The sequence below is a fragment of the Bos grunniens genome, chromosome 21 (assembly GCF_055505025.1).
Source record: "Bos grunniens cultivar Pamir isolate PY7600 chromosome 21, Bosgru_T2T1.0, whole genome shotgun sequence".
Lineage (NCBI taxonomy): Eukaryota > Metazoa > Chordata > Mammalia > Artiodactyla > Bovidae > Bos > Bos grunniens.
This window is the reverse complement of record NC_141185.1, coordinates 19,505,033-20,480,207: the sequence shown is the minus strand read 5'-3', so window position 1 is coordinate 20,480,207 and position 975,175 is coordinate 19,505,033. Positions and strand designations below refer to the sequence as shown.

The 975,175-nt window shown below is 37.3% G+C and overlaps 2 protein-coding genes, 2 long non-coding RNA genes and 2 pseudogenes across 41 annotated transcripts; 4 read left to right on the top strand and 2 right to left on the bottom strand.

Annotated features, from left to right (window-relative positions):
* Positions 1-3,062: 3,062 nt before the first annotated feature.
* On the bottom strand, positions 3,063-118,999 carry LOC147349202 (transforming acidic coiled-coil-containing protein 3-like). 13 transcript variants are annotated; one of them, XM_086363387.1, is made up of 4 exons: positions 117,274-118,999; positions 114,605-114,669; positions 112,902-113,085; positions 82,443-86,454 (listed from the first exon to the last, which is right to left on the bottom strand). In XM_086363387.1, the coding sequence occupies exon 1, from the start codon at positions 118,563-118,565 to the stop codon at positions 118,146-118,148; it is 420 nt and encodes a 139-aa protein (XP_086219513.1). In that variant the 5' UTR covers positions 118,566-118,999; the 3' UTR covers positions 82,443-86,454; positions 112,902-113,085; positions 114,605-114,669; positions 117,274-118,145. The 13 variants fall into 11 exon arrangements, with proteins under 13 accessions (XP_086219521.1, XP_086219516.1, XP_086219520.1 ...); XM_086363393.1 differs by having other exon boundaries at positions 114,914-118,999; XM_086363385.1 differs by lacking the exon at positions 112,902-113,085.
* On the top strand, positions 86,858-108,457 carry LOC147349203 (RAB7A-interacting MON1-CCZ1 complex subunit 1 pseudogene; annotated as a pseudogene).
* Positions 117,954-490,780, top strand: LOC147349201 (uncharacterized). Of its 25 annotated transcripts, none has more exons than XR_015149578.1 (6): positions 117,954-118,103; positions 248,506-248,571; positions 467,771-467,856; positions 470,205-470,318; positions 485,386-485,499; positions 490,572-490,759. XR_015149578.1 is itself a non-coding variant. In XM_086363379.1 (5 exons), the coding sequence occupies exons 1-4, from the start codon at positions 117,954-117,956 to the stop codon at positions 485,476-485,478; spliced, it is 423 nt and encodes a 140-aa protein (XP_086219505.1). In that variant the 3' UTR covers positions 485,479-485,499; positions 490,572-490,759. The 25 variants fall into 25 exon arrangements, 5 of the variants coding, with proteins under 5 accessions (XP_086219505.1, XP_086219507.1, XP_086219509.1 ...); XR_015149583.1 differs by lacking the exon at positions 117,954-118,103 and adding an exon at positions 118,579-118,716 and having other exon boundaries at positions 490,572-490,780; XM_086363379.1 differs by lacking the exon at positions 467,771-467,856.
* Positions 490,781-562,601: 71,821 nt separating this feature from the next.
* LOC147349200 (uncharacterized) lies at positions 562,602-581,334 on the top strand. Of its 2 annotated transcripts, none has more exons than XR_015149576.1 (4): positions 562,602-562,993; positions 579,399-579,520; positions 580,040-580,127; positions 580,683-581,334. It is a non-coding gene; the product is annotated as an uncharacterized LOC147349200 (long non-coding RNA). The 2 variants fall into 2 exon arrangements; XR_015149575.1 differs by having other exon boundaries at positions 562,619-562,993; positions 579,331-579,520.
* Positions 581,335-593,208: 11,874 nt separating this feature from the next.
* Positions 593,209-602,926, bottom strand: LOC147349199 (uncharacterized). Its single transcript, XR_015149577.1, has 3 exons — positions 602,760-602,926; positions 596,858-596,957; positions 593,209-595,903 (listed from the first exon to the last, which is right to left on the bottom strand). It is a non-coding gene; the product is annotated as an uncharacterized LOC147349199 (long non-coding RNA).
* Positions 602,927-626,864: 23,938 nt separating this feature from the next.
* Positions 626,865-649,303, top strand: LOC147349198 (proteasome activator complex subunit 3-like; annotated as a pseudogene).
* Positions 649,304-975,175: the final 325,872 nt, after the last annotated feature.

Below are 975,175 nucleotides of genomic sequence, written 5' to 3'. Positions count from 1 at the left end.
GATTGCTAGCCGGCTGGCCACTGCAAAAGCCTGTGTGAGTGTTAGAGGTGGGGGACAAGAGTCCACTGTGGTGACCCTTGAGGTTGCAGCTGCCACCAAGCTGTGACAGGTGCAGGCCACTGCGCATACCTTCTTGGGAGCATATGCAGCTTCACTCAGCCAAGGGACCTGAGACCGAGAGCCAATTGCCCTGGGGGAGTGCACGAGCCACCTCAGACTACAGCAGCTTTCCTCAGGCCTCAGCCCCTGCAAGTACTCCCCTCAAATGCCAACTGTGTCTGCCGTTCCCTCTGCCTCCCCAGCCCAACTGAGCAAATGAGTGCTAATCAGTCCCTACTTTCACCCCGTCTTGTCTGGGCAGGGAGCAGACAGCAGAGGAAGGGCCAAATCCAAAGCTGAGCACCAGGGGAAGGGAATTCACTCTTGCAACCATACATATGGCAGATTGAATCTCCCTAATTAGCCTGAGACTGTGGGCTTTGGGGGGCAATCATGGGCTTTGTAAACAAGTACAATCTGGAGCAAGGCCAGTTCTGAGTATGATCTGACCCCACACTGCCCACAGAAAGTCAGGGACCTTCCAAGAAATATTACAGGACTTCCCCAGTAGGCAGATTGCCTGGGGCTCACTGTGTGATGAGGGCAACAGAGAACAGAGAAGGACATTCATCTTATCACTTTCTATTTTGTCTGTTTTCTTTCTCGTATTGTTTTATTGTTGTCTTTTTAAAATTATTCCTTTTTTATTTTTACTTACTTTTCCCGTTAAAAAATGTTGTTATTTTTAAATACATTGATTTGACTTTTTCCAATTTTTACTGTACTTTCTTGTAATATTAAATTTTTCCCATGTTTTTTGTTTTGTATAGGATTTGTTTATGGGTTTGATTGCTCTCTTCTATTTTGGTTCCTGTTTTAACTCTATTTTCTCTCTTTCTTGGTTTCTGTGAGTGTGTGAGTTTCTAAGGGTGTTCTTATCTGTTTAGTGTTGCTTCTACCATTTGTCTTGGGGGTTTATCTTTCCATTCTTTTTTTGTTTGTATGTTTGTTTGATTTTTTTTTTTTCTATTTGTTTCTTCCTTTTTCTTTTCTATGATGTGTGGCTTATGGAACCTTGGTGCTCCAACCAGGGGTCAGGCCTGAACGTTTGAGGTAGGAGACCTGAGCCCAGGCTGTTGAGCCACTAGAAAACTCCTGACCCCATGGAATATTAATCAGTGAGGACTCTCTGAAAGGCCTCCATCTCACCACTAAGATTTGATCTTACCCAAAGGTCAGCAAGCTCCACTGCCAGACATTAACACCAAAACCCAGCAAAATAGGAACACAGTGTTTGCCCATTAGCAAACAGGCTGCCCAAAGTCATACCAAGTTCACAGACACCCCCAAACACCCCATTAAGCATGACACCTGCCCTTCAGAGAGACAAGAACAGAGGTGTCAGTCCCCCAGTCAGGAAAGCTTCACAAGGCAGTGGTCCAATCCCACCCAGGGGGGGCAGATTCCACACATAAGAGGAGCAATGGCCTTGCAGCCTGTAGAAAGGAGGCCCCATTCACAGTAAATTAAACAAGATGAAGAGACAGAGAAAGATGCAGCAGATGAAGAAATGTGGTAAAAACCCACAAGACCAAAGAAATGAAGAGGAAATAGGCAGTCTATCTGAAAAAGATTTCAGAGTAATAATAGTAATGATGGTCCTCCGAAAAAAAAATGCAAAATAGATGGATGCACAAATAAACAGAATGGCAGTACAGATTGAAAAGATACAAGAAATGTTTAAGAAGTATCTAGAAGAAATAAAGACTAGACAATCAACAATGAACAATATAATAACTGAAATAAAAAAATACACTAGAGGCAACCAGTAGCAGAATACTGAGGCAGAGGAGTAGATAAGATAGCTGAAAGAATGGTGGAAGGAAAAAAGAATGAAATGAGGAAAGTCTCAGACTTCTGGGACAACATTAGGTACATCACCATTTGAATTATAGAGTTTCTGGAAGAAGAAGTGAAAAAGAAAGGATAATGAGAAAATATTTGAGGAAATTATAATTGAAAACTCACCTAACATGGGAAAGGAAACAGACACCCAGATCCAGGAAGACCATAAACTCCCATACAGGATAAACCCAAAGAGAAATATGCCTGAACACATATTAATTAAACTAGCAAAAATTAAACACAAATTTTCTTAAAGAAAATCTATTACGAGCAGTAAGGGAAAAGCAACAATTAACATACAAGGAGTCCCCATAAGGCTAACAACAAAAACTCTGGAGGCCAGAAGGGAGTGGAAGGATATATTTAAAGTGATGAAAGAAAAAATCTACAACCAAGGTAACTCTACCCAGCAATGATATCATTCAGATTCAACAGAGAAATCAAAAGCTTTATAGATAAGCAAAGTTAAAAGAATTCGGCACCATCAATTCAGTTTTACAATAAATGGTAATGGAACTTCTCTAGACAGGAAACACAAGAGAAAGAAAAGATCTATAAAAACAAGCCCAGAACAATAAAGTAAATGGTAATAGGATCATACATATCAATGATTACCTTACATGTAAATGAATTAAAAGCTCCAACCAAAAGACTGAAACTGGCTGAATGTATACAAAAACAATACACCTATATATGCTGTCTCCAGGAGACCCACTTCAGACCTAGGGACACATACAGACTGAAAGTGAAGAGCTGGACAAAGATAGTCCATGCAAATGGAAACCAAAAGAAAGCAGGAGTAGCAATACTCAGATAAAACAGACCATTAAGAATAAACCATTACAACAGACAATGAAGGACACTACACAATGATCAAGGGATCAATCCAAGAAGAAATACATATATGCTCAACATAGGAGTCAGAGAAGGCAATGGCACCCCACTCCAGTACTCTTGCCTGGAAAACCCCATGGACAGAGGAGTCTGGTGCACTGCAGTCCATGGGGTCACTGAGTTGGACATGATTGAGCGACTTCACTTTCACTTTTGACTTTCATGCATTGGAGAAGGAAGTGGCAATGCACTCCAGTGTTCTTGCCTGGAGAATCCCAGGGACAGGGGAGCCTGGTGGGCTGCCATCTACAGGGTTGCACAGAGTTGGACGTGACTGAAGCAACTTAGCAGCAGCAGCAACACAGGAGTACCTCAATACATAAGGCAGCTATAAAAGAGGAAATCGACAGTAACACAATAATAATGGGGGACTTTAACCACCCACTCACACCAATGAACAGATCATCCAGACAGAAAATCAATAAGGAAACAAAAAACATAAAAGGACACACTGGACCAGATTGACCTAACTGATATCTGTAGAACATTTCATCCAAAAAAACAGCAGAATTCACTTTTTTCTCAAGTTCACATGCAACATTCTCTAGGATAGATCACACCTTGTGTTACAAGTTAAGCCTTGGTAAATCTTTAAAAAATTGCATTTCTAGCAAGCATTTTTCCTGACCAAAACACTCTAAGATTAGACATCAAGTATAGGAAAAAAAAGAACAAAAAACTGTAAAAACACAAACACATGGAGGCTAAACAATATGCTTCTGAATAACCAAGAGGTCGCTGAAGAAGTCAATGAGAAAATAAATTACCTAGAAACAAATTACAATGAAAACAAACAAACTCACAACCTATGGGATGCAGTAAAAGCAGCGCTGAGGGAAGTTTATGTCAATACAAGCCTACCTCAATAAATCAGAAAAATATCAAATAAACAACTGAACTTACACCTAAAAAAAACTAGAAAAAAAGAACAAAAATCCCAAAGTTTATAGAAGAAATCATTAAGGACAGAGCAGAAATAAATGGAAAAGAAATGAAGGAGAAAATAGCAAAAATCAAAAAGACTAAGAGCTGGTTCTTTGAGAAGATAAACAAAACAGACAAAGCATTAGCCAGACTCGGGAAGAATAAAAGGGAGAAGACTCATATCAATAAAATTAAAAATGATCAAGGAGAAGTTACAACAGATAACATAGAAATACAAAGGATCATAAGAGATACTGTGAGCAATACTATATGCCAATAAAATGGACCATCTGTAAGAAATGGACAAATCCTTAGAAAAGTATATAACCTTCCAAGACTGAACTAGGAAGGAATAGAAAATATGAACAGGCCAATCATAAGCACTGAAATTGAAACTGTAATCAAAATCTTCCAATAAACAGAAGCAGAGGGCCAGATGGCTTCATGGGTGAATTCTATCACACATTTAGAGAAAAGCTAACACCGTTCCTGCTCAAATTCTTCCATGAAATAACAGAGGATGGGAACAACTCACAAACTCATCCTACAAGGCCACCATCACCCTGATACCAAATCCAAAAAAAAAAAAAAATTATAGGTCAGTATCACTGATGAGCATAGATGCAAAAACCTCAAAAGTATTCTAGCGAACAGTATTGAACAACACATTAAAAGAATAAGACACCATGATCAACAGGGGCTTATCCCAGGGATTATAAGATTCATCAATATATACAAATCAATGTGATACACCATATTCACAACTTGAAAGATTAAAACTATATGTGCATTTCAATAGATGCAGAGAAAGTTTTCAACAAAATTCAACACCCATTCATGATAAAAACTCTATACAGAGTAGGTACAGAAGGAACTACCTCAACAAAATAAAGGCCATATAAGACAAAGAACAAACATTATTCTCAAAAGTGAAAAACTGAAAGCATTTTCTCTAAGATCAGGAAAAAAAGGTGTCCACTCTCACCACTAATCCATCGGAGGGCAGAATGAAAACCACAAGCATGAAAACTAACCAAACTGATCACATGCAACACATCCTTGTCTAACTCAATGAAACTATGAGCCATGCCAGGAAGGGCTACCCAAGATAGACGGGTCGGGGTGCAGACTTCTTAAAAAACTGGTCCACTGGAGAGGGGAACGGCAAACCACTTCAGCATTTTTGCCTTGAGAACCCCGTGAACACTTTTTTTTTTTTTTTTAATGTTGAGTTTAAGCCAGCTTTTTCATAGTCAAAAAAAAAGTTCAAAATGCAGTACCTGGGTGCAATCTCAAAAATGACAGAATGATCTCTGTTTATTTCCAAGGCAAACCATTCAATATCACAGTAATCCAAGCCTATGCCCCAACCACTAATTCCAAGGAAGGTGAACGGTTCTATGATGACCTATAAGATCTTCTAGAATTAAAACCCTGCAAAAGATGTCCTTTTCATCGTGGAGACTGGAATTCAAATATAGAAAGTCAAGAGATATCTGGAGTAACTGGCAACTTTGGCCTTGGAGTACAAAATGAAGCGGAGCAAACAGAGTTTAGCCCAGAGAACACACTGGTCATAGAAAACAACTTCTTTCAACAACAAAAGAGATGACTCTACACAAGGACATCACCAGATGGTCAATACTGAAATCAGATTGATCATATTCTTTGCACCCAAAGATGGAGAACCTCTATACAGTCAACAAAAATAAGACTGAGAGCTGACTGTGGCTCAGATAATGAACTCCTTATTGAAAAATTCAGACTTAAATTTAAAAAAAAGTATGGAAAACTGTCAGGAAGTATTTAACAGGAGGCTTCCTGTGTGCTGTTTTCGATCTGTCAGGAATTCTCTGTTCCTTATTAATTCCTGAATACTCAGAAATTAAGAGGAGAGGCAAGCCTCTCCCAGGGGCTGAGGAATCCAGGCATTTCCTTCATTAGATTTTCTATATGGTGATAAGTACCCTCTTCCTTCTTGTGAACCATAGAGTAAAAGTGATTGTTTACAACTCTCTCTCTCTTTAATATGGATTGCCTATGTTTTGTAAGTCTGGAATTTTAATCTTTATCTTTGCTGAGAATAACTACCTTGTAAGACAGTATATATGCCCACATCATGTTGATTAAAACATCTTTGCTCCATCAGAGCTCTGGTCCCTGTGTCTTTCTTTCTCTTTCTCTCTCTCTCCCTCTCTCTCTTTTTCAGGCTGGTCCCCTGGAGCGCAGAGGCTCTCTGAGTTCACTTTCCTGCCCCAGGTTCTAAGACCCTCTCAAGAAGGCACCCTGAGCCTTCACCCCATTGAGAGTGCACCAGAGGCCTTTGTGAACAGAGCAAGCCCTGTGCAGAGTCTTTATTGGCTTTCTGCATAAACCAAGGAATATCAGCCTCTTTCTCTCTCCTTTACTTTCTTATCAGTCGACTCTGGACCACCAGGTTCCGGTCCATTCAAGGACCTCAACAGAAAACCACTAGACCACTCAGGTAAGACCTATATCAACTCCCTGATAATTGTACAGTGGAAGTGACAAGTAGACTCAAGGGATTAGATCTTATAGACAGAGTGCCTGAAGAACTATGGGTGGAGATTTATAACATTGTACAGGAGGCAGTGATCAAAACCATCCCCAAGGAAAAGAAATTCAAAAAGGCAAAATGGTTGTCTGAGGAGGCCTTACAAATAGCTGAGAAAAGAAGAGAGGCAAAAGGCAAAGGAGAAAGGGAAATATATACCCATCTGAATGCAGAGTTCCAAAGAATAGCAAGCAGAGATAAAAGAGCCTTCCTAAGTGAAAAATGCAAAGAAATGAGGAAAACAATAGAATAGGAAAGACTAGAGATCTCATCAAGAAAATAAGAGACACCAAGGAACACTTCATGCAAAGATGGGCACAGTAAAGGACAGAAACAGTATGGACTTAACAGAAACAGAAGATATTGAGAAGAGGTGACAAGAATACAGAGAAGAACTATACAAAAAAAGATCTTAATGACCTGGATAACCATGATGGTATGATCACTCACCTAAAACAAGACATCTTAGAGTGCAAAGTGAAGTGGGCCTTGGGAAGCATCACTACGAACAAATATAGTGGAGGTAATGAAATTCCAGTAGAGCTATTTCAAATTCCAAAAGACAATGCTGTGAAAGTGCTGCAATCAATATGCCAGCAAATTTGGAATACACAGCAGTGACCACAAGACAGGAAAAGGTCAGTTTTCATTCCAATCCCAAAGAAAGGCAATGCCAAAGAATTTTCAAATTACAGCACAGTTGCACTCATTTCACATGCCAGCAAAGTCATGCTCCAAATCCTTTAAGCTAGGCTTCAACAATACATGAATCAAGAACTTCCAGATGTACAAGATGGATTTAGAAAAGGCAGAGGAACCAGAGATCAAACTTTCAACATCCATTGGATCACAGAAAAAGCAAGAGAATTCCAGAAAACATTTACTTCTGCTTCATTGACTATGCTAAAGCCTTTGACTATGTGGATCACAACAAACTGTGGGATATTCTTAAAGAGGTGGGAATACCAGACCACCTTACATGCCTCCTGAGAAACCTGTATGCAGGTCAAAAAGAAACAGAACTTACATGGAACAACAGACTGGTTCAAATTTGGGAAAGGAGTTCCTCAGGGCTGTGTATCATCACCCTCCGTATTTAACTTTTATGCACAGTACATCATGCGAAAGGCTGGGCTGGATGAATCATGAATCAAGATTGCCAGAAGAAATATCAATAACTGGAGATATGCAGATGATACCACCCTTATGGCAGAAAATGAAGAGGAACTAAAGAGCCTCCTGATGAAGGTGAAAGAGGAGAGTGAAAAGGCTGGCTTAAAACTCAACATTCAAAAAACTAAAATCATGGCATCTGTTTCCATAACTTCATGGCAAATAGATGGGGAAACAATGGAAACAGTGACAGATTTTGTTTTCTTGAGCTTCAAAATCACTGGGGATTTTGACTGGAGCCATGCAATTAAGACACTTATTTCTTGGAAGAAAAGCTATCACCGACCTAGACAGTGTATTAAAAAGCAGAGACATTACTTTGCTGACCAAGGTTCATCTAGTCAAAGCTATGTGTTTTCCTGGTAGTCATGTATGGATCTGAGAGTTGGACCATAAAGAAGTCTGAGTGCCAAAGAATTGATGCTTTCCAATTATAGTGTTGGAGAAGACTCTTAGGAATTCCTTGGACTGCAAGGAGATCAAACCAGTCAGCCCTAAAGAAAATCAACCCTGAATATTCATTGGAAGGACTGATGTTAAAGCTGAAGCTCCAATACTTTGGCTATCTAATAGGAAGAGATGACTCATCTGAAAAGAACCTGATGCTTGGAAAGATTGAGGGCAGGAGGAGAAGGGGGTGACAGAGCACAAGATGATTGGATGGCATCACCAACTCAATGGGCATGAGTTTACGCAAACTCCAGGAGATGGTGGAAGACAGGGAAACCTGGTATACTGCAATCCATGGGGTTGCAAAGGGACAGACACTACTGAGAGACTGTGAGAGGCAACAACTCAACACTATTATTCAATATAATTTTGGAAGTACTAGCCACGGCAATCAGGGAAACAAAAGGAATAAAAGGAATCCAGATTGGAAAATAAGAAATAAAAGTCTCACTGTTTACAGATGACATGATATTATACATAGAAAATCAAAATATGCCACCAGAAAATTACTAGAACTAATCAATGAATTTAGTAAAGTCATAGGATATAAAATTAATATACAGAAATCCCTTGCATTCCTATACACTAACAATGGAAAATCGGAAAGAGAAATTAATGAAACAATCCTATTCAGCATTGCAACAAAAAGAATGAAATACCTAGGAATAAACCTACTTAAGTAGATAAAAGACCTGTTTACAAAAAATGATAAGACACTGATGAAAGAAATCAGACAACCAGAATGGAGAGATATACAATGTTCTTGGATTAGAAGAATCAATATTGTGAAAATAACTATACTATCCAAAGCAACCTACAGATTCCACACAATCCCTATCAAACTACACATGGTATTTTCCACAAAACTGAACAGAAAATTTCACAATTTGTATGGAAACACAAAAGACTTTGAATAGCCAAAGTAATCTTGAGAAAGAAAAATGGAGCTGGAAGAATCAACCTTCCTGACTTCAGACTATTCTACAATGCTACAGTAATCAAGACAGTATGGTAATGACACAAAGACAGAAATATAGATCAATGGAATAGGATAGAAAGCCTAGAGATAAATCCATGCACTTACTGGCACCTTATATTTGACAAAGGATGCAAGAACATGCAATGGATAAAAGACAGTCTCTTCAATAAGTAGTGCTGGGAAAACTGGACAGCTACATGCAAAAAAAAAAAAAAAAAGATGAAATTAGAATGCTTATAATACCATATACAGAAATAAACTCAAAGTGATTACAGACCTAAAATGTAAGACCAGAAACTATAAAACTCTTAGAGGAAAACAGGCAGAACACTCTTTGACATAAATCACAGCAAGATCCTCTTGGACCCACATCTTAGAATAATGGAAATAAAAACAAAATTATACAAATGGGACCTAATTAAATTTAAAAGCTTTTGCACAGCAAAGGAAACTATAAACAAGACGAAAAGGCAACTCTCAGAATGGGAGGAAGTAACTGCAAATGAAGTAACTGACAAAGAATTAATCTCCAAAATATATAAGCAGCTTGTGAAGCTCAACACCAGGAAAAAAAAAATTAAAAAGGGGCAGAAGACCTAAACAGACATTTCTCCAAAGATGACATACAAATGGCTAATAAACACATGAAAAAATATTCAACATCTCTTATTATTAGAGACATGCAAATCAAAACTACAATGAGGTATCACCTCATACTGGTTAGAATGGCCATCATCAAAAAATATAAACAATAAATGCTGGAGAGGATATGGCAAAAAGGGAACCCTCTTGCACTGTTGGTGGGATGTAAATTGATATAGCCACTGTGGAGAACAGTGTGGAGATTTCTTTACAAAGTTAGGAATGAAACTGCCATATGAGCCAGCAATGCCACTACTGGGCATATAACATGAGAAAACCACAGTTCTAAATGACACATGTACCCCAGTGTTCACTGCATCACTATTCACAATAGCCAGTACATGGAAGCAACCTAGATGTCCATGGACAGACAAATAGATAAAGCTATGGTACATTTATACAATGGAATATTAATCAGTCATGAAAAAGAAGAAATTTGAGTCAGTTCCAGTGAGATGGATGAACATGGAGCCTATTATACAGAGTGAAGTAAGTAAAAATGAGAAAGAAAAATATTGTATATTTACACATATATATGGAATCTAGAAAAATGATACTGATGAGGCTATTTGCAGAGATGCAGACATAGAATACAGACTTGTGGGTACAGCAGGGGAAGGGGAGGGTGAGACAGACAGAGAGTAGCATTGAAATATACACATCACCAAATGTAAAACAGAGAGCCAATGGGAACTTTCCGTATGTCACAGGGAGCTCGACCCAGTGCTCTGTGACAACCTGGAGGAGTGGGATGGGGTTGGTTGGGGTGGGGGGGGGCGGTGGGGGTGAGGGTGGAAGGAAGGTTCAAGAGGGAGGGTACACATGTATACCTATGGCTGATTCATGTTGATGTAAGCCAGAAACCAACACAACATTACAAAGCAATTATCCTCCAAATAAAAATTAAGAAAAGAAAAAAAATTCCTATTTCTAATGTCACATCCTTCAAACTGTTCTCCCTATGAAGAGGAGATCACCAAAGTGATATCTCTCTGAAAACATATTTAATAATCTCATTTCCTAACTTAAATACTCTTCAATAATAGTGACTTGCAGGATAAAGTCCAAACTATTTTGTAGGGTATCCAAGGCTTTCCAGCTTCCTATCATTCCCTTCTTTTTCATTCCCATATCCTCTCCTTCAGAAAGTTTACTTTTGTCCATATCCAAATGGCCTTCTCGTGCTGTGTGTGCTCAGCTGCAACCCCACAGACTGTAGCCTACCAGGCTCCTCCGCCCATGCATTTTCTGTATTTCACCATAGCAGCATCTATATTTTATTGACTTTATTTGTTTTTCTCCTTCATTAGTCTGTGAACTCCACAGAGCAGGAATTATGCCTTCCATCTCTATATTCTCTATGCTTGCTTCCTTGGCTAACAAGCAGTAATTAACAAAGAATATTTTTGAGTAAATTGGCTTCTGGTCCTGATATCTATTTCCCTCCTACACTTTTTTCATTGTTAAGCCATGCCGTTGGCCATCCAAGTCCAGGTGATACTCTCAGTCCTCTTTTTACCTAGGTATGGGCACCTGAACACATTCCAAACAATGAGAGGTGGGTGGAAATGTTAGGTGCAATTATAGTGTGAAATTAAATTTCTAAAAATGGAAACTCTTCACTTCCTCTTTCTCCTTGCCGCAGGCTAGACAGCAGTTATGGGATGATAAGCCAGATTTAACTTTCATAAAAGAGCATCATTCTAGAAAAGGTAGAACAAGTGTCAAGAACTTTGGAAAACTTTATGGACTAATTCCCCATACTCTCTTGACTGTTTTATATAACTTAGGATGTAAGGAAGAAGTCTTTTTATTGAGGATTAGCCTATAGTACACACTGAGCAAGTGGGCTTAAAATCCAAAATTCAAAAAATGAAAATCGCGGCATCTTGTCCCATCACTTCAGGGCAAATAGATGGGGAAACAAAGGAAACAGTGACAGACTTTATTTTTTTGGGCTCCAAAATCACTGCAGATGGTGATTACAGCCATGCGATTAAAAGACGCTTTCTCCTTGGAAGTAAAGCTATGACAAATCTGGACAGCATATTAAGAAGCAGAGACATTACTCTGCCAACAAAATTCCATATAGCCAAAGCTATGGCTTTTCCAGTAGTCAAGTATGGATGTGAGAGTTGGACCATAAAGAAGGCTGAGTGCTGAAAAACTGATGTTTTTGAACTGTGGTGTTGGAGAAGACTCTTGAGAGTCCCTTGGACTGTAAGGAGATCAAACCAGTCAATCCTAAAGAAATCAATCCCTGAATATTCACTGGCAGGATTGATGATAAAGCTGAAGCTGCAACACTTTGGCCACATGATGCAAAGAACTGCCTCATACCCTGTGCTGGGCAAGATTGAAGGCAGGAGGAGAAGGGGATGACAGAGAATGAGACGGTTGGATGAACTCAATGGACATGAGTCTGAGCAAGCTCCAGGAGATGGTGAAGGACAGGGAAGCCTGGTGTGCTGCAGTCCGTGGGGTTGCAAAGAGTTGGACTTGACTGAGGAACTCAACAACAACAACAAGCTTATACTCTAACTGGCGTATCTGGGAGTGCACTCGAGACTTTGTGTAGTGAGTGCATAGAAAGTGTGTACTTTCTATTTGCTGAGATTAATCATCTGCAAGAACCACCCTGCATCCTCCTCATCAAGGAAACTTCCCCAGGACTGATCTTTAAAATAGTCATGTACTTAATTTTGGAGATAGGTAGAAAAACATTTACTCTTGATTTTTCTTTTTTTTTTTTGCCATAGTTCTTGCTTATCTAACATTAAACAGAAAAATAAAGTCCTTCAGCTAGCAACTCTGTAAGCGACTAGAACTGAATTGTTCTCTAGTAATTTTAAGTTATACTGTATACCCAAGATTTCCTAGAAACTTAACTCAAATGATTTTTTTTGAAGAATATTCTCACAATGTGACTACAGTGATGCTCTAGTATAACTAACATCCACTTAATCGGCTTGTTGAATTAATGGACATTCTGTTTTCTCTGTAGGCACAATTGCATGCTGAATCTTTGATGATGCCTATGTACCAACACTTGGACTGCATTCTTTAGTAAGAGTCACTTATACCTGTTTCTGGAGTCTGGCAGCTCAGAAGGTAAAGAATCTGCCTGCAATGGGGGAGACCCAGGTTTGATCCCCATTGGGAAGATCCCCTGGAGAAGGGAATGGCTACTACTCCAGTATTCTTCCCTGGAGAATTCCATGGACAAAGGAGCCTGGTGGATAGTCCATGGGGTTGCAAAGAGTCAGACATAACTGAATGACTGACATTTTCACTTTTCATACCTGTTTATAAACCTATGTCTGTCAGTTAGCAGCCTGCACGATACACGGGTTAAAGCACCCATTCTGGAGTCAGACTGTGTTTAAGTCCTGACGTGCTATGTGCTAGCTATATGGTCTTGGGAGAGCTACTTCTATTTTGCAGTATTTCCTCATTTACTAAATGAGGATAATAGTAGCAACTATGTCATTGGGTTCCTGTGAGGACTGCTTGTGTAAATATAAATAAACCTCTTAGAACAGTATAAAGGAATTTACTATGAAAAACCGGCAATAAGTAAAAACACTTAAATACCAACTAACTGTAATCATGTAATGTAGTTAACTATTGTATAAACTGATGAAATTTGATTATGCAAAGAATTTGTTACATCTGTAGAAAGTAAGTCAAATCCTTTGAAATCATTCCAAAGAAATAAATATCACACATACACACACACATACACCAGCGTGTGATTAGGGAGTTATAACAGTTTTGGGAAAAAAATTCATGATATCCCATAAGTATTCTTCATTCAAATTGCTTTGTAATTAATATTAAATAACTCATAGAAAATCAACATACATGTTTTTTGTACAAAAAAGGCAATGTGGAATCCTACTCTGGGGGGTCATAACCAAAGAAAAGTCCTTAATCCCACTGAAAAGAATCAATGAATGAATGCTCATTAATATGTTTTATGCTATAGCAAAGTTTTTAGGTCTGTACAGAGTTCTTTATAAGAATTTTACCCTGTTAAACAAACTGTTATCAATCAACTAAGTACTAGTGATTCTACATTGCTCTTACCTTAAAATGCCTCAGTCTTATTCTCATTATTCAATCAGTTCCTATTACCTTACCCCAGGTCATTTCTATTGCTTTACCTAGATAAAAATGGGAAGAATCCTTCCCCCAAATTTTGTTTAAAAAGTCAGTATTTTCTTTGTTCATTAGATAGGTTCCTAATTTGAAAAGGATGGTAGTTCTAGTGATTAAATAATTAATAACACAAAAACAAAAATGGAATAGATAAGATCTGAATTTATTCAGGCATATTAAATGGCCTGCTGAGCACTCCAAATCTCTTCTGCTGCTGCTGTCGCTTCAGTCATGTCTGACTCTATGCGACCCCATAGACGGCAGCCCACCAGGCTCCCCCGTCCCTGGGATTCTCCAGGCAAGAACACTGGAGTGGGTTGTCATTTCCTCCTCCAATGCATGAAAGTGAAAAGTGAAAGTGAAGTCGCTCCGTCCCGTCTGACTCTTAGCGACCCCATGGACTGCAGCCTACCAGGCTCCATCCATGGGATTTTCCAGACAGGAGTACTGGAGTGGGGTGCCATTGCCTTCTCCACTACTAAAATACTAAAATTCAAAATTAATTTCTTTTACATGAAGGACATAAAAAAATTTCATTAAGTTCAAAAAAGACTTTAGTCTTCTTTACAATTTTAAGAGTTTATACTAATTATTTTAAACCAATTTTGTCCATTTAACATATTAATATTTATAAAGGAGTTCTCTTTTACTAACCTCAGAAAAAATATGTTAAAGCACTTGTGACTTGATTTAAAACTAAACATTTAAAATTTCTCCTAGTTTTGTTAGATTAGTGGGTACAAATAGGTGAAACAGAAACCATCCCATCTATAAGGCATCCTTTCCCTTTTTCATTCTGTTAGTATAATTTCTAGCTCCATGCATAGGACAGACTATGTTCTTATCCAATGTTTATATATATATAAAGGAATGATTGAATCAATCAATTAATAAATGACGATGTGGTCACTGCTCTAACAGAGGTTACCATTTAGGAAAAAACACATGTAAATACAGATAAGAAGACTATTAAAAATAATTTAGATCATAAATGCTATCTAACTAAATAAAAATGCTAGGGTATATTCAATCAACATTGAAATATTTTGCAAAAAGTAACTAAGGGAGACCAAAGATTTCCTCTCTGATGTCCTATAAAATAGACTCTGTCATCAATTCATTATAATTGAGTTTCACTAAAATAAATGGTTACCAGACAAATAACATTCTTCAGAGATAAATGGCAAGCATATTTTCAATATTTTTAATATATTAGATTAAAATAAATTTTTCATGTTGTCATTATTGAAAATTATAAATTGAATTTAATGCATGTGAACCTGTTTTCATTTTTTAAAAAAATATTTAACATCAGATATCTAAATATTCAGATATCTAAATAATTAAAACATACATTGTTGTTGTTCAGTTGCTAAGTCATGTCTGAGTCTTTGCAACCCCATGAACTGCAGCACAGTGAACTGACTCCCCTGTCCTTCCCTATCTCCTGGAGTTTGCTCAAATTCATGTCCATTGAGTTGGTGATGCTGACTAACCATCTCATCCTCTGTCGCCCTCTTCTCCTTTTGCCTTCAGTCTTTCCCAGCAACAGGGTCTTTTCCAGTGAGTCAGCTCTTCACATCAGGTGGCCAAAGTATTGGGCCTTCAGCTTCATCATCAGGCCTTTCAATGAATATTAAGGGTTGATTTCCTTTAGAACTGACTGGTTTGATCTCCATGCTGTCCAAAGGACTCTCAAGAATCTTCTCCGGTACAACTGGAAAGCATCAATTTTTTGGCACTCAGCCTTCTTTATGGTCCAACTTTCACATCTGTACATAACTACTGGAAAAACCTTTGTCAGCAAAATGATGTCTTTGGTTTTTAATAATGCTGTCTAGATTTGTCACAGCATCCAAGGAGCAAGCATCTTTTAAAACATACATAATAATATATAGTATTTTGTAGGTTAAAGAAGGATTAGGTTTGACGTTTTGGTGCTACAGATTGCCTATCTTTCATTAATGTTATTTGATTATGCAAAATCATAAGCTTTATCAAAAAATTTCCTTCAGAATCAAATTTTGCAATGATCTTTTGGTTTTCAATTGGTTTTGGATGATTTCCAGAATAACTGTTGGAAAAGTGGTTTTAGATACTCTAGTGCTCATGCATACATCAGTAACATTCATTTCCCCTGTGTTTCAAATGATGAAGGCAACCAAACAGGCAATTAGTTTCTAATAAGGAGAGGTCTGTTTGACATCTGCCTTGAATTTTTTTTTGCTTGTCTAGAGTCAGTTTGAAATTAGAGACATTCTAAGCATAGAATAATTGCACTTTTAATAAGCCAGAACCTCCTGCTTCACTGAAAAGAGCAAACTGTCTTTTACTATAGTTTATAGTTTTTTTAAACTTCAGTGAAAGATAGTAGATTGTATACTTTGGTCTTTAGTTTAACTCCTTTCTTATAGGTAATAATGGTGTTTTTAAAAGGTCATAATTTATAAAATGATAGATCTCATAGTTCTATGTTTTCAAAGAAAAATTTTCTCCTATACTATTTATAAGATCAAAACTGACCTTCAAATTTAAATTTTACATTACATATTTTCTAAGTTTCAATATGTTAAGTTATTCATAGATAGTGACAGTTATAGAGCTATAACATCATATCAAAATTTACCTGGAAATCTTATGGTTGATGACAATCCCAGGCATGGGACTAGTGATGTGCAGAAGCATTACCTTTCTGAATCAATGGTGAGGATGTGTGAGTGTGTGGTCAAAATTCATCCAATTTTTGGCAAAGCCAAAATGTCAAAAACAAAACAATTGTGTTAGATACTTCTGTAAGAAGAAAAGGAAGTTTTTGACGATGGCCTTTTTAAAATTATTTTAAGCTTTCAAGAGTAGTTATATTTTTTAAAATAAGCTTTCCAGCCAGAAAGATGATGTTATACATGCACAAGCATAATGATTGTGCTTTCCCTAAGCTTTAAAGCCTAATACAGTTAGTTTGAAAGTGGTGGCCAGATATATATATATATATATATATATATATATATTTTTTTTTTTTTTTGGTTATGTTTCTTGCTGGGGCTTTACAAGGTTTATTGCTCCACTACGTGAAACAATGTGTATTAGCGATAAGAGTAGGTTTTAGAAATTTCTGAATATTTCTTCAGAATAGTAGTGGGTAAATAAGAGCAGTTCCCAAGGTCTACTTGGGATAGTTTTAATACTGAAAGCCTGCTGCTATGAGCTGTGTGTGACACCAAGATTCATGGCTTCGGGAGGAGAGGAACTAATCCAGGGCCAGGGACAAGGCGCGATTGCTCAGAGCTTTTTGTGAAACAAGGTTTATTAAAGCGTAAAAGAGATAGAGAAAGCTTCTGACATTGACATCAGAAGGGGACAGAATGAATGCCTCCTTGCTAGTTTTTAAAAAGGAGTTATATACCTATTAGCAAAGCCGCTAATTAGGGAATGGAAACACCTCAAAACTGAGGGAGTTGCACCAGGCCCCTCACCCACACCACGCATTCTGAGATAGCACTGGTACAGGTGAGTCATCCAGGCCATGAAACAACTGACATGAATCTTGAAGAAAGGCAGATTTTCAAGCAAATACATAGTTCATTAAGGAATAAAGGAAGATATTTCCATAAGAAAAATGCATCCCTTAGCTCAAAGTTTGAGAAAGTTAAGTTCTGGTGGAGCCAGGTGTCACCATGACAACACAGGATTAGAAGAGAAAAGAAAAGAAAAAAAAAAAAGTCTGCCACTTGCAGTTTTATTTCCTCCTGCCACTTGGGGACCTCTGCCTCCCTCCTGAGGCTATTAACACTCTCAATACCAAGCATTTGAATAGATCTCTATCATGGATTCTAAGCATAAAATACACTCAAATAAAAAAGCTATTGTCTGATTCCTGTAATAAATACCCCACTTGCAATGATAGTTGACTTGTGTCAAGATACTCTGATGAGGTTCCCAAGGTTGCTGAGCTCACAAAATTAATTTTAGAATCTCTGCCTAAGACATATTTAAGGCAGTTCAGGAAAGAATAACTGATTGAGAAACTGCATGATGAGCTCAAGACCTTAGTTATCAGTTAGTTAGTTCAAGACCTTTATTAGTTATCAGTAGCAGTTATTTGTCCTAAGAAGATACTTTTGGAGTAACTGTAATGTTATATAAGAATATGCTATTATTCTGTTTTGGAGAATCTTTAAGTAACCATCATGTCCAAATAATTGAGAATGCTCATACTTAGCTTTGATTCCTCCCTTCTCATTAGCTGTAACCAAATAATTCTATTACTTTTACTTCATATTTTTCTGTACTAAACTCCCTTTTTTAATTTCCAGTGTCTCAATTCAAGCCTACTGTGTAAGTTTTGCAGAAGTTTTTTTTTCCAATAGCTTCCTATCATTTATTTTTTTCAAATATGTCAGTCTATTCCATGCTCTGTTACCAGAATAATAAAAAACTAAGTTATCATGGGATTAACACAGTCAAAAATTTTGAGTTCTATAGTAATGATTCATATCATGGTTTTGGAGAAAAATATAATGAATTTAATGTTAACTTTGTGGGTATTTAAACTCCCTACACTGGAGACTTCTGGTTTCAACTACAAAATGTAAAGAGCTTATTACAACAAGAAAACAGCTGAATTAGCCAAAAGTTAACTACTTTCCTTGGACCCCTCACAAAACCTGAGATCACAATGCAAGCCACCCGCAGGAAGTATGGAAAGACAGTCAAATCCAGAAGGCCATGGTTGAGATATGCTTCCCTGGGTGGAGCAGAGGCTTCTGGAGAAATTAACTGAGAGTGGCACTTAAATGGTAACTGAGACAAACTGCCAAAGGCTGAGTGTGGACTAGCATGAGATTAAGAAACACTTAATGACCACAACCTTAGATTCTATGCTTTTGTGTGTTTTAACCAACAATCCTACCGGACTCTCACTGTGAAGATCTTATTAAGATCCCCTGGTAACTCTGGCAGAAGGAAGGGGAAAGTAACCAATGGAACTAGGCCTAGGAGAAGGGGGCAACAGAGGATGAGATACTTGGAGCCATTTCCTTCTCCAATGCATGAAAGTGAAAAGTGAAAGTTAAGTTGATCAGTTGTGTCCGACTCTTAGCAACCCCATGGACTGCAGCCTACCAGGCTCCTTCATCCATGGGATTTTCCAGTCAAGAGTACTGGAGTGGGGTGCCATTGCCTTCTCCGACTTGGATGGTATCATCAACTAAATGGACATGCTGCTAAGTCGCTTCAGTCATATCCAACTCTGTGCGACCCCATAGACGGCAGCCCACCAGGCTCCCCTGCCCTTGGGATTCTCCAGGCAAGAACACTGGAGTGGGTTGCCATTTGAGCAAACTCCAGGAGATAGTGAAGGACAGGGAAACCTGGCATGCTGCAGTCCATAGGGTTGCAAAGAGACAAGACTGAGATACTGAACAACATCCTAGAGCATTCTCCATAACAAAGCATGCTGTCGGGGCTATCAGACCATTGTTTCACCCCAAGGAAGGGAAAGTGAAGTGAAGTGAAAGTGAAAGTCGCTCAGTTGTGTCCGACTTTTCGAACACATGGGCTATACAGTCCATGAATTCTCTAGGCCAGAATACTACAGTGGGTAGCCTTTCCCTTCTCTAGGGGATCTTCCCAACCCAGGGATGGAACCCAGGTCTCCCGCATTGCAGGCAGATTCTTTACCAGCTGAGCCACAAGGGAAGGGGCAGGTATTTCCTGATTTCATCCATCTCTAGTCTTCCTGTCTCACCAAGGTGAGGAGAAGTTATCCAACTGTTGTGAAGGGCACAGTCCAGAGATACAGGTCTCCTGAAAGACTGATTTTAATTAAAAGACTGTGAAATGAAAAGATTTCCTTACATATTAATAAACAAAAAATATCACGGCCATCAGTGAATTTTGGCCTCCAAATATGAATCAGTTCAGTTCAGTTCAGTTCATTTCAGTCGCTCAGTTGTGTCCGACTCTGCGACCCCATGAATTGCAGCACGTCAGGCCTCCCTGTCCATCACCAACTTCCAGAGTTCACTCAAATATAAGTGAGGGCTCCCAAAACTGATCCAGGGGATGCTGCCACCCTCCAAGGTGACTGAGGAGGCACTGTGAACATGCAAGGAGCAAAGTGAACAGGAAACAGGATTGCCCAGATAGCAGAGGCGCATATGGAAGGAATGGATTCCTTGAGCCCAGAGGCTTGCACCTTCCCTTACATAGCATGCTAAATTCCATAACTTGAGAGCTTATCTTTGATGTTCAGACTGCCTGCTCCTTTTGTTGCAAACTCGAATATAGCCTGACTTCCCCTCTTGCCTCCTTGGAGCAGTTTTCTCAAAGCTACTGAGATGCTGTCTCCTGGGCTCAGAGTACTAAACATTCCAACCAAATAAAATAACTCTTTATTTTCAGGTTGTGACTATATTTTTTAGTTGACAAGAACATAGGAAGCGTTCCTATTTCCACGTCTTACCACTGCATTAGCAGGGCTCCAGCTAATTATACCTTGGATTACAGCTGAAAAAATTGCAGAATAGAGACTATCTAAATAGAAGTTCTTAACAAGGACTTAAAGGTGATAGGAGAAACAAAAACAAGGAAACTGGAGTAATTTCAAGCCTATGGCACCTACAGTACCTAAACACAGCTCAACCCCTAGCTAAGTTAACAGAAATCCTCAAACTAATGGCCTATTTATCCCTGTTCCTATTATCCAATACATCATGTCCATCATTCAACAAAAAGTTACAAGTCATGCAAGAAGGCAAGAAAACACATAGACTGAAGAGACAAAGCAATTATCAGAACCAGGATTAGATATGTCACAAATACTGGAGTTATTAGATGGTAAAAAATTTAAAATAACTATGATTAATATATTAAAAGCTTCCATGGAAAATGTAAACAACAAAAAGGCTGAGTAATGTGAACAGAGAAATAGAAACTAGAAACGCTAAGCATGAATTTTTAAATGCTAGAAATAAAAAATACAGTAATTAAAATTAAGAATATCTTTGATAATTTTATCAGGAGACTGGACACAAATTAGGAAAGAATTGATAAGCCTGAAGATAGATCCATAAGAAGTCAGTAAACTGAAATGCAAAGAGAAAAACCTCCCAGAACATCCAAGAGCTATGAGTCAACTTAAAACAACATCGTGAAAAAAAACCAGCGGAAAAGATCATCTTAACTATGGAGAAATAAGAATAACAGCAAATTTCTCAACAGAAACTATGTGAGCAAGAAGAGAAAGGAATACAATATTTAAAATATTAAAAGAAAAAAAAAACTTGGCAATTCAGGAGTCTAATCTAGTGACATTATTCTTCAAAACTGCAGGATATTAAAGAAAAAAACTTTCTGAGACAAAAACAACAGGGAGTTTATTGCCACTGAACCCTGGTCAGTAAAATGTAAATTTTCTAAATATATTAGAAAATATATTAGATTGTCACAGTGGAAAAAATAACAACAAATATATTGTCTATAAGAAACTCACTTTATAAAGACTCAGGTTTAAAGTAAAGAGATGGGAGGGTAATATATTAATGTGAAACAGAGCTGGAGAAGCTATGCTCCTTTCAGACAAAACACACTTTAGAAAAGGAAATGTATGAGGGATTAAGAAGGGCATTTCATAATGATTAGAGTTAAAGAAGACATAACAATCCATAACAACATGCACCAAAATTCCCCAAGCTTGGTCCCAAATATGTAAAGCAGGGAAATGAGTGCTAGTTGCTCTACTGCTGCTGCTGCTAAGTCGCGTCAGTCGTGTCCAACTCTGTGCGACCCCATAGACGGCAGCCCACCAGGCTCCCCCGTCCCTGGGATTCTCCAGGCAAGAACACTGGAGTGGGTTGCCATTTCCTTCTCCAATGCATGAAAGTGAAAAGTGAAAAGTGAAAGGGAAGTCGCTCAGTCATGTCCGACTCTTCGAGACCCCATGGACTACAGCCTACCAGGCTCCTCCATCCATGGGATTTTCCAGGCAAGAGTACTGGAGTGGGATGCCATCGCCTTCTCCTGTGTCCAATTCTTTGCAAACCCATGGATTGTAGCCCGCCAGGCTCCTCTGTCCATGGAATTCTCTAGGCAAGAATACTGGAATGGGCTGACATGCCCTTCTCCAGGGAAGATCCAGGGATCAAACCTGGGTCTCCTGCATTGCAGGCAGATTCTTTACCATCTGAACCACTAGGGAAGTGCATGTAAAGCATGAAATACCCATTAAAGAACTCTGAAACATTAGGAAATTGATCATCTGGTCCGACTTTCACTTTCACTCTCAAGCCTACCTCTTGCAGCCATGCCGATTGCCAGTAGTTTCATGAATATACCCACACGCTTGTTCAAGCATTCACTTTTCACCTATACAGGTGTCCTTCCGTATCCACAGGGGATTGGTTCTAGGAGCCACACTGTATACCAAAATCCATGTATGCTCAAGTCCTTTGTATAAATTAGCTACAGGGCAATGAATACAGTTGACCATTGTGAAATGAAATAGTTTCTGTTATATCAGTAAATAAGGATGCCATGGTCATCAGAAATGACAGCCCTCCAATATGATCCCTAAGGATACTCAGGAAGGAGAAGAATACCTGCAATTTGGCAGCCATCAGACTGCAGCCACCCCCTACAGTGAGCCTGAAGGGAGCTCAGGATGGGAAAAAACACAGGATACTGGCCCAGGATAGCTGATACACATATGAAGGGAAGGATTTCAGTGAGCCCATACTCTTTATCTTCCCATATACAGAAAAGTGCTAAACTTGAGATATCTTAACTTGAGATATCTGGTTTTCTCCAATTAACAATAATCTTTTGATGTTCAGATTACCTGTCCTTTGTTGCAAACCTCGTATATAATCTGGCTTCTCCCCTTGTCTCTTAGGAGCAGTTTTGATTGAAGTCCTAAAAATTCCCACTGAATAAAACATAACTTAACTTTGAGGCTGTCACTATTTTTTAAGTTGAGACCCTCAATATCTGCCAGCTTGGCACCAGCAGATACTGAGGTACAACTGTATACTTATTGAAAGAAGACCATGCACAACTGAACCCATGCAGTACAAACCCATGTTGTTCAAGGGTCAACTGTAATTTCTTCTGAGTGATCCTCCCTGTCATCAAACTCAACCTGTTCACCTAACAAAATCTTCATAAACTTGCAAGAAATTGATACATATTAATTGCTGTTTTCTCATTGTTTTCATATAAATTGTAGTTAAATAGAATTTTTCAAGAATTTAAAATTTTCCTAGGAATTTTTCAAAAATTTAACAGAATATTTCATAACACTATGTATAATTCCCCTCATATCTTTTCCTCCCTTTGTATGGGAGTTCCTTAAAAAAAGGGACTGCGTAGTATATTTTATCATTTGCACTTAGCAAAACAATTCTAACAGGACAAGGCTTAATAATGAAAGCACACCAGATTATTCATCATTCCTACAAAAAACAATGAATATACATTTTTCATATCTTTGCATGGGTAATTTTTCTCTAATTGAATCTTTGTTTGTAATTATGCAGAGCTATTTTTGGAATATCTTTTGTTCCACTAATCTGTTTGTTCATTTTATTATGCCCACACCACAGACTTGGTTTCAGTAGCTTTATGGTAAATCTTGAAGTCAAGAAATATAAATCCTCAAATTTTCCTTTTCTTTTTCAATAATATTTGACTCTTCTATCTAGATTCTTTGCAGTTCCATGTACGTTTTTTTTTAGTCCTAGTTTGTCAGTAATCACAGAAGAGCCTAGCAGCATATTGATTGTAATTTATTACATTTGATTAAATTAGAGAAAATTGATATATTTACAATATTCATGTAGGTCCTCTAAAATTTCTCCCAAAGTTTTGTAGTTTTCAGAGTAGAGTTCTTGCTCAGCTTTCATTATGTATATCCCTAGGTGTTTTATCTTTATGATATTGTAAATGGCACTGATTTATAAATTTTATTTTCCAATTGTTTGCTGCCACTGTGTAGAATATAATTGATTTTTATATTGATCTCTAATCCTAAGAACTTGCTGAATTCACCTATTACCCCTAGGATATATTTTATTGTGTATGGAAAAAAAAAAAAAGTTTCTTTTTTTCTTCCTCCCTCCTTCTCTCTCCCTTTCTCCTTGGACTAAGACCTCCTCTCCAAAAACCACAGTGGATGCACAAAGTGGATTACTAAGTACTAATACAGTGTATTCTTGCCACTTCTTAATTTCTTCTGCTTCTGTTCAGTAAAGTTTCTGTCCTTTATCATGCCCATCCTTCCATGAAATGTTGCCTTATCTCCAATTTTCTTGAGATTTTTAGTCTTTCCTCTTCTCTTGTTTTTCTCTATTTCTTTGCATTGTTCACTTAAGGCTTTCTTATCTCTCCTTGCTATTCTTTGGAACTCTGCATCCAGTTGGGTATATCTTTCCCTTTTTCCTTTATCTTTCACTTCTCTTCTTTCCTCAGCTGTTTGTAAAGCCTCCTCAGACAACCACTTTGCTTTGTTGCATTTATTTTTCCTTTGGGATGGTTTTGGTCACCACCTTCTGTATGATATTATGAACCTCTGTCCACAGTTCTTCAGGTTCCCTGTCTACCAGATTTAATCCCTTGAATCTATTTGTCACCTATACTGTATAATCATAAGGGATTTGATTTAGATCATACCTGAATTGCCTAGTGATTTTCCCTACTTTCTTTAATTTAAGTCTGAATTTTATAATAAGGAGTTGATGATCTGAACCAAATTCAGCCCCAGGCCTTATTTTTGCTAACTGTACAGAGTTAGCTATCTTTCTCTATCTTTGGCTGCACAGAACATAATCATCTGATTTTGGTATTAACATGTGGTGATGTCCAAATGTAGAGTCATCTCTTGGGTTGTTGGAAAAGGGTATTTGCTATGACCAGTGTGTTCTCTTGACAAAACTGTTAGCCTTTGACTTTTTCATTTTGAACTTCAAGGAAAAACTTGTCTGTTATTCTGGGTATCTCTTGACTTCCTACATTTGCATTCTGATCCCTTATAATGAAAAGGACATCTTTGTTTGTTGGGGGGGGGGGTGGGGTGTTAGTTCTAGAAGGTCTTGTATGTCTTCATATAACTGGTCAACCTTAGCTTCTTCAACATCAATGGTTGGGGCATAGATTTAGATTACATTAATGCTAAATGGTTTGCCTTGGAAACAAACTGAGATCATTCTATCATTTTTGAGGTTGTACCCAATTATAGCATTTCAGACTCTTTTATTGACAATGAGGGCTACTCCATTTCTTCTAAGATATTCTTGCCCACAGTAGTAGATATATTAGTTATTGGAATTAAATTTACCCATTCCCATCTATTTTAGTTCATTGATTCCTAGGCTATCTATGTTCAATCTTGCCATTTCCTGATTGACCACATCTAGTTTACCTTAATTCATGGACCTAACATTCCAGGTTTTTATGCAATATTATTCTTTACAGCATCAGACTTTACTTTCACCACCAGACACATCCACAACTGAGCATTATTTTCACTTTGGCCCAGTTGCTTCTCTCTTTCTGGAGCTCTAGTAATTGGCCTCCACTCATCCCTAGTAGCATATTGGACATCTTCTAACCTGGTTCATCTTCCAGTGTCATAACTTCTTGTCTTTTCATACTGTTCATTGGGTTCTCATGGCAAGTATACTGGAGTGGTTTGCCATGACAAGGCTGTTACCCCTTAAGGGGAAAATGGTTGTTAGAAATTTTCAAATAAGTTATTTCTATAAACGTAAGTTATTTGTCTTTGCACTCTCAACTTCACTGCCTTTATCTCAGTGAAATTGGGAAGGAGTGGGATCAGGAAGATTGTTATACCAAGAATTTTTGCAGCATTTGAGATTTCTTAGACTCTAGTCATTTCTCCCAGCTCGATGGTTGCCAATATCTTGCCAAACTATTCCCCCATGGATAGAGTGTCTGGATCATTAGTAGGTATTTCTAAACCCAGACCTAGTGTCTCCCCAGAAGTTGCTGAAGGAAGCTCCTGACTGCTCAAGGAGCTCTCTATGGAGATCAGTTTATCAAAGCTTTTTTGAGTCCACTACTACTCTTCAATATTCCAACAGATGAATATGGTTTTTGTGTTTTCTAGATTTTTCTTGGTGTTATCACAGAGATAAAGTTCTTTGTTCCTTTATATTTAGAAGCAGAACTATGGAATAATGTACATCTGAGTTATCCTGATGTTGGTTTTTCAGCTGCAACCTTCGTAGACTCTCCAGATACTCACCTTAAAGGAATAAATATTCTTCTAGACACATCTTACTAAACAATACTTTGTAGAAAGTACTCCTTGTGGAAAGTAGTCTTGCAAGCATATATTTTTAATAGAATCATATTACACAGTGTAAATCTATCCTAATTAATTATTCTCTTAAGTGAAGTGCAATCACTTTGCTTTTATGTATTTACAACTACAAACAATTCTGTTGTAGATATTCTTGTGTGTTTATTTTTAGATACCAACACATTTCTATGATAGTTCAGTTAGTTCAGTTGCTCAGTCATGTCCGACTCTTTGCGACCCCATGAATCGCAGCACGCCAGGCCTCCCTGTCCATCACCACCTCCTGGAGTTCACTCAAACTCAAGTCCATCAAGTCAGTGATGCCATCCAGCCATCTCATCCTCTGTCGTCCCCTTCTCCTCCTGCCCCCAATCCCTCCCAGCATCAGAGTCTTTTCCAATGAGTCAACTCTTTGCATGAGGCGGCCAAAGTACTGGAGTTTCAGCTTTAGCATCATTCCTTCCAAAGAACACCCAGGGCTGACCTCCTTTAGAATGGACTGGTTGGATCTCCTTGCAGTTCAAGGGACTCTCAAGAGTCTTCTCCAACAGCACAGTTCAAAAGCATTTATTCTTCAGCACTCAGCTTTCTTTACTATCCAACTCTCACATCTATACATGACTACTGGAAAAACCTAGCTCTGACTAGACGGACCTTTGTTGGCAAAGTAATGTCTCTGCTTTTTAAGATGCCATCTAGGTTGGTCATAGCTTTTCTCCCAAGGAGTAAACGTCTTTTAATTTCATGGCTGCGATCACCATCTGCAGTGATTTTGGAGGCCCCCAAAATAAAGTCTGTCACTTTTTCCCTTGTTTCTCATCCATTTGCCATGAAGTGATGGAACCAGATGCCATGATCTTAGTTTTCTGAATGCTGAGTTTTAAACCAACTTTTTCACTCTCCTCTTTCACTTTCATCAAGAGGCTGTTCAGTTCTTTTTCACTTTCTGCCATAAACGTGGTGTCATCTGCATATCTAGGTTATTGATATTTCTCCTGGCAATCTTAATTCCAGTTTGTGCTTCATCCAGTCCAGCATTTTTCATTATGTAGTCTGCATATAAGTTAAATAAGCAGGGTGACAGTATACAGCCTTGATGTACTCCTTTCCTGATTTGGAAAATAATGTATATTTTCACTCATTATGTGAAGTCTATTATATCCAAGCCAACAACAGGGGCATTATCCTTTTTATATAACTCTCTTTATTTTGGTGTGTGTATATGGCTGCTCATAGATTAATAATATTTTATTGTGTACATTCCTGACTATAAGAACATTTTGAGCATTTGATTCTAGGGTCACAAGGGTGGCTCAGCATCTGCAAAATCAATGTGATGATTAAGGGGATCAGACAAAAAGCAGAAATGGAATTATCACATTTCCCTGGCTGATGAATATCAAGATATATCATTTAGAACAATAATCATTTGGTGGGTGAAAAAGATGATAAAGTAGAAGATCCTCAGGCTTATCTCCTTTCATAAGCACAGACAAAAAAACACAACTGACTCCTGATTGGCTATTGTCTACAAAATGGAGAATAATTATATCTCAGAAGATCTCCACAGAAGTGAGAGTTCTGAGCCCCATGTTAGGCTCCCGGCCTCAGGGTCTGACCCTGGGAGAATCCCTCCAAAGCATTTGGCTTTAATGGCCAGTAGGACTTGACTGCAGGAGTTCTACAGGACTGGGGGAAGCAAAGACTCCACTCTTGGTGGGCACACAGAAGGTCTCACATGTACCAGGACCCAGGATAAAAGCAATGACTACATAAGAACCTGGGCTAGACCTACCTGTGGGTCTTGGGGGGGGCGGGGGTGGTCTCATGAAAAGTGTGGTGTGGTTGTGGTTCTCTCAGGGAACAGGGATATCAGTGGTGGAGTTTTGGGGGAGTGTTTAGCTATATGAACTCTCCAGAAAGCAGAGATATTGCTTGGGCCAGCAGCACCAAGACCTGGCTGGACCCAACAGCCTGTAGGCCCCAGTACTGGGATATCTCAGGTCAAACAACAAAGAAGACAGGAACACAGTCCCACCCATCAGCAGACAGGCTGCATAATGACATCCTTAGCCCAAAGGCACCTCCAGACATACCCCTTGACAGAGTCCTGCACAGAGAAGGCTGAGACCCAGTTCCACCCACCAGTGGACAGGCACCATTCTTCCCCCCAGGAGGCTCCACAAGCCTCTAGACCAGCCTCACACATCAAGGGGCAGACACCAGAAGCAAGAATACTATTAATACAATCTAGCAGCCTCTGGAACTAAGTCTGCAAATACAGAAATTTAGACAAAATGAGACAGCAGAGGAATGTGTTCCAGATGAAGGAACAAGATAAAAGCTCAGGAGAACAACTAAGTGATGTGAAGACAGGCAGTCTATCAGTGAAAGACTTCATAGAAATGATCATGAAGATTACCCAATATTTCAAAAAAAGAATGGGTGTACTGTGTGAGAAATTACAAGAAATTTAAAGAAGAATTAGAAAACATAAAGTTAGAAAATGTAAATAACAAGCAGAGTTGAAGAATACAATGATTTAAATGAAAGATACACTGCTGCTGTCGCTTCAGTTGTGTCTGACTCTGTGCAACCCCATAGATGGCAACCCACCAGGCTCCCCTGTCCCTGGGATTCTCCAGGCAAGAACACTGGAGTGGGTTGCCATTTCCTTCTCCAATGCATGAAAGTGAAAAGTGAAAGTGAAGTTGCTCAGTCGTGTCCGACCCTCAGTGACCCCATGGGCTGCAGCCGACCAGGCTCTTCCATCCATGGGATTTTCCAGGCAAGAGTACTGGAGTGGGGTGCCATTGCCTTCTCCGAAAGATACACTAGAAGGAATTAATAAAATAAATGAAAGAGAAGAATGGGTAATTGAGCTGGAAGAAAGAATGGGGAAAATCACTGCCATGGACAGGATAAAGAAAAAAGAATGAAAAGAAATGAAGGCAGTCTGAGAGATCTGTGGGACACCAGTAAATGCATCAACATTTGCAACACAGGGGTTCCAGAAGGAGAGAGAGATGAAGGGCCTGAGAAAATATTTGAAGAGCTAATAGCTGAAAAATTCATGGAAAAGGAAACCATCACCCAAGTCCAGGAAGTGCAGAAAGTCCCGTATACAATTAAAAAAGGAGGAACACACTAAGACACACATTAATCAAATGTAAACAAAAATAATTTCAAAGAAAAAATATTAAAAGCAGCAAGAGAAAAGCAATAAATAGCATACAAAAGAATCCCCATATGATTTTCTGCTGATTTTTCAGCAGAAACTCTGAAGGCCAGAGGCAGTGGCATGGTATGTTTAAACTGATTAAAGGAAAAAGAACATACAACCAACACAACTATACTCAGTGAAGGCTCTCATTAAGATTTGACAGAGAAATAAAAATCTTTACAGACAAGTAAAAGCTAAAAGAATTCAGGACCACCAAGCCAGTTTTACAACAAAGGCTAAAGGAACTTCTCTAGGTGGAAAAGAAAAGGCCACAACTAGAAGAAAATTACAAAATGGGGAAAGTCAGTGGTTAAGACAAACACACAGTAAAGGGAAGAAATCATCCACATATATATATGGTATAAAAATCAGTAATTTTCAGAGTAGAAGTGTACCAATGCAAAATATTTAAAATACATTAGGAACTAAGAGATCAGTGTTGATCAGTACAGATGAATCATGTATTTATATAGACTGCTACATCAAAACCTCATGGTAACTACTGAAATCTGAAATTTTACATTAGAAATTGTAGATTTTTTCCCCATAAAATCAGAAAACAGAAAATCTACATTAAATACATATACAGAAAAAAAATAGGAATTGAAACACAACACTAAAGTTCGTCATCAAATAACAAGAGGAAAAAAGAGAAAGGGAAGAAGAAAGATCTACCAAAAAATCCAAAACATCAAACAAAATGGCAATAAGAACATACATATCAATAATTACTTTAGATGTCAACAGATTAAGGGCTCCAACCAAAGACACAGACTGGATGAATTGATAAAAGACAAGACTCACAAATACACTCTCTACAAGAGACCCACTTCAGATCAAGGGACACATACGAACGAAAAGTGAGGGGATAGAAAAAAGAGTATTCTATGCAAGTGGAAATCAAAAGAAAGCTGGAGTAGCAATACTCATATCAAATAAAATAAACGCTAAAATAAATACTATTAGAAAAAGAGGGAAACCACATAACGATCAGGGGATCAACTCGAGAAGAAGATATAACAACTGTAATTATATTTGTACTGAACATAGGAACAAATCAATACATAAGGCAAATGTTAACAGCCATAAAAGGAGAAATTAAGAGTAAGATAATAATAGTGGGGGGTAACACCCACTTTCATCAATGGACAGATCATCCAAACAGAAAAACAATAAGGCCTTAAATGAAACATTAGACCGGATGTACTTTCAGTTCAGTTCAGTCGCTCAGTCGTGTCCCACTCTTTGCGACCCCATGAATTGCAGCATGCCAGGCCTCCCTGTCCATCACCAACTCCCGGAGTTCACTCAAACTCACGTCCATCGACCAGCCATCTCATCCTCTGTCATCCCCTTCTCCTCCTGCCCCCAATCCCTCCCGGCATCAGAGTCTTTTGCAATGAGTCAACTCTTCGCCTGAGGTGGCCAAAGTATTGGAGTTTCAGCTTTAGCAACATTCCTTCCAAAGAATACCCAGGGCTGATCTCCTTTAGAATGGACTGGTTGGATCTCCTTGCAGTCCAAAGGACTCTCAAGAGTCTTCTCCAACATCACAGTTTAAAAGCATCAATTCTTAATGTACTTAATTGATATTTATAAAGCATTCCATCCAAAAGCTCCAGAATGCACATCCTTTTCAAATACACAGGAACCGTTCTTTTGAATAGACAACATGCTGGGTCACAAGGCAAGCCATGGTAAATTTAAGAAAATTGAAATCATATCAAGTATCTCTTCTGACCACAACACTATGAGATTAGATATTAAGTATAAGAAAAAAAAAACTGCAAAAAACACAAAGTGGAGGCTAAATAATATGCTACAAGACAACGAATGGATCAGTGAACAAATCAAAAAGCAAATTAAAAAAAAAAATCTAGAGACAAATGAAAATGAAAACATGATGATCCAAAACCAATGGGATGTAGCAAAAGAAATTCTAAGTGGGAAGTTTATAGCAATAAAATCTTACCTTGGGCAAAAAGAAAAATCTCAAATAAACAACGTATCCTTACACTTAAAGCAATAGAGAAAAAAGAACAAAAAAAACTGAAAGTTAATAGAAGGAAATAAACAATATAGATCAGAGCAGAAATAAATGAAATATAACTAAGAAAACAATAGAAAAGACCAATTAAACTTAAAAGTTGGTTCTTTGAACAGATAAATTTGATAATTGTTTAGCAAGACTCATCAAGAAAAAAGGGAAAGGGCCTGAGATCAATAAAATTAGAGATGAAAAAGGAGAAGTTACAACCAACATCACAGAAATAAAAAGACCACAAGAAACTACTACAGACAACTAAACACAACTGTATGTCAATAAACTGGGCAACTGAGCAAAAGAGGACAAATTATTAAAGATACAATCTCCAAAAGCTGAACTAGGAAAAAATAGAAAATATGAACAGAAGAAGGACACTGACATTGTGATTAAAAAAGTAAATAACCAAAGTTCAGGACCAGATGGCTTCACAGGCAAATTTCTACAAATATTTAGAGAGGAATGATTTAATCCAGCATATTGAAACTATTCCCAAAAACTGCAGAGGAAGGGACACTTTCAATTTTATTATGTGAGGTAATCATCACCCTGGTATCAAAATAAGACAAAATTACCACAAAAAAGAAAAATTGCAGGGCAATATAAGATGAACATTGATGCAAAATTCTCAAGAAATACTAGCAATCTGAATCCAACAACACATTAAAAGGTTCATGCATCACGATCAAATAGTATTTATTCCAGCAAAGCAAGGCTTTTTCAATATCCACAAATCAACCCATATGATACACATTAACAAAGTGTAGAATTAAAAAATATAGGATCATCTCAACAGAGGCAGATAAAGCTTTTGTTAAAATTCAAAATTTATTTATGATAAACAGACTCTCCAGAAAGTGGGCATGGAGGGAACCTACTTCAATATAATAAAGGCCATATAAAACAAACCCACAGCTAACATCATAATCAATAGTGAAAAGCTGAAAGCATTTCCTCCATGATCAGAAACATGATAAGGATGTCCATCCTTATCATCATTATTCAACATAGTTTTGGAAGTCCTATCTTAGACAATCAAAGAATTAAAGAAATAAAAGGAATCCAAATTGGACAAGAAGTAAAACTGTCACTGTTTGCAGATGACATAATACAATGCATAGAAAATCCTAAAGGCATTACTATAATAGAAAAATACTAGGGTTCATCAATGAATTTGTTAAAGTTTCAGGATAACAAAATTAGTACACAAAAATCTCTTGCATTTCTATACACTAACAATAAAAGATCAGAAAGAGAAATTAAAGAAACAATGACATTTACCACTACATCAAAAAGAATAAAATACCTAGAAATAAACCTACCTAAGGAGACAAAAACATGTACTCTAATAACTGTAAGACACTGATGAAAGTATTCAAAGGTGACACAAACAGATGGAAAGATATAACATGTTCTTGGACTGGAAGTATCAATACTATCAAAGTGACTATACTGCCTAAGGCAATCTACAGATTCAATGCTACCACTCTTCAACTACCAATGTAATTTTTCACAGAACTAGAACAAAAAAACTCTAAAATTTGTATGGAAACACAAAAGACCCCAAATACTCAAAGCAATCTTGAGAAAGAAAAATGGAGCTGGAGGAATCAGGTCCTTCAGCTACACTAAAAACTGTGTAATCAAAACAGCATGGTATTGGCATAAAAACAGATTAATACATCCACAGAATAGGGTAGACAGCCCATAAATAAACCCATGCACCTATAGTCAACTAGTCTATGACAAAGAGTGCAAAGATGTACAATGCAGAAAAGGTTCTCTTCAATTAATGGTGCTCCCCAATCAGAATGGCCATCATCAATAAAACTACAAATAATAAGTGCTGGAGAAGATGGAGAAAAGGGAACCCTACTGCACTGTTATTGGGAATGTAAATTGATACAGCTCCTACAGAGAACAGTATGGAGATTCCTTAAAAAACTAGGACTATCTTTTCATGTGTTTGTTAGCCATCTGTATGTCTTCTTTGGAGAAATGTCTATTTAGTTCTTTGGCCCATTTTTTGATTGGGTCATTTATTTTTCTGGAGTTGAGCTGTAGGAGTTGCTTGTATTTTTGAGATTAGTTGTTGTCAGTTGCTTCATTTGCTATTATTTTCTCCCATTCTGAAGGCTGTCTTTTCACCTTGCTAATAGTTTCCTTTGATGTGCAGAAGCTTTTAAGGTTAATTAGGTCCCATTTGTTTATTTTTGCTTTTATTTCCAATATTCTGGGAGGTGGGTCATAGAGGATCCTGCTGTGATGTATGTCAGAGAGTGTTTTGCCTATGTTCTCCTCTAGGAGTTTTATAGTTTCTGGTCTTACGTTGAGATCTTTAATCCATTTTGAGTTTATTTTTGTGTATGGTGTTAGAAAGTGTTCTAGTTTCATTCTTTTACAAGTGGTTGACCAGATTTCCCAGCACCACTTGTTAAAGAGATTGTCTTTAATCCATTGTATATTCTTGCCTCCGTTGTCAAAGATAAGGTGTCCATATGTGCATGGGTTTATCTCTGGGCTTTCTATTTTGTTCCATTGATCTATATTTCTGTCTTTGTGCCAGTACCATACTGTCTTGATAACTGTGGCTTTGTAGTAGATCCTGAAGTCAGGTAGGTTGATTCCTCCAGTTCCATTCTTCTTTCTCAAGATCGCTTTGGCTATTCGAGGTTTTTTGTATTTCCATACAAATTGTGAAATTATTTGTCCTAGCTCTGTGAAGAATACTGTTGGTAGCTTGATAGGGATTGCGTTGAATCTATAAATTGCTTTGGGTAGTATACTCATTTTCACTATATTGATTCTTCCAATCCATGAACATGGTATATTTCTCCATCTATTAGTGTCCTCTTTGCTCAACATCACTCATTATCAGAGAAATGCAAATCAAAACCACTATGAGGTACCATTTCACACCAGTCAGAATGACTGCGATCCAAAAGTCTACAAATAATAAATGCTGGAGAGGGTGTGGAGAAAAGGGAACCCTCTTACTAGTGGGAATGCAAACTAGTACAGCCACTATGGAGAACAGTGTGGAGATTCCTTAAAAAACTGAAAATAGTACTGCCTTATAATCCAGCAATCCCACTGCTAGGCATACACACTGAGAAAACCAGAAGGGAAAGAGACACGTGTACCCCAATGTTCATCGCAGCACTGTTTATAATAGCCAGAACATGGAAGCAACCTAGATGTCCATCAGCAGATGAATGGATCAGAAAGCGGTGGTACATATACACAATGGAGTATTACTCAGCCATTAAAAAGAATACATTTGAATCAGGTCTAATGAGGTGGATGAAACTGGAGCCTATTATACAGAGTGAAGTAAGCCAGAAGGAAAAACATCAATACAGTATACTAACGCATATATATGGAATTTAGAAAGATGGTAACAATAACCCGGTGTATGAGACAGCAAAAGAGACACTGATGTATAGAACAGTCTTATGGACTCTGTGGGAGAGGGAGAGGGTGGGAAGATTTGGGAGAATGACATTGAAACATGTAAAATATCATGTAAGAAACGAGTTGCCAGTCCAGGTTCGATGCATGATACTGGATGCTTGGGGCTAGTGCACTGGGACTACCCAGAGGGATGGTATGGGGAGGGAGGAGGGAGGAGGGTTCAGGATGGGGAACACATGTATACCTGTGGCAGATTCATTTTGATATTTGGCAAAACTAATACAATTATGTAAAGTTTAAAAAAAAAAAAAAAAAAAACTAGGACTAAAACTCCCATATGACTCAGCAAGCCCACTACTGGACATATACCCTGAGAAAACTACAATTCAAAAAGACACATGTACCCCTTTTTCATGGCAGCTTCATTTACAATAGCCTAACTTTTTGGACCCATATCCTGACCCATTGCAGCTTTATTTACAATAGCCAGTATACAGAAGCAACCTAGATGTCCATTGACAGATGAATGGATAAAGAAGATATGGTGCATATATACAATGTAATATTACTTAGCCATAAAAAGGAATGAATTTGAGTCAGCTGTAGTGAGGCAGATGAACCTAGAGCTTGTTATACAGTCAGAAAGAGAAAAACCAATAACATATATTAACACATATATATATGGAATCTAGAAAAATTAGTGATGAACCTATTTACAGAGAAGAAATGGAGATGCAGTCATAGAGAATGGACTTGCAGACATAGTGAGGGACAGAAAGGGTAGGACATATTGAGAAAGCAGTATTGACACATATATATATATATACACACACACACACACTATCATGTATAAATAAATAACTGGCAGCAGCAGTTGAAGTTGCTCAGTTGAGTCTGACTCTTTGTGACCCCATGGATGGTAGCCTGCCAGGCTCCTCCGTCCATGGGATTTACAGGCAAGAATACTGGAGTGGTTGCCATTTCCTTCTCCAGGGGATCTTCCTAACCCAGGGACTGAACCCGGGTCTTCCACATTGTAGGCAGATGCTTTACCATATGAGCCACCAGGGAAGCTGAGTAAATAACTGGCAGAAAGCTGTGATATACATCACAGGGAGTCCAGCCCAGTACTCTGTGACGAGCTAGAGGGGTGGGATGGCAGGGGAATCCCAGGAAGGAGGGGAGATATATATATATACACACATATATATATGTGTATATATATATATACATGTGGGGAGGCAAATATAAGTAGTTTGGAAGGAAAAAACTTTTTTCAGAATTCTCAAAAACCTCTGTAGCTAACAAAAACTCAAGTATTACCACCCTGCAGATAGCTATGCAAATTATCATTTGATTTTGAACTGATAAACAGTATCTAGTTATTCCAAATCATTGCCTTTAAAATTTTTAATTGAGAAATAATTCTTGGAAATGCTCTATGGTAACCTAAATGGGAAAGAACTACAAAAAAGAGGGGATATATGTATATAGAGATGATTCACATTGCTGTATAACACAAAATAAAACAACATTGTATGTTATGTGGCAGCCTGGATAGGAGAGGAGTTCAGGGAAGAACGGATACAGGTATATGTATGGCTGAGTTCCTTTGCTGTTCACCCAAAACTATCACAACATTGTTATTCAGCTATATCCCAAAACAAAATATTAAAAAAAATGATGCTTGGGAAACTGGACAGCTACATATAAAAGAATGAAATTAAAACATTCTCTAACACCACACACAAAAATAAACTCAAAATGGATTAGAGACCTAAATGTAAGATCATATACTATAAAACTCATAGAGGAAATCATAGACTGGACACTCTGACATAAGTGGTAGCCCTAACTTCTTGGACCCATATCCTGAGTAATGCAAATAAAAATAAAAATAAATTAGATCTATTTAAGCTTGAAAGGTTTTGCACAGCAAAAGAAAGCATAAACAAAATGAAACACCAACACACAGAAGACAGAAGATATTTGCAAATCATGGAACAAGGAATTAATCTCCAAAATATACAAACAGCTCATATAGTTCAATAACAAAGAACAAAACAAAATCCCAATTAAAAAAAAAAAGGCAGATCTAAAAAGACATTTCTCTGAAGAAGACATAGAAATGACCAAAACACATGTAAAAAGATGCTCAACATCCCTAATTATCAGTTCAGTTCAGGTCAGTCGCTCAGTCATGTCCGACTCTTCGTGACCCCATGAATCGCAGCATGCCAGGCCTCCCTGTCCATCACCAACTCCCGGAGTTCACTCAGACTCAAGTCCATCGAGTCAGTTATGCCATCCAGCCATCTCATCCTCTGTCATCCCCTTCTCCTCCTGCCCCTAATCCCTCCTAGCATCAGAGTCTTTTCCGGTGAGTCAACTCTTCGCATGAGGTGGCCACAGTACTGGAGTTTCAGCTTCAGCATCATTCCCTCCAAAGAAATCCCAGGGCTGATTTCCTTCAGAATGGACTGGTTGGATCTCCTTGCAGTCCAAGGGACTCTCAAGAGTCTTCTCCAACACCACACTTCAAAAGCATCAATTCTTCGGCACTCAGCCTTCTTCACAGTCCAACTCTCACATCCATACATGACCACAGGAAAAACCATAGCCTTGACTAGACAGAACTTTGTTGGCAAAGTAATGTCTTTGCTTTTGAATATGCTATCTAGGTTGGTCATAACTTTCCTTCCAAGGAGTAAGCGTCTTTTAATTTCATGGCTGCAATCACCATCTGCAGTGATTTTGGAGCCCCCAAAAATAGTCTGATACTGTTTCCACTGTTTCCCCATCTATTTCCCATGAAGTGATGGGACCGGTTGCCATGATCTTTGTTTTCTGAATATTGAGCTTTAAGCCAACTTTTTCACTCTCCACTTTCACTTTCATCAAGAGGCTTTTTAGTTCCTCTTCACTTTCTGCCACAAGGGTGGTGTCATCTGCATATCTGAGGGTATCAGACAACTGCAAATTAAAACTACAATGAAGTATTACCTCACACCTTTAAGAAAGGCCATCATTGAAAATTCAATTCAGATGACATTATATTGAAGGTGGGAGGTAAGAGGGGGCAACAGAGGATGAGATGTTTGGATGGCATCACCGATGCGACAGACATGAGTTTGAGTAAACTCTGGGAGTTGGTGATGGACAGGGAGACCTGGCATGCAGCAGGTCACAAAGAGTCGGACATGACTGAGTGACTGAACTGAACTGATTATATCTATTACTGTGGGCAAGAATCTTTTAGAAGAAATGAAGTAGCCATCATAGTCAACAAAAGAGTCTGAAATGCAGTACTTGGGTGCAATCTCAAAAATAACAGAATGATCTCGGTTTGTTTTCAAGGAAAACCATTCAATATTACAGTAATCCAAATCTATGTTCCAACCACTAATGCTGAAGAAGATGAAGTCGAACAGTTCTCTGATGACCTACATGACCTCCTAGAATTAAAACCAAAAAAAAAAAGATGTCTTTTTCATTATAGAGGACTGGAATGCAAAAGTAGGAAGTCAAGAGATACCTGGAGTAACAGGCATGTTTGACCTTGGAGTGCACAATGAAACAGGGCAAAGGCTTACAGGGTTTTGCAAAGAGAATGCACTTGTCATACCAAACACGGTCTCCAACAACACAAGAGACAACTGTCATGAACATCACCAGATGGTCAAAACTGAAATTAGATTGATCACATTTTTTGCAGCCATAGATCAAGAAACTATAAAGTCAGCAAAAACAAGATGTGTTGCTGATATGGTTCTGATCATGAACTCCCTATTGCAAATTTAAGACTTAAATTGAAGAAAGTACGGAAAACAACTAGGGCATTCAGGTATGACCTAAATCAAATCCCTTATGATTATACAGTGGAAGTGACAAATGGATTTAAGGGATTAGATCTGATAGAGTGCCTGAAGAACTATGGACAGAAAGGTTCAATAGATTATAGGGAGGTGGTAGTCAAACAAGAACTAGAAATCCAAAAAGCCAAAGTGGTTGTCTGAGGAGGCCTTACAAATAGCTGAGGAAAGAAGAGAAGTGAAAGCAGAGGAGAAAAAGAAAGAATACCCATCTGAAAGCAGACTTCCAAAGAATAGCAAGGAAAGATTTTTAAAAAAGGCCTTCTTAAGTAATAGAGTAATTAAGTAATAGAGAAAAGAAATAGAGGAAAACAATAGAATGGGGAAGATTAAGATCTCTTCAAGAAAATTAGAGATGCCAAGAGAACACTTCATGCAAAGAGGGGCACAATAAAGAACAGAAACGGTATGGACTTAACAGAAGCAGAAGCAGACGGAATTAAGAGGAGCTCTCAAGAAAATACAGAAGAACTGTACAAAAAAGGGTTTAATAACCCAGATAACCATGATGGTGTTATCGCTTATCTAGAGCCAGACATTCTGGAGTGTGAAGTCAAGTGGGCCTTAGGAAGTATTACTATGAATAAAGCTAGTGGAGGTGAAGGAATTCCAGCTGAGCTATTTCAAATCCTAAAAGATGATGCTGTTAAACTGCTTCACTCAATATGCTAGCAAATTTGGAAAACTCAGCAGTGGCTGCTGAAACTGGACTGGAAAAGCTCAGTTTTTATTCCAATCCCAAAGAAGAGCAATGCCAAAGAATGTTCAAACTATCACATAACTGTGCTCATTTCATGTACTACCAAGTAAGGCTCAAAATCCTTCAAGCAGGCTTCATCAGTATGTGAACCAAGAACTTCCAGATGTACAAGGTGGACTTAGAAAAGGCAGAACCAGAGATCAGATTGCCAATATCTGATGGATCACAGAAAAAGTAAGGGAATTCCAGAAAAACATCTACTTCTGCTTCACTGACTACTCTAAAGCCTTTGACTGTGTGGATCACAACAAACTGTGGAAAATTCTTCAAGAGATGGGAATACCAGACTACCTCGCCTGCCTTCTGAGAAACCTGCATGTAGATCAAGAAGCGACAGTTAGAACAGGACATTGAAAACGAACTTCTTCAAAACTGGGAAAAGAGCACATCAAAGCTGTATATTGTCACCCTACTTATTTAACTTCTATACAGAGTGTGTGTGTGTGTGTGTTAGTCACTTAGCTGTGTCTAACTCTTTGCGACTCCATGGGCTATAGCCCGCCAGGATCCTCTGTCTATGGGGATTCTCCAGGCAAGAATACTGGAGTGGGTTGAGTACATCATGCGAAATGCCAGGCTGGTTGGTGGTCAAGCTGGAATCAAGACAGCCAGGAGAAAAATCAATAAGTTCAGATATGCTGATGATACCATGCTCATGGCAAAAAGCAAAGAGGAACTAAAGAGCCTCTTGGTGAAGGTGAAAGAGGAGAGTGAAAAAGCTGGCTTTAAACTCAACATTCAGAAAACTAAGTCAAGGAATATGGTCCCATCTCTTCATGGCAAATAGATGGGGAAACAATGGGAACAGTGAGATAATTTTATTTTCTTGGGCTCAAAAATCACTGTGGAATGTGACTGCAGCCAAGAAATTAAAAGATCCTCTCTCTTTGTAAGAAAAGCTTTGGCCAATCCAGAAAGCACAGAAAAAGCAGAGACATTACTTTACCAGCAAAGGTCTGTCTGGTCAAAGCTATGGTTTTTCCAGTAGTCATGTATGGATATGAGAGCTGGACTATAAAGAAAGCTGAGTGCCAAAGAATTGATGCTTTTGAACTGTGGTGTTGGAGAAGAATCTTGAGAGTCCCTTAGACTGCAAGGAGATCCAACCAGTCAATCCTAAAGGAAATCCAGTGAGTCCTGAATACTCACTGAAAGGACTGATGCTGAAGCTGAAGCTCCAATACTTTGGCCACCTGATGCAAAGAACTGACTCATTGGAAAAGACCCTGATGCTGGGAAAGATTGAAGGCAGGAGGAGAAGCGGGTGACTGAGGGTGAGATAGTTGGATGGCATCACCAAATTGATGGACATGAGTTTGAGCAAACTCCAGTAGTAGGTGATGGACAGGGAAGCCTGGCATGCTACAGTCCATGGGGTTGCAAAGAGCAGGACAGAACTGAACTGAACTGACTATGCATAACAGTATGGAGGTTGCTTAAAAAAAAACTAAAAATAGACCTTCCATTTGATCCTGTAATCACACTTTTGTGATTACTTTTGTGATCTGGATAAAACCATAATTAAAAATATACATACACCCCAATACCCACTGCAGCACTATTTACAATATCAAAAATATAGAAGCAACTTAAGTGTCCATCAGCAGGTGAATGGATAAAGAAGTGGTATATGGATACAATGGATTATTACTCAGCCATTTACAAAAATTAATATTGTCATTTGCAATAACGTGTATAGGCCCAGAGATTATCATACTTAGTGGAGGAAGTCAGACAAGGAAATACAAATATTATATTACATATATGTGGAATCTAAAAATAATATAAAATAATCTATATTCAAAACAGAAACTTACAGAATACAACTTATGGCTATCAAATATAAAAGGGGGGGGATGAGTAAATTAGGAGCATGGGACTACCAGATACACACCATTATAGACCAAAATAAATTAAAAATAAGGATTTCTGTACAGCACAGAGAACTATATTCAATGCCTTGTAATAATGTATAATGGAAAATAACAAAAATATATTAGCTATATACCTAAAACTAATGTAATATTATACATAAATTATATTTCAATAAGAAAATAAAAGTAAATATTTGAATTTTTAAAAATACGTTTGGTTTTAGTGACCATTGGAATCAATTATCTCTCACATTTTAAGTATTTTTTTTTATTCTCAAAGACCTCTATTTTGTTTCATTTATTAAAATCTATGATTCTTGTTCAGTATATAGTGATATATTTGAATTTACACATCAACACACTCACCTTTTGGAAAACATGTTTTAGTGTGCAAAAGTTCTATAGATAAAAAGGGACAAATATCTTCCACAGGAATAATCTGTTTTTTTTTCTTTTTTTACAAAACTAGTTTCTTAGGTTGATAATACATTACATTTAGGTGTTTTCTACTATTTGTATAAATTCAGCTATTTTTCCAAAGATTTCAAATCATATTTTGTATGGCTATTATACTAAGCCAGAAATCACTTTTATTATTATTTTGTGACTGTCTTTCCATTTTTAAAAATGTCATCTTTCCATTTTTAAAAATGTCATCATCATCTTTCTCTTATTTCTTATATATTTACTTTTAGCACTTAATCATTCTTATTAAGATAGTGTATGTTCCTTCTATTCTTGCTTTCTGGAGGGTTTTTATCATAAATGGATGTTGAATTTTGTCAAAGGCTTTCTCTGCATCTATTGAGATAATCATATGGTTTTTATTTTTCAATTTGTTAATGTGGTGTATTACATTGATTGATTTGAGGATATTGAAGAATCCTTGCATCCCTGGGATAAAGCCCACTTGGTCATGGTGTATGATCTTTTTAATGTGTTTTTGGATTCTGATTGCTAGAATTTTGTTAAGAATTTTTGCATCTATGTTCATCAGTGATATTGGCCTGTAGTTTTCTTTTTTTGTGGGATCCTTGTCAGGTTTTGGTATTAGGGTGGTGGTGGCCTCATAGAATGAGTTTGGAAGTTTACCTTCCTCTGCAATTTTCTGGAAGAGTTTGAGCAGGATAGGTGTTAGCTCTTCTCTAAATTTTTGGTAGAATTCAGCTGTGAAGCCGTCTGGACCTGGGCTTTTGTTTGCTGGAAGATTTTTGATTACAGTTTCAATTTCCGTGCTTGTGATGGGTCTGTTAAGATTTTCTATTTATTCCTGGTCCAGTTTTGGAAAGCTGTACTTTTCTAAGAATTTGTCCATTTCTTCCACATTGTCCAATTTACTGGCATATAATTGTTGATAGTAGTCTCTTATAATCCTTTGTATTTCTGTGTTGTCTGTTGTGATCTCTCCATTTTCACTTTCACCATTACTATTCAACATAGTTTTGGAAGTTTTGGCCACAGCAATCAGAGCAGAAACAGAAATAAAAGGAATCCAAATTGGAAAAGAAGAAGTAAAACTCTCACTATTTGCGGATGACATGATCCTCTACATAGAAAACCCTAAAGACTCCACCAGAAAATTACTAGAACTAATCAATGATTATAGTAAAGTTGCAGGATATAAAATCAACACACAGAAATCCCTTGCATTCCTATACACTAATAATGAGAAAACAGAAAGAGAAATTAAGGAAACAATTCCATTCACCATTGCAATGGAAAGAATAAAACACTTAGGAATATATCTACCTAAAGAAACTAAAGACCTATATATAGAAAACTATAAAACACTGGTGAAAGAAATCAAAGAGGACACTAATAGATGGAGAAATATACCATGTTCATGGATTGGAAGAATCAATATACTGAAAATGAGTATACTACCCAAAGCAATTTATAGATTCAATGCAATCCCTATCAAGCTACCAATGGTATTCTTCACAGAGCTAGAACAAATAAGTTCACAATTTGTATGGAAATACAAAAAACCTCGAATAGCCAAAGCTATCTTGAGAAAGAAGAATGGAACTGGAGGAATCAACCTACCTGACTTCAGGATCTACTACAAAGCCACAGTCATCAAGACAGTATGGTACTGGCACAAAGACAGAAATATAGATCAATGGAACAAAATAGAAAGCCCAGAGATAAATCCACACACATATGGACACCTTATCTTTGACAAAGGAGGCAAGAATATACAATGGATTAAAGACAATCTCTTTAACAAGTGGTGCTGGGAAATCTGGTCAACCACTTGTAAAAGAATGAAACTAGAACACTTTCTAACACCATACACAAAAATAAACTCAAAATGGATTAAAGATCTCAACGTAAGACCAGAAACTATAAAACTCCTAGAGGAGAACATAGGCAAAACACTCTCTGACATACATCACAGCAGGATCCTCTATGACCCACCTCCCAGAATATTGGAAATAAAAGCAAAAATAAACAAATGGGACCTAATTAACCTTAAAAGCTTCTGCACATCAAAAGAAACTATTAGCAAGGTGAAAAGACAGCCTTCAGAATGGGAGAAAATAATAGCAAATGAAGCAACTGACAACAACTAATCTCAAAAATACAAGCAACTCCTACAGCTCAACTCCAGAAAAATAAATGACCCAATCAAAAAATGGGCCAAAGAACTAAATATACATTTCTCCAAAGAAGACATACAGATGGCTAACAAACACAAGAAAAGATGCTCAACATCACTCATTATCAGAGAAATGCACATCAAAACCACTATAAGGTACCATTTCATGCCAGTCAGAATGGCTGCGATCCAAAAGTCTACAAGTAATAAATGCTGGAGAGGGTGTGGAGAAAAGGGAACCCTCTTACACTGTTGGTGGGAATGCAAACTAGTACAGCCACTATGGAGAACAGTGTGGAGATTCCTTAAAAAACTGGAAATAAAACTACCTTATGATCCAGCAATCCCACTGCTGGGCATACACACTGAGGAAACCAGAAGGGAAAGAGACACATGTACCCCAATGTTCATCGCAGCACTGTTTATAATAGCCAGGACATGGAAGCAACCTAGATGTCCATCAGCAGATGAATGGATCAGAAAGCGGTGGTACATATACACAATGGAGTATTACTCAGCCATTAAGAAGAATACACTTGAATCAGTTCTAATGAGGTGGATGAAACTGGAGCCTATTATACAGAGTGAAGTAAGCCAGAAAGAAAAACACCAATACAGTATACTAACGCATATATATGGAATTTAGAAAGATGGTAACAATAACCCTGTATACGAGATAGCAAAAGAGACACTGATGTATAGAACAGTCTTATGGACTCTGTGGGAGAGAGAGAGGGTGGGAAGATTTGGGAGAATGGCATTGAAGCATGTATATCATGTATGAAATGAGTTGCCAGTCCAGGTTCAGTGCAGGATACTGGATGCTTGGGGCTGGTGCAATGGGACGACCCAGAGGGAGGGTATGGGGAGGGAGGAGGGTTCAGGATGGGGAACACATGTATACCTGTGGCGGATTCATTTCGATATTTGGCAAAACTAACACAATATTGTAAAGTTTAAAAATAAAATAAAATTGAAAAAATTGAAAAAAAAATAGTGTATTTTAAAAAATATTTAAAAATAACATATCTATTATATGAATGTACTAACAACTGAAGAAAATTCTTATTGTTGGACTTCCAAAATATTTCACTCTTAATTAGAATTTTTACAAGCATTAGCCCATCTTGCTTTCTGATAGAAACCTGAAGATGACACTATTATGACACAGAGGACTGAATACTGGGAAAAGGAGAGGGACATCATGTAAATTTTTCTCTGCTGCTGCTGCTGCTAAGTCGCTTCAGTTGTGTCCAACTCTGTGCGACCCCAATTTTTCTCTACTCACTCCAATAAATTAAGAAAGTACACATTTCCCAGAAATTATATGAAAGCAGAATTTTTTTCTGCTTTCAGAATTTGGCTTTCAGTTCAGAATTTTTATGAACTGGTTACCAAAAAAACTTTCTTTAAAATTTTAAAATTTTATTTTTTCAAATTGCTTTGAATTTTAGTGAATATAGGTATTACTTTAGTCACGTTTACTTTTTCCATTATGTTAATTAATGCCAAATAGCTCCATTAAAGTAAAAATACTTCTAATTGTCAAATTAGAGATGATTTTTTCTTTGTCTATTATTTTTTAGCATTCGCCTGTTTTCTACAGTAGTATTTGAAAAAGTCTTTTAAGGTTAATAATACAACTGACAATCTTGTCATTGTACATGCATACACTTTTTTCAAATTATTATTTATACTTATTAAATGTCTAGATTACTGTTAATAAATAGATTTCAGAAAATTTTGCTACTCATGACTATGATTCATCACAGGGTCACAAAGATGGTTTAACATACGCCTATCAATTAATGTGATACACCATGTCAACAAAAGACAAAAACCACAGGATCATCTCAATAGATCAAGGAAAAGTATTTGATAAAAATGCTTATCATTGTTCATGATAAACTCTTACCAAAGTGGGCATAGAGGGGATAAAATACAAGCTATTTCTATAAAATACAATGAACATTATACAGTGGTGTAAAGCTGAAAGACCTCCTACTAAAGTCTTGAACAAGGCCAAGGATGCCCACTCTCACTACTTCTATTCAACACAGTATTAGAAGTCTAGCCATGGCAATCAAACAAGACAAATAATAAAAGATATTCAAAGAGAAGAGGTAAAATTTTCATTATATGCAGAAGACATGAGATTCCACACAAATACTGCTAGAAATGATAAACAAATTCAGCAAGGTAGTAGGATAAAAGATTAACATTCAGAAATCAGTTGCATTTCTTTACAGTAACAATTAAATATCCAAAAGTGTATGTAAAAAAAAAAAAAAACCCTTTAAAATAGCATCAAAAATACTTAGGAATAAACCTGACCAAGGATATGAAAGACATATGCTGAAAAGTGTAAAATATTAATAAAGGAAATTGAAGGTTATTCAAATGAAGATACTACATGTCCTTGGATTGAAAGAATTAATATTGTTAAAATGGACACACTGCCCAAAGCAATCTACAGATTTAATGTGACCCCTATCAAATTACCCATGACAATTTTCACAGAACTAGAACAAATAATCCTAAAATATATATGGAACCATTAAAGACCCAGATAGTTATGACCAACCTAGATAGCATATTGAAAAGTAGAGACATTAGTTTGCCAACAAAGTTCCGTCTAGTCAAGGCTATGGTTTTTCCAGTGGTCATGTATGGATGTGAGAGTTGGACTGTGAAGAAAGCTGAGCGACGAAGAATTGATGCTTTTGAACTGTGGTGTTGGAGAAGACTCTTGAGAGTCCCTTGGACTGCAAAGAGATCCAACCAGTCCATTCTAAAGGAGATCAGCCCTGGACATTCTTTGGAAGGAATGACGCTAAAGCTGAAACTCCAGTACTTTGGCCAACTCATGCAAAGAGTTGACTCACTGGAAAAGACTCTGATGCTGGGAGGGATTGGGGGCAGGAGGAGAAGGGGACGACAGAAGATGAGATGGCCGGATGGCATTACTGATTCGATGGACTTGAGTCTGAGTGAACTCCGGGAGTTGGTGATGGACAGGGAGGCCTGGTGTGCTCCGATTCATGGGGTCGCAAAGAGTCAGACACAACTGAGCGACTGAACTGAATTGAACTGAATTGAAAGACCCAGAATTTCCAAAGCAATTCTGAGGAAAAAGTACAAAGTGAGAGGCATAACTCTTCCAGACTTCAGGCAATACTACAAAGCTGAAATGATCAAACAGCATTTTATTGGCACAAAAACACACATAAAGATCAATGGAACAAAACAGAGAGCCCAGTAATAAACTCATAAACCTACTGTCTTTGAAAAAGAAGGCAAGAACATATAATAGAGAAAAAACAATCTTTTTAGCAAGTGATGTATGGAAAGCTGGAGAGCCTCATGTATATCAGTGAATCCAGAACACAAACTCACACCATACACAAAAATAAACTAAAAATGGCTTAAAGATTTAAATATGATACCATAAAACCCCTAGAAGAGAATACAGGCAAAATATTCTCTGACATAAATCTTAGCAATCTTTTCTCAGGTTTAGTCTCCAAGGAAATATAAACAAAAATAAAATAAACAAACAGGACATATTCAAACCTAAAAGCTTTTGCACAGGAAAGGAAACCATAACAAAATGAAAAGACAACCCACCAACTGGGAGAAAATCTTTGCAAATAACACAACTGACAAGGGTTCACTTCCAAAATATATGAACAGCTCACACAACTCAATTCAAACAAACAAAAAAATAACCCTGTCAAAAAAGGGGCAGAAGGCATGAAAAGATACTCCAAAGAAGAAATACAGTAGACCAATAGGCAAGGAGAAGATGTTCAACATTGACAGCTATTCAGTTCAGTTCAGTCACTCAGTTGTGTCCAACTCTTTTCGACCTCATGGACTGCAGCATGCCAGGCTTCCCTGTCCATTACCAAATCCCAGGGCTTGCTCAAACTCATGTCCATTGGGTCAGTGATTGCATCCGGTCATCTCATCCTCTGTCATCCCCTTCTCCTCCTGCCTTCAATTTTCCTGGCATCAGGGTCTTTTCAATGAGTTAGTTCTTCGCATCAGGTGGCCAAAGTATTGGAGCTTCAGTTTCAACATCAGTCCTTCCAATGAATATTCAGGATTGATTTCCTTTAGGATTGACTGGTTGGATCTCCTGCAGTCCAAGGGACTCTCAAGAGTCTTCTCCAACACCACAGTTCAAAAGCATCAATTCTTCAGCGCTAAGCTTTCTTTATGGTCCAAGTCTCACATCCATATGCAACTCCTGGAAAAACCACAGCTTTGACTAGATGGACGTTTGTTGCAAAGTAATATCTCTGCTTTTTAATATGAAGTCTAGGTTGGTGATAGCTTTTCTTACAAGGAGTAAGTGTCTTTTAATTTCATGCCTGCAGTCCCCATCTGCAGTGATTTTGAAGCCCAAGAAAATAAGGTCTGGCACTGTTTCTATTGTTTCCCCATCTATTTGCCATGAAGTGATGGGGCTGGTGCCATGGTCTTCATTTTTTAAATGTTGAGTTTTAAGCCAACTTTTTCACTCTCCTCTTTCACTTTCATCAAGAGGCACTTTAGTTCCTCTTTTCTTTCTGCCATAAGGGTGGTATCATCTGCATATCTGAGATCTATATTTCTCCTGGCAATCTATATTCCAGCTTACGCTTCATCCAGCCCTGCATTTCCCATGATGTACTCTGCATATAAGTTAAATAAGCAGGGTTGACAATATACAGCCTTGACGTACTCCTTTCCTAATTTGGAACCAGTGTGTTGTTCTATGTCTGGTTCTAATTGTTGCTTCTTGATCCGCATATAGATTGCTCAGGAGGCAGGTAAGGTGGTCTGATATTACTTCTTTAAGAATTTTCAACACTTTGTTGTGATCCACACATTCAAAGATTTTAGCATAGCCAATGAAGGAGCAGTAGATGTTTTCTGGAACTCTCTTGCTTTTTCGATTATGATCCAGCAGATGTTGGCAATTTGATCTTTGCTTCCTCTGCCTTTTCTGAATCCAGCTTGTACATCTGGAAGTTCTCGGTTCATGTACTGTTGATGCCTACCTTGGAGAATTTTGAGCATTATTTTGCTAGCATGTGAAATGAATGCAATTGTGCAGTAGTTTGACAATTCTTTGGCATTGCCTTTCTTTGGGATTGGAATGAAAACAGACCTTTTCCAGTCCTGTAGCCACTTCTGAGTTTTCCAAATTTGCTGGCATACTGGTGAGGCACTTTAACAAATATCATCTTTTAGGATTTGAAATAGCTCAGCTGGAATTCCTTCGCCACCACTAGCTTTGTTCGTAGTAATGTTCCTTAAGGTCCACTTGACTTGGCACTCCAGGATGTCTGACTCTAGGTGAGTGATCATACCATTATGGTTATTCGGGTTGTAAGATCTTTTTTGTATAGTTCTCATGTGTATTCTTCCCACCTCTTCATAATATCTTCTACTTCTGTTAGGTCCATACCATTTCTGTCCTTTATTGTGCCCATCTTTGCATGAAATGTTCCCATGGTATCTCTAATTTTCTTGAAGAGATCTCTAGTCTTTCTTGTTCTATTTTTTTCCCTCTATTTCTTTGCACTGATCACTGAGGAAGGCTTTCTTAACTCTCCTTGCTATTCTTTGGAACTCTGCATTCAGATAGATATATCTTTCCTTTCATTCTTTGCCTTTCGTTTCTCTTCTTTTGTCAGCTATTTGTAAGGCCTCATCAGGCAATCATTTTGTCTTGTTGCATTTCTTTCCCCTTGGGGATGGTTTTGGTCACCATATCCTGTACAATGTTATGGACCTCTATTTATAGTTCTTCAGGTACTCTATCAGATCTAATGCCTTGAATCTATTTGTCACTTCCACTGTATAATCCTAAGGGATTTGATTTAGGTCGTATCTGAATGGTCTAGTGGTTTTCCCTACTTTCTCCAATTGAAGTCTGAATTTTACAATAAGGAGTTCATGATCTGAGCCACATTTATCTCTGTGTTTTGTTTTTGTTGACTGTACAGTGCTTCTTCATCTTTGACTGTGAAGAATATAATCAATCTGATGTTGGTACTGACCATCTGGTGATGTCCATGTGTTGTCTCTTAACTTGTTGGCAGAGGGTGTTTGGTATGACCAGTGCATTCTCTTGGCTAAAACCTGTTAACTTTTGCCCTGCCTCATTTTGTACCCTGAGGCCTAATTTGCTACTTATCAGAGAGGTTAAAATCAAAACTACAATGAGGTCTACATCACATAGGTCAGAATGGCCATCATTAAAAAGTCTACAAATTAACACTAGAGAGGGTGTGGAGAAGAGGGAACCCTTCTACACTGTTGGTGGGTATGTAAACTGGTGTAGCCACTATGAAGAACAGTTTGGAGTTTCCTCAAAAAACTAAAAATAGGATTGCCATATGATCCTGAAATCCCACTCCTGGGCATATGTCCGGATAAAACTAAGATTCAAAAAGATACATGCATCTCCATGTTCATAGTAGCATCATTTATAATAGCCAAGACATGGAAGCAACCTAAATGCCCACAGACAGGTGAATGGATGAAGAAAGTGTGGGGTGTGTGTATATATACATGTGTGTGTGTGTGTGTGTGTATATACAATGAAATACTAGTCAGCCAAAGAAAAGAATGAAACAATGCCATTTGCAGCAACATCCATGCAACTAGAGATTATCACACTAAGTGAGGAAGTCAGACAGAGAAAGACAAATACCATGATATCACTTATATGTGGATTCTCAAATATGACACAAATTAACTTATGAAACAGAAAAAGACTCACAGACATAGATAACAGACTCGTGGATGCCAAGGGTAAGGGGTGTCAGACAGAAATAGACTGGGAGTTTGGGATTGGCAAATGCAAGCTATTATACGTATGCATAGCTAAATCACTTTGCTGTACACCAGAAATTAACACAAGATTGTAAGTCAACTATACCTCAATTTTAAAAAAAAAATGAAAAATTTGGCTTCAAGTCTTACATACTTCCTTAAAGATTTTTTTTTTTTTTCCCTATGTTAGCCTTAGAAATTCCTTCATTACTGTAAGGGGACATATGTATGTTTTTGTTTACTTTGTATTTATGTTTTGTTTTTTGCATTTCAATTTTTACTGGAATTAAATTTTATAGCAATATTTTTCTATATGACTAGTCAATTATCCCCAAACCTTTGTAGAAATCCTTTCTATGGATTTATGTTTATACTTAACAATTATGGTAACTAGAAATTCATAGAGATATTCTAAGTCTTGAAACATTTTTAGAATTGAAAGCATTCTTCTGATGTGCATGTCTATACCTGCTATAGCACTAAGCCCCATGGAATAAAGCAGTGGAAAAATCACTGCCTTTAGTAGCTGAGCTTCTCATCTACCCAATGGAACCTATGCTGGACCCATCACTGTTTTCTGCTTAAGAAAGCAAAAGAAAGTGAAGTTGCTCAGTCGTGTCCAACTCTTTGCAACCCTATGGACTGTAGCCTACCAGGCTCCTCTGTCTATGGAGTTTTCCAGGCAAAAGTACTGGAGTGGGTTGCCATTTAACCACACTGTAATTCTTAATTTCTTTATGATTTTAATCTTAACCTCTTTTTGCACTCCCTAGTAACCCTGGTAACAGTGGCCTTGTGTCTATTTCTAATCTTCCCCTTCAAGTCAAATGATTGAATATATTTTTCACCCAAGTCTCCTGCATTGCAGGTGGATTCTTTACCAGCTGAGCCACAAGGGAAGCCCTCAAGCAGACTGGCATCTCCCTATTTACTAAATATTTGATCACACAACCAATATTTTAATATGCAACCAGTATGTTATTCTAAGTATGCCACGACATTCTAGCATGCATTTCCAAAATTAACTCACCGGCAAAGATTTGCAAGGTGTTCTCTTTCTCTACTGTCATCCCTCTTTCTCACCATGGGTTCATTATAAAAAAATAATATTAATGTAGCCATTTTTTTACATTTATAAAAACAAAACAACTTCTTTAACTTCTGTTCTCGCAACAGTTGCATAACAGCACCTTAAAGAATGCTTAAGCTGTAATCACTGTTCACACCACCACACTTCAAGTTCTCCTTCAACTAACTCCAATTGTGTTGCTGTCCCACAACTCCCCTGAGAATGCTATAGCCAAGATGACCTACAGTATGCAATTGACAAGGTTCTCTTTTTATCTTACTTGACTTCTGAGCAACATTAGTTACAGTTAGAAATTTCCTATTCATTTTTCATTTTTGATTTCCATGATACTTTTCTCTCTGCTGTTTTCTCCTATTCAGCACCCTCTCTGAGTAGGACTCTGTTCAGTACTGGCTTGTTCCCTAAATACTGAAATTCCCACTACTTTGGCCTCTTCTTTTCTACTACCATGTTCTGATGATTTATGATCATTTGGTTTTTTGGTATTAAGTGTGCATACAGCTCCGCTTCTCTGTAGCACAGCTCTGATATACTCATGTTCTTTCATGAATTCGTTCTAGAGCCTCAAAACATATACTCAATTATTTCCTTCCTTGGTTTTTCCTCAAGTTGACTAATAGTTACCTTAAACTTAACATTTCCTGAAAAATATCCTTTTCTCTTTCTCACCAGATCTTCTAATTTCCTAATCTGTACCATCTTAGCAGATAGCAGTACATATACATGTATATAAATCCCTGCAATTTTCAGTCTTGAAAGTGACAGTGTTTCTTTTGTGCATTTCTCTATTAGTCCCCTTAGACTACCATAATGAAATACCATAGGCTCAGTGACTTTGACAACAGAAGTTTATTTTCTCATAGTTCTGGAGACTGGGAAGTCCAAGTTCAAGGTACCAGCTAACCTGATTGCTACATACTGCAGCCCTCTTGCTGAGTTCTTAAATGGCAGAGGGAGAGAGCCTCTGGTGTCTTTTCTTCTTCTTAAAGGTTTCTAATCTAAAGATGGGCACAATGAAGGACAGAAACAGTATGGACCTAAGAGAAGCAGAAGATATTAAGAAGAAGTGGCAAGAATACACAGAAGAACTGTACAGAAAAGATCTTCATGACCCAGATAATTATAATGGTGTAGTCACTCACCTAGAGCCAGACATCCTTGGATGCAAAGTTAAGTGGGCCTAAGGAAGCATCACTACGAACAAAGCTAGTGGAGGTGATGGAATTCCAATTGAGCTATTTCAAATCCTAAAAGATGATGCTGTGAAAGTGCTGCACTCAATATGCCAGCAAATTAGGAAAACTCAGCAGTGGCCACAGGACTGGAAAATGTCAGTTTTCATTTCAATCCCAAAGAAAGGCAATGCCAAAGAATGCTCAAACTACCACACAATTGGACTCATCTCACACGCTAGTAAAGTAATGCTCAAAATTCTCCAACCCAGGCATCAACAGTACATGAACCAAGAACTTCCAGTTGTACAAGCTGGATTTAGAAAAGGCAGAGGAGCCAGAGATCAAATTGCCAACATCCATTGGATAATCAAAAAAGCAAGCGAGTTTCAGAAAAACATCTACTTCTGCTTTATTGGCTACGTCACAGCCTTTGATTGTGTGTATCACAACAAATTGGAAAATTCCTAAAGAAATGGGAATATTAGACCACCTTAGTTGTCTTCTGAGAAATCGGTATGCAGGTCAAGAAGCAACAGTTAGAACCCGACATGGAACAACAGACTGGTTCCAAATTGGGAAAGGAGTATGTCAAGGCTGTATATTGTCACCCTGCTTATTTAACTTATGTGCAGACTACACCCGGAGAAGGCGATGGCAATCCACTCCAGTACTCTTGCCTGGAAAATCCCATAGATGGAGGAGCCTGGTAGGCTGCAGTCCATGAGGTCACTAAGAGTCAGACATGATTGAGCGACTTCACTTTCACTTTTCACTTTCATGCATTGGAGAAGAAAATGGTAACCCATTCCAGTGTTCTTGCCTGGAGAATCCCAGGGACGGGGGAGCCTGGTGGGCTGCAGTCTATGGAGTCGCAAAGAGTCGGACATGACTGAAGCGACCTAGCAGCAGCAGCAGAGTACATCATGGGAAATGCCAGGCTGGATGAAGCACAAGCTGGAATCAAGATTGCTGGGAGAAATATCAATAACCTCAGATATGCAGATGATGCCATCCTTAAGGCAGAAAGTGAAGAATAACTAAGGAGCCTCTTGATGAAAGTGAAAGAGGAGAGTGATAAAGGTTGGCTTAAAATTCAACAGTCAAAAAATGAAGATGATGGCATCCGGCCCCATCACTTCATGACAACGAAAACAGTGACAGAGTTTCTATCTTGGGCTCCAAAATCACTGCAGATGATGACTGCAGCCATGAAATTAAAAGATGCTTGCTCCTTGAAAGAAAAGATATCATCAACCTAGAAATCATATTAAAAAGCAGAGACCTTACTTTGCTGACAAATATCTGTCTAGTTAAAGCTATGATTTTTCCAGTAGTCATGTTTGGATGTGAGAGTTGGAATATAAAGAAAGCTGAGTGCCGAAAAATTAATGCTTTTGAACTGTGATGTTGGAGAAGACTCTTGAGAGTCCCTTGGACTGCAAGGAGATCCAATCTGTCAATTCTAAAGGAAATCAATCCTGAGTACTCATTGGAAGGACTGATGCTGAAGCTGAAGTTCCAATACTTTGGTTAGATCAGATCAGATCAGATCAGTCGCTCAGTCGTGTCTGACTCTTTGCGACCCCATGAATCGCAGCACGCCAGGCCTCCCTGTCCATCACCAACTCCTGGAGTTCATCCAGACTCATGTCCATCGAGTCAGTGATGCCATCCAGCCATCTCATCCTCTGTCTTCCCCTTCTCCTCTTGCCCCCAATCTGTCCCAGCATCAGAGTCTTTTCCAATGAGTCAACTCTTCGCATGAGATGGCCAAAGTACTGGAGTTTCAAGCTTTAGCATCATTCCTTCCAAAGAAATCCCAGGGCTGATCTCCTTTAGAATGGACTGGTTGGATCTCCTTAAAGTCCAAAGGACTCTCAAGAGTCTTCTCCAACACCACAGTTCAAAAGCATAAATTCTTCGGTGCTCAGCCTTCTTCACAGTCCAACTCTCACATCCATACATGACCACAGGAAAAACCATAGCCTTGACTAGACAAACCTTTGTTCACCTGATGTGAAGAACCAACTCATTGGAAAAGACCCTGATGCTGGGAAAGATTGAAGGCAGGAGGAGAAGGGGACAACAGAGGATGAGATGGTTGGATGGCATCACCAATTTGATGCACATGAGTTTGAGCAAGCTCCAGGAGTAGGTGATGGACAGGGAAGCCTGTTGTGTTGCAGTCCATGTGGTCGTAAAGAGTTGCACATGACTGAACGACTGAACTGAACTGAATCCTATTCAATCACGATTTCACCCTTATGATCTCATCTACCTTAACTGTCTCCTAAAAGCCCTATCTCCAAATACAGTCACATTGGAATATAGGGCTTCAGTATATGAATTTTGGTGGAACACAATATAAGCCATGGCATTTTGGCCCTCCCCCCAGTTCATGTCCTTATCACATGCAAAACAGATCCATTTCATCCCCATAGCCCTAAACTCTTGACTCATTCCAGTATCATATTTTAGGTTCAAAGTTTCATGAAAATATCTAAATTAGATGTGAGACTCAATTTATGATTCATCTGAAGGAAAAATTGTTCTCTAGTTGTGAACCTGTGAAATGAGACAATCTATGTGCTTCCAAGATACAATGATGGGAAAGTCATAGGATGGATGTTCCCATTCCAAAAGGGAGAAATCAGAAAGAAAAGAAGGGTGCTAGTGTCCAAAATCAAGCAAGATAAATACCACAGGATTTTAAGATTCCAGAATAATCCTGTTTGGCTCTATGTCCCATCTTCCAGACCCACTGGGGTGGTGGTTTCAGCTTCTAGACCTAATGGAATGGCAGTCCCAGCTCCATGGCTCCACTGTATGGGGAACTGTACCCCCTTCCCACCCCTCAAGCTTTGCCAAGTGGGTCTCCATTCTTGAGGCTCCAGAGGATGACCCTGACATCCATCCAGAGATTTTCTGACCTATTAAACAAAGGAAACTCGGCTCCACACTTTAAAACCAATGAAGCAGCTCAGATGGTCTCTGAGTCACCTTCAGAGTTAATCTTTCCATTTTTAAAGAATAGTGCATATTTGCCCCTGATTTGCTTTATGGTCTATTCCTGTAGTATATTAAGAAGTTGAACAGTCTTCTTTCATTTACAAGCCCCACCTCCCCGCCATTTTGTTCAAAATATCAGTTTATATTCTGGTATAATTCCATCTCTATTCCTGACTTCTGCTGAGATAGCTGATTCAATCCCTGAGTCACGTCTATTATCTCTTTGTCAAGTAATAATATAGCTACACCCTTAGTATTCCCTTCAGAACAAGCCTTCTCACTTTAGGATGCATGCGTGCTAAGTTGCTTCAGTCATGTCCGACTCTCTGCAACTCTGTGGACTGCAGTCCTCCAGGCTCCTCTGTCCATGGGATTCTCTAGGCAAGAATACCAGAGTGGGTTGCAATGCCCTCCTCCAGGGGATTTTCCCAACCCAGGGATCAACTCTCTTACTTCTGCAAGGACAGGCAGGTGCTTTACCACTAGCGCCACCTGGGGATTGGCTGAGAATTTTCCAAATTTGCAAGCTGTGTTTCTTGACTAATGATTTTTTTTTCCAAATTCATTTCTCTTTTCTCACATTTTACTGTTAAGTAGTTAGAAGGAAACAAGCTGTGCCTTCAACACTTTACTTGGAAATCTCCTCAGCTAATTACACAATATCATTGCTTGCAAATTCTACCTTCCACATTAATCAGTTCAATTCAGTCGCTCAATCATGTCCAACTCTTTGCAACCCCATGGACTGCAGCAAGCCAGGCTTCCCTGTCCATCACCTACTCCTGGAGCTTGCTCAAACACATGTCCATCGAGTTGGTGATGCCATCCAGCCATCTCATTCTCTGTCATCCCCTTCTCCTCCTGCCTTCAATCTTTCCCAGCATCAGGGTCTCTTCCAATGAGTCAGTTCTTCGCATCAGGGGACCAAAGTTTTGGAGTTCCAGCTTCAGCATCAGTCCTTCCAGTGAATATTCAGGACGGAATTCCACATTAATGCTACAGCACAATTCAGGCAAATCCCCTGTCACTTTAGAACAAGGTTCATCTTTCCTCTAGTTTCTAACAACATGTTGTATTTGTGTCTGAGACTTCAACAGAATGGCCCTTAACATCCACATTTCTACCAACATTCTGGTCATAATTATTCACGCATTCTCTATGAAGATAAAAGCTTTCTCTCCAGTTGTCCTTTTTTTCTCTCACCAGAGTTGCCTTTAACATTCACATTTCCGACATTCACCTCAGGACTCTTCCAGCCTCTGCCCATCACCTAGTTTCAAAACTGTTTCAACATTTTTAGATATTTGTTACAGTAGCACCCATTTCTTCATACTAAAATTTGTATTTTGTCTGCTCATGCTGCGTTAATAAAATACCACATACTGGTAGCTTAAACAAGAGATATTTATTTTCTTATAGTTCTGGAGGCTGAAAAATCCAAGATCAAGGTGCCAGCCAATTTGGTTTCTGTTGAGAGCTCTTTTCTTGCCTTGCATGTGCCCAATTTCTGTGTTCTCACATCATTTTTTCACAGTGTGAGCATGTGGAGAGAGATCTGTCTTCTTCTTAGAAAAGTATTAATCCTATTGAATCAGGGATCTACTCTTATGACCTCATTTAACCTTAATTACCACCAAAAAATGCCCCCCACCTTCAAATACAGCCACAATGAGCTTCAAAGTACAAATTTTGTGAGAACACATTTCAGTCCATAGCACTTTCCAGTTGCTAATTTTGTTTGTCAATAACACTTATTTGCATTTTGTAAATAGCAGCTCTTGAACTGCAAAAAGAGCACATTGAAACCACACCCTTAGAAATTCTGGGTGTTGCTCAAAGGAGGACATTAATATTCTGATTCAGCATAGAAGTATGTGTGTCTTTGGGAATATATTGTAAATTGTGGTTTTTGCACATCGTGTTACAGATTTCTTCGGGACAACCGTTCTTCATGAAACTCAAACCTAGCTTATAGGAACCTCCTGATTGACAGTTGAGCCTACAGAGGAAACAAAGAAAAACTTACAGTCTAAATTCAGAGGGAAAAAAATGAAATCAATAACATATTTTTACAATAACCGTCCATATTTCCTGGGAATTTAATATCATGTCATTATATTTATTTGGATTTTAACAGTAAATAAGAACCATGTGCTTTATTTATCAGCACAAAATAGGGTATTGCTATACATGCAATAAACTGAGATAATTAGGCAACTACTTAGATAATTCAGAGCCCCAAATATTTTTTCTAATAAATTTGGGAAATATAGACTTTCTATGTTACTTTAAAATATAGAAGCAATAGACTTCTAGTTAAAATGGCAATTTGAATGCAAGGACCTATTTGCTTTTGAGAATTTAAATAATTAAATAGATGTAAATGTACTTGAATTAATTCTGGAGCTCCTTATGTTTTAATCTTATTGCAATATTGAATTCAGAGAAATAGTGTATACAATCTAGAAATAAAATATGTAGTTTCATCTCTCCAAGTCCACTTAAAGCTAATTTATAGCTCACAGCATGAGCTGCGAGTCTTCTTGCCTTCCCCTCTCCAAGTATCTGGCTGCCTTACAGCTCTTTCAGATCATCTCACTCTATCTCTTACTCGGATTTCCTCACCAGAGCACTCACCTTCCTTATCTCTGGTGTTTTTCAGTATATATTTCCTGATCCACATTCTCAGGTGTCTGTTATCTACACTCATGTTACATGCATTGATTTCTTTGCTGTACAGGATAACACATGTGTATTTTGAGAGGAGCTGGAATCCCTTCAATGCAGTGAACTCTACAGACACAGAAGGGCTGGATAGGATAGATGGGATGAGTGGCTCCCAGTCCCCACAGATGGAAAAAGAAGGCTGCTTACTCTGGGGAAAACTTGAGCACAGGGAAACTTCCTTTCACCCCCAGAAGTGTTTTAATTTGTGGGCTTAAACATTACTCTGCCTTCCACCACTCTATTATTTTCCAGTGCTCAAGAAATACTACAGCCTGTTTGATAGCTAAGGGTACACAAAGCCTTAGCACTTTTGAGTGATTTATTGAATCACAGGCAAAAATGCACATACATTTAAACAGGAAACATTTCCATTACAATATTCTACATTTCAACTAGAATTCTCTGTTCTTTTCCAATATGACAACTTGCTGTAATTTTCAGATTCCACAACCAAACTCACTCCTTGGAAATATAAAAGTTTCTCAAAAATATTTAGGGCATTTAATGACAAAAACACAGAAAAACATTTAAAGGTGCAAAGTAATAAAAAGGACCTATAAAAGACTACCATATGGCGATTCTGCTGGCTTTTATTCCCCAATAACCAAAAGCAAACTCTTGCATTTGCTTTTGTTTGATCCAGACTGTGTTCAGAAACAGCTCTCCTGTGATAAATGTCCTTAACAACATTTTTAAAACTGATATCACAAAAGCTTCTTACTGTTTTAAAACAATATGGTTTTAATTGAAAATTATTTTAATCAATCGAGTGTGAACAGCATTGAATATTTCTGTCTTAGCATTATGCATAATAAAAGACAAATGGCTCATATGGTGTTTTACTGGCATCTGTATAATTAATGCAATCAGGCTTTTAAGAAGGTGATGTTTCCTTTTTTGAAAAACTTCTGAAAATTTATAGATTGGCAAAATATTTCATAATAGCATTTCAGATGACTGATACACTGCAGTCAATACATATATCGCCCCTGCTGACATACTTACAGCACTTTCAAACATAGTTTCTCTGTCACAAGGAAGGCATTTGGCAAGGAAATAATAACTTATTCTTCAGGATGTTCTCTGATTCTTCACAAAAGAGGACTGATGGCAGTCAGAGAAGTATAGTAAAAGTCAAGGAAGCAAGAGTAGTAGAAGCAGGGAACCAGCCAACTCTAAAATCAATCCTTTAGACCTTATGATTCCAAATATCCAGAAATTAATAATCATGTAGAAGATAAAAACCTTTCTGAAATTATTTTAGTTTTCAATGAATATTTATGATTCAGTATACATAGGTTATTGACAGATTGAAATCTGTTAACCCATAGCCTAAATCCCCTGCCCCAGAATTTTCCGTGTTGTTAACTTTTGAAGGTTAACCTTCAACTCACCCTAAGGTGTACAGATGCCTTATCCTCCTTTCTTGGACATTTATATATCTGTAGCTGTGGGCATTATTTGCTGTAATTTAGTTGCTAATTCATGTTCAACTCTGCTACCCCATGGGCTGCAGCATGCCAGGCTCCTCTGTCCTCCACTATCTCCCAGAGTATGCTCAAATTCATGTCCATTGAGTCAGTGATGCTCTCTTACTCTCTCATCCTCTGCCTCCCCTTCTCCTTTTGCCTTTGGTCTTTCCCAGCATTAGAGTCTTTTCCAATGAGTCAGCTCTTCCCATCAGTGGGTTTTATAAGAACTAAAAAATCTCTTGCCTGTTTTAGGCTCTCTGAGGGTCTAATTTCTCTTAAGAGGAAAGGTTTCTCTTCACCAATAAATCATATATATATATATATATGCATACATGTATGTGTACAAAGGTTTCTCTTCACCACTAAATATACATACATACATGTATGTGTATAAATATGTGCATGTCTATGTATATATGTACACATATGTATGAAATTTTTGAAAAATATTTAAAAGGCCTGAAAGCATTAAAATGCCATGTGTCTAAAGTATCACTGTGTATAGGATCTTTCCCCATTTTTGTAACCTACTGATTTCTATAGAAGGAATTCTGCAAAAAGATTACCTTTTAAAATGATCAAATTTGCTAATTCTTATAACTTAAAAATTCTGGATTTTTTAATAGCCACATTCAGTTCAGTTCAGTTCAGTTCAGTCCCTCAGTCATGTCCGACTTATGCGACCCCATGAATCACAGCACACCAGGCCTCCCTGTCCATCACCAACTCCCGGAGTGCACTCAAACTCATGTCCATCGAGTCGGTGATGCCATCCAGCCATCTCATCCTCTGTCTTTCCCTTCTCCTCCTGCCCCCAATCCCTCCCAGCATCAGGGTCTTTTCCAATGAGTCAACTCTTTGCATGAGGTGGCCAAAGTATTGGAGTTTCAGCTTTAGTATCAGTCCTTCCAATGAACACCCAGGACTTATCTCCTTTAGAATGGACTGGTTGGATCTCCTTGCAGTCCAAGGGAGTCTCAAGAGTCTTCAATTAAAAATAATTAAAATGCAATATTTTTGTTGAAATAGGATTTCTCAATCTTGGTATCTTTGACATTTTGGGCCAGAAAATTCTTTACTATAGGGGATGTCCTGTGCATTGTCAGATATTTATTAGCATCTCTGTTCTCCACCCCCTAGATAACAGTAACATCTTTCAGTTGTGACAACCAAAAATGTATCCATTCTGTCCTTTGGGCAGAAAAGTCATCCTCAATTGAAAACCACTGCCTTAAAAGAAAATATTCCATTATTTGTCATCATTAATATATGACATTATGAATAATAATGCCCACACTCGGATAACTGTGGATGTGAATACATATAAGATTCTATATCCTAATAGAAATCAACATAATACATTTGTTCCCATTCAGTAGACATTTCCGAATTTTAGTGCATCTTATAGAAATAAATGCACATCTGAAGCTTAATTGAATAATCTTTTTTGCTTTTGTATTAAAATTATGAGGACATTTAAATTCCTCTTCTCTGTGTTTATGCGCTTTTCTTTTCTTGTTTCATACATTAAGGCAGGGGGGGATGATTTGATTATTGTCTCTACACAGTTCATTGATGACATCTGCTGCTTTGCCCTCAGCATCTCATGAAATTTCAAGGCAAATTAATGACCAGATGGCTTTACCTGTTAAAAAACAAACTTTTCTAGATATCCAGCCTATTTCAGCATAGTGCCTTATGTCCTAAAAGGAAAGCCAAAGGTACTATAACGTCTTGAGGCAGAGTAAAATTTAGACAGTGTGGACCATTTATTCTTAAAAATCCTATTTCTTCTAGTTATGCATTTTTTCACTTCTGTAAAATTGCATCATTTCTTTGTGGTGCCATCCTCCAGTTAAAACTGACTGCTGTGAATATTGTATTTTTCTTCCTCATTAAAGTTTTGTAAAATATTATTTTAGCAACTTTCCAAGCCAATTTGACCTTACATAGAGAAGGAGATTCATCCATTTTAAGAAGCAGCTATATGGTTGTGGGCCTTCTGTGGCTCTGTCTCCTGTCACTGGCCTACACAGCTAGGTGTATGTCCAGATAGCTCCTGCAGCTGCATGCTTGCATACAGCCACCCTCAGCTCCTGTCACTTATCTCCACGGCAACGCGTGTGCCCATGTGAGCCCCTATAGCCAAAGGAGTGCACACTGACAGTCAAGGCCTCCACAGATACTCTTAGGCCAGGACCTGGCCTCAACTCATGTCACCGGGATGCAGTGTAGTCTATGCTCACATCTAGCTCCTGAATACTCCCAGCCCCAACGCCTGTCACTTACTTCTACTACTGCATAGAAGTATTATGCAGTACTGTACACCACTAGCCCCAACTCTTATCTCCAGCCTTCACTGCCACACACACATCCATTGCTAGCCCCTGATGCCACATGAGTTCAGGCTGAAACCCTGGCCCTTGCAGCTTTTCAAGTACCCAGATCTGCCCTGACTTCTGTCACTGGGCTACCCTGCTCCCTGTGCTGACAGTCAGCTCCTCTAGCAGCACACTTGCTCAGTGCTGGCCTCAACTTTCATCACTGACACCCACTACTGAGAACACAATGATGGCAAGCCCCTGCAGTCACAGTGCATATGTGCTACAGAGTCGATGCATTTTTTTTTTCAAAATTCCAATGTTATTTTTCACAGATATAAAAAAAATCTTCTAAAATTCATATGAAACCCCTAAAGACCCCAAATAGCCAAAGCAATCTTGAGAAAGAACAAATCTTGCCAAATCATACTTTTTGATTTCAAACTATATTACAAGGCTAGAGTAAGCAAAACAGTATTATGGTACTGGCATAAAAAGAGACATATAGACCAGCGGAAAATAATCAATAACCTGGAAATAACCCCCCACATAGAAGGTCAACTAATTTTGACAATGGAGTCAAGGATACTCAATAAGTGGTTTTGAATATTTACTTGAAAAAAAAGTGAAACTAGATCCCTATCTTACGTTGCTCAAAAATTAACCCTAAATTTACTAAGGACTTAAATGTAGGACATGAAATCATAAAAGTCCTAGAAGATGACATAGAAAGTTCCTTGACATTACTCTTGACAATCATTTCTGGATATGACACCAAAAGCATAAGCAATAGAAGTAAAAATAAGCAAGCAGAACTATATGCAACTAAGCAGCGTCTATATAGCAAAAGAAATAATCAACAAATTAAAAGGCAGCCAAAAGAATGAGAGAAAATATTTTCAGATCATACATCTGATAATGGATAGCTACATAAGGAAGTCATAAAACTCAATAGCCAAAAAAAATCTGGTTTAAAAAATGGGCAAAGAATGTGAATGTTTTTCCAAAGAAAACATACAAATGGCCGAAAGACACCTGGAAAGATGCTCAATATCACTGTCACTAATGATCAGGGAAATGCAAATCAAAATCACAATGAGATATCACAATATTCCTGTTAGAAACGCTATTATCACAAAGACAAGAGATAAGTGTTGGTGCAGATGTAGAAAAAAGGGAAAACTTTTACACTGTTATTGAGAATATAAAATGTTACAATCAAAAGAAAAAACAGTATGGAGATTCCTCTGAATATTTAAAACAGAGTTACCATACAATGCAGCAATCTCATGTCTGAGTACATATCTGAAGGAAATGAAATCAAGAACTCAAGGAGATACTTGCACTGCCATTTCCATTGTATTAATAGTATCATTTACCATAGCTAAAATATGGAAACAACCTAAGTTGACATCCAAAGACAAACCGATAATGAAAATGTGATAGCCACACACATACACATATGGTCAAATATTATTCAGGCATTTAAAAAAAGCAAACTTGAAACATTAATAATGGAATGTGAAGGTATTATGCTAAGGGATAAATCAGAGAGAAAGACAAAAACTCACCTTTGTGTGGAATCTAAAACAGATGAACTTATAGAAACTGAGTGTTCAATGGTGATTGCCAGGGGCTGGGGATGGGGGGAAATAAGATTTTGGTCAAAGGGTACAAACATCTAGTTATAAAATGAGTTAGTTCTGGGAGCTCAAATGTAAACCATAGTTAACGACACAATATTGTATACTTCAAAGTTGTTAAAGAGAGTTAATCTTAAATGTTCTCCCACAATAATAACAAGAAGAAACGGTAATCAAGTGAGGCTATGGATGTGTTAACTACCCTTTTTTGGTAATAATTTTGCAACGTATACATGCCTCAAATCATCGGGCTGTATGTCTTAAACTTACACAATGTTATGTCAATTATATCTCAATAAAATTGGAAAATAAAATAAGCAGTAATGCCAATCTATATTTATAAAATCTAAATTAAAAAATCTAATATTTGCTAGGAAAATGACTTATGTTGCAGTATGATTTCAAATATTTTTCTAATTATATATAGCTATTGTGTAAAGATTTTTGAATAGATTAACTCAATGAGGAAAATAAGTCATCTATAAAATAAGCCCAGAAATAATGATTTCTAACTCCAAAGCCTGAGCTGCAGCCTAGCTATAAAAATAAAATATACACACACATATTCAAAATATATACAAACATTTGATACTTAAAAGTCACATACACAGAATATACTAATAAGTTGAAGAAATAATGTATATTTTGCTCTGTGTCCATAATCTTACTTTTTATCTTTAAGAGACACATTTGTTAAAGCACTTCATAATCCCCGTGGAAAAAAATACGCCATAATTCTATTATACTATAGAATAATCTGATCTCTTTAAAATACAGTATTCTTGTATGATGTTTGGGAAGGAGTCTCAAAACTACATTCAAACATCATTCAAAAATGCTGAAGGGAATGGAAGAAATGGTGTGTTTCCAAAGAACTGAGAAGTGAACCTTGTTCTGTGTCCAGGTGCCCGTGTATTTCTCTAATCCCTGGATTAGATCTGTGAAAACTGGAAAAAAAATTATCTTATAAATAAATAAATAAATATTGCGCCAGTTATCCAGTTATATACTTCACACTGTAACTTACTGGATTACTTTTTGATTTGTTTTTGGTTGGGTTGATAATTACAAATTGCAACATATCTACAGGTGGGCTGAATCAGTATTTGTAACATTTATGAAAAATTTATCTAAAAATCAGTGGCTACTAGGGTTATTAATCAGGAGTTCTTTGGGCAAAAGCTTTTCTTTTTCTGTCACTATCAGAATGACTTATGAGTTTCTGCACAGTTTAGGCTCAGGCAGAAGAGGTGTATTTCATCCGTGTGACTGAGTGATGGCAGAAACCATGTAGAAAAGCTGTGCAGCCACAGACACGGGAACTGCTTAAGTGATCTATCTGTGCACAGCTTTTTATCTCCAATGACTTCTCTCCTGTGGTACAGTTACTGTTCATACCATTGTGTGATTTCATGCTCAGGCAATTTCTTTTTCTGCTATACAAGCTGATAGATTTTGCTTTTTAAAAAAAGTGTATTTTTTATCTACTTTCAGTTTAGCTGTGGTTGAAGTCACCCGGCATTGTTTATCTTACCAAATGTTTAGTACTATTGCTGTTCTATATTACAATGATATACTACATATGGTGCAGTTCAGACTTGCTGAAATTGAATTTGGGAGGAAGTATTCTACACTCATATTAATTCAGTTCTAACAGTGTGATGGAAGTACATTGTTTATGTGCTACAACTATTTGATAAGGGCATTAAAGTGCAGTGAGAAAATTGCTAATTCCAGTAAAATTTATGACAATGTAGTGTCTTGAAATGGTTGATAAAGCTTAAAAAGAACTATTTCCTGCAAAATAGACAGCTACGGTATATACTTACAAATCTTTCAAAAACCAATTTATATTTACCTAAAATTTGTAGGATATAAAATTATTTTTGCATTTGATAGAATGAACCACAAAGGAAGTACTTGCTTGGCCCTAAAGTAACTATTTATATTTACAGTCATTGTAACTAGAAAACACTTGTTTATAGTTATTGCTAGTAGGACAGAATAATTTTATACCACTCATCTTCAAGTTTTTTCTTTGAAAGTATATTCAAATATAAAAATAGTGCTTATACAATTTTTTTAAACTTTAATGAAAACAAAAGTGAGGATAAAACATCAATAATTTTACACACATACACAAAACCCACACATAATCAATGTCAATACTTTGAAAGATTTCCCTCCTATTTCTGTTCTATATAATGAGAATCCAATCACTTTATTTTGTGTGAAACAGTATCAAATAAATGTAAGGGAAATGGATTCTTAATCCACATTGCCCAGGTTTGATTCACAGTATTGTGATATCAGGCTGGTTAGTGGTTACTTAATCTTTGATTCTCAGATTGTGCACAAGGTAGGAATAATAATAGTACCTAATTCATAAGGTTATATAAAAGGAGAGAGCATTATTGAACAAGAAGATTAAAGAATAGAAAAAATAAATGGAAATGTAGAAAGATTATGTGATGTATTAGATATGATCAAAAAAGGACCAACATTTAGCATACATAAAATTAGGACAAAAGTAGTATATTGGTTAGGACATTTATAAAACTAGTAAAACAAAAAAGAGGAACATTCAAGAGATCTAATAACCCTCACATGAATCTGTAATTTTAAAATCAAATAACTGAAAATTAAGATTCAAAACACAGACTAATACCAGATTCATGTAAAGTTCATGGAACTCCTTAAAACTAATTTTTACTGGCATATCTGATATTTTTTCATAGAATTCCTAATACTGTATGGGAAAACTGTAGAGGCCTTGAATGATGTTTACTTCTGCACAGCAAAAGAATTGGATTTCTTTCTAGCAGAGATTACATGCAGATTAGTCTGCATGAGCTCCATAAGAATGTCAGTATCCCTGGTTAGATTTTTAGTCTTACAAGGGCTCTTCTCTGCTTATTTGTATTTTCCAGCATTTTGTTTACTGCATTAGAGGCTTAGAAGTTGGCAAATACTTAGGGAGAAGCTAATGGAGAATTTCAGGCTCACATCTATGATTCTCTTGCTAGTACCATGACCCCTCAATCCCCTGCCCTCTGGCATTTCTGAACTCCAGTCTTTGCCTCCACAGCCCACTGAAACTCTCCCAAGCACCTATCCGCCTACACACTTGCCCTTTCTTCAGAGCATAGGACATTTGCAGATATCTGAATGAAGTGAACACTGTCCTCCTGTCTTTGTTGGTAATCCTAAAGCTTATTCTTTTAAATGCATGTTTTAGACTTGCATTCATTGGGAGTGTTAGTCTGATACAAATTTCTCTGTTGAGACCACAGAACCAGTGATTTTTAAATCCAGGAATATTCTGGGTCTCTGTAATGGCACTAACAGATGATAGGCTTCTAATTAGCCCCTATAATACCAGTGTCCTCTTCAATTGTAGCCTTTGAGAACAATATTTAAAGCAGATATTCTTAATACACAGAATATGGAATTGATAGGTTGATGAAGAAAACTTCATTCACAAGGCAGGTAATGCTTGATATTCTTCCTAGTAGGATTTCACAATTGCTAGAGACCAGTGAGGGCTATGCACTTCTCATTATTTTCCACTTTTTATTGTAGTTTTAAAAATTTTCCTTGTTCTCCTGGATCACTCTCCAAATATATCATGAGCAGGTAACTTATAATTCAGTTTATGTACCATCAAACCACAAGGACTTATAGTCAGACCTGATGAGAAGGATTAAACATTACCCAGAGATCTTTTATTTTGACCTGGATGCCCCAAAAGATGGGGCTTTGCAGTATTTGTTTTAAGGAGGTGGAAAGACGTGTATATGAATGTTGTGTACGAATGTTAGGTGGCCAAGATGTGAATTGCAGGAGAGACTCTTTGTTGCTTATATAATAAATAGTCTTATGTACTAATCAAACTCTGATTTGTTGAAGGTGCCAACAACTTCTAACTTCACATTATGAAGGTAAAGCAAAGATAATCTCAGTCCGGGGCCCTGACCATTAAGTTCAGTTCAGTCGCTCAGTCGTGTCCAACTCTTTGCGACCACATGAATCGCAGCACACCAGGCCTTCCTGTCCATCACCAACTCTTGGAGTTCACTCAAACACATGTCTATTGTGTCAGTGATGCCATCCAACCATCTCATCCTCTGTCGCCCCCTTCTCCTCCTGCCCCCAATCTCTCCCAGCATCAGGGTCTTTTCAAATGAGTCAGCTCTCCGCATCAAGTGGCCAAATTATTGGAGTTTCAGCTTCAACAACAGTCCCTCCAATGAACACCCAGGACTGATCTCCTTTAGGATGGACTGGTTGGGTCTCCTTGCAGTCCAAGGGATTTGCAAGAGTCTTCTCCAACACTACAGTTCAAAAACATCAATTCTTCAGCGCTCAGCTTTCTTTATTGTCCAATTCTCACATCCAGACATGACTACTGGAAAAACTATAGCCTTAACTAGATGGACCTTTATTGGCAAAGTACTGTCCCTGCTTTTTAATATACTATCTAGATTGGTCATAACTTTCCTTCCAAGGAGTAAGCATCTTTTAATTTCATGGCTACAATCACCATCTGCAGTGATTTTGGAGCCCAGAAAATAAAGTCAGCCACTGTTTCCACTGTTTCCCTTCTATTTGCCATGAAGTGATGGGACTGGATGCCATGATCTTAGTTTTCTGAATGTTGAGCTTTAAGCCAACTTTTTCACTCTCCTGTTTCACTTTAATCAAGAGGCCCTTTAGTTCTTCTTCACTTTCTGCCATAAGGGTGGTGTCATCTGCATATCTGAGGTTATTCATATTTCTCCCAGCAATCTTGATTCCAGCTTGTGCTTCGTCCAGCCCAGCGTTTCTCATGATGTACTCTGAATAAAAGTTAAATAAGCAGGGTGACAATATACAGTCTTGACGTACTCCTTTTTTCTAATTGGAATCAGTCTATTTTTCCATGTCCAGTTCTGTGACTAGATCTGATAGACAGAGTGCCTGATGAACTATGGATGGAGGTTTGTGACATTGTATAGGAGACAGGGATCAAGATCATCCCCAAGAAAAAGAAATGCAAAAAAGCAAAATGGCTTTCTGAGGAGGCCTTACAAATATCTGTAAAAAGAAGAGAAGTAAAAAGCAAAGGAGAAAAGGAAAGATATACCCATTTGAATGTAGAGTTCCAAAGAACAGCAAGGAGAGATAAGAAAGCCTTCCTCAGTGATCAATGCAAAGAAATAGAGGAAAACAATAGAATGGGAAAGACTAGAGATCTCTTCAAGAAAATTAGAGATACCAAGGGAAAATTTCATGCAAAGATGGGTTCAATAAAGGAGAGAAATGGTATGGACCTAACAGAAGCAGAAGATATTAAGAAGAGGTGGCAAGAATACACAAAAGAACTGTACAAAAAAGATCTTCATGACCCAGACAATTATGAGGGTGTGATCACTCACACTCACCTAGAGCCAGACATCCTGGAATGTGAAGTCAGGTGGGCCTTAGGAAGCATCACTGTGAACAAAGCTAGTGGAGGTGATGGAATTCCAGTTGAGCTATTTCATACCCTAAAAGATGAGATGATGCTGTGAAAGCGCTGCACTCAATATGTCAGCAGATTTGGAAAACTCAGCAGTGGCCACAGGACTGGAAAAGCTCAGTTTTCATTCCAATCCCAAAAAAAGGCAATTCCAAAGAATGCTCAAACTACCACACAATTGCACTCATCTCACATGCTAGTAAAGTAATGCTCAAAATTCTCCAAGCCAGGCTTCAGCAATACGTGAACCATGAACTTCCAAATGTTCAAGCTGGTTTTAGAAAAGGCAGAGGAACCAGAGATCAAATTGCCAACATCTGCTGGATCATCGAAAAAGCAAGAGAGTTCCAGAAAAACATCTATTTCTGCTTTATTGACTATGCCAAAGCCTTTGACTGTGGATCACAATAAACTGTGGAAAATTCTGAAAGAGCTGGGAATACCAGACCACCTGACCTGCCTCTTGAGAAACCTGTATACAGGTCAGGAAGCGACAGTTAGAACTGGACATAGAACTGACCTTCAAGAGCAGTTGATAAAAATGCCAGCATGTGTCTCCTTTCTGACATTTTATAACATGAAAAATAAAGCTCTGAGTTGTCTGAAGTACTATACAATGATCCCTTTTCCTTACAGGTAAATCCCACAGTTTCAAATCTGTATTGAGTAGTGAGCACCACACAATACTTTCTTTTCTTCAAAGGACCCTCAAATCTGCATTTTATGGAGCTGTCTACAAAACATATTTATTTGCTTCTCTAGTAAAATGGCTTGAAACAGACTGATTATGATTCTTGCTTTGGGAATTAGATACATAGTACAATATTATTTATATGACATGTCCTCAGTTGCTTTAATAATAGATTTAGAATAAGGGTGGTCAGTAAGTCAAAGATGAGAAATTAAAGCCATGCATTTCTTTGCAATCTGTATTCTAAACATATGAATGTATAAGAGAACATCTATTCAGTGCTAAGCTATTAATACCATGATGTTGTACAACTCTATTTGCTAATGTTTGACTCTTGTGCTGTTTACATGCTCATAGGAAACAATCATTTTGTACAGTGGTTAAAACTTTGACAGCCTTATATTTAAATCCCTAAGTATTTGGATCTAAATCTCAGATGAGTTTTGCTTTCATTATTTTTTCTCTAGGATTCAATTTTGTGCACTCATCAAATAATTATTGTATCTAATGTCTATGAAAACATCTAGATTCTTGTGGATAAAAGAGGGTAGGGGAAATACAGAGGAGAGGAGGAAGACTGGAGTGGGTAGAAGAAAAAGACATAAACAAGAGGAAAGAGAGGGAGCAGAATGGTACTATTTTTTTCTGTATTTTCTTTTTACCATATACTAAAGTAACGCCATATATATAAAGTCATTTCATCTTTCGATAACATTATGCAATAGGTACTATCATAACCATTTTAAAGTAAGAAAATCAAGATTTAGTGTTTTCTGAGATTTTCCCCAAGTTCAGACAAGCAGTAATAGAAAAGGGGCTCAATGCACTGTGCCTGTCTCAGAAACCAGTGCACCTTAGTAACACATAAACTGTATTTTCTCAGACCTTTCTATATTACCTAAGGCTGAAGTGTGGCAGAGGGTGAAACGAGGCAATGATTTTCTTCTCCCACAGATCTTCAGTTCATTCTACTACTGACTTTCTAGGATTTAATGTACTATTGCCTGGGAATCTCTATCTTAAGTCTGAAGTTTTACTGGGATTTTTTCCCCCAAAGAATACTAAAATTAAGGAAAAAAAAAAAAACATTCTAAGACATTTCCTATTTGAAATAGGCCTGCATGCATGCTAAGTCATGTTAATCATGTCTGACTCTTAGCAACCCCGTGGACTGTAGCCCATCGGGCTCTTCTGTCCATGGAATTCTCCAGGCAAGAATACTGGAGTGGGTTACCATGCGTTTCTCCAGAGGAATCTTCCCAACCCAGGTATCAAACCTGCATCTGTCTCCTGCATTGGCAGGACGTTTTTTTTTTTTTTTTTTTAACCACTAGTGCCATCTGGAAATGCACCTAGAAGCATCTAATTCAGTTCCTTCATGACTGAAGGATGCAGTAACTCTTTAACCAGACTGTGAATAATTTGTATTTCTGAAGTGAGTGTTTCAGGTCACAAATTTTGCATATGATACAGCTCTTTAGGGAATCTGATGCTCCTTCAGAGTGTGTGCTCCATAGTTAGAAGAGATTCTTAGATTTTCCAATGAAGATAACTCAGTTTTTAATCACTCTTGTGTGTGTGCTCAGTTGAGTCTGACTTTTTGTGACTCCATGGGCTATGGCCTGCCAGGCTCTTCTTGTCCATGGGATTTTCCAGGCAAGAATATTGGAGAGGGTTGCCATTTCCTACTCCAGGGGATCTTCCCCACCCAAGGATTGAACCCATGTCTCTTGCAATGGACAGGCGGATTCTTTACCACTGAGTCACCCAGGAAGTCCCTTAATCACTCTTGGCCATGTATAAATTACACAATTATAGTTACCTACTTGACATTCTGCCCAATTCTACCACTGAGAGCTGAGAGTCACATTAGCAGTATGTATAGATATATGTCCAAAGATCCAACAGTGTTTCAAGGTTTCATGTCACTCTATTACCACCATTCCCCTCTCACTCTAGTGCTATTCACCGCTACTTTCCCCTGTCCCTTGGCAATGATCTCATGCCTCCAGACTGTATGAGATTCGGAGATCACTGCCAAGGCATCAATGACTTCCACAGCTGTGCTTGCAAAATGAGCTACATCTGTAAGAACAGATACAGTGGAAGGAAAAGTGAGAAGTCTCTTTATTTTGGTTTCGGCCTGAAAATCAAGAAGCTAAATATATGATCACTAGATAAATGACACTGCAATTTTGACAGCTGTCACTGTCAGATTAAGTGGAGAAAACCCTATTCTACTCCACAATTCCAGGCTTTGGCACTAAGTGATTCCTTCAAAATATCTTTTTGATCAGGCATAATGATACATATGATGAATGACATTAGCAGATCTGCTATACTTCTTACCTTTGCTTGATACCAACTAGACTAGAAGGATTTTATGTCAACAATATGCTGGCCAGAACCATCTTTTGCAGTATATTTTACATAAGGCTCAGCACTTCAAAACCAACAAGTTGTGGTATCCATGTACCTCTAATACATTGATCTGAACAATATCTAAACACATACACACACAGTTTGGATTAGCTACTGGGAAAGAGCAAGCATGCTAAGTTGCTTCAGTCATGTCTGATTCTTCGTGACCTTGTGGACTGTAGCCTGCCAGGTTCCTCTGTCCATGGAATTCTCTAGGCAAGAATACTGGAATAGGTTGCCATACCCTCCTTCAGAGGATCTTCCTGACCCAGGGATCAAGCCCACATCTTCTGTGTCTCCTGCACTGGCAGGCAGGTTCTTTACCACTGAGGCACTCGGGATGCCCAACTGGGAAAGAGTAGGCATCCTCTTTTCCACACTCAGAACTGTCTCAGAGGGATGAAAGAGACACAGAATAGACTAAATCAAGCATGTAGCTGGGACTGAACCCATTTAAGACTTGCTGATAACAACAGAGATGCCTCCAGATGGCTTGCAGACACAGGAATAAGAATAAATGTTATTTTAAGCCACTGAGTTTTGGGATGATATAGTCTGCAGACTTACTATGCCAATAGCTTACCAGAAGTTGACACTGGGAAATGGGGTGCCATTTCAACAAAATGTGATTTTCAGTGCTATAGGCTGCAAGAAAACTGCTATAAATGTCCAGAAAAAGTGAGGAAACTCTAATGAAATACTAGAAAAATATGACCTGTGGATTTTAGTACTGAAACTTTTACTAAAGTTATTACCTGCATTTGGAGGATTATGTGCCTGATAAACATACAGAGGTACCAAAAAATGATGAAATCTGAAAAGAAACAGCCAGTTTTCGAGCAGTGTTTAGTAGTAGTAGAGATAATACAAGATTGCAGAGTTACTAAATGAAATTATTTTTTGACAAATTAAAGGTGTGGCTAATAAGACAAGGAAAATGCCTAACTCAGAGGTTATCACTAAAAATAATCTCAGGATAAAGATTCAGTGAAGCCCGTTATCTAATCTTTTATTAAAACTTTTAAATTAATTACCATCCCTTAAAATTATGCCTGTAAAATGAACAAAATGCCATTCGCAAGATAAAAGTGATGCTGGATGAATAAAGTAGTATTTTACTAAAACATGATACACCCAAAATACATATAACTGAATCTAGAGAAAGAGGTTTGGGGAAAGAATATGGACATACTAATAGATTTTGGCAGAAAGTGAAAGTCTCTCAGTTGCATCCGACTCTTTGTGACCCTATGTACTATACAGTCCATGGAATTCTCCAGGGTGGAATACTGGAGTGGATAGCCTTTCCTTTCTCCAGGGGGTCTTCCCAACCCAGTTTGGGAAGATCAAACCCAGGTCTCCCACATTGCAGGCAGATTCTTTACCAGCTGAGCCACAAGGGAAGCCCAATTTTGGCAGAGTGGACCTGGAAAACATTTTTTAAAAACCCACATATATTTATGTAAAGTATAGTTGTGTTAGCAAAAAGCACCACCACCGTAGACTAGAAGAGATTAAGAGTTCTTGATATATTAATTGCTGCTTGGTCTCCAAAATTCTGCACATAGTTAAATAGATTGCCAAAAAGATGTCTTCCAATCTTCTCTTCATAATTGACCAAGGAGGTGATTAAAAAAAAAAAAAGAAATTAATTCCTAGAAGGCAGGGCTGAGAATAGTAGTCTATGGACCTATTAAAAGGATATAAGTCAAGAAATATTTTCAAGCCCAAGTTAGTGTCAAGTGGAATTTCAAAACTGTTATGGATCAGTGATTACTAAATCCTTCCCATCTTCCAAAATTAAATGGGAGAATTTGTTGTTGTTAACCCATGACTCTTGTATCATATGACAGATAATTTGACTTTAGTTCATAAGTCTTCAGATCAAGAGACGCTGCAAATAGACCTCAACCAGATCAAGAGATATTGGACTTTGTACCTGATACCACAATTGGTTGAAATTTTTATAAGTCCTGTGATAATCAAAGGGAGAATCAGATGCTTTTAGCAAGACATGATCTTAACTCTACAGTTAAAAATGAAATCATAGCCTAGTGGTTAGGAGTATATTGAGTAGCTAAACTAGAATTTTAAATACTAACCCTTACTTGTACTTTATATTCAAAATGCTACTAATAATATATACCTAATCTTATTGTAATGAGGATTTAATGCACCATATGCAAATCTGACATACCATGATGACTCTGTATATTGTGGTCCATGCTGTTCTCAGCTGAGTTACCAGTTTTAATTAATTTTATATCCATTTTTGGCATATTAAAAGACTACATTTTCAATAAGGCAATAAATAGTCTTGACACACAAAGGCTTTGAAAGCTGATGAAATATTTTAACTGTAATTTGTTCTTACATATAATTCTACCATTAATAAAGATATTTCGTCTATTCAAATGTCCTATTTTTAATGACAATGATCTACTTGTATAACTATGCTAATGATACGTTAATTTCAACTATAAATTCTGGTATAATTTATATATACATATACATATATTATATGTATAATTTTTTTAATTAAAATTGAATAAAAAAAAGAAAAAAAAATTCTGGTTATTAAACTTTTGTATTACTATTTATAGGAAGAGAATATATTAATAGCTAAGAAAAAGTATATTTAATACAATAATTTTAGGTCAGATTTTCCTCTTGGAAATGTTTTTTGAATATACCTACGTCAAGAATTTTCATTTGCCAAGTGGATACAGTAGTTAGTTTTGCAATTTACATTTTAGTTTCCTATTTTTTTTCTAATTTTATTTTATTTTTAAACTTTACATAATTGTATTAGTTTTGCCAAATATCAAAATGAATCCACCACAGGTATACATGTGTTCCCCATCCTGAACCCTCCTACCTCCTCCCTCCCCATACCCTATTTTTTAATTTTGAGAATCATTCAACTAATTTTTTGTACAACAAAATGCTATAACAGCACTTGCAGTGTGCTATGAGTCACTCTATTATAATTATGACAGAGCTATTCAGCCAACATTATACTATTGTTTTCAGAAACAAATCACAAGTTTTAAAAGGGACCTGCTCCTTATTTCTGCCATACACACAAACAGCCAGCCACAAACACACTCAAGTTTTGGGGAAGCAAGTCTAAGTCATGAATCTTGATTGTATGTAAAATGAAGTTGCTATTATTCATAATAATAACAGGGAAGCCTGGCGTGCTGCAGTCCATGGGGTTGCAAAGAATCAGACTTGACAGAGTGACTAAATGACAACAAATTATTACTTTTAGAGGTAGATTTAAACATTGGTTACATCTGGTTCTAAAAGAAGCTAAACTGAATTTTAGTAGGTTGATATTACTAAACAATCATGATAAACAGAACTTTGCACTGGACTATCTCTCAAGATCTTGTTGACAGGTTTAGAAGTGATGTGGCTTTGTAACCCCTGTTGTCAAGTGTTCCTATCGACACTATGTATCCAGAAAAAAAATGAACACACTAATTCAAAAAGATACATGTATCCAATGTTCACAGCTGCTGCTGCTGCTGCTAAGTCGCTTCAGTCCTGTCAGACTCTGTGCGACCCCATAGACGGCAGCCCACTAGGCTCCTCTGTCCCTGGGATTCTCCAGGCAAGAACACTGGAGTGGGTTGCCATTTCCTTCTCCAATGCATGAAAGTGAAAAGTGAAAGTGAAGTCGTTCAGTCGTGCCCGACTCTTAGCAACCCCATGGACTGCAGCCTACCAGGCTCCTCTGTCCATGGGATTTTCCAGGCAAGAGTACTGGAGTGGGGTGCCATTGACTTCTCCAGAGCTACTTAAAATATCCAAGCACAGAAACAACCCAAGTGCCCTTCAACAGATGACTGGTTTAAGAAGATGTGATCTTGATACAATGGAATATTACTCAGCCATAAAAGAGTGAAATATTGCCATCTGCAGCAACACGGATGGACCAAGATACTCTCCATACTAAATGAAGTAACGTCACAGAAAGATGAGTATTCTATGATATCACTAAGTGTAATATAAAAATTATACAAATAAATCTACATACAAAACAGAAATAGACTCACAGACACAGAAAGCAAACTTACAGTTAGGAAAGGTGAAAGACAGGGAGGGGACAAATAAAATAGGAGTAAGAGATTAGCGGATACAAGCTGAAAGTGAAAGTCGCTCAGCCGTGTCCTACTCTTTGCGACCCCATGAACAATACAATCCATGGAATTCTCCAGGCCAGAATACGAGAGTGGGTAGCGTTTCCCTTCTCCAGGGGATCTTCCCAACCCAGGGATGGAACGTAGCTTTCCCACATTGCAGGCAGATTCTTTACCAGCTGAGCCACAAGGGAAGCCCAAGAATACTGGAGTGGGTAGCCTATCCCTTCTCCAGTGGATCGTCCCGACCCAAAAACTGAACTGGGATCTCCTGCATTGCAGGTGATTCTTTACCAATTGCCCTATCAAGGAAGCCCTAGATACAAGCTACTATAAATAGATATGCAACAAGCATTTACTGTGTAGCACAAGGGACTATATTCAACATCTTGTAATAACTTATAATGAAAATCGACCTAACTATATATGTATATGTATATATACACACATATATATACACACACACATATAACTGAATCACTTTTATGTATACCTGAAATTAATATAATATTGTAAATCATCTATAATTAATTTTTTTCCTTTTTTTAAATTTTATTTTATTTTTAAACTTTACATAATTGTATTAGTTTTGCCAAATGTCAAAATGAATCTGCCACACGTATACATGGAAAAGAAATAGGTGAACAACTGAGCTTGCTTCTGATCCTCTCGCAGCTTTATGCATAAGGACACTTGCACTGGATGGTAAAGGATAACATCCCATAAATATAGTTATCTAACTAGCCCCTTGGGGAGAGTGGCCTTATGCTTTAACTTGGCTGTTTTTACTCAGAAGATCATATCTATAATTCTTGTCTAGAGTAAGAAATCCTTTCCTCTAGGACAACGGTAGCCGTTGGCTCAAATGCTATTTCTCAGCCTGAGGTAACTATGGAAATCTCTTACCTTGAGTTCCTCATATTTAATCCTGAGAAGTAGAGTATCTTCTGAGGCTTGAATTGATATCATTTAAATAGTTTGTTGCTTAATGTCATCACTGATTATGTCCTATATATAACTGACAGGATAAATCACAGATTTTACACTTTAAGTATAAAGTGTAATACTTATACACTTTAAGTATATTCCACATAGTTTATAGTATATCTATACTTTTGGCATTTTTTGCTTTCTCTTGTATAAGGCCACCGGAATTTATTTGTAATCTTTAACAGAGAGTTGTTCATATTTTGATTTGTTACCACAGTTTACTATCCGCTATTTTCTTACTTCTTTCCTTAGATCTATTACTACCCACTGAAGTATTTCTTTCACCACTAGCACAGTCATAGCATATGGAACATATAAATCATTTTACTCTCCTCTTTAAAATTACTTGTGACAAAGCTTTACTAAGGGGTGGGAAAATGAGATGAAAAATCCTTAGCTCAACAACTGTCAACTCTTAAGCAATTAGTCAACCGGAAATTCTATAATTCATGGCATTTTGCGTTAGTGGAAAATCTTTGGAAATCTAACCTCACATAAATTTTCCAGCCTCAATACTGTTTTTTTTTTTTTTTTTTTAAAGGAAACTCTTTGGTCCATCTGACCCTCAGAGACAACCAAGTAGACAGCCAGCGTAAGGTTTTGATAACATATGGGTTAATTTAATAAAGTCTAACCAGTCAGGGGAACTGTTGGATTTAAAAGCATTTAATAAGATTAGACTTTCAAACATTATTTGGTGCATTAATTCAAATATGCAAATTGGCACAGCCCTGAGGCCCAGGCATTAAAAAAAAAATGAGGGCAGATAGAAATAAAATTAAATTTTAGAAAGGTATTAAAATAAAAATACACTCACAATCTGAAATTGAGAACTGGAATTAGAGTTACTCAGCCTATTAAGGCTCACTGCTATTAGTATATGAGGCCACTAAGGGAGGTAGATTGGTAATGGAGCAAGCGGCTATACATTTAAAATTAGGAATTATCATTTTTGGGGGGCATTAAATTTGAATCTTCTATACAGTCTTCTCAGATAATTGTTACCAATACTAGAGCATATTTAAAGTATTAAAAATAAGACAGCATTCTATGAATTATGATTGAGGATTTTTGCTCTATTGCTGGTTTGGCATTTCAGGCTCATCATGTTAATGCCTACCTGTTTACTTCTGCTGTCTGTAATAGCCTACTGATAATTCAGATTCAGGCCAGTGTGTGAACCACAGAAAGAAAAAGTAAACTCTTGCTCTGAGAACTCAATACCATTGAAATCAACTTTGAGAACAGAAATAGAAAATCACTAAAAGCATATCCTGCCAGGCCCTTCTAAAATATAATATTTGTTGTATTTATGAGATAGCATGCTTTTTTGTAGTTAGTAAATTAAAACTAAAATGAAATTAAAATAGAGCCTGTTTCCACCATGTGGTAAATTAAAGTTATTATAATTCCATACCAAATATGAGTCAATTAATTCTACCTCAGCCAAAGCTCTGATATTTCAGAGAACAGCAGATGTTACCCTTTCTACTACTCCATTAATATACCTAGTCAGTTATTCCACTGTTCTCCCTAGGGCAGAGAATAAAGGCATATTTTCCTTTCTGTTCTTTAAGCAAACCTACTTGCTCCCCGAAGCACAAGATTTAATTATCCTTGCTGCATTATATTTGCTTGAATAGCTACAGAAGCTATTAATAGGCATAACATTTTCTGATCTTTTTTCATGAAATTCAACTATGATATTTATGCTGATTTAATTACATCTAGCACATTAATTAGTCTACTGGTAAGAATGAAGGACTTAGGATTTACAACAAAATTTATTGCTATTGATTATTATAATATGCAACAGTTTGGTTATTGGGAGAGTTTAGACACAGAATTCACATATGTATGTAAGTGTCTGGGAAGAAGGAATTGGTGACCTACTGTATTAACTAGCTGTATATGAGAGTATCTACCAAGAAAGGACCCTGGAGCCCTAGTGGGTGCTAGATCAATCACTTAAGTGGCTGTATAACCTTAGAAAATAATTTGACCTCTCTGTGTCTCAGTTCTATCATTTGTAAAAAGGAAATAATGATAATTTTTATGTTACTTTATGTTACAGGATTCTTTTTATATTGGTTTAATTTCTGCAAAGCCCTGAGAGCAATATCTGGCATATATATTCTCTATATCAAGTGTTATTGTTGCTTTTCTTATTATTGAAAATAAGCAGAAGAGACAGACTTTGAAAAAACAGTGAATTTATATTTGGTCACTTTGACTATTACATAGAATCTAATAAATATTAAAGTATTAAGGGCTATTTACATGACCATGGATCTGGACTTCTGAGTATGTCAAAATTATTGGCCTTCATAGTTTTGGGTAACATCAAATTGCAGTTACTATTTGAAGATAAGAAATAAAGGAGAAATTTGAGGGAAAACATGAAAAATTAAGGACAGTGTTAGGACCCAACATTGGGCATTGAAAGAATTTTGTCAGGAAAGGAAAGGAATACGGAATGTGAAGGACACTGGGGTGGAGAGAAAGAGATGGTTGTAAAAGGAGCAAGAAAATTTACAGTACAAAAAACATGTAGAGTGATGTACAGCATTACAGGCAGTAAACTAAAGACATTAAAGGAAGCTAATGGTTTTCAGTACGAAATGTACTGGTATCCTTGGAGTGTAGTTTGAGAAGAATCTGGGGGAAAGAAAGACACTGACTGCAATAAACTTGGGAGTAAAGGTGAGCTGAAGCAAAGGAAACCGTTCAGAAAACTTTGAAAATGTAGATGGTCAGAATGGCCTTTAAACTTAAGTAAAAAATGAAAGGGAAACAATAGCCACAAGCCATCCATAAGATGAGATGTCACCACCTGACTGTCTTAAAACCCTCAAGCTCTGGGGTTAGTTTGAAGTGACTGATAGTGGAGGAGCAAAAGCAGAGACTCTCCGGAGAAACCCATTTCTATACAGACCTTAAATAATTCACATATTTAATGTTCCAGAAAATGTGAGCTTCTCATAGGAAATCAGAAAATGCCTATAAAAACAAAAGTATCATGAGTAAGATTTAGCAGAAGCAATGCAAAGCAGATTCAGAAACACAACGTCAGACATAGTTTAAAATAAGCACTTCTTCAAGTAATGAAAGAAGGGATTACAAATATGAGCAAAAAGAAACAGATTAGAAAAATGACGAAGCATAATGAAATGCTTATGAAATAAATGAAATAAAATACAAATTCCAGAAATGAAAAGCATATTTTATTTAAAAAAGAAAACCTTAAAATGTTTTATTGTCTGTCAAAACATGAAGATGTAATTTTTAATTACATAGTTTGAAGTTATATATGCATGATATGTGTTAGTTTTCTATGCTGCATAACAAATTATTGCAAACATAACAGTATAAAAACAACCCACATTTCTTTTCTGAAAGTTTCTGTGGGTCAGGAGCCTAGCCACAGATTCTGCAAGGCTACAATCACTGTGGTGGCTAGGACTTATTGAGTAGTGTGATGTGGAATAAATTTGCTTTCAAGTTAACTCAGGTTGTTGCAGAAATGACTTCCTTGAAGGTATAATACCAAAGGCCCTGGCTTCTTGCTGGCTGTTGTCTGTAGGCTGACCTCAACTCCAACGCACATGGCCTCCCAGCAGAGTCACTTTATCAAGCCAGTCAAGAGAGAGAGAGAGATTCTAAGTGAGTCTAGGACATTTCATCACCTTTGCCCTATTCGATTGGTTAGAAGCAACTCACAGGCCTCATTAGCACTCAAGGGGAAGGAATGACATGAGCACAGGGCATAAGTACCAGGATACAGGCATTACAGGGATTTACCTTAGAGTCAGTCTGCCATATGGCAAAAATTAAAGCCATATAGAAATATATAACATGAAATGCATAAAATAAAGTGAAAAGTAAAGGTTTACCTCCTCCTTTCCTAATCTCTTATTCTCCCCAATATTGTCTGCTATATGTAAGAGTTTCTTTTGCATTCTTCTGGAAAATAAAATACTTTGCCTTATATCCTCCCCAAATGAAAAAATGGCCATTAGTAGATGTTACTAACTAAACTATGTTACTTCTACCCCCAAATTCATATGCTGAAGTTCTAATATAATTGTATTTGGAGATAGTGTCTTTAAGGAGATAGTAATTAAGGTTAAGTGGGGTTACCAGGTAGAGTCCTAATCCAATAGGACTGTTGTCTTTGCGGGAAGAGGAAGAGACGTCAGGGATGCATGTGTACAGAGAAAAGGTCACGTGAAGACATAGTGAGAAAGTGACAATCTGTAAGCCAAGGAGAGAGGTCTTACCAAAAACCAAACCTGCTGTTTGATCTTGAATTTCCAGTTTTCAGAACTGTGAGAATAATAAATTTCCATTGTTTAAGCCACATGATTTGTGGAATTCTATTATGGCAGCCTTAGTAGATCAATACAGTAGATTATACTTTTAGTGAATCTGAAGGGATATCTGAAGACATTAATTGGAATGTGGCAAAGAAAAGGATGAAATACATGAGAGAAATATTATGGAAGATAAATAGAGTAAAAGGTACTAACAATACTGCAGTAGGGTACCATAAAGAGAGGAGAAAAAGAATGTGACAAGGGGAATATACACATAAATAATGGCTTCAGGAATTATGCAAAACTAATAAACATCACTCTAGAGCTTTGCAGTGGTTGAGATTTTATACTACTTGCAAGTTAACTGGCCAGTTTTACAGAAGTTGGCAGAAGACAAAAGATGCTTTGGTCAGAGAAAGGACTTTATTACTCATGGACAAGTAGGGATATCATACTTCATGTGTGTTTAAGTAGTTCCTGATCTCCAAAGCTGATAAGGGAGATGTAGAGGAGGGTCTAGGAGGATAATATTCATAGTAGATTGTGTGATAGCTGGGGAATTCTGAGTTTAGGGAGCACAAAATTTTTAAAGTGGTGGTCCAGTGGCTAAGACTCTGCTTCCAGTGCAGGGGGCATAGGTTTGATCCCTCGTTGGACAACCAGGATCCCACATGCAGCGCGATACAGCAAAAAAAAAAAAAAAGATTTTAGCAATGCTGCCCAATTTACATAGAGGGACACATTGTTTTATTAACCTGATCAGGAAACAAATTTCTCCCTTGATCTGGAGGAAAATTGTATATTCCAAGGCTGTTTTCTATGCAGACACCCTTAAAAAGATAAGCTGGAACAAAGCTCCCAATATCTCTTCATAAGATGTACAGGAATGTAGGAGACCCATGTAGAACTGCTTACGAACAAAGTCATTGCCTCTCAGAAAGTCTACTAACTTTCAAGATGGAAGAATTTAATGAAATTCTCATATGCATGTGAGTGTGAATACATATATATATGAAATTTTTTAATTTTTTTATATATAAAAATTAAACTACAAAGCACCAAAGGCAAAGAGGAATCTCAGAAGCAGCCTAAAAGACAGGTTTACTTCCAAAGAAAGGCAGTAGTCAGTAGTTAACTTTTCAAATTAACTTTCAAACTTTTTAGTATTTAGTCCTAAATATTCATTGGGAGGACTGATGTTGAAGCTGCAACTCCAATACTTTGGACACTGATGTGAAGAACTGACTTATTTGAAAAGACCTTGATGCTGGGAAAGATTGAAGGTGGGAGGAGGAGAGGACAGAGGATGAGATTCTTGGATGGCATCACTGACTCAATGAACATGAGCGTGAGTGAACTCCAGGGGTTGGTGATGGACAGGGAGGCCTGGCGTGCTGCAGTCCATGGGGTCACAAAGAGTCAGACACGACTAAGTGACTGAACTGAACTGAACTGAGTGATAATTTTTCTGTGGGTTATGATAGAACTCAAATACAAAAAAAAAAAAAATAGCATTTAAATCAGGAAGGGGATTATAGAAGCTAAACTGCTCAGCAGAAGGATAAACATTAACTTTGATTTTAGAGTTTGATAAGATTTAGAAGGCATATTAAAATTTCTGTAAAATTTACTGAAAGATCAGAAAGAGTGCATATCTTTCAGAAGAGTAAAGGAAAATAAAAGGACTGTCACAGTTATCATGAACACCCCAGTAAAATTTTAATATAGTAAAACTGATCTTTAGATAGACTCTGAGTAAAACAAATAGAACAATATTATTTCCCCAAAGGAAAAACATACAAATACTTTTGCTGAAAGTGTTTTGTCCAAGATGCTGATGTAGTAACAATAATTGAAAGAAGATATTTTCCCTAGATGACTTTTACTGACTACGAATAACAGACTTTGGAAACTGACCACCAAAATCATTGTTTTTTTAGACTTTTATGTGTCAGTACAGATCCACTATAAGCTTTGTCTCATATTGGGCAAGTTGACCGATTATTTTCGTGAATTATCTTTCACAAATAGTATATTTTTTCAGGAATGTTTTCCAGTCTATTATTTATTGCTTTATTTATGTTGTCTTGCTTTTTGAATTAATTATTTCAGTGCCTTGTAGATTCAACTTCAAAATGATGCAGACACTTAAATTGTCCATATTATGTAAATTTTTGTGTAGCTATTTTGAAAAAAAAAAAACATGTTTTCAGTGAAAATCTGTTCAAAAACTATATAAATTAATCAGGATATAGAAAAAATATATTTTGTGATTTTGACCAGTTTGATTTACTTTATCCTATTAGTGAGTTCCATTAACTCACATCTGCAATAAAAACAGGAAAATACAAAATATGCTTTAATATAAAAAAGATTACTGGTTCTGATACCACATAACAATATATTTCAAAAATGATAAAAAGTAGTCCAGAATAAATCAAACATTCACAATTTAAATTGCTGTACATAAAAATATTTTTAAAATACAATTATAGCGGTGGCATTTAATTAATCCATTTGAAACACCGATAGCATTTTTTATGACAACCTGTAATTATATCCCTCACATGTTAGAAGTTAGAGAAAAGATATGTATTATAAATATGTAAAAAGACTCTCTTTTTAAAATGGAAAAAACTACAAATGTAGAAAAAGGGCTGAATTTCGAAATGTAATAAATTACCTCTATTTTAATGTGTTCTTTTCAGTACTTGGCATTATCTATAACAGTACTCTTCCCCAAGGCTCAGCACCTTGCCCTTACATGGGTACTGTTGTTAAGGACTTAAGTAAACTTGGAAAAAGGTCTAATTATTGACAGAAAGTATTTGCCCTTTTATTTTCTGATACATGGTGGTATCAGTGTATTATGTTAACTATGGAACAGAGATTGCTTTATACATTTGATTTACTAGGCAGCAAAAATATTCTCTTAAAAACCAGTTCAAATGCATGTGTTGTAGAATTTCATGCATCTATATCGTTCTGTCCTATCTCCTAGCTAATTATATGTTGAATGGAAAGGAGGCTAAAGTGCTGACAGGGGATCAAGTAGTATCTTCTGGTGACAGGAGAAAATGAGTAGGCACATCAATATGAATTGACACGCCTTGAAGCAGTTTTCTGCCACTGAAAAAGTTAAAACCAATGGACAAAAAGTATTCCTTCTATCCGGATAGGAGGCTAACTATAATTAAAGTTTCAGAAACAAACAACAGAAAGTGTTGAGTTTCTCCATTTAAGAGTTGTCATAATACTGAAAAATTTTATAGTGATTTTAACATGATTGGAGAAGAAAATTCTGTCCAGATAATCTCCAAAGGTTAATAGTTACAAAAATGTCTTTCAGAGTTGTTTTTAAAGTCTGAGGGATCATTTAAAGTTTTATTTGAAAAATCTGAAGGTTAAACATTTAGAAATTAGTTGACTCAAACACACCTATTTCAAATACTTAATCCACCAATAACTGCCAATTACATTTTCCCTCTATTAGTAATTATACTCTCTGAAAAAATATGTTTTTTTTTGTTTTGTTTTACACCCATATAGCATAAAGTATATCATGAGAGTCAAAATTTAAAAGCAAGGGAAAAAAAATAGTGGAGAAGATCAAAGTGGCAGAACAGACGGACATGGAGCTCACTGCCCCCGAGAAACATCAAAAATACCTCTATACGTGGAACAATTTTCACAGAAAGCCAACTGAAAACTACAAAAGATTTCTTATATAACCAAAGCTACAAGAAAGATCCCCATGTAACTGGGTTGAACAAAAGGGGAAAAAATGGAATCAAATGGGACCTGTACCCTTGGGAGTGAGCTGTGAAAGAGGGAAGGTTCCCTTGCTCTGGAAACTCCTTCACTGGCATTCCTGCTGGTGTGTGTGGTACCTGAGTGCTTAAACTCAGGCTTCAGTGCACAGAACTGGGGAGAGGACTTGGTGTGGCTACATGCAGACAGCCTGAAGGGCCTAGAGTGTACAGGCAGCTATCATCGACTTGCATGGGATGGAGTGAGGGCCCACCAGAGGAGTCCCATTATTATCATGCAGAGGGTGGAGGATGCATCTGCCATGGGAGCCCTTTTGTCAACAGCCTCACAATGAGGTGCAGCTCCAGTGGCTGCAGAAATGGAGAGCCTAGACTTGCCAGGAGTGGGACTGACGGCCCAGCCAACTGTCAGCGATTCTACAACAGGGAAAGGTGTGGAGCCAGCAGCAATGGGATTCGTGGGTGCACACAATGGGTGGCAGGTAGCATCCTGGTGACAGCTCCTGAGAAGGAAAAGGCAGTGGCTGTTTTTACAGAAGTACTGATTCAGTTCCTCCTACCTCACGCTACAGCTTAGAGCTGGATCTAGGGCTTCTACTCCAACAACCAGGGAGCAGACCCTGCATCAACATGGCTGTGAACGGCCAGAGAGCAAAGTGAAGACACCACCAACATCCAGTGTAGGCTCTCATCACCACAACACCAAACACACCCCTATCAAGGGGATAATGGCCAGGACATTCTGATGAAAGGCATGGCAGGCATCTACAACAAAGGGCACCGGCACCAAAAATACTGGACTCACCACACAGTCTACATTGGGAAGCTCCCACATAAAAACAGCCCTTAGAGGCCACAGTAGATAACCGTTTCTCCTAAATTCAGAGTAAGAGAAATTTAAATAAAATGAAAAAGCAGAGGAACTACTACCAACTAAAAGAACAAGAGAAACCCCCTGAAAGAACAAACAATGAAACAGACCACACCAGTCTACCAGACCCCGATTTCAAACAGCAGGTAATAAAGATGCTAAAGTAATTGAGAATGATTATAAAAAGAAATGCAGATCACTGTAACAAGGAACTATAAACTATAAGGAGGAGCCAATTAAAATTAGACAACTCAGTTGCCAAAATAAAAAACAAGCTAAAGGCAACGAATAGTACACTAAATAATGAAGAAGGAATAATCATCTGGCAAACAGAATAATGGAAATCATCCAATTAGATAGATAAAAAATGAAAGCAACACATGAGATTCTATGAGATATTTAATAATATAATGCATGGTAATATACTCAAATAGGTATTCCAGAAGGAAGAGAAAAAGAAAAGGGGATCATAAATGTATTTGAAGAACTTATGACTGAAAACTTCCCAAACCTGAAGAAGGAAACATATATCCAGGAACAGGAAGCACAGAGGGTCCCAAAGATGAAAAAGACTCACACCAAGACATATCATAATTAAAACAGCAAAGTTAAAGATAATTAGAGGATTCTTAATGCAGAAAGAGAAATAAAGAGTTACTACTGGATGCTTGGGGCTGGTGCACTGGGACGACCCAGAGGGATGGTATGGGGAGGGAGGAGGGAGGAGGGTTCAGGATGGGGAACACATGTATACCTGTGGCGGATTCATTTCGATATTTTGCAAAACTAATACAATATTGTAAAGTTTAAAAAAAAAAAAAAAAGACTTACTTACAAGGAAACCTCCATAAGGCTATCAGTTGATTTCTCTGTAGAAACTTCACAGAAAAGAAAGATATTCAAAGTCATGAAAGTGGAAAACCTGAAATCTAGGATACTCTACTCAGTAAGATTATCATTTAGAATAGAAGCAGAAACTAAGAATTTCTCAGACAAGAAAAAACTAAAAGAATATAATACTTAATCCAATCTAAAAAACAACACCTAAAGATCTACCCTAAATAGAGAAATAAGAATCTATATGAAAAAGAAAAACATAATATGAAAGGCAAATATATAAAAGGACTGAAGATCACTTAAATCAGTACACAGATTAATAAAACAGTCAGAATTGTGTAAAAGAGACAAGTACAATTAATGGCAAAAGATGTAAAACAAAAAATAAAAAAAAAATTGGGAGAGAAAAGTAAAAACTGTAGATTTTATAGAATGTATTTGAACTTATATGACTATCAGTCTAAAGCTGGTAGATAAAGCTATAGGTAACCACAAATCCAACAGTTAGAACTCTGTATGAAACAACTGACTGTCTCAAGACTGAGAAAGGAGTATGTCAGGGCTGCCTGCTGTCACCCTGTTTAACCTGTATGCTGAGCACATCATGAGAAATGCCAGGCTGAATGAGTTACAAACTGGAATCAAGATAGATGGGAGAAACAGCAACAACCTCAGATATGTGAATGATACCACTCTAAAGGCAGAAAGTGAAGAGGAAGTAAAGAACCTCTTGATGAGAGTGAAGGAGGAGAGTGAAAAAGCTGGCTTAAAACTAAATATTAAAAAAAACTAACATCATGGCATCAGGTCTCATTACTTCATGGCAAATTAGAAGGGGAAAAGGTGGATGCAGTGACAGATTTTCTCTTTTGGGGCTCTAAAATCACTATGGATGGTGACTGCAGCCATGAAATCAGATGATTCCTTCTTAGCAGGAAAGCTATGGCAAACCAAGACATGGTGTTGGAAAGCAAAGACATCACTCTGCCAACAAAGGTCTCAGTGGTCACATACGGTTTTGAGAGCTGGACTGTCAAAAAGACAGAGCGCAAGAATTGATGCCTTTGAATTGTGGTGCTGGAGAAGACTCGTGAGCGCCCCTTGGACAGCAAGGAGATCAAAATAGTCACTCTTTAAGGAAACCAACCCTGAATACTCACTGGAAGGACTGATGCTGAAATTGAAGCTCCAGTATTTTGTGGATGTGAAGAGCCAACTCATTAGAAAAGTCCCTAGTGCTGGGAAAGATTGAGGGCAGGAGGAGAAGAAGGAGTCAGAGGATGATAGATGGCTGGATGACATCACCAATACAATGGACACAAACTTGGGCAAACTCCAGGAGATGGTGAGGGACAGGGAAGTGCTGCAGTTCATGGTATTGAAAAGAGGTGACATGACTGGGTGACTGAACAACCACCACCACAAATCAAAAGCATAAATAGAATCACAAACATCAAAAAAAAAAAAAAAAGTAAGTTAAGCGTATAATGGACACAATGCTTCAATCAAAAGCCAGAGAGTAGAAGACTGAATAGCAAAGCACTACATCCAAAGCAAGTACCTATAATATGCTGCCCTAGAGTAGACTCCATTTCTGGTGAAAGACACACACAAATTGAAAGTGAGATGATGGAAAAAGATATTTCTTGCAAACAGAAATGACACAAAAGTGGGAGTAGTAATATTCAAAGAGACAAAACAGACTTAAATCAAAGTCCAAAAACAGACAAAGAAGGCTGCTCTGTAATGGTAAAAAGATCAGTACAAGAAGAGGACAGTATGCTTGTTAACACATAGGCACATAATTCAGAAGCACCTAAAGATATAAAACAAATCCTAAGAGACAGAGAATAAGAAACTGACAGGAACACAGTAATGATGGAGACTTTGTCACCACACTGACATCAGTGAACAGATATTCCAGACAGAATGTCAACAAGGCAATAGGGGTGATAAATAACAATAGAAGAGTTTGACTTACTTGATATCTACTGGACACTACATCCAAAGACAACAGAATACACATGCTTTTCAAGTGCTCATTGAATATTCTCTAGCACAGACCACACACTAGTATACAAAACAAGCCTCAACAAATTTAAGAGAACAGAAGTTATTTCAATCATCTTTTCTGATCACAATTGTATGAAATTAAAAACCAACCACAGAAAGAGAAACAAGGAAAAAAATCTGATTGTATGGAGGCTAAAAAACATGATAGTAAAAAACCAATGGGTCATTGATGAAATCAAAGAAGAAATCATAAAATACTCAGAGACAAAAAACAATGAAAACAAAACTTTACAAAAATCTATGCATTAAAAAACAGTTCTAAGAGGAATATTCATAGTGATACAGGCCTATCCCAATAAATTAAAAAAAAAACAAAACACGCAAACAACCATATCCTAACACCTATAAGAATTAGCAAATGAACAAACAAAAACCAGATTCAGCAGAAGGAAGAAAATAATAAAGATCAGAGAGGAAATGAATAACACAGAGATTAAAAGAACAATAGTAAAGATCAATAAAACCAAGAGCTAATTTTTGAAAGGACAAATTGACAAACACTTAGCTAGGCTAAAAGAGAAAACAGAGAAAAGAAGAAAAGAGAGAGGATCCAAATACACAGGAAATGAATGATGAGGCATAGTAAATACTTCAGAAATAAAAAAAGAAAATCATAAGAAAATACTGTGAAGAATTACAGGCCAGTGAGTTGAAGAACCTAGAAGAAATGGATATGTTTCAGAAACATACAGTCTTTCAAATTGAGTCAATAAACAGATAATTTGAACAGATCAATCACTAGAAGTAAAACCTGATCTGCAAAAAATCAACCAAACCAACCACCCCCACCCCAGCTCCTTGTATACAAAAGTTCAAGACCAGATGGCTTCACTGGGGAATTCTACCAAACATACAAAGAAGACCTAACACTGATCCTTCTCAAACTCTTCCAAAAGACTGAAGAGTAGGGAACACTCCCAAAGTCACGCTATGATGCTACCATCACCCTATCAAAACCAAATTTTGATGAATATAGATGCAAGTCTCCAATAAAATATTAGCAAACTAAAACCAACAACACACAGAAAGGATCATAATACACTACAGTCAAGTTGAATTCATTCCAGGTTGAAAGGATGGTTCCTCACATGTGAATTAAAGTGATACCCCACGTCAAGAGGAGGAAAAAAACCCATATAATGATCTCAATAGATAAAGAAAATGTGAGACTGTGATTAAAAAAGCCTTCATCAAATTGGGTAGAGAGTGAACACATCTGGACATAATAAAAGCCATTTATGATAAACCCACAGTCAATATAATACTCAGTGGTGAAAAGTTGAAAGCCTTTCCACTAAATTCTGGAACAAAACAAGGAAGCTGACTCTCACCATGTCTATTCAACATAGTATTGGAAGTCCTAGCCAAGTGATGAGATAAGAAATAAAAAGTAATCAAATTAGAATGGAAGAGGTAAAATTGTCATTATATGTAGATGACATGATACTCTATATAGAAAATCCTAAATTCCCCACACTAAAATTATTAGAAGTGAGAAATGAATTCAGTAAGGTAGATTAATGCAAGATTAATATACAGAAATTTGTTGCATTTCATTACACTAACAATCAAATATCAGAAAGTAAAAAAAAAAAAAAAAACCATTTAAAACCACATCCAAAAAATACCTATGAATAGCCTAACCAAGGATGTAAAAGACCTATAAACTGAGAACTATAAAACACTGGTATAGAAAATTATAGAAGATTCAAGGAAATGGAAAGATATTCCATGCTTTTGAATTAGAAGAAATAATACTGTTAAAATGGCCATACTACCCAACATAGTCTACAGATTTAATGTGATCCCTATCAAATTACCTAAAACATTTTCCACAGAATTTGAACAAATAATCATAAAATTTAAACAGAACCACAAAAGACCAGAATTATCAAAATAATCCTAAGAAAAAAGAACTGTAGACATAACTCTCCAGTTTCCTTCAGAAAAAGCTGGAGACATAACCACCGCCCCCCCACACTTCAGACAATAGGGCAAAGCTACAGTAATCAAAATAGTGTTTTATTGGCACAAAAATACACATACAAATGGAACAGAACAGAGACCAGAAATAAACCCCACACTTATGATCAGTTAATCTTTGCAAAGAACACAAGAATAAACAATGGAGAAAAGACAGTCTTTCAGCAAGTGGTGTAGGGAAAGCTGGACTGTCTCATGAAAATCAATGAAATTAGAATACTCCTCATACCATACACCAGGATTCCCTGATAGCTCAGTTGGTAAAGAATCTGCCTGCAATGCAGGAGACCCAGGTTCAATTCCTGGGTCAGGAAGATCTCCTGAAGAAGGGATAGGCTGCCCACTCCAGTACTCTGGCCTAGAGAATTCCATGGACTGTATAGTCTATGGGGTCACAAAGAGTCAGACATGACTGAGCGACCTTCACTTTCACATTACTATCACACCATATACAAAAATAAATTTAAAATATTTTAAAGGGCTAAATAAAAGGCACAAACTCCTAAAAGAGAACAGAGGCAAAACATTCTTGGCCAGAATTGTAGTAATTTTTTCTTTGATCCGTTTCCCAAGGCAAAACAAATAAAAGCAAAAGTAAACAAATGGGATCTAATCAAGCACAAGCTTTTGTGCAGTAAAGGAAACCATAAACAAAAAGACAATCTACAGACTGGGAGAAAATATTTGCAAACAATATGACTGCTGCTGCTGCTGCTGCAAAGTCGCTTCAGTCATGTCCGACTCTGTGCGACGCCATAGATGGCAGCCCACCAGGCTCTCCCATCCCTGTGATTCTCCAGGCAAGAACACTGGAGTGGGTTGCCATTTCCTTCTCCAATGCATGAAAGTGGAAAGTGAAAGTGAAGTTGCTCAGTCGTGTCCAACCCTCAGTGACCCCATGGATTGGAGCCTACCAGGCTCCTCCATCCATGGGATTTTCCAGGCAGGAGTACTGCAGTGGGTTGCCATTTCCTTCTCCAATGCATGAAAGTGAAAAGTGAAAGTGAAGTCGCTCAGTTGTGTCCGACTCTTAGCGACCCCATGGACTGCAGTCTACCAGGCTCCTCTGTCCATGGGATTTTCCAGGCAAGAGTACTAGAGCGGGGTGCCATTGCCTTCTCCCAAACAATATGACTACAAGGGGTTAATTTCCAAAGTATACAAACAGCTCATATGGCTCAATATTAAACAAGCAAACAAACAACCCAATCAAATAAAAAAAAAGAGGGGGGGGGGGCAAAGACCTGGACAGACTTTTTCAAAGAAGACATACAAATGGCCAAGAGACACATGAAAAGATGCTCAACATTGCTACTAACTAGAGATGTGCAAATTTAAAACTATGATGAGGTATCACCTGAAACTGGTTAAAATGGCTATCTTCAAAAGTCTACAAATAATAAATGCTGGAGATGGTGTGTAGAAAAGGGAACCCTCCTAAACTGTGGGTGGGAATGTAAACTGGTATAGCCACTATGGAGAACGGTATGGAGGTTCCTTAAAAAAACTAAAAATAAAGCTAATATATGATACAGCATCCCCACTCCTGGGATATATCTGGAAAAGATGAAAATTCTAACTTTAAAAGATACACACACCCCAATGTTCACTGCAGCACTATTTACAATAGCCAAGACATGGAAGCAAGGCAAGTGTCCATTGACAGATGAATGCATAAAGAAGTGACATATGTGTACAATGGAGTTTTAGTCAGCCGTAAAAAAGTTTGAAATACTGCCATTTGCAACAACATGGGTGGACGCAGAGATTACCATGCAAATACTACATGATATCAGTTATATGTGGAATCTAAAAAGCAATACAATGAATCTATATCCAAAACAAAACAGACTCAGAGATAGAAAACACACATGGTTTCTAAAGAGGAAAGGAATGCTGGGATAAATTAGGAGTATGGGATTAGGAAATACAGACCACCACATATACATAACAGGTAAACAAAAGGAATTTACTGCATGGCACATTGAACTATACTCAATATACTGTAATAACCTGTAATAGAAAAAAATCTGAGAAAGTGTGTATATATGTGTATTATATGTATGTGTGTATATATATATACACAAATATATATATATGTATAGCTGAACCACTTTGCTTTATAAGTGTCACTAACATGATATTGTAAGTCAACTACACTTGAACATAAGTTAAAGAAATAATATGAGTCTGTGTGGTATGTGGAAACAAAAGGAGCAATATGACACTCTCTTTAACTGTGAGCTCTATTGCTTTCACTGAGAAAAATCAATTAATCCAGTTTTGCAAGTTTCCTTATCTATAAAATTTAGAAGAGATGAGTAAGATGATCTCTTCTAGTCTGAAAATAATTTTTTTCTTGAGTCAATGGATGTTAAATCAATTTATTTCCTACCAGCAGAGATTTTCTGGAATTAGAAAAATATCTGAGCTTGAAAAAGGTAGAATATTTTAGTGAAGTTGCATACTTTGTGTATGTGTTCAATATATCTTTATTTTCCTCCCATAATTCACTCTTTTTAGTCAAATTAGTGAAGTTGGAAGGGGTTAGAAAAATGAAGTCAGAATTTCCTGTAGAATATCAAGGGTCAATTTTCAATGGTCTCAATTTCTTATCATGATGGAAAATCAAGACTGAGTCCACTCTGGGGGATGTTAGCTTCAATTTTCATATTGTAATTGTTTACTAGTGTGTATTAACAGATTTAAAGCTTTTACGAACTCATTACATCTCTTAAAAATAAAACACTGTAGACACTTGAACCCAGATTTTTAAACACGAAGATTTTTAAATTAAAGATTTTTAAATCCTTAAACACGAAGAAAAAGAAAAAAAAAGGGGGGGCCACTATTTCTTTGAGAATTGTCTAAGTCAAATTTGGAATAGAAAATGTACAAGATGATGCTAAAGTATTTTATCTACAAGAAATATAGGAAACTATACAGAATTATCAAGACTGTGAGATGGTCTGGGACCTGGACTCTCTCCAGGACGGTCAAACTGGATAAACCTCTCCTCAAACAACGGAATACAAATGAACTATAAAGGACTAAAAATAATTGCACACAAGTGCAGCTGGGGCAATTCTGAACAAAAAGGCCACACGCCAACCATCATTTTTTGATGTGTGGAGCAAAAGCAGGTTACTGTGCATGATCCCTGAACATAGGACCGCCAAAGTGGTGGACAGACCACCCAAGCTATACCTCCTGCCCAATCCACTGATCGACTCCTGGCATTACTCTCTTTAAGGAGCTAGCTAGCCTCCTCTTGGGGAATGAGCAAGAACAAAACTTCTTGTTTTTGTTTTCCCATGCTGCAGCATGGATCTAATAATGTCCTGCCTGAAGTCCTTGCTGGCCTCTTACCAACGTCTATTTATTAAAAAGTTCAAGGACCTAGGTCGGTACCATGTTTAGTGACCACTAAGGGATGCCCATGGAGCTTCTGTTTATCTTGCCCTTCGTTGGGGGGACCTAGGCATTTCAGTCAGTTCAGTTCAGATGCTCAGCCATGTCCGACTCTTTGCAACACCATGAATTGCAGCATGCCAGGCCTCCCTGTCCATCACCAACTCCCGGAGTTCACTCAGACTCATGTCCATCAAGTCAGTGATGCCATCCAGCCATCTCATCCTCTGTCATCCCCTTCTCCTCCTGCCCCCAATCCCTCCCAGCATCAGTCTTTTCCAATGAGTCAACTCTTCGCATTAGCTTGCCAAAGTACTGGAGTTTCAGCTTTAGCATCATTCCTTCCAAAGAAATCCCAGGGCTGATCTCCTTCAGAATGGACTGGTTGGATCTCCTTGCAGTCCAAGGGACTCTCAAGAGTCTTCTCCAACACCACAGTTCAAAAGCATCAATTCTTTGGCGCTCAGCTTTGTTCACAGTCCAACTCTCACATCCACACATGACCACTGGAAAAACCATAGCCTTGACTAGATGGACCTTTGTTGGCAAAGTAATGTCTCTGCTTTTCAATATGCTATCTAGGTTGGTCATAACTTTTCTTCCAAGGAGTAAGTGTCTTTTAATATCATGGCTTGCAGTCACCATGTGCAGTGATTTTGGAGCCCCCAAAAATAAAGTCTGACACTGTCAGACTTTATCTATTTTCCCCATCTATTTCCCATGAAGTAATGGGACCAAACGCCACGATCTTAGTTTTATGAATGTTGAGTTTTAAGCCAACTTTTTCACTCTCCTTTTTCACTTTCATCAAGAGGCTTTTTAGTTCCTCTTCACTTTCTGTCATAAGGGTGGTGTCATCTGCATATCTGAGGTTGTTGAGATTTCTCCCGGCAATCTTGATTCCAGCTTGCACTTCTTCCAGCCCAGCATTTCTCATGATGTACTCTGCATAGAAGTTAAATAAGCAGGGTGACAATATACAGCCTTGATGTACTCCTTTTCCTATTTGGAACCAGTCTGTTGTTCCATGTCCAGTTGTAACTGTTGCTTCCTGACCTGCATACAGATTTCTCAAGAGGCAGATCAGGTGGTCTGGTATTCCCATCTCTTTCAGAATTTTCCACAGTTTATTGTGATCCACACAGTCAAAGGCTTTGGCATAGTCAATAAAGCAGAAATAGATGCTTTTCTGGAACTCTCTTGCTTTTTCCATGATCCAGTGGATATTGGCAATTTGGTCTCTGGTTCCTCTGCCTTTTCTAAAACCAGCTTGAACATCTGGAAGTTCACAGTTCACGTATTGCTGAAGCCTGGCTTGGAGAATTTTGAGCATTACTTTACTAGCATGTGAGATCAGTGCACTTGTGCGGTAGTTTGAGCATTCTTTGGCATTGCCTTTCTTTGGGATTGGAATGAAAACTGAGCTTTTCCAGTCCTGTGGCCACTGCTGAGTTTTCCAAATTTGCTGGCATATTGAGTGCTGCACTTTCACAGCATCATCTCATCTTTTAGGGTATGAAATAGCTCAACTGGAATTCCATCACTTCCACTAGCTTTGTTCATAGTGATGCTTTCTAAGGCCCAACTGACTTCACATTCCAGGATGTCTGGCTCTAGGTCAGTGATCACACCATCATGATTACCTGGGTCGTGAAGCTCTTTTTTGTACAGTTCTTCTGTGTATTCTTGCCATCTCTTCTTAATATCTTCTGCTTCTATTAGGTCCATACCATTTCTGTCCTTTATCAAGCCCATTTTTGCATGAATGTTCCCTTTGGTATCTCTAATTTTCTTGAAGAGATCTCTAGTCTTTCCCATTCTGTTGTTTTCCTCTATTTCTTTGCATTGATCGCTGAGGAAGGCTTTCTTATCTCTTCTTGCTATTCTTTGGAACTCTGCATTCAGATGCTTATATCTTTCCTTTTCTCCTTTGCTTTTTGCTTCTCTTCTTTTCACAGCTACTTGTAAGGCCTCCCCAGACAGCCATTTTGCTTTTTTCATTTCTTTTCCAGCATTTAAGGACTGACAAATGCAGCTTCTTCTCAGCTGACAAGTGGCCACCTAAACCTTTCGCCTCAGTCTCACTGCATTTGGTAAGCCTGCCATCAGGCCCCAGAACTCTCATCCAGGCACCATTTGTGCCTTCCCCTTGGTCCTTTCCCCTCTCTTCATCTCTACTTCTTTTCCTGTCCTCTCCTTCTGAGAAAGTGGATGTGACACTAGGCTTCCTTGATTGACAACAGCTCACAATGGCAGGTGACAAGCAGAGGTGAGAGAGGCTCACCTCATACTGTAAAGATCTTGGCCCAGCGGCCTCTCCCTCATGGGAGATTTAAGAGTGATAGAGGTTCAACACTCATTATCAAGTAGTGGCTATAAGTCCAATCATCACAAAATTCTCATTCCCCCCAAGATCCCCCCTACCCCATCACCAAAAGAAGTTGTATCAGAAACAGGCTGAAGCAGTTAGACTTTTCTGTGTGAAATGGTTGGTTCCGGGCCTTTCAGAAAATTGGAAGTGCCTGCATAGGTACCCACAGAGGGGTGGTTTAAATGGTAATCTCATTCTCTCTCTGACTCTCCCTCTGACTCTCCCTTGGTCTCCAAACCTACACTCCTGTCCCTTGCATCTTGGACACTCCATACTGGGTCACCCTCTTCATGACCCCTAACATCTTTCTGTTTTGTGTCACCAACTCTGAGGAAGGAAATTCTATGATCTCCTTTGCCATCTTCCTCTTTGGTTTTGTTACTCTAGTCTTGAGGGCTCCCTCCATCCCTGCCAGGATCTCTAGTTGTCAGACCTCAGATTTATATGTAAATATGGAAAATGCATAAGCAACCCATTCCAGTGGTCTTGCCTGAGAAATACCTTGGACAGAGGAGCCTGGCAGGTTACAGTCCACGGGGTTGCAAAAGAGTCACACATGACTTTTAGCTACGAAACAACAATAACAAGACCCCCAGTCTAAGAAATTCCTACTGTGTGTTTGTGTAGCCTCTCTTTCCATTTCTTCAAAAGACTGGGAGGCAGAACTTGTCACAGATCACTGCTTCCAGTGGCTAACTAGCCATCAGCTCAGCAAGTCTCCTCCTCAGAAACCTGTTTACTCCCCTTTAACACGGCTTTCAGCCTCTAGACCCACCCCTTCCTTACCCTTTCAAGTCAGAAGTTCCCAAATCAGAGATCCCAATGCTGTCCCTAATCAGGTTTAAAATTAGTTCTCACTTTTGCTTCACAGAGCCTTTATCTGTTCCACAAATAGCTGACAGAAATGGGGCAAGTACTAGACTGCATGTCCCTTTCCCAGTGGGAGAACAGGAATCTATAAGGATAGGTTTGGCAGGTTCTTGGGAGAACCCCAAGTTTAGGGATGGGATTATGAGTTTTGGATTAAGGTTCCTCCTGACCTGACAGGACATCACAATTATTCTTGCCCGCGGTTACATCTCAGGTGATACGAATGGATACAAGGAAGGCCAGAGAACAAGCAGATAGCCTAATGGCAACAAATCTGCACCACCAGATTTATCAAACAGGGGGGGCCCAATCCCAGATCATGACCCACAACAGGACTATGAAGACCCACGCGCGCAAGGCTAGTATGAGACATTATATTACTTGTGTATCAGAAAGAATGAAACTTGTATGGTGAACCTGGTAAACTATGAGAAGGTCTGCTAAGTTACACAGGAAAGAGATGAAACCCAGGCAGTCTTCACGAGCCAGGTGACAGGGGCATTCGGGAAGCACACTGAGACAGACCCTGATTCTGCAGAAGGGAGGCTGACACTGGCTCTGCATTTTATCACCCAGTCTGCTCCTGACATCAGGAGAAAATTTAAAAAGCTTGAGTCTGGGCCCCAAACCTCATGTCAACCCTGGCAGAAGAGCTCTTCAAGGTCTGTAATAACTGAGATTTGACGGAGGAAATAAGAACAGGATAGGACATTTGTAAAGAAAACAAAACTTTTGGTTGCTCTGATTCACCCATCACCTTGAGGGGACCCTAGAGGCCAAGAAGACCAAAAAAAAAAAAAAAAAAAAAACAGAGGAGAAGCCTCCTGGGCCAAAATCAGTGCACCTTCTCTCAAAAGGAGGGTCACTAGGAAGAGGGATGTCCCATGTGCCCTCCTGTGAGATGCCAGAAGGACAATCCTAACTGGCTCCAGTTCCTCCCCAATTTCTCAGGTTCCTACACATGGATGGATGGGCCTGAAGTGCCCAGCCTAACCCTACTCAATCCATCCTTATCATTCCAGCAGAGTCTTGGGTCACTCTTGATGTGGCAGGAAGGAGAATGGAATTCCTTATGAACACTGGAACTGCCTGCTCTGTTCTGACTTGGCTGGCTGGCCATGTCTCCAACTATGGCTGTATTGTGTTGGGAGTTAATGGACAGACAAATCTAAGGTGATTAATATTTCCTTTTACTAGTATTATTGCTCATTCATTTTTGTATATGTCAGAATGACTGTCCCCCGCTTCAAAAGGAAGAGACTTACTAAATAAAATGGGACCCATTATTTTCTTAGAACAAGGTGAGATTCAACAGATGACAAACCAGAGCAGGAATACACCTATTAGTGACCTCAGACAGCTTGCCTGCTGATCCCTAAGGTGTTTCCCAAGGACTTTAACAGGTAGATTTGGGGGACTGAGATAGTTCTGTGCCAGGAAGGGTGAAATGTGCTTCCTTGATAGAAGATTACAGGGACGGAGAGAAGATGGTGGAGTAGAAAGACATGAGCTCACCTCTTCTTAAGAAAGGTGAGCTTACAAAACCACAACTAACTGCTTAAAAACCATTGGCAAAAAATGTTAAGCCTATCAAAAAATATCCTATACCCAAAGACAAGTCTTAATATATCAAACCCTTTAGCCACAAACTGGAAGTAGGAAAAACCACCAAGCCATTCAGGTATGACCTAATCAAATCCCTTATGATCGTACAGTGGAAGTGACGAATAGATCCAAGGGATTAGATCTGGCAGACAGAGAGCCTGAAGAACTGTGGATGGAGGTTCGTAAGGCAGTGACCAAATCCTTCCCCAAGAAAAAGAAATTCAACAAGGAAAAATGGTTGTCTGAGGAGGCCTTACAAATAGTTTAGAAAAGAGAAGTGAAAGGCAAAGGAGAGATGGAAAGATATACCCATCTGAATGCAGAGTTCCAAAGAATAGCACAGATAAGTCTTAAGTGAACAATGTAAAGAAAGAGAAGAAACCAATAGAATGGGAAAGACTAGAGATCTCTTCAGGAAAATTAGAGATACCAAGGGAACATTTCAGGCAAAGATAGGCACAATAAAGGACAGAAATGGTATGGACTGAAAAGAAGTAGAAGATATTAAGAAGAGGTGGCAAGAATACATAGATGAACTGTACAAAAAAGGTCTTCATGACCCAGATAACCACAATGGTGTGATCACTCACCTAGAGCCAGTATTTCTGGTGTGTGAAGTCAAGTGGACCTTAGGAAGCATTACTACAAACAAAGCTAGTGGAGGTGATGGAATTCCAGTTGAGCTATTTCAAATCCTAAAGGATGATGCTGTTAAAGTGCCACATTCAATATGCTAGCATATCTGGAAAACTCAGCCGTGGCCACAGGACTGGAAAAGGTCAGTTTTCTTTCCAATCCTAAAGAAGGGCAATGCCAAAGAATGTTCAAATGACCTCACAATTGTGCTTGTTTCACATGCTAGTGAGGTAATTCTCAAAATCCTTCAAGCTAGGCTTCAGCTGTACATGAACCAAGAACTTCCAGACGTTCAAGCTGGATTTAGAAAAGGCAGAGGAACCAGGTATAACATTGCCAACATCCAGGACCAGATGGCTTCACAGGCAAATTCTATCAAATATTTAGAGAAGAGTTAGTACCTATCCTGAAACTGTTCCAAAAATTGCAGAGGAAGGAACACTCCCAAACTCATTCTATGAGGCCACCATCACCTTAATACCAAAACCAGATAAAGATGCCACAGAAAAAGAAAATACCAGGTCAATAATATCACTGATGAACACAGACACAAAAATGCTCAACAAACTCCTAGCAAATCAAATTTAACAATACACTTAAGGGATCAAATACCATGACCAAGTGAAACTTATCCCAATATCTCTGATATTTTTCAATATCTGCAAATCAATCAGTGTGATACAGCACAACAAACTGAAGAATAAAAACTATATGATCATCTCCATAAATGCATAAGAAACTTTTGACAAAATCTAGCACCCATTTATGATAAAAACTCTGCAGAAAGGTAACACACCTCAACACGAAAGTGAAAGTCACTCAGTCATGCCCAACTCTTTGTGACTCCATGGACTATACAGTCCATCAAATTCTCCAGGACAAAATACTGGAGTGGGTAGCAGTTCCCATCTCCAGGCGATCTTTCCCACCCAGGGATAGAACCCAGGTCGCCCACATTGCAGGTAGATTCTTTACCAGAGCCACAAAGGAAGCCCAAGAATACTGGAATGGGTGGCCTATGCTTTTTCTAGCAGATCTTCCTGACCCAGGAATCAAACCGGGGTCTCCTGCATTTCAGGTGGATTCTTTACCAACTGAGTTATCAGGGAAGCCCTTTACCTCAACATAGTAAAACTCATATAAGACAAACCTACAACTAACATCATGCTCAATGGGGAAAAACTGAAAACATTTCTTTTAAGGGGTACAACAAAATGTCCATTCCCTGGTCGTAACAATCATCGAAGAGAAAGAACATAACTCCAAACTGGACAAGAAGAAGTAAAACTGTCACTGTTAGCAGATAACATGATACTTTACATAAAAACTCCTACGGATGCTATCAGAAAACTACTAGAGTTCGTCAATTAATTAGGTAGAGTTGCATAACACAACATTACCACACAGAAATCTCTTGCATTCCTACACACTAACAATGAAAGATCATAAAGAGAAATTAAGGAAACAATCCCATTTACCATCACATCATAAAGAACAAATTACCTAGGAGTAAACCTACCTAAGGAAGCAAAAGACCCATAGTCAGAAAACTAGAACACACTGACAAAAGAAATAAAAATGACACAAACAAATCGAAAGATATACCACGTTCTTGGATTGGAAGAATAAATATTGTTAAAATGACTATACTACTCAAAGCTATCTACAGAGTGAATGCAATCCCTGTGAAATTACTAAATGCATTTTTCACAGAACTAGAATTAAAAAACTTTACATGTATGGAAACACAAAAGACCCTGAAAAGCTAAAGCAATCTTGGGAAAAAAATTGGAGCTGGAGGAATCAGTCTTCTTGACTTCAGACTATATTACAAAGCTACATTCATCAAGAGACTATGGTGCTCACACAAAAACAGAATTATGGATTGATGGAACAAGATAGAAAGTCCAGAGATAAACTCATGCACCTAGGGTCACCTAATGTGTGACAAAGGAGGTAAAAATATACAATGGAGAAAAGACCGTCTCTTCAATAAGTGTTGCTGGGGAACTGGAGAGCTACGTGTAAAAAATGAAATTAGAATACTCTTTAACACTATACATGAAACTAAACTCAAAATAGATTGAAGACCTAAATGCAAGGCCAGACACTAAAACTCTTAGAGGAAAGCATAGAATACACTTTGACATAAACTGCAGCAAGATCTTTTTAAATCCATCCCCTGGAGTGATGAAAATACAAACAAAAATAAACAACTAGGACCTAACAACAGCCGTCAGAATAGGAGAAAATATTTTCAAATGAAACAACTGACAAGGGATTAATATAAAAATATACGAACAGCTCATGCAGCCCACTATAGAAAAATATCAAAAAATGAGCAAAAGGTCCAAAGAGATATTTCTCCAAAGATGCCCTGCTGCTACCGCTAAGTTGCTTCAGTTGTGTCCGACTCTGTGCGACCCCATAGATGGCAGCCCACCAGCCTCCCCCGTCCCTGGGATTCTCCAGGCAAGAACACTGGAGTGGGTTGCCATTTCCCTTTCCAATGCATGAAAGTGAAAAGTGAAAGGGAAGTCGCTCAGTCGTGTCTGACTCTAGCGACCCCATGGACTGCAGCCCACCAGGCTCCTCCATCCATGGGATTTTCCAGGCAAAAGTACTGGAGTGGGGTGCCATTGCCTTCTCCGCAAGATGCCCTACAGATGACCAAAAAGTACATGAAAAAATGCTCAACATCATTAATTATTAGACAAATGAAAATCAAAACAACAAAGTATCTCCTCACATCCATCAGAAAGGCCATCATCAAAAAACTCTACAAACGATAAATGCTGGAGAAGATGTGAAGAAAAGGGAACCCTCCTATACTGCTGGGGGAAATAAATTGGTAGAGCCACTACGGAGAAGAGTTTGGAGATTCCTTAAAACACAAAATACAGAACTACCATATGATCCAGCAATCCCACGCCTGCACATATATCCAGAGGGAACTATAATTCAAAAAGACACATGCACTCCAATCTTCATTGCAGCACTATTTGCATTTAGTCAGGACATGGACGCGACCTAAATGTCTATCAATAGAAAAATGGAAAAAGGAGGAGTAGCACGAGTATACAATAGAATATTACTCAGTCATAAAAAAGAAAGAAATAATGCTATTTGCAGCAACATGAATGAACCTAGAGATGGTCATACTGAGTGAAATATGTCAGACAGAAAGACAAAGATATGGTATCACTTAAAAAATGGTAAAAATGGGCTTATCTAAAACAGAAATAGTTACAGATGTAGAAAACAAATATATAATTACCAGCATATAAGAGGTAGAAGGGATAAACTGGGAGGTTGGGATTGACACATACAGATGACTATATACAAAATAGATAACTAATAAGGACCTACTGTGTAGCACAGGGAAGTCTACTCAGTACTCTATAATGGCATATATGGTAAAGAATCTACAAAAAAAAAAAGTGGATACATATATAACTGATTCAGTTGGCTGTACACCTGAGAGTAACAACACTGTAAAACAACTATACTTCAATAAAATTTTTAAAAAAATTAAAATAATATGGGCCAAGAAAAGGTGAAAAAATACACTAACCACAGATGGTGTGTATTAGTCACTCAGTCACGTCTGACTCTTTGTGACCCCATGGATTGTAGCCCGCCAGGCTCCTCTGTCCATGGAATTCTCCAGGCAAGAACACTGGGGTGGGTTGCCATTTCCTCCTCCAGGGGATCTTCCTGACCCAGGGATTGAACCCAGGTCTCCAGCATTGCAGACAGATTCTTTACTGACTAAGTCACCAGGGAAGAGAAGTTGAAGAAACAATCCCATTGACCATCACATCAAGAAGAACAAAATAGGGGCGTGTCTGCCTGTTGTGGTCAAGGCAGCTGCAGGCTCCAGTGTGGTAAGGCGAGTGGAGGAGCTCGGAGACCTGGCTCAGGCCCACATACAATAACTTAGCGAAGCTGCTGGCAAAGACAATCACTTTTTAATTCTGGCTTCTGCATTTCTAGAAAAACGGAAACTTTTATGTGAAGAAGACAAAGAATGTTCAAATCCATCAAATCAACAACTTTACAAACAGGCTATTTGGACATATTTTGTGGAGAACAAGCTAGTAGATGAAGATTTTCTTGAAGATACTGCACGAAAACATTTGATCAATTTTCTTTCAGAACCAGAAATTTTAAAGAAAATAATGTGCATCTAAAACATTGTAATTTCCTTGGGGATGAACTCCTGGAACGTATTCCTTGGAGATGAGGAGCTCTACTCTACAAGTATTGTCATTCTCTGACCATTCTCCTCTCTCTGAGGAGAGAATGGCTCAGAAGAAAATCCAACTTGCTTAAAAAGTACCTTGTTGATGGAATCAGTTACTTGCTACAAATGCTGAATTTTCGGTGTCTCATCCAGTTACATAAAGGTGTTTCTTTCCAAGACCTAGACACAGCTAATTAACTGAGTGAAGGAATATTTAGTGACATTCATTTGCTGGCTATGATGTACAGTGGAGAAACGTGTTATTGCGGATTGAAGAATTGTGTAGATCAACAGCCTGAAAATCATGAAATTATTAAATGCCATCACCATGTTTCTCAGGAGGCAGGTCAGGTGATTGGTTTGGTATTCCCATCTCTAAGAATTTTCCACAGTTTGTTGAGATCCACAGAGTCAAAAGCTTTGACATAGTCAATAAGGCAGAAGTAGATGTTTTTCTGGAACTCTCTTGCTTTTTCAGTGATCCAACAGATACTGGCAATTTGATCTCTGGTTTCTCTGCCTTTTCTAAATCCAGCTTGAACATCTGGAAGTTCATGGAACATGTACCGGTGAACCCTGGCTTGGAGAATTTTGAGCATTACTTTACTAGCGTGTGAGATGAGTGCAATTGTGTGGGAGTTTGAGCATTCTTTGGCATTGCCTTTCTTTGGGATTGGAATGAAAACTGGCTTTATCTAGTCCTGGGTCTACTGCTGTTTTCTAAATGTGCTGGCATATTGAGTGCAGCACTTTCACAGCCTCAGAAATCTGTATGCAGGTCAGGAAGCAACAGTTAGAACTGGACATGGAACAACAGACTGGTTCCAAATCAGGAAAGGAGTACGTCAAGGCTACATACTGTCACCCTGCTTATTTAACTTCTATGCAGAGTACATCATGAGAGACGCTGGGCTGGAGAAGCACAAGCTGGAATCAAGATTGCCGGGAGAAATATCAATAATCTCAGATATGCAGATGACACCAATCTTACGCAGAAAGTGAAGAACTAAAGACCCTTTTGATGAAAGTGAAAGAAGAGATTGAAAAGTTGGCTTAAAACTCAACATTCAGAAAACTAAGATCATGGCATTTGGTCCCATCACTTCATGGCAAATAGATGGGGAAACAGTGGAAACAGTTACAGACTTTATTTTTGGGGGCTTTAAAAACACTGCAGATGGTGACTGCAGCCATGTAATTAAAAGATGCTTACTCCTTGGAAGAAAAGTTATGAGCAACCTAGACAGCTTATTAAAAAACAGACATTACTTTGCCATAAAACATATGTCTAGTGAAAGCTATAGTCTTTCCAGTAGTCACGTATGGATGTGAGAGTTGGACTTAAAGCTGAGCACCGAAGAATTGATGCTTTTGAACTGTGGTGTTGGAGAAGACTCTTGAGAGATCCAACCAGTCCATCCTAAAGGTAATCAGTCTTGAATATTCATTGCAAGGACTGATGCTGAAGCTGAAACTCCAATTCTTTGGCCACCTGATACAAAGAACTGATTCATTTGAAAAGACCCTGATGTTGGGAAAGATTGAAGGCGGGAGAAGATGGCAACAGAGGATGAGATGGTTGGATGGCATCACTGACTCAATGGACATGAGTTTGAATAAACTTTGGGAGCTGGTGATGGACAGGGAGGCCTGGCATGCTGCAGTCCATGGGGTCGCAAAGAGTAGGACATGACTGAGCAACTGAACTTAACTGAACCGTTTTTTATTATATATCCTTAAACTTGTGAAGTAATGCTTCTTTAATTTAAAAAAAAATGGCATTTATGTTATTCTAACTCAGTTTGAACTACTGATACCCTATAACTAACATTAAGGAGGAATCCATTTTATCTCTATAAATATTTCCTATTATTTATATTTTTTCTTATTTTGGTACAACACACATAACACAGAATTGAACATTTTAACTGTTTTTAGATCATTCTTTAGTTTCCCTATTTTGAAGTTGTCTGTGCTTCAGAGATTAAAATTATGTCACCTCTTTGCTTTGGATATATGCTATGGATATATTTAAAAATTGGCAAATAGAAAAATCGTGACTCAAATCCAGAACAGTATTTCCACAATAAGATAAATAATGAAAGATTTCACAAAAGAATTTTCATTTGTTTCACCACACACTACTAATTGCATTTAAAATTTTTAGTCTGTTAGGCATTTTATAAAAATTGTACAGTGATTTTCATATTTTGTTTAAAGGAATATGCATGGTTTATTAAACTAATAATGAAGATAATACCAAGTTAGGTTCATCTGCCATTAGTCATATCTCCAGGGCACATCTTTTAATACATTTTGAAATTTTAACAGTTTTTGTCTTTAATTTAGGGGTGAGTCTTAAAGTTCAGAAGCCTAACTTGGTATCCTGCTGACAGTCTTTCTGTCTATCCCAGTTCCTACTGTCATCTTGGGATGACCTGTATGATGCCTTGCCAATATCCTTGAGCTATTTTGACTGGCTTCATCACATTCCAGGAACTTAACTATCATGGCCACACCACAGATACCACCATCCTGTTTCTCTTTCTGTAATCTTAAATTTCAAAAACTAATGAGATTCTCATCTTTCCAGCTTTTCACTTTCTCACTTAAACTAATTTTTCTCTCTTCTCTCTCTTTAGCTTCTTCACAGCTTCCTCCTCTTGCTGCCCATTTTTCTCCTTACCATCACCCGCTTTCAGATTTTCTTCCTTCTCTGTCCAGCCTTGGCCTTATGCGACACCATATGAAGTACTCTTCGCAGCCCTTTCAAATTTATCTTCCCCTTGTCCTTCAACCTAATTATTATCATTCCCTCTTCCTTTCTGGAATGCTGAGTTCCACGTGAAGTTCCCATAGCTCCTCAAACTGGAGTCAAAGTATCTCGCCTTCAACTTTAGAAGAGCCCTCAGTGTAAACAAAGCCTTTCATCTGTTGCTAGCATGGCCCCCGTCCCTTTTCCACTACGGCTAATCCAGACCTCTGATTTGCCTCTTCACTTTTCTCTGGCTCTTTGTTCCTTTCCGTATTACACGGCCCTCAGTCCTGTCTTACAGAAAACAGACTATAGGAGATCAGTGTCTGTCCCCACTTTGCTCTACTCATTTTCCCTCTTTTTAGAGGAAAAGAGGTCTCCTGCTTCTTATGGAAACCACTTTTCCTCTATGCTGGTTTTCTCCTTTTTCCTGGAGCTTCTCTTTTATTCAGCCAATACCCTGTAGGTATTGCTCTTTCCCAGAGTACCATCCTTTTTCTCTTTTTCATCCCTCTTCTCCCCTTTCCCTTCTTTGCTTTCTCCTTTTCTTGTTTTTTCACTTACTCTAAATACAGTTGACCCTTGAAAAACACAGGCTTGAACTACACGGGTCTACTTAAACGTTATTTTTTTCAATAGTAAATACCACAGCAGTACACAATCAGTGGTTGGTTGCATCTGAAGGAATCACAGATACGGAGGGTTACACTCGGATTTCTGACTGCCAGGAGGGTTGCACCCCTAACCCCCAGGTTGTCAAGGGTCAACTGTACTTTTACATGATGTTATTCACAGCCAAGGTTTTTACAACCTGTAATGTTAGGCTGACTCCAAGACTTACAGTCTGAATCCCTGCTTTTGCTCTCTCAACCTTCTTTCTAACTGCCTATTAAATATCTTCACTTAGGCATCCCCTAGTAATCTTAATTTCAATATTTTCAAACAACTAATCCTCGTCTTTCATCTAAAATCTTTACTGGTTCATGTTTTCTTCTTTTTTTCGATCTTCCACAAAGCAGGGCAACACAGAAGGCTGTAACCTTCTTTCTTCCACCTACCTTGCCAGCCTCATCTCTGCAGATCTCGCTGTGTGATCATATTCTAGTTCAGTGCTCCTTAGGCTCCTTTTTGATAAACATTCTGATAGTCCCTCTTGGGACAAGGAGAATCTCTCCCTATCTCTCCTTGTTCATCCTTACACAGCTAAAAGGATGTTTAGTCTCCTTATCACTACACAGCTAAGAAGATGTTTATTTAACCTAACTTTTAACAGGTTTTGCTATGAAAATACCTTTGTGCTTTCTGAATATTTAAATCACAGATTGCCCACCCTCATCCCACCCTTTCTGGAGCATCATGATCAGTTGCACATATACCAGGTACTTCCCCCGGGTGCTGTGTGTTTTTCTCCCTCGATATTCTTGTGACTTCTGACTGGAATGCTCTGCCCTTCTTTGTGGCCAAGTGAATAGCTATTTAACTTTTGGAACTCAGCTCCAGTGATACTGTATTCAGAAGGCTTCTGCCAGCCCTTTTCAGTCAAAGTTACATGTTCCTTTGCTTTTACTCCTTGAATCTTTCATACTGATCACACTCTTTTACAGTCATTTTTTTTATGAGTTGGCAAACTATGTTTTAAAAATGTATCCTTATGCATAGCGCTTAATGAATGGCAGGCCCTTAGTATTGTTTTTTGAATTAATAAGAGATGTGATTCCTAAGTGCCGAACTTTGCCAGAAAAGGGTTACTGCTCTTGAATTTCAAACTTCCATGCCCTCTGTACCAGTGGGTGACAAGGCCAAGAGAGAATTATTCCTCAGAGGAGTAACGTATTATTTAGATTTAGAATTAGAGAAAAGAAGGGAACTTTGTCTTCAGAAGCTGGGAACTCATGTTGTCTTCGTGATCCTTTTGAAACACTTCACTTGGGTCTCTCACTGGTCAGGGCCCTAATGAGGGTGCTGGTGCTTCTTGTACAACGTTTTTATCCCCACACAATTGGAGAATAATTTGTAGATCATAGCAGTTACAATGCTTTCTACTCTGATGCATTACAAAACAATGAACAAAAGCCTGCTAAAGTCAATTCTGTTTCATTTAGAATGGATTAACTTCAAGATACCAAATATTCCACCTAAGGAAAGTACTATAATTCACTCATCAACAATTATTATGTATTTACTACATGCTAGGTTCACACTAGGTATTGAGAATACAGCTTTGTAAAAACCTGGAGTTTGCATTCTAATGGAGTAAGTTAATGCATTTTTAGAAATAAATGTGTAGTGTGGTGGGTGGTGAGGGCTTTGAAGAATAAAGCAGGGCATGGGGCTAGTGTGACTCTCGAGAAGGATGGTGTTTTATTTAAGGTGGCTGGGGAGGCACCTCAAAGCCCCTATCTACTTCAGTGTTTGTGTTGCTCCTCTGTTAAACACGATCAAATGTTCCAATACACATTCAGGATATTCATAGTTTCTCTTATGGAAGTTTTGATGCTGAAATGAATGAATCACTACCTAGGAACTTCTCATTTTGATCTCATTTAAAGTATTTCTCCCCAGTGTGGGGTTAACTAATGAGTAAATGACAATCTAAAAGCCTTGTAGAATTTATTACACTTGGAGTTCCTCTCCATTTCGAGCTCTTTGATAGTTACTAAAATTTTAACTCTGTTACAGCATTTTTCATAATCCTTCAATTGCATGGTTCTTTTCCAGTGTGAATTTTCTTCTGTTAACTAGGCTTTGAGACTTAGGCTTATCTGCTTTGAGGCATTTACAGTGTTTCTGGCTGACAGGAATTGTTTGATGCTGATTAAGGTGCACATCATGACTGAATACTTTCCCTTATTTCTTCACATACAGCAGAGTGAGGTGAAAGTCATGGCTAAAACCTCACAATACAGTTTCCATTCTTGCCTTTACAATCCCACTGGGAATTCTCTGATGTTCTCTAAAGGGGGAATTATCTCTAAAGGCATTCTCAGATTCATTTTAACACCATTTTTTAAAAACCCACAGCTGGCTGATACACAAGTTATAGATCACATGTAACTTTTCTCTCTCCACTTTCCAGGGCTCCTTTTTTGGCTCCCATGAGGATATCCCTTCTGCTACACAGTACAAGATTATGCAGTTCTCTAGTATAATCTCTTTGTATTATTTCTGAACACAATATGAGCTATCATGTTATGGAAGTATTACATTAATATACATTTAATATATCTATAATTAAAGTATTCATTATGTATTTGTGCTGCTGTTCCTTAATTTTTTTGTTTTCTTATTTGTAGTGAAAATTTCCAAGTAGAATGTTTTGGAGCATATAAAATTTAAAAAAAAATAGTCCCATAAAAAAGAATAAAAGACCAAGGAATAAACAATGCTATGGTCACTCACCTAGAGCCAGACATCCTGGAATGTGAAATCAAGTGGGCCTTAGGAAGCATCACTATGAACAAAGCTAGTGGAGGTGATAGAATTCCAGTTGAGCTATTATTTCAAAACCTAAAAGATGATGCTATTAAAGTAATGCATTCAATATGCCAGCAAATTTGGAAAACACAGCATTGGCCACAGGACTGGAAAAGGTCAGTTTTCATTCTAATCCCTAAGAAGAGCAATGCCAAAGAATGTTCAAACTACTGCACAATTGCACTCATTTCACATGGCAGCAAAGTAATGCTCAAAATTCTCTAAGCCAGGCTTCCACAGTACGTGAACCAAGAACTTCCATATGTCCCACATTTAGAAAAGGCAGAGGAACCAGAGATCAAATTGCCAACATCCGTTGGATTATCGAAAAAGCAAGAGAGTTCCAGAAAAACATCTATTTCTGCTTTATTGACTATGCCAAAGCCTTTGACTGTGTGGATCACAACAAACTGGAAAATTCTTCAAGAGGAGGAAATACCAGGCCACCTGACCTGCCTCCTGAGAAATCTGTATGCAGGTCAAGAAGCAACATTTAGAACGAGACATGGAACAAAGGATTGTTTCCAAATTGTTAATCAAGTATACTCTGCTATTAAATAAAAATTTTTTAAAAATAGGATTAACACCTAAGAGAAAATACCCCTGGAAGATACAGTATCCTTTAAAGCCCTAGAACCTAAAGGGGATCCAACCATTGCTCACCAAATTCTGAAAACACAAACTCATTAGGCTCTGCAAATTCCCTTGCAACACCCTGATTCTCCCTCTTCCAAAGCCTAGTGGGGATTACTAGTTTGTGCAAGACATAGGAGCTATAAATGAGTCATCCCTATTCACCCAGTGGTATCAAACCCGTGCAGCCTACTCACCCAAATGCCTGGGAGTGCTCAGTGTTCTGTGTTGGACTTACAGGGTATATTCTTCCATATCCCCTTGCCTCGGTACTCAATACCTTTTTGTCTTTGAATGGTGGGACCCTGACACTCTGGAAGCTACTTGATACAATTGGCCAGTGCTTCCACAGGATTTTTGAGACAGCCCTCCTCTCTTTGAAAATGCTTTAACAGAGTAGTTGAAAGAGAATGGAAGTCAGTTAAAAAATCTTGATGACTTACTGATCAGTTATGAGACAAAACAAGATTCAGATGAGAATACTGTTTAAGGTTTTAAGTTTTCTGGCAGAAAAGGGATATGAAGTCTCATATATCAGATCTCAAGGCTCAGGTCTCACAGTAGCAGATTCAACATTTAGGATTTGTTTTGACCCCGAGGTGAGAGCCCTGACCATAGATCAGAAGACAGCAATTAGTGCATTACTATCTTCAACCACAAAGATACAACTCTAAGGCTTTCCTGGGATGGCTAGGTACTGTTGTACCTGGACTCTGAATTATAGACTCAAAGCCAAAACTCTATATGAGACCTTGATGGGCGAAGAAAGGGAACCACTTCAATGGAACAAGGACCACCAGGGAAGAAAGGGAACCACTTCAATGGAACGAGGACCACCAGCAAGACTTCAAGAGTCTAAAGTCTGAATTGAGCAGAAAACCAGCACTGGGGCTTCAAAATTTAGACAAACCCTTTATCCTATAATGTCATGAGAATAGTTCTAGGTGTCCTGACCCAAAAGCTGGGGTCAAAGATTAGTAGCTTACTTTTTAAAACAACTGGACTCAGTAGCCCTGGGATGGTCAAGCTGCCTGCGGGTGGAGCAGCCACCCTGTTGGTTAACTAAAGCAACATTTACACATATTAACTTCTCATCAGTTACAATCCATGCTAGAAGAGCATCATTTGTTGCCTGCAAAAGTTAGGAAGATACCAGCCTCTCCTAATGGACACCCTCAACATTACCTTAAAGATGTGCCAAACTTTGAATCCAGTAACTCTGCTTCTAGCTGTTGAGAGACTTACTGCATCAGTGTACAAAAACTACAGAAGAAAATTATTCCAGCAGGTCTGATCTTCTAGATGAACTTCTTGACAGCCCAGAGTTCGAATGGTTTGCTGATGGGAGTTGTTTTATAGAAATCGGAACCTGAAAGGCAGGGTATGCAATAGTCCAGAAGTCACAGAAGCTGAGGCTCTGTCACCCTAGACTTTGGCCCAGAAGGCTGAAATAAATGTATTAGTGAGAGCTCTGCAGTTATGGAAGGATAAGAAACTAAATATTTATACTGACTCTAAGTATGGGTTCCATGTGCTTCAAGCTCATGTCACCATTTGGAAAGAAAGAAAGGTATGTTAACTGCTGAAAACTCTCCCATAAAACATAAACATTCAATCCTGGCTTTTTTAGAGGCAGAGCAGCTCCTGACCCAGATGGCAGTAATCTACTGTAGAAGGGTGGATCTTTCATGAACCAAGAGAACAGAAAAGCTGATCCAGCTACAAAATAGGCCAGCTTGAGTGCAAGAGGTTGAGCAGGTTGTGATCTTAGTGATTGACCCCCTCCCCTTCGGGGCTCCCTGGCCTTCTCCAGTATTTCCAACAGGAATAAGAAAAACTGAAAAAACAGCGTTATGAGAAAAGAAGCACTGGTTGGTATATGAAGGATGACAAGGTGCTTATTTATCTCTGAGGCTTAAACAGTGGAAATATGTTACAAGTTTACCTGATGCTACCAACTAGGGGAGGGATACATGATGGAATTTAATGCAAAAGACTTTTCTAGGGAAGGCGCTTAAAAGAACAGCAAAATAAGTAACACTGACCTGTGATCTGTGTGTTCATAATAACCCACAGCCCCATACAATCCCCTGCTCATTTCTCAAGCTAGTTCATCACCAGCAGAAACACCCAGGGGGAAAAATTTATTTCACCCAAATGATCCTGCAGTTAAGATATAAATATCTTCTTGAATTTGCTGACACCTTCATGTGATGGGCTGGAGCCTTCCCTACTCCAACCAAAAAGACTACTAAAGTCTGTAAGTCCTTCTTAAAGGAAATAAGTTCAAAATCGCTCCGGAGTGATAACAAGTTCTCTCTTATAGCCAAAATCACACAGGGGCTCTCAAGGGCTCTAGAAACAGGTTATAACCTACACACCTCCTGATAGCCCCAACTATAACCTACACACCTCCTGATAGCCCTTCAGGAAAGACAGAGAAAATGAACCACACTTTAAAGAAAACTTTAGCAGACCAACGGTTTTCCTATTGTACTCCTTAGGGTCTGTATAGCTCCCAGGAGTTATCAGCAGCTCAGCCCATCTGAAATGACCTATGATCTTTTCTTACTATTGACATTCTATCTGAAGAGGAAATGAGCCAAACTGAGCAGTTTATTATTAATCTCAGACAAATTCAAATGGGAGTGCCAACAAACCACTGCAAGATCCTGCTTAAAACAAACAAACAAACAAAACAAAAAAACGGAAGGTGCAGTCCCTTCACGAATTAACCCTGGAGACCAGGTTCTTCTTAAAACTTGGAAGGAAGGATCCCCCTGATATCGACAATTGCCAAAATGAAAGGGTAATCTGAGCCCCCTGCTACGGCCATCAAAACCCAATGATACTTAGTTGGGTACATTTGTCCACAATAAAGCTCTTACCTCCAAAAACTCTGCAGGCCACGACAGAAGAATTCACCTGTGAGCCGGCAGAAGATCTGAGATACCTAGGCAAAAGACAAGACAATCAACAGATAAGTAACGACTGATGTGGTGGGTTGGATTTCTATCTGCCACTCTTGTTAGTGTATTTCTGCTTTCATTTTGCTGGTCTGCTCAGCGACCCTACCAGGAGTGCAGCTCCTTTGTCCTCACTGGGTCTAAGGGAAATACTCCACAAGCATGCCCCACCCATTGATTCTGATCACTTCACTGGTCCCTGTAACCAGGGGACAATGGTGCAAAACTCACTCATCAACATTTCCAGAATGACATCTGAAGGAGGACATTTAAGAGAATGCTGGACAAGCCATCAGCAACCTCAATTAGGTCCTGTCCCTGCTTGCAGTCCCTCTGAATCTGTTAATTCCAGTGGTGATTAATGATCTAAATGGAGGATGGTTGCCACCCTCTTGATCTCTGTTAGCCTTAGCTGTGCCTTTCTCAGATGCCAGTAGCAAAGGCAGGCTACTGAGCATGATCCCTGCACACAGTACCAGCACAGGAGTGGGCAGACCACAGAAGCTATGCCTCCTGGCCAACCTGGTGACCCGCCCCAGGTGTTACTCTAAGAAACTAGCTCACTCTCGCACTCCGCGAACAAGCAAGGGCACCTGTTTCTTGTTTTTGCTCCCTCACACTGCAGCATGAGCATCAATAAAGCTTTGCTGAAATCTTCAGACCTGAAATAAGTTTCTATTGATTATAGAGTCCAAGGACCCACGCTGGTAATAATTGTGTCAAAAGAACTCAAGAGCCAACATGAAGGGGATTCTGTTGCCCAAATATAAAACAATTTGACCAATAACAATAACTACCCTTGATTGAAAATAAGAGATACTTAGAATTAGAATCCTAATATATATCACATATACTGAAATAACATTTAATGAAAATACTAATACATAAAAATACTAATTTTCAATGTTGTAGGATATAAGTAAATCCATTCCTTATTTTGAAAATAAGGAAAATATTTGGAAAATAACATGAAAGAATTAAGCAAGTGAAATAGAAGAGAGGGAGACTAACTTTATGGGAAGTTTCCAGATAATAATATAAGAATGACCAGAATAACATTTTGTAATGCCTAACCAATTTATTGAATCTAAGTACTTGATCATCAGTTAACAGGTAGGAAGCAGTGCATTTCTCCAAATCATACTGGAGTTTGATCTAAGTTGAATGTACATTTTATGGGAAATATAGAACATAGAGGAAGCTGTTTATACTTTGAGGATTCAATCAGCAAATAATTCTATAGTAGTTGGTTTTTCTCAAAAGAAAGTGGCAAGGAAAAAAGATTAAAGAAATATGAGGCATGTCAACCAACCACAAAGAGTGGGCTTTATTTGGATTCTGATTAAATAAACTGTCAAGAAGAAATAACACTTATGAAGAAATTAGAAATTTTACTCACTTATTTAAAATAATAACCAACTTATTCTTATTATAATAGTATGGTTATGGCTTTTAAAACTATCATTGAGTGATAGTGAAATATGTATGGATAACATGACATGATGACAGATTTGCTTCATAATGATATGGAGTTGGGAAATGGATGAATCATGAGTCTCATGAATTGACAATTATTAAAACTAGGATCAGTACATGGGGGTTGATCTCATCATGGTGTCTATTTTAGTATGTTAAATTTATCCTGACTAAAAGTTTTAAGTACAGATTTTGCTGCCATAAAGTATACCTTTCTAATGGCCCATTATGAAGGTCAAAGTGCAGCTCCTGACCTAAAGGTACATTTACTCCATCAGCTTTTTAATTACGCTTGGATCTTGGCAGATAGCTTGACTTTCTCCAGGTTCGCTTTATAAAAAAGGAGTGGTCTCTTTTAAATGTTTATGGACAAATGAGTAAGCCCCTCACCTGGGATTATTTTGAATTGTTAATTTTTATTAGTAGAAATAGGCTGTATTCCCCCAGACCTCTAAAATCAACAAAAGATGTATTTCCACATTTAACAAATTTAAATTCTATACTAAAACAAACTTGTTTTCTCAGTTCCAAATTTATTCTTTTTATTAGAGAAATTTAAGTTTTTAATTATATCTATGTCAATGGCACCGCACTCCAGTACTCTTGCCTGGAAAATCCCATGGGCGAGGAGCCTGGTAGGCTGCAGTCCATGGGATCGCTAAGAGTCGGACACGACTTCCCTTTCACTTTTCACTTTCATGCATTGGAGAAGGAAATGGCAACCCGCTCCAATGTTCTTGCCTGGAGAATCCCAGGGACGGGGGAGCCTGGTGGGCTGCCGTCTCTGGGGTCGCACAGAGTCGGACACGACTGAAGCGACTTAGCAGTATAGCAGTAGCATGTTTGCTTGCATCATCCTGCTTGTTACTCTTCCATCTTAAAGTCTAGTACATGGAAAACTGAAAATAGGATCTTGGTCTATCACTCCTGAGGGACAAGCTTGTGTATTATTTTATGTTTTTATCCTTACTAAAATTCTGCCTCACACGCATTCATAATAATCTAAAACAAAGCCCATGGGATCTAGACCTGAGTGCATTTATCTGATATTAAATGTAATCCCAAATAGGTCATAAACTGTCAAGAACAAACAAGAACACAGTCATACATTTTACCTTTCTAAAAGCAGAGATAATAGTATGGAATTGATTTCAGCTCCACTTTCCCAGTTTCCGGACTCCCATGTCATATCTCCAACTTGGAGAATGAGGTCATCACAGATTCTGGTCATTGCTGGCTTCTTCCATGGTCTCCAGGGAGTGGATGCACTACTCTTTTCTCACACTTATCTGAAGGCCCTCTGTTTGGGCCTGATTTGGGACCTGGGCGAGCTCCTCTTTTGCCAGCTTTGGTTTCTCTCCTGCATGGTCTTCCGTGTCAGGTATCTCTGGCCTTCCTTTCTTACTCTGCAATTCTCAACACGCATTTTTGTTGTGCGGCGGCAGCATGTCCATGATGCACCCCACAGGCAGCAGCAGATCCCCACGCCAAGGAGGATACAGAGGAGCCAGCCAGGCCGGAGAATATCCGGAGCTTGCGGAAAACCAGGTTCTACGAGCTTGGCCTCCGGTGCGCGTGCAGGCTGGTCTCACGGGCCCGGGTCTTAGTGGACCTTCCTTAAAGGAGAAGGTGGAATTTGAAGTATAAGGACTGTTTCCTCCAGGCTGCTTCCTTAACCAGGGATGCCCCAAACTGCTCCAGAGTCCATCCACCCCGCCCAGTACCAGGAAGCTCAGTTGGGTCAGAGGTGCTCCTCATTCACATCCAAGGCAGCTCTGGCCACACGGAGGAGGGGATGAGCCCCGGGCTCACCGACCGCACTGCTGGTGGAAGCCCGCACACTCAGAGAATCCCAGGCTTGCCTGCTGCTCCTGGCGGTCCCTGCCCCGGCCTACAGCTGAGGGGTGTTATCCAACGGAAGCAGAAAGCACCTTGCTCCACCGAGGTGAGTTTGGTCGTCAAAGACCCTGCTCTGAGCCGTCCAGCCTCAGGCTCCACCAGCCTGTTTGAGAGTCTTCGTGGGGAGCCGGATCTCTCTGCATCCTCGGAACAGGTTAAAGTTTGGGTTACCCAGCTCGTCCCGGTCCACGCGGGAAGCAGAGGAGGGGGAATAGGGCCCTCCTCTACCTGCTCCGGGGCCTTTTCCTGCCTTGGTCTCCAGGAGGGAGGCTTGAGGCTGGGCCCCTTTTCCCAGTTTCCTTGGTGAGGGGGTTAGTTGGGGGGCTTTGTTGGCAGCGTCCTCAGAGACGTCAAATTCTGGCTTTAGGAGCCCACTCCTGGAAGAGTCGTCTGCTTGGGCATTGGCTCTTCCTTCTGAGGACGTGGGGGCGTGGCCCCTCCGGCCTTCAGAGGGCAGGCAGGTCAGTGTTTTCCGGGCTAGGCGTATACTCCGCAGCGGCTGCGGCATGCCAGGGGCCCGAGCTCTGTGGGCTCCTTCTAGGGGCCAAGCGGTGGAGGCGCAGACACCACGCCAGTTTTCTCCTTCCGTGCTGTGTGGGTCTCTCTTCTGTCTTGAGAAGACGTCCCCAGAGAGCCGTCCAGGACTGGGGAGTTCTTAGGTACGTAAGAAGAACTAACGTTTTCCTCGACGGCTTGCTCGGGGCTGCCAGATATTCGTGCCGGAGATGCCACTTGGTTTTTAAGACTTCTGGGGTCCGGCAAGAGTTCGAAAGATCTAGGAATTTTCAAAACTCCTAAACTTTTCCCTCTAAGCCACACATTAGCTGCATTTGGTAAATTTAATAAGTTGTATTTTAAGTTTTATTCGGTTAGAATATTTTTCAGTTTCGCTTTTGATACCCTCCTGGGCCCTTGGACTGTTTAATCAAAAGAAATTTGTTAGCAGGTGCAAGGAAAATTTCCGACAAAGCTTTAATAGGTTTCGTGGTGCAGCTGGAGGGAGCAAAAACAAGAAACAGGTGTCCTTGGCTAGTTGGTTCTTTAAATGAGATAACAAGCTGGGGGTGGGTCTTTGGCTTGGGCAGGAGGTGTAGTTTGAGTGGTCTGTTCACCACCTTAGTGGTCCCGGGTACAGCATTACCAGCAGTAGCCTGCTTTTTCTTGTGGTGTCTGAGAAAGACAAAGTTGTTTTGTGGCATTTTTGCGTCGTTTTATTCATAACTGCCTAAGTGTGCAGTTAATTTCAGTCCCTAATAGTTTCTTTGTTGGGCAAGGAGACATTTGTCCCGGTGCAAGCACTCTGCAAGCAAGCTGGAATCTAGATTGCCGGGAGAAATATCAATCACCTCAGATATGCAGATGACACCACCCTTATGGCAGAAAGTGAAGAGGAACTCAAAAGCCTCTTGATGAAAGTGAAAGTGGAGAGTGAAAAAGTGGACTTAAAGCTCAACATTCAGAAAATGAAGATCATGGCATCCGGTCCCATCACTTCATGGGAAATAGATGGGGAAACAGTGGAAACAGTGTCAGACTTTATTTTTCTGGGCTCCAAAATCACTGCAGACGGTGACTGCAGCCATGAAATTAAAAGACGCTTACTCCTTGGAAGGAAAGTTATGACCAACCTAGATAGCATATTCAAAAGCAGAGACATTAGTTTGCCAACCAAGGTTCATCTAGTCAAGGCTATGGTTTTTCCTGTGGTCATGTATGGATGTGAGAGTTGGACTGTGAAGAAGGCTGAGCACCTAAGAATTAATGCTTTTGAACTGTGGTGTTGGAGAAGACTCTTGAGAGTCCCTTGGACTGCAAGGAGATCCAACCAGTCCATTCTGAAGGAGATCAACCCTGGGATTTCTTTGGAAGGAATGATGCTAAAGCTGAAACTTCAGTACTTTGGCCACCTCATGCGAAGAGTTGACTCATTGGAGAAGACTCTGATGCTGGGAGCGATTGGGGACAAGAGGAGAAGGGGACGACAGAGGATGAGATGGCTGGATGGCATCACTGATTCGATGGGCATGAGTCTGAGTGAACTCCGGGAGTTGGTGGTGATGGACAGGGAGGCCTGGCGTGCTGCGATTCATGGGGTCGCAAAGAGTCAGACATGACTGAGCGACTGATCTGATCTGGTCTTAAGCACTCTGGTAGAAGGTCTCAGGCCCCAGCCTATCTCACACTGACCCATACCTTATTTAGAAATGGCAGCTTGATTTCTAAATCATTAGGAATTTTCATCTGTCTTTCTGATAACTGTTTTCTAAATTAATTCCACTGCTGATTGAGAATATCCTTTGTATAATTCCTGTTCTTTTAAAATTAAGGTCTGTTTTATGGCCTAGAACGTGGTCCATCTTGGTAAAATCAACATTAGCTTGAGAAATATATGGATTCTGCTGCTGTTGAATATTCTATAGATGTCAGTTAGATCAGGTGTACTGTAGCACAGGTTATGCAAAGCTGTGCTGAATTGATCCATCAACTGACAGAGGATATTGATGTCTCTGACTGTAATGGTGAATATTTCTGTTTCTCTTTTCAGTTTTATCATTTTTTCCCCCACCTGTATTTTGATGTTCTGTTAGGTACATGTGCATTTAGGAGTTTAATGTCTTTTGAAGACTGACCCTTTTTATCATTATACAATGCCCTTCTTTATCCTGGATAATCTTTCTTTTTCTGAATAAGCTTTATGTGAAGTTAATATAGTTATTCCAGGTTTCTTTGGATGTTTGTTAGTATATCTTTCTCCTTTCCTTTCCTTTATACCCAGATGTAGTTTTTGTATGTAGAGTGTGTTTCTTGTAGTCAACATATTTCGGTGTTTTGTTTTCTTTTTTCTGTTTAAACGACTCTGATAATTTCATTTTTTTCAGTTGATGTTTTTCAGATCACTTGAAAAGTGAACATTATTATAGTTGGATTATTATCTGGTGTTTTAATTGAGCTGTTATGTGATTTCATTTTGTTTCCTCACTTAGAATATCAACTGTATTTTTTAAACTCTTATTTAGTGGTGTTCTTGGATTTTATAAGATACATATTTTTAACTAATCTAGTTAAAGTTATAACTTTATAACTTTAACTAGATTAGTTAAAAATATGTATCTTATAAAATCCATATATATAAAAAAATATATTTTTTATATTTATTTATATATATAATATATATTTATATATATATAATATATATATAATCCATATATATAAAATATATATATAATCCATAATATATATATAATATATATTATATATATATAAAATATATATAATATATATATATAATCCATATATATTGTTTATTTATTTATATTTATTTATTTATATATATTTTTAATTTATTTATATATTATATATATTGTATATATTATATTATGTATTATATATATATTATATATTATATATATTTATATATATTATATATTTATTTATATATTTTTTATTTATTTATATATTATATATATATATTATATATATAATATATATATATCAAATCCATATATATATATAATCCATATATATATATAATATATATAATCCATATATATATAAAGATATATATATAAAAGATATATAAAGATATAAAGTTATAAGATACATATTTTTAACTAATCCACCTCAGAAAACATGGTACCACTTTAAATGTAGTGTAGGTACTCAGAACATTCCCAGTTTCTCTGGTTGCTTCTTATATTACTGTATTAGTCTGCTTGGGCCACTATAACAAAATACCAGACTGTGTGCCTTAAGGGCTTACCTGGTGGCTCAGATGGTAGAGTCTGCCTGCAGTGTAGGAGACCTGGATTTGATCTCTGGGTGGGGAAGATCCCTGGAAAAGGAAATGGCAACCCATTCCAGTATTTTTGCCTGTAAAATCCCACGGACAGAGGAGGCTGTCAGGCTATAGTCCATGGGGTTGCAGAGTCAGACACAACTGAGCAACTTCACTGCTTCCTGCTGTGTGCCTTAAAGAACAAAAATTTATTTTTTATCAGGTCTGAAGTTTGGGATGTCCAAGAACAAGGTGATCACCGGCTCAGTGGCTGATGGGAGCTCTCTTTCTGGCATGTATTTATATGGTTATCTTCTTGTAACATCTTCACATGGCAAAAAGAGAGTCCAAGCTCTTTGATGTCTCCCCTTACAAGGATACTAATCCTATTGGTTTGGGGCCCCACTCTTACGATCTCAATCTTAATTATCTTCTTATATGCTCTATCTCCAAATACAGTCACATTTGGGGTTAGGGCTTTAACATATAGGTTTTTAGGGGGCACAGTTCAGTCTGTGGTAATTAACATCATTCATTTCACTTACTGATGTGCTGCACCAATGCATTTTCACTAGTTTTACTTTAAGCACAGAATATCTTTTAGATCAGTTAAGAATAGAACATTATTTTACCTTTATTCTTTCTCTGATAGTCTTATTTATACAGATTGAAGTTCTGATCTATATCATTTTTCTTTTGCCTGATGATCTTAACATTTCATGAAAGGCAAGTCAGCTGGCTATTTCCTGTTTCTTGTTAGTTTGAGAGTCTTCATTTTCTCTTCACTTTTGATGAGTAGTTTACTGGATATAGAATTCCAGCTTGGCATATTTTTTTTCTTTCACCTTTTTAGTTTTCTTAACTCTCTTATATACTTTCTAATGAGAAATTTACTATAATCCATTTTCCTTGTTTATTCTTTCTCAATTTTCTTCTGTTTGGTGTTCTACAGTGTAAATATAATATGCTTGGATGGTTTTCTGTTTGTTTATATTCATCCTGTTTATTCATTGAGCTTCCGTAAAATGTGTTTTGGTGACTGCCACTAATTTTAATGGATGCTCAGCCATATCTATAAACCAAAATCTTTGAAACAAATACTGATTGAAATAAAGAGGAATATTTATTTGTAGTTTACTAGTACTGCAGCCTGGGAGACACAGATTCAACAAGCACTTAAATTGTGTTTTGCTAGCCTGTAAATTGCCTTGAGAATCCCAGGGACAGGGGAGCCTAGTGGGCTGCCGTCTATGGGGTCGCACAGAGTCAGACATGACTGAAGCGACTTAGCAGCAGCAGCCTGTAAAATAGAGGAAGCTTATAAAGGCAAAAGCTGTAAGGCCACAGTTAGTCACATACATTTTTTGTCAAGAATTGTAATTGAATCTGTCAAGAATGGTGCTTGTTAAGCAAGGATTTGTTGGGATCTGACATGGTTGCCTGGTTACAAGCAGTGAGAGGGACTTGAGACCTTAAAGTTGCAGTTGGTAGACATTGTTCCCAATACACCTGGTGATATCATTTGGTTTGATATAATTAGGAGGAAATTCAAGTTCTCAGTGGTCTAGAGATACATCCTGGAGCAGATCCTAAATGGTTTCCTGTCCCCAGTTTTGTGTGTCTGAACTATGAATACTCCCTGCTGCTGCTGCTGCTGCTAAGTTGCTTCAGTCGTGTCTGACTCTGTGCGACCCCAGAGACGGCAGCCCATCAGGCTCCCCTGTCCCTGGGATTCTCCAGGCAAGAACACTGGAGTGGGTTGCCATTTCCTTCTCCAATGCATGAAAGTGAAAAGCGAAAGGGAAGTCGCTCAGTCATTCCCGACTCTTAGCGACCCCATGGACTGCAGCCTACCAGGCTCCTCTGTCCATGGATTTTCCAGGCAAGAGTACTGGAGTGGGGTGCCATTGCCTTCTCCGATGAATACTCCCAAACAATTTCAATTTGTCATCAGTCATTATTAAATTTTTTTCTGCTCCATTATTTTTTTAAATTTTTTCTCTTGTGCCAATTATAGGTATGCTATAATTGTTTTTATATTTTCTCTTTATACTTCAGTTTGGAATATTTTTGTTTGTTTGTTTAAAGAGACTTTGTTTTTTTAGAGGAGTTTTAGGTTCACAGCAAAATTAAATGGAAGATAACATAGAGTTCCCACGCACCCCCTACCTCCATCAACATGCAACCTCTCCTGCAGTCAACATCCAATACCATAATATAAAAATGCCAACAGTCAGTGCAACTTCACTGTCACATCATCACCCAAAGTCTGCAGTTTACACCCATGTTCATTACTGGTTCATTAGCAAATTACATAGTTCATTATCAAATGTTATTGATATTCCTTTAAGGTCACTGATTCCTCAGTTGTGTTGTCTACTGATGAGCCCATGAGGGACATTCTTTCTTTCTGTTACTGTGTTTTGATTTCTAGTATTTGCTTTTGACTCTTCTTGTAGCTTCTATCTCTTTGCTGATATTACCCATGGCATTGCATATTGTCTCCTTTTTTCCATTAGAGCCTTTAACGTATTAATGATTGATATTTTAAACCCACTACATCCAGCATCCATATCCTATCAGATCATGTTTCTGATACTGCTGTATCTCTTTAGACAGTGTTTATTTTTTCTTGCTTTTTGGCATACCTTTTAATTTTTTTTATTATAGAGCAGACAGATTATACTGGGTAATAAGGCATCAGAGACTTGGGTTTGATCCCTGGGTTGGGACGGTCCCATGGAGGAAGAAATGGCAACCCACTCCAGTATTCTTTCCTGAACAATCCCATGGATAGAGGAGCCTGGCAGGCTATAGTACAAAGGGTCAGTTACTGAGCACATGCGCACACATACACACAATAAGAAATCAAGTAAATAGGCTTTTAGTGAGAATTTATATTAATTTGGCTTGGACCTGCATTTAATGTTTGTTCAACTGTAGGTGCAAGATGCTTCGAATTCCTCTAATGCCATTATTTTAATCTCTTCTCTTGACTTGGGGGCTTCTCTGTACTGCTACTCAGAAAGAGTAAGCATCTTTTAGCTCTTTTAGCTACTATCTCCTGGAGCAGCCTCATTGTGGTGCTAAAATGTGGGGGAGAAGGAGCACTCTACAATCTACATCTACAGATGACTTGACTGCAGCCATGAAATTAAAAGACATTTGCTCCTTGGAAGAAAAGCTATGACCAACCTAGACAGCATATTAAAAAGCAGAGACATTGCTTTACCAATAATGGTCAAAGCTATGGTTTTTCCAATAGTCATGTATGGAGATGAGAGTTGGACTATAAAGAAAGCTGAGTGATGAAGAATTGATGCTTTTGAACTATGGTGTTGGAGAAGACTCTTGAGAGTCCCTTGGACTACCTGGAGATCCAACCAGTCCATTCTAAAGGAAATCAGTCCTGGATATTCATTGGAAGGACTGATGCCAAAGCTGAAACTCCAATACTTTGGCCACCTGATGGGAAGAACTGACTCATTTGAAAAGACCCTGATGCTGGGAAAGATTGAGGGCAGGAGAATGGGAAAACAGAGGATGAGATGGTTGGATGGCATCACCGATGCAGTGGAGGTGAGTTTGAGTAGGCTTCAGGAGGCGGTGATGGACAGGGAAGCCTAGTGTGCTGCAGTCCATGGGTCACAGAGTCAGACACAACTGAGTGACTGAACTGAACTAGTTTATGGCTCTGGATCTCCCTGGTGGCTCAGATAGTTAAGAATTGGCCTGTAATGCAGGAGACCTGGCTTTGATCCATGGTTTGGGAAGATTCCCTGGATAATGGAATGACAACCTACTCCAGTATTCATTCCTGGAGAATTCCATGGACAGAGGAGCCTGGTGGGTTATAGTCCATGAGGTTGCAAAGAGTCAGACACAGCTCAACTACTAACACTGTAACTTTTATGACTCTAGCAGCTTCTGCTCCCACTAAGCAGACGTTGGCTCTGATCCTGTAGCTTCACCTTTCTCTCCAGATTTAATAGTGGCAGTTTGCACTGACATCTCAGATTGCTAAAGGATCCAAGAAATGTCACCAATTTTTGGATTTTCCAGGTTTTTTCTTCTTATAAGAATCAGAGTGACTGCTTCCAAAATTTTTATGTTTTTAAACTGAAAGTAGAAATGCCTGTTTTTCTAATTTTTGAAAACTGATTTTGTGTAAGTTTAAATGACTAAGCATTGCCATCTCAACTGCTTTTAGTTCAGAATATTTGAGCAGTATCACGTATGCTATAGCAATCTAATTTTTGCATTAATATTTTGAGGCATGCTTATGTTAACATTTGAATGAAATCTTAAATATAAATTCATCTGAATTGTTCAGATATTTCTATTAAATATTTTAAAATCTTCCACAAATATAATAGGTATATATAGAAAAATATTCTTGGTTGGAGTGCAAGAAACACTTTTTAATGGGCTATAGCAATTAACTGAGATTTACTTGAATGGAGATTTATTAAATACTTGAGGAATTCTCTGTCCATGACTTTACAAAAGTGTTGTTATCCCTTTCCCAAATAAGGGCTATCAGCCCTGGGATTTCTTTGGAAGGACTGATGCTAAAGCTGAATCTCCAGTACTTTGGCCACCTCATGCGAAGAGTTGACTCATTGGAAAAGAATCTGATGCTGGGAGGGATTGGGGACAGGAGGAGAAGAGGACGACAGAGGATGAGATGGCTGGATGGCATCACTGACTCCATGGACATGAGTCTGGGTGAACTCCGGGAGTTGGTGATGGACAGGGAGGCCTGGCGTGCTGTGACTCATGGGGTCACAAAGATTCGGACACGACTGAGCGACTGAACTGAACTGAAATTTGGTTTAAAATGCTAGTAGTCTAAGGCAGCAGAGGTGTTGGAAGTTTGCTTTCTCTGCAACTTTGAAGAGAACATCATGATGTCCCATTAAGACTCTAAGCACAGACAGAAATGGAAAGACAGCTTTTTTTCTTTTCATTTTAAAGGTTTTATTTACATTAAAAATGCAATTTCATGTTAAAGGGGAAAAGAAATCATTGTGACACTAAATCTGCAGCAAGTTTTGTACATTCTGCAACTGTACACATTGGAGACCTACTAGGGTGAATTAAAGATGCTGATTCTACAGTTTTCACAAGTAAACAGGAGATGAAAATAGAATCAGTCACAAACCACTAGAGAATTATAGCAGCATGCCATGATGTTGATTTTTTTATTTTAGCAAGTAGACTTTAACACATGTTAATGATTTGAGTGATTATCCATACAAGTACTATAAATAATCTGATGCAAATATATGCATACTTTAAAAAATATGTGAAATAATTGCATTATCAGGTGATATTTTTCCTGTTATTATATGTTAACTGGTCTGTATTTCAATTTCATTTTCTTATGAATTTAGTTTAGAGATAGGGTAATTCAAATATATTTTCAAAATAATCCTAACTTAAAAACCAATTTCTTTTTGATAATGTATTATACTCTATATCTGACATGTTTCTAGTACAATTCAGAACCAAATGGCTAGGTTTCTTTGGCCTAAATTGCTAATTTGTTCATAAAGTTAAATCACATTCAAGTACCTTAAGAAAAAATTCTAGCAGAAATCTAATTACTAATATTATTATTATTAAATTAACATTAAACCAACCCAAAGTGAAATCACTAGTTGTTTATTACTTTGACAAAAATTTTACATTTTCTTGTAAATATTAACTCAGCTTTAGTAATGCCACTGAAGTTTTATAGCATAGCACTTGTGCTTTGATTTATGACTTAGATTGTAGTTATAGTCAAGAAAATATTGTTCTCTCCGATTAAAAAATATCAAAGGGAAAAGGCACAGAAAGTTTTATGTGCTATAGTAACTAGAAAATTATGACAAAGTTAATGCATACATATGGGCGGTTTCCACCTAAAAAACTCAAGATGCATGAGCCTCTTTTCACTGAAATGAACACTTCGTCATTTTCAGCCTTGGTAATGAGAGTCTCCCCAAAGAAACAAGAAGTGTCTTGTTTGCCCAGTTCTAGAATTATGTTTGACTGGTGCTATTTCTCAAAGTTACATCTTAATTTGTTTTCTGGGCTTCATTGGAAAGTGTCTGATGCATCCTCACCTTCATGTTTGCAGTCCTGAAAATGAATCTTTCTAGAATAAGAAGACTGGAGAGGACTTTTTTAAAGGGCTTAAAATGAAAGTATATGACAAAGATAAAAATATTATGAAGGAAAATAATCTTCAACAAATATAAACTCACTTGACAGTAAGGACTTTGGGAAATAGTAATGCAGTGTTATTTATGTTCTATACTCAGTTGAGGCTTATGGGCACATCATTTTAATTCAAGACAGAGTTAAGTCATGCTTTAATACATTTAGTAAAAATAAATATTATAATGAAATAAGACAGATTCACAGTAGCAGTTATCCCTATTTGAACTTATCATTGATAGTTTATATGAAGAAGTGACAGCTGAGCCCTGACTTCAAAGTTTCACATCAGCAGGGGTAAAGGAAAGAGTCCAAGTTGAGCGGTCAGTCTGAACATTAGCACACAGTGTTAGAATGTGGAAAATACTCTCTATAGGAGAACATACTTGTGTTTCAGCAGTGGAAGATACATGGTTGTTAGAATTTAGAACTGATACTTGGGTATGGCCACTTTGTTGAAGGCATGGCTTCGGCATTTAGAGACATTATTTTGGAAACATTTCTGGTCTGGGGGCAATAAGGAGGTAATTACAACTGTCAATTGTAATTTCCCAATTACAAGGAATTAGGAAAATACTTTTTGGAAATATAAATTAAAAAGCTAGAAGATTATGATAGGTTTTAGGGATAGAAATAATATATCTGGTAACTGATTAAAAATGGTTAGAAAAGAGTTGAAGATAACTGACGTCAAACTTAAAGACTTTGGGGCTGTTATGCTTTAATAAAATGTGAGGAAAAACAAAGAGCAGATTTTAAAGAATAAATTACTGTTTGTTTTGGATATCATGATTTTCAGGTTCAGTTCAGTTCAGTTCAGTCGCTCAGTCCTGTCTGACTCTTTGTGACCCCATGAATCGCAGCACGCCAGGCCTCCCTGTCCATCACCAACTCCTGGAGTTCACTCAGACTCACGTCCATCGAGTCAGTGATGACATTCAGCCATCTCATCCTCTGTCGTCCCCTTTTCCTCCTGCCTCCAATCCCTCCCAGCATCAGAGTCTTTTCCAATTAGAGGGGCTTCCCCAATGGCTCAGTGGGTAAACAATCCACCTGTAATACAGGAGACATGGGAGACATGGATTTGACCCCTGGATTGGGAAAATCTCCTCAAGGAGGTAATGGCAACCCACTCAAGTATTCTAACCAGGAAAATCCCATGGACAGGAGTCTGGCAGGCTACAGTCCAAAGAGTCACAAAGAGTTGGACATAACTGAGCAACTAAGCATGCATACATGTTATTAGAGAGCCCTCATATTCATTGTGATAATTTGCCTATATTATAGATGATAAATTAAGTCTAAAAGAGGCTAAGGTCACATGATCTTGAGTTATTTAGCAGACGTTTGAAGTCAGTTTTGTCTAAAACAGCAGCTCTTTTCTATAAAGCACACATTTCTTTTTGTCAGTGTAAGTATGACAGGTTGTATTTAGTAAAGGACTCGAGAATGTGTAAGAAAGCCCAGACTGGCCAGGCTGCTCGCTTTCTCCTACAGCTTCTACTACTTGGAACATATCATTCAACCATAGTGAGTTTCAATGTAGGTTTAAAATGTGGATAATAGCACCCACCCTAAGCTTCTTGAAAAGATTATATGTAATACTGTTTTAATAAATTGAAGTAACATCAAAATTCTCCAAGCCAGGCTTCAACAATATGTGAACTGTGACTTTCCAGATGTTCAAGCTGGATTTAGAAAAGGCAGAGGAACCAGAGATCAAATTGCCAACATCCATTGGATCATCAAAAAAGCAAGAGAGTTCCAGAAAAACATCTACTTCTACTTTATTGACTATACCAAAGCCTTTGACTGTGTGGATCACAACAAACTGGAAAATTCTGAAAGAGATGGGAATACCAGATCACCTGACCTGCCTCCTGAGAAACCTGTATGCAGGTCAGGAAGCAACAGTTGGAACTGGACATGGAACAACAGACTGGTTCTAAATAGGAAAAGGAGTACGTCAAGGCTGTATATTGTCACCCTGCTTATTTAACTTATATGCAGAGTACATCATGAGAAACACTGGGCTGGAAGAAGCACAAGCTGGAATCAAGATTGCCAGGAGAAATATCAGTAACCTCAGATATGCAGATATCACCACCCTTATGGCAGAAAGTGAAGAAGAACTAAAGAGCCTCTTGATGAAAGTGAAAGAGAAGAGTGAAAAAGTTGGCTTAAAACTCAGCATTCAGAAAACTAAGATCATGGCATCTGGTCCCATCATTTCATGGCAAATATATGGGGAAACAATGGAAACAATGGCAGACTTTATTTTTTTGGGCTCCAAAATCACTGCAGATGGTAACTGCAGCCATGAAATTAAAAGATGTTTGCTCCTTGGCAGAAAAACTATGACCAACCTAGACAGCATATTAAAAAGCAGAGACATTACTTTGCTAACAAAGGTCTATCTAGTCAAAGCTATGGTTTTTCCAGTAGTCATGGATGGATGTGAGAGCTGGACTATAAAGAAAGCTGATTGCCGAAGAATTGATCCTTTTGAACTGTGGTGTTGGAGAAGACTCTTGAGAGTCCTTTGGACTACAAGGATATCCAGCCTGTCCATCCTAAAGGAAATCAGTCCTGAATATTCATTGGAAGGACTGATGCTAAAGCTGAAGTTCCAATACTTTGGTTATCTGATGTGAAGACCTGACTCATTTGAAAAGACCCTGATGCTGGGAAATATTGAAGGCAGGAGGAGAAGGGGACAACAGAGGATGAGATGGTTGGATGGCATCACTGACTCAATGGACATGAGTTTGAGTAAACTCTGGGAGTTGGTGATGGACAGGGAGGCCTGGTGTGCTGCAGTCCATGGGTTCACAAAGAGTTGGACACGACTGACTGACTGAACTGAACTAAACAAAAAAATAAATATTTATATAAGACTGGAAAAAAGTGGGTCATATTCACAGACAATAAATATCAATGTTTTTTTGCTAGACCAATACATATGACATGACATTCAAGGGTGACATCAACTTTTGACTCACATTTCTTAGGAAGGTGAGTTATGAAAATGAAGATCCTGTTACATCTTTGGAGGCCACAGAGATCAAGACAGTATGATATTATAGACAGACTGAGAATTCTAGCTTTGGCCTTTTTGCACTCCACTGTATCAGTGGTTTCAAAAGTGAACTGCCCTTTACTTGTGGGGCATTCACATACCTGAGAAGCTACCGTTAATCACAGTATATATTTAGAGTATGTGAACATGTGAAAATAAAGATAAAAACTGTGACCTCCCCCTATTATGACTCTTGATACAATAGGGATAACAACTATTACAGCACCTCCAAGAAACAGGTTGAACAAGATCTCATATTTGTGCCAGGGAGGCTGGTGCTGGTGCATAGGACTCTCTAGAAACAAGAGAGTCTACACAGAGAACACCTTTATGTACTGGACAGTCAGTAGTTCAGCTACCTTCCTCTTCTTTGAAGAGGCTGGGTTACTGGGCTGGTAGCATAAACTGGCGTCATCTCCCATCATGGCAAACACAGACCTCCCATTTCAGGGGTAAAGGAGTAGGAGAACTTACTGGAGTTAGTGTTTGTTTCTAGGAGTTATTCAAGAATCTTCTTTGTCTCTCTTCTGTGAAGAATGACAGACACCTCTGCTTATATTATAATACTGATGAACTCTGTTTCTTCCTCTCTAGATATGTTTGATCAGGTACTGGCACATCTCATCTCAATGGAATTGAAAATCTTTTTATTTGTGTGGCTTAGGGGAAATAGGTCATCTTATTTGCTTTGATCTGAGTATTAGTCTATTGCAAATGAACAACAACAACAAAAAATGTTCCACATGTTCTGTGTCAGTTCATTCCCATTATCAGTGTACTGCGCAGTGGTGTGGGACCAAAAGTCAAGTTATAATTAGCATACTATTTTAATTCCTCCACCTCTTGGTATGTATTCCTCTGCTTAAGACAGCCAGGACCAAGTCAGGACCCAGGGTATTGTTGATTTCCTGGTCAAAAGCCTGGTGACATCTTGTGAATATCATATGAAATGAATTCACATACTTGTAAAGCTTTATTATAAGGCACAGAAAAGGAACCAGTCTCTGTATTGGGACAAAAATCATAGACCTTTGAAAAGTGTTTCTGTAAGCAATAAGAGAACTTTGAATATCTTCAACGTATTTATTTATTAAAGTTCAGAAGGACATTTGATGAGATCGAATAGCTTAAAAGGTCGTGAAAAGTATAATAAAGGTTATTGTAGAGAAATGTGATTGACAATTTCTGCTTTAAAAGTGCACTTGGAGGGAGTAAATATAAGACAGGGTAATAGAAAAGCCCATTTTGTGAAATAGAGGATAAAGTTAAGAAATTGATGAATCATAAAGGCAAAGCATAGAAAACACAGAGTAGATCTCAGATGCCCAATGTAGTCTCATTTAATTAATCTTTTTACATATTTATTGATTATTATAATTTTATATAAAGCACACTCCTGCTTGTTTGGGACCTAACACTTAGCATAGCAGACACTGTCCTTTTTTGGGAAGAGGCTAAAGTCAAGCAAATGAAACAGAAAATTAAGTAATTATGATAAAGCATGATAAATTGTCTGATCAGGTAAGTATAGATTGCTAGGAGAGTGAATAATGTTTATATGAGAGTACTCTTAATAGGATCATAGAGCCTTCTTAGAGAAAATGACATTTAAAATGAGATCTGAAATATGATAGTAGGTAAAGAAAGAAATGATGTGTTGGATTTCAGAGAAAATATCATGTATAATGCTCCATTAGGTCCATATAGAAGAGAGAACAGGCTTCCCTGGTGGCTCAGATGGTAAGCAATCCACCCATAATGCAGGAGACCTGGGTTCGATCCCTGGATTGGGAAGATCCCCCGGAGAAGGGAATGGTTACTCACTCCAGTATTCTTGCCCAGAGAATTCCGTGGCCAGAGGAGCCTGACAGTCTGTAGTTCATGGGGTTTCAAAGAGTCAGATACAACTGAGAGCCTAACACATACTTTTCACACACAAAGAGAGAACAGGGCTTCCCAGGTGGCTCAGTGGTAAAGAATCTGCCTGCCAGGCCAAAGACATGGGTTTGATCCCTGGGTTGGGAAGATTTGCTGGAGGAGCAATGGCAACCCACTCCAGTATTCTTGCCTGGAAAATCCTGTGGACAGAGGAGTCTGGTGGGCTGCAGTCCATGGGGTCACAAAAAAGTCAGACACAACTTAGTGACTAAACAATTGCAACAAAAGGAGAGAACACAGTACATTCAAAGAAATGAAAAACATTCTGCTTTTGGTTGAACAGAGGGTCCATTTCTTTCGGTTGTATAATTCACTGGGTTAAGCTTAATTAAGCCAGATACTGGCAAACTCTGACTCAAGCCAAAAATTAAGAAGCAGTAGCAGGGGCCAGTGTGTCTAGAGACCTGCATTTCTTACTGTGACTGCACAAAAATTGAGTGCACACCGACCGTAGGAAATTATTAGATTTCATAGGACTTTGATGCATTCTAGTAGTTTATAGCAATTTCTTACTTTTGATCATAGATGTCATGTTCTTGGATCTACGAACATCCTCCATGTCTTTCATTAGAGTGCATTGAAAGCAGGTATCTTCCAAAATGAATTTTAAATTAATTAATTTTTTCTGTGAGATATCTCTGCATCAAATGCATCTTTTATTTATCCTGAACCTTGAGTACTGTATTTCCCATTTTTTAATCTACCAAGCACTATAATCTTCCCTATAACCCTGTAAAGTTGGTGCTATTTTTTTTTTTAAACATTTATTACTTAAACAATGAGAACACTAAGACACAGGGAGCTTGAGTTACTGGCCAAAGTCTTCAGAGCTAGAATAGTGGAGATCGTTTTCAGATACATTTATTCCAAGTGCAGAGCTACCTTCTTAATCACTATATTTTAAGAAAACCTATCTATAGATAATTTTTAAAGTAATATCATTGTTGATTTAAGAAATGTGAGGGAATAAGAAAAACAGACAAGATAAAGGAAATTAGTGAAGAAAGAAGAAAACAGAAAATTTTTCTGAGCTGAAACAAGTTTATTTTACCAAATGCCACCATATGCTCCCTATAATGAAATATGTGTGTTTATGAGACTATGTAAGCTCTTTTTTAAGCATCTAGGCCAAAAATATTGTAAAGTTTAAAAATAAAATTAAAAAAAAAGTAGATTGATAATAGTTTTTTCCCTGTAATTTGAAAATTTTTTATAAATTTATTGAGATTATTCTTTCACTTTTAAATGTAAAATATAATCTCAGAGTTTTGTACATAGAAAATATATGAATCTTGTGTGAGATACAACACAGAAGAAATTGTACCACTAAAATACTCTTCATGAAAATGCCACTGGATAAAGAATGCAAACTAGTAAAGTGCGCGCTAACCAGATGGAGTTCAAAGTCCTTATAGTGAGTGGTAGAAGTCTTCTGGATGAGAGGCATTAAAAGGCAGCCAGGGTGACTGGAACCAGGAGAGGAGATTGGTATGGCAAGAAATAGACCTGAAGAAGTGGAATGATGAATTAGATCAGATGGGGTTTCATAAGCCAAGTTAAGTCGTTTAGTCTTAGTAAGAATAGTGAGATGCCATTAGAAAACATTAAGAAAAATCACATTTTGGTTTCAAAATGATCTTTGTTTCTAGTGTGGAGAATGGTAGCGAAGGTGCTGAAAAATGAGTAGAGAGAAGTCAAGTTGTTCTGGGACAATTCTAGTTTTTTTTATCACCCTTTTTATTTACTATTATTCATAGTAACCTATATAATGCAAAAATGGAAATATTTTAAAAATTAAAATTATGTCTGAATGTTACAATAATATTCTCATTTTTTAAAATAATCATATGAATATCTTCTGGGTAAATCCAACAAATGAACTGAAACATTATTATCACAAATTAAAGTTCAGTAAGATCATAGGTTAGAAGTATACATAGTTTCTTTAATAGTGTGAACGAACCAAAGCTTCTTAACCTAATATCTGTCATACAAATATATCCCTGATTAAACATGAGTTACAAGAAAAAAATTAAAATTGGTAGAAAATGTACATGCCAATATTTTTCAAACATTCTATTTGAAATGCTTTTTTCTTGTACTAAACTCAAGGTAGAAACTAAGAATGAAGTGAAGTGGTAGTCACATAGTTATGTCTGACTGTTTGCAACCCCGTGGACTATAGCCTGCCAGGCTCCTCTGTCCATGGGATTCTCCAGACAATAATACTGGAGTGGGTTGCCATTTCCTTCTCCAGGGTCTTCCCAACCCAAGGATTGAACCCGGGTCTCCTGCATTGCAGGCAGATTCTTTACTATCTGAGCCACCAGGGAAGCCAGAGAAACTGTATAGGAATGTAATTGATAACAAAACAATGCTGCTGCTGCTGCTGCTAAGTCACTTCAGTCATGTCCAACTCCGTGAGACCTCATAGATGGCAGCCTACCAGGCTCCCCCATCCCTGGGATTCTCCAGGCAAGAACACTGGAGTCGGTAACAAAACAATGAAATATGCATAAAACAAAACAAAGGAAATATCACCATTGCTAAAGAAAAGTTTGAGTCATCTGCATTAAGGTGCTCAGGCAATCTGTGAGAAATTATGAAGCTGTGAAGAAATGGAAGATATTCTCTGAATGAACCTGTGAATTTATATACAGGAACATAATAAACAAGAGCAGCTAACTATGGAGACAGAAAATGCAGTTCAACAGGGGAGGGGGGAGAAACAGTATCATGGAATGCAAAAAGTTACAAGTTTCAGTGGTAAAATGTATTCAAATGATTTGAAGGCTACTTAAGAACTTGAGAAGGCGATGGCACCCCACTCCAGTACTCTTGCCTGGAAAATCACATGGACGGAGGAGCCTGGTAGGCTGCAGTCCATGGGGCCGCTAAGAGTCGGACATGACTGAGCGACTTCACTTTCACTTTTTGCTTTCATGCATTGGAGAAGGAAATGGCAACCCACTCCAGTGTTCTTGCCTGGAGAATCCCAGGGATGGGGCAGCCTGGTGGGCTGCCGTCTATGGGGTCACACAGAGTTGGACACGACTGAGGTGACTTAGTAGTAGTAGTAAGAACTTGAAAAAAATTAGAACTAGTTGTTGAATGGTCATATGTTGAGGGGTCATGATGACATGTAATTACATGGTTTATTTGGAGATATTTAAACTAAGTAAAATAGATCATTAATTGTAGACACATCTCAGAGATATTGTGGCTTTGTTTTCAGAACACAGAGATAAAGTAAATATTAAAATAAAGTGGGTGACACATATTTTAATTTTCCAATGCACATAAAAGTTATGTTTATATTATACTGCAATTGAGTATAGTATAAAGCCTCCAATAGCATTATGTCTAAAATAAACAATGCACTTAACCTTGATTAAAAACAATTTTTTGCTAAAAGTGCTAAACTTCATCTGAGCCTTCAGTGAATCATAATCTTTTTTGTTTGTGGAAGTTCTTGCCTCCAAGTAGATGGCTGCTGACTGACTGATCAGGGTGGTTGTTGCTGAAGGTTGGGGTGACTATGGCAATTTCTTAAGATAAGTCAACAGTGAAGGTTGTAGCATTGATTGATTCTTTGTTTCACAAATGATTTCTCTGTAGTACCCAATGTTGTTTGATGGTATTTCACCCACAGAAGAACTCTCAAAATTGAAGTCAATCCTCTCAAACTCTGTTGCTGCTTTAATAGCTAAGTATATGTAATATTCCAAATCCTTTGTTGTTGGTTCAACAATTTTCACAGCATCTTCACCGGGAGTAGATTCTATCTCAAGAAACCACTTTCTTTGCTGAGCCATAAGAAGCAACTCCTCATCTGTTAAATTTTTATCATCAGATTATAGCAATTTGGTCATATCTTCAGGCTCCACTTCTAGTTCTCTTGGTATTTCTACCACATCTGCATTGACTTCCTCCACTGAAGCCTTGAACTCCTCACAGTTATCCATAAGGAATGGAATCATTGGCTTCCAAACTCCTGTTAGTGTTGATATTTTGACCTCTTCCCCTGAGTCACAAATTTTCTTAATGGCATCTAGAATGACAAATCCTTTCCAGGTTTTCAATTTACTTTGCCCAGATCCATCAAAAGAATTGGTTTCTATGGCAGCTATATTGTTATGAAATATAATTCTTTATGACTTGAAAGTCTAAATAACTCCTTGTTCCATGATGCTGAATTCATGCTGTGTTAGCAAATGTGGAAACATCATTAATCTCATTGTCCATCTCCACCAGAGTTCTTGGGTGACCAGGTGCATTGGCACTGAGAAGTATCAGTTTGAAAAAAAAATTTTTTTAGCTGTAGGTGTCAACAGTGGGCTTAAAATAGTAGATAAACCATATTGTAAACAGATGTGCTATTGTCTAGGCTATATTATTCCATTTACAGAGCATAGGCAGAGTAGATTTAACATAACTCTTAAGGGTCCTAGGATTTTCAGAATGGTAAGTGAGCATTGGCTTCAACTTGAAGTCACCAGTGCATCGGTCTCCAACAAGAGTATCAGCCTGTCTTTTGAAGCTCTAAAGCCAGTCACCAATTTCTCTTCTCTATCAAAGTCTTCTAATGCAACTTCTTCCAAAAGAAAGCTGTTGTGTCTCCATTGAAAATCTTTTGTTTAGTGCAGCCACCTTTATTAATGATCTTAGCTAGATCTTCTAGATCTAGCTAGATCTAAGCTAGAACTTGCTGCAACTTCAATGTCAGCATTTATGATTTTATGTTAGGGAGAGGGCTTCTTCCCTTAAACCTCATGAACCAATCTCTACTAGCTTCATACTTTTCTTCAGCTTCATCACCTCCCTCATTCTTCATAGAAATGAAGAGAGTTAGGTTAGGGTCTTGGTCTGAATTAGGCTTTGACATAAAGGAGTGCTGTGGCTGGTTTGTTCTTCTATCTAGACTACTAAAACTTTCTCCATTTCACCTATAAGGCTGTTTCTTATTCTTGTGTTCACTGGAGTAGTAATTTTAAGTTCCTTCAAGAACTTTTCCTTTGCATTCACAACTTGACTGTTTGGCACAAGGCTTAGCTTTTGATCTGTCTCGGCTTTTGACATGACTTCCATTAAGTTTAGTCATTTATAGCTTTTGATTTTAAGTGACTCTTTTTTTCATTTAAACACTTAGAGGCTTTTGAGGCTTATTAATTGGCCCATTTTCAATACTGTTGTGTCTCAGGGAACAGAAGAACCAGAGGAGAGGGAGAGAGAAAGAGGAACAGCTGATCAGTGGTGGAGTCACAGTATGTGCAATATTTAGCCATTATTTATCATCTTGCTGCTGCTGCTTCTGCTAAGTTGCTTCAGTCGTGTCCGACTCTGTGCGACCCCATAGATGGCAGCCCAACAGGCTCCTCTGTCCCTGGGATTCTCCAGGCAAGAACACTGGAGTGGGTTGCCATTTCCTTCTCTAATGCATGAAAGTGAAAAGTGAAAGTGAAGTCGCTCAGTCGTGCCTGACTCTTAGCAACCCCATGGACTGCAGCCTACCAGGCTCCTCTGTCCATGGGATTTTCCAGGCAAAAGTATTGGAGTGGGTTGCCATTGCCTTCTCCATTTATCATCTTATATGGGCACAATTCATAGTGCCTCCAAATACAATAGTAACATCAAAAGTCAGTGATCACAGATCACCATAACAGGTATAGTAATAATGAAAAACTTTGAAATATTGGGAGAATTAGCAAAATGTGATACAGAGACATGGAATGAGCAAATGCTATTGGAAAAGTGGCACTGATAGTCTTGCTTGGTATAGGTGCCACAAAGCTTCAGTTTGTGAAAAATGCAATATCTGTAAAATGCAATAAAGGGAAGTGCAATAAAATGAGGTATGACTATGTATCAATCAACCCAAGTATATACTGTCAAATTTTATGGCATTTTAAATTCAGTGATGTTTGAGTATCTTTTCACTGACACTTGATAAACCAAATTAAATGATAAGGAAAAACTTTGAATTATGCATCTAATTGCAAAAAGAAAGAACATAATCAAGGCATGTGAATTTTCATTACATTCTTGAATTTATTTATAATAACTTTATCATTAACTTTCTTTTATAAAATGGAGTTCTGTCTGCTTTCATGTCCTCCAAGAGGCACTTTGCAAAATAAATAATGGTTGTGAAAACACATTAAAACATTTATAAGAATTTGATAGGTACAAGTATTCCTAGTACATCCCAAGTTTCTAATTGTTATGAAGCAAGAATGTAATAGATAAGTCTCAAATTTCTTGAATCTGTCAGCAGGAGAATTTTCTAGTTCTTATACTAAAATGCTATATAAAACTTCAATTGTTATGTAAATTTACAATAAATTAAACAAAAAATGGTTAATTCAGAGTTTGAAGAAATAACCACAGAAGAAAATTAAATTGGCTGTTGTTCCATTCTCCTTCTTTCTTCATGCTCAGCCTAACTTTTCTCACTCTTAACTGCAGAGATAAAGAATATGAAAAATAATATGTCCACTGTACTTTTTCTTTCTAAATTTGCTTTTCTTTACCTATCTTGGGAAAAGTTAAGGCCACTGACTAGATAGGAGCTTGAGTTAGAAAAATAAAGAACAAGCTAGTAATTCTGTTATCAAAGAAATTCTGATCTAATACGTATTTTTAAACAAGAACTAGCTAGTAATTCTGTTAGCCTCTTTTATTTATCATAGTGTGTTGAGTAGCATCAGATTCTTCATTCTTTGAGAATGAAGTATATTTTCAAATTGTACACACCTCTACAGATTCCAGATAAATTCCTAATTTAAATCATTGCTTTCCTTTGTACTCTGAGAACATGACTACATATCACTATCTGCTCTTTCAAATTGGATCCAGAAATAAATAATAAATACTGTTATCTTCATTTGCAAAAAAAATCCTGAATATTGTAGTTTTGAAAATAGTTACGTTTAAAACTATGACTTTCTTTGCTACTTGAGTTTGTTGTATTGCAGATCCAAATATAACTCTTCCTATTCTTAGAAGATATTTAAAATTTTATCAACAATATGTTTCATTTATCTGAATTGAAGTGAGATTATGTCAGATTTCAGTGAAATGTCTCATTTATATTAGGAAAAATAAACATTAGGTTCGTTATAAAATTTATGGTTTCTAAATCATGCACACAAATGTTAGCAATAAGTGTATTTTAAAATTGTTTTTAATTATAAATCAATGGAAAAAGAGATTGTGTTTGGCCAGACAAAACAACTAGATGACCTATGTAATTATTAATATTTATTCATTAAAGCGATTTTTGTCACATGACTAATTACAATCTTTTCATGCATTAATTTGTGTCATATAGAAATATTTTCATATTTCATGTTTTGTATTTCTAGAATATATTTTCCACACTCTAGATTATTGTCCAGGCTATTATTTCTAGAGCAAAGTATTTTAAACTACTTATCTTGGTGTTATAGTCATTCTAGTATCTTAATATCGATTGCTTATACACAAGATGAAAGAGGTTATTTTCAGGATGTCATTGTTTTAGTGGCCTTGTTCAAACTGCTCAGCAGAAAAAGGCCAATGTGAGTGTCTGTTTACTGCATTATAAATTACTTGTCTCTTGTACTTTGGCATTAGAGACAGACTGAAAAATGGATACTCTAAGGTTGAACTTCTTAAAACTGTAAATTTCTTAGGTCCTAGAACATCGCATACTCTAGAGAGACCTTTTTTGACTTAGCATGCAGTTTAAGGACTCTGTTCATCATACTGTAGGAGTTTCTTCTGCCAAATAGTTGTATGAGAAAAGAGAAAATCCTCCTATTTGCTTTATGAAATTCAAATGAGAAAGTTGAAGCTAAATTTGAGAAACAAAGTATATAACCTTTAAGCAAAAAAAAAAAAAAGAAAAAAAAATACATATATATATAAAATCTAAAATACATTTTTACAAAAATTGATGGGCAGCAAAATAGCAAAGTTTCTTTTGCTCTTGATTATAAAATTTGATTAAAGCTGCATTGCAGAAGAGACATAAGATTATTTTCCTTTTGGGATATTGATATGTATCTTTGATATGCCTTATATTTTTTATTCTGGCAGTTGATTATCTAAAATAAAGAGAAAGAGAAGAAAAACTATGTTTTGTTGAAGATTACTAAATGTTGTCTCCTCTGGGAAGGAAGTAGAGTTTAGTGATTCAATTGGATATATTGAAGTTAGCCTTGAGAGAATTATGAATATGATATTGTCTCAAAAATTGTTTATTTGTGAAGATTCATTTTATAATGTGCTTTAGGTAAGCCATATTCAGTGTATTATTTCTTGATGGAATCCTTCATGTATCTAGCATTAATTTAATGGAGCCTTTTAATATTGATGGTAAAAAACATAATGTGTACTCTAAAATATTTTATTTGTCTTATCTTATTTGATTTTTCCTTGATTCCTGAAGACAGTTTAAGGAAACACGATTATTGTCCCAATTTCACAAGTTGGGAAACGGATCCAAAGACTGCCAAGTTCTAAACCCAAGCTCATTAAACTCTATTGCCATGATTCTCTATTAGTTATGTAACTGAGATTGGAAACTCTTGCTTTACCCACAGAGTAAGTGCATGCTGTGTATTTACTTTTAAATGATGATGGTCAAATGCTCCCAAAACTAAATCCACATCCTGTATCTGTTCATTGTGTTGTTTTGTTGAACCCTAATATTTCTGAGTTCCCTTAGCATCCACTAAAGTGGTTAGAAAATAAAATATTTTAATAATAAAACAATCCTTATTTGCTCACTGATCTAGAGCTATATCTTCCACCCTAAAGGCAATGACAATAGCATTCTATGGTTTTTCCTGTGGTCATGTATGGATGTGAGAGTTGGACTGTGAAGAAAGCTGAGTGCCGAAGAGTTGATGCTTTTGAACTGTGGTGTTGGAGAAGACTCTTGAGAGTCCCTTGGACTGCAAGGACATCCAACCAGTCCATTCTAAAGCAGATCAGCCCTGGGATTTCTTTGGAAGGAATGATGCTAAAGCTGAAACTCCAGTACTTTTGGCCACCTCATGCGAAGAGTTGACTCATTGGAAAAGACTCTGATGCTGGGAGGGATTGGGGGCAGGAGGAGAAGGGGACGACAGAGGATGAGATGGCTGGATGGCACCACTGACTTGATGGACGTGAGTCTGAGTGAACTCCGGGAGTTGGTGATGGACAGGGAGGCCTGGCGTGCTGCGATTCATGGGGTTGCAAAGAGTCGGACATGACTGAGTGACTGAACTGAACTGAACTGAAGGATTATTAAGTGTAGAGATTTTTCAAAGGGAGAAAGAAGTTGGGAGATCTCCTTTGTCCAGATCTCTCCTCATGTAATAGACATCTACTGTTTTGCTGTCCAGCATCTGTATAATTTTCTGTAAGCAGCTCATTTTTGTGTGTGGGAAATTACCCTTCTACCGGGGTCTTCTTTGGTGGCTCAGCAGTAAAGAATCCACCTGTCAATGCAGGAGACCCCAGTTTGATCCCTGGGTCAGGAAGATCCCCTGGAGAAGGGCCAGGCTACCCACTCCAGTACTCTTGGGCTTCCCTGGTGGCTCAGTTGGTAAAGAATCCACATGCAATGCGGGAGACCTGGATTTGATACCTGGATTGGGAACATCCCCTGGAGGAGGGCATGGCAACCCACTCCAGTATTCTTGCCTGGAGAATTCCCATGGACAGAGGAGCGTGGCGGACTACAGTCCATGAGGTCACAGAGAGTCAGACACAGTTGAGCGACCAAATACAGAGCAGCACAGAGACTTACCTTGGTGCTCATTACCCATTTAATTACTCTTAGTTTTCTTTTGGCTGATTGTAAAGCACTCCCTTTAGATTTTTGAGCTACCCACTATCTGTCCAACAAATTCCCTGTCAATTCGTTTAAGTAAAAGTGAAGTTGCTCAGTCGTGTCCGACTTTTTGTGACCCCATGGGCTGTAGCCTATCAGGCTCCTCCATCCATGGGATTTTCCAGGCAAGAGTGCTGGAGTGGATTGCCATTTCCTTTTCCAGGGGATCTTCCCGACCCAGGAATTGAACTCGGGTCTCCCACATTGCAGGCAGACGCTTTACCGTCTGAGCCACCAGGGATTGCTATGGTTAAGGAATATGGTCTTGCATTGTTTAACTGCTAAGACTTTTCACTTCTTTCCCCATAAATCATGCTTCTCAGTATGATTCTATCATTACAATACAGAAGAAGAGGCTGGAGTGTGACAGATACAGTGTTAAGGAAGTCTGGATGAAAAAAAAAATATTAAGTAGAAAATCTATTTTCTTGGTCCCTAGTAAATTTTAAGAAGGAACATGGAGGGAGGGTGGCAAGTGTTGAGATAAATGTATCCTCCTTGCCCTTATCAGAATGGATGTTACTGAAGGAATATTTAAAAGAATTGTGGGCAAAGTCAAAACCAAGGGCCTTTTTATTCCTCAGCTATGATTTTGTACTTTGGAAAATTACTGAACTATGACAATATGGGATAAGTACACATGAATATTATCTGTAGTATAGAGTGTTTAGCCACCATGAATGCCTTCTTTTGGATTCCTTGAGTTCCCCTGAAGTTCATTGTTTCCTGTAACTCTCACAAAAGTATCAAAGAGTTCCCTCCTTAGTCATGTAGCAAGATGTGATTATGTGGTCAACAGCACAAGGAGATCACTTCCTTGATAGGATTTGAATAGAAGTCACAGGCAAAATTCAAGGGATATGAAGCACTGGCAATAGCTGAAATAAGGCAGAGTCAACCCAAAGTGACCTGTGGAGCTTACCTAGGATAGAGTAAACTCTTCTCAAGCAGCAAAAAGGTGAACAGTGATGAGATGGAGAATAAATGCTAATGCTTCCAGGATCAGAAGGATCAGATGTGCTGAGCAGAAACTGATCCTCACCAGCCACTTTAACAGGGACCCAAGAGGGCCAGAAACAGTGGCAAGATGGAACTCTAGTCTTTTCAGAGACCTCAAGAACAAAGCAATATTTCCTATAGCTCCCAAAATATCATCTTAGGAGGAATTACAGAGAGGGAGCAGAACACAGATGATTGATTTAATAGTTTGAAATGAAAGAGGCCGTAACTGGCTGATTTAACATTAGTTCTTCTTTTTTGGATCTGACTACTTTTATCTTCAAAGTCACAGAATAACTGATCAAAAGTGACTTAAACAAGATAACAGAGGCCTATTTTTATCTCACATAAAAAGAATCCAGAGATGGACAGTCCAAGATATAGCACAGAGATCAAATTCTGGGTCTACATTCCGTTCATCTTTCTGATCTGTCATCTTCAGCATGTCAGCCAAGTCTTGCTTCTTGGTTATAGGATGGCTGCAGCAGCTCCAACCATCACATTCTAAACCCATTCAAAATCAGGAAGAAGGATGTTGAGGGATAGGTGATAAAGACAATAGTATATACATTTATTTCTTATGTGTAATCATGTGTGTGTGTGTGTGTGTGTTGGTGTTCCTGTTTTTATTAGGAGAAATATATTTCTCAAAAACCTTAAGCAGACTTCCAGTTTCCAGTTTGTTATATGAAAAGCTTAGAAAACATCACTTCTTTCCTAACAACAAATAAAATGCTGAAAGAAAGTAAAATATCAACAACTCTTCTTAGATCCATAAGAGAAATGAGGTCACAGGGTGAACTGCTGCCCCCGTCCTCAAATTGGAGAGATTGACAGGCTAATACAGGGAATTATGGCTTATGAAAGTGGAAACCTACTAACCAAAACTTCCATGAAAACCAGTGCCAGAGTAGTTTAACTGAACTATAACTGATGCATTTCTGAAGGCTTAGTATGTAAAAATGGGAGATAAAAACATCAAGTTTCCAGGGGGGAAGGTCATGGCAGAAGATAGGCAATAAAAAATAAACATTTGTCATCTGATATGAAATTAAAATGTAAGCTTTATGAGAGAAGGGATTTTTGTCTGCTTTGCTTAGCCATTAGAGCATCGCCTAACATATAGTAGAAACTCAATACATAAATGGTGTTGAATGTTGCAAAAATGAGTATAGCATGATAAGGTGATAGAGAGTAACAAGTGAGTGCTGCTTAAGCTGGAGGGATTGATTTAACTTCACATTTTGGATGAGATGCATTTTAGGAAAGACTTGAATGTACTGAGAATACCTTGGAGAATGTTCTAGGAGAAGGCCAAACATAAGCAAATTTTCAAGGAAGGCAGTGTGCATGGCACATCTGAGAAACCAGATCTTGTAGAGCTTTGTAAGTCATAGGAAAGACTTGAATCTCATTAAATGTGATGGAGGAGATGGGATAGTCACAACTTGAGTATTGTTGTGATCTAATACATAATTTTACAATATCATTTTGGTTGATCTCTTGAACAAAGGCTGTAGAGGAACAAGGATGGAAACTGAGAAACTACTTTTTATGCTATTATTGTCACATTATTAACTCTTCATTATTACTTCTTTCCTCATTGTTGAGAAATATTATTCTTTGAAAACATGTCTTCACCCAACCTAGAGCCAATTATATAGAATGAAATAAGAAATAGAAAAAAACAAATATTGTATATCAACATATATATATATGTTGATATATATAGAAAAATAGTACTGATGAGCCTATTTGCAGGGCAGGAATAGAAATACAGATATGGAGGACAGATTTGTGGACACAGACTTGTTGGGGAAGGAGAAGGTGGGAAGATTTCAGAGAGTAGCATTGAAACTTATACATTCAGATCAGATCAGATCAGTCACTCAGGTGTGTCCGACTCTTTGCGAACCATGAATCCCAGCACGCCAGGCCTCCCTGTCCATCACCAACTCCCGGAGTTCACTTAGACTCAAGTCCATCGAGTCAGTGATACCATCCAGCCATCTCATCCTCTGTCGTCCCCTTCTCCTCTTGCCCCCAATCCCTCCCATCATCAGAGTCTTTTCCAATGAGTCAACTCTTCGCATGAGATGGCCAAAGTACTGGAGTTTCAGCTTTAGCATCATTCCTTCTAAAGAAATCCCAGGGCTGATCTCCTTCAGAATGGACTGGTTGGATGTCCTTGCAGTCCATGGGACTCTCAAGAGTCTTCTCCAACACCACAGTTCAAAAGCATCAACTCTTCAGTGCTCAGCCTTCTTCACAGTCCAACTCTCACATCCATACATGACCACTGGAAAAACCATAGCCTTGACTAGATGAACCTTTGTTGGCAAAGTAATGTCTCTGCTTTTGAATATGCTATCTAGGTTGGTCATAACTTTCCTTCCAAGGTGTAAGCGTCTTTTAATTTCATGGCTGCAGTCACCATCTGTAGTGATTTTGGAGCCCAGAAAAATAAAGTCTGACACTGTTTCCACTGTTTCCCCATCTATTTCCCATGGGACCGGGATGGGACCGGTTGCCTTGATCTTCATTTTCTGAATGTTGAGCTTTAAGCCAACTTTTTCACTCTCCTCTTTCACTTTCATCAAGAGGCTTTTGAGTTCCTCTTTACTTTCTGCCATAAGGGTGGTGTCATCTGCATATCTGAGGTGATTGATATTTCTCCCAGCAATCTTGATTCCAGCTTGTGTTTCTTCCAGTCCAGAGTTTCTCATGATGTACTCTGCATATAAGTTAAATAAGCAGGGTGACAATATACAGCCTTGATGTACTCCTTTTCCTATTTGGAACCAGTCTGTTGTTCCACGTCCAGTTCTAACTGTTGCTTCCTGACCTGCATACAGATTTCTCAAGAGGCAGATCAGGTGGTCTGGTATTCCCATCTCTTTCAGAATTTTCCACAGTTTATTGTGATCCACACAGTCAAAGGCTTTGGCATAGTCAATAAAGCAGAAATAGATGTTTTTTTGGAACTCTCTTGCTTTTTCCATGATCCAGTGGATGTTGGCAATTTGAGCTCTGGTTCCTCTGCCTTTTCTAAAACCAGCTTGAACATCAGGAAGTTCACGGTTCACATATTGCTGAAGCCTGGCTTGGAGAATTTTGAGCATTACTTTCCTAGCGTGAGATGAGTGCAATTGTGCGGTAGTTTGAGCATTCTTTGGCATTGCCTTTCTTTGGGATTGGAATGAAAATTGACCTTTTCCAGTCCTGTGGCCACTGCTGAGTTTTCCAAATTTGCTGGCATATTGAGTGCAGCACTTTCACAGCATCATCTTTCAGGATTTGAAATAGTTCAACTGGAATTCCATCACCTCCACTAGCTTTGTTCATCGTGATGCTTTCTAAGGCCCACTTGACTTCACATTCCAGGATGTCTGGCTCTAGGTCAGTGATCATACCATCGTGATTATCTGGGTCGTGAAGATCTTTTTTGTACAGTTCTTCTGTGTATTCTTGCCATCTCTTCTTAATATCTTCTGCTTCTTTTGGGTCCATACCATTTCTGTCCTTTATCGAGCCCATCTTTGCATGAAATGTTCCTTTGGTATCTCTGATTTTCTTGAAGAGATCCCTAGTCTTTCCCATTCTGTTGTTTTCCTCTATTTCTTTGCATTGATCTCTGAAGAAGGCTTTCTTATCTCTTCTTGCTATTCTTTGGAACTCTGCATTCAGATGTTTATATCTTTCCTTTTCTTCTTTGCTTTTCGCTTCTCTTCTTTTCATACCCTCTTCCAACAACACAAGAGAAGACTCTACACATGGACATCACCAGATGGTCAACACCAAAATCAGATTGATTATATTCTTTGCAGCCTAAGATGGAGAAGCTCTATACAGTCAGCAAAAACAAGACCAGGAACTGACTGTGGCTCAGACCATGAACTCCTTATTGCCAAATTCAGACTTAAATTGAAGAAAGTAGGGAAAACCACTAGACCATTCAGGTATGACATGTACATTACCGTATGCTAAACAGATAAGTAGTGGGAATTTGTTGTATAGCACAGAGAGCACAACTGGGTGCTCTGTTACAACCTGGAGGGGTGGGAGGGGGTGGGGGCACGAGGGAGGTTCAAGAGGGAGGGGACATACATATACCTACAGCTGATTCACATTGTTCTATGGCAGAAACTGACACAGCATTGTAGAGCAGTTATCCTCCGATTTAGAAAAAATAGAAAGTATCTTCACCCAAATGATTTATACATTAAACCACGAGGAAAGCAAGTGTAAAAATTCATATCTGCAAAAGGACCAAGTGGAATCTCTAGAAAGAATTGAAAATCAACATTATTGTTAACAAAAATTTAGTGGATCAACTAAACAACAGATTGATACAGCTGAAAACAGAATAAGTTAACTGGAGCTGATCTGACTTATGAATTAGAAAGCAGTTCGGAGAAATATAGAAGTGGAAAGTAAGTGAAATGTTAAGAGACACGGGAAATAGGTTGACAAGTTCCAAACATCATATTCGGGAAGGTATTAGACTTAGTGAAAGTAAATGTATGCTGGTATATAAGGTGAAAATTTCCTGAAGTTAATAAAAAGCATTTTCACAGTCAACAAATACAAGGGATCCTTAGCAGAACAATCTAAACATAAAACCACCCTTTAATATTGTCATGAAACTGCGGAACACAAAAAAGTCTTATGAAAGACATTGAGAAAAGACCTACTATTACAATTTAACCTGACAAGAGATAGATCAACAGCAAGAATAGAATCCAAAAGAAAAAGAAACTATAACTTAAAATGCTAAAACTGATAAGATAAAATAGCTGTCAACTGAAAACTCTGTACCCAGTTAAATTAGCATTCAGGATTGAGGGTGAAGTAAACATATTTCTGCTAAGTCAAGACTGAGTGAGTCTGTCATCCCTGAAAACAATAATTCTGAAGAAAGGAAGTTGTTCCAAAGAAAGAAATGAGATGCAAGTAGGAAATGAACAAATAAATTAGTGAAAGGTTGTTGCTGAACCTTGAAAGATGCCAGGATTCTTGGCCTCTGGAGGAGAAGAATTCAATACAGGGCCAGAGAAGAGGCTTGATCACTCAGAGGTTTTGTGTAATAGACTTTTATTAAAGCATAAAAGGGATAGAGAAAGCTTCTGACATAGACATCAGAAGGGGGCAGAAAGAGTACCCACCTGCTAGTCTTTAGCTGGATACTATATAGTTACTAGCAGTCTATTAATGAAAGAAAGGAATGTCTTAAAACTCAGAGAATGGCACAGGCCCCTCACCCACATGATGTATTTTGGGATAATCTTGTCACCAGGTGAGTCATCCCTGGGACATAAAACAATTGACTTGAATCTTGTAGAAAAGGGGATTACCTTACAAATGGTTTCCTTTACTTAGATTAGGAGAACAATATCTGATTATAACATACTGGTTTGTCATGTTAGTTCTGAGCCTTTAGGCGGAAGCTACTTGAAGACAGAGTCTGGGGTAAATGCATAGTGCATTAAAATAGCTTAAGACAAACATTTCCATAAGAAAAATGCATTGGTTAGCTCAAAATTTGAGAAAAGTTAAGTTCAGGTGGAACCAAGTGTCATTATGGCAGCACAGGATTTTAAGAGAAACCTCTTTTTAAATTTGTATAGAGAAAGGGAAAAAATATACCACTAGTTTGTTTCCTCCTGCCTCTTAACAGAGATAAAAAAAAAAGTCTGACACTTGTAGCCTATTTCCTCTGTTTGGAGATCCCTGGCCTTCCTGCCTGTTACCCTCTCATTAGTAAAGTTAAATCTACATAAGAAATGAAAATAGTGACTCATTTTGAAGTATGTGGTGGTGGTGGTGTTCAGTTGCTAAGTTGTGTTTAACTCTTTGTGACTCCACAGACTGCAGCATACCCGGCCTCCCTGTTCCCCACCATCTCCGGGAGTTTGCCCAAGTTCATGTCCATTGAATTGGTGGTGCTATCCAGCCATCTCATCCTCTGTCACCTTCTTTCCTTCTGCCTTCGATCTTTCCCAGAATCAGGGTCTTTTCCAATGAATCGGCTCTTCGCGTTAGATGGCCAGAGTTTTGGAGCTTCAGCATCAGTCTTTCCAATGAGTATTCAGGGTTGATTTCCTTTAGTATTGACTGGTTTGATCTCCTTGCTCTTCAAGGGACTCTCAAGAGTCTTCTCCAGCACCACAATTCAAAAGCATCAATTCCTCAGCCCTGTGCCTTCTTTATTGTCCAACTCTCACATCCTGTGCATGACTACTGGAAAGGCCATAACCTTGACAATACTGACCTTTGTCAGAAAAGTGATATCTTTGCTTTTTAATTCACTGTCTAGGTTTGTCATAACTTTCCTGCCAAGAAGCAGTCACTAATTTCACGGCTGCAGTCACCATCCACAGTGACTTTAGAATCCAAGAACAGGAAATCTGTCACTGCTACTACCTTTTCACCTTGTATTTTGCCAGGAAATGATGGGACTCGATGCCATGATCTTTTTTTTTTAAACACTGTGTTTTAAGCCGACTTTTTCACTCTCCTCTTTCACCCTCAATCAAGAGACTCTTTAGTTCCTCTTTCCTTTCTGCCATTAAGGTAGAATCATCTGCATATCTGAGGTTGTTGATATTTCTCCAGGCAGTCTTGATTCCAGCTTATAAATTATCCAGCCCAGCAATTTCTTATGACGTGTTCTGTGTATAAGTTAGATAAACAGGATGACAATAAACAGTCTTGTCACACTTCTCTCTCAATTTTGAACCAGTTTGTTGTTCCATATAAGATTCTAACTTTTGCTTCTTGACCCAAATGCAGGTTTCTCAGGAGACAGGTAAGATACTCTGGTATTCCCATCTCTTTGAGAGTTTTTCACAGTTTGTTACAATCCACACTGTCAAAGGCTTTAGTGTAGTAAATGGAACAGAGGTAGACATTTTTCAGGAATTCCCTTGCTTTTTCTATGATCCAGCACATGTTGGCAATTTGATCTCTGGTTCCTCTGCCTTTTCTAAGCCCAGCTTGTATACATCTGAAAGTTCTCAGTTCTTGTACTGCTGAAACCTAGCTTGAAGGATTTTTAGCATAATCTTAATAACATGGGAGATGAGCATGCTTTTCTGGTAGTTTGAACATTCTTTAGTACTGCCCTTCTTGGGATTTGGGATGCAGATTGACTTTTTCCAGTCCTGTGGCCACTGCTGGGTTTTCCAAATTTGCTGACATATTGACTGCAGCACTTTAATAGCATCATCTTTTAGGATTTTAAATAACTCTGCTGGAATTCCATCATTTCCAGTAGATTTCTGAGGCCCACTTGACTTCACACTCCACAAGGTCTGGCTCTGGGTGAGTGACCACAGCTTCAATGTTATCTGGGTCATTAAAATATTTTGTATAGTTCATCTGTGTATTCTCGCCATCTTTTTCTTGATTTCTTCTTCTATTAGGGCTTTACTATTTCTGCCCTTTATTGTGCTTGTCTTTGGATGAATATTCCTTTAATGTCTCCATTTTTCTTGACGAGCTCTATAGTTATTCCCCTTCTGTTACTTTCCTCTATTTCTTTGCATTGTTCATTGAAGAAGGCCTTCTTCTCTCCTTTCTTTTCTCTGGAAGTCTGCCTTCAGTTGGGTATACCTTTCCTTTCTCCCTTGCTTTTTGCTTCTCTTCTCTTCTCAGCTATTTTAAAGCTTCCTCAGACAACCATTTTTCCTTCTGACATTTCTTTTTCTTTGGGGTGGTTTTGTTTACTGCCTCTTGTACAATACTACCTGTACAATTTGACCTTTGAAGTGCATAAACAAGGTCAACTAAAAGTAATGGGAAAATCATCAAAGAAGACATGAAGTAATAATTATAGTTAAAGTTTTCTAAGATCTTTTTATATTAACTTGAAATTTTTATGTCAAATATGTAGGTTCAAAATTTATTGCTATCCATAAAGACAAAGAAATAGAATGCATAATATCTAAAATAGTAAAGAGGGAAACAGAACTAAAATATAAAGTTTAGTAATATACTTAATGTTAAAGAATAAATTTAAAAATAACATATTTTGTAATATGTGAAGTAATATAGCAATGTTTAAAACAAAGCTATAGCTTTAAATATATACAAATAATAATAACCACAATTTAATAATCTAAATATTCCCATATAAGTCATTAGATAAAGAAAAATAAACATGGATAATGTAGAAAGAAGGGATAATAAATACAAGAATATACTTGATGAAATAGAAAACAAAAATGTTTTATTAGGCTCTCTGAAGTTGTTCCTCTGAAGAGTTTAGTTAAATAGTAAATTATTTGTTGAATCAAAGCAAGAAAAATATATAATGTTAGAAATACAAGGTACCTATAGAAGGATTGAAAATAGTGAAAAAAATTTTATTGGAATATACTTGGAAAGGGTAGATTATATAGTTAATTTTGGGGGGGAAATGTAATGATATTTTTAAGGAGAAAAGTTATAATCTATAACCATTAAAATATTTGAAATCTAAAGTAACATCAGGTACAAATTCTATAAGTGTCTAATCTTACATAGATTAGAATAAAAAAAAAGAAAATTTTCTCATCTGATGTCTCATATAATCTTAATATAGAAATTAAATAAGGAGAGATATGATGTCCTATTAATATGAGCAGGTAAGGTTTCCAGAATTGAATATAAATTTGGAAAAGAGACGTTATATAATTATTCTCAAGCCTATTGAGTTAGACCCAACCAGAAATACTAAAACTGTCTACATTGATGTCATTTGTTCTCTCTTTATTTGAAGCCATGAGTGTAAACAATTATTAAATTCCTCAATAAAACAGGAAAAATTCAGTTCAGGACTTTTGTTTGTATAACATAATAGACTACTTGGAAACATGTATCACCATTTAGCCTTTTAAGTCTAAAATTTTGCCTATTTTTGGTTTTATTTTGGAATAGTTTTATTTGGAGATAAAATTTACAAGCTATGTGATCTGTGGGTTTTTCTTTGTCCCTCCTTCTGAGCTTTTTAAAATGTTATGAGATTGTATAGCATCATGTTTATGAAAATACTTAAAACCAAACTGTTTTATTTTGGATTATTTTAAGCAAATTGTATTTTCCATAATGCCTTATGTGAGAAAGCTGATGGCTAAGGGATTGCAATGAGAACAGGAAAATTCAAAACTAAAATATCATGTGAGCTTGTTACTGGGTTATTTCTCCTTTGTATTTTGCCTAAATGACAGTCTTGTGGGTCGACATAGGCCAGAAGTGGAGAGAGGAAAGGGTGTTATCCATGATTGGTTTGTCTTACATTCTTTAGCTAGTATTTTTTGGTATTTTTATTCGATTCATTTTCTTGTCTACTTTTGCCAGAATTTTCTACATGTAAAACTTTGAGGAGCAAATATCAAATGTAAACGGAAAATGAACACTCTAATAAGATAATAAGAAGCTGGATGAGCTTTCAAATAGTTATCCACCCACCTCATATTACTTACAGTGTAGAAAACTCAATTTTAAGTATAACTGTCCATTCCACAGCACAGAAAATGAGACTATATATATCATTACAGTCCCCAGTAGAGATAATGAGAGCATATGCACAGCTACAGCTATCCATTGAGATAATGAGATTATAAATACTGTACTCCTACTGCTTCCAGGTGTAATGAGAAGCTACTGTTTTATGGTCATATTTCCTGCAATCATCCTTGAGACCAGGAAACAGTGAATTCAGAAATAACCTAATGAGGAATAGAAACAGATAACCATTTGTCATAACCTTTCCAAAATCAGCTCATGAAGAAAGGCACAGATGGCAACAAAGTTACTGAATATATCCATTTGTTAACTAATACCTGTTCTTAGAGAACCAGGAACAATGAAGGCATTATTAAAGAGGCAATGACTTGAAATACTCCTCTACAGAGTTAAACATCATCCAATAGCTCTCATAAATGTAGGGTACAATTTAGAGCTTTTAGGAAATATTTAATGAATTTCTTTCTCCTTCAAAGTAAAGAAAAATCAGTGTCTAACACATTATTCATAAATAATGTTTTTGGCAATAAAAATATTTATTTTTTGCAGCCAGAGGATATTTATATTCCTTAGATATGTACATATTTCTAGTGATACTTGTGTTCAAAAATATAATATGGAAAGTGGTCCAGGCTCAGTTTTGAAATGGGGTAGGGGATTCATTTCCATGTAATCCAAATTGAAATTTTTTTTTAATATTCTTCTGTTCAGTTTTGATACTTGAAATTTAATCCTGCAAAGTAAAATGTCCTTGCATATAAGAAAATGTAATTCTAGTTTTAGGAAGATGGAATTAATTTTTTCTTCTCTTCTGCATGAACTAAGTTGCAGATTTTTAATCTCTGATTAGTTTGAGCCTTTGCTAGAAGTTTTGAAGTAAAATCCAGATTTTGAATATTTCACAAAATTATTTCTGCCTACTTTGAAATTTCAAAATCCACCACTCACCTTCTATCCCCTGCTGCTTTAAGATCCAGAAACAGTGGTTTTCTTAATGTTGTCCAAAATGCAAAGTCTTTTTCTAGGCCTTGTTCAGAAAGGCTTAAACCCACTTCCTTAGCTAGAAAATGATTTATTCTCTCACTTCCTTTAGGTATCCAGGCAAGAGAAGTCTGTCATTCCTAATCATTTTATTTAAGAGACAACTCAACCTATCAACCCAGTCAGGTTACTGTATCATGATACAATTCCATTTTTTTCTTGGTAATTATCACAATCTGAATATATATTTCACTTATATTATGTAATATCTGTCTCCCCTACAAAAACTTGAGGCAAGAAATAAGAAAACATTTCTATATTGTATATAGTTATAAAATAGGAACATAACACATGCCTGAGACACTGTAGATAATAGATGAGTGATAAATAGAATCAATGACTATGTATAGGTGACTATAAATAAACAAAAATAATTGAGGCTATGCTTATTCTATGTTGGATATGTATTTCTGGATACCTAAGATGATTTCATACACACACACACACACACACACATTGTTGTTCAGTCACTTAGTTGTGTCCGAGTCTTTGCGACCCCATGGATTGCAGCACACTAGTGGTAAAGAACCCACCTGCCAATTCAAGAGACTTAAAAAGACATGGATTTGATCCCTGGGTCGGGAAGATCCCCTGAAGGAGGGCATGACAGCCCACTTCAGTATTCTTGCCTGGAGAATCCCATGGACAGAGGAGCCTGGCAGGCTACGCCATAGGGTCACAAAGAGTCAGACACAACTGAAGTGGCGTAGCACACAGTATATATCTAAAGTAGCTTCAGAACTACCCCATACCCTTGAAAATGTTCCAGCTTTCACTAGAGGAACATTCATAATTCCAAAACAGAGGTTATGGAAGTAGAGACTTGACTTCCTTCAAACTGAGAAATTCGTTTTTAGAAAGACCTGGAGGAGGCCCATCGTTTGCCAAAGTGTTCTTAAACAAGTCCTCACTGCTTGCTGTTAATTTCATCTTTAGCTTTCTTGATTCCTTGAGAAACATATCCAGTCTAAGTACTTCAACCCTCTGTCTAGCTTTGTGGAAACCTGCTTTTGTAAGTTGCATTTTATTTTGCCAATCTTAGGATACCCAATCTCTTATCTTTGGTGTCTGGTTCATTTCAGAGCAATTGCAAGCAAGAGTTGCCCCTGCTCCTTACTTAACATTTAAGAAATTGATCCTAAACCAAATAGAGGGGGTAGTAGAAGCCTTCTTAATCCTTAATCTTTTTATCTTCTTATTTCCACCATTCCTACCCTCATTTAAGACAGTTGTTCTTTAGAAGTCCTTCTTTCCATTGATGACAGAGCTACTCCATTCTATCGTATTTACACAGGCTAAAACTTTAGAGACATTGTTGATTCTGCCCTTTACTTTGTTTTTAAATTTAATTCATGGCTTCACAGTTTAAATTTTAAGTTAACTTTCTTACATATGATTGCTTTCATGTTTTTATGCCCATGAGAGTCTTGTTATAATACAAATCTGCAGTACATTCTGTATGAGAAATTTTAATTAGTTGCCAATGCAGTCTGCATACTGCTAAAAATAACCTTATTAAAGTACCTGATGATTTATTTTCTAGGGCTAACTAGATCACAATAGATTTAAATATAATTTCTTAAACATTCCAATCTTATTATGCTATGATTTCAACCAGGATTTCTGGAGGGATCTTTGATCTTTCCCTTGACATCTGCAGTACTAAAGTAAAAATAGAAAACTCTACATTCCCTGAACCTTCCTTTATTTTCATTTTACCTGTATTATTTCCTTTGTGTTTCAGAAGAAAAGTTGTAGCAGTAAAGACATATATTCAGTTCAGTTCAGCTCAGCTCAGTCGTGTTCAATCTTTGTTGCTCCATGGGTTGCAGCACTAGAGACTTCCTTGTCCATCACTAATTCCTGGAGCTTGTTCAAATGCATGTCCATTGAGTTGATGATGCCATGCAACCATCTCATATCCTGTAGTCCCCTTCGACATACGCCTTCTTTCCCAGCATCAGGGTCTTTTCCAATGAATAAGTTCTTCACATCAAGTGGCTGAAGTATTGGACCTTCAGCTTCAGCATCAGTCCTTCCAATGAATATTCAGGACTGATTTCCTTTGGAATGGACTGCTTGGAACTCCTTGCAGTCCAAAGGACTGTCAAGAGTCTTCTCCAACACCACAGTTCAAAAGCATCAATTCTTTTGCACTCAGCTTTATTTGTGGTCCAACTCTCACATGCGTACATGACTACTGGAAAAACCACAGCTTTGACTAGATGGGCCTTTCTCAGCCAAGTAATATCTCTGCTTTTTAATATGCTGTCTAGGTTGGTCATAGCTTTTCTTCCAAGGAGTAAGCGTCTTTTAATTTCATGGCTGCAGTCACCATCTACAGTGATTTTGGCATCCAAGAAAAGAAAGTCTGTCACTGTTTCTGTTGTTTCCCCATCTATTTGCCATGAAGTAACGGGACTGGATGCCGTGATCTTTGTTTTTTGAATGTTGAATTTTAAGCCAACTTGTTCACAGTGCTCTTTCACTTTGATCAGAGGCTCTTTAGTTCCTATTCACTTTCTGTCTTAAGAGTGGTGTCATCTGTGTATCTGAGATATTTCTCCTGCAATCTTGATTCCATCTTGTGCTTCATCCAGCCCAGCATTTCTCATGATGTATTCTGCATATAAGTTAAACAAGCAGGGTGACAATATACAGGCTTGACATACTCCTTTTCCTATTTGGAACCAGTCTGTTGTTCCATGTCCAGTTCTAACTGTTGCTTCCTGACCTGCATAAAAATTTCTCAAGAGGCAGGTCAAGTGGTCTGGTATTCTCATCTCTTTCAGAATTTTCCACAGTTTACTGTGATCCACACAGTCAAAGGCTTTGGCATAGTCAATATGCGTGTTCGATGATCCAGCAGATGTTGGCAATTTGATCTCTGGTTCCTCTGCCTTTTCTAAAACCAGCTTGAACATCTGGAAGTTCATGGTTCACATACTGTTGAAGCCTGGCTTGAAGAATCTGGAGCATTATTTTGAAAGTGTGTGAGATGAATGCAATTGTGCGGTAGTTTGAACATTTTTTGGCATTGCCCTTCTTTGGGATTGGAATGAACACTGACGTTTTCTAGTCCTGTGGCCACTGCTGAGTTTTCCAAATTTGTTGGTATATTGAATGCAGCACTTTCACAGCATCATATTTTAGAATTTGAAATAGCTCAACTGGAGTTTCATCACCTCTACTAGCTTTGTTCATAGTGAGGCTTCCTAAGGCCCACTTGATTTCCCATTCCAGGATGTCTGGCTCTAGGTCAGTGACCACACATTCATGGTTATCTGGGTCAGTAAGATCTTTTTGTGTATAGTTCTGTGTATTCTTGCCACCTCTTCTTAAAATCTTCTGCTTCTATTAGGTCGATAACAGTTCTGTCCTTTATTTTGCCCCTCTTTGCATGAAAACTTCCCCTGGTATCTCTAATTTTCTTGAAAAGATCTCTTTTAAAAAAATATTTTTTATACTCTCAAAATAATTAGCACATAAAACTGAAATATTCAAATCCATAGCATATAACTAGGCATAACTCTAACACAAATTGTAAGTCTTCTAGGCTGAATAAACCAAAGTTGTATTAATAGGAAAAAGTCTCCTCTGTTTTATTTACAAATTCAATACCACTCCATTCAAGTTTTCAGCAGGTTTTTAAAATGGAAATTGATAAGGTGATTTAAAAATTTATATGGAAATGAAAATGACCAAGAAAAGTCAAATTACTTATGTTAGTTTTCTGTTGCTACCATTAAAGCAAACAGTGGCTTAAAACAAAATTCATTTGTTATTTCACAGTTTCTGTAGTTTGGAAGACCAGGCCCAGCTCAGGTGGGTTCTGTAGTTTAAAGTCTCATAAGGGTATAATCAGCGTGTCAGCCAGACTACATGCTCCTGTGGAAGACTGACTAGGGTTGGATACATTTCTAAGGTGATTCATGTTGTTGGCAGAATTCAGTTTCTTGTAGCTCTGAGGCTGAGGTCCCTATTTTCTTGCTTCTCTTAGCCACAGGTGCTTCTCAGCTCCTAGAGATTGCCTGACTGCATGGCTCTCACAATACCTGATAACTTATTTCTTCTACATAATAGTCTTATATCAGGTAATGTAATCATGAGAATGACAATCCTTTCATTTTTTCTATATAACATAAGCTAATCAAGAGAGCCGTTAATCTGTCATATCCTCAGGTCCTGCCCATGCTCATGGAGAGGGTACTGTGCAGAGTATGTATTCCAGGGGTTGGGAAACTTAATGAACCATCTTAAAATTCTATCTGCCACAGTATTCCCTAAGCATAAGAACTAAGCCTAAGGATGTACACAACCAGTCATAAAGGCTAATCATAAAACTGGTTAATAATGTCTATTATTGGTTTGAGAATACACAGATATAGTAATAGAAGAAAGCTGAGTGACAGGAAACAGACCCACACATATAGAACTGCTACTTAGTTTAAAGAGGAGAATGTAATGGATTGAAGAAAAGATGGTATTTTTAATAAAGAATATTATGTCAATTGGTAGTTACCTAGAAAAATCTGAAAACAGAAGCAAATCTTCATCTGCAACCTTATATCATAACACAAAAGTCAATTCCAAATGAACTGGATGTTTAAATGTAAGAATTAAAACAATAGAATTTATTTAAGATAACATGAAAATATCTTCAGGACCATGAGTTCAGCAAAGATATTTTAAGGAAGGAATGGAAGGCAATAATCATATAACGTGGATAGGATTCATGAGTTGCTAATTTGTGTCCAATTCCCTGTGACTCTATGGACTGTAGCTCCCAGGCTCCTGTGACCATGAGATTTTCCCAGTTAAGAATACTGGAGTAGGTGGCTATTTCCTTCTCCAGGGAATCTTCCTGACCCAGGGATCAATCCTGGGTCCCTTGCATTGAATGCAGATTCTTGACCTACTGAGCCATCAGAGAAGATAAATTTGCCTATTTATTTATATTTGTCACAAGGACCATTAGAAAGTAAAAGCACAATGCACAGAGATAGAAGATATTTTCAATATGTATCAAATAGCTCATACACAATATATGAAGAACTGACTTTTGGAGTGTGGCAAAAAAATAAGTAGCCAATAAACATGAAAATTTATTTCACTTAATTTTTAATAATATGCACATTAAACTGACAATGTTATACAACTGCACATCCAAAAAAATGGCTAAAGTTTTCTAAAACCTAATAATTGGCAGTCCTTTTGGTCAATATGTAGAGTAATTAGAAATTTTGTACATTTCTGTCAGGAACATAATTTGGTAAAACTATTGCAGAAAAAAGCACAATTGTGTCTACAAAAGCTAGTCATGTGCAAATCTTATTAGTCAGGCCTTTACTCTCATATATGCATCAAAAGATATGGAGAATATTCAGAGTAGCACAGTTTGAATTTGCCCAATTTGAAAACAGCCCAAATGTATATCAGTAGTAGAACACTTAAGTAAATTTGGTATATTCATGTAATGGAATGTTAAAGCACAATAAGATGAATCTCATAAATACTGAGCCAGAGAAACCCTATGCAAAGCATGAATTACTGATTAAGTTTATATAAAATATAGAGAAATATCCAGTAGCTTGTGATACAAGTCAGGATGGAGACCACTCTTGACAATGAAAGTAAGGGAACTAGGAGGGCCACGTTAGAGCCTTGGTGCCGAGAGGTCTGCTCAAACACAAATACGCACAAGTTGTGAAAATTCGTTGAAGTGTACTTTCATGGTCTATGCATTTCTTGATATATTGTCTTAAAAACATAATCTTCAGCTTTGTAGGGCAGTTTTACTTAACTTTTAATTTGCATCGTTTATACACACATCAAAACTCTACAGTTAACTGTGATGTGTGTGTGTGTGTTGGTTGCTCAGCCTTGTCCGACTCTCTGCAACCCCATGGACTGTAGCTTGCCAGGCTCCTCTGTCCATGGGATTCTCCAGGCAAGAGTACTGGAGTGGATTGCCATTTCCTTCTGACTAGAGAATACATGATGTGACTACTCATTATTCAGTTAAAATTGTGACATTGATAGACTTCTTGTCAGCCTGAACTTTGAAGATGATAGTAATTTCAAGCAACTTACTCCATGTTTCCCCAAAGTACAGAGTATTTGTAGTCACATGGGTACTGTAACATATTAATTTTATTCTTTTTTCCCCCAAGATAAAAGCAATATATGCTTTAAAATTTTTCCATGTCAATATATGTAATGCTTTCACACTATTTGCAAATTTTATTTAAATTTCAAAGTTAACTTTGAGCTTAAGATTTTTGTAATTCTGATTTAGTTTGTCCATCAAGTAAGCACATCTCTTGGAAGATATACTTGATGGTTTTGCATCAAATACCCATAAAATATCTTTTTACTGGGCTATGACTTTTTAGAAGTATTCTTTTCTTCTCTATGCTAGTCTGACAGCTGAGAGATTAGGAAAAAGAATTTACAGTCATCCCTTGGTCTCCATTAGGGATTGGTTCCAGGACACCTTGCAGAGACTAAAATCTGCAGTGCTTAATCCCCTCAAATAAAATAGTGTAGAATTTTCATATCTTCTCATATACTTTAAACCATTTCTGGTTACTTATGCTATCTAATCGGAGAAGGCAATGGCACCCCACTCCAGTTCTCTTGCCTAGAAAATCCCATGGATGGAGGAGCCTGGTAGGCTGTAGTCCATGGGGTCACTAGGAGTCGGACACGACTGAGCGACTTCACTTTCACTTTTCACTTTCATACATTGGAGAAGGAAATGGCAACCCACTCCAGTGTTCTCGCCTGGAGAATCCCAGGGATGGCGGAGCCTGGTGGGCTGCCATCTATGGGGTCGCACAGAGTCGGACACGACTGAAGCTACTTAGCAGCAGCAGCAGCATGCTATCTAATACAATGTAAATGCTATCACTATCACTGCAGATGGTGATTGCAGCCATGAAATTAAAAGATGCTTACTCCTTGGAAGGAAAGTTATGACCAACCTAGATAACATATTCGAAAACAGAGACATTACTTTGCCAACAAAGGTCCGTCTAGTCAAGGCTATGGTTTTTCCAGTGGTCATGTATGGATATGAGAGTTGGACTGTGAAGAAAGCTGAGCGCCAAAGAATTGATGCTTTTCAACTGTGGTGTTGGAGAAGACTCTTGAGAGTCCCATGGACTGCAAGGTGATCCAACCAGTCCCATTCTAAAGGAGATCAGTCCTGGGTGTTCATCGGAAGGGCTGATCCTAAAGCTGAAACTCCAATACTTTGGCCACCTCGTGCGAAGAGTTGACTCATTGGAAAAGACTCTGATGCTGAGAGGGATTGGGGGCAGGAGGAGAAGGGGATGACAGAGGATGAGATGGCTGGATGGCATCACTGACTCGATGGACGTGTGTTTGGGTAAACTGCAGGAGTTGGTGATGGACAGAGAGGCCTGGTGTGCTGCAATTCATGGGGTTGCAAAGAGTCGGACATGACTGAGCGACTGAACAGATCTGAAATGCTATGTGAATCGTTGCAGATATGTAGCATATTCAGATATAGCTCTTGGAACTTTTTGGAGTTTTTCATTTTGTTTTTTGTAATATTTTTGATGTGATGTATCCCATGGATATAGAAAGTCAATTGTATTTTATTTCCATAATACTTTCTTAGTCCACTTATGTTTATTTCTGTTAATTGGTGAAGAGAAAACTTTGCATTTCAGTGAACTCATTTTAAGAAACTTTTACCCTGCTTCTGAGAATAAAACTTTCTGCAAGTGTTAATATGCTTACAAAGTTCACAAATCATTTATCCAAAATATCTCATGGGAAAGTAAACTGTAACTGTGACACTTCCAAATCTTAGAAGAAACAGTATTTACAATTATTTGCCCTAACACGTAGGCTTAAAGCTTTAGAAATAAAATCTTGAAATTTTATAAAAGTCTGTAATGTTCTTATAAAATTACTTCAGATTAAAAAAATAATTTCATCACTTTAAAACACATTAGGCTCTAAATCTATTTTTACTCAAGCATTTTTGAGTAAAGATTTTAAGAAATAGAAAAAAACTTATTTTGTCTGTTTCTGGCCTAACCAGAGAAAAAAATCAGTGTGGACAGGAATGTTTTTCAGATTAACTGAAGCTTAAGTAAATAATCATCAAAATGTTTCATTTTATTATTGTTTTTGATGTAAGTAAGAATGAGGGCTTCCCAGGACGCTAGTGGTAAAGAACTTGCCTGCCAAGGCAGGAGACATAAGAGATGCTGGTTCAATCCCTGAGTCAGGAAGATTCCCTGGAGGAGGGCATGGCAACCCACTCTAGTATTCTTGCCTGGAGAATCCCCTGGGCAAAGAAGCCTGTGGGCTACAGTCCATAGTGCCACAAAGAGTTGGGCATGACTGAAGTGACTTAGCAGCAGCAGCAGCAAATAAGAATGAACTATATCAAAAATCTTCCTGCCTTCTTAGAGACTAGAGAGGAAAACTTGGCCATTTCTAGGAGTCTTTCACACCTCAGACTGCTATAACAAAATTACTATAGGCTGGGTGGTCTAATAAGCAACAGAAGTTTATTTCTCATAGCTCTAAAGGGTGGAAGGAAGTCCAAGATCAGGATGTCAGTACAGTGAGCTGCTCTTCTAGGTTGCAGACTACCAACTTCTTGTGTTCTTACATGGCAGAGTAAGGAGGTGAAGGAAACTCGGGACTCTCATAGGGCATTAATCTCATTTATGAAGACTCTATGCTCATGACCCCATCTAAGCCTAATTACCTCTCAAAGGCCCCACCTCTGGATATCATTAAATCAAGTCATGGTATTTCAACATGTCAGTCTTGGGTGGATGGCACATTCAGTCTATATCACTGACTCTTAAATGAGTCAGTTATTTTCACATGTTATCTAATCTGGCCTCTATTATAATGGACCATAGCGTGTTTTCTCCATTCTACAGTCTAATTGAATTGAGTATCAGTAATGTAACTTTTTTCATTTTCAGTTCAGTTCAGTCACTCAGACCTGTCTGACTCTTTGTGACCCCATGAACCTCAGCACGCCAGGCCCCCTGTCCATCACCAACTCCCAGAGTCCACCCAAACCCATGTCCATTGAGTCGTTGATGCCATCCAACCATCTCATCCTCTGTCATCCCCTTCTCCTCCTTCCCTCAATCTTTTCCAGCATCAGAGTCTTTTCCAATGAGTAAGCTCTTTGCATCAGGTGGCCAAAATATTGCAGTTTCAGCTTCGACATCAGTCCCTCCAATCAACACCCAGGACTGATCTCCTTTAGGATGGACTGGTTGGATCTCCTTGCAGTCCAAGGGACTCTCAAGAGTCTTCTCCAACACCACAGTTCAAAAGCATCAATTCTTTGGCGCTCAGTTTTCTTTATAATCCAACTCTCACATCCATACATGACCACTGGAAAAACCATAGCCTTGACTAGACGGACCTTTGTTGGCAAAGTAATGTCTCTGCTTTTTAATATGCTAAGTTGGTCGTAACTTTCCTTCCAAGGAGTAAGCGTCTTTTAATTTCATGGCTGCAATCACCATCTGCAGTGATTTTGGAGCCCCAAAAAATAAAGTCAGCCACTGTTTCCCCATCTATTTGCCATGAAGAGATGGGACCAGATGCCATGATCTTAGTTTTCTGAATGTTGAGCTTTAAGCCAAATTTTTCACTCTCCACTTTCACTTTCATCAAGAGGCTCTTTAGTTCTTCTTCACTTTCTGCCATAAGGGTGGTATCATCTGGATATCTGAGGTTATTGATATTTCTCCCAGCAATCTTAATTCCAGCTTGTGCTTCCTCTAGCCCTGTGTTTCTCATGAATTTTCATTTTAGGCTTTTGAAATATGTTTGAGGGAATATTTTAAGTATTCTGTTTTTTTTTTTTAAGATTATTTTGTTTCAGTGTGGACCATTTTTAAAGTCTTTATTGAATTTGTTACCACATTGCTTCCATGTTTTGTTTTTTTGGCTATGAGGTATGTGGGATCTTGGCTCCTTGACCAGGGAATCAAACCTGCACCCCCTACGTTGGAAAACAAAGTCTTAGCCACTGGACCACCAGAGAAGTCTGTAAGTGTTCTTATATTCAATGAAGAAACATTTGTTATATGCCTCTTATATGTCAATCACCATACTGAGATTTGGAGATACAAAGATGAATTTAAAGGGACTCCAATCTAAAGAGTACATGGTGATAATGATCAAGTAAATTTTAATAAAGCTTGGTATCTATAATATATAGACACTATATACAGTGATGATAAGAAGTGGAGACTACATAAGTGAAAAGTGAAGTCAATTCTTTTGGGTTTGTTTCCTCCTTAGTTTAGTGACATGATACTTTAAAATTCACAGAATCAGTTCATTAAATTGTAATCAATTTTTTAAATAGATAACATTATGAGATGTATCATGTAGTAAGATTAAGGATTTTTATGTGAAAGTTTTTTTCTTTTATACCTATATTCAGGCATATATTCATATATTTGTGTGTGGTTGGTTGGTCTTTAAAATACACATCTTATTGGAAGTCAGAATTGAAAAGGTTTTAAGCTTTTTTTCTTCTTTTTGCATTACCAGAATAAGAAATAGCAGATGCAAAACATAAAGAAATTCAAAACTAGACATACTCAACTAACTCAAAACATAGACATACTCAACTAACTATAGTTTGGTTTGTCTGGATTGTAGACTGTGTGTTAGGGAAATAAATGAAGGGAAGATGTATGTAGGAGCCCCATATTATAATGTTTTAAATGCTCTTTAATGAATTAATATTTTGAAATTTGTTTTATCAATAGCCCATGACATTCCTATTGTGGCCTACTGCCACACTATAGGCCACACTTTTCTTTGATTATACATGAAGATTAAATTTTAACACTTTTCTTGATATACATAAAGATTAAATTTTAATTTTTATACGTACAGATTAAATTTGAAGTTAAGAGGAAGTATTTATTGTTTATATGTTACTCCAGGAACTCAGAAATTGGAGGGCAAGGGGATAAGATTAATTTCTTTTAACCCAGGTGCCCAGTCAGATACTCCAATGTTAAGAAATAACTGCCAGTGAGAATGAACAGAAACTGACCAGGTGAGAAGCACAGTCCTTAAACTCCAAAGCGGTTTACCTGATGTGAAACAGAATCATTTAGGGGAGGAACAGGAAGGGTGCTTCGGGTTGGTTTAGGAGCTTCAGGAACACGTTGGGACTGCCGATGAGAACAGACAACTTGGGATGTCCTGTGTGACGCCACATCGGATTTCTTTTGAGCCAGTCTTTGGAAGAATTTGAATCAGGATATTATAGTATGAGGATTATATACAGTCAAAAACAATCCAAGAATTGCATAAGAGGCTGTAAGAAACTAATTGGGCCCTAGTTTTGTCTTATTAAATGAATTTCAAATACATTTTTGCTAAAGGAAGATTATAATTATTGAATCAGAAGATGTTATCACGACAAAAATTTTTCATGTATGCACTGAGCATGTACCCAGAGTTTAGGGCACCTGGAAAAGTTATCTTATGAGGCAGCAAAAGAAGCAACATTAAAGCCAGGAGAAGAGATGAAGTGACCAGGGATGTCCCTAGCCACATAAGAAATAGCATAAGAAATAGCAGCAAGAAAAGGTCTTGGGAAGCTATGGAAATGGGACCAATATTCATTTATTAATTTATCAGTCATTTGCAGCACACAGGATGATTATGGAATTTGTTTATCTCAGTATTATTAATATTAGTTAAACCTTAATCTAAAAGAATCTTCAAAGTTGTTTTGTTTTTTAATTACTTCTGCTCAGCACCTGTCTGGATGTAATTACTAAAGCACATTATCATAAGTATCTAATCAAATCCTCCACACAGGAGTACACAATCCATTTCCTCATGAAAACTGCTGTAGTCATTCACTTAGAAATGTTACTGCCTTCTATTAAGCCTGAATTTAAACCATTCTATTCTATTTATTTGAAGGAAGTTCTGTTTTTTGAATTTCAGTGGGTCCACTTAAATTCCCATTGTGTTGTTGGGTTACCTGAAAAAGTAAAATTCCTACATTTTGATGTCTAAGGTCAGCAGTATCTTCTGCACAATTACAACTCAGCCTTGAGCCAGTCATCTGGCATACTCTGTAGATACAAGGAACAACACCTCAATTTGGTTATATTTCTGTTTTATATGGGCTGGAAATATTGCAAAATGTCATATATATACATACATATGTATATACACAATATATTCTTGTCAATGTCATATTTACAGTCACTTCATAGATTAATAGATACAGAAAACAAAATCTGGGACCTTTATTATATAATAGGTATACATACATATTTTCCCTGGCTATCAAAAACAAAATTTTCTTTGGCTCATACTGCATATTTTTAAAGCATTTGAAGTATTCATTTCATGTTGGATGCAGATGCATAGATTTATATCGATTCACTTTATCATCCTTCTTAATTCAGACCCCATACTTTTGTTTTTAATCTCCTGTATCAATAACTTTCCTTCTCATCATTAAAACACATTATCACAAATAAAATACTTAAATTGCCAGTCCTCCATCTTTATATTTATATACAAATGTGCATACAAGTAAGTAATAATGTGTATTATATGTGGTTTAAAAATTATGTATATTTAATGCAATGTTCTACTGCAACTTTTTCATCTAATTTTTGAGGTAACCCATGCCAAAAAAAGGGCTTCCCAAGTGGTAAAGAACCTGTCTGCCAGTGCAGGAGATGTAAGAGACATGGGTTCAATCCCTGGGTTAGAATGATCCCCTGGAGGAGGGCATGGCAACCCACTCTAGTATTCTTTCCTGGAGAATCCCACGGACAGAGGAGCGTGGCAGGTTACAGTCCATAGGATCACAAAAGAGTCAGAAAATGATGCGGCTTAAGACATGGTGAAAAAAATCAATAGATTTTGATATCTATTTCTTTAATTACATAGTATTATGGCTTGGTGTCATGCCCCATTTTATCTATCCACTGACCCAACTGAAGAATGTTAAGCTGTTTCTGAGGATGCCACAATGAATAACTTCACCCCTATCTCCATGTGTATATATACAGATTTCTCTTGGATGTATATATAAGAGTATTGCTTGGCTATAAAGGTAAATGTTCCCTTTACTTATATTACCAGATTGTTCTTTAATACTTTGTAGTATATAGCTTTACCAGCAGCATGTTTGGGTTTCTCTTTTCCCCATACCCTCAAACTTTGGTGCAGTCACACTTTCAAATTTGCCAGTCTAGTGGATGAAAAATGTTTTCTCCTTGTTTCAGTTTGCATTTCTTTGAGTACTCCTGACACTGAGTGGCATCTTTATGTTTCACCTAGGAATTGCCTCCTTATAGCCTCTGCCCATATTTTCTGTATTTATCATATTCTGTATATATATGTATTTGTATATTCATGTTGTTTTGTTTTCTCTCACTACTAATCTTTTCTTACATGTTTTCAAACATAAAGTGGTTTATTTATCTATGGTACTTTTTCTCTCTTCCATAGTTAATCATATTAGCTCTTTTGTTTTTCTTTAAATTTTAGTTTGTTCCAGCAGATTTTGTTTTGGGGTGCTTTGACTGGAGTTCTTTTCCTAAACTTCCATAGATTTCCTCTATATCCTTAGAGTATTAAGGAGTGAGTGTGTGAAATATCGGAGAAGGCAATGGCAACCCACTCCAGTATTCTTGCCTGGAGAATCCCATGGACGGACGAGCCTGGTAGGCTACAGTCCAATGGGGTCGCTAAGAGTCAGACGTGACTGAGCGACTTCACTTTCATTTTTCACTTTCATGCATTGGAGAAGGAAATGGCAACCCACTCCAGTGTTCTTGCCTGGAGAATCCCAGGGACAGAGGAGCCTGGTGGTCTGCTGTCTATGGGGTTGCACAGAGTCAGACATGACTGAAGCGACTTAGTAGCAGCAGCACTGTGAAATATGGGTGGGTTTTCTCTTCTGTCTATGGGATTATGAAAATTGTCTTTCTACTATTGATTTCTAATTACATTGCATTGTAAACTAAGAATTTATCCTGTAAAATTAAAATTTTTAGTATTTCTTCAGATAGCCATTTTTCTGTAATATGTGGGTAATGTTTCATAGTATTTTTATTATGTGATGAATATTTTATATTTTATATTCCTTGGGTATAAATTCTTTGAAATAGCAAGATCAAAGGTATATAACTATATCATTTCTAATGTTGATCTGCTTTATATGTTAACTTATGCAAGAAATATGTTAATTATGAAGCTAATCATTGTCCCTTTTATTGGCACATCAGCTGCTACTTCTCATCCTATTTCTTCTTCTCTCTTGTTTGGTTAATATTTACCTGATACATATTTTTCTATTGTTTTATTTCCAAATTCTAAAGACAAATATTATTTCTATTCTGTCCCTTAGCATATTTTTGTATCTGTGCTTATTTTTAATATTTCTCTTCCTTTTGCTATTTTCCACCTCTAACCCTTCTCTTCTGTCTTCCCCAGCACAGCTCCAAAATTTTAACCTTTGGCCTTTTGGTTCTGGACTTTTATGGGAGAATGCTATTGTTATTGGATAGGCAATAAAAAATTCAGTTACTTACTTTATATGTCTTAATTTTCCTCCTGGATATATATTTTTCTTCTTGGATAGCATTTAATAATCATTTCAGAGAGGGTCTCTGGGTGATAAGCTTTCTGAGTCATTTATATGTCTGAAAATAACCACTGTTTAAATATTACTCTACTGGAAATTTACTTTTATTTTCCAAGGTTTTTTTTTTCCACTTTGTATGCATTGTTTGCCTATAGTATTGTTAAAGATAAATCAGCTATCAATTTTATGCTAATTAACTATAGCTATTTTGTCAGTCTCTGAGATATTTAATAAGCTTCACTTTATCCTTGATTTCAGAAATTTTACTCCCATGTAGGTAGAAAAGGTTGCTCTTAATTTATTTTTCGTATACTACCTTGTTCCTTTTAAATATGCACTGTGAAAAAACATAGCATACTTTAGTTCTGGGAATCCTTTACTATAAAATTTTCAAAAGTTTCTTACTATTTTTCTTTCTTTCTTTTTGAACCTCCTGTGAATAAGATATCGTGTGTGTGTGTGTGTGTGTGTGTGTGTGTGTGTGGGCGGGCGTGTGTATGTGCTCACTTTCAGTCGTGTCTGACTCTTTGCATCCCCATGGACTGTAGCTCACCCCATGGACTGTAGGCTCCTCTGTCCATGTAATTTTCTGGTTGAGAATATTGGCGTGGGTTGTCACTTCCTTCTCCAGGGGATCTTCCTGACCCAAGGATCAGACTTGTATCTGTTGCATCTCCTGCATTGGCAAGCAGGGTCTTTACCACTGTACCATCTGGGAAACCCAATAAGATATTACACTTTAACATTTATTCTTTACTTCTATAGTTTTATTTTATATTTTCCATACCTCAATTCATTTCTGCTTTAAACTGGGGAAGTGACTCTCTTTCCTAACTTGCTGATTGAATCTTTGTCTTTACCTATGTGCTGATTGTCTATTTTTTCATTTCCTTTTCATTTCCAATATCTTTGTTTCTTCTGAACAGACCCTGGGACACTGTACTGTCACAATTTCTGGACTGCTTCATATTCTACACTTACCTCTAGTCTGTTTCAGTAATGGTCAAATCAAGATCATGTTATATAAAATTCTAAAGAATAAATAATTTTATTATCCTTTTCCAACAACAACTTCCAACTTCTTAACTCCCACTCCCTATGCACCTGTTTTGGAGAAGGCAATGGCACCCCACTCCAATACTCCTGCCTGGAAAATCCCATGGACAGAGGAGCCTGGTAGGCTGTAGTCCATGGGGTCGATACGAGTCGGATATGACTGAGCAACTTCACTTTCACTTTTCACTTTCCTGCATTGGAGAAGGAAATGGCAACCCACTCTAGTGTTCTTGCCTGGAGAATCCCAGGGACGGGGGAGCCTGGTGGGCTGCCGTCTATGGGGTCACACAGAGTCGGACACGACTGAAGTGACTTAGCAGTAGCAGTATGCACCTGTTTCTTGTTTTCACCATTATCTCTTATAGCTTTTTTTCTATCTTTTCATCTTGGCCTCTCTTTCATTCTAGGTATTAACCTATGATTGAACTTCAGAAACAGAAAGATGTTTTAACACATCTTTTATAGAAACCAACGGGTAAATGTAAAACCTGAAAATTCCCAATAAAATATTTGGTTAAAAATAAAGAACATGTAAAATTTCCATGGAAAAACTCATAGTGATAACTCTTCCATATCATTTGCTTCATATGTTGGTCAGAAACAGTAAAAATCTTTTTTTTTTTTCAGCAGTGGCATTCTTCATTGATCAAAAAACTCAGTTGGTTCTTAGCCTTGTCAACCAGAATACTCTTCATTTCGGCGTCCATACAACTTTATCAGTGTATTTCTTATTGTCATAATTATGGGGCCTGGGAATTGTCATTGGAATTGTGTAGTAACCATTTAGTCATAGAGATCAGTTCACTCTCTGAGAGGATTATAGTATTTTTTTTGTTGTTTTTATCTTCTAGGGGAACTCTGTGGACTGGTAGCAAAAACTGGAAATCTTGTCTCATGGAATTGTCAGTGCTAGAGTTAACATAAGGAAAGATTTTGCTCATCTTTAAATGTCTTCATTTTTCCATTTTATTTTTTTATTTCATTTTAAACATTTTATATTTTTATTTCATTTTAAACATTTTGGTGAGGCATGTAAGAAAATATATGTATAAACTATATATGTAATATACTGTATGCATAATATACTTTTCTAAAATTATACTTTTTATATTTTTCAAGTTAATGGATAATACTTTTTGCACATTTTTAATTATATTCATGATTAAAATGTGTAGTCTTTCTAAATATGTAAATTTTTTGATCTTTGCTTTTTGGATTATGCTTGCTTGTGGAAAAAAACATATATTACCTGAAATCGTAAATTCTTCCATGATACTGCCTTTGTCCCCTTTTTTATAAACATGATATATGTATTTGTATGTCACTTGCTGCTGCTGCTACTGCTGCTAAGTCGCTTCAGTCATGTCCGACTCTGTGCGACCCCATAGACGGCAGCCCACCAGGCTCCCCCATCCCTGGGATTCTCCAGGCAAGAGCACTGGAGTGGGTTGCCATTTCCTTTTCCAATGCATGAAAGTGAAAAGTGAAAGTGAAGTCTCTCAGTCCTGTCCGACTCTTAGTGACCCCATGGACTACAGCCTACCAGGCTCCTCCATCCATGGGATTTTCCAGGCAAGAGTACTGGAGTGGGTTGCCATCTTAACATTGTTCAAATCTACATCAATAACATTGGCTTATAATTATTAAAATTAAACTCAAACTTAGTTATGGTTAGTATTATTTTTGTTTAATAAAAAAATCATTAAATACTGTATTTATCTTTGAATACAGTTTTGGGAAAAGTTAATAAGCTTTAGTAGGCTTTGTTCTTATTTTTATATCCTTAAAAACTGCAATTTACATTAGGATTTATACTTTTAATTTGAATCTTAGTTAATGTTAATGATCATAGTTTCTTATTTAATAAGAAAAATCATTAAATATACATTTTTCTCTGAGAACACAGTTTTGGGAAAATTCTATACATTTTCATGTTTTGTTCTCATTATTGCTTATCTTTAAAAACTGTGTAACTAACTTGTGGTTTTACTCACTGATTTAGACATTAGATAAATTTTTCCCCCTAAATGATATTTTCCTTTACCTTGTATATACTTTTGTTATTAATTTCTGTTGCTTATACTACTTTTAATTTTTGAAGTGAGTCAATTTTATATAAATATTCTACATATACAGGAAAGTTGACTCTGTTCTTAGAGACAGAATTTGATAATTTTTATTTAATAGAACAAATATTTTTACTCATATGACCTAAATTCTTAGTAATTTTTGCTGTTTGGTCTATAAAGTTCTAAACAAATATGTTATGTTTAGTATTGCAATGCAGCTATCCTTTCCCCCATATTTATTGTTATCTATTTAGGTATGTCTCTAGGAAAATACATATGCATTGATTGACAGATTTGCTATTTTAAAGTCCCAGTGCCAATTGTTCCCAGCAGTAGTAACTTCAGTGTGGGCTAAACGTTTCATAAAATTTTTCACTTGCAGGTAGTAACACTACAATTCTTGTAACTAAACTCTAATCAGATACTTCCAGAGCCAGTTTAGTGTTTGAAAATGGGACTTAAAAACAGTTTTCCATTTGTTGCAAGATGGAAAAGCAATACCTGATTTGATCTCAGAGAGGCGAGAATCTCCAAATTGGACTAGTAGCGTTATTTAGCCATATGCCCATGATGTGTCACAGAGCCCCAAGTGTAGAAAATAATATGAGACTTTAGAGGATGTGGTAATGTAGTGGTTGATTCAGAGGTGGGTAAGAGAGACAGCCTGTGTCTGTTGGCAGTAAGCAACTTTTTCCTCTCCAAATTAAGGATAAAACCTTTGTGCTAGAGCAAACTAAATGGTAATAGTCTGTTCCTACTCCTTGAGAAGTCACCATTCTCCAGTTTAAAGGCTTATGATAAAAGATTGTGTTGCAGCAAGTCAAACTCTGAGTCACAGTACCTACAAAATCTCTAAGAGATTTTTTACTCCTAGTGAAAGAAGAAAAGACAGGAGATATTGGGCTGTAAATGGAAGGAATACAAAGCACACATATAGCTACTAAATACATTTTTAGGATACACCAGTATTCACCCCTGCTTACCAAAAGTGGAGAAATATAAGTCTTTCTAGAAGGACAGAAAACTCCACATATTTTGCACTTTGATGGCATGTGCAGAGTGAGGATATTACAGAAGTGGGAGCAAAGCATACAACTTTCAGTTCAATTCAGTTGCTCAGTCATGTCCAACTCTCTGTGACCCCATGGACTGCAGCATGCCAGGCCTCCCTGTCCATCACCAGCTCAAACTCATGTCCATTGAGTCAGTGATGCCATCCAACTATCTCATCCTCTGTTGCCCCCTTCTCCCGCATTCAATCTTTTGCCGCATCAGGGTCTTTTCAAATGAGTCTGCTCTTTGCATCAGGTGGCCAAAGTATTGGAGTTTAAGCTTCAGCATCAGTCCTTCCAATGAATATTCAGGACTGATTTCCTTTAGGATGGACTGCTTGGGTCTCCTTGCAGTCCAAGGGACTCTCAAGAGTCTTCTCCAACACCACAGTTCAAAAGCATCAATTCTTCAGCACTCAACTTTCTTTATAATCGAACTGTCATATCCATACATGACTCCTGAAAAAAACCATAGCTTTGACTAGATGTACCTTTTTTGGCAAATAATGTCTCTGCTTTTTAATATGCTGTCTAGGTTGGTCATAGCTTTTCTTCCAAGGAGCAAGCAACTTTTAATTTCATGGCTGCAGTCACCATCTGCAGTGATTTTAGAGACCCCCAAAATAAAGTCTGTCACTGTTTCCACTGTTTCCCCATCTATTTGCCATGAAGTGATGGGACCAGATGCCATCATCTTAGTTTTCTGAATGTTGAGTTTTAATCCAACTTTTAAGCCATACAACTTTGGGAGAAGAAAAATTATAAGGATTCAGTAAATAGACAGGAGTGACATTCCAGTTTGCAGCTTAGATTTTTGTGGGGATGCAAGAATGAGAATGTGTAATACAAGTCCTTTCAACTCTAATCCTGCCTCTTTTCTGTGAGGACTTAAGTTTCCAGCACTTGAAGACAGACTGAAGGAGGAAACCGACAGAACAGGCTCCATCTTGAAAGCAGGACTCCATCTTGGGCTGGACTATGGACTTTGACCTATATGCCCAGTATCTATGGAAATGACATACCAACTGGAAAACCATACCCCTGGATAGAAGAGCCCCAGGGCTCATATCTAGACTCTCCGTCACCTAAAAGAATACCCTAATTATCTGTGTAATCAAATAGAATCATAAATTCTATTATGCTTATTGGGGAATGACCACAGGCCTATTGCTAAATGTCCACTGTTAACGACCTAGGCCTAAGGCATATGAATCATGGGTTATCTTTGACTGTATCTTTCTTTTCCTTTGTTCAGGCTAGTTTCAGGGAATTTGGGGAGGTGGGTTTGAGCAAGTACACTTAGGGTATATCAGGTTTTCACAAAAACTGGTCAGGGTCCTTGGCTAAGAGGAGACTCTGCCTTGGGCCCGCTGGTGTAATAAACTGCACTCCACTATCTGCATTGTCCTTCTGAGTGAGTTTGTTTCCCAGAATGTGTGGCTACAACAAGACTCTTTTGCTAAGAGAGCAGAACCATACAATACTCTAGGATAAAAATCTATATATACACACTTTTTAATTCTGAGAAGTAAAGGAAATGTTCTCTATAATGTGCCTTGTTATCATTAAAGCTAAACATTAGTGTGTTCAAGTGAAAGTCACTCAGTATGTCCAACTCTTTGTGACCCCCATGGACTATACAGCCCATGGCATTCTCCAGGCCAGAAACCTGAGTGGATAGTCATTTCCTTCTCTAGGGGATCTTCCCAATCTAGGGATTGAACCCTGCTGCTGCTAAGTTGCTTCAGTCATGTCTGACTCTGTGCGACCCCAGAGACGGCAGCCCACCAGGCTCCCCCGTCCCTGGGATTCTCCAGGCAAGAACACTGGAGTGGGTTGCCATTTCCTTCTCCAATACATGAAAGTGAAAAGTGAAAGTGAAGTCGCTCAGTCGTGTCCAACTCTTAGCGACCCCATGGACTGCAGCCTACCAGGCTCCTCTGTCCATGGGATTTTCCAGGCAAGAGTGCTGGAGTGGGGTGCCATTGCCTTCTCCAAGGGATTGAACTTGGTCTTCTGAATTGCAGGCAGAGTCTTTACCAGCTGAACCACTAGGGAAGCCCAAAAACTGAAAGTGAAATTCACTAAGTTGTGTCCTACTCTTGAGACCCCATGGAATGTAGCCTGCCAGGCTCCTCTGTCCATGGGATTCTCCAGCAAGAATACTGGAGTGGGTTGCCATTTCCTTCTCCAGGGGATCTTCCTGACGCAGGAATCTAACCCACGTCTCCTGCATTGCAGGCAGATTCTTTACCAACTGAGCTATGAAGGAAGCCCACGGACTAAATAGTCCATGGAATTCTCCAGGCAAAAAATCTGGAGTGGGTAGTCTTTCCCTTCTCCAGGGGATCTTCCTAAAACAGGAATCTAACCCACGTCTCCTGCACTGCAGGCAGATTCTTTACCAACTGAGCTATGAGGGAATCCCATGGTCTACACAGTCCATGGAATTCTCCAGGCCAGAATACTGGAGTGGGTAGCCTTTCCTTTCTCCAGGGGATCTTCCCAACCCAGGGATTGAACCCAGGTCTCCTGCATTGCAGGTGGATTCTTTTCTAGTTGAGCCACAAGGGAAGCCCTTAGTGTGTTCAAATGACTATTATCCTAGCATTAGCATACATTTCTGTTTAGAAATGTCCAGCTTCATTGTGTGTCTCAAGTTGTCAGTTGTCTTCTGAGCCTATCACAGTCTTTCCATAAATACCTTCACCTGCCTTTACCAGAGGAAACAGCAACAATGTTATAATACAAAACACCCCAAGGGCTAAACAGGAAAATAAGAGGATGTGGGACTTCCTTATCTCCTGGTCTTGTCAGTTTAATCTAACTGGCAGGAAGTATTAATTGTAGGCCTATTATCTCTCATCTACATCTGAGAATGTACCAGAGCTTTCTGAATAGAAACTAAGATCATTCTGTCAGTGACTCAATTGAAATACAATGCTCATGGTTTTTATCTTAATATAGCAAGGTTTGAAAGAAACAACACAAAAGCCTGCACAATCTGTTTTGGCCTTGTGTTACAAGCAGCGAGAAATTAGAATTGAACACAAGTGAGTTTTCTAGGTAGACAAAATGAAATAAAATGTGGATCACATTCTCTGAATGGTCAGTGTGAGAAAGCTTTCTGTTTCTAATCAGTGTAAAGGGACTGGATTATGAAACCAGTTATAAATCTATTAAATAATGAGAGAAAACTAGGAAAGTCGTATGTGCCCAGCATGAAGCAGAGACAACTGTCAATGATTTATACCTACTAGTACATAATTTAGCTACAATATACCCAGCAATTTAATACTGACATGTATGTTATAATGTGCCAGAATTGTACAAGTAGGTAACAAGAAAATAGGCATGAAGGAAAGCTGACAAATCTGAATTACTGGTGTTGATAAAACAAGACCCGAGTGTCAAAGTTGGCTCTCCACTTCCTTCTGTAAATAAAGTTTTATTGGAAGTTAGTAACACTCATTCTTTAGGTATTGTCCATGGCTGTTTTCAAGCTACAACAGCAGTGTTGAGTAGTTGTGATGAAAAACTTATAGCCCCCAAAGCCTAAAATATTTACTATCTGGCCCTTTATAGAAAAAAATCTGCCAACTTTTGCTGCAGAGGATAATTTTAATACATCCAGACATCCTGATTAAGAAAATAAGTTATAGTCAAGCTTTGTGTTTTGTTTTCTTTTAGCAGAGAAATCTTTATAGCAGGGCCAAGCAAGGAGAGGGCTTCCCAGGTGGCTCAGTGGTAAAAAATATGCCTGCCAATACAGGAGACACAGAAGACTGAGTTCAATTCCTGGGTTGAAAAGATCCCCTGGAGTAATAAATGGCAACCCATTCCAGCATTCTTGGGTGGAAAATTCCATAGAGAGGGGAGATTGGAGGACTGCAGTCCATGGGGTGGCAAAGAGTTGGACATGACTGAGCATACTGAGCGCAAGGAGAACAGGTGGCTCGTGCTCAAAAAACCTGAGCTGCGGTTATAATGAGTTCTTAATGAGTGTTTGCTTAACTAAATATGCTACCCATACATTGAAAACTCCTTGAGTATGGCGCAAAACCTTCATAAATGAACACATACACTGATTTGGTTTTGAATTGTGCAAAAATTTAATTCTGTGAAAAGTTCAGCATACTAAAGCCATTTTAAAATAGGAATTACATACTTTAGGATATCAGTAAGTAATTGATATTATAATTATAAAAGTAATGCATGCATATGTTACAATATTGAAATAGTGAATAAATTAAAATTAGAGATGAAGTTCTTTCCATACTTACCGAGCTACTGTTAAGTTCTTTTTTTGTCTGTGCAGCCAGACTTTGTTATAACTTTAAATATACTTATTTTTAAATTTCTTATTAGTGTAAACAGTTTCTATTCTCCCTTTTTGGAAAATTGTGTTCTATAATAGACTTCCTCTTCGATTCTTATCCTATCCCACTGTTTCTTCTATAACATGTTTAATTGTATTTATTTATTTCAAAGTATGTATAATGTTTATAAACAGATACTTAGCATATGGTATTTTGATTATTTGCTAAAAAGTATAATTTTAACTTGTGTTTTACTTCTAGGTTGATGACAAAATTGAGAATCAATAAATAGAATGAAATATTATTATAATTATGCAACTCTTTATCACTAATGAAGTATATTTTCAGCATCAGAATTTAGCTATCAATCTCAATTCATAAACATACTCAGCAGTTTCTGCTTTTTAATCCTAGGTGCTCAAAATTCTTGGATTCCTTTTTCAGTTTTTTTTTTAATTGTTTTCTGAGTAATTTAAAAATCATATTAATCTATACATATTTTCATTTTGCTTTCAAATTTTCTAGAAAAATTGACCAGACAAAGAATTCTGGTTTTAATGTAACTTTTTGTTTTTATAATTCACTTCTGCTGAATAGAAATCTGGTGTTAATTTAAAATTTGCTCTTCTAGGAAATTTTGTTTTTCTTGTTAAAAGTATTCAGTTTTCCTTTAATGGTTGTGAAGGAGGAAACAGACAGAGCTGGACTCCATCTTAGGCCAGGCTGTGAACATTAGGCTACATGCATGGTCACCCTCCCAATGGACTCTGAACTTTGTGCCCAGTGTCTATAGAAGTGGCATACCAATGGAAAACCAGCCCCCCCAATAAAAGAGCCTCAGGACTTGTACTTGGACTCTCCGTTGCCTAAAAGAATATGCTAGTTATCTCTGTAACAGAACAAAGTGGTAAATTCCATTATGTTTATCAGGATATGACCACAGTCCTACTGATAAATGTCCACTGTTCATCTAGTCTTGTGACACATGAATCATGGGTTAACTTTGATCGTATCTCTCTTTTACCTTGTCCAGACTAGTTTCAAGGAGTTTGGGGAGCTGGGTTTGAGCAAGTACACTTAGGGTATATAAGGTTTTCACAAAAACTGGTCAGGGCCCTTGGCTAAGAGGAGACTCTGCCTTGGGCCTGCCGGTGTAAAAACTGCACTCCACTATCTGCATTGTCCTTCTGAGTGAATTTGTTTCCCGGAACGTGTGGCTACAACAGTTGAAATTAAAATTTCATAGCATTTTATCTAAATATAGTATTCTGGTCATTTATCCTCCTTGGTCTGTGTGGTTTCTTTCAATTCAATCTTTTTCAAGCTTTGAGATCTTTCTCCTCTTAAATGTTCCCCTGAATTTGCTGAAACTACCCTTAAGCAGATGTTGGACTCAACGACCGAATTAGAGTCCATGAGTATTAGTTTTTCTCTTCTGTTTCCTAATTATATCTTTATGCTCTATGTTCTGATGGAGATTTTTATATTGCCTCTTATATTAACAGCTTGTCTCTTATCTGGGGCCATTTTATTTTATTTTAGTTCAGTACTTACATATATTAATTTCTTATAATATTTTGTTCTCTTATTGCTATTTTCTCCTAGTAGTCTGTACTTAATTTGGTGATGGTTTAGTCTCTAAGTCGTGTCCAACTCTTGCTATCCTATGGACTGTAGCCTGTCGGGTCCTCTGTCTATGAGAATCTTCAGACACGAATACTGGAGTAGGTTGCCATTTCCTTCTCCAGTGGACCTTCCTGACCCAGGAATCAAATCCAGGTCTCCTGCATTGCAGGTAGATTCTTTACTGACTGAGCTTAATTTATAGATATGTTGTCTTCTTAAATATCACTGATGTGAGTAATTTGAATGGATTTAAAGTTTACCTTTTGAAATATTTTCCCTTAGGTGATATTACCGTCATGACAATGACATTTCATTCAATCTGTATAACTGCTATGTCTTTCATCTATAGTACCCCTGTTTGTAATTGACAGAAAAGAAAGGAAAAATAGAAGAGGGCCCCTTTGTCATGGTGTTTATTCTGTGGTATTAACATTACTGTGACTTTAAGAAGTCATTCAGATTATTGAAAGCCAAATAGCAAAATAATCAAATTTTTCTCATCAGCTAGTAATTCTTGAGTAAATACATTCTGCTCTATTAAAAAAACAAAAATTCATCTTTCGTATCTTGGGAATTAGTTCTGTTTGTCTGTATTAATCTTCCTCATTTAAAAAAATAATCAAATAAATACATTGATTTATAGAAGTGGCTGGTACCGTTTCCATCTACAAAAGATTAGGATTGATTTCATAACAGGCCCCCTTGATATAGAAGGGTGACTGCAAATTGGCATAAGTTAACAGATGATGCTAAGTGGTTGGATTCCATTTCAGGCATTTGGGTAGGTTACATATAGGCAGGCTTTTTCTTTTTTGCCTCCCACTGTTGCCAAAATAAGGAGTGCTTTTACTCTGGCAGCAGAGATATTTGAAGTTTTCCCTCTTGGATAGAGCTTCCTTTATTCTATTTGTTTCGCCTTTCTCTTAAAATAGTTATAATAGGAATCTCCAGTAGATTTCTCATATCTTTGAGGAAATGTTTCTGTAAGCCTTGGTGTGCGTAGTTGAAAGAAGGAGTGACCCGAGTGACCCAAGTTTTTCAGTCAGACAAGCTGCATTTCAAGTACTCAATGCTCAAACTAAATCAGATAGTATAGTGATAGAACTTTGCCATCATTTCAGGAAAATCTGTTGAGCAGCACTGGCCTAGTCTTCACTGATCTAGTCAATTCAGTTAATTCCATGATATTGTGACGTAAGTGTAGACATATACAATAATGATATAATTTTCATTTTTTTTAATTTGTTTTTTAATCACATCATAAAGATAGTAAAAAATTAACATCATATATTCTTAGGGCTTATTCAGGCATAAACATTTTTACTCTACTGGATTAGTCCAGTGTAGCATATGATAGATGAATAAAATTGAAGTTGTTGTTATAATCCAATTAAATTACATGAGTATAATGATATTGAAAACTAAATTAGATTTACTAATTTATATCTTAAGATTAGTATATAAACAAACACTGAATAAATAAAGCTAGAAAGTATACTTGTTACTATAAAAGGAAAGCTTTCCAAAGGAGAGTCACTCATTGATCAACTACTGGAAACAAGAATCCTATGGCAGTTACTTTAAGAAAAGACATTGCATAAGAATATATGATATGGATATTATGCAGCCATAAAAAAGGATGAAAAATGCCATTTGCAACAACATATATGAACTTAGAGGCTATCATACTGATTGAAGTAAATCAGACAGAAAGACAAATGCCATATGATATCACTTATATGTGGAATCTAAAAAAATGACAAAAAGAAACTTATTTACAAAATATAAATAGACTCATGGACATAGAAAACAAATTGATGGGTGCCAAAGGAGAAAGAAGGGGAGGATAAATTAGGCATTTGGGATCAACAGAGGCATACTACTATATATAAAATAGATATAAACAAGGACTTACTGTATAGCACAGGGAACTATATTCAAACTTAAAAAGAATCTGAAAAATGTATATGTTTAACTGAGTGACTGAACAACCTGAATTGTTGCAAATCAATTATACTTCAATTTTTAAGAAAGTGTACATCATGGATTATTATAGGTTACATCCAAACTAGTAAAAAGCACGTAAAGGATGAGTATCATCAATATAGCAAAACGTGTCAATATTACACTATTAAATAAGTTGGTATGAGGAAAGAGTATCTTTAAAATATGAAGTTTTCATAATGTGATAATCCCAAAGTAAAAATTTAGTTTAAATACTTTGGATAAAAAGTTCATATAAAGCAAGTGGGTTAAGAAATTATATGAAAGAAATAACAGTTGAATACCTAAAGCATAGTGGTTCTGGCAGGAAATTAATTTAAACAAAATGTTGAGAGGGTTTTAAAGTTTGCCTTGAAATCAAGCAAAATATATTGCTTGATATAAACAACATAGTTGCATAAAAATTCCCATAATTGTAGGATTAGTCTTCCAGTATATACTGCATATTTTATCTGTGCTAAATATTATTATTTAATATAATACCTACAAGGCAACTATCTTGTTAAGAAAGAGATATTTACCAGAATTAACTTTCTATTTTAACTTTATTTTAAAATTTAAATCAAATTTTCTAAAATAAAAATGATCTCAGAATAGCTAATTATTGATAGCATCGTCCTTTATCTTACTTTTCTTCTTTTGTTAGCAGTTTTTATTTTGAAAGGCATTAACAGAAGAATACAAAAAAGAATGGTGTGATGAGAGTTTTGTATATACTACGTTTGTTTAACAATTGCTGATATTCTAATTAACAAACATTCCTTTAATCTCCTACCTTTGTTGAAATTTCTGTGATTGTTTCAAAATATTATTTTTAAGCTTTTAATTTTTTAAACAAGAACATTGCATTTGATTTTTTTCTTTCTCTCTCAAAGAGTCCACAAACCCTTTTTATATGACTGATTTTTGGAGACACCAGACTAATGGCCTTATAAAATGTCTTGAAAAGAAGAAAGTGTTAGTTACTCAATTGTGTCTGACTCTTTGGGACCCTATGTGCTGCAGCCACCAGGGAAATCTGGGTTTCCTGCATGGCAGGCAGATGCTTTACCTTCTGAAAATGTCTTACAGGAGTGTTTTCTTATGGTGCTGGTCAACTTGTTCCTTCATCCACCACATTTGCAAAATACTAGGATTTTTATTTGTAGGCCAGTGGAAATAGACTGACAGAGTCAGCTTGCATATCTTCATTGAGTTACTTTGTCATTTGGCTCCTGAGGATCTTTTTTTCTTGCAACCCCTGGTACATATGCTTTTTAGTTGTAATCCAGTATTTCTCTGCACTAATAGCAGGAGTGTGAGCCAGAGGGCAGAGTTGTCATCTCATTCTAACCCATATCTTTTTCACAAAATGTTTTATAACTCATTTTTCTTTATTGAAATTTGTGCATTCTATTATGCACAAATTCTTCATAAAATGGCTTGAGAAAAAAGCCTCTTGGTCAATTTAAAAAAGTGGAGTTTGATGTCATCTTTCTTCTCCACTGCCGTTTCTTTCCCATCATCCTTCCATTGTCATTAGATCCATTCTCCCCTTACCTCTAAATCACACATGCATGATAATCCACTAGACTGGATCACTGGCCCAGTGAACACAACTAGAACAACTAATGTGAAATTGTAACAACAAATACTCAAATTTCTATCCACAACCTCCAACATTTTTTGTTCTCTCTATTCTTTACTTTCACTTCAAATGCAAGTGCTATCAAAATCTTTATTGAGATGTAACTAACATATAACATTGTATAATTTATGATGCATAGCATGTCGATTTGATACATTTATATATTGCAATATGATAACCCCAGTAGAGCTAGCCAACATGTCCAATATGTCACATAATTATTGTTTCTTTTTTATGTTAAAAACATTTAAGATTGTGTCTCTTAGCAACGTCCAGTTATATACAGTGTCATTTACTGTAATTGCAATGTTGCACATCACATTAGACTCTCAGAATTTAATTATCTTCTAACTTTAAGTTTGACCAACATCTTTCCTTTTTCCCCAATCCCCATCCCTTGGTAAACACCATCCTACTTTCTTTACGAGTTCAGCTTTTTTAGATTCCATGTAAAAGTGATATCAGGTAGTATTTATCTTTGTCTGACTGATCTCACTTAGTATAATGCCCTTAAAATCTATCCTTGTCGTCTCTCTCAGTATCAAACTATCCCTATTTTTACTTCTTTCCCTTTATCCTCTGTGTGTTCATCATAAGTTTTATTGCTTTTGCTGCCTTTCTAATTCATCAGTTCTCTAACCTAACATCCAAGAGCAACACTGTCACCCACAATATCTGTCCATGTTTGTAGGCTGCAGAGCACAACTATAGGCAATCACAGACCCATAGATTGGCAGCCCTCTCTATGTATTCATTCAACTAGATTAATTCACCAGGCAATTCTTTTTGCCCCTGATGTAAACAAAACAAACAAAATCAACCAAAGAAACAATAACAACAAAAGGAGAAAGCAAATGGAAAATTTTCTCTTCTTCATAACAACTATTCACTCATTTACTATAATTCTGACTCTATTCATATTTGTTCAATTTTAGCAGATACATTGTACTTATGGCTTCATGGTGAGAAAAGTATACCTTTTGTGTGAATTTGCTTCTCCAGCTTGCAATTGTAGCTATAGCCTCTAGAGTATTCTATTCTTTCAGGGACTCCATATACATTCTCTTCAATATCCTCAAACCTGCCTCCTCTGACTCCTATCATAGAACCTATAAACCCCAATTTCTCAAACTATTTTTGCCTTCAGTTATTCAAAGAATATTTGTTAGAGACCAGCTCCAAGTCAGGCTCCCTGTCATCATAGTGACTTAATATTCAGCGTTGTACAGAGCCAAACTTTCTACTTCTGTAGGACATATCAATGTACACACACACACACACACACATACAAGAAAATATGAGAATCTTGTTATTTACCATTTTTCCTTTATCTACAATCTGACAAGTTTCTAGGAGATGACCTTTTGTTACATTATCGAATTATTAAAACTTCAAGTTTTTGTTAACATAGAAATGACCTTGGGGAGATAGTAAAATATCAATAAGTGTATCAGCTAGTAACATTTAAAATACTTTTAAGAAAACTTTTTATAGTAATGAATATAATTTGGGAGATGTTTCTGCAGGGGGTTTCATTAGAGATTTCATTGTCAGGTAGGAGAGAGACTCCTTTGCTAAACAATATTGCTCAGCCTGGGCCTGGTCAGTGCCAGTACCATAAATAAGTGTGCAGAAAGGGTGAGCAGGAGATAAATAGGAACCTCAAGAATGTCAATAATGGACTCCTGTTATATTATAGATTTACTCAGGTCACGTTCAACCCTGAATGGATTTGGTATTCATTGCCTGTATCAATATCTCCTGAGGCATTGTATAAAGTTCAGATTTCTAGACCCAACATCAGGTCTGTGGAGCTAAAATTCTTAAGTGTAGGACTTGGGAAATCTGTATTTTTAACCAGCTCCCCTGGGCTTTTTATGTATTCTGAGTTTTGAGAACCACTGCAGGAAGAGGTTAACATGATAAATAGTAAGACATTTAGATTTAGTCACTGTTTATGAAAATTGTGTTCGCCACTTACATTCTCAACATTTACCTCACCATTTTTCAGGTAAATAGTTTCAGTTCTGTCATGGTGATCAACATTAGCCATTAATTTATACCATTGTTTGGATGTTTGAAAAATGAAACAAATTATATGTGTGTGATTAGTATTCGTTTTACCAATCATAAATTTGTTTAGGCATGCCATTAACCTGCTAGAATTTTGTTTAAATGGTAACACCTACTTACTATTCATAGTGGCATTAGTTCTGATTTTAGAAGACATTGAGCAATAGTATTATAATGAAAATTAAGCAATTTTAGGTACTGCCAAAGTAGCATTCTGAAAAAGGCAAATAATTCCTAATAGTTGAGTTCTCAAGTAATAATAATTTTTAAAATCTATGTTATTTAAGCTTTATTTGAATATCCACATTTTGAAATTTTAAATGGAGCTATTACAATTCAATTGAAAGCTAAGTTATAAAACTTCATTTTGTGTCAATAGCTTGGAAAAAAATAGATAAATTCAATACAAATACTTGCTATAGAATCACAGCTTCTATGTGAACATTTATAAATGTAAAATACTAGAAGCTATGTTGAAAAATGATCAATTCAAGATCCAAAGGAAAAGAAACCAAGTGCAACATAGTCCATTTTAATAGTTTGCTTTAAAAAGTATAATTTATGAGAGAATGTTTCCATGAACATAGGTTAAGAAAGTATTCTTAACAGAACACAAAAGTGCATGAACTGGAAAGAGATATATTGTAACTAAGATATTTTCATTAATTGACACCATTAAGGTAGTGGCTAAATTGCAAGCTATATAACGGGCAATATATTTCCATGATTTATAACCAACAAAGAGCTTAGAAAACATAAAAAGTGAAAGTGTTAGTTGCTCAGTCATGTCCCAGTTCTTTGCAACCCCGTGAACTGTAGCCAGCCAAGCTCTACTGTCCAAGGAATTCTCCAGGCTAGAATACTGCAGTGGGTAGCCATTCCCTTTTCCAGGGGATCTTCCCAACCCAGAGATCAAACCCAGGTCTCCCAGATTGCAGATTTTTTACCATCTGAGCCACCAGGGAAACCCTAGAAAGCATAGAGAACTTACATAAATCAAAAGGTAGAAAGAAACTAGTTCACAAAATGGGCAAAAGAATTCAATGGACAGATAGCATTAGCAAATAGATACATGAAGATATGTCCAATTCTTTAGTCATCAGAGAAATCCAAGCTGGAATTACAGTGAAATAACATTGCACATGCAACTGAATGGTAAAAAATATGGCACAAATGAATAAATACATGAAAAATTAAAATAGACAGTGGTGAATATAGGCAAGAATGTGAAGCAATAGCAAATCTCATACTCTGTAGGTGATACTATCAACTGGTATAAAATTCTACCAAACTGTAATAATGTAAACTAGTTCGACTTCTTTGGAAAATTATCAGTATCTTCCGAAACTAAAAGTTATATATTGCTTTACTTCCCTGGTGGCTCAGACAGTATCTGCCTGCAGTGTGGGAGACCTGGATTTGATCCCTGGGTTGCGAAGATCCTCTGGAGGAGGGCATGGCAACTCACTCCAGTATCCTTGCCTGGAGAATCCCTATGGACAGAGGAGCCAGGGGACTACAATCCATGGGGTCGCAAAGAGCTGGACATGACTGAGTCAGTAAGCACACAGCTTACTAATGTTACTGTACTCAAGTCTGGCTGCTTGCCACTCAAAAGTCAATACTCAAGAAGCATGTGTTGGTAGGAAGGAATGGTTGCTTTAGTTAGAATGTTAGCAATCTGGGGAGAAGGCATACTAGTGTTCCCCAAAACCAGCTCCCAAGATTCTGCTCAGCCATGACAGTTTTCAAAGAGAAAAAAAAGGGCAGTAATTTCCGTTAATCATTGAGGCAAAAGATTAAGATCAGCATCATTTTTTGTGCGTGCAGGCTGGCTGAATCATCAAGCTATTTATTCAGTTAGTGTTTTGCCTCTGTGGTCTGCCTGCAGGATTGCTAAGGGGCTGGTGGGGATTGACAACTAGTCATTGTTTAAACTTTATTCTTCAATCCTACTTTTTTTATCTAGGAAAGAATCAAAAGTTAGGCAAGTATTATGTGCCTTTAGCAGAGCATAAATCAGGAGTTAGGTTAAATGTTACCTCAGATCAGATCAGTCACTCAGTCGTGTCTGACTCTTTGCGACCCCATGAACCACAGCAGGCCAGGCCTCCTTGTCCATCACCAACTCCCGGAGTTCACTGAGACTCACGTCCATTGAGTCAGCGATGCCATCCAGGCATCTCATCCTCTGTCGTCCCCTTCTCCTCCTGCCCCCAATCCCTCCCAGCATCAGTCTTTTCCAATGAGTCAACTCTTCGCATGAGGTGGCCAAAGTACTGGAGTTTCAGCTTCAGCATCATTCCTTCCAAAGAAATCCCAGGGCTGATCTCCTTCAGAATGGACTGGTTGGATCTCTTTGCAGTCCAAGGGACTCTCAAGAGTCTTCTCCAACACCACAGTTCAAAAGCATCAATTCTTCAGCGCTCAGCCTTCTTCACAGTCCAACTCTCACATCCATACATGACCACAGGAAAAACCATAGCCTTGACTAGATGAAACTTTGTTGGCAAAGTAATGTCTCTGCTTTTGAATATGCTATCTAGGTTGGTCATAACTTTCCTTCCAAGGAGTAAGCGCCTTTAATTTCATGGCTGCAGTCACCATCTGTAGTGATTTTGGAGCCCAGAAAAATAAAGTCTGACACTGTTTCCACTGTTTCCCCATCTATTTCCCATGAAGTGGTGGGACCGGATGCCATGATCTTCATTTTCTGAATGTTGAGCTTTAAGCCAACTTTTTCACTCTCCACTTTCACTTTCTTCAAGAGGCTTTTGAGTTCCTCTTCACTTTCTGCCATAAGGGTGGTGTCATCTGCATATCTGAGGTGATTGATATTTCTCCCAGCAGTCTTGATTCCAGTTTGTGTTTCTTCCAGTCCAGCGTTCCTCATCATGTACTCTGCATAGAAGTTAAATAAACAGGGTGACAATATACAGCTTTGACGAACTCCTTTTCCTATTTGGAACCAGTCTGTTGTTCCATGTCCAGTTCTAACTGTTGCTTCCTGACCTGCATACAAATTTCTCAAGAGGCAGATCAGGTGGTCTGGTATTCCCATCTCTTTCAGAATTTTCCACAGTTTATTGTGATCCACACAGTCAAAGGCTTTGGCGTAGTCAATAAAGCAGAAATAGACGTTTTTCTGGAACTCTCTTGCTTTTTCCATGATCCAGCTGATGTTGGCAATTTGATCTCTGGTTCCTCTGCCTTTTCTAAAACCAGCTTGAACATCAGGAAGTTCAGGGTTCACATATTGCTGAAGACTGGCTTGGAGAATTTTGAGCATTACTTTACTAGCGTATGAGATGAGTGCAATTGTGCGGTAGTTTGAGCATTCTTTGGCATTGCCTTTCTTTGGGATTGGAATGAAAATTGACCTTTTCCAGTCCTGTGGCCACTGCTGAGTTTTCCAAATTTGCTGGCATATTGAGTGCAGCACTTTCACAGCATCATCTTTCAGGATTTGAAATAGCTTAACTGGAATTCCATAACCTCCACTAGCTTTGTTCGTAGTGATGCTTTCTAAGGCCCACTTGACTTCACATTCCAGGATGTCTGGCTCTAGGTCAGTGATCATACCATCGTGATTATCTGGGTCGTGAAGATCTTTTTTGTACAGTTCTTCTGTGTATTCTTGCCATCTCTTAATATCTTCTGCTTCTTTTGGGTCCATACCATTTCTGTCCTTTATTGAGCTCATCTTTGCATGAAATGTTCCTTTGGTATCTCTGATTTTCTTGAAGAGATCCCTAGTCTTTCCCATTCTGTTGTTTTCCTCTATTTCTTTGCATTGATCACTAAAGAAGGCTTTCTTATCTCTTCTTGCTATTCTTTGGAACTCTGCATTCAGATGCTTATATCTTTCCTTTTCTCCTTTGCTTTTCGCTTCTCTTCTTTTCACAGCTATTTGTAAGGCCTCCCCAGACAGCCATTTTGCCTTTTTGCATTTCTTTTCTATGGGAATGGTCTTGATCCCTGTCTCCTGTGCAATGTCATGAACCTCATTCCATAGTTCATCAGGCACTCTATCTACCTAGTGATCTCATTTTTATAATTAAGGTTTAAGGGAAACAGAAATGGACAAACTGGAAAGGGGCAAAAGAGTTGCTTTCACTAAAGCATATCACTCCCAGATACACATACACCACAAAAGTGCACATATCTGTGCCATACAACACATATGCCAGAATGTTTGTGGCAGCTTTATTTGTAATAGCTTCCCATTGGAGACCAAGCAGAATTCCATAAACTATAAAATAAGTCGTGATACAGGTATCTGTCAGAGAAATTGTGAGTTCTGTCTCTTACCATCACGGTAAGCAAATATGACAATAAAGTAAGTCACATGAGTCTTTTGGTTTCCCAGTTTGTATGAAAGTAATGTTTATACTATATTGTAGACTGTGAAGCATGCAAGAGTATTGTCTAATCAATGTACATACCTTAATTTAAAATATTTTATTGCTAAAAAAAGGCTAACTGTCATCCGAGTCTACAGAGTCATAATTGTTTTCTGTGTGGGTAAAGGGCTTGGCCTCAATGTTGATGACCACCGACTAGCTTGAGTGGTGGTTGCTGAAGATTGGGGTGGCTGTTGCAATTTTTAAAAATAAGATAACAATGAAGTTTGCTGCATTGATTGACTTTTTCTTTCTCTTGAACACTTAGAGGACTTTGTATAGTTATTAGTCAGCTAATTCCAATATTGTTATGTCACAGGGAATTGGAAGGACCAAGGAGAGGGTGAGAAACTAGGGAATGGCTGGGCAGTGGTGCAGTCAGAACACATACAACATTTACCAGTTAAGGTTGTCCTCGCTTGGGTGAGATTCCTGGTGCCCCCAATCACAACAGATCACATCAAAGATCACTGACTGCAGATCACCATGATGAATGTAATAGTTGTGAGAAAGTTTGAACACTGCAAGATTATCAGAATGTGATGCAGAGACACAGAATAGGCAAATGCTATGGAAAAATGGAGGCAGCAGACTTAGGGCAGGTTTGCCACAAACTTTCAATCTGTAAAGGGAAAAAAAAAACAATATTTATGAAATGCTACAAATCAAAATCAAAGGACAATAAAATGAGTAACTCTGTATATTCATAGAATGAATACTATGCAACTATGAAAACTTAAAAAAAAAACTATGAATCTCACAAGGAAAATAATGAGCAAAAGAAAATGCATCTCAGTACAATACAACCATTCACTTATTTGTACATTTTTCCTATTAAACTGTACTTTAATAAAAAGATAAATAATTTAGCCCATGATATGATTATTATAGTGAAACTCAACAAATGTAGTCCAGATGCAAAGAATTTCATCAACAAATTGGACTGAACAAGTTTTAAGTTTGTGGTACAATTAGTAAAACAACTTTCTCATTGCCTGAGGAGGTCCCACAATTCAGTTCAGTTCGGTCACTTAGTCGTGTCCAACTCTTTGCGATCCATGGATTGCAACACACCAGGCCTCCTTGTCCATCACAAACTCCCAGAGTTTACTGAAACTCATGTCCATTGAGTCAGTGATGCCATCCAACCATCTCATCCTCTGTTGTCCACTTCTCCTCCTGCCCCCAAATCCCTCCCAGCATCCGGGTCTTTTCCAATGAGTCAGCTCTTCGCATCAGGTGGCCAAAGTATTGGAGTCCTTCCAATGAATATTCAGGACTAATTTCCTTGAGGGTGGATCTCCTTGCAATCCAAGGGACTCTCAAGAGTCTTCTCCAATACCGCAGTTCAAAAGTATCAATTCTTTGGTGCTCAGCTTTCTTTATAGTCCAGCTCTCACGTCAATATATGACTACTGGAAAAAACATAGCTTTGACTAGACAGACCTTTGTTGGCAAAGTAATGTTTCTGTTTTTTAATATGCTGTCTGCTGCTGCTGCTAAGTCGCTTTAGTCATGTCTGACTCTGTGCGACCCCATAGACGGCAGCCCAACAGGCCCCGCTGTCCCTGGGATTCTCTAGGCAAGAACACTGGAGTGGGTTGCCATTTCCTCCTCCAATGCATGAAAGTGAAAAATGAAAGTGAAGTCGCTCAGTCGTGTCCGACTCTTAGCGACCCCATGGACTGCAGCCTACCAGGCTCCTCCGTCCATGGGATTTTTCCAGGCAAGAGTACTGGAGTGGGGTGCCATTGCCTTCTCCCAATATGCTGTCTAGGTTGGTCATAACTTTTCTTCCAAGGAGCAAGGGTCTTTTAATTTCATGCTGCAGTCACCATCTGCAGTGATTTTCAGTTCAGTTCAGTTCAGTTCAGTCACTCAGTTGTGTCCTACTCTTTGTGACCCCATGAATCGTAGCACACCAGGCCTCCCTGTCCATCACCCACTCCCTGAGTTTACCCAAACTCATGTCCATCTAGTTGGTGATGGCATCTAGCCATCTCATCCTCTGTCATCCCCAATGCAGTGAGTTTAGACCTCCCCAAAATAAAGTATGTCACTGTTTCCACTATTTGCCATGAAAGTGATGGGACCAGATGCCATGATCTTAGTTTCCTGAATGTTGAGTGCTAAGCCAACTTGTTTACTCTCCTCTTTCACTTTCTTCAAGAGGCTCTTTAGTTCTTCTTTGCTTTCTGCCATAAATGTGGTGTCATCTGCATATCTGAGGTTATTGATGTTTCTCCTGGTAATCTTGATTCCAGTTTGTGCTTCATCCAATCCAGCATTTCTCATGATGTACTCTGCATATAAGTTAAATATGTGGAGGTCCCACATATAATTTAAAACAATATAAAATAATGTGAAGTGAGGTGAAAGTCGTTCAGTCGTGTCTGACTCTTTGTGACCCCATGGACTATATAGTCCATGGAATTCTCCAGGCCAGAATACTGGAGTGGGTCACCTTTCCCTTCTCCAGGAAATCTTCCCAACCCAGGGATCAAATCCAGGTCTCCCACATTACAGGTGGATTCTTGATCAGCTGAGCCACAAGGGAAGCCTAAAATAATGTTAAATAAAAAGATTATAGGGAGAAGGCAATGGCACCCCACTCCAGTACTCTTGCCTGGAAAATCCCATGGATGGAGGAGCCTGGTGGGCTGCAGTCCATGGGGTCGCTAAGAGTCAGACACGACTGAGTGACTTCACTTTCACTTTCCAATTTCGTGCATTGGAGAAGGAAATGGCAACCCACTCCAGTGTTCTTGCCTGGAGAATCCCATGGACGGAGAAGCCTGGTAGGCTGCAGTCCATGGGGTCGCACAGAGTCAGATACGACTGAAGCGACTTGGCAGCAGGCAGCAGCAGCAAAGTTCTCAGAACACATGTGTATCCTGCTTTAGTAAAATATCGTCCATTCACAAAATGTTTATTGAATTCTTAAATGTGCATGAGGCACTTTGATAGGGAAAAAATAAGGAAAAGACCTAGCATTTCTTTCAAGGAAGTAGCCATCAAAATGTATATTACAGGAGTATTCACTCTTAAATTTAATATATTTTTACACTTTGATATATATTTTCAAAACAAGGAATAAATAATCACTGTGACAAGGTTCCAGTCTGTGTTCTTTATATGATTTAAAAAAAGGGAAAACCCTTTAATCTAAAGGTGAAGTTCATGCCTGTAGTTTAAAAAAAAGGTATCAGTGTGAAAGCAACTGAAAAGGATTTTAAAGGATTAGGGAATGGCTATACTTATTACAGGAGATAATTAAGGTTAAGAGTGAGAAAGAGCACTCCAGGAAAAGATGATTTCTTGAACTGAGAATGAACTGTTGAAAACTGTGGGATAATTCCAAATAACAGCTGGTCATATTGTTTGCCAGCTTTGTAAAATAAAAATCTGAAAGAAATGTAAGACAAGATCTGGAAGTTATTGAGCTTATTTTACAGCAGAGTTTTCCTTTTTAACTCAGAAGAAGATTACCTATTAATTTGTTAGGCAACAGAGGAAGTATCAAACTACTGACATTTTATGAATTAGTAAGACTTACATTAAACTGATCCTTTAGGAAGGCATAATAATAATCTAGATGAAAGTAAATAAGGATGAAAGTAAGTAAGGAAATGACTATGAATAGTAAACATTATTTAACTTTTACAGAAAAAAAAAAATCCAAGGATCATTGTAGAATATATTGGTCCTAGTTTTTTTTTTTTTTAATTGTGATTATTTTGATTTTTATTATTGAATGACATTATATTAGTTTCAGTTTCATGTGGATAGCGTAATGATTCAATCTTTTTCAAAATGATTCCCACATATTGCATAATCATCACCATGATAAGTCTAGTTAACTTCTGTCACCATACATAAGTAGAGATTTTTTTTTATCATGAAGACTTTTAATATCTACTCTCTTGGCAACTTTCAAATATGCAAAAAATACCTTATTAAAGAGTCAGACATGACTGAGTGATTAAACCACAAAATTTTTAACTGTAGTCACCATGCTTTACATTACATCCCTGACTTAATTTTTATAACTGGATGTTTGCGCCTTTTGACCCCCTGCACTCTTTTCATCTACCCAGCAGCCCAACCTCCACCTCTGCCAGTCACCAATGTGTTCTCTCTATTTATGAGCTTGGCCTTATTATTTTTTTTTTAATTTTGGTTTTTCTCTTTGTTTTTAGATTCCACATGTGAGATCATATAATATATGTCTTTCTTTGTCTGACTTGTTTCACTTAGCATAGTGCCCTTAAGGTACACATTTCATCTATGTTGTTGCCAATGACAAGATTTCATTCTTTTTTATGGATGAATGAGGCATGCATTCTCAGTTGTGTCTGACTCTTTGTGACCCTATGCACTGTAGCACCCCCAGCCTCTCTGTCCATGGGATTTTCCAGGCAAGAATACTGGTGTGGGTTACCATTTCTTTCTCCAGGGGATCTTCCCAACTCAGGGATGAAAGCTGCATATCTGCTATTTCCTGCATTGGCAAACAAGTTCTTTACTGCTGAACCACCTGGGAGCCATTATGGATGAATAATACCCCATTATATATATCATGGCTTCCTCGATAGCTCAGCTGTTAAAGAATCCCTCTGCAATGCAAGAGACCTAAGTTGGATCCATGGGTTGGGATGATGCGCTGGAGAAGGGAATGGAAAGCCACTATATATTCTTGCCTGGAAAATCCCATGGACAGGGGGGCCTGGTAACATGCAGTCCATGGGGTCTCAAAAATTTGGACATAACTGAGCAACTAACACTTTCATATATACCACATTTTTCTTTATCCATTCATCCATGAATGGACAGTTAAGTTGTTTCCATATCTTGGCTATTATAAATAATGCTGCAATGAACATAGGGTTGTATATATCTTTTTGAGTTATTCTTGTTTTCTTTGGATAAATATCCAGAGTTCCTTGTGTTTGGTTGAAAATCAGAGAAGAAAAATCTGGGGTTTAAAAAGACTTCAAAGTTTGAGGTATAAGTGACTGGGTATCAAGTAGTGAAAGAGTAGCCCTAGCCAAAGTTAGTAGATTTTTTTCTTTGTGTTCATAGAAACTTGCCAGTGAATGGAGAGAAATTAGAGGAAGGTGAAACTGAAGGCAGAGAAGGGTCAAGGGAAGAGATTTTCATCTTAGGGTTAAATCCATGCTTTATTTTTCTCTCATCACTATTTTTAAAACATTCTTTATATTCAAATGTGTTTTATTCTATTTTACTGAGAAAAAATATTTGAAATTGCTTTCAAATAGTTTTCCAAAAATGACTATTTATTTTACTCACATCATTACATTGTGTGTGTCTGTGTTTGTATACCTGTTGATTACCCTCTTTGTCTCTTAAAAATAATTTTATGCATGTCTAGATCTTATCTGTAATGTTTGATGATTCTTTCTCTTATTTCAAGTTCTGTTTGAATCTCTCTGTATATAGTCTTCCACTGATGATTAGGTCACTTCAACTACCATTTTCCTATTACACTGTCATTTTTCCCCATTTAATTTCAATATGAATGCAAATCTGTATTGTATTAGCACCTTTATGTGAGTAACTTACTTTCCAAACTTAAAAAGCCTGTAAGCAAACTCTTCTCTTTAATATCTGATATTCCTCTAGCTTATTTCTCTTCTCTAAATGGCACCACTATTTGTCATGCTTTTATTTATTCAAACTTTCTGAATTTTGAAACCATGACACCTTGCAGGATTAGTGGGAGAGACAGATATGTAAATTCTGGGGTAGGATGCAAGCAGATTAGAGTTGGAGACCATGACCTTGTGATTACAGGACTTCAGAGAAATGTTATGGTATGTAGCTAAAATTCATCAGCTGGAAGAATGGATGGGATAAGTGTTTAGCCAAAATCTTTAGTGCTTTACTAGAAAAGGATTGCTGTCCTTGTTAACTCTTCCAGACCTCTGAGTTGTAAGCAGCTGAGTACCAAGGGATTCTGCAGTCATCTGAGGTCCAAGTGCTGGAAAGCCTCAGGGCAGAAAGAGAGACTCTCAGTAGGTGGTCAGGGCAGACACACTTGAGTTACACTTACCAGAATCTGGCCTGTGCTGGTCAGAAATTACTGGAGCTATTTGCTGACATCATTGCCAAATAAGAGATGAGTGTAGAGAATGTGAAGCAATAAGAAATATCTGGCACATTGCAATTTTTCTACATTTTAAGAGACTAGATTACTTTCCAGTTACCAAACCTGACCTCTGTGTTCCCCTCTTGCTTATTGTGATCAAGCTAATCCCCAAGAAAAAGAAATGGAAAGTGGCAAAATGATTGTCTGAGGAGGCCTTACAAATAGCTGAGAAAAGAAGAGAAGCTAAAGGCAAAGAAAAAAAGGAAATATATACCGATCTGAATGCAGAGTTCCAGAGAATAGCAAGGAGAGATAAGAAAGCCTTCCTAGTGATCAATGCAAAGAAATAGAGGAAAACAATAGAATGGGAAAGACTAGAGATCTCTTCAAGAAACTTAGTGATACCAAACGAACATTTCATGCAAAGATGAGCATAATAAAGGACAGAAATGGTATGGACCTAACAGAAGCAGAATATAATTAAGAAGAGGTGGCAAGAATACACAGAACTATAAAAAAAAGATCTTACTGACCCAGATAACCACAATGATGTGGTCACTCACCTAGAGCCAGACATCCTGGAATGCTAAGTCAAGTGCGCCTTAGGAAACATTACTACAATCAAAGGTAGTGAAGGTGATGGAATTCCAGTTGAACTATTTCACTAAAAGATGATTTTGTGGAAGTGCTGCACTCAATATGACAGCAAATTTGGAAAACTCAGCAGTGGCCACAGGACTGGAAAAGGTCAATTTTCATTCCAATCCCAAGGAAAGGCAATTGCAAAGAATGTTCAAACTGCTATACAATTGCATTCATCTCACATGCTAGCAAAATAATGCTTTAACTTCTCCAAATAAGGTTTCAACTATGCATGAACCGTGAACTTCCAGACATTCAAGCTGGATTTTAAGAAGGCGGAGGAACCAGAGATCAAATTGCCAACATCTGTTGGATCATTGAAAAAGCAAGAGAGTTCCAGAAAAACATCTACTTCTACTTTATTGGCTACACCAAAGACTTTGCCTATGTAGATCACAACAGCTGTTGAAAATTCTTCAAGAGATGGCAATACCAGACCACCTTACCTGCCCCCTGAGAAATCTGTATTCAGGGAAAGAAGTAACAGTTAGAACCAGACATGGAACAACGGACTGGTTCCAAATTGGGAAAAGGAGTACATCAAGGCTGTATATTGCCACTGTGCTTATTTAACTTATATGCAGAGTACATCATGAGAAATGCTGGGCTGGGTGAAGCACAAACTGGAATCAAGGTTGCCGGGAGAAATATCAATAACCTCAGATATGCAGATGACACCATCCTTATGGCAGAAAATCAAGAAGAACTAAAGAGCCTCTTGATAAAAGGGCAAGAGGAGAGTGAAAAAGCTGGCCTAAAACTCAACATTCTCAAAACCAAGACCATGGCATCTGGTCCCATCACTTCATGGCAAACAGATGGAGAAGGAATGGAAACAATGACAGACTTTATTTTCTTGGTCTCTAAAATCGCTGCAGTTGGTGACTGCAGCCATGAAATTAAAAGAAGCTTCCTTCTTGGAAAAAAAGCTTTGACCAACCTAGACAGCATGTTAAAAAGCAGTCATTACTTTGCTGACAAAGGTTCGTTTAATCAAAGCTATGATTTTTTGGGGAGTCATGTATGGATGTGAGAGTTGGACCATAAAGTTAGCTGAGTCCCGAAGAATTGATGCTTTTGAACTGTGGTGTTGGAGAAGACTCATGAGAGTCCTTTGGACTGCAAGGAGATCCAATCAGTCCATCCTAAAGGAAATCAGTCCTGAATATTCATTGGAAGGACTGATGCTGAAGTTCAAGCTCCAATAGTCTGGCTACCTGATACGAAGGACCGACTCATTTGAAAAGACCCTGATGCTGGGAAAGATTTAAGGCAGAGGGAGAAGGGGATAACACAGGACAAGATGGTTGGATGGCATCACCGACTCAATGGACATGAGTTTGAGTAAGCTCCGGGAGTTTGTGATAAACAGGGCAGCCTTGTGTGTTGCAGTCCGTGAGGTCACAAAGAGTTGGACACAATTGAGCGACTGAACTGAACTGAATCTGTCCTTTTAGATGCCACTGTTCTTTAATTCCCAGCTCAAATTATCCCTCCTTGATTTTGCCACATTGCTGCTAAGTCGATTCAGTCATGTCTGACTCTGTGCGACCCCATGGACTGCAGCCTACCAGGCTTCTCCATCCATGGGATTCTCCAGGCAAGAACACTGGAGTGGGTTGCCATTTCCTTTTCCAATGCATGAAAGTGGAAAATGAAAGTGAAGTCGCTCAGTCGTGTCCAACTCTTAGCGACCCCATGGACCGCAGCCTACCAGGCTCCTCCATCCGTGGGATTTTCGGGCAACAGTACTGGAGTGGGGTGCCATTGCCTTCTCCCTTTGCCACATTAGTAAGAAGCTATTTCTTCCTCCTAATTCGTATATCCCAGTACAGGAAACTGTGGTTTTCCTAATGAAGTGAATCTTTGTTAAAGACAAGAGTAGTTTTCTCTTTTTTGTAGTGTTCGATTCTCTTCCTACTAATGAGTCTGGATATGTTTGTCATGATGATCGTATATCTGTGACTGTGTGTGTGTGTGTGTGTGCTTAGTTGCTCAATTGTGTCTGACTTTGCGACCCCATGGGCTGTAGTCTGCCAGGCTCCTTTGTCCATGGAATTTTCCAGGAATGAATATAAGAGTGGGTTGCCATTCCTTCTCCACCTGATCTTCCTGACTCAGGGATCGAAACTGATTCTCTTGCGTCTTCTGCATTGGCAGGTGGATTCTTTATCACTGAATCATCTAGGAAGCCCATGACCATATATATCAGTTTTCCATTCCATTTGAGCCTTAACTTTCTCGTCTCTATAATCTGGGTTAATAATACCTATTTTACTGGGTTTTTTCCAGTTTTAAATGATAAACTATAAGTCATAGGCTTGCACAGAATGAATGAGCTTGGAAAGTTTGCTTCTCAACTGCAAGACCACACTAGAAATTAGGCAGTTGATTGTTGTTGTTTCCCTTTATGTGCTGCCGAGGTAATTCATTGAAAATTTAGTTGTTCATGCCTGCTTCCAAGGGGGCTCAGTTGATAAAGAGTTTACCTGCTCAATGCAGGAGACACAAGAGACGCAGTTTCCATCCCTGCATCACGAAGATCCCCTGGAGAAGCACATGGCTACCTGTGCCAGTATTCTTTCTTATAAAATCCCATGGACAGAAGAGCCTGCTGGGCTGCAGTGCATGGGGTCACAAAGAGTTGGATATGACTGAGCATACACGCACACATGGGTAATGTTTTTTTCTCTGGTGAGGATTACATTTCTTTTTTGAGTTTAACTGATCCCCTGATTGCCATAGAGATCATATTGTAAGCGCTGTGGGGAGGGACAGTACAGCCTTGGGATAAAGCTGATGCTGAGGTAGACAGAGCAGAGAGCAAAATGATCCCACTGTCTGTCCTTTTAGAACCTGCTCTACTTCTGACTTCTAATTCTATGAACACATTTCCTAAATTTTCAGGCCTGAGTTGGTTTTTCTGGGTTCGCACTGTTTTAAAGTATCTAAAACGATACATACGTCATTCTACCTCTACTGATGTTTATGCTTTCCATTTATCTCAGACTCTGTCCATGGCATGCTGTCCATGCCATAAGGTCTGGTGTTGGCAAAATATTAGACCACAGGAAACATGACAGCCTCAGAGAAACATGACTCAGCACGCAGTGTGGGACCACTCAGGGCCCCTCCAGCGTGCACAGGGTTTGTTCAGCTTTCCAGGCTCCCCACAGCCTCTGAAGCTTGGCATCCCTGGAGGCCCTGCCCATATGCTTACCTTTATTACAACCTGTGGTTGCCAGGCATCTGCTAAATTACCATTTTGAGTGCTTAATGGTGGCTTCATTTGCATACAAAAAGGAGACTCTTTTCCCCTCATGGGGTTGCAAAGAGTCGGACAGGACTGAGCTGAACTGAAGTTAAAATGGCAGCGTGCCACAGTGTAGAGCTTGCCTATAGGTGCAGTCAAAGACTTGAGCTAAGAGGCTTAGAGGCTTCAGTGTGCTGTGGGAACTCGGGTTGTGTTCATGTGTGCTTATTGTACTTTCTCAGAACAATAAAGTAAACAGATTCTCTCCTCTGAGAGAAAAGGAGTTCAATAATGTAGAATTTTCTTTGCTTCTGTGTAAAGCCTTTATGTTTTTTCAACTCCCCAAAACATATCACAGAGAATGTAGGAGAGTATTGGCAACATGTAAAAGGATATAAAGGCAACAGAGCAGCAGATGTTCTCTGATCCTGTGCAAGCTGATTCATCATGGTGGCTTCCTTCCTGCAAAGCTTCTAGCTCATTCTGTAGCAACACCTGATTAGATAGCAGCGCACTGCAACATTCCCAGCTGTCCTTTCCTCCCTCAGTTAACTTCTCCTGTCAGTACAGTTGAGTTATCAAATGCTGTAAGTGCTTTGTCAATACCACTTCAAATATAAAACACTAGCCATACAAAGGCTAAGGCAAATTGTTTTCCAACTAACTGCTGGCAGCCTGCTTTTACAGATTAAGGCCAGGTCTCTTCACAACGCACTGAAGCAGCAAATTTAAAAGGAGGCAAATAGAACATAGACTATTTGGCATCAGAGATAAAACAGTTCATTACCTGGTTAATGTTTGCATTTTCTTGGTTTAGAGCAAGCATAAAATTACAGATAACAAAGTGACACTTAATAGATACTGGACATTTCAAGAGAAACATTGTTTTTAAATTCCATTCCTGGAAAAAATAAAGGTAGGATAAGGTGGGAAGATTGTATCAGGTACAAATCTCAAAGGCAGAAAATATAGGGGAAAGAACTATGGTCTGGCCCCAATTCTATGAATTGTTAATTATGGAAATTGGGCTAAGCCACTCGCCTTCTAGCAAGGACTTACTTTTCAAATTTATTATACAGAAATTAAAACAGCTCTGTTCTCTACTATGCAGAGTTGTGGCAAAAATGAAATAAAACCTCATATATAAACATGTGTTAAAGAGTGTTAGAAACTCTAAACCACAGTGACAAAATTTAAGCCGTTCTTTTGTGTGAAGAGCCACTGAATTACATTGAATCTACAATGTCAGTGCGTAATAGCCTGAGAACAAAGAAATCACGGACACACAGTGGAGGCTGAGATGGTCTTGATTCACAGAGGTGTTTGTACGTAACCCAACTCAGCCTCTCAGAGCTAAGAGGCACTTTAGAAACTATCTAGTCCATCTATAGCTAGAGTCCTGTACTGCTCTGTCAAGGAGATTTTTCTGCTTGTATTTGGACACATTTTGTGATAGAGAGTTCCGTACTTATTTGATCCAAATGTGCTGGGTGACTTTTCTTATCTTAATGTAGTGACCCACACCTTCACATTAACTCTTAACATATAATATTATTACGGTTTTCTTGAGAAAGCTAATTGTTTTAATCTTGGTTCTGCTAGCCATCCTCTTTCTAAATGGTTCAGTAGTAACAGGATGATCTAAAGTATGTTTTCTGTTCTTTACTTTCCCTAACTTTTGTAGGTGGAGGGGGAAGCCCCTATCAGCTAGGCAAAGTGGACAGATGTTTTTGGAAAGTTGAATTGGGTAGCTTATTAGTGATAATACTAAAAATTGTGTAATATACAATTCAGTCACTGAATATTTATTGCATAGTATCTTGACATTCTCAACTGGATTCTGACGTTATTTATTTAAAATTGTCTATAATATTTTAAATATTTCTTCCCTATTTTAAATTATTAAAATAGTTTGCATATTCCCCTTTTGTTAGAAAACAGAATACATAAGAAAACAAAAATATATATTCAAAGATTGGACTGTTTAAACATAATAAAAATATGAGACATTCACACAATAGATATTAAATTAATACTTGATTAAATTATATATGATCAATAAAAAATAAAAATATCAAATACAAACACTGAGATATATATATTCAGATGTTATTATTTTATTCATACTTAGTCATTGAAGGATAGGAGTGACCATATTTATAAAATATCATATATATTTCTATTTTAAAAAAATCATATGAACAGATGCTTATTGCCTACTTAATCTCTAGAGCAAGGAGTCTTTATGAGTTTGTGATGCCCAAATATCCAGCCCACTTTTATTATTTATTTATTTTTTTGTCTGCCAGACTAGATCAGAGTGAGAAAGAGAATGATTTTGGGGGTGGGAGTATAGATGGCTCCTTGGAGAAGGGAATGACAATCCACTCCAGTATTCTTGCCTGGAGAATCCCATGGACAGAGGAGCCTGGCGGGCCACAGTCCATAGGGTTGCAAAGAGTCAAACACAACTGAGTGACTAACACTACTACTACTACTATAGATGGATCAGCAGGTAAAGAATCTGCCTGCAATACAGGAGATGTGGGTTTAATCCCTGCCTGGCTCAGGAAGATCCCCTGGAGGAGGAAATAGCAACCCATTCTAATATTCTTGCCTGGAAAATTCCATGGACAGAGGGGCCTAGCAGGCTACAGTCCATGGGACACAAATAATCTGACATGACTGAGCACATGGCACATAGATAAATGCAGTAGAATCAAGAAGACTGTTTAATTTGAGAAAACAATATTGAAAACACCATGTAGCAGTTGTCATTTTTCTGGTTATCAAACATCTGAAAACCTTCAATATATTTAGGCAATTACTATTATTTGTTCATATACAAATCAATTCATTTAACAAATATATGGATTTGTTGGAGTGGGTATGCAGTGGGAATAAGGTAGGCAAGGTTACTGCCTTCATTAAACTTAAATTCTAGAGGTTTACTATAGGAAAAGAGAGGTCACCACCCGTTATAACTAAAGGAAAGATGCTTTGATTTTCAGGTCCCTTCAGTCTTCCCCTTTCCACACATCCATACACATGGACTGTTTGCAACATGAACAAGAGCTTTAACTTGACCTTGGCTAGTCAGAAATAATCTTCCGTGATTTAGAATTCAGAGCTACTGATGCAAAGAATTGGCAAATCCATCCTGGTCATATCATTAAACAGCTCCTATTCCACTCATTACAAGGACTATCACCAAATATATGTGTAATTTACCCATGTTTAATGATTTGTATAACTATTTACCATGTTCTAATATTTTATTCAGCTATAATGTTTCCTGTTTTATTCTTTAATATTTTAGTACTGTTTTACTTTTATAAATGTCTGTACCAATTTTCTACATGGGGAAAAAAATGCTCACCTCTACATCTGCAAAATTACTTTATCAGCGTTCATCTATTAATTCACATAATACTTAGTAGGACATGTATGATTATCAGATGGGCCCAATCTGATGGGATAATTTATCTTGTTCCCTGAATTCCTGCTGTTGCTGCTGCTGCTAAGTCGCTTCAGTAGTGTCCGAATCTGTGCGACCCCATAGACGGCATCCCACCAGGCTCCCCTGTCCCTGGGATTCTCCAGGCAAGAACGCTGGAGTGGGTTGCTATTGCCTTCTCCAGTGCAGGAAAGTGAAAAGTGAAAGTGAAGTCACTGAGTCTTGTCCGACTCTTAGCGACCCCATGGACTGCAGCCCACCAGGCTCCTCCATCCATGGGATTTTCCAAGCAAGACTACTGGAGTGGGGTGCCATTGCCTTCTCCACCCTGAATTCCTAGGATTACACTAAATGTTAAGGTCCCATTTGATTCCCAATTTGTATAAAAAGGCATGTCTTTTTTCATAATGCTTGAAATTCATGACTGGTAACTGATTCTAAAACCTGAGTCTCTTTACACATTCACAGGCCTTGAAAGAGTGACCAGGTATTCTTGAGACAGGTCCTAGCTATATAGTATTACAGATATGTACTATGAATCATTTTCTCCAAAGACTTCTATGACCATTCTCTCAGTTTCTGAATATCTGGCTGTTAGATATGATCTGATACAATATAAATAAAATTATACTGAAAAGGTCAGTTTTCATTCCAATCCCAAAGAAAGGCAATGCCAAAGAATGCTCAGACTACCACACAATTGCACTCATCTCACATGCTAGCAAAGTAACGCTCAAAATTCTCCAAGCCAGGTTTCAACAATATGTGAACTGTGAACTTCCAGATGTTCAATCTGGTTTTAGATAAGGCAGAGAAACCAGAGATCAAATTGCCAACATCCGCTGGATCATTGAAAAAGCAAGAGAATTCCAGAAAAACATCTATTTCTGCTTTATTGATTATGCCAAAACCTTTGTGTGGATCACCACAAACTGTGGAAAATTCTGAAAGAGATAGGAATACCAGGCCACGTGACCTGCCTCTTGAGAAACCTATATGCGGGTCAGGAAGCAACAGTTAGAACTGGCATGGAACAACAGACTGGTTCCAAATAGGAAAAAGAGTACATCAAGGCTGTATATTGTCACCCTGCTTATTTAACTTCTATGCAGAGTACATCATGAGAAACGCTGGGCTGGAAGAAGCACAAGCTGGAATCAAGATTTCCAGGAGAAGTATCAATAACCTCAGATATGCAGATGACACCACCCTTATGGCAGAAAGCGAAGAAGAACTAAAAAGCCTCTTGATGATAGTGAAAGAGGAGAATGGAAAAGTTGGTTTAAACTCAACATTCAGAAAACTAAGATCATGGCATCTGGTGCCATCACTTCATGGCAAATAGATGGAGTAACAGTGGAAACAGTGGCAGACCTTATTTTGGGGGGCTCCAAAATCACTGCAGATGGTGTCTGCAGCCATGAAATTATAAGATGCTTGCTCCTTGGAAGAAAAGCTATGACTAACATAGACAGCATGTTAAAAAGCAGAGTCATTACTTTGCCAATAAAGGTCTGTCTAGTCAAAACTATGGTTTTTCCAGTAGTCATGTATGAATGTGAGAGTTGGACTATAAAGAAAGCTGAGCACTGAAGAACTGATGCTTTTGAACTGTGGTTTGGAGAAGACTCTTGAGAGTCCCTTGGACTGCAAGGAGATCCAAGCAGTCCATACTAAAGGAAATCAGTCCTGAATATTCATTGGAAGGACTGATGCTGTAGCTGAATCTACAATACTTTGGCCACCTTATACAAAGAACTGACTGATTTGAAAAGACCCTGATGCTGGGAAAGATTGAAGGTGGGAGAATGGGATGAAAGAGGATGATATTGTTGGATGGCATCACCGACTCAATGGACATGAGTTTGAGTAAACTCCAGGAGTTGGTGATAGACAGGGAGGCCTGGCATGCTATAGTCCATGGGGTCACAAATAGTCGGACACCACTGAGTGACTGAACTGAATTGACTGATATATACAAGTGTCTCCTCAGAAAGCAATATCAGTATCATCCCATTGATTGCCTAGGTGAATAAAGTAAAGAATGAAGGTGAATAAAATAAAGGCTGGAAGATTCTAGAAGTCCTTGGATTTCCCTTTTTTAAATGGTAAAAGAAAAAAAAATAATGTCACATTGAAGAGAGGATGGTGAGTTATCCAAGGCTTGAAAGGTTCAGATGTGATTTTTGGTATCACATTGACATTTAATTCTCTAGTTTGCTCATTACAGAAAATAAAGGAGACATGGAAAATGATGATGGAATGTTTTAAGTCTAATATAGTGGTGACTTTAATTGCAGACTGAGCACCAAATGTGATATTCTTTCAGGGATAGATCAATGTGGACTTAGATACCTAAAATGAAACCAGTGACTTTGTTGGGTTTTGTTTGTTTGTTTTCCTCTTCCAGGAAGACTTAAAAGTAATTTGTACCCAATAGGGATAGCGATGCACATTCACCATCATGAATTTTCACCAGTAGACCACAACAGTTTCCGTTCCACACTTTAGTCTCCAGTTATAATGACAATCTCACTCTTACATAACATGGTATCATGCTGATTCACTATTATAATAATACACTAATCATGAGCACTGGCAAGCAGAAAGCAGCAGGAACTAATGGTAATACATATTTCAGTAAAATTTCTGCTATTTTTTATAATGGAACACCTAAGGATATTACTAAAGTGAGTCACTGGTTCTGAATCTAAGCAATAGAAACATTACGTTGAAATCGTTGATTTTGTGTTCAACACATACTAAGTTTGAGTGTGTTACTCATGCTATTTACATAGTGTCCTAAAATGCTGCTAGCTTTGATTGATCAGGATATTTTAATGAGTCTAGACTGCACTATAATCTGTCCCAACTCATCCTTTATGATCCACGGTAGTCAGAAGTTTTGTGGCTGATTGTGATACTGTATAAAATCTGTAACAAAACAACAGGAGAATCACAGAGAAAGGCACAATTGTTTTGAAATGACACCAAACTTTCTTGGGTTTAATAACCATTCTATTTCTCAGAAATGTACCTTGCCTTACTTCTGCTATCTCACATATACTAAAGAGTTAACTATTTGACAGCAGATAAATTTGTGGCTCATTATGTTGTCATATCCATCTAGTCATAAGCATGATTATAACCAGCATCCCTACTGTAGGGCTTGAGCATGTGTAAGTAGTTGGCATAAGTAGGCTCTTCCAAATGTCTGTTCTGCCACACTGCTGGCTTTCCCTCAGTGCACAGCTGTTGTTTCATGGAATATTTCCTTGACTGCTCAGTTGAGGTCGGGAAGAAACTGAGTCTGAGTCACACTCTGTGGGATATGTTAGCAACAGCCATAGGTGGCCATAAAAAAGAATGGAGAGGAAAAGCTACACTGAAAGCAGAACTCAGCATTACATCTCCCTGTTCATCTCAGCTAGCTTTAATAGAATGACATCAGAATTTTAATCAAAAATCAGATGAACAGAGCCCTCCCTGTTGGCTCAGCAGGTAAAGAATCCATCTGCAACACAAGATATGTGAAAAACACGGGTTCAATCCCTGGGTAGGGAGGATCCCCTGGAGGAGGAAATTGTAACCCACTCCAATATTCTTGCCTGGAGAATTCCATGGACAGAGGAGCCTGGCAGGCTACAGTCCACGGGGTTTCAAAGAGTTGGACAGGACTGAGCAACTGAGCACATATGCATACAGAGGAACCAATGTGAGCTATCCAAAATGCAATTAGAATATCATAATGCTTATTCTTATTGATAGTAGATATATAAAACGTAATATTTCATGACATTCAAACCTTAGGATCCCATCATCCTTCAATTCAGTTTGGTCACTCAGTCAGGTCTAAATCTTTGTGACACCATGGACTGCAGCACGCCAGGTTTCCCTGTCCACCACCACCTCCCAGAGCTTACTCAAACTCATGTCCATTCAGTCGGTGATGCCATCCAACCATCTCATCCTCTGTTGTCCCCTTCTCTTCCTGCCCTCAGTCTTTCCCAGCATCAGGATTTTTCCCAATGAATCAACTCTGCACACTAGGTGGCCAAATATTGTAGTTTCAACTTCAGCATCAGTCCTTCCAATATTGAGGACTGATTTCCTTTAGAATGCACTGGTTGTATCTCCTTGCAGTCCAAGGGACTCTCAAGAGTCTTCTCCAACACCACAGTTCAAAAGCATCAGTTCTTCAGCGCTCAGCTTTCCTTATAGTCTAACTCTCACATCCATACATGACTACTGGAAAAACCATAGCTTTGACTAGACAGACCTTTGTTGGCAAAGTAATGACTCTGTTTTTTAACATGCTGTCTAGGTTAGTCATAGCTTTTCTTCCAAGGAGCAAGGGTCTTTTAATTTCATGACTGCAGTCACCATCTGCAGTGATTTTGGAGCCCCTGCAAAAATAAAGTCTGTCACTGTTTCCCCATCTGTTTCCCATGAAGTGATGGGACCAAATGCCATGATTTTAGTTTTCTGAATGTTGGGCTTTAAGCCAACTTTTTCACTCTCCTCTTTCACTTTCATCAAGAGGCTCTTTAGTTCTTCTTTGGTTTCTGCCATAAGGGTGCATATCTGAAGTTACTGATATTTCTCCTGGCAATCTTGATTCCAGCTTGTGCTTCATCCAGTCGAGCATTTCTCATGTTGTCCTCTGCATTTAAGTTAAATAAGCAGGGTGACAATATGCAGCCTTGCTGTACACCTTTCCCTATTTGGAACCAGTCTGTTGTTCCATGTCCAGTTCTAACTGTAGCTTCTTGACCTGCATACAGATTCCTCAGGAGGCAGGTCAGGTGGTTTGATATTCCCATCTCTTTCTGAATTTCCCACAGTTTGTTATGATCCACACAGTCAAAGGCTTTGGCATAGTCAATAAAGCAGAAATAGATGTTTTTCTGGAACTCTCTTGCTTTTTTGAAGATCCAACAGATGTTGGCAATTTGATCTCTGGTTCCTCTGCTTTTTCTAAATCCAGCTTGAACATCTGGAAGTTCATGTAATGTTGAAGCCTGGCTTAGAGAATTTTGAGCATTACTTTGTTAGCATATGAGATTAGTGCAATTGTGTGGTAGTTTGAGTTTTCTTTGGCATTGACTTTCTTTGGGATTGGGTTGAAAATTAACCTTTTCCATCATTTCTAAAGTGTTATTAAAGATAAATGGATAATACCAACATACATTTTATGGATAGATAAAATTTCTTTTCTGTGGTAAACCTACGTAGGTGTTATATGCGTCTGTGATTGGATAATCTCACTTTGACTGTTACAGCTGAAGATACTATAATTTTAAAAATGGCTCACTGAGAATACTTAATATGCATGTCTGTTTTTCTAGGTCTCACACTCAGCTGATACCTGATTGTGAATAACTTCAATTAACTAGGATGATGCTTGTGTTCTTCCTGTATAGGCAAACTCATTTGAATGTGGTGTGCTTTTTAACACTTGAAGATATTTCTTTTATACTGTAAAATGAATCCAAACACCCTAAAAAGTGATTTTTAAAATATAATCTTCTTGTAAAGAGAAGAAAATCTATCTTGTTGAATTTAATAGCCTAAAGAACCCCTTTTTAAAGTTGGTAACTTTAATGAATTGAACACTTGTTGTTTAAACAAAAGCAAAATTCTAGGTGAGAGGGTAACAGGCAGGAAGCCTCAGGGTCTCCAAATGGAGGAAATAGGCTGCAAGTGTCAGATGTTTTTTATCTTTCTCTTAAGCAGCAAGAGGAAACAAAGTACAAGTGTCAGATTTTCTCCCTTCTCTGCAGATTTATTTTTTTTTATTTAATTTTTAAACTTTACATAATTGTATTAGTTTTGCCAAATATCGAAATGAATCCGCCTCAGGTATACATGTGTTCCCCATCCTGAACCCTCCTCCCTCCTCCCTCCCCATACCATCCCTCTGGGTCATCCCAGTGCACCAGCCCCATGCATCCAGTATCGTGCATTGAACCTGGACTGGCGACTCGTTTCTTATGCCATGATGACACCCGGTTCCAGCTGAACTTAACTTTTCTCGAACCTTGAGCTAAGCAATGCATTTTTCTTCTGGAAATATTTTTCTTAAGCTATGTTAATGAATTATATATTTACCCTAAATTCTGTCTTTCTTCAAGTCGATTCTGCTTAAGACTCGGAACCAATAAGGCTCAACAAACCAGTTTGTCTTACTCATAAATTTTTCTCCCAATCTATGGAGAAGGAAATGGCAACCCACTCCAGTGTTCTTGCCTGGAGAATCCCAGGGATGGCGGAGCCTGGTGGGCTGCCGTCTATGGGGTCGCACAGAGTCGGACACGACTGAAGCGACTTAGCAGCAGCAGCAGCAGCATGTTAATAAAACTATATATTTACTTGGAAAACTGCCTTTTTTCAAGATCCATGTCAATCATTTTATGGCCCAGGCTGACTCACCTTGTGTCAATGTTATCTTAAAATGCATGTTGTGGATGTGGAGTCTGGTGCTGTCTCTGAGTTTTGAGACATTCCCTTTCTCTAATTAGCAGCCTGCTGGTAGCTATATAACATTGCACTAAAGACTAGCCAGTGGGGCACTCTTTCTGCTCCCTTCTGATGTCTATGTCAGAAGCTTTCTCTGTCTCTTTCATACTTTAATAAAACTTTATTACACAAAAGATCCAAGTGATCAAGCCTTGTCACTGGACCCAGATTGAATTCCTCTTCTCCAGAGGCCAAGAATTCTGGCGTCTTTCAGGTCTCAGCAACAACCTTCCATAGGTATTTGAAAATAAAGCTAACCTCAGCCTGAAGTGTGAGTGCATTTGTAATTCAGGTAGTGTATTTAAAGATCCCCACTAATGAAAGGGATTGTAATTTTCTAATGCAGGTGTTAAGAGTCTGCAGCCTGTACATCAGATCTAGCCCTGTTTTTGTATGGCTGAAAAAAAAAAAAAAAAAGACTACTTAGTGATATGCAAAAATTATGTAAATTTCACATTTCAGAGTTCAAATATGAAGTTTTATCAGTCCAGCCTCACTCATCTATTTATGTATTGTCTATGACTGTTTTTGTATTATAAAAGCAGTTGAGTAATTGTGACAGAGACTCTATGGCCTGCAGAGCCTAAAATACTATGTGACTTTTACAGAAAAAGTTTGCTGACCCCCGATCCAGTGAATAAGATGATAGGTTCCGTTGGGGGAGTATGTAATTTCCTGTTCTGTTTCGCCACAGCAAAAATATGAAGTGACAGGTGCATCAGTGTTACAGCTCAGTTTTATTAGGAAAAACAGAGTATAGTAAACCCTCGAGGAGTGAGGGCAGGCCGACCCAAAAGATGAAGAGAAGAGAGAGCCTCAATCCTTCTAGGCTTCCTCCTTTTATACATTAGTCCCCTTCTCACTGAGGCTGCCCTGTGTACATTGGGCTAGCCAGGAGGGCTGTTTGTTTTACCTGAGGTCCTCACTCCAGTCCTCAGACCTTCCCTTGTTCTATTTTCATGGGCTTTTCCCTTCTTTGTCTTTTAGCCACTGCCATTTTGGACTCCTTTTTCTATTCTATTAACTACCTAACAGTGCTATGGGTTTCATTCATTACTGTGTATTCCCCAGAAAAATAGAAAATCATTCTGGATTTGGTTATGCTTCCTCCAGCCCTGCACGTTTTGAACTTAATGTGTACTTACTCATTTGCAGGAGCACCAACTGCACCTGCCTCTGGGTTCAGGAGTGGCCCTGCCTGTGGGGCCAGCAGCTTGTGTGGTGCCCATGTTCTGAGCTGAGGGACAGGGTCTTCTGCTATAGGTCTAATTGACTCACCTCTCAATTTGTCTGAACCTTCCCAGAGATATCCTGCTTTCCTGGAGGTCGTGAAAACTACCCAATATTCTTTCCATTAGTCTTCTTTTTCTGGTTAAATCCAATAAGTAGTTCCTTGTAACTAAAAATTCTGATGGTTACAAAACCAAACACACCAGTAAGCAAATAAAAATGATCAAGAAGATACAAAGATGGGGACCTGTGTAAGTAGATGAAGTGATTGTACACAAATGCTCTCTGAGGTCCATAAGGAACATCCAGCGTCCAAGGACCTGTACTTATAAGACATCAGAAACAGTAAAGTAGATATGACCCACCATCTCCCAAGAAATATGAAATATAAACAAATAGGCCAGAGTTAGGGGAATAAACTCAAGCAAATTTTAAATAAAATAACATGAACAATAACACAAAGAAAATAGTTTTGTTAAAGTATATTTTAATTTTCCCTTAAAAGCAGCATATTTCTAAAGAGTCACTGGGTGTGAAGGAAACAGTGACTTTCAGTAAGTTAGTTCAATGTCACAAAAGATGAGTGATCAAGAAAAGACTGGCAGAAGGGAAAGGAGGAAGGAACTTCTCCTCTCTATAATTTCTAAATTCTCCTGGTTCAGCCAAGGCACTATTCTCATACTCTCAGTTTCCTCATCTTCAAATCTAGGATAAATTTGACCTCCTTTTAGGGTTAATTATGATGACTAAATGACCCTGGTTAAGAGCGTGATTTCAAATCAGTCTTGGAATTAAATTCCCCCACCCCCAAAATTTAATATCAGGGTACATTTGGCAAGTTACATATTCTTTCTAGTTTGATTTTCCTCTTCTTTAAGTGGGGATTACAATATTAGTATCAAATAGATAAGCTTTTGTGAGGCATTAAATAAAGGATCGTGTTTTAGTTCTTGGCAGAGTGCCTGCATATAAATGATAAATGGAAGGAAAGAAGCATAATGGTTTGTCTAGGGTGGTCAAATAAGAAGTGAACTCAGTCCCCCACCTGCCCGTATTGTCTACTTTGGAACCACAGTGAAACACTCTTGAGCAGGTTTCTTTTAGATAGATAGGGATGACAATAGATAAGATGCAAGTACTTCTTTTTAGAACTGCATTGGCATCTTTCAAATTGGCCTCTATATCCAGTTGCTGTTTTAGAAGTAGGGAGTGACACAGTTTTGTGAGAACAAACCATGTGTTACAGAAGCCCTTTCATCCTGTGTTCAGAACTGACTTTTCTCACAGCATTCCTCAGTCATAGCCACTTGCTAGGTAGCATAGCCTGAATCTCATTGGTCTGTATACCCTACAAGGTTACATGAGATATAGAGACTGACTTTTCATTGGCTTATTTATTTTTAAGGCAACTGATTTAGAAACAGGTCTTATTTATTTTGACTCAACATTTATCTTGTTTAGAGAAGAAAAATTTTAGTAACATTGTAAAATCTAATTTTGCAGTCCACAGTTATCCAGGGGTACAGAGAGGAGTTTCTATCTGCTTTCTCATCATAGCACTTGGCATACATAAATATACATCAATTATTTTGTCTTTATTCCTTAGTTCAAAAAAGCATGAAAAAAATTAAGCATTAAAAAAAAAATGGACAGTTAAGAGTCATGAGAAATGCTGGGCTGGAAGAAGCACAAGCTGGAGTCAAGATTTTTGGGAGAAATATCAATAACCTCAGATATACAGATGACACAACCCTTATGGCAGAAAGTGAAGAGGAACTAAAAAGCCTCTTGATGAAAGTGAAAGAGGAGAGTGAAAAAGTTGGCTTAAAGCTCAACATTCAGAAAACAAGATCATGGCATCTGGTCCCATCACTTCATGGCAAATAGATGGGGAAACAGTGGAAACAGTGTCAGACTTTATTTTTCTGGGCTTGAAAATCACTACAGATGGTGAGTGAAGCCATGAAATTAAAAGACACTCCTGGGAAGGAAAGTTATGACCAAACTAGATAGCGTATTCAAAAGCAGAGACATTACTTTACCAACAAAGGTGCATCTAGTCAAGGCTATGGTTTTTCCAGTAGTCGTGTATGGATGTGAGAGTTGGACTGTGAAGAAAGCTGAGCACCAAAGAATTGATGCTTTTGAACTGTGGTATTGGAAAAGACTCTTGAGAGTCCTTTGGACTGCAAGGAGATCCAACCAATCCATTCTCAAGGAGATCAGTCCTGGGTGTTCTTTGGAAGGAATGAGGCTGAAGCTGAAACTCCAATACTTTGGCCACCTCATGCAAAGAGTTGACTCATTGGAAAAGACTCTGATGCTGGGAGGGATTGGGGGCAGGAGGAGAAGGGGACGACAGAGGATGAGATGGCTGGATGGCATCACCGACTGGATGGACATGAGTCTCAGTGAACTCCGGGCATTGATGATGGACAGGGAGGCCTGGCGTGCTGCGATTCATGGGGTGGCAAAGAGTCAGACACAACTGAGTGACTGAACTGAACTGAACTGAAGAGTGTTTCACAAATGTCTTTTATTAATATTTGAGAATTAAATGTAACACATAATAACAAATTCCAGACATTTCAGAATAACCATGCTATATACATGTGGTCAAAATATTTGGTCAGTCTAAGTTAGTTCAACCTAGAAATGGTTTTGTCATTTCTGAAAAGATTTTCAGAAGCTGAGGTCAATCAAAATGGCATATATTTTAGAGTTCTCTTAATTCTAAGGTGGCTCAGTGATAAAGAATCTGCCTGCCAAGCAGGAGACCTGGGTTCAAGCTATGCGTTGGGAAGATCCCCTGGAGAAGGGACTGGCTACCCAGTATTCTGGCCTGGAGAATTCCATGGACTGTATAATCTATGGGATCGCAAAAAGTTGGACACAACTGAGTGCCTTTCACTTCACTTCATTTCACTTAATTCTCTTCTGATCATAGATGCTTGGCTTAGCATGCATATAAATTTAAACCTAGTTGCTTATTTCTAGGCTTCAGTTCAGTTCGGTTCAGTTCAATCCTTCAGTCGTGTCCGACTCATTGTGACCCCATGAATTACAGCACACCAGGCCTCCCTGTCCATCACCAACTCCCAGAGCGCACTCAAACTCATGTCCATCGAGGCGGTGATGCCATCCAGCCATCTCATCCTCTGTTGTCCCCTTCTCCTCCTGCCCCTCAATCCCTCCCAGCATCAGGGTCTTTTCCAATGAGTCAACTCTTTGCATGAGGTGGCCAAAGTATTGAAGTTTCAGCTTTAGCATCATTCCTTCCAATGAACACCCAGGACTGATCTCCTTGAGAATGGACTGGTTGGATCTCCTTGCAGTCCAAGGGACTCTCAACAGTCTTCTCCAACACCACAGTTCAAAAGCATCAATTCTTTGGCGCTCAGCCTTCTTCACAGTCCAACTCTCGCATCCATACATGACCACAGGAAAAACCATAGCCTTGACTAGATGCACCTTTGTTGGCAAAGTAAAATCTCTGCTTTTGAATATGCTATCTAGGTTGGTCATAACTTTCCTTCCAAGAAGTAGCGTCTTTTAATTTCATGGCTGCAATCACCATCTGCAGTGATTTTGGAGCCCATAAAAATGAAGTCTGACACTGTTTCCACTGTTTCCCCGTCTATTTGCCATGAAGTGATGGGACCAGATGCCATGATCTTAGTTTTCTGAATGTTGAGCTTTAAGCCAACTTTTTCACTCTCCACTTTCCCTTTCATCAAGAGGCTTTTTAGTTCCTCTTCACTTTCTGCCATAAGGGTGGTGTCATCTGCATATCTGAGGTTACCGATACTTCTCCCGGCAACCGTGATTCCAGCTTGTGCTTCTTCCAGCCCAGCGTTTCTCATAATGTACTCTGCATAGAAGTTAGATAAGCAGGGTGACAATATACAGCCTTGACATACTCCTTTTCCTATTTGGAACCAGTCTGTTGTTCCATGTCCAGTTCTAACTGTTGCTTCCTGACCTGCATATAGGTTTCTCAAGAGGCAGGTCAGGTGGTCTGGTATTCCCATCCCTTTCAGAATTTTCCACAGTTTATTGTTATCCACACAGTCAAAGGCTTTGGGATTGTCAATAAAGTAGAAATAGATGTTTTTCTGTAACTCTCTTACTTTTTCGATGATCCAGCGGATTTTTAGGCTTATCTATTTATAATTACCTCTTATTCCTTTGAAGAAGACTTGGCACCTAACTAAAGCTATCATCAATAAACTTGGAATAACTATTAAAATTTTGGCATGCAGTAGAGTTACTGACAAACATCAAATCTGAGGATACCCAAATCTAATCCTTTTTATGAGGTAAACTGAATTATTTTTATACTTCTTTTTTCACAAAGCATGTTTGGTGGAAAGGAAAGAGATTTATAAAAATCTGTTTTTTTCAGTCATAAAAATCAAAGATGCTCTATTTACTAAGGATATTAAATTTATAAATGATTTAAGATTAGAGTAAACCAATATACGAATGGTTTAAGATGAGAAAATTATAACTTGCTTTAAACTTTTATTAGAAATAAGTTTTTAATTTCTAATCTAACTGGATTTTGGCCAAATTTATACTTGTAATTACTAAAAAGCAACAATGTTACTGAAAATGTTAGTCTTAACAGCCAGTTAGACTAGTTTTAACCTCTTAAGTAAATAGCAAGTGTTAGACAAGTATTTAAAAACAAAAATTCTTCTGAAAAACAGATTAACTTAATTATCAGAGAGATCATTAAGAGAATAACTTAAGAGAACATTTATTAATTCTTTTTTATATAAAATAAAGGACCAGACGTCAATAAAATTGACATCTGATGAGCTCCTTAAGGTGGAAAAATACAGCTAATTCATAGAATGTAGGGAATCAGACTGTCTGAGAAACAAAATACTCAAGAAAACAAGGGTATGTGTGCAAAAAATATTTTTTTCTCTTCTACTAATTTGAGAAGTGAGAAATCTTTACTGGAGAAATTGTTTTACATTTCTGATTAAATACTTCCACCTCTCCCTTTTGAAATATCATTTAGAAAGCTTGAAGTATTAATATATTAATTTTCCTATGCAAGAAGGCACACCACTTGCATAGCTAAGTAAAGAAACACACCATTCAAAAAGAAAAAGCATTCTGTATTTCTGATTGAACAAGTGGAGAGGTTAGAAAAAGATGGGAAAATATACATGAAAATGAGATCTTTATGAATAAAGAGGTTTGAAAGGACTGATTGGTAGCTTTCTTATGTCTTCCCACCATGCAAAAGAATGAGTGATACTGTTGAATACATGACCAAATAAGCACTTTTCTCTTTACGTTGCATCATGGGACAGTAATCCCTTACTATATATATTCCTGCAGCAGTCCCATGTGTGTGCATATGTGCTCGGTAGCTCACTCGTGTTCAACTCTTTGCAGCCCTGAGGACTGTAGCCTGCCAGGCTCCTCTGCCTGTGGAATTTTTCTAGCAAGAACACTGGAGTGGGGTACCATTTCCTACTCCAGGGGATTTTAACAACCCAGGGATCAAATCCACGTCTCTTGTTTCTCCTTCATTGGTAGGCAGAGTCTCTTCACTTAGCCCCACCTGGGAAGCCCAGCAAGTCCTCTGGTGATCTATCACTGTGAATAGTGATGATATCCATATCATATTTTGTGGATTGCATCTGTAGAGGAGCCAAATTTGCTACCCCTAAATATCTCTTTGGCGGGTGCATTCTTTCAAGCTGAAAACAATCAAGATCCAAAAGACCTTTCCCTTAACTGCCTAAAAGAATTTGTAGAGGACCTGTTCCTAGAACAGAGCTTTTACCAGAAATGTCTGCAAGCAGTCTTGGGTAGGTATGGAGGAGGAAACCTGTCAGGGCCTAGTGATCAGAGTCCACTCTGCATCCCGTGTTCTCTGCAAGTCCCAGCAAGCATTTTATTCACCATTAGCTTTTGAATCTACATGTCAGAGAACTATAGGTGCCGTTACATTATCAAATAAATTGGGCCCTGCTGCTCACTGCTTGCAAAATCAAACTCATAAATGTAGGTAGAGGGAATAGTTGTTTTTAATCAGAATGCCAGCAATCTGGGGAGGCAGTAGACGTGGTGACCCCGAAGCACCACTGTTGAAGATTTTGCTCAACCAAGAAAGTTTTAAAGGAAAGGAGGGAAGTACCCTCAGATAATCATTGAGACAGAGCATCAGAGTCATCATCATTCCCCACGGCATGCAGGCTCCTTGACTAGCTCCGTGATCTTACCTAGACGTTATCTTGTTCCCATAGTTTGGTCACAATTTGTTTGGGAGATTACTGAAATGGGAGCTAGGGAAGAGACCTGGTCTTTGGTCGATTAGTTGTTCTTCATTCCTGTAACGGGGAAGAACAAAATCTTACTCCATGGTTGGATCTGTTTCTTTTACTTTAACTTTGGCTCTCCTTTGCTTTCGTGGCTACAGTCACTAAAAAGATGCTATCTGTAGCCATAAGTATCCAGAATGACGCACCTCAGGGAACCCTGCCCCTCTGCCTGACTGTTAAGCTAAAGGGCCTTTGTTCAGATCAGAGAGAGACAGTGTGACTCTGCCCACCTGTGAATCACTGTAGAAAAGAAGAAATTGACACATCCTCTGTGGCACCTTTATCAAAAAATTCTTATGTCCTTTAGCTATGGTATTGTATTAAAAATAAGTAAACAAAAACGCTTCATGCCAGATGTCTGTGACTTCTCAGGCAGCTGTGGTGCTGATTTCTGCAGTGGTCTTAGGAATTTCTAGTCTATTAAGAATGTGCATATAACCCTTTATTCTTCAGGTGACAGCCTGAGGCAGGACATTGGAACTCTTTGGAAAGTCTACTGTGTGGGAAACAAAAATCCCAAGTGCTAGGCATCACTGACACATGTTTATTGTGTCATAGTCATCATTAATGACATAATGGTAAAGTAAATTATAGATAATATTTGGAAGAAAAAGTGCTTCCATGACTTAAAAAAAATAGAATATATATTAATCTTATCAGAAAAAAAATGTAAAGATATGAAAAAAGCTCCTTGAAAAATATGCTAACCCCAGGTAGCTAAGTTACTATGACATGTTTCTTTCTAACAGTTGAATGACAGGAAATGATTATGTGATGTAAATTGTTTAGTTATGGAAAATGCATAGAAAATTCCCATAATTAAAAAAAAAAAGAACACTTGTCAAGTTATGAGAAAAGACCAAAAAAATGAGAGTCAGAAAAGAAAAATATTGTATTGAATTTGAAGGAAGAAGCTTAAATGGTTGTATGTGTGTGCTAAGTTGCTTCAGTCACGTCTGACACTTTGTGACCCCCTGGAAAGTAGCCTGCTGGGCTCCTCTCTCCATGGGATTCTCCGAGCAAGAATACTGGAGTGGGTTGCCATATCCTTCTCCAGGGGATCTTCCTGATCCAGGGATCAAACCCAGGTCTCTATGTCTCCTTCATTGGCAGGCGAGTTCTTTACCACTGCTGCTGCGGCTTCTAAGTCGCTTCAGTCGTGTCCGACTCTGTGACCCCATAGACGGCAGCCCCATTTGCACCACCTTAAATGGTGGAGTAGCTTCAACTGGGACTTCCCTGGTGATTCAGGATAAGAAATCCACCTCCAAAACAGGAGATGCAGGAGACCTAGGTTGGATCCCTGAGTTGGGGAGATCCCCTGGAGGAGGAAATAGCAACCCACTCTAGTATTCTTGCCTGGGAATTTCCATGAACAAAGGAGCCTGGTGGGCTACAGTCCATGGGGTTGCAAAGGGTTGGACATGACTAAGCATGCATGAAATCCACCCAGTACAGCTTTGATTCAGGTTGATGTTTTTCCTCTACAGAAATACGTTTCTAAAATCCAGTTAGGAAGAAAATTATCTGGAAGAAGAAAAATATTAAGATTTTGGAGTCATTAAAAACTAATTTACATATACTATAAAAAGTATCTATTACATTTCTGCTCTGAAAGTTGAAATTTGGAACTATTAAATTATGTAATAGATATATTAATACTGACACTAGTTAATATTCATATGAATATTATGAATTAGTTATTTTCCACCAAATAATGTGAAAAAAAACCTGACATCTTAAGTGAAAAAAATATATTACAAATCATTTTGTAATTATATAATATTTATCTTAAAAATAAACTAAAACAATGTCCTTAATATGACAATAGTTTTGACTGGGTATCTGGTTGACTGTTTTTCTTTTTTATCCTTTGTGAATTATTCCCTTTACTTCTACAATGACCATGTCTAATGTTGACCTGAAACAAGTAGATAGCCTGCCAGATATTTCTCTAACAAAGAGAGTATTTGGGATCAGCAGAGAATTGCAATTTGGGTCTGCAATCACAGGTGAGTTATGTGCAAGTCCAAACACAGCAGGGAAAGGCGAACATGTTTGTAATAGAAAGGAAAAGAAAGTTGGGCAGGCTATAGGAAGCAACAGTTCTGGGCTTCTCATTGCCCAGAAAGAGGAGAAGTCTTCATTTTCCCTGCTGGGCTCTGCTATGATTGTGAGGCAACAAGTCTATTTAACTGAGATCTCTGTTTATTAATTTTTACAGTAATAGGTAGTGTTTATAACAGTAAAATATTTTAAATGTGTACAGTAGTGTACCAAGTATGGCAAGTATATGTATGTGTATCCCCATTCCCACTTTATTGGTAACCTATCTTAGTGTCCTCCAAAGATGACCAGTAACACCTGTAGTCAAAGAAGGTTGGGTTTAACACTTGTTTCAGGAGGAAGATGCACCGCAAGGGAAAACGTGGGTGTCACAGAGGATACTGGAGTGAGGGCTATAGGAGTTAGACTTGGGTTAGGTGATTTGTGCTTGCATGGGGAGGTTTTGCTGAACTGGGTCATGGATGAAAGTGGGAATAATGATATGATTGAGTTACTTAGCAATTTTTACGTAGGAGACAGAAAGAAAGGAGAGGGGGTAACATTTAACGGATAAAGACACAGCAGTCACTAGTATTAGTGTCAGAAGAGGAAGATGCTTGATCATGTTTGTGGTTTGCACTAAATTCCGATTTTTGTCAGGTGAGACATAATTTTATAATGTTTTTTTTTTTTCCTTGTTCATTATGGACACAGAGTGACTTCAAATTATTTTGATGTTTGTAAAATGGGTTGACTAGGAACATCATAGCCTGGCTGTTAGTACTAGATGTCAAGGTTGCTTTTTCTTTTTCATGCTCTGGTTTACACTAGTGTCAACTGGGAAGCCCAGAAAACACCTCACATATGCACAGATATTCTGAGCAAGGATGTGTATTTCATCACTGATGGTAAAAGTAAAGCGTGTAAATATGATATAGTCCCCACCTGAGGAATGGATAAATCACAGGGTATTTATAAAATGCTACACAACCTTATGTTTAAAATAAACTACAGATGGTTCCCAGCTTTATGATGGTTCATTCTACTTGTGATTTTTTAACTTTACACTGGTGTGAAATGATATACATTCAGTAGAAATCATACTTTGAAATGTAGTGGAATTTTCAGGCTAGTGATATGTTGTAGGATACTCTCTCAAGATGCTGGGCAACAGAAGTGAACTATAGCTCCCAGTCAGCTCTGTGGTCATGAGGGCTGCTGCTGCTGCTGCTGCTAAGTCACTTAGGTCGTGTCTGACTCTTTGTGATCCCGTAGACGGCAGCCCACCAGGCTCCCCCGTCCCTGGGATTCTCCAGGCAAGAACACTGGAGTGGGTTGCCATTTCCTTCTCCAGTGCATGAAAGTGAAAAGTGAAAGTGAGGTCACTCAGTCATGTCTGACTCTTAGCAACCCCATGGTAAGCGGCAGATATACTTAATAGCCATTCTGTACTCATGTAACCATTCTGTTTTTCACTTTCAGCACAGTATTCAATAAATTACATGAGATATTCAGCAATTTATTATAAAACAGGCTTTGTGTTAGATGTTATTATCCAACAGTAGTCTATTTGCATGTATTCTGTGCATGTTTAAAGTAGACTGGGTTATGATGTTCAGTAGGTTTGATGTCGTAAATGCACTTTTTGATTTACAATATTGTCAACTTACAGCAATGGGTTTATCAGGACATAGCACCACTGTAAATCGAGGAAGCCTGTATATAAACCATATCAATGTGAGTGAATATAATGATGAGTGAATGCAGCAACTTGAAAAATGTTACATATAATTTTAGTAAATCTTAAAAGCTACATCTTACTTTAGGCACAATGTAGTGTATTGTAAAAAAATTAAGAGCAACCACACCAATGATTTGTATATCTTCAGCAGAGAAGTTGCTCCTTTGGGAAGTAGGGCAGGGATAGAATTCTGGGAGGTTTAGATATATTTGTAATGTTTTATGTCACTAAAGAGTAAGTGAAACAAACATAACAAAGTGTGATATTTAAAGATTAGACTAGGGATGTACATTAAGAGTTCTGGTCTGGGACTACTCTTGTCCTTCAATCTAGTGCTAATCATGTCATGCAGGTGTCGTCTCCTTCAAAGCCTAGTTATTAATTCTGCATAGACTGTGAAGTTGTGTGTTTACATTTTAGAATAACCAAATAAAATGTCAAAAAAAAAACGCAAAATGAATGAAACAAAAACTAGAAGTGGAATGTTAGATATAAATGTTTCTGGACTCCAGGATTAGATAAAAATGGCAGAATTTTCATACAGGATGTCTCATCTCGATCTCCCTCATTTCCCCTCCCTGAGAGTCTCCACCCGCATTCCACTCCCCTTTAGAAGGACCTAATTTATACCCATGGGAGATGATCTCACCCTGGGTTTATACACAACCCTCTCTCCCACCACCTCTCAAATCATGTGACTAACTGCCATGATTCACAAGAGCAAGGCAGGGTTCAAGTGAAGATAGTATTTTAGGTAAAAGGACAGTTTTGGCAGAATTGTTTATAATGGGTATTTCCACTTTATGGTCAATATTCTTTGATTTACTCCTGCATCCTGTTAGGATATTCCGTCATTGGATTTCCAGGCTTTTATGGCAAGAATACACAGAAGAACTGTACAAAAAAGATCTTCATGACCCAGATAATCACGATGGTGTGATCACTGACCTAGAGCCAGACATCCTGGAATGTGAAGTCAAGTGGGCCTTATAAAGCTTCACTACAAACAAAGCTAGTGGAGGTGATGGAATTCCAGTTGAGCCATTCCAAATCCTGAAAGATGATGCTGTGAAAGTGCTGCACTCAATATGCCAGCAAATTTGGAAAACTCAGCAGTGGCCACAGGACTGGAAAAGGTCAATTTTCATTCCAATCCCAAAGAAAGGCAATGCCAAAGAATGCTCAAACTACCGCACAATTGCACTCATCTCACACGCTAGGAAAGTAATGCTCAAAATTCTCCAAGCCAGGCTTCAGCAATATGTGAACTGTGAACTTCCTGATGTTCAAGCTGGTTTTAGAAGAGGCAGAGGAACCAGATATCAAATTGCCAACATCTGCTGGATCATGGAAAAAGCAAGAGAGTTCCAGAAAAGCATCTATTTCTGCTTTATTGACTATGACAAAGCCTTTGACTGTGTGGATCACAATAAACTGTGGAAAATTCTGAAAGAGATGGGAATACCAGACCACCTGACCTGCCTCTTGAGAAATTTGTATGCAGGTCAGGAAGCAACAGTTAGAACTGGACATGGAACAACAGACTAGTTACAAATAGGAAAAGGAGTTGATCAAGGCTGTATATTGTCACCCTGTTTATTTAACTTATATGCAGAGTACATCATGAGAAACGCTGGACTGGAAGAAACACAAGCTGGAATCAAGACTGCCGGGAGAAATATCAATAACCTCAGATATGCAGATGACACCACCCTTATGGCAGAAAGTAAAGAGGAACTCAAAAGCCTCTTGATGAAAGGGAAAGTGGAGAGTGAAAAAGTTGGCTTAAAGCTCAACATTCAGAAAATGAAGATCATGGCATCTGGTCCCACCACTTCATGGGAAATAGATGGGGAAACAGTGGAAACAGTGTCAGACTTTATTTTTCTGGGCTCCAAAATCACTGCAGATGGTGACTGCAGCCATGAAATTAAAAGACGCTTACTCCTTGGAAGGAAAGTTATGACCAACCTAGATAGTATATTGAAAAGCAGAGGTATTACTTTGCCAACCAAGGTTCATCTAGTCAAGGCTATGGTTTTTCCTGTGGTCATGTATGGATGTGAGGGTTGGACTGCGAAGAAGGCTGAGCGCTGAAGAATTGATGCTTTTGAACTGTGGTGTTGGAGAAGACTCTTGAGAGCCCCTTGTACTGCAAGGAGATCCAACCAGTCCATCCTAAAGGAGATCAGCCCTGGGATTTCTTTGGAAGAAATAATGCTAAAGCTGAAACTCCAGTACTTTGGCCACCTCATGCAAAGAGTGGACTCATTGGAAAAGACTCTGATGCTGGGAGGGATTGGGGGCAGGAGGAAAAGGGGATGACAGAGGATGAAATGGCTGGATGGCATCACTGATTCGATGGACATGAGTCTCAGTGAACTCTGGGAGTCGGTGATGGACCGGGAGGCCTGGTGTGTTTCGATTCATGGGGTTGCAAAGAGTCGGACACAACTGAGCAACTGATCTGATCTGATCTGATGGTGCAATAAGAGGCTTTCCAGGTAGCTCAGTGGTAAAGAATCTGCCTGCCAAGCAGGAGGCGCAGGTTCAATTCCTGGATGGGGAAGATCCCCTGGAGGGTAAAATGGCAACCCACTCCAGTTTTCTTGCCAGGAATATCCATGGACAGAGGAGCCTTTTGGGCTACGGTCCATGGAGTCGCAAAAGAGACAGACATGACTTAGTTACCAAATCACAACAGACAACATTTGGCAATATGCAGGAAATCATTCTATCTCTCTCTGTCTCTGTCTCTCTCTCACACACAGATGCAAGCACAAGTTTAAAAAAGCTATTATTCTTCGTGATATCATAGTTTAAATTTATGTTAAGGAAAGGGACCACACTAAAATGCAGATTCTAATTTATAAGGTCTTTGTGGAGCCTGAGAGTCAGCATTTCTAGCAAGCTTCCAGATGATACTGATTTTGCCAATTGAGAATTTTATTTTCAGTAGCAATGTGCTGTACTATAGTTCTAAATTACTGGTCAAAGGCCTCCTAATTCCTCTTAGAAGAACACAATCATAAGAAGAATTAACATATATTCATTGTTTTTTCTGGACTACTTCCAAACTGTCATTTGTCTTTCCGTGTCTCTGGGACTCATTGACAATAGAAGTGATCATCCTCAAAGCCACGTGTAACGATGGTTCTTCATAAATCTGTATTCACTGCGAAGTTGTTTCAGTTTTCCTTTATTGTAAAACAAACCATCCCCAAACTTAGTGTCTTAAAACAGCAGTTTATTACACGCCATGATTCTGTAGGTTGACTGGTTGGTCTGCTTTGATGGAGTGTTTGGGTGTCTGTAGTCAATCTGGAGGCTTGATTGGGATCTCAGATGGGCTGTCAGTCTGGAGCCCTAGTTCTCTTCCATGTAGCTACTTGGGCTCCCTTATAGCATGATTTCAAGATGGAGCATTCTAGCAAGCGTTCCAAAGAGGACAAAGTGGAAGAATACCAGACAAGTTAAGGTTTAGGCTCGGTCCTGGCACAGTGTGTTTCTACTAATATTTTCTGTGTCAGATAAATCAGGTCACGAGAGGGGACTTAGAAAAGGGTAGAAATCTGGGAAGCATGGTACACTAACAGTCCACTGCAGGTATTTACACAATGAATGTAGTTACTGAGAAGTTTAGTTAAATTTACATTTTTATTTAACTGTCATTGACTTCTGACATTTATTTTGTTTTTATCTATTGAATATCATCTTTGTTCATTAGTAAAAAAAAATGTGATTCTCTTATTTAAAGTAGACATGGAAAACAGCAAGAGAATGAATGAGGAGAAAAATAATATGATAGAGGTGGGAGATCATTTTAACATCAGTTCAGTTCAGTTCAGTTGCTCAATCGTGTCCCACTCTTTGCAACCCCATGAACTGCAGCACACCAGGCCTCCCTGTCCATCACCAACTCCCAGAGTTCACTCAAACTCATGTCCATTGAGTCGGTGATGCCATCCAACCATCTCATCCTCTGTCGTCCCCTTCTCCTCTTGCCCCCGATCCCTCCCAGAATCAGGGTCTTTTCCAATGACTCAACTCTTCACATGAGGTGGCCAAAGTATTGGAGTTTCAGCTTTAACATCAGTCCTTCCAAAGAACACCCAGGACTGATCTCCTTTAGAATGGACTGGTTGGATCTCCTTGCAGTCCAAGGGACTCTCAAGAGTCTTCTCCAACACCACAGTTCAAAAGCATCAATTCTTCGGTGCTCAGCTTTGTTCACAGTCCAACTCTCACATCCATACATGACCACAGGAAAAACCATAGCCTTGACTAGACGGACCTTTTTTGGCAGAGTAATGTCTCTGCTTTTCAATATGCTATCTAGTTTGGTCATAACTTTCCTTCCAAAGAGTAAGTGTCTTTTAATTTCATGGCTGCAATCACCATCTGCAGTGATTTTGGAGCCCCAAAAAATAAAGTCTGACACTATTTCCACCGTTTCCTCATCTATTTCCCATGAAGTGATGGGACCAGATGCCGTGATCATAGTTTTCTGAATGTTGAGCTTTAAGCCAACTTTTTCACTCTCCTCTTTCACTTTCATCAAGAGGCTCTTTAGTTCCTCTTCACTTTCTGCCATAAGGGTGGTGTCATCTGCATATCTGAGGTTATTGATATTTCTCCCAGCAATCTTGATTCCAGCTTGTGCTTCTTCCAGCCCAGCGTTTCTCATGATATACTCTGCATAGAAGTTAAATAAGCAGGGTGACATATATATCCTCAAAAACCAAAATAAAAGTTCTACTGCATTTGTGAAAAAAGGTATTCGTTATATAGTACTATTTAATTATAGTAAATATAATTTACTATTTTATTTATTTAGTACATTTAATTGCCTGTAATTATATAAATCTGTGAAAGTATACTTGTAGTATCCTTTTATGTTAAATTATTAAATAGTCCATTCAGTTCACTCTTAATATCTAGATCTTGACTAGCTAAAGCTTTAAATTTTATGCAGCAGTCTTTCACATAATCTTTAGGCCCACTGTGACTTAGTAGAATTAAAACTTAAATAAAGTTGAATTGTAATTTCTGAAACTTTTGTTTATCTGAGATTCTCAAGATCTGAATAAAACTCAATAGAAACAATATATGCTGGAGCAGCAGTGATATTAAAGTAAACTCTTTTCTAAAGAAATAATATAGCAAAATGAAAATCAGTTTCAAGAGATGTTGAGAGAAATAAAATTCCATCTAATAAACCTGTGACAAGACAAAGAATTTAGACAACTGATTTTCTCCCTCTGTTTCAATGTACTTGGAATCTCAGATACACAGTGACAAAAATCTCTGAAGTAATATTTATCTAAATGGGTTTTTAGTTTCAATGTTTGATTCATGCCCAGAACAAGCCTAGCACATGTATTTAAGTAACTGCACTGGGAATAGTATAAAATACAATTTTACTTATTGTGCAAGAGCAATTTAGGTTTTAATGACTATCACATTTCCTTATTTTAAAAATATACTCTGTAATAGAGAAAGAAGAAATCTCTGTGGTACCTGTAATTGTTCAATGTGTTTAGTCATGTTTTTATACTGAGAGAAATATCTTTCTAATTACATAGATTTTTAAATGAACCTTTATTTTGAACTAATGTTTGATTTTCAGAAAAACTGCAATCATAGCAGAGACAGGTCATGTATATCCTTTGTCTAAGTTTCCCCATAGTTAAGATCTAACATTTCCATTGGTACAGTTGTCAAAATTGATAAAGTGACCTTGGTAGATTACTTTTAACTAAACTACAGTTTCGGGGCTTCCGAGGTACCATGAATGGCAAAGAACCCGCCTGCAAATACAAGAGACACAGGAGACCTGGGTTCGATCCCTAGGAGATCCCTGAAGAAGGGTCTGCAAACCACTCCAGTGTTCCTGACTGCAGTTTGAGTTTCAGTGTCCCCATTTTCCCACTGATGTTCTCTTTTTGTTCCAGGATCCAGTCCAGAGCACCACATGGCATTTATTTCTCATCTGGTTTGGTCAGAGACAGCTTCTGAGTCTTTCTTTGTATTTTTATGACTTTGAATGTTGAGAAGTACTGACCAAGTATCGTGCAGAACGTCCTCCAACCTGGGTTATTGAGGTGTTTTTCTGATGATTAGTCTGAGTTTATGGGTTTATGCAAAGAATACCACAGAGGTTACATGCCCTTCTCAGCACACTGTATCAGGGAGTATGTAATATACACACAACATCATTACGGATATTAAGCTTCATCACTTGATTATTGTTCATCAGCTTTCTCCAGTGTAATGTTTTCATTTCTCCCCTTACCTATTCCATTCTTTGCAAGCAAGTTACTAAGTCAAGCCCAGCCTAAAATGTGTGTGTGTGTGTGTGTTTGTGTGTGTGTCTGTGTGTGCTATAAGCATCACCGTCTTGAAGCATGGAGTATATACATATATGAAATAAATCTCTTCTGTAAGAAATATTCATCTGTTCCTCATCATTTATTCATTCATTTATTTCAGTATAAACTCATGTGTATTTACTTTGTACTTTACGTTATAATCTAATACTTCATTATTTCTTTTGCTGCTCAAGTTGTTCCAGCTTTGGCCATAAAGAGCTCTTTACAGGTGGTTCCTTTGCTACTCTAATCTGTCCTCTTTCCTTTGTATTTTGCATACTTCCTTATTCTCTGGTGGAGTAAGATGCTCAAAGCTCATTTAGTATTGTGCATGCCCCAGCCCTAGTACTGGTCATTTCTCCAAGGAACGTGGTTCTTTTTATTAGAGAATAGTAGTTAGAAACTAAGATCTGGACACTGATATCCTTGTTGATGGGATGTTATTGTTTCTAAGTCTTATCTACAGACTATAAATATATGTAGTCATAATAATCTACATGAACAATATATCTATTAATATAATTATTTTTATATCTACATTTTAATTGATGCTTTTGAACTGTGGTATTGGAGAAGACACTTTAGAGTCCCTTGGACTGCAAGGAGATCCATCCAGTCCATTCTGAAGGAGATCAGCCCTGGGATTTCTTTGGAAGGAATGATGCTAAAGCTGAAAGTCCAGTACTTTGGCCACCTCACGTGAAGAGTTGACTCATTGGAAAAGACTCTGATGCTGGGAGGGATTGGGGGCAGGAGGAGAAGGGGATGACAGAGGATGAGATGGCTGGATGGCATCACTGACTCGATGCACATGAGTCTGAATGAACTCTGGGAGATGGTGATAGACAGGGAGGCCTGGCTTGCTGCGATTCATGGGGTTGCAAACAGCTGGACATGACTGAGTGACTGAATTGAACTGAATGTTTCTGACTCTAATTTAGTACCACATGGTTTAGTCTAACCTTCCCTTTTATTTATGTATTACAACTCTCTTTGAAAGTGAGAAATATAGCTGCGTGCTCATTCGCTTCAGTCATGTCCAACTCTTTGCCACCTCATGGACTGTGGACTGCCAGGCTCCTCTGTGAATGAGATTTCCTAGGCAAGAATACTGGAGTGTGTTGCTGTGCCCTCCTGGGTAGAACCTTCCTAGCTCAGAGATTGAACCCACATCTCCCGAGTCTCCTGCATTGCAGGCAGATTCTTTATTGCTGAGCCAAGGGGGGAGCCTCAAAACTTAGCTAAATATACTTCATTTAAAAATTTTTATTTGAGTTTTTTTTTTGTATTTAATATTTTGGCATTATCTACATGTGGGACATTACTTATATAGAACAAAAATCCATTAAATAAACATGCACATTTATTCTTTGAATGGATTATATTCTATGTATCTATAGGTTGTTAATTAGAAATATATTACTTTTAATGTATGTATCAGCTGTGCTTTGCAAGGGATGAGTATAGCAAGAATCTAAAAGTAATGTTGAGTGACCAATCAGGCTTAATAAAATTACCTTAGTGTGAACTGCAGTTATTTGAAGCTGTAGATCAGTGGTTCTCAGTCACAACTACATGTAGGAATCACCTGGGGTGTTTTAAACAAATATTGATGCATGGTTCTTACCTCGGAGATTCTGATTTAATTTGTCTGGGTTAAGAATGACAGCGAGTTCCTTGGACAGCAAGGAGAGCAAAACAGTCCATCCTAAAGGAAATTAACCCTGAATATTCACTGGAAGGGCTGATGCTGAAGCTGAAGCTCCAATACTTTGGCCACCTGATGTGAAGAGCTAACTCATTGCAAAAGACCCTGATGATGAGAAAAACTGAGGGCAGGAGGAGAAGAGGGTGACAGAGGATGAGATGGTTTGATGGCATCATCGACTCAATGGACATGAGTATGAGCAAACTCTTGGAGATAGTGAAGGACACAGAAGCCTGTCATGCTGGAGTCCACAGGTTATCAAAGAGTCGGACCTGACTTAGTGACTGAACAACACCAACAAGAATGAGCATAGGGACTTTCAAAGCTCCCCAGGTGGTCTTGATATGCAGCCAAGAGTAGGTCAAGTTTCAGAACCTCTGCTGTACTTGGATAAGTTGATACTGACTGCAGCATTTTCTGTACTGTCCTGTTTTCTGAATGCATATATTCCAAGCTAAGTAAACTATGAAATAGTAATATGTATTTGAATTGGAACATTTTGTTATCATTGCTGTCATCCCTGAAGCACTGTTATAACTGTTACAATAGGTTATCCAATGATGTTGTGGTCTCTGTCTGAGGAATAGTGTCATATGTTGCTTTTCTATTTTGAATTATAAAACACAGGGCAGCCACTAAAATTAAAAACTCCACAATAAGGTTCTGTGGGAATAAAACCCTTGTAAAATTATGACCTGGACCTTTAAAAGCCTATGCCTGCCTTAATCCAAATTGCCCTCCAAGCACTTTCAAGATACTCCTTTTTCATTAAGAAACATAGTCACCATGACCCAGTGTTATAGGTTGAATTTGGCCCCCCACCCTCTGTACATTCATACCTTGAAGCCCTAACCCCTGTCTTTGGAGATAGAGTGTTTAAAAACATTTAAGGTTAAACAAAGTTAAACAAATTGGGCCTAGATCAATAGGTCTGGTGTCTTTCTAAGAAGGGGCAGAGATAAGGAGTGTGGATACACAGAGGAGAGGCCATATGAAGTCAGAGAGAGGTCTCACCAGAAAACAACCCTGCCAGCCTCTTGCTCTTGGATTTCCAGCCCCTAGAACTATGAGAAAATAAATTTCTGTTGTTTAAGTCATTGTGACATTCTGTTCTGGCAGTTCTAGCAGATTAATATACCTAGCTTATATATCAACATATATATCTTAGTATATATGTATGTACACATTTCCAGAAATGTTCCAGGGAATTCCCTAGCAGTCCAGTGGTTAGAACTCTACTCTTTCAGTGCTGAAGGTATGGGTTCAATCCTTGGCTGGGGAACTAGGATCCCACAAACTGTGTGGCATGACCAAGCTAGGAAAAAAAAAAGAAAGAAAATGAATGTTCTAAGATATTTATAATAGCTTTATTCATAATAAACCCCAAACTGCAAAATACCTCAAATTCTAACCTAAGTGGAACTATTCAATGAGTGACATATACACACATCCATATAATCTAAACCTATAACACAATATAGATCATTTCCACCACACTGGAAATTTCCTACACATGTTTTCTTAAAAACAATTCACATTCAGAAAGTTTCACTTTTTAGTTTTTACTATAGATTAGTTATATCTGTTGTAGATCATAAAGGAAATGGAATTAAAAACATAGAGACCAGGACTATAGTTTTTCACCAGAAAAAAAGATTTCTAGCATTTCACAAGTTTTACTAAAGCTTTTAGGGCTATTTTGACACAGCATAGCCTACAAATATTTAAATATATAATCTCCGTTCAGTTCAGTCGCTCAGTCATGTCCGACTCTTTGCGACCCCATGAATCGCAGCACGCCAGGCCTCCCTGTCCATCACCAACTCCCGGAGTTCACTCAAACTCATATCCATCGAGTCGGTGATGCCATCCAGCCATCTCATCCTCTGTTGTCCCCTTCTGCTCCTGCCCCCAATCCCTCCCAGCATCAGGGTCTTTTCCAATGAGTCAACTTTTCACATGAGGTGGCCAAAGTACTGGAGTTTCAGCTTTAGCATCATTCCTTCCAAAGAAATCCCAGGGCTGATCTCCTTCAGAATGGACTGGTGGGATCTCCTTGCAGTCCAAGGGACTCTCAAGAGTCTTCTCCAACACCACAGTTCAAAAGCATCAATTCTTAGGTGCTCAGCCTTCTTCACAGTCCAACTCTCACATCCATACATGACCACAGGAAAAACCATAGCCTTGATTAGACGAACCTTTGTTGGCAAAGTAATGTCTCTGCTGTTCAATATGCTATCTAGGTTAGTCATAACTTTCCTTCCAAGGAGTAAGTGTCTTTTAATTTCATGGCTGCAATCACCATCTTCAGTAATTTTGGAGCCCCAAAAAATAAAGTCTGACACTGTTTCCACTGTTTCCCCATCTATTTCCCATGAAGTGATGGGACTGGATGCCACGATCTTCATTTTCTGAATATTGAGCTTTAAGCCAACTTGTTCACTCTCCACTTTCACTTTCATCAAGAGGCTTTTGAGTTCCTCTTTACTTTCTGCCATAAGGGTGGTATCATCTGCATATCTGAGGTGATTGATATTTCTCCCAGCAATCTTGATTCTAGCTTGTGCTTCTTCCAGCCCAGTGTTTCTCATGATGTACTCTGCATAGAAGTTAAATAAGCAGGGTGACAATATACAGCCTTGTCGTACTCCTTTTCCTATTTGGAACCAGTCTGTTGTTCCATGTCCAGTTCTAACTGTTGCTTCCTGACCTGCATACAGACTTCTCAAGAGGCAGGTCAGGTGGTCTGGTATTCCCATCTCTTTCAGAATTTTCCACAGTTTATTGTGATCCACACAGTCAAAGGCTTTGGCATAGTCAAGAAAGCAGAAATAGATGCTTTTCTGGAACTCTCTTGCTTTTTCCATGATCCAGCGGATGTTGGCAATTTGATCTCTGGTTCCTCTGCCTCTTCTAAAACCAGCTTGAACATCAGGAAGTTCACAGTTCACATATTGCTGAAGCCTGGCTTGGAGAATTTTGAGCATTACTTTCCTAGCGTGTGAGATGAGTGCAACTGTGCGGTAGTTTGAGCATTCTTTGGCATTGCCTTTCTTTGGGATTGGAATGAAAACCGACCTTTTCCAGTCCTGTGGCCACTGCTGAGTTTTCCAATTTGCTGGCATATTGAGTGCAGCACTTTTACAGCATCATCTTTCAGGATTTGAAATAGCTCCACTGGAATTCCATCACCTCCACTAGCTTTGTTCGTAGTGATGCTTTCTAAGGCCCACTTGACTTCACATTCCAGGATGTCTGGCTCTAGGTCAGTGATCACACCATCGTGATTATCTGGGTCATGAAGATCTTTTTGTACAGTTCTTCTGTGTATTCTTGCCATCTCGTCTTAATATCTTCTGCTTCTGTTAGGTCCATACCATTTCTGTCCTTTATCAAGCCCATCTTTGCATGAAATGTTCCCTTGATATCTCTAATTTTCTTGAAGAGATCTCTAGTCTTTCCCATTCTGTTGTTTTCCTCTATTTCTTTGCAATGATCACTGAGAAAGGCTTTCTTATCTCTTCTTGCTATTCTTTGGAACTCTGCATTCAGATGCTTATATCTTTCCTTTTTTCCTTTGCTGTTTTTGCTTCTCTTCTTTTCACAGCTATTTGTAAGGCTTCCCCAGACAGCCATTTTGCTTATTTGCATCTTTTCCATGGGGATGGTCTTGATCCTTGTCTCCTGTACAGTGTCACAAACCTCATTCCATAGTTCATCAGGCACTCGATCTATGAGATCTAGGCCCTTAAATCTATTTCTCACTTCCACTGTATAATCATAAGGGATTTGATTTAGGTCATACCTGTATGGTCTAGTGGTTTTCCCTACTTTCTTCAATTTCAGTCTGAATTTGACAATAAGGAGTTCATGATCTGAGCCACAGTCAGCTCCTGGTCTTGTTTTTGCTGACTGTATAGAGCTTCTCCATCTTTGGCTGCAAAGAATATAATCAATCTGATTTTGGTGTTGACCATCTGGTGATGTCCATGTATAGAGTCTTCTCTTGTGTTGTTGGAAAAGGGTGTTTGTTATGACCAGTGCATTTTCTTGAGAAAACTCTATTAGCCTTTGCCCTGCTTCATCTGCATTCCAAGGCCAAATTTGCCTGTTATTCCAGGTGTTTCTTGACTTCCTACTTTTGCATTCCAGTCCCCTATAATAAAAAGGATATCTTTTTTGGGTGTTAGTTCTAAAAGGTCTTGTAGGTCTTCATAGAACTGTTCAACTTCAGCTTCTTCAACATTCCTGGTTGGGGCATAGACTTGGATTACTGTGATATTGAATGGTTTGCCTTGGAAACGAACAGAGATCATTCTGTCGTTTTTGAGATTGCATCCAAGTACTGCATTTCAGACTCTTTTGTTGACCATGATGGCCACTCCATTTCTTCTGAGGGATTCCTACCCGCAGTAGTAGATATGTTAATTTAATATGTTAATGTTAATCTGAGTTAAATTCACCCATTCCAGTCCAGTTTAGTTTGCTGATTCCTAGAATGTCGACATTCACTCTTGCCATCTCTTGTTTGACCACTTCCAATTTGCCTTGATTCATGGACCTGACATTCCAGGTTCCTATGCAATATTGCTTTTTACAGCATCGGACCTTGCTTCTATCACCAGTCACATCCACAGCTGGGTGTTCTTTTTGCTTTGGCTCCATCCCTTTATTCTTTCTGGAGTTATTTCTCCACTGATCTCCAGTAGCATATTGGGCACCTACTGACCTGGGAAGTTCCTCTTTCAGTATCCTATCATTTTGCCTTTTCATACTGTTGTAGTATTCTTTTAAATAAGACATATTAAGAATAAATACTATATCAAAATACAAATTTAGGGTACCATTATCTATGGCTATATTGTAAAGATCAACTGTATATTATTTTGTGTTATTTTTACCTGAGTGGAAATAATGAGTCTGATAGTCTTTTTCTAGCCATATCAATGAAAATTTTTCTCTAAAATATCCAATATCCCGTGCATATTTCTTTTTTGTTGTTTGTTTTTCTTTTTTTTTTTTTTTAATTTTTTATTCCTTTATTTCTCATGTGTTCCCCATCCTGAACCCTCCTCCCTCCTCCCTCCCCATACCATCCCTCTGGGTCGTTCCAGTGCACCAGCCCCAAGCATCCAGCATCGTGCATTGAACCTGGACTGGCATCTTTCTGAAACAAAATTTCAAGTTAGGTGTGGTTCGACATGGGAATGGAGAAAGAGCCTCGTCCTTGACACAACAAAGCTACAACTATATATGGATTAATTCCCTCAGAAAGGGACTTGAAAAGTGGATGAACAGAGCCTGTACAACAAAGGGTCAAAGGAGAGCATGAAGATAAGTAGAAGAGAGATATGGGGTCACCTATCAAAAACTCACACCCTTCCTATGGCAATCCACAGTCAGGAGGCATCACAAAGCTATGACCTTTTCCCTGAGCTGTGAGGATTCCAGATCTATAGATCCTTCACAGTAGAGATGAGCCCCCTAAATACATGGTTTGGAAAACCAACAGGAAATATACCCAGGAAAACTATGGAATTGCAGGGGACAGAAAATCTGCTTGTTAAGCGCTTGTGCACAGACTGACTTGACCCCAAAACCAGCACATAAACAACAAATTGAAAAGCACATGGACTGTGGGTGAAAGGGATCCACTTATTAGTCTTAAAGTATCTACCGTGGAGGCAGGAACCAGTTGGAACACTCCCGAAGGACTGAGTCACTGGCAAGGGCCATTTATATGACTTTAGGCCACCTTGCAAAGCTGAGGCTGTCAGGTGCCCTTTACAAATTCTCCATCTAATCTGTTAACACCAGTGAGTTTACTCTGCTGAGAGTCCTGCCCACCTCTGCACCTTGACTGGGCTTCCAGCTTGTCTGGGGACCAACTTTGCTCACGAGTACCCTGTGGCAGCCCTGACCTCAACACAAGAGGAGAGCACACACCCCACGTAGGGGATGCCCCTTAAGTACCTGGCAAAAGATAAAGGAATTCATCATACCACTAAAACTGTCACTAAGTAAGAAATATTAAAAGGACTTCTTTAAGCTAAAAAGGAATGGCACTAATTAACAATAAGGAAACATACAAAAGTAAACATCTCACTGGAAAAGGTAAATATATAATAAAGTAGACCATTTACTAATAAAGCAAGTATAAAATTTAAAACAAAAGTAGTAAAGATAACTAAAATTACAATAGTTAAAGGATGCATAAAATAAAAATATGTAAAATATGTCATTAAAAGTATAAAATGTGGGTGAAAGAGTAAAAAGATAAACCTTTGAATGTGTTCACATTGAAGTTGCTACCAATTTAAAACAGGCTATGACCTGCATAGGATGTCGTAACGAACCTAACAGTTACCACAAGGAAAAAATATTAAATACGTGGAAGAAAATAAGAAAGGAATCTAAGCATGATGCTGAAGAAAACCACCAAAACACAAGGAAAGGAAGAAAGAGGAAAGGAAAGAAACAGGAGGAATTTACAGAAGCAGCCAAAAAACAATGAACAAAATAACAATACGTGTGTATGTGTGCTCAGTCGTATCTGACTCTTGTGACACTATGGAATATAACCTCCCCTCTGACCCCGCAGGCTCCTCTGTTCATGAGATTTTATAGGCAAGAAAATGGAGTGGGTTGCCATTTTCTCCTCCAGGGAATCTTCCCAAATCAGTGATGGAACTGGCCAAAGTACCAAATTTGTCAATCAAAGACTTAGAATGGCCTAATGGATAAAAGGGCAAGGCCCATCTGTACACTGCCTACAAGAGAGTCACTTCAGAAGAAAGGACACACACATAAGGAAAGTGAAGTGATAGAAAAATATATCCTGAGGAATTGGAAATGAAAAGAGATTTCAAGTAGCTAAACTTTGGCCACCTGATGCAAAGAGCTGACTCTTTAGAAAAGACCCTGATGCTGGGAAAGATTGAGGACAGAAGGAGAAGGGGAAGACAGAGGATGAGATGGTTGGATGGCATCACTGACCCAGTGGACATGAGTTTGAGCAAGCTCCGAAAGATGGTGAAGGACAGGGAAGCCTGGTGTGCTGCAGTCCATGGGCTTGCAGAGTCGGACATTAACTGAGCAACTGAACAGCTACTGAATAGCAACAACAAAACATGAATCAGACAAAATAGTCTTTAAAAACAAAAATTGTAATAAAAGACAAATAGGGCATTACACAGTGATAAAGGAGTCGATCCAGCAAGAGGATGCAGCATTATGAGTGTATACAACAGAAGATCACCAAGATATATAAAGCAATAGTAACAATGTCAAAGGGAGAAATTGAAACTGGAGACTTTAACACCTAATTTACATCAATGAAGAGATAATCCAGACAGGAAATCAATAAGGAAAACTTAGAATTAAGTGATACATTAAATCAGACATAAAAGTCCCCAGTAAACAATTTTACACTTAAAGGAACTAGAAAAGGAAAAAACAAAGCCTAAAATTAGTAGAAACACGTAAATTATAAAGATCAAAATGGAAATAAATAAAAACTACAAAAAAAATTATCTCAATGGAACCTCGTTGGTTCTTTGAAAAATATAATTGACAAACCTTTAGTTAGATTAACCTAGAAAACAAGAGAAAGTACTCAAAATCAGAGATGAGAAAGAAGTTACAACTGATACCACAAAATATAGAGGGTCGTAAGAAAACTATGAACAATCACAGGCCAACAAATTGGACAACTTAGAAGAAACAGATGAATTTCTAGAAACATACAATCTTCCAAGACTGAATCATTAACAAGTGGAAAATCTGAATAAACTGAGGATTCTTCTTATTTCTTGAGGTAAGCCTATATTGCTAAGAACTCTCTTAGATCCACTTTTTGCTGCATTGTATAGATTTTGGGATGTCATTTTTTTTTCATTTGTCTCTGATGACAATGCCAAAGAATGCTCAAACTACCGCAAAATTGCACTCATCTCACACGCTAGTAAAGTAATGCTCAAAATTCTCCAAGCCAGGCTTCAGCAATAGGTGAACCATGAACTTCCAGATGTTCAAGCTGGTTTTAGAAAAGGCAGAGGAACCAGAGATCAAATTGCCAACATCTGCTGGATCATGGAAAAAGCAAGAGAGTTCCAGAAAAACATCTATTTCTGCTTTATTGACTATGCCAAGGCCTTTGACTGGGTGGATCACAATAAACTGTGGAAAATTCTGAAAGAGATGGGAATACCAGACCATCTGACCTGCCTCTTGAGAAACCTATATACGGGTCAGGAAGCAACAGTTAGAACTGGACATGGAACAACAGACTGGTTCCACATAGGAAAAGGAGTCTGTCAAGGCTGTATATTGTCACCCTGCTTATTTAACTTCTATGCAGAGTACATCATGAGAAACGCTGGGCTGGAAGAAGCACAAGCTGGAATCAAGATTGATGGGAGAAATATCAATAACCTCAGATATGCAGATGACATCACCCTTAAAAAAGTGAAGAGGAACTCAAAAGCCTCTTGATGAAAGTGAAAGAGGATAGAGAAAAAGTTGGCTTAAAGCTCAACATTCAGAAACGAAGATCATGGCATCTGGTCCCATCACTTCATGGGAAATAGATGGGGAAACAGTGGAAACACTGTCGGACTTTATTTTTTTGGGCTCCAAAATAACTGCAGATGGTGATTGCAGCCATGAAATTAAAAGACACTTATTTCTTGGAAGGAAAGTTATGACCAACCTAGATAGCATATTCAAAGCAGAGACATTATTTTGCCAACAAAGGTCCGTCTAGTCAAGGCTGTGGTTTTTCCAATGGTCATGTATGGATGTGAGAGTTGGACTGTGAAGAAGGCTGAGCACTGAAGAATTGATGCTTTTGAACTGTGGTGTTGGAGAAGACTATTGAGAGTCCCTTGGACTGCAAGGATATCCAACCAGTCCATTCTAAAGGAGATCAGCCCTAGGATTTCTTTGGAAGGAATGATGCTAAAGCTGAAACTCCAGTACTTTGGCCACCTCATGTGAAAAGTTAAGTCATTGGAAAAGACTCTGATGCTGGGAGGGACTGGGGGCAGGAGGAGAAGGGGACGATAGAGGATGAGATGGCTGGATGACATCACTGACTCGATGGACGTGAGTTTGAGTGAACTCCAGGAGTTGGTGATGGTCAGGGAGGCCTGGCGTGTGATTCATGGGGTCGCAAAGAGTTGGACACAACTGAGCGACTGAACTGAACTGATATTTTTTGACTTCTTTAATTTTTTTTGATGACTCACCAGCTGCTCAGTATCATGTTGTTTAATTCCAGGTGTTATCAATTTCCCTCTTTTTCTCTAATGATTTTTAGTTTCATACCTTTGTGATTAGAAAAGATGTTTCACATAACTTCAGACTTCTTGAGTCTACTGTGATTTAATGTGATATCTCTGGATAATATCCCATCACTGTGCACTTGAGAACAATTCTATCTTTTGGAGGTAATGTTTTATATATATATATATATATATATGTATATATATAATTATACATATATATATAATTAAAGTCTATCTGGTCTAGCAAATATTTATTTTTCCATGCTTACACTTGGACAAAGTACATCTCTTAACTCCACTGATTTCATGGACTCTGTGGTTTACTTTGGCCTGTGGAATGACCACAGGTGTGATATAAGCAGAAGCCTTGAATGTGTTGGGATATTTGGTGTGCCTCTTGTGCTCCAGTGATCCTTCAAAGAAGAGAATGGCCTTAGCACCTGTTGCACTACAGTCTTGGCTTCAGAAGAAGAAGACCTAAGGAAGACCTTCAGAAGAAGTAGACCTAAAACTCTACCCAAAGCCTGAATACAAGTTCTGATGAGCCACATTGTGAAACAGAACTATGTAGTTAATTATTACCTCAATTAATCCAATTGTAGTCAACCTGCTGACTCATAAAGTTAGATTTTGTGTTTAAAAGTTTTGTGGTAGCAACTGAGACTAATTACAGTCTTATACATCGTTAATTTTTGCTTATCAAGTGGGAGATGTAGAAGCAAAATAGGACATGATCATTTCCTTTCATATGTTTATAATCTACTTGTGATCTAAGGGGGAAACACAGGAAACTAGTCAGGAAAACAAGATTTATTGGTAAACCTAATTAGTTGGATGAAGATAGAGATATTTGTTTGGTGGGTCACAGCTCACTTAGAAAAGTCATTGGGAAACTAAAGAGGCTATTCTAATTATGTATACTATAAAAATAAACATCTTATAACCTAGTGTCTCAAAACTATAATTTATTATTACCTTTAATATTTACATGTATTAATGTAGTCCAACTAAACAGTTTTCACTTGGGTCTCCCACGTGTGGTAATTGTATGTCAGCTGGGGATGTCATCATCAGAAGGCTTGACTTTGCTGGATGCATGAAAGGGTTACTACGTGGTACTCGGTGCTGGCTCTTAGCTGGAACTTTAGTTGGACTGTCCACTAAAGACCCACATGCAATCTCTTTATGAGGCTTGGACATCTCACAGCACAGTTGCTGGGTTCTTGCTGAGAGTGTCCCAGGAGCAAGTATTTCAAGAAACCTAGACAGATACTGCAAGGTTTTCTAATGACCTAACCTCAGAATGTCTATTACCATATTCTTTACTTCAAGAAAGTTACTATGATCAACACAGATTCAAGTTGAGGGGATATAGACTCCAACTCTTATGTGGGAAGCAGCATGTACAAACAGACGAGAGGAAATGGAAAGTGGCCATCTCTAGAACCTATTTACCATGGAGACTTCAATTTAATTTGTGTTTATAGTTTTATCTGTAGACTTGCTCATACAATGTGTCATTGATATCATGGCATATTTAAGAGTAAAATGGACCCTGAGTATACATACATTGGAACTTCTCAGAAAAACTGGGATTTCTATCAGTGTGTGGATTACTAAGCTCTTATGTATTTGCTCTAACCCATCCTTCCATGTTACGCTTTGTGATGCTGGGCCTGTGATTCTAGAAATCACATTTCTCCTTTGCTAGCTGGATCTCTCTTAGGCTTTACCACAAGGGGCACTTGAAGGGAGCCCCAAGGCAGGTAGAGGAAGGCGAGACTTGCCTGTTCCTATTCCTGTTGACACTGTCTCAGCAAAACCTCACTAGTGGCAATAGGTTCCAGTTCCCAAGTTTGATTTTTTCACATTCCCCAACGTACTCCCTCACTCAGATAAATCAGCATCAATATATGACGCCTCCTTTTCGGAGATGTGAGATTCCTGTAAGCTCCTAAGTTCTAACAACCTCAGATTCTTCTCTTTGTTCTTTTTGCCCTAGAGGTGTGAGCTACTCCTGTTAGTCCTTCCATGCCTGTTTTAACAATTACACACATTAAATCCATTGTCAAAAAAAGGATGCAGTTTCTGTTTTCCTATTTTCTTGACCTTGATGGATACCAGAATCTTATACACCTGGCCTTTTTCCTGGTATATTACTATGTCAATCCAAAAGTTATATTAAATAATCAGAATTACAGTGACCATGTTCTGCAAAATAAAAGGATAAAAATAGCACAAAAGCCAGTTCTAAAAACAGTTACACGTTGCTTAGAGTGAATGTGGAGCGCTGAAACAGTGAATGGCAAGGACTGGTCTCAAAGACATAATTCTGTTACTTCTGTGGTGTAATTCATATAGTTACTGTTAAGTATTGAAAACTGTCCCTAAATTACTCTATCAATTTATTGTATGATATATAGACCTTGGTTTCTTTACCATAGAGAAATGGATTCTATTATAAAGCAGTCATTCTCTGATTATGTAAATAAGTTCAGTTCAGTTTAGTTCAGTCGCTCAGTCGTGTCCGACTCTGCAACCCCATGGACTGCAGCACGCCAGGTCTCCCTGTCCATCACCAGCTCTCAAAGCTTACTCAAACTCATGTCCATCGAGTCAGTTATGCCATCCAACCATTTCATCCTCTGTCATCCCCTTCTCCTCCTGCCTTTAATCTTTCCCAGCATCAGGGTCTTTTCCAAAGAGTTGGTTCTTTGCATCCAGTGGCCAAAGTACTGGAGCTTCAGCTTCAGCATTGGTACTTCCAATGAATATTCAGGACTGATTTCCTTTAGGATGGACTGCTTGGATCTCCTTGCAGTCCAAGGGACTCTCAAGAATCTTTTCTAACACCACAGTTCAAAAGCATCAATTCTTTGGCCCTCAGCTTTCTTTATAGTCCAAATCTCACATCCATACATGACTACTGGAAAAACCATAGCTTTGACTAGATGAACCTTTCTTTGCAAAGAAATGTCTCTGCTTTTTAATATGCTGTCTAGGTTGGTCATAGCTTTTCTTCCAAGGAGCAAGTGTCTTTTAATTTCATGGCTGCAGTCACCATCTGCAGTGATTTTGGATCCCCCCAAAATGCCAATGTGTATATAAAATAATTTTTATTATTCTATTATCTTATTAACATATAGTAAAGAGTATTTAATGCAGTGTCCTGATGTCCAATATGTGAGAGAATCAGAATGCTTTGGCGCAGATTCTGCAAATAGCAAGCTGATTCAAAGCTGGCAAATAGACTTTAATTTATATTCCACATTGAATTCTCATAGTAGATACTTTTAGTGATTCATACCCACACATATGATCTAACACAGCTGTATTAACCTGTAAGGTTGATTATTTTTATTTAGAGGATCAAGGCCAAATATAGTGGAGTTTTTAGTGTTACTAATTACAAGGCGCTTTCAAGATTGAATTTGTACATGTTTCTAATGTTTGAAAAACATTAGAAATGCAGCATCTCTTTTATTTTTCTAAAATTTTTAGCAGTACCCCTGCTTTGCTTATGGCAAAATGGATGAATTGTCATGGCAGGAATTTTTCTAACATTTTATTTTGTCTTTAGCTTTTGTTTTGATTTTTCTTGTCCCAATAGAACAAGAAAACACGCTGACCCAGGTGACAAGATGATTCCCTTTGTCAGATAAGCCACTTAGATAATAGAAACTTTTTCTCTCCTTTGATGGAGACAGAATAGGTACTGCAGATACACAAGAAACATGTGCTTTAATGGTTCTTTAATTAAAAATACTATGCATCTTTCACTGGAGAAGGGAATGGCAACCCGCTTCAGTGCTCCTGCCTGGAGAATCCCAAGAACAGAGGAGCCTGGTGGGCTACAGTCCATGGGGTTGCAGAGAGTCAGACACGGCTGAGTTACTAACACACACACACACGTGCATCCTTTATATGAGATCTGTTTATTTAAAAGCATTTGAAATTGATATTGTCAGAGATCTTGCTTTTAGAGTATGTCACTTAATTATGCTAAGGCAGCAGGATCTGCCTATAATCCATAGTATCAGTAAGAGGTATAGCAAGACTGAGAAAATAGAGTCTAACAATTTTGTTGTTTTAGTCAGCAGGACGGGACTTGCTGTGCGTGCTGTGTGCAAAGTCGCTTCAGTCTTGTGCGACTCTTTTGCAACCCCATGGACTGCAGCCTGCCAGGCTCCTCTGTCCATGGGATTCTCCAGGCAAGAATACTGGAGTGGGTTGCCATGCCCTCCTCCAGGGGATCTTCCTGACCCAGAGAGCAGTGTCTCTTATATCTCCTGTATTGGCAGGCAGGTTCTTTACCACTACCGCCACCTGGGAAGCTCTAAAAAACCGATTTTGTTTTTTCAGTCAGCAGAAAGTGGGCTTGTTATAGATACACAAACCTGTATCTGCAAAAGTGCAGATGGTTGGCCATTTGACAGTTGTATATGTATGGGGATATGGACAAAGATATCAGGATACGAATAATATAGAGGATAGAGAAAAGATAGCATAGGTAAAGAGAAGAAAGTATATTTTGAAAGGAAGGATGTTTAAGAAAGAAAGGTCAGAATTTGGGAGCTGTATGCTAAAATAATTTGTTTATATTTACATATCCTCTCTTTTGTTGTTGTTATTATGATGGATCATTTATGTCTGTCGCTGTAATGTGGGATGATGATAAATGAGAACAAATTAGCTGAAATTGAAAAATGATTGTTTATCATAAGTTTAGGAAAATAATATTGGAGAATGATATTTTCTGGCTAATGTTTACTGTGAATATCTTACATGATTGATGGCAATCAAAAACAACTATATTTATCCTGAAACCCTAATTTAAAACCTGTATTTATTCTTTGGTAATTTAGAAGGTTTGCAGAAATCTTGTGGGTTTGTAAGATTTTCCAGACTGATTCCTCAAAGTTAAGGTTAAAAGAGATAGATGACTGAGGAGACAAATTTAGGGTGTTATAACCCCATTCATCTGACACTTGTAGCATTATCACCTGGGAGAAACTCAGGAAATATCACTGAAGTCTTCTTACTCAAGAAGCATTTCCACTCACACACTAAAATTAATGCCCTACGCTTGGTATTTCTGTAGACAGTGGGTTTTCTGGTGGAACTGGACTCACTTTCTTTGTAGCTTACCCATGGCTACCCATCAGAGATTCAAGTCTTTGAACTTAAAAAAGAAGCATCTAATTCAAGCTCAGCAAACTAGGGACTTTATGAAAACACTGTGAGAATACATCTACAAAGAATATCTCTTTGTAAAGCAAGTACTTTCCAATACAGTCATTGATTAAATACTTCTCGCTGGTATTTTGTTTATAATTCCTGTTCAAATGGGTTCAGTAAAAGGCACGGTTTTCTTAATAACTGATTGAGCTTTGTAAACTGACCACTTCAATAACACTAAAAAAATCCATTAATTTGGAGAATTGCACTCAAAAACAGGTTCAGTCTGAATTCCTTTTCTTTACCGTGGCACCTTGCTTGTGGTACTTCAGAATATATGTAACATATATATGCTATGCTAAGTCGCTTCAGTCGTGTCCGACTCTGTACAACCCCATAGATGGCAGCCCACCAGGCTCCGTCATCTCTGGGATCCTCCAGGCAAGAATACTGGAGTGGGTTGCCATTTCCTTCTCCAATGCATGAAAGTGAAAAGTGAAAGTGAAGTCACTCAGTCATGTCTGACTCTTAGCAACCCCAAGGACTGTAGCCTACCAGGCTCCTCCGTCCATGGGATTTGCCAGGTAAGAGTACTGGAGTGGGGTGCATATATATAAAACCTCATATATTCTTATTCCCTTCCCCCCTCTTCTCTACCACCACACACAGTATTTTTGTCCCATATGTTATCCTTTATAGTTATCCTGTTTCTTTCCCACACTATCTATTTTCTTGAACCATATAGATGGTGATTCTATTGCTCTCTACTTTAGTCATACTTCTGTATTACTTTCAAGACCATGTAGAAATGACAGTGATGGAAAATGAAGTTCTAACTTTGGAGATTTTTCTTATCATATGTTACTACTATTTGGGGAGGGGTGTCTGAATTTAAGACTTAGATAACTCTAGAATTATCTTTAGGAACTGTCTGTAGAAAGTAATAACTGATACTGAAAGGAAATACAGTTTTAAGATGTTTTTTTCCCCCATCTGTGTCTTTGGCCTTTATTGTATCTCTTCTCTAAAAATAAAAGTAATTTTTTAGAATTATTTTCAAATTCTTCTTGAGAAATTTGAATGTGGGTTATTTATTCATTTTCCACTAACATATGGTAAAATCTGAGGAAAGGAAAATAAGAGTTCATGTTATCAAGAGTTAAATGTGACCAGTGGAATTAAACTTCATATAGAGTACAATGGAGTTTCATTGTCTTGTGGAAAATTACACCCTCTGCAGGTATGTCCCAGGGATTTTCATGCTATGATGAAGTTAATATTCAGGAGATGGTGTTTATTCCTCTGTCTTTAGTCTTTTTTTTTTAATTTCATTTTATTTTTAAACTTTACATAATTGTATTAGTTTTGCCAAATATCAAAATGAATCCGCCACAGGTATACATGTGTTCCCCATCCTGAACCCTCGTCCCTCCTCCCTCCCCATACCATCCCTCTGGGTCGTCCCAGTGCACTAGCCCCAAGCATCCAGTATCGTGCATCGAACCTGGACTGGCATCTCGTTTCATACATGATATTTTACATGTTTCAATGCCATTCTCCCAAATCTTCCCACCCTCTCCCTCTCCCATAGAGTCCATAAGACTGTTCTATACATCAGTGTCTCTTTTGCTGTCTCGTACACAGGGTTATTGTTACTATCTTTCTAAATTCCATATATATGTGTTATTATACTGTACTGGTGTTTTTCCTTCTGGCTTACTTCACTCTGTATAATAGGCTCCAGTTTCATCCACTTCATTAGAACTGATTCAAATGAATTCTTTTTAATGGCTGAGTAATACTCCATTGTGTATATGTACCACAGCTTTCTGATCCATTCATCTGCTGATGGACATCTAGGTTGCTTCCATGTCCTGGCTATTATAAACAGTGCTGCAATGAACATTGGGGTACACGTGTCTCTTTCCCTTCTGGTTTCCTCAGTGTGTATGCCCAGCAGTGGGATTGCTGGATCATAAGGCAGTTCTATTTCCAGTTTTTTAAGGAATCTCCACACTGTTCTCCATAGTGGCTGTACTAGTTTGCATTCCCACCAACAGTGTAAGAGGGTTCCCTTTTCTCCACACCCTCTCCAGCATTTATTATTTGTAGACTGTTGGATCGCAGCCATTCTGACTGGCGTGAAATGGTACCTCATTGTGGTTTTGATTTGCATTTCTCTGATAATGAGTGATGTTGAGCATCTTTTCATGTGTTTGTTAGCCCTCTGCATGTCTTCTTTGGAGAAATGTCTATTTAGTTCTTTGGCCCATTTTTTGATTGGGTCATTTATTTTTCTGAAGTTGAGCTGTAGGAGTTGCTTGTATATTTTTGAGATTAGTTGTTTGTCGGTTGCTTCATTTGCTATTATTTTCTCCCATTCTGAAGGCTGTCTTTTCATCTTGCTGGGGAATGTAGACATTGGGTTACAGTTAGTTGGTATACTGGTGGGAATTCAAATTTTTCTAAACTCATGGTAAGTATATTGTAAAATAACATATGTAAGAATTTTCAAAATTGGTTTGTTCAGTGTGGAGTATATTCAGCAGTATTTTTGACATTTTTATTTAGAAAAAGAGGAAGAGCTAAAGGAATTTTATAAGTTTTGTTACATAAAGGGTTGAAATATTGAGCGTTTGAACGTGAACTGCTGTTTGCCTGATTGGTAAACCAACACACTACAATTGATATCAAAGGGTTTCTCCTGTAATATTTTATCCCTGGACTGTCAAGTGAATTCTTTGCATGTTCACAATGGAAACCATTGATTAGCACTACATTTGTTTCTCCTTGTTTTAATTTGAACCCCACCACATGGATTTCTTTCCTTAGGAAAATCTCCTCTTTGGAGATCATGGTGTCACAGTGGTTGGTTCTTTTGTTTTTTTTTGTTTTTGTTTCAACACTTGTCTCCCTTCATATACAAAAGTACAATATGAAGCCTTCATTTAATCTTTGCAGTTCATCTCATTTCAAATGTTTATGGAAGAAGCACTTCATTGAAAGTAGTGCTGTAAATATTCTGCCATAGGAATACTTCTGTCTACATGCTTTCTCATTCAAGAACTTGCCATCACGCTGAGCAGGCTGCGTCTTTGACGGTGGGTGTCCCATTTTTATCCGCTACTCTTTATTTCATGGAGTCGTATCAACGCTATGAACGCAAGGCTGTGATATGGAACCAGAAGGCTGTTTGAACTTTTGAAACCTTGTGTGGGATTGATGGTGGTGCCGAGGCATGAGAGGCTAGTGTGAGTGAGAAAAGGAGAGAGCGCGTGCAGAGACTTGGTGGTGCATAATGGATATTTTTTAACTTGGCGAGATGTGTCTCTCAATCCTGTGGCTTTGGTGAGAGAGTGTGCAGAGAGCAAGGATAGCAAATAATGTACGAATGTTTTTGCATTCAAAGGACATCCACATCTGTTGGAAGACTTTTAAGTGAGTTTTGTTCTTAGATGACCCACGTTAGCTGAATGTGTTAAGTGAAACGATACTTGTATTTCCCCTACCCCTTTGTCAACTGCTGTGAATGCTGTATGGTGTGTGTTCTCTTCTGTTACTGATCTGTAAGTGTGGTAATGTGAACTGAAGCTGATGGGTTGAGAACATGGACTGAACTTGTGGTGTGCTTTGCAGGAGTGCTTGGAAGCAGAGTTCACCAGTGAGCTCAGGGTGTCTCAAAGCAGGGTGGAAGTTCTCATGTCTGTTAGCTACCCATAAGACTGCTGTTTGCTGCAGTTCTGTGTCCTGTGCTTAGATGCTTTTTATAAGAGTTGTCACTGTTGGAAATTCTTAAATAAAACTGATTTAAATTAAAAAAAAAATAAATTTTGATATATTTCTCCTAAAACACCCATCAATTCTGTTATTCTGTATTCTATTACACATATAAACTAAAAGAAAACAATCAAAACAAGAAAAACATTCCCAGGATTTTTTTTTTAATTTTTTTTAAATTTTATTTTATTTTTAAACTTTACATAATTGTAGTAGTTTTGCCAAATATCAAAATGAATCCACAACAGATATATTTTAACAAAAATAATTCTCTTGCAGTTTTATCTCTATTTTGGATGAGACTAATGGTATTTAAATGCATCTGTCACAATTTAGATTCTTAATGTCTCTTTATATAATAAAAAGTAATTCAACAAATTATACACCTGCATTTCCAAATCCAGAAAAACATGTTTATGAAGTTTGCTTCTCCAATAAGGTGGCTGGTTCAACATAGCTACATTAAAATTGCTATCCAATATAACTGTAATAACCAGTCATAATATACAATTTATAAAGACTGTCACATTTTCAGAAGAAATTACATAGGAAAAATGAAACCTACAAAAATACTAAAATTTCACTTACAATGATAAAGCTATCATTTTCAGGAGAGACCTGACCAAATGGAAAGAATATTCCTGGTTGTAGAACTGTGATGGTTAGGTTTTAAGTGTCAAATTTCCTTAGCTATAGTAGGCAGTTAACCAGATATTAATCTATGTGTTGCTGCTATGAAGGTGTTGGTAGATGTGGTAAACAGCTACAATCATTTGACTTACACAGTATTTTTCTTAATGATATGGATGAGGCCCATCTGTTGAAAGGTCTTAAGAGAAAAACTGTTTTCCTGAAGAAAAGAAAAGAAATTCCCCCTCAAGGCTGCAGTGTGAACTCTTACCAGAGAATTCCAGGCTGCTGGCAGGCCCTATGGACTTTTATGACAATCCTTGAGCATAACCCAATTCCTTGAAATCAGTCAAGGATACATAATGTGTGTGTGTGTGTGTGTGTATGTGTATCTGTATGTGTGTGTGTGTGTGTCTCTGTGTGTGTGTGTGTGTGTATTTCCTTACATATCCTACTGGTTCTGTTTATTTAGAGACCTTGACTGATTTAATACAGAAGTGCCTAATTGTATAAGGGTATTAATCTATCCCAGTTAAATAATTCTGAAATATGACTAAATTTGACAAAATTTTACCTGGAAAAACATATTGGAATGGTGAATATACAAATACCATAGAGGTCAGACCATTGATGACAACATAGCAACCAGCCCAAGAAGCCAAACCACTTCCAGTTTCCCTGAATGAGCAACCTACAATGGGAATTTTCTTGAAGACTTCTCTCCTTCTCTCTCCATCTGTTCTACTCCTCTGCCCGTCTTTGAGTTTCTGCCAAATCTTTAAGTCATGACAGCTGATTCCCTACGTATAGCAAGCTCTGAATAAATAGCCTCTTTTTTATTTCCACAGTTTTCCTGGAGGTTCCATGGAGATACGGTCGGCACTGCCAGTTGCTGTCAGTTTGTTCTCAACCAGGTATGAAATTCAGATGTTCGTAGGGGCCACTGGTGTCTCGTTACTCTTGGTTTATGGATTTCCTGTTCCAATGTGCTAAGTCAGCTTCAGGTTTGAACTCTAGTCTCTCTGCATTAAATGCCTTGGTTACTGTCTCAGTTTGGCACTCAGGATTTGTTACTAGTTTCAATTTGTTTGGCATCCTTGGAAGAAACAGGCAATTGTGTTTCATTCATTACTGCTCTTTTGTGCTTCTGTTTTTGTGTTGTGCTGTAAAACACTGTTGCATGTCATCCAGAAGAGAATCACAGGTTAAATCAGGAGTCACAGGTTGAATCGCAGTTTAAAACCAGACTTATAAGCTTAAAAACAAGCCTTATAAGCCTGTTGTTGGAGCTAGCCTTTGTAGACTGGTTGAGTTTGTGATTCTCATCAAACTAGTATCTGAGTGCTGTGGGTCACCAATAAAACTGGACGAGGTTATTTTTCCACCTAAAATTTTTGTTCTGAGAGCTTAGCTATGATACACTGAAAATATCTTCTCTAGTTGTCCATCTTCTGGGGGGTGCAAATTATCAGCTCTGTGTTTGGAGGTGGACATGATAAGGTTGGAAGTCCAACACATAAAGTACATACATAAATAATAATACAGTATTAATATATTTAAGATGTTAATAGTAGGCAAACTGGCTATCGGGTATATGGGAACACTTTACTATCTCCTCAACTTTTCTGTCAACCTAAAAATATTCTGAGATAAAAATTTTAGTTCCTCTTCAAAAAGCAATTGAAATATTTTTTGTGAGAATAGATTTTAACAAAATTAAATATTAAAAAAATTTAAAATATAAGTGAAGTAAGTATTGGGATCGCAAAGAGTCAGACATGACTTGGTGATTGAACAATAACAACAAATAATACCAACAGATATTTTTGTAAGTTCATGTTATGAAGATATGTGTCATTGCTGAAATAGAAAATGATGATAATTTCAATATAATTTAGAGGATAACAATAACTGAATGGAATTAAGAGATGATATCCACTGCTCTGTAAGCCTTAGAAGGAAAGTACCATTTCTTTAATCACCGGTATTCTTTAGCAAAAATTTTGCTAAAGTTTCCTGAACTGCATACTTCACTTCTGAAACTTAGTAGGATTGTCATGTATTACTCTTTCACTAGAGCATCAAGATAGCATTTTTCAAAGTAAGAAAGTGGAAGAAAGTAAAAGTGAAAGTCGCTCAGTCCTGTCTGACTCTTCGCGTCCCCTGGAATTCTCCAGGCCAGAATAGTGGAGTGGGTAGCCTTTCCCTTCTCCAGGGGATCTTCCCAACCCAAGGATTGAACCTGGGTCTCCTGCATTGCAGGCAGATTCTTTACCAGCTGAGCCACCAGGGAAGCAATGTATAGCTGGTATATTTATATAACAATGGACTTAAGCATGCCTGTTTTTATTTTTACATTTTTTGGAAGAAACCTGGTTGAAGATAGACTATTTGACATCTGCTTTTTACCCTTTTAAGTTCAAATTTTCTATATACTGGCTCTAAAAAGCCAGAAAAAAACAACCTTTCCTTCAAAAACATGTAGAATGACTGCTTACTATTGTGAAACTTCAGATTTATCTGTTTTAGTACATATGTAACACTATGCATTTAGACTACGTACTTCCGGAATGTAACCTACAAGGGAATAGCTGAGACTGTTTACTACTTCAGCAGTGCCTAGGACAATCTCTTACTCAGTTTATAAACAGTACTTTATAATAATTCCTAATATTATAGCTCCAGTGGCTGCATTCATTTGAATCATATAATGTTTATGTAAGTATTAGGTAAACAAAATATGACTCTTGGTAGTTCAGCCATGATTCCCTTTGAAGGGTCTGAAAGATATAGATTAGGAAGGACTATATAATGTAAACCAGAGTCTTAGCAAAGTTATATTTGCATATTTGTCCATGGGATTTTGAAAAATATTTATTCATAATAATAAATGTATTTATATATAATTTAACTTCAACTATTTACCTGGTTTGATTTTCTGTTTATTGATCTTTCAGTAAAATATAGTCAAGTCTACAGAAAAATCATAATCATAGTATTAGCTAGGTGAAATGGAAATAAAATTTTTATTAAAAAAACACTACATCCATTTTGTACCTACTCTTCCTTTCTATTAATATTTGTATTAATACTTACTTTTATTGAACTTAAAAAACTGAACTCCATTTTTGTTTATTTCATATAATGTAGAGTACTGATAGAGTTTTCTAAATATTTGCAATTTCACCTAACCTAATCTCATATGCATATACTACATGATAATTGGATTCTTAGATTTTTTTTTTCTTTTTTTTAAAAATTTTTTAATTTAGATTTAATTTAGATTTTTTAAAATACGTTTGTTATGTTTTAAGGAAAATGAGTCTACAATTTAATTCTTTTGACAATAGAGGTGATCTAAGGAAAAACTCTCCACTGAGAGATTTGTTTCACAAAATTTTTATATAATGGGATATCAAATCACAGGAGAGTGTATATTTGAAATGTTGCCCTGGTGTGGGTAGGAAGCTCAGATGATTAATGAAAATATATTTGCAACTTTGTTTACCCATGTCTAAAAGCCCCCAAACACTCTGTGAATTCTAGTGACTGCAATATCATCATTACCTAATTTGATCTGAAATTGTACAACACTCTTAATTTGTTTGACTTTCTTTGCTTGTAAATGGAAAGAGAGAAATTTATAACCTATGTAACTTTTATTTTCTTAAAATCATGCTGGGTTTCTCATCGTTACCATCACTTGCTCTGACAGTGCTCTCACTATTAATACAGAGAGTGCATGAAACAAACATTCAAGAAAGTTTAAACTTTTACAACAGGAAGCCATATGGAAACGGGATGATTTTTTACAGTGGAGAAAACTGAGCTGACCAGCCAATTAACAGAGAATATTTATTAAACAATATTTTTTAACAGTTTCATAAAACCTCAAGCCAATAGGAACAGAGCTCTCTACCTGGGATTAGACTCAGACAGTTTTGACCATTTTATTTCTGCCTACATCAGAAATGTGATTAAACACTGTTGACATTTATTTTATTCAGTAGCTACATTGGGCTTTTTACCTGCATGGCTCTGAAGAATACAAATTGTTTGACTCAAGCTCAGCTGTAACATCAGGATTGGGAAACAAAATAGTTTATGGTGTAAAATAGATGTTCTCTTATCCTAGAGCAGGACCTAACAATACTTCAGTGATAATGGAATAAAACACATGAATAACTAGAAGGCCAACCCATTAGAAACGGAGATGGAGGGATATCATATTATCATCAATATAATTAGGACAGAGAGCTACATAATGACTGTAATCATTTTCTAAGCATATTTTCATTCAGAAATCAGAAGAATGAGTAGTTATAGCATATAGTACAATACAACCAGCACTGAAAATACTAAGGAAATAAAACAATTTACTAATTTATGTGTGCTCACAACTCACTAAAGGAGACCAACAATAAAACAAGTTCATTAGTATTTACTTTGATAATGGAGAGGGCATGGTTTTCAAACCACTGCCATTCTGTAGGAATAGCAAGTAACTCAAATTGGTCTACAGGGGAAGATGCTAAGGAACTGTGCTGGGAGGTACTACTTGAGTTGAACATTAAAGGACAAGAATTAGATTTCCAGAGTAGTTGTAGAAAACATTTCAGTGGATGGTAGCAGAATAGACAACATTTGCAGAGGCATGAAAAGGCATAGTTTTGGGGGGTAAAACTTATTTGAGGGTAATTTGCCTGGTGATAAGACTGGACAGAGAATTGGAAGTGAGTTAATCAACTATTTACATATACTTCTGTTTCATCCATAACACATAGATAGCCTCCTGTATTAATCAGAATTCTCCGAGAAACAGAACCAATATGGGGTATGTATGTTCTGTGCTCTGTGTGTGTGTGTGTGTCTGCGAATGTGGGGAGAGAGTTACTTTTAGAAATTGTTTCACATAATTTTGGAGGATAGCAAGTCCAAAATCCATAGGGTAGGCTAACAGGCTGGAGACCAAGGGAATAGAGTGAATGTTGCAACTCAAGTGTATTTAAAGCCAATTTGAATACACATTCTCCCTTTTTTTAAGGGGTACTTTGCCACCTAGATAGCATATTCAAAAGCAGATACATTACATTGCCAAACAAATGTCCATCTAGTCAAGGCTATGGTTTTTCCAGTAGTCATGTATGGATGTGAGAGTTGGACTGTGAAGAAAGCTGAGCACTAAAGAATTGATGTTTTTGAACTGTGGTGTTGGAGAAGACTCTTGAGAGTCCCTTGGACTGCAAGGAGATCCAACCAGTCCATTCTAAAGGAGATCAGTCCTGGGTGTTCTTCGGAAGGAATGATGTTAAAGCTGAAACTCCAATACTTTGGCCACCTCATGTGAAGAGTTGACACATTGGAAAAGACTCTGATGCTGGGAGGGACTGGGGGCAGGAGGAGAAGGGGATGCCAGAGGATGAGATGGCTGGATGGCATCACTGACTCAATGGACGTGAGTCTGAGTGAACTCTAGGAGTTGGTGATGGACAGGGAGGCCTGGCGTGCTGCGATTCGTGGGGTTGCGAAGAGTCAGACATGACTGAGTAACTGAACTTAACTGAACTTGCCTCTTTTCTTTTAAGGGCTTCAGTCTGTTGGATGAAGTCTGCCCACATTAAGGCTAATAATCTACATAACTTAATGTCTACAGACCATGGCCTAGCTAAGTTGACATAAATTAGTCATGATGAATTCACCCTTTGTCAACTTGATACCCATAAGCATTTCTAGTTTTGATCTCTAAAGAAGATAACAGTATTATACTTCTGTTTTACATGATGTACCTGTTCAGTATACAACAGAAAACACACTAACCTTTGGACAGAAAAGGATAAAAAGTCCTTGGGTGATGTTTACTCTTCTCTGTGATATCCTATAATTTAAATACTGTGATATAAAGTCAGTGCGTCTTATGTTATATGATAAGGGTGTAATAAGGGACAAAACAGATATTTCCTAGATAGGTAGGCAGATAGATGTAAACATACACACAGATATAACCATATTCATAGAAAATAAGAAGGAAATACTCATAGTAATCACAGTCCTCATTTCTGTAACTGGTGATGTGGTCACGTGCAATATGCTAAGTCACTCAGTCGTGTCCGACCCTTGGCAACCCCATGGTTGCAAGAAAGTTTAAGACTATAAAGTTTAAGTACTATAGCCTGCCAAGTTCCTCTGTCAAGGGGATTCTCCAGGCAAGAACGCTGGAGTGGGTTGCCATTTCCTACTCCAGGGGATCTTCTCCACCCAGGGATCAAACCTCTGTCTCCTACGTCTCCTACATTGACAGGTGAGTTCTTTACCACCAGCACCATCTGGGAAGCCCAATGTGGTCATAGCTCTTATTTATAACTGCCTTTTTCCATTACACATTCCATGTTCCCTTTAGAGTTAAAAAGCACCTCAAATGGTTGTGATTCTTTACCTGAAATGTGGGTAAGGATGATCCAAACCTTGATTCCTGAAGAGTCTGGACCTTTAGTAGTCCTGTCTGAATTGGCTTGTTATAGTCTTCCATTGACTTTAATCACAAGTCATAGTAAAACTAACATTCTAAGTGATCTCTTGTATTCCAGACATGTTTTTTCCATATCTCTATTGTGGGATAGCTATCCAATTTCCCCTTCATAATTAGGATCAGTCAACCCAACCAGAGTGGTAACTCTTTTCTTTGCCTGCTGATTCAAAGACACGAGAAACCCAAAGTGGCTGGGTGGCAATCTTAACTTCCTATTCAGTGGAATCATTGTTGTGTCTCCTGGTGGAAGCATTCCTCCCTTTGGAACTACTACTTCTAAGCCAGAAATTCATAGTCATGGCAATAAGAAGCAACTGTTTTGCTAGTGGGTCACTGGGGTCAGTGAGTGATGCCGCTTATATTTCCACCCTTTGATCCCTGGACCTGTGAATCCTGGCTGTGGGAGAAACAGTGCCACATATTGCACACTGATTCAGAGCACATGCAGCCTCCTGGAGAACTTTGCCATAACCCTGCAAAATATTGTCACCTAACTGACATAGTAAGTGAGTATTTAAAAGTCAATTCTACCATTATCTCAAGCCAGGTGCTTCAGACTGGTGGGAAACATGGTAAGTCCAGTGAATTACAAGAGTATGGGCCCATTGCTGCACTTATTTTTGCTGTGAAGTGAGTTCCTTGATCAGAAGCAATGCTGTGTGGAATACCATTACAGTAGATGTGGCATTCTGTAAGTCCACAGATAGTAAACGGTGGCAAATACACTGCATGCAGGAAAATCAGATCCACAGATGGAGAAAATGGCCATGCCAACAAGGAAAAAAAAAATCACCTCCACAGCAGAAGCTGTACAGGGTAATTAACTTGCTATCAAGTAGCTGGCTGACCATCCGTGAGGAAAGGTGCCATGTTGAGGGGCTCAGCTGCTGTCATACTGGACACAGCATTGGCTATAGCCAGGTTGGCCTTGGCGAGTGGCAGTCTACATGCTCAACTCACGGATTACCTCTATCCCTGCCACCATTTTATTAATGGTGGAATATAGCAGCAGAAGTGTCTTGTTTTAATTATATTACATATGTGAGAAAAATATTTTATCAACTTTAATGTTGAACTTTATCACCCTTTGCAATGTTAAGAAGTATGCCAATGCTCAACTTTTATTTTTTATGAATACTTTCATGAAGTAATATTTAGAAATATTTATCTCGTTTGTGTAAAATCTCACTTTGGCTTCTGATGTAAGAGTTAGTGTTTTAATTCAAAGTGGTATATTCAAAATCAGTTAATAATAAGATGTAAAATGTCTAGAAAAGTCTCAGAAAAAAAGTAAATGCACCAACCAACATACACAAGCATATTTTGCTTTGTTTCAATAATGAAACATGTGTGGCATATTTATTACAGTTTAAGAGCACAGCCATCAACAGCACCGTTTTTGTTCAGTGTCAAACAAACCTTGATGTGTAAATAACAGGGTTATTCCATCTATCAAGTCCTGATGTTCTTTCAGGCTTGTAATTATTAGTTTGGAAAGCATCAAAAAACTGGTAATTTTATTATGCATTTTTTATAGTTTGATTCATTTTCTGTCCATCATACCAAAAAGAACAAATAATAAATCTTGGTCCTCTTCAATAATTGCAATTTTCTTGCTTCACTACAGTTTTAAACCTAATAAATCAAAGATACCTTCAACAAGAAAAAGAGAAGGCACAGTATTTTTAAATTTTCTGAGTGAGAATTTTATTTAATTTGAGGATCTTAGAAGAAGTCACATATACTATACCTGCAGGTTCTACTATTTAACTTTTAAAATTCAAAGTAAAAATAAACAAAAGTGAAATGACCTAGGTATCTCATTTAGTAAATCTAGTGGTATTTTAAAGCACAGGCACCAGTTCGCATTAAACACTGTTACTTCTGTGGCTGTGTTGAAATGATTTAGGGTAATGCGTGGTTATGACTTGTTTTAATGACAGGGAAGTTTAGATTATGGCTTGATATAGGGTCAATACAGTTCTGTTTACTTATTTTACTGTAGAAAATCCCTTTAGCTATTTTATTCTTTAATTTGATTGACTTTCCCTAGTTTTATGCAGAAAAGCTTTTATATGGTTCTTAGATACATCAGGAAATGAAATACAGAAAACTCCCTGTCTTTGTGAAGAAACATAAGTAAAAATACATATTACAAGTATATATATTTTGTAGGATGTTAGAAAACAAAGTGCTTTGGGGAAAGTAGATCAGGATAAGGGCTAAGAAGAATTAGATGTGTATGGAGGAGGATGGTTTGAGTAGACCTAGTTGAGAAGATAGCATTTGATTACACACCAGTATTTGTACTGAAAATTCCCTTTGCTGACTTAACACATGACCTCAGTCATAATCAATTTTATCACACGTCTATGCAACAAAAATGAATCTATAATATTAGAAATAATATTCTCAAGCAGGATGGGCTTCAGATGACTTTCTTTTTCGATTATTTTCTTTACTGGCAATTAATAAATGTTAAGATTTAGTTTCAAATGCCTAGTATACTTTGAGAATTATTTCTGTTTTCTAGCAGAAAAGTTGACTGCATTGATAGAGTGAATATTATGGGAAATCTGCAGTATTTTAATGAACTTCCAAGGTTCTGAAACTTCCTCAATGGTTGTCTGAGTCAAAGCCATTCCAGTATCAGATTCTTCTATTTTGCTTATATGCATGTGTGTGTATATGTATGTTTATTTTTTGTTTTGTTTTCTTAAGTGAAATTTCCTTTTAATGATACATGATGGAAGTGAGGCTCTTGTCCATGGATTTCTGCTAATTGCAGTTTTTTAGGTTTAACTTGAAATAAATGTTGAAATGTGCTTCAAAAAGAGTAATTTATTTTTAATGAGACTGGGAGAAGTACAAATGGCTTTTAATCCTTAAACAAAATTACAGTTCAGGCCAGCAAACTGAATAAAGTAAGCAAAATATTCACTTTCAGTTCTAAACTATTTATATTGAGTTATAACTTTTATTAAATGCATAAGATGTATTTCTATATTCCCATTTATTTTTTTTAATTAACTTATTTTTTACTGAAGGATAATTGCTTTATAGAATTGTGCTATTTTCTGTCAAGCCTCAACATGAATCAGCCATAGGTATACATATATCCTCTCCCTTTTGAACCTCCCTCCCATCTCCCTCGCCATCCCACCCCTCTAGGTTGATAACAGAACCCCTGTTTGAGTTTCCTGAGCCAAACAGCAAATTCCTGTTGGCTATCTATTTTACATATGGTAATATAAGCTTCCATGTTACTCTTTCCCTACATCTCACCCTCTTCTCCCCTTTCCCGTATATTCTCGATTATTTTATGCTATATTTATGTGGCATTAAAAGTAAGTTATATAGGGATTTTTATAGATAATCCAAATATCAGTAAGCACTGATACCAAAATGAACTGTAAAAAGTGAATTGGAAAATGGAATACAGAAAAATTCTCCTTTTTTTTTTTTGTTTTTAATGGTTAGGCTTTGTTGGAATCAAGGATGAGCCAGATGAATGTGGGTGAGTGGAGGAGGAGAGTAGAGATGTTTGAGGTATATGTAACATCTCTGCAAAAATACTGGGAAAATAGCATATTACATTCAGGGCATATCAATAAGGGAGAGGATCAAAAGATGTTGGAAAGTTAAGTAGAAATCCAACTGTGGCTCAGCTGGTAAAGAATCTGCCTGCAATTCGGGAGACATGGGTTCGATCTCTGGGTTGGGAAGATCCCCTGGAGAAGGGAAAGGCTACCTACTCTAGTATTCTGAACCTGGAAAATTCCATGGACTGTATAATCCATGGGGTTGCAAAGAGTCAGATATGACTGAATGACTTTCACTTTCACTTTGGGGTTTACCTTGTAACTCAGTTGGTAAAGAATCTGCCTGCAGTGCAGGAGACCTGGGTTCAATCCCTGGGTTGGGAAGATCCCCTGGAGAAGGAAATGGTAACCCACTTCAGTATCATTGCCTGGAAAATCTCATGGCCAGAGGAGCCTGGTGAGCTGAAGTCCACGGGGTCGCAAAGAGTCGAGCACAACTGAGCGACTGACAAGATAACAAGAAGATATTTAAGACTATTTTAAACTATTTTTTTTTTTCAGTTTTGAGAAATAATTGACATAAAGCACTGTGTAAGTTTAAGGTGTACAGCATGGTAGTTTGATTCACATATATTGCGAAGTGATTGTCACAGTAGGTTTAGTTATCATTTCATCATCTCATCAGTTCAGTTCAGTTGCTCAGTTGTATCTGACTCTCCGTGACCCCATGAACCGCAGCACGAAAAAGAAAAATAAGTTCTTGTAATGAGAACTCTTAGAATCTGCCCTTTTAACAACTTTCCTGGATGTCATACAGCAGTGTTAACCACAGTCATTATGTTGTACATCTCTAGTACTTATTTATTTTATAACTGAAAGGTTTTACCTTTTACTACCTTCTTCTCCAATTTCTCCCTTCCCTACTCCTACCTCTGGTAACCACAAATCTGATCTCTTTTCTATGAGTTGACTTTTTTTTTTTTTAATTCCACTTGTAATATCACACAATATTTGTTTCTTTCTGTCTGATTTATTTCACTTAGCAACATCCCTTTAGGTCTATCTATGTTATCACAATGGAAGGATTATCTTTTTTTTTCTTATGAATGACTAATATTCTGTTATGTATAAATGTCCTATATCTTCTTTATCCATTCATCCACTGCTGGATACCTGAGCTTGTTTCCATGTCTTGGCTGTTGTAAATAATGCTACTCTGAACATTAGGAGGCAGATAACTTTTTGGGTTTTTGATTTTATTTCATATTAGATATACACTCATAAGTGAAATTGCTGAATCATATGGTAGTTCTATATTTAATTTTTTGAGGAGTGTCCATAATGCTTGACACAGTGACTATACTAATTTATAATCCCTTCAACAGTGCATAAAGTTTCCCTTTCCCCCACATCCTCATCCACATTTATTTTCACTTATTTTTGATGAGTTTTCCTGGTAGCTCAGCGGTAAAGAATCTGCCTGCCAATGCAAGAGATGCTGATTCGATCCCTGGGTTGGGAAGATCCCCTGGAGAAGGAAAATGGCAACCCACTCTAGGATTCTTGCCAAGACGATCACACAGACAGAGCAGCCTGGCAGGCTACAGTCCATGGGGTCATAAAAGAGTCAGACAGGACTTAGTGACTAAACAGCAACAACAAGTCTTTTTGATGGTGGCCATTCTAACAGGTGTGAGGTGACATCTCATTTTGGTTTTCATTGGCATTTTCATGATGACTAGTGATGGTGAGCATATTTTCATGTATAGACTTACATCACTCTTCTGTGCTTCGCTTTGTTGTACTTCTCAGATTCTGTATTTTTTTTTTTTTTTTTTTACACATTGAATGTAGCAACACTGTATTGAGCAACACTACTGGTTCCAGTGTTTTCAACAGCAGTTTTTCAGTTTGTGTCTCTGTCACATTTGGTCATTCTCGTGACTATTTCAAAAATTTTCACCATTATTGTATTTGTTGTGGTTATATGATCAGTAAATATTGACGCTGCTATTGCAAAAAAGATTATGACTCATAGAAGACTCACCTTATGATTAGCATTTTTGAGCAATGACATATTGTTTAATGAAGGTATATATATTGTTTTCTTAGACATAATGCTACTACACACTTAATTATAGTATAGAGTAAAAATAACTTTTATGTATGCCTTGAGAAGCCAAAAATTTGCATGACATACCTTTGATATTTGCTTTTATTGATGTGGTCTGGAACCAAACTCCCAATATCTCCAAAGTATGTTTGTGTCTGTAGGCCATTTGTATATCTTCTTTGAAAAAATGTCTAGACATTTTTCCTTTGCCCCAATTTTAATTGGATTATTTGGGGTGGGGTTTTTTTGTTTTTGTTATTAAATATTTATTATTAACCCCTTTACGGATGTGTTGTTGTTGTTTAGTTGCTAAGTCATGTTCGAATCCTTTGCAACTCCATGGATTGTAGCCTACCAGAGTCCTCTGTTCATGGGATTTCCCAGGCAAGAATACTAGAGTGGGTTGCCATTTCTTTCTCCAGGGTATTTTCCTGACCCAGGGATTGAACCCACATCTCCTGCTTGGCAGGTGGATTCTTTACCACTGAGCCACCTGGGAACAGATATGGTTAATAGTCCCCCCCCCCGCCCGCCATACGTAGGTACTCTTCATTTGGGAGACAGTTTCCTTTGCTGTGCAGAAGCCTTTTAGTCTGAAGTAGTCTCATTTACCTATCTTCTTGAATCTGTAGATAACTTTTGGTAGTATTGACATTTTAACAATTAATTCTTCCAATTTATGAACACATACCTTTCCATTTGTTAGTACCTTCTTTGATTTCTTTAATCAGTGTCTTGTTTTTGCAGTAGGGATCTTTCACTTGGTTAAACTTACTCCTAAATATTTTATTGTTCTTGATGCTATTGCAAATGTGATCATTTCTTTCTTTCTTTCTTTTTTTTCAGAAAACTTTTTGTTGGTATATGGAAACATTGTTAATTTTCTATGTTAATTTCCTACCCTGCAACTTTATTGAAGTCATTAGTTTTAACAGTTTTAATTTTTTTTTTTTTTTTGGTTCAGTCTCAAGGATTTTTCAAAAGTAGAGACATTACTTTGCCAACAAAGGTCTGTCTAGTGAAGGCTATGGTTTTTCCTGTGGTCATGTATGGATGTGAGAGTTGGACTATGAAGAAGGCTGAGTGCCAAAGAATTGACACTTTTGAACTGTGGTGTTGGAGAAGACTCTTGACAGTCCCTTGGACTAAAAGGAGATCCAACCAGTCCATTCTGAAGGAGATCAGCCCTGGGATTTCTTTGGAAGGACTGATGCTAAAGCTGAAACTCCAGTACTTTGGCCACCTCATGCGAAGAGTTGACTCATTGGAAAAGACTCTGATGCTGGGAGGGATTGGGGGCAGGAGGAGAAGGGGACAACAGAGGATGAGATGGCTGGATGGCATCACTGACTCGATGGACGTGAGTCTGAGTGAACTCTGGAAGTTGGTGATGGACAGGGGGGCCTGGCGTGCTGCGATTCATGGGGTCACAAAGAGTCGGACACGACTGAGTGACTGAACTGAACTGAACAAGGATTTTTTAATACATCAAGTCCATGTAATCTGAAAGTAGAGTTAGTTTTACTCCTTCCTTTCTAATTCTTTTCTTTTCTTTCCTGGTTGCTCCAGATAGGACTTCCAGTACTGTGTTGATTGGATGTAGTGAGAGATCTTGCCTTGTTCCTGACCTTAGAGGAAATTCTTTCAGCCTTTCACCATTGAGTATGATGTTAGCTATGGGCTTGTCATATATATTCTTTGTTATACTGAGATATGTCTCTTTTTAAGTGTTTCTATCATGAATGGATATTGAATTTTGTCAGATACTTTTTCTGCATCTATTAAGATCATGAAATCATTTTTTCTTTCATTCTATTAATGTAATGTATCATATTGATTAATTTGTGTATGTTGAACCATCAGCATCTCAAGGATAATTCACAGTTGAAAGTGATGAATAACAGTTTTAATGTGATGCTGAATTTGGTTTAGTATGATTTTTTGAGAATTTTTACGTCTGTATCCATCAAGGATATTGGCCTATAGTTTTATTTTCTAGTATTGTCTTTGTCTGAAAGTGTTATCAGGATAATGCTGGCCTTGAAAACAAGCATAGGTGTGTTCCCTTCTCTTCAGCTTTTTGGAAGGTTTTGAGAAGGATTGACATTAATTCTTTAATTGTCTGGAATAATTTACTAATGAAGCCATCTGATGCTGAGATTTTCTTTACCAAGAGATTTTTAGTCACTGGCTTAATCTCCTTACTAATCATTAGGCTACTCAGGTTTTCTCTTTGTTATTAACTCATTCTTGGTAGGTTGTCGCTATGAATTTTTCCGTTTCTTCTACGTTGTCCAGTTTGTTGATGTATAGTTTTCCATGGTAACCTCTTTTTTTCCTTGTGTTTTTGTGATACCAGTTGTAATGTTCCCTTTTTCAAAATTATAAATTTGTTGATCTTGGTCATTCCTCCTCGTTTTTTTTAGTGTAGTTAAGGATTTGTCAATTTCGTTTATGTTTTCAAAGGAGCAACTCTTAATTTGGTTAAAGTTTCCTATTGCTTTTGTATTCTTCATTTTGTTTATTTCTGCCCTAATCTCTATTGTTTCCTTCCTTCTGCTAACTTTGAGCTCAATCTTTTCTCTTTTTAAATTATCTTTAAGGTGTAGTGTTACATTGTTTCCTTGGAATTTTTCTTGCTTCTTAACATAGGCATTTATTGCTATGAACTTTTCTCTTAGAAGTGTTTTTGTTGAACCCCATAAATTCAGGTATGTTGTGTTTCCATTTCTGTTTGTCTCAAGAAATTTTTTATTTCCCCTTTAATTTCTTTTCAATTTATTGGTTGTTTAAATAAATGTTTAATTCCCACTTATTTGTGAATTTTAAAATTTTCCTCTTTTTATTGATTTCTAGTGTTATGCTATTCTGACCAAAAGAGATACTTGGTATGATTTCTGTCTTCTTGATTTGCTAATTTGATTTTGTGGTCTGACAATTGGTCTGGCCTAGAAAATGTTCCCTGTGTGTGCCTGAGTACAAAGTGTATTCTGTTGTTGCTGGATAGAACTTTCTATATGTCTAGTAGGTACTTTATTGTTCAAGTCTGCTATTTCCTTATTGTCTTTGTCTGGATAACTTATCCACTGTTGAGAGTAGGATGTTAAAGTCTCCAGTTATTATTGTATTGCTGCTTATTTCTCCCTTGATATTTTTTTTCTTTTTTTGCTTTAATATATCAGTTCAGTCGCTCAGTCATGTCCAACTCTTTGGGCCCCCATGAAACACAGTACACCAGGCCTCCCTGTCCATCACCAACTTCTGGAGTCCACCCAAACCCATGTCCATTGTGTCGGTGATGCCATCCAACCATCTCATCCTCTGTTGCCCCCTTCTCCTCCTGCCCTCAATCTTTCCCAGCATCAGGGTCTTTTCAAATGAGTCAGCTCTCTGCATCAGGTGGCCAAAGTATTGGAGTTTCAGCTTCAACATCAGTCATTCCAATGAACACCCACCACTGATCTCCTTTAGGATGGACTGGTTGGATCTCCTTGCAGTCCAAGGGACTCTCAAGAATCTTCTCCAACACCACAGTTCAAAAGCATCAATTCTTTGGTGCTCAGCTTTCTTTATAGTCCAACTCTCACACCCATACATGACTACTGGAAAAACCATAGCCTTGACTAGATGGACATTTGTTGGCAAAGTAATGTCTCTGCTTTTCAATATGCTGTCTAGGTTGGTCATAACTTTCCTTCCAAGGAGCCAACGTCTTTTAATTTCATGGCTTTAGTATATAAAGCTGCACTGATATTTGGTGCATAGATACTTACAATTGGTGGCTCGTCTGCCTACAACGTGGGAGATCTGGGTTCAATCCCTGGGTCAGGAAGATCCCCTGGAGAAGGAAATGGCAGCCCACGCCAGTATTTTTGCCTGGAAAATCCCATGGATGGAGGAGCATGGTAGGCTACAGTCAGTCTGTGGGGTCGCAAAGAGTCAGACATGACTGAGCAACTTCACCTTCACTTTTCTTTCACTTTCACTTTCTGTATAGATTGATCCCTTTATCATTATACATGTCCTTCTTTGTTTCCTTCTCACATTTTGGATTTAGTTTAAATTCAGATATAAGTATAGCTACTTCTGCTTGTTTGTTTATTTATTTTTAAATATTTTATTTTTTAACTTTATAATATTGTATTGGTTTTGCCCTATATCAACATGAATCCACCACAGGTATACACGTGTTCCCCATCCTGAACCCTCCTCCCTCCTCCCTCCCCGTACCATCCCCCTGGGTTGTTCCAGTGCACCAGCCCCAAGCATCCAGTATCCTGGATTGAACCTGGACTGGTGACTCATTTCATATATGTTATTATACATGTTTCAAGGCCATTCTCTCAAATCATCCCATCTTCTCCCACAGAGTCCAAAAGACTATTTACTTTTTTTGGTTACCATTTTCCTAAAATGTCTTTTTCCATCCCTTCATTGTAGGTATGTGTATCTTTAAATCTAAAGTCAGTCTCTGGTAGGCATATTGTTGGCTCCTGGGATTTTTTTTTTTTTTAAACATTCAACCATTTTTGTCTTGTGATTGGAGAATTTCATCCATTTACATTTGAAGTAATTATTAATAGATAAGGATTTATAGTTGTCATTTTGTTCATTGTTTTCTGGTTGATTTATGGACCCATTATTCCTTTTTTCTTACACTGCTGTCTTTTTTTGTGTGTGTTTTGATGATTTTTGATATCAGTATGCTTTGACTTCTTTAGCATGTTCTTTTGTGTAATGGCCATAAGGTAGTCCCATTTGGTTACCATGAGGCTTACATGAAATACCTTAAAATTATGACACCTAATTTTAAGCTGATAACAACCTAATTTCAACAGCATTCCTAAACTTTACACTTTTACTTTTCCTCTCACATTTATGTTATTGTTGCTACAGTTTATTATTTTACTATTCTGTGACTACTAACAGATTATTGTAGTTACAGTTATTTTTACCACATTTGTTTTTTAATGTTTAAACTGGAGTCTTAAATGTCTTCTCCACTATTAGCTTATTACAGAATCTGACTTTAACTGTATATTTACCATTACCTGTGAATTTTGTGCTTCATTATTTAATATGTTTTTATGTTGTTAATTAGTGTCTTTTTACCTCTGCTTAAATAGGTCACTTTAGAATTTCTTGTAAGTCAATTATAGTGTTAATATATTCTCTCCAATTTTTGTTTGTTCATGAAGTTCTTTGTCCTTTCTTTATCTCTGGTTATTGCATTTTTAGTTAACAAGGTGCTTTGGTTTTTTTGTTTTGTTTTATTTGGTATTTTTTGACTGTGCCACATGGCATACAAGATCTTAGTTACCTGACTAGGGATTGAACCTGTGTCCCCTGCGGTGGAAGCACAGAGTCTTAATCACTGGACTACCAGGGATCCCCACCTTCTCACATTTGTTGTTGGTTTTTTTTTTTTCTCCTAGTATTTGAATATGTCATTCCATTTTCTTCTGGTCTGGAAAGTTTATGTTGGAAAATCTGCTGTTGTCTTATGGGGATCCCCTTGTATGTAACATCTCTTTCTCTCCTTTTTTCCGCTCTTGCTGATTTTTAAATCTCTGTCTTTGTCTTTTACTTTCAACAGTTTAATTATAATGTGTCCTGGTATAGCCCTACTCAGGTTCAACATATTTGGGGTCCTTCAGTGCTCATGGATCTGGATTTTTAACTTAAAGTCTATTTTGTCTGATATTAGTGTAGCTACCCCTGCTTTTCTTGGTTACTATTGTCTTAAAATCTCTCTCTATTTTTTTCAGTTTAAATTTTATTTATACTAACTGCATATGAGAAGAAATTTCTATTTCCCTTCCCAGATTTTGGAATTTTGTAGCCATTATTGCTTTAAATATATTTTCTGTACCTTTTTGTTTCTCTGCTCCTTCTGGAATTTGCAAGATGTGAATATTGCTTATTTTCATTGTGTGCTATGAGTCCTGAAGCCTTTGTTTACTTTTTTTTTTTTTCATTTGTTTTCTTTGTCTTCCCCTGACTGGAAAATTTAAATACCTTATGCTTCAGTTTACCAAGTCTTTCTTCTGCATGTTTGAGTCTTCTTTTAAAAGTCTCTATTGAATTATTCAATGATTGTATTTTTCAACTCTAGGGTTTCTGTTTGGTTTTATTTTATGGCTTCCATTTCTTTGTTGAACTTCTCACTTTATTCATGCATTATTTTCCTAATTTTGCTTAGTTGTTGGTATGTTTTTGGAGTCCACCGAACTTCCTTGAGAAGATTATTTTGAATTCTTTGTCTGACAGTTCACAGATCTTTACATTTTTTAGGGTCAGTGACTGCAGCTTTATTAATTTCCTTTGGTGGTATCATTTTTATCTGATTTTTTCATTGTTTTGATTCCTTACATTGGTATCTACATGTTTGGGTAATTAGGCTCCTCTTCAACTTTACAGAATTGTTTTGACATAGATCTTTACTGTTAGCTCAGTTGGGGTTTCTTTGTGTGTCTGCTGATAATGTCTTTGGGTAGGTGGGGTTTGGTATTATGATCTATTTTTGATAGGCAACAGTTTCAGCTCTGAGTATCATAGAGATCTCCTATAACCCACTCTTCAGGTTCAATCATTTGCTAGGGCAGCTTGCAGAATTTAGGAAAACATTTTACTTACTAGATTGCCAGTTTATCATAAAGGATATTACTCAGGAATAGTCAGACAGAAGAGATACATAGGCCAAACTCTGGGGAATGGATGCAGTTTCCATGTCCTTTCTCAGGAGCATTACCCTCCAGCACCTACTTTTGTTCACCAATCAGGATGTTCTGTGAATCCCTTTGGTAACTGTCTTTAATGGCAGCTTTAAAATATGGGTATGATTGGTTAAGTCGTTGGTCAGCTCAGTTCAGTTTCTCAGTCATGTCTGCCTCTATGTGACCCCATGAATTACAGCATGCCAGGCTTTCCTGTCCATCACCAATTCCTGGAGCTTGCTCAGACTCATGTCCATTGAGTCGGTGATGCCATCCAACCATCTCATCCTTTGTCATCCCTTTGTCCTCCCGCCTTCAATCTTTTCCAGCATCAGGGTCTTTTCCAATGAGTCATTTCTTTGCATCAGGTGGCCAAAGTATTGGAGCTTCAGCATCAGTCTTCCAATGAATACTAAGTTCTGATTTCTTTTAGGATTGACTAGTTGGATCTCCGTGCCAATCCAAGGGACTCTTAAGAGTCTTCTCCAACACCACATTTCAAAAGTCATTGGTCACTGATGATTAACTCAATCTCCAGCCGGTTTCCCTTATCTGGAAGTTGGAGGGTGGGGTTGAAAATTCCATCCCTATAATCATCTGATGGATTCCTCTTACAGCCAGTTCTCCATCCTTGCAGGCTTACCAGAAGTCACCTTATTAACAAACTCAGGTGTTGTTGAAAGGGACTTGATATGAATAACCAAAGATTCTCCTCTCATCTTTATTGCTGTTAAGATATATTAGGAGCTATGACAAAACCCAAATATTATAACAAAAGATGCTATCATTCTTATCTTCTAGGCAATTACAGTGGTTTTGGAAGCCCTAGCCAGGAGCTGGGGGAAGAGACCATATATATATATTTCTTATTATCACAACCTGGTTCTCTTTCTCTTAGAAAATAACCCTCTGATAACCTAAAATCTCATTCCTTTGTTTATGACATGGTTTACATGTGGGTCACTGGGGTATTTTTCTCTTTACCCCTATGTTCTGGGTCATTGTGCAGCCTTAATCATGGCTCTAATTCTTCCCTTTAGAGCTGAGAGAGAGTTCCATTTCCCTATTCAAACTAATATTTGTTCCAATCTTTTTTAGCTTGTATAAATATACTGTATTTAAACCTGGGGTCAGGGGCAATAAGATTTCCAGACCCATTTAAAGTATTAGTATTTCAACTTCATTTGCTACTAAATGCAGTCTTTCCCTTTTCTCTTTCACTCTCAGAATTCTTGCTCATTCTTCCAGGTAGTTTTGGTTGATCTGCAATCTTGTTTCTGCCACTCTCTCTCATTTGTCCCCACATCTACCCAACTTTTCATTCCTGTGGCCCTGATTTTGTTTTAGTAAGAGCAGTTACCTCACACACCACACACATACAGAAAAATGCAAAAAACAGACCTCCCTCAAACATCATAATCACCATGATTTGGGGAAGAGTAAATAGCAGGAACAAAGGCCCAGGGTTTATAGCTCCAGCTGAAATCCCAGCCAACTGTGGGCATCAGTTTGCCAGCCATGGAAATAGACCATGTTAAAAACTGAGAGTCCTCAAGCATATCAAATTGCCTCAGCTGATGTCACATAGAGCAAAAATAAACTGCCATAAGCCTTGAACAAATTGCAGATTTGTGAGCAGAATAAATAAAACTTCAAGCCATTAAATTTGATGGTAGAATGTTACACAACAATAGCTAAGTGTTGTAATTGACATAATGTAGGACAGAGAGCTTAAAGTTCTACTTTGTTCAGACATTTGTCCTCAAGTATAGTAAATTATGCATTATTAGTGTTAGGAAAGGAAAACTGATGGCAAGTTTAGGCCAAATGATGTAACCTTTACAAAATACTTTTTATACTTTTTTAAAAGGAAAAAAAATCCCTTCAGATATTGTTATATGTAGACACTTTGTCAAGAGCATCTAAACTAAACACTTAAGTCAAGGTTCTGGGTCGCAAGGTGAACAAAATAGTTAGGAATCACTTTTATTGAGTTCTAGGGATCTGTATTTAGTGGAAATCGATATTTATAACTGTATTTTTTAAATTGAACACATGGGTAGGTGTATCAAATTTAGGAGCCATTTTAAGAATGATTTGGAAGGAATGATGCTGAAGCTGAAAGTCCAGTAGTTTGGCCACCTCATGCCAAGAGTTGATTCGTTGGAAAAGACTCTGATGCTGGGAAGGATTGGGGGCAAGAGGAGAAGGGGACGACAGAGGATGAGATGGCTGGATGGCATCACTGACTCGATGGACATGAGTCTGAGTGAACTCCGGGAGTTGGTGATGGACAGGGAGGCCTGGCGTGCTGTGATTCATGGGGTCGCAAAGAGTCGGACTGAGCGACTGATCTGATCTGATTAAGAATGATTTAATCTTAATACATTTGATTAAATTTTCTTCATATCACCCCTTTCATGTTTAAAAGTATTTTATCTACATTCTGTGTATTTGAAAACTCAAAATAATATGTTTTCCAGTGTTACATAGTAAATTTAAAGTGAGAATTCACTTTCTAGAGAGATATAATGTTCTATGTTCTAGTTTTAGTTAGGTTTGGTTTCAGTGCATGAAAACAAGAAAAATATTCTAAACATGAGAATCATTTCTGCCTATTTAAATACTGATCCAGAGTGGTTTCAAGTTGGAAAATTTTTTGTTATTTCCCACTAGTCTTAAGTATCAAATACGTATTTAGTATAATTACCAGAATTCTTTAAATAATATAGTGCACATATTTTTTACTTTCCTTTATCCTCTGCTTGTGACAGTCCCTGTGAAAGAAGCATAAATTCCTGATGAATCTACTATATTCTATAATTATGTAATTTCTAAACAGAGATGTCAATGAATAATAAAACCTTTAACAACTGAGGATATACATACCCATACTTCCTGATTTTGTGACAACATGAAAAGTTGCATGTTTTTATCTCTCTTTAAAATTCAGTGGAATGTGTCCACAAGACTTCAAATGTGTCTCATTTTCTATGAATGATTTGTTTTGGTTCATTTCCTTTTTCAATTATGTTAACATTTGATAAAGTACAAATTATAAAGAAGTACTCAAAATGGTAATTTTCAAAAAGATTGTATCTATGGGGCAGAATACACACTAAATGTAAGAAAAAGGATTCTAATGAATATTTCAACAAGTGAAATAAGTGAAATTCATTCAGTAGTGTCCAACTCTTTGCCACTCCATGGACTGTATAGTCTGTGGAATTCTCCAGGCCAGAATACTGGAGTGGGTAGCTTTTCCCTTCTCCAGGGATCTTCCAAGTCATATGGTAAATTATGCCATTTATTGAGTACTTTTTATATAAATTAAATTGTATTTCTATTGAATATCTTCTTTGAAGTTTTCTGCTAACATTTACTAGTTAATTTACATGTCTATAAGTTTTGTTTAGTGGAACAAAAGGTTTTCTTAGAAAGAGATGACATACCTCTACAAAGGAAATATGCTCACTACAGTAATTAATGGAAAAGCTGAGACCATCAATTTCCAATAAAAAGATAATGGTTAATGGTAATTATTTGATTCATAGTAGTTAAGTAGACCGGAGAAGGCAATGGCAACCCACTCCAGTACTCTTGCCTGGAAAATCCCATGGATGGAGGAGTCTGGTAGACTGCAGTCCATGGGGTCGCTAAGAGTCGGACACGACTGAGCGACTTCACTTTCACTTTTCACTTTCATGCATTGGAGAAGGAAATGGCAACCCACTCCAGTGTTCTTGCCTGGAGAATCCAAGGGACCGGGAGCCTGGTGGGCTGCCGTCTACGGGGTTGCACAGAGTCGGACATGACTGAAGCGACTTAGCAGCAGTAGCAGCAGTAGCAGTTAAGTAGAGCTCTTTTTCTGAGAAGTCCAAAGCATTCTTTACATGCTATTATAATTCAGCTTTCTGAGTTCAAATAATAATTGTACAAAATTTATTTAGGTTTTTTATCCAAGACATATGAACCTTTTTACAAATGTTTTTGAGCTCTTAATTGATGACTACCGAGCAATTCTGAAATACTTTAGATATTTTAATGATAAAACATTTATGAATATTAAGGTATTAGAGACAGTTGTCTCTTTACCAGTTGAGGGGTGTCTGTCCTCTTGAATTCTTATAAATCATGAAAGACTTCTGTAATTCCTATACACTTGTAATATTAATATACTCCTCTAAACTTATCTTATTCTAGAAAATAAGTTGAATCATTAAGTAATCTAGTAGTCAAATTTTAATCTCTTTCTTGAAAATTGAACAAACTATTTCAAATGTACCCATTTTATAGAATTTTCTTAAGGTTTTTTAATTAAAATATTGTGATCTATTTCATATCACCTTGAAAGATGGGATATCATCAAAAAAAAGGTGAAGAAATAGATAAATTATAACCAAGTCCTAGGCTGTTCTATTTATTTTCTTAGTCATTATTGTTTAATGTTTCTTTGAGTAGGAGAGACAGATGGTTTTAAAGGTAGAAATTACTGCTTCCAGAATATGCATAAGATCTAATAAGAATATTGTAAAAGAATTCCCATCTTTCCACTTCCCATGTGTGCTTCATCAGTGTCACTTTTTTCTTATAAAATATATATCTCTTTTCTACCCTATATAGCTATAGCATGAGCCCAATTTTATATGTACCAATATGTTATTCTCAATTCAAATTTCTGAGACTAGAATATAATAATTAGCCTGTTTTCTTTTTTTTCTTTAAGTTTTAGGTAAGGTAGATTATTATGCTTATTCCAGGAATGTCTGGAATTCTGGTACTGACTCCTGGTCATTTTATGGACAGATTAAGTTTGCTAGTAATAAAAGGTAGAAGAAATTATAAAAATTAAAGTTGACATTAATTATGTAAATGAAAGTAATACCAAAAAAGAATTATAATGTTGTTTTTTCAAAAAGATGTATACTTACCTGATCAAGGAAAATTGAGAAAAGATAATGGATAAAAATCCTTAAAGGGATAATAGAGGGACATCAGTACAAATTAAAATGACCATAAAAGGATATCATAAGTATATTTATATCAATAAATTTGAAAATTTAGGTGAAATGTCCTTTTCTATATAAATAATGTAGAAAGAGAAATAGAATATTTAAATACAAGAAAGTGAAAGTTGGAGAGATTACAGAAATTGAATATATTATTAAAATTTTCCCACAAAACTTCAGGCACATATAATGTTACTAAGGAGTCATTTCAAATATTTAAGGACTAAATGATGCTAAACACAGAAACACATAGAATATGAATTGAGAAAACATGCATAATTTAATTTATAAGTTCAATATTATTCTGATAACAAAAATCTTAAAGGGATTTTAAAAATGAGGAAAAATTAAAGGCTAATCTCAGACCTAAATATAAATGCAAAAATTCTAAACAAAATATTGTTCAATCAAATCTGACAGTGTATACAAAGAATAATCATACATACACATAAACACACATACACAGATATCACAAACTACATTAGATTTTTTCAGGAAAATAAGTTTGCTTCAAAATTAGAAAATATATCTAAGCAAAGTAGTAAAGTTAAGATTAAGATACAGATAAAATACAAGCATACCTCAGAGATATTATATGTTGAATTTCACACCACTGCTATAATGTGAATATCATTATGAAGTGAGTCACCAATTCTTTGATTTCCCAGTGCTTAAAATTTATGTTTACTATATATTGTTATTTATTAAGTGTGAAATAGCAGTATGTCTAAAACAAACAATGAACATACCATAATTAAAAATACTTTATTGCTAAAAATGCTGTTATTAGAGCCTCCAGTGAGCTATGATCTTTTTGCATGTGGAGGGTCTTGCCTCCATGGTGAGAGCTGCCAACCAATTAGAGTTATATTTGCTGAAAGCCGGGATGGCTACAGCAATTTCTTAAAATAAGACAACAAAGATGTTTGCCATATTGATTGACTTTTCCTTTTCAAACAATTTCTCTATAGCCTGCAATGATGTTTGGTAGTATTTTACTCACAGAAGGACATTTGAAATTGGAGTCCATCTTCTCAAATCCTTTCACTGTTTTGTTAACTAAGTTTCCTTCTCCAATGCATGAAACTGAAAAGTGAAAGTGAAGTCGCTCAGTCGTGTCCTACTCTTAGTGACCCCATGGACTGCAGCCTACCAGGCTCCTCCATCCATGGGATTTTCCAGGCAAGAGTACTGGAGTGGGTTGCCACTGCCTTCTCTGTAACTAAGTTTATCTAACCCTAAATCCTAAATCCTTTGTTGTCATTTCAACAATTTTCATTGGATCTTCACTAGAAGTAGATTCTATCTTTAAAAAACTATTTTCATTTTTCATCTAGAAGAATCAACCCCTCATCTAGTAACGTTCTATAATGAGATTGCAGCAATTCAGTCACATCAGTCACATCTCCAGGGTCTAGTTCTCTTGCTCTTTCTACCACATCTGCAGTTATTTCCTCCACTGAAGTCTTGAATCCTTCCTTTTTATCTGTGAGGATTAGAGCCAACTTTTTCCAAACTCCTGTTAATATTGACACAGTTACTTCATCCCATTAATCACAAATGTTATTAATGATATCTAGAATGGTAAATCCTTTCCAGAAGGCTTTCAGTTTACTTTGCATAGACCCATCAGAGGAATCACCACCTGTGACAGCTATAGCTTTATGAAATGTATCTCTTAATAAGATTTGAAATAACTCCTTGATCCATGGTCTGCAGAATGGATGTTGTGTTAGGCAGGAAAACAACATGGATCTCATTGTGCATCTCCATCAGAGCTCTTGGATGACCAGGTGTGTTGTCAATGAGCAGTAACATTAAAAAATCTAAGTACTGGATTCAACAATAGGCTTAAAATATTCAGTAAGTTCAGTTCAGTCGCTCAGTCGTATCTGACTCTTTGCAACCCCATGAATTGCAGCACGCCAGGCCTCCCTGTCCATCACCAACTCTCGGAGTTTACCCAAACCCATGTCCATCGAGTTGGTGATGCCATCCAGCCATCTCATCCTCTGTCGTCCCCTTCTCGCCCTGCCCCCAATCCCTCCCAGCATCAGAGTCTTTTCCAATGAATCAACTCTTTGCATGAGGTGGCCAAAGTCCTGGAGTTTCAGCTTTAGCATCATTCCATCCAAAGAAATCCCAGGACTGATCTCCTTTAGAATGGACTGGTTGGATCTCCTTGCAGTCCATGGGACGCTCAAGAGTCTTCTCCAACACCACAGTTCAAAAGCATCAACTCTTTGGTGCTCATCTTTCTTCACAGTCCAACTCTACATCCATACATGACTACTGGTAAAACCATAGCCTTGACTAGACGGACCTTTGTTGGCAAAGTAATGTCTCTGCTTTTGAATATGCTATCTAGGTTGGTCATAACTTTCCTTCCAAAGAGTAAGCATCTTTTAATTTCATGGCTGCAGTCACCATCTGCAGTGATTTTGGAGCCCCCCAAAAATAAATTCTGACACTGTTTCCACTGTTTCCCCATCTATTTCCCATGAAGTGATAGGACCAGATGCCATGATCTTAGTTTTCTGAAAGTTGAGCTTTAAGCCAACTTTTCACTCTCCTCTTTCACTTTCATCAAGAGGCTTTTTAGTTCCTCTTCACTTTCTGTCATAAGGGTGGTATCATCTGCATATCTGAGGTTATTGATATTTCTCCCAGCAATCTTGATTCCAGCTTGTGCTTCTTCCAGCCCAGCGTTTCTCATGATGTACTCTGCATAGAAGTTAAATAAGCAGGGTGACAATATACAGCCTTGACATACTCCTTTTCCTATTTGGAACCAGTCTATTGTTCCATGTCCAGTTCTAACTTTTGCTTCCTGACCTGCATATGGGTTTCTCAGGAAGCAGGTCAGGTGGTCTGGTATTCCCATCTCTTTCAGAATTTTCCACAGTTTATTGTGATCCACACAGTCAAAGGCTTTGGCATAGTCAATAAAGCAGAAATAGATGTTTTTCTGGAACTCTCTTGCTTTTTTGATGATCCAGCGGATGTTGGCAATTTGATCTCTGGTCCCTCTCCCTTTTCTAAAACCAGCTTGAACATCTGGAAGTTCACAGTTCACATATTGCTGAAGCCTGGCTTGGAGAATTTTGAGCATTACTTTACTAGCGTGTGAGATGAGTGCAATTGTGCAGTAGTTTGAGCATTCTTTGGCATTGCCTTTCTTTGGGATTCAGTTGAAAACTGACCTTTTCCAGTCCTGTAGCCACTGCTGAGTTTTTCAAATTTGCTGGCATATTGAGTGCAGCACTTTCACAGCATATCTTTCAGGATTTGAAATAGCTTAACTGGAATTCCATCACCTCTACTAGCTTTGTTTGTAGTGATGCTTTCTAAGGCCCACTTGACTTCACATTCCAGGATGTTGGCTCTAGGTGAATGATCACACCATCGTGATTATCTGGATCATGAAAATATTCAGTAAACCATGCTGTAAATAAATGTTCTTCAGGCTTTGTTGTTTCATTTATAGAGCACAGGCTGTAGATTTAGCATAATTTTCAGATTTGGGGAATGATAAATGCACATTGCAAGAGTCAGCCTATCTTTTGAAGCTTATAAACCAGTCATTGTTTTATCTTCTCTAGCTTTGAAAGTCCTCTATGGCACCTTCTTCCAATAGAAGACTCTTTTGTTTACTTTGAGAATTTATTGTGTAGTGTAGCTCCTTCATTCGGAGAAGGCAATGGCACCCCACTCCAGTACTCTTGCCTGGAAAATCCCATGGACAGGGGAGCCTGTTGGGCTGCCATCTATGGGGTCGCATAGAGTCGGACATGACTGAGCGCCTTCTCATGCATTGGAGAGGGAAATGGCAACCCACTCTAGTGTTCTTGCCTGGAGAATCCAGGGACAGGGGAGCCTGGTAGGCTGCCGTCTATGGGGTTGCACAGAGTCGAACACGACTGAGGTGACTTAGCAGCAGCAGCAGCCCCTTCATTAATAATCTTAAGTAAATCTTCTGGATAACTTGCTGCAGGTTCTACGTCAGTGCTTGTTGCTTCATGTGGCACTTTTCATTTTGGAGGTGACTTCTTTCCTTAAACCTCGTGAACCAACCTCTACTAGCTTCAAACTTGTCCTCTCCAGCTTCCTTACCTCTGTTGGCCTTCCTAGTGCGGATAAGAGTTAGGGCCTTGTTGAGGATTAGGCTTTGGCTTAAGGGAATTCCATGACTGTCTGATCATCTGTTCAGATCCCTGAAACTTTCTCCATATCAGCAATAAGGCTGTTTCACTTTTTTATCATTCCTGTTTTCACAGCAATAGCAGTTTTAATTTCCCTCAATAATGTTTTCCTCATTGCATTCACAACTTGGCCAACTTTTTGGCTCAAGAGACATAGCTGTGACCTATGTAGGCTTTCAACATGCTTCTTCACTGAGCTTAATCATTTCTGGCTATTGATTTAAAATGGGTGATATGAAACTCTTTTGTTTTTTCCACTTGAACACTTAGAGGTCATTGTAAGGTTATTAACTGGTTTAATGTTAATGTTGTCTTGTAGCAGGGAATAGAGGGGCCCAAGGAAAAGGAGAGGGATGGGGGAATGGCCAATTGGTGGAACAACCAGAACACAGGCAAGGCTTTCTGGTTAAGTTTGTTCTCTTTTATGAGCACAATTTATGTCATTGCAAACTAATTACAATAGTAACATTAAAGATCATTGGTGACAGGTCACCATAAAAAATACAATAATAAAAAGTTAAATATTGCAAGAATTACCAAAATGTACAGCAATGATACTGAGCAAATGTTGCTGGGAAAATGATGCTGATAGACGTGCTTGATGCAGAGTTGTCACAGATCTTTAATTTTTTAAAAAACATAATATCTTTGAAGTGTAATAAAGTATAATAAAGTAAAAAGATACGCCTGTATTCCAAATAAATATGGGAATAGATACAGGACAAAATTAAATAATTTTACATCTAATCATGATTAAAAGTATTATTAACTACATAGAAGTTAGAAAATTCTTCCTCTGATTAAGGATATCTGTAAAATGTAAATAGCAAATATCTTACTTAAGGAGAAATATTCAAAGACAAGTATAACTTCTAACAACACTACTGTTCATCACATTGCATATCCCAATTAGTGTGGAGGCAAACAAAAATTAAAGAATTAAAGCTTTCAATTTTTTTCACAATTAGCAGATGATAGCATTTTTATGTAAAAATATTTGAAGAATAAGGCAATTAAATTATTAGAATTATTTAGCATGTTTTCTGGATACAGGTTAAAATATTTTGTATTTGTGAGTATAGGTAAATACTTATAATGAAAGAAAAAAGTATATTTACCATTTATAACATTATTAAGTGTACAGAATTCCAATTAACAAGTCACAAAAATACGCATTATATGTAAACACAGAAACTATTAAGTAAGTTTCATAAAAAAATTAAAACTTTTAACTAAATTAGTTTAATTCTTAATTCATGAATAAGGATAAGATGCTTGTTCATGAATTAGGAAATTCAATATTGTACAGTTATCAGTTCTTAAGAAAGTGATCTATGGATTTATTTTGGTAGGAAATAAAATTTCATTAGGTTGTGTGTATATGCAGTGTTTGTGCACATGTGTGTATTTCTAATTTGTCAAGATGGGTTTTGAAACCTTATGGAGATTCAAAAAGTCAAATATAGAATAGCTATGGCACTTTTGAAGAAGGTGGAAACATTTTTTGAGAACTTGAATATTAAGATTTACTTTAAAGATGTTACAAAGCTATAGTACGTAGGTAAATTTTTAGAGTACAAGAATACACACATAGAAGAAAGAAAGAAAAAAGAAAGTGAAGTCACGGTCATGTCCGACTCTTTGCAACCCCATGGGCTGTAGCCTATCAGGCTCCTCTGTCCATGAGAGTTTCCAGGCAAAAGTACTGGAGTGGGTTGCCATTTCCTTCTCCAGGGGATCTTCTTGATCCAGGGTTTGAACCCGGGTCTTCCCACATTGTAGGCAGACACTTTACCATCGGAGCCACCAGCCAAGTCCATACATGCATAGAAAAGTGGAGTTAATTAGTCCAGAGATAGAGCCAGGCATGTGTGAATATTTGATCTAAAACAAAACATTTTGTGTTAAATCATGCTAGGCAAATCAGATATCCATACGCAAACTGATAAAATCTGACCACTGCTATATATCATACAAGAAAGAAAAAGCTAGATGTAAAACACAAATTAATATTCTATAAGCTATAAAAACAGACTATTTGTTAGGATTTGGGAGTCGTAAAAGTTTTGTCTTCTTTATTTGCTTAAACTGATTGGACTTCATTAAAATTAAAAACTTTCATTTATGAAAGGAACTATTAAGAGACTGAAAATGCAGGAGACAGAGAAGGAGATGGTGTTTGTAAAATATATAACAGGCAATGGGCTCGTTTCTTAACTCTACAAAGAATTCTCACAAGACGATATGAAGCAATACAAAAGAAAAATAGTATTTCACTATAGTATGAATAGTATTTCACAAAAGAGTATATAAATGTCCAATGAAAATATGAAAAGTATTCAACTATTCAACCTTATCAGTAACTATGGAAATGTTTATTAAAGTCATGGTGATACACTGTAAAATATCCTTCAAAATATCTAAGACTAAATACACTGTAATACCTTGTCATACTGAAGACAGAAAGAAAGAAAATTATTTTTACACATCATGGAGTGAATTGACACAGACACTTTGAAAACTGGCATTATCTGCTGAGGTTGAGCACATAAATTCCCTATCACATACCACTTGCACTCATATTTCTATACCCGATATAAATCAGTATTCATGCATATAATAAGATGGATACAAGAATGTTTGCAGTTACATTATTTATAGTGGTCATGTATTAGTTTGCTAGAGCTGCTGTGACAAGTGCCACAAACTGGATGGTTTCAACAACAGAAATAATCGTCTTATATGTCTGAAGATTAAAAGTCCAAGATCAAGATATTGGCAGTATTGCATCCTTCTGAGGGCTCCAAGAGAAAAAATCTCTGCCTCTTGCCAAGCTTTTGATGGTTTGTTGGCAATCTTTGTCTTGTATGGTATTCTTGCATGGAATACCTTATTCCACAGAAAGAGGAGCCTGGCAGTCCCAGTCCATGGGGTTGCAAAGAGTCGGACATGACTGAGTGACTAACACGATCAATCTTTGTCTTGTGTAAGTATCACCCAAATTGCTGCCTTCCTCTTCATACGGCCTTTATTCTGTGGGTGTATGTCTCCAATTTTCCAATTTTTATAAAGACACCAGTCAGATTAGGAACCCTCTTAATGATTTTATTTTAGCTTGAGTTCCTCTGTGAAGACTTTATTTCTAATAAAAACCACATTCTAATGTATTGGAGTTCGGCCTTCAACACATGAATTTTGAGGGAACGCAGTTCACCCCATAAGTCCAAAACCACAAACATACCAAATGTCCAACAATATTAGAGTGATAATTAAACTGTGGCATATCATACAGGAGAATAATGAACAATAATTAAAGCTGATAAAATATCACCCTGTAACAACTGTATTTCACAAACATAATTTAGCAAAAGAAGGCAGGCACAAAAATATGCGTACTTAAATATTGCTAGGTAAACTTCCAAAAAGACTGAAGAAAGTTAAAATATAGTCTTAGAAATTAGCATAGCAATTAACCTTGGAATGTGGTTAGAGATGGTAATTGATAAGAGCAGGAGAAAGCTTTTAGGGGCTAACAATGTTCTATTTTTTGCATGGGTAATAGTCATAGAGATATTTGCTTGTGATAATTCAATTAGTTTATAATTTCTAACATCTTAGGCATGTGTGCTGTGTTTCATTAAACATTAAATAAGGATTCTTGATAGGTAGAAAGTTAAATATAAAACACATATATATTTTATATGTTTGTAGGGTATATATACAACAAACTGTTAGATTAATTAAGAAAATAGCCTTGGAGAAGTGAGGTAAAGAGACATTGTTAACTTTTTCTTTTATTCTTCTTTTCCCATTCACTTACTACAGATAACATTCCTACAAAGAAAATACAAAATGCTACAGAAAGCAAGCAATAAGACAATAAGATTGAACGGAAATGTGGTCAATTGCTTTTCAGGTCACACTTAGACAGGAACATCATTTAGAATTTGCCTTTGTTCAATCAACCTTTTGCACCATACATTTGGAACTCGCAAATATTTTGTTAAATATGCATGCATTCTCTTGCCATAGATAGCAAAAGTAGTAATGAAACAATAACAGAAGAGCTTCTAATATTTGAAATCTCATTATCATAAATCTGAAATTGAAATACCTTGTAAAATAGTACATTCAAAGAGTGATACAAAATAACTTAAAAGCCTTTCAGAGTTTAAGAAAAGGGCTAAACTATTTCCTGTGATTGTAAAACCATGTTCACATTTCTTGTGTGTTTACAAAGTCACTTCTCTTTGCAACCCTATGGATTATAACCCGTCAGGCTCCTCTGTCCATGGGATTCTCCAGTCAAGAATACTGGAGTGGGTTGCAATTTCCTACTCCAGGGAATCTTCCCAACCCAGGGACTGAGCCCACATCTCCTGTGTCTCCTGCATTGGCAGGAGGGCTCTTTACCACTAATGCCACCTGGGCATGTTCTGTCCATTTGAAAGCTCTCCAGTAATCCTAAAATATTTAAGAAGAACCTAAATTTGAGTTCTGAAATAACAAAACTGCTTCAAACCCCATTGTACTTTTCAATTAGATTACATTAATTTGCATATAAAATGTCAGATGATTTTGCTATATATTTATATATTATTTTACCTATCTTCCTACATCTCATCCAAGTGTGAGAAGACATTTTGTAAATATTAAAAAAAAAAAAAAACTGAGACATCAGGACCCTTCTCCTTTTCTTGTCTGTTGTTTAGCCTGTAAGTCCTGTCCAACTCTTTGGCAATCACCATGAACTGTAACCTCCGAGGCTCCTGTCCATGGAATTTCCCAGGCAAGAATACTGGAGTGGGTTGCCATTTCCTCCTCCAGAAGATCTTCCCAACCTAGAGATTGAACCCATGTCTCCTGAACTGGCAAATGGATTCTTTACCACTGAACCACTACGGAAACCATTTTCTTCTCTACTAAATGGTTAAAGAATCTATATTTTTTAATTTGATGTGTCCTCATACGTTTGTTATGAAAATGAAGAAATGAGGTAGCTTTAATGATAAAATGATAGCACTTTTTAAAGTTACATTAGCCAGAGGGGTGAAGGCCAAGGTGTCCTGAACTGAATGAAGAACAAGAAACCTCAGGAAAAAAGATAGCACACTAAAATAGTTCTTAAAAAATAAAATATTTCTTACATCTATTTATTAACCCTAAATATCTAAACTGAGACTGGTACTCTTGCCCTCCTTTGTTTACTCCCCTGAAATATGCTTTATTCAACAATGGCATTGTTTGGATATAGCAAAATATTGTACATTTTAATATATTAATTACTAATTGTTTATTGGAATGTTCTCAGAAACTTTAAGGGAGGCTAAATAATTTAGGCAGTAGCTATGATTATATTAGCTAAATGATCTCTCAGTCATGTCTGACTCTTAGCGACCCCATGGACTGCAGCCTACCAGGCTCCTCCGTCCATGGGATTTTCCAGGCAAGAGGACTGGAGTGGGGTGCCATTGCCTTTTCCCAAATAATTTAGGTGGTAGCTATGATTGTATTAACTAAATGAATGATACACTTTTCCACTACAAACAACATTTACGTCTGTTGCTATTCTGAGTGAAATATAAATAGTAGCTACCTTTAGATGTCAAGACTTTTCATGAAATTAATATTTTTAAAATATATTTTAATTCAAATAAATGTGTATTTTTGGTAAGCATTGTGCTAGTTGATAGACTATGAATATGAATAGCATATAACCCCTGCTACCAGAAAAAAAAATGAAATTAACTCACTAATATTTTGTAACAAGTACTTTAGAGAGACTGTACACAAATACTATAAAAGCATCAGTTCAGTTCAGTCACTGTTGTGTCTGACTCTTTGTGACCCCATGAATTGCAGCATGCCAGGCCTCCCTGTCCATAGGAAAAGGCAATTAATTATATGAAAAAAAGGAAAGGGCTTCACAAAGATAATGTATGACCTAAGATGTTGGGTAGAGTTATACTTTTAGATATAAAGTATTTTGTGTAGAAAATAAAATATAATCAATGCATGGAAATATGAGATTAAAACATGGCAAGTATTCTGCTAGAGGTTCACTGGAAAGGACTGATGAGAAAATATCAGCATATGGAGCATGAGATTTGGGGCCTGAATATATCATAAAAACTATACAGAGTATGCTTCACTTCAGTTCAATCACTCAGTTGTGTCTGACTCTTGGGAACTCCATGGACTGTAGCACACCAGGCCTCCCTGTCCATCACCAGCTCCCAGAGTCCACCCAAACCCATGTCCATTGAGTCGGTGATGCCATGAAACCATCTCATCCTTTGTCATCCCCTTCTCCTCCTGCTCTCAATCTTTTCCAGCATCAGGGTCTTTTCAAAAGAGTCAGCTCTTCACATCAACTGGCCAAAGTATTGGAGTTTCAACTGCAACATCAGTCCTTCCAATGAATGCTCAGGACTGATGTTCTTTAGGATGGACTGGTTGGATGTCCTTGCAATCCAAGGGACTCTCAAGAGACTTCTCCAACACCACAGTTCAAAAGCGTCAGTTCTTCAGCGCTCAGCTTTCTTTATAGTTCAACTCTCACATCCATACATGACCACTGGAAGAACCATAGCCTTAACTAGACGTAACTTTGTTGGCAAAGTAATGTCCATGTCCAGTTCTAACTGTTGCTTCCTGATCTGCATACAGATTTCTCAAGACGCAGGTCAAGTGGTCTGGTATTCCCATCTCTTTCAGAATTTTCCACAGTTTATTGTGATCCACAGAGTCAAAGGCTTTGGCATAGTCAATAAAGCAGAAATAGATGCTTTTCTGGAACTCTTGCTTTTTTGATGATCCAGCAGATGTTGGCAATTTGATCACTGGTTCTTCTGCCTTTTCTGAAACCAGCTTGAACATCTGAAAGTCCACAGTTCATATACTGTTGAAGCCTGGCTTGGAGAATTTTAAGCGTTACTTTAGAAGCATGTGAGATGAGTGTAATTATGCAGTAGTTTGAGCATAATTTCTCATTGCCTTTCTTTGGGATTGGAATGAAAACTGACCTTGTCCAGTCCTGTGGCCACTGCTGAGTTTTCCAAATTTGCTGGCATATTGAGTGCAACACTCACAGCATCATCTTTCAGGATTTAAAATAGCTCAACTGGAATTCCATCACTTCTATTAGCTTTGTTTGTAGTGATACTTCCTAAGGCCCACTTGACTTCATATTCCAGCATGTCTTTCTCTAGGTGAGTGATCACACCATTGTGATTATCTGGGTCGTAAAGATCTTTTTTGTATAGTTCTTCTGTGTATTTTTGCCACCTCTTCTTAATATCTTCTGCTTCTGTTAGGTCCATACTATTACTGTCCTTTATTGAGACCATCTTTGCATGAAACGTTCCCTTGGTATCTCTAATTTTCTTGAAAAGATCTCTAGTCTTTTCCATTCTATTGTTTTCCTCTATTTCTTCGCACTGATCACTGAGGAAGGCTGTCTTATCTCTCCTTGCTATTCTTTGCAACTCTGCATAAAATTGGTATATCTTTCCTTTTCTCTTTTGCTTTTCACATCTCTTCTTTCACAGCTATTTGTAAGGCCTTCTCAGACAGCCATTTTCCTTTTTTGCATTTCTTTTTCTTGGGGTTGGTGTTGATACCTGTCTCCTGTACAATGTCACTAACCTCCGTCCATAGTTCATCAGGCGCTCTGTCCGTCAGATCTAGTCCCTTGAATCTATTTGTCATTCCCACTGTATAATCATAAGGGATTTGATTTAGGTCATACCTTAATGGTCTAGTGGTTTCCCTACTTTCTTCAATTTAAGTCTGAATTGGCTTTAAGGAGTTCATGATCTGAGCCACTGTCAGCTCCTGGTCTTGTTTTTGTGGGCTGTATAGAGCTTCTCCATCTTTGGCTGCAAAGAATATAATCAATCTGATTTTGGTGTTGACCATCTGGTGATGTCCATGTGTAGAGTCTTCTCTTGTGTTGTTGGAAGAGTGTGTTTGCTATGTCCAGTGTGTTCTCTTGGCAAAACTATATTAACCTTTGCCCTGCTTCATTCTGTACTCCAAGGCAAAATTTGCCTGTTTCTCCAGATGGAAAAGGAAATGGCAACCCACTCCAGTATTCTTTCCTGGAGAATCCCAGGGACAGAGGAACCTGGTGGGCTGCCGTCTATGGGGTCGCACAGAGTCGGACACGACTGAAGTGATTCAGCCTCTGCCACTGCCAGGTATTTCCTGACTTCTTACTTTTGCATTCCAGTCCCCTCTAATGAAGAGGACATCTTTTTGGGGTGTTAATTCTAAAAGGTCTTCTAGGTCTTCCTAGAACCGTTCAACTTTAGCTTCTTCAGCATTACTGGTCAGGGCATAGACCTGGATCACCATGATATTGAATGGTTTGCCTTGGAAACGAACAGAGAAATGAACTCATTCTGTCGTTTTTGAGATTGCATCCAAGTACTGCATTTCGGACTCCTGTTGACTATGATGGCTACTCCATTTCTTCTAAGGGATTCTTGCCCACAGTAGTAGATATAATGGTCATCTGAGTTAAATTCACCCATTCCAGTCCATTTCAGTTCACTGATTCCTAAAATGTTGACATTCACTTTTGACATCTCCTGTTTGACCACTTCCAATTTTCCTTGATTCGTGGACCTAACATTCCAGATCCCTTGCAATATTGCTCTTTACAGCTTCAGACCTTGCTTCTATCACCAGTCACATCCACAACTGGGTGTTTTGTTTTGTCTTGTTTTTTGCTTTGGCTCTGTCTCTTCATTCTATCTGATTGATCTCCATTAGCATATTGGGCAACTACTGACCTGGGGAGTTCATCTTTCAGTGTCCTATCTTTCTGCCTTTTAATACTGTTCATGGGGTTCTCAAGGCAAGAATACTGAAGTGGTTTGCCATTCCCTTCTTCAGTGGACCACATTTTGTCAGAACTCTCCACCATGACCTGTCTGTCTTGGGTGGCCCCACATGGCATGGCTTAGTTTCATTGAGTTAGACAAGGCTGTGGTCCGTGGATAATGCTTAAGATGTAGCAATATTTACTCTAGATTTTAAAGAGCTAATAGAATATTCTATTTTATAATTATCATGTAAAATTATAATCAGATCCGTATTCTAGAAACATAATATTAGTAGTCTATAATAGATTAACTGGAGAGAGGGAAGAATTGGAAGCAGATAAAATTACTTGGTGGTTTTTATATATGATAAAGGGGCTTTCCCAGTGACTTGGTGGTAAAGAAGCCACCTACACTGTAGGACCCGCTGAAGATGCGGGTTTAATCCCTGAGTTGGGAAGGTCCCCTGGAGGAAGGAATGGCAATGTACTGCAGTATTCGTGCCTAGAGAATCCCACTGATAGAAGAGCCTGGTGGGTCCATAGAGTCACAAAGAGTTAGACACGACTGAACGACTTAGCACACACCACACATTATTAAGATAGTGTCTTTAAAATAGTATATCCAAAAAAATTCTTGGTTCTTTATTTAAAAAAAAATCTATTAATGTAAAATGCTGCACATTTATTTCTTATTATTAATCCTGAATTCAAAGATTTCCAGATTATGTAGTTCAATGAAATATAATTTGTACATAATCTTTGATTTAGAGAAAATTAAGAAGGAAGAGTAGGGCGATATAAAACAATTGGAAGTTGTTTGGAGTAGGAAGTCATTCACATCTCAGTTGTATATTATGATCAGAAGGATAGTGTGATCAAAAAGTTGTATCTTTATACAGAGGTGGATGTATTTAGTGTTATTTTAATATCAGCTTTGTCAGGAAAGATGTTTAATATAACAAAAGTTATTCGATTTAATGTTTTGGGGACAATTAACTTCAGTGACTGGATAATTGTATTTAAGTGAATGACTATTTATCATCTCCAAAATGTCTAAAAGTTGTCTTCTGAAGGCGGTAAAATCTGCTATTGAAAACCATATAGTCTAAAATATCAGCACTTCATTCTGGGATGAATATATGCTCCATAAAGCCTCATTCAAATATAAACTTAAGTATTTGTTTAATCTCCCATAAAAATTCCTGAAAGAGAAATTCCTGACACTTATTCTTTCAATTCTTTTAATATATGGTATATTTCTAATAATATGAAGAGAAAAAGATTTCACCTTTAATAAAGGTAGATTTTCAGCAAAATTTCTCATGTGCCTTTGTGTTTTAATGTGTTGACATTTTTGTTTGTTATGCTTGTAGTAAAAGGTGAGTATGGGGGAATATAATTAAAAAACACAAGGTCTGTTGGATGTAGCTATCAAACAATGTAGGAGAAAATAACCTTAAATGAAAAACTTTGGTATAATCGTCACATTAATACTGGACATGACCATTTTCTTGCATTTCTCTTAAGTACAAAAATGTTATGATTAATTACCAAAGCAAAATAATACTAATTTTATATGAAAGTTTGCAGGTTTCTTTCAAAATATTTTATAAAAGCGTAGAAGTAATTATCATAATTTCCAAATTCGTATACTTGATTAAATCAGTTAAACACACTTCTCCAAGAGAAGATAAAGACAGAAGTGTTTTTTTTAATAATAAATAATAAGCAGATGGAGAATTGAGTTGTTAAGCTTACTACATGTAATTTAAAGAAAAATTAATTGCATGAAAGAAAAAATGCCACCTTTCATGGTTCAACTTTTCTTCAAACCAGCAAACACTGGAGAAGGAGAGATGATTCACAGCAGTGTGTTTTATTCATCTTACAGAAACACATGGCCATAAAATGTTACTGACTCGGATAAATACGTAGTATGTGCATTTGTTTCTTGAGTGGTCTATTATAAGCATTAAACTTTGTATGAACTTGACTGTGTACATTTTCTGTAGCGTTCTCACTCTGATAATACCTTTTCAAAATGAAAACTACAATACCATCGCAAGTAACATCTGTTCACAAGGATTCAATGACCTCAGTTCAGATGACATAGCTTCTCAGGTCTTGTCTTCAATAAAACTGTAATTTGTAAACTTTCACATCTAAAACATAAAATAAAATATCTTAGTGTTTTAATGTTTAATTCATCAAATATTAAACTTATATTACTTAAAACCTAAAGAGGCAGAATAATAATCTGGTATGCAATAATGAAACCAGGTTTTCCTAAAGTAAATACTACTGAGCTAGAAAGAAGCTAAATAAATTTTGGAAACCTTAACTTATTGCTATTATCATTGTGAAATCTCAGAGAAAGAAAATAAAGTGCTTCTGAAGTATTTTTAGGGCTTCCCAGGTGGCTCATGGAGAAGGCAATGGCACCCCACTCCAGTACTCTTGCCTGGAAAATCCCATGGATGGAGGAGCCTGGTGGGTTGCAGTCCATGGGATCTCGAAGAGTCAGATGTGACTGAGCGACTTGACTTTCACTTTTCACTTTCATGCTTTGGAGAAGGAAATGGCAACCCACTCCAGTGTTCTTGCCTGGAGAATCCCAGGGACGGGGGAGCCTGGTTGGCTGCCGTCTCTGGGGTCGCACAGAGTCGGACACGACTGAAGCGACTTAGCAGCAGCAGCAGCAGTAGCAGCAGGTGGCTCAATGGTAAAGAATCAGCCTCTGGGATGGGAAGATCCCCTGGAAAAGGAAATGGGAAAGTCTTGCTTGGGAAATCCCATGGACAGAGGATCCTGGCAGGCGATAATCCATGGAGTCTCAAAAGAGTCGGACATGACTTATCCACTAAACAACAACAAGTATTTTTACCATATTGAATTCCTTTTCTAATCAGCAGACAGTTTTTGAAAATGACCCAGAAAATTAGTTATTTTAAGGATAATACATAAATGTAAAATCAGTTACATATTTTTGATGTTTTTCATGTTTGAATTATTTACAAATTGTAATGCAGATCATGATAATGGTTTACCTGGTGGAATAAAGGGCATGTGTTTATCAGTCTTTAAGGTTCTCACTGGGCTTCCTCTTTTCTCTCTCACTGTTACATTTTCTGCCACCATGGCCATTACTCATTGCACTAATGATATTTTTGTCCCTTTGTCTATCCACACTCAGAAATTTTTTTTTTCAAACTTGCTTTTTACCTACAGATACATAGATAATATTTTCTCTGAACAAAATTCTTTTTCCATATATCTTCACCTGAGGAGATCTCATTCGGTTTTCAGGGATTATTCTATTCATTGAGAATAAGAAACAACGCTGTATAAAATACATTTTAAAATATATCCTTTATGTTAGTGAAATCTAATAATAAGATTTAACACAATGAGAAACTCAAAGGCTAATTTCTGCATTTAGTCTGTAGTCAAAAAAGTAAGGTAGTTTCTGAGCACTGAAGTTATTTATTGTCACATAGACGTTTATACCAATATAGCAAAGACTGATCAGAACTACTTAGGGCAGGAAGTCTTGTTTGAAATATCTTTTAATGAGGGAGGTCAGCGGGGACCATGACTTTAGGATGGGGAGGCATTATAACTGGATGACCAAATCACTCCTTGCCTAAATGATATTACAAATAAGAGGAAGAAGCATTTCTGGAATGACAAAGTTAAAACCTTCAAAACTACACTCTGGTAAAGCAATAAGAAAAAGGCAAACTGATAGTAACATTCATAGGGAAAGGCAGGAATCCAGGGTATTCAAAACAATATTGAAGAAAAGTTGAAGGACTCACATTTCCTGATTTTAAAGCTTACTCTGAAGTAAGTAATCAAGACAATGTGACTCGTGTGTGGGTAGATACTTTGATTTAGGGTTAGGGTCAGAAATAAACTCTTGCACTTGCAGCCAATAGATTTTCAGCAGGAGTGCCAAGATAATATATTTGTGAAAGAGTAGACATTGTACTAAATAGTCATTGGACACATGGATGTGTATGTATGTGCTCAGTCACTCAGTTGTGTCCAACTCTTTGCAACACTGTGGACTGTAGCCCCACCAGGCTCCTCTATCCACAGGATTTCCCAGGAAAAAATACTGCAGTGGGTTGCCATTTCCTCCCCTAGGGGATCTTCCTGACCCAGGGATCCAACCTGAGCCTCTTGTACCTCCAGCATTGGCAGGCAGATTCTTCAACACTGTGCCACCTGGGAAGCCCCAGATACATAGATATTCACGTGCAAAAGATTGAAATTCTCTTTTCTCACATTTTTTTTATGTGAAATATACATCAATAAAGTTACAGAATCAAAGAAGGAAACAAAGACAGCAACAGTTCTGGGCATATGTCTGAGTACTGACACAGAAAGACGGGCTATCAAGGGTTTAAACCTGATATGAGACAAGCATTACTTGCAGAGCTCCTAGTCTTTAAGGTAGATGCAAATCCTCTTCAGAGGATAACACATTCATCCATGTTTTTTAAGTGTTGCTATAAATAAATTTCCAAGTATAGATCCAGCAGACAATCAAAAATTAACAGCACAGAATAATGTTTTAATAAGAACATACCCAATAGATACTACTGAACACACCTTCAAAGGACTCGAAATGGTGGAACTTTAAAAAATTAAGGTTAAATGAGATATATTATACCTGTGGCGGATTCATTTTGATATTTGGCAAAACTAATACAATTATGTAAAGTTTAAAAATAAAATTAAAAAAAAAAGTTTCAAAAGTTCATTAAGTTGAAAATATCTCTAGAAAACAGGAAAAAATATAAAAAATGACATAGTATAAATAAGGATCAAATAGAACTTTAATAAATAAAAATTTAACTGAATTTACTGTCTGTTGGATATATATTAGCAGATTCTGAGAGCAAGAATTCATAACTGGTGATTTGAAAAATATATCCATGAAATTAATATTTAAGCAGATAGGAAAAACATGGAATCTGTAAGAAACAAGATTGAAGGCCAGCAGAATTAGATAAGCATATATGTGATAGGAATTCCAGAAGGAAAGAAATGAGCGAAATAATAAACTAGATTTGAATCAACATTTGTAGAGTTAATGACTAAAAGAAAAGATTATAACCCATACATTAAAGGAGTCTGACAAATTCCAGGCATAATACCTGAAAATACATCAAGACAAATCATAATAAAAGACACATAATTTTTCAAAGGGAAATATTAAAAATAATAGAGGAACTAGGAAAAACAACAATAATTGGTTGACACACTCCTCAATAGCAATGGTAGAAGTCAGTAAACAGCAAAACAGATTTTAAATGTTCTGAAAGAAAATTAACCTGGAATTATATACTTAAAATTATTTCAAATTGAAATGAAAATCATGACTTTATCAAACACACAAAACCTGAGTTTGTCACCTGAACACTTTTCCTAAATGGAATTCTAAGCAATATTTAGATTGATCCCAGAGGGAAAGTCCAAAACTAAAAAACAAACTAAATGAACAAAATAAGTGATAAATATTAAAATATGACTTGAACATTCTTTGTATTAAAAATTAATAATGGAATCAAGTGAGATTAAAATGAAACACAATAAAAAAATTCAAAACACAAGAAACATGCAGATAAAGGTTTAGTGGAGGAAATAAATGGGTAAATGGAAGGTAAATGTTTAACAGCTTTTATATATTCAAGGTATTTTATGTATTCAACATCTACTTCTGCTTCATTGACTATGCCAAAGCCTTTTACTGTGTGCATCACAAGAAACTGTGGACAATTCTTTTCTTTTTTTTTTAATTTTGTGGACAGTTCTTAAAGAGATGGGAATACCAGACCACCTGACCTGCCTCTTGAGAAACCTGTAAGCAGGTCAGAAAGCAACAGTTAGAATTGAACATGGAACAATAGACTGGTTCCAAATCAGAAAAGGAGTACTTCAGGCTGTACATTGTCACCATGCTTATTTAACTTATATGCAGAGTACATCATGAGAAATGCTGGGCTGGATTAAGCACAAGCTGGAATCCAGATTGCCGGGAGAAATATCAATAACCTCAGATATGCAGATGACACCACCCTTATGGCAGAAAGTGAAGAAGAACTTAAGAGCCTGCTGATGAAAGTGAAAGAGGAGAGTGAAAAAGGTGGCTTAAAGCTCAACATTCAGAAAACGAAGATCATGGCATCTGGTCCCATCTCTTCACGGCAAATAGATGGGGAAACAATGAAAACAGTGAGAGAACTTTATTTATTTATTTTTTGGCTCCAAAATCACTGCAGATGGTGATTGCAGCCATGAAATTAAAAGACATTTGCTCCTTGGAAGAAAAGCTATGACCAACCTAGATAGCATATTAAAAAGCAGTGACATTACTTTGCCAACAAATGTCCATCTAGTCAAAGCTTTGGTTTCTCCAGTAATCATGTATGGATATGAGAGTTGGACTATAAAGAAAACTGAATGCCAAAGAACTGATGCTTTTGAACTGTGGTGTTAGAGAAGACTCCTGAGAGTCCCTTGAACTGCAAGGAGATCCAACCAGTCCATCCTAAAGGGAATCAGTCCTGAATATTCATTGGAAGGACTGATGTTGAAGCTGAAACTCCAACACTTTCGCCCCCTGATGGGAAGAGCTGACTCATTTGAAAAGACCCTGATGCTGAGAAAGATTGAAGGCAGGAGGAGAAGGGGATGACAGAGGATGAGATGGTTGGATGGCATCACTGACTCGATGGACATGAGTTTGAACAAGCTCTGGGAGTTAGTGATGGACAGGGAAGCCCTGCATGCTGCAGTCCATGAGGTCACAAAGAGTCTAAAGTGACTGAGCGACTGAACTTATGTATTCAAGGAATATATCTATATATTTATTTAAAATATAGATTTTTTTACATGCACCTTAATGTTCATAGGAGACTGTTTACAAATGCTAAGACACAGAAATGACCTAAATGTCTACTGACAGAAAAATGGATAAGAGGATGTGGTGCGTGTGTGTGTATATATGTATATGTGTGTGTGTGTGTGTATATATATATATATATATATATGATGGAATATTACTCAGCCATAAAAAGAATGAAATATTGCTATTTGCAGCAACCTCGATGGACATAGACATTATCATACTAAGTGAAGTAAGTCAGAAAGAGAAAGACAAATACCACATAATATCACTTACGTGAAATCTAAAATATGGCAGAAATGAACTTATTTACAAAACAGAAATAGACATTAAAACAAATTTATAGTTACTAAAGGGGAAGGGAGGAGGGATAAATTAGGAGTTTGGGATTAACAGATACAAAGTACTATAAATAAAATAGATAAACAACAAGGTTCTACTGTATAGCACAGAGAACTGTATTCAGTATCTTATAATAAACTACATTAGGAAAGGAAACTGAATCACTTTGTGGTACACCAGAAACTAACACAACCTTGTTATTAACTAGACTTCAATAAAAGAAATACATTTTTAATTATAAGAAGGATTTAGAATTAGTGACCAGTAATTATTTATGAACTGCTGCTGCTGTTAAGTCGCTTCAGTCATGTCCGACTCTGTGCGACCCCGTAGACGGCAGCCCACCAGGCTCCCCCATCCCTGGGATTCTCCAGGCAAGAACACTGGAGTGGGTTGCCATTTCCTGCTCCAGTGCATGAAAGTGAAAAGTGAAAGTGAAGTCACTCAGTCGTGTCCGACTCTTAGCGACCCCATGGACTGCAGCCTACCAGGCTCCTCTGTCCATGGGATTTTCCAGGCAATTGTACTGGAGTGGGGTGCCATTGCCTTCTCCGTATTTATGACCAGCTGTCAACAAATTTATAAGGAATGTAACCACATTTATTTTTGACCACATATATATTTTATTTTAGAAATCTAATATAAAAACACAATTTAGAATGTGCATATATTTAGGTATTAAAATATATAATAACCCATAGGTCAAAGAAGAAATCATAATTGTATTGAGAAACTATTTTTAACTGATATAAAAATTACTGTTTATCAACATGGCTTCAGTGAAAGCAGTAATTAGACATTTATGACCTACAATAAATATATTGAAAAATAAGAAGGCTAAAAATCATTGTGTTCATTTTTCTCTTGAACTTCCCAACTCATTCCATGAAGGTAGTCCAGCCATTCTCAGATTTTGGCATCTCAGGATCCCTTTCCACTCTAAAATTAGTCTTCTCTCCAATTACCAGTAATTGAAAAAGGATCCCTACCATCAGACAGATTTGACCGAATACTGTATACAGGGTGTTGTAGTGGGTTGAATGGTGGCCCCACAAAAGATGTGTTTGCTTCTTACACCCAAACCGATGATTGTGATCTTATTGAGGAAGGGGGTCTTTTCAAATATATTTAAGGGTCACCAGATGATAGCATTTTGAACTATTCTGGTGGACCCTAAATCCAATGGCAGAAGTCCTTATAGAAGATACAAACGAGAGACAGGGGAGCAGAGCAAAAGGGTATGTGAAGATGAAGACAGAGATGGGAGTTATGCAGCCACAAGGTAAGGAATGACTAAGATCTGCCAGATGTTTCAAGAGGAAAGAAATTATTCTCCTTTCATTAGAATATTTGTAGGCAGGGAGGCCCTGCCAAACCTTGATTTTGGACTCCTTGCCTTGAGACTATGAGATACTCTATTTCTGTTGTTTTAAGTCACCAAGTTTGTGGGCATTTGTAACAGTCAGTAGCCCTGTGCTCTGCTAAGTTGCTTCTGCTGCTGCTAAGTCGCTTCAGTCATGTCCGACTCTGTGCGACCCCATAGACGGCAGCCTACCAGGCTTCCCCATCCCTGGGATTCTCCAGGCAAGAACACTGGAGTGGGTTGCCATTTCTTTCTCCAAAGCGTGAAAGTGAAGTCACTCTATTGTGCCCGACTCTTAGCAACCCCATGGACTGCAGCCTACCAGGCTCCTCCATCCATGGGATTTTCCAGGCAAGAGTACTGGAGTGGGGTGCCATTGCCTTCTCTGAAGTTGCTTCAGTCATGTCCAACTCTTTGTGACCCTATGGACTGTAGCCCGCCAGGCTCCTCTTTCCATGGGATTCTCCAGGAAAGAATACTAGAGTGGATTGCCATGTTCTCCTCCAGGGGATCTTCCTAACCCAGGGATTGAACTCATGTCTCTTATGTCTCCTGCACTGACAGGTGGGTTCTTTACCACTGATGTCATCTTGGGAGCCCTCAGTAGCCCTAGGAAACTAATAACAGGTGTTAAAGTCGTTTTGAAGTAGCAACCCTAAGTCTTCTAGTAATAATATAATTGAGACATTTAGGTTAATTGGGTAACATCTAAAGAGTTGGGGACAAGAACCATGTAATCGATTTTGGCTTCCTTTGCTGACTGCACTCTAGAGGTTGAATACCTAAAATAGGATGAATGAATTTAAAGATATTTAAAGAGCTAAGAGTACATCAATGAGACTGCTTTACTTGTAGCTAACCATCTTCTAGATCTGTGTTGCTCTGCATTTGTAGTGAAAGGTGTAATCAATCTTGTTTAAATGACAAGGGTTTATATTTCTTGCTGTCGTTTTGAGAAATCCAAAGAGTGACTATGAACAAGAGAGTAATTCAGATATGAGAATTAGGACACAACCTAATATTGCCTTTATTTGTCAGGAGGAATTAATGGAAAAAAATCTATGTTGTTGGATAGAAAGTACTGATTCTGTTGCCAATACTCAGCCTCTGTTCACCAGTGCTGAACAGAAATGCAGACACAGAGTTCTGGGTGAAGCAGAAAATAATAGCTTATTGCTTTGCCGGGCAAAGAGGGCCACAGTGGGCTGATGCCCTGAGAACTGTGTGTCCCGCCCTGGAGGGGGTTAGTGAGGAGTCTTACAGTGTTCAAGGAGGAGGGCTCGATTGGCTCCTGGACATTCTTATGATTGGTTGGTGATGAGGTAATGGGACTCAGTATCATCAGCCTTCTGGTTCCAATCCATCTGGGGCCTATATGTTAGTGTGCAGTATAACAGTTAACTTCTTACAGGGGTTTCAGTATCTGTAAAATAGATACTGTTTCAGACGACATGACTCAGAATATTATCTGTAGTCCTTGAGGAAGAACTAAACGTCAAGGGACTTTGCTTATTGTCTAAAGTATTATTATTTTGTCTTCCTTGACTGTTTCTTTCTTTTTTCATTTTTTCACTTCTCTGATTAAATTTATTTTTGACTAAAGTTTTCCTACAGATAAAAGGCAGAGGGAAGGCAAGGGTGGGGGTCTATTCTGGAAGGCCTCATAGGGTCTTGTTCAGTTACAACTCCAAATGAACAGAGAATCCTATCTTATATCCACATGTTTATAGTTTTTAATCCTATGTCTCTGCCAGTCATTTTTGATGTTTTTATACAAACTGCTTCTCCTCTACTTATCTGTATTGTTTTTGTTCAGTTGCTAAGTCATGTCTGACTCTTTGTGAACCCATGGACTGCAACACAGCACCCTTCCCTATCCTTCACTATTTCCCCTTGTTTGTTCAAATTCATGTCCATTGAGTCAGTGATGCTATTTAACCATCTCATCCTCTGCTGCCCTCTTCTCCTTTTGCCTTCAGTCTTTCCCAGGATCAGGGTCTTTTCCAATGAGTTGGCCCTTCACATCAGGTGGCCAAAGTGTTGGAGCTTCAGCTTCAGCATCAGTCTTTCTAATGAATACTCAAGGTTGATTTCCTTTAGGATTGACTGGTTTGATCTCGTTGCTGTCCAATGGACTCTCAAGAGTCTTCTCCAACACCACAATTCAAAAGCATCAATTTTTCATCTTTCAGCCTTCTTTATGGTCTAACATTCATATCCTTACATGACTACTGGAAAAAACCATAGCTTTGACTATTCGGACCTTTGTCAGCCTCATAATATCTCTGCTTTTTTAATATGCTGTCTAGTTTTGTCATAGCTTTCCTCCCAAGAAGCAATCACCTTTTAATTTCCTGGCTGCAGTCACTGTCTGCAGTGATTTTGGAGCTTAAGAAAGTAAAATCTGGTAAAAATCTGTCACTACTTCCAAATTTTAACCATCTATTTGTCATAAAGTGATGGGACCAGATGCCATGGTCTTAGTTTTTTGAATGTTGAGTTTTAAGTCAGCTTTTTCACTCTCCTCTTTCACCACCATCAAGAAGCTATTTAGTTCCTTTTCACATTCACTCATTAAAGGGTTATTATCTACATATCTGAGGTTGTTGACATTTCTCCTGGTGGTTTTGATTCCAACTTGTTCTTCATCTAGACCAGCACTGCTCATGATGTATTCTACAAAAGAAGTAAGGTAGTTTCTGAGCATTGAAGTTATTTATTGTCACACAGACATTTATACCTATATAGCAAAGACTGTGACCAGAACCACTTAGGGTAGAAAGTCTTGTTAGAGATATCTTTTAATGAGGTGGGTCAGAGGGGACTATGACTTAAGGATGGGGGTGGCATTATATCTGGATGACCAAATCACTCCTTGCCTAAATGATAGTAAAAATAAGAGAAAGAAGCATTTCTGGAATGGCAAAGTTAAAACCTTCAAAATGACACTCTTACATATTAGTTAAATAAATAGGCTGACAATATATAGCCTTGTTGTACTCCTTTCCCAATTTGGAGCCAATTAGTTGTTCAAAGTTCTAACTGTTGCCTCTTGAACCACATATAGGTTTCTCAGGAGACAGATAAGGTGGTCTGGTATTCCCATCTCTTTAAGAATTTTCCACATATCTATGTTGGTGTTTCTTATTTCCTCCATTCATTTTTGCAGTTTTATTTACCATTTATATACCATTTACTCCCAAATGGACATTTCTGATGCAAACTTCAGACCGGGATGATCTATTCCCCGGGACAGCTCTACTTTAATTTTCTGCAGGCATGTAACTTCAAAGTTAAAAATCTGAAAGTTAAAAAAAAAATCATCTTCAACCTTCTCTATTACCTTGCTTCCCTTTGAACATTGTGGATTTACCAAACCAGAGTTAGAATCTGGTCCTGAATTTCTGCCTCTCTCTTACTCTGACATACAAAATCAATCACTGAATCTTGTTGAGCTTATCTATTTTATATTTTCTGAATCATTCCAATTTTTTTGGCTTGTCCTTATTTTTATTAAGATCCCAATCATCATCTATTGCCTACAAAACTTTAACAGCTTGTAACCTCTCTCCCCGCCATCTTGTTTCTTGGACCATTCTTCCATCTATTGTCAAGATGATCTTGCTAAAGCATGGACTCCTCCTACAGAATCTCCTTCAATATGCATTGTCATATCTTGTCTCCATTGCTGACTGTACCATCACGACTGATTGACCTTCAGCTAAAGTCAGAATTCAGTGAATGGCATGGATTGTGGGCTCTTTGCTTAACATGTCTGTGCCATGAATCCTTTCTCTTCACACTTCACTGAATTGGATATATCTCTCCAAACTTGCCATAGCAGACTTTGTTACATTAGTTCAAAATAGTTCTTGTAATCTCTTATTTGGATATTTCAACCCTATCCAATGGGTCTTTTATTAGTATCTTAAAAATATACTTACTTGAATCTAGATAGCCTTGATTTTTGAATATGTAAGTAGAATTATATTTTCAACATAATAAAAATGAAAAAAAGTTTTCTGAAAATTTTCAAATAACATAACCATCCTATGCATTTTAATATAAATGTTATTTTAGAATATTGTTTTAAATCCTTTTTGTCATATAAAATAGAGAGGGATATGATATGGCAGTAATAAAATGTGTCAAATAATTATGTGCAAAGATACAATCTTGTGGGACATTGCACGTTTTGAGTAATAGTTTTCAATTTTTTTCAAAACCAGATCCATAGAAATAAAACTGATTTGTAAAAACATTTTTCTTCTTTGACAGACTTCTACAAATTACCCCTTACCTAATTGACAACATATAAATCATATTTCCCCATCTAATTGAGTAAATCATATTGTATTGTAGCAACACATTTTTGGTGTGGGGGTTGCAAATTTATGAATTAGATATTCACCTAAATGAGATGGCTTATTGGAAATAATTTTACACTAAAATTAATTTTATCATAGCTTTAAACCTCTGAAAGAATAAAAAGTAAAGTCTATGAAAGTAAAACTTTCTCTCCTGAAAAGTGGAAACAAGAATACTGTATATGCTATTCAGTTATTACCATATGCTGGTTTCAGATCCAACTCTGACCTTAATTTCATGCTGTCTGCTTCAGTTCTGCTTTGTAAACAGAAGTGATAAAACATCTTCAGTGAGTGAATATATCACGTTTACACAACAATTATTTGGAGTGATTTCATTTTTTAAGACTGCAACAATATGAAACTGTCATTCACTCTGAAGCACCCTTAGAAACTTGTCTGCTATTGTGATAGATTGTGCCTCTTGGATACAAACAGAAATTTTATCCCCTTTAGGATTCCCTTTCATGTTAGCTAATGAGGATGTGTGTTCAGAGCTATTTTAGATAGTGTGAACCTTTTTCCCTTTTTACCTGAATTTTACTTTGTTAATGTGAAAAATCAACATTTCCTTCCAAAGCCAATGTACTGAATATTGGAGGGATTCACATTGTTCGTTATTATTAAAGTCAGTGGTCTTTGGAGACAAAATTATGACAAGTTTCAGGGTTGTTTTTGCCACTTCTAAGTTATTGAAGCATAGTTTATAAGAATGCCATTGTAGCAAAGTTGGTTTTTAAATTAAAATTTCCCAACAATCTATTGAGAATAACTCAAAGTGTAGCTCTAAGAATACCTTATCAAATTATATTTTAGGAAGAATGTGTCAGTATTTAAATATGATAGTTCAAATCAGCAGTTTTTCAGCTAAATAATATATATCTATGTCATTATGTTGCAAAATGTTCAGAAAGGAAGTGCCATATAGGAAGAAAAGTCAGCTATTCTGATACTGTTAAATAATAGGGTTTTATGGCATTATTGTTTTTTTAAACAATTTAGAATATTTAAATATTTGATGACTTTTACAGGTGGTTGAAAATAAAAGTATTGTTATGAGATTCCTACAACTATTAACAGTGATGTGAAAATAAAAATTATGGTTAGACTTGAGAAGAAATTAATGATATATGGTGAGAGAAATGTAAATTAGTTGGTGTGAAGAAAATAAATAAGAATTCTTTATAACAGGACCAATGACAGCATATTAGTCCTGTCAGAACACAAAGAAAATCTACGCTGTGCATTCATTGAATGATACAGACCATTTAACCAAGACACAGACAAGCAGGTGTCACAGAAGCCTAGAAACGGTTATACCTTATACTTTTTTATTGGGTGGATTCCTCACATCCCTCTCTACTATCATTTAAATAGTTTATTTTCTTTTCTGAAAAATATGCTCCACAAAATAGTAAAATCACATTAAAATATCCATAATCACACTCATCAAGCATGAACTTTAGATCCTTGTAGTGTGTGTCTGTGGATATTACACTAAAATTAATTTACATCTTATGTTTTACATATGATATCATAGCTTTAAACCTCTGAAAGAATAAAAAGTAAAGTCTATGAAAGTAAAACTTTCTCTCCTGAAAAGTGGAAACAAGAACACTGTATATGCTATTCAGTATTATATGTGTGTTATATGTGTACAGTAAAATACTCTCATACTCTTTGTAACCAGTTTTGTCATATAAAAAAAAATCCTGATTTTTGAGTACCTAACATTAGACTCTGAACTTGAAGCCTTAAGTGTTTCTACAAACACTGACGTTTTGTTCACTCTTTGAAGAAACATAAAAATATCCATAAAACTGCTATCAATTTAGTTTATTGTAGAAATAAAATTTTAGATTCTCTTCTATGAATTTATTCTAGAATATAACCCATCACTAGATAGAAGGTACAATTGAGACACATTTTTCATTGTAAGAGTTTTAAAAGAGCTATTTTTATGGGAATTCTGTTTATATAATGCTTTAGGTGTCTTAAAATTGTGCTTGATTGATTATAAATTCTTTTGACTTCTTTTATATTTATTCCACACACTTAATTTTGCAATGTTAACAAAACATAACATAAATAAGAAAAAAAAAAAAAACACAGAAGAGTGATTGCCCAGATTGGATCAGGATCTTGTCTATCTGTAGCACGTTTCTCAGTTCCAAGCCGACCTGGAGGCACTGTTTTGAAAGCCTTTTGGCTGTTACATAGACATCCTGATGCACCTCCATGTTTGATGTCCCAACACGCACTATCTTTGGTAGCCTAGAAGTGGGTGTGGCATTAAAAAAAAAGCTTCCACTCGAGAGTTCTTCTAGATCAGACCTCTGGCCTGTTTCATGTCTTCCCTGGGCTTGTGTGTAGACCAAGTCCACTTGATCATTTGTTTTCATATTGAACTTAATTTCTACTTAAAATCTACTTCATAGATTAGAATTTTGAATTCACTTTCAACCGTCTACAATTATCAGTTACCAAGAAGTCCCTATGTATTTCCTCTTTTAACTCTGGCTCCCAGATTTCCAGATTGTGTAGGAGAAGACAAATTCTGCTCTCATAGTTCCTATTTATACTCTCATTTACTTCTGAAGTCATGCCTTTTAAGCATTTTCCCTAGAAGTGGAAGAGCAATGTTGTTGATGTATTTAAACTGAATAAAGTGAAAGTGAAAGTTACTCAGTCATGTCCAACTCTTTGTGACCCCATGGACTATACAGTCCATGGAATTCTCTAGGCCACAATATTGGAGTGGGTAGCCTATCCCTTCTCCAGTGGATCCTCCCAACCCAGGAATGGAATTGGGGTCTCCTGCATTGCAAGTGGATTCTTGACCAACTGAGCTATTAGGGAAGCCAAAGCATGGAGAAACTACACTTACATATTTATATTCACCTATATATGCATACAGAGATACACAGTAAAACTGACTACTTGTAGGCAATATTCTTTTTTTCCAAATTATTATTCAAAAGCATTTTACTCGAATAAAATTATGTTTTTGCAACTCCTCAACATCCCTTCCATTCCCCTCTATTTTTCCTCATTGTACTCACTGACATTTGGTATATGGTATTTATATATTTATAATGCTTAAAGCTCAACATTCAGAAAACTAAGATCATGGCATCTGGTGACTGAACTGAACTGAACTGAACTGACCCTAGGAATCAAGATTGCCGGGAAAATTAAGGTTGGAATCAAGATTGCCGGGAGAAATATCAATAACCTCAGATATGCAGATGACACACCACCTATGGCAGAAAGAAGAACTAAAGAGCCTCTTGATAAAAGTGAAAGAAGAGAGTGAAAAAGTTGGCTTAAAACACAACATTCAGAAAACTAAGATCATGGCATTTGGTCCCATCACTTCATGGAAAATAGATGGGGAAACAGTGGAAATAGTGTCAGACTTTATTTTTTGGGGCTCCAAAATCACTGCAGATGGTGACTGCAGCCATGAAATTAAAAGACGCTTACTCGTTGAAAGAAAAGTTATGACCAACCTAGGTAGCGTATTAAAAAACAGAGACATTACTTTGCCAACAAAAGTCTGTCTAGTCAAGGCTATGGTTTTTCCAGTGGTCATGTTTTTCCAGTTGGTCCTTCACCAACTCCCAGAGCTACTCAAATTCATGTCCAATGAGTCAGTGATGCCATCAAACCTTCTCATCCTCTGTCGTCCCCTTCTCCTCCCACCCTCAATCTTTCCCAGCATAAGGGTCTTTTCAAATGAGTCAGAACTTCTCATCAGGTGGCCAAAGTATTAGAGTTTCAGCCTCAGCATCAGTCCTTCCAATGAATATTCAGGACTGATTTCCTTTAGGATGGACTGGTTTGATCTCTTTGCAGTCCAAGGGACTCTCAAGAGTCTTCTCCAACACCATAGTTCAAGAGCATCAATACTCCAGCACTCAGCTTTCTTTATAGTTCAACTCACATCCATACATGACTACTGGAAAAAACAAAGTTTTGACTAGATGGACTTTTATTGGCAAAGTAATATCTCTGCCTTTTAATATACTGTCTAGGTTGGTCATAACTTTTCTTCCAAGGAGCAAGCGTCTTTTAATTTCATGGCTGCAGTCACCATCTGCAGTGATTTTGGAGCCCCAAAACATAAAGTCTGCCACTGTTTCCATTATTTCCCCATCTATTTGTCATGAAGTGATGGGACCAAATGCCATGATCTTAGTTTTCTGAATGTTGTGTTTTAAGCCAACTTTTTCACTCTCTTCTTTCACTTTTATCAAGAGGCTCTTTAGTTCTTCTTTCTGCCATAGGTGGTGTGTCATCTGCATATCTGAGGTTATTGATATTTCTCCCGGCAATCTTGATTCCAACCTTAATTTTCCCGGCAATCTTGATTCCTAGGGTCAGTTCAGTTCAGTTCAGTCACTCAGTCGTGCCCGACTCTTTGCGACCCCATGAATCATAGCACGCCAGGCCTCCCTGTCCATCACCAACTCCTGGAGTTGACCCAGACTCATGTGCATCGAGTCAGTGATGCCATCCAGCCATCTCATCCTCTGTCGTCCCCTTCTCCTCCTGCCCCCAATCCCTCCCAGCATCAGAGTCTTTTCCAATGAGTCAACTCTTCGCATAAGGCAGCCAAAGTACTGGAGTTTCAGCTTTAGCATCATTCCTTCCAAAGAAATTCCAGGGCAGATCTCCTTCAGATTTCTCAAGAGGCATATCAGGTGGTCTGGTATTCCCATCTTTTTCAGGATTTTCCACAGTTGATTGTAATACACAGTCAAAGGCTTTGGCATAGTCAATAAAGCAGAAATAGATGTTTTTCTGAAACTCTCTTGCTTTTTCCATGATCCAGCGGATGTTGGCAAGTTGATCTCTGGTTCCTCTGCCTTTTCTAAAACCAGCTTGAACATAAGGAAGTTCACGGTTCACGTATTGCTGAAGCCTGGCTTGGAGAATTTTGAGCATTACTTTACTAGTGTGTGAGATGAGTGCAATTGTGCAGTAGTTTTGAGCATTCTTTGGCATTGCCTTTCTTTCGGATTGGAATGAAAATTGACCTTTTCCAGTCCTGTGGCCACTGCTGAGTTTTCCAAATTTGCTGGCATATTGAGTGCAGCACTTTCACAGCATCATCTTTCAGGATTGAAATAGCTCCACTGGAATTCCATAACCTTCTCTAGCTTTGTTCATAGTGATGCTTTCTAAGGCCCACTGGACTTCACATTCCAGGATGTCTGGCTCTAGGTCAGTGATCACACCATTGTGATTATCTGGGTCATGAAGATCTTTTTTGTACAGTTCTTCTGTGTATTCTTGCCACCTCTTCTTAATATCTTCTGCTTCTGTTAGGTCCATACCATTTCTGTCCTTTATCAAGCCCATCTTTGCATGAAATGTTCCCTTGGTATCTCTGATTTTCTTGAAGAGATCTCTAGTCTTTCCCATTCTGTTGTTTTCCTCTATTTCTTTGCATTGATCACTGAGGACGGCTTTGCTATCTCTTCTTGCCATTCTTTGGAACTCTGCATTCAGATGCTTATATTTTTCTTTTCTGCTTTGCTTTTCACTTCTCTTCTTTTCACAGCTATTTGTAAGGCCTCCCCAGAAAGCGGTTTTGCTCTTCTGCATTTCTTTTCCATGGGGATGGTCTTGATCCCTGTCTCCTGTACAATGTCACGAACCTCATTCCATAGTTCATCAGGCACTCTATCTATCAGATCTAGGCCCTTAAATCTATTTCTCACTTCCACTGTATAATCATAAGGGATTTGATTTAGGTCATACCTGTATGGTCTAGTGATTTTCCCTACTTTCTTCAATTTAAGTCTGAATTTGGCAATAAGGAGTTCATGATCTGAGCCACAGTCAGCTCCCGGTCTTGTTTTTGCTGACTGTATAGAGCTTTTCCATCTTTGGCTGCAAAGAACATAATCAATCTGATTTCGGTGTTGACCATCTGGTGATGTCCATGTATAGAGTCTTCTCTTGTGTTGTTGGAAGAGGGTGTTTGTTATGACCAGTGCATTTTCTTGGCAAAACTCTATTTGTCTTTGCCTTGCTTCATTCCATATGCCAAGGACAAATTTGCCTGTTACTCCAGGTGTTTCTTGACTTCCTACTTTTGCATTCCAGTCCCCTATAATGAAAAGGACATCTTTCTTGGGTGTTAGTTCTAAAAGGTCTTGTAGGTCTTCATAGAACCATTCAACTTCAGCTTCTTCAGTGTTACTGGTTGGGCCATAGACTTGGATTACTGTGATACTGAATGGTTTGCCTTGGAAATGAACAGAGATCATTCTGTCATTTTTGAGATTGCATCCAAGTACTGCATTTCGGACTCTTTTGTTGACCATGATGGTTACTCCATTTCTTCTGAGGGATTCCTGCCTGCAGTAGTAGATATAATGGTCATCTGAGTTAAATTCACCCATTCCAGTCCATTTCAGTTCGCTGATTCCTAGAATGTCGACATTCACTCTTGCCATCTCTTGTTTGACCACTTTCAATTTGCCTTGATTCATGGACCTGACATTCCAGGTTCCTATGCAATATTGCTCTTTACAGCATCGGACCTTGCTTCTATCACCAGTCACATCCGCAGCTGGGTATTGATTATGCTTTGGCTCCATCTCTTCATTCTTTCTGGAGTTATTTCTCCACTGATCTCCAGTAGCATATTGGGCACCTACTGACCTGGGGAGTTCCTCTTTCAGTATCCTATCATTTTGCCTTTTCATACTGTTCATGGGGTTCTCAAGGCAAGAATACTGAAGTGGTTTGCCATTCCCTTCTCCAGTGGACCACATTCAGTCAGGAGATCAGCCCTGGGATTTCTTTGGAAGGAATGATGCTGAAGCTGAAACTCCAGTACTTTGGCCACCTCATACGAAGAGCTGACTCATTGGAAAAGACTCTGATGCTGGGAGGGATTGAGGGCAGGAGGAGAAGGGGATGCCAGAGGATGAGATGGCTGGATGGCATCACTGACTCGAGGGACTTGAGTCTGAGTGAACTCCGGGAGTTGGTGATGGACAGGGAGTCCTGGTGTGCTGCGATTCATGGGGTCGCAAAGAGCGACTGAACTGATCTCCTTCAGAATGGACTGGTTGGATCTCCTTGCAGTCCAAGGGACTCTCAAGAGTCTTCTCCAACACCACAGTTCAGAAGCATCAATTCTTCGGTGCTCAGCCTTCTTCACAGTCCAACTCTCACATCCATACATGACCACAGGAAAAACCATAGCCTTGACTAGATGGACCTTTGCTGGCAAAGTAATGTCTCTGCTTTTCAATATGCTATCTAGGTTGGTCATAACTTTCCTTCCAAGGAGCAAGCGTCTTCTAATTTCATGGCTGCAGTCACCATCTGCAGTGATTTTGGAGCCCAGAAAAATAAAATCTGACACTGTTTCCACTGTTTCCCCATCTATTTCCCATGAAGTGATGGGACCAGATGCCATGATATTCATTTTCTGAATGTTGAGCTTTAAGTCAACTTTTTCACTCTCCACTTTCACTTTCATCAAGAGGCTTTTGAGTTCCTCTTCACTTTCTGCCATAAGGGTGGTGTCATCTGCATATCTGAGGTTATTGATATTTCTCCCGGCAATCTTGATTCCAGCTTGTGTTTCTTCCAGTCCAGCGTTTCTCATGATGTACTCTGCATAGAAGTTAAATAAACAGGGTGACAATATACAACCTTGACGTCCTCCTTTTCCTATTTGGAACCAGTCTGTTGTTCCATGTCCAGTTCTAACTGTTGCTTCCTGACCTGCATACAGATTTCTCAAGAGGCAGATCAGGTGGTCTGGTATTCACATCTCTTGAAGAATTTTCCACAGTTTATTGTGATCCACACAGTCAAAGGCTTTGGCATAGTCAATAAAGCGAAATAGATGTTTTTCTGGAACTCTCTTGCTTTTTCCATGATCCAAACATAGGCACATCATATGTATTTGTTTAATTAATGAATGTACATATTATTTATTGATTGTTTCTTTGTTAAGGTTTTGTTTAGTTCTTTTAAGTATAGCATGTTAAAGGAGAAATAGCTATTCAATTATGAATGAATAAAAAGTAGAATCCTTGGTTTGCCTATCTTTTCACCAAGAAATTAGAGGGAAAGAAACTGTGGGACAGTCTATAATTTTATCAAAGTGTGTTCAATCCACAATATCTACAGAGAAGATAAAAAACAAGATGGAAGAATATTTACATCCTTTCTCTAAAGTTAGAGCAGCACACTTCAGAGGTCAAGTAGAAAAGGCAACCATGAAAATAACTAAATTCTTACGATCATTTTCTCTTACCTTTAAAACTGCTATGCAGACAATTTTAAACTTCTCAGAGTAAGGACATAATAATGTGTCTGATATTAAAAAAAGGTATTGGCATCAGTGCAAAGGCATTCATCCATTCACTTATATGTAGTATAACTCCAGCTAAGAAAAGGTAACAATGTTCACCTAACTCTTATTACTCAGCTTTGCAGTCTTATAAAGGGAACCACAGGTTATATTAATCATTACTAGGATAGCTTGGGGAATAGAGACAGATGGTTTGATGAGCTTCTTTATCTCCCTTTTATCTTAGCAGGTAAAAATAGACCATCATTAGCTATCAAATCCCACTGTTAATGATAACATTGGTTGACTGTGAAACCACATTTTAAAAGTTTTGACATACCTGATAATATGTATGTACCATATAAGAGTTTTATATGATTACCCACTTTTCCTCCATGCAGCTCACCAAAAGAGTAAATCTTTCTACTTTATTCTCTTTTAGGCACCTCGTATAAGCAGCTGTACAAGTCAGATTTTAACTTTAACTTCAGCTTTTCAAAATATCGTCAATAATATTTCACATTGCACATTTTCAGCAGTTGTTTGTTGCATAATCAGCATGAAATCTAACAAAACTGTACACCAGAGAAACTCAAAGACATCTGCCTACCTGCTTTATTGAATGTCTGAGCAATTCTGTTGGAAGCTGTGCCTGTATCACCTGGGGTGGAGCAGATGCGGCTACTGTGTGAGGCGTATATTAGGGTCATAGAATACCTGCTAGAAAGAAATTCCAAATGCAGAAGAATATATGTTAGCTTCTGAAAAGGGCCTCCAGGGATCCAAATCACCTTCTCTTATTATACAGTTATAGACCGAAAAGACCATATCATACAAGACAAATCTAGCTGAATAAGGATTTTATGTTAAGAGCTTGAATAAATTATAGTTTTAAAGTTTGTTGGTATTTTTCTTAAATATTAGAACTTTCTGTGTTTGAAAGTCGCAATGATTAAATATTTGGTTGAAGTTGTTTAATTTTTATTTTGGTTCTTATTTAAATACATTTTTATCAAGAGAGATTTTGAGGGTATTATACAAAGTATGTTTTGTAATATTTTGAATAATTAGTGTTTATACCAGTTTTTAGTGCCTCTTTACAAAAGGATGAGATAGAGGAAAAAGTAAAAGTTATAAAAATATCTAAAATAAAAGTGAAAAATAAGGACTGTGTCACAGTAGGAGTCTTCTATTCCACTCTTGACATATCCACGGGGAGAGGCTTTTGATAAGACCACACTCTCCACTTCTGTGAGTGTGGGATGAAGAACACATTAAGTATATGCTAGTTATTTTGGTTTCCTTGGTAGCTCAGTAGTGAAGAAACTGCCTGCTAATGCAAGAGGCACAGGTTTGATCCCTGAGTTGGGAAGATACCCTGGAGAAGGAAATGGCAATCCACTCCAGTATTCTTGCCTAGGAAATCCCATGGACAGAGGAACCTGGTGGGCTACATTCCGTGGGGGTCACAAAGAGCTGGACACAACTTAGCAAATAAACAAAAACAATAGAAAATTATCTTGAAAGAAAATACTCTAACATTTACGGGGGGGGGGGGACCTGAATACATACCATTGGGCTTAAAAGATTTTTTGATATCCAATTTTTCATTAGGTTAATTTACCTCCTTAAAGGCTATGAAAGAGATTAATTCTAATACAGTTGGATCTTCACGGGAAAAGGTAGGGCAGTGATCATGGAATTATAAATACATTTAAGAAAAATATACAGATCAGACAGTCATTTGACCAAACTGTATTAATCGTATAATTCCTTAGAGGATTTTCACCTCTCAGAGGGATCAAATCTACACAGGTGACGCTCCACTCACCTTTCTTCTAGCCATCAATAGGTAGCAGTGGATGTAAATCAACTGTAAATATCAATCTTAAATGACAGTTTAACTAAACATAGTAATTTAAAGATGATTCAATGGTTACATTATTTGGTTGAGATAAGCTCCAACATTGCTTAATCTTTTGAATTAAATATTCATATTGTTCATATCTCTTATTTACTAGGCCTCTGAAATCTATGTAGTTTTCATTAAATTTATATTCCCTCTTTACCTAAAGAACTGACAAAAGAGTTTATTAGAAAAGATGTGACCAAGGTTTAGCTGTTTAGCAGTCTCCTGTCTTATGCTACTTTTAAATAAAAATTTCCTCTAATGGTCCACTTAACTTTCTTGCTGAAATAATTACTGCCTCTAAAGCAAGGAGATCCAACCAGTCCATTCTGAAGGAGATCAGCCCTGGGATTTCTTTGGAAGGAATGATGCTAAAGCTGAAACTCCAGTACTTTGGCCACCTCATGCAAAGAGTTGACTCATTGGAAAAGACTCTGATGCTGGGAGGGATTAGGAGCAAGAGGAGAAGGGGACGAAGAGGATGAGATGGCTGGATGGCATCACTGACTCGATGGACGTGAGTCTGAGTGAACTCCAGGAGTTGGTGATGGACAGGGAGGCCTGGCGTGCTATGATTCATGGGGTTGCAAAGAGTCGGACACGACTGAGCGACTGATCTGATCTGATCTGATCTGAAAGCCATTTTATTTTTCTGTTGAGTTTACTTCACGGAGCTTTCAGAGGCTCTAGGGGACAACAATCTTCTGTTTTATCTTCTTTTTCCCTCTCCTTTTTGTTCTTTGTCTTTAAAAACCCTTTCAGGTGTAAATGGTTATATACTTTAACTATAAGAAACTCAATCGTTTGAAAAGATAGACCTAGCAAAGTGGCAAATCTGCCGGCATAACAGTCTCTCAGATTACAGACCCTTCTTGCTTAACTCTAGAACATGAATCCCCTGAAAGAAGTAGAGGTCTTAATCTTTGTACCTGTGACTGATGTATGTTGTAGGTGCTTACCCAGATTTCATTTCATACGCTGTCTTAAGGGAGAGAAAGGACAAGTGGAGGTGAATAACATTTTTTAAAAAACCAACAGAAGTTTGGGATTGATAAAGTAATACAGAGTGGAGAAACACAGTGGATTGCCATTTCCTTCTCCAGGGGATCTTCCCGACCCAGGAATTGAAGCCGGGTCTCCTGCATTGCAGGCAGACGCTTTACTGTCTGAGCCACCAGGGAAGCCTTTTAATGACCTAGTTAATAGAAATAAGGGCTTCCCTGGTGGTCCAGATGGTAAAGAATCTGCCTGAAAAGTGGGAGATGGGTTTGATCCCTGGGTTGGGAAGATCCCCTGGAGAAGGGAATGACTACCCACTCCAGTAGTCTTGCCTGGACAATTCCATGGACAGAAGAGCCTGGTGGGCTACAGTCATAAAGTCTCAAAGAATTGAACACGACTGAGAAACTAACACACACACACACACACACACACACATACACACGTGCTATAAGTAAGGTGGTTTAATAAACCACAATAAAGTATGTAAAGAGGAAGGATTATGAGTTAGGGACTCTCTTTTAGAATTACTGAAACTAAATTTATATGAAACATCTGGAAGGGTTTTCACAAGATGAAATCTGCTGTTCAGAGAGTAAAAACTGGGGTTGGGCGTAATTGAAACTGTGTTATATAATGTTTTAAATTCTGACTTTATTCATTTTTAAAATGTGCTGTCTTATGTACAACTATAAATACAGTTTCCTCACAGAACTCTGGAAATAGGCCTCTCTATTGATTTGCATGCGTGGGTCATTTGCAGAACAATGATCATGTTATTTCAAATCAAAAGGATCAGTAAATGATTTTTGAAGGGTATTCAGTTTTCTTCTATTGGAAATGGTAATGGGCGTTCTTAGTCTCTCACAATTATATTTTTTATTTTAGATTCTTTTTTTTGAGTTCATGAAAGGTTATTAATGACAAAATTCAGTGAAAGAAAGAAAGCATAGAGAAGTCACAGCCTTCGTATTTCAAGTATATTAATCACATTCACATTTTTATTCTTTTATGGTATGAATAATTATGTGCATTGATATGCTTTGTTCTTAGTATTTTTTCTCTGATTCAGATGATCACCCACTCCATTCATCAAACAATAAATACTCTCATAATCCATCTCACTTTATTATTCATAGTAACCTATGCTTCTGAATATTAAAGAAATCAATATGCATAACTGTGGGAAAGAGTCATATTTTGTAAGGGTTTCTTAGATAGGGATGCTAAAAGCAGCTTTCAGACTCAGTGTGGGAACTTTAAAAAATTGTTCATGGGATTAATCAGAATCTTAATTCTATTTGATTAAATTCTATCTGTACCTTTAAGAAATTAGAAAAGTCAAATTTTGACTTACAGTTGGTTAAATTGTAGCTATCTGACTACCTTTTCTAGAAATTAATTTTCCTTTACATATATGTATAAAATATTTTGAGACTATTGACTAACACATCAATCATCCACATTTATATAAAATGTAAAAAGGTGGGGAATATTAAATAAACTTGTTCCGGATATATAGACTATATTTCTATATATATAAACTATATTTCTCATCTCTTTTTCAACCCCACCATCCACACCTGAGAGTTACCTCTTAAATATATACTAAATATTTACAATTCTTTCTTACCTGGATCTACCATCTTCTCTCATCTGATTAATCTGTCAGCCTACAAATACACTTAAACCATTCTGTGCTCCTTCTCTTTACACTGTGTTTTTTTTTCTTAAACATGGAAATTATGTTATAGTCAACTTCTTTCCCCCTTCTCTCTGCACTCAAACCTTAAAGACCTTTAGTGGATGTTCTTAGAATGAAAACCAAAATTCTTAACATGGAGTTTGATTCTCATCTCACCAGTCTGGTCCAGATTCTCTGCACTGTTTAGTTACAGCCTTCAGGACCTGGTCCTTGGTATGTAAAGCGTCTATAGGAAAAAAAAGTGCATTGGACATACTAAAAACATCACAGAATGGTTTATTCGAGACTATTGAAATAGGAGAAAGAGATTGAATTCACCTCTGCTAGAACAAAAGGTGGGAGAATTTTTGAAACCCTGGTGTAAACTAATGGGAAAGTACTGGAGGATATTAGCTGGGAGGTGACCCCTGTGACGGGCTGTCTGTTTTTGCTGATTGTCCTTGTTGAAGCTACACTACTACCCTTCCACAGAGACTAGGAAATTGGATTCCTGATTTCTTAATGATTGCATTTCAAAGGAATGATTTCCAGGTCCTTAAGAAAGACATTCCTGGGTTGTAGAAGATTTACATAAGAAAGGGTCAGAAAAAAAGAATTTATAATTGCAAGTTTTCTAAGGGATATGCAGTATAAAAAGGGACATCAAGGGGCCAATAGTCCGGAAGAAACTTGTCTGATATTTGTGTGTGTGTGTGTGTGTTTGCTCAATCAAGTCTGACTCTTTGAAACCCCTTTGGACTGTAGCCTGCCAGGCTCCTCTGTCCATGGGATTCTCCACGGGAGTGGGTTGCCATAGGCTCCTCCAGGGGATTTTCCTCCCCAGCAGATCCAACCCGTGTCTCCTGTGTCACTTACATCTCCTGCCTTGGCCGGTAGATTCTTTATTGGCTTACCTATTAGGGGCATTGAGTCAAGCTTGTCTTGGCCAAGGGCTTCCCTGGTGGCTCAGTGGTAAAGAATCTCCCTGCAATGCAGGAGATGCAAGTTTGATCCCTGGTCAGGAAGATCCCATGGAGGAGGATATGGCAACCCACTTCAGTATTTTTGCCTGGAGAATCCTATGGACAGAGGAGCCTGGTGGGCTACAGTCCATAGGGTTGCAAACATTCAGACATGACTGAAATGACTGAGCACACATGTCTTGGTCAAACAGAAGATTTAGAATTTGTAAATCTCCCTCTTCACAAAGCTTACCTTTTAAAATCATTCTCTGGTTATACACTTGCTAGGATCTTAAAGCTCATCAAAGATATCACTTTTCTTGATAATACTCGACTTCTCCTTCTCAAGTAGCTTCTGTAGAAGAGCACAATGATTTAAGGAAGTTATATCACTGCCATAATGAATAAACTCTTAAGACATTGCTTATTACAGAGCTTTAGAGCTCAGCTTCTGAAGTTGAACATTGTATGAATAGCATTTAGCTTTCTTTCTCTAATTATCTATTATTTTATCTGCAAGATGGAAGTTATAATAGCACTTTACTGACAAGTTTTCTGAGACAGTAAAAAGAGATGATATATGCAAATGCTTTAATAAGATTGACTTTTCAGCAGATATTCAATACATGCTAGTAATTACTATTAGTTAATATTGTAAAAACTTTGCTTGCATATAGTAATGGGCTAGTGATGTTGACTTGTCTAACATTTTAACTAGGGTAAGTGATTTTCTCGTAGTGATATATCACCCCTCCCACCCCACCCAGGTGATATCTTTTAAAGAATGAAAAATTGTGTGAAAACAGTGAGAGATTTAACATTTTTCCTCCCTATATGTGTCATGTCCTTCCCTCAATTAAAAAAAAAAAAAAAAGTAGGAAATAGACTATTCCAACTAATTAGCTTTGGTTTCTAGGCAAGATGCGTGTGTAACCTTCTAATCAGGGCCTATGAATCAGTTTTTGTCAAAACTCTTTAAATTTTTTTACAAAGTGCTTGTGTCTCATTGCAGTTAGCTGGTATCCTGTCTTTTAAAGAATGACATTCCTCTATTTCTCAGAGCGTTATGTAAAGCACAAGCTAAATTTAAATAAGGAATCATATGAAACAAATTTGTGTTTTCCTGGATTTACAATCTAATTCATACACCAATCCAGTTCTGTACATTTAAGCAAGAGAACATATATTTATAATTCCATGACATTTATATCCTATATAAAAGGAGAAGATAGTTCCCCTGTTTACCTAAATTTCACGCCATATCCTGTGATACCATCTATCCTAACCTATATGCCATATCCATCATAGTTTGGATGGGGTGCCATATCTGGGAATATGTGATTTTATACAAGTATAATCTAAATTAAGTCTTGCCTTAAAAACTTGAAATAGCTGACTTTGGAGATACTCAAATTAAAATTTTGGCTACTTCAAGTCATCTGATTATATTACTTTATACAAGTGAGATTAAGACGGTGATGCATTAAAATGTCACATTGTAAATTACAGAATAGATCATGAATGACATTTATAGAATAAACATTCTTGACTCCTATGTATCTTTGATTCCCATATTTAAGTGACGGTAACTGAAAAGTCAACAATGTAAAAATAAACTATAATTGTGCACACAAAGAAATCTATGAAATCCTTTCTAAAATATCCAGTGATATAGGATAAAACTGCCTACTTTCTCTTTGGTTCCTTTTCAAAAGCATAATTACCTTTTCCGATTGTAATTTTTTGACTTGAATTTTCAAAACAAACAACAACTTATGGAGGTTAGAGAGATATGCATGTATCTCTCTAGTAGTAAATCATAATAATATTTTGAATATTGATTTTAGCTTTGGCGTAACATTTGAAAATATCACAAATACATTGAGATATATATTTGTATTACAAAGCTAATGGCATAATCTATATTGATAACCCAGAGAAAAGAGTCTTTCAATAAGATTATGAGCTATGAAATCTTAGAAGTTATTTGAATTAAATTAAGCGTGCTAGTATGCAAACATGCGAAATAATGCCAAAATGACTAATGATAAGTAAATAAAATAAGTAAGTACTAAATAGTTGTCCTGCTATGCTGACTTGATATTGACAAGACAAAATCTAGAAAAGAGCTTCCCCTGCAAGCAGTTTGTCTTGATGAATGTTTTTATTTAAAAGACTTCTATTCTTCTTCAGTACATCCCTGGTTTTCCAGTGGTTAAGAATCTGTGCCTTCACTGCAGGGAGCATGGGTTTGATCCCTGGTTTGGAAACTAAGATCTCCAAATGCCGTCTGGTGTCGCCAAAAAACTTCATTTGGGGGGCAGGAAGTTCTTCTTTGGGAAATGGGCACATAGGAAATTGAGGTTATACTAGAAATACTTTGAAATTGTTATAGTTTAGAAACTAAGATATTATTTCTTAAGATATAAACAGACATTAAAAGATACTGCTGAAGATATCCTACCCACTACAGTGGACTGTGATTTTTTGCCTTGATTCTTTCAAATGGGATTTGAAACAGATTTAAATGGAAATCATATACAAGTAAGTAGTCCTAGCAACATGATCCCTTGCCATTTTTCTAAGTTTGTGTTTCATTTTCTAAGATATTTAGATGAAGATCTCATTTCTTAGGGCAAAAATGATGGGGTGTAGTAAATAGAAAAACACATTTGTGTGTGTGTGTGTGTGATTTTTGCCAAGCTTTTTAATTAGTTTTATTTTCCTTTCTGGAAAATAAAATCTAGTGTTTAAAAAGTGATTATATTATATTGAATGCAGAAAGCACTAGATTTTTTCTTATAATTTTTATGAGGAAAAGAGAAAGCAAATAACTAAACAAAATAATTTCAGTATTATTTCTAGAAAGCACTCTACATAATTTTATTCATTATAATTCCTTTAGTGCAGAAGATAGCACTCTAGATTTCAATGAACCTTCTTTGTATTTAATAGAAATAATTAATAGCTTATAGGAGTGAAGGTCAGAAAAGCTGCTGATAGGATACAAGAAATGAGAAAGAAGGAATCCCGGGAAACTACTGACGATTTTGGCTGCCAACAATAAATGGTTCTTTCCAGCAGAACAGTAGACCTTTTTGGCTATAAGTTTCTGAGGCAATGATGACATCTTATTCTCCAGTGTCTTGCAGAATTTGTGCAAAGTCTCTCTACTATGAGAGAAACTTAAATTGGAACCCTGCTGGCAATGGAGCTTATAAAATGTACATTTTTTTAAGGTTTTGCATCCCTGCATAACAAGGAGAGTGTTGAAGAAAGAGAGATTCATGTAGCATCCTGGCTCAGTGATCTACCTGTGCTCAATGATTATGAAATCTGATGTCCTATATCTTCTATCCTACACACCCAATACCCTATTGTTTGGGTATTTAAATAATGTAAATGTTAATTCATCAAAGAAAAATGTAAGTTGTAGAGAACTATTTTATCTCTGCTTAAAATTACATTAATTTTTAAATGAGTTCATGCAGAGTTACAACCAAGTGGATTTTCTTTTTAGCCTTTCATGTAAGAAAGTGTAACTTAGTGATCAGTCATCCCAGTTCGCCCAGGACTGAGGGGTTTCCTGGTGCAATGAAGTGAATTTTGTCCTTTCAAAATGTTATGAGTTTCAGCCCTAAACCTCAAAGTGAGTGTTTCTGGAGACAGGGCTTTTAGGAAGAAATTAAGGTTGGAAGAAGGCATGGTAACCCACTCCAGAATTCTTGCCCGGAGAATCCCGTGGATGGAGGAGTCTGGCAGATTGGGACACGAATGAAGCAACTTTAGCACACATGATGGTGGCAGAATGCTTGAAAGGTCGCAAAGGGCCCCCAAGTGGCGCGAGTAGTAAAGAAAAGTGAAAGAATTAGTCGCTCAGCTTTTTGTGACCTGATTCTTTGCAACTCCATGGACTGTAGCCTGCCAGACTCCTCTCTGTACCTAGCATTCTCCAGGCAAGAATACTGAGTGGGTAGCCATTCCCTTCTCCAGGGGATCTTCCCAACCCAGGGATTGAACCCAGGTCTCCCACATTTCAAGCAGATTCTTTACTGTTTGAACCACCAGGGAAGCCCCATCCACCACCTGTATAGGAGATATAAAGACACAGGTTCAATCCCTGGGTTGGGAAGATCCCCTGGAGGAGGGCATGAAAAACCACTCCAGTATATTTGCCTGGAGAATCCCATGGACAGAGGATAGGACTAAAGCAACTTAGCATGCACACACTCAAGGTCATAAAGCTGAGGCCATAACCTTGTGAGAAGAGAGATCTCTCGTTCTGGTGTCACTCATAGCAAGGGCCTTGTGACAATGCAGTGAGAAGGGGGCCATCTACAGACAGAAAGAGAACTATCATCAGACACTGAACCCTGCCAGAACTTTGACCTTGGACTTTCCAGCCTCCAGAACTGTGAAAAAAAAATTTCTGTCATTTGAGGTTCATGGTCTGTGATATTTTGTTATGACAGTTTTAGCAGACTAATACATCTGGGGTGCAGGACTTTCAGTGTGAAAACGAAAAGTTGTGAGCAAATTGAGATGAAATGGCCACCTTAGGATATGCTTTTGAATGAACAATGTTGTGCCATAAGATTCTGCTGAGCTTAAAGTTGGTATTTATTCAGGAAATTTCAAATATCTGATCTATAATAATATCCAATTACATCTGAGCTCATTCAAGTGAGTAATATTTGCTGTATATTACTTAAATATGAATCTTCTATTCATAAGAACAAGGAGTAACATTCTTTCCTTTGAATCATCCAAAATGAGATTAGTTTTTTTTTTTTTTTATTTTAACATTTCTGAAAGCAGCTTGTGTCTCACAATAAGTGACATGTGACAGTTACAACCAACAGCATTTTTTTTCTTAGAGGATGTAAAATACTGGTGCATCTTACAATAGTTGTCAAGTGAAAGTGTGAAATGCTAGTTGCTCAGTTGTGTCTGACTCTTTGCGACCCCATGGACTGTAACCTACCAGGCTCCTTTGTCCATGGGATTCTCCAAGCAAGAATAATGGAGTGGGTTGCCATTCCCTTCTCCAGGGGATCTTTCTGACCCAGGGATCGAACTTGAGTCTCCTGCATTGCAGACATTCTTTACTGGCTGAGCCACCTGGGGGCTGGCATTACAATTACTAGTTGTCTTAACTGCGAGAGAATATGTAGTGATATTTATGAATTTAGGGGCAGACAAAAACTTAGCCATATAAATCTACACAGGTAGTCTCTATCATTTCAATTGCCTAGTAAGGTGTTTTCTGTTACAGTTTTTATTGGGCTTGTGATCAAATAAACAACCAAATTCTCATGGTAAAGAAGTACTGGGAAATTGTCTTGACAAAATGAGAAGAAATAGAAGGAAATATTATTCACTGAAATGTTGGGATAATACTTTGATCATTGCTTATAAAGTCAGATGGCACAAGAACCATTGAGCAGGTGTCTTTTCATAATGAAGGTTTGTTTACTTTTTTTTTTTTTTTTTAATACTGGCATCATTCCAGAGGTGGGATGAACCCAGCTGTGGATGGCTATGAAGAAATAATAGGAAGAGGGAAACATCAGCTAGACTTCAAACAGCTTGACAATCTAATAGGCAAGCCAGCATTATTTTGTAGTCTGTATCATTTAATATAAGAGTAGTCAATGTCTTGATTAAAGGGAAGGAAGTTGGAATTGCTGTCATTGTTTCCAGTAAATCTCATAGATGATGAATAACTTCATATGATCTAGAGGAGATGGAGTAGTCTAAACAAAATTTTGTATCAGATCATTGGCAGCATAACAGATAGAAGTAAATATTAATAAAGTATGTTCCTATATATTATGTACACATACATATGTATATGTCCACAACTATAAAGGCCAGTCAAAGAGAAAGAATTTCCCAATGAACTCAACTCTCTGCAAGAAATGTTTATGCAAATATTCTGCTTTAAAAGACCACTGGGGTTTTATGAAATCTTGGGTTATTAAAGGGAATAAAAGAAGGGCAAAGACTACAATCAGAATGCAAAACTTGATTGGTATAATAGAAAATTGATAAAAGGAAATGCTCTAAATGCACCCTTTTTTAAAGGTATATGTTATCTATGTAGGATGCCTGAAAGATTATAGACAATGAGATGTTACAAATATTTTGCTGGTGATGCTTTAAAGCCTATGTAGGAGATTTGAATTTCTGTAAAGCAGTTTTTTTTTTTTTTTTTTTTGAGCCCAAAGACTTTATCCAAATGGAAGTAAGTATGCCTTTGAGAGACTGTTTAATCCTAGAATTGTAGATAGGTAAACCCGGAGAAGGCAATGGCACCCCACTCCAGTACTCTTGCCTGGAAAATCCCATGGACAGAGGAGCCTGGTAGGCTGCAGTCCATGGGGTCGCTAAGAGTCGGACATGACTGAGCAACTTCCCTTTCACTTTTCACTTTCATGCATTGGAGAAGGAAATGGCAACCCACTCCAGGGTTCTTGCCTGGAGAATCCCAGGGACGGGGGGAGCCTGGTGGGCTGCCGTCTATGGGGTTGCACAGAGTTGGACATGACTGAAGTGACTTAGCCCCAGCAAACCCTGAGAAGACCACACACTATAGCTTGTGTCAGGGCCATAAGGAGAAGAGTTTAAGAAGAGAAAGAGAAATGATAGGTGTAGAAAAGCGGCTTTCATTGCAATGGTAGAATACAGAACAAAATCAGGATGGGAGAAAAAAAAATAGAAAAGAAAAAACCAAACAGCAGCGGGACAGGGTATACTGCTAATAATAGCAATATTATTTGAAAAAGAGTTTGTATAAATACCTCAAAAGTACATAGTCTTCTGGATTCGTATTATAAATCTCATTATATGTGCTTCAAACTGGGAAAAGGCACTGATTCTTCATCTCATCAAACTATTATCAACTCCTTAGTAAGAGAAAACTCATGGGTAAAAAATCTCTCTAAAGAATGAAGTATATAATATTGTATGTTTCATTTTATATATTTTGTTTTATTCACTTTATATAATTTGTAGTTTTATACAACAGTGATTATTAGGCCCTTTTTGAAAAGTGAGGCCTCTAATTCTTTATTGTGTGTATTTTCTGTGAATGGATGGAGCCCATATTATAGGCCATTCAATTGCTGGGTAGAGAAGGGAGAATTGTGAAGTATTGCCTCAGTAGGGATTCTTGCACAGATAGCCTTATTATTAGGCCTTATTAACCTAGAGCTGATAAGTTTACAGAGCATTCCTTCATATTACATTCCTCAAATGTAATTCATGTTTTAGCGGCTTTTGGTGTATCAATGAACAAACTAAGAAAGACTTCTGCTTTTGTGGAGCTTATGGTCCAGAAGGAAAGACAGAAATAAAGTGAGTTTTTGGAAACATAAAGCAAACATTACAGCCGAGTGAGGGAATAGAGTGTAGGGGCTAGAGGGCAGGAGGGAGTGGGGGTACAAGAAATGAGTAACTGTGTGAGTTGAACTTTGAGCAGAGAGTTGAAGAATGTGAGGGAATTCATCACATAGGTATCTGGGAAAAATTGTATTTCATTTGAGAAAACTGCTAGATTCAAGACCCTAATTATTTGGATACCATACGGGTGTTTCCTAGGGACTAGATGAAGGCCATTGTGTCTGGAACAAGCCTGGGGTAGTACCAGATATGATCAGAAGTCACTGAAAGGGATGTTTCCATAATTCTGTTTGCAGTTGTTCCCTACTGATTTGGTACAGAGGAGGAACCTGATGTGACAAATTTTAGCACCTCCTGAATGCTGTGTTAACATTGATGGAAGGGAGGCAAGTGAGAAGCATAATGATTGGTGGAGGCTGGGATGGATGAGGAGGCTGAGGTCATGATGGTTTCACTGGCATTGGTAAGAATGTATAAGATTCTGGGTATATTTTGAAGGTGGATCCAAGGGAATTTTCTAATCAATTGAAGAGTGTAGGTTTGTGAGGGAAAGAGAGGTGTCAAAGATAAATCTGATTTTTTCTGGCCTAACAAATGGAAGGACAAAGTCAGTATTAAGGTGTTGTGAAAGGCTGTGTATATGGCTGGCTTGGGCTACAAATGAGCAGAAGAAATTTGGAGTTCTCTGTGCTCAAGCGTTATAAGGATATAGAAAAATTGCTAATATTTAGCTTAATATGGCACCTAGCATAGTTAAGAGAATCATATTCACCACATTATCTCATGTAACCATTTTCTACCAGGATAAAAATCTACCTCTCCTCCCTTGTGAAGACGTCTGTGCTACGTGCTAGTTGCTTCCTTCATGTCTAACTCTTTGCGACACTATGGGCTGTAGCAGGTTAGGCTCCTCTGTCCAGGGGATTTTCCAGGCAAGAATACTGGAGTGGGTTCCCGGGCCCTCCTCCAGGGGATCTTCCCAACCCAGTGATTGAATCTATGACTCGTTAAGTATCCTGAATTGGCAGGTGGGTACTTTACCACTTGTGCCACCTAACACTCCTATGTAATCCTATTGCTGTAAAATGTCATCTAATGTGTGCAGCATTTTCAAGGAACAGGCCTGTGATTCTAGTGTTCCCCATCTGAAGGCTGAAACAAATACTTGCTTTTACTAGGGCTCTGCTACCGTGGAACTGATATTATCCACTTCTGTTATCCTTGCAATTTTCTTTGATTGATTTGCTAATAACTTAATTTCTCACTTTGTCATCTGCAGGCATTTCATACTAATTGTATTTAATGGACTGTGAGCTACTGAAATATTTAAAGTTATTGCTAGTAAATGCAAAATATGCTTACTGATAGAATATAAAAATAAGCAGTTGGTAAACCAATGAAGATGTGCATTATCTGGGATCATTGAGCTTATAAAAGTTTAATGGAGGCTAGAAGAAATATATCATTACCATTCTAAGGAACTAAAAAAAAAGTCGTAGGCAGATGGATGCAGGAAACTAATATTTGAATAGACTGAAAGTCATCTTGTTATTCACTGATAACTTTTAAATTTATTATAGCAAAGATTAATATCTTCCCCTGGTTGGTGATTTTTGCAACCGAAATTCATCACACTTGACTATATCAAGAGCTACTTTTCTCTTCATTTTCTTTTTCTGTCACTTAATGCTATCATCTTTTGCATATTTTTTAGCATTAATATGACTAAACTCTATCCATATCAAAATTCTACATTTACCTTTGTTGTTAATATACCTTAAATATATAAAAAAAGATACTTTTGGCTTCATTATTCATTTTGTTTATTTACTTATTATGATAAAAATTGATAAGTAATAAAATTCTCAAAGCTGTTTCACCGGAGTTTTTTTGTTTGGTTGGTTTACACTTTTCTTTGCCTCCTCCTGTTCTGAGATGTTGATTGGATATAACAGAATGCAGGCAGGCAAATAAGACTGATATATGTGGCAAGAAAAATATTTCTATGTGATTCTTTAAGTTTATTAAGATGAAATAATTTGGCATCAAGGAATGGTAGAAAATAAGCTTTGGTAAATAATCATGAAAATCACACAATACTACATGAAGGAAAGTTACATGGCTCAAAATAGCCTGGAGTTAAAACTTCCCTCCAGGTCCTCCCCACCATTCTATGCAAAACAAGGAGCTCTCTCACCTGAAGAAAAAAAATGGACATTGATTACACCCAGCTCCCAGCCACAGGTCCCAGCCTCTGGCTGATCTCCAGAATTCCTTGCTCCAGCCGTTTAAGAGATAACTATTCTGAACAACCTTGGAGAAGACCAGGCCATCTTAAGACAGTAGATTTCCACATATATGCCTATATATACTCGCTCTTTTCTTGGTTTAGTGCAGCAGCTCACTAATCTGACTGCTGCCCCTTCTCGCCTCATTAAAGGCGATCTGTTCCTGTGAAGTGCTGGTCTCGTTCTTTTTCTGAACCTCGACTTCTCTAACTCCCTTACCCTACACTACAGCTAAGAACAACTAGCCTCATCTTACAGTTGAGGTAACTGAGGATACAAACATGCTACGGTTTCAATGGCTTCAAGATGTAGAAAGAGGATTTTTTCTGAGGTCATTATTTCTAAAGTTGATGGTCTTTTATTCAGTGTAGTATCCTGACTTGCCAAGGTGAAACAATTAGTGATACCAAGGATTCTAAGTGATACCAAGACTTATCCTGACATATTATCCTCTAGGCAATAATGAATTATTAAAGGATTTCAATAAGGAAATCATATGAAAATCATAATATTGTAGGGAGATTTAATTTAATACATAAGTAGTATTGGTATTGGGGGAGAGAGGGAGAAAACAGTTAACTTGTTATTACTTTACTCTAGCTATAAGTTGATAATGATATTAAATTCCAGATTGGTAATATAAATAAAGAATAAATATTAAAAGTATTTCAAAGAAATAGAGCAAGGTTTACTTGTTGGGCTGAATGTAAGTAAAATGAATGTAGATTACAGTAAGATATTGCATATTATGGGCTTCCCTGGTGGCTCAGTGGTAAAGAATCTGCCTCCCAGTCAGGATATGTGGATTCAGTCTGAGTTGGGAAGATCCCCTGGAGAAGAAAATGGCAACCCACTCCAGTATTCTTACCTGGGGAAACCCATGGGCAGAGAAGCCTGGTGGGCTACAGTCCATGGGGTCACAGAGTATCCAACGTGACTTAGCTACTAAACAATATTGCATATTACAGATGCTCTAAATTCTATTTTTAATGGCCACTCTCCACTTGACTGATCTTGTACTAAGCATTTATTCTGTCTTTTTTACTTCAGAGGATTCTTATAGAAATTCATAGAGCATAAGGTTCTCAAAAACGTTTTATAAACAGTAAAAGTCCCAACAAATATAATGTGACTTTTGTACTATGACTTTAAAAATTATCAAAATAGTGTTATTAAAAATAATTTCCATTTCTGTCACAAGTCTCAGGAATCAATATTATTCAAGTAGATGAAATTTTGGTGAATTTTCAAATTATGTTCATATTCTCTTGGCATTTTCTCTCTCTGCTCAGGGTGTATGTGAAAGATAGCAAGTTTCTACCCTCACCAGAGAGTTCAAAATAGAATGGGTATAAGAGAAAGCCACAAAAGTCAGAACACAATCTACTTTCCATATTAAATCTGCATCTTTTGGCTAAGAGACTACTGTAGTATTTTGTACATTTTGGTAGTACTATTTGGTAGTACTAGACTATTGTAGTACTATTTGGTACATTTGGTAGTACTAGACTATTGTAATACTATTTTGGCTAATAATCACTATTGTAGTACAGGGTTTTAACTAGGGCAGAAGTGCTACATGCTTTCAACATAACCTTCCTACTGTCATAGAAGTCTTAGGGAGATTCTTCCCTGTTGATAAGAGTCCTGGGACACTGAGGTAGTCACAACTATTGATTTTCTTGGGGGTAAAACAGTCCCTAACTTAATCCAGTTCAAAATTGTTGTGAAGATGTGTACACACCTCTGGGATGGTCAAGAACTTTAATATGTAGGCCAGACTTTAAGGACATAGAACTTATGAGAGAAACTCGAAGAGGTTTGGAGTAGGGGCCACACACAGCAGCAAGCTTCAAGCAATGGAGAGGGTGTGGATTTCACATGCCCTTTAAAAGCTGTTTATTACCATTTCCTGGTTTAGCCTGTCCCTGAAAGGTCTAAATCACACAGAGCAGAGAAGAGGTGTGGAGTAAAGGAAAAAAGGAAATGGAGATGAGGCAACAATACTGCTAGAGAAAGACCCATAAAAAAGCTGTTAATCAGAAATGCAAAGGTTCAGTAATTCAAAAAAGGGTTTTTCAAGAGCAGTGATATGGAGAGCAAATCATGAGATGTAGAACAGAGGGCCAGTGGAACACAACAGTGGAGGACAGCAGGAGTGGGTTCAGAGAAATGTCCTGGTGGCTTAGAGGGTGAAGCGTCTGCCTGCAATGCAGGAGACCCGGGTTCGATCCCTGGGTCAGGAAGATCCCCTGGAGAAGGAAATGGCAACCCACTCCAGTACTCTTGTCTGGAAAATCCCACGGACAGAGGAGCCTCGTAGGATACAGTCCGTGGGGTCACAAAGAGTCGGACACGACTGAGAGAGGACACATGCATATATAAGTATATTCCATGTTCTCCACTCCTCCTCTGCTCACCTTAAAATATCTCAGGATAGTAATGTGGAGGAGAGCAAGAATAAGACTGGAAATGGTAGATGAACGTTAAACTGAGAGTATCACTCTAAAGGTGACATACCAGGGCTCTATGGCAGGTGAAGGAAGAAAACATAGTTAAAAAAACTGAGATCCATGTATTTGTTATTTATAATTCCATTTCCCAATTTACAATATTTTAAATGGAAAACAAAACCAAACAGTTGTTATTGCACCTATTACAACTTTTGTTCATTTTAGGCAATGTCCAATTATATCATTAAGTTTGAGAGAAAGCAAAGTAGTCCACTGAATTATCTCATTATTTTCAAAATTTTTGCTATATGTATGGCTGGGTCCTACTTTTTTCTTTCTTTTTGAAATGCAATTTATTTTTATCTTAATTTTTTTTAAATTTTATATTGGATTAGAGTCAATTTATAATGCTATGTTAGTTTTAGGTTTATAGCAAAGTGATTCAGTTATACATACATTCAATCTTTTTCAGTTTATTTTCTCATATAGGTTATTACAGAGTATTGAGTAGAGTTGCCTGTGTTATACAGTAGGTGCTTGTTGATTATCTGTTTTATATATAGGTATACATGTTAATCCAAACCAACTAATTTATCCCTCCCCCCAACATTGCACCTTTGGTGATCATCTGTTTTCTAATTCTGTGAGTCTCTCTTTTGTAAATCATTTCATTTGCATTACTTTTAAGATTCCACATGTAAGTGATATCATATGATACTTGTCTTTCTCTCTGACTTACTTCACTTAATATGATAATCTCCAGGTTCATCCAAGTTGCTGCAAATGGCATTATTTAATTCTTTTTAATGGCTGAGTAATATTCCATTGTATATATGTACCATATCTTCCTTATTCATTCATCTGTTGATAGACATTTAGGTTTTAGTCTAATGAAAGCCTAAGCCAAGATAACTTGCAGGATTTCACTAATTCTATGCCTCTATGAACCTCAGCAATCCAGAGAAGATGAACAGTATTTGGTGGTGATACCAGACTCCCTCTAAGAATTGTTTGTGTGCTTCAAAAATGTTTACACTGTATTCTAACTGTTGGGACACCGTAGGAACACAATTGATTGATGGTGTGATGCCCTTATAATGTTATTTATGCATGCACCACTTTTAGCATGTCAGAACTGAAAATAGTACTATCTGAAGCTTATCAAATAATGCAGATCAAGGAAGAAATGCTACTGGTTTTTGACTATGCGAAAAGTCACTTAGGGAAGTGGTGATGGCTAGAAAATCACCATGATACTGAACACAAATCTTAATATATTCCCAGTAATAACAGGGAAAAGAAAACACAAGGCATAAGGTATTTATGGTCACAAGAGAAAATACAGTATGAAATTTGATGTGTGGAAATTTGTCATCATCAAATGTTCTGAGTTATAATCGTGTCATATAAGTAAGGGCTTCCCAGGTGGTGCTAGTGGTAAAGAACCCCTCTGCCAATGCAGGAGATGTAAGAGATGCAGGTTCGATTATGGATGGGGAAACCCCCTTGGAAGAGGGCTTGGCAGTCCATTCCAGTATTCTTGCCTGGTGAGTCCCATGGACAGAAGAGCCTGGAGGGCTATGCTCCATAGAGTGAGAAGAATAGGACATGATTGAAATGACATAGCACACACATATACATATAAGTAAATGTCATTATATTTAAAGACATTAAAGACATTCAAGAAAAATACATTACTAGTGACTTTAAAATACTACTGCAGTCATTTAGGAAAACATAAGTTAAGAGAAGTGAAAACCCCTGATCAAGTTTTGAAACGATTGAGAATAGTGGGACTGCATCCCAGAGGTAATTCTCAACAGGAAAAGAAAAGGTGATGTTACTTTCAAAGGAGGAAAGTTTTGGAGAGACAACAAAAACAACAAAGAAATGATGAAATAAATAGAAGAGGAACCAATAGATCCAAGGCTCAGTGTGAAATTTATATATTGTAAATAATTTCAATCCAATGTATATAAGTGACACAAGAAATTTTTAACTGTGAAATGATTCACTAACATTAAATCAAAATAAGTTAAGTAATTACTATGAATGTATTATTTCAGTACAAATAATTTTTATCATTGAATTTTATATTCAATGTGCATATTTATGTGTTAAATTAGTTTGCTTTTCTTTAATACAGAAATAGAATTATTTTAACTTTCTATTTTAGTAGAGTTTCTATTCTTTATTTCTTTTTTTTATGTTCTTTTAATCAAAAAGCCTTCAGTACCAGCTATTGATTGTGTGACTGTAATTGATCTGGCAGTGGAATGTGGAATTTTTCCAGTTGATGCAGTGATTAGAATTGATTTAGCAGTAGAACTCATAAAAGAGTCAATAAAATACAGAGAATAAGGCAACAACCACTCTTAGAAAAGATTGTAATTCAATTACAGCAGTCAGTTCTGTCTACCTTAATTAATCTAGTCAGCATTCAGCGGGAGACTAAAGTTGCTTTTTTAGTTTGGTTCTTTAGAAGACACAGAGTTTTCAAATGAGTCATTCTCCATAGGATTTTAAAACTAGTCACATATTTATATAAATATTTTTCTTCACTTTCCAATTAAATGCAGGTTCCTAAGTTTAGTATGTTGTCTATTAGCTCCAATGAGTTAGTACTTATTAAATTGTGACAAGCTCTATATTGAGCTACTAGGTTGAGGTCCATTTCAAATCTGCGAAGTGACGTGAAAGCCGCTCAGTTGTGTATGGCTCTTTGCGATGCCATGCACTATACAGTCCATAGGATTCTCCAGGCCAGAATACTGGAGTGGGTAGCCTTTCCCTTCTCCAGGGTCTCTTCCCAAGCCAGGTATCGAACTCAGGTTTCCTGCATTTAGGGCAGATTCTTTACAAATGAGCCACAAGGGAAGCATCAGGTATGTTACTTTGGAAATTCTTAGTAGTTATTGACAGAGTACTGCCATATTTCTGAAATGTGTTCCTTTCTTGTTCCTAGTATACTTCTGTAATATTCAGGATTGTAAGACATGTTTCCTATATTATATTTATTTGTATTTATTATAAGCTATTGTGGCTCAGTGGTAAAGAATCAGCCTCCAATGCAGGAGATGCAAGAGACATAAGTTCAATCCCTGGGTTGGGAAGATCCCCTGGAGTAGGCAACCCACTCCAGTATTCTTGCCTGAAAAATTCCATGGACAGAGAAGCCTGTGAGCTAAAGTCCATGGGGTTGCAAAGAGTTGGACACAACTGAGCATATGAGCCAGAGTCCTGTGGCATGCTGCTGGAAACTTTCTAGTGATTATTTATAATGATATCGCACTCCAGTACTCTTGCCAGGAAAATCCCACAGACGGAGGAGCCTGGTAGGCTGCAGTCCATGGGGTCGCTGAGAGTCGGACACGACTGAGCGACTTCACTTTCACTTTTCACTTTCATGTATTGGAGAAGGAAATGGCAACCCACTCCAGTGTTCTTGCCTGGAGAATCCCAGGGATGGGGGAGCCTGGTGGGCTGCCATCTATGGGGTCACACAGAGTCGGACACGACTGAAGTGACTTAGCGGCGGCGGCTCCTTAATTTTAATAATTTTTGTACTTCTCCTCTGCAATGCTTCTTCTCGTTTCTTAGTGCTTTTTAAGCTATTTTCACTTTATATTCGAGTCATCTAACATTTTATTATTTTATTTTGTCAAAGTTCTTAAACATGATTCAACTATTGTACTCATAAAATATTCAGATCTTTGATATGCAAATCAAAATGTTCTCAATATATGTGAAATTATTTGATCATAAACTCTTAATAGTTTTTATAAACCTATTTAAAATCAATTAAAATTTTTATCAAAGTAATATATGTATATGGATAAGAGTATACCAGTGCTAAATGGCTTCAATGAAATACAGCAATTTTGTTATATAGCAAATTTTCATTATATAGCAAATATAGCAAAAATTTTGCTGTGCAGCCCTTGTTCACCTTCAGTATTGTTTGCAAAGACAAACAATGTTAGCATTAGCATTTAAAAACTTTCTTCAGTATATCTTAATATTTTTCTTACACTGCTGTCTTTGATTTATATATTTTAGATAATCATTAACTTTGTCCTGTGTAATTGGAAAATATAGCTCTTTCTGTATTAACTGTTTTTACTTCTTCTTCTGTCAATCTTCACAACACTTTTGTCAGAATTTTTGTTTAAACTCGTAGCCAGAAAGCTATACTAACATAATAATACTCAAACTGCAGGGGTTGCAATAGAAAAAGGGGCCCTTGTAGGAAAGAAAATCAATATATTTCTTTCCTGGAGAAAATCTTGTATGAAAAAAATAAAATACCTGCGGGGGAAAACAATGTGCTCATTGATGTAGTTGATTTACTGAAGCTACTTATCTCCTCACTACATGGTAATGCACAGTTGAGGACTGGTAGCCAGTCAGAGACCACATTTTGAAGAACAATGTTAGTGTTTTATCATATAATTCCTTTGTTATACAGCTTTCTTATTTCCTTGAATTAAGCATTATTTCACTTTTTCCCATTTGCTTAGTTTGATGATTTTTTTTGCATCCACAACCCCTGGTCAAATATTTTTCCAAATACCAACACTTTTAAATCCACAAACACCAATAAACTATCAGTTGAGATTATTTTTTAATCGTCTTTGTTCACACACTTCTCTGCCTTCTTGCTACAGTGTGGGTTGGGAGCTCTCTCCGCCTGCTGCAAGTCTTCATCCCATTCCCTCCTTTACTCTGTGACCTGCGGTTGAATTCTCAGCCTCTTCAGTCCTCTCTGCTTTTTTCATTAACTCTCTCATGTTGCCGAATAGCAAAATCAGTTTTTGCAACCTCACTAAATTGGGTATGTATAGAATTCTAGGATGAAGTGATCTTCCCTCAGAATGCTGAAGGTGAATTTCCAGTGTCTTCTAGGATACAGTATACTATTGAACTTTCTGATACCATTCTGAATACTGTTTGTGTTTGTATAATGTTTTTGGTTCAAGGAATTTAAAACTCAAGCTTTCTCACTGATGTGATCTACATTCAATCATTTACTCCACAATTAAGTGTGCCCATTCAATCAGTGAATGGCGCTAAATGGTAAAGAATCCACCTGCCAATGCAGGAGATTTAAGAGATGTGGGTTTGATCCCTGGATTGGGAAGATCCCCTGGAGGAGGGCATGGCAACCCACTCCAGTATTCTGGCCTAAAAAATCCCATGGGCAGAGGAGCCTGGAGAACTACGGTCCGTAGGGTCAGAAAGAGTCGGATCCGACTAAAACGACTGAGCATGCTTCAGCAATTTTGGACTTCAAGACTCGGACATATTTTTGTAATTTTCCTTTGATAGATCATTTCTTTCTCTTTCTATCCTTTTCCCTTTTGGAAATTATATAATAAAAGTCCTTGTCTTTTTATTTTAATTTTATCTTTTCACTTAAAAAGTTAGGCATCCTGTTTTTAATATCTAGAAGTTGTTATTTCTCTGTAATTTTATTATCTTCTTACTTTGTGACCAAAACATTTTTATTTTTCTGAGGAAATCAGTTATAGATTTTACTGTTAAAAAGATATTTTCTACTTTCTACATTTTTATATTTCCTCTGGATTGCCTGCCTTTTTTATTGCATTTTAGTTTCTTCCCTTTTTTGATAAAGGCTTTTGATTAAACATTTATACTTAAAAGTAAGGCATAAAGCATAGATTAGAATTGATATTTGCCATGAGCTTAGTTCACTAAGTGAATGGTTTTGTTACAGTGTGATTAGGTGGCAAGCAAGCTTTTCCTGAGAGATGCTTTCAGCATTTTTCCCCCCATCATTTTTGTTTAGCTGTTTAGTTTCAGGAGACTAGTGTCTTGCATTAAAATAGACACTTTAATATGAGCATTTCACTGCAAGACAGGTGAAGTCTGTTGGTGATAGTTATCAGTTACATTCAAAGAGAGAGGATGACAGGTGGTCCTGTTCGAACACAAAACTTCCACGTTTCCTGATCTTTACCCCCTTTCCTGACCATTGGTTTTGTGTTATGTGGTGGAACCACCAATTGCTAGTCCTTCAGCAGGTGATAGGTAATATTGTCTCCCTTTTCACTTGTCTCTCCCATTCCAAACACTGCATTTGTCATTGCTTTCATAAGTTAGATTCTGGCAGTTATTTCCTTTTCCAAAATGGTTTGAAATCTCATGCCTACTATTTTTTCCTGTTTTCCTTATATGTGTAAGCAATGCTTTATTCTTTCTTACGGTCAGGTGAATTACTTTTTGAAAGGAAAGAGAAATGCATGCAGTTATTCTGCAATCTTTAATAGGCTACAAGTATGTTTATGTGGTGCATTTGTTCAAAATTCAATATGTATTTTAACTCTAGGTATGGTAGTATTTGTTTGATTAATTTCAAATCACTAAGTAAATAAAACCATAAACAAATATATGGTGTTACTTTTAATTCATCACCTGTCAGTATGAAAACACAAAAATTGCTGAGCATATTTAGAGTCACCAAAATCACTAGCTTCCTAAGTCCAGTGATTACTTGAAAATTTTGTTTGGTTGAAATGAATAAATATGTTGAAGAATTATATACATAAACTTATGAAATAGATGGGGAAACAATGGAAACAGTATCAGACTTTATTTTGGGGGGCTCCAGAATCACTGCAGATGGTGACTGCAGCCATGAAATTCAAGACGCTTACTCCTTGGAAGAAAAGTTATAACCAACCTAGATAGCATATTGAAAAGCAGAGACATTACTTTCCCAACAAAGGTCCGTCTAGTCAAGGCTGTGGTTTTTCCAGTGGTCATGTATGGATGTGAGAGTTGGACTGTGAAGAAGGCTGAGCGCCAAAGAATTGATGCTTTTGAACTGTGGTGTTGGAGAAGACTCTTGAGAGTCCCTTGGACTGCAAGGAGATCCAGCCAGTCCATTCTGAAGGAGATCAGCCCTGGGGTTTCTTTGGAGGGAATAATGCTGATGCTGAAACTTCAGTACTTTGGCCACCTCATGCGAAGAGTTGACTCATTGGAAAAGACTCTGATGTGGGGAGGGATTGGGGGCAAGAGGAAAAGGGGACGACAGAGGATGAGATGGCTGGATGGCATCACCGACTCGATGGACATGAGTTTGAGTAAACTCCGGGAGTCGGTGATGGACAGGGAGGCCTGGTGTGCTGCAATTCATGGGGCTGCAAAGAGTCGGACATGACTGAGCAACTGAACTGAACTGAACTGATGCATGTATCTCTGTAAGTTATACACAAAGATACATAGATATAGATATATATATATATGTTCTATTTTTTAACTGAACATTTATCTTTGACAGTTCCTTGCCTTTTCTCTGATAAAACACTTTTCACTAAAAAAGGCAGAGTTACTTTCTTTTCATATTGGTGAGAGAACTCTTGCAGAAACATATTATTTTATAACATAATTTTAAGAAAATTCTGTGTCTGTTATTGAATACTTAAATAATTAGTCTTTCTTGGTTACAGATAGAACTGAAACTTAAACTGATTTCAAACTCAGGGAGAATAGGTACTCCCAATACTTGGCAGGGTAGGATGAATCAGTAGAGGAGATAATCCAAGAATTTTTATGCATTTATTTCTAATTCAGTAATGTTATTTTCACCCACCATAAAATGACATGACATGTCTTAAAAGCCCCAGTGTAATTCCCTGAAAACTTAGTATTACAAAAGAACAATGATAGGTCTTTGGAGTGGAGTTTAGAAGAGGAAGATGGCTCAGACACAAATCCTACTTCTAAAGTGCTTACAGTCAAATATAAGGGATATACTAAAAGACATGCCACTGAGAATTTCAGTCTGAAACCTTTATACCTGAAGAGTTATTAAATGAAGCATGAATATTTGAGGTTAACCTCAAACAGAATATCTATATCTGTCTAATAAACTCATTTTTGGGTTGTTTTTTATTAAATTTGAGCCTGTAATGGTGCTTAACTTGGTGTGATAATTCATATATTATGATGTTAATGGACCTAAGGAATCTATTCAGAAATTATTCTAGTTTTAACACACATCTGCTTTCAGTTCAGTTCAGTCGCTCAGTCGTGTCCGACTCTTTGCAACCCCATGAATCACAGCACGCCAGGCCTCCCTGTCCATCACCAAGTCCTGGAGTTCACTCAGACTCACATCCATCGAGTCAGTGATGCCATCCAGCCATCTCATCCTCTGTCATCCCCTTCTCCTCCTGCCCCCAATCCCTCCCAGCATCAGAGTCTTTTCCAATGAGTCAACTCTTCGCATCAGGTGGCCAAAGTACTGGAGTTTCAGCATCAGCATCATTCCCTCCAAAGAAACCCCAGGGCTGATCTCCTTCAGAATGGACTGGCTGGATCTCCTTGCAGTCCAAGGGACTCTCAAGAGTCTTCTCCAATACCACACTTCAAAAGCATCAATTCTTTGGCGCTCAGCCTTCTTCACAGTCCAACTCTCACATCCATACATGACCACTGGAAAAACCATAGCCTTGACTAGATGGACCTTTGTTGGCAAAGTAATGTCTCTGCTTTTCAATATGCTGTCTAGGTTGGTCATAACTTTTCTTCCAAGGAGTAAGCGTCTTGAATTTCATGGCTGCAGTCACCATCTGCAGTGATTTTGGAGCCCCCAAAAATAAAGTCTGACACTGTTTCCACTGTTTTCCCATCTATTTCCCATGAAGTGATGGGACCAGATGCCATGATCTTCGTTTTCTGAATGTTGAGCTTTTAGCCAACTTTTTCTCTCTCCACTTTCACTTTCATCAAGAGACTTTTTAGTTCCTCTTCATTTTCTGCATATCTGTGTCATCTGCATATCTGAGGTTACTGATACTTCTCCCAGCAATCTTGATTCCAGCTTGTGCTTCTTCCAGTCCAGCGTTTTTCATGATGTACTCTGCATAGAAGTTAAATATGCAGGGTGACAATATACAGCCTTGACGTACTCCTTTTCCTATTTGGAACCAGTCTGTTGTTCCATGTCCAGTTCTAACTGTTGCTTCCTGACCTGAATATAGGTTTCTCAAGAGGCAGGTCAGGTAGTCTGGTATTCCCATCTCTTTCAGAATTTCCCACAATTTCTTGTGATCCACACAGTCAAAGGCTTTGGCATAGTCAATAAAGCAGAAATAGATGTTTTTCTGGAACTCTCTTGCTTTTTCCATGATCCAGCAGATGTTGGCAAGTTGATCTCTGGTTCCTCTACCTTTTCTAAAAGCAGCTTAAACATATGGAAGTTCACGGTTCACATATTGCTGAAGCCTGGCTTGGAGAATTTTGAGCATTACTTTACTAATGTGTGAGATGAGTACAGTTGTGCAGTAGTTTTGAGCATTCTTTGGCATTGCCTTTCTTTGGGATTGGAATGAAAACTGGTCTTTTCCAGTCCTGTGGCCACTGCTGAGTTTTCCAAATTTGCTGGCATATTGAGTGCAGCACTTTCACAGCATCATCTTTCAGGATTTGAAATAGCTCCACTGAATTCCATCACCCCCACTAGCTTTGTTCTTAGTGATGCTTTCTAAGGCCCCCTTGACTTCACATTCCAGGAGTCTGGCTCTAGGTGAGTGATCACATCATTATGATTATCTTGGTCATGAAGATCTTTTTTGTAATATCTGCTTTAGATATGCCTAATGCTTTTATATTTTTGGCATAATTATATATTTACATACATATGTAGAAGTCTATAAATCTTTTCAGACTGAAGTCATGAGGCTTATTATCATGAAAGAATGGAATTAAAATGTGTTCTGTCACATTCAATGTATAGGATCAGTCTCTTTCAACAATAGTTTTAGGAATGAGTATAGATGTTTACAGTCACAAATTAGGCATTGTTTAAGTTGATTAAATTCATCTACCTTTATGAATTCCCTGGGTCCCCTTTGCTCAACAGATTAGAAGGGAATGAAAATGCAGCTTGCTATTTACACTGATTTATGCCCCATAGCAATATTTTAAGTGTTTAAAGGAGAATATGAACATAAAAGAGCATATAGAATTTTGAGTGAAACAAGATGAAAAATGAAGTATTTACAGATAAATTTCTTACATGTCTTTGAGCAATTTTGCTAGCTCAATTTCAGTTCAACCTTTTAGATTCATGTTGTTACATGCTTTATATTTTGTCAGGAAGCATTTAACAGGAGGCTTCCTGTGTGCTGTTCCGGATCTGTCAGGAATCCTCTGTTCCTTATTAATTCCTGAATATTCAGGAATTAAGAGGAGAGGCAAGCCTCTCCTGGGGCTGAGGGATCCAGGCATTTCCTTCCTTACTTTTTCTATATGGTGATAAGTACCCTCTTCCTTCCTCTGAACCATATGGTAAAAGTGATTGTTTACAACTCTCTCTCTCTTTAATACGGATCGCCTATGTTTTGTAAGTCTAGAATTTTAATCTTTATCTTTGCTGAGAATAAACTACAGTATCTGTGCCCACACCATGTTGATTAAAACACCTTTGCTCCATCAGAGCTGTGGTCCCCATGTCTTTCTTTCTCTCTCTATCTATTTCTGGCTGATTTCCTGGAATGCGAAAGCTGGCTGCGTAACCCATGAAATATTAGCCTCTCTCCTTCTTTCACTTTCTCATCGTCGACTCCAGACCACCAGGTTCCGGTCCATTAAAGGAGCTCAACAATATTTAATAGAGGTCAAGTTAGAACTGATCACTATAACTGCTTAGCCCGTATCTTCATTCATTAGCTGTTATTTCCTTAAAAATACTAAGACCAATGAAACTACATTTGAAACAGTCAAGGACTGCTCTCTCCCTCCTACTCTTTCCCCCTTCTTTTTTCTTTCCTTTCTCTCCAAATTTTTAAGTTATTTTTAAAATAATTTTTAAATTTATTGAAGTAGAGTTGACTCTGTAAGGTTTTGGTGTTAATATCAATAACCTCAGATATGCAGATGACACCACCCTTATGGCAGAAAGTGAAGAGGAACTAAAAAGCCTCTTGATGAAGGTGAAAGAGGAGAGTGAAAAAGTTGGCTTAAAGCTCAACATTCAGAAAATGAAGATCATAGCATCTGGTCCCATCACTTCATGGGAAATAGATGGGGAAACAGTGGAAACAGTGTCAGACTTTATTTTGGGGGCTCCAAAATCACTGCAGATGGTGACTGCAGCCATGAAATTAAAAGACGCTTACTCCTTGGAAGGAAAGTTATGACCAACCTAAATAGCATATTGAAGGGCAGAGACATTACTTTGCCAACAAAGGCTCGTCTAGTCAAGGCTATGGTTTTTCCAGTGGTCATGTATGGATGTGAGTGTTGGACTGTGAAGAAGGCTGAGTGCTGAAGAATTGATGCTTTTGAACTGTGGTGTTGGAGAAGACTCTTGAGAGTCCCTTGGACTGCAAGGAGATCCAGCCAGTCCATTCTGAAGGAGATCAGCCCTGGGATTTCTTTGGAAGGAATGATGCTAAAGCTGAAACTCCAGTACTTTGGCCACCTCATGCGAAGAGTTGACTCATTGGAAAAGACTCTGATGCTGGGAGGGATTGGGGGCAGGAGGAGAAGGGGACGACAGAGGATGAGATGGCTGGATGGCATCACTGACTCGATGCACATGAGTCTGAGTGAACTCCAGGAGTTGGTGATGGACAGGGAGGCCTGGTGTGCTGCGATTCATGGGGTCGCAAAGAGTCGGACACGACTGAGTGACTGAACTGAACTGAACTGATAGTGATTTGATTTGTTATAGATTGCACACCATACAAAGGTGTTATAAAATATTGAGCGTATTCCCTGTGCTATACATTATGTTACTTTGACTTGTTTTATAACTGGTAGTTGTTACTCTTAGTAACTGTCACCTATTCCACCCTTCCCTCCAACACTCTCCCCTGCGTTAACCACTGACTTATTTGCTGTATTGGTGGGTCTGTTTCTGTGTTGTTCCATCTGTTCATTCCCCTTTGTAGGGGCACAAGGGCCATAGCTGGGTTAGAGGCAGGACTTTCCATCTGCTCAGTGGACATCACTGCCCTTTCTGAGTGGGGTCTGATCTCAAGCTGCTGGAGCAGAAACCATGAGGGTTGGGCTGGAGCTGTCCCTGTTACTTGGTGTTTTCCCCTGTCACCTCACTAAAGCCTTGCCCTAGACAGCATATTAAAAAGCAGAGACATTACTTTGCCAACAAAGGTCCATCTAGTCAAAGCTATGGTTTTCCCAGTAGTCATGTATGGACGTGAGAGTTGAACTATAAAGAAAGCTGAGCACCAAAGAATTGATGCTTTTGAAGTATGGTGTTGGAGAAGACTCTTGAGAGTCCCTTGGACTGCAAGGAGATCCAACCAGTCCTTCCTAAAGGAGATCAGTCCTGGGTATTCATTGGAAGGACTGATGTTGAAGCTGAAACTCCAATACTTTGGCCACCTGATGTGAAGAACTGTCTTATTTGAAAAGATCCTGATGCTGGGAAAGATTGAGGGCAGGAGGAGAAGGGGACAACAGAGGATGAGATGGTTGCATGGCATCATCGACTCGATGGACATGAGTTTGGGTGGACTCTGGGGGTTGGTGATGGACAGGGAGGCCTGGTGTGCTGCAGTTCATGGGGTCACAAAGAGGCGGACACGACTGAGCAACTGAACTAACTGAAAGGGGAAAGTGCTGAAGCAAGTGGGGCCTGTGCGTGCTCTCAGCTTATACTGGCCACAGTTAGGCGTCCAAGCTGTCAATGATGTGCTGCCTGTGAAGGCACTGCTATATGTTTCCTTGTCTCTTCAGATGTCAACAGACGGCAAGATGAAGAGTAAAGTGTGAGATGTTTTTTTAGGGATCAACACCATGAAAAGAAGAGGATGGATGCAGTGTTGCTTAGAAGGAGAAGGTGAACCACCACACAGATCCTACAAATCCTAGGCCAACCTGGGTGGAGGGGGGAGCTATGGATCTACTGCTGACTCCTCAGAGTGTCCCACATTGAGTGAAGTGTGCAGGCCTTTACACACCTGTCTTGTTTAGTCACTGTATGCCAGCTGTTCAGGCCCAGATATGAACTCAAGGGAAAGACTCTGCAGCTGAAGAAGACCATGAAGGAAATAGTGGTAGAAATATGGAAACTGACTGCTGAGCACTGCTCTTGTCTGAGGGCTGGAAAGGAAGTCTTTCCTTAATGCTAATTCTCCATGGCTCACATCTGTCTTTACCACAATTGCTTTAGGAAGAAAGTCAGTGTTGCCCTGACCAGAGTTAGTGAGGGGACAACTTTGTTAAGTCCAGGATTGAGGTACAAGAGGGATAAGCCTCCACACAGAAGGTAGTTAGGCCATGTTTCACCCATTCTAGAATTTCATGTGTTTGGAACGAGTAATCTTTTTTGTGTGTCTGCATTATACAAGGTATTTTTCAAGTTAAAAAATATTTTATTCATGTTTTTGCATGTATCAGATATTCTTTTTCCTTGCTTTATGGTAGTTCATTTTATTATGTAAATATCCATTTTCCTCGGATAGCCATCAGAGTCATTTCCATATTATGAAGAAACATAATATGAACGTTTTTTACAAGATTTTTTGAGGATAAAATTTGCTCTTTCCTTGGAGAAATGCTTAGAATTGGAATTGCTAGATCATAGAGTAGATGTTTAATTTTCCATGAACAGTTTTCTGAGGTGGCTGTTATTCCCCTCCCCTATAAACTTTGAGAGTTAATCTTCAACATTTGATTTGCTGTTTTCAGTCATTTCCATTTAGCCATTTTAGTGGGTATATAGTATTTTGATTTTACTTAGCATTTTTCCTTTGGAAAGTTTATGATAGACATTTGTTCATGTGCTTATTGGCCATTTGTATATCTTTTAGGAATTGTCTGATCAAGTCCTTGGTGTGTTTTATTATTTAATGACTCATCCTTGAATGCAAGAATTATGTGTTATATTCTAAATACAAGTCCCTTTTCAGATAAACGTGTTACAAATGTTTTCTGCTAATTTTTATGAAGACCACTATTTCATTTTTCTCTGTTATGCTTTTTGCCATCGTATTTTCTCTAAAGAGATCTTCACTTATGCCACGATCTTAAGGCTATCCCTCTATATTTTTCTTCTAGGAGCTTTATTGTTCTGGATTTCATATTTTGGATTATGATTTAATACATTTGATTTTTGTGTATGATGTGAGGTAGGAGCTGGGTTTCTTTTCCTTTCACATAACTATCTAGTCGTTTCAGTACTTTTTGTTGAAGATTTTTTTTTCCCTCTTCATTCAATTGTTTTTAATCACTTTTGAGTGATGGCTTTTCTATTCTGTTTAATTGATTTATATGCTTATCATTTTACTGATATCAGACTATCTTGATTAGCATACCTTTTAGTAACACTTGAAGTCAAGTAGGATGAATTGTTTAAATTTGTGATATTTTTCTGGATTTTTGCCTTTCCAAATAAAATTTTAATTTATCCAATTCATTCCTAGGGGGAAATTTCTATTTGTATTCTTATTCAGATTGCAATAAATCTATACATGAATGTGAGGAGAAATGATATCTCAAAAAGATTGAATTTTCCAATCTATGATCATGGTATAGCAGTCCATTTCCTTTTTTTTTTTTAAATCTCTTGAAAATGTGTTATGGTTTTTAATGTAAAGGCCTTGAACATATTTTGTTTTATTTATCCATAAGTTTTATAGTTTTTTATGGTATTATAAATAGTATTTGTATTTCATTTCTAATTGTTACTGATATGTGTGTGCGTGTGTGCATGCTAAGTCGCTTCAGTTGTGTCTGACTCTTTATGACCCCATGGACTGTAACTTGCCAGGCTTTTCTGCCCATGGTATTCTCCAGATAAGAATACTGGAATGGGTTGCCCTGTCTTCCTCCAGGAATTACTGATAAAAATAAATAAAATTGATTTTTGTATATTGACTGTATTTATTAATTTTTTTAACCAGTTTTAGTAGATTTTTGTAGATTCCTTAGGATTTCTCTGCAAATTAAAAGAGCTTTACCTCTTCCTTTCTAGTCTCATTTGGCCTTTATTTCTTTTTCTTCTTTCTTATTTCTCCTTTTCTTATTTCTTTTTATTATTGTTCTCACTAAGATCTCCTTTAAATAATGCTGAATAGAAATACTGAGGTTGTACATTTTTTTATTGGTGTCTGTTCTAGAGGCAAAGCATGGGATATTTCAGCTATGCGTTTATTGTAGGTTTTTCATATATGTCTTTATTAGGTTGAGGAAATTCTTTCTGTTCCTACTTTGCTGAACATTAAAAAAAGTAATGTATTTTGCAAAATGCTTTATCTGCTTCTATTTAAATGTGTACTATTACCTCTTCCTTCATCTATTAATGTGGTGAATTACCTTGATTTTTGTATCTTGAAATAATTAGCATTCAAGCTTGACCATGTTGTATCATTGTTTTATATACTGCTGGATTTTAGTTGCTAATTATTTTTATTAAGAATTTTTGTATCTATATCCATGAATGGTATCGGTTTTTGCTTCCATTTTCTTGTATTATTCTTTTCTGGTCATAAAATTTTCATATCTTCTTCCCTTAGACCAGGTAGGTTGTTGTTTGGGGGACTTATGATCTTAATACCATGAATTGAATTTACCTGCGTTTCTTATCAAAGCCTAACTCCAAGGTTGAAGTAGACAGAGGGTGGGCAGAGGAGGCTCCAAAGTGTATTTCTTTCTTCTTGTTTTTTGGTCCTAGTGACAAATTCTGGGGAAGAATAAAACTGTTACCCAGCATCTGTTACAGTAGTATGTTGCTGTTTAGTAAATATTTTCATTTATATTTTTCATAAAAGGTGTACAACAGTATTGTATATTAAGAAATATTATCATTAATATAATTTGTGGTTTAAATGGGAAACCACATTTCCCATTTAATGGCAAAATCAATGATATAATTGTTGTTAATAATACATGCTTCTAACCATATAAGTGATTTTTTAAAATTTTAAGCCTTTCTCTATAAAAGGGCATTTGTACTGTAGAGAATTGAGGCTGCTTGGAGTTTTGCTATAAAGCACTAGTATACCATGTTTTATATTTCAATTGCTTCCCCAAGAGTCTTATAAATTTCATTCTCTGCTCTTTCAGTCATATGGTCAAAATCAATTTCCTCTCAGAGACCTGGAATTTTAGTGAAAAATAAAACGAGAACAAATACGCCCTCCTGATTCAGTGTTCACCTTGGAAGTGGGTTGGAAGAATGCCTGACATTCATTTCTAAGCAGTTGCTATGGATGGTGGAATCCTTTCTTATGTGAACCATTAACACAGCTAATAATTGAAAAACGTCATTTCCAAGTGTTGTCAGAACTGAGGATAAGAATAGACTGAACTAAGTTGAAATCATAATATTGCATTAAAACTGAGAAATATGTAAATAACTACAGTAAAATTCTATGCTGATTTTATATGCATAATCTAATAATGAAGAAAGAGGTTCAGATCTTAAAGTGGGATATCATGAGTCTTTGATATGGACAGAATAAAATCTCTGTGAATGACCATAAAAATGTTTCTTTCTCTCCTTTCAGTGGCACATGGCAAAAGAATGTTATAAACAGTGATATTAATATAGTTCATAAACTTTATTTTTAGAAGAGTTTTAGGTTTTTGTAAAAAAATTGTGAAGATAGCACAAAGTGTTCATATACAGCCCATACCCGATTTGCCTTTTTGTTAGCATTTTACGTTACCAGTCCACCAATAATGATGCAGTGTTATAGTACATTTTATATTCAGATGTCTTGGTTTTATCATGATGGCCCTTTTCAGATCCAAAATACAACCCAGAGTGCAACATCACATTGATTCATCATTTCTTCCAAGACTTTCCTTGACTTTGCCAATTTCTAAAATTTTCTTCTTTTTTCCATGGTTTGGCAGTTTTGAGGAGTACTAGTCGGGTATTTCAGAGAAGGCAAAGGCACCCCACTCCAGTACTCTTGCCTGGAGAGTCCCATGGATGGAGGAGCCTGGTAGGCTGCAGTTCATGGGGTTGCTAAGAGTCGGACACGACTGAGTGACTTCACTTTCACTTTTCACTTTCATGCACTGGAGAAGGAAATGGCAACCCACTCCAGTGTTCTTGCCTGGAGAATCCCAGGGATGGAGAAGCCTGGTGGGCTGCCATCTATGGGGTCGCACAGAGTCGGAGACGACTGAAGTGACTTACCAGCAGCAGCAGCAGCAGCAGTCAGGTATTTTGCAGAATGTCTCTCAGTTGGGCCTGATCTGATATTTCCCCCATGACTTCACAGGGCTTGTAGATTTGGGGAAGAGGACAACACAGGTAAAATACCAGTGCCATATTATTCACACCATATCTAGGGTATGTGTTAAAAGTATGTGACATCATTACTGATACTGTTAATGTTGACTTTGATCATGTGGCTGTATAGTGTTGTCAGATCTCTTTTTCAAACTTGCCATACTGTACTCTCTGGAAGGAATTTACAATAGACAACCTCTACTTAAGGACTGGGGAATTATGCTCCACCAATTTCAGGTGGAATATTTTCACAGATTGTTTAGAGCCTGTCTTATTATGTTCATATTGATATAAGTAAATTATTTAATAAAAATAAATGGAGAAAAATAGACTAATCCTATGCAGAAGAACTCCAGAGGAGCCTGGGGGCTCCATGAGGCAGAAAAAGTCAGATATGACTGAATGACTAACACACACACACATATAAAATATTTTAAAAATGTTCACGTAACACCTAGAAAAACAGGAAAAGAGAACAAAAGAAAAAGAGAGAGAGGGAAGAAATAGGAAAAATAAAATAAAATGGCAGAATTAAGTCCTAATTTTTTCATAATTAAGTAGCCTAGATATAGCAATTAAATGACAGAGATTGGAAGAATTGGTGCAAAAACACAAGCCAACTGTATGCTGTCAACAAGCTCACTTAAAAATGACACATAGGATTTCCCTTGTGGCTTAGTGGTAAAGAATCTGCCTGTCAATGCAGGAGACATGGCCTATCCCTAATGTGGGAAGATCCCGCATGCCAGGAGCAACTAAGCCCAGGGGCCACAACTTTTAAGCCTGTGCTCTAGAGCCAGGAGCCACAACTACTGAATCCTATGAGCCCTGCAGCCCATGCTCTGCAACAAGAGAAGCCAAAGTAATGAGAAGCCTGTGCAATGCAACTAGAGTGCAGAGAAAAGAAAACTACTGAAGACAAAGAGGGTCATTATATTTTGATAAATGTATCAATCTACCATAACAGTCTTAAATGCACCAAAATTCAGAGCCTTGAAATAGGTGAAGCAAGTCGGATCTAACTGAAAGGAGAAATAGACAAGCCCATAGAGTTCGAAATTTTAACACCCACTCTCAGGACCTGATAGAACACCTTAGGAAAAAAAAAAAACTTAGCATGAAATTAGAAAATCTGACCAGCACAACCAACCAATAGTTTATAATCGACATACATTGGACATATTTATAATTGTACATGTTTTTTCAAGAGCCTAAGGAATATTTACCAATATAGTCAAAACTCTAGACTATAAAATATGCTTCAACAAATTTAAAAGCACTGAAATTATACAACATATATGCTCTGGCCATTCTAGAACCAAACTGGAAAGTAATAGCAGATAACCATTTGGAGAAACCTAAATACAAAAAAATTAAACAGCACACTTCTAAATAATCTGAGCTAAAGAGGAAGTATCATCAAAAACAAAATAATAATATAGAACTGAATGAAAATGAGAACATATATAAAAGCATTTGAGATGAAAATAGTATCAAAGGGAAATTTATACCACTCAGTACTTACATTGGAAATAAGTATCAAATCAATAACCTAATTTCCAATTCCCTGAAAAAAAACAAAACTATAAGAACGAAAGAAACCAAAAGTAAGCATAAGGAAGGAAATAATGAATTTAAAAGCAGAAATCATCAAGTTGAAAATAAAAAGATGTAGAAAATCACCAAACAAAATATCTTCGGAAATATCAACATAATTGATAAAACTCTAGCAAGACTGATGAAAATAAATGAGAGAAAAGTCAGCAATAACACAATTGAAACCTGCACATTACTGCACATCCTACAGCCATTAAAAATAATAAGGGGATAATATAAGCAACTTTACATTTGTAAATTTGGCTTTTTGAAAGAAGATAAGGAGGAGGCAATGGCAACCCACTCCAGTACTCTCGCCTGGAAAATCCCATGGACGGAGGAGCCTGGTGGGCTGCAGTCCATGGGGTCACTAAGAGTTAGACACGACTGAGCGACTTCACTTTCACTTTTCCTTTCAGGTATTGGAGAAGGAAATGCCAACCCACTCCAGTGTTCTTGCCTGGAGAATCCTGGGGACTGGGGAGCCTGTTGGGCTGCCGTCTATGGGGTCGCACAGAGTCGGACACGACTGAAGTGACTCAGCAGCAGCAGCAAGGACAAATTATCTTCTGTGCATCACTGACTCCATGGACATGAGTTTGAGCAAGCCCTGGGAGTTGGTGATGGACAGGGAAGCCTGGCGTGCTACAGTCCATGAAGTTGCAGAGTTGGACAACTGAGCGACTGAACTGACCTGAAGGAGAAATTCATCTAAAACCACAAAGTACCCGGGCACAATTCAGAAAAAAAAGGGCTGCATTCTGGCCTGCAGAGTAAACCAATTGGTCAAAGTGACAGAATTTTCTCATTAGTAAAAACATATTACCACCTACTTGATTAATCTTTCCTGGTTTACTTTTGTAGACTTAACCATTTTATACTCCAACACAGTACTGGACATCCTTCTCTCTTGATAACACTTGGGGGTAATATATGTTTGTAGAATTTTGGCACATTATTAGAGCATATATTAGGTGTAGTAACAGTAAATTTTTGCACCTTACTCAATGCCTCACACTAAATGTGTCCATAATTAATGCACTTAAATGAAAAGATATAAATACTTCATACTAAACAGTTTTAAATAGTCTTACAACTTAAACATGAGCATTAAATAATCATTTTTTGTATGCCATCCATGCTAGGTTATATTCTGAACATGATTTTATTTCCATGTATCTTACATTTTTGCAGAGTGTATTAGCCGGAGTATGTGTGTGTACTTATTCCTATTAGCCTTTTATATTTAGTTGAGTTCACTCAGTTGTGTCCGACTCTTTGCGACCCCATGAACTGCAGCACGCCAGGCCTCCCTGTCCATCACCAACTCTCGGAGTTTACTCAAATTCATGTCCATTGAGTCGGTGATGCCATCCAACCATCTCATCCTCTGTCGTCCCATTCTCCTCCTGCGCTCAATCTTTCCCAGCATCAGGGTCTTTTCAAATAAGTCAGTTCTTTGCATCAGGTGGCCAAAGTATTGGAGTTTCAGCTTCAACATCAGTCCTTCCAGTGAACACCCAGGACTTATCTCCTTTAGGATGGACTGTTTGAATCTCCTTGCAGTCCCACAGACTCTCAAGAGTCTTCTCCAACACTACAGTTCAAAGCCATCAATTCTTCGGCGCTCAGCTTTCTTTATAGTCCAACTCTCATATCCTTGTTGCAAAAGTAATTGCCGTTTTGCATTGTTGAACTTTGTCATTTGATACTGGGATACATTCTTAAATAAATGTGATTGTGCAACAGTTATGAACCATTTCTCAATCGGAATGTGATGTGTGATAAAAAGTGGATTTTATATGACAACTGGTGATGATCAGCTCAGTGTCAGCAGAGAAGTTCCAAAGCACTTCCCAAAGCCAAAATTGCACTGAGAAAAGGTCAGACCACCGTTTGGTAGTCTGCTACCTGTCTGATCCCCTCTGAATCCCAGTGAAAACATTACCTCTAAGAAGTATGCTCAGCAAATCAATGAGACGCAAAGAAAACTGCAACAGCTGCAGCCAGCATTGGTTAGCAGAAAGGGCCCAATTCTTCTTCACGACAACCACAGCCTGACCACACATGATACAACCAATGGTTCAGAAGCTGAACAAATTGTGTTACGGAGTTTTGCCTCATCTGCCATATTCACCTGACCTCTCACCAACCAATTACCATTTCTTCAAACATCTTGACAACTTTTTGCAGGGAAAATGCTTTCACAGACAGCAGAAGGCAAAAAATGCTTTCCAAGAGTTTATCGAATCCTGAAGCATGGGTTTTTACACTACAGGAATAAACAAATTTATTTCTCATTGGCAAACATATGTTGATTTTAATTGCTCCTATTTGGATTATTAAATATGTGTTTAAGCCTAATTATAATGATTTAAAACTCACAGTCTGAAACTGCAATTACATTTGCACCAACCTAAAGCTTCTCGTTAAATACCAATAAATCACTCTCTGTTTTAAATAGTATTCCCAAAAGACTGTTCTATACATCTGTGTCTCTTTTGCTGTCTCGCATACAGGGTTGTCGTTACCATCTTTCTAAATTCCATATATATGCATTAGTATACTGTATTGGTGTTTTTCTTTCTGGCTTACTTCACTCTGTATAATAGGCTCCAGTATCATCCACCTCATTAGAACTGATTCAAATGTATTCTTTTTAATGGCTGAGTAATACTCCATTGTGTATATGTACCACAGCTTTCTGATCCATTCATCTGCTGATGGACATCTAGGTTGCTTCCATGTCCTGGCTATTATAAACAGTGCTGCGATGAACATTGGGGTACATGTGTCTCTTTCAATTCTGGTTTCCTCAGTGTGTATGCCCAGCAGTGGGATTGCTGGGTCGTATGGCAGTTCTATTTCCAGTTTTTTAAGGAATCTCCACACTGTTCTCCAGAGTGGTTGTACTAGTTTGCATTCCTACCAACAGTGTAAGAGAGTTCCCTTTTCTCCACACCCTCTCCAGCAATTATTGCTTGTAGACTTTTGGATCGCAGTCATTCTGACTGGCGTGAAATGGTACCTCATTGTGGTTTTGATTTGTATTTCTCTGATAATGAGTGATGTTGAGCATCTTTTCATGTGTTTGTTAGCCATCTGTATGTCTTCTTTGGAGAAATGAGGAACACATGTACACCCATGGCGGATGCATGTTGATATATGGCAAAACCAATACAATATTGTAAAGTAAAAATAAATAAATAAATAAAATAAAAAAATAAAAAGAAAAAAGAAAAATTCTTTGACTTTTCTTTACCCTTCTTCCCCATATATTAAAAATAAATAAATAAATAGTATTCCCACACAAGGCTTTTGTAGAATGATTTAGCATTTCAGAATTTGATAATTATGTGACACTGAAAAAATCAACTTTTTAAGCAAGTAAAACCTGAGCAGACCCTGAAATACAGTAATAGGAATGTAAAAATTAGTATGTGGGGCCTCTGAAGAGATAACTAGAACAATCTAAACTCTTTCCAATATCCTTATATGAATTTCATTTTACATTTATTTAATATATTTTACACTTTATAATTTAAAATCTCAAATAATTTCCATATTCAAATACATTCATAAGACTCATGCAATATTGCAGTTTTATACTACATTATGACTATGAATGAATAAAAAATGCTACTGTGGTGTGGGCTTCCCAGGTGGGCTAGTGGTAAAGAATCCCCCTGCTGATACAGGAGATGTAAGAGACGTGGGTTTGATCCTTGGGTCAAGAAGTTTCTCTGGAGGTGGAAATGGCAACCCACTCCAGTATTCTTGCCTGGAGAATCCCATGGACAGAAGAGGGGGTATAGTCTTGGCGGGTACAGTCTATAGGGTTGCCAAGAGTCAGACAAGACTGAAGTGACTTAGTACACGTTGTGGTGTGGGTACAATATGGAAGGTAACATTAATGGCAAGATATGTAATGAAACAATTAACAAAATATAATTAAATGCAAGTTACCCTTGCTTTAGTAGACAAGGAAAAGAATAGCAACAAACTCCATGTATTTTAAACATCTTGTAAGCATTCAGTTCAGTTCAGTTCAGTTCAGTTGCTCAGTCGTGTCCGACTCTGCAACTCCATGGACTGCAGCACGCCAGGATTCCCTATCCATCACCAACTCCCAGAGCTTGCTCAAACTTGTGTCCATGGAGTCGGTGATGCCATCCAACCATCTCATCCTCTGTCATCCCCTTCTCCTCCTAGCATATAAATAAAAATGCATAGAGGAAGTACAGCTGTTAGTATACCACCTCAACAAGAGCCAGCAATGGCCATCCTCACCCTGTTCAGATTCAGTGCCAGGTCCACATCTGCTCCATCCTCTGCAACTGCTCACTCTCCTCAGCAACAACTGCCTTTGCCCTAGTGGAAAATGACACTCAAGGCAGAGAGTTGAGAGGGCATGCTCGGCACAGACCAGGGGGCATGCTCGGCACAGACCAGGGTGTGCAATAGGGCAATCATATGAAACAGGCCAGGGCCCGGGGAAGTTTTCATCTGCTTCCACCACCCTGTTGCTGGGAGCAAGCGTGCATGTGCTTTTCACTAGCAGAGTCTAGGTTTCTTACAACATTTCTGTTTTCAAACCAGATAGGGCTTCTGTTCTCAGTTTGAGACCATAAGCCTAGGGTGCATAATACGTTGTTCAAATTACTTATTCCCCAGGGAAAATTTCTTAGCCTATGATATTCTCCTTTTCTGTGTCCCCTCTCTAGGGGTGCAGGTCCCAACCTGATCATTTCTCCCCATTCCTTCCTGACTCCACATGGATCTGTCTTTATAGATTTGGTTGCAGAAGAATCTTTTTGCCAATCTCCAGTTTGTTTTTGGTGAGAATTACTTCACTGACTCAGATTGTAAAGGATCTGTCTGCAATGTGGGAGACCTTGGTTCAGTCTCTGGGTGAGGAAGATCCCCTGGAGAAGGGAATGGCTACTCACTCCAGTATTCTTGCCCGGAGAATCCCCATGGACAGAGGAGCCTGTCGGGTTACAGTCCGTGGGGTTGCAAAGAGTCAGACATGACTGAGCGAGTAACACAAGCACTTAGATGTGTTTTTGATGGTCTCATGGCAGGAGGGAACATAGCATCCTCCTACTATGCTGTCTTGATCTCTTCTCCCCTAAATGAGTTTCTGAGAAACAATTTTTAAATACTAAAAGTAAGAGGATATGTTATATAGTAAAAAGAAACATTTCTGAGGGCAGATCAGTAAACTGGCATAAATCAAAGTGTCATTTCAGTTTATTCCTCCATTTTCTCCAGGGATATAACTTCTCCCCAGTCAGAAGTTATTAGTGCTGGTGCTGCTAAGTCACTTTAGTCATGTCCGACTCTGTGCGACCTCATAGACAGCACCCCATCAGGCTCGTCTGTCCCTGGGATTCTCCAGGCAAGAATACAGGAGTGGGTTGCCATTTCCTTCTCCAATGCATGCATTCATGCTAAGTCGCTTCAGTCGTGTCTGTCTCTATGTGACCCTATGGACAGCAGCCCATTAGGCTCTTCTGGCCACAGGATTCTCTAGGCAGGAATACTGGAGTGGGTTTCCATTAAAAATACCATCCTGCACACTATCTAAAGAATTTTATAAGAAGTAAAATTGAACCAAACATCTTTGACCAATGGAAAGAAAGCCTCAATTATTTTATGAATTTAAGTTTTATGTCAAAGTTTCTGCATTGCCAATACCAATCAGACACCATTCAGCTTCTGCTGAAACCTTGTCTCTTTGTGGTTCAAACTGAGCCACAAGATCTTCTTGGAGAGCTACAGAGTGCTAAAAAGCAGATGCCTTTCAACTTATAGATTTATTGTATTATAAACACTGAATGGTGCCTGTAGGCTGTGGGTATTAAATTGTGTGTAACATGTGATGCCAGATTCTAAAGGTTTACTCTTGAACAGCACTAACCAGTAGAACTTTCTTCTTTGACTGAATGTTTCATGTCTGCTCTGTCCAATCTCATGTACATATTGAGTACATGAAATATTTCTAGTCAGCTGAGATATATATGTAAATGGGAAAAAAGACTTTAAGACAAAGAGATGAGCATTTATTAGGACATTTTTGTAATAAATTGTTATAAAATAAATCTTGTCATATTCTTTATGGTAAGCCACTGCAGCAATTGCTAGGAATAAAATATATTACCCAGAGTTTAGAATGAGAGAGAACTAAAGACTAAAGGTCTTCAACCATTCATTCCTTCATCAAACATTTATGTTTTATTATAGTGAAGGTAATTTGTTAGATGATGAACATTTAAAAACATAGGATTTTTGCCTTCAAAACTCACAAAGATTAATGAGAATGATTTATAAGTGAACTTTGCCAACTAATTCTAATGCATGTTAAAAGAGTAATATGTAAGACTATAACCTTGGCAAGAAGTAAGTAACTTTCCATAGGATTGATTGCGGGTTGAGCAAGGGAAGAAAGGAGAGACTCTCAGTCTGTCTCGTGAACAATGAGTCAGTGTGGGGCATTTCAGGTAAGGAAATATTGATATGCAAAACTGTTAATTCATGGATGGACTTAGTACATTAAAGGGAATTCTTCAAGGTTTCAGTATGTTTATAGAAGATGCCACTGGTTGCAAGCAACAGCATGACAGTCAGTCTCAGGTTAATAGTAATAGTATAGAAACCCCATCAGGCTTTCAACAAAGAGATTATTTAGAGAGTTAGATACAGGCATTAGAGGGCTAGAAAAGCAAATTCAATATAAAATAAGATAATGGCAGTCAAAACAGCTATCAACTCTTGGGCTCTAGAAACAAATGCAAGCAATCAATGGTATGAGAACAGAGACACTTAGAAGTGCGTACCTATGAAGCTGGAGCTTAGGTCTCTCAGGGGAAATTACTGCTTACTTCATGCCGATACCTTTCAGGGTACGTAAGTTAGTTTTAGTGAGCGAAAAGAAGCTGGAGTAACACTGACAAGAATAGCAGTTGAAAGGAAAACATAGTCTAGTGACTCTTCCTAGTTACTGTTTTCAACTCTTCTTAGAGCCTAATATAAAATAAAATGAGAATTTTTTTTTAAAAGGTATTTATAATGCCTCCAGGCTTAGCATCCCAATGAGGAGGTACAATTTGGAATGGGATAAAACAATTACTATCACAGTAGATTTCATTGGTCAATCAGTATTTATACATGCCCTTCTATAAATTTAACTTTCACACCATGACAATTACATGAATAAAACACTTTCACTGTCTCTACAAAAATGTGAGTAACAAAATACCAAGAATTAGTATGATTTTGGGGCAACAGTCCCAGGATCCATCTCTGAGTAATGTAAATTACTCTTCTTGTTCATTCTCAGTCTCTCCAAATAGTCTATAATTTGGGAGATCAACTTATAAAGCAAACTACCACCAGGAATTCTTATATAAACTGATGAGTAAAGGACAAAAGAGTAGTTAATATTAATAAGAATAGTTAGTATAAACCTGGGTACATGAGACAGTATGCATATGTGTGTGCACGCATAAAATATAAAAGGAAGAAAATGCATAAATGTATCAATTCTTGCTTCTATGATAGGTTAATTGTTGTATTTTCCTTCTTTGTCCATCTGTTTTTGTTGTTGTTGTTCATTATCACCCAGTTAGCACTTTAGGTTTCTTATCTGGTCAGGTAACACAAACATTGTCACCTGCCATGGGAACAAAAGCTTTCAAATTAACATTGGCCAAATTCGTAGGGATAAAAAGCCAAGTTTGTATAAATAAATTATTATGTGTAAATATGAGAGGAGCAGGAGCAAATCTTGATGTCAACTTTTGATTCCTTGACTCATTTATTTTAGTTTGGGCTGAACCACAACATATAACACGGTTATTCGGTGTATATACTCCATCCTGAAAGATAGAAACACACAGTTTCAGCATATTCTTTCTCAATTTGGGCTGTAATAGAGTCTTCACTAGACTATTAGACTATTGTGCCATTCTCTTATCCCAGAGCCTTCAAAGTAACCCTGTAATTCTATCGGAAGGAGTGAATTTTATAGGCAGGATCCAATTCTAACACTTTGATATGAAATAAGTTCCTTGACAAAAACAACTTTGGGAAGAATACTAGAACATAAAGTAAGTTGTTCCCTAAGTTCACAGAATGTTGGCCGTGGTGGAAGAGTTGTGAACATGAGATGCATGTCCGTTGAAGGTGCTACATGTTTATTTCAGCGAAGCAAAGTAGTTGACATCTCCGTATTGGAAGGGATCCAGGACAGTGAGTCTGCCACCAGCTGTGTGGCTGGTCCATCTAGAGAACTGTGACAGCTCTATATCATGACAACATTTACCTCTGCTGTTGGCAGATAAGACACTCAGGTAACCAGGTCAGACTCAGTGAAGAAACCTTATTTTTGTAGAGTCCATACCTAGACTCTTTTTTTTTTTTTTTTAAATCATGACCACAATATACTTAGGTACCAGAATGGCTGGGAAAGAGACTTAGTATTGTCCAGTATGTATATATACTCATTCTGCTGAGCTTCAAATAAAAGCAGATGTTTTAATATCCATTATCTTTTTCTCAAAACCTATGCTTTGTTCTCTTCTAATCTTTCCATTCTATTCTTTCCAGTTCTTGACAATAAGGCCAAAGCAGAGCTATCACCCATTAATCTGTCCAGATCCATATTTCTAACCATTTCTTAATATAAAATAGATGACTTAAATATCCTCCCCTGGGTCTTGCCTATTGGCAAAATTTCTCTGCACTATTGTCTTTCTGGGAAGTTGTTGATTGAGACTGTGGTATTCCAGCAGTCCAATTCTGATTGTTATGAGTATGGCCTGAAAATAATTTGTTAAACAAGCAAAAAGTTTATACCTCCAATCAGATGGTGGTGCCTGTGTACTTCCAGATTGTAGATGCAGATTGAGGAAAGGAAAGGATGAAACTCGAGTGGTTGCTCTGAGAGTCTCAGCCACCTATTGGAGCACCTCTCTTGTGCCTCTGGTTCCCTGGTGGCTCAGATGGTAAGGAAGCTGCCTGCAGTGCAGGAGACCTGGGTTTGATCCCTGAGTCAGGAAGATCCCCTGGAGGATGGCTTGGCAGCCCACTCCAATATTCTGGCCTGGCGAATTCCATGGACGGAAGCCTGGCGGGCTACAGTCCATGTCATTGCAGTCAGGCACGGCTGAGCAACTGAGCAGGCATGCGTGATCTCTTGGGACCGCAGATCCTATTTGTCTGATGATACGCTCTGGTTATGAACGCCCAAACTTCTGACTTGCTGAGCTAGATAACATGCACTTCTTGGTAGACTGCTGAGATACCTTCATCACTTGATGTTTTATGTCAGGTATTCAGTCTCTGACAAGGGTTTAAAAAACAAGACAGGAGTAGGTTTTTAACAAAGATAATCATTATCTTCTGATTTCATAGTTTTGCAGACTCTCACTGCCAGAATACCAATGGATAGTGGTAGATTTGGAGCTGAGATACAACAATTTAAATATCACAGTTGGTCTGTGAGAGTGAAAGGTAGGTTGAGCTGGCATCATAAACATCTCTTACCTTTGATAAAAAACTTCATTTTCTATTAATATAGTTAGCAACTCAACTGGGTTGATTTAGGGAGTAACATGGCATGTGTGTGTGTGTGTGTGCTAAGTCATTTCAGCCCTGTCTGACTCTTTGCGACCCCTGGTCTGTAGCCCACCAGACTCCTCTGTTCATGGGATTCTCCAGGCAAGAATACTGGAGTGGGTTGCCACGCGCTCCTCCAGGGGATCTTCCCAGCTCAGGGATCTAACCCTCATCTCTGAGGTCTCCTTAGTTGGCAGGAGAGTTGTGTACCACCAGAGCCACCTGTCAAGCCTGTAACATGGCATGCTGCTGCTGCTGCATCACTTTAGTCTTGTCTGACTCTGTGTGATCCCATAGACAGCAGCCGACCAGGTTCCCCTGAGCCTGGAATTCTCCAGGCAAGAACACTGGAGTGGGTTGCCATTTCCTTCTCCAATGGTAACATGGCATATTTTCCCTTTAAAAAGAAAAATCTAGCAACATAATAAATAATAGATTTGAGAGGAAGGAAGATAGTATTAGTGATAGGAAATCTAATTAAGGTATTTTTACATTAGGTCAAGCCAGAGATGTTATGGGAATGAATAATGCATAAGCAGGGAGAGGAGGAGGTACAGGAAACCGAGATCACAGTTTCTATTATTTGATTATTAATTGGGTATGCACTGTGAGGGAGAAAGAATGAACATTCATTAACATGAACAAAACTGATTTCTTATGTGGATGATAATGGTCTTAACCAGGATAGTAATATATAAAGAACAGCATGTTTTAGGGACAAAAATTTTGTTTTAAGACCTCTGACAGTGGTTGAAAGATACATGTGATAGGCAGAATAATGGCCCCCACAGAGATATCAATGTTCTACCAGAGCCAGTGACTGAATTTACTTAGTGAAAGGAGTTTTGCACATGTTAAGGACCTTGAAATGGGAAAGTTATCTGAAATTACAAAAGTTGCCCCAGTGTAATCAAAGGGTCCTTAAGACTAGAAGGTAGGAGTGTCAGAGAAGGATACACAAAGATGCTACACAGCTGCCTTTGAGGATGAAGGAAATGGCCACGAGCTAAGGAATGCAAGCAGCCCCAGGAACAGAAAAAGTCAAGGAGACAGGTTCTCTACTAGAACCTCAGAAGGAACACTGCCTTTTTGACACCTTGATTCCAGCTCTGTGAGACTGGTGAATTGTAAGATAACTCTCACAATTATGTATGTTATTTTAAGCCACTAAATTTGTGCTTCCAGGTGGTGATAATGGTAAAGAACCTGCCTGCCAATGCCCTGGAGAAGGGTATGGCAACCCACTCCAGTATTCGTGCCTGGAGAATCCCATGGACAGAGGAGCCAACTGGTCTACAGTCCATGGGGTGTCAAAGAGTCTGACAGGACTGATCACAGCAATAGTTTTCCAAAGTGGTATCAGATGACACTCCCATTAGCAGAGTATGAGAGCTAGTTTCTTTTGCATCCTCATTAGCAATGGTCAGTGTTGCTGTTTTAGCGTTTCTGTTGGATGCCTGGTGGTATCCCTTCATGGCTTTACTTGAACCTTCTGTGATGAGATATTTTTTTCATTTTTCATGTTGGCCTTCGGGTACTGTTTTTTGTGAGCTACTTTTTAAGGGTTTTGACTGCTTTTTAAAATGTAGTTGCCTTAACTATAAACATTTTATTTTAGGAATTCAAAAAACATTATGGAGTCAGATACAACTGAACGACTTTCACTTTCTTTTTTTGATGTGGATTAAATAGCTGTTTTCCTATGTGTCTATTTCTGGACTTAGATCTGTGCTGTTGGTCTATTTGCCTATTGTTTTGCCAAAACTACCCTATCTACATTATTCAGCCTTATACGGATTATTAATTATCAGACAGTAAAGGTACTAACTTCTCCATTTTCATAAAATAGTCTGGGATCATGTTGGCTCTTCTTGATCCATTGTGGTGCCATTTATATTTTACAATAAAATTTTCATTAAGGCCCCCCCACACAGATACCTACACATACACACCTTCTAAAATTTTTGATCTGACTGAATAGATAATACACTAAAAATAGAAGAACTAAATAAGAAATAGTTCTAAAAATAGTTCTTATTTATTTTTTGGATTAGTTTCTGATACTTTTACACCAAAAATGTTTTCAATGTAATTTCTAGTCATTCCTATGTGTTTTCTTAATGGGCTGAATCCATAGCATCACAAACAGAATGAGTTACAAATCCAGTATCAAAGAATTTCTACTCATGATAGTATACAGAATTTTAAATTGAACCTAACAATCTATTAGCAGGGCATATTTAAATTACTAATTTAAAAAAGAAGTACAGTTATCTCACAGGCTAGTAAAGTGATGCTTAAAATTCTCCAAGCCAGGCTTCAGCAATATGTGAACCGTGAAATTCCAGATGTTCAAGCTGGTTTTAGAAAAGGCAGAGGAACCAGAGATCAAATTGCCAACATCCGCTGGATCATGGAAAAAGCAAGAGAGTTCCAGAAAAACATCTATTTCTGTTTTATTGACTATGCCAAAGCCTTTGACTGTGTGGATCACAATAAATTGTGGAAAATTCTGAAAGAGATGGGAATACCAGACCACCTGACCTGCCTCTTGAGAAACCTATATGCAGGTCAGGAAGCAACAGTTAGAACTGGACATGGAACAACAGACTGGTTCCAAATAGGAAAAGGAGTACATCAGGATTGTATATTGTCACCCTGCTTATTTAACTTATAGGCAGAGTACATCATGAGAAATGCTGGGCTGGAGGAAGCACAAGCTGGAATCAAGATTGCCGGGAGAAATATCAATAACCTCAGATATGCAAATGATACCACCCTTATGGCAGAAAGTAAAGAATCACTAAAAAGCCTCTGATGAAAGTGAAAAAGCAGAGTGAAAAAGTTCAATTAAACTCAATATTCAGAAAACTAAGATCATGGCATCTGGTCCCATCGCTTCATGGCAAATAGATGGGGAAACAGTATTAGACTTTATTTTTCTGGGCTCCAAAATCATTGCGGATGGTGACTGCAGCCATGAAATTAAAAGATGCTTACTCCTTGGAAGGAAAGTTATGACCAACCTAGACAGCATATTAAAAAGCAGAGTCATTACTTTGCCAACAAAGGTCTGTCTAGTCAAGGCTATGATTTTTCCAGTGGTCATGTATGGATGTGAGAGTTGGACTGTAAAGAAAGCTGAGCGCAGAAGAATTGATGCTTTTGAACTGTGGTGTTGCAGAGGACTCTTGAGAGGCCCTTGGACTGCAAGAAGATCCAACCAGTCATCCTAAAGGAGATCAGTCCTGGGTGTTCATTGGAAGGACTGATGTTGAAGCTGAAACTCCAATACTTTGACCACCTGATGCAAAGAGCTGACTCATTTGAAAAGACCCTGATGCTGGGAAAGATTGAGGGCAGGAGGAGAAGGGTACAACAGAGGATGAGATGGTTGGATGGCATCACTGACTCAACGGACATGGGTTTGGCTGGACTCCAGGAGTTTGTGATGGACAGGGAGGCCTGGCATGCTAGGGTTCATGGGGTTGCAAATAGTCAGACATGACTGAGAGACTGAACTGAACTGATGATGTTAAAAACTTGCATAGTAATATTACACATTTCAAATTTTTTATGCTTTTGCTCCTTCCTTTCTTTCTTCCTTTTCTTCAGTCTGTTCTTCATCTTATACCTTCTTCACTATAGTTCCCATGTATTGAAAAGAATAATAATAATAAGATAAAAATAATAAACTTTAATTCCTCTGACTTACAGCAAGGCACTTACCATTCCCTGTAAAATTAGTGTAATTAAGAACATAGACCATAGATCTAAATTGCTGTTCAAATCCTAGTTCTGCCTTTATATACAAGGGAATTTCAGCAAGTTATGTAGCTTTTCTGTCCCTTAGTTATTTCAACTATAAAATAGAGATAGTTAAGATATCTAATTTTTTTGTGTGGGATTTAAGTGAGTTACTGCATATAAACTACTTTGAAGAGTGCCTACTGTTTAAGTATTTATTTTTAATTATTAAAGCTATATTTTTGTAATGTTTTTAAAGTGAATTATTATGTGAAAATATGTGAAAGGAATTTGAAAAAGCAAGAAGTGTTATACAAAAGTAAAACAGCCACTTTTTGTTTTCTAGGAGATATTGTTATCACTAGCCTAGATTATTTGTTTGTGTGTTCATCTCTATCCAGCATTAGAATAGCATTGAAAACTCTCATTATTTTCTTTAAATACATATAATATATATCATTCATATAACATTATCAAAAAACCTGAAAATCTCTTTATAAACTTTGCAACTTGTTATCAGATACAGATACTTTTTACATTATTTTCTGTCTCCCTAAAACTACACTCTTAGCAAAATTCAAATTTGGCACTTGGGTTATATAGGCTAATATTATTTGAGAAAGAGAGGAAATTGGATCAATTACTTAAATCACTAACTTTGTCATGTGGACTTATAAGTTCAGTGAAGGATAAGAAACAATTTCAGGCATCTGATCAAATTCAAAAGTCATACATTTTAAGTCAAATTGGAAGATATATTTGAATGACAAGGAATGAAATTTACATTTTAGAAGTCTGATATTGAAACTCTAGACATGAAATTAGACTTTGGGCATCTTTAATCCCATTTTTAATAAAACTTAGAAGAATAGCTATTTCTGAGCTGTCTAGTATAAAATGTCAAACATCTCAATTAACAAATGCTCTATAACCACAACAGATATACATACTATTCATGCTAACCTAGACTTTTCAAAAATATATAAATAATAATTTCTTCTCAATAGTAAATAAATCTCTTAAAGAAATTTCCTTTAAGCAGTACTAAAAACTTAGAACTTCAATATGGTGATTACTTAATGGAAAATTCACTAGAAATCATTCTATAGATAATAGACATATTTGATCTTCAATGTCCAGACTAATACTATTCAGTACAGATATAATGTAAATCAAATTCATAATTAAAATTTTTTCTCATAGAAACACTTAAAATCTAAAATGGAAACATGGAATTATTATTAATTATAAAGTTTATTTAAACAGTTACATCTAAACTATCATTTTGACATATACTCAATATAAAAAATCAATAATGATATATTTCACTTTGTTTTTTTTCTCTCTTTTTGGTCTTGATGTTTTCAATCAAATGCATATTTTATACTGAAAACACAGCTTGGCGTGGACTGGGCATATTTCACATACTCAATAGCTACAGGAGACTAGTGATTTCTGTGTTGGACAGAGTTTCTCTAGATGGAATAGAAAATGTAGGTGACCTCTATACAAATAATGATTGTTGTGTTCTCATCTCTGACCACGAAGAGTACCAGTGCAGTAATCTGATTCTTGGCAGAAGTAATTTCTAGCCCTCAAACATCCCTGCCAAGTAGAGAAAAGTTTCCAAAATCTCCCTATCTCAATTTTTGTGGAACATGCACGTGGTAGGTTTATGTTCACTACTCCTTAAACTTCCAGCCTGTTTTATAAAAAGTTCATGTATCAGCCAGTCTTTAAATTGGGAAAGCAGAAGTGAAAGCAAAGGGAAAGTTTTGATAGTAAGAATTCAGGGCTTACCTTGTTACTATTGGAAATGCGGGATGTTGTAGTCAGAACACTGCCTTTGAGAAATCTGGAAGTTCACGTCAGTCATGAAGGTCACCACCAGTTATCCCAGCTACCAACATAAACTAATGGAACTCATATTATCTGGAGCAATGATACTTTTCCTAACAGGGAAATTATGAACTAGATCTTAAATCCTCACCTGAAAAGTGATACTTGCCACTTTGGGCAGAGTATAATCACCATACATAGTAAGTCACACATCCAAGCTCAACTCAAGAGAGATGCAATGTGCAATTCTTACATGTACAGAAAAGAGGAGAAATATAAACAGTCCTAAAAACTACCTCAGGACATAGTAGAAGCCATGTTAAATGAGATAGTGACAGCCTATTTTAATAATTTGATGAAAGTCACATATATCTGGATTGAAAAGATACACTTAATTCCTAGAGGATTAATAAGAATTAGTTCCATACTTAACTACTCAGTGGTAAAATAGATCAATGAGAAATATTAGGAACACTAGACAAAAGATAAATTGATATAATTAGATTGAAAGAAAATTTCTATAAAAATTCCAGAAAAGACATGTTCCAACATCTCTTTTAGGATGCCCAGTTAATAAGTTTGAACATGGTAGAATGAACATAAATTTCCAGTCTTACCATGTATGTTCTAGCCTGCTCATGCTTGTTGAGTCCTAGATTATTCTCATGAGATTAAGCTTGTCTCTGTTCTCCCCTTTATATCTTGATTTTCTACCCTTTGGACTTCAGCCTTCAGCTTCAGACACAAAGGCACTAAAAAAGACTATTTAACTCGCTTCCGCAATTGCATGCTGTCAAATCTCTGTAATATAGCTTTCACTTCACGTACTGGAGTGCTTATGCTTCTTCTGTTGAACTCTAATACAAACTTTGGTATTGATACTGTTTCTGACAGAATAGAATCTAATGCAAGTGTCTACAAAAGGCAAAATTCCTAGTGACAGAGCATTTGTTGCCATAGAGAATGTCAGTAAATAGTGGGATTGTATTGATATATCATAACAGCACTGGAGAGCATCCAGAGAGAACATGCTAAGCTCAAGCCTTTAAGTTAGTTCTCACCTCAAGGTCTACATAAGGGACCTAGAAGCTTTTGTGATTACTCTAAAAGTAATACTTACCTTTTGTAGCCATAGGGCTGTGCTTTCTGAAAATAATATCCAAAATCTGATCCTGGAGGTGACTGAGTTACAATGCAAATTATACTCCCGAACATATACTGTATCTCAGGAAAGGATGGGATCTTAAAAATGGGAATGTGGCCAATTGCAGACCACAATCTGCTCATGTGGTCAATGAGCAGATTCCAGTGGAGCTAGAAACCATGAACTGTTAAGTCCTACTGAACTTTCTTTGCCAGCAGAGGTATCCTTTACCTATATGAAGGACCCTCTGCTTGCCTGAAGAAACTGTCCCTCCAATGGTGATTTCATTATAGTGGATTGCTAACCCTTTCAGTATTTATCCCTACCACATTCCCCTGCTTCTAAATATTTAACTAGACTGAATTCCCCGCATGTCTTAAAGAATGAGATATAAGAAGTGACCCATAAGAAGATATCCTATGTAACAGGGGAATTGCATGACTTTGCCAATTTATAGAATTCTGTGGTTGCTATGAATGTGGGATAAGAGTATAAATAATAACAAGTCAAATCAGCACACATTTATTGATATACCATCATCAGCAGAAAGCCTGAATTCATGGCTAAACTTGAGAAGCTGGTAACGGCTCTAGTAGTTTGCTTGGTTGGGTGACTGACTTTTCAAACCAAAAATGACCTACAATAATTTAAAACGTCAGAAGGTGTATAGAAAGGTACACAAAGGCTTAGGGGTGGTGGAATACTTGAGTAGATTTATTGTGCAAGACATTCGTTACTTATTTCTTTAGTATGTCCTCTGGGAAAGTCCACAGAGCATTTATTTCATTGAGGCTGCAAGAACTTCAGGAGGGGAGCAGCAGCACCCTTGAGCGTCTCCGTGGTGGCTTTTCTCTGTAGGCCACAGTGAGATTTGTTTCCATCATACTGGGATCCCTACATTCAATAAAAATGCAAAGTTCACACTAGTCACCAAGGAAAGTATGAGCTTACTTACCATAAAGGAGAGTGAACTGGGAGGCTGAATACACATGGACAATGGTCAGATCATGTGTAAAAACAGATCTCTGACCCACAACCTGAAGTTGTACAACAATCTACCCAGGAAACCAACCCCTTAACTATAATAAACAACCCAGGAGCCAACCTGATGTAAACCAGAATTGCAGATTACTATCTATAGTAATCCAAGATACTAAACAATAACATCTGTAACCATCGGCCCACAAATCGTGAGAACTTGAAAGACTGATAGCTTCTCTGATTTTTGTCCCTGCTTGCAAATTAGCACCAACCAGAGAAAGTCAAGTATGCACTTCTAACCAATCACACAGAATACTCTACTTCTAATGAGTCTACCTTCAGCTTCTCCATGCCAACCATCTTCCAGAATCAGTTACCCTAATTCTGTGCACTTTCTTTTGGGTGATAAGAATCATCTCTCAGGAACATAACATACAATACAATGCAAGGAGCAATTCATACTAACCTATGCCAGGAAGAAACTGTTACAGAGTTAATTAGAATGAAATCAATAGTTTCCTATTTGTCTTCCTTGAGTTTTCAATTTTCTTTAAATTTATCATGGACATGGACCAGTCACTGTTTCAAGGCAGAGCTGTACCGACAGAATAAATTAAATTTCTGAACCAAATTTACAATCCAGATATTTAAGAACTGAAGAGTTGAGAATGTAGTACTTCATAAAAGAAAATTTTAGCACTGCCTTTTTAATCTATTTTTCCCAATGAAGAATAGGATGAACTTTTTTCACTAAAAGTTGTAACTTTAGATTACCAATGGATTGTATTTCTTGGTTGCTCCACTCAACCAACAGTGGTGGACTGTGCAATAATATTGATGGGCAAAATTAATAAAAATTTGCACATCACATAGTCAATATTTCATTTTACACTATAACCATTAGTGAATGTGTTGCTCTTCTTGGTGAAAGAAATCAGGGCATGCGGTGAGAGCTTGGCATATTATTGCATTTACAGCTCAAACCCTAAAGGTTAGATGCCATTGCCATTTTACAGAAGCATAAACTGAAGTTCAGAGAACTTAATTAACACGTTTGTTGTTGTTCAGTCGCTCAGTCATATCTAACGCTTTGCAACACCATGGACTACAGCACACCAGACTTCCCTGTTCTTCACTATCTCTGTGAGCTTACTCAAACTTATGCACATTGAGTCAGTGATGCCATCCAACCATCTCATTCTCTGTCGTCCCCTTCTCCTCCTGCCTTCACTCTTTCCCAGCATCAGGTCTTTTCTAGTGAGTCAGCTGTTCGCATCAGGTGGCCAAACTACTGAAGCTTCAGCTTCAGCATCAGTCCTTCCAATGAACAGTCAGGGTTGATTTCCTTTAGGATTGATTGGTTTGATCTCTTTGCTTTCCAAGGAACTCTCAAGAGTCTTCTTCAACACCACAGTTTGAAAGCATCAATTCTTCAGCACTCAGCCTTCTTTATGGTCCAGCTCTCACATCATACATGAATACTGGAAACACCCTAGCTTTGACTAGATGGACCTTTGTCAGCAAAGTAATGTCTCTGCTTTTTAATTTGCTGTCTAGGTTTGTCATAGCTTTTCTTCCAAGGAGCAAGCATCTTTAATTTCATGGCTGCAGTCACCGTCTGCAGTGATTTTGGAGCCCAAGAAAATAAAGTCTGTCACTGTTTCCACTTTTACCCATTTCTTTCCTTGAAGTGATGGGACCAGATGCTGTGATCTCATGCTGCTGCTGCTGCTAAGTCACTTCTGTCGTGTCCGACTCTGTGTGACCCCAGAGACGGCAGCCCACCAGGCTCCCCAGTCCCTGGGATTCTCCAGGCAGGAACACTGGAGTGGGTTGCCATTTCCTTCTCCAATGCATGACATAGAAAGTTTTAAAATCAGGAATCAAATATATATCTAAAATATCTCAAACTGATAATTACTGTTAATGGTATTTGTGCTTTTTCAAGGTCTTTCTTTTTTTTTTTTCTTACAACTTTGGTTTGATGTTATAGTCATTCAAGTTGAAATGTAAGAAGAGTCATCAATCCATTATCACTATCACTGCTTTATTTTCCACAGTTCAGTACATGTCCAATTGCATTCAATTCTATCCAAAGGCTTTTCTCTCTTTCTATGCCATTATTATTTAGATGGTCTCTCTCATTAGGCTGAGTAAGAGTGCAGAATTTTTATTTCTTGGAGAGATTCAAAACTGTCTATCCCTGTTACCTCTTTATTCTTTTTCAGAGTCTCATTTTTTGCCATCTGTTAAATTTCAAAGACCAAAACTGTTCTGATTCAGAGATAAAAAGCCAAACTTAGAAGCATACCATAAGAGAAAAGAAATGGAATCTGGAAGCGTTAGGGAAGTTTCAATGTACTAATTCATTTGATTTAAGGATCAAGACTTTGTATTTCATTTTTGGTGTTCTTCATTAGTAGACCATCTATTTCACAAAGACAATTTTTACAGACAGAGTTCTCATTTATTTTTTTGATTAGTTTCTAATGCTTTTCCATTCATTTATATGAATCAGATATCTCTTCTTTTAGGATTCTTTTCACAGTTATTTTTCTTGATGTTCAGAACTCCTCTCTTTCAGTCTTTTGGCTTTTTTCTTTCACTGAGCCCATCGTCCTCTCTTTTCACTGCAACTGTTAAAAAAAAAAATCAGAAAGCTATTGATGTCACTATCTTTCTCCTGTCACTTTCATCAGAAAAAATGGGAGTTCCAATGTGCAGCATCCAGTTGCTTAGCAACAATGTTTTCAGCATCCTTGTCAGTATGAAGAGAGTGAAGCTGTGTCTGCTAATATGGCTGCATTACAAAAAAAGAGCATACTTTGAGTGGAAATGGGAAAAAATAAGCCCTGAAAATTCAACAATCTCAGGATATAATGAATGCAGAAAAGGATGAGCATTTTTCAGTGGGAGATTTCTTTTTACCACATGACACATCACTTGCAGAGAAGTTTCTTCTCTATAGCAGCATTTCAGCAGTTGTGCAATCAGAAATGCCAACATGACTATGTTCTGCATCAAGTTACTACTCCACTGGATTACCTTATTTTCATATACATGTATCTACAATTCTAAGAACAAATCACTTTACTGTGAATACTTTTGGCACAAGCTCTATTATAATGTATATTGTTTTTAATTATATCTTTTCTAAGTTTGTTATCATTATTTGTTTTAATGAACAAGAACTGATGGCCTACAATGTAAGTGTGTGAATGCATTTTGAATGTTTTTTGTAACTTCATTTTAATCATGCACTATCTTTTTTTGTTTTTGTGCTAATAGAGCCATGTATCTTTCCAGGTTTGGTATCTTAAGAGATGTCTGATTTTTAAATCAAACATTTTGATTGCTTTATATTTATGTTGTTCAGTGTTATGTGTTCAAAATTGTTTAGATTATAGAAAGATTGAAAACTAAGATTCACATCAGTATCATTAAATGTAAAGATATCCTTTAAATTAGAAGATAAAATAGTATTTAAATGTGCCTTATGTATCACTAGCACCTCATTTTAAATATAAATTTTATTGTATACTACTAGGAGTTCCTTTTTTATTAATTTAGAAATCTAATGATAAACTTATTTAAATGTTCTTATTTGAATTTAATCCATTTTAATATAGTGGAGGACAGGGAGGCCTGGTGTGCTGCAGTCCATGGAGTCACAAAGAGTCAGATAAGACTTAGTGAGTGAACAGGAACAACGTTTTAATATAATGTGGTGATATGAGCAGAAGTGGTATAAGCAGTTATCTTTTGTTTCAAATTTTGCTTTGACCTTTATCTGCTTTGTATCTTGGTACATATCTTTTAATCTAAGACCGAGATTGTGCATCTTTAAATAAGAATAATACTTACTAATTTCTGTTCTACTACAGAAATTAAAATGATATAATGATTGTAAAACACTAAGCATGTCTGATATTCAAAAAATATTCAGCAATTTAAACCTTTTGTTACTTAGAAATTCTCAGAAAATAGGTGACCTAAACCAGATGTATTTTTCCCAGAGACTTTTCTTTTTATATACATACACTTTTTTTAACCATTAAGTTATGCTGAGACATATTCTTGACATTAAAAGTTTTAAGCATATAGCATCCTAAGAAGTTGATGAGATATGAATAATTGAATATGTTAGTACTAACCATGAATATTGAGTAGGTAGACATTAATATTTATTAATATTTTTGAATGAAAATATAAATAATAGACTGTAGAAAGTATCATAACTATAGGTATTTTTGTTTCATACAAGCAAAGTCTTCTGTTTAAAAAGTAAAAATTAACTTCATATTCAAAATGGTAGGAAATCTCTAAAGATCACAAATAATAAGGAAATATTTTAAATAATATAATCTCATCAAAGACTGCACGATCAGCAGACATTGCCATTTAAAAAGATTCATAAATGTGGAAAAAAGACTGAGTCTTTAATTGAGAGTGAAAAATAGGTGCTATATGTCAGAAAGAAGTCAATTGCATTTGTGCCCCATTGAAAGTACTCAGAGAAAATGAACTGGGCAATACAGAATGTAGAATTGAGATATGAGATTAAGAATGGAGACTCAATTGGAAGTTAATATGTAAAACAGCAGACACCTGTGTTCCTGATCCCTTAAGGAACACACTGTAGGCAGGAAAATAATAATAGCCTCTTACAAAACCCCTAGCGTTTTGACATTTAAGAATGACCAATATGATGGCCATTTTTTTGGCCAAAGTGAAGATCTCTATACCTGCCCTACAAAAACTCATAGACAACCATATTTATTGACTCTTTCTTAAGTAGTGTAAAATCATAAGAATTTGAGGAAAAGTTGGAATACAAAATATATCATTCAGTTAAGTCACTCAGTCATGTCTGACTCTTTGCGATCCCATGGACTGCAGGATACCAGGCTTTCCTGTCCATCACAACTCCTGGAGCTTACTTAAACCCATGTCCATTGATATATAATCCAAAATAAATTAAATAATATGTCCAGAGACACATAAAAGTCCTAAGATATTCTTAATTCTATTAATTAAAATATTATATCTGTAACAAGTATGGCATTTAAAAAATAAATAATAATACACAAGCACATCTTGTAAATCAAAATTCTGGTAAAATTTTTGCTTTAAATTGATGAAATATCTTCAAAGAGAACACAAATAAAGTGAAATAAATATGTATGCTACCAAGATAGGAAACAAGAAATGCAATCTAAAAAATTCAACTTTTGGCTGACATAATTTACATGTGGAAATAAATAAAAACATGGAGAGAATGAATTTTTTAAAGTAAAAGTGATTCCTAGAGTTTAAGGATAAAATAATGAGTTTATATAATAAACTCAGTAAATGCCTAGCCCCCAAAATTAAATAATATATGTATATTGAAAATTTGTATTATAAAATTGAAAATTTGTATTATAGTAATAAAAAATTCAGAACATCAATGATAAACATATTAAAAGCTCTAGAAAGTAAAAAATATAATCCAAAAAGGAATGACCTTCAGAAACTTGCATAGAATGGGACAATACATTTAATAGATGGAAGGACATTTATTTTAGGTGTAGGGTAATATACCCAGCTGCAAAGAATATAATCAGTCTAATTTCAGTGTTGACCATCTGGTGATGTCCATGTGTAGAGTTTTCTCTTGTGTTGTTGGAAGAGGGTGTTTGCTATGAACAGTGCGTTCTCTTGGCAGAACTCTATTAGCCTTTGCCCTGCTTCATTCGGTACTCCAAGGCCAAATTTGCCTGTTATTCCCGGTATTTCATGACTTCCTACTTTTGCATTCCAATCCCCTATAATGAAAAGGACATCTTTTTTGGGTGTTAGTTCTAAAAGGTCGTGTAGGTCTTCATAGAAACGTCCAACTTCAGCTTCTTCAGTGTTACTGGTTGGGGCATAGACTTGGATTACCATGATACTGAATGGTTTGCCTTGGAAACGAACAGAGATCATTCTGTCATTTTTGACATTGCATCCAAATACTGCACTTTGGACTCTGTTGACCATGATGGCTACTCCATTTCTTCTAAGGGATTCCTGCCCACAGTAGTAGATATAATGGTCATCTGAGTTAAATTCACCCATTCCAGTCCATCTTAGTTCGCTGATTCCTAGAATGTCGATGTTCACTCTTGCCATCTCCTGTTTGACCACTTCCAATTTGCCTTGATTCATGGACCTAACATTCCAGATTCCTATGCAATATTGCTCTTTACAACATTGGACCTTGCTTCTATCACCAGTTACATCCACAACTGGGTGTTGTTTTTGCTTTGGCTCCATCCTTCATTCTTTCTGGAGTTACTTCTCCACTGATCTCCAGTAGCATATTGGGCACCTACCGACCTGGGGAGTTCATCTTTCATTGTTCTATCTTTTTGCCTTTTCATACTGTTCATGGGGTTCTTAAGGCAAGAATACTGAAGTGGTTTGACATTCCCTTCTCTAGTGGACCACATTCTGTCAGACGTCTCCACAATGACCCATCCATCTTGGGTGGCCCCACATGGCATGGCTTAGTTTCATTGAGTTAGACAAGCTGTGGTCTGTGTAATCAGATTGGCTGGTTGTCTGTGATTGTGGTTTCAGTCTGTCTGCCCTCTGATGCCCTCTCTCAGTGCCAACCATCTTACTTGGGTTTTTCTTACCTTGGACGTGATGACTGCAGCCATGAAATTAAAAGATGCTTACTCCTTGGAAGGAAAGTTATGACCAACCTAGATAACATATTAAAAAGCAGAGATATTACTTTGCCAACAAAGGTCCGTCTAGTCCAGGCTATGGTTTTTCCAGTAGTCATGTATGGATGTAAGAGTTGGACTATAAAGAAAGCTGAGTGCTGAAGAATTGATGCTTTTGAACTGTAGTTTTGGAGAAGACTCTTGAGAGTCCCTTGGAGTACAAGGAGATCCAACCAGTCCATCCTAAAGGAAATCAGTCCTGAGTGTTCATTGGGAGGACTGATGTTGAAGCTGAAACTCTAATACTTTGGCCACCTGATGCAAAGAGCTGACTCATTTGAAAAGACCCTGATGTTGGGAAAGATTGAAGGCAGGAGGAGAAGGGGAAGACAGAAGATGAGATGGTTGGATGGCATCACCAATTCAATGGACATGAGGTTGAGTAAACTCTGGGATTTGGTGATGGACAGGGAGGCCTGGCCTGCTGCAGTTCATGGTGTCACAAAGAGTTGGACACGACTGAGTGGCTGAAATGAACTGAATATACCCAGCTAATATGTTAAGTCAAGTGTAAAGAAAAATGAGCAATATTTTTAGACATACATGATCTCAGAAATTTTACTCCCACACTTTTATCAGAGAATTTCTAAAAGGTTTTTTTTTTTTTTTTTAAATCTAAGTGCAAAGAAAGAAATAAAAAGGCACACTATATGGGGAAAAAATCCATTAGATGTGGTTAGCAGTCATGAAAATTAATTGCTTCAGATAGAAACAAATATATAGGGGCACACACCCATCACACAAAGGTAAAGAAACAGAGAGGAATTCAGAGATTTTTATACCATCTATAACAATATGAGATTACCTAAAATGTGATAAAAATGTCAGTTCTAATTTTTTTAAAAAAGAAAGGGAATCTAAAAGTGCAGGAAACACAAAATGCTACGTTAGGAAACATGCAGTCATATTTTACTTGTCTGTGCTGCAAATAACATTAAAAACTAATCATGACATAAAAGTTCACTTTGAGTTTACTGTGAGCACGTAATAGCAACCCATAGACAAACAATGCTATTAAGTATTGACTAACAATATACAGATGAATGACAGAAAACTTGACAATGTGAAAGTAGAAGTAACTGAATTTGCAGTTAAGAAGATAAGTTGCAAATACAACAAAAGATAAATAGTAACTTCACTTAATAAAGTAAGGAGTTTATATATGCTTTCAAGAAATGATGGAAAAATAAATAAATCTTTAACCTTCTGTAATTCCAGATAAAGCACAGAGAACAATTAAGAGTCATGTTATAACAATTGTGTGATGGTGGAAGAAAGGGATGGTTTGTGATAAATCCTCAGATATTTTATCAGGCAATAAATAGATTATGCCAAAAGGATCGGAGAAGGCAATGGCACCTCACTCCAGTACTCTTGCCTGGAAAATCCCATGGTGGAGGATCCTGGTAGGCTGCAGTCCATGGGGTTGCAAAGAGATGGACACAACTGAGCGACTTCACTTTCATTTTTCACTTTCATGCGTTGGAGAAGGACATGGCAACCCACTCCAGTGTTCTTGCCTGGAGAATCCCAGGGATGGAGGAGCCTGGCGGGCTGCCGTCTACGGGGTCGCACAGAGTCAGACACGACTGAAGTGACTTAGCAGCAGCAGCAGCATGCCAAAAGGATAAGCCAAAGACTAGTGATTTAAACATGTATTTTAGAACTATAGATAAAATAAAATACTCTTTAAAAAATAAAGCATTTTTTTAAATTTATAAACTAGATAGTCTAGGAGCAAAGGCATACGTCTTTTCATTATTAACCCATCAACAGTATTATTTTTTTATCAAGTGTATACATTATTTAAATAAAAAATGTGTATTTATACATCAGTGTCTCTTTTGCTGTCTCGTACACAGGGTTATTGTTACCATCTTTCTAAATTCCATATATATGCATTAGTATACTGTATTGGTGTTTTTCTTTCTGGCTTACTTCACTCTGTATAATAGGCTCCAGTTTCATCCACCTCATTAGAACTGATTCAAATGTTTTCTTTTTAATGGCTGAGTAATACTCCATTGTGCATATGCGAGGGAGAGGGTGGGAAGATTTGGGAGAATGGCATTGAAACATGTATAATATCATGTATGAAACGAGTTGCCAGTCTAGGTTCGATGCACGATACTGGATGCTTGGGGCTGGTGCACTGGGACGATCCAGAGGGAGGGTATGGGGAGGGAGGAGGGTTCAGGATGGGGAACACAGGTATACCTGTGGTGGATTCATTTAGATATTTGGCAAAACGAATACAATTTTGTAAAGTTTAAAAATAAAATAAAATTTTAAAAAATGTGTATTTTTGTGCGTTTTTATAGTCAATGATAAAATTAGCTGTGCTATGTGCTCAGATGCCCAGTTGTGTTCAACTCTTTGTGACCCCATGGACTGTAGCTCACCAGGTTCCTCTGTCCATGGGATACTCCAGTCAAGAATACTGGATTGGGTTACCATTTCCTCCTCCAGGGGATCTTCCCAACCCAGGGATGGAGCTTGTGTCTCTACATCTCCTGCACTGGCAAGCAGACTCTTTACTGCTAATGCCATGTGGGAAACCTGTTAGAATTAGAGGCCCTTCTTTACAAAAAAGAAGAACAAAGATTAAGTTTCTTTTTAGAATTGCTGAATAATTTTTAAAGGATATAGTCATTATCTATAACTTCTAAGGTTATTTAAATGAGAAGTTTCAATATAAATGTATCAAAAACCTGGTAAAAGATATTAAAAAGAAAAACTACAGGGCACAGATACTTAAATAGTAAAAGACTAAGACCTTTCTCTCTTTGATCACAAAAAATCAAGGATATCTGTTCTTGCCATTTCTATTAAATAATTTAAATATAAATATGAATGCAATAGGTAATAAAAAGATATCAAAGACAAAATTTAAAAGGGAGATTATTTAAAATTATATTATGGTGATGATTGCACAATTGTGTAAATATTCTAAAAGCCTTTGAATTGTTCATGTTAAATGGATAAGCTTTATGGTATTAAATTATATCTCAATGGAACTGTTAAAGAAAAGAAGTAAAGCTGCCTTTATTCATATATTATATGCTTCTGTGAGTAGAAAGTCTTATTGATTGTACTGAACACACTAGATCTTACATATGCTTAGCAATATGACGGGATGCACAGTATTGAAGTAGAAAAAGTCACTGTATTTCTACATAATATCAGTTAACATTTGGAAAATAATTTTAATATACACTTATAATACCACAAGACAATAGCTAATGCCTAGAAATAAATCTAAACCAAATTATGCAGTATCACTTTAGAAAATGACAGTAAATTTAGAAAAAATATTTTACAAAAAATATTACTTAGAAATGTTAAACAATATATCATGTTCTCTTTTCATGAATTTAAATAAATTAAATTATTTTCAATTTTCTCTAAACTGAATTTTGCATTTCAGTACAATACAATCTTAATCCAATTGGCTTGTTAAATATAGGTATTGACATGCAGATACTAAAATTGATATAGAAAAGCAAAGATTCTAGAATAATCAAAGTTTTTTTTGAGAAAAAGAAGAGCAAAGATGAAATACTTGTGCCACCTAATTTCAAACATAATTTCATCATTAAGACAGGGTGGAAAATATCTTTATGGTAAATAAAATATATATAATTGTATATAAATTATTTGATTTTGTAATATGGCAAATATTTTCTTCCCAATAAGAGCATGTAAAAACAATTTTTCATATTAATAGTTAAATAATTACAGAGGCTACCTTAAGGGAAAAAAAAATCTAAAAATAATTAAATTAAAAACAGTGTTCTTTCCCTAACTATAGTTTCTTTCTATGGCTCCTGAAAATAAAGACTCTCCTAGTTCTTGATGGAATTACATACATCTGTTTATAAATTCTGACATATTGATTATTAAGGAAATTCCACTCAATCTACCACTTTTCAATATTTTTTAATTAAGAAAACAACTTAGTCAAAATGAATGGTTTAGAGAACTTTTGTTTTATTTTTAGCATACTCAAGATAATGCTTAACATGTAGTGTCTGCATACTCAGCCTCTAAGCCATGTCCAACTCTTTGAGAACCCATGGACTGTATCCCACCAGGCTCCTCTGTCTGTGGGATTTGCCAGGCAAGAATCCTGAAGTGGGCTGCCATTTCCTTCTCCAGGAGATCTTCCTGACCCAGGGATTCAACTCACATTTCCTGCATTAGCAGGAGAATTCTTTACCACTGAGCCACAAGGGAAGCCCTAAACATGACAAACATAAATGTATGCTATATATCAAACATGTAATTCCAAAATCAAATAATCTTCAATAACATCTACTATGATCAACTGTTACTCATCACCGTGATTGACCTAAAAGAATTAGGAAATACCATTCAGCCAACCCAAATATATAATTTTAAAAGCTCTGTAATGTTTTAATCTCAAAAGAAAGCATGGTAGAAAGAGAAAGATGATTTCATTGGGAAGTCATCATTATAGGAAAAACATTGTATTGGAATTCTTTGGTGAGCAGGGAGAAATTTAGGCGCTAATGCTTTTTAAACAATGGTTTAGAAAAAAAAAAACACCTTGAAAAACATAGCTAAGAACTATGGGAATATGATATTTTTGGAACTGATCTATGACAGTAGAGAATTCTGTTTTATGAGTTTCTCAACATCTTTCCTGGACTGGAGCAGACAGAACCTATGCTATTCCTTCCTCTTCTCATATATATATATTTTTTCTTTTCATGCTCACTAAAGAGTTCCACTGTTTATCCATGGTACACAGATTACTTTGTTAATATTTGAGACATACCTCGGTCCTAAGTTGCCTGTCTCTCCAAATTCTATGTCTCTCTCTCACCATGCTTATCTCCTACTTGCCCTTTTTTATTTTTTTTTTTTATTTTTATTTTTTTTTTATGGCGCGAAGCGGGTGGAGAGCTTGCACGCCGGGATCTCCCCCCTGGCTTGCCAGGGCTAGTATGAATTCTACTTGCCCTTTTTTAGAGCCTGGAGTGCTGTGATTCATGGTGTCGCAAAGAGTTGGACACGACTGAGCGACTGAACTGAACTGATGAGCCTTGCACTATTTTCTGTTCCATTACAGATATTTGAGTGAATGAAAAACAGTTATAATGGGGAAATATAAATATATTGTGTATGACCAGGAAAAGAGGGAAGTCAATATTTATTAGCCACTGTATTGACACTGTGTTGATGACTGAGCAACTGAACTGAATTGTGTTGACAATCTTGAATACCAGGTATAAAACATAAAAACATATCTTCATTTCCTAAGCACATATATAGTGTGAGGAAAGAATGTGCCAAGAATTAAGTATCATTTATAAGTTAGGTTGTTGTTGTTGTTCAGTCTATCAGTCGTATCCGACCCTGCGACACCATGGACTGCAGCACGCCATGCTTCCCTGTCCTTTGTCATCTCCTGGAGCTTGCTAAAATTCATGTCCATTGAGTCATTGATGCAATCCAACTATCTCATCTTCTGTCACCCACTTCTCCTCCTGCCTTCACTCTTTCCCAGCATCAGGGTCTTTTCAAATGAGTCAGCTCTTTTCATCAGGTGGCCAAAGTATTGAAGCTTCAGCTTTAGCATCAGTCCATCCAATGAATGTTCAGGACTGATTTCCTTTAGGATTGACTGGTTTGATCTCCTTGCAGTTCAAGGTAGTCTCAAGAGTCTTCTCCAACACCACAGTTCAAAAATATCAGTTCTTCCGTGCTCAGCCTTCTTTATGGTTCAACTCTCACATCCATACATGACTACAGGAAAAACCATAGGTTTGACTATATGGACCTTTGTTGGCAAAGTAATGTCTCTGCTTTTCAATATATTGTCTAGGTTGTCATAGCTTTTCTTCCAAGAAGCAAATGTCTTTTAATTTCATGGCTGCAGTCACCATCTGCAGTGATTTTGGAGCCCAAGAAAATAAAGTGTCACTGTTATTTATCTAATATTTTCTGTTTATGAATGATTAAAGGTAGCTCTCAGTTACTTCATTTTGTAAAGCTTACTTTATAATATTGTTGGGTGTTGATAGTTTTGAATAGAACAATACCAGAGTAACATAATTGTCATTCCAGAGTAGACTCTTTAACATGATCTGCGAGGGTTGTTTTCTAAAAGTTATGCCATGGGAGGACAATCATTCATTCCTACTGACATTTTGGCAGCTAAAGGATTATAAAGTCCACCCCCCAACGCACACCATATTATCTTCTAGGTTCTGTGATGTTAGTATTATATTTGCTCTTTGCATTTACTCCTGTGAATGTGACCCATATCTCTAAGTACTATAGTTTGTGTTTCAGTTGAAAACCTAGAAGTACATGTTGAAGTATTGTAAAGGGCCTTTCTGATGAGAGGCATTCTGTGTCAAAATTGGAGAGCTACCTTCCAGGAACATCGATCAACCATTATTTGAAGGAAACCATTGCTTGCTATAAGAATGTTAAACAAAACAAACAAAACTCTGGAGAAGATAAGAGTAAGTCACCTCATCTTTGAAGTATAATGATTATGACTTTGTAGGTAGACAACCTAGGTTAGTATCCCAATCCATTACTTTAAAGTTGGGCTTCTCTGGTGAGTTTACTTGTTTGGTGATTCAATTTCATTATTGATCAGATTACAAAAATATAAGTACCTTATAGGCTTATAGTGAGCACTAACTTAATGAAAAATGCTTTGAGTTATGACTACTGCTGCTGCTGCTGCTAAGTCGCTTCAGTCGTGTCCGACTCTGTGAGACCCCATAGACGGCAGCCCGCCAGGCTCCCCTGTCCCTGGGATTCTCAAGGCAAGAACATTGGACTGGGTTGAGTTATGACTAGCATTAAGTAAATTCCATCAATATCATATATCATTACTATGATTAAAAAAAAAAACCTGCCACCACAAGGAAATACATATAAGGCATGAATATGAGACCTTTCCGTTTGCTTGTTGAGAGACAGTTCTCCATGTTTTTTATGAATTTTTATACCAGTTTTTGTTCTGGAATGTCTATTCAAGGGTATTTTTATAGCACACCATCCTTGGAAGGTATAGTGCCTGCCTCAGAGAAAGAGAGGTTTATTTCCTGATTAGTATAGTACAGATAATGTCTCCCTGTCTCTGGAAAGCCTTGGGCAGGTTGGCTCATAGTTCCCTTAAATGATTGGGGGTTTCCTAAACTTAGAGATCATTAACTGTGACATAAGCCCACTGTGTGTGCCTGGGCTGCCCGTCTCATCTCCCCTGTATGACTTTGGGGGGCAGAGGAACATGTGAGAAAAATGAAGCTCATTCTGCTTGATGCACTGTGAGTAATAAAGCCCTTTGCCACTGAGCCAGGGGTCTTGCCTATTTTGCCAGCCTCTGTGAAACTGTGGTAGCCTAAGACTCCAGCTTACAACCAGAATAAATACATCAGATCCTTCGCAGTTCTTGACATTCACTACCTGAAGTTTGGCAGAAGTGAGGGTGAATCTTCAACCTTTAAAAGGTGTGACAGTCAGTAAATATACAGATTTTCTTTGACTCACAATGTAGTTATACCCCAATAAATACAGCATAAATCAAAAAATATCAATAGAAAATGCATTTAATACATCTAACCTACTGAACATATAGCTTACTCTCACCTAACTTAAACGTGCTTAGAACACTTCCATTAGCCTATAGTTGGACAAAACCATCTAACACAAAGATTATTTTATAATAAAGTGCTGAATGTCTTATGTAATTTATTGATTACTGTACTGAAAGTGTGCCTGCATGGGTACAGGATGGTTATAAGAGTATTGGTTGTTAATTCTTACGATTGAGGTGCTGACTCGGAGCTAGGCCTCACTGTCTACCACCAGGAGAGAGTTCCTACTACATATCACTAACTTGGAAATAAGATCAAAATTCCTAAAGTGTGTTTTCTTTCTTACCTTGTTAAGTTGTTAAATGCTCATCTGAACAGTCATACATCAGGAACTGTCTATAGTAGAATATCTTAATATTCAGCAAACTTTCATTTTCTCCTCCATCCTTCATGGAAGGAGTGTACTTTCCCACGGAAATTGTATCCCAGACATTAATCCATGTGACTGACGTTATGTGAACAAAGGCTTTGTACCTGCTCATGTGAGTTACTTTGACCTCTTGAAATCCTGTCTTCCACCATGAGAAGAACATCCCAAGCTAGCTATTGGTCCCAGAATGTGGCAAGGAATAAAATTGACTTAACCCAATATCTGGCTTAAATTGAGGTTCAGCTGCTGTCAGTCCCTATCAGCTGAATCCATTTAGACCATGTGAACAATAGCTGGAAAACAGGCCTGCAAGAGAAAAGCAGTGTTTGTTTGAAGCCACTGATACATGTGGTCATCTGAAAAGTATGCAGTAAGCCTTAAGCAATTGATATTGATCCCAGGAATTATAGGATCACTTTAATATTTCAAAAATGTTGTCACCTCAAAATACAATTATTTTTACCTGCAAAATCAAAATTTCTTCTAAGGGAAGAATATGTAATTGGAACATGTTTCTTTGCTTATGAAACTCATAATGAAGGCCTCAGCACTGTTGTAGTCTTTTCAGAAATGCAAATTACTACCGTCCATGGAGTCTCAGAATTGGACATGACTGAGTGACTGAGCACACACACCTGTTTTTACTGCGAGATTGAGAAAATGAGAGGGTTCAGGGATGGGTTTTATACGTTTTTTAGACCGCAAACTAGCTCTGAATTCTAGAAGCAGTGTTATTTCTGTACCCTGAGATAACCAAGAAAAATGATCCTTAGACCATAAAATGAAAGTAATCATTTATGGGTCATAATAAGTTTCTATTCTCTTTTTTAAGGGATATAGATTCTCAGGTCCCACCCCAGACCTAGTGAATCAGAAGCTGGATTTAAACAAAATGTGTAAGTGATTTAATATACATTGAAGTTAGAAAAGCATTGGTCTACCAGAATTCCTTCCAGTGCTGAAATAATGCCCATGCTCTGGGACATTTCTGTAACAAATGCTGATAAACTAAGTTGTGAGGTACTGAACAGTGTTCATTAAAACTTTCTGCGATGAAAGAGAAGTTCTTTACCTGTGTTTTCCAATATGTTAGCCACTGAAGATGTGTAGCTTATCAAAATCACTTGATAAGTGGATAGCATGATGGAGGAAGAAATTTTTCTATCATTTTAATGAAAAAACATTTAAATGTAGATAGCCACATGTTGCTGGTGACTACCATGTCAATTTTGGAGTGTCTAGACAATGCTGTTCTGCCCAGCTGTTACTGTTAGACTGACCTTTCTGGTTTCAGGACATTGCAAACAAAGTTTTGTATTTAAGGGCATGGTCACAGGATTTGGACTGAGTTCAGATTCATCTCAACCATTTACTAGGTGTGCAATCTTGGGTAAATTCCTTATTATATGATGCCTTATTTTTCCCACCTACAAATGAGACAGCGGTAATTACTCATGATTATTATAGGATCAAATGAAATAGTAATTTAAACCTATTTTGCTAAATATGTGCTTATTAAATTAATAAATATCCCACCAGGCCTACTTGAGTTAGAACCTAAAACATTAAAGCAATGAGTTCTAATCATTTTTTTCCTAAATCCAAGTACCATATTTCCTTCAGAAAAGTTTGTTAAATACAGTTAATACAGGAATTAATTGAGAAGGAAGTAATATTGTGAGAGAATCGCATGAATCTGGATTTGAAAATAGCTTGAAAAACTTTTCCTAAAGGTATTCTGTCATCTGGGTTGAGAATGATTTCCATAGAAGCCTCTTTAAATTCTTTAGTGTCTAGATATTTTAGTTGCCCCAATGAAGCTATGTAAGATATGAGAAGCAACCTGTAATTACAGCATCCACAGACACCTAGGTCCTGTCAGTAATCAGCTTTCTGTATATCAAGGTTGTATTCGCTTAGGAAAATATCTAGGAAAAGAAAACTTAACTATTGGCTGTGTATTAGGTCCAGAACTTTGAGGCAAGCCTTTAACTTTGACTAGCTAGGCTTCTGTAGCTTATCTAGCATGAGTCTCATGCTAACGCTGCTTGGTATGATAGAGTGTACAGAGCTGGGAATACATTTTATGCAAAGTAGGAGGAAGCTCTAGGACCATTTGCTTCACTGGAAAAAAAGAAGTGATGTGTGTGTGTGTCATGCATGTTACCTGTATGTGGTTAAAAAAGACATGACTGAGTGACTCAACACAGCACAGCACACAAAGCATGGGGAGAAAAAGAAAAAATTGAGTAGATTTAGAGAAATGGCCACACTGCTTTTTACAAAAAAGTGAATTGCACTGAATGGTCCTGTCACTCCAGCTGCTAAGCCAAAAACAAGCCTGAATTGGGAATATGTCCAAGTACACTTGACATTTAACTGGAAACCTGGCATTTAAAATGTCCTTGATTTTGACCTGTAAAGGCCTTCCTCCTCCTTAAGAATACAGTGAAATGAAAGTAATAACTCAGGTTTGTAGTTGCATCTACTTAAGTTTTAAATTACCTCTTCAGTAATTAAAAAAGGCATGTGCAAAATAAAATTTCCTAAAGACAGTTAATTTATGTGTCAAGGAGGAAAAGTAGATAAAAAATTGATATACTACCAAAAAAAATGCAGTCCAGGGTAAAAATAGACAACTTTTAAATTACTGTACAAGGATAACTACAGATAACAACAGCATGGTAGGAAAATCTTGATCCAGGTGGTTCAATTAGTTTAATTTATTTCATGATCATCCATATATAATTACCTATGGCTTTATTATTTACTCGTATTTTCTCTCTTATGTCTTACTAATAACTAAAATACAAATAAAAACAAAGATACAGTTTTGAAAAAATAGCATTGCAGTTCTAGCTAATATCAGCCTTCTTTCAGAACTAAAATTCAACTAAAAGTCAAAGATATTTACATTTTTTTCCCTTTTTTTTTCCCTTTTGAGGTAATGATTTTGTTAAGCACATGCTTCATGGTAGACTACTAAATCCAGTGGAAATTATATCAAACTACATCTGTTTTGTAAACCTTTTTTTCTGTTCTAGATTCTTATGGATTAGCCTGAAATTTAACTTCTGACCACTCTTTTCATCTCCTTCCCACCCACTCACAGCACATTTTCACTGTGCCTACACCAAACAGGGGTTAAATAACTATATTACATTTGGAGTTGGTTATTTACATTCAGATAATATTCTGTTACACTGTTCCTTTTTAGTATCCTAGAAGAACAAACACTTGAAAGTGATTATTAGGTTAGTTGTATTACTTTACATTTTGAAACAAAAACTTATTGACAGCACAATTCTTAAGTGATTAAATATAGTAAATTGTTTCAACGACTATAATATTTACTTCAATTTTTTGTTAGTCTGGTCATTAATACGCATGTTGTTTAATTATCCTTTTTTTAAAACAGTACCTATGAGAATGCCTTGTTTCATTTCCTCTGATGGCTTTTTAATTTGGGGCTGTTTTTGATTTATGCAGTTTCTTGATTTAGTGGTTTTACTTTTTCTAATTCACAAAGTTAAATTAACTTCCTACATGGTAACTGCTATGTTTGTATAGCTCTGGAATAACTCAACAGCTTTTTGATGCCTGCTTCATAGTAATGCCCTTTCTACCTTGATTCTACCACAGAGCTGCTCTAAAGTACCCGGACAGTATTACCTTCAACTGGAGATTGTTATATTGAAAAAATATTGTACTCTCACAGGCATTGTTAGGTTGAAATTGAAATTCTTGTTTTTTTTTTTTTTTTTTTTTTGAGAAGTACAGCCATCCTCAGAGAAGGAAATGGCAACCCACTCCAGTATTCTTGCCTGGAGAATCCTATGGATGGAGGAGCCTGGTGGGCTGCTGTCTATGGGGTCGCACAGAGTCGGACACGACTGAAGCGACTTAGCAGCAGCAGCCACATGGCCATCCTCAAAGTCTAATTTTACTACATAATTTGGATTCTTTATTTTTTTCTATCATACCAGTAACAAATATAATCATTTAAATATAAAGAAAATGTATTAATAAAATAGTCATGTCAAAAAAATGTCATTTTGTCCTATATTACACAAATGTAAAAGACATAATGGTCTGTAACGCTGGGTTTCTCACTCAAGACCCCAAAATTTCTGAAGACTTTTTTTTTGTATAAAAGGATGTCATCAACATGAACTATGCCTTTACCAATTTTGAAGGATAGTGGAAAGCAAAAGTGAAGGAGAAAATAAGAGAAGTTAGGAATCAGGGCAAGTGAAAATAATTGAACAAAAGAAATTAGAGGCCCTGATTTTGAAGAGTGAAGGTTAAGAAAGCCAAATGAGAGAAATAACTTAGATATATGAAATAATTTGAGAATGTCAAATATAATACAACCATATGTTAATATAACATGAAAGGTGGGGGAATTTTTTAATTTTAGATCTTATTCTCAAATGATTTGTGTTATTTTTATTTTCTTTCAACTTTGGGAGAATCTGTTACTTAATATTATTGGAATTTTTAAATGTATTATATTATGATTATTTCCTCAACTTCCCTTTCCCAATCTGCCCAAATTTCTGAACCATATAGTAGATATCCAATAAATTCTCACTGACTAAATAAGTGAATGACAACATATTATCATAACAACAGAACAACTAATAGTAAGTAAGGAATTTGGCATTCATTTGACAGTTCTTTATATTTTAAAATATTTCATAATGAATCTGATAAGTGCTATGCTATAGAATCTCTAAAATTTCAGGAAATCTCCAAATCTTGTAGATAGGCCCTATAGATTTTTTTTTTTTTTAGTAGTAGTTATTAGGGCTTGTAACCGGAGAAGGCAATGGCACCCCACTCCAGTACTCTTGCCTGGAAAATCCCATGGACGGAGGAGCCTGGAGGGCTGCAGTCCATGGGGTCGCTGAGGGTCGGATACCACTGAGTGGCTTCACTTTCACTTTTCACTTTCATGCATTGGAGAAGGAAATGGCAACCCACTCCAGTGTTCTTGCCTGGAGAATCCCAGGGACAGGGGGAGCCTGGTAGGCTGCCATTTATGGGGTTGCACAGAGTAAGACACGGCTAAAGCGACTTAGCAGTAGCAGTAGCAGTAACATACTGAATACTGAATTAAATCGAACTGTTGCAACTATTTTCTAGTTTGTGTTTGTTGCTAATTGTAAATATTGGGGGACATAAATAAGCTTGGAGTTTTATGTAATTAACAGCCTTTTTTTTTATAAAAATTCCTTATCTTGCACATAAAAAGTTATGTGACCAAATCTTAATTAGAAAAATAATTATTTATATTTTATTATCTTTTTTTTAAAGTAATTATACCTTCAAATAATTTAGAGTTTATTTATTTATTTTTAGTGACTGAAGAAAGCATCTGTGGTAGAGGGCATTTGGTATCACTCAATTAAATTATAGCTTTTACTTTTTCAGTAACAGAATCCTGAATTTATTTGGGGATAACAAAGCTTTCAGCTAAACACAAAAGAAGGCTACCTTGCAGCTGAGTATAGTCACGTAAATAAATCTATGTATGAGATATGACTAAAGACATTGTGTTGGACTTCTGGGAGAGCTTCTTATACGGAGTTCAGTCAGGTAGAATGCACAAACTTATTACTGTTTTCAACTCTAATTTACTACCATACAGATCATTCTGGGCTTTTTCTGCATTGCTCGTCACTCCAGATGTATGAAACTTGGCTTCCAGAATCTGCTATCCACTTATTAATTGTTGAGTTTCAACACACCTGTTTGTGGTGGGAACTTAGCATGCACACGGTGGGAAACAGCTTTATTAACTAGAACCCAGTGCTTATATCCCATTATCTTTCCTTCAGTGTACATTCTTCACTCACTTCCAACTTGGTTTTGCTTAGCACCTTTTTCCATCACCTCCTTCAGTGAGGTTGTTTCATTCTCTGAAAAATTATCAATAGCAACATTGTTTTGTTACAGACTTATTCCCTCCTTGGAACCCCTTATTTCTTGAATGCTTTTTATTTAATTTGTATACATTAAGCTTCACTTTCTGTGATGAAAAGTTCTACTGATTTTGAAGAATGCATAATGCCATGTATCCACCACTATATATCAAGCAAAATAGCTTCGTTGCCTTAAAAATTCCCTTTGAGCTCCCATATTCAATTCTATTCACGTACCATAAAATTGTCTCTTATCTGTAGATTACTAACTAAAGTCAGAATCTCAACGTATCACTGGGGGATAAGGAACAAGACAAAGTCAAAAGGAGAAAGTTATTTCAGTATTGACAGCTAGAATGATGACTGGTCTGGTAGCTGGTCCCCAACCATCCATGCCTTCCCATATCCATGCTCATGTGTGAAAACCATTCAAACCTACCGCACAGTTGACTCAAAACCTGTCAACTCTTAATTATACTTAGAAGAAATGTCTCTCCATCTAATGTAGACTGCAGGATAAGCTTATTATCTAGAGAATCAATGGTGCCTGGCATGTCTGTAACTAATGAGAAAGTATATAGGCCCCAAAATAATTCCTAGTAAAGCAAGTATATGCAGCCGTTTGAGGCCAGTAAATGTATCACTTTTGAGAAATAGTTTTGACATGATATATGGCTCTGAGAGGGAGAGTAAGTACTGTACAAGGACAACAAATAACTACCAAACACGAATCGAACCCCTGTACTGCTGACCACAGCTTTAATAAGCAGCAAACATCCACACCTGCACTCCAATAGGAATTACCTTCTAGGAGGACTAGCTAACCCAACTGGTTACACGCTGGTTACCTTGGACACTTCATTATGGAAAGATCATATATCTGTCCCCACTGAAACAGAAGCTTAGATTTACCATTTTTTTAAATCTACGAACATGATCACATCATCAGCACTGCCATTCTCAGATTTTCTGAATATTTTATTCATCATTGTTGCTTCTCCTGTAATATTATTCTGTATAAAGAAATTATTTTCCAATTAAATTGTAGATAATTTATTAAAACCCATAGCTTTTGTGTTTCCTCAGTCCACCAAAGCACTGGCTATGTAGAAGGCCATAATGACCTGTTAAATCTCATTACAGCAGTGGTCCAGAAAAAAACATCTTGAAAGTATGAGCTGCCAGTCTAATGATTGCAAAATATTCTATGAAATATTCAGTATATATTGGCTTTTCATACCATGGAAAACGTAAAACCCAAGTTCCAATAAACAAAGGGAAAAAATAAATTTTGCTCATGCTCAACATTTCTGACAATCTTCTTTGTCACTCTGAGCTCTGCTTTTTGGTGATTTGAAAAATGGAATACTTCTATCAGGAGATAATCCAAATGGATTGGAAGTTGTGACCACTACTGCTTCCTTGCAGCACAGCCAAAACTAGGGAGAAATAATGTTGGATTGAGGGATGGATTTTGTCAAAGAGAATGGCCACCATAAAAATTAGGTAAAGTTAAAACATAAAGATTTTATTTTGAAATCCTAAGAAAATGCTGGGAATATTTTAGAACTTCTCTGATTCTGTCCCCTTTCTCGTAATCCTGGAAGCACCCTTTTATAAAAATTTAAAGTGAATTAGGTAACCCAATTTTTTCCTCTTAATTTTGGAATTGATCAGTTCTACAATACATAAGTTTAATGAAAGATTTGTTAAAGCAGGTACTAAATGCACAAAACATAAAGTAAAATATACATGAATTTAACTAGATTATAATTTAAAAACTCATTTCAGACCAAAAAATGCTCATAAACAATGAAAAGGCAATATTTGCCTTTTACAAAGCATGCATTAATTCATATTATGCCTTCAATAAACTATGAGCATCTTGATGTTAGGAATTATCTTGATGGTGCGAAGTAAATATTATTAACTTTAAAAAAAAAGAGCACTGAACTTGATTATTATTATCATGCATGTGTGTTAGTCACTCAGTCATGTCTGACTCTGCAACCCCATGGATTGTAGCCCACCAGGCTCTTCTGTGCATGGGATTCTCCAGGCAAGAATACTGGAGTGGGTTGCCATTTCCTTCTTCAGGGGATCTTCCCAACCCAAGGATCGTACCCAGGTCTCTTGCATTTCAGGAAGATGCTTTACCATTTGAACTACTAGGGATAGCATTCAACTCTACAGTCAATGTAACAGCCATACATAATGGGTTATGGTGTAATTTGTTTCAATTGTGTATGGCTGTTACACTGACTGTAGAACTGAATGTTATCACAGATAATAGTGTTGTTTATGTTTATGTACAAGTTTGCAAATAATATTTCAAAATTTTATAACACTCATCCTTCTTCATTTCCATATTTGTTTTTAATAAAGCCAAATACAAATCCTCAAAATCGTCATCAGCAAAATATGGAAGACATGTAACAAACTCCATTAAAAAATAAAGACGCAAACAATAACAACGAAGCCCTGAACATGTAAAAACTAATACTCATTCCACACGCATCTGACTTAAATAGTCTCCAGATGGCAGTCTAACACTACCTCAGTCAAAAAACTCGAGCTAGAGACACTTGGTGTCTCTTACGTTCTTAATTCCTAGCAAAGACCAGCCTGTTTACCATTCTCCTTGTGCTACTACTTCACTAAGGAGTCGGTGAAAACAATTTATTCAGTTTGCTGTTGGTGGCTTTCATAAAAGAGACAAGAAATAATCCTATACTATTTATAGTTAGTTTTGAAAGCAATTATGCATTTTCACTTTTAATCAGTTTTATATTTTTAAAAAAGATAAGGGTGCATTTTAGAGCACTTAGTATTTTCCTGATACTATTACATTTCAATCTATATAATACCCCATCAAAGTCTAAGTCTAAGGAATAGCTCTTCTACTCAAAATGGCAATACTTCTACGAGATGCATATTCAGATAAGATCAATTACTTGTAATGATAAAAAAAAAAGTTCTTTTCACATAAAATTTCAAAACAAAACAAAAGAAAAAACTAGCCTTTAGTTCATTGTTAGCAATGTGTAAGAGAGAATCTTACCCTAATTCAACATTTCAGGTTTTAAATTTAAAATTGCAGGTTGTCACAAACAATTCATCTTGTCTATTTTTAAATTTCAAAATACATATAAATATACATTTTTTTCTGTAGTCTTTATCTATTGTATTAGCATAGGCTGGCATACAAATACTGTAGTTTGTGTAACTTAAACAACAGAAATGAATTTTTTCTCATAGTTCTAGAGGCTGAGAAGTTCAAGATCAAAGTACAAGTGGCTTTAATTCCTGGTGAAATCTTTCCTGGTTTGCAGTCACTGCCTTTCGTCGTTGTCCTCTCTTGGCAGAGGTCTCTCTTCCTATTCCTCTTAGGCTATCAGTCCTTAGGGTTACCCTTGTAACCTCACTTAACCTTAATAACCTCCTAAAGGTCTTAACTCTGGATACAGTTATGTTTTGACTTATGGCTTCAACATATGAATTTTGAGGGACACAATTCAGTCCATGGAATCTATTATACACAAGACTAAATGGCTTCAATATTACAGTAGAGCCAATTTCCTTTCTGTCCATATTTCACATAAATGAAAACTTAGTAATATATCTGCTATTTCTTATTTGGTGAATTCTCTGTTAAATTATCTGCTGATTTCCATTATAAAGTAGAGACATTATGATTCTCAGTATAACAAATCTAAAGTGAAGAGTGGAATGGAAAAAGGAGTGTATACTGTATTAGGGGAAAAACAACAGGTAGAAATTATAAAAAAAATAGAAAAAAATTAAAAAGACCAGATGTCAGTGGTTATAGATATAACGGATAGTTTCTTTGGAGAATTTTTTTTAATTAAAAAGAGAATGTTCATAGTAATTGAATGGAAAAGAATCAGAGGAATAAAGAAACTTAATTGGGGAAAAGTGTTTCAAAAAATAAGGCTGTGAATGGGAATTCACTTTTAAAACCAAGTAAGATTAGAAGAATGGAAGTAAAAAAAATAAGTATATTAATCTGATACTAAATGCATTGTGTGAATTCAGAAAATGATTTTAAATCCAATCAAATGTTTTATAAATATTATAATGTAATACACTAAATTACATTATTGCACCCATTATTTCAAGGCATATAGTCACTATTTTCACACTGTACCAGGAACTACAAACATAGGAAATTATGCAAAATAAGTCATAGCAATAATTTTTTAAATGCCATATTTTATTATAAAGACTCTATCTACATTTTCCTCAAAGGAATTAGTGAAATACGAGTAAGAAGAATATATTTTCAGAAAACAAAATTGACTGAAAGTTTAAAACATACAGTTTTTACCAATAGTGAGAAAAATAATCATTTAAATCTCAGCAATTAGTTGAAAGCCATAAATAGTAAGCCCGTATCAGAAACTTTGTAAGCTAGAGATTTTTATATGAATATAGAACAAAAAGGAAACTTCCAGAAAAAATAGGAAAATGAACCTGTTTTAATCATGAAATGAATGCAATGTTACATTTTATATCACTTTATAAATTTGATGGCATATACATGTATTTTTGGTATATTAAAGAGTAGTTGGAGGCTGAAAATATTAAAAATTGAAATACATTTAATCCCTTTTGTATCACCATCTCAATCATTATTCCTTGGGAAACAATTTAATTATTCATTAAATTTGTGTTTTCATTTATGATCAGTATATGAAAGTCTGGTACAGTGTAAGGATTTCTTGACAATTGCTTTCCTGAAAACCAGATGAAATCATACAAAAATCCTTTGAAATTTTATATCATTATAATTTTAACTAGGAAATGGGTAGGAAATGGTCTTCTACTATCTAGGGCATGTTATTTTCTAAATTTCCTTTTATTAGAGAGATTACCAATGTAAAATATGGAGAAGACTGTTTCCTATTTCACTTAAGAAATGATGGCATCTGATCCAATCACTTCATGGCAAATAGATGAGGAAACAGTGGAAACAGTGGCTGACTTTATTTTTAGGGGCTCCAAAATCACTGCAGATGGTGACTGTAGCCATGAAATTAAAAGATGCTTACTCCTTGGAAGGAAAGTTATGACCAACTTAGCATTTTAAAAAGCAGAGACATTACTTTGCCAACAAAGGTCCATCTAGTCAAAGCTATGGTTTTTCCAGTAGTCACGCATATATGTGAGTGTTGGACTATGAAGAAAGCTGAGCGCCGAAGAATTGATGCTTTTGAACTGTGGTGTTAGAGAAGACTCTTGAGAGTCCCTTGGACTGCAAGGAGATCCAACCAGTCCATTCTGAAGGATATCAGTCTTGAATATTCATTGGAAGGACTGATGTTGAAGCTGAAACTCCAATAGTTTGGCCACCTGATGCAAAGAGCTGACTCATTTGAAAAGACCCTGATGCTGGAAAAGATTGAAGGCAGGAGGAGAAGGGACAACAGAGGATGAGATGGTTGGATGGCATCACTGACTCGATGGACATGAGTTTGAGTATATTCCAGGAGCTGGGGATGGACAGGGAGGCCTGGCATGCTGCAGTCCATGGGGTTGCAAAGAGCTGGACACGACTGAGTGACTGAACTGAATTGAACTGAAATGGCCCCATCATCCCATGTCTATAAAGTAATATAGAAAAAACAAAGAGAATGATCAAAGAGGGATTCTGTGACCCTGTTTGTCAATGGGGTCCCAGAAAGAATCAGAGGCACATTCAACAAAAGCAACTTGTGCTAAATTGCTCCAGTCATGTTGGAGTCTTGGTGACCCTATGGATTTACCAGGCAAGAATACTGGAGTGGGTTGCCGTGCTCTCCTCCAGGGAATCTTCCCAAATTAGAGAGAGATTTTAATGAAAGGACTATTGCATGCCTAAGTAGAGACCCACAGAGGGGATGTTACAGAGAATAGATTAGAAACATTGTGCTTTGGTGAAATTGTAGCCAACCTGGGGCTATAAAGAATGAGAGGTGGGGTGGTTTCTGGAAACCAAGAGAGTCATACACAGAGGGACTTTTGGAGATGAGTGTCCTTCAGTAAAGAGGCACAGGTATACAGTGCCACTCAGCAGGAAGAGAACCAAAGCAATATGTACCTAACCTCAGTCTCCTCCTTCCTTTCCATCTCCTGCCAAGTCCTCTAGTTAGCTGAGCTCTGTCAGAAGCCAGCGTGCAAAGGAGCCTTTTGATGAGGTTTATGAAGGTCAATCTCTTAGGATACAGAGTAGGGTGTAGAAGTACATTTGTGTGTGAGTATGTGTATGTGTGTGTAGAAAGAGAGAGAGAGAGACTACTTATAGGAATTGGCTTATGAAATTATGAAGGCCAAGAAAACCCCAAGGTCTGTAGTTTGTAAACCAAAAAAGCCAATGGTGTAATGCAATCTCAGTCCCAAAATCCAGGAACCAGAGGAGCCAATGGTGATAGTACCAATCTGAGTAGAAAGGCCTGAGAATTGAGGGTCATTGGTATTAAGGTCCTATCCAAAGACATAATACCCAGTGGTGTTGATGTTGGAGGGCAGGAGAAGACAGATGTCCCAGCTCAAAGCAGAGCAAATTTGCTTTTCCTCCATCTTTTCATTCAATTCAGTCCCTTAATGGATTGGATGATACCAGCCACATTCATGGGAGCAGATCTCCTTTACTCAGTCTGTTGATTCAAATCGTAATTTCTTCCAGAAATATTCACACAGACATACCCAGTAATAATATTTTACCAGATATCCGGGCATCCCTGAGTCCAAATAGGTTGACACAATAAACTAACCATCACCGAATGGATCCAGAGGGGCAAATGGTAACTATCTGGAAGATAGTCTTTCCAACAATCTTTGGAAAATATCTATGAAATAAGTATAGTAAAGTTAGGAGCCCCCATTTGGTTGATAAATAACCTAGTTCAGTTCCAGTAGACAGAGGTTTAAGATGAAACCCTTTTAAAGTTGTATGTTAAATGACAGGCTTCCCATTTTCTTGAGTTCTATATCCAAGAAAGTTCTGGAATTTTCTAGGTCATATGCTGGTTGGTTCAGTTTTTCATTCTCTTTTAAAGATACCTTTAATTTTCCATGTGTCCCCAGAGTATACAGAATAAACCACGGCCTACTTAATCTCACATTTAAGAATCTTCTCTTTCTAAAATCAATGTGTTATTTTCTACCATGATATCTGTGGGCAAATCATTAAAAGCAGCCATTTCCCATTCTTCCTGAGTATTTTAGCTCTTTTCCTCTAGAAACTTGATAAAAATGAGATGGTAACTTTTATTAGGACATTTAGTCATTGCAAAAATGATCCACATTTGGCAGACTGTATCTGGACTAGGAGAAATGAAAATATTAGTAGGACGTATCTTTGGATTTCTCTTGAGTTGAACAAATCTTATCTGCATGTCCCGTGCAGGAACCTAGAAGCTGTGTCTGGAACTGTCACAAGTGATAATGGCTTTTGAGGGCCATGTGGTGTCATATTATTCCCACACCTGCCTTACAAATTTTATTTTATTGCTTCTGAAGCCATCATTTGGAGAGGCATAGATAATCACTCCTGGATAGCTCTGTGGACTGCTCTAAGAACTATCCTGGTTGAAGACATATAAGATCATGCCCTGGAGGCATGTTCTCTGTTGTCTTCCTTAATCATCCAAAGAATCTGCTGCCAAAGTTGACCTTCGCTAAGATATTAATATTTAGCAATTTCTCGATATAGAAGGAGAGTTAAAAATGAGAGTGGGAAATAAAAATGCAATATGTTTTTTTTTTCCACTGTCTATCTTGAATTGGAGAAGGCAATGGCACCCCACTCCAGTATTCTTGCCTGGAAAATCCCATGGACGGAGGAGCCTGGTGGGCTGCAGTCCATGGGGTCGCTAAAAATCGGACATGACTGAGCGACTTCACATTCACTTTTCACTTTCATGCATTGGAGAAGGAAATGGCAACCCACTCCAGTGTTCTTGCCTGGAGAATCCCAGGGATGGGGGAGTCTGGCAGGCTGCCGTCTATGGGGTCACACATAGTCGGACACGACTGAAGCGACTTGGCAGCAGCAGCAGTAGCTTGAATAATAGTGCTTGGTGAGCCAATTAGGAAGTACATTTCAATGGTAATCCTAGTGATCAGAAATAAAGATAGTTAAATATTTTAGAGGTTTATTTTTCTTCAAAGTTAAAAAAAAGATGAAATTAGATGTTCCAAGTCTAGTAGTATAGTTCATCTATAATATTGCTGACAAAAGGTAGCCTCCATCTACCATTCTGCTCTGCCAGTCTATGTAGTTTTCTCCTTAAATTTGTGTCATGATAACATGGAGCTTCAGTAGTCTTATGTATCCTATGCAAGGGGTAAAGAAAGGTCGCTGAAAGAGATGCAAGTCAGATGAACTAGCTACTTCTTCCTTTACTTTCAAGAAGTGCTCCTGGATACAGTGCTCAACAAAGGGTATTAAATTTTTACTCGGTTGCCAAAAAGGAAGAGAAAGAAGAGGAGGAGGAGGAGAATAATCAAAGGAAAGGTTTATGTGTTCTTTCAGTTTTCTATATAGATGTTCATATATAGCCTGTAAATGTAGAACAATACAAAAATAAAACCAAGTGCTTACATTTTAAACTGGAGTCTAACTTGGTCTGGACCAGTGACAGTTCTTAGGTTACATTACTCTTCTTTTCCCTCCATCTAATGAGCAACAGTTATCTGCCATAGTATCTCCGATTCACTCAGCTCTTTTTACTTTTACTCTTGCTCCTAGCTGGCCACCATTCTTCTCATTATTTTTTAACCCAAATTTTGGAGTGAATTGACTGATAAGCTAATTTTCATTCCTACTGAGTACAAGCCTATGTTCAAGTCTCATCCATGAAAAAGCTCAGCCTACTTCTTTATATGTTGTTGTTCAGTCTCCCATTTGTGTCTGGCTCTTTGCGACCCCATGGACTGCAGCACGCCAGGCTTCCCTGTCCCTCACCATCTCCTGGAGTTTGCCCACGTTCATGTCCTTTGCATTGGTGATGCTGTCCAGGCATCTCATCCTCTGACACCCTCTTTCCCTTCTGCCCTTGATCTTTCCCAGCATGAGGGGCTCTTCCAATGAGTTGTCTGTGTGCATCAGACGACCAAAATACTGGAGCTTCAGCTTCAGCATCAGTCGTTCCAGGGAATATTCAGGGTTGATTTCCCTTAAGATTGACTGGGTTGATCTCCTTGCTGTCCCAAGGACTTTCAGGATTCTTCTCCAGCACCATAGTTCAAAGGCATCAATTCTTTGGCATTCTGCCTTTGTCATTCTGCTCTCACAACCGTATGCGGCCACTGGGAAGACCGTCACCTATAGGGACCTTTGTCGGCAGAGTATTGTCTGCTTTTCAACCCACTGTCTAGGTTTGTCATTTCTTTCCTGCCAAGAAACAATCATTTTCTGTTTTCATGGCTGCAGTCACCATCCGCAGTAATTTTGGATCCCAAGAAGAGGAAATCTGTCACTGTTTTCACCTTTTCCTCTTCTATTTGCCATTCAGTAACTTACATGTATATATAGATTCTTTATAACTTATATAACTTCTTTATAACTTACAGCCTGACTTTGCTTTTCTGAGTAGAGATCAGTTTCAGTAAAAGATGATCATGGACTTGAAAGAAATTGTGACTGAGCTGTTCAGAATAGGAGTTTACATATTTATTTTAACATATAAACCACCTTTGGGATGATATACTGTTTGGAGAAGGTGTTTGAGCTTCAGAATGGCACATTACTTTTTTCCATTCTGTGATTGCCATGTGGATTTTTAATAGATTATTTTTGATATCCCGAAGAGGTGGTTTTACCGTCAAAAAAGAAATGGGAAAGGAAAAGAACATACATAAATATGTGTTTTTTCCTATGTTTTATATGCAAATTTACCACCCTATATATTCAAACTATTCTTAACTGGCCATCCTAATGCTATTTAGATTTATGTAAATATGTACATGTTTAAATCCTGTTGAGGGTTATAGCTGAGATGCAGAGAATTCTCAGAGTATTCCTAATGCATATAAATTAAGGAAAATTAGGCTTTACTGATTTCTAGTTGTATTTGAGAACACTTTTTCTTTTTCTTCTAGAGACTGGAAAAGGACAGGTGATAATTATCACCTATTTTGTGGGGAGGGTAACATTCATTTATTTTTACAAAAGTATCTTTATTTATTTTTTATTAGGCAGCATTATATTTTATTTTCTATTTTAAAGAAACATTTGTGTTCTGTCTGCATATTTTGATTTGATTTTTGCTAGGGCCATCTAGCTGTTAACCAGTTATCCCTTGAAGCCACTTTGAATGTGAACAGATATTACTGACAGTTCGTCACTGATAAATGCTTGCTTCTGAAGGAATTATTATAGAAATAAAGTCTCTTTATAAAATTATTATCAATTAGTCCTTTTGTATAAGTACATGCCAATTATATAAATATTTTAGGTGAACATATATTTATTAATTTGTCCTTAGTTGGTAGTTTTCTCAGACTTGAAGCTTGGTTTTCCAGACATGGTTTTTAGAAGACGCTGTATTGCTACAGCTTCTTGTTCACTGTTATTAACTTACTTACAAATAGCATAAGCAAACATCAAATGTTACTTATTGGTAACAAAATAATCACATTTTAATGAACCAGCAAGGCATTATGTGTGGTAATTTTTCCCTATGGAACAAGTTAAGGAAAGAAAATATAGGAATGCCTTTAAGTGGGCATATGTTCCATGAGATTACTTAAAATTGTTTTGAAATATGTTAAAGTGAAAGTGAAAGTGAAGTCGCTCAGCTGACACTTAGTGACCCCATGGACTGCAGCCTACCAGGCTCCTCCAACCATGGGATTTTCCAGGCAAGTGTACTAGAGTGGGGTGCCATTGCCTTCTCCGGCTGATGGTTTAACAGCACACCAAAATGGACAAACAGCTGTTTAATCTCAGTATTCACATAAGTAAGGTGTGACTAGAAAATATAATATAGCTCAGATGATTACTCTAATACCACTTCTTATGCAAGTGTCTTTTACCAAAAAAGAAAAAAAAAATGAGCTAAAGCCTAAAATGGGTAGAGGAAGAGACCAATTTTCATATATTACTTTCTCAATTCTGCATTTGACTTTACTTTGTAAGCAGCAGAAAAAGTGTTTAATCATGCTGACCTTAAGATTTCTTCTCCATAAAATGATGTAGTATGCTTTACTTCTTAACGGCTATGAGACCATTCTTTAAATAATAAGAAATCCAGGATCTATCAGAAGATATTTTAAAATTAAAGGTATTTTTCAGCTGCTACTTTCAATGAAAGGCCATTACATATTAAAAGAGAAATATGTATATTGTTTCTGTTGCTAAAAGTAAATGCATTGTCATATCTTTATTTCTTTACAAATTAAATGAGGCAGATCAAGCCACTGAAAGGGTTTGATATTACTCATGAGGTATTTGTAATAAACATATGTTTGTTGTTTCAGATTTCTATCCAGTAGTACAATAGACTGACCACAGCAGAAGCTTTTCATGACTATTAAAATTTTAGTTACCAAAAATGTGATTTGAAATGGAATGTGCAAGGAGTGTACACAAAAGTGGTTTAAATATGAATACATTTGACATCAAATAAAGGTACAAAGAAAATACGTATCTGTGGAACACAGATTGCCAGTAAAATCCAGACACTAGAAAGAAACATGCTCTTCATCAGCATCCTTCAGAAAGCCGTGTGAGCCTGAACCTAGAGGAGCTGCCTGATGGTACTTAAGAAGCAATGACAGGAAGAAGCCCATATGCTGTGATGCGTCCCTCAGGCTCAGACAGGCTTTTGGTTTTAGTTTAGTGCTTCTGGCTGCCACACGAGCCACAGGGTGGCCTTCCCCTTAATATTGCCTAAGGATTTCAAAATAGCTTCCTCACTATGAGTAAAAGACAAAATAAAATTTAAAAAAAAGTTGAAACTCATACTGCTGGCTGCCAAAAGAACAGCTAAAGCTTCTTCATCTGTGCTTATACACAGCACTTGGAGGGATCACCATTAGTGTGGGAGCAGGGTTGGGGGATGCTGCCTGCCGCGGTATTAGGAGCATCAGGCTGTGGTTCATCAGCCATCCCACAGGATCATAGCATGGACCAGACACCAGCCAGCCCTGGATCCATCTCAGCAGGCACCTGTATCTTCTTGGGAAAATTGTCACTGCTGTTATTTTCCTACAGATGGTATTAAGTTCATGACATGGAATATAATGATATACAAAATGAGCACATGTGTCCTCAGGGATATTATTAAAATTTCTTTCATAAGCTTGCTCCATAGCTTGCATACCTATTATCTAAATGCAGTGAATGAGGGACAAGTGGGGAGAGAGTTATGTCCGAATTACTTTATAGCATTCTCAGCCTTTGAAGTTTTGGGAACAAGTCAATTTTGTACTCTCATGCCTAAAATCTAAATACAGCCAATAAAATCAGCTTGATCAGTCCAGCTGTTTTATCTAGTCTTGAATCATAAATACACTTTGTGAGTTTTAAAAATCTCAATTTCCTTGAGATTATTTGATAAAATATTATCTCTGTTATAAAATTCTGGGAGTAACTTTCCATATATATATATATATATATATATATATATATAGTTTTTTAAATTTATTTATTTTGTGCCTTTTCCCAGTTTTGTATGGGAACTGTCAATATTATGTTTTCATTCAGGACATTCCAAAAGCCTAAAAGTTTTCAACATCCAAATTATCTCCACTCTGAAGTATAATACTTGAAATATATGTTAGTTTCCTAATTGAAAGAAAGAGGCTATATAGTTAGAATTTGAATTTAATGTATCTAAGCATCAGATCAGGAACCAAGCTTTTATCAAAGCTACAGGAAACAGTGACCTGACAGGGAGATTCTTTTTCCTGGAAAAGGAAGTATTATATTTGATCACACAGACAGATCTAATTGAACATTCTTCAGCATCACTCTCAAGTGAGGCAGTTATTCATCAACTATAGAAGTTTAAAAGTTTTTGATATTGTCCTCATTGGCACATTATTTTATCATTTCCTTATTGGTTTAACTGGACATATTTGTAGTACATGCTAAGTTACAGTGTGATTAATAATTTTAGTGATGTAAAGCTTTGATTCCTCCTTCATTGCACAGCTAGTAAAATATGTAAAAGGATGGTTTCAGGCAGCTACACATCCCCATCTATGGAATCCTAATTCAGTCTATTTTTAATACAATCACCTAAAAGCAGGCAGAGTGATGCTTTAGAAACATAACCATGATTATATAGCTGACACCTGTACCCATGCCCTCTATACATGATTTAAATACCTCAATAAGTTTGCTATGCTCCCAGGACAAAAAGAAAAATCATTAACATGCTGGATGGCTTTGTATGGTCTGGCCACTTCCTGTATTTTCTACCTTGTTCCTAGTACATCTAATCACTGTAAGTGTCTTTACAGATGCTGTTTCCTTTGTCTAGAATATTTCCTTTTTCTTTATCTAGTGAATGTCTCCTCTTTCTTCTTATTTTTGCTCTATTATAACTTTCTCTTCTCCATGATTAGGTTAGTATTTCTCAGGTTATGCTTTTATATCAATATATCACCAAATAAAGTATGATTACAAATAGCAATTACAAATTTTACAATATTTTTGCATCCAATAAGAGAACCTAATTAAGAAGAGATTTTCCCCCCAGTTCCCTCATGTTCAAGTGGGTAACCATTCCCTTCTCCAGGGGATTGTCCCAACCCAGGGATCGAACCAAAGTCTCCTGCATTGCAAGTGGATTCCTGGTGGCTCAGATTGTGAAGAATCCACCTGCAATGCAGGAGACATGAGTTCGATCCCTGGGTTGGGAATATCCCCTTGAGAAGGGAATGGCAACCCACTCCAGTATTCTTGTCTGGAGAATTTCATGGACAGAGGAGCCTGGTGGGTTACAGTCCATGGGTTCACAAAGAGTTGGACAGGACTGAGTGACTAACACTCAGTTTTCACTTTTTTTTACCATCTGAGTCACCAGGGAATCCCCAACACTTTCCCATATTACTTCAAGTTCATGTGTTCTGCTCTATACACTTGTTTTTTAATGAATAAAGCTACATGTATTTTTATGGTGATGAATGTAAATAGCTTATCATGGTGATCATTTAAAATATAAAGAAATCTTGAATCACTATGCTGTGTAATGGGAACCTAACATAGAGTTGTAGGTTGATTATTCATTTAGTATATAGGTAAATGTCACAGGTTATATTAAAAATTTTAGCAAGTAACTGTTATAGAACTAGTCACAAAACTACGTAGCTCTTCTACAAGTAAATACTGTACAAATGACACAATATTTTAATGTAAAATTTACACTGTTTAATTGCTAAGCCATATCAGACTCTTTTGCAACCCCATGGACTGTAGCCTGCCAGGCTCCTCTGTCAATGGGATTTCCCAGGCAATAATACTGCAGTAGGTTTCCATTTTTTCTCCAGGGGAAATATAATTTAAATTTCTATTAAGAATTTATAAATTAGGATACTACCAGAATGTCCCATAAGTATAAAGAACTCCAAATATCCAGAATTCTTGTAAACTAAAATATTGCTAGTTACAATTCCACACTTATAATTTTGATTCAAAATTAAAAAAGAAAATGATCAGTTGTAGCACATTGAGGAATATGCAGAGAAAGGAAAACTCTCTACTAGATTGAGGTCTATGAAACAAGAATATGAGAGTAATTTTCATTTCCTCAAACTTACATTCTAATTATTATGTGACCCACTGAATGAGGCAGTGTTAAAACATGTAAAAGAAGACAAAGCCAGAGCTCTGAAATAGAAATTTAGAGGGATGGGGCATTGCAATTAGTAAACTTCTTGAGAGAGACTAATGGACTTATAGATTCTTTTGTATGTTTTAAGAACCCATGCTTTATTGACTATGTCAAAGCCTTTGACTGTGTGGATCACAACAAACTGTGGAAAATTCTGAAAGAGATGGGAAATTCAGACCACCTGACTTGCCTCCTGAGAAATCTGTATGAAGGTCAGAAAGCAACAGTTAGAACTGGGCATGGAACAACAAACTGGTTCCAATTGGGAAAGGAGTACGTCAGGGCTGTATATTGTCACCCTGCCTATTTAACTTATATGCAGAGTACATCATGAGAAATGCTGGGCTGGAAGAAGCACAAGCTGGAATCAAGATTGCCAGGAGAAATATCAATAACCTCAGATATGCAGATGACACCACCCTTATGGCAGAAAGTAAAGAGGAACTAAAAAGCCTCTTGATGAAAGTGAAAGTGGAGAGTGAAAAAGTTGGCTTAAAGCTCAACATTCAGAAAACGAAGATCATGGCAACCAGTCCCATCGCTTCATGGGAAATAGACGGGGAAGCAATGCTAACAGTGACAGACTTTATTTTGGGGGGCTCCAAAACCACTGCAGATAGTGACTACAGTCATAAAATTAAAAGACGCTTACTCCTTGGAAGGAAAGTTATGAGCAACCTAGACAGCATATTAAAAAGCAGAGACATTGCTTTGCCAACAAAGGTCCATCTAGTCAAAGCTATGGTTTTTCCAGTAGTCATGTATGGATGTGACAGTTGGACTATAAAGAAAGCTGAGTGCTGAAGAATTGATGCTTTTGAACTGTGGTGTTGGAGAAGACTCTTGAGAGTCCCTTGGACAGCAAGGAGATTCAACCAGTCCATCCTAAGGAAATCAGTCCTGAATATTCATTGGAAGGACTGATGCTGAAGCTGAAACTCCAATACTTTGGCCACCTGATGTGAAGACCTGACTCATTTGAAAAGACCCTGATGCTGGGAAAGATTGAATGCAGGAGGAGAAGGGGAAGACAGAAGATGAGATGGTTTGATGGCATCACCGACTCAATGGGCATGAGTTTGAGTAAATTCCGGGAGTTGATGATGGACAGGTAGGCCTGACGTGCTGCAGTCGGTGGGGTCACTAAGAGTCAGACATGACTGACTGAACTAAGAATTCATGACTATGAAAAGCAGTCAGATTACAATTAATACAAAAGTACATATAATTCCTGTTCTTCACCTGATGTACAGTTCTACCAATATCACATTTTCGTGTAAATCATTTGCTATAGAAATGATTTATGTATGAATCTAGTAACAAACAACTAGCTAGTACTGTAGATAGACCACATTTCAGCATCCCAGATAGGTAAACTGCCTTCTCAAAATGCCTAGTAGTCAAATATCCAGTCATCTTTGTGGAAATGCCTCTCTTCAATGTAGTATGATATGAAAATCGATACATCTGTTATAAAATGAATGCAAGTACATATAAATAGAATGAGTGAATGAACAGGTTTTAGGGGAGAAGTCTAGAAGAAGCATCATCAATTAAGTGTGACGAATAGGAATGAATCAAAAACTATAAACTTATTTGTAGACTTAGGCTGTTGAGTTTTTGTTTGTTTGCTTGACTGAATATTTTAGGAGTTCTGTTGCTGCAGGTCTCAACCATATATGGTTTAGAAAAAAATTTGGCTGGGCCAAGATGATCCACTGGAGAAGGAATAGGCTACCCACTCCAGTATGATTGGGCTTCCCTTGTGGCTCAAATGGTAAAGAATCCACCTGCAATGTGAAAGACCTGGGTTCGATCGGTGGGTTGGGAAGATGCCCTGGAGAAGGGAAAGGCTACCCACTCCAGTATTCAGGCCTGGAGATTTCCATGGACTATACAGTCCATGGGGTCACAAAGAGTTGGATGTGATTGAGTGACTTTCACTTTCACTTTTCACTTGGGGTGCAGTGGAGTGCACCCCACCTTTTGCCCCACCATGCGTCAGGACCTGGGTCTAGTGCAGAGACTTAATCCTGAAACTCAGGTGTCTGGAAAGGTGGTCACCCACTTGCCCATTACCCACTGCACGTTTGTGTGGAATCAATGCTAAATCATTGGTGGAGGACCTGCCTCTGTGTGGGGGTTTCAATACAGTAGCAGAGCAGCTCCCTTCTTGTGACCTACTGAAAGTCAACTTTCAACAAAGAGTTTGTAAAACAGAAAAAAAAAATTGGCATCATCATTCAATTCAGTTCAGTTCAGTTCAGTTGCTCAGTCATGTCCAACTTTTTGCGACCCCATGAATCACAGCACGCCAGGCCTCCCTGTCCATCACCAACTCCCAGAGTTCACTCAGACTCACGTCCATCGAGTCAGTGATGCCATCCAGCCATCTCATCCTCTGTCGTCCCCTTTTCCTCTTGCCCCCAATCCCTCCCTGCATCAGAGTCTTTTCCAATGAGTCAACTCTTCGCATGAGGTGGCCAAAGTACTGGAGTTTCAGCTTTAGCATCATTCCTTCCAAAGAAATCCCAGGGCTGATCTCCTTCAGAATGGACTGGTTGGATCTCCTTGTAGTCCAAGGGACTCTCAAGAGTCTTCTCCAACACCACAGTTCAAAAGCATCAATTCTTCAGTGGTCAGCCTTCTTCACAGTCCAACTCTCACATCCATACATGACCACTGGAAAAACCATAGCCTTGACTAGATGGACCTTTGTTGGCAAAGTAATGTTTCTGCTTTTGAATATGCTATCTAGGTTGGTCATAACTTTTCTTTCAAGGAGTAAGCATCTTTTAATTTCATGGCTCATCATTACGTACTTATAACTGCTAGGACTCAGTACAGTGGAATGGCTTTGAACTTTCTAAGAAGCCAATTTTATTTCCAATGTTGAGGAACCATTGTGGAAACCTAGAAATAGGAAGCCATAACAACTTGGGAAGTTGCATATTTGTATCACCAAAATCATCTAATCACTCACAAAACAGTGTTTGTTAAACTGAATTAAAATAGAAATTGAAGATTTCAGAAGACAATCAGTCAAGTTATAGTTTATGAGCTCCAACACCACTCTGTCATGTCTCTCTGCAGTTATCAATTAGCATATGTGAGAAAGATGAATGCAGTTACATGAAAGGGATTATAATCTAATTTGGATTATAAGGATGCTATATTATTAATCCATTTATATACAAACTATTATTTTAAAAACTTTTAGTCATTACTTTCATCATGAATAGCTATAAGAAAGCTTAGTAAATTATTCCATAGTTTCATCATTACATTGTCATTTCTCAGGTAAATTAAAATTTCTGTTATGTAGAAGGTTAGATAATAGGGCAATTTAAAGAGAATACAGAGCCCCATTCTGTATAGAATCTGGGAACTATTAACACTCATAAAGAATAAGGAGTAGACTCAGTTTTGAGTATTCTGTCTCTCACTGGGTGAGTGACATATGCCTTGACAATAAAACAAATAGAATTTTGCTCTGAATAATCTCCCCATTAAATTCAAGAAAATGATGTATATTCAGTCTATGAGAAGATATTGTTTTGCCATATACTGGATGGAAATATTTTCTTTGAGAACATACCATGGCTGTGGATTTAGCTTTACTATTATAGTAACTTAAATATGAATAGTCCAATATATATCAACTCCTCATCTTTTCTGCCTAATGGGATTCTAATCAATTGCCAAACCAAGATTTTCATTCTTCCAAAAATGTAGGTCAAAGTGAACAGGGAAGACACTGTTTTAATTAATGTATTTTTAAGAAAGTAATTATATGATTGGCTGTAGCATCATTAGTACACAACTTAGTCCATCCCTCAGTTATTACCAGCCAGACTGGTAAAATGAAGGAATTCATCCATTTCCATTCATTAAATAAAATTTATTTCTAAATACCATTTTAAATATAAAGGGATATAACTGGAATTAAATAGGCATTAAAATCTCATTTTAAAAAGTGAATTAAACCTCCTACAAATTAATTAAATTACACCCTCGATTTTTTGTTGTATCATTTTGCTTCATTAAAAAATGAACACATGAAGAAGTGTAATATATTCACAATGTCCCTTCATGTTGGATTTGCATTTGGAAGTGTAAGCCAAGATGTGAAAAATCACATGTAGGCAGAGAGCTCTCTGTAGACACAGACATTTAAAAAGGTGCCTATGTATCATCCATTTTGGCAAGTACATGAACTACCTTATGCTGAAGTGCAGCATAACTACCTTTAATTTTCAATGGGAGTAGTACATGCATAAATGACATGTATAACTGAAACCTCTCTTCTACTGAAAGAGAAACTATTTTAGATAATTCAACAGGTGCATTAGTCAGACACTGCACTCATTCCAGCCTTTCAGGGCACCAAAGTCACCAATTAAATACTCTCTTAATGCTGAAATGTAAATAGCTTCAGAAGTATTAGCCATCCTCTGCTTTTAAGTCCACTCTTCCAACATAGAGTTGTCCTACAACTTTGTAAAGTATCTAGCTTTTTCCAAAGAGTAAACCTAATTTTACAACTAAGGAAAATATAATATAGACAAAGTATAAGCCAACTTGTTCACTAAAAAATAAAATTAATAACTAGATATATTTCAGATACTATTTAGCCTTTAAGCAACTACTATATCTATATCAAGGAGCTAAAGAAAAACAAAAAACTAATTTACAATCTAGTTGGAGACAGAGTTGTCCTCAAGGGACATGTTACTTTTGTGAACCAAAAATATATTTAATCCTCAAAATTGAATCTAGTGACATATTTTGTACTGTCCAAAACAAGTTGAAAATACTTTTTTGATCCTCAGAAGTTTTCATTTTAAGACAGATTTTGACATGAATCACAGGTTGCCAAAAGAGTTGAACAAAAAATCACATAATAATTTATGTTTAGAATAACAAATCATAATTCTTCACAATATGGGAGTTTTCTACTTAGAATTATTAGGGAAATAAATGGTTATTTTTTTACAATAAGATTGATTTGGGATGAGAAAATAAAGTTGAGAATTATTTCATGGTTTTTTAAAAAAGCTTTAGGCATAGGGTGAGGCATAATAGATATCTTGTAGGCAAAAATCACATGATCAGATTATATATATATATATATATATATATATATTTGGAAAAAATAAAAATATTTCCTGCAAGTATGCACAATGGAAAAGAAAGTGAAACTTTCCAGAACCACAACTCTTAAGAAAGAAAATGTTCTTTCCTTTTTAAACTGCTCAAGAGAATAGTTACATGACTACATAATTTGACCCAAGACAGCCTCTGCTCTGCAGAGTGGGCCATTGGAATCGTAGCAGGGATATAACAGAATATCAGTTGTCTTTCAGTTTGAGTCCTGTTAAAGAATGGAATGATGATGTAACATACCTATAAGATGCAACAATAACAATACATTTAGTTCTATTCTCTTCTAGCTCTGAGGCAAAAATAATCATTTTCCCACCTAGAATTTGAAATCAAATTACAGAAAATCTTAATGTAGCCAATCATCTCAAGTAACTTTCAATTTTATAATGAACATTGACTTAGGTAAAGAGCTTTTGGAAGGAATTTATTTTGGCTCTCTTCTCAAAAGCCACGACTGTGTGGCTCAGGGCTATAAGGTGCTACACTGAATGTTAAATGTCTGCCCCACATCTCTGCATCAAAGGAATAACCTGACTTACTCAAATCTGTGGCAGCCAGTTTGATTTTTCCAGTGAAATATTTAGCCTTCAAACTAGTAATTGTAAGGGACCAAATATAAATACACATGTAATGATACACAGTAAAAAACTGTGAAATGAAAATGAAATGAAAATTTACTACGCTAAAAATCACTGCTAAAATCTGCTAAACTAAAAACCTACTACACTAAAATTCCCTGATGCTGGGGAAGGTTGAGGGCAGAAGGAGAATGGGGGGACAGAGGATGGGACAGAGGATGAGATAGTTGAATGGTATCATTGACTCAATGAACTTGAACAAACTCCAGGAGATAGTGAAGGACAGGGAAGCTTGGCATGCTGCAGTCCATGGGGTTGCAAAGAGTTGGACAACGACTGAGCAACTGAATGACAACAAAAAATCACTACAGTGATGGAGTTCATTGAACTTTAGAAATATTTGAGAAAATCCTGATGCTGGGAAGGATTGAAGGCAAGAGGAGAAGGGGATGACAGTGTATGAGATGGTTGGATGGCATTACTGATTCAACATGTGAGCAAGCTCCAGGAGATGGTGAAGGACAGGGAAGCCTGGCGTGCTGCAGTCCATGGGGTCACAAAGAATCAGACACGACTGAGCAACTGAACAACAAAATCTTCCCTCCTAATTCCATATAAATTTGATTTGCATCAGAATTAAACTTCTGTTAAATATGATCTGTATTTCTTTACTTGAATAAAATCTAAGTAGAAGATTAGCTTTAAAAGTCAAGAAATAATTGCCAACTATCTTTCAAAAGCCACACAAAAATGAGAATTTAAAACTTCATAAGACTGAATCAGTTAAAAAAACCCATCAATCCATATTATTTGTTTTAGTTTGAACACTCTTATCTATTTGTGAGAGTAGGAGGATCAGTTGTATAGATTAATCACTAGTAACATGTGTTACTTTAATAAACTTAAGTACATATACACCTTCCAAAACTTGAGGGACCATATGTCTTGATTTTCTTAGGACACTTATGAGATATTCTAAAGTAATTTTCATCATTCTCAAAAGTTTTCTAGTTTGAATGAAGAATTACATGGTCACCTTATTTATAGTTCTTAATGAAGATAATATGGTTTTCATTTGGCTCAGACGGTAAAGTGTCTGTCTACAATGCGGGAGACCTGGGTTCGATCCCTGGGTCAGGAAGAATCCCTGGAGAAGGAAATGGCAACCGACTCCAGTACTCTTGCCTAGAAAATCCCACGGATGGAGGAGCCTGGTGTCCATGGGGTCCCAAAGAGTCGGACACGACTGAGCAACTTCACTTTCACTTTCACTACACACATTAGGGCTTCCCTGATAGCTCAGTTGGTAAAGAATCCTCCTTCAATGCCGGAGACCCTAGTTCCATTCCTGGGTGGGGAAGATTCGCTGGAGAAGCAATAGGCTACCTACTTCAGCATTCTTGGGCTTCCCTTGGGGCTCAGATGGTAAAGAATCCCCCTGCAATGCGGGAGACCTGGGTTCGATCCCTGGGTTGGGAAGATTACCTGGAGAACAGAAAGGCTACCCACTCCAGTATTCTGGCCTGGAGAATTCCATGGAGTGTATAGTCCATGGGATCGCAAAGAGTCGGACATGACTGAGAGACTTTCACTTTCACACACATTAGAAATTGCTGGAAAATGTAACAAATAAAAATCAAGGACATTTCATTGAGGAAATCAAATCGATTTGTGTGCTTTTGTGTAGTAGATTTTTGCCTAATTAATGATTTTCTGAGGAAACATTTTTCTGTTATCAACAACTCATTCATTATTATTTTAATTTAAATACTTTATTTAATTCACATAATTCTAATACACAGGATAAGTAGAGTTATTTTAGGGTTAAATTGGATAGAGACAGACAGGAGCCCCAGAAAATCTAGGTTAGAGATTTGAGAGTGCTGCTAAACATGTTTCATCCTGGGCTGTTTAAATGAACCCTGCAACTCTGAAGCCCTCATTTGAATTTCATTGTGCCCGTATATCCTAAGTTCAGAGTTATTTATTCGAGATTGCTTATGGCAGAAATCCAGAGTCAAATAGCTGTGGATTTTCCTCTTGTCATATCTGAGGAGATGGCTGTAGCTAGTATTTGCATTTCTCCTGAAGTCTGCCGCCGTATCTCCACAGGAAATAGAGCTAATGACTAAGGAGTTGGCACATTTTCTAGAAAAACAGTAAGGAAATAAGAGTGCCCAAATTACTCATGGAGGATAATTCTGATGTGACTACCTTTCAGACTGCATCAGTAGATCTAAATATAGTTTAAGCCTTTCTATTTAAGTGTAATAAATTGTTAAACTCTGATTTGCATTTAAAGTATAACATAAAGAACAAGCATGAGGTGGTACTTAAATTGGTCATAAACCATCATAAGATGCTGAGTCACACATCTTTTAATATTTCTCAAAGATGTTCTCCATGATTTTGTACTCTAATCGTGAATTTTTCCTGCCTAGAGGTAGACAGTCAAGTTGCCAACTTCTCACATTATGGAGAAAGCTTGCTGGCTCAAGGAATGTTTGTTGAAATCTTAGAATGGAAGTGGTATTCAAAATAATAAAAAAATTAATGTTAATAGTAGATCAGATATGGGTCAAAACCAAAAAAAAAAAAAAGCAGGAGTGAAATTAAGCAGACAAGTGAATCACAATAGAATCAAAAAGATCAGAAAATTCTAAGAGAAAAAGACAATTTGCAACATATGGCTTTAAAAGGTCAGTAATTAAGATTTTAGGCTTATTGGGCATATTTACAATCTTTAAGACGAGGGAGTACAGATAAGAATGAGTTCGTGTTAATATTCAAGAAGTTCATTGAATGCCAGTTTGGGTATTGTTCATAATTCTTCCATGGATTTAGATAAATTAAGTGCTTATATGTGCACAGTTAATGACATGTAGTCTTTGAACTTTTACTTTTTTTATTTCTCAATAATATTTAAAGAAACTCTTTGGAATGGATGAAATGAAAGATTCTAATAGAATAGATGTAGGTTATGATAGGTAAAGGAGAAATAACAGTTTCAGGGTTTGGATGAAGAAAATGTGAAATAAGAAGAACTTCTGCAGAAAAATGAACAACATGCTTTGGGCAAAGTTTTATTCTACATGTCATGAAGTTACCCAATTATAAATATCCAAAAACAACAACAACAAGAATTTCGGGTGCAAGAAACATTGAAAAGTACAGTATAGAGTATGCTGCCAAGATGCTATTATGTTACCTGTCATAAAGTTTTAGAGAAATTTGAGTAGCTAATGAGAATTTTAAAAGGCATAAACTGTCAGAAAGAATTCATGAGTCTCTCTGCATTTGTTTAAAAGTATACAACTTGTCACTTTCTCCATACGGCATTGACAAGCTGTGGAAAATAATTGGAAACATAAATAAATTTTATTCTGCCCTGAGATTGGTTTTCAACAGTTTATGGTGTTCCTCTGTATGTGGTGTATCCATGCACAGCCCTCTTTGATTTCACTTGCTTGGGCTTTGCTGGACATTTTAGATTTGTAGGTTGACATTGTACATCGATTTAGGGGAATTTGGGGCCATATTTCTTCACAGACTGTTGTGTCCTATTCTCTTTCTTCTCTTCTGCCAAGATTCTAATTATTGTGTTAATCACTCATGCGTGTGTGCATGCTTAGTCACTCAGTCATGTCAGACTCGCTGCAACCCTGTGCTCTGCAGCCTGCGAGGCTCCTCTGTCCTTGGGGACTCTCCAGGCAAGAACACTGGAGTGGTTTGTCATGCTGTCCTCCAGGGGATCTTCCCAGCCCAGGGATCAAACCCAGGTCTCCCACATTGCAGGCATTCAGTTGTGTCCAACTCTTTACAACCGCATGGACTGTAGCCTGCCAGCATCCTGTATCCATGAAATTCTCCAGGCAAGAATACTGGAGTGGTGCTATTTCCTACTCCAAGGGATCTTCCTGACCCAGGAATTGAATTTGGGTTTTCTGCATTGCAAGAAGATTCTTTACCTTCTTACCAACATTAAATTATTTGACATTATCCAACAGATTATTGAGTTTTTATTCATTTTTTACACTTGTATGATGAAGTAATATTAGGCTTATAAACATGTTGTTGAAATAGTATAGGCAGTTCCAGCATGTTCTTTATTTGGCTTCTCATTATCATTACAGAAGCCTAATGCAATGATCAAAATCAGGTAATTAAGACTAGTATAATAGCAATATTGGAAAAGACTCTGATGCTGGGAGGGATTGGGGGCAGGAGGAGAAGGGGATGACAGAGGATGAAATGGCTGGATGGCATCACTGACTCGATGCACATGAGTTTGGGTGAACTCCGGGAGTTGGTGATGGACAGTGAGGCCTGGTGTGCTGCAATTCATGGGGTCGCAAAGAGTCGGACATGACTGAGGACTGAACTGAACTGAATAGCAATAACTAAACTACAGATATCATTAGACTATTACCAGCTTTTTTTCTTCCTTAATGTCATTTTTTAAAATTTTAGAATCCAAGTGAGGATCCCACATTGCATTTAGTTTTTTGTCTGCTTAACCTTTAACAGTTTCCCATTCTTTTCCGTCTTTCATATCCTTCACACTTTTGAAGAATTCTGGTCTATTATTTTATAGATTGTCTCTCAGTTTGGGTTTGTTGATGTTTTCTAATGATTAGCTTGGGTTGTATATTTGGGGTAAGAATATCATGTGTATTTATTATGTCCAATCAGTGTACTATATCAGGGGATACCTGATGTTGATATGTTTTTTACTAATGATGTTAATCTTAACTTGGTTAGGGGATAGCTGATGTGTTTCTCTATTATAAAGCATTCTTTTTTTCTTTTGTAATCAGGGAATATACTGAGGAAGATCCTTTGAGACTGTTAATATCCTGTTTCTCTCCAAGGTTTTGCCCACTGACTTTATTGTTGAATCATGATTTCATCAGTTATTTCTGTGGTGTTTGTATAATGATTATTTTGTGTTTATCTCATTTTTTTACATTTATTAATTGTAATTGTTGTGTACTTAAGAGCTCCCCACCTCTCTCTCTCTCATACATGTACACACACACATGTCAGTATGGATATATAGAGATTTGTAAATCATATGGACTCACTAATTTTTATTGTGTTATATGGATGTATTCAAACCTGCTCTTTTGTTGTTGTTGTTGTTGATCCTAAATTGTTCCAACTTTGGTTGTTGAGACTTCTGTTTGATTGGCTGCTTAATATGCCCCATTCATTTTTTTGGAGAAATGTATCATTATAGAGCATCAGACGATGTTCCAGCCTCATTTCCCCCTGTCCCAGCCCTAGTTTCAAATTCTTCTTAGAAAAGCCTTTGTCCCTTTAATTGGAAAATGGTATCTAGACAGCTAGCTCTTGGCCCTAGATGTGCTTTTTACTAGTGAGATGTCATTGCATCTAGAAGCCTACTCTCAATGAGCAAAACCATGAAACATATGCATATATGCTAACCCACTTACATACATTTACATGTATTTATTTCTGCACCTGTATGTGTATACATACACTCATATGTGTATGTTATGTATAAATAAAACTGAGTTTATGCTGATGTCTCTGACTCCAGTCCAATACCACAATATTCATTCTTTCCCTTGTCTGTAACTTGTTTCTATAACACGAAAACATGACTCTCAATATCTACCATACCTTTACTCATTTGTTTAATCCTAGTATACATATAAAGTAGCTACAAAGTGGGTAACTGGATACCTATGAAAAGCAAGTTTATTAAATTCAGTGCAGTATTTAGGCTTCCCTGGTGGCTCAGTCAGTAAAAAATCCACCTACAATTCAGGAGACCTGGGTTCAATCCCTGGAGAACAAATGGCAACCTACTGCAGTATTCTTGCCTGGAAAATCCCATGGACAGAGGAACTGGTTGTCCACAGTCCAGGGAGTCGTAAGAGTTGGGCACGACTGAGTGACTAAACCAACACCACCACCATTTTTGGTTTTAGCTTTAGATCACTTTGTCATTTTTCCCACCTTGTTTGGTATGGTTATGTTCTTCATTTGCAATGTAAATAATCTCTTTGTTACTGCTGAATTATATCTTGAGTTCTAAGTCCTTGTTGCTTCTATAATTTTATATGTTTATGTATATGGATGTTTGTATGTAAAATATTACTATGGTTTTAAAAGTCAAAGCTATACAAAAAGTCAGGACCAGGACTAGAATGGAATACACCAGGCACCTAGAAGGCAAAATATAAGGACATCAGGCACTTTGCCCACGTACTGTTTTATTTCAGCCCTACAAAACGGTGTAGTTCAAGAAATAGTGCTCCCTCTTCAACCTCTTTTTTCCCCACTTTCACATCCACTCTCTGTAGGTAATTTATTAACTTTATGGTTTGTTCTTTCTGAATTCCTTTTGCACAAATGAGTAGGTATCCTTATTTCTTATATGAAGAGAAGTATATCATTAATACTTTATACTTTGATTGTTTCATTCGATAGTATGCCATAAAGATAACTGCAAATCAGCTCCGAGATATCTTGTTTTAATAGTTACATAGTAGGTGTAACATAATAGATTCAACCACTCTTCTAAACTGTGGACCTTTAGAATTTTTCCAACATTTCACTGTTACAAGCAATGTCAAAGTCCTTACACATATGTATTTTCATATTGTTAGATATGTATATTTAAGTCAATTCCAGGATGATACTGGATCAGAAGTCTAATGTATGCATAGTTTTTTAGATATTGTCAAGTTTTCCACATTTTTATACTAACCTGCATACCAAACAACGATATTTGAGGGTGTTTTCCCACAACCTTACACAGAATGTGTTGTTATGTATTTTTTGAGTTCAGTTCAGTTCAGTTCAGTCACTCAGTCGTGTCGGACTCTATGCGACTCCATGAACCACAGCACGCCAGGCCTCCCTGTCCATCACCAACTCCTGGAGTTCACCCAAACCCATATTCATCGAGTCAGTGATGCCATCCAACCATCTCATCCTCTGTCGTCCCCTTCTCCTCCTGCTCTCAATCTTTCCCAGCATCAGGGTCTTTTCAAATGAGTCAGCTCTTTGCATCAGGTGGCCAAAGTATTGGAGTTTCAGCTTCAACATCAGTCCTTCCAATGAACACACAGGGCTGATCTCCTTTAGAATGGACTGGTTGGATCTCCTTGTAGTCCAAGGGACTCTCAAGAGTCTTCTGCAACACCACAGTTCAAAAGCATCAATACTTCAGCCCTCAGCTTTCTTTATAGTCCAACTCACATCCATACATGACCACTGGAAAAACCATAGCCTTGACTAGATGGATCTTTGTCAGCAAAGGAATGTCTCTGCTTTCTAATACACTGTCTAGGATTGTCATAGCTTTTCTTCCAAGGAGTAAGCATCTTTAATTTTGTGGCTGCAGTCACTGTCTGCAGTGATTTTGGAGGCCAAGAAGAATACTCTAAACATTAGGAAAATTAGCCCTTTGTAGGATAGTTAGTAAATATTTTCTCTCAGTTCATCAGCAGTTTTGAACACATTTGTGGTGTTTTCTTGTAATTTAGTAGTTCTTTTTTTTTTTTTTTTTAATCATGAAGGTTTTATTTTGTCAAAGATCTTTTCAGAATTTGTAGTGAAAATTGTATGATTTTCTTCAGTTCTATGAATGTACTATGTGATATTAATAGATTTTCTCATGTTGAACCCAATTTTCACTTGTGTAATAGATCCCATTTGTTAATTATGTATTATTTCCTCAAAGAATTTTATTTGGCATTTTACACTGATATTAATGTCATATTAATCTATAGGGTTTTTTGTTGTTGTTATATTGGTTCCTAATTTTGGTGTTAATGCTTTACTGATGTTAAAAAAAAAAAAAAAGGTACTAAGAAGTTTTCCTCCTTTAAATGCTCAGGAATGATTTATAGAGTATTGAGGTTACCTAATCTTTGAAGATTTGCTGGAGTCTCATCTGAAACTGTCTGACCCCAGTGTTTTTGGCTAGGTAGTTTCTTAACTATCTTTATTTCTTCTATTATTACATATTTTCATCTTTCTAGTAATATAAGGCCAATAGTGGCAATCTGAGTTTAGATAGGAAGTGATCCACTTCATCTGGGTTTTCAAGTTTATTTGCAAATAGGTCTGGGAGTAGGCACTGATAACTGCTTGTTTTTATTTTATTTTTTTCTGATTTAGTATTACTTCTCCTTATTTATTATTTTTTAATTTGTGCTTTCTACCTTTTAAAAATGAAGCTGAATAGTGGTTTGTCTATTTGTTATTTTTTAAAATAGAATTTTAATATGTTAAATTTATCTATTGTTTTTCATTTTTCTAACTCATAACTTTCTGTTTAATCATTATTTTTTGTGCTCACTAGCTTATGTTGTTGTTCTTTTTCTAGTTTTATGATCTAATAATTTTATTTACATTTTCCATCTCCTCATATTTATGGATAGACAATTTTAGTGCAATGAGGTGTTTTGTATTCACTGCTTTAAAGTGCATCCCATAAACTCTGCTTTAAGTAGTGTTTTTTTCTCATCTTTTAAAAAAGTAAAACAATTTTAGGTAGTGTTTCTCCTTTAACCAAAGGGGTATTTAATAACATTGAAAACAGATTTTCAGCTGGTTGTGATTGGTTTTGTTAATAATTATTTGGGCGTGTGCTGTATACATAAGGTGCTGCTGCCGCTGCTGCTACTAATTCGCTTCAGTCGTGTCCGACTCTGTGGGACCCCATAGACGGCAGCCCACCAGGCTCCCCATCCCTGGGATTCTCCAGGCAAGAACACTGGAGTGGGTTGCCATTTCCTTCCCCAATGCGTGAAAGTGAAAAGTGAAAGTGAAGTCGCTCAGTCGTGTCCGACTCTTAGCGGCCGCATGGACTGCAGCCCACCAGGCTCCTCCATCCATGGGATTTTCCAGGCAAGAGTACTGGAGTGGGGTGCCATTGTTTTCTCCCATACATATGGTGAGTACCTATTACATATCATCAGGTGTAGATTTCAATGTGTATTCCTAAAATATACAGTCTTATATATATTGTTTAGATCTTCTATATTCTTACCCTTTTTTGCATACTTGATCTGTCTTGTACTGATATAATGAAGAACACTTCCCTGCTGCTGCTGCTGCTGCTAAGTCGCTTCAGTTGTGTCCGACTCTATCGACCCCAGAGACGGCAGCCCACCAGGCTGCCCCGTCCCTGGGATTCTCCAGGCAAGAACACTGGAGTGGGTTGCCCTTTCCTTCTCCAATGCATGAAAGTGAAAAGTGAAAGTGAAGTCACTCAGTCGTGTCCGACTCTAGCGACCCCATGGACTGTAGCCCACCAGGCTCCTCCGTCCTCGGGATTTTCCAGGCAAAAGTACTGGAGTGGGGTGCCATTGCCCTCTCCGGAACACTCCCCTACAAGCTATCAAAACCAGGAAGGTATTTTATAGTTTGTTTTAGAACATATTAGGGCTTCCCCAATGGCTCAGATGGTTGGATGGCATCACGGACTCAATGAGTCTGAGTAAAATCCGGGAGTTAGTAATGGACAAGGAGGCCTGGTGAGCTACAGTCCATGGGGTCACAAAGAGTCGGACACACTGAGCGACTGAACTGAACTGAACTGAACCAATGGCTCAGATCGTAAAAAATCCACTTTAAGTAAATTTCCCTTCACACAATCCCGATAGAGTTTGATGATTCAAGGGTATGTCTACAATGTCAGGAGCATAATTTGAGTAAATACAAGAAAAAAAAAAAAAAACATAGAATTTTGAAATAATACTGTGGTTCCACAGAGAATCCACAAGACTAGTAGAAGAATGTAAGGAAAATCTGTACTGAATTTAGAGCATAGGCATACTTCCAACAGTACCAGTTTGAAAATACTCAGTAAAGTAGAATGTCAATGCTTTACCAGCACAGTTACACTGCTATGAATATCCTTTGGAGTCTGTTAAAAATGTTCACAAAGATGTATGTGGTTATACATTGTAGCATTGTTGCAGCGAAGTCCAATGCAAGGGAAATAAGTAACTTGATTTATACATGTGTTCTAATAATAGTACTAAATCAATTGTTGAAATAAAGTTTCCAAACTATATGTATCAATATGGAAAAACTTCAAGAACATTAAGTAAATAATACTGTATAATTTTCATTCAGCATGACACCATTTATGTAAACTTGAAAATACAAAAATTCTATATCATAAAAAATTGAAGGGTCTATATAAAGTGTAAACATATAGACAAGATATACACCAGTTCATGGAAATTACTGTGTCTAAGGTGAACTAGAGGAAAGGGAACTAAAGAGTGACACAAAATGGACTTCATAACACATCCATAAGATAGGAAACAAATATGATAATGTATTAGCTTTTGTTCAATTGTAGCAGTGGATAGATGTGTGTAGGCTATATTGCTGCCGCTAAGTTGCTTCAGTCGTGTCGGACTCTCTGCGACCCCAGAGTCGGCAGCCCACCAGGCTCCCCCGTCCCTGGGAATCTCCAGGCAAGAACAGTGGAGTGGGTTGCTATTTCCTTCTCCAATGCATGAAAGTGAAAAGTGAAAGTGAAGTCGCTCAGTCGTGTCCCACCCTCAGCGACCCCATGGACTGCAGCCTACCAGGCTCCTCCGTCCATGGGATTTCCCAGGCAGGAGTACTGGAGTGGGGTGCCATTGCCTTCTCTGTAGGCTATATTAGTCCATGGTAATTTCACTATGTAAAGTTTCAATACAGAAACTATTATAAATTAAGATCCATTCTTATCTAGGAGTATAAGCCCTTTCAGGGCAAATTATTCAATAAATTACAATGTATATGTTCATATTTATATAAACAAGGGTAATTCCTCACATTTTTAAACAAACAAAATGAACAACAGTTCTTGATTGGAAGAATAAATTTCAGGCTTGAAAAGTTCATGGGTTAAAATACATTAATTCATAAAATATTCTCTTTGGATTTCCTAATTTCTGATGCTAAAGATAACATTGATTTAAAAGATAATGCTGACCTTCCTATGAGTCCAACAACCTCTTTAAAATAGATCTGTTATATTAAATTATAAACAATGCTTATTACTTAATTTTAAAATGATCATGTGAAGTCCCTTAAACTATTACTCTAGAGATAAACTTTCAAATATTATACCAGTTCCTATTTGGCACATATATTTTTCTATGCTCTCCCTATTGATTTTCTTGATTATATTTTATAAATATTAGATTAATAAAATGCTATGGAGTTGGAGAGAATTTCATTATAATTAAATGTGTTTAAATTTAATATTTTTTGTGTGTGATATAAAGCATGGATTCCAAATAAAGAACCTGTAAATCAAGATAAAAGTGTGAGGTCTTTACCTTTCTTTAATCCATCCGGTCCCATCACTTCATGGCAAATAGTTGGGGAAACAGCGGAAACAGTGGCTGACTTTATTTTTGGGCTCCACAATCACTGCAGATGGTGACTGCAACCATGAAATTAGAAGATGTTTACTCCTTGGAAGGAAAGTTATGACCAACCTAGACATCATATTAAAAAGCAGAGACATTACATTGTCAACAAAGGTCCATCTAGTCAAGGCTATGGTTTTTCCAGTGGTCATGTATGGATGTGAGAGTTGGACTATAAAGAAAGCTGAGCACAGAAGAATTGATGCTTTTGAATTGTGGTGTTGGAGAAGACTCTTGAGAGTCCCTTGGAGACTGGCAAGGAGATCCAGCCAGTCCATTCTAAAGGAGTTCAGTCCTGGGTGTTCATTGGAAGGACTGATGTTGAACATGAAACTCCAATATTTTGGCCACCTGATGCAAAGAGCTGACTCATTTGAAAAGACTCATTTGAAATGCTGGGAAAGATTGAGGGCAGGAGGAGAAGGGGACGACAGAGGATGAGATGGTTGGATGGCATTACTGACTCAATGGACATGGGTTTGGGTGGACTCCGGGAGTTGGTGATGGACCGGGAGGCCTGGGGTGCTGCAGTTCATGGGGTTGCAAAGAGTCGGACACACTGAGTACCCATGCATACACTGCTGATTTAGATTAAAGTTAATTATCTTAAAGATGATTTTGAATTATTGTAGAACAACAATCAGTAGGAGATAGCTAGAAAGTTCAAAATATTATAATTTCTGAATGTGTCAGCATGCGTAAGTGCATGCATATCTCAATCATAGAAATTCATACTAGAGCACAATTTTCAAGCAAATGATTATTTAGCTAGTGTAACTTAGATCTGCAAATAATACTATGTCTCTTGGGGAAAATTAAAATGGGAAAGGACTTACAGGAGTTTTGGATGTTTGAGAGATTCTAACATTTTCATTGATAAGTGAGGAGGCCTCAAGCTGAATATTTCAAATACAAAACAGTATCAGAAGCTGACTGTGGCAAACATATAGAGCAAGACTGAAGAGTTTGTGAATCAAGAGTTTGAGACCTTGCCTTTAATATTTGCTTATCAAATGCCAACTACTTCAGTGTAAATAAGACTAGATATCTCTTCTGAAAAAAACAGGTTAAGAAATCTTTTCATTGGTCAGGAATAGCAAGCTTCATTCAGGTGTTGCTATAATGGTAAGTGTCGGATCTCTGATGGAGGAAGATGTGCATTTCAGCAATCATTTATAAAAATAATTAAAGAACTGTTTGGCCATCTTGTTTTCCAATTGTCCAGTATTAGTTATGTTCTTGATTGAATGGTAGATTATCGCTTGTTGATTTAAATTTATACTGTGTGATGAAGAAATTTAGGATTTGTTGTGAGGGTAAATGGAATTGTTTTATAGCTATCAGTGTATATTCTTATCTATGTCTACTTCTCTACCGAATGAATCCTCTTTTGAGTTAACTGCTTCTTAGTCAGCTGAAATAATTAACATCAGCCACTCCTCATTATGTTAGTTCCACTTTGTATTTTAACCACTTTCTTTAACAAAAATTGTCTAAAATGGAGCTGGAAATACATAAAAATATGAATTGCTTAAACTCAGTAGTTTGTGTCTTCAACATATTATCTAATTTTTCTAATAAACATATTTGGTCATTAGCCATCTAATTACCAATTAGTGTTGCGACTGAAATAAATTAGCTAAATTGGATAAATACACAGAGAAAAACCAACATAAAAGCAAATAATATTTTATCTCAGACTTTAAATTAGTGAAAGGAAATGCTATTTTTCAAAAGATGAAAAGTACATAATTAAATAGACTATTTCAACTATCAACATATCACATGAGAAAAATATTCTAAAATGTGTTTATTGACTTTAACAAATAAGATAATGAAAAAAAATGGTAACAAGTATAACAATCTGTTAATTTAGAAGTACTCTTTCTATTTTACCTTTGTATCTATGTTCAACCTGGCGATAAAATTAGAACCTTAAGTGCATTTATATCATGTTTATAAACCTTATGGTGACTAGTGCTAAGTACAACTACTTAGTGTATTATATATATGTATATACAAACAGATAAAATAAGTAGAAAAGACGGAAACAGTCTTCTTACTTTAACACGTGGGTTTTATTTATTTATTTTTTTTGAGGCATATTTGATAATTGTGAGTTTTCTATTTTTGTATACAATTTGATGATTTTATATGCATTTACTTTGTGAAAAAGATCACCACATTCAAGCTAATATACCTATTACTTTTCCCTGTGTGATGAGAAAGAACACTTAGAAAAATCTCAAGTATATAATAAAGTATTGTTAACTATATTCATGTTGTTTTATATTAGACTTCATGGACTTATTTATCTTTCAGAAATGAAACTTTGTGTCCCCTTAACAAATAGCTCCCAGTTTCTTTCTCCTCCAGCCCATTGTTACCATTCTATTTTATGCTTCTACAAGTTTGACTATTTTAGATTCCACATATAAAACATTGTGTTTTTTTTTAAATACCTGGTTTCACAGATTAAGAAATGCCCAAGCCTATTTATAGTAATATAGATACATGTTATTTGAAATGTTATTGCTTCATTAGTGTGCTAGTATGCAAGTATTCAATGATATTAATAAAATTTTAAATACTTCAATTCCAACAGTGATATAATTTAATGTAAAAATAACTTTTTAAAGTAATTATTAAGTGTATACGTATTTGAACTAATTTAACAGAAAGTATTAAAAAGAAAACATAAAACATGAGAGGATGAAGTTGGAGAAGAAACTGAAAAGTAATTAAATGAAAGGAAATTGCATACACTTAATTTATTAACCTTTGAGATAAAAGTCTATGAATTATTCATTCCTACCTCAAGACTCCCAGATTGGTGAATTTTGTTTTGTCAGTATCATCACATCATATCAGGTATACCTGTTATTAATGTGACTTATTGGTTTTCAAAAATTGTGGTAAGATATGCATAACATAGAATGTACCTTTCTTAAACTTTCTATTTTGGAGAACAGTTGATTAACCATGTGTGTTAGTTTCAGGTGTTCAGCAAAGTGATTCCCTGACACATGTATCTGCTGTTGTTTTCAGTCTCTAGTCATCTCCAGCACTTTGCGATCCCATGGACGGCAGCACAGCAGGCTTCCCTGTCCTTCACTATCTCCCAGAGTTTGCTCAAACTCATGCCCATCGAGTTGGTGATGGTATCCAACCATCTCATGCTCTCTCCTCTGCTTCACCTCCTGTCTTCAATCTTTCCAGGCATCAGGGCCTTTTTCAACAAGTCAGTTATTTACACAAGGTGGCCGAAGTATTGGAGCTTCAGCTTCAACATCAGTCCTTTCAATAAATATTGACTGATTTCCTTTAGGATTGACTCCTTTGATCTCCTTGCTGTCCAAGTGACTCTCAAGAGTCTTTTCCAGCACCACAGTTCAAAAGCATCAGCTCTTGGGCTCTCTGCCTTCTTTATGGTCTAAATTTCTCATCCATAGATGACTACTGGAAAAGCCATAGCTTTGACTAGACAGACCTTTGTTGGCAAAGTAATGTCTCTGCTTTTTAATATGCTGTCTAGTTTCATCATAACTTTTCTTCTGAGGAGCAAGCATCTTTTAATTTCATGACTGCAGTTATCATCTGCAGTGATTTTTGAGCCCCCCAAAATAAAGACTGTCACTGTTTCTATTTTTTCCCCATCTTTTTGCCATGAAGCAATGGGGCTGGATGCCATGATGTTATTTTTTTGAATGTTGAGTTTCAAGCCAGCTTTTTCACTCTCCTCTTTCACCTTCATCAAGAGACTCTTTAGTTCCTCTTTGCTTTCTGCCATAAGGCTGGTGTCATCTGCATAGTTGAGGTAATTGATATTTCTCCTGCAATCTTGATTCCAGCTTGGGCTTCATCTAGCCCAGGATTTTGCATGATATACTCTGCATATAAGTTAAATAAACCAAGTAACAATATACAGCCTTGATGTACCCCTTTTCCAATTTTGAACCAACCCGTTGCACTATATCCGATTCTAACTGTTGCTTCTTGACCTGCATACGGATTTCTTATGAGGCGGGTAAGGTAATCTGATACTCCCATCTCTTTAAGAATTTTCCACAGTTGGTCGTGATGCACACAGTCAAAGCCTTTGGAGTAGTCAATGAAGCAGATGTTTTTCTGAAATTCTCTTGTGTTTTCTATGATCCAGTGCATGTTGGCAATGGGATCTCTGTTTCCTGTACCCTTTGTAAATCCAACTTTTATATTTCAAAGTTTCTTGGTTCACATACTGTTGAAGCCCAGCTTGAATGATTTTGAGTATTACTTTGTTAGCATGTGAAATGAGTGCAGTTGTGTGGTAGTTTGAACATTCTTTGCCATTGTCCTTCTTTGGGATTGGAATGAAAACTGACCTTTTACAGTATACATGTATCTATTATTTTTCAAATTCTTTTACATTTAGTTTGTAACATAATACTGAACAGTGTTCTCTGTGGTGTGCCTGGATGTGTGCTAAGTTGCTTTAGTTGTGTCTGACCCACCTTTCTTATGTCTCTTGCATTGACATTTACCACTATGTGCTTTACCACTAGTGCTGCCTGAGAAGGCAATGGCACCCCACTCCAGTACTCTTGCCTGGAAAATCACATGGACGGAGGAGCCTGGTAGGCTGCAGTCCATGGGGTCGCTAAGAGTCAGACACGACTGAGCGACTTCACTTTCACTTTTCACTTTCATGCATTGGAGAAGGAAATGGCAACCCACTCTAGTGTTCTTGCTTGGAGAATCCCAGAGACGGGGGATCCTGGTGGGCTGCTGTCTATGGGGTCGCACAGAGTCGGACACAACTGAAGCGACTTAGCAGCAGCAGCAGCAGCTGCCTGAGAAGCCCAGTGTATACAGTAGGTCCATTTTAATCATTCTTACTGTATAGTTTTATGGCATTAATTACATTTGCATTCTTGTGCAAATATCACCACCATCCATTTCTGGAACCTTTTTTTTTCTGTTTACCTGACTGAAACTGTGTACCAAATTAAACATTACCTCCTCATTCCCCTCTCCAACTATTTTTAAATGGATTTTTCTGAGAATCAAATTTTAGACATTTGCCTTAGAAGTGACTAGATTGCCCTATTCAATACAGGCACTTTAACTTATAATGTTGGCATGACCTGGGTGAAATTAAAAAAATAATATCTGTTTATAAAATGCATATAGTTCTCTTACTTATCATAATAGTAGTAAGGCATTATAATTGTATATACACACAAACACATATATGTACTTATTTACATACACTAAAATGATCTGGCAGCTGCATTAATATTCCATATTTTTCACCAATAAGATAAGACTTTTTATCAAAAACCTCTTGACTCAGAAATGACATTCAGATTTACTGAATATCAAAAATAACATCTTCCTAGATTTTTAAAGGTTTCACAAGTAATTTTCTAGGTGTTTATTTATTAATTGACTATTTTCATAAATAACAAAATTATCCTTAATGTATACTGGTTTAGGCTTTTCTTCTTTTCATATTGCATCTATTAAAAGGATGTTTATGATTTTGGCAGTTTATTAAAATTGCGTACTTGGCTGGAGTTCATAATAATGTGAAAATTTGCTTTTGCATTTTGTTTATTTCTGAGTACTTAATTAAAGAGTAAATATGAATTTTAACTGGTAGATATGATACTCTAGTTTTTAATTAATTGATAATTAATTCTGAATACTTTTACTGCTGCCTTTCTGCAATTTCCCCCCCAAATTACAGACTATTTAATTAGAGATAAATATTTTAGAGTGGACAGCTCTTTTATTATACTGTCTCAATATGTAATTGCAAACATTGCATATTTTTATATTTAATGATATTATTAATTTGGTGATAATCACCTGTGCATTTTCAAAATCTAGATATAGAAGTAAATATATTTTTTTCCCTAAACATTTTCCATTTCTATACTTTGTTCATAATAAAATCCATCTAAAGAAAAAAACATTTCTCCTTTCATACTTGTTAGCATTTGTCTTACATACTGCGGTGCTCCTGTGTTGGGTGCATATATATTTATAATTGTTATATCTTCTTCTTGGATTGATCCTTTGATCATTATGTAGTGACCTTCTTTGTCTCTTTTCACAGCCTTTGTTTTAAAGTCTATTTTATCTGATATGAGTATTGCTACTCCTGCTTTCTTTTGGTCCCTATTTGCATGGAAAATCTTTTTCCAGCCCTTCACTTTCAGTCTGTATGTGTCCCCTGTTTTGAGGTGGGTCTCTTGTAGACAACATATGTAGGGGTCTTGTTTTTGTATCCATTCAGCCAGTCTTTGTCTTTTGGTTGGGGCATTCAACGCATTTACGTTTAAGGTAATTACTGATAAGTATGATCCCGTTGCCATTTACTTTATTGTTTTGGATTCGAATGTATACACCGTTTTTGTGTTACCTGTCTAGAGAATATTCTTTAGTATTTGTTGGATAGCTGGTTTGGTGGTGCTGAATTCTCTCAGCTTTTGCTTGTCTGAGAAGCTTTTGATTTCTCCTTCATATTTGAATGAGATCCTTGCTGGGTACAATAATCTGGGCTGTAGGTTATTTTCTTTCTTCGCTTTAAGTATGTCTTGCCATTCCCTCCTGGCTTGAAGAGTTTCTATTGAAAGATCAGCTGTTATCCTTATGGGAATTCCCTTGTGTAGTATTTGTTGTTTTTCCCTTGCTGCTTTTAATATTTGTTCTTTGTGTTTGATCTTTGTTAATTTGATTAATATGTGTCTTGGGGTGTTTCGCCTTGGGCTTATCCTGTTTGGGACTCTCTGGGGTATGGGGAGGGAGGAGGGAGGAGGGTTCAGGATGGGGAACACAGGTATACCTGTGGTGGATTCATTTCGATATTTGGCAAAACTAATACAATATTGTAAAGTTTAAAGATAAAATAAAATTTTAAAAAATAAATAAATAAAACTAAAAAAAAAAAAGAAAAAAACAAGTGAGTTCAAAAGCTACAAAAAATAAAAGCCTACTGTTAAATTGTCTTCACATAGATCCCTCTCACAGCAAACAAATCAAAGCATTTTCTAATATTGTTAAACTCATGGTTACCTATATTGTATTACCTAAAAATATACTTTCTGTTATCAATTATGTATCATAATTCATAATACAGAAATAACTTATCAAACTAAGACTTTTTAAAATTAATCAAAATGTTAGGTACATAGTGAAGGATAATAGTGCATCTGACATTATAGTAGCTGGTTAGTATGTCGTTAAGTGAATTCCGTCCACAGGCTGGCAACTCAGCTTTCATGGAACTTGTGAGAACAGAAGCAACAATTAAGTAGAATAACCTCTTCGTAGCACAGTAATAACTAGTAGAAAATCTACTGCCAACCCAACCCCTCCTCCAACACAAATGAAAGATATTCAGTGTTCAATTCTCTCTTTTGTTTTTCAGATTTTATTTAAATCATTACTTTCTCCCCCACCCCCAATAGATGTATTTAGAACCAAGGAGATTGTTTCCCATTAAAAAATACTTGGTTTCTATACTACTGATTTTGGACATTTCTTCATATATTCAAAATATAAGCCCTTTATCAGATTTGTGATTTCTAATTATTTTCTCTCAGTTTGTACCTTATCTTTCCATTTTCCATCAAATTATTTTGCAGACCAAAGGTTTTTAATTTTGATGATATCTGATGTATTATTTGCTCTTTTATGGCTCGTTCTTTTGGTGTTGAGTCTAAAAATGAAATTCCTGCCTGTAGATCTTGATGATTTTGTTATTTTTTTCAAAAGTTTAGTTTTAATTTTTATGTTTAAGTCATGACCCATTTTGAGTCATTCGTGTAAGATGTGAGGTTTAAGTTAGTGCTCACTTTTGTTTCTGGATATTCAATTATACTAGAACAATTTGCTGAAAAGGCTATATATTCTTTTTATATTGAATTTCTTTTACACCTTTGCAAAAATAAGTTGGACATATTTGTTTTGAGGTCTATTTCTGGGTTTTATAATTCTGTTTTGTTGCTATCTACCTGTCTTTCCTTGGGCTAACATTGTCTATATTGACTACTGTACTGAATAATAGGCTTTAATAGCAGATGGAATGATTGTCATTTTATTTACTTATCTTTATTATTGTTTTAGGTATTCTATGGCCAGTCCTTTACATATAAATTTTACTTTTTAATTTTGTGGGGGGAGGGGTACATGCCATACAGCATACAGATTCTTCGTGCCTTGACTAGAGCATGGAACCTGTGCCCCCTGCAGTGGAAATGTGGAGTCTTCAGTACTGGACTGCCAGCAAAGTCATCTGTATAAATTTTAGAATTAATTTGCCTATATTTACAGAGACTTTGTTAGAATTTCAATTACTTGCATTCACTCTGTAAATCAATTTGAAGAGAACTAATATTTTTAATGTATTGACTGCATGAATAATTTTCCCACTTAGTTGTCCTCTCTGATTTTTTCCAAAGAATTTTTAAATTTTCAACATAAAGATTCATAAATGTCCGGTTAAGTTTGTTTACAACTGTGGTTGTAAAAACTCCAATGAATTAAAATATGAGAAGTGCTGTACTTATATATTGATGGCATAGAAACCCTGAAATTTAAGAAAAGCACTGAGATCTCAGGAAAAGTACATGATGGAACAATGAGTAAAATTATATATATATATTTTTTGTTTATTTTATTTTTTAACTTTACAATATTGTATTGGTTTTGCCATATATAGAAATGAATATTTTAAAATTAAATTTTTACTGTGAGTTTTCATAATGCAGAGGTACTAGCTATTCCTTTTTTCTGGGAAATTATCTCCCAGGTCAATGCCCTCATGCCTTCAACATCTTTAAATTATTGATTGAATGTCATCTCTCAGTGCAACCCTAAACTGACCACTCAAAGTTTAACTGAGGTTCTTCATCCTTTTTCCCTGTTTAATTCAGTTTGTTCCATGACAATTGTAGCCTTCTAAAATACTACCCAATTTGAATATCATTATGTTTTTTTGTTTGTGATTTGTCTTTCTCCTCCAGAATATAAGGTGCACGAGGGCAGGTACATTTATCTGGTTCATTCTTCAATGTTTTCTAAGCACCTTAATTGTACCTGACTCATTATCTAATAAGTGCATAAATGCATGATATTTAACATTTTCAAATACATAAATCTACTTAACATTGTTTTGCTTGTGACACACTTGGAACGAAAACAGTAATGCCTGCCTCCTTTGGCCTTATTTCTTTCTACTTTTTCATATTTTTTAGTTAAAAATTTGTGTTTAAGAGTGAGACAATACTCAAAGTATCAATCATCTGGTCCCTCTCTATTTTTCCAATCCTATCCATCCTTAATTAAACAAGAATTACCAATCTGGTATGTTAATTTTAGTATTTTCCTCATGCTTTAACATATTTATAGATATGCAGATATGTATTTTGTTATTATTTTATTTTCATAATAAGCATATTGTACATGCATTCACTTGCAACTTTTAGACATAATTTGACAAAATACTCTGAACGAAACTTTGATTGGGCAAAATCAATGATAGTTAATTATTTTACTTAGCTATTTTTTTTTTTTGAGAAGACAAATAGAATATTATTCAGCGACAACTTCTCTATGGTCAGTTATTTCTTTTTTTCCCACTTCCCAGTGCCATATTGCAATATTTCTGTTGGTATGAATTCCAAAATTGAGATTACATGGTCATAGTGTATATGCATTTTTAGTTTTCACTATTATTTCTACTTGTTTTACACATGTTTTAGCTTTTTACTTAATCCACAAGACACTTTTGCATAAGTCCATTTGCCATTTTTTTTTCCTTCAACAGAGTACACCAGTGTTCTAAAGCCAACGTAGAATTTGAGATTTGAATATAGTCATAAATTTGGACACACTATTTTTGATGAAAATTGTTGACATGTCTCATGTTCAGATGTAGATTTCTGTATCTGTTATCAAGTGGTGTTATTTTCTCTTTAATTACTTTCTGTATTCAAAAGCCTGCTGATGTCTTGCATGCAGCAGTTACTCCATAACTCCACTGAATGAGTGGAAGTTGACCAGTTGCCCATTGCAAGTAAGTTCTCATTAAAAGTTCTCATTGTTTATTATGGCCAGTTGATTGGACTGCTTTGATTAAGTATATATTGGAATAAGTTTATAGGCTCTGAGTACCTTTTACATGCTGAACTGCTACCCTAATCTATCAGCTTTTTAAATAAGTTCATCTTGCTTGAGTCCTTCACAGAAAATTAAAAACATAATGTTTTGAGAAGGATATAATTTTATTTTCCTTTCACTACTAGCATATTTTCTTGAATTGAAAATATGATCTTGAAGCTTTGATTTGAGAAACCTCTATTTACCACAGGTGATCTGTGTCAGTCTCCTGTTTCTGTTGTGGATGTTATTTAGGCAACAGCAAATTTTCTAAATGCATTGGCAGGAAGAAGAAGTGATGATGGGCATCTTAGTAAGCAATTTGGATTTTTGAGCCAGCAGAGTATTAGCACTTTAGAGCCTATCTCTTACAGAAATAAGTCAGTAATAACAGATCGTTTTGTCAAAAAGTCAGCATTTTTTTAATACTTATTGGCTAAATGTGGGGAGTGGGTAGCATGAGAAGGAAAGACAAAGAGGGGAAAACCAGCCCTCTACCCAGATGTTATTTACTACTAAGAATAAAACCTTCTCGAATCATGAATTTCCAGCCAAAGAGAAGTGAACCAGAGTAGACTTGCAATATAGAACAAAAGTGGCTCTGGACAGAATCTACTGCCAGTAAGTGTGTGAATTAAGGCAAATTATCATGATAATTTTCCTCATTGTGACTCCAAGGTCCCTGCAGATCATTATAATTCTAAGTTACCACACATCAGTTATTACATTTAAAAAGTCATTTTCTAAAATAAACCTAGAGTAATTAAGCCTCTCTTAAAAGCAGGCATATTTATGATTTATACAGAAACATTATGAACTAAAACTTTTTCAGGAGGTAAAATGTTATAGTCTGCGAACCTATTGGAACCCAAAAGCTGCAGGTGCTGCTTTGAAAAATGACATTTCCATCATCTACCTGACAAATACAGCTGAAATATCAAAGTTATAAACATTCTGGTTCTGTGTGCCAGCTGTTGTTTCCATGGAAACAGCCTGAGTTGCCAAAGGAAGCTAACTGTCCTTTACATATAATTGTGAGACTAAATGTTTAACTAAGTATGCATTTGGATATATCTTTTTTATTATAAAATTTCCATTTTGATCATTTTACTTATATATCAGTATATCTTCATATATAAGATCAAATACTATTAAAATAAATTACATTCACCTTTATTTTAACTTTAATATTGTATTATATAAATATAGGTATAAATTATAAAATGAATTACATCATAAATATTACTCATCATTTAAATATTATAAGTTGTTCAAAAATTGAAAACATAGGGGAAAAAAGGACATATTTAATATATTTTTATTTTTGATATAATCTACAAATAACTAAACAAAGGGGAAATTATTTGTTAGTCTAAAAATCAACTTACTTTAATTTGCACTGATTATCCAGATTACTCTGTCAAAAAAGAAACAAATTCATTATTGGATTTATGTTAGTGGATTCTAATATTTTTACATTCCCCTAACTTGCTTTGGACTCTTGAGAGTCCCTTGGACTACAAGGAGATCCAACCAGTCCATTCTGAAGGAGATCAGCCCTGGGATTTCTTTGGAAGGAATGATGCTAAAGCTGAAACTCCAGTACTTTGGCCACCTCATGTGAAGAGTGGACTCATTGGAAAAGACTCTGATGCTGGGAGGGATTGGGGGCAGGAGGAGAAGGGGACAACAGAGCATGAGATGGCTAGATGGCATCACTGACTCGATGGACGTGAGTCTGAGTGAACTCCAGGAGTTGGTGATGGACAGGGAGGCCTGGTGTGCTCCGATTCATGGGGTCGCAAAGAGTTGGACATGACTGAGTGACTGAACTGAACTGAACTGAACTGAACTTGCTTTGATAATGCAACATATATTTTGGTATATGCAAAGAGCTGTGCAATTTTTTTTTCTGCTGCAAAATAGTAGGAAAGATGGAGCAATTTTGATATTTTCTTAATCTATATAATATTTAGCATTGTGATAAATGACATAGTCAATGAAAAACTTTCACCCTGTTCATTATATATTTGTACACTTGGAAATTGTAAACAATAGTAATTTTATACCTTCAGGAAAGATTAAAATGTAACTTTAAGATACTTTCAGTGTGTGAGCCAATGACATTTCAAATAAACACGTTCTAGGTACTAACATCATAGCACCATCATATTACTGGAAAATACACTTTGCTGTTTAATAATAGAGCATTCTTAAATGTTGCTTCTACTATATCAGTTACTTGGGATATTATTATTTAATAGAGATGACAGTCACTTCAAGGGTGTTAAAAAGACTAATAATTAACTTGCATTTCAAAGATATATAACCTTGACTGGCTGAGTCATTTGGAAGATCTGTATCATCCTCAAATCTTACTTAGCTAAACGATTTTTGTTATAATTCAAGACTTCTATGATTTAATAAGACAGTGCATGTATTCATCTCATAATTTTTTAGGGAATTGATTATCTTGCCTTTTTTCTTGGTAAATTAAATGGAATATATATTGATCTTTGATGAAAGCATTTCAGATTTCTTTTTTAAATTGAAATTTATTTGATTTACAGTATTTTGTGATTTGCAGATGTGCAACAAAGAGATTCAGGATTTTTTCAGTTTATATTCTTTTATAGATTATTACAAAATATTGAATGTAACACCTTGTGCTCTACAGTAAACCTTGTTGCTTGTCTATTTTTCATAGTAGTTTGCATCTGTTAATCCCATACTCCTAATTTGTCTCTTTTCCTTCCCTCTCCCCTGTGGGAACAATATATTTGCATTCTGTTTGTGGGTCTGTATCAGTTTTACTATAGATTCATTTGTATTATTTTTAGATTCCACAAATAAGTGATATCATATAGTTTGTCTTTCACTATGTGATTTAATTCACTAAGTAGATATTCTCTTCAGTTCAGTTCAGTCGCTCAGTTGTTTCTGACTCTTTGCAATCCCATGAACCACAGCACACCAGGCCTCCCTGTCCATCACCAACTCCCAGAGTCTATCCAAACCCATGTCCATCGAGTCGGTGATGCCATCCAATCATCTCATCCTCTGTCGTCCCCTTCTCCTTCTGCCCACAATCTTTCCCAGCATCAGGGTCTTTTCAAATGAGTCAGCTCTTCGCATCAGGTGCCCAAAGTATTGGAGTTTCAGCTTCAACATCAGTCTTTCCAATGAACACCCAGGACTGATCTCCTTTAGAATGGACTGGTTGGATCTCCTTGTAGTCCAAGGGACTCTCAAGAGTCTTCTCTAACACCACAGTTCCAAAACATCAATTCTTCAGCACTCAGCTTTCTTTATAGTCCAACTCTCACATCCATACATGACCACTGGAAAAACCATAGCCTTGACTAGACGGACCTTTACCATTACTGGGCAAAGTAAAATCTCTGCTTTTTAATATGCTGTCTAGGTGGGTCATAACTTTCCTTCTGAGGAGTAAGCATCTTTTAATTTCATGGCTGCCATCAGCATCTGCAGTGATTTTGGAGCCCAAAAAATAAAGTCAGCCATTGTTTCCACTGTTTCCCCATCTATTTGCTGTGAAGTGATAGGACCAGATGCCATGATCTTCGTTTTCTGAATGTTGAGCTTTAAGCCAACTTTTTCACTCTCCTCTTTCACTTTCATCAAGAGGCTCCTTAGTTCTTCTTCAGTTTCTCCCATAAGGGTGGTGTCATCTGCATATCTGAGGTTATTGATATTTGTCTCAGCAATCTTGATTTCAGCTTGTGCTTCCTCCAGCCCAGTGTTTATCATGATTAACTCTGCACATAAGTTAAATAAGCAGGGTGACAATATACAGCCTTGACATACTCTTTTTCCTATTTGGAACCAGTCTGTTGTTCCATGTCCAGTTCTAACTGTTGCTTCCTGACCTGCATATAGGTTTCTCAAGAGGCAGGTCAGGTGGTCTGGTATTCCCATCTCTTTCAGAATTTTCCACAGTTTATTGTGATCCACACAGTCAAAGGCTTTGGCATAGTTAATAAAGCAGAAATAGATGTTTTTCTGGAACTCTCTTGCTTTTTTGAATCCAGAAGATGTTGCCAAGTTGATCTCTGGTTCCTCTGCCTTTTCTAAAACCAGCTTGAATATCTGGAAGTTCACGGTTCATGTATTGCTGAAGCCTGGCTTGGAGAATTTTGAGCATTGCTTTACTAGCGTGTGAGATGAGTGCGATTGTGCAGTAGTTTGAGCATTCTTTGGCATTGCCTTTCTTTGGGATTGGAGTGAAACCTGACCTTTTCCAGTCCTGTGACCACTGCTGAGTTTTCCAAATTTGCTGGCAAATTGAGTGCAGCACTTTCACAGCATCATCTTTCAGGATTTGAAATAGCTCAACTGGAATTCCATCACCTCCACTAGCTTTGTTCGTAGTGATGCTTCCTAAGGCCCACTTGACTTCACATTCCAGGATGTCTTTCTCTAGGTGAGTGATCACACCATAGTGATTATCTGGGTTGTTTTTATGTACAGTTCTGTGTATTCTTGTCACCTCTTCTTAATATCTACTGCTTCTGTTAGGTCCCTACCATTTCTGTCCTCTATCGAGCCCATCTTTGCATGAAATGTTCCCTTGGTATCTCTAATTTTCTTGAAGAGATCTCTAGTCTTTCCCATTCTGCTGTTTTCCTCTATTTCTTTGCATTGATCACTGAGGAAGGCTTTCATATCTCTCCTTGCAATTCTTTGGAACTCTGCATTAAAATGGGTTTATCTTTCCTTTTCTCCTTTGCTTTTTGCGTCCCTCTTTTCACAGCTATTTGTAAGGCCTCTCCAGACAGCCATTTTGCTTTTTTGCATTTCTTTTTCTTGGGGATGATCTTGATTCCTGTCTCCTGTACAATATTGTCTAGGTCCATCCATATGCTACAAATTGAAATATGTTATTCCTTATGGCTCACTAATACTCCATATATAATGTGTGAGTATATGTCCAGAAGAGGAATTGTTGGATCATATAGAAATTAGTTTCTCTTTGATATTTCATTATAATTGTAAAAAATGTGACAGATTTCTGTGTACTAATCTTGTGTCCTGCTAGCTTGCTGAACTCATCTATAAGTCTAATAGTTTGGGGTGGGAGAGTTCAGGGTTCTCTATATAGACTATCATGTCATCTGCAAACAGTGACAGCTTTATATTTGCCCTTTCAATTTAGATACCTTTTATATCCTTTTCTTATATGATTGCTGTAGGTAGGAGTTCTAATATGTCATATATAAGTGGTGAGACTGGACATCCTTGTCTTCTTCCTGAATTTAGTGGGAAAACTTTCAACTTTTTACCAGTGAGTATTATGTTGGCTATGGGTTTGTTGTAAATGTCTTTTACTATGTTGAGATATGTTCTATCTCTACCAACTTTGGTGAGAATTTTTGTCATGCAAAGATGTTAAATTTTGTCAATTTTTTCCCTGAATTTATTAAGATGAACACGTGGTTTTTGTCTTTCCTTTTATTGAGTATTACATTAAATGGTCTACATATGCTGAACCATCATTGCAACAGTAGAATGAATCCCACTTAAATATCATGTGTGACCTTTTTTCTGTATTCTTGGATCCAGTTTGTTAACATTTTATTGAGGGCTTTGTGGGTAAACTTTTGTTTTAAACTGTTGTGATCAGAAAAGATGGAATAGACATTGAAATCATTTGTATCTTCTTAAATTTTTTGAGAATTGTTTTGTGACCTACGAGGTGGTCTATCCTAGAGAACATTCCATGTGCACTTGAAAAGAATTTGTATACTGTTTTTATTTTTTGGATGGAGTGTACTGTAGATAACAATTAATTTGAAGTGGTCTGGTTTTTCATTTGGTACCTGTGTTGCCTTATTGATTTTCTTTGGATGCACTGTCCATCGATGCCAGTAGTGGTGTTACAGTCTCCTACAATTATTGTCATTCCCTCTCTTTATGTCTGTGTTTGTGTGTGACCCCGTGATTGCATACACTAACAGTGGCCTCTGGGGCTTCACTTAGATCACACTCCAGGTGCCCCAGTTTGTGCAGCTGGAGTGAATCTTTGCTCAGATATCATACCAGACTGTGATGTGGAATAAGCAGGGCTAGGATGTTTGCATCTTCAGATTGGGAAGTGCAATGAGGTGGGACCACCAGTTCAAGGCTCTCTCCTCCCTGATTGTCAGCAAGCCAGCACAGACACAATCCTCCTGAGTAGAGTCTAGGCTTCTCTAGTCTGTCTATCAGTCTCTGTGGATTTTCAACCGATCAAGAGGGCTTTCTCTTCTTCTCAGAGCCTAAGGACTAGGATGCCCAGATTTTAGATTGAGCAGTTCACTCCACAGGGTGAGAGTTCACCCTTACAGACCTTCTCCTCCTTATAGATCCCTCTTAGGGGCTCAGACTCAAACCTGATGCACCCCCCCTTTTTTTTCTGTCCTACTTGGTTACATGGAGATGTTTCTTGCAGTTTTGGTTGTATAGAAGTTCTTTTGCTAGTTTCCAGTTTGTTTTCCATTCGAATTATTCCACATGTAGGTGTATTTTTTCTTTTAAGCATTTGTCTTACTACTCTGCTACCTTGTCCCCCCTGTTAAACTCTCTACTTTTAATCTGCTACATTATGTTGAGTACATTTCTTGTTACTTAATCTCCTTATACTTAAATTCCAAGTCTACAATTCTTTTAGTATCCCCCACTACACCAGGAGTGACCCTGGCACCCCAAAACTGCCACATAGACCATGTACTTCTCTAGAGCAAAAGACACAAGGACCTATGCACAGGCCCCTGGGACAGAATCAAAGCATTTCAAGTTCCTGAGGTAATGTATTAAAATACATTAATATTTTTAAAATAGCAAATGAAATTATAAAAACAATTAAAATGTAGATAATACACATATAAACATATTTGCTACATGGGGTGATTTTTAGTGACTGTGTTTAATGTGGATTTTTAAAATTAGATATTTAAGTAAAGATTATGAACTTCAGTAGTATAGCAACGAGTTTTCTTATTCTTGGGTAATCAATCATTCCATCAAATTGTGAAACTGCCAGAAGTTAAGTCATCTGTGTTAACCTTGATTCTATTCTTCAGTGCAGTAGCAGATGACAGGCAGGATCCCAGGCTGAGAATTGTGAATTTATTGCAGCTATAGGATATACCTCAGCATAGGACTGAGAAATTCAGTCAGGTTCTACCTGGGCTATTAGTTTTTAAACCAACGTTGGTCTTGCTAAGAAAAAATATCATACTATTTCTACCATTTTTTTTTCCCTTTTCCAGTCTTTGAATGGATAAGATGTATTCATTTTTCCCCTTTACGTTTATGTGTCTTTTATTCCCTTCAGTTCGCAAGCACAATTCTTTGATGCTACTTCTTGAAAAATTAAGAGTGTCATTCATCTCCTGTCTGATTGTATTTCATATTACTGATTAAAAAATAAATTATTTATAAACCATAGTGTTATTGGAAAATATAAATGGTGAGTTTTCATTATCATCCAATGTTAATGTATCAAATATAATGTAGTAAAATATCATGTGGCTCTATCAGTCACAAACCATTTTCCTGCTTTCCCCTCTACTTACTTGATATTACTCTGTATCATAACACAGTAGAACTGGAAAGGTTAGAGTATGGACCCTAGAGGTAAACCCCTTGACTGTGATTACCTAGATAATTAATGATAAAGCTGAATTAACTCAAACTAATTTTTATTTGTTGCCCTTATTAATTGCACATAATTTTGTATTGAAATCATTTCAAGGTCAAGGTATTCCAAACCACAGTGTCTATTCTTTCCTTAAGACAGTTTGTTACTTCCTTTTTCCCTCTTACATTCCTGGTGAGGTAGGTTTGTCTACCATAGTAGAAAATGCACTAAATATTAACCCAAATTAAATAAGTTATATTAATAAACATAAATTACAAAATATAATTCACTTATATATGATTTTATAAAATTAATATATTTTAAAAATTCATGTACCATCTTATTTACTTAGCAAAATAACATTAAATTATTTTATAGAACACACACTGAGGGTTCAACATTTTAATTATTTTCTTAAGGACACAAGTGGAAGGAGTCACTCCTGGAGTTTTTCATTGTTGAAAATGTAATTTGACTTGCTTTATTTTATGTTAAATGAAACATTAAAAAGATTAAACATTTAAAAAGATTAAACTGGCAATTATAAGTTAACCAACAGAAGTTCTATAGCCAATATTTTAGTAATTATCTAGATTCACAATGTAACTAATCTTTGTCTTAATTCTAACTTGATAATTCACTCCAACATGTACATTTTTTTTAAAGAAATTGGAGTTGTATGTAGGATTTTCATTTTAATATTAACAAATAAAACCTGAAAAACTGCTCACAATCATATTTGAATATGAATTTAGATTTTTTTATAATTATTTGTTTTTAATTATTATTAATAATTCTTTAACAAAGTAGAGACTCCATTCCTTACTGATGCAGTAAAAAACAGAACTTTCACTGTCTTGTATACAGGGTTATTGTTACCATCTTTCTAAATTCCATATATATATGCATTAGTATATCGTATTGGTGTTTTTCTTTTTGGCTTACTTCACTGTGTATAATAGGCTCCAGTTTCATCTGATGTATAGAACAGTCTTTTGGACTCTGTGGGAGAGGGAGAAAGGGATGATTTGGGAGAATGGCATTGAAACATGTATACTATCATATATGAAACCAGTCGCCACTCCAGGTTCGATGCATGATACTGGATGCTTGGGGCTGGTGCACTGGGACACCCCGGATGGATGGTACGGGGAGGGAGGAGGGAAGAGGGTTCAGGATGGGGAACACGTGTATACCTGTGGCAGATTCATGTTGATATATGGCAAAACCAATACAATATTGTAAAGTTAAAAAATAAAAAAAAAAATTAAAAAATAAAATAAAATGTAAAAAAAAAAAAAAACCACACACAGAACCTTCTCTCTCTCTGGCTCTCAGTTGGACTGTTTCTGTAATAGTGGTGCCACTCAGAGGGATGCTTGCCATTGTTACCAGGCCTAACTTCAGAGTTCTGGCTTAGTGGTTCTTGGCTCTTAATTTTTACAGAATTACCCAGGTGGTAATACAAATCCACATTAATAAAAGCATTGTATAATTATATAAATCAGTAGGAATATATATATATTTCTCATTTTCTCTTCATTTACTTTAAAAGCCATTGTATAAAATAATGCATGCTGTCGATAATATAGAATACATATTTATAAATATTGTATATCAGTCTTTACATAATACATGTGTATATATTTTATGTATAATTTATTGTAGGGCCTATGACATATAAAAATATATTTGCCAATAAAGAGCACAAGAGAGGCACATGAGAGCAAGGGCTAAGGACATGACTATTGATGCTAAGTAGTAATTATAACAACATATTGTTTACTTTGCACATTAATGAGATATGCATGTGATGATACCACAATGAGAGGGAAATGGAATAGATATAAAGGTACAATTTTGTATATAGTACTAGAATTAAGCTATTACAAGTTGGAAGCTGATTCAGTTGAGATATATATGGCAAATTTTATAGCAGCTAGTACAAAAAAATTAAAAATGTAGTTAAAATTATTAAAGAAATTAAAATGCTACATTAGAGAAAGACAAGTATCGAATGATGTATCTTATATGTGTATTCTAAAAAATGACTACAAATGAACTTATCTATAAAACAGAAATAGAATTACAGATGTAGAAAATAAACTTATGGTTACTTGAGGATAAGAGGGATGAGGGATAAATTGGAAGATTGGGATTGACACATGCACACTACTATGTATAAAATAGATAACTGATCAGGGCCTATTGTTCTTGGAGAAGGAAATGGCAACCCACTCCAGTATTCTTGCATGGGAAATCCCATGGACAGAGGAGCCTGGCAGGCTGCAGCCCATGGGATCACAAGAGTCAGCGATGATTTAGTGGCTAAGCCACCACCACCACCACATGGGGCCTACTGTATAGCACAGGGGACTCTACTCACTACTCCATAATGGCCTATATCGGAAGAGAAGCTAAAAACATGTGGATATATGTATATGAATGAAAGATTCCCTTTACTGTACACTTGAGATGAACACAATATTGTAAATCTACTATAACCTAAAAAAATTAAAAAAAATATATAAGGAAGTGATTACTCTTATACAAAATAAGACGTTCATGGTAATGACTCTGCTTAAACTTCTAATGGCACATTGATAATAGCTTGTCTTTTAGGTAGCTCTGGTTTTGCTAGATGGGCTGGGATACTCCTGGTACATATCTGGTTAGGACATCTTTCAGTTGTGGCTTACTTGGGGCAATGGGCATGTAAGAAATTGATACAGAGCAATGCCATGATAAACGAATGGAAAGTAATCAGATTTTCTTATTTAAACAAGAAAATGTAAAGACACTGTAGAAGTTGAAATATACGAGGGCCTATTAAATTTGTGAAGGAGAAGAAACTAGTAAAGGCTGTCAAACAGTATATAGAGAGGAATACATGGGAATTGAACAAGGAAAAAGCAAAGTCAAAATTCATGAAAGAGAAATCATATAACATATGATGAAATTGTAGCCAGATACCTCTTGATACTGTAAAGATTATCCATTTAATCTTGACAGTATTTGCACTTCAGAGGTGAGCAGTACTGTTCTTTATACAGAAATTTGACATTTACTTAGAAAAACAAATCTTTGAGAATCATATTAAGTCAACTTCTCAATAGAAGCATGTTAAAACTCTCTTTTAAGTTTTTTTTGAGATAAAGGGATCCAGATGTTTATTTCTTTAATAGTCTTTCTTTCAAAAGTCCCTAAACATGGCCATGTAATTTAACTTATCCTTGACATCTTGACCTTTTTCCCTTTAACAACTGTCATCTATTACTAGCAGCAGTTTCACATCAGTGCTTTCCTAACCAGAATGCCAGAAATAAATGAATACAAACTTTGATGGGTTTGAGAGTAATGGTTACAGTTCTCTAAATGGTATAGATCTTGAGCTTTCATTCATGAAATAATGTTCTTTCTAAGGTAATATTTCCAGTTATGTATATTCAACAATGAAAGTCTATGAAGAATGTCAGAGTGCTCATACACTTTGCTTTTGTCAGAATCTTTACATTTTCCCTCATAGATCAAAATAGTGCTTGTGAAGTGAATCAGCATTAAAAAAACTAAAATATTCTCATTAATGAGCCTTAATAATATTTAATAATGTTAGTGTAACTTGTTAACATTACAAGGCCTGACATATTTTCTCCCATTCTTAATAAAACACCTGTAAATATATTCATTAAATAATGAATACTAAAGCATTGAATAATATGAGAAGATGGAAATGTGAGCTTTAAAAATTTGTATTAATATCAAAATATAGGCATTTGCACAAAGAATGTGCTAACCATCAGACACTGGCACTCATCTCCAGCACTAGTAAGGCCATGCTTAAAATCTTGCATGCTGGGCTTCAGCATTATGCAAACCAAGAACCTCCAGATGTCCAAGCTGGGTTTCGAGAAGGAAGAGGAACCAGAGATCAAATTGCCAACATTCACTGGATTATATAGAAAGCAACAGAATTTCAGAAAAAAAAAACATCCATCTCTGTTTCACTGACTATGCTAAAGCCTTTGTGTGGATCATGACAAACTGTGGAAAGCTCTTAGATGGGAATACCAGAACATCTTACCTGTCTCTTGAGAAACCTGTTTGTGGATCAGGAAGCAACAGTTAGAACCCTGTATGGAATAACTGATTGGTTCAAGACTGAGAAAGGAATACAACAGGGCTGTCTGCTGTCACTCTGTTTGTTTAACCTATGCTGAGCATATTATGAGAAATGCTAGGCTGGATAAATTACAAGCTGGAATCAACATAGTCGGGAGAAACATCAACAACCTCATATATGTGAAAGATTCCATTTTAATGGCAGAAAGAGAAGAACTAAAGAGCCTCTTGATGAGGGTGAAGGAAGAGAGTGAAAGAGCCAGCTTAAGACTAAATATTAAAAAACCTAAGATCATAGCATCCAGCCCCATTACTACATGGCAAAAAGAAGGGGAAAAGGTGGAAATAGTGACAGATTTCCTCTTCTTGGGCTCAAAAATCTTGGACAGTGACAGCAGCCATGAAATCAGAAGACAATTGTTTCTTGGCAGGAGAGCTATGACAAACCTAGGCAGTGTGTTGAAAAGCAGAAACAATACTAAGACACAATCAAAGCTTTGGTCTTCCCAGTGGTCTTGTTCCATTGTGAGAGCTATACTATAAAGAAGGCAGAATGACAAAGAATTGACGCCTTTGAACTGTGGTGCTGGAGAAGACTCCTGAAAGTCCTTTGGCCAGCAAGGAGATCAAACAAGTCAATCTTAAGGGAGATCAACCCTGAATATTCATTGGAAGGACTGATGCTGAAACTGAACCTCCAGTACTTTCATCATCTGATATGAACAGATGATTCATTGGAAAAGTCCCTGATGCTGGGAAAGATTGAGGGCAGACGGAGAAGAGGACATCACAGGATGAGATGGCTGGATCGCATCACCGATGCAAAGAACATGAATTTGGACAAGTTCTGGAAGATAGTGAGGGACAAGGAAGCCTTTCATGCTGCAGTCCATGGGGTCACAAAGAGTCAGACATGACTGGGTGACTGAACAAAAACATAGGCATTTGCATATTATTATTGAGACTTCCCTGGTGGTTCTGTCATAAAGCATCCACCTGCAACGAAGGAGACACAGAAGATGTGGGTTCAATCTCTGGGTCAGGAAGATCCCTTGGAGGTGGGCACGGCAACTCACTCCAGTATTCTTGCCTGGAAAAATCTCATGGACAGAGGAACCTGAAGAGCTACAGTCCATGGGATTGCAGAAGAGTCAGACACAACTCAGTGACTAAATAAAGACAATGTTATTTGAACTCACAGTTGTGAAATCTGCATACAGTGCAGCTTAAACAGTAACTTGGGCATGGGCAACTGAGAATGGGGGTGGACGACAGGAGTAGTCCAGAGGCTTCCCTTCCCTTCCTTTTCCAATTCAGGAACATTATGCCTACCTGTTTCAGAAACTAGAAAATCAATTATCCAACCAGAGTTAAACTAAGAAAAAATTCAGCTGAATATTTGCCCAGATCATCAATGTGTAAAGGACCTTAAAACATTATTGTATTAATAGTACTAGTTGTTGTTTAGTCACTCAGTTCTGTCTGACTCTTTATGACCCCATGGACTGCAGCATGCCAGGCTTCCCTCTCCTTCACCATCTCCTAGAGTTTGTTCAAACTCATATCCATTGAGGCATTGATACCATTCAAGCATCCCATCCTCTACCCTCTTCTCCTACTGCCTTCAATCTTTCCCAGCATCAGGGTCTTTTCCAGTGAGTTGGCTCTTCGCATTAGGTAGCCAAAGTATGGGAGCTTCAGCTTCAGCAGCATTCCTTTCAATGAGTATTCAGGGTTGATTTCCTTTAGGATTGACTGGTTTGATTAGTAGAGAAGCATGCAAATAAGGGAAGTAATAATTTTTTTCCTCCAAATCCCTTTCTATACTTTATGTGGATCTCCAGAAAGTAAAAGAGAATGGAAAACTAATAATGACCTGCAAAAATAATTTCCTAAAACAGAATAAAAATGAGGATTTTTCTAAAGATCTACCATATGTGTATTAATTTTTTTAAAGGCACCAATGTGGAGTATAATGTTAAACATATAGAAATTTAGGGTGAAGAAAAATCCCCCCACAATTTCCAGATCATTAAGAAGAAAATGTACTGCTACTCACAAATAAAATTCAATTTAACTGCAGATTTCTTATAATTAACAATTTAGACTATAGAAAGCAGCAGATTAATATTTGGGAGAAGATTTTTTTATAATCTAGAATTAATACCCATCCAAAATAGCATTCTAATGTAAAGGTACAATTTTTGAAAATGATTATGTAATGATACACAAAGGTTATAATTTAAAGTCAACATCTGAAACAACTATTCTAGAACAACTAGCAAAATAGTTAACCAACTTAATAAAGAAATCAAAGAAAGCAGAGGGATGATGTCAAATACTAACATAAAAAACCCTTTCACATTCATATTTACATGAAAAATTTTCATTTGATGAAAGTAATTTTTAAAGGAACTGGAACTAAAATAACAAAAAGCAGACAATGTGAGAAAAAATAGTATGCCAAAGTTTGTGTCTTGTTTTTGGCAAAATTAAATACTTGTTGATATCTTATTAATACAAATGATTATAAACATGTATATTTCATAATAAAGATAGCTGCATAAGAATAGAAATATACCCATTATTTTTCTAGCAGTGGAATAGTAATAAGGAAACAAAATTTTATAATCCAGTAATGACCATTATAAGCAATTATAAATTACAATAGCAAAAAAGGCATGCTGAGCCCCTTGACATGTATAAAGATTGGAAGTCATTACACCTATCCTTACCAGAAAAACTGAACAAATGAAAATCAGTGCCTTTTCATGGATCCTTCAGAAACTCTGGTTGTAAGGCAAACCAAATCCTTGAAATCTAGAGAGATAGCCGCCCCCTCTCCCCCCTTCCTGCAGCAAGATACAACATTGTGTGTCTATCTGCTTACCTGGAGCAGAAGCCACCAGACACCACAGCTGATGGAAAAAAAATCCCTTTAAATGATAATTTTGAAAAATTACTTGGAGGCTGAATACAGAGAAACTTTGGAGGGTTGTTTCACCTGGACTCTGCTATTTTCATGGGTTTCTCTCCAGGAAACCTAACGATTCTCATGTTGAGAAGTTGAGAGAAATCATCTGAAAGAGTCCTGAAAGAGGGAGGGGTAGACTAACCATTATGAAATTCTCCTAGACTCAAAGAACCAACCTCCAGGAGGAAGGGATTCCCAGGGGACAATTCTGAACCCTTATCTGGTGTAAAGGAAGGGAACTCTGCCCAATTCCAGGCAGTTTCAGCCTTCATGTCTTCTGTGAAAGAAATAAAAATATCACAGCCACCAGGGGTCAAGGATTTAAGAAAGAAGTTGGAGTGACTCCAGACAGGGAAGAGAATAGCAATAGGGGCATGTCCTTGAAGAAGGGATAAATACTTGTGAAGGTCCAGTAAGTCTTCTGGACTTACTGTAGAAGAAGACTGTAGAATGTCCTCTGCCCCTTTCTCCATCCACACACCATAAACCTCCAGTGTAATAACAGTGTACTACATTGAAAGACCTACATCACACTGAGTCTCTCTCAGTAGCAATTCATGATGGAATTTGAAAGCCTAGAAGTGAAACTAAAACAAGGACCAGAAATGATTTTGAAACCTCTTGTACCTATCGCTATAATAAATGTTAAATATGGCCCAAATCCCAGGCAGATTATCATAAATCTTCACACTAAAAGAATATTTATGTTAGCACTTATTACCTTATATGACATATCCTGTTTTCAATTTTAAAAAATTACAATGGCATACCAAAAAGTAAGAAAAATACACTGAAGAGACAAAGCAAACCAAATAAGACTCAGATGTGACGTATTTGTTGGAATTACAAATTCAGGAATTTAAAACAAGAATTGATATATTATGGGCTCTAATGAAAAAAGTACACAACATTCAAGAAGAGATGGGTTATGGATGCCATCAAAGAGAAGAAACCATAAGAAAATATCAAAATGAGACACTAGAAATCAATAACACAGTGACAGAAATGAGTAGTGCCTTTAATGTCCTCATCAGGTAAGACAAGGAAGAGGAAACTTCAGAGCAATCAATATGAATCTCCCCAGCCGAAATGCAGAGCAAATACGATCGAAAACAAAAAGTCCCGGAACTTTGAGATAATATCCGAAAGTGAGAAATGTCCACACTTTTGATAGGATCCAAAATCATATCCAGAAAACTCTTAAAAAATAAAGAAGTATAAAAATAAAAACAAACCAAAACAAAATATCACACACACACGCATCCCCGGATATATCACAATGAAATTACACAGAGACTCAAAGACAAAAAGAAAATCTTACTGCGGGAAATCAGAAGATAAAGAAATACCTATGGGAGAATTAGGCTAAGAATTGCAATTGACTTCTAATAAAATACCGTAAAAGTAAGAAAAGAGATTAGGTTAAATACTACTGGTTATCTCATACCTAGCACAGATAACAAACCTTACTATATGTGAATAAGACAAAATTAAGGAATCTGGAGAATTCAGAGTGAAATTCAGATGGTGACAAAATAATTTATTAAAAAATGTATGATATAACGTCACTCAATATGTTGGAGGAAAAAAAAGTTCTTAGCTAAGTAACTCTGGAAATAAGTGGAGACCCTAAGAGCAAAAGGAGCTGATCATTAGCTCTGTACTATAGTTGGTGTAATTATTCCCCATAGGGATGTGGGTTGATGTGCCACATATATACTGAGATTGAACAAATAAGTAAATGGATGGAACATGGTGGATCAGGTTTCTCACTGACATCAGTGGGAATATATAGATTAAAAATATATTTATATGAAATTCCAGAAGACTAGATGAACTATGTGATATTGGATTAGGGCTGGATACGTCAGTATGGATTCACTTTAATCTAATACAGATTGATATAAATCTACAGAATAACATATAGTTAGAGATGAACAACAAGCACATTTAGTGCTCAGAGCTTGGTTTCTAATACCGGTATGGAAAGGGGGGAATATGCAAAACTTAGTAGAGGAACCTGAGCAACACAACCTCAGTCAGGTGACCAAGGTCATCATCAGTAACCCATACACCCAAAACAATGATGAAAGAAACATCAGACAAACTCACGTGGAAAAGTAGCTTAAAAATTTCCTTACCAATACTCCTCAAAATGCATGAAGTCATCAGAAACAATGACAGTCTTCAAAATTGTGACTGCCAAGAGACATGATGACAATATGTAAATGGTAGACCAGAACAGAAAAAAGATACTAAGCAGAAAAGAAGGAAATCTGAATAAATGAGGGTTTAGTTAATAATCATATATCGTTATTGTTCATTTGCATGACAAATGTACCCTACTAATGTAAGACATTAACAGTAGAGGAAACTGAACATGGTGTAAAAGAGAATTATTATCTTCGCAACTTTCTGTAAATGTACAAATACTGTAATAAAAGCTATTGTAAGTAATGTAAATGTAAAAACTATTCTGTAATTAAATGTTTGTTTAAAAAGTAAAGGAATGAATTAAGGGTAAAATTTTATGACCCTAACAAAATTCACTTCAATTTCTCTTTAAAAAATAACATAGTAAATAGTAGACAAAAACTTGGTCAGCAAATAAGTGTCCAAACGATCTAAGCACACATACCAATAGTAAACTTTAACTTTTTAAAAATGGATACTTTGCAGTTTGACTTGTAAAAAACAGAGTATATATTCCAGTGATGACTTTTATGCATCACTTATCACAATCATATACTATGGAAAGGGCTGTTATTTTTAATTTTCAAGTTTCAGAAAAATTAAGCACTAAAATTGACAATGAAATATACTGGCCATTGTTTGTATTTTAACTAAAGAAAATGAAGATTTATAAGGTGAAGTTATTTGCCTTCATTATTTTCTGTTATTGCTGATAGTGATAGTAGTAGCAGTGATATTGTTTCAATTATTTTTATTTTAATTTTATTTTGCCTATATTTCTATTTCTCCCTGAGTTCAATTATTTATTGGGCTAAAAAACAATTTCCTCACTTATCATTAAAGAAAAGAGGCCATCTTTCTATTTGATATATTTCCTTTTTTAGTTCATTACCTTGTTTCTCCATTTCTCAGTGGTAAACTAATATATAATCCTGAACTATAGTTAAGACTTGACCTTAATGTGTGTGTACTTGAGAAGAAATTGCTAAAGTCTAATGTATTGTATCATATTTTATTTGTTTTAAAAATGGTCGATTTATTCCAGTGAGGTTTCAACCTTATTTTAAAAAGCAGCAGCCCTTGCCAGTTTGTGCATCCAGTTAAATATTAGGACTCTGCAACAGAAGAGAAATTATTTAGTGTATAACCCAGTTTGTGAAGAACATCACCTTTTCCTCACTACTATAGAAAAGAAAAAAAAAAAAAACAGTAGATTTCCAGTATAATTATGTAAGAGGGTAACATCTTTTTTACATGCAATAGACAAATAGAAGCTTTTGTTTTTTTAATTTAAATTTCAAATTTTTGGTAAATTTTATTTATTCATTTTTAAAATAATTAAGTTTTTGCTTTTCTGATTGGGAAAATTGCATTTGAGTTTAAGTGCTGGTTTCTTGTCCATAATTAAAATTATAGTCAACTCAGAATTACATATGTAATATTCATATATGTCATTGAAAATAGCCATAATGAGCCATAATAACCTAGTGAGAGATTAATTGATGAAGATCTTAAAATGAAGATTTTAGGAGATCTTAAAATCTCTTGAGGGAAGTGTGTCTTGCTTCATGGGTTTTTCATAGAGATCGCTATATAAAAGACAATCCACAACTCTTCAGACACCCAATGAAACATCTAAATTGCAATCAGTACAACCTTAATAGTAGTTACAGTCCTTTAGTATACAAACTAGTTACACTACATACACAGACAAGAAGCAAAACAACTTATTGAGTAGTATATATATACTGTATAATACTGAGAAACTTTAGAGTGTATTTAGAATATTCTTGTTTTAGCCCTTTTCCTACACACTACTTAGTCCCTTTGGCTTCAGCAAGCATCTCAGCTGGTCAAAATTCTTTGCCTTGTCAGTATTCCAAAATTTTATTACCAAGGGGTTTGGGCAGTTATGAATCCTTTCTGTGTTGGGCTGCTGTAGATTTCCATTATTTTTTCCTATTGGATATGAAATTACTAAGATATAATTAGGAGACCTTCTAACTTACATATTTCTCACTACCCCTATTTTGTGATAACAGCTAAATGAATCTTCCCAGTCTGCACAGTAAGCTCCCGTGCGTGTTGGCTCAGTTGCCATGAGCCAAATGACCACTGTGGTCTCCAGTTTATCGTTCAGTCCTGATAGTAGTTTGTCCTCTAAAAACTGAAACTTATGTATTAGCTTTCCATTGCTTGCAACATATTGCCACACACTTGGGAGCTTAAAAACACTCATTTTCTGTTTTTGTATGTGAGACGTTCAGAGCAGGGCTCAATTGGAGTTCTCTGCTTGGGGTCTTCTAAGGCCAAATCAAGGTGTCAGTTAAGCTGGACTCTTATTTAGATGGAAGATCTATGGAAGAATACACTTCCAAGCTCTTTTATGAAACTGGAAAAGATTATTAATATTTTCGTATAGTTTTAGGACTGAGTCTCCTGGCTGTTGGCCAGGGGAAGGCCCATCTTTCAGACACTGTTTGGATTCCTCATTACATGGCCCTCTCCCTCTTTTAAAGTCAGAAGCATTTTCTTGAATACTTTCCTGGCTTGTTCTTTTACTTCTAGTTTTTAAAGGTACACCTTACTAAGTCAGATATAACCAGATACTCTTCACATCTTAAGGCTGATTGACTTGCGATTTTGATTATGTCACAAAATAATGTCATCACATAAGTGCTTTAATGTTTGAATAACCAGGGAACAGGGATTCTGTGTATATGTGATAGGGGGAGAAGGGAGCAGATTGTTAGAATTTTGCCTGTCACAGCCTCCAATCCACCCAGCAGAACCCATATTTTCAAAAAGATGGTAGTAAAAAATGTGAAGTCTTTTATTAGGTATAACATGAGAGGAAGTGCTATAAATTTTATCCTTCTACTCACAGAACCATGAATCCAGGGTATGGGAGAAACAACACAATATATTGATTCTTAGCATATATACATCAAGGAGGATATTATCTCAGCCCTGTGGTGTTATCATCAAGCCAGCACCATGACTAAATTTGCAAAAGATTTAGTCTGTAAAAGGTCATTCAACTGTTTAACAGGGTGATGGGGAAAATGATAAGACTAGCAACTTCCCTGACCAAGAACTCATTAGCACAATTCATTTTATAGACAATGACTTCCCTGATAAGAATCAGTGATATTGGGAAAACATAAGCAATGTCATTGGCATAAACTTGATGAGATTTGTACATACATAAGCATATAAGTAAATTTTTTTTTTTTTTTGTCAGAAGCATTCAAGGAATGCAAATCAGTATCTAAATTAGCTATCCCAGTGAGAACAAATCATTCCACCTTCCATTACAGAATTCACCCAGTGTGGACAGAGGGACTTCTCAATTAATGGTGGCATGTTGTGGGATAAGTATTTTAGTCTCTCTTTCTGGCAGGTTTGACACTCAGCAGTGGCTATCACCAAATGATTCTTGGTGAGTGGAAGTTCATACTGCTTAATCCATACATACCCTCCATTTTTCCCCTATGACCACATTAGCCAATGTCCACTGGGATGCCTTGGAGAGAATTTGACCGACATTCAAGGAATAATTTATCTTGTCTACTTGATTATTCTTATTTGCTTCTTTTTTTTTTTCCTAAACATGGCCATGGGGCATAAGTATATTTATTAGCGATGTCCATCCTTGTAACTTTTCCTGTCCCCCTTATCAATGATTTTTCAACTATATTCCTTCCATGCCCCTAACTCTCAAGCCAAACTGTTCACCACAGGTCAATGTAGCACTAAAATTCTGGACATCTCTTCTTCTAGTCAAAGTTAACAACGAGGTAAACTGCTTGGTAGAAGGATTTTCTCTGAAAATGTTGCTTCAGAGCTACTCCTGAGTAGCGTGCTAATGCTGCATATCTTCACTTTTGAAAGTGAAAGTGAAGTCACTCAGTCATGTCTGACTTTTTGTGACCCCATGGACTGTAGCCTACCAGGCTCCTCTGTCCATGGGATTTTCCAGGCAATAGTACTGGAGTGGATTGCCATTTCCTTCTTCAGGGGATCTTCCCAACCCAGGGATTGAACCCGGTCTCCCGCATTGTAGACAGATGCTTTACTGTCTGAGCCACCAGGGAAGTCGAAATCTTCACTTTTGGGTGGTACCAAAACATTTTAGAGAGTTATTTTTTAAGCTAGACTTACTAAATACTGTGCGTAAAGAATTTCTCATGAACCATAAATGCCAGTAAAGAAGGGGAACCTATATAGTGGTAGGAGAAGTCATGAAAACAGGAACTTTGTTTTTTTAGTAACTGAGTCTTATTTTAACTGGGAAGGGTTAATTTTGACTGCGTACTAAATCTGCTTCTGTGACTTCAACTCTTATTTTGACGCTTTTGTTATTATAGGTATACATAACGGTCTGCTTCAGGGAGACCTGCAGGCCTCATTCTTCTTGACCCTTGGGCTATAGGGTGGCTTTGGCTCACAGACAGCGAGCCTGACCCTGCCCACTTGTGAAGGACTGTGACATTCTTTAGTTCTTTGTGTGGGAAATAGCACCTCTTGTCTACTGCTTGCCACTGTGGCTCAGCAGTTCACATTTGGGGGCTGGAATCACAAATAGCTGTGGTATCTTTGTTTATTGATATGACAGGAGATATTCCATTTCACACCACCCATGAAATGACTGTAACGAACTGAAGCTAACACATCCACATGCCTGAGGCTTGCCATACTAAGAGATATTTGCAGGAATTAAAAGGTTTTTTTATGTTGATTCCTCACCCCACCCTCATCTCTGATCCATGAAAGAACCTGTCATCTAGGCTCTGACAAGATGGTTATTTTGAGATGTTAGTCTGCCATCTTCTCGGTCAGCCAGCTCTCTGAATAAAGTCATATTCTTTGCCTCACACCTTGTCTCTCAGATTTATTGTCCTATCGTGTATCAAGCAGAGTGAACTTGGACCCAGTAACATTTTTTGTGTGTATGCTACCTACTTTTGAAGATTGAGTGCTACTTTGCACACTCAACTTTATGGCTTGATGAGTCTGACAACATCCAGTTAATGGTGGGCATATGGAATTTTATGGTAAATTGGTGTGTGTGTGCTTAGTCACTTCAGTCTTATCTGACACTTTCAACCCTATGCATTATAGCCCACCAGGGTCCTCTGTCCTTGGGATTTTCCAGAATACTGGACTGAGTTGCTATGCCCTCTTACAGGGGATCTTCCCAACCCAGGGGACAAACCAACACCTCCTGTGCCTCCTGCACTGCAGGCAGATTCTTTACTACTGAGCCACTGGGCATGCCTGGTAAACTGGGGGACAATTTTAAATATTGAGTCACTTCTAGTACTCCTTGGAAGGAAAGTTATGACCAACTGAGATAGCATATTAAAAAGCAGAGATATTACTTTGCCAACAAAGGTCTGTCTAGTCAAGGCTATGGTTTTTTCCAGTGGTCATGTATGGATGTGAGAGTTGGACTGTGAAGAAAGCTGAGCACTGAAGAATTGATGCTTTTGAACTGTGGTGCTGGATAAGAATCTTGAGAGTCCCTTGGACTGCAAGGAGATCCAACCAGTCCATCCTGAAGGAGACCAGTCCTGGGTGTTCACTGGAAGGACTGATGCTGAGGCTGAAACTCCAATACTTTGGCCACCTCATGCGAAGAGTTGACTCATTGGAAAAAACCCTGATGCTGGATTGGGGGCAGGAGGAAAAGGGGACGACAGAGGAAGAGATGACTGGATGGCATCACTGACTCAATGCACAAGAGTTTTGGTGAACTCCAGGAGTTGGTGATGGACAGGAAGGCCTGGCATGCTGTGATTCATGGGGTTGCAAAGAGTCAGACACCGACTTGAGGACCCCAAAACAAGCATGAAGTATTTTCCTCCTCATGTGAACAGTTATCTGTAGAGATCAACATAGCTTTACTCCAAAATTATGGAAGTGTATGCTGTGAATTGGGCTTCCCAGGTGGCTCAGTGGTAAAGAATTCGCCTGCCAGTGCAGGATACATGGGTTTGTTCCCTGGGTTGGGAAGATCCCCTGGAGGAGGAAATGGCAATACACTGCAGTATTCTTGCCTGGAAAACCCCACGGACAGAGAAGCCTCATTGGCTACAGTCTATAGGGTTGCAAAGAGTCAGAAACGACAGAACACACACATGTGTACTGTGAATCACTAACATTGTCCTGCCAAATATGACAAACTTTATACCTATCATCCTTCAGTCAGTTCAGTTCAGTCGCTCAGTCATGTCTGACTCTGCGACCCCATGAATCACAGCACGCCAGGCCTCCCTGTCCATCACCAACTCCCGGAGTTCACCCAGACTCACGTCCATTGAGTCAATGATGCCATCCAGCCATCTCATCCTCTGCCGTCCTCTTCTCCTCCTGCCCCCAATCCCTCCCAGCATGAGAGTCTTTTCCATTGAGTCAACTCTTCTCATGAGGTGGCCAAAGTATTGGAGTTTCAGCCTCAGCATCAGTCCCTCCAAAGAAACCCCAAGGCTGATCTCCTTCAAAATGGACTGGTTGGATCTCCTTGCAGTCCAAGGGACTCTCAAGAGTCTTCTCCAACACCACAGTTCAAAAGCATCAATTCTTCGGCGCTCAGCCTTCTTCACAGTCCAACTCTCACATCCATACATGACCACTGGAAAAACCATAGCCTTGACTAGACGGACCTTTGCTGGCAAAGTAATGTCTCTGCTTTTCAATATGCTATCTAGGTTGGTCATAATTTCTCTTCCAAGGAGTAAGCATCTTTTAATTTCATGGCTGCAGTCACCATCTGCAGTGATTTTGGAGCCCCAAAAAACAAAGTCTGACACTGTTTCCACTGTTTCCCCATCTATTTCCCATGAAGTGATGGGACCAGATGCCATGATCTTCGTTTTCTGAATGTTGAGCTTTAAGCCAACTTTTTCACTCTACACTTTCACTTTCATCAAGAGGCTTTTTAGTTCCTCTTCATTTTCTGCCATAAGGGTGGTGTCATCATCCTGAGCACTGTTAAATCTGCTGGGTCTTAGGGACAATTGCCATAATAGCCTGCACAGCAGTCTGGACTTGTTGCACTACATGTTCTCTGCATCTTATTCAAAACTAGCATCTTTTCATCTTATTGGGTAAATGGATTAGAATAGTAAGCTCAAATGAAATATATATTAGTCCCCAAATTCAAAGGCACTAAGCACTGCTTCTCTTTTATAAGAAGGAAATGTTATCCATCAGGTCTATAAGTTCAAGGGATAATTTTTTCCTCATATTTTCTGCAGACACTAGTGCTGCCAAAATTCCTAACACAGGGCACTTTTTTCACTAAACTAAAATTTCCCTTTCAGCCTTTACTAATATTCTCCTTAGGACCCTTCTAGCTTGCACCTGACAGCTGGTCCCAAAGCTGATCCACATATTTTAGCCTTTTATCACAGCTACAGCCTGATTTAGTTACCAATATCTGTTTAGGTATCTGTGCTGCATGGCAAATCTGTTCTAAAACCTGCTGGATTATTTGACAATTTTATTTTTTAATTTCTCATGATTTCATTTGTTGATAGTGGCTCGGCTGGATGGTTCTTCTGCTCCAGGTCATTGTCATCAGGTACCACTAGAATCTGTAGTTTGTACTGGGCTGAAATGTTGGAGACGTTTAACCTATGTGGTTCCAGTTAATGCTGGTTCTTGGCTAGGAGTTTCTTCATCGATCTTAGTGCGAATGACAAAGATTCTGTCATTGTGATCTCTCCATGTGGCTTTGACTTCTAACAACAAGGTAACTGTTTCTTTTTGAGGGTTGGCTGCTGTGCTGGATCTTCATTGCTCTGCACAGACTTTCTCTAGCTGTGGTGAGAGGGGTCTACTCTATTTGCAGTGCGTGGACTTCTCATTGTGGTGGCTTCTCCTGTTGCAAAGCACAGACCCTAGGCACTTGGGCTTCAGTAGTAGGTGCACAGTCTCAGTGGCTCTGCAGCTTGTGGAATTATCCTGACCAGGGATTGAACCTGTGCCCCCTGCATTAGCAGACAGATTCTTATCCGCTGCACCACCGGGGAAGCTGCAAGATCAAGTTTTTAAGGGCAAATGTTCTAAAAAGGTAAAAGGGGCACTTCGGATCTTCTAAGAACTATCTTTGGAAGTTACACAGAATTCCTTCAGCTGCATTTTATTGATCAAAGAGAGTAACAAGGCAAGCCCAAATTCAATGAGGGGGCATACACTGTGTGTGAGTACTTGAAGGTGTCATTCATTAGGGGCCATTTCTGTGGATTAGCTGTAGTAGAAAAGCTTTGGAATGTTTGTATCAAATATACACAGTGTTAGCACCTCAAATTCTGTTATCTTGAGCATTATAATATGTTCTGCTTATTCACTTCTCTTTAGTTGCCTATGCTCGGATCCTTATTACTGCTCCTAGAATGTTCTGTATGAACACAAATCATACATATTTTTCTACTGCTCAGTACTGTTTATTGACTCCCTCAGATTTTAGAATAAAGATTATGCTACACATCTTCTAGGTTCAGCTCTTTGCACAGGAGTGAGAATGTAGTCAGTGCAAAGACAATTTTATAAATGGTTGAATGAATGACGAATGCAGCACCTTGTAGTGTAAGCTTCTCTAAGTGGCATTTTCAGTTTTCAAAACCAAGAAGTAATATTTAATTCCTTTACTTTTGTTTAGAATAGGACCTGATTGGTACCCTCAAGCAATTCAGAGCTTAGTAAGAAAGACAGATATAGAAAGTGATAAGGAAAGTACAGTACAGTAAATGTCATAAAGTTATATTTAAGAAAAGTAATTTACGAAAGGAGAGTAGTTTAAAAGATGTATAAAAAAAGACATGTACACAAGCACTGGATTTTTTTGAAATCTCAAGTTTATACTGTTCCACTGATGACATCTTTTTATATTGTAACATTCCAGTTTATACAATATGTTATAGATAATTCCTTTGAAAAATGAAAGATGGATATATGTATGCAAAAGTGATTTATTTTTATATTATACAGTCAAAAAAGCACTCCTGTATAATATAAAAGTCACTTAAATAAGTTTTCATTTTGTTTTGTGAAATGTGTAAATAATAGAGTACACCTTGGGTATGCATTGGCTTCTGGTAGTAAAATAATAACAACAATAAATCTATTTGGCACTATAATGCACACATTTATTATCCTAATTATTTCTATAGTAATTCAAAAAAGTTTGATGTTGATTTAATCTGATATTTAAGGTATTATGAGTACATGATAGGAAGCAGTTTCCAAAAATTGCTGACTTCAACAAGCTCACTCCTTGGAGGTTATATTTACAAGTATCTTTTCTTACTAGCTGTCAGTATGGCATTTTGAAATCTTCATTCCTGTTTAGCTTATCTCTTGAAAATGATATGGCTTTGGCCTAGGCATGCCCATATAGATATCACTTTGGAAGGTCTGAAAAGAATCAATCTGGTACATACCTACTTCTCTCTAAGACTAACAGCACGTATTTCAGATATACTGAAAGCTGGCATTAGAGTTAAGACAGTGCTTTCCATCTAGATTTCCCATGTTGTTATAAAGTATGTATGTCTGTACACTCTGGCAGATATAAGATTATAACATGATTAACTTTGTATACAACCACATGAAATAAGCTTAATGCAATATTTTTATTATAATCTATTTTAAATTTATATTTACCAGATAGTTGAATTTCTTCACATAGATTTGTATTTGATCATGTGCACACGTAATTTTGGTAGTTTTTCCCTTATCATTTAACCTGGAAGCACTTTCTTATATGACCCCCAAGGCCCACAGTACCTCCTTCTCCATCTAGCGATCTATATCAATAACTGAACACATATTCTTCCATATTTTTTCCTTCAGACTCACAGGATCAGGAAAGGCAAGGCAGACAGTAAAGGCATGTAATCAGGCAAGTTAACAATGTAAGTCCCTGGAGTCTAACACCTATTGTAGAACTTGAGGGGGTCATGGTAGCTCATGCATCTCAAATTATCCACCCAATAGGGACAGGAGAAATTGGGTGCTTATCCAGCAGGTCCAATCATAGGATCATAGGATCCTATCATTCTGGTTGAGCACTCTTACTGAAGATGTGCAATACCAGGCAGCACTGACTGCCTGCGGTGTTTGCAGGCAGAGAAGACCCAGATTTTCAAAGAAAGCTATCATTTGAGTGGTACATGCTGGGGGTTGGAAGGTAGGCTAAAATGTAAGCTCCAAGAGGTTTTGAACAGGGTAATGCCAACATTTTCTGACAAAGAATGTTTAGAAATTACCTTTGGAATATGGAAGAGCTTTTATCAGTCTGTATTCTTGAGTGACTATGTTCAGTCAGCATCCCAATGCTGCAGACTGGACTTTAGCAAGTAATAAATCATACTTGTTAAAGAATAAAGATTTGGATGTTTATGTATTACAACAGCAGCTGTTAATAAATATCTGATATTTCTCTGACTCTAAAGGACTCTAAAAATGAAGTGTTAAATTTTCAATAGCCTAATCCTTTACTGGGTATCAAGATCCCATAGCATACATTTTAAATACTCTTTGTAATTCTTGTTCTGAATTTCCATGGAATAATACATAGGAAATTATCTTATGATTTGTTTTCAACATGACAATGTCTTGCTTGCTAATGTGTTACCAGAATAATCAGAGCTTTGGACCTGAGTACAATTTTGCTGGTGGTTCAGCAGTAAAGAATCCGCCTGCCAGTGCAGGAGATGTGGGTTTGATCACTGGGTTGGGAAGATCTCCTGGAGAGGGAAATGGCAAACCACTCCAGTATTCTTGCATGGGAATTCCCATGGACAGAGAAGCCTGATGGGCTGTTAGTCCATGGGGTCGCAAAAGAGTCAGACACAACTTAGCAACTGAACAACAACGACATACCTTTGCTGCTGCTGCTGCTGCTGCTGCTAAGTCGCTTCAGTCATATTCGACTCTGCGAGACCCCATAGACAGCAGCCCACCAGGCTCCCCCATCCCTGGGATTCTCCAGACAAGAACACTGGAGTGGGTTGCCATTTCCTTCTCCTATGCATGAAAGTGAAAAGTGAAAGTGAAGTCACTCAGTCCTGTCCGACTCTTTGCGACCCCATGGACTGCAGCCTAGCAGGCTCCTCCGTCCATGAGATTTTCCAGGCAAGAGTACTGGAGTGGGGTGCCATTGCCTTCTCCATATCTTTGCTAGTGACCAAGAACTCTATAGGCGTCCTTACTGATCAATTTTACAGAAACTCTTCAGTCTCTAATATCTCTTTACTCCTTTTTAAAAAATTCACTTTGTCAAGAGATTTTAGCACCTCCTAGACATTAAGGTCAGAGAAGGCAATGGCACCCCACTCCAGTACTTTTGCCTGGAAAATCCCATGGATGGAGGAGCCTGCTAGGCTGCAGTCCATGGGGTTGCAAAGAGTCTGACACAACTGAGTGACTTCGATTTCTCTTTTCACTTTCACGCATTGGAGAAGGAAATGGCAAACCACTCCAGTGTTCTTGCCTGGAGAATCCCAGGGATGGGGGAGCCTGGTGGGCTGTCGTCTATGGGGTCACACAGAGTCGGACACGACTGAAGCGACTTAGCAGCAGCAGCAGCAGCAGACATTAAGGTAAGAATAAACAGAAAAATAAACAGAAAAAATAGGGGTTTAAGGTCTTAAAATATTAAGGAAGACCCTCAGTGGTTTATTCTCTCTTGAAAGTGAAAGTGTTAGTCAATCAGTCATGTCCAACTCTTTGGGACCCTATGGACTGTAGCCAGCCAGCCTCCTCTCCATGGAATTCTCCAGGAAAGAATACTGGAGTGGGTTGCCATTCTCTTCTCCAGAGGATCTTCCTAACCCAGGAATTGAACCCCAGTCTCCAGCATTGCAGGCAGATTCTTTACCATCTGAGCCACCTTGAGTTTATAGCTCTAGGACTTCCCTGACTTGTTGCCTTCCCATTCAGCTTGTCTAATGTTTATCTTGGCTAGGTCATTTTCAAAATTACTCTCCTTCCTTGGGTCTCTAATATCCTATAAATGAATTCCAATCCAATATGCTTTTATTAGTCTGTTTTCAACTATCTTCATCATATTCATGGGAATTAATTGGCTGTTTATTAAACACAGAAAACTCAGACCAACAGTTCATGTACATTGTACATTTTAATCATCATAAACATACTGTAGAACAGGCATTAATGTTTTGATTGACAGATGAAAATATCAAAGTTTATTGTCAAAGTTTTCAGGGATATTAAATTGGCAAGGCTAAGTGTAACTCAAATCTGGTTAAGCCAATATATTCACTGTCATGTACAACCTCCCTCACTGGATTTATTGTCCAATGTATTAATATCTGATGCTCAATGTTACAGTAACAGAAAACAGATTAAGACTCCACATCATAAAGCATAGTTAGAGATATTTATCATTGACTTCAAAGTTTAAGAACACTTCCTAATATTGAAAATATTCATTTGTGGAAATTCCCATTTGTAATGCTAATCTTAGGTTGCTTTGCAAAAATAAGAAACTGGATCACCCTCCAAAAAGTATCATAAAGCATATTGCTCCCAGCTTATAGAAATATCAATCAATTGCCATTAACAAGTTATTCTAGGTATATATTCTAGCTTAGAAAACTTGTGCACGTATATTTGGTAGATTCCTCTATTTGTTGTTATATGAAGAAGACTATTAATTTCAAATGCCTGGCATATTTGAGTAAAGTAGGAGAAAATAATTAATGTGGTGCAACAACATTGTGTGGGATTTACTCCTGTTACTGCCAAGATTGAGCAGAATGTAAGAAATTAGCATTAATCATCAGTGTCTCACAATTTCTTTCATCAAGCTAAATTAAAGTCACATCTGGAGTCTTTAATTGTGCCTTACAATATGCTTAGCATACTGTAAGTGCTGATTTAAGAAAGAGTTGGAAAAAGCAACATGAGGGTAAGCAGTTTTGGGAAATAATATATTTCTCTTAAGCTGCTAGTAACACATATAGTTAGTTATAGAATTACCCTTTCATTTCTACTGTCTTATACTTAGAAATTTGAATGTAATGAAGAACTCCAGTAAATAGACATATTTTTACACTTCCTTTTTGGTTTATTCTGTTTTGTTTGCTTTAAAATTCTTATTCTTTAAACTCATCTTTGTTCACACTGAAATGTTTTAATTTAAAAAGCTTTTTTCTTCTCATTCAGAGTAGAGGTTGCAACTTGATGGAAAGAGTGCATTTGATTTTTGAAAAAGGTTTTAGCTTCCTCTAGGAATCACTGTAGATAAACTCCCAAGGAAAGAATCCTACTGTGGGGAGTAGGGAGTAGAGCAAAATGCATTGGTTTCCATATGTTAGTGTGCATGTGTCAACCAGGGTATTTTGAAAAAATTACAGATTTTAGGACCCTACCTTAAGACATTTTAATTCTATACATAGGAGGAGAAGCAGGAAAATGAACTGCAATAAGCAAATTTGTGGATCTGATTCAGGTCGCCTGATACTGGAAAATCATTTGTGCAGACTCCAAGAATAAATGATCTGATTAAAAAAAAAATGATGGAGGGAGGGGATATACATATACCTTTGGCTGATTCATGTTGATATATGGCAGAAACCAACACAATATTGTAAAGCACTTATCCTCTAATTAAAAATAAATGAATTTAAATTAAAAAAAATTCAGGAAGTCTTTGATTGTCAGCCCAAATTGGTCTCCATGGAGCAGACATCTTAAATCTAATCCCAAATATTTTCTTGAGTTGCCATGGACCTAATACTAACAAGCAATCCCAATTTGGAAATCATTCCTGCTCCTGGAAACTCAGAACAGACATTTAGATCTATCCATCTTATGCCAGTAATCTCAGTAGTTATTTTTACTGGCCTCTCCACCTATCTCATCTCCTCTGAAATCGAGTCCTGAAGGATAGTGGTGGTGTCCAGTTGGCCTAACTGTTGCACCCTCCTCAGAGTGGGTGATAGAACAGTCAAGTTGAAGGTTCAAATGTTGTGAAGGTATAATGTTAAATTAGTTTTCCTTTTCCTGCTCGTAATCTAATAGCGTTTCCTATATATGTTATTCGGAGAAGGCAATGGCACCCCACTCCAGTACTCTTGCCTGGAAAATCCCATGGACAGAGGAGCCTGGTGGGCTGCAGTCCATGGGGTCACTAAGAATTGGACACGACTGAGCGACTTCACTTTCACTTTTCACTTTCATGCATTGGAGAAGGAAATGGCAACCCACTCCAGTGTTCTTGCCTGGAGAATCCCAGGGACAGGGGAGCCTGGTGGGCTGCCGTCTATGGGGTCACACAGAGTCGGACACGACTGAAGTGACTTAGTAGTAGTAGTAGTATATATGTTATTATCCTTATTCTATATTTCAACAGTAATCCCAATTATCTGGGTCATTAAGACTTTTTTTTTTTTTTTTTTTTTTTTACAGTTCTGTGTATTCTTGCCACCTTTTCTTAATCTCTTCTTCTGTTTGGTCCTTACCATTGTGTTATACTTGTGTTAGATATTATTTATCAATTCACTCACTTGAGGGTTAAATTTGCAAGCCTGCTATTATGAGTAAAGATGAACAACTTTACCTAGGGCCAGTTTTACAGTATTCTTTTTTTTTTTAATGAATTGAATGTTCATACCTTTTGCCCAAATTCATTTTCCTTAAGATTTTACTTTATGCTTTTCCTCCATTTTAAATATATTTCTTGTATTAAAGATATTGGTTTGAATAGCCAAAGCAATCTTGAGAAAGAAGAATGGAACTGGAGGAATCAACCTGCCCGACTTCAGGCTCTACTGTAAAGCCACAGTCATCAAGACAGTATGGTACTGGCACAAAGACATAAATATTGATTAATGGAACAAAATAGAAAGCCAGAGATAAATCCACGCACATATGGACACCTTATCTTTGACAAAGGAGGCAAGAATATACAATGGATTAAAGACAATCTCTTTAACAAGTGGTGCTGGGAAAACTGGTCAACCACTTGTAAAAGAATGAAACTAGAACACTTTCTAACACCATACACAAAAATAAACTCAAAATGGATTAAAGATCTAAACGTAAGACCAGAAACTATAAAACTCCTAGAGGAGAACATAGGCAAAACACTCTCCGACATACATCACAGCAGGATCCTCTATGACCCACCTCCCAGAATATTGGAAATAAAAGCAAAAATAAACAAATGGGATCTAATTAAACTTAAAAGCTTCTGCACAACAAAGGAAATTATAAGCAAGGTGAAAAGACAGCCTTCAGAATGGGTGAAAATAATAGCAAATGAAGCAACTGACAAACAACTAATCTCAAAAATATACAAGCAACTCCTACAGCTCAAATCCAGAAAAATAAATGACCCAATCAAAAAATGAGCCAAAGAACTAAATAGACATTTCTCCAAAGAAGATATACAGATGGCTAACAAACTCATGAAAAGATGCTCAACATCACTCATTATCAGAGAAATGCAAATCAAAACCACTATGAGGTACCATTTCACGCCCGTCAGAATGGCTGGGATCCAAAAGTCTACAAGCAATAAATGCTGGAGAGGGTGTGGAGAAAAGGGAACCCTCTTACACTGTTGGTGGGAATGCAAACTAGTACAGCCACTATGGAGAACAGTGTGGAGATTCCTTAAAAAAACTGGAAATAGAACTGCCTTATGACCCAGCAATTCCACTGCTGGGCATACACACTGAGGAAACCAGAATTAAAAGAGACACGTGTACCCCAATGTTCATTGCAGCACTGTTTATAATAGCCAGGACATGGAAGCAACCTAGATGTCCATCAGCAGATGAATGGATAAGAAAGCAGTGGTACATATACACAATGGAGTATTACTCAGCCATTAAAAAGAATACATTTGAATCAGTTCTAATGAGGTGGATGAAACTAGAGCCTATTATACAGAGTGAAGTAAGCCAGAAGGAAAAACACCAATACAGTGTACTAACGCATATATACAGAATTTAGAAAGATGGTAACAATAACTGTGTATACGAGACAGCAAAAGAGACACTGATGTATAGAACAGTCTTTCGGACTCTGTGGGAGAGGGAGAGGGTGGGATGATTTGGGAGAATGGCATTGAAACATGTATAATATCATATATGAAGCGAGTTGTCAGTCTAGGTTCAGTGCACGATACTGGATGCTTGGGGCTGGTGCGCTGGGACGACCCAGAGGGATGGTATGGGGAGAGAGGAGGGAGGAGGGTTCAGGATGGGGAACACATGTATACCTGTGGCGGATTCATTTGATATATGGCAAAACCAATACAATATTGTAAAGTTAAAAAATAAAATTAAATTAAAATAAAATAAAGATATTGTTTTTTTCTGTGATATATGTTATGAATATTTTCTCTTGGAAATATACAAATATTTATTTTTTTACCATGAAAATATTTTATTTTCATATTCCTTTAAATCGTGCTAAATAAGCCTCTCCTACACAGTTTATAGCTTCCCTGGTAGCTCAGATAGTAGAGAGTCTGCCTGCAATGCGGGAGACCGGGGTTTGATCCTTACTTTGGAAAGATCCACTGGAGAAGGAAATGGCAACCCACTCCAGTATTCACGCCTGGAAAATCCCATGGACCAAGGAGCCTGGTGGGCTACAGTCCATCGGGTCCCAAAGAGTTGGACATGACTGAGTGACTTCACTTTCACTTTCATACAGTTTATACAGCAGTTAATCCTAATTTCCTTCCAGTATTTGTATAGCTTTATTATTTATCTTTAGATTTCTCATCCATATTGAATTTGTAGGTGTATCTAATACAATTATTTCTATTTTTCCCATCCAGCTTTCCATTTCCTGAGCCTAATTTTTGTTAATGTCAATTTATGCTTACTGATGTGAGATGCCAACTTGTGATAAACTTCCTTAGGGGACTTAAATAATTTTTGGATTTTCATTTCTATCCTATTGATATGTGCTAGTACTACATTGTTTTAATTAGAAAATCTCTTTAGTATGATTTACTATTAATATTTGTATTTCTGTTACTACTAATAAATTATTGTTTCACTTTTGAGTATTCCATAGTTTATTTTCCATCCACCATTAGATGTTTGGATTATTTCCATTTTCTGTCCATTGCTATTGCTGTTCCAGTGGGTATTCTTATATATGATAACTGGGGTATAAGAACATTAATTAATATGGGTATATATCTACAAATTTTCTCAATCATTGAGAGCCGACTCTTAATAAATTTAATATTTTCCTTAAATGATGTAATCTACGCTTATATGCAGAGTACATCATGAGAAACGCTGGACTGGAGGAAACACAAGCTGGAATCAAGATTGCCGGGAGATGCTTACTCCTTGGAAGGAAAGTTATGACCAACCTAGATAGCATATTCAAAAGCAGAGACATTACTTTGCCAACAAAGGTCCGTCTAGTCAAGGCTATGGTTTTTCCTATGGTCATGTATGGATGTGAGAGTTGGACTGTGAAGAAGGCTGAGTGCTGAAGAATTGATGCTTTTGAACTGTGGTGTTGGAGAAGACTCTTGAGAGTCCCTTGGACTGCAAGGAGATCCAACCAGTCCATTCTGAAGGAGATCAGCCCTGGGATTTCTTTGGAAGGAATGATGCTAAAGCTGAAACTCCAGTACTTTGGCCACCTCATGCGAAGAGTTGACTCATTGGAAAAGACTCTGATGCTGGGAGGGATTGGGGGCAGGAGGAGAAGGGGACGACAGAGGATGAGATGGCTGGATGGCATCACTAACTCGATGGATGTGAGTCTGGGTGAACTCTGGGAGTTGGTGATGGACAGGGAGGCCTGGCATGCTGCGATTCATGGGGTCGCAGAGTCAGACACGACTGAGCGACTGAACTGAACTGAACTGAACTGACGCTTGTGAAGATATATGCTGTGTACATAAGAATGATCTCTTTAGAATTATATATATATGTATATCAATCCGTTTGTTTCATTCAGGTTACAATTATCTCCCTTTGGTATCAGTTGATATTTTGTGCATCCTACAGTATTTATGGGGCTTCCCAGGTGACACTAGTGTTAAAGAACCTGCTGGTCAGTGCAGGAGACATAAGAGACTTGGGCTCAATCCCTGGGTTTGGAAGATCCCCTGGAGAAGAGCAAGGCAACCAACCCCAGTATTCTTGCCTGGAGAATCCCATGGATGGAGGAGCCTGCTGGGCCAGAAGTCCATAGGGTCACAAAGAGTCAGACACAACTGAAGCAGCTTAGCACACACACATGAACAATGTTTATATGGCTAGATTTTGTTACCCAGGTCATATTTTTTTCCTTTGATATTCACACATAAATATTATTTCTGACATTGGTTAGTAGGAGTGAAAAACAGATGGCTAAAACAAAACTTTAGTAAAACATCATTTAACTTGTTTCCTTAATGCTTCTGAAGGGATTCTAGAGTAGTAAAGTAGAGAAAATGGTGATCAAAATATAATTTGAAATCGAGGTAAAAAAATGTGCTAATATCAAAGAACTCATTAACCTGCTTCAAACCTCTAGGAGTAACCAAACTTTATTGCTCTTTCATTAGGAACCAGGTATCCAACATATGCTCTGAGTAATAAACAGCCTATATGAAAATCCTGGTTGTAATACTTCTGAAATTGTAAGCGAATACCAAAATTATCCAATTAGTTAGCATATATACCTATGTAAACCAGAAGAGTCCCCGGAGCTACCAGCTGCTACCAATTTCTGCAAACTTTGGGGCAAAATTTATAGGAATTAGATTGACTATTAATTAAAATTGAAACTGCATGAATATCACCATATATGCAGAGGCTTCTTTCACTAATACATTAGCAAAAAAGGGCCTTCAAGAATTATTGACAAAAATACATTTGAATATGTTGGTCATAAATCCTCACAATATATTATCTAATACTTATCAAAGCTCAAACTCAATTTCCTCAACAGTGTTACAAATTAAATATTTCACAAAGTCCATGCATTTTGATTGATAGTTATCTAAAAATTTCAGAAAGGAAAAACAAAACTAAAATTTATATAAAAAATTGACCCACAAAGTGCACTCAAGGATCATGTCTACTATCTTCAGTTTCCTATCCTCAGTCAAAGGTTAGTTATGCTGCAGGATTAAAATGCAAGAACATATTGCCAGGTAAATATACAATGTTATGAGAATCTGAATCAATCTTACTAATACTGCTATTTCCATTTCTGAATTGAAAATCAGAAGAAATCTTAAGGTCTTTCCCTATATTCAGTCATTCCCTATATTCAGTTCAGTTCAGTCACTCAGTCCTGTTTGACTCTTCGCAACCCCATGGATGCAGCACACCAGGCCTCCCTGTCCATCATGAACTGCTGGAGTTTACTCAAACTCACGTTCATTGAGTCAGTGATGCCATCCAACCATCTCATCCTCTGTCATCTCCTTCTCCTCCCGCATTCAATCTTTCCCAGCATCAGGGTCTTTTCTAATGAATCAGTTCTTCACATCAGGTGGCCAAAGTATTGGAGTTTCAGTTTCAGCATCAGTCCCTCCAGTGAATATTCAGGATTGATTTCATTAGGATGGACTGGTTGGATCTCCTTGCAGTCCAAAGTACTCTCAAGAGTCTTCTCCAACACCACAGTTCAAAAGCATCAATTCTTCAGCACTCAGCTTTCTTTATAGTCCAACTCTCACATCCATACATGACTACTGGAAAAACCATAGCTTTAGACAGACCTTTGTTGGCAAAGTAATGTCTCTGCTTTTTAATATGCTATCCAGGTTAGTCATAACTTTCCTTCCAGGGAGTAAGTGTTTTTTAATTTCATAGCTGCAGTCAACATCTGCAGTGATTTTGGAGGCCCCCAAAATAAATTCTGGCACTATTTCCATTGCTTCCCCGTCTATTTCCCATGAAGTGATGGGACCAGGTGCCATGATTTTAGTTTTCTGAGTGTTGAGCTTTAAGCCAACATCTTCACTCTCCTCTTTCACTTTCATCAAGAGGCTCTCTAGTTCTTCTTCACTTTCTGCCATAAGGGTCATGTCATCTGCATATCTGAGGTTATTGATATTTCTCCCAGCAATCTTGATTCCAGCTTGTGCTCCTTCCAGCCCAGCATTTCTCATGATGTACTCTGCATATTAGTTAAAAGAGCAGGGTGACAATATACAGCCTTGATGTGCTCCTTTTCCTATTTGGAATCAGTCTGTGGTTCCAAGTCCAGTTCTGTCTGTTGTTTCCTGACCTCCATACAGATTTTTCAGGAGGCAGGTGATCTGGTATTCCCATCTCTTTAAGAATTTCCCTATATTAAATAGCTGTAAATAAAAAACATGTAATCTATGTAGCCCATATGAATGATACATTCATTTTTTCTTAAGTTTTTATATTTTAAGTTTTTAAATATATCTTTCTAATTTTAGATTTAATTAATATCATTGTATAAACTTGTTTATAGCATAATGATTTGATGTATATATTCACTGTGAAATGATTAACGCAGTAGGTTTAGTTTACCATCATCTCACATAACTACAGTTTTTTGTTTTGTTTTTTCCTTGTGATGAGAACTTTTAAGATCTACTCTCCTAGTCAATTTCAAACACAGAGAACAGTGTTGTTAACTGTGGCAATCATGTTATAAGTTATGATCCCAGGATCAGAAAGATCATGGAGAATGGAATGGCTACCCATTCTAATATTCTTACCTGGAAAATCCCTTGGACAGAGGATCCTGCCAGACTATGGTCCATTGGGTCACAAAGAGTCATGCATGACTGAGGAACTAACATGATAATGTTATCTTTAATTTTTTGAGGAACTTCTGTGTTGTTTTTCATAATGGCTGTTTGGCTTCTCTGGTGACTCAGCTGATAAAGAATCTGCCTGCACTGTGGGACACCTGGGTTTGATCTCTATGTTGGTAAGATGCCCTGGAGAAGGGAACGGCTACCTACTCCAGTATTCTGGCCTGGAGAATTCCATGGACTATTCCATGGGGTTCCAAAAAGTTGGACATGACTGAGCACCTTTCACTTTCAGAAAGTTTAAACTATACATTGTGAGTATATGTACTCGTCAAGGTTCTGTGCTCTTGGAGATTATATCTTACAAAGCAAGGAGAGCTTGGATTTACAATAATATCCTGATGAACTTTGAAGAAAAACCCTAGGATATGACTTTAGGCTTTACCCCTAGTCTTCCCCCTAGAAGAAAGAGAACATTATGTAAGTCTGCATTATTGTCCATCAGAAAACTGAAAGGTATAATCCACAGCGCTATTGACGTAACATGGAAACACTTACCATTTTGTTGTATTTATGTCTATATATATACTTTTGTATGGAGTCACTTAACTTTATTACAAAATTATGAATGAATATAATAAACACATTACAATTTTGAATTTAGTTGTAGAATTTGTCATAAGAATAAAGCAATACAATTGTAATGTTTCATATACTTTGCAAAGTGTAGCACCATAATATATATTCTGACATCCATAATTATTTCTAAGTTTGAATTTGAACAAATTCACACCTTCTATTTGTAATACTAATATCCTAGAAAATAGCAAATATCAGAGAGTACTTAAAATAACATAAAAGTTGTATATATTATTTTTCAGTCTTCCTGTCTGGTAGTCACTATTTAGGTTTAAATATGGCTACTATACATTAAGATATTTATATCATTCCTTTTCTCCTTTGCTTTTTGATTCTCTTCTTTTCACAGCTCTTTGTAAAGCCTCCTCATTCAGCCATTTTGCTTTTTTACATTTCTTTTTCTTGGGGATGGTCTTGATCCCTGTCTCCTATACAATGTCACGAACCTCTGTCCATAGTTCATCAGGCATTCTATCAGATCGAGTCCCTTAAATCTATTTATCACTTCCACTGTATAACCATAATGAATTTGATTTAGGTCATACCTGAATGGTCTAGTGGTTTTCCCTACTTTCTTCAATTTCAGTGTGAATTTGGTAATAAGGAGTTCATGATCTGAGCCACAGTCAGCTCCTGGTCTTGTTTTTGCTGACTGTATAGAGCTTCTCCATCTTTGGCTGCAAAGAATATAATCAATCTGATTTTGGTGTTGACCATCTGGTGATACCCATGTGTAGAGTCTTCTCTTGTGTTGTTGGAAGAGGGTGTTTGCTATGACCAGTGCGTTCTCTTGGCAAAACTCTATTAGACTTTGCCCTGCTTCATTCCGTATGCCAAGGCCAAATTTACCTGTTCCTCCAGGTGTTTCTTGACTTCCTACTTTTGCATTCAGTCCCCTATAATGAGAAGGACATCTTTTTTGGGTGTTAGTTCTAAGAGCTCTTGTAGGTCTTCATAGAACCATTCAACTTCAGCCTCTTCAGCATTACTGGTCGGGGCATAGAATAGCAAGGAGAGATAAGAAAGCCTTCCTCAGCAATCAATGCAAAGAAATCGAGGAAAACAACAGAATGGGAAAGAATAGAGATCTCTTCAAAAAAATTAGAGATACCAAGGGGACATTTCATGCAAAGATAGGCTCGATAAAGGACAGAAATGCTATGGACCTAACAGAAGCAGAAGCTATTAAGAAGAGGTGGCAAGAATACACAGAAGAACTGTACAAAAAAGATCTTAATGACCCAGATAATCACGATGGTGTAATAACTCACCTGGAGCCAGGCATCCTAGAATCCACATCTCACACTCAAGAAAAGTAATGCTCAAAATTCTCCAAGCCAGGCTTCAGCAATACGTGAACCATGAACTTCCAGATGGTCAAGCTGGTTTTAGAAAAGTCAGAGGAACCAGAGATTAACTTGTCAACATGTGATGGATCATGGAAAAAACAAAAGAGTTCCAGAAAAACATCTATTTCTGCTTTATTGACTATGCCAAAGCATTTGACTGTGTGGATCACAATAAACTGTGGAAAATTCTGAAAGAGATGGGAATACCAGACCACCTGACCTGCCTCTTGAGAAACCTATATGCAGGTCAGGAAGCAACAGTTAGAACTGGACATAGGACAACAGACTGGTTCCAAATAGGAAAAGGAGTACATCAAGGCTGTATATTGTCACCCTGCTTATTTCACTTATATGAGAGTACATCATGAGAAATGCTGGGCTGGAAGAAGTACAAGCTGGAATCAAGATTGCTGGGAGAAATATCAATAACCTCAGATATGCAGATGACACCACCCTTATGGCAGAAAGTGAAAAGGAACTAAAGAGCCTTTTGATGAAAGTGAAAGAGGAGAGTGAAAAAGTTGGCCTAAAACTCAACATTCAGAAATCTAAGATCATGGCATCTGGTTCCATCACTTCATGGCGAATAGATGGGTAAACAGTGGAAACAGTGTCAGACTTTATTTTTCTGGGCTCCAAAATCACTGCAGATGGTGATTGCAGCCATGAAATTAAAACACGCTAACTCTTTGGGAGGAAAGTTATGACCAACCTGGATAGCATATTCAAAAGCAGAGACATTACTTTGCCAGCAAAGGTCCGTCTAGTCAAGGCTATGGTTTTTCCAGTGGTCATGTATGGATGTAAGAGTTGGACTGTGAAGAAAGTTGAGTGCCAAAGAATTGATGCTTTTGAACTGTGGTGTTGGAGAAGACTCTTGACAGTCCCTTGGACTGCAAGGAGATCCAACCAGTCTATTCTGAAGGAGATCAGCCCTGGGATTTCTGTGGAAGGAATGATGCTGAAGCTGAAAGTCCAGTACTTTGGCCACCTCATGCCAAGAGTTGACTCATTGGAAAAGACTCTGATGCTGGGAGGGATTGGGGGCAGGAGGAGAAGGGGACGACAGAGGATGAGATGGCTGGATGGCATCACTGACTCGATGGACATGAGTCTGAGTGAACTCTGGGAGTTGGTGATGGACAGGGAGTCCTGGTGTGCCATGATTCATGGGGTCGCATAGAGTTAGACATGACTTAGTGACTGAACTGGACTGAACTATACATTAAAAAAAAAAAATCACAAGTCAAAAAAAAAAAAAACCTGCTAGATTTGAACAAATATACAGATGTTTTGCAGAGAAGGCAATGGCACCTCACTCCAGTACTCTTGTCTGGAAAATCTCATGGGCGGAGGAGCCTGGTAGGCTGCAGTCCATGGGGTTGCAAAGAGTTGGACACGACTGAGTGACTTCATTTTCACTTTTCACTTTCATGCATTGAAGAAGGAAATGGCAACCCACTCCATAGGTCTTGCCTGGAGAATCCCAGGGACAGCGGAGCCTGGTGGGCTGCCGTCTATGGGGTCGCACAGAGTCGGACACGACTGAAGTGACTTAGCAACAGCAGCAGCATAGATGTTTTGAAATTAGTCTGTATTTTGGTCAAAAAATCTACACTTCTTATACTAGGTTGTGTCTCAATGATTTTGAATGAAAGTGACACCAGATTACATGTCTTGTGAGCATTTTGTTGAACAAAATCAATTTCATAAATTATTTATTTTGTTGTTCAGCCGCTCAGTTGTATCCAACTCTTTGTGAGCCCATGGACTGCAGCACGCCAGGCTTCCCTGTCCTTCACCATCTTCAGAAGCTTGCTCAAACTCATGTTCATTTAGAGAGTGATGCCATCCAACCATCTCCTCTGTCATCCACTTCTCCCCGCCTTCAATCTTTCCCAGCATCACTGTCTTTTCCAATCATTTGGCTCCTCGCATGAGGTGGCCAAAGTATTGGGCCTTAGTGGCTGAATGGCCACAAAATGGACCTGTGGCCAAAGTGATCCACAGCTTCAGCATCAGTTCTTCCAGTGAATATTCAGGGTTGATTTCTTTTAGGATTGACTGGTTTGATCTCTTTGCAGTCCAAGGGACTCTCAAGAGTCTTCTTCAACTCCACAGTTCAAAAGCATCAATTCTTCAGTGCTCAGCTTTCTTTATAGTCCAACTCTCACATCCATACATGACTACTGGGAAAGTCATAGCTTTGACTAGATGGACCTCTGTTGGCAAAGTGATGTCTCTGCTTTTTAATATACTGTCTAGTTTTGTCATAACTTTTCTTCCAAGGAGGAACCATTTTCATTTCATTGCTGCAGTCACCATCCACAGTGATTTTGGAGCCTAAGAAAATAAAGTCTCTATTTCCATTGTTTCTTCATCTGTTTGCCATGAAGTGATGGGACTGGATGCCATGATCTTAGTTTTTTAAATGTTGAGTTTTAAGCCAGCTTTTTTACTCTCCTCTTTCTCCTTCATAAGAAGCTCTTTAGTTCTTCATTGCTTTCTGCCTTAAGGGTTGTGTCATCTGCATATCTGAGCTTGTTGCTATTTCTCCTGGAAATCTGACAAAGTGATCCACTGGAGAAGGGAATGGTAAACCACTTCAGCATTCTTGCCTTCAGAACCCCATGAACAGTATGATAAGTCAAAACTTTATTTATAGACATTGGTAAACATTTCTATCTACGAGTTAATTAGTTAATACTATTGTCATCAGATAAGCAGGAGATATTTAAAATTGATATTTGAAATTTTGAAATTAAATATATACTTTAATCTGTCTAAATCTGTCTAAACAGCACTAAACCCTATATAATTAATATGAATTATCCAGTCCACTTAAAATCCAATTTTTCCAGAGAAGTATTTCCTTTGTATTTTTCAGAAATCTTCTATGTACGTGCATGAAATCTAGGTTTCTTCATAAATTATTTTACTGCAAACATTTATGCTTATGATAAAATTACTATTGTGTTAAAATATATACAAAAAGTGTACAATTTAAAAGGGCACAGAGGAATACATTTTCACAAAGGGAGCATATTTGGGTGACATCAAAAGAAGGTATTGCCAGCGCTTGGAATGCTACTGCTCTTTAGCCCCTAGTCTCTAAGTCCTTGCAACCCCAAGGACTCTAGCCCACCAAAGGTTTTTCTGTCCATGGAGTTTTCCAGGCAAGAACACTGAAATGAATTTTCCTTTCTTTCTCCAGGGTATCTTCCTGAGCCAGGGATTGAACCTGCCTCTCCTGCTTGGCAGGCAGATTCTTTATCACGGGGCCACCTGGGAAGCCCAGCAGTTAAAATAGTATTATTCTAAAGCTCAGAGACCACAACCTATAAGTGGAAATATTATATTTAATTGAAATGGGATTGTTTGAACCCAATGCACAAATAGCCAAAGCAGTATACAACATGCCCTAGGGAGAGTGGTGTTAAACATAAAGGGAAAATGGGCTTGGTGTTGCACAGAGAGGGAAAAACAAGGATGGAACTCAGGAATTCCTAGGACATTCCTGTGAATTGTCTTATCTGGTGGAAGGTTATATTTACCCTGAAGAGGCTGGACTAGCAACTCTCAGGAACAATGATCATATCACCAGATAAATATCCGAAATATGGAGCGAGTGCTGAGAGAAAAGGGAACATGAGATACATGGAGCTGAGAAATCGGGAATACAAAGGAAAACATTTTGTTCAGCCTCAAAAATCTAATATCTACCTAAGTAGATTTTAGATATTTTAACAAATTTTCCTCTGCTTTAATCAACTTTTCCCTACTATTGAGATAATTGATATACAACTCTGTTAAGTTTAATGTGTACAGCATAAGATGATATTATTCTAAGGATATTTCATAGACCTATCTGCTTGATTAATAACACCTTTTGGGAATGAAAGTTTTCCTTCAATATAAACTTATGTTTTTAAGCTTAGATATTTCTCAGCACTTAATGTGTGTGTGTGTATGTGTGTGTGTGTGTATGTGTGTGTGTGTGTGTGTGTGTGTCTATAGAAAAGCACTATGTCTTCAGTTTAGTTCAGTTGCTCAGTCCTGTCCGATTCTTTGTAACCCCATGGACTGCAGCACACCAGGCTTCCCTGTCCATCACCAACTCCCGGAGCTTGCTCAAACTCATGTCCATCGAGTTGGTGATGCCATCCAACCATCTCATCCTCTGTCATTCCCTTCTCCTCCTGCCTTCAATCTTTCCCAGCACCAGGATCTTTTCCAATGAGTCAGTTCTTCAAATCAGGTGGCCAAAGTATTGAAGCCTCAGCATCATTCTTTCCAATGAATATTCAGGGTTGATTTCTTTAGGATTGACTGATTTGATCTCCTTGCAGTCCAAGGGACTGTCAAGTCTTCTCCAACACCACAGTTCAAAAGTATCAATTCTTCAGTGCTCAGCTTTCTTTATGGTCCAACTCTCACATCCATATGTGACTACATTGACCATACAGACCTTTTATAGTAAAATTTGAAAATTTTACTATAAAATTTTCCTGTAGTAAATAAGAACCTAAGTTGAAATTATTTATTTATAGTACTCACTTGTGAGGATCTTTTAAGAGACATACAGTCTTATATTCATTTTTAGGATATCTAATTGTATTCAGTTTTAGGCATGTATTTTAGTCAAGAACATGTATTTTAGGATATGTATCTAGGCATGTATTTTAGGATATGTAAATGTATTCACATTGTCATGCTGAGATGGACCACGAAACTGCTTTATTTCCTCAACTTCTCTTAGTTCATGTATGGTTTTTCAGAGATAGTAAGAAATATCAACTCCTATTGCATACAAAGAAAATGGAAATTCCCAATATCTGTAGCTATCAATTTATTTTTTCTCTCTCTGCTTATTTTAACTGGCATTTTTAAATGTCAAATTTCAAAACTACACAGGCAGTAAGATTTTTAAAGTTATTTTGCGTGCAATATGCAATTTCCTTATTTTTCTTCAAATTATACATTCTTCGCCTTGGTGAAATTATAACTTTTTGACAGTCTTATAGTTCCTATTTATGTCATGCTTACATTTACCTGTGACAGCCAATAGTCCAGTGACACTAATACAGATTTCCACAAAAGATTATGCATTTATATAATGCTACTCTTAGTGGTGAACAATATGATTTGGCAATTATTATAAGACTTTGTATCTTATAGCAATTGCCTCACTCAGTTTATCAACAGATTGTAACACAAGTAACTGTATAAAATTTTCATTTCTATGTGACTATCAGGAGAAAATACCAATACTTGGCAAAAATTAACTTTGCTTTATCTTCCTTGTATAACACACATGATGTTTCACCGAAACTTTTTATCTTTTGCAGTTTGTGAATACATGGTTTGATACTCATTATAAATATATCTTTTCTGAACATTTCAACACCTGGGGGTGAATTATGATAATTAAGTACTATATCGTTATGTTCTTACTTTTCCTTTTCAGCCCCTACTGTGAAAATTCAATTTCCAGATGCTTTTGATGTTTCCAGTTTAAAGGTGTGAAAAGATCTGCCTTTTCTAAGCTCTCAGGTTTGTCATATTGGAGATTCATTTTATAGTATTCTTTCAGTAGTTTCTTATTTCTCTAACCAAAATAGGACATGTATTTTTCAGGAGAAATAATAGATTCTTTGGCAGGGTGGATTTCATTGATGGATTTTAATATTTCAAGTTATTCTAAACAGTACTTTTAAGAAGACAAGAATATGAAGTATAGTTAAAATAACATTTAATTTGTTGTCTGAAGACGTAATAAATCTCAGCTGTGTAATCTGAGTGACTCATTAATAATGTTGTCACATTATTTGATCATATGGATACAACCCTTTCTTGGTAGAAATGCAGTGTACATTAAATGAGATAACTAATATAATGTATTATATAAACCCTACAATGCTGTACAAGGAATTAAGGTAGTGTTGCTGTTGTTGCATTGATCTTGATTTCCTTTACATATATATTCCTAGGTTTGATCCTGGATGTAGAAAAATACTATATAGGGCATTTTATTGTTGCAAAATGGATAAAGGTAATTATTTGTAGAGGATCATAGAAAGACAAAGAACATGATTTTAAAATTAACTTAGAGGGGTTAGCTAATTTCCTTTATTCCTTCCTAACTGACAGGTCAAATTTGTTGGTAAAATATTTAATAATCATGTATGCTGCTGCTACTGCTAAGTCGCTTCAGTTGTGTCCGACTCTGTGCGACCCCATAGATGGCAGCCCACCAGGCTCCCCAATCCCTGGGATTCTCCAGGCAAGAACACTGGAGTGGGTTGCCATTTCCTTCTCCAATGCGTGAAAGTGAAAAGTCAAAGTGAAGTCGCTCAGTCGTGTCCGACTCTTAGGGACCCCATGGACTGCAGCCCACCAGGCTCCTCCGTCCATGGGATTTTCCAGGCAAGAGTACTGGAGTGGGGTGCCATCGCCTTCTCCGAATCATGTATATGTTTGTGTATATATATATATGTGTGTGTGTGTGCGTGTGTGTGTGTAATTTTTTTCCTTGAGTGTTTATCTGAATCTTCTAAAAAGTCCTTTGCAAATTATTTTGATATAATTAGCTAAAATGTGTAATTTCCTAGAGAAATGTTAATGACAAACTAACAGGGTTAAACAGTAAACTAAATGGCATTGTAGTCATTAGACTTTTCATAAATAAGTAAATATCTTCTACTGACGAAAACCTGAGGTTCACATATACAGAGACACTAGTTCTACCAAATAATACAGAAATAGATAATTTAAATCTTATAGTAACTAATTCAGAAATAAGATAACACTCACAACTCAAATTATCTTGAGTTTGATTCTAGATATTAAAGCAAGATAAAGACAAAATTGAAAACTGAATAACTACCATTCTACTCACTGTTTTTATCAGTTCAGCTTCTTAAATTTTCATATACAAATGATATAAATCATTATTTGTCTTTCTCTGTTTGGCTTATGTCTTCAACTGATGAGTGTGTCAAGGGGAATATATATACCCAAATATAGGGGACTATTATTCAGTCATGAGAAAGAAGGAAATAAGGAAATCCTGCCATTTATTATAACATGGATGAACCTGGAGGGTGTTATGTTAAATGACAACATACTGGTTTGATACATAAGTATATTGCAAAAGAATTACTGCTCTTTCCCTAAAACTGCTTCAGTGTAATGAATACCAGAATAAATATATCTATTGTTACTTTAAAGCACATATTATAACACTGCTAATGATTCCCTGTTTGTGCATACACTTAGAACTTGAACCTGAGACCCATCTCTCAATGCTCCCAATCTGAGGATTAGCCTTTCATTGATAACATATACATAATATCTATATTTTCATGAATTTGAATTCATATAAAATGATCATTCATCTATTAGGTCATTCTATGTGTGTTTGTATAAAGCATTTTATTTACCAAACAGTCTCAATAAATTGGAAGTCATTCAGATGCACAGCATTACAATAAAATTAGTATGTCATCAAAGACACTTTTCCCCCCAAGCTGTGTGTACAAATATATTTTAGTCAGAGTGATTATGTGAATTTGTGTAGTGAGATTATTGCATTAAGTGATTTAGTCATCAGAACACTAATTTCTGTTATCACAATATAAATATAAAATTGATTACAAATCATCAAAGTAAAGCTATTTGCAATGTAAATGTAATTGAGATGATAAGAGGAGGAAATTAATGTTGAGGTAAATGAGGTTGTTTAAAGCACCTTAAGTTGTGATTGCATTATTTTGAAATTCACATTCATTTGAAGAATTTGAACATGCAACAAAGTGATAATTAAGATATGTGATTTTCATTTTTTCTAGTATTTCTAAAATTTTAAATAAATCTCATCTCTAATCAAATTTCTTTTCTAGAAATATATCAAAGTCTCGATTTGTGAAGAAAATTTGCATGTAGAGGATTTGTTGTTGAAGAGTTCCTCCTCTCTCCTGAGCTCCACACCAACTTCCCAGACAACTCAAAAAAAGGTAATCATTCCTATGATGACAATACAACACTATTTTACTGATGAATAAAACTAAAGTGTCTTATTATGGCCTACAAGTAACTTTAGAAGTTAACCTTTTCTTAAGTTTTTACCTGATTCAGTCTCCTTCTACTTTACATTAGTTTATGTACTGGTTTACCTTATACAATTACTACCGGTCCACTCTTTGTTTAAAACTGCTTCGGTGCTATGGATACCAGAACAAGTATATCTATGTTGTTTTGAAGCACATACTGTACCACTGCAGAACTCTTAATTCCCTGGATAAACTATTCTGTTTCATGCCTTAATGCTTTGGTTCATGTTTGCTTCATTCTTGTAGCACTCTTAACTCTTCACCACCTTGTTCACTTGGCATACTTTTTATTAATATAAATTATTCAGAACTTTGACAAGACATAATTGCTGTGAGGCTTTCTCTGACAGAATTCACCATTAGAGGCATGTACTCTTTCTTTAATTTTACATATCTGTCCAGTACAAGTGGCTCCATTGGAAATCGTAAAATCTACCTAAAGAAAAAAAAAAAAAAACTTTCTAAGGCTGCATTTCTTCCACTCAGGGACATATACAATCTGTGGGAAGATTTGGGAGAATGGCATTGAAGCATGTATAATATCATGTATGAAACGAGTCACCAGTCCAGGTTTGATGCACGATACTGGCTGCTTGGGGCTGGTGCACTGGGACGACCCAGAGGGAGGGTATGGGGAGGGAGGAGGGAGGAGGGCTCAGGATGGGGAACACATGTATACCTGTGGCAGATTCATTTCGATATTTGGCAAAACTAACACAATATTGTAAAGTTTAAGAATAAAATAAAATTAAAAACAAAAAAACAAACAAACAAAAAAACCCCACAATGTCTCAAACTTTTAGAGGTAAAAGAGAAAAGTCCTGCTGTCTATCATTCTATTACAGTGGTGCTGCTCTTGGTCCTTGCTGCTGCTGCTGCTAAGTCGCTTCAGTCGTGTCCTACTCCGTGCGACCCCATAGACGGCAGCCCACCAGGCTCCCCCATCCCTGGGATTCTCCAGGCAAGAACACTGGAGTGGGTTGCCATTTCCTTCTCCAATGCATGAAAGTGAAAAGTCAAAGTGAAGTCGCTCAGTCGTGTCCGACTCTTAGGGACCCCATGGACTGCAGCCCACCAGGCTCCTCCATCCATGGGATTTTCCAGGCAAGAGTACTGCAGTGGGGTGCCATTGCCTTCTCCACTCTTGGTCCTTAATGATACACAATACCTCTGTTTTATGGGGCATTTCAACACTGGGTCAACAAATTAAAGCCAGACTGAAGCGACTTAGCAGCAGCAGCAGAGCTAAATCCTGCAGATCCAACTTCCAGCAGAGATCAATGTAGTTTAAAAGAGAAAAAAAATACTAAAATGCTCCTCTGTTGATATTACACTCAACATAGTGTGCTCTAACCTGTGCTTTTCAGTCCATAACTCTTGTAGATATTGTCCTTTGAGGCCCCAATACCAGAAGTACACTGTCTAAAGTAATTTAGATTTTCATTTCTGTTAGAACCAACCCAGTTGATCCCCTGATTCCAGATTCTAGATCCCACCAAGATTCTGACTAGTTGCCTTTTCAGCTCGTGAAACACAACTTCTCTTCTTGACACAGTGCTTGATGACTCCAGTGGGGCAAAACTGAAATGCCAGTGTGCTGTTTTTGTATTATCTTGGAGTGCTCGTATTTACTTAACAGAGTTTATTTTGCACACTCAGTACAAATGGCTCATGTTAATAATTCCTGGCCTTTTATGTGGTCCATATCTACACCATCATCCTTTCATCCTCCAACTTACAATCTGTGGTTTGGGGAAAATATCTATAAATCATGACCTCTTACAAGTGACAAAGTTGACAGCTTTGATAGAGCAGAGAGCAATAAAAGACAAAGCTCCATGGGTGTTTAATCTAGAAAGCTCCATTATGCTAAACATATTTCTGGTTTGTACTTAAACAATATTTTGTAATGATGTCTTTAGTACCTGGCAGTCATGTGAAGACTTTGAAGCCAGCTGCCATGTTTATTTATCATTGTACCTGATTCACAGTGATTTTGGTTACTGACACTTTATTTTTCTTCTATTAGTATTGTATTCGATTTTGGGTAGTCTATTATTATAGTTACACTGGAAATAAACTTTTGTAATTTGATAGGACCTCCTATTTGAAATATATGCTTCAAAATCATATAGTAAGACATATGTTAGTTGGATCTCTGACTGTTGATGAGATCACCATGGGGATATGTAATGCAAACAAAGCACCAACTAGAGACCCTGGACAGATAATGTCAGCTGAGTGGCAGAGGAAGAGCCTTCTGTGAAGCAATAGATATGGAAGGAGATTAAGCACCAGGGAGAAACTACTGACAATAATTTTGTAAACCATCAAGTTTAACAATGTTTTTCAATAATGAAAAATAATCCAAATTGTTAAGAAGGAGCACAGATATTATTATAATTAGCACTTAGGATGCCACTGTAAATGTTCAGAAGTATATGAGGAAAGCATTGAAAAATATAGTAGAATGGATTAAGTGGGCCAAAGAACTAAACAGACATTTCTCCAAAGAAGACATACAGATGGCTAACAAACACATGAAAAGATGCTCAACATCACTCATTATCAGAGAAATGCAAATCAAAACCACAATGAGGTACCATTTCACGCCAGTTAGAATGGCTGCGATCCAGAAGTCTACAAGCAATAAATGCTGGAGAGGGTGTGCAGGAAAGGAAACCCTCTTACACTGTTGGTGGGAATGCAAACTAGTACAGCCACTATGGAGAACAGTGTGGAGAATCCTTAAAAAACTGGAAATAGAACTGCCTTATGATCCAGCAATCCCACTGCTGGGCATACACACTGAGGAAACCAGAAGTGAAAGAGACAGGTGTACCCCAGTGTTCATAGCAGCACTGTTTATAATAGCCAGGACATGGAAGCAACCTAGATGTCCATCAGCAGATGAATGGATAAGAAAGCTGTGGTACATATACACAATGGAGTATTACTCAGCCATTAAAAAGAATGCATTTGAGGGACCTAATTAAACTTAAAAGCTTCTGCACAACAAAGGAAACTATTAGCAAGGTGAAAAGGCAGCCTTCAGAATGGGAGAAAATAATAGCAAATGAAGCAACTGATGAACAACTAATCTCAAAAATATACAAGGAACTCCTACAGCTCAACTCCAGAAAAATAAATGACCCAATCAAAAAATGGGCCAAAGAACTAAATAGGCATTTCTCCAAAGAAGACATACAGATGGCTAACAAACACATGAAAAGATGCTCAACATCACTCATTATCAGAGAAATGCAAATCAAAACCACTATGAGGTACCATTTCACACCAGAAGAATGGCTGTGATCCAAAAGTCTACAAGCAATAAATGCTGGAGAGGGGGTGGAGAAAAGGGAACCCTCTTACATTGTTGGTGGGAATGCAAACTAGTATAGCCACTATGGAGAACAGTGTGGAGATTCCTTAAAAAACTGGAAATAGAACTGCCTTATGATCCAGCAGTCCCACTGCTGGGCATACACACTGAGGAAACCAGAAGGGAAAGAGACACATGTACCCCAATGTTCATTGCAGCACTGTTTATAATAGCCAGGACACGGAAGCAACCTAGATGCCCATCAGCAGATGAATGGATAAGAAAGCGGTGGTACATATGCACAATGGAGTATTACTCAGCCATTAAAAAGAATACATTTGAATCAGTTCTAATGAGGTGGATGAAACTGGAGCCTATTATACAGAGTGAAGTAAGCCAGAAGGAAAAACACCAATAGAGTATACTGCTGCTGCTGCTACTGCTGCTAAGTCACGTCAGTCGTGTCCCACTCTGTGCGACCCCATAGACAGCAGCCCACCAGTCTCCTCCGTCCCTGGGATTCTCCAGGCAAGAACACTGGAGTGGGTTGCCATTTCCTTCTCCAATGCATGAAAGTGGAAAGTGAAAGGGAAGTCCCTCAGTCGTGTCTGACTCCTAGCGACTTCATGGACCACAGCCTACCAGATTCCTCCATCCATGGGATTTTCCAGGCAGGAGTACTGGAGCGGGGTGCCATTGCCTTCACCGCCAATACAGTATACTAACACATATATATGGAATTTAGAAAGATGGTAACGATAACCCTGTATGCGAGACAGCAAAAGAGACACTGATGTATAGAACAGTCTTTTGGACTCTATGGGAGAGCGTGAGGGTGGGATGATATGGGAGAATGGCATTGAAACATGTAAATTATCACATGTGAAACGAATCACTGGTCCAGGTTCAATGCATGATACAGGTTGCTCTGGGCTGGTGCACTGAAATGACCCAGAGGGATGGTAGGGGAAGGGAGGTGGGAGGGGGGTTCAGGATGGGGAACACATGTACACTCAGGGCAGATTCAAGTCAACGTATGGCAAAACCAATACAATATTGTAAAGTAAAATTAATTAATTAAATTTTTTAAAAAAATTAAAATTAAAAAAAAGAAAGAAAAATATACTAGAATGGATTTTAAAAATTATTGGAAATAGTGAAATAGGACAAGTAAAGAATACCAACCAGAAAAAGAATTTTAAGGAGATGTTTAAAAAAGTAAAGTTAGCAGCAAAACAGTGTTCTCACATTGCCTGTGGAACCAAGTTCCCCATCCATGGAAGTTTCCTAAATCAAAGTCCTTCCTAATGTAGAGTAACAGTTTATAGATACCTTTCTCATGGATGCATTTTATGTCCTCAATTCTAAGACTGGGAGAAAATAGGACCCAGAAATGTTATCAAAGGTCAGATGTAGGTAGAGAGGAGCAAGACATGGACCTAGTTTCTACAAAATGGGCTTTATGACAAAGACAGAGCAGAAATGACATAAACAGAACTAAGAAGGCAAGAATAGGAACAAAACAAGGCTATGATGAATTTTTATGTCCATACTTACTTAATTAGGGCTTCATATTGTTTGGATTTGAAACTAGATTAATACCAGTTTGAGCCCTTAGCTGGAGAACTGGCAATTATTTTCAGTTTGAGAAATGACCTCGATTCATAGAATTGGAGAGATTGAATAGTGTGTCCACTGTTCATATCACTGAAAACATCTTTTCTATTTATTTATATTGGTTGATGCAAATGTGGTGCCCACAGAACAGAAACTGACTGTATGTCTTAAAGTCTTTTGAAATGAATGTATTAATGTTAATTATATTCATGCATTATTCAATTGGTTCTATTTTCCCTTTATGAATATATATATATATATATTATAAAACATGTATATTATTATATAAAATAGGACTTATTTCATGCAAAGAACTAGGCAAACATTCTAAACTATTTGCGAATTGTGTCATACACCAGAATTTTAAAATATTCTCCCTAAAACCTAAAGTATTGCAAGATTGCTTGAATACTGGCATGTTCTCAACTGTAGGGTTTTAAATTTAATGTGTTAGCAATCAAATCACATCAAAATATTTTCTGATTACAAGCACAATGTGCTTATTTAATATGTTTTAGTTCATTTAAAAATACTGAAAAGATCCAAAGGATATTAATTTAGAATTGTATTATTAAAAAAGACTACGTTGAACTATACAGATTTTTTTCTGTTTTGAAAGAAGTACAACTGTATGGTTTTTGATAAAATGATAAAGCAGTCCTTTGATATACATACTATTTTTTGTGCATTTGGCTCAGCCTGATAATACAGATCTTTAGCTTAAAAATTTCTCTTCCAAGTTTTTTCTGGGATCACTTGATCTAAGGTAAGTAATTACACATTTTATTCACATATTGGCACCACTGGATATTACTAAGCAATAATAACAATACTGTTTTTCACCATTGAATTGATAGTACCTCAATGCATACCCCTAGACAAAGTAGGAGGGTTTAGGAGAGAAAGAATGTGAAATTTTCATTTGCGGAAACAGAAAATCAGACATCATTGACAATTGTGATGTGATTCTTTTTCTTTGCCTTGATGCCATGAATTTCCAATAACACTAAGCAAGACATTTTTGTGTTGCTTTCTCACCAGCGTTCATTCTACTTAGCTGCAGTCAAAACAGGAACTGATAATTGAGTTTAACTTGAGTTCGTGTCACTGTCAGAGACAGTGCAATTCAGGGATCCTGTGAGGGACTAATAATGATTGCCAGGCATTGTAATATGAATAGGTTCAGAAATAAAAATGGTAGGATTAGTGTGTGGGAAAGCAATGAAACTGGATTTTTCATATTACAGTAGATGAGTTTTGATTGTTAGAGTTGAGAATGCTTGAAGTTTGCTTTCTAACATGCTGTCATTGATGATGAAAAAGCCAAACAGATAATAAGAAGATAGGCTAGAGAATGTGAGGAAAAATATATGTGTAGGTGAGGAAGTTGATTACAGTGGGGTTAGACTACGACAATGCTGTTCACTAGAAAGATTGTGTAAGCCCCAAATGTGAGTGACATGTGTAATTTAAAAATCTTATTAACCACATGAAAGGAAAAAGAGACATATAAAATTTATTTTAATTTAATAATGTATTTTTAATCTAGTATATAGAAAATATTATGTTTTACATTGAATTATTATACTATATTATTGAAATATTTACATTTTATAGATAATGTTTGCATAGTAAGTCTTTGAAATGTTATGATTTTATAGTTTTATATACTTTAATTCCAGTTTCAATTCATCCCAAGTTTTTATCAGCTACATGTGACTGGTAGTTGCTAATATATTGGACAACAAATACCTAAAAGTCAGTAACATTAATGTACCTGGAAAAGCCTATATTTGGAAACAAAATACCACATTGCTCATAGACCATAGATGAAATCACAAGAGAAATTAGAAAATATTTTTAATTGAATGACATTAAAAATATAAATATCAAAATTTACAGAATGTAGCTAAAGTAGCAGAGAAGACAATGGCACCCCACTCCAGTACTCTTGCTTGGAAAATCCCATGGATGGAGGAGCCTGATAGGCTGCAGTCCATGGGGTCGCTAAGAGTCGGACAAGACTGAGCAACTTCACTTTCACCTTTCACTTTCATACATTGGAAAAGGAAATGGCAACCCACTCCAGTGTTCTTGCCTGGAGAATCCCAGGGATGGCAAAGCCTGGCGGGCTGCCATCTATGTGGTCACACAGAGTCAGACAGGACTGAAGCGACTTAGCAGCAGCAGCAGCAACAGCTAAAGTAGTGTTTAGAGATAAATGTAATTTTAAATTATGTTACTAAAAACAAAAATAAAATACATTTCTATGTGTATTATATTCTTACTGTTGCTACAATATATTACCATAAATTTAGTGACTTAATGTACAGAACTATCAGTTCAGTTCAGTTCATTTCAGTCACTCAGTCGTGTCCGACTCTTTGCAAGCCCATGAATTTAGCACGCCAGGCCTCCCTGTCCATCACCAACTCCCAGAGTTCACTCACACTCACGTCCATCGAGTCAGTGATGCCATCCAGCCATCTCATCCTCTGTCATCCCCTTCTCCTCCTGCCCCCAATCCCTCCCAGCATCAGAGTCTTTTCCAGTGAGTCAACTCTTCGCATGAGGTGGCCAAAGTACTGGAGTTTCAGCTTTAGCATCATTCCTTCCAAAGAACACCCAGGACTGATCTCCTTTAGAATGGACTGGTTGGATCTCCTTGCAATCCAAGGGACTCTCAAGAGTCTTCTCCAACACCACAGTTCAAAAGCATCAATTCTTCGGTGCTCAGCCTTCTTCACAGTCCAACTCTCACATCCATACATGACTACAGGAAAAACCATAGCCTTGACTAGATGGACCTTTGTTGGCAAAGTAACGTCTCTGCTTTTGAATATGCTATCTAGGTTGGACAAAATTACCATTTGGAGGTCAGAAATATGAAAACAGATCTTAGGAGGCAGGGCTGCATACCTCCTGGAGGTTCTACAGGAGAATAGCTTCCTTTCCTTTGCTAGATTTTAGACGCTGCCTGTATTCCTCGGCTCATGACTCCTTCCAGCAATGTTGTTACTCTGACTTTTACTTTTATCTTTGTTCTTGTTTAGTCAGTAAGTCATGTTTGACTCTTTTTGTGACCCCGTGGACTGTAGCCTGCCAGGTTCCTCGTCCATGGGATCTCCCAGGCAAGAATATTGGAGTGGGTTGACATTCTCTTCTCTAGGGGATTTTCCTGACCCAGACCCAGGGATCGAACCTATGTCTCCTGCATTGGCAAGTGGGTTCTTTACTACTGAGCCTCCAGGAAAGCCCATCTCTGCTTCTATGATCTTCTCTAATTTTGATTCTTTTGCCTTCCATTATAAGGAACTTTAAGATTACTTTCTGCCCACCAGTATAATCCAGAAATCTCCCCATTTCTATATCCCTAACTTAATTGTACCTTCAAAGTCCCTTTTGTCATGTAAGGTAGTTTACTCATAGGTTTGGAGGACTGAAATGTGGGTATTTTGGGGGAGGTATTATTCTGCCTACCATGTTAAAGTCCAAAAATGAGAAACTAGAAAAAAAAAAAAAGAGCAAAGTAAGTTGAAAAGAAATAGAAATAAGTAATGAAGATGATTGCAGAAATCCAATTTAAACAACAAACAAACAAATATTGTGATTGAAATGATCAAGAAAATTGGCAGACCTCCAAACTGGACTGGTCATTAAAATCAAGAAAGAATCAATGCATCAATATCAGGAATAAAAATAAAGATTTTCATAACAAATCCTGCTGACATTAAAATGATAAAAAGATTATGGAAAAAGAGTTGCAACAAATTGAACTGCTTAGATGAAGTGAAATTTTCCTAAAAATACAACTCACTAAGGGAAAAGAAAGGGAAAGTTTGAATAATCTCTATTAAAGAAATTAAATTTTTTATTCAAAACTTACATAAAAGAAAACCCAGGCCTACATAATTCACAATTTCACTAAATTCTATTGAATATTTAACAATAAAACACCAATACTACATGTTATTTTTTTCAGAAAATAGAAAAAGTACTATTTTGCTGGCATAACACTCATATACCAACATCTGACAAAAACATAATATGCTAAAATATGGTTACATTAGTGCAAATGCAATTATACATGAAATATAGAAATAAATAAACTGAGCATTAAGAATGCATCTTGTTTTATGGCAGGGGTACACAATTACTTTATATGTTCCCACATACATGTTTACTTAATTTAATGAACACATTATTTACCAAACACATGCAATTTTAAGAGAAAGCAATACACTATAATTTGACATTTCATGCTTTGTAAAACATACTTGGTGCCTGAAACTGGCCTCATTCTGAGCAAGCTCTGTAAAACTTGAATTTGATGATGGTCTACAGGAGTAATTGTTACATTTTAGTGTAAGAATAACTTGGAGGTCTTAGTAAAACACAGATGACTGGGGCCTCCACCCAGGGGTATCTGATTTGATACACATGGAAATGTACATTTCCAGTAGAATCCCAGATGATATTGATGCTGCTGGTTCTGGCACCATATTTTGATAATTATATGCCTACAGTGAAAATCATATCAAAACTAGTATTTCCTTGGGAAAATTTGAGAAAAGTTTCTAGGAATTTAGGGACTGCTTGTGTATTACCCGAGAATCTATCCCATGAATATCATCACCAGAGAGCCTAGGAGACAATTTCTTTAAGGAAAAAGAAAAAGAACTGCACCAATGATGAGAGTATCAACATACTGAGAAGCTCAGTAGTGACCGTCTTTACTCTTTAACAGTGACTAGGGTTGACATTAGGAATGTTTCCATGGAAAGTGAGTTCTCTAATATCTGATATGACACAATCCCAGAATTACAAAGACAGGGTAGCTACATTTAAGCAGCCAAAGGAAACATCATTTAAGCAATGAGAGTAGCAATCAGAATGCCATCTGATGATTAAGAACACCTCTGCAGTAGACACCCCTTTCTTGGGCATGCACAATGTGCCCATTCTGAAATGTCCACCCATTTATATCGTCCATAGTCCTTTTTGTCACTGACTTCTCAATCCTCTTTCTTTTGAATCCTTGACCATTCAGCCAAACTATTGCCAACATTTTCAGATTTATTCCTGAGTAGGCTTAAATGCTTGAACTTTCCCACTAATTCAGATTATGCCATTGAATAATGTAGAGTAAACTGTAATTCACACTTAGATTTCTTCCTCCTCAGTCATTTGGTCATAATGAACTTCTGAGGATACCATAGCATGGATTGAAGGACAAGAGGCAAAGCAATAGGAATAAGTATCGAAAGAGCCCAAGTCACCTTCTTACTCAACCTACATTAATTTCTGGGTCTACTTGAGCTCATTTTCTTATAAATCATTTTCATTTGATGATACTCAGATGCTGCACATGCTCCCCCTCCCCCGCCCCACTCCAATGCTCCTTGTGAAGAGTTAGATCAGACAGTGGTAAGTTCATAATGGGAAGCTTAGATCTCATGATGACTGGATGTTCCTGGTTAGGCATTTGCTGTCTACCCAATTCCATTAACAAGTCATAGTTAATTGTCAAAAGGAGAATAGACACCTGCAGAAGAAGGGAGATATACCAGAGTTCTGGGCTATGAATTTCCCATTGATCTTTTCAGAGGTTTCTTACAACACTGGTTCTTCAAGCATCAATGATTCTGTTAGATCATTAGTTCAGGTTTCAAGTCTTAGGTCAGCTGGTACTACAGTTTGGATTTGCTGGAGAGCTTCTCTTGCTATGGCCTTTGAAGGAACTGTAAGTCTAAAAGGTGAATCTATGATGAGTTGATAGCTGGGCTTCTCTGATGGCTCAGGGTAAAGATGCAATTCAGTAAATCCTGGTTCAATTCCTGAGTCGGGAACATCCCCTGGAGAAGGGATAGGCTACTCACTCCAGCTCTTGGGCTTCCCTTGTGGCTCAGCTGGTAAAGAATTCACCGACAATGCGGGAGACCTGGCTTTGATCCCTAGGTTGGGAAGATCCCCTGGAGAAGGGAAAGGCTACCCACTCCAGTTTTCTGGCCTGGAGAATTCCATGGTCTGTATAGCCCACGGGGTTGCAAAGAGTCAGACACAACTAAGCGACTTTCACTTTTACTTTCAAAATGAGTTGATATAGCTCACACAACTATGGAATACTTAACTTCCAAAATCCCCAAATGCCTAAAATACTTATCATTCTTTTTTCAGAATAAGTGCTATGAGGCTTGACAGCTTAGTTTGCACTTTGATGGGAATATCTCAATATGCTGAAAATCACAGAACTCCTACAAACTTTACTGAGTGAAAAATACCTTTGACTTTTTTTAAGGTTGATATCCTACTGTCTACTTTATACATGTTTTACTGAGGTGTCTAAAACATTTGCTTTCTGTTCACAAGTCAAATCAGTGTAAAAATCATTAATATAGTGGGTTAACCTGCTGTTTTGTTAAATTTCAAGATTAAAAATCTCTGGAGACAATTTCTACCTCTTGCCAAATGGAATAAGATTCATCTAATTTGCTCTCCTAAAATAAACAACTAAAAACCTAAACTATAGAAACAATTGTTTTCAGATATTGACTATCTGAAAAAAAAAAAAGAAACAAATGACTAAGTTCTGATATTGCCATAAATTAAAGTCTAAAGAGAATTTTCTAGCTGTAGCAAAGGAAGGAGGAGCCTATCAGAGCACATAGATATCCTTGAATGGAGGATATAGAGTTAGAATCCTTGGGAGTTCCCTGAACTTTGTTTTTGCAAAATGGAGTTCCAGAGAAGAGGTATGCATACTGAAGCAGAGCTCTAATGCCCTGTTACTCCATCATGGCTGGAAGAAATTTGATGATGGATAATTTTTTTTTTTATTATTCTTGCAAATATTATTGAGATTTGCTGTGGATTGTATTTAAACTTCTTGGAGACAGATTGATCCCTTCATAGTTTATTAGGTGAAACCTGAGCAGTCTTAATCTAGGGCTCATTGTCTGTCCTGCACAGCCACCGAAAACTGGGTAAAATGCATGACATAAGACATTGAATATCATGTAGAGGTCAGTGACACTTGAGGGACAAGGAACAGATTCTGTAAGCACAAAATTGCCTAAATGAACTATTTGGAGGGATATAAGATTTAAAATTGGAGAAGGCAATGGCAACCCACTCCGGTACTCTTGCCTGGAAAATCCCATGGATGGAGGAGCCAGGTAGGCTGCAGTCCATGGAGTCGTTAAGAGTCGAACACGACTGAGCGACTTCTTTCGCTTTTCACTTTCATGCATTGGAGAAAGAAATGGCAACCCTCTCCAGTATTCTTGCCTGGAGAATCCCAGGGACGGGGGCAGCCTGGTGGGCTGCCGTCTATGGAGTCATACAGAGTCGGACACGACCGAAGCGAGTTAGCAGCAGCAGAAGCAGCAGGATTGAGAATAACCCATGTCTCCACCAGCTAGCATGAAAAGTCTCATAATTCATGGAACACTGGCCAAAGTACTCAGAAAGCTTTTGCCTCAGTAGAGAAGACGGAGAAGGCAATGACACCCCACTCCAGTACTCTGGCCTGGAAAATCCCATGGACGGAGGAGCCTGGTGGGCTGCAGTCTATGGGGTCGCACAGAGTCCGACACGACTGAGCGACTTCACTTTCACCTTTCACTTTCATGCATTGGAGAAGGAAATGGCAACCCACTCCAGTGTTCTTGCCTGGAGAATCCCAGGGACGGGAAGCCTGGTGGGCTGCGGTCTATGGGGTCGCACAGAGTCAGACACGACTGAAGCGACTTAGCAGCAGCAGCGGCAGCAGCAGTAGAGAAGATAATTATTTCTAGACAACATACTGTATCAGTACCACCTAAAAGAGATTCATATTAGTTTATTTCAAATCCGTGGGCAAAGAACCATTTATATAAATTTAATAGAATCATTAAACTTTTTTTCTATTTCTACTGAATATGCAAATATGCTAACAGTTGATAAATGATTTTCTTCTTTCAACAAATTAAAACAGGAATACTTGCACAAACACTTTTACTTATTAAACAAACACTTATTTACTTATCATACAAACCCACAAAAAGTTTCAATTCAAATGTTACCTAAATTTTCATATATATTAGTTAAATAAGGTTGCTGTTTTAAGCCACAGTATAGCTAGTTATTGTAATTAGGTCATGCTGTTTTATTTTGATAATGAGCTCAAATATTTCACTGGTGATATATTAATATTGATAAAAACCTCTGTCAAAATTTGTTAAAACTCAATCCCACTAGTCTAGGGCATTTGAAATATACTGCCAAAGATTCCATGCAGACAGTCAAGTGAGAAATTACATGTTTAATTTACTGTTGAAAATATAAAAGCACCTTTTCTTTAATGATTTGTATATTTTATTATGTTTAATGATATAAAAATAATACCAGGAATATTGGTACTGGTATAAACACACACTTTTTAATGTACTCTTCAAGTGTGAATGCTTAGTCAGTCATGTCTGACTCTTTTAGACCCCATGGATTATAGCCTGCAGGCTCCTCCATCCATGGGGATTCTCCAGGCAAGAATACTGGAGTGGGTTGCCATGCACTCTTCCAGGGGATCTTCCCAACCCAGGGATCGAACCTAGGTCTCTCGCATTGCAGGCGGATTCTTTACCAACTGAGCCACCAGGGAATTGCATATAAACAATATTCATGTAGATAGGTTGAAATAATTTAAAGTGATAATGTGTGCCAACTTATAAAGAACAGTGCCACCACCTATACCAGAAATTGTAGGTATAGATCAGGCTATTCTGCTGTTATAATGGTAGGATTACAACTAGATCAGGCATTTAATAAACACATGAAGAGATCTATAAAAACAAGTCATGTATATAAGTATTTTTTGTTCAATTAGAAAAAATAATTTTAAGATTAAACCATCTAGAAAAAATCCTTTGATATTTTCTTTCAAAATACATTCTTAAGTAGATATTAAATAGATATGAAATGTTAAAATATTCATTGTAATATGAATCTAGGAAATAGATCTTCTAGAATAAGTTCTCTGTTAGCTTGTAAAATGGTCCTGAATTATTTAATGTATTTCTAAGATCTTCAGTGAATCATGGCCCAATACTTTTTTCATGAGTTCAGTCATCACAATGGTAGAATTTTAAGGTTTCTAAAATTCATTTTGTTTTTCCTACTTTGAGGAGAGTAAAATCACTCTTCAGGTCGTATAGACCTTATTTCCCTAAATTGATAAGGATGCCTGATTTCACAGTTTTTTGTATAAATGTGAAGTTACAATATGTTCAATGTGAATTTCAGATATTTCTTATTTTCTGTTTCTGCTTAGGTATCAAAACTCAAAAAATTGAAAAGTAGAGGGCCTGAACTGCTATGAGATTTATGTAAAACTAGTCAAGAATTCATCTCAAACAGTCTGATGATTTGCAGGGCATTACAAACCTCAAGGAAATATAAAGGAAGGCTCTGGAAATGATCAGGGACTTGGTAATAAGGAATTCTTAGCACAGCACTGGCTTCTAATATTGTATTTTTTCTCTTATCCCTCCAGTTACATGAAATGATTTCCAATATTTGTATTTAGAAATCCTAGTATGCAGCCACTGGAACTTGGGGGAGGAGAAAAAAAAAATATGGACCAATTCCTGAGTCTCTAGTAATTTAAACAAACTTCCTAAAGCTAAGAGTAGATCGGAAGATGTGTAGTGAAATAAAGTAGCTTACAAGTTATTGTAATCATGAAATAATATGTGTTTTCTGATGGGCCAAACGGACCTGTGGAATGAACCAGAGTTCAGTTATGATCAAAGGGACTTGATCCAAGAGGCTTAAAGTAGGAGGAGGCTGGGTGCAAACATACATGCTTGTATCTGAGGAGTTGTACCTGAAACTTTAGGAGAATAAATTTTAAAATATAGCTTTTGTGTTTCTGTGATGCCCAGACTGAATTATTATTCATCCGTTCAGACATAACAGCCTAGCCACATTTATCTGATTCCTCTCTTCATTGATACTGAGTTTGTATAATTTTTAATTCATACCTTGTTGTAGATGAAAGAACAGAAACCTGTGTTTCCTCCTGTGAGGGCCTCAATTGAGTCTGGACAGAGAGAGAGCCAAGTTGCCAGGTGCCAGAGTAGCTGATTAAAGCAACAAACCCGACAGGTAAGAATTAGGTCTTTAATCACTTAATGAGAGGGTGTTAGGTCAGAGTCTAAAACTCAATACTCCAATTCCTCCTATTGTATTTTCACCCATGGAAGAGCCCCGAGCTGGAGGATCAGGTGGATCAGCATAGACATTGATGTGGTCATTCTATATTTTGAGGGGGTCCTGAGCAAATGGCAACCCACTCCAGTATTCTTGCCTGGAGAATCCCATGGACAGAGGAGCCTGGCGGTCCACAATCCATGGTGTTGCAAAGCATCGGACGTGATTGAGCAACTATCCTCGTGCCTGAGCAAAAGGCTCTGGCAGTTTAATGGACCCTGGACCTGGGGGAGGCAAAGGGAAGGACCACGAGTGAAAAGTGCTGGGTTCTGAGAAGTATGCCTCCAAGGTTTCTCTCTCTTGCCCCACTTAAACGGCCTAACAATACCACGCTCAAGGCCTCAGATAAGAGACCTGGGAATGCAGGTGACTAGACTAGGAATGTCAATATGCAAAGACAGTGACTGGACAGAGCGCCAGCATCCCTGACTGCAACTCCTTTCAGAGACTGCAGCACACTGATCCTGCACGAAGTCTGCTGTGGGGACGGACGGCTGCTCTTCCCCAAGGAGCTTGCGGAATAAAGCTTTGTTAATACCTGTGATGGGGCCTGAAAAATCACACATGGGTGTTAAACTAGGAACCAGACTCCTCACCTCCCTTCCAAATAGAAGATTTCTACATCCAATATATATATTAAAAGAGAAAGAGGAATAAGCCTTATTTGGATGAGACATTGGTATTTTGTCATTAAAGTAAACTGGAATTTTGTTCTTAAATATTTCTATAAAACCTTTGAAATAGATATGGGACTAAGGGTCTGGGAACTAAAGATATTGGTGAGGATATGTAAAACTTCTCTCTGATTGAATGCTGCCAGGTCAGCTTGATTGATAAATTACACACAGTTATGTTAAACTATTTCACATTTTAATTTTGCTTATTATTATGAAGGCAGTATATATTTGGTATAAGAAGCTAACTGCTTCAGTATTAAAATAAGTAAGGTATAAAAGAATTGTCAGGTGCCCTGTGTTCGATGAGTTTGTGTCCCTAGACAAGTTCCTCTTTGCTCATACAAACATATTGAGGCCTATAAAATATGTATTTCTTTTTGTCTGTATGTCTTTATTGTAATTTACCAAATAAAATCATACAGCTTTTTCTATTACTCCACTTCCCTAGTGCCTGCTGTATTGTTGTTGTTCAATTGCTCAGTTGTGTCCGACTCTTTGTGACCCCATGGACTGCAGCTGGAGAAGGAAATGGCAACCCACTCCAGTGTTCTTGCCTGGAGAATCCCATGGACGGAGAAGCCTGGTAAGCTACAGTCCATGGGGTCGCACAGAGTCAGACACGACTGAAGCGACTTAGCAGCAGCAGCAGGACTGCGACTTAGCAGCAGCAGCAGGACTGCAGCACGCCAGGCTTCTCAGTCCTTCACCATCTCCCGGAGCTTGCTCAAACTCATGTCCATTGAGTCGGTGATGCCATCCAACCATCTCATCCTCTGTCATCCCCTTCTCCTCCTGCCTTCAATCTTTCCCAGCATCAGAGTCTTTTCTGAGTCAACTCTTTGCATCAGGTGGCCAAAATATTGGAACTTCAGGTTCAGCATCAGTCCTTCCAGTGAATATTCAGGGTTGATTTCCTTTAGAATTGATTGGTTTGATCTCCTTGCTGTCCAAGGGGCTCTCAAGGGTCTTCTCCAACACCACGGTTCTAAAGCATCAACTCTTCACCGCTCAGCCTTCTTTATGGTCCAGCTCTCACATCCATATATGACTGCTGGAAAAACCATAGCTTTGACTAGACAAACCTTTGGAAGTAATGTCTCTGCTTTTTAATACGCTATCTAGGTTTGTCATAGGTTTTCTTCCAAGGAGCAAACGTCTTTTGTCTTTTAATTTTATGGCTGCAGTTACCATCTGCAGTGATTTTGGAGTCCAAGAAAACAAACCCCTCACTGTTTCCATTGTTTCCTCATCTGTACATTTACATATGCTCTATATTTAAAGTTAACTTATGGTGAGACCTAGTCATGTGATTGCTTTGTCAGTTTTAAGCATAGGAACAACTGAGGTAGAATTAGTATCCACAAAGCACATAATGAACATTGATTCTATTATTATTAATTTCTTGATTTCACATAAGTGCCTAGTTGGTTTAGCATTCGACCATGAAGAAACAAATCCTCTAGTAATTTGAAGAAAATATAGTTGAGTTTTCAAGTGCTGAGTCCTGTGAGGAAGAGGGGAGAACCACAGGTGTGAGAGCACAAAGAGGGGGGTTTGTTGTAAGGCGCCACAGCAGGTGTCCTCGAACAAGGGTCAGCGAGAGACGTCAGGAAAGTTCTGAAGGGTTACTGGGGTGACAGAAAAACAGAGACCAACTCAATTGCTACCATGAGATTATGGAAACTTTCTGCCACATTCAGTTACTAACTTGAACTGGAAAAAGCAGAGACGTCCCTTTTGAATCAGGGTGGAGGGAAGTTTGATGACAACTTTTAATTTTTAATTTAATGAAAATATTCAAAATGGGATGTATTAGGCTTAAAAACCGATTTAAATTTCAAAATGATTATCTACTTTTCATTGATAAGATTCAACAAAATATTTGTATCCTGTCAAGAATGGACATGAACCTTCCTGAGAAATTTAAGCTTTGTTATAAATAATAAAGAAAGCTATATATCTTTCACATATTTGAAGTGAAGAATAAAAACTTCACCTTGATTCTAGAAGTGAGATAAACAATTCAAGAAATTATCACTGAATGAAAATGAAAGGTATATAAACTACATTGTATAAAATTAGGGGATGAATGGGATAGAATTTTGAAAGTTAAAAAGGAGTAACTATACACTCAGGTTCTTCCATGATAGGATATTAATCTCTATAATTTAATTTAAAATATTGTTTAGAATAAAGAAAACAACATAACTTCAAACTCCTGATAGTATTCTATTTTTTTCCTCTTTGCCTTAGAGAAGGATTGAAGAAACCAATATCACTTGTGGGGAAGAAAAAGTCTTTGATTCGGCAATTCCTTCTGTTCTTTCACCACTAAACAAAAGTAAAATCTAGTATTTTATAATATATGAAATACACATATACACACATACAAATACCTATGTACCCACCGGTGTGATTTTTCTGTGTCTGTATGTGTGTTTGCTCAGTCATGTCCAACTCTTTGCAACCCCATGGACTTATAACCTGCCAGGCTCCTCTGTCCATGGGATTTTGCAGGCAAGAATATTGGAGCCGGTTTCCATTTCTTACTCCAGGGTTTTCTCTATAATATAGTCATTTATACAGTCACACATAAGAACAATAGTTAACTTATCTAAACTTTTCTCTGTGGGACATAGTGCTAACTCAGGATTTTATAATTTGGTCCACTCAACTATCATCAAACTGCACAGGAATATTTTTAAATGACTACATATCCACAGTTGAATATAAGAATGTTTATTCTATGCAAGAAAAAGTTAAGACTTTCTGGTGGTGGTGGTTTAGTCACTAAGTCATGTCCAACTCTGTGACCCCATGGACAATAACCCGCCAAACTCCATGGGATTTTCCAGGCAAGAATACTGGGATGGGTTGCCATTTGGCTGGTGCTCATAATCTTGTACGTACATTGGACACTATCTTAGCATTACATGTTAAATACAAAGCAGGTCATTCAGCAGAAATGCCAAAAATGACAACTTTACTCTGGAGTGTGTAAGTTCTCAGCAATCATCACGTTGCCTTCAGTTTGTCAAATGGGTTTCCCTGGTGGCTCTGTGGTAAAGAATCTGCCTACCAATGCAGGAGATTCAGGTTCCATCCCTAGGTTAGAAAGATCTCCTGGATAAGAAAATGGCAACTCAATCCAGTATTCTTGCCTGGGAAATCCCATGGACAGAGGAGTGTGGCAGGCTATCGTCCATGGGGTCACAAAAAAGTCGGACATGACTTGGCAACTAAACAACAACAATTTGTCAAATATGGACTAATAGGAATAACAGGAAAGTTATCACCTCCGAGCAGAAGAGAAATAAAACACATACATAGTATCATAGGTATAAGAAATGTATATTTCAGTAATAACTGTAAGTTAGTGCATAAAAATTCACTTATGCACTTAAGCATGGCTGACTAGAGTGTCTATTTGTTTAATGCTAAATAAGTTGTTGGAATGAAAATTAGGACTTGTAGAAGCCCAATGTCTCTGAAGTGAAAAATTGAAGTAACATTAAGAATTTAGAGAATTTGTATTGCAAATAAATATTGAAATCCTTCATTAAAAAAAGTCATCCCATTTCCAGAATACCTCAGAGCATTCTAACATATTTCAATTCTTGTAACTTTATATTATTTGTTGTTCAGTTTTCTTTTTAATTTAAAGGGATATGTTTATATGTGTATGGGAACTGATATCTGTTAGAACTGAAATGACAAAAATAGTTATCTTATCCAGAAAAAGCCTACGTGAAATAATAGAACCTAAAGCATGGTACCAAGCTCACTGATGTCATCTCCTGTTTTAATTCAGTATTTTAATAGCCTATATAGTATAGATACTGAGCTTCCCAGGTGGTGCTAGTGTAAAGAATCTGCCTACAAATGCAGGAGATGCAAGAGATGCAAGTTTGATCCCTAGGTTGGGAGACACCCCTGAATAGGAAATGGCAACCCACTCCAGGATTCTTCCCTGGAAAGTTCCGTGGACAGAGGAGCCTGGTGGTTGGCCGTCTACGGAGCCACGAAGAGTCAGACACAACTGAATGACTGAGCACCTAGTATATATTAAAGTGGTTTTTTGCCTTTCACTTATATATATTCTTGTTAAATGCTATAAAAATCTCTGTGAATATAGATTCTTTGGGGAAGTAAATAAAAGAAACAGTGCAGTTGGTTATTTTATCTATAAACCTGAAAATCGCTAAATTCTGAATGAGTAAAGCATCACTAACTTTTATACATCTTGGCAAGAGTTATTTGACATTATATAAGTGATCTGTATCTTCCCAGGTGGTGCTACTGGTAAGACACCTGCCTGCCAATTCAGGAGCCACAGGAGACAAGCGACTTAGCATGCAGGCATGCAAGAGATTTGATTGTTGTTTTCTGACTTTGTAAGATACATTTATTTCAGAGTCAACCAATAATTAGTTAATTTATACTATTTTTAATCATCAAGCTATTAAAATTATTCAGGAAACTATGTAAAATGGTTTATGAAATTATTTCCAAATTATCTGTGAGGAAGAGAAAAAAATGACTTTTCCAGTTCTTTCCTTTGGGTGAAGAATTTATCCTAATTCTCAGCTGCTCAATCTCATTTATGCACATATGGCAAATGGAATAATAGAATCATTTGCTTTTGCCCAACTTTTTATGTAATTTAAGCAAATTTTTTTCAGAATGGAACTACTTCCAGAGGACTTTTTAAAAAGCAACTTATTTTTCCCTATTATATTTCAAATACTTGTTTTATTTTTAAACTGAAAGGAAAGATTTTGATTTCTTAATGAAAAGTGACTAAATATAGATCCCTGGGTGTGGAAGATCTTCCAGAAAAGGAAATGGAAACCCACTATAGCATTTTGCCTGGAGAATCCCATGGATAGGAGAGTCTGATGGCCTACAGTCTTATGGTCGCAAAGAGTCAGACATGACTGAGCCACTAACACATAATCAAAAGAAAAGGGAATCTATATTTTTAAAATTTATTTCTTACTTCAGGCAATGCAATTTTGTATTGTAAAATAGAAATTATAACATGTTTATAATCTGCTTTATATTAAGTACAATCTTTATTGACTCTCTAACTTCAATAGATAGAACTTTGTAGGTTTTAAAAGTCATTTTCAAAGGACAACTCATTTTCTGGTAGCCTTTACGTTTATTTAAAGTCTCAAAGTAATGGTTTATACTTAGTAAAATTGAGCCTTATGAAATTGCTAATGTCTGAACTTTCTGACCAACAATAAAAATTTTATATGATTCAGACCAGAGACTTTGAAAACACATTGCAAGTGCTAAATACTGAATGAAATGATCCCTCTCAGCCCTGTGATAGTGTTTCTTTCTAGGGAAAGAGATGTTAAAAAGGAAAGTTTGGAGTGTAGCTATGTATTGACATTTTTGTTTATTAAAAATAAAAGATGAAAAATTTTTAATTAACAAGAAATAACATGCTTTGATATATCATTTCAGTTCAGTTCAGTTGCTCAGTCATGTCCGACTCTTTGCGACCCCATGAATTGCGGCACACCAGGCCTCCCTGTCCATCACCAACTCCCAGAGTTCACTGAAACTCATGTCCATCGAGTCAGTGATGCCATCCAGCCATCTCATCCTCTGTCGTCCCCTTCTCCTCCTGCCCCCAATCCCTCCAAGCATCAGAGTCTTTTCCAATGAGTCAACTCTTCGCATGAGGTGGCCAAAGTACTGGAGTTTCAGCTTTAGCATCATTCCTTCCAAAGAACACCCAAGACTGATCTCCTTTAGAATGGACTGGTTGGATCTCCTTGCAGTCTAAGGGACTCTCAACAGTCTTCTCCAACACTACAGTTCAAAAGCATCAATTCTTCGGCGCTCAGCTTTTTTCACAGTCTAACTCTCACATCCATACATGACTACTGGAAAAACCATAGCCTTGACTAGATGACCCTTTGTTGGCAAAGTAATGTCTCTGCTTTTTAATATGTTGTCTAGGTGGGTTATAACTTTCCTTCCAAAGAGTAAGCATCTTTTAATTTCATGGCTGCAGTCACCATCTGCAGTGATGTGTCCACTGTTTCCCCATCTATTTCCCATGAAGTGCTGGGACCAGATGCCATGATCTTAGTTTTCTGAATGTTGAGCTTTAAGCCAACTTTTTCACTCTCCTCTTTCACTTTCATCAAGAGGCTTTTTAATTCCTCTTTACTTTTTGCCATAAGGGTGGTGTCATCTGCATATCTAAGGTTATCGATATTTCTCCTGGCAATCTGGACTCCAGCTTGTGCTTCTTCCAGCCCAGCGTTTCTCATGAAGTACTCTGCATAGAAGTTAAATAAGCAGGGTGACAATATACAGCCTTGACGTGCTCCTTTTCCTATTTGGAACCAGTCTGTTCCATGTCCAGTTCTAACTGTTGCTTCCTGACCTGCATACAGGTTTCTCAAGAGGCAGGTCAGGTGGTCTGGTATTCCCATCTCTTTCAGAATTTTCCACAGTTTATTGTGATCCACACAGTCAAAGGCTTTGGCATAGTCCATAAAGCAGAAATAGATGTTTTTCTGGAACTCTCTTGCTTTTCCAATGATCCATAGCTTGATATATATTTAACTATAAATATAAGTAATGATGTGAAAAAACTATAATGCCTTCTATAGGGACTAACATTAACACCTTATTAAATGATGAGATAAAGCACAATCTAATATTAAAATTTAGGAGTGAAGTGAAGTGAAAGTCACTCAGTCGTGTCTGACTCTTTGTGACCCCATGGATTTTGCAGTCCATGCAACTCTCCAGGCCAGAACACTGAAGTGGGTAGCCTTTCTCTTCTCTAGGGGATCTTCCCAACCCAGGGATCAAAACCAGGTATCCCACATTTCAGGTGGATTCTTTACCAGCTGAGCCACAAGGGAAGCCCAAGAATACTGGAGTGGGTAGCCTATCCTTTCTCCAGCGGATATTTCCAACCCATGAATCGAACCGGGGTCCCTGCAATGCAGGTGGATTCTTTACCAAATGAGCTATCAGGGAAGCCCCAAATTTTGGAGGGTTACTTTAGTTTTTGTTTTAAGTAAGGAATAGTTAAGTTCTGATGAGGATGTTTTTCACTGGAAAATTGAAAATACTATATATTATTTGTATTCATAAAGCAGTGAACATAAAAATCTGATGACTGAGCAAAAATATTTTCATGTATCTAGACCAGCTTGAGTCTGTAGCTTGCCAACTCATGCTGAAGTTCTTGGGACCAGCTAACCTCCGTAGTCATGTGAGCCAATTCAGTAATGTAATTCTCTTTATAATAATAGTTATTATTACTAGTAATACAATTATGATAATCAGTAATAAGTAATGATACTGGTGTAGGTATCCTTCTAAGAAAAGGAAACGGCAACCTACTCCAGTATTCTTCCCTGGGAAATCCCACCAACAATGTAGCCTGGTGTGCTACAGTCTATGGGGTTGCAAAGGGTCAGACACGACATAGCATGTTATGTTATGTTATTAATGTAAAATACTATGTAGCCATTACAGTTTTTAAAATGAATTTAAGATATCCATAATATGTGAAATTTAAAACATATCTATAATGTGAAATTTAAAACATATCCATAATATGTGAAATTTAAAAACATAACCATAATATGTAAAATTTAAAACATGAAGAAAGTCCAAGATAATCTTGCTGTATGATGTACTTAACAAATAATACCAAAAAACAAAACAAAACAAAAAACTAAAACTAAGAAAATTTAGAGAAGAAAAAGTAAGGCAATAGATAGAGCAGTATGAGTTAAAGACAGGAAATTAGAGATTTAACAATACTACTTAGTTTGAGATATCACCCCCTCAAAATGCATAAAACAAACATTCGAAACTCATTACTGCTAAAGATGGGCTAAAACTGAGAGCAGATTGGAAGGCTAACCTTCCATGATGCTGAATATTTACTTCCATGTGCATATCTGAATTAAAAATATCTCTATCTAGATTATATGTATGAGTGTGGTTGGGGTTGATAGTGAATTTCCGTGACATGGTGGAAAGTATACTTGAGTTAGAGAACGATGGATTTTAGCTGTGTCTCTGTCTTTAGCTGTAAGATTCTGGATACATTTCTTCCTCTCTTTTTATGAAAATACAATAACTATAGAATAACTATGTATTTATTTTCCTATGTAATTTACAAAGTGATATTCAACATCTTACCAAATCAGAGATTGAACTCAGGTCTCCTGTATTGCAGATGGGTTCTTTACCAGCTGAGCTATCAGGGACACCCAAGAATACTGAAGTGGTTAGTCAATCCCTTCTCCTGCAGATCTTCCTGATCCAGGAATCAAACCAGGGTCTCCTGCATTGCAGGTGGATTATTTACCAACTGAGCTACCAGGGAAGCCCTCAACATCCATACATGTACTTTGAAAATCAGCAACATTATCTAGACAATCAGGGGGTGTTTTGCTCAAAATTTCAATCTATAATTTCTCTTTTCTCATTCTTACAGCTCTACTGTATCCATAAAATTTGTGGTACTGAGTAAGAGATTTACTGCTTAAATAAATTCCTGTTTCATATAAGAAAATGGGTTAGTGGTATTGTACTTAATACAAAATGGGAAACTAGTAATGTTTAGAACACTGATTAAGTTAAATGCACTATATACCAAAATTTAAATGTTTCCATAATTCATAAGGCAATATCTGAAATAGGGATGCATTTTGGGGAAGTGTGTGTGAAAGTTTCAGCAAAATTTATAGAGGAATAACTTAGATGCTATAATTGGGCATTACACTGGCAATGATTTCTACAATAGGCCAATGTTATGGACAAAGAAAAGATTCATGATATTAGCGGCTAATATTTGTCATCTTGTTTAGAATAATTAGATCTTCTGAAATGATATAAATGTGTGTGTGTATATATATATATATATATATATGCTGACCACATGTCAAGCATTATACCAGGATCTAGAAACAAGATTAATTGATATTCTATTGGGGGCTACAAAGAAGTGAAATAAGAGTGGTCACATTAGAGATAAGTGCAGGTGTCCTAGAATATAAGTCAACTTTTAATGATGAGTGGCATGTAGTTTAAGCTCATCATTCACAGTTTTAATGAGATTAAAAATTGTCATTCAATAAATATTAAGATCAGTAGAGTGGCAAAGTACATTCATCTCCTTAAGACAGTGCATACACAATTACTTAATAGTCATATTGAATATGTAGAACAAAATGCGTGGAATTAACATTCCTGTTAAAACTAATGAATCTGAGAAACACTTTGACCTCATAAAATATTTGCAAAATTACAATAGAAGAAAAGATTTAGAGTCTAAACATAGACACTTCCCTGTTCTATTGATTCACTGAGACATTTAAGATTGTTCTGCTATTCTGGGTAAGGCTGTGGAATACAAGGGCTTTAGAATTCATATGTCCTTTATTCCCTGATCTGTGCTTTTCCTGATTCTTGCTGCCAATAATTTAACTCTTCATTGCCACAGAAGTGCCTTTCATATGACCAACTTTTACAAAGGGAAAATATTCCTTAAAGCTTCACTTTTGTACAAATGCTTTTTCATTTTCCTCTAGTGTAATCTGTGTGTCATAATACTTTCTCAGCAGTATCTTCAAGGAAATTTGTTTTTGTTTTATTCTCTATTACAAATAATGTGTATCCTTTAGAATGTGTTGAGATTACCATCATGAATTGAAATTCAGTATTACCCCTGTGAAAACTTTCTCTATATGTGATATAGTTTTTCCAAATAATGATGCATTCCTTTATTTATATAATACTTTAGTTCTCAGTTTGTGGACTTCCTTGGTGGCTCAGACGGTAAAGCTCGGCCTACAATAAGGGAGACCTGGGTTCAATCCCTGGGTCGGGAAGATCTCCTGGAGAAGGAAATGGCAACCCACTCCAGTTCCCATGGATGGAGGAGCCTGGTAGGCTACAGTCCATGGGGTCGCAGAGTCGGACACGACTGAGTGACTTCATTTCACTGTGATAAGTACCAAAAACTTGAATTATAAACCGAAACTACTTGTTCTGAAGTGTTTGATATGTGTTTATATGAGTATGTAGATAAAGCATTTTTTTTTTCTACAGGAGAAATATGTAGTTTCAGTTCAGTATAGTCACTCAGTCATGTCCAGCTCTTTGCAACCCCATGAAGCACAGCACACCAGGCCCCCCTGTCCATCACCAACTGCCAGAGTCCACCCAAACCCATGTCCATTGAGTTGGTGATGCCATCCATCTCATCCTCTGTCGTCCCCTTCTCCTCCTGCCATCAATCTTTCCCAGCATCAGGGTCTTTTCAAATGAGTCAGCTCTTTGCATCAGGTGGCCAAAGTATTGGAGTTTCAGCTTCAACATCAGTCCTTCCAATGAACACCCAGGACTGATCTCCTTTAGGATGGACTGGTTGGATCTCCTTCAGTCCAAGGGACTCTCAAGAGTCTTATCCAACACCGCAGTTCAAAAGCATCAATTCTTTGGCTCTCAGCTTTCTTTATAATCCAACTCTCATATCCATGTGTGACTACTAGAAAAGCCATAGCCTTGACTAGACAGACCTTTGTTGACAAAGTAATGTCTCTGCTTTTTAATACGCTATCTAGATTGGTCATAACTTTCCTTATATTTTCATATCCCAAGGCTATTTTTAAATCCTAGTGTTGTTGGTACTGACAGTATTAAATGGAGGGATGGCCATCACTTAAGTAGTCATATAACTGGTTTTGTATAGAATCTTACCACCACTAGAATCTGAATAGTCCGTTTGATTTGATACAAAACCAAAAATCATTTTGTATTTTTTTTAGAATGTAAAAATCTTTAGCTTAAAAAAAAAACATTTTTAAAATTTTTTCCTTAAATAAACCAGTCTTTTGCATGTATCATTTTGAATTATAATTTCTTCTGGGTGTATGCCCAGGAGTAGGATTGTTGGGTCATATGGTAATTCAATTTTTAGTTTTTTAACGAACCTCCATATTGTTATCCATAGCAGCCTTACCAATTTACATTCCCACCAACGATGTAGGCGAGTACCCCTTTTCTCTACACCTTCTCCTGCATTTGTTATTTGTAGATTTTTTGACGATGGCCATCTGACCAGTGTGAAGTGATACTTCATTGTATTTTTGATTTGCATTTCTCTAATAATTAGTGATGCTAAGCATGTTTTCATGTGCTCTTTGAATATCTGTATGTCTTTTTTGGAGAAATGGCTATTTAGATCTTCTACCCATATTTTTATTGACTTGTCTGTTTTTCTGATATTGAGCTACATGAGCTCTTTGTATGTTTTAGAGCTCAATCCCTTGTCAGTTGCTTCATTTACAAATATTTTAACCCATTCTGAGGGTTGTCTTTCTGTTTTATTTATGGTTTCCTTTGCTATGCAAAAGTTTTTAAGTTTAATTGGAGAACGAAATGGCAACCCACTCCAGTATTCTTGCCTAGAGAATCCTGTGGAGAGAGGAGCCTGGTGGGCTGCGGTCCATAGGGTCGCACAGAGTTGGACACGACTGAAGCAACTTAGCATGCATGCATGTATTGGAGAAGGAAATGGCAACCTGCTCTAGTATTCTTGCCTGGAGAATAACAGGGACAGAGGACCCTGGTGGGCTGCCATCTATGGGGTGGCACAGAGTTGGACACGACTGAAGTGACTTAGCAGCAGTAGCACGTTCCATTTGTTTATTTATTTATTTTATTTTCACTAGGTGGTGGGTCAAAAAAGATCTTGATGTGATTGATGTCAGAGGTGTGTGCCTATGTTTTCCTCTAAGAGTTTTATAGTATCTGGCCTTACACTTAGGTCTTTAATCCATTTTCAGTTAATTTTTTTATTTGATGTTAGTGTACAAATTTCATTCTTTTACATGTAGCCATCCAGTTTTCCCAACACCACTTATTCAAGAGACTGTCTTTTCTCCATTGTATTTTCTTGCCTCCTTTGCCATATACGAGGTGTGGGTTTATCTCTAGACTTTCTATCCTGCTCCACAGATCTGCACTTCTGGTTTTGTGCCACTCCTTTACCTTTTCAAGCTTCTGTGAGCTGCGTGTATTTCTTTTTCTTGGGGATGTTCTTAATTCCTGTCTCCTGTACAATGTCATGAACCTCCATCCATAGTTCTTCAGGCACTCTGTCTATCAGATCTAATCTCTTGAATCTATTTGTCACTTCCACTGTATAATCATAAGGAATTTGATTTAGGTCATACCTGAATGATTTTCCCTACTTTCTTCAACTTCAGTCTAAATTTGGCAATAAGGAGTTCATGATCTGAGCCAGTCAGCTCCCAGTCTTGTTTTTGCTGACTGTATAAAGCCTCTCCATCTTTGGCTGCAAAGAATATAATCAATCTGATTCTGGTATTGACCACCTGGTGATGCCCATGTGTAGAGCCTTCTGTTGTGTTGTTGGAAGGGGGTGTTTGCTATACCCAGTGTGTTCTCTTGGGAAAACCCTAATAGCCTTGGACATGATTCATCCTATACTCCAAGGCCAAATTTGCCTGTTACTTCAGGTATTTCTTGACTTCCTACTTTTGCATTCCAGTCCCCTATAATGAAAAGGACATCTTTTTTGGGTGTTAGATCTAGAAGTTCTTGTAGGTCTTCATAGAACCGTTCAACTTCAGATTCTTCAGCATTACTGGTTGGGGCATAGACATAATTACCATGATATTGAATGGGTTGCCTTGAAAAGGAACAGAGATCATTCTGTTGTTTTTGAGATTGCATCCAAGTACTGCATTTTGGATTCTTTTGTTGAACATGATGGCTACTCCATTTCTTCTGAGGGATTTCTGCCCACAGTAGTAGATATAATGGTCATCTGAGTTAAAATCACCCATTCCAGTCCATTTTAGTTCTCTGATTCCTAAAATGTTTTCACTCTTGCCATCTCCTGTTTGACCACTTCCAATCTGTCTTGATTCATGGACCTAACATTCCAGGTTCCTATGCAATATTGCTCTTTACAGCATCAGATTTTGCTTCTATCACCAGTCACATCCACAACTGGGTATTGTTTTTGCTTCAGTTGCATCTCTTCATTCTTTCTGGAGTTATTTCTCCACTGATCTCCAGTAGCATATTGGGCACTTACCGACCTGGAGAGTTCATCTTTCAGAGTCATATCTTTTTGCCTTTTCATACTGTTCATGGGGTTCTCAAGGCAAGAATACTGAAGTGGTTTGCCATTCCCTTCTCCAGTGGACCACATTTTCTCAGAAATCTCCACCATGACCCGTCCATCTTGGGTGGCCCTATAAGGCATGGCTCATAGTTTCACTGAGTTAGACAAGGCTGTAGTCCATGTAATCAGATTGGTTAGTTTTCTGTCATTGTGGTTTTCAGTCTGTCTGCCCTCTGATGGAGAAGAATAAGAGGTTTATGGATGTTTCCTGATGAGAGAGACTGAAGAAGGGGGAAACAGGGTCTTGTTCTGATGGGCAGGGTCATGCTCAGTAAATCTTTAATCCAATTTTCTGTTGATGTGTGGAGCTGTGTTCCCTCCCTGTTATTCACCTGGGGCCAAACTATGGTGGAGGTAATGAAGATAATGGCGATCTCCTTCAACAGGTCCCACGCATGCACTGCTACCCTCAGTGCCCCCAACCCTGTAGCAGGCCACCACTGACCCACGCCTCCACTAGAGACTCCTGAACATTCCCAGGCAAGTCTGGGTCAGTCTCTTGTGGGGTCACTGCTTCTTTCTCCTGGGTCCTGGTGTGCACAGGGTTCTGTTTGTGCCCTCCAAGAGTCTATTTCCCAGTCATATGTAAGTTCTGGCAGCTCTATGGTGGGGTTAATGGAGACCTCCTCCAAGAAGACTTATGCCATACCCACGTCTGCTGCACCCAGAGCCCCTGCCCCTGTGGCAGTCCACTGCTGACCGTATAGGAGACACTCAAACACATTTCTGTCTCAGTCTCTGTGGTGTCTCTGGGTCCTTGTGTGAACAAGGTTTGTTTGAGCCCTCTGAGCGTCTCTGGCAGGAGTGGGGTTTGTTTCTAAACGTGAATTTGTTTGCCCCTCCTAACATCTTGCTGGGGCTTCTCTTTTGCCCTTGGACATGGGGATTCTCCTCAAAGATGCTCCAGCACTCTGAAGCTGCTGCTCCAATGTTTTTAACATTGTACAGGAGACAGGAATCAAGACCATCCCCCAGAAAAAGAAATTCAAAAAAGCAAAGTGGCTGTCTGAGGAGCCCTTACAAATAGCTGTGAAAAGAAGAGAAGTGAAAGGCAAAGGAGGAAAGGAAAGACATACCAATTTGAATGCAGCATTCCAAAGAATAGCAAGGAGAGATAAGAAAGCCTTCCTCAGTGATCAGTGCAAAGAAATAGAGGAAGACAATAGAATGGGAAAGTCTAGAGATCTCTTCAAGACAATTAGAGACACCAAGGGAACATTTCATGCAAAGATGGGCACAATCAAGGAAAGAAATGGTAAGGACCTAACAGAAGCAGAAGACATTAAAAAGAGGTGGCAGAAATACACAGAAATATACAAAAAGATCTTCATGACCCAGATAATCACAATGGTGTGATCACTCACCTAGAGCCAGAAATCCTGGAATGTGAAGTCAAGTGGGCCTTAGGAAGCATCACTACAAACAAAGATAGTGGAGGTGATGGAATTCCAGCTGAACTATTTCAAATTCTAAAAGATGATGCTGTGAAAGTGCTGCACTCAATATGCCAGCACATGTGGAAAACTCAGCAGTGACCACAGGACTGGAAAAGGTCAATTTTCCTTCCAATCCCAAAGAAAGGCAATGACAATGAATGCTCAAACTACCTCACAATTGCACTCATCTCACACACTAGCAAAGTAATGCTCAAAATTCTCCAAGTCAGACTTCAACAGTATGTGAACTCTGAACTTCCAGATGTTCAAGCTGGATTTAGAAAAGGCAGAGAAACCAGAGATCCAATTGCCAACATCTGTTGGATCATCAAAAATGCAAGAGAATTCCAGAAAAACATCTATTTCTGCTTTACTGACTATGCCAAAGCTTTTGACTGTGTGGATCACAACAAATTGTTGAAAATTCTTAAAGAGATGGGAATACCAGACCACTTGACCTGCCTCTTTAAAAATCTGTGAACTGGACATGGAACAACAGACTGGTTCCAAATAGGGCAAGAGTACTTCAAGGCTGTATATTGTCATCCTGCTTATTTAACTTATATGCAGAGTACATCATGAGAAACGCTGGGCTGGATGAAGCACAAACTAGAATCAAGATTGCTGGGAGAAATATCAATAATCTCAGATATGCAGATGATACCACCCTTATGGCAGAAAGTGAACAAGAACTAAAGAGCCTCTTGATGAAAGGCATTTTTTTGAAAAAGAAATACAATATCTTTATTTGGCATTGTGTATCCTGACATTTGTTTATGACAGTCCCTTAAAAAACAAACCAAAAAATCAGAAAAATTAATCAAAAATAAAGATCCCATGGCCCTATGTACATATAGCAAAGACAGCCCAGGCTGATATGTCTTTGCACATGTCTCTTATGTGCAGGCACACGCACATATGGATGCACACACATACTCCCCACACACCCTGGGAGACAGGTAAGGGGTTAATAAGCTTTGGGGAGTGCAGGGAGGCAGGTTCCACATGTCAGAAATTTAAAGACACCCTTCCACATGAAGTAAGTGTCTCTCTTACAGCCAGTGGGGTATCACAAGTGTGGCTGGCAGCTTTAGTTTCCTCTCCTGATGTCTTAGAAAATAATCCTGCATTCAGCAACTTACAATGTCTTAAATTCCATGAGACTAGGCCACTTCAAGGACCTCCCTTCTCCATTTATCCCACACTCTCTTGATGAAAGTGAAAGAGGTGAGTGAAAACAATTGGCTTCAAACTCAACATTCAAAACACTAGGATCATTGCATCCGGTCCCATCACTTCATGGCAAATAGAAGGGGAAACAGTGGAAACAGTGAGAAACTTTATTTTTGGGAGTTCCAAAATCACTACAGATGGTGACTGCAGCCATGAAACTAAAAGACTCTTGTTCATTGGAAGAAAAGCTATGACCAACCTAGACAGCATATTCAAAAGCAGACACATTACTTTGCCGACAAAGGTCTATCTAGTCAAAGATATGGTTTTTCCAGTAGTCATGTATGGATGTGAGAGTTGGACTATAAAAAAAGCTGAGTGTTGGAGAATTGATGCTTTTGGACTGTAGTGTTGGAGAAGTGCCTTGAGAGTGCTTTGGACTGCAAGGAGATCCAACCAGTCCATCCTAAAGGAAATCAGTCATGAATATTCATTGCGACAGAGAAGGCAATGGCACCCCACTCCAGTACTCTTGCCTAGAAAACCCCATGGGTGGAGGAGCCTGGTAGGCTGCAGTCCATGGGGTCACTAAGAGTGGACACAACTGAGCAACTTCACTTTCACTTTTCACTTTCATGAATTGGAGAAGGAAATGGCAACCCATTCCAGTGTTCTTGCCTGGAGAACCCCAGGGATAGGGGACCCTGGTGGCCTGCCATCTATGGGGTCTCACAGAGTTGGACATGACTGAAGTGACTTAGCAGCAGCAGCAGCATTCATTGGAATGACTGATGCTGAAGCTGAAACTCCAATACTTTGGCCGCCTCATGAGAACTGTCTCAGTTGAAAAGACCCTGATGCTAGGAAAGATTGAAAGTGGGAGGAGAAGGGAATGACAGAGGATGAGGTGGTTGGATGACATCACTGACTCAATGTACGTGAAGTCTGAGTAGATTCTGGGAGCTGATGATGGACAGGATGGCCTGGCGTGCTGCAGTCCATGAGGTCATAAAGAGTCACACGACTGAGGGACTGAACTGACTGAGGCTGCCTGCACTCCTTGACTCATGTCCTTCTTCTCACATCATTCCAACTTCTTGCTTCTGTTGCTGCATCTTCTGCTTCTTCCTCTGCCTCCATTCTCTTTCTTTCTTAGAAGGACCTTTGTGATTACATGTAGGGCCAACTTAGATAATCTTCAGGTTAAATTATCCAAGAAAATCTCAAAAATAAAACTAGAATTACTCAAGATAATTATCTAGGACCATCTCCCTATCTCAAGATTCTTAATTTAGTCACATTCCCAAGTGCATTGCCATATAAGGTAATTCACATATTATAGAGATTGTGAGGTGGACATGTTTGAGGGCCATGCTACCAATGCTACAGTTTAAATCTGTAAATGTCAGTAATTTGAACTACTAAAATTTCTACCCTTTATCCCCCTTGCTTTGTAGAAGCAACACATACAGATGTTCCGTGAATCTCTTTATCTGTTTCACAACACAGTTTATGTTTTCTGTTTATGTTTATTCCATGCATATCTGGTAGCTACCCCATGGTGAGGAAAAAATAGAGTAATGTAAACACTGGAACAGAGTCATCAGTCTTTCTCACATAGTAATGAGATGCAAGTGACTTCTGGCTTTTTGGCTAATTACATAACTGGAATGGTTAAAAAAAAATATTTGTTTTCTTGAACTCTGGCCAACTTAGATCTTGAGGCAGCTATTTATGTGACTCGTTTCTTCCCCTAACTCATTAATTTCCATCTATTCAACTCATGTTATGTGAAATTTATCATCAAATTAACATTAATTACTGATGTCTCCAAAGTACTCCCTTTATTATTCATCTAGGCATTTTCCTGTCAACTGTTCAATACTAGGGTGAATTAACATTTCTAGAGTAGCAGAGATTTCAGGAACACCTAATTATAAAGTAGTCTGAAGAAATGTCTGGAAGGTGTGCTTACATGTTTAATTAATTTTAATAAATGGTAAAAGTTTGAAGCCCTCCTCTCCTAAATTGAGTGTTGAACCTGTATCACTATGAATATAAGACACTAATATGACTTTGTGGAGCTGTTGCGTGTGTACTAGTCACTTCAGTCCTGTCTGACTCTTTGTGATCCCATGGACTGTAGCCCTGCAGGCTCTTCTGTCCATGGACTTCTCTAGGCAAGAATACTGGAGTGGGTTTCCATCCCTTCTTCAGGGGATCTTCCTAACCCAGGGATTGAACCCACGTCTCTTATATCTCCTACACTGGCAGGTGGGTTCTTTACCACCAGTGCTGCCAGGGAAGCCCTGTGGAACTGTTACCTATGGTTTCTCCAGTTTTAGGAATCATTGACACTAATATATTAATCTTAGTAATTAATTCTGTAAGAAGACCCAGATGCAGTGGGAATGTCCTGGGTTTTGGAACCAGAGACACAGGGGGATCCTCTGCACATTTATTACTCATTTGTTGGGTGATTTTGCCAAATTCCTATAGTCTTCATATTGCAGTTTTCTTTTCTGTAAAATGGTGTTAACAAATGCTATCAAATTTTCTGGAGTAATTTTGAAAGGTTAATGAAATAATATCTATAATTACCCTCTCACAACTTAAACACTCAAAACAAGTTCATTTCTTCCTGTTTCATTATTAGTTTTTTATCCATATTTATATACAAAATCCTAGGTACTCGATTTAAGTTCTTTCTAGTAGTTAACAATTTCTTTGTTTAATTATGATAAAAATCATACTTGGGGAAAATTATGATGAGGAACATGATCATGTAAACCCTACTATTTTTCTGTTAAGTATGTCTATATTATAGCTACACCCAAGAAAAATTTTAATTCTGTCACATGATTGCCCATTAGATCTCTAATCTCAGACACAATTTTTCCAGATTAGAAAGGAATGGGTCCTTTAGGCCTTCTTCAAAACTTGATTCATACCAATATATCAGTATGTCCTACTATAAAAGGAAAAGTTCTCAAGAGAACCAATCTCTTAGATTAGCAAATAAATACATATTCTTTCAAGAGGTGGGCTTAATGGTGAGACAGCATAATAATCGAAAGAAGCAACTGTGTGTGAAAAGCCAGAATGAATTTTGTTATCTGATTCACATTTTCGACACACCTTCAGCTTTTCCTTCTGCTCAACCTTATTTATTTTCTTTCTTTCACAAATATTGATCCCTGGTCGATGCTTCACCACATACTGCATCTTAGCATCTGCTTCCAGCAAACACAACCTGCAGAGTTGATATTAGGGGTAGTCCCAGGAGCAGGTTATAAAATGAGGTTTTAGAGCTGATTGTACATTACTCAGCCAGCACTGAGAACCCCATCAACATCTTCTGATACAATGTGGAAGTTTGTTGTTAAAACATTTGTTGATGGTATATTTGGACAGTAGCAATTGAATAGAAAATAAACAAGTGTATTATATTTCAAACTTATTGGGAAAAAATTAAACTGGAAGGATCATGGGATTGGATGCCTTTGCTAAACTGCACTAATTTAACATAAGATAATGAATTACTAAAGAAAACTAATAAGTAATTGAAAACTGAGAGTCATGGCCAGAGGGTTTCTTTGAAAAATAAATGAAGTCCTCCTCTCCTGCAGAAGGAAGGTAAAGAAATCTGAAGACTAAGGGGAAGGTGTAATAAGAGCCGAGTGACTTCACTTTACAGAAAACCAAATATCCAACAAAGCAGGTCTACCATTTCAAAGTCAGGGCTCTGTACCCTAGAAATTTGATGACTGGGATGGAGATATGGTGGTTGTCCCCAGAGATTTGACCAGCCAACTTCCTCTGAAACTTCTGAGCCTGCAGAAGTAACCTGCCCCTCCCTACAAGAACTGGAACTCTGCATTTACTGGGGGAAAAAGAAAAAGTAGAGGCCTTGTAAGAGATAAGACTACCACACAATTGGACTCATCTCTCCCTGCATCAGGGCCTTTTCTAATGAGTTGGCTGTATGTATCAGGTGGCCAAAGAACTGGAGCTTCAGCTTCAGCATCAGTCCTTCTAATGAATACTCAGGGTTGATTTGCTTTAGGATTGACTGGTTTGAACTCCTTGCTGTCCAAGGGACTCTCAAGAGTCTTCTCCAAAACCACAGTTCAAAAGTATCAGTTCTTTGGCACTCAGCCTTCTTTATGTCCAACTCTCACATCTATACATGACTCCTGGAAAAACCATTGCTTTGACTATATGGACCTATGTTGGCAAAGTAATATCTCTGGCATGTGATTCTTTTTCATTTAATATGATTTCTTAGAAAGGCCGTATCATTGTAAAATTTAGAATTGAAGGCACATTCCACTTCATTTATGCTTGCTCTTCATTGTTTAATTAGGAAAATGAAATCTCAGATAAAGTGGCTCATTTAAATTTGAAAGATTCACATCAAATTTTTAGCCCAGTCACCACATTTCTGTACTTTTAAAAGGTTCTCCAACATCACTGGGGAAATAAGTCTCTTTAAAAAATTATGTTGATCAAAAACATGTATTTTTTTTAGTTTTACACTATCTAGATGAAACTTAAATGGATTAAAGTATAGTTAATATACCTGAATAAATACAGCTGAATAGTTAATATATATGAGTTGTAGAATAATTATAAGATCTATTGTATCTATTTTATGTATCCATTTTATCTAATCTTTTCAATACCATACAAGGATCTAGGATGATTTTCACTTGACAGGCTTAGAAACTGAAATGCAGAGCACTCTATGACTTGATCACATCAAAAAAATTAGTAAGTGGCAGAGATTTCTTTTTCAAACTGTTTTTTTTTTTAATTTTTAAAAATTTATATTTAAATTACACTAAACAAATATTTATTATTTAATAGTCACTAATCAAGCGCTCACCCTGGGAAAAGCATTGCCCTGATTTTGAGAAATACAAAATAATACAGGATGGATGATCACACTTTGAATACACTGAGGTCAAACTGCTCTTTAAGCTTGGGTTCTGGGTCCCTTGTGTGATCAGAAGTGTCTTGTGAACTTTTAAACATGGAGGCTCTAACTCCAAAGAGTCAAGATATGAGAAAGCAAGTCATAGATTTGTGTTTGTACCTTAAATCTCATATGATTTGAATGCACATTAAAGTTTGAGAACCACTGGCAACACTAGTAAACATATGAAGGTGAATGCTGTGTGGATGCTGTGTGAATACCAGAATGGAGCATTATTCTTTTACATTAGATTAAATGAACTAGCTTTGCAACATCTCTGAATCATGAATGTGAATATTTTTTCATGTTTCTACATGAAGAAATGATCTAGAAAATCCAAATTATAACCTCAAAAATATACCCTAAACAATAATATCCTAGAAAACAACTTCTGGGCCATCAGGATTTAGCCTTAACTTTTCAGATGAATCTTGTTAAGCTTTTTCTAAAATAGCATTGTGATTTTTGAAAATTCTAACAAGTAATCGTTTGGCCTATGTCAGTATTTTCAGAGGGATGTTCAATTGGGAGGGGACATGTGGCTGATTCCTCTGAGGTTTGGTAGAAACCAACCTATGGCTGATTCCTGTTGAGGTTTGGTAGAAACCAACCCAATACTGTAAAGCTGTATACTTTACTGAAAAAATATTTTTAAAAGAAAATGTTTAGGAGTAAAACATTCATCTTTTTTTATTATGGTCAGTTGTTTTTCAGACTTTGGAAGACATTAATGTCAACTGAAATTCCTATAACTTTGGTCATGAAGAGCTTTTTCAGAAAAGCTGAGATGGGATATGAGCTGGCATTTATTTTCATATAGGCTGTTTAGTTTTGAAGGTTCTAAAGAAGCTGATAATTATTTTTAATGATCCCTTTCCCTTTCATCTGTACCGTAGCTAGTCCACATTTCCTTAGTTTTCTTGTAACTTGGTGACCTTGAAACTGAGTTATAACCAATGAACCAGGAAAGAAGATTCTGAAAACTGGCCTCCTTGCTCCTCTGTGCTCTTTCTTCTTCTGTTTGGCCAAGATGGAAACCCAAAGAACTAATTTGTAAGGCATGTGTTGAGGATGACTTAGGTTACCACCAAAATTTTTTCTGTTCTATAAATTTTTTAAAAAATGCATTTCAGCTTTTAGAATTTTAGAGATCAATCTGTCAAGCAGCCTAGGCTTAGTAATACAAAGAAGAAAACTAATTTAAATTAATATTTGGCTAGGACACCAAACTTTAACCATCAGTATTAAAAGCAGGAAAATGAATAAAGAATAATTGAAATATATTTACACATTTTAAAGAAAAACTATCCTGTTTCATTGTGCTGAATCACAAGGTCTATTTATGCAGAAATGTCCAGTATATTAAATATTAAAAAATCTCTTATAGATTCATATACTGTTTTGCTGTATTGTTTGCACAATTTCACAATGATGGGATATTGTATCATTTTGTGAAATCTGTCTTCTTGATTTTAACTGCTTCACTAAATCTCAAAGACTCCTATGGCAATGGCCTGATAGTGTATTTGCTAAAGCTGAATTACTGAATAGTGCTCTCAGATGTCTGAACATCCTTTTCAAATACTCTTTGAGTCCCTTGACTAAGGGATATTTTGATTTTTGTGAGTCACCTTTTCAAAACAGATTCATCTCTTCCCTTGGCATCTATGGTACTTAATAATTCATCCTGGTCTCCGTTTGCAGGGATGATGGGCTAGGTGCCCTTCTTTAGTATTTCAGAAATAACCTTTCTAGAGAATCACATTACAGTTCTTCTTGTAATGAGGCTTAACTATTGAATAGATAAAACATGATCTTAAAGAGTGAAACCAGCTTTTAGTTTCCAAAGAATGAGATTCAATCTAATTTAAAAATACAGTTCTATCTTACTTTAACCAACGTTCTTCCCTTTATGAAGTTTGTATAAGTAAATCCCATGGACAGAGAAGCCTGATGGGCAACAGTCCATGGGGTCACAGAGTCAGACATGTAGAAACATATAACGTCCTTCCTTTAAAAGTGATGATCTAGTCACCTGCAATCTAATGACCACAGGCACCATGAGGGGAAATTACTGCATTTGATCAGAAACTACCAGAGTACTGGGAAAAAAAGATCATGCCTGTTTAGGGGGGGGAAATATATGTTTTAAGATTATTTTTAAAAATATGTATTGGGATAAATACGTTATAGTATATTTATATGCCAATGTAGCATGCAGATATTAATAATTGTGTTTTAGAAAGTCTTTTACTGCTATTGAAAAGAATTAAGGGTATAGTGCTGAAAGTTAGTATTTAAAACAATGTAAATTTATATTTAAAAAGGAGAAAAAGAAAATACATATAGAAAAATGAGTGATGAGGAATACGGTAAATATTCATTATCTTCTCTTTGAAAATTATGGGCAAGCTTTGTTTCTTCTAGGTGATTTTTATTTTTTATATGTTATGAATTTATTATTTTTATAATCAGTAAAGAGTTTGAAATAGACACTTTTTCAAAAGTTAAAGAACATTTCTTCAAAATATCCAGTGTGTCTTCCTTTTAACTTATAGGAATTTTTAATTGAAATTATTTTAGTAAAAATAGTATAATGTTTATTCAAAGTCTAAATTGATATCTTTCCCTGTGACCAGGCACAATTTTATAAAATTTAAACAAGCAGCTAAATTTTAGTTAACCAAATAGTTTATTCTAACTTACCTGATTTTTCAATCTTTCAAAGTTGCATAAACCTGATGTGGAAGTAGAGAGAAAATACTCCATGAATTATGTACTTGATTTTAATATTAGAGTGCAAAATATCAGTCTTTACAAAATCTTATAAAATACTAATTTAAATTTGGTATTATTTATCTTCCAAATTAATTTTTTTAATTTCAAATTGCAGACCCACACTATTTTCAGTATTAATAAAATAACCTAATTACTAGCATCTTTATAATCATGAATTCTTATAAAATTCATACTTTTAAAAGTTAGATTCTCTTTACTTCAATTAAAGCCGCAATTCATCTTCTACTGATTGGTGTTACAGTCATTTCAAGATGATAAGAATCTTGGCTGCTATTTAATTTTGAAAGTTCAGCTATTAACAGTGAGGAATATGAGTTGCTCAGGCTTCCCTGGTGTCTCAGTGGTGAAGAATTGACTTGTACTCCAGGAGAAGCGAGGGTCTTGAGTTCAGTCCCTGGGTTGGGAGGATCCCCTGGAGAAGGACGTGGCAACCTACTCCAGTATTCTCCAGTATTCTAGGGAAATCCCATGGAAAGAGGAGCCTGGAGGGCTATAATCTTGGGGTTGCAAAAAATCGGACATGAATTAGCAACTAAACAGCCACCACCACCAAGAAATGCTCAGTTTGTGGCTTTCATCTTCATTTAAAGGAGCTATAATAGTATCTTTCCAAGTGTAGTGTAGAAAATAGGAAGACTGATATAAGGAGAATGCACACATTGGAATAGAATTGCCCAAAGTCTCCATATGATGGTTTTCAGATATGTTACCAGAAAGCTCTCTACCACAACATGTGTTGTTTAATGTAATCTTGCTTTAAAATACATTTAAACATGTGTTAATATATTATGATTTTAAATGAAAAATCTATCATCATTAATTAATCTTCACAATTTTTTTTCTTTAATAGAAAATTATTTAATTAGTATACATGTGTTCCCCATCTTGAACCCTCCTCCCTCCTCCCTCCCCACACCATCCCTCTGGGTCGTCCCAGTGCACCAGCCCCAAGCATCCAGCATCGTGCATTGAACCTTGACTGGCACCTCGTTTCATACATGACATTTCACATGTTTCAATGCCATTCTCCCAAATCTTCCCACCCTCTCCCTCTCCCACAGAGTCCATAAGACTGTTCTATACATCAGTGTCTCTTTTGCTGTCTCGTATACAGGGTTATCGTTACCATCTTTCTAAATTCTATATATATGCGTTAGTATACTGTATTGGTGTTTTTCTTTCTGGCTTACTTCACTCTGTATAATAAGCTCCAGTTTCATCCACCTCATTAGAACTGATTCAAATGTATTCTTTTTAATGGCTGAGTAATACTCCATTGTGTATATGTACCACAGCTTTCTTATCCATTCATCTGCTGATGGACATCTAGGTTGCTTCCATGTCCTGGCTATTATAAACAGTGCTGCGATGAACATTGGGGTACACGTGTCTCTTTCCCTTCTGGTTTCCTCAGTGTGTATGTCCAGCAGTGGGATTGCTGGATCATAAGGCAGTTCTATTTACAGTTTTTTAAGGAATCTCCACACTGTTCTCCATAGTGGCTGTACTAGTTTGCATTCCCACCAACAGTGTAAGAGGGTTCCCTTTTCTCCACACCCTCTCCAGCATTTATTATTTGTAGACTTTTGGATCGCAGCCATTCTGACTGGTGTGAAATGGTACCTCATAGTGGTTTTGATTTGCATTTCTCTGATAATGAGTGATGTTGAGCATCTTTTCATGTGTTTTTTAGCCATCTGTATGTCTTCAAACACCTCCCAGAATATTGGAAATAAAAGTAAAAATAAACAAACGGGACCTAATTAAACTTAAAAGCTTCTGCACATCAAAGGAAACTATTAGCAAGGTGAAAAGACAGCCTTCAGAATGGGAGAAAATAATAGCAAATGAAGCAACCGACAAACAACTAATCTCAAAAATATACAAGCAACTCCTACAGCTCAACTCCAGAAAAATAAATGACCCAATCAAAAAATCTTCACAATTTTATCAATAGGTACCATTTGCATAAATGAATAATTAAGAAAAGAAAATGTTCCTGTCATTTCAAACCCATAAGAAACATGTAAGTTTATATATTACTTTTGACTAATTTACTTGAAATTCATTCAGTGGGATCTAAATAAATATCATTTATGATATACAGATGGACTTCCTTGATGGCTGAGCGGTAAAGAATCTGTTTGCCAATGCAAGAGACTTGGGTTCCATCCCTGAGTCGGGAAGATCCATTTGAGAAGGAAATGGCAACTCGCTCCAGTATTCTTGCTTGGGAAAATCCCATGGAGAGAGAACCCTGGCAGGCTACAGTCCAAGGGGTCTCAAAAAGTTGGGCATGACTTAGGGACTAAACAACAAAAGCAACACAGCAACACATGAGATGTAGATACCTCTTCTAGAAAGAACTCAGAACAAGGGAATAGCTTCTTTGAGTTGTTTCCTTTCAGTGATGGGCACTGTTAGGGAAAAAACAAAATCAAAATATTTTTTTTCTCTGAGTGCAATTAGACTGAGACACATTTATTGTGAGCTGTAGGTGATAATTTGACAGATAACTGATCAATGGGTTTTCAGTGCCCTTTACTGATCAGGATGAATGTCACTAGATTGGAATCTCATTTGCATCATGATTATGAACTGTTTTTCACACAGTGGTCATTTTTCAGGAACTCTGCAAAGGATTTTGCCTCTGAGCCTCACAGGACAGTGACTGTACAATAATGAAGCACGTGTATCATGGACCTGTGCTGTGGCTCATATGGCACAATATGACCCTGTGTTGAGGAGGTTAAAAGACTGAGGAATAATATTTTGCTACAACATTACCTAGAATGGTAATGCTTACCATGTATCCCAGATTCTATTTCAGAAGGGGTAATTGTTGGGAGGAGGAGTGTTTTCCTGGGCAACACAGTTTTTATAGTTATATATTTAGTGTATCATTGAGATCAACCCACACTCATGTTTCTGGCACACAGTGTGAGCCTAGGAGGAGGATGGTAATTATGTATATGAACGTTTGTATCACTAAATTAATATGACAGTATTCCCGAGTGCAATTTTGAGATAAATCATGTACCTTTATCCAAAATTGATAATATACCATGTTAATGACTATGTTGGTACCTTTGAACTTTGGGGCTGGAAAAGACTCCTGAGAGGCACTTGGACAGTAGGGAGAGAAAGCCAGTCAATCTTAAGGGAAATCAACCCTGAATACTTGTTGGAAGGACTGATGCTGAAGTTGAAACTCCAGTATTTTGGTCATCTGATTCAAACAGCTGACTCACTGGAAAAGTTCCTGATGCTGGGAAAGATTGAGGGCAGAAGGGGAAGAGGGCATCAGAGGGTGAGATGGCTGGATGGCATCACCGATGCAATGGACATGAACTTAGGCAAACTTGGGAAGATGGTGAGGGACAGGGAGGCCTGGAGTGCTGCAGTCCATGGGGTTGCAAAAACTTGGACATCACTGGGCTACTGAACAACAACAACAATAATGGCTATAGAATAGGATATGTTTTGAGAACAATGAGCAGGTGATGAGGAAGATGAGGCACAGTAGCCCTCTTCAGGGCACTATCAGAACTGCCCATGTTATTGTAAAACAGAATTAGAAAATGTGTTCATAACTATTCTTTCCTTACAGTCGGGCCATGGGCTTAACTACTCAATGGGACAGTGATGAGAGTACAGACATACATGTCTGTGCCATGTCACTCCAGAGCTCTCCAAGGATACTTAGAAACCAATATTGTTTGTCTTTTTCTTATTTTTGTTTGGATTTGTTTTATTTTCAAACTGAAGTATGGCTATAACCCCCAGAATTTCTGAATCCAATATTTAATTATCATTGGCTTTACATGACTACTCCTGTTTACACAAACATATGGTAGATGTGATAAGCATCCTTTTGCTGAGAAAGACAGATGTTTGGTATAGTAAATATTTAATGTTTGATTAATTACACATAATTAATTAATATAGTATTAATAGCCTATATACAAAACAAGGTGAGGATATTTGGTGTAGTAAACATTTATTTAATATTTTATCTAGTGCTATCTATGTAATAAAGGAATTATTGACAATTTCATGGACGTTAAGCTCAATGTTTGCTGATGAGCATACTGGAGATAGAAAGTTGCTTTGGGAAATTAATGGGGCTAATTGAAGGCATACTATCACTACCTTGATGTTCTAAATCGTGTTAACCATTGACATACATGCAGCATGTTAGTGTTATAAATCTCTCCATAAAGAGACTCCACCAGATAAGAGAACAATTTGCCTATCAGTATATTCATCCAGAGTCAGAGGGTGGGCCAACAGATCTGAGCTCTTTTCTCAGACCCAGGGATGCCTAGGATATGTTTTAGAATTTACCTTTTATAAAAGTTGCCCACCCCCCCACCCCAAATAAGGTAAATGTAGAGTGTTAACTGACTTAGTTGATCATGAGTATCAGAAATGGTTAGTCGTTAATAATTGCACTGACTACAGAAGTGGTGCACTTGACTACAGAAGTGGTGGGCTTGGCAGTCCTCCTAGAGGGGCTATGTGACAGACGTATTAGAAGACAAGGATGGAATGGAGTAGTTTCTCCAAGTTAACCTGTGAAATAAAGGCATCTGAAATCTCATGATAATTCTCCATGTGATCACTATTTGGCTGAGAACGATATTGCTTGTTTCATATATTTAAAGCCAGGTTTGTATTATATGTCATTTGAACATGCCCTATAGTTTCATAATATTTGGACAGTAGTCATGTGGCATGCAATGATGAAAGCTGTTATCATGATAAATTTCTTTATTTTCTACAAAATCTTTTTTTTTATTCTAAAAGAACCCATACTAATTGAATAAAAAGGAGAAAACTACTTTATAATACAAATAAAGCAAACAGCAATATGCCTCTATAAAGTTTGGAGAAGTAAAGAGTTTAGTTTAAATATAAATGTATTGGGACTTCCCTGGTGGTCCAGTGGTCAGGAGTCCACCTTCCAATGCAGGGGACACAGGTTCAGTCCCTGATCCGGGAAGATTCCACACGCCACAGGGCAGCTGAGGTCATGGGCCACAACTGCGGAAGCCTACCCACCCTAAAGCCCATGCCCTACAGCAAAAGAAGCCACCACAACAAGAAGCCCACACACCACAACTAGAGAAAGCTCACATGCATCGAAGAAGACCCAAGCAGCAGCCAAAAGTGAATAAATAAATTTATATGTGTCAATGCCCTGATTGACTCAAAGTGAAGCTAAGCTGACTAGATGGGCTTCCAGAGCAGGTCTGCTGAAGCAAGGTTTGCTGACTCTGTGTAATTCAGCATAGGACCGCTGTCAACCAGTCTTGCGTGCCCTGTGGATATGCCTGAGGAAACGGTTAAGGTCCTTCAGGCAGCAGCGGAATTTTCCATTCTTCAATAAGATAGCCATTGCTATTGCCTTGTGTCATATATAGAATATTTATAAATATGAATTTGATTAACATTGACAGGGATGAAGAAAGACTGAAATGTGGTCACTTGGCGTGTTAGAGAGTTTTCTTACACAGAACACTTATAATTTTATATTTCATTAGTAAAAAACATGAGGCCATACTGACTTGTTTAATATTCAGATAATATAAATGTTTTACTTTCAAATACATCAGGGATAATTATGCATTTATCATCCAAATCTTGTCAAAGAGAAATATTATTTTCACTTATATTAACATTAAACTAATCAAGCTTAACTCTGATTTAAATAAATGAACCAGTAGTAATTAAATTCTGAAGAAGATATATATCTCCGGAAAGTAAGGCTCCTAATATTTACAGCTTTGTGGTGATGAGATCTCTGGCAAGCTGGTTCTGCTCTAAAGAAAAGAGCAGGTTGGAGAGTAGTACAAGGGGCCCAGTCTCTGTCAGTAGTTGAGGTTGCCATGGAGAATACACAGATTTAAATGAGAATCTGAGACTAAGCTAAACCCATGTCTTCTAGCCATTTAAAAAGGAGAGTCTCAATAAGGGGCCTTTCCACTGCCAATCACATCTATCCTGAAGAAAAATGTCACATACTGAGACTCCCTTTTTGAGACAGCGGATAGATGATTAGTGTATTGGCCAAGTAGTGACATTTGCAATTTGTATTACAATTAGACCAATTGAATCAACACATCATTATCTAGTACCTACCACATTTCTGGCAGCACAGTGAGTCCCAGGGATACGATGTTTGCAAAATCAGGCATTGTTCCAACCCTCAGAAACCTTACAGGAAAGGGCAAGAAAAATAATAAAAGAAGATCATGTAAATGAACGCAAAATTAAAACAGAAACAAGTGCTATGAATGCAGGTTCGCATTTTGTACAAATGACAACAAAGATCCTGTAATTTAGGAGTTCAGTGTTTATTTATAAAAATGTGATTTCTGATGTGCCTGTAGAAGAATATGTAGGTACTGACTCCTGGAGGGAGATGGATGTGGGTAGAGCTCAAAACGTAGGGAACAGTTTCTTCAGATTCCCTAAAGAAGGCTCTTATGATAAGAAGGTGGAGCCTAAAATCATTGATGATAGTGGTGGAGGATGAAGCTAGAGAGGTAACCATGGGCAAGACTTCTAAGATTTTAAAGAACATTTTAAAGATTTTTTTTAATCATGAAAGGAATATGACTCTTTAGAGAGTTTTAAACCAAACTAATTTAATTGTGTTTAAATTTTGAAAAATTCATTTGATTTGCACTATTAATTTGGAACTGGAAATGGTGAAAAATCCAATAAGAAGATTTTTATAATAGTAGAGGTGAGAGATGAGGGCAGGTCTGACTGAAGGGATTGCATTTGAAAAACAAAAATTAAATTGATTCAACAGAAAATAATAAATAGAATATTTTTTAGTTGGTGCCTGATTATTAAAGAATGATGAATTTTATTGATATGTGTAGGTATTCCAGGAAGAACATAAATTAGCTATATATAATTTAAGCCATTCATACCAGTGATTATTCCTCCAGACTTTTTTCAACATTTATTTTTATTATGTACTTTCTCTAAACTATGGGATTTACCTACTATAGAATGACTTAAATTCCTGAAGAATATTTTCTAACTTAATCATCAAAAAACCTTTAGGGTAACTATAATTCTTTTTACTGTATAACTGAGTAAGTTAAGTAAGTAGTCAGATTGTTCATAAAATTTCAGAGCAAATAATTCAAATTTAGGTAGTGTAAAGCTCAAGTCAAGGATTAATCGCTGTTTTTAAATGTAGTAGGTGGATATTTGCAAATACTATACTAAGAAGGTCAAAGAAAATGTAGCTTATTTCCTGTCATGACTTTATTTTTCTCATATACATTAATGTATTATCCGATGAGAGTCAGTTCAGTTCAGTTGCTCAGTTGTGTCCGACTCTTTGCAACCCCATGAATTGCAGCATGCCAGACCTCCCTGTCCATCACCAACTCCTGGAGTTGACTCACACTCACGTCCATCGAGTCAGTGATGCCATCCAGCCATCTCATCCTCTGTCATCCCCTTCTCCTCCTGCCCCCAATCCCTCCCAGCATCAGAGTCTTTTCCAATGAGTCAACTCTTCGCATGAGGTGGCCAAAGTACTGGAGTTTCAGCTTTAGCATCATTCCTTCCAAAGAACACCCAGGACTGATCTCCTTTAGAATGGACTGGTTGGATCTCCTTGCAGCCCAAGGACCTCTCAAGAGTCTTCTCCAACACCACAGTTCAAAAGCATCAATTCTTCAGTGCTCAGCCTTCTTCACAGTCCAACTCTCACACCCATACATGACCACTGGAAAAACCATAGCCTTGATTAAGACGGACCTTTGTTGGCAAAGTAATGTCTGACAGAATGTGGTCCACTGGAGAAGGGAATGGCAAACCACTTCAGTATTTTTGCCTTGAGAACCCCGTGAACAGTATGAAAAGGCAAAATGATAGGACACTGAAAGAGGAACTCCCCAGGTTGGTAGGTGCCCAATATGCTACTGGAGATCAGTGGAGAAATAACTCCAGAAAGAATGAAGGGATGCAGCCAAAGCAAAAACAATACCCAGTTGTGGATGTGACTGGTGATATAAGCAAGGTCCATTGCTGTAAAGAGCAATATTGCATAAGAACCTGGAATGTTAGGTCCATGAATCAAGGCAAATTGGAAGTGGTCAAACAGGAGATGGCAAGAGTGAACATCAACATTTTAGGAATCAGCGAACTAAAATGGACTGAAATGGGTGAATTTAATTCAGATGACCATTACATCTACTACTACAGGCAGGAAGCCCTTAGAAGAAATGGAGTAGCCATCATGGTCAACAAAAGAGTCCGAAATGCAGTACTTGGATGCAATCTCAAAAACGACAGAATGATCTCTGTTCGTTTCCAAGGCAAACCATTCAATATCACAGGAATCCAAGTCTATGCCCCAACCAGTAATGCTGAAGAAGCTGAAGTTGAACGATTGTATGAAGATCTACAAGACCTTTTAGAACTAACACCCATAAAAGATGTCCTTTTCATTATAGGGGACTGGAATGCAAAAGTAGGAAGTCAAGAAACACCTGGAGGAACAGACAAATTTGGCCTTGGTGTACAGAATGAAGCAGGGCAAAGTCTAATAGAGTTTTGCCAAGAGAACGCACTGGTCATAGCAAACACTCTCTTCCAACAACACAAGAGAAGACTCTACACATGGACATCACCACATGGTCAACACTGAAATCAGATTGATTATATTCTTTGCAGCCAAAGATGGAGAAGCTCTAAACAGTCAGCAAAAACAAGACCAGGAGCTCACTGTGGCTCTGATCATGAACTCCATATTGCCAAATTCAGACTTAAATTGAAGAAAGTAGGGAAAACCACTAGACCATTCAGGTAAGACCTAAATCAAATCCCTTATGATTTTACAGTGGAAGTGAGAAATAGATTTAAGGGACTAGATCTGATAGATAGAGTGCCTGATGAACTATGGAGGTAGGTTCGTGACATTGTACAGGAGACAGGGATCAAGACCATCCCCATGGAAAAGAAATGCAGAAAAGCAAAATGGCTGTCTGAGGAGGCCTTACAAATAGCTGTGAAAAGAAGAGAAGTGAAAAGCAACAAAGAAAAGGAAAGATACAAGCATCCGATGAGAGTAGAGACTGTTAAATTGAAGTGGGTCTTGGGAGGTGATATCTTATCAGAAGCATCTTTCAGCCATTTCTTTCACTTTCATCATTCTTTCATACTCTATACTTGAGCAAGATGGCATTAACATTCCCCTAAATAGCCTAATATTTACAAAGATTTCTTAACTACAGGCCCTAGGCCTCTGTTTTCTTAGAATTTACTTAGCTTTTATTTTATTAAAAGATTTGCAATTATAAATTCTTCCTGGCCTTTTTTGAAGTATGTGTATATCTTTTCTCAGCCTCTTTCCAGTTTTACAATAAAAAGTATTTCTCAAAGACATAGAAACCAATCTTCCAGTATCTGTGGTTGGTAGGACCCCAACCTCAATGGACACAAATCAGGAAATGCAGATGGCTCAATTACAAAGAACTTGGCAATCTCAGGAATAACTTGTGAGCTAGACACATCTACTGATCAACTTTCTCCCTAAAGTCCTTCAGTACTTTTCCACAAGTTCAGCCCAGTACTCAAAAACCTCCAGCTTTTTGCTTCATCAGAGTTGAGTTCAGTTTATAATAAAATCTTGCTTATATGTTTAATTTTTTCTGGCACTTTTTTTTTTTTTTTTTTTGCTTTGACATGCTAAATGCTTCTTAGGTACATATTTTTGTCCTCTGAGTTACTCTATAGTGACTCAAGATTCCTGGTGTCTCAGATGGTAAAGAATCTGCCTGCAATACAAAAGACCTGGGTTCAATCCCTGGGTCAGAAAGGTCCCCTGGAGAAGGGAATAGGAACCCACTCCAGTATTCTTGCCTGGAGAATCCTGTGGACAGAGGAACCTGGCATGCTACAGTCAATGGGGTTGCAAAGACTTGGATGTCCCCATTTGCCATCACTACAGATGATATTTGGTGCCGTTTTTCCAAATTTTGTAACAGTTTCCTCACCATCCACTGTCTGTTCCATAGTAATGCCGCATATTTTGATTTTTTCCCCTTTGGCAGTGTCCCATTTCTAGTACCAGTTTCTGTAACAACCAGCTATATCCATAATAATGTCGCATAGCAAACTGCGCCCAAATTTAGTGGGTGTATACATATAATCTTTTATTTTTCTCATCAGATTGGCAAGGAAGCTAGAGGGGCTCTAAAATTCAGCTGGTGTGACTCTGTTGCAGGATAGAGATTGGCTAGGCTTGGCTCCAGTTCCTGGATCTGCATAGTTGTAAGTGGGATTTAAGCCACTGTGTCCTGAATATTCATTGGAAGGACTGATGCTGAAGCTGAAACTCCAATATTTTGGCCACCTGATGCGAAGAACTGACTCATTGGAAAAGACCCTGATGCTGGGAGGGATTGAGAGCAGGAGAAGGGGACGACAAAAGATGAGATGCTTGGATGGCATCACTGACTCAATGGACACAAGTTTGTGTAAACTCTGGGAGTTGGTGATGGACAGGGAGGCCTAGCATGCTGCAGTCCATGGGGTCGCAAAGAGTCAGACACGACTGAGTGAACTGAACTGAACTGAACAGGGTCAGAAGCCTTCTGCTCCTTAACATAGTTTGAAAAGATTCAGAAAGCTGGGAAGGTCTTGTGTTTGTATCCCACCAACAGAGTTGCTCTTTCAGACCTTCTACCCTGCCTCCATCCTCCTCTGTGAGCACCAGGTAGAGAGTTGGTAAGTGGGGACTCTTTTTGCGTCTGGGACTCCAGATAACTCTAAACTGTTATTCTGAGCCACATTAAGATCTTAAAAATCCATTAAAATTTTACTGCCTTTTTTCATGTACATTTTTATTGCTTCTACCTCTTCCTCCCATGTTGCGCTAGAGGTAAAATAGTTTTTCCTAGAAAGGGCTTGTTTAGCTCTCTGGAATTTAGTTTATATGGCTGCCTTGAAACCTCAGCTCCCTGATAACCTCAAGAATATTTATGATTTTGGAGACTGAATACCTTTTTTCTCATCAGGGGAGTGCATTCTCTTGTGACTTTCCACATCCTCAACCACTAATCTATAAGCTCTTATTTTCAGGAAAGTAAGTACTTAACATTCAATATATTACTTGCCCTAACCACAATCCATGAGATAGTTATCATTTTCTCTTTTTCAATGAGAGAGCTGAATCTCAGGAAGATTAAGTCATTTGCCTCAGGTCAAGCCACTAACATTTGTTATGGCTAGATGTAAATTGCACTGTACCATGCCTGCCCCAAATGATCTTTCTATGCCCTGCTCGCTCCTTTCCTAAGTACCAGACTAATCTTTTGTGCCATAAATTACACCCCCCTCCTCATGTTTCTCTTCATATTGTTCTTTCTGCCCTATAATACTATTTTACATGCACTAAGCATGTGTTTATATTACATTTTTGCACTATTTTTCTTAAAGATATTCCCCCAAATCGGGTAAGCATCAGCCTTTGTAAAACCTGATCTACCTTTCTCTGTGAGCATTAATTGGGGATTAATCTGAATTTTAAATTGGTGGTACTCATGCAATCCCTATGATGTATCTATAGCAGAATTATATTCAATAGCATGTGCCTACATGAAATAAGAGACTAGTTATGCAGAGTAATGATAACAGATATTGTTGGCATTTATTTTAGAAGAAAAGATCTTTTCATTTTAAAGGGCATACTAATTTACACCCGGAAAGTGGAATCGCTGAAGCACAAAACTACTTTGACATCAAAATATGTCTTGAATTTTCTTTTAACTATGATTGAATTGTGTTTTAAGTGATGGATCTTTTAATATTGTTAGTCAGATTTACTCAATGGAGCAGTCACAGCCTACTTTGAAAAATGTCATGTGGCACTATAGATGTTATGAGAATATTTTGTAAAAGAGGAATTGAAGGAAAGCGATCCATCCTGGATCTCCCTTTCAGCTAGGTAATGCTATTATAGCCCTGTCTCTGTGTAATAGAGATGCTTTCTCTAAATGAGAAATAGCATCTCAGAGAAGTAAGATGTTTTGCAGATCCCTACCAATGACTCTGCCGCATTCTATGTGTTTAATGATGCCTGTAGGAAAGCTTACTTACTCTGACAAGATATTTCCATCAGTGTCCTTGAGTTTGAGCAGAATAAAAATGATCTGAAGATCATGTCTGCTTTTTATTTGAGTGAAAATCATGCCCTTAATTGGTTGCGTTTTTGGTGATATTTTAAAAATACATTTTTCTGTGATATAATTTTCATCAGATAGTGCATACATGTTTCAAGGTGGTAAAATTATTTCTTCACGGCCAAAAATTAAATTTAGTCTAGCAGCAGATCGTTTTATCTCAGATTCACATTTTTATGTTTTCTATAGGTTGACATACCAATACATTAAATTGCCAAGTACTAAGAAATACCTAAAATGTCCTTATGAAATGGACCTTGCCCTCTTAATCTTTGAATCTATTGACTTAGTTTTGTACCAAAAATAAATAAAGAACTTAGTTATAAAAACATCAGCATTTACATTGTCAATAAAATTGTCCTTTCATCGAAAGTGTGTCATATTTATTATTATAGTGATAATAAAAGCAGTTGATTTGGGTTTATTCACAATGGAGTTAGACACTTCCGTGAATGTATTGTTTATTAACAAATTTACATGAAGGATCTAGAGAAAATTACCTTGGAAAAGTTACTAATTTTCCCCATTAATTAATAAATGTTATAAATATGGAGATACATAGTTTTTAAAGAAATTTTTATGTACTTACTATACCATTGATTGATGATTATTACTAGAATAAATATTGCCTGAATTAATTCTTTTTATTTTTTATTTTAGTTGACAGTGATTATCTAATTTTACCATTCTACATTTATGTAGTTTGCATTCTATTTTAGGAAATAACTTGCCTTATTTATTTATTTATATTGTTGTGGACACATGGATTCTTTTTTGTTTGTTTGTTTGTTTGTTTAATTCTTTACTACCATTATTTTGGGACATTTAAGTAAAGCACATAATCTTAGTGGTTGATACAAATTTGAGCAATAGGTGTTCCATTTCCTTTTCATATGCTCCTATTTTTCTTTGAACAATTTCTTCCCTTGTAGCAAAGCATATTGTTCCAAGCTTCTTAATATCTTCCCTGCCTGAGACCTGGAATCAGCCATTTCTCTGAGGAATCTTGATTCCTTTAAGTGAGGAATAATATTTAGATGCTGATTCTAGACACTGGATATGCTAATTCCTAATTAGCAGCATTTTATGGACTTGGCCAGTGTCACAGTAAAGAATCTGTCTCCAATGCAGGAGACAGGAGTTCGATCCCTGGGTTGGGAAGATCCCTTGGAGGAAGGAATGGCAACCCACTCCAGTATTCTTGTCTGGAGAATCCCATGGACAGAGGAGCCTGATGGGCTACAGTCCATGGGTTCGCAAAGAGTTGAGCATGACTGAAGCAAATTAGCATGCATGCACAGCATTTTATAGCACACTTTAGGGAACATAACTAGGAAAGTGGTTTTACAAAATAATTGCAAGTTTATATTGATACCTCACATTGAACACAACATCACGTGTTTTTTTTTTCCCCTTTTCTTCCCATGTTTCACATTTACATCATCCTTCTTCCACAGTGAAAATACTGTGTCCCAAACACAGTATGTTTGCTTATTTGCCCTATGTAAGAGGAAGTTTCTGATGTAGGTCACTTCTAGCATCATATAAATTCACATTTGCTCTTCCATATCATTTAGCTTTCATAGCTATCATAGAGTAGGATACCTCTATACTAATGGAAACATGATGCCCACTTCCTACTCAAGAGGGAGGTAACTGCTGCTGCTGCTACTGCTAGTCGCTTCAGTCGTGTCCAACTCTGTGCGACCCCATAAACTGCAGCCCACCAGGCTCAAGAACACATAATTACCTTCAAAGTGTTCAGTTCATTTCAGTTCAGTCACTCAGTCATGTCCGACTCTTTGTGACCCCATGAATCACAGCACGCCAGGCCTCCCTTTCCATCACCAACTCCGGGAGTTCACTCAGACTCACATCCATCGAGTCAGTGATGCCATCCAGCCATCTCATCCTCTGTCGTCCCCTTCTCCTCCTGCCCCCAATCCCTCCCAGCACCAGAGTCTTTTCCAATGAGTCAACTCTTCGCATGAGGTGGCCAAAGTATGGGAGTTTCAGTGTTAGAATCATTCCCTCCAAAGAAATCCCAGGGCTGATCTCCTTTAGAATGGACTGGTTGGATCTCCTTGCAGTCCAAGGGACTCTCAAGAGTCCTCTCCAACACCACAGTTCAAAAGCATCAATTCTTCGGCGCTCAGCCTTCTTCACAGTCCAACTCTCACATCCATACATGATCACAGGAAAAACCATAGCCTTGACTAGACGGACGTTTGTTGGCAAAGTAATATCTCTGCCTTTGAGTATGCTATCTAGGTTGGTCATAACTTTCCTTCCAAGGAGTAAGCGTCTTTTAATTTCATGGCTGCAGTCACCATCTGCAGTGATTTTGGAGCCCAAGAAAATAAAGTCTGACACTGTTTCCACTGTTTCCCCATCTATTTCCCATGAATTGACAGAACCAGATGCTATGATCTTCGTTTTCTGAATGTTGAACTTTAAGCCAACTTTTTCACTCTCCACTTTCACTTTCATCAAGAGGCTTTTTAGTTCCTCTTCACTATAGATTTGGTAGCTATAGCTCATTCCCCACTCCATATCTTCCTTGCTGTGAGTTAACATCATGTGGAATTCCATGCTGATAGATCAATCATTTTGTAAGTCATGAGAAAATAATGCTGTAGGAGGCCTCTGAGCAAGAAAGATAATACATATCCGGAGTATATATCTATTCTGGTGATGATGAATCAATATCCCTCAAAGAGCTTCTTTATAATCTCCATGTCATCTAGTGGATGACGAGCCTCCTTAAGTAGGGTTGCCATATATAAGGCTCAGCAAGTTCTTTGCTACCAGCTGACTGGGCATTCATCCTGGCAGCAGTTAGATAATTATCAAAGATAACTAGCCCATATTTTTAGTTCCACACAGATTCTCATCATGAACTCATTGTGTTCATTAACACTGGGAGGCTAATGAGAAACACTTCTTAACATCCAAAGAATGAATGGCATATACCTAATCTTTGAGAATTTGTGTTAATTTTCTGTGGATGCTGTATAAATTATCACAAACATAGAAGCCTAAAACAATGTACATTCGTTCTCTCACAGTTCTGAAGGTCAGTATAGGCTAGAATCTTCCCTTCCTCTTCCAGTTTCTGGTGTCTGTTAGCACTCCTTGGCTTCCTTGGATTGTGGTCACATCACTAAAATGTTCACATTGACACTTCCTCTTCTCCTGTGTGTCTTCTGTAGTGACAATTGTCACCAGATTCAGGGCTGATCTGGATAATACAGAAATATCATTTCAAAAACCTTAATTTACTTCCATCTGCAACTATGTCTTTTCCAAATAAGGTTACATATACAGACCCCATTAATCTGACATGGACCTGTTTTGGAAGCTACCGTTGGAACCACTTTGCTGATAAAGATACATGTAGTCAAAGCTATAGTTTTCCCAGTAGTTATATATGGATGGATATAAGAGTTGGACCATAGAGAAGTGCCCCCCAAATTGATGCTTTCCAACTGTGGTGCTAGAGAAAACTCTCGAGAGTCCCTTGGACAGCAAGGAGATCACGCCAGTCAATCTTAAATGAAATCAAAACTGAATACTCATTGGAATGACTGATACTAAAGCTGAAGCTCCAATACTTTGCCACTTGATGTGAAGAACCAACTTACTGGAAAAGACTCTGATGCTGGGAAAGATTGAAGGCAGGAGGAGAAGGGAGTGACAGAGAATGAGATGGTTGGATGACATCACCAACTCTATGGTCATGAGTCTGAGCAAACTCCGGGAGATAGTGAAGGACAAGGAAGCCTGATGTGCTGCAGTCCATGGGGTTGCAATGAGTTGGACATGACTTAGCGATTGAACCACAACATTTAAACCACTGCATGTGACAAATGCAGAATATTCCTGAATGAAAGTATTAATTTCAGCCATGTCACCCATATTTTATCAAATTTAAATCAAGTGCATACTGATAACATGATTTCAGTGAGGGTATTTTTAAAAATTAACAACCAAAAAACCCAGGTAATGCTATAGTCTCCATTCTGCATCCTCCTTATTTACACATTCTAGGATGTTTTGTTCTGAGACTTGCCATATTTGATTTATAGCACAAAATTAAAGTCTTAGAGTTCTTCGTGGTATTTCCTTTCCAGGTTCTAAATCAGAACTGCTGTGAGCAGAAATCCTGGAAATGTGAAGATGATCTAGTGGGTAGGGGTGGCCCCTATACACACAGGCCTAAAGGGCCTAAATGCATGACAAGTGTATGGGAGCAAAGTGCATATATATGCTCCAGGCCAGAGCATCAAAGATTCATGGGATGGGTCCCAGTGTCTGTGCCTAGTAGGTCTAGGGCCCTGACCTACAGAGAGGCTCTTCTTCGTAACACACCATGCTACCCAAGTCCAGCATGCCACAAAACACAGATGCCAAACTACATTTTGAACTCATTAAGACATTTTCCTCTTACTTGGAAATAGTACTATTTTACCAAAAAATTAGTAATTTATAATCCAATGATATAACCACTACAAGATTTATAAGGAAACATAGCAATGATATCACAAACAGATATTTCATCTTTTAACATAAATGTTTAGATATAATTTATTCATAAGGGTCATCTAATTTTCATCAAGCATATTTATGTTCTCAATTGTCATTATTATTAGGGGTAATTCACCAACCAACTTTAAATCATAATATAATTTTGTAACCTGCCATAGATTGGAATATATTATGTTCTGTCCATCCATTAACAGATATTGGTTCATGTTCCAAACATATTGATGGAAATTTTGCATTTTAAAATGGTTACATGTGAAATAGGCATGGGGGTAAATATCAATGTTTCAACATTTCTGCTCAAGTTAAAATTCATCAATGATTGATTGGGTCCTCACAGTTCAGAAAAAAGGAAAAATGATTTTACCGTTTTAAAATTGAGCCATTCAGAATGTGTTGATAGATTTTTAGGGAAGAATAATTAGTCTCAATATACACCTTGGCCTCTTCCTCCAAACAATCACAGGGGAAGGAGCAAAGGGCATGACAACGAGAACTGCAGAGAAGGTAAATATTCAACGCCTTTCAGAAGTTGTTTGTTTTGTTTATTTGCTTGCTTTTATGAGGTACTATGGTGTCTCATAAAAAGAATAAAGCCAGAGAAATTTCAAGCAGAGCTGAGCAAACTTCTCAAATAGAGGATGGTGCACCCACTGGAAACACATAAAGACTGAACTTTTCCCGGAGTTTTCAACTTAGACTTTCATGTATGAGACGCTGAGGGACTTTTATGATGTTTAAGTCTTACTCACTTATAGAAGTGCACTAGAGTTGTTGGGAGCATAGACCTCTAGTCAGTGAGTTTAGATTTAAATCCCAACTTCACAACAGACTAGCTGTATGACCTAGGGCAAATTAACTTTTCTAGCCTAGTTTGTAAAAATGAGGTTTGTATAAAGATTAATTAAGGAGCTGCAGGTAACCTGTGTAGTACAACACCAGGGACATGGAAACCATTCAATAAACTGCTAAAGTGCAGGTACAGATATTATTACTATTATTAGTGTTATTATTGGCTACACATTTCACCTATTCCAGGTCTTTGCTCCATTATCACATCTGTGAGAATATTCTGATGTGTTTACTTGTATGTATAAGCCTGGCCCCTTTCCAACTTTTTCCCTGGTCTATTTTACCTCAGATCATTTATCACCATTAGAGGAACTCTATTTTATTATTTAATAATTCATTATGTAATAATTTAATTTTCTATATATACCTCCCCCCATCCCATTAAAATTTAAGTTCCTTGAAAGAGGAATTTTATCTGCTTTGTCCATGACACTTTCTCCAGTGACTAGATTCTAGCCCCCAGAACAGTATATATCTAATATTTTTAATTAATTAATAAGTATTATTAAACTTTTGTGAACTTCAGCATATAATACGAGTTTTAGAGCCCAAGAGAATACTCATTTCACAGATAAAAATTAAATCTAAAAATTGAATGCAGGAGACTTAAGAGACTCAGGTTCAACCCCTGGATCGGAAAGATCCCCTGGAGAAGGGCATGGCAATCCACTCCAGTATTCTTGCCAAGAGAATCCCATTTCAGTAAGTGTCTTATCCAAAATCAAAATGCAATTTAATAGTAGATTATATCCTGTTCCTCTGATGCCTAGAAATCTTTTGCTCACTTAATAATCATAATCTTTTACAGTTATGTTTTACTGAGGATTGATAATATGAGTACTATTGTAATTGATGTATGTGTGTAGATAATTTTAATTTTCCCCATAAAGTTAAAACACAGTATCATTTTCCTCATTTTTGAATATGATTTTGAAGGCTCACTTTCTGCCTCCTCTCATTTTTTTCCCCTCCAACTATCATATCAATAAAAATTCTTCAATTTTCTTGGATAGCAGCCTTCATTGTTTGAAGAGCTAGCACCATTTAATCATAGAATCTGCTATCGTGTCTTCCCTCAGATTCCCATATTTTACAAATAACCTAATCTGATTGCCAAGCAAGACAGTGCTTCCTCTTGTAGGACAGCATCTTTTACCTTTGAAATACTCTCCAAAAATAAACTCCCTAGTAGAAGGAAATTTTAGCTTTTTATTACTGTTCTACAGGGTCATATGTAAGCATGTATTTACTGATCCTAGAGTGACAATGTCTCTTTGAGGACTTATTAAACAAAACTCCTCTATTAAACAAAACTCTGATTTAAATTGGACTGATGATTTTTAGGTTGATCAATGAAGCTGTTCACATTGTGCCAAATATGCTGCTTTGGCTTTGCCTAATTTTTATGTCTTGTCAATTGCATTTCTACTGAAAGGATATTTAAAGATGTTATTTTGATCTCAAAAACAAATGAAAATAAAGAAATATTCATTTTTAAAGTGACTACTCTTTACTGAGCATGTATCAAAACTCTCTTAGTCACTTTACATGTGTTATTTCTGAAAAGTAGTAGCATTCCATTTCTCCACTGGAGAAAATGATGCTCACAATGTATAACTAACTTGGAAAATGTTTCAAATGGATGAACGTTCATATCTTCTTACATGTAAAATCAAGCCAGGGTTATTTCAATCATGCTATACTGTCACTTCACCAGGACAGAAATAAGACATAATAATATACAGAGCATTACTGCTATTAGAACTCCACCTTCCCTCCCACCCACCCGCTTTATTATAGAGAGAAAAAAATTAAAGGATTCTTGATGGATTATTTACTATACCTTTTGTGTTTGCTTGTATTGTGAGACTAGGACATACTATATCTCAAGCACAACTTAAATCAATAGATTTCTACAAAGATTTATAGAAGTTGCAACATACTGAACGGTATTCCCCTTATCTCTCTTCAGTGATCATAGAAGTCCACATTCCAAAGCATTATCAGAGAAGTTAAATGTAGCAAAATTCAAGGTAATTCAGAACCATTTTTCTTTGACAGTTGTTCAGTAATCCTAATTTGTCCTTATACATACTTGGTATCTTCTATTAAATTATACTCAATATTTTATATTCATTACACTCTAATGCATTGTATCTTAAATGAATATGTCAATAGGTAAATTCAGCATAAAATGTACCCTCAAGAACTGAAGGAAAAAAATAGTTATTCCCCAAATTTTGATCCACTAATATCGCTTAGAGCAATGTGTACCCATGCCAGCATCTTTGAATATGTGAAACACCAAAACTACATAAACATTTAAATATTAGAAATAGGAAAATGTCTCAGTCCTACTGTTTCTGGCATTCTGAGATATAAACAAAGACAGATGATCAATTATCAGATGTTTGGGTTCTTGGTCATGAAAATATGGGATACTACATGATTCTGGGAATAATTTATCCCTCAGTAATACAAGGATACAGGTCAAGGAGGACTGAATGAAGGTGTATGCTGTTTAACTGTGACAAAGTACTTCCATGTGTTTTATTTCTATCATTCAAGGAATTGTCTTATGTGATCATAGGCGTTGGATAAGCAAGTCTGAGATGCATAGGCTGGAACCTCTAAAGCAGGAGCTGATGCTGCATCCCACAGGGGAAATTTTTTTCTTTTTTCTTCAGGAAAGCTTTAGTTCTTCTCATAAGAGCTTTCAGCTAATTTGATCAGATCCACACCAATTAATCTCCTTTACATAAAATCAATTAATTGTAGATGTAGCTCACATCTACAAAGTACTTTCACAGAAACTCCTAGATTAGTGTTTGATTGAGTAACTGGGGACTATAGCCTAGCCGTGCAGACATAAAAAATTGATGATCTCAGTTCACCTCTTGTCAGTTCAGCATCCATGCACAATCTCTTTAATCCACCCCTAATCTACAAAGAGACACACCAAAAAAGCCAGACTTCCACTGAACATGATACAACTGTTCTGTATCTAACCAAAACCATGCTAAACTCTCCCCCAGAAAGTAATTCAAAATGCGTGCTAAGTTGCTTCAGTCATGCCCAGCTCTTTGCAAACCTATGAACTGTTGCCCGCCAGGCTCTTCTGTCCTTGGAATTCTCCAGGCAAGAAGACTGGAGTGGGTTGCCATTTCTTCCTCTAGGGGATCTTCTCAGGAATCAAATTCTCCTCTTGTATGTCTCCTGGGTTAGCAGGTGGGTTCTTTACCACTGGGAAGCCCCAATTCAAAATACATATTCTTAAATAACTTTTCTTGTAATCACATACTTAAGTCCTGTGATATAAAGTAAACTGTTATTAATATTTTTTATAGTATAGTATAGGGCTTCCCTGGTGGCTCAGATATAAAGAATCCACCTGCAATGCAGGAGACCCAGATTTGATTCTTGGGTTCAATCTCCAAGATCCCCTGGAGAAGGAAATCGCAACCCACTCCAGTATCCTTGTCCAGAGATTTCCATGGACAGAGGAGCCTGGTGGGCTACAGTTCATGGGGCCACAAAGAGTGGACATGACTGAGTGACTAACACTTTCACGGTACACTATAAAGGGATAAGGAAAGAAAGATATAAATATACATTTATAAATATATACACACTCATACAAATGTATTTATAACAATGATAAAGAATACTCATCACAATCACAGTCTTTGTTTTTGCAACTAGTCACACTGTTATAGTTGGTGTTTACAACTACCTTCCTCTTCTAATTCCATATCCTTTACTCTTGGCATCACTTCAGCTGGTTGTGGTTCATTGCCTGGTGGAGTGATGTGAACTTTCACTGCTAAAGGTTCTTTGCCATTAGCAGTACTCTGCGGGCTGAATCATTGTAGTTCTCCATTGACTTTAATCATAGGAGATGGAAGAAATGAGGGATGACCTAAGGGACTTGCTGTGTCCCACATAAACACTTTGTCAGAGCCACATAGTTACTCCTTGGTAAGCAGGTGAATCACCTCACTCAGGAATGTTCTGTTCCACACACACACTCTGTAGGAGCTTCATAGATACCCCTTTGTAAGCAGGTGAATCACCTCACTCAGATCTGCTGTGACCACACACACACTTGTGGAGCCTCACAGTTACCCTTGGTAAGCAGGTGAGTCACCTCACTCAGGACTGCCGTGTCCCCCACACACACTTTGTCGGAGACGCACTGTTACACCTTGGTTGAGTAGGTGAATCTCCTCACTCAGGACCGCTGTGTTCCATGCACACACTTCATCAGAGCTGCACAGTTACCCCTTGGTAAGCAGGCCAATCGCCTCACTCAGGACAGGAATTCCCTTCTTTGTCTTTTGATTCAGAAGCATGAGGAGTCCGAGTACCACAGTAGCATTTCAATGGAATTGTGTCTCTCTTTGGAAGATTTTTTTCCCTTTGGAATTAAGACCTCTGTACCAGTATAACTTAAGGTTGTAGGGGACAAGAAACAAATATTTACTCATGGATCAATCCCTAGAGATACTATTTAATAATGCCACTTCTTGATTCCTGGGCTTGTGAGTCCTATTTATGTAGAGGTTAGTTTAGAGCATACGCAGCCTCCTGGAGGGCATTGTCCCTGGTCTCAAGGTGTGGAGACACAGCTGGCATTGTAAATGAGTCTTCAAAAGGCCATTTCACCTTTCTTTCAAACCACGTGTTTAAGGATAACGGAGAACTTGGTTAAACAAGTGAATTCCAGGAGCATGAGCACACTGGCATATTTCATTTACTGTGAAGAGAGTTCCTTGATCCTAAACAATCCTGTGTGGAATACTGTGACAATGGCTAAGACTGTAAGTCCACAGATGGTAATTAGTCAAAGGATTATTGGCAGGAAAATAAATCTATATCCAGAGGGTCAATTCCAGTAACAAACAAATGCACTGTCCTTTTTTAAGATAGAAGCAGTAATAAGTAATCAACCTGCCACCACGTAACTGGCTAATCACCATAGGGAATGGTGTTTATCAGAGACTCAGTGTTTCAGCACTGCTGGTAGAGTGGCTACTCGGCAGGGGCTGTAACCAGGCAGGCCTTAGTGAGTGGAAGTTTCTATTGCTAAACCCAGGCATTATCTCCATCCTTAACACCATGGTCACTTTAATTATGAGCTCACTGAATGATGACAGGGCTGGCTGGGAAAAGAGACTGATTGGCATCCACGAATGGGTCATCTTATGCATTTGATTTTTAAAATCACCTCTTTGATTAATATTCACTTGTGGCACAAATACATTTATGCTCACTGCTCATTCTAAGAGCAGTGAGCATAAATATCCATATCCCTTCCCCAGACTTCCTTGTTATCAACTTTTTAATAATGTTCTTTCCAGTTCTTTAATGATCCAGCTAAACCATTGGACATTGCACATAAAATAAATCAGTGTTGACATGTACCTTGGCCATTTCTCCTTTCAGTGCAAAATAACGGATTGAGTACAATACTCAGATTGAGTACAATACTTCCCTTCACTACTTTCCCTCAGCGATGTCCCTAAAAGAGACCGTGGTATTATAGCTATATACTTTTAGATGGTGTCAGCATATCACACAGAATTATTTATAAACCAGACCAAGTTTTCTCTTTACTAGTCAGCTGTCTATAGAGCACTTTCTATGAGGCCACAGCATTACTGGGAGAGAGAAGGTCATATAGCAAGATAAGGGATCACAGACATTTAGGCCACTTCGTCATGTAACTTACCTAAGCCTCTCATAAGTAAGTTACTTTGAAGAGCCTCTCAAACCTATTATCATCTGGTAGGACAGAGAAGTCTGGTGGGCTACAGTCTATGGGGTCACAAAGAGTTGGACACAACTGAGCACCAAACACAGCCCAGTAAAGTGCTACTATTCACAGCCAATATTATGACTGCATGGGATAGAAATGATGGGCAACTCAGATAGCACGATATCTTAGTAGTTCAATCTCCACTGAGGCCCAGTAGCTAGCCAAAAGTTATTTCTCAAAGAATGAGTAGTTATTCCCAAAAGTTGATAAAGCTTTGATCCAAAACTCGAAGAGATTGAGCCCTATGGGAGGCCTGCCAAAGGCAACAGGCAGTCTTTCATTCTGCCGCTGACACTTCAGACACCATTGGATTTGCTAGATTAGATGATGCAAGTGACAGAGCATTTTGCAAGACAGTCTAGATGTGTTGCAGAGCTTTCTCTTATTCAGACTGTCTTGGTCATACTCAAGACTAGCAGCTCTTTGGGTCATGGGGAAATAGGATAGGATAGCATACACAAGTGAACTATATGTTGCCTCCAAAATTCAAATGGGTCCACTCTGTGTTATGCCTCATTTTTATTATAAGAGCGGTCAGATACTTCTCTTTCTTTACATGTGTTATACTACTGACCTCCCAGAAATTTTACTGAGTTCTCTGGAGTTTTGTTAAATTTATTATCCACCTTCTGATATGCAAATGTCTTACTGATACGTCTACAGTCATTTCTATTTCTTGCTCACCAGTTGCAGTATGCATAATTATCAACATAATAGACCTGCAATATGTCATACGAAATTGGAAGGTGAGCAAGATTCTTGCAGACTACATTAATAAATAAGGCTAGAGAGTTTATATGGCTAAGGTAGTAAATGAAGGTCTATTATTGGTCTTACCAATTGAAAGTAAACTGTTTCTGTTGACCTTTACTGTGTATTCAGAAAAAACATTTTCCAGATCCATAGCTGCTTACAATATACAAACATTTATAGTAATTTTTAAAGCAGATTAGGATCATTTTACATTTTGATTCAGCAGGGATTCTTTACTGTTAATTCAAATGAGGCACTTTGAAGAGAGATATATCTCTTTATCACAGTTTTGAGGTTTATGGGTCTTTTTCAAAAACTAATCAATTTCTAGTAGCCTAAGGTTGTATTTATGTGCTGGATTGAATGGATTGCTCTATTTAATTTTTAAAGAACTAGGTTATTAACAATTAGTTTAGTAACTGTCAGAATTGTTAGAACAATTTTTTTAACTTTAAGAATTAACGTATTTTTTTAATGTATAAAATACTTTAGAGTAGTGGGATTATGTACTTAGCTGAGAATACCAAGTTATGTAGCTCTGTTTAGTGGAAGACTCTGGAAATTAAAATATAAAACATGAGTCTTTTTATAGTGGGCATAGCTGTGTGGAAGATGACCCATGTGAATAAAAATGCTTCATAATTCTAGAGATATTGACTATATCTGGTATTTATGTGTGTGTGTGTGTGTGTGTGTGTGTATATATATATATATATATATATGGCTATATCTGGTGTGTATATATTCTGAATCTAGATTGATACAAGATTCTTGGTGAATCAAAATGTAAAATAATCTTAACTTACAGACAGTTTTTCAAGGTACAACTTAGGAAATTTTAAATTAGCATAGAGCAATTTTTCAATGAATATTATTTCACTTTCCCTTAGGCTAAACTTAAAGCATATCAATAATTTTTTTAATGTAAAGAAGAAAACCTTATAAGCTGAAAAAGTGTTATTCAATGACAGATTCACAAAACACTGCATGAAGAAACTGTTTGAAACAATTATTGTTGTCATTGTAATACAAATATCATTATAAGACTTAAATTGGAATATTAGCCTAACTTCTAAAAAGTGTCAAGTTATACATGACTGAGTATAATAGGATTCCAGCAAAGTCTGAAATATTTATAATTATGCTTTTCCATTCCCTGATAAATTTTATAAGGTACCATATTAGTAACTTTAAATTAAAAATAGGAGACATTTCTCTTTCTTCATGTAATTGTTTTATGATAGCTGTCTTTGGCAATTTTTTAAGCTATTAAAAATATTTCTTAAAAAATCCATCAACTGGACACTTGGTTCTCTTGAACAAAGTGTCTGGTAAAGCATTTCATTGTATTGTTGATCTTAATACAATTATTATTTCTCCAGCAGTACTTCTCTGCCAGTTATTTCTCCAGCAAAAATGGGCTTAAAAGGGATCAGCCAAGAATAACAATTTGGAATCTGCAACCATGGAAAGCCATGTGCAAGTGACAAGGAGTGAACTCTTTTATAGAGTGGAAAAGGAAGATAGGAGGGCTAGTATTAACAAAGAGTCTAATAATGAAGGAATCGTAAGTTCTAAGTACTGTGATTTTCATTGGCTGAGTTGTGATGCTCTTTCATTGGCTGAACTCTTGCCAGGCAAAAAAGAAGTCTTTCTTCTTCCAGTTAGGTTCTCCTATTGTTGTAGGGAATGAGAGCTCTCTCTTGTGGCTTCCTGACTTTAACTGAGATTTCTGGTTATTAACTTTTATAATATCCAGAGAGTCGACAGATATGCCTCATTTATTTCCAGCATTATAATCTAGCATTGCCTATAGTAATGCAGTTTTTAAAAGTTAGAGTTATATTTTTAATGACAAAATTATTTTACTTTATTGACAAAATAATTTGGTGATGGTTAATGGAATATTGGAAACATCAAGGGAGCATTCCATCCAAAGATAGGGACAATAATGGATAAAGATTATTGTAGATGCTGAAGAGATCAAGAAGAGATGGAAAGAATACATGGAAGAACTGTATAAAATAGATCTTAATGAACTGGATTACTACAATAGTGTGGTTAGCCACGCAGAGCCAGACCACCTAGAGTGTGAAGTCAAGTGGGCCTTAAGCAGCACTGCTGTTAATAAAGCTAGTAGATGCGATGAAATTCCAACAAAACTATTTAGATCCCTAAAGGATGACGCCATCAAGGTTTTGCATTCATTATGTCAGCAAATCTGGACCCAGCAGTCACCACAGGACTGAAAAAGGTCAATCCTCATCCCAGTTCCCAGGAAGTGTAGTACCAAAGAATGTGCCAACCATCAGGTAGCCAGACTCATCTCCCATGCTAGTAAAGTAATGCTTAAAATCTTGCATGCTAGGCTTCAGCATGATGTGAATAAAAACTTCCAGATGTCCAAGATGGGCTTAGAAAAGGAAGAGGAACTAGAGATCAAATTGCCAACATTCACTGGATTATAGAGAAATCAAGGGAATTTCAAAAAGAATCTATCTCTGTTTCATCGATTATGCGATTATGCTAAAGCTTTCACTGTGTAGATCATGACAAACTGTGGAAAGCTCTTAGAGAGATGGGAATACCAGACCACCTTACTTGTCTCCTGAGAAACCTGTATGCAGGTCAAGAAGCAACAGTTAGAACCCTGTAGGGAACAACTGATTGGTTCAAGATCAAGAAAGGAATAGGACAGGGCTGTCTGCTGTCACCCTGTTTGTTTAATCTATGCATTGAGCACATCATGAGAAATGCCAGACCGGATGATTTACAAGCTGGAATCAAGATAGGTGGGAGAAACATCAACAATCTCAGATATGCGGATACCACTCTAATGGCAGAAAGCTAAAAGAAACTAAAAATGATGAGGGTAAAGGAGGGCAGTTAAAGACTGGCTTAAGACTAAATTAAAAAAAAATCACTAATATATAAAGAAAGCTGAGCACCAAAGAATTGATGCTTTTGAGCTGTGGTGTTGGAGAAGACTATTGAGAGTCCCTTGGACTGCAAGGAGATCCAACCAGTCCATCCTAAAGGAAATCAGTCCTGAATATACATTGGAAGGATTGATACTGAAGCAGAAGCTCCAAGGCTTTGGTCACCTGATGCGAAGAACCAACTCATTGGAAAAGACGCTGGTGCTGGGAAAGATTGAAGGTGGGAGAAGTGGACAACAGAGGATGAGACGGTTGGATGGCACCACTGATGTGATGAACATGAGTTTGAGTAGTCTCCATGAGTTGGTGATGGACAGGGAATCTTAGTGTGCTACAGTCCATTGGGTAGCAAAAAGTCGGACATGACTGGTGACTGAACAACAACAAATAGAATATCCAAGCAGTTGATTTTGTCCCTTAACTCCCATTATATCAATTAGAAGGTTGTATGTGGTTAAACTCAACTCAAATAGAGTGAGAATTTAATCTGAGCTCAAATTCTGACTTGAAACAGTTAGAAAAATAACCAAGTTGACTGTGAAATCCTATAGCACTTTAAAAGTGTATCTTAGAGGAAAGGTGAACGTAGCTTGATGAAAAGTGTTGAGACAGCTAACTACAGGAAATATGAAAATTGTCAAACCAGAAAAAAAAAGTGAAAAATACAGGTAATAAGCAATACTACAGAGAATATGCATGTACCAATACTGTTTTTTTGTAACTTTCTATACTCAACTGCATTAATGCATTTTGGGTTCAGCTGTCATTACCTGGTGGCATAATGTATCAGAGTGTTGGAAACAATACAACTTCTGCCATATTGCTGATGGCATTTACCTATATTTTTAGTCATCCATGAGCTAACTGATATTATAGAATCGCTCATTGCGGCAAACTAATATTTACTTTCCAAATTCGTGGTCACTTCCTTCCTAAAATACAGGGTAAGAATAGTTTTCATAATTGGGTGTGATGTTAGTTGTGGGTTTTCCATATATGTCCTTTATCAGGCTTAGAAAGTTCCATTTTATTTCTAGTTTGACAGTTATTTTTTTTCTTTTAAGCAAATTAGAGTTGCGTTTTGTCAATTTTTTTCTGCATCTCAAGATGATACTATATTTTAATAACATAACTTTTAATATGTTCTAACATTGGATGGCTTTCAAGTGATAAATCATCATTTCATTCCTGTGATAAATCTTACTTGTTCAAAATTATCATTTTTCCATGTTGGAGTCTAGATACTAATATCTTGTGAATAATTCACATCTGTGTTTATGAGGAAATTTTTTTTCCTATTTCTTATTGTGGTTTGACAGTGCAATCCTGGCCTCATAAAATGAGTTTGGAAGCATTTCTCCTACCTTTTTCTGAGATATATTTGCAGATTTGATAGTATTTCTTTTAAAGACGACTTTGCAAATCAAACTGCAATAATTATTCAAAGATTATTCAAAGAATAGGTACAACATATGATGATGTGGGCTCACAGCAATTTATCTTTTTAAAAAGACTTATTTAAGAAAGAGAAAGTTATCATATGCCTATGTAAAGGGAAGTCATCAAATTTTCACTTAGGTTAAAAACTGTTATAATGAATGTGCAGTTAAGTTATGACTTCTACTGTATTTTACACATTTTTCAACTTGTGAAATAAATGTTTAATAAAGATGTTAAATCATATTATTAAAATTTCATGATAACAAATACATACATGCATACACATATAAAATTTGTTGCTGTTTCTTGAATAAGAAAGTTATATTCAGTTAAATATACCAAGTGTACTATTTATGTTATTTTGTAATTATTATCTCATTTTTATGATAACATTATTTTACATTAATATAATTTTGGATTCTTTTGAAAATAATAATGATAATTTCTTATGTTACATCCACTCATGTTAAAGTCATATCCAAAAATCATCACAATTACTCTGGAAAAAGATTAAATTGACTTTCTGTAATAATTCCATTACATCTTAGAAAATAATCTGTGATTAAGATCAGCAATGCAATAAGTCAAAATTTAGTCCATCTGTTTACAATGAATTACATATCATTTTGACCTAGTTGGATTTATTATAAAATTCATGCTGGAAAATATTTATTTTCCTAATTCCTCTTTGCTACTGAAATATTTTTTCAATTACAGTTGGATCCATTTGAAACTATCTGGAACCAAATATACTTTTGTAATTTTATATTTTTAATTACAAATACTTAGAAACTTTTCATGATACAGCTTTTCATGTAAAAGTAGCAATCCAATTCAATGAAAAGCTTGACTTTATGTTATTTTTCATACCTCAAAAGTGTAAATGCACTCTATTTAGTGAGGGTGCTGGCATACTTAGTCATTTGCTGAGGCAGACACTGAAGTAACAAATTTATTAAAGAAGGCAGAAACCAGAAATCAATATTTTTTAGTTAAAAGTTAATTCTAATAAATGTATGTATGGTTTAAAGCAAGTACACATACTTTTTAATCTCCATAAATAATTAAAACCACTTGTAAATATTTAAATTTCAAGCATACCCAGATTCTAAACGTGTAGTGATCAAAGACAAACTGATATCCTATTTGATCCTCTCATATGTCATATGTGGTCAATTATACACACACACATCATTCCTTATCCACTTTACCTCATCAACAACATGGAAAGAAAGAGAGAACAAATAAAGAAACCAGTATTTTTGTAGTTTCCAAAACTATAAATAGAGATATTTCCCAATATATCATGGTGTTATGTTCCTAAAATTGTATTTAACCATAGGATACAAATAATTTTTATTGCTCTATAAACAAATTTTATTTAATCTCATGGAATTTTGTTAGTTCATCAATAATCATGCTTCTTTAAGAATCACTGTTGTTCATTTTTATGGTGTTAAAAATCTATTTGTTCTTCCAGTTTTTCTCTTAGACAGCTAAATCTTAGCTCTATTTTTAGAATCCCTTCTGATTCTTACCTTTACTCTAGAAGTTCTTATCAGGTCACATGACTTTGCAAAATATTTCTAAATGACAAAGTCCAAAGTGATATCTTCAATTCTAGAGTTCTTCCCTGGGCACAGAATAATATATTCAAATGTAACACTTTCCGAGTGAGGACTTGGGAGTCATTTTTGAGTCAGCCACCCTTCTCTCTTATGATTTCTTGCAGAGTTTGACTTCTACATATTTTTCTAATCACATCACTTCTATTCATCTTCACTGCTGCCGTTCTGGTTGAACTCACCAGTACCTCTGAAACTTATTGTTACAATTTCTAGTTCCATTTTTAATGTCATCTGTCAATGCATTCTCTAGACAATATACTCTTGTGTCTGTAAAAATATTAGGTTGTGTCCCCTGCTTCAGCGTATGCTTTCACTTTCCTTTACTCTGACAAAATTCAAACTTCCATATCACTCTTTTATCTAGCTAATACTAGATAATTATCCTAGTAGTAGACTACAAATAGATAATCATGCTCATTAGTGATATATGTATATGTATATATATAATGAATAAATGGACAAAGCTGGATAATGGAAAAAGCAAGAGAGTTCCAGAAAAACATCTATTTCTGCTTTATTGACTATGCCAAAGCCTTTGACTATGTGGATCACAATAAACTGTGGAAAATTCTGAAAGAGTTGGGAATACCAGACCACCTGATCTGCCTCTTGAGAAATGTGTATGCAGGTCAGGAAGCAACAGTTAGAACTGGACATGGGACAACAGACTGGTTCCAAATAGGAAAAGGAGTACGTCAGGGCTGTATATTGTCACCCTGCTTATTTAACTTATATGCAGAGTACATCATGAGAAACACTGGGCTGGAAGAAACACAAGCTGGAATCAAGATTGCTGGGAGAAATATCAATAACCTCAGACTTGCAGATGACACCACCCTTATGGCAGAAAGTGAAGAGGAACTCAAAAGCCTCTTGATGAAAGTGAAAGAGGAGAGTGAAAAAGTTGGCTTAAAGCTCAACATTCAGAAAACGAAGATCATGATATCTGTTCCTATCACTCGATGAGAAATAGACGGGGAAACAGTAGAAACAGTGTCAGACTTTTATTTTCTGGGCTCCAAAATAAAAATAAAGGAGATCAGTACTGGGTGTTCTTTGGAAGGAATGATGGTAAAGCTGAAAGTCCAGTACTTTGGCCACCTCATGCGAAGAGTTGACTCATTGGAAAAGACTCTGATGCTGGCAGGGATTGAGGGCAGGAGGAGAAGGGGACGACAGAGGATGAGATGGCTGGATGGCATCACTGACTCGATGGACGTGAGTCTGAGTGAACTCCGGGAGTTGGTGATGGACAGGGAGGCCTGGCGTGCTGCGATTCATGGGGTCGCAAGAGTCAGACAGGACTGAGCAACTGAACTGAACTGAAAGCTATTATATGATAATATTAGGAATATTAAGCAAAATATGGGACTAAAAACAGGGAATCATAAGAGGAAGAGTAAAAGAGGAAGAGGGAATTAGAGTTCTGTATAATTTTCTGCAACCAGAGACACTTCAAGCACAAGGATACATGTATATTTCAGAAAGGAACTGGGAAATCATTTACATTATCTCTATATATAGAGTTTCTTGAGTGTATGTATGTGTGTGTGTCCATGTCATTTGTGCCTTCTCTGGAAAAAGTTGTTTGGTTTTTTTTCTTATTAGATTGAGGGATTGATAAACTTCATAAAATGATCTATGATGACATGTTCCCACAACCTTTTTCATTCTTCTCTTGAGACTTGCCACTGGGAAATTTGATTTACTTCTTCCATAATACATCAAAATGTGCTATGCTTCTTAATTACCTGCCTTCCAATTAAATACCCTATTCCCCCTAGAAATTTGTTTCAGCTAGTTTTTAAGGAGACAACTAATGTGCTAAATAATAAGATCTGAATAGAATGAAATGTTATCATGACATAGAAGTTGATGTTTATTAGGTAAATAGAGTGGACTAGAATTAAATATATGTTTTTACACTACAAAGAGAGGTTTTGATAATAAGGCAATGACACCCCACTCCAGCACTCTTGCCTGGAAAATCCCACAGACGGAGGAGCCTGGTGGGCTGCCAGTCCATGGGGTCGCTAAGAGTTGGACACGACTGAGCAACTTCACTTTCACTTTTCACTTTCACGCACTGGAGAAGGAAATGGCAACCCACTCTAGTGTTCTTGCTTGGAGAATCCCAGGGACGGGGGAGCCTGGTGGGCTGTCGTCTATGGGGTTGCACAGAGTCGGACACGACTGAAGCGACTTAGCAGCAGCAGCAGAATTAAATACATATTTTTACACTACAAAGAGAGGTTTTGATAATTTCAAGAGCAGTAAGTTTTTAGCTCCTCTGCTGCTGCTGCTGCTAAGTCACTTCAGTCATGTCCGACTCTGTGCAATCCCATAGACGGCCTCCTACCAGGCTCCCCTGTCCCTGGGATTCTCCAGGCAAGAACACTAGAGTGGGTTGCCATTTCCTTCTCCAGTGCGTGAAAGTGAAAAGGGAAAGTGAAGTTGCTCAGTCGTGTCTGACTCTTAGCGATCTCATGGACTGCAGCTTCTAAGCTTCTAAAAAAGAGTTCAATATCTTACACTGTATCATTTGAAATATAGACTCCAAAACAATATTCCCAAAAATATTCTATTAATTTCTTATTAATGTACTTTAAGAAGAAATGATAAACTGCTATATGCCTAACAGCACAAATTTCATGATGAAAGGACTTGAAATCAGGTGATAAAATTATCACAGGCATTAAAAATATTTGAATTTGGCATGTTTGTTCTTTTAAGCCTAGAATGTTTGAAAGATTATTTTTACATATTTAAGGGTGCTGAGGAAAAATTATTTGAATCTTCACCTCTTGTTTTAGAGCCATATCTTTAGAGTCATCAAGTAGTTATTTGAGAAACACAGGTAAAACTGCAAATCATCATTATGTGCTAAATTTTCTATGTAGGTAGAAATCCAAATATCACGTATTTGGATTCTTAAGAATTCTAAAATCTGTTTGCTTTAAATATCAAGGAGTAAACTGAACTCACAGAGAACTGCAAATACCTCACTGACCTTCTTAGAAAGGGAATCAGATTACACATTTATTTAGCACTCATTAGAACCATTCCCATTTCTTCTTGTACTTTTTAGAGCAAACCTAATTGTTCCTGCTGCCTTGACATTTTTACTACTTTATATGCCTCATCAGTTTAAAACATTTACTTCTGTGACTGCTGAACCATTGAGCAAATTGGTTCTTCAGATCAATATTCTTGCTCCAGAAAGGAAAAAGTCATACACAGGTGTCTGGCAATGTTTATTTACTGAAAGCAGTTCATCTTCTACTGTTGATAGTTGGCAAAGTGACACTCCATTTTAGGTCTTTAATCATTGAAACCATTTCCTAAGAAAACTGCAACTTGAGAAAAAGAGTGAGAGCTCAATGTACTATTAAAGAAAAATGGCCAATCAGTCAACATAGGCACCCTCTCTTCCAGTAATCAGCAACAGCTGTATCCCAATTAAGGCTATGATTTTGCAGGTGCTCACAGAAGTCTATGTCAAAATAAATCCACTTATTTAAAATGTTTTGAAGCATTATAAAGTCTTTATAGCTAAGTTCAGGCAAAAAAAATGTGTACGGATTTTCAGACAACTTATTTGTGAATGTCAAGATTCTTGGATAAAAGAAGGAAATGATATCAAAACAAGGAAATGTCTTTGGAAAAAACATCATTCTCTTATTAGCTGTAAAGACAGAGAAGGAGAGTTTGAATAACACTACATGCAATTGGTAGAAACAGATGCCGCCCTATTCAGTATACTTCTTAACCACTAATATGGAAATATTCATTTGTAACTATCGAGTTCAATCTATATATGTATGTCACAGTATATACAGCTAGGATTAAACTTCTTAATTCCCTTTATGTAGATTTTTAATAAATATCATTTACCTATAAACTCTAAAACTATGGTCTTAAAATTTCCTTTACATAAAAATGGCAGGATGATGTTATATAGTACATTGCATTTCCCTCACTCTACTTCTAGAGATTCTGATTTTGTAGGTGTATAGTTAGTTTTGTCCAAGGAACCTATTTTTTTTTTTATCAAATACATCTAGTAATTATGATACTGATATCCCACTCAATATTTTGAGGAAAACTGCTCTAAATTTTTGCAAGTAAAAATGTCACAGTTTTAAATTTTCTTTCAAATGTTTGTATTTTAATAACACTTACTTCCAAAGCAACACACGTTCATTTCCTTACATATACCAAGTGTTTTCTGAGAATGTATTTTCTTTCTTTGTGTCCACTCACCACTATAATGATGTTTTATCTTAAAAAAAAATAAACATCATCATGAATGTTTATTTATCTACATCTTTAGGAAGTTGTAAAGCTTAATTATTTAATGTTTGCATGGTGCTCTGAAGAAGAGATATTTTGCTTAAGAGCTAAATATTATTGTCGCTATTAAACATCTGTTATATTCTAGTTAGAGCTGATGACATTTGACAGCAGCACATGAATTATTCCCATAGGAATTTGTAAGTTGTCTGAGTTGAACATACCACACAAGATGACAAGATATTATTGATTTAAGAGAAGAGTTTTAGTTGTCCTTAGTACTTTTTAAAAAATATTGAGAAAAATATCAGATAAATTCACATTAGGAATCAAAGTAGCAATACCTTGACTTACAGCTCATTTCTCAACCAAAATGATGGAAGACAGAAGACAACAGAATTATTTCAATTAAAGTGCTGAGAAGAAATAACTGTCAATCTAGAATTGTTTATATAGAGAAAAATTCAAAAATTATTCTTTAGGTTGTTCCATAGTTTCAAGTAGAAAATTAAATTACTACAACAACTTATTTATCTTACATTTCAGCTGAAGTATAACATAATTTTTATTGAAGTGTAAAGGACATCTTTGGAAGGAATGATGCTAAGGCTGAAACTCCAGTACTTTGGCCACCTCATGTGAAAAGTTGACTCATTGGAAAAGATTCTGATGCTGGGAGGGATTGGGGGCAGGAGGAGAAGGGGACGACAGAGGATGAGATGGCTGGATGGCATCACTGACTCGATGGACGTTGAGTCTGAGTGAACTCCAGGAGTTAGTGATGGACAGGGAGGCCTGGCGTGCTGTGATTCATGGGGTCTCAAAGAGTCGGACACAACTGAGCTACTGAACTGAACTGAAAGGACACCAGTTATAAGTATAAAGCCTAATGACTTTTTATAGTGTTAACATAACCATTAAGGAAAACCCAGATCAAGGTGTAAAATATGTTTAGTACTTTGGAAACCTCCATCCTGCCCTGTCCAAATCATTACCTTCCTTAAAGGTAATTGTTTTTGACTTTAAACACTTTGATCTTAGACTAGTTTTCCTTGATCTTGAGATTTATGTGAATGGAATCATACTTTATACATTCTTTTCTGCCTGGCATCTTTCATTTAGCAATATATATGTGTGTGTGTGGTGTGTGTATTTATGTATATATATGCATATACATATATGTATATGTATTTTAAGATTCATGCATGTTTTACATGTAGTGTACAATTTACTGTTTTTATTGTTTTTCGCTATACCATGTTACCAACATCCTACAACTTATTGTACGATTCTATTACTGTTGATGAACCGTTTTGGTTGCAGAGTAGTGTGTGACCAGATGCTGTGGTTACCTAGGCAGGTGGGGTAGATTCCCTACCCCAAGTTTGTTTCAGATGTTGAAATCATGATAATGTACAAACGTGCCAACTAAATATGAATTTATTACTCACTAGTGCAGCTTGCTGGGGAGAGCAGGGTATCAGTCTGAAAATGGCTTGAGAGCGCAGGAAGGAGCAACTGGTTCGGTTTTATATTGGTTAAAGGACAAGGGCTGGGGCAAGAGTTTCTGTGAATGAAGGCAGGGCTTGCATAGTTTGAACCTCCTTCCTGGGAACCTTCTCCTCGTTCCCAGGAGAAGGCATGCCCACTTTCTTATCAGTTTGCACATACATGGAGCAACTGGGTAAGCAGGAGGGTAGACTGAAGTTTGTCAGCAAACAGCAACAATGAGTTACACCAAATCCTGCTGGCTTTAACTCATAGTTAGAAGGGAAGCCATTTAAAGGTATTGAGCAAGTAGAGTAATGACATAATCTGAGATAGTTCTACAGAGTGTTGTGTTGAGAATGGAAAGAAGGTGAATAAAGGAAGATGCCTGGAAGCCAAACATCAGCATTTACTTTCATTTAGTGAAAGATGGCAGTGTCTCAGAACAAGAAATTAGCAGTGGGTCTGGTGGGAATTGATTGTGTTAATAAAAAGCAGGAATTGTTCATAAAGAGGTTACGCTATGAGCAAGAAAATGTGTGACCCTGAAAAACTGGGGAGAAGAGACTCATGACAACTGATAGAGGGAAATTCTGACACAAATGATTTTGAAGGAAAAATTTTAAAAAGAAGCTACATTTGCCACTAAAATTCAGGGCTTGAATATATAAATGTGGGGGCTAAGGCAGATCTTAGCAGAGATAATATTCAAAGGCATAGAACTGGAAATGACTGTATATAGGGGGGAAAAACAGTACAAGAGCTTGTCTATATGACACTGTGAAGTTCAGAGATCAATTAGATGTTGATAAATTAGCCTGAGAGGCTGGCAGGGCTGGGAGTAAAGGCGGCATGTAGGATATACAAAGATAAAGTATGTCAGGTTTGGAATAATAAACTGTAGGTCCAGTTTCCAGGGGAGAGATGAGAATGAAACTTGCTTGGAGAAAGTTCAAGAGAGTGGGAAGAGGAAACATTTAGACAAGTACAACTTACTTTGTACAACTTACTTTGAGGAGGAACTTTGCTCTAAAGGAAGAAACACATGGATGATAACTTTTAAAGGGTTATACTTTAAAGTCAGTGGGAGAAGTAACAGCATGTTTGTCCGTCAATATGAAATAGTCAAGTCAGAAAGTTTCCGATGCATGAGAGAGCCAAATTACTTGGATGGGATCGAGACACAAATGACCGTTTGTCCTTTACTAATAACACAAGAATTAACAGTGTCTTAACAAAATAAACTGAGGCATATTAGCACAAATTCAGGAGATGGAGTCATAGATTTTGTGGGAGCTTGTGGAGGTTTTCCCCTAAATTTTCTCTGTTCTCAGCGAAATAAGCATCAAAACCACTAACTAAATGATAGGGAAGAATTGTTAAAAGTTTGAGAAGTGAGGGTATGATATAGTGCAGTCCTGAAATTCTAACCCTGTGCATCAAAGAGCACCCAGACACTGCAGTGAACTCACATTGATAATTTTTTTTGAAGAAATCACAATGATACTTGATAACTAACAGATTCTATGCTAACTACTCTGAGTTGAAGTGTTCACAATTCCAATATTAGATTGTGCTGCATTCCTTTAGAAAACATCATTCATTTGCAAAGCTGAGCTTTAGTTGTTGCTTTGTGATGTACAGCAGGTAGTACATGAAAATCAGTGTGAAAGCTGGAAATGAAGGTGGTGGCATCCCGTATAATTCCTAGGATTGAGAAATTGTGCCTCACCCAACAAGGTTCTCATGTCTTAGTAAGAGATTGCGGTCATTTAAAGTTGAAATTACAACGTTTTATTTCAATTTATGTGTATATATTTTGTCATTTTTATATAAATCCTTATACATTTCTGGGCTTCCCTGGTGGCTCAGTTTGTAAAGAATCTGCCTGCAATGTGGGAGACCTGGGTTCGATTGCTGGGTTGGGAAGATCCCCTGGAGAAGGGAACTGGCTACCCACTCCATATTCTGGCCTGGAGAATTCCATGGACTGGATAGTCCAAGGGGTGGCAAAGAGTCAGATAGGACTGAGCAACTTTCACTTTAACTTATACATTTCTTAATCTAATAACCTTATAATAATAACTGTTCAGTATTTCTTTTTACCTAAGGGTGCCATGTGAAAATTAGCAAGACACTAAGGGTTCTATGAAATGAGAAATTTGAGGTAATTGTGATGGTATCTCCAGCACAGCAAGAAGAAGGACCCGCAGACCAGGTGACTTCACAATCCAATGGCTAGGTGGCATTATAACTGCACTGCATGTTCCCAGCCAGAGCTCTGAAGTGAGATGAGATATTATGATATTGTGTTTTTCTTCAGCCTTTTCAGCTACACAAATGTAGTGTGTAATTTGAGGGTATTTGACTTCAGATTTGTGATGTTTTTCAACCAGTTAAGATAAGTCATGGAGAAATGACAGGAAGTCAAAAATACATTAAAGGGAGTGATGGCAATGCAAAGTATATTGCATTGCAAAAATATATTAGAGGGAATGAGTCCAGTAAATAATATGTTATAGGATCAGAATGGCTTTGGGTTCCACTGATCGTGTTATTTATTAGCAAAATGTGGCTCAGACGGTGAAGTGTCTGCCTGCAATGCGGGAGACCCAGGTTCGATCCCTGGGTTGGGAAGATCCCTGGAGATGGAAATAGCACCCACTCCTGTATCCTTGCCTGGAGAATCCTATGGACTGAGGAGCCTGGTAGGCTACAGTCCACAGGGTCGGATCATGTTATTTAAGATTGATTGAGTGAGTGAGTGAGTGAAAGGCATTCAGTCATGTCTGACTCTTTGGGACCTCACAGACTATAACAGTCCATAGAATTCTCCAGGCCAGAATACTGGAGTGGGTTGCTGTTCCCTTCTCCAGGGTATCTTCCCAACCCAGGGATAGAACCCAGGTCTCCCACATTGCAGGTGATTCTTTACCATCTGAGCCACCAGGGAAGCCCGAGATGGATTGAGGTAAAATAAAAATGAGCAGTAGATTGTTGCTGTCATTGTTCAGTTACTAAGTCATGTCCTACTCTTTATGACAACGTGGACTACAACACGCCAGCCTTCCCTGTCCAAATTTGCTGGCATATTAAGTGCAACATTTTAACAGCATCATCTTTGAGGATTTGAAATAGCTCAGCTGGAATTCCATCACCTCCACTAGCTTTGTTTGTAGTAATGCTTCCTAAGGCCCACTTGACTTCACACTCCAGGATATGAAGTGACCACAGGTGAGTGCTCCAGGTGAGTGGCCACACCACTGTAGTTATCCAGGTCATAAAGACCTTCTTTGTATAGTTCTGTGTATTCTTGCCTCCTCCTCTTAATCACTTCAGTTTCTGTTAGGTCCTTGCAGTTTCTGTCCTTTATTGTGCACATCTTTGCATGAAATTTTCCCTTGGTATCTCCAGTTTTCTTCAAGAGATATCTAGTCTCTCCCATTCTATCATTTTCCTTTATTTCTTTGCATTGTTCACTTAAAAAGCCTTCCTTATCTCTCCTTGCTATTCTCTGGAACTCTGCATTCAGTTGGGTATGTGTGTGTCTATGTGCTTAGTTGCTCAGTCATGTCCAACTCTTTGCAACCCCACACACTGTAGCCCACAAAGCTCCTCGGTTCATGGGATCTCCAGGCAAGAATACTGGAGTGGGTAGCCTTTCCCTTCTCCAGGGGATCTTCCCAACCCAGGGATTGAACTCTGGTCTCCTACATTGTAGGCAGATTCTTTATCATCTGAGCCACCATGGAAGCCCTCAGTTGGGTATATCTTTCCCTTTCTCCTTTGCCTTTCACTTCTCTTCTTTTCTCAGCTATTTGTAAAGCCTTCTCAGATAACTGTTTTGCTGCCTTGCATTTCTTTTCCTTTGGGATGATTTTGGTCACTGCCTCCTATACCAATGTTACAAACATCTGAAGGCCAGTAAATAAGAAGGGTTTAAGGTTCCACTGAGGTCAAGGAGTTGTAGTCTGTGCATGAGAATGAACGGAAATGAGAGTAAGAGCCTGACATTAGCAGTGATAAACAGTTATAAGGTCTGTGTATAAAAATAAATATCTTAGGATGAGTGAAGAATGAAAGTAGATTTATTGGATGTCTAACTTGAAGTTTATTGAAGTTAGCTCAAGAGAAATTGGGAGTAGAAACTTGAAAATGGCAAGCATAAACAACTGTTTTGAAGAAATGATTCATTCTAATGAGAAAGAAAGACAAGATCATAAGAGATAGAAAGTTAAGAATATAAGAAATGACTTTCCAGTTTGACTTCTGCAAAATATTTGCATTTGAATGAGTACTTACCATAGTTATAGCAAATACACTTAATAAATTAAAAGATATATAAGTAGGGTTGTTTTGATAATCATATTTGTGGCTAGAAAGGATTATAAGTTAGTACATTTTGGTATGTTGTACTAAAATATTTTTATTGTGTGTATAATTTAATACTATTAAATAACATATGCTTATACTTCTGATGATGGACAAATATGTCTGCTTCATTCATGTAGATGATTTTCTGTCTATACATATACCATGATTGGATGACATCACTGACTCAATGAACATGAGTTTGAGCAAACTCAGGGAGATAATGAAGGACAAAGAAGCCTGGCTTGCCACAGTCCATGGGGTTGCAGAGTTGGACACTACTTAGCGACTGAATAGCAAAAATACTTTCGTTTACAAATAAGTGTATTCTTAATTCACTATTTTAAGGTTTTTCTTTTCCAAACTAATTTAATAGGTTTATTTTCATTGTTTTAGTGTTCTTTCCAGCTAAATAAATAGCTTCTGAAATATCAGAAATATTTGTACTTCTCATCAAAGAAAATAAGTAAAATAAATTTCATCCTCAAAGGGTAATTGCCCTACAAAAATTCTAATACACTAGTAACTGAATGCATAGCATGAACAGAAGGAAGAGTGAGGTAAAACATTGCAACATCATAATTTGGCTCATTGATGTATGTCTTAAGAGCTATAAAATAGAAACTTCTACAATGAATAAGGTGAATAAAATTAAATGAATTCATAATATAAACACAAAAAGGCAGTAGAATTCAAGTTATTGTAGAGAAGTGCAAAGTTATCACAGGGAAAATTTCATTATAATAGTTTAGTTAGTGTATACAGTGAACACAAAATTATATATAGTAAATATTTTTAAAGCTCTTCTGCTCAAAACAGACTGCAGGGTCTATTATCTTACCACTTTATCTCATTCATTTCAGTATGATATTTAATATAAGAATCATCCTCAAATATATTCATCCACAAATATCTTCTCCACTAGGAGGATTTGTGAATTCTTTTTTAGATGATTAAAATCAGATTTTTGTAAAGTTTGAGTGAGTAACACACAGAATTGAGAAATACATTGAATATGGTCTGAGAGATAATTTGAGCAGCTGGGAAAATCATCTAGGGTGGGTCAGAGTTTCTAGGGTTTAATATGTGATGAGAAAGAGTAATTTAAGATTATAATTATTTAAATTTGACAGATATAGCTTTTGAGGTAAAAACATATGGACCCTAGACCCAGAACAGTGTGGTAATTAAGAAGAATACAGAAAGAGAGGAAAGATCAAGTTAAAAATAAATTTCCCACTTCATAATTTTGCTGAAAGTGAAAGTGTTAGTCGCTCAATCCTGTCTGACTCTTTGAGACCCCATGGAATGTAACCCACCAGGCTATGGAATTCTCAATGGGAATTTGTTTTACAGAGGGAGGGTATGGGAAGGGAGGAGGGTGCAGGATGGGGAACACGGGTATACCTGCGGCAGATTCATTTTGATGTTTGGCAAAACTAATACAATATTGTAAAGTTTAAAAATAAAATAAAATTAAAAAATAAAATAAAATACAGAAAAAAAAATGTTAGATGTCAGTCTTAGCATTAAAATTCTGTTCATGGAATTCTCCAGGCAGGAATACTGGAGTTGGTAGCCATTCCCTTCTCCAGGGGATCTTCCTGACCCAGGAATCAAACCCAGGTCTGTTGCATTGCAGTCATATTCTTTACCATCTGAGACACCATGGAAACCTCCTTTATTTTTTCTTTCTTTCTTTTTTTTTTTGCCTAAGACAGAATACTTAACCTCTTGAAAAATAACTTTTTAAAAAGAAATCACTGATCAGGTGTGTCTATTTTATGAATTTTCTCATTTAATCAGAACTCTGGATCCAGAAATAATTTTAAATGGTCAAAATGATAATATTGTGTCACTTTAAAAAGAGAATCATAAGTTTCAAGATTTTGTTAGTGATTATATATAAGGATTAAGGATTCAAGATTTACAATGAGAAGTTATATAAATGACTGACTAAATGAAAACAAATTTTAGAAGATTTGTATATGGAGAAATATTGAAAATAAAATGTTCAGATTGGTAGTGAGTAGAAGTAACTGCTATCTTGCTGAAGACAAACTCAGGTAATTCATATTCTAGTACCCTATTTCATGGGCTTCCCAGGTAGCTCAGCTGGTAAAGAATCTGTCTGCAATGCAGGAGACCCCGGTTCAATTCCTAGGTCAGGAAGTTCCCTTAGAAAAAGGATAGGCTACTCACTCCAATATTCTTGGGCTTCCCTGGTGGCTCAGATGGTGTGGGAAACCTGGATTCAATCCCTGGGTTGGGAAGATAACCTGAAGAAGGGAAAGGCTAGCCACTCCAGTATTCTTGCCTGGGGAATCCCCATGGACAGAGGAGCCTGGCGGGCTACAGTCCATGGGGTCACAAAGAGTTGGACATGACTGAGCGACTAAGCACAGCACAACCCTATTTCACATACATTATAGAATTCAGTTTCAGGAAGAATCTAATTATTCTTTTGAGTTTCCAGGCCTTAGGAAAGGAAATGAAAACCAATCATATTTTCTTGTTTAAGGAAGCCAATATGAGTAGTATTTAAAATTTTGCAAAGTCTTTTAATATGTATATAATATTTCAGTTTCCCATAGATATATTTAAATAACCTATTTTAAACCATTTTTTAAGTTGTTAATTAGAAACATAAAATTTCATCTAATAGTAAGATATTAGGGTAGAAAAAGGTAGATAACTTTTATTATGCTATATTCTTACAGAATTTTAATGCTAAGACTGCCATCTAAAATTTATTAAAACAAATTCCCATTGAGAATAAAGGAAGGTTAAGGCGTCTGCCTGGAATGCGGGAGACCAGGGTTCTATCCCTGGGTTGGGAAGATCCCCTGGAGAAGGAAATGGCAACCCACTCCAGTACTCTTGCCTGGAGAATCCCATGGAAGGAGGAGCCTGGTAGGCTACAGTCCATGGGGTTGCAAAGAGTCAGACACGACTGAGCGACTTCACTTAATAGAAAAACGTCATTAAAACTTGTTTCATAATCTATCTAACATTTTACTGCATATGGCCCCCAAAATGGAAAGCAGCATAATTATTTTTTCTGAATGCATTTTACTGTGGAATTCACTTGTCTGATAGGTTTCTAGGGTATCTATGAATTCTTTTAATCCTCCCAAAATATGAATTTCTTTTATGCATGATTTTTTTTGAATATTACTTTCTATGTATATTTATCACAGTCTTAAGATGTTCAATTCTTGCAATTGAGACTATGAAGAAAATATTTCCTCATTGTATGATTTGTGAAGAGAACAGATCTACTAGAGGGAAAAAAAAAAGCCTAAAATGAAAACCTCAGTAGAACTAGAATTTTTGCAATGAAGCTCTGTAAAAGTAAAGGAAATTGGGGAAAATTAATATTGAATTTGAGGATTGCACTCATATCTTTTGATTTGGGTAGCTGTGATGTATGGATAAGAGGCTGTTACGGGGTACAGTCATATCCTGAGGTTTCCTAACAAAAATTATTAAATGTGCCATTGTCATAGAAAAAGTAACTTGTTAAAACATATATATTTGCAAATGTGAATTTCCCTCCAATGGATTAATAATTAAAGTAATTTACATTCTCACAGTACTTATAGAATACAACTGTTTTTATAGTCCTGGGACCATGTGAAAAAATAAATACAATACTATAGTGGAAATGGAAACCTCAGTACTGTTCAGTGCAAGGTCTGCATAGACATGGTAGCTTTGAATCTACAACATTTCTGTGAAAGGAAAAGTCAATGGATTGATTAGTACAGAAGTAAAAAGTGTATTTACAACCTTATCTTTAAAATTACATTTGCTTACCATGAAGCAACATCAGGCAAACCAAAATGGAGGAACATCCCATGTAGCCTACCAGGCTTCTTTGTCCATGGAATTTTCCAGGCAAGAGTACTGGAGTGGGGTGCCATTCCCTTCTCCAGGGGATCTTCCCAACCCAGAGATTGAACCCAGGTCTCCTGCATTGTAAGCAGATGCTTTACCGTCTGAGCCACCAGGGAAGTCTCAATTAGTACTCTTTAAAAATATCAAAGTCCTGGTGATAAGGAAAGCCTAAGATCTATTAGAGATTAGAGAAGATCTGAGAGACCTGACTGAATGCAACACGATACCACAGATTGTATCCTGGAACAGAAGAAAAAACAAAACAAAAAATGTTTAGTTGAAAAATCAAATCCAAATCTGTAGTTTACTTCAGACTACATATTATATCAAATTAATGTCTGTTTTGATAAATATACCATGGTTATATAAGATTTTGAGATTAGGAGAAATTGACGGACGAGTATATGGAAATTCTTAGTATTATTGAGTTTCAGCAAATCTAAAATTATTTCCAACACCAACTATTCTTTAATTTATTTGTTTTTAATTGAAGAATAATTACTTTAAAATATTGTATTGGTTTTTGTCATATATCAACATGAATCAGCCATAGGTATGCATATTACTGTTTCTCCTAACATTTCTTTTTTCTCCTTTTTTAACATTAGAACCTTTAGCATGTTAGTTAGAATCATCTAAAATTTTGTCTGTTACTTCATACATCTGTGATTCTGAAAACTGCTTGTCCTTTTGATCTGTTATTCTTACTTTTTAGTATGCCTCATAACTTTTGTTGAAATCCAGCAGAATTGCACGGCTGTGTGTTACTCAGCTCTTCTTAACCTGGTGGGGAGAGACTCGTCAGTGGTGAAGGTGGAGTTCTTTGTGATCAAACCTTACTCTAAATCAGGCACCGTGATCCTGGGTTTGCTGCTGTGGCCCTCCTGGTTCTCCTGTCGCTCTTCGAGCTATATCTCTGTCTTATATTTTTGCCCCTCCTCCTTTTCCATTGCAGCGATCAAAAGTGCTACTCAGACTTCTAGATAAATCACCCACCCTAGGGTAAATCTTCCACATCCACCCTAAGAAAGTTCCAAATGCCAACCACACCACTCTCAACTTCTGTTTTCCCATGGATATTACCCAGAGAAAGGCCTCGATGTGGTACATATAGAAAGTTCTTCAGTTAAAATTGTCCTTCGAGGCATTTATTTCCTTCTGTCTTCCATTACTGGAAGTGGATATCCTTGTAAATAGGTAGATGAACAGATTGATCAAAAGTGTGTAGATGTAAATTTTGAGCTGCGTATTTAACAACTAGATAAAAAAAAGTTGCCAAAGAAGTATAGAAACTCAAGGCAATTGTGAGAGTAGTAGCGGGTTTTTTTTTTTCCCTTTTAAAAAAATTTAATTGTTTTAAAAAATTTACAGTGTTGTGTTGGTTTCTGCCATACAGCAGCACAAATCAGCCATAATTAGACATACATCTCCTCCCTCCCTAGCATCCCCCTATCCCATCCCTTCAGGTTCTCACAGAGCACCAGACTGGGCTCCCTGTGCTACGCAGCAGCTTCTTCCCTTCTCACCAGCTACCCATCTCATACCCAATACTGTATACGTGTTGATGCTTCTCTCTCCATTTGCCCCACTTTCTGCCCTCCCCCCTAACTGTGTTCACAAACCCATTCTCTATATCTGCATCTCCTTTCCTTCCTACAAATGATGAATGGATAATTACGATGTAGTACATATGTATAATGAAATTGATGCAGCCATGAAAATGAATTTGAGTCAGTTCTACTGAGGTGGATGAACCTAGAGCCTGTTATACATATAGGAAGTCAGAAAGAGGAAAATGAGTATAGTATTTAATGCATATGTATGGAATCTAGAAAAGTGGAAAGGCATATTGAAAGTAGTAGCTTTGAGGCACTAAATCACATGATCCACTTCTGTGGTGATAAGGGATTCAACAAGTTGGAGCTATCGTAACTGGAGAGAGAGAGATAAACCATATTTTTCAGAGACATATATTATGCAATGGAATAAAAATGAGCTTAATGAAGTATATGGCTGTCTTCATGTATTTGGGTAATTTTTTTTTTTCAGAAGATAGTCTTAGCAGTGTGAAGCATATTGTGATATAGGAAGATAAGCATGGTGTCCATATAACTGCCTCCAAAAGCAAAGTAGTTCTCCAGAGACAAATATCAGCTCCAGTTATTACAGCCACAGGGGGATATATCTGGAATTCAAGTATCACTGTCCACACAATTGGCTTAGAAATATAAATGTCTAGCTTCAGAGTACTCAGGTTCTAATGTTTCAACATCAACTCCTGTATGACACCGTACATGTATTTTCCCTTAGCCATCCTTGAATGACTTTATTTTCTGTAATCAAATGGTTTATACCTGAAATACCCCTTTCATTCCCATTATCCATAAGGAAATAAGACATTTAATTTATAGCAACAACATTATATAACATCAAAAACAAGTTTTAAATGTTCGCTTGTTACATTGGTATTGATGGTAGAGTTAATTGTAATTTTTTTAAAAAAGCATTTGTACTTCTAACATAAGCTAGATGCTGTGTTATTTCAAATAAATGTTTGGTTTAAAAATAAAGCTTTTTTTTTTTTTAAGGAATTTAGAAAGGAACAGATGAGGTACATGGAAAAATAGGAAATAACAGTACTTTGAAAAATGCCTCATCAGAAATAAGAAGTCACATGTCCTTCTAATAATAATTTATGACACTTTCAAAATATCTTTTAAATTTTGATTTCTCTTTAAATCACTCTATGGTTTTTTATTATTTTTTTAAATATGTATGTATGTATGGCTGTGCTGGGTCTTCATTTCTGCATGGGCTTTCTCTAGTTGTGGCGAGTGGGGGCTACTCTCTAGTCGCAATACTCAGGCTTCTCACTGTGGTGGCTTCTCTCGTTGCATAGTGTAGGCTCTATCTAGAGCATGCGGGCTTCGGTAGTTGCGGCTCACTGGCTCTCGAGTGCAGACTCAGTAGTGCTGGCACAGGGCTTAGTTGCCTCCTGGCATGTGGGACCTTCCAGGACCATGGATGAAATGCATGTACCCTGAATTAACAGGTGGATTCTTAACCACTGGATTATCAGGAAAGTCTTAAACCAGTCTATTATTAAAATCAGGTAAACAATTAAAAATGCTTTTATATTCCCTTAAAATATGTGCTCTGATCTATTAAAATGTGGCTTTCTTTAACATTCAAAATATGTTATTGATTTAGAAATAGTGAGAATAATGAACATTTACTTAATGAGATTAATAGTATGGAAAGAATGGGGCTTCCGAGGTGGTACAATGGTAAAGAATCTGCCAACCAATGCCAGAGACACAGGAGACACAGGTTTGATCCCTGGATCAGGAAGATCCCCTGGAGTAGGAAATGGCAATCCACACCAGTATTCTTGCCTGGAAAATTCCATGGACTAAGGAGCCTGGGGGGCTACAGTCTCTGGAGTTGCGGAGAGTTGGACACATCTGAGCACTGAGCACATATGCACTATGGAAAGAATAGAATTTATGAAAACATTAGGGCACAAGTAATTCTCAATGAACAAGGGTAGACATACACATAAAATGCTGCTTCTCTGAGGGAAATAATATAAAGTTATAAAATATGTATTGGACTATGACCACTGGGTACATTTAAACTCTTTTGAGTAAGATATGAAAGAGACGTACAGTAATGAATATTTCAGTGCCTGCTATTTTACTGAATTATAAGCTTCTTAAGTGATCTCTATTTAGGCAAGAAACTGTTAATAAAATCAAGTTCTGAAATAGTCTGCTACAAAAAAAAATCTTCAGAAATAATCTGCTGCAAAAAGATCTTCAGACGATAAATAATCAAGAGAATATCCTATTGAGAATATTGAAGCCTGATGCTGCTTTGTACAATGGCTATTAGTTTTGACCAACAATAAACAATTCTTGTGAAATGATTGCTTACATTTTAGTTTGCTAGCTAGTACTTTGTTTACAGTATGAGAAAAGGCAGGTTCCAAAGCCCCTTTTCAAAATGTGCCTAATGGTCTACGAGAACACAGATTTATCTATTGTAACAAGTGGTGCAGTTCTGTGCAATAGTTGGAGGCAAGAGTGATCTTGTGATAATCTACTATTTACTTACAGAACAAAATATGTTTTTGAGAAAAACTGCCATTATTTCCTTCACAGATGAAGTACAATATCCTTGAAGCAGAAGGATCTGAAGAAGCTATGTATGAACCCAATTCAAAGCAAATAGACAAATAAGATGTTAGACAGCAAATGCTGGCATTAGGAGACAATTACTTAGTTTTCTAACATTTTTCTTGTGGCTATTGAAATTACGAATAGATTGGGGCAGTATGTGTGCATATGTCATCTAATTAAAAATAAAGATATGTGCCAGAGGTAATAACATGGCTCATTTCAGAAAAAAAGACTTTCAAACAGGGTTGAATAGAACTGAAGCAAAATACCTTATAGAGAAGAAAGAAGGAACATACACTCTGGCTAAAAACAAACAAACGACAACAACAACAAAAGCAAATAAAATCAAAATCAAAACAAACCAACCTGCCAAAGGAACCTAAGACAAAGAAAAGACAAAGCAATCCTAGGAATAGTAAGTCTACTAGAACATGACAGATTACTAAAATTAGATGATAGAGATTGAGCAGAAACTTAAATACACAAGATAACAGCTGAAGGAAGTAAGGATATCATAGGGATCTTGAGAGTCCAGTCATTTCTGCACTTCTGAACCATAATGGTGCTGATGTGTGTGCTAGAATGTGGTAGGGAACTGAGATGTTATCATCACCATACTAAAAAGAGTAAATAATTTTCATGACCAAAGCATTGAACTAAGTACCAATATTATTGAAAAGGATAAAAATGAGGAAAAAACTGGCTTTTAATTATTTGCATGTATGAGTGGAACAAAAATAGGCTTAAACCCTAATTTAGTCTGCCTAAACTGGGAGTCCTGCCCACTGCTGGCCTTTCTGGGATTCCGGGTTCTGGCCAGGAGTGCAACTGAAGGAAAATATTTTCCTCAGCCTGGACAGCAACCAGCTTCTTGGAGGTAAGGCTAGACACTTTCATCCTGACCTTCCAAACAGAATTTTTTCCTAAGGAAACAACTGGAAATATAGAATATAGTGTCAAACTTAAGAAATTGTCTTTACTTTGCTGTATTAATGTATTTCGTAAATTTTGAAAATGAGTAATATTTTATGCTAAACATATCTTTTCATTTAAATAATGCTGCTTTCTTAGTTGTTATTTATAAAAATACAAGAAACTGTATAATGTACTTGACATAAAAAAGTACAGTATAAATCACAATAAATGAGCTCCCTAAGGCTAAAACATTGTTTCAACACAAAAATATTCAGCACGGAAATATTACTTCTGCCAGACATGATGGAGCAAAACTATGTTTTAAACTCAATTTAATAATCTGCTTACTAAATTTGTTACATGGTACACACAGCTTTTTCCCATTTTGTTCAAAAACATGTGTATGTTGAATAAAAGCTTCTAATTTTATTCCCTGCTTTCAAAAATATTTCTTGTTTTGCTATTAAGATTTGTCACATTGACTGTGTTTTTCTTCTAGTATTTTTCTCAGTATTGTAGCTTTAGATACATTTACTGCAATGACTTGGTATATTTTATAATCTGGCATTTATTGAAAAAAATTATGTTCACTATTCTTTTTCTTCAGTTGCATCATAAGACTGTTTGTAATACATGAAACTTGATAGTAAAAACTTTTCATTCACACTTCATCACCTCCTAATAGCTCAAGAGACTGTAATTGACAGTTTTTAATATATGTTTCAGCAGCAAATGGAGGTCTAGACATGAGGGGTGGAGAATCACCAAGCGTGATTGATGAGGGGGCAAATCAGAGTTCCTGAACAAAAAAAGCCTCTAATGAAGGTCAGATGGATAAAGAGTCTCACGGCTATGCTCAGTATTGCCTAGAAAGTTTGGAGCTCAACATCCGTTACCTTTGAGATGATTTTGGCTTGTGTTCACATGCCCTGTACTGAGCTGTTCTTAGTCTTTCAGTCATATCTGACTCTTTGCGACACCATGGACTGTAGCCCACCAGGCACCTCTGTCCGTGGGGATTCTCCAGGCGAGAATACTGGAGTGGATTAAAATGCCTCCCTCCAGGGGATCTTCCCAAACCAAGGATTGAACCCAGGTCTCCCACATTGCAGGCAGATTCTTTACCGTCTGAGCCACCAGGGAAGCCCGGTCGCATGCCCTTCAGTTCAGTCAGTTCAGTTCAGTCGCTCAGTCATGTCTGACTCTTTGCGACCCCATGAATCACAGCATGCCAGGCCTCCCTGTCCATCACCAACTCCTGGAGTTCACCCAGACTCACGTCCATCCAGTCAGTGATGTCATCCAGCCATCTCATCCTCTGTTGCCCGCTTCTCCTCTAGCCCCAATCCCTCCCAGCATCAGAGTCTTTTCCAATGAGTCAACTCTTCGCATGAGGCAGCCAAAGTACTGGAGTTTCAGCTTTAGCATCATTCCTTCCAAAGAAATCCCAGGGCTGATCTCCTTCAGAATGGACTGGTTGGATCTCCTTGCAGTCCAAGGGACTCTCAAGAGTCTTCTCCAACACCACAGTTCAAAAGCATCAATTCTTCTGTGCTCAGCTTTCTTCACAGTCCAACTCTCATATCCATACATGACCACTGGAAAAACCATAGCCTTGACTAGATGGACCTTTGTTGGCAAAGTAATGTCTCTGCTTTTGAATATGCTATCTAGGTTGGTCATAACTTTCCTTCCAAGGAGTAAGTGTCTTTTAATTTCCTGGCTGCAGTCACCATCTGCAGTGATTTTGGAGCTCCCCCAAAATAAAGTCTGACACTGTTTCCACTGTTTCCCTATTTCCCATGAAGTGATGGGACCAGATGCCATGATCTTTGTTTTCTGAATGTTGAGCTTTAAGCCAACCTTTTCACTCTCCACTTTCACTTTCATCAAGAGGCTTTTGAGTTCTTTTTCACTTTCTGCCATAAGGATGGTGTCATCTGCATATCTGAGGTGATTGATATTTCTCCCGGCAAGCTTGATTCCAGCTTGTGTTTCTTCCAGTCCAGCATTTCTCATGATGTATTCTGCATAGAAGTTAAATAAGCAGGGTGACAATATACAGCCTTGACATACTCCTTTTCCTATTTGGAACCAGTCTGTTGTTCCATGTCCAGCTCTAACTGTTGCTTCCTGACCTGCATACAAATTTCTCAAGAGGCAGGGCAGGTGGTCTGGTATTCCCATCTCTTTCAGAATGCCCTTAACCCCATCTAAATTTTGCTTCTTAAGCATACCTTCTAGGAAAAGCAATTCACCCACATAAAATTAAAAGGGGCACGGTAATATATATGGAAAAAATTTTCATTCATTCTCTTTTCCCCATGCTTTCCATTTTCTTTCACAGTTCTTCTATTATATATTAGGTCAAGGTTAAGGAATATGATATAACGCATGTGAGCTAAGTTGCTTCAGTCGTATCTGACTCTTTGTGACCCTATGGACCATACCCTTCCAGGCTTCTCTGTTCATGGAGTTTTCGAGTGGGTAGCCATGCCCTCCTCCAGGGGATCTTCCAAACCGAAGAATCAGACCCGCATCTTTTGCATCTCCTGCATTGGCAGGTGGGTTCTTTACTACCAGCACCAGCTGGGAAGGCCATGAGATATAGCACGATATTTCAAATATTACAGCATTTTTTCATATGCAATGCAAATGGGTGATAAGAGACTCGGGTCACACCCTCTGCCTTTGCCAGGCGGTGCAGTGGTAAAGAATCTGCCTGCCAATACAGGAGACACAAGAGATGCAGATTCAATGCCTGGGTTGGGAAGATCCCCTAGAGGAGGAAATGACAATCCACTCCAGTATTCTTGCCTGGAATATTTCATGAACAGAGGAACCTGGCAGGCTACAGACTGTAGGGTCACAGAATCAGCACGACTGAGCAACTCAGCACTCCACACCCTTAGCATGGGTTTTGATTTATCCAAGATACTGACTCATTCAGCCTATCCTCGCAAAGATTTCCCTGACTCCTAGCTCCATCGTGTGCACCCTGCTGCCAAGTTATCCTGACCTAAGGTAGAGTGATGCAAAAGCTCAGGAAAAGCTCAGTTCTCCTAGACTAACAATCTTTTTATATTAACCTATTGCTGAGGAGTAACTTTCATGAACAACCTGTGTGCTTCCTGGTAAGGAAACCGTTTTTCCTGTTTTGACCATCACAATCAACAGGTGCACATCTTCACTTATGTTAACTGTTGGGTTGCACCGTGCAGGCCTGTATGTCGCCTAGCCTGGAAAGGCCAAGAGACAGCGACAGAGATCTCAGTGATTCATTGGATAGGGAATCTTATAAGTCTGAAACAAAGGTCCTGAAGTGACATCTCACTTTGGACAGCAGCTGGCAAGCAGAACCCAGCAGTAATCTTCACTACTCAGGGGACAAGAAGACTGTCATTTATAGGGGGACTTGTCATCCGGTTGGCTCATAAGTTACCAGGAAAACCAGCCACTGGGGCAAGGTCCAAGCATGTAGGCAGTTAACAAGCCCTATAATTAAGAGGATTGGATAGTCATGTGAGTGAGGCAGGGACTGGTCAAGCATGGGATGTACAGACAGCTGCTGCTGCTACTGCTGCTAAGTCGCTTCAGTTGTGTCCGACTCTGTGCGACCCCATGGACTGCAGCCCACCAGGCTCCTCCATCCATGGGATTTTCCAGGCAAGAGTACTGGAGTGGGATGCCATTGCCTTCTCCGGTACAGACAGCAGTCATCCTGAAAAGCCTGACCTAACAGTAACAGAGGAGCATCCAGACCCAGGTACTTCTTTATCTCTTATTTTAGGTTTTAAAAATTTTCAAAGTGCCATTTAAATTTAGTTCTTTATGGAAACTGTTGTGTGGATTTCTTTGTAGTTAAATTATCTCTGTAAATCCAGCTTTTCCACTGACTTTCCTTGTGTAAATTTGGTGAATTGTGTCATTGAATTTGTAAAATGTATTCCATCTAGGGGTAGGCTCTCTAGGGCCCGAAGTTGCATAAAGCTATCACTTTGTTTTCTGAATTGAACCATCAAACTCTGTACTAGGAATCTTGGCTTCAGGAGAGCTCAAAGCATATTCCCAGCAGGAGTTTTATGCCCTTCTAATCACATAGGCATGTCAGGCTATCTAAACTGTTATGCTAAATAAAAATCATTAAAAAGCAAAGTGACCTTGGGGGTTGCTATAGGAACTTCTGATTTCTAAAAGCACACCTTAAATTCCATTGTCCTTATGATGGCCAAGGGTCAAAACCAGACATCCAGGCCTTCCCGGTGAAGGCAGAGGTTTTTTGTTTTTTTTTTTAAGTTCCGCTGTAAATTAGTTCTATGCTACACAAATGTTTGTTAGCTTGTAAATTTACACCTGATACACTTTATACTTTTGAAGAAGTCTTCCTGTTCTGTCCTACATTATGAATTCCAACAGGGTTATAATTACTGTTATAGGAGATTATAAACAACATAACATAGTCTTACTCTGAGAAAACAAAATTATATATCTATCTATCTACATATATATACTCAATAATACAGTAATATCCTACTCACAGAACTTTGGGTGTGTGCTCAATTGTGTCTGACTCTCTGCAACCACGTGTATTGTAGCCCACCAGGCTCCTCTGTCTGTGGAATTTTCCAGGGAAGACTTCTATAGCAGGTTGCCATTTCCTACTTCAGGGGATCTTCCTGACCCAGGGATTGAACCCATCTCTTATGTATCCTGTATTGGAGGAGAACTTATGTGTGGCATAAGCTCTATGCTACATATAGAACTTACTTTAGGTTTAAAACATTTCAGTCAGCTCTTATTTTTCTCTAAACTTTATGAGTTATTAAGATACAGGTAATACTTTACTATCAGACATAAATATTCAAATTAGATCTGTGCTAAAAGAATTAAGTGCCAAATGTACAGTAATTTTGCTTTGAAGAGTTTAAATGCCTCATGATTTTTTTTTCTAATTTTTTTGATAAAAAGATGCCAGACTAAATCTGAGCATGGTCAAAATGACTTAACTGCATTTCTATTCTCAGTTTTTTCCTTACTGTACTATTTTTGCCTTTGTCTCTGACTGCTCAAACCATCCACCATCACATAATGTCATTGGTAAATTCAAAAATACATAAACTGAGCTAAATTTACCATATATGTAATGTCAAATACACACTAAACTCAAAATATATTAAACTCAACTGTGGTGGGAAGCCATGGAAGTAAAAATGAAATTTTAGCTACCTTTAGTAGCTAAAGCTGAGATGCTGAAAACACCTGAGTCCTTTTATTACTGATGAACCACCACAAAAGATAGTTGGATCCAGTTGAATTTAATTGAAAGGCTTTTGAGGTGAGTTTCTTTCAAAGCAAACTGATGATAATGAAAATTTTGCAGTCTGTAGAGCTGTTTGAAGTTTATCAGAAAGAATGCAGTTGGCACATTTACTCAGTTATACTGGGTCAATTCCAGGGTTTTGTGTGTGTGTGTTTATGAAATAAATCTATTTGAATTAATATGTTTGAAACTTTGCATCTGTCTGCTTAAAGTGATAAGATTAAGAATGAAAAAAGTGAATTTTAAATTAAATTTGTTTACAAAAATAGTGCAGCTAAATTCCATCAATCTGAGATGTTAGATGCCAGCATGCAGTGTTTTATATCTTTCTATATAGAAAATAAAAATCTTTATAAATTAAAAAAAGTACTCCACTTTCAATGATGGCATTTTATTGCTTAATCTCCAAAGAATGGTTCGAAATGCATAATTATTTTTTTAAATGATGCCTAATGCCAATCATTTTATTTCCTTTCCATGGAAAGTGAAAGGCCCAAATCTCAAAAGAGTTTTGGAACATTCAAAATGGTTTTCACCCATTTATAGTCCTATTGTTGCTATGTCAATGGAAATGTATTTCAAGTTTGAATAAAAAGCCACATAAATGAGTCAGATGTAAGTGAGGATTACTGCTTGCTGTGATTGTATTTTAACCTAAGAAGAAAAAGTGTGTCTGGAGGAGACCATGTAGGAAAGCAGGAGTAGGGGCTTTAAGTTTATTATTCTTCCAGATTGTTTACTGATATTCAACACATCTGTTAATCTGCTTTATGACATTTTCTTATGGTAAAATTGTAACGGTTAAGCTATTAATTGATTTAATGAGCACTTAAGTGTGGAAATGATTGCTGTGTTCCTTTAAACAGATTTTCCTTTGCTTACTTTGAATTAAGTTTTATTATTTGCCTCTCAAGACATAAATGAGGAATATTTTTAAAATATGAACTAAGTTGAGAGAGAAACACACAGACTTGCTTTTTTACACCAAGTGTCCTCAAAACTCTATTGTTATTACACCCATAAGAAGGAGCCCGAGAACTGTGAAGACAACTTTCAAATGCAGTGAATAAAATAGATTTGTAGTCACATGTGATAATAATAATATGTAAGCTGTGCTCAAAACATTGCCTCAGTCTTCACAACAACCCTATTTAAAACCACAAAACAATGCAAAGCAGTTATTTTTTTATCCCCATTTTAAATGTCAATAATCTGACATTTAGAAAAGTTTTGAAATTTTGCCCTACGTGATATCTCCAGTGAATGATGTTGCATTAATATTATGACAACTGTTCCAGTGATTTTTAAGTTTCATAATCACAAAATTAAAAAAAATACTTATATACAAATATAAAAATAAAATTTTAAAGTATAAAAATATTAAAAATTAAAATTATAAATAAATAAATAAATATATATATATAGAAGGACGCATCACTTCATGGCAAATAGATGGGGAAACAGTGGCTGACTTTATTTTTCTGGGCTCCAAAATCAAGGCAGATGTTGATTGCAACCATAACATTAAAAAGACACTTACTCCTTGGAAAGAAAGTTACGACCAACCTAGACAGCATATTAAAAAGTAGAGGTATTACTTTGCCAACAAAGGTCCATCTAGTCGAGAGTAGATGGTGGTCATGTATGGATGTGAGAGTTGGACTGTGAAGAAGGCTGAGTGCCAAAGAATTGATGCTTTTGAACTATGGTGTTGGAGAAGGCTCTTGAGAGTCCCTTGGACTGCAAGGAGATCCAACCAGTCCATCCTAAAGGAGATCAGTCCTGGGAGTTCACTGGAAGGACTGATGTTGAAGCTGAAACTCCAGTACTTTGGCCACCTGATGCAAAGAGCTGACTCATTGGAAAAGACCTTGATGCTGGGAAAGATTGAGGCCAGGAGGAAAAGGGGATGACAGAGGATGAGATGGTTGGATGGCATCACTGACCCGATGGACATGGGTTTGGGTGGACTCCGGGAGTTGATGATGGACAGGGAAGCAAGGCGTGCTGTGGTTCATGGGGTCGCAAAGAGTCGGACACGACTGAGCAACTGAACTGAACTGAACTGAACTTATACAGGAGGACTGGGGTTAAGACATTTGTTATATATACTGTCAATATGTGGTGAAATGAAATATTTCTGGATTTATCTGTAAACAAGGATGTCACAGCCATCAGGGATTCCAGCCTTCCAAATATAAATTTCTGAGCCCAGGTAGAACAATACCAGCTATCCTCAGCCATCAGCTACTTTTCTCATAAGCACTGAGGAGCTGGGGGATGTGAGAAATCTCAAGAGGAAGGAGAAAAATATCACAATAAAACACAAAGCAAGTGAGGATGACCAATTAGTTTAAATTTGTGTTAAGATTAATCAGCCTTAATTAGGCAAAGACCAATTATTTTAAATTTTGTGTTAAGCATGATCAGCCTTAATTAGGACAATAGTGTTAAAAAATAATCCACAAAAATTTGGATAATTGAACGTGAAGATAATCTCTACTTAGCTTCTGAGAATAAAGTTAATTGAAATTTTTAGTATCTGTATGTAAACTGTTACAGTTTCCCATAATAAAATAAATTTATTTTATTAAACTTTTTTATTTATTAAACTTTTTTTATTATGGTCAAATACAGTTATTGCTTCTTAATATAAACAGAAAAGCTGTTGAAATTGCTCACCTATACACATAGCACAAATATGAGACATTTTTGAAAATTTAAGTGTAAATAAAACAGAGTTTCTTTGTTTTTGTTTTAATTTAAGCATATTTTATTGAACTACTTTGTTGAATATCATCCTACGAGTAAACTTTACAGATAATTTCTTTTATTTTCACTTTTCTTCATACAAAATGGCTCTTCCCCAAAACTGAAAACAATATTGTCTTGCTACACAGCATGCTGGACTGATATATAGCCTTTGCTTCCAGAAAGTATATTATTTCCTACAATTGTACTATTCTTCAACCTGCAGTTTTTATATGTTATTAAGTCATGCATCTTATAGAACAGCAAGATTAAGCATAATCACAACTTAGATTTTAGTTATTTTTATAAAGAATCCCAATATGTTATCTCAAAAAAGCTTTTATAAAAATAATGTGAAAAGCTGCATTGAAGTGATCATCTAACCAGAGGGAAGAAATCAATGAAGAACGATAAAAACATCATGTTTCATTTTTCCCCCAGACTCAGTGCTCCCAATGTGTTCTGACAATTGGATTTTTATTTTGAACAAATAACTCAGAGTCTTCATAAAGAAAACAACCCAACTGAATAAGAATAATAATTAACTTTACTGCAGTTTTTAAGAATCAATGTGATCCTTCTGGCCAAGAGGGAACAAGCTGAGTCCCTCTGGCCAAGAGTGTCAAAGTAGACCACTGTTTAATAAATTTTCATTGTCACTAGGAACATGGCAACAAAATGTTGTCTATGGAAGCATGGCATTGACAAGGGGAACAAAATAAGGTGGGCAGTTTTTCTTTGATTATCTGTAAATGGGCTTAGAGCTGGGTCAGATTGGAACATTTGAGGGTAAGGGAAAGAGCTGATGTGTTCTGTCCCCTAAACCATGTCTTTCATTTTCCAGAACAAGGATAATTCACATAGAATACTTTATATAACTGATGGATACAGTTTACCTCTAAAGTTTCCTATCTGTTAGTAAATGCTTATTTCCCAGAAGGCTGCACTGCTCTAAAGTCAAAGCCAAGGCCAAACAGCCTCCAGTAATCCACAGATCTTTCCCATAATGAACCACTCTTGTTCCTGTTGGTCCAGGAGCTCTCTAAATGGAAGCTCTGAGTTCTAGGACCAGATGCTTTTATATATAGGCATACCTGGAAATATAGAGGGTTCCATTTCAGACCACCATGACGTCACAATAACGGGAGTCACACAAATTTGTGGGTTTTCCAGTGCATATAAAAGTTAAGATTTACACTATACCATGAGCATAGCATTTTGTCTAAAAAAAATGTAATACCTTAATTTAAGAAAATATTTCATTCCTAAAAGATGCTAACCACCATTTGAGCCTTCAGAGAGTGGTAATCATTTTGCTGGTGGAGGTGATGCCTAGAAGTTAATGGACTTTAACTGATCAGAGTGGTGGCAGCTGAAGTTTGGGGTGCCTAAGGCAATTTCTTAAAATAAGACAATAGTGAAGTTTGCCACATAGATTGACTCTTCTCAAAAATGATTTCTCTGTAGATTTCTATGCAATGTGATTTGATAGCATTTTACCCACAGGAGAACTTCCTCCATAATTGGAATCATTCCTCTCAAACCTGCCACTGATTTATCAAATGAAATGTATGTAATATTCTATATTATTTGCTGTCATTTCAACACTTTCACAGCATCTTTATCAGGAGTAGCTTTTTTCTCGAGAAACTTTCTTTGCTCATCCATAAGAAGCAACTCCTAATGTGTGAAAGTTTATCATGAGATTGTGGCAGTTCAGTCACATCTTCAGGATATAATTCTAATTCTAGTTTTCCTGATGTTTCTACCACTAAAATATTTCTACTTCCTCCACTGAAATCTTGAACCCCTCAAAGTCATCTGTGAGGCTTGGAATCATCTTCCTCCCAACTAATTTAAGGTTGATATTTTGACCTCTTCCCATGCAAAACAAATGCTCTTAATGGCATCCAGAATGATGAATTCTTTCTAAAAGATTTTCAATTTACTTTGCCTAGATCTCAGAGGAATCACTGTCCATGGCAGCTATAGCCTTACAAAATGTATGTCTTACATAATGAGACTTGAATGTTGAAATTAACCCTTAATCTATGGGCTGCAGAATGGATGTTGTATTAGCAGGCATGAAAACAAAATTAATCCAGTTGAACATTTTCATGAGATCTCTTAAATAACCAGGTATATTGCCAATGAACAGCAATATTTTGAAAGGAATCCGCCCCCCAACCCCACCAGGAATAGGTCTCAACAAGGGGCTTAAAGTATTCAATAAACCATGTTGTAGACAGATGTGCTATCATCCAGGGGTTGTTGTTTCATTTGTAGAGCATAGGTAAAGTGGATTTAGCATAACTCTTAAGAGCCCTATAATTTTCAGAATGATAAATGAGCACTGGCTTCAACTTAAATGTCTTCAAGTGCATTTGCCCCCAGTAAGAGAGACACCTTGTCCTTTGAAACTTTGAAACCAAGTATTAACTTTTCTGCTCTAGCTATGAAAGTCTTTGATATTAGCATCTCCTTCCAACAGAAAGTTGTTAGGCTATGTTGAAAAATCTGTTTTTTGGAGTAGCCACCTTCATTAATGCTTAGCTAGATCTCTGGACAGCCTGGAATGTTTAACTTCAACACTTCTGTAATATTATCTGTTGGCTATTCTTCAATCGCTTTCCTATTTGATTCACGGCTATCAGCTCTCTTCTTATAATTTATTCTTCAAACTAATATCACACAGTATCTCAACAGTCATTGACATGTTATTTCCTTGATATTTTCATGTGATTTGTACCATCCTTTAAATTGTTATCCTGAGATAGTCAAATAGCAGTGCTGTTTGAACAGTATCTTCTACATGAACTACTAATATTTTCATTAACTTTGCATGGTCCCCAAATTCTAGATCTCTGTCATTCAATACAGTAATAGTGTCTACCCATATGGGGCTGTTAAGCAGTTGAAATGTGAATAATCAAAGTGAAATGAGCTTTAAGTGTAAAATACACATCCGAGTTGGAATTTATTACAGAATAAAAGTATTTAGTACAGATTGAAAAGGTAAGTATCTCATTTATCTTTTTTATATGGTGGCTCAGAGGGTAAAGCGTCTGCCTACAATGTGGGAGACATAGGTTCCATCCCTGGGTCAGGAAGATCCCCTGGAGAAGGAAATGGCAACCCACTCCGGTACTCTTGCCTGGAAAATCCCACGGACAGAGAAGCCTGGTAGGCTACAGTCCATGCGGCTGCAAACAGTTGGAAACAACTGAGCTACCTGACTTTCACTTGGGCTTCTCTGGTGGCTCAGAGGTTAAAGCGTCTGCCTGCAATGGAGGAGACCCGGATTCCATCCCTGGTTCCGGAAGATCGCCTGGATGAAAGAAATGGCAACCCACTCCAGTACTCTTGCCTAGAGAATCCCATGGACAGAGGAGCCTGGTAGGTGACAGCCCATGGGGTTGCCAAGAGTCGGACACGACTGAGCGACTTCACTTTCACTTTCACATATTTTAAAAATTATGTTAAATGAAATATATTAAGTTAATTTGAGCTACTTTACGTTTTTAATGTGGTCACTATAAAACTTACTGTATGTGGCTTTTATATGTGGCTCACATTATTATAGTTTCAAATTAAGGTTTACCTGGAATCGTAAAGGCACATGAAGTGTGAGTGGTAGTAGAGGCACAGAGAAATACATGGATGAGGCTGAGGGAGAAAATGTGAGGGGAAACATCATCTGACACTTCTTTACTGTTGTAAATTGCTGGTAAGTTCTAGAAGAGTTGGCAGTAACTTTTTGCATGACACTTTATAAATGCATAGAAATATTGATGATTGTTAACCTTTATGTCTGCCTCCTGTAAACTGTAATCTTGGAGAACAGAAAGGGGCAAAAATCTTATCAAGAAATTCTTATTTCTTACCAGGAGTATACTAACTTCTCAATTAATTTACAGATAGTTAAATCAAATTGAATTGGGAAAGAAAATCGAAAATGTGTCAACCCATGAAACTTGAGTAGTGGGACATCAAATGTACACAAAACAAAGCTCATATTATCTCCCAGATCTTCCACTTCTCACCGTTCTCCTACAACAGGTCAAGACCAAAATGAAATGATTGTTGACCCCTCTGTTTCCCTGAGCATCCATACCTGACCTCTCATTAAGTCTGTCTGAAACTATGAACACCACTGATCATCCCCTTCTTTTCATCTTTTCTACTCATGGTATAGTACAAACAGCTGTTCTCTCCTTTGTAAACTGCACACATGAGTCTTCTTGTCTTTAGTCTTGTCCTTTTAAATTTATTCTCCAAGGAGAAACCAGTGTGATCTTTAAAAAATGCCAATCATAGCTTTTTATGTATTATGTAAAATCCTCCATGGATTGATGTTGAATTTGGATTTAATCCACACTCTACTAGCTCCCAGGCACTACAGGTCCTAAAGGCTGCCTAATTCTCCATCCTTAGGTCACATCACAGCCATCTTGTTCACCATGGTCCAATCACACCATCCTTTGTTTCTTCAACGTGCTATGTGCATTTTTGATTAGCGCATTTTGCTACATAGATCTTTCTGTGGTGGATGTCTTAATTCAAATATTATTTCCTCAGAGATGAATTCCTACAGAGAGGATTTTCTACAAATTAATTTGCCTTTTCATATACTTCATGATCATCTTTTATTTTCTTCTTGTAAGTTATTCCTAACTGAAATTATCTTCATCACTTATTTGATTATGTATTAGTATATGTTTTTCTTACTGTAAATTGCAGTTTTTCACTGGAGCATGGATCTTCTTTGTCTTGTTTCTCATGTAACATTAATGGTTCTAAGTAGTTATTGCTAAAAATATAAGTTAAGTGAATTATCCAGAAGGTTAATGCTAAGAAATTTAGTTCATGCTAAGAAATATAGTTCATGCTAAACATATAAGTTTAATTATGCAGAAAGGCAAAATAAAATGATCATTAAGACATAGAGGAGTTAAGAAATGAAAATGAGATACTGAAAGAAAGGTACCTTTGGTACCAAAAGAAATCTCACATTATCTGTTTTAATTAATTTATTTTTTAATTGAAGGATAATAGCTTTACAGAATTTTGTTGTCTTCTGTCAAACCTCAACATGAATCAGCCATAGGTATACATATATCCCCTCCTTTTTGAAACTCCCTTCCATCTCCCTCCCCATCTCACCCCTCTAGGTTGATACAGAGGCCCTGTTTAAGTTTCCTGAGACATACAGAAAATTCCCATTGGCTATCTATTTTACATATGGTAATATAAGTTTCCATGTTACTCTCTCCATACAGCTAACCCTCCCCTCTCCTCTCCCCATGTCCATAAGTCTATTCTCTATGTCTATTTCTCCACTGCTGCCCTGTAAATAAATACTTCAGTACCATTTTTCCAGATTCGGTATATATGCGATATTTATCTTTCTCTTTCTGACTTATTTCACTCTGTATAATAGGCTCTGGGTTCATCCACCTTGTTAGAACTGACTCAAATGCATTCCTTTTTATGGTTGAGTAATATTCCATTGTGTATACGTACCACAACTCCTTTATCCATTCATCTGTCACTGGACATCTATGTTGCTTCCATGTTCTAGCTATTGTAAATAGTGTTGCAATTCAGTGAACAATGGGATACAAGTGTCTTTTCCAATTTTGGTTTCCTCAGGGTATGTGCCTAGGAGTGGGATTGCTGGGTCATGTGGCGGTTTTATTCCTAGTTTTTAAAGGAATCTCCATACCATCTTTCATAGTGGCTGTATCAATTTACATTCCCACCAACAGTGCAAGAGCATTCCCTTTTCTCCCCACCCTCTCCAGCATTTATTGTTTTTAGACTTTTTGATGATGGCCATTCTGATTGGTGTGAGGTGATATCTCATTGCAGTTTTGATTTGCATTTCACTAATAATGAGCGATGTTGAGCATCTTTTCACGTGTTTGATAGGCATCTGTATGTCTTTGGAGAAATGTCTGTTTAGGTCTTTTTCCCACTTTTTCATTGGGTTGTTTGTTTCTCTGGCATTGAGTTGTATGAGCTGCTTATATATTTTGCAAAGTAATCCTTTGTCAGTTGTTTCATTTGCTATTATTTTCTCCCATTCTGAGGGTTGTCTTTTCACCTTGCTTATAGCTTCATTTGCTGTGCAAAAGCTTTTAAGTTTAATCAGCTCCCACTTGTTCACTTTTGTTTTTATTTCCATTACTCTAGGAGTCTGGTCATAGAGGATCTTGCTTTGATATGCCATCGAGTGTTCTGCCTGTTTTCCTCTAAGAGCTTAATAGTTTCTGGTCTTACATATAGGTCTTTAATTATTTTGAGTTTATCTTTGTGTATGTTGTTAGAAGTGTTCTAATTTCATTCTTTTACACGTAGCAGTCCAGTTTTCCAAGCACCATTTATTGAAGAGACTGTCTTTGCCCCATTGTATATTCTTGCCTCCTTTGTCAAAAATAAGGTACCCATAGGTGCATGGGTTTATTTCTGGGCTCTCTATCTTGTTCCATTGGTCTGCATTTCTCTTTTTGTGCCATTACCATAATGTCTTAATAACTGTAGCTTTGTAGTATAACCTGAAGATAGGAAAGTTGATTCTTCCAGCTCCACACTTCTTTCTTAAGAATGTCTTGTATATTTGGGGTCTTGTGTTTTCATATGAATTGTGAAAAATTTTGTTCTAGTTTTATGAAAAATGACATTGGTAATTTGATAAGAGTCACACTGAATCTGTAGATTGTATTTGGTAGTATAGTCATTTTCACAATATCGATTCTTCCTACCCAGGAACATGGAATATTTCTCCATTTGTTTATGTCATCGTTGATTTCTTTCATCAGTATCTTATAATTTTCTGTGTATACTTCTTCTATCTCCTTAGGTAAGTTTATTCCTTACCTTATTTATTCCTTGCTCAGTAGTGTCCAAATCTTTGTGACCCCATAGACTGTAGCCTACCATAGACTGTAGCCTACAGGCTTCTCTATCCATGGGATTTTCAAGGCAAGAGTACCGGAGTGGGTTGCCATTTCCTCCTCCAGGGCATCTTCCTGACCCAGGAATCGAACCTGTGTTTCCTGCATTGCAGGCAGATGTTTTACCCTCTGAGCCACCAGGGAAGCCCAGTTTATTCCTAGATATTCTTTTTGTCGAAATGGTGAATGGGATTGATTCCTTGATTTCTCTTTCTGACTTTTCATCATTAGTATATATGGAAATACAAGTTATTTCTGTGTATTGATTTTGTATCCTGCGACTTTGCTAAATTAACTGATTAGCTCTAGTAATTTTCTGATAGTATCTTTAGGGTTTTATATGTACTATATCATGTCATCTGCAAACAGTGAGAGCTTTACTTCTTTTCTTCCCAGTCTGGATTCCTTTTATTTCTTTTTCTTCTCTGCTTGCTGTAGCTCGGACTTAGAAAACAATGTTGAATAATAGTGCTGACAGTGGACACCCTTGTCTTGTTCCTGATCTTAGGGGAAATGCGTTCAGTTTTTCACCATTGATAATAATGTTTGCTGTAGGCTTATCATATATGGCCTTTACTATGCTGAGGTAGGTTCCCTCTATGCCCATATTTTGAAAGGTTTTAATCATAAATGGGTGCTGAATTTTGTCAGAGGCTTTTTCTGCATCTATTGAGATTATCATATGGTTTTCATCTTTCAATTTGTTAATATGGTGCATCACATTGATTGATTTGTATATATTGAAGAATCCTTGCATCCTTGGAATAAATCCAACTTTATCACGGTATATGAGCTTTTTAATGTGTTGTTGAAATCTGTTTGCTAAAATTTTGTTGAGGATTGTTGTGTCTATGTTCATCAGTGATATTGGCCTGTAGTTTTCTCTTTTTGTGTTGTCTTTGTCTGGTTTTGGTATCAGGGTGATGGTGGCCTCATAAAAATGAGTTTGGAAGTGTTCCATCCTCTGCAATTTGGAAGAGTTTTAGAAGGATAGGCATTAGCTCTTCTCTAAATGTTGGATAGAATTCTCCTGTGAAGCCATCTGGTCCTGGGCTTTTGTTTTTGGGGAGATTTTTTATCACAAATTCAATTTCAGTGCTTGTGATTGGGTTGTTCATAATTTCTTTGTCTTTCTGGTTCAGTCTTGGAATATTAAACTTGTCTAAGCATCTGTCTTTTCTTCCAGGTTATCCATTTTATTGCCATATAGTTGTTCATGATAGTTTCTTATCATTTCATTTGATTTGCTCAGTTGTGTCCGATTCTTTGCAACCCCATGGACTGCAGTATGCCATCATCCCTGTCCATCCATTGAGTAAACTCCCTTGGAGTTTACTCAAACTCATGTCCATCGAGTTGGTGATGCCATCCAACCATCTCATCCTCTGTCGTCCCCTTTTCTCCCACTTTCAATCTTTCCCAGCATCAGGGTCTTTTCCAATGAGTCAGTTCTTAGCATGAGGTGGCCAAAGTATTGGAGTTTCAGCTTTAGCATCATTCCTTCCAAAGAAATCCCAGGGCTGATCTCCTTTAGAATGGACTGGTTGGATCTCATTGCAGTCCAAGAGACTCTCAAGATTCTTCTCCAACACCACAGTTCAAAAGCATCAATTCTTCTGCACTCAGCTTTCTTTATAGTCCAACTATCACATCCATTGGCACCCCACTCCAGTACTCTTGTCTGGAAAATCCCATGGACGGAGGAGCCTGGTAGGCTGCAGTCCATGGGGTTGCTAAGAGTCAGACACGACTGAACGACTTCACTTTCACTTTTCACTTTCATGCATTGGAGAAGGAAATGACAACCCACTCCAGTGTTCTTGCCTGGAGAATCCCAGGGGCGGGGGAGCCTGGTGGGCTGTCATCTCTGGGGTCACACAGAGTCAGACATGACTGAAGTGACTTAGCAGCAGCATCACATCCATACATGACTACTGGTAAAACCACAGCTTTGACTAGATGGACCTTTTTTGGCAAGGTAATGTCTCTGCTTTTTAATATGTTGTCTAGTTTTGTCATAGCTTTTCTTCCAAGGAGCAAGTGTCTTTTAATTTCGTGGCTGCACTCTCCATCTGTAGTGTTTTTGGAGTCCCCCAAAATAAAGTCTCTCACTGTTTCCAGTGTTTCCCCATCTATTTGCCATGAAGCAAATGCCATGATGCCATGATCTTAGTTTTCTGAATGTTGAGTTTTAAATCAACTTTTTTCACTCTCCTCTCACTTTCATCAAGAGACTCTTTAGTTCTTCGCTTTCTGCCATAAGGGCAGTGTCATCTGTATATCTGAGGTTATTGATATTTCTCCCAGCAATCTTGATTCCAGCTTGTGCTGCATCCAGCCCAGAATTTCACATTATGGACTCTGCATATAAGTTAAGTAAGCAGCGTGACAATATACAGCCTTGACGTACTCCTTTCCCGATTTAACAGTCTCTAATAATCCTTTGTATTTCTGCATTGTCTGTTGCAACCTCTCCTTTTTCATTTCTAATTTTGTTGATTTCATTCTTCTTTTTTTCTTGATGAGTCTGGCTAAAGGTTTGTCGATTTTGCTTATCTTTTCAAAGAACCAGCTTTTAGTTTTATTAATCTTTACTATTGTTCCTTTCATTTCTTTTTCTTTTATTTCTGCTCTGAACTTTCTTTCCTTCTGCTAATTTTGTTTGTTTGTTTTTTCCAGTTGTTTTAGGAGTAAACTTATATTGTCTATTTGATGTTTTTTCTTGTTTCTTGATGCAGGATTGTATTGCTATAAACTTCTAAATTGTTAGAATGCTTTTGCTGTATCCCATAGGTTTTGAGTTGTCATGTTTTCATTGTCATTTGCTTTTATAAATTTTTTGTTTCCCTTTTGGTTTCTTCAGTAACCTGTTGGTTATTTTGAAACATATTGTTTAATTTCTGTGTGTGTGTGGTTTTTAAATTTTTTCCCCTTGTAATTGATATCTAGTGTCATAACATTGTTGTTGGCAAAGATTCTCAGTATGAAGAAATCTCTCACTATTTATAATTTTTGATGAGCCACACTGTGCTATTGGATTTATTTTTTGAATTTTATGTGATGTTATAAGAAATTACATACTTTCAGATGCTAATATTGAGTACCACTGAGAGGTAAGGACTAATTGTACATAATAACCTCTTATAAGTTTATTTATGATGAAGTTCTGAGACTCAAAACTAAAATGGTGGTGGTTTAGTCACTAAGTCGTGTCCAAGTTTTGCCAGCCCATGGACTTTAGCCCACCAGGCTCCTCTATCCATAGGATTTTCCAGGCAAGAATACTGGAATCGGTTGCCATTTCCTTCTCCAGGGGATCTTCCAGACCCAGAGATTGAACCCAAGTCTCCTGCACTGCAGGTAGATTTTTGACTAACTGAGCTACCAGGGAAGCCCTCAAAACTAAAATGAGTTCTATCAAAATAATAGACAATTGACATTCACCCAATTAGCCTATTGCCCCCAAGGATCTCTTGGGGTAAACCCACAGGTGACAGAAATGATATATCATAATTATTCAAACTAGATATTCACTCATGTGTTATAATTTTAAGCATATCAGATCAGATTACCCTATTGATATTTGATCCTCCGTGAACTGACAGAGGTTACCATTAGATATTAACCTCTAATAGCAATACTTCAAAACTATAAGTATTTGCTGATATAGAAACACACTCAATTTAGATCTGGTATTAACAAACCATATGATGAAGAGCACCAGGCTTCTGAAAGCAGAGCTCCAAGACAATGAGAATTTGGCAGGTGGAACTTAAAGTAATTTGAGAGTATTGATCTTTGGCTTCCTGGTATGGATGGTTCCCAAAACCAGGTGGTAACATAAAAGGGCCTGAAAAGTGAGCACAGATCACCTCAAAGGTGAATAGATTATGAGCAGGAGAAGATGAAAATTAAAATAATTGCTTGCGATAATTCTAATGGGAAACAAATAAGATAGCTTTAGGGCCTAAAGAGAAAGAATATAATTTATCTTCTAATTTTATAAATGAACACATTAAAAATATTTACAGAAACTCATAGTTCACAAAGTAGCATGAATTATAATTATTTCATTGCAGAGTCACAATATTCTGTCAAATAGGGAAATTATACCATTGTTATAGAATTAAAAATATTTAGATCCCTATATATTAAACACGGAGAAGGCGATGGCACCCCACTCCAGTACTCTTGCCTGGAAAATCCCATGGATGGAGGAGCCTGGTAGGCTGCAGTCCATGGGGTTGCAAAGAGTCGGACACGATTGAGAGACTTCACTTTCACTTTCCACTTTCATGCATTGGAGAAGGAAATGGCAACCCATTTCAGTGTCCTTGCCTGGAGAATCCCAGGGACAGGGGAGCCTGGTGGGCTGCCGTCTATGGGGTCACACAGAGTTGGACACGACTGAAGTGACTTAGCAGTAGTAGCACCAGCAGCAGCATATTAAACAACTGGCCCAGTTTACACAATCAGTGTCTCTAAACCATAATTATAAACTATTCCATTTATTTGTTTTAGAAAACTACTTCTGATGTAACTATAGGGGGAAAAAAAGGACATTCTTGGTTTGATTGAGGGAGATAGAATAATTTAGAATTGTGAGTTTTGTCTTCATATTGATGCTTACTGTCTCTACTTAATACTAAAGTATAATATTTAAAGTTACACTATAAAACAAAGATAATAAATCAATACATATAAGTTTAAAAAATTAAACCTATAAAAGGAAATTCCATGAAAATGGTTCATTATTAACTCCAAGTCCTATAGGAACACAGAGACAAACTTCATCAGAGAGGCTGCTGTTTTCTTGTAAAAGAACAAAGGCATCTTAGTGGTGCTTTGGGGCTTACCATCTCATTTGGGATTATAGTAATCAAACTAATCATTGTTTTAAAATTATAATATTATTAATAAGTATTTTCTTAGTGATCTACCTTACTTTATTATTTAAGATATATTTTGATTATGTAATTGTATTATTAATAGGCTATGTTTGATTATGACATGTGTGTGCTTGCATGTTAAGTTGCCTCTGTCATGTCTGACTCTTTGTAACCCTATGGACTGTAGTCTGCCAGGCTACACCTCCTTGGGATTCATCAGGGATTCTTCATGGGATTCATCTTGGGATTCTTCAGGCTTCCACCTCCTTGGGATTCATCAGGCAAGAACACTGGAATGAGTTGCCATGCTGTCCTCCAGGGAATCTTCCCAACCCAGGGATTGAACCCAGGTCTCTTACATCTACCTGCATTTGCAGGTGGGCTCTTTACCACTAGCACCACTTAGGAAGTCCTAATTATAACATATGTTCTCTTATTTAGGATCTATTAATTTTATACAAAGAAAAATGCATGCATGCTGCTGCTGCTAAGTTGTTTCAGTCATGTCTGACTCTGTGTGACCCCATAGACGGCAGCCCACAAGGCTCTGCCGTCCCAGAATTCTCCAGGCAAGAACATTGGAGTGGGTTGCCATTTCCTTCTCCAATGCATGAAAGTGAAAAGTGAAAGTGAAGTCGCTCAGTCATGTCCAACTCTTCGCGACCCCATGGACTGCAACCTACCAGGCTCCTCTGTCCATGGGATTTTCCAGGCAAGAGTACTGGAGTGGGTTGCCATTGCCTTCTCCAAGAAAATGCATGAGGGTGTGGAAAGAGGAGATAAGTCAGTTTGAAAACAGTAAATTAGGGAAATTTAAGACTTTTTTTTTTTTTTTTAACAAAAAATGTAATAGATTATGCTTCAGAGTTGGTCATTTATTTTCTTCATTTCTTTAGGGAAGAGGGAAAACTATAGGAGTTACATGCCAGCTGTGAAATTAAGATACAACAAAGAAAGAACCACAGTTAAAGAACTTAAAACAAGGTAATACATTGGTAACGATGACTGGTTTATAAAGCTTTGTAGTAGTTATTATTTAGTCGCTAAGTCATGTCCAAATCTTTGTGACTCTATGGACTGAAGTATGCCAGATTTTTCTGGTTTCAATATGAGTTTGCTCTTTCCCTGAGTTTGCTCAAATTCATGTCCATTGAGTCAGTAATGCTATTGCAGCCGTCTTATATTTCATCCCTTTCTTCTCCTCCTGCCTTCAATCTTTCCCAGCATCAGGGTCTTTTCCAGTGAGTCAGCTCTTTGCATCATGTGATCAAAGTATTGGAGCTTCAGCTTCAGCAACAGTCCTGCAGGGTTGATTTCCTTTAAGATTGTTTGGTTTGATCTCCTTGCTGTTCAAGGAACTCTCAAGAGTCTTCTCCAGCATGACAGTTCAAAAGCATCAATTCTTTGGGGCTCAGTCTGCTTTGTGATCCAACTCTCACATCTGCACATGACTAGTGGAAAAACCATAGCTTTGATTATATAGAACTTTGTTGGCAAAGTGATGTCTCTGCTTTCTAATACGTTGTCTGTTTGTCATAGGTTTCCTTCCAGGGAGAAAGTGTCTTTTAATTTCATGGCTGCAGTCACTATCTGCAGTCATTTTGGAGCCCAAGAAAATGAAATCCATCACTGTTTCCACTTTTCTCCCTTCTGTTTGCCATGAAGTGATGGAACTGGATGCCGTGATCTTAGTTTTTTGAATGTTAAGTTTTAAGCTAGCTTTCCCCCTCTCCTCATTCACCTTCATCAAGTGTCTCTTTAGTTCCTTATAGACCTTACAAGATCATAAATAGTGAAACGGTTGTTACTATATTAAAAGCCTATTTGGACAGTGTATGCTGAGAGGAATAATCATTTGACAGCGTATTTTGCAACTACACATTTATAGTAATGTCCTGTACCCATCCAAGGATGGATTTAATTATTGAGTCAATAACGCTTGCTGTTAATGCTATGTGTTGATATTATTAACAAAGACTGGTTTTACCATTACAAGCTATGTTTAACTATTTGAAATGTTCCCTAAACAGCATATGGTCAATTAAGCTAAAACTACAGTCTTTTTTTCCCACTATATGTGAAAGTTTATAATGAGGGGAGTTGCCTAATATTTTGTAATGCTGTTTAATAGAAAAATCATGCTACATGACCTAGAAATAAATTAGTCTAGATAAATAAAAATATGACGTGAGTTACTATGTCTCCTCACTGTTAAAACTTGAAAATGGTATGTATGCTTTATGTGTTAGTCCTGTTAGTTTATATTGGCTACTAGGTGAAGGAACTCTAAATTTACTCTTAGATTATTAAGGTGTTACCAACTTTAACAACATAAATTCACACTGCCGCTGCTTCTGCTAAGTCACTTCAGTCATGTCTGACTCTGTGCGACCCCATAGACGGCAGCCCACCAGGCTCCCCTGACCCTGGGATTCTCCAGACAAGAGAACACTGGAGCCGGTTGCCATTTCCTTCTCCAGTGCATGAAAGTAAAAAGTGAAAGTGAAGTCGCTCAGTTGTGTCCGACTCCTAGCGACCTCATGGACTACAGCCCACCAGGCTCCTCTGTCCATGGGATTTTCTAGGCAAGAGTACTGGAGTGGGGTGCCATTGCCTTCTCCAAATTCACACTAGTAAGTGGGAATAAGGGAATTATTATGTTCGGAAATGAAATTATAAAATAAATACCAATTAAACATTTTGTACATGCCTCTTTTCTTCTAGAGGCATGGAATTTTATTTTAAATTTCAGCGTATTATTTTAAGTATATAATAGTTACATATCCCCTCATATATTTCCAGTATACCCCAACTGTTTTTTATTGTTATTATTCAGTGGTAAAATCATTTTTAGAATATATTCTAAATCACTTTTAGGCACTCGGGTAGTCCTCAGAGGCGCAGACTCGGTTGGGCCTGAGTTTTGTGCCCTTCCCAAGTCCGAGCAGCTCAGGTGATGAGGTGTTTGGCAAGTGCGATTGCTGCGACTTATCGCCTCCCCACTGCTCAGTTATCTAGGTGTACAACCAGCACACCTTCTCAGGCAGATGTTGACAGTCCAGACCCCCAAGAAGTCTTAGTTAGCAAAGAAGCCTGCTTACAGTTTTATAGATAATGTCTCTCTGGGGCTGCGATTTCCCCCTTCCGGCTCTGGCTGCCTGTCACTGGAGGGGGATGGTCTGCAGCCGGCTATCTCTGTTCAGTCCTTTGTTCCGTGCTCAGGCCTGGCGGTGTCTTAGATTAGGGCTGGCTTTTTGCGTGGTAGATATCCCACAGTCTGGTTTGCTAGCCCAAATTATTTCGTTCAGATAGCGCTTGGGGTATTCAAGCCAGATCCTTACTCTAAGCGAAGCAGGCCGTGCCACGCCTCCCTGCCCAGCCCCCGCTTGCTAGTGGCCTGTGCAGGCATCTGCGCTGCTTCTCTGCTGGGGGAGTTACCTTAGGGCTCAGAGCTTGTAATCTGTGGGTTTTAATTGTTTATTTATTTTTCCTCCCTGTTATGCTGCCCTCTGTGCTTCCAAGGCTTGGCACAGATTGGGCACTGAGAAGGTTTCCTGGTGTTTGAATACTTCTCTCTTTTTAAGACTGTCTTCCCGGGATGGAACTCCGTCCCTCCCTCTTTTGTCTTTTTTTTTTTTTGTCTTTTGTATTTTTTCCTACCTCCTTGCTTCTGCACAGCAAAGGAAACTATTAGCAAGGTGAAAAGACAGCCTTCAGAATGGGAGAAAATAATAGCAAATGAAGCAACTGACAAACAACTAATTTCAAAAATATACAAGCAACTCCTACAGCTCAATTCCAGAAAACTAAATGACCCAATCAAAAAATGGGCCAAAGAACTAAATAGACATTTCTCCAAAGAAGACATACAGATGGCTAACAAACACATGAAAAGATGCTCAACATCACTCATTATCAGAGAAATGCAAATCAAAACCACTATGAGGTACCATTTCACACCAGTCAGAATGGCTGCGATCCAAAAGTCTACAAATAATAAATGCTGGAGAGGGTGTGGAGAAAAGGGAACCCTCTTACACCGTTGGTGGGAATGCAAACTAGTACAGCCACTATGGAGAACAGTGTGGAGATTCCTTAAAAAACTGGAAATAGAACTGCCCTATGATCCAGCAATCCCACTGCTGGGCATACACACTGAGGAAACCAGAATTGAAAGAGACATGTACCCCAATGTTCATTGCAGCACTGTTTATAAAAGCCAGGACATGGAAGGAACCTAGATGTCCATCAGCAGATGAATGGATAAGAAAGCTGTGGTACATATACACAATGGAGTATTACTCAGCCATTAAAAAGAATACATTTGAATCAGTTCTAATGAGGTGGATGAAACTGGAGCCTATTATACAGAGTGAAGTAAACCAGAAAGAAAAACACCAATACAGTATACTAATGCATATATATGGAATTTAGAAAGATGGTAACAATAACCCTGTATACGAGACAGCAAAAGAGACACTGATGTATAGAACAGTCTTATGGACTCTGTGGGAGAGGGAGAGGGTGGGAAGATTTGGGAGAATGGCATTGAAACATGTATAATATCATGTATGAAACGAGTCACCAGTCCAGGTTCAATGCACGATACTGGATGCTTGGGGCTGGTGCACTGGGACGACCCAGAGGGATGGTATGGGGAGGGAGGAGGGAGGAGGGTTCAGGATGGGGAACACATGTATACCTGTGGCGGATTCATTTCGATATTTGGCAAAACCAATACAATATTGTAAAGTTTAAAAATAAAATAAAATTAAAAAAAAAAAGTAATAGAAAGCCCAAGGATAAAAAACTAGGATAAGTGTTCCAAGTCATGTCTGACTCTTTGTGACCCTATCGACTGTAACCCACCAGGCTTCCCTGTCCATGGGATTCTCCAGGCAAGAATATTGGAGTGGGTTGCCATTTCCTTCTCCAGGGGATCTTCCTGACCAAGGGATTGAACTTGCATCTCTTAAGTCTCCTGCATCGGCAGACAGGTTCTTTACCACTAGTACCACCCAGGAAGTCCCAGAAGATAAATACCTAAATGCTAAATTACCTCTATAGGTTGGGATTATGAGTGAGTTACAAGTTTATTTGTTGCCTTATATTTGCCTGTTTTATAAATTTCTAAATAGACATATTTCTTTTTAAAGAAGAAAAATAAGTTTTGGAAAAAAATAGAGAGAGCCTGCCATGCACATGTGCATAGGAAAATAAACTGTTCTTTTATTCATGATAAAAATAAATAAATAAATAAATCACTTTTAAGAGTGTTAAATCACTTGTGAACATGTAGATCATTTTCTTATTGATACTGCATCTCCAGTGTGCTATCACTTTATGCCAAGATTTTGTAAAATAACTGAACTAGACTTATTGAGTCAAATTTATCAATAGCAGCATTTAGTAAATAACTCAGTATCAGACAAAAGAAGCCCACTATTGGCCTGGTAAGGGTAAAGGATTTTTCATCTTTTTCTATATTTGTGTTTAATTTAGCACTAATGGTGCTAAACCTGACTGATTTTAGCTGTTCAGTCTCATTCTGTACTGAGACATAACTCTTTCTCTGTGGGACTTTTTAACACAAGGTTTCACAACTATTTAATTCATTTTAAAAGTTCCCTATATAGTTTTCTTCAGCTAGAATTCTTCCATTAAACACTAAGTGGTCATATAATTTAATCCTACCACACCCTTTTATCACTGATTGAAATCCTAAAATGAATTCTTAAACTGGTACCTCCTCTGAATTGTACATAACTCTTGCTGTCCTGGAGAAGGCAATGGCACCTCACTCCAGTACTCTTGCCTGGAAAATCCCATGGGTGGAGGAGCCTGGTGGGCTGCAGTCCATGGGGTTGCAAAGAGTCGGACATGACTGAGTAACTTCACTTTCATTTTTCACTTTCATGCACTGGAGAAGGAAATGGCAACCCACTCCAGCGTTCTTGCCTGGAGAATCCCAGGGACAGGGGAGTCTGGTGGGCTGCCATCTATGGCGGCGCACAGAGTCGGACACGACTGAAGCGACTTAGCAGCTTGCTGTCCACGATGCAATATTCATCTTTTGTGCTTCAACTTAGGTTTTCCTCAAAATATTTTCATAGATGTAGTGTCATTCTTGCTGGGAAAATCCAATGGACAGAGGAGCCTGTTGGGCTACAGTCCATGGGGTTGCAAGGAATTGAACACGACTGAGCAACTGAGCCCACAGCATAGAACAGTCCTAGAGACACTCACTGCCTAGCTCAATCTAGCCACCCTAAGGATGGGCTGCACAGACACCAAGCAGAGGGAGACACTGACTGTTGGCTTCATGCCAACTCCTTCTCTAAGAACATTTATTCTTCCATCCTCTTTTGCCTAGTCATTCACCTAAGGCATAACACAGCACATGGCCTTCTGTTACCTTGCAGCAAACCATTGCTCTCACATAGGATTGCCTATAAATAGGTATAAATCATAAAATTAAACAGCAATGCATATGATTGTTATTGTGATCTTACCAGTATAAATATGAATTATTCTTAACACCAAATGATACATATAAACAGATAACAAAATTTATTCTAGACACATAAAGAGAAAACAGGTCAAAATGTGGGCACTGCACTAAATAAATATTTCCTACAGTTTTAATTTGGGACATATAGAGTAAGTTTAAAATATAAAATTAATATAAATATTATCAGTTAGATGTACGAATATAGAATATCTATTAAAGACATGATTTTAATTGTAGAAATTTAGAAAAACATATACCAAATATTCAATAGTATTTATCTCTGAAAGTGATGAGATAACAGACGAAAAACATCACTTTCAATTTGTTTTTGGTTGAGTATGCTTTAGGTTTATGAGAAAATTAAAGACATCTCAAAAATAAGACCAACTGCCCATTTAGAAAGAAACGTATCAAACATATCAGGGATTTGGAATTATATTTTTAGTACATGTAACTGAAATATGTTAGTGTGCTAAATGTAGAAAAAATTCCTATAGTCAAAAGCACCAACAAAAATAAAATGATAATTCAGTGAGGATGCACATCATTGAAGAGGAAGTTGTCACTTTGAGTGTAAGGACTTATATATATTAATACATGATAGAATATAAAATATAAATGTGTTATATGCATATATACATTTTACTGACAGCTTTTTCACATATAATTCATATATATTATATGAATGAATTTAATATATATTACTTATATTACATATGTTATATAAATATTATATACATATATTACATTTATATTACCTATTTATATTAAGTATTTTATATATAATAGCATGTTTAAATATGGGACTTCCCTGGTGTGTTAGATAGTAAAGAATCTGACCGCAATGCAGGAGACCCATACATGTAATATATCATATATATGTTACATACGTAATAGTGGGTATATATAATACACTGTATGTATATAATACACACATTATATATGTAATATATATTATATATGTTATATACATATCCAATAGTGTATGTGTATTGTGTATAAAAACTCAAATCCAAAGATGAAGAGGGAAATGCAAATTTCAAGCACAGCAACTCCAGTGTTCTTGCCTGGAGAATCCCAAGGGATGGGGGAGCCTGGTGGGTTGCCATCTATGGGGTTGCACAGAGTCAGACACGACAGAAGTGACTTAGCAGCAGCAGCAGCAGCAGCAATGCCATTTTATTCAACTAAGGGAATAAATAAGTTAAAAATTCTCCTGATACAGGAAAAAGATGTGCCTATACTGAACTATTATACATGTGCAGTAAGAGATATGCTATTGTTGTAGTTATAGAATAATGCAAATGAAAATAATCCAAATATCAATGAAACAAATAGTTAAGTAAATTATTTGTACTCATCTAAAATATGATATACAACAGAAAACATAAATATAATAGAGATACAGGAATGAGTATGGATGAATCTCACAAATTATTTTAAGCAAAAAAGCAAATTGAAGAATATGTAGAGTACAATTCTATTTAAGTGAAGTTCAAAAACAAGCAAAATAAAATATTATTTATATATGTATATTTGGTTAAAATGTGAAAAGCAACATAATTAATGTAAAATGTAATGTTGTGATTTCCTTGAAGTTTGAGACACAGGGCTGCTGTCTGGAAGGGGTATAAGGTTAACTAAAAAGGTACTGATAATATCTTACTTCAAATATGAGTGGTGGGTACATGGATGTTCATTTATACTTACTTTATTTAAATCATGAATTCTATCATTTACATTATACCTGTAGAATAAGAAAAGGTATTTTAATAAATTTATCAAATATCAGTTCAGTTCAGTCGCTCAGTCCTGTCTGACTCTTTGCGACCCCATGAACTGCAGCACGCCAGACCTCCGTGTCCATCACCAACTCCCAGAGTCCACCGAAACCCATGTCCATTGAGTTGGTGATGCCATCCAACCATCTCATCCTCTGTTGTCCCCTTCTCCTCCTGGCTTCAATCTTTCCCAGCATCAGGGTCTTTTCCAATGAGTCAGCTCTTCGCATCAAAGTATTGGAGTTTCAGCTTCAACATCAGTTCTTCTAATGAACACCCAGGACCGATCTCCTTTAGGATGGAGTGGTTGGATCTCCTTGCAGTCCAAGGGACTCGCAAGAGTCTTCTCCAACACCACGATTCAAAATCATTATCAAATATAATTAATTATAATTTAGTAAGAGGGTTACAAGGCGCTTCCCAGGTGGTGCTAGTGGTAAAGAACCTGCCTGCCAATGCAGGAGACATGAGTCATGCTAGTTCAATCCCTGGGTCAGGAAGATCCCCTGGAGGAGGGCATGGCAACCCATTTCAGTATTCTTGCCTGGAGACTCCCAGGGACAGAGGATCCTGGCAGGCCACAGGCCATGGGACCCAAAGAGTCAGACACAACTGAAGTGACTCAGCACACACACACACACATGAGGGTTACATTATTTTTGGTAACTTACTAAAGACATTTTAATCCAGTGTGTGCCTGTTATTTACCAGAGATATTCTTGGAAAATAGTAATTATGCTATTATTCCTGTACTATCTTCCATTTTTTCATAAATATATAATTATTTAAAAATACTTTCTGTATATTTGGATGCAAAGTGACAGATGAGCAAATTATTTAAATAATATCACCTGACCAGAATTTCTACATGTTCCTAAACCAGAATTATTATGCAAAGTGCCATTATCTCACATAGTGTTCTTTCTGTAAATGTCAGAGAGAGGAAACAAACTTAAGGTCATATTCAGCTGTATTTTCCTAATCATTAATTATTTTCATAAATATTTTTGAACCTTTGCAATTCACAGCTTTATAAACTATATAAAACTAAGCTACACATGCATCCATTCCCCTACCAGAAAGCAGGGAGATATGGGGATGTTCTGCATCACCCCACAGTCTCGTACACTGTTATGTTGTTGGAGGTTTCAATGGTAGGAAACGGCATAGTAATCCACTTATGGCAAGTCTCAATGGGAGAATAAATATGTAAGAGCTGAAATTCTAGAGTAAAGCCATACTTTCATCAGCAGAGACCTGTATGTCTTTTAAAATTCTTGGCATGTCAAGGCCTTGGCAGAAAGAGAACATTTTGATCATGGAACACCAAGTGACCATGCCCTTGGAACTTCTCATTATGATCTGGGTTCTGTTGGTCTCACCAAGTCACAAAGATAATACATATCCAGAAGCTTACCATCACAAGATGGAACTGGTGTGTCCAGGATTGAGTCTGAGCATGACCGAAAGGCATATGTAAAATGCAATAGCAGATGAGTAGACCAGATGCCCACGTCACCCACCAAAGTTGTACCAGTTCAACTTACTGTTTGTTCCTGTCCAGTGGGAAGGTCCCATGTGACCAACTAAAGGAGGAAGAAAAAGCTCAGGGTTAAATTTCAGATTTTTTAAATCAAAGTATAGTTGGTTTATAATATTAGTTTTAGGTTTACAACATAGTGATTCAATTTTTTTATAGATTGTACTCCATTTAAAGTTATTATAAAACATTGGCTATATTCTCTTTTCTGTACAATATTTCCTTGTGGCTTATTGATTTTATACATAGTTGTTGGTACCTCTTATTCTCCTATTCCTATCTTGCTCCTCCTCACTTCTGTCTTTTCACTGGTAACCACTAGTTTCTTCTCTATATCTGTGAGTCTATCTCTATTTTTGTTATATGCATTTATTTGTTGAACCTTTTATATTCTACATGTAAGTGATAGCATAGAGTTATTATCTTTCTCTGACTAATTTCATCAAGATAATACCCTCCAGGCACTTAGGTTACTGCCCTATCTTGGAATACACAATAGCGTACATCATGCTGCTCTAAACATTGGGGTGCAGGTATCTTTGTTAATTAGTTTTTTTCATTTCTTAAGATATATACCAAAGAATGGAATTGCTAGGTCATATGGCAGTTTTAATTTCAGTTGTTTGAAGAATCTCCATACTATTTACCACCTGGCTGAACCAATTTAGATTCCCCAGCCAATGTATAAGAGTTCCCTTTTCTTCACATCTTCACCAAAATTTCTTATTAACGATCTTTTTCATGACAGTCATTCTGCCAGGTATGAGTGGTTTTTGTCTTCATTTCTCTGATAATTAGTGATGTAGAGCATCTTTTCATGAGTCTTTTTGCCATCTATATTTCTTCTTTGGAAAAATGTCCATTCCAGTCTTCTGTCCATTTTTTAAATTGGGTTGTGTTTTTTTTTTTAATTGAGTGGTATGAATTGTTAATATGTTTTGTTAATCACTTATTGGTCATATAATTTGTGACATCTTTCTCCCATTCTGTAGGTTGTGTTTTCATTTTGATGATAGTTTCCTTTGCTGTGCAAAAGTTTTTAAGTTTAACAAAGTCCCATTTGTTTTCTTTTGCTTTTCTGTCCTTTATCTAGTAGACAGATCAAAAAAAAAAAAAAACTGCTATGATTTATGCTAAAAAGTGTTCTGCATATATTTTTTTCTAGGTGTTTTTGGCTTATGGTCTTACATTTAGGTCTTTAATCTATTTTGAGGGTTTTTTGTTCATTTGTTTCTTTGTTTTTTTATGGTACGAGCGAATGTAATTTCATTCTTTAGCATGTAGATGTCAGATTTTCCCAGCAGTACTTGTTGAAGAAGCTGTCTTTTCCTCATTGTATATAGTTTTGTCTCCTTTGTCCTAAATTATTTGACCATAAGTGCATAGGTTTAGTTCTAGTTTCTACATTCTATTAAATTGATAAAGATATACATTTTAAAAACATATTTTATATTTTTCCTCAAAGTCTTACTTATTATTAAAATAAATTCCATAGTAATAATAGCCTCAGATTGTCTTCCAGAAGAAAAGTAATACAGGGTAAGTTGGATAATAAGAATGAAATATTAGCTGTTATTATAAGTCAAATTTGTATTATTAACATTTCTGTATATTATATCATTTGGAGAAGGAACTGGCAACCCACTCCAGTATTCTTGCCTGGAGAATCCCATGGACAGAGGACCCTGGCGGGCTACTGTCCAAGGGGGTTGCAAGAGTTGGACACAATTTACTGACTGCTGCTGCTGCTGCTGCTGCTGCTAAGTCGCTTCAGTCATCTCCGACTCTGTGCGACCCCATAGAGGGCGGCCCACCAGGCTCCCCTGTCCCTGGGATTCTCCAGGCAAGAACACTGGAGTGGGTTGCCATTTCCTTCTCCAATGCAGGAAAGTGAAAAAATAAAGTGAAGTAGCTCAGTTGTGTCCGACTCCTAGCGACCCCATGGACTGCAGCCCACCAGGCCCCTCCGTCCATGGGATTTTCCAGGCAAGAGTACTGGACTGGGTTGCCGTTGCCTTCTCTGATTTAGTGACTAAACCACTACATATTAGATTTATAATTCAGTTGCTCTGCTTTTGTTATTTCAGTGAAAATAAACACATGCCCTTTTAAAAACACAAATAATAAGACAAGTCTTGGTGGCACAGTGGCAAAGAATCTGCCTGCCACTGAGGGAGATGCAAGAGATGTGGGTTCAATCCCTGGGTTGAGAATATCCTCTGGAGTAGGAAATGGCAACCCACTCCAGTATTCTTGCCTGGAAAATTCCATGGACAGAGGAGCCTGGTGGGCTACAGTCTGTGAGGCTGAGTTGCAGAGACTGAGCACAGACACACAAGTGACTGATCTGGATTTTTGGGACTAAGTAAACCAATTTTGGGAGCCTGTTATATGTAAAAGATTTTTCAAAATCACATTTGAAAAATTTTTTCTAACATGTATGTTACCATTTTATTGTCTTAGCAGTTGCTCATATATGTAATTCCTTCCAGATTCCATTGATCAATTTTCCTATTCTTCTACATATACCACAATTTGCTTTTATTGTTGATTCTTAGTCTCCTCCTCCCCCTTCCCTCTCTTCCCTTTACTCTGCTCCCAACACCCCTGCTTCCTTTTCTTCTTCCTATATTTTCTAACTTTTCTTTTGGAGAGAAAACAAAACAAAGTAACATAGCAACTCAGCATAAGATGTCTTTGTATAAATATCTTAATGGGACAAATATTATCAATTCCTCTACATTAAAAATAATATAGCCTATGAATTATAAGTTTGCTCTGGAATTAGATTGCCTGGATTGAATTTCAACTTCGATACTTGTTAGTTGTGTAAATCCTGCTTTACTACTCTTTTTGTAGTGCTTTTTTATCATTTATAAAGTAGGAATTTTTATATTAATAGTAACCACCTCATAGGGTTGCTTTGAGATTAAATAATATGCTTAAAGACAGAGTACAATTCCCAACACTGAAAAAGCTCTCAGTGAATGCTGGCTATTTTATTTAATACTCTTGGATTATTCCATTTGTTTAGCATTAATAAACATATGTAGAAATAGAAAACGCCTGCTTGTCAAAGCTCTTGGTTGCTGGTGGATTGTTTATTATGGTATTGAAAATAGGCAATAGTTAATTTTTATTAGGTAATTCTCTTTTCCTGCTTCTTTCCTGAACTCCCATGATATCATATCAAACTTCTTGCTGTGTTTTCTAAAGCAATTGAGGGTCTGATTTAAAGAAAAACACATGAAAATAAGGCGACCAGGTCTTAGATATTTGATTTTTCTCCAAGATGCCAAAACAAACAAATACCAGTGTTTTCTGAAGCAAATGGACTTTAGGACAGATGCTCACAACAGGAAGAAACGCTGAGGTTATTCAAATTACTGAAGATCTCTGATGAGCAGATTCTCTTGCTTTTTTAAAAGCAGCAGAGGAGTTTTAAATTTCCACCTAATGCTGTGAAGTGTCTCTTCTTTCTGTTTTTCTTGCAGACTTGTTTCTACAAAACAAGAACAGACCCACTGCATTATATCCAAACACTCCTATCACAGTATCATATTATCATTTTTGTTCCATTGTAATGACTTATCTTCTGTGTTCAGAGCTTTCCCCTCAGAGACTGCTGGCTTGTTTATAGTTTAGCTGCGATTGGGTCATATAATGACTCTTACGGCGATGACAGTACAGGCATGTGGTACCAGCATAATGCCTCACAGATAAGACTGTAGTCAGGATGCTTGTCAACTTTTTTTATGGAAAGTATCAAGGCCAACCTTATAGTCCAATAACTAGAAACTGTGTAGTATAAAGTTTAAGGATGTAGTGTGACTAGGTTAGAATCTTAACTCTGCCATATTCTAGTGGCTGAAAGTCTCTGAGTATTGATTTTCTCATCATTATAAATAGACATAATGACAGTACTAATAACAATAAATGTACTTCCAAAACTCATTCTCAATAAGCATTAGTTATTACTACTATCATATACCTACCATTAGATGCAAATGTCAAGTTCTGATGCCTGATTTTCCTGCCAGGTGAAGAAACACCCAAAGAGTAAAACTCTTGACCCTTCTAAATGTATTCACACAAATGCCTCCAGAGAAGGGGAGTCAGTTGACTAGTGTGTTTCAGAGCATGACCAAACATGGGTAATGATGCTGCCTTCTCATTTTTCCTGGAGACCTTCAAGAAACAGATCACCTACTCTGTTACTCTATTCTGTAAATGTTTTCCAGAGAAGCCTACTCTGAGGGAAGCCTATGATTTTTCACTTTAGACAAATTAGTAAGTAATTACTCGATTCATTAAATCTAATTTTATGAGTCAGTCTTAAAACCTCAATGTTGCCAAAGTGTCACCTAAGTCACTTACTCTAGTATCAGCTAATCTTTTCATTTTGAAATTGTCTAAAGGGGGAAAAAAAAAACAGAATTTTAGCCTCCTCGAAGCTCTGTATCTCCTACTCTAGTGCATACTCAAGGGGACCAAGTTTTAAGTATCTTTGATTCCCAATTCTCTTTGAATGATAAATTTCATTCAAATTTCCTGGTATGTAATATATTTTATAGTTTATATATAAACACTTTGCGTAATAAGATCTATATCCAGATTAGGATAGAACCAGTTAGCTTCAAGCCTGCCACTCTCTCTTTTTATATAACCTAGTGTGATCTGTCACTTCATTCCTTGCCATCAGAAAATAACACTACCAATATACATTGAACTAACTATCTGCTTTGTGTTCAGCTCATTTCTAGAGACACTGCTTAGGATTCAATTTTTCTTTGAAGTTTCCCTGAGCAGTGGAGTCAGCAAATATTTATTGAGCATTGTATGTCTCCTACTCTGTAGTAAACACTGGGTAAAAAACAAACAAAAAAAATGATAAATATGACAATATATTTCTAGCATAATGGGATACACAAGCCCATTATAAACATATTTATGATTTAAACCAGTATGTATTTGTAACATGCTGATGTAAATTGAGGGAGAAAATGTTAAAGCCTTAGTGGTTCAAGTAAAACTGACAGAGGCTGAAAAACATTGAGAATAAATATAATGTCATTTTTATTTTGAAGAGTGTTTTGAAGATAGAGGATATGTGTGGATATATAAAACAGTGTCATTTTCAAGATGGGCAAGCAATTGTTAATGGCGGAATATAAACCAGATTAAATTTGAAGAGACTTCCTGAGATCTGTCATTTTTAAAGTTCACTGCAAACAATATTGAAGGGATAGGATAATGACAGGAAAGATACAGAGCAAAAATAGAGTGCTCTGAGAAGCGAGTGGCAGATGAGTAAGTGGAGACTTGAAGAAGTTTGAATAAAAAAGTGAAGTGATTTGTTAGAGGGAAATGTTGGAAAAATATTTTTAGGATGGGCAAGTTTGGATGTGTTTCCTGACTGAGAGGAACAAAAAATTAGATAAATGTGGAGTAAATAATAGTATCCAAAGAGATGGCTGGCTTTTCCCCTAGGCTTCTGAGAGATGCTCTCTAAGCACTTGAAATGTCCTGTCTTTATAGGATTGTCTTTGTTGGCCAAGGGACATTATTTAGTCTAACAATGTGGTTTAAGATAGGACTTTAAGTCATGCATTCTCAGTCTGACCTCCAGAGGTGTTGCAGACTGAGGTTGCCATATAGGCATTTGACCATACAGCCCCAATAAAAATCTTTGGACCTCAAGGCTCAGATAGACTTTCCTGGTCAGCAATGTTCCACATGCCTTGAAATATACAGATGAGACTCTTCTCCACAGGCAGAGGACAATGGAAGCTTCATGGTTGACACTTTCCTGGGTTCTGCCTTTTTGCTTTCCTCCCTTGGCAGATTTTGATCATATCCTTTTCCAGTGATAATCCATAACTTTGAATATAACAGCTGTCAGTAAGTTCTAAGTCCTTCTAGTGAATTACCAACCCTGAGGGTAACTTGGGAACTCTCCACCCCTGAACTTGCAGTTGGTACCAGAAGTGAGGGCAGTCTTGCAGACTCTGTGTGCTCCTCCTATCTTTGTAAAAGGATGTTGAAAGCTAATAATAATGCATATATAGCCAATCAAGGTAGTGAAAGAATGCAATAAGGATAAGAATTGTGGGGCAGGCATATATTTGTCCAGATGAGGGGTGCACCACAATCTTGACACTTTGAGGGAAAAAGAACTTGAGATGGGTGGTGTGGTATAGAAAAACTTACTAAAAGGATGAAAAGTTCTTGTGATTCATGGTGGAGGAACCCATTGTTCTTCATGAATGAAAGAGAATTTGTCTTATAAGTGGTTTTAAATAAAGGTTAAAATAAGGATACTCAAGAATGGAAAAACCTGCAAAAGAAGCTAAGAGGAGTTGTGGTCAGCCAAATGAGGTCAGAAACAAACAAAAAACTGAAAATCAAGCCAATATTTAAATGTGAATATTTACCCACAGCACAGCTTTATTCCTTCTTTTCCATTTTGGCGTAGTCAGCTGTGAGCTTTATCAAGTCTTTGCCACAGCAGGGCACCAAGGCAGCAGTGGGCAGAGAGAAGGTACTCTGTGAGCAGAGTACTTATTGAGAGATGCTTCTTCAGGGAGATAAAGAAGGATTTAGATAAGAAGAAACACTTGGGCCTTGTTTCCAGATAGTTCCAGTTAATATATGGTACCACTCAAAGGGAAAAAGCTATTAATAGATAATTTGTGCATGTGTGCTCAGTTGCTTCAGTCATGTCTGACCCTTTGTAAACCCATGGACCATAACCTGCCAGGCTCCTCTATCCATGGGATTTTCCAGGCAAGAATACTGGAGTAGGTTGCCAAGTCCTCCTCTGGAGGATCTTCCCAATCCAGGGATCAGACCCAGGTCTCCTCTGTCTCCTGTGTTGCTGGGGGACTTTTTACTTCTGAACCACTGGGGAAACCCCATGTTGATACCACTGGAAGAGAAAAAGTTAGATAATTGATTCTATCTGAAAAACTAGATAATTGATTGCCTATAAATAGGCAATAATGTGGCTACTACACAATGGACAGGAAGGAGGATGTCTGGACCTGATGGATTTTCTGGGCTTGGTACTCACCTGTGAGTAAAAACTATAACAAGCCAAAATAAAAATACCCAATAATGACAGCCTCCTTAGGAGTGCATATTTTCACCTTTTTTCCAGATAAATAGTTATGTCCAGTTTAGGTTCTGGATGAGGGCAAAGCAAACATTGAGTTGAAACTGGGAAAAGGAATTTATGGCTCCTAACTCCAGCCACATATACAGTTTCAGGCTGTGGACGATAGTAACTGTGCATATTTTTCTTCCTTGCTTTGATATTTATCTACATTAAATATTTTTTCTTCCATTTCCCATAGATACAACTTGTGTAAATAACATTCAACTCTATAATCCAGCATTTAAGTTTCAGTATATAAACTGTTGTTACTAGGCAAAGAGAGAAAAATGTTACCTCTTTTAGGGAAAATATCAGCGTGTGTGTGACTGTACAAAAAGCAAATACGTCACATCAGACAGGCACAGTGCTGTTATCCTCTTCATTCAGAAGTGAACTGTGTGTCAACAGCTCGCCTATAAATACAGATTTGAAATGGTGGAGACTGCTGGGCTGTCTGTCATCAATTTATTCCCTTTTCTGGTCTCCTTTGCTTCACAGAAAAGAACACAGAGCTTAATTTCGCAAAATCCCCATTCACATATGGTTTCAGGTTAGAGTTTGACATTGGACAACATTCACGAGTGATTTACAAGGGAAAGACAAATCTATTCCTTAGGGACAGTTGAATTGAAATGAACTTCCTGGCAGGCTTTTGAGAAGAGACAGCTGCCACAGACTGAGGTAGATGGTGATAGCTTAGCAAAGATCTGTAAAAACTGCACTTACTTTGAGTTCTTAAGAACCACACTCTTCAGGATTTGAGGTGGAGATATTCATTAGAAGCTTCTATGTTCATCACTCCTCAGCTGTTGCCAACTGGGTGAACCTATGATTCCCAAATTAATGTCTTTATTTCTGGAATACATGTCCTTGCTTTTATTTTCCTAACCAAACCCTGACAGAAACAGCAGATAATTTCATTCTGTAGATGTGGAAATGTGCTAGAATCTTATTTAGTGGGTTTTTATATGAACTGAATCATGTGAAATTTGTCCCAGGGCTTAGGAAATCAAATTTATATGAGTTTACTTAAAAATATTTATGTTGGTCATTTGTCATTCACATGGCTTAATATTGAATTTTCTTGTAATGGCACAGAATTATTGGCAAGCTGATTGCCTTTATGAGTGTTAAAATAAGCAAATTTCAAGAAAAATGCAGGAAAAAAATCCAGAAAAAGAAGGTAGTGTTTATATAACATAAACATATAAGACATATATATTTAATATATAACATCTTTTCAAAGTATAAAAATAATGACTTTTGGGAGAATGGATTCTTTAAAGCTGGAAAGTTGCTATGGTTGTTTTTAAAGTGGATGAAATTTCTGTGCCTTAAAGATCAGCACTTCTTACTTCTGCATCCTGCGTGAAGTATAGGCAGGGCCAACATTTCTCAGGATACTCAAATAGTACCTCATTCTCTTCCAACTCCATTGCAGTTCCCACAGATTGAGGAAGCAAGGCAGATACCTGCTCTGCAAGCCTCAATATAACTTGTTCTCCCTCCTCCCATGAGCTCTGGAATGTTCAGATGCTAAGTGTTTTGTTAGATTTGGGGTGAGTAGCATGAAGACCCTTCATGTTGTTACTATTGGCTGTGGGCTTCATCTCAATGTTTACTTGAAAATCCTGCACTGGGACATGTCTGCTACCCACTCCAGTACTCTTGCCCGGAAAATCCCATGGACGGAGGAGCCTGGTAGGCTGCAGTCCATGGGGTCGCTAAGAGTTGGACACGACTGAACGACTTCACTTTCACTTTTCACTCTCATGCACTGGAGAAGGAAATGGCAACCCACTCCGGTGTTCTTGCCTGGAGAATCCCAGGGACGGGGGAGCCTGGTGGGCTGCTGTCTATGGGGTCACACAGAGTCGGACACGACTGAAGCAACTTAGCATCCTAGTTATTAGGAAAGTAGGACATTTTAAGAAACTGAATAGCAAGTTAATTTTTAAGTGGAAAAACATTAGAATTTTTAGCCATGATGGCTCAGACAGTAAAGAATCTCCTGCAATGCCGGAGACATGGGTTTGAACCCTAGGTCAGGAAGATCCCCTGGAGAAGGAAATGGTAACCCACTCCATTATTCTTGCCTGGAGAATTCTATGAACAGAGGAGCCTGGTGGGCTACAGTCCGTGGAGTGACAAATTCAGACACTACTGAGCAACTACCCCATTTTCATAGGACAGATCAACTTTATGATTTTGCTTTTCTAAACCTTTAGAAAAAAAATTACTAGGAGCAATCTTAATAATAATTAACATCAATGTGGTTAAATAGAAAAAAGATGCATGGTATAAAATATTATTCAGAAGCCAAGCATAGGAAAGGATTCATTTGAACCAATATGGCAAAACCATAAAGAAGTGCTTCTAAATTTAAAAAGTTATTAGGATTCAATAAGTACAATATCATACATTTTTAAAAATCATATAAAACAATGATTTATAAATATGTGTGTTTATGAGTATGTGTGTATAAATATATAGAAAAAGAATGGAAGCATACAGACCATAATATTAATAGTCATATTCCCTGAAGCTATGGAATGAGACATAGGGTAGGGGAAGTTACATTACCTGTAATGGAGATATTTTTGAAACAGAAAATACAAATATGATATAGTTGCATTACTAAGTATACTTTTTAATTAAAAGAGATAGCATCATGATATTATGTATAATCTTAACAATCAACATCCCCAACTACTGAAATTCAGTTCAGTTCAGTCACTTAGTCGTGTCCAACTCTTTGTGATCTCATGGACTGCAGCACGCCAGGCTTCCCTGTCCATCAAAAACTCCCAGAACTTACTCAAACTCAAGTCCATTGAGTTGGTGATGCCACCCAACCCTCTTATCCTCTGTCATCCCTTTCTCCTCCTGCATTCAATCTTTCCCAGCATCAGGGTCTTTTCAAATGAGTCAGTTCTTTGTATCAGGTGGCCAAAGTACTAGAGTTTCAGCATCAGTCCTTCGAAATAATATTCAGGACTGATTTCCTTTAGGATGGACTGGTTGGATCTCTTTGCAGTCCAAGAGACTCTCAAGAGTCTTCTCCAACACCACAGTTCAAAAACATCAATTCTTTTGCACTCAGTTTTCTTCATAATCCAACTCCATATCCGTACATGACTACTGGAAAAACCACAGCTTTGACTAGAGGAAACTTTGTTGGCAAAGTAATGTCTCTGCTTTTGAATATGCTGTCTAGGTTGGTCATAATTTTTCTTTCAAGGAGCAAGTGTCTTTTAATTTCATGGCTGCAGTCACCATCTGCAGTGATTTTGGAGACCAAAAAAATAAAGCCAGACACTGTTTCCATTGTTTCTCCATCTATTTGCCATGAAGTGATGGGACCAGATGCCATGATCTTAGTCTTCTGAATGTTGAGATTTAAGCTAAATTTTTCCCTCTCCTCTTCCACTTTCAGAAAGGGGCTCTTTATTTGTTCTTTGCTTTCTGCCATAAGGGTGGTGTCATCTGCATATCTGAGGTTATTGATATTTCTCCCAGCAATATTGATTCCAGCATGTGCTTCATCCAGTCCAGCGTTTCTCATGATGTACTCCGCATAGAAGTTAAATAAACAGGTTGACAATATACAGCCCTGATGTATTCCTTTCCTGATTTGGAACCAGTCTGTTGTTCCATGACCAGTTCTAACTATTGCTTCTTGATCTGCATAAAGATATCTCAGGAGGCAAGTCAGGTGGTGTGGTATTCCCATTTCTTTAAGAATTTTCCAGAGTTTGTTGTGATCCACACAGTCAAAGGCTTTGGCACAGTCAATAAAACAGAAGTAGATGTTTTTCTGGAACTCTCTTGCTTTTTCATTGATCCAGCAGATGTTGGCAATTGGATATCTGGTTCCTCTGCCTTTTCTTCATTCATCTGGAAGTTCATGGTTCATGTATTTTGAAGTCTGGCTTGAAGAATTTTGAGCATTACTTTGCCAGCGTGGGAGATGAGTGCAATTATGTGGTAGTTTGAGCACTCTTTGGCATTTCCTTTCTTTGGGATTGGAATGAAAACTGACCTTTTCCAGTCCAGTGGCCACTGCTGAGTTTTCCAAATTTGCTGGCATATTTAGTACAGCACTTTCACAGCATCATCTTTTAGGATTTGAAATACTTCAACTTTCTTATGTGCACTCCACAACTGGACCACTCAGAGATGTTCACGGGGTTATACAGAGAAGAGAAGAAGGAGGAAGGAGACAGAGGTGGCCAGGAGGATAAAAGGGGGAAATGAAAAGGAGGGAGACAGATCCAGCCAGTAATCAGTTCCTTAAGTGTTCTCCACCGTCTGGAACACACAGAAATTCACAGAGTTGGGTAGAGTAGAGAGGGGTTAGGGAGGAGACACAGGCGACCTGGTGGAGAAAAAGGAGAGTCCAAAGGGAGAGAGAGCAGTCAAGCCAGTAATCCCGTTCCCTAGTGAAAAATGGGTACTGAAGATTGGGTTCTTAAAGGTACAAATTTGGTAACAAATACATAAAAGCAAAAATTAAAAATCTATAGTAGAGTTTGGAATTTCAAAAATACAATGTTAAAGAAAAGAAGAAGGAAAAGAAAGGGAAAAAAACAAAAAGCAAAAACAAACAATGTTGCAAAAATTATAAAGAAAATATAGGTACAAAATTGATAACAAATACCAAAAGCAAAAGTTAAAAATCTAGAGTAGAGTTTGGAATTTCAAAAATACAATGTTAAAAAAAAAGGATAAGAAAAAGAAAGAGAGAAGAGCAAACAAACAAAGTTGCAAAAATTATAAAGAAAATATAGGTACAAAATTGATAACAAATCCCAAAAAGCAAAAGTTAAAAATCTAGAGTAGAGTTTGGAATTTCAAAAATACAATGTTAAAAAAAAAAAAAGAATAAGAAAAAGAAAGAGAAAAGCAAACAAACAAAGTTGCAAAAATTAGAAAGAAAATATAGGTAAAAAATTGATAACAAATACCAAAAAGCATAAATTAAAAATCTAGAGTAGAGTTTGGAATTTTAGATATGCAATGTTATATAAAAGAAGAAGAGAAAGAGAGAGGGAAAAAAAAGTCACAAAAATTATTTTAAAAAATAGGTACAAAATTGATAACAAATACCAAAAAGCTAAAATTAAAAATCTAGAGTAGAGATTGGAATTTCAAAAATACAATGTTAAAGAAAAGAAGGAAAAAAAAAAAAACAAGGTCACAAAAATTATGAAAAATATATATATGAAGTTTGCTTTAAAAAAAAATAGGGTCTTTTTTTTTTTTTTGCAAAGTAATAGTAGATTATAAAAGTGAAAATTAAAGGAATAATAGAAGACTTAAAATTTTTTTAAAAATAAAAAAATAAAAGAGAATGATCGTAAAAATATATCTAGGACTTTCTCTGGTTTTGTTGTGAATATTGTGGGGTCAGTTCATTTTCGGCTAGTTCCTTGGTCCGATTTATATTTCTCAAGATCTATAGGCCCCTTCCTATGTAGTTGGTAGTAACCACAGGGTTTTAATCTATTGTCTGTAGCTTCCAAGGCGGTTCCCTCTGTTATAGCTTCTTCTGTTTGCTGGTCTCTTCAGTGTCTGGTTTCCGCCCTGACACAAAGGGGACGGTGGTGGACACTTTTTTTTTTTTTTTTTTTTTAGGCTCACTTGTTTAGTCCCGCTGTGGGGAGGGAGGGATGCTGCAAACAAGTAACACTGGCGTGTGCTCGCAGTGCTGCAGCCACACTGGGTCTGCCCCCGCTCACGGCGCGTGTAGCCTCCCTGCCCACACTGCTCAGGCTCTAGGTTGCTCTGCTGGGAACCATCCGTGGCTGGCCCTGGGCTGCTTGCACCTCCCGGGTCCAAGCTACTCAGGTTCAGGCACTTGGGTAGTCCTCAGAGGCACAGACTCAGTTGGGCCTGCATTTTGTGCCCTTCCCAGGTCCGAGCAGCTCAGGTGATGAGGTGTTTGGCAAGCACAATTGCTGCAACTTATCGCCTCCCCACCCCTCGGTTATTTGGGTGTACAACCAGAGTACCTTCTCAGGCGGATGTTGACCGTCCAGAGCCCCAAGAAGTCTTAGTTAGCAAAAAAGCCTCCTTACAGTTTTATAGATAATGTCTCTCTGGGGCTGCGATTGCCGGCTTCTGGCTCTGGCTGCCTGTCTCCAGATGGGGATGGTCTGTAGCTGGCTATCTCTGTTCAGCCCTTTGTTCCGTGTGCGGGCCTGGCTGTGTCTTAGGTTAGGGCTGGCTTTTTGCGTGGTAGATATCCCACAGTCTGGTTTGCTAGCCCAAATTATTTTGCTCAGATAGTGCTCAGGGTATTCAGGCCAGATCCTTACTCTAAGCGATGCAGCCGGCGCCGTGCCTCCCTGCCCAGCCCCCGCTTGCTAGTGGCGGGTGCAGGCGTCTGTGCTGCTTCTCCGCTGGGGGAGTTACCGTAGGGCTCGCAATCTGCGGGTTTTAATTGTTTATTTATTTTTCCTCCCTGTTATGTTGCCCTCTGTGCTTCCAAGGCTCGGCACAGATTCGGCAGTGAGAAGGTTTCCTGGTGTTTGGAAACTTCTCTCTTTTTAAGACTCCCTTCCTGGGACAGAACTCCGTCCCTCCTCCTTTTGTCTCTTTTTTTGTCTTTTATATTTTTTCCTACCTCCTTTCGAAGAGTTGGGTTGCTTTTCTGGGTGCCTGATGTCCTCTGCCGGCATTCAGAAGTTGTTTTGTGGAATTGACTAGGTGTTTAAATGTTCTTTTGATGAATTTGTCGGGGAGAAAGTGTTCTCCCTGTCCTACTCCTCCGCCATCTTAGCTCCTCCTCTTGACTTCCTACTTTTGCATTCAGTCCCCTATATTGAAAAGGACTGAAATTATGGATAGTTTATTAGTTCTCTTTGTATTCTCCAATTCTGCACCCAGTCTAGGGGTAAGGAAGTAATTTTTTGACACCCACCTGGTGTCCTACAATTTAATACAATACTGATACTGCATATCTGGAGATAGCATCAGATCCCACAGGTTAAGAACTCAGTCCTAGCCTATGACTGATACATGTTGAGGTCTGACAGAAAACAGCAAAATTCTGTAAAGCAGTTATCCTTCAGTTAAAAATAAATAAATTAAAAATAAACGAAGTTCATCCTAAAAGAATGACCCCCACTTCCCTTTAGCTAGCCAGTGAGAAGTCTGGGTTGTCACCTATGCTTCTGATTAACTGGCTATAAATAGGGGTTCCACTGACACCCTTCTTAGTTCAGTTCAGTTCAGTCACTCAGTTGTGTCTGAGTCTTTGCGACCCCATGAATTGCAGCATGCCAGGCCTCCCTGTCCATCATCAACTCCCTGAGTTCACCCAGACTCACGTCCATCGAGTCAGTGATGCCATCCAGCCATCTCATCCTCTGTCGTCCCCTTCTCCTCCTGCCCCCAATCCCTCCCAGCATCAGAGTCTTTTCCAATGAGTCAGCTCTTTGCATGAGGTGGCCAAAGTACTGGAGTTTCAGCTTTAGCATCATTCCTTCCAAAGAAATCCCAGGGCTGATCTCCTTCAGAATGGACTGGTTGGATCTCCTTGCAGTCCAAGGGACTCTTAAGAGTCTTCTCTAACACCACAGTTCAAAAGCATCAATTCTTCAGCACTTAGCTTTCTTCACAGTCCAACTCTCACATCCATACATGACCACTGGAAAAACCATAGCCTTGACTAGATGGACCTTTGTTGGCTAAGTAATGTCTCTGCTTTTCAATTTGTTATCTAAGTTGGTCATAACTTTTCTTCCAAGGAGTAAGCATCTTTTAATTTCATGGCTGCAGTCACCATCTGCAGTGATTTTGGAGCCCAGAAAAATAAAGTCTGACACTGTTTCCACTGTTTCCCCATCTATTTCCCATGAAGTGATGGGACCAGATCCCATGATCTTCGTCTTCTGAATGTTGAGATTTAAGCCAACTTTTTCACTCTGCACTTTCACTTTCATCAAGAGGCTTTTTAGTTCCTCTTCACATTCTGCCAAAAGGGTGGTGTCATCTGCATATCTGAGGTTATTGATATTTCTCCTGGCAATCTTGATTCCAGCTTGTGCTTCTTCCAGTCCAGCATTTCTCATGATGTACTCTGCATATAAGTTAAATAAGCAGGGTGACAATATACAGCCTTGACGTATTCCTTTTCCTATTTGGAACCAGTGTGTTGTTCTGTGTCCAGTTCTAACTGTTGCTTCCTGACCTGCATACAGGTTTCTCAAGAGGCAGGTCAGGTGGTCTGGTCTTCCCATCTCTTTCAGAATTTTCCACAGTTTATTGTGATCCACGTAGTCAAAGGCTTTGCGATAGTCAATAAAGCAGATAGATGTTTTTCTGGAACTCTCTTGCTTTTTCGAGGGTCCAGCGGATGTTGGCAATTTGATCTCTGGTTCCTCTGCCTTTTCTAAAACCAGCTTGAACATCTGGAAGTTCACGATTCATGTATTGCTAAAGCCTGACTTGGAGAATTTTGAGCATTACTTTACTAGCGTGTGAGATGGGTGCAATTGTGTCGTAGTGAGCATCCCTTGGCATTGCCTTTCTTCAGTATTCTTTCCTTGAGATCCCAAGGCAAAATGATAGGATACTGAAAGATGAACTCCCCAGGTCAGTCGGTGCCCAATATGCTACTGAAGATCAGTGGAGAAATAACTCCAGGAAGAATGAAGGGATGCAGCCAAAGAAAAAACAATACCAAGTTGTGGATGTGACTGGTGATAGAAGCAAGGTCCAATGCTGAAAGAGCAATATTGCATAGGAACCTGGAATGTCAGGTCCATGAATCAAGGCAAATTGGAAGTGATCAAACAGGAGATGGCAAGAGTGAACATTGACATTCTAGTAATCAGAGAACTAAAATGGACTTGTTTGGGTGAATTTAACTCCGATGACCATTATATCTACTACTGTGGGCAGGAATCCCTCAGAAGAAATGGAGTAGCCATCATGGTCAACAAAAGAGTCCGAAATGCAGTACTTGGATACAACCTCAAAAATGACAGAATGATCTCTGTTTGTTTCAAAGGCAAACCATTTAATATCACAGTAATCCAAGTTTATGCCCCAACCAGTAACACTGAAGAAGCTGAAATTGAATGGTTCTATGAAGACCTACAAGACCTTTTAGAACTTACACCCAAAAAAGATGTCCTGTTCATGATAGGGGACTGGAATGCAAAAGTAGGAAGTCAAGAAACACCTGGAGGAACAGACAAATTTGGCCTTGGAATACGTAATGAAGCAGGGCAAAGACTAATAGAGTTTTGCCAAGAAAATGCACTGATCATAGCAAACACCCTCTTCCAACAACACAAGAGAAGACCCTACACATGGACATCACCAGATGGTCAACACCAAAATCAGATTGATTATATTCTTTGCAGCCAAAGATGGAGAAGCTCTATACAGTCAGCAAAAACAAGACCAGGAGCTGACTGTGGCTCAGATCATGAGATCCTTATTGCCAAATTCAGACTTAACTTGAAGAAAGTAGGGAAAACCACTAGACCATTCAGGTATGACCTAAATCAAATCCCTTATGATTATACAGTGGAAGTGAGAAATAGATTAAAGGGCCTAGATCTGATAGATAGAGTGCCTGATGAAATATGGAATGAGGTTTGTGACATTGTACAGGAGACAGGGATCAAGATCATCCCCATGGAAAAGAAATGGAAAAAAGCAAAATGGCTATCTGAGGAGACCTTACAAATAGCTGTGAAAAGAAGAGAAGCAAAAAGCAAAGGAGAAAAGGAAAGATATAAACATCTGAATGCAGAGTTCCAAAGAATAGCAAGAAGAGATAAGAAAGCCTTCCTCAGAGATCAATGCAAAGAAATAGAGGGAAACAATAGAATGGGAAAGACTAGAGATCTCTTCAAGAAAATTAGAGATACCAAGGGAACATTTCATGCAAAGATGGGCTCGATAAAGGACAGAAATGCTATGGACCTAACAGAAGCAGAAGATATTAAGAAGAGGTGGCAAGCATGCACAGAAGAACTGTATAAAAAGATCTTCAAGACCAAGATAATCACGATGGTGTGATCACTCACCTAGAGCCAGGCATCCAGGAATGTGAAGTCAAGTGGGCCTTAGAAAGCATCACTATGAACAAAGCTAGTGGAAGTGATGGAATTCCAGTTGAGCTATTTCAAATCCTGAAAGACGATGCTGTGAAAGTGCTGCACTCAATATGCCAGCAAATTTGGAAGACTCAGCAGTGGCCACAGGACTGGAAAAGATCAGTTTTCATTCCAATCCCAAAGAAAGGCAATGTCACGGAATGCTCAAACTACCACACAATTGCGCTTATCTCACATGCTAGTAAAGTAATGCTCAAAATTCTCCAAGCCAGGCTTCAGCAATATGTGAACCGTGGTCTTCATAGGACCATTCAACTTCAGCTTCTTTAGCATTAGTGCCTGGGGCACAAACTTGGATTACTGTGATGTTGAAGGATTTTCCTGGAAACGAACAGAGATCATTTTGTCATTTTGGAGATTGCACTCAAGTACTGCATTTCAAGGCTCTTTTGTTGCTGTGAAGGCTACTCCATTTCTCCTCAGGGATTCTTGCCCACAGTAGTAGATAAAATGGTCATCTGAATTAAATTCACCCATTCCCATCCATAGTTCACTAATTCCCAAGAAGTCAATATTCACTCTTGCCATCTCCTGCTTGATCGCATCCAATTTACCTTGATTCACAGATATAGCATTCCAGTTCCCTATGCAATGTTGTTCTTTACAGCATTGGACTTTACTCACACTACCAGATACATGCACAACTGAGTGTCATTTCCACCTTTGCCCAGCTACTTCATTCTTTCTGGAGCTATTAGTCATTGCCCTCCACTCATCCCCAGTAACATATTGGACACCTTCTGACCTGGGGGCTCATCTTCCAGTGTCAGATCTTTTTGCCTTTTCATAATGTTCATGTAGTTCCTGGGACAACCATTTCCTCGGACCACGTTTGATCAGAACTCTTCATTATGACCTGTCTGTCTTGGGTGGCCCTGCACAGCATAGCTCATAGCTTCATTGAATTACACAAGCCCCTTTGCCACAACAAGGCTGTGATCACAATGAAACCTTGCACCCCTAATTGAGAGTCAAACCCATAGTCTTTTAACTGAGATCACACAACTGGCTTCAGGATTTAGTGAAGCTCACATTCTTGGCATTTCATTGCAGAAATAATTCAGTGAGAGACAAAGTGATGGTCAAGAATGAGTTTTTTTTTAAAGAGAGAACCACACTCCACAGAGTATGGGCTATGTCAGAAGGCAAGAGTGGCCCTAGGGTATGGGGTTCTCAGATTTTATATGGGTGGGTAATTTCTTAGTCTAAAGAGTGGGAGGAGTATTCCAGCTCTTTGAGGGAAGCTGTGGAGATTTCCATGAATTGGGCCACCAGCCACTTTTTTACCTCTATGGCCAACCTTGGAACTGTCATGGTACCTATGCATATGCCATTTAGCTTGTTGTTGTGTTACAGTGAGTGTATGAAAAAGTGAAAGTGTTAGCCCTTTCACTAACGCTTTCATGGCCCTTCAGGCTCCTCTCTCCATGGGGTTTTCCAGGCAAGAATACTGGAGTGGATAGCCCTTTCACTAACGCTTTCATGGCCCTTCAGGCTCCTCTCTCCATGGGGTTTTCCAGGCAAGAATACTGGAGTGGATAGCCATTCCCTTTTCCAGGAGACTCTTCTCAACCCAGGGATCTGCACTGCAGGCAGATCCTGCATTTCAGGCAGATTCTTTACCATCTGAGCCCCCAGGGAAGCCCACAATGAGTGTATACTGAGGTTCAAAGCCTAGTGGAAGTTAACTTGTCTGCCATCTTGGCATCTGTTTTTTTATAATCAGTTTATGTTGTGTACTCAGGCAATGTCATTCTTTTAAAGGTTGTGCACTGCCCCCTTTCCATCTTGTTCCCTCCATCAATATCACATATACTTTTAGAGATTACCTAAAGTTTTCTTTGTGTGGTCAAAGTATTACGCACACAATCATACACATACACACATATCTCCCATTGTTTATCATTTGTAAATTAGCATTCACATTTTTAATTGAAAATATTTAATCACTAAATTTGACAGTTCTGTTTATTCTTTCAATGGGTTAATTTTATGTTTTTTTGTTCAAAAACCAAATTTCTTATCTATTCCAAGGCTTGAATACATCCGGTGCCTTTCTGATACAAACTGATGTTCTTAAAAATAGACTTTTAATAAAAATTCTGGTTTCAGTTCTGTTATGTCAAGAGCTTGAAAATGGTCATTTAAGTCAATAACATTTTAATTTGTTACAGTAAGGAAAAGCTTAACAGACTCAAAAGTAATGGATTTTCTCAGATCCATTAAACAATTGAGAACTTAGAGCAAGCTGTCACCTTGAAGTTTGGGAAGACAAGTATATCTAGGGAGTCACAGCTGAGATCAGTTTATCTAGAATAGAAGCTGCTAGAGTCGTAACCTGGAGGAATACTTAAGTGATAATCACAAATTGCTAGAGGTTGAATGTGGACTGTCTTAACCGTGAGAAGCTCCCAAAGGAATGAAGTCTTAGGGGTCCCTAACATAATTGTGAATTCTCCCAGTGAAGAGTCAAAATATATTACTGATTCTGGTAGAAGGAGGGGAAAAGTAATCTGTTTCAAGAATATGATCTGTTGTCTACAAGAACCACTGTAAATATTATGAGAAAAGGATACAGAAAGAGAAAGCATAGTAACATTTTTTTAAAGCCTTAAGTAAACAAAACATTGCAGAGATAAATTAGACAAAATCAATAGGATAAAATAGCTATATCCCAAGATTATCTCCAAGCAGAAGTTTCTTATAAGGTGTTAATAGTTTTATTTAAATCTGCAGAATATAAAATAATAAACTTAAATTACTATGTGATCATGCCCTATATTTGCTTATCCCATAAGTACTTGGCTCCAATGAACTAGTAATTCCTACAAATTTTCAGAAAAGGTAACTACTTGAAGATCATAATAAAAATATCAGTTGTACCAAGTCTCAAGTAAATTAATGCTTTCCTATTCACTAGATATTTAAAATACATTCAAATAAACAATGTAATTGTAAATAATTGTGTCATAGCATAATAATAGTATAAAGCATGGCTTGTATAATAATTTATATTATCTATGTACATGACAACAGGTAAGACATCCCACTTGTTCCTCTCTTCAGGCACATGGGATTTTGATTATGACCCTAAAGTCACAAAAATAATTTTCTATCTCATAACGTGTAATTCATTTGTAAAATGCTAATATAATCTGTTGGGTTTTGCCACTGTTGCTAAGTTTATTCAAAAGAGTTATCAAATTATAATTAAATGAACCGGGATCTGCTTGCCCTGTGTAAATATTGTAATTGGTTCATAAATATGTAAAGCCATTTGCATTGTCCCAGGTAATGTTGAAATAAGTAGTGCTGTCTCCATGGCCATCTTATACATAAAATATTTTATCTCCCAAGAATATAGTTTGAAAAGAAATTCAAAGTTTAAGTAGAACTTTCCTAAAAAGTAAAGACTAGGAAAATACTAGAATTATGTTTCATATATGGATGAAAATTGCCAAAGACTTTGATGGATTATTCTATAGGACTGTTCTCCTTTACCATCATAGTTGATGGGAGGTACTGCCAGACTTCCCATTCCTGTGAAATGGCTACAACCCTACCCCATTAGAAACACCCATGGAACATGTCAATTTCATTTCTTTACAATTTTAAAAATTTATCTTCACAGAGAGAGTTGATTGGTCTTTACAGACATATAATGCACATTTTTCATCTTAGGAGTAGACTACATTAAGACCTCACATTAACTATAAAATTATTGTTCACTTTTTACCCTTTCTCCTTTTCTCATCTTGATTTTTATCAAGTTTATTGCTAAAATGTTGCATTGTCATCATTTGTCTTTTCATTTCTATATGTTCTAAATGTTCTTTAATGAGCAGATTAACTTTCAGTTTTAAAAGATTCAAGAATAGAAGGTTTTATTTTTTGCCATCTATCGGCTTCCCTGATAGCTCAGTTGGTAAAGAATCTGCCAGGAATGCAGGAGACCTGGATCTGATCCCTGGGTTGGGAAGATCCTCTGGAGAATGGAAAGTCTACCCACTCCAGTATTCTGGCCTGGAGAATTCCATGGACTGTATAGCCCATGGGGTCACAAAAGGTTAGGCACTACTGAGCGACTTTCACTTTCATTTTCTGTTCTCTTGGTTCAGATTTAAGAGAACAACGTGACAGGTGGCTGTATATTTTCTTCTTTATTGGAATCGCTAAAGATTTTACCATAATAGTTAACCCCTTTAAAAACTGTTAAAGCTATTTTGCTTTCAGCAAGCCTGCTCATTCATGACTCTTCCTCTATTTTTATTTAATATTTCATTGGCCCAACAGAATAGTAATTCTGCTGATTTATTTATTCTGTTGATAAATGATTTCAAAAAATAATGAATTGTGTCCTCATTAAATTGTTTGACTAAGAGTATAAAGTAAAAAGGGGGTGAACAAATAAATATATTAAATTCAGTCATTAACTAGATGAGGTAACAGGCACTTTGGGGACTGAAGATTAATGTTCCTTTAGGATCATATCTTGGCAATTTAGAATAAGTACATTTCACCAGGAAACTTCTGGCATTAATATAGCATCTATAAAATATTCATTCATTTGCAGATTTCATTTGTGTCAAATCTTGTTAGAACAGTTAATTTTACATGAAAGTTATTCTCAAAGGAAGCTCTTAACAATTGGATATTAGCATTTTTGAATGAGTCAGCATTTTTCATGTAACAAGATTCCTGTCTTGTTATATTTGCATAATTTAATCATTGCACAGTATGGCATAGATCTAAGAATGCCATTTTCTTGGGTTAAATATCAAAATTATGTGTATAATAAGGTAGTCGATATAAGAGAATATATTTTATTAGAAAATTAATAGGAACGAAATATGGCCTTAATTCATTGTTTTGTACTCAAAATGTTAAATCACTCATAGGAAGTAAGAATTCTGTCATCTGGACATATAGGTGAATAACTGCTGCTGCTGCTAAGTCACTTCCATCATGTCCAACTCTGTGTGACCCCATAGATGGCAGCCCACCAGGCTCCTCTGTTCCTCCTTGCTGGGATTCTCCAGGCAAGAATACTGGAGTGGGTTGCCATTTACTTCTCCAAGGTGAATAGCATGTATTCTTTTTTTTTTTTTTTAATTTAATAATTTTAAAACATGTGTTCCCCATCCTGAACCCTCCTCCCTCCTCCCTCCTCCCTCCCCATACCATCCCTCTGGGTCGTCCCAGTGCACCAGCCCCAAGCATCCAGCATCGTGCATTGAACCTGGACTGGCATCTCGTTTCATACATGACATTTCACATGTTTCAATGCCATTCTCCCAAATCTTCCCACCCTCTCCCTCTCCCACAGAGTCCATAAGCCTGTTCTATACATCAGTGTCTCTTTTGCTGTCTCGTATACAGGGTTATCGTTACCATCTTTCTAAATTCCATATATATGCGTTAGTATACTGTATTGGTGTTTTTCCTTCTGGCTTACTTCACTCTGTATAATAGGCTCCAGTTTCATCCACCTCATTAGAACTGATTCAAATGTATTCTTTTTAATGGCTGAGTAATACTCCATTGTGTATATGTACCACAGCTTTCTCATCCATTCATCTGCTGATGGACATCTAGGTTGCTTCCATGTCCTGGCTATTATAAACAGTGCTGCGATGAACATTGGGGTACACGTGTCTCTTTCCCTTCTAGTTTCCTCAGTGTGTATGCCCAGCAGTGGGATTGCTGGGTCATAAGGCAGTTCTATTTCCAGTTTTTTAAGGAATCTCCACACTGTTCTCCATAGTGACTGTACTAGTTTGCATTCCCACCAACAGTGTAAGAGGGTTCCCTTTTCTCCACACCCTCTCCAGCATTTATTATTTGTAGACTTTTGGGTCGCAGCCATTCTGACTGGTGTGAAATGATATCTCATAATGGTTTTGAAAAAAGAAATAAAAGGAATCCAAATTGGAAAAGAAGAAGTAAAACTCTCACTATTTGCAGATGACATGATCCTCTACATAGAAAACCCTAAAGATTCCACCAGAAAATTACTAGAACTAATCAATGATTATAGTAAAGTTGCAGGATATAAAATCAACACACAGAAATCCCTTGCATTCCTATACACTAATAATGAGAAAACAGAAAGAGAAATTAAGGAAACAATTCCATTCACCATTGCAACGGAAAGAATAAAATACTTAGGAATATATCTACCTAAAGAAACTAAAGACCTATATATAGAAAACTATAAAACACTGATGAAAGAAATCAAAGAGGACACTAATAGATAGAGAAATATACCATGTTCATGGATTGGAAGAATCAATATAGTGAAAATGAGTATACTACCCAAAGCAATTTATAGATTCAATGCAATCCCTATCAAGCTACCAACAGTATTCTTCACAGAGCTAGAACAAATAATTTCACAATTTGTATGGAAATACAAAAAACCTCGAATAGCCAAAGCGATCTTGAGAAAGAAAAATGGAACTGGAGGAATCAACCTACCTGACTTCAGGCTCTACTACAAAGCCACAGTTATCAAGACAGTATGGTACTGGCACAAAGACAGAAATATAGACCAATGGAACAAAATAGAAAGCCCAGAGATAAATCCACACACATATGGACACCTTATCTTTGACAAAGGAGGCAAGAATATACAATGGATTAAAGACAATCTCTTTAACAAGTGGTGCTGGGAAATCTGGTCAACCACTTGTAAAAGAATGAAACTAGAACACTTTCTAACACCATACACAAAAATAAACTCAAAATGGATTAAAGATCTCAATATAAGACCAGAAACTATAAAACTCCTAGAGGAGAACATAGGCAAAACACTCTCTGACATACATCACAGTAGGATCCTCTATGACCCACCTCCCAGAATATTGGAAATAAAAGCAAAAATAAACAAATGGGACCTAATTAAACTTAAAAGCTTCTGCACATCAAAGGAAACTATTAGCAAAGTGAAAAGACAGCCTTCAGAATGGGAGAAAATAATAGCAAATGAAGCAACCGACAAACAACTAATCTCAAAAATATACAAGCAACTCCTTCAGCTCAACTCCAGAAAAATAAATGACCCAATCAAAAAATGGGCCAAAGATCTAAATAGACATTTCTCCAAAGAAGACATACAGATGGCTAACAAACACATGAAAAGATGCTCAACATCACTCATTATCAGAGAAATGCATGTATTCTTAATACTTCATTAACTGTAGTTACATTTTATAGACAGTTATTGTAGATTGTGTGGTATGTCCTGTGCAATGCTAAATTGCTTCAGTTGTGTCCGACTCTTTGTGGCTCTATGAACTGTAGCCCACCAGGTTCTTCTGTCCATGGGATTTTCCAGGCAAGAATACTGGAGTGGATTGCTATGCCCACCTCCAGAAGATCTCCCCAACCCAGGGATCGAACCCACATCTCATGAATTGCAAGCGGATTCTTTCCCGCTAAGCCACTGGGGTGTCCCTATTGTAAATTAGTGTAATAATTTGCCACACAAGATTATTTTGCCATTGAATTTAAATTTATATCCAATAGAAATACAAATGTTTCTCTTAGTTAAAAAATACGTTACACTTACGACCTATTAAAAAACCTTGAGATTTTCTTTGGTTTCTTTAAAAAAAAAAAAAAGATAATGTTGCTAGTAACTAGGTTAATACTCAAGATTTTTAGCAAATGACACTCTGAGTCTGTCTTCTACCTCTTCCATTACTAGCTCCAAACATAAGCCTCTTCTCAGACCCTTGTTTGATGTTAGAGTGGGAGTTTGGTCCTGAGAAAGATAGCCTTAACCTTTCCAGCAGCTTAACTGAATTTTAGCCAGACTTCTTCTTGCCTCTAGACCCTGCCCTTCCTCTCACCAGGGCTCTTCAGAAAGACAGCCTAAGCACACAGGTCCCTTTTCTCCCTTTTCTTACAGTATTTACTTAGAAAACTTGTAATTATAAATCTCCTCTCTCTATATTTATTTGTTTAAATGGATAACTAAATCATTGTAAAAGTTTCTTCTCAGCTTTAAAACCCAGGTCCTGGGACTTTGTCAACAACCTGGTAGTCAATCTTTTGAAATGAATCATCAAAGATAGTGTCTGTATCTCCTGTCTTTGGGGCCTTCCAGGTGATGCTAGTGGTAAAGAACCCACCTGCCACTGTAGGAGATATAAGAGATTTGGGTTCCATGCCTGGGTCAAGAAGATCACCCAGGAGAAAGGCACGGCGACTCACTCCAATATTCTTTCCTGGGGAATCCCATGAGCAGAGGAGCCTGGGGGGCTATAGTCCACAGGGTTGCAAAGAGTCAGACACAAATGAAGTAATTTAGCAGGCATCTCCTATCCTCAGTGAGGATCTCCACTTACGTGGGCACGTTTCTCCAACTTGTAAAACTACATCCTGTCAAACAGAGGTGAGAAAATTTGCTTTTCCTTTGGGTAAAGCCAATGAAAAAGCAGATGGCTTAGCAGCTCCACCCCAGCTTTTATAACCTCTTCTACCTTTTGTCTCAGTGAAGTTGAGTTCAGACTGTGTTGTGGTTTCTGTCCCTATTGAATAATTTCTTCCTAATTATCTCTGATATGATTCTTGTTTTGACCATCACAAATAACTGATTTCCTTGGAAACACACGTGACAAGATTTGCAGATTGGATGTGCCAAGGCACCCTCATCCCTGACTATTGGAGGGCTCAGTGATTAGAGAAGAATGAATTTTACTGCAAGGGACTTCAGCCACAGACTGGAGACCTTTTTACTCAGTTGGCTCATGGTGGGGAGAGATTGATTTCCTTTCTCCACTTTCAGAACTGAAGATACTTAGAAAGTGAAAGGGAAGTCGCTCAGTTGTGTCCAATACTTAGAATGAATAATAATAAAGACCTAAGTTGTAATATATAAATGAATACTGGAATGATTAAACAAACCTACAAGTAAATAGCTACCCTCTCACAGGGCTCTGCATCACAAAAGAGGGACAGTAGACAGGGAGAGAAGCCACATAATCCATAAAGTAGAGCTGCAGCAGAGAAGCAGATGGCAACACAATTTTTCAGGAAAGCATTTTAATGAGTAAATTGATGCTACCTTCAAGTATTGCATAGCTTTAAATTTATTCTTGAGGGTTTTTAAAAAATAATCTTATTTTTGGCTGTGCTGGGTCTTCACTGCTGCATGGGTTTTTCTTAGTTGCAGCAAGTGGGGGCCACTCTCTAGTTGCAGTGCTCAGTCTTCTTGTTTAAGTGGCTTCTCTTGTTGCAGAGCGTGGGTTCTAGGGCACCTGGGCGTCGGTAGATGCAAGTCCCAGGCTCTAGAGCACAGGCTCAATAGTTCTGGTGCACATGCTTCGTTACTGCATAGCATGTGAGATCTTCCCAGATCAGGGATTAAACTCATGTATCCTGCATGGGCAGGCAGATTCTTTACCACAGAGCCACCAAGGAAGCCCTTATCCTTGAGTTTTAAGAGTTTTATATATATGTGTGTGTGTGTGTGTATTGGATAACAGTCCTTTTCAGATGTGTCTTTTCATATATTTTCTTTCAGTCTATGACTTGTCTTCTTATTCTTTGACATTGCCTTTCACAAAGCAAAATTTTTTACTTTTAATTAAGTCTAGCTTATCAGTGATTTCTTTCATTGAGCAGACCTTTGGCATTATATATTAAAAAGGCTTATCATATCCAAGGTCATCTAGTTTTCCCCCTATGTTTTCTTCTAGGATTTTTGATAGTTTTGCATTTTACATTGAGGTCTTTGAACCATTTTGAATGAATTCTGAGGAAGTGTATCTACATTCATTTTTTTTCTCCCCGTATGTGAACGTCTAGTTGTTCCAGCACCATTTGTTGAAAGACTATCTTTGCTCTATTGCAGGGGTCCCCAACCCCAAGGCCATGGACCAGTACCAGTCCATGGCCCATTAGGAACTGGGGCCATACAGCAGGGGGTGAGTGGCGGTGAGCTAGTGAATGAAGTACTATCTATATTTATAGCTGTTCCCCATCACTGACATTACTATATGAGCTCCGTCTCCTGTTAGATGAGCAGAGGCATTCGATTTTCATAGGAGCAAGAACACTTTTGTGCTTGAATCATCCCCAAGCCATTCTCTTCCCCAACTCCATCCATGAAAAAATTGTCTTCTATGAAACTGGTATCTAAAAGACTGTTGTTCTATTGTATTGCTTTTGCTCTTTTGTCAAAGGTTAGTTGACTGATATTTATAGTGGGGTATTTAAGGGCTCTCTATTCTGCTGCATTAGTCTATTAAATATTTTTTGCCAATACTGCACTATGTTTTTTCACTTTTTGTTTATTTTTAATTAGAGGATAATTGCTTTACAGTGTTGTGTTGGTTTCTGCCATACAGCATGAATCAGCCATAAGTGTACATATGTCCCCTCCCTCTTGAGCTTACCTCCCACCCTCCAACCCATTCCACCCCTCTAGATTGTCACAGAGCACTATGTTGAGTTCCCTGACTACACTGTATTGATTACTGCAGCTTCCTAGTAAGCCTAGAAGTTGGGGGTTTCTGTTCTCCAACTTTGTTCTTCTCCTTCAATATTGACTGTTCAGGGCCTTTCATCATGCCATATAAACAGTAGAACCAGTTTGCTGATACCATAACATACTTGCTGGGATTTTTATTCTGATTGCATATAATTTACAGAGTTGGGAAAAACTGACATTTTGACAACATTGAGTCTTCTTATGCATGAACATAGAATCTCTCTATATTTATTTAGCTCTTTCATTCATCAGAGTTTTGTAGTTTTATTCTTGAAAATTATTATATTTTGATAGATATATACATAAGTTATTCATTTTGGGAGTGCATGAACATAGAATCTCTCTTTATTTAGCTATTTACTTTTATTTATCAGAGTTTTGTAAGTTTTATTCTTGAAAATCTTATTGTATTTTGATAGATATATACATAAGTAATTCATTTTGGGAGTGCTATGTAAATGGTCTTGTGTTTTTAACTGCACATTTCCTCTTCATTGTTGGTAGAAGAGAAATTTACTTTTTCATATTAATTAATTGACTTTAATATTAAATTAATTGACTTTTGCATATTAATTAACTACACAGAAGAAAATACAAAAAAGATCTTAATGACCCAGATAACCATGATGATGTGATCACTCGCCTGGAGCCAGACATCTTAGAGTGGGAAGTCAAGTAAACCTTAGGAAGCATCACTATCAACAAAGCTAGCGGAGGTGATAGAATACCAGTTGAGCTCTTTCAAATCCTAAAAGATGATGCTGTGAAAATGCTGCACTCAATATGCCAGCAAATTTGGAAAACTCAGCAGTGGCCACAGGACTGGAAAAGGTCAGTTTTCATTCCAATCCCAAAGAAAGGCAATGCCAAAGAATGTTCAAACTACTGCACAATTGCACTCATCTCACATGCTAGCAAAGTAATACAAGAGAGGCTTCAACAGTATGTGAACTGAGAACTTCCAGATGTTCAAACTTCCAGATGTCTTTTCTGGATTTAGAAAAGACAGGGGAAGCAGACATCAAATTGCCAACATCCGTTGGATCATAGAAAAAGAAGTTCCAGAAAAACATCTACTTCTGCTTTATTGACTAAGCCAAAGCCTTTAACTGTGTGGATCACAACAAACTGTGGGAAATTCTTTAAGAGATGGGAATACCAGATCACCTTACCTGCTTCCTGAGAAATCTGTATACAGGTCAAGAAGCAACAGTTAGAACTGGACATGGAACTCTGGACTGGTTTCAAATTGGGAAATGAGTACACCAAGGCTGTATATTGTCACCCTGCTTACTTAACTTATAAGCAGAATACATTATGCAAAATTCAAGACTGGATGAAGCACAAGCTGGTATCAATATTGCCAAGATAAATATCAATAACCTCATATATGCAGATGACACCTCCTTAATAGCAAAACCAGAAGAAGAACTAAAGAGCCTCTGGTAAAGGTGAAAGAGGAAAGTGAAAAAGCTGGCTTAAAACTCAGCATTCAGAACACTATGATCATGGCATCCGGCTCCATCACTTCATGGGAAATAGATGGATAAACAATGGAAACAGTGACAAACTTTATTTTTCTGGGCTCCAAAATCACTGCAGATGGTGACTGCAGCCATGAAATTAAAAAACACTTGCTCCTTGGAAGAAAAACTATGACCAACCTATATAGCATATTAAGAAGTAGAGATATTACTTTGCTGACAAAAGTCCATCTAGTCAAAACTATGGTTTCTCCAGTAATCATGTATGGATGTGAGAGTTAGACCACAAAGAAAGCTGAGCACCAAAGAATTGGTGCTTTTGATCTGTGGTGTTGGAAAAGACTCTTCAAAGTCCCTTGGACTGCATGGAGATCAAACCACTCAATCCTAAAGGAAATCAGTCCTGAATATTTATTTGAAGGATTGATGCTGAAGCTGAAGCTCCAATACTTTGCCCACCTGATGTGAAGAACTGACTCATTGAAGATCCTGATGCTGGGAAAGATTGAAGACAGTAGAAGCAGACTACAGAGGAATAGATGGTTGGATGGCATCACCCACTTGATGGACATGAGTTTGAGCAAGCTCTGGGAAGTGATGATGGACAGGGAAGCCTGGCATGCTTCAGTCCATGGGATCACAAGGAGTTGAACATGACTGAGTGACTGAACTGAAGTGATATTAATTTAAAATTTTGAAACCTTGTATTAACCATTTATTAGTTCCAGGAGAATTTTTGTTTCTTATTTTATAATGTAGTCATGTTATCTGCAAAAAAGAATTTTATATCTTCTTTCCCAACCTGTGTATCTTTTATTGCCTTTTCTTTCCATATAGCATTAACAAAGAGTTTCAGTATGACATTAAAAAGATGAGAAGTTAGCCTGGCCGAAACCTTGAATTTGATCTTGTGAGACCTTCAGCACACAACCAAGCTCAGCCAACCCAAACTGTTGATCTAACAGAATAATAAATAATGAATTCATAATGGAGCTATAACTGGATATGGTTTTAAGTTGATTGTGATAATTTGTTATGCAGCGAAGAAAAATAATACACTTATAATAAGCTCTTATTAAAAATGGAAGCTTCATATGGTTAATCAAGTAGATTTGCCTGTTAACCTCAAAGTATAAAAACTGAGCAAGATAATAAAGCATTTCATGTATTATCCTGGGATATTCTTTATGAATATCCTTAATTCACTTAGTTGAATTAGGATGTTGCTTTTTTTATGGTTAACTACTAATTTAAAATATTTCCAAAATGTCATGATGGACAATTTAAGTTTTTAGTATCTGTTGGCTATAGTACTGCAGAATATTTTTTAATGTAGGAAAAATTCTTGTAAGCATTGAGGTAAATAAAATGCCAGTAATGTCATTGCTCTGTCTACAAAGTCATCATAGGTCTTGTCTTGAAACCTAGGATGAAACTGCTAATTTATTGTTGTTTAGTCACTAAGTTGTGTCTGGCTCTTTTGTGACCCTGTGGACCGTAGCCTGCCAGGTTTCTCTGCCCATAGTTTCCCAGGCAAGAATACTGGAGCAGGGTGCCATTTCCTTCTCCAAGGGATGTTCCCAACCCAGGGATCAAACCTGCATCTCCTGCATTGCCAGGCAGGTTCTTTAACACTGTGCTACCAGGGAAGCCAAACTGATAATTAAAACTGGATAAAAGAGGGCAGTGATTCAAGAGATGTGAAAAATGTGAAGTTTTCTACACTTTCTTGTTCAGTTTATTTATAACTCTCTAACAGAATAGTCACTAAAACTAATGGCAAGATAAACTAAAGGGAGAGCCGAACTAGTGCCTTACAATGAACATTCATTTTGCCTGGTAAAAGCAAAACCTGCTGCACTATGGAGAGCTGGATCCCACAGGCTCATGGTTCTAGGGAATTTCTTTAAAATATAGCTATTCTAAATTTATGCTTCATTGATTCAGTGATAATAATAAAAAGGTGTTTCTTTGATATTCTTAATACGCACTCTGATAACTGGTTTGTCAGCTTAATAGGCTTTATTATCCTAGTTTTTTCACAAGAATAAACAGAATGAGTGAGTGGATAAAAATGCATTGTAAGGCAGGTGGTTAAAACAGTCCTGATATAATGAAAGATTTCATATGCACAAGAACTAGACCTTTAAGGAAATAATTTTAAGAAATAAAAATATTACTTATCATAGAAATTATTTGATTTGAAAGCAAATAATTAAAACCAAGGCATGTATACCCATTTTATGGCTGCCATTCTTTCTTGACAATGTGACTGGATTTTCAATCCCAAGTGTTATCCTCTTTTGTAGAGAAGATAGATGGAGAAAACCACTTTGAAAAGATCAGTTTTCTTTGCTTCCTCAATAGCATTTATTGATTACATATTCCATCAGTCATTCACTGCTCTATGAAATGTTTCATTGTCCAATTAAAAAAAAAAAACAGCTTTTGTTTCTAAAATTTAATTTCTGGAAAATACTCTCAAGATTTGGCTTCCGTATAGCTGATAAGAACTGAGGAGACAGAGCACAAGTGTATTCTCTTTTTCCCAAGTGGATTTCCGTACAATTTAATTTAATCATCCCCTATAGGCTTGTTCATTTATCTTGTTGATTAGGGCAGTTGACACTTCCATTCTGGAATATCTGTTATGGTTTACTACATCTTCAGGATTCACTCCAGTTGGTATGAAATCTACTTCATCAAGACAATGGATTATAAATAAAACAGTGTTATGGGAAATTTAAAATAGTCTAAGTCCAGTGTCAGGTTAAAGCAAAAATATTACATTCCCAAAGCTATAAAATATAGTTTTAGAAGTTTTCAGTAACTATCTGTTAAGATAACTTAAGCTCTTTTACTGTAGACTTTTAAATAAAATTCTAGCTGCCAAAATAAATGGGAAAATACAAAAAAAGAAAAGAGTTAATTGGTGTTTTTCTAAAGCATGGACATATTTTCCATCCATAGAGAACACAAAGAAAACTCCCAGAGACACCAATTCAAGAGCAGAATCAGCAGCAAGTAGTAAGAATGTTAGCCAACAAACCTGAAACTAAAATTGACTTATGTCTAAAAAATCCTAAATATCCAGTAGTATCAAAAAATGATATTATACATTGCACTTATTTTGCTCTCTAAAGTAAAAATAAAATAGTTTTCTGATGTGAGCAACTTTCTGATAAAGAGAACAGAGTATATTTGAAGGAATTTTCTTGTCACTATATATTTTCCATTATATTTTTTATTAAGAGTTAGATGCATGAAAACTTACTGAATACCTAACATCCAAAGAGGGAAGCAGGGAGCAGATGTTTAATGATGTATTTTTCTAATCCTCTATCATGAAATATTTTGGTTATCTTACTAGCATTAAAAAAAAAAAAGAATAATATACCAAATGAAGTCTTGAATTTTCCCTCTTTAATAGTGAATGTTATGTCTATTTTGTCACAATAGAAACAATTTAATTCATATGCCTTGAGGGAAAACACATTTTTCCCAAGCTCAATAAGAAAAAAACTCACAAATATACCTATAGGACTCTCTTGGGATTGAAATCTGCACTGTTTAAAACTTTTCCCCCAGTGGTCACATGTGAATATTGAGGCTTAATATGAGGCTACTGCAACTGTGCAAGCACAGTGGGCCAACCTCCTGAAAGACCATAGAAAGCTGACAGTTTTCATGAGTTAACAGTCAATGTTTATAGCCTCAAGACGGAACATTCCTGATGGAAGGTCCGTGTTAGGTGATTGGTTGGGGGCTACAGGGAGTTTACTGGAATTGGCATCTTTGCCTAAGTTGGAGTCAGGAAGCTTATTAGTGATGATCAGGGGCTTTTGAAATGGTTACAAAGGGTCTCAATGAACTTTGGAGGTGTCCTTGGCTCCGGGCTCCACTTCTGTGGCCTTGGTACGAAGTCTCGTACCTGTGACCCGGGGGAAGGACTCAATGTCTACCCTCTTAATTATACAAATGGAATATGTCATAGAAATATTCTATGGAAAAAATTAGTTAAATAAGAGAATTATAAAAAATGAAACTTATAAGCACAATTTTAATAATTTATTTAAACTTACAACATAAGCTTATACTCATCCATTGATTGGTTGTTGGTTGTAGGAGCAAGGCCTATTCACCATGATGCATTTTCTACCGTAACTAACTTCAGTTTCTTTAAAATAAAGTGATGGATTTTTTTTAATGAATCTAAGAGCAGGATCTTAAGAAATTTTTATGTTTTTTTCCTCAGTCTTTCACTGTTTTCTCATCCACACCTAATTCAACCTTTAAAGCTCAAGCATTTCCAAAGCATTCAGCCTTTTTTCTACTTTTCTATATCAGTTAACTTAAGTTTTAATTAAGTGCACAACTGTACATGTAAAAGTGGCATGGATATTTTGGGGACCCACCTGACTGACTCTTGATGTGTGTACAACCCGGTACTGTGAGAGTTGAATCCAGCCACAGCACTGAGCAGGAATAGGCTGGGTCTACAGGCATCAGTGCTCTACAGAATGCAGACAAAGAGCTGGTTAAGTGGAAACTGGCTAAGGGAATTTCTTCTGCCCTAACGAGAAATGACAGGCATTGGCATTTGATCTATAGAAAATAAGGGGACAATTCTGCAGTGGGAATGACTGGATGAGGCACTGTGTGTGTGTCTGCATGCGCACTTCAGTCATGTCTGACTCTCTGAGACCCCATGGACTGTCACCCGCCAGGCTCCTCTGTCCATGTGATTTTCCAGGCAAGAATACTGGAGTGGGCTGCCATGCCCTCCTCCAGGGAATCTTCTTGACCCAGGGATCAAACCCGCATCTCTTTTGTCTCCTGCATTGATAGGCAGGTTCTTTACCACTAGTGACACCTAGGAAGACCTATGTATTATTAGGTTGGTGCAAACATAATTGTGGCTTCAGATCAGCAATTTTAAATCATTATAACTAGACTCAAACATATCTTTATTAATCAAGATAGTAACCTTTACAATCAACACATTTTTGTCAATGAGGAATAAGTTATTTATTCTCATAGCATAAAAATCCATGCTTTGGGATTCAATGCACTCTTGGAAAGCATTTTTGGCTGGTTGTAAATGTGTTTTCCCTGCAAACAGTCGTTGAGATACTTGAAGAAGTGGTAGTCGGTTAGCCAGAGGTCAGGTGAATATGGCAGATGAGGCAAATCTTCATCGATCAATTCATTCAACTTTTGAAGTGTTGGTTGTATGACATGCATGCATATGTTGCTATGGAGAATTGGGCCCTTTCTGTTGACTAATATCAGCTACAGACATTGCAATTTTTGGTGCATCTCATCAAGATGCTGAGCATACTTCTCAGATGTAATGGCTTCAGTGGTATTCATAAAGCAGAGGTGGATCAGACCAGCAGCAGACAGTCAGTAACCATGACCTTTTTTGGTGCAAGTTTGCCTTTGGGAAGTGTTTTGGAGCTTCTTCTCAGTCCAGCCACTAAGTTGGTCATCACCAGTTGTATAAAATCCACTTTTCGTCACATCACAATCTGATTTAGAAACGATTCATTGTTGTTGCATAGATTAGATGACGCTTCAAAACAACAATTTTTTAATTTACATTCCGCTCATGAGGCACCTGGAGAAGGCAATGGCAACCCACTCCAGCACTCTTGCCTGGAAAATCCCATGGACGGAGGAGCCTGGTAGGCTGCAGTCCACGGGGTTGCTTAGAGTCGGACACTTACTGAGCGACTTCACTTTCACTTTTCACTTTTATGCATTGGAGAAGGAAATGGCAACCCACTCCACTGTTCTTGCCTGGAGAATCCCAGAGATGGCAGAGCCTGGTGGGCTGCCATCTATGGGGTCGCAGAGTCAGACACGACTGAAGTGACGCAGCAGCAGCAGCAGCATGAGGCACCTACTTATCAAAATTTTCACCTTTCCAACTTGCTTCAAATGTGACATGACCTTTGAAGAGTCAATGTTGAGTTCTTTGACAACTTATCATGTAGTTGTAAGTGGATCAGCTTTGATGATCCTTTCAATGGGCTGTTATCAACTTTTGATGGACAGTCACTGTGCTCCCCAACTTCAAGGCTCTTGTCTCCTTTGCAAAACTTCTTGAACCACTACTGCACTGTATGTTTGTTAGCAGTCCTAAGCCAAATACAGTTGTTGATGTTGTGAGTTGTCTCTACCACTTTATTACCTATCTTGGACTTGAATGAGAAAATTGTTTGGATTTGCTTTTTGTCTAACATCATGTCCATAGTCTAAAATAAATATAAAATAAGCAGCAAATAATATCATTTGCAAAAAAAAAGCATTAAATGAGAAAGTGAAAGTGAAGTCACTCAGTCGTGTCCAACTCTTGTCAGGACAGGCCTCCCTGTCCATCACCAACTCCTAGAGTTCACTCAGACTCACGTCCATCGAGTCAGTGATGCCATCCAGCCATCTCATCCTCTGTCGTCCCCTTCTCCTCCTGCCCCCAATCCCTCCCAGCATCAGAGTCTTTTCCAATGAGTTAACTCTTCGCATGAGGTGGCCAAAGTACTGGAGTTTCAGCTTCAGCATCATTAGCTCCAAAGAACACCCAGGACTGATTTCCTTTAGGATGGACTGGTTGGACCTCCAGGCAGTCCATGGGACTCTCAAGAGTCTTCTCCAACACCACAGTTCAAAAGCATCAATTCTTCGGCACTCAGCTTTCTTCATAGTCCAACTCTCACATCCATACATGACTACTGGAAAAACCATAGCCTTGACTAGATGGACCTTTGTTGGCAAAGTAATGTCTCTGCTGTATTAACTGAGTCAAAATTTGAAAATTAAAATTTGTTTTAACATTACATGAATCATGCATTATAAGACACTGAACCGTTAATGCTTTGTGTATGTTTTGTTTTATATGACTTCAATTCACTACCCCAATAATCAAATTCATTTTATGAATATTTTAGAATCATCTTAATCTGCTAATAAATAATTTCAAGTAGATATGAAGAAGTTCACTTCAGTAATTTTAAATAAAGTCTTCTAGTTCTATTATCAAAAATTAGGGCTATTTGCACTTTTAAAATAGAGATGCTGCTGCTGCTGCTGCTGCTGCTAAGTTGCTTCAGTCATGTCCGACCCTGTGCGACCCCATAGACGGCAACCCACCAGGCTCCCCCATCAAGATTCCACTATATGACGCAAAATGAAAATAGTGTGACCTTATGAAAAGTACCATGCAGTTATTTTACGTGTTCAATATTTATTTTTAAATACTAGTAATTAACTAACACAATTTGTTATTTCTAATGATGAAGCTGATGTGACCTTTGTAGGATCCTCACTGAACCTTTTGCCCCAAAAAGGTTCATTGTTCACTGCTATCTATTTTTACTAAAGAAAAATCTCTGTGATACTCTGCTGAAAAATACATGGATAAATAGATAATGTCAAATACATGGATAAATGTTAACAAAAAGAATTTAGTGTCAGAAAATAGCAGAGTTTCTTTGAATCACAATAGCAAATCAATTATGAAAACTCTTGATGGTTTTAGGTATAAATTGAATATTTATTTTCGGTAGACTTTTTCACTAGTCAGCTTTCCTTCCTGCTACCTCCACCTCAGATTGTAGTTTTTAGGGATTTGTTGCAATTTGTTTTTCTAGTTAGAGCACTGGAATTAGTAACAGAGTATTAAAACTACATTAAACATGACACGAAGTTTCACTTACTCTTTGAGTATTTTTATCTTGCATAATAAACAAGAATTTTGTTTTATAACAGAATTCTTACCGAGCAGATACAATAGCTACCAGGGAAGCAAGACTAAGAATTTACAGTTGAAATACATTCTTGTAATGTTTGCTGAATATTGTTGAAATAGGAAATAATTTGTCTTAGGACATGGAACACATATTTTCCTTGGGAGGGAAGAAATTGAATGATTTTTATAGTATAATTTTTTTATTAGCATAGTTAGTAATCATTGAAATGACTATGATTGTCAAAGTAGGCAGAAAGAAAGTTAAAGCAGTTTTGTGAATCCTGTCTACATAATGAGAACAATTGTATTCACATTGATTTACTCTTCAGCATTAACTAAGGGTCCAAAAACAGGTTTCTATGTAGACCTGGGTTGGAAATTAGGGTGAATAATGTAAAGCCACTTTTTCTTGTTAAGTGCAAGATTATTTCCTCATTAAAACTTCAAAAGAGCAACATGTAGAATTATGTCTTGTTGAGAGATGTTTTTATTTTTGTGTACAAAGTAATATTCCATGTATAAGTTAAAGATTCAGTGATACTTTTTGTGTACAAAGTAATATTCCATGTATAAGTCAAAGATACAGAAACATGGAAATGACCAGAATTATTCCAGGGTATTTCATTTTACTCTTTCTTAAAAAAAAAAAAAAAAAAAACTGCCATGCTTTTAGGATGGCTTTGTAAAATTTTGACAAAATTATTTTCTTTTAAGTATAAAACCTGAACACACACAAAAACTACAGGAGGGATTTGGAGAACAAAACAAAGTAGACACATTTTGGGAGGCAGCTGAATTTTGGAGGAAAGCGTTGATGTGGGGTGAGCTGATATTGCTGCAGGTCCTTCAGATGTGACACAGGATGGCTAATGGCCTGAAAAGAGTGGGAGCAAACTTTGGGAATTATACGGCCCATACAGAGTGAGAGGGGTTACTGAGCAAAAACAAACAAAAAACCTGAACTATGGTAGTCCCAAATTCTCTTTGTTAACTTTACTCATCTCTGGCTGACCCCAAGCCAGACATGTGCAGACAGACTCAAAGCAATGAGTGTAAAAGTGTTAATGAGTTGCCCCTCACCACCAAGGTACAATAAAACAAATTTTTCTGTTTGAATTGTTGTCACTGTTTAGTTACTAAGTCATGTCCAGCTCTTTTGTGACCCCATGGACTGTAGCCTGCCACGCTCCTCTGTCTACGGGATTTCCCAAGCAAGAATTCTGGAGTCGGTTGCCATTTTCTTCTTGGGGGAAACTTCCTGACCAAGGGATTGAACCCAATTTTCCACATTGCAGGCAGATTCTTTACCACTGAGTCACCAGGGAACCGGCAGTTTGAACATAACCAGGTTAACGGCTTTCTTAAATAAAAATGTTGACAATCTACACAAGTATATATCAGAATGCTGATTTCTCATAATGTAATATTGACAATATCAGTGTTACACTGGAAATCAATAGGCATACAAGAAAGAAATATATGACTCATTCTGAAGGAAAAGTAATATATCAACAGAGGCCAGTGCAAGATGACTTGATTTTGAAATGATTGGATAATGATATTAGAGCAGCTACTCTTCTTATGCTTAATGAGGTATATATATTCACAGCAAGAGAGTAGGCCCCATCTATGCCCCGACTGGTAATGCTGAAGAAGCTGAAGTTGAACAGTTCTATGAAGACCTACAAGACCTTCTAGAAATAACACCCACAAAAGATGTCCTTTTCATTATAGGGGACTGGAATGCAAAAGTAGGAAGTCAAAAGATACCTGGAGTAACAGGCAAATTTGGCCTTGAAGTACAGAATGAAGCGGGGCAAAGGCTAATAGAGTTTTGCCAAGAAAATGCACTGGTCATAGCAAACACCCTCTTCCAAACACACAAGACAAGACTCTACACATGGACATCACCAGGTGGTTGGTCAATACTGAAATCAGATTGATTATATTCTTTGCAGCAAAAGATGGAGAAACTCTATACAGTCAGCAAAAAAAAAAAAAAAAAAAACAAGCCTGGGAGCTAACTGTGGCTCAGATCATGAACTCTTTACTGCAAAATTCAGACTTAAATTGAAGAAAGTAGGGAAAACCACTGGATCATTCATGTATAACCTAAATCAAATCCCTTACAATTATACAGTGGAAGTGACAAATAGATTCAAGGGATTATATCTGACAGAGTGCCTGAAGATCTATGGACAGGGGTTTGTGACATTGTACAGGAGGCAGCGATCAAGACCATCCCCAAGAAAAAGAAATTGAAAAAGGCAAAATGGTTGTCTGAGGAGGCCTTACAAATAGCTGTGAAAAGAAGAGAAGCCAAAGGTAAAGGAGAAAAGGAAAGATATAACCATTTGAATGAAGAGTTCCAAATAGCAAGGAGAGATAAGAAAGCCTTCCTCAGTGATCAATGCAAAGAAATAAAGGAAAACAATAAAATGGGAAAGACTAGAAATCTCTTCAAGAAAATTAGAAATACCAAGGGAACATTTCATGCAAAGATGGGCACAATAAAGGAAAGAAATGGTATGGACCTAACAGAAGCAGAAGATATTAAAAAGAGGTGGAAAGAATACACAGAACTATACAAAGAGATCTTCATGAGCCAGATAACCACAATAGTGTGATTACTCACCTAGAGCTGGACATCCTAGAAACTGAAGTCAAGGGGCCTTAGGAAGCATAACTAAGAACAAGGCTAGTGGAGGTGATGGATTTCCAGTTGAGCTATTTCAAATCCTAAAAGGTGATTTTATTATAGTGCTGCACTCAATATGCCAGCAAATTTGGAAAACTCAGCAGTGGCCACAGGACTGGAAAAGGTCAGTTTTCATTCCAATCCAAAAAAAAGGCAGTGCCAAAGAATACTCAAACTACTGCACAATTGCACTCATCTCACATGCTAACAAAGTAATGCTCAAAATTCTCCAAGCCAGGCTTCAACAGCATGTGAACTTCCAGATGTTCAAGCTGGATTTAGAAAAGGCAGAGGAGCCAGAGATTAAATTGCCAACATCCATTCAATCATCACAAAAGCAAAAGAGTTCCAGAAAAGCATCTACTTCTGTTTTATTGACTATGTCAAAGCCTTTTACTGTGTGGATCACAACAAACTGTAGAAAATTCTGAAGGAGATGGGAATACCAGACCACCTGATCTGTCTCCTGAGAAAACTATATGCAGGTCCAGAAGCAACCGTTAAAATCAAACATGGAACAATGGACTGGTTCCAAATTGGGAAATGAGTACACCAAGGCTGTATACTGTCACCCTGTTTATTTAACTTATATGCAGACTATAAAGAAGGCTGAGCACTGAAGAACTGATGCTTTTGAACTGTGGTGTTGGAGAAGACTCTTGAGAGTCCCTTGGACAGTAAGAAGATCCAAAGGAAATCAATCTCCTAAAGGAGATTTCCTTTAGGAGATTTTCTCCTAAAGGAAATCAATCCTGAATATTCATTGGAAGGGTGATGATGTTGAAGCTGAAACTCCAATATTTTGGCCACCTTATGAGAAGAACTGACTCATTTGGAAAGATCTTGATGCTGGAAAAGATTGAAGGTGGGAGGAGAAGGGAACAACAGAGGATAAGATGGTGGATGGCATAACTGACTCAATGGACATGGGTTTTAGTAAACTCCTGGAGTTGGTGATGGACAGGGAGGTCTGGCGTGCTGTAATCAATGGGGTTGCAAAGAGTTGTACACGATAGACTGACTGAATTGATCATATATATATATATATATATATATATATATATGGTATAAGTGTATATATACATATATGTGGAAAAGGCAATGACACCCCACTCCAGTACTCTTGCCTGGAGAATCCCATGGATGGAGGAGCTTGGTAGGCTACAGTCATTCGGGTCTCGAAGAGTCGGACACGACTGAGTGACTTCACTTTCACTCTTCACTGTCATGCATTAGAGAAGGAAATGGCAACCCACTCCAGTGTTCTTGCCTGGAGAATCCCAGGGATGGAAGAGCCTCATGGGCTGCCATCTATGGGGTGACACAGAGTCAGACTTGACTGAGGTGACTTAGCAGCAGCAGCGGCATACATACATGATATAAAAGCTAAAGGTTCAGTGATACATTGTGTATATACACAATGAAGAATGAAAAGAAATGTCAGCAGAGGACTACAAAAAACAAAATACTGAATGCATATTTTAGAACTACATTATAATACAGAAATTTTAAAATAACTGAGTGGGAAAAGGGAGATATACATGCTGAACAATCCCTAGATTGACCACCAAAAACTAACTGCTAAGCGACTTCTAAATTAAAATAAAATTCTAAAAAGCTCAAAAAATAGAGGACAAGAAAAAGAAAAGGGGATAATGCCAAAACCAAAAATGTCTTTTCACATCATGTAACATATATTCTACAGTTTTTACTTTATATTATATCACTCTTATCCTCCAGTGGAATGTAACTTTTGTGAAAGCAGGGATATTTTTCTTTTCTTTTTCTGTTTCAATGTATTTATTTATACATGTCCATAGGATTCTTTCAGGCAAGAATACTAGAGTGGGTTGCCATACTGAATCTGCCTGTAATGCAGGAGCCGCAGGAGACACAGGTTTGATCCCTGGATGGGGAAGATCCCCAGGAGGAGGGATGGCAAGGCACACCGGTATTCTCACCTAGAGAATCCCATGGACAGAGAAGCCTGGCAGGCTGCAGACCATGGGGTCGCAAAGAGTCAGACATGACTGAAGCAACTTAGCATGCCCAAGCAGAAGGTAGACCTAATAATCTAATGTGAGCCAAATATACTCACTTGAGATAATAAAGGAAATCATTTAAATTCTTTACCTGAGTGCTCGATTCAGTTGCAAGTTTTCTGAAGCTTTCTATTATTATAATCTTGTATTCTTTTTTTTTTAATTTATTTTGTATTCAGGTATAGCTGATTAAAAATGCTATGATAGTTTCACATGAACAGCAAAGGGACTCACCATACACATCCACATACATGTGTCCATTCTCTCCCAAACTCCTCTACCATCCAGGGTACCACATAATAGTGAGCAAATCTCCATGTGCTATACAGTAGGTTCTTCTTGTTTTTCTTGTCCAGTTGCTAAGTTGTGTTGGAATCTTTGTGATCCCGTGGATTGCACCATGCCAGGCTTCCCTATCCTTCACTATCTCCATGAGATTTCTCAAACTCATGTCCACTGAGTCGGAGATGCCATCTAACAATCTCATCTTCTGTCGTCCCCTTCTCCTCCTGCCCTCAATGGTTCCTAGCATCAGGGTCTTTTCCGATGAGTTAGCTCTTCTCATCAAATGGCCAAAGTATTGAAGTTACAGTTTCAGCATTGATCCTTCCAATGAATATTCAGGGTTGATTTCCTTTAAGATTGAGTGGTTTGATCTCCTTGTTGTCCAAGAGACTCTCAAAAGTCATCTCTAGCACCACAATTCAAAAGAATCAGTTCTTCAGCACTTTGCCCTCTTTATGGTCCAACTCTCACATCTGTACATGACTACTGGAAAAATGATAGCTTTGATTAGACAAACCTTTGTGGACAAACTGAGTCTCTGCTTTTAAAATACTGTCTAGGTTTGTCATAGGTTTTCTTCCAAGAAGCAAGCGTCTTTTAATGTTATGGCTGAAGTCATTGTCTGCAGAGATTTTGGAGCCTAAGAAATTAAAATCTGTCTCTGCTTCCACCTTTTCTCCAGAAATTATGGGACCAGATGCCATGATCTTAGTTTTCTGAATATTGAGTTTTCAGCCAGGTTTGTCCACTCTCCTCTTTCACCTTCATCAAGTGGCTCTTTAATTCCTCTTCTCTTTCTGTCATTAGGGTAGTATTATCTGCATAGATGAGGTTGTTGATATTTCTCCCAGAAATATTGATTCCAGTTTGTGATTCATCCAGCCTGGCATTTCATGTGATACACTCTGCATAGAAGTTAAATAAGCAGGGTAACGGTAAACAGCCTTTTTGTTCTCCTTTCCCAGTGTGGAACTGGCCCATTAATCCTTGTCCTGTTCTAACTGTTGCCTCTTGACCTGCTTAGGTTTCTCAGAAGGCGGGTAAGGTGGTCTGATATTCCTATATTTAAGAATTTTCTAAAGTTTGTTGTGATCCACACAGTCAAAGGCTTTAGTATTGTCAGTGAAGTAGAAGTAGATGTTTTTTTGGAAATCTCTTGCTTTTTCAGTGATCCAGTGGATGTTGGCAACTTGATCTTTTGTTCCTCTGCCTTTTCTAAATACAGCTTGAACATCTGGAAGTTCTCAGTTCATGTACTGTTAAAGTCTAAGTTGAAGGATTTTGAGAATTACCTTGCTAGCATATGAAATGAGCACAGTTGTTCTGTAATTTGAACATTCTTGGGGATTGTCCTTCAAGGTTGGAATGAAAACTGACCTTTTCCAGTCCTGTGGCCTTTGCTGAATTATCCATATTTGGTGGCATATTGAGTCCAGCACTATAACAGCACCATTTGTTAGGGTTTGAAATAGCTCAGCTAGAATTCCATTGCTTCTACTAGCTTTGTTCATAGTAATACTTCCTTAGGCCCACTTGACTTCACGCTCTAGGACGTCTGGCTTAGGTGAGTGACACCACCATTGTGCTTATCTACTTTTTGGTTACCCATTTTAAATTTAGCAGTGTGTAGTCACATATTATCAGTTTTTGAGTTGTAATGTAATTTCTGAGTAGTTGGCAGCTCAAATCCTATCAAGAAAAGCCTTTCTCACTGAAATCTGGTAGTACTCAGATTAGCAACATTTCCAATTGCTTTATGGAGATACAGATGCTATGTGAACTTCTTAATTCTTAAACTTGTTCAGTTGAGCTACATAGTCCTTGAGGGACCCTGTTACATTTTGATATTCTAACATGTGGTCTTGGAAGCAGCAATTCAGCTGTAGGAGTATCTTAGAAGCTTGGTAGGAGGGTTATTTGAATTTAATGATTTTGTGTATATTCATAATTCCTGGTTTTATCATTTTGACATTTGGAATTCATGCATATGTTTTACATTAAATAGTTTAAGTATATAAAGTACTTTTCAAAGATCTGTCACATTATTTGTCTTAAAATATAGGTAAATAGAATTTGATGAACTTAAAACAATGGTTTCACTTATTTCATACTAGCTTTATCTGTTTATGTGGCTAAGCAAGGCTAAGATTACCTCTGAGTTTGCTAAGGGTCTTGATTGGAGACAGAGAGAGATGATATGAGAGAGAGAGACAGAGAGACAAAGAGACAGAAACAGAGTTTGAGTGAAAATAATTTCCAATATTTATTTCTACATTTCAACAGATTACCACAGTACAAGAAAAGATATGACTGAACTATTACAGTGTGTTCACTCAAGCCAACAACTATAGCTTCTGGGTATCTGGAAAAATTAGAATAGAGAATGAGAATGACCCAAGAGAAAAGAATTATTTCTATAGTCAATCATATTAAGGTGTTCCTTTTATGAAATACAAATTTTAGTAAATGAAGAAACATTAAGGTAGCTCAACCATCTCACTGAATCTTTAGCAAAGCCTTAATTGGGGGGTGGAGGAAGGCAAAGAGACAAAAACAAAACAATAAAAAGTTGATCAAACATGGCCTAATTCTTAACAAACTCAAACGGAAATTTTTCTCCACTAAAAAAATGAGATAATTATTTGTTTAGTTAAAAAAACTATTAACAAGGGCACTTGGGAAGTTTCATTAAACCAGAAATATTCCTTAAAAAAAAAAACAAAAAAAATAGTAAGTTAATTCTCAAACACGTTCTCATTCATTTAAACATGAAATGTAGTGGAAACTCTCTCTCTTAGGTCAGCTGAGTGCCTCACCTGCACGCTGGAGGACTCACTTTCAAGACTGATCATTGTGGTGGCCACCATACGCTGCCTGCTGTGGACACGATGTTCAGCAGGGCACTTCCGCTATCCTCAAAGGTATTTCTGCAGGTTACTTGAGCTTTTGCCAAGTATGGTGGCTTGGTTACAAGATGGATTATCACTGGAAGGCTGAAACATATATTATTTTTGTGACATCAGTTCAGAATTACAGGGATCATTTATGCTGCACTTCTTCACTGAACCTGTCAGAAAATTCTACCCAGTTTCAAGGGAAGAAGATATAATCAATCCCTGATGCAGGAGTGGTAAAATTCTAGACCCAGAGTAGTGGCCATCTTTAGAAATTCCAAACTTCCACACTTGGCCACTTTATGATCTACCCACAATATTTCTGACAAAATAAGCTCTTTAGCCCTCAGTAAACATAAGAAAAGCTCACATTTCCACATGTATTATTTGAGCAATTTTAGATGCTTAAGTTCAACTTTGATGGGGAAAGTTTTAGTGATTCAGTTGTTCTGCTAAATTTATTCACAAATATTTATAATTGCTGGCTTATATTTACCACTTTGCATAAATCTAGGACATGCCTTCATGCAAATATGCTAATTTTTATTATACTGAATAAAAAATGTATTTAATTATTTCTAAAATTTGCAAAATTCTTTATATCAAAGCATAATTAACCAAACTATTGACATTGATTTTTTACTTCCCTTCCTATTGACTTTATTTTTTAATTCTATTCTTTTTAATTTCAAATTGCCCTATTCTAAATCATATTTACATTAGAATATTTTTAGAAGTTCACTTTTTGGCTTTATTTTAGAGATAGTATCAATTTGGTATAACATAGTATCTCTTAGATATTTCTTGGACTTTTCTTTGAAAATAAATGAGGAAATACAGTTATTTCTAAATTTTTAAAATAAGTTTATTTGGTTTTGTTATTATATTTAGTAGCAGTTTCTGATTGTTTTCCAGATATATGAATACATTTTGATAATCTAGAAAAATTCAAGTGAATATTATTAATATAGTAATGTGAAATATACACAAATCTTCTCATATATACAGACATTAGAAACCCATATCAGTACAGATGTTGGCCGTGATTGTTAACTGATAGCTATATGGTTTGGGGTTCTTTTGGGCTGAGCCAACTAAATGAGTCACCTGAATTCTAATCTACTGTATAAGATATACATGGTCCTCAAAAGTGAGCACATATATCAATAAATATAATTATTAGTAATTATATTGGAATTTTCCTGGTCATCCCGTGGTTAAGACTTCACACTTCCCTTACAGCTAATGGGTGTTCCATCCCTGGTCAGGGAACTAAGATTTCACATGCCTCCTTGTGTGGCAAAAAAAAATGATAACATGTGCAATAGTCCAATATGAGATCTATTTTTCTAAGTGTAGTTTTTCATATATATGTTTACCTCCATATTTCTAATGAAGCAGGTCATGAATATAAGCAGTGATTAGAAAGCCTAAGATAACTGTCTTCAACATTCCTCTCATTTTCCCATTGAAATTAATAGGATAATGTGTGGTGACAGTACAAGTCAAAAGGAATTGTACAATTGTTTTACTAAATGGATCAGATGAAAGTTGTGATCAGGTGCCCTAATGGGTCAGATGGTAAAGCATCGGCCTGCAATGACGGAGACCCGGGTTTGATTCCTGGGTCGGGAAGATCCCCTGGAGAAGGAAATGGCAATCCACTCCATCACTCTTGCCTGGAAAATCCCATGGATGGAGGAACCTGATAGGCTACAGTCAATGGAGTCGCAAAGAGTCAGTCACAACTGAGCAACTTCACTTTCACTTTACTAAATGGATCAGATGAAATTTGTGATCAGGTGCAGCCTTTTTACTTGGTTTGCTTCAGTTTTGCCTCTGCTTGCCTTTCAGCAACTAAATGTGATTGGTAGCCAAATTTCTCTTTTGTTCAATTTCATTTTACGGAAATTCTAGGATCATGGATGATTTCCAGTGTGTAGAGACATGATTATAAAATAATAGGAATATTTAACTTATTAAAATGTTCTTCAGTTCAGTTCAGTCACTCAGTCGTGTCCAGCTCTTTGCAACCCCATGAATCGCAGCATGCCAGGCCTCCCTGTCCATCACCAACTCCTGGAATTCACTCAAACTCATGTCCATCAAGTTGATGATGCCATCCATCCATCTCATCCTCTGTTGTCCCCTTCTCCTCCTGCCCCCAATCCCTCCCAGCATCAGTCTTTACCAATGAGTCAACTCTTCCCATGAGGTGGCGAAAGTACTGGAGTTTCAGCTTTAGCATCATTCCTTCCAAAGAAATCCCAGGGCTGATCTCCTTCAGAATGGACTGGTTGGATCTCCTTGCAGTCCAAGGGACTCTCAAGAGTCTTTTCCAACACCACAGTTCAAAAGCATCAATTCTTCGGTGCTCAGCTTTCTTCACAGTCCAACTCTCACATCCATACATGACCACTGGAAAAACCATAGCCTTGACTAGACTGACCTTTGTTGGCAAAGTAATGTCTCTGCTTTTGAATATGCTATCTAGGTTGGTCATAACTTTCCTTCCAAGGAGTGAGCATCTTTTAATTTCATGGCTGCAGTCACCATCTGCAGTGATTTTGGAGCCCCCAAAAATAAAGTCTGCCACTGTTTCCACTGTTTCCCCATCTATTTCCCATGAAGTGATGGGACTGGATGCCATGATCTTCATTTTCTGAATGTAGAGCTTTAAGCTAACTTTTTCACTCTCCTCTTTCACTTTCATCAAGAGGCTTTTTAGTTCCTCTTCACTTTCTGCCATAAAGGTGGTGTCATCTGCATATCTGAGGTTATTGGTATTTCTCCCGGCAATCTTGAGTCCAGCTTGTGCTTCTTCCAGCCCAGCATTTCTCATGATGTACTCTGCATATAAGTTAAATAAGCAGGGTGACAATATACACCCTTGATATACTCCTTTTCCTATTTGGAACCAGTCTGTTGTTCCATGTCCAGTTCTGACTGTTGCTTCCTGACCTGTATATAGGTTTCTCAAGAGGCAGGTCAGGTGGTCTGGTATTCCCATCTCTTTCAGATGTTCTTAGAAATTGTTAATTATATAAAACCCATTAAATTGACCATCATTTGTTGTCCTTCCCAAATGTTACATTTTTATTCAATGAAGTTTCAATTGATTAAATATTTTCGGTATTCTCTCCTTGAAAATGTTCCCAAAAGATATGAATAGAACACAGAATTTATTGTATTTTTATATCTCTAATGGGAAAATTATTATTCCTCATTGTTAATTTATTTTTTTTAGTAATTTTGCATTCTTGTTCAGTCTCTAAGTCATGTCTAACTCTTTGCAACACCATGGACTGCAGCATGCCAGCTCCCCTGTTCTTCACTGTCTCCTGGAGTTTCCTCAAACTCATGTCCATTGAATCAGTGATGCTATCCAACCATCTCATCCTCTATTACCCCCATTTCCTTCTGCTCTTAATCTTTCCCATCATCAGGATCTTTTCCAATGTGTCGGCTCTTTGCATCAGGTGGCCTAAGTACTGTAACTTCAGCTTCAGCATCAATCCTTCCAATGAATATTCAGAGTTGATTTCCCTTAGAGTTGAATGGTTTGATTTCCTTGTTATCCGAGGGACTCTCAAGAGTCTTCTCCAGCACCACAGTTTGAAAACATCAGTTCTTCAGTGTTCAGCCTTCTCTACGGTCCAAATCTCACATCCATGCATGACTATACAGACATTTGTGGGCAAAGTGATGTCTGCTTTTTAATATGCTCTCTGGGATTGTCATAGTTTTGCTTCCAAGAAGCAAGCATCTTTTAATGTCATGGCTGTAGTCACCATCTGCAGTGATTTTGGATTCCAAGAAAATAAAATCCGTCACTGCTTCCACTTTTTTTCCAGAAAGTGATGGGACCAGATGCCATGATCTTAGATTCTAAATGCTGAGTGTTCAGCAAGGTTTTTCCACTCTCCTCTTACATCTTCATCAAGAGGCTCTTTAGTTCCTCTTTACTTTCTGCCATTAGATTGGTACCATCTGCCTATCTGAGGTTGTTGATATTTCTCTCAGAAATCTTGAATCCAGCTTGTGATTCATCCAGCCCAGCATTTCAGACAATGTATTCTGCATAGAAATTAAATAAGCAGGGTGACAGTACATACCCTGGTCATCTTCCTTTCCCAATTTTGAACCAGTGAGTTGTTCCATGTCCGTTTCTAACTGTTGCTTCTTAACTTGCAAACAGATTTCTCAAGAGACAGGGAAGGTGATCTGGTAGTCCCATCTCTTTAATAATTTTCCACAGTTTGTTGTCATCCACACAGTCAAAGGCTTAGCAGAGTCAATGAAGCAGCAGTGGATGTGTTTTTCTGGAATTACTTTGCTTTCTCCATGATCCAACCAATGTTGGCAATTTGGGCTCTGGTTGTTCTGCCTCTTCAAAACCCAGTTTGTACATCTGGAAGTTCTCAGTTCATGTACTGCTGAAGCCCAGCTTAAAGGATATTGGGCATAAACTTGCATATGAAATGAACATGATTGTACAGTAGTTTGAACATTCTTTTCATTGCCCTTCTTTGGGATTGGAATGAAAACTGACCTTTTCTTGTCCTGTGGCCACTGCCAAGATTTTCAAATTTGTGGACATATTGGGTACAGCCTTTAACAACATCATCTTTTAGGGTTATAAATAGCTCAGTTGGAATTTTGTCACCTCCACTAGCTTTGTTTATAGTAATACTTCCTAAGGCCCACTTGACTTCACATTCTAGGATATCTGACTCTAGGTGAGTGACCACACCTTCATGGATATCCAGGTCATTAGTAATTTCCTTGTATAGTTCTTCTGTGTATTCTTGCCACCTCTTCTTAATCTCTTCTACTTCTGTGTTTTACCATTTCTGTCCTTTATCATGCTCATCCTTGCATGAAATGTTCCCTTGATATCTACAATTTTCTTGAAGAGGTCTCTATTCTTTCCCATTCTATTTTTTTCCTCTAACTCTTTGCGTTGTTCATTTAAGAAGTCCTTCTTATTGCTCCTTCCTATGAATTTGAAAGTTGGTCATTCAGTCGTGCCCAACTATTTGTGACCCTGTGGACTGTAACCCACCAGGCTTCTCTGTCCCTGGAATTCTCCAGACAAGAATACAGGAGTGGGTTGCCATTTCCTTCTCCAACTTGCTTTGAAACCCTGATTCATTAACACTTTCTGTCAATGGAAGTTTTAGTCACTTAGTCATGTCCCACTCTTTGTGATGTCATGTCTGGAGCCCACCATGGAATTCTCTCTGTACATGGAATTCTCCAGGCAATAATACTGGAATGGACTGCCCTCCTCCAGGGGATCTTCCTGACCCAGGGATCAAACCTGTGTCTCCTGCATTGCAGTCAAATTTCTTTACCATCTGAGCCATCTGGATTGTTAACCATTGGCCCTTTCTGTCAGTATCTTATGCTGAAAGTAAATCCAGATTATTCAAGTATCCATTATACATGGGAAACATTTAAACTATACCAGATTGATCTGTCATAACATGCCTTGATGCCTTCCTAGTAAAGTCTGGAACCAGACTACTTGTGTTTCAATCCTTGGTCTACCATTTGCTGTCACCTTAGAAAGCATTTTACCAAACTCCTTCAGTACTATCTGTAAGGTGGTTAAAGTGAAAAGCTATATCAGTTATGATATTGACCTGAGAATTAAATATTTTATCTAATTGTTTAGCATATAATCTTTTAAAAATGATATATTTTACTCTTTTTTGTTGATTTTTCTGCCCCAGACTATATGTTTAGGTGATGCAAATTATTTTAGATTTGGTCTTATCAGAAATAATTATTAGCAATGTAAATACTAATTTCTACAAAAACTTAATTCTCTCAAAAGCAAATAAAAATGACATTTAAAATTTCCTTTTGTTAATGTTTATTCTGTAACTTTCCTATATTAACTTGAAAGAGGAAAAGCATCGCTTTATCTCATTGTTTCTGCCTCATGAACATTGAGTTTAAGAAAAGAGAAAAATAATTTGATACTGATTGCAGATTTTCTAGTGATTCATTTCACTGATTCAGCACCCTTGTCGGATAATAATCACATATTTTCTGTTTGCAAATTTTACAATAGAGTTGTCTCAGTACTCTACATGAGACAATTCCATATTATAAATGAATTTAAGCAAGCATGTTGAATCACACTTGTTCTTTTTTTCTTTTATTTATTCATTTACTTATCCAATAGAGGGAAATAAAACTCACAATACCTGTCCACGGTGCATTACAATGGTTGGGTTACTAGATTTTATCAAAGGTCTTTACTCTGACATCATTCTAGTAACTGTGTTCTTCCCTCAGAATCAGAGTAAAGTCAAGAGATAATAGTCCTTCAGTTACATGGTTTTCAGTGTGCTGATAACCTTTCATTTCAGCTAGATTGTTGAGAACTAAAAAAAGAAAAATAAATTCAGAACACAGATTCACTTTACAGATGTCCTTTTGGGAAAATTAGAAATATATCTCATATATTTTGCTTTATTGACTAGCCTTTGACTGTGTGTATCACAATAAATAGTGGAGAATTCTGAAAGAGGTGGGAATACCAGACCACTTGACTTGCCTCTTGAACAACCTGTATGCAGGTCAGGAAACAACAGTTAGAACTGGCCATGGAACAACAGACTGGTTCCAAATAGGAAAAGGAGTACGTCAAGGCTGTATATTGTCACCCTGATTATTTAACTTATATGCAGAGTATATCATGAGAAATGCTGGGCTGGAGGAAGCACAAATTGGAACACAGATACATGTAGAAAGAGTGATTAAGATATGCTTTCAAACTGTGATGCTGGAGAAGACTCTTGAGAGTCCCCTGGGCAGCAAGGAGATCAAATCAATCAATCCTAAAGGAAATCAAGCCTGAATATTCATTGGAAGGACTTATGCTGAAGTTAAAGCTCCTATACTTTGGCTACCTGATGTGAAGAGCCATCTCATTGGAAAAGACCCTAATGCTAGGAAGGATTGAGAGCAGGAGGAGAAGTGGGTAACAGAGGATAAAAGTAGTTGGATGGCATCACCACCACAATGGATGTGAGTTTGAGCAAACTCTAGGAGACAGTGAAGGACAGGGACGCCTGGAGTGCTGCAGTCCATGGGGTTGCAAAGAGTAGGACATGACTGAGCAACTGAACAGCAACATAGAGAGTGAACAGGCATTGGGAGAACAGCAGGAAGAAAGTGCTGAGGGTGGGAGTATGCAAGCTATGTGGTGTGTGAGTCACGCTAGGGCAGCTGCCTCTGGGCAGTGTTGAGATACCTCTAGTCCCTTTGATCCTACCCACCCTCTCCACCACCAAAAGATTGAGTCTTTCAGAGAGTGGTTTACCAATGAGGCAGAATACTTGGTGGAATACTTTTCCTCAAAGATGTTATAACCTGTCAGTTTTTTGAAGGAACCAATCCTAAACATTCATAACCTAACTCAGATCCACTCAGACCTGAGTCTGTGGTCCCTGGCCCTGTTTTAGTCACCAATAGCCACAATGGACTGGAAGAACCCACATCCAAGTAACGGAGATTGAGTGAGTGTGAAGAAGCCTTCCATGGAACCAGGGTGTTTGTGGTGCATGGGATGCTAAAAAGCAACCAGCAATTAGTGGACATTTTTGAGAAAGTGAAACCTAAGATCTGGCTGCTGATCCTGAAATGTGACATGACAAAAATGTGGGTACAGCTCCTAACTCCTAGGATATATGATGGGAATGACTTTGGGGTATATATTCAGGAGAAGACAGTTACAGAACTAAGAATGTTGAGAGCTGCATCTCACCTGAATCAATTTCTAGATATTATGTTACAAGAGCCAAATCAATTTTCAAAATAGCTAAATATCCCCATATAGAGGACTTTCCTGCTGAACCATGACAGAGATTGATGAAAAAGAATATGACAGCATTCAACTCATCATATTAGAGCTAAGGAATCAGTATGTCACTTTACATGACATGATCCTGAAAAACATCAAAAAGATCAAATGCAGAGACTCTGTACCAAGGCCAAGGCCAGGGAACTTTGTGAGTCTGGCTCAAGACCCAACATCACCTTGGTCTGTTACATGACTATGAAAATTGGGCAACTGGCTGGAAATAGCAGTCATAGTTCCCTGTGTTTTTAGTTGGAGTCTAATGAGACTCTCATGTAGTTCTGTGACAGCCTCATCTCTTTCTGCAGGCTTAGTGCCTGCGTACTAAGTCACTTTGTCATGTCCCACTCTGCAGCCCTATGGGCTTCAGCCTGTCAGGCTCCTCTATACCTGGGATTTCCCAGGCAAGGATAATGGAATGTGTTGCCATTTCCTTTTCCAGAGGATCTTCCAACCCAGGGATCAAACCCACATCTCCTGCATTGGCAGACAGATTATTTACCACTGAGCCACCAGGGAAGCCCTATCTTAAGCCAGGACGGAAATGCATATTTAACCATAGTGAGTTATAAATATACATCTATTAGAATGTCTATAATTAAAAATAATGACAAAACTAAAGACTGACAAGGATATGGAAAACTAGATTGCTCATATGTTTCTGAAGGAAATATAAAATGGTTCAGTTGTTCCATAAAACAGATTGGCAATTTCTTAAAAACCTAAACAAGCAATTACAATCTGAACCTGCTATTGCACTCCTGAGCATTTATTCCGAGGAAATGAAAATTTATGTTCACACTAAAACCTGGGAATGGATATTTATTCAAAGCAGCTTTATTTGTAATAGACAAAAGCAGAAAACAACCCAATTATCACTTATTAGTAAATGGTTAAACAAACTGTACTATATACCTATCATGGAATACTATTAATATTCAAGGACAAAAAGAAGTAACAGTTGATACAGGCAACACATTAAATGAATCTCCAGAATATCATGTTTTTGTAGTGTACTCCTGAATTCCCTTACCCTCTTCTGCATCTTCAAATAAACTACAACTCTAAATTCTTGGCACAGGTTTTGCATTTGTAGAAACCTAAGATAAGTCCCATCACTTCATGGAAAATAGATGGGGAAACAGTGGAAACAGTGTCAGACTTTATTTTTTGCTCCAAAATCACAGCAGATGGTGATTGCAGCCATGAAATTAAAAAACACTTATTCCTTGGAAGGAAAGTTATGACCAACCTAGATAGCATATTCAAAAGCAGAGACATTACTTTGCCAAAAAAGGTTGGTCTAGTCATGGCTATGGTTTTTCCTGTGGTCATGTATGGATGTGAGAGTTGGACTGTGAAGGAAGCTGAGTGCCGAAGAATTGATGCTTTTGAACTGTGGTGTTGGAGAAGACTCTTGAGAGTCCCCTGGACTGCAAGGAGATCCAACCTGTCCATCCTTAAAGAGATCAGTCCTGGGTGTTCATTGGAAGGACTGATGCTGAAGCTGAAACTCCAATACTTTGGCCACCTCATGCAAAGAGTTGACTCATTGGAAAAGACCCTGATGCTGGGAGGGACTGGTGGCAGGAGGAGAAGGGGACGACAGAGGATGAGATGGCTGGATGGCATCACCGACTTAATGGACATGAATTTGGGTAAACTCCGGGAGTTGGTGATGGACAGGGAGGCCTGGCGTGCTGCGATTCATGGAGTCGCAAAGAGTCGGACATGACTGAGTGACTGAACTGAACTGAAGATAATTCAATTCTAGAATCTGTATTATTTGTTTTAGTTTGTTTTGTTTTGAAGAAATTCTGCAAAGTATACAGCATATTCCTAACTTTAGGAAGTGCTAGTTCAACATAGGGGTGTTTTCCAGGTGGCCCAGTGAGAGAGTCCACCTGCCAATGCAGGAGATGCAAGAGACACACATTCAATCCTGGGTCAGGAAGATCCCCTGGAGGAGGGCATGGCAACCCACTCCAGTACTCTTGCCTGGAGAATCCCCATGGGCAGAGGAACCTAGCAGATGACAGTGCATGAGGTCACAAAGAGTCAGACACAACTGAAGCAACTTAGCACCCACACAGTTCAACATAAACGCTCTTGGCACACAAGTGGAAAAATACCTAACACTGCTGACTTTAATATAACAACATTCTCTGAAATTGAGCTACTTTATAAAGCTACTTTTTGAAGGATAAATTATTCTGATAAAAAACATGATTGGGATTAAATATACGTACCAAAAAATATTGTGGCTACATGCATATCAATAACATGGTATGATTTACATATCTTCCAAAATTATCAGCAAAATGTCTATCTAACTTGGTAATTTTATACCAAACAACAAATCTGTGTTTATATTCACATTAATAAGCCAATACACAAAATATTGAGCAGGTGATTTTCTGAAACCTTCACTGCAACTCTCCCTAATAAGTATTATTCCCATGTTATTGATGATATCATGGCCATGAGGACTGTGAGTACCTTTCCTAGCAAGTGGCAAATCAAATCTTCATTGTTGTCATATTCTCAAACTCTACACTCTTTTAACTCTGCGTGGTCTTACTAAATAAACCTCTGTATCTGTATTACAACCTTGACTTCCATTCCCTGGGGTCCAGGTCTCTGCCAGGACTGAGGATTTGTCTGAGCCCCCAACCCAGTAGTAATGTTTTCCTCTGTTTATTTAAAAATTTGTTTAGGAGTTATTTTTTCTCCTATAATCAATCCCTCCAGTTACAAAACTCCACTTCATAGATTTCCCATAGCTGTGTACTACTCAGGAGGTTTGAAACCTCAATGTTGATAACTTAAATATCATCCCTTTTGTATCTCAGGAGAGCCTTTGGTGTTCTGTTCCTTGAAGCAGTTCAGTCCATCTGCCCCCTTCCTCTCCACATGAGATGTTTGTTGTAATGGGTTGATTCTCTTCCATCTTCACCACCATATTTCACTGAGAGCAGATCATATAAAGCTGTAATTGTATGAATATATGCAAATGGGCTTGTTGATAAATCTTTGAGGGGAAGAAGTGAAATGAACCTTAGGAAAGAAAATCAAAATCTGTCAGAAGTTTAGCAAAGGGATGTAAAAACTAAAAATTAACATTTTCCTTTTTTTAATCCTCTTTATTCAAGAACCTAAAAAGAAAGAAAACCTAGTCACCAGACATCCTGGAAACCCTAAGAATTGGAAAGTCACTTTGATCTTGGTGGGAAATCACCTAAATGATTAATAAGATGTAAACTTATAATTTGTATCTAAACATAACTATGGTAATTAAAATATAAGTGGTAAGAAACTGGCTTGGATTATTTAAGTGACTAACAAATTTCTAAAACATCTTATTGACACTGGAATATAAATTCTGATTAGGAGTCCGATACTTATTAATGATGGTAAAGAGGACTTTATTCAAGAAAGGACTACCCCCAAGGAGGCATTGCAGTAGAGGAGCACTGGGCTCTACTCTGACTACAACCCCAGCTAAAAAAAGAAAGTGGAGATGTGTAGCCAAAAGCAGGATGGGAATCAGTGGATGGTTGCTTACTAATGGGAAGCATCAAGGGAAAAGGGGATTCTGGCTAAACAGACCCAATGAATTTCTTGCTGAAGGCAAGTCAGGGTTCTCAGATATCACCTGGGAACTGGCAAGGTGAAGAATCTGATCAGAAATGGAGAGTAGTCAGATATCAAGATCTCAAAGATGAGGATTCTGGCTAAACAGAGTAGGAACTGAGAATGCAAAGATTGAGATGGAAATTCAAATCTAGAAACCTAGCTGAGAATATGTCTTAGAGGAGACTGGCTGAAGTTTGGTCAAAAAGAGCATCTTTTTGATACTTTATAATGTACATCCTGTTAACCTCCATTAGCTACAAAATTCTCATTAGATTTGTGATTTGTAAGAGCGTGTACACCATCATTTATGTATTTAGAAATACAAAATGCTATAATAAAAGGGAACTTAATATGTGAGTAATTAAGTTTCTTAGTTTTAGTTTTATATTTTTGTTATATGAAACTGAGATATGAGCCTACATTTTTAATGTTTAAAAGGTTTTCCCTTTTAGCAAAAGAACATTGCATATTCTTAAGTGAAATTGTTCAAAAACTGAATCCAAATGGAATAACATTAACTTCATTATAAATTTACCAGTTTCTCAAAAAGTAACTGTGGAAACATATTAACAGTGTGTTATAGCTAGGTACTTCTATTCTCATGAATTCCTTTGTTTGATTCTAGTTGTGTGAATCATTTCCTTTTCATAAGTTTATAGGTATACATGATTAATAACCTGATATTTGACAAAGTTGTACTCAAGTTTCATAAAAAGATTCTACCAAAATCAGATGTGTGGACTTTGTTCCCCCAAAGTAAGGATGGTAAATCCACTAAAATGTCAGTGGCTATTTTGAAATAAAATTGTGGAGGTTCTTTTTAAATAACAATTACCATTGACTTATATCTTTGACTTATGGCCAAGGAAATGTAATGAAATAATTGTGAGTTTACACTTATATAGATTTTCCAGGTTCATTTGAATGTAATATGGTAAATATTAACAATATCCAGATTCTTCTGGAGGAAGAAATGAGAAAAGGAGGGAGGAAAAAGGGAGAAAAGAAATGAAGGTATATTGCCAAAGATGAGACAGATATAGAATAAATAATCAAATGAATGAAGAGAAATATAATGGGCTTAGAGAGTAAATATTATATTTTTGAAAAGTGATAGCTAATTCCCTTGCACTATATACTTCTCTCATGCAGTATGCTGCTCTTACCATAAAGAAGTCTCAACAGATAATGATTTCTCCTCCTCAAAGAAAAGTGAGATGAAGTGAGTTAGGAGTAAAGAAAAGTGGAAAATAAGATGATTTGAGGATTCAGTTCAGTTGCTTAGTCATCTCCGAGTCTTTTAGACTGCATGAACCGCAGGACTCCAGGCCTCCTTGTCCATCACCAACTGCCAGAATCTACCCAAACCCACATCCATTGAGTCGGTGATGCCATCCAACCATCTCATCCTCTGTCGTCCCCTTCTCCTCCTGCCTTCAATCTTTCCCAGCATCAGAGTCTTTTCAAATGAGTCAGCTCTTCACATTAGGTGGCCAAAGTATTGTGGTTTCAGCTTCAACATCAGTCCTTCCAATGAACACACAGGACTGATCACCTTTAGAATGGAATGGTTGGATCTCCTTGCAGTCCAAGGGACTCTCAAGAGTCTTCTCCAACACCACAGTTCAAAAGCATCAATTCTTCAGCTCTCAGGTTTTTTATAGTCCAACTCTTATATCCATACATGACCACTGGAAAAACCATAGCTTTCACTAGATGGACCTTTGTTGGCAAAGTAATGTCTCTACTTTTTAATATGCTGTCTAGGTTGGTCATAACTTTCCTTCCAAGGAGTAAGCGTCTTTTAATTTCATGGCTGCAGTCACCATCTGCAGTGATTTTGGAGCCCCCCAAAATAAAGTCTTACACTGTTTCCAGTTTCCCCAACTATTTCCCATGAAGTGATGGGACCAGATGCCATGATCTTAGTTTTCTGAATGTTGAGCTTTAAGCCAACTTTTTCACTCTCCTCTTTCATTTTCAACAGAGGCTCTCTAGTTCTTCATTTTCTGCCATAAGGGTGGTGTCATCTGCATATCTGAGGTGATTGATATTTCTCCTGGCAATTTTGATTCCACCTTGTGCTTCCTCCAGCCCAGTGTTTCTCATAATGTACACTGCATATAAGGTAAATAAGCAGGGTGACAATATACAGCCTTGACGTACTCCTTTTCCTGTTTGGGACCAGTCTGTTGTTCCATGCCCAGTTCTGACTGTTGCTTCTTGAACTGCATACAGGTTTCTCAAGAGGGAAGTCAGGTGGTCTGGTATTCCCATCTCTTTCAGAATTTTCCACAGTTTATTGTGATCCACACAGTCAAAGGCTTTGGCGTAGTCAATAAAGCAGAAAGAGATGTTATTCTGCAACTCTCTTGTTTTTTCCATGATCCATCGGATGTTGGCAATTTGATCTCTGATTCCTCTGCCTTTTCTAAAACTAGCTTGATCATCTGGAAGTTCACAGTTCACGTATTGCTGAATCCTGGCTTGGAGAATTTTAAGCATTACTTTACTAGCGTGTGAGATGAGTGCAATTGTGCGGTAGTTTGAGCATTCTTTGGCATTGCCTTTCTTTGGGATTGGAATGAAAACTGACCTTTTCCAGTCCTGTGGCTACTGCTGAGTTTTCCAAATTTGCTGACATATAGAGTGCAGCACTTTCACAGCATCATCTTTCAGGATTTGAAATAGCTCAACTGGAATTCCATCACCTCCACCAGCTTTGTTCATAGTGATGCTTCCTACGGCCCATTTGACTTCACATTCCAGGATGTCTGGCTCTAGGTGAGTGTGAGTGATCACACCATCGTGATTATTTGGGTCATGAAGATCTTTTTTTGTATAGTTCTGTGTATTCTTGCCACCTCTTCTTAATACCTTCTGCTTCTGTTAGCTCCATAACATTTCTGTCCTTTATTGAGCCCATCTTTGCATGAATGTTCCCTTGGTATATCTAATTTTCTTTACTATTCTGTTGTTTTCCTCTTTCTTTGCATTGATTGCTGAGGAAGTCTTTCTTATCTCTCCTTGCTTGGGAATATCTTTCCTTTTCTCCTTTGCTTTTCACTTCTCTTCTTTTCACAGCTATTTTTAAGGCTGCCTCAGATAACCATTTTGCTTTTCTGCATTTCTTTTTCTTGGGGATGGTCTTAATCCCTGTCTCCTGTACAAAGTCGCGTACCTCCGTCCATAGTTCACCAGGCACTTTGTCTGTCAGATGTAGTCCTTTAAATCTATTTTTCACTTCCACTGTATAGCCATACAGGATTTGATATAGGTCATACCTGAATGATCTAGTGGTTTTCCCCACTTTCTTCAATTTAAATCTGAGATTTGGGGATTATGTATAGATTTTTATGATGCTGTTAATAGCTATTACCCTTTATCAAATGCCTGATATATTTAAGGTACATCATATACATTGCTTACTACATTCAAACACATTCTCTTCATTTGTCTTCCCTTGACAGTCACTTTATATTGAGCTAATTCGTGACCTGTTCCTCGTCTGTCATTCATATTTCTTCTTTTAAGGAAAGACATAGAGAGATTAATGAAAAAGTAGAAAAGTCTTTTTGTTTCACTTTTACTATTAGATAACATATGCTTGTTAGTGAAGGAAAGATTCCGTACTTCAGCTTTTTATTTCGTACCTTCATGTTTACTGTCTTTTCCTATTTACAGGTTTCTTTAATGTATTCATCCCCTCATCGCTGGCAGTCTCAGCTTGATCTTGTCTGTGTCAGGTGCAAGGCGTCGAAGCCCTTTGTCCTTGTCACCTTTCCTTCCAATGTCATAAGAATTGACAGCATGTCCCTGATTCCACCTCCCTCTGCATGTTCACAATACAGGTGTCACCTTCCTAAGTGACACCTTTGAAAACTGCTTAATTTGAAAAACAAGAAAGCTTTTGATTTATGGAAAGTACAGTGACTTTTTTTTTTTCCCTTTATTTGCTTTCTGGACCAACTGAAAGTCCTGCAAATGATCTGAAGAACTCAGCTTCCTGATCGTTAAAATTGGGTTTAAGGAATCAAAACACAGTCTGTACCCTTAATTTCAGCTGGAGAAGAGGCAAAGTGGTTAACTGAATCTATTAATTGTTAACATATTATAAGTGCTTAAGTTAACTTAAAAATTAGTGAAAGTGGAGTCGTTCAGTTGTGTCCGACTCGTTGCTACCCCGTGGACTGTAGCCCACCAGGCTCCTCTGTCCATGGGATTCTCCAGGCAAGAATACTGGAGTGGGTTGCCATTTCCTTCTCCAGGGGAATCTTCCCTACCCAGGGATCGAACCCTGGTCTCCCACATTGCAGGCAGACACTTTAACCTCTGAGCCAATAGTGCATGTTCTAAACTCTTTACTAGCATTCCTTCATTTAATCATGAAAAATGCACTATGGGATGTCAAATTTGTGCACGTGTTTGTCTCATGGGAGAAGAAACCAAGGCACAGAGAAATTAACTGACTTCTCTAAGCTCATTCAGCTCACCAGTGGTGTCACACATTCTAAGACAGGTCTTTCTGACTCTAGAATTCTCATTCTTAACACCATGCTTTCTAGTCCTTTTGGGGAAAGTACAACATTATCATTTTTCCTTCCTCTGGCAGATGAATCTTTGTGGTTAATGCTAATCAGTCTCTCTCTGTAAGACAATAGCATAATTACTTTGTGTTTTGTAAGATTTTCACTGTGACCTCTTACTTCTGTCTTTAAAAGGAGAGCAGGAGAAAATGTCACATAAAATCTGGGTGATTTATTTTCAAAGCTACTGTAAAACAAGGCTAAAAATATATTCAGAACAAGGCTGAGAAAGAGATTTGAGTGAAAATTAGTTAGTTTCTAAGTCCCTTCAGTATTCCTGACAACACAGAGACCTAGGATTTTACAGATCTTAGAGTTTATTTTATAATTCATAACTTATCTAAACATTTACGTAACTTATTTTGACTTTTTCCTGACTTATTTAAGGATTGAAGGCATCTTCTCACTGTGGATGGCAAGTTTTTATTTTCAAACATAAAAATGTTTTGAAATGTTTCAAAACAAGACTGATGGAGGATAGGAGCCCTTAAAACAATTGTGTACATGCTAAGACAACAGACTTGTGAATTCTATTCATAGTCATAGTAATTAAAACCGAAGTTTATATAAACTTATTCATTTACTTAAAGAGTCTCTGGGTGGCAGTTACTATCATCAGCCTGATCTTACGAACAAATATATTGAGATTTAGATTGATGCGACTTGTATTTTAGGTAGATAAAAATAAGCAGCACCTTGGAATGCAGAAAAGCTGAAGGCCTAACCTATGTTCCTAAAAATTTACTTATCCTTATGCATCTTTTGGGCTTCTCTTGTGGCTCAGCTGGTAAAGAATCCGCCTGCAATGCAGGAGATCTGGGTTGGATCCCTGGGTTGGGAAGATCCCCTGGAGAAGGGAAACGCTACCTGCTCCAGTATTCTGACCTAGAGAATTCCATGGACTATACAGTCCATGGGGTCGCAGAGAATCAGACGTAACTGAGCGACTTCCAGCTCACTTTCACACGCATCTTTTGGGCTTCCCAGCTGGCACTGTTGTTAAAGAACCAACCTCCAAGTGTGGGAGATGTAAGAGGTGCGGGTTCCATCCCTGGGTTGGGAAGATACTGTGGAGGAGGGCCTGGCAACCCACTCCAGCATTCTTGCCTGAAGAATCCCGTGGACAAAGGAACCTGGAAGGCTACAGTCCATTGGGTTGCACAGAGTTGGACATGACTGAAGGGACTTAGCATGCATGTATCTCTTGTCACAATTAGTGGTTGAGGACAGAGTCCATGAACTCTATATAGTCACTATCGCTGTGGTTTTGACTAAATGTCAGACAGTTTATATATATGTATTTTAAATTGTGGGTATACTAATGAATAAATAATTGAATTAATAAATGTTCTTAGATATTTTTGCTCAATCTCAGAATGTCTGTCAGAGTTTGTCTCATTTTGGTATATCAGTGTATCCGATATGGTGAGGATTCGTTTTTTTATTTATCTTTAACACTTGTCCTAGTTGAGGAGTTAACAGCTTTGAAGTAATTTTTGCTTTGGTCTTGAGAAGATGTTAGAAACAATTCCTTATTTCTCCCTGTTTAATAAACTCATTAAGATGATTGTATATTAACCAACAATGTAATCAACCAAGACAACAAAAGGTAAGCTAGAAGTAGAATAATGTTGGTGGTTATATAATAGTGTACTTCTGAGAAAAAGTGAGCAATTAGACAGTTTTTCTATAACAGTTTGATAAAATATTAAAAGAATGATAGTAATTATATAAACTTGTCTGCTAATATCTATTAATAGATATTGCTAATATCCCTCAATTCTTCCTTTGGGAGTTAAACAGTTTTATAAGGCTGTCCCTAAGTATGACAGCTCAGTTTGGGAGAAGTGCTGAGAGAAATGGCTGTTCTACACCATCAGATTTTCTGTAAATTAATTCAGATATATTTTTCCTCCCTATTCCCTATTTAGAGAGTATTCAAAGAAAAGCTTTTAAACTGTGAGTTTTCTTAGGTGCTGAAATAAAAATAATATATATTAATTATAGTTTGTGATCACAACACATTTCAATGACTTTGTTGCTGTGCTGTCTCCACTTTATGTAAATAAAATTTTCATTTAAAATACATTCTTAAAACCTAGAAGTTAGTTGACAAAACAACAACCTCTATGACTATTTTGTAACAAATATGGGTTACTGATTGCAGTCCAATCTAACTGTGGTAAGAAATGAAAACATATTTTTGTTATATTTTAGTTGAAAAGTGAAATTGTAAGTGTTAGTCACTCAGTCATATCTGACTCTTTGCTACCCCATGGACTGTAGCTTGCCAGCCTCCTCTGTCCATAGAATTCTCCAGGCAAGAATACTGGAGTGGGTTGCCATTTCCTTCTCAAGTGGATCTGCCCAACCCAGGAATCGAACCCAGGTCTCCTGCATTTCAGGCGGATTCTTTACCAGCTGAGTCACAAAAGAAGCCCAGCTCCTATCCTATAAATGAGTTAATCTGAGCAAACTGAAGAACAATTTTGCATTTTGTTAGATTAGATAAAAGAGTACTACTTAAAGATGATCAAAAATGTACTGTGTGGAATTACAGTTGCAAGTTATTACTCAAAGGAAGTTCCAATTATCAAGTCTCAATGATTTATCTATACATATTTATAATTTCAAACCAGACTTAGTGTCCTCTAGAATAGCCTTCTAAATAAAATAATCTCAAAAGCAATTTGTGATAATGAATAAATATTCAAGCTTAATTTATTTTGATAGATTTGATAGAGCTCAAATAGAGGATTTAATCTCTTGTTACACTAGAGAGCAAAATTATTTGACATGCAAATAAATACTTTGAATTAAAATTTAAAGGGTTTACACAGCATTGATTTTTTTTTCTTTTTTAAGTGGTAAGTGGAAGTTCTGGACAAGAAGTCTAAGGCTTGATTTTTCTTTTATTCTATGAAATAAGATAAAAATGACTTTCAAATAATACACTTTTGAAGTATTTTTCAAACTCTTCTACAGAACAAAAGAATCCAATATTTCTAACTTGTTTTTATGATTCCAGCTACCAAAAAAAGAAAGAAATTGGTATTAAGAAAGTCAAAATACATGATATCCATGATAAAGAAGGCAACTAGAAGTACATTTTTCTCAAAAATCCAGATGTGAACATTTTAAGCCAAATATTTTCAAATCAAATGTAGCATTTACTGAATGATGTACTATAGCATGACAAAGTGGTTTTAGTGAAGAATATCTGAATTAGAAAATATGTAAACATCAGTTACCATAGTACCATAAAATGACGTTATATAGTCATTTCTCTAGGATGTGAATTCACCACTAACTCTTCTATAGATTCAGTGTAGATTCAGATCCAATAAAAACTCCAACAAATTTTTACATGAAAATTGTTAGGTTGATTTTTAAATTTACATGGAAGATTAAAAGGCTGAGAGAAGCTCACATTCTATATTCAGAAAAAGAAGAATATGAAGGGTAGAATTATCCTTCCCGTTATGATGTTATTATAAAGACCTTGTCAATAAGATATTCTAATACATTTTTTTTTCCTTTTGGTTGGAGTATAGTCCATTGAAATGTAAAAAGAAACAAACGTAGAGCTGAGATATATATGAAAATTTTATATCTGCTGAATTTCATGCTTCATAGCTTTGGGTCAAGAAAGAATGACCCAACTTTACTAAGATACACTTAATGTACAAAAAGTTGCGTATATTTAACGTATACATTTGTATGAGTTTGTACATATGTATATACCCATGATACCATAACAACAAGAAAAGGTAAAAAACATATCCATCACCTCCAAAAGAGTCCTTCTCTCTTCTCTCTTTTCTCCTTTTTCTTTTATTCTATGTGTGTTGGGGGTGGGGGGGCAGGTAAGAAAATTCAGTATGAGAGCTACTCCCTTAAGTTTTTAAGTACATAATACCATATTGTTAACGGTAGGAACTACAACTAAGTAGCAAAGGGAAAAAAAAAAAAGGAACCTGGTTAAAAAATAGGCAAAAGACTTGAATACATGTTTTGCTAAAGAAGATATACAAACAGCCAACAGGTTTATGAAAATGTGTTCAGTATCTTTAATCAGAGAAATGCACATGAAAACCACAGTATGATAGATGCATTTGTTTTTATTTCAGGCTCAAAAGAAGTTCAAATTGTCAATATGACAGACGTGACAGAGCAATGGCCAGGATCTTAGACTCAAGGAGGTAAAAGGACTCTGTGAGGAGACAGTGTTTTTTGAGTTCCTTAAAGTTGTAGCTGCTTCAGGAATGTTGTGGTTAATCTTTCCTTGGTTCATAATGATCAGATTCATGAGGAAAAGACTAGAAATCTATATCAAATCTATATTTATTTATAGTTTATTGCAAGTATTTACACACAACTGGTAGCAAATCATGTTGCCTGGGTTTACCATATATTAAATATTAAAGGTTATATGTACAAGAATTAGAGATAGTATCAAGAAGTTGATTACTATATTGAATATTGGTCAGAAATGAATTCTAGCAGGAGGTAATATCTAAGTCCATTGATATGCATGGTAGTAGAAGGAGGAAATGATTTTTAGACCCAAAGTGCTGATGTGTGAAGAATCACCCTTGTTTCTTCTTTTCTGATTTCTGTCACTAACTCCCACTGGCTTAGCTGGCTCACAAAATAATTAGAAAGAAAGCCTGAATGATGCCACTTCATAGAAATAAACCTTCCAGGATACAGAGTAAAGTAGGGATTGAATCTAGAAGAATGATAGAGAAATGGGAAAAGCAACACATCTATTCTAATTACACAGTTCCAGTAAATCACAGCCTCGTGTATCCCACTTACCCTGTCCTACATTTAATGTGGCTCATTAATGTTTTCATTGCTGTCATTATTGTTTATATCCCCCAGGGGAAAAAGGACCTTATCTCTTTTATTCCCTTATGTATCCCAAGTGCCTAGAATATTGCCTAGCATGTGGTGGACATTCAGTAAATATTTGTTAAATAAGCAACACAAAATATTTCTCCATTTAAATTACTTCATTATTTATAAAACATTATGCAAGTTAAAATTCATTTCAAGAAGACTCAATCCTTGATATACTAACTATATCATATACTATTGATATACTAATTGATATACTATTATAAAAAATGGAAATTTAATTCAACTTTTTTTTGCAATTCTGTGATATGTGCTCAACCTGATTATAATTTTCAAAGTATCTCATTTAGCCCTTCCATAGCTTTGTGAAATATACTTTATTGTTTCCATTTATCTAGAAAATGTAGCCAAGAACTCATAAAGATTACATAACCAGCCCAAAACACACAGCTGATATGACAGAGACTGGATTTAAAATAATTGATTTTTCCCCATTTTATTTTCCCACACCCAGCTTAGATATATCACCTCCTGCTAGAATCCATTCTGACCAATATTCACTTATAGTGATCAACTCCGTGATACTATCTCTAATTCTTGTACATATAACCTTTACTATTTAATATATGGTAAACCCAGACAATGATTTGCTATGAGATGTGTGTAAATATTTGCAATAAATCATAAAGAAATAATATGTAGATTTGATATAGATCTCTAATCTCTTCATCAAGATGAAAATTCTTAGGCAAAAATATGAATATAATGTTGCATTTTTCCTTGCCAAGTTTAACAGAGTTCCTCTTTTTGTTAACATTACTCGCATTTTCCTATCTTTTTCTTTTGGCTAAATAAAATTCTAATTTCACAACAGTCTTTCCTAATTTAAAAAATGCTCTTTTTATTTAGGCCTTTTAAACTCCTGACAGAATACCTTTATTCTCTACTCATGCAGTTGGATAAAGTTCACTTAAGAGATTGTCAATACTTTATCACATTAGTTTGCTCGTACTGCTGGATCCATGTTGTGCAAACATGCATTTTTTGCATTTTATTGTAACAATTACAGTGCAATGCAATGGTGTTTAATATTGTTGGGCAGGGTGGTTGGTTATTGTTCAGTCACTCAGTCCGATCTGACTCTTTGTGACCCCATAGACGGCAGTATGCCAGTCTTCCCTGTTCTTCACTATCTCCTGGAGTTTGCTCAAATTCATGTCCATTGCGTTGATGATGCCATCCAACTATCTCATCCTCTATAGCCCCCTTCTCCTCTTGCCCTCAATCTTTCCCAGCATAAGGGTCTTTCTAATGAGTCGGTTCTTCCCATCAGGTGTGCAAAGTACTGGATCTTCAGCTTCAGCATCAGTCCTTTTAATGAATATTCAGGGTTGATTACCTTTAGGATTGACTGATTTGATCTCCTTGCTGTCCAAGGGATTCTCAAGAGTCTTCTCCAGTGCCACAATTTGAAAGCATCAATTCTTTGGTGCTCAGAGTCGGGCAAGGTAGAGGTAGTAATTCCAATGCACCATAAGGTCTATGTAACTAATTAATCTGTTCAGTGGAGATGATATATAGGTCCACTTGTCTATCTTTTTAAAAAGTTTTTAAAAGAGAGTTTGTGTGTTTACAACAGAATTGATAGGGAGGTACAGAGATTTCCCAAACACCTCTTGCCCCCACACACTGCATAGCTTCCCACATTATCAACATCACCCACCACAATGCTACTTTTTTTTCTTTAACCAAATTTGTCAGTATGAACCCATACTAACACACCATAAGCATCCAATGTTCACAGGTTAACTAAAGATTTACCTTGATGTTGCACATTCTATGGGTTTGGACAAATTTTTAATGACATATATCTATAATTATAATTTCATATAGAATATTTTCACTGCCCTAAAAATTCACTTTGCTCTGCCTATTAATCCCTCCCCCATCAACAACTACTGATCTTTTTTTTGTTATCTCCATAGTTTTAACTTCTCCAGAACATCATATAACTGGAATCATACAGTACGAATCCTTTTCAGATTGATTTTTTCACTTAGTAATATGCATTTAAGCTTCCTCATGTCTTTTCATGTATTGATAGCTCATGTTTTAGCTCTGAAGGTTACATGTTTGTTTGTGCGCAAAAGTAAGTAAAACCAAGAATTATTTATCCATTCACCTTCTGGAAAACATCTTCGTTGCTTCTGAGCTTTGGAAATTATGAATAAAACTGCTAGAAAAATCTGTAGGCAAGTTTTGATTCATACATAAGTTTTCAAGTCCTTTGGATTAATACCACAGAGTGCAATTGCTGATCAGATGGTAAGAGCGCATTTGGTTTTGTAAGAAACCACCAAACTGTCTTCCAAAGTGGCTGTACAATTTCACATGTGCACCAGGCATATATGAGAGTTCCTGTTGCTCCACATCTTTACAGACATTTGATGTTGTTAGTGTTGTCCATTCTAATAAGTGTCTAACATCATCTTATGGTTGCATTAAGTTTCATTACCCTGATGACATGTGATGTGGAACGTATTTTCATAAGTTTATTTCCCATCTGTCTATCTTCTTCACTGAGGTGTCCATTAAGGCCTGTTTCTATTTGCTTTTAAGTCTTTGTTCTATTTTAATCAAAAAAAGTTTTTTGTTCTTTCTGTATTTTATGAGTCACTAGAGGAAATCATCTTTAGAGATAGGAATCAGATGATATATATTTGTGACAGCGGAGATTACGAGTTTTTTAACCATCTTGATTAAGGCCATAAATTGAAGTTAGGTGGCAAAAGTAGAAAAGAAACACAAAAATGATAAATATAATAAAATTACAGACATTTATCAAATGCTTGCTAGGTTTAATTATTCCTCAAAATAATCATATGGTAGCTGATACTAATAATTCCAGATTATAGAGGTGTCACTGAAGTATTAAGAGGGAAACAACTTGCCCCAAAACATGCAGATAGAATGTGATGGAACTACAGCATTTCAGCTTAACACAATGTCATAGTTCTATGCTATTAGCACTAAAGAATTTTTATAACACATTTTAAAAATAATTTTATTTGTTTACTGGCTATGTTGATCCTTTTTTATTATTGTTTTTAATGTAACCCAATAAGAAATTTTTCTGTCACTGATTGCTGAACAAAGGGAATGATAACTTCTGATATTTGTCAGCGTCACTTTGACAATGTCTATGAAAACATGGAAATGTTTAAACATGGCATTTATATTTCAGAAAATTCTTGCATACCGTATGTGAATAGAAAAGAGATGAATAAATTCACAACTTTGACTTAAATTTATATTACTAGGAAATGAGCATAATATTTTTCTTTCCTTCAGGCAAAAGTTGATACTCCTCATGGCACTGTTCTCTTGTTTTGTAAATCTTGTGCATGACAAGAAATTTTCCTACCATGACTTTGTAGAATTTAATTAATCTATAGGTATACAAGTGCATTCATGAGCTTAATTTCCATCTGTTGTATTTTGCACATGAAATATACATGTAATTGAATAAAATCCCTTTAATTTTGTTTTATATTATTCATTAATATGGTTTAATGACATAGAGGCAATCTTAAATACTTTAGAGTCACCAGGAAATGTAAGAATCTAACCTATTTTTAATGATAGAAGTAAAGTGAAGTCTCTTAGTCGTGTCCGACTCTTTGTGACCCCATGGACTGTAGCCTATCACGCTCCTCTGTCCATAGGATTTTCCAGGCAAGAGTACTGGAATGGGTTGCCATTTCCTTCTCCAGAGGATCTTCCCAACCCAGGGATTGAACCTGGGTCTCCCACATTGTAGGCAGATGCTTTACCATCTGAGCCACCAGGGAAGTCCATTTTTAATGATAAGTTTCCGAGAAAACTTTAGCTGCAATTGAAGCTTAATTAGTTAAAGCCCACAAATTATTTTTAAAATCTATAAAGTTATTAAAGATTATTGTTTCAAGTTATGAGTATCTAAGGGATTTAATGCACATAGAATGTCTGCAAAAAATCTCCTTGAGAATAGAGATGTATTGTGTAATAGATAGACTATGTTTGTGGAGTCTGACAAAGTTGGCTTTGTAGCTGTGCTTCTTCACTTACTAATTGTCCGGACTTGGACAAGTTATTTAAGTTCTCATTTTCAGTATCTTTGTGGGGGAAAAGAAAAGAAAAACAATGCCAAAAAAGTTTAAAAGAAAGAAAGAATCAACTTAATAGCAAAAGTATTTAAAGATCTGTAGGTAGGTTAGTCTGGGTTTTCCAGAAAAACATAACCGAGAGGCTATGTATGCACACACATACATAAAGAGATTAATATAAGCAAATATCTTATGTTATTATGGAAGTTGTCAAGGGAAAGATAATTTTTCAGTGTGAGTCAGAAGGCAGAAAAAAAAAAAAAAAATGATGTCCCAGGCAGAAGCCAGTCAGATGGGAGGAATTCCCTTTTAACTCATAGGAGGGTCAACCTGTCTTCTCTATTCAGGTATTCAACTGATTGGAGGATGCCCATCCATTGTGGAGTCTAATCACTTTAGACTTTAAATGTTAATTTCACATAACCCATTAATGTTTGACCACATATCTGGTCACTTCATGGCTTAGTCAAGTTGAAACAAAAAAGTAACCATTACAAGAGAGTTAATTTGAAATAACTTTGCTGTCAGGCCTTGAACAGTGTCTGGCACATAGTAAATACTAAATGGATTGCCTTCATAGATCACAACTTTGTCGTGAAGGGACTTGAGTAACTCAATGAAGCTATGAACCATGCTGTTCAAGGCTATCCAAGACAGACCAGTTATAGGGAAGAGTTCTGACAAAACTTGGTCCACTGGAAAAGGAAATAGCAACACACTTAATATTCTTGCCATGAGAAATCCATGGACTGCCGGAGTCCAACTCCAGCAGCCAGGGATTCAATCTGAAGAGATGGACAGTGTCGGCGAATGAGACAGCCTCTCATTTTTCTTGGACTGCCTGTTTATTTCAAGTTTAAGATTCTCTTTTATACTTTTACAAAAACATTAGGCCAGAGGTTTGACATGTTCAGTTCCCCCTCTCCCAGATTTATTATCTCCATAAATCACTGTTGCTCCTCAAACAGAGTTCCTGCTTCAGTGATTCTCCGGGAATCAGCCTTATCATCTGTTATCTACTCCCTCTAATGTGTCCTATAGTTAACTTGTGATTACATTGTAACTCATACTGCATTCCTTAGTTTACTACTTATCTTCCTAAATCCTGTTTGCCCCTAACACCCTGAGTTCACTATCTCTTAAAAAGGCATCTAGCTATAGTGTCTCTAAAAATTCCTAACTTCTATAAGCTATAGTAAAAAATGCTAAGTTTACAACATTCCTTAAATCTTTAACTTCTAACTGTTTTAATTATTTGAAATGGCGACCCGCTCCAGTGTTCTTGCCTGGAGAATCCCAGGGATGGAGGAGCCTGGTGGGCTGCCGTCTATGGGGTCACACAGAGTCGGACACAACTGAAGTGACTTAGCAACAGCAAGCCCTAAATTCAATAAACTCCTTTGCCATAAACATTCTCCTCACAAATAGACTTCAGATAGCAATCCCTTCCATGGCCTCAAGCTACGGCCTATGTGCTCATCCTGGAACACTCTTTTGTAAAAGTCCTTGAAAAAATGTCAGTGATTAACTTTATGAATTATTTTCTGAGCAATGCTTCAGAAGGCTTTGTGCCTTCTCATGCTCCTCTCAAGAACAATAAGCACCTTAATATTCATTTTCAGTCAACTCAGCCAAGCAGAGGAAAAGACAAGTCAGAATTACAAGGCCTAACTCCTTCATCCCGGGATCTGTGCCTATGGAATGAGGAGAGGGGGCTGGGGGCCGTGCCTCCATTTTGTCAGTAATGCCTAATGTGGCTCCCGACAATGGACTGTATGAAAAGACAAAACTGAATGATGCCAGAGCATGAGCCCTGCAGGTTGGAAGGTGTACAGTATGTTCCTGGGGAAGAGTAGAGAGCAATTACTCCAGCATGAATGAAGTGGCTGGGCCAAAGCAGGAATTATGTACAGCTGCTGATGTGTCTGGTGGCTAAAGTAAAATCTGATGCTGTAAAGATTGCTATCTTTCTATCCAATATTGCATAGGAACCTGGGATGTTAGGTCCATGAATCAAAGTGAATTGGATGTGGTCAAGCAAAAGATGCAAAATGGTTGATACTTGAAGAATCAGTGAACTAAAATTGACAGGGATGAGCAAATTTAATCCAGATGAACATATATCTACAACTGTGGGCAAGAATATCCTGGAAGAAATGGAGTAGCCCTCATATTCAACAGAAGAGTCCAAAATATAGTACTTGGGTGCAACCTCTAAAACAACAGAATTATCTCAGTTCCTTTTCAGCATCAGGGTCCAGTAGTCATGTACAGATGTGAGTTGGACCATAAAGAAGGCTGAGTGCTGAAGAATTGATGCTTTTGAAGTGTGGTGCTGGAGAAGACTCTTGAGAGTCTCCTGGACTGAAAGGAAATCAAACTAGTCAACCCTAAAGGAAATCAACCCTGATTATTCATTGGAAGGACTGATGCTGAAGCGGAAGTTCCAATACTTCGGCCACCTGATGTGAAGAGCCAACTCATTGGAAAAGACCCTGATGCTGGGAAAGATTGAGGGCAGGAGGAGAAATGGGGCAACAGAAGATGAGATGGTTGGATGTTATCCTCAACTCAATGCACATGAGTTTTAGCAAACTCAGATAGCTAAGTACAGGGAAGCCTGGTGTGCTTCAGTCCCTGGGGTCACAAAGAGTCAGTCAGGACTGAACAGCAATAGCAATAACAATAGGAGTGATTTACTCCTCTGATCAAGCTTAGAAAAATCACAGCCTCCTTGAGAAAAAAAAAAAAAAAAAAAAGTTAAATTTACTATTTTTAACCATTCCACATTTGAAAACAATTAAACATATTTTTTAGGTTTTTTTCTCTGTCAGGGTCTAAAATTAGTGTGTAAAAGCTAGGACTTAGTTCCACACTTAAATAGAACAAATATTATTTGAAGTCTGTACTGGCTCATGGCATTCTTCATTGAAATATAGTTGTGTTCATAGCTTCAATAAGAGTGAATCTACTTTCATATCTGGATATAGTTTTTTTTTTTTTTAAGCTTCTGGGAGCTCCACAATTACAGATAAATTCCATTTTATTAGCTACAACAAGCTGTGCAACTATGGAACAAGATCAACCCTTCATATATACCTAAAATATCCTATCAGTACCAGGATGTTTATCCAGTATCAACTAAATGGTTTAGTTCACTTGCGGTTCTAGTAACGTGATCTCACATTAAGAAACATATGGGAAAACCTTGAGAGGAAACACTGGATTCTTAATTTCTGTCCTTCAAACATAAGAAGTGGTAATAGGGCAGTAAAATAACATTATTTTAATTTCTGAGAAAATAGAAGTAATCAAAAATATAGCTCTGGATTCCTGTTTTTAGGAATTGTCTTGACAGAAGTTCGTTCTCTTACCGTAGTTCATATGCGTCACTTGTTAGAACCAAACCAGACCAAGAACTTTATGTGTGTTAATGCTTCTCATTACACTTGCAAAAGAGAGAGAAGAGGGGAGAGAGGAGTAAACAAGAAGGCAAATAAATTCAAACGTACAAAATATAAAATTTCAGGTCCAAAGACTAACTGAAATTTCTACCATGGAAATTGAATTGCAAAGAGATTTTTGTTTGGAAATTTTCCCTTAATGTAGTAAATTTACTTAAGAGAATCATATCAATGTATTTACAATATTACTAGTAATTATGATTGTATATTTACTGTATAAATTAGCCAATATCTGTATGGAATTTTAAAAGTAGTAAAATAAGCAACAAATCCAATTAATAACTTTTTCAGAAGTAAGCAGATCTTTATTCCCTGGAACTGAAGAAAGAAAATGGTCCTAAGTCTTTTGGATACAGAACATCCTTGTAATTCAGCCATTCGTGGGTGTATTTGATATATTGAATTAAATACTTGAAAGATATTTTGATAAACTTTAATGAAATGAAAATTCTTTGGAAATTTAGGATCACTAGTCAACTGATAGGATAGTTTAGTAACATTTAGGCAGATACTACCTCTTCTTCTCTCCCTCCATACCCATCGTCCCCAAGCTGGGGCTTATTTTTCTTCTCTCTTCAAGTTCCAAATATAATTTTGACACATGGTTGTAATTTTTTTAAGAGAAATTTGTTTAACATTACATTCATCCCAATGAATGTGAATGCATATATTCATCAGTGAAATTAGTGCTAAGCATTAAGTTTTTCAGAGGTAGGATAGATGGCATAACTATTGTGATCAGACCTGTGATCAGGTCTTCACAATGGTGGGAAATACATGATATGCTATGTTTTATATACTTGATTCATTTCAAGAAACCACACGTTTCTTGAAAACCACAAGTTTTTCAGAATCAAGGGGTACAATAGATGGCATAAATTGCTTTTTTACCTGAGGTCCTCACTCCGATCCTCGGACCTTCCTTTGTTCTATTTTCGCAGGCTTTTCCCTTCTTTGTCTTTTAGCCACCTCCATTCTGGACTCCTTTTTCCTATTCTAGCTACAATGGCACCCTACTCCAGGACTTTTGCCTGGAAAATCCCATGGATGGAGGAGCCTGGTGGGCTGCAGTCCATGGGGTCGCTAAGAGTCGGACACGACCCAGCGACTTCACTTTCACTTTTCACTTTCATGCATTGGAGAAGACAATGGCAACCCAATCCAGTGCTCTTGCCTGGAGAATCCCAGGGACAGGGGGGCCTGGTGGGCTGCCATCTCTGGGGTCGCACAGAGTCGGACACGACTGAAGCGACTTAGCAGCAGCAACAACAACATGTGAGATTAAGAGATGCAAACTGCATAAAAATCTTCAAGCTGGGAACTTTTAACACAGATCTGAATGTGTGTTCACATGTCAAATCACGTAAGTTAGTTCATGCATCTGGCATATGTTGTCATATGCGTGCATCCTCTATATATCGCTTTTGTGTACTTTATAGTACTGTATAGAGTACAGTAGTACAGTATATTTATTTCAAGCCTAGCATATCTGGAAGCAAGCGTAAACGCAGTGGTGATGTATCAATAGCTGGTACTACTGAAGAACCAAAGAGATTCACAATGTGGTAAGTGGCAAGGAGATTTCTTTATTTGAAGAGGATCTGTTAGTTTCTGAAGCACAGGACCCAAACTTTAAACCGTACAGGAAGGTTGCAGCAGCCATTCAGAATGTAATCCAGTAATACCATGTCATCTATGATGAGAGACAAAAGACTACTATCTAGACATCACTGTATCATTTTTTGCAAGAAAGTAGAATTGACTCCAGCAAGGAACCAGAACCTGTGCCATCAACATCAGGTGTGAGTGAAATTGCAGCCTGCTCTGTTTCCCGTATTGCTGATGATCCTTCAGTTTTACTGTCTCCCACCTCTTCTCCCTCCTCCAGTCAGTAACTCTTCTTGCCTATTCACTCGATGTGAGCCCCTGTAAGTCAGCTGTTGTACTCTACTACTGAACTCTTCAAGATATTTACTGTAAGATTGAAAATGTTTTAATTTTTGTGTGTTGCTATGAAAGTGAAAGTGGAGAGTGAAAAAGTTGGCTTAAAGCTCAACATTCAGAAAACGAAGATCATGGCATCCGGTCCCACCACTTCATGGGAAATAGATGGGGAAACAGTGGAAACAGTGTCAGATTTTATTTTTCTGGGCTCCAAAAACACTGCAGATGGTGACTGCAGCCATGAAATTAAAAGACGCTTACTCCTTGGAAGGAAAGTTATGACCAACCTAGATAGCATATTCAAAAGCAGAGACATTACTTTGCCAACAAAGGTTCGTCTAGTGAAGGCTATGGTTTTTCCAGTGGTCATGTATGGATGTGAGAGTTGGACTGTGAAGAAGGCTGAGCACCGAAGAATTGATGCTTTTGAACTGTGGTGTTGGAGAAGACTCTTTAGAGTCCCTTGGACTGCAAGGAGATCCAACCAGTCCATTCTGAAGGAGATCAGCCCTGGGATTTCTTTGGAAGGAATGATGCTAAAGCTGAAATTCCAGTACTTTGGCCACCTCATGTGAAGAGTTGACTCATTGGAAAATACTCTGATGCTGGGAGGGATTGGGGGCAGGAGGAGAAGGGGACGACAGAGGATGAGATGGCTGGATGGCATCACTGACTCGATGGACGTGAGTCTGAGTGAACTCCAGGAGTTGGTGATGGACAGGGAGGCCTGGCATGCTGGGATTCATGGGGTCGCAAAGAGTCAGACACGACTGAGCGACTGATCTGATCTGATCTGATGTATTACTTGTGTGTACTCTATAAAAAGACTTTCTTGTCTTTCTCTTAACTGTTATCATATACAAGGAGGAATTGTGGGGGAAAAAAGTTACTTCTCTACTGTAACATACAATCAGGCAGCTTAATTGAGCATATTCTCAAGTGGCATGAGATGGACCTACTCTTTATCTTCAGCATAAGGCCTGATGTGTCTTCCCATCATATCTTTGCTCAGCTTTTACTGTGCCCACCATCAGCACTACATGGAAAATTCTTTCTGGACTCCCTTTCATTCATCTACACCCTTCTATTTTTTCCAAGATCATGAGCAAATTCTATCTGCTTTGTAAGTTTCCCTCTCGGTATTCTAGATAGCTTCAGTATTTCTTTTTTGAACTGTATTTGAAATTACATATAATGTCTCACTGTATTTTTTATTTATTTCAAGAGTCATCTCTTCCTGCTTTCAAAAAAAAAAAAAGCACCTTCTTAAGTGAGATACCAAAAAGCAACAAGTTCTTTAGAAATAAGTACTAAGATATGCTTTTTGAATATGAAACAGACATGAAAGGTATCTGGCTAAGTTACTTGGTTTTTTAGACGAAAGTAAAGTCTTGGAAAACCTAAGGGATTTGTGTCTTCAAGTTTCTTGGAGAAAATATATTATCTGCTTGAAAGAAGAGAAGTTGGCCTCCTAGTTGCAAGTCTTAATCTGCCACATTTTTAGCCTCTCACCTTGGGCAGGTTTACTCAAATAATTTATTCATCTATAAAATGTCCTCAACATTTTCTCTGATTAAATAGAACTTGGTATTATAAAAATATTTTGCAAGGACACATTTTAAAGGAGCATTCAGTATTTTAACATTTAACATTGTATTTCTTTATTAAATCACAAAAGCCAAGCACAATTTTTGTAAATAATATATGTAATATATAGCTTATAACTTTTCTCCATAGACACATACCAGTTTATGCTATTTTTCTATAACATATATCATTATCTGAGACAGAAATGATAGCAAAAATCTATCCATTGTCATGAAATCTAATTAAAATATAATATGTGAGTAGTCTTAATTTTAAATTACATATATGTAAATATATATATATATATATATTCTAAAGCAAATGGAGGCTTATTAACGATTTAAAAATAACTAGACCATACAAGTTATGCCCTTTTACTACATTATAAATCAGTTCTGTAAGTAATGGAGATTGAATAATTGATGTATTCGTGTTAGCATCATTGCATACAGATTGTGGACGTTAGGTGCACATTTGAATTTTCAACAGAGTAAAAATTTTATATTGCTAATTACTTGATATTTTGCCTTGTAAGATAAAGCCCATATTTCTCAAACAAATGAATTTCAGAAGATTAATTAAGCTTCATTAATAAATAATTAAGCATTCTGTCTCTACATTGCCTGAAAGCAAGTGTAAATTACATCTTGCCCATGTTGCTAATTTGATGTACAGCAAACAGCCTTGCCCATGGGAATTTTGTAAGTCAAGTTTATGATATATTATCCGTAGTTTTCTTGTCTTTTATCCTTCTTGGTTGTTGATAATGCAAATCAAGCCACACGAATGAAAACCTGTCAGAAAACACTGCTTTGGAAAGCCATACTCACATTAATGCTAACTGTTCAGAATAGTTATACGGAACATTTCTTTCTTTAATTAAAAAGTCAAACATGACAAAGAATATGCTGTTTCATCAAGTCTTACTTGGGGGTCATTCCCAAAGTGAACTTTTAAAAGGGGCCCCATGAATTCTGTCAAGAAAGAATAACATATAAAACATCATGGTACTTTAACATAGCTAAATCAGCAAACAGACATCAAATATGCATAATAAATTTAATATTTAATTATGTGTACTATGAAGTTTTAAACTAAACTCTACTTAGATGTTAGAAGTGCACATGGTTTTATCAAGACAATAGTTGAGACTATTACATGAATCTCCAACATTGTATTCTAGGCACAGCTTTCTTAAAGATCAGTTTCTCTATGAGATGAATCAATCCAGTGAGACTGTGTATTTTTCTTCATAGGACTACTAACCACTAGATCATATCTAGTGAAAGCATTCAGTAAAAAGTTGTATGTAAATAAAATTACTATAGGAAAATAAGAAAATAATTGCATTTATGAGTGAGCTTATTAAGCTTTATTATTTACTCTAAGTCACTCATTTCTGTTTGGAAAAACTAGTTGTGTCCTGGAGAGGTCACTTAACTAAAGAAAAGAAACATGAAGGAGCATCCAAATAAGATAGGCTCTGCCTCAGAAAGGACTAATGGAAAAGGAAGATGGAAAATGTGGTAGTTTAATCTGCTTAAAACTACTGACCTCAGAATGGACCAGGCAGAGACACAATGCATGCCTTTCTTGGTTGAAGCCACCTGGCTCTAAAACTCAGTGCAGATCTTACTTTGGATCTGTATATCAAAAGTGACTTTCCTACTCACTGTTGTCAATTACTACCTCCTGAGTATATTTTATAAGATAGATTCTGAATAAAATTTTGTTTCAGTAGCTTAATTGAAGAAAGGAAGCTTAAAGAAGGGTAGAAATTCTTAATACCATAGTAATGGAAATTTTTCATATACATAATTTTCAGAACAATTTCCTATTAATAGAGCTCATAGTATATAATAAATAACACCTAATGATTCAAAATAGAAATTATATATTTAAGTTTTATACTTTTGCCAAATAGTAAAGTGAACCACTGGTTTTTATTGTTCTGTACTACTTATCTAGAATCATTTTGCACCTGTCTCTTAACAGGAATATTCACAAAAGTAACTCAAGAAATAAGCTATAAACTGATCAATATTTCATTCTTTTCCTTAAAGCCTCTTATTTTAACCATGAAAGGTTTCAGTGCATTAAGGCAGTACTTTATAATGTAAAATGAATCTAATAACATGCAAATATAACATTATAACAACAGATCACATGTTTTTAGCAAACATTTGCTTGTGCATTTTTATATAACTGAAAATGTTCAATCTTCATGCATTGAAAGAATTTGCATTTAATAATGGCTACAAAGTTGAAATGTAGACTTTAAATTCTTAAAGGTTGGGACAGAAGTTATGTTCTACAGAGGGCAGATGTCAAAAGACAAAGTTTATTACTTCATATTATTCAAAGTTGGAATAGAAATGTACATATTTAGCCACTTCCATAAGTATGGGTGTCTGAGACAGAAAACGCGTGTCACTCTCAGGAGAATGATAAAGGGTGAAGCCTTGTAGTGATGAGCACTCTGTGCACTCACCACAGCTGTTCTTCCACTTCGAACACAAGGCGGCAAGAGACAGAGAAGACTGACAACTTGACTGGTTCTGCCATTTTCTTAACATTATGGGCTGTGTCACTTTTTGAGGTTCTTAGATAAGATCCAATTGCTCCTTTGTCCTTTTTAATTACCTTTCAGGATTCCTTTGTTACAGGATTTGTTACTATGTATCCAAGAGACCTTGTCTTGTCACTCTGACAGAAAGGATTGGGCTATTTAACCAGAACTAATGAATATCTTCTATTTCCTTCATGAACAAAAGTAATAAATGTTATGCTGCTTCCTGGATTGCATATGTAATTGACAGCAAGTAACAGCCTTGGAATAGTAATAATACAAATCTTCTTTATTAACTCCAAGGCTTAACAGCAGAAATTTATAGAAATATAATCTGAATTTCTTTCATTTTTCTTTCCAACCGAAATTTGCTGAGAAAATACTTATGAATGCCATGTCAATTTAGTTCTATAATGAGAAAATGATTTATTCCTTTTTTCATTTAATTACAATTGACCAAGTAATTCAGATTTTACATCAGCCGATGACTATCATATGACATGTAACATGATAATAAAGAAAATTGCATTGATTCCTAACAAAAATGTTTATTTATATTCTCTAACCACCAGTGACACATTTCAGAGTGTGAATGTGTTGTTATATTATTTGCATTGTTGTTTTCTGTTTTCCTGGTTATGTAATTTGTCACTGCCAGGTTTATGATTCTTTTCTATGCAATAAATACATCACACAATATGTGCAAACAGTCTAATAGTAATGCAACAAGGCAGAGTGAAATTTCCATTTCTGTAATAGATTACTTGAAATGTCAATATATGCTAAAATTGATATTATCTATCAGTATATTGGGATTTCCCTGGTGGCTCAGTGGAAATGCAGGAGATGCAGTTTCAATCCCTGGGTCAGGTAGATCTCCTGGCGAAGGAAATGGCAACCCATTGCAGTATTCATGTCTGGGAAATCCTATGGATAAAGGAGCCTGGTGGGCTATAGTCCATACAGTTGCAAAGAGTTGGACACAACTTAACAATTACATAAGATTCAATATGTTGCTCCAGTTTATAACATACTACAGTCGATAGGGTCGCACAGAGTAGGAAATGACTCCAGCAGTTGAGCGTGCATACTGAAATCTATTTAAATGAACAGATCTGAAATTTTCAGTCATATATTTCTTCGCTTTTATATAATTCTCCATCTTATTTCAAGACTAATATAGTTTTTATAAAAGTTTCTCTTTGTAAAGCAAGAATTTGGCCTACTTTATTAAATGTGGAACCAAACCTTCCATATTTACTTATATATGCTAAAATAGCTGGGGTTTTAGATGCAGAATATTATATTAAATTAATATATTTTATGCAATATGTCTTCTGTGCATAACTGGTTTAAATAACTTCTTTCAGTTATTTTATATCTTATCCTTTGCATTCCTGTATTCTAATCTTTATTTCTTTTCTGAGTCAGAAAGAGGTTATAATTTTTGACTTTATGCACATTTTAAAACATCTTCTTTTGTTTTTTATTATGTAAATGTTAAAATTATTTGGTCCTACATTTTGGAAGAGAGAACATAACACAGCACCATAGTACTTATTATAAAGCCTGAGGTCCTAGCTCTAATTCCTATGTCAATCATTTTATAAGATCAATTCTTGGATAAGAATTTTAAGCCATCCATGCCTCAATCTCCTCACTTCTTAAAGAGAGATAACACTAGTTCTTACCCAATAGGGCTTTTGCTGTGGATAAACTGTGCCAGACACATAGTGGTGCTGCTGCTGCTGCTGCTAAGTCACTTCAGTCGTGTCTGACTCTGTGCGACCCAATGGACGGCAGCCCACCAGGCTCCCCCGTCCCTGGGATTCTCTAGGCAAGAACACTGGAGTGGGTTGCCATTTCCTTCTCCAATGCATGAAAGTGAAAAGTGAAAGTGAAGTCACTCAGTCATGTCCGACCCTCAGCGACCCCATGGACTGCAGCCTTCCAGGCTCCTCTGTCCATGGGATTTTCCAGGCAAGAGTACTGGAGTGGGGTGCCATTGCCTAAACCCCCAATATATAGTCATCATTGTTAACCCCAGTACTTGACACTGTGCTGACTTCTGGCATTTGAAAACAAATCCAAGGAAAGTCTGAATTTTGTTACACAGTAGGCAATATTTTCCTCTAGTCTGATGTATGTAGCATTTACTTTACCTTATAATGTTAAAAGACAATCATGTGACAATTATATTTTACATTTTGGTTCTTATTTCATTGAAGTTTTTTCTTGAATATGTCAAATTTTTTAACTACTTTCTTAGATTATCCTTCAGCTGAGAAAATGGCTTGAATCCGTGTTCTATAGTCGGCTGAGAGGTACATGATACTTTTTCTTCATCTTTCTTTACTTAGTTATTAAGCGAATTTCCCCTCAGAGCTACAATCACAGCAAGAAGACAGTTAAACGCAGAAGATTCTAGTCAATTCCCTGTGATGAATACAGTTCTGCTGCCTTGAGATAACATTATTCCTCACTGAGATTCCTAGTCCTCTGACATAGAATAGAGTAGAAAAGTCTTGATTCTGTCATCATATGCTGCTACTGAAGTGTTTTTCTTTAAATGTACCCCATCAGTTATCTAACCCCCGTCCAACCCTGCTTCTCCTTCCTCCAACTATTTCTAGGAATGTGTAGCTTGCAAATAACTGTATGTAATAAAAGAAGGTAGAATCTTCAGAAAACAGTATTTACACAGATGAAGAATAGCTCAGATTTCTCACTGGTACAGGGCTTCCCCTGTGGCTCAGCTGGTAAAGAATCACATGCAATGTGGAAGACCTGGGTTCAATCCCTAGGTTGGGAAGATGCCCTGGAGAAGGGAAAGGCTACCTACTCCAGTATTCTGACCTAAAGAATTCCATGGACTCTATAGTCCATGGGGTCGCAAAGAGTCAGATACGACTGAATGACTTGCCCTCACTTACTAGTACAAGACTTATATTTGTAAGCCAGATGCTCAGAAAATAATTCCAGACTCATACTCTTTTTTTTTTTTAATTATACTAAGAAAACTTAACAAGAGATGGACCCTCTTAATAGATTTTTAAATATAAAATACCCTATCACTATTTGTAGTTACAACATTGTACATCAGATCTCTAGAACTTACTCATCTCGCATGACTGAAATTTTATACACCCTAATCAGAAATTCCCCATATCTATCTCCCTCAAGCCTCTGACAACCACCATCCTATCCTCTGGTTCTACATTTCATTATTTTATATACCTCATATGAGTGGCATCATGTGGTAATTGTCCTTAGATTGGCTTATTCCACTTATGTCCTCCAGTTCATCTACATGGTCACAAATGACAGGATTTCCTTCTCTTTTCTTTTCTCTTAAGGTTGTATAATATTCTACTGAATGTACGGTTCACCCTTGAACAACATGTGTGTGAACTGCCTGGCTCCACTTACACCCATTTGTTTTTTTTCAAAAAGTAATGTACACTGTCTTTGATTGGTTGAATCTGAGCATGCAAATCTTGGAAATGGACAACTGATTGTAAAGTAATGTGGAGTTTCAAATTGCTAGCAGGGTTACCACCTTAACCCCCATGTTGTTTGTTGTTCAGGGTTAACTGTATGTCCCATTTTCTCCAATTTATTCAGTACACTGAAGGATATTTAGGTTGTTTCTACATCTTGGTCATTGTGAAAAGCACTGCCATGAATAGTTTAATATGTTTTTGAAACCCTGACTTTAAATATTTTGATAGTTAACCCAGAAGTGTGGTTGTTGGATAAAACAATAGTAGCTCTGTTTTTGATTAGCGTTTTCTGCTGATTAGTGACGTTGACCATTTATATGTCTTCTTTGGAGAAATATCCATCCAAGTCTTTATTCCATTTTTTAAATTGGGTTATTAGGGTTTTTTCCTTTTTGCTACTGAGTTGCAGGAGTTACTTATGTGTTTTGGAAATTAACTCTTTATCAGACATAAGATTTCACAAATATTTTCTCTCCTTCCATGGATTGCCTTTCATTCTGTTGTTTCCTTTGCTGTGCAGAAGCTTTTTGGTCTGAAGTCCCACTTATTTATTTTTTATTTTGTTGTCTGTGCTTTTGATGTCATTTCCAAAACTCATATCATGAGGTTTTCCCCTTATTCTAGAGGTTATATATATTTTTTTAATTTTATGTTGAAGTTTTATCTGGCCTGGAAAATCCCCTGGATGGAGGAGCCTGGTGGGCTACCATCCATGGGGTCGCTGAGTCAGAGGCGACTGAGTGACTCACGTTCACTTTTCACTTTCATGCATTGGAGAAGGAAATGGCAACCCACCCAGTGTTCTTGCCTGGAGAATCCCAGGGAGGGAGCCCATCAGGGGAGTCTGGTGGGCTGCCATAAATGGGGTCACACAGAGTTGGACACAACTGAAGTGACTTAGCAGCAGCAGCAGAGCTTAATTTTGCTGATTGTGTAAGTGTGTTAGTTGCTCAGTCATGTCCGACTCTTTGTGACCCCACGGACTGTAGCCCACCAGGACTTTTTGTCCATGAAATTCTCCAGGCAAGAATATTGGAGTGGGTTGCTGTTTCCTTCTCCAGGTTATTGTATATATAGTTTATTTTTGTGTATTCATTATCTTACATGTGGATTTTCAATTTTCTCAGTATCGTTTGTTAAAGAGCTTATCCTTTCCCACTGTATTTTCTTGGCACAGATGTCAAAGATCAATTGACCATTTATGTGTGGATTTATTTTTAAGAAGCACATTCTTAAAAGCTCTACCTTAACTTAGTTTGGAATGTTCTAAGTTGAAGAGGCATCTTAGCTGGAACATCACTCATAGTGTCTAGTAGATTAACAAGCAGCCTACTCTGCTCTGAGGGTCACCTCTCTCCTCAACATCAGGTGCTATTTTCCTATTCCTAGAAATGATCACATTATATTCTTTAAGTGTCTTTTTTCAGTATTTATGCTCATATGCCTAAGAAATATGCTTGTACTATATTTCTTAAATTTTCAGATTTGGCCATTAGCTATTTAGCAGTTATCTAGGGAAATGAGTATTTAGCTAACTTTTACTCACTTATCTATTCACCATCCTCCACATACAACTTTCCTGTCCCCCATATTTCCCCATATGTTTGTGTACATATACACAATGTACACATACATACTAGGTAATTTTATTTTCATATCTATATAAATGTAGTTCACAGCTAATCAATACAATATAATATGACTATTTTTGTTCATTTTTGAGATTTTAATTTTCCCTTTTTAATAAGCTTCCGTATTGTTGGTTGCTGTTAGGATTGTTTTCTCCTAGAACTTTAGATAGTTCTTAAAGCTAATTCATGTCTAAACCATACCTTAATTTTCTACATATTTTTCTCAATACAGTAAAACATATCCAGTATTCTGTCAGTTTTATCTTCTTGAAATCATGTCGACCAGAATTTCTGACTTGCTCCAATAAAGATATGTTGCTCTAAAAGTCAGCTGTACAGTTGTCACTTAGGGACTGTCCTTATCCTTAACCTAAGGTTTTCCTTTACTTCTCTTGTAGGTTGGATCAACTGCTTCTTGGATCCCAAGCTTTCCCTCTTGTTTTATTCCCTCATCTTATGGAAGCATCATGTCTAGTAGTTTCCTGAAAAAAAAGATGGATGTGGAAGGCAAAATCCACTGAAATCTTGTGTGTCTGCAAAGCTTTTTATAATTATGTAACTCTGAAGTTTGGAATAGAATTCTAAGTGGGAAGTTTTTCCCCACAGCTTTAGGACACTGTTTCACTGACTTTTGTTTACAATGTTGCACTTAAGAAGTCCCAGTTCATCGAATGGTTGATCATTTGTAAGTAAACTGTTTTTAATTTATAGGACATGCAGTGTCTTTGAGAAAAGTCCTCAGATTTTGTGATTATTTAAGACTTGATGTGCATCTACTTGTATCTATCATACTTATATAGATATATCTTATATATATATAATACTTATATATATTATATTTGATAGTCTCTTTCCATTTGAAATTCAAACAATGATTTTCCTCCCATATCTTCATTTCTAGAAATCTTCTGTTTAAAAATCATGCTCTTGGAATTAATCCTATAGCTACCTTTTGCTATAGACTGGAAGGTGACTATGGCTCAGATCATGAACTCCTTATTACAAAATTCAGACAAATTGAAGGAAGTAGGGAAATCCACTGGACAATTCAGGTATTACCTAAATCAAATCCCTTATGATTATACAGTAGAAGTGAAAAATAGATTCAAGGGATTAGATCTGATAGACAGAGTGCTTGAAGAACTATGGATGGAGGTCTGTGATATTGTACAGGAGACAGGGATCAAGACCATTTCCAAGAAAAAAGAAATGCAAAAGGCAAAATGGCTGTCTGAGGAGGCCTTACAAAGCTGAGAAAAGAAGAGAAGTGAAAGACAAAGGAGAAAAGGAAAGATATACCCATTTGAATGGAAAGTTCCAAAGAAAAGCAGGGAGAGATAAGAAAGCATTCCTCAATGACCAATGCAAAGAATAGAGGAAATCAATAGAATGGGAAAGACTAGAGATCTCATCAAGAAAATTATGGATACCAAGGGAAAATTTTATGCAAAGATGGGCACAAAAAAGAACAGAAATGGTATGGACCTAACAGAAGCAGAAGATATTAAGAAAAGTTGGCAAGAATACACAGAATACACAATAATACAACTGTACAAAATAGATCTTCATGACTCAGGTAACCATGATTGTGTGATCACTTACCTAGAATCAGACATCCTGGAATGCAAAGTCAAGTGGACCTTAGAAAGCATCACTACGAACAAGCTAGTGAGGTGATGGAATTCCAGTTGAGCTATTTCAAATCCTAAAAGACGATGCTGTGAAAGTGCTACACTCAATATGCCAGCAAATTTGGAAAATTCAGCAGTGGCCACAGGACTGGAAAAGTCAGTTTCATTCCAATCCCAATGGAAGGCAATGCCAAAAAATGTTCAGTCTACTGCACAATTGAACTCATCTCACATGCTGGCAAAGTAATACTCAAAATTCCCCAAGCCAGGCTTCAACAGTATGTGAACCATGAACTTCCAGATTTTCAAGCTTGATTTAGAAAAGGCAGAGGAACCAGAGTTCAAATTGACAACATCCTTTGGGTTATTGAAAAAGCAAGAGAATACAAGGTAAACATGTACTTCTGCTTTAGTGATTACATCAAATCTTTGTGTATATCACAACTGTGGAAAATTCTTAAAGACATGGGAATACCAGACCAACTGACCTGCCTCCTGAGAAATCTATATGCAGGTCAAGAAGCAACAGTTAGAACCGGACATGGAACAACAGACTGGTTCCAAATAGGGAAAGGAGTACATTAAGGCTGTATATTGTCACCCTGTCTATTTAACTTATATAAAGGTTATATCATGAGAAATGCTGGACTGGATGAAGCACAAGCTGGAATGAAGATTGCCAGGAGAAATATCAATAACCTCAGATATGCAGATGACACCACCCTTATGGCAGAAAGCGAAGAACTAAAGAGCCTCTTGATGAAAGTGAAAGAGGAGAGTGAAAAAGTTGGCTTAAAACTCAACATTCAGAAAACTAAGATCATGGCATCTGGTCCCATCACTTTATGGCATATAGATGGGGAAACAATGGAAGCAGTTACAGACTTTATATTTTGGAGATCCAAAATCACTGCAGAAGGTGACTGCAGCCATGAAATTAAAATATTCTTGCTCCTAGAAAGAAAAGCTATGATCAAACTAGACAGCATATTAAAAAGCAGAGATACTATTTTGCCAACAAAGGTCCATCTAGTCAAAGCTATGGTTTTTCCAGTAGTCATGTATGGATATGAGAGTTGGACTATAAAGAAAGTTGAGTGCCAAAGAATTGATGCTTTTGAACTGTGGTGTTGGAGAAAACTTTTGCGAGTCCCTTGGACTGCATGGAGATCAAACCAGTCCATTTTAAAGGAAATCAGTCCTGAATATTCATTGGAAGGATTGATGCTGAAGCTGAAGCTCCAATACTTTGGCCACCTGATGTGAAGAACTGATTAGTTGGAAAAGACCTTGATGCTTGACAATATTGAAGGCAGGAGGAGAAGGGGATGGCGGAGGATGAGATGACTGGATGGCATCACCACCTCAATGATATGAATTTGAACAAGCTCCAGGAGTTGGTGATGGACAGGGAAGCCTGACATGCTGCAGTCCATGGGGTTGCAAAGAGTTGGACACGTCTGAGTGGCTGACCTGAACTGAACTGAACATTTTGCTTCTCTTAATTTTATTTTACTTGTATTTTCTTTAATTTTTGATGTGTCCTCAAACTTACTCAAGAAATACTTATTGAATTATGCTATAATTTTGCTTTTAACATGCCTTTTTTAATATTAATAATGCACTTTTAGCAAAACACTTTGTCATGGATTTTTGTATTCAGTTATTCACTGAGATTTTGGAATTATCTTTACCTTGTACAGTTTCTTACTCCTCCAAGTTTCTATTTTTCACATTTTTAATATATATATATATATATATATATATATGCATACCTATATATAGTTTTATTTGTTTACTTTTGGCTGTGCTGGGTGTCTGTTGCCACTCAGAGTTTTCTCTGGCTAATGGGGACTACCCTCTAGTCATGGTGTGAACTGTTCACTACAGTGGTCTCTCTTTGTTTTGGAGCATGGGCCCTAGGCCACTCAGGTTCAATAGTTGTGGCTCCCAGGCTTTGAAGCAGTAATAGTTGTTGCACGCGGGTTTAGTTTCTCCGTGGTACGTGTGATCTTCCTAGATGAAGGATTAAACCCATGCCTCCTCCATTGGCAGATGGATTCTTTACCACCAAACTATAAGGAAAGCCCTATTTACTTGTTTTGATCTCAGTATTACTTCTTAGACATTTTCTTCAAATATCTAGCTTCACTTGACTGTCTATGAAGAAATGAAGGCAGCACTAGATTGATGGAAATTTCTGTGTATGTGTGCATGGCCATCACTTCTGAGCATCAGTGGAGAAGCATGTGAATGGGCTTTTTCCCTGAAGAATTTCCATCAGTCTCTAAGGTTGTTTCTCTGGCATGTTCAGAGTTCATAAGGAAGCCTTTTTCAGTCTCTGTCTTAGGTAGAATAAATCTCCCTGTCAGTATTCTGAGAGTAAAGTTTGGATGAGAGCTGGTAGTTTCGGGACCCTGTTTCACATAGTCCCAGTTTTCACTATAATATTTAACATCAACTGGGTCTGAATTTTCTAAATTTCTCATACTCTCTGTTTTATTCTCTAGACCAGAAGTCCCCAACCTCCTGGATCTAAAGCCTGGGGATCTGAGGTGGAGCTGATGTAATAATTATAGAAATAAAGTGGCACAATAAAGATAATGCACTTGAATCATCCCAAAAGCATCCCTCACACACCGTCCATGGAAAAATTGTCTTCCACAAAATCAATCCCTAATGCCAAAAGTTTGGGAACTGCTGCTTTAGAATTTAGGCAGTAATTCTCTAGTCTGCTTGTCGGGTTAAATGGGTGTTTGCCTCATAAAAACTCTCAGCTTAAGTTTTTCTTTTATGTTCCTCCTTAAACTCTGCTTCCAGAGGCATTTCCTGAGTTTTTTTGATGTTTTCTTTGTTAATTATATTGCTTTCAACTTCTCCCACCAAAGACTTAAGAGTTGCTACAGGATTCTCAGTTAAATTTGAACAGACTTATTCTAAAATAATTATTCATCATTTTTCTGAGATTCAAATTTAACTGGGCATCTTCTATTTGTATTTGCTAAATATTGAAATCCTACTTAACATATGACTTCCCTGGGTTGTTCAATCAGCTATCGCCTACCGTCTAGCTTAGAGTTTCCAACATTTTTGGCTCTCTCATATCTCCTCTTCTCTTTGTACTTATGTATTTGCACTTTAAAAATTAGTTTACTGTCATTTGTGTGACTTGAAGACATTAACTTTTGTTCTGTTCACTACCTTAATTGAAATAAGTTGTTTTCAATGCAAAGTGCAAGATTTTTTCTTAGTTACCAAAAGAGAACCTGAATCCTCTTGATTTAACTATGCTTAGAAATACAATTAACCTTTAATGAAAATATACATGGATTTTCTTTTAAACTGATATCATCAGTGTGATTACAATGCCTCCAAGACCAAAGGAAACACATTTTATGAGCTATGAATGTGAATGTTTGGACACGGAAGCTAAGTCATACTTTCTATATACACTACTTAAATAGTCTCATAAACAGGAAAGACAAAATTAAACCTCTTCAGGAGTTATTGTTAATTCATTGTCCTGATTGTCTTTTTACCAGAGTGCTGTGTTAGTTTGGACAGAGTAAGGAGATTATTTTCAGGTTCATTATATAAAATTCATGCCAAGTTTAATCAATAAACCTGCCCATAAAATGACATATAAAAGAAAGGTTGAAATTTCTCTGGGACTAAAATATGAAAGCTAGAGGAGATCTTAAAAATCATTTTTTCCTCTGTCCTTCTGATGGCTCTTTATATGACTCTTATCTCCTTTACATGTTCAACTTTTTGCAGACTTATTAAAACATGTACATTTAAAAATATATCCTTATAAATAGCATAATATACAGCTTGCCAGTTGGGATTCTTTTCCTGAATTCTTGGAATATATTTAAGTTTAAAATAACCTTATTTTACATAAAACCTTAATCCCTTGATTTTCATACTAGTAACATTTATTCTTTTTTTTCAAATACAGATTAAAATAAGGCACAAAGTATTTATTTATAAGTGACATGGTAAATATAATATTTTATTGTACATCTTAGGGCAGCTGTAGTGAATCATGGTTAAAGAGAGTTAAACATATATAAACAGTGTCCATGCTGCTGCTGCTAAGTCACTTCAGTTGTGTCTGACTCTGTGTGACCCCATAGACAGCAGCCCACCAGGCTCCCCCTTCCCTGGGATTCTCCAGGCAAGCAAGAACACTGGAGTGGGTTGCCATTGCCTTCTCCAAACAGTGTCCATAAGTTTTGTGAAATTGTTGGAGAACTATTTCTACTACCCTAAATCACCTTGGATACCATTATGAGAATTTATCTTTTTAAGGGAAGTCTCTGGGGTATAGTTTATGATCAAATGTCCTTTAAGGGTGATGCTTAACTTCTACACATGAACTTCTTAATGTAGTTCAGTGCTGTGTGTGTGTGTGTATGTAAAACAAAGATCTCTGACGTGTTTGTTTCTCATTTCTGACAGTTAGCATTATTGCACTCTGACAATTGGGTCTGTGCTACCATCTGTCACTCGGGGAATGTGTCTGTCAATTAGCAGTTCGACAATACTATCTGTCGACCCACAAAAATTACCAGGAAAATAACTTGAAAGCTACTGTCAGGAGGAAATTGAACTCGGTATTGAGTTCTTTGGAAGTACATTTATTCCACAGCATCTGTGTGTCAAGTAGTGATGAATGCCCTTTTTAACTAGGTGAGAAAGTGAAATTTGTCTCCTTAAAGAAGCTTCTATAGTGTAGGCTATGCTCTTTCAGCAATGCCAATCGGTCTATAAAATGATTTTCATATTTATTCACTTATTTATTAATAATTTTTAAGTATACTCAGGAAAAACCTTACAATTTTAAAAATTTAGATTTAAGAAATGACTATTATCTATATTTAAGAAGTGACTAATACGAAAATGTCTGATTCCATTTACTCTGGTGGTGGTGGTTTAATTGCTAAATCATGTCTGACTCTTGCAATCCTAAGGACTGTAGCCCGCCAGGCTCCTCTGTCTATGGGATTTCCCAAGCAAAAATACTAGAATGAATTGATATTTTCTCCTTCAGAGGACCTTCCCAACCCAAGGATCAAAACCAGTTCTGCACTGCAGGCAGTCTCCTGCATTGCAGGCAAATTCTTTATCAACTGAGTCACCAGGGATGATTGCTTTTATTCTACTTTAACCTCAATGCATAATATCTTGAGGTTCAGCTATTGATGGTGAATATCCTTTCCAATTCCTCCTTGTATTTTCATGATGTTTCTCTAAAATTTGTATGGTCAGGCCACTCAGGATGGCTGTGCTCCTGCTCGCTCTACATCACCTGCTCAACCAACACCTGCTTCACTGACCTCACTCTATTCACATGCCTGACCTTCCCACCTTGCTAATGATTGTTCTTACCAAGGTGGCAGTGAAGGATGTCCCCCTCTGCAGGTTTCCCTGGTAACCAATGAGCCAACCTGATGTCACTTCCTTCTGAAACTGTGACCTCCTGCAACCACCCCCTGCTCCCCTGGGAGCAAGGACTGCCACCATGTCCTGACTACCATCTGTTGTACACAATGGGGTGTTGCTCCAGGACTTTGCTTCAGACTTCTAAGATCCCCTATGCATTAAACCATTGATGTTTCTATTGCACACCCCAGGCTCTTTCTTTGGTCTTGAATTTGGGCAAGTATGGACCCGGGAGGCCCAGAAAGTACAACCCAACAAGTTCATTTGAGAAGATTGTCCATGAAGTCCTGGGTCAATAAGAGCATTATACCTATATCAGGCTTCCCTGATAGCTCAGTTGGTAAAGAATCTGCCTGCAATGCAGGAGACCTGGGTTCGATTCCTGGGTTGGGAAGATTCCCCTAAAGAAGGGAAAGGCTACACACTCTAGTATTCTGGCCTAGAGAATTCCATGGACTGTATAGTCCATGGAGTTGCAAAAGTCGGACGTGATTCAGCAACTTTCACTCCTCACCTATTCAAAGCATGGATTTCTAAAAGCTAAATGCACTGGAGAACAACTGAGAAGGTATAAGCTATAGTCTTGTCAATTGTCTTCTTTTCTGCTTGTTCAAATACATCCTCTAATTATACATTTTAGAGCTCAAAAATAAAATCTCTTTAGTCCAAGAGTCTCATCAATAAGCTTTGTTATTTACCTTTGCAACATTAAAAGAATAAATAGATTTGTGAACAGCTGTGAGTGCATGTGTATATATAGTATACACACTAATATATAAATATATGCATATGGCTGTGTATACAGTTCTTATAATAAATGGACTTTATTGTCCTTTAAAAGTAATTTCACACATTTTTGTAATTTTTAGTTTTTTCTAACCTGTTACACTGCAAATGACAAAAATATCTACACACATGAAAACACATGTATACACACACACTTTAAAAACATGCCATATATATATATATATACACATATACATATATATACACATATACATACCTGCACACACAAACCTACACTTTTATACATGTATATTTGTGATTGTGTATATGTGTGTATAAATACATGTATGTATATATATATATGTATTTATCTTCAGTATAATAGGCTAGAAAAAATAGAAAACTATGAAAATAGGTTAAATTACTTAAAAAAAACAACAGAGTTCATTTAGCATGACAACTGTATATGTGCTAGCTAGTGTGCAAGATGTCTTGGAGTCAAACAATAACTCAGATCCACCACATATTAGCAGTGAAATAGCATTTTTTAAAAACGTATCAGCATGAGGTTTCTAATTTATAAAATGAGAATATTCTAATGAGTATTCAAGAAAGTAATAAATATAATGCTCTTAACTAGAAAGTGATACATGATAAGAACTCAGTAAACTTTAGCTAAAAATGATCAGATCGTTTTATAGATTTCAGACACCTCTAAAGGTATAACTGTATCGTAACACAGTGAAATAATTCCATAATAATAACATTGAGCTATCTGAGTCATACATCATAAGATTGTACAAAAGGAAAAGGATGGATAGGGGATCTTCAGTCAGTCAGTTCAGTCGCTCAGTCGTGTCTGACTCTCTGCGACCCCATGAATCACAGCACGCCAGGCCTCCCTGTCCATCACCAACTCCCAGAGTTCACCCAGACTCACGTCCATCGAGTCAGTGATGCCATCCAGCCATCTCATCCTCTGTCGTCCCCTTCTCCTCTTGCCCCCAATCCCTCCCAGCATTAGAGTCTTTTCCAATGAGTCAACTCTTCCTTCGCATGAGGTGGCCAAAGTTCTGGAGTTTCAGCTTTAGCATCATTCCTTCCAAAGAACACCCAGGACTGATCTCCTTCAGAATGGACTGGTTGTATCTCCTTGCAATCCAAGGGACTCTCAAGAGTCTTCTCCAATATTATATAATAAATCTGAATCTCTGAAATCCTTGATGAAGAAAAATGTAATTGTTTTCAGTTTTCTGTGTTAACTCAATTACAGAAAAGAATAGTTGATCCTTGAACAACATGAGGATTAGGAGCATTGACTCTCCATGTAGTCAAAAATCTGCATGTTACTGTAGGCCATCTGTATTTGCCTTATCTGATATTCTACATCCATGAATGCTGTCAACCACAGATCACACAGTATTTAGTGAAAAAAACCGTGTGTAAGTGGACTCATGTAGTTCAAGGATCAATTGTGTAATGAAGTTTTGAAAACTATTCGCAACATAGTGAATATTTTTGATCATTTTTGTCCTCTAACTTCAGTGTTATTTAAATTTGAATTTTAATAAACTTTACTAGGTTCCTCCCTATTTACACCTGTAGCTCATATTGTAGTTATTTGTGGTGATAGGTCCCTTCCTGGAACAGGCCATCCATCTATAACATTCTCTTAGGCAGATGGGGGGAAGTTTGGAGGTTCTTTCTGAGCCTCCTGGCCCTTGATTATTTATTCCTGAGATAACCCACATGCCGCTGAAGAAACATATTTTGGGGTGGCAATTTAGTCCCTTATAAATATCACTGAAGCAAGCTTTAGGCAGTTATACTTGATGTCCTTAGGTGAGATTTCCTTCAGATTTTTGAAAGTAGCTTGTAGTTTCTTTAAGGTTCATATTTTAAAGGGCTCCTGTTTTTACAGTGGGCTTCCCTAGTGGCTCAGACGGTAAGGCATCTGTCTGCAATGCAGGAGACCCAGGTTCGATCCCTGGGTTGGGAAGATCCCCTGGAGAAGGAAATGGCAGCCCATTCCAGTATTCTTGCCTGGAAAATCCCATGGACCACGAAGCCTGGTAGGCTACTGTCCATGGGGTCGCAAAGAGTCGGACACGACTGAGCGACTTCACTTTCACTTTCAGAGTACTCATTCGATATTTATGTCAAACCTCCAGCCTTATCCTCTATGGGCTCCATTATATGTCTATCTTTGTTATCAGGGAAAATGTTTGTGCTTCTCAGTGCAAGGTTATATGAGGAAATACTTCAATAAAACACAAAAAAGGAATTGTTGCCTTTTACAGCACTTTGAGATTCTCCCCAATATTATAAAGTATAACATTTCATTCAGAATATTTCCTTGTGGTCTGAGGTTCTTTCATTACATCATTCTTCCACTTTATTATTTTTTTTTGATAATAGTTTAGCCATTTTAAAAACTATCTGGCTTGATCAATAAGCAAAATTTTGCCTACAAAATAGAAACTGTTAAGGTCAAGGATGTATGAATGTCACTATATTATGTAATTTTACCATCAGAGCAAATGATTCTCAATGTCCTTTCTTGTCTGTGTTAGAATTGGGGCAGTAAGTTAAAAGAGCCTGATTCAGGCAGATACAAAAGAGAAAAAAAATGACTCATTGGTCTAGAGGGGAAAATGAAATAACATGGTATGAAAGATAAGTATTAATATCTGGGTTTTATTCCTCAGCAAGGGGGCAAGTCCCTTAAAGTTAGATCTGTTAAATTCAAGAAGAGTGTGTTGTTTTGAAAAAATAAAGAGTGTGCAGATTTGGAAGCTACTTGGAAATTTAAAATGATAAGAGACACTGACCCTAAATTAGGCAGTTGGGAAAGATAGGCCATTTCTATTTGCATATTGGCAAACAAGAAAATTTGGATATCAGAATGAAATCTTCCCAATATCCATTATGACATATAGTATGATGGTGGTTTTTCATGGTATAATTGTTTGATTTATCATATAAAATATTATTTTATAGGAACTATTTAGTTGCTATAATTTGTGTTTTTCCTTTTATTCCCACTCTTAAACTCTCTGTCTTTCTTTTTGTGTAAAGGGGGAAGATAAACTCCCACACCAAGGAATAAATGGAGTGATACACAGTGAGTAAGAGCAAGACAGTTTTGAGTGACGTCAGCAAGATGGAAAATTAGATGTTTCCTGACTTCAGTTCCCCTCAGAGAAAGCAACTAGCATCTGTCCACAAACAAGATATTTCTATGAAGATCTTAAAACCTGGAAGTGAAGATGAAACATCCCACTAGACCACAAAAACTGAGAAAACCTACGTTAAAAAGGTAAGAGGAGTGGTTTCACCTTGACTACACTGCCCCTCCCCAGGCTGATGTGATGCTGTAGTAAGGGGGTCCCCCTGGACTGACAGCTTCTCCAGTGGTAACACTAGAATCTAAGGTAGACATTCATATTCCCCAGAATTCCCAGATGCTTCCTGAGAGACCCACTTAGGTATTGCCTCATGGGGTTGAGGGCCCACAGCAAGAAGCACATGAATCTTGGCAGACTGCATTCTTATGTGGATAATATCCAGGCAGAAACCCTAGCTGGTGACTCTGTTCCTCTGTAGAGCCAAGCCTGGGGTACCGTGTAGCCTGAGAGCTCAGTTGGCAGTTCTGCCCAATTTGGGTCCCAAACCATTGATTGGACCATTCCATCTTTGGAGCTGTATCTATGGCCCTGTCTGGACAGGGAGCCAGGCCAGAAGCCACACCCATCTTGGAGCATAGCCTCTGGACCTGCCTGCCCAGGGAGCCAAACCAGAAATGCTCGGCAGTCATGGGGCATTTCCTACAGACCCTCTAAGGCAGAGAGCCACACCAATAGCGGTACTCTACTAGGGAGCATGGCTTCTGGCCCCACCTCAACATGACCGTGAATGATGACCCTGGGCAACCCTGGAACTCAACTCCAAAATGAGGCTACCCTTGTTTACTCAGGGGCGCTTTACTCAAAATATTAAATGGCTCAATCTCCCTAAAATAGAAATGATTTTATTAGAAAAGCTGAAGTAATCAATGAAAGCTCCTCAGTGATAGAAGGCATTCATTACAGAATATCCAGGTAGGATTCTGACTGAATTTAAATGGAGCCATCATCATATGTGGTTGCAGTAACTATTTGGAACTTGTTCTTTTGGTGATTAAGCAAGGGTGTCTTCATTTGTAGAAGGAATAGTTGTATTAAGCAAAAGTATGATTTGTTGTAATTTTGTTATATGAAAATTTACATATTGAAGGGATCCCCTAGTTGTCTAGTGGTTAAGAATTCATGCTGACACTGCAGGGGACGTGAGTTCAATCCCTGTTCAGGGAACTAAGATTCTGCATGCCACATGGCATGAGCCAAAAACAAAAAAAAGAAGTATTGAAAAATAGTGTATGGAAGCTTAATAGCAAAAGAGTTAGATCAGATAGTCTGTTGTTTCTCAGTATAGCTCACTTACTAGGGCTCTTTTTTATTAGGGCTGCAAATCTGTAAACACCTCAATCTGAGACCATCCAGGCCATCTACACTGGTTGTTTTCTGATACCCACCATGACAAGCAGGCACATTATGGTCATACTACCCCACAGCCTTTAGCTGACAACCATTGCTTTTTGAAAAGCAAAGAGGAAAACACTGATCCATGCAGGACATGTTGGCAAAAGAAAGAGCACAAATCAAAAGCTCTTCCTTATCCTATCCTATAGTTGTGTCATCTGGCTCTCTCCTTCTCTGGGGACCTTTAGTTTTCTAAAAATCCAAAACATCTTATGGAATCATAAGCCTGTATTTTATTTTCTTATATTATAAATAAAATCTAGAGGAAATCTAATGGTACTAGTTAGAAAATTAAGATTTTGGCATGCTATTTTATAGATTTATGCTTTTAGGACTATGAGCTATTCTTCTACTGTAATATTTCAGTGATATTTTTAGATATCAGAATATTGCATGTCAGATTAACAAGACTGATTTTAAAGTGACTTTTTATCAATATAGTTCTACTTTGCTCTGTTGTGGAATATTGAATATTTGATAAAACATGCAGAAAATGAATCAAGCAGAAGCTTTAATAGTCTAAGTTTTCTTTAAAGAGAATTTCAACTATTTTCTCAGAAAAAGAGAATTTATTTTTTAAAGTGTATATATTGATTTATTATTCAGAGCTCTGAATAATAAAGAATGGCTCTACAAAATAGGTATGAAGCCCATCCTCCTCCCTCCACACCACCACATTTCTTTCTCACCTGTTTTTTGGATCCTTAACTACAGTTGCCTTTCGCTCTCTAACTTCCTAATTCTAGTACTCTTCCCTTCTGGATTTGCTCACAGTCCAGCACAAATTTAAACCATCCCTTGTTTATGTATAAATGGCTGTTACAAATGTTGGTAAGGGAATCTATATGTGTGCATGTGTGCTAAGTTGCTTTAGTCACGTCCCACTCTCTGTGACCCCATGGACTGTAGCCTGCCAGGCTCCTCTGTCCATGGGATTCTCCAGGCAAGAGTACTGGAGTGGGTTGCCATGCCCTTCTTCAAGGGATCTTCCCAAACCAAGGATTGAAACTGCATCTCTTACGTCTTCAGCATTGGCAGGAGGGTTGTTTACCGCTAGCACCTCCTATAATCTATATAATGCCTAATGCAAAATAATTTTTGTTAGAGGAGAGTTTCTGAAATCAAAACTTTGGTAGAATGAGTCTTTGTGAAGAAACTCTCAATCACACAGACATAGCGGCTTGTAACTCTTTGTAGTCATAACTCTGGGAATCATATAAAATGGAATACAGCTCATTAGAATGCAAGCAGATGAGCTAGTGAAAGAGTAGACCATATTGTGCATGTACCATCACTGTTAACATTATTATAAAAGTATAATGCTAACATTTTAGTGATTACATTAAATTTGAGCTATGTGGTGTCTTCATAGATAGCTACAAGATACGTTACCTGTGGTATACAGACTTGACAAAAATGGTTCTTTTGCTGAAAATAGTTTCACACATTGGAAGAAATATATCTTAATCCTTAATATAAGTCTGTGATTATGGAACAGGCATGATATTTACTTAACAGTTTCCAAAAAATCATTCATAAATGTTAATGAGTATTAAAGTTTAATAACTATCCAATATTAAATTTTAATTATAAAGTCGTAGGCGAATATGTTTTTTCTTATAACATATGCATACTGTTAACAAAATTAAAATTATCCCCTAATCATCATTTCAGACCCTTGTCACTTCTCTTCCTCACCAGAGACAATCATTATTTTTTAAAATCATTCGTGATTGATTTTGAGCTTTTATGTATAGTTAAAACATTATAACAATTGCAGATAGTAGTTTGTATAGTTTTCTACATATTTTAAGGTAAATTATACTTAAATAATGCTCAGGGACTTTTTTGAATACCCATAATAAGTTATGTAGATTGAATTTTCATGTATACATGCTTTGTATTAAATTGTAGGATATATCAAATTTATATAGACATTTATTTTTGGTGGGTACTTAGATTTTTTTTTTTTTTTAATAATAAGTGATACAATTAGGTTGTGGGACTTCCAGTGTATAGTTGGAATTTTTCTTTCAGTGTTAGACTTTCAAAGTAAAAGTTCTGGAACATAGGTAGAAGCATTCTTAGTTTCAATTGATGACACTATGCTACTGTGATGTTGTGATTTTTAATAAATATTTATTTGATCCCCCCCATTCTTGGTATACAATTCTTAAAATTTAGAACTTCCTAAGCAATGAGAGTGATGGGAGTATCTTTTGTTACAATATTTATAGAGTATTTATGTCTTCAAAAGCTAAATTTCCTGAAATAGTTCCAGAGTAAATAGCTCCAATGGAGAAGGCAATGGCAACCCACTCCAGTACTCTTGCCTGGAAAATCCCGTGGACGGAGGAGCCTGGTAGGCTGCAGTCCCTGAGGTCGCGAAGAGTTGGACATGACTGAGTGACTTCCCTTTCACTTTTCACTTTCATGCATTGGAGAAGGAAATGGCAACCCACTCCAGTGTTCTTGCCTGGAGGATCCCAGGGACGGGGGGAGCCTGGTGGGCTGCCTTCTATGGGGTCGCACAGAGTCGGACACGACTGAAGCGACTTAGCAGCAAATAGCTCCAAAGGTAAAAGTGAGGGTTTTGTTTTGTTTGTTTGTTTGTTTGTTTTTTTAATTAACCAGCTCCTTTTAACCATTCTGGGAGTTTATATTAATAAGGTAACTTTTCGAAAGCCCATAAGCATGGGGTTTGTTGCCAGGAGAACCAACTGTGTAAACAGAGGGTTAGAATTTCCTCTGGGGAAGAGAGGCTGGAGGTTGAGTTAACCAGTAATAATCAATGATTCAACTAGTGATTTAATCAATCATGCCAGTGTAATGAGGCTTCCATAAAAACTCTAACTGAAGGGGTCTGGAGAGTCTCCAGGTTGGTGGTAAACGGTGGAGATAGCAGGCCGATGGTAACCCAGAGAAGGCATGAAAGCTCTGTGTCCCTTCCCACATATCTTTCTCTGTGCATCTCCTCCATCTGACAGTTTCTGAGTTATATCCTTTCAATAAACCAGAAATCTAGTAAGAAAACTATGACTTGGTTCTGTGAAGCATTTTAGCGAAAAATTAAACCTCACTAGAGGGGTCTTGGGAACTTCTGGCTTATAATGGGTCAGATAGTAGCCTACATGATCTCCTGGACTTGCAGTTGGCATCTAAAGTTGGGGATAGTGTTGTGGGATGGAGCCCTTAACCTGTGGAATCTGACATTATTTCCTAGTAGTGTCAGAAGTTAAATTGTAGGATACCTAACTGCTGTCACCAGACTACTTGGTGTGGAAAATCCATGTCTTTGGAGTACAAAAGTATTTGGTGAGTTGAAGGCAAAAAAGAGCTCTGTTATTTGCTCTGAGTAGAAACCTTTTCTTCTTCAGTTATTGTCACATTGTAAGTAGAAGATCAGTGATGTTTGTAAAAAAAACATTTTTTTTAACATTACGAAACTTAATTCAGGATCCCTTATGATGCTGTACTGGTGAAAAGTGATAAGTTTTATAATATATATAAAATATCTTCTAAAATCCTCAATCATAACATAGGCTTGACTTTCTCTTTAAAGCCCCTGAAGAATGAAGCGTCTTTTGGATTTATTATAGGGCTTCCCTGGTGGCTCAGTCAATAAAGAATCTGCCTGCATTGAAGGAGATCCAGGTTTGATCCCTGGGTGGGGAAGACCCACTGGAGAAGGAAATGGCTACCTACTCCAGTATTCTTGCCTGGAGAATTCCATGGACAGAGGAGCCTGGTGGGTTACTGTCCATGGAGTCACAGAGTCAGACACAACTGAGCAATGGACACTGTCACTTCACTATCGACCATGTGTTAGTTTGTAAATTGAGTTAGTTATGATGGTGGATTGGCAGTATCCCTCTGCCTCCATAAGTGAATCCTAAAGATAAAGATATTTCTCCATAAAGAAATCCATAAAAGAAAACTCTGGTACAAAGAGGAACACAGGCAGGATGGAACAAAACTAATATTTCTATTTAAAAACCATTAAACAGAACCACAGCATAATTTACTAAAGTGTGACCATTAGCAGTTTATTTTAATTCCATGGGAACTCAGTTTCTATTCTCTATTCTCAAAATGTCTTCAAATTTAGCACGACTTCATTTACCTAAATATCATTAGATTGTGAGTATGAAAGGAAGTATATCTTTTATTTTGTACAGTCTAGCAATTTATATTGAGATTCTGTTTTCATTGGACAGTTTAAATATAACTCCACCAGGCTTTATTTATTTAAGAGAAAATATTAGTGTATTTATTTGGCAGAGGGGACTTTGGTGAGGAATCATTTTTCCAGCAAAGCAAGTTAAGGCAATGTCACTAAAAATGTTATTTAACTACATGATGGTACATCTGGGAGTCCTCAGAAATGGACTCCTTTGTTTATATTAGGCATAAAGACATTTTAAATCCAAGACCTGTGTTGGGGATTTACACACATTCTCTCTTATTGTGGCTAATAAAAGCATTTTGCTTTATTCTATCATTTTAATTATGTTTTCTTCCTTTGGTCTCCTCTAGAGATTTCATTACTTTATATGATTGGCTCCAATTGAAATTTTGTTCAGTGTTTCATAGAGGGGGAAAAAGTAGGGAAACCATTTGTAATTTGGAAAAATAATGAATAGGCTATCATCCTCCTCCAGCAGAGGAGAGCATGCCCCGAGGCAGAGGCACACACAGTGAGCTGCCAGACCCTCTCCTCTTCTCTCCATTGATCACAGTCTGTTTTCAGAGTTCCCAAGTAATCAATACAAGATAGGCTAAGAAACAGTTCACAGAATGTCCACTTAGTAAATGAACAATTAGTACCAGGACTTTACTGAACAAACCCCCACAATTCCCCAACTTGCATAATGGCCTCCTGGAATAAATTTCTACAGTTCCTTACTTGATTTTAAGCAACCTGAATCTAATTAGGAGACAATTTCTTGTTAAACTCAGTCTAATCAAGGCTAAAAAAAAAGCTTCCCTGTGATTACTTTTTCCTCATGGGACCAGCTGTTAAATCAACAGCACCTGTGTGCTAAATAAATGTGTACATTATAAGCATTAAAAAAATCATTTATTAAATGCATAGTAAAGAGTAATAGGAAAAAAAAAAACTTGATGAAACAACCTGACTTCTGAGAAGAATAATGCCTGTAGTTTGCAGTTGGTACTTCAAAACACTCCCATTGGTGACTAATGGATCTACAGAATTTGCCATTTAAAAATGTAGGAAATAGCAGCAGTTTTCATTATAAGAAGATAATTGAACTAGAAAAGCAAAACAACAGAGCACATTTATTTATCAATTTATTTATTTATCAATAAATAATTTATTTATTTATCAATAATGTATTTGAAATCAAATAAAGTGTGTGTGTGTGTGTGTGTGTGTTGAGAGAGATTGTGGAATCAACAAAAGAAATACAAGTCAGGGCAATGCAGCTGAAGTTTCAAATGTCCATATGAAAAACAAAGAGAAAAGAAACTCAACATCATTAGTCAGTATAGCAATGCAACTTGTAATGAAAACGACATGCCTCTGCACATCCACTCGTGCTCAGTCCTGTCCAACTCTATTGTGAACCCATGCACTGTAGCCTGCCAGGCTCCTCTGTCCATGGGATTTCCCAGGCAGGAACACTGGAGTGTGTTGCCATTTCCTTCTTCAACACAGTCACTAAAATAGCTCTAAACAAAATGACAAGCAATAATAAGAGTTGTTGAAGAACTGGAAGTACTAAAACTCCCCTGTATTTCTGATGTGAATGTAAAATGGTGATGCCACTTTGCAAAACTGTTTGGCAGTTTTTAAAAAGTTAAACAAATTTACCATGTGACCTAAATTTTCCACTTCTGGGTATCTATCCAAGAAAAATATAAAACCAAGTCCCTAAAAGACTATGCATTTTCAAACCTGTATTATTTATAATGTCCCCAAAATGGAAGTATTGCAAAAGTTTATGGCTCATGGTTAATGGCTAATCAAACTGTGACAAATCTACATAATGAAATACTATTCAACTGTAAGAAAGAAATGAAGTATTTATACACAACAGAGATCAATCTTAAAAACATTATGCTCAGTAAAAAAAAAACCAGATGCAAAAAAACCTGCAAATATTATGCATCTGTTTATCTAAAATATCCAGGAAAGATACAAAGTCTATAAAGACAGAAAGCAAATTAATGAATTTGTGAGACTTGGGTGGGCTTTCCAGGTGGTGTTAATGATAAAGAACCCACCTGCCAATGCAGGACACATAAGAAACTCAGGTTCGATCCCTGGATTGGGAAGATCCCCTGGAGAAGAGCATGGCAACCCACTCCAGTACTCTTCCCAAGAGCATCTCCATGGACAGAGGAGCCTGGTGGGCTACAGTCCATGGGGTTGCAAAGAGTTGGACATGACTGAAGTGACTTAGCATGAACACACACACACACACTCTCACTGGGACTTGGGTGGAAGCAGGAACTGACTGTTAACAGGGAGGAATTAAGACAGGTTTGTGGTGATGTATGCACATGTCTGTAAATTTCATAAAAATCATTGAATTGTACATTTAAATATAAAATAGGTGAACTTTATAGTATATAAATTACATCTCAATAACATTGTTAGAAATAAATGTAAGAAACATTTCAGTATATGCAAAAGAATAAAAAAGAGAGAGAAGGCAAAGTTGGGAAAACTAAAAGCAGAAACTAGCAAATCACCCAGAAGCCAACCCATGTGGCACAGATTATATACTCTCTTCTGGAACTTGATGTTGGGTTAACTATAAAATCCTAGTTCAGTAGCTGAGCAGCAAATGCTGTAAATGGGGCAAGATAGGAAAAAAAAAAAAAGGCATGCATTTGCAAGCACTTCTATCTGAAGGACAGCAAACCCATTGAATCTTCATGGAATTGGTAGGATAGGTATCTCAGTGCCATTGGATGAGACTGCTAATCAGAAAGATACCTTTCTTGAGGGGTGGGGGGTGTTGGAGATACTTAGAGTTGGTTTCACGTTTAGTGAGGAGTCTGTTTCTGGATAACTGACATCTCTTAAGGCTCGACCTTCCCTCTTTCAACTTGTGCCCCATATCTTGGCCAAGTGATAAGACAGCCTGAGTGGTCTCTGCTTTGGTGAAGATGGGAGATTCAGCCCTCACCCAGGTCTCACCTCCTGATCACAATAAACATCCAGGCCAGTCTCCTTTTCTTACACTCTGAAGCTATTTCACATCTGCAGAATTTTGTAAGTAACATGCTTTCTATACCTCTTGGGGACACATCAGATGTATGGTGTCATCAGCCTTGATATCTGAACTGAACTTTGAATAGAAGTCCAAATGCCTCACAGGTGACCATAAAAATTGTCTTTTGTCATATAGAACCTGATGTGAAAATTGGAAAAGTCATAATCCTTTATCATAGACATTTATATTGTGTGTGGTAGTTAGAAGTATTTTCTTACTCAATAATTTATTCATTTATTGTTCAGGTTGACAATTGACAATATACTTAATTAAAAATAATATACACCTTCACAGATCCACAGATTCCTTTTTAATTATAGGAGATCCTTTGACCAAGTTCTGACCAGTAAGATGTAAGCAGAAGTATAAAATTAAGGTTTCTCAGAAGTCTGCTGTTTTCCTAACTAATGAAAAGGAGGTTTTTCAGTGATACATATCACTTCTCCCTTCTTCCTACTTAGTAGGAGGATATGATGCCCAAAGTTGGTATAATCGTTGCATAAGAATAAAGATGTAAGTATCATGCTAAGACCAATGGATAAGAAAATGAGGTCATGGACATACTATTCCAGTCCTACTGTGCCTGCCTCATGATGCATTAACGAGGGAGAAACAAACAAACAAACAAAACATCCTTGGAGGTGTGGGAAAAGAAAAGTCACTAAGGAAAAAGACTTAATTCAGATTGACCTCCTAAAAAGGCCATTATTCTGGGAGGAAGATAAGTTATGGTAATCAGCTGGTACTGGGAATTTAGATTTTAAAAAAGATCATTATAAATTCAACAAAGAATTATACAGTACACTAAAAGACAGAGATAGGGAAGAGATTGTCCAAACTCAAGAAGGCTATTAATTAGCCCAAGGAAAATGTTCAAGGATACTAGCCCCAGGACCACAAGCTATAAATCCTGGGAAAATCATGGCTCCTGTAAGCTATGGCATCTCACAAATGATGAATGCAATTTATGTATATGTTCTCTTACAGATGAAAATTCCCATTTTAATATAAAAAAGACACATCAATTTGTACAATTGGTGGTTATAAGAAATATATTGAATTTGACTATTTTCCATAGAGGAAGGTGAAAAATAATTGTAGAAGAATAACTTTGAGAACATATATCAGACCAACATTTATTCAAAAAAAGTATTTTAGCAATGCCCACCAAAGATCTGGAATTTGGAACTTACTGAAACTTGGTTTTTGATATATACTTCACTTTATGTTAATCTTGATATATGAGTAAAGGACAATTTTTCTGGGAAGGGATAGATAGTCCTACACTAAGTTAACATATTTTGTTAGTAATGAACAAACAAATAATCCATAAAATAATTGTTTTGTTAATATTTATTACAAAATTAATTTGTTTAAAAAACAAGATAATGATGAAAAACAAACCAGTTTCCATATGACACAGAAAATGCCACTTCTTGTTATAAACCCCTAGATAATTGAAAGCATGTATCTACATAAAAACGTGAACATGAAAAGGGTGGAAGTGACCTAGGGAGAATCCTGGATAAGCATGAGGAGGTTAGGCTTAGAGTATGTATAGACAGAGCACTAAATCTACAGTTGAAAAAAGGGTGACCTTTTTTTCAAAGAAATAAAAGGGAACTATATAAGTATACTGTTGATGCAAAGCTGTTTTAGAGTACAGAAAATTGACACAGAGGGAGTTTTCTAATGGAATTTGTCAATAAGCCATGTCTTATTCCAGTGCCCGTAATAATGTGGTTTACAAGATGGCCAAGGATGGAGGTGGTTTATGGAAATAAGTGAGTCAAAGTGTTAGTTGCTCAGATGTGTCTGCTTCTTTGTGACTCCATGGACTGTAGCCTGCCAGGCTCCTCTGTTAGTGGGATTCTCCAGGCAAATAAGAGCTGCCTAACTCATTAAGTTCAGGAGAGAAATATACACAGGCATAAGTACCCAAATTGATTTTGATCAGCCTAGTAATCTCTTAAAGCACAATCACATTCCCACAAATGCATATTTACATAAATAAATTGATTTAATAAGAACTAACTTATATGCAAAAGACTGATTTAAATTTAGCTGGCCCTCCATATCCACAGGTTTCACATCTGCAGACTGAGCTAACTGCTGATTTGATATTTGAACAAAAAAATTCCCAAAAAGCAAAACTTGAACTCGCTACATGCCAGCAAACACATGCATAGAATTTACATTGTATAAGTTATTATGAGTAATCTAGAGACAATTTAAGTATACAGGAGGATGTGTTGAGGTTATATGCAAATACTGTGCCATTTTATACAAGGTATTCAAGCATCTGAGAAATTTGGCATCCACTAGGGATTCCTGAACCAATTCCTCTTGGATACAGAGGGATGACTGTATACCTTGTGAATTCTTACCAAAAAGTTGCTAAAAATGTTATTAATCCCAGTTTATTTGTTAGTGTACATTTTCACTATGTTTATAGCTAAATCAGTGAGCACATAGTTATAATTTAGGTAAATATTGAACACAGGTGTTAAAAAAATCACAAAATATGGCTCTATCATATGCATCATTAGCCACAATTTTTTCAACTATGCACATGTTTTTTCTTTCAAGACTTGAATCGATAGTCCCTTACAGAATAAATTTTAATATTTGAAATAAGTGAGGATTTAATCCCAGCTCAGATATGTTTATTTTATAAGATTGGAATTAAAACCCTTCAATTCCTCTAGGCCACCAGTGATTGGGTTCAGTAAAAGGTTCAGTTCAGTTCAGTGGCTCAGTCATGTCCGACTTTTTGTGACCCCATGGACTGCAGCACGCCAGGCCCCCCTGTCCATCACCAACTCCTGGAGTTTACTCAAATTTATGTCCATTGAGTCAGTGATGTGATCCAACCATCTCATCCTCTGTTGTCCCCTTCTCCTCCCACCTTTAACCTTTCCCAGCATCAGGGTCTTTCCAAATGAGTCAGCTTCAACATCAGCCCTTCCAATGAATATTTAGGACTGATTTTCTTTAGGATGGACTGGTTAGATCTACTTGCAGCCCAAGGGACTCTCAAAAGTCTTCTCCAACATCACAGTTCAAAAGCATCCGTTCTTCAGCACTCAGCTTTCTTTATAGTCCAACTCTCACATCCATACATGACTACTGGAAAAACCATAGCTTTTACTAGACTGACCTTTGTTTGCAAAGTAATGTCTCTGCTTCTTAATATGTTATTTAGTTTGGTCATAACTTTTCTTCCAAGGAGCAAGTGTCTTTTAATTTCATGGTTGTAGTCACCATCTTCAGTGATTTTGGAGCCCCCGAAAATGAAGTCTGTCACTGTTTCCACTGTTTCCCCATCTATTTGCCATGAAGTGATGGACCAGATGCCATGATCTTAGTTTTCTGAATGTTGAGTTTTAACTTTTTCACTCTCCTCTTTCCCTTTCATCAAGAGGCTCTTTAGTTCTTTACTTTCTGCCTTAAGAATGGTGTCATCTGCATATCTGAGGTCATTAATATTTCTCCTGGAAATCTTGATTTCAGCTTGTGCTTCATCCAGTCCAGCATTTCTCATAATGTGCTCTGCATATATGTTAAATAAGCAGGGTGATCATATACAGCCTTGACATACTCCTTTCCCGATTTGGAACCAGTCTGTTGTTCCATGTCCACTTCTTTTTTTTTTTTTTCCCCATGTCCAGTTCTAACTGTTCCATCTGACCGGCATACAGATTTCTCAGGAGGCAGGTCAGGTGGTCTGGTATTCTCTTCTCTTGAAGGATTTTCCACAGTTTGTTGTGATCCACACAGTCAAAGGCTTTGGCATAGTCAAAAAGCAGAAGCAGATGTTTTTCTGGAACTGTCTTGCTTTTTCAATGATCCAAAGGCTGTTGGCAATTTGATCTCTGGCCTTTTGTAAATCCAGTTTGAACGTCTGGAAGTTCACAGTTCACATATTGCTGAAGCCTGGCTTGGAGAATTTTGAGCATTACTTTGCTAGTGTGTGAGATGAGTGCATTCATGCGGTAGTTTGAAAATTTTTTGGCAATGCCTTTCTTTGGGATTGGAATGAGAACTTACTTTTTCCAGTTCTGTGGCCACTGCTGAGTTTTCCAAATTTGCTGGCATATTGAGTAGAGCAGTTTCACAGCATCATCTTTCAGGATTTGAAATAGCTCAACTGGAATTCCATCACCTCCACTAGCTTTGTTCGTAGTGATGCTTCCTAAGGCCCATTTGACTTCACATTCCAGGATGTCTGGCTTTAGGTGAGTGATCATACCATCATGATTATCTGAATCATGAAGATCTTTTTCCTATAATTCTTCTCTGTATTCTTGTCATCTCTTCTTTATATCTTCTGCTTCTGTTAGGTCTGGACTTCCCTGGTGGCTCAGATGGTAAAGCGTCTTGTGTATAATGCGGGAGACCTGGGTTCAGTCCCTGGGTCGAGAAGATCCTCTGGAGAAGGAAATAGCAACCCACTCCAGTACTCTTGCCTGGAAAATCCCATGGACAGAGGGAGCGTGGTGGGCTACAGTCCACAGGGTCACAAAGAGTCGGACACGACTGAGCAACTTTATTCACTTCACTTCTGTTAGGCCCATTTCATTTCTGCCCTTTATTGTGCCCATCTTAGCATGAAATTTTCCTTTGGTATCTCTACTTTCCTTGAAGTGATCTCTAGTCTTTCCCATTCTATTGTTTTCCTCTATTTCTTTGCATTGATCACTGAGGAAGGCTTTCTTATCTCTCCTTGCTATTCTTTGGAACTCTGCATTCAAATAGGTATATCTTTCCTTTTCTCCTTTGCCTTTTGCTTCTCTTCTTTTCACAGCTATTTGTAAGGCCTCATCAGACAAACATTTTGCCTTTTGGATTTCTTATTCTTGGGGATGGTCTTGACCCCTGCCTCCTGTACAATGTCATGAACCTCCGTCCATCATTTTTCAGGCGTCTGTCTATCAGATCTAATCTCTTGAATCTATTTGTCATTTCCACTGTATAATTGTAACAGATTTGATTTAGGTCATACCTGAACGGTCTAGTGGTTTTCACTTCTTCCTTCAATTTAGGTCTGAATTTTGCAATAAGGAGTTCATGATCTGAGCCACAGTTAGCTCCTGGTCTTATTTTTGCTGACTGCAAGAACAAGTAAATCTCAGTAAATGATTGAGATCCACTTTTTATTTAGTACTCTGTGATTGAAATTTCTAGCAGTAGAAGACATCAAATTTCTAGCAGTAGAAGACAAGTCTAGCACAAAAAGTACAAGAAATATAATTTATAATGGAAATTGAAAGTATGGCTATTTTGAAATCATTCAAATTAGTAATTGTATAAAATAAATCTGTAAACACAAGCTAGGGCTTCCCAGGTGGCACAGTCATAAAGAATCCACCTACCAATGCAGGAGACACAAGAGATGCAGGTTTGATTCCTATGTCAAGAAGACTCCCTGGAATAGGAAATGGCAGCCTGCTCCAGTATTCTTGCTTAGAATTCCATGGACAGAGAGCTTGGCGGGCTAGTCCATGGGATCACAGAGTCTGAGATGACTGAACATGCATGCGTACAGATACAACCTAGAGTGAATAATTGAACGGTTAATCAAAGTTATCAAATGGTGTGATTTCAAGCAGTTTTAGGGAGAGTGGGCTTTCTTCTCAGTATTAAGATACCCTGCTTTTCCAATACAGCAGTTCAATTTATTCCCCAAGGAGTTTAGAATAGTAGTGTTAATAGTGCTCCCTTTACTATTAAAGAGAGAAAAATTTAAAAACACAAATTATTGACTAAACGGAGTGCACACAAAGTTGCTTCAGTTGTATCTGACTCTTTTTGACTCTGTGGACTATAGCCTGACAGGCTCCTCTGTCCACAGTGTTGTCCAGGCAAAAATACTGGCGTGGGTTGCCATGCTCCCCTCCAGGGTATCTTCCCAACCCTGGGATCAAACCCACGTCTCCTGCATCTCCTGCACTGGCAGGCACATTCTTTACCACTAGCACCACCTGGAAGCCTGAATAAACAGAGATGGAAATCTATTTACTTTTGAGTCTTATATATATTGAGACCACAGTATATATTGAAGTTTTTCATGTTTATGACATAGATTCCAAAAAATTTTAGAATAAGAGTCCTTGTTGCATGCTAGGCAATATGTTTAATCCTGGATATCAGTGAGGAATACTTAAGACAGATGTTCCAACTATTGTGGATACACACACACACACATTTTTCATTCTGGGTTTAGTTTGTATATAATATTGTAAATAAAAAAGAAGAAATGTAATAGACACTTTCATTTTTTACTCTCATCAAATTAAGAACAAAAGTTCATTAGTATGTGTATATTTTAGAATTCTAAAATTTAATATATATTAAAATTGTATAACGTAAACTATTCAGTTCAGTTCAGTTGCTCAGTCATGTCCGACTCTTTGCGACCCCATTGACTGCAGCACGCCAGGCCTCCCTGTCCATTACCAATTCCTGGAGCTTACTCAAACTTATGTCCATAGAGTTGGTGATGCCATCCAAACATCTCATCCTCTGCTGTCTCCTTCTTCTCCTGCCTTCAATCTTTCCCAGCATCAGGGTCTTTTCAAATGAGTCAGCTTTTTGCATCAGGTGGCCAAAGTATTGGAGTTTCAGCTTCAACATCAGTCCTTTCCAATGAACATTTAGGACTGATTTCATTTAGGATGGACTGGTTGGATCTCCTTGCAGTCGAAGGGACTTCAAGAGTCTTATCCGACACCACAATTCAAAAACATAAATTCTTCAGTGCTCAGCTTTCCTTATAGTCCAACCCTCAAATCCATACATGACCACTGGAAAAACCATAGCCTTGACTAGACAGACCTTTGTTGGCAAAGTAATGTCTCTGCTTTTTAATATGCTGTCTAGTTTGGTCACAACTTTTTTCCAAGCAGTAAGCATCTTTTTATTTCATGGCTGCAGTCACCATCTGCAGTGATTTTGGAGCCCCCCTCCAAAAAAGTCTGCCACTGTTTCCACTGTTTCCCCAACTATTTGCCATGAAGTGATGGAACCGGATACCATGATCTTTGTTTTCTGAATGTTATTAATCAGTGTCTATTTTATTTTATCCTCACCTAAAAATGAAATTCCCTGAAAGCCCAATGGTTAGGACTCTACTTTTCCACTGCACGGGTCATGGATTCACAGCACAGCCAAAAAAAGAAAAAGAAAGCATCAATAAAAATGTAATAGTTTTTTATAACATATGCTATGAAAACTATGAGTGGACACAAAATTCAAAACAGTTTATCCATACCTAAATTTAGTGTCATAATAATTTAAAGAAAGCAAAGTTCCAAGTAAAAAGCTCAAAGCAAAACTGCTATTGAAACAATAGCCATATTGAGAAAAACTTTGATTTAGTCCAGTAAGATTTTATCTCACAATATTAAATAATTCCTACTTTCTCTCAACAAACATTGATTCAATTACATTAATCATTTTTTCCTTGTTACTACTCTAATCTATTAACAAGTGTAATAGCAATTTCATTTGACAAATTATATTTAATCAAAATAAATTTGGTATGAATAAAATAAATAGCTTCCACATCAAAGTTGCTCAAACCCTTTGTTATCTTAAAAGACATTCCTTCTTTTTTGAGAAAAACATATTAGTCAATATATTCTCTCCACGCAAAGTTATTTCAGGCCATCGTTCTATATTATCAAGACTTAATATACAATTAGTTTCAATGGGTATACATTAATAAAATTGGCCATTATGGAGTTCATAGCAATTCTTGGAAATTCTGGGTGATTTTTATCCTTTTATCCTTGTTATATATATTTGTTATTGAACCAAAAAAAAAAAAAACCAAAAACCTCCTTTTATATGTAGTGTAGTATTATTCATAAGAATTTATTCACAAAGTCTTGCTAATTCCAAACAGAAAAAAAAATCAGCCAGCAGATGTAATCTATACACAATTTATTCTAAACATTAAAAATATATTTTACATTTTTCCCCAATTGTGTTTCTCTCAATGTGTAGGAATTACAAAGGGACAAAAGTTTTGATTAAATATAATTCATGTTAAAATATATGTTAAGAATAGGGAAACTAAGCAAGTACATCTCACCTAATTTCAGGTCATAATTTATGAAAAGTAGCTACTGTTTAGTTATTTAAACTTTGTTTCATTTTGCAAAATTTTTATTGTTTCTACTGAGTTACTAGAAATATTTTATTGCCTCAGACAATGAAGGGGACAACAAGAAGTATAACTTGCAGTGATCAGTGATACCCTTGAGGAAAGCATTCAAAATGTTTTCCCAAACTTTGGTATTATAAGAATAAATGTTATCTAGAGGTGCTTGCTAAAATACAGATTCCTGAAAATTATCTTTCATATACTACATTAGAATGTTTAGACAAGAATTCTGCATTATTTTTGCATACAAAGTTACCTTGAGTTAAGCAAAATTTACTAAGTGGAAATCTTCATTTTTGCAATGACTGGAATTGAAATAGAAATCTTGAGACCATAAGCTAAAATGCCACAAGCTGAGAAAGATTCAAGAGGAACAAATTTTTTTTTTTTTTTTAATTTGTGATTCTTTGAGCATTTGCCACAATTCTATTGGCTTACATCAGTTTTTTGTTTTATTCACTATTGGGCATCTCATAGGTAAATACTGTCCTATTTGATCCTAATGCATTAGTCTGGAAACTAAAATATTGAAAATTTTAAATACATGCCACAAAAACCCTTCATATTATAGATTTTATACATTATTTATAGTAATATCTCATTTCTGATGTCTATAATTTAAAGTCTTTTTCAAAATTTATTGCTATGGCTTGTAGTAAGGGACAGTATGGTATAATAGGACCGACTCTAGCCTAGGAGTCACAAGTTCTGTATCTTAAAGTTCTATTCCCTTACCATACAGTATATATAAAATGGAGAAGTAAACTTATAAGATTATTCAGTTAAAATATAGTCAGTTATCATTAGTCTTCAATCAGTAAATCACATCAATAATTAAAGGAAGAAGTTTTTCAAATTTGGCTGAGAAGAGGTAGATGCTATATTATACATTGCTTTTAATGTAGTTGCATCTTATAAATGAATGGGGGAGATTTAGCAGTACTGGTAAAAAAAAATTTGAAACTGTAGAAATTATTAAATCTTATCATGGGAAAGTAACCAATTTTAAAAGCCCAAACTTATAATTCATCAACTTGGTATTTAACTAATTTTTAAAACAGATTTATTGAAGCATAATGGACATAAAAAGAACAGAATATATTTAGTGTATACAATTTGGTGAACATAGCCATATGCAAACACCTCGAATGCCATTACCATGATCAAGGTAGTAGACATATCCAGAGTCTCCCAGAGTTTTCTTGTGTCCCTTCATTTGTGTCTGTGTGTGTGTGTTATAAGAATGTTTAATATGAATGCTGAAGCATTGTTGAAGTGTACAAAGCTGTATTGTTAACTATGGACACCATATTGTACAGCAGTCTCTAGAATGTATTCATTTGCCTAATCAAAACTTTATACCCATTGAACTACAAATCTCCATATCTCCCAGCCTTCAGCCCCTGATTATCATTCTTATATTCTTTGCTTTAATAAGCAAAGGAACTTACTTATGAGGCTTGTCTTGAGTAAATCTCTGCACTCACCTGTCCTATCTTAAAACTTTAGGTGGATATCTTAACTGGCTTGAGTCATGTATGCTATCCAGATGGTCTCAACATCTTACTCTCCCAAGGATGTGTCCTTGAAACAGTTCCTAATGTGGGAATGATGGGCAGAATATCATTCCAAGGTCAGGGGTGGGAGTGAGGAGCATTTGATCACCAGGATTCAGCTTGTGGGTAAACCAGCAATCATGTCGTCTCAATTCCTGACCCCCTCCACAACATTTCACCCTTCAAGATCGGTTCTTAGAATCTTATACCACCTTCTCTTCCACAGTGTGCCCTGAGAAGTCAGCAAGGGGTTTCACTTGGACAGAGGTGGCTTGTCTGGTGATTATCTGCTTGCACTGGAGGCAGATACCATAGTAGTAATAGAGGCACATGCAAGACAAAGCACAGATAAAGATAATGATTTTCGAATAAGTGACAGCTTTTTCTACCAAGAGACCCATATCAGAACCACTAATTTGTTAAGTTTTTATACTGGATTGTATCCTTGAGGGTGTTTATCTGTGCTTTCATATGACTTAATAAAGATGATGCATTAGCAGACTCATCAAATATGAACACAGAACATCTTGTTTTAATAATGGCACAAGTGCCTTCTTGCAAAGCAGCAATAATTTCCAAGGCCATCCTACTTTGGAAAACATCTTTTCTCATTAGAGATATTTCAGTGTTTGGTAAGGATGGGCATTGCTAGCTATCATCTAAGCCTTGCTGAGTGAACTTAGTAAGGGCTTACTTTTTTTTTAAACTTTTTATTTTGTATTGGAATATAGGTGATTAACAAACAATGATATGATAGTTGAAGGTGAACAGTGAGGAATTCAGCCATATATATACATGTATCCATTCTTCTTACTAAGTTCACTCCCATCCACACAGACACATAACATTGAGCAGAGTTCCATGTCCTTACAGTAGGTCCTCATTGGTGATCCATTTTATAGCAGTGTTTACATGTTTATCCCAAACTCCTTAACTATCATTCCCCTCACCTTTCCTTCTGGACTTTCTATTTAATATCCTCCAGGCCAATGGAGGGAACAAAGATGGTGGCTAAATCATATCAATGGAAAACAGAACATGCCCACCTGGCCTTGAAGAGTAGAAGATTGGCAGCTTTAGGAACTTGATCGAGTCCTGTACATCATGCTTGTACAAGATGCTTGCTCCTTAGAAGAAAAGTTTTGACCAACCTAGACAGCATATTAAAAAGCAGAGACATTACTTTGCCAACAAAGGTCCATCTAGCCATAGCTATGGTTTTTCCAGTAGTCATGTATGGATATGAGAGTTGAACTGTAAAGAAATCTGAGCACTGAAGAATTGATGCTTTTGAACTGTGGTGTTGGAGAAGACTCTTGAGAGTGCCTTGGACAGCAATGAAATCCAATCAGTCTATCCTAAAGGAAATCAGTCCTGAATATTCATTGCAAGGACTGATGTTGAAGCTGACGCCATTACTTTGGCCACCTGATGGAAAGCACTGACTCATTTGAAAAGACCCTGATGCTGGGAAAGATTGAATGCAAGAGGAGAAGTGGGCAACAGCGTATGAGATGGTTGGATGGCATCACCAACTCAATGGATATGAGTTAGATTAAATTCTGGGAGTTGGTGATGGACAGGGAGTCCTGGCGTGCTGCAGTCCATGGGGTCGCAAAGAGTCGGACATGACTGAGCAACTGAACCGAACTGAGCTGTACTTCATGCATGTTGCTCAGAGGAGATACCACTGTCAGGTATAAGGAGATGGATTGGGCAGGATATGCCAGACCGTACCCCCTTTTCTCCTTTCTTTCAATGATATATGTTCCATTTCAGGTAGAGTGTCTTTCAACAAGTCCAGTTTGCTGCAGGACAACAGAGATTGAGTAGGTTCCCCTCACGCAGGAGTGCAAAGTAACTCACCAATCCTGGCAGTATATATCATTGCATATTCAAATAGACAGTTTCTTTTCCAGGCATGATGAAGTTTGATGTTCTCAGCAGCATACACATTGATCCATGGTGAGAGTCAGTGTTTATGTTATTGAGTACCTCAGTAGGGTAACCCAGTCTCTTATATGGGGCAGGAGGCCCTACTGGTTGATCATTCAAATATATTAAATCCTTGACAGTACTTTAGTCCATCCAGCAAAGTGGTTTTATCCTTTAATAACTTGATCTGCTGCTTTAACTTTCCAATTTTCCTTTCTATTAACCCTGCTGATTGTGGGTTATAGGACAGATGGAACCTCCATACAATGCCATGTTCTTTTTGCCTAGACTCGCATATCCTGACCTTTGAAATGTGACCCCTGATCACTGTCTACTTGCCAGTGGCATCTGTATATGGTAGTCAGCTTCACTAATCCTCTAATGGTGGCAGCCTGGTTTGCTTAGTGATAGGGAAAAGTTTAGGTTAAGCCAGACACAGTGTTCACACAAAGCAAAGCATATTTCAGTCCTTGCTCAGAGGGAGGAGGCCAATGTAATTGATTTTGGGATCTTTCACTGGTTGGGAACTCTAGTGTATGGCAAGGGTATACATTTATTTTTTTTCTTAAATCAATTTTATGTTTTATTGATTTTAAACTTATTACTTTGAAGATAATTTTAAAATTCAAATGTTATAAATTATCTTAATTTTCTTGTTCATATGCAAATGAGGTGAATATGCTGACTTTGGATGCAAAGGAATTATTCTTGGCAATACCTCAAGAAATTAATTTATCTCAATTTAATATTTCCAGGGAAATGGAAATAATTTTAATTACATTTTAAGTGTATGTTGTAATTTAAATCATAAAACCGTAAATCAAAATCAACTATTTCTGTCACATAATATATTTCTGTTGTTTAAAAGAGAAGAGAGACAATATCTATAATGCTCTGCTATGCTGTGCTAAGTCACTTCAGTCATGTCTGACTCTGTGCGACCCCATAGACGGCAGCCCACCAGGCTCCCCCGTCCCTGGGATTCTCCAGGCAAGAACACTGGAGTGGGTTGCCATTTCCTTCTCCAATGCATGAAAGTGAAAAGTGAAAGTGAAGTTGTTCAGTTGTGTCCGACTCTTAGCAACCCCATGGACTGCAGCCTACCAGGCTCCTCCGTCCATGGGATTTTCCAAGCAAGAGTACTGGAGTGGATATAAAATATTAATTATGATTATTTTATTCTAATATGTATATCAAAAGTTCATCTGGTTTCTCCTGCTTTTACATGCATACAAATACATTTTAATTTATTTTCAGTTAAAATTATATCATTTTACTTATAAACTTTAAGGACAAAATATAGCCCACAAATCTTGAACTGCTACTGACTTCATTGGTAAATAAATATACTTGCTTTTGAATGTCAATGTTTAATATTCCCTATTTTATCCTACTGAAAATGTATTTAATCTATACTTATATTTAAATATTAATTAACTATTAGTTAATCATCATTGACTCTATTTTCCTAAATTCCTATTTGAGTCCAAAATTTCTGTTATTATTAAGTAGCCTTTGTACTGGAATGGTTAATAATAGACTGAAATGAAACCATTTATTTAAAAATAAGTGTATAGTCTTTCATAGTGATATATGATATTAAAATATTTGATCCATGATTGAGAATAATGTGAGTGATTATTAGATTTTTTACTTATTTCTGATAGAGTATCATATATTATCAGTGGGGTCTTCTATTTCATATTATCAACTTTTTTTTGTTCTGAAATTGATAATCCTCATGATTTACATACTAAATGTAACTTTAACCCTCTGATTAACATCTTTGTTGGTGGGTTAGTCACTCAGTTGTGTCTGACTCTTTGTGACCCCATGAATTGTAGCCCGTCAGGCTCCTCTATCCATGGGATTCTCCAGGCAAGAGTTTTGGAGTGGATTGCTGTTCCCTTCTCTAGAGGATCTTCCTGACCCAGGGATCGAACCCAGGTCTCCTGCATTGCAGGCAGATTCTTTACCATCTGAGCATAGCCAAAAAAAAACAAGTATAAATGAAAATCCATTGAACATGGCATTAAAATACTCTATAGAATAATGCCAAATTGGATATCTGGTACAACTTAGTTATTTTTAAAAGAAATCATTTTGATGCCTATTTTTATGCCGCTGAGAATTAATTTACAATGCCATAAGACTAAAAGAGCTCCAACTGATAATTTGTCTTTTAAAATAACTTAACACATTCATTTAAAAATGTTAAAAAAAAAACTTGCATGGTTTTAGTGTAGGCAACAGTGTTTAGGGATGCTAAAAGAAAAATTATAAACGAATAGAGTGTATTTCTTATTAAAAATAATTTATCAAACATTTACAATATGCTACCATTGTAAACACAGTGGAATTAATAATGAATTATGGTCTCTGCCTTGAATCAACTCAGTCTAGAGGGATGAATAGGCACAGAGTTACAATTCAGTATGACAAATATTTTGCTAGAAATTGTTTTAGATACTAGCAAGGAAAAACCCATTGGTGGGTTATCAAAAATTTTCAGGGGGATATAAGCAACCAACAGACCTTATGAAGTTAAAATAAAAATGGATAGTAATCCAGCATTTTTGTTCCTCTCAGGAAAAGGGACTTTTAAGGTAATCAGCATATACTTCTGGAAGATGAAGACCAATGTTGGCCTTAACTCACCATTTTTTAATTTTTAATTTTAATGTACCCTATTGTTTGTTTTAAAATCAACACCCGTATGTATTTAACATATTCACTATTTTCTGATTAGAATCTTAAACCAATTAAAACCTGACATTGATTTTATTTCATTAGCAGTAAACAAAACAAAGCAAAATGTTTCTTCTTTATTTTCATATTGAAGCCAATTCAACTTTTAAGGAAAAAATAAATTTCTTTTCATGAAAACAATAATTTCTCACCATTTATTAAAGTCTTTATGTTGATGATTATCTTCTTAAGAACATTTCTATACACCTTCTCTTACTGATAAAAATTACAGTTTTGGATAGAGTTTCCATAGTCCAGATCTGTATTACTTCAGACTAACTGCTTGGAATTTTTTTAATGATGCTTCATGTAACAGTGTTCAAATACCTGAATTCTCTTAGTCAATACCCTTGTAATATCTTTGAGTTTAAGAATGGCACCTTATTTTAGATGTCTTTAATTTATATAACACTTGAGATAATCTCTCAATGTCTTAGAGAACTTTAAAAAATCTATTTGGCATAGGTCATCCCATCTATAATTATGGATAATTTGACTATGAACTAATCCACAGTTTCTGTTCTGGTAACCATATTAGGCTACTGTTTTATGACTATTTAGTACATAATAAAGAAGTAAAGTTGTTCAGTTGTGTCCGACTCTTTGCAACCCCATGGACTGCAGCCCGCCAGGCTCCCCCATCCATGGGATTTTCCAGGCAAGAGTACTGGAGTGGGTTGCTGTTTCCTTTTCCAGTAGTACATAATAGAAACACAATAAATATAGAATGATACGATATATTATTAAACATTTTCAAAATGGATTACTTTTAGATTGGTCTCCCTTGAAACTTGCAGTTATATTTGAGAATGGCTATTCAAGCATTTATATACATTGCTATTATTTTAAATCTTATAAATGTTCCCCATTATGCAAATCTAAATGTTATCCTGATTTTGTCATCAATTCTCATTATTAACAGCTTTTAATAACATTTCAAATATATCTTTATTTAGGTCATTAATTTAAAATGTTAGAACGGTTTAAGGCAGAGTAGTGATTCTTTACACATAACTAAGAGTCCTCCTAGAAATGGCATTCTGTCTTTAGCTATCTCCTTCTAGTTGGGGTCATGGATATGTTACTAATTTACCTAATTGATTTGGCATCAAACATATGATACTTTATCTTAGCTATAAAAAATGTGAGAGACTTCATATTACATGTTCTGTGGATTTTCCAGTGATATTCTGTTAAGATATTATTTAGGTGGAAGGTGGCTCTTCCTTTTTATTTAATTTTTAATTTTTTAAAATCTGTTTATTTTTAATTGAACAATAACTGCTTTAAAATATGTTGGTTTCTGCCAAACATCAGAAACCAAACATGAATCAGCCTAGGTATACATATGTCCCCTCTCTCTTGAACCTTCCTCCCACCTTCCACCCCTCTAGGTTGTCACAGAGCCCGGGTTTGAGTTCCCTGATTCATACAGGGCTATCTGTTTTACATATGGCAGTGTATATGTTTCAATGCCACTATCCCCTTTCGTCTCACTCTCTCCTTTCTGCCTCCAGCCTGTGTCCATAAGTCTGTACTCTATGTCTGCATCTAAATTGCTGCCCTGCAAATAGATTCATCAGTACCATCTTTCTAGATTCCATATATATGTGTTAATATGCAATATTTGTTTTTCTCTGACTTACTTCACTCTGTATAATAGGCTCTAGGTTCATCCACTTCATTAAAACTGACTCAAATGCATTCCTTTATATGGATGAGTAATATTCCATTGTATATATGTAACATGCCTTCTTTATCCATTCACCTGTTGATGGACATCTATGTTGCTTCCAATGTCCTAGCTATTATAAATAGTGCTGCAATGAACATTGTGGTACATGTGTCTTTTTTTTTTTTTTGTCTTTTTCAATTATGGCTTTCTTAGGGTACATGCCCGGTAGTGGGATTGTTAGGTCATATGTTAGTTTTGGGCTTCCACAGTGACTCAGTGGTAAAAAATCTGCCTGCAGTCCAGGAGCCACAGGAGACACGGGTTTGATCTCTTGGTCAAGAAGATCCCCTGGAGGAGGGCATGGCAACACACAGCGTATTCTTGCCTAGAAAATTTCTGGACAGAGGAACCTGGAGGGCTGCAGTCCATAGGATCACAAAGAGTAGGACATGACTGAAGCAACAGCACACACAAAAATAGTTTTATTTCTAGTTTTTAAGGAATCTCTGGACTGTCTTCCATGGTTGCTGCATCAGCTTACATTACAATAGTACAAGAGGGTACCCTTTCCTCCACACCCTCTCCAGCATTTGTTGTATGTAGATTTTTTGATAATGGCCACTCTGTCTGGTGTGAGGCGATATTTTCGTTTTGGTTTGCATTTCTCTAAAATGAGTGGTGCTAAGCATCTTTTCATGTGTTTGTAAGCCATTTGTCTTTGGAGAGATGTCTGTTTAGGTCTTCTGCCTACTTTTTGATTGTGGCGTTTGTTTTTCTGGTAGTGAGTTGCAGGAACTGCTTGTATAATTTGGAAATTAATCCTTCGTCAGTTGTTTCATTTGCTATTATTTTCTCCCATTCTTTGGGTTTTTTCACCTTGTTTATAATTTCATTTGCTGTGTAAAACTCTTAAGTTTTATTAGGTCCCACTTGTTTATTTTTGTTTTTATTTCATTACTCTAGGAGGTGGATCATAGAGGATCCTGCCTTGCTTTATATCATAGAGTGTTCTGTCTATGTTTTCCTCTAAGAATTTTATCATTTCTGGTCTTACATTTAGGTCTTTAATCCATTTTGAGTTTATCTTTGTGTATGCTCTTAGGAAGCATTCTAATTTCATTCTTTTATACCTATTGAGTTATTTAAAGTTTAGCTTTGAATAAGCTAGATATACTGGGGAATGTTTACAGTTAACATGTTGCAAATAGTGAAAAATTGTTTACTTCAGCATTCTGCTTGACCTATGCCTGTTTTCCTTTACTTAAAAATTGAGGGCTTTTTGTCATTGTTATTGACCTTTAGTGAAAAATTAATCCATATAAACTCATTAATAATGTTTAAATACATGAAAGATTACCTCTCAAGTAACTTAATAGCATTAATCTTCAGTAATTTTTTCTGAAAATAATATCTTATGTTGAGACATCAAAAATGTGGAAAAGCTTTGAATAGGTTATTTCTCAGAGTTGGGATTATTGAGAGTTGATTTATGCCTCATAATTTGAATCCTTTGTATTTTTAAACAGCAAAAACATTCTACAGCATTAAAGTTATCTTTTTGAATTTAAATACTTTCTTTAGATTGATTCCTCAGAAAGGAATTCTAAGATATCCAATGCCATATTATTGTTGATATTAAAAAACACACACACAGCTTTATATGTCAGGCATTGTTCATTTCTGTGAAGATTAGCATTGTAAAAACTCAATCAAAAATTTTCAAGGCTTATATTTTTCATATGACATACTTAAAAGAGAAAAAAATGTTGTACTTGGCAATATATTTTTTGAAATGGTTACTTTCTGTTGTGATTACTTGCCTGAACTCTTAAAAAAAAATATATATATATATATAATTGATGATGGCTGCAAGCAAACTTTCTGTTAGTTTATTTGCAGAATTCTAATGCATAATGTTAGTTCCAGAAACCACAGTTCAGAAATTCTCATTACTGGTTTATACTACTAACTCTCAGCTATGATAATAAACAGTTTACTTAACATAAGTTAGGAATTCATCATTTGCATTAACCTATTTACTATCACTTCTTATTGATGAAGGTTTTATATTGATTTTATGTATCTGTCCTCACGTGCTTCAGCAATATAAATGACAAGTATGAACTGACTTGATGGACATGAGTCTGAGAGAACTCCAGGAGTTGGTGATGGACAGGGAGCCTGGCGTGCTGCGATTCATGGGGTCGCAAAGAGTCGGACACGACTGAGTGACTGACCTGATCTGATCTGAAGAATTGAAGAAAAACTAATATGAAGTTTGAAATAAAATTTCCACAATAAAGTTAGAATATATTTCTTAAGGGGAATAGCTGGAACTGGAATACAGATAGTCTGACTTGAAAGCATGAGCTCTTAACTACTAAGAAAAAAGAAAAACCAGGAAAAATCTAAGTGTATACATGAAATTGATTTTACACGTTTTACCCTCTAATAATTTTAGTATGTAGCTCATCACCTTGCTATCCTTTAAATATATGCAGATTTATACATAATCCTTCTGGTATTAGTGAAAGTAGTAATAACAATGGAAGTAATAATCATAATTAAAGTAACAGGAGCAGAAAAAAAAGCAATAACTTGAACAACGTATGTTAACGTTTAAAAAATGTTTTCAAGTTGAATAGTCACACAGTAGCATCTAAGAGGTTGACTCTATGAGTATACAGATGTGCATATCAGGAAATCAGATTTGCAGATCAGGAAATCAGGCAGAATAAGGCATTGTAATTTGCTGCACAGTATTGTGAAACCAGCTTTCTAACCCAGATGGTGTGAGCTTCTAATTTGAACTTTTAATGATGATAATATCTCTGTTTCCTATTTAATTTAGTCCCCTCCATCTCCTCTTATTTCCATCAAATAGGATATAGAATCATGACTAAAATGTCAATTAGGAAAATAAAACTTCTTTCTGTAAGAAATTATAGTTTGTGCAGTAAATAAAGCCCACAGTTATGTTTTATACTTGTATCTGGTGGCACAGTGGCAAAGAATCCACCTGCCAATGCAGGAGATCTTTGGAATGGGAAAATCCCCTGGAGTGGGTAATGGAAACCCATTCCAGTATTTTTGCCTGGGCAATTCCACGCATAGAGGAGCCTGGAGGGTTATAGCCTCTGGGGTCTCAAAGAGTTAGACATGACTGAGCAACTAAGCACAAACAGAATCACACGTAACTTTAGCCAAAATAAGCAATAACAGGCTTCCATGAGTAACATTCACAGTTCCTTTATTACCTACTTATATTCAGCATGGTGAAAACAGGTCCTAAAATCATGAAGCAAACTAACACTTCTATGTTTTACATGTTTTAAATAAAAACTTAAGTTATAGATTTTATCAGCAAATTTGTTGACTATGTAGAAATTTGCTGAAATGTACAGCAGACACCTTGCTACAGATTGCTATTTGAGGGCTGCCAGGACTTTGCAATTCCCAGATAATTTCCCACTGACTTAGCACTAAATGCCAGCCCTAAACTCTAGGGCTTCCCCAGTGTCTCAGCAGTAAAGAATCCCAGGAGGATCTCTCGGTCAAGAAGATCCTTTGGAGAAAGAAATGGCAACCTATTCCAGTATTCTTGCCTGTGAAATCCCATGGATAGAGAATCCTGGCAGAGACTCGTCTGAGTACACACTCATGCAAAGTCTTAAAGATGACCATTAAAACTTAAATATGTTTCCTGGAAATGATAATGGTATAGTCCATTGTCAGTCACTTAAAAATTAAAGTTTTAATAAATTTATTTTATTATTTATAAAAATAACAGATTTTTACATTACAACAGATAGTCTCTTCAGTTCAGTTAAGTCACTCAGTCGTGTTCGACTCTTTGTGACCCCATGAACTTCAGCATGCCAGGCCTCCCTGTCCATCACCAACTCCCGGAGTTTATACAAACTCATGTCCATTGAGTCAGTGATGCCATCCAACCATCATCCTCTGTCATCCCCTTCTCCTCCTGCCCTCAATATTTCCCAGCATCAGGGTCTTTTAAATAAGTCAACTCTTCGCATCAGATGGCCAAAGTATTGGCATTTCAGCTTCAACATCAGTCCTTCCAAATAACACCCAGGACTGATCTCCTTTAGGATGGACTGTTTGGATCTCCTTGCAGTCCAATGGACTCTCAAGAGTCTTCTCCAACACCACAGTTCAAAACCATCAATAATTCTGCACTAAGCTTTCTTTATAGTCCAATTCTCACATCCATACATGACTACTGGAAAAACCAAAGCCTTGCCTAGATGGACTTTTGTTGGCAAAGTAGTGTCTCTGCTTTTTAATATGCTGTCTAGGTTGGTCATAACTTTTCTTCTGAGGAGTAAGCATCGTTTAATTTCATGGCTGCAATCACCATCTGCAGTGATTTTGGAGCCCCCCAAAATAAAGTCAGCCAGTGTTTCCATTGTTTCCCATCTATTTCCCATGAAGTGATGGGACCAGATGCCATGATCTTCATTTTCTGAATGTTGAGCTTTAAGCCAACTTTTTCACTTTCATCTTTCACTTTCATCAAGAGTCTCATTAGTTCTTCTTCACTTTCTGCCATAAGAGTGATTCATTTGCATATCTGAGGTTATTGATATTTCTTCTGGCAATCTTGATTCCAGCTTGTGCTTCTCCCAGTCCAATGTTTCTCATGATGTACTCTGCATATAAGTTAAATAATCAGGGTGACAATATACAGCCTTGATGTACTCCTTTTCCTATTGGAACCATCTGATGTTCCATGTCCAGTTCTAAATATTGCTTCCTGATCTCCATACAGGTTTCTCAAGAGGCAGGTCAGGTGGTCTGGTATTCCCTTCTCTTGAAGAATTTTCCACAGTTTACTGTGATCCACATAGTCAAAGGCTTTGGCATAGTCAATAAAGCAGAAATAGATGTTTTTCTAGAACTCTCTTGCTTTTCCCATGATCCAGCAGATGTTGGCAATTTGATCTCTGGTTCCTCTGCCTTTTCTAAAACCAGCTTGAACATCTGGAATTTCACAGTTCACATTTTGCTGAAGCCTGGCTTGGAGAATTTTGAGCATTACTTCACCAGCATGTGAGATGAGTACAATCTTGCAATAGTTTGAGCATTCTTTGGCATTGCCTTTCTTGGGGATTGGGATGAAAACTGACCTTTTCCAGTCCTGTGGCCACTGCTGAGTTTTCCAAATGTGCTGGCATATTGAGTGCAACACTTTCACAGCATCATATTTTAGGATTTGAAATAACTCAACTGGAATTCCATCACCTCCACTAGCTTTGTTCCTAGTGATGTTTCCTGAGGCCCACTGGACTTCACATTCCAGGAGGTCTGGCTCTAGGTGAGTGATCACATCATCATGATTAACTGGGTTGTGAAGATCTTTTTTGTACAGTTCTTCTGTGTATTCTTGCCACCTCTTCTTAATATCTCTAACTTCTGTTAGATCCACACCATTTCTGTCCTTTATTGAACTCATCTTTGCATGAAATTAACATCCAAGGTCAGGAGCAGCGGCCAAAAGGAGATACCCCATGTCCAATGTCAGGAGGGGCGGCCGAGAGGAGTTAACCCACATCCAAGGTCAGCAGCAACAGCCACGAGGAGATACCCCACGTCCAACGTAAAAGAAATCCAAGTAAGACCATAGGTGCTGAAAGAGGGCATCAGAAGGCAGACAGACTGAAACCACAATCACAGACAACTAGCCAATCTAATCACATGGACCACAGCCTTGTTTAACTCAATGAAACTAAGCCGTGCTGTGTGGGGCCACCCAAGATGGACTGGTCATGGTGGAGAGGTCTGACAAAACGTGGTATGCTGGAGAAGGGAATGGCAAACCACTTCAGTATTCTTGCCTTGAGAACCCCATGAACAGTATAAAGAGGCAAAAAGATAGGACACTCAAAGATGAACTCCCCAGGTCAGCAGGTGCCCAATATGCTACTGGAGATCAGTGGAGAAATAACTCCAGAAAGAATGAAGGGATGGAGCCAAAACAAAAACAACACCCAGTTGTGAATGTGACTGGTGATAGAAGTAAGGTCCGATGTTGTAAAGTGCAATATTGCATAGGAACCTGGAATGTTAGGTCCATGAATCAAGGCAAATTGGAAGTGGTAGAACAGGAGATGGCAAGAGTGAACATAGACATTCCAGGAATCAGCAAACTAAAATGGACTGGAATGGGTGAATTTAACTCAGATGACCAGTATATCTACTACTGTGGGCAGGAATCCCTTAGAAGAAATAGAGTAGCCACCATAGTCAACTAAAGAGTCAGAAATATAATACTTGGATGCAATCTCAAAAACAACAGAATGATGTTTGTTTGTTTCCGAGGCAAACCATTCAATATCACGGTAATCCAAGCCTATGCCCCAACCAGTAACACTGAAGAAGTTGAGATTGAACAGTTCTGTGAAGACCTACAAGACCTTTTAGAACTAACACCCAAAAAAGATGTCCTTTTCATTATAGGTGACTGGAATGCAAAAGTAGGAAGTCAAGAAACACCTGGAGGAACAGTCAAATTTGGCCTTGGAGTACAGAATGAAGTGGGGCAAAGGCTAATAGAGTTCTGTCAAGAGAACGCACTGGTCATAGCAAACACCATTTTCCAACAACACAAGAGAAGATCTTCTACACATGGACATCAGATTGCCAACACTGAAATCAGATTGATTATATACTTTGCAGCCAAAGATGGACAATCTCTATACAGTTAGCAAAAAACAAGACCAGAGCTGACTGTGGCTCAGATCATGAACTCCTTATTGCCAAATTCAGACTTAAATTGAATACAGTGCGGAAAACCACTAGACCATTCAGGTATGACCTAAATCAAATTCCTCATGATTATACAGTGCAAGTGAAAAACAGATTTAAGGGACTAGATCTGATAGACAGAGTGTCTGATGAACTATGGATGGAGGTTCTTCACATTGTACAGGAGAGAGGGATCAAGACCATCCCCAAGAAAAAGAAATGCAAAAGGCAAAACGGCTGTCTGAGGAGGCCTTACAAATAGCTGTGAAACGAAGAGAAGTGAAAAGCAAAGGAGAAAAGGAAAGATATACCCATTTGAATCCAGAGTTCCAAAGAATAGCAAGGAGAAATAAGAAAGCCTTCCTCAGTGATCAATGGATAGTCTCTACTTTTCCTTTTATCACAGCCAGTCTTAAATTGTCTTTCACAATATCTACCAAAATAAAGCTTCTCCAAAAGAGTAATAAGTATTTGCTTACACAGAACGTATATAGAGCAAGTCACTTTTAAGTGAGCTAGAAAATAACTGAGGCATGGGTGCCAGTGTAGGAAATGTTGACTTGGATTAAATATCCGAGGGGGCTGTTCCAAGCAGGTAGGAAAAGAGCAGGAGGATACTGGTCAAAACAGCAGGTCTCAGAGTAGGAACTAGCATGAAAGCCAAAGATTAAGCTAACTCAAAAATAGAAATGGATGTGATAATGAATTATATTTATATCCAATTTTTATTAGAATGGAATTTAAGGGGTTATTCTAATAAATATTAGAAATGCAAATACTACATTTCATCATTAAAAAAAGATAAACCTACCCAGGAATTTTTATGTGAACTTTAACAGGTATTCAAAGAACAGTCCAATCTACTACAACTTTTTCTTTTTCTACCAAAAAAAAAAAAAAAAAGGAAAAAAGAAACTATATAACTTATTTTGTCAGGCAAGTGAAACCTTGATAACAGAGCCTGACAGACTAGGTAAAGAAAAGAATATCATAGGCCAATCTTAATAGTGAACATAGTTATAAATGATAACATAGTTTATAGCATAGTTATAAACAAGAAGTAGTCACAAAATTTTTTTAAAAAACATATAGTACTCTAGATACAAAACTTAATGCAACATAACCTGAAAAAGATAGCTAATAATTACCAAAAAATTATAGCATTCATTAACTCAATGCATTTAATATGCTAAAAAAGTATTACATTAGTCAATAACAAGACATAAGTTTCAAACTACTTTTGTATTTAATGCAATTTTAGGCACCAGGTTCATACATGTAGTTTTAGACACCAGCAAGTAAAACAAAAATCAAAAATAATATGATATTTACAGATGCAATAAAAATTTTTAAACACTTCAAATAAGTATAAAATATGATCATATCTTATAAAGAAAATTTCAAGTGCTTTGAAATATATTTTAAATCAGTTTGGTATCAGTTCAGTTGCTCAGTCGTGTCCGACTCTTCGCGACCCCATGAATCGCAGCACGCCAGGCCTCCTTATCTGTCACCAACTCCCGGAGTTCACTCAGACTCATGTCCATCGAGTCAATGATGCCATCCAGCCATCTCATCCTCTGTCGTCCCCTTCTCCTCCTGCCCCCAATCCCTCCCAGCATCAGAGCCTTTTCCAATGAGTCAACTCTTCGCATGAGGTGGCCAAAGTACTGGAGTTTCAGCTTCAGCATCATTCCCTCCAAAGAAATCCCAGGGCTGATCTCCTTCAGAATGGACTGGTTGGATCTCCTTGCAGTCCAAGGGACTCTCAAGAGACTTCTCCAACACCATAGTTCAAAAGCATCAATTCTTCAGTGCTCAGCTTTCTTCACAGTCCAACTCTCACATCCATACATGACCACAGGAAAAACCATAGCCTTGACTAGATGGACCTTTGTTGGCAAAGTAATGTCTCTGCTTTTGAATATGCTATCTAGGTTGGTCATAACTTTCCTTCCAAGGAGTAAGCATCTTTTAATTTCATGGCCGCAGTCACCATCTGCAGTGATTTTAAATAAATAAAAGCTCAACATTCAGAAAACTAAGATCATGGCATCTGGTCCATCACTTCATGGGAAATAGATGGGGAAACAGTGGAAAGTGTCAGACTTTATTTTTTGGGGCTCCAAAATCACTGCAGATGATGATTGCAGCCATGAAATTAAAAGACGCTTACTCCTTGATAGGAAAATTATAACCAAACTAGATAGCATATTGAAAAGCAGAGACATTACTTTGCCAACAAAGGTCCATCTAGTCAAGGCTATGGTTTTTCCAGTGGTCATGTATGGATGTGAGAGTTGGACTGTGAAGGAAGCTGAGCACCAAAGAATTGATGCTTTTGAACTGTGGTGTTGGAGAAGACTCTTGAGAGTCCCTTGGACTGCAAGGAGATACAACCAGTCCATTCTAAAGGAGATCAGCCCTGGGTGTTCTTTGGAACGAATGATGCTAAAGCTGAAACTCCAGTACTTTGGCCACCTCACATAGAGAGTCGACTCATTGGAAAGACTCTGATGCTGGGAGGGATTGGGGGCAGGAGGAGAAGGGGACGACAGAGAATGAGATGGCTGGATGGCATCACTGACTCGATGGACATGAGTTTGAGTGAACTCTGGGAGTTGGTGATGGACAGGGAGGCCTGGTGTGCTGCGATTCATGGGGTCGCAAAGAGACAGACACGACTGAGTGACTGAACTGAAATAAATGAAGTTACCTACTATATTTATAAATGGAAATATACTAACGTAAAATTGTTAGTGTTTCCCCAGTCCATCTGTAGATTTATCGCAATTCCAAACTCATAAGTAAGATTTTCATGAAATTTGACAACTTGATTGTATAACTTATTTGAAGATCCAACTATCAAGAAAAGCCAAGATATTTTGGAGGGCACAAAAAAGAGAAATTTGCCATCATTCTTTATGTTAATTATGAAACTATGAAAAATAGCATATTTAAAATAATATGCTATTGTGTAGGGATAAAAAATTAAGTAAATAATAGATTTCCAGAAAAAATGACCAAAATTCTCTGAAATCATAATTAATGAAATAGATGGCATTTCAGATCATTGGGAAGTTAGAGTGAGAGATAATTGCGAAAATTGATTACTCTTGTACTTACAGATAGAAATGTGATCTCTTCTTGACACTTTACATATATTTAATTTCTGATTGATTATAGACTTAGCATTGCTTATTTGCAGTTACAGGATCATTTCTAAACAAGACATAAAATCACAAAGTATAAAGATTGATATATTCAACTACATGATAATGAAAATAGTATGAATACCACAGAGGTTTATTTATAATTCTTAAGTGATATAAAATTCATTTTTAATACAAAATAATAACTGTAAAGTAGTAAAAGTGAGTTCATGGGAAGAAGAAAGATGATGTCATTTTCATAGAAGCACAATATTGCAAAAACATATGATAAATACTCTATCTCATAGAAATTGAGACATACAAAATAACAAGATAAATAGTTCATACCCAGCCTAGTTCATACGCACTAGGCTGGCAAAAATATAAAAATAAAATATTACTAAATATTAATGAAAAAGTGATCTTCTTTCCCTGCTACCCATAGTTTACATAAATATACGTATGTAAAAACAATTTTTCTTTACTAAATGTAATTTTAAATGCACATATACAATGATCTGGGCTTCCTTGGTGGTTCAATAAAGAATCCACCTGCAATGCACGAGACCCAGGTTCAGTCCCTGGGTCAGGAAGATCCCCTGGAGAAGGGAATGGTAACCCACTCCAGTATTCTTGCCTGGAGAATTACATGCACAGAGGAACTTGGCGGGCTCACGTCCATGGGGTCTCAAAGAGTCAGACACCACTGAGTGACTAACACTTTCACTTTCATACAATGATCTAAGAATTTCAATAACAGTATACACTACGAAAGATATTTTATAAGTCATCCAGTAGATATATTCAAGATTACTTCTAGCAACATTATTTGTAATAAAAGTAAATCTGGACACAACCCAAATCTCCATCAACTACAAAGGAGACAAATAAATTATTGTTTATATGCTCAAAAGAATCTTACACAATGGTGGAAATTAGGAACTAAAGGAATCTCAATATAATATGGAGTAAGCAAACAATATTGTTTATGGTATAATTCCATTTACATATATATAAACTCATGGGGAAAAAAAGAGACTATGATTTTTATGTATAAATATATATGTGGAATATCAACTAGAAATTCAGTTAAACTCCTATGAATTGATACCTTATTACAGTAGCTCAAGTAATTTAAGATTTTATTTTTCAGCGGAAAGGAAGTTAGAGGTAGATAATCCAGAGATTGCATGGAAATTCCACTAAAATCTCTCTTTTTTTTTTGTAATGTTTCTCCCTACTTAACATTGCCTCTGTGTTCAAGCTGAAAAGGTGACTATTGAAGCTTAGACATCAAGAACACATTCTAGACAGTAATAAGAGGAAGAAAAAAGGACAAATAGAAAAAGATTTCTGCCGGGTGCCCCATTCAATGACTTTCACCTAGATCTTTCATCTCAGGGTCACCATTATCTTCAAAGGAAGCCAGAGAAGGCAGCATTTTAGCTGAGCACATTGTCATCTACAATAAAATCAGGGCTCTGTACCAAGGAGAATAGGGGGAAGGGGGAAGGAAATGGGATAAGTAACTGGCAGTCTTTCCCTCTTATGGTTACTAAAAACAGTGCTATACTTTATGATTTAGATTATCCTCTAGGAAGAAAGCCTAAGCCTGTATGGGGCAATGACATTGTCAGGCTCTAGATGTATACTTTACATTCATTATATGAAAAAAAAAATCATTTGTCTTTTATTATCAGTAGATAATGTTTCTATTTTCAGAAGAAAACAAGGCAGCTTGCATGTCTCAAATGGATCTTCCCTGACTACGACAGTTAAAACAGAACACACATACATTTTGAACTCTTTATCTTCTTTATATCTTATATGTTTCTTCAAATAATTTATTTTCTATCTTCAGACAAGTCCTTTTCCTGTATGGATTCTTCATATATTCAAGTGCCTTACTGGTGCTTGACACATATTAATAATATGTTTTCCACATATATTATTAAGTGGATGGATCAATCGTGTTAGGCTATATCAGATTTGTTATTCCTTACTTACCTAGCTCTGAGGAGTTAAAAACAAACAAACAAACAAACATAACTTTCTAAGCTAGTTTTAGACTCTGAAATAAAAGAAAACAATTTAAATCAGTTGAAATAGCTAATGCACCTGTAAAATCTGTTTTGGCACAAAGTACATTTTTCTTCTAGTACTTGATTATTTTGTTATCTTTGGTAACATTTACAGAAGTAAGGACTAACAACAGAAATGATACACAGTACTCAGAAAGGGGAAGAAAAATGGGAGCTGTGAGAACAGGCTTATTAGAGGATAAATGATGGTGTAGATGGAACTAATTACAAAGTAAAAGTCAAACAAACAAAATCCACAGAAGCCTGAGTTGTTTTGTATATATTCCTTCAGGGTTATTAGACTTCAGTATAAGCACAATATACCCATTTAAGAAATATCTATTTTAAAATCTTATTAAATTATAAGAAATAAAGTCAGAACTTTATTATATCATCATTCATTGAAAGATTTTTAGAATTATTTTATTTAAAATGGCAAAAATTGAAAGTGTTAATCATTCAGTCCTGTCTGACTCTTCGCGACCTAATGGACTGTAGCCTGCCAGGCTTCTCTGTCCATGAGATTCTCCAGGCAAGAATACTGGAATGGATTGCCATTTCCTTCTTCAGGGGATCTTCCTGTCCTAGGGATCAAACCCAGGTCTCCTGCATTGCAGGCTGACTCTTTACAATCTGAATCACCAGGGAAGCCCTATGTGTAGTGATCTCTGCCCTGCTTCCTGGCACAGAGCTCCTAAAACCCTTATAATTTCCGAAGTGATAAGAATTAGGACCACTTATTATTCTAATATTTGTTTGACTCCATCTCTAAAACAGGATCCTAAAACCTTTGCACATGCCTAAATGATGGGAGTACTAGGAACATTTATTTCCTGGTGAGGTGACTCTTGCTGGGCTCCTGGGTGGGGCTGGTTATCAGAAAGACCAAACCATGATTGGAAACTTAGTTTTCAGCTCCATCACTAATCTTCCAGAGCAGGGAGAAGGGCTGGAAATAGAACTAAGAATAATCATGCCTATGTGGGGATTCCATATAAAGAAGCAACAGTTATAACTGGACATGGGACAACAAACTGGTTCCAAATTGAGAATAGAGTACATCAAGTCTGTATATTGTCACCCTGCTTATTTAACTTATATGCAGAGTATGTCATGAGAAATGCCAGGCTGGATGAACCACAAGCTGGACTCAAGATTGCCAGGAGAAATATCAATCACCTCATATATACAGATGACACCGCCTTAATGGCACAAAGTGAAGAGGAACTAAAGAGCCTCTTGATGAAAGTGAAAGAGGAGAGTGGAAAAGCTGGTTTAAAACTCAACATTCAAAACACTAAGATCATAGCATCCAGTCCCATCTCTTCATGGCAAATAGATGGAGAAACAGTGCAAACAGTGACAGACTTTATTTTGGGGGGCTCCGAAAGCACTGCAGATGGTGACTGCAGCCATGAGATTAAAAGATGCTTGCTCCTTGGAAGAAAAGCTATGACAAAACTAGACAGCATATTAAAAAGCAGAGACATTACTTTGCCATCAAAGGTCCATCTAGTCAAAGCTAAGATTTTTCCAATAGTCATGTATGGATGTGACAGTTGGACTATAAAGAAAGCTGAGCACTGAAGAATTGATGCTTTTGAACTGTGGTGTTGGAGAAGACTCTGGAGAGTCCCTTGGATTGCAAGGAGATCCAACCAGTCCATCCTAAAGGAAATCAGTCCTGAAAATTCAGCATCAGTACTCATGCTGAAGCTGAAACTCCAATACTCTGGCCACCTGTTGCAAAGAACTGACTCATTTGAAAAGACCCTGATTCTGGAAAAGATTGAAGGTGGGAGGAGAAGGGGATGACAGAAGATGAGATGGTTGGATGACATCACCAACTCAATGGGCATAAGTTTGAGTAAGTTCTGGGAGTTGGTGATGGACAGGGAAATCTGGCATGCTGCAGTCCATGGGGTCGCAAAGAGTCAGACACAACTGAGTGACTGAACTGAACTGATCTGTGGAAACCTATATGAAATTCCAATAGTATGGGATTTGGAGAGCTTTCAGGTTGGTGACAGAGAAGACGAAGGCACCCCACTCCAATACTCTTGCCTGGAAAATCCCATGGACGGGGGAGCCTGGTGGGCTTCAGTCCATGGAGTCGCTAAGAGTTGGACATGACTGAGCGACTTCACTTTTATTTTACACTTTCATGCATTGGAGAAGGAAATGGCAACCCACTCCAGTGTTCTTGCCTGGAGAATCCCAGGGATGGGGGAGCCTGGTGGGCTGCTGTCTATGGGATCGCACAGAGTCAGACACAACTGAAGTGACTTAGCAGCAGCAGCAGCAGGTTGGTGAACATGTGGAGGTGCTGGGAGAGTGGATTACCCTGAGAGGGCATGGAAGCTCTGTACCCCTTCCCACATACCTTACTCTACACATCTCTTCCTTCTGGATGTTCATCCATATCCTTAATCATATTCTTAATAAACTGCTACTGCTGCTGCTACTGCTAAGTCACTTCAGTCGTGTCCGACTCTGTGTGACCCCAGAGACGGCAGCCCACCAGGCTCCCCATCCCTGGGATTCTCCAGGCAAGAACACTGGAGTGGGTTGCCATTTTCTTCTCCAATGCATGAAAGTGAAAAGTGAAAGTGAAGTCGCTCAGTCGTGTCCGACCCTCAGCAACCCCATGGACTGCAGCCTTCCAGGCTCCTCCATCCATGGGATTTTCCAGGCAAGAGTATTGGAGTGGGGTGCCATTCCCATCTTAATAAACTAGTAAACATAAATGTTTCCCTGGGTTTTCTGAGCCACTCTAACAAATTAATCAAACCCAAGGAGTTGAATCATTAGAACCTCTGTTTTCTAGCCTAATCAGAAACACAAGTGATACCCTGGCTTCCTATTGGTATCCAAAATGTGGGGGAGATGGGAGACAGTCTTAAGGGACTGAGTCCTTAATCCTCTGGGATCTGGCACTAACTCGAATAATACTGTTAGGGTTAAGATTAGTTGCAGGATACCCAGCTAGTGTGGGCTTTCCTGGTGGTTCACACAGTAAAAAATCTGCCTGCAACACAGGAGACCCAGGTGGGGAAGATCCAGGGCTGGGAAGATCCCCTTCAGAAGGTAATGGTTACCCACTCCAATATTTTTACCTGGAGAATTCCACGGTCTGAAGAGCCTGGCGGGCTATAGTCCATGGGGTCGCAAAAAGAGTCAGACATGACTGAGCAACTAACGCTTTCACACTTCTTTAGCTGGCCTAGCAGAGAATTGCTTGGTGTAGGGGAAAACCCTCATGCATACATTTGGAGACCAATATTGAAGTATTTATGTGAGTAATAAAGGAGAATCACAGGAGAGAAAGACGTAGTAGGTAAGAACTGAATTATTCCATATATAGGGAGGTAAAATCTGTAGGTTTTTCCTTTAAAGTTACTTTTCTGGATATGTGCTTTTATACAAAAAGACTTATTTTCTGATATTACTGGGCGGGTGAGCAGCATTATTGGATTTTATTTTATGCAAAGCTATTTTCATGGTTGTCTCAACAACGTGGAAATTATAGGTTTGTACTTCCATAGCTAGGACTGTACTGTAGCATTTCTATCTAAAATTGTCATAACTGTGTTCACACAGACCCTTGTGAGTTCACAGCTATAAAGACCTTTAGGTAAAATGGTTATAAATAAAGTGGATTAAATATTTCAGTAGGGATATAAGGATGTTTTTTAATTACCCAAAACATGAATTCATTTTAAATTACACATAAGGAAACAATCAAGTATCTGGAAAAACCAAGAGGCGAAGTTAAGAAAAATAAACAACTAGGAGATACTGCAGTGACTTTAGTCTCTACACTTTGGACTCTTCTTGAACTAATTTGTAGCTAAGGTGTAAACTTAACAAAGACTTTCCTGTAACATACAAGTTACAGAGTCACCACCAATTTTCTTCCTCAGCTGGCCTCCTTTCTCTACAGAGCAATTACAGCTGAGTTATACACAGGTGTTAGAAAACCAGGGTATCACTGTTTTTCCTGTTGGTAGTAGAGCCACAGCAACATGCTTAGATATCAGCAGCTAATGATTTATACTCAAATAAAGCATCTCTGTTCATAAAATATGCTCCATTTTATTCTTAAAACTTTTCTTTCTTTCTTTCTTTGGGGTCAGAAACAGCTGGAAAAAATATTCTAAGGGTTCTCTTTTAATTTTTTTCTTCTGTTTAATGACATGAAAATTTTGCCTTTTAATCACTGTTTAATGAGTATTTCTTTTTCTTTTCTTTATTTTAGTTTTTAACTTTACAATATTGCATTGGTTTTGCCATATATCAACATGAATCCACCACAGGTATACACGTGTTCCCCATCCTGAACCCTCCTCCCTCCTCCCTCCCCGTACCATCCCTCTGGGTCGTCCCAGTGCACCAGCCCCAAGCATCCAGTATCGTGCATCGAACCTGGACTGGTGACTCGTTTCATATATTATACATGTTTCAATGCCATTCTCCCAAATCATCCCACCCTCTCCCTCTCCCACAGAGTCCAAAAGACTGTTCTATACATCAGTGTCTCTTTTGCTGTCTCGTATACAGGGTTATTGTTACCATCTTTCTAAATTCCATATATATGCATTAGTATACTGTATTGGTGTTTTTCTTTCTGGTTTACTTCACTCTGTATAATAGGCTCCAGTTTCATCCACCTCATTAGAACTGATTCAAATGTATTCTTTTTAATGGCTGAGTAATACTCCATTGTGTATATGTACCACAGCTTTCTTATCCATTCATCTGCTGATGGACATCTAGGTTCCTTCCATGTCCTGGCTATTATAAACAGTGCTGCAATGAACATTGGGGTACATGTCTCTTTCAATTCTGGTTTCCTCAGTGTGTATGCCCAGCAGTGGGATTGCTGGATCATAGGGCAGTTCTATTTCCAGTTTTTTAAGGAATCTCCACACTGTTCTCCATAGTGGCTGTACTAGTTTGCATTCCCACCAACGGTGTAAGAGGGTTCCCTTTTCTCCACACCCTCTCCAGCATTTATTGCTTGTAGACTTATGGATCGCAGCCATTCTGACTGGCGTGAAATGGTACCTCATAGTGGTTTTGATTTGCATTTCTCCGATAATGAGTGATGTTGAGCATCTTTTCATGTGTTTGTTAGCCATCTGTATGTCTTCTTTGGAGAAATGACTATAAAACTCCGAGAGGAGAACATAGGCCAAACACTCTACGACATACATCACAGCAGGATCCTCTATGACCCACCTCCCAGAATATTGGAAATAAAAGCAAAAATAAACAAATGAGACCTAATTAAACTTAAAAGCTTCTGCACAACAAAGGAAACTATAAGCAAAGTGAAAAGACAGCCTTCAGAATGGGAGAAACTAATAGCAAATGAAGCAACTGATAAACAACTAATCTCAAAAATATACAAGCAACTCCTGCAGCTCAATTCAGAAAAATAAATGACCCCCCCAAAAAAAAAATGGGCCAAAGAACTAATGAGTATTTTTTTAAGTGTAAGTTTATATGTCTGATACTGTGCTTGTTGCTCAGGATTCAGTCATGAGACAGAGGGGATATGTCCTTGTGCCCACCATGATCAAATCCTGGTGAGAAATAGTGTTAACTGAGGACTGAGACAAAGATGATGGCATTGAATGTATTGAGATAGCAGCCACAAATAATCAATTTATTAAATGATTTATTGTCAGTGGAGAGAATGTGAAAGGAGTGAAAGTTCAAAATAAAAATTTTTATTGCCAGCAATTTTCATTTTGAAAAAATCAAATAAGTTAGGCTTATGTTACTCTGATAATGGTTTCAGTTACTCCACTTTGTAGATATAAAGTAATCAAGGAGGCAACTGCAATTGCCTGAGTGTCATCAGATGTGGCTTTTGCCACAGGGTAGGTGATGCATGAGCGAAAGCAAGCCAGAGGCCATATGTGTTTTATGATTTAGCACCAGAGGTCATGCACTGACTCTTTCATAATGTAGTGTTGGTTACACAGCTCCATATAACGTGAGAGAGGGCTACATAAGGAGGTGAATGCCATGAGGTGAATGCCACCAGGAACCATCTTGGAAGCTGGCTACCACTTTCAGAATCATTTAATTTACTCTTTCTTTGAGATATTTTCCATTGAAAGTCTGTTTTACTTAGAATCAGTGATGATCATATGCAACATATTTTCAAATCTATGTAACAGATGCTATCTTGTTTGTAATTAGATAAGTTCTTCTAAAGCCATAAGGCAAGACCCTGAGAATTAAACGTGGATTGTACTTCCTTTATTTATCATGTGATCTAAATTATGAAGTCTATATTTGTTTTAGAAATTCATAGGCTGCCTTTTATTCCTGATGGTAGCTTGTTTTCATGCAATGCTTTTGAAGTTAAAAATTATATATTTTTTTAAATTTAGAGATTGCTTTGTGTGTGTGTGTGTGTGTGTGTGTGTGTATTCAATTGCTCAGTCATGTCCAACTTGTTGTGGCCCCATGGAGAGTAGCCCACCAGGATCCTCTGTCCTGGAATTTTCCAGGCAAGGATATTGGAGCAGGTTGCCATTTCCTACTCCACGGTGTCTTCCTGACCCAGGGATTGAAACCACATCTCTTGTGCCTCCTGCATTGGCAGGCGGGTTCTTTCTTTACCACTAGTGCCAACCACCTGGGAAGCCTAAAGATTGCTTTATCCTGCCCCTTTATTTTACATATGAGGTTTCTCATATCCAGACAGTTTGACTAACTAAGGTTACAAAATTTGGAATAAAATCTAGGAATCATGACCCCTAATCCTTTTTGTTTTCTTTACAACTTACTAGCAGCTGGTTAGTTTTCAATAATTTCATGCTACTGTAAGAAAGCACTCATAAATTCAGCATGAGAGATTTCCAGGATGTTTATAATGGAACACAGTGCCAACAGCTATAAACTTTCGTGTATGATTACCTTCTTTTCATTACACTGGAGTTTCAGCTCAGCATTTCAAATCCCTAAAACAATGAAATAAGACTTCCCTCAGAGAGAAAAAACAAACAGGGCAAATGTATGAGAGAACTGCAGTTTTAGGCATTTGTTGATTTCAAAGTTTTGACAACAAAGTAATATTTTAGGAATCTATGTATATAATTCATGTGTTGTTTGACATGCTACATTAAACAAATGAGAAGACTGTGGAGACTAAATTAAAACACACATATATATGGCTCTTTTAGCTCTTAATATCTACTTAGCACATCTGTTTTCAAATATATTTTATTCCTTTTCAAATAAAAATAAATTTCCTGTTCCCAAACTAACTTGTTGGTGCTAGAAGCAGTACACCTAAGGACTAAATCACTTTCAGATCAGATCAGATCAGATCAGTCGCTCAGTTGTGTCTGACTCTTTGCGACCCCATGAATCACAGCACGCCAGGCCTTCCTGTCCATCACAAACTCCCGGAGTTCACTCAGACTCACGTCCATCGAGTCAGTGATGCCATCCAGCCATCTCATCCTCTGTCGTCCCCTTCTCCTCCTGCCCCCAATCCCTCCCAGCATCAGAGTCTTTTCCAGTGAGTCAACTCTTCGCCTGAGGTGGCCAAAGTACTTTAGGAGTTGTATAAAATTAAAATTAATTTATCAGTGAGCAAAAATAATGTAGATACAATAGTGGATCACAAACTATTAGAACATGCTATTTTCTTGGTGTATTGGCATTTGATACAATATTTTGTGATCTTTATCACCTCTGTTCTTAACTTTTTATTCTTTATAATAAGATGTAAAAAAGAAAAAAACAATGCTACAAAGCTAAATTAAATTATATACTTGAATACTTTAAACTTGGTTTTTAATAGATTGTCTCATCAAAATAAGTGCACTACAACACATCTGTAAAATAACCATAGGGTAAGCAAGTTAAAAGAACTGCCTTATAGTTCCCAAAGTAACGGTTTTGTAAAAAGGAAGAGAAACTTGTATTTATACTCAGAACTTAGTATTTCACTTTAGCATTTCACACCAAATAAAATATATCATAATGCAGCTCCACTTAAAATAGATTTCTGTTTTAGAACAGTTTTAGGAATATAAACAACTGAATAGATAGTCAAAAGAATTTCAACACACCCCACACTAGTTTTCCTAATATAATATTAACATCTTACATCAGTATGATGCATTTTCACAATTATTAAATCAGTATCTATATATAATTATTTTTTTAACCAAAGTTCACACTTTATTTATATTTCCTTGCTTTAATGTCATAAGGAAGATCAAAGGAGTAAAAAGCAATACTTTTGTAAAGCATGTATATAATTGACTGATCAATGTTGTAACACTATCTCACTCTATTCATTGTGAGTTCAACTTCATGTTTTCATGACTTATAATAAATCAAAAGAGTCTTACCAGTCAAGTGTGTGGGATTAATTTCATGTCTGTGAAGTATGGATGCCACCAGACAAGTTTGATAAAGTCTCTAGGCTTTTGTACACATGTTAATTTTAAAAAGTCTGAATAAATTACCTAGCTTTCTTCATAAATATTGGAACCTGAAGCTCTGAAAATTATATTCAACTTGATGACTGTAATATAAATGTCATATCATTCTCTGTTGTAAATCTGCAAAACTTCATGTTATTTTTACATCCAGAATAAATTTCCTAAGTTAGATTCTCTATGAATTAGTTTAATGATCCTTATGAATGGTATTTATTTCAAATTTGATAATTCCATCTATAAGATTTTTTGTTTCATAACTATTAATAGTAAAATTCAATTTTGATTAAGTTCTGAATATATTAGCTATATAATCTATCAATTTTGCATAATTATTTCCTGACAGAATATCAGAGGACATGTATATTAAATATGCTATATGTATATAGGTCATTGCTGTGGAAGTGTTATCTAGATATATGAAACAGTGCATTTATGAAATGTAATATAAGTTTGAATTATACTCTATATTTTAGCTGTCATATGAAGTATAATAATATGTAATATGGAAATTTTTTTTTCTGGTAGAAGCTGTTATCCTCAGAGTATGTATTATTGTCAAGCCTGAGATAAACTGAAAAATTCGATATCAAGACCCTTCAGATACACAGTTGACACGACAATAATCACAATGGCTGAATCATTCCTTTTAAAGGAGCAACTGAAACATCTAATTTTTCTTTGAGAAAGAGAAGTTTTGAGAGTGAGTGAATAAACTAGTAACTGTTGACAGTACTAGTGAGTTGAAACACTTGACCTTGGTTGGAGTATAGTTTGGACAGAGATTCTCAAATTCATCTCAAGATGTTGTTGTTAAAACACTGATTTCTGAGTCCCATCACTAGAGATTGTGATTCAGTTGTTTAGTAAGGGACCTGAACACTTGAATTTTTAAAGTCCCAAGTGTTGTTGGTGCTGCTGTTGTCCATCTGCTTCATACTTTAAGAACCAAAGGCTAGTGTGTGAGCTGTGTGACTTAAAGCAAATAGACTGTCAGTTATATCTCCAGCAAAAATGGGTTCATCTGGGATCAGCAAAGAATTTCAATTTGGAGTCTTCAACCATGGCAAATCATGTGTGATTCCCTAGCAAAAAAATGGAAAGGAGACCTCTCATAGTAGGAAAATAAAGTTCAAAGGATTATTGGGAAATGAAGAGTCCATGATTTTTTTCATTGGTTGAGTTAGGACAGTCTCTCATTGGCTCTTGCCAGGAAAGAAGAGGAAGTGTTTTTTCTTCTTCCTGTTGGGCTCTGCTATCATCCTATGACTTGAGAGCTCTCAGTTATGGTCTCCTGACTCTATTTGAGACTTATGTTTATTTATTTATTATTTTTGCTTTGCCTCATTTAAATACTTTTAGGTTTCAAATGCCATTGTCCAGGTCCACCTATAAAATTGGGTCAGGGTTGTTGGTCCGTAATAAAACATACAGGGCTTTGCCCAGAGAAATGTGGAATCCAATTTCTACAATAACCAACTATCCCTAGGCAACCTTACAGTCGGCACTTAGATTTTGGAAAACTTAGAACACTATGAAGTTGTTGTTGTTGAGTCGCTAAGTTGTGCCTGACTCTTTGTGACCCCATGGACTCGCAGCATGCCAGGCTTCCTTGTCTTTCACTATCTCCTGGAGTTCAGATTCATGTCCATTGGGTCAGTGATGCAATCTATCCATATCATCCTCTACCATAAAGCCTGTCGGGATCTAATGTAAACCCTGTTCAGGTATCAGATACCCTAAATATTGAGCCTGGGTTTGGACAAACTGCAAGGTTTATTTTGTTTTGTTTTTGGTAACCTCATGTAGCTTTAAAAGCTTCAGTGTAAAGCTTTCATGCTTTATCAAATAGATGCTATCTTCCTGTAAAGAGGCTAGAGAAGGAGCACAAAGAAGCAAATCATTCACATACTGTGAGAAAGTAGAGCCTATGTCATCCAGATCAATCCTCAGGATTTGTATGAAATAAGAACTCTCAGTAAAACCCTGAGTCACTACTGTCCAGGTGAATAGTTTTTCTTCCCAAGTGAAGACAAAAATCCATTGATGAGCTTTATCAATTGCAATATTAAAGAATGAGCTGCACAAATACATCACAGTAAAGAATTTGCTTCTAGTGGGGAATGGATGTAATAATGGATGAGGATTAGAAACAAGAGTGTGAAGAGGGATAACAATGTTGTTTATTGCTCAGAGGTCCTGTACAAAACTCCACCCTCAGCCTTTAGGCTTTCTCACCAGTGAAATACAATATTACAGTGTTACAGGACTGGTACAGAGGAGAATGAGGCCTTGGCCCTTATAAGCGTCTGCTACTGGCTTTATGCCTTGATAGACTTATTTACTTTTAAGGTATTGATTAATTCTAGGCAGAAGTTTTGTGAGATCTATTTGAATCTTGATGGGAGGTGCTCCGTGAATTTTACCCTTGTCAGTTGGAGATTTTGCACACAAGACCTATGGTATAACTGTCAATAGAGACAAATGACCAGTGTTTCCAGAATCAGTTCTAATACTACCACAGATGGAGCAAATAAAAGATATCAAAGGCCATTTAAGAAAACCTGGTTGGCTGCTTTGATAACTACTGTAAAATTCTGCAATTATTTTCCCCCTGTTCATGAGTCTCTAAGTCTCTGCCTAATAAATGGCACCAAAAGAACATAGGAGAAAAGGATATGTATCACTCAAAGGGCCTCAACAAGAGGAAATAGTTTTGGAAACAGAAACCCCTTGCAGTTCATTAGACATCCTTAGGATCTGAGCTGTTTTTATAAGCCAGGACAGAGATTGTTTTATAGTAATAGGGTAGAGCACCAGGAGTGTGGCTCTGGTGTCAATTAGAACTGGAAGAGATTTTTCCTCAATCTGGAGAAATGTTTTTCTAAACTAATTACGAGGGAGAATTGGGAAGATCCCTTGTGGTTTCTCAGAGTCCCATCATTGATAATTGAAAGATCATTAGAAAGACTGGCTGGCGGTCTGAGAGCAGCTGAAACATTTAAATCTGTAATATTCTGTCCATGTCCTGGCTTGTTGCAATAATAGCGGAAACTAGGAGGGTTTGGGTTTCATTTAGGGCCTTCAATTGCTGGTTTGAAGATTAAGAATCTTGGTAGTCTTCCTTGGAGGTGATTCATTTATAGTATGAGAAAGCTGGTTTGATAGAGTAACTAAATCTGGAAGTTTTTCATTTCATCCTGGTTCTTTCTCACTAGAAGGAAAAAGTCCTGGTTCAGCCCATAAATAAACACAGTGTTAAAAGCTACCTGGGTGGAATAAACATCTGAAAAAAAGACCAGAATTTCCTCTAAAAATAATCAGAAGTCAATTGTAATGGTCATAAACCATTTATCAGATTTTTGTATGTAAGTCAAAATTTAGTTACCATCTCACAGCTTTGGAACAGCCCTAGGAATTGGAACAGTCCAATGAAGTAGCCTAGTGATTTTCCAAGCCTCTTCATACAATAAGTAGGCTAGTCTCCCAGTTTTTGCTGTAGAAACCTTTAGGATTTCCCCAATTAGCATTTTTCATTCAATGCTGGGACTGGCCTTTACTGACAAGTGTATTATCTAGCTGAGCTTCGCTGGTGGCTCAGATGGTAAAGAATCCACCTGCAAGGCAGGAGACCTGGGTCTGATCTCTGGGTTGGGAAGATCCTCTGGAGAAGGGAATGGCAACCCACTCCAGTATTCTTGCCTGGAGAATTCCATGGACAGAAGAATTCTGGTGGGCTGAATGGGCTGGTGGGCTACATAAAGTCCATGGGTTTGCAAAGAGTTGGACATGACTGAGCAACTTACACACACACACACACACACACACACACACATGAGCTAGGTGACATAAGTCAGACAAACCAGGTTGGTAAATTTGAATGACTGTATTAAATCCATCAGCAAATCTGTGAGAATCTTTGGTTACTTTGGAAAAATCTTTGACAATAGCTCACAGTTCAGCTTTCAGTTCAGTTCAGTCGCTCTGTCATGTCCAACTTTTAACAACCCCATGGACTGCAGCACGCCAGGCCTCCCTGTCCATCACCAGCTCCTGGAGTTGACTCAAGCTCATGTCCATTGAGTCCGTGATGCCATCCAACCATCTCATCCTTTGTCATTCCCTTCTCCTCCTGCCTTCAATCTTTCCCAGCATCAGGGTTTTTTCCATTGAGTCAGTTCTTCGCATCAGGTGGCTGAAGTATTAGAGCTTCAGCTTCAGCATCATCCCTTCCAATGAATATTCAGGACTGATTTCCTTTAGGATGGACTGGTTGGATCTCCTTGCTCTCCAAGGAATATAAGAATTAGTCCAGGGAATATAAGAAATTAAGAGTTTAGTGTTTAGATCTTCAGATGTCCTAATTTTAAAGGGACAGATTCTGAAAATTTCAAAGGACGATGGGGTGGAGACAGCTTCAGGGGAAAAAGGAAGTTCAGGGAGAGAATCATTATGGAGGAACTGAGGGTACAGAGGAGCTATTGGAAGTATAAAAGGGAGGGAGGAAGATGGGGCTAAATGTGAGGAGCCCACGGAGACAGACAAGATGGAGCCTGAGAGAGTCTGAGACAAAGAAGCCAAGGAAGAAGAGCATTAGGCTTTGCAAGCTATTTGATCTTTTTTTGATGTTTGTTTGCATGAGTTAATCTTAAAATCTTATTTGACAATGACACAATTTTAGACTTCTGATAACATTTGGGAGCCTCAAAATACCAATCAAAATAGGCATTTCATTCAGTTTGGGAAATTGTAGAGCTATGGTTGTTTGATTCTATTTTAAGAAAAGTATGTTTGGGGATTTCAAAAGTTCCCCATAATGTCCACTGATATTCTGAATTCCCTTTGGTTAGATCTCTGCATTTCATTAAAAATGTGCATGAGGATAGAGTGTGGTTTTCAAACATAAAATTGGACAGGGTTTCTGCAGGAGTGGGGGCATGGGGTGCCCATAAAACATTTAGATAACTGAGATCCTATTTCTCAGGGGTTTTTCCCTAGAATAAGAAAATAATTTTCAAACAGGCTAAAAAGCTGAAATAGCTTTAACAGCTAAATAACCTATAGGCCTAATACCAGCCAGTTTTAAGGGAACAGTCTGATCCTGGGGAAGCCAGGCCAAAAGCTGCTTAGCACAGTTCCAATAAAAAACAGCCCCTGCTCCAAAATGAATGGGCCAAAGCCTAGCCAGTTGCAGCTAAAACAGCCTATTTTCAAAATCAGGCTAAAATGTCAAAGAAATACTCACATACAGAAAAAAAGCCTGAACCAGAAAGGAAGGGCCCTTAAAATAGATCCTGAATAAAACCTAAAGGACTTGAAAACTGCAAACAGGATGGAAGCAGGGATCCAGGAGAGATTTGTCCTCAAAGCCCAGGTTTGTCAGGAAACATTGCTCATCTGTTTGTTCACCTGCCTCAGAATCATGAAGGGTCTTCTCTGGATGCCTGTACAAGTTGCCAAAATGCTGACCTGAAACAGAGAAACTGACAGTCATTTTTCTATCAAAAATAGGTTCATTTCATGTTAGCAGAGTTCCAATTCGGGTCTGCAACCTAGGTGAACAATACACGAGTCATCAGCAAAAATGGAGAGGAGAACTCTTTATATTACAGAGAGCAAAAAGGAAGTTGAGAAGTCTACAGTAAGCAAAATATCTATGGTATTTATTGGCTGAGTTGTGACAATCTCTTCTTAGCTGAGATATTGCCAGGAAAGAATAGGGAGTCTTTCCGCTTGTTGTTGGGTTTAGCTATCATCATAGTGCTTGAGAACTCCCCTTTCTGGGCTCCTGGCTCCCTCGCTCTCTCTCTTTTTTTTTAATGGCTTTTTAAAATGCTAAAGCTATGGTGATTCATTTTTTTTTAATTTTTTTTTTTTACTGAGAGATAATTGCTTTACAGAATTTTGTTGTTTTCTGTCAAACCTCAAAGTGAATCAGCCATAGGTATACGTATGCCCCCTCCCAATTGAACCTCCCTCCCATCTCCGTGCCCACCCCACCCCTCTAGGTTGATACAGAGCCCCTGTTTGTGTTTCCTGAGACAACAGCAAATTCCCATTGGCTATATATTTTATATATGGTAATGTAAGTTTCCATGTTACTCTTTCCATGCATCTCATCCTCTCCTCACCTCTCCCTATGTCCACAAGTCTATTCTCTATGTCTATTTCTCCATTCAGATCAGATCAGATCAGATCAGTCGCTCAGTCATGTCCAACTCTTTGCGACCCCATGAATCGCAGCACACCAGGCTTCCCTGTCCATCACCAACTCCCAGAGTTCACCCAGACTCACGTCCATCGAGTCAGTGATGCCATCCAGCCATCTCATCCTCTGTCCTCCCCCTCTCCTCTTGCCCCCAATCCCTTCCAGCATCAGAGTCTTTTCCAAAGAGCCAACTCTCCCCATGAGGTGGCCAAAATACTGGAGTTTCAGCTTTAGCATCATTCCCTCCAAAGAAATCCCAGGGCTGATCTCCTTCAGAATGGACTGGTTGGATCTCCTTGCAGTCCAAGGGACTCTCAAGAGTCTTCTCCAACACCATAGTTCAAAAGCATCAATTCTTCGGCACTCAGCCTTCTTCACAGTCCAACTCTAATATCCATACATGACCACAGGAAAAACCATAGCCTTGACTAGACGGAACTTTGTTGGCAAAGTAATGTCTCTGCTTTTCAATATGCTATCAAGGTTGGTCATAACTTTCCTTCCAAGGAGTAAGTGTCTTTTAATTTCATGGCTGCAGTCACCATCTGCAGTGGTTTTGGAGCCCAGAAAAATAAAGTCTGACACTGTTTCCACTGTTTCCCCATCTATTTCCCATGAAGTGATGGGACCAGATGCCATGATCTTCATTTTCTTAATGTTGAGCTTTAAGCCAACTTTTTCACTCTCCACTTTCACTTTCATCAAGAGGCTTTTGAGTTCTTTTTCACTTTCTGCCATAAGGGTGGTGTCATCTGCATATCTGAGGTTATTGATATTACTCCCAGCAATCTTGATTCCAGCTTGTGTTTCTTCCAGTCCAGCATTTCTCATGATGTACTCTGCATATAAGTTAAATAAGCAGGGTGACAATATACAGCCTTGATGTACTCCTTTTCCTATTTGGAACCAGTCTGTTATTCCATGTCCAGTTCTAACTGTTGCTTCCTGACCTGCATACTGATTTCTCAAGAGGCAGATCAGGTGGTCTGGTATTCCCATCTCTTTCAGAACTTTCCACAGTTTATTGTGATCCACACAGTCAAAGGCTTTGGCATAGTCGATAAAGCAGAAATAGATGCTTTTCTGGAACTTTTTTGCTTTTTCCATGATCCAGTGGATGTTGGCAATTTGATCTCTGGTTCCTCTTCCTTTTCTAAAACCAGCTTGAACATCAGGAAGTTCACGGTTCACATATTGCTGAAGCCTGGCTTGGAAAATTTTGAGCATTACTTTACTAGCATGTGAGATGAGTGCAATTGTGCAGTAGTTTGAGCATTCTTTGGCATTGCCTTTATTGGGATTGGAATGAAAACTGAGCTTTTCCAGTCCTGTGGCCACTGCTGAGTTTTCCAAATTTGCTGGCATATTGAGTGCAGCACTTTCACAGCATCATCTTTCAGAATTTGGAATAGCTCAACTGGAATTCCATCACCTCCACTAGCTTTGTTCATAGTGATGCTTTCTAAGGCCCACTTGACTTCACATTCCAGGATGTCTGGCTCTAGGTCAGTGATCACACCATTGTGATTATCTGGGTTGTGAAGATGTTTTTTGTAGAGTTCTTCTGTGTATTCTTGCCATGTCTTCTTAATATCTTCTGCTTCTGTTAGGTCCATACCATTTCTGTCATTTATTGAGCCCATCTTTGCATGAAATATTCCTTTGGTATCTCTGATTTTCTTGAAGAGATCCCTAGTCTTTCCCATTTTGTTGTTTTCCTCTATTTCTTTGCATTGATCGCTGAAGAAGGCTTTCTTATTTCTTCTTGCTATTCTTTGGAACTTTACATTCAGATGTTTATATCTCTCCTTTTCTCCTTTGCTTTTTCGCTTCTCTTCTTTTCACAGCTGTTTGTAAGTCCTCCCCAGACAGCCATTTTGCTTTTTGCATTTCTTTTCCATGGGCATCAGAGGGCAAACGCACTGAAACCATACTCACAGAAAACTAATCAATCTAATCACACTAGGACCACAGCCTTTTCTAACTCAATGAAGCTAAGCCATGCCCGTGGGGCAACCCAAGACAGGCGAGTCATGGTGGACAGATCTGACAGAATATGGTCCACTGGAGAAGGGAATGGCAAACCACTTCAGTATTCTTGCCTTGAGAACCCCATGACCAGTATTTCTCCATTGCTGCCCTGTAAATAAATTCTTCAGTACAATTTTTCTAGATTCCGTATATGTGCATTAGAATACGATATTTATTTTTCTCTTTATGACTCACTTCACTCCATATAATAGGTTCTAGGTTCATCCATCTCATCAGAACTGAGTCATATGTGTTCCTTTTTATGGCTGAGTAACATTCCATTGTGTATATGTACCATACCTGCTTTATCCATTCACCTGTTGATGGACATCTATGTTGCTTTCATGTTCTAGCTATTATAAATAGTGCTGCAGTGAAAAATGGGATACGTGTGTTTTTTTCAATTTTGGTTTCCACAGGGTATATGCCTAGGAGTGGGATTGCTGGGTTCATATGCTGGTTTTATTCCTAGTTTTTTAAAGAAATCTCTATATCATCTTCCATAGTGGCTGGATCAATTTACATTCCCCCCAACAGTGCAAGAGCATTCCCTTTTCTCCACACCCTCTCCAGCATTTATTGTTTGTAGACTTTTAATGATGGCCATTCTGACCAGGGTGAGGTGATATGTCATTGTACTTTTGCTTTGCATTTCGCTAATAATGAGTAATTATGTGGAAAATTCTGAAAGAGATGGGAATACCAGACCACCTGACCTGCCTCCTGATAAATCTGTATGCAGGTCAGGAAGCAACAGTTAGAACTGGACATGGAACAACAGACTGGTTCCAAATAGGAAAAGGAGTATGTCAAGGCTATATATTGTCACCCTGCTTATTTAACTTATATGCAGGGTACCTCATGAGAAATGCTGGACTGGAAGAAGCACAAGCTGGAATCAAGATTGCCGGGAGAAATATCAATAACCTCAGATATGCAGGTGACACCACCCTTATGGCAGAAAGTGAAGAGGAACTAAAAAGCCTCTTGATGAAAGTGAAAGTGGAGAGTGAAAAAGTTGGCTTAAAGCTCAACATTCAGAAAACGAAGATCATGGCATCCAGTCCCATCACTTCTTGGGAAATAGATGGGGAAACAGTGGAGACAGTGTCAGACTTTATTTTTCTGGGCTCCAAAACCACTGCAGATGGTGACTGCAGCCATGAAGTTAAAAGACGCTTACTCCTTGAAAGGAAAATTATAACCAACCTAGATAGCATATTGAAAAGCAGAGACATTACTTTGCCAACAAAGTTCCGTCTAGTCAAGGCTATGGTTTTTCTTGTGGTCATGTATGGATGTGAAAGTTGGACTGTGAAGAAGGCTGAGTGCCGAAGAATTGATGCTTTTGAACTGTGGTGTTGGAGAAGACTCTTGAGAGTCCCTTGGACTGCAAGGAGATCCAACCAGTCCATTCTGAAGGAGATCAGCCCTGGGATTTCTTTGGAGGGAATGATGCTAAAGCTGAAACTCCAGTACTTTGGCCACCTCATGCGAATAGTTGACTCAATGGAAAAGACCCTGATGCTGGGAAAGATTGAAGGCAGGAGGAGAAGGGAGTGACAAAGGATGAGATGGTTGGATGGCATCACGGACTCAATGGACATGAGCTTGAGTCAAGTCCAGGAATTGGTGATGGACAGGAAGGCCTGGCGTGCTGCGATTCATGGGGTCGTGAAGAGTCAGACACGACTGAGCAACTGAACTGAACTGAATAATGAGTGATGTTGAACATCTATTCATGTGTTTGTTAGCCATCTGTATGTCTTCTTTGGAGAAATGTCTATTTAGGTCTTTTTCCCACTTTTTCATTGGGTTGTTTGTTTTTCTGGCATTGAGTTGTATGAGCTCCTTATATGTTTTGGAAATTAATCCTTTGCTGGTTGTTTCATTTGCTATTATTTTCTCCCATTTTGAGGGTTGTCTTTTCACCTTGCTTACAGTTTCATTTGCTGTGCAAAAGCTTTTAAGTTTAATCTGGTCCCACTTGTTTATTTTTGTTTTTATTTCTGCTATTCTAGGAGGTGGGTCATAGAGGATCTTTCTTTGGTTTATGTCATCGAGTGTTCTGCCTATGTTTTCCTCTAAGAGTTTTGTAGTTTCTGGTCTTAGATTTAGGTCTTTAATCCATTTTGAGTTTACCTTTGTGGTAACAGTTTGTGGTAACACTTTGTGAGGAAGTGTTATAATTTCCTTCTTTTACATGTAGCTGTTCAGTTTTCCCAGCACCAGTTATTGAAGAGACTGTCTTTGCCCCATTGTATATTCTTTCCTCCTTTGTCAAAAATAAGGTGCCCATAGGTGCACGGGTTTATTTCTGGGCTTTCCATCTTGTTCCATTGGTCTATATTTCTTTTTTTGTGCCAGGACCATACTGTCTTGATGACTGTAGCTTTGTAGTATAACCTGAAGTCAGGAAGGTGGATTCCTCCAGCTCCATTCTTCTTTCTCAAAACTGCTTTGGGTATTTGGGGTCTTTTGTGCTTCCATATGAATTGTGTAATTTTTTGACCTGTCTGTGGAAAATGCCATTGGTAATTTGATAGGGATCACATAGAATCTGTAGATTGCATTTAGTAGTATAGTCATTTTCAAAATATTGATTCTTCCTACCCAGGAACATGGAATATCTGTCCATCTGTTTATGTCATCTTTGATTTCTTTCATCAGTGTCTTATAATTTTCTGTGTACAATTCTTTTGTCTCCTTAGGTAAGTTTATTCCTAGATATTTAATTCTTTTTGTTGCAATGATGAATAGACTTGATTCCTTGATTTCTCTTTCTGATTTTTCATTGTTAGTATACAGAAATGCAAGTGATTTCTGTGTATTGATTTTGTATCCTGCAACTTTGCTGAATTCACTGATTAGCTCTATCAGTGAATTAGCTCTAGATAATACTATTTTTAGGGTTTTCTATGTGCAGTATCATGTTTCCTGAAAAATTTGAGAGCTTTACTTCTTTTCTGATCTAGATTCCTTTTTTTTGTTTTGTTTTGTTTCTCCTCTGATTGCTGTAGCTAGGACTTCCAGAATTATGTTGAATAATAATGGTGAAAGTAGACACCCTTGTCTTCTTCCTGATCTTAGGGGGAATGCTTTCAGTTTTTCACCACTGAGAGCAATGTTTGCTGTAGGCTTATCATATATTGCCTTTAATGTGCTGAGGTAGGTTCCCTCTATGCCCATTTTTTGAAGAGTTTTAATCATAAATGCATGCTGAATTTTGTCAGAAGCTTTTTATCTATATATTGAGATTATCATATGGTTTTTATCTTTTAATTTGTTAATATGGTGTATCACATTGGTTGATTTGTGTATATTGAAGAATCCTTGCATTCCTGAAACAAACCCAACTTGATCGTGTGTATGAGCATTTTGGTGTGTTGCTGCATTCTGTTTGCTAAAATTTTGTTGAGGATTTTTGCATCTATGTTCATCAGTGATATTGGTCTGTAGTTTTCTTTTTCTATGTTGTCTTTGTCTGGTTTTGGTATCAAGGTGATGGTGGCCTCGTAGAATGAGTTTGGAAGTGTTCCTTCCTCTGCAATTTTTTGAAAGATTTTTAGAAGGATAGGCATTATCTCTTCTCTAAATGTTTGGTAGAATTTTCCTGTGAAGCCATCTTATCCTGGGCTTTTGTTTTGGGGGATATTTTTGATCACAGCTTCAATTTCAGGGCTTGTACTTGGGTTGTTCATAACTTCTATGTCAGGCACATAGAGGGGCCCCCCTGGCTGGGGTCGTACTCTGCAGATAAGCACATCAGGCACTTAAAGGGGCACCCTGTGTGGGGTCCTACTCTGTAGTTCAGTACGTCAGGCATTTAATGGGCCAGCCCCTCTGTTGTTCAGCTGTATTGCTGGCATGTGAGGGGAGAGAAGCTATGGTGATGGCTCCACCCCCAACCCATGGCCCAGCTTTATTGCCTTGCTTCCGTGGCTCCCTGGCTTTCCTCCACAGGCATTTCCCACCACAATCTCCTCCCTCACATGCCCTCCATCTGTCTCTCCACAGTCAACAGCAGCCCTCACCCTGGGATTGCTCTACAATCCCTAAACTCCAGCTCCCAGCTGTTGCACCTTCCAGGGGATCTGTGTCCCTATCCAGGGTATATACAGCTGAGGAAAGGACTGTCTGATTCTTGTTCCATCTAGGCTGCCATAGGTCAGCTGTTTCACTCTCAGCCTTAAATATTTCTCCTCTGACTCAGACAATTGCCTCGATGTGGGAATCAGACCCCTGCTTCAGTTCCCCCACCCATCGAGGGCAGGGCTAGTCCTACTAACATTCCTGTTTTACCCCCTAGTTCCTTTGTTCTGGCACCCCACTCCAGTACTCTTGCTTGGAAAATCCCATGGACAAAGGAGCCTGTTAGGCTGCAATCCATGGGGTCGCTAAGAGTCGGACACGACTGAGCGACTTCACTTTCATTTTTCACTTTTCACTTTTATGCATTGGAGAAGGAAATGGCAACCCACTCCAGTGTTCTTGCCTGGAGAATCCCAGGGATGGGGGAGCCTGGTGGGCTGCCGTCTCTGGGGTCGCACGGAGTCGGACATGACTGAAGTGACAGCATAGCATAGCGTCCTTTGTTCTACTGAATTTTATGTGGGCCTATATATTCTTTTCCTCTGGTTCCACCAACTCTTGTCCGCTCTCAACTGGTATCCTGCATGCTCTTCTGTTTCTGAAGGTGTATTCCTGATGTATTCATGGAGAAAGATGTACTCCATGTCCACCTACTCCTCCGCCATCTTGTTCTTCTCCTGACTCTATTTAATTGAGGCTCCTGTTATTGACTTTTTGCAGACATTATGTTCATTTATCCCTTCCTAAAGGGAAATCTCTAAAGAAGAAATTATTCTTCTTTAGAATTATATTTAGAAGAGATTATATACATTAACTAAAGAACAAATTCCAAGTGTGGGAAAATTGAGTTAATTTCTCCAAAATTCAAATAATCTGTCATATAAAAATCAGCTGTCTGTCCTCATAGTCATATAGTATATTTTAAAGTACAATATCCAAAAGGCATGATGGCTGTGTATCACTGGAGGGATTTTGTGAGCAGATATTAAGAATCACTTCATGAGGCTCAATCTATGTTATTTTTTATAGGTGATTTGTTCTGAGCATTACAAAATGGAATGCAATTAGGTAGAGAGAAAATTAAATTAAAAGTACAGAAAAAATTAAAAGCTAATAATTGAATGTTTTAAAAGTCATATTTTCCTACAGGTTTTGTGTTATTTAAGTGGTATGTATTTTTTTTCTACCTTTGTTTAAAAAGAAGAAATCAATTATTTTCAGTGACACTGATGATTCTGTTAAAATTGGTATCTCTGAAATGGCTTTCACATAATTTAGATAATCAAAATGACCATTTCTAGAGAATTAAATAACAGATAATTTTATACATAGCATTTCAAAAAATATTATCATTAATAAGCTATTATTTTACTTCAAAGTGTCATGTAGAAGAGTTAAAAAAGGAAAATGAATATCATTCTGTAACAGAAATATCCATATAATTTTTATATTTCATGTGTATTGAAATTACCTTCTGAATTTTGAAATCACAATAGCATTCAAATACTGTCTGTGCTTTGAGTGAGTACAATACTACTAATATTATTGTAGCCTTTCTTTCCACTAATAAATATCCAATTTTAAATCATCACTAGTTTATTTATTTTTTTTTTTAATTTTTAAATTTTTTTTTTTTTTTTAAATTTCAGGTATACACGTGCTCCCCATCCTGAACCCTCCTCCCTCCCCCCTCCCCATAACATCCCCCTGGGCCGTCCCAGCGCACCAGCCCCAAGCATCCAGCATCGTGCACTGAACCTGGACTGGCATCTCGTTTCATACATGACATTTCACATGTTTCAATGCCATTCTCCCAAATCTTCCCACCCTCTCCCTCTCCCACAGAGTCCATAAGACTGTTCTATACATCAGTGTCTCTTTTGCTGTCTCGTATACAGGGTTATCGTTACCATCTTTCTAAATTCCATATATATGCGTTAGTATACTGTATTTATGTTTTTCCTTCTGGCTTACTTCACTCTGTATAATAGGCTCCAGTTTCATCCACCTCATTAGAACTGATTCAAATGTATTCTTTTTAATGGCTGAGTAATACTCCATTGTGTATATGTACCACAGCTTTCTTATCCATTCATCTGCTGATGGACATCTAGGTTGCTTCCATGTCCTGGCTATTATAAACAGTGCTGCGATGAACATTGGGGTACACGTGTCTCTTTCTCTTCTGGTTTCCTCAGTGTGTATGCCCAGCAGTGGGATTGCTGGATCATAAGGCAGTTCTATTTCCAGTTTTTTAAGGAATCTCCACACTGTTCTCCATAGTGGCTGTACTAGTTTGCATTCCCACCAACAGTGTAAGAGGGTTCCCTTTTCTCCACACCCTCTCCAGCATTTATTATTTGTAGACTTTTGGATCGCAGCCATTCTGACTGGTGTGAAATGGTACCTCATAGTGGTTTTGATTTGCATTTCTCATTGCAACGAAAAGAATAAATACTTAGGAATATATCTACCTAAAGAAACTAAAGACCTATATATAGAAAACTATAAATCACTGGTGAAAGAAATCAAAGAGGACACTAATAGATGGAGAAATATACCATGTTCATGGATTGGAAGAATCAATATAGTGAAAATGAGTATACTACCCAAAGCAATTTATAGATTCAATGCAATCCCTATCAAGCTACCAACAGTATTCTTCACAGAGCTAGAACAAATAATTTCACAATTTGTATGGAAATATAAAAAACCTCGAATAGCCAAAGCGATCTTGAGAAAGAAGAATGGAACTGGAGGAATCAACCTACCTGATTTCAGGCTCTACTACAAAGCCACAGTTATCAAGACAGTATGGTACTGGCACAAAGACAGAAATATAGATCAATGGAACAAAATAGAAAGCCCAGAGATAAATCCACGCACCTATGGACACCTTATCTTTGACAAAGGAGGCAAGAATATACAGTGGATTAAAGACAATCTCTTTAACAAGTGGTGCTGGGAAATCTGGTCAACCACTTGTAAAAGAATGAAACTAGAACACTTTCTAACACCATATACAAAAATAAACTCAAAATGGATTAAAGATCTCAACGTAAGACCAGAAACTATAAAACTCCTAGAGGAGAACATAGGCAAAACACTCTCTGACATACATCACAGCAGGATCCTCTATGACCCACCTCCCAGAATATTGGAAATAAAAGCAAAAATAAACAAATGGGACCTAATTAAAATTAAAAGCTTCTGCACATCAAAGGAAACTATTAGTAAGGTGAAAAGACAGCCTTCAGAATGGGAGAAAATAATAGCAAATGAAGCAACCGACAAACAACTAATCTCAAAAATATACAAGCAACTCCTACAGCTCAACTCCAGAAAAATAAATGACCCAATCAAAAAATGGGCCAAAGATCTAAATAGACATTTCTCCAAAGAAGACATCACTAGTTTAGAAATAGTATAATGAATACCAACCCTATATGCCTGTATATCCTATACTGGCATTCTCTACAATCAGTTCACAGCTCTCTACACAAAATTATTATGATTTCTGCAAAGATACTAACATTACAAGACTATAGTAAAATTTCCCTCACGTCTTCTTTGAAATATTGTCCCAAAGCATTTCTCATCAGAAGGAGAGAGTTTACAGGGATAAATAAAATTGCTTTGAAATTTAGCTTAGATATTTTCATACTGTAGCTTCTTTTTTAAAACAGCATACCTTTGGGTATTTAGTAATTCCCTGAATTCATTTCAGTTAAGGAGTAATGACAAAGTAAGTCAAGCTATGGTGAGACAACAATCAAGATGAATGCTTAAATGCAATTTCCTGAGCTTAAGTCAATTCTCATTAAAGTTGCAGACACTACACATATAATATTATATGTAGAAAATTTTTATCAATAACCTAATGAAATATCTATTTTAGAATAAGTTATATATTGATATAACTACAGATCAACTTTAATATAATATATAAATATATTTTTCATGAGAGAGTTATATGTATTGAAATGGTGGAACCCTATCTGAATTGTTTTTTCCTTCAGTACAACTGAATAACCAGTTTGTTTAAAAAATAATTACAAATTAACTTTAAAATTAATTCCAATTAATTTGGACTCCTAAAGATAGTGAAATGTCAATGTTTAAAAATTCAACACAAATCATACCCTATTTTCTAACATCAAATATTTCAATATTATTTAAATCTCTCGGGCCATTTCTGAGAGAATAGAAAAACTCTGGATCCATTTTGACAATGTAAAAATCTTATTGAACATTTTTTATTTGATTTCACCTAAAATTAGACAAAATTCAAAATTATAAAAGTTATGAACAAAAGAACATACAGGCACTTTCAAAAATCAAAAAAAGAAATAAAAATCAGAATTGCAAATGGTATAGCTTCAAATAGATACATCAAAATTAGGTATAATTTATAGATCTCTTCTGTCTAGCTTTTTTCCTGTGGTTAGAGAGGAGTGAGGGGAACAAAATAATACAAGTGGAGAGTTGAGAATGGAAATACATTCCTTCTGTTGATGCCAGTACAGGGATTTAACAGGTCAGTCAACAGTGGAGAGTTATCAGTTTTGCTGCAGAAATTAGACAACAGATGTTCCATAAATTCCAGCACTATAGCAACAGGGGTGTTAACCCCTTTTGATCATCTTCTGATTTGCTGTATGACCAAGTCTGATGCACCCCCAGGCACTTGCATGGTTTTTCTGATTCTGCCCTTCAACTGCTGTTTAAATTGATTTATTGTACATGATGTTATTTATGGAAAGTGTTCTAAAATGAAATAGTCCATTTATCTTCAAAATGGAGCTGAGTGTTCCCCAGTGGGGATCATCCTTTATGAGCATGAAATTTGAATAATCTAATTAAAATCTTTTTTTTTTGTCATTTTTCTAGTGAAATGTCTTTATAGCTTCTAGTTATTCATTGAATAATATGTCACTGATACCCTGTAGCATTTGTATCTTCTGATTCCTGAATTCCAGACAACAGTACTAGATATTTATTTTAGTAAAAACAAAACAGAAGTATGTGCTCTTGAGTAAAAGTTATCTAATTTCCCAATGAATCTCCAGTTTGGAGTATTTACATTTTATATTAGTAATAGTAACCATGCTTAAATCGTGTGTGCTATATGAAATCACTATAGATTCAAGGACAGCAATCAGCTAGGTCTTCGGTGTGGTCTGTTAATATTTTTGCTGTGTGTCAATGGCATAGTTGTCCCCATGGACTGGGACCCACCAGGCTCCTCTATCCATGGGATTCTCCAAGGCAAGAATACTGGAGTGGGTTGCCGTTTCTTTCTCCAGGGAATCTCCCTAAACCAGGGATCAAACCTGGGTCTCCCATGTTGCAGGCAGATTCTTTCCCATTTGAGCCACCAGGGAAGCCCCTGTTAATATTAGAATTTATTAATTTTATTAAGAAATATCTCTAGTCACTATAACAATATGCCAGTTTAGGTCCTGGCAAGAAACATAATTAAATTCCATCAACACAAATTAAAATACTTTAATACCAGAGCTACCTAGAAGCCTGCATTAAAGAACAAATTAGGGATGATGCTGTACTTGGAGACCAGCAACAGCAATTGGTCTTACCCCCACAGCTGATCAGATCAGATCAGATCAGTCGCTCAGTCGTGTCGGACTCCTTGCCACCCCATGAATCGCAGCACGCCAGGCCACAGCTGAAGGGACTAGGAAAAAAATTGTAACTAGTGCTAAGTGAGACCTGCTGTCTAAGTAAGGGGATGGGGGTGTCAACCTGCAGCTGTGGTCTCCAGGAATGCAACTAAAATGCAGAAGAGAGGCACTGCAGTAGGGAGTAGCAACGAAACACTGACAAGATAAGGGGAAAACACAAGGAACTCCTGAAGCCCACTGTGCAACTTCATGGAATGTCTGCTCTTCACGCTATTTCCTTCAGATTCTATCACTTGCGTTTTTGTGTTCCCAGTCAGCTTCTGCTCCCTCAAGGGCTCATATTGACCACTGACTACTTGACCACTTCCCTCAAGTGTCATATTTTATAGCCAACCCTGGATCACTCTTAGAGGCATGATTAGCAACTTGTGGAGAGAAGGAGGAAGAGCAGGAGGAAAAAGAGGAGGAGGAGGCAGCCAAAGAAAAGGAGGAGGGGAGGGAAATGGGGAAGGAGAAGGAAAAGGGGAAGCCTTTCTTGATTCTGGTCATGCTAACCGATTTCTCCTTTTTAATATGTTACTCCTTCTTCATTTGTGAGCGGGAAAGAATTAAATGTCCAAGCAGATTTTCAGGAAGAGTTCAGATATTTTTTTTTCTTTTTCTCATTTTTGTAGCTTTCTTTTTTACTTACCACTGAACACTGCCTAGACTGAGCAAATATTAAAAGTTTCATAAGTTTCCCTGCAACATTTCTTAGATCTTGTTCTAATATCCACTGGCATCTAATCTTGTGGGGGAAGTTTGAAGCAAGTTTTATTTCTTTGGAGGATGATCTGTATTATTTCTGGATAAAATTTAAGATTCTGTCTTTCCTTAAATTTAGCGATTTCACCAAGATTAAATTTATTTTTTTTCAATTATTTATGCTTCTTTTTACAATATGTCTTTTCAATTTCAGGTTAAAGATGTTTCTTTATGTATATATACATATATATGTATATATATATGTGTGTGTGTGTGTGTATGTATATATATGATTTAGTCATGTATAAATGTGAGTTGGACTATAAAGAAAGCTGAGTGCCAAATAATTGATGCTTTTGAACTGTCGTGTTGGAGAAGACTCTTGAGAGTCCCTTGGACTACAAGGAGATCCAACCAGTCCATCCTAAAGGAGATCAGTCCTGGGTGTTCATTGGAAGGACTGATGCTGAAGCTGAAACTCCAATAATTTGGCCACCTCATGCAAAGAGTTGACTCATTGGAAAAGACCCTGATGCTGGGAGGGTTTGGGGGCAGGAGGAGAAGGGGACGACAGAGGATGAGATGGCTGGATGGCATCACTGACTTGATGGGCATGAGTTTGAGTAAGCTCCAGGAGTTGGTGATGGACCAGAACGCCAGGTGTGTTGCAGTCCATAGGGTTGCACAGAGTTGGATACGACTGAGTGACTGAACTGATATATGAATTTTCCCTAACAAATGTAAATATACATTTTTTACCTCTTTTTTCTTCCTTCAAAAATAGTAATCCTATGCACACTTAATCTATGTTGATTCTTGCCTGTATGTAGTTTTTTCCCTCTAAATCATGTTCATGTTTCACTTTTTATTTCCTGCCTTTTGGAGTTTATTCCAGACACTTTACTGATGCTGAAGATTGTGAGAGGCTGCCTGAAATGGGCTATTGCAATAGATAGAGGGCTTGAGTCTGTGAAAAGCTACGTGGAGTCTGTTAGGATAAAGGATGAGTGGAAATGTCTCCTTAAAAACAAACCAAAAAACCACATAAGAATCCATAAAAACACCCAGAAGAGAAGGATCAGGCTTTAACGTGTGCTAAAGTCAAGACTGAGCAAAGCCAACGTTGTGAAGTAAGAAATTTGGGGTCTCTCCTTCATCCTTGCTCTAATTTGTATATTCTTTGTTCCAAACCTGGAGGAGATAAAACAATTTTATTTAAAATGCACCATCTTGATAATTTGATAAGCATCCATACTATTTGACGTTTAAGTCATAGAAAAATTTCCAGGCAGTAATTAAATGTCTTTTCTCATGAAATCATCAGAAGTCTGATTGAAAATTAAGCCCTCTTTGTAATACATTAGTTAAGCTTGTGTCCTAACTTATCTCGGAGTTTCATATCTAAATTGCTACTTGCAAGATTTGGATTATCTTTCCTATATTTCGTTATTCAGAGAATAGCTAGCCTACAGTATAGCTAATTAGGCTAATTACTGTGTCTATTGCTTTTAATAATTCTTTTTCTTCCCTTAAATACACACACCCTTAGGCTGGAGAAGGCTGAAGGCAAAAGGAGAAGGAGGCAGCAGAAGATGAGACGTTTGGATAGCATCGCTGACTCAATTGACATAAATCTGAGTAAACTCCAGGATATACTGAAGGATAGAGGAGTCTGCTATGCTACAGTCCATGAAGTTGCAAAGAGTCAGACATGACTTAGCAACTGAACGAAAACAACAACAAGCGATTAGAAAACTTGTATTTAGGTGTTTAGTCAACGCTTGTAACTATCCATTAACCACATTCATTGTTTTCCCTGATGCACACAATATATCATCTCTTTCCTCAGGTAAGACTGACTTTAAGGCTTATCCAGTGGAGAAGACAATGGCATCCCACTCCAGTACTCTTGCCTGGAAAATCCCATGGGCGGAGGAGCCTGGTAGGCTCCGGTCCATGGGGTCGCTAAGAGTCAGGCACGACTGAGCGACTTCACTTTCACTTTTCACTTTCATGCATTGGAGAAGGAAATGGCAACCCACTCCAGTGTTCTTGCCTGGAGAATCCCAGGGACGGGGGAGCCTGGTGGGCTGCCGTCTATGGGGTCGCACAGAGTCGGACACGACTGAAGTAACTTAGCAGCAGCAGCAGCAGTGACTGTATCTGCCTTGAAATTGGAATCTATCATATGTGGTTGTTGTATCTTAGGGTCTGATAACCTGTAACCTAAACAACAGTTTATGTTTGGCTAACGCACACTCTGCAGCAGCACCAAAGGAAAAGGAAGCAAGGCCTTTTCTTCAAAAGGGTCAAGGGAAAACCTTGAAGTAATGATTCATATGTAGCAAAAATCAATGTTAGCTGATGTGACTGTGAGGATAGCCTGCTCTTTTAGCTAACACAAAAGCCCTGCTTTCACTTTTGGAAGAATCCTACTTATGCGTTACAACTCGTCGTCGTCATTTCTAAGTGGCTCATGGGTAATGACACTCTTCTGGCAGGTCACGTGGATGTATCAACCCATTTTGAGTTGATGGAAATTGGAAGCTTATAAATTACTTTAGAGTTAGAACCATCACATGCTGTTGCAAGCTTTTCCTGAAGTTCCATATTGGCAAAAGTGTTCCCTCAAAACTTTCAAAGATACCTATTAGCTTGAGTTGTGTGTGTCCCTAAACACAATCAGGATCTTTCATCAACACAGTCTTTGAATTTGAAGATTATAATGTTTCATTTACTGGGCTCTATCTTTTGCCTAACCTGTAGGTTAATGGCTATACCATTCCATTTTCCCACTATACACAGTACTTTTGTGGTTTCACTCTACTATTTCATTTGGCAAAAAAATCTTAATAGATGGTGCTCAGAAGAGTTTGAGGTCTCAGTTATATATATTGTTAAAGCAATCATTTGACTTTCTCTACTAATAGAATCAATATGTATGGAAATGTAGCTTTTTCTACCTGGCAAGTTTATGAGCTGGAGAAATCTGAGACAAGTTTTATTTCAGGCTGTAAGCAGAGAGCACATCTCTTCGCACAACTGATTTTATTCCCTGCCATCTCCCTTGGCAGTGAGGTTAATTCTGCCTTCCGTTCATCCGTCTCTTCTAGGACTTTACTGACAGCTGAACAAGATTAGTAAAATCAGACTAACAATAAATTTTTGCTAAAGTTGTTATTGCTGTTTGGTTTTATACTATATAATCTACATTATGGTGCCACTGAGTGTATAGTCTACATCCCAATGAATATAGCAGGTGATCTTGAAAAGTAATTTTCTATCACATAACGAGGGTCTGAGTAATTTTCCAACCTGCAGTGGGTATGTACTCAACTCTCATTGATAAACAGAGTAAGCCAGTATCATTCATTTCTCTCACTGCCCAGTACATTTTGAACATCTTTCTGTAGTTTGGGAAATTCTCCACCTTATGTCCCCAAAGTAGAAACTAGAACACATGCTTCTCCTTGCTTCTTTGTGTCTTGGACACTAGCAGGTGAAGCCCTTGAACAATACAAAGAAATGAGAGCAGAGTGAAAGGAAGGTGGAAATAAGCACTCCAACTCTGAAGACATCAGTGATTGCAGGATTGCAAGAGTGGCTGTATTGTTTGTGGCAGGAGCAGCTGCTGAAGATTATGTTCATGGCAGGATTATAGGCACTAAATAGGAGCTTCCTGGCTACTGCATTCAGGGTAGCTGTGGCAAAGGCATTGGTGACCTCCTGTCGATTGTGCAAAGTGGATTAAGGCATGCTCCCCCAAAAACTAGCTTCAAGCAAGTTTCTCCAGCTCCCCTAATATTCCAATGAGATCATTCCCCTTCTTTTACTGCACTCATTTCCTACTTTTCCCCTCTTTCTGTCAGCCTAAGGGTTGCTTGAAATTAAGAACAGCAATATATAGAAAGTCAGTACATCCTAATGAATATGCTTGGAAGCACCAAATACATCTAAAGGAGAATATGAGAGTATGAAGTTATGATGATTAGAAAAAGTGTATGTGTGTTTGTATGTTTGTGTGTGTAGACATCATTTATTAAACATTGCAAATGCCATCAATTTCTGTTTTACAGTATTCACAGAGACAGACATGCGTGCACACACACATATACCAAAAAGAAATAATTATAAACATGAAAGTCACTACTCCTAGGAAACTTGTTTATAGGGATGGAGGTATTTTGTCTTCATTAAGATAAAGCATCTTGTTAAAAATAAAGGTAAACTTTTGTCTTAGGCAAAATTCATTTTTTCTAAAGCACTTTTATTCTTACAAAACACTTTAGAAGAAATAAACTTTATGTTCTGTATTTATGTCAACTAAAATGTAATTAATCATGAAAAGTACTGATTAAAGACGTTTTAAGAGAATTGATACAAATAAAAAATTCTTGCTAAAATAGAAATGAAAATTTATTCATCTACATATAATGCATACTAAACATTTAATTATATAGATATATTATTTTATTCATTGGTTATTTTATTCACTTATTGTTGGTTATGGAGAAGGCAATGGCACCCCACTCCAGCACTCTTGCCTGGAAAATCCCATGGACAGAGGAGCCTGGTAGGCTCCAGTCCATGGGGTCGCTAAGAGTCAGGCACGACTGAGCGACTTCACTTTCACTTTTCATTTTCATGCATTGGAGAAGGAAATGGCAACCCACTCCAGTGTTCTTGCCTGGAGAATCCCAGGGATGGGGGAGCCGGGTGGGCTGCTGTCTATGGGGTCACACAGAGTCGGACACGACTTAAGTGACTTAGCAGCATTGTTGGTTGGGGTCCTAATCTTGCTCTTATATTTTTACTAGATACATATAACACAATATGTTCTCTCCATTAACTGAATCAGTAAGACTGAGTTTCCTCAACTCAGTAGCTTGGAACATTGTTATGATGTCATGAATCTGGTGTGAAAGTACTGGCAATTTCCAAAAAGAAGCTGGGGAAAAATTAAATAGTACTTATTTCTGATTCTGTTACTAAAAAATTGTATATGATCGCAATCAACTAAACTTGTTGACCACATATGATTCGACTCTCTTGATACTTTCTATTTCTATATGTTTTAAATTCAACCAGTGTAAATTCCTTAGGTTGTTTTTGTTTACTTTTTGCCCTGAAAACCTGTAGCAGAACACAGGCAATAACAGTCTGCAAGTTAAGGTTATTTTGACTCAAACAATGCAAACCAGATGTACCTACTTATCTAAGGCATATTAAATTAGAGCTATAAAAAACATTCTACTTTCTTGGGGGAAAAATACTACATTAAATTTCCTGCAAATATTAAATGGCATTTGAAAAAAATCAACAGCAGAAGGAACAAATTATAAAAAAGGAAACTATAATATAAAAATGATATTTTACTTATCTTTTTAGTTATTGTTGCCAACCTATTAAAAATGAAGGAAAGCAACTTAAGTGCCTCATGTTAATCAAGAAGTATATGCATATATCATCTGTTTAAAATAACTTCTAAAATGTTTAAATGTTTATAAAATTATCTATAATTTTCAGAAAAATCTCACCTTTGCCTATGTTTCCAGATTTGATTAGGAAACATTCAGGAGAGAACTTTACTTGTCTTGATGCAGAATTCCTTTCCACCAGCTGATAATTCACAATTAGAATATTTGGTTTTCATACACATAGGAAATATCTTTTCAGACACTCCTTCCTGTAGTATCACTGTTGGTAGGGAATTGAATAGAGCTGAGCTGATAATTTATTTACAATATAGTCATAAAAGTAAAGAGAACTTTAATAATAGCTTAATAGATAGTTATACCCCCTATTACCCCCAAGAATATAAAAAGCTGCACTGATCCATTGATGCTTGCCTTGAATACATTAGCTATTCAGCAGTGCAGCATAACGTTAAATTTAATCATAATGCTAAATCAGAATACAGTGCTGAGGGGTTTTGTGGGTCTTGTGCTACTATTATATATAATTTGGTTAGTTTACCCAGAAGTGCCAAATTTCACCTTGTTAATAACCTCTCTTACCCTCTAGATTCTCAAAGAAGATAAAAATTCTGGATAACACATACACACAGAAATCAACAAATGGTACAGCAATGCCATACTGATTATCAGCCATTCTAGTGCCTGATACCAAAACATGATGTTCCCATATAGCTTTGTTAAATCCATTCAGTTTCATCCCTTAACAACAAGAAAAGCCTACAAACAGACTACTTCACAGAATCTGCCTACTTTGCCATTATCATTTCTGATTTTGCACACTTGAGTGTATGTATTGTATTCATTCACTTGAATCATTCTGAGTAACCAGGTAAATGGAGAGGAAAAAATCTATACCAGGGCTTGTTTATTATAATTGGATGTTTATACCACTGACTTGGACCTCAGAAGTTGCAAGTAAATTTTCCAAAGTATTCAGCAATTTTGCATAGAATTAAAAATTCATTCCCTAAGTATTAATATTGGTTTTGCCTTCCTAGTTTTTATTCTCTATGTGTGCATACATGCTAAATTTCTCAGTTGTGTCCTACTCTTTGTGACTCTATGACGGTAGGTAGCCCACCAGGCTCCTCTGTCCAGGCTCCAGGCAAGAATACTGGAGTAGGTTGCCGTGCCCTCCTCCAGGGGATCTTCCCAATCCAGGGATAGAACCTGTGTCTATTATGTCTTCTGCGTTGGCAGGTGGGTTCTTTGCCACTCATGCTACCTGGGAAGCCCCCTATTTTCTATACTAATGCGTTAAAGAGAAGTTTATGGATCCCAGTATATAAGCCATTCTTGCAAAAATATTCTGAAATGTCATTCGGTATACTGGAAGAAGCAAATTTCTGTGTTCTGGGAAGAAACTGGTGAGTGATGAATTGGTTTCCATAAGTAATTTGGAAGAATATTTTCTCGTTTATTTGTTGTGTCTTTGTTGTTGTAGTTACTTAGTATGCGTTTCACCTGATTAGAGAGAGGGAGAGAAGGGAAGTCCAGAAAAGATGACAGAATGGCTGAGTATCATATATAATATTAGACACTTTATCTTTGCAGCAAAATAATCACTCTCCCCTCCTCAAAATTTGGTAGAGTTGGAACTTCCACTGTGGTCCAGTGGTTAAGACTGAGGATCCAGTGCAGGGAGCGTGGGTTCACTCCCTGGTCAGGGAACTAAGATCGCTTATACAAAAAAAAAGAAAAAAGAAAAATCAAGAAAGTCAGCCATATACGAAGACAATTTAAAAATAAAAATGGAATATGTGTACACCCGTGGTGGATTCATGTTGATGTAGGGCAAAACCAATACAATATTGTAAAGTAAAAAAAAATAATAATAATAAAATAAATAAATAACTAAAAAAAAGGAAAAATGTTTTATATTATCACAATCGTGTGTGTTCTTTATCCCATATTTGACACTAAGTACTTAATGGTTATTCTTTGTATTTTAACTATTCTTTATTCACTGAAGTGCCATGAACTGGTGCATGCTAATGGGGTTCAATAATTGTCAAATGAAATTATATATTGGATCTTATATTTATAAAAAAGATATCTGAACTTTAAACATGAAAATTTGTTAGTTTTTAAGTCAGTTATTTTTAGCAATCAATTAAAATTATGTAAATAAGTCAGGTTTATAAAATTCACTCCCAAAGAAGTTTAACATATAATTACAAATTCCTTGAACATTCTAGAGAGACTGTTATACAATTAACATGCAGAAGCAAGTAGCAAAGTTAAACATGTGCTAATTTTTTTTTTTTTTTTTAGTGAAGAAAGCAAATCCAGAACAATACTCCCACAAAAATAAAAACAGTCTTTCATAGTAAGGTACTAATTATTTATTCAAATATTAACAAATTCAAAAGATTTTGTTAGATGTGGAATCACATTCTAGTTAAAGCCATTTTTTCTGTTGTAAGATGAAATTTAACTCATGATTTCCAAATATGGGTTGAGGACCAGAAAGTAAGAATATTCCAGTTTTCAGTTCTAACATTCACTGGTCATTTGATTCTAGGAAACTCTCTCAACTCCTCTGAGTCTAAATTTCTGCATCTACAAAGTATACAGGCCTCCTTGGTGGCCAGACAGTGAAGAATCTGCCTGCAATGCAGGTAAACCCTGGGTCAGGAAGATTCCCCAACAGTAGGAAATTGCAACCCACTCCAGTATTTTCTCCTGGAGAATTTCATGGACAGAGGAGCCTGGCAGGCTACAGTCCATGGGGTGGCAAAGAGTTGACAGGGCTAGCGAGTAACACTTTCACTTTTCATGAAGTGTATACTCAGTTCAATGTTTCAAAATAATAGGCTTTCTATAAATACTTAAAACATAAATAATTGACCATAATTATACATGTAGAAGAAACAAGCCATACAAGTTCCATCAAATTACCACTCAGAAGCCCTTAAAATAATAGCTTGCAAAGTTGTTTTTTAAAAAGTTTGTTGTCAGTTTTGAGCAGAAAATTGGAAGTCAAACAGCTAGATATTAAGGTTTCTGAACTGCACTTATGTAATGTAATCTTTAGCATATTCAGTATGAAGTTACTATGTTAAATAAGTGAAAATATTTCACCATGCAAACCCCTGTCTTCAAGAACTAAAACTATTTCATGATATTAAACCCCTTGCTTTAAATCTTTTTGTGTTGTCTTAATGCATAGAGATTAAACTATAAACATAGTATTATGATACTATCTTTTCCTTCCTTCCAAATTGTGCCCACCATAGTCTTATCTTTCCCATCTATATTTCAGCTATACTGTTTCTGACTTTTGCCAGACTAGCTTCTATAATCAGTATTTGAATATGATATTCTCTCTATCCAAAGCTTTTCATCTACCATGTAAATATAAATTTATATGTTTTTATGTGTGAATATGACACATGTTCCTTCTATGAGACACCAAAGTCGGGGAATCAGTTGATCTAGGTAAGAGTCAGGGTTAAGTTGTTTTATTGCTATGATTACCCTCTGTGCACCAAATACTTTGTGCACAGAGGGTGCACAGATCCCTCAAATAATGTCCTGTGCGTAGAAGTGTGGGTTGAGATACAGGATTCTTTTCCTCAGGATCTGCTCTGCTTTAAGTGTGTATCTTTGCACTGCGAAAAGCACCTAACGTATATTAGATGTTCAATTGCTATCTCGTGAGAAACAAAGAAGGAAAGAAAGAGGTTTAATCTGCTTTGGAAAACTTTCATCCTTCCAACTACAGAAACTTAGGGAATAACTGGAATTTTTTTCCTCCCATGTGTTTTCACTTTTTTTTTTTTTTTTTCCTTATGAGTATGTAACAGGATCGGAGAAGGTGATGGCACCCAACTCCAGTACTCTTGCCTGGAGAATCCCATGGATGGAGGAGCCTGGTAGGCTGCAGTCCATGGGGTCACTAAGAGTCGGACACGACTGAGTGACTTCACTTTCACCTTTCACTTTCATGCATTGGAGAAGGAAATGGCAATCCACTCCAGTGTTCTTGCCTGGAGAATCCCAAGGATGGGGGAGCCTGGTGGGCTACCGTCTATGGGGTCGCACAGAGTTGGACACGACTGAAGAGCCTTAGCAGCAGCGGCAGCAGCATGTAACAGGATGGACATCTCAGATTATAAAGTGATAGCTTTTTTCCTTCTTTACATCTCTAAATTTAGGTGTTTTCTTGGTTTCCAATATAATTTTTTTTCTTTTTAACCTTTCATTTGAAATAGTTTCAAACCTTTGGAAAGTTGTAAAAAGAGTACAAAGATATTACATGTGCTCTCATCCAGATTTTCTAATTTTTGACATTTTACCACATTTATCTCATCATACTCTTTCAGCCCACCAATGTAGCAATCTTATCTATCCACAGGTATATATGGATATATACATATAAATACTTTTATGAAACACTTATGTTGCAGGCACCATGCCAAATTGCTGCTTACCATTTTAGTGTGTATTTCTTACAGAGAGCAGGGTTCCTTTTATCACAATAGTACAACTGTCAAAATTAGGACATATTCACTAGTAAAATTCTCTCATCTATCCCTGGGATGTTAAAATGTTGCTGATGATTCTAATATTTCATTTTATAGGTTCAGATCCAATTCAAAATCATTTAGTTGACATCTATTTAGGTTTCTTCAGGCTGGAAAACTTCCTGAGTTTTCCTGTGCCTTTCATTACTTTGGTATTTTTGACCCAAACTGGCACTTATTTTGTAGACTGTACCTTAACTCAAAGGTTTTTCTGATCACTTAAAAAAAATGATTCAGTACAAGCATTATATTTTTTAATGACCAAAATATATATAATTATATTCTCCACAAAATAATCAGATTTATTTAAATATATACTAAATTAAGGAAATAACTAAAAGAGATATTTACAGAAGAGTAACATTTGTTTTATTTATTTACAAGCTATGTAGAATTTTGATATGAAATGCTTATAAATCTTTTGAAGTCAAACAACTAACCCTAGCAGTAGCGACTTGATTAATTCATCCCATCTTATATAGAGATAACATCTTTTTATTCTTCCAGATTTTCGTATACATCAGAAGAATGTGCATGCATGCTAAGTCTCTTCAGTAGTGTCCAACCCTTTGCAACCCCATGTACTGTGGCTTGCCAGGCTCCACTCCTCATGGGATTCTCCAGGCAAGAATATTGGAGTTGGTTGCCATGCCCTCCTCCAGGGGATCTTCCCAACCTAGGGATCGAACCTGCGTCTCTTATGTCTCCTGCATTGGCAGGCGGGTTCTTTACCACTAGTGCCAACTGGGAAGCCCACACCAGGAAAACAGGACCAGTTCATTTCCTGAAACTGAGAATAAAGTACCAATTCCTGCCATGTAGTTTTGTATAGAAGGTTTCATTCCTTTCATTCTTGCTTGGATAATGTCTTTTTCCAAGCAATGTAGATTTCTTAATTACCTTGAATGTAGTAAGCTGGCTGCTTTTATGTGGTAATCGTTCAAAAGTAGCTGTTCAATCAAACTGCTATTCCTTAGCTTCTGAGCTTCTCTCATCTGTACTTTGATGATATTAAGGCTGAAAACATTATTATGGTCTATGATCATGAATAAAATACACTAATCTTTGTCTAAACATTGGCTCTAAAAGCAAAAAAGGAATAGATACCATTTATCATATACTGATGTGAGTATAATGCTTACTTCTGTGTCAGACAGTTGGAGTTCAAGGGAACACAGGTGGGCTCTTTTCTCTGGGTCTTAAGTTCAGGTTGGGTCTGTTCTGTGTATCTCTCCTTCTTGAACAAGGCTGTCCAGGATGGTTTTCTCCTAGAGGTGGGGAAAGTGTAAGAGGAAAACTGCTTGGTTGTTGGAGCTTCTGTATCACTTTGTCAGGTCTGAAGTGTTCTTTTCTGACAAAGTGGTAACTTTTTGGTATGGTAAATCAGCTGCTTCATGAAGTAAAGCAGTAAGAGTCTCTAACATTCCAATGGGAAATTTGTTATATTTCTATGAGAAAAAGATATATTTAAGTTATAGGTTTTTTGAGTCAGAAAAAAAATCTTGGTGGCATTCAAATTTTGGCAATAATGAATATAGCTACTGTAAACATCCATACATAGGCTTTCATGTGGAAATATGTTTTTACCTCCTTTAGGTTAAAACTAAGGTGCCCACTTACTGGATCATATGGTAAGAGTATGCTTAGAATTGTAAGAAACTTTCAAGCTGTCTTCCACGGTAACTACAACTTGCCTTCCCTCCAGGAATGCACGAGCATTTCTATTGCTCCACGTCTTTGCCAGCATTTGGTGTTCTCTGTCCTTGGATTATAGCCATTCCAATAGGTGAGTAGTGGTAACCCAAATTTGTTTTAATTTGCATTTTGCTAATGATATATGATGTGGAGCATCTTTTCATATGCTTCTTTGCCAACTGTATATCTTCTTTGCTGAAAGATCTTGGTTTGGGCTGCTATAAAAATCACTATAGATTGGGTGGCATATAAAAAGCAGAAATCAATTTCTCATTCTTCTGGAGAATGGAAGTCTGAGATTATCAGTCTCCATAAGGGAGAATTCAACTAAAGACAGTAGGTAAGACTCAAAACAGTATTTTCTTAGTTTATTAGAGGAACCTGGGTGTTTTACTAAATGTGAAATTGAGGAATGAGACAATATGATCTATAATTACCTGGGGAAAGAGGTACCACATGTTACATATGTAATGTCTTATATGTAATTGTTTCTAGAACAGTGAGTAGTGGGAGTTCCAAACTCATTCAAGCATCAGGCTGGGCTTGAGGCAAGAGGCAAGAGGAAACAAACTATTTAAAGATAAAAGAGAATAATCCTTAGAGTTATAACCTAAGACAGAGAATAAATTCACTTTGAACTAGCAAGATAATTAAAAGAGATCAAATCATTTAAGACAGATTGACAACAAATAAAAGAAATGCATTTTGTTGTTTGAGATATTCATATTAAATATGATGGAAATTTAAAATAGCAACAGCTTTAAAGTGAAGCTGGGTCAGAAAACTTTGCTGAAACATATATGGCTTTATTAACCACTATCTATTTTATAATATTTTTATGTTTAATTTTTCATAAATATTAAAACATATACTTGCAATACCACTTGCTGTTAGTTTTGAGTGTGAACATCTTCCTTGGTCATCGTTTAAATTTACAAATACAGTAACTGATTCTTTATAAAATTATAAAACTTAACTTGAGGTTAATTGCTTAAAGTAAGTAAATTTGAGTTAAAATTTATCTCCTCTGTGTTTTAATTCTTTTTTAAAAATCTCATGAATTTTATTACTTGGGTTAACTGGTTATTCCATGAGCATTTATAATTTATTTCCCAGAGAACTAATGGAAATACTAAAATTTAATTTCAAAATTTCTAAAAATGTGAAGCCTTAAATTCTAAAATAATAGAGTGATGTGAAATTTAAACACAACAACCCAAAACCTATGGGACACTGTAAAAGCAGTCCTAAGGGGAAAGTTCATAGCAATACAGGCATACCTCAAGAAACAAGAAAAAAGTCAAATAAATAACCTAACTCTATACCTAAAGCAACTAGAAAAGGAAGAAATGAAGAACCCCAGGGTTAGTAGAAGGAAAGAAATATTAAAAATTAGGGCAGAAATAAATGCAAAAGAAACAAAAGAGACCATAGCAAATATCAACAAAGCCAAAAGCTGGTTCTTTGAAAGGATAAATAAAATTGACAAACCATTAGCCAGACTCATCAAGAAACAAAGGGAGAAAAATCAAATCAATTAAATTAGAAATGAAAATGGAGAGATCATAACAGACAACACAGAAATACAAAGGATCATAAGAGACTACTATCAACAATTATATGCCAATAAAATGGACAACGTGGAAGAAATGGACAAATTCTTAGAAAAGTACAACTTTCCAAACTGGACCAGGAAGAAATAGAAAATCTTAACAGACCCATTGGAGGCACAGAAATTGAAACTGTAATCAGAAATCTTCCAGCAAACAAAAGCCCAGGTCCAGACGGCTTCACAGCTGAATTCTACCAAATATTTAGAGAAGAGCTAACACCTATACTACTCAAACTCTTCCAGAAACTTGCAGAGGAAGGTAAACTTCCAAACTCATTCTAATGAGGCCACCATCACCCTAACACCAAAACCTGACAAAGATGCCACAAAAAAAGAAAACTACAGGCCAATATCACTGATGAACATAGATGCAAAAATCCTTAACAAAATTCTAGCAATCAGAATCCAACAACACATTAAAAAGATCATACACCATGACCAAGTGGGCTTTATCCCAGGGATGCAAGGATTCTTCAATATCTGCAAATCGATCAATGTAATACACCACATTAACAAATTGAAAAATAAAAACTATATGATTATCTCAACAGATGCAGAGAAAGCCTTTGACAAAATTCAACATCCATTTATGATAAAAACTCTCCAGAAAGCAGGAATAGAAGGAACATACCTCAACATAATAAAAGCTATATATGACAAACCCACAGCAAACATTATCCTCAATGGTGAAAAATTGAAAGCATTTCCTCTAAAGTCAGGAACAAGACAAGGGTGCCCACTTTCACCATTACTATTCAACATAGTTTTGGAAGTTTTGGCCACAGCAATCAGAGCAGAAAAAGAAATAAAAGGAATCCAAATTGGAAAAGAAGAGGTAAAACTCTCACTGTTTGCAGATGACATGATCCTCTACATAGAAAACCCTAAAGACTCCACCAGAAAATTACTAGAACTAATCAATGAATATAGTAAAGTTTCAAGATATAAAATCAACACACAGAAATCCCTTGCATACCTATACACTAATAATGAGAAAACAGAAAGAGAAATTAAGGAAACAATTCCATTCACCATTGCAACAAAAAGAATAAAATACTTAGGAATATATCTACCTAAAGAAACTAAAGACCTATATATAGAAAACTATAAAACACTGGTGAAAGAAATCAAAGAGGACACTAATAGATGGAGAAATATACCATGTTCATGGATTGGAAGAATCAATATAGTGAAAATGTGTATACTACCCAAAGCAATTTATAGATTCAATGCAATCCCTATCAAGCTACCAACAGTGTTCTTCACAGAGCTAGAACAAATAATTTCACAATTTGTATGGAAATACAAAAAAACCTCGAATAGCCAAAGCTATCTTGAAAAAGAAGAATGGAACTGGAAGAATCAACCTGCCTGACTTCAGGCTCTACTACAAAGCCACAGTCATCAAGACAGTATGGTACTGGCACAAAGACAGAAATATAGATCAATGGAACAAAATAGAAAGCCCAGAGATAAATCCACGCACATATGGACACCTTATCTTTGACAAAGGAGGCAAGAATATACAATGGATTAAAGACAATCTCTTTAACAAGTGGCGCTGGGAAAATTGGTCAACCACTTGTAAAAGAATGAAACTAGAGCATTTTCTAATACCATACACAAAAATAAACTCAAAATGGATTAAAGATCTAAACGTAAGACCAGAAAATATAAAACTCCTAGAGGAGAACATAGGCAAAACACTCTCCGACATACATCACAGCAGGATCCTCTATGACCCACCTCCCAGAATATTGGAAATAAAAGCAAAAATAAACAAATGGGACCTAATTAAACTTAAAAGCTTCTGCACAACAAAGGAAACTATAAGCAAGGTGAAAAGACAGCCTTCAGAATGGGAGAAAATAATAGCAAATGAAGCAACAGACAAACAACTAATCTCAAAAATATACAAGCAACTCCTACAGCTCAATTCAAGAAAAATAAATGACCCAATCAAAAAATGGGCCAAAGAACTAAATAGACATTTCTCCAAAGAAGACATACAGATGGCTAACAAACACATGAAAAGATGCTCAACATCACTCATTATCAGAGAAATGCAAATCAAAACCACTATGAGGTACCATTTCACGCCAGTCAGAATGGCTGCGATCCAAAAGTCTGCAAGCAATAAATGCTGGAGAGGGTGTGGAGAAAAGGTAACCCTCTTGCACTGTTGGTGGGAATGCAAACTGGTCCAGCCACTATGGAGAACAGTGTGGAGATTCCTTAAAAAACTGGAAATAGAACTGCCTTATGACCCAGCAATCCCACTGCTGGGCATACACACTGAGGAAACCAGAAGGGAAAGAGATACATGTACCCCAGTGTTCATCACAGCACTGTTTATAATAGCCAGGACATGGAAGCAACCTAGATGTCCATCAGCAGATGAATGGATCAGAAAGCGGTGGTACATATACACAATGGAGTATTATTCAGCCATTAAAAAGAAAACATTTGAATCAGTTCTAATGAGGTGGATGAAACTGGAGCCTATTATACAGAGTGAAGTAAGCCAGAAGGAAAAACACCAATACAGTTTACTAACGCATATATATGGAATTTAGAAAGATGGTAACCATAACCCTGTATGCGAGACAGCAAAAGAGACACTGATGTATAGAACAGTCTTTTGGACTCTGTGGGAGAGGGAGAGGGTGGGATGATTTGGGAGAATGGCATTGAAATATGTATAATATTATATATGAAACGAGTTGCTAGTCCAGGTTCGATGCACGATACTGGATGCTTGGGGCTGGTGCACTGGGATGACCCAGAGGGATGGTATGGTGAGGGAGGAGGGAGGAGGGCTCAGGATGGGGAACACATGTATACCTACGGCAGATTCATGTTGATATATGGCAAAACCAATACAATATTGTAAAGTTAAATAAAAGAAAAGAAATTTAATGAAGAGGAATGTGGCTAAGTTCTTTCTATGCATATATCCAGAGGCAGTTGCCACAGAGTAAAATATAAGTTGAATGGTACACACAGAATTTGAACTAGAGTTTGTCAGTCAAAGTAAACACAATTAAAAATCAAATAAGAAAATGGAATTTTTATAGTCTCAAAAATGTATCCCAATATATTTGTTAACCACAGAGAAAAGACATTAACTTTAGAGTGAATGATTTTGACAGAAACTTCTTAACTAATTGATCAATATTAGACGAGAACTAGTGTTAAAACAGAACATGATGGACGAAAAAATACACGTAATTTTTCTGGTTCCCTGAATAAGTAATTAACTTCAGTCCAATACTCTGAAAACTTCTGACAATTTTGGGTACATTCAGCAAAATGACTAGTGAACTTCAAAAATGTTAATTTTAAGATGGTGAAAAAAAAAAAGACATACTCAATAACAATGACAGATTGCAGAAACCTGTGGAGAATAAAAGCAAACAATTACTAGGTTGGGTTTTGAATGGGATCCTGGAAGGGGAAAAAAAAGACAGCAGTGGAAAAACTGGTGACATTCCAATAAGGTCTAGTTTCCATAGTGGCCCTGATAATTTTGTAAATTGTGAAAATTATGTAAGATATCATCTTCAGTATAAACTGAGTAAAGGATAAATGGAAACTTTCTATACTACTTCTATAACTACTTCCCTTTAGTCTAAATATAGTTTAAAATAAGAAAGGTATTTAGGAAGGAGCTACTACAAAATTGGGAAAAATTGTATTTTGTCAGGACTTGGTGTAAGTGGTAAGCTTGATTACCAAATGGTAACAGGAGGAAATTCTTTTTGATTTTGGAATTATCTTGATTGTGGTGGTGGTTGCATGATGGTCTGCATTTGCCAATGTGCATAGAAAGGTAAGCTAAATACTTCATTCTATTGTATGTAATAATAAATAAATGCAAAAATAAATACAGCAAATAACCCTGGAAAGCATTTGCAACAGATATGTAATATATTAATAATGAAAAATAAAAGATATGTTAATAAAAATTCCCCTAATGAACAGCAATTCTTTCCACAATTGTAAATAACAGCTATAAAAATAATTGTGGTAATTGTTCAATGTCTTAGTTATTATATAGAATTAGAGTGAAATGTCATGATAAATAATATAAATATAAATAATATTCAATTTTTTGAAGATTTGATAAGGCATTGTTGGTAAATTACTGTATTAAAAATATTTAAATATAGCTATTATGTCTTGAGGGACTTCCCAGGTGGGACAGTAATAAAGAGTCCGCCTGCCCATATAAGAGACTCAAGAGATGAGAGTTCTATCCCTGGGTCGGGAAGATCTCCTGGAGGAGGAAATGGCAACACAGTCCAGTATTCCTGCCTGGTACAGTCCATAGTGTCTCAAAGAGTTGGACATGACTGAGCAACTTGAATTCATTATATCTTGAGGCTTTAAAATTAATTCTATCATCTATTAATTCAGTATTTTTGAATCTCTCAATTTTATTTAACTAATTTTGGGGTAAATATAAGGTGAACTCCAACTGTGTACCAGGTACTATAATATTCATGGGCTTACAATCATGGCAGAGACAGAGGTGATGAAAAGTTAAAACAATAAATAGGACACTAAACTGATGCAAAAACTGTCTGCTGCAAACAAGGAGTTATGCAAAAAAAATGTGAGATATACACATGAAACATATACACACCTCAGTTCATGTAAGTGGACACACCTCAGTTCATGTAAGTGGACAGAAAAGGTACCTCAGAGTCAGAATTGAAAGTGTAGGCTGGTATCAAATTAACTAATGGCGTTCCCTGGTGGCTCAGCGGTAAAGAATCTACCTGCCAATGCAGCAGACATGGGTTCGATCCTTGGGTGGGGAAGATCCCCTGGCAAAAGAAGTGGCATCTCACTGCAGTATTCACTGAGGAAATCCTGTGACCAGAGGAGCCTGGGGGCCTATATTCCAAAGGGTCACAAAGAGTTGGACACGACTTAGCAACAAAACCCTGCCATTAGCTTCTGCAGCTGGGAACTGAGGTTGTAATGTGCAATATGAGAAACAGCCTTCCATTGCACAGCAGGACCTAACACTGAGACTTCCAATTAAATGTGTAACTCTAAGTGGTCTGATCTTTATACATAAAGGATTTCACAAATACTTCACTCAATGACCTTATAAAAGAGTGTGAAGTATTATTGATACCTTAAGATCTAGATGGATTAGAAGGGATCCTGTGAGAAAGCCCAAATTAAAGTATGCTGAATGTATCCTGCTTACTCCTTGTAATATACTTTCCCACAGATTCCTTTTTGCTTTCTGCCTGAGACTGACTTGAGTAGGTTAGAGAAATGGAACTCTCCTCACTGCATTTTCTGGTCACTTGAGTCAAACGGAAAACTAACTGAAGAGCAAAGAGAGTAAGGAAAGTGAATTTAGGTTATTTAATCCCACTGCTCACCTTTCAATGTAGGATTGCTAAATTTAGAGGAAAAAAAGATACTCAGATAACTGAATTTCATATCAACAATGAATAATTTTCTTAAAGTAAAAGTATGCTCATGTAACATTTGGGACATACTTTTATGCTGTTGTGTATCTAAAATTCAAAGTTAAATGGCAGCCTGTATTTTATCTGGCAAGCTTACTTCAATATTTTTTGCCATGCAGAATCCTTCAAAGATTATGTAATGTGGTAAAAATGTTAGCTAATGCTAGAGTGGTAATCATTTTGCAATATATAAGTGCATCAAATCAACATATTGTTTACCTTAAGCTTTACATGCGTGTGTGCTCTGTTGCTCAGTCATGTCCAATACTTTGTGATCCAAAAAGGACTGTAGCCTACCAGGCTCCTCTGTCCATGGAATTTTCCAAGCAAGAATACTGGAGTGAGGAGCCATTTCCTACTCCAGGGGATCTTCCAGATCCAGGGATCAAACCCATGTCATACACTGGCAGACAGATTCTTTACCACTATGCCACTAATATGTCGATTGTATCTCAATAGACCAAAAAAAAAAGAGCATGAATATTTTCAAGGCAACTCCTACAAACAATTTCCTCATATAGGATCCTGCTATTTTCAAACCCTCGACCCCTTTGTGGAGCCCTGGTCTCTCTCTCTCTCATGAGAAGTATACTCAGTTTAAAAAAAAAAATCCATATCCATATCACTCTAAAATTCAGGCAATGTAGAAAAGGAAAATGGAATTTTTAAACCCCAAATTAGTCAACAACTTATAAATCCCTTATTTTGTTGATCTTATGAATTGCTTTTAGCTTTAGATACAATGAGGCCACTGTTGAGATTCCATTGACACTCTTCGTATGAATTGATAACTGGACATCCTATGAATCTGAAAATATTGTCCTCAACCTAGATCCTGTTTATTATGTGCCAGTAGACTGTAAGACCACAAATTGAGAAATCTTAAGAATTCCCTAGAAATAGATGATCTTGGTCTAAGAGCAGGTAAACCAACACCTTCAAATCAAAACAATATTGGCATATGATAAAAAGTTTCCATCTATAATCACAGAAAAAGAATCTTGTTCTGATATCTGTGCTATTCTTTTCTTCCCTTACTTTGTTATAAAATTTATTTTATGTAAATAAACCTTAGCAGTTGCCTAAAGGGATCTTTCAAAATTCTTTTATAGTTTTCTGTTATTATCACACTCTTAACTGCCATTTACCTTTCTCTGTTGTGTAAGGAAGTCACTCATCTCTGCATTTATCTGAATCATTATGATTGTTGAAGCTAGTTTCATTTACTTAAGCCCCTGATAAAGATCTAATTAATATATAGTTTTAAATACTACAGAGGGCAGATTCCTTCCAACAGGTCCCTTTCTGCTTAGGAATTATTCTCACATGTTAATTCTCACTCTCAATCTTGTAGTAATTGGACCCTTAGCACAAATCACCAGAATGTTTCCGTATAGAGCATTCCACCCTGTGGGCATAAGAGAACTCACCAGGGGGAACAACTGATGCAGGAGCTATTCTCACCACAGCAGACAGTCTGTTCTTTTCAGAGAGTCTCCAGCCTGCTTCTCAGGAATTATTCATTTCTACTAAGAAAATCTACTAATCTCAAGGATGGATAATTGGCTTATCCCTGATGTGATAAATTGTACAATATGTTCCTCACCAGGGTATTAATTCTTAAGTGGAAAGCAGACTTTCAATTGTCTACTGCATACAACTTGCCTTGTGTTCATGCTACCATTATTAAAGATTTCCATATATTAAGAATCCTTACTCCTCCAAGAGACAGTGTTCCACTGGGAATTGTACCTGGAAATCTCCAAACTAAGGCATGCACATACTACTTAGGATTACTACCTGGAGGGATAATAAATGTTCATATGCACGATCTGGGCTGCTGTTCCAACACCAAGAAATAAGCAACAAGAAAAATTGAACTAAGAGTTTATCATTGAACCTGGTAGGAGTAAAAAGAAAAAAAATACTAATTTTGCTTTAGAGGACAAATTTACATTCATAAACCAAGTTCTAGCACTGCTCTGGATTCATTTTTGCTGAGACAAAAGACCTAACAGTTAGTATTCCATGTTGTATTAATATAAATAGCACTTGTCAGGTGAAACTAATATTAAGCCCAATTTAACATTAAGACATGTTTCTATGGCCTAGACTTAACACTTGCTTCAGTTCAGTTCAGTCACTCAGTCGTGTCTGACTCCTTGCGACCCCATGAATCGCAGCACGCCAGGCCTCCCTGTCCATCACCAATACCTGGAGTAAACTCAAACTCATGTCCATTGAGTCAGTGATGCCATCTAGCCATCTCATCCTCTGTGGTCCCCTTCTCCTCCTGCTCCCAATCCCTCCAAACATCAGGGTCTTTTCCAATGAGTCAACTCTTCGCATGAGGTGGCCAAAGTATTAGAGTTTCAGATATAGCATCAGTACTTCCAAAGAACACCCAGGTCTGATCTCCTTTAGGATGGACTGGTTGGATCTCCTTGCAGTCCAAGGGACTCTCAAGAGTCTTCTCCAACACCACAGTTCAAAAGCATCAATTGTTCAGCGTTCAGCTTTCTTCACAGTCCAACTCTCACATACATACATGACCACAGGAAAAACCATAGCCTTGACTAGATGGAACTTTGTTGGCAAAGTACTATCTCTGCTTTTTAATATGCTATCTAGGTTGGTCATAACTTTCCTTCCAAGGAGTAAGCATCTTTTAATTTCATGGCTGAAATCACCATCTGCAGTGATTTTGGAGCCCAAAAAAATAAAGTCTGACACTGTCTCCACTATTTCCCCATCTATTTCCCATGAAGTGATGGGACCGGATGCCATGATCTTCGTTTTCTGAATGTTGAGCTTTAAGCCAACTTTTTCACTCTCCACTTTCACCTTCATCAAGAGGCATTTTAGTTCCTCCTCACTTTCTGCCATAAGGGTGGTGTCATCTGCATATCTGAGGTTATTGATATTTCTCCCGGCAATCTTGATTCCAGCTTGTGCTTCTTCCAGCCCAGGGTTTCTCATGATGTACTCTACATATAAGTTAAATAAGCAGGGTGACAATATATAGCCTTGATGTACTCCTTTTCCTATTTGGAACCAGTCTGTTGTTCCATGTCCAGTTCTAACTGTTGCTTCCTGACCTGCATACAGATTTATCAGGAGGCAGGTCAGGTGGTCTGGTATTCCCATCTCTTTCAGAATTTTCCACAGTTTATTGTGATCCACACAGTCAAAGGCTTTGGCATAGTCAATAAAGCAGAAATAGATGTTTTTCTGGAACTCTCTTGCTTTTTCAATGATCCAGCGGAATTTGGCAATTTGATCTCTGGTTCCTCTGCGTTTTCTAAAACCAGCTTGAACGTCAGGAAGTTCACGGTTCACGTATTGCTGAAGCCTGGCTTGGAGAATTTTGAGCATTACTTTACTAGCGTGTGAGATGAGTGCAATTGTGTGGTACTTGGAACATTCTTTGGCATTGCCTTTCTTTAGGATTGGAATGAAAACTGACCTTTTCCAGTCCTGTGGCCACTGCTGAGTTTTCCAAATTTGCTGGCATATTGAGTGCAGCACTTTCACAGCATCATCTTCCAGGATTTGAAATAGCTCAACCGGAATTCCATCACCTCCACTAGCTTTGTTCGTAATGATGCTTTCTAAGGCCCACTTGACTTCATATTCCAGGATGTCTGGCGCTAGGTGAATGATCACACCATCGTAATTATCTGCATTTACATAAGTGTACTCATATTATTTTTAGAGGGATTTAATAATCCCTTAAAAATTTAATTATTTCTCTTATTTCAGTTGGTTTCTACATCCTTTGAGTCTTAAATGTTAGGATACAGTCATTTCACATCAGATGATTTAAGAGCTCCTGCTATAATAAAAAGAAGCAACAAAACATACTGAAGAATTGATATTTTATTCCAAGTAAAGATAATATTTTTATAAACTGACAATTAGATCAAGATTTTGTATTGATATAGAGGAAATGGCAACCCACTCCAGTGTTCTTGCCTGGAGAATCCCAGGGACGAGTGGGCTTAGTGGGCTGCCGTCTATGGGATTTCACAGAGTCAGACACGACTGAAGTGACTTAGCAGCAGCATAGTTAAATAATATATCAGTCAAACTTTAAAGTACAAATTAGTGTTTTGTTTTGTTTTGTTTTTACTGTATTCACAAGGTTTGCAACCATCTCCAGTATCTAATTCCAGAATATTTTCTATTTGTATATAATTTTTATATTTATTCTTTGGGGAAATATCTATTCATATCCTTTCTCTATTTAAAAATTTGATTATTGGTTTTTTTATTGTAGAATTATAGGTGTTCTTTCTATATTCTGGACACCAGAATTATACTAGCTATGTAATTACAAATATTTTCCCCAATATTATGGGGTGACTTTTCATTTTCACCATCAGTTCAATTCAGTTCTGTCACTCAGCTTTGTCCAAGTCTTTGCAACCCCATGGACTGCAGCATGCAGGCCTCCCTGTCCATCACCAACTCCCAGAATTTACTTAAACTCATGTCCATTGAGTCAGTGATGCCATCCAACCATCTCATCCTCTGTCGTCCCCTTCTCTTCCTGCCTTCAGTCTTTCTCAGTATTAGGGTCTTTTCAAATGAGTCAGTTCTTTGCATCAGGTGGCCAAAGTATTGGAGTTGAAGCTTCACCATTTTCATCACAGTGTGCTTTAAAATATATTTTTAATTTTTATGAAGTCAGTTTATGTATTTTATTTTTCACCTGTGGTTTTGGTGTCATATTTAAGGAGCCTTAGTATAACTCAAAATCTTGAATATTTACTCATATTTTTTTCTATGAGTTTCATAAATTTTTCTCTTATATTTAGGTTTATAATTCACTTTTGAGTTAATTTTTATGTATAGTTGGAGGTAAAAAACTAGCTCTATGATTTTGATAAAGTTAATTCTTTGCATAGCAAGAAAAAGTCATAGCAAGAAAAATCTTAATGTAACAGTAGTAAAATACTACTCAAGCATGAAAATATTTGAAATGCTTACTTTACAAAGGTAAGACTAAACATTAAAATTAGAAAGAACAAAGAAAAAGTGATACTTTCTAGTGATAATTCCTTGAAATAAAGTGGCCCTCTGACACATGATAGAATTTTATTATCTTCAGGTTTCTAATCAGGTGGGGCTACATTTATGGAAAGAATATGAATCTATACACACAGGGCATAATTACTTCACCAACCTTAATTTTTAAATCTAGGCACTCTGCAGTGTTCCTCATTAAAGAATTATATATGTAAATGCATGCACACTGGCCTCTCCCCATGTTGTCTTACTCGTTAGTTCTGAATGCCATAGTGGATCTTCACGTCTCTTTTCTATCTCCACCTGTTATGTACTGTATGAATGGAATAGACATGACTATTCCCTCTGCACTTAAACCATTTTGGATGATCCTATACTTTTTACCACCATTACTGTTGCTGTTGCTTTGTTGCCTGGTCTTATCTAGTTTGTAAATCCCAGACAGAGAACAATGGTATGTGTCTGTGTGACACTGGTCTGAGCACAAAAAATGATTCAGGCTTTGTTCAGTGTATTTGAATTTCAGAATATTTGCTAAGAATATTGAAACACAGATAATTTTCTTCATGATGTGATACGTAACTTGAAGCTTGGCTCTGCTGAAGCCATTTGCTTCTTTAAGACAAGCCAGTTTGAGGATGAAGCTGTCACAAAAAGGAAAGAATATTTGATAGGAACATAAAGTAATGGAACTTTAGTCAAGAATCCTGACTGAAGAAGTAAGAGTCTATATCTTTTACTCACTTTTTAGTGAGTTTTAGTTGGGTTAGTATTTAACCAACTTTTAAGGCAGCAGATACACAAGTCACACATTATTATTTTCTATATATGTTTATTTAAAACATAATATACATCAACTGTCTATATAAAACCTCTGCTGATTGACAAACTTTAAGATTAAGAGCGGAACTTCCATATTACATTTACAGTTGGCTTTCACATGTCTAAAATATCATGTTTCCATGAATAGGGCTTTCCTGGTGGCTCAGTGGTAAAGAATCCACCTGCCAATGCAGGAGATACAGGTTGGATCCCCGGCGCGTCGAAGATCCCACATGCCACGAAGCAACGAGACCCTTGCTCTAGAACCCATACTCTGCAACAGGTGACGTCACCACAGTGAGACGCGCATGCGCCACAGCTAGAGAGTAGACCTCACTCACTGCCACTAAAGACTGTGCACATCGACGAAAGCTCAGCGCAACCAAAACTAAATAAATAAATTAAATTGCATAAAAAAGTTTCTGCCAATAAAAATAGCATGCTGCTGGTGGTGTTTATGACTTGAATCTTCCTGACCCAGGTATCAAAACTCATGTCTCCTGCATTGGCAGGAAGATTCTTTACCACTGAGTCACCAGGGAAACCTGGGGATGACGTTAAATCTCACTGATTTTGGAGATTTAGCTAAATTGTTGACAATGGTTTAATATTTTTATTGATATAATTAACATTTATTAAACACCTACTATCTAATAAGCACCATAATCACTGTAGCCACATCCATTCACAGTTGATGATTTTCTTTAAAATTTAATCACAGAGGGAAATACATATTATTGTAAATGAAACAGTGCAGAGATAATGACTTGCCCCAGGGAGGAGTCTATTTTCACTCTGTGTCAAATATTTCACTCTGACTAAAAGGTCTTATCTTGGTAGAACCATGGGCTTTGTGCATTTCTTCTGACCTAAATATACTCTTTGATATGTAATGAATTAGTTTAAATGGCCATTTAAATAACTCAGTCTAGAAAACCTATTTTCCCTCTATTCTTGCTCAAGATTTTGTTTTTTATATTTAAAGAGATATTTTCTAAACATGCATTAAGGAAATTTTGTTAACTGCTCTATCCTGTATATGAATAGCATCTGCATAAATATATTGATGATAATAAATATCTAGATTATCATACTTTATACACAATTCATATTACTATAATACTATTACTGGAAACATTTCTACCAAACAGATATATTTCAGTTTTGATTATGATCTGGCTTGTGGAAGCCAATGTGTACTTCTAACCATATTGAATTTGAACCCACTAAAATAGTCAAAATTTTTAAAAAATCTTTTTGGATCACATTATATGAAATATGTTCACTACATAAATGTATAAAATGCATATATGCATAATCTCACCACCTAGTATTGATGCTTAAAATTTTCATAGACCTCCTCTCTTCCTTAAAAAATGAAAAATGTAATACATACTGATGTATCTTGTTTATTTATTTATTATATTTTGAAGACTTAAAAGCTATTCTTCAGTACTCCAAGACATGTTTTAGTGGCAACAGAACAGACTATTATTTTATAAGGATCCTTTTTCATTTTGATATTATTCTAAATTTTGGGCAGTTATGCTATTTTCAATGTATTGTTCAAGGTAGACAGAAATGTTATGAATAACCTATATGTAAGTCCTTAAAGAATAGTATTTTGCCTTAGTTGAAAGTTATTAAAAGCAGTCATACCTTTTTAAAGATGCTAAAACATTGTCAACTTTCCTATCAAACAGTCATGTGTGTTCTAAGTCACTTCAGTCATGTCTAACTCTTTGTACTCCTATGGACTGTAGCCTGCAAAGCTTCACTGTCTATAGGATTCTCCAGGCGAGAATGCTGAAGTGGGTTGACATGCCCTCCTCCAGGGGATCTTCCCACCCCAGGGATAAAACCTATGTCTCTTCTGTCTCTTGCACTGGCAGGCGGGTTCTTTACCACTAGCACCACCTGGGGAAACTAGAAATACTGATTTACAAATGATATAATTTCAAAGTATTAATTAAGATAGACTAAAGTTTTATAACAAAATATGTTGTTGTTGTTCAGTTGCTAAGTTGTCTCCAACTCTTTGTGACCCTACGGACTGCAGCATGCCAGGCCTCCATGACCCTCACCATTTCCCAGAGTTTGCCCAAGTTGATGTCCATTGAATCGGTGATGCTACGCTCCTCTCCTTTTGTCTTCAATCTTTCCCAGCATTAAGGACTTTTCCAATAAGTCAGCTGTTTGCATCAGGTGGCCAAAGTATTGGCCTAAAAAAATATAGCTTGTTGTAAAAAAATAAACTTTTATTTATGAATATTCCTTTCAGTGAGGCCACTGTCATTCAATCAGTCATTAAAGACCAAGTTTCTTCCTCTTTGGCATCTGCATCAAGAAGGCGTGGAGCTGGGAGAAATAACTGCTTTGAAAACCTTGGCCTGAAATGTATCATCTCCACTCACATTCCTTTTGCTGGAACTAAGTGTATGACTCCAAGGAGTCTGGGACACTTTGCTCTGAGCTGCTTCCAAACCACAGCAATATACTACGGGAGGGGACAGACAGTAGTTTTGCTCTGATCCAAGTTTGGGTACCATTCTACCACTGAGGACATATCTACATCCTCCCCACCCCCTTCTCAAGGAAGACAACTCAAATTTACCTCCCCTTATGCCATCCAGCTGAAAATCCAGGTTTACTGGATAATGTAGAAATGTGGTTCCTTTTGGTCTGGCAGTTGCTCAGGTTGAGGTCGTTCCTCAAGAGAGCATTCAGTTTTTCACTCCAACCCTCAACTACCTGTGAATTCTCTGCCACGAAAGAGAGCTATTTTCTTGAACACGTAGGCGACAGTCCATGGGGTCGCAAAGAGTTGGACACAACTGAGCAAGTTCACTAGCCATGCTGACAACTGAGTAAAATTGGTAAGTTTAATCCATTAATGTGTTAGTTTATTTAACTGTCAAGAATAATTCCTGCATACTTCTATTCATGATTATTTGCTTTTAAGTGAATGTATTAGGTATATTTGTCATTTATAATTCTAAATTTCTATTAATTTTTTCCCCAAGAACTACTATTAAGCCTGATCTCCAGCTCTGAATTATTTTCTTGCAAACCAGAAATATCATAACCCTGCTTATAATAGCTTGTCTCTTTAGATTTCCTTCGTATTTTTAAAAACACTTTAATTTTGTTTTGTATAAAAATAGGCTCAGCAGAAACTAATTGTCTTTATGCTATGATATCAGAATCCTTACTTTCATTCCTCAGCCTTTTCATAATATAGATTACCCAAATGGATATTGGAGTACTTTAACTTACCCCTGGGGTCCAGTGCTTTTATACTTTGTAACATGTTCACTGAATCCACATATCGATACTTTTCTAAACATGTCTGAATTATTTCACAGGTTTTCACATTTCCTTTTTCATTCATAGTTCACCATCTATTTGTGGAATATAACACCCATAAAATTGCCCTGTACTGAGATAATGAAAGTGATATGCCTCATCTTCAAAAACAAAGTTTTTTCTATCTCATGTAGCATACTAATTGTTGATGCCAAGGGAATAAATTCTGGAAGCATTGCTTTTAAAGTGCTTACTATTTGGGCATGGATACATACCACTCACATTTATACAGTAAACCTCATAGTCAGAAAAAACTTGCAGTTAGGACAGGTGAAGTTGTCCTCCTTAAAACCCAGTAGTTCAACTAAATTGCAAAAGCTGTTTATTGGGTATAAACAGGGCACATCGGCTCACATCACAGTGCCCTTTGTGCTAGTTCTCTTGAGCTGTTAGAATAGCTTGTCAAAGACTGGGCTGCACATAAACCATGGAAGTTTATTTCTCACAGTTTTAGAGGATGGGAGTCGAAAATCAGACCGGATTCTGGTGAGGACTCTCTTCGGGTGCCTTTGATAGTGCCTCACATGACAGAAACTGTGAGAAAGCTCTCTTCACTTCTCCAAAGGTAACTACTTTCAATTTGATCAAATTTACATCTGCAAGCTTAAAGTTAGACCATAAAAAAAGCTGAGCACTGAGAGTTAATGCTTTTGAACTGTGGTGTTGAAGAAGACTCTTGAGAGTCCCTTGGACTGCAAGGAGATTCAACCAGTCCATCCTAAAGGAAATCAGTCCTGGATATTCACTGGAAGGACTGATGCTGAAGCTGAAGCTCCAAATACTTTGGCCATCTGATGGGAAGAACTGACTCACTGGAAAAGACCCTGATGCTGGGAAAGATTGAAGGCAGGAGGAGAAGGGGACAGCAGAGGATGAGATGGTTGGATGGCATCACTGACTCAATGGACATGAGTTTGAGCAGGCTCCAGGAGTTGGTGATGGACAGGGAAGCCTGGCATGCTGCAGTCCCTAGGGTCACAAAGAGTCAGACATGACTGAGCGACTAAACTGACTTAAACATCTATATGCTTGGACTCTATACATGTACATATATACAATGATTTTCTGTTCTGAATGTTCTGAATCGAAACTCATCTGTTTCATAGATTATCTGATAGTTAAACCTAACATTTTACTATCAACAGTGCACTTAAGTGAACTAAAGAGACAAAACTATGACAAATATGATCATTTTTTGTACACAATGAGCAATGACAACTATGCAGTAACTATCAAACAGCAGTAATATTAAGATGACATCACTTTAAGACAAAGCTCAGTTTCAAAGTCATGCGGAATGCATGACTCTTACAATTATGAATGTAGTGAGATATAGATAGGTGTAATCTAATAGATTTCTAGAGAGAACTCTAGGTAGAAAAAAAGGGAAGAGGTACATTCTAAATTCATGATTTTAAAAATTGGCTTTCTTTAGAAAAGTTAAGTACTTTAATATCCTTCAATTAGTTATTTGACTGTGGTGAAATTTAGAATGCAGTGATAAAACGGAGACCAAAATATATTCAAAATGAGCCTACAGTACATTGAAATTGACAGTAAACATACAAAATTTCCTAAGTTACAATTTGAAATCTTAACAAAATTAAAAAATAAATAAAATCAGAAAAAATGAGGAAAATGTAATATGCAGCGGGTTAAATTCTTAGAGCTTTCAAATTGTGAATATCAAGATTTCAGGGCAAACTGAGAACTTGAATGTCTGCCATTATGACCTAAAAATTAAGTTATGGAATTCATTTTTGGTCAGCAGGAATTCCTAAAAGGAAGACTGTACTAAGTATGATCGAATTTCTTTTAGAAGCAACAGTACAAAATTGACAGAGGGTGGCTCTTGATATAATTTTCTGACCTTTAAAAAGGCTTTTGTTATTCTGTTTTACAATAGGACTATAATATAATGGAAGAAAGTATGGCCTTGAAGACAAGCGGCTTGAATCTGTGAAAGGATGCTTTCTCTATCAAAGGAAAATGATACTAATTGAAATGGCTTGGAGCTGAATAGAATATTTGAGAACTTAAAATAATCTAAATTCTAATTATTTCCTTTACTTTAGCAAAATTTAAATGGAATATCAAACAAAGGTAGAACATGTGTATCCTTTATAAACCTTGCACCCTGGGACAAATGAAGCTCAGTCATTGATAAAATGCCGGTCAATTAATTCAAATTAAATGCATTAAAATAAAAAGGCAAACATACTGAGATTACTGATATGAATATTCTATACTGTAAATACATATTTTATTTTCATACACATACCATAGGATAATTAAGTTTATGGGGAAGGCTGGCTAAACAAATATACATGTATATAGATTTATATTTAAAAATAACATGCAGCTGTGCTTACAGAAAAAGAACATAAAAATAAAAATTTACAGAGTTAAAGAAAAAGAACAGTCAAATTTTTAGCTCAAGAACCACCTCTGTTAAAGCATTAAGAGGTCCACATGTTGTTGTGCTTAGTGTTCTCGGAGATTGCTTTATTTTTTTTTTTCTCTCTAATTTTATTTTATTTTTAAACTTTACATAATTGTATTAGTTTTGCCAAATATCAAAATGAATCCGCCACAGGTATACATGTGTTCCCCATCCCGAACCCTCCTCCCTCCTCCCTCCCCACACCATCCCTCCGGGCCGTCCCAGTGCAATGTTCAGTTCAGTTCAGTTGCTCAGTTGTGTCCAACTCTTTGCGACCCCGTGAACTGCAGCACGTGAGTCCTCCCTGTCGATCACCAACTCCAGGAGTTCACCCAAACTCATGTCCATCGAGTCGTTGATGCCATCCAACCATCTCATCCTCTATCTTCCCCTTCTCCTCCTGCCCCGAATCCTTCCCAGCATCAGAATCTTTTCCAATGAGTCAACTCTTTGCATCAGGTGGCCAAAGTATTGGAGTTTCAGCTTTAGCATCATTTCTTCCAAAGAACACCCAGGACTGATCTCCTTTAGAATGGACTGGTTGGATCTCCTTGCAGTCCAAGGGACTTTCAAGAGTCTTCTCCAACACCACAGTTCAAAAGCATCAATTCTTCAGCGTTCAGCTTTCTTCACAGTCCAACTCTCACATCCATACATGACCACTGGATAAACCGTAGCCTTGACTAGACGGACCTTTGTTGGCAAAGTAATGTCTCTGCTTTTGAATATGCTATCTAGGTTGATCATAACTTTCCTTCCAAGGAGTAAGCGTCTTTTAATTTCATTAATGTTATTTTTGTATAATTTACTTACGGGAAAAGCATAGATCTAAAGTGTACCCATCCATGAGCTCGGTAGCTTGGGGGAATGGCGGCAAATTATCCCTTGCCCTATGACCATGCCCTTGGCCAGAATGGTCCCACACTGACTCTAAGGTGGCCTTGTGACTTGGGCTGGCCAATGGTATACTGAGCATGAGACATAAGCAGAGCTGTGAAAAGTCCGTTCACACAGACTTGCTAAAGTGCTGCTTTTGAGTGTGTGTGTGCTAAGTCACTTCAGTTGTGTCTGACTCTTGCAACCCCATGGACTGTAGCCTGCCAGGCTTTCTATCCATGGGATTCTCCAGGCAAGAATACTGGAGTGGGCTGCCCTTTCATTCTTCAGAGGATCTTCCCGACCCAGGGATGGAACCTGCGTTCTCTTACATATCCTGCATTGGCCAGCAGGTTCTTTACCACTAGCGCCCTCTGGGAAGCCCCAGAGTGCTGCTTTTAGGAACCCTCAAACCACACTTGTGTGAGGATTGTGACTTTTGTTAAATTAACATTTGTTGGAGTAGAGCCCTGAGAGAGTGTCAGCTGGTGGGCCTCTGTCCAACAAAGACAACGTGTTCCTGGGGAAAGAACACGGCAGCCTTGAGTTGCCACTCAGAAGGTCAAGGCAGCTGCAGGCAAGGGTGAGCATTAGGATCTGCAGCATGTGCCTTTATGAGCCACAGGAGGTGGGGCGCTTTGAGCTTTCATGAGGTAAGGCCAGATTGTCAATCTAACCTAAAAGAGTGAAATTACGGTAAGCTCCCAGGGGATCTTACCTAAGGGAGTATAGGAGGAGAGGGAGCTGGAAGGCAGGAGAGAGTTCTTATCATTCACAAATTAAGGAAGTCATATCAGAAACTTAACTGTGATGCTACAATACAGATACATTTCACAAACAATGTGGATTAAAGGAAACAGACACAAAATACTTTGTACTCTGTGATTTAGAAGTAAGTTCAGGTTTGAGAGTGATGAAGGGTGTATGATAGCCAGCTTTTTTTAAAAATCAGAATAATTTTTTCCATTATTTCATTTCTCATTTTATTTTTTTTTCAATATGAAGCATACATTTTATAATACTGATCTGTTGGTTTGTTGTTATTTTTCAGTAGCTAGGTCAAGTCCAACTCTTTGTGACCCCATGGACTATTGCATGCCAGGCTCCTCTGTCCTCCACTCTCTGTTGAAATTTGCTCAAATTTATGTCCACGGAGTCAGTGATGCCATCCAACCATCTCATCCTCTGCTGCTCCCTTCTCCTTTTGCCTTCAATCTTTTCCAGCATCAAGGTCTTTTTTCAGTGAGTCAGCTCTTCACATCAGGTAGCCAAAGTACTGGAGCTTCAACTTCAGCATCAGTCTTCCATTGAATATTCAGGGCTTATTTCCCTTAGGATTGACTGGCTTGACCTCTGTGCAATCCAAAGGGCTCTCAAAACTCTTCTCCAGCACCATTTTGAAAGCACTAATTTGAAAGCATCAATTATTTGGCGCTTAGCCTTCTTTATGGAGCAATTCTCACATCCACACATGGTTACTAGAAAAACCATAGCTTTGACTATGCAGACCTTTGTCAGCAAAGTGATATCTCTGCTTTTTAATATGTTGTCTAGGTTTGTCATGGGCTTCTGGTGGTGGCTTAGTGGTTAAGAATCTGCCTGCAATGCAGGAGACTAGTGTTTGATCCCTGAGCTGGGAAGGTCCCCTGGAGAAGGAAATGGCAACCTACTCCTCCAGTATTCATAGCTGGAAAAATTCTGTGAACAGAGGAGCCTGATGGGCTACAGTCTACAGGGTTGCAGAGTCAGGCATGGCTGAGTGACTGAGCATGCACTAGGTTTGTCATAGCTTTCTTTCCAAGGAGCAAGTCTTTTAAGTTCATGGCTGCAATTACCATCTGCAGTGATTTTGGAGCCCAATAAAGTAAAATCTTCCACTTTATCTCCTTCTATTGCCTTGAGAACCCCATGAACACTATGAAAAGGCAAAATGATAAGATACTGAAAGAGAAACTCCCCAGGTCAGTAGGTGCCTGATATGCTACTGGAGATCAGTGGAGAAATAATTCCAGAAAGAATGAAGGGATGGAGCCAAAGCAAAAAGAATACCCAGCTGTGGATGTGACTGGTGATAGAAGCAAGGTCCAATGCTGAAAGAGCAATATTGCATAGGAACCTGGAATGTCAGGTCCATGAATCAAGGCAAATTGGAAGTGGTCAAACAGGAGATGGCAAGAGTGAATGTCGACACTGTAGGAATCAGCGAACTACAATGGACTGGAATGGGTGAATTTAACTCAGATGACCATTATATCTACTACTGTGGGCACGAATCCCTCAGAAGAAATGGAGTGGCCATCATGGTCAACAAAAAAGTCCGAAATGCAGTACTTGGATGCAATCTCAAAAAGGACAGAATGATCTCTGTTCATTTCCAAGGCAAACCATTCAATATCACAGTAATCCAAGTCTATGCCCCAACCAGTAACATTGAAGAAGCTGAAGTTGAACAGTTCTGTGAAGACCTACAAGACCTTTTAGAACTAACACCCAAAAAAGATGTCCTTTTCATTATAGGGGACTGGAATGCAAAAGTAGGAAGTCAAGAAACACCTGGAGTAACGGGCAAATTTGGCCTTGGCATACGGAATGAAGCAGGGCAAAGACTAAGACAGTTTTGCCAAGAAAATACACTGGTCATAACAAACACCCTCTTCCAACAACACAAGAGAAGACTCTATACATGGACACACCAGATGTTCAACACCGAAATCAGATTGATTATATTCTTTGAAGCCAAAGATGGAGAAGCTCTATACAGTCAGCAAAAACAAGACCAGGAGCTGACTGTGGCTCAGACCATGAACTTCTTATTGCCAAATTCAGACGTAAATTAAAGAAAGTAGGGAAAACCACTAGACCATTCAGGTATGACCTAAATCAAAACCCTTATGATTATACAGTGGAAGTGAGAAATAGATTTAAGGGCCTAGATCTGATAGAGTGCCTGATAAAATATGGAATGAGGTTTGTGACATTGCACAGGAGACAGGGATCAAGACCATCCCCATGGAAAAGAAATGCAAAAAAGCAAAATGGCTGTCTGGGGAGGCCTTATAAATAGCTGTGAAAAGAAGAGAAGTGAAAAGCAAAGGAGAAAAGGAAAGATATAAACATCTGAATGCAAAGTTCCAAAGAATAGCAAGAAGAGATAAGAAAGCCTTCTTCAGCGATCAATGCAAAGAAATAGAGGAAAACAACAGAATGGGAAAGACTAGGGATCTCTTCAAGAAAATCAGAGATACCAAAGGAACATTTCATGCAAAGATGAGATCGATAAAGGACAGAAATGGTATGGACCTAACAGAAGCAGAGGATATTAAGAAGAGGTGGCAAGAATACACAGAAGAACTGTACAAAAAAGATCTTCACGACCCAGATAATCACGATGGTGTGATCACTGACCTAGAGCCAGACATCCTGGAATGTGAAGTCAAGTGGGCCTTAGAAAGCATCACTATGAACAAAGCTAGTGGAGGTGATGGAATTCCAGTTGAACTATTCCAAATCCTGAAAGATGATGCTGTGAAAGTGCTGCACTCAATATGCCAGCAAATTTGGAAAACTCAGCAGTGGCCACAGGACTGGAAAAGGTCAGTGTTCATTCCAATCCCAAAGAAAGGCAATGCCAAAGAATGCTCAAACTACCACACAATTGCACTCACCTCACACGCTAGTAAAGTAATGCTCAAAATTCTGCAAGCCAGGCTTCAGCAATATGTGAACCGTGAACTTCCTGATGTTTAAGCTGGTTTTAGAAAAGGAAGAGGAACCAGAGATCAAATTGCCAACATCCGCTGGATCATGGAAAAAGCAAGAGAGTTCCAGAAAAGCATCTATTTCTGCTTTATTGACCATGCCAAAGCCTTTGACTGTGTGAAATTCTGTGAATAAACTGTGGGAAATTCTGAAAGAGATGGGAATACCAGAACACCTGATCTGCCTCTTGAGAAATTTGTATGCAGGTCAGGAAGCAACAGTTAGAACTGGACATGGAACAACAGACTGGTTCCAAATAGGAAAAGGAGTTTGTCAAGGCTGTATATTGTCACCCTGCTTATTTAACTTCTATGCAGAGTACATCATGAGAAACGCTGGACTGGAAGAAACACAAGCTGGAATCAAGATTGCTGGAAGAAATATCAATAACCTCAGAAATGCAGATGACACCACCCTTATGGCAGAAAGTGAGGAGGAACTAAAAAGCCTCTTGATAAAGGTGAAAGTGGAGAGTGAAAAAGTTGGCTTAAAGCTCAACAATCAGAAAACGAAGATCATGGCATCCGGTCCCATCACTTCATGGGAAATATATGGGGAAACAGTGGAAACAGTGTCAGACTTTGTTTTTCTGGGCTCCAAAATCACTGCAGATGGTGATTTCAGCCATGAAATTAAAAAACGCTTACTCCTTGGAAGGAAAGTTATGGCCAACCTAGATAGCATATTCAAAAGAGAGACATTACTTTGCCAACAAAGTTCCATCTAGTCAAGGCTATGGTTTTTCCAGTGGTCATGTATGGATGTGAGAGTTGAACTGTGAAGAAGGCTAAGTGCCGAAGAATTTATGCTTTTGAACTGTGGTGTTGGAGAAGACTTGACAGTCCCTTGGACTGCAAGGAGATCCAACCAGTCCATTCTGAAGGAGATCAGCCCTGGGTATTCTTTGGAAGGAATGATGCTAAAGCTGAAATTCCAGTACTTTGGCCACCTCACGCAAAGAGTTGACTCATTGGAAAAGACTCTGATGCTGGGAGGGATTGGGGGCAAGAGGAGAAGGGGAGGACAGAGGATGAGATGGCTGAATGGCATCACTGATCGATGGACATGAGTCTGAGTGAACTCCGGGAGTTGGTGATGGACAGGGAGGCCTGGCGTGCTGCGATTCATGGGGTCACAAAGAGTCGGACATGACTCAGTGACTGATCTGATCTGATCTGAATGGGACTAGATGCCATGATCTGTCTTTTTTAATGCTGAGTTTCAAGCCAGCCTTTTCACTCTCCTCTTTCAACAACAGCGAAAACAACAATATATTGGTTGTGCTATCTTAAATTCTCGGTGCTCTAGTCCTAGTATTAGGAAATTCCATAGACAGAGGAGCCTGGTGGGCTACAGTCCATGAGGTCGCCGGGAGTCAGGCACATCTTAGCAACCAAGCACACACAAACACACACACACACACACACTCACACAAATTCTATAATTGTAAGGAAATTTAAGTTTATAATGATAATCTTACATTTCCTAACTTGGTTGGTGGCTATATAGTTGATTGAGTGGAAATTCTCTCGATTTCCCTTTGAGAGAATTCATTATGCTGAACACCTATGATTATAGAACATTTTAAAAATTAAACAAGCCTCTAAACCTACTTTAAAAATGTAGATGGAGTATCCAGTTTCCTTGAGAAAAAATTACATACCAAAAGTTACTATACAAAAATTTAAAATTTTAATATCTTGATGAAAGTTGATGTAATGAATTTAACTGTTAAAAATCTATCTACCATTAACATCAGATCCAGATAATTTTACAAAATTCTTACCACTCAGGAATGCAATAATTTATAACTCTAATTACATTTAAACTAATTCTGGAAAAGGCATGTGAGAAAGAGATGCTCACAGGAGATTTCAACTATAGCTATAATGTTTATTTCATTAAAAAAATCTCTAAAGATAATATGACAGCATGTTAAGATTTAACATAGCTCAGCTTGAATACACATGAGTATGTGCAAGTATTAGACATCTCCATTCCCATAATGTAGTAATGGGCAATGGACAATTTTCAGTTCACATATTCTACTTTTAAAAATTGGGCTGGCCAATCATCTATGGCTCCAAAGAGACCACACTGATCCAGATAGAAGAGGCCAAGAAAAATTCTAAGTTTTCTGATGTTCAGTGATAGATTATCTCTATAATGATATAGTAGGGCTACATGCTTCCACCATTCAGAAATAATTATTTCTGAATTTATTGTTTACTGAACTAACTATTATTTGGGGCTTTCCAGGTGGCCCTATGGTAAAGAATCTGCCAATGCAGGAGACTCGGGAGATACAGATTTGAACCCTGGATCAGCAAGATGCCCTAGAGTAAGAAATGGCAACCCACTTCAGTATTCTTGTCTGGGAAATTCCATGGACAAAGGACCCTGGCGGTCTGTAGTACATGGGTTGCAAAGAGTTGTATATGACTGACCATGCACACACAAATCAAGCTATTATTTTACATGCTTTTATTATATAAATAATTGTGACTATCGTAGAAATGTGAGAAATGCAGACTATTTTTCACAGATTGTTAGACAATATATCATAGAGGTTAAAATACACTTTGTAAACAAACTCTGTAACTTTATTACTAGCTCAGTTCAGTTCAGTCTCTCAGTCGTGTCCAACACTTTGCAACTCCATGAACCACAGCACGCCAGGGCTCCCTGTCTATCACCAACTCCCAGAGTTCACCCAAACCCATGTCCATTGAGTCAGTGATGCCATCCAACCATCTCATCCTCTGTTATCCCCTTCTCCTCCTGCCCTCAATATTTCCCAACATCAGGGTCTTTTCAAATGAGTCACCTCTTCACATCAGGTGGCCAAAGTATTGGAGTTTCAGCTTCAACATCAGTCCTTCCAATGAACACCTAGGACTGATCTCCTTTAAGATGGACTGGTTGGATCTCCTTGCAGTCCAAGGGGCTCTCAAGAGTCTTCTCCAACACCACAGTTCAAAAGCATTAATTCTTTAGTGCTTAGCTTTCTTTATAGTCCAACTCTCATATCCATACATGACCACTGGAAAAACTATAGCCTTGACTAGATGGACCTTAGTTGACAAAGTAATGTCTCTGCTTTCTTAATACGCTTTCTAGGTTGGTCATAACTTTCCTTCCAAGGAGTAAGTGTCTTTTAATTTCATGGCTGCAGTCACCATCTGCAGAAATTTTGGAGCCCCCCAAAATAAAGTCAGCTATTGTTTCCACTGTTTCTCCATCTATTTGCCATGAAGTAATGGGACCAGATGCCGTAATCTTAGTTTTCTGAATGTTGAGCTTTAAGCCAACTTTTTCACTCTCCTCTTTCACTTTCATCAAGAGGCTCTTTAGTTGTTCTTCACTTTCGGCCATAAGGGTGGTGTCATCTGCATATCTGAAGTTTTTGATATTTCTCCCAGCAATCTTGATTCCAGCTTGTGCTTCCTCCATCCCAGTGTTTCTCATGATGTACTCTGCATAGAAGTTAAATAAGCAGGGTGACAATATACAGCTTTGACGTACTCCTTTTCCTATATGGAACCAGTCTGTTGTTCCATGTCCAGTTCTAACTGTTGCTTCCTGACCTGTATACAGGTTTCTCAAGAGGCAGGTCTGGTGGTCTGGTATTTCCATCTCTTTAGCTGATATTAAAATACATAAAATCTGTTTGCCTAAACTTCCACATCAAAATTAATACCCATGAGGGGTTAACTCTCCCAGAAAAATTTATTGGGTTACTTGGGCTATCCAGCCAGTACAAACCCAGGGTCTCCCCAGGTCTAGTCAAGCCAGCCCTGTTATACAAGCTTGTGTGCGTGCTCAGTCAAGTCAATTGTGTCTGGCTCTTTGCAACCCTATAGTAGCCTGTCAGGCTACTCTGGCCATGGGATTCTCCAGCAAGAATACTGGAGTGGGTTGCCAAGTCCTCCTCCAGGAATCTTCCTGACACAGAGATAGAATCTGCATCCCTTATATCTCCTTCATTGATAGACAGGTTCTTTACCACGAGCTCCACCAGGATGGTCATACAAATCATGTGATCCCTTTCCAAGCCAGCTCCAGCCAGAAAACAAGCAAGGTGAGCATGGAGGGCCCTGGTATTTGTCAGGGGAAGAGATGCTGGCCAGAATAAGTGAATTTGGATCCATAAATGTTGCTTTGAAACTTTTATTCTTAAAATTTACTCTATGCAACATTTTTTTTTTTACACTGAAGAAAATGCCACAGCAACAAATATGTCTTGTATTTTTTAATCACTGGACTACTGGTGGGAGCATTTTTTAAAATCATATTCCTTCTATTATAAATATTTTCAGTAAATATTTTTGCCACCAGATCTTTACAGTCAGTTTCTGCATGTGGATTAGCTGTGTCAAATGCTACATATATTTTTATATATGTCATTTTATGTATGTCATTTTATACATTTTATTGTATGTCAAATGCTACATACAGTTTTAAATGTTAAGGATGTTGTTAGTTTGTTTTCCTTCCTGAGTAATTGTGCCAATTTATACTTCCTAAGCTGTTTGCTTTACTTGCCTACATATAGTCTTGTCAATCTGAGTTCTTAATTTTTAACTCTGACAGTTTAACTTGGGGAAAATGTGTAAAGTGTTGTTTTTTTCATTTCATTTTTTAATTTTAAGTGATTTTGAATTATATTCCATTTTTTAATCATCTACACATATTTTCTCAATGATGTATATATTTTACCCTCAAAGTAAATTATTACTATTATTATTTCCTATTGCTATTTAGCACACTATATTTAAGAACATACACCCTTCATAGCAAACTCTGCCCAGCAATAATTTGCCTTTTCCTTTTTATTCACCGGTGATTATGCCATAAAGATCTATTGTTTTCCTGTTATTTTTAATAGAAGTAGATCTAACAGTTTTTATGTCTTCTCTTAAATGTCACTTTAAGGAGACTTTCACATCATTATGGAAATACACATTTTCAGTTATTTTTATCATTATGATACTACTTATTAATAAACATTTAATAAAGTTAGATTTTGTGTTGGCATGGTGATTATAAATTATATATTACTAGTGGTAACATTATCTATACATAACTTTCTTTTACGTGAAGATTTTAATGTCATTTTTATCCTGTGTTTTCTAACATATATTTACATCCCTTTCTGAATTTTCTGAATATAACCAGCATGTTGCGCACAGACGTACAGTATTAACATCACCTAAGAGCTTGTAAGAAATGTGGAAACACAGATCTACTGACTGTGACAGTGTATTTTAACCAAACCCCAAGGTGATGCATAAACCCATTAAAATGTGAGAAGACTATCTTTGATAGAACCCCTGGAAAAAAAAACTAATTACGCTTTCCACATGCCATCCTCAGATTTGTGTGTCTTATCAGAGTCTGCTACAGGTGGACGCCAGCGCTAAACGGGCTTGCTTTCTTTTCTGCCACCAGTTGTCAGTTCTCACGTGTCTTTCCGATAGTCGTCTATATACCTCGAGTGTATGCTTTTTCATTATAGATAAGGTACACAAATGAATTCTTTATTTTCTTTCGTTTTCTTTTTGGTCTTCTCTATTTGCCTGGACACACTTCTTCAAAAAAAGAGAGAACCTGGCCTTTTGCAGCCTTCATTTTGTTCCTTTTAAACTTAATATAAAAGAAATGACTCTAAATTTTTTACACAATATATCATTCTTAATTGCATTCTACTCCAGTATATATTTCATTCTTTTTGTGTAATTTTTTGGTCAACTATATGGGGTTCTGGGCATATAGGCATCATATTGGTTATTTACTGTGCAATAAATGAGTCGTTTATTGTTATTTATTATCTGGCAACTACCAAAGTCCTGAATAATGAATCAACCAAGTAATCATATGCTTTTTGTTTGTTTGTTTTACTCTATTTTGTAATTGTGGTATTTATCTTTTGGGCTTGGTTGTGTCAATTCAGCCATTATGAATGATACAAAATAAGACTTACTATGAAAATTAAACCTTAAATGTGTAGGTTAAAGCTGGGGAAATAAAGATCTGAAAGAGGGCAATTAACAACAACAAAGAAAAAGTTACTCACAATTGACCTCAAAGGTATGCTGGTAAAGAAGTTTATGGAGGAGTCTCATTCCTTTATCCCATGGTAGGTCTAAAGTTGCTATAGGTCAACCCTTATGTAGTCTGGAAAAAATATGGACATGGGATTAGGGAATACTAGAGAACACTGGAACTTATGAGGAAGAGTACAACCAGTGAGAACAACTGAGAACTACCCCTGATCCACTTGCTTTCTACACACAGCCTCCTTAATGTTATGCGTGGAATACTGTGACAATTACTCGATTACCCCCGGTCCAGTCTTGACAAGTGGAAGATGGAAGCCAATAAATAAATGTTTCTTACAGATAAACCTTTTATAAGAACAACTAGACACATTTTGGATTCCCTAAGTTCATGACTTCTCAGTTTATTGCACTGATAATATATTATTGAATGCTTTAGTTCCGCAAAGAGTCGGACACGACTGAGCGACTGAAAAAATAACAAAACTAAATTTTAATTTAACTTTACATAGCTGCCTTAGGGCTCCTGCAGCTTATCAAGAACAGTATGTGGTGGGTTTTGTGGTTATCATCATGGTACTTGCTAACATATTCTAATGATATCTATTCCTTTGCCTTTAGCAGATAGTCTAGACTTTAGTTCTAATAATTTATCCTTGTATTTTTAATCTGCCTATATTGCCATCTTTCAAACATCGCTGTGATGGACAAATGTCCTGTTCCACTGATATTTTACCTCAAGTATGAGGCTCTTACAGTGTTGGGGAGGCATCCTCTACCATATCCCATTTGACTAGTTCACAATTATGACAGTAGCAATCAGACTTGATTATCTTAAATTTGTTCTTCAAAGGTCTTAAGAATTTTCTTCTTTTTCTACTATGTTTTAGTCCCATGCTTTCTAGAACGTTTCTACCTACTTTTCATCTATATCTTGTTTTCTCAGGAATATGTTTCTTTCCCTATACACCTAATATGATAATCTCAGGCTCACAGGCGATCAATTTATATTAAAGCTATTCATACACACGGAATGAATATTGGAGTTGACATGATGTAAATAAATAATAAAGATAGATTTTTTTTTTACTTTTTTCTTATGACTCTCACCTAAGGAACATGTTTTAGCATTCTGTATTTTTCCAATATATGAAAAGAATACTGAAACCTCATCTCTTGGGAGATAATATTACTAATTCCAAATTAAGAATAGGGCTCAGTAGTGTCTAGAGATATTGACACAAGATGGCAAATCACATTCTGAGGTCAAGATATAGTTGTCATAACTGTTAGTAAATATCTGCCTATATGAGTCCATCCCAGGTTGAAGGATCGGGAAGGAACTTGAGTAGTGTTCAATATCCAAAAAGTTATCATCATCATAGTATATTTCTTAAGTAATGAGTAATAAGATGTTTACTTAACAAGATAAATACAGTAGTGGACATACTTTTCCTTAATAGTTACTGTCTGCACTTTAAAAATAAGTATGCCTTTTATTGATTTCATTAGGTATTAAACCAAATGCAAACTAAGGAATCATTTAATTTTGCATTGCTGTATAGGAACATTTTGCACACACATCAAAAATTGCAAACAAGAATTATATAAACAAACTCTAAAAATTCTTATCAGAGGATTTTTTATGCACAACAGCTGTTCAGGGAAGTGACTTGGCTAATATTACTCTGTGGACCACTAAACTCAGCAGTATCTAAGACAAACATTTAAAGCCTACATGAAATGAATTATTTGTAATGTAAAGAATATATTTTCCTTACATACATTTTGATAAAATTCTAAACCACTACTAAATCCTACTTTTATCATATGAAAATGGAGAGTTAAAACTTTAATAGTTCCAAACTGGAGAAGGCAATGGCAACCCACTCCAATACTTTTGCCTGGAGAATCCCATGGACCGAGGAGCCTGGTGGGCTGCAGTCCATGGGGTCGCTAAGAGTCGGACACGACTGAGCGACTTCACTTTCACTTTTCACTTTCATGCTTTGGAGAAGGAAATGGCAACCCACTCCAATACTTTTGCCTGGAGAATCCCAGGGACAGGAGAGCCTGGTGGGCTGCCGTCTATGGGATTGCACAGAGTCGGACACGACCGACGCGACTTAGCACAGCAGCAGCAGCAGTTCTAAACTATTAATAAAAAACTTTATTCATAGAAAATTTTTTTCTATAAAACTTTATTTTTTTAATTTTATTTTATTTTTAAACTTTACATAACTGTATTAGTTTTGCCAAATATCAAAATGAATCTGCCACAGGTATACATGTGTTCCCCAAAAATAGGACACATGAAGAATAGTGAATCATGAATATGACATAAAACAGTATCTTATTTTCTGGACTACAGCTGATATTATAAGCATGTTAACTTTTTGACGAATAGTTTATCATCAAGTTCAGGAATGATGTGTCTTTCTATAAAATTTTAATTCAGTTGAAAACCTTGAATCCAAGATGTGGTAAAATATGAGAAATACACAGATGAAAGTATAAAGAACAGAATATATAGATGACATTAACCATAAGTGACAGCATGCTGAAAGAGATTTTGGAAAGCGATAAATGTCTGCTGCTGCTAAGTCGCTTCAGTCGTGTCTGACTCTGTGCGACCCCATAGACGGCAGCCCACCAGGCTCCCCCGTCCCTGGGATTCTCCAGGCAAGAACACTGGAGTGGATTGCCATTGCCTTCTCCAGTGCATGAAAGTGAAAAGTGAAAGTGAAGTCGCTCGGTCGTATCCCACTCCCAGCAACCCCATGGACTGCAGCCTAGCAGGCTCCTCCGTCCATGGGATTTTCCAGGCAGGAGTACTGGAGTGGGGTGCCATTGCCTTCTCCAGATAAATGTCTATTGTTTCCTAAAATATGTTAACAAAATTAGAATATAAGCTATGGGTAAAAAAATGAAAACTGAAATTTTAACAGCACTATGACTTCGTATATGCTGATATGATTGAGAGACCTCAAAAGAAAAGTGGCCATGGGAAAGTGACTAACTAGAATAGGATTGTAAGTCAATAACAGAATATATAAATATAAATCTTAAAAGGAATGGTAAAATGTTGGATATTATTTAGATGAAAGTAAACGTAGTGAACTGATATAACTCACAAAGAAAGAGAGTATCATAGGAGATTCAAAATCTGCACTAAAAGAAATCATTGAAGGCGAGAAAATCTTGACTTTTATATGGTTATACCAAAACCAGATCATCTAATAAATTCTGTCTTTTCTGGTAAGCTGCATTATTGTTGACTGCAATCACAACTGACTGATTAAAGTTTAATCCACCAAAGTGATTATTCCATTTTGTTACACACAAGGACAAATGAAACAAAGAGAAAATAGTACATCTTGAAGTGAATTTCTCAGAGAGTATACTTCTGTTTTTCCATTAAAAAAAGACCCAAATGAACCTTTTGGCCAACCCAATATTTTCTTATTGTTTTACTTTCAATATGGCTGTATTTTTACTTTAAGTTTATCCCTCATGTAGTTTTAATACTGTAATCATCATATCCTTCACATCTACTGAATAATGTACTGTTTTAAAAGCTGGAATTAGTTGTTTGTGTTTCAAATAAGTTTTATGAATTTAAAATGTCTCATATTTTGCTGTATTTTAGATTTTTCTTGTTTTTCTTCTGTATCCAAACCTTTCCTGTTTTCATTACCTTTAGTTTGAAAAACTTGTTATTAATTCTTCTGCTAACAAATGATCACAGCTTTTGTATTTTAAATGTCTTTATCCCTCTCTTAAAAATATTTCTTTATATTCTGGTCCCTATTATTTCTAAGACAAAATCAGATTTAGTTTGTATAGTTGATTTCCTTTATATAATGAATTGATATTTTTCTCTAGCCACTTTCAACATTTTATTTTTTTAGTTTTCAACAGTTTTTCTACATTGTAGGTGTGGTTTTCTATGTAATTATCATGTTATGCACTTGTTGAGCCTTTTGAAATTATATTTTTCATCAATGGTGAGAAATTTTAAACCGTTAATTATTTTCTATTGCTTTTGCTTAATTCTGCCTTTCCTTGCCTCCTGTAGCTCCAATTGCACATTTGGTATTCACCTGATATTTTTCTAGAGGTCACTAAAGACATTATCACTTTACTGAAAACTTTTTTTCTCTGTCATACAGACAGATTCTGTTGGTTTATCTTCTAAGTTACCAACACTGTCTTTAACTTTTTCCAGTATGATATAAAGCTCATACAATGAAGTTTATATTTAAGATATTGTAGTTTTCACTTAAACAATTTATATTTTATATATATATATATATATATATTTCAGTAGTACTTCTTCACCTGTTTACTCATTATGACTATGTTTTACTTTAGGTCCTTGAACATATTTCTAATCCTGGTTAAAAGCCATCTTCTAATTCTAGTATTTGTATACATTTTTGTAATCTGTTTCGACTTACTTTGTTCTTATCCATTGGTCTACATTTTCCTGTTTCTCCACATATCCAGTGTTTTTTATCATTTTAATTATTTATTTTACGTATGCATTTTTGACTGTGCTGGATCTTCGTCGTTGTGTGGGCTTTTCTCTAGCTGCAGAGAGTAGGGGCCACTCTAGTTGTGGTCCTTGGGCTTCTCACTGCTGTGGCTTCTCTGTTGTGGAGCAAGGGCTCTAGGGTGCTTGGGCTTCAGTAGTTATGGCACAAGGTCTCAGAGGTTGTGGTTCCTGAGCTCTTAGCACAGGCTAAATAGTTGTGGGGCACGGGCTTAGTTGCTCTGCCACATGTAGGATCTTTCTGGACAAGAGATCGAACCCATGTCTCCTGCATTGGCAGGCAGATTCTTTACCACTGAGCCACCAAGAAAGCCCATCTAGTGTTTTTAATTGTGTACTCTATATTGCAGATGATGCATTGCAAAATCCCTAATTTTGTTATCTTTCACTGAACAATTTTTATTATATTTTAGCAGGTTGTTACCTCAGGCTTCCCTTCTCATCCCAGGGTTGAGAAGATCCCCTGGAGGAGGGCATAGCAACCCACTCCAGTATTCTTGCCTGGAGAATCCCACTGACAGAGGAGCCTGGCAGGCTGTAGTTCATAGGGTTGTACAGTCAGACATGACTGAAGCGACTAAGCAGCATCAGGTAACTAAGGTTGTTACCTTAGTTACATTGAAATTGCGAACTCAGTCTCGCTTGAAACGTCAGGGAATAGCTGAAATTCCTGTTCAACCTTTTTAATGCCTCCAGCTGTTGTTTTCTGCTCAGACCCTCAGAGATCCTGCATATGTTCCGTTCAGGTGTCTTTCAAGGAATTAAGCCTAGTTTAATGAACATTTAAAAAAATTCCAATGCATCTTTCTGTCTGGTGCTCTCCTTCTGAATTTTCAGAAGCATGATAGCCCCAAACTTATCCTCTAATTCCTGAATTCAATAAAAGTTTTATTTGAATTTTACAAGTGCCGTATTTTTTTTTTTTTTTTTGGCTTAGATTATAGCTGTACTACATTCCATAATTTGAAGAAGACCTTCAGGTAAAATCCGTATGAATGTGAATCTCATCCAGCATAATTTTCATCATTTGTGAGTATATTCTGTAATTTCTGCCTACATTTGATCAATCTCCAGTGTCTTTGATTATTATTTTTTTAATCTGAAGTTTACAAAATTGCTTTGCTACTGGAAGTTGAGCTTTTGTTTGTCTGATTTTCCTTGCAGACTTCCTTGAGATTCATTTGCAGGAAGGTATTGCACATCATTCTTGCTCAATATGTGGGAGTCAAAATATGATTAATTGTGCCATACATAATCATAAACTATAAGTACAAGCCTTTGTATTTTATCAAAGTGAAAATGAATTGATTTTAGCATAAAGCAAGTGTTTTCTTAATAGCTTGATCTCCATTAAAGGTTTTAAATTATTCTATAATTCATTAAAATACTTTTCTTTAAGCTTTTATTTTTTTCCTATTTTCATATGGACTGTCTTCCCTGATTTAAGATAGTCCTCTATTTATTCTATTTGACCTTTCCTTTTCACCTTGCTTGCTCCTAGTGTTCTTTAATGATGCACATTATTAATACTGACAGGAACATAGACAAATATAAATCTGATGCTCATGTAGAAGACAAATCTGTATAGTCAAATTATCGTTATTTCACAATTTATTACCTGAATAAAAAACTATCATATGACATCTGGTTGATTCTTTGTAACACAGTAATAATCATCAGATATTAGTTACATAATTGATTTCTTTGAATATTAGTGACTTATATTATTGATATGGAAACTTTAAAAAGCAGAAAGAGCTTTGAGATAGCAACTTTGAGAGCTACAGGAAAGTAGGATAATTAATGATAACTTTTGTTGATATGTTATCTTGTCTGGTCAAAGACCTAAGTGTTATGATTTATCATAGGAATGTACCAGAGAAAAAATACTTCATTTTTTTTCTTTTCTCTTGACAAACATCAATTGTTAATAGGCTAGTTGAAGTCCCATTTATTGATTTCTGCTGTGCTGTGGGAGAATTCTATTGAATTAGAAAATATCACAGAGTCATTGAAACTACTACAGTCACAGATGCAGACTTTGAGTAAAATAAAGTGTGCATTTGTCAGTCTTTCTTTGTTTACTTTCTTGAGTCCCATTCTCCCAACCCCCTGAATTGCTTAATGCCAATAGTAGCTTAGCTTTCTTTCACCTTTAAGTATGAATCTTTATAAGAAGCAAGACGAATTCAATGGTATTTAGCTCAGTTACCTGGCACTGTGTTATACATTTGTAGTATTCTCTGATCAATCTAACTACAGAGTTCTTAGTTTGTTTTTGATATTTCACTACCTTCCTATTCCACCTCCCAAAAACTCAAGCCAAGTCCCCGCCATTTCACTGGTTTTATTAAAGGAATTTAATTGTATGCCCTAATCTTGAGATCTGTCTTAGTCAAATTTGTGGAAGTTTTAAGGCCCTTCTGGGTACAAATTTAGTTAAACCTTGGGATATTCAAATCATTCACCTAGTATCCTTTCATGATTAACTTTTTTGGGGTATGTGTTTTTGTTTTTTTTTTTACATTTGTTAAAATATATGTAACATGAAATTGGAGAAGGCAATGGCATCCCACTCCAGTACTCTTGCCCTGAAAATCCCATGGACGGAGGAGCCTGGTGGGCTGCAGTCCATGGGGTCACTAAGAGTCGGACACCACTGAAGAGACTTAGCAGCAGCAAATGTAACATATGTGAAATGTAACATATTATCCATTTTTAGATGTACAACTCAGTGGCAATGTATATTCACAGTGTTGTATAACCACCACCCTGTCCATCTCCAGAACTTTTCATCATCTCAAACTGATACTCCGTACACAGCAAAAAATAATTTACTATTTCCCCCTTCAGTCCCAGTTAACAACTATTCTGTTTTTGTTTCTATGATTTGACTATTCCAGACACTTCACATAAGTGGAATCACATAGTATTTCCTTTTTGTTACTGGTTTACTTTACTTAACATGTTTTCAAGGTTCATGCATGTTATAGCATATATCAGAATTCCATTTCTTTTTAAGGTTGAATAATAATATATGGCATAGACCTGGGTACAATTCCTGGGCTGGGAAAATCCTCTAGAGAAGGAAATGGCAACCCACTCTAGTATTCTTGCCTGGAGAATCCCATGGACAGAGGATCCTGGCAGGCTACAATCCATGGGATCCCAAGAGTCAGACACAACTTAGCGACTAAACCACCACATAGCAAATTTTGTTTGTCCATTTATCTGTCAGTGGACATTTGAATTGCTTCCATCTTTTGACTATTGTGAATAATGTTTCAAGCAGGCTTAAATTATGGCTGCATCGTTTGGCTCAGCTCTTATGATTCTTTCCTTATGAGAATTGTATATGCCAGCTATCTATCTACTAGTACTGACATTCACATGGAGCTGACCTGGTCCTAACCTGGAGTCAAACCTACCTTGAAACAACACTCTGGAGCCAAGCAGAGACTATATCGGTCAAACTGCACTCAACTTGGAAACCTGTGTGAGAAACTGTTTTTGCTTTCTGAGCTACTGAGCTTTGGGAGTATTGCAGCATAAAGTGCATTATTGCAAAAGTAGATAACAGATGTATGTGTGCGTGCTAAGTAGCTTCAGTCATGTCCAACTCTGCAACCCTATGGACTCTAGACTGCCAGGCTCCTCTGTCCATGGGGTTTCCCAAGCAAGAATACTGGAGTGGGGTGCCATGCGCTCCTCCACGGAATCTTCCTGACCCAAGGTCACACCAGCATCTCTTACTTCTGTGTAGACAGGTGGGTTCTTTACCACTAGCACCACCTGGGAAGCCCCAGATAATAGATATCATTATTTTTTCCCCATGTACCACCTTGACAGTCTAATTAAGCTGCTAATATTTGCAAAAGATACATCTGACAAAGTCATGTTATCCAAAATATATTATGAAGAGCATTTAAAACACAACAGTAAGAAAATGAACAACCTGATTTAAAAACAGGCCAAAGATCTTAACAGACACCTAGCCAAAGAAGATATACAAAAAGCAAATAAGGATATGACAGGATGTTCTGTATTGTATATCATTATGATATGGAAATACAAATTAAAACAGCAATAACAGCAATGAGATATCTCCACACATCTATTAGAATGAACAAAATCTAGAACGCTGACAACAGCAAATGTTGGTGAGAATGTTGAGCAGTAGGAACTCTTTCATTGCAAAATGGTACAACCATTTTCAAATAGTCTGGAGGTTTCTTACCAAAGTAAGCATGTTTTTACTATATTATCCAGCAACTGGGTTCCTTGGTATTCACCAAAAGAAGCTGAAAACATGTCCACACAAAACCTGCACACAGATGTTTATAGCCTCTTCATTCATAATTGCACACGTGCACACACACACACACACCAAAATTTGCATCTAGGAGTGTTTTGAAATTTTCCTATTTTGTCTATACATTAAATGTATATTATGAGTCACTCATAATGGTATATACCATCATGACATGTTTTCTTTTTAACATTTCATTATTTATAAGAGAAATATGAAAACTTTGATTTAAACTCATCATCATATGGAGACCAAGATTAAATAATATTTGCCTGAGATTATTCAAATATCAAATAATACTGAAGTGTATTCTAAATCACCAACTCTGCACAACTCTAGTTAAAATAACTTTTTCAGTTTGAGTGTCAAGTGTTCAGGTTTCTTTTCCTAGAAGGATACCATAACACTGAGTTTTACCCAAGATGCAAGCAAGTGAGAAGACTAAAAATTAAACAGATCACCAAATAATCTGAGATTTGAGTGAGAATACAGAAGAAAGGAATGAGCAATGGTTTCGGAAATATGAAGACCTGAATTAATTTTTTTCTTTCTTAACAATGGTGTGGAATCATCTTATCTCTAAGACCAAAGTGGACGCTTACCCACATGGAGTTGTATTAAGAATAAAAAACTTTATGTTGTCAAAATCTATAGGTAGATGTAGATCATAGAGGACGTTAAGGGTTTAACTGGGAAACAGAGTCTTGTCAAGCATTCATGCACAGCATCACCCAGTCCACGCAAGCCATTCACCACATTTCTCCTGCATCTTCACAGAGAGAAACAAAATCCAGAGAAAACCGCAAAGACAAAAAGGGTAATAAACAGGACAGAGATTGATCAAAAGCTATCCCCAGGATAAGAAAGTCCACTCTATGTATTAAAATACTGAAAAGGTCTATTGGTAGATCAATGCACGAACTACAGAAAAGGAAATTAAAGGCACACAGGGAACATAAGACTATTGCTTTAGAATGATAATGCCCCGAGGACAGAAGAGAAATAGAAACAAGTGTGAGGAGAACTAAGGAAATAGGCAGCGAAGAGAACAACCACAACGCATAAGGGAAATTTAGTGCAGAACAACAACAAAAAAGAAAAGTAAAAATGGAAAGAAACACGAAACTCTCCCAAACTTCATTTGAAACAGTTTGTTCCAATAAAGAAACCATACTTTGCTATACTAAAAGAAAGGAATGAGTGAGTGAAAGTCACTCAGTCGTGTCTGACTCTTTGCAACCCCATGGACTATACAGTCCATGGCATTCTCCAGGCTAGAATACTAGAGTGGGTAGCCATTCCCTTCTCCAGGGAAGAGAAAGGAATGTTCTTGAATTAGAAAGTTGATAAATGAAATAAAATTGTCATCCTTGTCCACAGAAGTGCAAAAGAGCAAACTTCTTATATATAAACTGTACTTAATCAATAAAAAACATTTAAAGATAAAACAGAAAATGAGAATCCCAATAACCCAACAAACAACCCTGACCCCTCCCCTGCACACGCGTGTGTGCGTGCACACACATACACATATACACACACAATAGCAAAGTGGAAGAGGTGTATAATGCAGCACCCCATACTGAATTAAATATCCTCTCTGCCTTTGGCCAGGAGACGTGGAAAGATGACATCAAACAGAAAAGCTTTTTAAAAATCATGTCTGAAGATGACATGCATCACTTTCACCCATAACTCATTGTGCTGCTTTGCTTAGCTGTTCAGTCATGTCCGACTCTTTGTGACCCCATGGACTGTAGCCCTCCTCTGTCCATGGGGATTCTCCAGGCAAGAATACTGGAGTGGGTTGCCATGCCTTCCTCCCAGGGATCGTCCCAACCTGGGATTGAACACAGGTCTCTCACACTGCAGGCGGATTCTTTACTGTCTGAGGCACAAGCGAAGCCCATGAATACTGGAGTGGATATCCCTTCTCCAGGAAATCTTCCCAGCACAGGAATCAAATCGGGGTCTCCTGCATTGCAAGCAGATTCTTTACCAGCTGAGCTACCAGGGAAGCCCTACCATAGCTCACTGGCCAGAGCTAATTTCATGACGTCAACTAAATCTAAGAGGACTTACAAATGTGTAGCCAAACTCAGAACAGAAGCATGCCACAGATATTTGTGAGAGCCAGCAGTCTTTGTCATGGCTTTATCCATTTAATGGATTTCACTGGTGGCTTAGATGGTAAAGAATCTCCTGTGATGCAAGAGACCCAGGTTCAATCCCTAGGTCTGGAAGATGCCCTGTAGAAGGGAATGGCAACCCTCTCTAGTATTCTTGCCTGAAACATCCCATGAACAGAAGAAGCCTGTCAAGCTACAGTCCATGGGGTCACAAAAGAGTCAGACACAGCTTAGTGACTAAGCAATAAATGGCTTGATCAGGGTGATGAAGGAAAAAGGAAGGTTTCAGACCACAGTCAAGCAAGGATTCAATTTAGATGTTTGTTTTTTGGTATTTTTTTTCCTAATTACAAAGTCAGTGAGATCCCATAGGGATAAAACTCAAATGAACAGCCAATGGGACAAGGTCCTAGGATGCTTCAAAAACATGGAAATGAGAGTAAGGCACCTATACCAACAAAGGAAATTGTAAAAAAGAAATATGGAGATTGGAGGAAAACAAAACCAAGGTACAGTCAAGGACTCCTTAGAAAGAGACATCCTATAAGGAATATTAATTTATTGCAAATTAAAATGTGGGTGGCTTCTGGGAAGACAAATAAAATGTGTTCTTAGAAATAACAGTTGGATTAGGATAAGATGATGTCATTTGGTGACATTTTTATTTGAATCGTTGGGGATAAAAAGCAACTAAAATGAGTAGAAGAAAGTGTGAGCCTAAGAAGTATGACAGTGATTCAGACTGGTCCTTTAGGCTTTCCTTAATAAGCCATTACTGCACTAAAGGAAGCACTAGAATAAATAAATTAATAAAACATAACTTCAGCTCTCGAGAAACCCACAATTTACCAGCTAGCCAATTCACTAAATCTGATTTAATGCTTTCAGCTTTCTACTAGCTGTGGAGAACATGGCTCTCTGGGGACACAAACAGGACACTATAAGCTTAATTATTCCATTGTCTCTGAAACAAGTGATGAGTGAATGTTTCTATCTGCTGTCAAAGTTAAAATATATTCGTGTCCTGACATTTATTGGTAGCTCTCATTCATTTATGCATTTAAATTTCTTTTATAAAATTTTCACCACTTGTCTTTGTATATTTTAATATTAAGAAAATGTTGAACTGCATTTACTATATAATATTACCTTGTATCCTCCTTAGTCTCTATATTCTCTTCCATTTCCCTTATTTTTGTCAATGACTTATGCTTATCAGTCTGATTGTATCTTTTGTCCTAGATTATGATAGTGAATGATGCTTTTAGAGGTAGTTTTAAAAGTAAGATTACATAAAAAATTTTTGAAATCTAACTCCTTAAGTAAATTTAGCAAAATGATTTTTGTGAAATGATTTTGTGTAATAGGATCATATAGTGATTTATCTTTTTCCTGTAATATGAGGTCACTAAAGAGGAACATCATGGAAAAAGCAAGAGAGTTCCAGAAAAACATCTATTTCTGCTTTATTGACTATGCCAAAGCCTTTGACTGTGCTGATCACAATAAACTGTGGAAAATTCTGAAAGAGATGGGAATACCAGACCCCCTGATCTGCCTCTTGAGAAATTTGTATGCAGGTCAGGAAGCAACAGTTAGAACTGGACATGGAACAACAGACTGGTTCCAAATAGGAAAAGGAGTACGTCAAAGCTGTATATTGTCACCCTGCTTATTTAACTTATATGCAGAGTACATCATGAGAAACACTGGACTGGAAGAAACACAAGCTGGAATCAAGATTGCCAGGAGAAATATCAATAACCTCAGATATGCAGATGACACCAACCTTATGGCAGAAAGTGAGGAGGAACTAAAAAGCCTCTTGATGAAAGTGAAAGTGGAGAGTGAAAAACTTCGCTTAAAGCTCAACATTCAGAAAACGAAGATCATGGCATCCAGTTCCATCACTTCATGGGAAATAAATGGGGAAACAGTGGAAACAGTGTCAGACTTTATTTTTTTGGGCTCCAAAATCACTGCAGATGGTGACTGCAGCCATGAAATTAAAAGACATTACTCCTTGGAAGGATAGTTATGACCAACCTAGATAGCATATTCAAAAGCAGAGACATTACTTTGCCAACAAAGGTTTGTCTAGTCAAGGATATGGTTTTTCCAGTAGTCATGTATGGATGTGAGAGTTGGACTGTGAAGAAGGCTGAGTGCCGAAGAATTGATGCTTTTGAACTGTGGTGTTGGAGAAGACTCTTGAGAGTCCCTTGGACTGCAAGGAGATCCAACCAGTCCATCCTTTTTCTTTTTTTGTAGATTCTTCCATTTATTTATTTTTTTTAATTTTATTTTATTTTTAAACTTTACAATATTGTATTAGTTTTGCCAAATATCGAAATGAATCCGCCACAGGAGATCTGCCCTGGGATTTCTTTGGAAGGAATGATGCTAAAGCTGAAACTCCAGTACTTTGGCCATCTCATGCGAAGAGTTGACTCATTGGAAAAGACTCTGATGCTGGGAGGGATTGAGGGCAGGAGGAGAAGGGGACGACAGAGGATGAGATGGCTGGATGGCATCACTGACTCGATGGACCTAAGTCTGGGTGAAGTCCAGGAGTTGGTGATGGATAGGGAGGCCTGGGGTCCTGCGATTCATGGGGTGGCAAAGAGTCGGATATGACTGAGTGACTGAACTGAACTGAACTGATAGAGGAACAATTTAATAAAGAGCATTATGTTTCCTATTAATTCATATGATATTTCAATATTGAATTCCTACCCACCTAATTAAGCTCTAAATGCAAAATATTTAACAAAGGCACTTGATATTTTGATTCTCTTTTTAAAGAATAATCTCAGTAACAGGATATTGAGATGAACTAGTAAAAATAAATATTTCATAGTCTTCAAAAGCTATATTACCTTAATTGGAAAACTCATAAAACTGACAAATAATGAAATCTCAATTATACCTGTTAAATTAACAAAGTACGCTACTTTATAAACGTATTTTATTGTATTTATGTATCTAATAGCTTTTCACCAAAATCAGCAATTTGCAATATTTCTTTTCAATATTAATGTATATGAGTCATTATTCTTAAACTATGTGAATAGCATTTTTATTGTTATCAGATTATTGCTTCCTACCTTAAAATTGTTTCATAAGTTGTGAAAAATTTTTCAATACATTTATAAAAAGCCACACTTATCTTAACATTTAGTTAAAAAGGAGAAGCTTAAAATAGGATTGAATGCCTGCACTACTTTTAATGTGAGTTTGACTTTAATGCGACTTTTCCTCATAAACGTGGTTTAAACACTTTCCACATTTCAGACTTAATTATGTGATAATTACCCTAACCCCTAACCTGTAAGAAGCTAACCATAGCATTATAGTCAAATCTCTAGATATTATCTAATCCAATCCCTTTTATTTGTGATCTTGTGAATTTCCAACACATATAGCAGACAGTGCTCTGAGAATTTCCTCATTTTGATATGAACCAGACATTTCCCTTTTAGTTCTACTGTAACTGTAATTGTTTATCACTAGTAGAACATCTGAATAGCAGAACATAAAACATAACTCTATCTGTGTTATGCCTTTGTCAAGTTCCTCTAAGACTATCCCTTCCCAGGGTGAAGGTCAACACAGTTGCCCTGACCTAAGTGGCCTTCATGATGTGGCTCTAGGTTTGGAATCTGTCTTCATCTGTGACTCCAAGCCCATTTTTTTTTTTTTTCTCTTTCTCTCTTCTAGTCACAAAATTCTCCTTCCTATTCCTTGATCACATCACGCACATCATCTGCTCTGGTCTTTGTTCTTATTCTTTTTTTCCCCTTTGGATAATAGTCGATTCACAATGCTGTGTTACTTTCAAGTCTCCAGCAAAATGAATCAATTATACAGATACATATATCTGCTCTTTGCTTTTTGTTTGTTTGAGATTATTTCCCATATAGGCCATGACAGAGTACTGAGTTGAGTCCCCTGTGCTATAGGGCAGGTTCTCATTAGTTATCTACTTTATATACAGTAGTGTGTATATGTCAATCCCAATATCCCAATGTATCCCTCCACTTCCTTATCCTTTGATATTTTTTATCAATTTATCCCATAAATTTGTTTTTCACATTTGTGACTCTGCTTCTGTTTTGTAAATAAGCCTATGTGCAACTTTTTTTTTGATTCCACATAAAAGTGATATCATATGATATGTCTTTCTGTGTCATTATGGCAATCTCTAGATCCATCCATGTTGCTACAAATGGATGTATTTTGCAATTTTTATGACTGAGTACTATTCCATTGTTTATATGTACCACATCGCCTTTATCCATTTTTCTGTAGATGGAGATTTAAGTTGCGTCCATGTGCTGGCTATTGTAAATAGTGCTGCAGTGAACATTTAGGTTCAGATGTCTTTTTGAATTATGGTTTTCTCTAGATATATGCCTAGGAGTGGAATGGCTAGGTCACATGCTAGTTCTGTTTTTAGTTTTTTAAGGAACCTCTGTATGCAAAAATAAATTAAAAATGAATTAAAGATCTAAATGAAAGGCCAGGCAGTATAAAACTCTTACAGAAAAACATAGGCAGGACACACTCTCTGACATAAATTGCAGCAAGATATTTTTGATCCATTGCTGAGAGTAATAAAAATAAAGACACAAATAAAGAAATGAGATCTAATTAAACTTTAAAGGTTTTGCACAGCAAAGAAAACCAGAAAAAAACAAAAAGAATGGGAGTAAATAGAATGGGAGAAAATATTTGCAAATGAAACAACCAACAAGGGACTAATCTCTAAAATATACTAACAGCTGATGCAGCTCAATATTAAAAACTAAGATTTGGACATGACTGAGCATACACATGCATGAGAAATGACTATTTTGCAGTAAATGCCTTTAATTAGATATTTAGACTATATCTCATAGTGTAAATTTAATGGAAAAGGAAAAAGTATAGGTTCATCAAGAATAATCCTGAAAGAATCATTGGAATTCAAGCAAATATGTTATTTTTTTAATAGGTCAATTATTTAACTTTATTTTCTAAATAAGATGTATCCAAAGGTACAAGGGACAATATTGAATTTAAATCTAAAAATTATCCAAATTTCTTTATAAAAATCATACAAGTGACTCTGTGTTCTAAACTTTAAAACTCTTTCAAATTGGGAAAATAATATCCACTTTCAATGAGAACAGTAACACTGTTCATTATGTCTTCAGAAGAAATTGTCCTTTAATGTCTTGTATGCATTAGAAAGGGCTTCCCAGGTGGCACTAGTGGTAAAGAACCCACCTACCAATGCAGGAGACATGACATACGGATTCAATCCCTGGGTCAGGAAGATCCCCTGGGGAGGGCATTGCAACCCACTCCAGCGTTCTTCCTGGAGTATGCCATGGGCAGAGGAGCCTGGTGGACTGCAGTCCATAGGATCACAAAGAGTCAAACACGACTGAAGCAACTTAGCATGCATGCATGCATATGAATTAAAATATATGCATAAATATGTATATTATATAGATCCTCATTCAAAATGATAAGAAAACTGGATTGTTAATGATCACAAGCATTTGATAGCAAGCTGTATTGAGTGTCTGCAAAAATATCCATTCACACATTGATGGTATTGTAAAACTGCTACAATCTCAATGAATAGCAATGTGAATATAATTTAAAAAAATTAAGTACACATGGAGCAGAGTGGACATACAGTTAGTTTTCTAATGTTAGTAAGTGAATACAGAGAAATTCTTATGTGAGAAAGTGGAAAGCTTTTCAATGAAAAATGTTAAAAACTAGATTTTAGATATGCCCTGTTTGTAGTCTGTTGACATAGCCTCGATGGGCCAACCAGAATTGGGGCATCCTATGTGATTGGTCAGGACATTATGTTTGGATTTCTCTGATTGGCCCCAAGTGGAAGTGAAACAAAGGTCAAGAGAGAATGATCAGTTACTAATCAAGTACTGCTGTTTGGAGATAATGGTTATAAGGGTTATGTTTGGTTTCCTGGACCCATTGCTAGAGATAATGATCTGACTTTCCATAAGTCTGATTTACAGATAGCAGGCTGGCCTCCTGGGCTGGTTACTGGAAATAATGGATTGGTTATTTCAGTTGCTTGCTTCAGATGGTAGGTCAGAGATTTCTTTTCATATGTGGTCTAGTCATTTTTCATTTGTGTAATCAATCTATTATCACATAAGGAAAGACATGAGAAACAGCTCAAATCCCAATCTGGAGATTAAAAACTCAGATTAACTTATAATATAAACTGCACTATTTATTAAATACTTAATCTTTCTAAGATTCAGTTTCCTATAATATGTGCAAGTGACTCACATGGTTGGATAAATTATGCAAAGAATTTTTAATAGTGTCTAGTGTTCTTGCCTGGAGAATCCCAGGGATGGGGGAGCCTGGTGGGCTGCCATCTATGGGGTCGCACAGAGTCGGACACGACTGAAGCGATTTAGCAGCAGCAACAGCAGCAGCATATACTATGCCTTCAATCAATGAAATTGAATCAATGAAAATCAAGGACATTCCGTCTGTTAAGAATGTGGCCAAATCCAATCCATGAAACTGAATCAGTGAAAATCAGTTTTTTTCTTTTCTTCCTTAAGTAAGAATTTAGGAGGATAAGTCTCAGCTTCTTACTGGCTCCGCAATATCACTTGGGATCCAGGTAAAAAATTCAGAGCAATGTCAAAGGGGAGGAGGTATAAACAAATTTATCACTGTTTGAAGTTAAATCAATACAACAATATCTTATTAGTTGCAAGCAAAGTAAATGGGGTAAAGGAAAAAGATTAATGGAACTACCAATATTATACTTCCACAGCATGTTGGGATTATGATGATATTCAGTGATATAGTGAATACAAAAAAGTATTGAGGGAAGAAAGTTGATATCTTCTAAGCATTTTATTTGTGGGATTTCTTTGGAAGGAATGATGCTAAAGCTGAAACTCCAGTACTTTGGCCACCTCAGGCAAAGAGTTGACTCATTGGAAAAGACTCTGGTGCTGGGAGGGATTGGGGGCAGGAGGAGAAGGGGACAACAGAGGATGAGATGGCTGGATGGCATCACTGACTCGATGAACGTGAGTCTGAGTGAACTCCGGGAGTTGGTGATGGACAGGGAGTCCTGGCATGCTGCGATTCATGGGGTGGCAAAGAGTCGGACACGACTGAGCGACTGATCCAATCTGATCTGATCTGATACACATTTGGGCTTCCCTGGTGGCTCAAATGATAAAGAATCCACCTGCAATGCAGGGAACTTGGGTTTGATTCCTGAATTGTGAAGATTCTTTGGAGAAGGGAATGGTGACCCACTCCAGTATTCTTGCCTGGAAAATCCCATGAGCAGAAGAGTCTGGTGGGCAATAGTCCATGGGGTCACAAAGAGTCAGATACAACTGAGCGACTAAGCATGCACATGTAGATTCAGGCAAACACACAGTAGATACGCAATCAGTATTCAGACAGAATACTGATCTGGGGTTGAAAAAAGAGATTTTCATTGGGATAGTAATTCTGGGGTCAACTGTACATATGAGAGTGGATGTGTAAAATAATAGAATATGCATATAATTCCTGCTCCCAGTTCCTTAAACAGAGCCCCTAAAACTCAAAGTTTCCTAAGTAACAAGATTACTACTGGTCTCTCCAGTTCTAATTTGGTCTTTGACCCCAGTTCAAAGAGCTGGGGCACAGAGCTCCCTAAGCTCTTGAAAGTAGATAGATGATAGGAATGTCTTTCTTGTTCTAATGAGGCACCCTCTGGTGGACTCCCGGATAGCTTCAGAATGGGGCCTGGGGCTGGTCACCAGAATGACCAAGACATGATTAGAAATTTAAAGGCTTTCAGCCCTACCACACTCCACTGCCCTATTCTTCAGGAGGGAGAGAAGGGCTGGAGACTGAGTTAATGATGGATCATGGCTACATGATGAGGCCTTCATATCCCCCAATTATGGAGTTGGATATCTTCTGGATTGATGACTTCATCCACAGGCTTGGAGGGTGGTACACCCTAACTCCATGGGGACAGAGTATCCTATGTTTGGGAACTTTTTAGACCTCACTCTATATATCTCTTCACCTAGTTATTTATCTGAATCCCTTATCATATCCTTTCATATAAAATTAAAAAATAAGGGTAAATAATTGCTTCCTTGAATTTTATGAATTGGTCTTCTGAATCCTTTATCATATCCTCTTATATAATTAAAGATAAGGGTAAGTAATTGTTTCCTTGAGTTTTATAAGTTGGTCTAGCAAATTATCTCGAAAAGCCACTGGCACCCCACTCCAGTACTCTTGCCTGGAAAATCCCATGGACAGAGGAGCCTGGTAGGCTGCAGTCCATGGGGTCGCTAAGAGTCGGACACGACTGAAGAGACTTAGCAGCAGCAGCAGCAGCAGCAAATTATCAAAGCCAAGAAGGAGTCATGAGAAGTCCACTTTATAGCTAGTTGCTCAGAAGTTCAGGTGACAAACCCTGAACATATGGTTGGCATCTGGAGTGGGGCAGTCTTGTGGGACCAAGGCCTGCATCTGAGAGACTGATGCTTTCTCCAGGTGGATAGGGTCAAATTTTAGTTAAATCGTAGGACACCGAGTCAATGTCAGTGAGGTGAAGTATATTGTGATAGTGAAGGGAAAACATGGAACTATTTTCCTTATACCGGACATTATAGACATAATAAACATTTGGAAAGTTAATAAAGTAAGAGAAAGTAAGTAATTTGAGAAATAGGTGGATGTGAACAGGTGAAGACAGTTTCAATAATGAGGTGGGAAATCGTCAAGGTGGAAAGCCCAATAAGAGAAAGATTGCTTCATGACCATAGGATTTAGCAATTAAAAGATCATTAGCACCCTTTGAGAGAATAAATTTTAGCCATGATATGTAGGAAAGGCAGGTTAAAGTAGATTGAGATGTGATTCAGGCCTTAGAACATAGAGGAAAATGTGAATTAATCTTTAGGGAAGTTTGGCAATGCAAAGGTAAATTGTAGGACACATAAAATAGATACATTAGAAACAATGAAATTTCTGGTTTTGTTGAGATGAGAGGAATTTGAGTACGCTTGAGTGAAGAGGGCAAGAAGCAGTGAGGTGATTAAAACTGCCAGAGTAATTAACCATAGTTCCTGGGAGACATGAGGGAAGGAGCGGCTCTGAGCCAAGCCACAGATCTCCCTTAGTGTTTAACTTCTCTGAGGAAAGATAAGCCACATTTTTAAATGTGGTATCTCTGGAATGTGTTTCCTGGGATATAACATTTCTGCTGCTGCTAAGTCGCTTCAGTCGTGTCCGACTCTGTGCAAACCCATAGATGGCAGCCCACCAGGCTCTTCCGTCCCTGGGATTCTCCAGGCAAGAACACTGGAGTGGGTTACCATTTCCTTCTCCAGTGCAGGAAAGTGAAAAGTGAAAGTGAAGTTCATCAGTCGTGTCCGACTCTTCGGGACCCCATGGACTATAGCCGACCAGGCTCCTCCGTCCATGGGATTTTCCAGGCAAGAGTACTGGAGTGGGTTGCCATTGCCTTCTCCTCTTCCTCAAAGTGAACTCCAGCAGCACTTCCCTTTCTGATCTGGTTTTTGCAGAGGTTGAAGAAAACAAGGAGAACCTTTCTTTTCCTCTTTGCAGTGTAACTTACCAGTTCTTCATCTAAGAGACCCATCATTTACACATTCTCCCTGACTTCCAAACTGGCATAGAAAAGGCACCCTCCTATTTGCTCGTGGACTGAGACTCATTCTGCCTCCTGTGCTTTTTTCTTCCCTCTCTCTTCCTCACTATGGAATGATTTGTGTGATCTTGTTTGTGTATGTTTCGGATGGTTTCCCTTCTTTGGTTCTAATTCTGTACTACTACATTTTTGCCTTCCTGATTGCACTAGTTGATTGTATCCTATTTTTATTTTTTCTGTTATGCACTTAAGTTAGTTCAATTCAGTTCATTCGCTCAGTAGTGTCCGACTCTTTGCGACCCCATGAATCGCAACACACCAGGCCTCCCTGTCCATCACCAACTCCCGGAGTTCACTCAGACTCATGTCCATCGAGTCAGTGATGCCATCCAGCCATCTCATCCTCTGTCATCCCCTTCTCCTCCTGCCCCCAATCCCTCCCAGCATCAGAGTTTTTTCCATTGAGTCAACTGTTCGCATGAGGTGGCCAAAGTACTGCAGTTTCTTATTACAGACTTTACTATTATACATTAAATTCAAACATAAAGTCATAAATCATAATCAAGTGAAGTCCCCATTTTCATAAAATTATCAAATTTTGCAGCATAAGTAGGTTCTTAATCTTCCAATAGATTCTACAAAATTTTTCATGGATATGCTCATTACTCAGTGCTCTCTGATCTGCCAGCTTTGGTTGGATTATCTGTATCATTCAGCATTTCTCTCATACAGCTGCAATGTAATAGAGTAAAGGCGTTACGTAGGCTTTGTATTGGAGCAAGAAAAGTCACTTCTAGTTTAGATCTTAACTGGAAAATAGTCCTAAAATGGTTAATATAAAATAACTTTAAAAAGCATACTCCCTGATATGTGCTGTGTGCTCAGTTGTGTCTGACTCTTTGTGACCCCATGGATTGTAATCTGCCAGGCTGCGCTGTCCATGGGATTTTTCAGGCAAGAATACTGGAGTGGGTTGCCATTCCCCTCTCCAGGGGATCTTGCTGAATCAGGGATCGATCCTGCATCTCTTGTATTGCAGGTGGATTCTTTACCTGCTGAGCCATCAGGGAAACCCACTCCCTGATATAACAGCTCTTAGGTTTTTTGTTTATCTACTTTCAGACCTCCACAAGATAAGCTATCACAAATTGAGAGTAAGCTTCCCTTTGGAAGTTTGCCTTTACGAGGTGTTCTGAAGTATAAGATAGGTTGAGTGTTTCACAAATCTTTATTGTTGTGTATATTTTACATCATGCCAAATGTGTTTAAATTTTATTTTTTCATATGTTGTATTATTGTTACATTGGCTTTTCTTTTACAGCTTTTTTGAGATATAATTTATAAGCAAAGAACTTCACAATTTAATGTGTATAATTTGATGAATTTGGATATGTGCAAATATCTGATATTATCACCACTCTCAAGAAAATAGAAAATAAACAACACTTTCCAAAGTTTCCTTGTGTTTTTTTTGTTGTTGTTGTTAATTTGAAGTGCAAAATACTTTGTTAAATAGTAGGTTTTACAGCAAATCTCTGTAACTTACTCATTATAGCATACACTTGACTTTTCAAAAGGAATATTGCAGTTTGAAAAAATGATTGGTTTTTAATCAGAATTAGGTAGCCATTTTTATACTTATCTAGATATAAAACTAATGATATTTGGTAACTTCATTATATAATAAAGGTGAAAAGGCCAACTGAAGGAAAATCAAAAAGGCAAAAGATTTCCTGATGCCTGGTTATAGTGAAGTGTGAAAATAGTGAAAAAAGAAATCTATTAAGATGTTCGTTTGAACCAATTTACACTTCCACCAACAGTCTACTAGGGTTTCCTTTCAAGATGCTTGGGGCTGGTGCACTGGGATAACCCAGAGGGATGGTACGGAGAGGGAGGCTGGAGGGGGGTTCAGGCTGGAGAGCACGTGTACACCCATGGTGGATTCATGTTGATGTATGGCAAAACCAATACATTATTGTAAAGTAATTAGCCTCCAATTAAAATAAATAAATTTTTAAAAATGACTGGCATTAAAAAGACAAGAAATAGCAAGTTTTGGCAAGAATATCCAGAAAAAAGAAATATGTGTTTTATAAAGGACTGATATAAGACTGTCTTGATAAATCAGAAACATTGAATACAGGAAGACATTGGAGAACAATTTTTCAAAATTTGGAATTAGTATTTTTATGGACCAAGAATTGTATACTCCATTATACTATCAGGTAAGTGTGAGGCTCGGTTACCCTAGCAACAAAAAAAATGGCATTTTTAAGTACAAAATTATTTTGAAAATTCACAACTCATTGTGCCTTGACGAAAAGTTAGCAAAACAAATATGAGAATCAAAGAAATGAATAAGTTAGAATAATAAATATATGTCTGAAAATGATTTTGCAATAAAACAAACCCCAAATTAAAATCATATGGCACACCTAAAAATCAGTTGGTAAAAGTTAAAATACAGAATTACTGGGCTTCAGTGGTAATATCTTCTGAAACAAAAAATAAATACATTAACTAAACTAAATTAAATCACCATTTGGTTGTATTTCACAAATATAGCATTTGCTTCTCTTGTGAAAAAGAAAAAGGAAAGCTATAAAGTTAAGATAAAATATAAGAAAAAGCCATAATTAATATATTTTGCAAATCATGTTTTAATATTGCATGATTTTTGAAAAATCGATGACTCCATAACAAATACAAGTTAGTTTTACCTGTATACTAGCAATGACTGTCTGACTGGAACAGAGGTTATGAAATTTTATCTTTAAAGAGGAAAAATAATTCTACCTACTGTTGGACCTTTATTTAAAAGTTGTTTACTACAAAAAAAAAATAGAATGCAAGCATTGTCTGTGTATTCAGTCAACCTATAAAACATTCATAGAAGAATTGAATATTTTTACAGAATGTAATTTAAATGTTATCAACTTTGACAGGTACTACTTAAAATGAGAAATTGGTAGATGAAAAGAGTGAGGAGAGGAGAGAGATATCAGGGTGACACGTGTGTTATTCTAATATACTGAGTACATAAAAGGGAAAATCTTTGGAAATATCAAAACTTTGAATGTCAGTATAGTGGCAGCTATTGGAAAATCAAAACAACAGAAGTTCCTGGAGCAAATTATCTTAGTGTAGCAAGGTTTCTAATCTAAGACTTATCCTTCAGAAGCCCAAAATTAAGAAAACTCCAAGAATTCTCCTGAAGACTGTCCCAAATTTAAAGTCTTTTTAAAACTAAATCATTTTTTCCCTGAATTAATGGAAAAAGTTGTTATGAAGAAATATGTGAATCCTGGAAGCTTATTCAAGTGCTAAACTTTTTGGCAGACATAGAGCATCTAGACCTACAGTTTGAGAAAAGGATGTTGTCTGAAGCTAAAGGATATTCCTGCAAGGGAATGGAATTCACATTTCAAGCAGTTGTATAAATATTGACAGAGAAATGAGAGCTGTGAGTGTAACATAAACACTTATGACGTGCACCAGCTCCCACTTTCATCCTCTTGGGCTATGGTAAATATAAATAACCTTAACTCTGAAGTTGTTCAATAACAGTTAATGGTACGTTCAAAGGATAACCCAACTCTCTCAACTCTCTAATAAAATTTGGAAGTCTATTTTTGAATGCACTTTATAGACATGCAATAATTCCACCCATTTTTTCTTAATAGAGGCTTTCCAGGCGGCACTAGTGGTGAAGAGTACACCCACCCATGCAGGAGACATAAGAGGCATGGGTTCAATCCCTGGGTTGGGAAGATCTCCTGGAGAAAGGAATGGCAACCTGCTCCAGTATTGCCTGGGAAATCCCATGGACAGAGGAGCCTGGCAGGCTACAGTCCACAGGGTAGCAAAGAGTCAGACACGACTGAAGTGACTTAGTACATGCACATTTTTCTTAAAACAATTCTTTCTCTGAAATTGGTCAGAGAAAGGTTTGTGAAAGTAGGTAGACTCTCAAAAATGTTTGGTACTGAAAAGCATGAACATGAACTATAGAAATCACTTTCAATTCATCCAGCTCATTGCTGAATGTTTTCTTTATTTTTATTTAATGATTTTACATTATTTTGCATTATTACAAAGGAATCTGTCACAAGTTTCATGAAATGGTTTTTTTCTTTTTTACCAGTTATTGAGAACCTACTGTAAAAATGGGATATTTAAAAATTTTTGTTTTGTTTTGTTTTTCAGGATAAGTCATCTTTTTAATGACACCTTCCATCTGTTTTGTCAAAGTAGCTATTGGGAGATAGGAAAATCTTTATTGTAAATGCTGAATGAACAGTGACCTTGCCTCCAATGGAAGATAAAAGTACATTTTCATCCCTCTCTAGGTGAAAGAAACCACTCACTTCTACTAGAAGGAGTTGTAGTTCTCAGATTCGAAGATACACGGGTGACTTCTGAGCTGCAGTTATACTGATGTCTGACCACGCACCACTTATTTCCCTATCCCAGATAAACACATTTAGTGCTTGTGTCTGGGTGGTGGTGGAGAGGAATGAGGAGAGAGAGAGATTGGTATTTAATTCTTGCTAAAGATACAATAATTGAAATATCAGTAGCCACAAGGATACATGAACTATAGAAATCATTTTCAGTTTCATCCAGCTCATTGTTTTCTTTATTTTTATTGAATGATTTTACATTATTTTGTCTATGGTATTTTAAATATGATTACTTGAGATTACACAGGCAAAAAAGAGTAGTTTTGTTGTTTCTAATTTTAAAATTAGTAGACAAAAACAGGATCTTTTACTTTTTAATATTATTTATTTATTTATTTGGCTGCTCTGGGATCTGCTTGTGGCATTCCGGGTCCTTAGTTGGAGCATGTGGGATCTCATGCCTTTGACAAGGCATTGAACCCAGGCCCCCTGCATGGGGAACTCAGAGTCTTAGCCACTGGACCACCAGGAAGTCCCCCATGTTGTTATACACATATATGTTCACATCGCTGGGTGTTTATTTATTTTGAAGTTATTTATATGTGAATGCATATCACATGGAATATATTGTTTACTTGTGACAAATTCTTGCCCCAATCCTGGTGATACTCAGCCCAACGTCTTCTCCAAGTCCATACCAGGCAGCTGACCACGTTTGGGGAAAAAAAACAAGACTGTGTCCACTGATCTCATTTTAATGTAATGACCACAAACCTACATGAGCCCATAGTGTTAATATTAGTAAGTCTAATACATTTCCTAGTTTGTTCATGTTTCCAATTTTAGCTGAACATGGTGGCCTCTTTTCTCCTCTCTAATTTTCTAGCACCTCCTGCCTCCTCCTTCACCCCTTGTGGATAATCTTCTTTTCTGTTTCACTGATAAAACATGAAAAAGAAGAGATGATTTCCACACATTACCAATCTGTCTGTATTCTCTCTCTGCCTTCTTTTCTGCTATTACGGACAAGTTGCCCATTCATATTTATGAACCCGTCATCCATTCAAGTACAGCACTGCATCAAAGTACATCATTGTATCAAAGTGCTCCCTTTCCATCCTGCATTGTCAACTTCTCCACTCTGTTGAATCATTCTCATGATCATGTAAATATCATGTAATACTATCCTATTTAAAATAAACAAAACTCAAAGCACACATATCCCTCCAGATACCACCTGCTCTCTCTGTTAATGTCAAAAGACTTGTGTACTGTTTCTGTTTATTATTCTTTTTTTCTTGTTCTGATTTAAACCTTCTGAATTAAACTTGTTTTCACTATTCTTTTGCAGATTTTTGTTCAAATCATCAATGCCTGTCATATCAGTTTTCAACTTGACATACCATCTCTCATCTTACTGATGTATTGACTTCATCACATTCTCCATGATACATAATCCTGCCAAAATTCCTTTTTGTTTTCTTTCTATTTCACTTGCCATTCCTTCATAATCTCATTCATGGGTTCCTTCTCATCTCCTTATCTCTTGGCTATCAGTGTGCCTCAGAGTTCAGTTGTGGATATTTCCTTCACACCCTCACTGTCTTGATGATCTCATCACATGGCTTTAAATACCATGTATGTTAAGAACTCCCAAGTCTGGAACTATTGCCTGAAATTCATCATTGTGATTCTAGTTGTCCATTCAGCTTCATAAATTGTCTAACACACATTTCAAACTCAATGTATTCCCAAACAAACTCCTTGTTCTACATCTCTTCCCCTTGTGTTCTTCCCACAGTTTCCTCATCTCAGTATATATAACTCTTTTTAAAAAACTTTTTATTTTACTTTGGAGTACATCTGATTAATAATTCTGTGATAATTTCAGGTACACAGAAGAGCAACTCAGCCATACAACAAATTCACACTTAGAGAACAAACTTATGCTTGCCAGCAGGGAAGGGTGGGAGGAAGGGATAGTTAATGAGTTTGAGATCAGCATTACACACTGTTAAATTTAAAATGGATAACCAAGGTCCCACTGTCCCATTATATCTAACAGTAGATATAATGCTTATGGATGCTATATAACATTTTTACAGATACTCATGTGACAACCTTGGTGTCCTCTTTGACTCTTTTCTAATCACATTCATAAATCTGTTAATCAGATCAGATCAGATCAGATCAGTTGCTCAGTCATGTCCAACTCTTTGCCACCCCATGAATTGCAGCATGCTAGGCCTCCCTGTCCATCACCAACTCCCAGAGTTCACTGAGACTCACATCCATCGAGTCAGTGATGACACACAGTCAAAGGCTTTAGCATAGTCAGTAAAGCAGAAATAGACGTTTTTCTGGAACTCTCTTGCTTTGTCCACGATCCAGCAGATGCTGGCAATTTGACCTCTGGTTCCTCTGCTTTTCTAAAACCAGCTTGAACATCAGGAAGTTCACGGTTCACGTATTGCTGAAGCCTGGCTTGCAGAATTTTGAGCATTACTTTACTAGCGTGTGAGATGAGTTCAATTGTGCGGTAGTTTGAGCATTCTTTGGCATTGCCTTTCTTTGGGATTGGAACGAAAACTGACCTTTTCCAGTCCTGTGGCCACTGCTGAGTTTTCCAAATTTGCTGGCATATTCAGTGCAGCACTTTCACAGCATCATCTTTCAGGATTTGGAATAGCTCAACTGGAATTCCATCAACTCCACTAGCTTTGTTCGTAATGATGCTTTCTAAGGCCCATTTGACTTCACGTTCCAAGATGTCTGGCTCTAGGTCAGTGATCTCACCATTGTGATTATCTGGGTCATGAAGATCTTTTTTGTACAGTTCTTGAGTACAATACTGCGAGGCACAGGAACAACCGAGAGGAGCTACCCTGCGTCTGAGGTAAGGGGGGGCGGCCAAGAAGAGATACCCAGTGTCCGAGGTCAGGGGTGGCGACGAGAGGAGTTACCCCACATCCGAGGTCAGGGGCAATGATGAGAGGAGTTACCTCACGTCCGAGGTCAGGGGCAGTGGCCAGGAGGAGATACCCCATGCCCCAAGCCTGAGGCCAGGGGCGGCGGGTGGGAGGAGCTACCCCAGGCCCCCACTCCCAAGGCCATGGGTCACGGCCGGGAGGAGCAACCCCACGTCCAAGGAGCCGTGGCTGTGTGGGCGCAGGAGGGCCTAGAGAAGCTATTCCACGTTGAAGGTCAGGAAGGGCGGCAGTGAGGAGATACCCCTCGTCCAAGGTAAGGAGCAATGGCTGCACTTTGCTGGAGCAGCCGTGAAGAGATACCCCATGCCCAAGGTAAGAAAAACCCAAGTAAGATGGTAGGTGTTGCAAGAAGGCATCAGAGGACAAACACAATGAAACCATACTCACAGAAAACTAGTCAATCTAATCACACTAGGACCACAGCCTTGTCTAACTCAATGAAACTAAGCCATGCCCATGGGGCAACCCAAGATGGGCGGGTCATGGTGGAGAGATCTGACAGAATGTGGTCCACTGGAGAAGGGAATGGCAAACCACTTCAGTATTCTTGCCTTGAGAACCCCATGAACAGTATGAAAAGGCAAAATGATAGGATACTGAAAGAGAAACTCCCCAGGTCAGTAGGTGCCCAATATGCTACTGGAGATCAGTGGAGAAATAACTCCAGAAAAAATGAAGGGATGGAGCCAAGGCAAAAAGAATACCCAGCTGTGGATGTGACTGGTGATAGAAGCAAGGTCCGATGCTGTAAAAAGCAATATTGCATAAGAACCTGGAATGTCAGGTCCATGAATCAAGGCAAATTGGAAGTGGTCAAACAAGAGATGACAAGAGTGAATGTCGACATTCTAGGAATCAGCGAACTGAAATGGGTGAATTTAACTCAGATGACCATTATATCTACTACTGTGGGCACGAATCCCTCAGAAGAAATGGAGTAGCCATCATGGTCAACAAAAGAGTCCAAAATGCAGTACTTGGATGCAATCTCAAAAATGACAGAATGATCTCTGTTCATTTCCAAGGCAAACCATTCAATACCACAAGTAATCCAAGTCTATGCCCCAACCAGTAACGCTGAAGAAGCTGAAGTTGAATGGTTCTATGAAGACCTACAAGACCTTTTAGAACTAACACCCAAAAAAGATGTCCTTTTCATTATAGGGGACTGGAATGCAAAAGTAGGAAGTCAAGAAACACCTGGAGTAACAGGCAAATTTGGCCTTGGCATACGGAATGAAACAGGGCAAAGACTAATAGAGTTTTGCCAAGAAAATGCACTGGTCATAACAAACACCCTCTTCCAACAACACAAGAGAAGACTATACATGGACATCACCAGATGGTCAACACCAAAATCAGATTGATTATATTCTTTGCAGCCAAAGATGGAGAAGCTCTATACAGTCAGCAAAAACAAGACCAGGAGCTGACTGTGGACTGTTCAGACCATGAACTCCTTATTGCCAAATTCAGACTTAAATTGAAGAAAGTAGGGAAAACCACTAGACCATTCAGGTATGACCTAAATCAAATCCCTTACGATTATACAGTGGAAGTGAGAAATAGATTTAAGGGCCTAGATCTGATAGATAGAGTGCCTGATGAACTATGGAATGAGGTTTGTGACATTGTACAGGAGACAGGGATCAAGACCATCCCCATGGAAAAGAAATGCAAAAAAGCAAAATGGCTGTCTGGGGAGGCCTTACAAATAGCTGTGAAAAGAAAAGAAGCGAAAAGCAAAGGAGAAAAGGAAAGATATAAACATCTGAATGCAGAGTTCCAAAGAATAGCAAGAAGAGATAAGAAAGCCTTCTTCAGCGATCAATGCAAAGAAATAGAGGAAAACAACAGAATGGGAAAGACTAGGGATCTCTTCAAGAAAATCAGAGATACCAAAGGAACATTTCATGCAAAGATGGGCTTGATAAAGGACAGAAATGGTATGGACCTAACAGAAGCAGAAGATATTAAGAAGAGATGGCAAGAATACACAGAAATCTGTTAATAAGTCCTGCAATTTACATATTCAAAGCACATATAGAATCTTACCATTTCTACAACATCCACTGAAACTATCTTCATCCAAAATGCTATCATTTCTCTCCTGGCTTTTTACCTTTTCTTCTTAAGCCTCTAAAATCACAACACCAAAAGGTCCTATTAAAACATACGTCAGTTGATGTTACTTATATTTTCCAAATGCCCTAATGACTTCCCATGTCTCTCGGACTAAGCCATAGGTTTTTGAAACTAGTCTATAAGTCCCCTCTGGAACTTCTGTACTAAATCTCCTACACTCCTCCCCTTACCCCCCCAGCTCTAGAATGATGGACTGAGTCAACAAGTTATTTATTGAGTTCCTATAATGAGGTCAGGACTTTTGAAATGCTATGGACAAAGTGGCAAACAACTCCTGGTGGCTTCCTTGCGTTTCCTCAAAGATAATACACAAATCATCATGAACTTTTCATTTGCAAGTTCTGTAGGAAACACTTCACCATATGTTTACATGGATGGCTACTTTCTTCCAGTCTCTTCTGCAGTAAAGACTTAGTTCATCTCACCTCTTCCTTTCCACCTCATAGAAATATACCTTAACAGCCGATACTCATTTTTTGTTTTCTTTTTTCATGCCATTTATCACCAACTGACATGCTTTACATTTCATTGTTTATTTAATTATTTCATATCTCCACCAATTAGAACATATCAAAAATTTTATAACCATAAAATAGAATAGAATAGAGAAAGGAAGAATAAATATAGGTCATGTTTTAAACCAGGGGTATAAATAACACAGGCATAAGGTTATATTTATTACAATTTCTTTCACTTAAGTATATGTTATTTTGTCTATATACCATTTTTACCAATATTAAGGTGACAATTACTATGTGACTTATTTGGGATCATTTGTGAATAATAATTCTTCATTAAGACAGATGTTTTATTAGGCTTTTTAAAAACAGCACAATAATGCTGAATGCAATGTTTCTGATTATTTATCAAAATATTATCCAAATTCAAGCTCTATGTACACAGCCAAAATATTGTCTATGCTAATTAAGAACTAGAGTCCTTGCTGGAAGGATCCAAGTGGCTCTCAACTCTATTCATGGACAGGAGCCAACTCTAATCTAGTTGTTGGCTGCATTCATCACCCCAAAATATTTTAATGTAGTCTAATGCAATCAGAGTCTTTATTTCCATGTATATTTATATTTTAGTTTACTTGTTACAGCACGTCATAAAAATCTCTTAAATAATTTTCAGCCTTTGTTGTTTAAAGTAGTCATCTTTTCATTAGCAAGACAGAGAAGTAGAAACAAAATTTGGTACATAGATTGCTTATGAGGCAAATATCCCAAAGTTATCCCTCTTATTGAAGATGTATGATCTGTAATTTGATAAACTATCACTAATCTGAGATAGGACTTTGAAGTTGCAAAGTCCAGACTTCTTTCTAATCTAATTAATCTTTCTAATATTTACAAATGAAGCTTAAAACTTACATTCATAACACAAATATGGTGCCAATATAACCTAACATATTAATTAGTCCTTTAGAAATTGATGAAAAAAGGGCCCCAATTTCTGATCACAGCATAGAAGCTCTTTCAAAACATACCCTCAATCTATCTTTGCAGCCTCCTAAACCATCACTTTCTACAACTATATGACTAGGATTTTCAATATTTCTCAAATACTTTCATGTTTCGCAGCCTTTGTGGATGCTTTTTTGCAATTTTTGCAATTGCCTTATACTTCTTTTCTGCCTTTCAAGTACACATATTTTGCTTCCTCTAACAAATTAAGTGTACAATACCTTATTGTTAACTATAGATACTATGTTGCACAGATGATCACTAGAAATTATTCATCTTGATATATGGTAACTTTTTACTCATTGAAAAGCAAACCACGGTTCCCAACCCCAGACCTTGGCAAACATTATTCTATTTTATGTTTCTATAATTTTGACTATTTTATGCACCTCATTTAAGTGGAATTGTGTATTCTTCTTTGGCTGACTTCTTTCACTTCACTTAGTATCCTTCAAGTCCATTCATGATGTCATAAAATAGAATTTCTTTCCCAGGTGGCACAGTGGGTAAAGAATCTGGCTGCCAATGCAGGAGGTGTAGGTTTGATCCCTGGACCAAGAAGATCCCCTGGAGAAGGATATGCCAACCCACTCCAGTATTCCTCCCCGGAAAGTTCTACATACAGAGGAGCCTGGCAGGCTGCAGACCATGAGGTAACAAAGAGTTGGACATGACTGAAGACACACACACAAATATAATTCCATTGTATGTGTATACCACCTTTTCTTTATCCATTCATCTACGCACAGACATTTGGGTATCTATAATTGGCCTGATGAACTATGGACGGAGGTTCATGACATTGTATGGGAGACAGGGATCAGGACCATCCCTGTGGAAAAGAAATGCAAAAAAGCAGAATGGCTGTCTGGGGAGGCCTTACAAATAGCTGTGAAAAGAAGAGAAGTGAAAAGCAAAGGAGAAAAGGAAAGATATAAGCATCTGAATGCAGAGTTCCAAAGAATAGCAAGGAGAGATAAGAAAGCCTTCCTCAGCAATCAATGTAAAGAAATAGAGGAAAACAACAGAATGGGAAAGACTAAAGATCTCTTCAAGAAAATTAGAGATACTAAGGGAACATTTCATGCAAAGATGGGCTCGATAAAGGACAGAAATGGTATGGACCTAACAGAAGCGGAAGATATTAAGAAGAGGTGGCAAGAATACACAGAAGAACTGTACAAAAAAGAGCTTCATGACCAAGATAATCACGATGGTGTGATCACTCACCTAGAGCCAGACATCCTGCAATGTGAAGTCAAATGGGCCTTAGAAAGCATCACTACGAACAAAGCTAGTGGAGGTGATGGAATTCCAGTGGAGCTGTTTCAAATCATGAAAGATGATGCTGTGAAAGCACTTTACTTAATATGCCAGCAAATTTGGAAAACTCAGCAGTGGCCACAGGACTGGAAAAAGTCAGTTTTCATTCCAATCCCAAAGAAAGGCAATGCCAAAGAATGCTCAAACTAGTGCACAATTGCACTCCTCTCACACGCTAGTAAAGTAATGCTCAAAATTCTCCAAGCCAGGCTTCAGCAATATGTGAACTGTGAACTTCCAGATGTTCAAGCTGGTTTTCAAAAAGGCAGAGGAACCAGAGATGAAATTGCCAACATCTGCTAGATCATTGAAAAAGCAAGAGAGTTCCAGAAAACCATCTATTTCTGCTTTATTGACTGTGTCAAAGCCTTTGACTGTGTGGATCACAATAAACTGTGGAAAATTCTGAAAGAGATGGGAATACCAGACCACCTGACCTGCCTCTTGAGAAACCTATATGTAGGTCAGGAAGCAACAGTTATAACTGGACATGGAGCAACAGATAGGTTAAATAGGAAAAGGAGTCAGTCAAGGCTGTATATTGTCACCCTGCTTATTTAACTTATATGCAGAGTACATCATGAGAAACACTGGGCTGGAAGAATCACACGCTGGAATCAAGATTGCCGGGAGAAATATCAATAACCTCAGATATGCAGATGACACCACCCTTATGGAAGAATGTGAAGAGGAACTCAAAAGCCTCTTGATGAAAGTGAAAGTGGAGAGTGAAAAAGTTGGCTTAAAGCTCAACATTCAGAAAACGAAGATCATGATATCTGGTCCCATCACTTCATGGCAAATAGATGGGGAAACTGTGGAAACAGTGTCAGACTTTATTTTTCTGGGCTCCAAAATCACTACAGATGATGACTGAAGCCATGAAATTAAAAGACGTTTACTCCTTGGAAGGAAAGTTATGACCAACCTAGATAGCATATTCAAAAGCACAGACATTACTTTGCCAACAAAGGTCCGTCTAGTCAAGGTTATGGTTTTTCCAGTGGTCATGTATGGATGTGAGAGTTGGACTATGAAGAAGGCTGAGCGCCGAAGAATTGATGCTTTTGAACTGTGGTGTTGGAGAAGACTCTTGAGAGTCCCTTGGACTGCAAGGAGATCCAACCAGTCCATTCTGAAGGAGATCAGCCCTGGGATTTCTTTGGAAGGAATGATGCTAAAGCTCAAACTCTAATATTTTGGCCACCTCATGCGAAGAGTTGACTCATTGGAAAAGATTCTGATGTTGGGAGGGATTGGAGGCAGGAGGAGAAGGGGATAACAGAGGATGAGATGGCTGGATGGCATCACCGACTTGATGGATGTGAGTTTGAGTGAACTCTAGGAGTTGGTGATGGACAGGGAGGCCTGACATGCTGCAATTCATGGGGTCCCAAAGTGTCGGACATGACTGAGTGGCTGAACTGACTGAATTGGCTATTTAATAATGCTGTAATGAACATGAGGGTGCAGCTATCTCTTTGAGATCTTGATTTCAATTCTGTTGAATATATACCCAGAAGTGGAATTGCTAGATCATGTGATAGTTCAATTTTTAATTTTTTGAAAAATTCATACAGTTTCCAACACTTGTCTCCTATCTCTTTGATTGTATACATTCTAACAGATGTCAGGTGACATCTCATTGTGTTTTTTATTTGCAGTTCCCTAAGGGTTAGTGATACTCAGCATCTTTTCACGTACCTGTTGCCATTTACATGTCTTCTTTGGAAAAATTATTCATATCCTCTGCCTAATTTTAACAGGATTGTTTGTATTATTTTTACCATTATTAATATATTCATTCTTCATGTATTTTAAATATTAAGTATACTATCTTTGAGCAAAAACTGATAAGTTAAACTTTATTAAAATTAAGAAATTCTATTCTATAAGAGCCATTACTAAGGTAATCAAAAGACAAGCTACAGAATGGAAAAAAAAATATGATACAGAACTTATGTTCAAAAATACAAAGAACTGTAAAAACCCAACAATTAGAAAATTAACAACAACAAAAAATTATCCCCAAATCTAAACAGTTACCTCAATTTAAAAACATATATAGAAAAACATGTAAAAGGATGCCCAACATCATTTGCCGTGAAAGAATTCAAATTTAAACAACAGTAAGATATCATTGTTAGAATAGCTACAATTCCAAGCACAAGCAGTACCAATTGCTGGCAATAATTAGAGGAACAATAATGCTCTTTCAGTGCTAATGGGAATACAAAATAGTACAGCCACTTTGAAAGATAGTCTGGTACTTTTGTACAAAGTTAAATAGAGTCATGATTTATCTCTTTCACTCCTAGGTATTTACTCAAATTATTTGAAAACTTATTTCTGCACAAGACCTCCACATAAACGTTTATATCAGACATATTCAAAACTGTCCCAAACTGGAAGCAATTAAGATGTCCTTCAGTGAGTGACTTCCCTGGTGGCTCAGAGGTTAAAGTGTCTGCCTGCAAGGTGGGAGACCCGGGCTCAATCCCTGTGTCGGGAAGATCCCCTGGAGAAGGAAATGGCAACCCACTCCAGTATTCTTGCCTGGAGAATCCCATGGACAGTGGAGCCTGGTAGGTTACAGTCCACGGGGTTACAGAGTCGGATACGACTGAGCGACTTCACTTTCACTTTCAGTAAGTGACTGGACTACCAAACTGTCATATATTAATACAATGCAATATTATTTGGTGATAAAAAATGAGTTATCATTCTACAAAAAGACATGGGTGAATCTTAAATGCACGTTCCTTAGCAAAAGAAGCCAGTATGAACAGTTTTAATCTATAATTCCAATTAAAAGACATTCCAAATAAGCAAAAATAGAGATAATACACGGATTCATATTTGCTAGGAGTTTGCTTATGGAGAGGTAGGGTGGTTTGAATAGGTGAACCATAGGTGAATATTTCAGATGGTAAAAATATTCTGTATGATACTGCATTTGTCAAACCCTTTGAGATTTTATACGGGCTTCCCTCGGTGCTCAGTGGGTAAAGAATCTGCCTGCAGTGCAGGAGACCAGGGTTCAATCCCTGGGTCAGGAAACATCCCCTGGAGAAAGAAATGCAACCCACTCCAGTATCCTAGCCTGGAAAATCCCATGAACAGAGAAGACCTGATGGGCTGTAGTCCATGGGGTCACAAAGAGTTGGGCACGACTGAGTGATTAACACTTTTCTTAGACTTTTATAGCACAAAATGAGAACTTCACTTTATGCAGATAAAACAATCATTTGGAAAACTGAATGATGCAAGGATAGAATGCAGAGTGTAATGAAACAACTTAGTATGTCAACCACTCATAGGAAAGAGCCTCAGTGAAGGGAGGTGAGGAATAGGCTGCTGACCTAATGACATTGGGAAGGAGTTTAACATATAAAGGGACTCAATGCAAGTCCCTTAACATTACGAAATGACTCAGTGCAAGTAAAACTGCACAGTAACCCTGTACTCTAATTGATCAACCTGTTCCCCATGGGGTACAGGTTAATAATTATGGTACTGCTCATATTAGTTTCTAGGGACTACCCTAACATGTACCACAAACTGGGTAGCTTAACCTCAGAAACGTATTATCTCCCCCTTCTAAAGACCAGATATCTGAAATCAAGGCGTACTTAGGGCCAGGCTCCCTCCAAAGTCAGTAGGGAAGGTCCTGCTCCAGGTTTCTCTCAAGATTCTGTCAATTTCTTGGCTTGTAGCAGGCAGATGTTTAATATTAACATAGTGTGTGTTAGAGGAAGTCATCTAGAAGATACAACCACCCACAGACCCAGGATCTGGACCAAACCCATCGGAGGTTCTTCATCCCTCATATATGTTGGAATTTACATTCTCTCTACTGGTCCCACAGTGGGAGTCATTTTCAAGGATGAAGCCCTGAGAGAGTGATATGTTATTGAGACCATCTTGAGGTATATGTGACTGAACCCAAGTGATCCCTTCTATGTAAACCCTTAAGATTCTGGCAGATGAGTATGGAGATCTACTCAACTTATCACCACCCAAGACAAACCTTGCAAATTAAGTTCCCTTGCTTTTTAAACTTGCCACTTATCAATATGGCTAGATTTCCCTCTTTTTCTTGGTCTGTCCTCGCCTCGTATGTATATGGACCAGTTTCAGATTTACTAGGAATTCCTGAGGTTTTTGAAGCAACTGTGTTGTTCTTATGTGCTTATCTGTGTCTAAATTTCCCCTCTTTATCAGCGTCCCAGTCATAGCAGATTAGGGGATCTACTGTGCTTCAGTACGACAGCATCTTAACTACATCTGCAACAACCCTATTTCCAAATAAGATCACATTCTGAGTGAGGGGAGGAGGCCAGAAGGATCCAAGGGGGATTATTGGAAAGAATATGAATTCTTCTTTATCTTAATATACATATAAATGGTTATAGACATACTTCTCCCTCAAAGAGGACAAGCATACCTCATTTCTTAAGTGTGAGTCATTTGTGATAACTTTGTTTTAAATAGTACAGCATGGAAACGGGGAAATATCTTACAAATGAACAAATCTGATAAACACCATCTTGGCCGGGTGATAAAAGTTAACCTTTACAGTAAGTCACATACGCTGTCACATCTTTGATATGATGTGATGAAAACAGCATTTTACCTCTGTAGTCCTCTCCAAAACACATCAGACCAGCTGAATCATGATAAAAACAACAAAATCATAATAAAACCCTAATTGAGGTAAATTCTACAAAATTCTTGACCAGTACTTCTCAAAACTGTAAAAATTATTAGCAATAAGTCTGAGAAATTATTGGAGCCAAGAGAAGCTTAAAAACATATGATAAATATACTATGGTACCTGCATGGGATCCTAGAATAGAGAAAGGACATTATATAAAAACGAAGGAAATCCAAATCATGGAATTTTAAGTAATAGTCTATTAAAATTAGTTAAGCATAGCAAATGTACCACACTGATATAAGTTGTTAATAATAGGGGAAACTGGGTGTGTCGTACATGAAAACTTCTGTATTCACAGTTTTTCTATAAGTCTAAAATTATCCCTAAATAAAAACTAATAATAACAGTTGTTTAAATAGGAATGAATGTTTGCCTTGGGCCTGTAACCTATTCTAGCATCCTACTTTTTCTCCAAGGCAATTAAAGATAATTGCCTTATATATTTCTACAGCCTAGTTACTATTTAGAGAATATAAATTAAAACTTTTTACCTTTGTTACTTTATTAAATTTGAAAGGCAATGCTATTACAATTTCTCCCTTGATGTAGTTGCTACCTTGAAGTAAAAAAAATTCCCTATTATTCCAGAAAATGAATACTGGATTACGAAATAATGTCAGGTGTTTGTCTTCACCTTTTAACCACTAAATATTTAACTTAGGCACATCATTTAACACAAGATAAATAATTTCCAATTTTTAAATTTATCTTTTAGTTTTTCTCTATATAAATCCTATACATACACACATGTATGCACATTTAAATTACATATATTAAATGATTCAAAGTCTCATAAAGAATCCACTTTCCAATGCAGGAGACACAAGAGACACTGGTTCAATCCCTGGATGGGGAAGACCCCTGGAGGAGGCAATGGCAACCCATTCCAGTATTCTTGCCTGGGGAATCCCATGGACAGAGGAGCGCAGTGGGTTACATTCTGTGGGATCACAAAGAGTTGAATGCTATCCTTACATAGCATGAGCAGCGATATACTTGCCTCCACAAACTCACCATAATTCGTATAAATTCAGCTAAAACAAAGAATATTAGAATTTTGCTTACTCTGTGCAAATGTTTAGGCCTTTTGAAATATTAAAGCTAATGTGGATACTTCCAATACTATAGTAGCTAAATTGAGTCCACAAATCCCAAACAGAAAACTGCATTACTAAATGACCTCAAGTTCAATAATTCTACTAAATAAATAATTGATTGTATCTAGACTAATGAATCCCAACTCTAGTTCTTTACCTTTCTAAAATGTCTGGATTGTATAAAGCAGAGGGGTCCTCCTGCTTTGATTCTCTGATATTTACAGATCTGGCTAGTCATACATTTAAGAAATATGACTGTTTTCTTGAGGAGGAGTATGGTAGGTCCTGGGGATCTAAAGATAAAAAGAAGCTGTTCTTGCCAAAGTTTACACATGGAGCCAAAACAAAACAAAACAAAATGTATATATGTATTTATGGTTTTATGATTCCTGAAGTTTCCAAGGTCATTAAGAAAGCAACATAGGAAGCTGCATTTGCAGTCAGCAGGAAAAAACACCTCTTCCACAGTTAATGATTTTTTTTTTTTTTTTTTGCTTCATGCAGCAGGGATTTCACATAAGTGGTATTTTTAGAATTGGGCCTGAAAGAAACTTTTTTCTTTGGAAATATAAGAAAGATTTCAAGCCAAAAGGGGAGAGCAGAGGGCATGAATGCATGAAAGCATCTGTTTTTTCTTAACACGCACCAGGTTCCCAAATCACAGTCTTTTCCTTCAGTAAGTCTTTTATAAGGTAAGTGTTTAATAAACGTTGTCTTATCATGATAAAAGGGTAACTTTTAAATGGTTCTTCTGTGTATGATGAATTTAACCATGATTAGAATTTCCACTGCATTCTGAAACAAGATTTCTGTTTTATTATCTGGATCTATGTATTATAAACTCTAGTACTAGTTATTTCTTTGTCTCACTAGCTATCTAGCTTTAATTAAACACACAGTTAATATGTGAAAATTAAGCGCTTTAATTTTCACACTCCAGTAAAAAGAAAAATACTATTTTCCATTAACAGATTATACATTTTTATTATAATATAATTCTACTTGAAAATATTTTGGTATATCTGCATCACTGCTATGTGAGATAGCATCATCATTATATTCTAATAATAGTATGAAGAATTATTACTTTCTAGATATTTCTGTTTTTCAGAAAATTATTATATTTTTAAATTAACAGCTCAATAAAATTTCATCTTATTGGGTTCACAGTTGTGAGTCACTTTTACTATAATAGCTGGTATTTTTATCCAAGTAGGCAAAACTTCCAAAATACAATTACCTTTAATTTCATAAAGACATTTTATAAAAATTAAATGAATTATTTTCTTTTACATTTTTGCTTCTAATGTTATCACAAATTATGTATATTGCTAGAGTATATATGTAGCATAAAACATAAGACAGTTATATCTTATCTCTGATTTTGTAATGTTTGCTTTAATATCTTAGCTATTCATAATGCTGGTAATTTTAGACCTTCCAACTGATGCCCTCTTGAAAATCTGAGGAAAATATTCTGTGGCTTTAAGGAAGAAACCACTGAATGTGAGCACATTATTGTTGAAAGGCTGTTTTCATTTTGCATTAATTCCAAAGCAATTGATATTCTTCCTTGGAACCATTCTTTCAATGTGAACTGCTATAAGATTTTGAAATTTAAAGTCAATAGGTTTAATAAAAAGAGAGTTTAAATATTCTCTATTAAATCAGCTATTTTTGTCCATATCTCCTTTTCCTATGTTCATAGACTAAGATGATTACTTCCTGATTGATTGACAGTGCCTAAAGACAAAATAAAAATCTTTGAAAACAGGTGTTCTAGTTATGTTTAAGATATCCTCTTCCTCTAATCCCAGCTCTTCACTCAATTACAGTGAAAAAGAATTCCATAAAAGGAGATGCTTTTCTTCTGCCTTTTGTAACCCAGATCATCCCAGACACAAATGATTTCTAACCACATGATGGACATGAATCTCTGGCTCAGATTTTCTTACTATTGTCTCCAATGCATTTTTAGCAGATTGCACATATCTGTACTCTGCAATATCCCTTAATTCACATTTCAGCACAATGCTCTGCAGACTTCAGATCAGATCAAATCATTCGCTCAGTCATGTCCTACTCTTTGCCACCCCATGATTCGCAGCACGCCAGGCCTCCCTGTCCATCACCAACTCCCAGAGTTCACTCAGACTCATGTCCATCGATCAGTGATGCCATCCAGCCATCTCATCCTCTGTCGTCCCCTTCTCCTCCTGCCCCCAATCCCTCCCAGCATCAGAGTCTTTTCCAATGAGTCAACTCTTCGCATGAGGTGGCCAAAGTACTGGTTTCAGCTTTAGCATCATTCCTTCCAAAGAAATCCCAGGGCTGATCTCCTTCAGAATGGACTGGTTGGATCTCCTTGCAGTCCAAGGGACTCTCAAGAGTCTTCTCCAACACCACAGTTCAAAAGCATCAATTCTTTGGCACTCAGCCTCCTTCACAGTCCAACTCTCACATCCATACATGACCACAGGAAAAACCACAGCCTTGACTAGATGAAACTTTGTTGGCAAAATAATGTCTCTGCTTTTGAATATGCTATCTAGGTTGGTTATAACTTTCCTTCCAAGGAGTAAGTGTCTTTTAATTTCATGGCGGCGGTCACCATCTGCAGTGATTTTGGAGCCCAGAAAAATAAAGTCTGACACTGTTTCCACTGTTTGCCCATCTATTTCCCATGAAGTGGTGTGACCGGATGCCATGATCTTCGTTTTCTGAATGTTGAGCTTTAAGCCAACTTTTTCACTCTCCACTTTCACTTTCATCAAGAGGCTTTTTAGTTCCTCTTCACTTTCTGCCATAAGGGTGGTGTCATCTGCATATCTGAGGTTACTGATATTTCTCCCGGCGATCTTGATTCCAGCTTGTGCTTCTTCCAGTCCAGCGTTTCTCATGATGTACTCTGCATATAAGTTAAATAAACAGGGTGACAACATACAGACTTGATGTACTCCTTTTCCTATTTGGAAGCAGTCTGTTGTTCCATGTCCAGTTCTAACTGTTGTTTCCTGATCTGCATACAAATTTCTCAAGAGGCAGATCAGGTGGTCTGGTATTCCCATCTCTTTCAGAATTTTCCACAGTTTATTGTGATCCACACAGTCAAAGGCTTTGGCATAGTCAATAAAGCAGAAATAGATGTTTTTCTGGAACTCTCTTGCTTTTTCAATGATCCAGCGGATGTTGGCAATTTGATCTCTGGTTTCTCTGCCTTTTCTAAAACCAGCTTGCACATCAGGAAGTTCACGGTTCACATATTGCTGAAGCCTGGCTTGGAGAATTTTGAGCATTACTTTACTAGCGTGTGGGATGAGTGCAATTGTGCAGTAGTTTGAGCATTCTTTGGCATTGCCTTTCTTTGGGACTGTACATAAAATTGCAGATTCAAATTCAGTAGTTTTAGGATAGGTTTTGATATGTACATTTCTAAATGTCCCCATGATACTAATGCTGTTGATTGGAGAACCAACTTTGGGGTATTAAGGCAAAAGTATCACATTAAACCCTGATCACATTAATGCAACCCTGATCACATTAAAGCTTATGGTAAAGAAACCTATTTTTGGGTGAAGGTTACTTCACCCAAAGTTTTATGTTTTCACTAGAATTTTTTTTTCTTCCCTGGGATACTATTTGATACTTTCTGGGGCTAATGATCCATGAAACACATTCTGAGAAATGTCACACTGGGATTAGTAGTTCTCAACCTTTAAAGTGATTCAGAATAATTGGAAGAGCTTTGATCAAATAAAGGTTTCCTGCCCTGCCCTGGGATTTTCTGATTCAGTAGAATTGAAATAGGACCTTAGTAGCCACACACACTAACAAGATCTTCTATGATGCTAACTCTTCTGATCTGGAGACAACACCTTGAGAATCATTGCTTTAGTTTCCTTAAATTCTTCATCTGTGGCAAGTCAGATTACCAGCAACCTTCAATCTTATTTCAGTTTCTTTAGTCTTCCAAAAGTTCCTTAGGGCTGTGATTCAACGTTATACCTTTGGTTTTCTGGAAGGTAACTTAAAAACATCTATACGGATAATATGGAATATAATTTTATAAATATCTTGCTGAAAGACTTGCCCAGTACATAGGTTGGTATTCTTTAAATAAGAAATCTGTGATATTATTGTTAGTATTTTCATGTAGAAAAAAAATTTCGTGATAGAATGGAACATTTTATTTATGACAGTACCTTTGTGCATACATACACACATACGCATACATTATTTTCTCCTCTCTCTTTTGGGACTTGATTCTTTTCTGATCTCATTGTCTAATGTTTTCTGATGTGAGTGTCTATGTTGAATATATATATGCTTAATGTGCATATATGTCTATACCAAGCTTCTCATATTCTTTAGAAAAAAATCAACAAAATAAATAATATACCACAGCATTCAAACTCACACCATATGTTTATTTACCCTATTACACATTACTGCAACCTGAAATCACAAGAAATGTTATTTCAATACTATTCCAAAGCCCTTATTTTCTCAGAAATTATGCATTGAAGAATTATAGCACAGTAGAAACATTATAAAGATCTGACTTGTAGACATTTTGATTTGTAGCATAAAAATTATGCTATGTCATTAGAAGGACACTTTGCATAAATAATAATTAAAATTTATTTATACATTCAAAATTTCCAAGTTCTATCCATATATTTTTGTTGCAGAATAAGTTAACTACACTAAATACATTTCTTTCTCTATGACCTTCAGCTTGAGGAGGAACTAGTGGTGGAGCTAATGGTAAAGCATTTGCCTGCCAGTGCAGGAGACCTAATAGGCACAGGTTCAATCCCTGGGTCGGGAAGATCCCTGGAGGAGTGCGTAGCAAAGCTCTCCAGTATTCTTCCTAGAGAATCCCATGGACAGAGAGACCTGGTGGGCTACAATCCATGGGATTGCAAAGAGTTAGACACACTGAAATGACTTAGCATGCATGCAGCATTAAAAAGAGTACATTGTCAGTTTTTCTAACTACCAATGTCTGAAGTTCAAATTTCTCACAGTCTGTGTATTGCTAGGAATTTAGTAGGTATTTATTCATGTGATAATATAAAGATAAACATAAATTCTTTGCTACTCCTCTTCAAAAATAGTTTTATACTTTCTATTACTAAAAGATACAATTGTCAGAGAATATATGTGTGCTTCTTTATGAAACTGAATATACAGAAATTATGAGAAATACACTTTGTCATCTCACATTCTTCAGTTTAGTTATTGTTCAGATGTTTAAGAAGTTGGATGCATTACTCTTCAACATTTTACCCTTAGTAAATGGCAGGATATTAGTCAGCTGAGTGGCATTGCTTCTATAACATAAGCATTTTGATTTAGAGTTTTCTCCTATTTTGCAAGGAAATAAAATGTGTTATCAAAAAATAAATAGCACTATTGCTTCACAACAAAATTATATATAGTAGATTTACAGTTTTTGTTCTTTTATGTCAAGGGAGGATTTATCAGTTAAATGCTTGATCAGTCTTAAAAGAGGCAAAACATTTTTAGCAGTGTTCTTTTTACTGCTTTCTAAATGTGCTTGAGGGTTTACCACATAGACACTTGTATAGCCGGCACCTGTCAATCATTCAGAGGCTTTACAGTAGGCATCCAGGTACAGCATGAAAGAATAATGTGTTGCAAGCATTAGTCCATGTGTGCAAAGCATAGCAGAATGAAGACCTTTCATAAAACAATGAGACCTGGTTCTTCGGGGAAAGCAATTGTGGGAACTTTTAGGGAAACTATCCATCTGAAAGTTGAAAGCAGCTCGTACAGTCCCTCTTGCATTACTGGTTTCTATCTTTGAGTAGTTGTTCAAAAGTAGAATGTTAGGCAGAAAGCAGAAAATAATCAGTATCAGAGCAGAGATGGAAGCAAAGAGAAAAATAGACAAGAATTCTGGGAGACAATGACAACCAGATTTCAATGTTTTCTGGGCTAATCCAAATTAGGCCTTTATCTCACTTGTGTAGAATTTTGCTTTATATTACTTGGGTAATTAGGAAATGAAAGCTATCCACCTATCCTAAAAACTCTGCTTAGTGGTTTAGAATAATAGTCAAGGTATGATTATTGTAGATTTTTATTCTCCAGACTCTTTATAGATTTTTTCATTTCTACATTCTGTCACTCATGTAAAAAAAAAATCATTCTCTTTAAACTTATGCAAGCCAAAATTTGGCTATTCCTACTACAAATGAAGAGGACAATTACAAGCCATTCAAGTATGTTTCTAGAGATATAGTTCCCAAACTATTATACCTGTGATAATTTATCATACAACTTCAAATTTATTGTGAGAACTACAGTTAGAAAATACTAATGTTGTCAATTTTAAGAAATTTAAAAAGTGTTGTCTTGCCTTTGAAAGAAAATGTATTCTTTTTTCTTTTGTGTCTTTAAAATGGCATACAAGTAGACTTTATTTGTTTAGAGTGGTTTTAGCTTCACGGTAGGGAGATTTCCCATATGCCCCTGGTACAATGGATGAATCTACAGTGACACATCATTGTCAGTGTTTCTATGTATCAGACTGGCATTGCACCTTCTCTGGGTTTTGACAAAAAAATGACCCACCATTACTGTAGCATACAGAATAGTTTAACCCCCCTAAACATCCTCTATGCTCCACCTATTTATTCCTTCCTTCCCTCAAGCCCTGGCAACCTCTGAACTTCTTACTATCACCAGAGTTGTGCATTTTCTAGTATGTCATATCAACCCACTCCAGTGTTCTTGCCTGGAGAATCCCAGGGACGGGGGAGCCTGGTGGGCTGCCGTCTATGGGGTCGCACAGAGTCGGACACGACTGAAGCGACTTAGCAGCAGCAGCAGCAGCAGAATGTCATAGCATTGGATTCATAACATGTGGGCTTTTTAGATTTGGCGTTTTTTCACTTAGTAATATGGTTTGCAGTGTCCATGTTTTTTCGTGGCTCGAGAGTTCATTTCTTTTCAGCACTGAGTAGCATTTCATTATGTAGATGTACCGTAGGTTTTTTATCTATTCACCTACGGAACAAATTGGTTGCTTCAGAGCTTTGGCAATTATAAATAAAGATTCCATAAACATCCATATGAAGGTTTTTGCGTGGACATGAATTTTCATTTAATATGAATACATGCCAAGGACAGTGCTGGATTGCACAGTAAGAGCATATTTAATTTTGTAATAGACTGACAAAGTGTCTTCCAAAATGCCTGTGCAATTTTGTATTCCAGTGACAATGAATGAGTACTCTTTGTGCTCCACATCCTTATCAACATTTGATGTTATTGGTGTTTCTGACTTTGGCCAAAATGTTTTTAGAGGGAAATAGTCTCTCTGGTTCATTCACTTCCTGTGAAACTTGGTTTAGTGTTTCTCATTTCTTGAATGCATTCTTTGTTCATCTCTGGACCAAGTGTGAAAGTGAAAGTGAAAGTCACTCAGTCCTGTCCAACTCTTCGCAGCCCCATGGTGCTCCAAGTCTGTGTTCCACATCTTTTGCATTTGCAAGCACTTTTGTTGTTGTTGTTCAGTCGCTCAGTCTTATCTGACTCTTTGTAACCCCATGGACCGCAGCATGCCAGGCTTCCCTGTCCATCATCCAACTCCCAGAGCTTGTGCAAATTCATGTCCATCAAGTCGATGAGGCCATCCAACCATCTCATCCTCTGTTGTTCCCTTCTCCTCCTGCCTTCAGTCTTTCAAGGCATTATGAGTCAGTTCTTCACATCAGGTGGCCGTAATATTGGAGCTTCAGCTTCAGCATCAGTCCTTCCAATGTATATTCAGGATTGATTTCCTTTATGATTAATTGGTTTGACCTCCTTGCAGTCCAAGGCACTCCTTGAAAGCACTGCACCACTATTTTATTTTCCTTGTAGATTTTTGGGCTGAAGGTGTGTCTCTTATACTGTAGTTCCCTGTAAAGCCAAACTCTGTTGAATCTTTGAAAAATGAAGCAGTATTTATTTTTGGTAGTGTGTAGGTTCTCTGTCTTTTTCCCATATCAAAAAAATCACGTACATAAAATGATGGTAGAGAATGTGGAGTGCTGTGTTTTCTTTGGGGATGTATTGAGGGATCTCAGTAGAAGAATGGTCATTGTTTCATTTGAAAAGTAAATTCTTGAACCTTTAAAATTTACGACAGCAGCTATGAACAATAGCTTGTGAGTAAAACAGATTCAATTTCAGTGCCTATAAAGGTGAAAAATATTCTCCCCCTCAGGCAAACATATTTTCTCTGCTAGGTTTTATTGAAAGCTGACTTTTTTTGTGGAAAAAAAAAAAAGTAATAACCTGGAGTTATGATCTCAATAATATAAAACTTTGCAGACATTTTAGGTGAATTTGTTCCTATGTACATTTTATTGGTTATATATTCAATTGTCTACTAAGATTAATCAGATGGTAATTAAAGGGAATTAATACATGAAAGTTAATAATTTGGAGGAAATTACACTAAAGTGTCCATGGTTTAAGTTCAGATTTTTGTTATTTTCTTTATACTTTCTCTTCTGTTTATTCTCTTTGTGACTTTCCACAGAATTATCTAGACTAGGTAGGCAAATCATTCCATCAACTTGATAGGGATGAAAAAAGATTTTGCTTTCATTATAGTCGGAAGTTTGTGTCTGCTCAGTATACTATAAACACATATCTACTATTAAAATAAAGTTCCATCTGAGAAAAATGCTTTTTCTAGCTTAATTTTTAAAATGTTCTTTATATCTTCTGTTCACTTTTCTGTTCAGTTAAGTTTAAACAATTTTCCAGGAAAATGCTTTCAAGTTTTCCTGTGTCACATAATAGCACTATGTTTTTGGGGAAAAAAACAAAACATATAAAAATTGGCTTACTTATTTTGATAGCAAATAGGGATCTCTAAGGGATTTTGTAGTGCTTGAAGGTGGAAGTGTTAGTTGCTCTGTCATGTCCGACTCTTTGCGACCCTATGGACTGTAGCCCACCAGGCTCCTCTGTCCATGGATATCTCCAGGCAAGAATACTGGAGTGGGTTTCCATTGCCTTCTCCAGGGGATCTTTCTGACCCTGGAATCAAACCCAGGTCTCCTGCATTGCAGGCAGATTCTTTACTGTCTGAGCCACCAGATTTATCTGTAAGTATGTATTTGATAGCAAGTAGATAGTTTTATTTTTCCCACTGGTTTATTATACCTTCCAACAGAAGATTAATGTTTTTCTACAGTGATTAATTTTCCCAAATAGTATACAGGAATCTGTATAAAGCAAAATATTTCACGCATTTCAAAATCTTTTCCACATGTTGTTGGGCACATAGTTGACCCTTGCTGAACAACAGAATGTGAATAGAAGAATATATGGCAATAAAGGAAACTTTTTCTAAATCTACTAGAAGAGACATGACAACATGTCCAAGTTAGCTTGTAAGAAAAGTCCCTTGAAGACCACCATGGCATCCTGGCCAGTAGCCTTCCTACTGCCAGTTATGAGAATAATGATATCTTAGACCATTTAGCTCTAGCAGAGCCACCAGCTGGCGGCCGCCACACGTGTCAACCAGGCAAGATCAGCAGAACTATTCAGCTGAATTTAGTCCAAACTGCTAATCTATATTTTGTGAACTGATGAATGATGGTTTTTTCAACCCACTAAATTTAGGTGGTTTGTTACACAAGAAAGATTACCAATACATATAGTATTCCATGTGCAATAGAAGTTGTTCAGTATAACTTAAAATATAATTGCAGAGATACTTATATAATATTTTTAAAATAAAGTGTGAATTGCTTTCACATTTAGAAATACTGAATTAGTGCAACAGGTGAAAACTTGTTGTGAATAAATATATCTTATTGTGGCTCAGATGGTAAAAAATCTTCAGTGTGGGAGACCTGGGTTTGACCCCTGAGTTGGGAAGATTCCTGGGAGAAGGGAATGGCAATCCACTCCAGTATTCTTGCCTGGAGAATCCCATGCACAGAGAAGCCCGGTGGGCTAGTCTATGCATGGAGTCTCAAAGAGTTGGACACAACTGAGCAATTAACACAGTTATTATGAAGAATATCCATCTAGTATATAAGTTATATCTATAATGAGCCAATAAATTATACCAATATATAAATAAAATGTAACAAAAAAAATTGACTATAATAAAGAACATGTTGATCCTACTTGTCATGCCTGGGGGTAAAGTACCGAAAAACCAGTACAGTTACAGGGACTACGAAATTCTCTATTGAGTCACACAGATTGGCTGTGATAAATCAGACTTTAGCATAAGTGCCTAACATTAAGCTTTTTGATTGTAGTATAAATGCTTGATGTCAAGCTTTTGACTGCTGAGGCGTCTATTTCCAAAGATATCCATCTTGAATCAACATTGCCAGCTATATGACACAGCTATGAGCAAAACAATCAGTTCAGGAATTAGGTGCTCCTAGGCATGAAGGTCGAAGAAGGTGATGGCACCCCACTCCAATATTCTTGCCTGGAAAATCCCATGAACGGAGGAGCCTGGTGGGCTGCAGTCCAGGGGGTCTTGAAGAGTTGGACACGACTGAGCGACTTCACTTTCTCTTTTCACTTTCATGCATTGGAGAAGGAAATGGCAACCCACTCCAGTGTTCTTGCCTGGAGAATCCCAGGGACGGGGGAGCCTGGTGGGCTGCCGTCTATGGGATAGCACAGAGTCGGACACGACTGAAGCGACTTAGCAGCAGCAGGCATGAAGGTTTCTCTTCCAGAAAGCCTTGGGTGCTTGAGTGATCCTGCGTCTTCCTTTCCATACCCGACTTCTTTCTCTTAAACTTTAAACTAGCCAATAAAGTGTGAACTCATTGGAAAAGACCCTGAGGCTGGCAAAGATTGAAGGCAAAAGGAAAAGGGGATGACCAGAGAATGAAATGGGTAGATAGCATCACCAAATCAATGGAAGTGAATTTGAGCAAACTCCAGGAGATAATGGAGGACAGGGGAGCCTGGAGTCCTATAGTCCATGGGGTCTCAAAGAGTGGGGTACGACTCAGTGATGGAACAACAATAAAAAAGGAAACTCTAGGCATCCCACCCTTGTACACTAACAAAAGTAAAGCCCCAGGTCTGCTCTCTCATTTTACTTGAGATCTTACTGTGCGGCCTTTGAGCATACTGTATACCCTCCTGGACTTGGAGATATCACAAAAGTGATGCATCTTGTCAAAGTTTCCTGAGAGTTTTTGCTTAAGTGCATTCTGCCATCATAAGAACCAAAAGGGCCAGTCCAGACACAACATAGGCCCCAGTGGGGAAAATGTCTATGGTGGCTCCCTATGAGAAATGCAGGTCAGGTATTTCTAGCCCAGAACATCACCTTCAGTACAACACAACACCACACATAGACACACACAAACACCATTTTGTGATTCTGCTCTATGAGAAGAACTGAGGTATTGATGTGCCAGGGATCATCACAACCTACCCACTTTCCCTAGGCAGCAATTTCAAGACACAGCTCAGTACTGCCAGTGAACATACCATGGAAAGAATGAGCAGCTCTACAGTGAGTCTGCTGCTGTGCATTAGAGGCCCAATTAAAACAGATCAACACAACCCACGACACCACTACAGCTCTTGTATGCAGACAAGCAAAACCCATATGTTTTCTCCCATAAAGGATTACAGGGCACAGACAAAAGGCTAAGATTGTCAGCATTTCACATGGATTTGTAGACTAAACGTGTTTCTTATTTGGGTTTTAAGCATGAGCTGGATTCCTCCAATGTTTTGTTCTTTTTCCATTGTGTAAAGTCTCATTAGAAAAGGAGACAATCAGATACTTATACTTTTTTCAATCTGGAGAGGGAGCCTGAGAAACGGCTACCACATCCAAGGAAGGCAGCAGGCACGCAAATTACCCAGGGAAGCTCTTGTATGCAGACAAGCAAAACCCATATATTTTCTCCCATAAAGGATTACAGGGCACAGACAAAAGGCTAAGATTGTCAGCATTTTAAATGGATTTGTAGACTAAACATGTCTCTTATTTGAGTTTTAAGCATGAGCTGGATTCCTACACAGGACTTCCCTGGTGGCTTAGATGGTAAAGTGTCTGTCTACAATGTGGGAGACCTGAGTTTGATCCCTGGGTCGGGAAGATTCCCTGGAGAAGGAAATGGCAACCCACTCCAGTAATCTTGCCTAGGAAATCCTATGGACGGAGGAGCCTGGTGTCCATGGGGTTGCAAAGAGTTGGACACGACTGAGCGACTTCACTTTCACTTTTTTGAAACCAGCTTGGGAGCAATGTGAAGGGCAGTTTGATATTAATTGTTTCTGAGGAGAATTGCAACTGCTCTTGGTATTAAGACCAGCAGAATATTCCCCAGTAGGCTCACAAAAAGACAACGCTACTATGCAATGTAGTATCAACTGATTATACAGGTAAATCTCTTATAATATCTCCCAGTGCAGGCTGAACAGATCAAAACAAACAGAGCATTTACAAGGATAATTTTCATAAGTATCTCCAGTCCATTTTGCAAAGGATGGTCTATGGAGTATTAATATTATGTGAATTAATGGACAAGGTTTTCCGTGTGTTTGGGGCATGCAGTGGAAATGGATACTTCTGAATACTGTATACTTTATACTACTTTTGGAGATTTATAAAGTATATGATAGTTTCTTACAGGCTTTGTGGAATACTGTAGAAGAGAATACTGTTTAACTTAGCTTAGCTCATCGTGTTCCTTGTGCATTCATCACAGAAATTTATTGGTGTGTTTTCCTCTAATAATTCTTGGAATATTTATGTTTTCATGAACAGAGTTTGAGTAATACCTGTCTATAAAATTGGATGTCAGTAATAGCCTACAGAAAATTCTCATAAATGCTGTTGCTCACAGTCAAGTTTTTGAAATTTCTTAAGTGGAAGCAAGTTAAAGATTAATATACTGACAAAGTCTTTATGCATACCTCTTCAACTAAGGTTAAGATTAACTTTCCCTGTGACAAGAGAGTGTCCCTGCACATATCACCTAATTGGAATGGGGCAGGGTAGGGGGAGGTTGTAGCCCTCACAATGAAAATATAATTTGGCTGAGTATAAAATTCTTAAAAGAACATAGTTTCTTCCTTATATCTTTGCATTCACTGTTGCTTTCTTTTTAAGTGTTTACTGAGGCAGAAGAAAGCCAGAGTTTGTCCTGGTTTGTGCTTACTTATGCTTTACTCTCTTCACTTTTTCCTCACTAAATGCTTGTAGTTGTCTGTCTCAAAAATTTTGTTGTCTGGGCTGGGAAAATTGCAAATTATTTTGTTCTATAATTTGTGTCACTTTCAGATCAATAATATTTTTATTTTATATTTCATGATTGCTTTTGTTCCTGTTCTGCATTTTTTTCCTCAATACTATGATGAGGCCTCCATTTTGTTGGAGGCACATTTATCACCTTCGCACTCATCAGTTTTTTATCTTTTCCCTTTTCTGCTTCATTCTAGGAAAAGGAAAACTTACTTCTTATCTTCTTCATTACTTCTCCATAAACATTCCAATCTTGCAATCTCAAGAAAGTGAAAGTCACCTGGTCATGTCCAACTCTTTGTGACCCCATAGACTATATAGTCCATGGACTTCTCCAGGCCAGAATACTGGAGTGGTTAGCTGTTCCCTTCTCCAGGGGATCTTCTCAACCCAGGGATTCAACTCAGGTCTCCCGCATTGCAGGTGGGTTCTTTACCAACTGAACCACCAGGGAACCCAGGAGTACTGGAATGAGTAGCCCATCCCTTCTCCAGGGCATCTTTCCCACCCAGGTATCGAACCGGGTCTCTTGCATTGTAGGTGGATCCTTTACCAGCTAAACTACCAGAGCAGCATTAATTCAGGGTGACAATATGCAGCTTTGATGTACTCCTTTCCCAATTTGGAACCAGTCCAATGTTCCATGTCTGTTTTTAACTGTGGCTTCTTGACCTGCATACAGATTTCTCAGGAGGCAGGTATGGTGGTCTGGTATTCCCATCTCTTGAAGAATTTGCTACTGTTTGTTATGATTCACATAGTCAAAGGCTTTGGCATAGTCAATAAAGCAGAAGTAGATATTTTTCTGGAACTCCTATTTTTTTCTATGTTCCAACAGATGTTGGCAATTTGATCTCTGGTTCCTCTGCCTTTTCTGAATTTTGCTTGAACATCTGGAAGTTCTCAGTTCACATACTGTTGAAACCTTGTTTGGAGAATTTTGAGCATTACTTTGCTAGTGTGTGATATGAGTGCAATTGTGTAGTAGTTTGAACATTCTTTGGCATTGCCTTTCTTTAGGATTGGAACGAAAATACCTTTTCTGTCCTTTTCTAGTCCTGTGGCCACTGCTGTGTTTTCCAAATTTTCTGACATATTGACTGCAGCATTTTCACAGCATCATCTTTTAGGACTTGAATTAGCTCAGCTGGAATCCCATTACCTCCACTAGCTTTGTTTATAGTGATGCTTCCTAAGGCCTATTCTCAATATGGGCTTCCCTAAATACTCTGCTAAAATTTCTCTATACTCCCAGAAGCCGTTAAATTTTGTCTCTGTTTATTTCCCCCAATAACACTTGTCTTCTTTGTATCATCTGTTTCCCCTAAAAGAATGCAAGTTTCATGCATTTTGTCTGCTGTGTTTACTACTTTCTTTCCTACATGGAATAATGTCTAGTGCTTGTTCAGTAAGTAGGTTTTTGGGAAATAAATTAATAGTGGGTCCAATTGTGATATTATCATTTTATAGCTAAGTAAACTGAGGCTCATGAACAGTATGAAAAGACAAAATGATAGGATACTGAAAGAGGAACTCCCCAGGTCGGTAGGTGCCCAATATGCTACAGGAGATCAGTGGAGAAATAACTCCAGATAGAATGAGGGGATGGAGCCAAAACAAACACAATACCCAGTTGTGGATGTGATTGGTAATAGAAGACTCTTGAGAGTCCCTTGGACTACAAGGAGATCCAACCAGTCCATCCTAAAGGAGACCTGGGTGTTCATTGGAAGGACTGATGCTGAGGCTGAAGCTCCAGTACTTTGGCCACCTCATGTGAAGAGTTGACTCATTGGAAAAGACTCTGATGCTGGGAGGGATTGGGGGCAGGAGGAGAAGGGGACAACAGAGGATGAGATGGCTGGATGGCACCACTGACTCGATGCACATGAGTTTGAGTGAACTCCAGGAGTTGGTGATGGACAGGGAGGCCTGGTGTGCAGTGATTCATGGGGTTGCAAAGAGTCGGACATGACTGAGTGACTGAACTGAACTGAACTGAAACTGAGGCTCAGAATTGTAGATAGTAAGTAGCAAAACTAGGATTCCACCACAAGTCGTTCTGATTTCAAAGTCCATGATCTTGGCTGCTAATCAGCCTTGTCATTAATAATGGTTAAGACAACTTAGTCTAATTTTGAAATTGAGAATAATAAGTACATCTTGATATGTGTGTGGATATTTTCTCAGTTATCTAAAATGTGAGATATGGCCCAATATTCCTGGTGATTAAGGAAGCTCTGCCAGCAACAAATAACCCCACACTTCTATCTCTCAACTTCTACTTATTACTGTCTTCAACTCATAAATTTTCCTCTTCATACCATCAAATGGTTTAGAGAAATTAAATATCTTATCACCAGAAAAATAAAAAAGATTACTTAATTTTACATGAAAAATTCTTGGTGCTTAACTGACCTTCAGAAAATAAAAATCCAACTCCATAAATTATTATTTCAGGCTCTGTGATAGACAGAAATAAAGGTAATTTGGCACCTGGCTGTTATCTATACATAGGCACCAGGTACTCCTTTTATTCCTAAAACTATCTGTGTACTTGGTACATAGTAAGATGTCATTTGGTATTTCAATGTCCTTTTCATAGTAAGCAAACTTCTCTAGTTTTTATAAGATGGTTATATACACTAATTAGAAAATTACAAAAGTTTTGGAATATGAAAATGAATGTAAGCAGAAAATGAGAAAGGAAAATTAAACTAGATGCTAGTTTGTGATATTAATGCCTTTGACATTTAACTTCTAAATTTGATTTTTGCTGTGGGAGTTTGTATCTGGGGGTCATCAAAATGCATAACTTTAGTGGTCTGAATAGCACCATTTATGAGATAATCTATCAGGGAAGTCAATATGGTGTTGGGACTCAAAGCATGAAAGAATTCAGGGTATTTAAAATGCTGAAGAAGAATATTTACTCTCTTGGTTATGAAACTTTCTAACTATGATGAATTAAACTGCTAAATATAGAATTGTACACACTAGAATATAACAAAAATAGGGTTACAGAAATACACAGAATTCAATATACTGAAATATTTTGCTGAAATGTAAGATTGTCAGTTCAGTTCAGTTCAGTTCAGTCGCTCAGTCATGTCCGACTCTCTGCGACCCCATGAATCGCAGCACGCCAGGCCTCCCTGTCCATCACCATCTCCCGGAGTTCACTGAGACTCACGTCCATCGAGTCAGTGATGCCATCCAGCCATCTCATCCTCTGTCATCCCCTTCTCCTCCTGCCCCCAACCCCTCCCAGCATCAGAGTCTTTAGGTTATTGTTAATCATGTAATCCTAACTCTACTGCTCCCATGAAGAACCTACAAAGATAGGACATTTTGTCTGCTCATATTGGATCCCCGTTTCCAGAACAGTGTTGGCATTTGCTGTAACTACTGAATGAGCAAAGTAAAAAGTTAATAATGTGGGCCTGGAATGTGACTATAGTCGAACACACTAGTTTAGACAACTGGCCTGATGTTGAACTCCTTTGAAGTTTATATTTTCTTCACGTTCATAATTTGATGAGTCAGGAATTTGACTGACTCATGAAAGGCTTAGCTAGAAAAATCTAGAAAAATTACTCATCTCCATGTGACATTTTATTGTGGTTCCTTCCTGATTTGGTGAGCAGCTGCTCTGGTCTTGAAAAACTAAGTTGGTTTTACTCACATATCTGATGCCTTTGTGAAGATAACTGGACCCTTTTCCATTTCCATGTTATCTTAAGGCCCCTAAAGGCTCTCTGCTCATGTGCAGTCCAGCCCCACAACTTCCTACTGGTGAGGTTTTGAGCCAATTATTTAACCTTCCCAAACCCCAAATCTTATTTCTAAAGTTGCTAAATGTATCCACCACATTATAATATTATAAATGGTAATTTCATAAATGTTTGGCACAAGGCCTTGTACATAAATAATCATACCTATGAACCATTGATGACTTATGTGCAAGGCAAGTGAAGAACTGGCTTAAAACTCAGCATACAAAAAACTAAGATCATGGCATCCATACCCATCACTTCAAGGAAAAGAGATGGAAAAGTGGAAAAAACAAATGATAAAAAAATGGATATAGTGGCAGGTTTTATTTTCTTAGGCTCCAAAATCGCTGTGGACAGTGACTGCAGCCATGAAATTAAAAGACACTTGCCACTTGGAAGAAAAGCTATAACAAATCTAGACAGTGTATTAAAAAAGCAGAGACATCACTTTGCCAACAAAAGTTGATATAGTCAAAGCTATGGTTTTTTTAAGTAGTCATGTGTGGGTGTGAGAGCTGGTAAAGAAGGCTGAGCACTGAAGAATTGATGCTTTCAAACTGTTATGCTGGAGAACTCTTGAGAGTCCCTTGGATAGCAAGGAAATCAAACCAGTCAATCCTAAAAGAAATCAACCCTGAATATTCATTGGAACAACTGATGCTGAAGCTGAAGCTCCAATACTTTGGCCACCTGATGTGAAAAGCCGACTCATTGGAAAAGACTCTGATGCTGGGAAAGACTGCAGGTAGGAGGAGAAGGGGGTGACAGAGAATGAGATGGTTGGATGGCATCACAGACTCAATGGACATGAGTCTGAGCAAACTCCAAGAGATAGTGAAGGACAGGGAAGCCTGTGTGCTGTAGTCCATCGGATCACAAAGAGTTGTAAACAACTATGACTGAACAACAATAAACTGTTATTGTTGAGTTGGACTTTTTAAGCATTTAAGCATTGGGATATTTTGCTGGGTAAAGGGAAGAGGAAGGTATCCTGGTTAAAGTGAATGTTTTAAGCCAAATCAGTGTAATGAAAATAATATGGAAAATACTGAGGGCATTTATTTGAAGGAAATAAAATATGGGAGGTATTAAAAATAATTTATGCATAGGGTAGGCATGAAATATAATCAGATCATATCAGATCAGTCGCTCAGTCGTGTCCGACTCTTTGCAACCCCATGAATCGCAGCACGCCAGGCCTCCCTGTCCATCACCAACCCCCGGAGTTCACTCAGACTCACGTCCATTGAGTCAGTGATGCCATCCAGCCATCTCATCCTCTGTCGTCCCCTTCTCCTCCTGCCCCCAATCCCTCCCAGCATCAGAGTCTTTTCCAATGAGTCAACTCTTCACATGAGGTGGCCAAAGTACTGGAGTTTCAGCTTTAGCATCATTCCTTCCAAAGAAATCCCAGGGCTGATCTCCTTCAGAATGGACTGGTTGGATCTCCTTGCAGTCCAAGGGACTCTCAAGAGTCTTCTCCAACACCACAGTTCAAAAGCACCAACTCTTCGGCCCTCAGCCTTCTTCACAGTCCAACTCTCACATCCATACATGACCACAGGAAAAACCATAGCCTTGACTAGACGAACCTTTGTTGGCAAAGTAAAGTCTCTGCTTTTGAATATGCTATCTAGGTTGGTCATAACTTTCCTTCCAAGGAGTAAGCGTCTTTTAATTTCATGGCTGCAGTCACCATCTGCAGTGATTTTGGAGCCCAGAAAAATAAAGTATGACACTGTTTCCACTGTTTCCCCATCTATTTCCCATGAAGTGGTGGGACTGGATGCCATGATCTTCTTTTTCTGAATGTTGAGCTTTAAGCCAACTTTTTCACTCTCCACTTTCACCTTCATCAAGAGGCTTTTGAGTTCCTCTTCACTTTCTGCCATAAGGGTGGTGTCCTCTGCATATCTGAAGTTATTGATATTTCTCCCGGCAATCTTGATTCCAGCTTGTGTTTCTTCCAGTCCAGCATTTCTCATGATGTACTCTGCATAGAAGTTAAATAAGCAGGGTGACAATATACAGCTTTGACGGACTCCTTTTCCTATTTGGAAGCAGTCTGTTGTTCCATGTCCAGTTCTAACTGTTGCTTCCTGACCTGCATACAAATTTCTCAAGAGGCAGGTCAGGTGGTCTGGTATTCCCATCTCTTTCAGAATTTTCCACAGTTTATTGTGATCCACACAGTCAAAGGCTTTGGCATAGTCAATAAAGCAGAAATAGATGCTTTGCTGGAACTCTCTTGCTTTTTCTATGATCCAGCAGATGTTGGCAATTTGATCTCTGGTTTCTCTGCCTTTTCTAAAACCAGCTTGAACATCAGGAAGTTCATGGTTCACATATTGCTGAAGCCTGGCTTGGAGAATTTTAAGCATTACTTTACTAGCGTGTGAGATGAGTGCAATTGTGCGGTAGTTTGAGCATTCTTTGGCATTGCCTTTCTTTGGGATTGGAATGAAAACTGACCTTTTCTAGTCCTGTGGCCACTGCTGAGTTTTCCAAATTTGCTGGCATATAATAGCAGGTTTTAAATTAGTAGAAAGTAGCTTTACTGGTAATAACAATAGCACATCTTAGTAAAAATTAAAAGTATATTGAATCACTGCTCAATCTGAACAGCTCAGCTGGTAAAGTTTCTGCCTTCAATGCAAGAGACCCTAGTTTGATTCCTGGGTTGGGAAGATCCCCTGGAGAAGGGATAATCTACCCACTCCAGTATTCTTGGACTTTCCTGGTGGCTCAGATGATTAAGAAAATTCCCGCAATGTGGGAGACCTGGGTTTGATTCCTGGGTTGGGAAGATCCCCTGGAGAAAGGAAAGGCTACCCACTCCAGTATTCTGGCCTGGAGAATTCCATGGACAGAGGAGCCTGGTGGGCTACAGTCCGTGGGGTCTCAAAGAGTCAGACACAACTGGGCCACTTTCATTTTCATTTTCTTGCCTAATAATGAAGATTTTTCTCTAAATATCAAACATAAAATTGACTTCTTTTAGATAATCTCAGTTTCTTCACATGTGCAATGTGTACCATGACATAACAATTGACATTTTATTAATGGCTAAGTGTATAAATTCACACTTCATGGAATAATATTTTTAAATAATTATGAGGTCATTGATTTTCAATTCAGTTCAGTTCAGTCGCTCAGTCATGTCTGATTCTTTGCAACCCCATGAACAGCAGCATGCCAGGCCTCCCTGTCCATCACCTCTTTTAATTCCCCAATATTCCGTTTTCTAAAGTGTTGTCTTAATAGGATACAGAGATTGGTTATCTTGCTTTAAGGAAGAAATATCTATCTAAATACTGGATTTTATGAGTCAGCAAGGAGTTCTATGTAAACCAAAGGAAGCTGCTAATACTGATGTTATAAATGGGATTATATATTCCTGGAAGATTCTTGCAATTTAATCAAAGTGATTTTGGAGCTTTGGAAAAATATGCTGATGTGTAGTTTAGCATGGAATTAACAGATTATTTTTATCCTAAAGTCTGTAATAACTAATTTTCTTCAGTCATGGAAAGCAAAGCTTATTTTATAATATTGTTCCATTCATTGGGTATAAAATTATATTAGTTGCTTATCCTCCTTGGTAGCCCCATATACTGTAGCTTGTAACTCATATACTTACTAAAATCTTTATTGAACTTCTACTACTTAAACATTACTTGTGCTATGTTCAAAGTTCTCTTTTTTTAATGTTTTTAAAATTTTATTTTATCTTAAAAAATTTTTGCCATGTTGTGCGGCTTGTGAGATATTAGTTCCCTGACTAGGGATCAAACCCTTGCCTTTGGCAGTGAAAGCTCAGATTTCTAACCAGTGGACCACCAGGGAATTTCTAAGAAATAATTTTTTTCAAAATTATAATGTTTCTAAGTTATATACTCACACATGCAAACATATGCATAAACATAAACCCATATACACCCTAACTGTTGATAATTGTTTTCAATTCTGTAAAATATAGTATTAAGTGAGAACACTGTAATTTTGGGTTTTTCCTGTAGTTAAAAAAAAAAAGTATATATTTGAATATGTAAGCACCCAAAGTATTTTTTAACATTTTCTTGGCAAACAAATATGGATTAAAAGTAGTTACTTGTGTTACTCACAAACTTTGAGGAACAATGACTGAAATTAATGTCTATACAACTCAAATTGAAAAAAGGAATACTCTGAGCAATATAGAACAGCTGTATTTTATAGGAAACCTTGTATTTTAGGAATGTTATTTATTACTTACATTTTAAGTAACGGTAAACCATAAACCAATGTTAAAATCACTGTCTTCATATATTTCAGAAATTCTTGGCTTCAAGTTCTAATTCCTCCTAAGCCCACCCTATACTATTTATATATATAATTTTATTTATTATTTTTGGTTGTGTTGCATTTTTGTTGCTGCACGGGCTTTTACTCTGGTCATAGCAAGCAGGGGGTACCTCTAGTTGCGATGCACAGGCTTCTCATTACAGTGGCTTCTTTTCTTGCAGAGCATGGGCTCTAGGGCATGCAGGATCCAGTAGTTACAGCTCCTGGGCTCAGTAGTTGAGGTTCTCAGGCTCTAAAGCACAAGCTCAATAGTTGTGGCACATGGGCTTAGTTGTTCCATGGCATCTGGGATTTTCCTAGATCAGGGATCAAATCTGTATCTATTGCATTGGCAAGCAGATTCTTTACCATTGAGCCACCAGGGAAACCCCCTACCCTATATATTTTAAACTAAATTTTTTTATTTTTATCTGTTATCAGAGATAGTGGGCAATAAAATACCATTAAGTTTTGACAGACTCATGATTAAAATAATAATCATAATAGATATGACGACATGCCAAGCTAAAATCAAAATTTAATTAAAATTTAGGTTATGATCAGTCCTATGAAGAAATAGGTGTAATCATATGAAGAAATATGGAAACCATCATCATGAAACCATATTGTTTAAAATAAGGAGATTCTTTACCAACCTATAAATAGAGTTACTATATAATCCAGCGATCCCACACCTGGGCATATATACAGGGAAGATGAAAATTCTGAAAACTGTAGTTTGAAATGTTCATAGCAGCAATATTTATAATAGTCAAAACACACAAACAACCTAAATGTCTATCAATAGATGAATATGTGACCAACCTAGGCAGCATATTAAAAAGCAGAGACATTACTTTACCAACAACAGTCCATCTAGTCCAAGTTATGGTTTTTCCAGTAGTCATATATGGATGTGAAAGTTGGACTGTGACAAAAGCTGAGCACCAAAGATTTGATGCTTTTGAACTGTGGTATTGGAGAAGACTCTTGAGAGTCCCTCGGACAGCAAGGAGATCCAACCAGTCTATCCTAAAGGAGATCAGTTCTGAATATTCATTGGAAGAACTGCTGCTGAAGCTGAAGCCCCAATATTTTAGCCCCCTGATGCAAAGAACTGACTCATTGGAAAAGACCCTGATGCTGGGAAAGATTGAAGGCTGGAGGAGAAGGGGATGACAGTGGATAAGATGGTTGGATGGCATCACCGACTCGATGGACATGAGTTTGAGTAGGCTCCAGGAGTTGGTGATGGACAGGGAGGTTTGGCATGCTTCAGTCCGTGGGGTCACAAAGAGTCAGACACAACTGAGCAACTGAACTGAACTGATACACATAATGGACTATCACTCAGTCATTAAAAATGAAATACTGTCATTTCTGGCACCATGGATGGACTTAGAGATTATCATACTAAGTGATGTTAAGTCATACAAAGACAAATATCATGTGGTATCACATGTATGTGGAATCTAAAAAAAAAAAATGATGCAAATGAACTTATTTGCAAAACAGAAACAGACTAACTGACACTGGAAACAAACTCCTGGTTACCAAAGAGGAAAAGGGGGGCGGGATAAATTAGGAATTTAGGATTAACATAACAGCATTATTATAAATAAAACAGATTTTAAAAACAAGGACCTACTATATAGCACAGGGAACTATATTCAATATCTTGTAATAACCTACATGTAAGTGAATCCAAAAAATGCATATATATATATATATATATATAAATCACTTTGCTGTACACCTGAAGCATTACAAATTAACTGTACTTCAATTTTAAAGGTATATAGGCCATATTCTTGGAAACAGAAAAAGAAACCATATTTTTTGGATATCTTTGCCTATCTACAGGATGGTTTCTTTGATCTAAATCAAAACAAGCAAAAAGCAAACAAACAAATATACAACCCCCAAAATCTATAATTTGGAAATTTAATGTAAGATATAATGGTGCTTTGTCTACATGAGTTTAAATCTAGGCTCTACAATTTTCTAGTTGGTGATCTTGGGAATGCTACACAACTTCTCTTCACCCCAGTTCTGACACAACTCAAAGTGTCTTGTGAGTATTAAATAAAATCATCTGTGGAGGCTCAGCATAATATTTAGTACATAGTAAATATATTAGCTATTATCTGTTATTGGTGATTTAAATATTATTATCATTATGTTCAAGCAATAACCAATTTAGAATAGTTTCATGAAAATAATATTTATAAATTTGGAATTATTATTTTTGCTTTTTATTCTGAAACAATTGTAGACTCCTGGGAAATTGCAAAATAATATAATAGGAAGTCTCATGCACACTCTGCCCAGTTTCCCCATCATATAATATCAGCACCAGGAAATTGACACTGGTACTATTGGGGAGGAGGAAATTTTACTCTACCCTTCTCAGTTCTTTTGGCTGTCCTAAGAATTAAATTCACATGATGATAGATTAACAGGAGAAAAGCATACACAAGTGTAATAACACATGCATATGGGAGAGACACAGGAAAACTCACTCACCCAAATGGCTGAAATCCTCACTTCAATACCATATTCAGCTAGAGAAAAAAAAGAGGATATTGAGGATAATGGTTTGGGACTTTAAAGGGTAGGGAGGCTGCCGGGAGCCGGCATATTGCATATTGAGTGCATATTGCATATTGCATATTGAGTGCAGCACTTTCCACAGCATCATCTTTCAGGATCTGGAATAGCTCAACTGGAATTCTATCACTTCCGGGAGCTAGAGTGAGGAACTCCGCCCATGACAAAGGTCATGAGGAAGGAGACTCGGCATACGCAAAGGCGGGATCGAGCCTCAGGAGTCCCCCATCTACCCCCAAAACCAGAGTCTGCCTACTTTCTGCTTTGTGCTTTCACCTACACCTCTGACTTTATGGGGGGCTGTCCCCCACTACCTCTCTCTGAAAAAAGAGTTAGCTTACAGCTCCAGTTAATAATTCCTGGGTGTGACAGTGTTTAACCTACAAACTCCTTTGGAAATCCTCTAGCCTGCCTGAATAGGTTTTTATGGCCACATGTGATTGTTCAGAGCCTCCCAGCTGTGAGAGGCAGGAGATGTTCTAAACTGTCTAAACACAGATTCTTTTGAGTAGTTAAAAGATTGATTAGAAATTGTATTGGTGAAGGGATTTTCGCTTGTTGGGCTGCTAAGTTTCCATATCCCTTACCTGCTGTGTCCCTGGAAGTATATTGATTAATATAATTGGTGTAAGTAGTAGCTTTAATGTTTGTAACCTGGGACCCTTGAGTTAATTCTTTTTCTTGTTATAACCCACCACACCTTTGCTCTGTAGGAATGCAACTTTATCTAATGCTTTTGGAGGGTGGCTCCTGACCAATCACCTTTACAGAAAAATAAGTTTTCTGAAGAAAGGGTCTTAAAATGTTAACAGGCCTCCGGGCCAGAAGATGATGCAAATCACCTAAGCTTTTGCATATGATAAGTTTGTAGGAAGAAAGCCTGGCTTGCTGCATGACTCTACCCCTTCCCCCATTATCCTCTATGCATAACTTAAGGTATAAAAACTACTTTGGAAAATAAAGTGCGGGCCTTGTTCACCGAAACTTGGTCTCACCATGTCGTTCTTTCTCTTACGTTCTGGCTGAATTATTCAGCCTCTTTTCTCCACTGAATTTCCTCACTGAGCTATCCTTATTTCAGCCTCTTTTCTTCACTGAATTTCCTCACTGAGCTATCCTTATTCCATTACTCTTTATATCCTTAATTAAAGTTTAATTAAGCAGTTGTTTCCTGATCCTCGCCGACGCCGTCCCCGCTTTGAATTCCCTGGACCCACCGGGGCTGGACCCCGGCAGGAGGCGACATAGATAGAAAAGCAAATGGGTTAAAAATAAAAAGTTTGCTGGACCACGTGGAGACAACGGGACACCAAGTGGCCTCTGATCTCTAAGAGATTCCCCCAACCACATCTGGCCCATATTCACTGCAGAAATCTGATAATAGTTTTCTTCTGGGAACAGACTCTCTAAATTCTTTAGGCAATTTGGGGGGAGGTCAAAGTGTTTCTCTGATTCATCTGAGGCTTCATTATTTTCAGCATGAAATAATCTGGATCCCAAAGAGCCATTTGGGGGTGGCAAGTTTTGTTCCCCTACAATACAATCCACAGAGTTCATTCAGGTTTTATCAGTTATGCATATTCTTCCATTCCAAAATAGGCTGGAAATCAGAAGCATCTGTGGAACTTTCTACAGGCAGATTAAAATCTGAAGGGGCTAAAATATAGCATGTTTCTAGCTCAATTTTTGAACTAATTGGAAGAAAACAAACAAAAGTTGCTAATAAATCTTAAAATATTACTTTTATTTCTCATAGAAACAAGATTGGAGAATGTTTTCAACATGTTCCTATTCTTTCCTTTTCTGGAATATTGGACTATCTTGTTCTTTATTCAAATGTTAACAAGGGAGTGTTTTGTTTTGGTAAACAGATGGAGTAATGTACCTATAAGTTGCAATTCTGTTTACTTATAAGTTTTCTATATTACATTATAAAAAAAATTTAAAGGTACAGAGAAAAGATTCTGTGTGTAGATGCGTGTAGTAGGAAGCTGTAAAGAATAAGTATAGACTAGGAGATTCAGGAGGGATTTGCAGCAGAAAGTATGGCGTTTAGAGCCCAAAGTCATACTAGCTATGTGTGTTCAATAACACCAATGCATAAAGCTTCTTTTGCTGTGGGATGACACTGATGTTTTGCTTTGGTGACTCTTGCTGAGTTGATAGCTAACTGTTATTCAGAGGTCTTAGATAATAGAGATGTTTTTACTGAAAATAACACAAACACAAAGTTTTGACCCATTTTTCCCCCTTTTCCTTTCAGTAGGATTTTTAAAGAGTTTGATCCCTCTGAGAGAGTATGATATAGTCTTCAGGCTTTATGTCAGCTATCTCTGCAGCATTTCAGCTACTGACCTCCATAGTTAGAAAAGCAACCTGAAAAGTTACAAAATTGAAAACTGAGCAGAAAAGAAAGTTTGGGATAAAAATAAAACCATTAATGTCATCACCTATTATATTCAATTTAGATCATGTATATATTTTCAGCATATTCTATAGACTTTATTTAACAATAAAAACAAAGCCTTGTTAAAAAGGTCTGTGGAGAAAGATCTACGAAAGGAATAGTTTTGATGTTATGCGTACATTGTTACATGGAAAATAATTATTTGAAACCACTATTTTAAAACCACTGAAAAGCCTATTCACCTTAACAATTATAGCCTGATACCTGTATTTCCCCCAACTTGTCATTTTTATAATTATATTCCAAAATGTCCTATTACTCATGGTACTCTACATCTGTGTCTCAATCCCTGCCCTGCAAATAATTCATCAGTACCATTTTTCTAGATTCCATACATATGTGTTAATATATATTTGCTTTTCTCTTTCTGACTCCGCTCGGCATAACAGGCTCTAAGTTCATCCATGCAGATGTAGAGAATGAACTTGTGGACGCAGCAGTGGAAGGAGGGAGGAGATATATATATATATATATATAATTTGTGACTGATTCACCTTGTTCTATGGCAGAAACTAATACAACACTGTAGAGAAATTTTCCTCCAATTAAAAAATAAATTAAAAAAAAAGATTCCTATTACTCATAGTAAGGGAGTATGCCCATGACAATATGTAAGCTCTGGCTTTAAAAACGAAGACTTAGATCATTAAACAAACACATGACTATATCCAAATGTATGACATTAACTGTCATAATTTGACTTCCTCATGACTTTGTCATGATTATCATGTTAGTTTATGAAAGAGCATTTTCATTAATATTACATCTTACAGGAATAATTGTTTTATGATGTTTCTCTTTCTCTGCATGGACTCAACAAGCTCTCCCTGCGTAAACATTCTCATGTGTCGATGTATGGAACCATATTGATCTTTTTTCTGGGACTTATTATTTTCCAATGTAGATATTTTATAATCTCATCAGAAGTTTGTCATTTTATTGTTGTTTTCAAGTACCTTCTTGGACTTATCCGAACTTACTCAGACATTTTTCACATTTCATTTCTAATTGTGAAAATCTTAGTCTTTCTTCAGAATGCAGAGCAAATGACAATTTATTCATGATAACTTTCCAGATGACTCAGTTAAAAATTATTTTTCTACCTGTTCCCATGTAAAAATCTTTGAGCTGTGATTGTTTCTAAGTAAGGAATCGATAAGGAAAGCGTGACATCATCATCACCAGCATCAACTTTGATACTGAGTACACTTACATTGCCTTGTATATTTGTGCCTCTGCACTAGACCTCTTTGGCTCTGGAGAAAGTAAAATTCCAAATAGTCCAGATATTTCTCAGTTCTATATTTAAACATTGAATTCAGTTTAGTTCAGTCACTCAGTTGTGTCCAACTCTTTGCGACCCCATGGACCGCAGCACACCAGGCTTCCATGTCCATCACCAACTCTCGGATCTTGCTCAAATTCATGTCCATTGAGTCGGTGGTGCCATCCGACCATATTATCCTCTGTCATCCCCTTTTCCTCCTGCCTTCAATCAATTAATTTACCATATGAGATGATTGTTATCAAATAAAGTGTTAAGAAAATTTTATATATGTGATTTTTCTAAGGAGAAAATTTTGTAAAGTTACAAAACAGGATAATGAAGAGGGGATGAAATAGCAGCAGCACTGCCATGCCGGGGGCAGGGAGGCCTGAGAGATCACTGAATCATTATGAAAGTTCTGGTCACCTGGGTACAGGGTTGTGAAGAGGTGAAGATAAAGAAGAAAACCTTAGTGAGTGGCTTACTCAAAATAGCTAAAAATAATTTAGGAAATTTCACTATGGTTATATCTGATAGGAGAAAACAAACCTATGGTAATGTTATGAATGCTGAAAATTATTAGGTATATAATTGGATGTTATTGGATAACTGAATTTTGATTGCCAACTGATTCAAGTAGAATAGAATACAGCCAGTGAAGCCAAAATCTGATTCCAGTATACATTGTATTAGTACTTCACTGCTATATTACACAGAGGTTCTGTGGTTCTATTACACTATTACATCATGGCTATTAAATCATATATAACAGAAAATAAACAATTTAAAGTGCAATATTCAGAAATGAAAGTACCTTAATAAAAATGAACTATTGCTCTACTAGCATTAGGTAAAATAGATTAGTTTTTATAGCACGTGAAAAAAATGTGAATCAAGTATATGGAGACATTAAATTTTGGCCTACTTAAAAAAATAAGTGAATTTCAACCTGATTGATCACTATTATTAATATTTATTATATATGGATCAATAAGTCCCCTAAAATCTTATAGTTGGCTATAGATATAAAATTTATATGACCTTTAGCAAAGAAATATTTTGAAAATGTCAGAATCATGGTATTTAATGTTAAGGTTAATGCTGCTCCATTAGAAATTATTTGTAAGAAGAAGGCGCTTTCATTCTTTTCTAATGTTCCCTATTTGAAAATGAGCTGGCATTGATTTTGAATTCAAATCTCATATCAAATTAATAGATCTTTAAGAGTGCAGCCAAAATAGAAAATAACCTTCATCCTTATGTATGCATGGGGGCCTAGTTTCTATTATACCTAAGTTTTGTTTTAGCACTATGTAATCTAGTCCCCATTTCAAAGGTTATTAGCTTATTTGGTGCCAAAAGGTCATCCATATTAGCAGTAATTGGCTTTTATAAATATCGCTCATTATGCAAATGCATTATTTACAAGCACCATTAGGCCAAAGTGGATTTTAGAACTTGGTAATAGGTTCTCTGCATTCATTATGAGGCAAAATATTTGACAATAGATAAATTAGGAGTTCATCTTAGATATTAAAGTACAATTTAGGATATGAAAAGCTTGGGATGTGTTTCCTGGCTTATAAGCACTAAAATAGGACTTTTTGGGAGACAGAAATGAAAACAGATGGGGTATGAATATCTGAATTCGGAAGACTCATCCTTAACCATCTAAGTTGGAAGTACTTGTTAATGCCTCCAACCAATCTAGTATGTGGCCATAATATGCCAAGTCAGTATTAGCTTATTTTGTTGGAACTAACACCAAAATATTTCGTTCTGAACACATAGTGTACTGGAAGCAATCTTGTTTTCAAGTTTTATGAACATGCAAATCTTACTTTCTTCTAGACTGAGAAAGACAATTTCTCTCTAGATGATTTGAAGTCATTCTGATATACAGCATGCTGACCATAGTTAATAATACTGTATTGAATTCTGAAAATTTGCTAAGTGAGAAGATTTTAGGTGCTCTCATCATGCACACATGCAAATGGTAACTATGTGAGTAGAAGAAATGTCAACTGGTTTGTAGTAATCATTTCACTATTTGTTGTGTTTTAGTCACTCAGTCGTATCCGACTCTTTGTGACCCCATGGACTGCATCACACCAGGCTTTCCTATCCTTCCCATCTCCCAGGATTTGCTCAAACTCATATCCATCGAGTCAGTGATGCCATCCAACCATCTCATACTCCGTTGTCCCCTTCTGCCTTCAATCTTTCCCGGCATCAGGGTCTTATCTAATGAGTCGGCTCTTTGCATCAGGTGGCCAAAGTATGTTAATTTATCATGTTGTACATCTTAAATGCACACAATTTTTATTTTAAAAAGTAATTTAAACCAACATAATAAAGGTCAGTCTGCAAGAAAGCACAGGGCTAAAGGGACAAGCAGACCTCTACTGAAATTGTCTAGAACCATGGTGAAAGCAGCCATGGTAACTGCTAAATTGTGACAGGTACTCCTTGATTATTTCTTTTAGCTAGTATTTATTGACATTTTTGCTCAATATTTTTGTATCATCTTAATCTATTTTGCTTCATTTCTACTGATTGTCTCCATCTCCGCACAGCTTAGTGATCACCTAAGTGATCACACAATCACGTTGTCTTCAAACCTTAAAAATGGAAGGCTTTTTTCTTTACCCAATAGACCTTGGTGTGGGTTGCAAGCACATTTCAAAGTTCAGGTACTTTTTGAATCTGCCTTGGCTTATCCCTTCCTGTGTTTCCTCTACACGCTTGCAGTTTCCTGGTCAATCAGGAATGCATGGACATACTGGACCCTCTTTGGTATCCCTTTGGATGCACGTAGTCTCACACTAGGCCCAGGGACTATGGAGAGAATATGAAACCCTCTCTGCAGCTTTCTCATTCCTAGGATTTTTCTTTAACTGTTTGGTCTTCCCCATTTGCTTCCCACTGAGATCACCCACTGAAACTGCTGTATTTTATATCTTCTGCATCAGATCAAGTAAACACTCCCCAGCAGCAAGGTTTCTTTCACAACCAGCCACACCCTTGGAGAACATTTTCCTTTTTTAAAAAAGGCAATGTAGAATGCTATATTTAGTGTATTTCCAATTTTGCCTTGTGTGAATGACCAGGATAATTTATCAAAAGCCTCAAAGAGAACATTGGCATTGAGGTAGGTATGAAAAAGAATTCCTGACCAAATATGATTTTATAAGAAATCTAGAGACAGAACATTCATTAAGCTCAGACAATATTCAGGTGCAATAAGACGGCTTTTGAATTATGGTGGAAGCAATAAGAATGAAGTAACTATGTGATACAGTGTGAAAACATTAAAAATATGGTGAATATAATTTTGGAATTTTTAGCATATAAAAAGGTAGAACAATAAATCAAAGGAGAATTCAAGAAAAACTTGGTTTCAGAGGAGGGCAATACATTATCTTTTAGACATGTTAAATTTGAAGTGTCAGTAAAGGACCTTCAGATGGTAAAATCTAATAGACATTAAAAAATGAGACACAGGTATTGGGAAAAAGTAAGATGTGGGGATAAGATTTGTAAGTCATTCTCACAGGTAAGATTATTTAATTTATGGGAAGAAATAAGTTTTCTAAGATTATATGTAATATAGATAATATATAATCTAGTTTCCTAATCCATATTGTGTGTGTGTGTGTGTGTGTTCTCTCAAGTTCCTCTGAGTCGGAGATTGCTAAGAGAAATAAGAGGCAGAAGAATGACAAACTACTTGCCAAGGTCTAATTGAGAGAGAGAGAAAGGGAAGTGGGAAGGAGAAAGGGAAAGAGAGAAAGAAAATATAAGATAAAGAAAAATTGAAGAAGGTTCTACCTGAAAGCAAGCGAGGAGGAAGAAATCTCATTAAAGGAGACAGAAGAAGAATGATCAAGGATTAAAGACATAAACTAATAGAGTCTCCTGAGAATTAATGGTGAACAAAATTTCAAAGAGAAATCTGGATTGTGCCAAATGCCACAGAGAGAGAGAAGAGAATGACTGAGCACAGGATTTTAGTCATTAGGTTGTCATTGGAGATCTTGCCCACATAACTCCCAGGGAGTCCAAATTTGTGGTGGATAGCAATTTTAAGCAAGATTTTTTTACAGAAAGAGAATATTATATCTAATTAGATTCATGCAAAGTCTTATTTTAGAGGTTTTCTTCTTATTATTTTGATAATGATAAGAGTTCAAAATCTTTTCTATTCCATCTATTCAGCAAACACAGTAAGATGTACTAGAATGATGCAATAATCATATTAATAACTATTCCTCTAAAGTTTGTATTCTTTTTTTTTCTTGATTTTGAAACATTATTTTTAAAAGGCTTTTTGAATACTGACTACCTGACAGGCTGAACCCAATGCTTTTATTTCCTGTGTAATTTCATGATTATAACATTCCACTGAGTTAGAGACTGTGTAAGAGGTTTTCACAGGTGGGGCAGTTGGTTAAGAATCTGCCTACCAATGCAAGAGATGCAAGAGATGCGGGTTTGGTCCTTAGGTTGGGAAGATCCCCTGGAGTAGCAAATGGCAACCTACTCCAGTACTGTTGCCTGGAAAATTCCATGGGCAGAGGAGTCTGGTGGGCTACAGTCCATGAGGTCACAAAGAATTGGATACCACCAAGCACATACACACAAGAAGAATAAGTGCGAAAAGGGTGGCAAATCGTGTGCCATGATCATATAGCCAATGAGTGAAGGAGCTGAGATATGAACCCACATCTGTTAGAGCCAGTAGTCATTCTGCTGAGCCATGCTGCTGAGGAGCAGAGGACACGCATGCCCATCTGCCCATACAAACTCACAACATTGCTCATAAATGCAGAATTTCATCCATGCCTACTCTCAGTGCTGTGATTCATACTCTGTGATTCATATTCATACATCTTACCTACGTTTCTTTCTCTGCCAATCATTCCCCACTTCTAATTTTACTCTCACACTGCTGTCTCCATCATCTTTTAAGAGTAAAATAGTGATAATCAAATCAGAAAAAAAAATACTCTTGCCTCTTTCTGTGCTATTGTACATATTTGTTAACATTTTCTTTCACATTACATACATTTCTCCTATTAGGATTGTTATTGACTCATCTTACTCCTGTGCCCTGGCCTTTATTTCCACACAATTACATTAACACTAGATTGTAAACCATTTAAAATAAAAACAATATGTTGTCAACTTGCTGTTCCCACCCCCCAACATTTTAAAAATAAAAAATTTGATAATACTTACTGGATTTGCCAAAACTATGACCGGTATGTATGTGTCATTAAACACTTTAGTATGTGGCACCTTTTGCTCTCAGATACTTCATATATACTTACTGAATATGTGCATGGATATAGGACTAAGTGAAAAAGAAAATTTTAATTGGCTACCAGGTGTGCATTACTCATCAGGTATATACTGCAGCTTATCTTTATCCACTGTTTTTTTTTTTTTTCTTTGTTTGTTTTGTTTTTTAATAAAAGATTAGGATAAAGGAATAACACATTACCTTTGGTCAAATAAAGGTATATTTCTTGGAAAATAGGAGTGAATATCATTTAACTGCTGCTGCTGCTGCTAAGTCACTTCAGTCATGTCCGACTCTGTGTAGAGAATTAGTTTCCTTCTCAAAATGAAAAGTGAAAGTGAAGTCGCTCAGTCGTATCCGACTCTTAGCGACCCCATGGACTGCAGCCTATCAGGCTCCTCCATCCATAGGATTTTCCAGGCAAGAGTACTGGAGTGGGGTGTCATTGCCTTCTCCGATCATTTAACTAAACTACGATTTTTAGAGGCCCACAGATGTCTCAAGTGTATGTAATATGTATGTATGTGTGTCCATGAGAGTTGGGGTAGAGAATTAGTTAAAAGAGAACAGAATACTGCAGTTTTAAACTTAGGCCAAATACATATGGGGCTTCCCCATATGGTGCAGTGGTAAAGAATCTCCCTGGACATTCTCATTTTTCAGGAGACACAAGAGACACATTCAATCCCTGGTTCAGGAAGATCCCCTGGAGGAGGGATAGCAACTCATCCTAGTATTCTTGCCAGGAGGATCCTGTGGACAGAGGAGCCTGGCTAGGCTATAGTCCATGAGATCACCAAGAGTTGGACATGACTGGGGGGCTGAGCATGAATGCAAGTACATACTTTTCTATAGCTGAAGTTTGTGGTAACATGGCAACTAAAAGGTAAATTTACAGAAAGCGTAGTCAATAAATTAGTTTTTTCTTAATAATTGCTGGTGATAAACACAGCTTTTGATTATCAGAAATTTTACTTTTTAATTAGTTGTGTTGAAGATTGGTACATGGTCCAAAATAGTCAAGCACATTGTTGCAACTTTACATAATCCAAACTAAATGTGAGTGGAAATTACACTCAAAATTCCATGATATTTCAAACAGCATTTGGAGATCATTATGAATACCAATCTTCTCTCCCTATAGCTAAACAATGGATAAAGTTGCCAATTACAAATTAGGAATAAGATGATAAAATTATTAGTTGTATTCTGATACTAGGACCATAATCACCAACAGAATATTTTTGCTTCACTGAGTGCTGATGGAATTGCTCAAATCAGCAGGTGCTTCCTTTCTATGCCAAGAAATCTCTTATTGAAATCCACTAAAGAATTAGAGCTCTGTAATGGGGGAAAATAATACAAAGCACCTGGATCCAGGTCTAGTTTGATTTTCAGGATTGATGAGAGGAATTAGAGGTGGATGAATAAATAAAGACAACAGAAGGCTTAAATGTTAAGCAGATATGTATTTTGGTACCCTTTCCATACTTAATATATGTACAATTTCCTAGAATATAAAGCTTGAAATATGAAGCATTTTCAAGACAGTAGTAGAATGTTAGCAATATTAGTTTGATATCAATTAAATTGCCTGATGGGGAATATGTACTACCTCTAGTCCTTCAAATTACTTTTTTCTCAGATTTTAAAATTATTGGGGATAAATAATGCCTAATTAAACTTTATCTGAAATATTTATTTCCTTTGTTATATTTTAAAAGAGGCACATCTGATAATATGTTACCAACTTTCAATTACCGTTGACTATGGAGATTCATGTTATATCATTTTTTGAACTTAATTTAAAAAAAGAAAAAAATGTGCCTTGATAAGTAAAAATATTTCAGTGATTTCAAATAGTCTCTTAAAAATAGTATAAACATTTCAATATATTGTTTTGACATAATAATAATGTTAAGGATGTTGCAAAGCACTTTGATAGTTTGAGGAAGCAGTTACGCTTTTATTGTCGTCTTCAGACTTTCAGTAGAGACTTCTTTGTAAACTGAAACTGCAATACCTCAAACAAAACCCAAAACTTAGGGATTCTTTGGAAAACCATGGCTTCTTCCTTCATCTCCCTCCTTTTGCTGTAACTAAGTTTGCAAAGGGGAATATAATCACTTTTAATCAAATGTCCCTACATATTGAAGGATTTGTACACATATATTCAATTTATTGGAAAAACTATTAATTTGTTTCATAACTATCCTAAAAGAACATCAGTTAAGTCACTCAGTTGTGTCCAACTCTTTGTGACCCCATGGATTGCAGCACGCCAGGCTTCCCTGTCCATCACCAACTCCCAGAGCTTACTCAAACTCATGTCCCTCGAGTCAGTGATGCCATCCAACCATCTCATCTTCAGTCGTCCCATTCTCCTCCTGCCTTCAATCTTTCCCAGCATCAGGGTCTTTTCAAATGAGTCAGTTCTTCGCATCAGGTGGCCAAAGTATTAGAGTTTCAGCTTTAGCATCAGTCCTTCCAATGAAAATTCAGGACTGATTTCCCCTAGGATGGAGTGGTTGGATCTCCTTGCAGTCCAAGGGACTCTCAAGAGTCTTCTCCAACACTACAGTTCAAAAGCATCAATTCTTTGGTGCTCAGCTTTCTTTATAGTCCAAATCTCACATCCATACGTGACTACCGGTAAAACCATAACTTTGACTAGATGGACCTTTATCGGCAAAATAATGTTTCTGTTTTTTAATATGCTCTCTAGCTTGGTCATAACTTTTCTTCTAAGCAGCAAGCATCTTTTAATTTCATGCTGCAGTCATCGTTCTGTAGCGATTTTGGAGACCCCCAATATACTCTCACTTTTTCCATTGTTTCTCCATCTATTTGCCATGAAGTGTTGGGACTAGATGTCATGATTTTAGATCTAAAAGAATATATATTCTTTTAGAATATATATATATATACACACACACACACAGCAGGCATAAAACTTAGTATCATTTCCCTTTATATTTTTCTCATTTATCTTTTTCTAAGCTCTTCCTTATAGTATTTAATAACAAGGTTCATGTTTTATTCTTTAAATTAAATATACATGTGTAGGTAAATCTTTCTTGTTTGTTTGTGTGTCCATTACTGAATTACATATTTTTCTAAAATAGCATTTTTAAAACAATCCATATAAATTATACTTGACTTTCATATGAACACTCTTACTATATTACCCTAAGTAATAAGGAGCAAAAACTAATTGGAGAGTAACTTTTTACTTCCAAGGGCTATGATCCCCCATTCACTCATGGGCTTTTCATGTTCTAATGATATAGAGTGGAGTATGTAAGAACTTTCTCACAGCCTGTATAAATGACATAACCCATGACTGACATGGTCCATATACCATGTGTAAGTGAGAAGTGAGTGTGTGTGTTCAGTTGCTCAGTCGTTTCCAACTCTTTGTGACCCCAGGGACTACTGTAGTCTGCCAGGATCTTCTCTCCATGGAATTTTACAAGCAAGAATACAGAAGTGTGTTGCCATTTCCTACTTCAGGGGATCTTCCCAACCCAGGGATTGAACCTGCATCTCCTGCATCTCCTTCTGGACCAAAATTAGAATTTACTTCTCTAAGCTTAAGCTATCTTTAAAAGCATAACATTATCATACTAAATAAAATTATGACTCTTTACTTGAGTTATTATGTTTCTTTTGGAGACTATATAAAAAAATTAGGTTCATAGTCTACCATTTCCTAAATATTGCTCAAAGTGATGCTATAATGTTAAAATTATGCTTCATTATTGTCAAATAAGAAAATAAAACTATAATTTTAGCTTGTTTGTGCATATTTAAAATTTTTTTTCAATTCCAAATCTCATTGATTTATAATAATAAGTATTTTCTTCCTCACATAATATGTTCATAAGTATGAGTCAATGACTTATAGAGACTCAGTGTGAAGGAGCAGCCTCTATTTGGAACACAAAGTTCTCATTTCAGAAGACAAAGAGCAAGTTAGCTTCTGAAATAAAATGACTCTTAAATCTTCTGCCAATGGAGTATCTATTCACATTCTATTGGTCAAAGAAAGTCACATGACCAAGCCCAACATCAACAGCAGGGGTTTATCCTTCTCCCACAATGCTGCTTCTATAGGCACTGCAATTCCTTGGAATGTAATCCTTTTACAGTCATGAAGTAAAAAGCTGTGAACAACAATATCTATACATAGCATTTAACACAACTCAGTGAGTGATAAAATGGGACTTTTAATCTAGACCTACCGGCTTCCCTGGTTGTTCAGACAATTAAGAATCTGCCTGCAATGAAGAAGACCTGGGTTCAACCCCTGGGTTGGGAAGATCTGTTGGAGAAGGGAATGGCAACCCACTCCAATATTTTTCCTCTGGGAAATCCCATGGACAGAGGAACCTGGCAGGCTATAGTCCATGAGGTCACAAAGAGTTGGATATGATTGAATGAGTAACACCTTCACCTTCAACAGACCTCACAATCATTGGCCTTTCAAAGATAGCTTATTTTATAGATTAAAATAGCATTATAAAATATGTGTATTATTTGTCCTTATGATTAAATGGACAGAAGTTGAATTTCAATTATCATAGGGGACAGGCCCATTTTTAATTCTAAATTCCAATATTGGATTTCTTTAATGAATCACTTACTCTGCTTATTCTGTCTTGGCAGAAATTGTATTTGTATATTTCACATGACATTGAAGAAGATGTTTAGAAAACAATAAGTGGTTAATATGACAGTTCTTTTCACAGTTTACTAATTTAACAAAGGTTCTATTTTTGTCAAAATAGTCAACTGTGCCTGAGAATATTACCAAATAATTGAATCAAGGTTTTCTGTTTGTTTCCTGGGTTATGGCTTTCGAAAAACTGTACGCCAAGTCTATAAATGGGATGCAAAACATAAAGCTTGAAAGAATTAACCACCCGTTTCAAGAAGCCAATCTCTTGCTCAAGCACTGAGTGACCAAGTGTGTAAGACTCATGAGATTAGAAATTGGAGATAATCAAAGGCAATACAATAATCTTCTCTTTCATGTGTCAAGAACACATTGCAACAATGTCAAGAAAGTGTTTGTCATCACCATTCCTGTTCTTCTTGTCCATATCCCTGGAGGTGTCTGGTATAATTAGGAATACTTAGTACAATGGCACCCCACTCCAGCACTCTTGCCTGGAAAATCCCATGGACGGAGGAGCCTGGTAGGCTGCAGTCCATGGGGTCGCTAAGAGTCAGATACAACTGAGCGACTTCACTTTCACTTTTCACTTTCATGCACTGGAGAAGGAAATGGCAACCCACTCCAGTGTTCTTGCCTGGAGAATCCCAGGGACGGGGGAGCCTGGTGGGCTGCCATCTATGGGGTCACACAGAGTCGGACATGACTGAAGCGACTTAGCAGCAGCAGCAGCAGCACTCTGCCTCCACTGTATACCATCTACGTCAGTTCTGGCATTCTGATGAACAGAATCTAGGATGGTCTGGATGTTGCTGGCAAGTTCAGATAGCCAGATATAAAGAGAGTAGGAAGGAAACTTGCAGAATAATAAGCTCTCCATTGCGTGGAAGCTCAGAAACTTTTATATCTTCATTTTTGTATACAGAGAAGTACTATAGTTTAGTTGTTTTTCTCAATCCAGGCTTCTCTGTGCTTGAATCTCATTCTAATATTTTCTAGTTGTTGAACCTTTTCCAAATTACTCTGTATTACAGATTCTATATTTATACAATGAGGATAATGGGTTTGTTTTGAGGATTACATGAATTTTATACCTATGTATCTCTAATATAAATAGATATAGACATATATATAAGTTTTACAGATAATAATAGATAAATTTGAATTTATCTATGTTTAAAAATATAAACATATTTTGTATGTTTGTATTTGTATCTCTAATAACTCAGAGCTAATACCATTTGAAAAACAGCTAGCTAAATGACAGCTTAACTGAAAAGGATTCACATCAAAAGACAGTATATCATCCATATTAGTTACCTAATGCTGCATTTGAAATCATTCTATAATTCAATGGCTTAATACAATAATAATAACATTGTTTCTCATGGTTCCTGTGTAACTTGAGAATGACTCAGCTGAGATTCCATCTCAGAGTCTCTTGTGAGTTTTCAGTCGAATGTCAACTGATGCCATAGTCATCTGAAGGTTGGGATGGAGTTGGAAGATCCATTTCCAACGTGGTTTGTACATATAGTTGGGATATTGGTGCTGGCTGTTGGCTGGGGTCCTCTTTTTATTTCCACACTGGTCTCTCAGTGGTGCTGCTTGAGTGTTCCAACAGCAGGTGGCTAGCTTTCCACCAAGCTGGAAGCTGCAATGCCTTGTATGACCTAGCAAAGAAAGTCATATACTGTTATCTGCACTGTGTTCTGTCAGTTGCTCAGTCTAGCACTGTGTCAAGATGAGAGGGTCTCTACAAGGACAGGAAGTAAGGGTCCCCCAGGAACCTTTGGGGATCTTTGGCTGGCTAACATCATAAGGCCGTGAGCATTAAATGGAAAAGAAAATCAATTCCTTAATTTGCAATGTGAAATAAAACATTTAGAAAAGGATCTGTATGCTTATGTTAGGGTGATAATTGTGTTCTCCTATTAATAGTATTTCCAAAGGTGAACTTTAATAATAATTGAAGTGCAGCTTGTTGATTACACATTTTAGCATAAGGAAAATTAGGTGGAAGATTAGAATATTTAGTTACAGCAGGCAATAAAAACCTGATACTTTCAATTTTGCAGTTGTGGTTATACCTATTTAAGATTTAAATCTGTGAGCCAAAGCCCTACTCCCCACTCACTTGCAGTGTGCTTTAGTTTCTCAGTCATGTCAACCCTTTGCAATCCCGTGGCCTGTAGCTGGCCTGGCTCCTCTGTCCATGGAATTCACCACTGGGATGGGTAGCTATTCCCTTCTCCAGGGGATCTTCCTAACCCAGAGATCAAACCCAGGTCTCCTGCATTTCAGGCAGATTCTTTACCATCTGAATCACCAGGGAAGACTCACTAGCTGTTCCTGGATGAGATTTGTCAGCATTTCCTTCTGCCATTCTTCAAAAATCTCTTTTAAACAATGACTGACTCTATGTAAATGGCACCTCTTTTCTTCATTCAGATCTTTGCTTGGGAGAACCTCTGTTCAATTAAAGCCAATTGAATACCTTCATTTGACCCATTGCCTTACTGATCTTACAGTCAAATGCTTTGAGAAAAGTCTCATCAGAAATGATAAGAGACACCTCAGCGATCCCTCTATGCACTGTGTATAAACCCTATCTCTGTTCCACCCTTTCCCACTTTCCTTGGCTTTGTTAGAATATATACTTCAGGCCCCACATGGGTCTTACAGAATTTCTTCCCAAATTTAGCCTTTACTTCCTCCAGTGGGAGGCTATTAACCTATCACTCTTGGCCTCTCTCACCCAATTCACACCTATTCCCCCTAAGGGATGAAAGACTGAATCTTGGAGCAAACTGCCTTTGGAAAGTATGTTTTCCTTTGGGTTTGAAAACATTTCAGAAGCAGGGCCCATGAACAGAAGCTAATTCTAGTCTGAGATGACACTGCTATCTTAGAGGGTAAATTTAGCCAAATTCTTCTTTGTTTTTGTATTTGGAAGCCAAATTACCTTAAAATAAAATTTGCAATCTTTATCCTAATAAAGATATTTGACTTACTAAATAAAACTACCTAGAGTATTCTATTATTTACTATTTCTACAGGAACTTTCTCTTTGGTACCAAGGTGATGGGGAATAAAGGATTATAGGCCCAAGATAGCAATTGCATTCCAACAATGGTTTTTTCTCATCAAAAGCCCTTTTGTATGATAGACCCTATATGATTTTTTGGCTTCATGGAATCTTTGCTCATGAAACGTGCCTTTCCTTTTCTGTTATGGGAGCTTGTTTATTAATTAATTATTGTTATTTACACTTTAAGTTTAAAAAGGATTCTACTGTGGTTTAGTGGAGGTGATAGAATTCCAGTTGACCTATTCCAAATCCTGAAAGATGACACTGTGAAAGTGCTGCACTCAATATGCCAGCAAATTTGGAAGACTCACCAGTGGTCACAGGACTGGAAAAGCTCAGTTTTCATTCCAATCCCAAAGAAAGGCAATGCCAAAGAATGCTCAAACTACTGCACAATTGCACTCATCTCACACGCTAGTAAAGTAATGCTCAAAATTCTCCAAGCCAGGCTTCAGCAATATGTGAACCGTGAACTTCCTGATGTTCAAGCTGGTTTTAGAAAAGGCAGAGGAACCAGAGATCAAATTGACAACATCCACTGGATCATCGAAAAAGCAAGAGAGTTCCAGAAAAACGTCTATTTCTGCTTTATTGACTATGCCAAAGCCTTTGACTGTGTGGATCACAATAAACTGTGGAAAATTCTGAAAGAGATGGGAATACCAGACCACCTGATCTGCCTCTTGAGAAATTTGTATGCAGATCAGGAAACAACAGTTAGAACTGGACATGGAACAACAGACTGGTTCCAAATAGGAAAAGGAGTCCGTCAAGGCTGTATATTGTCACCCTGTTTATTTAACTTATATGCAAAATACATCATGAGAAACGCTGGACTGGAAGAAATACAAGCTGCAATCAAGATTGCCGGGAGAAATATCAATAACCTCAGATATACAGACACCACCCTTATGGCAGAAAGTGAAGAGGAACTAAAAAGCCTATTGATGAAAGGGAAGTGGAGAGTGAAAAAGTTGGCTTAAAGCTCAACATTCAGAAAAAGAAGATCATGGCATCCGGTCCCATCACTTCATGGGAAATAGATGGGGAAATAGTGAAAACAGTGTCAGATTTTATTTTTCTGGGCTCCAAAACCACTGCAGATGGTGACTGCAGCCATGAAATTAAAAGACGCTTACTCCTTGGAAGGAAAGTTATGACCAACCTAGATAGCATATTCAAAAGCAGAGACATTACTTTGCCAACAAAGGTCCGTCTAGTCAAGGCTATGGTTTTTCCTGTGGTCATGTATGGATGTGAGAGTTGGACTGTGAAGAAGGCTGAGCACCAAAGAATTGATGCTTTTGAACTGTGGTGTTGGAGAAGACTCTTGAGAGTCCCTTGGACTGCAAGGAGATCCAACCAGTCCATTCTGAAGGAGATCAGCCCTGGGATTACTTTGGAAGGAACGAGACTAAAGTTGAAACTCCAGTAGTTTGGCCACCTCATGCGAAGAGTTGACTCATTGGAAAAGACTCTGTTGCTGGGAGGGATTGGGGGCAAGAGGAGAAGGGGACAACAGAGGATGAGATGGCTGGATTGCATCACTGACTTGATAGACATGAGTCTGAGTGAAGTCCGGGAGTTGGTGTTGGACAGGGAGGCCTGGCATGCTGGGATTCATGGGGTGGCAAAGAGTCGGACACGACTGAGCAACTGATGTGATCTGATCTGACTGTGGTTTAAATACTATGCTAGACAATACATTCTAAATGTCTTGTAAACAAATGCATTTTCTCTTATGTTGCTGCATAATCCTATTTGTAACATCAGTTTTCCAAGTGGCTGTATGGTATAGCTCAGAGACTTGAATTCAAATCCTAGCTTGTGACTCTGGATAACTATATAGAACTCAATTTGTGTGTAATTGCATCTATATATTATAATAGCTGTGAGGATCAAATAAAATAATTTATGTAAAATAAATTCAAAATTACTATGAAAGATTACCACAATTATAACCATTAATATCATAAAATATATCTCTAAGAGTTGTAAACTTACGATATTTTTTCAAGTCTTTGGTGGTTATGGGGGAGATGACTATATTTTCATTCTAGAAGATGTTTATAGTCACTATTAAAATGATATTTTAAACATGTATGTATCATGTTAGAAAGACAATTCAAAACCTTCTTTTCAAATATGATACTTTAATCAGACTCTGGAGATAATAGCTTGCAGTTGTTCCTGACAAATGACTAAAAAAGTATAAGCAGATTCCATAATGTATCCTTGTGACTTGCTGATGGTAGATAAAATGGTTATGTGTATAAGAAACTTATTTTTAGTATCAAAGAAATACTTGTGCTAAATATAATAAGAGCTATCCAAGTATATTCACTGCTGATAGCTGTAGTTTATATTCTGTGTTATTCAATCCCACATTAATTGCAGATTCATGATTGTGTGCATCCAGTACTTCTATTTGATTTGTCTCATGGTGTTTTCACTCATTGTCTTGTTGCAATTCTTACTCTAAATGTTTTTTTCTGTCTCCATTTTCATCCAGAGGTAACAACCTTGTGACCCAAGGACAGAAACTGGCTCAGAAATATATTAGATACAGGCTGCAGAATCCTCACATTTTTTTTAAGGCAATGATTAAAATCTGAACATTTTGTATAAGGATACACTGGCTAGATTCTTTTGAAAAATTGAAAACAAGAAGGATTTTAACAGTAATCATTTCTACATTCAGTGGAGCCAATATTCCTTCTTTTAATGAGATAAATTCAAATTCACCATAGCCAACCCTTGCCACATGCCCCAAATTCCCTCATCTTCTCCTTGTTTACTTCCTTTGCATGTTATCTGCTGACTCCTGGGCTTCCCTGGTAGCTCAATGGTAAAGAATTAGCATGCAGTTCAGGAGACAAAGGAGACAGGGGTTCAGTCCCTGGATGGGGAAGATCCCCTGGAGGAGGAAATGGCAGCCCACTCCAGTTATTCTTGACTGAGAAATCCCAAGGACTGAGGAGCCTGACAGGCTACAGTCCATAGGGTCTCATGGAGTCAGACACGACTGAGCAGCTAAGTAGATGCTGACTCCTAGCTCTTTGGATCCTGTCGAGTTTTCATTCATTTGTGGTCTTCTTGAGTATTTTTTCTCTTTGACTTTTGTTTACTATCCCTAAATAGTTCTTATTTTGAAGTAGTCCTTCTAATTTAAATCTTAATTGATGAAATTTTAACATAATTACTTTTCATTCTTAACATTTATAATTCTTTTTTTTTTTTTTTTTTCTGGGTTCTTTGACTGTATAAAGGACACACACAATAAGCAAAAAAAAAAAAAAAAAATTATGGATCTTCACAGCTTAAGGGTAGGAATTTATACAGTCAGAAACTTGAAGAGCAGAAGTGTTGAGAAAAGCAAATTGAGATCATGAAGTACTTACTGTAATGTGTCAGATAATTCCAAATTATCCTGTCTTGTGGCTAGTCAGTCTTGCCTGGGCTGCCATCTATGGGTTCGCACAGAGTTGGACACGACTGAAGCGACTTAGCAGCAGCAGCAGCAGCAGCAGTCAGTCTTTTCTTTACCAAATCTGCTTTACAAAGTGACTGGCATTTTTTGAAAAAATACGAAATATCATGTGTTAAATGAATTCAATGGATAACACCTGTACATTTTTTAATGAATGATCTTAAATTATAGGGGGAAATTTGGCAGGTTCTGTGCAAAGTATTAAGTATCTTATGTCTCGGAAGAGGGTTTCTTAGGTGGATTCCTTAGAGTTATTGAAATATTCCCACTGTTATAGCTTCTTTGTTGAGTTTCCATATCTGTTTCCACACAGAACAGGTTGTGAAACATCTTAGGAATGATTTTGGTTTAAGTAATGTCTCAATAAGCTTCCCCCGTGGCTCAGTGGTAAAGAATAAGCCTGAAATGGAGGAGATACAGGTTTGAACACTGAGTCAGGAAGATTCCCTGGAGAAGAAACTGGCAATCCACTCCAGTATTATCGTCGGGAAAATCCCATGAACAGAAGAGCCTGGCAGGCTACAGTCCTTAGGATCGCAAAGAGTTGGACAAGACTGGGCCCACACACCACACAGTGTCTTGATAAATGGTTCCAGTTTAGATCACTGGGACGGGTGGAGCTTGTACCTAATAGCTCTAGTCAGGCATAAAGTAAATGTCTCACTAGTATCCCTTTGGTTTGGGGTCATTTTTGAATGAATTTCAAAGAATACTGCTCCTCTACAGTGAGGAGCACTGTCTCAGTATCTGAGAAGAACCTGTCTTATTCTCTGTCAGGAATACTAGTACTCCTGGTAGGCACTAAAGAGAAGCCTTTTTACATATGCACTGCATCCTTGGATCTTGTTTCCTCTGAGTTTGGTTAAAATATTTTATTTTTGAAGTGATTAGAATTTGGGGATTCCTAAATTTCAGGTTGGGACACTTATTACTCTTCCGTGTGTTTTATACATCTGGCATAGAAATACATTCTACCTTGCATTTCAAATAGACCTGTGTTTTGTGAGTGTGCGTGCTCAGTCTTCAGCTGTGTTCTACTCTTTGTGACCTTATGGACAGTAGCCCGCTGGGCTCCTTTGTCCATAGGATTCTCCAGGCAAGGATACCAGAGTGGGTTGCCGTGTCCTCCTCAGACCTATATTCTATTTCTACCTAAAAATTCTTTATAATCTCATCAAGACTTTGTTCTTTATCTGTATTTCTGTCTTAATCTTCAGCTTGCCATTTATTACCATGGGATCTTAAGGAAGCATTTTGCTTTTCTCAAAAATATAACAACCAAACACATCTCTATTTATACTTTCATAAAGGCCATACTTGATACGGTATAAACAGAGGTTTTACTTATAGAGAAGGTAAAAGGAAGATGCCCTATCTTAGACTTCCTGTTATCATCTATTACTTTGCAGGGCAAAGCTCCAAGCTCAGTGCTCATTTATCTCAATTACTAATAGAACACTATTAGAGCAAATTAATTCTGTGACAAAAAATCTCTTGGGAACCGGTGCTGTGTTCCCAAACACTTACAAGTGTCTTCAACATTTTTTAGACTGTCGCTTTGTTTCCAGCTCACTACCATGACACTGATTAGGGCAGAGTATAATCCACATGAATTAAGTGGTCTGGTTAAGTATGCATAACAAGATGGAAGGAGAATATTATATTTCATTTGTGTATAATGAAAATAATTTATAAGCTAGTACCTAGTTTGCTAAATTTGCAGGAAGAGCATTATTACATGTTAACAAGTAATTTCTAACTATTAAGTATTTGTCCAGGAAATCTGATTTACTTGATAGAGTTATTGACAATATATAATGCTTTTATAGAATTCTATTCAGTCACTCTGTTCACAGCACATGTTCAACTGTCTTTTTGTTCCTTTCCTCTATAACAAACTCTCAAGCTCCTTATTTTAGATAAAGATTCCATTTAATGTAACCAGTTTAGAGATATGCTCTCTGATTGAATCCAGCCTATCCAGCTCATAGATATTTTGTCTCTAGTACCAACTGTCAGCCTCCTAATATTCTTTCAGACTGAATGTCACCAGAGTGTTACTCGTTCTCGATAACATTGCTTTCACCTCAGAAAAAGGCCATCCACAGACTCCGCTGCCTAGATGTTTTCTACCTGATTAACTCCTTTTTCCAGCAGCAGTGACAAGCTTTCCCTTTTATCTCCACAGTGGAGAAATATTCATTCAAAGTTGTGCATCAAGGGATTTACAACATTTTCTATTAACATGTGTATACCCTTTTCAAATAATACAACAAATCTTACCACAGAAAATTAAATTAAAACCAGATTAAGCTTGAAAATAATAGTATTAATGTATAGCTTCATTAAAAAACTATATGAAACTAAAGTTAATTATATTACTTCATTATTTTACAACTCAGATTTATTCATATATATGTGGGTGGTGGTGGTTTAGTCATCAAGTCATGTCTGACTCTTGACTCCATGGACATCAGGCTCCTTTGTCTATGAGATTTTCCAGGCAAGAATACTGGAGTCTGTTGCCATTTCTTTCTCCAATATATGTGTGTATATATCTTGTATTTTGTTTTGTATATATACATATATATATTTTCTCCTTTATTCAGTCTTTAACATTTTCAGGACTCCCAGAAGGCAGTTTCACATATGCTCGCAGAGTATTTGCAGTAATAATGTGGTGACTCTGGTTCTATTTTTATCCTTTTCCTCAACCTCCTTTGAATGGGCACAGACAGGTGCTCTGGCCACCAGTGACCCTCTTGCTCTGTGCTACAGCTTTTGCTTGCTCCCTGGTGGATTTTTTGGATCCAGCACTCAATTTTTTAGACTGGCTCTGTGGTCTCCTGACTTCATTCCAGAGACACCAGAGACAAATCAGGTTGGAGGGTATGCCTCTTTCTCCTTTTCTGTTTCTGCAACAAATGGGCATTTAAGATTTTGAGTGTCTCTGTGTAGTTTATATGGATAAATGCGGCCTCTGAGATGGGAGAGGTTCATAGTGATAAACAGCCTGCAGCATTACCAAGTCAGAGGAGGAAAAGACCAACCATGAACGGGTGAGATGTGGCTGGCTGCTGATTTGGGGAAACCTAGAGATACAGTGGTCAAGTCAGAGACTTGGAAATGGGAACCATGGTCAGAAGAGATATTTTGTACTTTAGTAGTGGTATTTCATCGGAGAAGGCAATGGCACCCCACTCCAGTACTCTTGCCTGGAAAATCCCACGGATGGAGGAGCCTGGAAGGCTACAGTCCATGGGGTCATGAAGAGTCAGACACGACTGAGCAACTTCACTTTCACTTTTCACTTTCATGCATTGGAGAAGGAAATGGCAACCCACTCCAGTGTTTTTGCCTGGAGAATCCCAGGGACGGGGGAGCCTGATGGGCTGCCGTCTGTGGGGTCACACAGAGTCGGACACGACTGAAGCGACTTAGCAGCAGCAGCAGCAGCAGCAGCAGTGGTGTTTCATAAACTTTGTTGGTAGGAAGTAGGGCTTTGATGTGTTAGACTAAAGCTTAAAAAGGGAGGCCAGGTTAATTCTGCCAAAACAGTGTATCTGTCCAATCTCTGGGGAGCTCATCTACAAACAAGCCTTGAACCATGGACATGACAGAGTGGGTTCTCCTGCTGGAGGCTTTGTGCTCACTCTGCTGCCCTGTGTATCTAGTTCCTTCTCTATCTCATAGTTTTCTCCATTCATCTGTTTCTATTCCAGGCCGACAGTCCATTTGTTAACATATTCTATAATAAGATAACCACATGAGTGTTTAAATAAAAATACTGGGTTTTTAAATTAAAAGTATCTTTAAAATTTCAAATATAGCCATGTGCAGCTGATATATCATCAGCTCAAGCACCTGAGACCGGGAGACAAATCTGAAAAACAAGCATGATGTTTCCCTCAAAATCATCCAGTCCTCCTTAAGCCTACATTTTTCATGTTAGTTCAAACTCATTTGCAGTATTTTTCTTTGTTTAGACTGTTTTATTGTTCCAGGAAAGCAATTTCTGAAAATAGTCTTCTGTTGGATCTACATAAGTGATTCCCAAATATACCTGAATTGAACTGCAAATAAAACTCAGACCACGGAAGAGGCATCTTCTATATTTGTACTGTATGAACAAATAGCATCTGTTGACATAATTTACATGACCACAATATTTAGTAGCCATTTCAGATGTCACCAATCACATACACATTTCTCCATTTAGCTTTTGAGTGTTATTTACAAATTTCAGCATTATAAGTTTCAAAACACATTCTTTAGTTGCTTATTTGGTTTTATTATCTCCAAAGTCAAATATGAATAGTTTATAACCGATATATTCTTCCTTTTTTGTTCATTCAAAAAGTTTATTGAGCAATATTGAAATTCAAAGCATTCAACTATAGACTGGCTACATATATGGTAGACAAAATAGACATACTCGATACATTTATGGTACCAAAGATGCAAGCCCAGAAAAATCACTGAACTATTAGATATGCAAATGCAAATAATTAAATGGTGTAGTAGAGTTACAAAGAAAAAAAATAGGGAGAGTGATAATTTAGACCTGGAATTCCAGGAAGTTTCCTATTCTAAGATTTGAATCATCTATCTTCAAAGCCAAGAACCAAGGAAGAATCGCTGCATTTTAACAGAATGAGGGTCACTATGGTTCTATGGTACTGAACCACACAATAGAAGTGTAAGAAGAGGTGGGCAAGATGAAATGCAGGTGTGAAGTGACATATGATGGGAGAAGGAAATGGCAATCCACTCCAGTGTTCTTGCCTGGAGAATCCCAGGGACGGGGGAGCCTGGTGGACTGCTGTCCGGGGTCTCACAGGGTTGGACATGACTGAAGGGACTTAGCATAGCATAGTGGCATATAGGCTACTGTAAGTATTTAAGAGGTTATCCCAAGTCTATTGGGAAGCAGTTGAAAGGTTTTAAGCATGAGACAGATTACAAAAAATATCACTTTGTTTTCTATTTGATAAATGGAGGAGTGGAGTGGAGGATTGTAGTTAGGGAAGCCAATCTGCAGATATTTACAACAGCTCAAGCAGTAGGTGATAGTGAGTGGTTCTATGTTAGTGGGAATGGAAATGGACAAAATGCAGATATGAGAATAACCTTTTGGAGGTAAAATTGTAGGATGTGGGTAAGCGTAAGGTGTCAAAGCTCTCTTTCATATCTAAGACTTGAGGATAAGCCTCAATTTGATGAATATGTTATATGTTATCTCATTTAAAGTTGAGAATATTTAAAACTTACCCATAAGTTCATTTCTTTCTTCGAGTATGATTAATCAATTGTGCACTTATTCAAAACGTTTATTAGCATAGCTTGTGTGCCAGGCATTTTACTAAGTACTGAAGATATAAAAATGAATAAGATATGGTCCTTGCTTCAGAAGCCATAATTATTCTGCAAGAGATTGACAAATAAACAATTATATGCAAGCAAATTTTGTTCATGAATATTTATGAAATAATCCAAACAAAGTGTTAGCAAAACAAATCCATTGATGTACAAAAATGGTAGCACATCATAACCTAGTTGGTTTCGTCCTAGGAATTCAAAGGTCAGTTAACATTAGAAAATAAGTAATGGATTAAAGGGGAAACATATATAATCATCTCAGTGGGAACTTAAAAAAAATCTGATAAAATCCAATGCCTTTTCATGATTATAAACCTTAATTGAGTAAAAAGAGAAGGAAATTCCTTTTACTTGCTGAGAAATAGCTACGGAAACCTACAGTAGGTATTGTTTGGGAAAACTTTAGAAATATTCCCTTTAGAATGAAGAAAAAGAAAAGAAGGCCCATTATCCCACCTTTTTTTTTTAATATAATATAATTTATTTATTATTTTTGGCCACGCTGGTTCTTCCTTGCTGCAGGGGCTTTTCTATAGTTGCAGTGAGTGGCAACTATTCTCTAGTCGCAGTGGGATTCTCATTTCAGTGGTTTTTCTTGTTCCAGAGCATGGCCTCTAGGGCATAGAGCTTTCAAGTAGCCATGGTTCGATAGGTGTGGCTCCCCAGCTCAAGCGCAAAGGCTCAATAGTTGTGGCACATGGACTCAGTTGCTCTGAGACATGTGGGATCTTCCAAGATCAGGGATTGAACCTGTGTCCCCTGCATTGGTAGGCAGATTCTTGACCACTGAGCCATCAGGGAAGCCCTGTCCCACCCGTTTTTGTCACTACCCTGGGAACCTAACCGATACAGGAAAATAAGAAAGAATTATATTCCACAATAATAAGGAAGAAAACAAACAAGATTTAAGACTATTCTGTGTCAGGTTGGACTAAGCTTTTTAAAGTAATAGAAAAACACCAGGGGGTTAACATGAAAACTTTTTACTTCTCGATAATATAATACTGAATTCAGTACAGCAAGAGTTGTGAAAGATCTGATATTTTACCCTACTTGCAAGGGATAAATCAGCACAATCCATCAGAGGTAACTGATTTTATTACCCATGGCAGCAGGCAGCCTGTAGATCATGTTTGCTTTGTTCCTATGGTCCAGTTCCCATAGGACAACTCAAAGAGGGCCAAGTTACATCTCATAGTCAGGAGATGTGTTACAGAAGAACGCTGAGCCTGAGAACCTGAATGTTTTATACTAGAGTGTGTCTGCTCTTTGCAACAATGCAAGACTGTATCAGTGCTCCAATGTTGTTGGCTACACAAACCCTCTTGAAAGAAAGAAAGTCCAAACAGAGACTGTCAGTGCCTTTGCTGGTAAAATGTGCATTAACATGAGAAAACAATGAAGAAATTGTCTCCTAAGACAGTAAAGCTGTTGTTCTCTTCCCTTCCTTGAGGATTCAGACTTTCTTCTATATCTCACATGTGGTCTTGTCACCAAGTGAAGGGAAGAGAAAGTTGTGGAGAAATCACATGTATGCGTCTGTGAGTCACTTCAGTCATGTCTGACTCTTTGCAACCCTATGGACTGTAGCCCGCCAGCTATCTCTGTCCATGGGATTCTCCAGACAAGAATACTGGAATGCGTTGCTAGGTCTTCCTCCAGGGAGAAATCACACCCATTCCCAAATGTTTCATTTCAGAAGTTTCAAGCATCATTTTCTCTCCTAGTCCATTGTGTAAATAAAACGCCTTAAAATGAAGGTATAGGGATTATTTGGCAAACATACAGTGTCCGCCATAATTTCCAATCAATATTGCACCAGATTTTAAAAGAACTATTAGTTGATTTTGAATACTAATGGAAAAACAAAAACCTAAGGAAAAGCAAGACACTCCTGAACAAGAAGATATGCCATATTTTGGCATCAGATATTAAGACCTAATAAAACCTAAAATAAAACCCACTAAATATTAACATAAATAGGATGAAGCAGAGACCCAACAGATATCTATGCATGTATAGAAACATGATATATGACAGCTTGGAACCAAGCTGGACCCTTTGCGGCATTTGTGGGACAAACTCCCATGTCCTCTGCCTGCCTCATGTTTGCAGAAAAACTTTAGTGTCCCACTCTATCCTGAGTCACAAAAGCCTGGCTCAAGCATTAGTAACTAAAAGTGTATGAATACAGAGTAACAAATATAGCACTTGGGGCAGGTAAACTTGTAACCATTTAAATAGTAAATCAGTCATACAGCAGCTACAGAATATTTAGCTCCTCTTTGAAATACATAGATAACAGTATCTGGTGCACATTTCTGGGTTGTTTACAGAATCTAAAGTCCCCACCAACTGAACAAAGTTAACTACATGGTAACATGAGCAGATCATCCCAGGGTTGGCTGAAGCATGAGGATAATGTTAACCGCTGTGACACCACCCTGTGACCTCACTATCAACCAGTTAGAGAAGTGTGCAGAAGCTGATCACATACCCTGCAGTTCCCCTCTCTCATTTGCTCTTAAAAACTCTTCCCTGAAACTCATCAAGGAATCTGGGGTAATTTTGAGCATGACCTACCTTGATTTCTTGTTTGACACCTACAATAGATGCTACACTTTTCTTCACCAAAGCTCTGATTTAGTAGATGGGCTTTACAGCACACAGGCAAGGGAACACAAGTTCAGTTCTGTAATAAGGTGACTGAGGAAAAAAAGGTCTATTCATTAAATGGTGCTGAGAAAACAGTCAAACTATACAGAAAAAACTGTTTCTTAATTAAAAATGTAAATGCATAGAAATCTGGATTTATTATGCATTTAAGGATAGATGGAAATTAAAACAAATAGAAGAAAATAATAAAGAATAGCTTCATGTCCTCAGGTTAGGTAAGAATTTCTTAATTACAATAGATGCCAAGTATAGGAAACGATGGTTACAGTAGCATGCATTAAAAATCTAAATTGCTCTTCTCTGTAGGGTACTACAAAGACATTGAACATATAAGCCACAAAACAAGAGAAAATATCTGCAACGCTTAAAATTGATAAATGTTTGATACCAGAATACATAAATAACTCACAAATCAATAGAAAATAAAATTTATACAAACCTTTAGAAAAATCAGCAAAGACATGAAGAGGCATTTTCATAGAAGAGGAAATAACAACTTATTGAAAGTACAAAAAGTATTTTGTCTTGCTAGTAAACAGATCAATGTAAATGAGTATAAGAGATTCCTAGTCCATGGTCTAAACTGGCAAAAACTTAGAAGTCTGGAAATAACAAGTGTTTTAATGATATAAAGTAATGAGAACTCATCTGATGTGTGAGTTGAATTAGGTCAATAACATTCTAAAACCATTAGACATAATCTGAAGTTAAACATGGACACACACTAAGACTCAACAAATTTATTTATTGCCATATACTCTAAAGAAAATTCTGCCTATGACAATATCCTGCACACAGAACATCCTGTACCTGAAGTGAAATGAAGTCGCTCAGTCATGTCCAACTCTTTGTGACCCATAGACTATAGCCTACCAGGCTTCTCCGTCCATGAGATTTTCCAGGAGAAAATGCTGAAGTGGGTTGTCATTTCCTTCTCCAATCCTATACCTAGAGATACCTAAAGACATTGTGGCAACTGTTTGTAAGATTAAAAACCCAGAGGGTATGAGCACTTTCTTCATTGAGAAGAGGTTAAATTAATTTTACTCTATGACCACCATGAAAAAGTAAACAGCAGAGAAAGCAAATCAATGACAGCTACATGCAATAGTATGCAAACACACTAGAAACAATATTAAATGAAATAATTTAAAATAAATATATGGGATAAATCCAGAAACTTATAAAAAACTGAAAATAAGAAAACTATGAACACAATTTCTGGGTGATTATTTCTTCAAGGCCAGAGGTGGTCTGAAAAAAGAAAAGAGCAATTAGTGGTTTCAATGGTTTAAAAGTCATCTTGTCTGTAAGCCGAATGGTAAAGTATGAAGTATTCATTTTATTATTTTTATATTTCAAAACATATTTGTGCAATAGCATGTTATACACACATATGTATATTAGATATGCAACATGAAAGGGAGAAAAATTAAATCTCTTTGTTAATAATAATTGACTATTAATTCTCTAAGTGTGTTAAGGAAAATTCCATAAAGGGGACAACAACTGGGAGAGAATTTGCAAAGTACCTTTTTGTCAGGCTGGGAGAATGGAACAAGGCATTCTGGGCAAAGAGTATTTAACAAAGGCAAGAAGTTGTAAAACTGCCTGGAATGTGTCCAAAAGTCAAACATTCATGATGGCTATTGTGTCAGTTAGTAATTAATAATTAATAATAATGATTAATAATAAAGTCTGAAAATTTTGCTAGGGTCAAATCAAATTTTTTTCTGAAATTATGGTTTTTTGTTGAAATATAGTTGATTTACAGTGTTGTTACTTTCGGGTATACAACAAAGTGATTCAGTTCTATGTGTGTATGTTCAGTTGTGTCGTCATGTCTAACTGTTTACAATCCTATGGACTGTAGCCCTCCAGGTGCTCTGTCTGTGAGATTTCCCAGGCAAGAATACTGGAGTGGGTTGCCATTTCCTCCTCCAGGGAATCTTCCTAACCCAGGGATCAAACCTGCCTCTCCTGCATCTCCTGCATTGTGTGTACCACTGAGCCACTCAGGCAAGTCACACACACACACACACACACACACACACACTTATAACTACCACTGTTGTGTGTTGTCACACAAGAGAATGCTAATTTTCCTAGAAACCACTCTCCATCTTCTCCAGGTCGACAAGTTGAATCCCAGCATAGACAAAGGCAAGGTACCAGAATTGTAGGGGAAAATAGAGCCTATTTACTGAGGAAAGTGTGGGACTTCACAGTGAGTATTAATAGGAGGCTGGGGAGTGTCTGAGTTGAATTAAATTCTCCCAAAAAAATATGGTGAAGTCCTAACCCACAGTACCTCAGAATGTGTTTTTATTTGGAAATAGTCTTTGCAGAAGCAATCAATTCAAATTAAGATCTTTAACATAGATCCTAATCTGACTGGTATCCTTATAAAAGTGGGTAAATTTGGACACAGAAGTTGACATGCATGTAGAAAGGATGATTTAATGACAGTCAGGAAAAGGTGGCTATGCTGCTGATATGATGCAGCTAAAAGTCAAAGAACACCAAATTTGCAGGCAAGTATCAGAAGCTAGAAGACACAAGGAAGGACCATGCTCTAGAACTATCAGAGAGTTTGGTACAGCCAACACATTGATTTTGGACTTTTAGCCTCCAGTTCTGTGACACAGTAAATTCTGTTATTTTAAGCCACCCAATTTTTGGTACTTTGTTAAAGCAGCTATAGAAAGGGGCTGATACACCATGTGGATCCAGTAGCTCTTAAATGAGTGAAGTTGAAATATCATATTAGTTAGAATTAAATTCATGGATGCCCTCACCTAGGATTCAGGATTTAACATAGTAGCTTGAGCATTTGGGACTGGTTTTTTCATTTCACTGGTGAATTGATGCCTGGACTCATTGGTGGCCTTGTTGCTAATGAGGGTGAGTTTCTAGACTTTCACTGGCATGCTGAAAAAGAGTATGAATGCTTGGGAAGATGATAGTTTTGAATGGATTATGAACTAATTGCTCAACTACTCCCTCAGTATCCCCTTCAACTAGGGCCCACAGGATATGCTCTTTGCCAAGAAGTAATGAATGGGGCCTTGATGATTTGTGGGGGCCATCATGGGAAGCCAGAATTAGCTGTGGTAGATTTCCTAAACTTTATGGAAATAATGAGCCCCATGGGGATAGAATTAAATGGAAACACAATTATAAAAATAAGTCACAAGGACAGAATAATAAATACACTCTGACCTGTTGACATTTTGGGCAATGGCACGTTGAATCCCAAATGTATTTCAAAATAGAATAGATGACACTTGACATATATAAGTGCTATGTTAATCATTTTGGCTGCATAAATTACCCCAACATTTAGCACCTTAAAACAATAGGCATTTATTAACTCACAGTTTCTAAAAATCAGGAATTTGGGAGCAACTTAGCCTGGTGGTTCTGGATTCAGGGTTGCTCATGAGGTTGCAGTAAATATGTCAGCCAGAGCTTCATTCATCTGAAGGCTGGACTGAGACAGGAGAATCCACTTACCTGGCTATTGGCAGGTCTCAGTTCCTTGCTAACAGTTGGCAGAAGGTCTAAATTTCTTGCTACAGGAACCTCTTCATAGGGCTGCTTGTGTTTCTTTTATGACATGGCAGCTGAGTTCCCTCAGGCAGAATGTAAGCAAAGATGAAACCCAAATCCTTTTTGTGATCTCATTACAGAAATCATACAGTATCATTTCTGCCACTTTTTATTTTCAATAGAAGTTAAGCCATTAAATACAGCCCACACCTAAACAGAAGAGAATTATGTTTCGCCTCTCCATGGGAGTACTTGTACCTTTATTTGCTAGATGATACCAAACTTAAATCACCATAGTGACAATTCATAGATTTTTGCTGAGCTTTGTACACATACATGTTTGTTCACAGACTTGAAGCCCTTCAAATGGCGGAGGTCAGAGTACTTTGAGTAAGGACCCTGAGACACAGCCAATATAATACACTGTGACTTTTTCTCAAGTCTTTACAATTTATAGTGACTCCACTGGAGAAAAGGAAATGCTGAGACTTTCTGGAGGATATTAGATACTGATTCTGCACTACTACCAATCCTCAGAAACACAGAATGTCATTGTGGCTTACTGTTCAAAGTACTAGCAAAGGAAGTCTGGTGATGCCAGACATTGTGTTCCAATTCCAATTCATAATATGATGGAAAGCTAATGAGGCAGTAGATAGCTGGATCATATATATATTTTTTTCACTGTGGAGGTTGGTATTTTCATTCAGAAAGGTAACAAGATTAGGTACTGACAGAAAAGAAGTGCTGGACTCTGCTAGATACTTTTGGTCTCTCCAGACCCACACTTTGCCTTGATTTGTGCTCAACTTAAGGGCTTTTATCAAAAACCCTACCTTGACCTAGGCATCCCAATTAAGTGTAACCAGTAGTAAGCACCAGTGGAAAATCAGAGGGTTGCAGGAGAGTGAAGGTTAGATATTTATTCCCCTACATCCACCTTCTTCTCTTTCTGCAGATAAGCAGTGGCTGCTTCTCTGTTGGAGATCATGGCTCCTATAGCTATTGCTATCTCACTGAGTAACCAAGGTAACTAGTCCCTTTAGATAATAATTTCCACTAGGATATGTTGAATTTAAATGTGACTGTCTCAAGCAGGTAGTTAAATACATGACTTTGAATCTCAAATATGCTATGTGTGTGTGTGTGTATATATATATATATATTTATATATATATAATCAGTTTATTATCAGAATATTATCAGTTTAATGATGGCAGCTCAAGTGTTGCTGGTTGATGGAGAATCTTCATAGAAAATGTACACAGTGAGAAGAGAAGAGGACTGATGAGTTTCTTTGGGGGAAAACTCATGGGCTATTTAAATGACAGTCTCAGGAAAAAGTACTTGGAAAGGAGATTAAAAAAGACATGGCCAGTGTAAAATAAGAAACAGTGTCAATAGATGCCAAGGAACATTTCTAAACCATGACTTGTCAACATTACAAAGTGATATAAGATCAAGTCACATAAGAAGCCAAAGGTATTTAATACATTTAAAAGTAAGGAAGAATAAATGAACTTGGTAAGAATAGTTTCAATGATCTAGTAGTAGCAGAATACAGGTTCTAATAGTTTTCAATCAGAAGCAAATAGACGGTGAAGAGTAAAAGATTTTATGAATTTTGTTTGCAGAGGAGGAAAAAATGATTAGAAGATGCACTGGGGGTGGGCAGAGGATGAGAAGTATATGGTAAGGAAAAATAATTTCCTTCTACCCTTCTAGATTTTTGGTCAAGACTCCTCTGTAGTAGAAGACAGATAAACAGGAGAAAAACAGAAGTTTAAAAACATGTATACTTTCTGTATAGGAGGTACCCAGGAAAAACGAGTAACAAACGTTAGTGTTTCAAGCTGCCACATTAAATACTATCTTCAGCTAAAGGTAAATGAAGTTGGCATTCAGGGAAGCCAGTTATGGGAGACTGTCAGGAAAAGCACAGTAAACAAGAATCAGATTGTTATAGAAATCTAAATCTTGCCCTTCTCCATCTATCTAGAAATTTAGTCATCTTTCTCTTTCTGGGACAGAGAGGAAAACACTCTTACAAATGAAGTAAAAAGTATTTATAAAGCATTTACTCTTATAAAAGTAATGTCTCTTACAAAAAGATATATAACCCAATTATTCATTATAACAGAAATCAGGCCTTCATGATGTTAAAGAAAATATTATTCTGAAACTTGTTAAAATAGTAAGAAAGACTTTGTTCAAGTCTATTGCAATAGGGGCTAACTCTACAGCAATAAAAAAGAAGGATTTTTTTTAAAGTAATTAATTTATTTTAATTGGAGGTTCATTGCTTTATAATATTGTGGTGGTTTTGCCATATATTGACATGAATCAGCCATGGATGTATTTTGCTCAATTCTAAATACAGTGAAGACAACTGGAGATTTATAACCAAGGAGCAGAGTAATGGGGGTCAGTGAAAGGAAAATAAACAGACTTCAAGGGATTTTTGCTAAACTGACAACAGGATTCTTGCTGAAGTCAGGCCAAAGTGACCAAATATCAAGGGTAGAACATGAGAAACTTGAGCAGATATCTAGGACTGGCAGATTCTTGCTAAACCATCTAAGCAGTGTCCTTTGCTGAAGCCGTCTAAGGTAGAAGCCTGAATGAGAAGGGGGATCAGGGGAGCCTAACTAAAGTTTGGTTGAGGAAGAAGTTTCATCAATAATTATGGTGAGATTAACTAGTTGGATTGAATCGAATCTGATTAAAAATATTTGCTAATGGAATCCAGACAGTTTTATGCTCATATTTTATGATTGAACATTTATGATTTAACAATGTAAATCACCACCTTACTGTATTGAAAATGATAGCATTATACTGGAAGGGGTTCATACTATTGAAGAAACAATGAAAGAAAACAAAATAATGTAACATCCAGTGTAATTATTTTATCACTTACTAGGTTAAACAGAACTATATGGAAAATCATGCAATAACACATTGTTAATCATAAGAAATTTCCTCTTTCATACTAGCTACATAAGTTATTTCCACATTAATTGTCCAGGGGAACATTTAGTCAAAGCTATAACTTTCTCTTTTTATGCCTGTGATTTACTCCCCCAGAGAAGGGTATGTCTAACCACTCTAGTATTCTTATCTGGAGAATCCCCTGGACAGAGGAGCCTGGTGGGCTACAGCTACAACTTTCTCTCTCTCTCTCTTTTTTTTGTTTGCTTATTATTGACAACTGTAAACAATAAAATGGAAATAAACTAAGAGAGAGCTAGTCATAAAAGAAAGAAGTGCAAAACTCCAGTCAACAAAAAAGAACTCTCTTTGTTTTGCTTTCTTAGAATGTTATTTCTCTCAATTATATTATTTGGTAGTATGGAGTCTGCAAATCAACAATTTAAATAATTTCACATTGACTATGCATCTCCTACTATTTAGATTCAGTGAAAAAGAGGGCCTCAAAAGCAAAGTAGCAACAGAACTTAATATTTTTTATTATTGTTCTGTTTCTGTTAAACTTGAGATAATATACAAATTAATGATAACTTACAATTCACTCCAGTATTCTTATCTGGGGAATTCCATTGGTAGAAGAGCCTGTGGGCTGCAGTCCATGGGGTTGCTAGGAGTCGGACACAACTGAGCAACTAACTTTCACTTTCATTACCTTTCAAATGCTGAAAGCAAAAAATGAGCTATAGTTTCTCTTGAAGCAGTGCAAGGTAGACATCTTTGTTCTCAAATTTTTTTTCATATGATATACCAGTAATTGCTTTTGAGTGGGAAGATATTAAGAATTTAATTAATCTTTCCAACTCTGATTAAAGAAATAATCATCCAGTAAAGCCAGATTGACTCTAACATCAACCAGTATTTTGCTGCTTATTTATATATTCAGTCTTATGTACTTTAATGTAAGCAAAGCTGTTAGTGAAAAATACCAAGGGATCTTTTATAAGGAACTCTGCAAAATCTGTTAATTTTTTATATTTTCCAAGTTAAAAAAAAAAAAATTCCCTCTGGTTATTTCCACTTCTTTTCATCATGGAGACTACATTGCATTTTGCAGAGTTAAACCAGATGGCTGGTAAAAGAAATTTATCATCAAGCTTAACTAGTACATTTCATAGAAAATTTTCAATTTATACATCAAAATTTTATGAAGTGTTTCTTCTGCAGATCCTTATGTAAATTAACACAGGCCCTAAGGCCCAAAGTTTGAAGAAAAAAAAAAAGTTAGGCCAGACTTAAAATCCCCAGGCCATGCAGAAAGAAGAAGCATAAAGTCAAGTCACAACACTAATCTATACTCATGCCTTCAATTGTACTGACTCATAGTCTGGTCATCATTCTGCATAGAGGAAGTTAGAAAAGGTTGTCAACTGAGAGGATTAAAAAAGGACATATAATCTTATCCAAATAGTTAAGCCTTCTTCATCTTTATGTCCTTGGTTTCTTTTTGTTTGTTTTTTTAAATAAATAGACAATTTAAGTAGTTCAGCCAGTTTGCTGGAGTTGGCTTTCGCTCTCCATTGCTAGTCATTGCTTTTTTCCCTTCCTTCATTTCCCTGTAGTCATCTCTAGAATTAATATTTATAGCTCTGATGGTATGAGCACTCTGATGAGATTCAATTTTCAATCTTCATTTTATTGCAGGGTACAGCTTTAGAGGGTGAAGAGTAGATCAGATTAGGGTTTACTCTGCCAGGAGTTTCTATTCATAGACTTTCTTTAAAAGTAGGATGTGAGAAAGACATTAATAATGAAATACATCCTGTCCTTCATATTTGAGGATGATACTGTGACGCATTACCATTTCAGGTTTTGGGTGTGGTTGAAAACCCAGAGCTCTTTGTAGCAGCTTTTTCTATGCTCTTAGAATGTTAAAGAGCATCTTTTGGCCTGCAGCTGCTGATACAATTCACTAAACCTGATGCAGCTTGAGCTGTTTTCCATTTCTTTTTCAGAAATTAATTCAGAACATAGAAGGATTTTGCAATGAGCATATGTTGTGGCACACATGCTAATAATGTATCAGTGAAAAGCCTCCAGTTGTAAGTAACAGAATGTGACTCAGTCTAAATGAAAATAAATTTATTATCAGGACACTAGGAATCAAAAAGAATTTTTAAGTCTGAAAAACCTGTGTAGCAATGAGGATAATCCACATTGAAAGTTAAGCACAGATGACTGGTCTTTTCTTCATTGATGTTGGAAAGACAGATGTCAAATAGCCTCTTACCTTTTTTGCAAAGATGCTTGAGATTCAAATTCTAGAGGAGAGAATTTGATTCCCTGGTTTGGAGACATAGTGAATGGCAGCTCTACCAGAACACTGTGGAGTTGTGAAGGGTGGTAATTATGAATTAATTGATCCTGAAAGAAAATGGAAGGTCTGATCAGTGGGCGATTGGTCTTATTACACTACTGCTACTGATTTTTGGATATTTATTTTTGGATAAATAAATCTTCAATAAAGATTTGTTTTTGGATCCTGGTTTCCACGGACTCTCCAAAACATATCAGACATTAGACCTAATCCAACCAAAAATACTACTAAATCTAGAAAAGAGAACTCTCTTACATGGGTAAGGGAGTAAAATGCGCTTCAGTTATGGATGAACATTTAAATTCTGAACTGATTTTTGCCAATTATGAGTAAATATATAAGAAAAGTATAAGTGCTTTTGAGAGCCTCTGCTGAATAATATTAATAACATTCTCCAATATAAGGATACTTAATACAATCATATTTAAAAGGTTTAGACAATTATGGGGGGAAAACTATTTGATTCCTAAAATTTTTACAGACAAAACTGTATGTGTTTTGACATTTCCCATTTAAAATTGGGAAGTGCTATACAGCAGACATTTATACCATTAAAGTCATGGAAATGGTATATTTTTCCATTGTAGCTCATTGCATTTTTAGTGATGAGAACATATATAATTTTATACTGCTGAATTTAAAAGATTTTTTTCTTCTTCATTTTTATAGATTATAAATATCTGTAAAGAATCTTCTTAAATTTTCTGATAAATATACCAATAAGATAATAACAATAATGACTAACATATTTAATGTTGAGTATATGCCATAACATTAAAAGTATTACTCATTTAATCTTTACCACACATGAAAACAGGTCTGAGTTTCTCAATTTCAGCACTTTTGACATTTTGGACCAGATACATCTCTGTTGGGTTGGGAAATCAAGGGCCATCTGGTTCAATAAGATGTTTAATGGTATCCATAGTCTCTACTGACTAGAGGCCATATAATCCTGTCAATCCCCCCTCCCCAAGTTGTGACAATCAAAAATGACTCCATAAACTGCCAAATGTCCCATTCAAGAACCACTGGAATAGATGTTATTGTATTCTGCCTTCAGAAAAACATATTGGTCAAGAAAAGCTTACTTCACTTAAATTTACTGCTGCAGGAAAAAATACCACTTCGATAGTAAGCTATTTCAACAGATACAAGTTAGATCAATGTATTTTCAGAAGTTTCTTGCTTAGCCTCAAGAAGTTAAGGTGGGTCTTTCAAAGTAGGGGATTATAGCACAGGGAACTCTGTTCAATATTAGGTAACAACCTAAATGGGAAAACAATTTGAAAAAGAATAGATACATGTATATATATATTGGTGTTTCCCTGATGGCTCAGTTAGTACATAATCCGCCAGCAATGCAGGAGACTTGGGTTAGATCCCTGGGTCAGGAAGATCCCCTGTAGAAGGAAGTGGCAACCCACCCCAGTATTCTTGCCTGGAAAATCCCACGGACAGAGGAGCCTGGCAGGCTACAGTCCATGGGGTCACAGACTCAGACATAACTTAGGGACTAAACCACCACCACCACCACATGTGGATATATAACTGAATTGCTTTGTGTATGCTTGAAACTAACACAACACTGTTAATCAACTATCAGATCAGATCAGATCAGTCGCTCAGTCCTGTCCAACTCTTTGCAACCCCATGAATTGCAGCCTTCCAAAATAAAATGAAAAGTTTTTTTTTTTTTTTAAAGTAAACTAGAGAATTGATTGCTGCTGCTGCTAAGTCTCTTCAGTCATGTCCAACTCTGTGCGACCCCATAGATGGCAGCCCACTAGGCTCCTCTGTCCCTGGGATTCTCCAGGCAAGAATACTGGAGTGGGTTGCCATTTCCTTCTCCAATGCATGAAAGTGAAAAATGAAAGTGAAGTCGCTCAGTCGTGCCCGACTCTTAGCGACCCCATGGACTGCAGCCTACCAGGCTCCTCCGTCCATGGGATTTTCCAGGTAAGAGTAGTGGAGTGGGGTGCCTTCTCCAAGAGGATTGATTAGGACTGGGTAAAATTCATGTAAAATAGTTCAGGTTTGGAGAAGACTCTTGCGAGTCCCTTGGACTGCAAGGAGATCCAACCAGTCCATTCTGAAGGAGATCAGCCCTGGGATTTCTTTGGAAGGAATGATGCTAAGGCTGAAACTCCAGTACTTTGGCCACCTCATGCGAAGAGTTGACTCATTGGAAAAGACTCTGATGCTGGGAGGGATTGGGGGCAGGAGGAGAAGGGGACGACAGAGGATGAGATGGCTGGATGGCATCACTGACTCAATGGACGTGAGTCTGGGTGAACTCTGGGAGTTGGTAATGGACAGGGAGGCCTGGCGTGCTGCGATTCATGGGGTCACAGAGAGTCGGACACGACTGAGCGACTGATCTGATCTGATCTGATCCTGGAGGACATAGGAAGGAAAATGTCTTCAGGTGAGTCTTACTGTTTTAATGAAAAGAGAGTTGTTCCCTGAAATGAGCAAACTCTTTGCCAGATATATTGATTTCCAATAATCTAGTGTAAACAGTAAAGTTATTTATAGTTTGAAGTCTCATCTTCTCCATAAGAATTTCCTGGTGCAAATTATTTGATACAGTTTGTCTTATTTTTCCATCCCACCAGTTACATCGATACAGGTAGTCTGTTTTCAGTCCCTCCAGTCTGGTTACATTGATACAAATTGTCTCAATGTCTGTCCTTAACAAGGGTGCTCCCTTCCAGTGTCATGTTGAGCCAATAGAACACAAAAGAGACTGAGCTCAGTTCAGAAACAAAGGAAAATTTAACTCTGATCCAAGAATGAGGATGCCAGGTCAGGCTCTAGAGCTCCTGCTCTGCGGGACAGGCTGTGGGCAGGGATGCTTTATGGAGATCTTGTCAGTGGGGAGAGGCAGGGCGGAGTTCCCGGGGTGGCACAGGTGTACTGCTCAGGGCAGCAGATCCTCGCACCCTGGTGCAATGCTTCTGCACACGGTGTGCAGAACCAAAGCTTTGGGTGCAGCCATTTTACACTAGGAACTCCAGTCTGAAAACCCCAGCAAAAAGCCTCTGCATGCTGTACCCTGTGAGCAAGTAAAACTAGAGGAAGCATGCACAAAAAAAAAAAAAAAAAAGTTAGACTTTATTTTAATTTACCAGATTCTATTTTTTTGTTTAATTTCCCAGGAATTGTTAATGGGCTTTAGTGGTGACAATTTTAATCCTTCTCTAGATGGAGCTGAGAGGTATAATTACCATATGGGACATGATTCACCCAAATCTGTACTGATGTATGAGGTGTTAGTGTCATGCTTTGGAGAGTGGTTGTTTTACCACCTCTTATCAAATGTTTTTGTTCTCTCTTTCTCTCCATCTTGGTCATTTGATGGGACAACATTTCTATCACTGTAACTATTTTGGGTTGAATCATGTTTCTATGGCTTAAAGCTCAACATTCAGAAAACGAAGATCATGGCATCTGGTCCCACCACTTCATGGGAAATAGATGGGGAAACAGTGGAAACAGTGTCAGACTTTATTTTTTTGGGCTCCAAAATCACTACAGATGGTGACTGCAGCCATGAAATTAAAAGACACTTATTCCTTGGAAGGAAAGTTATGACCAACCTAGATAGCATATTTAAAAGCAGAGACATTACTTTGCCAACAAAGGTTCGTGTAGTCAAGGCTATGGTTCTCCCTGTGGTCATGTATGGATGTGAGAGTTGGACTGTGAAGATGGCTGAGCACCAAATAATTGATGCTTTTGAACTGTGGTGTTGGAGAAGACTCCTGAGAGTCCCGTGGACTGCAAGGAGATCCAACCGGTCCATTCTGAAGGAGAACAGCCCTGGGATTTCTTTGGAAGGAATGATGCTAAAGCTGAAACTCCAGTACTTTGGCCACCTCATGCGAAGTTTTGACTCATTGGAAAAGACTCTGATGCTGGGAGGGATTGGGGGCAGGAGGAGAAGGGGACGACAGAGGATGAGATGGCTGGATGGCATCACCGACTCGATAGACGTGAGTCTCAGTGAACTCCGGGAGTTGGTGATAGACAGGGAGGCCTAGCATGCTGTGATTCATGGGGTCGCAAAGACTCGGACACGACTGAGCGACTGATCTTATCTGATCTGATCCTCTCAAAGCTCATATGTGGAAGCCCTAAACCTCAATTTGATAGTACCTGAATTTGGGGCCTTTGGGTGATAATTAGTTTAGATTAAGGGAATCCCTCATGATGGGATTAATAAACCTGCGAGCACCTTGAATTTGGACTACCGAGTCTCCAGCACTGTGAGATAAATGTGGTGTTAAGCCACCCAGTCTGTGTAACCCAGTAAGTGGTTATAGCCACTGGATAGTAACATTGACCAATTCTAAGAAAAGAGTACAACTGGGCTTCCCAGGTGGTGGTGCAGTGGTAAAGAATCTGCTTGCCAATGCAGGAGATGCAGGCGACCAAGGTTTGATCCCTGGGTCGGGAGGAGCCCCCTAAGGAAGGCATGGACAGAGGAGCATGGTGGGCAACAGCCCATGGGGTGGGCAAAGAGTCAGACACAACTGAGCGACCAAGTCTCTCTCGTACCTCTGTGTATTAGATTTTATTTTTAGACATATTAATGGTGTCACCTGTTTTTCCTTTGTCATACTCATAAAATCAGCACTTTAAAAATTTTTACTTTTATCTATTTCTAAACTATATGCTCCAAGAAGTTAGGATATTTACACCCTTACTTTTATATTGTCAGTGTCCAGCATAGTTCATGGCATATACCAGGCAGAGAGTAAACATTTTTTGTGAATGGATAAAATGACAAATGTTGCATTTAGAAATTACTTTAAAATCTAATGCATTGGACATAGCATAGCATTGGACATCTCATTTATATTAGGTATCTTTTTTTCTTCTTTTAAGTAACAATTGTTTCCTTCCAGACAGACATAAAAGTACAACTGTTTCCATCTATCAAAATTGTTCATTTCACCTCCGCCTACTGTACATAAAAGCAAGTTTGTAGAAACTTTCCTACTAGAAAAAGATTTGTCAGTTATCCCTGAATCAAATATTTTAGGATACATTAATAAATTGCTGCTATGCCTAAAACTTCACTTTTTGAATGATCAGTTGTGAGATTACAAGTATTAATTATATGGTAGATAATATTTTTAAAAATCCATGGCACATACCATTGTCTATGCTGTTTACTTTATATATTTAATATGTCTCCTTTGAATGGGATCTCCTACTATGTTATTTTGCTTGGATGAGCCAAATATTGATCTACAGTTTAATATACATCAATCTATTAGAGAAAGTTACACATTCCCTCAAAAAAAAAAAAACATATTTATATTAGTTCATTGAGCATTATTTCTGAACTCTTTGTCCATTTTCTCCTTATCAAATTGTTTCCATGGATTTCTCACACTATTAGTATAATAGACTGGCAGACACTTTTAGGTTTGATTATTACACAGCTGGCTGTTGTACACTCTACACTGTACAAAAATGTGCTAAAAATAGCTTAATATTTTTATAGCTTGTATTGACTTTGTGGGCAGAAAGTAGACATGAGCTAAAATGTTATCAAGGAACCCCTTTACTTCTAAGAGAGTCCTTCTGGAAAGTGAGGTATAAATACAATGTTTTGACAGATCAGATAGCAATGTCAACTGCATCACTTTACGAATAGCATTTTGAATCATTTTCTCTTAGATTTTAAATCTTAATGATTTACAGACGTTTTGTAAAGTTGAGTAAACTGAATGTCTGTTCCCTTACATTGAGAATGGAAATATGAGTCATTTTCTACATTAATAGTTTTAATGACATGGCATCTTAATTATCATATCACTCATGGCTATTTTATATGAAGTTTTATTTTTAAAGGGACATAGAAAAGGAAGTAGTGATGAGGATGGGAATCACTAGGTGTGTTCCACGTACTGAGCAGCTCTCGTGTGTTACGGCTGGCAATAGATCTTCTGTTTGGTAAGGACCTGTGTTCCTCTGGAAAATACATGGAGGAGAAATAGATATTTCTTTCACATTTATTGCTTTCTGTATCTGCTATTTAACTTCAGAACGTATTAAAACTTCTCCTACTAGTCTTATGTATGGTCTATAGACATTATAAAAGTGTTGTGATTTTGCTTTTCTCTGTCTTAAATCATGGATTCTTTACGATTGGCTCAAGAACACTCAATTTATATCTGTTTTCTTCTTCAACAATTTCTCATGAGTCTTTCACAGTAGCAGTGACTGTGCATGTCACTGACTCTCATATAACCATTTGTGAAATTGGATTTTAATTGTTTGCTTACTGATCTGTCTATGGTCTTCTTGGGGCCAAACTGCATTTTAATTATCTTTGGTCCTTCTCCTTCTTCCCACTTCACAGTTATCACGATGTATACAATGACCACAATTAAGTGGCAGGATCAATTCTTTCAATTTATGTATATGTCCTTTATTCTTTCCCCATTCTAGGGACACCAGCTTTGAGAAAACAGAGAAAAGAAATATACACTCTGTTAAAGTATGCATCAAATTCATATGTGGTCTATATCAGCAAGCAAAAGATTTATTTGTCTTGGAGACATTTTACCTGGAAGAGTGAGAAAGACAAACACTCTTTCTATTGACAGACCAAAACTGATCCTATTTTATGAGAGTTACAATACATTGTGTTCAGTGGGGATATGTAAAATGATCTAGAAATTTCATGGAGAGATTGAGAAAGGGACCTGAAAGATAGTCATTCTAGGTTGACTTGATAGAGAAATTAAGGAACAGACATGCAACAACTTCTATACATTAAGTATATTTTAAAAATACATTTAGTACATTTTTTTAGTGATCATACTTTCTGATAATAGAGTGTTGCATTTCATTCACCTAGATATTATGGCCACACAAAGCATTTACTAAATTTTGTGAAATAAACAACTAGTTTCACTTTTATAAAACTATACACAAATATTCTTTGTCACAAACTATACATACTCTGTTAAAAGATAAACTGAGGCATATTGCAATTTTTAGGTTTATTTGAGCAAAAATCCACTTGAATTGTTGTTATTCAGTCACTTAGTCATGTCTCACTTTTTGCAACCCCATGGACTGCAGCATGCCAGACCTCCCTGTCCATCATCAACTCCCAGAGCTTACTCAAACTCATGTCCATTGAGTCGGTGATGCCATCCAACCATCTCATCCTCTGTCGTCCCCTTCTCCTGCCTTCAATCTTTCCCAGCATCAGGGTCTTTTCCAAAATTGGGTAGCACCAATCAGGAAGTGGTTAGAAGTGCTCCACTCATAGGAGTTGAGGCGGGATTTTCATAGAGAACATATGGAAGCAAAATAAGGAAATGATTGACTGAGTGTAGCTAAATCCTGCTTTGCCTGTTGTGATAGTTTATCCTTAGGTTTTAATTTCATAACCTTGAACTGTTTATAGGCTTAGATTTTGCTTTGCTTAAGAGGCATCCCAGGTCCTTAAAGCAACCTCAGCCTAACAGCTCCCTTGTTTAATTAATTTAACACTCCTAAAAATGTAGTTTGTAAATAACATATTTGCTAACAAGTAATTCTTGATTTAAGGAATCATAGGAAAACTTTTTATAAGAGTGAATATTCTGCTTTTTCTGTTTTGCAAATATAGTATTTTTATTGGTGATTTTCTTTGAAAACATCCTTCACTTAAAATGCATGTAAACTATAGGTGGACTAGGAAGGTTCAGTACATTTGCTTATGAAAAGATGATCATTTTCTACAAGTTTTTCAGAGTGGTATTATTTAACAAATCTGTCTTCTCTAATGCATTAAAATTATGTACTTTATTTTAAAAACCTCATTTTATAAAAAACACATTTTGTGTACTAAATATTTTAGTTTTGTTAATATTTTATTTTAGCAGATTTTTCCACCCATTTATGTGAATATGTTTTTCACTATTCCCTGACCTTTTGCTGTTCACTGACATTCACACAGTCAATTCTTTAATGATTTGATTATGGCAAAGAAAAATATCAGATTATTATGTTATATAATGTTGAGGGAAATTGGTAGGGTTATATGCTTTACTTTTTGAATTACAATATTTGAAATATTACCAAAAAAAAAAAAAACCCACACCAAAATAGCCCAATAATGGCACTTTCAGGGTTCATGAAAGCCTAATAGGTATGGTTCACACACTTTTGCTTTTCAATTTTTCTCTGAGAGATTGAGGTCTGTTCAGTGGTGTGTACTGAACTGAATCACTTCTGCTTGCTATATATATATATATATATATATATATATGCACACACACACATATATATAATTTTTTGTTTTCAAAAGATGCTTCTTTGCTTGATGATTACTAAACATAACTATATATCAAGAGATGTACTTGAAGATTTAAAATATGTTATTGTCACGCTTGTAAAAGAAATAAAAGCTCACTTTCTAATAAAGACAAATACAGTCCTCTTTTTCATCCAAGTATTCATTTTTTTCTGGCTTGCCTTTCAAAGACATTGAACTTCGTTATTTGTTAGCCAGAAGCTTGACAACATGGTTACATTATGCTATTTATTATATGTAGAGGAAATATTAATATCTGATACTTATGTGAATGATCCCAACCCCAGAGTTGTTCGTTAGTCCCTGTGTTTTATTTTGAAGGTCTTCACTAAGTTTAGAAAGTGTGGTCACCTTATATTTTTCCTCACCTCTCAAAATCACTTCAGCAAAATATGTTACCACAGAAACTGGCCCAGCATTACTTCAATATAAGAGGAGAAATAGATGTTTATATTATATATACAACTGAAGTTCATTCTTTATGTTCTATTTTCTTTTAAAATACTTTGATATGAAGATAAGTATATGATGTAGATGATAATCAACAGAATTACTAATTCCTGTCTAGACCATTGTGACTTTTGACCATACTTTATTATTTGTATTACTGGGTTTTTATCATGTTATATTTGGAGGTGTCAGGGGAGTGTGTAATTTCCTAGGTTCTGTCTCATCACAACAAAAATTTGAAGTGACAGACCAGTGTTACAGCCCTCAGATGGACCAGTGTTACAGCTCCGTTTTATTTAGAAAGTAAAGGAAATACATCCTCAAGGCATGAGGGCATGCTGACCTAAAAGATGCGAAAAGAGAGAAAGAGACCCCCAGCCCTTTGGCTTCTCTTTTTATATGTCTTTTCTCCTCCCCCTGGGCCTGCCCCATGTAAACTGGGCTAGCCAGGAGTGCTGTTTTTTCTACCTGAGGTCCTCTCTCCATTCCTCAGACCTTCCTTTGTTCTATTTTCACAGGCTTTCCCCTCCTTGTATTTTAGCCACCGCCATTCTGGACTCCTTTTTCCTATTCTAACTATCCAACAGAGGTGTCTATATTTTTAAAATTGTAATCTCCTCACAGTAGAGAAGAACTATTTTTTTAATATGATAAAGAAAAGAAGATAGGCCCCAAATTAAGTTGCTTATGGTAGACTTCATGTCACCAAACCAATTACAGTTTTGGCTCATCCAGAAATGAAAAATTAAACCACTCAATCAGGATTCACTTGACCAGTTTTAGTTAGGTAATCCACATGATAACCTCCTTCAGACTCCTATAAGGAAACCTTGCAATAATCAACCCTCTTTGTGTCCAGTCCAACTTCCTTGTTCTTACTTCCTTTAGTCTATAAAAATTTTTCCCTTGTATGGATCTTCAGTCCTTTCTGTTTGCTAAATTGGATATTACTTGATTCATGAATTGCTAAAGTTAATTCAGATTCTTAAAATGTACTACATTGAATTTTACTTTTTTAACAAATAAAAGATAAGTTTAAGAAAGGATCATGATGTATATTTATAAAAAGTTTTCTTATTTGCTATAATGAAATAGATTGACCTACTATGAATGTAATTTAAGTGTTTTGTGAAGCCTTTGAATCTATCTACAGATTTTTATGCACATGTGCATTTTTCTGAAGAAAGAACTTATGATCACCTAAAGTGTTAAGAAAAATGTTCCGTAAGTTAGTGATCTCTAAAGCCAAAGACAAAATAAGGAAGTTAGGCAACATTAGAGATAACATATACACGTTTATATGTATAAATATGCATTTTGCAATGTAAAATATATACATTTTGGTTTAGGCTGATAGTAGAATAGCCTTAGCTTATTTTTTCCCCCCCACTATGCTAAGTCACTTCATGTAAGAGATATGTAGAAGTTGAAGAAGAGTGGAATCTTTTAATGAGAAACACAATTTCAATATTTTGTAATAAGCTAAATGGGAGAATTTGAAAAATAATGGACACATATAACTGAATCACTTTGCTGTACACCCAAATAACTGTTAATCAACTGTACTCAAATATAAAAGTTAAAAGCAAGCAAAAAGAAAACCAAAATCCTTTTAGAAAAAAAATCACAATTTGGCATGATGGACTAAATGAATTCATGCCTAAATGTTATAAGTGGTCTCAAATAGTAACTGCTAGCTTTTCATTAGTAGGGATTGTTTCAGTTGGTCAGGAAAGTTCCAAGAAACTGCAAAATTTTGCTCTCTCTGCTTCCAAAGTCTTGCCAACAAATGTCCCTGTCGATTTTTCATACAGCAGCTAAAGAAAATTTGTATACACTTCAAGCACATAATAACCCTCCTGCACAGGAACCCCTCCAGTTGCTTCTCATTCCAATTAGAACAAAATCTAAAATGTTAAGTATGACTTGCAGAGCAGAGTGTGATCCCTGCCTCTGTCTCTGATTTCATCGTGTACAGATTGCCCTGTTGCCCTTTATGCTTCAGTCTGAGGGACATTTGCTGGTCTCCAGAGCCTATTCTCTGTTGGAGCCTTTGGATCATCTTACCTATTTCCTCTGCCTGAAATGATCCTGCCTTGACCTTTTCAAGGAGGCTTACTCTCTCTGCGTTCACATTTCTCATTGAATGTAATTCCTAGGACAGACTTTTCTTGACTATATAAAGCTGTCCCCTCATTTTCTCTATCACTTCATCATGATTTATTTTCTTCCTATCACTGACTTTTGGTCATAAATAGCTCACATGTTTTCTCACAGTCTGCTTGTAGACAATTGAATGCAAACTTCCTGAGAGCACGAATGTTGTCCTCCCTGTTCACCTCTGTATCTTCAGTGCTTGGAACTATGCCTAAAATGCGGGAGACACTCAACAAGTATTTATGGAGAGAATAAATAAAAGCAAGTCTTATTGAGTAAAAGAATATGTATATGTAGTTCCTAATTGTAGTTACTGAAGATTGGTGATGAGGAATAAGAAACGGTTAAGCCTTTGACAATAATGTGCCCAGTTGTGGTCGACCCAGAAGAACATTGGTTATGAGAAAAGTTCTGCTGTTCTTGTTCATACCCTACATCTTTATCTTTCTGCAATCTACAGTGAAATGAAAACATCTATGGACCATATAAGGAAAAAAGTAAACTATCTACATTTCCCTGAATGATCTTGAAAATGGCACTGATATTTCACACTTCTTAGTCTACTTCACTTTCTCACTCTGTCTCCCTTTCTTTATATGGACGTGTGTGTACCTGATATTCCAGTTTGATCTTTAGGAAATGATTCAAAATCTCATAATTTGATAAATAAAATGTCTCTAGATTCAAAGAAAAAGCAATAGAGTTCCAGAAAAACATCTATTTCTGCTTTATTGATTATGCCAAAGCCTTTGACAACATGGATCACACTAAACTGTGGAAAATTCTAAAAGAGATGGGAATACCAGACCACCTGACCTGCCTCTTGGGAAATCTGTATGCAGGTCAGAAAGCAACAGTTAGAACTGGACATGGGACAACAGACTGGTTCCAAATAAGAAAAGGAATACATTAAGGCTGTATATTGTCACTGTGCTTATTTAACTTATATGAAGAGTATATCATGAGAAATGCTGGGATGGATGAAGCACAGACTGGAATCAAGATTGCCTGGAGAAATAATTTCAGATATGCAGATGATACCACTCTTATGGCAGAAAACAAAGAAGAACTAAAGAGCCTCTTGATGAAAGTGAAAGAGGAGAGTGAAAAAGTTGGCTTAAAACCCAACATTCAGAAAACAAAGATCATGGCATCTGGTCCCATGACTTCATGGCAAATAGATGGGGAAACAGTGACGTACTTTACTTTTGGGGCTCCAAAATCACTGCAGATGGTGACTGAAGCCATGAAATAAAAAGATGCTTACTTCTTGGAAGGAAAGTTATGACCCACCTAGATAGCATATTAAAAAGCAGAGACATTACTTTGCCAACAAAGGTCCATCTAGTCAAGGCTATGGTTTTTCCAGTGGCCATGTATGGATGTGAGAGTTGGACTGTGAAGAAAGCTGAGCGTTGAAGAATTGATGCCTTTGAACTGTGGTGTTGGAGAAGACTCTTGAGAGTCCCTTGGACTGCAAGAAGATCCAACCAGTCCATCCTTTAGCAGATCAGTCCTGGGAGTTCATGGGAATGACTGACGTTGAAGCTGAAACTCGAATACTTTGGCCACCTGATGAGAAAAACTGACTCATTGGAAAAGACCCTGAGGCTGGGAAAGATTGAAGGCAGGAGGAAAAGGTGATGACAGAGGATGAGATAGTTGGATGGCATCACCGACTCGATGGACATGAGTTTAACAATAAACTCATGTTTAATAAACCCCATAAACTCTGAGAGTTGGTGATGGACAGGGAAGCCTGGCATGCTGCAGTCCTTGGGGTCACAGAGAATTGGACATGACTGAGTGACTGAACTGAACTGAGATTCAAAGACCCATATAATTTGTATTCATTGTACAGAAGTTGATAGAATTTCAAAAACAAATATTTCAAATTACTAATGAAATACCATCTCAGTTCCTAAGAGTGTAGTTATCAAAGCATAATATTTTTTAGTAACAGTGAGTAAGCTACCTACTTCACAAGAGAGCCCATTCTAGTTTAAAAATGTTTTTAATTTATTGTTTATGCCAACACTGAGAATAAAGTGGTTTCTCTGTCAATTTGATTTACTAAAAATTCAAATTAAGTTCTTGCTGAACTATAAAATGTTTAAATACTAGATTTACACCTTTTATTCTTTCATTTCACAAACAACTACTAAGCTGTCTTATATTTGGTAATAGGATACAGCATTTTTAAAAATTGACAAAATACTTGCTCTAATAGTATCTAGTACAAAATTTTCCCTAGAACTGAACCTGGATTGCACTTTCAATAATAACAAGATTTTAAATTAATGCATCTTTCAGTAAACAAAGCCATAATACATGAAAGAAATAATGATTTTATGAAAACATCGAAGAGCTAATAAGACAGAAGTAGTATTTGGCCAAAGCTCACGAGAAAGAGAAAATTCAGAAAGGTGAACATGGGATTTGAGACCACTTTTACCTTGGGAGAGTTTGCTGACCTATGAAAGGTATCTTGAGATCTTCACACAGTTTTGAAAGCCTTAATAAGCTAGGGGAACAAATGATGGAGTCTGAATGCCACCAGAAGTGTTGGCTATGCCTAGTTACTTCATGTTTGGCCTGAGAGGATGATAAACTGGAATTGAATAGGACCTATAGAATAATCACTCACTGCAGCACAGTCTGGCAGCACAGACTGATTGAAACTCCTTGCAGTCCAAGGGACTCTCAAGAGTCTTCTCCAACACCACAGTTCAAAGGCATCAATTATTTGGTGCTCAGCTTTCTTTCTTTCTTTTTTTTTTTAATGAAATTAAAGTGAAACTTTATTAAAAAGTACAGAGTCTAAATCCTACTTCGCCCTACCCCAAATACAAAAGCTAAAGTTAGTCTTGGTTCAAAATACAAAATGGTACTTGAATTTTATTTTTCCATAGTAGATAATTCTTTTGGAGAGGAAGAGAAATGTAAGATAAAATTATCTTTAAAATATTCAACTTTTTTCAGTCTTGAATGTAGCCAAAATGCAGCTGGAAATATTACTTTCTAGTCTCAGCCATTCCTTTATGCTCACAGTTCAATGCTATTTATAAATTAATTGCACCAAGTAGGTTTGTTATTATAGTCTTTATAGTCTAACTGTTACATTCATAAATGACTACTGGAGAAACCATAGCTTTGACTAGATGGACCTTTGTTGACAAAGTAATATCTCTGCTTTTTAATATGATATCTAGGTTGGTCATAACTTGTCTCCCAATAAGTAAATGTCTTTTAATTTCATGGCTGAACCCACCAAATGCAGTGATTTTGGAGCCCCAAAAGTAAAGTCTGTCACTATTTCCACTGTTTCCCCATTTATTTGCCATGAAGTGATGGGACCAGATGCCATAATTTTTGTTTTCTGAATGTTGAGTTTTAAGCCAACTTTTTCACTCTCCTCTTTCACTTTCATCAAGAGGCTCTTTAGTTCTTCTTTGCTTTCTGCCATAAGGGTGGTGTCATCTGCATATCTGAAATTATTCATATTTCTCCAGGCAATCTTGATTCCAGTTTGTGCTTCATCCATCCCAGCGTTTTTCATGATGTACACTGCATATAGGTTAAATAAAGGGTGACAATATACAGCCTTGACATGCTCCTTTCCCTGTTTGGAATCAATCTGTTCTGTGCCCAGTTCTACCTGTTGCTTCCTGACCTGCATACAGATTTCTCAAGAGTCAGGTCACATGGGCAGGTATTTCCATCTGTTTAAGAATTTTCCAGAGTTTGTTTTGGTCTATACAGTCAAAGGCTTTAGCATAGTCAATAAAGCAAAAGTAGGTGGTTTTCTGGAACGCTCTTGCTTTCTTGATGATCCAACAGATGCTGGCAATTTGATCTCTGCTTCCTCTGCATTTTCCAAATCCAGCTTGAACAGAGAACACACTGGTCATAGCAAACACCCTCTTCCAACAACACAAGAGAAGGCTCTAGACATGGACATCACCAGATGGTCAATACAGAAATCTGATTATATTCTTTGCAGCTAAAGATGGAGAAGTTCTATACAGTCAGCAAAAACAAGAACAGGAGCTGACTGTGGCACAGACCATCAACTCCTTATTGCCAAATTCAGATTTAAAATGAAGAAAGTGGGGAAAACCACTAGACTATTCAGGTATGACCTAAATTAAATCCCTTAACAGTGGAAGTGACAAATAGATTCAAGGGATTAGATCTGTTAGACAGAGGGCCTGAAGAACTATGGACAGAGGTTTGTGACATTGTACAGGAGGCAGGGATCAAGACCATCCCCAAGGAAAAGAAATGCAAAAAAGCCAAATGGTTGTCTGAGGAGGCCTTACAAATAGCTGTGAAAAGAAGAGATGTGAAAGGCAGAGGAGAAATGAAAGATATACCTGATGGCTCAGAGGTTAAAGCATCTGCCTCCAATGCGGGAGACCCGGTTTAGATCCCTGGGTTGGGAAGATCCCCTGGAGAAGGAAATGGTAACCCACTCCAGTATCCTTGCCTGGACAATCCCATGGACGGAGAAGCCTGGTAGGCTACACTTCATGGGGTCGCAAAGAGTCGGACATGGACACGACTGAACGACTTCACTTCACTTCACTTTACCTATTTGAATGCCAAATAATAGTTCCAAAGAATAGCAAGGAAAGATAAGAAAGCCTTCCTCAGGGATCAGTGCAAAGAAATAGAGGAAAACAATAGAATGGGAAAGGAGAAATAACAGATATCAAAAACATTCATTAGGTCTCCAGATATTGGAATTATGAAAATTAACTATAAAGTGACTATATCTACTGGGTTCAAGTAGAAAAGACAAACTCCAAAATTTCAGCAGGTAACTGGAATCCATACAAAGTGACATGGCAGAGATGAAAAGAAAATCATTAGAAATACCAGGTAGTAGAAATTCAAATGACTGATATTGAGAATTAGTACGATGAGTTGCATGGAGATTGGTGTGTAGTCTCAACTTTACTAGATAACTCCACCAAATTACACTCCAAATAACACTATGTCTGGATTTATACTGGCAAAATTGTGTGCACATTTGCACTAGGAGACACATACAAGGATGTTTATAGTAGTGTCATTTGTAATAACTAAAAACTGTAGAAACTGCAGAAGTTTATTAAGAGAGAACTGTCATATCATTATTCCAGTACAATATTAAGTAACAATTACTGGACACAAACTATATAAACACATAGATGAATTTCACAAATATAAATGTAAAAACCATTAGACATGAAATAATTCATAGATTATGATTCAAAAAAAAGACAAAATTTAGTGGCATATTTAGGAATGCATATAATCTATTGGAGGGGTATGACAAAAATAAGATAGAATTTGTAAATGTAAGTATAATGGTAAAACATAAAAACCTTTATAATTTTAAATACACATGTTCTGGGGGGTGGTAACCATATTCTATTTCTTAACCTGTATTTTGAATATATAGATTTTTATTTTTTGATACTTTTAAAAAGTCATGCAATTATATTGCATAGTATTTTTTCTTTGTCTTCAGTGTTTCAAAACCAAAGCTACCTAAATCTGAAAACTGAACAAATATTTAATAGAGTGTAATATATATATACACACACTGTAAAATAAATATGCAATGGCACACAAAACATAAATATTCCTAGATATATAATTAGATAAAATAAAAGCAAAATAGTTTTTCTATATCAATATATTTTTGGAAAAGGAAATGGCAACCCACTCCAGTGTTCTTGCCTGGAGAATCCCAGGGAAGGGGGAGCCTGGTGGGCTGCCGTCTATGGGGTGGCACATGGTCGGACATGACTGAAACGACATAGCATATCAATATATTTTAAAATATTTGAAGATGTTTATAATGTCCCTCTGATCATCTTCTCTTCTTTGATCAATTAAAAAGTTTCTCATATTTTGCTTTATTATTCTAATCACTCTCTTCTGGACCAACTCCAAGTTTTTTATCAGGTATCGAATAGTGACCTGAAGGTACTTTCATTAACTGTATAACATCTAGCATTACAGAACAGATTCTTTTCCCCAAATAATTTAGAGACCAAATTTCTTCTACTTTGAGTTTTCAGCTTCTTTTCTCAGTTGTTGTCTTTGAATGTTTGGAGATTGGTTACTGCCACATTTGTGTTCTAGTCAGTAAAAAGAGAAGGTCAGATTCTATTCAGTTTACCTTTAAGAATTTCCATAAAGAAACAGTAATTAGATTTGATAATTATACCTAACAGTGATTGAATAATTAGTACAGGCCAAGTGCTAGTCTCAGGACTCTGTAATATGTATTTTGGTTCCTGGCATTGTTATAAGTCTTTAAAATAAAACTCTTTTTTTGCTAGGATTTTTAATCCTCTGGTTAATTCATCAAATCCTTCCCTAATGAGGGGTGACATTTGTTAAGCACTGTATATGCTCCATAAGATGGATTGAGAAGGAGGTGAAATCAACTGGATAAACAAACATGTACTGTATAGATAGATAGATATAGATAGATCAATATGTATCAATTTATTTATTGCCAGATCAGAAGAGATACAATATATCTGTAAGTGAAAAGTTTAACACCATGAACAAAATTAATGGATAAATTATGGACTTTGAAAAAAATGTAAAACACACATGAAAAATATTCCTTAAGGATAATACTTCAAGATGCTTTGTGAATTGTGGGAGAAATAAAATAGTTTAGTGTTAGGAACTAGTCTGCCATAAATGATTTTGATTTTTCTATAGTAGTATAAGTTTGTAAAATATTCTTAATGTTTAAAGACATACATCTTTTTGTCTTTTTTATTCACACATTAGTGGATTAAATTTAGTTTCTCATAAGCATATTTTATAGCTTATTGAACAGATATAGTGTCCCATATAAAATATAACTTACAAGTTTTTTTATTAAGATATTTAGCAAAATATTTTATGTGAGAATGATTACTTAGGGTACACTAGCTTATGTAATACTATATCCATGTATATCACTAGTTTAAAACAATAGAATCTGATCTCATCCCAGAAAATGGTCCATTGTAGGTGTACTTGTCTCTATGTGGATTTTCTCCACATGACAATTCAGAAGGACAGAAATTACTGTTGGGTAGCTTGCTATGTGTGACATAAGGGGATGTCATAAAATAGAGGACTGTAATAAAAACTTGCATTGATTTGGGCTTAAATAAAACTTTGGATCCACATGAGATCTATCTATCTATTTATCTATCTATCTATCTTCTATTTATCATCACCATCTTCTGTCATCACTAGAATGTAAACCTCTTTTAAATGCCACCTCCTCTACTTGTTGAGAAAAAAAAATTAATAAGAAAATTTAAATATATGTGTCATAAAGATTATTCTGAGTTCTTCATTAATACAGTTGAAACACATGTGCATATATAAATTTATAATTACCTGAAAGACAAGGCAAAAACGGATTAAGAATAGAAATGGCAGGATATAAGTGTACTGACTCCAACTAAATTTGTTTATAAATTAAATTAAAACGTGCTACTAAATTTTTCTGTTGGCAAATAAGGAAGGTTGACTTTGAGTAAATATTATCTTGAAAAGATAATTCCTATAACCCTTTTAGTAAAAAGTGTAATAAACAGTAAGCATCTATTGCCCTAGGTAAATAAACCCTGTGCTCTGTGGTGCTCACTCAGAGCTGAGGTTTCTCTTGTTCTACAGAGATCTGAAAAACAGGATAGACCGATTTGTATCTGGGTGGTGTTTTGCTTACTAATTAAGCTTGGTTGAATTCTTGGTTCCATCTCTTACTAACTGTGTGAAATTGAGTGAGTTTCTCAATTTCTTCATGTCTCAGTTTCTTCATGTGAAAAATAATAATAAAGAGTAAACGGGAGCATACCCATAAAATTCTAAGACTGGCATCTTTATAGTAGTGTTCAATATATTCGGGGTCTGTAAACTCATATTATTTTTTTTTAATTTTTTTAATTTTATTTTATTTTTAAACTTTACATAATTGTATTAGTTTTGCCAAATATAAAAATGAATCCGCCACAGGTATACATGTGTTCCCCATCCTGAACCCTACTCCCTCCTCCCTCCCCATACCATCCCTCTGGGTCGTCCCAGTGCACTAGCCCCAAGCATCCAGTATCGTGCATCGAACCTGGACTGGCAACTCGTTTCTTACATGATATTTTACATGTTTCAATGTCATTCTCCCAAATCTTCCCACCCTCTCCCTCTCCCACAGAGTCCATAAGACTGTTCTATACATCAGTGTCTCTTTTGCTGTCTCGTACACAGGGTTATTGTTACCATCTTTCTAAATTCCATATATATGCGTTAGTGTACTGTATTGATGTTTTTCTTTCTGGCTTACTTCACTCTGTATAATAGGCTCCAGTTTCATCCACCTCATTAGAACTGATTCAAATGTATTCTTTTTAATGGCTGAGTAATACTCCATTGTGTATATGTACCACAGCTTTCTTATCCATTCATCTGCTGATGGACATCTAGGTTGCTTCCATGTCCTGGCTATTATAAACAGTGCTGCGATGAACATTGGGGTACACGTGTCTCTTTCCCTTCTGGTTTTCTCAGTGTGTATGCCTAGCAGTGGGATTGCTGGATCATAAGGCAGTTCTATTTCCAGTTTTTTAAGGAATCTCCACACTGTTCTCCATAGTGGCTGTACTAGTTTGCATTCCCACCAACAGTGTAAGAGGGTTCCCTTTTCTCCACACCCTCTCCAGCATTTATTATTTACAAATTGAAAAATAAAAACCATATGATTATCTCAATAGATGCAGAGAAAGCCTTTGACAAAATTCAACATCCATTTATGATAAAAACTCTCCAGAAAGCAGGAATAGAAGGAACATACCTCAACATAATAAAAGCTATATATGACAAACCCACAGCAAACATTATCCTCAATGGTGAAAAATTGAAAGCATTTCCTCTAAAGTCAGGAACAAGACAAGGGTGACCACTTTCACCATTACTATTCAACATAGTTTTGGAAGTTTTGGCCACAGCAATCAGAGCAGAAAAAGAAATAAAAGGAATCCAAATTGGAAAAGAACAAGTAAAACTCTCACTATTTGCAGATGACATGATCCTCTACATAGAAAACCCTAAAGACTCCACCAGAAAATTACTAGAACTAATCAATGACTATAGTAAAGTTGCAGGATATAAAATCAACAGACAGAAATCCCTTGCATTCCTATACACTAATAATGAGAAAACAGAAAGAGAAATTAAGGAAACAATTCCATTCACCATTGCAATGGAAAGAATAAAATACTTAGGAATATATCTACCTAAAGAAACTAAAGACCTCTATATAGAAAACTATAAAACACTGGTGAAAGAAATCAAAGAGGACACTAATAGATGGAGAAATATACCATGTTCATGGATTGGAAGAATCAATATAGTGAAAATGAGTATACTACCCAAAGCAATTTATAGATTCAATGCAATCCCTATCAAGCTACCAACAGTATTCTTCATAGAGCTAGAACAAATAATTTCACAATTTGTATGGAAATACAAAAAACCTCGAATAGCCAAAGCTATTTTGAAAAAGAAGAATGGAACTGGAGGAATCAACCTACCTGAACTCATATTATTTTAAAGAGGTCCAGGATTTTCTTTTCCAGGAGAACTTTCTCTGAAGGAAATAGGGTCACAGGTTTTTACGTCATGATAAGTTGCATAGGGGGACCTGCTGGAAAGAATAATGATAGTTTGATCAAAGTCTAGTGTTAAGCAAGGGCAATAAAACCTCTGATGAAATGGTGAGCCTGGTCTATGAACTTGACTTAAAACAAAGACCAAAAAGTATATATCAGAAGGCTCGCTTCAGCATAATGCAGATGATATGGGAAGTTTCTCCATGCCAAGCCAACTGGCCATAGTGGGATTCTGGAATAATATGTATATGTGAAATAAAAACATTTTTTGGTTGGCAACCAACATAAGGCACTGTTACAACCTGAGGAGGGAAGGTCTTCAGTGAGCTGCTGTTGATGCACGTGTCTGTAGATTTGGGCTTGACTATAAAGAATATCGGAGAAGGCAATGGCAGCCCACTCCAGTACTCTTGCCTGGAGAATCCCATGGATGGAGGAGCCTGGTAGGCTATAGTCCATGGGGTCAGACAGAATCAGACACGACTGATGTGACTTAGCAGCAGCAGCAGCAGCATAAGGAATAAGTATGAGTAAGAGGGAAGATCACCAGCACTAACAACAATGGGGTCCAATTGCTCTCTCATCTTCCTGTTTGCAGCAGATTTAATTTCCATCGATTCTAATAAGTGTCTTAAAATCATAGGTCCAAGACTTTAAAGAGAAGTTGTGAGGCTCCCAATGAGCAGATTTAGGAAACAGAAACAATGCTACATATATCAGAATCGTATTTTCACTAATAAATAGTCTGATGAATTCAGTATCTCAAATTCCAAAATTATTTTTGAAGCATCTGCTCAGTGAAAAGGATACTATGGAGTGAAATGTAGGAGCTAAAAGGATATTGAATTATTTCATTCTGCATAATGGTATTTATAAGAATGTATGTTAAAGAATGTTTTGGAAAGAATAACTATAAACTAGTATATCCTAGTATATCCTTCCAAAACAGTGAGCATTTCACAAGCATTAAGTAGCTAAATGTCCAAGCACAGGAAATGAAGTTAACAGTAATATACAAAAACAGATAAAGCAAGCTGACAGAAACAAGACAATCTGTTTATTATGAAAGGTAATATTTTTATTATTAAAAAGGACAGGTAAGAATGAACAAAGAAAAAAACAAATATAAAGAAGATATAAAACAGCTAAAGAAGTTAAGAGAGAGAGAAGCTACATAGAAGGAATCAGGAGAGATAAATTGATGAAAGTAGAAGCAAGTGAATTAGAAAATATTTTTTACAGTAAAAATTTTACAAGTAGATTCAAGGGATAATATATTATTTTTAAGTAACCAAAATTTTATTTAAGAAATAAGGATAAACATTTGAAGATATGAAGTTAGTAATAACCTAATAGTGCATGAGGTTAAAAATGATAAATTATGCGTCAAGTGCAGTTATCTGGTCTATAGTATAGATAAAGTGATTATAGAAACAGGCATAATCCTTACACTCATGGAGTTCAAAATTTAATAGATGAATGTGACAATGACATCTCAAAATATTAATTACACATATTGGGACACGTTCACTAGAGGAAACAATAGACATCTTGTAATAAGAAATATTAGGCTGTATCAGATTTACATAGATAGTAAATGTAGATCTATCTGAGGAGGCAATATTTTAGCTGATACCTAAAAGATGAAGGAGGAGAAAATGGTTACAGTTAAAAGAAACAGCATATTCAAAGGCTCTGAGATGGCAAACACTTGGAGTGTTCGGACAATGTTGATGTCAACATGGCAGAAGATTCAGTCATGTCTACTTTAGTAAACTTGAGCAGATTCAAGATTGTATTTATAAGACTGTTTTTCATAGATTTTGATAACTAATACATTTCTTGTATATATGACAAATGATAGAATTATACTAAGTATTACTTGTGATCAGAATATGCCTGTTAGGGTTTGTTTTACATTTAAACTTCATTTGCCATATGAGTTTCAGCAATAAGGTAATATGGGGAAAAGGCTCACTGCATAAAAATTGGGCTTCCTTAGTGGCTCAGACAGTAGAGAATCTGCCTGCAAGGCAGGAGACTGAGTTCAGTCCCTGGATTGGGAAGATCCCCTGGAGAAGGAAATGGCTATCCAATCCAGTATTCTTACCTGGGAAATCCCATGGTCAGAGGAGCCTAGTGAGCAAGAGTCCATGGGATTGTAAAGAGTCAGACACAGCACACAAGAATTAAGTAACTAAAATAAGTAGACTTTTTAAGCAGTGAGTTCTAACTTTTTGTCTAAGGACTGCTTTACACTCTTACTGATTATACTGAGAATCATTGAATATCTCCTCTACCCTTGTTCTTTCTATGCTAAGCCTGTTTTTCTATGTAGAATGCAATTTTATCTTTATCTGAACATTTGAATCTTTTCCTCTAGTTTTTCTGAGCACACTCTATTTTTTTTTTACTAGAATCCCTTGCCTAGAAAATCAAGTTTGGTTATTTTAAATCACCACATAACCTGCTATTTGTTTCCCACTCATGATAACTGAACTTCAAGGAAAAATGAACATGTAGTCCAAATTTCAGTCTACTATATGTGAGATTCTTGTCACTTGAAAGGGATATTAGAGCTATTCTGTCTCTGGGCATTTGTTGCCAAGTAAATCAACAGAGTTAATGTCATAGTTTTTATGAATCTCAGAAGGCTTTCTGTTACTTCTTTGATACAAACATCAGGAAACCATATTTGCAGGAGACGGACGTCATGTATACCTGTGACTGACTGTACTTCTGAATGAGGAACTGCTGAGTACCCCTGATATTTGACATGAAATATTGAGTATTTTTTAATAATAAACAATCAGCTTTTTCCTAAACTTATTTATGGTTTTATGTGTTACTTTGTGTTACTTTTTTGTGTGACTCAGAACACTCTTCATGGAGTATTAAACCCATTGTCCTGCTTCAGGGTTTTAAGATTTCTTTTTTTGTTGTTTCCACAAAGAAACTTCAGTTCCCTTGCCTCAGTTTCTCTGAATGTCTTGCATTGTACTTGACTACGACATTCTAAAGCTCTATTATGTGTTTTCCTATTTCTAGTTGGGATATAGAAAAGATAGCACACATAGGAATTGGCTGTCTTAAAAAAGAAGACAAGCATCTTCGTGACTAGCAGGCACTGTAAGAATTACAAACAAAAGAGCACATGTTGAAATAGCTCACTTGAAATAGCATTCAATTTATGCATTCCATAGAAATTCTATGTACTTTTATTATCTAAAAGCTTTTTTTGTACAGACATATGATTCTTTCATTCTTAGAAACATACTTCTGCTAAAATGACAAATGTTCATAAACAGCAATGTTTTGTCCCAGTTTTTTTTTTTTTTTTTAACAGAAACCCATTATAACAAATGGTATCACATTGAAGACCCCCGACTACACTCTCAAAATATCCATTCAAAATACAAAAAAAATGCTTTTTGCATTTCTTGCTGACAACAGTTTTATTGTTTCAGTAGAGAATTATATTTTAAATATACTTGAAGGTATAGAATTTATATCTCATATATTAGTATTTCCCAAATATGAGATGTCTCAGACTACTAGGACATATGTAATAAAATTGCTCTTTACCTTTGTAGCATGTAGTATTATTTGTAATTAATCATTAGTGATGTATGTTTTATATGCTTCTCATTTCTGTTCATGTCCTTTTCATGGATTTATCTTATAGGAAAACCTGTATCTGTGCTTGAAATAAAATAATGCTAGGTGCTCAGTTGCTTCAGCCAAGTCTGACTCTTTGCAACCCCATGGACTATAGTCTGCCAGTCTCCTCTGCCCATGGGATTTTTTTTCAGGCAATAATGCTGGAGTGGGGTGCTATTTCCTCCTCCAAGAGGTCATCAAGACCCAGGAATTAATCCTGCATCTCCTGCACTGGCAAGCCAATTCTTTACCACTGAGTCACCAAGACAGTCTGGTTGAAATAAAATAAAGAATGCTTTTAGTACTTTTGTACTTTCAGTATATATTCAACCTGAAAAGAATCATGATGTAGTGGAGAGAACATGACCTTTAGAGATTGTTAAAGGTGTATTTGAATCCTGTTTTCTCCCTTCTGATACGTGTGTATGTATAAAAATTTTAAGAATATTTTTGATGTTGGAATTTAAGTCAATATGTCAGTGAAATATTTTTTGATCAGGAAATAATTTGAGCTCTTCTTATATTATTCATCAGTCTGTCTATATAAGGCTTTTAGAAATGCCTAAGTGTGTGTTTTAAGCATTATTTTCCACTTTTCTTCCTTGTCTCATATTTCTATCGAAAGACGCTAATATTGTCTGTACTTCTAAGATAACTTTTAATGTGAATGCTGTTCAGTCCTTTTTCAAGCAGCCTAACTTCTTTCTGCTCCCATTCCTGCCTATCAAAATAATGTCCTTATTACAAGGTTCACCTTAAATTTCAATTTCCAGATAAAGACTTTCTAAATCTCCAAGTAGTTTCTCTGGTAAGTACCTATAGAATTTAACCAAGGCACCTTGATTCTTTTTCAAATATTAAAAAAAAAGTTCTTAAAATATTTGATAACTTTCTTCATAATAGGCTGTGCTAGCCTACACTTGTTCTCCAAAAGTTTTTCTGCTCTTTCTCAATTTGAGGCATTTCTTGTGTTACTCTTTATGCCTGGTGCTCTCCTCATTCTTCATTGCTTTCATCTGGCAATTTTAAGCCATCTTTAGACATCTCTTTTACCAGGAAATGCTATATCATTTTCATGGTGCAGGCTGGATTAATGCACTTTGTATCATTTGCTCAGTTCCTTTTATTATGAATGCACAAATATCCTGTAAGCATTTGTCACATTGCAATGTATTTGCTCATATATCTGGCTCTTCTTCCATTGTAATGTAAGCTTTCCTAGGAAAAATAATTTTTCCCATTTACTATTATTGCATGCTTGAATGGCTGGCAAAGATATGGTTGCACATGAATATTGTGTAAGCATCCAATATGTCTCTATTAAATAAAAGATGAACTATAATAAACTGATAACTCTTTATATTTCCATTTGAAAGATGTTTTTATTTATCCTATTATATGTTAAGTTACTTGAAGTCAAGGACTTTTCAAAAAAATCTTTATTATTCATCAGCTACACTAGTGCTCAATTGGCATCTTCCAAATTTATTGTATTTATGTTCAAAGAGTTTGTATATAATATTTTTGTAGTTATGAAAAATAATAATATTTATAATACTTTAAAATGTATAAGTGCTTTTTAAATGAGCGTACAAGAACATGCCTTTTTGATTCTATGGTAGGCTGAGCAGTTGACATGCAAAGAAAATAAACTCCATAACTTAAATTTTTCTCCTAGGACTGAAAATCAAAATGTTTGATAATATTGATGCCCAAATTAGGATGGGAAAATGTTTCTGTTGAACTATTTGGAAGAATTTATTTTAAAACATCAGATATATTCATAGGTATTTCATCACTTAAATAAAATTGAATTAAAATTAGAGAACCCAAAATTAGAAGTTTGAAACTGACTTCTAGTCCTGTAGTAGATGTCAGTTACTTCTAGTAACTGTAGACTTTGTGGCAAGACATCTAGCTTCTGTGTATACACACGAATGGTCTCAAAGTAGATGATTTTAAAATCCTTTTCAGCTCTAAAATTATGATGCAACATGAGAAATCAAAGATGAACATGCAGTGAACTCAAGTTATACAGTTTAATTTTATCTCTGTTTCATTTTAAGTTGACTAAAATCCTTCTTGGTGTTTAGTGGAAACGGTTGGAATATGAGGAAATCATAATAGATATAAAATACTAATTGATCTAATTATAATTGTATGCAATTTAATGTATGACAAATTCTCTCTCATGCATGCCTGTTAATTTATTTATTCTTGTTTTTTTTTGCTACCCTCTTCACATATCCTGGGTGGAGTGTCAGATTAAATTAGTTATCACCTGCAGGGTGTAAAAACTTTAATAAATAAGATGTCCTGGAGCTTACTTATTTATTGGGCCATTCTAGATGTTTATAATATCTGCATAATAACTGCACAGGAAGAATATTTTATTTTTTATGTCCTCATGGGGTATTTGTGTGTGTGTGTGAATGTGTGTATGCATGCATACACATTTTTTAACCCCCACCTATAGCCACAAAAAACCCCTATTATCATGAAACAGTAAGAGAACAAAATATGCTAGGAGCAAAATTCTCTGAAAAGCAATTCAATAACAGCAGTGGCACTCCTGAGAAACATAAATTTTAATAGTCATCTTGTCCATTTTTGCTAATGTAATCAACTAAGAAAGAGCAACAAAATTATTCAGCTATATTCAATTTCTGGTAGAGAAGAAAAACAAAAACAGTGTTGCTTAAATATTTTGTAACTCCTATTAAATGCAGCTCACCATTCTGAGGATAGCATTGTGATAGTGTAATGGAAAATTCTTTGTTTCTCCATCTGTATTTATATATCATAAAATATTTTACAACTCATAGACATATAAAGTATGTTTTTATCTATCATTAAAGGCACATAATTCCTGCTTACAGTGAAGTATTAGTTTACTTTATCTCTGTTTGCAATAAAATATAATGTAGTGTAATATTCATTCTAGGGGCCTCCCTGGTGGCTCAGTGGTAAAGAAACCACCTGCCAGTGCAGGAGATGCTTGTTTGATCCCTGAGTGGAAAAGATCCCCTGGAAAAGGAAATGGCTACCCACTTAGTATTCATGCGTGGGAAATCCCAAGCACAGGACTCCATGGACAGAAATCCCATGGAACCTGGCAGGCTACAGTCCATGGGGACACAAAGAGTTGGACACGACTGAGTGTCTAACAACAGCAACAACATTCATTTTACACTAACTTCCTCTGTTGAAAACTATCAACAATCTCAAAAACTTTTGTGATACTATTGTTCTGAATATAGTAGCTGAGTGGCTCTGTTTTCATTTGGAAAAATAAATCCACAGATTTTAAGCTAGTAGGCATGATGATGTATCTGTTAAGTAATGTCCAAATATTTGCCTACTAAGAGGACTTTCTTATTTTCCTCTCAGATCTGAGTCCAGGGTCAATAAACCCTTTGATCTGCTCCAATATTTTTTAAGATTTTTCACTCAAAATGTAGCTTTTGTGATAAGTATAATTACCTAGAACCTGATTGTGTAGAATAGGAAACACTGATGCAACTATTTTTGCAATACCTTTTTTTTTCAGTACCATTAGCTTATTATCCTAATAAACAGTTGTAAAATTCTCAACTTATTTTGTTGATATATCACATGAATAGTTGATATCTTCAAACACCCTACAGATTTTAAATTTTTTCTTGATTTATGAGAAATACTAGCAATGAGATGATTATTAGGACAATGACATGGGCACAATAATTGTTTACTAAACTAAAACAGGTTTTTACTGTTGTATATAATATATAGCTAGATCCACAGATATTATGTTTTGTAATTTTTAAACATTGAAGTATAGTTGATTTGCTTTTTCTATGATCCAGTGGATGTTGGCAATTTGATCTCTGGTTCCTCTGCCTTTTCTAAAACCAGCTTGAACATCAGGAAGTTCACGGTTCACGTATTGCTGAAGCCTGGCTTGGAGAATTTTGAGCATTACTTTACTAGCATGTGAGATGAGTGCAATTGTGCGGCAGTTTGAGCATTCTTTGGCATTGCCTTTCTTTGGGATTGGAATGAAAACTGACCTTTTCCAGTCCTGTGACCACCGGTGAGTCTTCCAAATTTGCTGGCATATTGAGTGCAGCACTTTCACAGCATCATCTTTCAGGATTTGGAATAGCTCAACTGGAATTCCATCACCTCCACTAGCTTTGTTCATAGTGATGCTTTCTAAGGCCCACTTGAGTTCACATTCCAGGATGTCTGGCTCTAGGTCAGTGATCACACCATTGTGATTATCTGGGTTGTGAAGATCTTTTTTGTACAGTTCTTCTGTGTATTCTTGCCACCTCTTCTTAATATCTTCTGCTTCTCTTAGGTCCATATCATTTCTGTCCTTTATCAAGCTCATTGTTGCATGAAATGTTCCTTTGGTATCTCTGATTTTCTTGAAGAGATCCCTAGTCTTTCCCATTCTGTTGTTTTCCTCTATTTCTTTGCATTGATTCTGCTTTATTGACTATGCCAAAGCCTTCGACTGTGTGGATCACAATAAACTGTGGAAAATTCTGAAAGAGATGGGAATACCAGACCACCTGATCTGCCTCTTGAGAAATTTGTTTGCAGGTCAGGAAGCAACAGTTAGAACTGGACATGGAACAACAGACTGGTTCCAAATAGGAAAAGGAGTTCGTCAAGGCTGTATATTGTCACCCTGTTTATTTAACTTATATGCAGAGTACATCATGAGAAATGCTGGACTGGAAGAAACAAACTGGAATCAAGATTGCTGGGAGAAATATCAATAACCTCAGAAATGCAGATGACACCACCCTTATGGCAGAAAGTGAAAAGGAACTCAAAAGCCTCTTGATGAAAGTGAAAGTGGAGAGTGAAAAAGTTGGCTTAAAGCTCAACATTCAGAAAACGAAGATCATGGCATCCGGTCCCACCACTTCATGGGAAATAGATGGGCAAACAGTGGAAACAGTGTCAGACTTTATTTTTCTGGGCTCCAAAATCACTGAGACGCTTACTCCTTGGAAGGAAAGTTATGACCAACCTAGATAGCGTGTTTAAAAGCAGAGACATTACTTTGCCAACAAAGGTTCCTCTAGTCAAGGCTATGGTTTTTCCTGTGGTCATGTATGGATGTGAGAGTTGGACTGTGAAGAAGGCTGAGTGCCGAAGAATTGATGCTTTGAACTGTGGTGTTGGAGAAGATTCTTGAGAGTCCCTTGGACTGCAAGGACATCCAACCAGTCCATTCTGAAGGAGATCAGCCCTGGGATTACTTTGGAAGGAATGAGGCTAAAGCTGAAACTCCAGTACTTTGGCCACCTCATGCGAAGAGTTGACTCATTGGAAAAGACTCTGATGCTGGGAGGGATTGGGGGCAGGAGGAGAAGGGGACGGCAGAGGATGAGATGGCTGGATGGCATCACTGACTCGATGGACGTGAGTCTGAGTGAACTCTGGGAGTTGGTGATGGACAGGGAGGCCTGGTGTGCTGCGATTCATGGGGTCGCAAAGAGTCGGACACGACTGAGCAACTGATCTGAAATGATAGTTGATTTACAGTGTCATGTTAGTTTCAAGTGTTCAGCATAATGATTCGGTTATGTGTGCGTGTGTGTATTCTTTTTCAGATTCTTTTCCCTTATAGGTTATTATAAAATATTGAGTATAGTTCCCTGTTCTATATAGTAGGTCCTTGTTAGTTATCTATTTTATACGCAGTAGTGTATATACGTTATTCCCAAACTTCCTAATTTATGCCCCCTCCACCTTCCCCTTTGGTAACCATTTATTTTCTATGCCTGTGGGTCTATTTCTATTTTATAAATAAGATCATTTGTATCTTTTTTTTAGATTCCACATGTAAGTGAGATTATATATTTGTCTTTCTCTGGATACCTTTGCTTACTATGACAGTCTCTAGGTTTATCCATGTAGCTATAAATGGCATTACTTCATTTTTATGGTTGAGTAATATTCCATTGTATATATGCACCACATCTTCTTTATCCATTCCTCTGTCAGTGAACATTTAGGTTGTTTTCATGTCCTGACTTTAAATAGTGCTGGGATGTAAATAGTGCACTATTGAACATTGGGGTGTATTTTTTTGAATTGTGGTTTTCTCCAAATATTTTCCCAGGAGTGGGGATGCTGGGTCATAACTGTTCTCCATAGTGATAGTATCAGTTTACATTCTCACCAACAGTGTAGGAGGGTTTCTTTTTCTCGACACTTCCTCCAGAATTTATTATGTGTAGACATTTTGATGATGGACATTTTGACTGGAGTGATGGGATACCTCATTTTAGTTTTGATTTGCATTTCTCTAGTAATTAGCTATGTTGAGCACCTTTTCATGTGCCTATTGGCCATCTGTATATCTTCTTTTGAGAAATGTCTATGTAAGTCTTCTACCCATTTTTGATTATGTTGTTTGTTTTCTGGTATTGAGCTGTATGTGCTGTTTGTATATTATGCATATTCATCCCTTGCCCAGGTGCATCATTAGAAAATATTTTCCCCTATTCTGAGGGTTGTTTTTCATTTTGTTTATGGTTTCTTTGGCTGTGCAAAAGCTTTCAAGTTTAATTAGATCCCATTTATTTATTTTTGCTTTTATTTTCATTACTCCAGGAGGTGGGTTAAAAAAGATCTTGCTGTGGTTTATATCAAAGAGTGTTCTACCTATGTTTTTCTCTAAGAGTTTTATAGTGTCTGGCCTTATCTTTAGACCTCTAATCCTTTGTGAGTTTATTTTTGTGTGTGGTGTTAGACAGTGTTCTAATTTCACTTTTATATGTAGCTGTCCAGTTTTCCCAGCATCACTTATTGAGGAGACTGTCTTTTCTCCATTGAATATTCTTTCCTCCTTGTTGTAGACTGAAAGACGATGTGTGCATGGGTTTTTTTTTTTTTTCTGAGATTTATAGCCTGTTCCTGTGATCTATATGCGTTTTTGTGCCAGTACCATAAGTGTTTTGGTTACTGTAGCTTTGTAGAATCATCTGAAATCAGGGAGTTTCATTCCTCCAGCTCCATTTTTCTTTCTTAATATTGCTTTAATGAAATTAATAATCCCAACAGTGCAGGGTCATTGTCATGCTTTGAGATAGAATATGTAGATTGAGTAGCAAATTTCAATTAATAACTTTTATTATATTATGTATGACAAGTATATTACTTTCTTGCTCTCAAAATTTTAAGCAGTTTTCTACTGGAAGGGAATAAGAGGAACAAATCCTTTTTAACAAACTGCATGAAAATTCATCAAGATATTTGGCAAAAAGAGAGGCTGGAGTTGGTTTACATACCTCAAAAGGTATGTGAATAACTACAGTGTGTATAACTGCTGAATAACAGGTCCAGTAATTTTATTTGGGAATGTAAGCAATGTTAAGCCAACACCATGTTCAAATTGAATGTTAAGGTGGTAACACCCATAAACTCCATGGGTGTTGGAACAAATCTGTGCATACACACTCTGGAATGTAGATGCATATGAATACGTGATCTTTACAATTAAATGTGAAGATATAATACATATCCTTTAGAGCACAAATGAAAAGTAGATTCAGATCTATTCACAAAGATCTATTCAAGATCTAGAAGCACAGTTTAAGAACAGGGGTTTACCTTGTTTTAAGAGAAAGATTATATTTTGATGACTAATTATATCTTTTTAAAATAGTTTTGTAATAATGTTACAGTGTTAATTTTTAACATTAATTTTGATTACATAATTTACATAGCTGGACTTTCATATAATATATAATTGTATATATAATGGTATTTACTTCAGTACATTTAACAAAATAAAAATTGCTCCTATGTTCCCTTTCTTTTGTTTTTATTACCTAAAACTCCTTTTGGAGTCAACAATGCCATACTTGCCTATTTTTTTTTTTATTTTAGAACAAACAAAGAAGAAAATAAACACATTATGATAGTAAAAAATATCCAAAATAGTTCATACTGTGTAACTAGAACATTGATCAATATTATTATTATTTTATTGTAAAGTTTATTTTATACTTTGTACAGTATAAATTTGCTTTCTTACTCCTTCCTCAAATCATTTCTGATTGAAGCAGGATTATACTGGGAAGATCGTCTAGATCACAAGATTTATGGTTTCATTTCTACAACTGATTTCTGGGAGATCAAAATACCCTGTTAGCATATGTATGCTTCAGTTTTTTTCTAATTCCTCTTTCTAAATGAGGTATTTAAAATGTGCAACTGGGATGTTGAGATAATTTTTTCCAAAGCATTTATTCTTAAATCTGAAAATTTTTATAGACAGTAAAATGGTTTTGTATAACTATAGCTTTAATGCTTTTTTTTCTAGGAGAAATTACCAAATTATTATTCTTTCATCAAGAACTAAATATATTCTTTTATATTTCCAAAGCATGGTCCCTGCTGACAAGGACAATTGAACATAGTTAAAAAGGAAGCAGCTTTTAATTTATTTTCAGTTGGCAACCACAAGAATGTATTCTTTCTGTTATTTATTTTTATTTAATCTTTGAGGCCAATGGCTCCCTAGTGAGAAGATAATATGAATTCAGCAATCAGGACATTATTTTAACTTCCCTTACATGCCATGTTAAGTTTCTGCATAGCATTCCCTTGTGTCAGGCAGAAGACAGAATGAAAAAAATCTTTTACAGTATGATTTTTGAATGTTTGTTCATTCTTTAGAAATAGCAGAGGTTCCAAGAATACCTGAAAATACAGTTGCAACCTATCAGATTATATGTGTTCCAGAAAAGTTAAGTGGCTTTACCTGGCTCTGTGTTGAATGCACAATTGTACCAGGTATATTTCCTGCATTTCATAACAAATCAGAGAATAACAAAAGAATTGCAGTTGCATTTCAAATAAAACCAACTCACAAGTGGACCATTAATTTAATGAAAAGACAAGGAAGTTTCTGATCCTCATCTTCCTTGGCCTTCCCTGATATTATCCTTATTTCATTTATGATGAGTTAATATTGTATCCTGTGGAGGTACGAGACAGCAGGGGACTGCCACAGGGGTAGGGACTCTGGGTGCAACAGACTTGTGTATGGCATAGGCCCTCTTGGAGGAGGTTGCCATTAACCCCACCCTAGAGCTGCCAGGCAGGAGGAGAAGGGGACAACAGAGGATGTGATGGTTGGATGGCATCACCGACTCATTGAATATGAGTTTGAGAAAATTCTGGGAGTCAGTGATGGACAGGGAGGCCTGGAGTGCTGCAATCCATGGGCTTGCAAAGAGTCGGACATGACTGAGCAACTGAACTGAACAGAGAGAAGCACAACTTACACAGGACTGGGGAAACAGACTCTTGATGGGCACAAACAGAACATTGTGTACACCAGGACCCATAAGAAAGGAGCAGAGACCCCACAAGAGACTAAGCCAGACTTGCCCATGAGTGTCTAGGAGACTCCGGTGGAGGTGTTGGCAATGGCCTGCTGCAGGGTTAGGGCCACTGAGTGTAGCCCTGCATACATGGGAGCTTTGGAAGGAGGTCACCATTATCTTCATTACCTCCACCATAGTTTGGCCCCAGGTAAATAACAGGGAGGGAACACAGCCCCACCCATCAACAGAAAATTGGATTAAAGATTTACCAAAGGAGAAAAGGAAAGATATAAGCATCTGAATGCAGAGTTCCAAAGAATAGCAAGAAGAGATAAGAAAGCCTTCCTCAGTGATCAATGCAAAGAAATAGAGGAAAACAACAGAATGGGAAATACTAGAGATCTCTTTAAGACAATTAGAGATACCAAGGGAACATTTCATGCAAAGATGGGCTTGATAAAGGACGGAAATGGTATGGAACTAACAGAAGCAGAAGATATTAAGAAGAGGTGGCAAGAATACACAGAAGAACTGTACAAAAATCTTCACGACCCAGATAATCACTATGGTGTGATCACTGACCTAGAGCCAGACATCCTGGAATGTGAACTCAAGTGGGCCTTAGAAAGCATCACTACAAAGAAAGCTAGTGGATGTGATGGAATTCCAGTGGAGCTACTTCAAATCCTGAAAGATGATGCTGTGAAAGTGCTGCACTCAATATGCCAGCAAATTTGGAAAACTCAGCAGTGGCCACAGGACTGGAAAAGGTCAGTTTTTATTCCAACCCCAAAGAAAGGCAATGCCAAAGAATGCTCAAACTACCGCACAATTATACTCATCTCACATGCTAGTAAAGTAATGCTCAAAATTCTCCAAGCCAGGCTTCAGCAATACATGAACCGTGAACTTCCTGATGTTCAAGTTGGTTTTAAAAAAGGCAGAGGAACCAGAGATCAAATTGCCAACATCCGCTGGTTCATGGAAAAAGCAAGAGAGTTCCAGAAGAACATCCATTTCTGCTTTATTGACTATGCCAAAGCCTTTGACTGTGTGGATCACAATAAACTGTGGAAAATTCTGATAGAGATGGGAATATCAGACCATATGACCTACCTCTTGAGAAATCTGTATGCAAGTCAGGAAGCAACAGTTAGAACTGGACATGGAACAACAGACTGGTTCCAAATAGGAAAAGGAGTACATCAAATCTGTATATTATCACCCTGCTTATTTAACTTATAGGCAAAGGACATCATGAGAAACGCTGGACTGGAAGAAACACAAGATGGAATCAAGATTGCCGGGAGTAATATCAATAACCTCAGATATGCAGATGACACCACCCTTATGGCAGAAAGTTAAGAGGAACTCAAAAGCCTCCTGATGAAAGTGAAAGAGGAGAGTGAAAATGTTGGCTTAAAGCTCAACATTCAGAAAACGAAGATCATGGCATCTGGTCCCATCACTTCATGGGACATAGATGGGGAAACAGTGGAAACACTGTGAGACTTTATTTTTTTGGGCTCCAAAATCACTGCAGATGGTGACTGCAGCCATGAAATTAAAAGATACTTACTCCTTGGAAGGAAAGTTATGACCAATCTAGATAGCATATTCAAAAGCAGAGACATTACTTTGCCAACAAAGGTCTGTCTAGTCAAGGCTATGGTTTTTCCTGTGGTCATGTATGGATATGAGAGTTGGATTGTGAAGAAGGATGAGCGCCGAAGAATTGATGCTTTTGAACTGTGATGTTGGAGAAGATTCTTGAGAGTCCCTTGGACTGCAAGGAGATCCAACCAGCCCATGCTAAAGGAGATCAGCCCTGGGATTTCTTTGGAGGGAATGATGCTAAAGCTGAAACTCCAGTACTTTGGCCACCTCATGTGAAGAGTTGACTCATTGGAAAAGACTCTGATGCTGGGAGGGATTGGGGCAGAAGGAGAAGGGGATGACAGAGGATGAAATGGTTGGATGGCATCACTGACTCGATGGACGTGAGTCTGAGTGAACTCTGGGAGTTGGTGTTGGACAGGGAGGCCTGGCGTGCTGCGATTCATGGGGTCGCGAAGAGTCGGACACGACTGAGCGTCTGAACTGAACTGAACTCAGCAATGGCCCTGCCCATCAGAAAAATACTCAATTTCCCTCTCAGTCAGTCTCTCCCATCAGCAAACTCCCATAAGCCTCTTATCTTTATCCATCAGAGGGAAGACTGACTGAAAACCACAATCACAGAAAACTAACCAATCTGATCACATGGACCACAGCCTTATCTAACTCAAAAAAACTATGAGCCATGCCATGTGGGGCCACTCAACACAGAAGGGTCACGATGGACAGTTCTGACAAAACGTGGTCCACTGGAGAAGGGAATAGCAAACCACTTCAGTATTCTTGCCTTGAGAACCCCATGAAGAGTATAAAAAGGTAAGTTCACTCAAACTCATGTCCATCGAGTCAGTGATGCCATCCAACCATCTCATCCTCTGTCATCCCCTTTTCCTCCTGCCCCCAATCCCTCCCAGCATCAGAGTCTTTTCCAATGAGTCAACTCTTCACATGAGGTGGCCAAAGTATTGGAGTTTCAGCTTCAACATCAGTCCTTCCAATGAACACCCAAGACTGATCTCCTTTAGGATAGACTGGTTGGATTCCTTGCAGTCCAAGGGGCTCTCATGAGTCTTCTCCAACATCACAGTACCAAAGCACCAATTCTTCAGTGCTCAGCTTTCTTCACAGTCCAACACTCACATCCATACATGACTACTGGAAAAACCATAGCCTTGACTAGACTAACCTTTGTTGGCAAAGTAATGTCTCTGCTTTTTAATATGCTTTCTAAGTTGGTCATAACGTTCCTTCCAAGGAGTAAGCGTCTTTTAATTTCATGGCTGCAATCACCATCTGCAGTGATTTTGGAGCCAGGAAAAAAAAAGTCTGCCACTGTTTCCACCGTTTCCCCATCTCTTTCCCATGAAGTGATGGGACCAGATGCCATGATCTTCATTTTCTGAATGTTGAGCTTTAAGCCAACATTTTCACTCTCCTCTTTCACTTTCATCAGGAGGCTTTTGAGTTCCTCTTCACTTTCTGCCAAAAGGGAGGTGTCATCTGCATATCTGAGGTTATTGATATTTCTCCTGGCAATCTTGATTCCAGCTTGTGCTTCCTGTAGCCCAGTGTTTCTCATGATGTACTCTGCATATAAGTTAAATAAGCAGGGTGACAATATACAGCCTTAACATACTCCTTTTCCTATTTGGAACCAGTCTGTTGTTCCATGTCCAGTTCTAACTGTTGCTTCCTGACCTGTGTATAGGTTTCTCAAGAGGCAGGTCAGGTGGTCTGGCATTCCCATCTCTATCAGAATTTTCCACAGTTTATTGTGATCCACACAGTCAAAGGCTTTGGCATATTCAATAAAGCAGAAATGGATGCTTTTCTGGAAGTCTCTTGCATTTCCCATGATCCAGCGGATGTTGGCAGTTTGACTCTGGTTTTTCAGCCTTTTCTAAAGCCAGCTTGAATATCTGGAAGTTCACGGTTCACGTATTGCTGAATCCTGGATGGAAAATTTTGAGCATTACTTTACTAGCGTGTGAGATGAGTGCAATTGTGTGCTAGTTTTAGCATTTTGGGCATTGCCTTTCTTTGGGATTGGAATGAAAACTGACCTTTTCCAGTCCTCTGGCCACTGCAGAGTTTTCCAAATTTGCTGGCATACTGAGTGCAGCACTTGCACAGCATCATCTTTCAGGATTTGAAATAGCTCAACTGGAATTTCATCACCTCCAATAGCTTTGTTCATGGTGATGCTTTCTAAGGCCCACTTGACTTCACATTCCAGGATGTCCGGCTCTAGGTGAATGATCGCACCATCGTGATTATCTTGGTCGTGAAGATCTTTTTTGTACAGTTCTTCTGTGTATCCTTGCCACTTCTTCTTAATATCTTCTGCTTCTGTTGGGTCCATACCATTTCTGTCCTTTATCAAACCCATCTTTGCATGAAATGTTCCCCTGGTATCTCTAACTGTCTTGAAGTGATCTCTAGTATTTCCCATTCTGTTGTTTTCCTCTATTTCTTTGCATTGATAACTGAGGAAGGCTTTGAATCTTTTGAACTGTGGTGTTGGAGAAGACTCTTCAGAGTCCCTTGGACTGCAAGGAGATCCAACCTGTCCATCCTAAAGGAAATCAGTCCTGAATATCCATTGGAAGTACTGATACTGAAGCTGAAGCTCCAATACTTTGGCCACATGATGCAAAGAAATAACTCATTGGAAAAGATCTTTATGCTGGGAAAGATCGAAGGCGGGAGGAGAAGGGGAAGACAGAGGATGAGACGGTTGGATGGTATCACTGACTCGATGGACCTGAGTGTAAGTAAGCTCCAGGTATTGATGATGGACAGGGAAGCCTGACATGCTGCAGTCCATGGGGTGACAGAGTCAGACAGGACTGAGTGACTGAACTGAACTGATAAATTTAAGAGATTCAAATTTAGCTACTTATTTATACAGTCTGTTTTTAAGATGTCTCATGTGAGCAATGAATGCAGTGCTAATTTGTGAAGCCTTTTAAAAACATCCGTTTATTGGTAGATGTTTAGCTTTATTCTGAATAGCAATAAAATTGAGTAACTGGTTAATGATCAAGCTGCCATGATTTTAGGGTTCCTACATTTATCACAGAAATAGACTTTAAATAAATTTTGGGAGATGCTGAATTCATTTGTAGAAATGTAAAATTAGACATAAGAGGTCTGTCTGTATTTAACGAGTTTTGAACTTTTATCATAATAAAAATGTACATTCCTTAAAATAAGTGCTTTGTATTTTAAAAAGGAATTTTAGGACATAATTTCTCAAACTGAAAAAATTCAGTAACTTTATGTAGCCAAAATATTATTGTGACTACTCAGACATGGATTTAAATGTAGTCATATTAATGTATATAATATTTATGTCCAAACCTTATCAATCTGTACTTCAGAGTTTCACTGACTCTTACTTTAAAGCTACCAATATATTTAACTGTTTAAAATCCAATAAATCCAATCTTTTTTCCAGACAAAAGTGAAAGTGTTAGTTGCTCTATTATGTCCAACTCTTTGTGATCCCATAGACCAGCCCTCCAGGCTCCTCTGTCCATGAAATTCTCCAGGCAAGAATAATGGAGTAGGTAGCCATTCCCTTCTTCAGGGGATCTTCTTGACCCAGGGACTGTAACCAGGTCTCCTGCATTGCAGGCAGATTCTTTACTGTCTGAACCACCAGGGAAGCCCAACATAATCTTTTTTTGGAAAACATTTGGGAAATCTCTGGGGTAGTATTTCTCAAATTTAGCATGCATTTAACATCACCCATAGAGTGAATCCCATTACAGAATTTCAGTGTATTAAGTCCAGGTCATAGCTCAAGCCTGTGCATTTCTAAGCATTTCTAATGTCCCAAGTTGACTCTCATGTTACTGATTCAGGGCTCACACTTTGAAAACCGTTACTTTAAGGAATGCTTATGAATTCTGACTCATTTTGTTTTTTGGTCATTGCATTAGCATTCCATCTGACTATAATATTCTGAATTCAATTCCTTTCTTGTTTGACTGCTTCCCAGAAAGAGGACACTTAAGACAGTATCTCCAACTGCTTCCTTTGAACTAATGCTGCTCCACCCAGTACCACTTTGTTCTATTTAGTGACACAAGTCTACTTTCTTTATTTTCCTTTACCCAGCTAAGACTCTCTCCAAACCCATTTTAAAGTCAAGTTCATTAACAAGGGAAAATACCTTCCTATTCAGTTCACTACGTAAATTCCCCATGGATTTCTCTCACCCTCTCTGAGTGTATAAATTTCCAGATGTTTCATTCTCTCCATCTGTCCATCTGTCTGTCTGTCTGTCTCTCTCTCTCTATATATATATATAATGAAAGTGTTAGTCACTCAGTCATATCCAACTCTTTGCTACCCCATGGACTGTAGCCTGCTAGGCTCCTCTCTCCATGGAATTCTCCAGGCAAGAATACTGGAATGGGTTGCCATTTCCTTCTCCAGGGGATCTTCCCAACCCAGGGATCAAACCCAGGTCTCCAGCATTGCAGGCAGATTCTTAACCATCTGAGCCATCAGGGAAACCATATATATTATATATTATTATATATTATATTATATCATATATGCTATGCTATGCTATGCTAAGTCACTTCAGCCATGTCCGACTCTGTGCGACCCCGTAGACGGCAGCCCACCAGGCTCCCCCGTCCCTGGGATTCTCCAGGCAAGAACACTGGAGTGGGCTGCCATTTCCTTCTCCAAATATCATATATAATATACATTATATAAATATTTCTTGATATATACATACACTTACATACATATACACATGTCCCCAATTTTTGAAGTTCTCCTTGCCCAGTGGAACTGCTGGATTTCAATCTTGCCATGCTTCTTGCCATTCAACACCGATTCAGTTTCTTTTCAGACATACTCTCAACGTCAATCACTGTTCATTTGAACTCTTTTTACAAGAGGCAACTTATCACCATGTAAATATTTGAGACCAATAGATGAAGTGCATTAATAGGGATCAGCCCCCAAATTCACATAAAAAATCTCAAATTTACCTTAATGCAACCACTATCATTTCTAGCATAGGATCAGAAAAATCATGGCTTGTAAAAAATATAATTTATAACAGCAAGACATACTAGTAAGACATATCTCAGTGTCAGTTTTATAGATAGAAGTCATGCATAATAGAAATTGATATTGATATGAAGTGAAATATTATTAGCATATTTTGCTGAGGTGGTAATACATGCTACCTCCACAAGTGACTTTGTAGTGATTATGATGATGCTATAAAGAGTCATTCTAGTTCTACTCAGTTAAGGATGGATTGTTTCTAAATTTAGAGAATTAGTAGGCACTTGGCTTCCCTGTGGCTCAGATGGCAAAGCGTCTGCCTGCAATGAGGGAGACCCAGGTTCGATCCCTGGGTCGGGAAGATGCCCTGGAAAAGGAAATGGCAACCCACTCCAGTACTCTTGCCTGCAGAATTCCAAGGACTGAGGAGCCTGGTGGGCTACAGTCCATGGAATTGCAAAGAGTCAGACACGACTGAGTGACTTCACTTTCACTTTAACCTATTAGCCTGATTATCCATGAAATAGTTGAAATGTGGGAAATAAATTATTTAAAATAAATCTGTTATGTAAATTGCATAAACCTGAACCTGTTTTTTCTTCAGAGAAGTAAAAATAAATGATAAGATTTGCAAAGAAAAATTACAGATATTTCTCCTATGAAGGCAAAAGTGTCATTTTACACTCGTATCTTTAGATCTTTTAGAAGGTATTACAGCTCTTAACAAAGCAAAAGCTTCTTTCCTGAGATACACATTTATCAGTAGAAAATAAATGCTAGTCAGTGCTTTAGCACCAATTCCCCTTACTTTTAGTTAGAAAACTTTGAATTTGTGCAAATTTCATAATAGGACCATGCTCTAAGACAATACTACATGCAGAACTAACCTGAGGTAGGTAAAGTTTTGACTAGTAAAGGTACAGGTAGAAGGCCAAGAGGTAGAGTGGGGCTAGGATGTGGAGAAAGGTTTGAAGTAATCATGAGGTTATGGGCTTCCCTAATAGCTCAGTTGGTAAAGAATCTGCCTGCAATGCAGGAAACCCTGGTTTGATTTCTGGGTCAGGAATATCTGCTGGAGAAGGGAAAAGCTATGCACTTCAGTATTCTTGGGCTTCCATTGTGGCTCAGCTGGTAAAGAATCTGCCTGAAGTTCAGGAGACCTGGGTTCAATCCTTGGGTTGGGAAGATCCCCTGGAGAAGGGAAAGGCTACCCACTACAGTATTCTGACCTGGAGAATTCCATGGACTGTATAGTCCATGGCGTCACAAAGAGTCAGATACAACTGAGTGACTTTCACCTATGATAACAGCGAGGTTATGAAAAATCTTGCAGGCTGTTAGAGAGTTTGTCTTTTATCTTAAGATAAGAGGAGAGTATAGACATTAATCTTGGGATATATGTTTTTTAAAAGTTATTCTAGTGATTTTGTACAATTAAGTTAGAACGGATAGAAAAAATTTTATTTCACTCAAAATTTTGTTCATTAAATTTATTTTATTTCAGATTTTCTGATGCATGACTCTAGGCACATTACTTTTCTTAGGATAAGGGAAAATACTTAATTCTTAGAGTCATCATATGTGTACTCAGTCACTCAGTTGTGCCTGACTCTGCGACCCCATGGACTGTAGCCCACCAGCCCACTTTGTCCATGAAATATTTCAGTCAAGAATACTGAAGTGGATTGCCGTTTTCTACTGCAAGGGATCTTCCCATCTTATCCATGTTCATTTCTGAAATACATGTTTCTTGATTACAACAAACATGAAAATACTAAATATGTCAATATATAAAGTTCATAAATTATTTGAAATTTTGAAGTATATATGAATGCAGCAAATGTTATATTACATAATTATTCTAAAATAAGCCAAATTAAATATGACTATTGTCTTAACTTCCCTACTGCTTTTCCCAATATCCCTATGGCTTTTCCAAATATCCCATTACTATTTATCTGTATCTATATATACAGTAAAACTAGCAAAATCCAGTGAAGGAGAAAAAGAGTTATTTATCAATTCAAGAACCTTCTGTCGAACACACAGTTCATTCAGAGGTCTCTGAAGCCCTTTGTAGATGAGACGATCTCAATAAGGGCTGCCTATGACTTTTATTCTATTATGGTCAATGCTGAGATACTTATTATTCAGTCTAAATAGTCGAATTGAAGGTGGGTAGCTTTTCTTCTATAGACAACTTATAAAACATAGCTTTGGAGTTCCTAAAATTATGGTCATTTGGAAATATCAGGTGGATGGGGAAAAAGAGCTTCATTTATAAAAATGAAAAAAAAAAGTTCATTATAAAGAATAAAATCTACCTATGGAGAGTTATCTTCAACTTTCCTAGCTTCCCAATAAAGAGATAAACTCATACAGTATCTGACTTAGGCTGAGTTCCACCATAAACAGACCCTAATTCAAGAGTTTTAGTGTTGGTAGATTATTTGGAGTGATTCCTTGAACAAGTGAGGTTAGAAGGGTATAGAAGTCATTCAAAGCATATTAATGAGTAGAGGCTCACCCAGTGTCTAATGGGGGCTAATTCCCATTGGAGCCTTGGAGCTATTTGGTCCGTTAGTAAGGACAGAACTGTAGTATGTATTTACCAATTTCTGTTCTTCGTTGGTTGAGGGTTCTTCTTGAGAATGTTAGTTCTTGGCAATTCTAGCCAAGGAAAGCTAATGGGCAAAGATCCATATGTTTATAGCAACATTGAATGCTGAGAAAAAAGAGAGTCAGGATACATGAAGCATCTGTTGTAGTATTATTTAAAAAGTCCAAGTATCTCCCTCAGGAAGTATGATTAACTATTTAATCACACATAGAACATAAGTCTTTTATTACCTGGATCTTTGCTTCAAGATCTGTTAGCATGAGAAAGGAGAGATCATATATAAGACAGAATGGGGATAGGAGAAACTAATTCATAACTATAGATACGTTTCCAGTGCTTTACCCCATCATGTGTAAAACAGGGCCAAAGATAATTGGTCTCATAAAGTTTTTAAGAGAGATAAACATGGCTATGGCTGGAAAATAGCAGGTTCTTACAACTGGTTAATATTTGTTAGTATTTTATCTTCAAAAAAATCAGCTTTTAGTTTCTCTGATATTTTTCTGTTGTCTCTCTTGTCTATATTTTTATTTTTATTTCAATCTTTGATATTACCTTAAAAAAATATTTTAAAAACCCACGTTTTCCTTTAAGAATAGTAATGAGACAAGGTGACTACCCTAATCATTTTGTTCAATGTAGCATAAGAAGTCTTAGCCAGAGCAATTAGGCCTGTGGAAGCTGTATTTCTAAAATGTATTTAGAAAAGACGGAGGAACCAGAGACCAGATTGCCAACATCCATTGGATCATAGAAATGGCAAGGGACTTCCAGAAAAATATCTACTTCTTCTTTATCGACTATGCTAAAGCCTTTGACCATGTAGATCACAACAAACTATGGAAATTGTTAAAGAGATGGGAATACCAGACCACCTTACCTGACTCCTGAGAAACCTGTATGAAGGTCAAAAAGCAACAGTTAGAACCAGACATGGAACAAAGGACTGGTTCCAAATTTGGAAAGAAGTACAAGGCTGTATATTGTCACCCTGCTTATTTAACTTATATGCAGGGTACATCACACAAAATGCCAGTATGGATGAAGCTCAAGCAATAATCAAGATTTCCAGGAGAGATATCAATGACCTCAGATATGCAGTTAGCACCACCCTAATGGCAGAAAACAAAGAAGAACTAAAGAGCCTCTTGATGAGGGTGAAAGAGGAGAGTGAGAAACCTGGCTTAAAAGTCAGCATTCATCGAAATGAATCCGCCACAGGTGGGCAAAACTAATACAATATTGTAAAGTTTAAAAATAAAATAAAATTGAAAAAAAAAAAGTCAGCATTCAAAAAACGAAGATCATTGCATCCACTCCCATCGCATCATGGCAAATAGATAGAGAAACAATGGAAACACTGACAGACTTTATTTTCTTGGGCTCCAAATCACTGTAGACAGTGATTGCAGCCATGAAACTAAAAGATGTTTGCTTCTTGGAAGAAAAGCTATAACAAACATACACAGTGTATTAAAAAGCAGAGATATCACTTTGTTGACAAAGGTCCATCTAGTCAAAGCTGTGGTTTTTCCAGTAGTCATGTATGGATATCGGAGTTGGACAATTTAAGAAGGCTGAGCACTGATGAATTGTCGCTTCTGAACTGCAGTTTTGGAGAAGACTCTTGAGAGTCCTTTAGACTGCAAGGAGATCCAACCAATCAATCCTAAAGGAAGTCAACCCTGACTATTTATTGGAAGTACTGATGCTGAGGCTTAAGCTCCAATACTCTGGCCATCTGTACTTGGCCAGATGCAAATTGCCAACTCATTGGAAAAGACCCTGATGCTGGGAAAGAGTGAAGGCAGGAGAAGAAGGGGATGACAGAAGATGAAACGGTGGGATGGCATCACCAATACAATGGACATGAGTTTGAGTGAATTCTGGAAGGTGGTAAAGGACAGAGAAGCCTGACATGCCACAGTCTATGGGGTTGCAAACAGTAGGACATGACTGAGTGATTGAACAATAACCATGAAAATGAAATAAAATAAAAGGCATTCAAATTAGAAAAGAAGTAAAACTGTCTGTATTTACAGATGACATAAAACTGTATATAGAAAGCCATAAAAACAGAGATATAGATCAATGGAATAGATTAGAGAGGCCAGATGTAAACTCATGCATATATAGTCAATTATTCACAATAAAGATGACAAGAATATATAATAGGAAAAAGAATAGTTTCTTCCATTAACAGTGCTGAGAAAATGAGGTGTGTAGGGGTGTGTGCTAAAAGTCGTTCCAGTAGTGTCCTTAGTTCAGTTCAGTTCAGTTCAGTCGCTCAGTCGTGTCCGACTCTCTGTGACCCCATGAATCACAGCACGCCTGGCCTCCCTGTTCATCACCAACTCCCGGAGTTCACTGACTCACGTCCATCGAGTCAGTGATGCCATCCAGCCATCTCATCCTCTGTCGTCCCCTTCTCCTCCTGCCCCCAATCCCTCCCAGCATCAGAGTCTTTTCCAATGAGTCAACTCTTCGAATGAGGTGGCCAAACTACTGGAGTTTCAGCTTCAGCATCATTCCTTCCAAAGAAATCCCAGGGCTGATCTCCTTCAGAATGGACTGGTTAGATCTCCTTGCAGTCCAAGGGACTCTCAAGAGTCTTCTCCAACACCATAGTTCAAAAGCATCAGTTCTTCGGCACTCAGCTTTCTTCACAGTCCAATTCTCACATTCATACATGACCACTGGAAAAACCATAGCCTTGACTAGACAGACCTTTGTTGGCAAAGTAATGTCTCTGCTTTTGAATATGCTGTCTAGGTGGGTCATAACTTTCCTTCCAAGGAGTAAGCGTCTTTTAATTTCATGGCTTCAGTCACCATCTGCAGTGATTTTGGAGCCCAGAAAAATAAAGTCTGACACTGTTTCCATTGTTTCCCCATCTATTTTCCATGAAATGATGGGACCAGATGCCATGATCTTTGTTTTCTGAACGTTGAGCTTTAAGCCAAGTTTTTCACTCTCCTCTTTCACTTTCATCAAAGAGGCGTTTTAGTTCCTCTTCACTTTCTGCCATAAGGGTGGTGTCATCTGCATATCTGAGGTTATTGATATTTCTCCTGGAAATCTTGATTCCAGCGTGTGCTTCTTCCAGCCCAGCGTTTCTCGTGATGGACTCTGCGTATAAGTTAAATAAGCAGGGTGACAATATACAGCTTTGACGTACTCCTTTTCCTATTTGGAACCAGTCTGTTGTTCCATGGAACCAGTCTGTTGTTTCATGTCCAGTTCTAACTGTTCCTTCCTGACCTGCATATAGGTTTCTCAAGAGGCAGGTCAGGTGGTCTCTTATTCCCATCTCTTTCAGAGTTTTCTACAGTTTATTGTGATCCACACAGTCAAAGTCTTTGGCATAGTCAATAAAGCAGAAATAGATGTTTTTTTTGGAACTCTCTTGCTTTTTCGATGATCCAGTGGATGTTGGCAATTTGATCTCTGGTTCCTCTGCCTTTTCTAAAACCATCTTCAACATATGGAAGTTCACAGTTCGCCTATTGCTGAAGCCTGGCTTGGACAATTTTGAGCATTACTTTACTAGTGTGTGAGATGAGTGCAATTGTGTGGTAATTTGAGCATTCTTTGTTATTGCCTTTCTTTGGGATTGGAATGAAAAGTGACATTTTCCAGTCCTGTGGCCACTGCTGATCTTCACAAATCCTTGGACTGTAGCCTGCCAGGCTCCTCTGTCTATGGAATTCTCCAAGCAATAACACTGGACAGGGCTGCCATGCCCTGCTCTAGGGGATCTTCCTGACTCAGGAATCAAACCTGTGTCTCTTTGGTCTCTAGCATTGGCTAGCAGTTTCTTTACCACTAGCATTGCCTGGGAAGCCAGAGAAAACCTGGTAGCCACTTGCAAAAGAATGAAATGTGGTCACTGTCTTATGTTGTTATTATTCAGTTGCTTAGTCATTGCAGACTCTGTGACCCCATGGAGTGCAGCACACTAGGTTTCCCTACATGAGTTGATTTTCATGCATCATACATGAAAATCAACTCAAAATGGATGAAAGACATAAAGTAAGACCTATAATCATAAAACCACGTAACACCTAGAAGGAAACACAGAGTAAAATTCTTTGACCTGAGGCTTGGCGATACTTTTTTAGATTTGGTAACAAAAGGAAAAACCAAGCAAGAGCAAGAATAAAAAAGTAGATCAGCATCAAACTAAAAGCTTTACACAGCAAAGGAAACTATAAATAAAATAGACAGGCAACCTATAGAATGGTAGAAAATATTTGCAGTTATATGCTTGACAATGTGATGACATCCAAAATATATAAAGAACTCAAAGCTGTGTGCTCAGTTGCTAAATTGTCTCTGACACTGCAACCCTATGGACTGTAGCCCACCATACTCTTCTGTCCATGAGATTTTCCAGGCAAGAGTACTGGAGTGGGTTGTCATTTCCTCCTCCAGGGGGTCTTCCCAACCCAGGGATCGAACCCACGTCCTGCACGTCTTCTGCATTGCAAGCCAATTCTTTGTCACTTAGCCATAGGAAACATCCCTAAAAAACTCATATAACTAAAAGAAAATGCAAATAACCTGATCAAAAGAAAAATTGGGCAGAGGAACTGAATAGACTCTTTTTCCAAAGATGACTTACAAATGGTCACAGATACATAAAAAGATGCTTGACATCACTAATTATCAGAAAAATGCAAATCAAAACCACAATGAGATATCACTGCACACATGTTAGAATGACATCATCAAAAAGACGAAGGGTCCAAGTGTTAGTAAGGATATAGAAAGAAGGAGACCTTTGTGCACTATTGGTGGGAGTGTAAATTGGTACAGCCACTATAGAAAAAAATATGAGGGATCTCTAAAAATTAAGAATAAAGCTACTATATGATCCAGTAATTCTAATTCTGGGCATATACCCAAAGGAAATGAAATCATTGTCTCAAAAAGATATATTCACTTCCATGTTTATTATAGCATTATTTAGAGTAGTCAAGACTGAAAACAGCTCAAGTGTTCATCAAAGGATAACTGGATAAAGAATATATGATACACACACCACATACAGAAACATTGAAATATTATACAGCCATTAATAGAAGGGACTCTTGCTATGTTTGACAACATGGATGAACCTTGAGGGCATTATGCTAAGTGAAATGTCAGAGAGAGAGAAATACTGTATAATCTTACTAATATGTGGAACCTAAAAATACTGAATCATAGACACAGAGAATGGATTGGTGTTGCCCAGAGGTTCTGGGGTAAGAGGAAATAGATGCTGCTGCTGCTGCTGCTAACTTGCTTCAGTCGTGTCCAACTCTGTGCAATCCCATAGACGGCAGCCTACCAGGCTCCTCCATCCCTGGGATTCTCCAGGCAAGAACGCTGGAGTGGGTTGCCATTTCCTTCTCCAATGCATGAAAGTGAAAAGTGAAAGTGAAGTCGCTCAGTCGTGTCCGACTCTTCGCGACCCCATGGGCTGCAGCCTACCAGGCTCCTCTGTCCATGGGAGTTTTCAGGCAAGAGTACTGGAGTGGGGTGCCATTGCTTTCTCCAAAGAGGAAATGGATGAAGGTAGTCAAAAAAAGCAAACTTCCAATTATAAGAATAAATAATAGTACAGATGTAATGTACAGTATAGTGACTATAGTTACCAAAATGCTACTGTATATTTGAAAGATGCTAGGAAACATCTTAAAAGTTCTCATCACAGGAAAATTATATAACTGTGTGAGGTGGTGGATGTTTACTAAACTTTTGTGCTAATTATTTTGCAAAAATGCATATATCAAATTATGATGTTGTACCAGTTAAATTAATATAAAGTTATATATCAATCACATCTCAATAAAATATAAAAATAGAATTAGATATGAAATGTTCAGAAAATTGATAGGTAAACCTAAAAACAGTAAGCAATGGATGTATGTTTATCCAAATTACTAGGAAGATTTGAAAAAAAAAAACTTCTAAGTCTAAAAAACATAGAAACTGAAATTGATGATGGCACAGTGAGTGGGTTAATTGATAGGTTACATATAGATGAAACAGAATTTGTAAGGTAGAAGAAAGAACTATCTGAAGGACTCCTGAGAATGCAGGAGACAACAAGATACATAGAGACAACAAAATATAAAATATATCAGTTTAATAGATTTGGTAGATAGACTGAGTCATTTGTTAGGAATAGGAAATAGAAAAAGATGGTTGAGAATTTTCCAAAATTAATGAAAGATATGAATTCATTAAGGTAGAATTAACAGATCATCTCCAAAGGTAAGACAGTGATGCTGGCAGTAGACTTCTCAAATGAAACAATGGACACTAGATAAGTAGCATAATATTACAAAAGTACAGATATGAAGCTAAACCTTAAATCAAGTCCCAAGCAGATCTTTCATAAAAAGATCAACATTTTCAGATAAACAAAAACAGAGAGGACCATTAACAGATGCACAGCATAAAAATACATTTCAGAAATAAAGGAAATTAGCCATCAGTTAGGTCTGAGGTTGAAAAAGAATGATAAACAAAACATTCTGCTAACTATGCAAATGGATCCAAATAAATAGTTATAAAGCAATATTAAGATATCTAATTTACGGGCTTATAAGGAAACATACCTAAAATTATAGTCAACCATAACAGTAGCCTACATTAGAAGGTAGGGATAATTAGATTGAATGTGTTTTAAGTTGATGTTTTAGAGAGGTGTTAGGTTAGTAATTAAATATGAAATTTGTTTAACATTATTACAAATTGTGTTTAACTTCCTGTAATAGAAATACAAAAATGACTGCCTTAAATAGCTTAGGGACTTCTTTTCTATCATATAAAATAAGCCAAAAGGTATGCAGTCTAAGGGAGATGTGGGCTGCTCCATATTTTTTAGAAATCCAGACTCTGCACTGCTATCTTTTGCATTTGGTTGGAAGTCAGGGACTGTAATTTCTTGTACTGTGGCCAGTTGGCAGTCACCAGGACAAAGACATCAGGTAGTAAGAGCTTGTCAAAGGCAAATGATTTCCCGCTTAATTCAGACCACTCTTTGAAGAAAGCTTTGCTGGAAATCTTAACCCCAAATTTCAACCTATATTATGTTAGTTATATACTTAGTCACATTTGCTGAAATTTCACAGGAAATTGGAGGGTAGTTTTCAAACAGCCCCCAACTAGGTGAAGGTTCCCTTAGAGACAGAAAATTTTTTAAAAATGATTATTGGTTAGAAATCTAGCAGTTTCTGTTTCTGACAGATTTAGTAAAACATTCAGAGCTATCAGTAAGTATAAACTAGAACTGACAACTTCCAAATCAGTAGGGAAATGGAAATGTACCATTTGTTGAAAATACCATCTTTTCATCAATAAAATATTGGAATCTTTGCGAAAAATCAATTAACCATATATTTAATGGTTTATTTCAGGAGTATCGATTCTATTCCATGGATGTATATATTTTTCCTTAGGCCAGTACCACATAGTTTTGATTTCTGTAGCTTTGTAGTAAGCGTGAACTCAAGAAGTGCAAATCCACCAACTTTTATTTTTTAGATTACTTTGACTTTTTTTGGTCCACTATATTTCCCTATACAGTTTAGTATCAGACTGTCAATTTTTGGTTTTGATAAAATATATCTTCAATAATTTTAATAGAAACTGCACTGAATCATTTTGGGGAGAATTATCATCTCAATAATATTGAGCATTCCTATCTGTGAACGTGGAATTGATTCTCTTTTTCTTTAGCTTCTTTTTATTCCCTCTTTCAGCAATGTTTTAGTTTTCAGTTTACAAATTTTCACTTCTATATATTGTCTTGTATCCTGCAAACTTGCTATGCTTGTTTATTAGTTCCTATGTTTATGGGTATGTGTGTGTGTATAGTGTACATCTGTGTATGCATGCATATCCCTTTGGATTTTCTGCATAATCATGGCAGCTGTGAATAAAAACATGTTTAATCCTTATTTGATAATCTATATTACTTACATGTATTTTCTTTGTCTGATTGCCTGGATAGAATCTCCAGTGCAATACAGAATTAAAGTGGTAGAAGTGGGCATGTTGCCTTATTCTCAATCTTAGGGAGAAAGCATTCATAATTTCACGGTTAAGTATGATGTGACCTGTAGGTTGTGGAGAATTAAGGCTGCGCACGTGGAGGAGGGGTTTTCTAGAAACTATGAATTAACTTGTTGAAAATGGGAGAAGGAAGTGAATAAAGCTATGACTTGAAGATTGACATTTTGATACGTAAATGAAAGAATGGACCTGCTAAATTGTTGCCGAGGCCTTTAAAAATGTTCTAATATCCTGAGAGGAGTCTTCAAACTGATTTCCACAATTTCATTGATTTTAAAGTATTCTGACCTAGAATCTTGTCCATTTCAAGTTTTAGGATCAGTACTACAGACTGCTTGTTGCAAATAGTTGCTATAAGGAATGTGGTGTCGAACATGATAAAGTTTCTCAGATTGCTGGAGCCTATAGAGTTTTGTGCCCTAAGGCTAAGGACCAAAACCTGAAATTATTTTTCAGAATTTGATCAGTATCAGTACAGGGCAGGAAGTACTGATGTGATGTGACCTCAGTGTTCTTGTCCTCTGAAAGAACTGTAAGTGCCACAGAAACTTCTGCTTGTATAGGATTGGAAGCACATGCAGTAGTCTAAACGGCAGGCAGTGGTGAACACAGCCCTGGAAGACTGAAATTATAATGGGAGTTAACAACAGACACTTTAAAGCAGAGATTAAAAATGACACTTTTAAAAAAATTAATCGCTCTTTCTGTGTAGGAATTGAGAAGAAATTAATCTTTGAAGGGTTCAAGAATCTGCGTCACCTTGACCATCTGTGCACTGCTTCCCTCAATCACGGCGAGGAAATATTTCTTGTCAGGTTTTCAAGTTCTGTTCCCTAGTCACTTAGCAACACTTTGGATTTTTATCATAATTGTGTCTGAGCCAGCTGGATTTCAGCTAGGTTGCTGAAATGCAACAGTTGGAAAACTGGTTTTGGAGAAGATGTCAGTTAGCTAGGGATCATTTTAATTTAAGTGGGTTTGCCAAAAGAAACCTGAGGAGAATCCTGACATTCATAGGAAAAATCACTTATCATATTTTTCAAGATCTCACATTTGTGAATTACCACATAAGCACAAATATAGTTGTGAAATCGTGTTAAATGATAAATTGCGCCATGACAGGAGTGTTTGAAAGTTTTAATAGACTGTCTGAGTGGAAGAATGAATTTTTTCATTTTCTTTTTTTGTTCTGAATTAACATAATTATAGAATAGACATAACTGTAACATTCCACAGGGCCACCAATATAGGAATCAGTATGTGCTTTGCTGCATTTAGGCACGATACTCCTTTTTCCTAGACATTTTGTCGGGAATTTCATCAGTGTTGAACTCTTGTTCCCGCTTATATCTCTGCCTTTCTGAGACCCACCTACTTCCCACTCAGACTGCAGGCCCTTCAGGAAGAAATGCTAATGCTGTCTCTTTTCCTTGTACTGTCACAGATGCAAAGAACTCTTTGAAATAGCCCCATATTTCCTGGGACTATGTAACTTGAAAAGACAGAGTACTTGCTTTTTATAATTTCACTTAAGTTCTATTACTATTATTATGCAACTTTTGCAGTAGGGGTAAAACTCCATATCCTATGTTTACTGCATGAATATATATATAACGGTTTTGAATATCATAGATCCAGAACCTTTGGGAATTTGCTATTCAAAAAAATTTTTTTCTGGATGAGAAACACTTTAGACTTCTTAACCTTACATTCAAAACATTATTGTTTACTTTTTTAGCCTATGAAAATAGGACTTCATTTTTATTTTCATGACTTATTGCCTACATAAACATAAGAAAATAACAAAGGAATAAGATTGAAAGTTAAATGCTGGATGCTAGGCCAGATTTCCTCTTTAGGTATGGGCCTCTATCTCATATTAGCCTAATTATTTATGTTTCAGCAGTTTCACAGTATTAAAAATCGTTACATGTCATGGATTTCTGGAGTGGTTTGCATTTTTCTACCAATCCAATTCTACCAATGCAATTTTTAATTAATTTTTAAAGTGGACTATAGTTGATTTATAATGTTGTGTAGTTTCTGCTAAATTTTCTTAAAGATTTTTAGAGCCCCCTATACACATACTAATCTCTTCACCATTGTCAGCCATAAAACAGAAAAAATGAGACTCTTTAAATTCAAGGCTTTAGAACACAACCTCAGGCCTGTTTCAACTTTTAATTTGGTCCATATTTTAGAAAAATGTCACTCTATAACCACCTTTATTCTTAAAGAAAACAACATGATAAAGCAGAAGAAAGATACCGTTTCTAGGGCTAGGTATATATTTAAATTATATATTCTTTCGTTATTTTTTGATTGCCTTTACATGTTACTTAATTTGCCTTTACCTGCCTCCTGAGAAATATGTATGCAGGTCAAGAAGCACCAGTTAGAACTGGACATGGAACAACATACTCCAGGACATGAAACCTCAGATATGCAGATGACACCACCCTTATGGCAAAAAGCAAAGAAGAACTAAAGAGCCTCTTGATGAAAGGGAAAGAGAAAGGTGAAAAAGTTGGCTTGAAAACTCAACATTCAGAAAACTAAGATCATGGCATCTGGTCCCATCACTTCATGGGAATTAGATGGGGAAACAATGGAAAGAGTGAGAGACTTTATTTTGGGGGGCTCCAAAATCACTGCAGATGGTGACTGCAGCCATGAAATTAAAAGACACTTGCTCCTTGGAAGATAAGTTATGACCCACCTAGATAGCATATTAAAAAGCAGAGACATTACTTTGCCAACAAAGGTCTGTCTAGTCAAACTTATGATTTTTCCAGTAGTCATGTATGGATGTGAGAGTTGTACTATAAAGAAAGCTGAGCACCAAAGAATTGATGCTTTTGAACTGTGGTGTTGGAGAAGACTCTTGAAGAGTACCTTGGACTGCAAGGAGATCCAACCAGTCCATCCTAAAGGAAATCAGTCCTGAATAGTCTATGGAAGAACTGATGCTTAAGCTGAAACTCTAATAATTTGGCCACCTCATGTGAAGAACTGACTCAGTTGAAAAGACCATGATGTTGGGAAAGATTGAAGGCTGGATGAGAAGGGGACAACAGAGGATGAGATGTTTGAATGACATCACCGCCTCAATGGACATGAATTTGAGTAAGCTCCAGGAGTTGGTGATGGACAGTGAAGCCTGTGCCGTCCATGGGGTCACAAAGAGTTGGACCTGACTGAGTGACTGAACCGAACTGAATTTGCCTTTTCCCTAAAATAAATGTAAATAATGAATTAAAAGTTATATTTAGGATTAAATGAAGTAATGCTTCATTTTTGATTGATGAATTGTATATTTTTCTATCTGCTTATTCTAGGAAAAAAGTTATGTGGCTTGCAGTGCTACATAAAGTGTCTAGCTAAAAATAGAGTGAAAAGAATTGGGGAAAACATGGTTGCAGCAAAATGGAACCAGGATTCTTAAAAAAATTATATCAACTTCATAAGTACCATGATCATTTCTCTTGTGAGAGATGAGTACATAGTATGGTGATGACATAATGAATAAACAGCCTCAGCAATATCTTTATAATAGTCCCAAATTAGAAATTTCATGACTATTTCTTGCAAAATCTTCAATATAAATGGGTGTTATTATTTAAAAGGACAGATAAAGAAAACTATGCTTCAGGAGGCCAAAAATGTGCAGTTTTGATATTCATATAAGTTTCTACTTTCTAAAGAATAAAGAACTAGTGGATATTTTCTCTGACACAGTCTGTCCTGAACACCTAGTTTTCCTTGCACTTCTTTCTATGTCATCCCTTCTGAAAGGCAAAGTTCCATTCAGTTACGCTATCTAGCTTAAAGCCCAGGATCTCTCATAGATGTATGATCTTTCCTCATAAGTCTGATAGAGTTATCGTTAGTCTAGAAACAAAGCATTTGCTGTTAGCATGCATGCTCAATATAAAATGATGACATAGACCCAGGGTCAGCAAACTTTTTTTGTAAAGGGCCAGATGGTATGTATTTTCAGCTTTGTAGACCATACTGTCTTGGTTACAACTATTCAACTGCCACTGAGGGGTGAAAACAACCAGATATAAAGCTAGATAGGCATGGCTATGTTCCAGTAAAAATTTTATTTACACAAACAGGCAAACTGGATTTGGCCTGTAGGTCATAGTTTTCTTCTCCCAACATATATGCATGAAATTAAGCATGAAATTCTCATTTAAGGAAAAGAAGAATAAGAAATACATAGTGATTATTGTAAGTCTGTGGCAATGATCAAATCTTGCTGTATGTAAATCATAAAGTACAAGTTCTTTGACTAGTTCAACTGGTAATATATAGCTCTCTGGGAAGTTCTTGACTGTTTTCTTCTTTCGTCATATCTTAAGTGAACATTGTCAAAGTGTCCTTTTGGAGGACTATGTAATTTCATAGCCAGAATCCTAGTGATATAGATGGTAAGTGTGTGTATGTGTTGTGGGAGGTGGGAGGGAAAGCTATTACTGTTAGAGTTGAATGATTACCATCCTTTGCAAGCCAAGATTGATTATCAAAGTAATTCTTTAAAAACTTAATTTTCTGACTGTATATAAATAAGGAAAGCTAGTGATCTTGCCTAGCTTGTGATCAGATAGTGTTTGAGTCTAAATGACTTTTTTTTTTTTTTTTTTTACAGATTGTGCTCCATTCACTCCCTACATCCTAGTCTTCCCCTTTCACTGAAACTGTTGCAGCTATATGGAGGCCATCTGATTAAAAAATGCTTGACTGACATGGTGCCATGTTATTTCCATCTTTGACTTCAGGCCTGTTGTCCTTTGGTGCCAAGGTAACTGTTTTACTCTTCTAAGGCTACCACTAAGAAAGCCTCTATCACATAGGTATACCTAGAGCCAAGGGAATAGAAAATGTAGTATTTATACTGGTCAGAATGATGTGTCCACCTAAAAATGAGGTGGTTTTTGTATATGTGTTTCTGTGTAGTTGGATAGAATGATTAGCAGAGAAAGCCTAGTTATTGTCATAGTATCCTATTCTTTGTGGGCATGACTTGATCTAGGATGTATTTTAGAATACCAAAATGACAAATATGATATATATATATATATATCATATAATATGATTATTGTTTCTATTAGCTATAACAGGAGAGGCTTATACAAATTATGTAAAGAAGTGAAGTGAAGTCGCTCAGTTGTGTCCGACTCTTTGCGACCCCATGGACAGTAGCCTACCAGGCTCTGCCATCCATGGGATTTTCCAGGCAAGAATACTGGAGTGGGCTGCCATTTCCTAGATGGATAATAAATAATTTTTAAGAAAAAAAGGAAGGGAATAAGAAAATGTTTACACCTCTTGAAATTTCTAGCTAGTCTACCTAAGCAATGTACCTATCAAACCTGATTCTTCACTACAGTATGTGATTCAGTTTCTGAGTGTTGACAATAATCATGGTCTTTTTTGAGCTCGTGCAGATTGCATTATAACTATTATTTCTAGTCTCAAAGACCAGGGTCTGGAAAGGGTCAATATGTAAGATTAAAAATAACTTGTTCCTGGAGGAGTTCGTAGGAACATATAACAGTAATCCATGTGGAAAAGCAGTAACTAAAGCCATCCTGTTCTTTGGTCAGAGTATTCAACCATTAATTCCAGATTACCTTTTGGCAAGGAAAATAACTGGAATTTTATTTAGATGGAATATTCAGGAAAGAAACAAGTCAAAGTTTTGTAAGGAAGAGAGGGTCACCATTTTGGAGCTGGTGCAAATTGTAGGAGATAGAGGTGGACAGTATGGTGTTAGTAATTCAGAGCTTGCTTGCCTTCTCAGGATACTTTAATGGATTTAGGATTTTAAATGAACTGAAAACTAAAAATATTAGTAGCCCACAATTAGAATATTCTTTGAAAACTACAACAGTTGATGGTTTCTAAAGGTAGAGCAAGAGACTGTTTCAGGAATCAGTGGCAATCTGTGCCTCTGTGGCTTCATTTACCAGATTTGTGCTTTGTCCAGCACTCTGTGCCAAGACTAATTGCCCAGCTCAAGTTTCTGGTTCCTATGAATTTTTTCTTCAAAGAGAATTTGTGATTATACTTAAGAATTAATATGAAAAGTTGTAAAACATTTCAAATATTCCAAGACTTAAAGGCAGTTATACTTATTGCTGTCTAATCAGTTTAAAATTTTTTCTATTAAAAATAAAATGCTAAATATAAAGACCCACATAGCGTCTTCGGTCTCTTTCTTGTAAGACATAGGAAATATCCTGATTTGGTCATTTCATTCCTATGCATATTTTTACATTTTACTAAACTAAATTTGGTCATTCCTTATTATATATGGTATATATTTGCAAATTCACCTGCATGCTAAATTCTATTTGTAATGCAGAATCGATACTCATGCACTTTTTCACGTCATTCACTGACGTATAAAAGTTTTCCAGCTGAGGTTGAACAAGGCACAACTCTGCCTTCTTTCAGTTCTCATATTGTGTAAACAAATGTCCTTTTCGTAGTCTATTTTGTACCACTTTTAAAAAATGTGTTTTCCTCTTCTCACGTTTGGTGAGTACGCTGTTTAAAATGGCTCCCAGTGCAGCACTGAAGTGCTGCCTAGTGTTCCCAAGCACAAGAAAGCTGTGATGTGCCTTATGGAGAAAATGCGTATGCTTGATGGGTTTCATTCAGGCATGAGTTATAGTGCTGTGGGCCATAAATTCAATGTTAACGAATCAAAAATATCAAGAAAAGAGGAAACTTGCTGATTGTACATGAAACCACTTTGCAACGTTTACTACATTTACGAAGCTACAAAAACGACTGAAATGGGGCTAAATGTATGGATTCATGAGCTGGCAATCCGTTTTTTAAAAAGTGTAGTCGACAACATTGTTGTGAGGCTGAAAGCCAAAGAAATTTATGATCACATTACCCAGGGTCAGAAAAACGATAAACCCTTTTCAGCTAGTGCTCACTGGCCTACATGTCTCAAAAGGTGATGTAGCATAAAGATGTTAAACTTGCAGGCTCTGTATAACCAGTAGTGCTGCCATGAGCATCACTGTACATATCTCTTTACACTCACATGTGGGGGTTTGTCTATAACAGACATAAGGGGACTTTCCATACCACATATTAATACATCTTCCACTTAAGAAGCTATATGAATCACTCATTTTCACAATATGATGTGTGACGGATCACTGCAGAATTCAATGACATAAGGACAGAAGACATTAATTTTTCCTGTGTCTCTGCAAGTTGGTTGCTCTTCAGCTGATCTAGGTTACATTTGGCAAGGCTTTGCTCTGAACTGAGCATTGAGTCAAAGTCGCCACATTTCTTTTCTCATTATATTCTTGAATGAGCAGCTACCTTGTACATATCCTTCTTGTAATAGAAGGAAGGAACCCTAAGGACAAAAAATTTTTTTTTGCATTTACACTTTATTATCTCATTTACAATTGTTACAATATTACTGTAACATGGGTGCTATGATTCAAGGTGAGTTGTCTAGAGACACTAACCTAACAAAACAAAGATTTTAACCCAAGGCCTATCAGTACCTAAACTGTTTTCCTAATGTATTAGATAGCAGCCTATAATAGCTGGTGGCAGAATTTGGGGATAAAAACAATATCCTAAAATTTTTATAAATTTTTTTCTTATTCCAAAAAAGTATTTGCTGTGCTGTACTGTGCTTAGTCCCTCAGTCATGTCCAACTCTTTGCAACCCCATGGACTATAGTCCACCATGCTCCTCTGTCCATGGAATTCTCCAGGCAAGAATATTGGAGTGGGTTGACATGCCCTCTTTCACGGGATCTTCCCAACCCAGGGATTGAACCCAGGGCTCCCACATTGCAGGCAGATTCTTTACCATCTGAGCCACCAGGGAAGCCCAAAAAGCATTTGAATAGGTAGCAAGGCTCTGTAGAGAATAATAAAATTTAAAACAACTGCAACTACAGCAACTTGAAATTTAGGTTTGTTGTTGTTCAGGCTCTAAGTCATGTCTGACTCTTTGCAACCCCATGGACTGTAGCATGCCAGGCTTCCCTGTTCTTCACCATCTACCAGAATTTGCTCAGACTCATGTCCATTGAGTGGATGATGCTATCTAACCATGTCATCCTCTGCTGCTGCCTTCTCTGCTTTTGCCTTCAGTCTTTCCCAGCATCATGGTCTTTTCCAATGAGTTGGCTGTTCGCATCGGGTGGCCAAAATACTGGAGCTTCAGCATCAGTGTTTCCAATAAATATTCAGGATTGATTTCCTTTAGGACTGACTGGTTTGATCAGAATTCTTCAGAATGTGCAGTGTGACTTCGTCACTTGGCCTTATACACTCCCCTTTTACAGATTTGTAAGCATATTTGAGGTCTCTGCTTATGTCACATTTGTTAACCTCTCATTGACTACAGCAAATCACCAACTAAGCAACATCAAAGTTGTCGTGCAATACGCTCATTCTATAGAGATTGGAGAGGAAGGGGGAATAACTATCTGCTGAACAATAGTCGAACTTAAGACTTTAGTCCTGTGTACTGAAATGACTGTGAATATCCCAGTTTGCATTAGCGAAACAACACATAATTTATAATAGCAATACCTATGATTTCATTTTGCCTGTGTCTGTGCCAATAATAAATGTTAGCAGTATTTTCATTTTCCGACTCATGTTTTGTTATTAGGTAACATTATTTCGGCTTGCACGCTTTCATGGGAAGTGTGAGAGTGAGAGGGCCTCCTTGGCAGCATTGCAAAAGATTCCTCTCTGGCATCTGGATAGAAGACAGAGGTGAATATTAATTTTAGGAGTGAGAGAATTTCAAAGAAGCCTCAGCAAGTCAGAGACCTAAGAGGAAAGTGGTCAGATGTGAGATTTCAGATAGGTATCCTGGATATATGCAGTTAAAATCCTTGAACCCGCAGATTCCCACAACTGGGGAAAATGTCAGCAGAATTCATAGGGAGTATTTCTGGGCCTATCAAAGGAAGAGAGGGATTCTGTGCAAAGAAGCTGTAGGAACTAGTTAACATTACCAGCTGGGACTGTGAGAATATGCCTGAGAATTTGAGAATCGAGCTTGAGAGGCCTGGACCAAATAGGAAAAAAAAAAAAAACGCTAGATAAATAAGAGAGAGTTTGTTTATTTATAAGCCCAGCTAGATTATGTAGAGACTTCCCCCAAATTGTTAGTTTGTTCAAATAGGAATTCTTTCTTGTGACATAAGATTTAGATCATATCAAGGTCCCAGGAGACTAAATACACTGCTTGAATGGATCTTGGAGGCTTTGTAAAAATGATGGCATACATGAAATGATGCCAGAACTATTGTGATAGACTTGAGACGGAGAGGGAAAAGGCTCAGAGAAGGCATGCTAGAATGGATATACTAGTTCCCCAGCTGATTACATTCCATAGGAGGGCTCGGGAACATTCCACTTATCGAGTTAGTATGGAATGGCCTGATGAGAGGGGCACAGCTGTTACTGTAAAGCTCATTAATTGTTGTTCTCTGGATGCCAAGGTGGTAGTAATAAATGCCATTAAAGAGTTGGGCTTTTTAGTAATAGGGATAATAGGATGTCAGAATTGTGGGTCTTAGTGGAAGACCTTAACTGGTAGAAGCAATGTGGGTTAAGTGATAGCTTCTGAGTGGCAAAGTGAGGATTAAGCCCACATCTATCTTCAAAATAAGGACTGTTGACAATACCTCAAGAGAGCGTTGCGTCAAAATGTTGAGACTCAAATATGTAGCTAGGTTTAATGACAGCAAAGCAGTCTGGATCCATGTGGGATCTTTGGAACTGGCTAAGAGAATTTGGTATTTATAGAAGCACAATATTTGGGCAGCCAGCAAGGACAATATATATAACATATATAAGGGTATATATATCTTTATATCCGGAGAAGGCGATGGCACCCCACTCCAGTACTCTTGCCCGGAAAATCCCATGGGCAGAGGAGCCTGCTAGGCTGCAGTCCAGAGGTTCACTAAGAGTTGGACATGACTGAGCGACTTCACTTCCATTTTTTCACTTTCATGCATTGGAGAAGGAAATGGCAACCCACTCCAGTGTCCTTGCCTGGAGAATCCCAGGGACCGGGGAGCCTGGTGGGCTGACGTCTATGGGGATCACAGAGTCGGACACGACTGAAGTGACTTAGCAGCAGCAGCATCTTTATATCCTTGGTGGCTTAGAGGTTAAAGCCTCTGCCTGGAATGTGGGAGGCCTGGGTTCGATCCCTGCGTCGGGAAGATCCCCTGGAGAAGGAAAATGGCAACCCACTCCAGTATTCTTGCCCGGAGAATCCCATGGAGGGAGGAGCCTGGTACGCTACAGTCCATGGGGTCACAAAGAGTCGGACACGACTGAGCAACTTCACTTCACTTCACTTCACTTCATATATATATGCATGTGTGTGTGTCTGTATCTATATCTGCATCCATATCTATCTTTATATAACTATATTTTTCTATATTTTCCTATATTTATAGATCTACATGCATATATATACAGACATATGTTCTTGATATTGTACATATGAACATATATTGATGTGTGTGTATGCACACACACAGAGAAAGCTAACCTTACCCTTCAGCTCACTCATACTTGATCTTTTCCTTACATGCAAAATATATATGTTCTGTGTATTTATTCTTTCTATGTGTTCTATATATACAGGGAAAGATCATGAATGGATGAAAAAGAAAACTCAGATTTTTTTAAAGGTTATTGATATAAGACCTAAGCTGATACTGATATACAGATAATTAGTATAATTATCACCCCATGTTAGGGTATATAGAACTCTAACAGTATTCTTGCCTGGGAAATCCCATGGATGGAGGAGCCTGGGAGGCTATAGTCCATGGGGTTCCAAAGAGTCAGACATGACTTAGCAACTAAATAACAGCAACAACAGAAGTCCACTCAAAGCGTTCACCTTACCTTCAGCACGCCAGTTATAACTTTCTCAGTTTTTGATGATATAATCGTAATGGACATACTCAGCATTTGGCAGAGATTTCACCCTGGTTCTTTCATCAGTACAGTAAACACTGATATAATAGAAAAGGGTCAAATAGAACTTCCATCTGTAATGGCCGTGGGCAACATTGATTCCACCATTTACTGCACCATTCTCAAGTTGCCATCAAAGAGCACATGTGAACTACCACTTGTCGGTGGGCCTGAGGTGCCAGCTTCAAGAGGATACCTTGTGAGAATGAGGAATTATCCATTAAAATATGGTGTATGTCTTAAGCAATGGTCATTGTGTTGTTGTTGTCTCGGTTCCTCGGTAGAATGCTTTCCTGGGTCTGGAAACCAAGTGGTAGAAATTTCCCTACTCACCATTCCTTTCAAAGACCAAAATAGGTGATCTGTACTCCCGTCCCTGAATGTTTAGACTCCTGGCTCTAGTTATCCTGGGTCCCTAAGGAGTGATCGTTTTCCCAGGGGTAAGCAGGGAAAATAAGAATCCCACTAAATGCAAAGCCTTAGTTTCCGTTGGCTCATGTAGGATTTACTGTGGCATAGGAGTTACTACACTGTTGCAGATAGTTGACTCTGTTCCTCATGAGAGTTAAGATGCTGCCTCATAATGGAGCCAGGGAGGAATATTCCTGGTACTCAGGTGATTCGCTGGCCCCTCTTCTGGTAGTTGCTTGTTTTATTTGTTTGTTCTCAGTTTCACACACCAGGAAATTGTCTTTATTATGGGCTCAAATACACATATCCACACCCACATACATGAATGTAACCATACACATACATTACCCCCCAGCATTTCCATTTGAGGGATTTAATGTTTTCCTAATTTGTCACTAACAGACCCACAGATCAGAAGTTGTCACTATAAATCTTGTAATAACTCACTAAATTTACTATGGGCCCTTGGTTATCTGAGCTCTTCAGGTGGCATTAGTGGTAAAGAACCTGCCTGCTGGTGTAAGAGATGTAGGTTCGATGCCTGGGTCAGGAAGATCCCCTGGAGTAGGAATGGCAACCCACTCCAGCATTCTTGCCTAGAAAATTCCATGGATAGAGGAACCTGGTGGGCTAGAGTCTATGGAGCCACAAGGCAGACACAACCTACCATGTGCACACACACATTTGGATATCTGACCTTCTAATACAAAAAGCTCTTCCCTGGTGGGTCTTCCCTGGCAGCTCAGAGGTTAAAGCGTCTGCCTGCAATGTGGGAGACCTGGGTTCAATCCCCGGGTCGGGAAGATCCCCTGGAGAAGGAAATGGCAACCCACTACAGTATTCTTGCCTGGAGAATCCCATGGACAGAGGAGCTTTGTGGGCTACAGCCCACAGGGTCGCGAAGAGTTGGACACGACTGAGCAACTTCACTCACTCAATACAAAAAAAGAGAGGGGGACTATATTTTTTGTAAAATGTCCTTATTACTGGTGGTATTAAGTTATGCTTGATTTATTGGAAGTGAGGCAAGGGTCCTGAAAGATGCCAGCTATGGAATGTTGGTAGTTGTCAGTATCAGTAATACAGTTTGGATGAACTTCCGTGCAGGTCACAAATCCCTACATTCTCCTGATTAGTTCTGTAGTCTAGAACATATTCTCAGATTAAGTACCAAGAACAGTGAATTTCCATCAGATCCACGACACTGATTCTAGAAATAATTGGTACTAGGGATAAGAAAAAGAGGTGGGTGACCATGATATTCTACAGCACTGGCAGCCAGTTGGGATTGAGGAGTAGATTTGTAAACATGCAAATATTTAATGTCACCAAATTCAATTTCTTACTGGTTTTCTTCAATATTTTTACTTCAGATGAATATATTCTTCTTTGTGGGCCAAGCACACTTCTCAATTGTCAATAACTGCAGTAAGTTATTTTGAATAAATAACTACAAATGTTTAGTTCTTCTATGGGATGCTTCGAATTAATATATTTCATATTTTCAAAAAGTGAGCCTATGTATGAGTAAACAAAGTAAATACAACTTGCAGAAGAAAACACATGCAGCAAGTCAAAATAAAGTATTGTGAAGGCTCTGAATCAAAATAGAAGAGAAAGATTCATACTGGAGGAAAGGAGCAGGCTAAAAGAGGTAAGGAGAGTCAATAGAAGTTGAAATGGACAATGTTCTTCCAAGATTGCTGAAGAGGTTGTACAAGTGAACCCATATCTGTGGGTTCCATATGATTCAACCAACTGCAGATCAAAATTGCTGAGTAGGGAAAACACTTTCAGAAAGTTCCAAAAGCAAAACTTGAATTTACCACTTGCTGAAACCTATTTACATAATATTTACATTATATTAAATATTACATGCAATCTACAGATGTTTTAAAGTATATGGGAAGATGTGTACAGAGATACTAGGAAATGTTATGTAAGGGACTTGAGCATCCACTAATTTTGGTATTTATAGGTGTCGTAGAACTAATCCTTAGCAGTTGCTGAGGGACAACTGTACTCTAAAATTTCTAAAGATGGGAAGAGGGTAAATATAACTCAGATTTTTTGCAGATACATCCTACTTCATCTACTTGTGATTACTTAAAATGAATAAAAATATATTTAAACCTACATTTTTCTAGTTACCTGTATTAAAATTGAAACAGGATCATTTCTACATCAACAATTAGTACAATTTTCCCTTCCTCCCTTTCTTCTTCTATTTAATTTTCCTATTAAAAATATAACCTCAATTTTAGAGATTTAGAATAATTTTATTGATTTTGAATTTTCAGTTTTTCTCCAAGAAGTTGCTTTGATATTTATATTAAAATTTGAGAATGATCATTCTAGAATTTTTCTATGTTTTATGATTTTTAAAAAATGCACTGTTTCTTAACCACCGCTGCTTTTGAATCCTAATTTCTCTATTCTTTAATTGTTTATCTGACCAAAAGGAGTATGTCTTTGAGCATTTTTTTCCACCAGTAAGTCTGAGTGGGAAGTTTATTTTTTTTTTAATATATGGATATATGTAAATATCTTTTGTTGTGCTTTAATAGGAAGAAAAATTTACTTAAATAGGATCTTTTTTTTTTTTTTTTTTGACCCCATGAACAAAGCCCTACCAGGCTCCTTTGTCCCTGGAATTTCCCAGGCAAGAATACTGAATGAAGATAGGATTTCTGATTCTCAAGCTTTTCACACAAAACTCTCTAGAGGCACTTGTCAACTATCCTTACTTTGAAGATAGACATGGGCTTAACCCTGGCTCTGCCACTCAGAGACTCTAACTTTAGAAAACATGCCCTACTTTTGAGTAGCAGTTATTCCCAGAGTTAACAGAGGCAAAGGGTTATCATGAAGGTTGTTTCTATTATTATATACCCTTCTTTATTATGGGGTATATTACCCTATATTGTTATATATATAAAGTATATATCTTTATACTTGCTGAGAAGAATGAGGGCAAAATGTTTTCTGTCTTGTTTTTGTTGCTCTGGCTTTACATAGAATTTTTTTAACCCCAAACTTAAAGATTCACAGTACAATGTGTTGAGGTATCACCATTATTCTTTGGACAGTAAGTCCCCTTGCATGTGGACCTTCAAGTTGCTATCTTTCAGAGAGGCAAACGTGCGTTTGCCTGTCCAATCACTTAAATGAGTTCACAGGTCTAGCATACAGTGTTATGTGCACGCATCCGCTACAAGTAGCTGTGCTTTTGTGTACTTTGTTGTACAATCCTGTATAGAGTACAGTAGTACAGTATCTTTATTTCAAGTCCAGGGTGTCCGGAAGCAAGGGTAAAGCAGCAGTAATGTCGCTGATGTTGCTAAGAAGCACCAAGGGAGACAAGAGGAAGAGTTAACTGACGAGCCAAAGAGATTCATGATGCAAGAAATGACAAGGGAATTTTCTTTATTTGAGGAGACACTGTTAGTTTTTGAGGCATGGAACCTGAACGTATTACAGTACGCAAAGGTTCTTAGGAGCTATTCAGAATGCAATCCAATGCTACTGTGCCATCTTATGAGAAAAAAAGAGCTACTGTCCAAACATCACTGGATCATTTCTTCAAGAGGGTAGATAGAACTGAATCCAGCAAGGAACCAGAATCTGTGCCATCAAGTCAAGCATGAGTGAAATTGCAGCCTGCCCTCCATCTCCTACTGCTAACAATCCTTCAGCTCTACCATCTCCCACCTCATCTCCCTCCTCCACTCAGTAACTCTTCTTGCCTGTTCGCTTGATGCCAGCTCCTGTATGCCAACTGTTGTACTCTCAGTTCATTTCAATTCAGTCTCTCAGTCGTGTCCGACTCTTTGCGACCCCATGAATCGCAGCCTCCCTGTGCAATTCCTCCCTGTCCATCACCAACTCTCATCACCATCACGCCAGGCCTCCCTGTCCATCACCAACTGCCAGATTTCACCCAGACTCACTTCCATCTGGTCAGTGATGCCATCCAGCCATCTCATCCTCTGTCATCCCCTTCTCCTCCTGCCCCCAATCCCTCCCAGCCTCAGAGTCTTTTCCAATGAGTCAATTCTTCGCATGAGGTGGCCAAAGTACTGGAGTTTCAGCTTTAGTATCATTCCTTCCAAAGAAATCCCAGGGCTGATCTCCTTCAGAATGGACTGGTTGGATCTCCTTGCAGTCCAAGGGACTCTCAGGAGTCTTCTCCAACACCACAGTTCAAAAGCATCAATTCTTCGGCACTCAGCCTTCTTCACAGTCCAACTCTCACATCCATACATGACCACAGGAAAAACCATAGCCTTAACTGGATGGAACTTTGTTGGCAAAGTAATGTCTCTGCTTTTGAATATGCTATCTAGGTTGGTCATAACTTTCCTTCCAAGGAGTAAGCATCTTTTAATTTCATGGCTTCAGTCACCATCTGCAGTGATTTTGGAGCCCCAAAAAATAAAGTCTGACACTGTTTCCACTGTTTCCCCCATCTATTTCCCAAGAAGTGATGGAACTAGATGCCATGATCTTCATTTTCTGAATGTTGAGCTTTAAGCCAACGTCTTCACTCTCCACTTTCACTTTCATCAAGAGGCTTTTGAGTTCCTCTTCACTTTCTGCCATAAGGGTGGTGTCCTCTGCATGTCTGAGGTTATTGATATTTCTCCCGGCAATCTTGATTCCAGATTGTGTTTCTTCCAGTCCAGCGTTTCTCATGATGTACTCTGCATAGAAGTTAAATAAGCAGGGTGACAATATACAGCCTTGATGTATTCCTTTTCCTATTTGGAATCAGTCTTTTTCAAGGTACTATACAGTAAGATTAAAAACATTTTCTTTACTTTTTGTTTTTTATGTATTATTTGTGTGAAAATTCTTATAAACCTACTGCAGTACAGTACCATATAGCTGAGGATTATTGTACTTGGGTACCTTGGCTAAATTTGTTGGACTTAAATGAACAAACTGGACTTATGAACAGGCTCTTGGGAACAAAACTCATTCATATGTAGGGGACTTACTTGTATACTCACCAAAAATGTTGTCAATAAGCCAAATAATCTTTCTTTACTTAGCAATTCTCTTCTAAATCCTTAACAAATTTGAACTGTCATGCCATAGACAACATGTCCTCTTATCTTATTGAGACTGTAAGTTAAATGTTTTATACAATCTTTTCCTACAAGCTTGCAATAATTCTACTACCTAGGAAAGAGCTTCTTCTGATTATTAATGTAGACTCCTTACATGTAAATATATTTTCCCTGCTCATCCTTACAGTGGAAAGCCTAGGCTTAATTAGCCCTGGAATAAAAGTTTGTAAATCCCAATCAGTAAAGGAGAAAAATCTACAATGAAAGGGAAATGAGTTTAGATTTGTTCTTGTATGACTTTGGTGGTTCAGCTTTAAGAGCAGCCGTAGCAGAGAAGGAATGTACCCAAAGGGAGGCAACCATACCACTTAGATTTGGCAGTGCAGTAAATAAATGTTCTTTGTCTCTGTTTTAAGGGGTAACAAGCAGTTGGTTCCTAGCATAGCCTCCCTCTTCGAAAGTCAACAATAGTGTTCTGTGCTTGGCACATCCACCTAAACTAAGGGCCTTTAATGTATGATACCATTTCTAGAATAACTGGTTCTTCCCAAATGCACCCCTCAACTGCTCTACATTTTGTTTTTGTTTCTCAGATTAGCGGGAGCATTGAGATTTTGTGAGAATATGGTCTCTTCCGTTTAACACATAGGCAAAGGCTTTCTTTACAGACAGTTACACTTAAGTCACTCTTCCTTCATTCAGTTCAGGTCAGTCGCTCAGTCGTGTCTGACTCTTTGTGACCCCATGAATCGCAGCACGCCAGGCCTCCCTGTCTATCACCAACTCCCGGAGTTCACTCAAACTCATGTCCATCAAGTCAGTGATGCCATCCAGCCATCTCATCCTCTATCGTCCCCTTTTTCTCCTGCCCACAATCCCTCCCAGCATCAGAGACTTTTCCAATGAGTCAACTCTTTGCATCAGGTGGCCAAAGTACTGGAGTTTCAGCTTTAGCATCATTCCTTCCAAGGAACACCCATGGCTGATCTCCTTTAGAATCGACTGGTTGGATCTCCCTGCAGTCCAAGTGACTCTCAAGTGTCTTCTCCAATACCACAGTTCAAAAGCATCAATTCATCAGCACTCAGCTTTCTTCACAGTCCAACTCTGACATCCATACATGACCACTGGAAAAACCATAGCCTTGACTAGATGGACCTTTGTTGGCAAAGTAATGTCTCTGCTTTTCAATATGCTATCTAGGTTGGTCATCACTTTCCTTTCAAGGAGTAAGTGTCTTTTAATTTCATGGCTGCAGTCACTATCTGCAGTGATTTTGGAGCCCCCAAAAATAAAGTCTGACACTGTTTCCACTGTTTCCCCATCTATTTCCCATGAAGTGATGGGACCAGATGCCATGGTCTTCATTTTCTGAATGTAGAGCTTTAAGCTAACTTTTTCACTCTCCTCTTTTACTCTCATCAAGAGGCTTTTCAGTTCCTGTTCACTTTCTTCCATAAGGGTGGTATCATCTGCATATTTGAGGTTATTGATATTTCTCCTGGCAATCTTGATTCCAGCTTGTGCTTCTTCCAGCCCAGCGTTTCTCATGATTTACTCTGCATAGAAGTTAAATAAGCAGGGTGACAATATACAGCCTTGATGTACTCCTTTTAGTATTTGGAACCAGTCTGTTTTTCCATGTCCAGTTCTAATTGTTGCTTCCTGACCTGCATACAGGTTTCTCAAGAGGCAGGTCAGGTGGTCTGGTATTCCCATCTCTTGAAGAATTTTCCACAGTTTATTGTGATCCACACAGTCAAAGGCTTTGGCATAGTCAATAAAGCAGAAGTAGATGCTTTGCTGGAACTCTCTTGCTTTTTCCATGATCCATTGGATGTTGGCAATTTGATCTCTGGTTTCTCTGCCTTTTCTAAAACCAGCTTGAACATCTGCAAGTTCACAGTTCATGTATTGCTGAAGCCTGGCTTGGAGAATTTTGAGCATTACTTTACTAGCACGTGAGATGAGTGCAATTGTGCGGTAGTTTGAGCATTCTTTGGCATTGCCTTTCTTTGAAAACTGACCTTTTCCAGTCCTGTGGCCACTGCTGAGTTTTCCAAATTTGCTGGCATATTGAGTGCAGCACTTTCACAGCATCATCTTTCAGGATTTGAAATAGCTCACCTGGAATTCTATCACCTCCACTAGCTTTGTTCATACTGATGCTTTAAGGCCCACTTGACTTCATATTCCAGGATGTCTGGCTCTAGGTCAGTGATCATACCATCATGATTATTTTGGTCATGAAGATCTGTTTTGTACAGTTCTTCTGTGTATAATTGCCACCTTTTCTTAATATCTTCTGCTTCTGTTAGGTCCATACCATTTCTGTCCTTTATCAAACCCATCTTTGCATGAAATGTTCCCTTGGTATCTCTAATTTTCTTGAAGAGATCTCTGGTCTTTCCCATTCTGTTGTTTTCCTCTATTTCTTTGCATTGATAACTGAGGAAGGCTTTCTTATCTCTTCTTGCTATTCTTAGGAACTTTATATTCTGATGCTTATATCTTTCTTTTTCTCCTTTGTTTTTCGCTTCTCTTCTTTTCACAGCTATTTGTAAGGCCTCCCCAGACAGTCATTTTGCATTTTGTAACAGGCAAATTTGGCCTTGGAATACAGAATGAAGCGTGGCAAAGACTAATAGAGTTTTGCCAAGAAAATGCACTGGTCATAGAAAACACCCTCTTCCAACAACACAAGAGAAGACTCTACACATGGACATCACCAGATGGTCAACACCGAAATCAGATTGATTATGTTCTTTGCAGCCAAAGATGGAGAAACACTATACAATCAACAAAAACAAGACCAGGAGCTGACTGTGGCTCAGATCATGAACTCCTTACTGCCAAATTCAGACTGAAATGAAGAAAGTAAGGAAAACCACTAGACCCATTCAGGTATAACCTAAATCAAATCCCTTATGATTATACATTGGAAGTGAGAAGTAGATTTAAGGGACTAGATCTGATAGATAGAGTGCCTGAGGAACTATGGACGGAGGTTCGTGACATTGTACAGCAGACAGGGATCAAGACCATCCCCATGGAAAAGAAATGCAAAAAAGCAAAATGGCAGTCTGGGAAGGCCTTACAAATAGCTGTGAAAAGAAGAGAAGCGAAAAGCAAAGGAGAAAAGGAAAGATATAAGCATTTGAATGCAGATTTCCAAAGAATAGCAAGAAGAGATAAGAAAGCCTTCCTCAGCGATCAATGCAAAGAAATAGAGGAAAACAACAGAATAGGAAAGACTAGAGATCTCTTCAAGAAAATTAGAGATACCAAGGGAACATTTCATACTTACATATAGATATCTACATATTACAGATATCTAAATATTAATTAGTCTTAAAATACAATATATTGTATGTGTAGTATTTTTTAGATATGCTTATACACTGGGAATAAAGAGGTGAACAGAGCAAACTGAGAGCTCAGTTTCAACAGGAAGGGGCAGTAAATGTCAATTATAAAGTAATTTCAGGCAATAGATTTTTGCTATGAAGAAAAAAGATGAAGTTAAATGAATAGTGATGAACAAGGTTCTTTTATAGCTATTTGCTTAGGGAAAGCCTTTCTAGTAAACTGGTATTTAATCAGAGTCAGACAAAAACTAAGGGAAGAAGATAATTCAGTGCAGAAGAAGAAGCATAATCAGAGACTATTATGACCCAGAGATGTACACAGTGGCTAGTTGGCTCAAGACAAGTAAGTAAGTGAGTCAATGGGAGCACAATACAAAAATGAGGAAGAATAGGGACTTGGTGGTGGAGGGTCAAGTCTCTTAACTGACATAATTGACTGTTGGGTATTTTTGGACAGGAGAGGGATGCGATCTGTATATTGTTTAAAAAAGAAAACATGATTCTGAAAAATAGATGACAGGAAAAGGAGACATACAAAGAAACTCATTTTTATATAAATGAATGATTACAAGAAAAATATTTTATGTTTAATTAAATTATAAATAATTACTTGATATTTCTAATCCTTTTCTAACATATTTCCCTTCATCAATACATTCATTATTTAACTTACTCATCTACTTATTTTATTAAAAGTATTGAAATCTGTTCTGGTCTTGCACTATACTGGATGCTAGAAAATCAACAAAAATCAAGAGAGATGTGATTTACATGGAGAAAATAAAAAATAGTAACAATGTAATACAGTAACAATGACGAGAACCTGTTGTTCTTTTAATCACTAAGTTCTGCCTGCCTCTTTTGCGATCCCATGCACTGCAGTCCGCCAGGCTCCTCTGTCCTTGTGATTTTCCAGGCAAGAATACTGGCATGGTTTGCCATTTCTTCCTCCAGGGAATCTTCCTGACCCAGGACTGAAAATATGTGTCTCCTGCATTGGCAGGCAGCTTATTTTACCATTGAGCCACCTGGGAAGCCTGTGAAAAGTACAGTGATGCAAATCAACAAGTGGTATTTATCAAACGCCCAAAGAAACAGTAGGGTATGAAATTTTATTTTTATTATTTCCTGTTTGTTCTAGTCCAGCTTCTTCATTTCTCCCATTCAGTCTTAGGCCATCCATATTCCCCAGGCAAATTTGTCTGTATTTTGAATTTCTTGTTTTGTCTACTTCAGTCTGTCTGGGCTTGCTCCAGCTGTGTAGGGGGGGCTTTGGAGCATTATTAAAGGGACTTAACTATGTGTTTGCAGTTTATTAGAGAGAAAGTGTTAATTTGTTTCTTAGCATTTTTAATTAGTTCTGGAAACCTCTAAGCATCTTTGCAGTAATTCCAGGGAAACTAGGGCTTTGCGGTGAGTAGAGTGATCTTCTAACTACCTTTTCAGACCTTCTGGCCTGATCTGCCTCTTGTGGTAAAAACAGAAGGAAAAAAAAAAAAAAATCAGGGTTCTTACTGCCTGTTTGCATTTATAGCTGTTTTTTTTTTTTTTTTTTTTTTTAATTGCATTCAAGAGACTATTCTCCTGAAAGGAAGGATTATATCACACCAACAGATGTCATCATCCATCTAATCTTTGAAGTTTGATTTTCTTGCAAAAGTGATTGTTCTGGAAATACTGAAGATTATTCATTAGGAAGGCTATACATTCCTAATAGTGTATCAGCTTATTAGCTGTGCATTTGCATAAACTAGAAGTATTATAATAATACTTATTACAAAAGCTATTATCATTGTCATATGTAAAATATGTCTACTTTATAGTTTTTATAAATACATTTTTACATTAAACAAAAAATGTTCAAATAGTGTTTAATTGTGATTCTTGCACCTATATAAAATGAACAGATGGTGACATTTTTATTTAATGTATTTATTAAGAAGGGAACTGATAACATATGAACTCAGGTTTGTTTGCTTGTTGCTCCAAGCTAAAAAGCCAATACTCGAAAGACAAGTGTTGGTAGGAGAAAAAGTTGCTTTAATCAGAAAAGCTAGCAACTTGCAGAAGAGGAATATCCCAAAAAACAACTTCAAAGATTCTGCTCAGTCAAAAACATTTTTAAAGATAAAAGGGGAAGGAATCTCCTCTAATCATTAAGGCAGGAGGCCAAGCTCTGCTACTCTCCGTTGTATGCGGGTTGGCTGACTTCCTCAGGAGCTTTCTTTAGATACTGTATGTTCACACAGTTTGTTCAGGAGATTATTGAGGCGGAAGCTAGGGAAGAGATCTGACCATTTGTTAATTACTTGACTCATTCTACTTTGAATCACAGAAAGAACACACAAGTTAGGCAGGTATTGTGAGATCAAAAGATTTGAAAGGTATGCTTGGCCAGAGATGAGTAGAGCATGGGGGCTGGGGTGGTGGTGGGGTGCCTGGTTTAACATTAGCTTTACTAAAGTGGGCCTCCCAAGGAGAGCTCTTTCCTGCCAAAAGCTGCTTACACGGCTGGTACCAAGAAGAATTTGAGCAGAAACATATATTAGAAATAGGGAATTGTGCGATACATTTACAGATAGATGCAGAATGGATATCCATCTAATTGTCAAGTCTATTGCACCAGACTCCATTAAGTTTGAAACTCAATCGATAATATTGTTGCAGAAAGACAGACTCCCTTCCAGGGCCCTAGAGTGGGCTCTTGTCTAACACTCGGAAAAGAATTGTCCAAGGAGACACATGAGCTGATAAAGCAAGAGATTTTATTGGAAAGGCACCAGGGCGGAGAGCAGTAGGGTAAGGGAACCCATGAGAACTGCCAGACCACATGGCTTACAGTCTTGGGTTTTATGGTAATAGGATTAGTTTCTGGGCTGTCCTTGGCCAATCATTCTGATTTGGATTCCTTGCTGGTGGTGCACACATTGCTCAGCCAAGATGGATGCCAGGGAGAAGGATTCTGGGAGGTGGTGGGACACATGGTGTCTCCTTTTGACCTTTCCCGAACTCTTCTGATTGGTGATGGCTTATTAGTTTCGTGCTCCCTCCTAGGACCTCCTGTCATAAAACAACTCATGCATGTAGTTACTATGGTGCCTGGCCAGGTGGGCAGTTTCAGTCAGTGTGCTTCCCCTAATAATACTTTGCATTATTACCAGTTTGCTACATTATAGAGTTGTAAAACATTTGACAACAAAATGCAGAGAAATGCAAGGGTGATCTGTACAATATATCTACTAGTCTTCTTTTACACTGAAGGAAGAAACAGACAGAACAGGCTCTGTCTTGAAAGCAGGACTCCGTCTTTGGCTGGACTGTAGACTTTGAACTATACGCCCAATATCTATGGAAAGAACGAACCGACTGGAAAACCAGACCTCCCCAGATGGGAGAGGCCCAGGGCTCATACCCAGACTCTCCTTCACCTAAAAGAATACCCAAATTGTCTGTGTAACCAAATAGAATCATAAATTCTATTATGCTTATTGGAGTATGACCACAGGCCTATTGCTAATTGTCCCCTGTTAACTATCTAGGCTTAAGGCATATGAATCACGGGTTAACTTTGTATCTTTCTTTTCCTTTGTTCAGACTAGTTTCAGGGAATTTGGGGAGGTGGGTTTGGGCAAGTACACTTAGGGTATATAAGGTTTTCACAAAAACTGGTCGGGGTCCTTGGCTAAGAGGAGACTCTGCCTTGGGCCCGCCGGTGTAATAAACTGCACTCCACTATCTGCATTGTCCTTCTGAGTGAGTTTGTTTCCAACTCACCCTTCTTCAACTTGGGAAGATAATAATTCCAAAGAACTATAACTTTTAATCACAAAATCAGCCTGATCACATTAGATTTGGCCTGATTAGTACATACGTATTGTTGTGAAGAGTTGGACATGACTGAGGAACTAAGCACAGCCAACACAGAAAGAGTGTTAATTTACTATATAGACTTCCTTAAGTTTATTTTGTAAAATCTACAGCCATATAGTAGTGAACTGTTACTAAGACAACAGAATGAACCACGGGCTGAAAGTTTTCATAAGGAATTTGAGATTGGACTGTCAAAGATCTCTATTATGTGATATCCTGAGGCTAGGAAACTAAGTCCAAGAGAATAGCAAACTATCTCATGAACTAAAACCAAAAAAAAAAAAAAAAGTACTGGAAAACCCTTATTCAGCATATTGGTATGATCTGAATGTCATCTAAGCAATGTCAACCCAAATCCTATACCCAGGAGTCTGTTCTTTGAAATGTCAAACAGTTTTTGTTTTCTATAAGAAAATATTTTTATTACTTGAGAGAAACTAGTCCACAAAAAATAAATAATAGTTCATGCTGATTTATTTATAACCCATTATAACACATTTTAGATAACAAAAAAGCGTGCAATACAAAAAAGTTAGATTAGAGCTGCAGATTTTTCCATCAGATTTGCATTTGAATCAGATGTTCAGTATGTGTCAGGTAATAATTACTAAGTTCAATAATAACACAAGTAAAATGCTAGTACACTACCTAGCACAGAATTATATCTCAGCACACTTTAGTTGAATATTGAATATTGATTGTGTAAGTCAATATGAATGTATTTTAGAGCAGGTAAATAAAATTACCAAATGTACTGTTGTTGTTGTTCAGTCGCTAAGTCATGTCTGAATCTGTGACCTGTGGACTGTAGCAGACCAGGCTTCCCTGTCCTTCACTATCTCCCAAAGTTTGCTCAAACTCATATGCATTGACTCGATGATGCAACCCAACCATCTCATCCTCTTTTTCTCCTTCTCCTTTTGCCTTCAATCTATCTGAGCATCAGGGTATTTTCCAAAGAATTAGCTCTTCCCATCAGGTGGCCAAAGTACTGGAGCTTCAACTTCAGTATCAGCTCTTCCAATGAATATTCAGAGTTGATTTCCTTTAGGAAAGATTGGTTTGATTTACTTTCTGTCCAAGGAACTCTTCGATGCTCAGCCTTCTTTGTGATCCAACTCTCACAACAGTATAGTACATGACTACTGGAAAAACTATAGCTTTGACTGTATGCCCATCTGTCAGCAAAGTGATGTCCCTCTTTTTAATATACTGTCAGCAATACATGAACCATGAAATTCCAGATGTTCAAGCTGGTTTTCGAAAAGGCAGAGGAACCAGAGATCAAATTGCCAACATCCGCTGGATCATTGAAAATGCAAGAGAGTTCCAGAAAAACATCTATTTTTTTTCTTTATTGACTATGCCAAAGCCTTTGACTGTGTGGATCACAACAAACTGTGGAAAATTCTTCAAGAGATGGGAATACGAAACCACCTGACCTGCCTTTTGAGAAATCTGTATTCAGGTCACAAAGCAATAGTTAGAACTGGACATGGAACAACAGACTGGTTCCAAATAGGAAAAGGAGTACGTCAAGGCTGTATATTGTCACCCTGCTTATTTAACTTATCTGCAGAGTACATCATGAGAAATGCTGGGCTGGAAGAAGCACAATCTGGAATCAAGATTGATCAATAACCACAAATATGCAGATGATACCACTCTTATGGAAGAAAGTGAAGAACTAGTGAGCCTCTTGATGAAAGTGAAGGAGAAGAGTGAAAAAGTTGGCATAAAGCTCAATATCCAGAAAATTAAGAAAATGGCATCTGGTCCTGTCACTTCATGGCAAGTACATGGGGAAACAGCAGAAAGAGTGACAGACTTTATTTTGGGGGGCCCCGCAAATCACTGCAGAAGTGATTGCAGCCATGAAATTAAAAGATGCTTACTCCTTGGAAGGAAAGTTATGAGCAACCTAGATAGCATATTCAAAAACAGAGACATTGCTTTGCCAACAAAGGTCCATCTAGTCAAGGCTATGGTTTTTCCAGTGGTCAAGTATGGATGTGAGAGTTGGACTATAAAGAAAGCTGAGCCTCGAAAAACTGATGCTTTTGAACCATGGTGTTGGAGAAGATTCTTGAGAGTCCCTTGGACTGCAAGGAGATCCAATCAGTCCATCCTAAAGGAGATCAGTCCTGGGTGTTCATTGGAAGGAATGATGTTGAAGCTGAAACTCCAATACTTTGGCCACCTGATATGAAGAGCTGACATTTGAAAAGACCCTGATGCTGGGAAAGATTGAGGGCACGAGAAGAAGGGGACGACAGAGGATGAGATGGTTGGATGGCATCACCGACTCAATAGACATGAGTTTGGGTAAATTCCTAGAGTTGGTGATGGACAGGGAGGCCTGGATGTTGTGGTCCATGGGGTCATAAAGAGTCAGACACAAATGAGCTACTGAGCTTTCCTTCCAAGGAGGAAACATCTTTGAATATCATGGCTCCAGTCACCATCCAGTGATTTTGGAGTACAAGAAAATGAACTCTGTTACTGTTTCCACTGTTTCCCATCTATTTGTCATGAAGTGATGGGACCCTATGCCTTGATCTTGGTTTTTTGAATGGTGAGTTTCAATCCAGCTTTTTCATTCTCCTCTTTCACCTTCATCAAGTGGCGCTGTTGTTCCTCTTTGCTTTCTGCCTCACATTATCTACATATGTGAGGTTGTTGATATTTCTCCCAGCTTTCTTGATTCCAGCTTGTAAGTCATCCAGTCTGGCATTTCACATGGTGTACTCTGCATATAAGTTAAATAAGCAGGGTGACAATATAACAGCCTTGACGTATTCCTTTCCCAATTTTGAATCAGTCCATTGTTCCATGTCCTGTCCTAACTGTTGCTTCTTGACCTGCGTACAGGCTTCTCAAGAGTCAGGTAAGGTGGTCTGGTATTCCCATTTCTTTTACAGTTTTCCACAGTTTGTTGTGATTCACACAGTCAAAGACTTAGCATAGTCAATAAAGCAGGAATAGATGTTTTTCTGGAATTCCCTTTCTCTATGATCCAATAAACGTTGGCAATTTGATCTCTGGATCCTCTGCTTTTCTAAATCCAGTTTGTACATCTTGAAATTTTCAGTTTATCTATAGCTAAAGCCTAGCCTGAAGGATTTTGATCATTACCTTGCTATCATGTGAAATAAATGCTACTGTATTGCAGTTTGAACATTCTTTGACATTGCCCTTCTTTGGTATTGGAATGAAAACTGACATTTTCCAGTCCTATGGCCACTGCTAAGTTTTTTAAATTTGCTGACATTTTGAGTGCAGCACTTTAACAACATCACCTTTTAGGGTTTTAAATAGCTCCACTGGAATTTCATCATCTCCACTAGCTTTATTGTAGTAATGTTTCCTAATGCCCACTTGACTTCATACTCCAGGATGTCTAGTTCTCAGTAAGTGACCAGAGCATCATGGTCACATAGTAATAAAAAATTCCGTCAGTAGTATTCTCACTAAATACTTACATGATCAGTAAATCTATCTCCCCCAACCCTGACCCCCACAAAATTACTGGAGTAACTCATTAGAAACTAAGAGAATTGAGTAGTTCTTTAAAGTTGTTAATTTCAATTCAGTTAAATTTTGGAAAACATGTTTGAAAAATGATTTTAATTTAAGAGTGAATGCTCTCAAATAATTCCTGCTGACATAGTTTCAGAGCAGTACTAATTATTTATTAAAGCCATGTTTGAGTAAAGCAACAAAATCACAACAAACACTGATAATGTGTTTATTTTGATATTTTCTGTGGAAGGAGGAGGAAAGGAGTCATGTCCATTATCTCAAAGCAATTTAAACTCATTAATGGTTCAAAATGCGCTTTGCTCTATATTTTTCTATACTGACCTGTGATGACATGCAAGGAATTAATTTCTTATACTCAGACAGTATAGTAAGCTAAATGTTTAAAGGAGTAAGACAGACAGTGGGATTATTTTCACACTATGGTAATCTTCTGATTAGCTGTAAATAATTTTTTTTCAATAGACCATTTAGAAATAAATCAGTGAAAAAAAAAGAAATAAATCAGTGTCCATTTTTCTTTCATAACTGTCCAATTTCAAAAGAAGATATTTCTACCTTTTCATGCTCTTAAAAGGACACTCACTGCTGTTCTTAATATATTCTGTTTTCTTTATTTTCAACATCATTATCATCATCATTATTTTTTTGTTGTTGTTCTTGAGAATACAGCTAGCCCTGTGTATCCTCGGGTTCTGAATCCAGAGATTCAACCAATTGTGTATCAAAAATATTTTTTTTAAAAATCCAGAAAGTTCCAAAAAGCAAAACTTGAATTTGACTTACTGTGACAACTACCTAACCTTTACAATGAGCTTATGTCTATTTATATCGAATTTTGCATTGCATTAGGAATTATAAGTAATCTAGAAATGATTTAAAGGATAGGAGGATCTGTATAAGTTATATAAAAATACTGTGACATTATATATAGAGGACTTGAGCATTGTAAATTTTGTTATTTGCAGGGAGTACTGGACTCATCCCCAGAGGATACCAAGGGTCAACTTACATCCTTCCTATCTAACCATAGGATATTCTCTTAGGTTTCATATACACTTTTTGATTCCAAGAAATGAAATATTAATCATGGATACCTCATATCACACTTTATGTAATGTATATACATAATTTTATATAAGTGGTTATATATATATATCATTATTTTAATCTTTCACTGAATTTATGCTGAAAGCAATAACACAAAATGTTGAACATATCCTTTTATGTCAGATACATCTTCATGGTAGCATTAGAATTCTACATATGATTTCTAATTATCCCTATACAAATCTAACATTTTATAAAATGAATGCATTTCTGAAAACCAACTTTCAGAAGTATCATCTTTCAAATACTCTTTCACACTCATTAATTACATGGCTATTAGAACGAATTTTGGGGTAAAATGAATAATTCTTATAGAGATCAAAAAAGTTTCAAATTGATGTCTGTGCTTCAAGAATTCATATTTTCAGGTAAAAGAAAAAAAAACTGCTTGTAGTAAGGAACACCTATAAGCATCTTTGTAAGTTGGAAATCTTTTGAGATTGTTAAGGCTTTATAATGATTAATCATGTAAAAATATTTATGTAATTTCTAAATAGTTGCCAAAATGTACCTTTCTTATATGTTAAAAATCATAAATTTTTTTAGCATTGATAGAAACTTTTTAATAAGGCATAATAATAAAAAATAATAAATGCTATGATCTGTTTTTAATCTAAATTTACAGCAATCATATCTGTGATATTACATTTTATATTTCATAATATGTATATTATATAAATATGTGTATGTATAAATATACCCAAACACATCTTTAAAATTCCAAATCCCAAAGTAACTTTCAAATTGAGTTTTAAAAATTAAAACCACCAAGAGGAATTAAATGGATGTAGTATGACACATCATTTGATTAAATTTTATTTTACATAAGCAACCTCTCAAATTCATAAATGTTCGGGCAAAACAGGAAAACCAATCTGAGTACAAAACTCAGGCCTTAACTACTAAACAATGATAGTATTATTATAATGTTAAGTGTATTTATCCCTTTTATGGTCTTTAGAAAACTATTTTAATATACTCAGGAAAATGATATCACAAAAAATACCCATTAAAGGCTTAATTTTCTGGGATAGTTGTAATGGTGGTTTTTAATTTCAGCTGTCAGAGGTCAGGAAAATGTGTCTCTTGTTTAGAAATCTTTAAAGGAGGAGGAGCAGTCATGCTAGAGATTAAATGATTAAGAAAAGGATAATATTAGACTAATAGTAATTGGTATTATTTCTTTTTTAAAATTTATTTTTGAAATAGATAACCCACTTGAAATTAATCCTGGTGGTAAGCTTTCTGTTTCCACTCACTATTTCAAGTTGATCTTTAAACTGGAAATAGTCCAGTGGTGTTAGATGTACTTGCTCAACATTGTGGTCCTCACCCAAGATCTTCAGTTTACTGGTAGGGCATCCTTGGAAAACTTACCTCACTTCTCTAAACCTTACTTTTCTAAACTGTAAATGCAGAATGACAGTGATGATACTTAACTTGCAAATTTTTTATGAAGATTAAATAAATCATGCTTTCAGTTCAGAGACTGGCATTTTTTGGTATTCAGTTAGCATTTCCTGGTGGCTCAGATGGTGAAGAATCCACCTGCAATGCTGGAGACCCAGCTTCGATCCCTGGGTCAGGAAGATCCCCTGGAGAAGGGAATGGTTACCCACTCCAGTATTCCTGCCCAGAGAATTCCATGGACAGGGGAGCCTGGCGGGTTACAGTCCATGGGGTCACAGTCGGACAGGACTGAACGAATAACACTTTCACTTCCAATTAGCATTAATATTTAATGTTATTTGGTTCTCTTCTTGTTGGTTGTTTTAAGAAGTTGGTAATATAAATTCACTGTTACACTTTTCTAATTATTTTCAAACAAAACTGATCTATATATACAAATACCATATGTCATGCAAAAAAAAAAAATAACTCTCAAGAGGCCAAGGGTCACATTTGGGAGATCATTTTCAAAATTAAAGGTACAATTGATGATCAGGGATAAGGAAACATTCATTCACAATTATATTAACCCCCAAAGAGAGCATTGCTTGAATATATTATTTCAATCCTGACTTTATTTTCAGAACTTTGTGTTTCTGCATGCATGCCTGCCTAGTTGCTCAGTTGTGCATAACTCTTTGCAACCCTTTGGACTGTACCCCTCCAGGCTTCTCAGTCCATGGGATTCTCCAGGCAAGAATATTGGAGTGAGTTGCCATGCCTCCCCCAGGATATCTCCCAACCCAGAAATCAAACCTGTGCCTCCTGTGCTTCTTGCATTGCAGGTGAATTCCTTACCTGCTGTGCCATCAGGAAAGCACTTGTGTTTCTAGATGGCTGCAATAAATTGATTGTTTAATTATCCAAGTCCATATCAAATTAGTTGACATGTCAATAGATTGACAAATGTCAATAAATTAGTTGCTTAATTATCCAAGTCCATATAAAGAAGCAACAGTTAGAACTGGACATGGAAAAACAGACTGGTTCCAAATAGGGAAAGGAGTACATTAAGGTTGTATATTGTCACCCTGCTTATTTAACTTATATGCAGAGTATTTCATGCAACATGCAGGGCTGGATGAAGCAGAAGCTGGAATCAAGATTGCCAGGAAAAATATCAATAACCTCAGATACACAGATGACACCACCCTTATGACAGAAAGCAAAGAAGGATTAAAGAGCCTCTTGATGAAAGGGAAAGAATAGAGTGAAACAGTTTGCGTAAAAGCTCAACATTCAGAAAACAAAGATCATGGCATCTGACCCATCATTTCATGGCAAATAGATGAGGAAACAATGGAAGGATCACTCCTTTATTTTGGGGGGCTACAAAATCACAGCAGATTATGACTGCAGCCATGAAATTAAAAGACACTTGTTTCTTGGAAGAAAAGCTATGACCAACCTAGACAGCATATTAAAAAGCAGAGACATTACTTTGCTGACAAAGGTCCATCTAGTCAAAGCTATAGTTTTCCCAGTAGTCGCGTATGGATATCAGAGTTGCACTATAAAGAAAGCTGAGCACCACAGAATTGATGCTTTTGAACTGTGGTGTTAGAGAAGACTCTTGAGAGTACCTTAAACTGCAAGGAAATAAAAAACCAGTCAATCCTAAAGGAAATCAGTTCTGAATATTCATTGGAAGGACTGATGCTGAAGCTGAAACTCCAATACTTTGGCCACCTGATCAGAAGAACTAACTCATTAGAAAAGACCCTGATGCTGGGAAAGATTGAAGGCAGGAGGAGAAGGGGAAGACAGAGAGTTAGATGGTTAAATGGCATCACTGACTTGATGGACATGAGCTTGAACAAGCTCCCAGAGTAGGTGATGAACAGAGAAGCCTGGTGTGCTGCAATCCATAGGGTCACAAAGAATTGGACGAGATTGAGTGACTGAACTGAACTGATGTCAAACTAACTTGGCTAAACCTACATGTTCATAGTTTTTCTCAACCGGTGCAGTCAAGAAAATATCTCAGAGACTTTTTAGTGTTTTATATAAATAGAGAAGAGTCATCTTATGAAAGTAATTAAATAAGATAAAGCAATACTAAGAGAGACCATTTTAAAATATATCCAGGGACAGAGGCTGGTGTTTTCTGGATTGACTGCTGGTATCATCTAGCTTAGCTTTCTTGTTTGCAGATGCATTAGAGCAGATTATTAGAATCTGTCTAAACTCTATACATAAACATCTCCTCTTGTTATTCACTCCCTAAGTCGAATCCCACTCTTTGTAGACCCTATGAACTGCATCACATCAGCCTTCCTGTCCTTAAATATCTCCTGGATTTTGCTGAAATTCATTTCCATTGAATGGATGATGCTATCTAATCATCTCATTCTCTGTTGCCTCCTTCTCCTTTTGCCTTCAATCTTTCCTAGCATCAGGATCTTTTCCAAAATTTAGCTCTTCACAACAGGTAGCCAAAGTATTGGAGCTTCAGCTTCAGAATCAGTCTTTCCAATGAATGTTGATGCCTTTAGGATTGACTGGTTTGATCTCCTTGCAGTTCAAGGGACTCTCAAGGGTCTTCACCAGCACCACATTTTGAAACCATCAATTCTTTGACACTCAGGGCTCATCTGTACATGACACTCAGGCCTCATCTGTCCAGCTCTCACATCTGTACATTACCACTGGAAAAACTATAGCTTTGACCATATGGATCTTTGGTGGCAAAGTGATGTCTCCACTTTTTAAACATCTCCTCTAGTGTACAATTTTTCCACATTATTTTCTACTGAGTATGGAATGATGCAGTGTCTAGTGATGTGTGGAACTCAGCATTACAATTTGTTTATCCATTCTAAAAATGATGACCAGTCTTGAGCATTTGTTAGGATAGAGTCATAGTCTCCCTTTTTTCTCACTGAATTTTGTGTAAGTGTGAAGACAAAATAGAAACTAGTTCTAGAATGTTCTATGAAAAATATGCAAATCTAATAATAATAATTGTGAAAACTGCCATCCTCTGAGAGCTTTGGATTATGACAATAATATTTCTTTTCATCTAGGAGTGACAGCAGCAACAAGAAGTTGGTTTTTAACTGACTAGTATTTAACTAAGTACATTGTATAGTCCTCATGGTAGGCTGATAACTTCTCTCCAAAAAGGCTCAGGTCTTTATCTCTGAGACCTATGAATGTTACTTTATATGGCAAAAGGGACTTTTCAGATATGATTAAGTTAAGGATATCGAGATGGGGAGTTTATCCTAGATTATCCTGGTGCAGTAATCCCAGTGTAATCACGAGTCCTTATAAAGGAAATTTATAAGGGAAAGGAAAGCAGAACAAAGAATGATGAAATCAGAGGTTGGAGTGAGGCAATTATGTCTGGAAGGGGGACTTGAACCAAGTAAATATGGCAGCATCTAGAAGCTGGAATTGTGTTCTTTTTCCAGTAGTCATGTATGGATGTGAGAGTTGGACTATAAAGATAATTGAGCGCTGAAAGACTGATGCTTTTGAACTGTAGTGTTGAAGAAGAATCTTGAGAGTCCCTTGGACTGCAAGGAGATCAAACCAGTCCATCTTAAAGGAAATCAGTTCTGAATATTCATTGGAAGGACTGATGCTGAAGCTGAAACTCCAGTACTTTGGCCACCTGATGTAAAGAGCTGACTCCTTGGTAAAGACTCTGATGCTGGGAAAGATTGAAGGCAGGAGGAGAAAGGGACGACAGAGGATGAGATGGTTGGATGGCATCACTGACTCAATGGACACAAGTTTGAGCAAGCTCCAGGAGTTGGTGTTGGACAGGGAGTCGCAGTCCTTGGGGTCACAAAGAATAGGACAGGACTGAGAGACTGAACTGAACTGAGAATCTGGCAAAGACAGGGTAACCAGTTCTCCTGTAGAGCCTCCACAAGGAATACAGCTCTGTTGACAGTTTACTTCTAGCCTAGCGAGACCCATTTGGGACTTCTGACCTCCAGAATATGTGGTAATAAATTTGATTTAAGTCACTAAATTGGTGGTAACTTGTTGCAATAGCAACAGGAAAATACTGTCTTCTTGATAGAACTCTAATATTTTTCATACAGTGAATGGTTGAATTGTGTCTGTCCCTGGGTTTAAAATAGCCTTTAGTCTAATAGGAATTATAAATTACTTGCCAGTCATATTTGCAAGTTATATTTGTTTCTCATCCTTTCCTGTTTTATGTTTGATAATAGAAATATATTTTTAAAAGTATACAGGTATTTTTAAAAAGAACAGAATATTTAGCACTTCGTACTGATGAGGCTTCATAAGAGTAATCACTTTCTGAATTGGTGAGAATCAGAATTATTTAAATGTTCTTTCTGTTCCACATTTTTACTATAACAAACCCAATGCTCCCTTACAAGGCTGGAATTAGCATCACAGAAGATGTCACTCACCCCTTTGGCTCTGATATTTATAAATTTACTTTTTCTATATTGCCTTTACTTTGTGGTTTGCTAGGAATGCATTGTGAAGAAAACATGGTGAAGTCATGGTAATAGCAACTTACATTAAGTGTTCAATTCCAAGAGTCCTCCCTGCTCCAGTTTTGTCTTCT

Coding starts and splice junctions, on each gene's coding strand:
- LOC147349202 (XM_086363395.1), bottom strand. CDS start 118,565: ATGCCGCAGCCGCTGCGGAGTATACGCCTAGCCCGGAAAACACTGACC.
- LOC147349201 (XM_086363379.1), top strand. CDS start 117,954: ATGAGCCCCGGGCTCACCGACCGCACTGCTGGTGGAAGCCCGCACACT. Junction 118,104..248,505: donor AAGCACCTTGCTCCACCGAG/GTGAGTTTGGTC, acceptor TTATTTCCACAG/TTTTCCTGGAGGTTCCATGG. Junction 470,319..485,385: donor CCCAGACAACTCAAAAAAAG/GTAATCATTCCT, acceptor ACCTTGTTGTAG/ATGAAAGAACAGAAACCTGT.